This window comes from Ammospiza caudacuta, chromosome 15, assembly GCF_027887145.1.
Source record: "Ammospiza caudacuta isolate bAmmCau1 chromosome 15, bAmmCau1.pri, whole genome shotgun sequence".
Classification (NCBI taxonomy): Eukaryota; Metazoa; Chordata; class Aves; order Passeriformes; family Passerellidae; genus Ammospiza; species Ammospiza caudacuta.
This window is the reverse complement of record NC_080607.1, coordinates 7,657,158-8,810,590: the sequence shown is the minus strand read 5'-3', so window position 1 is coordinate 8,810,590 and position 1,153,433 is coordinate 7,657,158. Positions and strand designations below refer to the sequence as shown.

General features: G+C 44.7%; 7 protein-coding genes and 1 long non-coding RNA gene across 9 annotated transcripts; 3 read left to right on the top strand and 5 right to left on the bottom strand.

Annotated features, from left to right (window-relative positions):
* Positions 1–234,528: 234,528 nt before the first annotated feature.
* On the bottom strand, positions 234,529–723,655 carry PTPRT (protein tyrosine phosphatase receptor type T). Its single transcript, XM_058814983.1, has 33 exons — positions 723,533–723,655; positions 588,034–588,159; positions 534,573–534,844; positions 529,894–529,975; positions 526,330–526,445; positions 523,494–523,668; positions 477,357–477,650; positions 406,993–407,289; positions 405,038–405,147; positions 364,135–364,336; positions 359,212–359,314; positions 338,436–338,709; positions 329,305–329,341; positions 314,155–314,290; positions 308,455–308,484; positions 297,918–298,066; positions 292,045–292,122; positions 291,805–291,840; positions 281,978–282,165; positions 275,800–275,887; positions 267,494–267,570; positions 266,552–266,588; positions 265,214–265,311; positions 263,374–263,490; positions 261,915–262,069; positions 259,073–259,208; positions 257,783–257,932; positions 253,360–253,533; positions 249,573–249,704; positions 245,677–245,802; positions 243,436–243,599; positions 242,373–242,508; positions 234,529–241,239 (listed from the first exon to the last, which is right to left on the bottom strand). The coding sequence occupies exons 1-33, from the start codon at positions 723,600–723,602 to the stop codon at positions 241,186–241,188; spliced, it is 4,419 nt and encodes a 1,472-aa protein (XP_058670966.1). The 5' UTR covers positions 723,603–723,655; the 3' UTR covers positions 234,529–241,185.
* Positions 723,656–803,015: 79,360 nt separating this feature from the next.
* Positions 803,016–805,556, bottom strand: LOC131564494 (uncharacterized). Its single transcript, XR_009275386.1, has 3 exons — positions 805,476–805,556; positions 804,548–804,954; positions 803,016–803,714 (listed from the first exon to the last, which is right to left on the bottom strand). It is a non-coding gene; the product is annotated as an uncharacterized LOC131564494 (long non-coding RNA).
* A 104,435-nt stretch (positions 805,557–909,991) lies between these two features.
* SOGA1 (suppressor of glucose, autophagy associated 1) lies at positions 909,992–934,539 on the top strand. Its single transcript, XM_058814770.1, has 16 exons — positions 909,992–910,210; positions 918,544–918,768; positions 920,266–920,424; positions 922,793–922,855; positions 925,897–927,108; positions 928,102–928,221; positions 928,358–928,483; positions 928,944–929,174; positions 929,321–929,428; positions 929,682–929,849; positions 930,817–931,068; positions 931,193–931,264; positions 931,641–931,711; positions 931,944–933,384; positions 933,480–933,621; positions 934,511–934,539. The coding sequence occupies exons 1-16, from the start codon at positions 910,139–910,141 to the stop codon at positions 934,537–934,539; spliced, it is 4,491 nt and encodes a 1,496-aa protein (XP_058670753.1). The 5' UTR covers positions 909,992–910,138.
* An 11,867-nt stretch (positions 934,540–946,406) lies between these two features.
* On the top strand, positions 946,407–975,985 carry ACSS2 (acyl-CoA synthetase short chain family member 2). Of its 2 annotated transcripts, XM_058814457.1 has the most exons (19): positions 946,407–946,570; positions 946,780–946,975; positions 961,368–961,459; positions 962,563–962,666; positions 962,947–963,019; positions 963,793–963,868; positions 964,749–964,863; positions 966,346–966,384; positions 967,968–968,105; positions 968,346–968,516; positions 969,305–969,438; positions 969,661–969,793; positions 970,221–970,277; positions 970,554–970,634; positions 971,365–971,473; positions 971,614–971,682; positions 972,883–973,059; positions 973,763–973,837; positions 974,343–975,985. In XM_058814457.1, the coding sequence occupies exons 1-19, from the start codon at positions 946,447–946,449 to the stop codon at positions 974,483–974,485; spliced, it is 2,106 nt and encodes a 701-aa protein (XP_058670440.1). In that variant the 5' UTR covers positions 946,407–946,446; the 3' UTR covers positions 974,486–975,985. The 2 variants fall into 2 exon arrangements, with proteins under 2 accessions (XP_058670440.1, XP_058670441.1); XM_058814458.1 differs by lacking the exon at positions 966,346–966,384.
* Positions 975,986–976,508: 523 nt separating this feature from the next.
* Positions 976,509–988,022, bottom strand: GSS (glutathione synthetase). Its single transcript, XM_058814732.1, has 12 exons — positions 987,887–988,022; positions 986,685–986,830; positions 985,399–985,474; positions 984,485–984,624; positions 984,278–984,394; positions 983,979–984,059; positions 983,498–983,575; positions 981,923–981,989; positions 980,776–980,970; positions 979,847–979,928; positions 979,300–979,489; positions 976,509–978,078 (listed from the first exon to the last, which is right to left on the bottom strand). Exons 1-12 carry the CDS (start codon positions 988,013–988,015, stop codon positions 977,955–977,957), a joined length of 1,425 nt encoding a protein of 474 aa, XP_058670715.1. The 5' UTR covers positions 988,016–988,022; the 3' UTR covers positions 976,509–977,954.
* Positions 988,023–1,002,891: 14,869 nt separating this feature from the next.
* MYH7B (myosin heavy chain 7B) lies at positions 1,002,892–1,036,068 on the top strand. The gene is made up of 42 exons (XM_058814533.1): positions 1,002,892–1,003,007; positions 1,004,323–1,004,426; positions 1,006,088–1,006,231; positions 1,006,310–1,006,466; positions 1,006,555–1,006,582; positions 1,007,700–1,007,796; positions 1,008,642–1,008,665; positions 1,010,120–1,010,212; positions 1,010,890–1,010,953; positions 1,011,054–1,011,152; positions 1,012,094–1,012,197; positions 1,013,079–1,013,217; positions 1,014,948–1,015,066; positions 1,016,148–1,016,297; positions 1,016,892–1,017,062; positions 1,017,718–1,017,897; positions 1,017,982–1,018,114; positions 1,018,988–1,019,064; positions 1,020,613–1,020,700; positions 1,021,525–1,021,642; positions 1,022,632–1,022,755; positions 1,023,048–1,023,184; positions 1,023,578–1,023,833; positions 1,024,341–1,024,583; positions 1,025,584–1,025,760; positions 1,026,108–1,026,253; positions 1,026,807–1,026,897; positions 1,027,945–1,028,334; positions 1,029,724–1,029,850; positions 1,030,547–1,030,665; positions 1,030,844–1,031,040; positions 1,032,143–1,032,492; positions 1,032,923–1,033,047; positions 1,033,311–1,033,426; positions 1,033,658–1,033,850; positions 1,033,928–1,034,131; positions 1,034,229–1,034,354; positions 1,034,463–1,034,633; positions 1,034,914–1,035,018; positions 1,035,392–1,035,487; positions 1,035,622–1,035,759; positions 1,035,959–1,036,068. The coding sequence occupies exons 1-42, from the start codon at positions 1,002,902–1,002,904 to the stop codon at positions 1,035,962–1,035,964; spliced, it is 5,832 nt and encodes a 1,943-aa protein (XP_058670516.1). The 5' UTR covers positions 1,002,892–1,002,901; the 3' UTR covers positions 1,035,965–1,036,068.
* Positions 1,036,069–1,036,425: 357 nt separating this feature from the next.
* Positions 1,036,426–1,075,709, bottom strand: TRPC4AP (transient receptor potential cation channel subfamily C member 4 associated protein). Its single transcript, XM_058814982.1, has 22 exons — positions 1,075,676–1,075,709; positions 1,074,913–1,074,965; positions 1,074,035–1,074,140; positions 1,073,436–1,073,719; positions 1,062,443–1,062,571; positions 1,062,078–1,062,194; positions 1,059,481–1,059,538; positions 1,058,467–1,058,522; positions 1,056,193–1,056,321; positions 1,054,898–1,055,099; positions 1,053,230–1,053,418; positions 1,052,050–1,052,192; positions 1,047,863–1,047,994; positions 1,047,129–1,047,187; positions 1,045,047–1,045,148; positions 1,043,665–1,043,748; positions 1,043,266–1,043,356; positions 1,042,621–1,042,761; positions 1,041,370–1,041,478; positions 1,040,228–1,040,340; positions 1,039,813–1,040,019; positions 1,036,426–1,038,870 (listed from the first exon to the last, which is right to left on the bottom strand). Exons 1-22 carry the CDS (start codon positions 1,075,707–1,075,709, stop codon positions 1,038,733–1,038,735), a joined length of 2,676 nt encoding a protein of 891 aa, XP_058670965.1. The 3' UTR covers positions 1,036,426–1,038,732.
* On the bottom strand, positions 1,075,272–1,087,085 carry EDEM2 (ER degradation enhancing alpha-mannosidase like protein 2). The gene is made up of 11 exons (XM_058814672.1): positions 1,086,956–1,087,085; positions 1,086,778–1,086,888; positions 1,086,660–1,086,699; positions 1,085,603–1,085,708; positions 1,084,436–1,084,561; positions 1,082,877–1,083,088; positions 1,081,642–1,081,783; positions 1,081,246–1,081,370; positions 1,079,999–1,080,143; positions 1,078,853–1,078,974; positions 1,075,272–1,077,936 (listed from the first exon to the last, which is right to left on the bottom strand). Exons 1-11 carry the CDS (start codon positions 1,087,072–1,087,074, stop codon positions 1,077,445–1,077,447), a joined length of 1,740 nt encoding a protein of 579 aa, XP_058670655.1. The 5' UTR covers positions 1,087,075–1,087,085; the 3' UTR covers positions 1,075,272–1,077,444.
* Between the last annotated feature and the right edge of the window lie 66,348 nt (positions 1,087,086–1,153,433).

The window sequence follows — 1,153,433 nt, the reverse complement described above, 5'->3', positions numbered from 1 at the left end:
TGACATCACTGGATCCATGGTGATGTTGTTGGGTTTGGGGCATTTTGGGAAGGATGTTTCATTTTGATGGGCCCACTGTCTGAGCAGAGAGTGGTACCCATTCTGTGAGACAGGAGCAGTTGTACCTGCGGAAAGAAACTGAGGGGAGTGGGTTTTTTGCTGAACTGGGGAGGAATAAAAGCAAGAGAATGATATTAGCACGTAATTTTTGGTAGTTCATGCAGCGCATAATAACTTCAATTTCAAAGCTTCTCATTCCCCTCACTTTGTGCCTTATTAAGACTCCAACCTATATTTAATGGTGGGAATATCACTTGTGGCTTCCTTAATTCTCTGTCTGCAATTGATCTACATAACCTGCTAAATCTGCACTCAGCTCTCTGAGGCATGTGAGGCTTCTCACTGCACTGAGAGACACAAAATTATAACCTGAGCATTCTCTTACAGTGTGTGTGTGTGATATTGTGCTTCCCTGCTTCCTTGTGCTACAAGCAGAATTACAGAAGAGTATAAAATCTTATTTTCAAATATTTATGTCATGTTCTCAAGGGTTTTCCCAGCATGCCAGGCAGGTTTCTGCTCAAACTGCTCAATTTCTTTTCCTTCACATGGGATGATCTGTGTCCAGAGAAAGAAAGAAAGAAACATGTATTTTATTATTTAAAAAGGCACTCCAATCCAATTGATTGTTTTATGAAACAAGTTTTCATAAATATTAGATTTGGGAAAAGGCCTCCTTTGGCAAATCTAGCCTGGATATTTCTACCCTTGATACGTTGTTTAGTGCCGACTTTCATTTTCCTGTCTGTAATTGTGCTGTAGACCTTTCCCAGAATATTTCTTCATGATGTGACTCATCCAGCTTCCAAAGTGCAACTTACTCAAACTATTCTATTTATCCAGGCAAATATTTGGACATGTAAAACAGCAGTAAAGTGCTACGATGTCTATCAGGGCAGGAGAGCACACAAAATCTCCGATATTGTCTCTCCCCCGTGTGTTTTATCTGGAGTTATTAATTGGCTGAGAGCAGTGTAGAAGTTTGATTCACACCCATATCCATGCACAGGCAGTGAATGAAAGATTTGCACAGGTTTGAGGTTCATTTTCATGCCACTAATTCTCATTTGCACAGGTTTGAGTCCATTTTCTTTGCACTAATTCTGCTTTGCACAGGTTTGGGGTCCATTTTCTCATCACTAATTCTGGTTTGCATAGGTTTGAGGTCCATTTTCTCTACACTAATTGAGGTTTGCCCAGGTTTGGGGTCCATTTTCTCATCACTAATTCTGGTTTGCACAGGTCTGAGGTCCATTTTCTCTGCACCAGTTCTGGTTTGCACAGGATTGAGGTCCATTTTCTGTGCACTAATTCTGGTTTGCACAGGTTTGGGGTCCATTTTCTCTGCATTGAGTTTGGTTTGCACAGGTTTGGGGTCCATTTTCTCAGCACTAATTCTGGTTTGCACAGGCTCACAGCTTCATCAGAGCTGCTTCCCCACCAAGGGGCCCTGAGGTTCAGCAGCTGCACAAAGTTCTCTCTCCTCTGTGTCACTGGTTCAGCCTTGAAAAGCCAAGAGTTGTCATGAGCTGATGGCTGTGTAATGGATTCCTCAAAAGCAGCTGGTATCCCTGTTGAATTTATCTTACATTTTATCTGGAATAGTTTGGGGTCTGGATCTTACCCTTGGGGGTCTCTCAAGCAGCTGCTGATCATTTTTGCTCCTTAGTGTGACTGAAAAGCCTGAGAACAGGTGCTATCCCTGAGCTGGAGCTCTCCTTGCAGCAGGACAGGCATTTTGCCAGCTGGCAACACACGGTGGAGATTTCTGCACTGGCCAAAAGTCTGGTTAAAATTTTGTGCAAGTTCAATTTGATGGGGCTTGGCAATTTCACACTCATCACAGAAGAGATTTCAAGAGAGGCTCCTCCTGTCTCTGGGTGAAACTGGCCTTTTTTTGCCTGGAGAATTGTTCTCTGAACTGTTGCCACAGGCTACTAGAGCCCACCTGGTGTAAGTTGCCATATGTGTGGTTAGGAATTTGTAAGAATTTCGCAACGTTTCTTTGCTGCCAAGGCTATAGATAGGACAGAGTTGTGTTTATCCCCCCTTTTTTTTTTACTTTTGGCTGCCTGAATTAATGCATTTTGCATTGATTCTCTAATGAAGACAGAGGCCTGAATTCATACATTGCTTTTTATTTGCATTTTTACTACAGTTAGTTTCATTTCATCGTTGCTGAAGGCCATTAGTGGTGCTGGGAAACTTGTCTATGCTTCTGCTTTTTGTAGTTTTCCAAAGCTCTATACATAATAAATCAGGCATCCTTTTTTGCTTCTGCAATTAACTAATCCACAATGTAACAGGAGAAATAGAATTGATTGGATATGTCAAGCTTTGAGCCTTATTAAAAAAATGCAACAAAATAATGAAACACTTTTGTGATGATGCCTTTCAGAATCATGGTCCTCTCTCTTACACAGATCTAGCCATGAAATTAGGATGGATAAAAGATTTTGCCACTGTGTCCCCCTCCAGTCAATCCTGATCTGTGTTTGAAATGAACTTTTGATGTGGCACATCCATGTCTGCAGCAGACAGGGCTTGAGGTCTCTGCTCATCCCAGCTGCAGACAGCAGCTCCCTCTGCTTCCCTCAAGGCAGTTTGTGGTCCAGCAGACATCAGCTGCTGGATGTGGCTACTTCACAGCAAAAACCTGTGATTTTTTACCTTGATGGAGACCTCTCAGTCTTGTTGCTTTGCCCTGTGATTTTTTACCTTGATGGAGACCTCTCAGTCTTGTTGCTTTGCCCTCCTTCTCTGAAGAAGGAAGACTGAAGCAAAAGGATGTTGAAGGACGTTTCTCAGCAACATCTCTGAAGTTGCTGCCTGGCGCTGAGCCACGGTAGTCACTCAAATCCACATTAAGCTGTATTTTTACAAGGAAGTGTTTGAGCTCAGTCTGACCTATTTTCTGAAATAAGGATTTAAAAGTCCTCTCTTGCATAATAGGCTGTGTTGGCACAGCATCATGAAAGCAAAGTTGGATCATGAGTTCCCTCTGTACCAGCAAAGTACTCCTGGCTCAAACTACTTCTGCTTAGCCAAACCCCATTTTCTTTAAAATATGCTTGTCATTTATTTGGTTTAAATAGTTTTCTTCCTTGTGGTATTTTGCTCTGTGAACTTTCCTTTTATTTTTTAGTACAGGAAGCCATGGGCCATTTATTGTGCAGCTCATGCTCTCAGGTACTACTTGCTAACATGAATTCCTTGTGCAGTTCCAACTCAGTGAGCTTTTGCAGTGCTGCTTTGCAAAGTTCCGCTACACAGACACTCTGCTCACACCCTTGAGCATGCAGAGCTCCTTGAATCAACCCTTGCAGAAGGGAAAAGAAGCCTGGAAAACCGAGGTTCGCACAAACTTCCTTAATTTTTGTTTCGCGAGCCCTTCAGTGGGTGCTGCCTGTCACATCAGCTTCTCCAAGGGGGAAATGATCCTCTAGGATTAGGTACTGGAGGCACTTGTCCCTTTACTGCTCCTGTACACTGGATGGGACAAGGGATTTGATATTTCTATAAAAAGGAAAAGCAATTTTTTACGGGCAAAATGCACAATTCTTGTGCAACATCCCTCTTCCTAAAGACAAGGCACTAAAATGCTGGAATTTCCTCCAAATTGAGAAAGAATGTTGGCAGTTCCAGCTCTGCAATTGTTACCCAACTTCCAAGTACACCTACAAAATATTGCCTGCAGCACAACAGTGGAGATGATTAAAAGGATTTTTTTTTTTTTTTTGTGAAGATGAAAGACTTTATTATCTCTCTGGTAAATGTAAAAATATTAATTGAATGAAGTATTAATTGTCAGTAGAAGAAGAAATGTAGCTTAAAATACATGTAAAGATGTCAGAATTTACAAATGACCTGGTAATGTAGGAACTATAAAACACAAAAAATACTTAATTAAAACATACATATTTGAGAAGGAAAATAATTGTAATTTGAAGTATTTTTCATTTTAGTAGATATTTCTTCAACTTCATTGAGCCTTGGCGCTTTTTTGTTGTAAATAACTCACATGTCCTGTATTTTCCATTTATGAAGCAAGGCCATTTTTGCTACTTTCAGAACCTTCTTTGTAGGCTCAAGTAAGGAGCAGCATCTCCTGAAGGTGTTTGTAGGATTTGGCAGCTGTTCCACACCTGAATTTGATGAATGTTGCAGTAAGGACTTTGCAGGTGAACCCCAAAGTAGGCAACAACTACCTGGGGAAAGTGAAGGTGAGTTTTGCCCGGAGTGGCAATGAAAACTGAGCAATTACTTCAGCATTTAACACCCAAAGAGGTGATGAGGGTCACACCAGCTTTTTCCTCCGGGTCAATCCCTGCAGTGCCTTGAGCAGGTCCTTGGTGTGCTCACTGCTGGCCCTGCAGATGTAAATCAGGAGGAGAACTGCCCTCAGAGATCTCAGATGAGGAAAGGGTTTATTTTTACTGGAAGGAGCAAGCTTTCTCTTCAGCTGTCACAGCCTGGGTCAGGAAAGCAGGAGGCTCTGTTCCCTGGGGAGCTGCTTTGTCTCTCTGATGGGATTTAGCCAGGCATTAGTCATGGCTTTGCTGGGACCCCTCTTTGCCCTTTCCAAATAAATGGCTTTGGAAGAGGAGGGCAGGGCTGTGAGTCTTGGAAGGGATGAGGCCAAGCTTTGCTTGGGATGAGTGATTTACAGAGCTGGAAGGAAGCTCTGGGGAACCCATCTCCCATGGCTGAGCACGAGTTCAGCTGATCTCATTTCCCCTGGGATTGCTGGTGGGGATGAGGCTTGGTGCTGGGCACCAGGAGGTTGTGCCAGAGGGGAGTGCAGGCACATGCTCGTGCAGAGGAGAGGGAGGAATTTTGTCCTGGTTTAGGGCAAATCTGGGAGAAAACCTCCAAAGGGGCCCCTCCAGAAAGCAAAGCCACACAGCCCCTGCCGCCAACCAGTTTGGGAAGGATTCCTTGGAGAGAAGTGGAAAGAACCTGTTTATTGAACAGGCACAGCACCCCCAGCACATGAAATGAACAATACAGGGTGACACCACTCTGTCACTGCTCTGAAAAAGATGACAAATTCAGAAAGTCTCTCTTGGGGGGTGATTGCTCTGTTCTCAGTCCCTCTGGTGCTGGGGATAGATGCTGCCCAGAGCAGGCCCCCTAGGCCACAAGGTGCAAACTCTCGGTGTTCCCAGGGCCCAGTCCGGAGCAGGCTCGAGTGGTTCCAAAAAAGGGAAAGGAGAAACAGTCCAGGAAGAAATTTGGACTGTTTAGCTAAACTAACTAATGAGCAGAAGTAAAAAGCAAGAGCAAAGCAGAAGCAAGAGCGAAGTGAAAAGCATTCCATGTGCTCTCCATCCCATCTCATCCACCTGTTGGGAAGCATTCATCAAACTCCATCATGTTTGTGAGGCAGTTGTGATGCTCCACTCCTCACTCTGAGACAAATACCAGAAATCCTGCCCGAGCAGGAGAGGGAAAGGCCCTATTCCCTATCCTAGAGCCAGTGGAGGTCAAGAGGCTGTAGCTACCTCCACATGAGAGCAATGCTGCTGGCAGGATGGGGCACCTTGCCTGATCTCTTACCACCATGATGGACAATGGGAACAAAATCCTTCATGACACATCCTTCCATGCCAGCCTGGATGTTCTACTGATGAAAGAACCCACAGGGATCTATGGCAACCAGTGGGAATGCTTTGCTGCTCCCTTAGGACAGGGTTCTACCCTGTGCTTCTTCAGTCTCTTTTCTGTTTGTCACTGTTGTTCTCACCTGTTTTCACTGACTCCACACACTATTTTCACTTGGGATTGGAGATATTTGCTGCTGTCAGGCCCAGAACAGCCAGGGACTCCTCTGAGGAGCTCTGCTCATTGCAGAGATGGGAACTGCCTACATACTTGAATAATGGGAATTCTCAAAGTATTTTTCCCCCTGCCAATTCTACACCAGATTCCCAACAAATACCCTGGGTTCCTGGGTTAGTTGTGAGGAGTGGGCAATGTTCAGCTTTTAAAAACTGCATTGGAACAGACCCTACAAAAGGGTTTGGACAGGCTCCATTTCATTCCCAGAGTAATAGAGGCTCCAATGCCAAGCTCAGAGCCAGGGCTGGGCTGAACTCTGCTTAAGGAGTGGGGATCAGACTTCCACTGCCAGTCCATCTCCCATTTGCCCCTACACCCCTGGAAAAGGGGAGGAAGCATCTTGAAAAGAAACAACACAATAACATCTTCCCACTGATCTGCCATTAACCTCTGTGTGGGCTTAAAGCAATATTGCACAAGAACAAAAATCAGCAATATTCTTCCAAAGGCAGAGAAAAACTGTTCTTTATCTGCTCAGATCTTTGCTGCCTGGGGCTATCTGAGTCATTCTTCTCACTAAAGTCTGAGGATGATTTCCTTTCTCTTACTGTGAAAAGTTTACACTTAGAAGACTCATGCATGAAGGACCAAAAGACATTTGGTTTGGCTGCGCAGTAAAAGAGTTTAGTGTCTTCATTGCTTCATTACTTTATCCTGGTTGCCACAGATCAGCTTCCTCACAGCTGCTGCTGCTAAAATCTGTGCTGGGGCTCTGTGCACTGACACATGCTGCAAAATGTGCAGTTTGCACCAATTGTTTCCTGTGCTGCATGGAAAAACAAAAAAAAAAAAAAAAATCTTTTTTTCAATTCATGTTACTCAGTTTGTACCAGATGGGTGTTTGTCTGTATTTTCCTATTTTAGAGACTTTGAAAACTTTTCACAGGGCAAGAGGAAGCAGCAGGGATGCAAGAAAGAGAGATGAGGGATGGGGTGCTTGGGGAACACAGTTAGAGGCACAACAAAATAAAGCTTCAGGAGGAGAGGGATGGAGCAATGGGTCCCTTTCCTGAGCCAGCTGAGGTGCATCTCTGCCAGCCTGGTGCACTGGCTCTGCATGGCACAGGCTCCTCTCCTGCTCTGAAACAGGCTTAGCTGTTTCAAATATGTGTGGTTAGTGGGGGTTAAGTGTTACATTAAGACAGGGTTTGTAGAGAGAGATAAAACCTTTAACAGATAAAGAGAGATGGTGAGGGAAATAAAATTGCATTTAAAACTTTCTGTCGATTTACTTCCCATAGTATCTAGCTTGCCTTCCTTGAGAATGTTTGTTTTTCCTTAAATCTTTTTTTTTCTTTTCTATTTTCAAACCTAAAAATGGTTGATTTTAGATTTTATTGATGGGAGAATTTAGATTTTATTGATAGGAGGTTTAGATTTTATTGATGGGAGAATTGTACAGAGGCTTTTGCTTTCACTTATGTTTGCAATGGAAATAAGTGTATTGCAACTTCTTTGCTGACGGTGCTAACACTTTTTTGGATTGGTTTACTTAGTGAAAACTGAAAAATAATAACAATTCCATTAAAACTGGGAGTGTCCCTGAACATGTCCATTTGTAGAATAGACCCCTTGTCTTGGAGGAGTGAAACTTCTCACTGGAAAACTTTCAGTCTGTCTTGATTTGATTTTTGCCTTTTCTACATTTTAATTCCATTTCCCCATCAAATCGTTTGCCTTTGCCTGTGCCCCCTTGTTCCCCATCTGGGAAATAAATGGAAAATAAATCTCCCAGCTCTGTTCTATTCCTTACCATCCCATAGTCTTCTGCTCTCACTGAATCACTGGGATGATCCAGCTCCATTTATAAAACACTAAAAGTATCATTCATATTTTTCCCACAATCCCTTTTGACTGGTGCCAGATACAGAAACAGTAAGAAAATAAACCTCAAGGATCAAAAGGAAAATCCTTGTGGCTCTATGTGCAGTAAGGATGAGATCCTTTTCCAGTAAAGAGGGATGATCTGGCTTCTCTCCCCTCTGCAGCCATTTCTCTCTGGGCAAGCCAGGATGGGACAGAGGTTTCTTCTGTGGGCAAAGGCTGAGAGAGGTTGGATTGTTCAGCCTGAAGAAGAAAAGGCTCTGGGGTGACCTTATTGTGGCCCTTTGGTACCTGAAGGGGCTCCAAGAGAGCGGGGGGAGGGCTTCTGTCCAGGGCATGGGGTGACAGGACAAGGGGGAGTAGCTTCAAACTGGAAGAGAGTAGGTTTAGATGGGATATTGGAAAGGAATTGTTCCCTGTGAGAGTGGGCAGGCCCTGGCACAGGGTGCCCAGAGCAGCTGTGGCTGCCCCTGGATCCCTGGCAGTGCCCAAGGCCAGGTTGGACAGGGCTTGGAGGAACCTGGGACAGTGGAAGGCGTCCCTGTCCATGGCAGGGGTGGAACAAGATGCTCTTGAGGTCCTTCCAATCCAAAGCACTCTGTGATTCTCAGAGCCAGACCTCATTTCAGTGCTCAGCACAGCCTTGGGGAGTCATGGCACCATCAGCACCCAAAGGTTGGTGAGGGATCCTCTCTCTAACTCCAGAAGTTGTGATATTTTTCCTTAGCTCTCAGCAGCACCAACTCCCACAGCCTCACAGAGGGTTTGGTTCATTTTCATCTGCCCTGAGCACATTTGCCTGCTCCCAGAGGCACCAAGCCACACTGGCAGCATGGGGAACAAAATGCAAAGGAAAAGGGGAAAAGCATTCAATTCCTGTCAGGCAGAGGGAAAGCTGGGTTTCCTCCTGCTCTCTCCTGCCTCCAGGTGAGCACACTGTACATGGAAGGTGACCTTCTGTCTCCTTCCTGCCCATCAGAGCTGGGAGTGACTGTGTGACACATGTGATGACAGACAGACAGACAGACAACAGTGTGAGCAAACTGGGCTTGAACTTGCTCCAGAGGAAATGGTTGCAAGGTGTGCACAGGCTGGGCTGCACTAGGGAGAGCACAGAGCAGAGGCAAATGTTTGTGTCATTTACAAACACCACTGCAAGGGGACACAGGGACAGATGAGCATTCTGAACTCTAAAGGTTAATGCAGAGAACATAAAATAATGCTCTGTGTTCAACTTTTGAAGACTGCTCTCATTTGGGGGGAATTTGGATGAAATCAGATTAATCACTACAACCTGTATTTTTCTTTTCTTTCTTTTTCTTTTCTTTCATCTTCTCATTTTATTTTATTTTAAAGTTGATTTCTTGCTTGCTATTTTTTTTTCCTCACAAGAAGTTCCTGAATTTTTGATATTCACCAGAATTTTAGTTAGTGCATATGCTGAGACTTCATGGTATGACTGGAAATTAGTGAGCATGGATATGGAAGCATCTTAATGCTTCCATAAAAAAATTTATAAGAATAAAATTCTAATCAAAAATCCCAGAGGTAAAAAAAAAAAAGAAAAAAATAATTGTAAATGCAAGAAGTTTGAGAGCATATCCTTGCCTGTCCAAATAGCACTTTCAGGTTGATCTGCAGGAAAGGCCATAATAACTCATTAACTCATCACTATTTAATGACAACCTGTGTGTTCTGGCCACATCCATCACTGCTACCCTGCTCTGAACAAACTCCCTGAAGATGCCCAGCCCTGAACCCTGCTGAGCTCTGCCTTCAGGCCACTGGGAACTTCCTTTCCAGCACCTTCTTTTAAGGTATGAAGAATATTTTCTAATTAAAAGAGTACCATACCCATGGCCTCTCTCCCAGCCACAGCACCACCACACCTCTGCATCCTTTGATGCTAGACACACACTCAGAGTCCAGATGCCATCTCTGTCCTTGGGGTTTTGGGGCAGAAAACTGGAAATCCACCACTCATCTGCAGCAAGTTTGGCAAACAAGGTAATGGCCTGCCGGTGCTGAGGGTTTCATTAGTCTGTCTGTGATCCTGCCTGTCTCCCTGGAAGTGGCTGTGTGCCAGCACCATCCATCTCTCTCTGGCCTCTGGGCTGCAGAGTCCAGGTTTTTAATGGACACAGCCTGAGCAGGTTCAGTGGGTGCCTGTGGAAGGGGCAAAGCTGCACCTCTGAACATGCTGAAGGATGGATGAGCATTAGGCAGCCTCACAAATTATTGTCTTTCTAAGGCCAGAGGATGTAAGGGTGTGCTGTCACCGTGACAGATTGAGAGATCATGTGCTCTGTGTTTAATCCCAAAGTATTCCTTACATCTTAAAATAAGCCTGGAAGGCTCCCCACCAGCTCCATTTTGACATATTCCAGTAGAGCTTTGCTGTTTGAGCTGGGGGGTCATGTATGATAATTGTGTCAACATTTTGCTACCAAAACTGCTGCCATATGTTTATAACGTTTTTGTCTGATTGTGCACATGGTTGATGAGTTAAATTTGTAATTAATTGCTTGCCTGTTAGCCTGTGCTGATCTTCCCTTCCTGTTTTGTCTTTTATGGCAAGGGGATTAATTTTCTAGCATGCAGCATCTCTTATTAATTTGGGTTTCTGCTTCTAGACTTTTACCTTGCGTACCTCTAAGCTGATACAGCCCACCTTGGCTGGGTTAAATTGTGCCACATCAGCAGAGCTGTTGGGCTACTGAAGCAAGACTTTGTTTGCCATCATTTGTCCTTTTCTGGAGCCAGGTTCTTGCCGGAGGTTTGTGCATTTGATGCCCTGTGGGGTCTGGGCTAGGACAGAGGAATGGTTTTAAATGGTTTGTGATTTCTGTGGCAGCTGGAAATGGCCTGTGGACAATGGCGGCAGGACAATATCCTGTAGTTTAATTAACTTCTGCCTTCTCAAACTCCAAACTGCATTTAAACCCAAACTAACAGCTCATCCAAGCAGTAGCCAGCCTTTTATGCCTCTTCCTTCCACCCCTTCCTCTCCCAACTTCATCTCACTTCATCCTCTCTCCCACCTGCTTTCCCTGCATTTGGCTTTCAGCTGTTCCAGGCCATGATGAGCCACCTCACATTCCTGTCAGCAGTTTCAAAGGGTTTATTGAATGTCAGTAGGACTTTGGGACATTTTTTCCCCTGAAAATATCTTTGTTTGAGTAGGAGTCCTGTTGTGACATTTTCAAAAGGATCTGTGTGGTGCAGGAGCTCAGATCCCAAGGAACAGCTGTACAGAGGGACACCTTCATCCCTTGTGTGTTATTTTAAAATCCCTGCCTGTTGTTCTGGTGCAATCCACTCAGAGGATGAAACCCCTGTATACAAGGATTTGCATTTCTCTTCTGTAGTCCAAACCAGAAAATGATCTGTTTATGGGGACAGGGAGTTTGCTATGCTTGTGGTTGTTGGATGAGTTTTCTGTAGGATTGGATTTGTAGTTAGATGAGAAATATTCAGAGGACAGAGTTTTGTAGTGTAATAAAACTCTGCTTTTCCATCTGAGCAGGAGATCTACATGGCTGCTTTCAGGTTGTACCTTTCCTCCCCAGAAGAAACAAAACTTTGAAGCAGATTCTAAAAGCCATGGGTTCCTCTCCAGAGCTGCCACAGACCAAGCTGTAGACTGTGGGGTTTGTGAAGCTTCTCTGGAGCTGCTGCATGGGCCCCTCCTGCACTGAGGAGCCAGGGAGAGAGAGGGTTGCTGTGATGTCTGAACAGGTGGAGCAGAGGATGGTTAAAAACCAGCCAGTGATGGGAAATCTGAGTCATGAAAACCATTGGATAAATTTAAATACATTATTCTAGCTTGGAGGAGGAGACCATCTGGGTAAGTTGAAGGATGTGTGTCTTGCTGAGGGAAGAGTTATTTCAAATGACAAAAGAACTGTCCTGAGCTGGAAAAATCTGCCAGGCCCAAGATTAAAAACCAGCTTAGAGTGACACTGATTTAATGTTTGCATGTCAAGAATCTTGCTAAGGGCCATCATATTAAAATATTTTTTAAAATACTTTTGCTGGTATTTCCCAGTTATATAAAGAAGGAAGGCCTGGAAATTTCATCAGAACTTCATATTATAATGTTCCTTTTAGAGATTTGAACTGCAAATTCCATGATGGCTCTGCTTTAAACAAAGCTGGGACCAAAATGGGAGGATCTCCCTGCAGCCAGGTTGCAATGGGCTCATGTCGCAGACATCTTGTTATGGAAAATCCTTTCTTTAGGATTTTTCCTCCTGAGAAGCTGACAGGCCTCAGGAACAAAATGTAAACAATGATTATCTGCTGCTGTGGAATGCAACAGGTGCATCTGTGATTGGTCTCATAGAGTTGTTTGTAATTAATGGCCAATCACAGTCAGCTGGCTCAGGCTCTCTGTCCGAGACACAAACCTTTGTTATCGTTCCTTTCTATTCTTAGCTTAGCCAGCCTTTTCTTCTATTCTTTTAGTATAGTTTTAATGTAATATATATCATAAAATAATAACTCAAGCCTTCTGAAACATGGAGTGCAATCCTTTGTCTCTTCCCTCATCCAAGAACCCCTGTGAACATGGTCACAGGCTCAGGCAGGCTTTTAACTAGTTTTTGAGAGTTCAGGCTCTGGTTTGCCACCTGGCTCATGCCTGAAGGTCAGGGTGAATGGCTGGGCAGCCAGGTGTCTCCTGATGGACGTCCCCCATCTGCCACAGGACACAGAGCTCCCAGCCCGGGGTTCTGGGTCTCCCTCCTGGCACTGGCCTCAATATCATAAACCTGCTGTGCCAGCACTAATCTCAGGTAGACTCCAATCCAGTTCTATTAATTTCCCCAAAGAGCAGGTCCTTATGGCAGGATCCCTCCTGGACAGCAGCTGAGGAGAAGGAGAAGGAGAAGGAGAAGGAGAAAAGGAGAAGGAGGAGATGTGTTGGTTGTCCCAGGTTGGACTGGGAAGTGAGCTGAGTGTGAGAACTGAGCTATCATTGAAATTGAGGAAATGACGATGGTGTGAGGCAAACAAGCTGAAATCAATGACTGAATGCCTGTGGCTGTGTTGATGGACTGATCAGCCGTAAAGCTGCAATAAAAGCACCCTCTGTCATGCTCTCCTGTCATCATCCTGGGGAGTGGCCTGCACAGCTCGCTGGTGCCACCACTCCTGGGGACCCAGGCACAGCTACAGCCCTGCAGAGACTGCCAAGGACAGCAGAGTTTATCTAGGCCTGGTGCCATGGCAGAACAGGATTTGCAAAAAAAACCCATGCAGGTACTGCTGCAAAGGCCTATGGGGCTTCCTCTCCACCCTTGTTTTAGGCAGACATGGTAATTCTGAGTTTTACTGTATTTTTTACAAGCATAGATCTCAAAACCCTATGGTACAGACTCATCATTACCACCTTACAGATGGGGTTGCTGAAGCAGAAAGATGGGAAATGACTTCCCTGGAACCATTAACTGGGTAAATGACAGGGCTAAAAATAGAGACCAGATCCTCAACCTTTCATACAACCTACTGCCATTCCTGTCTCAGAGGAAAGATGCCAAGGCAGTTGGTTAAAGTAGGTAACAGCTCTTTAACTAATACAGGACCTGACTGTCCTGGGTAAGATGCTTTTATGAGATGCTGCACCAAGATCAGTTAGCCAGCACATTTTTGGAGAAAAAATGGTTGACAGAAAGGCCAGTGAGCCACATATGGCTGCAGTGCATGTCAATCACACCGAGCTAATGCATTCAGAAGTTCCAAATGCCTTTTAAAGCTAATGGTCTGTGCACTAATAGCTCCTGGCCCTGGCATCCAGGCTAGCAGCTGGTGCCCCTAATTGGTAGCCCCGAGGTTGAGCACGTGGGCAGAGGACTGGATTGCAGGAGCAGGGAATGGATTAGGAACCCTGCCTTGCTAATTCCATCCTTCAGCATGGTCTTTAATCAAGATGAAAAGTCAAGAGACCGCGAGGGGGTAACAAACAACAGCTCTGCCCCATTAGCAGTGTCCAGCTCACCCAGGGCTGACAGGCTCTGCCTGGAACAGCCCTGCCAGCAGCAGCTTGTGCAACTGCCTGAGCTGCAGCTGTTCTCCTTCCCCGTGCTGTGTGCTGGACAAAGCTGCAAATAGCACCAGGAGGAATACTGGCCTGTCTCTGGCCTTTTTGGGGATGCAGCTTATCTGAGGGGTGAATGTCGAGTTGTGTAGAAGCATCCAAGCACCTCCAGCCAAGCCCAGTAGAAACAAACAGCCTGTCTGATATGGGCTGGTAGCACCAACCAGTGGCAGCACCAGCATCTCTGCTTTTCTCCTGCTGGGCTCGGCCCTGGGGGTGTGGAGGAGCCTTGCTGTGACCGTGGTCACAGGGGTTTTCAGGTGTAGGAAGAGATGAGAATGTTGACTCCATCTTCAGAAGGCTTGATTTATTATTTTATGATATATATATATATTACATTATAACTATACTAAAAAGAAATAGAAAGGAAAGGTTTCCTTAGAAGCTAGCTAAGCTAAGAATAGAATAGAAAAGAATGATAACAAAGGCAGCTCTCTCGGACTCTGTCCGAGACACCTTGGTCCTTGATTGGCCATTAATTATAAACATTCAAGGTGGCCCAATCAAAAATGCACGTGTTGCATTCCACAGCAGCGGATAACCATTGTTTACATTCTTTTTCTGGGGCCTCAGTTTCCCAGAAGGGAAAATCCTAAAGAAAGGATTTTTAGTGAAAAAGATGTCTGCGACACCTTGCCCTGTAGGGCAGGGCCACGGCAGAAGGAGCAAGAGCACTGGAATGGCCAAGGAAGGTTGCCAGGGAGCTGGAGCCCTTCAAGGAGATTCCAGGAATTGCTGAAGGGAGGGTGGAGTGATCCAGACCACAGCAGGAGGATGGTTTGGATGGTGATGTGCTATTTGAGCTGTGCAGAGCAGTGGGTGCCACCTGTTTCCTCCATGGCATGAGGGTACAAGCCACCCTCTGATGGCCATTTTTAACCCAGTAATTAAAGTTTTGATGTTCCCTCTGAAGCTTAACCTGGAATTCACCCATTTGAACACCCTCCATCTCTGTCCCTTTCAGAGCTGGGGTGGCTCAGACACAAAGTCTCTGCAGCAGCTGAGGATCTCCTGCTGATGCTCTGCAGATGATCTAGGACCCACTCCAGTCTCCTGGATGAATTGGGATAATTTGAGATGGATAGTCTTCTGGGGAGACTCTCCCTGCCTTGCTGACTGAGCTCCCAGATTTTGTCAGATCTCAGAACTCTTATTATCTTCCCAGTAAGTTCCACTGAGTGGTTCCAGATGATGCAGTGGAGACCAGAATGTCACAGTGAGACACAGAAAGAGATCACCAGCTCGAAGCACACTCATCGTTAACCTTCCCACTGTTCTCCAGAAATATCCTTTCCCTCCATGCTTGTGACTGAGTCTGAACCTTGCTCCAGATGGCAGTGGGCTGAGGAGATGAAATTTTCCTGCAGTCAGAGCTCAGAGATGCACAAAAGAGGGAAATTGTGAAATTGCAATGACAGGGCTGTTTGGGTAGCTTGTGATGTTCTGGCTTTAGAGAAATCCATGCCTAATGTGCCTGCATGGCAAGGTAAACTAAAGACCATATAATTCTATTTCAGCTTAACATAACAGGAAGAAGCCCATGTCTACTGAACTCCTGGCTTGTCTGCAAGCATTAGGGCTGGTTTCTACACGTGCAGCTCAGGCACTCCATGTTAAAGAGCTTAGGATAAAGTATTCCTGGGATTTGGTGGCTACAGAGCTTAAAGGCTTGGCTCTGCCAGACTCACACTTCTTTAGAGGATGAGGCACAATGGGACCATTCAGGGTTCATGGAGGAGAAGGGGCCTGGCACACCCCACCTTTTCTCCCCACTCCCCTGCTGCTGTAGAGATTTTGCTGCTTGTTTTTTTCTGGTTGTCTGTCGCAGACATCTTTTATGAAAAATCCTTTCCTTAGAATTTTTCCTCCTGAGAAGCTGAGAGGCCTTAGAAACAAAATGTAAACAATGATTATCTGCTGCTGTGGAATGCAATAGATAGAGCTGTGATTGGTCTCATGTTGGTTGTTTCTAGTTAATGGCCAGTCACAGTCATGTGGCTCGGACTCTCTTTCTGAGACAGAAGCTTTTGTTACTCATTCTTTGCTATTCTATTCTTAGCCAGCCTTCTGATGAAACCTTTTCTTCTATTCCTTTAGTATAGTTTTAATGTAATATATATCATAAAATAATAAATCAAGCCTTCTGAAACATGGAGTCAGATCCTCATCTGGGATCTGGGCATATCTTGAACTCTGGGCATATCTTGAACTCTGTCTCCACTTTTCCTCTCTTTGTTTCCCTTTCTACTTCACTTCTGTTGGCATTTATCACTGAATTTTCTCTCCCCACCTTCCTGTGTTCTCCTGATCTTAACAGTTCTACTTCCAAGCCTGGAACATTAAGGAGTGTTTGAACTTGGCAAACACTTTCTCTTCTTTTCATGGGACTTAAAATGTTAGCTGAGTATTAATCCAGCACCATGAATGGCAGTGTGTTGAGGTTAGATCATTGTATATTAAACATGCAAAGAGATACTTTTCACAAAAGCTGCCTCATCTTTCACTGTGTATTAATAATGCAGGGAGTTCTAGATCATCTGTCCCTGTCACTGCTGCTGCATTTTGATACACTCACATGGAATAGCTGTTGGAGAGCAAAATACAAACAAAGGATGTTTCCTGACCTTTTCCCTTCTCCCCCAGCAGTAAATTTTAGAGATTCTGTACAGGCAAATAAGACTGACATATTTTGGTAATGTCCAAGTGTGGGATCTGGGCATGACTTGGCATGGGGTGAGTGGTGCTCTGAAAGGTTATGTGGGTGCAGACCTCGATGCTCTCCTGAATCTCTTACAGGATCCTTTCCCCTGCCAAACAGCGAAACCTAATTCCCACTGACACCTCTGATCTCTCTCACACCTCTGCAGGGTTTGAGCATCCATCACTGAGCTCAGTCCTGCCTGGAGAACTGCAGGGCTCTGGAAAGGAGCCTGCAGGGAGCCGGGCAGTTTATTTAGTTCACCTCTGACCCTGAGGCTGCACTGGGCTTCCACAGGACGGTGCAGATTTTTGAACACTGGCTTTGTGAAGTGGTGTGTGTCTCTCATAACAACAATTTTTGTTGAAAGGTGGGAGGGAGCTGCACTGCTGAGCCCCCAAAGCGGGCAGAGGCTGCTCAGATGGAGTGGGTTGCCAGCCTACATCTCCCAACCACTGCTGGTTCCTCCCCAGGGAGGGTCTCTGCTGTCTGCACAGCAGTGACAGGAGGAACCTGGGCTCTCTCCCCATGCACTGCAAGGTATTTTTCTTCAGGAAATTCAGCTCCCCTCATCTGGATACCTGCAGGAGGAGGGCTGAAGTGAGAAGGACCCCTTTGCACCATCATCTGTGCCAACAGGGCTGGCCTTGGCGTGGAAATGCAGGGTCCCAGGTCTGCCCTGCCGGGATGGGCAAACACTGAAGTGCTGCAGCTCCCTGTGCTCCAAAAGCCACAGTGCAGCACTGCTGTTATCCCAAACCCTGCAGTGATCCACGCTCTCCTTTAGCCTCTGGTGCATTCCCAGAGGTGACAGTGGTGGCAGGATCGCAGCTCAGGGATGGGTTTTCCCTGGCTGGATACCCAGCTGGACCTGTGCCCTGCTTGGGATGAGCATGAAGAGATTTGGGGCAGCTCCTGGGAGAGATGGCATTGCTGGGGAAAGGCTCAGCACACCCAGGCACAGTCACTGTCAGAACCCAGGACATTCCTCTGGCTGCCCTGGGTGATTCGAGACCTTGGCAGGGGGCTCAGAGACCTTGGCATGGAGTCACAAACACCTGTGCCTTGGATTTTAGTCCATGGAAACAATTACCAACTTTGTGTGAGGATTTACAAGCCACAAGAGTTTGAGTAGAATGATAGTGAATTTGTCACAGGGTGAAAATGTAGAATTTTGGGGATTTAGAATGGGGGTTCAAGAGGCAAGATGGAGGAATCTGGGCATTTCTTGTCCTTCTTCTTGTTGTCCTTCTTCCTCTTGTCCTTCTTCTCCTTCTTCTTCTCCTTCTTCTTGTCCTTCTTGTCCTTCGTCTTCTTAGTCATCTTCGTCTTCTTCTTCTTCTTCTTCTTCTTCTTCTCTTCCTCCTCCATCTTCTGCTGTGATGGTGGCACTTCTGGATTGGTTTAAAGTAGAGACAAACTGTCTGACATAGGTGATAGTTACTGGAAAATTATTGTAAATAAAGTACACTTAGCTCTTAGTATAAAAAGCCAACACCACCCCAAAGGCAGGGACTGTGCCACAACCCGACCTGCTGGACAGATCTCAGCAGGTCAGAGAAAGAATAGAATAGATAAGAGAAAATAAACAACCTTGAAAAGCAGAGCTGAGGTATCTCAACTTCTTCTTTTGATGCAGGACTGGGAAAAAAGAGACTTTGCAATACCTCAGGAGCCATTTCAGCAACACAAAATCTGAGAATTCACAGCCAGACCCCAGGTTCAGTGTGGCTGAACCTGAGGGTGACTTTTGCAGGGAAGCACTGTGGGACTCTCTGGAGCAACAAGGACAAGGACTGAGCCTCGCAGAGCTCTCCCAGGCACTGGAACATTGCAGCCCCAGAGTGATGTCATTAATGAGACATCCTGCTCTATGTAATAATGTGTTTTGTGTGACTCACCCTAATGAACAGAAAACAATCTGATGGGCTTCCTAATAGAACTCCTGGTCTTTATGTCCCAGAACTTGCTATGAATTATTTAAGACATCTGGAGGGATTTGTGAGTAATGAAATCTTTGCTGATTCTGTCTCACCTCAGATGGCCTCAAAGGTCTGGTGAGCAGCTTTGGTTCTGTTTCAGTCTCACCCATCACCTGCAGAGCTGCCAGCTTGAAAATGTCTCTGTGTTCTTGTCCTCTGCTTTCACTTAGCTCTTGGCTATGTTTCCTTTGCCCTCCCCCAGCTTAAAAAATAAGATTTGCCTTTCAATGTCACAGGTCTGCCTTGGGTGGGCTGAATCTGGTCTGTCAGAAAGGAAGAGGAGCTTATCCAGGGGAATGTGTGTAAGGTGTGCTTAAACACTGTTCAGTGTTCAAACTCTTGGGTTTCACAGCCCCTCTCCTTTGCAGGTGAGGTCCTGATAAAATCTGCAATGGATGAGCCAGTGTGTGGGTCAGTCCTACCCATCAGCAAGCTCAAGGTGGGAAAGTAAAAACAGATTTTATGACCAATTGCAAACCAGGATTTGGTTTTGGTGTTTATGCAACAAAATAAAAATGTTTTGAAGGAAAGAAAGGGATGAATAGAGGAGGAGGCACAGAACTTTATGGCTTTGATATTCAAATAAATGAGCAGATTAAGCATCTTCATGAGGGAGGAAGCTGGCCACCACAGTAATGATAAGGGGTTTTGTTTAATTTTTTTCTTTTTAAAATTTTTTTATTATTATTAAAAAGAGAACCAACAAAAAAAAAAAAAAAAAGAAAATTACATTCACATTTTCACCCTTTGCCTTGAGGTTACATTGCCCTTCTGGAATCTGAGGCTGTGTGAAGGCATTCTGCAGCCTTGGAACAAAAAGCCTTAAGGGAACGTTGGGAAGATTAAAGATTGCTTCCAGAGCATGGGTGTGAGCAGACAGCCAGGATTTCCAGAGTTGGGAGCTGGTGCAGAGCTTTGGTGCTTTGCGGCAGCTCAGAATGTGCCACTGCCAGTGGCCAAAGGGAGTAAAACCAAACATCTGCCATCTGTGGTTTTGGAGCAGAGAGGGGAAATCCTCCTTATTCCAGAGATGAGAAACTGATTAAAAGCACTTCGTGCCCTGCTTTCACTGACATGAGAAAGGCACAGATGTCAGGGTAGAGTTTCTATTTTTAGGAGCCTGCCCAAGATTACACCAGAGCGAAGGAGAGGGAAGGAGCCTCTGATGCAGGAAATGAGTTTAAAGGGTTTTTTGGGGGCCAGAGTGAAGGGAGGGGTGTTATAGTGCTGCCATGGGTGGGATGCTCCCACAAACCCCTTGGGGTTCTTGGCCTTTTCTCTCTATTGGTGCACATTGCCCAAATCCCTAAATATCTAACCTGTCAAATGCTCAAAAAAAGCAGTTCAGGGGAAAACTTTGAAACACCTGTTCTTACACAGCAGTGGCTCTTGCAAGTGGGCAAGTTAAGCAGGTGTGGTGGGATATTTTTATCCTTTTTCCCTGAGTAGGAGGATTTAAGAACACTTTAAAAACAGAACTAATGTTAGTTTTAAGCTCAAAAATTCAAATAGCTCAGAAATTTTCAAAGCCATCAGAGGCCAGATCTTTAAGGGCCAAGCCTTTGTCTCACATTTAATGCCATAGAGGAGATTTTAAAACAGGAGCCAAGGGGGTGGGAATTGTCAGAGTGGGTGGTGGGGGCATATCCTGGATGATGGTGTGGCCTTTGGCAGTGGTTATGTCTCACTATTAGGTAAAGCCTGAAGTATTTTTAATTCCAGCAGATGTCAAATCAGGAAGGGTGGTAAAAGCTGCTATTGCATCTCAGCTTTCCTGGTGCTCCTGAGTCAGGGCTGGCAAGGCTTGAAGGAATGACTCCTGCAAATACCAGGCCTTAGTGGATTTAATCAGACATCCTGCCATGAACACCTTCTCACTCCTCCTCTTGTTAAAAAAAAAAAAGCCCTTAAGAACATTATTCTATCTTTGCATGCGCCATTAGAAAGAACACAAATAATCATGTTAACAAGATTTATATTTATTCCTGGTATAAATTTCCTCACTAGAGAAGTTTGTCTTAATCTCTTCAACACACTGCAAATGCTTTGTCCAGCAGATTGATGTGCTTTGTGAATTAGCAGGTCTTAGTCAGAGGATGACTTGGCTCTGTTTCCCTGAGAGCAATAGGAACATATGGGATATGATGGGAAGGAAATTTTATAAAGGAACCTGAAGTCTCTAAGAACACTATGATTGCTAATTCTTCCCAAGATGCAAAGTTTAAAAAACAATTAGATGGAGGCACAAACTGTGCTGGCAAATCCAATTCCGTGCGCACAGTTTTGTGTCAGCAACTGCAAATTGGACGGTGAGTTGAATTCTCCCCTGTGGGAAAGGAGCAAGCACAAAGGCTTCTGCCCCTCCACAACCCTGCTTGTCTCATGGTGCTCACAGAGGCCTCCTTAATTTAAGCTTGTTGCAATCATCCTCCAGCCCAGGAGAGCGGGCTCATTTTGCAGCACAAACTGGAGCACAGGAGCTGTGTTAACACTTCCTTGGGCTTGGCTGGCCTGGGAGTGCAGCCTGCAGCATCCCAAACCTCAGCCCTTGTGGGCAGGCTGTGCTGCAAACCCCATCTGCTGCCTGCAAGGCAACCAGGGCCCCTTGGAAGTATCCTCTGAGAGCCTCGGGCAGTTTTATCTCACCTTCCCTGTCGCAGACATCTTTCCATGAAAAATCCTTTCCTTAGGATTTTTTCCTCCTGTGAAGCTGAGAGGCCTCAGGAACAAAATGTAAACAATGGTTATCTGCTGCTGTGGCATGTGACAGGTGCATCTGTGATTGGTCCATGTTGGATGTTTCTAATTAATGGCCAATCACAGCCCAGCTGGCTCAGACAGAGAGCTGAGACAGCTGCCTTTGTTATCATTCTTTTCTATTCTTAGCTAGCCTTCTGATGAGAACCTTTTCTTCTATACTGTTAGTATAGTTTTAATGTAACATATATCAGAAAATAATAAATCAGCCTTCAGAAACATGGAGTCAGATCCACATCTGTTCCTTAATATAAGACTCCTGTGAACACTGTCACACTTCCCCATCACCAGGTGACTCTTGCAGAACTGGCAGGTGGGGAAAGTCTCAGACCCCATGCTTTCACCCAGACAGAGAGAAATGTGTTCTGGCTGCAGGCTCTCACTCTTTCTCCATAACTATTTTTATCCACATTTTATGGCTCTAGGTAGCAGCGAGTAACAGGATGTAAAATAACTTTACCATAACTGAGAATAAGGTTGCAGAGATCCCAAGAAGCCTGTTAGCAAACTCACTGATGTGTGGTAATTAGAGGTGCTTAAGTGTTTGTGTATGTGGATAATGCAGTTTCTGTAAAAATATAATCTTCCATGAAATATAAAATATTTTAAATCAAATCAATGCATAGACTTTTCTCTTTCATCCAGAAGATTTAAATGAAACATATCATTCCAGTCTAGTGAATCCAGATCTTGGCATGTTAAGCCAAATCAAAACATGTCATTTTCAGTGAATTCAATATCTCTTTGTGTTTGCCAGAGCTGGTTCAGTTCCTGCAGGAGCGGTAGGTTGGGTGTTCTGTGATGTCCCACTGCTGCCTGAGAGTGTGGTGGCTCCTGTCCCTCCCTGGGCCTGGTCCTGCCAGGCAGGACAGGGGGACAGGCAGGGGAGCTGGGACACGGTGTGTGAGTGAGGCCTCAGGACGGGGCCCAGCTGCTCAGCAAAGCTAAACTTCTTGATTGATGCAGGTAGAAATGGTTCTAAACAAAATACATTCAGGTAATCAGGTTTTCTGATGGATGGGAGCTCCGCTTTGCAATATTCTCTAACCACTCTTGCCTATGACTCACACTTGATTTGCTTTTTCTTTAGGCAGAATTCCCCCTGTGCTACACCTTGGTGAACCAGACCAGGAGAGACCTCTTAGAAATCTCCCTTTTCTTTTTTCTTTTTCTTTTTTTTTTTGCAAATCCTGAAACATTTTCAGATTCAGCCACATCTGAACTCCTTTCTTCCCTTCATCTCCTAATTTGCAAAGCTTCTCAGGTGCTTCTGTAGCTGGAGGCTTGCACAGGTACTTGAAACCACACCACATAAACCCCCACTGATAATAAGAGTGTAACAGACCCAGAATGGACAGATGGACAGTCTATGTGCATCTATAGGCTGACAGGCACATCTATCTCTAAGCCACCATTTTTAAGTGAGCCAAAGCCTCTGGATCTCCAGGAATTTACATAAATATAAATTTGAAGCTCGCTGCAAATCAATTAAGTTGACTGAGTCCACCTAATTAAGGCTTTTCCTACAGACATTTGTAAACACTGGTTGTGCTCAAGTGAAATGTCAATAGACTCTAACCCAAGCCTTGCCCCCAGTGAGCAGCAAAGCTCCAAGGGCTGCCCACAGCTCCTGGTTTTGTGCCCCAAACTGCAGCATTAAAGCTGTGAAGGATTGGGGTGGTTGACAAACACTCAGAGTTTGCCTGAGTAAATGAGTAATGCTGATTTTCTCTCCCAGGCCCACTGGGGTGCTGAGTGTGATTAAAGGCAAGTCAGGAAGGACTGCATGCTATTAATTCTATCGAGGAAATCTCCTGCTTTATTCATTGGATGTATATGGCTTTTTCTAGGGGGAGAGGAAATAGAAAAGCACCTTTGGTTGAGCTGTAACATCTGTGAGTGCAGCTGGCTGTTTTTCTCTCTGTTCCACTTATTATGTGCAATTTGGATGTTTTCTTCTCCAAACTGAGATTAAAAAAGGAGAAGAAACTTGCAATGCTTGTTATTACCAGGGCAAATCCCTCTCTCCTCTGGCAGAGAGAGGAATGGCCACACTCCTGTTCTGCAGTGTCTGCTGTTATTTGTCAACCTGCACATAATCAGGTAATTTCATGTAATTCCTACACTTTCAATCAAGTCTGGTGAGCAGATGGCAGGATTCAAGCCCATAGATTTTGTGTATTGACACAGCCTGACTCCAGACCCAGAGGCAGCACAGTTGCTGTGCTCAGGGCAGAGCTCAGCTCCCCTTCTGCCTCTGCAGGTTGGGCTTGGGGCATGAGAGGCTCCAGGCTGGGGTAGGGTCACCCACCAGCAGCCTCACCTGGGTGCAAATGAGATTAAACACCTTCCCTGCTTGTAAATGGCTGAAACCATCTCTTGCTTTGAGACCAAATACATGGGGATGGGAGCAGAGATGTCCAGGGTTTGTAAGAGCTTTGCTCTGCCTTGATTCATAAGTTTGACTGTGGCCATGTTCACAGGGGTTCTTGGATGAGGGAAGAGATGAGGATCTGACTCCATGTTTCAGAAGGTTTGATTTATTATTTTATGGTATATATTACATTAAAACTATACTAAAAGAATAGAAGAAAAGGTTTCATCAGAAGGCTGGCTAAGAATAGAATACCAAAGAATGATAACAAAGGCTCTGTCTTGGACTCTCTGTCTGAGCCAGCTGACTGTGATTGGCCATTAGTTATAAACATCCAATAAGGGCGAATGAAAAATCCACCTCTTGCATTCCACAGCAGCAGATAATCATTGTTTCCATTTTGTTCCTGAGGCCTGTCAGCTTCTCAGGAGGAAAAATCCTAAGGAAAGGATTTTTCATAAAAAGATGTCTGTGACATTTGACCATGAAATGTGATGGTCCATGTTTTATTTCTCTTACTTCTCCTGACTTTAGAGAGCAGCAACACTCCCTTTCCACACTGAAGGGGGTGCAAAGCTTAACCCAAAAAATGACCATGAATGGTTTCACGAAGAACAGAGAGGAAATGTGAAATGTGTGGTTTTGACCAAGACTTGAGCATGTCTTTCCAGACAGCTGGAAAGAGATGCTCAAAATAACATTTTGGTCCAAAATAAAATTTTGCTGTTACAACAGAGGAGGCCTTGTGTGTGCTGGAGGAAGGCAGAGCAGCTCCTCCTGGGAAGTGCAGCTCCACCAGCCTCCTTTGGGAAGCACAGCCTGGCATGTTTGCTGCTCCAGAGCTGGGCTTTAGTAGCTCAGAACACAGAATGATTCCTTTCAGCCTCACCTGGCTGCTGCCTGAGCCTTCCCATTTTGCCCCTGGGTTCTCCCAAAGAAACAATCTGAGATTTACCTGGAAGAAAGAAAACCTGAATATATCAGTGTTGCACAAACATTAGTGACACCCCAGGAGAATTTCACCATGCATGAGCTTAATGCACAGTATGTGGAAATTTTCATTCCCTCTTCCCATTTGCTTGAGAATTTCTGGTTTTGATGCTGTGGCAGCTGAGGAAATGCAGCCACTGCTGTTTCTGGGGAGTGGGACAGCAGCACCAGGGGCCTCTGAGCATTGCAGGGCTGCCATGGAGGCAGCAGAATTTTTGAGGGAATCTCTTGGGGTGTGGTGAGACTCAACCTCCTCCCCAAGCTGAGCTGCTCATTGCTCTGGGGGAGCTGATAAATGAGAGGACACAGATGTACTCAGGTGTATCTGAGGTGCTTGGGTGCTGTGGTGCCTTTTGTATGGACACTTTGCTGTTCTCTGCACTCATGTCCTCTAAGCTTGGGAGCTTGGTGGGCAAAACTTAACCCAACTGTTGGAAACACTGCCCACAGAGAGTGTCTTGGTTTGGAAAGACAGGTGCCTGCTAAGGAACACAGGAGCCTCCCCTGAAATGGAGAATGTAGACCCTCCCCACCCCTCTGAATTTCTATAAATTTTAAATTAAGGGGCTCTCAGGCAAAAAATATGGGAGCAGAAAATAACAGTTCTTTAATAGGGAAGAAAAAAAAAGAGGATAAAATAAACAATGCAGTACACTAGAACAACACTGCCAGAGTCAGAACCCAACCTGACACCCTGTGGGTCAGGGTGTTGGCAGCAGTCCCATTGGAATTGTGGCTCAGCCCTCCTGCAGTGTCAGGGGTGGTTCTGCTGCAGCAGGGATCCTGTAGAAAGGTGCAGTCTCTTCCTCTGAAGATCCAGTGGGAGAGGCAGCTGCTGTTCCTCTGGGGAATCCAGTGGAGAAGCTGTGCTGGTGTTCCAGAACCTCTGGATTATATCCAGGTAGGAATGCTTGTCTCTCACATCTCCCAATAGGATGCTGTAGTTCTTATCACCATGCAGTGACATTCAATAGCTGTTATCAGCAATGTCCCCTCGAGGGAGGAGTGATTGTGGTCACTCAGAGAGAGAGATAGGGCAAACTGCCCACTTGACAAAGGTAATCTGCCATACAGATGGTAATGGAAAACATCTTGCATTGCAATCTTCAACAGAGAGGGAGACTTATGTCTGGTGGGGAAAATGGCAGAACCCAGGAGGGAGACAAGCATGTTTCTCAGCATCTTTTGTGCTCACATTGGTGCAGGTGATCCTCCTGCTCCCTGCTGCCTGTGGCTGCTACCCTGAGGTGTGGTGGAGGACTGGCAGTGACCAGAGTGCTCCATTAACCCCTTGCTTCTCCCTCCCTCCTGCAGCTGTGCAGATTAGAGATCCACTCCCAACTGTGATAGGCATTGTCTCCCTGTGCAGGTTCCTCAGGTGTAGCACGGACTCAAGCTTGTCTGAGCCTTGATGATAAGCTCTCCTTGTTAAAAGCCATTATATTTGCTACTAGCTGAGGATAATTCTGACTGACTACAGCAGTTCTCCTCTGCATGTAATTGAATTCATATTCATCATAAAGTAATGAAAAAATAAATTGTGTGTGTGGTTTTTTTCCCCCTCATAAAGCAAGGCATGCCGCTGGCTCTGCCTTTCCCTCTAATCTTCCCCTCTGCAACCTATTGTAATAGAATTCATGGGAACAGAACAGCCAAAATAGATTGTGAGGTTTTGACCCACCTAGCAGAAAGTGAGTTTATTTCAATGCCAAGGAGGAATTGATTAATTCAGTTGGCTTCAAGGGAAGGCTAAAATCTTAGCTTAAGATTCCTCAATACCAAAGAAAGGTGCTGGCTTAGTTGCAGGCTGACTTAGGTGATGTGGCAGAGGATCTGTGCCTCAGGTTGTGGTGGGAGTTACCAAATACACTACAAATCCAATCAGTCTGAGCCTAAACTCTGAAAGAATCAGTGTTTCTGTGAAAGTTTATTTGTTATTCTGTGTCTATCTGCTGTCCCTGGGGCAGCGACATGAGGCTGGTGCAGCAGAGGGGAACTGGTGTGGGGCTACAGGGATTAAAATTGGAGGGCACTGCTGTGCCAGCTGCTCACTCCTGTGCCTCATCCTGCCCTGCAGCTGCTGGCTGCCATCATGTTGGACTACTGCAGAGAACTCCTCAAGGCAGATATCAAAATATCCTCTCTAAATTCTTTCAGAAACCTTCCAGTCTGGGCATCTGACAAATGGCAGGTTTGTGGTGGGAAGCTGGTCAGCTAAGCCCATAATCTCCCCCCATCCATGTTTACCTCTTCCTTTGATTTTCCTGTCTTTGACAGGATCCAGAAGCTGGGAGCTGATGGTGCCTGTGAGCAGAGCTGCTGCTGAGGCCTGTCAGAAATGCTCTGACAGGAAAAAAGCACAAGGTTTTCTGCAGCCCCTGGCTTGCTGCCAGCTGTGGGATCGCTGCCTCCCAGGCACAGCAGACCAGACAGTCCTAATGCACCAGAAAATTAGCGAGTTTTGTTCAACAAAGGGTCTAAATGTCTCTCTGGTTAATTAATAATTTCATTATGGTGAAATCATTTATTACATTTTAATACTGAAAAGTGTTGCATCTGCAGCTCATGGAGTGAACATTAGGAGTAGAAATAAGGGGGAACTTGTTGCTGATGGGTTCTGGGAGTTGTGTGAGTGAGCAGCAGAGCAAGAGAGGTTGGGGCCATGGCGATTCCTCTCTGATCAGCCCAAATGATGGAACCTGACCAAGAAATGGGATGAGGAGGTACACAACTGTGCTCCAAGACTATACAAGCAACACCCTTCTGTGGGGACCTTTGCACTGGGTAGTTTGCTCTGGTAGCTGTGTCATATCTGAGGGAAGAGATGAGGCTGTGAGGAAATAACAACTGTCTGCAACTGTTAAAATAATTCATCTGTCTTCTGCCTTGTGAGGGAAATGAAGAATTAAATCCTGGAAAAGGGAAATTTGGTGCATGATGCAGTAACTCTGCTGGGCATTTGACAATCTTTAGAAACTAGAAGCCTATTTTTGATGGCTGTTCCTTGGAGTATCATATTAGGCATAAATACTCTGTGTTTCCACCCTTACAGTTCTGATATTTTTTGTAGCTCAGTAAACATTTGCTGCTGGAGATAGGAGTTGTCACATGAGATCAGAAAAGTAGTTTCCTTAGGTCAGAACATTTTCCAGGCCAATAGAGACAGTTCAGATGCCACCAGGTATAACCCAGAGAATCAAATTAAATTAAGTGTATTTGTGATATGAGTATGATCCCCTGGATCCCACTGTGAGCATCTTTTAATTTTCTGACAATATCCCTCTTTTCTCCTTAGAAATTGGGCACTTCCAGCACTGCCAGGACCCAAAGTGTGACCAAGTAGAAAATCCAAGTTGAATCGATGACTGAGCTGGAAAAAGAAGCAGGAATTCAGCTGGTCCAGAGCATTGCAGGAGAGGGAATTACCACAAAATCCTGTTTGGACTGTGTCTTTCCGAAGTTTATTGTTGAGGACACAGAGTGTTCACACCTGGATCTTCCTCTGAAGGCACCAGAGACAGGAAGAAAAAGAAAGGTGAAATATTCAAACTCCTGCTCCCATTCCTCCTGCAGGGGGTGTGTGAAATAAACAGGGCAGGAGACTTTTTCTCCTTTTAATGCCTTTATTACAAGTGATCAACTCAAGGTTGGGAAGCTCGACAGGTCCGCAGCTTCTCCATCGACACTCCCAGGGTGACTCGGAGGAGGAATGTTCAGCTTTGTCCTCTGAAGGGCAGAGCTGGGGGTCCTGTCCTCACCAGAGTAGTAGGCAAAGCCCCATGCTTTTCTCAATTTTCAAGTTTTCCAGGTTCGGGTCTTGGTTCCAGCTGAGGTCTTTGCTCAGGGCAAGGAACAGCAAAGGGTCTCAGCATCTCTGCTGGCTTGGTACTTTGTTCCTCACGTCCAGACATCACTCTAATCTCTCAGTTCTGTATTGGCCCGTATTTTTGGGGATCTTTTCGCTAAATCTGGTGGGATTGCTTCCCATGGCATGCTGGTCTCAAGGCTGTTTTGCATTCTCTCTGATTCCCCCCATCCCCATGTCCCCTGCTCTCGCCTTCTGGGGAGAAGGACAACTTAGCCCCAGGCAGGGCCATACCGATACAAAAGCAGCAATTAACGAGAACGACCGGTGATTACAATAACAAACAGGTAGAACTTCACCTTGGCAGCAACTGGTTTAACTGGTTCTGCAACCCTTTTTTTTCCAAAAAAATAATTGGCAGATTTTTACTTATCACAGTGCGTCTCCTCACCTGGTGGGTGACTGCCATCCATCCACCCTCCCTCTGAACCACAGAGCTGCTCCAGAGGAAAACCAGCACTGCTGGAGCTGATTGCATCCCTGCCCTGCCTGGTCAGCCCGTGAACACCCGTCCCTGCCCTCCCCAGAAAATCACCGCTGCCAATCAGCGCTATTGAGGAGAGCAACAATACATTTCGAAGCTCAATCACCTCCATAATCCTCTCACTGTCAGCACACGCATCTCCCCGGAGGGTGGAATTACTGACAGATGAGGTGCAGGGTGGATTTGCAATGGAAATGTTCCCTCCCGGGTGTGTGGGACTCGTGAGCACACACATGACTGACACAGGAGTGTGTTTGGCTCTTAAAGGTGGGCTGAGTGTTGAGCTCGGCAGGTGTGCACACAGCAAGCTCTGCATTTGAATAGAAATATGAGAAATATGCTAAAAACCACAGTGGTGTCCCTGTGCCACTGGTCAGTGTTTAAATGCACTCAATGGATGGAGAGGGCTCATGTGGGGATGAGCTCCTGGTGGTCCCTACTGTCATCAACTTGTGCTAACTATTTCCTTTATTTTTATTTTTGTTTTGTTTTGTTTTTTAATTAGCAGTGACTGGACGAAATCTGAAGAATTCAAAGAATCTGCCTGGATGTGTGGGGATGGTCGGTCATGGGATAATCTATTCAACTTCAGGTAGATGCCCTTGTCAGAAAAACTAAACCACAAATTAATGTCCAAAAAGGAGACAGAGGAGTCCTTTTAATTTATTCCAATAAAGGGAGAGGCCATGGGGCATTCCCCTGGGGTCTCTCGAATTTTTAGAGAACTCAGCCTCCTCTTTATCCCAGTTTCCCAACAGCATTTCCCATCTCTCTTTCCCCATGACTGAGGTACTTCAGAGATATAGACTTCCCAAAATGCCTGATACCCAAGATTCCCCTCTAAAGTATTCTCCCTTCTAATTTTTAATTCTTATGGAATTTATAATTTTCCCCCATTGTTTCTTCAAATGGTTTTTATTTCTTTTATTTTTAATTAATTTATGGTTTTTCCCCATTGTTTCTTCATATTTCAATATCCAATTTCATTTATCAGCAAACCTACAGTTTGTTTGTAAAAGCAATTTTTTTCCCCCCATTCATCAATCAGTGGAATCCTTCCCATTGTTTCTTTTATCTCTCAGTGCTGGTTTTATCTACCAGCAGACCCACAGCTTGTTTGGAAAGACAAATCCCTCATTCCTCTCACTCTGGCAAGGTGAGGACGTCCCACTGCACACCCTCCATCTCCTCACCTTATCCCACCAAAAAAGTTCTCTGAAGGTTCGCATGCATTTCCCCATAGAAATTTCCAGTTTTAAGAGATGGGAATTTTCCTGCAAAAAACCTGAAAAGTTTCCAGCTCTACTATCTATCCACTCATTCTCTCCCAGTTTTCTCTCTCCTTCATCCCTGGTGATGTGCAGCAACCAGAGATAAACCCTCTCAGTGTCTGGAGGGGTCCATCTGGCACCTGTCACAATCCTGCCCTCAGTTTTGGGGACAGCACAAGGAGCAACGTCACCCCACAGCCCTGAGATGGCATCCCTTGGATCATTAACTCCTGACCAGCACCACAGTGCAGGACTGATGGTAAACAGTGCTCTGCTGTGATTCATCACCCCAGAGTTTGGATACTCATTACAATCTGCCTCTTATCTAGGCCACTAGCCTGTAATTTTAATCCCAAACATTTGGGTGTGTAATGAAGCAATGCTTTTCTGTCTTACATCCTGGTGTAACCTGTAATTTATAACGTGCTGGAAATACAGAATCAAATAAGAGGGAATAAAAATGAAACAACGGCAGAGTTTTGCCCTTTGACATGTAAAAAGTGTTGTGATGACTTTAAGGTTTAATTGAATGTCTACATCTGTGTATTTCAGGTTTTCTGTATCTTTATAAAGGTAATTTTCAAGGTTTTCTTGCCTGATGTTTCACAAAGCAATTCCTAATATGCACTGACCCAGAGGGAATGCTGTGAGCAGGACCAAATCCCAGTAATTTCTGCCTTTGACTCACACAGACAGACTGTAACTACAATTCCCTGCATTGCCATGGGCCAGATGCTGCTCCTGGAGGCTCTGGGCAAAGCTTTCACTGTCCCTGTCAGTGACTTCTGGGCAGACACACTGTGCTGGGCTCAGACTGGGGGTTGTGGAGCCCAGTCCTGAACCAGGGGGTGTTTGATTTGCTGCACACATCATTGTCAGGGTAGAGATGCTGCTGCTGCTGCTCTGGTATCACCCCTTGAACAACATGATTGCACACACCTCAGGGCCCCGTGGCTGTGCAAACTGATGGACTGTGGGGTGTGTCACAGGATCCCAGGGTGGTTTGGGTTGGAAAGGACCTTAAAGATCATCTCATTCCACCCCCTGCCATGGGCAGGGACACCTTCCACTATCCCATGGGGCTCCAAACCCCATCTAGCCTGGCCTTGGACATTCAGGGATCCAGGGACAGCCACAGCTGCTCTGGACTACATTCTCAAGCACCTCCCCACCCTCACTGGGAAGAATTTCTTCCTAATATCCAGTCTAAACCCATGTCTGAAGCCATTCCCCCTCGTTCTGTCACTAATGCTCTTGTAAATAATCTCTTCCTCTTGCACCTCCCTTCAAGGCTGAGGAGGAGTGAAGGAGTGTGAACTACTGGAAGATGTGGTTGTAAAATCTGCACCAAATCAGGAAAGTGCCCCACAGGGAGGAAGATCATTAGGAAGAATGTGGAGATTCTGGGCACCTTTCCAACAAGGAACAGGAGAGCATCTGGGCCAGGCAGTGTGGCCAAGATAGGAGAAAGGCAGGCAGGATCAGCACCACCAGTGAGTTCACAGGCAAACATGGCCCTGTAAAATGCATCCTAAAATTCCTTGTGCCATAAGGCACATGCCACACACCTGAAAGAGCTGCAGGGCCCCAAGAGAGCTGCTGAGGTCTGACAGAATCAGCTCTGGGGCCACCAGGGCTCATGGACCAACCCTTGAGGTTTTGCAGTGGGGATCCAGGAGTTTGAAGTGCCACCGATGCTGCTTCTGATGTCTTCAATAAATTTGGGGGAAATATTCATGTTTGCCATGGACACCTCCTGGTTTAGCAGGTGTGTGAATGAGGTAAATGTGTGGGCAGGAAGAGGTGTAATTTTATTGCTTATTTTTCCTAAAGAATATATATTAATTCCTAAAGAATATATATTCCTAAGAATATATATTAATTACAATTAAAGTTGAGATGACATGAGAGAGTGAGCAGACAGCAAAACCACAAAACTTTGGGATTTGAGCACTGGGAGAAGAAGCCAGATTTCCTTTGAGAATGACAATGAGGAGGAAAAGTTAAAGTACCAAGATGGAAACAATCAATGTTACGGATTTCAAACTAGCAGCAAAAGCAATAAACTCCTTCCTTTTGGCTGCTTGTCCAAGCAAGCCACTTTGGATGGAGGGTTTCCCCTGTAATGAAAATTATATGATCTCATCTTGGAGGCTGGAGTGATGTAATAACCATGTAGGGACTGTTTTAATGTCTTTCATGGGTCATTGAAAACTGCCTGGCAAATTGGATCATGGACTACAGGGAACACTTCTGCTACAGCAGGAAAATGGTCTGGATATAACAAGTGACCGAAGGGTTTTGAAAAATCCTACCATATGTAATAGTTCCTAGTTTCAGCCATAAAAACATACCTTTTATTTTCCCTCTCTTATTTTTTTGTTGTCTTTTAATATAGTCTTTCCTTCTCATTCAATAACCCTTCTTATACCTTCATTCTCCCTCTATATTAAGACCTGACAATCCATTAAGGCAAATCCTATATTTTGAATTGCATCTAAATTGATAGTGGAACATGGACTGCCTGCCTCAAAACCACTTCCATTCTCTTCTGCTGGAGATTAGATGGATTTTCTTGCTGAAAACAAATGAAAATTTTGATTATATGTGTCATTCAAACTGCAATTCCATCTTATTAAATGGTTCCAGGCAGTTGGTGCTGGGAACATTGTAATAAGGACTCCAACATCTGAGACTGTTTGGCTGAATCAGTTGGCCAATTTCATTCTCTTTGTCAGGAAATTCTGGCTGTGGCAAAGTGTGCAAACTGAAAACCACATGAAAACACAGTGAAAATAAGTGGTTAATGATGTGACTAATATTTAAAGTGGTTTAGGATGGCAGCTGCTCCTTTCTGCAAATTTCAATGCCTTAAGGAAAAACATTCTTGGGCTTCTTTTTTTTTTAGTGTACACCTTGGTGTTACAGCATCATTCATCTTCCCTCTCTGACATCCCAGATATCCCTGAAGTCATTGACAAAGGAAACCAGACATGAAATAAATGCTGGCTTAGACTAAAAGATTTCATTTCAATTGTGCACTAATCTCTTTCTATTTTCCCCAAACAGGTGCCATTTGTCAGTCATATCCAAGGAAGGATGTGGGCTTTGCAGTCTTCATTTCTAAGCATGGAGGCCTTGAGAGGCACCCAGGATCCTGGGAAAGTCCTGGCTCTGCACAGCACCCAAGGAAGGCTCCCTCTGATCCCAGGTGGACTTTTCTTAGACCTGCTTTTCCCCATGCAAGGTCCACAGCCTGGAACACTTTCCTGAGGAAATACTTCCATCTCCATATTTAAAACAGCACCACTCAGAGCTTGTTTTAATCCATAAATCTCTTATTTTCTTTTCAGTCAATCCCCAAATCATGGGGAGCTGTCTGGGGTGTGCATTATAGAGCCCCTGCTATATGAAAGTGTGGAGAAGAGCAGGATTCATGGAGGGAGAGCAAACAGGCAGCACAGAAATACTGTAGGTTTGTGGAAGTCAGATTAAAATAAAATAACACTGATTATGTTAGTTTGCATGGGCCAGCCCTGCCTTTTAGTTGGTTCACTGAGCTGAAAGGGAGGCAGGACTTTTTCTTGTTGTGTTTCTTTTTTGTCCAAGTCTGATCATTAATGAATGTGAAATTCAACCTCTGCTCCTGAAAGCTGCAAACAGCTGAGTACAAAGGGGGTGTGCAACACCCCAGCCTGGGGCAGTGGTTGAGTTGAGGGGTCTGGAGACACCAACAGCACAAAATCCATTACAGAATCACAGAATTTCTAGGTTGGAAGAGACCTTTAAGATCATTGACTCCAACCCATGTTCTAACACCGCAGCTAGATCATGGCACCAAGTGCCTCATCCAGTCTTTTTTTAAAGACATGGTTTAATTACATGGTCTCGTGGAAGGTGTCCTTGCACACATCAGGGAGTTTGGAACCAGATGATCTTTGGGGTCCCTTCAAACCCAAACGATTTAGTTATTCTATGATTCTACAGTATCACTTTTTTATTTTTTATTTTCCAAAATCCAGTTGAAACATTTAGTCTTTATTTCCAGATCCTAAAACATTCTAAGTTGGAAGGAATCACCAGATCCAGCCCTCAACATTGGTGTTTTTAGCACCACTTTTTAACCAGCTGAGCTGATTTCAGCTAGCTCCTGCCTGGAACCTGCACAACACCTTCCAGGTTAAAACAAAGGGTTGTGCTTTTTTTCCCCCTTCCCCCTGTTTTTTTTGGGTTTTTTTGTTTTTTTTCCCAGCTCTGCCTCCCCCAAATCCCCTCCAGAAAAGCAGCTCTCTGCCAGCAGTGCCAGTACAGCTGGACAGCATCAGCTGATGGTGACACCAAGATGCAGAAAGCAGCTTAGAAACACCTGCCTTGCTGCTCACTCCTCTCTGCTCCAGGCAAAGGAGGATTTTTAGGAGCATTTCCCGTGGTTTCAGTAAAATCCCGTTCAGAAGCCACCAGAGGGGGCAGCCGCCACTGCAGCACAGCCCTGGCGAGCGGCGCCAGCACGGCACACATTGCTGCTGGTATTTATAGCGCTCTACCTATACTTATGTGAGCGGGGCTAATTAGGAGATGGAATTAGCCTACTGCTCTCGGCAGCGTAATTGTAAACAATTTCCCAACGTTTCACTCCCCGAGTAATGAGTTTCTCCTGGAAATACAAAAGATGAGCTAATGATAATCTGGCAGTTTACAGCAGGAGGACAAACATTAATTATATAGGATTACGATGTGATCCTCCAATTTAAGTGAGTTTGGCATTTCTAAGCAGAGTTGGATCTTAAGAGTGCTGTGGACACTTGTCTGAAGCATTTTATCTCCTTCTTTTTATTTTTTCCCCCCTGGTTTCAAGCTTTATCTTTTAGCTTTATCTTTTATCCACAGATCTAACCACCATCAGCTACTTTGAGGCAGAGCTGCTAGGCCAGATTTTTTTTCATAAGACAGAGGTATAATTATGCATGAAAAATATGTACAGTATTAAGCTTATTTTTCATTTAAATATGACCATACCAGGAGATCAGATCGCTGCATGTCCGGGGATGTAGCTCAGCTTTGATTGCATTTATCATGGAATCATTTAGGTTGCAAAAGACCTTTAAGATGATTGATAAGCTGTAGGCTTAAATATGGGATGTGGGATTTATTAAGGTCAGAGCCAGAAGACTGGTGCAAATAATGCTGGGATTATAAAATATTTACTGAATAAGGTCATGTCAGCAAACTGGGCCATATATCTATGTTTGTCATGGGACTCCACTGACTGCTGATGGTCCCCAAGAGATTCCCTTGAGCTCAGGTGCAAATACAGGATTTTTCAAATTTCAGTCCTGCTCCACCCCCTGCCATGGCAGGGACACCTTCCACCATCCCAGGTTGCTCCAAACCTCATCCAGCCTGGCCTTGGGCACTGCCAGGGATCCAGGGGCAGCCACAGCTGCTCTGGGCACCCTGTGCCAGGGCCTGCCCACCCTCACAGGGAAGAATTTCTTTGTAAGGTTTAATGTGATTTTTTAAACATTTACGTTCACAGCTGCTCCCTAAAAATATTCTGACCTTTATCTTTCCCCTTTGTAGCAGGTGAACCCAACAGCTCTGGGTGTGTCACAGCACTCACGGCATCTGCCAGCTGTGAATTGCCGTGGAATGAGAGCTGGAAGGGGCTGTGACTCCCTTTGGAGCCACACCAATCCACATCCAGCACCTGCAATGTCTTGCCTTCTTCCTTCTCCATAGAAGAACAATGGTATTATCTTCCCTTTACTGTGCCTTCTTTTTTCTAAATTCACCCAATTAAGTTTCAGGAGTTGATCTTTGGGCTGAAATTGTTACCTGAATGTGGGAACAAGTTTTACAAAGAGATTTTTGTTATTTATTGGCAAGTCAAATACAAACAGCCAGGGTCTGGCTCAGCTGAAGATTATGTCATCTGTAGTTTCTTTAGTTTTGTTTTGTTTTTTTTTTTTTGGTTTTTTTTTTTTTTTTTTTTTTTTTTTTTTTTTTTTAATGAAATAACTAAATATTGAATTAATTTGTTTACCACTCTGGACTCAACCACATCCCTCCTTTTAGATAAAATGTTTCATACCCCTTAAAATTCCTGATAAAATCAATCTTTAATTTTATTTCATTCTGTATCCATCCACTGTTCAGCGCTTTCTCACACAGGGTTGCTGCTTAGCCCCAAACACATCTCACTGCAAATTCCTTGTGATTCTGCCACATTTCACTGCAAATTCCTTGTGATTCTGCCACATTTAAAGTATTTGGGATGCAATTTTTCACAGCAGGTCCCTGCCCCCACTGACTTGGTTAGGAAAGAGTCCAGGCAAAAGGATTTTGATTTTCCAAGAAGGAGGATAAAGAGAAATGTTGTTTTGCTCACCCAAACAGAAAAAACCCCTCCATCAGTCTCTCCTTTTAGAAGGTGCTCCTTGCCTTTGAGCTGGGATTTGAAATCCCTGTTGGGGATTTTCCTTTCTTGAAACTACACAAATCATGTCCCTCCGTGCATTTGGAAAAAATGCAGTGGGTGGAAAATGAAGATTTGTGAGGTCTTTATTGCTGAAAATGCTGAGTTCTGTCTGTCCCAGCATTCAGGGCCTCTTTGTGATGCTCAGGCAGGGGGACAGGGGGAATTGAGAGTTCTCTTTGGGATCAGGCAGTGCCTGGGCTTGTGGAATGGTCATGGCCAGGATGGATGGATAAGTGCAGTGGGAATATGACCAAGTTTAGAACAAAACACACACAAACCACCTGGAACCTGCATTTTCTGTTATCTCCTACCTTCTTCCCTTTGCACTGCCTTTAATCCTGAGAGCACCACATGGAATCCTTAGCAGCCAAATGGATTCACTCTAACCTGTGTTTAAATGAGGGCAGCCCAATCTCAGAAGCTGAGCTGTCAGTTTGTTATTTTGTTTTATTACTTTAATTGTGTTTATTTGGAATTAGAGAGCCAAATTCTCTCCTGGCAGAAGCTATTGTCACTAGAAGGGATTTCAGCTATCAAAATCATGTTTGCTTTAGTGTTTATTATTTATTAGCTTATAAAGCACCATTAGCAAATGCCGCTGCACAGTGACGGATCCCCATTAATTTTGCATTAATGCACATCCCACTGAATATATTCTAGAGTGTGGCACTGGGGTTTCTGGGCTGTTTTGTCTCACTGGTCCTGTCCTTTGGTGCGTCAGGTGAAATGGGGTTAATGAAACATCCCTGAAATGATGCTGTGAGCACAGGTCCATTCCCACCTCTACAGCAGCACTCAGAGATCCTCCAGAGGAAACAGAGTGTAAGAAAAGTATTTAAATCTGGATGGACTTGAGTGATAGCTCTTGGTATTCTGGATTTGTAATGTTGGAGTGTTGGGGGGGTGGGACAGTCAGGACAGACGGACAGGAGAGATCTCTGCAGCCAGGGCTGGAACTTGGGGTTTATTGCAAAGGGCCTGGGGGCAGGGCCCTGCTGGGAGCTGCCAGACACAGCTCAGAGCAGGCTGAGAGAGGAGAGGGGGAGAGAGAGAAGGCAAGAGCGTGGTACAGAGGATGAGAGAGTGAAAGAGAAGATGACAGTGCAAGGTTCCCGTTACAATACCATAAATCTTCTGTGCTGAATATTCTAATTCCCATTAACCAATCTAGTACAATATACAAATCCTATAGCATTTACATACGTCCTATAAGAATCACTACATTACCATACTGTGTTACATTTTAAACCCTAAAAACTCCTCTTTGGGCCCCTTCTGCCAAGCTGCAGGGTCTGCTCTGAGCCTTGGGCCTGTCTGCAAGCAGAGAGTGTTGTTCCATCAAAAGGGGATTACCTTCAGCTGGCCACGCCATTGTTTTCCAGTTGTTCAGTAACTGAGGTATCTCAAAGCTTGCTTTCATTTCAATCTCACTTATGGTTTCCATATTCTCAAAATCTTTTGCCAGGCAATCATATTGATAAGGCTTTCCTGTTTCATCTTCCCCAACAGCAAGAGGGCAGAACAATCTACAGGTATTTATTTATGCTAAATATCAAAACAGGGCTGACAGAGGTAGAGCACATGCTGGTTGGGAAGGAGGTTTGGATAACCTGGAGAGGGATCCCAGATCAGGGCAAAGCTTGTGTTGCACGATGGATATGCCATCCTGCCTCTCTCAGGTCTGAACCCTTTCTTCAGATGTCTGGGCAGTGCAGGGTTTCTTTCCAGAAGAAAATAACATTAAAACTCCTAAACAGATAGGAATTAAAAGTTTCTTTCATTTGTATCTAGCCAAGAGAGCTGGAGTCAAAGTCCCAGCTGGGTGAGTGCCCTGGAGCACCATGGAAGTGAAGCAGGGCTGGGGGACTGCAGTGGTCAGTGAGAGCAGAGGAAATTCACAGCAAAGGGCAGTGATTGAGTAACAAATGGGCATGGTGTGTTCACTGACATTTGTGAGCCAGTGGAGTCTCAGCTGGCTGAATGTTTATGGCTTGTCTGCATGCCTAAAGGAAAATAAGTATTTATTTCGCTTTTCTTTATGGTCAGTATCCACTAAGAACCATTTTCTGGCTGCTGTTAGCTGTGTGCTGTGGTGTTTGTATCAGGAAAATAATGAGACACTATTTCACACCCTGGAAATGCAGCATGAAATCCTGGCCCTCTGGAGCACTGTGCAAAGATTCCATTAACCCTTGAGGCACCAGGATTTCATCTTTAATCCCTTTACTAATGCCCCATCTTTACTGACCCTGGAAAGCTTTCTAAAAATGATATGTTTCTGAGCCAGTCATCAGGTAGTCAAAATGAACTTTTCACTCCTATTTGGAGGAGAGGAGCCAGGTTTTGTTCCAGTAATTTCCAAGCTGGAGCACGTTGGACATTGGGCAGTAACAGCCTTAGGGGATGGTGCATGGCCCCAGAGTTCAGTCCCAGTTCTCTCTCACTGGGGCTGCAATGGGCTGGTCCCTTTCACTGCTGGGAATGTCAGAGCCTTAAGCTGGGCTCTGCAATCCCCCACTGTTCCCTTTTGGTTTTGTCTCTCCTGGTTCAGTAGATGCCTTTAATGGTGCCCTCCCCACTTGGAGTGAGGTGCTGCCTATGCACAGACCAAGGGGCTGTGGCCACGATGGCCTGTGGAGGGCCAGGGACAGTATTTCTAAATAATCTGGCTGCTGGGAAACCAGGCATGCTTTCTGGAGAGGGCTTGTGTGCCCCCAGCTCAGTCCAGGCAGAGCTCAGGGCTCCTGGCAAGCTTCACTTGAGTTACTCACTGTTCCCTCTTGCTGTGTGCTGCTGGTGCATCCACAACTCCAGACATCCCCCAGGTGTTTTTTCCACCTCTCCCTTTCTCCATTTCCACAGAACATCTCACTTCAAACAGTGAAATGGATCTCCACAGGTGTGCAGGGACCTCCTCCCATGTGTGCCCCATTGCTTGGAACCAGCCCGGGCCTCCAGGGCTGCCCCACTCTCACCTTGTGCCCCTTTGCCACCTGCCCTGTGCCAGTGCCAGGAGCACTGTGTGCCCTGTGGCACCACTGGTGGGTGGCTGCACATCAGAGCAAGTGTTCCATGAAGCCACAGAGCATCCTGGCAGGTCACAGCCCATCTCCTCTCCTCCTGCTGCTGTCTTGCACTCACTTTGCACCTCTCTGGCTGCCGCTGCTCTGCCTCTCTCAGCTCCTGGGGTGTTCCCGTTTCCTCTCGTTTTTGTGGGCTGTCACATCCACCAGCATGGAACACTGGTGTCTCAGCAAAGGGGACATTTTGGGAAGTCACTTTTTATCAAAGCACAGCTGCTGAGCTGAATCTGTTATTTATTTCTGTGGCCTCCTTGAACCCACCTCGTCCTCACACTTTGCTCTACCTCTCACTGTCTTCCTAAAGTATCATTGACTTTTCAGCTCCTCACTTTGTTGTGTTAGGCCCACCAAGGCATATTTGTAGAGGGAGAGGGAATGGAGGAGGAAGAAATATGGGAAGGGGACAAACCTATTGTGCAAAACCTACCCCAGATCTGGTTTGTTCACGACGCCCCAGCTGTGGTTTGTTCATGATGCCCCAGCTCTGGTTTGTTCTGGCTTGTCCAATGGCCGAGGAAGGAGACTTTTCTTGCATCAGCTCCAGGCTGCTCTGAGATGTACAGAGCAGCTCATTTTTGAGCCATGTCTGCAGGTAGAATGAGATGTGATGGGCCCTGATTGTGAAGATATCCACCCAGCCTCTGTGCTGCTGTGCACGAGCAAAGAACCTGCTCGGGATGGATGAGCCGAGCCTGGAGTAGATTTGCAGTCAGATCCACTGCAGGCACAGATTTATACCAACTAAGGATCCAGCCTGTGCAATCTGGTTGAACCTTAATTTCTGCTTAGATTCCACTCTCCATTAGCACCCTGTGAGCATTTGGTTGACAGCAGAGATTTTTCACTCTCTCAGGAAAGGCAGTCACATTCCAGGGAAAGCTCCTGCCTTCTCCTCTTCTCCACACCCGCCTGCACTCCCAGCCAGGCACAGAGCTCTGCTTTGCATAATCACATTGGTTCTTAACCATGGCAATATATTCACATCTTCAGACACCTGGCAGCCAGAGCCAGCTCTCTCCAGCAGGCTCCCTGCTGGAAAAGCAATTATATTTGTGCAGTTGGTGGAGGGTTTGTAGGAAACTGCTGGCCTAAAGGGAGCTGAGAGTTTTTTTGGGGGACCATTGTAAGGGGAGCATTGCACCCAAACTTATTGTCAGGTGATTAATAATAATTGTAAAATGCATCTAGCAAAGAAAAAGAAACTTTAATTCATGAATGAGTGTGTTGATGGGCTTGGCTTCCATTTTGTGGTTGAGATATGTCAACCTCTAGGGATGACATTCTTTGGCAAAAGGAGGCAGAACTCTTTTTTCTGAGTCAAAGCATAAAACAATTAAAACCCACAAAAACAGCCAGTTCCTACCTCTCCTATCTATGACCATGTTCACAGGGGTCTCAGGATGAGGGAAGAGACGAGGATCTGACTCCATGTTTCAGAAGGCTTGATTTATTATTTTATGATATATATGATATTAAAACTATACTAAAAGAATATAAGAAAGGATTTCATCAGAATGCTGGCTAAGAACAGAAAAAGAAGGAATGAATAACAAAGGCTTGTGGCTCAGACAGAGAGTCTGAGCTGAACTGTGATTGGCCATTAATTAGAAACACCCAGATGAGACCAATCACAAATGCACCTGTTGCATTCCACAGCAGCAGATAATCAATGTTTACATTTTGTTCCTGAGGCCTCCAGCTTCTCAGGAGGAAATAATCCTAAGGAAAGGATTTTTCATAAAACATATCTGTGACACCTATCCATTTTTTTCTGTACAAACCAAGCTGCAGTAACAATCCCAGTCTCTCCCCACTTCTGCTCACTTGGGCCGAGCTGCTGCTAATTGCATCTCCTGCCCATGGCATCTCTATTAAAAAAGTCCATCTCTAATGAAACAGTCTCAAGCAACAGTAATTGCATGTTAAAATTCATAGTCCTTGCTGCTGGATCCTGGGGTACCTGATTGAGTTTCAGCACCATTCCCTGTGGCTGGCACCTGGCAGGGAGGGCTGATCGCACCCTGGCTGAGGAGATAAACCAGCCCCAGATCTCCTGGGGCTCCCCAGGCCCTGAGACCCTCCTGTGCAGGAGCCACACGCCTGCTTTGCCTCCCTCTGCATTATTAGTTAGATAAAAGAAAAAGCCCTGCCACATGACAGAGATGGGGCTGCCACAAAGAGGAGGGAACCGAGTTCTTTGAGTGAAATAAAGTAGAAAATTCAACTGTCTCCAGTTCAAAGTCTTTGTGGACAGTGGAAGGCAGTTTCACTTTCATCCAGTGCTCCAAGACCTTAAGTGACTTTCATGAGAAACTTAAGTTAAAAAACAAGAATATTTTTTCCTTTTTTTTTGTGGTCTTTTCTTTTCTTGGTATTTTTTTACTTTTTGATCATAAATGTCATTTGGATACAATGCATATGAAGAGCTGTAATGTTGTATTTCCCTCTCATCTGCACTGAAAAAAAGGAAAACGTAGGGATGGAGCCAAAGTATGATCTTACTTGGTGTATCCAGATGTAAAGCTGAAGTGAATATCATACTATAAATCCAAGTGTTTCAGGTTCCCACTTGTGTAACAGAGATAAAAGTCTAACACAGAGGTTCTAAAAATCCTCCCAAACCTTCCAAGGCTCAGTCAGACCCACATGCATAGTCCAAAATAAATTGAATTTACTGGAATAGATCCAAGATTATGTCTAGAGTGATTCCAAGACTTTTCTCCAATTCAAATGAGCCCTATTACACATTGGGAATGTCTGCGGGGGAAACACAGCCTATTTCATAAAGCCTTATTATATATTTTAATGCACACAAGGTAAACATGAAAATGTCCCTTAGACATTTTTTAGTTCCAGCTTTTTTAATTTCATTGTGCTCTTTGGTTACTTATGAAATGTCTTCAGGAAAACAAAACAAAACAAAATTTTGTGATGCTTATTTTAGCTCCACAAGGGCTCTGTGTCAGACTCTGAGCTGCACAGGGGTGTCTAAGTGACTTGGGTGAGTCTGATTAATTGCTGGAAGTGAAACAAGCCCCCAAGAGTCAAGTAACACTGACTGGGAAAACAGCTCCCTACTGCAGCAGCTGCTCATCCACCCCAAAACTGAAGTTGGTTCTACTCTTTCCTGGCTTTGTATGAGCTCCAGCATCAGATGGAGGCTTCACTTCTATGCCTCAATGGATATCACAAAGCTATGTGTGCCTTAACATCATCAGACATCCCAGATCTCATCACCAGACTCCCCACATTCCATCACCAGACTCCCCCAGATCACCCTAAGAGATCCCACAGCAGAGCTTTATGTCTCAGGGACCCACATTTTCCTTCACACAATGCAGAGAAAATTTCTGATCCTCCAGAGAGATGCAGAAACAAAATGTAAATTCCTCTAGCAGTGGAACTGGAATATTAGAGCCAGGCAAATGTGTTAGGGTTGCTATTGTCAGGGCCCTAACAGGCTCTAATTGTCCTGCTGAACTCCTCCTGGGCCTCCAGCCCTTGCCTGGGGGCTGCATTTAAACTTAGGCTGTTAATATCTCCCCTTCCCTGGGCAGGGCTCTGTATGTTAAGCCTGGCCTTGCTCCTTGCTTTCTTTGCCCAGCCTTGACTCTTCCTCCCCTCGTGTGGGCTCTCCTGGGCTGTCTGCTGGACCTGCTTGTCTCTCCCTGGTGCTGTGCCTCCCTTCAGCCTCTTGTGCAGGGCAGCCTGTCCTTCCTGCACCCCCAGGTATCTCCTGGGCTGATCCCTGCTCCTCCTTTTGAGCCCCAGAATGGTTTGGGGTGCAGGTACCTTAAAGGTGTTCCTGTTCCAAATCCCCTGACGTGTCAGGGACACCTCCCACTGTCCCAGAGTGCTCCAAACCCCATCCAGCCTGGCCTTGGGCACTGCCAGGGATCCAGGGGCAGCCACAGCTGCTCTGGGTGCCCTGTGCCAGTGTTTTCAGGATAGAAAGCTGTGGAGCTGTTACAGGAGCAGATGCGCAGAGCTGTGGAGGTTCAAATGCCAGGTATGAAAACAGCCCCAGACTCTGTTCCCTGACCACACACAGGGCAGGATGGGCCTCTGGGTGAGGATGTCCTCAAAGATCTGCACATGGAGAGCGGGAATGAGCTGTAACTGCTCTCCAAACTCCAGCTGAGATAGTGGCATTTCAGCTGAGATCTGATGGGATGTTAACACATTTCTGGCACTGAGCTGAGCACTGGGTGACACTTCTGTGTCTCAGCACTGCTGAAGGCTGGTGACCTTTTAGCAATTTCCCTATTTAGCATTGCATAGACAGGTCTTAAATGTGAACTGTTACCTTTCCCTTGGAGGTGCAGAGAGTTACAGTTCCAGGGCTCTGACAAACATCTGTTTCACTTTGCATTTTCAATTCTGGCTCAGATTATGGGAACTCCTGCACAAGAAAGAGAAAAACAGCAAGAGTCCCCATTATTTACCAGTGGAGAGGTATAAATCGCAGAGCCAGAGCCCTGCTCCTGTGATTTCACTTTTATGGGTCATTATTGTAACTGGCTTGTGCTGCTCTTCTTTTAGCATACAAATGGCACCACTTTATTTCCTGGGGGTGGGATTGATTCCCCTCCCAAGGGGTCCCCATTGAACCCAGCATTATTTACACTGAGCATGGAAAGAGGTGTTATTTCTTCAGTCATGGAAACCTTTTTTTTTAAAGATCAGCTCTGTTTTCTCTGTTGCTGAGCCCCCTCACAGGCTGATAACCATTGTGGCACTCTAAGTTCCAGCAGGAGCTTAAAGGTTTGTGGAGGTAAGGGAGTTAAAGATCACTGTGCATATGTCTGCTTATTTACATCAAAGTGGTACTGAGAGTTTTGTAAGAGTGTTTCAAAGTATGTTGGCAATATAAAGAACTGTTATAAAAGCAAGATATCTTTTAGTCACTGTAAAAAAATCTGAGCAAGTTCAAGTCCTGCAAATTGAACTCTTTGTCTTTGCCAGAGATTGGGAATCTCTGAGTCTGCTTCTGTGTCTTGGTTTGGAAAGACAGGTGTCTGCTAAGGAACACAGGAGCCTCCCCTGAAATGGAGAATGTACACCCTCCCCACCCCTCCCAATTGCTATAAATTTTAAATTAAGGGGCTCTCAGGCAAAAAATATGGGAGCAGGAAATAACAGTTCTATAACAGGGAAAGGAAAATAAAAGGATAAAATAAACAATGCAGTACACTAGAACAACACTGCCAGAGTCAGAACCCAACCTGACACCCTGTGGGTCAGGCTGTTGGCAGCAGTCCCATTGGAATTGTGGCTCAGCCCTCCTGCAGTGTCAGGGCTGGTTCTGCTGGAGCAGGGGTCCTGTAGAGAAGGATGTATTCTTCCTCTGAAGATCCAGTGGAAGAAGAGGCAGCTGCTGTTCCTCTGGGGAATCCAGTGGAGAAGCTGTGCTGGTGTTCCAGAACCTCCAGATTATATCCAGGTAGGAATGCTTGGCTCCTCCCTCTGGGCTCACATCTCCCAGTGGGATGCTGTAGTTCTTATCAGCCATGCAGGGACATTCAATAGCTGTTATCAGCAGATGTCCTCTCCCGAGGGAGGAGTGATTGTGGTCACTCAGAGAGAGAGATAAGGCAAACTGCCCACTTGACAAAAGATAATCTGCCATACAGATGGTAAACATCTTGCATGGCAATCTTCAACATTCTGCTGCCAGGGAGAGGCTGTACCATGGCATTTTGGGGATGGAGCTTCCCTGATCAGCAGGTCCTGGGGTGTTTTCAGATGCAGCTCAGGGTTTTGTGTGCTCCTGCAGGGACTACACCTGGATGTGCCCACTCAGATATTCAGGGGGAAGGTGCTGTGACAGCTTTGCAGAGACCTCTTGCTTGGTATTTGTAAAGTTTTGCTCCTTCAGCTTGGCACAGATGATGTTCTTAAGTTTATTGGGGAAATGCACTCACCTCCAGCTACCTGAAACCATCTATGCATGGCATCAGATTCCTAAAGTGATTGCTTTTTTAACAGCTCTGTGCAAGTCTTCAGCACATGGAGCTTTCTTCCCTGTCTCCAGAAAGTTGATTGAGTAGTTTCTAAAGTCCTTTACTGCAAATTCCGTGTCTCACTTTCACAAGTCAGATCTAAAGAGCAGAACTTTGTTGGTAGTGCCTTGCACAGTAGAGCCCAGCTGAAGATGGCTTAAAGTCTTCCCAGATTTTTTTTTTTTCCTACATGAAACAGTGGCAGATAAGATTAATAGGAAGATAAGTTGCAGGAGGAATGAGAAGGGCAGGAGGGAGGCTGCAGGAGAGGAAAGAGGGATGGCTTGGTCTGCAGCTGCATCAGTTCTGATGCAACTTTTATTCTTTTTCACCACCTCACAAGTGGCATGCCAAGTGCTGCAAATACAAATATTCATTATTCTTCCTGTAATAAAACTGTCACTGAAGAAAACAAAACAAAACATCAGGCAAAAGCTCTGCTGCTTTCCAGATGGAGCAGCAGCTCCATGGTGTGAGCCTTGTCCTGAGAATGGAGTGCTAACAATGGGGTTTGGGGTTTTGCTCTGTGGGGCTTTTTTGGTTTGTTTTTGCTCTGGAGACAGCAATACCTTGCCCATACACAGAGGGGAAGGACAGCAATGTGATGCTGACTGAAAGTGAGTGAAGCTGTAGAAGCTGGTGCTCCAGCCAGCAGACAGCAAAACAAACTGAGGGCATTGGGGGCATAAAGTTGTCAAATAATTGCCACGTTGGAATGTTGCATAGCAACAATAAAGATTCTCTGTGTTTTTATAGTCAGAGTGGGCATAATATACCAGCCTGGTCTGCTGCCCCATCAGGAAAGAATTGAATCCAAACCCCTGAAGTCAGTGGGCACAATGGAGCCAAACATTTAATGTTGTTTACTTGCTGTGGTCTTCTGTGTTTGCTGTCAATGATTCCAATTGATCCTGCTTAAAAGCCTAACCTTGATAAAGGTGTTTAATTAAAACAGTTCTCTATAACTGATGGATCCTTTTAACCTTCTTTGGCAAGGAGCTGAGTCTTCCTCCACGTGCCTCCCTGGCTCAGAACAGCACTTTATTAGTTAATATATTTTATTTCTGGGCGCAGGTTCACGTGGCCATGGCAGCACCTTCTTCACCCCCACCTTTCATTTGAATTTCCCCCTTCCTTTGCCTCTGATTCTATGAGGAAATCTCTCTTCCGTCTGCATGGTCAGGTCTACAAGAGCAGTGATTAGCAATAATGTTATTTGCTAAACTGCTTAAATCAAAAGCAGCAGTGGAACAGGTCCCACACTGCTCTCCCCCTCCTGCATCAAAAGCTCCCTGCCCCAGGTTTGTCACAGCAAATACTGACTATTTTGATTGCTATTTAACCACAAGGCTGTGCTTTGGCATGAGGTGTCTTGCATCCTGCTGGGTACCTGCAAACTGCATGGGCTCAAAGGCATTTTCTGTGGCCTTTTCTCCACCGCAATTAGAGGGTCAAGGTCAAACAATCACACAACAGAATTGCTCTCTGCTTCTTTGCTGTGATCTTTTTCTGCCTCAGCTGGAGATGGCTTTTATGTGACCTGGAGTTACTCCAGAGCTCAAAAAAGAAAAAAAAAAACATAAACCACAAAAAATCCAACCTACAATCAACACACACACAGAGCTTTAAAGGTATTGCACATTATTTTGTTGGACATGGACTTCTGCCCCCTGTTGTGAAGGTCAAAACCAAAAGCTGGTTTTTTCTCTCCAAGTGTCACTCTCTCAAAAGTGAATGCTGGCAGCCTTGGAGATGACAGCTCAGCTTATCTGGCCCAGGTAATGTCAGTTTGGGCTTTCTCAGGTGTCTTGGTTTGGAAAGACAGGTGCCTGCTAAGGAACACAGGAGCCTCCCCTGAAATGGAGAATGTACACCCTCCCCACCCCTCCCAATTGCTATAAATTTTAAATTAAGGGGCTCTCAGGCAAAAAATATGGGAGCAGGAAATAACAGTTCTATAACAGGGAAAGGAAAATAAAAGGATAAAATAAACAGTGCAGTACACTAGAACAACACTGCCAGAGTCAGAACCCAACCTGACACCCTGTGGGTCAGGGTGTTGGCAGCAGTGCCATTGGAATTGTGGCTCAGCCCTCCTGCAGTGTCAGGGCTGGTTCTGCTGGAGCAGGGATCCTGTAGAGAAGGATGTATTCTTCCTCTGAGGATCCAGTGGAAGGAGAGGCAGCTGCTGTTCCTCTGGGGAATCCAGTGGAGAAGCCGTGCTGGTGTCTCAAAACCTCTGGATTATATCTGGGTAGGAATGCTTGGCTCCTCCCTCTGGGCTCACATCTTCCAATGGGATGCTGTAGTTCTTATCAGCCATGCAGGGACATTCAATAGCTGTTATCAGCAGATGTCCTCTCCCGAGGGAGGAGTGATTGTGGTCACTCAAAGAGAGAGAGAAGGCAAACTGCCCACTTGACAAAGGTAATCTGCCATACAGATGGTAATGGAAAACAACTTGCATTGCAATCTTCAACACCAGGTGTGCACACCTTGGCTGAGAGCCCTGCCTGTGCTTCCCCTGGCCATCAGCAATCCCACTGGGGCACATCCCTTGTTCCTGCTGCAGTAGCCTCAGCCCATGCCAGGCTTCGAGCTCTGCACACACCTGCCCTCCAAGGGCTCTTTGGAGACCTCCCTCAGCTGCTTTTATGACCCCACACATTGATTTGGATTCACAAGCAGCTCAGGAGTCATGGTTTTCGGTCCAAAAGCTCGAATTTCTACAGCCTGCTGCAAATCTTTTTTTGTGTTGGATCAGGTGGAGTTAATGACACACTAGACAAAACCATCTAGGCTTTTTTATTCTTCCTACCCCAAACTGAAGGATGCTCAAATACTTCATTCCTTTTACTGCTGGAATCCTTCTAATTTCCAGCCTAAACTTACTCTCCCACAAGGCATCATTTCTCATTTGTTCTTGTGTCATGGTTATATTTTATATCTGCAGCAAGGACAAACTGCAGATTTAAATAGCAGGGATGCTGCAAAGTTTTGCCTGAGTACAGATGGAACAACTTTCTTGCAATAATTACATTGTAGTTACTGTTCTCATCTGATTAGCTGGAAATATACTGATTTTTCTCCTCCTGTACTTCCCATAAAAGTTCCTTTTCATCAACAGTTTATACAAATGTTACTCTGTAGGGGGTTGTTGCAGTTGCTGTAGATTTAAAACCCATAATATCTTGTTTTAAATAGGTCTGATAATTTGTACTACTATTACTCCCTTCATGACATCCTGGAAAGGAAACAGCAGAGGAGGACGTGGAGATCCATAAAGCTATAGGAAGGAGGGTAGATTGACATTGGTTTTTTACTATTTCCCCCCATTTCATGAATGCCTGGAAATTAATATGAGGGTTTCTAAATATACAGAATCTGTCTCCAATTCAGCTGGAGGCAGTTTGGAGGTGTCACACAAGTTTTCCCAGTTGTCACTGCCCTGGGCACACCCCAGGTGATTTATGTCACCTCTGGGGAGCTTGGGCAGAAGCACAGCAGGGCTGCAGTGGACTTTGTGAGCCTGGTCCACAAGAGCCTCAATAAAACTGACACAGTTCATTCCCCCTCCAAATGTTCAATGAGCATCTGTGCTTTATTGCATGGATATATCTTAGCCCTCACTTATTCCTTGCCTGAAAGGCAGGCAAACCCCTGATTTTAAAGAATGTTGTAAAACCAGAAGACTTACAGAGGCAGATGGGGAAATGTTGAAATGCACCAAAGCATCTCCATTGATTTCAGTAGCAGTCAGCTTTGTAAAAGTACCCAATTTAAAGGTGTAAATAAATAATTTCCACAGTATGAGTCACTGCAGTTATATGTATTGAAATTCCACCTAGAGTAACTTCTTCTCTCTAACCACTTAAAGGCATTTAAAAGAACCAGAAAGCTATTGTTTGTGCCATCATAGGGAAAAACCTGAGGAAAATGGAGTTTGCTGAACCCACTCCAAGGTTAAATCTTCCCAGCAGCGTGCAATTATTCCAACCTTGTTTCCGAATCCTCTTGATTTGAAAATGTCAGCAAATCACTTTTCTTCCCAGTACAAGTCTGTTCCAGGTATCTGCTGTCAAGCAGAGCCCTGTGAAAATGCCATCCCTCCCATCCCACCTCTGATGTCAGCTGGATGTGTCTCCTCACTGCCTGATGTTACCTTGGATTTCAGCAGAAAGCCACAAGAATAAAAGGAGAAAAGTGTTAATGCTCAGCCAAACATATGGAGGCACATGGAAGTGACTCTCCTAGGTGCATCTGTTCATTTTGGTGCTCAAGAAAGGAAAAAGGATGGTGAAGGAAGGGTTTGTGTATTGAAGGGTTTTGTTTTTGGGCTTCTTTAGCCAAGTCTTCCTCTCTGAAGCAGTGAGAGAGGAAGGTGACTCAGCCTTCCACTCTCTCTGGGTAAAAGAAGATAAAATAATGTACTCTCTGTGAAGGCAGCTGTGTTCCAGGAGAGTCTTGCTGGTTTCTAGAAGCTCCTTGCTTGTGCTGGATGAAAATGAGCTCAGTCCCAGGTCTAGGTCTGTAAATGGGAAAGTCCAGCTTTGGTACAGGTGGGGTAGGAAAATCTGTGCTTGTAAGACTCTCTGCTGCTTCAGAAACACCTGGGAATATCTGAGGAGTGGTTCAAGGCACAGTATTGAACAACTGGGAGCTGTGTGAGTAAAGGCCACCAGTAGAAAATATGTTGGGGGGGCTTTTAATAAAGAATTTCCAGACTGGGGCAAAGGATGGAGCAGTGTAATTAACACATAAATGCTGCTGAGTCAGTATAAAAAGGCTGAGGGGGCTCAGGTGAGTGTCAAAATGGACTTGTCCACTCTGCACTGGCCTGTCTCTGACCAGGTAATGTCAATAAATAGAAAATTAAGAGTCTAACTCTGGAAGCTGTTGCACAGGTTCCTTTCTCATTGAAAGAATGGAGAATAATTTCAGAAAAATGCTTTGGGGATCTAGAGCTGGTATTTTGGGGTAATTTTGACTTTTCAGCCAGTATCCATGGCAGATTTGTGATACAGCAAAAAAAAAAAAAAAAGTATAAAGTGATAGTGTGGTGTAGGAGGAGGAGTTTTCTCTGGGAAGTTTATGGATTCAGTTTAGAGGTATTGATCTGCTCAGTAAATGCTGAAATCTCTGAGTTTCTTCCTGCAGTCAGGAGATCTGGTATCTAAAATAGCACTTTCTCCCCTGATATTTGCAGTATATTTTTTGGCTCACAGAACCATTTGCATGTTAAGGAGTTCTTCCCTGAGCCCAGATATCAGCCAGCTCCAGAGCCACAATGCACAATTGTGCTGGCCCAGCACTCCCCATTAAAAGATTCTTTTGTCCTCTTTTAAACAAACAGCTTAAGCTGATTTTTTTTGTGCTGGGTACCTTCTTAGTCTGTCTCTTTTCTAGAGGACTCAGCAAAAGTGTCTGAGTTGTTTCTGTGAATAGGGCTAGGGAAAAAGGATTATTTTAGGAGTGCTAAGGATGTCTTCTGTTGCTGGAAGAAGGGTGAGAGCTGGTAAACTGGAAAAAGGTCCTGAAAAAGGTTTTCCACAGCACACACCTGGCAAGATGTACTGGAAATGGGACACATGGTAAGGGGACACCTCAGCCAGAACTCCACAGTGATGGAAGTTTTAATGTGGGGAAAAGGACAGTGGGAACAAGGTTTATTTTTAGCACTTCTGTTGGGCAGAATCCAGCAAGCCAGATGTTGCTCCTTGTGATAAGCAAATGTGTTTGAACTGGCTTCAGCAAACCCATATGTACAGCTGAGGAGTTACATTCCCCTGAAGTAAATTCTCCTGATGTGAACGTCCAGTCTGAAAAAATGGTTTAGCTGCAGGACCTTCTCACTGAGCACATCTGCTCAGCAATTTTGGGCAGCAGCACATCTGCCACTGAATTTAGCACAACCTGCAGAGCTCTGGGACACAGGAAGAAAGAGGATGGGTCAATTTCTGGCTTGGAGAACAAACTCAGGACAAGTTGTGACTTGAAGCTCCCTAAAAGACCAGCACTTTTGACATCATGCAGCTGGCAGGGTTGGCTGAGCAGTGCTTTGCAGGGGGAGAGCTGAGCCAAGATCTGAGCCTTGGGGACACTGCTGGAGGCAGATCCTGCAGCTTTGGAGCAAAGGAGCAGCCTGCTTTGATCTGGCCCCATTTCTCATGTGCTGCCGTTGGCTTTCTGCAAGAAACTTTTTAAAGAAATAAAACCAACAAATCTCAATTAAGAAAACTCCTTGTGTTGCTGCCACAACTAGTACCAGCTTTCAAATTCTGCCTCTTCTTGTCAACTCCTTGCTCATTTCTTGCTTCTAACCTCAGTCCTGCTCTGGGTTGTTAACATGTTTGCTTTCAATATTCTTCATTATTTTGTTTCTTGTGGTAGCAGTTGCTGCTCTGCCAAGGCCAGAGCATTACTGGGACAGAGTGAGATTGTGCCTGGCATCAGGCCCTCACCTTGAGCAGATCATTGACATCCCAAACTCACAACAATGCTCGTCCATGGCACCTCCTGCTAGTTTTTATTTGTGTTTTTGCTCTTTCTAGTCTGTAGATCCCCTAGTTCCATGGTTAGTCACTTTCTGCTTCATTTCTACACCTCCCATTGTCCCTTCTGGCCAGCTGTTGGTTGGACCACCTTCTCAATCCCCCTTATCCCAGCTTGGCTGCCCCATTGCCCCTCTCCATTTGTCTGTGGTGTCACCCCCCTGTGTGATGGTGTTCACAGGGGTCCAAGGATGAGGGAAGAGATGAGGATCTGACTCCATGTTTCAGAAGGCTGATTTATTATTTTATTATATATATATTATATTAAAACTATACTAAAGGAATAGAAGAAAGGATTTCATCAGAAGGCTAGCTAAGAATAGAATAGCAAAGAATGATAACAAAGGTTTGTGGCTTGGACAGAGAGTCTGAGCCAGCTGACTGTGATTGGCCATTAATTAGAAACAACTACATGAGACCAATCACAGATGCACCTGTTGCATCCCACAGCAGCAGATAATCAATGTTTACATTTAGTTCCTGAGGCCTCTCGGCTTCTCAGGAGGAAAAATCCTAAGGAAAGGATTTTTCATAAAAGATGTCTGTGACGTCCCTGTGCCAGTGTCCTGTGTCTGCTGTCACACTGCAATGAGAGCCCATGCTACAGCTTTATGGCCATGCCCTCAACTTCCTTCTGCCATGGTTTCTGGTCCCACAGCCTGGGGCAGCACACACCTGGAGGCGAAGTGCTCCAAGTTTGTGTACAGTGTTCTGTGTGCTCAGAAAGTGCAGGAATTGCCTGCAGTAGTTACCCCTGTTTGTTTGGCCAGCTTGTGACTGTTCTCCACCATTCTGAGATGCTGCAGTACATGCTCCTTCACTGGACCACAGCAGATCTAAGTGTGAGGCCCTGTTTTGTGTGTCCAGCTCTCTCCAGTGTCCCTGGGCTGTTCCCTACATTCCCCTTACTCTCTAACCTCTTCTAGAGCACTTGTTGGAATTTTGGAATTAGACACAGGAAGAGGGAGCTGGAAGGTGCCATTAGATACAGGAGAAGGAAGATGAGAGCTGCAGGGTGTCACCCTGATTTTTTAAGATTTTCTAAGCCTTCTGATGTTGACATTCTTGTAGCAAACTTTCTCGCACACTTTCTGTAAATAAGTAATTGTTTTGCATTCCTTTATGGAGGAGGAGAAATTTGATGGACTGTTGGTTTGTCCAGTGTCATTGGAGAGGTGGCACCGTCACCCTCCAATCCACTGTCACTCTTGGAAAACTATAAATGTTGGAGTCAGAAAATAAACTTCCCTTTTTCTTCACCTTGAAAACATCGGTGTGAGCACTGGGGCCAGCAGTGGGCTCTGTTTGTGCAGAGATCTCGGCAGGTTTCTTGTCAGCCCTCTGCTGAGCACACACCTCCTTGCAAGTGCTCCCCTGTCATTGTTTACTGCTTAGCCAGTGATCAGGAGTATTTCTCTCCTCCTTGGCCAGAGTCAGCCCTCAGTGACATAATGACCAGCCAGTGTGAAACTGTTAAAATTACCTCATAAATAACTCCTAATGCCCAGAGAACCAGGAGCTGCTGTTGCTCATAGATAAATTATTCACTGCCATTATGGAACATTAAACCATGGCTAATATGGAGGTCTCCATAGGGGTTTCATTAAACACCAGAGGTTTCCTATAGATTTAACCATTAGGGAGCTGCTCATCTCTTGCTGCTTGTCAGCCCTCCCGTGTCAGAGGTAATGCACTTCTGCACAGGAGTATGGGGATGTTAATGGCCAGGAAAATGTCTCCTAATGGGAGGGGGAAAAAATGAAATTCTCACTGTTGTTAACACATAGTGGTGGAATGCTCTTTGTAGCAAGGTTTTTGATCTTTACACTTTGGGAGTTGGTGTTTTTTTCACATGAAGACATTAAGTGTAAGTGGAAATTGTCCTCTCCCAGTCAGGAGCCAGCCAAAGGACAACACTCCAGGCTTGCCTGGAATGAATCTTTCCAAATCTCTGTAGTTAGCTTGGCTGGGACAGAGGTGCTGCAGCATGTTGTGGTGGTTAATGGTTGGACTCAATGATCGTGGAGGTGTTTTCCAACCTCAGTGCTTCCATAATGGAATGGCTGTGTGCTCCTGTGATGGAGGCACCATAGGTTTGCCTGCCTGTGCTACTCCCACAGCCCCACACTTGTCACAGACATCTTTTATGGAAAGTCCTTTCCTTAGGATTTTTCCTCCTGAGAAGCTGAGAAGCCTCAGGAACAAAATGTAAACATTGATTATCTGCTGCTGTGGAATGCAACAGGTGCATCTGTGATTGGTCTCATGTTGAATGTTTGTAATTAATGGCCAATCACAGCCCAGCTGGCTCTGACACAGACCCGAGCCACAAACCTTTGTTATCATTCTTTGCTATTCCATTCTTAGCTAGCCTTCTGATTAAATCCTTTCTTCTATTCTTTTAGTATAGTTTTAATGTAATATATATCATTAAATAATAAATCAAGCTTTCTGAAACATGGAGTCAGATCCTCGTCTCTTCCCTCATCCTTGAACCCCTGTGAACATTGCCACACACACTGCCTGGACAGGTACCCTTTGACAAGAGTCATCCTCATCCTCATCTTCATCCTCATCCCCATTGCTGTGTGGCTCCTCTGACCACAGCCATCACCACAACTCCCCAGGATGACCTGGCTGAGCCCATGCATGGTTTAAATCACCCTCTGCAGACTCTCCATCCATTGTGGGCTCCATGAAACAGTGGGGTTGGGATGGTAGGAAAGGAAACCCAACAGGAAGCATTGCTGGGTGTGATTTCCTATTCACACCTCTAATTTATGCTCCATGGCAAGGATGGTCTTTGCACCCTCAGGTCCCCAGGCTGTGGCAGAGTCTGTCAGCTTCCACCATGAGTGGTTCATATGCTTTTGTTCTCCCAAGACTCTCTTGCAGCCAAGGCCAGAAGAGCAGGTGGTGCCTTCCCAAGGTTTTGGAAGGCCTAATGACCACCATGGAAATATTTATAGCTTCTTCTTCTTCCAGGAAACTGTTGGTAAGTAATTACCACAAGCATTGCACTAATTGTTCCTCTGTTTCCCCATTTTTGGGGGTAATCTTGTCTATTGCTACTGCAATATAATCTATTTTAATATTGAAATATTTAAATCACAATTTATTTCTTAATACATTCAGCTGTGTGTTATGTCCAAGACCTGTCCTTTCTGGCAGTCTGGTGAAATTGTACTTGTTCTCAAAGCTGTTTCAGCTGTCATTCACATGTAATTAATGTAACTACACCACTGATGGCTCCTCTGACATTAATTAGAGGTGTGAATAGGAAATCACACCCAGCAATGCTGCCTGTTGGGTTTCCTGTTCCACCATCCCAGCCCCACCGTTTCAGCTGGGCAGTGGGTGGACAGCTGCAAAGTGAACTCAATGTGGCTCAGGGAACGCTAAAACTCTGGGTTCCCTTCTGTGCAGTGGGATTTGCACTGGCTTTTAGACCAAACCAGTGGTCTGATGGCTCTTCAGGGCTTCTCCAGCCACTGCTCACCACAAATGAGCTGGAAGGACCCACGTGTCAGGGTGGGAGTGCTCAGTGATGGACTCATCCCTGTCTGCTGCCTGGCCTGAGCAGCATCTGCCTCTAATGTGCCCCAGCTCCCTTTTGGACAGCAGAAAAGGAAATGAACCAAAGGAAAAAGAAATAAAAATTTGAACAGGACAAGGATGGGCAGCGCTTATAGGTTTTGTGTATGAAGCACAGCTTGAGTCTCCCTCTGGAATCATCACTTAGTTTCACTGATTATACAGAGAAATGCAGCCTCTGACATTAGCAGACTAAATTAGGTGAGGTGATTACTCCTTTAAACTCAAATCAGGTACTGATCCTTCAGGCACCCTGATCTTTCTGGCTTCTCTTCCATTCCATCCTCAAAGTACAAATTAAAAAGGTGAACTATTACAACTTAAATGTTTTTCAGAACTCTGATTATTTTTCTGACCCCCATTTCTCCCTCAGCAGGATAGAAATGATGCTCACAGAGGCTGCAGCAAACCCAACCCTTTACCATGATAAAAAAGAAAAAAATAGAGATCTGAAGGGAGAAGATAGAGGGGTAAATAATTAACTGTGCTACTGAATGATCAAGAATTTTAATCCTTTACCTGCAGCTGGGCTGTGTTTTGCTGATATGGGGAGGAGAACAAGATTCAGTTTAGGCAGTACCTGAGCCTCCCAAATGTCATGCCAAGTCCTGCCTGAGTTTTGTCCTAGGTCCTAGGACAGGGTTTGGCCTGCTCAGATCCTTCTAGGATGAAAAAATGACCCTTCTACATAATTTTTTTTTCCTGGTGTGACATACTCATGTATGAAACAGAGAATATTTGGAAATATTGAAAGTCTTCAAAAATATTTTATTCTGGTATCTGCAGAACTCCAAGTCTGTGTGGTAAGGTTATTGCTGTGAGTATCTGATGAAACACCATTCAGTGGCCAGGTATTTTAAAGTGGGCCTGATCTTGTTTGGTTGTGATAAAGGGGATAAATAGATATATGCACATATTCACATTCACATAAAAGCCAAAATCACATGTGACAGAGAAAGAAACAATAAAACCTGAGACTGAAGAGTGAAAGGGAAGGATAAAGCCTTGTGGTTTAATAGAAAAGGAAATATATGAGAGAATCTTTCATCTCTGCCCATGTTTGCTGCAAAGTAATAACATACATTGGCTCTGAATGGAGAAGATAAGACACTGGGATAAAAATCCAGTTTTGGTACAACAACCATGGGAGGTAAATTATTGCCTTGTTTTTATTGCTACAGGCACAGATATATAGTGGAAAGATGTAGCTACATGGGAAAATTCAACAAACCCACAGGATGGGCTGCAAATGCTTGGGGTTTGCTTTAAAGGGGTGAATGCCTGAGACACTTTCCTTTTGTGAAAGTATCAGAATAACAGTGCTTGAATGCCTTCAAACTGTGGTTACAGCTCCCAGAACTGAAGCTGTTGGGAGGCAGAGCAGCAGCACCAGGCAATTTGTGACAGATCTGAAGTGGTGTAAAATCACAGACTGAAGTGGGCTCACAAGGTGACCTCCTCCTCTGCCACCACAGAGCCCCAGTGCTCCACCCTCCCCACTCAGACCAATATTGGGAATTTAATGGTTTCTTTATCCCCATTTTACAGCTATCAAAATAGAAATCAACCCAGAGTGGCTTTTTTTTTTTTTTTTTTTTCAGAGTGTATTGCTGACTTTCTAAATTTCCATGAGGTTTCTTAAACAAGCAGGCTGATTTTACAGCATGCTGAGCAGCTGCTGAAGCCAAGAACAAGTTCATCTAGAGACACAGCTGGGTCACTGCTGTGGAAAGGGCTTGGGATGAAAAGCTCTGTGTGAAACACTCTGTTGTGTCTGTTGTGAAGTTGCCTTGACTCCATAGACTCCCAGAGGCTTAAGCAAGTCTAAAGATGCAGGTATTAGGCAGCACAAGTGGGCTTTTTGGAGATCATACACTGCAAATCTGAGCTCTGAAAGAAGACCAGACTTCCTCATCTTTTTGTTTTGGTTTTTTTTTTTTCTAGATGACCTTTTCTCCCTGGGCATGAGTTTCTATTTGTCTGTGTTTCTTATTTGGCTTCTGGAAGAAGAGGTGGGGACATGCAGCTGATGTTCTGTCTCCTGGCCACCCTCTGGGCTGCTTTTTGCTCTCTGTGACTGAGGGGACATCACACAGAAACGCCCAATCCAGCTCTTGAAGCACCAGGAAGGTTCAGACTTGCAGCTGAACATTTTGGCTTTGATCCTTTTTTTGGTAGCAGGTCAGACCAAACTTGGGTCGAGATTTCCATGCTCACAGCAGCCTGGTTTTGGGGATGTCTGGATGCTGGGGCAATGTCCATCTATGCTGTTAATTCAAGTGGGCAGAGAACAGGTTTAGATTGGATGTTAGGAAGGAATTGTTCCCTGCGAGGGTGGGCAGGCCCTGGCACAGGGTGCCCAGAGCAGCTGTGGCTGCCCCTGGATCCCTGGCAGTGCCCAAGGCCAGGCTGGACAGGGCTGGGAGCAGCCTGGGACAGTGGAACGTGTCCCTGCCCATGGCAGGGGTGGGACTGGATGAGTTTAAGGTCCCTTCCAGCCCAAGCCATGATCCTGTGATTAATTCCCACTCCACATTGCCAGATCCCTCACCTGTGCTGCCCACCACACACAGTGCTCAGAGGCACCTGGATGCAGTTTTCTGTTTATCTCCCTGGACAGTGGCTCTTTGCAGCCCAAAGCAGATGTGTTTGGGATGTAGATTGTACTGCATTCCCATAGTGAAATATGATGCTGTATTTCTTTCTTTATATTATACCTAAGACCATAATGCTTTATGTAGCAGTGACAGCAATTTCACAGGTTCTTTATTAGGGGAGGAATCCCAGTGTTATGGGGAAAATACAACGCATTTTGTCATAAATAGTGGGTTTTCCTAAAGAGAAAATCTCTCTAGAGCCTGTTTCACCCAATTTTCACTGGAGATTTTAATGATTTGGCCTCTCCATCTGCCCTGAGTAGGACTGTCCACTTGACTGTAAGTACTCTTAATTTGGACCATATTAAAACCATAAAATCAGAATGACAGAATGGTTTGGGTTGGAAGGGGTCTTAGAGATCACCTCATTCCAACCCCCTGCCATGGCCAGGGACACCTTCCACTAGACCAAGCTGCTCAAAGTTCCATCCAAACTGGCCTTGAAAATCAATAATATGGATTGAAACAGCATTTCTGCTGTAGTTTGAGGAAAAGCTTTCAAAGCTTTTCAAAGCTGCTGACATAAAAACAGACTTCCTGGGCTTGAATGCAGTGATAATTCCTAGAAATTACCCTCACAGGACCTAGGTATTATTCTGTGATAGGAAAGGTAGGTGGGACTCTGGTAGAAGATGTCAGGAGGTTTCAGCAGACAAATGTCCCTACCACCCATCCCCTCACCACTGCTAACCCTGGGTCTGGTGGTCTGGGAAGGGACTTGGAGAAAGATGAGGCTCTGTGACCTGCACAAGGGATGGAAAAGCAAGGGCTGTTAGTTTAGAAGTTGAGTTAAAATTTTGGACATGTTAAAAAGTGGGTCTGCATCACATTGACTTCAGGGTGGTGAGGAATTGCCAATGTCCTGTTGAGGTGCAGGACCGGGAAGTCAACAAACAACAACAGATTTCCTCATTTATTCAGTGTCAAAATTTCCAGCATTTCAATTCCAAAGCACTAAAGCTGGAGGTATTTTCTTTTTCATGTGAAGTGATTGTTTCCATGGCATCAAAATATTTCATTCTAATTTCTGGGGTTTTTTCAAAACCTTTTATTTCAAAAGTTGGTTCTTTTGAAGTTCCAGTTAAAAAAAAAAACAAACTCTGCCTACCACTCCAATCTTATCAGATTGCTGCTTTTGTAAAACAAAGTTTTGTGGGGTTGACAAACATGTTTGAATTTAACAGCTTCTTTTGGTTTGAGATTTCTTCAGTGAAAAATATTCCCATGGATTCTATTTGAGACCTGCTGTTATATGACTCAAAAAATAAAAAAATCCAACAAAAAATGTCATGAAGCAGAATGTGTTTTATTCACCCTGAGATAAATTGCAAGTGTAACAATGCCTGTGAGAAACAGGGAACTGGAGGGAAATTTTCAAGCACTTCAGTGTGCCAAGAAAGCCATACACTCATCAGATATTTCTGCTACAGCTCGAGCTTTTATGAAGTTGAGATATTTCAAGAGTTCTCAATAAAATCTGGAACCAAAAGAAATCACGTTTTCATTCTGGATATGAGGTGAAGACCAGGTTTATAGAGAGTTTAACAGAAATTTCTGATCTGGGGCTGCCTTGGGGAGTATAACTGATCCAGCCAAGCTTTCTTGTGATTTTTGTACTGAAGGCCTCAAAAAGGATTTTAAACCCTTAAAATACTATTTCTTGCTGATGTATTTAGAGAGCTAAGGAAGAAAAAAAATTAATTTTTTAAAATGGTCAAGTGAAAGATCCTAGCTCATGGCTGGGGGTTGGAACAAGATGATTTTAAGGTCCTTTCTGACCCAAAGCATTCCCTGATTCTGTGATTAAGGAGGTAGAACTGGTGCTTTTACACCTGGCACTCAAGAGTCAGAGCAGGAGGACACAAGTTATGGAAATACTGCATGGTACATCATCAGGGGATACTGGAGATCCTGGTTTTCAGTGGGAAATTATTAAATGTGTGAAGATTTGCCTGCCAGCAAACTTGGATTGGGAGCATCAATGTTATACACATGCTCACACAATCATAAATCAGATTCTCCTTCCTTCAAAGATTTGGCACTGGGTATCTTGGCAGTAGACAAAAAATCCAAATTGTGTGGAAATGCACATCTGTATTACATACGCTGAAATGTATGCTTTTGGATAGCATGAAAAACTGATAGTTTTGTAAAATTTTAAATATATGTCCATTTAATGGTTTTGCAAGAGAATTTTGTGAAGTTGGGAAGCATCTTTTTCACATGAGGAAAATTGGATACCATCTTAACCCGGCTGGAGATTCTAGTGTCCTGTCTCACCTGTAAGCAGAAATAAATACCTGGCTTCTCATTCATTCCCACACTCTCTTTGTCTTCAAAAAAGACTTTTTATTTTTACAAATAACTCTGCCAAAAGTTTCATCAGGGAGTGCAGCTGTTTGGGGTTTTGTTTGCATGGAGAATTGCAGAGGGAAGGAGGAATGAAGTTGAGGAGGGGTCACCATGAGATGCATCACTGAAGAAAGTTCTGGCTGGGTCTGCAGTGAATTTAATGCCAGCTCAGGATGCAGGGAGCTGGTATTTGCTGCTGTTGATTCGAGTTGATTGGTTTTCATATCTAAACAGGTTTCTAAGTGAGGCTCACCTGGGCTACAGCTACTCCCAGAGGAATGGGTGAACATCAGTGGTAAATTGAGATTATTTTTAGCCAAATTCTGGAGTCCTGATATACCTCAGTTTTCACTTTCTCAGCACATTTTATTCAATTTTATTAGGTCATTTAGCAAATAATTTTAATTTTCTGCTTAGATCTGAATTTCTGAAAGTAATGTACTGTTGTACAGTTAATGAGTCTGCTAATAAGCTCCAAGAAAATGTGATTTGCGAATCATTCCAGGACATAACTGTCACTCAGACCCTATGCCAATTAGCATAACCATTAGCAACTATCCCTAAGAGGTCCTTGAAATTTAAATTAGCTTTCCTAAGATCCTTTTTACCAGGGAGGTTGCAGCCTCTGCCTCACTTGGAAAATGCAGCCTGGTGAAAAGCAATAATTCATTAAAGGCAAAGCAGATCTTTAGAGGCAAATGGCCACCTGGGTTCTGAGCAGCAGCAGTGTCTCTGCAAGGTCCTCATGGTGATGCTGAGAGGTGCCATGGCTGAGTGACCACTTGAGCAGCCAAGAGAGGACACAGCAGCAAAATGGGCACATTTTTACTGCAAAAACACATCAGCATGGAGGGGTGTTTAGGGAGCAATATTTCACCAACAAGGTCTCAACAAAATCCTTCTGAGTTTACTGACTTGGTGTGTTGGAACTCAGCACATCCCTCTGGGTGTCCAGAGTTGCCAAGGACCCCACCGGGGGCTCAGAGACCCTGGCACACAGCCCAGAGCACCTGGGGATTTGATTGTGACCCCTGAAGCAAGTTACCAGCTTTGTATGAGGACCTGAAAGTCACACAGGGTTGAATGGTGTAATAATAAAATGATCACAGGGTGAAAATGTAGATTTTAGGATTTTTGGTATGGGGGTTGTGGGGACAAGATGGAGGAACCTGGGTGTGTCCAGCCTTTCTTCTTCTTCTTCTTGTTCTCCATTTTCTGCAGTGATGTTGGCACTTTGGGATTGGTTTACAGTAGAAGTGCACTGTCTAACATAGGTGATAGGTATTGGGAATTAAGTGTAAATATGTTATATGTAGTTTGTAGTATAAAAGGACAACACTGCCTCGGGGGCGGTCAGAGTGCCTGTGGCTGCCTTGCAGAGTGGATCTCAGCTGGGCAGAATGAAAATTTTAGAGATAAGAATTAATTAACAACCTCAAGAGTGAAAGGTGAAGAGTCCAGACTCGTTCTTCGGCTGTGTGGGCTGAAGCAGAGACATCCTGCACATCTCAGGGCAGCAAATATCAACTGCAACCCGAGATTGGTGGATTTAGCTTTGTTAGGGAAAATCAAAATGCTGCATGGAGGCTGTGGAGGTTGTGGGCAGTCTTGCAAAGCTCTCAGGTGCTTCAGGGACCAGGGCTCCTCTGATGAGGCAAATTTCATCTGGCTGCATTTCCCACTGGAAGTTGTCCTGAATGCTTCCCTTCACAGGCCCCCCAACTCAAAAGAAAGCACTTTCCTCAACACTTGACTTTTATTTTACTCTTTCCCTCTCTCAGCTCATTCTTCTTTTTGATTCCATCATGTGGTTTAGGAAGACCTAAATCTTCAAGGATTTGTTAGGGAAAAGAACCTCACAGAGATCTTGCTGTGCCATTAAAGAGTTGTCATCCCACAGGTGAAGGTTTATTTAGGATATCCACCAGGCAGACACAGCACTTCAGTTCAAATACAGGAGCTTCAGACTCAGGAGGAGCCTCCTGTGGCTTGGGACTATAAAACAACATAAAAGCAGGTTGTATTGGGCAACTTCAAATACTTAGCAGAGGTTTTGGCTTAATCTCTCTCATTTTAATACTGTTTTATCTCATTTTAAAAAGGAGAAATCCCTACACTTGCAGCTGATTTCTGCCAGTTACAGTGGGGTGGTCCATCAGGGCCCTCCATAGCCAGACACAGCTCATGGGGTGATGACATTGTCCCTTTCCTCCCTGCAGCTTTCCACAGTGCAGGGAACAGCTTTTGGTGCAGGATGTGGTGCCCAAAGCTGCACATTCCTGTGCTTGCATGCAGATCTGTGAATCACTGCTGCATCCACGTGAAAATGCTTTGACAAATTTGGATTTGGAACCTCAGGAGAACAGCACAGGAAGGTGCTAGAGGCTGGAGGACAGAGACTGGCAATGAGGTGGAAGGAGTTCCTCCTCCTGAACTCCAAAGCATTAGACTGACTCTATCCCTCTTTTAACTGAGCTAGTGAACATGAAACACAGGATTAAATAAAGCAATAAAGTTGTTAAAGATCTGAAGCTGATGTGAGTCATCCAGGAGAGATTAAGGCAGTCACACAAATGAACAAAGCAGGTAACACGCTAAGGTAAAAGAGGGGATCAAGTTTGTCAAGATCAAGGAGCTGTCTCAGAGAGCAGTGCAATGAATTAATGGCAGAGTAAAAGTGAGAGCTGGGCTGAGGAGACTCCTTGGGCAGGCTGTGAAGGGCTGTTTTCTCCAGAGAAATTCCCCAGCCTCACTCCAGCTGGAGCAGTGTTTGCCCATCACCACCCTGCAGCAGCCAGGGGCTCATTTCCCCAAACCCCACCAATGACTTGCACTTATTTTCCTATTTTCTCTGTTTTAATGCAACTTTGGGGACTGCAAGGACTGAGAGAAGGAGGAATGCAGAGGCAATGTCATGCAAAACCAGCTGATTAGGATGATTATTAATAGCAGCACCAAGCAGCAGCTGGGACCTGACTGATTGGAGATGACTGTGAGGTCCTGAGGGCCCCAGAGCACTTTCCAGGGTCTGTTTTGCCTTTCTGATGGAGCCTGACCAGGTTTGCACAGCTGGGTCCTGTGAGCCCATGCCATGTCCAGCCAAGGCTCTGCTGGGCAGGATCCTTTCTGAGCCCTCAGGAAGCAGATGTGTCTCAAAGTATGTGACAGCTCAGGCTTGGCTAAACTCATTAAAAACTCCTTATTTAATATGGAGACACACAGAAATTCTTGTTTTCACTGGCAAGCCTAGGATGGGTTGGGTCTCAAGCCACTCCCAGCTCAGGTTAAATACAAAATTGGAGTTTCCTTGGCTGTGTTGGCTGTTGATGGATGATCATTTCCCATATTTTTTCTCCTGATAGGAAAATCCATGGGTGTATAAATCATATTTCCACGCAAGAGACCAGGTACAGATTTTTTGGTATTTGCCCTTAATTGCCTCCTCGGTTTTTGTTAGACAAGAAAGGATATTAAGAGGATTGCACAATGGCCAATTAGTCTTAAAGGTCTTTAGTTTCATTACTTATCTGGAATAATTTGTAATCTTCCTTTGACAAAGGCAGGAGCTCTTTTTGATAATAACACTAAATCAGGCTGCTGGAGCACATAGCGATTAACATATACAAGGGATGTTAGACCAAACAGAAATTCAATTTAACAGATCTCACAGCTAAAACCATATCCCAATTACATTCATATCCTTCTGCTTCTCTGTCTTACCCTCTTATCCCCATCTTCAGATGTGTCAGCATGAATTTATCATGTTTCCTCATGTTCTTGCTCCTATTCAGCCTGCTCAGTACCCACCATTTATTTTCCCTCGATGTTCTTTGATCTCTTATTTCTTTGCTGATCCCTCATGATTCTGCTGGTTACAGGGACAGGGCATTGGGAGGGTTGGTGGCTTTTCTGCCACCTGAGCAGAAGAGAAAACACTTAAGTGGAGACACTTAGGGCACCAAGTCAAGCCCTTCCCTTCCCTGTGCTATGACTGATCAGATATTGGGCATTTACCACCTGCCAGCTTCTTGCTCTGTTTTAAACCATTAGAAAGGCAGATGGAAAGGGTCTTTTGAAAGATAGATAACATCACTGCTTTCCTTATAATGAAAATGGATTTTTTTTGCCTTTGACCACTGGCAAAGATTTGAGAGAGAAAAGCATTAAGTAGGACAAAGAAAGCAAGCAGGGGTTGAATGCTCCCTAAATAAAGCCAGTTGTATTCCCTAACAGAAAGTAAGATCCTCATTAATGAGTTATTAATGTTATTGTTAATTATGTTGTTGTTATTACTTTAAAAAGTAGAGGTTGAAATCAGCTCCTAAGGAGCTGAGCTGCTTAAGTGAACCTGCAGAGAAAGCAGATTTTTATAATAATACCTTCCTCTCTGTGCTATCTCTGTTTCATCCCAGCTTTCTCCAGGTTTATCAAGGTAAATCTTGGCTGTTATCTGAGGACAGTGTTTTAAGTGGAGCTTTTTCCTCTGTACAGTGTGAAGATTATATCAGTTTTTAATATAGTTGGACTTTTTTTTATATGGGACAACCCAAATGTTGTCCTGACCCTACTCAGTGCAGAGACAGCCACAGCAGCATCATGGAGCAAAGGATGAGGCAGCTCAGCAGCCAGAGGAGCAGGAGGCATTTCAGTCCAAGTCCTGATCTCCCTGTCACTCCCATAAATCTGTAATGGACAGAGCAGTGATATCACTTCTGGCTTTCTATTTTCTTTCCTTCTGTGGGATTAAAAAAAAAAAAAATTGTTCACAAACCAGGAAGATTTCTTAACAGCACTTACAATCATAGAAATATAGAACATCCTGAGCTTGAAGGAACTCACAAGGATCACTCAGCCCAACTCCTGACCCTGCACAGACACCCCAACAGCCCCACTCTGGGCATCCCTGGGAATGGTGTTCAAACTCTCCTGGAGCTCTGGCAGCCTCAGGGCCGTGCCCATTCCCTGGGGAGCCTGGGCAGTGCCAGCACCCTCTGGCGAAGAACCTTTCCCTGGTATCCAGCCTGAGCCTCCCTGGCACAGCTCCAGCTCTTCCCTCAGGCCCTGTAGCTGCTCACAGAGACCAGAGATCAGTGCCTGCCCCACCTCTCATGACAGTGTCCCTGCTTAAAATTCAGTGCCACGCTGACTGAAATCACCTTTCAAATGCCTCTGCAGTGCTGGAAGTGTCAAACAAGGTTGTCAAAAAGTGGCCAGCTGCCTGCACACAAAGCATTCACCTGGGTCTGTGTTCTGGTACCTTTTTACATGCTAAGAACTGTCTCTTTCTGTAGGCAATACAGGCAATAAAACCTGCTACTTTCACATAATCAAACAGGCAGAGCAATGTGGAGCCAAAGAATCTCTGTTACATAGCAGGTTGTGCTGTTTGTTGGTTATTGTACAGCTGTAAAAACTAAAACAAATTGAAACATATCTGAGTGCCAGAGAGCTGGCAGAGCTCCTCTGGCTGCAGGGAAATGAGGATTTGCTCTGATTCTGTGTGGATTGGGCTGAGCTTTTTGTCTGTATCAGCTGCTCACCTGTAGCAACACAGCAGCATTTCCTCCCTTTGCCAACCTCCCTTAGGCTTCTCCAGCCCAGCTGTGGATTTTCTGTGGCAGAGACACCACTGCTAATGCAGAGCTTTAGTGATGGGGGCAGATGCCTGCTTTGGGTCCTTCATCTCACAGGCTGCTCAGAACAGCCCAAGATGTGTAGGTGAGCCAGACCAGCCTGTCCAGGTGGGAATATCCTTGGATATATTCTTCCAAGGCTCCTCTCCCTGTGTGTCCCTGCTGTGTGTCCCCATCTGCAGCAAATTCCATCCTTGTGTCTGGTGCAGGTTTCTGGTGAAAATAAAAAAAAGGCTCCATGAAAGTGCTCCCAGAAAGGAGCTGATCAATGAGTTTAACCCTCAAGAAACACTAAAAGGCACCAGGCTGCACATATTGACTGCAGGGAAAGCTCTGGTCAATAGTCACACAGACACTCCACACACAACACACAGAACTGGAGGAATCAGGTTTCATCAGTGCCACACAAAAATCACAAAACTGTTCATTATATACTGTGCCTCATAGGATTTATTGTCACCTGGTCCACGTCCTGTGCTGAGGGTTGACCTGGGAGTCATGAATCCACAACTTCCATTTCTACCTTTTCCACAGTGACAAGGTGGACTGATTTCCATCCAAGTGATTTAAATGAGCCACTGGGGAGCAGTGATTTAAATCATTGATGTTTGCTTTTTACATTGGCAGGAGAGGCAGCTTTAATGATGTATGGTCCTCCTGCTGCAGCTAAAATCTAAATTCCTGGAATATTCCCTCCAGATAATCTCTAAAGTTCCTGCTTTTGCCTCTGGCTGGCGAGCTGCACACAAGGGAGAGAATTCTTGGCTCGGCTGGGCAGTTTGGAGCTGCTGTGCTTGTATTGGCAGCCTGGAATAGGCAGCTCAGAGGGAAGGTGCCAAATGGGGTTGTATTAAGCACCTCTTGGCTGCTGCTGAGCACAGGATTAGGAGAGAGAGTGCTCTGGAGAGTAGGGAAGTGTGGGAAGGAGTTTGGCAGCACTGCTGGAGCAGACAGGTGTGTGTGGCTGAGCTGTGGCTGCCCTGCAGCAGGATTGGAATGGGGCAGGAATTGGTTGGAATGCTCACACAGGCAGGACAGGGCAGTGTGAGCCATCAGCAGCATAGGAATTTAAGTTTACAATGTGGATATGAAGGTATTAAAAACAAAATTCAAGTCTGGATGGATGGATGGATGGATGGATGGATGGATGGATGGATGGATGGTGAATTCCTAGCTGCAGTTTTATTCTGCACCCCCAGGGACTCTGAGCAATCTGGGCTCATGGAAGCTGTCCCTGTCCTTTGCTGGGGGTTGGAGAGGATGGACTTTAAATGTCCCTTCCAACAAAGCCATTCTCTGATTGTATGATTCTGTACTATTAATTAAAAGATTTTTGTATTATTATTTAAAATAATAGCTTTTCTGGAAAATCTGGGAACTTTTGGATATGTAATTAGTGAACAGATGGTTTCTATTCAAGATGGCCTTTCCTTTTTTCTCCTAGATAAAATAATGTTCTATAACTAGACAAAGTGATTTAAGTATTTTGTTTAACCTTACATTAACCAGTCCTTCATTTTCACATTTTGCAACTAAAAAGGGGGGAATGCCATACTTCTTAACCAGTGGGGAATCACATGGATGGGAAGGGGGACTTCAGGATGTGAAAAGGCAGAGTTTTACTTATGAGTCTTATTCATTAAACAAGAGTCCATCAAAGCACTGGGTGTAAAAGATAATGGATGAAGACAATATTTCTAGTCACCTTTTAGTGTATTTTTAAAGAGGGATCTTTTTCTCTCACCCTTAATTTATACTCTTAGATTTAACAGACATAACTTTTTGACTTTCTGCATTGCCCTGTCATTGCTACAATGGCTGAAGAAGCTGAAATCACAAAAACCAGTCCTTTAGTTCCTACAAAACTGACCATGAGCTTATGTATCTCTGTGAACATCAGCTCTGGGTGAGCCAGATTAGTTGGTTTGACCTTCTCTTATCTGCAGTCACCAGCATGTGACATCCAGATAGAGCACTTTTAGTTTTAGGTGCATAATATGTTATAATAGATTTATGCAGTGAACATTGAATCTTGAAATCAAAATAGACTGTTTATAGAGCAAAAGGTATCTATGGTTTGCTTTATATACATTTTATTTATTTATATTAATATAAATATTTATTTATATGATTGGGCTTTCAAAAAGTTCCTTTTTTCCTGTTGTTTTTATCCATGCTGGTGTGTGCTTGCTGGCCTCTCTTCCTCTTTCTTGTTTTCTTTTCTCCACGCACAAAGTGGGGAAAGGGCTTACCATGTGTGTATAACCCAGTGGGATTCCCTAGCTCTAAACCTGCAATTAACCCCAAGCACTGTTATTTCTTTGTTGCAGAAGGCACTTTTCACACCTTTCTTGGTGGAAGCAGCACGACACTCTCACCATCCCCCTTCCATTGTGTGCAGCTTGCCCTGCCCTTCCAGAGCATGCAGAGATGATTAACACCACCTGACACAGCAGCAGTCCCCTGCCATGGCTTCCTGAGGTATTTTGTGAGTGCCGCAAGCTTCAGAAAAGGCAGGAGATCCTCCTCTCTAAGGCAGGAGAGCTCCAAGCCTGCTTCACCTGTGTGGTGGATGGAGCGTGGAGGGTGTGTGGTGCTGTGTGTTTCAAGGCCAAGAATCAAGATGATGGTGCATCAGGTTTTAAATTATATTTTTCAGATTCTATTCTGCTTTACTGTGTCTAGGCTTTATATGAGGGGATGCTGAGCTGTCTTCACAGAGTAGGGAGACAAAACAATTCCTTCTGTAGTTAGGGACCAAGGACAAATGATCCAAATCTCAGGCCCAAGAGTATCAACAACATGGACCAAAGAGAGATAAACAAGAAGGATGGGACTTCATAACCTAAAAGTGTGACTGGACAATTAAGTCCAAGATGCGAATGGAGCAGAACTTAGAAAAGTGAGAGACCCCGTGCCTGGTCGTGCATTTTGGGACCATTTTGGTTCATCTTGGGTGCTGCCCTGGCTGGGCTCTTGTGCTGCTCAAGGCGGATCCATTGAGGCCTTTAAATAAATCCCTACTTTATTCTTAACTATGTTTAGTCTCTGTTCTACGTCAGCCTTCACAAGGCATCCCTGAGGAGAGCTCTGCCCTTCTCCATCTCCTGGCTGCTGTGCCCATGGCCATGGTGTGTCCTGTGACAGATGTGGGTTACAGCACATTCCTCTTGTCACCTGCAGCAGGGGCCTGAGCACCAGGAGCTCTTTTCCCACCACATCTGGGGTGATGCAGACAGTGCTGCAACCACCAGAGCTGATGCTCCTGCACAGGTGACCTCTCCTCCCCAGCTGCCTGCCCTCCTCCTGCTCTCTCCTTCATACACACACTCAACTAAGGGAGGAGAAACCAGGAAAATATTAATAATTGCGTTATGAGTTCCAAAGCCAGGCAGCTTGGCTGGTCTTTTTATCACTGATATGATAAGGTGGTGAGCAGAGAAGATACCATCAGAGGTTGCTTTCATCTGTGCAGATAGTGAATCTGAATCTAGTGAGCTAGATATGTATCTTAGACATGAAAAGGATCCTCCTCTTCTGAAAATCCTAATCTCTCTGGTTCATATGTATATTTTAAAAGTTGCCAACACCCCCTGTCCCTCCCCTGCACAGGGCTGTGAGTGTGGAGGAGCTTCAAAGAGCTCTGCTCCTGCCTCCTTGTGTGTCTGAGGGAGCTTGGGCAGGCACCAGGGCTCATTTACCCACCTACCTGTGAGGAGAAAACAGAGCTATTAAAGGACATCTATTTCAACCACTGTGACCAAAGGCAAAAGGGACACTTTGGCCTCTGTGGATTTTTTCCACTCATGTGGGAGTCTGAAAGTGCTTTGGCATCACTAATTTGAAGCAGAAACCTCAGTAATTAACATTTATGTCTGGGATGGAGGGATGTGTTCTGCAAGTCAGCAATGATATGAGCAGTGCTGATTTACCACCAGATGAGGGATAATCACAGCAGAGTAGGCTGTGATAATTTGCTTCTAAAATCTCTTTTGGATTTGGTGATAATTTGTTTTTAAAATCTCTTTTTGATTCTCTTTGACAGAGAGGGATCTGCAGCAGAGCTTTACACCACAGGGTCCTTTACTCAGAAGGGAATCTCAAGCATAGTCCTGAAATATTTGTGCCCAATTCCTTTCTCTTCCTAAAGTTACAGGGATGTGGAGGAAAGCATTGAAGTCTAAGTGAAGATTGGAATTTTTCCCTTGTGTAATCTGTAGTGTCATCAGTGCTTGGCTGAACTCAGAGAAGTGTGATGCCAGACCTAAGAACCATGGAGAGATTTGTGGGCTCTGCCCACAATAGAACAAACAGGAAAACAGGATTTCACAGAAGCCACTGACTCAAAAACATTTCTGGGGAGGAAAGGCAGGGCTGATGCACTGTTCATGGTGGCCAGTGCTCTCTTGTCTTGGTTTGGAAAGACAGGAGTCTGCTAAGGAAGGCAGGAGCCTCCCCTGAAATGGAGAATGTAAACCCTCCCCACCTCTCTGAATTGCCATAAATTTTAAATTAAGGGGCTCTCAGGAAAAAAATATGGGAGCAGAAAATAACAGTTCTTTAATAGGAAAGAGAAAAATAAAAGGATAAAATAAACAATGCAGTGCACTAGAACAACACTGCCAGAGTCAGAACCCAACCTGACACCCTGTGGGTCAGGGTGTTGGCAGCAGTGCCATTGGAATTGTGGCTCAGCCCTCCTGCAGTGTCAGGGCTGGTTCTGCTGGAGCAAGGATAGAGAAGGATGAATTCTTCTTCTAAAGATCCAGTGGGAGAAGAGGCAGCTGCTGTTCCTCTGGGGAATCCAGTGGAGAAGCTGTGCTGGTGTTCCAGAACCTCCAGATTATATCCAGCTAGGAATGCTTGGCTCCTCCCTCTGGGCTCACATCTCCCAGTGGGATGCTGTAGTTCTTATCAGCCATGCAGGGACATTCAGTAGCTGTTATCAGCAGGTGTCCCCTCCTGAGGGAGGAGTGATTGTGGTCACTCAAAGAGAGAGATAAAGCAAACTGCCCACTTGACAAAGGTAATCTGCCATACAGATGGTAATGGAAAACATCTTGCATTGCGATCTTCAACACCTCTGGGTAGCACTGCCCTCAGCAGGAGCTGGTGATGATGGGTTTCATGGCACTGGCAGCAGGGTCTGCAGTGCCCTGGGTGCTCCTTCCCACTGCAGTCTCAGCAGGAGGAGATTGGGAACCAGATACTTCTTCACCTGCAAAAATATTTTTTAATTTCAACTCATTTGCCATATCCTTTGTTGTCAGCACCCAAAAAATGAGCTGAACAGAGCCAAGGTGGTCTGTGCTGGGAGAGGAGAAACCTCTGGACCAGGAGGGCTGGATGGTGCTCCGAGGTGTCCTCAGAGCTGTCCCTTGGAGAACCAGAGCTGAGTGAGGAGTGCAGTTGTGCAGAGCTCAGCTGGCAGAGCCCTGCCTATGCTGCTCCTCATCCCAATCCTCTGCTTTCATTGCTAGACCCAGCAGAGCCTGACAAGTCCCCAAAATGCAGCAGGACAATAATGAAGAATGCTGTGCAGCAGAAAAGCACCCGTAATGAGGGACTTAATTTGGAACATATCATTTGTCTGATAATTTGGATGCACATCTCAAAACAGTGCATAAGAATGGAGTTTGCTGCACCAGCTGAAGTCACCCCAAATGTGCTTTATTTGTCACAAATCCCTTTTTTAATCTAAGCCTTCAGAACCTGGAACCCATAAATGTCATAAAAAGAATGAATGTTCACAACATGTATTTTGGATATGGTTCAAGCACAATATTAGAAAGCCGAATTAATTGTGTTTGTATCAAACCCAAATATATTTTATAAAACAATGAAGCCTCTTAAATGGCTAACTGCTGCCCAGAATGTATTTTCCCTGAACCAAACTAGATAACAGCATATCCCTCTTAAATTGGTCAGGAGAACTGGCTGCCAAATGACAATTCTCTGCCCCATATTTATTCACCATCTGTGACTTCCACATCAATTTTCTCATTTTAAAAATCAAAACTTGAGGGTTTTTCTCCCCCTTCTCTCTCTTTTCCCCTCTCTGCCAGAGTTGCAGGGTAAATCCAATGGCTGAAAATGAGGTCATGTTTTAGTTCCTGCTGCAGTAATGGTTTCTGCATGATGGAGTGTGGCTCTTCCTCTGCAGCTCTGTTGTCTTTGGTGTGTGCAGAAGTTTATACCAACTGGTTATGGATGGGCAACACCTGGGAGGAATTCCCTTGAGACCTGTTTTTCTTCAAGGAAATGGTGGAGAATGTGAGAGGGAAAGGGGAGAATCAGAATCAAGCTTGCTCATTTGTGGCAAATTTATCAGCCTAAAAATTTACATTTTCTTGAGAAATGCTGGCTTATGGACGAAGCCATCTTCTAAAAAGGAGAATTAGGGGAATTAGTCTGGAATTCTACTGAATCAACATCAATATGTTTTTTCTACTTCTGTTCTTAAAAAAGCATCACATTTTATGAGTAAAGAGCATTCATGGTGCCATGTAAAAATCTTAGTGCATCTCCATGCTTCTCATCCTCCTGCCCCAAGCAGGGGGCTGTCACAGACATCTTTTATGAAAAATCCTTTCCTTAGGATTTTTTCCTCCTGAGAAGCTGACAGGCCTCAGGAACAAAGTGTAAACAATGGTTATCTGCTGCTGTGGAATGCAACAGGTGGATCTGTGATTGGCCCATCTTGGATGTTTCTAATTAATGACCAATCACAGTCAGCTGGCTCAGAGAGAGAGCCCGAGCCACAAACCTTTGTTCTCATTCTATCTTTTTCTATTCTTAGCTAGCCTTCTGATGAAATCCTTTCTTCTATTCTTTTAGTATAGATTTAATGTAATATATATCAGAAAATAATAAATCAAGCCTTCTGATACATGGAGTCAGATCCTCGTCTCTTCCCTCATCCTGGGACCCCTGTGAACACCGTCACAGGGAGCAGGCAGGACCTCTCTGGGGCAAGGATTATGTCTGAGGAGTGTGGCACTGACTGAATAAAGCTCTTTCTGAGTATCTCATAACCCAAGAAACATGGGCTCAGTCCAGAGTGTTAGTAGTAGCTGAGTTTATGGCAAGATTTGCAGCTTCCTGCAGAGTGGGATCAGCCAGTGGCACCCCACACCACTGCTGAGAGATCAAGGAGTCAAACATGGTGCTGAATTTTTGGGGTGATTCTTGCTCTGCATCTCACCTATGTAGCCAACAGAGTACACAAAGCTCAGGGTATGAAGGAGTATAAAAAAAATAAAATTTTCAAAAGGAGTTTGTCCTGTTCTTCCACCTGCAGTTTTTGCATCCCTCCCTTTGTAGCACCACACACCTGTTACTATAGTAACATTGGGGCATTTTAACCCTGAGCTGGTGCTGGCCACTCTCAGAGAGAAATCAATCCACTACAACAAAGCCAGGGCTCCTGCAGCTGACAGAAGACAGCTGCTATCATGCTTGGCTTAGAGGTCTGGAATTTTAAATAACACCCAGGTACATTGAGATTCCAGGGAGAATTTATGATCGAGCTGTGGATAAATACCTTCTCACACAATTACACATTACTGGAGGCTGATGCCTTGCAGTTCCAGAGGGTGGATCAGTTAAACACTCCTTACATTTGTTTGTCTGAGCTGGAAAGCAGGGTTGCTTAGCACAGGTTTTCCCTGAGTAGCATGACATGATCCTGAGCTTCATCCAGTGTTTAGTTGGGCACAGACTGGTTTTGAGGTGAGCAGATAACTGTATCCCTCTGCACAGCTTACATGCAATGCAGCCCTGAAACTTAGGCTCAGGTTTTATGAATCTTTCTGTATTGCTCCATGAGATTGATGTAAATGTAAGCATTTTTGCACAAACTCCAAGAACTGATGTGTTTTGCTTTGGGATTGTGTATACTTCTGATAGCTCTAAATCAGAAACTTACCTGATGTTTTTTGCTACAGACATGACATGGAAATTCCACAAGAAAAAGCTGCATTTTGCCATTTCTGGTACTTTTTGGGAAAAATCAGCAAAACCATTTTCCCTTAGAGGTATTTGGATACTCCCACTCCTTCCCCTGCTATGGCTATTTTAGCTGTGGATACAAAGAGTTTATCTTTTGGATTAAAGGCTCATTGAGTTGTCCTATTCTCTTCACCCCATTTTACACAGCTATTCTGCAGATGGCAAGAGAAAGATGTCATCTGGAGGCAGCAGCTGGAGGGATGGAGATGGGGGAGGGTGGGTGTGGGGTGCTGCTTTCCTGCCTGAGCAGGGATCCAGGCAAATGAAAGGAGATGCAGGAAAAAGGAAACACTCTCCCAGGTAATTTACTTGAAAGAATAAAATTACATGAGGAATGATTGACAAATTAGCAGCACTTTGCACCTTGTTTTAATGGGATCCAGTCTTAGGGAGGAGAAATATGTTAAGTTTCAAATTGCCCACTTCACCAGTTGTTGCTTTCTCTAGAATCCAAATCAAGGTAGGCATTTGGTACTAAATCTTAAGGAAACAAATTGCTTTCTATGCTACACTGCATTCTTAAAACAGCTTTATTTGAAAGTCCAGCTGAGCAAGTTAATTTAAGCAGTGAGCTGGGCCATGACAGTTCAGCACTTGTTATTGAGGCCAGTTACTTCCATGAGTACAAATCACACTGCCAGGTGAACTTAAGCTAAACCTGACCTTGGGCTCTAACTCAAAGCCATCTGATATCCATGAGAGACTTTCAATTGACTTAATGGCTCCTGGAGTAGATCCTGGGTGACATCAGCAATCAGCAATGGCCTCGCTTGATTTACTGGCCCCAGTGACCCACGTTCATGGGCAAGGAGAAGCAATTTCCCAAATCTCTCCTTCCCCCTGCTCACCCTGACAAGAGCTGGCTTGTGCCAGCTCCAGCTCCATCCTACAGCTGGGTTTCTGCCTCTGCCCCAGGGGAACCTCCTGGAGAAAATGTGACGTCCCTGCCAGCTGCATCCTCATTATATATTTACATATATATAGATACAAATGTGTTGGTCGCAGTGCCAGAGCTTGTGAGGCAGAGGGAAGATCTAAAGCCAGGCTTTAAACCACTCCTCAAGCTGGGCTGCTCCTCAGTCTGTCTTTGAAGCCCTCTCCCATGGCCTCAACCCTTGCAGGCCTGCTGGCAATACCATGTGTCCATTTTATTGGATGTAAGTGATCTGAAACTGCCGGTGCAACATCCCAATTTAGTAATTAGACTTATCGAAGCTTTATGAGCTGCCTTGGCTTGCAACACAATTAAATTTTAGGAAATAGAAAATATTCCAGTGAGGCTGGTGGGTTTGTAATGCTATTTGAGGCTTAATGCATAATAAAACTGTGCCATTTAAGGTTTAATATCATACACAGCAGCCCTAAATGACCAGTAAAAGCATTATGCAAATTTTTAAGGAAATTATTGCCTCCTGTAAATGACAATTTATCAATGGCTTGTAAAGCAAAGGCTTTTCTTCTGGTTATGAACCAAAGAAAATACAGAAATGAGCAGGCATAAATGGGTGATAGGAACAGGAGGTCAACAGAAAGATGTGCAGTAGGAATTGTGTCTTCCTGTCAGCCAGGGCAGGAATGTAATGCATTATTAATTCTCTGTACTAACACACCACATTCAGCCTCCACCACCAAAATAAAGCAAAACTTACATTGGATTAAAAAGAATTAGATTTTGTGTGGGCACAATGCCTGCAATTCACTTTTTGTTTTCTTCTTCTCTTTTCCACTTCTCATGTTTGTTAAACATTTCTAGACTTCTATTTGTTAAACATAAGGCTAAACCCCACCACATTTTTAATGTCAGAACACCTCTTGCATTAGCAAGACTGAATCATGAGGAGGAAAAATGCAAGATTCTCTAAATGCCCAGGATTCCTTGGGTTTGCATTGCCCACTGCAGCCTGCCCCAGGAGCCCTGGGATCAGGGATAAAACCATCTCACAGAGCCACACAATGATTCCCAGCCTCCCTTTATCTGGGCAGTGTGGGTAGAGAGACAATCCCATCACATGCAAGTGCTTCACATTATAATGGGTTTTGAAAAATGTTTTGACTGTTATGGAGCCCTTTTCACAGTCATACCATCAATTCAGCGTGAGGAGATATTTTTTTTTAAATGTGCTACCAAGACACAGAGGCATTTGCATTGTTAATTTCTCAGATGTCAAACAAATACCATTATTGCAAAATGAATGCAGCCACCCAGCTGAGAAACAGATCCATTCACAGCAACTAAGTGAAACTTAAAAAATGAATGAGTTCTGCTGATTGCAAGTATCATCAGAAATTAATAATGCTCTAGGAATTTTTCACACAAAAGAGAATGGAAGCACTGTGACTGTTTGTTTCCACTTGTCTAGCTTCCCCCCTCTCTGAGGTGCAAGGGCTCAGCCTTGGCTTCAGCTTTAAAGGTGCTGGACAGCAGCAGTGGTTTTGTTGCCAGTCTGGGGAACTGATCTTTGCAGTGACATATGATGTGACCCTCAAGTCTTGGCAGTTGAGGCACCTTTGTGTCCCCTGCCCAGCTGGACTCCAGAGCAAAGCCTTTGTCTGCTGTCATTTTCTCCTTTATGCCAGACCCTTCCCATTTTCCCAGCTGAGAAAATCCTGATGCCTCTCCTTCAGGATGATTCTTCCTTTTTATTTCCTCTCCCACTGTACACCTCCTTCAGCAGGTGATGCAGAACCTGCTGTTTCCTGCCCTCCTCTTCCCATTCCTGGCTTTTCCTTCCCTGTCAGCTCCATGGCCTTGGCATTCTTTATGTCTTTGTGCTGGTAATAACAACTTCAGCTCTTGGAAAATTAGTGGAGATGAACTTGTTGTGTGACAAATTACACATAAACAGCTCCAAAAAGCCATCTGAAGTATTTGTCTGTGCCTGTACATTCATCTGTTGGATGAATCACTTGAGTTATAAAAACTGGAAGAGAAAAATCTAGTGGAAATGATAATATGATTACTGCCCATAATTCTCACCAATCAAGCATATCAGTTACACACAAGTAGGTTGTCTGGATGTTTGTGGTTTTTTTTATTTTATTATTTAAATCTGATTAAGCAGCTGATTGCGGGCCCTTATGTACCTTTTCACACAATTTATCCTTGAAGTGAGAAGCAACAGCTACATGTTTATTTTATTCTATTTTATGGTTGTGCAGCAGTCAAGCCTCGCAGGGCTGAAGGCTCTGTGCCCTTCTCTGCATCACCTTGTTTCAAATATTGAGAGAACACAAGAGACATATTTATTTACAGATGCACTTACTGAGGAGCTAATAATGGTCTCCATGTCAACCTGTATTTTACTTATTTATTTGGCCTTTGTTTGAAAACCTTTCCTTTGTGTGCTGAACAGACACAGCTGAAGAATTTGCATCTCTTTTGTACATTAGCAGGAATATCAAAGCACAGGGCTGAAACACAGTGATCACCTTGCAGAAAGAGTGACAAGATTCAGGCTCAATATCTTCTATCAGGAAATCATAGAACACCCGGCAAATGGTATTTAAAAAACCTTCAGGTCTGAAGACAAAAGGCAACTATAATGAGAAGCTACTGCAAGGAGATTGGATATTAATTGTTAAGAAGGTTATAAATCCTGAAGTTGATGGGTTGCACACAAAGGAGAAGTGCATAAGGAGGTATTTACTCTGGGTATTAATTTTTAAGCTGAAAGAATTTATTGCAAAACAGCTACTCTTACAAACTCCAGTGCTCTGAATAAGTTGAGTTCCAGCTTTGGCCTCCCTGCTCCCCAGAAGTGCTGTGCTACCTGCAGCAGGCTCTAGCAAACCAGGAAAGAAACAACAGGGTTTGTTTGTCTTTGAATCATTGAATCATTTAGGTTGGAAAAGGGCTTTGAGAACATCAAGTCCAAAATTCCCTGTACTGCCAAGGCCAGCACAAAACCATGTCCCCAAGTGCCACATCTACATGTTTTTATATCCCTCCAGGGATGAACTGAGAGCAGCCATTACCTTTCTCTGGACAGGGTTTTGGCTTGCTGAGAAGCAGACTTGATATTTGAGATTAAGTTAAAAAATACATTCCCTGACAATAGAGCTTTGGGATCCTCAGAGGAAAAGCAAAATATTCTCATTAAATACAGAGTAATTCATATCAGCTCAACTACCAATACACTACTCCAGTTGTGTGATTCAGTAAATATATTTAGCCAAGACAATCAGGTGTAGCTGATAAATACACTATTTATCCACCTGCTTTTCAGAACAGCTTATTGGAGAAGAAATGGAGCCAAGAGAGCAATGGATCCAGCCATGCACATCCCAGCCAGGACATCTGCTCAGTGCTCATCCTCTCTTGATTTCAGTAGGGTCAGCTTGGGAGCTCCTGGGACTCCTCCAGGTTTGTTATTTCAAAACCAACATCTTTTCATTTGGTTATTGTGCCATAAAGTTGCTGGTTTCACCCTGCCAAGAGCTGCTGGTAATGGGGTGGAGGCTGTACCAGCACACGCTCATTAAATGTGGAGAGGTGCCTTCGTGACCTGGCCACCAGAGCCTGGGTACTGCACACCTTGTTCATGTGCCATGGCACTAACAGAGCATTTTGGAACCACTCCATTTGGGAGTGAAATCCAGATTTTAAAGCCAGTCTCCAAAAGGTATCTGCTCATTTAATTCATTTGTGGTAATAGCCTCGAATGAGAGGCATTCATTTCCTCTTAATGTATTATGAATTCTATTGTGAATGAGGCACTTGTAGGAAATCTTAATTATTTTTTAAAGCTTTACTTCCTTTCAGACAGGCAGATTTAGAAGATACATTTGGTCTTGTACAAATGAGCCCTTACTGCAGCTCTGAGCCGACTTTCCCAAGAGGTGTTAGATTCAAAAATTTCCACAGACTTTCTGGGAAAATAACAACAACTAAAGACAAAACTTCCACTCAGTTTTGTGCATCCCACTGATCTTTAGTAGCTGAAAAAATGGATAGAATATATTATATTCACATAATATTATTTTTTTTTAATTAAAAACCCAGCATTTTTTCCCTCCAGCTGTAACAGCTGCAATTCAATGTTTGCTAATGCCCAGCACCCCTCAAGTGACAACAGAGCTTGACAGCAACTGGGAACCACAATGGCATTGCTGTTCCATAGAGGGGACTAGAGAAGTTCCCAAATAATTTTTGGGGAGAGAAGACCACAAATAGTCTGTACCACTGTTGTTGTACAGGCATTATTTTGGTGTATGAAAGCATCAGACATTTGCTCCCAGCCCAGATCCATTCATGCTTTGCTCAGCAGGCCAGGTTTGTATGTGTAAGTTGAATATTTGCATTGCAATTCAAGACAAAGATTCCTGCTGCTCATTTTTAGACAGAAACAGGGAGGAAAAGCAGGATCCTGGCTTTGGACTTGTGACCAAAGTGGTGCTGGGGACCCCTCAGAGAGCAGAGTCTTCCTCACCCATGCTCTGGGACATGCTTTAGCTGCTTTTTACAGACACTGGGGGTGAGTGCTGCACCTCTTTCAGCACTGTTCCCAGTGGAAAGTGGTTTTCCTTCATCTTCTCCAGCTGCCTGTCAGGTGCCATTAGCACTGAAGGCACTGTCAGTCCTGCACAGCACCCAGGGCTGGAGCAAGGACAGTCCAGGAGTGTGTCTGCTCTCATCTTTCTGCCTCTTTTTTGTCTTTCTGTCTCTCTTTGCCTTCCTGCCCCTTTGGAGGTCCTTGCTGCCAGAGGGTTTGTTGTGTTTGTTTGATGGATGCAGGTACACCTAGAAAAGGGAAAGGGGAGGGAGAGGGGCTGGGAAGGAGACAGGGCATTTTCAGCTTGGATTTCAGTGGTACAAAGGCACAGACACGTGTTGATAATCCAGAGGATTTTTCTGTTTATTTATTTTAAAAGTGCTTGCAAGATTAATCGTAGCCCAGAAAAATCAATAGTAACTCATCACAGGCAAAATCTTTTGGAACACAAAATCCCACTGAAGGGGACAAAGCAAAATTATGGCAGTCTGCAGCAGGGCTAATGAGCCTGTGATTAAAACTGAGGACTAGCTGTGACACTGCACCTCTCCTAGAAGCCTCCCAAGAAAAATGGCCCACTGGAGCCCTAGATATTGAAAATAATTTAGTCACCTTTAAAAAAGAAATAATTTTGATGCACCAAAAGAAATAATTAGGCAGTTCAGAATTCTAAACATAATTTGAGAATCAAGGCCCTTAATCTCTCCCTGCCTCAGTTTCTCTGCTCTAAAGTGCTCTAAAGCTGTGACATTTCCTTTCTCTCTTGTTGGATTTCTTTGTTTTCTCAGATTATGACCCGGGGAAGGGCAGCTTTGGCTGTCTGAACACACAGGAGACTCCAACTCCTGCCAAGAACCTCAAGCTCTTAAACAGAAATACCTCATGAAGAAGTTTGGGCTGAAATATGCTTGAGAAGCAAAAAAGAAAGCAAAGCAAGAAACAGATTTCCAGGAGGGAATTTGTCAAGTGAGTCCCTTAAATCTCATCAGGAAAAGCACACTGTGAAGGATGGCCTTGAACTGTTGGGGGATGAAGTCATTTTATAACATATTTTGAGCAGCACTCCTTAGGTGTTCAGAGTGCTGGTAGGTTATAGGAACTGGTGAGATGATCTCTATTCCAGGAAGTCAGCTGAAAAGAAACAGCACAATTTATTCCCACTGGATAGCCTCATAATTTCTGTGAATGCAAAACGAAGGCAGAAACAAGGCTGCAGAGCATTTCTGGCACAATACATTGGCAGGGTCTGATTTGGAAGGAATGAAAACTGCATGTGTTGAAAGTTATTCTAATAATATTTATCAGAAGGAAAGGCCTCACAGAGGCAGCTGCCAGGGCTGAATCCGAATGTGAAAACATTCCCCTGCCTCTGATCTACATCAGATCTCAAAGATTTGGCAAGAAATTTCAACCAGGGCAATTACCTATATGGCTATTTGTTAAGAGTTGTCTCAAGCACAGCACTCAGAGAAATTGAACTGTCAGAAGCTAATACAGGAATAATAAGAGGACATTTCATCTCCATTGGACACTAGAGATGAATAGCATGTAAGTCTGAATGGGGAAAAATAAATTGAATATGTATTTGGCTTTAGTTTTTTTAAAGGACTATAACATGAATAATGAATATTTTAAGGAGAGAAGACTGGGCCTTCAATTTCTTTCAATAATGTTAGTGTTGTATATACTGGTTTGAATAAAATACATTTCATAAAACACCTACACACAGCTCTGCAATACATTATGGATGGCTCCTCTTGAGAAATCTTACACCGCTTTCAATTTTGACACAGTGATACAGTAATAATGGGAAATTCAGGCATAATATTCAGGCTGCATCTTTTCTCCCCTCTCTATTATTTTGTGCCACACTGGGTGAGCACAGATATGCTTTCCCTGTGCTTCCCAAGGCAGCTCATGTGATGCTGTGGTGCTGCTAGGAGAAGGGATCTGCTGCACTGGAAGGTTGTGTCCTGTGTCTTGTGGGCTGAGCATGGAGGCTGGAGCAGGGTTTGCCACCCAAAGGATCCCAGAGAAATTGAGGAGCTGCACAGAAAAGAGCTGCCAAGGTTGGAGGAGCTGCCACTGCTGGGGAAGATGAAACAGGAAAGCCTTATCAATATGATTGCCTGCCAAAGATTTTGAGAATATAGAAACTATAAGTGAGATTGAAATGAAAGCAAGCTTTGAGATACCTCAGTTACTGAACAACTGGAAAACAATGGCATGGCCAGCTGAAGGTGATCCCCTTTTGATGGAACAACACCCTCTGCTTGCAGACAGGCCCAAGGGTCAGAGCAGACCCTGCAGCTTGGCAGAAGGGGCCCAAAGAGGAGTTTTTAGGGTTTAAAATGTAACACAGTATGGGAATGTAGTGATTCCTATAGGCTGTAAATGCTATAGGATTTGTATATTGTACTAGATTGGTTAGTGAGAATCAGAATATTCAGCACAGAAGAAGATTTATTGTATTGGAACGAGAACTTCGCTCATACTTTCTATGCTCTTACCTCTTGTCTCTTAGCTCTTGCCTTTTACACTCTTACCCTTTTTATTCTCTTATATTTTTATGCTCTTTCCCTCTCATCCTCTCTCCCCCTCTCTTCTCTCGGGCCTGCTCTGAGCTGTGACTGGCAGCTCCCAGCAGGGCCCTGCTGCCAGGCCCTTTGCAATAAACTGCAAATTCCATGACCTGGCTTCAAAGATCTCTTGTGTCCATCTGTCCCAACCATACAACCCCTGTCAATCCTACATGCCACCAACACAAAGACACAAGCTGTGCTTGATTAGGATCAAACAATGCAGGCCAAGAGGTGTCCCTGGGAAGTGATGGAGGAACCTGAGGGCCTGGACAAGGCCTGAAGAAGCTCTGCACCTGTGGGGAAAAGCAGCACAAAGACATCAAGGAGCTCCACACAGTGTTTGAAGGAGGTTTCCCGTGGTGTTACTGCTGGTGCAAGATTGTCTGGAGATCATGTGGGCCAAGAAAACTCCTCCTTGTTTTCTATCATGAATAAAAACCAGTAGGAAACTTCCTAGTGTCCCTGCCTGGTCTGCCACTACTGCCAGCCTCACAGAACCTTTACAGAGACCCAGGCTGCAGGAAGGAGTCAGGGACATGGTCAGGAGCTGATTATCTGGCCACACACAGGTTCCCTGCCCAGCTGGGGTGAGTGCTGAGGCTCCCAGTGAGGCTACAGACAGGGCACCTGTGAGAACCCAGGACATTCCTCTGGCTGCCCTGCAGGACTCGAGACCCTGGCAAGGGGTCAGAGACCTTGGCACGGAGTCAAAGACACCTGTGCCTTTGATTTTAACCCATGGAAACAATTACCAACTTTGCATGAGGATTTACAGGCCACAGGAATTTGAGTAGAATGATAGTGAATTTGTCACAGGGTGAAAATGTAGAATTTTGGGGTTTTAGAATGGGGGTTCAAGAGGCAAGATGGAGGAATCTGGGCATGTCCTGCCCATCATCTTCTCCTTCTCCTTCTCCTTCTCCTTCTCCTTCTCCTTCTCCTTCTCCTTCTCCTTCTCCTTCTCCTTCTCCTTCTCCTTCTCCTTCTCCTCCATCTTCTGCTGTGATGGTGGCACTTCTGGATTGGTTTAGAGTAGAGACAGACTGTCTAACATAGGTGATAGATATTGGAAAATTATTGTAAATAAAGTACACGTAGCTTTTAGTATAAAAAGCCAACACCACCCCAAGGGCAGGGACTGTGCCACAACCCAACCTGCTGGACAGATCTCAGCAGGTCAGAGAAAGAATAGAATAGATAAGAGAAAATAAACAACCTTGAAAAGCAGAACTGAGGAATCTCGACTTCTTCTTTGGTTGCAGGGCTGGGAAAAAAGAGACTTTAATACCTTGGGGGCCGTTTCAGCAACACAAAATCTGAGAGTCACCCTTCCCTGCGACCCCTGCACAGCCTGCTGCATCCTGCCAAAAGGCTGGGAAAGCAAAATAAACCCAGGGCGCGAGTGAGGTGTTCACCTGCTTGGCCAAAAGGACTCTCAGAGCCTCTCCTTTCCAGGGACTTTGCCTCGAGCCCTCTCCCTGTGCAGCCCTCTGGATAAATCTTCTGGATTTATTTCCTGTTGGAGCTCTTATGTGCTGTGGGGGTAGGCTCTTGTGTTAACAGCAGGGCAGATGCTTTTGGCTTCCTGCACAGCCTAATTTCTAGGCAAATTATGAGGGGAATTGTGAAATGCTGTGGTAAACAATCAGGCTTTTGAACTAAAAAAGGGATCTTTTATTGATGAACAAATGGTATCAGGTAGTGCTGTCCCCAGCTGGATTCAAGGAGCAGGAGAGCAGTGAGGAGCACAGAGAAGGTGCCACAAAAGTGGTAAGGACAGCACTACACACCATGCAGGTCCAGGGATCACCATGAACCACCAGCACTTGAAGCTTTTAGCTGATCTTCCTGGGGCTGTGATGGCTACAGGTGCTGGGAAAGGCCAGGGGCACACATTCACTCCTCACTGTTCTGAAATTTCAGAGAGAGAACCTCCAGCTTCTCCCACAAAATTTTAGACATTATTTCTTTGTGTTTTCCAAGTTGCAAGAGGCACATGGATAATCTTCAAGCATATAGTGGATCATAAGTACTCCAAAGTAAAAAGGCTACAGAGGCTGTCTGGCAGATAAAACCAGCAAAAAATAGCCAACAAATCCAGCTCTGCTTTGGAAATGCAGCCCAGGGAGTGAAACCCCAAATGGTCACAGACCCTGTGAGCCACAACTCTGAAATCAGGATAAAAACCTACCCACGGATGCACTTCCAAAGGTAAAGCACAACATTCCCCAGAACAATTAGCAATCACAACACTGTATTCCTTCCAATTACTGCCAGCCATGCCTGAGCCTCCCAGCAGGTAAAATTAGAGGGTTCAGCCTCCAAGTGTATAACACTGATTATCTGAGAGCTCCCCAAGGGCTGTTGTGCACAGCAGGATGGGCACAGAGCAGAGAGCACAGCACCCTTTGGGTCACACCTGCACACACACACTCACAGACACACACAGAGCTCTAAAAACACAGCAGAACTGAAAGAATTAGGCAGGAACCCACTCTATTAGGATGGTGGGGGAAGAACTAGTAAAAGTGGGAAAATGAAGCTGCTTTGAAATGGGTAAATGAAAGGAGGATGGGGGTGAGGGGTCTCTGGTTTGCCTTTGCCAGGTGCAGAACATCAGATTTTAAAGCATGGAGGGCTTGTTTGGGACCTACAGGTGTCTCCAAGGGACTCAGCTCCTCTTTGAATTTCATAGAATCCTAGAATTATGGAGTGGTTGGGCTTAGAAGGGACTTTCAGAGTGATCTTGTTCCTGTCCCTGCCGTGGGGTTCCCCCTGGAAGGGCACCTCACCATTCTGGTGCCATGAACAATATGTGAGACATCCTCTCAAGCAGTGCTGGATAATGTTAAAGCACAATAATACTCAACTCTTCAGGAGCAGGAGGATGAGATGGGAGCTGGTGTTGGTGGCTTTGTTCAGCCTGTCACCTCTGGTGTCCCTGCTCCAAGCTCTGGATGCCTAACCAGCCAGGTAAGGAGCAGAAAGCTCCTGGGTGGTGGAAGCCGTGTCAGTGGTCTGGGGCAGAACAGTTTAATAAAATGAAATAGAGCTCCTTTATGTCCTCTCCATATATAGGACAGGATAAGTTTTTCCAAGGAAATGGAACAGTTCAGTATTATTTGTGACAAATTATCTGTGGGGAAAAAATATAATTTCCCAGTCAGCTTTCTTGCTGAGTGCCTCTGCCTGGTAGCCAGCTGTCTGCCAGCTTTTGCTAACATCACCAGATCTAAAATTATAGTTGTGGGACAGTTTTTCTGCCTGCCTGCAGTTCTTAGGACTTGTCCAACTAGATTTGTACAGTGGCTTATCCTGTGTAATGTCCTGTCTCAATGGTCACCCAAGCAAAGTGCTTTGGAGGGTTGGCTCTGGTCTCTATTTCCTTATTTCTTTCTACCCCGTCCTTCCTCTTTTTTCTCACCCATGTCTTTCATTGCCTCAAACCTCTCTCATTTGCCATCTTCTTTTTTCTGTCACAATTTCCACTGCTAAATCATTCTGTCTCTTCCATCTCACAGATTTCCTGCTACCAATAACCACATTCATTTCTGCACTGATATTATGGGATGATCCATAGGATTCAAATGGGAACAGACCCCCTTCTCCAACCCCCTCATGTAGGATGAGATCCTGGGAACAGGAATGGGCAGGACACATTTGAAAATGGGGAATGAGTTTCATTTCAGGTCTGCACAAGGACATTCAGAGCCACTGTGCCTTGGCATAATTGTTGGAGGTCCCTGCAGAAAAAGCCCAGGGACAGACTGGGCCAGGGGGGGTTTCATGGCACCGTGGCTCATTACAATGATAGATGTCTTGCTTGCAATCCTTGAAAAATGCAATCCTTGAGATATCTTAGCTCTAACTTTCTCCAGGGCTATAACAGACCTGTGGCTGCAAGCGGTTTATTTTGTAAAGAGCAGAGACTAAATACACAGAGAGTCTTTCAATTTGTTGTTTTCCAGATACTACTGAAGCTTAATGAATAAATAAGTACAAAATTAAAGGCTCATTACCCACCCCAAAAAGTCCCTGCCATTTGTTAAACCTTTCAGAGGAAGCCAGGAATATGGAGAAGTGCCCATTAGGAGGATAAACATATCACAGATCTGAATGTCAAATCAAATTGAGCAAAAATTAATTAACTGGGTGAGCATTAGAAGGGAGAGTCTGGTGTCTGGAGACACTGCTTACCTGTCTGCCCTTTCTGAGCTGGCTCAGGCAGCTCTGGGGGAATCGATGTGTGCCAGCTGCAAACCTCACAGATCACTTCCACGGAAGGAACCTGTTCCTCATTTCAGAAATCACTTTTCTTCCATCTTGGGAGAAATTGTCTGTAAATGGGCTTCTCCCTGGTGCCAGATGCTCTGAGATCTGAGACTCCTCTCAAGATGGGGACTTATTAACCCAAAGGTGGCTCTGAAATTGCTGTCCAAATCGTTTGAGGGAGTTTTGGACCAGGCCCCCAGTGCCAGCTGGTGTGTGGCTACAGCTCAGCTTACAAATGATGCCCTGAAACTGAGCTATCTGTAGCTGAGAGTTAATCCCCTCAAAATCAATAATTCCTGCTCCCTGAAGCTGTTGTTTTGGTGATGGACGGCTGGCAAGCAAGACCCAACTTTCTGAAATCATCCTTTTTTCTCCCCTCTCTGAAAGAAAATTTTCTATTATTATACCAGCTGATAAAACAACTGTAATCAACTCTTTTCTGCTCCATAAAATAGTTACTGCTAATTGCTAATTATTGGGAATCAGCTTCCTAGCATATCTGGAAGCATTACAGTGCCTGGGTGTTAACAATAATCACTGCTTTCACAAGAGCCACCATTCACTTGCAGGGGTTACAAGTGGCCCAGCCAAGACACAAAAAAGCCAAAAAAACTCTTGGAGAGGGAGTTTGGTGATTGGTCAGATATTAATACGCAAACACATTTTTATTTGTGTTTGCATATGAGACTCTTCACAGCAAATTAAAATTCAAGCCACTGTTTGCTGGCCATTTGCACACAAACCCACTTGATTTGGGCACACAATCATAGTAATTGCATGGGCAAAGGGCTGCTGCCTTGTGCTTGCATCATGCAAAAGGAGTTTCTGGGCATTAGGAAGTGCCAGCAAGAAGAATAAATGCAAACTCTTTGGAAAGTTTTCCCTGTGAGACGTTTCCAAGCTTTCTTTGATAGGATGTCTCTGCTTCTGGGGAGAGGAATTAATAAGGATCAAACAAAAGTGACCCAACTAGAGAACAATGTCATTTCTCTTACTGGGAAAACTCACTTTGTAATCTTTGTATAACAACTGCTGTCAGTGCAGAGGGGACAATCAGCCACAAGGACAATGACCTAACAGAACTGGCAGTGAAGGGTGTGCTTCATAGAAAAACAGAATGGTTTGGGTCAGAAGGGACCTGTAAAGGCCAGGTAGTTCCAGCCTCCCTGCAGTGAGCAGGGACATCCTCAGCTGCCCCAGAGCACCAGTCTCATGACACGAGGCAGCACAAGCTGGTGCCACCTGGGCATGCAGGTAACAGCAGCAGCAGCAGGGGTGACACAGCAGGTGTGCAGGACCCCAAGCACACAGATCCCACCCTTTCTATCCCAGGCTGTTCTCAGGAATAGTGGGAAATGGGAAAGATTGGGTAAGAACTGACCAGAGCATTGACCCAAAATTTATTGGGCTGACAGCAAACTTCACTGGGAGCTCAAACAAGGATTTTTTTTTTTTTTTTGTGCTCCTTCACCTCCCTTTCATTGGTATTTCCTAAGGTAGCCAAATATCTGGAAGTCCTAGAACTCATTTATAATACCAAGCCTACTTCTGTATTCCTCAGAAAGACTGGAATTACCAGACTCAGTTGGAATTATCAGGTGCTCACCCAGACCTAGAGAAAGCCTCATTTAAAGATTTGTTTCAAGGAGCAGCAGGGCAGTCAGTGAGCCTGCTTTACCCATCTCTGGATCAAGACTGGTTTGTGGGGTGTTAGAGTGGCTGGATGCTTTTCCAAACCTAATTCAGAGGTGATACCTTGGTTTGTAATTGAGAACACACTGCTGCCAGTTGGTTTGCCCGTGCTTCACTTCTATAAATAATGCTTAGGTGGCTTTTCAGTTAATTTCCTTCTTAGCCACTCCTATTTCCACGTTCAGCTATTCAACCTTCCCTTTTCTGGCCAAACTTTGCTTCCATTCTTCGTATAAACCCCATTAAAAAATAGCCCTTTCCTTTCCACACCTGTACTATGTAGTATATAATGCTGTTCCTTTTTATTTTTCATTATTTTGCAAATATCTTCAGTAAAACAGCACCTTAAGTCTCAACAATAGCCTAAAGGTTCTCTGAGCATTGGCTTGGATTTTTTTCTCCCTTTATTACACCTATAAAATAATATGTGGTAATAACCAAGGTGCAAGTAACCCACTTCCAAAATGTACTCTGCTTTATGGCCTAAAAGCTCCATTAATTCTGCTCCATAATTCCCCCAAAGGAGAAACAGAAAATGTTCATTACAAGCAGAACAAAGGAAAATCCATCCCTTTTCATTTAAAGGGAATTAATACAAACTACAGAGAAGTCTTAACTCTGGGAAGTGAGTTGTGGAAGATCTCTTCATCAGTAGGAATGGGCATTTAATCCCACTCAATCATGAATTACAGGGGAAAATAAACTTGTAACTCTTTTGTTCTGATCTGCCATGAATAGCAATGGGTGCAAAGAAGCAACAGCACAAAGTTAAGTTGGACTGAATCTCCCTTTATAAGCAAAGGCTTTTTGCAATAATTGGGTTAATTTACCAAAGCAGAAATGGTGGGAAAATAGATCTCCAGGAGGAAGTTATTAATGTGATGCTTTTTTGCCTCTTCTAGTCTGGCAAACATATTTGATGTAGAAATAGAAATATATTTTAAAAAATTATTTCTTTAAAAAGGGTTATTTTTTTCTCTTGGACTCCTAAAAATAAATCTGGCACAGATTCTTCAAAGTTTAAAAAAGGCTTCAATAATGGAGAAAAGAAAAACACCACAGTTTTTAAGTTGAAGGGCTCTCAGCTGATCTGAAACCTTTGCAATTTAGGGTTTATTTTCTGGTTTTTCACAAAAAAAGATGATGGTTATTTCATTAACTCTTTCTCTCCCTATCCCTGCCAAAAAATTTACCTAGAATTTCCAATTGTATTTACTTCAGTTTGGCCTGAAATAAATTTTATTTCAACAATTTTTGGTTGGTTTTTATTTTCTTTTAGTGTGGACACTCTCTTGTCCTGTCTCCAGAGCAGCTCATGCCAAATTCCACAACTTATGAAGACCTTTCAAAACTGAAGATGAACTCCACCTCCCTTGAAAAGTGAGCCCAGGATCACTGAGGGCCAGGGTCCAATTTCCAGAGCCCAATTTCCATCCAGATATGAAATCCTGTTGTGAATCACCCACATCTCAAATTGGACTGAGCCCAAACTTCAGCTGGAAATTTAATGAAATCCGAGAACTGCCTACAGCTGTAAACACAAGTCAGCCATCGATCTGTGTTGTCTTCTTTATTTTCTATTTGTTCTGGCCTGAGAGAGCCTGTGTAACTCGTGGGGCTGAGTCCAATCAGCAGAGATAGTCCCTGAATCTGCTCCTGTGGGCTCCACAGCCTCTGCCAGAGTTTAATTTCCTCCTGACTGACAACTGAGAGAGGTGTCAGCAGACAAAAGCTCCCCTTGGCATGGGATGGCTAAGAGATTTCTGTGCTGTGTGAAACACCTCAGATAAGTGAGGAAATACACCCTGAGCTGATTGCTCTGCCCAGCTGCTCCAGGTGATGGCTCAGGAGGTCTCGGCTGGCAAATCCAACCTGCCCTGATCTCTTTGTGGTGCCCCTCATGCCAGCTGCCTCCAGCAAGTTCAAATGATGAGATAGCTACAATCAAAACAATCTCTCTGAAATCCCTTTCTTTAAAATTTTTGACAAGTTCAGCCTCCCAAACTGCCAAAGGGTGATTAATCAAACTCTTGGTAGTGCTACATCTGAGCTTCTGAGCGTTGTACACATGCACAGGAATCACTGGCTAGACAGTACTTATAACTGATCCTGGGGCTCATAAATCACCGCACAATAAATCCTGAGTTAAGAGCACCACAAAAATGTCCAGGAGCTAAGCAACCAAATAATCATCATAATAATTAATACTAATCTTGTATAAAATGCTCTTTTTCACTAATAGATTTCAAAGCACTTGACAAAGTATGTGATTACAGACCTGGTCAGCATAATTTCATCTAAACTGTGTTCCAGTGGGAAATGATGCCTCAATAAACCTGAGATGTCTCATTATTGTTGCCCCTTCTTTCAGTATGTGAAATGCCCTACAAAACTCAACTGATTTAAAAACACCTTTGTTTTTTATCTGAGCCATAAGCTCTGTTTGAAATAGAATTTCCAGAAACATTGAGGGGGAAAGGAGAGGGGGCAGGGAGGAATTGATAGCTTACAGAAAATCTCAGCAAATAGCTGAGTGTAGTTCCAAACCAAAACAGTCCTTAAACATTCACCACAAAAGTATCAGGCAATCATTTCAGCATCTCTCCATGAAACAGGGGCAGATCAGGAGCAAAGTCCATGTCCTGCCTGTCCTTGACCTCCAAAGCACCTCGAGACATTAGAGCTCACTCTTCCCTCACATGATGCCCTCACTGCACATTGGCATCTGAGGGTGCTTGGTGGAGGGGCTGTCCTTTGGCAAATCCCTCCCAATTATATTCCACAAAAGCTTAAGAGATATTGGTGCCTGTTAATGAAATCAAAGGCTCCCACAAGCCCTTTGTGCCCTGGGGTTATGCATTTATAAATTACAGAGGTTTTGCTGCACATTCCATCTCACCCTGCAGGAACCAGCCCTGTGTGCTAAACATTGCTGTGCAGGGCACAGATAGCTGTTATTTATTGCCTAAAAGACACTTGTTAATCAGTTAGAGAAACCAGTTGCAAAATACTTTGAGCCAACTGGATTAAAGTGATTATGGGATTATTAAATGGATTAAGTTCTATCGATAACTGGTTGTCAGCCAGAAGAGTTAAAGTCCTAATCAGTTAGACAGAAAAACATGCCAGTCACTTTACATTTGTGGTTCACCTTGAACTTATCTGTAACTTCCACTTGTTTCAGTCAGGTTTCTATGGCAACCAGAGTAATTGACATTAATTACCATATTTTGTCTGTGGTTATTTCGTGCTAAATTTAATTTTTTAATTGCTTCAAATAATGTGAGACCAGAGCAACAGCTTTGCATTCTGCTTCTTGTTAGGTTTTGAGGACATCAGGATGCATTTTCCTTCTCCCCAACATAACACTCGTGGGGTGCATGTGCATATAAAGGGGTCCCAGTGCCCAGGGTTGGTTTAACTGGGAAAGGATGAGGTTTCAAGGGTTTAGGTCACAGTAGCAACAGGGAGGGAGGCCAAGAGACACAAGGGGTGTAAATTAAACCAGTAGCTCACTCTGGATATAAGGAAGAGAGATTGCCTCCATGAGGGCAGTCAAACACTGGAGCAAGGGAAGTTGAGTCTCAGGCCCTGGGAATTTTCAAGAACAAACAGGTCAAGTCCTGCACTTCCTGACCTGGCCTTACAGATGACCTTGCTTTGAGTGAGAGGTTGAGCTGGACAATTCTGTGCTCCCTTCCCACCTCATCTTTCCTATGACCCCGTGTTCCTGTGCTGCTGCCATTATTTATTTCTTTCGTTATTTTGGGGTAATAATAAAAATGATGAATACACAGCATCTCATAAAGTGTAGCAAGATTTATACTCTGCCTGAGGAGCTTCTCTTCTGTTTTTCCTCATTCACTGCAGGCATTTCAGTGCTATCCCTATCAAAATTCATGGCTCCATTGTGTATGTCCTCCCATCTGAGATTTTGACTCCAAATCCCTAAAGGTGTTTAACACACTAACCCCCACTGAAAACAATGCTCAGCCATGTTAGGAAATGTCACCCTAGAGGGAGCACACAATGGTAAAATATTTCTTTTTTTTTTTCCCTGAGATAGTTAATATAGACCATAAAACAAGGTTACTGGATGACATAGCTGCTGTCAAGCTGGGGGGAAAAATAATGAATTAATTCTCACTGCAAACATTGAATTTTTGCATAAGCATGAAAATGTCGAAGCTCGTCTAACAGCAATGAATGGGGTTGCATTAAACTCACTGGGAAAAAAAAGATACTAAAAATCCTGCTAGGGCATTGCAGTTCAACAAGTTGAAGGCTCAAAATATAGCTAAAAATCCTTGTTGTGAAATATCAACTAAGAATAGAAATTATTCTAAGGTTGGAGACTTTCTACTGTGTTATAAGTGAATCAGGCCAAAGGAATTGTATTGGCCAGGAATAGGATGTGACAGAAATATGTAGAGAAATGTAGCAGTTCACCAAATGCATCAAAAGGCCATAATGTTTGCAAAACTAAACAACAAACCAAATAATAATGAATTTGGAAAGCATGTGAAGGTATTGCACATTTACTTCTGTTGCCCCATCTAAGATGTGTTGAGGTTCATGCAAATGGTTTTAGGGAAAGGCTGAGAGAGTTGGGATTGTTCAGCCTGGAGAAGAGAAGCTTTGGGATGACCTAATTGTGGCCTTCCAGTGCCTGAAGGGAGCTGAGAAGAAAGATGGAGAGAGACAATTTTAGCTCTGAAAACCAGATTTATGCAACTGGAGCCCCCATGGAGATCACAGCAACCAGAAACATTGGACAAGAACAGACCTTGCATGGAGGACAAATAGTCCAGCCTTTCCTTTGCTTAGTGCTTCTGATAAAATGTCCCTGCAATTCTAAACCAGTGCAGATCATAAATCCTGAGTTTAGGAAGGAAGGCAGCTGGGGAAGGCAGAGTGGAAACTGCTCAGGGTATGATACAAGCTTCATAAGGGATAGCAAGAGGGGCCAATATGTTAAAAAAACCCCAAGATTTAAATGATGCTATTTTGTGCATTCTTGGCAAGTTTTCAGGGTATTCAGATGAGCTGTATTTGGATTTGGTACTCATTTAGACTATTTTTAAGAAGCAACAATTTTCCATGGCTGAGTTTGTGCAGCCATTCACAAGAGAACTGAAACCCCAGGAGGAGAAACACTGAAAGGTGGTTTTGGATCTCAGGCCTTCCACTGCTATGCTTTCACAGAGAGTATTAGATTTGTTTGTTGAGTCTTCACCAGCATTTTCAGAGAGTGAGTTGTGTGGTTGCCTGGACAGCTATAGGGACCTGTGGGTCTTCTTGAAGTGGTGCCCCTGAATTGCAAAAATAACGTGGGGAGAAGGAGAGGAAGGCAGAGGAAAGAATTGTCACAGACATGTTTTATGAAAAAACCTTTTCCTTTGAATTTTTTCTCCTGAGAAGCTGAGAGGCCTCAGAAACAAACTATAAACAATGGTTATCTGCTGCTGTGGAATGCAACAGGTGCATCTGTGATTGGTCTCATGTGGTTGTTTCTAATTAATGGCCAATCACAGTCCAGCTGTCTGGACTGTCTCGGTCAGTCACAAGCCTTTGTTATAATTCCTTTTCTATTCTTAGCTAGCCTTCTGATAAAATCCTTTCTTCTATTCTTTTAGTATAGTTTTAATATAATATATATGATAAAATAATAAATCAAGCAGTCTGAAACATAGAGTCAACAGTCTCGTCTCTTCCCTCATCCTGGGACCCCTGCAAACACCACCACAAAGAGTCTAACTGAGCCTGTTTTCAGACAGTGACCTGGAGTTGTTTCCTTGCTTGCAGCCTCCTCTTTGCTGTTTTATTCCTCTGCTTGGAGAGAGCCTTCCTGATCCTCCTTGTGAAGGGGGCAACAAGCCCCTGAATGCCCCCCCAGCAGGGTGTGTTCCCCATCTGTGTGTGTGAGAGCAGGCAGGGATGAGGGCAGCAGAGCTGGCTGATGGCTACCAGGAGAGATGAACATGACAGGCATAATGTAGTGCCCAGAACCTCTGAACATCTTCCCCTAATGAACAAATATGGCTATTAAAAAAATACATTTCATAATAACAATTCAGCTCTGCAGTCAGGTTCTGCAGTGGCTGAGTGATGCTTTATTAGCTCAGACATTGCTGCGTGGAGAGCACTTGCAGTCTTTGCCCTTACACTTAATAACTCACTAAGCATGAATGGCTTCAGTAATTCATTCCTTGTCTTGTGTGACTGCTCAGAAACCTCATCGGGTTGGAATTTATGGCTTGCTCCTGCAAGGCTGTGAGCACCTCCTGCAGGTGTGTGACAGCCCCCTGCTCCTGCCAGCCTGAGCCCAGAGCTGAGGGGAGCTGTGCACCACCAGGGCCAGCAGCTCCTCCTCAGCTGTGCTGGGACAGGAGGAGCACATTTGCATCAGGCTTTTGTAAGAATTTGGGTTTGGCTGCTCCCTGATCTCACACTTTGGTCCTCTGCGACATCTGGGCAATCATCTTTTTGTGTCACGTATCATACAATTGTTTTGTGATGCTGGAGAATAAGTCCATTATGATCTTACAAAGACAAGAAAGGAAATCTTAGTCATCTAAAGGAAATAGAGTATGCACTTGGAGGTAATTATTAAAATTTGCTTCCTGAAGAATCCTTTGATGGACTCCTGGACTCACAGAGAGTAGAACTGCCTGAGCTGGGGTTTAGCAGTGCTTCCTCTGTATTTTGAGGCCATTTTGTCCAGCAAAGTGGGGCCAGATTGACCATTTCTGATGGCTGTAAGGCAGAATCATGGAGAGAGGGAAACAAAAACTATAAAAGCCCTCTATGGCTTAATGAATGTGTAGTGTAACACAACCCAACAGCACAACTGAGGGCATGACAGGAGCAATAAACAGGTCCATAAACCAGAGTGTGTCTGAAGTTCGCCCCTCCATGGTGGGACAGCAGTGCTGTACAGAGGAGGATCAACTCCTCAGCACTGTCAGCTAAAGCACAGACTTTTAATGGCAAAACCCTCAATTACTGGCAAATATTGCCCTTGAAAAGCTGCCTGAGACAAGCAAGAGACACAACAGTAAGCAGCCAGCAGGTTCTGCCAGAGCTGCTGATGCATCCCGTGCTCAGAGTTGTCACTGAGCACTGGGAGACCCCAGCCCTGGCTAGGAACAGATGTGGGCAAATGAGCAGCCTTGAAGGGAAACTCCAGATCCTCCCATATAAACATAAGGCTATTAGAATTTCCTGTGGGGTTTTTTGTGCTGTCCTCTTTACTGTTTTTAAAGATGGGAACACGGAGTTGAGTGACAGATTCTTCCTTCCTCTCCCGGATCTTGCTGCTGTTTCCTTGCAGAAATCTCCAATATTGGCATTTTCAAAGAGACTGAGGAAGTGAGAGTCCCAAAAGGGACATAAACATGCAGTGCCCTTGGGAAAGCCTAGACTAGACTATCTAAGAACATGAAAGCAGAGCCCCAAACCTGTGAGGCAGAGACATGCTGCGTGGAAGCAAACAGAGATGGAGAGACGTGATTTATTCAAGGTCGTTCACAATGTCAGATGCAGAGCTGGGAAACAGCCCTTGTATTACCAACCTCCCTGTTAGGATTTCAAACACTGAGTGATCCTTCTTTTCCCTCAAAACACAGAGATTCTGTTTTTTCCCTCACACAAGCTCAGTGTAAATCAGGAGCAAACACCTCACAAGTCCCCAGAGTTATTTCATGGGCGAGTGGGGAGTTGGGCTGTGCCTAATGCTCAGATTCTCCAGGGATTTCAGCAGGAGTCAGATGCCTAAGTACCTTTGTGAATTAAGTCTTGAGTGTCTTCATTCATTAATGAAGAAAAAGCAGGGAAAAGCACAGCTGTAATTAGAGCAAAAGGAATGCCAGGGAGTAGCTGCATGAATAGTCTCTGATATTAAAAAGGATTGGCTCCAAGCTCACTGGTGCTCATTGGCATGAAAGAGAGTTCTGCTCACTGGAGTGTGCAGCAGTGCTCTGTAAATATGAGAACCAACATATTCAGTCCGGCAGCCATTTGGAGGGTGAGCATTTCAAACTGGAAAGCGTGAAAGGAAAGCCAAGTGTCCATGCTCTGGGAGAACATGTGCTGTGGCAGTGTCCACTTCAAGGGTCACCCTCCCATGGCAAGGAACAGGCAACTCCATCCACCACGTGTGAATGACCCCAGGGTTTTAAATTCTAAATGTTTAGGACTCATGTGATGCTTAGGGCTCACATTCTGCCCACATGCAAGGGAAGAGTCTGCATAAATCTGAGACAGGAAAGAGGTGAGAAGTTTATGGGTAGGAGGGAAGGATAGTTGCTGAAAATTGCTCATGGTGAGAGTGCAAACAAGGCCTGCAGCTCCCCTCATCCATATCTGGAGCCAAAGAACTTGCAAGCCAAAGAACTCCAAGAGACCAGACCTTGTCTGAAAATTTTTTGCACACCCTCTTCCTTGGCCATGGTTCTTGTAACAGACAAGTCTTGGAGTTCCTGGGCAATGGTCTCCAACATGATGATTGTGTGCAGCACAATCCTCACCACCTGAAAGCTGTTGGGGAATCACATCCTGCCAGCTCACATCTAACCAGTTCTGCCTGTTTGGGCAACCATAATGAAACACATTTTGGGTCAAAACACCTCTGTGGCTGTGGGCACAGTTCTGGCTGATGCCTTCTGTTTGTTCTCAGAGCCAGCTTTGTGCACACACACCAGTGCTGATAAACTGAAGTGCTCTGGCAATTTTGGGGAGATAAGGAGGAAGAAATTAGGCACCCAAGGGGCTTCATCAGGCAAGAGCTTTGCTAAGTGTAAAGGATGTGGGAGCAGTGTGAAAGTGTTCACAGGGGTCCGAGTATGAGGAAAGGGACGAGCATCTGACTCCATGTTTCAGAAGGCTTGATTTATTATTTTATGATATATATTACATTAAAACTGTACTAAAAAAATAGAAGAAAAGGTTTCATCAGAAGCCTAGCTAAACTAAGAATAGAAAGGAATGATAACAAAGGTTTGTGGCTCGGCCCTCTGCCTGAGCCAGCTGGGCTTTGATTGGCCATTAATTATAAACATCCAACATGGGCCAGTCACAGATGCACCTGTTGCATTCCACAGCAGCAGATAATCATTGTTTACATTTTGTTTCTGAGGCCTCTCAGCTTCTCAGGAGGAAAAAATCCTAAGGAAAGGATTTTTCATGAAAATATGTCTGCGACAGAGCAGGATGATTTATCCTGGACTCAGAAGCCACCAGTTTATTTTTATCTGTGTATATTTAGTTGTGAGATGGGCTGAGACTAAATGTTAAGATTATTTTGAGTAATGTCTCCAATGCCTTGACCCTGGCAATGGAGATAAATTATTTGTAAAATTACTGTGATCTTAGTTGGATAATCTGATTGTCATTTCACCAATACAACAAACATCTCAAAACACATGGCACAGCTTTATATATAAATCAGATGGCTTCAGTAAAACTTGTTCAGGAGTGTTTTTTTCAGCTATCCCAGGAGAGCACCAGCCTTGCTGGAGCTGGTGTGGGTGCCAAAGGGTCACCCCTGCCAGCAGGACCAGGACTTTGGGCACAGCTGGGATGAGGAACAGCTTTCCTCTGAACCTCTGACACAGTGGAATAGCCAACTGAACCTTTGAAATCCCAGTCCTTGTTTGAATATGAAATAGCATTAGCAGTGCACAATGGTAAAAGATGTGTAGGAGCAAATTCTCTAAGTTTAGTGTAATTACTTAATTTGATCTTTGAAACTAATAATAAGCAATGCTAATGTAGCTTCCTGTTATCCTCTGAATAGAAACTGTGAATTTCTGAGGGAATTGGAATCTTCCTGGTGAGATCTAAATTTAGCTCAAGTAACAAGTGGCAGCCCCTATCTAATCCAACTTTAATCTGACACGTAATCCTTGCATTTGTGCAAAAATTAACACCTTCTGCTTAATTCCCTCCTGCCAATGTGCGTGGGATTGTTTGGGCACTTAAGGCTCTCAGGTACAAGCCTAATTTGTAGATGAAATAGATAATGTTATAAATATTCTGGGTGAGAGCATCTGTTTTATAAACCTGTCACCAGGAAAACTTTTACAGCTTTTCAACCCATGGTTTGAGAGATCCAAGCAGCCTCTCTATAAACCTCACTCTAGTGTTTGCACAGAAACACAAAGCAGCCAGCCCTGCTTACAGACAAAAAGGATAACTCCCCCAACCCCCAAAAAATGATAAAAAATATAATAGAGTATAAATACATAGAGTGTTTTTTTTTATCCTCTTGCCTATGCAGTAGATTATAGTTAATTAAACCTCTGCTCACATAAACAGAACAAGAAAGGATGTAAAAGTAATGAGCTGACAACACGGTCTGTGTTATGCTGGGCTACTAAGAGAATTTAATTTGGAGAAGAATTATGCACAGGCTGAAAGACAGTCCATTAAACTGAGCCAACTGTCTGGAAAGAGATAGAACAGAAAATAGAAGCGTTCTGCTTCTTGTGAAACAAATACCAGACTGCACATTTCTCATGCATTGAGGGTGGCAGGGCTACACAGGCAGGAACAAGGAGCCAGGTGACCACGAGTCCCTCCATGGGGTCAGAGACAAATTCTGCACAAACATTGGTAATACTGACTCTGGTAAAGCCCATTTTACTTAAGCCTCTGGGGGATGATGTTGATGAGAGCTGAGAAATTAAAGGATTTGTTACCTTCAATTTTGACAAAAATAATTTTGAATAGAATGAAACTTTTAATTGTATAAGCAGTTTTAAGAAAAAAAATCTACAACTACTGTTAATTTAGGATTTAATAAAGCTTTACATATAACCTCTTCTCCAGCCACTCCTAAGGGGAAGAATTATTTATAAATTAAAGATATTTAAATTATTTATAAGAGGGCCCACCTCAGTTTAGCTCCTATGTACAATGCTCATTTGTTGACTGTTTATCTTCATGATTAAAATAAACATTAGGTAATGTCAGAAGCAAAAAATAAAAGCACAATACAAACAGGGTTATTTTCTCTTCAGTAGCCTTGAAGACATTCGCCTTAAAGAGCTTTTCATCATTTATTCCAGCATTGGCTCTGAACAGGTTCATTGATTTCAGGGCAGGCACTCTAGGTGCACTGAAGTAAGTGAAAAAATTGAGTTATTTTCGTTTGTCCCTATTGCTTTGTTCAGCACTTTTGCCTCTCCTGTGTTTGTAGCAAACTTCAGGAGGTGCAGGCTGCAGCTTTGTATCAGCACTTAGAAAGGAAGGGAGACTCTGAAAAGGAAATGTGAGGGAACATTTCAATTTGCCTCGTTTTTGCCAGCTGGCCAGGTGCCGAAGGAAAGCATCAGGGGAGAGCACAGCACTGGGCTGGTGAATGGAGAACTTCTATCTGCTCCCCTGCACATCCCTCAGCCTTTGTTTGCGGTGCCTTTGGGTGGGCAGCAGTGATTACCACTGCAGGAGCATTGTCTCCCTGCTTCCAAAGGGGTGAAATCTGGCACAGTCCATTTGGTTTCTTTTCCATGAACCACAAAGGCCCTTAAAATAAATACCAGAGCGGAGCAAAACAAAACTGTCGACATTTCGACTGAGATGCTCAGAGAAGTTGGGCTCTCACTCAGCAAAACATTTACAGCACAGGCAGAAAGGGCTGCTGGAAGTGCTGCCCCAGCAGCTCACAGAGGTTTTCTGTCAGCAGCACTGGCTCCAGACAGATCTCCCAGTTTCTCAAATAACTAAAAATAAACCACAGTGGTTTCTGGGCATTTGGGACTGGCCCCTGTAGGATAGCAGGTGGCTGGTTGTTGGAGGGGTGTGTAGTAATTACATATCCTCTGAACAGAGAGAGACATGGTTCTCCCAGGAAAATCCTGGGAAGCTGTGCAGAAGCTGGGAGAAACTTAGAGGAAAGAATTCAAACAATTATTATCTCTCTTTCTGTAACCATTGTCCATAGATGTGGTTCTCCAGAGTCTGCTATTCATAGGTAACCAATAGTGTGAAGGAAGATTCCTAAAGGTCTTAGGTCCACCATTGTTTCTATAAGAACTGTAGATTTCTGATAATAAAGTGCCTTTTCATGCCTTCTGATGATGGAGTCTCTGTATAACCTCTGTCTGTCCCCAACACCCCTTTGCTGATAGGAGTGTGCCCTTCACCATGTGGGCTCTGAGGAAGGATATGGAGCTGCAGCAAAGGAGGGGATGTTGCTGAGTGTGGCTGTGTGTGTCCAAGGCACACTTGGCAGATCTCCTTGTCTCCTTTTTCTCTGCTTCTGGGCATACTCTGCCCCTCAGAAAGGTTGGGTGCTGCTCCAGTGAGCTGCACTCCTCTGCCCACCACATCCAGAGCCAAGGGAACAAAGCTGAGAGATGTAAATTATTTTCTTGCGGGATTGAACCCTACTTCAGGCTCCAGAGTTTGCAAATCAGCTATTCTCAGTGAGATGGAGACCAGCTGTATGAAAGGAATTTGTTAAGCCACATCCAGGAGCATGTTCACACACTTGCAGACTTTCTGGGATTGGTCAGCTCTTTGACATGTCCTGGCAAATCTACTCTACTCTATATTAAAGGTGCTATAGGAAAAAGCTGACTTAGCTCCCCAGCTCTGGAAGCATTCCCTCAAAGCCAGATGTCTCCTTTCCATTTCTTTAGACACTCCTTAGCCCCCTTTCCCATCCATCTCAGAAGTGCATTGCCATTAATGCTTTCCTGTGTTTTGTTTCCATTCAGGGTGCATGGCCAGGACTTGGTTACTTCCAACATCCCTTTTTTACAGTCCTACCTTAAAATAAACTCAGGCTTTCTTTACAGCTGGGTGTGCTGAACTACAAAGTGATGATGTTTGAATGGAGCTGCAGCCCTTGAGCTGCTGGGGCCCACAGTGTTGCACATCTCTGCCTAAGGGAGATTGAAAACAAAAAAAAATATTTTCTGTGGTTATTTTAACAAAATCCATGCTCAGAGAGATCTTGCAAAAAATGACATGTCCCAAGCTACTGGTGCTAACTGGAAACCAGCTGGAAATTCGGAAATTCTTGCCAACAAACATTGATTTACAGATGACCTCTGAGCATGATCTGAGTCTTTCTGGGAGTTTTGTTCCCACTCTGTGTCCGGGCTCCCATGATTGCTCCCAGGTGCTGGCACCCTCTCCATCTCTGGGATGTTGGACATCCATTAGATCCTGAGCTTGCCTGGCATTGTCTTGTTGTTATTAGTGAGGGATTAGAAGTTTAAGGCCTTGGAGCTTAATGGCCTCAACGGGTGGAGAGCGTGGCACTGGCTGTGAAAATGACAAAAATCAATAGCTAATCCAGTGCAGTCAGTCAACCTTTTCAAAGCCTCATCCCTATTGATTTCCAGGAGCTGCTCTTCCTGTCCCTTGACGTAATCAGTCTGTTTGCTCAGCAGACAGACTCGCTCTCTTCCCTTCTCCCCCTCACTTTTTGAGGCTTTTTACACTTAGAAATGGATTACTTAGATCCCCCCAGCTTTTCATCTCTGTAGCTGTTGTCAGAGGGATGATTAAAGGGGAGGCAGACTGGGCAACCATCTCTGACAAATCAAGGGAGAGTTGACCCACGGTGTGATGGATGTTTCAGGGAAGGAGCAGGCAGGCTTTGACGTGGGAGAAATGGAGAACATCTGGTCAGGTCAGATAGTTACAATTCAGGTGGTGAACACAGGAAAAAAGATCCCTCCCATCTCCTTCCCCATCCCTTTGAAGATGCATCAGAGTCACCACACTGACAGAAAAGTCCCTGTGGCTCTGTGTGAAATTAGGGATTGAGTTGCAATACCTTGGAGGAACATTTCCTCTTGCTGAGAGGATAACAGGGTTTTTCCTTCACCCACACTGTTTGAAACACAAATTTTAGGGGCATCTAGACATCTTTTAAAAAAACACCAATATAAGGAGAGCTGCTGCTAGAACCCAGTGCAGTGGTGCTGAGCTGGGTCACCCCTGGGCAGAATGCTGGAGTCTCTTCTGGATATGTGACTTTCCCAGTGCTGTGCATCCACTCCTCAACATCCCCACAACACAAAGCCACCAGGAAAGCAGCAAGGCAGACAGGAAACTTTGGCCACAGGCTCAGAGCAGGCTCAGCAAAGGATAGTTCAATCTTTCCAGATTGACTCATGGACATCCACTGCTCTTGAATACGACTCAGTTCATAACAAACTGAGTGTGTTTGAGATAAAAAACAACAGTTAACAGGTGTGCTTAATGATGCTTTAAACCAGCTCTAAGAGCTGAACTGACCTAAAAGTTAATAGGAGAATAAACATATTTTGTATTGGCAAATCAAAAAAAAAACCCACAACTGTTATTGCCATGCAGATGCTGAGATGTGGGTGTCTGCACAGGATGGATTAGCAGTGTGAGAGCATTCCAAAAACACTGAAAAATGCTGCAAAATATATGAGGGAGCCTTTTCCTGCCCTGGCAGAGAGGGACAGTGCAGTCACAGGGGGCTGCAGCAGCCAGCACCAGCCACACCTCAGAACAAGACCCCTATCCCTTGCCCCAAACTTGCAAACCAAGCACAGCAGGGAGACCAGAAAGGGAAAACAGATTGCCTGGGACTTCCCGGCAGCTTCCCCAGGCCTAGAGTCAGAGCAGAGCAGGGCTGCTGTTTGAGCTGAGTGGATGCTGTCCTTTCAAAACCTTGTTCACTGCTCAGAGCTGACCTGGCACTGTTAGCATAGGGAGATAAGGAAGCATAATTTGCTGTAATGTTTTTCTCCCCAGGCTGTTTTGTCGTGCCTCAAACACAGCAGATTAATTTTGCCTGTCAAATCCAGTTACATTTTATTCCATCTCCTGTAGCTGGGATCAGAGGGCAGACATTTATCAGGCGAGCAATTGAATTACCAAATTGCATTCCTAAACCAACTGAACAAAAAAGCCTCTTTGTGACTCTTTTCTTGAGGGGGAAACCCAAACACCCAGTATTTTTCCTTGGGAGTTGTACTGAAACATCTGCTGTCATTAGACCCACCAGAATGACTCCAGAAAACAGCAGCTATGGAAGAGCAAGATCTGCTCAGCACAGGCCCATTTCTGAACAACACTCTGTCTTGGTTTGGAAAGACAGGAGTCTGCTAAGGAAGGCAGGAACCTCCCCTGAAATGGAGAATGTAAACCCTCCCCACCCTTCTCAATTGCTATAAATTTTAAATTAAGGGGCTCTCAGGAAAAAAATATAGGAGCAGGAAATAACAGTTCTTTAATAGAGAAAAGAAAAAAAAAAAAGGATAAAATAAGCACTGCAGTACAGTAAAACAACACTGCCAGTCAGAACCCAACCTGACACCCTGTGGGTCAGGGTGTTGGCAGCAGTCCCATTGGAATTGTGGCTGCAGCCCTCCTGCAGTGTCAAGGGTGGTTCTGCTGGAGCAAGGATAGAGAAGGATGAATTCTTCTTCTAAAGATCCAGTGGAAGGAGAGGCAGCTGCTGTTCCTCTGGGCAATCCAGTGGAGAAGCCGTGCTGGTGTTCCAGAACCTCTGGATTATATCTGGGTAGGAATGCTTGGCTCCTCCCTCTGGGCTCACATCTCCCAGTGGGATGCTGTAGTTCTTATCAGCCATGCAGGGACATTCAATAGCTGTTATCAGCAGGTGTCCCCTCCTGAGGGAGGAGTGATTGTTGTCACTCAAAGAGAGAGAGAAGGCAAACTGCCCACTTGACAAAGGTAATCTGCCATACAGATGGTAATGGAAAACACCTTGCTTTGCAATCTTCAACACACCCTTAATGCTGTTTCCTCTGACAGAAATTCTGCCATCCACACAAACAAATTCCTTCCTGAGCTACAGCTTTCAGCAGCAAAAGCTCCTTTGAGCCTATTGGTTCCTTTTGCCCCAGGCTAGCACCCTTTCCAGCATGACAGGCTGTGGGGTTTATGCAGTTTTATTTCCAAATTATCACCTTGCTGCACTCCAGTCAGGACCAGGCTCCTGCTCCCTGAGGATGTCACTCCTCCTGGATCAGGAATGACATCCTGCTCCCTAGGGATGTCCTGGTGAGTGTTTCAGGCTGGTGGCTGCATGTGGGATCTGCCCCACTGGTGCTCCCAAGGTTGCTCTCTCCCTTCTGTTGATGTGACACAGAGCTGTGTTTTCTGGTGACAAAGAGACAATTCCTTCAATACAAAGGGTGCTGTGTTTGCCAAGAAGAGCAGAAGGATGGCTGCAAGGCACAGGGAGATGTAGCTGGCTCTGTTCTGCTCCTGCAGGCTGGTAGCTCCCTCAGGTGCTGGCCATGGTCTCATTGTCCATGGAGTCCTGCATTGCCTGAGGAACCCAAGGGTTTCCAACTCTCCATCTGCCAGCCTGCCCCATCTGACAGCCTCCCTGCCCACATTCTGTCATCTGCAAGGGTTTGTATCCCACTCTGTCCCTTAGCTTAGCTTTGTAAGGCCCTGCTTTACCAGCAAGGAGGGAGAAACAGAAGAATTTCCCTACTTTGTCCTTGTAGGTATCTACCTGCTGGTTTGACTTTGCTTTTGAACAGCCCTTTTAATCTCCCTGCCACTCTAACAACTCATCTGGGAGGGAAGGGAGATGTGTGAACAGCACCCATGGGAAATAAAACTTTTTCCTTTAGCTGTGAGGCAAAGACAGAGGTGCCTTTTCCTTGGGACACATCTGCTCTGACATGGGCACTGCTCCTCCTCCCTGTCACAGACATCTTTTATGAAAAATCCTTTCCTTAGGACTTTTCCTCCTGAGAAGCTGAAAGGCCTCAGGAACAAAATGTAAACATTGATTATCTGCTGCTGTGGAATGCAAAAGGTGGATCTGTGATTGGTCTCATGCAGTTGTTTCTAATTAATGGCCAATCACAGTCAGCTGGCTCGGACCTTTGTTATGATTCTCAGCTATTCTATTCTTAGCCAGCCTTCTGATGGAATCCTTTCTTCTATTCTTTTAGTATAGTTTTAATGTAATATATATCATAAAATAATAAATCAAGCCTTCTGAAACATGGAGCCAAATCCTCATCTCTTCCCTCATCCTGGGACCCCTGCGAACACCATCACACCTCCCACCTCACCCACCCAGCACAGGTTTCTGTTCCAAAGGCTCTCAGAGCCCCTCTGGCACCACCAGAGCCTGTTTGGGAGCCCTCCTGAGCTCTCCAAGGACCAGGCAAAGAGAACAGGTCATCAGCAAAGGCAGCAGAGATTGATAAGTGAGGCAGGCAATGTGATCTCTGCAGTGTTCCTAAAGGTGCCATTTTTCAGCTCAGATGCCAAAGCAAAGTCTTCACTGCTTGTAATAAATAAAAATCCTGGTTTTAATATTCTGCAAGGGGAAAGTTCTTATCCCAAGGGCAATGACTACATTTTCCTGTGAGTGGAGGTGTTAACCTTGTTGTACTGACTACATTTTAACCTAAGTTATTGTTAAAAAGAATGAATTTTCTGTGTGATGATGACCTTTTCCAGGAAAGCTCAAGGCTTTGTAGATGCTGCACAACACTTAAATTCTTTAGTAAGGAACTACAGTCTTGACTAGACCACGCTAAAAATAACTTCACAGCTTAACAGGACAAAATACTCCTGCTGAAATGCTGAAAATTAGATTCCCAAATCTATATTTAGGCACTACATATAAATGCACCTGATTAATGAATGATTCATTTCAGACCTCATATTAGCCACTCAGTTTTACAAATTCAGTGTTAATTTTCCAGTGGCCATAACTAACAGTGATGGGATTAGCCTGCTGCTACATAAACAGTAAACAGGTAATTACTTTCTCATGCATTCATTAAACATTTAACCAGCATTTATACATGTAAGTGACATATAACAAGGTGGCTTTAACAAGTTCATTTGGGATTCAGATTGCAAAGATGTTAATTGACATTTAATAGGTTTGTAATTGATCTCTGTCATCTTACATTGTGGGAAAATGCTAACACATAATTCAGCACAATGGAAAATAGTACAATGTAATGCAATATTCAACATTTCACCAAGATACACTATTATTGCAGCTACATAAAACTAAACTAAGCTACACAAGAAGTAATTTACTACTTTAAAACTGTATTAATCTTCAATATTTTGCTTCACACCACCCACAGAATTTTTGGAGGCAGCAGTTTCATGTGGTAATTAAGAAAATGTGCTTATATGTAGTAATGGGGGGCTATACAGTTATATCCTGTGCATGCATACCCAGCCCATTGCTGCTTTTAATAATTAGGTATGGATCAGAATATTTGCAGAAGCCCAGACACTGACTTTTGCAAGTGGTGATGTTCCTAAAACGGTTCTGTTTAATTATTATAATTGCCTGGTGCTTGTACATTTATAGCTCTTTCCAGTGACCCAGAATTACACCAGCCTATAAACTAAAACCCTGCATCTTGCTTGTGTGGCTGTTTCTGAACAAATATATATGGATTTTGTCCAGGTGAAACATTTCTGGTACCTTGGAGCAGGACACTGAGATTTATCATGGGTCAGCTTTTATAGCAAGGATCCATCATTTGCTGTTTTATGACAATTGAGCACAGTCCAGGCCACGAGGGGCACAGAGACCTAGGGGAGATGGAGAGCTCGTTCCAGTCTACTATAAAAATAGGGGGAAAGGAGAATTAAGAGAGCTTGGCTGTATTAATTATTCCAAAGAGCTCTGCTTGCATCAGAGGGTGCTGGCACTGCCCAGGCTCCCCAGGGAATGGGCACACCCTGAGGCTCCAGGAGAGTTTGAGCACCATTCCCAGAGATACCTAGGGTGGGGTTTTGGGGGTGTTTGTGCAGGGCTGGGGCTGCCCTGGCTGATCCTTGTGCCCTCCCAGGATTTCTGTGACTCTGTGACATGGTGAGCTAAGCAGGCAGAATGGCCATTCCTAATCCAGGTACAGTGTACAGGTACAGGTACAGGTACATTTGCAACCTTGTCCCAAATGATTCAAAATTTTAGAAATTACTAATAGCAAACTTGTAACCTCTGTTGCTTCTGTTTTCTATAAGTAATACTAATAAATAGCAACTACTGTTAATATTACATAAATATTACAAAAATGTTGTCTTAACCCCTTCAAACACTTAACGTATTAATTGTATCACTGATTTAACAATTAATTGCTGATTTTACAATTAATACATTAATTGTAAAATCAGTGATTAATTGCATTGTATACAATACAATACATATATTGTATTAATTGTAAATAAAACAAATTATATAAATATATCATTATATAATATATAAATATAAAATTAATTGTGTCACTGATTTTTGTGATAAGCATTATTTATGAAGTATTGTTATAGTATTTACCACCAACTTTCATATGTTTTACCATCTGTTTCTGTGATCACCTACACCCTGGAGCCAAGGACTGGATGTGAGAAGGAGTTACCTGTAGGAGGGCAAGGAACTGCAATGGCTCTGCAGGAAGAGTTTGCAATAACTTGGCTGCTTTGGCATCCTCTGGAGCTTTCTCATCCGTGGAGACAGGGCCTGATTTACCCAGAGGGGTGTAGCTGGATCTGGATGGCTGCTCTGTACCTCCTGTCAGCCTCACTGCTTATTCCACCTCAGAGCATCAGGTGCACCCAGCTGTCAGGGGCATCTCTGTCCACATCAAACCATCTGCAGAGGCTTCTTGTAGCTTCACTCCCTGGATGGAGCTGCAGGCTGGTTATATAAACTTTTCTTCCCAGTAGCAGTAATCTGTTTCTGATGACTTTGATGTGGATTTTTCCCTCACTGACTTTGGGTCCTGAAAGATGAGTAGCCAGTGCTGATCACGTAGAGTTTTAATCTGAAAAGCCACAGGACAAGGGTGCCACTCAGAACACAGAATATTCTTTTTCGGGGATTTATAAGGGATACTGTCAAGCTGAATCTGTACCCACTGAACTTGATTCCTTTAGCACGTGTTCTGAAATTCCCATTATCTGCCAAAGGAAATACTAGCAGAAAAGATTGTTAAAGGTCAGTAGAAGGCAGGGAGACTGATTTGTCTGAGTCCTTGGTTTCCATCTGCCCTATGTGGGTGATTTGCTGATTATTTGGCAGAGAAAGCACCTCATGTAATCTGAGCTCGGACTTGGTACAAACACATTTGAGATTTCAGCATTTCCACATGCCTAAGCCTGGTTTTGGAGCCTCTGAAGCAAATGTATTCAGCCTGTCACACACATGCAACCTACCTGAGCACACAATTCTGCAAAACAAACACAGAAGTGCTTACCCACCAGTGGCCATTTGTTTACTTTCAAGAGCTGCTGAACATGTGAAAATATTGACAAGGCTGGAAAGCCCCAGGAGTGGCTTGGGAATGCTGGAAGACTTGAAACTTAATTATCATTTGTGCTTGTTTGTTCTGGAGTTGTTTAATTTTTATGAGTTATGAAACTCGTGTGTTTAGATCTAGGCACAGAGAACAGTTTTTATGCAAACAAATTATTGTTATTAACTGTTCCCATAATACCGCTGTAAATGAACAGTTACCCAGGGCAGTACAAATACATAGGCATCCAGCCAGGATACTTGTTCTCTCAGCAATGTTCTTTGTAGAAACTTCTGAAGATGAGCAAACACAGACTGTTTGCAGCTCCAGAATGGTCCCACACCTTGTCTTGGACTGCAGGCTGGGCAAACTGGAAAAAGGCAGGAGAAGGCACCAATCCCCTCATGGTCCTTCTCCTGTTCTAGTTCATACCATTTCCATGCCAGAACTGGAATACAGCTCATCTTAGGGCTATATTGATAATTGAAGATGAAAAGGAGGAATAAAATCCAAAATTAGTACTGCGGATATAAGGAGCCAGCTAGAGCATCCCTGTGTTCCAGGATAAACAAGAATCAGGCAAAGTCATTGAGGAAGAGATGGTGGCACTGATAGTTCAAGGTGTAAGCTGAGCCTGTGCAGGGCTCTCCTTCCCTTTATTTATGTTTTCCAGGTAGGGACTTGTTAGTTTTCTTGCTGTCTAGGTGGCCTGGAAAGGCCCAGGGATGGCCTTGAAGAGCCGACGCTTCAAAGGACGAGGAGAGACTTCTGATCTTTTCTCGGTCTCGGTGTTTATTAATTGTTTATCTAAAAGATTTTCTTTCAGCCCGACAGAGGTCTGCACAGCAAGTCAGCCATGGGCACACTGCACCAGCCCCCGGGCGGTCACTTATCTTTATACCCAAAGTTACGTGTACAATATTTATCATTTTTCCCCAATACCTTCTACCCTTATTAACCGGTGCACTTCTAGTAATAACCAATCCCCAAGTGCCACCATCACCACAGAAGATGGAGGCCAAGAAGAAGAAGAAGAAGAACAGGACACGCCCCAATTCCTCCATCTTACTTCTTTAGACCCCCCCTGTACCAAAATCCTAAACCCTGTGTTTTACACTCTAATTAACTTATCCCTTCACCATTCACCCAGTGAATTCCTCCCAGTCCTCATACAGGTGTCATTTCCTGTGTAGGATCAAAATCCTGCCACCAGACACTTCTGGCAACATTCCAGGACTCCCGAGCCCCCCAAGGGTGGTCTCGGCCTCTCTGCACCTCCATCCTGAGGTGCTGAGATCCCACAGGGACTGAAGGAACTAACGAGAAGAAGCTAATTAAGCTGTGGGAGCACAGGAATGGGCTCTGATGCTGCCTGCCAGCCCCCTGGAAGGCAGGAGGAGGCCAGGGAGGAAAAGACCAGGAGTAGCTTTCTGTTCTGACACCTTTTGGGTGGGAGCAATCACTGGATGTTTTCAGTTTTGGAGCTGGCTCCTGATACTTGGAAATAGTCTCTTTCCTTGGTAAGGAAAGCACCTAGCCCCAGTGTTGGTGGTGCAGAGGATGGGCTTCCAGGAGAAGTCAAGGCCAGCAACAGCTTTCTGTCCTGGGGGAGCAATTTCTGGACATTTTCAGTTTTGGTGCTGTGGGCACTGAAGTCATTCAGGCTCCTGTGAGCTCCCAAGGCTGGGAGCAGGAACTTTTGTGCTATAAATGTGTGAGCTCATCACCAAAATGTGCACAGCTGTGCACAGCATCCCTGAAGTCATGTATTTAATTCATTTTGGCAAGGTCTTGCTAAAGGGTCATGAGAAGTCCTACACATTAGTGGGTGTTTGTAGGAAACAATGAAGTGATCCTTTAAGCTACAAATTTACAAAAATGGGAGCCCAATCCTCCAGCCAACCTGGCAGTGAAGTTCTTCCTGCAGAGATCTGGACTTAGAGCTATGCATGGCTGTGTTTTATACATATTTATACCTACATATAGAGGGAAGCACCTCTACCAACATGCACACAGTCAGAGTGGAGCAGTGTTCTGGCAGTGATGTGCTTTTGGGGTGTAATAATGCCATCTCTGCCACTGACCAGGCTGTGTTGGGCATGCAGCGCACACTACACTGACCATCCCCTGCCTGCCCTGGGGAGCAGAATGGTTTTGCAGATCAGAGGAAATGCTTATCCTGCTGCAAAACTGTGCAATGATATTTGTGCTAATGCACTGTGTACCTGCAAGAGCTTACTCTGAACCAGACTATTTTGTTGACTTAACTGAGATGAAAGATGCAGAGCCTGGGCAAGCCAGTAACAGGCTCATGGCTGAGACAAAGAATTACACAGCTCTAAAGGCTCCAGGAATATAGTCAGACAGTCATTTACTCCCACAGATGGAGACTGGTTCATTCTCATGGGCAAACCATTTGCTCATGATATTTATTCCTTGTGCTGATCAGTGAGATTTTCGTTACTGCTGTGACATTTCACAGCAGTGTTTACTACTCCATGGGCTGTGTGGGCTTGAGTTTCTGCCAGTCAGGTGGGAGAGGAGAGACTCATTGTAACAGGAGTGATCTGCACTGGAGGTGGGGAACAGAACCATGCGCTGCTGTTCCTGTCACCAGAACAACAGAAAGAATCACTCCTGTGCATGCTCCTGGTAAACAAATAGGAAAGGTCATTGCTGGAAGAGGTAAAAATTTGAGCTTTTGGATTAAAATTTTCCGCTTTCGATTCATTCCTCAAAATTTCTGCACAGAACACACTGCCTATCAAAAGGAAAATAAGCAGAAAAAAAATATTATCTGCTGGTCAGGTTATGGGGATGTCATTTTCTTACACATTGTCCTGGGTTGGCCTCCAGTGCCCCACATCCTTCTTAAGCAGCCATCCCAGGATGTCACTGCACAAGAGCACTTTCCTTGGGAGGAGACCAGATCCCAGTGAGCTGAGCCCATTTTCAGAGTGTTATGCAGCAAATCAAGCAGCAGGACCGCCAGGAATGATCTGCTGCCCACTGCTTTGGTGCTTCTGCTTGTGAATATTTACTTCTTGCTGTTTGAGGCCAACCTCCCAGTAACTCATCTTGCCTCCCTGAAGCCCAAACCCGAGGATTTAGCAAAGCTCTACCTAAAGAAGGATCATTCAGCAGCACACAACTGTAGCAGCAGGGGATCATTAAATACTTGGCTTAAATGAAAACTTATGAAAGTTGCTTTGAATACCAAATTTCTCCTCGCTGCCTCACCAAGTGCCTGTGGTGTTACCTCCTGGTGCAGAACAGGTTCATTCCTCTGATTTTTGCTACCTCTGTATTTCAACTGTGACCAAAATGACTGTAGATGGATGTGACACAGCAAGTAATATTTTTATTCTGACATGATTTGAAATGTAGACAAGTAGTCTGGCAGAATTTAAATATTCACTGTGACTTTGTCCTTAATAAACACCCCTGTGAAATGCTCCAGTGCTGCCTTCTAAAGGACACACCACAAGTTTTACAAGGTGCACAGGCTAAATGTAAATAATTATCAGTTCTCAGAGTCTCATCCAGGCAGGAGAGATGCCAAGAGCTTGTGTGTTTATCCTCAGATCTATTGGGAAATTTCCCAGGAGCACAAGCTCCCAGACATTTAGTCAAAACATCTAGTGGTAACTGTCTCCAGAACATTCAGCAGCTCCTTGATTGACATATTTCTCATCAACAAGTTGGCTTTGTTTACATAGCTCTGAGAAGTACATAGGCAATGATGGGAAAAAAAAAATACAACCAGACTTTTCTGTTCTTAGACTTTCTTCTTCTGGCAAGATGGGTTTTATTTCAGGAGCTGTTACCAGCCCAGATTTGCTCTCATTAACCAGCTGGGCTGTGCTGAAATGGCCATGCAGAGCAGCTTGCACATACTCCTTGAGGAGCTTTCCAGCAGCTCAGACCTGAAGCAGCATCAGCAGAAGGCAAAGAAAGTTGGTTTGTTTTGTTCTTTCCTTCTGCACACCTCTGCTTTCTGGGCTGAGCAGGTTTTTGTCACTTCTGTCAGTCACACTTTTGGGAAGTAGATCCTGTGTCTCTGCAAAATAAAGGTACAAATCCTGGAACCACAGAATGGCTTGGAAGGAACCCTAAAGATCATCTCATTCCAACTCCCTGCCATGGGCAGGGACACCTTCCCCTGGACCAGGTTCCTCCAAGCCTCCTCACGCACCTCCAGAGCTGTCAGATCTCATTTTAATTGGCTTAATTACATAGAATTGTTTCTTATCAAACTGACCAACTCTAACAAATCCTCTTGTTCCTCAGCAGCGTTGACACTTGTAAAATCCCAGCAGGGCTTGCCCAGGTTCTGCTTCTGACATGGTGCTGAGACAATTTATCACCACCTGCATCTCCAGAAATCTTCCAGTTTATCCACCTCAAAAATATCTGTAATACTGACTTACCTCCTGGGGTTGCTGCAGAATTTAATTTCTTTATGGACACACAGAATTATTCTAATGGATCACCTCACAGGCCCTCATCTATCTGTATTTTCTTGTAACACCTCTCATTATGAGACCTAAATATGCACACACCAAGCTGCAAGAGGGGAGAATTTGGTGCTTCTTTTCCTGCCACATTAATTCATGCAGTGGGACCCACACCAGCCTAAGGAGAATAGAAGGAGGAGGTGAGGTAACTTAATCACTTACCTGCTCCTCAGTCTAGGAGCACACTGTGGCATTTTTTTGCCCCACACCATATGGGTTTCCAGCTGCTGCCACTCTCCCAGGTGAGGAGCCTTGGACTGGAGCTGGTGGCTGCTATCCCACAGGAAAGGCAGCACTTCTTGTTCAACCCACACTCCTGAGAGCTGCACTCCATCTAGCAATGAGAGCACCAGAAACTTCTTCATCAATTATTCCAATTGCCCTTGGCCACCTCTGGGAGCACCTCACCTGCAGCCCGAGCAAGTGCTCAAGCCAAGGTGCAAATCAATAACACCTCAGAGTTAATAACTGTGAAACACTGGAGCAAAGTCTGCCATATTATCCAGCAATTAGGAAGATTTCTGTTTTTAAACCCACAGCTACTGAGAGTTCTCAAAAAAAAGCAAAAAATAGCGGTTTTGGAACAGAAAGAAGGACAAGCTGTTTCAGTCATCATTTTATTACTGGCTCACAAGGGAAATCAGTGAATCTACCAGTGGTTCATGCAATTCTGTTGCCAGCTTCCCAGAAAGGAAATGTCATGTATAGCAACTTGTTTTTCTATTGCAGCAATTAAAGTACATAGGAGGCCACAACAAAATCAATACAAAACTGGTAAATCCGTAATGAATGACAGAAAAATACTGATCCTCTTGCCTAAAGAAACATCTGTCTAAATGTCACCAAAGGGTGAGGCAGTAGAAGACTTTGATGGGTTATTTTTGTAGGGTCTGCCATTTTTTATCCCTTTCTTTATGTTAGCATCACAAATGGCCTCCTGCTTCCCGTGTTTGAGTTTCCTCTGAGGAGAGCGCGTGCCAGTGCAAATTTTCAAGGCTTGAGGTATCCCTGAGGAGAGTGCAATTTGTGCTCCACGGGACATGTGCTGCTGATGGGGCCCATGGGATGGAATTCTGAGAGCCATGGGGCTGCCTGTGCAGGGAGAATTCATCCTTTTGGGATCCCACCATCCACAGCCCCTGCCAGGCTGACTCCCATTCCCATCCATTCATCCACATGAGATGATTGGCAAGAGGGGGCTGATCAGTGGTCCAGAGGTGAATATCAACTACTGACCTCACTGCTAGAATATGGCATTTTTTAATACAATAATGCTTTTTCAGCCTGTTTTTTTCACTGTTTCAATACATGACTTTTCTGTGTCTTGCCACCGTATTGATGGTTTAGAAGGGCTGACTGCTGCAGCCTTCTGCATGGGGGCTGTCTCCATGGTGTCCTGTCCTTTCTGAGCCAGACCTGGTCCTGTTTTTGCCCTCTGCTGTGGCAGACATCTTTTATTAAAAATCCTTTCTTGGGATTTTTCCTTCTGAGAAGCTGCAGTTTCAGCAACAAAGTGTAAAAAATGATTATCTGCTGCTGTGGAATGCAACAGGTCCACCTGTGATTGGCCCATCTTGAATGTTTATAATTAATAGCCAATCAAGGACTGAGCTATCTCGGACAGAGTCTGAGAGAGCTGCCTTTGTTATCATTCTTTTCTATTCTATTCTTAGCTTAGCCTTCTGAGGAAACCTTTCCTTCTAACTCTTTTTAGTATAGTTATAAAGTAATATATAAATATAAATATAAATATAAATATAAATATAAATATAAATATAAATATAAATATAAATACAAATATAAATATAAATATAAATATAAATATAAATAATAAAATAATAAATCAAGCCGTCTGAACATAGAGTCAACATTCTCGTCTCTTCCCTCATCCAAGAACCCTTGTGAACATTGTCACACTCTGCAGTTACTTTCAAATCACTTTTTTTGCTTCTTCTTAAAAAAAGAAACCCAGGCTGAGTCTCTTTTCTATTTCTTGTTCCTCAGAGGAATCATCACAATTAATTGTGCACATGTAATTTTTCCCTTCCCCGTGGCATCTTTAGGTAATTTACTGAGGTAGAGGCCAGCCAGTGCCCCTGGCAGCTCCCTCAGTGCCCAGCAAGGCAACACCCAGGGAGAGGTGCAGAGAGCATCATCTCAGTACCCAGGTCACACACAGTGCTCATAAATAACTGCAGATCAGCCCTATAACCTTCACAGATGTAACCTCATCTGTTGCTGGGGTGTTTGTTTTATTTTTCTTTTCTTTTTAATTTCCACCTTCCCCTTCCAGCAAAACTGTGTCCAAATGCTTTTCTAAGCAGAACCAGATAACGCTTTTGATTGTAGCCAGGGTGTTTGGTTATTCATGATATTGCTTTTGTGTCTGCTGGGGGGAGAGGGGTTTGCTTATAATTTTTATCAAGCAAGTTGTTTTCTAGTGCTGGAATGGCTCTCTCTGCTGTGCTAAACACTCATTGTGTCTGTCACATGCTTATCCTATTTCAGCAGGGAGAAATCAATGGGAATTGATTTGAGAATGTCCAATCTTATCAAGTATCGAGCAGGGTGCAGGGACAAAGGCTGAGCTGGTGGTGTAACATCTAACAAGGCACGGAGCCCGAGTATGACAACCTTGTTTAGGAGGATGGTTGGGCTCCAAGGTGTTAAGTGCTTTTGTTCCTCCCCTTGCCCTCGGCTTTCAGATGGAGCCAATTTCCACAGCAGCTCCCTCCCAGCTAAAAGCAGCGTAAGCACACTTTCTAGTCCTAGCAGAAGATTGCGTTCTAGGGAGAGAAAGTGTTGCATTTAGAAACAGAAACGCTGCCAGCAAATGCTATTTCAGCAATTACCTATGTTTAGTAATTATGCTAATGTTGATTCTCAAAAGGCTGTTATTTGCTCAGCATGTTCTTCATACTTTATCTCTCTACCTGCCTAACCCTTTATTTTCACTCTAGCTATTACTGGTTGTTTGTCAAGTTAAGTGATGTTTGCAGTGCCAAGTGTTGTCAAGGTACTGTTGCTTTAGCTCCTATTTTTCCAATACAGGCTGCTATGATTTTCTGCACATCACCACTACAAGGCTTTGGGGATTGGATTTCACTGCTTACAAGGAACCTTGGGTGCTGCAGGTGTTATTGGGCTGTGGGATGAATGAGCAGCTCCTGGGGCCTGTAAAAACATGGTTTGATGAAGTGTGATGGGCATCAATTTGTAAGTGTTGAACTGACACAAGTGGGGGACCTGTGTGTGCTCCTGTCCTGCTGCAGCTCCAGCCAGAGTGCTGGCAAATGAAAACAGCCCAGCACACACCCCTGTGGACAGAAACACCACACCTGGAGCACCCTGCTGGGTGAGGTTTAAGAAGAATTCTATGGAAATGACAACACATAACTGATAGACAGCCTGCAGCCTGCTCAGGGGGATGTGTGTGTAAGGGTATGTGGGGGTGTGATGTCTTGTATGTGCAGAGCAAGAGGAAAGTGCTCAGTTGCTTGGAGCAAAGCAAAATTGCCCCAAAACCTGCACAATTCCAAGAGGATGAGGCCAATGGATCATTTCAGCCAGCACCAAAGCTGTGCCCTCAGGAATGTGCACAGTGGTGTGACAGTGTTCACTGGGGTCTTATGTTGAAGGAAGAGACAGAGATATGACTCCGTGTTTCAGAAGGCTGATTTATTATTTTATGATATATATTACATTAAAACTACACTAAAAGAATAGAAGAAAAGGTTCTCAGAAGGCTAGCTAAGAATAGAATAGAAAGGAATGAATAACAAGGGTTTGTGGCTCGGACTGAGAGCCGAGGTAGCTGGGCTGTGATTGGCCATTTATTAGAAACAATCAACATGGGCCAATCACAGATGCACCTGTTGCATTCCACAGCAGCAGATAACCATTGTTTGCATTTTGTTCCTGAGGCTTTTCAGCTTCTCAGGAGGAAAAAGTCCTAAGGAAAGGATTTTCATGAAAAGATGTCTGCGACACAGTGGCCTCAGCACCGCTCCCCAGGAACATCCCCTGACAGGAGAGAAACAGGGGGTGTTGTAGATGGAACAGGGAAAGAGAAACTGATCTGGGGCAGGAAAAGGGAAAAGCCTACTCCAGAAAGGAATTCTGCATGCACAAGGCTGGCACTTGGCTCTTCAGAAAGAGACAGCTTTGGAGGCAGGTCAGAACAGTGTGACACAGCATGTCTGAGCCTGGAGACACTGGGAATTTATCAGGGCTCAGTGCTCCCAAACATGCTGCTTCCAGGTCCCAGCCCTCCAGCATGGTCCAGGTCCCAGCCAACCCTCCAGGATGATCCAGGATAGTCCAGGATGGTCCAGATCCCAGCCAGCCTCCCAGGATGGTCCAAGTCCCAGCCAGCCTTCCAGCACAGCTCAGCCCAGGGTCACTTCTGTCCCCTCTCCCCCGGAACTCATGGCAGATATACCTGCTGGTTAAAATTTTTTGCAACACTCCCCAAATTTGACCCAGGGTAACAAACCTGTTTCTAGACAATTCCCAAGGAAGACTGCTGTTTTAACATGCTAGAGCTATTTCAGCACCCTGCAAACCGCAGCCTGCACTGCAGGAGGAGGGAGTAGAGATGAGCCTGCCAGCCTCAGTGTCAGACAGTCATACTGGGAATATTTAATTTACCAGCACAGGCACAGCTTGGAGAGCTTGACTCCTCATTGCAGCTCCTCCCTAACATGCAACAGCCCCAAACACACGGTGCAGCATTACACATTGACAAATTAATTTGCTCTGCATTTGCTGTCAAGTGACGTTTGCACCTTTCTTCAACTTTTTGGGCTCCATCGATTTTATTTTACCTTACAATTCTCCACCCTGTTCCTGCGGTTCAGGGAACACATCACAAGCCCTCCCGCGGTTAATTTAGCATCCATTAGCTTTTTATCAACTAATTTGTAAATTAATTGCTAGGATTTATTTAGGAGGAGGAAATTCCATGCGATCCTGTGCAGAGCGAACCCTCCATCCCTGCTCCCACTCAGGGATGCGCGGTCCAGGAACAGCAGCGTTGGCAAAGAGCTGTTTAATGGCCAAGGTGAGCCAGGTACAATCGGGCTGACTCGGCACACGTGTTTATGAGCTGCCATGGGGGACCTGCGAGCTGCAGAAAGCGGCAATTAAGCGCTAATTGCATCTTCTTTAAGGGGGCATTTTGAACAGCTCGCCCTTTTGTTAGGCGGATCTTCTCACACACATCACGTCTCCCCATGGATAAACAGCCCTTTATCTCATTGACTCGTCTGTTTTCCTTTTCCCTGTGAAATGCTGCATCTGATTTGAGACTCAAAAATTCAATAGATCTTCCTTGTTACCTCTTTCATTTCGGAAAGTCTTCATCAAGGAAACCCTTGAAGATGATTTAAATGACCAACAGGTAGTAGCGCTCTTTAACAGCGCAATCAGAGATGATTTACCGAATGCATTTCGGGATGATTGTAGCCCTGTTAAGGGATTGCTCAGGAAAAAGAGGGGAAGAGGCTGAGGTGCTCTGCCTCCCCTCAAAGGGCGATGCACAGCGGCAGGAGCACGGGCTGCATATGTCACTGTTATAATGGAGCATGGAGCATCCATTAGAAGGCAGAAAAGCCAATATGTCACGAATTTGGAAACCTTCCACTCGCTGCAGAACCATCGCAGAGCACAGGCCACTGAGATTGATAATGCTGACCTATTTCCTAGACTGCAAACTGAACCTCGTGTGCTGTTTGCACGCTCATTATTTTCACCAGAGGCAGCTGCAGATGCAGTTATCCCTGATATCCTCCTTGCACCTTCCCTGGAAGCTCAGTTTAAGTGCTGAAACGTGCATCCATCTCACATTAAACACGAGTTCTTCCTCCAACTTTGGTTATTCTTTTGTCTCAGGACCAGCTGTCACACTTTGCACACACAGAATGCATTCAGGATAACAAAAAGGAACAACAAAACATAAAGATCAGTGGCAGATCTCACTGGTGCGCTGCAGATCTACCCCGCCTGCCTTTGCTCAGCACAGTTGTGCCAGTTTAAACAAACTGTGTAAGTTTAAATTTTCCTTTTTCCCAGCCTGTAAGGGCCCCTCAGAGCAGGATCTCACATCTCAGACCAAGAGATTGCTGTGTTCACTTTCTCTTTGCTGTTGACTTCGTGCATCTCAATCAGCCCCAGAACATTATACACTTGAACCTCCCTCCAGCTTAATCAGTTTCAAATATTTTTTTGTCTTTCTAAGCTCAAAGTCTTTCTCTGCCTACTGATCAGCTGAACTGAAGCCAAGATCAGGCTCTCAGCAGTCTGCAGCTCACAAATGACCTTGTGTAAACAAAAATAAAAGAATTTCAGTGGTCTGTGTGAGGGTTTGAGATTACTATAATGACATGGAATTTACAGGAGCTTGAAAACATAGGGAAGGTCTGTTACAGAGAAGAAATATGGTAATTTGTGGCCAGAGGGAATAAGGGAGAGTTTAGCCAAAATGGAAATTACCTTTTGGTGCTCCTTTACTATAACTCCAATTATAGCAATACACTGGGTTGTTTTACTCTTGTCCTGTAACTCCAGCCCTTATGCATGATTTAATCCATACAGCATCTCCTAATGAACTATTACTCTCCTGATGCTGAATTATTAAGGAGACTTTGCTCTTGTTTAAAGGGAAATGTTGGACAAACGTATATTTAGGAAGAAAAGGAAGATATCATGGATATCAAACTATTCAAACCCTTTTGGGGATCCTGTGTGGGAACACCCAAGTCAAGAAGAAGATTTGAAACGGGGGTTGGAAACTGATTTGGGGATTCTGGGTGTGAGGCAAAACTGTTGGGCTGATCTAGAAGTCCTCAGGGTACCCTCCAACACAGAGCTCACACACAGCATATTAAACTCTCTGGGACTTTAAAATATTTTTCTGAGCTTGAGACAATAAGGCAATAAAGCAGTTTGTAAAAGTTTGGGTTTTTTTCCTGTCACACCATTTTTATTTAATTTTTGTTGGGTTTGTGAAGGCAGTTCTGGTCCTGCAGGAGCACTGGCCTGTGTGCATGGGTGTTGAATTAAATTCTGAGGTGAGGTTTATTTTTTCAATAAAACAGAGAGTTTCTACATAAGTCTGATTCTTTTATCAAAGCTCTTACTAAAATAACAAAATTCTCTTCTGGAGAATGACCCACACAACCCACCTTGGTCTCCAAGAATTAGAAGGTGGCTATGGGACTTAGACTCTGGTTTTTCCTTTCCTTTAGTATGACTTGTGGGTTTTCTTCTTTATACACAGAATCCACATTAGACCCTTCCATAAATGCACTTTCTCACTTATTTTCTGTTTCCCCAGCAAAAGGATTTCTGCAGCTCTAAAGTTACATCTCTGAGCCTCCCCATCTCATCTCCTGGGAGGTTTTCTCACACTCTCCTCCCCATCAGCACTGTTAGGTTTCCAAAGCAGTTCAAAACAGTAAAAACCTCTCCTTTGGTCTACATTTTCAATGTTTTCTTTCAGATCCTTCCCAGCCTCAGCAGTCAGCCAGGACAGCTCCACCTCACCCTCACACTCTGCTTTGCTTGCAGCCATCTCAGCCTTTGTTTTATTTTTATTTTTAATTTTTTTTTAAAAGCCTCTTTGTCTGCTGCTGGATGGCAGCAGAACAGATGCTACAGGATTATGTTTCATCTCTATCTTTACTCGCAGGCAAAATTCAATGTTCAGGGGCATAGTCAAAATTATTTCTTGATGGCCTTTGGATATTTGTTAAATACACACAGCTCTGGTGTGTGATGTCTTTTCAGTGATGTTATATTGCTTTCAGTAATAGCTACAATTTAGCAATTGCACATATACCAAGGCAAAAAACACACTACAAAAGCCTAAAGCTAACCTGTAAATCCATGAATTCAAGGGCTAGAGAAGGCACAGAATTTATGGTCATATTAAACTACTTGGTAGCTGGAAGTTCCAGCACACAGGTCCTAATTCTGAAATTATTTAGCCTGTGGAAGTTCACAATCCAATGGGGATTTTTTATTTTTAAACTGAATTTTTTTTTTTCTTGTTGAAGCCTATTAAATTCCATGTGTTAAACTCATACTTAAGCATTTTCAGGATGCTTAGGATATAACTAAAAACCCATTTGAAATGACCAAAGTGCCTAGCTTTGAACACAGGTACAAAACCCAGACAGGTGAAGTCATTAAAACACCCAAAGCATTCCCTCTCTTCTTTGAGTAAAATCAATATCCCTTAAAAGCTGTGAAATCTGATATAAAATCTTGCAGTGAACTTCTGAATTTCCCATTCTGGAGTGGGTGTCCAGACACCCCAGTGATGAATGTCTGCATGACTGCCCAGCCAGATGGAAGCCTGACAGAAGACAGAAACATAATGGCCATGTAAATAAAAATGTCTTTACTAAAGGCTCTGCCAAAGCACTGAAATCTCTGGGCCTGAAAGAAAGCAGCAAAGCTGGGGATGATGCAGTAATTGTCATATGGGTGCTCCCACAGAGGGAGCTCAGTGCCAACACTGAACAGGCAGAAGGAGGTGGGAGGCTTTGTTGTGCAGCTGATATATTGTTGTTTCATATTAACTGAAAATGGGACTTTTTATATGGAGCTGCTGGAAAAGCACCTGTGAAACAAATAAGCTGATCACCTGGGCAGAGCTAATGAGGCTCCAGAGAAGCTACTCCTTAATATTACTTACATAAAGTTGGTCAGTTTACTGTAATTCTCCTTTAACTTGTAAGTTCAGAGTCTGATTCTCCAAATTTCCTGACATTGTAATTTTTATTATTTTTATTAATTAATTAAATTAACTTTTTCATGTAATTTTTATTATTTTGGGGTCTGTTTCAGCCCCTGGCCTGGGCTCAGTTACTCCTATGGCCACATACTAATCTTCCAGGGACAAACGGGGCCTTTCTTTTTTTCACAACTCAACAAAGCTGCATTATTTTCATTGAATTGAGAGTGCTCCCAATAAGGATTCTGCCTGTCATCTTCAAAAGTTCACTCCATTAATTCCAGCAGAGCTGTGAAGCTCAGTGCTGGCTGAGTTATTCATGAGCAGGCAGGACAGGACTGAGTGTGCAACCCAGGGAACAGCAGAGCTGCAATCCTCCCCCAAGGGTTGAACAACCAACTGTTCATATGCATAAGTGTGATTTTGCAAGCCAGGCCGTGGGCTAAAATGTGTGTGAGAGAGCACAGATGGACTTGAGAATTGCCAGGCAGTCATGAGAGATGAGCACTTGAACAGCCCCAAAGAAAACCTGCATGCAGACAGGTAAAATCCACCAAGCCCACATCCTGCTCTGATAACAACACCAGCTTTTATTGCTCATCAATTACATTCCCTAACAGTTTTTTTTTTTTCTCTCTCTCTTTTTTTAAAGATATTACCATGCAGACCATGGGAGGAATAAAAATGTTGTCCACCTCCAAATATCTCATTAAGATTTACCTGTGACAGACGCCTACAAAACATTTGCAGAGCAGGTTGCACTGTGACAGTCACTCACTACACCAAACATGATTATTCCCCTGCCTGTCTGCCCCACACCTGCCTGTTTTATATCCTTAACTAAACATTGTTTTAGTGCTGTTGTGTGCAAAGCTTAACCCTGTGGAGCTGGAAGGACCCATTAGGGGCTACAGCAACATAAACAATAGATAAATAGGTAAGTAGATAAATAATGAATGGATAAATAGATGAATAGATAAATAGATAAATAATCAATAGATAAATAGATAAAATAATCAGTAGATAAATCGTTTATAACAATCCATAGCTGTACTCCTCATATGCTTGGTTTCCAAGGAATAATCCCATCAGTCCAAGTTGTCAGGCATGGCAGCAGGTAAAAAAGCTGCAAGCAGCTCTGAAAAATTCCCAAATTATGGTTTCCTGCTGTTCTTTTGAAGGGCTTTAAAAGGTGGGTGGAGGATGCAGGAAAGCCACAGGCAGAGTGATTTGGGTGTGGTGCTGACAGCCCTGGCTGCAGTCAGGACTGGCATAAATCATGGGGAAAAGGAGTTGGCAAAGATTAAAGGATTTCCCCAAAACTGAAGAGGAGATACAAACAGATAAGGGTGGATTAGAGGGGAGTGACACAGCCAGTATAAACCTAGAATCACTGAATGGTTTGGGGGTGGAAGGGACCTTAAAAATCATCTCATCCCACCCCCTGACATCCTCCACCATCCCAGGCTGCTGCCCCAGCAGTACAAGGACCCAAGGGTGGCACTCAAGCACAAAATGAAACTCAGCCCAAGGTCACAGCATGATGCAAAGACCCTGCTGCATCCAGCAAAAGCACCTGCCTTCCACTTACCTTTTTTAACCACTTATCCACAATTTCTGTGTAATTGCACCTGCCTAATAGCCTTCTGTCAGGTTCCTGCCATTCATCCATCACACATTAACAGTCTATTCTGATTTCTGAGGTGTATTTCATCTCCTCTGACACCCATAATTTTCATGTAACCCCTTTATTGAGGCAATTAAACCTTCTTTCCATCCATTCTTTTCAGTTTCAAATTTACATTTTTAGCACTACTTTTGCAACAGCCCTTGCTCCTTCACAGTTGCAGGGTTTAATTCATGTTTATGTTCAGTTCATGTGGCACCCTCACCACATGGTTTATTTCTGTCAACTATGAAATTTAGATTGCAGCCCAGGCTCACTTTGCATTTTCACATTTCCACCACAAGAGACATGAAAACACAAAATTCAAAATTGGATGTTTCCTTCTAATTTTGACCATTTGCTTATGTCCAATAATATTTTTTGGGGTGAAAATTTACAGAAAAATAAATTCTATCATTATTGTAGCTATTCTCCTTATAATGCATTCAAATGCATAGTCCTGTGTGTGTGGAAAACAGAGATGGGAGAAAAATTCTAATGAAAACTCAACAGAGCATGCAGTGCTTCTCTCTAGCATTTCTAACAACTTGTCCAGCTTTATGGTCTTCAGGACCATTTAATTTTTTTGGAACAGGTCAGTGAATGCTTCTCCTTGCATGATTTTGTGAACACAAGAAGTTAATAGCAAAGTTTATTGCTGTTTGCTGAAGAGGATAAATGCAAGGATGTCTGGATGTCAGCAGGAAAGGCAGCCTCACCTGGCTGCTTCTCTTCCCACAGCAGCCCTGGGAATGCTGGATATGCTGTCAAAAATCCTGAATGGAACAGGGGACTTCCATAAAACTCTTTTATTTCCCACCGGATTCCACAAATAGGTGCTAAACCTGACTTTTGGAAGGGCTTTCCTGCCCACCCTGCCCTGCTGGGAGCAGCAGCTCCCTGGCCTTGGCCATCCCTCAGCCACTGCAAACACCAAATCTGGAATAGGCAGGGGCTTCCACGAGCAGGGAAGGGTTTGTGATGGGTTTGTCTTCATTGGGAAACAAAGGTCAGACTTTCCAGGATTAGATTGGAGCAGTGTCAGAGTCCTGTGTGTGCTCCCACAGTTATTTTATATATATAATATAATATATACTATATATAATATATACTATATATAATATATACTATATATAAAATACATATTATATTGTACATTACAAATTATAAATTATATATGTTATATATAATATATTTATTATGTATTATAATATATTTATATTCTATATATAATTCAGCAGTTATTTTTCCTTCTGTAGGACAGTGACAAAAACCCTCAGGGAATAAATCTGAAGTCACTTTCACACCTGGGTAAAAGGAACATTTATAAAAATGACTTTGACATTTAGGCACTGCTGGATCCCAAAGCTGTGTAAGAATTTGCACAAACCACAGTAAGGAGTGGGACCAGCCAAGCTGAAGCACCTCACTCTCCAATCCATCCCAGATCCCAACACAACTCACAGGGTCCTGGAAACAAAGAAGAAAACTTGGAAACCTTGCTTGTGTCAGAGCACATTTCTCCTGATAAGATGCAGCACTGTCTATTCACAGAACAGATAAAAACCAAACAGAAAATAAATCAAGAAAAAGAGCAGAATTAATTCTTCTTCAACCTAATTGTCTCAGTCTTTCAAAGGCATCACCCTTGTGAGATGGATCTTTGTTACAAAGTGATGTTGGGGCTGCTGCACTGAGCAGGTTTGGATGCCAGGTGTTGATTTCCAGCAAGGAGCTCCCACAGGAGCACAGTGAGGAGGAGCCTGCTGTACAGTATAACAGGACCCCTGATGCCTGGGAATGATTGGCATCTGACTCCAAGGCTTTGGAATGCTGAACACTTGCTTTATTAAAACTATATTATATTACATTACAACTATATTGAGAGATACTACACTATATCATACTTACTACTAACTAATTAGCAAACCCTTGACTCTCTGCCCCAGAGTCCTGATACACACACATGGATCCAATTGGTCAGTGAATCCAAAACACCTTGTGAAAAATGCCAGTCACTTGTTTTTAACATTTTAAAAGTTTAATAGTAATAAAATGGTTATCAAAATAGCAATATAATTAGAGTCATAATAATTTGGACAATTTGGATTAGGACAATATGAGACAATAAAAACAAAGAGTTACAGACAGTCTGGGTACTTCTTTCTGGGCAACATAAGCCTGAAAAAGGACCCACATAAACAGAGGATTAACCCTTAAAGCAACAGCCTGTTGCATATTCATACACCTCATACGTGATGCATGAATTCCATTCATACACAGGAGGTCTGCTCAGCAGGACAGCCAGTGGCACTCTGACTGCCCCTGGGGCAGTGTTGTCTTTTTATACTACAAACTACATATAACATATTTACAATTACTTTCCAGTACCCATCACCTATGTTAGACAGTGAACTTCTACTCTAAACCAATCCCAAAGTGCCACCATCACAGCAGAAGATGGAGGTAGAGAAGAAGAAGAAGAAGAAGGACTGGACACGCCCAAGTCCCTCCATCTTGTCCCCAAAGCCCCCATTCTAAAAACCCCAAAATCTACCTTTTCACTTGGTGATAATTTTATTATTACATCATTTAAACTTCTGTGGCTTTCAGGTCCTCATACAAAGATGGTAATTTGCTCCACAGGTCATAATCAAACCCACAGGTGTTGTGGGCTGTGTGCCAGGGTCTCTGAGCCCCCTGGCAGGGTCCCAGCAACTCTGGACACCCGGAGGGATGCACTGGGTTCTGACAGCCTGGCACAGGGCAGGAGGGATGTGGAAGCCAGAGAGCAGCACAGGCAGCTCTGGCCCCCTCAGCACTCTGTGCCAGGCTCAGAGAGTCCCCAGGGGAACCTGACCAAAGCTGCTCTGGGTGAGGAGAGCGTGGCTGTGCCTCCAGCTGTGCCCCAGGCAGAGCCAGCTGGGCAAGCAGGGCACTGCCAGGGCAGCAGCAATGGGCTGGTGTGCTGCCCACAGCACCTGGGCCAGAGCCCACAACAGCCTGGCTGGCTCCTGCTGCTCACTGGCATGCTCAGGATGGTGTTTACAAGGGAATATCCCCTGTGGGATGGGGAGCAGCAGCTCTGCTCCCTGCCACATCCCTCCCTGCCTGGCAGCAGGAGCTGCAAATCTCACTCTATCGAGTTGTGCCCTCCTGGCTCTGCCCTGTGCACATCTCACACCCAGACAAAAACCCAAGTGCACCTTTTAATCATTTTCCTCAATTAGTGAGAGCAGCCTTCAGGTGCTAGAATATTGACACTGCCTTTCAAAAATTGGATTGGTGCTATTTAGGAGCCTGTTGTTACTTAGGAGCACAGGCTGTTGTGCTGGTGTTGTCGTCTTATCATCAATTAGCTTTTAATAACGTGAATTTTATCTTTACTAAGTGGGGAAGAGGAGAGCAATGGGCAGGATAGGAGTAGGCAAAGCAGCTTCAGCAGCAATTTCACTGAGCAAACCACGAGCCACTAAACACTGACAACATTTCCTAATGGGCACTACAGCCACTGCCAGCACAATGAGTGACAATCATTTCTAGTGCCCCTCTACATTTTTGACAAGAGCCACTACTTGAACCCAGGATTCATTGTGCCACCAGCACGGAGACCCCAGGCAGTGCTATCACTGCAGTGACATTCTCAGCCTGGAAAACCAGGTGGTCACACATTTGGTGGGTTGGGTTTTTCTTGTTTTTGTAGTAGACAATCCAGAAATAGGGAAATGTCTTCCAAACATTGGAAGAGAATAAGGTAAATCTTCTCTCACCTTCCCTCTCATTCCTGATTTATCTATTGCTCCTCCTTGTTGTATTTCCAGTGCCTAAATGGGCTGCAGGAGAGTTGGAGAGGGCATGGAGTGACAGGACAAGAGGGAATTGCTTTAAGCTGACAGAAGAAAGGGTTCAAATTGGATAATAAGAAGAAATTCTTCTCTCTGAGGAGGCCCTGACATAGCTTGCCCAGAGAAGCTGTAGTTGCCCCATGCCTAGGAGTGTCCAAAGCCAGGCTGGACAGGGCTTGGAACACCCTGGGACAGTGGAAGATGTCCCTGTCCATGGCAGGGGTGGGGAAAGAGGTGATTTTTAACATTCCTTCCAATGCCAGCCATTCTGGGATTCTCTGATGTTATGCTCATCATGGCTGAAGATCACTCCATTACTCAGCTGCCCTACGTGACCCAGCTCTCCTATCAAATCTTTGCCACAGATTCCTGTTTGTGCAGTGTCAGAAAAACAACACAGAATTTTTTGTCTGTTTGAGGAGAAAAAGCTCCAGTGAGAAGGAGAGTAAAAGTAAAAAGTCCCATTGAGAAGGAAAGCAAAAGTAAAAAGCCCCATTGAGAAGGAGAGGGGTGTTTGTGCGAGTCCCAGCTCCCTGCCTGACAGATGCTGGTTCCAGTGGGTGAGGGATGGCTGAGAACAGCCCAGAGGGCCTGGATTGCACTTCTGAGAGAGGTTTAAATCCATTAGAGGGAGCACAGTAGATGTAGAGCCATTTGTTTCTTCCAAGTGAAGCAGTGGATTTGCTTCTGTCCTTAAGCACTATTTCAGGGTGAAGGAGAGAGACAAAGCCTGAATTTGTGGGAGGAACAAAACCATTCTTAACCCTATCAGTTTAAAGGTTTACGGCCTTTGCAGCCTTTATTAAAAATGGCTGGAAAAGATCCCCAGTCCCTCTACAGTTATAGACAAAAATCAGTGTACTATTCATCTTTTGTTACATGGTTGGACTTACCAAAGCCTTTATCTTGAAGGTAATACTGATTATACCTCTGCTGAATTGGGGTTTTTTTTGGTCCTTCTAATTTCCTTCCAGGACTGGCCCACAATTCCTTGACCATCCAGGCAAATCCATCATCTCCCCATAGAGCACCTCCATCAGCCTGTTTTTGATGCAAGCCCTGATAAAGGGCAGGATTTAAGCCATCCACAGTCAGAATTAAATAAAAAAATGGGGTTCTACCCACCTCTTTTTTTTTCTTTTTTTTTTTTTTTTTTTTTTGTCTCTTGAAATTACTTTCCAGCTCAGTCCCAGACTGAGTAATTCAAAGCCGATGGGAAATGAAAGTCATGGTCTGTGGAGAGCTAATGGATATCTAAAAGCAGCAAAAAAGGGGAAAATTTATCCTCCCCTTGCCCCTAAATCCACCTGAGTTGAGAAGTGCAATACATCAACAGCTCTGCTGATGGGTTGTCTTCTCGCACAAGCTCATCATCCCATTTTATCTGCCTCATCATCTTGTGGACCTACACAGTGGCAGCAGACAGATAGCTCCAGAAGGAGTCAAGGTAACATTAAAGAGACAAATGCCTCCCATCTCCCTGGGTTTTTATGCACGCTGACTCCGCTCCAGAGTCGCCTGTACAGCAGTCTCCTCTTGCCACCAGTCTAAAATAAAACAAAACCAAGCCCTAAATAAATGGCAGAGGTGAAGTGAGGCTCAGCAGTGAGAGCAGTGACAGTGGCTCAGGGCAGGTGGCCCAAGACCTGTCCAGAGATGTTCCTGCATCCCCTGCAGCCCTCCCTGCTCACACATGGCTGTGCACATGCCCTGCCTTTCCCCCAGGACGTGCTGGTGGAGAAGATGAGACATGAGGACACAGGGATGGCACTGCCACTCTGGCCTCTTGTTTTCTCTCTCTGGCCTTGATTTGTGTCACGTCTGCTCTCAGACTTGTCTTTGTCAGGGATGCAGGGAGAGTCAGGGAGGGTGAGACCAAGTGTGCACCCAGCCCTGTGCGCTGCTCCTGGTGCCACTCCAGTCTCACCCTCCTTTATCTCAGGGTTTTTTTTGAGACTGATGTTGCCTGTGAATTTAGCAGCCACTCATGAATCCCCTGCACTATTCACTCCACAGTTTTTACATAATTTTTCTGCTGACCAATCTCATGGCTGCTGCTTAGCTCTAATCACAGTTCTGCTATCTCTGAGGCCTGCCTTTTGCAGATTTCCCAAAAACATCTGATTTTGTGGATTCTCACAAGGAACAGCTTCTGTTCAATGGATGAGGTGGGTGATGCATGAGCAGGTGTTGGAAACCATGGGAAACCACTACAAATCCTGACTTTCCTTTGCTGAGACAGTCAAAAAGGGAGCAGGACAGAGCAGGGCTAAATAACTGGATGCAAGAAAGCCTCATTCTGTCTAATCTGCTGCTACCCTCCAGGTGCAGAACAAGCATCACTCACAGATGCAGGAGCAGGCACACCTGGGACATCACCCTGCAGAGAAAGGGCAGGGGATGTCACCAAGATGAGCAGGGCATGGGACAATTCTCCTCTGAGGAAAAGCTGGGAGGATTGACATTGGTCAGCCTGGAGAAGTGAAGGTTTCAGAGTGACTTAATTGTGACATGACAGCACCTGAAGGGAGCCTGCAGGAAAGATGGAGAGAGACAACTTGCAAGGGTCTGGAGCTACAGGAGAAGGGGGAATGGCTTTAAACTGAAAGAGAATAGGTTTAAATTGGATATTAGGAAAAAATCTTCCCTGTGAGGGTGGGCAGGCCCTGGCACAAGTGCCCAGAGCAGCTGTGGCTGCCCCTGGATCCCTGGCAGTGCCCAAGGCCAGGCTGGACAGGGCTGGGAGCAGCCTGGGACAGTGGAAGGTGTCCTTGCCCATTGCAGGGATTTTGGAATGAGATGATCTTTAAGGTCCCTTCCAACCAAAATAACTGTGTGAGTTCCATTCTGGAGCTCCTTTGAGTGCCTCTCCCAATCCCAAAAATTATAAGCACATCCCAAAGACTGAAGCCATCAGTGGTTACATGCAGTGCATGGCCTGGGGAAGCTGGAAAAGGGAAGAAACAGCAGCACCTCATATCCAGGGACAAGACCTTTGATCCCAGGCTGTTTCTAAGAGCATTGCCACTGTGAGGACAGCAGAGCTCATTTGATGTCTGGTGTGTGGAATGCTGGAAGCACACTCACTCCAGAAGGGAAGCATGCCTTGGGAAAAGGCACAGTGGGAAACCAAACACCCCAGAGTGCTCGTGGTGGATGCACAAGCCTTTTCCATCAGTGGGTCTGGATTTGAACTTGCATCACTTAGATAGAATGGCGCATTTGTCTCTGAGATCAATGGGGCAGGTGCAGCCCTAGACATGAAAAGCAGGGCAGGAGGCATTTGAGAAGTAAGAAACTAAAAATATGGCAGCCCTTCTGAGGGTCAAGATGAAGGTAATATGAGCAGACATGAGAAGAAGAGGAGGAAAAGGAATAAAACTTAAAACCATTTCCTACTGCTGCCTTCCAAAACATGTGAGAGGTTTTAGTCTCCAGGAGCCTGTTGGAAAGAAGTTCTCAGCTCCGTCTCTGCTTCTACAAATAGCTTTCTAAAAATACCAGAACTCAGAAATTATCACAGGAATTATTTGATATTTATCGTCATTCAAATGGCTAAGTAGACAAAATTAAAATATAGATATCAGCCAAACCCTGGGCCACTTCTTCCCTCCTTCTGTGCTCTGGATGAGTTGAGCAAATGGAAATTCCTATCCCTGGCTGTGTCCCTTCTACCAATTAGTCTTGGGAAGTATCAGACAAAGTCCACAGCACACTTGCTCCAAATTTTACTTTTCCCTGATGAGTGCCTTCTGACAACTTGGAAACTCACAGAACAGTTTTGTTCCCAGACACACAGCACCATTACAAGCTAGGAAAAATACATCCACTTCTTTCCTAACTGGCTTTTACATGATAAGTGCTGTCCACAGAGTCAAAGCTATGGTAGGAGCAAGCCTTGCAGCATTGGGGCTTTGCTCTTAAATCTCAGATCCACTTTCCTAACTGGGTTTTACATGTTAAGTGCCATGAGTCAAAGCTGTGGTAGGAACAAGCCTTGCAGCAGTGGGGCTCTGCTTTTAAATCTCAGCCTGAGGTTGTGCCCCTCTGCACAGCCACGTCATGCCAAATGACCTCTGAGTGCTCACCAACGTGAGACCCAATGGACAGCAGAGAGAACAAGGCCATAAATCCAGGCTGGAGCCTCCAGAGCCCAGGGAAGAGGAAAGAGTGAGTCCGAAAATCCTGCTCCTTCCTTGAGACATTTCCTGAGGTCCAGAGCGAGCTCTGTGCCTTTGCAGAACACAAATGGGAAAGAAAGCAAAGCTCAGACAGGACTGACTCTTCTTCACTGAGATTTATTGCACACAGGGGCTGGTGATGGGCATGAGCCAAGGAGTGCTGAAGAGAGAGAGAAAGAGAGAGATAATCAGGCTGTTCCCAGCCAGGCTGGCCTTTCACAGTCCAAAGGAAAAGCAAATTGCACTCATGTTCACCTTCTACGTTGGACCTTCCACAGATTCACACCCAGCAGTGTTTCCCACCTGCCTTCCCACCGCCACAAGGTGAGTGGAAACGTGGTGGATACACACCAGACTGCTCCCTGAGAAGCAAAAAAACAGCTTGAGAACCATTTTTCTCAGGTTTAACGGAGTGGGGAAATGATTTTCGCCTAGCTGGCAGTGAGTTCACAGGACCATCAGTCACTGCCTGCGCTGCAGCCCCGGGGCAGTGCGAGAGGGATTAACCAGGACATGGCACAAGGCAGAGCACACAAGGCAGAGCAGCAGTGCAGGAGCATGTTGTAACCCCTTTGCATGAGAAACTGAGGCTTCCTGCAGGTTTTTGCAGGGTGCAAATTGCTGCAAAGAGCAAAGAGCTCTCTGCTTCCTTTGCAGCTTGAAGCGTTCTGAATACACACAGGGAGAGCGGGAAGAGAGGCACTGAATTGCAAAGGGAGGTGGATACCTGTGAAACACGTCATTTTCTCTGGCACACTGGGTTACTTGCATGGAGTTACTTTATTAAATCACCTTTTTGCCCCTGTGGCTGCTCTCCAACAGAACAAACACACCCCATGGGAAAGCTGCCCCCAGCCCATGCCGTGCACAGATTGCAGGGACATCCAAATGCTCATGCCATACAAACCCTCCTAAATCAGTATTCTTCAAATCCAGCCACTCTGGTGTCTGAACTCAGCACATCCCTCCGGGTGTCCAGAGCTGCCAAGGTCCCCACCGGGGGCTCAGAGACCCTGGCACACAGCCCAGAGCACCTGGGGATTTGATTTTGACCCTTGGAGCAAGTTACCAGCTTTGTATGAGGACCTGAAAGTCACACAGGTTTGAATGGTGTAATAATAAAATTATCACAGGGTGAAAATGTAGATTTTAGGATTTTTGGTATGGGAGTTGTGGGGACAAGATGGAGGAATCTGGGTGTGTCCAGCCTTTCTTCTTCTTCTTCTTGTTCTCCATTTTCTGCAGTGATGTTGGCACTTTGCGATTGGTTTAGAGTAGAAGTGCACTGTCTAACATAGGTGATAGTTATTGGGAATTAAGTGTAAGTATGTTATACGTAGTTTGTAGTATAAAAGGACAACACAGAGTGCCTGTGGCTGCCCTGCTGAGCAGATCTCGGCTGGGCAGAAAGAAAATTTTATAGATAAGAATTAATAAACAACCTCAAGACTGAAAAGTGAAGAGTCCAGACTTGTTCTTCAGTCACGCGGGCTGAAGCAGAGACATCCTGCACATCTCAGGGCAGTAATTATCAACAGCAACTCCAGACTCTGGAAGCACTCAGTCTTTTCATAATCTTCAGTTCCTAATAAATCCATCTCTCCAAGTTCATGAAAGAAAACCCCAAGTGTCCCAGCATGAAAGCCCAATCCCTCCATTGTGTCCTGGTGGGGTTTACAGCCAGCCATGCCAGGGCACAGCTTGGTGATCCACGGGGAGCTGGAGCACAGCCAAGAGCAGGGACTGAAGAGCAGACAGAGCTGGGAACAGAAATTCCCTGGGGATTCACCTGGGTTAGTTGTTTCTACCATGACCTGCAGTAACAGGGGGAGCCACAACCCTTCAAATATTATTTTACACTAAAAGATGAGGGTCAAATTCCTGAGCTTCACTTGAAGCCTGCCTAGAGATAAGGGTTGGAGTATGGTGGGATCCAAAGGGAGGTTCAGGCTTGAGAGACGTGGCTCACTTCCCTCTCTGCAAGTGCAAGGAACACATAAGAAAAGGTATGGTTTAATCTGTCTTCTGTCTTGTGTTTTGCTGACAGCTCCATGGGGGACCTCAGGAGCAGAGTAGCCGAGATATTGCAGGTGCAGCTGTGAGTGTAATGGGTTTTTCAGTTCATTTAGAAAACAAAACAAGAGCTGTTCAGTGTTGACCTGAAATATTTTTCCACCATAATGAGAGAAAAGCAGCAAATACTCACCTTCAATCAACCGAAACATTCCGTTTGACCCAAAATGAAAGCTGTCATTTTGTTTCCACAGTACTCAACCATTTATTAATTCATGCTAAATTCAAAACAAGAAATACCAATCAAGCAAAATGCTTTGTGTCGAGCTGAATAGTTTTTCTAACCTTCCTGCCCTCACCTGGGGAACTCTGCTCTAATGCAAGGTGGGTTTGCAAATTATTTTGTGTTGTTTTTGAATTACATGGAAGAGTGAAGGGGAACCTTTCTGCAGGTTGAGCCCTCCAGCCCTGGTGTGTGGCCAGGCTGGTGGAGCATTAACAGCACTGCAGGAATTCACTCCTGCCTCCCTGGGCACGGCTGTAATAACAGCACCAACTCCCTCAAATTAGCAGCTTGGAGCTCCTTTCTGCCCCATCCAAATGTATGTAATAAAGGCAATTCCCGGCTCGGGAAAGGCGTGCCCTGCCTCCCCCCTGGTGACTACCTGCTAATCAATGCCAGCCATCCCCCCTCCATCCTAAAAGGTGCCATTAAGGGGTCGGCATCCCCCGGAGAACAGCGGGGGAACCGAAAGTAAACCATCAGGTTATGTCAGGATTTGAGTCACAGAGCAGCTCTAATTGAAACCTCTCTGTCATTTACTCATCAGGAATGCAGAGCTCCTCCTTTGAATGAAACATTAGAGCCGGCCTGACAGCTCCAGGTGGAAGATTATCCGGCAGCTTAATCACTCCCTGACAGCCCTGGTTACTCCCACATCAGCATCTATTAACCTTCCTTTTATTCAGACCCTTTTATGCCTTTTTAATCAGTGGCTCTGGGTGTTTTGGATCAAAAGCCAGTCAGATCTCAGGCGGGATGTGAGAGCTGCATCTCACAATCCAAGTTTTGCTGTTTGAGGGTGCCAGGGCTGCCTGCCAGGTCGCCTCCTCTTGGGTGGAAATCTTCAGAAAAGGGGTAGCCTTCTGAAACCACTAATCCAGTTTATCTCTGGGAAGGGGTGTTTTGTCTGAAGTTGAGCTCTTATCAGAAGCTTCAAAATTTGGGGTATACCGTTTAAAGCCCCAAGTCATGGATGTGAAAGAAAAAAAGCACTGTGAAAAATTCAGCTTTAATTTAATTTATTTTTTGATAAGTCAGTATCGAGCCTTTAGGTTTTCAGAGAGCTCAAAGCCAGATGTGAGTGCACCCTCAAGGCTCAGGCATTGGAAGACAGATAAAAAGAACCCAAAGTTTATCCTCTCTAAATCAAGACTGGGTGTCTCTTGAAAATTGGTGCTATAACTCAAACAGAAGTTATGGTCTTGATGCAGAAATTATTAGCTGAATCCTCCTGAGCTGTATTATGCAGGAAGTCAGACTAGATGATAAGAGTCCCTCCTGGCCCTCAAGTCTATGAATCCTTCTCCTGTGTTGTCCCAAATTGTCCTTTCTTGGGTCCAGATTCTCAATGGCTTTCGGACAGACAGAGCCAGGCAAGCATTTTCAGGGGGAAATAAAGGAATTTTAGCACCTCCATAACATCTTGCACCAGTTCTTTCTGCATGCTCCGAGCCCCCAGAGCAGAGCTGGGGTGACAGAAAGCCTTTGGTGATGAGCAGACAGAGGCGCTTTGGGCATCACACTGTCCCAGGCTGGTGACACAGGGCTGTCCCACAGTGGGGGTGACACCAAGGCTGGGACATTCCCAGCTCAGCACTCTGGCCCAGGCTCCCCTGCTGAGCTCACCTCACCTTTGCTGAGCAGATGGGAGTGGAATGGCCACCTCAAGCTCTGTGCTGGTGAAAAGGCCCTTCCCTTTGTCTGCCACCCTCATGTCAGGACCCAGGACATCCCTCTGGCTGTCCTGAGCAGCCAAGACCCCTGCCAGGGGGCTCAGAGACCCTGGCATGGAGCCCAAAACCTGTGGGTTTGATTATGACTCATGGAGCAAATTACCAACCTTAGATGAAGGTCAGCAAGCCACAACAGTTTAGGTAGAAAAATAGTGAAGTTATCATGGGGTGGAAAAGTAGATTTTGGGGTTTTTGAATGGGGGTTCAGGGGGCAAGATGGAGGGAACTGGGTGTGTCCAGCCTTTCTCCTTCTTCTTCTTGGCCTCCATCTTCTGCTGTGATGGTAGGACTTTTGGATTGGTTTGGAGTAGAAGCTTGTCGCAGAAGGAGACCCGGACACCAGGTGGTTCATCACAGGTCCAGTTTATTGAAGAAAGCATCAAACACTTATACAGCAAATAATAAGCTTATGAATATTCTGTAAGCCAGGCAATCTATTGGTTAAACTACACCATGAACTCTTCCTCATTCCTTAGGGGTTACATCTCTCTTTTCTCATGTCTCTTTCACTATTTGTTATCCTACTACAGCTAGGCCCAAGGACACGCTATCTAGCAGGTGCAGAACTTGGAATTAGCCACAGTTTTGTATTTTTCCAGTCTCTAGCAGCTAAATTCCCAACATCTCCCCTGTTTTTATTTTTTAGAAAAAACAAAGTTCTATGGGCTAACTGTGTTACAGTCTTTGCAACATAAGAATAGGCAATTCTAATAACTAAACAGTATTTTCAGCTAGCAAGGTTTCTCTCTTATAAGGGATCTAAGCTAGGAAAACAAACCAAAAAGGCTATCACTATTTATAGGATATGCTATATAACAGATACAAAAAGAATTTTATGTGCTATAAGGCTCAAACAAAACTCAGGTGTGCTAATACAACCCACAAAAATAAGCTAAAGAAGTAACATGTGCGCAGGTTTCATCTGCCTCGTTTGCTTGGTAAGTTTGCTTTCTATTCTCAAACAGCAAATATACTTCAAACAGGAACGGCTTTACTCACAAATGCTTTTGATTGTCCTTTTTAACTAAATTTTCTCTGATGTTCACAACACTTTGTACAGAAGTCATAAAACAAACGTCTATCATAAAAGCATAAATCTATCTAACGTTACTTAAACTTAATAGTACCTAGACTTAAAATACTTAAAATATTTAAACTTAACAGAATTTACCAGATTTTTAAATCAACAGAACTTACATGTAAAATCTCTTAATTCTAACAAACTTAACTATAACAAAACTTAACTGACTTTAAATTCTACATAACTTAAACCTAATATAATTTAAACTTAACAAACTTCAAACTTAACAGTATTTAACATTTAATGGCACTTAATAGATAATTTAACTTAAACTACTTAGCAACGGATAAAACTTACTATAGAAATAAAATATAGCATTTACTATAACTTACTTACAGGCCTGACTCTAAAATATTAAGCTAAAATAACTTTCTTCATGTATTTGCTGCAGCATTTTTATCCTTAAGTGCACTTAAACATAAAGAGTTTATTTAAGGTATACCTGTGAAAAAATTCTTTTGAATTCAGTGTTTGCTTTTACATCTATCACATCTAAACAAAGCTTAAAAAATACAAAAAACACACTCATTACATCTTACTTCTACAATCACTTTAACACATCTTTAACAATTTTAAATTTTTCAAAATATAATTTTAGAGTCTGATGTTCCACCGACTGAGTTGTTTGGGCTTCTGATATTTAAAGTCTCTGTTAATACAGGTGATTTTAAGACAGCATAACGAATGCTGAGCCAATTCGGCCGAAATTTGACTCCCGCATTCACTACGCTGATTTGTCTTTCACAGTCTCTGCTAGGAAAAACAAAAGGGTTTTTCTAACTTAGGTGAGAAACACTGGCGCAATGGTCCTTGGTGTCACTTGTTTATTATCACTGGTCTCTTAATTGCAGTACGAATCTTTCTTTTGTTGACAAGACTCACATTTATTTACGGCTGTTAGGTCTCACACTGAAGCTTTTGCCGGCTGCGGGGCGGAGGAAGAAGCGCTCCCGCTGGAAAAAGCGCTCCGGTCCCGCGGCGCGTGTGTCGGAGGGGGCGACGCCCCCGTGGCGGCTGCGGTCACAGCCCCGCGGCTGCCTCCGCTCTCCCCGCCGCTGCAGCGTAATATTCCAGGCGGCCGCTCGCCGCAGCTGCTCCCCATGGCACAGCCTCGCAGGCGTCCCGAGCCGCAGCTGCTGCTTTGCACTCAGAGACCATCACCCGCCATGGCTTGCTTGGTTTCTTTGCTGACTTATCATCTTCTAACACTGCTTCCCACGGTATATCCCCAAATTTTGTCCATTCCGAGAGTTCATAGACCATATGAGGGTTAAGGCAAATTTCTTCAGCGTATCCGTAGGCTAATAACAAATCTATCCCCTTTACCCCTCGCCATTCTAGATACGCGGTGGATAACTTATATGCTGCTTGCCTTTTCATACCTCTTTCGTGAGCGCTCTTGCAGCTTTCCAGACTCCGGCAGCACGTAAATGGCTTGAGTCACCGATGTGAACCCCAAGGGTGCTTCAAAATTCCGGCACCGTCCCAGCTACAAACGGGACCCAGCTCCAACTTCCTCGACCATGGCATGTTCTCCCCCTTTTTCTTTTAATCGAGACGAGGGGTCAGCGTTCAGGGTCAACCATTTGTCGTGGAAGGAGACCCGGACACCAGGTGGTTCATCACAGGTCCAGTTTATTGAAGAAAGCATCAAACACTTATACAGCAAATAATAAGCTTATGAATATTCTGTAAGCCAGGCAATCTATTGGTTAAACTATACCATGAACTCTTCCTCATTCCTTAGGGGTTACATCTCTCTTTTCTCATGTCTCTTTCAGTATTTGTTATTATACTACAGCTAGGCCCAAGGACGTGCTATCTAGCAGGTGCAGAACTTGGAATTAGCCATGGTTTTGTATTTTTCCAGTCTCTAGCAGCTAAATTCCCAACAGAAGCTCACTGTCTAACATAGGTGATAGGTATTGGGAAGTAATTGTAAACATTGTATATGTAGTTTTTAGTATAAAGACATAGCACTGCCCTGGGGGCAGGCAGAGTGCCTGGAACTGTCCTGCTGGACAGACCTCGGCAGGGCAGGAGAAAGAATTTTATAGATAAGAAACAATAAACAACCCTGAGGCTGAGAAATGAAGAGCCCTGACTCCTTCTGCAAGTGCTGGGCTGGGAAAAGAGACTTTCCAACTCTTCTCGAGGTCACTCTGACCAGCTAAAGATCCCAACACCCTCACCCCTTCCAGCTCCATTTGCCTCAGCATGTCCCTGGAGCACCCTGGGCTGGCTGGCTCCTCCTGATGATCTGTGTGCTGCTCCACGTGCTGCTCCTCGCTCCGTCCATGGGCCCAGCTGCCCAAAGACTCAATATTCCTTTCCCAAGCCATCCTGGCAGATCTTGCTTCAGCCTTGGGCCAGATTGCCTTTGCTGGCTGCAGTTGGCTTGGCAATACCATGGTGGAGCCATTTCTGGGATAAATAAATAACCCTCACATGAATGGACACTTCTGCTGCTCTAAGGGATGCTCAGGACCAATGAAACACATCCTGAGTTGTCTCACGGGGGAGAAAAAACAACCTTCAAGTGGTGATCCTGTATTTCTGCAACCCCTCCCACCTGGGGTTCCCAACCCCATTAATAATCTGAAATAAGAGTGAGTCTGTGCCCAGAAGAGCTTCCAGCAAAGTGAGACAAGCCAAACTAGTGTGTTAGATAATAACTGAGGGTTGGAGGGAGTGGGGACACCTGGGTGAAGGGAAAGAAAAGGAAAGGACTGGAAGAGTGAAGGGAAAGAAATGGAAAGGACTGGAAAGATGAAGGGAATGTGGGGAAAGATGGACTTAACAGAGGAGAGGAAAGGCTGTCTGGGGAAAAGGAGAGGAATGTGTCCAAAAATGTGGCAGCGTGGCTGAAGGAATAACAGTCAGAGAAGAGACTGAGGGAATTGGAGAATAGAAGGGCTGTGAAATGTAAAATCTGGACAAAACTGAGGAGATTTGGAAAGGTGTTTGCTGGAGACCCTGTGGAGCTAACTAGGTAAAAGAAGGAAAAAGTCCAGTGGTTGCTTTCAGAATGGTCCCAGTAAAAGGCAATAAAATAGAATTGATGATCTGGGAGCAGAGACAGAGGTGTAAAATGTCAAAAGACAGAAAAGGCTAATTCTTATTTAATGAGGAACAGAGTTAACTTTGTGGCTTATGAACTTTTTCATACTGTGAATAGGGTCAAAGGGGGATTAATTGAGTTAATGATTGAGACGTCTCAGTTTAAGTAAGCATGTATACATTGACAGACATTCCACCATCAAAACAAAAGGATGAAAACACCCCAGGGAGAAGTTGGGTTCCCTGTGTGACAAGGAACCATAACCATCCACACAGACACTGGGAGAGCTGAGCTGTTTGATGTGTCAAGGTCAGGAGAACAGGAGAGGGGCTGACCCTCAATCCAACTCATTACCAAAACAAAAAACCACACCAAACCAAAAAAAAGACAAAAAACAAACAAACAACATTAAAGAAAACCCAAACCCTTGGAGAGAAACTCCCAGACAAGAGAAGTGCAACCATATGCCTTCCTCCCCTGAGCTTGGCCATTTCTTTTGTTTTTCTTAAGTACCCCAGTTAGTGTTTCCTAGCACCTTATGGGAAAAAAAAATCCCTAGTAAAAAGGAAAAAAGAGGAAAGAAAACTAACCCCAAACAAGAAAAAAAAGTGTTAAACGATCCCTTCTTTGTCACCATGACATCATATATTTGCATCAGCTGATTCATGGGAATATTCAGATTTTACACTGTTAATGTCTCAGCAAGTTCATGCGAGGTACCCAGAGACATTTAATCGTTGGGTTTGTCTTTATTTAATAGAGGTTGTTTAATGGAGTCTGCAAAGCTGTTCAAACCACAGTGGATCAGCACATAATAAACCACAAGGGCACTTGGTGGTTTCCATGCCAATTAAGCATCGATGGCCCTGGATTTGGAGGGCTTTCACCTCAGAGTTTGATTTTGGCTCTGCTAGTGAGCAATAGCATTAACAAACACACACCCGTCTGCTCCAGCACTAAATCAAATGAGGCCTGAGCCATCACAGGCTGGTAGGGATCCAAACCTTTCAGTGATGCTTCTATGCTCAAATTTAATTCAAACCTACTCCTAACAAGAACAGAGAGGGTATTAGAGCAGTGCTCCTGGATTTGGGCATGACAGCAGCTGGAAAAGGATGGAGACCTTCCTGAGAACAATGAAAGAAGGTCAAGTGTCGCAGACAACTTTTATGGAAAATCCTTTCCTTAGGATTTTTCCTCCTGAGAAGCTGAGCAGCCCCAGTAACAAAATGTAAACAATGGTTATCTGCTGCTGTGGAATGCAACAGGTGCATCTGGGATTGGTCCGTGTTGGTTGTTTCTAATTAATGGCCAATCACAGCCCAGCTGGCTCGGACAGAGAGCTGAGACACAAACCTTTGTTATCATTCTTTCCTTTTCTATTCTTAGCTAGCCTTCTGATGAAATCCTTTCTTCTACTCTTTTAGCATAGTTTTAATATAATATATATCATAAAATAATAAATCAAGCCTTCTGAAACATGGAGTCAGATCCTCATCTCTCCCCTCATCCTGAGACCCCTGTGAACACGGTCACAGTCAAGCCCACATATGAAGCATGTGCTGATAGCAGAGGATAATTTACTTACCTAGAGTGCTGGTGATCCCAGCTCTACCCCTGCATATGGTTTGAGAAAGGAAGAATACGTTTGCTGGCAGTGGATGTGGAGATCTGAATTTTGGGAGTTTGACAGGCTGGGAACCCCTGCTGAACAGCAAACCTGGGAACAGGGTCAGGCCTGTGGCCTCTGAGGTGACTTTAGCACAGCCAACTCCATCTGCATAATAATTGTTCTGATTCTAATCATTATTTATAACCCCCACCTGAGCAACAAAAAAATCAAAAAGCTTTAAAAGATGGTTGCAGCTTATTTACAACAGCTCCACTGGCTTGTAGCACTCTCTAGATGCATGTTAAAGTAGCAATAAGGGAAGCAAAAGCATTTTTAAAATCTGCTTTTAGAGCTGTGCATTGGTGACATGTATTTAAATCATCTGCACGCCATCAAGCACCGGCTCAAATTTAAATGTCACTGTGAATCTCCTTCTCTTATTCCTTCACAGGGTTATTTGTCATCTTCCAATTCATGCAATGAAAGGAAGTGAACAGAAAATTAGACAAACAAATAAAAATCTATGTTTTTAATGCAAAATGCAACCCTGGAAACCTCTTACTGTAAGCTTTTTTTTTTAGTACCTTTCAAGAAGAAGAGAGAAAACAAAGCAAAACTGCTGCTAAAAGAAACAATAGGCAAAGCAAAAGTCTTTCTTTTTGCTTAAATGCTAGAAGTAATAATGAAATGAAATAATCATTATTGTTGATCATCTGGCTGCCAAAGTGGATGTTTACCTTCCTGTTTATTACCCACCTTGTTGTGATAAATTTGAATAAGCACTGGGGGGACAGGAATTAAGTGGTAGGGATTTTATCCCAGTCTTTAATTCTAAACTCATGTGAGGAGCTTTATTTACCAGATCACTGACATGTCTTTTTCTTTTTTTTCTGTCAATCTGACAAAGTGACTTACATATTCTGATATATATATATATATATATAAAATATATAAAATATTCAAATTACTTTTTCAAGAATTCCCAGTTTATGCTTCCTTAAATTATAGCATTGCTCTGAATATGAAAAGCTCTGTCTCTCTAATGCTTCTTTTGACCAGTAATCTCACTTTTTGCTTAGACAAAATATTAAGAGGAGAATCCATAAGTAATATAACATGGATTCCATAGCTATCAACACTATTAAAGCATTATTTCAGTTTTCCATTGCAATGGAATCTATTGAACAGAAAGAGATTATATGATATCAGTGATAAAATAATGATTGTCTGCATTCATAGGGCCAAATGTTTGACTTCTAAGGCACAAAACACTGGTGCTGATGGCAGAATGCAATTTGCCTTTTCATCTTCAGGCAAAAGTATTTCCCTTCAATTTTAATGTTGGTTGATGGTAAGCAAGAGATTTCTGATTACGGTCCCTTATTATCGAATATTTGCTGTGTCTTATCAGAGTGAAAATTTGAATTTTTCCCCAAAAAGTGAAGCTTCTGTGGTCTTGGGGTTGAGATGAGGATAACTGTTTTTCTATACAAAGAATCAAGGCTGCAAGTTAGACTCAAAACTAAACAAAAACTCCAACATTTTAAAAATATACATCTCAGGTTATAATAACAACAGAAGCATGAAAAAGACTCAGACTGTTCTTTCCAGAGGTCCCATCATTAAATTTGCTCAGGCTTTGAGAAAACCTTGAGTAGTAGATGTACACATAAAATCCATAAGCTTCAGTCAAATTAGTTATGAGATTGAATCCCTGTCAAACTGGGATATTTGGGTTTTTTCTGTGGGCTTTCAATCAGCATTTATTTGTACCCAAAATAAAATATCATCACCAGAATAAGTCCCAAAGTCAACACCAGTACTGGAAAAGGGAAAATCCCACCCACTGCCCAAATCCTGCCTCTGGCACAGAGGTAGAGGTAGGACCAGGAGAGCTGTGAGGACAAAGGGAAATTATTTCAGAATGAAAGGAAGTAGGTTTAGATTGGATTTTGGGGATAAATTCTTCCCTGTGGGGTGGTGAGGCTCTGGCACAGCCAGAGCCGTGGCTGCCCCATCCCTGGAAGTGTTCATGACCAACAGAATAGCAAATAAAACTGCATAGCAAAAGTAAGAAAATGTTTTTCCAGGGTTCATGAATGAAAAAGCCTCACAAGGAGCCTGAATGGGTGTGTAAACACATTGGTTAACTAAAGAACACAGGTTTATGTGCCTGTAATCAGCTGAGGTGCTCAGGAGTTAATTCAGCATTCAGGGCAGTAGAAGATTATTTGGTCTAGGAAAAAGAATAGTATGAACAGCTCCATTCAGCATTCCTAACAGAGCTGGAGAAATAATCTGCTCTGTGAATTTGGCCTCTGGTTCTGTTTTCCAATTATCCTCAGGCAGATGGTGATTTTGTTTTATTTATTCACTATTGGAATTATTTGCTGGATAGCCTCAGTAAACAATTCTCACTTGATACATTGCCAGTGAGCAGCTTCCTTGGGATCTTCAGTGCTTGCTCTGCTTCAGTAAGATGCAAAGAGTACCTGGAATCACTGTGGTCTCTTCTGGGATGGGCAGTTGCCTTAGAATCAGGTTTCCAAACTAAAAAAGGGTGTGATTTTTGTTTCAACATTCCCTTTCTAGGAATATTTCTGTAAACTGAGCTGTTTCACATGTCTAATATTCCAATGCCCAGAATTAGCCCAGGTACACAAAACAGCACCTGAGCCCCCAGCCATGCCACACACCCGGTCCCTCAGGTCTCTGCTTCCATTTCCCTGCTCAGAGCTGCAGCTTTTGGCTCTTCCTTCATGTGACAGACACTCACCAGCACGATGGCCAACGTGGGGGAAATTTTAAGCAGCCTTTGACTGCATTCTCAGTCTTTTCAAATATTTTACCGTCCATTAAAATAAAAGCTTGTCAGAGAGAAGTGACATTAAAAGTAATAAGCTGCTGAATACAAGGCTGCTTCTCCCCTCTGCCTGGGTCCTTCAGGCTGCTCCCAGCCTCTGTGGTGACCCATCATTTATCCACATCCCTCCTGCTCCCCCACCTCTTCCTTCTGCTGGGAGAAGCTTTTAGAGGCTGAATTCCTTTGAGGTTCCCTGCTTTGGAATACCCACACTTGCCCCCCACCACTTAGCAGAGCTAAAAGGCATCCTTGAATGGGGAAGGTTGTCCTCTGTCTGTCAGGGAGATGGATAAATAGGTAATATTGGAGAAGCTGTTTAGCTTCATGTTTGGGTTCCACTGCATGTGAGCAGCACTGAGATATTATAAATACACCAAAATAATCCAAATCAATAAAGCATAGGGAAATTCCCATCAAATATCACATCTCGTACAACAACTGCATCTTTCTGAGCAGGCAACTTAAAATATCCACATTCCAGTTCTGGTTTGAGAGATTATTTACCTAACCTAGCTGTCTACAGGTCACATGGATTCTTTAAAGAAGTGTCCACTTATTTATGAAAAATAATTTGCAGTTTGAGTTCATCCTATATAAGCTGCCAATGAATTGTGAGCCTGTTCCACTTTTCCAGATACAGATTTCCACCAGGCAGAAATAAAGTACAAAATTACTTTTCTTATTTTATGGGCCATGAGAAAAATCACTGATCTCAGGACTAAAAAGCTGGCCAGCAAAGCAAATGACCATTCAAAGGAGAATTATAGAAGCATAAAGAATTGCTAATAAATAACACACCAATACTGAAAGCAGGGGCTGAGCTATTAAGCACATCAGAGGAAAAAACAATGTTCTTAATGCTGAGATCCTAAACAACCCTGGCAGCAGCTCCCAAGAGGACAAACCTATATATTCCAGTGACTCTGAAAAGGTCATTGGGTTTTCTTAATGAACAGCCTGGGAATCAGCATCTGTACGTAGATGCAGAAATATATAAAGCCGGGAGCTGAGGCTTGTGACAAGCGTGTTGGGCTTTGAAGTAACTTTGAACTGGCATTTTCCAGTGTGGAACAGGGCAGGAACTGAAGTTGTTATATCACTGAAAAGTCAGGGGGTTGTAACTCAGTGTTCACAGAATCCCAGAATGGCTTGGGTTGAAAGAGACCTTAAAGCTCATCCTGTTCCACCCCCTGCCATGGGCAGGGACACCTTCCACCATCCCAGGGTGCTCAAAGTCCCATCCAACTTGGCCTTATGTTGCCTAAATGTGGATGTTAAAACTGAGAAGGACAAAGTTATTTATCTTGGGAGGCTGGGATGGGAGCTGTGAAGGCCTGGACATCTGTGGAGAGTCGCCAACACATTGTCCTGCCCAGGCTGAGCAATGGCTTTTTGAGAATAACTTCATTGTTAAACAGGGGCTTCTCACAGCATCACACTCTCCCTCTTTCACCTGATGGAGCAAGTAACAGCAATCTGGAGTGTGTTTATGGAAGGACTGCAGAATTGAGATCTCTCATTTGGATGCTGCAGGTAAGTGTGGAAAGGCAGGAATTCACAGCAGCCACTCTGAGATGATGAGCTGGGCTAATTTGACTCTCTCTGAAATTAAAGGAGAAGCAGCCTGAATGCTGTGAAGCAGCATTTCAACTAGGAACCTAATTTAGCTGCTCCAAGTCTCACTCTGGGGGCTCTCCCTGCTCCCCATTGATTACAGAGGGAAGTAAAGGAGATCAGGTAGCAAAGGGAATTGATGAAATTACCTGTCTGAAATTGCTGGTACAAATATCCTGCAAAGTGCCCTAGAACTGAAAGATTAGCACAGTTTCCAGGCAGGTGTAAAAGACCTTGAGCTGCACCCAACAAGAATTGCACAATCTTTCCAGCTGCTGCTGGTTTTTGGTAGCTGCTGCTGCTAAAAGTTCTCTGCACAAAATGTTGTTTAAATGCTGTAGAATGGCATTTAAAATAAAGCAAAATGAAAGGTGACAATTAACAACAAAATCCTGGATAGATCTATTTTTCCTAGAATTCAAATCAGAGCACAGGTATGACAGGGTAGCACAGCAGAGGTGCTGAAAGGCAGAACTTCTCGTGGCAGGTGTAGGTGTTTGCAATAGAAAATTTGGACTTTAGAAAATAATTTTACAACAATGTTGGAGGATGACGTCCCCCTTATGAGATAAAATATAAAAACCTTGTGAAACAAAGATTGAATAAATACCATTCAAAATAAGAAGCATAATGATTAAGTTTTCAACTTCTTCCACAGCCTGACAACAGATCTGACAAGTTCTGAAAACAAAGGCTGAAAACAAACAAAATAATACTTTTTTTTTTTCAATAAAACAAATAGGAAAAAAATTTTAAATTACTGAAATGTTTTCTCTCAACGTCAGTGGTACTGACTCATGAATAACCTTTGGCTAAGAAATTTTAGGCATAACTTCATGACTATAAACTTTATCAGTCCTTCAGATGATATAAAATGGAAATATATTTTCTTCCATAAGCCATAGAGCAGTTTGACTCTTTCTTCTACAGCCCTTTGGTGTAAATTCTGCTTGCAAACAGGATCTGTCTTAAGTCTGGCTTGAGGTATGAGAAAAATCCTGAATTCACAGGTATTTAAGGACGCACCTTGCCTGTATTAGCAGATATTCTTTATACCCAGTAAATATATTCTTTAAACCAAATATTTTCCCTTTTTGGGCTAATTGAGCTCCCGTGACACTGCAGACACTGCCCCAGAAAAACTCTCTCAAGATGGATTTGCTTTCATGGCTCTTCTCCTCTTCTTGTTTCATCCCCGCAGAGCTGTAGCTGGCAGAGGCTTATTTTACAAAATCTCTCTTTGTTGACTTCTGTGCCCACCATGTGGTCCCTGCTCACTGGAGCAAAAGCATTTTCCTGCCATCTCCCAGTCCTCCAAGCCCTGTTACTGGAAATGAAGTTTCGATGTCTCAGGCACTGGCGCCGTTGCTCCTGCCCATGGAAGATGGAAGCACTAAACTGTTAAATTAACAGCTGCAAACAGCTCACAGAATTGGGATGAAAGCAAATGATCGTGGCTCCAAATCATTCCTCCTGAGCAGAGCAGGCCCCTGGTGCTGAGGGCACAAAGCAATCAGCCTGGCCAGGCTGGAATTCCACACCAAGCCAGATTCCACTTCCAAGACCAATCAGTTTAGATGAAACACTTGGAGAGAGAAAAATAATCTTGCAACTGATGGAGAAACCTTAAAAAAACATTCTGAAGCGGAGGGTTATTTTAAGCCCCACATTGCTGCTCAGATGGCAGTGGTTTTTTCTGGACTGTTTCACCCATCCCTACACAATGATATAAAAGTCAGCGCTTCATTGAACTTCCTAATAGCCAGGACATATTTCCTTCACAAGCCCAGCACTGCCTCTCGCTATGAGCTTTCTCCTAAGCAGCATGACACAACATATTGTAAAGGGAAAATGATAATTAGAAGGAACATTCGCGCAGAGGAAGTTGTCTGGAAAAATGCTTTAGTTAAATGAAGCGGTGAAGATTGTTTTTAACTTAATCTGTTAAACACACTCGCCCGCACGCGGATCCAGCCCAGCTCAGGAATGCCTGAGCTCCTGAGACAGAACTGCTGCCCATGGATCGAGCATGAACCTGGGCAAGGAGGAGAGGAGGATTCCTGGTTTGATTTTACCGAGGTTAAATGGGAATGCAGAGGGATTAAAGGCACATCTGTCAGAACTCAGCGCATCCCTCTGCGTGTCCAGAGTTGTTGAGGACCCTGTCAGGAGGCTCAGAGACCCTGGCATGCTGCCCAGAACACCTGGGGATTTGATTTTGACCCTTGGAGCAAGTTACCAGCTTTGTATGAGGACCTGAAAGTCACACAGGTTTGAATGGTGTAATAATAAAATGATCACAGGGTGAAAATGTAGATTTTAGGATTTTTGGTATGGGGGTTATGGGGACAAGATGGAGGAATCAGGGCGTGTCCAGCGTTTCTCCTTCTTCTTCTTGTTCTCCAGTTTCTGCTGTGATGTTGGCACTTTGGGATTGGTTTGGAGTAGAAGTGCACTGTCTAACATGGGTGATAGGAATTGGGAATTAAGTGTAAATATGTTATATGTAGTTTGTAGTATAAAAGGACAACACCGCCTTTGGGGTGGTCAGAGTGTCTGTGGCTGCCCTGCTGAGCAGATCTCGGCTGGGCAGAAAGAAAATTTTATAGATAAAAATTGATAAACAACCTCAAGACCGAAAAGTGAAGAGCTCTGACTCGTTCTTCAGTTGCGTGGGCCGAAACAGAGACATCCTGCACATCTCGGGGCAGCAATTAACAACCCAAAAACCCAAGACACATCAAACACCCAAATGCAGGAGTGAAGTGCACCAGAGCCGTGGCTGTGACCTTCCACCAGCTCAAGGACATTACAAGGCTGTGACCCATAACCCCAAGGAAATTCTGCACCACCACTGGGAACACAATCCAGTTTGGTTGCTTGCATCTTGCTTTCAACACAGAACCATTCTTCACATAGACTGGTGTTTAAGCCATTGCTTATTTCAGATAAATGAGTATTAGGGATAGATGATAAAGACATATCTGATACAAATTAAAAATAGTGGAGAGAGAAATAAATAGAAGAGGTTGTCCTAAGGGAAAGGAAAAAAAAACACACCAGAAAAAACGAAAAGCCTTTTGCCCTGACAGTCAATGTCTGTTTGAGTCTTTGAAATATCTTGTGGGTGGGATGGTGGGAGAAAACGGAAATCTAAAACATCCCATTTATTCAATTACCCAGACATCTGCAACACCAGTATCTCCTCCACTCAAAAATGTTTTGCTTTTGCATAGATGAGGCAACCTCATTTTATTTTAGACCAAATTAATGTGGGCATGGAGGAGATAAGAATAGAATTCCATTTTTTGAACAATCAGGATCAACTTTTCTTTGGAAAAATTCACTCTACCAGCAGTGATGGTCCTACAAAAGCTACAGGGATGCCAGGCTTTCAGAAGCAGCCCCAAGTGAAAGAAGATTGGACAGTGGAGGCAAAGGGGCCAAAATTGTTTAATAGAAGTTGTTTTTCCAGGTAAATCATGCTGTAATTTTGAAATGATTAGGATGGTTCTCTGTGTGGAGATCCAGGGATGAATGAGATAATGAAATGCCACACAGGGAATGACCATGGAATAGGGAAGAAAGCAAGTGGTGCTGGAAGTGAAATGGGACTGTGTGGGAGAGGGATTTTCCTCCTGGTCATAGCTCAGCCTCAGCCTGCAGGTGTGGTGCAGAATGAGATCAATGAAGAACACATTTATTCTCCAGAACAGAATTTTTTCTCTTTTCTCTTAATACAGAAAATACTTCTGCTAATACACTAAGGTTTCTTTTCTGGTAACCTTCTACTTTCCTCTTTCTGCCCTTGGTTTCCTTTTGTCTTCAAGAGAGAGAGAAGAATCTGAAAGCAGGGCTGGGTTTCAGCTCTTTGCTGGTGGCTCAGGGCAGTGCAGCTCAGCTCATTTGTGCCCAGGCTCCTTTCCACACTGCTGCAGAGTCAGGCTGGGACAGGGCAGCTGTGGGTCACTCTTACAATCATTTTCCTTCACACTGTTTTTCAGAAAGCTTTGAGAGTAACATGACAATTGCCAGTATGGATAAGGATCAGTGACAGTATAACCGAGTGACTTACCTCAGGAAATGATCAAAAAAGAAACTTCAGAGGAAAATATAAAACCTGCCACCCAAGAAAATAATGTAACAAATCCCTAGTGCAATAGAGAATAAATCTAGAGAAGAGCTCAGAAACTCTTAATACATTTAGAAGCTTCCTGCTTGATTAACTATTACAGTTTTGGGTATTTTAATAGTTCTCTTTGAATCTAGCTAGAAATGATGTACTTCTACACAGGAGATCAAGTGAATCTTGGCACTCCTGGCCAAGCCTCACCCTCTGCATCCTTCCACCCATTGCTCAGATAAATTGCCTTGTCCAGGAAGGTGTTAGAGACTGTTCACTGAGTGCAATGTCTGCCCACAAATCTGCTCTTCACATCTGTGTAAATCTTGACTCCTCTCACCCTGCAAAAGAAGCCAATTCCTTGTGGCCAAATGAGAAGACAAGAGGATAATCCAACACTCTAATGATCAGCCCTGATTAATTAGCTGGTCCTTCTGGGCGAAAATACCAGGGGTGTTCCTGCATGAGGAGAAAGGGAGTCATGGGAGGTAATATTCTCCAGCAGAACCTCTAGAGCAGACTCTCAACACAAATGATACATTTCTCCTTGTTGGGTTTTATGCTTCCAGTAAATTTTGTGCAGGTGGAAAATGCCACTTTCATTGCCCTGGAGACCCAGACACTGTTGCAGGCTTTATTTCTTTTCCTGACACCGCCTATAAACAAATATGTTTCTTCATTTTTTTTCCTTTACCCTATCCTTTTAAAACTCTCCCATGGCAATGGAGTCCAAATTCATACTTTATGCAGGCAAAAGATGTCCATCCATGACAGGAAGAAATTCTGCAACTACTGAGTGAGGAATCCCAGTGCCTTCAGTCAGGTTGCAGGCTGGTTGACTTTGGCATTGATATGGGCTTCCTTGTTTGTCTTTCCAGTTTAAACATCTGTTCTTAAGGAGAATAGACAATTTTTGGTCTTTAACACTCAGCTCATGGATAATCTATCCCTGAAATGCCTTGCTACAAATCTTGAAGCAAGTGGAAACTTATTTTGCAATGTCTAATGTGAAACAAGATTTTTTTTTTCCCTCTTGTTTGTACCTAAAAATCAGAACAATGATTTACATCCAAATGAATCCTCCGATATCACAAATACTCAAAATTGGTTCTTTCAGTTGTTTTTTTTTTTTTTCACATCTGGACTGTTAAATGAGCTCATGGCCTCATGAGGGTTTGATGTGGCTGGAAAAGCTCCATGAGAATGGCAGCAGTGCCAGCAGCAGAGAGTTCAGGCTCTGGCACCAAACCGTGCTCCTGCCTTTGCAAGTCCCTGCAGCATAGTGAGAACTTTGCAGCAGCCAGGTTTTCTGATTTGTTTTTCTGCTCCTGAACTTTACCCACTGCTCTCAGTATCATTTTGAGAGCTCAGAAGACACAGTATTTTAGCTTTTTTTTCCAGAAGAATCCATTGCAGGAGGTGCTGTAGCAGCACCCACTGCCCACAGCATCCCTCATTTCAGAGGACAGTGCATCAGCTAGACTGAGTAAAACACAGTTCTGAAAGTGCATCTGGCACTGTGGATACCAGGCATTATCTGAAGGCTGAAAACGTCCATTTTCTGCATCAATGGCAAAAAAATAGGGCAGAGAACAGTGGCTGACTTTAATAGGAGCAGGACAGGCTGCAGCTTAAAAGGAATCTGCTCCAGATGAGCAGTCTGAGCTGGTGATTTATTATTTCTGCTGCTGTAGTAGATGCTGTGTTTGGGTGAAAGTCTATATGGGCTGTCAGAATTGTTGCTTGTGTGCTTTCTCTCCTGTAACAAGACTAAACACTCTGACACCTCCTACCCAGGAATATTTACTGCTACAGCCACCAAGAAGCATAAAATTAAATTTTCCAACCAAGGCAGGCTTCCTCCAGCCCTATTAGAGCATTACAGATTTCCTCAATGACAGTAAAGGAACTTGAGACCATCAGCATTTATAGTTAGCTTTGATTTCTGGGTAAAAAGTAATAAATAAAATCCAAATTCAATAACTGCTCTCCTTGCAAAACATGTGTCACCTACAAAGATCCATCACACATAGGCAGGTGCTACAGCACTCTCATTTGTACTTTGTCTGCAGGTGGCAAACTAAACCCAGGAAATAAATGTACTGTAATGGAAAAGTTAAATGTTCAAGAAAAAATGTAAAAGCTAAACAAGCATTTTCACATCAGAGGAACTTTGGCTTTACTACCAACATCTCCACTGTACAGAAAAACTCCAAAAGGACTTCAGCCCATGCCATGAAGATTTTTTCCAGTTGATGTGAGATATTCTCCTCCCCTTCCAGATCTCTTTCCCCTACTTTAACCTCCATGATGGCAGTGTGAGCACCTGCATCATTGTCTTTATTTCCATCAGGGAGTCCTGGATGCTCCTTCTCCTTCCAACTCCTTGAAAGTCAGGAACAGCTGACACAAAACCAATATGTGTTATAGCAAGATGTGCTCTCCTGGAGACATTGCTCATCCTTAAGAGATAGTGACTAATCTCCTCCATTATTTCTCTTTCATTAGAGAAATAATTGTCTGTACCAGACAACTCATAGCAGAATAATAAAGCAAAGAGTAAGCAGGGATGTGAATAAATAGAATGAGTCAATATTGCTTTTGTTAAGTCAGATTGTGGCCAGAAATCTCATAGAGTTCTTTGAGGGTGTTTATGAGCTTGTAAATGAAAAGAATTGGTCAGCATAGCATAGCTGTATATCCACAAGATTTCAATTAAATTTCCTCACTAGGGGTCTTAAAGAACTGAGTCCTCCATGGGATAAAATAACTTCTCAGTTTGTGCATTAACAACTGGTTATAATATAAGAAACAAAAGGTAAGGAGTGTTTTTACTGGTTTCCAACGAGATTGTAAAAGGTTGTCTTCTTGAACTGTTTTTATTCAGTAGTTCTACATAACCTCAAAATGGAGATGAATATGGCAAATTGCCAAGGATAGAAATGTACACGATATAACCAGACTTGGAATTTATTTCAAAGAAGTGTATACAATTCCCAGGACATATAAAGATCATAGAAGAAATACATTGAGGGAGGGAATTTTTGACTGGATAAATTATAGGAGTCTGGACTGTGTTAAATAGGCAGTGATGATTCAACTGTGGTGTATGAAGAAGGGTAAAAGATGAGATAAACCTATGAAATTATTGGCTGTGGGGAGAAGATGTGCATGGAGAGATTATTCAGTTTCTTTCAGTATAAAACCAGGGATGTATATAATGAAAAGAGTGGAAAACAGAATTCAAGTAAATAAAAATACATATTTTTAGCACAAAACAAAGAATTGCTTTGAGGAACTCATCGTCCCAGGATATTTCAGTGGCTGAAACTGTGAACGGATTGGAAAAAGATTCATTGAGATTAACTGCTGTTGTTGCACAAAGCTATAACACCTATTACACATTATGAAGCCCAAAAAGCCCTGAACTCCAGAAGCTGGGAAGATCATCAATGTAAAATTACCTTTCTCCTTGTAGGTTCCATCCGAGAGAACCTGCTATCATTCCCATCATGATCAGAACAAGGAGTTAGTCTTTGATCCAGCAGTTCTTCCATTTTTATGGCAGTAATTCCATGGCATGGCCACCACCTGAACCTGCCTGGCACATGAAGTGCCTGGAGAGGAGCTGGGCCACAGATGGCACTGGATAGGAGTTGGAGGCTACAATAATTCTGATTTTTATGCCCATTTATACCTCAGATTGCTTGCATTATATCTTCAATATACCTTGCTTTATATCAGAGTGGCGTTTTCTCTTTGCAGTGACATGACATAACACCATATAGAAAATGGTCTGTTTAATAAAACATTGCCTATCTGTAGATAAAAACAAGTTTTCCTTGTCTTAATGGTGCCATTGGAGAAAGCTAACTGGTTGTGGAAAGGACAAGATTATGGTGGAATCAAACTCAGTGTGGGAAACCAGGGATGTTTATCAACAGAGACACTTGGGGACTAAAAAGTGATGAAAAAGAGAGTTGATGAACTGTGACCATGAGCCTCAAACCTGCCCTCTCTTCTTTTCCTCATACTTTAAATGGATTAGGGGGGTTTTGGAAGGATCTTGGCTGTGAAAGACATGCAGAAAACATCCTGCTCTTGCTCCTGTTCAAACACCACTGGAGTCAAAGGGGCCCTTTCCTGCAGCATTTTGTGTCCAGGCTTCTGCTCCCAGAGCAGATTATCCATGGCAGATAGCTGGAAGGGAAGCAGGGCTGTGCTGCCTTCCTCTGCCATTAATTGCAGATCCAAATCAGCAGCCCAAATAGCAAAGAAAAGAACAGTGATGGTGTTCACAGGGGTCTCAGGTTGCGGGAAGAGACGAGGATTTGACTCAATGATTTCAGAAGGCTTGATTTATTATTTTATTGTATATATTACATTAAAACTATACTAAAAGAATAGAAGAAAAGGTTCTCATCAGAGGCTAGCCAAGCTAAGAAGAGAATCAGAAAGAAAGATAACAAAGGCTTGTGTCTCAGACTCTGTCCGAGCCAGCTGACTGTGATTGGTCATTAATTAGAAACATCCAACATGAGCCAATCACAGATGCACCTGTTGCATTCCACAGCAGCAGATAATCATTGTTTACACTTTGTTCCTGAGGCCTGTCAGCTTCTCAGGAGGAAAAAATCCTAAGGAAAGGATTTTTCATAAAAAGATGTCTGCGACACAGTTCCACTCCCTGAGCCTGGCTTAGCTCAGTCTGTGTCCTGCCCTCCTGTCCATCATCCCTCAGAGCTGCTCATCTGATCCATCCCTTTCTCCTTTCTCTGTGGCTCTGCTGTTGGCTGGAAACCACTCTCACATTATCAATGAACAGAGATCCCATATTTTTTGCGTTCTGGTTCCCAGCGCCATCCCATAGGGGCTGCTGTTTCAGAAGCTGCTGTTTGGGAGTGTGTGGGTTGCCTTGTCACGTTGGTTGGGTAATGAAAGGGTACAGAAAAACAGCCTAAGATCTGCTACTGGAGACATGGAATTATTGCTGATCTCCAGGGAGCTTGTAAATTGGGGTTTCTTTATTATTATTTGTGCTATGACAATGGAATCTGGATCTTCACCTTTCAGCCTAATCCCAGATTTAAAAAGCTAAAAAGATGGATGTATCAGCAGGGCTTCTAAGGGGAAAAGAGTGTGGCAGAGTGTTTAGTGCCCTGAGCCTGCACCTAGACTTCCCTTTAATGAAAATGCCCCATTGTGGGACTAAAATAGTGCACCTGTAAATTGTTGCTGGTTTCGAGCTGCATTCCACCTGCACACTTGCTTATCTGCAGCTGCATGGAGAAAGAGCAAGTTGCAAGGCAAGGAATGGTGTATATAAACTGGAGATAGATTGTGAGGGCACAGTGGGTGTTTGATTTGCAGGAAAATACACCAGAACCAAGATCTGAGCACTCAGCCTTGGTCCCTGCAAAGCAGAGCCTGCTGTGGCCATTGTCTGGTTGGGAGCAAAGGGGAGAGCAGAGAAAAGCAGATTATGTGATATAACTCCGGTGAAAACGAGCTGTGATCCATCGGGGGGCAGAGTCTGGCACTTGCCTCACCTTCATCCGCGCCGTTTCCTCTCCTGCTGCTTGGAGATAGCCAAGAGCTTCCTTTTTAATCAAGGACCATTGGAAAGCACCAGCGGGCTCCCACTCACAACGCATTGATTGGCTTCCCACCGCAGTGACAATTGCATCCTGTAATCAAAGCAGCAATCATTAACGCACGATTATCCCCCGTCCGCGCACTCACACGCTCACACACACGCTCCTGGAGCAGGAGGGATGGCTCAGAAATGCAGAACACAAACAGAGCCCAGCGTTCTCCTGGCTGGGCCTCGTTCCAGCTGGATCCTTTGCCAGAGGCTCCAGGAGGGCAGGTGGTGCTGGTGGAGTCAAGACTGGGAATCAAAGGGCAAATCCAGAGGAATTGAGAGGGAATCCAGGGTGATGCAATTGTCATTTTCCCTCAGTGCTCCCCCATCCCATCCCCGCTGCTTGAGCATCCCTCCTCAGGCTCTGCCTGAGCTGTTGGCATGGGCTGGAATCGCCTTCCTGCAGGTTCCCTTCCCAGCGCTTGCAGAGCACTGTGGCCATGGGAGAAGGTGAAATTTTGGGGCTATCTGACTTTCTGAATGCTTGGAACACAGCTGGGACAATTTATTCTGGAGGCACCAAATCCTGCTGCCAGATTCCCTTTCCTTTTTGTGTGCTCATCTGCTTTCAGCTCCCTTTCAAATGTTTCATCTCTGCACAGGCTGTTCCCTCTCCACACCCAGGGTATGGACAGGGTCTCCTTCTCTTTTCTCGTCTCTTCTCTTCTCTTCTCTTCTCTTCTCTTCTCTTCTCTTCTCTTCTCTTCTCTTCTCTCTTCTCTTCTCTTCTCTTCTCTTCTCTTCTCTTCTCTTCTCTTCTCTTCTCTTCTCTTCTCTTCTCTTCTCTTCTCTTCTCTTCTCTTCTCCCACTCTTCTGTTCTGTCTCCTTTGGACATCCACCTCCACCAGTGGCTCAGAACATTCTTTAGCACTTCTGCCTTCTCCTTCCTTTTTTTTTTTTTTTTTTTTTTTTTTTTTTTTGAGTTTGAAATAAATCTCCACAGAAAACTTATCCAGATGAAAAAGGAATTCTGTCAACCTTTACACTTCCAAATCAGAAGAATAAAATAGGCGTTAAAGAATCAATGACATCTGAACCTCGCAGTTTGCTTTAAAGACGGGAGAAAAAAAATATCAGAGTTATGTAAAATCTCTATGTATTTTACTTTGAGTTGTGTTTGATGAAATAAAAATGAAAACTTTTTTTGCACCAGCCAATATCTGGTATTCCTTTAGAAATTTGGCTTCACTTTACTCCCTGATGATTCAAAAATATTTTCCATGAAGGTTAATTTTTAAAGGTGGGTATTTTAGAACTTAGATTTGTAAAGTGGTGTTCTGAAATGCCAAAAAAAGAAAACCAATGTCAGTCTCAAAATCCACACTTGTATTCTCACCAAAGGTTGCACTGAGTTGAAGCTTATTTTGTGTATAATTTTCATCCCTCTAATTTTCTGTTTGGGGTTTTTCACATTTGCTCCTTGTAAACAGCCATCCATTCCTCATGGTTGTACTTTTTTACTTTTTCCTTAACTGTCCTTTTAAGAGTTAAAGGAGTCCAGCTTAGAACCACTGACACATTTCTCTGTAATTATAGAGGTGTTTATGGAGCAGCTGCAGCACCTCACCAGCACTAAACTAACTTCACACTTACCTTTGTGGAAAACCAGGTTAAAATGCTGCTTTATTTTCCATTTCTGGGATATTATGAAACATGTCTCAGACCTGGAATGAGATGGAGATAGAGATTTTACAAAATATTATCTGTAAGCAAATTTCTGGACAATGGGAACATGAATTCTCTTTACTGCTCTGGAAATGCTGTGTGGTATCATCTGCTGATTCCTTCTTTCTCTTCTCACCTGGTTTCCAGGTTTTTAGGGGTGAAGATGATTCTTCCTTAAAATAACCAGTATGAGACAGAGAAAACAAGAACACAAGCCTGTCAATTGGGAAAAGTATTTCCCTGTCAGCCTGCATCAGACTGTCTTATTAGCAAATCATTAGCAATACGCAAATCTCCAGAGTTTGGAATTCCTTTCCACTCATTCCAGATAAATATTTAAATGTGTTTGTCTTTAATTACATTTCTCGGGCTTATTCTAATGTGTTTGGCCTGGAAATCACACTGAGGATTTTGGAGTCTGGAACAGCTTGACAGAGCCCACCAAACTGAATGCAGAATAATAATTAGTGGTGCCTTGGTGGTTGGGTGGCTTGACAAGGAGGGTGTTGAAAATGTCCCTTTAGATTTAGGACCTGCTGGGGAAGAAAATAGGAAAGTAGATTCGTAGAATAGAATAGAAATTACATCTCATCTCATTCCTCCCCTGCCATGGCAGGGACACCTTCCACTTGTCCCAGGTGGCTCCAAACCCCATCCAGCCTGCCTTGGGCACTGCCAGGGATCCAGGGGCACCAGGGATCCAGGGGCAGCCACAGCTGCTCTGGGCACCCTGTGCCAGGGCCTGCCCACCCTCACAGGGAAGAATTTCTTCCTAATATCCCTTCCAACCCTGCCCATTGTCAATTTTAAACCATTCCCTCTCATCCTGACACTCCATGAACCTGTCCAAAGTCCTTCTCCACCTTTCTTACAAAAGCAGAGTTTGTTTGCTGTGGCACCTGCAGCCCTCCAGATCCTCCTCTGAGCTGCTCTTTCTACAAGTGATGTTTGCTCCTGCTTCAAATGAGACAAGGGCAGGCAAATCTAACCCCATTTTTCAAGCCCAGTAAATAGTTCAGGCCAGTTTTGAGTGTCTCTTTTGTTACAGCTTGTTCAGCTGCCTCCAGAGCCCTGCAGCAGAAAGGAAGACCTGAAGCTGAAGAGGAAAAAAGTCTTTCCCTGGTTGATTCTGTTAATGAGTGGATTTATTCCCAGGCACACACGTTTCTGTTTTTCACAGCTGGTTCTGACCTCTATCAGGGACTTGAGCCAAGAATGGCTATCAAGCAGGGCACATCCCAGCCCTCAAAGAGCCAGCAGCTCCCTAAGGCACAATTCCCCAGCAGCTGGATTGTTGGAAAGAGGGCCAAGATCTCCACAAAAGCAAATAATGCCCTGCAGAAGCCTTGCCTTGAGGGGAAACTTGCACTGCTACAAGCCACTTCAGCCCCTGGGTTCAAGGCAATTCCCAGGGGAGGAAAAAAAATAAATAAAAATTGGCTGGCTCTTCTACTACACAAACAGACACAAAAGCACAAACACGTGCAGCACTGCCTTTCCTAAAAGTGCATTATTATTAACTGGAAACAGCAGCCAGATCCATCATGTTCAGCATGCCCCACATCACTGCTTCACTAAACACCACAGATTATTTCCCTGTAATTGCCTTCCTGAGCTGTCTAGCAGCCTCGATTCATTTCCATTAAAGCTTGGGAGGATGAGATCATTTCATATTCTTACATCCCCCTATTTCACTTTTCCCCGAGTTGTTTGTTTGTTTGTTTTGTTTGCTTTGTTTGTTGGGGTTTTTTGTTATTTGCCTTTTTTTTTTTTTTTTGGTGGTTTGTTTGGTTTTTCATTTGTTTGTTTTTGGAGTTTTTTTGGTAGATGTAACAATGATGTGCTCATTGTCACCCTCAGTCACTGCAGTTAAAGTTTAGCACTTAGTATTGCAGGGGAGCAGCTGAAACAATGGTGAAATAACAACAGTAATTTTCATCCACATGTGTTCTCTCCTGAACTTAAGAGGGAAATATATTTATGCCCTGCACAATTTGACAGACAACAGCTTTGCCTCTGCCGCATCCCTTCACTTCTTCACTTTGCACAGGACAACTTGGTGGAGCAGGCAAGAGGAGAGGAAAGAAAGCAGAAGAAAGCTCTGTAGCCCGGTATCATCCAAGGGCTGACACCAAACCGGTAAATCATCTGCTGATTGTTTGCCTTTTGTAGCTGCAGAGCGTTAATTAAAACTGTTCTGGATGTAGATTGAGTTTGTGCACTCGGAAGTTATCATCAATGCCTCACCTGCCTTGAATGAGAACTGCACATCCTGTGATAAATGTGTTTTGCCCGGTTTCACCGAGTGCCTGCAGCTTCCCCTGCAGGATTTATTCCTCACCAAGTCTGTGCCATCTCCTGAGCTGCCACCGAGCACAGAGTGGGGTCATCCTCCAGAGTGAGACAGCCTCCACCTGCTCATAGCAACAGAAACACTCGGGTGGCTCCGGATGAGATTGGATTTGATGCCAGGATCATCTCCTGGTAGAAAAATAGATATTAAGTGAACAATCCTTCCATCAGACATGTACAAATCCTTGAGCTCCTGCCAGTCTGGAAGAACTGCTAATGTCTCTATTAGAGTTTCAGCGTTCTTTGTCTCACCCATGCTCTGCTTTTGAGAACAGGATCCAAGAAGCCATGTTACCATTTCTGTGCCTTTTCCTCATTTTCTGCACATGAGTTTTTCAGTTCTGATTGGTTTTTTTTCCCTTTCTGATAACTGGTAATCTCATAAAGGAGCTATCAGATATTTCAAATCTCTCCTGTTCTGGTAATTACTACACTTTGATACAGCAATCTTTTGATGTTGCTGCAACCTCATTTTTTCATTAGTTCCCCATGTCACTGCTGTCAGAGTGTGACCTGATCTGACCCTGTACTCCCCCAAAATGTTATCTACAAGACAGACCGACAGACCAGAAAGCTTTGGACAGGGCTTTTCATGCTCATTTTGTGCTCAGCTGTGTAAGTGCCAGGTAAAACCTGGAGCCACACAGCCTGTGCTCATCTGAGCTGTGTACCTGATCACATCCAGAAGTAAAAGCTCACTTAAAAGGCTTGCTGAGGCAGCTTGGAGATCTCTGCATAATTGAGAGGATCCCAGTTAGTGTGGAAATGTGTATTCCACACTGACAGCTCCATGGGGACACGAAAAGCAAAACTTCATGCATTGTTAGTAGATGAAGTGGCACAGAAGAGCAAATATGATTAGCAAGGAGGGCAATTCATAAAGCAGAGCAGCCCCGTGCTATCTTTCCAGTCTTGATCTCCTAAAGCAGCTCTAGGCCCTTTTCTTTTTTCCCAGCATTGTTGGTTTTTTGCAGCATTTCTGGGTTTTGCAGCATTTTCTGCAGCGTTGCTGGGCTCCTCCTCAGCTCTGCTCACAGAGGTTGTGAGCATCACCCTGGGCCCTGCCTGCACTAACAGAGGCTCAGCCCCAGCGAGGGAAAAGCAGGAGAAAAATGGGAAATAGGGCAGTTCCTGGGCTCTAGAAAGAATTATGCCTGATTTGCCTAAAAAAATAATTAAATCAAAAATAAAGAGCCTAACACAGACTTATGCAACACTTGGCCAGCTTCTGATTTTGATTTCAGGGGCATGCAATGATTCACATCAGCTGGATGTCTATCTCTATATACATATATTAAGATCTGACACAATTACCAGTTGCCAGTGCTAAAATAGTCTGGGCATGAGGAGGAATTCAGATATAACAGAACTAAAACATTGAACTGAGCTGCCTCAGGCTGCCTCTCTGAACCCCCAGGATGGGAAGGCACCCTGACACAGAGCTGCACATTAATTGTGTGTGAGATGTCCTGGAGGTCAGAACACCAACAAAGGGGTGAGGGATTTATCAAATCCTTGTCTTTATCAAGGAAACAGAGGCTATTTTCTGTACTGAGAGAGAGAAATCATTGTCTCAACTCAAGGCAGGGAGGGAAGGGAAGAAGGGGCATCGTTTCCCGTGCACAGGCATGAAGGAGACAGAGCATGCATATTAATATTTATTAACACATCCACTAATGAGAGAAAAGCAAGGCCTGCTGTTGCAGACAGGCAGAAATATTATAAAAGAAACATTTTATAAAGTATGCTTTAGGTCCTGCTTACAAGCTAGAGTAGCTTGTGAGTTCCCACAAAGAAAAATCAAAGAATGAAGGCAGTTAACACAACAACTTATTCTAGTAAGAAAAGTAACTTTACACCTGCATAAACAATAGATCTGTCCCATGAGAATCAGATATGTAAACAATCCAAGAATAGAGAGATTTGATGCAGAGGTAAAATGCCAGTTACTAACCAATTAATTGAGTGGCAAGAAAACTAGTGGCCAATTGAGGTTGAACATGAGGTCTGTAAAAACTGTATAAAAATTAAGGATTGGTTTTTCTGCATGAAATAACGGAGCCCTGTCTGATTATTAATGCATCAGCCTGCTTTTTATGGGGTTAAACACACTCAGAAGATACAGGAGAATAAAAACCTGGAAGTTGTTGCCTATGCCACAGCCCCATGGACACAAGGGAAAATTTAAATGTGACCAACATGGCACTGAGACACTGATGCCACGGGTCAACCAGCAGCCACTAAACAGCTCTGAGGGCTACAAATGAGCTTCTCCCTGGGGAACCTGAGGGTTGGTGAAGTTACTGGAGGTGTTTGGCTGCAGGTAGCACCTGTCAGGGTAGGCTGAGGTGGGAATGTGTAGATTAACTGTGTTCCCTGCCCAGGTGAGACCCCAGAGTCACCCATGCCTGAGGCTGGCAAGGGGAGCAGAAGGTGCACCCTGCTTCTCTGGGGCCTCTCAGCCACACAGTCTCACTCTCCTCCAGGGCACTGGGTGTTGTCACCCTGTTTGACCCCTCAAACCATCCCTTCCAGCCTCTGCCACAGCTCAGGAAATCCTGGGATGTGCTCCTGGAGCCAACTTCTCTGCATCCCTCGGCCTTGGTGCAGCACCAAGGCTCCCAAGGGACCCAGAGCCCCAAGCTCAGTGCCAGTCTGACTCATCTAATGACTGACAAGAAGGATTCCCACTGCACAAACTCTTTTATTTACTTTTTTAAAGCAATCAATAAGCCCCTGATTACAATGTTCCCTTCCTTGTCCTTGCTCAGATGTGTGTAAGCTGGTAACGTCACTGAGTGGAACAGATAAAAGTTTTACTGCTCCTTCAGGGCTATTATGCCAAATGAGGAATTGCTACATATTCACCCACAAACAGCTGCTAATGTTTAATTTTTTTTTTACATAAAATGCTCTGGAAATAAAGATGCATTGGGCTGAGCAGCTGTAATGCTCAGTTTTGCCTTGCAGTGGCTGGAGTGGGGAGGGCAGTGCTTCTCTCCAGCATCACCTCTGGCTTCTGGGAGAGAGGAAGAAAGGAAGGAAGTGGCGGAAGGAAGGAAGAGAGAAAGAAGGAGAAAAGAAAGAAAGAAAGAAAGAAAGAAAGAAAGAAAGAAGGAAGGAAGGAAGGAAGGAAGGAAGGAAGGAAGGAAGGAAGGAAGGAAGGAAGGAAGGAAGGAAGGAAGGAAGGAAGGAAGGAAGGAAGGAAGGAAGGAAGGAAGGAAGGAAGGAAGGAAGGAAGGAAGGAAGGAAGGAAGGAAGGAAGGAAGGAAGGAAGGAAGGAAGGAAGGAAGGAAGGAAGGAAGGAAGGAAGGAAGGAAGGAAGGAAGGAAGGAAGGAAGGAAGGAAGGAAGGAAGGAAGGAAGGAAGGAAGGAAGGAAGGAAGGAAGGAAGGAAGGAAGGAAGGAAGGAAGGAAGAAAGAAAGAAAGAAAGAAAGAAAGAAAGAAAGAAAGAAAGAAAGAAAGAAAGAAAGAAAGAAAGAAAGAAAGAAAGAAAGAAAGAAAGAAAGAAAGAAAGAAAGAAAGAAAGAAAGAAAGAAAGAAAGAAAGAAAGAAAGAAATCAGCAAAGGGTGAGCTCAGCTAAAGCCTTGTTCGTATCAGCTCCAGCTGCTGGGCTTGCACAGGGTCCTGGAACTTGGGCACACATTGCAGAGAACATTCAGACCTAAATCCAGTGTCTGAAAGAAGAAAAAAACCTCACTTCTGAGCAGGGAATGCTTTTCACCTTCTTTTGTTTCTGCACATCAAAAAGAGTTGGAGTTTGTTGCCCATATCACAGGGAGACAAAGTCTTCCCTCTTACCAAACTCTTACACTTTTCTGCTTACCTTCAGGATGTCTGATTTCTCCTGATTTCACTTTTACAGCTTTTTAGATGGGTGCAAGTGGTTGAATGAAGCTGAACCTTGCCCGCAGCCTCCTGGCACAATGGACTTTCACCCATTCCTCCAACAGCACATATTAAATGAAACCTGCAAATAGATGAGAAGCAAACTACTAGAAGGTCTCAAGAGGTGAGAGGAAGTGGAATTAATCACCCTGTGAAATATGGAGGCCATAGCAAATGAGAATAGATGAGGTTTGCTGTCAGGAGGAGAAGCTGGCAGTGGGCATCAAACTCTGATAGCTCCTCCTCAGAACATGAATCAGCCTGGCTTTCATCTCCCAAGCTCTGGAACAGCTCTGTGCTTCAAAAAAAATCCTTTGAGGGGTCTCTCTGTTGAAAAGGGAAGGAAACTGAGCAAGGCAATCACATCAACAAGTCCCGCAGTGCTCAGCCTGTGTAACTGATGCCACCCAAAACTTCCCATGTTCTCTCAGGAAATCTGTGTATTAGACCTGGAATTAGGAAGCTCAGGCTTGAGAAATGGCTGCTGATGCCCTTTCTAAGAAGTGACTCTTACTGTTCTCTTGACATTATTTGAGCACACCTCATCTCAAAGGACATGGCAAACAGATTAATTAAGCCTCCAGTAAATAAACCTATAGGGAAAGTTTATCAAAGCAAGGCACGGAGCCACAAAGTGATTTATGCAAGGCTGTGGCTAAGGCTGATTCCCCAATCCATTCCCAGCACACCACTAGAGAGTGCTTTTTTTTTGTTCACTGCCACCAGTGCTTTTGTACCACAAAGCTCAGCCAGCCCATAAAACTGAATAAAACAGGTCACTTAACACACAAGCACTCTGGACAACTTCCTGCTGGGTTCCTTTAACGAGGAGAGCAGAGTTTGGCTTTGAAGCCTCAGGGCAGAAGTGGTGGAGTGTGTGCACGTGAGTGTGCATGACACTGGAGAAATGTGATCAGATGTGGTGTGACAAAACTATCAGGGAGACATTTGCATTGCCATTTCTGCAGCAGGGCTGCCCCTGCAGGGCAGAGAGGGAGCATGTTCAGGGTGTCAGGCATGGTACATGTTATAAATGAGAAGCTTGACTAGGCCAATGTTCAAGCAGCAATCAATTTATTAATTAATATGGTAAAGTATGAGCAATACAGCGCTGAGTACAGTGGGGGAAGTTTTCCCTCCAACTGCACACCGATAGTTGAGGCTTACAGGTGTTTATTGGGGTACTCATCAGCTTTCTCAGCAGTTTCTATTCCAATTTTCACTCATCAGCAGTTTCTATTCCCAATTTTTATGTCACAATTCTATACCCTATTGTGATTTATTTTTTCTCAGGATGTATCCCAAAAGGAGTATCCCCAGATGGGGGGGGATCTGGTTTCCAAAAGGAGAAAGACAAGTCCCATCTAGTGAAGTCCAGCTCCCCAGATGTGGGTCCACCTTTTAATTGCAAGGACTATAAATCTCATAACAGTGATATCCAGCTTCCCTTGGTCAAACTATTAATCCTTGAGGTGATGTTCATCTTCCTTTCTCAAGCTGCTTTTCTCTGTTTTGTTAAGGCCTGAGATAAGCATGTTTCCTTTATATATATTCCAAAGCTATAGTTTCAAGGATACAAGCAATATTCTAAAATTATACTTCAGAAGGTTATTATTGCAGAACTCTGTAAGGCTTAACTACAAGCAAAGAGCAACATCCTTAACTCTTTAATTCAAATGCTCCTAAATCAACCAAGGTTAATTGCAAACAAAAGACAGGTTCAAAGGCCTTCTTCCATGCTTTACTTTCCTCAGTTATTATTAAAATTTGTAATTGTTACATGGTTTGTCTCCACACACATCACAATCACAAATACACACACTGCCTGCGTGTACCTGACACGAAACACAGCTTTGTATTTCACATACAGAGTAAAGGGAGGTGATGTGAGAGCCAGAGAATGGTCACATTCATTAGCAGAGACATCCCAAACCCCCAGGGACAGTCCCTGCTCACCGAGGGCAGCTCCTCTGAGTGGAGCTGGGGGCATTGGAACATTGTGGATTTGTCCTGACATCCTCCCTTCCCTGTGCAGTGCCCTCATGGCCAGCTCAGCACTCCCAGGCCGAGGCACACCACAGTGCCCCAGGGACAGCCAGAGCCTTTTCCTTCCCTGTGTGTGCTCCAGAGCAGGGCAGCACAGAGGGATCTGCAGTCCATTTATTCCCTGAGCAGCTCCAAATTCACCTGGAAGTCAGAATAACAGATTTAACCCCACTGTGAGCAAGGGTGATTATTTTAGGGTGTGATCTGCACCAACAGTTCTAGGAAATTTTAGGTGCATTGCCTTTTTCCTTTCACTTTTGCACCCCATTATGTGACCGGGGAGAGTGGTTTATGTGACACCCAAGAGACTTTCTGAATGGATGAAAGCTGGAGAATTAATTCATCCTGCACACCTCTACCTCAGCTAGTTTGTGGTGTAAGAGCTCTCATCAAGGAAAAAAACTGTCAGACACTCAAACCTGAGCATTTTACATGTCTTTAACCAGTTCTTCCTTTTTTATTTATTCCTATAAATACAGTAGGATTTGGCAGGGAGAACTGCACAGGTGGAACTGAGTAATGGCTCTCAGGGTTTCTATAAATTCAGAGCACCCGAGCTGACAATGTACATGTCATCTTTACCAATTCACTCCCCGAGCCCGTGCCAGGCTCTCTGCTATAAACTTCCCCTCTGTTTCACAGCTAATCATGTGCAGCATAAATCCCACAGCTCACAGCCTGCTCACAGGGCTGAGCAAGGATCAGTCTGGGGGTTTATCCTCAGATCTGATCCAGCTGACACAACTTTTCTCCCCTGCTCACCCTCCACCACGGCAAAGGAACCTCAGTGAGGGGAATAATCAGAGTTCAGCTGATTTTTCTAATTCAAATGCAAAGCACCTGGACATCCCCATTGCTATGCTGCCCACCACCTCTCCCCTTTCTGTTTCCCTTGTAAACAAGCTGCAGGTGAATCGTGCTGCTCAGCACTTTTCAGGCTTTAGCCCTCTATTTTTAAATACAGCACAAATGTGATTAGCGCATCAGCCTGATTATCTCCACAAGGATTCAAGTAGAAGAAGACTGCCAGCCTGCTTCAAGTCTTTGGAAATCCTATTAAGGTTAAAGAAAGCATTCTTTAAATGAGTGAGGAGTGGTGCTGCTGTGGTTCTGGAGAGGTGAGGAAGGGAAAAGCTGCACCATCACACTCTGCCTCTTTGTGTCACCCCAGTCGTGCAGAGAACTGTTCCATCTGCCCTTTCCTTTATCACAAAGGTAAATATTGTACTAGAAGCTCACCAAAATGCCCTCTCTTGGCCTCATGTGCCACATTTCATCCTTTGCTCTCAAATTACATTTTTTCCCATGTTGCTGGCTTCCTTTCTGCTCTTTTGGACACTTGCCCAGCTTCTCAGACACTGACACTCTCAGTATGGACAAACAGGCACGTGGGTGTCTTGTGAGAGCACACACCAACACTTTCAGAGGTACTTGTGTTTGCAGAGGCCCAAAATTTGCCTTTTTTGGATTCAGTGGGCTGACTCTGGAAACACAGCACAGCATCTGCATTTCCATCTGGGAAATGGGGAGGAAATCTGGACAGACATATGGGAGTCACTGTTTTTATATTGCCAACATTGATGGATAAGCATCTGAATTTTCAACAGCCATCTCCTTAGCTCAGAGTCAACAGAGTTTGCTCCTTGTTGGGTAAAAGAACAAGTATTTCAGACCCAAACTCCACTGATGAGGAGTCAGAGCTCCTGTATGTTGAGAGGAGCTGCACTCCCTCTTGGGAAGCCTGTTCACATCACTGGGTGCCTTGATTCATTCACCACAAAGGCTATGAGTGCTTCAGTCACGCTTGAATCTAAAAAGTCAGCCCCATGTGTTGACAGAGATGTAAAAATATTTATTCTCAAATCAGTTCCTCATTTCAGACCTTAAAAAAAGGTTTTTCCTTTTGCTGTTAGTCGGATGTGGCACTAAACACACATATATGCACATGCAGGTGTGCATATATCCCTATGCAATTTTCCACAACCTTGCAATCTCCTGGAAAATTCCCCAGCAGGCATTAAACCCCAGAAATCTCCAGAAAGGCTAATAAATCATTCTAAGTATGATGTTTGCAGGGGAAGGCATTTTGGAGATGATAAAATGAAGCCCATTTTCCAAATGTCAATGAACCCACAGCAATGGTGAGTGGCTTTTCAGATGTCTGCCCACTTATTAGAGATGTGCGAAGTCAGGTGCCTACAAAATTCAACTAGAAAAAGTGAGAGTATAAATGAGTGTAGCTTTTCCAAGCCTATAAAAAGGGAGGCAGGGATCAGAAATGATTGGGGGGAAAAAAATGAATCTCCCACAAGCCTATTTTTCAGAAACCAGAGTTCAGCTTGCTCCTGAGAGAAGCAGGAAGCACAGCATGGAGAGGAAATTGCCCATGAGAAATTCTCTTTGAATACATAGGACAACATTACTGGGCAGAGAGGCAGGAGGAGGAACAAAGCAGAGCTCTGTGTGTGCTGCTCAGGAAGCTGTTTGTACCAATTCCTACATATCCACATATTGCTGATGTATTAATTAATACCTGGGAGGAAAATCACCCAGGCCAGGGGCTCAGTGTGTCTGTTGTGACCTGCAAAATCCCAGCACCTTCCATGGGAGACACAAGAAATGGTAAACACAAACACAGATGTCATCTGCAACTGCAGAAATGAGATGTGAGGGTTACTGTGGTGGGTAATACATTCATTATGTTACTGCTTTTGAGGGAATAGGATGCCAAATTCCCTCCACACCATCACAATCACAGAGCATTTTACAATAGGATCCTACCTCTTTATTTTTTTGTCATTGGTAAAGGAACCATTTGGAAGTGAAACTCCTGCAACCTTTCATTAAAGAAGATGGGGAGCCAAGAAAGTGGAGGGGATGGATGGCATTTTAATGAAACATTAGACACAAAGTGATGGCCACACTATTGTGTGTTAGAAAGCTCTGAAGGATGCTCAGCCAACTTGATAGCTTGATGGAATGAACATTTAAATGCTTCTTGTTGGGAAGAAGGTGTGGGATAATGGAACAGGGCTGTGCTGTTCCATTATCTGGCACTGAGGGGTTGATTTTTGCAGCACAGCTATGGCTGATAGTTTAAGTGTCCTACAAATGTGTGTTAGTATTGTAAGACAATTGAAATTAAAATGCCCAGGACCTGATTCTTCTCCCATATGCAGCACCAGTTCCAGGGAATTTGTGCCTCAGTCATATCAGTACAAATGAAGAGAAATTCCAGCTGGGTATTTCTGTGCATGAGCCTCCTTGCACAAGGTATTTAAGGACAAGTTTAAATCAATCCCTATTCAGCCAAGACTGATGCAGATCTTTGTCTTTCAGTAAAGAAACGTGCTTAAAACCTTTGTCTAACAGGAATGAACTACAATCCAGGGCTTTAGGTTAGTTCCTGTACCTTTCCTGATGAACCTTGCTATAGAGGAAAGGCATTATCTGAAAAAGAAGGTATCAGTGGTGTGAAGCCAGATTATCTTCAGCCTGCAGGGAAGTTTATTTCTTGGCTGCAGCACCTCAGCAGAAAGATATTTGATATTGATACCCATCTACCAGATGCAAAAGAAAAAGAATAAAAAAGAGAAACTAAACACCAAGAAACTAAACAGCTAAATGGACTAAAAGACTTTTAATATTGCCTTCCAACACAAACTATTTATGATTCTATAATTCTATAAATATTAGATTGAATTTTTAGTGTTTTGCTACTTATATCTGCCAAAACCTGCAAGCCTGCCTGTTCTCTGAGGGGACAGTCCTCACTGCAGCAGGAGTGCACCCATGTGAGCTACAGACCCTCAGGAACCCCCCCAGGAGCATACCCAGCTTTTGCACAGCCAAAATGTGAATTTTATAGATGCAGCTAAAAAAAACCATCTGGATTTTTTTTCCCCCCTCTGTGTTTGCCATTAAGTGCTTGTTGACTGTAATTAAAATAATTTATATTTCACGAGGGCAGCTTCGTCCCGCTCTCCCTTCCACGCGGGGCCACGAACTGCAGCAGCAATTAGTGAGACATGAGTGATGGAAGTCATGGTTTCAAAAGGTCAGGGATGGCTTTCCTTGCTCACAGCAGCTGCACAGAGCACCAGACCTGAAAAGAGCTAAAACCTCCACCAAGGGTTTGGGTTTGTAGCAGGCATGTTGGATCCAGGAAGATGTAGGTGGTACCAACAGACCCAAAATTCTATACAATACCCAGCCCCTGAGTCCATAAAATATGCAGTCCCTGATTCAATAAAATACCCAGCCCCTGATTCTATATAATACCCAGCTCCAGATTCCATAAAATACCCTGTCCCTGATTCTGAAAAATACCCAGCTCCTGATTCTAAAAAATACCCAGGCCGTGAATCTATACAATACCCAGCTCCTGATTCCATACAATACCCAGCTCCTGATTCTATACAGTATTCAGTCCCTGATTCTATAAAATACCCAGCCCCTGATTATATAAAATATCCAGCCCTTGAATCTATAAAATACCAAGCCCCTGATTCTATACTTTACCCAGCCCCTGATTCCACACAATACCCAGCTCCTGATTCCATACAATATTCAGTTCCTGGTTCTATAAAATACCCAGCCCCTGATTGTATAAAATACCCAGCCCCTGATTCCATACAATACCCAGCCCCTGAGTTAATACAATATTCAGTCTCTGATTCTTTAAAATAACCAGCCCCATACAAAACCCAGTCCTGGCTCCCTGGGAACAACAAATAGAGCCAGGGGAGGATGTGGTCTGGGGAAATTCAGTCTCCAACACAGCACAAGGTGGGAGATTTCCCTTGGCCCCACATTAAAATGGAGTTTTCTCCAATGCAATCTGCCAAAAGTGCACCAGAGAAACAGCTGTAAAAATACACACATAAGGAGTTTTCTAAGAGTAAAGAAACTTGAAGAATAATGAAATTTGCTGTGCTGATAGGGGTTAGAAAATCTTACATTATACTCCTCCTTGTTCTGGTGAGAGAAGCAGCAGAGAAAATCAGCACAAGAAGTCCTTGTTTTCTTCTTGTGTTTTCATTTATTTTTATTTGCAGCAAAGTTTTCCCCATCTGGATCTCAATTTCCTCTGCCCTGCTGCAATGGGGTCACCCTGGCAGGGGTGCCTGCCTGCACCCCCAGACACCAGCCCAGCAGAGAGAGCACAGAGCCTCCACCACATCTCTGTGATTGTTAGTGCAGAATGCACCGACCTAAATGGAATTTCACCTTGGGAGCTGGGGCTGAATTGAGTCTGAATGGAGGTGAAATTCCTCAGGCAGATGGCGAGTCCTCTGGCTGGTGCAGTCACAGCCCTGGAGCACTTCATCAGGCCTTGGGAGCCCCCCATTAGCTCCACAGAGAGCTGGGATCAGGGGAGGAGAACAGCTGTAAGTGTCTCTTCATGCCAGTGGGGAGCTGCAGAGTGCTGAACTACTGCCTGTGCAATAAAAAACAAGAATACAGCTCCTCTGAATTAGTTTAGATCACCGAGGTCTCTTTGTTTCAATTATCACTGGTACAGTCAAGTCTCCTGAAAGATCCCATTAGCTCCCAAATAGTTCTTTTACACACAGGCACCTTTTCTAATACCTTTTGCTTTAATGAAGATGCTTTTTTTAATAGCTCACACTGGAGCAGACACCAAAAAGAGAGCGGGAGCACTTAAAAATAAATGGGTCAAATGTGTCCCTGGTGTAACACAGTGGGGTGCATCGATAGTTTGTTTAGATCTAAGCTGTTGGGCAAGTGAAATGGTGGGAAAAAAGGGGAAAAGAACAGAGAACTGAGTCTAAATAAAGACCTCTCTTGTCCCCCTTTTTACTGGTTTCCCTTCTACAGGTCAGTAGGTGGTGCTTCCACTTTGCAGTGAGGATTTGTGGATAAGGAGTCACATCCATCATTTTCCACCTGCTAATGCTATTTACAAAGCCCCTTCCAGGGAAATGGTTAAATCCTGGTGCCTCCATTCATGCCTACACTTCTGTAGCTGGAAGAGAAGATGGTCTCCAAAGAGGAGCATAGTTTTCTGTTTCTTCTCCCTGGCTGCTGCAAAAGGAAAGGTTCAAATTTGTTTAAAATGCCCAGATTGCTGTTCAATAAAAGTTTAAAAAACATCAAATAAAGGCAGGAAGGCAGAGGTCAGATGTCCTGGTCCCTTGGTGCCTGTGACAGTTCTCCAGCAGGCTGCTCCTTGCCCTGGGGAGGACAGACTGTGAGTTTAGCCCAGGAGGCAGCAGGGAAGGGATGGTGCTGTGGGACTGTGCCTCAGAGCTTTGACAGCAGCACGAGCACCCCAGCAATTTGGCTGCTGCCAGCACAGGGAGGAGAGGTTCTCACTGAAATTGGATGGGAATCCTTTTCTTTTAAGATACCAAATCTCATTATACACAATCTGCTTGCAAGCCCACCGCCAGTTCTGCTCGGTGATTTTCTGCTGGGAAATGCTGCTTCATTTCAAGGCTGGCTTTCTCCACACTCATTTTCCAGCCCTCTTGTTAGGCTCTATTTTGCAGGGTCAAAAGGCCCTTTACTCTCAAGACTCCTCTCCATGTAGATACTCTTAAAACTAACGATAAAAATCTACTCTCCATCTTTTAATAAGATAATGAATAGAGTTCGTGGTGCTTCAGGTCATGTAACTCATTTTCTATGCCCTGGATCATTTTCCTGGCCTTCCTCTGAGGTCTGTGTAACACCTTCCAGTCAGTGTCAGGTGTGGGTGACATCTCAGGACAAGGATGAGGTTACTCCCATAGTTCCACTTGATTCTTTCCATGTGCACAGGCTGTCCTTGTGCTGCAGAGCTGAGAACTCCCTTTGGGGCTGCTGTCCTACCATGACCCCAGAGCCATCACCTTCCCAGACAGGATCTCCCATTCTGTGGCTCCATCAGCACTTTTCAGTGTCAGGATCAAAAGGCCTTTTTAGTCTCAAGACTCCTGTCTACATAGATACTCTTAAAACTAACGATAAAAATCTCCTCTCCATCTTTTAATAAGATAATGAATAGAGTTCGTGGTGCTTCAGGTCATGTAACTCATTTCCCATGCCCTGGATCATTTTCCTAGCCTTCCTCTGAGGTCTGTGTAACTCCTTCCAGTCAGTGTCAGGAGTGGGTGAGGTCTCAGGACAGAGATGAGGTTACTCCTGTGATTCCATTTGATTCTTTCCATGTGCACAGGCTGTCCTTGTGCTGCAGAGCTGAGAACTCCCTTTGGGGCTGCTGCACCACCATGGCCCCAGAGCCATCACCTTCCCAGACAGGATCTCCCATTCTGGGGCTCTGAAATAAACACTGGCAGGAGACCTTTCTCCTTTTTAATGCCTTTATTAGAAGTGATCAGATCGGGTGGGGATAACCGACACGTTGCATTCATGCCGCCACTGACTCGGAAGAGGAGAAAGAGTGTTTGGTTCCACATTCAAGGTCCTCTGTCTAGCTGACATCTTTCAGGTTAGGGTGAGGGGTAAAAAGGCCTTGGCAGATACTGGATTCTGTTCCTCACGTCTAGTCATCACTTTGATTCATCAATTTTGTGTTGGCTCATTGTTTTCAGGGTTTTTGGCTGGGTTTGGTGAGGGGTCTCTCCCGCTGCATGCTGGATCCGATGCCATTTGCATGCCGACTCGTGTCCCTTCCCCTTCACCGTCTGGGTGCCATCTTCTAGAGAGCAGCAGGGTGTCACTTGATGGTTAAGAATTAAGGGGAATTCTTAACCATCAACGACAGGTAGCAAACGAAAATGACAGGTGATTACAATAACAAACAGTTAGAACTCCACCCTGGCAGCAACTGGCCCAACCTGTGAACTCTGCAACCTTTAAAAAAATTGGGCAACTTTTCCTACTCATAACAGCTCCGTCAACACTTTTCCTTCCCAGGTGCAGCAGCTGACTGTGTTTAATCCAAGTCCTGTGCCTGTCCTGCACACAGCACTGCTGAAACCACAAATGCTTCCTTTGGTTTTGGGCTCCTCACTGTAAGAAGGTCTAGAGAATGTCTAGAGGAAGGAATGGAGCTTGTCTGGAGCACAAGGTGGATTGGGAGCAGCTGAGGGAGATGGGGGGGCTCAGCCTGGAGAAAAGGAGGCTCAGGGGAGACCTCACAGAGCTTTGGCCCCTTCTGCATGTAACAAGCTACAGAACCAGAAAGAATGGCCTTGAGTTGCACCAGAAATTTAGACTGGATATTAGGGAAAGCTTCTCCATGGAAAGGCTTGTCAAGCACTAGAAAAGTGAGAGAGCTCATGGCTATTATTGATCTGTCCTTTTAAACTGAAAGGTGAGGAACCCTCAGTGCCCCAAGGGCTGGAGGAAGGGGAAAGTGCACCACAAACCAATACAAACACACGTACAGCAAGGCTGAAGGGAATTTTAGCAAACATTTAACATTTCCCTTCTTCTGAGTTTTTTTTTTTTCTTTTAAAGAGAAATAAAAAATAATCTTGTCCTTCAGAGGAGATATATTCCACTGGACGGACTATTTTTTACAATAGCTGATGCCCCTGCCAGCCCAGAGGAAAGCAAACTGAGTGATTAGAAGAGTCTAAAACTATTGCTGGAAGTGAAAAAGGACGTGGAGCAAGGACAGTTATTTTTAAGCTGTGCAGCAGCACTGCATGATGATTTAACAGCACAAAAGTTACAATTTCTTGTTGATCACATTTTTTTTTTCTCTTTCCAAACTTGCAATCTGTGCCTCATGAATTGCTACAGTGGCTACCAAAGAGAAAGAAGGGACCAGTTTATTGCAAAATTAATTTGTTGGCACTTGAGCTCCTGAGAATTGCACCCGAGTGCAATTTGTATTTACAGATGTTAATGATGAATGAAAGGAAGCCCCAGATGAGGAGAGGAAAGTGCAGATCATTTTGGCTGTACAAGGTATCTGGAGGAGGGCTGAGTGTATTTGTGAGCTGCAGTTAATGGCAGTGCATTCCACGGATGGCAGAGCCAAGACTTTCTCTTTATCACCCCAGATCCTCCAGCCAAGTGCAGTGGCCAGAAACAACCTCGAAACAGGTTTCAGGAGATGATAAAAGTTTAAAAGGAGGGGGAGGCAAGGGAAGATATATCCATTGGTGCTGAATGGAATAAAGAATTATACACAAAGAGAGCGAGCCCGCAGCAGCTGCAGTCAAGAAAACAAATCAACCATTTATTACTTCTCCTTCAGTGTTTTTAAATATTTATGGGATGCCATCCATAACCAAGTTAATTGTGAATGGCTGATGGTGTATTTGCAGAGCCTTCTTTCACCTGCAAGCAGCAGAACTGCTGTGAAAGGGACTTTTCATCAATGACAATAATTATATGGCCCCTTAACAGCTCTCTGTGTGCCTTATGGCATAATCCAGTGCAGCTACTCCCACAGGGAGCCAAGGAATGCCAAGGGGATGGGCAGAACACAGTTCCATGTGTCTGTGCATGCAGGGTGAGGGTCCTGCTGGAGAAAGAAACCAGCCCCACTTTGCCAGGATGAGACCTGTGAACATCCACAGCTGAGAAAATCAAAAAGCTCTGTGCTCCCTGCCATTTACAAGGGAGGAATTCATCCAGAGTGCCCTCATTACTGCTGGTAGCACCTTGACTAACTCAGTATTTAAATAAAAACAAACAAAGAACGAACCCCAACCTGCTCCTCGTGCAGTGACCTGGTGTCAGAAATGAAGAATTTGTCTCCACACTGATTTAATCATATCAGAAAGATGGATGCCAGGATTCATTAGTGTGACACAATGTTTATTGTTTAATCACATTATCTGGCAGCTCTCGGGGAGGCTGAGGGAGGTTCATGTGACACAGCCCTGCCACAGGGAGCACAGGAGCTGCCCCTCCACACAGGTGGCTCTGGGATGTTCCTGCTGCCCCCAGGTGAGGCTCAGCACCTGAAAGTGGCCCCACACGCCTCCCTTTAGTGCTAATCTGGCTCTGTGTTTGACCTATTCCCTTCCTTTCACCACGTGGACACTGTCTGTTCAGCCAGGTGCACAGGAAAACGGCAGCAGCAAACAGGTACCACATTGAAAGAGGGTTTCTGATTCCACACTTTTATGAGAAATCTTATTGCTTGCTGGAGCTGAAATCCAAAGAAGTTTTTCTTTTTGCCAATTGATAGCTTTCCCAGGCTAACCCCCGTCAAGGTTTGCCAGACTTCCTTCAGTCAAAATAAGCATAAGAATAAAAAATCTGCTTAAGGTATTTCTGAAGCATTTTCCATTTTGGTGACATCCAACAGATTTTCATGTTCTGCTCAGCTCAGATGAGCAAGACAGTGAACAAAGCCTTGCTGTACGTGTGTTTGTATTGGTTTGTGGTGCACTTTCCCCTTCCTCCAGCCCTTGGGGCACTGAGGGTTCCTCACCTTTCAGTTTAAAAGGACAGATCAATAATAGCCATGAGCTCTCTCACTTTTCTAGTGCTTGACAAGCCTTTCCATGGAGAAGCTTTCCCTAATATCCAGTCTGAAATTCTGGTGCAACTCAAGGCCATTCTTTCTGGTTCTGTAGCTTGTTACATGCAGAAGGGGCCAAAGCTCTGTGAGGTCTCCCCTGAGCCTCCTTTTCTCCAGGCTGAGCCCCCCCATCTCTCTCAGCTTCTCCTCACCCACCTCGTGCTCCAGACAAGCTCCATTCCTTCCTCTAGACACTCTCTGGACCTTCCTGCAGTGAGGAAGAGCCCAAAAGCAAAGGCAGCTGGCTTTACTGTTGGTAACACAGAACCACAGAAGGGTTGGGTTGGAAGGGACCTCAAAACTCACCCAGAGCCACCCCTGCCATGGCAGGGACGCCTTCCACTGTCCCAGGCTGCTCCAAATCCCAATGTCCAGCCTGGCCTTGGGCAATTCCATGAATCCAGGGGCAGCCACAGCTGCTCTGGGCACGCTGTGCCAGGGCCTGCCCATTTGCACAGGGAAGAATCAGCTTAGTTCACTCTGTTCCACTGGTTTGTTTCATTTTTTTAACCATATTATTATTAAGGACAAATGAATAAAACCAAGATATTTTATCCTGCAAAAAAGGCAATAACCAAAGCCTAGAAATTTACACTTGTATTATTATTAGAAAAAAAAGTCAATAACAATTTTTTCCCGTGAATAACTCCATTCACTTTTCATGAACTGAGAATCTTGCAGAGAACAGGAAAAATGTTGGGTCCTGCTTCCAGCTGGCAGCAGAGCTGTGTCCCACCAGGAATTCCTGCAGCTGGGGTGCAGAACAGGGATAACTCTCCTACAAACCCTGCTCAGCAGAGCTGTAAATACACAACCATGTTCTCCCAGCCCCAAGCTTACAGCTCCTGTTGTTAGCACACATCCTTCACAAAGACAATCAGCCTCCAGCCAAGGGCTTCAAATGATGGAGAATCCACCTTGCTGCTGGGTAATTTATTTCAGTGGTTAATTACTCCCTGCTAAAAATGTGCACCATATTTCTAGTCTGCACTTCTGCAGCAACTGCTTTAAAGCAAGTTTTTAAATGAGTTCAAATACATGCTGGAGCAGGACTTAGGGAGTTAATTAATACTGTTTGGATAGCCAGACAGTGGAGGCATGTTCAATAAAGCTGACATTTATGTATCACTATCAATTCACAAAGATGAAACACTGAATTCACTTGCAAAGCAACAGGCTTGTGGATTTTTAGACATCTTAGTAGAATTTCAATAAAGCTATAAAGAATAATCTACTTAATTTCCACCAAACCCTCTCTCTATGATGTAAGGGTAGAGCAGTTTTATTTTCCATAATTTAGGGGAAAATATTCACTCTGTAGTCCCTTGCAAGCCTGAGCTGAGAAATATTTATCTTACTATTTTAATTTTTTCCCCATGATTTATAAATGCTGCTGTCTTTCCCCAGGGATGGGCATGAGGCTCAGATTCCTGACATTGATTGATTCAAGGGGGAAAAGTTTGTCACATTTGATCTGACAAGGCCAGCACATGCAATCCTTGGACAGATGTACCAGGGAGAGAATTCATATTTTTATCCTGAACAGGGTTCTGGTCAGATGTTATCTGAGTTCAATAATCCTGCAAGAAATTATTGTGAATATGTAAAGAGAAATAACCTGCTGGGAGAAAAAGTCTTCCCAAGTTTGGCACAGACTGAATAGCTCTGGACAACTCATTTACACCAATTCTCCTTGAGATTCACACCCTGCCTGAAGTGAAGGGACAGAACTTTTACCATGGTTTCCAAATCAGTCAGACCAACAAATCTGAGGCATTTACTGGAAAATGCCAAGACATGCAGATATTTCTGCTATCATTGCAAAGAAAAATCTCTTCTTCCCTCACCAACATGCAGCCATCAGAAAAAGCAAGATTTAAAGGGATTTCACACTTCCATAAAAAATAACCCACAAATCACTCCTGAGAGCTGCCAAACTGAGCTGACCACTAAAAAAGGCCAACAACTGATTTTTTTTTTTCTGTCCCATGAAGAATGATGGGAGACATTGACATTAAAATCAATATAAAGCTTATAACTCACATCACTTTTGAAAACTCAAGATTTTTGTCTTTTGTGGTTTGGGTCTTTTCAAATATTTCAGTTCAATTTAATTTGAATCAGCTCAGTTCACTCTGTTCCGCTGGTTTAGTTTCGCTTTTTTAACCCTATTATTATTAAGGACAAATGAATAAAACCAAGATATTTTATCCTGGAAAAAAGCAATAACCAAAGCCTAGAAATTTACATTTGGATTATTAAAAAAAAAAAAAAATCAATAACAATTTTTCCTGTGAATAATTTCATTCACTTTTCATGAACTGAGAATTTAATTCCAAATGAAATGGAATTTTGTTTTAAAAAATTCCCAACCAGCCCCAGCAAATATTTCTTTCTGTGTTTGTAAATCTTTCCTGCCTCCCTCTACAAGTACCTGTAGTGCTTCGATGAAGACCTCCTATCTCACCCAATAAATTCAATGTACCTGTCTCCAGATGTGGGAAAACTGCAGCATACCAGCATGTATCCAAGTAAAAATGACTTCAGCAAGCATTTCTCCTTTGTTTTACTGAGAACAACCTGGCAAGCCTTCCAGGGAGCTGACCCTGAAGCAAAACAGATGCACAGAGCCTTGCAACACCTACATCGTCATTTCCTATGTTTTGCTTTTTAGAAGAAGTGTAGGTGTCTAATGCAGCTTGGGAAAGCCACATTTTCCTTCAACTACACAGTCAAAGTAAATCAAGAGTGTCGAGTAAAGAGAAACTAATTCTATTTTTCTTGCTTCCAGTAGGAAGGAGAATTGTCTGTCCTCCCCTTCTTGCCCCAAGCAACAGTCTTGGCAGCGAAGAATATTTTTTCATAAAGCATAATGCAGAAGCAGCTCTCATTCACTCCAGCAAATCCTGTTTAATCCTTGGATTTGTATCGTTTGCTGACTAGACTGAGAAATTTGGCTGCATCTAATCCTTTGGCTTCTGAAGAAAAATGGCTTATTTAAATATTTAGCTGCACTTTGTCAATAGCAGCGGGCTGGGGGTGATGGATGACAGCAATTATGCTGGGTGCATCTCCATTAACGTGCCACTTTCCCCAGGTATGGAGTCTGCCTCTTGTATGCTTTGTTTAATGATCATGACTGAGGAGGAATTTTAATGATCCCTCAGCAGCCTGTGCTCACTTGAGGCTGGATATTATTCAGTGGTGTGGGAGTAGCTGGTGAGCTGGGATGATCAGAGCACTGCATTAGACACATCCTCTGCAAACAAGTTGACTCAGGCTTGGTGACACCCTGGGCTGCAGCAGGTGGGACACACCAGGAGACAGCCTCAGCTCCAGCCAGGAGAGAAGAAGCAGCTCCCAATGCTCTGCTGTGAACAATGCCTGTTTTATGATTGGCTTTTTGCAAATATTAAAGTGAATATTATATGTGTTGTGTTAGAAAGTAATGCTGTATTAATTCTCTTAAGTAGTGTGTTAAATATAGTTTTAGGTTATAATGTTAAAATAGTAACGATGCTATGTAAAATACTTTTTTAAAGAAAGGATTCACACCAAGATAGCAGCCACAGGACACCTAAAACTTTCAGAGAAGGAGAATTTATTGCTTCATTATCAGAAGAAACAAACTTCTTCCTACCTAGCTAAGGATCAGAGGCACCTTAAGATTAAGAGGAAGAAGTTGATGATGACCAGACAGAATCCTTTGTTTGAATGGAATTTATGCATCATGTATGAGATGTAGTATGAAGATGCAACAGGCTGTTGCTTTTAAGGGTTAATCCTATGTTAACTTAGGTCCTCTTTTGGGCTTCTGTTGCCCAGGAAAAGGTACCTGGACTGTCTGTAACTCTTTGTTTCTATTGTCTCATATTGTCCTAATCCAAATTGTCAAAATTATTATTACTGTGATTGTATTACAATTTTTATAACCATTTTATTACAATTAAACTTTTAAAATTTTAAAAACAAGTGATTGGCGTTTTTCACATCTGCCATGCAGTTTTCAGTCCATCATGTGATGAGAGCATTCTACACTGCTCGCCAAATTTCTGTCAGCCATGTACCTCTCTCATAAGCCATTTTTTATGGATCTATTTCTATGGATCTATAGGGAGACAGAGATAGAGGCACCAAGAGTGAAGGCAGACTGTAGGAACGTGCTCCCTGTTGACAGAGTGACAGAACTACCCTTTGTCCCCCTCAAAAAGGAAGGAAGCCCAGAAGTTTCTCTCAATTAGGTGAAAAAGCCACCTCATAGGCCTGGGGGACTTCACCTCAAACTTAGGGATAGCCAATTGGACATGAGCCAAAAGGTCCTGCCTGGGCAATTTATTGGAAAAAGAAGAGAACAAATAAACTAACTGCTTTTCTGGTGTGTTTTACCAGGAGCAACAACCTCTGGCACCTGGCTCAGTTTTTCTTGTTTGTTATTTTGCCTTTTATTAAACCTTTTTGTTTCCAACACTGCAACAGAAGCCATCCTGCTGATTTTTATGCCTCCAAGGGTAGCTGAGTTATCCTGGGTGTGTTATAGACCTCCAAGAGCTTGTGAGACCTGGCTCGAGGAGGCTCCTATAACACCAGACATCCCTCCCTCACCTGTACCAGGAGATGCCTTCAGCACACCAGGGCTGGGCTCAGCAGTGATGTGCTGGTGGCCCTGACATCAGGCAGGGTTTGCTGGGTTTACAGAAGGATGCCCAGGATGTTTCCATGCTCACCCCTCTTCCCTGGCTTTCCAGAGGAGGATGGAAGAGCCCTTCTGCTCCAGAGTGGAGCCTGGCTCTGTGGCACACACTGAGCTGGGCACTGAGGACAATGCAAACACTCCTGGCTCCTCTGGCTGCCAGAAAAAGTGAGTCAGGAATAAATCTGAGGCCATTCCACTGCTGCTCACCCTTGGCATGATCATCTGAAACAGAGTGGGTCCAGTTGTACCTCACAGGCCATTGTAAAGGCAGAGACAAAGAGCCTGTGAATCAATGAAAACAGGGGCCAGACCCACCACAGAAATTTGAGTGTAACCTCCAGTTCTTTTCCTCTCTTTTCTCCTGTCTGGGCCAGGGGTCCTGTTCCTGCTGTTATTCTCTATGTACTATACATGTAAAGTGAATTTATTAGACTGCTGTTTTTAATGCTCTTCCTTTGCTTTCCTTGCACACAGAGGGCTCACATGAACCATTTCCTTCTGGTCAGAGCAGCACATATGAAAGAAATGTTCTGGTTGATTATTGCATGTTAATATTGCAGTAAAAGATGTGAGGTGAAATGTGACAATCTAGTAAATCCCAGATGCTTTGTGTTTCATGTGCATGTGGTACAAATCTTGGAAAGTCAACAGGATGCTCAGAGGACAGATAAAAGCAACAGAGATCTTTGAATGTAATTTCATTCTCGGGTAAGAGATACCATTTAAAAACACTTCATGTTCTATAAAATGTATTATTAAACTGAAGAATTGAGGGCAATCCTGACCACTAACAGGGCATTAACAAAGAATATCTACATTAGTGCTGTTCTGTCCATCCTTGATGCATGTAGGATTTGGAGTCACAAAAGGCAGCTCAGTGTTCCTGATACATTTTGGAAGTAGAAAAAAAAAATCCATTTGAAATCTGCCTCCTGACAAATACAGGCTGGACCAGCATAATTTTCCTATCTATTTCTCCTTCTACAAGGTATTATTTGCATTGGAAAGATTCCTGTACAGAAGGTGTGATGGGCAGGTTTAATCAGTCAGTCCACAGACCTGACTGCCATCCTCCACCCCAGCTTTCACTGCAAAGAAATATGCAGAGGCCACCTTAAAACATAATTAAAGGCAGACCACACAAGGGATCCAAACAGCTCAGCCATCTATTAATGGAAATGATGGATGCTCTGTATTAACCTTGCTGCTGTTGCAGCCCTACATACAGAGAGAGCAGCAGCCCTGTGAGCCATCCAGCGAGGTTACCTCCTGCAAATTGTATTAATAATTCACTTGTCTGTGTGAGCAAATCCCTCCTTCCCAGGCCAAAAGGTTGCACTAATTTAATGGTGCAAGGTTCAGATATCCATATGCTCCTGTAGGCAGAGATGAAGCAGAAAACGTGGAGGCTGGCAGCCACCCTTTCCTGGGCTCTGTGCAGCAGCCAGAGGCTGCCCAACCTTTCCTGTGGGATGTAGCGCCAGGACAAGGGGGAATGCCTTCAAACTGACAGAGGGCAGGGTTGGATGGGATATTGGGAAGAAATTCAGAGTGCCCAGAGCAGCTGTGGCTACCCCGGATCCCTGGCAGTGCCCAAGGCCAGGCTGGATGGGGCTTGGAGCAGCCTGGGACAGTGGAAGGTGTCCCTGCCATGGCAGGGGTGAGACTGGATGGGCTTTAAGGTCCTTCCTCACCCAAACCCTTCGTGGTTCTGTGGTGGCAGGAATCAAAGCTGGGGATTTGCAGTCTGGCCTTTTCCAGTGCAATAGGATCCCATACACAGCCCTGGGAAAGCCCTAGCAGTCCCAGGGCTATGGGCATTTCTGATGGAAGAGGCAGGTCTGCTGCAATTCAGCAGGGATCACATGTGCTGCGATCATATCAAAACTGTGTCCAAAATGATTCACAAAAAAAATCAAAGTATCACCTTAAAAAACTACTTTATGTTGGCTTATACCCCATTTCTTAACTGACAGTGTTGACCTCTTCATGTCACTGGGGTGAGATGGGAGAGAGAGAAAAGGAAAGTAGTGGGAAAAGAAGATGAGGAAGCAGTCCTGGAATATCCTGAGCTGGGAGGGACCCCCAGGATCAGCCATGGCAGCCCCAGCCCTGCACAGACACCCCAACAGCCCCACCCTGGGCATCCCTGGCAGCTCCTGGAGCTCTGGCAGCCTCGGGGCCGTGCCCATTCCCTGGGGAGCCTGGGCAGTGCCAGCACCCTCTGGGGAAGAGCCTTTCCCTGATCTCCAGCCTAAAGAACCAACAATCATTGAGAAATACCCTAAATCTAAAGTGAGGAGGAAGAGTGATGGATTTCAAGACTGCCATACATTTTAAGCATTTGTACTCCCTTGTTGAACGTCACCAATCCTCCATCATGGCCCCCAGTGAAGTGTTACATTGCCTTGCCTTTTGCCTATCTACACAGCCTAATTTGGAGTTACCTACTAACTGTCATTTAATCCACTGCAGGGATTTTGTGCCATTTCCACTCCTGGAGCAGTCATTTGACAACATGTCAAGTGGGAGCAGCACAGAGCTGAGGCTGAGAAATCCAGCTGTCCATGGGAAACGTGGGTGGCAGAAGCAGGGAACCTGGAAAGATCCAAGAGAAGGTGGTAATTGCCCAGGAGCAGAGATAATTGAAGCAGACTAGCCTTACATGAACCCCTGCAATGACATTTCCTTGCCATGCACAGTGCAGCTGCCCCACTCCTCGAGAGAGAATCAGGGCGTGTGGTGACTTTAAAGCCCAGATCTGGGGGTTTAACTCTGAAGATAAAAGCACTGTGGCTTTAACTGGGAAGGGTTTAACATGGCTGGAAACCATAAATGTTATGGCTTCCCAGCAGTACAGCAACCATCACTGTGAACACATGGCTGTGATGCCAGCTGTGAGTGCCTGCGCTGGATGTAATTGCTTTTTTTCCTCCTGGTGTTCTTCATCAACCACCCAACCAACATATGAAGCAGAGGAATTTGCCATATGAGAGAGGAAATCTTGCACAAGATTTGCTCCAGTTTCTCTCAGTGTTGATCTGATATGAAGGGAAGTAGCAACAAGAGATTACAGGATGTAGAAGCAAGAAAAGACTGTTTGCCTAAAACCCTGGTTGAATCCAAAGTCACAGGGAAAAAGATGTGTGAGTTTTTTTCCATTTGCCATTTTCCCTAAGGAGCCCTGACACTGAGCTCTCTGAGGAGTGCTGGAAATACAGAACCAATGTGTGGATGTGGCTCCAAAGCAGTGGGGACAGCCAGGTTTACAGCTGCTGGCTGCCCATGCCAGGTGTAGCCTCTCCCATCTCTGATCCTTCAGATCCTGCTGCAGCTCTTTGAGCTGCTTTGTAGCTTCCCAAAGACCCCCCAGATCTGCTGCCTTCCACTTCCACCCTCCCTCTTTGTACATTCTTGTTCATGGTGCATCTTTGCTCTCTTCCCTCTCCCCAACCTTGACCAGGATTCAGCTCCAGCTCTGCTCACACAGCTGTGACACGAACAGCCCAGAGCTCAGACTTCCTACACGACACAAACAAGAACCAAACCCAGTAAAATCCATCTCCCTTCCACTGCACATAAAGCAGGCAGTGGCAGCCCATGGAATGATGGAATGTCCTGAGCTGGGAGGGACCCCCAGGATCAGCCATGGCAGCCCCAGCCCTGCACAGACACCCCAACAGCCCCACCCTGGGCATCCCTGGCAGCTCCTGGAGCTCTGGCAGCCTCGGGGCCGTGCCCATTCCCTGGGGAGCCTGGGCAGTGCCAGCACCCTCTGGGGAAGAGCCTTTCCCTGGTATCCAGCCTGACCCTCCCCAGCAGATGCTTTTTCCAGCTGTTCCTGAGCCCCCCAGCATGAGGCAGAGGTTTTTCCCTTCCCTCCGTGGGTTTGGATGACACAGGGAGTGAAGACAGAAACCTGAATGTTTCTGTTTATAGAGTAAGGCAAATGTCACAGCTGTGGAGGGATATTTCACAGCCTATGGACCCTGAGGACAGAAATGCAGAAAGAAACTGCCAAGTGATGTGTTTCTTGTTTCCAGACACCAGCTTTTCCAGGCACTCTCTGGACCTGCCTGAGGAGTTGTTCTCCCCAGCTCCTGGATGAATCTGTGACAATTGCAGTGGAATTCTGGAATTCTTTACTTTTTTCCCCTCAATTTTTGTTTACATATCTACTTCACACTGAAATACGAATATTGTGGGCTTGGGAATCTACTTTCTACAGCTGATTCTTTGATGGAAACAATACTTTCTTTCCCCTCAGCTGAAATGAAAGGTTTTTCTCCAAGGGGGGAAAGTGCATTGGCATCCATTCCAGATTTGTTATTCAGCAAACAGTCCAATTCAGGGTGTCAGCTTCCCCGTTGATTTGCAATATAGACTGTGAGATACTGTTATCCTGCTGCCATTTACTCTGCACAGTTTCACTCTAGAGAGCTCCTGACCCTACAGAGTTCCGCTCAAGAGTTACCATAGGAGAAAAAAATATAAGGCGGTGCCTTAAAAGGGAACTTGAAAACGGCCAGTTTGTTATTCATTTGTTTAAATGAAAATACTAATCATTGTTTTCCCCAGAAAACCCGATGGTTACTCACAGATACATTTAAAAGAGGGAGAAAGGTGTTAAAACCAGAAGGTGTTATTACCTCGTTGACACTTGTAGGGAAATAACAACAAGTAAAAATGCCTGAAGCTGCTCAGCCCAAACAGTTTCAGAAACAAACATTAACATTACAAACACTGCTTGAGGACAGAAGAAGGATCTCACAGATGTGGTGTTTGTAATTTCAATTGTGGTATGAGCACTGTTTATGAAGACTTCAACAGATACATGCCAGAGCTCTAATTTGGACCTTTCATTTTCATGTGGAAATAATACTAAAAAAAATTTGTTTGTTCTCTCTCTGGCTGCTCCCAGGTACTTTTCGAGTCAGTCAGTTCTTTTTAACAAGCAAACAGCACTTTTTGTTACAAGAACTTCTGAATGCAGCCCCATTCAGAATGACAAATAAATGTGAACATCATCTTCTGAGATAATGAGCAGGAAACTTCAGCAACAACTCTGACTCCTAGAATTTTAATGGCAAGAGTAACCTTTGCAGCACAGGGTTGAGTTCCTGGATGCAGCACGAGGTTGAATTCCTCTTTAATTTAGAGCTACTCATAAATAGAAATAAACACCAAAGCCAGAAATTATGGGCCTCCATCCCCCTGAGTTTGCAATGAAAACCTCGTCCACCATCACTGCTTTAACCCTCCCAAGTACTGATGAAGGCAAAGCTCTGTCCTCCACTGCCATCTCCATTTCTCTCTGCCCTCTGGGACATGATGGTGCCTTTCCCAACACTGGGAGAACACAAAGACATGGAGCTGTGGGGAGAACAAACCTGGAACTGCCCCAAAGGGAAGTGTTCAAAGCCAGACCGGATGGAGCTCTGAGCAACCTGGTCTATTGTAAGGTGTGGAAGGTGTGGAAGGTGTGGAGGACTGGAACAAGATGATATTTAAGGTCCCATCTGACCAAAACCAGCCTTTGATTCTATGAAAATCAGAAGAAGAATAACCAAGAAAGAAAAATGTCACATACATCTTCTATGAAAAATCTCATTTTTCTTTCTTGGTTACTCTTCTTCTGCTTTTCATAGAATCCTTTCCTTAGGATTTTTCTTTCTGAGAAGCTGAAAGGCCTCAGGAACAAAATGTAAACATTGATTATCTGCTGCTGTGGAATGCAACAGGTGGATCTGTGATTGGCCCATGTTGGTTGTTTCCAATTGATGGCCAATCACAGTCAGCTGGCTCAGACAGAGAGTCAGAGCCACAAACCTTTGTTATCAATTCTTTCTTATTCTATTCTTAGCCTAGCTTTGTGATGAAATCCTTTCTTTTATTCTTTTAGTATAGTTTTAATGTAATATATATCATAAAATAATAAATCAAGCCTTCTGAAACATGGAGTCAGATCCTCATCTCTTCCCTCATCCTTGGACCCCTGTGAACACCGTCACAGAAAAAGGCTAATAGTGATGTTCATCATGGGGAAAGGCCAGTGCAGCCTTGAGGGACTCAGCACAAATTGCCTGGGACACAGCCCTTGGGGAGGACCTGTCTGGGGCCTGATTACAGAAAGACACTGCTGAGGAAAAGAAAATTTGGGTTTATATCACATCTTTCAGACCTGAGCTGTGGTAAAATAACTTGGGAGATGAGCTGCAGCGCCCTTTATGTCTGGAGAAGCGAGGCAGCCTTTCCATGCACAGCAGCACCTTGCAGCCTGCCTTTGCCAGCACAAGTGTTCTGCTGAGCAGGAGCACTCTGGATCTAGAGGCAGGAGTGAGGCAATTTGTTCCACTGCCTCTGCCAAGGATGCTCCTCACAATCTGCCCTGCTCTGCCTCGTCACTAAAGCAGGACCAGCAGTGACAGGGACATGTGCCAGCCCCACCTCAGGGCCAGCACAGCCAAGGGGCTGCAGGAATCCGTGTGCCCATCCATGTGTCCCGCCCAGGGCCTAAGTGTGCCCCTGAGCTCTCGGGTTTCTGTGGTTGAGATGACCTCAAGGTATCAGAAGGTCTCTTTTTTTTCCTGACCAGCAACTGAAGAAGTTGAGATTCTTCAGTTCTGCTTTTCAAGGTTGTTTATTTTCTCTTATCTGTTCCATTCTTTCTCTGACCTGCTGAGATCTGTCCAGCAGGTCGGGTTGAGGCACAGTCACTGCCCTTGGGGTGGTGTTGGCTTTTTATACTAAAAACTGGGTGTACTTTATTTACAATAAATTTCCAATAACTATCACCCATGTTAGACAGTTTGTCTCTACTCTAAACCAACCCAGAAGTGCCACCATCACAGCAGAAGATGGAGGACAAGAAGAAGAAGAAGGAGAAGGAGGACAGGACATGCTCAGATTCCTCCATCTTGCCTCTTGAACACTCATTCTAAATCCCCAAAATTCTACTTTTTCACCCTGTGACAAATTAACAACCATTCTACTCAAACTCTTGTGGCTTGCGGCTCTTCACACAAAGTTGGTAATTGTTTCCATGGGCTAAAATCAAAGGCACAGGTGTGTTTGACTCCGTGCCAAGGTCTCTCAGCCCCTTGCCAAGGTCTTGAATGATCCAGGGCAGCCAGAGGAATATCCTGGGTTCTGACACTGAGCAAAGAGGTTTAACCCTTGAGAGTGCCCAGCAACACCCACGGGATCTCAGTGAGCTGCTGCTCTCTCTGGGTGGCCCTGCTTGCAGTGACAGTGACAGTGACCGTGAATCCCTTCCAGGGCTGCTCCTGCTGCCTGGGATGGCTGCAGGCAGAACCACTTGTCTGCATGTGTAAGGACAAGCTGCACATCCCCACTGGGCATGTTTCCTTGGGTTCCCTCCTCCAGCAGCAGAGCTGCCCGACCTCCAGCTAACCTGCAATCCAAACAACTGTGCTGGAAGGGAATCTGCCTCCAAGCCCAGCCTGAGACACATGAATAAAGCAAAGACAATTTGTTATCCCGGATTAAACCCTCGGTGACTTCAGCAGAGCTTCACTTGATGTGGGGGTTTCATCAGCCCCAAAGTTCAGGGCAAACATGGCAGAAATATGTGCCAGGAAGCCCTGCAAGTCAGGATGATTGGCTCTGTCTTGGATGAGAAGAAATACACAGCCTGTGCTCTGCAGAGGAATGGATGTAAATTATTGTAAGCAAAACCTAGCAGCTTGTTTACAGTGTGTGTTACCTAAATTATGTCAATATTTCTCTCATTTTTTTTGTCAAGCCCTCCTTCACATGCAAACAAATCCCTCTCCCACCCCTCAGCTTTCAAAAAAAAAAATCAAGCAACCACATATCCTCTTCAAGTGCCAGTCAATCATAGGTTTCAAGGCATAAGTAGAAGAAGAAAATATCTCTTTTTTTTTGCTTTTGAAATGAACACAGAATAAAAAAAAAAAAAAAACAACTTGTAACATCAGACCATCATTAGTGAGTGTTTAATCAGAAACAACAGATTGGCCTTCAATCATCACTAATGACAACTTCTCTGCTGTGAAGTCTGACTGTGCAGGCAAGCACAGGAGAGCTCTCAGAGCCTGACACACATGGCTTTAATAATACTCTCTGTGACCTGTAATTCCATTTGTCCTATAGAATCACTGTACCTGGCATGTCCAGGGCCATTTCTTATGTCCCCTCCTGAAAGGGAACAAAATTACAATGGATCCCTTCTCATGCTTCACTGAGGTAAAGGCAGTAATGAAGGGAGTAGGATTTTGCTACACAATCAGGAGGAGCAGCAATAACTCTTCCCAGCAGCCAGAAAGTTCTGGAGGTATATTGTTTTCTCCAGCTATCTGAAATAAATCCCAGGGGGTAATTACAGAACAGAGAAATAACACATAAATCCTCTTTAATTGACAACACTGAGAAAAAAAAGAAACACAGCAGAGTTGCAGAGTTTCATCCCTCCTCCTGCACTCCTTGTGCTGCTCCCAATGTCCCTGGGACATCTGGGAACCAGGGAGGGTCAGACCCAGAAATCTCAACCTGGATGGGGAATCTGCCTTAATGTAAACCTCTTATGGGAAAGCATCCATCTCAATCCCTGGTAATGGGTTACAGGGAAAACCAGCAGAGCAGAAAACTGATATCAGCCTGGATTATCTCCCTGCAGGACTTCTGCCCCTGCAGGAAAGGATTCACACAGACTCAGAGCTGCAGCTCCCACAGCACAGGCACTGAGCAGGGTTTGCTGGTGCCAGTCAGGCACAGGAGGGACACTGGAATTCTCATTCCTGCCCTGCCACAGCACCACAGCCCAGACCCACAGGGTTTCCAGATGTGTCCTCCAGGCAGCAAAGGGCCTGAAAGGAAATGGCAAGGATTTGTGTGGTTTGCTGTCAGGAATCAGCATCTGAAGGCAAACTCCTTGGCAAAAGCTGTGTGTAGTCTCTCTACAACCAGCAGTTTATAGGTAATCCAGTGCTGGAAGGGGCAGCACATCCTGGGAGCAGGATATCCAATTTACTCTAGCTTTTGTCACTGACCTCTACATCATCACCTTTAGGGGAAAAAAGAAATAAAAAAAAAGAGAGAATGAAAGGGGCTGGAAATGCTCCCTGAGCTGCCTGAGAGCTCTGGTGTTGGGCTCAGTGTCTCAGAGCTGCCACAGGAGCTGCCCCTGGCACTGACACCTGCAGGGCAGCACTCACTGCTCCTGGTACAGACCCAGGGCAGAGGGAGGCAGAGCAGCTCTGCAGAGCCCCAGTGCCACACTGCCAGCTCTTACAGCAGCACTGCAGGGATGCTCAGCTGTGGTGGAGTTTGTGGTCCCCAGGATGAGGGAAGAGATGAGAATCTTGACTCCATGTTTAAGAAGGCTGATTTATTATTTTATATATTATATTAAAAGAAATATATATAATATATAATATATAATATATAATATATAATATATAATATATAATATATAATATATAATATATAATATATATTATATATTATATAATATATAATATATAATATATAATACATAATATATAATATATAACATATCACATATAATATATAATATATAATATATAATATATAATATATAATATATAATATATAATATATAATATATAATATATAATATATTATGTATAGAAAATATATTTTATATTATATATATATTATAATTAAAAGAAAATTATATATATTATATTAAAAGAAAATTATATACTAAAACGATACTAAAGAAAAGAGAAAGGAGACATCAGAAAGCTAGAAAGGAATTAATAATAAAAACCTGTGACTGACCAGAGTGCCAACACAGCTGGACCTGTGATTGGTCATCAAGTAAAAACAATTCACATGAGACCAATCAAATGTACCTGTTGGGAAACCATCTCCAGACCACATTCCACAGCCATCAGACAATTATTGTTTGCATTTATTTTCTGAGGCTTCTCAGCTTCTCAGGAAAAACATCCTAGTGAAAGGATTTTCATAAAATATGTCTGTGACACATAGGGACTTCTGACAAGAGCACAAGGGGGAATGGCTTCAAACTGACAGTAGGTTTAGAGGAGACATTACGAAGGAATATAATATTATGTACAGGAGATATTAGGAGGAAAATAATTCAGTACTGTGCCAGTGGTCAGGCCCTGGTAGAGGCTGGCCACAGAAGCTGTGGCTGCCCCTGGATCCCTGGAAATGTCCAAGGCCTGTCCGTGTATCCATCATGATCTAAGGCTGATCCTTTCGTTTTCTGATCCTTTTGTTTCCTGCTCTTTGCTCAGGGATACCTCTGCAAGCTGCTGTTATCACAAACTGTCCTGCCTTGTCCTGCCTGGGTACAGAGCAAGGCCAGGGTGAGGAGCAACCAAGTGCTCCCCACTCCCTCTCTGCCTCCTCCTTCTCCAGGCTGCCCTAAGGAGATGAGTAAGACAGCAGACAGGAACACACATTCCCATTACTCTCATGCAGATGGCTTTCACAGACACACAAAGCCAAAAATATCCTTAAAATAACCATGGAAGCTGAGAGACAACACAAAGATCTGCTGATCCCAATATTGAACTTTAACCACTGGGACCCCGTCGAGTTCTCTGCTCAGTCTGCAGAGCCCCACAGAAATCACCCAGCTCCAAATGACAGTGTCATTGTCACCAATGTGCTTCATCCCAGCCTGGCCCCACAGAGAGTTCATTACAGAAGAAACTCCACAATGTCATTTGCACTTCCCTGAGTGCCAGGGATCCAGCAGCATGTGCTGCAATCCAACCTTTTCTGCTGGGGGAGAATGTCACCCCCACCACGGTGGCACACAGCTTGTGATTGTCTTTGCCTCCCTGTCCCAGCTGGCAGAGACAGCTCTTTCCCTCACAGAGATGTAACTGAGCAGCAGTAAATCAGGATGTCACCACTGATACCCTCCAGACCTGAGCAGACTTCTCGCCCCAGGGCTGTGCACAGAGGTGTTGGCAGCAGCTGTCACTCGGTTTTGTTACTTCACTGGAGAAGATTAACTCCTGGTGCTTGGAAAGAGCAGAAACCAAATGGCAGGGTGCAGAAAACATCTGGAGCAGCAATCAGTGTGCCTCCTTTCTTTCTCTTTCACACACTTCTTCTTCACACTTTTTTTTTTAAATTTGATCAGCGGATTTGAAACCACAAAGTAAAAGAGAAATTTTGCACCATTTTCACCAAACTCAGTGGGATGATACACAAGTTTTAGAGCTTCATGGAAGAGGAAAAGAGCCACAGCAAGGCCTGAGGGCACACAGGGCTCCTCTCTCACTGTCTCCTTTACACAGTGATACTGTGAGACATGAATATTGCTGATAACCAGGGAGGGTACCAGGGCTCTCTGCCATTCCTGTGGAAATCCCAGTGCACTTACTGTCAAGCGGATCCATTCTGGATTTCAGGCAGGTCAAGGATGGAGGGAGTCTTGATTATTTTTCTCCCATTTTACATTTCAGACTTGGACTAAAGATTAAAAAGAGGGTCAGGTTCCCGGTGCAGCTGCAGTTCATTTGCAGCAGGCCAGGGACAGACCTTCCTGCCTGGGAACACTGAGGATGTCTGTCCATCTCACTCAGATTCAGATTTGGAACAGGAGGGGCCTCAGGATTTTCATTGTCAGCTTAAACCCATTCCCTGACATACTCATTTTCCTTTAAATGTATAAATACTGCTGTATCTAAGCTGCACCAGTGTAGTTCTTATTTTGTGACCAAACCCAAGTTCAATCTTCCGCTGATTCTTGTAGCATCCTATTTCTCTCTGACTTTGCTCTCTCCTCCTCTCCCTTTCATCACTTTTTTATTCCCATTTCTATTCCTTTTTCACTGTTCTCTATGCACTGAATGCACCTTCCTTTGGTGAGTGTCTGGCTCTGAAAGTGCTGCAAACCAGCTCCTGGATTCTGGGAAGTTGCACTACCCTGGATTCAATGCTCTTCCCTTTCATTAAAGCAATTTGTACTGTATTATCCACATTTGCATTCAAACACACTTACCTCCATCCTAAAGCACGGGTGTACTTGGGAGCAGATCAACAGTGAGTTTGTAAGTAGTTTAAAATACAGCAATCATAAAAATTCCAGCAGTTTTGGGAGATAGTCCTGCTGAGTTTCTCTGCTCCACACAGTTGTGCACACGGGGAGCCCCAGATTGTTTGGGATAATGGCCCAAGCCTTGTAAAAGAGCTGTCACAGTGGTGGATCATATGATTTCCAGTGAATTAAGCAGAGTCACTTAAATTTGATTATCCCTCTTTCAGTTAGTGCATCTAAAAGGGTTGGGGAAAGAATTATCCAGCATCCAAATCCTTCCATTGAACTATTTTGTGAATGCAGCTTTCAAACACAATTGACAAAATGAAAGCTTTCATTGCTGTCCCTGTGCACCCTTCCTTCATCCCTAGGACATCCAGAATGGAGCTCACAATGCCCATCACCTGTTTTAGGTGTTTGTATTTGTGTGCCACAACTACAGTGCTTGAAAAGAACAACAGCAGCAGCAACAAAGCATAGCAAGGCAAATTTTCTAGATATTATCATTCCCCTGACTTTGTACAAGCAAAAAGTGACAACTACATCTGAATTTAAACCTAACCTCAGCACCCCAGTCAAACTGTAATTCTTTCTGAGCATCCTGTGAAAGTCCTGGACGTGCAAGGGGGTCTCCCATCCTCCCTTTTCACACTGATGTGAGCCGTGTCTGCTGTGAACAGACACAAATCCACACTGGAAAGTGCTACGGGACCGGAAAAGCTGAAAAGAGAAAAAGCAAAAGCAGAAAGTTGGAGCACAACCAATTTCAAACCGAGATGGATGGTGCTCTCTGCTCACTCAAGACACAAGGAAAAAATCTCAGAGATTAATTTGTGAAGGCCCAGCAGGAACTGTGCATGCTGGGGATTGTGGAGGAAATAAAGTATATAAAAATACAGCTTTACTGTGAGGCGAGAAAGCCAATAAATCAAAGTGCATTAGCAAATATCAGCTGTATGAATAAATTGGCAGAGCCATTATGTTGTATCAGTTTCCTGTAGCTGAATGCAGATGGAGCCAACTTCATTTCTGCAAGGGAACTGCTGGTCACAAAGTTTAAGTCACACAGGTTTTCCTGAGGGGAAAAAATCCCAAACAGCTTTCATGCCTTATCCAGCTGATTGACTAAAATGTGATTGTTTATCTGAAACTCTGCAAAACAAAATAATAAATCCTAGTCCAGAGTCACTTTTGCTTTCAAGTTCAGTGCATGAAAATACCCCCAGGATCTTGGTCTGGCCTTTTCCACATTGTGCCTTCAGGAGAGCACAGAGCCAGCCAGGTTTTATTTGTGAGTACCTTGGTTTGAACAGACGGGTGTCTGCTAGGAGAGGCAGGAGCCTCTCTTGAAATGGAAAATGTAAAATCTCTCCCTGCAAATTATTATATTTTGAATTTAAGGAGCTCTCAGGCAAAGATATGGGAGTAGGAATAACAGTTCTTTATTAGGGAAGAAAATAAAAATAAAAGAAACAATACAGTGATACAAAGCACTGCCAGAATGATTGCAGGCCCTGTCCCCTGTGTGTCAGGGGGGTGTCCCAGCCCCATGCCATGGGGGCTCAGCCCTCCTGCAGTGCCAGCTGTGGCTCTGCTGCAGCAGGGATCCTGCACAAGGGGGGAGTTTTCCTCTGCAGCTCCAGGGCTGCTGCAGATGGGCCTGGGCTCCCTCTGGCCATGCAGGGCAGCAGAAAGCTGCTCCTCTGGCAATGCAGGGGGCAAAGGCTGCTGTGCTGTGCCAGGCTCAGATTGGATCCAGGTAGGAATGCTTGGCTCCTCCCCTGGGCGGAGCATCTCCCCATGGGATGCTGGGATTGGATCAGCCCTGCAGGGACACTCAGTGGCCATGGACAGCAGAGATCTCCTGGAGGGAGGGTTGGCTGTGGGAGAGAGAAAGAAAACTGCCCCGTCAGATAGGAACAGAATACACACCCCCATTTCCAACCCAAGACAGTGAACTTTTGGGATTCAGCAGTGAGTGAGCAGCAGAAGCTGATGGCAGGCAGGGAGGAAAGGGCTGAAGGTCACCTCCCCTCTGGATCCAGGGAGCAATGCCCAGGGGCTGGAGCTGGGTGAGGCACAGAACACAACTCTTCTTCCCCAGAGCAAGAGGGGCAGAGGAATCCTTACACAGACTGCCCAGGGAAGGGGAGGAATCCCCATGCCTGGAAGTGTCCAAAAAACATTGATCTGTGGCCCTTAGGGGTATAGCTTATTTGGGGACCTGGCATTGTCAGGTTAAACGTTGGTCTCAAGGATCTTAGAGGTCTTTTCTAGCCCTAAATATTCCACAATTCCTTAGGACAGTGCAGAGGTGATGCTCCTATGCATAGCCAAATGAGACAAAACTATGTTTCGTTCCATTTTCTGTTGAATGCTCAACTGTTAAAGCATAGTTTTGTGGCATACAGGTGGAGAAGGATCACTTTACAGAATCTGTTCTTTGTAAATCCTACAGAAATGCTACAGAGTCAACACAAATGAAAGCATTCAGAAGCCTGTGTCTTGCCCTTTCATATTATTGTTTGCATGAAGTTAATTTTTTTTTTTCCAAGACTGCTGACTCTCTTCTGGGAGTTCTTTTAATTATGCTTATAATATTATTTCAGTAGGAGCATTATCATTCTTATACTACAAAATTACTTGATCAAAAAAATTTGTTTTAAATCTCCCTAGACTGCAGCAATAACAAGGAGATGCTCCAACCACGCCCTCTCCAGCCTGGGCACCAGAGAGAGGGAGTGAAAAATATGTGAACTCCCCAGCTGCTTTCCTGCTAATGACTTTAACCAGGATAATGAACAGGAACTTGTGGAAAATGGAATATTTGGTCCTCTTGGGGGGGAGGAGAAAGATTTGCTACTTCTTGGATTTGTTTTGTGAACTCCAAGGACCAAAAAGTGATAGTCACTTCTGAAAATCTTCACTCTGAATTCCAGCCAAAGCCCTTCCAAGGGGAGCACTCTGCAAGCAGGAGAAGAATTGTGAAATATCAGGAGTTGATTAGAACCCTGCACTGATGTCCCAAAATGCCACAGGAGGGAGGCTCAATGCTTGGGGAACTACACTGGGACTTGAGACTCATTCCCATCTCTCTCCTAATCCTCATACAATTTAAGAGAAGTCCCTCAGGCTCACTGTGCCTCAGTTTCCCTTTGCAGGGGTGTCTCAAAGATAATAAGTTAATGTGCTGTTAAAGGAAATAGGGATAAAGACCAGCTAAGAAGCGAATCAGAAGCATCCCCACAGCTCTGGGTGCTGGTGTAATTGCAGAACACCAAGGTATCTCTAAATTAGAAAAAGGAAAAAAACAAGTTTTCTTCTTCTTGTAGCATCACTTGTGGGTATTTCTGGACTTACTCCTACAACATTAACTAGCACCTAGAGACAGACTGAGCTGGTAAATTCAGCTCTGGAGGCAATGTTCCATAACATCCCATTTGCTAAAGCTACACCAGGATTTCAACAACCCACAGCTGTGGGGATAATGGGGAAATGTTTTTTTAGCAATGGAGATGCAGATTGCTGCTGTCAGCAAAAAGCAACTGTGAACACATCATCCAGGCTGTTGTCTTCATTGTCTGAGGGCTTAGCCAAAGGCCTGGGAGGGCATCAAGAGCTCCCCAGAGTCACCTCACATTGCATTTGCCATTTAAACATTGTGCTTAAGTCTCCCAAGCTCCTTCAGCAATTTATGGACAACAAGATGTCCCTGGACATGCCCATACTCTGTGAGCATCAGACAACTGCCTGAAGCAGGTGCCACACCAGGGGCTCCCTGGGGTTTGAATGCATTGCTCATGCAGGCTCTGGACATTGAGTCTTCTTTCCATTATGGCTCATTCCTGCAACAAATAAAACCAAAACAAAAAAGCCCCAGACAAAACCAACAAAACAAACAAAACCAACCAAAGAACTCCAAACAAACAAAAAAAATCCCAAACCAAAACAAAAAAAACCCCCCCAAAAATAGATAAAAAATCAACAAAAGAACAAAAACAAAAAAAAAAAGTTCTGAGCAAGAATATACCAAATTACCTTTCCCAGCTCTGTGAAATGCATGGGAGGCTGAATTTGCCTGAAGCAAACCAGTTTGGTTTGAAACCCACTGAACACAGGTGCATTTAGGAAAAGCAACAGTTCCACGTATTTATGTCTGACCTTATTTTTTAATGCTAGCCTTCAGGACAGCAAGAGGTCAAACCCTTTATTGTGCCTTGAAAAAAATTTGGCAGAATTTACATGTAATAAATGCCTTCTGAGAGCAAGTATTGTATTTACCACCACCTCTAAGTTGAGTCTGTTTCCAAGGTGCCACTGCAGCCCCTTGTAAGAACCCACCTGGGAACACTGCAAACACTTCGACATAGAACAGTGCAGAGGTGCAGGAGTTACTCAGCCTCTGATTTGTGAAGAAGCATCACATCTCAGGTGTGAACTACTCGTTAAAGCCTCTTTCTTCTGCTCATTTTGTTCATTTTGCTGTTTGCCCTATGCCATTAACGAGCTGGCAGTGAAAAATGACCCTTCCCACCTTCCATGGAGCTTTTCTCTGGGGATCAATAAACAGCAAGCAAGGAGACGCAGACTTAGACACAGACCCTGCCAGATCCAAGGCAGCTCCTCTGCCCAGAGGGCTGAATGCAATCACATCTCAGCCAGGAGCTCCCATCCAGCCATCCCAGGGCCATTTTTATTCCAAAGGCTGGTAGCACCGAGCCATAAGGAGTCTGTCACACATCAGTAGGGCTTGTAAATGCTCCTCTGGGAAGGCAACTTGCACAGCAGCCCTGCTTTATTACTGCTTCCTCATCCTGGTTTTATTTCTCTCCAAAGCACCACTTCATTCTTTAGAACAAACAAGTATATTTTTGAAATAGCCAGAGCACTTTGCCCTCACGTGCTGTGCTGTGAACTTCACAGATCGTTCCTCATTTCCTCAGGGAAGATGCTATCTCTACTCTGAAACCTTTTCTGTTTCATTGCTGGACTTGTGGCTGCCTGGACAGAATTGCTTCAGAACCTGGGGCCTCACAAAAAGTGGGGCTGGGCAGAGCCAGGGAAGCTGTGCAGGCACAAAGGCAAAGCCCAACATCCTCCCCTGCATTTCCTTGGGTGGAGCAAGGACATTTCCACAGGACTGAGCCCATGCTTGGCTCACTGCAGTTTCAGGAGATGCCTTAAGTGGTCACCATTCCTCCTCCTTTGCAAACACAAAGTATTTGAACTTCAGTTTCTGGCACCTGAGTGAATCCCCCCACCTGGGCACCAGGGGCCTGTAGTAGAAACAGGGCAGCCCCAGCACATGGAATGATGTGTTCTGGCTCCATGATTCAGAAGGCTGAACAAATGCTTTATTAAGCTATGCTATATCACACTAATACTATACTAAATTACATACTATAGAGATACTTACTATATTAAAGAATACTATATTAAAGAATACTACATTAAAGAGATGCTGAAGAAAAACCTGTGACTGTCTGGAGCCAGCCACAACACAGCTTTGACCCAGCTGGCCAAGAAATCAAACCAACCTTCACCCGTGCCCAATAACCAAATCACTTTGGGTGAACAATCCCCATAACACATTCCACATGTGCAAAAGAGGAGGAGTGAATAGAGATAAGAATTGTTTTCTCTTCTTCTCTGTGCTTCTTGCTGCTTTCCCCAGGAGGAATCCTTGGAGAAATTGTGCCTGCTGCTCTCTGTGAGGAATGCTGTGGCCACAGGGGTGGCCTGGGTGCTGTTCTGACATTGTCAAAACCCCAAACTGGTGCTCCTGGCTGAAGTCACTGCTCTCTCCATGGGGACACACAAGGGGAGCCCAGTTTAGTTCATCACAGCCCAGCTCAGGGGCTGTTGTTTGTACAGTGACTGAAAAACAGCCCTGGTGGCCCTGAAAGCATTAATGTTCTTAATTACTAACAGCAAAAACATGGATTTCTTGCTCATGAGCTTATGGCTGAATACAGCTCTCAAATGTTGCTCAACACAAAAACTGCACAGCAGAGGGAATGCAGGATCTTCCCATGGGAATGTTATAATCTCAATTTTCCTGAGCAGCTCTGTCCACTATCAATGATTTTTGTCATCCCTCAGCCATCTTCACCACACTGTCTACATTTCCATCTTTAGAAAACCAAACCACCACGTGGCAGAACTGAGATAATAAGGAGACCAGCTGGAATCCTTGGAAATGAAAAGTGTTTCGAATTAAAATAAAAATATTCCATTTTTAGGAAGGCTGAAAATTCAAACAATATGAAAGAGCAATTAGATTTTTCCCCATGTCCTGGTTTTGGTTGAATGCTATTTGCACTACAACACTTCAAATATCAAGTGGGACCAAAAAAGTCACTTTAAGGGAAAGTTCAAAATAGTAAAACATATTTAAACATCATAGTATTCTGATTTCTCTTCTAATGAATAATTCTTTGTGGATTGAATGGTTTGGCAAAGATTTTTAAAGCATCAGCTTTTGCAAAAATGGAAATCTGCTCTTTTAAAATGTTCTGATAATAAAACTTTCCTTTGCCAGCCAAGGACACTGCTCTCAGAACTGCAATTTGTACTGTCCTCTTTATAGCACATTGATCTCTCTGCTCCATGTATTAGAAGACACACACTTCACAGGTTAATTACAAAAATGTAGTATTGGTTTCAAATCCTGTTTCCCAGGGAATTGCCTTTTGATAGAAGGGAATTTGATCAATGCCCAGGCCCCATGGGCACTGCCCAGACAGGGAGGGACAAACTGCAATGAAATCCACGAACAGGAGGTGACAGTGAGCAGCCACAGGCACCAAACTGATGCTCCAGAGCTGTCCCAAAGTCCCCTCCCTCCCTCCATCAAATATGAACTCAAGGATGGCCACTGTTGATAAATGTGCTTTGGACAAAATCATTCTGAGCCTCACATCCCAGCCAAATTCCAGGTGTAGCTTAGAATATTTTGCTTTTTTACAGCACTTTCTTTCCTATTAAGTCAAAATCCCTAATTTTTATTCTCTGTCTTAAATGGCTTTTTATGCTTCTTACATTGCTGTGGCTCCTCTTAGCTCTGGTCCAGAGGGAAGATACCCAATTCTTGGATATTTTTAGTATAAATCAAGAGCAGTCCCCCTAAAGTCAAAAGTGCATAAAAGCAAAGTGAGAAGACAATTAAGTCCTACTGTTTACAAAGTGCTTTGGAATCTCTGGGAATAGAAAGGTGTTATATAAATCTAAGAGTTTATTTATTAGTTTATAATAAATCCACGTGGCATAATAATGCACACACAAACTCTAAATACAGACAGAGGTCAGTAGGTTGTGTGGCTCTTTTCCCTCTCTCTGGAGAGCAGTATCTTCTAAAACAAGAAGTGAGTAGCAAAATTAAAAGAGAAAGTGTAAGGGCCAATAAAAACAAGCTGCTTCTTAGCCCTTATAACTGCACATTTTGTTTCAATGGCATCTTCACTTAATACTTCAATTTTTTTCTCACTTTGCAAGTCCACAGAGTAATGACAGCCTATAACAGAGAGCTTCAGTGCTAATTTCAGAATGCCTGAGTCAGCCACTTATCTTCATTTATCCTCTTCTGCTGGAATCTTGTTAAAAAAAAACCCAAACCAACTCCAATTTCATAACCCTAAAATAAATGGACACACACACTCCCTCTCCTTATGCTTTGCTGAAAATTAACTTTCCTGTGCTATTCTCCTTCAATTTCTTGCTACTGCCTTTATTCCCAGCTACATTTAGTGCCAGCGGTCAGACTGATTTTAATGTTAAAGCTGTAAGGGTTCCTATTCGTTGATTAAATCACACTTTATTTAATGATTACAGAATGTTAAATCCAGCAGACCTTTCCCTTCCCAGTAGTCTGCAGCTTGTTGCCTGTCCCTGTGGTGTCAAGTCTCGTTTTCCAGTGGGGAGATCTTAATATTAATTGTCTTTTTTTCCAGAATAGCACAAATCCAGCCCAGGATTCCCTAAATGCTCTTTAATTAGCAGCAGACACTCTGGGTGGGTGTGTCTGTGCTGTCTGCAACCCTTTCACTGTGGTAATTAGATGGACAGCACAATTTGGAGAGTGATCTTCCAGCTCCAAGCCACAAACCACAGAATCACAGACTCTTTTAGGTTGGAAAAGGATTCCAAGATCCATTGACCTACCCTTGGAAAGCCCACCACTGATCCCTCATGGTTTGAGCACTTCCAGGGATGGAACATGTCTGTAGTGTTTGTAAGGCCCCCAGGACAAGGTGAGAGACGAGAAACCTGACTCCATGCTCTCAAAAGGCTGATTATATTATATTATATTATATTATATTATATTATATTATATTATATTATATTATATTATTACATTACGTTATGTTACATTACATTACATTACATTACACTAAAACTATACTAAAGAAAGAGAAGGACACAGAAGGTTTAACAAGAATGAATAATAAAAACTTGGGACTGCTTCCAGAGTCTTGACACAGCTGGCTGTGATTGGTTCTTAATTAAAAACAATTCACATGGAACCAATCAAACATTCACCTGACATTCATCAAACAATGTCCAAGCCACATTCCAAAGCAGCAAAACACAGGAGAAGTAAATCAAATAATTATTGTTTTCATTTCTCTCTGAGGCTTCTCAGCTTCTCAGAAGACGAATCCAGGGCAAAGAGGATTTTTCAGAAAATATCGCAGTGACACATGTCCATGTTGGGGAGCAGCCACCAAGCCTGAAAGAGCTTTTAAATCAGGAAGCAGACCTCAGTCACTGCCTGGGGATGGGGGTTCCAGCTGCAAACATGGTTTGATGAATTTACAGCTGTGGACAGTGACCAAGGGGTGGATGCTGAGGGTTCTGTGTGCAGTGATGGCTGTCACCTCCCCCTGGGGGTACAGATGGCACCAGCAGGGCACTGATGGCTCCTCTGCTGCTTGAGGACTGAGGGTTCACCTGGCACAGAGGCTCCAACCTCCCATCTATGGATGCTTTACGCATCTGCCAGGTGGTGTGGGAAAAGCAGCACTGGTAACTGATGGTGTAGGGCAGTTCTGTGCTTGGCTGACAGGAGTGTGTAGGGTTAGGATGAGAAAGTAATCCTTCTTTGTCTGGAACAGGCTGCCAGCAGAAACCAGCAGCTTTTCTTGTGTGGGAGCATTTTGTTCAGGACAGTGAGGTGGCAAAAGTTCAGCCACTGCCATGCACTGCTGTTTCCACCACCAGCTGGGCTGGAAGGAACCCAGCTCAGAGCAGGTCCCATCAGAACATGCTGCTCATTGACTTGTTGGGATGTCATGGTCTCCAGAGATGAAGATTTCAAAACTTCCTGGGGTCTCTGGAGTCCTCTGCAGGACCCACATAAGTACATCAGTGTCAGGTTCTCTAGCTGGTCAGAGTGACCCCAAGAAAAGTTGGGAAGTCTCTTTTCCCAGCCCGGCGCTTGAAGGAGTCAGGGCTCTTCATTTCTCAGTCTCAAGGTTGTTTATTGTTTCTCATCTATAAAATTCTTTCTCCTGCCCTGCCGAGGTCCTTCCAGCAGGACAGTTCCAGGCACTCTGCCTGCCCTCGGGGCTGTGTTATGTCTTTATAGTAAAAACTGTGTGTGCAATGTTTACAATTACTTTCCAATACCTATCACCTATGTTAGACAGTGAGCTTCTACTTTAAACCAATCTAAAAGTGCCACCATCACAGCAGAAGATGGAGGCCAAGAAGGAGAAGGAGAAAGGCTGGACACGCCCATATCCCTCCATCTTGCCTCCTGAATCCCCATACCAAAAACCCCAAAATCTACTTTTCCACCCCATGATAACTTCACTATTATTCTGCCTAAACTGTTGAGGCTTGCAGATCTTCATTTAAGGTTGGTAACTTGCTCCATGGGTCATAATCAAACCCACAGGTGTTTTGGGCTCCATGTCAGGGCTTCTGAGCCCCCTGGCAGTGGTCCTGGCCATCCTGGACTGCCAGAGGGATGTCCTGGGTTCCCACATATCAGTGATGTTCCCACACTCTAGAAAACAAAAAGATGATTTACACAAATGATCTCTGACATTCATAGCCACAAATGCCCACAATGGCAGTGCCACAGACTGATGCAGGGACACAGCAGTGCAGCTTGCCCAGCTTTACCCAGGTGTGGGCATGAAACCAGGCAAATGCAGAAGGAACACTGACATATGAAGGCTGCAAGACAGACAAACAACTCACTTGGTACAACTGAAGGTTCAGAATTTGCCTCCTTGTCGGAGCAGTATGAACTTTATGAATATTTCAGCTGCCCCACTATATTCAGGAGAGTCAAATAACTGCTGGGATTTTTTTTTCTCCGTGCCCTGCACTTGTGCATGTGTTAATATTTGCTGTACTTTCTGGAAATTGCTTCCATCCTGCATTCTGTTCAGATAACAGCAGAGCAGAGGAGACATATGCTGTGCTGACAGCAAAGAGATTGTTGGAGCTTTCTTAAAGCTGGCAAAGAACATAGCAGCAGCAGGAGACAAATGTCTTCCCCTACGAGGAGCTGGTCCCCTCAGAGCACAAACAGCTATGTACCAGCCTGGGCTGTGATTTGATCCTCATTTTAAACCAGGCACAGGCTCACAGTCCTGCCCATCACAGTGTCAGCGCATTCCCTGTCCCTCTGGGCAGGAGCAGCTTTCCCAGCAGGATCTCCAGTGGGGCTCTTTCCCACTGGAATCTGTGCAGGCTGAGCCAGATCTGGATGCTTTGTGGGTGAATTAAAATGCTCTCCATGTCTGCCCCATTTCTGACCTCTCCTGTGAGATGAGGACCATTTTCTGAACGAGAATGATTTTATTCCTTCCTATTCCAAAACCATGTTATCTATTACTGCTTTGATTTCTGCTCAGAAACTGCAGCTGAAATCTCTGTAACTTTGGCCTAAATGATGATCAAGCTTTATTGTAAACTGAGGCTTAAGTACAACACTGGCAAATGGTTGTTGTAGTCTTTCTAGCAGGAGCTTGGTGCTCCAGATGCCTTGGCTGTTGTGTTAGAGGAACCTGGAAACAAGACAAAGTATTCATCACTCAGGTCTCATAGTTGGATATGGATGAGTATTGAATGGAAGACAATGACACTGTCATTAACAGAAAATACTTTAAAGGGTTTGAATCAGGCCAAGGTGAACTCTACAATATTTTCAACTTTGAAAGTGACCTCTCAAAGTTTGTTCTTGTTTTGTGTTTGTTTTTATCAGAGCACAAATGCTCCTGGATTTCAACAAGCCTCTGCACCAAATTTGGCTGGCAAGGAGGAAAAGGGGAATTGGAAATTTGAACTGTTTTAAATATAACCTTTTATGATATATGGTCTCCAACAACACATTGTGTTTCTGTAGAGTCTTCTCTGTGTGGTCCTTAAATCCCTTTTCATAAATAAAACCATCTGTCTCCTTTGAACTATAGCAGCTCTAATTTAAAAAGTCAGTATTTGCCAATGTCTACAACTCATTAGCTCTGAAGCTGTGAAAAACTTCCCTATCTGGCTCTTCATTCAGCAGGCTTTGGCAATCACTGTGTTTTAAAAATTATGCCTGTTAGTTGTAAACATCCATTTTTATGAAAGATGTGTTTTGCTTTGGATATCAGGTGAACTGAAAGGTAAATGTGAGATTAGGAGCAAAAGCTGAGCAGTCAGCCTCTAATCTGAAAGGAAAATCTCACCTGGGCATCAGTGCTGGGACAGATAAATTCTTCTTTTCCTGATGTGGTTTTACAGCTGAGCACAGCCCTACCCACATGTCTTGGTTTGGAAAGCCAGGAGTCTGCTAAGGAAGGCAAGAGCCTCCCCTGAAATGGAGAATGTAAACCCTCCCCACCCCTCTGAATTGCTATACATTTTAAATTAAGGGGCTCTCAGGCAAAAATATGGGAGCAGGAAATAACAGTTCTTTAATAGGGAAAGGAAAAAGAAAAAAAAAAAAGGATAAAATAACAATGCAGTACACTAGAACAACACTGCCAGAGTCAGAACCCAACCTGACACCCTGTGGGTCAGGGTGTTGGCAGCAGTCCCATTGGAATTGTGGCTCAGCCCTCCTGCAGTGTCAGGGCTGGTTCTGCTGGAGCAGGGATCCTGTAGAGAAGGATGTATTCTTCTTCTGAAGATCCAGTGGAAGGAGAGGCAGCTGCTGTTCCTCTGGGGAATCCAGTGGAGAAAGCCGTGCTGGTGTCTCAAAACCTCTGGATTATATCTGGGTAGGAATGCTTGGCTCCTCCCTCTGGGCTCACATCTCCCAATGGGATGCTGTAGTTCTTATCAGCCATGCAGGGACATTCAATAGCTGTTATCAGCAATGTCCCCTCCCGAGGGAGGAGTGACTGTGGTCACTCAAAGAGAGAGATAAGGCAAACTGCCCACTTGACAAGGGTAATCTGCCATACAGATGGTAATGGAAAACATCTTGCATTGCAATCTTCAACACCACACCAGAGCCCTGCAGGCTCCTGCTGGAGCTGGGGAATGTGACCTGCAGAATTTCCCTGGTGCTGCAGCAGGGTTAGAGATGTTGCCTGCTGGAATTGCAGCTTGCTGGAATGCTCAAAAACAAAGTGCAGGAAAGAAAAGCAAGGAAACGTCCAAGAGAGCCACAGAGGCGCTGCCAGAGTGAGAGCTCAAAGGAACCAAGAGCCTGCTGCAGTGTTAACTCTGGTACCTGTCAGGTGCAGTTGTGATCAGTGTGATCATTACAAATAAAAGAACAAGGCTCAGCTTGTTACACACTAACTGTCTGCAAGTTAAAAAAGAGGGAACCTGGTTTGTACAAAAAGAATTTTTGTCTCCCTAGATTTGGTAAAATCTTTCACCTGACACTGCTTTTAGCCAGGGTAAGGATGAAGTGTGGGTGAGCTCAACCCACAGACCAGGACAGACCAGTGAAGTGCAGCTCATTTATCAGGGGAGCTCAGCAAGGGCAGGCTGGGTTTGTCTTTTCTCTCTGAACAGGGATTTCTATCTCTAGGGCTGTTAATATAGCACCTTTTAGAGACAGTGAATTCTCTTCAGAAATAGGGAGATAATGAGGCCATTTCCACTCAACACTGCATTTAGATAGAAAAACAAAACAAATAATGCTGTCAAGATTTATAGCAAATACATTATAAAGGGCAACAGAACATTTGTATAAAGAACTGAAATGGACCTGCAGTAGAAAACACACTTTACTTTTATGACTTTAACTTTAGGGCATGGAAGGCACCTCATTAATGATTAGAGAGATACAGATGAGCCATAATAGTCCATATATCCTTATAAATGATGTACAGGGAGAGCTAAAAGACAGCAAATTGCAGTCTTCACTCTTGTGCTTTTTCCTCTTCACCTCTTTCTTTCTCAGTCTTCCAGCTGAAAGAATGAATTCAAATTTTTATTGACCAACTGGGTATTAACTTAGTCAAATAACTGATCACTTCTGGTAGGTGGCACAGATAGCTGGTTTGCACTAAAGCATCTGGAAATGCAGTAACCTCTTGTAAACAGCATAAACTCTGTTTTTAAACCTCTGAGCTGTGTTTCCTGCCAGGAGCCATCTCAGAGCTCCATCAGGTCTTGCTGACAGGCAGGTGACATAATTAACTCATTAAGTCACAGCAGCTCAGTCTCTTTGGATCACTTGACCTTATGCTAAAAGGCAACCCATTCATCAAGGGCTTGTCCTCCGTGTGCACAGGTGAGGAAAGAGAGGAAGGAAGGAAGAGGGGAGAAACAAAGAGCAGAAGGAAAATAAAGTGACTTACTGAAGGGCACAAGGAGTCTGCAGGACCCGCACGCCTGAGCTCAGCACTGAACGCCAGCACTGGGACTTTGTGCCAAGAAAATGCCTTCTCCAATAATCAGGAAAATGTGTGTCTGACATCAGGAGGCAAACACACTGTTTTCCCTTCAAGACAGAGAAAAGGGCAGTGGTGGCTACTGGGCTTGGCTGCACTGAGAGCTCAGAGTTTGACCAACCTCCCCAGGACAGGGCTAGCAGAAAAGTCTTATTTCTTTGTGGTGGAAATCACTGGAAGAGAAAGCTTTGGCAGTACAGGGGCTTTCTCTGTGGTGGATTGCCCTAAGGTGACGTTATGATGCTTGTATCCCCATTGATGTGTTCTGTTCATGCTGGATATGATGTTCCGTGGCTTCAAGTCTGGCTCTAAGGAATGAAAGTTTTGTTTTGTTATCAGCTGCTCCCCCATGGCTGGTGGGACACAGAGACAGGGGCAGTACATGGTGCTGCTTTTGCTTTTTGCTTTTCTCTTGCTTCTGCTTTGCTCTTGCTTCTGCTTGCTTCTGCTCATTAGTTAGTTTAGCTAAACAGTCCAAATTTTTTCCTGGACTGTTTTTCCTTTCCCTTTTTTGGAACCTCTCGAGCCTGCTCCAGACTGGGCCCTGGGAACACCGAGAGTTTGCACCTTGTGGCTGCAGCAGCTGCCCCAGCACAGGAGGGACTGAGAACAGAGCGACCACCCCCAGAGAGACTTTCTGAATTTGTCGTCTTTTTCAGAGCAGTGACAGAGTGGTGTCACCCTGTATTGTTCATTGTGTGTGCTGGGGGTGCTGTGCCTGTTAAATAAACAGGTTCTTTCCACTTCTCTCTGGGGAATCCTTCCCAAACCGGCTGGGGGAAGAGGCTGTGTGGGTTTGCTTCCTGGAGGGGCCCCTTTGGAGGGTTTCTCCCAAATTTGCCCTAAATGGAGACATGGATACACAAGCAATTCCTGCTACAGAGTTGGCAAATCACAGCAAGAAAGTCAGGGTGGATAAATCTTGGAGTATTATTCAGAAAGAAAGAAGAGAGTGACTCTTTCCAGCCATGGCACAGCTCAAAGGGAGGAAGCAGAGCTGTTCCATCCCTGCACTGAGCATCAATCTTCAGCTGTGGCCTTGGGGTGGTCTGGATGTGACTGTTAAGGAGGTTAATGGAGTCCTGAGGCTGCTCTGAGGTAGACAGAGACAGTCTGGGCAGCCTGAGCCTTGCATTTCCCTCTGCTGTTCCCTTGGCCTCCAGCAGACAGACAGACAGACAGACAGACAGACACGCACACTGAGGTCAGTGCATCCCCAGGGATTCTCAAAATCTGCTCTTGTGGAGGCACCTTGTGATTCCAGAGCTGACTTCTCCTCTCCCTTGCCAGGTAATTCTCTCTTTATGGAGTTCTTACCTTGGGGGAAATGGGTTTTATTGCAAAGTCAAAAGGTAATTTTTACATAGACTCTATTACCTGTTTATAATTAAAACCATAAAATCCCTTTGTAACAGGCTTAATAACTTCCCCCACACCAGAAGAGGTTTTCATAAAGAGTCATTAAAAGTACTCACAGCTAATGCTGGAAAATCAAGAGAAACATAGAAAATTATTGAGACTTATTTCAGCATTTAACAATGGGCACTTTCCCCCATTTATTTGAATAGTTCAAAATAACAAGAAATGGCAAAGAAATGGCAGATCAACTTCAGCCTTTCTGGTCCTTTTCCTCTACTTTTTCCTTCTTCCAGGAGACCTCCAGTCCTGGGATTTTCCAAGTCTGAGAGCATGAGTTGTGATTAGCTGCTGAGATTTCTGACCTTGAGAATTCACTGGGATTTGTGGCCTTGAGGATGCACTGACAAGTTCAACTCCAGATGTTTCTACAAGCTCCTTCACGTCCTCTTTGTTTGTCTTAACCTCCCACCATTCCTGATCATGCTGGCAATGTGAGCAGTGAGCTAAAATTCCTCCACACTTTTCTGTCCTTTAGGACCATAGAGGCTGAAAGATGTTTTTGGCTTCTGAAAGCTACTAATATATATATAGTAGAAACACTATAAGCAGGGAAATGTGACCTTTAAAACCAATGGATGTAAAATTACATGTTTTACTTTGCAGTAACAACTGGCTCAGGCTGAACTGGACCTGGGGCACTCAGGGCCTTGGGGGACCTGCACTGGTCCTATCCCAGTTTTTGAGAATCAAAACAAGCAAGGAAAAATATAACAACAAAACAACAAAACCAAACAAAAACCTCCACCCTCACCAACCTAAAACCTACAGGCAAAAATAAATCCATAACAAATCACTAGCAATATTTTTAAAGCAGGCCATAGGTATCATCCAGGCTGTTTGACCTCCATGGATTTATGACCTGCAGGCATCTTAACCAGAGACCAAAGCAGCTCTGCCCTACAACCATCCCTGTGCTGTGTTTCATTGTCAAACAACCTTATCTTCAGCTCAGATTTCCAGCCTGGGTTTTTGCTTTTTTTCCCCTTGGCCTAAATAATGTCCTCATCATCAGGAGTGCTTGATAATGTCACCTTGGCAGAGAATTATGTGTGCAAATGAGCTAAAATTGGCCAGCTGAAGTGGTAGCAGAGTGGAGGTGAGTCCCTGCTCATGCCAGGTTCATGGGTTAATACGCAAGTGTCAGCATTCCACCTTCTGCAAAGGAGGGGATCTGGGAGAGTCTGGAAAAGTTCAGCCCCTTTAGAGCCTGGTTAAAGACAGATCTCAGCTTTATTAGGGGCAGAATGAGCAGAGTCTCCTTGAAGTCAGGCAGTTTGGAGCCCTAATTTGGGGAGCAATGCCTTCAGAATGTTGCCACACTCACAGCCTAACAACCTGTTAAACTACAAAACTGTTAACAGCATCTTATTTCATCCCCCCTCATTAAGCACTGTTTTCCTTAAATTTCCATTCTCCATTCACAATCACATCTCAAACATCTCTTGGGTTTTTCTGTAAATCACTTCCAGCCCAAAATGCTGACTCATGGGGGAACTGAGGTTAAAGAAACTTTATTTATGTCAGAGGAATTGATCGCTTGTAATTTAAAGCCTTCCTGCACCACTATTTATCTTCTGCCTCTTGCTCCATGCCTTTGTCCCACATCTGGGCCATGGCTGGTGCAGAGCCATGTATCTGTCAGAACAGTGGAGCTGCCTCATTGCTCATTTTTGGCCTCCTTGACCTTGCCTGCTCACCTTACTTTATTAGTGCAGTTCTTCAAAATTTCTGAAAAAGCAAAATATTCCCCCTTGATGCCCTTCCCCATCTAATATAGTAGCACTTCTAATGGTTCTTTCAAGCTGTAGCAGCCTCTCAACTCCCTCACCCCTGCCACCTTCTCCCTTCTTTTTTCTTTATCCCTTTTTTTTTCCTCCCAGTTGACACAGAGCCCACTCCACTCCTGAGCTCCTGCCCTTTTAGCTTCATCCTTATGTCACTTTGGCATACAAACAGCCATCACCACGATAATCCCATCTGACTGTTTCCTTCACTTGGAGGCTGGGTGACTTCAAACCTCCTTCTAATGCATCTTCATCCCTGCAGGAGTGTGGCCAACAGGACTTGTTTAATCACTCAGCCCCCTTTGTGCAGTGTCTCCTACCATGACTGAGGGTTTCTTCATTTTGTGCTTGGTTTGGAAAGCCAGGAGTCTGCCAAGGAAGGCAGGAGCCTCCTCTGAAATGGAGAATGTAAACCCTCCCAACCCCTCTGAATTGCTATACATTTTAAATTAAGGGGCTCTCAGGCAAAAATATGGGAGCAGGAAATAACAGTTCTTTAATAGGGAAAGGAAAAAAAAGGATAAAATAAACAATGCAGTACACTGGAACAACACTGCCAGAGTCAGAACCCAACCTGACACCCTGTGGGTCAGGCTGTTGGCAGCAGTCCCATTGGAATTGTGGCTCAGCCCTCCTGCAGTGTCAGGGCTGGTTCTGCTGGAGCAGGGATCCTGTAGAGAAGGATGTATTCTTCCTCTGAAGATCCAGTGGAAGGAGAGGCAGCTGCTGTTCCTCTGGGGAATCCAATGGAGAAGCTGTGCTGGTGTTCCAGAACCTCCAGATTATATCCAGGTAGGAATGCTTGGCTCCTCCCTCTGGGCTCACATCTCCCAATGGGATGCTGTAGTTCTTATCAGCCATGCAGGGACATTAAATAGCTGTTATCAGCAGGTGTCCCCTCCCGAGGGAGGAGTGAATGTGGTCACTCAGAGAGAGAGAGATAAGGCAAACTGCCCACTTGACAAGGGTAATCAGCCATACAGATGGTAATAGAAAACATCTTGCTTTGCAATCTGGAACAGAGCTGATCTCTGCAGCCTCAAGAACCTTCTGCTTGTGGGATAGAAACCTTTGTGACACCTTTGACAGCAATCCTACCCCCTCAGATTCCAAGGGCAAGTCAGCTAACAGCTGCTGGCTGTTTAGCACCATCCATTCTCCCCCTTTGCTCAGGAATGGCATAAACCTGATGGGGAGCAGGCAGCCCAATAAAGGGAGAAGCCTTGGGGCTGTACCTGTCTCCAAAAGCAACAAACCTGTCCAGTGTGCTGAGATGCACTGAGGCAGCTACTCCAACAGCAGCCTGGAGCCATTGCAGGGATAGCTGGGGGAAAAAGAAATAAAAAGCAATTCTCTCTCGTTTATCTGTCCCTGGTGTTAGGAAAATTAATCCACAAACACCAGATGTTTATGTCCAAAAAGGAGACCGAGGAGTCCTTTCTGGTTTTATTCCAATAAAGGAAGAGGCCATGGGGCATTCCCCTGGGATCTCTCCAATTTTTGGATGACTCGGCCTCCTTTTTATCCCAATTTCCTGGCCTCATTTCCCTTCTCTCTTTCCCCATTGGCTGAGGTACTTGAGAGGTACAGACTGAAACACCGGATACCCAAGATTTCCCTCTAATGCATAACCCTCACTTATTATTTTTAATTCTTACCGCATTTAGGGGTTTTTCTTCCCCATTGTTTCTTCATCTTTCAACAACTAATTTTGTTTATCAGCAAACCTAAAATTTATTTGTAAAAGCAAATATCTTCTTCCATTCATCAATCAGTGGAATCCCTCCCATTTTGTCCCCTTTTATCTCCCAGTGCTGGTTTTACTTACCAGCAGACCCACAGCTGGTTTGGAAAGACAAATCCACTATTCCTCTCAATGGTACATGAAGGTGGTTGTGCTGCTTTTTCTCACATTATTTGTAACTCACTCTTCTAGAAACATCAAAGTCATTTGCCTCAGTCGATTTCCCATCAATTTATCTTTTCCTGCACCTGAACTCTTGGGGTTGCAGCCTAAGGGACATTGGCAGAGTTGGCAGTGCCCTCTTGTCCCATGCACAGGGTACCCTCAGCAAGGGTCATGAAAAACCTTCTCACAGAAGGATTCTGAAGAATTCACTGAGAAATCTCTGATATATTACATTGAAAGAATGGAATTTATCAGCTCTATACAACAAAAAACCAATCACTGCGGGAAAGAGACAAAAATTACTTTGGATTAACGAGGCTGCTGGTGGGGGAAGAATCATTCACAGGCAGATTAAGCAAACCAATCATGTTACAACATTGTTTTGCTGTGTATTACTTGGAGTTAGTAGATTTACACTTGCTCTGAAAGAAAAAGGCCATTTAACTTAATAGAAGACAGTAAAAACTACAGAAAAATCTGAAGCCACTTGAAGCGCTTCACACTGTTATTATGAAGGGGAGAAATTCAGCTCGGTTGGGGGAATTCTGAACCTTTTTGTTCATCTCCTGGCTTCAACAATCTGCCTCCCACATGGAGGGAGCAGGCAAAGCTCAGCCCAACACGTGCCAGGCTCAGCCACGTGCAGGGAGCCCAGCCTGGGCTCAGCTCAAGGGATGCAGGAGGGAGCTCCGCGTTCAGTAAAGGCTGATGGATCATTTACAGGCTGCTGGGAGATGGAATGTGCAGTAATCACACCAGAGCACAGCAAAACAGAGACAAGACAGGTGTGAAAAATTGCAGACTGATTAGTAATTTGTCACAGGCTTGCAAGGGGTCTGCCAAAGTTGGAGGCAGTGGAACAATGTGCACTTCCTGTGTCTTCAAACCAAGTCAGGCACTGAGTTTTCCATTCCAATTTCGGGAAATAAATAGCAGTGATAATTGATGAACAGCTCTGAGATGTCTTCCCATGCCTTTTCAGAACCTTGATTTTATCATCCTGCTAGGAGAAAATTTCCCCAACAAACAGTTTATTGATTGTCCATTACACATTTTCCCTCTAAAGTTCTCAGAATGCCATCCAGATGTCAGACACATGATAGCACAGCAGAAATTCAGCCAGGGAACAAAGATATCCTTAGCTGCAGCACTGAATCTGACATTCAGGAATTCAGACCCCATGTTTACCCCTAGATCTTAATTAATCCTTGCTGTACCTCCCCATTCATAATGGAAAAGCAAACCCATTTCTAGTCCCAAACTTTCCTGGCCTTTGATATTTGTTATGAGCACACTGAAGAGATGACTGTGCTGATGGGGTGGTTTGGAGAGTGCCTAACAGGAAAGAAAACTTCCAATTTTGGGGGTGCAGAACTTAGAGAAGTAGAATAACCAGAGCTGGAAGAGAGCCACAAAGACCATCAAGTCCAAACCCTGCACAAATCCATGTGGTTTGGTTTTTTTTTTTTTTTTTCCCAAGATCAAGCACTAACATCCTTTAAGTCTTAAATGCAGTAGATTATAATACTCTTAAATTTAGAAATAAATCATGCTGGCTAATAAATTTTCTTAAAAATGCAAGTGCCTTCTTAATAAGTTTTCCTGATCTGTCAAGGCACCTCATGCCTGTCCCTCCTTAGAACTCAGGGAGGGCAATTTCTGCCAAATTAACCATGACCCCCTGTGATCAGGAGTAGGCTGAGATAATTGAGGTTGTTCAGCCCGGAGAAGAGAAGGCTTTGAGGTGACCTAATTGCAGCCTCTCCATCCCTGAAGAGAGCTTGCAGGAAAGATGGAGAGGCTTTTTGCAAGGACATGTAGTGTTAGGATGGGGGGCATGGATTTAAATTGACAGAGGTTGGTTGTTAGGAGGAAATTCTTTCCTGTGAGGGTGCTGAGGCCCTGGCATGGGTTGTCCAGAGAAGCTGTGGCCATCCCTGGAAGTTTTGGATGGGCTTGGAGGAACCTGGTCTAGTAGAAGGTGTCTGTGCCCATGGCAGGGCTTGGAACAAGGTGATCTTTAAGGTCCAACCCAAACCATTCCATGATTCTAAGAATCATGAACAGAAGCAAAAATTGACCCCCGGCTCATCTCAACCTGCACCCAGTGCCCTTAAAAGCAGGCCACTCTCTCACCCAAGGCAGCACCTCAGCACACCTGTTCTTTGGAAAGAACATACACCAAGAAATGAGTGGGAAACATCTCATTTTTCCACACAAAGGAGAAAGGCAGCCCAGAACAAACAGCTTCCTACAGGAATCCCAGCTGCTTTGGCGTGCAAAGGCCGACATGCATGCAAATGGTGCCTAATTAACTGCTTAAGGAGAGATTAGCTGCCATATGGCGCAGGAGTGATGGGTGTGCTTCCAGTGTGGAATTAATCGATTACAAACACTCTCATGAAATGCACTGTGGGCTGCATGAGCCCTGGGCAGCACAGGGAGGGAGCTGGGTGTGTGTTGGTGTCCCTGGGACAAGGTGAGCAGGGCAGGGCTGCAGGAACACTCATGCCACAGCCACAGCTTCTCTGGACAACCTGTGCCACCCTCACCACCCTCCCAGGGCAGAATTTCATCCTCATATCCAATCTAAACCTGTTATGGGTGCTCGTGCCTCATGTTGAAGGAGCCATGTGGGTTTGGGTGGCCACAACACAGGGAAAAGGCTTTGCTAAATTGTAAATCTCATTTACCCTGTGCACAAAACAGTAACTGAAGGAACAAGTCAAGACACCACCAAATGAAGCCTTTGCATGACACCACACATCCCAACAGGCCAAGATGGGTCTCAGAATTTGGGATGAACGACCTGCTTTTTCAGTCAAGCCAAGTGCCTTTCATAAAGAAATTCTGTCTGAACTTTGGGAATGACAGGGAATAGGGGAAGACATCCAGGTCTTGATCCTCACAGTTGTGGATGCCCCTGGAAAAACTGTTCATGACCTCCTGGTCATCCCCTGGCCAGGCCTCTGCCCGCTCCCATTCAACCCTCAGCTCACCCTGCAGCCCTTTGCTACCTACAGGAAAAATAATTGTGTTCTTCAGCTCAGAAAGCTCAATGGACGTGTCAAGGGTTTAGCAGGGCTGTGGGATCACCAGAAGGGGAAATGGGGTGGGGAAGGATCACACCTTTGAGCAGAGCAGCAGCAGCAGCAGCCCAGCTGCCTTTCTCAGCAGTGCTTTACCCCACATGCATTAATCAGGAGAAATCATTTAATCCTTCTCACCTCTTTTCCTGCAAAGTGGGTTATTGGTACATCCCAGCTTTGCATGGATAAATCCAAAACCAGCCTTTTTTTACCACAACTGTGAGACTCTGTGAATGGACGTGTGCAAGGAAGAAACTCAAACTGTAATTCCTACCTATCCCCCACGTTCTGAAATCACAGACTTCAAAGGCCTGAAGCAAAGTCCCTGGAAAGCACTGAAAGGCTCCACTGATAGCCTGTTAAAGGCTGAGCTCCAGAATTTCCCCAGAGATTTCCCCTCCTGCCAAGACTGACAGGCCTGAAAGCAAGCAGGGCACTGCCCCAAATGTTGGAGCAGCAGATTATACCAAAGGCTTCACCGCCCTGAAAATGGTATTGAAATGAAGAGTAGGTGACACAGCAGCCACTGTCAGCCTCAGAAAGGTCAAGTGATCCTGTGCCTTCTTAGGAGCAATTTATGCAGTGCTTCAGAGCAGTCTGAAATGGAATAATCTCCAGAAGGCATTTAGAGCTCTCCCTCTGCTGTTTGCTGGACCTCAGGAGGAGATGGAAAACCAGGGAGATTTGTTGGGTGTTGCACAGAGGCAAAAGGAATAATTCTGCTCTCTCAGAGTGTTTTCAAATTCTGTCATCAGGGTTTAAATACTTGCCTTACATTCAGCCTCAACCTCTGTTACACACACAAAAGTGATATAGCAAGTATTCCATATAAGCACTCATTTGCCTCCAAGTGCCATTTAGCACTTGTAAAATAAGAAGGAAATACCACCAACAACTCTGAATGATGCAGAAAGACAAGATGCTGTCAGATGAAACACCTGATGCTGAAAATGAGATGTGAGCCACTGAGATCTGGGGCTTTGGTTTGACTGTGGAAGTCTGAACTCCAGGAGCCTAAGGGGCTAAGAACTGAGAATTGCTGGGCTATAAGAAAAATCCACTTTAGTGCAGAAAATGTTAAAGCAACTTTTAAACCACAGCCAGGAGGCACCTAAATATTGCATTAGAATGGGCCATTGAGCTTTGCAACAGCACCAAAGGAAGGGGAAGTTATCCTGAGCACAGAGAGGAAAATTGAAAGGTGAAGGGAAAATAGGGAAGAGAAAGATATGAAAAAAAAGAAATGAGAGATAGGAGCCTCCCTGCAGCAACAGGCTCAGCACATCCTACACACACAGAATGCCTCTTGTCTTGGTTTGGACAGACAGGTGTCTGCTAAGGAAGGCAGGAGCCTCCTTGAAATGGAGAATGTAAACCTCCTTCCTCCAAATTATTATAATTTTTGAAATTAAAGAGGTTCTCAGGCAAAGATATGGGAGCAGGAATAACAGCTCTTTATTAGGGAAGAAAATAAAAATAAAAATAAACAATGCAGTAATACAAACCAACCGTGCCAGAGTGATCACAGGCCCTGTCCCCTGTGTGTCAGGGGGGTGTCCCAGCCCCATGCCATGGGGGCTCAGCCCTCCTGCAGTGCCAGCTGTGGCTCTGCTGCAGCAGGGATCCTGCACAAGGGGGGAGTTTTCCTCTGCAGCTCCAGGGCTGCTGCAGATGGGCCTGGGCTCCCTCTGGCCATGCAGGGCAGCAGAAAGCTGCTCCTCTGGCAATGCAGGGGGCAAAGGCTGCTGTGCTGTGCCAGGCTCAGATTGGATCCAGGTAGGAATGCTTGGCTCCTCCCCTGGGCGGAGCATCTCCCCATGGGATGCTGGGATTGGATCAGCCCTGCAGGGACACTCAGTGGCCATGGACAGCAGAGATCTCCTGGAGGGAGGGTTGGCTGTGGGAGAGAGAAAGAAAACTGCCCCATGGACAGCAGAGAACTGCCCACCTCTGACAGATGGCAAATAGTGCACGCAGCCCCAGCCACATCTTGCATTTCCAACCCAAGACACCTCTTTAACAGAAAGTGATGGAGTTTGACTTTAAATTCAGGCCTTCAAAGCCCCTTGCTGTGTGCAGAGGCTGAGCTGTGTGGAGCAGGCTGGGAGCCAGCCCTAGAATGCAGTGTCACCTCCCAGTGCTGCCAGCTTGGCACCCAGGCATCACCCTGTGGACTTAAATAGAAGCATTGATAAACCGAACCCCTCATTAACAAAGGGCTCTCAAATGCCTTCAAAATGATTGAAGCCAGGCATAAGATTAGCTCCAGAAGGCAGGGGGAAATAAAAGGTATTCAAAAACCAGCAAAATCCCACAAAACTCACCACTTTCTGCTCAAGTGCAACTCCCTGGAGAAGTGCACCCACACCAGGCTGGGCCATGTACAGCACTTGAAAGAGAAGGAACAAACACACGTTTTAGAAGAGAGACCTTTTCTGTCTTCTTTATTATCATTACACCAGTTATTCTGGGAGATTCATTCCTTTTGTGTTCAAGATTCATGGAAAATTCAGAAAGAAAATGCAGTACAGTCTCCTCCCTTTCCATTTGTCTCCCTCGCCCCATTCTTTTTGAGGAAATTGGTAAAGGCTCTCTCTTAGGAGTCTAAAAGGAAGATTAAATACAGACACACAAGAAATCATCACTTACATGCAGTGTTTTTACAAAATCCAGTAATTTATAGAAAAGCAAAGTTCTTCAAAATGACCTTTTAGGTACTAGACAATTTTTTTGAAGTGGGAGAAAGAGGAAAAAAAGCCCCAAGAGGACTTTCTCTTGATAGTATGACGTGCACTTAGTAAGAGAAAGCTGTTGAAAACACTTAAACTCTGTTTCAGGTCTTTCTGCTGTTGCTCATCACCATGGTATCAGAACATCAGAAATGTAAAACAGATTAGCAAAATCTGAGTCTCTGTGGGGCTTCTGGTTCTTTGTCATTTTTTAGTGTATGCAGAATCCCATGGGAAGTGAGTCCATGTGTGTTGATTTCCAGGGAGGCTGAAAGCAAATTCCATTTTCTTACAGTGCTGCCTAAGGGGATGGAGCTGCAGCAATTTCCTGAGTCACTCAGAATTTGGCCTTGAACATTTTCTTCTGAAAGTTTATTCCATAATCAACCCCCTTTCTGGACAAGAAACCTGTACTTCAGGATGTGCAACTGGTATTTTGGATTCTCTGAGGCCTAGATAGGTGTCAAATGTGTGTCATGCTTCAAACACCTCCTTTCCAGCTTTGAACGGGTTAATTTTGTCACTGGTAATTTTGTGAAATTACTCAAATGGATGTGAATTCTTGCATGCAGGTTTTTTCCAGCTTTTTCTTCCACCAGAATAAAACTCCCGTCCTTGTCACAGTGCTGCCTCTCTCCTGACACAACAGCCAGGGCCATCACTGTCACCAGTTCGTGATGGAGCTGTTATTACAGAGAACATTACATCTCAAATGATGGGATTTGGTGGTCAGCTGCTTGCTCTGTGCAAAATTATGTTTGAGCAGAGCTAACAATGAAACATTTAGAACCATCACATAAAACATAAAAGGATGGAAGAACAAAATAATGAAGGGGGGGAAAAAATAAAAAGCACTCGGGGACATTCTCCAGTACAGTTTGTACCATCACACAAGAGTTATTATTGCTCCTACAGCTCATGGTTAGGAACACTCTCAAAGTCCAGGAGCTCCATTTGAACATTCCCAGCCTCCAGGTTGCCTAATTTGGGGTCCCAGAGGTGGAGCCTGCCCTTCTGATGACTCTGAATATCCCAGGCAATAACCACAGGGTGCTGTGTAGGCAGAGCTCGAGTCCTCAGTTATATAATCTGATCTGGCTACCCAGCCCTGGAAACCAAAGTTATGTAAATAAATTATCCCAGTGGCTGCAGAGACTGGCAGAATTGGGTGTGCTGCTCTGAGGATGTCAAAGCAGCTCAACACCTGTCCAGCAGATGTGCCCTGATGGGAACACCTCTGCCTGCCCCTCTCCCCAACCCTTCTTCAGTTCCAAGGGACTCACTCAGCTCAACTGCTGCCTCAATCTTCCACTCTGAAATCTTGTGGATTATTAATTGTTATTAATTCTGTGAAAATTATTCAGAAAGTCTGATCTCCAGTAATTCCCATGCACTCCTTTGATACCCTGTCCCACCCAGACCATGAATGCTGCCATGAAGAAAGGTTAGGAATGGTCCAAGGGACAAGGGGACAATCAACTATTTGAGTTAATGCATCTAGTGACACTATTACCAAAGCAGAATTTCATAAAACCTTCTGAGGATTTCATAAAACCTTTCATAAAACAATCAACTATTTGAGTTAATGCATATAGTGACGCTGTTACCAAAGCAGGAAGGTTTCATAAAACCTTCTGAGGATTTCATAAAACAATAATTTATTTGAGTTGATGCATCTAGTGACACTATTACCAAAGCAGGATTTCATAAAACCTTCTGAGGGTGCAAGGAAAGTTATCATTAGAAGAGTTTAGCCTAAGGTTTTTACCTTTTTTTGGGGGCACTACATATTAAGTGTAGTGTCTATTCAAAATAATTACAGAGCCAGGATAATCCATTCGGAATCACTAAAAAAAAAAAGGCGAGGAAAAAGAAGTTTAAAAAATTTTAAAAGGAATGAAATCAATGCCTTGGAGATAAATGTAACTGAAAAAAGTGAAAGGCAAAATCATTACTCAAAGAAGAAAAGTGAAATTATTCCTGCTTTGATGCATATAGAAAAGCATCTTGATAACTACAAGGCAAATCTAAAGAATGTGTTATCAAAAAAGAATGGGGTCCTTGTTTTTTCTGTTGCACTCTCAAATCTTGAATAGTGGTGATTTGATTGGGTTGACCTCAGAGGAGACCGACCAGACCAGAAAAACACAGATGTGATGGATGTACCAGAGGAGGGCTCAGCTCTGGAAGAGCTCCCTGAAGGCAGAGCCAGGCAGGTCCACACAACCTCTCTCAGGGAACTCACAGGGATCCAATGGCACTGTCCCATTTTCTGGAAAATCCCTTTGCCCAGGATTTTCTCCTGGGAAGCTGAGAAGCCCCAGAGTAAAAGGAAAACAATTCTTATCTCATTTGCTTCTCCTGTGTTGTGCTCACATGTGGAATGTGTTTGGAGATTGTTTACCCACAGGTGATTGTTCCATTGCATTCTGCTGGGAGTTGATTTCACTCTTTGGCCAATCAGGGCCAAGCTGTGTCAGGACTCTGGAGAGAGTCACCAGTTTTCATTATTATCTTTTGAGCATTCTGTAAGTATCCTTTCTGTATTCTTTAGTATTATATAGTATTCTTTAATATAACATAGTATCATAAAATAATAAATTAGCCTTCTAAGAATATGGAGTTAGATTCATCATTCCTTCCTGCCGCAGGGCATCCTGCAAATACAATAATCCAAGGTCTCAGGGACATAGATATTTTTGCACACCTTTCCCTTTCCCTTTCCCTTTCCCTTTCCCTTTCCCTTTCCCTTTCCCTTTCCCTTTCCCTTTCCCTTTCCCTTCTGTGTTCCTGCCCCTTCCCATGCAGAAAAAGCCATTTTAAGGCCCCATCCCAGCGCGGGAGGCTGGGCTGGGAGGTCTGTGTGTGCACCATCGATCCCTCACTCACCTGGGACACTCTGGATGCTTTATCAGACCATGATTTGGCCACCTTGGGAGGCTGGTCCAGCTGGAAGCCCTGAGTGTCCTTGCAGCTGACTCCAGGTGAGGCATGTGGTGACAACACCCAGTAGATGTCCTCAGGCTCATTAAAGAGCTGAGAGGTGCTGTCACACATTGTCACCTGCCTGCCTGCCTGGCACAAAGCTTGCTGCAGGGGCTGGGCAGAGCTGGCAGCAGCAGGAGGCACAGCCATGTGCAGCTCCTCTGGCACTTCTCACCTCCCCTAGTGCTGGTTCCAGCTCCCCAGGCTCCCTCCAGGAAATCTGGGCAGGAACAAGGGAACCTTCATTCATTTGCACAGCCTGTCTTTGGGCTTGGCTGGGACAGGCACAGAGCTGCCTTTAACTCCCCAAGTTTGTTCAGTTTTTGGTTTGGAGCAGACTCCAGTCTGTGCATAGACAGTGCCTTCCTTGCCTCATCTTTCCAGGTTTATGCCATCATGCAACAGCCTCCAGCTGGTCCAGCAGCATGTGCTGCTCCTCGGATTGCACAAAGGGATTTGGGGTAAAAAGAAAAATGGCAGAAAGCCCCTCAGCTAAAGAAAGAACTGTCACCCAGATTTTTTAAGATTTTCTAAGCCTTCTGATGTTGACATTCTTGTAACGAGCTTTCTCACACACTTTCTGTAAATAATTTCTTGTTTTGCATTCTTTTCTGGAGGAGGAGAAATGTGATGGACTGTTGGTTTGTCTAGTGTCGTTGGAGAGGTGACACTTTCACCCTCCAATCCACTGTCACTTTTGGACATCTATAAATGATGGAGTCAGAAAATAAACTTCCCTTTTTTACCTTGAGAGCAGCAGCGTGTGCATGTTGTGTTGTTCTGTGTCCTGCAGTGACAAAGAACAAATTCCTGTGATGGCAGAAAGTGGCACAGGGCCACCTGCACAGGGCCAGGATCCAGCTCTGCACTCACCATCTGGGATTTCTGCTCCTGTGGCCGTTCCATGTGGCAGGAGGGCTCATCCCCTCCCTGTGGCCACTGTGGCAGTCCTGTGCCAAGCCTCTGTACCTCACTGCCTGCATGGAGGTTGATTTTTTTTCCCTTTGAAACGTTTTGCTCAAAAGCTGAAAGGGGAGGAGGCACTGAAACAGCGCCCAGAGAGACCACACTGTTTGGATCATGGTGGGGTTTATAACGTATTTGGGATTGCTCTTCTTCCCAATAAATTTGAGATTGGAGGAAATCCAAATGGAGGGGTCTAGGGTTGTCCTCCTACCTCTTTCTTTGTGAAAGCAATTTCCTTTATTGGCATCCTCCAAGCAGAAGTAATCTTTCAGAGGGAGGTTTGGCAAAAACATGGAAGGGTTTTATAGTGACAGGGCCAAAGGTTGATAAAACTCCATTGAAGCCATTGCAGTGCAAGGTAATAGACAGCTCTACACTTTCAGGAGAGTTAATAGAAGGAAAACAGTGTGGGTTTTCAGTAAAGGGAAAAACAGAAAACTGATTTTTACCAGTATTTTTCCTTCCCAATGCACACACATCAACACCACCAAACAATAGTGCTTTGAATGGGAGACTTGATTTCAGAAACAGGCATTTCAGATTGTCTGCAGTGCTATAAAGCAATGAATTGTGCTGAAAAAATCATTCTTGCTTGCCCACCAATCCCATAAAATTGAGTTCCCATCATTATTATGTGGATACAGAGTCTGTTTAACGTGACAGCCCAATGGGATGCTCTTCCAAGAGCCCTCTTGTATCCAGGACAGTCAGAGCAATGGGGGACAAAAGAAAACCAAGTTTGTGCAGAGTCTTAACAGTGCTAAGCAAGCAGAGTAAATTAATATCAGGAGAAAATGAACAACAGCCTTAGACAAGGCTCAGCAGAATTCTTCTTGTGAGGATGTGGGACCTCACATTCCCTGGCAGAATCAGTTCTTCCCCTGATCATTTATGCTGGAAGTCAGGCTGAGCTGTCATCCAGCAAGTTTTAAAGCCAACAGATGTCCCCATCTCCAACTGTTTTGGAAATGAATTCAGGAAGAGACACAGGCAGACAATAGCAGAAGGATTAAATTTTTGGGGGCATAAGTGCTGTGGGGATCACAAAGCTGGGACAGTAGCTGAACACCATTTGGCAACTGCATCTTGTGCAGGGAGCCAAAATTCTCATTCCTTCTGGGCAAAGGGAAATGGCTGCATTTGTAAAATGCTATTGTTTTTGTTCTTTAAAAATAAAAATATATAATTTTCTGCTTTGGTCAGGATTTAATCAATATATTGAGCTGAAAGAGATGAAAACTGAAACTAGCAAAGGTTGGATTGGAAGCAGCATTTTTGTTTTTGTTAACAATGCTCATTAGTTAATTTTTAACACCTCTTCTGCTGATATCTGAGTGCTGTGACAATGGCAGTCATTGGTATTTTCTTCCCCTTTGCTGAACTCAAGGATTCCCCCTCAAGACCAGAAGTAGAAAGTCACTCCTTGTGACACTGATGGGTTTGGTGGCACCCACAGAGCATCACTGGTGACCAAGGGTGGACTGAGAGACTGGAACCCCAGAGTGGCCTCCTTGGCACCTCCTGCCTAATTATCCATTGCATATTTATGCTTTAAATCATCCACAGATGGATAAACCTCTGTGCTGCTCTCCCCCAAAGAGCTGCCCCAGCTGTGCAGCCCCACTGTGAGCTCCCACACACTGAACCTCTGGCCAGGGGAGCCCAGGGGTCTCCCTTGGTCCTTTCCCCATGGGCTGTGGCCCTTTTTGTAAAAGCAGTTCTAGGTGTGAAAAATGCCAATCACTTGTTTTTAAAATTTTAAAAGTTTCATAGTAATAAAATGGTTATAAAAACAATAATATAATTAGAGTAATAAAAATTTGGACAATTTGGATTTAGGACAATGTGAGACAATAGAAACAAAGAGTTACAGACATCCGGGTACCTTTTTCTGGGCAGCACAAACCCGAAAAAGGGCCCACGTTAACTGAGGATTAACCCTTAAAAGCAACAGCCTGTTGCATATTCATACACCTCATACATGATGCATTAAATTCCATTCAAACACAGGATTCTGTCTGGGCAGTGTCAGCTTCTTCCTCTGAATCCTGATGGTGTCTTCAGGGCTGAGCAAGGCAGGAAGAAGTTCATTTCTTCCAATAATGGGGCAATAAATTCTCTTTCTCTGAAAGATTTAGGTGGCTGCTATCTCAGTGTGAGTCCTTTCTTTAAAAAAAGTATCTTACATAGCATAGTTTCTATTTTAACGTTTTTAATAACCTAAAACCACATTTAACACACTACTTAAGAAAGTTAATCCAGCATAACTTTCTAACACAACACATATAATATTAATTTTAATATTTGCAAAAAGCCAATCATAAAATACGCATTTTTCACATAGGGGAACAACTTTGTTTGCTGCCCTGACTGACAGTCAGGAAGTTGTTTTTACAACCCAGCTGATACAACATGTGTGGCCCACGTTTTTAAAGAAATTGCTCAGTCCCTTCACATTTTATTCTGATTCTGCCCATGTTACAGCATTTCCAGGTTCTGCCCTGCTCTCTCCACCTTCATACATCCCAGCATTTTGCTTTGAAAACACAACCAGAGAATAATGCACTTGACCTTATACACACAGTATTTTTCCTATTCCTTTCAAGTCGTTTTTGTAACATCAAAACAGAAAATTCCAGGGCAGAAATTTCTAAAGTAGCACTGCCATACCTGAGTTTCAGACTAAATTAGCACCTTTGCAATCAAAAACTACATTAATACATTTCTTTTTCTTACCTGCAGCATTCCTATAACAAGAGCCAGAGCGTGGCAGAGATTTTAGAGGCAGAACATCAAACACAAGGCAGAGCTTTGCAATTAGCCTGGCTCAGGGAAGGAGGAAAGGAGGCAGATGGAGAGTGGCGTTTGCTGGGAGGTGTTTTTGCTGAGTGGCACCCAGCGCGTCCTTACAAGACAGCAATGCTTGCTTTGTGTGTGTTTTAGACCTGAATTTTAAAATATGTTGATGTTCTCCGGGTGGAAATCAGAGTCTCCAAAGTTTTTAAGTGTGTTAGATTACAACATGCTTGTGGAAGAAAAGGAAACAAACTCTGTCCTGAAGGGTGGCAGAACCAGTGCCTGTTGTCACCTGCATGTACCAACCCAAACAAGCCACTTATTAAAAAAAAAAAAATCCACTTTCTTCCCTCTTATTGTAAATTTTTATCACCAAGATAAAGGTAAAAGTCATTTAAGGCACAGATTTTAGGCTAATCCTTCCCAGAAGGAAGGAATCCATCCGAGAAGAGTTTATATGGGGTTTTTTTTCCCCCTCATTTGAACAACACTAACATCTGTAATATCCTGAGACTAAAATGTATTTGAGGTAAAATAGTGATGACATTTGAGGCAACCAGATTAATTAGATCAGACTTCTTGTGTTTGCTCAGATACCTCACCTCCTTTCCAACCCTTGTTTTTTTTCTTGTTTGTAGCTGAAAACACAGAACACAAATCATCCTTTCAAACTTGCTCCTACCTTGATTAAAAAAAAAAAAAAGAAAAAAAGCAGAGGGGAAATAGGTGTTTTACAATTCTAATTCTGTAACTGCTGTGCATATGCCAGAAGTTTGTTCTGACTGTGTCAGCTCATACAAGAGCTTGGCCTTATCTGCACAGTGCAGAGATTTGAACCGGTTTAGGAGAGCTTTCAGAAATTCAAATTCTCTGTTTACCACCTGGTAGCCTCCTCTGCTGCTCAGCACACAGCTCCTACCATGCTGATGTACAAACACAGCCCCCTCCTAAAACACAGATATTCCTCCAAAAGGAGGGGTGGAAATTAAAGTCCCAGCTTCCAGCTTGAAGGGAATGCTTGGGAACTGGGAATGGCAGGAAGGGAAAAGAGGTCTTGGCCTCTGTGAGGTTCCACCCTCAACTCAGGTGTGAGATTGTGAGAAAAACTCACCTCAGCAGCCCTGGCACACCTGGGTTAACCCATCCACCTGATCCTGAACTATTTAAATATATCTGGGAATTTGAGCCTTGTTTTAATGGTTATTTTTAACACTATAAAGGTGTGCAGGACACTTCAGACTTGAATTTGTGTATTACATTGTGATTATAAGATATTGGCACATAATGATTCAGCCTTGTGGGCCAGGAGTGTGGATATTTTTAAAGGAAACAGAATAAACAGCAAAGTTTGGGAAAATATGGGAGAAAATTCCCAGCATATCACAGTGTAGCTTCTGTCATGATGGAGAAACCTCACAAACCCCTTTTCCACCAGGTATCACTCCAGTGAGCATTTCCAAGATAACACCCAGCTTGCTGGATAACCCCACAGGAAGCAACATAACAGTATTTACATTTATATATACACACACATATATGTGTGTAAATAGAGCTTCCAAGTTGTCTATAGATATATATGGTGTGCTGTATAACAAGTTGCAGGTTTAGGCTAAGCCACAAGTAGCATAAAATCTATTTACACACATACATCTATATATATACCTATGTACAATATCTATAAGTATATATGTAGTATATAAGTATATATATACTTGTATACTGTAGTATATAAAGTATATAAGTATATAAATATATACTTACATAAGTATATACTTATATACTTATATTCTCTGTTTACCACCTGGTAGCCTCCTCTGCTGCTCAGAGATATATAGTATATAGTATATAGTATAATATAATATAATATAATATAATATAATATAATATAATATAATATATACTTATATAAGTAATATATACTTATATAAGTATATATTTATATACTTATATACTACATATATATACTTATATACCTACATATATAAGTAGTGTTTTTAAGTTATATATATGTATATACACACACATACACACACACACACACACACACACACCACACACACACACACACACATATATATATATATATATATATGTAGGACATACAGCTATAGAGGACATAAAGATGCACATCCTGACACAAGCCAGTATTTACACAACTTGTAAATAAAATTTTAAAAAAAGTCGGAATTGCCCCAAAGTGGAGGTTCAAAAGGCCAGCAAGATCAAAGGGATATTTAATCCAAATGCCCAGGAATGTCCCAGGCTGCTGGAGCGTCCAGTGCTATTGCCTGCCCCACCATCTAGGCAAGCACAGGGACATAATGACCAAAGAAAATTGCTTTCCAGCGAGGACCACCAAACCAGGGGAGGGCAAAGCACCAGAAAGTGATTTCAGTGCTTAGGCGGTTTCAAATTGGATGGAATGTATTAGGAAAACATTTCATTTCCATCTTTCCATTGCATTTGCCAAAGAGGTTAAATCCATCTGCAATACCCTTTTTTTCAGGTTGTCCCTCAGGTTCAAAGGGTGCAGCGTGTTCTTATCAACCCCTCAGAGCTGGCTTTGGGACTGATAACTTCTAAGCCTCTCCTTTTCTCATAAGTCTGTGAAAGAGCGAGAAAATTGCAAATAATTACATCCTGATGTGATGGAGTTATCTCCCTAAAAATCCAGTACAATTCCCAGGAAGAAATGTCCCTCTCTGATCTCCTCATGGACCCTGCTTTCCAATGCTTGCCACTGCTCCCACACTTTCACACATGGGCCACAGCAGGAAAATCACTTTAAAAGCTGCAGACAAAAAAAAAGAAAACATAGCAGAATCCAAGAAAGGGAATTTTCTTCCCATATCCTGAGGCAGGTACATAATTGTGACATTATTCAACATCCTTTCAGCCCCCAAATTGTTAAAAGAAAAGGTACTGACAGAGACCTGTTCTCTTCCAGCCAGCTACTCTCTGCTTTGTATTTCTGCAGTGTTAGTCTTGTCTTTTTAGCCTGGTCCTATGGTTTTCCAGCTGCAATTTGCACAAATTAAATCTCCAGACTTGCAAAGTTGATTCATGTAATCAGCAGCAGCAGCAGGAGTTTGTCAAAGAGAATTATTTGCATGTTTACAGCCCAAATTGAGTTTTGACTTAGTACTTGTCCATGGTACAATGGAAGTTTTTGCAGCTGTTCTGTCCAAAAAAAGGGGTGGGAGGAGGAGGAAGGGGACAATTTGCTTTGGATCCTGCCCACAGTTGAGGGTGCGAGGATGGTGAGAGGCTACACCTTATCTGAGAGGGGTGGAGGCAGCCTTGAGCTCCTTGATTCTCATTTTCCATCCCTGAGCTTGGGTCAAGCCCCAGATTCACATTTCAGTCCTGCAGGGTGATAGGAATTCTAGAATTAGGGGGGATTTTTTTGCAACACCTGGTAGGAAAATGGCATTTTTTGACAGTGAAGCCTGAATTGAGCCATATTCAAACAAAAGGATCATGTACCAGTAACACAGCAAGCAGTGAGCACACATAGCAAGTCTCATTCATTATAAAATACTTTGAGGCTCTAGACTTTGGTGTAGAAATGTTACTAAACCAGAATAGTGGCACTTGGCTCTTTTTTCAGCAGCACAAGAGGAAGCAGCAGCTCTCAGTGTTGTGCTGATGGGTTACAGGGTGTGTGGATGACTGGCGTGACTAGAAGGAATAAATCCCTCCCCAAACATCAAACCAACCTTTCCCCTGTACCACACAAAATTCTTCAGCAGAGTTTCTGTCTGCAGCAATGGAGACAGTGCTACCACTGGTATGGAAGAAGCAAAAAACAAATGCATAAAAAGCAACGTAATTTCTACACACAGCTTCTGAAAAAAAAAAAAAATAAAAGCAATTTCCTTAGGATCCAGAGCAGACACAAAGCAAACCAAGTGCTTATTTGGGATTTTGATATTAATTTTGACTCAGGCCACAGCTAATCCTTCACATCCCAAGTGACTGAGGAGCCAGTATCACGTGTTGTGATGTTCTCCTGTTAGAGGCTGAGCTGGGAACTGGCTGGGTACAGGGGGTGAATGTGCACGTTCAGCCACGTGGTGCAATTATAATTCAACTGCATGTACACACAGGCATAGAGAACTGGGGTTGCTCATTACCTCCTTTGTCAGAGCCTATTTTTCTTTGCAAGATTGTTCTATAGCACTAGAATAAACAATAATTTTGGATCTTTGCACTTCCACCAGCATTTTCCTAGACAAGCCATTCTTTCATTGTCAGCACTCTGGGCTGTGCAATCTCTGCTGATAGAGATTTGCAGTCATGCTGGGTTTAGATGCTCAGATTTTGGGAGGAGGTAACAGAATTATTCAATAGTTTGGGCTGGAAGTGACCTTTAAAAGCCACCTAATCCAATGTCCCTGCATAAAGTGGGGTCCACTAGGCCAGGTTGGTGAGAGGACGCAGGTGAGTGCACACGCACAGAGACACACACACAATAATTTCCCTGATCCAACAGGCTCATCTCCAAGACTGATGCACAGAGCTGGGCTGTGTCAATCCTGCATGGAGATTCTTTCTGTCTGTGCTCTTGGCATGCTCAGCTGGGGGGTTAGAAGTCTGTTGGGGAAGATGAAACAGGAAAGCTTTCTAAATATGATTGTCTGGCAAAAGATTTTGAGAATATGGAAACTATAAGTGAGGTTGAAATGAAAGCAAGCTTTGAGATCTTTTAGTTATGGAACAACAAGAAAACAGTGCTGTGGCCAGCTGAAGGTGATCCCCTTCAGATGGAACAACACCCTCTGCTTGCAGACAGGCCCAAGGCTCAGAGCAGACCCTGCCAGCTTGGCAGAAGGGCCCAAAGAGGAGTTTTTAGGGTTTAAAATGTAACACAGTATGGTAATGTAATGATTCTTATAGGCTGTATGTAAACGCTGTAGGATTTGTATCTTGTACTAGATTGGTTAGTGAGAGTCAGAATATTCAGCGCAGAAGATTTATGGTATTGTAACGGGAACTTTGCTCTCTTACCCTTTTACTCTCTTATGCTTTTGCACTCTCGCCCCTTTTACTCTCTCACCCTCTCACCCTCTCTCCCCTCTCCTCTCTCAGCCTGCTCTGAGCTGTGTCTGGCAGCTCCCAGCAGGGCCCTGCCCCCAGGCCCTTTGCAATAAACCCCAAGTTCCAGCCCTGGCTGCAGAGATCTCTCCTGTCTGTCTGTCCTGACCGTCCCACCCCCCCAATGCTCCTACAGAAATCCTACAAGGACTGGATGGATGGAAAAAGTCTGAGCCAAGTTCAAATTCAGATCGTTACTTGGAAGAAAAATCCATCCAGGTCTCACCTCACAATTGTGATATCCCATGCTCAGGCCCTGGACCAGGAAAGGACATTGTAAACTCATCATTTTGTGTACCACCAACACGACTTCCTCAACAAGCAGTGGTGAATCCATAGTGAATCTGAGAGCTGAACTCAGTGTTTCCAGTATTACAGACTCAGGAAATAACTGCTGCCTTCTGCCACCTTCTCAGCACACTCAGCCATGACACACAAGGGAAAGGATGCTCCCAGGAACACCTCTGGAAATTTCAAATAAAAGGGTATTTAGTACAAGCTCCTCAGTCTCCTGATCCTACACAGACCAAGGCTCACATTCATCCTGCTAAGAAGATTATTGCTGGAAACTTCTGGGTTTATCCATCTCCAGAATCAGGTTCAGTATGTTTCACTGATTTTTCTATGCAAGCCAGGTTATTTCTCACAGTTGTTTTAGAGACAACCATTTATATATGCAATAAAAAAGCTATTTCACCACGTTGCTGAAAATTCCACCAGGTTATAGTTTATCTCAACAGTCTATCATTTACAATGCACTAATAAAGGGCTATAAATATTATATTGGTTTTGGCATAAAGAGTACATTATCAGTGTTTATAAACACATCAGTAAATGTTACAGACTTTTAAGTAACCCCATTGACCTGTAATATAAAAGCCCTGTAGCTACTGATTCACTATATATATATATATATATATATATATATAAACACTTTATGGATAAACCTTTACAAGCCATTTATAAAACTACTCTTAGTGAGAAATATGACACACTCCCAAATAGACAGAGAAATAACTCACAAGGAAACAAGGTCATTACGAGGAAGACTAAAAGTCTTTTTATTTGGTTCAGCTTCTGCAAATTAAAGTTCTACCTCAGTAAAATTAACACAGAGTAGAATTTAAAGTTGATATAATAAAATAAATAGAAAGTAATATAAATGAGATTTTTAATTGTTTTTCAAATATGTGACTCAACAAAAGAAGAAGAGAACATGAAATTGCCAAGATAGATAGATCAGAAGAATTTCCAAGTACAAACAAGAAGCATTAAATCTGTTCCTTCTGTCTTTATGCCTTTTAATTTATGGCATAGGTAATTTTCCTGCAGGTATCTATTGATAAGAGAACACCTCACATCTCACATAAAGCAGCCATCTCAAAATTAATTGCCCAAATTGGTGTTTGTCCCTGAGCTAACTCAAACAAAATGGAGCAAAATGGCTCATTCAATGGACAACCCAACCCCTGTGCCTCAGGCTGCTTTATTCAACACAGACTCACCCTTTGGAGAGACCTTTTCTCACCATCAGGGTAATTTTTTTGTGTTCCTTCTCTAGGGCTGGACAACTTGGTGTCTTCTCCTGTGTAACAAGTGATAGGACAAGAGGAAATGGCCTCAAGGTTGTGCCAGGGGAGGTTTAGATTGGAAATTAGGAAAAATTGCTTCAGGAAAAGTGTTATTAAATCCTGTAACAGGCTGCCCAGAGCAGTGGTGGAGTCACCATCCCTGGAGGGATTTAAAAGCCATGTGGATGTGGCACCTGGGGACATGGGTTAGTGGTGGCCTTGGCAGTGCTGATTGAGGGTTGGACTCAATGATCATGGAAGGCTTTTCCAATCTAAATGAATTTATGATCCTGTGATCCCAGTAGAACAGATTCAAGCCAGACCATTCCTTGCAGCAGAGAACAAATATAACCCCAACACTCATGAAAAACTTTTAATTACAGCAAAATAAGTTGGAATGGTTGGACTTGAGGGTCTTAAAGGTCTTTTCCAATCTAAACAATTTTGTGTTTCTAACTATCATATAAGCAACCAAGCCTGAGTAAGTCCCAGCTTTGGAGTCAGCTGGAAAACAGCAGCTGCATGCTCAGCTCAGTGTGGGAGCTGGCATTTAAAGGTTCAGCCTGTGAGACAAAGATCTGCAGCTCAGGCAGAGAGTGTTTGTCAAACCTGGCAGACCCTGCAGCAGATCCTGGCTGCCAAGGGGATGGATGGATGGATGGATGGATGGATGGATGGATGGATGGATGGATGGATGGATGGATGGATGGAAAAGCAGCTGCTGGCTGCAGGCAGGGGCTGACCTGCATGAAATACCTGTGCATTCCCACCTTGGCACACATCAGCACAGCAGCAGGAACAGGGTGTGGAACACTTTGAGGGTTTTGGGCTTTTCCATCTGTCCTGTCCTCCCCAGCAGCTTTATCCCATTGTTGTCCTTGTGCTGGGCAGATGAGGGGACAGAAAGGTGAATCTGGGGCTGTTTCTCAGTGCTGGTTTTTATGAGACCATCTGGAATATGGCAGAGCTGTCTCTGCTGTTTACCTTCCCTAAATGCAACCTGTTGTTAATATCAAGTGTCAGCAAAATATTTTGGACGAAGTGCCAAGCTGAACTGTAATTAATCACTGTGTTTCTGTTACACACAGTTGGGACTCTCAGTAAAAATTCCCCTTTAGTCTGACAGTTCAGTGAGGATATTTTTTTTTGGTATCATTTTCTTTTAACACTCTCCCTGGTATAACAATAACTCTGAAGGGTGTTTCTTATAGTCTGACCTCATTATGATGAACTCTTTAAACAAACAGTTGTATCTGAGTGTTCACCACAATTAAGATGGGGAATTTCAGACCAATAAAAAAAAGCTTCATCAGACCAATAAAAAAAAGCAAAACACTCATATCTGAGCCAAACACCCCGAGCTTTTTTCATACCAATGAAGAATTAAAATTAAATATTTTCAAAATAAAATAATGATACAGAAAGGAATAATAAATTACACTTCCAAGGTACATGTACAGTGCTTTAATCATATATAAGCTTGAGTTGGAAGGGGCCACAAGGATCATTGACTCCAATTCCTCTAACAAAAACAAGAACTATGTATTCTTGTCAATAAGACTTATTTTAATTTATATTTTATTTTTCAGTAATAGACGATTCCTAAAAGAGCAATTTTTACCACAGGTGGGCTATACAGGTGTGGCATGGCTAGACTACCCTGTTTTGATTCACACCCTAAGCTGTGAATCTCAATGCACTCCTGCTTGTGTTCTTAGAATAAAGAGGTTTTCAGAGCAGGGCAGCCTCATCTACTCCCTTTCCTACAATCTACTGCTTGGCACTGACTGAAGGGGCCAAGCACTTCCTTGGTTGTCTGTTGATGAACACGTGGGAAATGTGTGCTAGGAAACATGAAAACACTCACTGCTGACACCCATATCCACTGTTTGGGTCTGGCAGCACAAAATCCCTTCCATGTCTGTGTGCCTTGGTTTGTTCAGCCTGCAGAGGAGGAGATGAGGGGAGACCTCACTGAGATCTTCACCATCCTCACAAGGAGCAGAGGAGGGGCAGCTCTGAGCTCTTCAGTGCTGTCACCAGTGGCAGGACTCAATAAAATGGCACAGAACTGTCTGGGGCAGGGTCAGGCTGGATACCAGGGAAAGGCTCTTCCCCAGAGGGTGCTGGCACTGCCCAGGCTCCCCAGGAATGGGCACGGCCCCGAGGCTGCCAGAGCTCCAGGAGCTGCCAGGGATGCCCAGGGTGGGGCTGTTGGGGTGTCTGTGCAGGGCTGGGGCTGCCCTGGCTGATCCTGGGGGTCCCTTCCAGCCCAGGATATTCCATTATTCTGTGATTTCCGTGGTTCTGTGTCACGGTTTAGTCCCAGCAAGGGGGACTAGCCAAGCCCCCCTTGGTTGCTCACTCACCCCACTCCAGCTGGATCAGAGAGGGAATGGGAAGGGTAAAAGCCACAAAGCTTGTGGGTTGGGATAAAAACAGGATAAATCAAAAGCTGTGCAAGCAAGGAGAAAGCAAAACAAGGGGTTCATTCCTCATTCCCATGGCTGGGCAGGTTCAACCATCCTCAGGAGAGCAGGACCCCATCACACTAATCGGTTGCTTGGGAGGAAAAACACCATTTCTCCAAATATTCCCCTTTTCTTTTTTCCTCCCCCACTTTATGCATGATGTCACATGGTCTGGGACTTGTTTTTGGTCAGTTTGGGTCACCTGTCCTGGCTGTGTCTCCTCCCAGACTCCAGCTGACTGTATGAGGAAAGCCCTGGGCTCTGTGCAATCCCCGCTCAGCAATAACAATAATATCTGTATTATCAGCCCCGTGTTCAGCACAAACCCAAACCCCAGCCCCAAACCAGCCACTGGAAAGGAAATTAACTCTCCCTAGCTGAACCAGCAGAGTCCATCTATAGAAACTATCAGAAAAATCTCAGGAACCTATCAGCAATTGTCATTCAGCACTGAGTGCCAAGGAAACAATAGAGTAATACTTGTTAGAGAGAAAAAGTTGCAAAAACAAGCTTTGCTCTAACCCATGCTGCTAAGAGTGTAATTTTCAAAACTACTTAGCTCACATCCACAGGCTTTCTGAGAGGACTGACACAAAATCTGCAGCTAGGCTCAAGTGCCTGCTGAATTCTCTTTTTTGCTCTTCGTCTCCTGAATGACAACCATGATGCAAAGCCCATCACTGTGACAAGATGCTGGTCTTATTTTTTGTCATGCAATCACCCCATCATTTCCAGCAGTGCTGCTCACAATGCCTTGCCTCTTCTAAGTCCAAAGAAAAGGCACAAGTACAAGAGTCTCTTAGTAAAACATTAATCTCAGATCACAGATTTATTTTATGGATTTGCAACACAGCCCATATTACAAACATTGTCTGGGAACATTTACAAGAATAAATAAGATGGACTCGCAGTTGTAAAAAAAAGATTACACTTCACTGTAATGTACAGTCAAAAAATATATCTGATATTCATTGACTTGACATTATTTACCTTCCTTCTTTTAAGCTAGAAAGAAAAGACACTGAATGCACAGTGTTGAGAGTTTTGTATTTATATTTTTTTCCTTTTTTTGTTTTTTCATACGTGCTTTATCTATCAAACATCCAAACTGTACAAGTGAGTTTCACCAGTAATCCATAAAGGCCGAGGGGGAGCAGAGGGGGCAGCGGCACCGCATCAGCAGAGACTCCTCTCATGCAGCAGCACTCCTCCCTGCCCAAAAACACATCCAGGGAGCTGGGATGGCACACTGCTCAGCCAGAGGCAGCCACTGCCCTCTGAGGAGGTGGCAAGGCTGGCAAGAAGCGATGCTGGCACATCTGGGTGCCCACAGGAGATTGAATCGGGGTGGGAGTGAATTCTGTCACTGCGGTTAGTCGGGGTGGGTTAAAGGTGTGTTAAGGATGCAGCTCAAACTTTTGGCATAGAAGTACAGTGTTTAAATGCTGGCAATGCAGGAAAGGGCTAGAAGGGCAATGAGGGGGTAATTCCAGTTCTGCTCCAGGTACATGGAAGTCCAGCACATGAAGTTTGGTTTGACTGTCAGCAATGTGAAACACCGAGCAGTGTTTGTCCTGGAGAGTCTCAGAGTACCTAAATTCATGAAAGCTTGTAAAGTGCTGGCCCCACTTCCTCTTCCATCCCCCAAAAGACACTCCTTTCCATTATTTCACACAAAGAAGAGTTCCTGGGGATTCCCTCACTGAAAGATGATGTACTCACACAAGGAAATCCATCCAGTGCAACACACTTGAGGTGTCTCACAGGGTGTCCCAAAGGGTGGCATTGCAGGGTAACAGATCCCCAATGAAACATTCCTGCTGTGACAATTGCTTCCACAAAGGAACCACTAATATCAGAACCAATCCTGATATTTCATGTATAGATACCTCTTGGGTGCCTATATATGAAATACCAGAATTGGTCCCTAAGGGACATCAACAGCATCTTCACCCTGTACCTCCAGAGTGCCATGGACTGGCTCATGTTTATACTGCTCAGAAACAGCTCTTTGAATTGAATTCCAAGAAAAACCATTTTAGCTTTTTCTTTTCCCTTTTCATCCTTTTAAATCTTTTCCCCCCTACCAGGAAACACTATGGGAACACCAGCATCTGGCATTCAGTCTGCTGCATTAGTTTGTCTTTTAAGGCTCAGGTTGAAAACAGAATAGTGGTGGAAAATCTGCTGCATGAACTGGGATGAGGATGGAAAGACTGATTTAGATCCCTCATGTTTTTACAAACTGGAAAAGCTGCCACGTTTTCACATTCTACTAGTCCAACATTAAACTGTAGGATATTCTGAACATAGTTTATTTTTTTTTTTCACAAGGGAAACTTTTAAAATATTTTAACACAGCAGTTAATGGTTATAGACTAGAGGTCACTGGAAGTCAGCAAGTTTTTGCCTCTTTTTTTTTTCTTTCCATCACACTCTGTACCTCCAGGATTTGGTGGTATATGAAAATGTATGATTCCGCTTGACAGTTTGAGCAAATTGTACATTCTTCAAGTATGCATATGAGGCAGATGATTGATACCTTTTCCAAGTCAATGAACAGATAATACATGATGGATTTTCCTTGTGGTCCTTGCCAAAACTGCAGAAATTGGGCTTTGCTCACTGTGCTGTTGGCTCACCCTCGAGGAAAAAGAGCTGGAGGTATTTTTGGGAACAGGGAAAGAAAGAGCACTTGCATTGAAATTGTATATTATGTATGTATGGCTATCAAAGACTTCAATCTAAATAAGCAGGAGCACAGGAGGGTTAACAGGATCCTCACTGCTCACATCTGTCTCTCTGACTTAGCTGGCTCCTCCTGTTCCTCTGTCTGGGCAGGGCAGCTGCAGTGCTTTGTTCTGCCCTCACACAGCAGGAATATGGAATTTTTGACCCAGTGGCAGTGGTTATACTGAATAAATGTTGCCACTTAATAAATGTTGCCACTTTTGCCACATGGCCCCCTTTATTTTCCTAAAAAATAAAAAAAAAATGGGATTGACTGTCTTTTGTACACTTAAGACAAATTAAAGATTCTCAAATGAAAATGCAGCAGTTTCACACCATCTTGAGATGCCCCTTTCACTGGCTGGAGTGATCACAAAAATTAACTGTGCTGCCAACGTCATGGAGTGGATTGCTCACATTTATTACAGGACAATGAAGTTTTCCAAGGGGAACTTTTCCACCACATTGCCCATCCAGGACCATGCCAGGACTGTGCACTGCTCTGTGACTTTACTAAAAATTCTGCAAGTGTGACAGATAGAAGCACCTCATATTTGAAGATTCCTCTCTTGAGCAAATCTTCTTTTATCTTTGTCCCTCAGGATTTATTCCCTCTGTCACACTCCGAGTGCTCCATCTCCACAGCAGGGAATGTGACATTATGTGTTTTTTATGATCTTGGCAGGAACTCAGGAGAGTGAGATGAGAGCAGCTGTGCAAGAATCAGAGAGAGAGAGCAAGGTGCAAATTTCCTACCTGTTCCAGGATCCATTTCATTTGCTTTTTCCTCCAATATTTGGTTCCTCCCAAAGGAGATTTCTTCTCCTTTCCTTTTCTTCCAGATGAAAACTGGTTTAACTGCCTCCTGAACCACCCTCTGCAGGAGCCTCTCTCCTTCCTCTGACTCTGCAGCACACCAAGAGCAGTGACCAGAAATCCCTGGCTTGAGATTCCCAAGGGAAATCCCACAAACTGCTGCTGCAGGGCCTGTGGAAAGTAAATGGAAAAGCCACTCTAGCACCCACAGGCTTAAATTTACTACTGTGGGGTCCATGTGGGTACTGGACCTTTTTTTTTTGTTTTCCCTGGGAGTTTACAGCTCCAGAATAGAAGGCTAGAAACTCCTGATAACCAGTGGAGTTCGTTGCTGCAGTTACACCAATAATAATTTAAGATGTTTTTTACCCCCTATATGAGATAATGACCCCAAACCACCTGTTTCTACTTCCTTGTATTCCATTCCAAACTTTACACCAACTCTGCTATCACAAACAGTTCCCCTCGCCTCTGAAGGATGTCTCCATGGGAATAAGTTCATCTTCATTATGTCCATTCAAATATTGTCAATGTGATTATTTTTTCCAGCCTAAGATTCAGTCACTGAGGAATTCACCTTTTTTTTTTACTGCACATTATCACTTTTCATCCACAGCAGGGGATGCTTAGGCTGAAAAGCTCACACTGACTATTAATCCTTCCAGGAGTGAGAAAACCTCCTTTATCTCATCTCATAATTCCTTTCTTTCCCCATGAAAACAAACCCATCACCCATAATCTTGCTTCAAACACATTACCTACTTCACTATGGGCTGTTCTCTAGGGTTTAAACAACCTCAAGGTAATAAAGTGATTTAAAGTGAGCTTTTCCACACAATTCCCTTCATCATTAATTCACACTTGGCATATATGCACTGTGCAGGGAGGAACAGCATGAAGATCCCTGAGCCAACACAGACTGGAGCTGGGTCAGTCCCCCAAAAGCACTGTAACTGCAGGAATTTATAACAATTTGGCAACACAATCTGCAGTGTCTGCTGAGCATCTTTCCATATGGGTTTTAGGCTGGACATTAGCAAGTTCACACACATGGTTGAGTGGCCACATAATAAGCTGTGACTAAGAGTTGGGCTGTGGGAACCAACATTTGCATCGAGCTCCTACCAAATGTAAAATTTAGCTTAAATATCATTCCCTGCAGTTTGTGCCAACATCACTTGGCTTTTGCAGAGGGCTGAGCACACAGGGAGTTGCTGTGGGCCAGCTGATACAGGTACCTGACCCTTTAGTAGTTTTCATACCATAAAACACATCCAAACCCACCTCCAGACCCTAAAGCACTGCACTGCCGGTGCTGCTCTGCTCATCCCACACATCCTTCCCCTCACTCACACACCCCTCCTGTGGGCCTAACTCTGGCATTTCAATCCACTTTCTTATAAGTTAAGCCTAAATTACCTCCTACACTTCACACCTCAGTGATAGTGGCATTTCTGTACCTCCCTGTTCCCTTAGCCCAGCTGTCACCCTCACTGCTGGCTGCACTCCCCTAAGTCACCAGGGACAACTGTCACTGTGCTACCTTCTATGTAAAACTAACAGAATGCTAATTACTAATTAATATTTCTATATTATCCACAGGGAGTGGTTCCCCTTGGCTTTCTGGAGTCAGCAGAGTCAAAAACACTTTGCTGACTTGTAGTTTCTTCGTACCTAGGCAGTTGTTGAAAAATCCCATCCTGGGATTAGAATTCCCTCTTCCCTTTTCTCTCCCAGCACCTGACCTACACTGTTCCACCCAGCCACTTGTAACCAAACCACCAATATTATCCTTTTCCTCTCACTTTTATCTCCTAGTTTCACTTTGCCTTCTACTTATTTTTCCTGCTGAATTGCATTGTTTCATAAATAAAGACAAGTCACTTGACAGCCCCAACTGGAACTAAAGTTGATTTTTTGCAGGCAGCAGAAAGGACCAACCAGAAACAGCACAGAGGCTCCTGTGAGAAGGTGGTTCATGATCAGTTAAGACCTTCATGGTATTAAAGCCAAGAATCCAAAGCTCTTTAGAGAAACCCCAGGTGGTTCAGCATCCTTTGCTTATCAAGAGGGGTATTAATGACACTCCAAGCATCCTTCCCTGGGCTGGTGCAGGTCCTGGTGGATGGCAATGGTTTGGTTGGGTACTGGTTTGTGGCTGAGTTGAGAGCTGCTTTTGCCAGTTTTCATTTCCATCCCTCCTGGTCAAGGTGAGGGTGTGACTATTGAAGAAAGAATGGCCATGAAGCAGAGGCACCTTTTGAATTCACAGACAGAATTAGGAAAACATTCTGAACTTGTGGCACGCTCTGTGCCAGGACAGAGCTCTCAGCAGCCTCTGAGGATTTACCTGAGGGTGGAAAACTACAGGGTGATAAGAAAATTGAAGTTTCCTTCAACTCTTACCTCCAGTCTATCTTTTAGCAAGTCTGAATTTAGAGAACCTACACCCCATAATCCATTTTACACACAGAGCAACCTCATATCCCGCACCCTCAAGATAAATAAATGGCTAAATTGAAATACTAATTATTGTAAAGCCTTGCTCACTCAATTATTTTTTCCCCAAGATTACCCTGCAGACCTTAGTGATTAACTACTTAAACATACTTTTTCAGAAAAGCAATTTCTTGGCTGCTAAGAAGTCAGAATGAGGTCCACAACCATGGCAAAACACATCTGGTGCTTGTTTCAGAGAAGGAGACTTGCACAGGCATTTTTGCAGAATAAAACAAAAGCTGTTTTGCTTAAGAAGAGAAGTTCTGTTTGCTGTGCTGGGCTAACACTTCTCTTTACAGGTTTCTGTGTATGTACATCACCTTTCCTACAGCTCCAATGGGTTACAGTTTTGAAGCTTGTAGATTCCTGGAAATAGTGAGGAAATCTTGCCCAAACTCAATTTTAAGAACTTCAGACTTTGAAACTCTTGAGCAGGAACTTTCTTTGCTGTCTGCCTGCACAGTGCCTGGTTCAGCAGGCTCCTGGCGTGACTGGGGCTCCTAAGTTCTACAGTAATACAAATAATAAATAAAAAATAGTCATACATAGTATATGAGCAATAATACCTACTTCATACCCTGTTTGTCAGACACACTGCACCCCAGCAATACTTGGGAAATGTGGTGACCAAATCACCAAAGTTGCCAGATGAATGCCATTTGTTGATGCACATATTTAACTTTCAGGTCCAAGTGGCTGGGAAACTCCTCAGCAGCTTCACCAGCAGTGAAAGGACACAGACCAGAGGGATGGAACTGGGTCATGCACAGCCCTGAAGTTGAGCAGAAACTGGGAGGAAATATTTCTGTGGAGGCAGTGGATCCACGTACAGCTTCTCATCTCCACCATCTATTTTCATGCTTAAAGGGACTACTACATTTGGGAAGAGAATTCCAGCATAGTCTTTTTGTTTTTTATATGTGTGTGTTGGCCCTTTCATTAGGAAAAACAAATAAAAGGAAACAGATAAGGTAGACAAATTGTAATGAAACATTTCATGTATCCCCTATGGCTATCTCATTTTTCCCAAATGACTGCTGCATGAAATTAAAAAATTAAAAGGCTGGGATTTGAGAACAAAATTATAAATTAAAAAGGAGACATTTAAAAGAGAATTTCCTAAGGGTTTCATTCCTTCCCCTCTCTGCAGCAAGCAGAACAAAAACACAATCCAAAAGAGAAGTCAGAGGGGATTAGAAAGTCCGGTCTTTCAGCCTGTCTCCCACGTTGCTAATTTTTACAGTAAGTTATTTAAGAAGCAGTAGATGTTCCCATAGAAAGCAGGCAGCAGCACACACAGGCATCGCCTCCTCCTTCCAGCGAGGTCTCTGCAACCTCAGTCTCTTGCTGAGAAGGCAGGAGAAGTTTTCCTCCCCACACTTGTCACTGCCTTCCAGTGTGGGACAGGGGAGAAGCATCCACCAGAGTTTGGGGTCTGGCACATCGTGGGGTCCCCTCCCTTGGCTGGGCTAAAAGGAACTCAAGTATTCCAGTGCAACCTCGTATACAAATTTATACTGTTCCTGAAAGAGAGGACACAAAGGAATGGCATTAGTGTTGCAGACATCTTTTATGAAAAACCCTTTCCTTAGGATCTTTCCTCCTGAGAAGTTGTTCCTCAGGAACAAATTGTAAACAATGATTATCTGCTGCTGTGAGATGCAACAGGTGCATCTGTGATTGGTCTCATGTGGTTGTTTCTAATTAATGTCCAATCATAGCCCAGCTGGCTTGGACAGAGAGTCCGAGCCACAAACCTTTGTTATCATTCTTTGCTATTCTATTCTTAGCTAGCCTTCTGAGGAAATAATTTCTTCTATTCTTTTAGTATAGTTTTAATGTAATATATATCATAAAACAATAAATTAATCTTTCTGAAACATGGAGTCAGATCCTCGTCTCTTCCCTAAACCTGAGACCCCTGTGAACACTGTCACACATTAGGATATGGGAAAATTCCTCAGAGCCTCATCCTGCAAGCAAAAATACTTCCTCCCTCTCTCTTATACCCTTTGGCAGGAGCAGGCAAACACTGGTTGTGTTTCTGAGTGATCCTGAGCAAGCATGGCTGGGAGATGGTGTCATCAAAGGCAGAGAAAAGCACTCAAAGAGACAGCCGCAGTCTGGACCATTCATTATTGCCTCCAGCCCTCACTGCACGTGTTGCTTCTGAGGCATGAGCTCAGAGTGATGGATGGAGATGACTGAATTCAGGACAGTTTAATCTCCTGGGCTGCAGGGAGCCAGGCCTGAGGCTGGACTGTTCTCCTTTCCTGGTTTCAAGATGTGTCACAGCACCCAGCACTGGGCTGGGCAGGAGGACAAATCCCTGCATGGACAGGAGGACAAACCCCTGCATGGACAGGAGGACAAATCCCACTCTTCCCACAGCCATGGTGACAGATCTGTGGGGTTTGACCTCCTGAGGTGGCTGGGCATGGGACACAGTGTCCACCTCTCTGCCTGGGCATCCCCTCTTCTCAGAAGGAGAAGCAGGAAGATTCACTGAACATGCTAAAACAGGACCAGTTTTAACTCTGGTGTCTCCATGTTCCCATTCATTTTGATTCATCCTGAACTAATTTTGACATCTTTTACCTATCCTGAAGTCTGTTGCCCACACACTGGGTGGGGAATGAGCAGGAAGAAGCCTTACCAGTGACTCCACCATGTTGGATTTGTTATTCCGTAGCGTTTTCACTATGTGGAACACATCGATGATGTTCTGCTGCTGGATCATCTCACACACGCTGCAGATGGCACAGAAGGTGCCGCTGCGACCACCACCGTTCCTGGCAGAGGGACAGACAGGGCAAGGAGGGGCTGGTGAGGCTGGGGGAAGGACAGCACACACAGCTCACAGCCCATGGACAGGTCTCTAATGGAGAGATTGCTGACACATGGAAGGTCTCTGATGTTCAAGGGTTTGTGTGCCTCAAGGGGCTCCAAGAGAGCTGGAGGGGGGCTTTGAACAAGGGCATGGAGTGACAGGACAAAGGGGAATGCCTTCCCACTGCCAGAGGGCAGGGATAGATGGGGTATTGGGAAGGAATTCTTCCCTGTGAGGGTGGTGAGGTCTGGCACAGGGTGCCCAGAGAAGCTGTGGCTGCCCCTGGATCCCTGGAGGTGTCCAAGGCCAGGCTGGACAGGGCTTGGAGCAGGCTGGGACAGTGGAAGGAGTCCACTAGAACTGAGTGGTGTTTGGGGTCCCTTCCAACCCAATCCATTCTGTGAGTCTGTGAAAGTGGAGACCTGTAGAACTGGGGCAGGGATGGAAGGACTAAGGGATAAGGGGAGCTTTCCTTTCCCCCTGGAGTAAGGGACAGGGGAGCTCAGGGACTGCAGTGCTGCAGACCCCTGCTCTGGGCTCACAGCAGCTCTATGATCAGAGCTGGGCACATGGCAGGGCTGCTTCAGCTCTGTTTGTGCTGCAGACACGAGACCCACAATGTACCAGGGCTCTTGGAGCTATCTCTCACTGCAATCAGCAAAATCCCTGGGCCAGGATACTATAATACAATACAATATTCAACTTGAGGTTATTATTATAAATGTAGTTAGTACATGAAGTTGTACATTAAGTACAAGCGTGCAGAAGCGTGTGAAGTTAGCAGTACAAATGTACTTTAACTCCCTTTCCCCCAGCTGAAGCCTGGGGGATTTCTAGAGCCATAACCCACAACACGTGATGCTGCGGCCATTCCCCAGCCCTTACTCACAGGCAGTGGACCACGGTGCGCCCGTCTCTGCCATCGTACTGCTCCTGCCACTTCTCCAGCCTCCGGACCACCTTGAGCAGGGAGCGCTTGGAGGGAGGGGTGTCCCTGTAGGCCGGCCAGCCGATGTACTGCAGGTGCTGCACGATGCGGTACCCGTCCTGCGGCTGCAACACACAGCTGCTCAGGGGCCAGCCAGGGAGGGCAGGGCAGCCAGGGCCAGCAATCACCAACACATCGTCACTGAATTATTATGATTCTATGTTTTTATTAAGAGATCTGGGTGGCAGGGGTACTGTCGGAACCCAGGAAATTCCTCTCATCTCACAGACATCTTTTATGAAAAATCCTTTCTTTAGGATTTTTTCCTCTTGAGAAGCTGAGAGGCCTCAAGAACAAAATGTAAACAATGGTTATCTGCTGCTGTGGAATGCAACAGGTGGATCTGTGACTGGCCTATGTTAGCTATTTCTAACAAAACTTTCTTCGGACAGAAAGTCCCAGCCACAAGCCTTTGTTATCATTCTTTCCTATTCTATTCTTAGCTGGCCTTCTGATGAAATCCTTTCTTCTATTCTTTTAGTACATGATCAGCAAATACAAGGCTGAACATTTCCCAGGGCCTACCTTTAACATTTTCCCAGGGCCTACTAAGTTTAACTTTCTTTTTAGCTCCCTGAATTTTCTGTGATTTTAAAATCTTTTTCTATCAGGAGCACTGCTTGCAGAGCAGCTTCCCCTCTGCACCTGCACCAGCAGTGCTGGTGCTCTACATGCTGGGTACAGTGTTGCTTTAGGACACAAAATAAAATGATGTGGACACTGGACTTCCCAAGGTAAAAAAGAGGGGTGTTTAATTTCTGACTCTAACATTTATAGTTTTCTAAAAATGACAGTGGATTGGAGGATGACAGTGCCACCTCTCCAATGACAAACTAACAGTCTATTAAATTTCTCCTTTTCCATAAAATAATGTAAAACAATAAGTTATTTACATAAAGTGCATGAGAAAGTTCATTACAAGAATGTAAACATCAGAAGGCTTAGAAGAACTTTAAAAAACAGGTTGACAGGTAGAGTGCAAAAACAAGGCCTTTTCTCTAACCTGGATAACAATTGTTACAGAGCCAAGCAGACACCAAGTGCATGGGAGCTTTGTTTGGCTTCCAGAATCAAATTGCATCAAACTGCACAAACAAGTCAAATGTCTCTTTGCTGTGCTGTGCCATAAGAAGTAGAGGCAGCCCTCAGAAATTCTCTGGGGGTTGAGGAGGGAAAGGATCCTCACAAATTTGCTGGCAGTGGCCGTGGTGTTGGACATGGATGAGTGCAGAGAGCTGTGAGTGCACAGCTCCCGCCCTGCAGCCCTGCATCCATGGTCCAGCTCCATCTGAGAGCCACAGAGCCTTGCTCTGACCAGCTTTATCACCCCCTGGGACACAGGAAGGTGTCTGATATCCAACCAGTTTATCAATTTCTGTGCTGGAGCACAAGGTTCCCTCTGCAGTGCCACACCTGAACGGCCGCACAGGCTCTGACCATGCAGACACTGATGGGTTACACTGCATGGAAATACAATTTACAAAGCCTGCTTCCATTTCTGACAAGAAAAAAAATGAAAGAGGAACAACAAAGGAAACATTAGCAATCTGGGAAACGACTAATGAGAGAAAAATCCTCTGCTGAAGCCCTTTCCTGCAGCCCTGAAGCTGGATTGCCAAGGCTCAGTGTGCAGATAAACTTCGTTTCTATCATTTCAGCTGTCCTGGGGCTGAGGGACACAGACAAAGAGCTGCTCACAGAAATGGCAGTTGCTTATTTATAGGGAAAGCAGTGGCAGTTGGGAATCCCAGTCTAGCCAGTAAACATTGCATCTGTCTTCAGAGATGCTGCCTGGGAGCTGACAGATGGAGAGCTGCTGACACCATCCCAGTTTATTTCCTGCAATACTGATGGCTTTATATTGGCTACTAAGTGATGAATTGTTCTCAAATACACACAGAAAAATGCTCACCATTTAAATACAGATTTTCAGCTCGTATCATCCACTCGCTGCCTTCAGCCAAGAGTCCTTTAGCAATGCAGGCTGATTAAATGTTAATTAAAGGAAGTAGCTGCAGTGGAATTTCATTCCTAGGTGAGATATTCTGCATCTCTAAACCCCAAGTCTTGGCTGTGCCTCTTCTTTGAGCCAAAATGTGTTTTTGAGAATAACTAGGGAATGTAGTATTTCTCCTGTCTTACCCTGGCCATGTTGCAAATCCGGAATATCCTGTTGATGATATCTTCATCAATATCTGCTGAAACAAACTCCACCTGGATTGGGCCATAACAACAGGATGTCTTCTCTGGCCAGTACTGCATGCAGAGCTAGGGAAAAAAAACCCACAAAACCAAATAGAAATCTTAATTATTAACATATCCAGTAATTTCTTTTGGATCTATTACCAGCTCAAAATCCATCACCAATTTGTCTGTCGTGGATTTGTTCAGACAAGACCTCATTCTAGCTTAGTAAAACATTTTATATCCTGAATATGAAGGAAAAAAGAAATATATTTTAGGGTCTGGAATTTTCTTCCTCTTTATTTTTGTATGAACACAGTTTGGAAGTGATTGGATTCTGAGTGTAGAGGTGCAGAAAGGTGGCTTACAAATAAAGCTTCTGTAAAGGCAGAGATTTAACAGGAACATTGAAAGATTAGTGTCTGTAGATAAATTTAATAGGAACCATAGAGATCTGGTAAAAAAGAGGAAACAGTACAGGCACCAAGAAAATTAATCTTAATTCAAACAAAATGAAATTTCTTTTTTTTCTGTAATATGAACTTTTTCATTTTCTGGCTTGACCAGTGAGCAGAAGAAGGAAAGTGAGTTTGTTCTGAGAGCACAAGAGCTGCTCTGGTTTCAGGGTGAACCACAACTGCACCTCTGAAGTTTGTGAAGCAGGCTGGGAGTCTTTTTCTTGTGCTGATATTACTGAGTTGAAAGGACAAAACCCACCCTGTGCACACAAATGACAATCTAAGAATTTAAAATCCAGCTGGAAATAGATCATGGCGCAAAAATATTTTGCATGAGATCTCATTAGCAGTTTCTGCTAAGACTGTATTTCTTTGTGGCTTTTTTTTTCCTTCCTATTTTCAAGTGTAATTTTGTACAAGTTTTGAAACCCCCAGATGCTCATTTGAACTTGATCTCTAGCTTTTCAAGTTCAATCACTGCCAGCAACAATGTGGAGTGTGTGCATGTGGCTGCATTAATTCTGCACTCCTGTTCTTCCTTTGATCATATTGGATTGAAATTGGGTGGGATATTCACACAATCTTATGCATCTTTGCCCTTGTTAGCTTTTCAAGATTAAGCAAGCCAGCCAAGACCACACAAGCAAGTCCTTTGAAGGGTTTCTTTACTCTTCCTTCAGACTTTCAAGCTGCCTAGTGATCTCCTCTCAAAGCATCTGTCCCTCAGGCAGGGAGATGTGAGCCGAGCTGAGCTTTGGCAAACAACCTCAAGGTGCAGTGGAAAGCAGAAAAAAAATGAAATCTTTCCTTAGGATGGAAAATTTGCTTCTTCCAGAGCAGGTCTGTGAATGGCCACCCCTCCAAACACACAGGTGTATAACTGCTGAACACTGCAGTGTAGTGTGTGTGCTCTGACCTCCACAAAGGTTTATTTATACTCAGGGCACAGCCTGGGATCAGGCACTGATGAACAGACAGGGAATGACAATATTGTGATGCAAGGACAGCGCCAAGTTCTCTTCTCCTCTCCACAATGGATCTGATGATCTGCTGGAGGGTAGGGAGGACCTGCACAGAGATCTGGATTGATGGGCTTGAAGCCATTCCATCTCACAATGGTTGTGCATGGTCTGAAGGGCAGCAGAGCTGGGGAAGGGTCTGGAGCCCCCAGGAGCAGATGATGGAGGTGGGAAAGGGGCTCAGCCTGGAGAAAAGGAGGACTGGGGGGAAAACCCTCTCACTCTGCACAAATCCCTGAGTGTGGGCTCTGTTCCCAAGGAACAAGGGACAGAGTGAGAGGAAACAGCTTCAAACTGTGCCAGGGGAAGCTTAGAGTGGATATTAGGGAAAACTTCTTCACTGAAAGGATGGTCAAGCAATGGAACAGCTGCCCAGAGCAGTGGTGGAGTGACCATCCCTGGAGGGATTTAAAAGATGTGTAGATGTGGCACTTGGGGGCATGAGTTAGTGGTGGCCTTGGCAGGGCTGAGGTAACAGTTGGATTTAATAATCTAAGAGGTCTTTTCCACCCCAAATGATTCTGTGATGTCAAACTGTCTCACGGTGTCCTGGTAGCTCATAAAATACAAACTTTAAAATCCTCCTTAACTTCCAGTGCCACCTGGGTGTTCTAGCATTGGCTGCACTCCTGAGGGAGGTGACATCGTGCTACAGAAACTGTCAAAGTGAATTCATGCACTGCCAAATCCCCTTTTCTGTGCCTACAGACTACATCAGAGCAGCAAAACTTTGCTAGGAAAAAAAGAAAATCTAAGCTTTGTGAAAGATAGTCACAAGAATAACGCTGGCTGGGGCTGAAAGGTTTGTGTTTTCCCAGAAGTGAGTGTGAGAAAGTGTGTCATTTCCAGAAAAAGCTGGGTTGTGCTTTGAAGAAAAAAAGGTGAAATTTGTCTCTGTATTTAGTACCAAGATGCAGAATCAAAGAGATGGAAGAGGAAAAGAGAAGATGCTGAGAACCTCTGTTTATTCAGTGGTGGGACCCTGCAGGGCACAGGAGAGCCCACTGCTGATCAGAGCTGTCACTGGGGCTGGAATGGGATCCCACTGAGCTCCCCCAATGGGACACCCCCTTAAGGGCTGGGGTGATTGGATTCTCCATCACCATCCAAAAAAGAGACCAACAATTCACTGCCTGCAAGTGTGGTAAGACAAATGGAAGAGACAAATGAAAAATGAATCCATGAAGTACCAACTCAACACTCCTCTCCTCTCATTGAGCAAGGGCTGTAATGGGTGAATTAGCCATGCCAAATGTACTCTCCACACAAATTGCATGATTACACCTTTTTGAAAGCTGTTCTCCTCTGCCACCCATCAGCAAGGTGGTTGGAAACACCAGGGCAGGAGGAATGGCAAAAGCTCCTTCCTGGCAAGCTCAAATGCTGAAAATAATGCTGTGTCCAGTAGCCAAAACCCAGCTTAGACATTAAAAAGGAAAAGGAAAAGGAAAAGAGATAAAAGGACTAGATTATCCTCAAACTGTGCAAAGCACATTTCTCAGTATTACAGAATCATACTGGAAATCTCAGGGGAAAGATCCTTCAAATTATTTCAGCTCTCTTGGTTTTATTCTTCTGGAAATGCCATGTGAAAAAGGCAAACATGAAGCACCCTGGGGCTGTGGTAGGGAGCATTTTCCTGAATCAAACACAGACAAAAATATGAAAGGGGAGAAAGTGGGTTTGGGAGGGAAATGTTGGCCTGCAAACACAAAGTAATTCTGTAATATATAAAGTATGCATATAAAACTTGTTGATACTTTTAACTATATTTTCCATATTTTTATATCAAAGTATTTATATAATAAATGGGGAGACTTTATAGCAATTTTCCAGTACATAAAAGGGGCTTACAGGAAAGCTGGAGGGGAACTTTTCAGAAGGGTGTGGAGTGATAGGAAAAAGGGGAACAGCATTAAGATGAAGAAGGGCAGATTAGATGGGATATCAGGAAGAAATTCCTCCCTGTGAGGATGGTGAGGCCCTGGGACAGGTTCAGAGAGAAGCTGTGGCTGTCCCTGGATCCCTGGAAGTGTCCAAGGCCAGGTTGGATGGGGTTTGGAGCAACCTGGGATAGTGGAAGGTGTCCCTGCCATGGCAGGGGGTTGAAGTGTCATGGTCTTTCGGGTCCCTTCCCATCCAAATTCTTCTATGATCCCTATTAATTGCAATAAGAATTAGCTTACAAAGAGCCAGGCATATGGACTTATTCTCCACTGAAACCCCAAAATATCACCTATTACTTTCCAGCTCCCCCTCATTTATTTACTCGGGTGGGAAGGCATCCACCCCAATAAAATGGCAGCAGGGACTCTCTGCAAACCCCCTGGACTTGAGAAGGGAGTGAATGAAGAGCCAGGAATGAGGAGCCACTGACCTGTGCTGCATCCATCTCGTTGAGCATCACCACGGAGGAGCAGTTGTAATCAAACACCAGCCTCCAGAAGTCTGTGATGGTGTTGGGCAAAGGGTGCTGGGTGACAATGAAGGCAGCAGGCTGCTTGTGGCTCTAACAAAAGAGTAAGATTAGTTAAAAAAAAAAAAATAAAAAAATCAATCAACTTTTATTCAAAGGAATATTATACCCGGGAGGCTGTGGGGAGGCAGTGTGAGCCATTTAACCAGATTATACAAATCACATCTCCTGCTCCTTGTTATCGGCCCGCAATGAATGAACGCCTCGTAATGGGATTCTTTTGCTCCCAATAAAGACATTTCATTAAAGAAGTGTCACAAGAGCAGAGATTACCCAAATCAATTATTTATATTTTGAGACTCAGCAAATAATGCTAATTCTACTATTACTCCTACGACTACGACTATCAGTAATATTAATAATTGGAAGGAAAACAGCTGGAAGCAAATGTTCTCCTTTGTGCTGCAGTGGCCTCGAGGAGCTCCAGAAGGGATTAGCCCCGTCTGCTGGGGCTGCCTGGGGGTGCAGTGTGACAGAGGTGGCATGTTTGGATCCCAGCCATCCTTTATGGGGCACATTCAGAGCTTGTGACATTGGCATTTAATTTCTGCTGTTATTCTTTCACCTCAAAAAGGCCCCCTGACCTCAGCCTCCCTAAGCACGAGGGGGTGGAGCTGTGCTCCCAACCTCTGCAGGGCTGAGTTAATGAATGTTTGGGATGAAAGGCAACAAGCTGAAAACTTTATCGCTTCCCAACCATGGCAGGCAGGGCTTAAATGAGCCTGGAAACTGCACAGTCCTTTGTGCTGTACATCTGTGAAGCAGACTTGAATCAAAAGGCATGCTAATTCTGGGGTAAAAAAAACAAAAACCAAAACAAAAAAGCACAAAAAACCCTCCAGCGGAATAAAATTTTGAATTTAAAGTGAAGAAATAATAAAATTATGAAGTATTAAGCTGCTCTTTGTGGTGTTTGCCTTTTCTCTTCCATGTGAGGAAGATGTGGGTGGAAGTGCTGGGCCATGCTGGGAAAAAGCGGTTTCTGAGTGTGCACGTGTGAGGAGGGTAATGGGAAGTGAGGTACAGAGAAGGAAAACAAAATTATTTATTGGGAAATTTTCATTTAGAACAGATTTTTGTCTTTTTCCCCACTCTGCATTCTGCATCTAGAAACACCAGAATGGGGGTCAAAAGTTGTGAAATACCAGACCAGTGGCGGCAGCAGAGTGGCAAATAAAATACTGAGGTTTATCGCTTAATTAAACACCAGAATGTTCCTGCTGTGGTTTTTTAATGGTGTGTCAGTAGCAAATCTAGCTTAACTCGTGGCTGAAGGTCTCGTGCTTGTGGGGTTTGCCTTCAGGAGAAAAAGAAACGCTGCCCAGCTCCTCAGCTCCTTGCTACAGGTGAGGAACCAGGTTCACTGTCCTATTTCAGAGAGAATGTGACACAGAGATGTGAATTACTCATGCAAGAGAACATGTGTGGGATGGGGCAATTATGATGTTAGGGACACATAAATTCATGTTTTTTCTCCAAAGCCCATGGATTAAACACAAATCTATCATCCCTTCTTCATGACTTGACTCATGATGTGACTTAAGTCTCATTTTTAAGGATTATGTTCCATTGTTTTAGGGGAGGGTGAGCGACAGTTTTGCTCCTTTCAGGGCAATACGGGATGGATGGAGGTTGTCCTCTGAAAGTCCCTGCTCAGTACAAGACTTCACACCTCAGCAAGAACAGCCATGAAAATGTAGGATTCTGGCTGTTCCCCTGTGATTATTTTTGTCCCCAAAGGTTCCTGAATCCTTTATGGAAAGATAAAGGAGAGCCAGAGAACATCACAGTGGCTGAATTTCAATGACAGATGAAAAATTGCTTTGTACTAAAAAAATTAATCCACTGGAATTTTGTGGGGAAGGATCCAAATATTTGCAAAGTGATTTGAGGTAACAAGGGCTGAAATGTATAAACATTCCCACCCCTAAGAAACCAAAGACTGGATTGTGCTTCTGCAAATGTGCAAAACCACTAAACACACTTTAAAATAACAAGTTTCCTTAGGCATGTTTGCAATGAAAACATCACAATCTTGCTGAAAAAAATCTAAAATAAATTTTGTGACCGTTTGACTGAATATCTTAAATGCAACAGTATTGCTGTTTCCCAAAGATTGAAGAATAGACAAAATTAAAAAACAGAGACCCTGCTGCTGCCAGGGAAAAAATGATGGCATTTTACCCTGGATCATATTTACACATACTCCAACTGCAATAATTAGTGGCTTTAAAGACATCTGTGTCCAAAGGCAGCACAGCAAAAAGAAGCCATCAACATAATTCATCCTCCACAAATGACCCGTGCTGTGAGATTCCAGGCTATAAACAAAGCGAGGGAAAACGCCTTCGGACAGAGTCACATCAGCTCAACTCACATCCTTTAGCCTGAAAATATTTCGCACATTTGATCCCTGCACTCCCACATTCTTAACTGCATAAGATCATATCAATCACTCGCTCCACACTGCAAATTATCCTCGTCAAACAGCTGACCTGGCAAACATTTCTCTTCCCAATGGATACAAAACCAATGTATGGGAAGAGCTGTCCCCCCAGTGGATACAAAACCAATGTATGGGAAGAGCTGTTCCCCCATGTTTTTGTGCATCTGCCTTTCTGTGATCCAGCCTCAGACTGCACAATGAGGAATGCCTTTGCCAAAAAATTTCTATCAATGTGGTGCAGCACTAGGTTGTGTGATCACAGAATAACAGCATGTAACAGAAAATGCTGGGTTGGAATGGACCCTCAAGGATCATGGAGCCCAACTCCTGGCCCTGCACAGCACCATCCCCAAAAGTGCCCAAAAGTTTTGTCTGAAAGCCTCTTGAACTCTGCCAGGCTGGTGCTGTGATCACTTCCCTGGGATAACCATACTCTGGAGGACATATTTTGGTGACAAAGAGAAAATTCATGTGCTTTGCCCGATTTGGAGATACCAGACTCAGAAATTACAGCTAAATAAGTTTTTTTTCTTTAGATCCATTCTCCAAGAATGTCGGAATTCAGGACATCCCTCTGGCTGTCCTGGATTGCCCAAACCCTGCCAGGGGGCTCAGAGACCTTGACACAGAGCCCAAGACACCTGTGACTTTGATTTTGACCCATGGAGCAAATTACCAACCTTATGTGAGGATCTGCAAGCCACTAAATTCTAAGTAGAATCATAATTAGTTTGTCACAGGGTGAAAAATAGATTTTTTGGGGTTTTTAAAATAAAGGTTTAAGAGGCAAGATAGAGGAATTGGGGCATGTCCAGCCTTTCTCCTTCTTCTTCTTGGCCTCCATCATCTGCTATGATGGTGGCACTTTTGGATTGGTTTAGAGTAGAAGCTCACTGTCTAACATAGGTGATAGGTATTGGATAGTTATGGTAAATATTGTACACATAGTTTTTAGTATAAAAAGATAACACCACCCCAAGGATGGGCAGAGTGCCTCTGTCTGACCCGCTGGACGGACCTCAGCAGGCCACAGAAAGAATTTTATAGATAAGAAACAATAAACAACCTTGAGAACGAGAACTGAAGAGTTCTGACTCCCTCTTTGACCACCAGGCTGGGAAAAGAGACTTTCTAATGCATCTCAGGGTTACTCTGACCAGCAGAAGCCCTGAGACCAGACAAGCATCATGAGAGGGAATAACCCCATGTTAGGCCACGCTGGGTGTGCAGAGCAGTGCTTACATCCATGAGTGCAGCATTGATGTAGTTGCTGGACTCGCCATCCACGGAGATGAGGAAGGGCAGGCAGCGGTCCAGCGGCAGCACGTCCATGCAGCGGTTCTTGTCGTGGTTGCGCGGCAGCAGCCCGATGCTGCAGTCCTCCGGCCGCACCCGCGGCGTCACGATGTTCAGCGTCTGGGAAACAAGGACACAAACAGCCTGAGCGCCTTGCAGGTCACCTCCGAGAGTCACAGAATGACCAGGCTGGAAGAGAGCTCCAAGATCATTGAGTCCCACCCAGCCCCAACCCCTCAATAATACCCTGGTACCCAGTGCCACGTCCTGTTGGAACCCAGGACATTCCTCTGGCTGCCCTGGAACCCCTGCCCAGGGGGCTCAGACACCTTGGCACAGAGCCCAAAGACCCCTGTGCCCTTGATCTTGACCCATGGAAAAACAATTACCAACCTTTATATGAAGAATTACAAGTCAAAAGAGTTTAAGTAGAATGATAGTGAATTTATCACAGGGTGAAAAATAGATTTTTTTGGTTTTTTAGAATGGGGGCTTGGGGCAAGATGGAGGAATCTGGGTGTGTCCAGCCTCTCTCCTTCTTCTTCTTGGCCTCCATCTTCTGCTGTGATGTTGGCACTTTTGGATTGGTTTAAGGTAGAAGCTCACTGTCTAACATAGGTGACAGCTATAGGGAAGTTATAGCAAATATTGTACATGTAGTTTTTAGTATAAAAAGATAACACCGCCCCAGGAGTGGGCTGAGTGCCTCTGTCTGACCCGCTGAACGGACCTTGGCAGGCCAGAGAAAGAATTGAGAACAAGAACTGAAGAGTTCTGACTCCTTTGACCACCAGCCTGGGAAAAGAGACTTTCTAACACATCTCAGGGTCACTGTGACCAGCTAAAGCCCTGAGAACATCCAGGCTTTGTTAAACACACCCAGGGCACCACCTCCCTGGGCAGCCATTCCAGAACTTTTTCACTCATCCCATGAAAAACTTTTTTTCCAATCTCCAACCTGTATTTCCCTTGGTGCAGCCTGAGGCTGTGTGCTCTGGTTGTGTCAGTGCTGCCATATGCACAATATGTTTGTTTTAAAGGGACTCAGAGTAGCAGGGCTTTGGCTGTTGCATATAGGTAAAAACTTATAAAATAAGGGCCTTGTTAGCCTTATAAATTCATGGCTCAGGCCTTCAGCTAAGCAGCAAAGGGCTATGGGAAAGTGACTCAGCTGAATTAGAGGTAGAAAAACAAGTTATAGAACCATCAAGTGCTCACATTGTGGTTTATGAGGGTTGGTTGAATTACATTTGTTGTGCTTAAATAGGATGTAACTGATTATGGGGTAACTGCTTAGAAAGGCTGGGTTTTTGCAATAAAGGCCTGGTTTTTGCAATAAGGCCTGGTTTTTGCTCTCCTTTGCACTTGCCTGGGGACTCTGTGTTACTCAGCTTCAGAACATTTGGCATCCCAGAGATAAAAAGGAAGAAGAACTAAGGAGCTTGTGGCTGTTGTAACACGTTGTGTTTTGCAAATTGTCCTGAGGTACTCTCCCAAACACTGTTAGCTCCAGGATAAACTGAAAGCATTATACACCTCCCAAACATTTCCAGCTCTAAACCCACAGAGCAGCTAGATAACATTCCTGCTCTTTCCTAGAGGTTGGAAATGGGTGCCACAGGTATAAGATGCAGCTTTGAGCTGGTGATGGAGTGGAACATCCTCCTGTTTTTACCATCCTTAGGGTGGAAGCACAAATCCTTCCCCTCTTCAAGTGGATCCTGTGCCGTTGTACCCTGTACACCCAGCAGAGTGTTCAGAGCCTCTGGTGATTCCTCAAACTACTGACTTATCTTATAAAAACCTCAGATAAAATGTCATTTTGAGGGTTTTTTGAACAGAAAAGTCTATTTGTTTTATATATTACTTAGATTGCTACTTTCCTTTTGAAGTGACACATAGGATGCTTCACTTACATAGTCATCCCTAATCTCTGGGGCCTTGCTGTCAGTCTTTGACTGTTATCTGCCTTTTCCACAACTTGACAAACTGTGTTTCTTTAAATCTATTTTACTTTTGTGTTCCCCATTGTGGAGGCCTCCTGACAAACCAGTCCAGGTTGGTCAGCAAGGATCAAAACTCAGAAATCAAAGTAAATGCATCTTAGCACCAGTGCTTAAGTGGTGGTAGATCAATGGCTATCTGATGTCATTGTATTTCCACTTTTGCATCTGCCCTTCCTGAGCAAAGCCCATGGAGTCCTACAGTGAACTCTCTGCAGCCAGAAGAATACAAAATATTTAGGGGCCAATAAAACAAATAAAAAAACCCAAACTTAAGGAGAGCTGGACTTCTGCCACAGAGAGGTTATGAATGAAGAAAAGAGGAAGGTCAAACAATCCAAGATAAAAGAATGTGTCAAAGTATAAAACTTGAAATAATATAGTTGCTCTAAATTATTCAGGTTCTGCATTGCCTGGAGATGGAAAGCAGGGAGTCTGGCTGGGGAAACAACATGAAATCTCAGATCTCTGACAGTGCAGATAATCAGGCAGGTGACTTGCTAGTGATTTACTCCTGCCTGTTTTATGCTGCTCCCCTCTCTCCCTTGTTCCTGTACTGATTCAAATTACAAAAACTCTCCAGAGTGAGCTTTGTGTGTCCAGACAACATGTAGAACATGAGAAATACATCCAGCCTTTCCTCAGGGCCAGTGGGACCTAAATACCACAAACTGCAAGCACAGATCTATAGTTATATCAACTGGTTGCTAAAGATTGCAGCAGAGATAGCAGCTTTTGCATTAAATCCAGACAATCAGGGCTGAGGAACGCTCTGAGCCAAAATCCTGTAAAAATAGATCCTACAGCAAGACAGACACTGAACCTCTTATGCAAAGCACAGTGGAGCAGTTCCTTCCCACAGGAGCTGCCAGCCCCTGGCAGCTCAAAAGAACAAGCACAGAGGTGACAAATCCTGTCTCATATCATGACAAAATACACCCAGCAAGCGGTGGCTGAGTTTTTAATAGTGTTTTTTTTAAACAGCATTTGATGAAGTTCGGCTCTGACTCCATGTCAAACCAAAAACACTTTTACAGGCCTGCTATCACTTGATAGAACCAGATCTTTTTTTTAATTGAGCTGCCATCAGTTGGGATCCACATTCTTTATCTCACTGTACCAAACCTGATGATTCCCTGTAAGGCTTCAGATAAAAGACACACATTCTCCCTGTACATAGAGAGGGAGGAAAAGAGGCCTCTGACTCAGGCTGGGGATCCCAAAAGACATTCTCTTGCTGCAAAAGACACTTTCCTGGGAGAGGAAAAGCAATTAAAGCAATCTCCACCTTTTCACTCTGACTATGAGTAGCCTCAACAAATAGTAGATGTCTGTTTCTTTCCTGTCAAACTCACCTTGCTGCAATTCCCCACATGTTTTTTCCCTACACTGATGTTGGCTCAAAATCACAGATCCACAGAATGTTTTTGTTTGGGAGAGATTTTAAAGCCCCTCTATTCTATCCCTGCCATGGGCAGGGACATCTTCCCCTGTCCCAGGCTGCTCCCAGCCCTGTCCAGCCTGGCCTTGGGCACTGCCAGGGATCCAGGGGCAGCCACAGCTGCTCTGGGCACCCTGTGCCAGGGCCTGAGCAACCTCACAGTAAAGAATTATAGATTCATAGGGAATAAGACTGGAAAAGTCAGTTCAGTGTTCAGAATTCTGGGTGAATTCTCCACTTTGTGAGAGGAACAACTGCACAGGGCCCATGGCTGGAGTGTCCCCAGCCCATTTACCAGGGTGGGATAAGCAACAGGGACAGGAAACAAAGGAGGGGCCCCTATTTTGTTGCTTGTCCCGGGCAAAGAGCATTAATGGAGCACTTGTGAGTTCTGCTGTCCATTATTTTGGGTGTCATCACCAGGTACCTGGCAAAACAACTGCAGTGAACTGATTCATTCACATTTAATTGAAAATTAGCAATAGCCAAAATAGTGCTCACTGAGCTCCCTCTCTCTCCTGTATGGAAGGTTGTCAACAAGTTGATTGTCAAAGCTTGGAAGCACCATATGAGCCGCAAGAATGGATAATAAGGCACCTTGAGGCATAAATGTTTCTGTATAAATTATGGAAGGAAACGAACAACACAATACTCATTAAAATAAGTACAACATTATGTGTGAAAATTAGTACCCTTGCTCTACTGGAGTGATGAGGACAATTTTTTCCTTGCTGAAGGCTGAATAGTCCATGCTCAAAAACAAATTTCTGCCTGACCCAGTAGTACAACAACAAAAACCAACTGAAATCAGACCTTGGCTCAGTGTCCCCCTTGTTTGCTCTGCTGGAAATCACAAAGAAACACACAGAAATTGATTAAACACCTTCAATGCACCAACTGCAGTGACTGAGACATATGAAATTACCTGAAACTCATCTTTTATCTGGCTGGAATTGGTCTGTGGATCCAGTCTGCTGATGTTGTAATATATGGATCTGAACTCACAGACTGGAATGGCTGTGTTGCCACAGAGACATGCCTCCAAAATGGCATCATGGACAAACACATACTGCTCCTGAAATATTGAAAGCACATTTTTAACACAGATCATGAAATATCACTCTTTGTTTTTTCTTAAGTCATGCCCAATATGCATATTTGGCTCTGTTTCACGTGGAGACAAATTACACAGTGTGCTGTGTGACAGCTTTGTGAGCATATTTCAGCCATCGTTGAATGTGAGGTCTCACGTGTTCATTTCGGATTTACAAGGAAAATGGGGAATTGGCACTCTCAGGAATGTTGGGACAAAATGGGGGTGGGCTGAGGAGGAGATCAGGGTGTAAAGCCTCTCTGTCCACAGGCAGTGGTCACCTCCAACAACACCAGAGAATCACAGAATTGTGTAGGCTGGAAAAGACCTCTAAGATCACTGGGTACAGCCCAGAACTGCCAAATTCACCACTGAACATATCCCCAAGTGCCACATCTGCATGTCTGTTAGATCCTTGCAGGGATGGTGATTCCACCACTGCTCTGGGCAGCTGTGCCAGGGCTGGACAACCCTTTAAATGAAGAAATTTTTGATAATATTCAATTTAGCTTTCTCTGGCACAATGGTACAGAACTAACAGGTTTATTCTGGGTATTCTGGGTAAAACTCTTTCCATAAATGAAATATGGGAAGTCCAACAAAGTTAACAGCCCCTGTCTGTTCCAGGGGGGCTGTTCTGTCCCTCAGGAAGGGAAGGGGTTAAGGGACACGCATAAAACCTGTGCAACAGGATAACGGTTCCACAGGAGTCTGTGCAGCTGCCAGACACTGTGTGATGGAGCACCTTGCTTAATCAGCACCCAAAGCTTGAACCAAAGACATCTTGTTTGCTTAGCTTGTAATTGATACACACTAGGTACTACTGGGGCCTGCAGTGTTCCTATGAATGAGTCATGAGAGGCTTCAGGAGCTCTTTTTTTCCTACTATGAGAATAAAATTAATCAGCAATGCACAGACCTCAACTCCAAGGTTTGCCCTCCTGTCTTGGAGGCCCCGAGTAGCCGCCAGTGAATTGATTCAGTGAAAATCTGGGCATGTCTGGCCACCAAAAGCTCTGCATAATCAAGGCACAGAGCGAGCCAGTGTTGGCTTCATGAATTGCTGGGCAGAGAAGCTGACAGGAAAGCATCACTGGAGCAGGGAGAGCTGCTGGCACCCACCTCTGTCTGCACCAAATTGACCCTCTGGGAGCGCAGCTCTCGCACGCAGTTGAATATATCCACCACGCCCTCGTTCTCTGCCATGTCCAGCATGATGTCAATGGCAATAAAGCACCCTGTCCTCCCGGCCCCAGCACTGCAAAAGATAAAAAACAGGAGGATCTGTGTGACCAAGGGGCTGTGGAGAGGCAGGGCTCTGTGGAGGAGAGAATAACAGCAGCACACACTGCTGTCTCCTCCTGGGAGCTGCTCCTGATCCCTGCAGGATTCATTTTTCTGTTGTAGGATTTAAGAGAATGAGGGGAAATAGTACTTCTTGAAAGGGAAGCAGAAACAAAAGCTTTGTGTTATTGAACATCAACAAAATATTGCAAAAATACTCACTTTTATTTCACAGGTCAGGTCACCTGCACACCTCTCATCACACAGGCGAGAGCAGCCTCCAGGTTGCAAACAGACACAATTCCAGAAATTTCCTTCCCTGGGACTCTCTAGAAGGCATGCATACGTTTACCCCTGTGGGCATGATGCAAGGAGCTCAGTCCTCTACCTCAAACACTTTTTTTCCCTTTGGAATCCTGAGGAGTTTGGATCCTGAGGAGGGTAATTTGAAGTCATGAAGTTATGGATTGTAAATCTCAGAGAAAGGAGCTGGAGGCTGCTGGAACCCTTCAGCTCAGAGCTCCCCACTGCTTGTGAGAACGGGGCCATCTCCTGCAAAACTCTGTTGTCATCGTGTCCTCCTTCCCCTCTGGGAAATCAGCCAAGCTGCTTAGGTGTGAAGGATGGAGAGAGAAGAAGTCTCTTCACATTACTCTGAAGGAAGCAGAACTCTGCTCAAACCAAGGAAACTTCAGCTGCACTGAAAACTCCACCAGAGCCGAAAGCAAGGAGATATGAATGACCATAAATTAATGGACCAGATTAATCAACTGCTGAATAGTGAGAAGATATTTTTCATTTGCAGAATTTTAATGAATAAGTGGCATTTCCTCTCCCTTTATCTCTCAGCTTTTCAGAATTTTAACAAATAGTTTTAACAGTTCTATATTTAGAGGATCCTGGCACTTCATAAATATCGAACAGTGATATTATCCAGCCAGGCATCAGTGGGGAGAATTTGGTAATTACCACTTAAAGCAACTCATTAAAATTCAAAAGCAGATAAATAACGTAGAGGAAATGGCATTTATTCATTAAAATGGGAAGGATGAAAAATCTCTCCTTGCTTTCTTGGTGACAATGAGTCAGGTTCAGACACCTTCCAGGGCCAGCCCCATACCATGGCACCAAAGCAGCAAACTCAGGCCCTCAGCTGTAAATGAAATCTCTTCTGCCAACTCCTCAGGCTTAGCTTTACTTGATTATAAAACTGACTCACTGCTTGCTTAAAAAAAAAAAAAAAATCCAACAAAACAAAACACCCACCCAATCCAAAACTGCTTAGAAAAAATGAGATTTAATTGATTTTCCTTTTTAAAGTAGTTGTGGGATGTATTTTTTCTGTCTTTCTCAAGACACAGAGTGGGAACTAGAGGCAGTTCCTTGTGGATGGAATGGATTAGGGGTGAGATTTTTGGGACAGCCAGCTCTGCTCTCTAGCCTTGTGCTCAAGCCACATCTTTAGCTCACACATACCCAGAGCCCTGCAGACACAGCTGCTAGTACAAACCCAAACTCTGGTTTTGTAGAATTTGAAGTAATTTAACTCCTTTTATTTGCCAGCTGGAAGCCACTGGAATTTTGCTAGCTGGAAGTTTTTAATCTGAGATTCTCACCCAACTCCTGGGCTTTCAGGAAGCCAAGGTGCCCAAGGGCTGTCAGCCAGGCTCAGCCAGACAAATATTTCAGACCATAAAACCATAAAATCATGGAATGGTCTGTGTTGGAATGGACCTTAAAGATGGCGTAGTTCCAACTCCCCTGCTGCGGGCAGGGACGCCTTCCACCAGACCAGGTGAGGCCTTCAATGCTGACCTACTCCCATCATCTCCAACTCATGCCAGCTTGGCTCCAGATCTGCCACTTTAGGGAAGAAAAATGTTTGTTTCCAGGTGATGAGTCAAGGGGCTGAGCTAGGAATGCAAGTGAAATAGTGAAAACGATATGTTTTAATTAAGAGCTTAAATGAATCAAGGGGTTAAGTTAGAAATGTAGTTAGCAAAGATCATACATTGTGATTAGAGCTTAACAAGGAAATTAATTGATACCAGGTGGGGATTGCAAGGGTCAGGAACTCACGTTTTACAAAAGAACCCACTTGCCGTGGCAGTTACGTCCAGATATGGACAACACTGGACAAACCAGACCAGTGAAGAGCTTTTTTTTTTATTTTCAGCACATCAGTCTCAGGACATTGTTAGACAATGGAGACGGGATGTTAACAGCTCGCTGATCCACAGGGAATGTCAGGGAAAGCAGAGTATTACAAGATGACATAAAACCATCTCAGTCTAGATTTCAGCCAATCATAGGTAGAACAACACATATTGACAAGCATTCTATCCAATCTTATAAAACACACGTAATGGTAGTTAAAACAAAGACTGGTTCATAAGAGACAGAGAACAGAGCTCTATTCATGCTAACCTTCTAAAGATATACATTAAATAACCTTGTTGCCATCCATAAGCCAATTCTACAGAGGCCTATTGTTATTTGTCATGTATGCTCTACTGCTTGAGAAACTTTTCTGCTGTATTTGCAATGCTAACAAAACTTCAGTCTGAAGCCTATACTTTTTTAACCATTTCCTAAAAACCCTCTAATTTCATAGAATCCAACAGGGATCACTGAAACAAAGTTAGGAATGACAGGTGATGCATGTTTATTCCAGGCCTACCTGCAGTGCACCACGATGGGTCCTGCCTCGGGGGGGTTGAGGAACTTGACCTGGCGCACGAAGCCCAGCAGCCCCGTGGCGTAGCAGGGCACGCCGTGGTCCGGCCAGCTGGTGAAGTGGAACTGCCGAATCTCCCGGATCTCATGGTAGCCTTTCTGAGGAGACAACACAGCCTCTATTTCTGTCCCATCAGACTCCAGTCAGCATATCCTGCTCCCTGCTGCCTTCCCTCGTGCAGAGCGATAACGAGCACTGAGCTCTCACTATGCATGGAAATGTGTCCCAAGCTGCTTTTCACTCTAAAGAACATTTCCAGCCAAATTCCAGCTCCCAGTGGGTAACACTCACCTCAGGGCTGGGAAGGTGGGTACAGGTTTTCAGTTCCAACCTGTGGTCTCAGAGCTCACACCCACCTCATCAGGGTGACCTCAGCCCTAGCACTCCATGGCTGGGTTTACCTACAGCCATAAACCAGCACAAATTCACTCTTAAATCCTCTTTGAGGCATTGAAGCAAGAGCCTGGGGAATGAACATGCCAAGAGTGGGTATGCCCCAGGTAACAGCAGATTTTTTGCCACCTGCTGCCAAAAATTCTCAGTTTGAGATGCTGCTGGCAGTGAAAAGAGCAGGAGTTGGTACCCAGAACCATCTTTTCTAGAGAAAGCAAGTTGTTGGTATCAACACATCTTTAAAATCATGTTGCTGGAAAATAACACCTTCATCTGCCCTGCAAAGAGTAACCCACAACACTGGGTCAGCTGTGTTTCATAGTACAGGAAATGTGGGTGGAATCCAGCAGCAGCTCCTCTAGCCTGTCAGATTTTGGCATTAGCATTTCCCACCAAGTTTTTCAATGATTTAATGAAATATGGAGTTGGTGTATCAGAAAACTGAAACAATATTCCCAGTGTGACTGAAGTTCATTGAGCAAGAATTCTGGAAAGGCTTTAAAACCACTTACTGAGTGTTTGGAAAGTAATTTGGACAGACCTGGAATACTATGACACTTAGACTTCCAATTTCTAATTACAAGTAACAAAATCTTCCAAATCCTGCTGGTTTGGGGGTAGTTTTTATACTCTTGCTCTTATTATATTCTCATTTCTGATGAAAGGGGATCCTATCTGGCATCAGCTTAAGTGGTACCTTTTTTCCTCTGCCATTTGCCACTGTGAAACAAGGCAGTTATTATTCCTGGCATACCATCAGCTATCTGCTGCCTTTTGGATGCAGTTAAACTTTATGCACTGTGGATTCTACTTTCGTGGCTGCATCAAGATGTTCCTGTAAAATCATTTGTCCAAAAATGGAATGCCTGTCAAAAATCTGAGTTTGCTGAAGTGAAGCCTGTCCAAATAACACAGCTCCCACCTCCAAGAGCGTTCTGGATGTGCTTCCCAGAGTTTCTGAACACAAATGAAGTGTGTCACAAGCCCAGCTGCCTGAAGACCTCCTTACCTTTTGGACAGTGAAGGTGCGTATGACGTACTCTGCCAGTGGCTCTGTCTCAATTAATGTGACTTTAATATCTCCATAGACCTCTGTGTCATCTGGCCAGTACCGAACACACTTCACCTGGGGGCAGAAGGAAAATATTGAGAGGAACTAGTTCAACTTGAGTCACAGCTGACCTACATTTTCCTCCTCTTTCAAGCCGGAGCCAATGAAAATTGGTTTTTTTTCTGATGTGCTGAGTTGCCAAAATTAACTGTATAAATTAGATCAAAATTCCTTTACCATACATAGAAACCACAGGCAGGACTCTTTTAATGTTCCCTTTGTTGTCCATACAAATGCAAAGGATGCATTTAGATTTATTTTTTTAAATCTTCTTTGAATTTCCATACATGTCTGGCCCATATCAGATGTACAGAACACCTGACAGTCACCACCACCATCCCTTTTGAGAAAAATCTTTGCTACTGCTCCTGTAATTCTCACCTCTCTCTGTTTAACCAAAGAATTTCAGTTCATGGGGATTGTGGGATACATGTTGAGACACTAAATTTGTTTGACTCTGAGCTTTCTTTATCAGATGTGGACACAAACTTGGCATTTTACCAGCTGTGACAGGCTTCAGCGAAAGCTCAAGAGAGAAATCTCCTGAGCAGGTAAACGTATCCCAGCTTAGCCAGTTCTAGGTGCCACGTGCAAAACCACCAAAAAGAAATAAAAGCAAGGCTGTGAAGCTCCAGAAGGGATATTTAGGCTAACAAAGACTATCAGGTTATTAAATGCTCTAGCATGAAGAGTGGAACAATACCTAAACCTGAAGCAATTAGCTGCAGCAAAGCAGGCTTCATGTTCCAGTTCCAGTCATAATTGAAAGGGGTTTTATAAATATTAAATATGATTAATGTAGGTTTGTTGTGGGTTTTTTGTTGTTTGAGTTTTTTTTTTTCTTTTACACAGAGGCATTTATTCAGAACTGAAGTGTCAGTAGAAGGTAAAATAGAATAAACAGTAATAAATGAACAGAAGCAGCTGGCATTCAACCATGAGATCTAAGGGAAATCAAACACAAAGCAGCTGAATTACTAATGGCTCTGAGTAAATGAGAATTTAAATTTTTCTTAGTACCAAAGCAATGGAAAGTGACAAACATCAGGACAAATTTTTTTAAGAACTCCGGTTTCTGGCTGAGAACATCTCTAAAACAAAAACCATGCTGGGAAAAGCCACCCCAGACATCCTGCCTTCTTATTTCCTGAGGTCCAGCCCACACCTTTTGATTTATCCCTGTTTGGCCCCATGATGGGCTTTGGGAATTGCCTTGTGCTGACACAGGGATGTCTGCTCCAGGTCAGTGCAGGAGAGGGAATTGGTGGCTGTTTAGGAGGCCAACACTGCTGGGTGGTCCCAGGATCCACAAAAACCTCAACGCCCAGGAACAGTGACCTCAGGAACTCCAGGTTTGGACTCTCATGCAAAGAGGTCTTTTGGTAGCTGGAGCACCAGTCACATATCCTCCCTCCTCTGGATTTTTAGAGGTGTATTCAAATCATCAGACAAGGAATAACTATTACAGAAGTACATTTTTCCTTCTGTACTGAGGAAGGAGACAGCCTCTGAGCTAGCACAAATGTGTATAACAGTGCCAAAGCCCAGACTTACAGCAGGAACACCATCCTTATTAGGCTAGAAGGGAAGCAGCTAGGTACTACAAAACCCAGAGTGGCTGAATTAATTCCCTTCCTGCAGGAAGCAAAAGGCATTGTGCTGCTGAGCTCTCCTGAGCAGCAGCTCTGTGTTAAAGCCAGCCCTGGTCTGGTTTCACACATTGGCAGTGGCACCTTACCCTGCCCACCTCCACCAGGTTGGTGACCATGACAACACTCGCAGAGTTTTCTTGCCAAATCATTCTCCAGAAATCCTTCACTGTCTCCTGCATCGGCCCTGGGGCAGGAGAGAAGACAAAAAAGGACATCTCAAGAGAGTGCATGGAATGCCAATAACCCCTTCCAGCTGCTCTCCAGCCATTGTGCTGCTCCCTCAGGATCCTGCTGTCTCTCAGAGCATCCCTGTGCCATTCAGGGTTACAGACACGCACAGCCTGAGCTCTCTGGGAGGTCAGACCCTTCCTCACAGCAGCTATTTGAGGTTCCATGGTGGCAACAGAAGGATGGCCCCAGTAGGTAACTGTATGTGTGACGGGACAAGGATGTACCCCACACTGAAGCTGTATAAAGGCTGTGCTGTAACTCACACCTGATGCAGCACACCATTTCACAGTTCAATGCTGATTAATTATGAAGGAGGAAGGAAACATGCAGAAATTAGCTCTTTTCTGAAGCTTCCCCCATAAAAATTTCAGGTTCCAATAGCCAACCAACCAATGCCCACAAGAGGTTTGTCAGCCTAGAGCCTCTCCCTGACTTTATTTCTTATCATAAACTCTTCAGGTGACTTACAGAAGGTGATATTCAAATGCATTTCTTACTAGCTCCCCTCAAAGGCTCATCAGTCGCTGCTTATTCACACTGCCCTCCTCAAGCAGGGTAAACCCAAGACCCACAGAGTCCCCTGTAGTTGTCCTTTCATATTTCATGCACAAATGACACATTCTAGGCTGTGCTGCCACCTCTAAGTCTGTGGCATTTTCTATTCCTGCAGCTGAGGTCTTAACTCTGAGTGCCATAAAGATCTTGGAAAATTCTATATCCTTCCCTCTTTTGCCCATATGTAGTAATCACATATCCTCTGAGCAGAGAGAGACACAGCTCTCCCAGGATTTTCCTGGGAAGCTGTGAGAAAGCTCAGAGACAGAATTAAAACAATTATTATCTCAATCTCTACACCTGGCAGGCAATCTCTGTTTGTCAAAGATGTTTACAAGAAGGAGCTGTCCCTTCTTGACCAATAGGTGAGAGAAGATTCCTAAAGGCCAATCAGGTCTTAGGTCCACAATTGTTTCTATAAGAACTGTGAATTTCTAATAATAAAGTGTCTTTTCATGCCTTCTGATGATGGAGTCTCTGTATCACCTTTATCTGTCCTGACACCCCTTCAGTGATACCTATATAACAAATTTTCAGATGTTCCCCAAAACAGATGATGTCACCCCACAAAAAGCTCCTACAACAGTGTAAACCAGAAGTGGGTTTACAAATATTTAGACATACAAGAGTGAACTTGCCTTGAGTTGCAATGTAATGGCGAGGCCGATGGTACCCCTGGAAAAAAAAAAATGAAATAGATGAGTGTCTGTGAAATCACAGCTCAGACAAAGCCCACCAGGGATTTGATACTTTCCACTGCCCCCTGGACAGCGTATAATTATGTAATATATTATAAGTAATTGGTTATGGAATGAATGAATGAATGAATGAATGAATGAATGAATGAATGAAGGGGCTGGCCCTAAGAGATTTTAAGTAAGGGCATCTCTTTCAGATGAATAACACAATCTCTTCTTGCCAAAGATAAGACAGGAATGGGGTACTTTCAAACAATTTCCACAAAGAAACACAAATCTTGAGTTACCTGAGGGTAACACTGAAAACAGATAGGCAAAATATGGCATCTTCTTGTTTGAAAAGAAGAAAGGTATGAATTTGTCTCTGTGAAAATTCTAGGGCATATTTTATCTTTTCAAGAAACTATTCTAAACATTTCCTTTTGCTGTGACTTAAGAGCTGTGTTGAAGAAATACTCATAGATTGGATCACTGTGTGTGAGACAAAGGCTGCTTTTCCAATGTCATTTTAGAACACTAAAAAAGTCAATCTGTTTACATACATGCCTTCTGCACCACAACTTTGTGAGTAGTTGGCAAGTCTCTGATATCAACTAATGCTATTGTGAGGGGCTGATATTGATTTCTGCATCCATCATCTAAGCCCACGTCCCACTTCTGCTGGTGGATCTGTCAAACACAGGAAATCTCCATCTGCCCAGATTGGTCAGACAAAATAAACTGGAGACTGAGAACCTTCTCCCTGTCACAACACAGCGTTTGTACAACGTTCAGCTGTCACTCATCTCACATCCACAGCCTGTCCCTGTGTCAGAGGCACCAAATTCATAATCAGGCTTGTCACAGGAGGGTTTGGCACAGGGGGATGTCCAGGAGCCTTACGTCGATGTAATTTGCGTTGATGTAGTCGGAGTGAGGGTCCCCATCCAGCAGCTGCAGTCTCACTCTTGAGTGATCATCTGAGGGAAGGAAAGGAAAAGAAGTGACAGTAACGATAAAGAGGAGTTTCTAAGTGCTCTGGTGCGTCTGCTGGCTCCTGCAAGGGTGGTGTGGTGGAATTATGGAATACCCTGAGCTGAAAGGGACACACAAAGGGCAACTCCTGGCCTCAAGAATCCCACCATGGTAATTGAATAATTGAATACTTACAATAATTAACAATGGAATAGCATCACATGTATCCCTGTTGCTAAAAGCCCTTTGTTTTGTGTTTAAGATGTGATGTTTAGATCCTTAAGTTAGTCATGCTCTGTATTCTGTCACCATAATCCTTACGGAGATTTGAGACAGGTCACAAATGTCACTTGGTTTGGGACAGATCTTTGCAAGGTGTATCTCCATGAAAAAAACCATTTTCCTGCTTGGAAGCTCCAAATTCCCTTGGCTTCATCTGATCTATGGAAACTGAGGCAAGAGCTAAAACTGACAAGACCAGGACATAATTAAATAGATCACATATATAAATAGACAGAGATATAAAATTAAATAGACAGAGATATAAAAGATATATCTGCAAATAGGAAATGGAAAAAACCCCAGAAACTGGAAGGAAATACAAATTAAATCAGAGCAACATTCCTTTATGCAACCCACAGCAGCAAAATGGCATCGAGGCAGCGTTGAAAAAAACCAACAAAATCAGAACGGTTCATCTTTTTGAGGAGATTCAAAGTTACTTTAGATAAGGCAATAAATAGCAGAGATCAATCTTTCCATCTCCCAGCATGCTCCACAGCTCAGACGCAGAATGGAACGACCCCAGCGGGCAGATTATGTCATGATTTTCCACCAGGGGAATATTTTGATCTTTCTGTGGAACAGCTGGTGCTGGGCTCTGTCACAGGAGATACTCCAGAGCCAGGCTGCTGATGTGATTTGCTCTGGCAATCCCAGCCCTGGCATGCAGTTAATTGCAGAACTGCTTCTAAGGGCCAGTTGCTTGGCAGAGGCCACTGGGTTATGGGGGTCACTGCTGGCCATGCTGTGCTCGTTTTTAAATGATTTTTTTGCTGGCCATGCTGTGCTCGTTTTTAAATGATTTTTTAAAAGAAGTATAATATTGAGTCCATTAAGTTTATTTCCTCCCTACCAGCTCTATGGAGCATAGCTCTCAGTCAGAGCAGCATTAATGTTCAGCAGCACTTTGCAGAACACAGGCCTGAGCATGATTTACATTCAATTAAAAAGAATCATAGCAATGAAACATAAAAATATGAGGTGTGATTCTGCAGTAACTCAGTCAAAAGGGGTTTAGTCATGTCTTAATTAAATGTAGAATCAGATAATAATTGTGAAGACAGATGTGGGAGCAGTTCTGAAAACCAAGACTTGGACATATATTAAATATTCATTTGGCTATGTAAAGGAATGATTCCACCCTGTTCAGCCATTGGGTGAGATTTACACACCTAAAAAAAACCCCACAACCACATTGCTGCATTTATCAAATCCTATATCTGCATTCAAAGAAGGTTCTGCACATGAATCCATCAAAAGCTCTGTTATATTTGTATTAATAAATATAACCTTTGTGGACACAGGGAAGGGGGAATATTTCTCTAAGTGCTGATGTTCCCAATTACCTGCACTCAAGGCAGCTGCACGAGGAGTGGAAGTAAATCATGTGGTTAGACAGACAACAAAAGAATTTATACTTAGAGCAATTCACAGAGACAGACAGAGAGCTGATTAAACCGGACATGTGGGTGAAATACAGGGAAACTCCCGCAGACAATTTCACACTTGCAATTCCAGGCAGCAAACTAAACTTGTTAGGAGCCACATGGAACAACAGCAAAGAAAAAGCAAACCCCGGAGCAAATGCCTGGGAGGGGAACATTTACTGACTCCTCCCAAGAGAACACCACTGTGGAAGTCTCAACTCATTGCAACAACATGAAATGCTGTTTGCAACAACCAAAAAATGATGAGACCAAAAATGATGGGACCAAAAACATCCCCAATGAGAGAGGAAAAGGATTTCAGGTTCATTTTTTAATGAGGGATACAGACAATGTCTGCAGCTGGAGAGCTCTGAATAACCCTGGAGGAAGCACCTGCCTCTCTTCATTTAATGGAGCCAAACATCAAAATTAAGTTTCAGCACTTTGTGCCACTCTTTGGACAGAAAGTTAAAGTTGGCAGGATGAAACACATCCAGAGGGAGCTGGATGGGGAAGACCTGGGAAGCAGGCTGAGAGCAGCTCCATGATTTCAGACAATTATGGATAATTATGGCTAAGGAAAAGATGCAAAAAACTGTTGTTGGTTTGTTTTCCTTTTCCCCCCTTTTTTAAAAGTCAAATATGGGAAAAAACCATAAAGGATGAAGAAATTTAACTGAAGATTAATGCTATTTTTTTGTTGTTGTTGTTTTTAAAATGAGACACTCAGTTCTAATCATATTTTGGGACCAAATGAAAAATGCTTTAAGCTGAACTTTTCTTTCAGAGGACAGAATTCAAAATATTTCATTGCGTATTTTACTAAAATGAGATTAATTCCTGAGGGAGATTTATTACTCTTCCAAGTGAGAACAGTGCAGCAGAAAAAAAAAATCTGTGTATATGTGAAGCACAGAAAATATTAATGATGTCTTAATGGTTTCTTTAACCTTGTTCCAAAGTTTAGGAGAACAGTCTGGATAAAAGTTCATAAAATAAGTTCACTTGTAAATCGCTTTTTTCCACAAAAAAAACTTTGGGATTTGACTAAAAAAAAAAAAAATAAGGCAAATTATTATGCTCTTAGTAGTAAGGATCTTGTACTTAGGGTTTTTTGCCTACAGACTTTAAAGAGCTATTTAAAGAACAGCAAATGCATTTATTATCTCTTCTCCCAGTGGTTAAAACTTATTTCTGATTCTTCTCTTTATCCACTGGACTCCTCTAGCCAAGGACACAGAATTCTTGGCAGACTGAAATGAAAGTGTTGCTCAACTCTTCACTAAATTTATCAGACATTATATCCCTGTGTGTTGAAAATGGACTCTAAAAATATTAAAAATTAAGGGTAAACAGAAAAAAAAAAAAAGGAAAAGTTACATTCAGGACCACAAAAAATAGAAAAAAACTTAAGAAATGTGTAAATGGTTTTATTTCTCCCTGCTTACTCCACTCCTTCTGCTAGTTAGCAGAACTCTAAATTTATATGAAGAGTAGTTTGACTGAAAATTGGTCTTCAAAAACAGACTTCAAAAATGACAAGAATTTCACTGAAAAGCTCTGTGCTCCCACTTTAGCACAAAATTGTTACTGTTTTAAACTCCTGTCAAAATTCCCATTAGTGATCATTTGAAGTATCATTGCAATTTCTCCACGTCTCATTTTGACACCAGCGCTGGATTAATCTCACACAACTTTCGCCACCGAAACATTACACAGCTCATCTCGACTGCCTGCCAGGGTTCCCCACTCAGGGGTGGAGAAACACACACAAATCTGCAGATTCACCCCAGTTCTGGGACAAAACCATGATTCATCCTCACTCTGTGCTCCCCTTTCTGCCCCCACTGACCCTGGAGTGTGCCATGAGAGCTGGGCAACATCCAGGTGGGATGAATCACACCCTGCCAGGGCCAAATTCCTTGGATATCACACAAATTCCATGGATATAACACAAATTCCATGGATATCACACACATTTCATAGATATCACAGAAATTCCATAGATATCACACAAATTCAATGGGATGTCACACAAGTTCCATGGATATCACACAAACTCCATGGATATCACACAAAATTCCACGGATATCACACAAAATTCCATGGATGTCACACGAATTCCATGGATATCACACAAATTCAATGGGATATCACACAAATTCCATGGATGTCGCACAAATTCCATGGATATCACACAAATCCCATGAATATCATACAAATTCAATGGGATATCACACAAATTCCATGGATATCACACAGATTCCATGGATATAACACAAATTCAATGGGATGTCACACGAATTCCATGGATATCACACAAATTCTATGGATATCACACAAATTCAATGGGATATCACACAAATTCCATGGATGTCACACAAATTCAATGGGATATCACACAAATCCCATGGATATCACACAAATTCAATGGAATATCACACAAATTCAATGGATATCACACAAATTCAGTGGGATGTCACACGAATTCCATGGATATCACACAAATGCCATAGATATCACACAAATTCCATGGATATCACAGAGACATGCAAGAGTTTAGGAACTACAGAAGAAATAATGGAATAAAAATGCCTGGAAATTTAAGATTTGTATTCTAAATGTCAAGCACAGGCACCAGCTGTCTCTGGAAGTGCCCAAGGCCAGTTGGACAGGGCTTGGAGCAACCTGGGATAGTGGAAGGTGTCCTTGCCATGGCAGAGGTGGAACTGGATGAGCTTTAAGGTCCCTTCCCACCCAAAGTCTGGAATTCTTTGCAGTTTTTTTTTTTTATTTCATTTCTTATCCCTGTCTGTGAGCAAGAGGTTCTCTCCACCTGTGTGCCAGCTGAAAGCTTCATCTCTTCCACCCCAAAATTCTCTGATTAATTGTCAGTTTTCCAACCCAACGCATATGGCAGTCAGAGAATGAAGGAAACAAAGTAAATTTCTCCACTGTCTTTTTGTCACCAGCTCTGCAGGTTTTAGTGGACCATCATGAGAATTCAAATAGAGGGAAAAAAGAAAGGCACAGAAAGTTCTCTCCATCAGCAGAAGCAAAACATCATCCTATCTCTTCCCATCCTCAGCTCTCATCTGAGAGCTTTTATTCTCCCACAATGTTAATGGCTCTAAATCTTGGCAAGATGGAGAGAAATCAAATAGAACCAAAGGTCCCATATAGCTTCTGGACATTTTCTCTTCTCTTGTAATAGATTCAGCTCAACATCCCTCGCCCAACAATCACTTTCTGATGCTCTTTGAAGCTCTCAATATCTGGGCCCTAAAGCAGAATTAAATCATTTTGCTGCAGCACATAAATGGGTACACTGCCTACGCTTGTCCCCTAAAGAAAATCCTGGCATCTCCACAACTCTCTTTGTTTTTACAGCTTTTATAAAAGCGCAGGAGCAAAGCTCATGGGCTTTGTTCATACAATAAAAGGTTCAAGCAGGGCAGTTTCTTCTAGCATGGTAAGTCTGTCTGCAACTTCCCACAATCCATAGTGGATTTCTGTGGTCGTGCAGACCCCAAATCCACTGCTCAGCTTTTCCTTCCTTGCTCCAAAAACTGTTACAGATGGGAGGGAATGATGGAAACCTGGGAGAGCTCTTTGAGTTCTCCTGCCCCTCCTCTGCATGAACAGCTCTCAGGCTGGTCTGCAGCTCTGCTTTGCAAATGTTAAGAAGAAGAGCAGGTGTTGGGGCTGGCAGTGTGATCCAGGTTTTCAGAGAGAGGCACGGTGTTAATGCAGCTCTGGGAGAGCAGTGAGCCAGTAAAACAGTCCTGTAAGCGTGCTGTTACCCACGAGGCTGTAAAGACAAGATCTAATCTGCTGTGATTCACTGAGCAATGCTACTCACTGCAAGGGCTTACAAACCCACATTCTAACACCAGTCTCTGAAGCTGCTGCTTCAGAAGTCAGATCAAAACATGACTTTCTAATTCACTCCCCAGAAGGCAGGGGATTTGTTGTACAGGAGGGATAAATGGTTAAATAAATAATGTTAATTGCTACATGCAGCCTTTTACCAAACAAACTGGTAGGGGCAACCAGTGCCTGCTCTGGGTTTCATCAGCCACTGCAACTGAAGTACAACAAAACAGCTCAGTGTATAACTGTGTTCCACCTCCTCTGCCAGGCTTTTGCCCAGTTTGTACCCACAGAGCACAATTTGTTATCATGACCTGCCTGGAGGGAAGCACTGCCCTGCTATTCTCAGCTCTGCTCTCCGTCCTCTGCTCTGGCTCCTGCCCTGACTCTACTCAGGGAGTTTGTCCAACTCACCCACCAGTGAGGTCTGGCTCCAGGCTCAGCTGATAACTCTGAAATAATTTTACAAAATACCAGATGAATTACATGCTCCTTCCCTAGGCATCCTTCTTTTCTTCTCCCTTCCAAGCCTTCTCAATATCACTATTGTATATTTCTAAATTCTCCTGGCCGTCTTTTAAAAGAGCTCTTGTCTCCTTCTCTTCAACAAATATTTGAAGAGAAGAAAGCCCACTCCACCCTCTCAGCCCCATTCCCAAATCTTTCCCAACAGTCCTCAAACTTGAGCTCCTTTTCTGACACTTCACACCGTGCAGATTCTTGTTCCTTAGCTCTGATTACATTTTGCATTCCCTTATTCAAGTTCATCACCTCCTATCTGCACGGCTGCTGTATTTATATTTAGAGCTAAAAGCCTCACGTCACTCTTCGTTAGGCAACAATTTGTCTTTGTGAACACCTTCTCTTTAGATAACATCCCATTTATCTTCCTTGATTTTGCTTCTTGAACTCCTCACATTTCACTTGGAGTTCAAGGTTTTCTTCATGACCATCTTCAACAGAAATGAGATGGAAGCTTTTGCACAGTTTTGCCTCTTTTCACCTCCTCTTTTGAATTATGCCAAGTGCTTCCTCAAAATAATACAGAGAAACAAATCCTTTCACATTTCCTTCCTTATATCATACCACAGCACTTCCACTTTCAATCTAGAAGTGGATGATTCATCTGTCTTAGACTCATCTAATGGAGTTAATTTTATGGAGAGGTGAACAGAGGCTCTGTCTGGACATCTCTCTTTGCCACTGGGACACAGAAAGCTCACGGTGAGGTGGAGCTGAAATTGAGGGAGACAACTTCCATGCTAATTGCAACATTCCTGTACTGTCACTTCCATTTCCCCATGGATAAAAAACACTGGTGAACTTGGTGACCTTTTCACAAACCACACAAAGCCAGCAGCAGAACTGGGATCACATCAGGGCTCACAAACTTCAATCTTCATTTCCAGATTCCTTCATCTTTACCATGGGGCCCCTGAACTGAGATGTTCTAGGTCATTCCCCAAAACTGGCACATGAATCACTTATCTCAAGGCTTCAGAGAGAGGAGTAATGATGTGTGAGTTGAGGTTTCTTTATGAAGAAGTTGGGTTTTTGGGTCAGTTGAGGTGTTGTTTTGGTGCTTTTTTGGTGGTGATTTTTTTTTTTTTTTTGTGGTTTTAAAAATTTTTTTAGTACATTCTATCTGTTCTACAAGAAATACATTTTTAACCCCAGAACAAAAATATAGTATGAAATATATCACTCAGCACAACTTAATTTGGCTCTTAGAGCATTCTATAGATTTTCCCAGTCATGAAAATCTATGGCACATTCATTTATATTCCGATTTCTTATTCTGATGGTTTCAAGCTTGGCTTCTCCAACTTGATTCAGCTCAGCAGCCCTTGAAAAGAATTAATTCTCATACCTCCTCTCCCCAGTCATTATCAGGAATAATGAAACACTGGTTAACTGTCTGGAGAGCTTCTGGAAAGCTCAGTTTTGGAGAGAAACTTTGGAGGAGGCTTCACAAATATCTGACAAAAATGAGGAAGGTGAGTTTAGTCTTGCTTTTAAGAATAAAGGTGTCCTAAATAGTTTTATGGACTCTTTCCTGCCCTGCAGTTCTGCTCTGTATTGATATTCCTGTAACATCAACAGGAACTGATGACTGAAAGAAGAAAGCCAAGACATTTTAGTGCATTTTCAGTTGCCTTATTATGATCCTGAGGCAGAAGTTAAGCTTGTCCCACCCTTCAAACCAGCTCTAGGGACCAGCAGTGACTGCTCCACTGGCTGCTGACCACAGGGAAGGAGAAAACCTGGCCTCTGAGCCACGGCTAAAAGTCTGATCCATCTGCAGCTCCTCTCCTTTGTGGCACTGGAAGCTCTGGGGTTTGCAGTGAAAATAGACAGAAAATGGACATCATCACATAAAAAGTGACAAAAGGATTTAGCCCTTGAACTACAAACCTAAAGCAGAAAGCAAGGCAGGCAGAAAATGTGTAACATCATGCAAGGATGTTATGCAAACTAAGGATTAAAAAAACATGAAGTAAAATAAACCCCAGGAATAAAGCCTGTAACAAATGGACCGAACACACTCAGTATTGCTAGCCAGCTCCTGGTGAGCTTCTCAAACACACCCTTCTCCACAGCACACAGGTAAGATCCCCCAGGATGCCCAGTCCAATGTGAATTTACACCTACAGGAGATTATGTTTCCATATCTGTTCTTGTTGCGGTTCTCATCTTCCTTGGCCGTATCCCAGGACGCCGTCTGCCCCTCGGGGAGTGCCTGCAAAGTAAACAGTAAGGGAGGGCTTAAAACACCTGGTCAATGCCTTCAGGTGGGGGAAGAGACCTAAAGAAGAGCAGGGCAAAAATAAAGGAGCTGCATAATACAGTAGCTGACCAAGGAAACACTGTGGGTGAGGAAAGGGCATCTCCACTATTGGGAAAAGCAGAGCTCGTGCAGACCATTTGCATCTCTTGTCTTCTCCTAGCCAAGAATCATTTTCCTCCTGCTACTTTACATCTAAAAAAATCAGGGGAATTTGTTTTTGGCTGCACAGTCACAGGTTAACCTCATTGCCCCTGTAGAACAAGACTTGGGGAGATTTCACTTGACTACACCTCTAAGAAAACTCAGATGGTTGAAACCCAGTGCTCAGCCTTCAATATTTAAGCTGAAAATAGAGTGGTTTCATCTATTTCTGTATTAATAATGGGTGATGCAACACAAGCCATTTGCTGGATTTCTCTGGGGAAAGATAAAACAGCTCAGGGTTTTAGATCATGTATAAAAAAGGGAGGAAAAACAAGGTAAAGAATGCTTATGAAGCACAAGAATAAACAGCCATTTTCCTAAAATCTGCTCTTTCAGATGATGAAGGAAGAGGGAAAGGAACTGGCAGCACACATTGCCACCCTCCCTGCAGCTCAGCCCTACAACTATTCTGCACACCCTCACAGGAGTCACTTTATCCTAGAGACATGTCCAGGAGGGATTTTCAAGGTAGAGCCTGGAAAGCACCAGCTGGGGATGGTCCTGCCTTTCTTGGAAAAAACATGGGTGAGCAGCCCCTCCTGAACTGCCTCTCCTCCCAGATGTACCCCCTAACACGATTCTACATCACTAAAATCATCATTGGAAGTTTTATTATTTCTTGTCCTTGGGGAATTACAGAGGGTTTATACCACAGTCGTTGTAGAGTCACATCTGCCTCAGCCAGCAGCGGGTAGTTTGACACAGCTGTGTTACAAAATGAATTTATATTCATCTTCACAAGCCACCCAGGTCTATTATGTGCCTGAATGCAATAGCGGAGAGACACAATTAGGATCTACAACGCTGGAGTTACAATTAAACTTAATATGAGCAAAGCCCTGGCAGAGCAGATCGCTGTGAATTTCCCGCAAAGGGTTCCAGGACAGAAAATGTCAGGCACTGCAGCACTGCCACGAGTTCTGCTGACAGAGACAGGGACACTGAGTTCCTATTCAAAAGCCCAGGAGAAAGAGTAATAACTCCGTAATTGGTGAGGGCTTTGATCACACATATATTTCCTTTGCAGACTGTTGTTTCCAAAGAGCAGCTCATCTTCTGAGGAAAAACACCCAACCAAGAAACTCACACACAACACAAAAAAAAAAACCTCTGAGTGAAAGAAAAGAGGTGAAGAAGGCTCATTTTCATCTTCAAAGAGCAAGGAAAAAGGTGCCTTATTTTTCCACTAATATCAAATTACAGCAGATTGACCAGAGAATGGCAACTGTCATTAGGTGCCTAATCAGAGCTATCTGAAAAGAAAAAGAAATAAAAGAAGATCCTTTCTCATGACTTCCACATGGGAGAAGCTATCTTGGCTAGAGAAAATATATTCAGGCCCAATAAATCCCTTCTCAACAAACCGTATCCTTTCATTTGATTTGAACATGCAATTCTCCACTGAAATTGATGTTTTTATATTTGCTGATGGAGCCTCCGAAGATTTAAGAGGCCAGGATTTTTCATTGCATTCAATCCCACAGAAATCCCTGCTTTCCAGAGAACTGACCAGCTCTGAAGGGAGGGAGCACAGCTCTGCTTGGTGGTGAACACAAACCACCTTTGACCCTTACATCCCCACTTTTATAAACATCAGATGAACAAATTGGAGAAACTCCATGTACAACCCAAAGAATTTGCCCATGAGATCCCAAAAAATGCAGCACCAAGAATTGGAGCTACATTAAAAAAAAGACAAGAATATGGATTATAAATTGGCTTGCATCCAGAAAATGAGGAGAATGGCTAATGCTTTGTTCCTTCAGGTTTTTATGGTGCAATAAGTATCTCTATAATTGTGAAAAGAGTCCTGCTTCTATCTGCATTATCATCAATGTTAAATCAGGACAGATCACTCAGGCACTGGTATTTAATCCATTTTTCCTAGGAAATTCTCCCCCTTCTTCTTCTGACTTGGTAACAGAAGACTTTTAGTGTTCAAAAAAAATGATACTTGATTTTAAAGCTTTTTCTACTTCTAAAACTGCCTAAACTTCTCTTAGAGAAGTTTTGTGAAATCTATATTGAAATATCTTCCCACTAGTGGAATTTAGGTTACAGTGAAGCTTTTTAAGCTAAATTGATCTAAATTTTAGCTGAAATTACAAGCATAGATCTCTCAAAGTCAGCTTCATCTCAATCAAGCTTCCTAAGCACCACAGCCCAGCCATAACTGAAGTGTTCCCATTAAACTGAGGCTCCCTGCAAGCCAATTTGAATTTTGGATGGATGCATTTAGTTAGTTTGCTGTTTGCTTTTAATTTAAATACAAAAAATCTAATCCTTCATTTTCACTGATCCACCTTAATGCTGCACTTTTGCTGCCAAACCCAACAACATCAATTCAAAGCCTTCCTGCTCATCCCAAAGTGTGCCATGGAGCCCTGGCCCTCCTTCTGAAGCCATTCTCTTCTCAACAGTGGTGGACAAACTCTTCCTACAAATCTGATGGGAGCCAGAATTAAAAATTACCTGGACTACAAAACATAATCTGAAAAAATAGGTATTTCAGCCATTCATTTTGCAGTGTCCCATCATAGCCCGGACCATCAGATCTATTCTTCAGGCCAAATGAAAATGTGTAAGCAGAAATCAAAGGGTTAAAGTCTGGGGGTGAATTCCACTATCTGAAGGTTCTCAGCACTAAGATGTTTGAGGAAAGGAGCCACAAAATCTAAAATAACTAAACAGTCTCAGTAATGCAGCAGGAGAATGTGCATTAGTGACATCCTAAATCATAATGGAAAATGAGTCTGGATAATTAAGCCTATTATCTCCTTAGCCAGTAATTGGTGCTTGCAATAAGTCTGTGGGACTGGTCCCACAGCTCCCAACAAATCAGAGCTGATATGTTCTGGAAAAGGAACTGGTGACATTTAAATGTGTCCTGTTTAAATGTTTATGGCTATTCCCAACCCCAAACAGTGCCATCTACACCCAGCACCGCTGACAGATTTTTCTCCTCTGTTCCTCTTGTTTTATCACTGAACAGAAGCAGCAGCCAAAAAGGCCCAAAGTCCCACTTTGCCCTCAGGTGCAGTGTGCAGCCCTAAAATAACACAGACAGGGAGTGCTGACAGATTCTCCCGCTACTCACACCCGGTTAACACTCGTTTCACACCAACACTCACACCCCTCACACCATCCCCTCCTGCTTCTCAGCTCCTCCTGGAGCTACCAGGAATATTTTTCTAGATGCCTTCAGCAAAACAAGCTGCCTGTGCTCACACGTGTAGGTGCAGGCATCCTTTAAAACAAATATAGAATGCAATTTCCAGGTTACTCGGCGGAGATGGGAAGGCACGGAGATAAGAGATTGTCATGTGTGACTGATATGCTCCGTTCAAAGTGATTTTTCATGAGAGTAAAATTATTTGGTAACATGTCACTAAACAGGCTGCAATTTATGCTATCAATTTGCAAAGTAAGTAGAAAATCAGCTCCTTAGAAGAAGAAGAGAAAAAAAAAAAGAGCATATTTGGAGGTGACACTGATATTAGTGTCTGAAAACACACTTTAAAAGAGACATCAAATTCTTTCTCGAGATTTTATCAGCTGCTCTGCAAAGCGTGTGCAAAGCCAATTTTGCAGCTCTGTGCTCCTGCAGATGCCAGGCTGAGCCCCCACTCAGAGCCAGCTCCAACCTCCCACCTTCCAGGAGCTCTCCTGCTCCCTGACACCCTCCCAATGCTATTTGGAGCTGAGGTGCTGCCTCCACCCCATCTCCAAACCCAAATCCCACCGTGGAAAATGCCTGGTGGGACAACACAGGGGATTTGTGAGCTTGTAGCATTCTCCAGGCCAGTCCTTGTGAAGAAAGGAATTCTGCAAAGCTGTGTAATGCCATCATCCTTACATAGGCCTGCAGACAGCACTTTGTGGGGAAGGCAGAGCTCGTGGAGCTGAGAGTTGCATTGACATTTTTCATGCTAATGTGCTATTTTGATAATTACCCATGCCAGCACCAGAAAATTACATATATGCCAGCACCTGTTTTTCTTCTTGAACATCAAGAACTGGGTCTTAGGGCATCCGTAATGGAGCTCAATGCAGTTTTGGGTACTCCTCATGGAAATGAAGGCCAAGGGGGGGCTAAGAAAATCTCCTCAGAGAATTATTAACCTTTTTCAATATTAAACAAAGCTCTTTATATAGGTAGTTTAATTAGCATACTTGATTATGGGGCAAGAGTGCCTAGACCTGGTTAACATACAGTTCCAGAAACATGTGCTATGACAGTTTTTGATGCCATATGATTAAAAAAACACTCCCTGGTGAGGACCAGGAAAAGACAGGCTCCCAATTACAGCAAACCTCAGCACTGAGGACACAAACCCCATGGACTCATACTTGCAGGGTAGAAAAGTGAGCTGTTTTCATTAAGAAACTTATTTTCACAGCTGTTACATTATTTTTAAATAGTTTTAATGCCACTATGCATATTAATTTCTTATTACCTTCCCACGAGCTTACTACATTCATTATAATTATCACTTGCTAGAGCTGAGTCTCACATATGTTTGATGCTATTTCCCTCTTCTGTTTGCTCTGCTCTAAATGTGTTTTCCTCTTCCAAATCATCCCCAACATCATGTCTTCTGGTCATGTGGAATATATTCCTGGTAATTCCAGGTTGCAGGGGAAAGAGGTGAGGGGAAATAGGGCAGCTTTCATTTTTCCAGCATAGGTTTTACTCATTGTTGATAGAGGATGTCAGTCAAGCCTATTCTGAGCCAGAGGTTTGATCATATTGGAAAATTTCACCTCCATTTAAGCTACACAAATACCTGACAATTGTGCATTGAGGTCATTGCTCTGTGATTTCATGTGATCAGTTATGGGAGAGAACTTGGAGCTCCCAAAAAATTCAGGCAAAACCCTTTCCTTTTCTCACAGCCTGGCTCACACTACTCAAGGAAAACATCCATAAGGAAGGGACTGTGGGAGTGCATGTTCAGCACCTGCTGAATATTCACTGTCTGCTCTTTATGGGACAGAGGCATGGGCACAGTGTCAGCCACTTTCTGCTGTACTGAACACCCTCTCTTTGGAATTGAGGGCCTCCAAAGACTGACACTGCAAAACCCTGCCCTCAAAACCAACATCAGAAAGAAAAGGATTAGGAGGGTGAATTAAGGAAAAGAAACTCTCAAACCCAGCCCCTCTCCTCTCCCAAGCTTCCACCCCTCATGAGTGCAACTTCCCTACTCAGTTGTGAAAAATGCCAATCACTTGTTTTTAAATTTTTCATAGTAATGAAATGGTTATAAAAATTGTAATATAATTAGAGTAATAATAATTTGGACAATTAGGATTAGGACAATATGAGACAATAAAAACAAAGAGTTATGGACAGTCCGGGAACCTTTTTCTGGGCAACAAAAGCCTGAAAAAGGCCCCATGTTAACAGAGGATTAACCCTTAAAACAACAGCCTGTTGCATATTCATACACCTCATACATGATGCATAAATTCCATTCAAACACAGGATTCTGTCTGGTCAGTGTCAGCTTCTTCCTCTGAATCCTAACAGCGCCTTCAAACCTGAGCAAGTCAGGAAGAAGTTCATTTCTTCTGATAAGGGAGCAATAGATTCTCTTTCTCTGAAAGATTCAGGTGTCCTGTGGCTGCTATCTCACTGTGAGTCCTTTCTTTAAAAAAGTATCTTACATAGCATAGTTTCTATTTTAACATTATGTTATAACCTAAAACTATATTTAGCACACTACTTAACACACCATAACTTTCTAGCACAGCATATATAATATTCATTTGAATATCTACGAAAAGCCAATCATAAAACATGCATTTTCTCACATGAAGAAAAGTTCCTCTCACCTCATACTCCTCCTTGAAGCCATAGCCCTGTCCCCTCTTCATCTGGGTGATGTGCTGCAGCAGGTCTGCCACGCGGATGGCGGGCTGGAACTGCCCCCGGGGGTAGGACATCTCCACGGGCTCGCAGCTGCGGTACGGGTGGGTCTGGATGGTCAGCGTGGGCTGGGCCAGCTCCCCGTGGCTGCTGTCTGTGGGGACACAGCGGGCACAACAAGCTCTCAGCTACCTGATTTTCCCAGTTTCGTCCTCTCTCTCTTTATTTAACGCCACCCCGCAGGGCGGCGCGGGCAAAAGGAAGTAAAGAAATGAATAGAAAACACAGGTTTATCTAAAATGCCAAGAAGGACTAAATCATGCTTGAATATTTTTTTTTGTGTCAAGCAGACAAACCCAAAAAAGACAAGGAGAGAGTGAACAGCCAGTCAGGCTAACAAGGAAATGGCACATCTCCACAGCAACTCCAACAGAGCTACTGTCTTCCCAAACCTGCAAAGAACATGGCTCAGAGATACACAGAGATGAGCATGAGATCCAGGCAGGATTTGGGGTGTACAGCATGAGATAACTGAGAGGGACCCCCGTGACGAGCAAGCAAATGATTAGCATTTCAAACAAGTCAGGATGCTCAGGCAAAGTCAACTGTTTTGCTAGTTCGGGCCTAAAATTTTCTATGTCAATGAGAAAGATGTAATATCATCAGGAAAAAAAAATAAACCAGCATAAAAATATAGTTATCTTGTGTGCAGAAATTTAAATTTCATATATGTAAACTTAATAGAAAAGCGGGTAATTTTGAAAGAAGTGGATTTAAAGAATTCTATCACTATGAAGATGGAATTGCAACTTCATATTCCCAGCAAAACTGTATGTACAACAAAATATTCCCAGTGAACTAAGAGAAAAGAAATAATAACTTCAATAACCAAACAATTGACTCTAACAATCTTTAACAACAGGAACTCAGACTAAATGAAAAATTCAATGACTTATCTAGCAGAGCTGTCCAAATTTAAGTATTTGGCCAAATATAGCAGTGTTTTGTCTAGGACTGCAGGGATCTGAGATGCTCATCTCCTTCCACACATAAAACCTGCATCAATTCTTTCTGGCCTTACCCAGACCAAGGTATTAGCAAACAGAAAATGCATCTCCCAAAGATTGTTCACAAAAGCCCCTTGAGCTTCCACACACAGGGTTTGTTTCTTACAGCAAGTTCACTGACAAAGAGCTGAAACACCACCCCTTGAGAGCAACACTGCGGCCACGTTTTTAAAGGGATAAAGAATAAATCAAATTGCAATTTCAGGGCGATTTCTGTGAGGCAGAAATAATCTTGGAATGCTCTTGTAAACACTGCTCTGCTTGAGAAACCACTGTGGTGTTTGGGCAGGGGCTGCCCATGTCCCTGCTGCAAAGGTGGGCAGGAGCAGAGAGCTGAGGGCATCCCACCGTGTCCTCAGCACAGACATGGCAAACAGCAATTCAGCTGGCTTATTATTAGATTAGGGCAAGATGTGAAAGCAGGGATATGCTCTGTTTGGTAGCTGCAGGACTGTGAGGAGATAGGAATGCCAGCAGTGGACACTGCTGCAGGGCAAGCTCATCAGCAGTGGGACATCAACACGGCTGGGGGATGAATTATCAGAGATGCTGAACACAGCCTGCTCCTCTGAAATAAATTAGCACAGTGATCATCTGCTTTGAAGATTAGACTCCTGAATTTAAGGATTTCTGAGTCCCAGGTTCTCATAAACACAGTCACATTCCCAGGACGCTCAGGTTTACAGAACCACGGCTCAAGCAAAGCAACCCTCAAACACAAAATGTGAATAAATTTGGGATTTAAGGAAGAGTAACATCCAAAGCATTTGTATAATCATCCCTAATGCTCTGACTAATGACAGTGTGAGAACTCTGAACAGAGGGAATTTCAAGGCTTATTAATTCCCCTAGTTGGATTCGCTTTCCCAGTGCATCTTTGCTCCCCTATTCCCTATTAACCTCCTGTAATGAAAAGGAGAAGATTTTTATCGCGGACCATTTCCGACAGACGTACTATGCTTAATTTTCCATCATTAGGTTTAATACAAACCCAATTTCACAATTGGCTTCTCCGAGGAACCTGCAAGTAATGCCACATTTTTATCAGCCCCAATTAAAAAACATTATGAGATCCCAATTCAAGAGGGAGCCTTAAAACTAATGTGTGGTTCTGGTGCTAATTCGGGCAGGGCACACGCAGAGCACAGGCGACTTTTAAAATGGAGCTCAGATCAGCCAGCTGCTTTGCAGGCAATTACTAATTTCTCTCTTCATCAGTTCCTTTAATTCTGGTGTACTTGGCTCTCTTCTCAGAGTAATGTGTCACGGGGAGAGGTGAGAGCCAGGAAAGTGGTGGCTTGTTCTTTTCAGACAGCTTCCCTTAAGGTAGGCACTCATGGTGTGGAGGTGGGACTAAAAGAAGGTGCTCAGCAGCAAAGAGGGGTCTGTCTCTGGCCTTTGAGTCCATAGTGACAGCTGGTCTTTTTGGTCAATGAGATAAAAATTGGTGCAAGTCCCTCTGATTGTAGGAACAGCTCTTGTGGCACAGAAGCTCAGAATGGTTTGGGCTTGGAAGGGACCATCTCATTTCAATATTCCAGGGTGCTCCAAGCCCCATCCTACCTGGTCTTAGACACTTCCAGGGATCCAGGGGCAGCCACAGCTTCTCTGGACACCCTGTGCCAGGGCCTCAGCACCCTCAGAGGGAAGAATGCAAAGTGTGGTCTGTGGCAGCACCAAGCACTGTTTGTGTGCCTCAGTCAGGTGATTCTGCTTGAAGAAAAGCACCACACAATGTGGGTCACCCCCTCTCCACCCTGGGACACACAGCTGAAACTGCTCAGGCCATCACCTCCTCCAGTCCTCTGTGACAAACACATCATACATGGCACCTGAGCTACCTGCAAAAAAAATCCCAACGCCAACAACAACAACAGCGCTGGACTCTCAGTTACTCCCACCAGCATTTTATCTAGGCCAAGCAAAATATAGAGGGGCTTTTCTGGGCACAAATTGCTGTGTGTGAGCTGAGCTTAACGCTTCCATGTTCTGCTAATAAAGGCTGATGCAGGTTACACGTTGTTCCCTCTCCATCTAATCACCCCAGAGTGTGGAGCTAAGCGCGGTAATGAGGCGCTCGGGGAGACCAGCACCTATCAGGATGTGTTTGCAGCAATTCTGTGAACAATTCAAAATGCAGGTGGGAGGGGAGGTAGCAGCACACTAATCTCTCACTAGGACAGTCAACCAAAAGAGTCTTTGGAGGGCTGGCAAACAGGCTTTGCTTTTCCTTCTGGGCGCAGCTATAAAGCACATCTCATTCCTTTTGGCACCATTATCACTGGGAAAGACAACAAAGGTTCCAGCAAAGTCAGGCTGCTGCTTTAATTGTTGTAATAAAGGCAAGTTAAAGAAGTTAAAGTAATTTTCCACAGTCCCTTTTCTCTGTCTGCTTCTCACAAACATTTCCCCGGTCCCCTGCAAATGAAAATGACTTTGCAGGACAAATTGGCCAAGACTTTGTACTAAATTTTTGGCAGTGCCTATAAAGCATGTGTGCCTTTGGTGAGTTTTCAGTAAGAAAAGCAAAACAGAAAAATAGTTTTTGTTATTTTTTTTTTTTTTAAGTGGGAAAGTTGCAGGAAATAATTCACTCTACTACTCAGAAACTACTAAATGTAGAGGATCATGCATCAGGTGTTTTTTTTAAATTATATTTCATGGGCACATTTATCCTAGTTATATATCCTTTTGCTTTTGATAGGAACTCACCCCATCACATTTCACTGCACTCCAAAGATGGAATACCATTCCAAGAAATGATTCAAATTAAAACATTTCAGGAGGTGGTGATTCCATTCTGACCCCAACAATTGTGGCGATGGTTAATTACCCTTGCTGACTAAACATTTCTTAATTGCAATTTGATTTTGCCTAGCTTCGATTGCGGGCACTGAATCTTATTATACCTTCTGTTAGATTAAAGAGCCCTCTGAGCATTTGTAATCCTGACCCGTGCAGGCACTGATCAAATCACTTCTTCAGCCTCTCTTTGATCAAGTAAATCAATTGAGAGCTTCTGAAGTCTCATTAGGGCAGGCTGCTCAGGGCCCCGGTTCCTTCCTAGAACAATCTCCAACTTTCCACAGTTCCATTTGTGCAGCTGTAAATAAGGCAGGTATTCTGCATGTGGCTGGGAACACACTGTTGGTGACAGGATTGCTTCTAAAATCAGCAGCTTGTGACAGCAAAGGGTGTTGCCAGCTTGTTTGTTAACCCTTTTCAGTGCCACTCTTACTCCCCATATTAAGATGTCCTTTGCCAACTCAGATGTTTTGATTCTGGAAGCTGGCATTTTCATGAAGTGTCCCCACCCACTAAGCCTAATTTTCTTTCTAACTCCCAGAATTTTCTACGATTTTAAAGTCTTTTACTATCAGAAGGATATGAGCTTTAAAGTTCCTTCCAACCCAAACCATTCTGTGATCAGCTTGAGAGTTCACCTAACACCCTGAAATTTTGTAGAAGACAGTAAATTAGTGATTCCCTGTCTCTTACACAGTTTGGCCAATTGGGAAACTCTTCAGGTATCTTGGCTCATATGTTTAGTGTGAAACTGCAGATAAGCAAATGTAACAATGCTGACCTCACATATTCTCAAATTCTCCCTGCCTATGAAATGGTGATTTTTGTGAATGCCTTTGCAGAGGAAATAATCATGAAGTTGCTGGGATCAACCCTGAGGTCTTGTTGTGCCCAGAAGTAACAGAGTCCAGCACACAGAGAGGAGCTGAAGCAGAGGTCACTTCAGTGGAATCTTCCCCCACCTGATGAGCAGCCCTGACAGTGAGTTATTATTGCTTGCCTGCTGCTGCACCACCTTGTGTTCTGTACTTTTGTGCTTCTCAGACAAGTAAAACAAATATGTTTGCCTCCACAGAAAAACTGATGAACTTCTCCATAAATGTCACAGATAAGATGAAGAGCAGATGAGAAATTAGATTGCCAGTGTGGAAGTGGCTCTGTATGATCAGAGCCCTGTGCAACATCCCAGTGAGGCTGCTGGGAGGGGTCCTGCTCACCCAGAGCACCTTCAGGGATTAAAGCTTTAGATGCTTTTATAGAGATCATTTGTTTTGTAAACACAGTTAGGCTGAGAAATTGATATCTGGGCACAGGGTATGATGTTGTCTCCTGACCAGAAAACTCAGCCATGCCTCTCACAACTAAAAGCAAAGCTGCACTCTTGTGTCATCTTCTACACTTCTCTCAAAACTTTTGCTTTAAGGCCCACAAATTCCTCCTGTGACTAAAATGACAGGGCTATCATATCTGCTTATATTCTTTATTCTCTTAGCCTTGGCAAGTGATAAGATGCGATACGACATCCTTTGCACAAAATAAATTATGTTTTGAGTGGTGTTTGTGATGGATTTAATTACACACAGAGCCAGTCTCTCCACACTAGAGCAAAGGCTGTCAATTCTTTGACATCTTCCGAGGGTGACTAGAGCATGGCTAATACCTCTTCCCTCTACACCAGGGATATGGTGCAAGATGAAAAATAATTTGCTTTTTTGTGTGTGTCAAGGTTTTATTATATGATAAATACCCAGCTCTAATATTCTATCTACAATACCAGCAGTGGTATGGCAAACTGAAGGCAAAACACCATTTATCTAATGATATCAACTGAGCTCTGAAAAGGCACAGTCCTTAACAAAGCCTTCTGACAGCAGGCTTGACAGAGCACAGAGGGTGCACCTTTCATTTCAAAGGCTTGAAGAAGCCACATTTTAAAAAGTAGGTAATTTTTTTATAGATTCTAGAACTTTGTAAGAATTGCTTGGTTAACACCAAGCATAAGAGTATTCTAATCTTATAACAGCATTCTAATAAGAATATTGAAGTATTCTAAGTGTATTCTAGCATAAGAGTATTGTGATCTTATAAAAACTACTACATACATTTTCTTCATCAGGTAACATAGAAGAAAATCCTGTTAAAGGTGCAAAGAAGATGCTTTGGTGAGGTGGCCAATTATTTGGGATTATTTGGTGGAAATGTAAATGGGAAGCTCTTTGGATGTGTGGAGCTCACCAAGCCAATTCTGTCTTTGCCTCCTCAGTGAAAAGAGGCTGCCAGACCAACCCACCTTCCAGAGACATTCACTTACAACTGGAAAACATCTGCAAACTTCAAAACAGCACATGAAACTACAAGCCACTAAAGACTGGAAGAGAGGGGTTTCCAGTTCTGCAGGCAGGAAGAAATGTAAGAGAAATTCAGCTCAAGGCCCAGCCTGCCAAGATCTGAACCTTTGGTGCTCACTCTGCTCCTGACAAACCCCAGCACAGAAAAATACTGGGAAAACCTCTCCCACAGCTCCTTATTAGAGGCTAGCTTGGCCTGGAAGGCTTCTGATGCAACTGAGCAGGTCAAACCATGGAATTTTTGAGCATCCATTGCATAAAAATCACTCATCCCACAGTAAAAATTCAGTGGCAGAGGCTCCTGATAAAGCAGCAATACTGGCTTCTTATCATCTTTGAGTTATTCAAACTAGACTAGGGGTGTACACACAGCAGAGTGGTTAGGGGTGGGCAAAAAAGCTACAGAATCTAAAATCCATGGAAAATTTCTATGTCTTTCTAAGCACAGCCAGTTTTTTGTCTCAGTCTTTGCATCAGAGAGCTCTCTCTGCTTGTTCTGCCCATCTGCAGGCACTAAAATCCCTGTTCTGTCTGGAGGGTGGTGACTCTTGTGAGGATCCTCATGAGCAGCTGGAACGAGAACAAGGCTCAATGTCCTTTCCTGCTGCCAGGAGATGCCAAGGGATGCAAGGGAAGGACATCCTGACTAAAATCCCTGTTCTGTCTGGAGGGTGGTGACTCTTGTGAGGATCCTCATGAGCAGCTGGAATGAGAACAAGGCTCAATGTCCTTTCCTGCTGCCAGGAGATGCCAAGGGAAGACATGCTGGTTCCCCTGATGAGATCTCCTGAACATCTTCAAGAGATGCTGGACATGAATCTTTTCTCCAAAAATAATCCCTAAGGTTGTGGTACCTCATCTTCAAGTGAAAATCTACCTCATTTATTTTTTAGTGTTAAATAACACTAAAAAATAGTGTTATCTAACACTATTCCCTATCTCTAAGTAAGGATGTTTGAGCAAAACATTTAAAATGCAGAGTTGTCCACAACTGGAAGAGAAAATGGTTTCACTAAAAACATTAATAAAAAAGCATTAATAAGAAATTGAGATAGAGGCAAATCCCAAATCTCCTGTATCTTCCATGTCACAGCCAAGCCTAGGGAGACATGCAATACTGCAAATATAGAACATTTATTAGCAGAAAGCATAATAGATGGGAACAAACGGTACTGAATTGCAGGTACAGATATTGGTAGTGGTATGACTAATCCCTTTTCAAGATATGTTTTTCTTCCCAGGGAATTAATATTAATAAACATCAAAAATTAAACTTCTTTTGCTCATACAGCCACATCTAACATCTGATGGATTTGTCTGAGAAACCAGAATGCCAAGGTTATAATTTGTCTGCAAGTCACAAGATAGAAATTTCTCCAATGTAAGGGGCTGTTTCACAGGCTGTTAAATTCAGGTGGAACTGGGACAGTGACCAGTCTGTGTAATTTATGTCTTTAAAGTGCTCTGTACTTAACTTCCCATGTGTAAAACAGGGATATCAATCCTTACACAGATATAGTGCTTAGTAGAAAATTGAAATATTTTTGAATACATAAGCACAAGGCTGGTTAGATTCCTATTTCCTCTTTTTCATCTATAAAATTTTGAGTTTTAAAAGTTTTGGGGGCTTTTGCTGTGGCAGGAGAAGCACAGAGGGAACCCGTTCCTTGCTCCAAGAGTACCAAGAGTGCAGTTCACATCTTAATTCCATCAGGGCAGAGGGGGGAAAACAGCTCCCCAAAGAATGACCAGGCTTTTCCAGATGCCAGACAGACAGAGTTTGGTATCTTCCATCAAACTGCAGGTCAGAGCGTTGTTTCTAAAGTGCAGCCAAAAGAGAATCCTGCCTTTAGGCTTTTCTGCTGATGACACCGAGCCTCTGGGAAATGAGAGCAAACCTTCTGGGAAATGGAGACTTTTCCTTCCCCACCCCATTCAGAGCATTTTGGCAGGCAGCAGGATGGATGTGTGTGTTGTGGCAGCCCCTCCAAGCCTCTGTGCCAAGTGACAACCCAGGAACCACTGGTTGTCATTTCTTCCAGGTCTAACTGTGGCCCCTCCGCATGTTCTGAGTGACGTTTGAAGCAGTCACGGCAGTTTACTGTGTCTGGAAGGAACATTTATTGTGGATAATCCAAAATGATAAATCCCACTGGCTAGATTATGATCAGCCACACATCATCTTTCTGCTCCATAGAGTAAGAATTAATAAATCAGAGAATCAGAGAGGTTTGGGTGAGAAAGATCACTCAGTTCCACCCTTTACCAGGGGCAGGGATACCCTCCACTGCCCCAGGGTGCTCCAAGCCCTGTCCAACCTGGCCTGGAACACTTCCAGGGATCCTGGGGCAGCCACAGCTGCTCTGGGCGCCCCACAGGGCAGAATTCCTTTCTGATATCTAATAGAGCCACAGAACAGCCTCTGCCTCTCAGGACGTTTGTTATCCTCTCAAATCCATACCTGACTGCCTGAAAGATTTAGCATTTAACTCGCAGCATACAGAACCAGGTGGATCCACTTCCCAAAACCCAGCCAGGAATTTCTCCAAATAACCTTTATCCATGCAACTTCACCCAAAACTGCAGCTCTCACCTGCTGCACATGTGCAAGTCCTCACTTAAATGTGCAACCCTTGAGGCAGGTCTAGCTGAGCCTCACACACAGCACAGGAGGGTGGTTTTAAATGGAAACAGGGTAATTCAGAGTAGATACAAAGAAGAAACTGTCTATAAAAAGGTACAGGTTGCCCAGAGGGGTGGAAGATGCCTCATGCCTGGAATGTTACAGGTGAGGTTGGATGGGGCTCTGAGCAATCTGGTCCATAGGAAAGTGCTCCTGCCCATGGCCTAAAGAGCTTTTAAAGATCCCTTCCAACCCAAACCATTCTGTGGTTCTGTGTCAGCCGCACAGGCACAACCAGCTGGGGGAGTGGGAAAGGGGCCCAGAACTCCAAATCTCACGGACAAAAAAACCCAATATATGTCACCATGGTATTTTCTGAAAAATCCCTTCACCAGGATTTCTTCTCTTGGCAAGATGAGAAGCCTCAGCTTCTCCATGTTTTGCTGCTCAAGAATGTGGTCTGGAGATTGTTTATCCAAATATGTGAATTGGTTTTAATTAGTGACCAATCATGGTACAGCTGTGTCAAGGCTCTGAGGAGTCACGTGTTTTTATTATTCATTCTTGTTAAGCCTTCTGATGTATCCTTTCTCTTTCTTTAGTATAGTTTTAGTATAGCATAATATAATATAATATAATATAATATAATATAATATAATATAATAATCAGCCTTCTGAGAACCTGGAATAAAATTCTCATCTCTCACCTCATCCTGGGGACCCTCACAAACACCACAAACATATCCTTGAAAAAATGACTAAACCTTAATTTTTGAATTTTTCTTTCCTTCGAAAGCAATTAACAGCAATAACAAAACACAAATGAAACAAAAGTTTTCTGATGAACCCACGAGCACAGGATTAATTCTGATTTTGGAGTGTTATTTTCATTTCACAGAGAGTGTTTTTGCTCTCCAGCTCAGCCCAGCACACCATACCTGTCCTCTTACCTAACAGCGTGGTCGATGGGACGGTGTCTGATGAAACTTTGAGATGGAATTCCGTTCACCCACACGACAGGGATTCAATGGAAATCAACAGAGGATCAACAGGAAAAGAAAAGTTACAGAAAATGAAAACAAGGTTAGCTGTGCCTCGCACTCGGAAGCCTCGGTCTGTTATAGGTTATATTGGGTAACGTACAAAAGCAAAGAAAATTTAGGAATGAAAGAAAAGTCTGGCACTAGTACCTGAGTAGTAGGAATTCAACATAGATTTGCTCTGAAGGGTTTTGCTTTGGACAGAAAATGAACAAGGAGAGGGTGATGCTAGGTAGGAAAGACATAAGGAAAAGACTTTAGACATATATTAAGAGAGAGAAAGAGAACAGGGAGAATGTTCCTCAAAGAACACAGTAATATGGGATATATAAGGCTTATCAAAATGAATTATATTTTTCATTTCAACATGCATATTACATTTATTACATTGTCATCATGATGGATTTTCTTTAATATAAGCACTCCAGACCCCAAATATAGGATTATAGTTACTGTAAATCAATGTGTTCCTAAATAGGATACACACAGAGCTACATTCATAGGTCTATATTCTAAATGTTCTTTTTTTTTTTTTTAACCAAAAGAACAAACTTAGGGTTTTGTCTCTAAGAGGAAATTCCTCAAAAATGACCCCCAGAATACAAACTACAGAGAATCAGTATTGACAGTAAAATAAACCTACTCAAACACAATGTACCACAAAAATACACAGGTAGGGTAGCAATTTTTTGGTTAAAACATTGCAACATTACAAGGGACTTGTTCTTCAACCCAGAACTGTTCATAGCAAATCCTATAATCCCTTCCCCTGTGAGCTGGGTTCTGTCAAGCATCCTTGCCTTCCCCCATTACAGCATTAACTTTCTCTGGACAAGAATCTACAAATTTCCATATTAATCAAATATTTTTTAAAAGGAGGAAGGGCTCAACATCTTCATGGTAGATTCTTGTCTTGATAGTAAATTTATGAGGCTGGTTTACACCTACAGCAGCAAACATGCACATTCTTATGGTAATCCATCACATTCGAAGGCATATTCTTTTGTTATCACTCTGCATTCACTCTCAGAGTTACAGGCATTTATATATCTCTTCCTCAGAATGTTGGGAAACAAGCTAATACAAATCTCAGTACATCAGAAAGATGACAACAGATAACACAGGAAAAACTATTCCATAGCCCAACAGAAGTAGATAAAACTCAGTGTACATCAAAGTAATTTCAGAAGCAATTTTTTGTAGCTACGGAGCAAACATTGCTTTAAAATTTCAAGTTATTCTATGGGGACAACCAAAGAAGTCACTGGTCTAGGGAAGTCCATAAAATCAGAATTACTCCTGAGCAGTTTATAATCATCTGGTTCATGAACTCACTCTCATTCTGCATTCTCACACCTTATTTTCAGACCTACATGACTTGGAAACACATTAAAACAATCCAATTCCTCTCTGCTGGAGCTCTGCCCCAGCTGCCTTAACTCACAAAGTTCCTCTGCTCTGGGGCCTCTTGCACTTTGCCAGCCTAAATCAGAGGAAACCCTGCTCTCACCACACTGAGGGCATGGCCGCGTTTCAGATAACATCAAATAAGATCTAAACACATCAATTGGTTTGCCCAGTGTCCCAGGGCAAGGCCACACTCAGGGCTTGGGGCAGGACTCAAGTTTTTCTGGAATTTGGGAGTGTAAAAGAACTCCTAGAGGCATGCTGCCCTTTCAGAGCTGCTGAGGATGGATTTCCAAATAAACACCTCATGTCAGTGAGTTTGATTAAAGATGTTATCAAATGAGGTTTATGACATGAATTTGTGTTTGTGACATGGGGCAGTGACTTTTAAATTCAGATTAAAAAGAGGGAAAAAACACCAAATAAACCCAAACAAAACCAAGAAAAAACCCAACCCAAAACCAAAACAAATTAAAAACTAAACAAAAAAACCTAAACCAAAACAAATATCCCCCAAAACCCACCAACACAAAAGAGAAGTTTCTTAAAACTTTGGGGAACTTGTTTCTGAAATCAGTCAGGGTGTATAATGAGATGTATACACAGGGCTGCTTTCTAACTAGCATTTCTCACAGGCACTTGGGTCTCTAATCAAAGGAAACATGTCCAGAGAGGATTTCACATCAGGGTAGAGATTAAGACTTCATTAAAAATTCTCTTTGTGCTCCCTGGAGTGGCACGTGAGGCCACACAGATCCCTCCAGTCATGAAGAGTGGTGAAGGCTCCTTCCTATTCTGAAAATTATTCTTTAATTTTTATAATACTTCCTAAACTAGCAAACCCCTCAAGAGTCCCATGGAAGCCAGTAAAAGGGAATTTAGTACATTTTCCTTTTATGCCTTTGATAAAATGTGGGCTCGTCTTTTATTTTTAAATTATTTTAAGATTTTTTTTACTAAAGGAAGTGTCTCATGTCCACAACCCTACAAGTCCTTAGACAGCATTTAGCAGGTCACCTAATTATGAGTGAAAATTATCCATGGGGCAGGAGTAAGAACTTCACCTTGCTGTGCTTGTCTTCTGTGAAGATCTTTGCATCTCACTGATCATAAAATCATGGAAGATTTTGGAAAGGTGTGAATTTTGATGGTTCTTGGTACAAATAGATCCCTTAATAAACCCTGAGTGCTACTTGCCTACACCTCCCTCTCATCTTCTTGTTCTCATAAGTGAAATCACACTGGCTTGGTAACTTATGGTAGTGGTTCTGACGCAGAACTCAGATCCCCACTTCCAGAATGCTCCGCCTGAAGCATTAAAGCCCCTCCTTCATCTGTGTCCCTCCTGCAGGGTGCCTGCAGAGATGTCTCCCCCCAAAATGGGATGTCAAACAGGTAAAGCATTAATTAAAGCACCTTATTAATCAGTCCCCAGCAAAACTGGCTGCATTTTAATGGTTGAAATGCTCAGAATCCAACAGCTCCTGCCAGAACCCCTGCAAGGATGCCAGGGTGGGACAGGGAATTCTCCTGGACAAGGCTGGTCCATGGCAGTTCCTTTGCGCTGATCCACTGCTGCCCATCCCATCTCTGCCACACTGCCCATGATTTCTGTGTGCTCACAACGCCCTGCACACCCTTCTGGTCAGTGCAGACACTGGGGGGCAAATTTAGGCCCACTTTGTTTCCCATTTCCCACCTTGCTCCATAATAACCCTGCCCTGAGCCAATGTCCACAGGTGACTGTGCTGCTTCCCAACATCCCTGCACTCCAGGGAGCTGCTCTGCCACTGCCAGGGCCATCACCTGCCTTTCATGGAGCTGGGATATATTGATAGCTTAAAAAAACCCAAGATACTTGAGAGAATGACCAACTGTGACTGCTCATAATCCCCAGGTAAAAGCAGACAAGCTGAAACAGCCACAGACCAATCTATGTTTCACCAAACACCTTCTGTGGTTCTGTGGAGTGTCAGAGAGAGAGGCTGAGTCAAAAAAAATCTCTAATTTCAACACCTGTATGTATCAGTGAGAATCCTGCAGGATAACAACTAACACTGCAGAATGGGAAGAGGGATGAGGGGCTTTGCTTCAGGTCAGGGAAGATAAATGCCCAATTCTCTTCCTCTTTTCAGCAAGACCTGGGGTCTTGATGCCTCAACAGAAAACACGGGGCTGATAAGGAGGAGGGCAGCTGTTCATTTTTTATCTCCCTCATGGTGCAGAGCATCAGGCAGCACCTTGAAAGTGGGATTTTTTAAATTAATTGATTTAGAAATAGTCCTGTGTGGTGGCAGGCAGGGAAACAGGGTAAGCAGCAGCAGGAGGACGGGCAGGACTCGCCCAGGAGCAGAGCAGGGGCCAACTGGAGGGAGATGGGAAAAGAAAAGCTTCTGTAGGCACTCCCTGAGTTTGTTCTGTCTGAAAAGTTATCAGAATTGTTGTGACAGAAAGTAAAAGCCGGAGGCAAGGACACAAGCCCTGCAAGGACATTTCATTCTGCAGGTAAAGTTGCCTGCAAGTCACTCAAATAACTGAGGGATCCCACTTAGCAAATTGTCTTGTTCTGTTTGATTGCTTTTGTGAGCTGGCAAGGTGATCCTGGCATTGAAAACACTTTGCTTCTCTTGGTGGGCTCTTCCTGCAAAAGGAGAGGGGCATTTCCTCATCCCTGCTGCAGCCAGCTGAGGGCAGGACAGAGAGGGTGGCTGCCCATCATGGGCTGCTGTGAATGCTGTTTACTGTTGGCAGGCAAACAAAAAACAATTTTTAAGAATGAATCCGACTGCTGCTTAATTCTGTTGATTTCAACAGCTCTGGTGGATAAACCCTCTAAAACTCTATTAGTTAGCAGGAAGGTTAAGAAATAATCCTATTATGTTATTCAAAAGTAGGCCTGTATAGAACCCACAAGTATTAAACTCCATTAAGGCAATTTATTTTATTTTTCTTTTCAAGGAATTCTTTTACTCATAAAATTCCTGTATCAGCATGTGCACACTACTGCACAGAACTTACCTCCAACACCTCAGCATCCTGGACTTGGCAGTAAAAAATTTGGAGAAATCACGAAGGTTTATTGATAAGTCTTTCTCATAGATATGAGAGGGAAAAAAAATAAATATGAGGAAAAGAAAATAAAAATAATCCACCCATGACTGATTCAGGTTAGGGGAAAGCAGTAATAAAATCTGCAGAGATGTCAGACAAGTAAAGATCTAACTGATTAAAAAAATTGAAAACCTGGAGTGCTGTTTCTTTACAAAATTTGATACATCGTATTTTCTACAGTTGCCATTTCAAGCAAATGAGTCAGCTGACTTAATTAGCCTGTCAAAATAACAAGGGTGGGGGGAAAAAGATAAGGTCACATTTCAAGCTCGTCTCTTTTCTAATTTTCTGGTTGGAAAAAGAATCCCCAAACTTTCAGAAGCCCAGATTCTGAGGGAAGTGTTGAACATTTGATTTTCCCCACACTCCAGCCAAGCTGCCTCTGCTCTTTGGGGATACAACACTGTCTGCTGCTCTCCTGGCCTTCAGAGATATGAACCCCACAGAACTTTTGCTGCCTCCTTACTAAGATAGAGCTACTCAGCACCAGAGAAAATTAGATCTAGACTGAAGTCAATTTAATATCAGAGAGAAGTGTTCCCTGCCAGCTTTGGCTGCCCCAGACACCTATTTATCCATCTCACAGGTGTGCTACACAGAGTGGCAGTAGCAGCACATGCAGATGGGATTTGACATGACCTGCAGAGAGGGAAAGGAAGAATTCACTCAACCTGTCCCACTCAGGGGAGGTTTCAATGATAAACCACATTTTCTATCTTGAGAACTTCCATTTTAGTAATCAGGGGAAAAAAAACCTTCACTAAAGATGCTTAGTAAAGAGTTCTAGTACACACTTGAGTTTCAGAGCTGTCCCTTGTCCAGACTAACAAGCTGTGTGTCAAAAGAAGGAGTGACATGCCCATAGTGTCTAAGTTTAAATTTATTTAATACGAAAAAAGTTTACAAATCCACCATGCAATCCACCATGCACTCAACCTGGATCTAGTGAGGCTAAAGTAGGACTTGGTGCTGCTTTACCCACAAAACTCTTTTAGCTACAGAGGTCTGGGTGGTTTACAAATGTTAACTAAGATCAGTTTTACTGAACCCGTGTGAAGAATAAACCGAGGACACAGACAAAGGAAGAAATGCTGTCTTTCCATTCCAGTTCTCTAGCCAGGAGACCAGGCCTGCTTTCATAACAATCTCATACAGAAAATGTTATTTCATCCCACAAGTCAACTAAGGGACTTGACTCTTCTACTCACAAAGGAAAAGTATTTCTAAACAACAAATAAACACGTGCCTCTTATTCTGATGCAGTTATTAGAACAAACTTTATAAATTATTCTCAGTAGATTTGGACCTAGAGGAATGTTCTCCACCTGTCTGACAGTGAAACCAGGGGCAATATCAGAGACATTCCAGATTTCTATGGAGCTTTTGCAACCATCTCTATCACTGCCATTCCTAACTCCTCAACATTGTGCCCAAGGGAATGGGTCCTTTTAAGAACCCAGAGCTCTCCAAGGGGGTCATATCCATTGCAAGCAAGTTAAACTTACTGAATCCATTAACATCTTGGCAGCTGGAAGAAAAAGCTTCTTCATTGTGAACAGCACTGAGTTTGGTGGAGGTCTTGTCAGAAGAAGCCACAGGACCCATCTCCCTCTGCGTGCTGGTCTGAGTCTCCTTCTGCTTCTTGGCTAGCTTCCTTTGGGTGGTTTGGAGAGGGGAGAAAGCAAGGTCAGTTTGCCCTTGTTAAAAACAAAACAATGGCAAAATATTTTGACAAAATTACCCCACCTGGTCAGACAAAATTACCCCACCCTGTCAGATGCAAGGCATGTGACAAACAGACCGCCAGGAAACCCCGCGGGTTTTTAACGCAATTTCTGGAGCGCGAGGAATATCGAGACACCAGCCTGCAGCTCTCCCTCCCCGTCACTCAATGCACAAACCCGCATCACCCCAGCAGTGGGAGTGCTACCTCAGCCTGGGAGAGGGTGCAATGGGTCCAAACCCTGGAGCAGGTGCCTTGGAGAGGGTGGAACAGGGCCAGCCCCAGAGCAGGTGCCGCGCGCTCCAGGAGGAGCAGAGGGCTGGGGATGAGAGCACTGCTCGCTCCAGAGGACCAGGACATCTGCATCCATCCCATGGGATGCTCCTCAAGGGAGCGTGAGACCCGGCTCTGTGCCACCTGAGAGCTGGAGCAGAGTTCTGTCCTGTCCCCAAGCACAGCAGTGAGGGCAGCAGCCCTGACACAGCCTGGAACTGCTCTGGGATGCCCAGCCAGCATGCCCAGCCATGGGGCATGCTGAAGGTTGAAGTTGTTTTAGCAATGTCCAAATATGGCCCTGTTCTGGGAAAATGGGTCTTTGCTTGTTTTGAGGAGACAGCAAAAACTTTGTCAAAAGCAACGAGCATGCCTGCTCTGAAAACACTAACAAAGCTGAGAACATAAGAGGCTCCTCTTTTGCAAACACAGAGCATAATAAAATGGAGAGAAGCAGGAAAAGTGAGCTGCTAAGCTTCTACTGACATTTGACTGCCCTGTGCTTCATTTGTATCAGAGAGCAAAACCCTTTAAAAATGAATGTGTGACATTCTACAATCCACACCTTGAAAAAATATCACACAAATCCCTAGCACCAGCAAAGAACTTTGCTTACACCACTTCCCTAGATAAGAAAATAAAATAAAAGGGAGAAAAACAGATTACTGTAAGAAGGAGCTTTAGTTTTCTTTCTCTTCTCCAACTCAAAGAAGAAAAAAAAATTCCTAACAACTAAATCATTTTGCAAAGAGGTTTTTATTCTCTAAAAACCACATGCTTATGGTAAGTACTACCCATCTTTCAAACTTAATTAGATTCCAAAAAAAAAGGTACTCCTTCCAACATAGTCTAACAGGCTCTATTTATGCCCAGAACATGTCAGAGTGGCATTTACAGGCAAGTTCAAGCACACAGCTGAGCCCCAGCCTTCAGGAGATGGGCAGCTTGGCCACTAAGACTTGTTTGGAAAGAAGGGTCAAGGAGAGCTAAATCCTTTGCCTATGTCTGTGGGGAAAGCCTGTTTTAAAGAAAGATAATCCAGATCAGGAGAGCACAGATTTATGGAAAAAAAAACTTGGATGTTTGCTGCAAACTTTTGAAGAAACACATGTATCTCATCTGCTCAGCCAGTTGGGGTTCAGCCATGTACAATTGATGGTTCCAATCCAAGCCCAGAGCTGTTCAAATTGGGTCCATCATCCCAGGGGGCTCACTCAGATCTCCCCACCCTGTGGTGCATCCACTTGTGCAGATGAAGATGCAAAGAGGGAAGCAGTCCTTGAGTGATGAAGCAAAAAGCTGGTGTTTAATGATGTTAAAAGCTTTGCTTCCAGCCTTCAACAGCCAGATTTAGGAGCTGGGAGCTGCAGACATGGGAGCCCCTGCTTTTTTTGTGCTGTGGTACCTGGGGTAACTAAAATAGCCTTGAAGTGTTTTAACTCTGCCGTGTGGATCTTTTAATACTGATGGTTTGCTAATCGTACATGCCTGTGTGAATTCCTTGGCAACAAGAATTAAAATCACTCAGTGGGAAACACTAATCCAAAATGCAGAAGTCCTTAATAACAAGCACTCTGGACTGCTGGGGTGAGCCACTACAGACCATGACTCCAATGGTTGAAAATGGTGAATCAAAAGGGGCGACTTCCTCATTCAATATAAGTTAAATTATTTGTGGCAATACTTATCTTTAAGTCCCCATTGCCTGGTATCTTTTCAGAAATGCCAACAGGCTACAAAGAGCAGGAATTGGCAAACTTGTTTTGTCTTTGAGTGAATGAGCAACAACATTTCTGCATGTCCTAGGCAGGAAAAAAATAACCCCAAACCCAAGCCCGTCAGTCCCCAAAGGCCTGCTTACAAAAGCCCTATGCAAAGGAGTTCTACCTGGTCCTGTAGAAGACAGAGAGGCCCCTAAAACATTGGCTTGAATGCCTAAAAAGAAAAGGTGACATGAGTTTAAAGTTCTCAATCTACCTCGTACACACAACCCAGGTCTGCATCTGAAAACGCCACAATTTTCTTTCCACAGCGCCTTATCAGTTTCCACCTTCCTCCCTCTCTGTTCCAAGAATGTAAAAATTCTTCATCTAAATTTAGAGGGAAAAGGAAGACAGATATCTTTTGAGGATTTCAGAGCTAAGCTTGCCAGACACATCAAGGGGCTCTCAGTTTCTAAACGTGCCTTTTCTGCTGCCGTTCTGTGTCTGGAGAGAGTGGCAGCACAGGACTAAGCCTATTTGGTCCTTACCATCATTATAATTCATAGAAAAGATTAGAAAATCAAATGACTAGCACTTTCCAGAATGTTAGGGATGTGACTTAAAACCCACAGCTAGGTAGAGGTTTATTTCCCAGCACGTCAAAAAAAAAAAAAAAAGCCTTTTGGAAATGGAAAAACATTTATCTAGAAATGCCGTTCCCAAAAATAGGGCACTCCAAGAGATCTCTGTGAATCACTGACAAGCCACGCTGGTGACATGGCTCCTGCTGTCCCCAGTACCCTGCACAGAGCCTCTGCAACACCCCAACAAAGCTGCTCTGGGAGCATCAGTGTGAGTCATGGGCTGGCTGCGTGCCCACAGTGCCCCCAGCACAGCTGACACCCCTCATGGAGCAGACACCTCCCCACTCATGCAATATGCAGCTGAAAAGGGGAGGGAATAAGGGACCAGGCAGATATTGGGGGGAAAGAGTGTGATACAATCGACACAGAATGTCAGGATGTGCATAAAATGATCTTAATGCTGGTTTACATCCAAGGGTAAAGGGAAATGTGGCAAGAAGGAGGCAGGAGTCCATGGATGGAGTTTACGGGGTTGCTCTTCTCAGTTTGGAAATGAAAAGATGATGTTTGCAAGCAGCACACACACAGAGGAGGGGTGAGAGAGATGCTCAAAGCTGAGTGAAAAAATGAAACCAGCTGTATAATCAGGCAGTTGATGCTGACCCCACTAAAGCAAGGAGAAAAGCCATAGGCAGTGAACACAAGTGTGAATTTGAGGGGAAAAAAAAGATGGAGATTTGATTTGGTTATTTTTTGAAACTTCTACTCCTATCAGAGACTAGACATAAAATCTGAAGCACTATATTAAAATTGTGGGAGTTCTACTTAAACAGTCAAGGAATGCAAACCTGCTATCAAGCACAAACCATTTACTGCCATGGGCATTAATCAGGAAGCTCCAGCAATATTTTCTGTTAGAACTATCTGCAGGATCAGATTCCTGTTTCATGGAGGTTTGGATGACTGTCAGGGATTATTTTTTAAAAGGAGCTTCAAACTCTTCTCTAACTTTTTCTATCAATTCTACATGCATGAACATTAAATCTGTAACTGCCACTCCTGGAGAACTCTCATGCACGTACGTTGACAGATTTAATTTTAGATGTTTCCAAGGATGGATTTTGTACACTGTGGTGTAGATTTGCATGCACAGGTAATTTAGACATTAGGTATAGATCATGTAAGTTAAACATGAAATTTCCTCCTACAGACACAAATTGCGTATTGCTCATTTTCAATAAGCAATTTGAGAAAGTAAAAAAAAAAAAATAATAAAATTCCTTTTAGAGAATTGTGCCTAGCAAACTCCTAGGAGTACACCTGTAATTTGTGATGGAATCTGCTCCAATTCAAGGCAGGCAGTGATGAACCATGCAAATCCCAGGGAACACTGATCAAACAGCAGATCTATTGGAAAGGATCTCCATGCCCTAAACCTGTGGTAGATGACAAATCCAATTTGGAAGAATGGTTTCATGCTGGTTTAAAACTAAGGACATGGCACTGTAACTGGTGATCACTGACTGGGTGATGCTGTTGCTCTGACTGAGGATTGGAGAGGGCTCTGCTGCCAACACTGCTCTTCAAATCAGAAATGTGCCACAGGGGCTCACACAAAGGACAGGAAAGGTAAAGCTGGAAATGATCTACAAGCAAAGACCAAAGGAAATGTGGACCTTTAATCTAGAGAAGAGGAAATCAGGTAGGGCTGATAGGCTTTCGGACATGAAAACACACCAGAGGGGAGTTGTTCTCCTGTCACAGACATGTTTTATAAAAAATCCTTTCCTTAGGATTTTTCCTCCTGAGAAGCTGACAGGCCTCAGGAACAAAATGTAAACATTGATTATCTGCATGCAACAGGTGCATCTGTGATTGGGCCATGTCGGTTGTTTTTAATTAATGGCCAATCATAGCCCAGCTGTCCTGACTGTCTTGGTCAGTCACAAGCCTTTGTTATCATTCTTTTTCTATTCTTAGCCAGCCTTCTGATGAAGTCCATTCTTCTATTATTTTAGTATAGTTTTAAAATAATATATATCATAAAATAACAAATCAGCCTTCCGAAACATGGAGTCAGATCCTCGTCTCTTCCCTCATCCTGGGACCCCTGTGAACACAGTCACATTCTCGCTGCTTGCAGGGGCTGGGGAGTGGGAAGCTCTGGGAAGCTGCTCATCCTAAACTGGGGAAGAGCTCCATGCAGGAGGAGCTGCCCACCTCTGAAGCCAGGGGGGCAGCAGGCAGGGAAATGTTGGTCACTAGAGGGGTGTGAGCAGAGCCAGAGGAGTGGGAGCTCAGGGCTCAGTGCTCAGTGCTCTGTCACACACCTGCTCCATGCTCTGGATTAAATGTGTGCTTCCTCACCTGCCCCTGCTGAACCTGCTTTCAACACCTGCTCTCCTGAAGTCAGGCTGTGGCACGAGCAGAGGGAAGTTGCTGTAGTAAAGCTGTAGTAAAGGTGTAGTGAAGAGCAAAGGCCAATGTCACAGAGCAAACTTCACAGGGCAGGAGAAAGTGGAGATAAGCCAAAAGAATGCCCTGAGTGTTTTGTGCTGTGGGTGTACAAGCACAGGCTCTTGAGAGTATGATCTAAGCTTGACTTGATCAAATTAATCACTACTTGTGGGGGATTATTTTTATATTTATTTTTTAGTTTTACTTACAACCAGACTTTTGACAAGCCAGGTGCACGTGGGAGCCATGCAGTATTAGTCTCTGCTGGTACAGACACCCACAAACCCTGCCCTCTGCAAGGCTGAGGCTTGCAATCACCATACAGACACATTCTAAATACCATCTCATCTACTTTCTGCATTTTGATATATTATTTTTTAATTTGCTTTCATTAGACAAGCATAGCCACTGATTAATGATCCTGTTTTCCCATCATCTGATGAGAAAAGCACCTAATGAGAATGTTTCTTCTTAAAATCCTGATTTAGCAAGCTGACCTGTGCAGGCAGATCCCACCATCCATGGAAATACTTGGAGATATTTATGTGTGAATGTGGCTCTACAGAGGTACACTTCTAAATAAAATAAAGGGACGTTTTTCTTTTCAAATGTCCCACAGATGGTGGCAATAAATTCAGCATAAACTTTGTTATCTCAAAAAAATCCAAGTATAAATTTAGCTTAATAACCTTTGCAATGTCTCCCATGAAAAGAAACTCCCAGCTAAAACCACCCAACAATTAAAACTGGTGTGAAATTCCAAGTGGGAGTTAAAGGGGCTTCCTACATTGCAATCATGTCCTTGGAGCTCTGGGCAGTTCAGGGAAAAGGAAAACATCTAGGCCATTGAGTCCTCTTTTCTAATAAATAACATTAAACTGAGTGCTTGTAACACATACATGAATCTCTGTATTTCCAGAAATTCTCCCCTGGTCTCATATTGCTCTTGATTAAATTTCATTCTGCAGCCATTACCCAGCCCAGGAGAAAGAAACAAACCAAAACAAACAACCCACACACAGAAAACATTTCCATTTATTTTCCTGGTGAGCAAATAATAAAATCATGATTTGGATTGCTGCAGTTGAAAATACTGTTGCAAAAGAGGTGTCTGTCACTAGATGCAAACCCTTCTGTAAACTGGATGATTTGATGTCTGTGCTTTACAGCTTCAGCTGGGAATAAAACCAACATCTTCCAGACCTGGCTGGGCTGATATCTTACACTGCACATTAAACTGAAGTGCAGAGAGAAAGCAGCAATTCTGTCCCAGCCTCAGACACCATTTGTGTTGGTGTAAATACAGAGTAACTCCTCTGGAAAGGTTCAGGCACAGGGATGCAAGGAGTGCTCCAGGACAAGAACTCCTAATTCCATCTCTGTCTCCTCACAGGATCTCAACCCACAAGCAATCACCTTTGCTGATGGGTAAACTGAGGTACACAAGATGATGCTGACCCTGCACAATGAGTTACAGCTCAGGAATCGAAGTCTCCTGGGTTGTATTTCCATTTAAAGCATGTTAAAGATCTTTATGACCTTCTCTTTCATCCTTTCCTATATGTTGTGGGAAGTTTTTAATCAAGTGTGTCTATACAAGAATCTCACAACAATTTACCTAATAACTATGCATGCCCAAAGCAGCTGCTCCTATAAGTGAATATTTTGGACTGGTCTCACCAGTCAGAGTGCAGGTACTCAACCATCTCACAAAACCAGATTTTCCAGTCCTGAATTGCAGCAGAACACAAGACTGGCTGAGGGCAGAGCTCCAGTCTAGAGATGACCAAAATGTTGTGGCCTGTCTCTGTAAAGACCAGGTACTCCTCAAAAAAGTCTCTGTGACTTTAACAGAATTATAATTTTGAGCTGCTTGGAATTTAATAGAATTATCATTATAGAATTATCATTATAGAACTGTTTGGAAGAGTTAGGATAGGAGATTTTGGTCCCTAACAAGAAGACAGAAGATGACAAATACTTAGGAGGAGTTATCTGAAAGCAGACAAGAATTGCTCTAAGAAACACAGCTTTGAAGTCCAGAAACTGAAACCAAACATGAAGGGATACAGTCCATATGGTCACATTTAAAGATGTGCCAGCAGATCTATTTGGGAACCAGCTTTTCAATAATGGTAACTCATTCAACTGAATTTTGCTTCAGGACTAAATAATTCATGCAAGGTCATAGCATAGAAACCAATTTTTTTTTAAAAAAAATCTGTATATATCCACATTGCTGCTGTTATTTCCACAACATTTCAAATAAACTGAAATCCAACCTCTCTGCTCATAGGAGTCCAGGGCAATTTGAATCAAGTTTGGGTAAGAATTGCACAGTCCTTAGCAATTCCAATTTTACACCCTATTTCATGTGAAATTTGAAACATGAAACTCAGTAGAACTTCACTGTGTGCTCCTTCATGGGCTCTCCTGCTTCCTTCCCTCACTACTAGAACATCCCTTTTACCTTGATTGTTGCTCAAGGGGGAAAAATTCCAAAGCAGAGCTTGGTTTTCCCAGTGCAGGGAACAGACCAGATGTGAGCCAAGAACGCAGAGCCTGGTGCATGTCACAGACACATTTTATGAAAAATCCTTTCCTTAGGATTTTTTCCTCCTGAGAAGCTGAGAGGCCCCAGGAACAAAATGTAAACAATGGTTATCTGCTGCTGTGGAATGCAACAGGTGCATCTGTGATTGGCCTATGTTGGTTGTTTCTAATTAATGGCCAATCACAGTCAGCTGGCTCAGACTCTCTGTCTGAGACACAAGCTTTTGTTATCATTGTCTTTCTTTTTCTATTCTTAGCCAGCCTTCTGACGAAATCCTTTTTTCTATTCTTTTAGTGTAGTTTTAATCTAATATTTATCATAAAATAATAAATCAGACTTCTGAAACATGGAGTCAGATCCTCATCTCTTCCCTCATCCTGGGACCCCTGTGAACACGGTCACAGGTGCTGGCAGTGTCTATGGTGAGGCCACTGCTGATGTGGTGCCTCCAGCTTGCAGAGCTGTCCCTGGGACAGCACCAGAGCTAAGGGTGAGCTCCTTGCAGACAGAGCATTTTGGGTGGGGTACTGGGGAGGAAAACTCTGTGAATTCTGCAAGCTGAGCCCCAGCCTCCAGTGGCTCCTGTGAACGCTCAGCTTGCCTGATGGCACCTCTGGCTTTTCCCTCGTGTGATGTGCTGCATGGGGGACATCTGCCTCATTAAGCCTTATTTAAGCCCTTCCTTCTGCCTCTGCTGAAGCTCATTGCAACCCCAGGCTGGGGTGACCCTCCTGAGGGTTTTCTCTTCACTTTTCCTGAGTCACTGCACTGATCCCTGAGGAAAAGGGGTCCAGCAAAGTGACCCACAGCAAACAGACCCTTGTGCTTGTTCTGGCAGAACAATCCTCAGCTGACTGCTTAAAGCAATGTTGTCCAGCTGTAAAATGGGTCACAGAGGGCTCGGAAGTTGATTCATCTCTTTAAACACACAGATCTCAAAATAAAATAAAGCAGGGAACATGCTGACCACACACTGCCTGCTGGAAAAAGACAGAATTATAATGGCACTGAATTTCTCAGGCAGTGGTGCTACTGGTTGTAAGGAAACCAAACAGTAAAGCATGAGAAATGTGCAGAAGAGGAAAGGTTCTAGCAATAAATTCAACTAGCTCCTAGCACCTTTGGGTTAGAACCAGCCCCTACTTTACACTGAGTTAACCTCCTCTTTAACCTGACTACTTGAGGTCAAATTCCATTCTGGGTGAACCAGTGGGAGGTCTAGAGGAAATGGAGTTGCTCTGCATTTACAATTACATCACTGGGCAAAGTCAAGACTCCTGATGGTGTCCTAAGGCTCCTCACATGCTTGGGAAGTGGGAAAGGTTCCTCCTTCAACAGCTTCCTGACAGGTCATGGAGAAACAAAACCCCTCCAAGCAGTGATGACTAGGGATCCTCCTTTGCCCTGTTCTTTGGACATAAAGCAATTTGTATGGAAAAGAAATCAGCTCCAGTTAAAATGGCAGCACATCAACCTCTCATTCTCCTGACTTGCTGAAACCAGAAAAAAAGCACCAAGATGAGCCAAGGAGGAACTGCAGGGAGGGCAAAGGAGGCAGATCCTGGAGCAGCAGACCAGGAGGGGCTGTCAGGGCTGGTGTGGCCCTCTGGACAGCTCGGTGGGTTTCAAGCCCTGACAAGCCTGGCAGGCTCTGGGGAAGGGTTGGTGCCAGGGACAGAGCTCCTGCTGCTGCTGAGAGCTGGAGAGGGCAGAGCTGTTGCTGTCCCCAGCAGCTGCTGCCTTCCCCATCCCTCCCAGCCCTCTGATGGCAGCACAGGCCTCAGTTCGCTTCTCCAGGACTTTTTCCTCACATCATTGATCCAGCTCTCTCCTCCCCCAGATCCTCAGACAACCATTAGCATGGCAGAAACAGCTTGGCCCTGATTGCTTCCCATCCCCTCAATCTTTAGGCAACAGATGGCTCTGGAAGTATTGATGTGTGAAGCATTTTCATGTGCCTTAACAACTGCCTTAATTATGCAGCATTGTCATTAGGACTGGACAGGTGATTTAGATCTGAATATCTGAACCACTTCATCATCCAACACTCAGAACCTGGCAGCCCCAGGAACAGGGATGTTTGCTGGGATAATGTCAACTCCCAGTTGTAAGAAACCTTAAGGTTTTTAAAAAGCTTACACCCATGGCTGAGAAATTCCCAACAATCACTTTCGGGTGTCAATTTTCCTGAAGTGTGGCTACAAGCAAAAAGGTGCACTTGGGATGCTCTGTATTTGTTCATTAGCATTTACAGAATCATAGAATCATTTATGTTGGAAAAGATTTCCAAAATCGTCAAGTCCAACTGTTCCTCCAGCACTGCTGTGTCCATCCCTAAACCCTGTCCCCAAGTGCCACAACTTTTAAATAAATGCCTCAGTGGTGACTCCATCACTTCCCTGGGCCACATGTTCTGGTGCTGGACAGCCCTTTTGGTGAAGAAATTTTTCCTGATATCCAATCTAAAGATGAATATCCAGTTTGAAGAGTTATAAACCATAACTGGCATATCTGTGGACATTCATATGTTTGCAGGCACAGCTACAGGTGCAGTGGGAAAATGGGGAAAACATAACAGCGTGCAACTGGGAAAATAAACCACATTCTGCTGGAAGGACAAGGATAAATAGAGAGGTAAAAAAAAATTTAAAAAAAAAAAGAGAAACAAAAATAAAAAAATAAAACAAAGCACAAAATTACCATAGGGAGAGCATGCTCAAAAAACCTCATCCCCAGTCAAGTACTTACAAGTAATAGGAGTAGGAATATGCATTTCTTCTAAATATTGATGGCCAGTCAGATGAACAAAATATCCAAAAGGAGAAAAAGAGAAAAACACATAATTAGATTTAGGTGAACTCCAGGTTTCTTTTTCAATATATAAAGTGTTTGTACTGTTTTCTGTACTGAGATCCTGTTTGCCTACACTTGTTTCAGGAGCTGTACATTGGTGAGGAATAAATAGAAACTGAACTGGAGACAGGTTGTGTTTTCACTTCTGCCACCATGAATAAATCCCCTCACCTTTAATTCCCTCACTTTATCATGTCAGTACCATGGGCAAATAGATTTAATTTTGCCTCTCAAGTGCTTTGATATTTTTGAAATGGAAAAAGATGTCAGAGCTATTAATACAAATAACAATAAATAGGGAAGTGACAATGTAAGAACGCCACAATTTTGGAATATTTAGACAATGAGCAAATTGTCTAATGATAAATCAAGCTTCATCAAACTCTAAAATGCAAATAGTTCATTAACAATTCAAGCATCACTCCATATTTATAGCTGAGCACTGGGGGCATGCATTAGCTTTCTGCATCACTGTGATTAAAGCATTTTCTACCACAGTTTCTCAACAATTCATTTCACAACATTTTGAGCAGCACCACAAACTGAGCCTTGGCACTCAATTCTAGCTTAAGAAATTGTGTATTTACCCTTTCATAGCTGGAAAGGGGCTTCTCTGTAAAGACTGCTTCACAACAGACCTAGCCCAGGGAATTAGAGATTTACCACCAGCCACAAGAAACCACAGAAGCAGCAGCAGTGGTCAAGACAGAGAAAATGAAACACAAATTTCAACTTATTGCACAGCTTTAAAAGCTCTTCCTTGAAGATACTAGGATGACCAGGAATCACTTAGAAATACAAATACAGCTTTCAGGTGTTCACTTTTATGGTTGCTCTGAACACAACTTCCATAAGCACAGGTGGAAACCAGGCTGAGCTCAGTCACTCTGCACAATCACCCTCTGTGTGTGCACACCTGGGGTAAAGAGTTCATGAGGGTTTCACTGAAGTGCCATGGTTTTCCTGCTGATGGCCTTTGCTAGAAACCTGCTCTTTTGGCCAGATTCCTGATGCACGCCACATTCTTGGGTTTCTGCGATTGAGATGGCCCTGAGGTATCAGAAAGTCTCTTTTTTTCCCAGTCCCACGACTGAAGAAGTTGAGATTCCTCAGCTCTGCTTTTCAAGGTTGTTTATTTTCTCTTATCTGTTCCACTCTTTCTCTGACCTGCTGAGATTTGTCCAGCAGGTTGGGTTGTGGCACCGTCCCTGCCCTTGGGGTGGTGTTGGCTTTTTATACTAAAAACTGGGTGTACTTTATTGACAATAATTTTCCAATACCTATCACCTATGTTAGACAGTCTGTCTCTAAACCAATCCAGAAGTGCCACCATCACAGCAAAAGATGGAGGACAAGAAGGAGGAGAAGGACAGGACAAACCCAGATTCCTCCATCTTGCCTCTTGAACCCCCATTCTAATCCCCCAAAATTCTACTCTTTCACCCTGTGACAAATTCACTATCATTCTACTCAAACTCTTGTGGCTTGTAACTCTTCACACAAAGTTGGTAATTGTTTCCATGGGCTAAAATCGAAGGCACAGGTGTGTTTGACTCTGTGCCAAGGTCTCTGAGCCCCTGCCAGGGTCTCAAATCACTCAGGGCAGCCAGAGGAATATTCTGGATCCTGACACCACATTATAAGAAGGGCACTGATTCCACGGTACACCTGGACGTATTTTAACTAAATAATTTAAATCTCCCAAAGGCAGCAATTCTGCCCTAGCAATGCACCAGTTAAGGTGCAGTGATTGCCACTGATCTTTTCTGTGAAAATCCGAATTCCAGCCTCTAAACAAAGGGAAACATGACCAAGATGTAGAAAATGAGAGCACAGGCAGCTGAACCCCTGAAGTCCCCCAAATAATTCCATTAAACCAAGCCCTGGGAGAGGTCAGACCTGGGCTCACACAGCTCTATTGACTGGAAGTGTCCCCTTGAACACCCTGCTGTTCTTTCTGCTGCTCTCCTGGCTGGGCCACAGACATCTGGGATCCCACCAGACTCTCAGCCCTCATTAAAAACCTTCACATCCCTCCAGGCTGCAGGGGAAAGCTCACAAAGGTTTGATCCATAAGGACAGAAAATAAAGGAAGACAAACAAAAGGAGGATTGTGTTTTGAAATTGGACATTTTGGCTTAAATTCTTCCAAAATAAGCAACCTGAAATAAGGACTTACTAAAGAATATTTCAAAGATTAACTGTGAGGACTGGTCAGAGTTATGGTTCAGTAAAAACATGACCTGGTCCAAGAAAATAGAACACAGCCCAAGCCCTGCCTGTCTCCCACCTGAAACAGGGACACAGGGGGGACACAGGTCACTCAATGTGCAAATGTCCCTTTCCCTAGTTCTGTCCTACAGCCTGGGTATGTTCTGCCCAAGAGGCTTTGGGGTTTTATTTAATTAGTTTAAGGTAACCACCTAAATCCTAATCCAGAATAAGGAGCTGAATTTTCATAGGAGGAAATAATCCTAGACACTACATAGCCCCAAATCTCCTTTTTTTGCTACCGACAGCAGTTTAAAGCACTTGTTTACAGTGCATCCATGACAGGCTGTCTGATCCTATTTATTCAGTCTCATATTTAAAGGGGTCAGTGGAGGCTTTGTCTGCTCAAACACACCAGCCTGAGAGGTGTCACATTCTTCACTCCAGGGAAACACAAGGCACGATTACACCAGAATTAAAACTGCCCAGATGAAATCAGAACAGACCCAAATCAAATAATCTGGAGAGGGGCAAAGTCAAAGGGTATTTCCTCTCAAAAAATATCTTTTTTTTTTTTTTCTTGTTTCCTTTTGTTTTTACAAAATTATTTTGTATACTCTCTTACACAAATGTATTTAAATAATATTAAGGAAAAAACAACAAGCTGCTTGGAGGATTAGAAATATTTTCATACAATAAAAATGAGATCTCTCAGGATATGTATCTGTTAATGAAAGAATGTGGTTCTGCCTTTTGTGAGCCCATACACTCATGTAGGCACGGATGACCACCTCTAAATTAACAGGTTAAATTACCACAGAATCAAAGTGGTTTGGATTATTCCAAACCCCCTGCCATGGCAGGGACACCTTCCACTGTCCCAGGCTGCTCCAAGCCCCATCCAACCTGACCTTCCAGGGATCCAGGGGCAGCCACAGCTGCTCTGGGCACCCTGTGCCAGGGCCTCACCACATTCAGAGTGAAGAATCTCTTCCTGGTATCCAATCTAAATTTAATCTCCTTCAGTTTGAAGCCATCCCCCCTTGTCCTGTCCCTACATGTCCTTGTGTGAGGTTTCTCTCCATTATGTTGCAGCAATTTTTATATTTCACATACATGTAATGATGATACTATGGCTTAACTCCTGGAGTTAGTGGGTTCCCAAAACCAAGAAAAAAAACTGTTAATGGTTTTGATTTTAAATACTGTAAGACAGTCATGTTAAAACCAGAAATTTATATGCACACACAATTTTGATATAGATCTATAGATCTATAGATATAGAAACTTCAGCAGATTTTAGACAACCCTAAGTTTCAACTAAAACTTTCAGACAACAAACATAACATCAAAACCAAATTTTCCATTGTATAAATACACTGCTTGTCTTAATTTAGCTTCACATATCTGACTGAACCCTCTAAAACTTTATCAGCCCTCAGAAAGTTTTGAGTTCCTGGAATTTTTTGCAATTTGTTCTGCTGAAACTGTGAGAAACTGGGCACTACTTGCTCATGCTCTGTGTCTGAAAGGTTCCAAGCACTGTGCTGCCAACCTGGTGAGTGCCACAGAACAAAAAGAGGCTCTTGATGATACCAGTGCTTATCTCAAACCAATGTCTTCCTCCTCTTCTAATGCCTCTCATTGCTCTCTGTTAACAAAATGCTTCATGCAGGAAATCCTGTGCCTGTTCCCAAAGAGCTGTGATGCCCTGGACAATGGACAAATGCCACTGGGATATTTTCCAGCTCCATTTGAAGACAGCATCTCAAGTTCAGCTCATTAAATTATTTTTCTGAATTGTTGCCTTGCAAGGCTACACAATTTGTACACCAAGGCCTTGGTGCACTGGGGAAGGGAGCTGTTTTTAAAATGAAGCTAACTCAAACATGGAATGCAAGAGCTTAAGCTCCAAATGCCTCTGTTTGCAAAATCAAAGGAGAGCTCTGCTGTTAAACTGCTCTCTCAGAAGAGCTCAAGCTTTCAGCTCTGCTCCTCCAGAAGCTCCAATCCATTTGTGGCCCAAATCAGCTTCTCCTTTTATAAAAGCTGGTCCCAACCCACACTGGTTTACAAATGCAATGAGCCTGACAGGCTGAGGCTCATCCTCAGGGAACACTTGTCCATATGGAGCTGGACATGGCTAGTGGTGCCCATCCAAGGGAGTCCAGCAGGGATGTGATCAGCAGCTCTGGAGGTGCTGGAGGTGTGCTACAGCCTCCCACACCTCATTCTGCACTCAGAAATTCTAAATGGGAAAAGATTTTAAAGTCAATGAGCCAGTTTATTCCTTATTTCAGTGTGTCTTCCAGCAGGTATCCCTGCAAATTGCAGCAAACAGACACAGACTGCAGGGATTCTGCCTGTCTGCCCTGGGAGGGGCTGTGGAAACAACACAGGGGAAACTGCAATTTTCCAGCTCTAGGGAAAAAAAAGTGAGAATTTAGATTTCTAATACTCCCACTCACCTCCTTTCCAATGTTAACTTTGAAGAAAATTGCCCAGGTTTACAGAGCCTATGGCAAAACCAGCCAGAGCAAGGTTCTGTGAGTGGGACATCACCCCCAAATTCAGCAAACATTGCTGCTCCAGGGACCTGCCAAGCTCAGCTGAAGGTCCTGGGCACTGTCTCAGGGGCCAGCTCAGCTCACCAGCATCTTGGGAACTTTCACACAGAGCAATGGATCCTCAGTGCCCAACCTCTGGGACTCATTCTGCATTAGGAGTAATTTTGCCTGGGGGTTTGTCTGTGTAATCTGGGAGATAATAACTTAGGTTGTAGCAGTCATGACAGCCAAAGCATCAGAAAAATGTTGGAAAAATGGTTGGGATGAAGCAGCCACAGCTTCTCTGGGCACCCTGTGCCAGGGCCTCACCTCTCTCACATGGAAGAATTCCTTCCTAATATCCAATCTAACCCTCCTCTCTGTCAGCTTGAAGCCATTCCCCTGTCCTGTCACTGCAGCCCCTTCTGAGCTGTCTCTCTCCATCTTTCTTGTGCTGTCTCTCTCCATCTTTCTGTAGGCTCCCTACAAGTACTGGAAGGCCACAACTGGGTCACTCCAAACCTTCTCTTCCCCAGAGTCTCTCAGCCTTTCCTGGTAGGAGAGGTTCTCATTATATCCCCTTTATCCCATGCTACTTTGTGACTTATCCCTTGACATTAATTATCAATTAATTATCATTATCTCTTTGCAGTAACAGCCATTCTTTTGTTGCTGGATGTCCCAAAACTGGAATTTCCTCTGGACCCTTAGTGTCAGTGTTATAACACAGGCATTAATTGCTGCTCTGTGTCACACATAAAGAATGTTTTATCTGTACTTATTCTTCCTTTGGAAACTACAACAAGAGGTCCAAGATGGAAGCCAAGCAGAAACTTACCTTCTTTTGATGGTAAGCATTGCTCCCAAGAGGATAATAACAAACATCAGGAGACCAGCTATAACTCCAGCCATTTTCACTGTGCTGTCAACTTGCTTTTCAGGTTCCACTGCGTTGGAATTCTGGGTGGAAGCTCCTTAAAACATGGAGGGAGAGGAAGGACAAGATAAAAAAAAAATCATTTCCAGGCAAACTGTGCAATGATCCACTTTAAATATTCATTTGAAAGCCTAACAACATATTTGCAATCAGATTGCAATAGACAATTGTCCATCTAACCAAATCTGCCTTTAATGAGGGCTAATGACAGATAATTCAGAGCAGTAATAGGGTGTAAAATCCCAGTGTAGTGCAAATGACACTAATATTTTTCTAAGTTATACTGTAATGGGGCATTTACTCTTCTGAAGCACTCAGCATGTACCCAGAAACAGGATAACAACAGTTCTAATTTTAATCTCAAATAGTTTAAATGGACTTGAAATCCTTACTCCTGGAAACAGTGAGCACAGTAACATGTAATTATAATAATTCTTCTGGCAGAAACTTTTTTCCCTCCAAAATTAGCTCACATTTGTCTTTCTCAGTGTATTGGAGGCCTGGCTTTTCGAAACATCCCATTACAGATATACATGTAACAAGCATTAATCCAACATATAGAGCAGCACCCTCCACACAGAATCATGGAATGATTTGAGTTAGGACCTTAAAGCCCATCTCATTCTAACTGCTGCCATGGGCAGGGACACCTTCCACTAGACCAGGATGAACCTTGGAGCTCCATCCAGCCTGGCCTTGGACACTTCCAGGGATCCAGGGGCAGCCACAGCTTCTCTGGACAACCAATTCCAGTGCCTCAGCACCCTTTATCATCACACACCAGGCATGAGTTCTTCAGCCCAAACCAGAGAGCATAATTTCTGTTTGAAATTTTAGGGGGTTTTGGTTTGTTGGTTTGGTTTTTTAACAAGCAAAATCTACACACCTGAAAATAAACCATATTTAGGAGCATTATTTGCACGGCATTTCTGCTCTAACTGAGCACCTTGGAGACAGCTGCCCTCTACCCTGTTGCTGAGACCTCATTAGTCCTCATTACAGACCTTGGCTGTGCTGACTTCAGTGCTTGCTGCACAGAATATTTCCAGATATAGCTTAAGCCAGTGAGCTTGATTTAGAAAGCCCCACAAGATTTGACTCATGGCTACACTAAAGACTAAATAAGCCTATCTTCATTATATTCCTGTTACACTTAACTACTCCTAAAAATATCACCAGTGCAGCTCACAGAGTTAAATGAATTCATGTTACATGAGATCCACTCTTATCTTGGGCTTCACCTTTGCTGCTGCAGCCAGCCAGGTCTTCCCATGCAGCTTAAACATGGGCAAAGGGAATCAAAGGTGAACACAGAGGGCTGACATCAGAAGACCACATTGTTTTGCTCTTTTAACAGCTCTGTGCTGCTGATCTTCAGGACATCTGAATCACTTCTGTTCAAAGTCACTTGCTGGGGGAGATAATATCCAGTCAAGCCCATGTGTTGGTGTGACAGCAGTGTTACTGTCACTGGGGTGGTGTTTTGCCTCTTTGCCACACGTTAAACTGCACATGCTTTAAGAGATGATGCACTGATAAAGCATGATTTCACTTCTCCTACAGCTAAGCTGTTAATTTAGTTTACTCAGAGCAAAACACAAAAATTACCAAGCAAAAAGGACTGGCTCTTGGAATCACACATATCATTTTCAGCTTTTGCCCCTGACAACTCTGCTATTCTGCTGCATTCACCAATTTGCCCATTCAGTTAAGAGTTCACTGATAACTTCTGTGCTCACAGGTCTGAAATGCATTAATGGGACTCCTGAGCATGAAAATAAAATAAGGGATCAGTTGCATATTCCCATCTTCATTTGACAAGCTCTCCCACAATCCTGCAGTAAATGTGTGCAAGAGGTGAGCTCTACACCATCAGACAGGCAATCCCCACTCTGTCACACAACAAAGGCAATGAGAAAGGTACAATTTCTCCCTGAAAATGGCTAAAACTCTATTCATTAAAGTGAAAGTCAGACGTACTCCAAATTATCCTTCAGCTGAGCTGCAGTTACTCTTATGACCCTAAATAATAGGTGCTGGAGAATGGTTTTCTACTATAAACAGCACAGTCAGACACCCCTCATTTTTGTACCATCTGAATACCCTCACAAAGTGTGAGCTGTGTTAGAAGAAATAAGAATGTGCTGTCAACTCCATCTTCTGATCCCCCAGATTGGTTTGATTTTGCCAGGCTGCTGCTCGTTACCCCAGGCAATGTGTGGTCAGAGTGGTTTTATCTGATATTTCCCACCCCACTGCAGGCTCCTGCAGCTCCAGGAGGAGAAGAAAGGTTCATTATCCATCCTGACACCTCCACACAGTGGTGACTGATTCACTCCAATCTTCTGGGCACCTCTATCTCTCTTGGCAAAGGCCAGCAATTCCTTTAGGCTACCAGCCCAACCATTTGTAATTTGTCTCAGCTAATAGTGCCTAGAATGGAGAATGTGACAGAGTCAGCAAATTCCTGGCTCTGGGATTCTCCAAGCCTTGCAGTGAAACAGGACTGCAAAAGTCCATTGTTTTCCTGCTGTTCTGGCAGATTTTCCATGCAGATTGCTAAATCTCCTCTGGCTGCTCTGGTTTCTCACCTGCCCCAGCACCAGCTGTAGGTGAGAACATTCCTGTCCTGGCAGGAGGAGCTCTGAGAGCTGCTTCTCTCAGGACATGACTTCTGCTGCTTCTGACAGAAACACTGTTTTAGAATTCACTTTTGCTTCTCTCCTATGACAGTGTCCACAGGGGTTCTTGGATGAGGGAAGAGACTCCATGTTTCAGAAGGCTTGATTTATTATTTTATGATATATATTACATTAAAACTATACTAAAAGAAGAAAAGGTTTCATCAGAAGGCTAGCTAAGAATAGAAAGCAAAGAATGATAACAAAAGCTTCTGTCTTGGACAGAGAGTCTGAGCCAGCTGACTGTGACTGGCCATTAATTACAAACATCCAGCATGGGCCAATCACAGATGCACCTGTTGCATTCCACAGCAGCAGATAATCATTGTTTACATTTTGTTCCTGAGGCCTGTCAGCTTCTCAGGAGGAAAAATCCTAAGGAAAGGATTTTTCATAAAAGATGTCTGCGACACTCTCCCTTATAGAGATGCAGGATCTGAGATCCTCTGAACACAGCAGCCCATTAAAACTGCTCAGATGGCCATTTCCTACAAATATCTTTAAATACACTTGCAAATCTCTGCACTACTGTACTTGAGGGGCCACCCTTTTCTTTCTGAAAAATCATGTTTATATATTGCTGGCATTAAAAAGGAATGAAAACAACTATAACTGTATTTTCTAGTGGTTACTTCCACCACATTTCCTGGAATGAATTGTTCCTTGTAACAGGAGCTGGATGCTGGAACAGTAAGGCACAGAGCAGGTCACCACTGTTATTAGTGTGTGATTTCAGTGGCACCCAAAGCCCCCATGGAGGTCAGGACCCCATTACTCTGCACTAACACAAACTAGGGCAATTTTCTGCCCTAAGCTTGAGTTCTTAATAAGAAAGGCAAATGATAGCAGGCAGTGCCAGGTGAGTGAAGACTGCAAGTCCCCTAACTCCCTGTCTGTGCCTGCTCTGCTCCACCAGGTGACTGCTCTCAGAGATGCTCTGTCACAGACATCTTTTATGAAAAATCCTTTCCTTAGGATTTTTCCTCCTGAGAAGCTGAGAAGCCTCAGGAACAAAATGTAAACATTGATTATCTGCTGCTGTGGAATGCAACAGGTGCATCTGGGATTGGTCTCATGTGGTTGTTTGTAATTAATGGCCAATCACAGTCAGCTGGCTCAGACTTTCTGTCCGAGACAGAGCCTTTGTTATCATTCCTTCTTTTCTATTCTTAGCTAGCCTTCTGATGAAACATTTTCTTCTATTATTTTAGTATAGTTTTAATATAATATATATCATAAAATAATAAATCAGCCTTCTGAAACATGGAGTCAGATCCTCATCTCTTTCCTCATCCTTGGACCCCTGTGAACACGGTCACAATGCTCCTTTCTGTGCTGCACAAAATTCTCATCCCAGGAGCCAGAGCAGTGCCCTGACTGACTTCCACAGGCACTGACACTCACCCAGCATCCACTGGTCAGTCAGAGCTATTTTAATTCTTTCCCTAGCAACCCAACTGATGTTGTTTCTCTTCAATCCCTTCCAAAATTCCCAGACCCAGCACCTTGCAGTGGGCCAGAAGACACTACAGGCAGCACATTGATGGGAGATGCAGTTCTGGTGATGCTGCAGAGATGCAAAGGGAGCAGGGGCACATGGCCAATTTCCCAGAGCTGTCCAGCTCATCAGCCCATGAGAAGTCAGGTTTCTGGATCATCACACACTGATGGTTTAATTAAGGTTTTAATTAAGGTCTAATCTGGCCATGCTGCTGCTGATTTATAGAATCACAGAATATGCTGAGCTGGAAGAGACACATCAGGATCACCCAACCCAGCTCCTGTCCCTGCACAGACACCCCAAGAACCCCACCCTGGGCATCCCTGGGGTGATGCTCAAACCCTCCTGGAGCTCTGGCAGCCTCAGGGCTGTGCCCATTCCCTGGGCAGCCTGGGCAGTGCCCTCCGGGGGAAAACCAGCAGTGGCATCTAAGGGAAAGGTACCATGGCAATCTTTTCTCCCGGCAATTTCTGCACAAGGTATGTTATTTGAAAATAAGCCACAAAATACAAAGCAACCTCCTCTGTGGAGGTGGCACTCTGAAAAACATCCAGGAAAGAGTGATTACTGAGTGCATGTAACTAAGCAGGGCTGATAATACAAGTTTCTTCCATAAAACCTATTTCACAAACTGCAATTTGAAACATTCTTTACTTCAGGCAGCAATTACAATATTGCATTTAAAAAAAAAATGACACTGTCAGGAAAAGGAATTCAAGAGAGCCATAAACAGGAGGAAAAGTCAGGTATTTATGGGAGGTTTCCAGCTGGTGAGGCACAAATTCCTGCAGTGGAAGGGGCACCACAATCACCAGTAGCTAAGACTCTGGAGGAGAGAGAAGCATCCCAAGGCTTAACAGGAGAAGAAAAAAAAAATCAAATAAAATGATTCTAAGGACAGCTGGGTCAAATATTCAGAGTCCAGGAAAGGGCAATGCAAGTGTAAAGGAGGGAGGAACAAAATGAGAGAAGCAACACAAGAAATGGGAGGTTCAGCCACCTCCAGGAGACAGGAAAGACCCAGCAAGGGGACAAGTCTGGCAATGATGAGGTTTGGTTTCAAAATTGCAGCACCTAAGAACACAGCTTCTTCAGAAAGAAATCTGCTCTTGGAACAAAAAACAATCAGAAAAATCACTTCAGAGCATTATTTAACCCAGAAAAATTAATGAAAAATATTGGGCTCCCAGTCATTATGTGTTGAAATGATCTGCACAATCAGAGTAATTTCTTTGCAGCACATAATGGCCAGGCAGTGGGCTGAATGTAAAATCTCCTAATAGACCTAGAGGCTTGTATTCAAAAGACAGCTATTCTCAAATCACTTGTAAACACGATTTCCTTTATTTATTTTTTTATGGTGCTTTCTATGTGAGTGGCCTACAAATTATTAAAGCAGCTCTGCATGCAGGAATGTTTTCCCTCATGTTTTCAGCTCCTGATAATATCTATGCCTGTAAAACACAGTCTGGAGTGCAAACACAAGGGCAGACAGGTACCTCCAGGAATGATAACACTGAGATAAAGGTGGAAAGGCACCTTTTTACATCCTCATGTGGAAACCAGCCCAGTGTCATCTGACCACACCCTCCAGAAATTTATCAGCACTAAAAACCAATCTGTGCATGATGCTGGTGCCTCCATGTACCATGAGCCAACACTGTGGAACAGCTCATCACATCTAAAAGCCAGATTCCTCTTTGTTTCTTTGTTGTAATTCATTAAAAAATAAATATCACGAAGAGGATCACCACACACAACATCCCCACACCAATTTTCCACCTCCAGTTGTTGAAGACTGCAAACAGCACAGGCTTAAGCCTGTAATGAGACACACTCATTTCTTTAACAAAGCTCAAAAGGAATTGACAGAATGATGAGAACCAAAAGCTTTCAACCACATTCTGAGCAGAGAGAGCAGCAAAACAAAGCAGTCCTGGGGAGAAAGACAGAGCAGAATTTGTATGAGGGATTTTCAGGCTTACAGGTGGAATCTGTGGGAGGATGAGGGTAAACACACAGTGAGACACCAAGATCAGCATTGCTAAGCTGAATGAGAATTAAAAAATAGCTCTAAGTGAATAATTGATTCTGGAGATTCCAGGCAAATACAGCACAAAGGCTATTCTTTCTTCCTACTCTCTTTTTAAAAGAGGAGCCCTTAATTTGTGCTAGAAGCAGATTTATAGTCCCCAAGAATAACAAAGTTTTGAACATTTCCCTGAAAGAGGAGCTCAGCTAAAGAGAGCTGCTGTGGTGCCAACAAGTGATGTGATGGTTCAGGGGGTGAGAGCACATTTCTGTTTTAACTCTTCACTTTTGCAGAACTGTGTTTAAAAACTAGCTCCAAAATTATAGAAATGGAAAACAATGACAATTACCAAATGACAAATTCAGATTTAGGGATGTGACAATTTTTGTGAAGTCAGACACAGGGAGATCAACCTTTTGACTGATAAGAGACAAAAACTTCTCAGTGCCTCTGAGTGTTATGGGTATATCAAGAGATTCACCACAATTACTGACTTTTCCCCCAGTCAGCCCCCTCTGAATAGTTACCCTGCTGTCATCATGATTATCACGAAAAATCCACACCCACAGCAGCTGCAGAAGCTGCAAAACCAGTGTGAACATTGAAATAAAGTCACCTTTGAGCCCAAGGGGATGAAGGTGCCTCAGGTACCAGGGTGACCCACAAAAAGCTGCCCTGAGAGGCTCACCCCGAGCTGAGGGAGCAGCAGGAGAGGAGGAATCTCTGTTCCAGCTAAAGGGATCAGCAGGGCAGGTCAGCACTCTACGTGTGCTGCATGAACACCAGGACGCTTCCTGTGCTCTGCCAGGCTGAAGCAGCACTTTCAGGCAAGACTGGAATGAAGATTTCCCTTTTCCTCTACAATAACACTACCTACCTTGTAGTTTTATCACATATCCTAACGCAACCACGTAGTTTTTAGTGTCCAGCTCCTGGAAGAAGCTCAGATGCTTGTTAATATCAACGCTGTTTCTGAATACTGGCTTGTCAAAAAAACCTATTTAAGGAAACAGGCATCATGTATTTGTAACAGTCCTGGGTGTGTCATGCCTTTGGAAGTGCTGTTAAAGGACAATCATGTCAGGAAAACTAATCCACAAACATCAGAGGTCTATGTCCAAAAAGGAGACAGAGGAGTTCTTTAATTTTATTCCAATAAATGGAGAGCCCATGGGACATTCCCCTGGGGTCTCTCTAATTTTTGGAGGACTCAGCCTCCTTTTTATCCCAATTTCCTGGGCACATTTCTCTTCTCTCTTTCCCCTTTGGCTGAGGTACTTGAGAGGTACAGACTTCCCAGAATGCCTGATACCAGAGATTTCCCTCTTATGTATAACCCTCCCTTTTAATTTTTAATTAAATTCTTACAGAATTTAGGGGTTTTCCCCATTGTTTCTTTCATCTTTCAATATCCCATTTCATTTATCAGCAAACCTACACTTTGTTTGTAAAGGCAAATCTTTGTTTTTTCCATTCATCAATCAGTGGAATCTTTCCCATTGTTTTGTTTATCTCTCAGTGTTGGTTTTATCTACCAGCAGACCCACAGCTTGTTTGTAAAGGCAAATCTGTCATTCCTCTCACTGACAATAATAACCTATTTAGGAGAATAATTTTAAGTACCTGCCCAGTGGCTGACACACCTTAGAAAGGATCTCTATCAGGAAATGGAGACAAAATCCTGGTCACCCAAATGAGTTGGTGTGAGGGTGTGAAGGTCAGGAACATGAAACCCCACTGTCCTCTAAAACATGAGAGTCTCCTCCTGCCTGCCCCCTCCTCAGTCCCTGTGCAGAGGAGGCTCCAAGGGAATCCAAAGAGCTCTTACTGCAAATTTCCAAGCAGAAGAGATGAAAAACAAGCCCCTAAATTTCATAAGTGAAGAGTCATCCAATGCTCCCTGCATTCAAACTAAGTAAAAGAAAGCCAAAGGAAACTTTTTTTAATTTGACCTTCACATGTGGCTTTCATGTCCAACTACTGACTTTTCTTTAATTTCCACTCCTTTACCTGGCTACCAATTTATCTGCAAACAAAGGTGAACGTCCACTGGTTCAGCCAAGAGCATCCTATCCCACCAGGTGGGACTTGAAAAGGGACAAGAACCTCTACCCTGCTCCAGGTAAATCCTTGCCTGCTTTGGTTCCTGGAGGGCTAGGCTCACACTGCTATAATATATTTTATTTTCCTTTCTCCAAAGACCTTTCCATCCTGAAGCTACTTGTGTCCTGGCAGTGGATGCTCTGAATTACCAAGGTGATGTTTTCAGTCTCCTGTTGCTGAACTATCCCAGATTTCATCTTAAACACAGTGCTTCTTCTCCTCTTACCTCCAGCTGCCTGTTTTAATTGGGGAGCCCAGGATTAGGGTTTGGCAATGCAGCAGAGCTCTGGGGTAGATAATGACCCCTGGACACGAGGCTGGAAATACCAAATTCAGTTCACTCCTGGCCTCATCCCATTCTGCACTAACTCAAAGCTGTGCCCTGGGATAAGAAAGCCCCTAGAGGGATTGCAATGCACAAAACTTGTGCTAAAAAATAACTTTCAGAAAGCAGAAATTTGTTCAGAGGGAAAAAAACTCAACCAACCGTTTTCATGCATTCAACTTAAAAATTTCAACTTTATCTGAAATAAATAGCACCAAACAGAATAAACCTGTCAAAGGAATAATATTCCAGTGTATTAGAAGACAAAATGCGGCAACAAACAGATTTGAAGTGGGATTAGATCTGTTTAAAAAACACATTATCTGTCTACAAAACCAGAATGTATTCCAGGAAACAAAAGAAGCCTCTTCAATGGATTTGAGGGAGCAGGAGTTATTAAATCAACAGTTTTCATGTGCAGCAGGACTGTGTGGGAACAGCAGGAACTTTTTCCTTCCTCATTTTCCACTGATTTTTTTTCAGAATTCTCCACCAGCCCAAGACTTCCCTGGTCACATTTCAGACCCAGGTTTTTTATTGAGATTTCAACATTCTCCCAGGAAGTTTCCTTCTTCCAATGCTGATGCACTACCAAAAATCAGGATCATTTGAACTTCCAAGTAATCCCAGCATCTTTTTGCTTCAGCATCATCACAGCTGATGTGCAGTTTAAATAATTGTTGGGCAAGGAAGTCATAGAGAGGCAGGAACAGCCATGCAGCACTGGGAGGGGAGTATTCCTAGAGAAATGTAATCCATATAAAAACTGGAAAAGCAACCCTTCTTTCCCATTAATGTCATGTAACACTGCCACATCCCAGCCATTCATTCTGTGCGCATCAGGCTGAAGTAAAAGAACCTAATTCCACAAGCTGATGGGCTCTCCCCTCCATACTTAAATTTTCTGGAGTTAATGATGATCCTGGTCCCGTTGTTACATATCTTGGGGCAACTTTATGGCACACACACCTCCAAGTTCCTTCTGATGGAAACTGCAAAACCCTTGAGAGGTTCTGAACCTCCCCACTGTGAGTGGCTTGGTGCTGCTGAGGCTCAATTCTGCAGCATCTCTGGCTGCAGCAGAAGTTTCTATAGAAACTACAGTTTCTATAGTTCCTCTACAGAGAGCTTGCAGAATCAAGTTTTCCTTTTCTCTCCACCATTTCTCCCACAGCAGGACTCAGCTGTCTATGAATATGCACAACAATCAGCCCCAGAAAATGGCACAGCTCCTTTAAATGGAAATGCAAGCTCCATGCACGCTCAGGGGACCCGTGGGGCTCTTCCATCACACTCAGGAGCTGCTGTGAAGATTTGAGAGCTGTTGAGCCCTCAGCTGACCCTCAGCACAGACAGATCTCCACTGAAGGAGCGCCATGAAAGCACTGCCCTCCTTTATGCTGCAGTTGGAGCAACTGTAAAAGTAATTTCTCATGCAAAACAAGCATTAAACAAGAAGTCACGAAGCTGCTCAGACCTCTGGAAGCTTGACCAATTTTCCTTTATCTGAACTGATAATCACCTGTGCTCAAGAGGCTGGGCGGGTTTGGCGTGGTCACCTGGTGTCTACCTATCACTGCTAAGAACAAGCAAAATGGTTCCCAGGCAGCATGCACGAGACAAAAAAAAAGGAAAAAAAAAATTTACCTCATAATGGTTATTATAGTTCCATTCTTTCATTTGCAAGAACTCACATTTTAAGGAAAGGAGAAATGAGTATGGGGAGATAAGGAACCATTAATGAGCCCTCTGCCTTGGTTTCAATTACACTGTGAAATTAATTTAATGTACTTTAGGAATACAAGAGGTAATCGCTCTCTCTCGGTAAGAGGTTGCAATTTTCTCTAATAAAGTGTCGATATAAATATGTTGCTTTAAGACAGGGAGAACAAGTCAGTTAATTCAGAAAGAATGGGACATATTAAAACAAATGCTGTCAAGGAAACCAAATGGCAAAACCTATAAATAACCCATCTGAATGAAAATTGTATGGCAGAGAGCTGGTAAATTGAGGTTTAATTATAAACATTTTTAAAGACTGTTTTATGTTAATGAGATGCATCCAAGTGCCTAATGCTGTGAAAGATAACATTAGTCCAGTAATTAAAAAAAAAAAAAAAAGAGAATAGCCCATGTGAGGAGGGATGTGGCAAGAGATCTGAGACCAACAAATCTGAAAATAAAGAACAAATGTAGATACAAAAGGTTCATAATGTTTAACATGCTGGCAAAGTGGGGGATGGCTACACAGAGTGGACAAACGCAGGGAGCTTTCTGATGGATCATCCCAGGTCACCCAGCAAGGGCTGGTGGTGATTCCCTGCCTCTGGCCCTTCCCAAGGCAGCACCAGCCTCTCATGGAGGCACTGGATGGAGGGAAATGAGCTCAGGAGATGTGCTGGCCCAGCTGGGAACACACTGGCTCCGCTTTGGAGGAGCTGCTGCTCTGAAATGCTGATGCCACCCCCTCCTCCCAACATTTAATAACCAATACAAAAGGATTTGAGAGCTTTTTCTTGCCACCACAAGGATCAAGTTCAAAGGAGGGGCAGCTCACAGAGAACCATGAAGAGAAAACACCACCAGAGAGCTGGGAAGCAGCTCCTGCACAGAGCTGGGCTGAACTGAAAAGGGCGCATCTGAGCAGTCTATTTCTGGCTAAAGAGGAGGGGAAAAAACTGGGAAAGCTCCAGTTTGTTTTTTTTTTTTTTTTTTAATGGATTAAACCACTTTTAAAGCCACTCTGCTTTGGTTTTCTTGGTGGTGGGGCAGTGGGACACAGAGAGCCAAGTCCCTGCAGCCAGCTGGAGCAGAGGCGGTGCAGCAGCCCCGAGCGTCTCTCGAGTGATTAAAGAGCCTCAGCTCTGAGCAGGTGCCTTGCAGCAACACCCAGGATGTGTTACAATCCCCCAGCAACACATGCCTAACACATTTTACTGCCTAATTACTCCCACACTCACGTTCAGTGCCCTTGTTAATCCAGTGCTTCAAGAGAATTCTTGCCTGGCTTAAACACGCCTGGATCCTAATCTTGCTGTCGCTGGTGTAAATCAGAACTCCTTTCACTGCTGCTAATGGAGTGACAAATGTCTAGGAATGGGAAAATTAGGCTTCTATTCCAAAATGAACATTTAGTCTGGCACCAGTAGTATGTATTTATTTACTTGCATCAAATCAATTTTTTTCTCCTCTGGTATCAACTCAAGTAGAGCTTTTAATGCTGAGATAGAGCCTGACTCCAAAGTAGGGTTTTTTTCCCCGATTTCTATTAAAGACACCACAGTGGCATCCTCACTGGCAGCTCTGATGATTCTGTTCAAGGCAGACTGCAGGTTTGCTCATTCCATCCTCAGAAGAACACCAATGCAAATGAAGGGGAATACAGAGCAATGCCGTTAAGGATAATCAATATAACGAGCAGACAGAAGACAGCACAGAAACAGGAGGTTATCTAGAACATTCCAGCTATCAGGACATGGTGTAATCACAGTTTTGTGAGCATCTCTGTGCATTGCCCTCTCCAGGGGCTAGTCCCTTTATCCATATGGAATTAATGTACCGTGGGAATGCAGCCTCAGGATGTATGGAAACCTGAAACTGTGGGAAAGCTCACAGAACCACCTTGCTCAGCTGTAGCTGTGGCAGCTCCTGTGGCATTACCATCACCCCATCTCCTGGTGCTCCCTTGCCTGTGAGCTGCACCCAGCTCTGCTCCTTTGGAGATCTAAACCTGCCTCAAACCAGGCACAGCTGGGGCATCCCAGCTCCGTGCTGGGGGCCAGGCACTGGGAATTATGGAATTGCAATTCAGAGCCAGGGAAAAGAGGAAGAGAATTTCCACAGAGATTTCTGCACTGCACACAGAGGAATAAGATACCTACCTATAAATCAAAAGTGATATGAAGCAAAAGTGATATAAATCAAAAGTGATATGAATTGAGACAGCGAGAATAAACACTAGAACTACCATAATTTCTTGTCCTTTCCCATTCAAGTCAATAAAGGAAAAAACCTAAAGAATAAGATCACCAAAAAGCAGTGGCTCTAGACATCCTCAGGCTCTACCCATCTCTTTAGTGTCTCTTATTAAATTAATCCTAGCAAGAGATTTTTTTCTAAAAAGAGATGACATTCAGAACCAACAGAAGGAGGGGGGTCATTGACTGAGTGGCTCAGTGACTTTTCCTGGTGACCTAACAGGGTTAATGAAATTATCTCAGTTTGCAAAAATCAACTGAAGGTCAAACACTTACAGGACACTTTGCTGAGGTACCCAAATCAGAGTGTGCAAACAAAAGGTCATGTCAGAATGGGATTTTTCAAGCTGTGTAAGTTATTTTGTTTTGAGTAATCACGGAGCAAATATCCTTCTTGCTAGCATGACAACATTCTTCCACCAGCTCCAGAAAAATTAACAACTGAAATGGAAGGAACAACTGGTTTCCAAAAATTAATTAATCCAGTATCTCTGATCTCATGAAGAGCCTATGCTATTGGAAAAGCTTGTGGGGATTCATTTCACCCAGTGCTGCTCTTGCTCTTTCTACCACCAGAAAGCCAAAATCAGGTATTTGAAATGGTCACGTTACTACCAGCTGAGAGAACTGAGAGGAAGGAGACACATAGACTGAGACACACAGAATGTCTGTAACCCAGAGAATGAATTAAATAAAGATTTTACAAGGAGCTTTTAAACAGGAAAGGAACAAGAGGGAACGGGGAGCACCAGAGCCACAGATGAGAAGGAGAAATGGGAGAAATGGCTCCTCCTCCTCCTCAGCTTTCAGTGGTGACACAACTGCTTACAGCCCCACCAGTGTGCATGACAGAGCCTGGGCAGGGAAACACCTGCACAGGTGGGAGCTCCAGTGGCTCCACAGGGAGATGGAAAATGCTCTCCAGTGCCTAATGGGGTTTCTCTGAGCCCTCCCAACTCCTCTGCAAGTGCAGATGCAGAAGGGATCAGGAGAAAGGACCTTGAGGTCGTTAACTTCTGCCACCAGTCAAAACAGATGGAAAAGAATGGAAAAAACGGGATGGTGCCTCAAAGGATTTCTGGGCTCCTGCCAATTTTGGTGAACTCTCAAAGCCTCCACAGGCAGCCATGCAGGTATTTGTCATTTCAGCACAGCAGCAAGAGCACAAGCTGGCAAAGTTTGGGAATGGAGAGGCATCAGCAGCACCCCAGCATTTCCCCAAAAGCTCCTTGGCACACTACAACTTGTGGTGGGGAAATCTTTTACAGCTACTCTGTGCTGCAAATAAACTGGTGTCTGACACCTTTTCCAGTCACTGCCATCCCAGTGCCTGGCTGGGACAGCCTGGGGATGTCCCCACAGGGAGATGGAAAATGCTGTCCTGTAGCTAATGGGGTTTCTTTGAGCCCTCCCAACTCCTCTGCAAGTGCAGATGAAGAAGGAATCAGGACAAAGGACCTTGAAGTTGTTAACTTCTGCCACCAGTCAAAACAGATGGAAAAGAATGGAAAAAACGGGATGGTGCCTCAAAGGATCTCTGGGTTCCTGCCAATTTTGGTGAACTCTCCACAGGCAGCCATGCAGGTATTTGTCATTTCAGCACAGCAGCAAGAGCACAAGATGGCAGAGCTAAGTTTGGGAATGGAGAGGCACCTGCAGCACAGCCCATGGCAGCACCTCAGCATTTCCCCACAGCTCCTTGGCACACTAAAACTTGTGGTGGGGAAATCTTTTACCACCACTCTGTGCTGCAAATAAACTGGTGTCTGACATATTTTCTGGAAAAGTAGCCCCTGGGGTGATTTTGAAATCTTTAGAAGAGTTGTTAAAAGCAGCTGTAAACTCAGAGAAGGAGCTCGGGCATTGTCACTGTTGGTCCCTCAGGAGATGCACCTTGTGAACCAACCTGGGGCTGTTTTGGGTTTGCTCTGCGTGACCTGTCAGCTCACTCTGTTCTGAGCTCACCACAATGAAAATCAGGAATGTTTGTTCAATTATACCATGAAAATGGCATGATGTAAGAATTGTGCCCCACCGTGTACAAGGTTAGGCTTACACGAGATCTCCTCTTATCTACTTTGTACAGTTGTGGAGAGAACAAATTGAATGGGAATTTAATGTCACTTTTTCAGTGATGTTCTGCCAACAGCAAGAACAGTCCTCAGGACAGAAAAGCTGTCAACAGAATGAGGGGAAGGAGGAACCATAGAGAATTATACCCTGCATTAAAAAAATAACAGAGGCCACAAATATAGTGGAGTGGTCCTAGAAATTGTTGTTCTGCCTTGGCAATCTTCCTTTTTAAAAAAAATAAAATAAAAGAGGAAATAAAGAGGCTGGTTCTTTGGCTAGGAACTGTAATCAAGTTGTGCCACCACTGTAGTTTTTACATTTCTGGTACTGTGTTTTGCAGGAAAGAGAGACCCACATACCTTTTGTTGCCAGCCGGACACAGTTGATTTTTGTTTCCTGAAAAATAAAAAAACACAAGAAAAATATATAGGAAAACATCACAGTGTGTAATTTGCCCATCTACAGTAAACACACATTACTTTAAAAAGCTACTAAAAATACATATATATCTTTTCTTGCACTTCATCTTTGAAAATACCACCAAGAGTTTTTGTCACATAAAACACTCCACACTACTGGATTTGCTTGCAGTTGGTTCTCTTAAGTGTTGAAAAGTTGGGAGTGACAGCACGTTTCTCCACGCTCCACGTGTGAGTGATGGGTCCCACACAAGTGCCTGATTAGCTAATAGAATTTCCCAGTTAAATGACCTGCTCTGTAATAGACTGACAAGCCTTGGGTCAAAAGTACACGCCACTGTACATCTCATTTTCATGCACCATTACTGCAAATTTTGCAAATTGGGTATTTATTTAAACACATGGCAAACAGACACCGAAGAAGTCATTTGAATGTTTCAGCTCTCTGATGGATGTGGAGCAGACCAACATTCTGTGCTGCTGCCTCTGCCAAACGAGCTGTTCTAACAACCCTCACCACTGCAGCTCCTCATTGCAGAGCTGGGACAAAGCCCAAAGCTCTGTGTTCAATCCACCCTGGAGCCTGCAGAGCTGCAGAAAAAGGATTTGGATCCAAATGTTGGCTTTGGCTTCACAAACAGCTCAGACTCTGCAGCTTTCTCAGGCCACCTCTGCTGCAAACACAACCTCTGTGGAGCCCCCGGCTCCTCATTGCTCAGCCCTTCCCGGCAGGGGTTGCTGCTGTCCAGCCTGTGATTGCCATCCAAATGGGAATGTGCTGCCTGCTCAAGAGCTGCCTCTGTCAGGCACTAATCTGCTGCAAGGCTTGCAGAGCACTTTATGCCTCTACACGTCTCAGGTGTAATGAATGCAGCATAAATTACTGTGCTGACAATGCTCCATTAATATGGATGCTGTCTGTGCCCTGGAAACAACAGCCCAGCAAAGCAAGCACTGCTGAGCACCTCCTTCCATCCTCAAACAACTGGACAAACCTTGTGCAAATCTGAATTTGCTCTTGGAGAAAATTGCTCCATCTGTGACAAATCCTCCTTGGCTGGAGCAGACACACACTGTGCCTTTCTCCTCGTGCTTTTGTTGCACATAGGAAGGGGATGATTGCAGGATCCATGCTGGGAAATGCTGGGGATCACAGGAGCAATTCCCTCTGATCCCTTCCTGTGATGCCACACAATCTGGATATAAGGCACACTGTGTGCAGTCTAAGAACAATGAGATGCCCAGAAGGACAAACCCTCCCTTTGACCTTGCCTTCAAACTCTCTTAAGGAATTCCTGGCTCCTTGAGGACAATCCATGTCTATTTCCCAGTCCAGAGTGGGACTGAAGCCCTATTCATCCCAGCAACCCTGGGATTACACAAAGGGGTGTAACCAGAGATGTCTCTGTAATCAGAGACATCTCTGCCTACACCCCTTTGTCCCCCCAAAATCAGCTCCCCTGCACAACCTGCACCAACACTGGCACTGCAGAGTCACCACAGCTGCACACAGAGCTCCCCAGTCCCCTCATTCCAATGAGTTGGAATTCCCAGTTATTCTGCAAATCCAAAGTCTTTGTTGCTGCTTGGGATGTATGGAGCAGGAAAAACACAGCTTTGTTTGCAGAGCTGACTCTGCACATAGTGCTGGGGACCAAAGACAGACAGGTCCTGATGTAGTTTCTGATCTACAACAAGGTGAGCTGGAAAATCAGCAGTGAAGAGTAAAATAAAATATTAAGAGACGGGATTTTTGCAGTCTGCAAGTAGGTGGACACTTGCTCCCATTTTCTTGTGTATTTGTTGCTTTCTGCTGGCTTCAGAATGTAACAGAAAGCTGGAGAAATTAGTCAGTGCTGGAAAAAGAAGAGTCTAGAATGATCTCATTTGGACATGTGTGTATTCCTGCATGAGACTCTTCCACAGGGTGATTGGGAATACAGAATTTGCTCTGTTTGCATCTGCACCCACTGATGGCTGCATTGAGCACAACCACAGCTCTTAGAACTGGCACTGCCAAAAGCAACAGCTACAGGGACAAGATGTGGACTTCAGAACTTCATTTCAAACTGCATCTTCTGGGGAGGAAAGCATAAAAGGACCTGCACAGACACCAGCTCCCAGAGGTGCTAAAGTGTAAAGACTTGAATTTAGTCCATATTCTGGATTAAGGCTGATTATTCCACTGCTCTCCATTGCTCATCTCTTTGGTGTCTCATAAAAATGAGATCCCTTTCAATCTACTCTATTTTTCTTTGGTTGATGCTGAGAATTGTAAGTTTGCATGAATCTTTTTAAGAAGGAACAAAATAAATAAATACATTTCCCCCCCCCCCAAAAAAAAAACCCCAAACCCAAAACAACTAAAAAAACCCCAACTAACCCAATCATCCTCCCAAAAACCACAAAACCCAGTTTCGCACAATCATGTTTGTTTTCTGAAAAATATTACTTTTGCTTCAAGGCTCTTTCCTGTACACAGTAAAGATCATAAAATGTTAATGGGCTGGAATGCACCTTAAAGTGCCACAGGCAGGGGCAGTGCTTTTATTTTTATGTTTTCCCCCTAAGCTACATTCCCCATCTTTGAATTTGTACACACTAGTTCTTGTCCTATCACTGCAAGGGTCTTCTCTTTAGCCACCAGCAAAGCAGGAATAAACAATGTTGGAAATTATCAATGGTCCATCCAGCTTACCTAAAGCAATGGCAAAAAAAATAATTAAATAAAGACATAATAGTAGAAATTTTAGAAAAAAAACCCCAAATATTTCCCCAAAATTCAGTCTCTGTGGTATTTCTGAATATTCTTTCAAATGCTGCAATACTTATTTCCCATTTTATGATATCACAGAAGTTTTACAAGGCCTTATATATCTACAACAATCTTAATGATACCCAGAGAGCCAACATATTCTGCATATCTGTTTCATGCTATGGCTGAACTCACAAGAATAAATTAAATTGAGATGCCAGCACTGCTTCAGCTCTGTATCACTGCCAGGTTAAGGCAGACATTTTACAGCCAAACAGTAATGGAACAACGTAGGCACATTTTAACTGAGATAATGGAATAGGAAAACACTCCATGGCTACATCCTGCAGCTCCTGACCCAACCCTCACTTTCCAACATGCTCCACACCCTGAAAGCTCCCTGCAAAATGAGCCCATCCACCTCCTACCTCAACATATTGATGGAAATTTGCTTTCTGGAGCCCATTTACCAATGAATAAAAGAAGAGTATGGAGTACCCTCACTCAAGGCTGAAGCCTGGCTGTATTTTTCAGTCCACACAGCATGGGCACATATGAGCAGTGTGTGTCAGGGTGCTGCAGCCTGTTCCTGCAGGGAGGACCTGCAGCTTCCATCAGCACAGCCCAGGGACCCTCTGTGAGCCCTCTGTGCCCACAGCCTGGGCACTGCACACCATGAGCCTGCTTTAGCATCCCCTGCATTTCCAGGGCTGCTTAAAACATTCTTGTAGTATAAGTTTATTCTTTCATTTTAGAAGTAAAGGAGCTGCTGCTGTCTACTAATTACCGAGATTCCTAAATGCGCATCTCACTCAAGTGAAATACACGATAACAAAATGAGTTCTGCCTCTGTCTCTTCAGTGTTTGGATGGGAACAATTTTCTGCAGAAAAGGGCTATGAGGGCAGCAGGACATATGTTTATGTGACAGCTGCATCTTCACAACCTAAAAAGCCACATGATCTTTTTTTTCCCCCCCCTTTCTTTGAAACTGACAGCTTGCTGTTTACAGACTACCAACAGCAATGAAAGCAGCAAAGCTTTTTCATCCATCTGTTTTCACACCCACCATTTTTCCCTTTCCTTTACTACGATTATGACTTTGCAGCAGTCAAACAGAGCTTGCCTTGCCTCAAGAACCCCCTGCCAGCCCCAGCAGGACCTGCTGTCCCCAGGTGTGCCATGGGGGCTGCCCTACAACAGGCAGAGCTTTTGAGGCACCTCAGACTGGGAAATTTTGTCTGCTGATGGTGCATGGACCAGACAAGGAATCACCACTCTCCCCCTGGCCTCAGTTCCGCCTTTAGTTCCCCACGTCCCAGAGCTGAACATGGAATTTGTTAACAACCTGCTTCACACAGCATAGAAACCATGGGTTTGCCCAGCCTTAAGGACTTATTTATTTGGTACTCAACAAATTTTGCCCAATCTAAATTATGTGTTTATTTTCCATGCCATTGCAGCCAGTGGTTTGCAGTCTTAAAATATGTCTGTGCAGGGTCAATGGACTCCCCTATAATTTTTATTGCCAGCTCCAGGAAATTGCTATTTCCTTCCAAAGACTATTATTGCTATTCCAATTATCAGCTCTTTTTTTTTAGTATCTGTGTCATTTGGAGAAGGGAGGTTTAACAAAGTGGTTAGGGCTTTTATTATTTACAATAGGAAGTCATGTCAATGATCTGTAGTTGATGACTGGATACCCACTCCTCTAAACCTCTCAAAAATGATGTAGGCTGGGGGAGGATTTTATTCATTATGCAGAAAACACTCAGGTCCAGTCCACATCCTCTGGTCAACCAGATGTGGAAACAGAGGTGTACAAAGAGTGAAAAGTTCCCATAGCTGCCTTGTGGATGAGATTAAGAAGGAGTGAATGTAAGTGGATAAACTGCACACCCAAAATCCTCCCCAACACAGAGCTGGTGAGTAGCTCACAGAAGTGATGCAGGCAGCCCTGGTGCCATTTCATCTTTCAGAGCACAGCTCGTGCTGAACTCAGCCTCCCTGTTTTTTTCATGGCCATCTCCAGAGGGATGAATGGCATCTCTCTGCTGGCAGTTCTATCCATACCTCCCAAATGTTCCAGAGGAATAATGCTGTGTGCTGTGAGCAGACCTGTCAGCATCAAGAAATCCAGCCTCAACTCCCCTGATAATAATGAGCTGCCCGATTGTGCATGTAGTACAAGTCATTAGAGAGGCAAAAAATCAATAGGAATCTTGGTAGAGTCTATCATTCCCTCAAAAAAAATAATATTCTCATTGATTCCTGCAGTGCTACTTTTCACAATTCTGGGTTAAAGACATCAGTCACTTGTTGGACCACCAGGCTGGCAGAGCAGCTGGCAGCATCCCCCCATCACTCCTGGCTGTGTTACACAGGCTCCTGCTCATCTCCCATTTCAAGGAACAATGGCCAAGAGTTATTGATTGCAACTGTGCTGTTAAAAATTTCATTTTAACTCAATGAGGTAAAATGCAGCTCCAGAAAGGATTTGTTTTAAGGAGCTCTGGTTTCTGAGCTGCTCAAAAATTCAGGCAGGTTTCACATAGGAGCCAAAAATTCTCCCCATTGGAGTGTGGTGCTGGATCAGCAACCAGAAAAAGACCTGGGGACAACCAAACCTGCAGCATCAGTTTGATTATTGAGCCAGTGTAAGGATAAGGAGTAACACAGGGTTGTCAACTTGGCCTCATGTTGCAGACATCTTTTCATGAAAAATCCTTTCCTTAGGATTTTTCCTCCTGAGAAGCTGAGAAGCCTCAGGAACAAAATGTAAACAATGATTATCTGCTGCTGTGGAATGCAACAGGTGCGTCTGTGATTGGTCTCGTGTGGTTGTTTGTAATTCATGGCCAATCACAGTCAGCTGGCTCAGACTCTCTGTCCAAGACAGAAGCTTTATCATTCTTTGCTTTCTATTCTTACCCAGCCTTCTGATGAAACCTTTTCTTCTATTCTTTTAGTGTAGTTTTAATGTAATATATATCATAAAATAATAAATCAAGCCTTCTGAAACATGAAGTCAACATTCTCATCTCTTCCCTCATCCAAGAACCCCTGTGAACACCGTCACAGCCCACCTTCCAGAGGGAAAAACACTGGCAGGGCTGGAGTTTGAAAGGGGCTGAGCTCAGGGAGGGTTTCCAGACAAGCAAACCTTCATGCTCTGTCAGGCAGCCATCTGTAGCAGGTGGCACCAGGACAAGCAGCAAACACCAGATCCCTACCTGGATGGCTGTGACACTGTCTGGAGATCCTGCCAGAGCACAGCCAAGCCAAATGTGCCCTCTGCTTCTGTGCCACCTCTTGTGCTGACTCCTTCTATCACCTGAGTAGTAACTAATGGTGCTCCTCACTCCCACAGCCACCAAGCCTGCAGTTTCTGTGTGCCCTTCCTCCTTCTCCCCTCTCTCACTCCAAACTCTGCCACATTTCAGCTCAGCATCTGGGTCTCAGCAGTGTCTGGGAGAGAAATTCACATGATTTGGAAGTGTTTTGTGTTACAAATCTGAAAAGAACCCAGTCTCACCACGTCCTGCTCAGACTCCAGTCTGGAGGCAGCACCACAGTGACCAAAGTGCCCAGGAGATGGATCCAGCCAGCCCCAGCTTTTCCATTCACACTCTGAGACAACCACAGCAGTGCACAAGAGAAGGCAGAAGAGCTGGTGATCTGCCTCTGCAGCAATTTGCCACACTTGTTTTGCATCCAGCTGTTAATTATGTTCCTTTCAGTGTAACAATCAGAGCTAATGGCTGCAGAGCAGACGGGAACACCGAATGAGCACAGCCCTCCATGTACAGAAGAGCTCAAACAATGCACAACTCCTACAACACTCCTAACCTCCTCCTCATCAAGCTTTTTGACCAAATCCAGGCTGTTTCTTGAAATCAGGCTCTCCCCAGAGCCCTCTGTTTCCAAAGGAAGATGTTCTGGTTCACTGCATGAAGGCTTCTCATTGCAGCTTCCAGGTGTGGAAAGAAATTTCATCATTCCACAACTGTCAGTGATTAATGAAACTATGGAATATCCTAATTAGAAAATGAGTGGCAATATGCTGTTAAGTTTTTTCATGTGTAAGGGAACATAAGGCTCTACTTTAACCCTGCTAAATTGTTATTGTTGCAGGCTTTTTGCAGATGTGCTTTAACAAAAATCATGGAATGGCTTGGGTTGGAAGTGACCTTAAAGACCATCCAGTTCCAATGCCCTGCCATGGTAGGGACACCTCCCACTATCCCAGATTGCTCCAAATCCCATCCAACCCAGCCTTGGACACTTGCAGGGATGGAAATGCCATTTTGCAGCCATAATTATTTTAGGATTTTCCAAGACCTGGATTTGGAAATCCTTTCCAAGAATTTTCAAAGCTGCTAAGGTTACAGACAAGTGAAAACTCAGAATTTTACAATACAAATAATACCTGCAAATAATTCTGGGAATGGAACAAGAACCTGCTATTCACAGATGCAAATTGACCCTAATGTTTGAAATGTGGGGCATAATGATTTTACCAAGAAACAGGGATCAGAGCAGAAGCTACACCTCTGAAGATCCACATTCCACTCTTGAGCATTTCCTCTATACTTTTACCCACACCTTACACTTTCAGGATATATAAAGCATATCCTGTAGAAATATAAATAATTAACACAGGAGGAAATTGCTTTCTCAAATAGGAATTTACTGTGTCTGGCTGGATACTTCTCATCCTGTCATGAACTGTACTATTTTATTAACTTATGCTTAAAAAGCTCTCCTGTTAGGACAGCCCAAGCAAGTCATCCTTTTTTGAGTCCTTAACACCTGGAATGAAGGGTGAGATGCAGGAAAAGCAGGAACGCCAGTGCTGCCTGAATCCAGAACACCAGGGGAAGCCTACACTTCCATCCTCACTACCCATTTATGGAATATTATATTGTACTTAAGCAAATAAAGTTTCTTCTTCCCTGGGGATCCATTCACTAGCAATTAACTATCACACATGGGGGAACTAACTAGAAACAGAGAGACACATACATATATTCACAATTTCTTTATAAAGGCAAATCCAAAACTGAATTAACTGAGCAGTGCTGGAAGGAAACTGTATTGGCTAGAAAGGAAACCAAGGTGAAAACCAGCATAGTGTTGAAGAGAATTTGTACTTGTCAGCCACACAGCTGAAGCTGTGCAGGAAAATGGTGATAAATGAAGGGTGTAAAGCACTCAGATGTGTTGTGAACACTCCTTGGCACTGCCAGCCTGTGAAACCATCCCAGTCCTCTGCAATGTGCAGCTGCATTTCAGGTGTAAAAGCCACTAAAGCCTGCACTGTTCACCTTTGACTGATTTTTGTAATTTTTCTCTCTCAGGGGTGATATCATAGAGAATTTATCTATGTTAAAATTTAATTTCTGAAAGCACTGGCAAACAGGCTAATAATAGCAGACTCTGCTACCCAAATTTGTGATGCCTTGTTAATGGTCTAAGACTCTTCAGGAGGCCAGAGGGGCAAATTCTCTTGTGTTATGTATGAATGAAACACAGCTGGGGAACCAGAGGGGAGGAAGGTGATCCACTGAGGCTGGGTCTGGCCTGAAACAGGAGAGGTAAAAGGTCACAAATTATCCTCTGCTGGAAGAGGAGAGAGAGGAGAGGCCTCCTGTTTTCCTGTGGTGGGATGGGGTGTGTTGTGGCATTGTTTGTGTCATTGGAGTCTGAGAATAGGGGGGGCTACATTCCCTGTGCAGTCTGCATTTTAAACCCAATAACACAGAGTAAAAATATATAAAACTACAGAATTACAGAGGGGTAGGACAGAGATGCAGAAAGTCCCCACTGCAGAACCTGATTTCCTCAGGCTGGAACTCCCAACCACAAGTGCTGCATTAGGATATGGCCAAGTGCAAGCTCCAAGGTAATCCAAATTCCTAACAGCTCCTCCAAAATCACAAGCACTGTGAACTATCAAGACACTGCAATTATGGCTCTTAAAAGCACAATAGCCCCTACTCTGACATTCATGCTTATTGAAGGATAGAAAAAAATATCTAAATTCTAAGCAGCTCATTTAGTAAGTCACATGGCAACATGTGCCTTTACAGAATCAGGGTCCTCAACAGATTTCTCATTGGATCTGAGCATCAGAGAGAGGAGATTAGAGTGAAGGACAAGTAATGGCATGCTTGATTTTCATCAGATTTCTGTAAGAGGGTAATAAGAAGGAGAAGTTAAACCAGCATCCAATCGAGAAGGAAGGAGAATGATGAGGAGGACAGAGAGAGAGGCAGTCACACCTACAGAGGCAGCTCAATTTTCCCTGCACTTACTCCATTGGCCTTGCTAAGAGCCTGGAAGTATATGCTGTAGCTTTTCAGGGGAGACAGAGGAGCATTCCAGTAGCCATTGTAGGTCTTGTTGTCGCCCACGGTGAAGGGCTGTGTGACAGGAAGGTTGATGGGCTTCAGCTCAGCTGCAAAGTAGTGTGGGGAGTCCAGGCTGGAGGCGTTCTTGTAGCTCACTGGCACAGAGAAGCACTCGATGATGTCTGCAGCTCTCCGGGCTTTCTGCAGCTTCTCCTCCTTGACAACGAGCTGGTACACACTGGGAGAGACACAGAAAGGTGAGATTAGAGACCCCAGAGCCTTCAATGTTGGCAAGGAATAAAAGGACAAGAGCATAGAAAAGTCAGAAACACACAGCTGAGGCAACTCAGTGTGAAAAGTTTTTATTATATATATATCATATATCATATATCACATATCATATATCCTATATCATATATTATATGGCTCTACGCAGATATTTACCATATGTACTTAGATGTATTGATTAGTAGTGCTGTATTAACATTTTTATAATCTGATAAATGTAGTCTTGTAATTAAAAGGTAACTTTTGTAGTTAAAATAAGAACTATGTTAGTGGGATTTCTTTAAGAAAGGAATGAGGCAGCCCTAGGACACTGAAATCTTTCAGAGAAAGAGAATTTATTGCCCTCTTATCAGAAGAAACAAACTTCTTCCCACCTCGAAGGTGCTGTTAGGATTCAGAGGAAGAAGTTGACAATGACCAGACAGATTCCTGTATTTGAATGGAATTTATGCATCATGTATGAGGTGTATGAATATGCAACAGGCTGTTGTTTTTAAGGGTCCTTTTTTGGGGCTCGTGCTGCCCAGAAAAAGGTACCTGGACATCTGTAACTCTTTGTTCCTATTGTCTCATAGTATCCTAATTCAATTTGTCCAAATTATTATTACTCTAATTGTATTACTATTTTTATAACCATTTTATTACTATTAAACTTTTAAAATTTTAAAAACAAGTGATTGGCGTTTTCCACACCAGCAAGTACAGCACATTTTTCGCTCCTGGCACAGCAGTAGCAGGGGCAGTGGCCACTGAAAGTCACTGTGGGGGCAAGATGCTGGCTATGTGCTCTGTTGGTTTAATTGAGTAAATCAGGATCAACCTGGGTGAAAGAACAGATTTCAATCATGCCACTCTTTAGGAAAAGGAGTAACTAATAAAATATCCAGTCTAGAATGAATTTGTAATGTGCTGAATGTTGGCAAGCAGATGGTTTCTCCTTCAGCCACCAAGCCGAAACATGAATTCTTTGCTTGGCCCAAATGGTGGCTGCAGTGGAGGAGAGCATGAGAAGGTGGCAATGGTGTCAGGTGCCTGTGGGAACAGTTTCAGGGTGCAAAAAGCTATTTAGGCCAAAAAGAATCTTGAACATTGCTCTTTTTGGCCCTCCCTCATATCTTGATGTCCTCATAAGGACCCAGTGAGGCCCTGGCACAGGTGCCCAGAGCAGCTGGGGCTGCCCCTGTATCCCTGGCAGTGCCCAAGGCCAGGCTGGACAGGGCTGGGAGCAGCCTGGGATGGTGGAAGGTGTCCCTGCCCATGGAAGGGGGTTGAAACTAGATTGACTTCAAGTTTCCTTCCAACCCAAACCATTCTGGTATTCTATGACCTCTTTTTGGGATATCCTGCAATGTAGAATTCTCTAATTCCCAATGGCAAGTTTCCCTCTACCTTCATTCCCTCAAGGACTGTTTATGTACTGAGTAGGTGGCTTTATAGCTCCCTCAATCCACTTTTGTTTCAAGAAACAGCAACAACTCCTCATATTCCCTCAGACTCCATGAAATAGTAATCCTTTTTGATTCCTTCTAAGCTTTTGGCCATTATGATATATAATAGCAATCTTGTTATTTCTAGCTTACTATTGCAGGCTCAGAGCTTGCAAGGCATTCAAATACACTCTGCTTTATTTTCCTTTCCTCCTCAGGCAGCTACCAAAGCCCTGGAGTTCCATGCTGCTGTAACCCAGGCAGGTTTCACTGTCTGTTTAACACCACTCACACGCTTGACAAAGAGAGATAGGGCTGCAGTCATTTTGCTTGGTGTCAGGCTATTCAGATGTGCTGCCCTCACCTGTCTGTGTCAGGCTGGGCCTTTGTTCAGGCAGACAGGGGAGATCGATGGAGAGATTGGGACCAGCCCCTCGTGTGTCATTGTCCCAGCGTTCACAGGCTCGTTGCTGCACAAAGACTGGGCTTGGGGATTTCCAGCATGGCAATAGCTCATCAATGCTCCCTGAGAAACTGAGTTCTGGCTCCTCCAGCATGCAGGAGGAGTGAAGAAGCCCCAGCTCCTGTGTTGTATTTGTGGGGTACCCCATGGCAGGGAGGAATGATGAATCTGACTCTATGCTCTCACAAGGCTAATTTACTATTTTATGATACTATACTACATTAAAGAATAGTACACTAAACTATACTAAAGAATAGAGAAAGGATACTCACTGAATGCTAAAAAGATAACAATGAAAACTGGTGACTCTCCTCAGAGCCCTGACACAGCTTGGCCCTGATTGGCCAAAGAGTGAAAACAACTCCCAGCAGAATGCAATGGAACAATCACCTGTGGGTAAACAATCTCCAAACACATTCCACATGTGAGCACAACACAGGAGAAGCAAATGAGATCAGAATTGTTTTCCTTTTCTCTGAGGCCTTTCAGCTTCCTAGGAGAAAAGTCCTGGGCAAAGGGATTTTTCCAGAAAATGTGACAGTGACATTCCTGCTTTTGAATTCCCAGGGCCTGGGGCCTGTGGGATCTGGCTCGTGCTCTGCTGACAGCAGGGCAGGCAGGGAAGAACTTGAAAACCATTTGGCTCCCACTGCCAGACACAATCCCAGCTAATCTGTACAAGCATGAGCAATTTGTGAGTTACTCAATAGTAAAGCTGTCCTTACCCTGGTGTTTGCTAATGTGGCTGGGGGTGCTCAGCCTGGAGAAAAGGAGACTCAGGGCTGCCCCCATCACTCTCACAGCTCCTGAAAGGTGCCTGTGCTCAGCTGGGGCTGGGCTCTGTCTGCAGCAGCACTGACACAGCCAGAGCACACAGCCTCAGGCTGCACCAAGGGAAATACAGGCTGGAGATTGGGAAAAAGCTTTTACAGAAAGAGTGATAAAGTTCTGGAATGGCTGCCCAGGGAGGTGGTGGAGTCCCCATCCCTGGGTGTGTTTAACAAAGCCTGGATGTGGCACTGGGGGCCAGGGTTTGGGTGAGGGGCTGGGGCTGGGTTGGACTCAATGATCTTGGAGGTCTCTTCCAACCTGGTCATTCTGTGATTCTGTAGCAGGAGCACCAGCTGCACGGACTGCAGCCTTTAATGATGCCCCATCAACATTTTTGAAAGCTGTCCTCCTCCTCCAGTTCCTCAGAACCTTTAATAAATTATTTTAGACCTTCTCTGCTATTTATTTTACAATTTTAAAAGACAAAACCAGGTTTCCAAGCAACACTTTAAGTAATATCATTGAGGATGCAGTGGGAACTGCAAGCCTGTTCAACACAAACCCTCTCCTCAGCTCAGCAGTAGCAAATCACATTGGGGTGGTTTGGCCACTGTTTACTGAGAGTGTACGTTCTTATTCTGACCCCTCTCTCTGGCCATAATAATCTACACTACTGGGGAAGTTTGTAATTTTGTTCGTCAGCCCTGTGCAAAATTGTAGCTGACACTTTTATGGAAATTCGCCAGATGCCTTCTAACCTAAAAACATTTGCTTTCTGTTTCACCCAACCCTAAACACTTGCATTTTCTGGTCATAGAAAATGTTTCCTTTAGGTATATAAACAAATATATATGTATAGACATATATTAATCTGCTTTCAGCCTACACAGAGGCTAAGAACTCCCTCGTCCTCTCTCCCAGACCTGAGGGTGACACTCGCTCTCTCAGTTATCCCACTTGCAAGCCATGAACTCATGCACTGTCTGTTTTTGGAGAAGGGGAAGCTCCCAGGGACATGAACTGCCAGGTAACTGAACTCTTTCCCAATCATTAGAGCACTACAGACACTTTTCATCATGAGCAAGAGTTTTGATACCTACAGAACCCAGTCACAGGTACTCTTTTTGCCTCTACTCTTTCACATTTTCTCTCTCCCACTTAGCTGTTAACATACTTCTTCCCTTCACAGAGATAACTCACTCTTGTAGTGGCCTGAAATTTTACTTTTAATGTTTATTCTTTTGAAATGAGTCAAGGTTCCTCTGGAAGCACAATGGTGTGCTCACGAATATTCAGCTGGGGTGTAGCAATTCTCCCCTTTGTGTTCAAGTTAAAATCCTGTTCATCTCTTGCTCAAACTCCTTGTCCATGGAAGAGCCATCTGAGCTAGCACTGCTGTCACTGCTCCCCCTGGCTGATAACCCTCCTCTGGTGACACTCAGGGTGGGTTTCATGGCATTTTTCTCACATTGACTGACACAGCACCCTCATCTTTGCCTTGACTGCTTGGCTGGGGTCCAGCACCCTCCAGCCTTGCTCTTCTCTGAGCCTGGCCACTCTGAAAGGAAGTGGTTGAGCAGCCAAGAGCATGTTTGAGTTCAAAGCTTGTTTTGGGCTGAAGAGCATCACTCTGAGCTCTGGCTCCCTTTTAGCTGGTTACTCTGGGTCTCACTTTCTGTTTTGATCCCAGTATTTTGATCTGTCTAGACCCTCCAGAAGGGCAGGATTCCAAAATTACCCCAGCAGGGACACAGACTGGCACAGACTCTATTTTTTTGTTTCTATCATTGTGGAGTTTTTCTGTGGGTTTTTTGTGTTTTTTTTTTTTTTTGAGTTATTCTCTTCTCCTCCTATTTTGTTTACCCCTAGGAGCAGAATTTTCCTGCCTGCCTTTAGGGCATTTTCAGAGATCAACTTCTCTGCATTAACCCATGAAGTGCTGCATAGCAAGTGCTTCCACACCTGCACTGAGGTGCTCTTGTAACTTGGAGCAAAAACCCCACCAATCCTACACCCAAATGGGATTGCTGTGGGAATTCTGAGTAGCAAATGTCCTATTTCCCACCCTAAGGTTTAGCAAACCATCTGCATTAATTACTACAGTAAACTAATCCAACTTTGCTCAGAAGATGGGAACTTGGTGGGATGCACCACAATCCCCAAGATCGTGGTTGGGCACTAACTCAGGATAAACTTGGTGGGTAGGATCTGTCCTTGTGGCCTAAAAGAGCCCTTCAGCTGCACTCACATCTCTGGGTGAGGGTCAGGGCTGAGCAGGGTCTCCCCTCTGCCATTTGCTATCCCTGCTGTCACCAGTGTGATTACAGACAAGAGAAAGGAGGAGTGGTTTTCAAAAAAGTGGCACTGGAGGGAAGGATAAAAAAAAATTCGAATAGGATAAAAACTATTCTAATAGCTCTTACTCCATCTACCAGGTAGGCAGTACCAGGGAGCTCCTGGGGCTCTCCCCATCTCAGGTTTCAGAGCTGCTGCTCCCAGGCAGGATCAGCTGTCCTGGCTTTCCTGGCAGGAATCAAAGCCTTGGCTGCAAACACCCAGCTGGATACGAGAGTCAGTGTCATCCACAGGGATGACATTAAAAGAGACAACAAAAACAGAGCATTCAAACTCCTACACAAGATAACAACTTCAGTGCCACTGGCATGAAAGATGATACAGCCACACCAACTCCTGCATTCCAGTTTTTAATGTCAGGACACATTTGGAAACACTGCAATCAAACACACACATGGATGTGCTGCAGGGTGGTGCTGGTTAGCAGGGGCTTTGTGCTCCCAGTGCCACCCCAGCCCACTCTGGTGCAGCCAAATAATGCTGCTGTCCCTGTAAAAAACACCAGGCACTGCTTTCCAAACATCCACAGGCTCTGCTCTGCACACAGCTCTCGAGGGATTCTCAGATCTGGGCCACAAAACAAATGCCTGACCTCCTAGAAGGCTGGGGAGCTGAGTGCCCTGTGTGAGCTGCACACTCTGATTAGAAAAGGAGGCCAAAACTGGGCTCCTTTATTTCAAAGGCCTTAGATAGATAAATCCACATCAATTTAATAGAATCTTTTAAAAGTTTTTGACAGCTTGGCTGTAAATCACTGATAAAAGCACCCACCATAATGGGCCACAGCACAAGTGTTGTCTGCAGAGGAATGAAAGGTGCTCTTATCACCAGCTACAAGGTAATTTTTTAAATGATGAGTTCCCTATTCAGTGTGAAAAAAATCAACATTCCCAGTCACAGCACATTGCTGTGATGGAGATCTCTGTGTTTGCCTCAGGCTTCTCCTTTCCCTGATCTTGAGGTTTTTTTGGGGGTTTTTTTGGTTTTTTTTTTTTTTTTTTTTTTTTTTTTTTTTTTTTTTTTTTTTGAGGATGGACTGAGACAATACTTGTCCAAAAATTAAGTATTAATACGAGTCTCAAAGTAGGATGCACAGGAATATGGGGAGGAAAAGTTGAGTCAGAGCTCTCCATAAAGCATCCAACATCTGGCCCATGCACTTTGGTATCCTGACACATCAACAGGGTGAAACATTCTCTACACTCTTGATAATGAGAGGGTAGGAAAAGGAATATCATTTCTTTGTAACCTTGCAGTGATCCACTTACCTGAATTATTAAAGCTTAAAAGGAACAATGTTTCAGCAGCTGAGTACTCCCTCTGGACCAATCTTGTTATTAAACTTTCCTTCGCATCATATAAAGATTTAATATATTTTCATTTAACACATAAATTTATTATCAGCCATATATTATTTCCAATATTATTTTCTCCCAGGGAGCAAAAATAAGTGGCAATTAGTACAGCTTGATCTTGTAGTGCTTTTTTTCTTTTTTAGCAGACTACTGCGAGCTGGTTTTGTTGCTCATCCTAACAGGAACTTCCAACTCCTAGCTCAGAGGAACACATTACTTCCAGGGAAACTATTTGATAGGCTACAGGAAATAAGAGAGTAGTGATTTCCTTGTTACTGTTTATTTTAATTCAAAGAATGAAGGACAAAAGGGACCAAATGAAGGAAGAATTTGTGCCTCCCCATGTGTGACAGTGTTCATAGGGGTTTGAGGATGAGGGAAGAGATGAGGATCTGACTCCATGTTTCAGAAGGGTGATTTATTACTTTATGATATATTATATTAAAACTATACTAAAAGAACAGAAGAAAGCACTTCATCAGAAGGCTAGCTAAGAATAGCAAAAGAAAGAATGATAACAAAAGATTCTGTCTGGGACAGAGAGTCCAAGCCAGTTGATTGGCCATTAATTAGAAACAACCACATGAGACCAACCACAGATGCACCTGTTGCATTCCACAGAAGCAGATAACCATTGTTTACGTTTTCTTCTCAGCTTCTCAGGAGGAAAAATCCTATGGAAAGGATTTTTCAGAAAATATCATAGCTGATGTGGAGCTGGACATTGAATTTCCACTCCTGCACATATTCTACGGAAAGAACAGATCCAACTATTCCAAAAAGGCCATCAAAACCCATGTAAATAAACCTCAAATACTGTCTGACCTGCACAGAGGTAAAGAAAAGGCATCAGCAGCACATGAACAGGGACAAAGGTACAATAAACAGAGGGACCAACAACCACTTCAGCTGCTTTCCCCTGGTGTGCCACACAGGACTCCAGCTACAGATACTGAGCACCAGCTTTTTTATCATTTGATTATTCCATTTAACTTGTGATCCTGTTAAATTTGGTTGAGCCAAAGTAAGTATATCTGTATATATCCATGAAGGTTCATCACATTTATTCGGACAGTATGGAGCCATCTCCCAGGATACTGGGATGGGAGAGGGTTTGATGTGCTGCCTGACACCCACATTTAGAATTCAGATTAGCCATTGGAAGTGCAGATGCTTGTTTTATGGCCAAGCTGCCTCCAGTGATGCACACTGAGACACAAGAGTAGCATCAACATCTTTATTTCCCCCTCTTAAAGATATTGAGATCAAAGCCTGAATTCTGCCACAGAGGCAGTAAGAAGTAAAATAATGGGAATTTGGAAGAAAGGTACTCCGTATATCAGTACTCTGTATTATTTACCCTAAAAAATGGTGACAATAAACTGCAAATAAATCCTTCTCACAATGAGTCTCCAGTCCCACTATGAATCTGCATATGGGAGATTTTGTAAAAAATTCAACACAACCCAAGTCTAAAAAAGCTTTATATAACATACATTCCCTAAAGTTTACAAATCCCAAGGGATAACTGCCAGAAAGGCTGATGCTGATTGCTCTGAGCACCCACTGCAGCACTGCTTCCCTTGGGCTCCAAGGGTGAATTTCCTGACCAGACACCTCCTGCAATCAAACATTCAGGCACCCAAGAGTCAATTCCCCAGAGAGCTCCCAAGTTCATAAACTTTTCTGAGTGCCAACAGGTGCCAGTATATTCCTGAGAACTGAGTTATTGCCTTCACATATTCTGAAATGTTACCCTCAGTACCTCCAGCAGCATTTTTAATCAGAAGCTCTGAAAGTAATCTACAAACCATAATGAACTGTGTTTCACAGCCACCTAGGACACACTGACAGGACCCAGTGCTGTGTTCTGCAATTTTCTGTCTATTTAAGAACAGATTCGAAACACATTAAAATCAATTAAAGATTGCTGCTGTTTCCATTGCACTCTGGAACAGCTCCATGCAGAATACAATATGCTGAAGTCAAGGTTTGCTTTCAATAAACATGCAGAAAATAGGGGGGAAAAAGGAGATTGTTCTACAGTGTCATATTCTGGAATGTGCTTGGCTGTTTCAAAGACTCAAAAAGTGGCCCATGAATATTGGGCTGCACTGCCATCAATCAGCTTGCTCACATCTGCAAGGCATTCACAAAAATAAAGCTGATAATAGTGATGCTGCTTGAGGAAATAGTCTCTCATATTGCAAAGTTATTCACACCAGAGCCTTCATTTTGGAGTTATTTTTGCATGTTCTTTTAACAGCCATTTAAATTAAACAACTCTTCTACTACGTTCACTAAAGTTGAAGAATACCCCAAAAAAAAAAAATTCAAATTCAGCCAAATTTGTAAAAAATGGCATAGGAAGAAGAGATGGTAATTACTGCCATTGCAATGAAAAAAACCTGCTGAGATAGAGCCAACAATAATGAAATCCATTTAATAATCAAGAAGGCTGGGAAGAGAGTCTCTTCACATTTTCTTCCACTCTCATATTCAGCTCAGTGCTCCAGATTTACTACTAGGGCATGTCAGACCCTGAAATCCATGAAACAAAAGGTAACGATTTCACACTTGGATAAAACCATTTGGAGTCACCCTTTTCACACAGGCATTCTTTTACTGCTAAAATTTCAGGCTTTGTTAAGTTTCTCCAGTGATTGGAATGGGCTCTAGAAAAAGTGAGGATGTTTAATGCCTGCATGGTTCCTCAAAGGGGACAGGGATGGGGCTGTGCTGTCCCCAGCCAAAAGCTGGAGCTCTGTTTCAGGAGTGTTTATTTCACTGTGTCAAGCCTGAGGAAACAGCACACCCAAACAAAATGTTTGTATTTGCAGAAAAGCAACCTGCCACTGTCACTCTAACAAATGCTGTCTTTTTGGCCAGGATGCTTTGTCTGAAATTCCTTTGCAGTCTCACATACAACCCCCAGAGCTGACTGAAAAAATGAAAACTCTGTTGGAAGGTGTGTGTGTAAGGGGGATTGTTTGGTTTGGGTTGGTTGGGGTTTTGGGGATTTTTGGTGGTGGTTAGGTGGGGTTTTTAGTAAAAAAAGTGACAGTGTAATGTCAAATATTCCATGGCCTTCATAGGTTGCATTTGTTTTATCCTGACAGACCCCTGAGGTACAGCAATCATCCCACTGTTGCAAATATACAAACAGTGACACGGTGAATGTGACTCTGATATCACAGCATCAGTTGTGTGTAAACAAATCCACACTTTTCCTGTCCAATATTCCTCCATCCACCCACCAGCCAATATGTCCTGTCTAATGGAGTCTGGAGTATCCAGGCTGAACACATGCTATTCCTACCAAATCTTTCAAATCGGGGGGAAAAAGGAAAAAAAAAAATGTGACTTCTGAGCATTGCTGGAGATGTGACCTGCAGTGATAAGGGAGGAGCTGGGAAAGGAGTTTGGAGACTGGCTCTGTCTTAAAATTGCACCACACAAAAGATGCAACAGAACCATAAACACCAGTAACAACATTGTGCCAATAATGATTGATTAAATAATGCATCTCTGAGCAACCTGGGATAGGGGAAGTTGGAACCAGGTGAACTTTAATATCCCTTCAACACAAATCATTCTGTGCTTCTATGACTCTATATGTGCACACCTAAACATCCCTGTGTGTACCTACACATAAATGGGTCTATTAAAATCAATGCTTCCAACCTCATGAAGTTCCACCCACCGTGACTCTTCTCTCACTGAAGGGGCTATGGAAAGGTATCCAAAAATCCAAATATTCCCATATAGCTCTAAGCAAGTCTGGCAATCACCAGAGCCCCTGTCCACAGCAAACATCAGTGTGGTGACATGCACAAAACCTAAGGAACTGTTCAGAACACAGCTGTATTCACTGACCATAAAGAAGGATTTGTGCACTTAAAGGGCCATTTTTCCCAGCTGGATCATTTGCCTTAATAAAAGATGCAATTCAGACTTGCAGAAAGACCATCCCCAATCCACCAGAACGCGGCTCCTGCCTCTGTTTACTTGTACATGTGTCATATTACTTGCACTCTCTAAAATGCTTTAAATTCTCTATTTAATCTTCCAGGAAGTAAAAGAGAAAAAAAAATTAAAAATATAAAAAATTTTAAAAAAGAATCAGAGGGCATCTCAAAGCTCTGTGTTCCATTATCTCAACCATCTCCGTAAGCCTGACCTGGCTTGCAACCCAGATTGGCCATAATAGCTGCTGCTCCCTGGTGGAACTGGCCCAGTCTTTGTCTTAATAAAAGATGGAATTCAGACTTGCAGAAAGACCATCCCCACCCCACAAGAACACTGTTCTTACATGTGTTTACTTGTACATTCGTACATTACTTGTAATCTCTTAAATGCTTTAAAATTGTCTATTTAATCTTCTAGGAAGCAGAAAATCAACCAAAACAAAAAGAAAAACAAAACCAAAACACCCCAAAACACCAAAAAAAAACCAAAAACCAACCCCCAAAACAACAAAAAAACCACCCAAAAAAAAAGAGGGTATTTCAAAGATCTGTGTTCCATTATCTCAACCATCTCCACCATAAACCTGACCTGGCTTGCAACCCAGATTAGCCATAATAGCTGCTGCTCCCTGGTGCAACTGGCCCAATCCCCCTCTCCAGCTCAATGCTGTTTTCTGCTGGCAGATTAGAGATAATGAGTGCAGACAGATACAGCTTTCACTGCAACAGGAGCTGATGTGACTGGCTTTGGAGGTGTCCCTTCCCTCCTGAGCCACCTGCCATCTGTTTAATCTACAAAAAAAAATAAAAAGCCAAACCCCACCTCTGTTTTGTTAATGTTGCTTTGTATTAGACAGGCATCACTGAGTGAGGTCCTGTCATCCTCAGCAAGTGCTGGTTTAACACCAGGAGGATTTTTTAAGGAGAAGAAGAGCTAAAGTGGTTCTTGAACAATCTGCAGGGCAATGAGAGACCATGGCAAACCCTTACAAGCCCCTTCTGCCATTACTCCATAAAAGCAGCAGCTTGAACAAGAGGATGGGGGTATTTGCATATATTCTCAGTCAGAATTAATTTGGGTTTTTCCAATGGCTTCCATCAAATTAGGTTCGTTTGGATGCAGAAATAATCTAGCTGGGAATTCAAGCTTCCTCTGCCTTTTCCACAGCCACAGCTACCACGCAGGGAAAACCCACACTGAAGAATCTGATGTTTTTCTTAAGACAGAACACTAGAAACATAATTGTATTGAGGTCATGTCTGTTTGGATATTTTTTAAATTAAGAGACTAAGAAAAACACTGGGAAAAAAGAGAGAACCTGCTCTGTTTACAACCTTCTGATAAACTTCATTACTCAACTACTCCCACTCCTGTGGTCAATGTGCAGTGATGATGAGCTCTCCTGGGGAAGGCTAGCACAGATTTTCAGCACCTGAAGCTGCAGGAGTATCCACCAGCTCATTTCCGCTTTTTCTGGACATGTTTTGATTTTTAGAAAGTGCAAAATTGCCATGCTTCTGATAACCAGGGAGAAATCTAAAATGGTGCCTTCACTACAAGATCTCCTGCCCCAGAATGAAGGGAAATTGAGGATAGAGGGAGTTGGAAAGTCCCAACTTCTCTGCAGAAATTAATCCATAAACACCTCCCACCCTCACCACAGTGGGAATGGGATGGATTTAAATGTTAGGAGATTGTGTCTGACAATCCTGTAGTCCACCAACTCCCTTCTAAACCGAGAGTATTTTTTACAAACGAGCAAACATTACATAAAGGCTGTGTCCTTTGGCAGAAAAAAGCCCTCAACCTGCATCAACATCAGCTCCTCAGGGACCTGTCAAGGTGGGCCACAAGGCAAATTGGTATTTCCTCCTCTTTTAATGCTTGACTTTCTTACTAGAAATACTGCACATTCTGCCTCTCTCCTTGCACCATGGCTGCTCTGAATGACACCAGCCCTATTTCCCCTTCCTTTTGCACTGCAAGCAAATCCTTCACCCTTCCTGCCTCTGCCTTCTGCTTTCCACAGTGCAAGAAGAGCTGAAATTATGGGGAGGCAGAAGAGCATCATGGCTGCAGAGGTTTATTCCTGAGAATTGTCTGGCTGCATTTATGATAATCCCTTCATTCCATCTGCATCCCACGCACTGGTGCAGCAACCCCATTTTCTAGTTCCAAGAAATTATGCATTCATTATGGAGGAAATTAACACCTCAAAGCAAACTATAATTAGGAATTCTTCAATTCAGTTTATGCTTTTTCAATTAGGCCCTCTATAATTTTAATCACGGGAGCATTACCATGTTTCCTGAATTTATATACCTGGAGTATAATTAAATCCTGCAATGCCTTAGTCTGCAGCAGCAAAGCAGAGCTTGCTCATCTTCCCTTTTATTGTGTTTTTCTGTTGTTATAGACACACCAAGGGACACCTGCCTGTGTGAACATCTCCTGCCATGTGCAGCAGAGAAGGAAGGGCCACTTGTCCTCTGAGCTCAGCATCCTCACCCTGGGACAGGCACTGGTCCTGAGGGGGGGAAAACTGCCAGGGACTTGTGCTCAGACTCATCCCATTTCATTTTAAGTGCCTTAAGGAGCTGCTTCAATTAAGTAAATCATCCCTGATGATGATTCTCCAAAAGAGCCAAGGTCCTTCCTGTGGGTTTCCCACCCCTGAGCAGCTGTGGCCAGCTCAGCTCATTCCACCAAAGGGTCTGAGCCAAAAGCTCTCACAGGTTTGGCACTGGGATACCTCCTGAAGTCAGAGTTTATGATTTTTGAAGTATTTTGTGTTGTTTGTTATTACCCTTTTGCTCTGTGATAACAAGGAAGGGGCGCAGTGGCTCTGAGAGCTGTGGAGCAAAGAAATGTCTTGGGAAAAGGAACCCTCAAACTGGAACCATGGGTATTTTCTCCTGTTCTCTTATCTAACAGGGTCACAGGAAATGGTCATCAATTTCTGAATATCAGCCTAAAGCTCAGAATTCATTAACCTGTTGGTTGCTACAATTAAATCTGACAGCTTATGTATTCAGCATAAAAGATTTATGCAAAAAAAAACCTCTTCCCCTACTCAGTATCCTCAGGTATTCACAACACTAAAAGATGTTAACAAAAGCCTCCCTGTATCACTAATAAAATGCTGCTTGGCAACAAAGAATTTGCTCCATGTGTAATTTGATTGTTAAAATATTATCATTCAAATAGACACCAATTTTATGGCTTTCCTCTCCCAACTCTGCTCACTGCCAAAGCTCCCTGTGGAATGGTCAAAGACAAAACAGGTCACCCAGGCTGAGAAAATGGCCATGGTCTGGATGGCTGAAAAATGGTAAAAGGCAGATTTGTCCCCTTTAAGGGGCTGAATTTCAATTGCACATTGTGCTGATCCAGTAGGAAAATGCATTTCCTGTACCAGATGAGAAAATTGACCCAAAATGCCCTTTTGCCTCACTTTTTGGGACTCACACCTGAATCTTTAAGCCTCTATTCAATGAATTCTGCCATGTTACACAAAAAACTAAATATTCCTTCCTGATACTTATGGTTGTACCTTACACACCTGTACCTCCATTTTGCTTTTCTCCTGATACAATAAGCAAAGCATCTCTAATATTCATAATAATTTCAAGTACTTAATGCCTTTCACCCAAATTCTCAATTTCCTTCTCTCACATTTACACACAGTTGAAGAAAATGTACATCTGGTTTGTCTCTAAGAAGAAACTTCTCCATGTACCTCCAAACTCAGCTAAATTGAAGGCAAAGTGTCAGGCAGGAGAAACTCAGCTTGAATCATTTCAGAACAATATCCCTGAGGTATATTACAGGAGATGTTAATTAACACAGATAATTTGGCTTATAAAATCAGAAGCCTAGATTGATAATCTCATTTCTCATTAAATACTACAAAATTAAAAGATGACATTAAACACTACAAAATTAAAAGTGACGACTGCTTGCCCTGTATTGAATCAACTCATGTGATGCAGACATTTCAACAGGAGCCCAGGAAAGGCAGACCAGGAATTTTCCTTTCCAAGTACCGAAAACATGCCTTTCAAGGGAATCTAACTTTCTGAATTACCCAAGGGCATGATAATTTCACCCTTACCACCCTTTTTATTGTTTTGCTGGTCCTTCACTCTAGTCTTTATTTTCATATACAAGGTTCTCTACGTGGGAGTTTCAAGAACTAGAAACTGCCACCCTTTTGTGGCGTTAATGAATCAATTTTCAGCATAACTGCCTGAGGCAGGCTCATGTGATGCCACTAAGAAGCTGCAGAGCAGAGATCTGAGCAGCACTGCTCCCTCTGTACCAATGGAGATCTACAAACCAAAGTCACCAGTGGCAAAGCAAAACAAAAGGACCAGCAGATATTGTGAATTTAGAGTTTCTCCACCACAGAATCAAGGTCACTGGGCTTGCAAACAACTCCTTTGTAAGGCGGGGCAGAACTACTGTGCAGTAAAGGCAAAATCAGACTAAGGATGCAGGGAGTGGGGTGCAGGAAAGGCAGGCTCAGGATGAACAGATAATGCCCAAAATTACAGAAAAGAAATTACCTGGAGTTAAATATCAAGCCTATGGCTCCAAATGTTCTCCATTTTTACTTTGTTGCAGATAGAAGGACAAGTTTTAGCTACTTTCAGTTCTCTAACATAAGATGGAAGCAACAGCATGGCCCTTCCTTCTAGGAAAGTATTCCTATATGCAATAATGAGTAAAACTAAGTACACAGATACATCCAACATGATTTTTCCTGCGAGAATAGCTTCAGTAAAAAACCCAGTGTTCCTAGGTGTGTTGTAAATAACAATACAGCTGTCTTCTCTTAAATTTTTTAGCATTATGTATAACAAAGTTTCCCTTTTTTTCATGCTTGGAAGATCAATAATCAAATAACAGTCAAGTGTAACACAAGGCTTGGTCTATAGAAATTAATTTTTCCTCCTGGCTGGCTGTTGATATGAAAATATTTATTTCACCTTTGCTCATTCCTTCTTAATATATTTTAATTATTTAAACTCTCTTCTCTTATTCAGATTTATGTATTTCCTTTAAGATGTAAATTAATAAACTGACCCATCAGTATCTGTGTGCTGGCAGCATGCTAAAGAATATCACATATTATTTACTGATACACCTCTGAGAACTGCAGGAAGAGAGACCAAATTCATATTGCTCCAACAAAAAAGTTTTCTATTTTCTGAACCCCACCCCAAAATAATTGCAGGCTCTTCTTGAACGTCCTTCTGCAGTGTCCTACAGCTCCACCACACAGAGCAGGGTATTGACAAGGCAATCACACCTAAGGGGAGCATTTATCTAAGCTCTGAAACCCTCAGAACTAACACATGCTCTGGAAATTTGATTTTCTCCATAACAGCAGTACAGGTGGATTGACAGAACCAACTGTGTGTTAATAAAGCAGATGGACCTTCAAATATCCAGCACACAAAAACCAGCCTGTGGCCATGTCCTGCAGATAAAACCCCTCAGAGTGTTATTTCCAAGCTGGGAGTGGGATATAAATTCTCAAATTGAGGTCTAAAGATGTCATATGTGAATAATCTATGAAGGACTAACTCAGCCCTCCTGACAATAACAGATTCAAAGGCAGAAATATCCTCAAAATCACATTGGAGGCTTTCAGGAAAGAGTTGAGGAGTAAAGATTGAGAACACTTGCATTCTTCCTTCCTCTTGTGAATGTATTATAGATGAATGTCAGCCTCCAGCAAATCAATCATAGCACCATTCACATGGTTTAGATTGATATAGGAACACCTAAAAGTTATTTTTAAAGGGCAATGTGGAGTCAAGCTCTGCAGGTTATACCATGAAAAATAAAGGCAAAAATGAAACGCCTGTGCCACAAGGGAGAATATTTCTGCTTGCTGAGGCATCACCTTTCTTTTGGCAATAGGACAAAAGAGATCAAAGAATATCTAAGTTTATATTAATCCTATTAGGTTGCATGGAAGAGTTCTCATTGTTATCTATAGATCATTAACAATGCCGAGTTCACGATCGTTACTTTCATAAACAGCCACATTTAAATTATTTATCATGAGCACTGGGGAACATCAGAAGTGTCTTAATGCTGAAAGTGACTTTGGATTTGGTGTAGCTCCATTTCAGATGAATGAAAATACAATTAATCTTATTTTAAAGATCCTTCTGTATTATTCTGAAGATGCTCTTGCAGACCATGCTCCATCTCTGTGCTACAGCAGAATGAAATAACTCAAGACAAAGTACAAACATTGCCTTACAGTCACACCCCTACATGGTCTCCAACTCACCATCCCCTGAACAGAAGAGGAAATATTAGAATAATTACTGTATATTAATCGTTTTTCATCTTCCTGTCACCCTGATTTTTTAGGATTTTCTAAGCCTTCTGATGTTGACATTCTTGTAGTGAACTTTCTCACACACTTTCTGTAAATAACTCATTGGTTTGCATTCTTTTATGGAGGAGGAGAAATGTGATGGACTGTTGGTTTGTCCAGTGTCATTGGAGAGGTGGCACTGTCACCCTCCAATCCACTGTCACTGTTGGAAAACTATAAATGTTGGAGTCACACAGAATCACAGAAGTTCAAGACTGGAAGAGACCTATAAGATCATCAAGTCCAGTCGATGTTCTAACTGTTCACTAGATCATGGCAGCAAGTGCCACATCCAGTCTTTTTTTGAATTCTTCAAGGGATGATGACTCCACCACCTCACTGGGTAAATGATTCCAGTATCTGACCCCTCTTACTGTGAAATATTTGCTTCTTAATTCTAACTTACATCTCGTTTGACGCAGCTTGAGACTGTGTCCTCTTGTTCTATCTGTTATCGCCCGGAGAAAGAGGCCAACCCCCAGCTCACCACAGCCACCCTTCAGGAAGTTGACACCCTTCAGGAGTCAGAAAATAAACTTCCCTTTTTTCTTCACCTTGAGAACAGCAGTGTGAGCTTGTGTTCTTTCGTGTCCTGTAGTGACATCTTCCCAATTTGGAAGGACCATAATTAAAACTGGAGAACTGCAGAGCAAAATCAAAATTCCTTTTTTCTGTCAGGTTGATGGGATAAGGGGTTGACCTATTCCTTTCCAGAGAAAGCTCTGCATGGCAGAGCTTCATAAAGAGGTGTGAGGGAAATCCACCTCAGACTCCTCCCAGGAGCTGCTCAGCCCCATCTGAGGCAAGGTGGGAGATGAAGGATCTAGGATCCATGGTCACATCCACCAGGAGAAGGCTTCCCACCAGGATTTCCACTGGGCAGGACCCTCTGCACCATCTCATTGCTGGGCAGGGAGGTTGCTCAGCCCTTTGTGTCAAACCTGGGCTTGCCTTAAGCATCTGGGCAGAGCATGGCATCCCACCAAGACGGGACTCATGAGGGACATAAACCCCACACAACCAAAAGGTAGAACACCTAACCAGACAACAGCAAAGAGTATTTGATCTCAGCTGAATGAATAAAACACACTGAGGAGGAAAAAACACCTTCTTCTTTTGTATTGTGGGTGCCAAAAGCAGTTACACAATAGGTTACTCATGTTATTTCCCTCTGAGGGAATGGGACCCATTTCTGGAAATGGTATTTTGAGAGAATTTCACAAATGGGGCAATGTGCAGAACAGACTGAAAGAAAAGGGAAGAGGATAGGCAAATTGAAGCTTGAAATAACTGGATTTATTAAGGTTAGTCTAAGAACAGTCTGGATGGTCTATAGGGGAAGAATTGTGAGCTTGTCAGAGTTAATAAAAAGCTAAAATTCTCCCCAAGACTCCCTCCCCCTTACTCCTCCTGCCCTTCTGCTTTTCATACACACATCTGTAAGTCAATGAAATGGACTCATTATAGGAAATAATTTTATCACTTAGATGTGGCATGTAAATATTGCACTTTCTGCAAACATGTGTAATAGGCTACAATGCAATTAAAGAAATCAGAGTGAAAATTTATAAAAAATCTCTACCAATTTTATGTACAGATGCATTTTCTGGAAAAGGCATTATTCACTGAATGCAGTCAAAGTGCAGTAAATCGACTTTGAGAAAAATCACAAGACTTTTCAATAAAAAGACAAAATAGCAACACTGCTAAGACAGCAGGTGGTAAAACGAGATACAGGAATGTTCCCCCATATAAAGAAACAAAACAAAACAAAGCTGTGTGATTTTACTGCTCTTTTCCAGCAGAAAAAAAACATCCCTAAAGGACTCAGAAAATAGGCTCCTAAATTTGCTCATATGGAGTACCAGAGATTGAAAGGCAAACTTTGAAATACATTACTCAGAAAAACCAGAGAAGGGATGGTGCTTAGTCTTAAAGAATGGGATTTTTTTTTTGTTTGAGCTTGTCAATGCAATTTGGGGCCAAGCCACAACACAGCTGGGGGACCACCAGTGATATAGGATATTTAATTAAATCCAGTAGTTTGCATCTGGAGCAATTTGCTTCTGAATACTTAATGGGCATCCTTCAAAAGCATTAAGAACTTGTCAGTGAGATACAGAAATCCAAAATGAAAGAAACCCATTATAAAAGGGGGGACTGTGGTGTTTTTAAAATAACACCCATGGGAAAAAACTTCTCTTGTGAAAACTGGAAGTAAAGGCTTCAAGATCCCACAGGGAGGTAATGAATACCTGCTGGACCCCTCTGCAAGGCAGGGGGTTTTTCTAAGTGATTCCAATTGCTGCTGTCAGCAGAGGAGCCTGGCAGGATGAGTGGCAGCAACAGGTAAGGCATGTGGGCTCAGAAGGGAAATTTGTGCATCTGTGCTGGTGCCTTGCAACAAACACAACTTCACTGAGATGGAAGAGAGCGATGAGTACAGAACTCAAATCAGGGAGTGACCTGCAGGTGAGTGTCCCACATCAGCATGTCACCATGGAGAGCATATCACCGTCAGCATGTCACCACTGAGAGCAGGACCCAGCTCAGACAGGCAGCAAGGTTCCCACTCTATGCCATGGGTGCCTGGGCAGCTCCCTGCCCCTAAATGACCAGGGAAGGGATGGCACTCCTGTACCTGGCACTGGTGAGGTCAGACCTTGAGTCCTCTATCCAGTTCTGGGCTCTTCAATGCAAGAAAGACCTTGAGGGGTTGGAGCATGTCCAGAGAAGGGAATGGAGCTGAGCAAGGGGCTGGAGACTCAGTCATGTGAGGAGCAGCTAGAATTGTTTAACATGGAGAAGAGGAGGCTCAGGGGGAACCTTCTCATTCTCCACAACTCCTGACAGGAGGGTGCAGCCAGGTGGGATCAGGCTCTGTTCCCACAAGGGACAGGACCAGAGAAAACAGCCTCAAGCTGTGCCAGGGGAGGTTCAGGTTGGACATCAGGAGGAATTTCTTCACAGAAAGGGTGGTCAGGCAATGGAAGGGGCTGCCACAGAGGTGGTGGAGTCACCATCCCTGGAGGCGTTCAGGAAATGACTGCAGATGTGCTAGTTGATAAGGTGGTGAGTGGTGAAAGGTTGGACTCGATGGTCTTGGAGGTCTTTTCCAACCTTAATGATTCTGTGATCTGTAAATCCTCTACTCTGCAGCAGGATCTGCTTGCCTGTGCTAGCAAAGCCTCACTAATCAAAATTCCTTCTTTCTGGACTTCACTGCACAGCCAGCCCAGCAGCACAGCTGGATTAGGAATGTGAGAAGTGTGTTAAACCCAGCAACTGAGCAAATACCTCCACAAGCATTAAAGACAAGGCAGGCACTCCTAGAATCATTACCAGCAGGCCTTGTTCACCATGGAAGAGGGGGCAGGATGGAGAGCTGGAGCCTCCTCCACCCTCGTGTGGAGATGTGTTCAGTCTCCAGCTCCACATCCCGCTGTGCTGCAGCACTGCAAAGGCATCTGAAGTGATGCTGAGAGGGTAATAACCCCGACAGTGCCTGCAGCAATCCTGCCTGGAGGTTAACAGCGGGAGGCAAGGAGGCTGAAGCATTCATGAAAGCAGAGTGTGAAAAGCAGAATCAACAGCTGAGTTGGCCTTTTAGTCAGCGCCTGCTTTCGGCAGCTCCTTTATCAGAGGAGAATGAGAGAGGAGTGAGGGAGGAAGGAGAGGAGGGAAGTGTGAAGAAAAAAGACAAAACACCCACCTGACAGGTGCTCCCCGGGACTGAGCAGGTTTCAGCATGACAGTGATGGTGGTGTCAGTCTCATTGAGGGGAGAGTCTGTGTCATACTCCGGCATGGACGGAGCTGCAGCAGAACAAAGAACAACCTCATCAGGCACCTGCCCTTGGTAGGGATTGCAATTGAATGGTTATATATAAACATTATATTAACATTTGCCAAATGAAATATCAAAGTACTTCACAGTGTTATGACCAGAAAAATCAAAACTGCTTCAATATTTGTAAGAGCCAAAATGAGGGATGTGGGACTCTAGGGACTGTCCAAAATGCAGTTTATTGTATACAAAATGCAGTTTATTATATCCAAGGTGTTACAGCAGCCCAGGGTTGTAGGTGACAGAGCTGTGCCCACAGCTGTCAGCTCCAGCTGCAGGCAGCCCTGGAGACCCTTTGGTTTTGGTTACAATGCATTATAGACTTTTCTTTGCTGAGCATCTTCATACAGCAGAACCAATCTATACCTTAACTATTATCTACAGCCTATCATAACTACTGTAATTACCATATTCATGTTACTGTTCTCCAGTCACTAAAAGTCAGTACATTACAGTTTAAGCTAGAAGTTGTTTTTCAGTTTTCTTGCAGTGGAAAATTCTGAGACCTTTTTTCTACTTGCCACATTTGCTGCCTTGTTTGCCTGTGCTCTCTTCCTGCTTGGTAAAAACATCATCTTGTTTGAGGTGGGTTTATCCTTTGCTCTAAGTCATAAAAATGCCTTCTAACTAACATACCCTTTGCCTCCTTGGTTAGCCAGTAAACCTGGCTCAGCAATTCTTTCCTTCTATATCAAATCTTGCTTCTATCTCTATTCCTTTATCAGACAACATTCAAAAATCTTTCAGCTAAGCATACATGTCCGTGAGACTTTTGTCAAACTTTCATCCTTCCCAACAAATATTTGTACACTCTTTTTCCATTCCAATGAAACAGGAATTGGATAATCTTCAACCTGGCTTTGAAAATCCCATCTTGAATTTTTAAGACTCAGTATGGCCTTGAGGTGCAGAAAGGAAAGTGTACAGACACTATAAAGAAACCCAAACTATTAGGATGAGTGAATGAGTGGCAGAGCTAAAAGTACCCCTGAATCCTGAATCTTTCCCTGCTCTGGTCAGTGGATTTGCCATCTCACATTTTAAGATTTTAATGCACAGACTTCAGTTGCATCCCCTTGATTAGCTGGAGGCTGTGCTAGGTAACACAAAAGACGAAAAGAGAGGAGCACAAATTAGCCAGGTTATTTCTGCACCCAAACCCAGGACATTTTACCCCAGTTCTTAAGTGCTGCTGACTCACCAGGCAGCTGCAGAAATCCCAGTGCCACCCTGGGGCAGTGCCCAGCCATCCCCATCCCTGATGAGTTCCCCCCAGCAATACAGAAACCCACTGAATAAAAATCCATTCAGCCAAACTCTAGTTTCTCCTTCTGCTTAGTCATCTTGTCTTAGAACCATTCCATGAAAGTAGGACAGCTTTCCTTAGGAAATATGTTTCACTTATTGCTTCTTCCTTCCCCAGGAGCAGGCATCTGTTTGGGACAAGTTTTACTGCTGAAGACCTGAAGAGACCATGAGGTCAGAGCAACACCAAATTTGTTCCAAAGATGCATGTTTTGCTAAAATAACTGTAAAGTATAAAGCAAAGAGAAGAATTCACAAAAATTCATGCAAGTTCATCTTGCTCACAAGGGCAAGCTGCATTGTGGGGGATCTCATATTTAATCCTCTCATAGTGATTTCCACTGTAATCCTGTTTACAATCAGGATTTTTATCTAAATGCCTGAAAACTGTCAAGAATGGGGGCTGCTATTATCAGCTCAGCTGCTGGCTTCCCTGTCAATAAGCTGGGGATGTGTTCAGAGTGAATGTCAACTGCTTAAGAAGGATTTCTCTGGAATAAGGTGTTCTCCATCAAGGGGAAGCAGTGACTCCTTGAAAGGAGACACATCCCCAGTGGTCTTGCACACCAAAGGTCATTGGAGATGCTGGAGATCACAGAATGGTTTGGGTTGGAAGGGATGTTAAAGATCATCCATTCCAACCTCTGCCATGGCAGGGACACCTTCCACTGTCCCAGGCTGCTCCAAGCCCTGTCCAGCCTGGCCTTGGGCACTGCCAGTGATCCAGGGGCAGCCACAGCTGCTCTGGGCACCCTGTGCCAGGGCCTGCCCACCCTCACAGGGAAGGATTTCTTCCTAACATCCAACTTGCCCTCTAACAGGTTAAAACCATTCCCTTGTCCTGTCACTCCAGGCCCTTGTCCAAAGTCTCTCTCCAGCTCTCCTGGAGCCCCTTTGGGTACTACTGTAGAAAGCTGCAATGAGGTGACCCCAGAGGCTCCTCCCCTCCAGGGGTGCACCCCCAGCTCTCCCAGGCTGGCTCAGAGCAGAGGGGCTCCCAGCTCTCAGAGCATCTCTGTGGCCTCCTCTGTACTCAATCCAACATCTCCATGTCCTTCTGTTCCAGATTGCAATGCAAGATGTTTTCTATTCCCATCTGTATGGCAGATTACCTTTGTCAAGTGGGCAGTTTGCCTTATTTCTCTGAGTGACCACATTCACTCCTCCCTCGGGAGGGGACATTGCTGATAACAGCTACTGAATGTCCTTGCATGGCTGATAAGAACTACAGCATCCCACTGGGAGATGTGAGCCCAGAGGGAGGAGCCAAGCATTCCTACCTGGATATAATCTGGAGGTTCTGGAACACCAGCACAGCTTCTCCACTGGATTCCCCAGAGGAACAGCAGCTGCCTCTCCCACTGGATCTTCAGAGGAAGAGACTGCACCTTTCTACAGGATCCCTGCTCCAGCAGAACCAGCCCTGACACTGCAGGAGGGCTGAGCCACAATTCCAATGGGACTGCTGCCAACACCCTGACCCACAGGGTGTCAGGCTGGGTTCTGACTCTGGCAGGGTTGTTCTACTGTACTGCATTGTTTATTTTATCCTTTTTTTTTTCCTTTCCCTAATAAAGAACTGTTATTTCCTGCTCCCATATTTTTGCCTCAGAGCCCCTTAATTTAAAATTTATAGCAATTCAGAGAGGTGGGGAGGGTTTACATTCTCCATTTCAAGGGAGGCTCCTGCCTTCCTTAGCAGACTTCTGTCTTTCCATACTGAGACACCTTCCTGTGCTGAGCACCCCAGAGTTGGCTGCAGAACTCCAGGTGAAGTCTCATGAGGGCAGAGGAGAGGAGGAAAATCCCCTCCCTTGATCAGCAGGAATTGCTGAGCCCCTGCTCTGGCCAGAGGAGACAATGCTACAGCACAACTTAGTGCACCCATAGAAACAAATTCACACACTCTGCTACAGCACAAGTGGCTTTTCATGAGAAAAAAAAAATAAAATAAATACAGCCTCACAAGGATATTCCTGTCAGAGCAAAAATCCTTCTTCTCCCTAATAACCACAAAGCTGCCTCTTAGAGCAAATTTAATGGTAATTTTCAAATTATTTGGAAAATGTACCAGAAATTTGACGATGTAATGAGAGAATCTAATGTCAGAGACTACCCCCATGCTTGCATAGAGTTTGTACCCACTTATTGAGAGCCAGATATCTGGGAGATGGGGGGTAAAAAAGTCAATAAACCAAGTTCAGTATGCATATAGTTGGCACTCATGCAGGCTGCTAACACAATTGAAGCACTTATGGGATGATAAAATATGAAGAAACTGAAAAAGAGGAGAAAAGGCCCCCAAACCATTGCTGTGTTTTTATTTCTCTGGTCACAAGGGAATAGAGTGCAAGCTGTGCTGTCCCTTCACAGCAGGGCTGCAGAAACCCCAACAGCCCATGGAGCTGTTTGGACACTTAATGGCTTTTACTTCAAGTGGTTCAGGGCTTGAGTGCTAAATGTGAAGGTTCAAACCCTGAGCAGAGGGAGGAGATGTGCTTTACTTCCTTAAAATTTACCCTGTCACTTACTGCTCACAACTTGCTATTATTAACTGATTTTGAAATAGGGCAGTGGAAAATCTATACTGTAGTGCAATCTTTTCTACAATAACCAGCCGTAATTTCAAGCATTACCAGTGTCCTGAATGTTCCAGATGTGTATTTTGACTTTACTGAAAAAAAAACCCTGTTAAAATAGTCCAAAAAATGACAGCTTTTCTCTCTGTTAGAAAACCTATTTTAAAAATCTATTTTAGTGCTATAAACTAAATGTTAAATTCCACATATGTCTGCGCAATATCACCACTACATTCCATTTTTTTTATAACTGCCCTGCTTCCCTTTTTTTTCCACACCTTTTTGCCATTGCCTCTTTATTTTAGTGCCTTTCATATTCTTATGTGCCTCAAGCCCTCTCTCTGCTCTTACCCATTAAAAAACCCAAGGAAAAACAGCTTTCCTCCCTTATTTTTAGGGAGGAAATTATTAATTCCATTACTTCATTACATCCATTTTGGTACATCCTGAAAATAAAAACCACATTACAGAAGGAGTTCTCCCAGCCAGCCAGATAATGCTAACAATAATTACTATAAGGGTAGTTCATTTGTGCAACTAATGATGGTTCTCATTTCAAATGCTCCACAGATATCCAGGGATACTTAGGACACCCACAAATTAACCCCTGTAATTGTAGCCCAAATAAACAAAGATCTGAGATCTGTGGCTGTTTCAAAACTCTGCCCTATGAAACTTGGAGAGACATTAAGCTGAATATTTTTAAAAAGACATTAAGCTGAGTATTTTTAATATATATCTATATTTTTAATATATATCTATATTTTAATATATATATTTTAATATGTGTTTAATATTTAATATATATTTAATATGTTTATAATTTTATGCATCATCTTTGAGTCTAAAGCACAAAGTTCCAGTTTTTTGGGGTTTTTTTTTTTCCTTCTTCTCCAAAGCAGTACCTGAAATCTTGGTTGCAATCCTGGTGGTGATGGGTGGCCCAAAGCCCTTGACTGTGCTGGCTTTGATGGTGAACGAGTAGGTGGTGCCTGGGTACAATCCCACAAAGAGGTGATGGGTTTCATTGCGCAGCTTGAAGACTTTCCCTCTCTGGCTGGACAGGTCAGCACTAGGATCCAGAGACCCAACGGCCTTGTACGTGATCTGCAAACAAAGAACAAGGACAGGAGGTGATCAGGGGCCTTCTGCACCGGCCTCTCTCTGCTCCCCTGCTCTGGCACCTCTTGAGGCAGAATGCAAACATAAGGAATTATTTCAGGGTAATTTCCATAACTCCCATGAGCCATTTTGCATTTGGGTGCCGTCAAACCAGCATGAGAATTTTTCCAAGGTTTTACTTAGGGAAAACCTAATTTCCTCTCTCAGCTATAGCCTCAGCATGTGCTGACTTATAACAAAAGATGTAGAGTTACTTTATGTTCTCAAGTGTCACTATAGGACATGAAATAACAAAATGTGAACACGCAGCTCTCTCAAGGCAAAAGAGAATTTTTAATTTCTGACTCCAACATTTATAGATTTCCAAAAGTGACAGTGGATTGGTGTCACAGACACATTTTATGGAAAATCCTTTCCTTAGGATTTTTCCTCCTGAGAAGTTGAGAGGCCTCAGAAACAAAATGTAAACAATGATTATCTGCTGCTGTGGAATGCAACAGGTGCATCTGGGATTGGTCTCATGTGGTTGTTTGTAATTAATGGCCAATCACAGTCAGCTGGCTCAGACTGTCTGGTCAGTCACCAGATTTTATTTTCATTACATTCTCTCCTTTCCTCGCAAGGCTTCTGATGAAATCCTTTCTCCTATTCTTTTAGTATAGTTTTAACATGATATATATATCATAAAATAATAAATCAGCCTTCTGAAACATGGAGTCAGATCCTCATCTCTTCCCTCATCCTGGGACCCCATGAACACCACCACAGATTGGAGGGTGACAGTGCCACCTCTCCAATGACACTGGACAAGCCAACAGTCCATCAAATTTCTCCTCCTCCAGAAAAGAATACAAAACAATAAGTTATTTACATAAAGTGTGTGAAAAAGTTCATTACAAGAATGTAAACACCAGAAGGCTTAGAAAAACTTAAAAAAATCAGGGCGACATCCAAGCTCAGAACTTCTGTCCTCAAACCAGAGCACAGAGCATGGCCAGCAGGGTTTTGACATGATAATCACCCATGCAACCCCCACAGCCCATGAAAACCCTCAGTGCAAACATGGATGTTTCCTTTTGGCAAATCATCTCCTCAAAAGGCTGCTGAAAACAATGGAAGCCTTTTTCTGGCAACAAAATCTTTGGAGGCCTTTTCCTGTGCTACAGAGACTATGCTGAACTGAAATAAAATGTTTAAATGAAATAAAGATCACCACACCTTTAGATAAAAGTCTTTCTCTCTGTGGAAACCAGCTTCTGCTGTCCTTTCCCTGCCCTCATTCTGAGCCTTAGAGTGTAGATTAACATGTGGTGCAGTCTGGTTTACACCTGGTTGAAGCCAGGAGGGCTCCAGACCTGGAGGTGAAGGAATGTCCCCCCCGTTAACAGAGTGACAAAACTGTCCTTTGTCTCCTTAAATAGAAAAAAAAGATCAGAAATTTCTCTCCTCAATTAAGTAAAAACACATCTCATAGGATTGGGGGAATTCACCTCAAACTGAAGGATAGCCAATTGGACAGGAGCCAAAAAGTCCCACCTGGGCAATTTACTAGAAAAAGTAGAGAACAAAGAAACTAATGGCTTTTGTGGGGTGTTTTACCAGGAGCAAGAACCTCTTGCACCTGGCTCAGTTTTTCTCTGTCAAGAGTTGTGTTATTTTGCCTTTTAATAAAACTTTTTGTTTCCAACACTGCCACAGAACCATCACACTGATTTTATGCCTCCTAAGGTAGCTGAGCTATCTTGGGTGTGAAATAGACCTCCAAGAGCTGATGAGACCTGGCTGGAGGAGACCATATACCATGGAGGGACGTCCTGAGTACACCTGGAGCTGGTGCCAGCACACCTTGAAACCTGCCTGAGCTCAGCACGCTCACCCATGGCAACCCTCCTGATGTACAGACACTTCAAGGGAAACTCATGACTTATTTACCAGCCAATTCCTTGCCTGAGCTCCAAATTCAATCCCAAGGCAGCTCAATTTCAGCAGAGCTGTCAATGTAATGTACCGTGCTCTGCTGCTCTCCTAACCTTTTTTGATATTATGGGATCCTCACTTATTTGTAATGAAACACTATGAATAAATCAATGTATGTTAATACATGAGGTCTTCAATTTTTTATTAAGGTCTCCACCAGAATCTAATTCCCAGCCTTTCTGAAAGAGCCTTTGAAAATCTTTATGTCACTTGGTTTATGACAGGAGGGAAATGTTGCATTTTGAGGAAAAATAAATATCCACTGCTTAAAAAGTGAGGCTTTAATAATAACAGGATAAATAAGAGACCAAGACTGATGTTACTGACACCAGAGAAGGGTGAGAGGATGTGAATCCTGTTATTTGGACAGAGAAGAAAATTCAGACAGAGCTGACATCCAAGATAAGGCAGTGTAACAGAGAAAGGGCATAAATTACACCATCAACAAGAAAGTACAGAAGCAGAACTCTTAAAGTAATTCTAATTAGACAGCTTGCAGGTGATTTCATCAAAAACCAGCTAATTTTTCCAGGAATTACAATCTGGGTTTAAATTTTTATTACATGCCAGACACCTGAGAACGAGAGACCTTGGAGCATAATGGTTCTTAAAACAAACAAAAAATTAAAAACAGGAGGAAAATCTCTACACCCACTGCTTTTCCCTCAGGGAGTCATGAGCCAGCATGTCATGGGACAGTATTCTGAGAGCTCTTATTGCATCAAGGCACTTCAAGGCAAGGGAATTTGTAAGACCATTGGAATTAAATTGGGAAACAAATACTTAAATCAAGAGCCATGACCCTGTCCATGCCATAGCTAAACTCCAGAAAGAAAAATGCATTTAATTTAATGTTATGTATGAATGAGCCAATGAAATCCTGTATGCTCTGATGGCACATCTAGAGCTAGAATAATATAAATTGTATAAAACTACATGTGGGAATCAGCAAAAGAGGAATTGGGGGAGAAGAAAAGGAACTTCCTACACCTGGGGCACTGAACAGCATATTCACAGGCTGCCCAGGTCAGGCAGTGGCCTATGCAAAATCAGTGGTATTTATTTTCAAGCACATTATACTGAAGGTTATAAATACAGTGAAAGATGCACTTGTCCTTGATCTCCATCCATATAAATAAATGTATTTTGCTACCTTCAGCAGTTCTAAAATCATTACAGAAACAGTTATTTTTCCTTATTAAAAACCCCTTATCCCCTTAAGGCAAAAAGAGCTACAAAAGCTTTCTAAAAGAAAAAAAATAAAGAAAAAAACCCAAACAATGCGGTGATTTAAAAAACAAACCCAGTCTTTATTTTTCTGTTGACTGTAGCAGAGAATGAATACAAGGGACCTTAAAACAACCTGGGTCAAGTGACAAGTAGCAGAGAAGGAGGCAAGAGCACTTGAGACAATGTCCCAAATTTGATATTGTAGTGTGGGTCAATTTTCAGAGCAACTGCTCACTCAAATCAGACTTCAGGATTTCCCAGGGCTCTTCTCAGGATATATCAACTCCAGCAGAGAGATTTGTGGCACAGCCAAATGCAAGTTTACCTTTTATGCAGCAGAGTCTCTCCCAGTAAACACAGATCTTGTTAAACCAGGTGGTGTGGGGACATTCAGAGCCACCCTTGTCCCCAAAATTGAACATTTGACTTGAACACATTAACAGTACCTGGATGCAGCACAGAGAATAGAAGCAGAGAGCAAAGCTGTGCATGTGCCCTGGGTCACCTGTAGCAATGATATTTTCTGAAAAATCCCTTTGCCAGGATTTTTCTCCTGAGAAGCTGAGAGGCCTCAGGAACAAAACGTAAATAATAATTATCTGCTGCTGTGGAATGCTACAGGTGCATCTGTGAGTGGTCCATGTTGGTTGTTTCTAATTAATGGCCAATCACAGTCAGCTGGCTCAGACTCTCTGAGAGTCAGGAACTTTTGTTATCATTCTATTCTTTTTCCTTTACTTGCAAGCCTTCTGATGAAATCCTTTCTTCTATTCTATTAGTATAGTTCTAATATATCATTTTAATATAGTATATATCATAAAATAATAAACCAACCTTCTGAAACATCAAGTCAGGTCCTCATCTCTTCCCTCCTCCTGGGGCCCCTGTAAACACCACCACAGTCACCCAGTCCAGCAGCAGAAATATTTAGGGGCTGATAAATGCAAATGGTGCAGAAACAGCAACCAATTCTTGCTCTTATCAGGGTTGAGCTCTTCTCTGCTTCCCTCCAGGAGGGCTTTGAGTGACTGGAGTGGGCAGGAAAGGGCACAGAGCCCCTGCCAAGACAGCCCCTGGGCTAAAGGGCACATAGACCCCACAAGGAGGGCCCTTGGGCTAAAGGTAACTGTTCCAGATTGCAGGGCAAGATGTTTTCCATTACCATCTCTATGGCAGATTATCTTTTGTCAAGTGGGCAGTTTGCCTTATCTCTCTCTCTGAGTGAACACATTCACTCCTCCCTCAGGAGGGGACACCTGCTGATAACAGCTATTGAATGTCCCTGCATGGCTGATAAGAACTACAGCATCCCATTGGGAGATGTGAGCCCAGAGGGAGGAGCCAAGCATTCCTACCCAGATATAATCCAGAGGTTTTGAGACACCAGCACGGCTTCTCCACTGGATTCCCCAGAGGAACAGCAGCTGCCTCTCCTTCCACTGGATCTTCAGAGGAAGAATACATCTCTACAGGATCCCTGCTGCAGCAGAACCAGCCCTGACACTGCAGGAGGGCTGAGCCACAATTCCAATGGGACTGCTGCCAACAGCCTGACCCACAGGGTGTCAGGTCGGGTTCTGACTCTCTCAGGGTTGTTATGGTTTACTGCATTGTTTATTTTATCCTTTTATTTTCTTCCCTAATAAAGAACTGTTATTTCCTCCTCCCATATTTTTTGTTGCCCGAGAGCCCCTTAATTTAAAATTTATAGCAATCTGGAGGGGGAGGGGGTTAATTTTCTCCATTTCAGAGGAGGCTCCCACCTTCCTTAGCAGACACTTGTCTTTCCAAACCAAGACAGTCACACACAGCCCCTGCCAGCAGAGCCCCTAGCTGTGTGCCCACCTCTGGGAGGACTCTCCTCCCCACCACAAGCACCTGATGTTCTCCAGGCTGCCATTTATAAAACCAGGGCTTCTACACTCTACACAAACATTTGTATGGCTGAGAAGTGTGTGGATTTCTGAAATTGCTGAGTGCTGCTGCTGCTTAAGCAGCCAAACCCCAGGTGAAGCAGAGGAAGCTGGCCTGGAAACAGAGCTGTCCACTTGGAAAGGAATGCAAACTCTTCCAGCTCAGCAAAAAACAAACAAGCAACCAATCATTTTTCTCTTCCAAGTGCGCTACCTGCTGATTTTTAGCTCTGAGTGCTGCCCTGAGTGTGGATCAACAGCTGAGAGCTCTGTCTCAGACTCATTCCTCTCTGGAGCTGCAGGCACAGCAACAGCAGCTGCCACTCCAGCTGCAGCCACAGCTGGAACTGCCAGCAGCATGTCCTGGGGCTGGCCTGGCACACAGTCCTGCTCTGCCACCTTCCTCCAGCCAGCAGCAGCTCCAAGACACTGGGATTTCCCCTCTGGAATAATCCAGAAGTGCCACACTCCTGGGTTTGTGTGTACCCACAGCCGTGGGTGGGAGGATTTCGCCCACAAAAATCAATTTTTGTATTACTTCTCTGTTCATTTCCATGTGTCTTCTACCAAATTATAGCTGGGTAAAAGGAAGGAACCAAGAAGTTTCCAGTCTTCTCCACCGATTTAAACTCAATTTTCTTAAGTAAGAGAAATTGCAGGGAATCTGAGTGAAAAACTTTTGAAAAACCATGGAAATTTCCAACTCTGGAGTAATTTATAAAAGCACAAAAACATGTCTGGAGAAGAAATATGGCACTTCTCTGGAACAAGAAGGATGCTGGAAAAAACACCTGTCTTGTGGTTTGTATGCTGAATATTTATCTTAATTTCTTGTTCCAAGTGTCAAAGCATTTCATTACAAAACAAACAAGAGATTCTAATCTAAAAAAATAAGATGACTCAATCACTTGAAAACAGCTGTTCTAAATTATTTTAAATAATCTATTTTAAAGACAAGCCGAGCCATCTAATACTTCTGTATTCTCAAAAAAAGGAAGAAACATTATTAATTTAAAAGTTTAAAAGCACAGACAGAAAACAAAGAGAAAAATATCCAAAAATATATTTTAAAATATAATTCGGATTGGAAATATTGAAAATATTTGTTTTTATTTGTATGCAGAATGAATGAAAGTACAAATAAGAGGAAATTTCTCACAAGACTGAAACTCTATGGTTTTTAACCACCTTCCTGATCTCCCTGCAGGCCAGGCACTGTCCTAAGTGGAAAGTTAAATTTGGCTTGTTCTTTGCTCTGCAAACTGGAATGTCTGTCCAGGGTTTCCATAAAGAATGAAGAGTTTACACATCAGCTCCAGGGGAACTTGATGGTCCCAAGGAAAATTTTAGTTGCCAGCACTGCTATGGATCTAAACACAGCAAAATCAGGTAAAAAAATACACATTAATAAATGCTAAATCTCCTTGGAACCTCCTTCATTGAGTTAATTAAATGCTTCTCATCCTGAAGCAATAAAAACAATAAATTTGAAAAAAATCAAAAAGGCAAGTGGTGAAGGAACTCAGAAGAATAAAGAACAGCAATTTTCCCAACAGCACAAGAGGGGTAGAGCATTGAACCTGGGGTTCTCCCAGCTGGGCAGGAGGGATGGATTCAGGAGGATGCTCAGATGTTGAAATCTCCAACAAAGTTTGGTTACATGAGTTCAAATTCTTTGTGAAAGGTAAAACAGGCCAACAGTACAAGTTTGAGTCTACTGGAAACGATCAAAAAAGGCTTTATAGTTTAATGGCCAGGTGTTCAGTGGTTCATAATTGCTGTGATAGATTGGAGAATAAAATAAGAAAAGATCAGCATAAAGGAGTAGGCTGGTGAACAAATTCACTCCTGGTTGTTTTTTAAGCAACCAGTGCACTCTAGTCCCCATTGACCAGGGGCACCCCCTCTTAATTCCATCTTTCTCTCTGTTTTTATCCACTTTAAAGCTCTGAATATTAACTTTTTTAAATCACTGAGCTATGGTAACAACCCTGGAGATGTAGATGTAATATTGAGAGCACAAGAACAGCTCTTCTCTCCTTCCCAGAGCCCAATTTAACACAATTTTCTGGGGAGATGTGAACACTTTGCTAACTGTCATCATCTGTGACTGCAGAACTTCTCTTACAAGGACATAAAACTTTCATGAGGAAGGGAGAAATGATAGCAGAGGTATTAACTAAACTAGGAAGCACAAGTTTATTTCCCACTGCAAGAGAGAAAACACATATTTTAAAAAAATAACAAAAATAACCTGCTTGGATTTTTCAAAACTCCAGTTGTGAACAAGCAAGTGCACAAGTCTGGAGAATTTTACTCCTTCTTTGAATGGTGGAGGAACTAATTGCTTTGTCCTCTGCTTTCTAAATTAGAAATGACAGCAAGAGTTGAAAATTAGAAGCTAAAAAAATCCCTATAGAAAAAAAAAAGGGTACCTATTGTTCAAAATGTGGTAATTAAACAGGGAAATAGACCATCAAGAGATGTGATGAATTAACTTTGGGTTTAGAAGTTCCTTTGGAAGAACCTATAATGGCACAAGCACGAGGCCCTAAGCTTGATACAAGAACAAATTGTGACAAAGATCTCATCACTCCACTGTAATGGCCCTTTTTGCCCCATACTACTGAAATACTCAGGGAACTCAGGATGGCTATTCAGACTCTCTTTAATCCTGTTAAATAAATAAATTAACAAGGCAGAATATTCTGCTCAAATCACAGCTGATAGATCCATTTAGCCTGCCCATACATTTGGTACATATGAGTAAGATTTCACCCTGATGAATAACAGAGTTGTCAGGATTTTGTGTGTTCATAACCTTAAAACTGAGGGCAGAACACTCCAATGTCTCAGGATTGAGAGCTTGCCTGTCAAGGGGAAAAAAAATATGTTCATATATTTCTTCCACAGCAATTGATCCTGGTATGCAGACCACTTTATTTTATATCTTTTGCCATACAGAATTAATCAGCCCCAGTGAGCAGAATTTTGCTCTCTACAGCCATATCCACCATTAAACATTAGGACTTTAAGCTTCCCCTCTGATTTTAGCAATTGCAGCCTGTTTCAATGCAAATGGTAAGTGCTGCTGTTAAATCACACACTACTTTGTGGGTACATTATACAACCTTATATCTATTTTCCATTTTAGTGACAGCCTGCATAGCAGTTTGGGGAAGGCATTTGAAGCCTATAAATCCATTGCATTATTCCCCTACATTCCCAGTGATGTTTGATGTGCCTGTCCTTATAAAACAGCCCTTTCTGCAACCTCTCCCATCTGGGGATGATTTGGAGCTGACAGGTAGCTGCACTAGCTCTCTCTATAGATAAAATAGGTTTTTTCCTCCCCTTTTTCACTCAGCAACGCCTCAAGACTAAAACAATCTCTTGCTATGGACAAGAGGGGAGGCAGGACAAGGAAGATGACACAGCCACTCCGTGCATGAGTGTGCCAAGGTAAGGAGCAGGGTCTGCAGGGACACCCTCACTGCTCTCTGTCCCTTTACTGAGCTAGAAAAAAAGGCAGATTTTCCTGACTTCTTGCTGCTTTTTGAACTCACTCCTGCCTTCTGAAGCAAGACCTGGCATCAAGACCATTTTTATCCCTCAGTTCTTATCATACTGAGCAGCACACAGGGCACAAGGAGGTGGACTGCCCTGGGAATAAAGATCCCAGAGACTGCCACAGATGTCAGCTCCTCCAGCACTGCTCAGCAAGCAGGAGGCAGCCCGTCCATCCAGCCAGAAAATCCCATTGTCTGCAGCTCCTTCCCACACCAGGGCTGGGCTCAGCTTCCCCTGCCCCGTGGGACTGTGTCCTGTCCCAGCGCTGACTGCCCTGATCAGCTGATGGAAAAGCCTGGGACCAAACCCACTGAAACAGCAAAGCTGCTGCCACCCCAGAACATTAAAGCTGCAAAACCAGCCCCAGCTTTAATTCCTTTCTGATATTAAAGTGGAGAGGGACTTTTCATAGGGGCATGCAGTGATAGGATAGGGGGAATGATTTGGGTTTGATATTGTGAAGAAATCCTTCACTATTAGAATGGAGAGGCACTGCACAAGTTGCCCAGAGAGTTTGTGGATACACCATCCCTGGATGTGCATAAATCCAAAGTTGGACAGGGCTTGGAGCAACCTGGGCTAGTGGAAGGTGTCCTGCCTACGGCAGAGGGTAGAATGAGATGAGCTTTAAGGTCTCTTCCAACCCAAACCTTTCTGGGGTTCTTTAATTCTCATTTTGAGAATTTCTTAGGTCCCAATTGCATAATCCTCTCTGGAGCTGGAGTCGCTTCTGTTTACCCAGATGACACCCAGGCAGGCAGGCTCAGCTGTGAACGAGCCTGACTTAGTGGTGTTCAAATCCTCCTTAGAGCAGCTTTAGGAATGCTCAGTGTTCAGCGGCCAGAGCCAGCACCAGTGCACTCCCAGCCCACACAGAGCAGCTCTGCCAGTGCCAGGCTGTGCCCCTGCCCAGCACCTGCAGCCACCAGGAGCTTTCCACTGTGCCACTTGCTTCAAATTCATAACAGGGCTGGCACAACACTTCACAAATATGATGGAGAATTTTGTCACGGGCAAAGTGTGATTTTTCCAGGGCTGGAAAACATTCTGCAATTCATAAGCGTGCAGAGATAAGGGAGTCAGGTATCAGCAGAGAGCTGGATGTGTTTCACAGGGTTCAGCACTGCAGATGGAGGGGAGGGGAAACCAACTGCAAGGCTTCATGATTGAAAACAGCTCAGGAAACAATAGGCTATTTAGTTTTAAATCTTGCCTTACATATTCCACTCCATGCTCTAATAAAGCCTACAGGAAAACTTCATTTTTCCCCATATCCCAAAAATAAACACAAATCAACTGATGCATTCAAGTCTGACAGAAATATCCTTGAACTCAAAGTTACACAAACATAACCATTCATTTCCCTAGTTGCTGCCTCAGGGAAGCAGTGTTCCTCCAGCCAGGTGTTAAGATGCCACGTGCAATGTGAGTTAACCACAAAAAGGATTTTATTCACAGTGTGGTTTGGCTTGGAAGGGACTTGAAACATCATCTTATTCCAAATCCACTGCAATGGGAAGGGGCATCTTCCACTAGACCAGGTTTTTGGGATGGAAGAAAACCAGCTGCAGTTCAGGGTGTCTGCTGGAAATGTTTTATTTTTGAATTCAGCATGTGCAGAGGATGAAGTGAAAGACCTGAAGTCATCCTACAGAACATCTCACTCACCATAATTTTGAGCACAACAGAGACCTTCCAGAAATTTCATAAGGCTTCTCCACAGTTCTTAATAATCCACATGGGGATTTATTCTCATGTGGTCAGCACTGAGTTTCCAAACCACATCTTTCTGAACATGAGTTTGTATCATTCATAAGATACCCAACATCAAAAGCAGCTCCAGATTTCAATGGAAAGAACAGCAAGAAACAGCCATTCCCAACCACAGCCTTCTCTTCCTGCTCATTTGACACCTGACAAGACCCATAAGATGCTTTTAAAATTATATATTTGTTACACAGATCATCCCAGCCCCACCAGTGGCTCCTCCCCAGTCCCTGCTCACCAGGCTGAGCCACAAAGATTTAATTGTCCCCTCCCCTGCAGTGACAGCTCTGAGCAGCAGGGCTCAAGCTGGGTAAGGACAATTAGCCCTTCTGAATTCAAACCTGGCAAGCCAACACCTTCCCCAGCCTGAAACTCATGGAGAATGAAAATCAGCTCTTTTCTCCCCCTTGCTTGGGGTCACTCTCAGAGCCACACTGCCCCAGTAAAACACCACTGCATGGGCATCTGATGCAATAGAGCAGTGAATTACAGAATCACAGAATAATGAAGTTGGAAGAGACCTCTAAGCTCATCAAGTCCAACCTGCGCCCTAACACCTCAACTAGACCATAGCACCAAGTGCCATGTCCAGTCTTTTTTTAAACACATCCAGAGATGGTGATACCACCTCCCTGGGAAGAGCATTCCAGTACTTTGTTATTCTTACAGACTCATTGCCTGCTGAACCCAAGAGCAAAAAGCAGGTACAGGTCTATGGGACAATCCCAGGCTTTGGTTGTCCTCCTTTTTCTGCAGAAATCCTCACTTTCAGGCATTAATCCTACTTTTAATCTTGGCAAACTGCAATTTCAGCAGACGATTAAAGATCATTTGCTTTCCAAAGGTGAAATATAATTGCGGCTTTTTATCATTTTAAGTAGCTACAGAGATTCTCCTCCTGCAACAGAGATTCCACTCCAGGTTCCCAGCACATGGAGACTGGCACAGTCCCCATCCCTGTTTACAGCATGGCTGGTAGCACTTGCCACTTCCAGCTCTGAGGCTGGTATCAAGCAGAGTGTAAATCACAAACAGCCAGGGCCCAGAATGGGGGCCCTACATTTGTTTTCAACTTCAAAGCTGAGAGTGTCAGAGTTGGAGGACTCAGATCTGTGTTTTGCATCAAAGCATGCTAATATTTTGTCTAGCTCACCTCCATCTTCACATTCCAGCACAAGCCTCACTTGGGTGTGAAAGATAAGGCATGAAGAACATAAGGAATCCCTTCTTTTCCACATACATTGTCAGAGCTGCTTGTTTACATGAAGGGAGCAGGAGAGAAGCATGATTCTTCAACAACACCCCATGGGCTGTTAAATGTAAGGAATGTAATAGCAGAGACTCAATTCAAAGAATCACAAATGGTTTGGGTTGGGAGGGACTTTGAAATTAATCCAGTGCCACCCCTGCCATGGCAGGGACACCTGCCACCATCCCAGGTGCTCCCAGCCCTGTCCAGCCTGGCCTTGGGCACTGCCAGGGATCCAGGGGCAGCCACAGATTCTCTCCGTGACCAACTCCAGTGCTGCATCACCCTCTTAGTAAAGAAGTTTTTCCTAATATCTAATCTGAATCTCTGCCCTCATTCAGTTTAAAACAATTTTCCCTCATCCTGTCTTCACAAAGCCTCTCTCTAACTCTCCTATAGGCCTTTAGGTAAAGGAAAGTGCTCTAAGGTCTCCTCAGAGCCTTTTCTCCTCCAGGCTGAGTCCTGGAGGGGGCTTTAGGGTCCTTTCCAGCCCAAACCATTCCAGGATTCTCTGAACATTCCTGCCCCTGTCACAGACTGATTAACACAGGAGCAAAAGCAGCACAGAGGAGAAGTCACAGCTTTAACCCCAAACCTTGTGGGAAACCTTACAAAAGTCTCAATATTCCTAAGACACAAGAACCATAAGAAGCCTGGCTGCACACCTGAACACATCTGCAAGGGATGAAGGGCAGGAGGAGCACTCAGCACAGGAACACCACACCAAGCCAATATTCTGAGCCCTCAAACACACATTTAACCTCCTCTCCTGCCAATGGGATCTGAAGTACATCCCTACCTTCTCATCTCAAAAGCAGAGGATCAGTGAATCAAGCCCAGAGCTCTGTTCTTATCCCAACATCAACCTGGGATCACTCACACAAAAAAATTAAAAATTCTCCTGCAATAAAGGAATCACAGAGCACTAAAGATGAGGACTCACTTGTAAATCAGTTCTGAAACCTATTAAAAGAGAATTTACTTTTCTGTGTTGATTTTTTTTCCCTTTCTTTCTGGCTTCTATCTTAAAATTTTCAGACTTAGAGCAGAAATGAAAGCAACTCAAACCCCAAAAATCCATGAATAATAAAAAAGAATGGTCATACTTTGCTAACCACAAAATGCCTGTACCTCACCATGCTTTTTACACACTGAGTTTGCCATACTAGAAGCAAAAAGCATCGCAAGAGCAGGTACAACCATTTTTTGACATCATGTGTTAAAACAATGACTCCGACAGCATTCTTTACAGTTGTCTCTCAAGCTACACCATAAAGTTTTCTCAACTTTTGATTGTTTTTTTTTCACCAGAAAGAAAAAAACCCCACCAACCTGTATGGAGAAAGTGTGGGATGAAAATAGGCTATGCAATTTTCCAACCCCTTTCCAAATTTTTAATATCTTTACCCTTCCTGTCTAGCATAATTGCCAAAAAATAGTTTGGCCACTTACAAGATTTTGGAAACTGCTTCAAGACTAAATGAGCCCTGCAAAACAGAATGGAAGCCAAACCAGCTCCCCCATTAATACACACCTGCCATAAGTAAGAGGGCAAGAAATTCCTCCTGAAGCCAATGTAAAAACCTTGTTTTAATGCCCTAAGTAATAGCAAATAATCCACCTGAACTGCTTCATCCAGCAGGAAAAAAAAAAAAACAAAAAGCCAAGCTGCTTCTGCAACACTCAAGCAGAAAAATGGTCAGCTTTGAGCTAGATAACAGTGAAGAAAATAAATGTTTATATGCAAAATATTCACTAGGAATTTAGTGCTTAAGAAGTTATCTTGTATTAGTATTTATAGCAAGATGGAACACATTTTCCTGAGCAGCTCTGCAAAGGTGGCCAAGGTTGAGGTTCTCATGAATATTGCTCAGGCTGTGATGGAGCTGGGCTTTGCAGAGCTCTCTGCTGGGCCCATCTTGCTGTGCCAGTGGGATAAAAGGGGCAGGATCCAGGCACAGCCATAGGGTGGATCTGGGGAAATGGAGAAGGGGGATGAGCTCCCCAAACCCCATCTCAGAGCAGCACAGAAGCCGAGCCTGAGGGGTAAAAAACCAACTGCCCCAGTCCCAAAAATCTGAACCTTCTATTGAAGAAAAAGGTGAACCTTGGATGGGGAACAATGTGCTCTGACTCCATGATTCAGCAGGCTGAACAATTGCTTTATTAAAACTATACTATATTACAGTAAGGCTGTATCATAACCATACTAAAGAAAAACCTGTGACTGTCTGAGACAGCCAGGACACAGCTTGGACCCAACTGGCCAAGGAAACCAAACAACCCTCTGCAGAATCCAATTGAAAAATCACCTCAGGTAAACAATCTCCATAACACATTCCACATGTGCCAAACAACAGGAGCAGCAAGTAGAGATAAGAATTGTTTTCTCTTCTTCTCTATGTGCTGCTCCAGGAAAAATCCTGGGAGAGAGAATTATGCCTCTCTCTGTTGAGAGAATGTGAATGCCATACCTTCTACATCTCAACATCCTGTACCAGCTAAAACTTAAAAGAATTCATTCTACATTTTTGCTGTCATCCTATCAAAGGGGTTCCATACTGCTGTCTTGTTACCACAAAAGTTTCTTACCTGCTTGGTGTTCCTCATGGGCATCTCCTCTAAGCACTGACTCTTTCTTCTTCACAAAGCAGCCAACTGACTCCAGTTCCCCTCTCACCCAGCCACCCCACTCTGTTGTAGCATCTTCTTCTCATTGCTTACAGCTGTGGCCTGTTAAAGTCAGGCCTGCTCCTAATCTTTGATAATTGGCCCAGCTGCAACTCCTTAGGGGTGAGATTACTTTCTACACTTTCTTTGTTTTCTTATATTCTATCCCCCTAAACATTTTAATTCAAAAAAGCCATTTAACCCCCATAAACTCCTGAATTCCTCCCATAACATCCTCCCTTCTTCCCATCCTTGCTGGAAAGTTCCTGGTCCCTCCCTCTCCCAAGGGCACATGGCTTGACACTGACATTTTGCTTCCCCCTCTAATAAAAAAAAACACATCATCAGAAAGAACAAATCCTGTGCCCAACATTACAGAGCCTTTAAAAGACTTCCCAGTGCTCACATCCAGAGGCTTTTCATTTGTGCACTGACTGTTTGCAACTTCTGTGGAATAAACTCACTGCTGCTCGTTCCCTCTTGAATAAATCCTGGACCTGATTTTCTAATATCCTGGGGATAATCCAAAGCCAGAAGACATCTGGAAATCCTCCATCACCTTGTAAAAACAACATCCTTTGTTCCTCAGGACAGAACTGCTTTGGAGCAAATACATGGGATATAGCTTTTGCAGACACATTAGGTACTACATGAATAAAATCCCATTACTATTGTGGAAGAGGTCATCTCCAATCAGGTTTGCTGCAGTAAGTTTCCTGCTTTATTTACCTGAACTATATTTTTCCAGAAGCCAGAGGCTGTAAAATCTACAGTTTTTAAAGCAAGTTAAAAAATTCCAACCAAAACAAATGTTTCTTTTTTTTTTTTAAGTGACTTCCCACACAAAGGTTTCTCTGAACCATCCATTAGCTCCAAGTGAGCTGTGTCTCACTGAACAGCTAAATACTCTTTCTAGAAGGAGAAAACACACAGCAAGTGCAGAAAATGTGTTCCAAAATCAGAAGCTGAGACAATGCTCCTCCCCAAGTCATCACAGTGCTCCAGGATCACTGGGGGCATCTGACCTGGGCACAGGACTGGCCACACAGGGTTGTTCAAAGGGTAAGACTTAAAAATCCAGTGCCTACCAACCTCTTGCCCACTAAAAAAAAGCTGGAGAAGGAAGAAAAATACTAAATATACCAAAATATACCAATATACCAAAACATACCAGCTCTTTGTGTGCCTCTCTGCATAAATATCTCCTCATTTCCTAAAATCCAGCTGTCTTCAAATAAAACTGCTGGTCCACAGGGTGTCTAAATGAGCAATCCCAGGACCCACATCAGAGAAGCCTCACACAGAACTCAGGGCAGAGGCTGATTCATTTTGTTCACACAAGGACAAACTAAAGCCAGTTCCAGACCTTTCTTCCCATGCTACATTGATTGTTGTGTTTAGCTCAATTTTAAAAACATGGGCATTCACTCAAACACTGACTAGCACAAAAATAACTGTATTATGTGCATTATGGCCCATTTTACATTGTAAGGTTTATTTCAGCTGTGTTATTTTGTTTTCTGAAGGCACAGTGTTGAGACCTTATGAATGAAAAGTGAACTGTTAAGATCTTTAGATACCTCTCAGCTCCAGGTCTGGTTTTGTGGTGCTGTAATCAACTTCCAATCCACACAAAAACATTTCAATCACACCTTAAAAATGTTTTGCAAAACTCTTGGCATAATGCACTTGCTGTACTTCATTACATTTGCCTGCTCTCAGGTTCCAAACAGAAGTGAAAAAAGATACTTTTCTGTTCCCTTTTTTAATAGTCTATTGGATTTTCTTACTACTTCATCTGTAGGAATATTGTCAGCCATTAATTTTGGTAATTGGCTAATCCATTAGATTGGTTCAACTCCCTTTGTTTTGTACCCCACATTAACAGCAATATTTTGAGCACTCTTCACTCCACCCTAGGGACACTCCAAAGATATTTTCAATTGTTTTAGGCGGCATTAAAAGTCTTCCCAGCTCTGAGTCTCAAAGAACAACTTTTAATCCAATTTATTTTTCCAACTCCCCTTTTAGGGTGATCTCCCTCTGCTGCTTCTTCCCTTTTGCTAATAGGATGAAAAATCAGAGGAGCCTGGCTAGTTCCACCTCTCTTTTATAAATAAGGAGAACAACTTCCATAAAAATGCACTTCAACTCTTTAGAGACTCTTTTGGGGTCCTACCCTGGTGTCTCCTTATCACAAAAGTTTCATACCTCCTTGGTGTTTCTCATGGACAGCTCCTCAGAGCACTGACTCTTTCTTCTTCACAAAGCAGCCACTGACTCCAGTGCCCTTCTCACCCAGCCACCCCACTCTTTTATAGCATCTGCTTCTCATTGCTCACAGCTGTGGCCTGTTAAAGTCAGGCCTGCTCCTGATCTTTGATAATTGGCCCAGCTGCAACTCCTTAGGGGTAAGATTGCTTTCTACACTATCTTTATTTTCTTATATTCTATCCCCCTACACTTCTCCTTGGCAAGGGAGTCCCCAGGAGCCCACATGGAATTTGCTCTGGGTCTGTCCTGCTTGGTGCAGTGTTGTCAAGTTTTATCTTCATTTTTTTTTCTTTCTTCCCCAGGGTTTTTTCCAGCTTCTAGCTGCTTCCATTATCTCTCTTTCTTCAGGGAGGTCCCCACCCTGATAGGTGTCCTCCTCACACGGGATCACCACTTAACAGAGTCTTGGCTTCCTTTTTGCCAAGGTCAGGATTAAATCATGAGTCAGTATTTCTTGTTCAGACTCAGATTTAAGTGCTGTAGAGCTCACAGTTTGTGAGGCTGTAGCATAGACAAGAACTAATAAATATCTAACAAGCTAAAAATGGAGCCCTATCTCTCTTCCTACAAGGCCTTTTAACAATAAACTGTCCAATAAAGAAATGGCACCTAAATTATTTTTACTTTTAAGCCAATAACCAACCACCCCGTGACCCACAAAGGGGGCTGTTTTATCCAATTACACAAAACCACCCAAACCCATGGAGAAGAAGGTGGAGAAGAAGGTGAAGAAGATAAAGAAGAAGGACCAGCCTCTGTCCTAAAACCTCCATCTTGCTTTATACGTATTACCATATTCTAAACCCTTAAACCTTAATTTTTTCACCATGTGATATCACACACTTCTATTCAAACTCCACACCCATAATATCACAATATCAAAGCTAAATCTATAATTCAATTTTGGAAGCTTCTCCATGGCCTCAGGTCAAATGCAGTGTTCTCTTGGGGGTCAGAGCCTGTCAGCACAGAGCCAGAAATTCTCAGTAACCAGGGTTCCAACACATTGTTCTGCATTCCTTGATTTCCCCAGAACTCCAGAAGGGTTTGGGGAGGGCAGAAGGGGAAGGAAGCAGCTTGGCTCCTCAGTGCCACTGTCACCCTGTGCCAGGGATGCCACAGTGCCAACACCTCTGCTGGGCACAGAGCTGGGGCAGGGGCAGAGCTGCAGTGCCTTGATGAGCAGCCAGAGGAAATCCTGAGTTTTTAATGTGTCCTGGTGAGGAGGTGACCAAGGTTAATTGCTGCAGATGCAGACTTGGGCTTCCCATACTGGGATAAAACTCAGCCTGAATGGCTCGGGCACTTTTCAAAGTGTACTTCATCAGGTTTCCATTATAAAGCACAATTAGAGGAGCACAGAACAAGAAATGGTGGATGGTTCTTCCTCTTTAAGGCATTTCTTCCTCTGCCACACTGTCCCACATAGCCAGTCACCGTGACCCTGGGCTGTGCTTCCCACACTGCAGGATGAGTGCAGCAGGGCTAGGGGAGGAAAAGCAGGAACCCCCTCAGGTTCTGACTCCAGACTTTTACAACCCCAGGCAAGTATGTAAAGGACACTTAGTCACAGTGATTCATGAAGCAAATCATCCTGATGCCACATTCTCCTCCATCCACCCAGATCACACTTTTCAAATCCTAACAGAGTTTCTGTAATTTTTTTTTTCTGGATGTCTGACACACTGCAGACTGTTTAAAGATGACTGAAAAACAAGCTAGCCAGGATAATTAAATTTGCTGTACAGTAGTCTGCACCTTCACAAAAATGTTCCAGGGGAAGGAAAGTAATCCAGGGGCTTCCACAAATCAAAATGGGTAGAGGATTTACTAATTCCTGCAGGACTCACATTACAGACTTCAAAACTCTAAATGCCACCACTAGAAAAGGGATGTCTATTTGTGGTCAAGCTTGAATTGTAATTTCAGCAATAAAAGCCCTTGATCAGCGCAAGCCTTTATTTTCTGATTGTCTCAAGTGATTCATGATCTCAACCTCAAAGCCTTATAGTGGTTCAGCCTCAAAGAACATAAAAATAATTGCATGTTATTGGACATATCAAAGCTGTGAATAAAGTATTTTTCACCAGCTTCTTTTAGCCCGATTTCAGGGTTTTACAGACCCTTGAAATGAATTTTCCAAATCTGGTAAGTCAGTTGAAGATGGCAATAGGCTTCAAATAAAAAGCGTAGAAATATTATGCTTACCCATACCTGAAAGGCAAAATAACTTCAGATAGTTGCTGCCTAAACTTACCCTGAAAAAAAAATCAGGGCATTTTATAGAAGGAAAAAGGTCCTTTATTGACAACTTGAGCTTGGTACAAAGTATAATTTAAATAGACTGAAGCAGACTTAGCAGCTGCTCCTGGACTTACTGGAGTATTAGAGCCTTTCACCAGCCAGTATTCAGAATCTGAATAGGAATAACAAGAACACGAATTTGAATGAGACTCAGCTTCAGCTCCCACATCTAAAACGCAAGGAGGGTGGCATCAAAATGTGGCAAATTAGAGTGCAGGCACCTGGTCCTGAAAAGTCACGCAGAAAACTTAGTTTATACTGCTTCGCCTTATTTCTCATCAAAATAATTTGGAGGCTTGAACATGAAACAGATTTGTGAATTCACTAGGGAGCCAGAGAGAGTCATCACACAGTAATGGAAAGGCAGATTTTTTTATTGATTCAAATTAAGGGTAATTTATTGAAAAAAAAGCCACAATTTGCATGAAAGCCGTTGCTGAAAGACGCAGCAGTGTAAGTGTGTTTTGATCCATTTGACTCAAACACACACACAGAGCCTGCTGGGTGCAGAGAGCAGCAGCTCTGCAGTCACTGCAAGAGAAAACCAATTGGTGCTGAACCTTTGCTCTGACACAGCTCAGTCCTTTGGCACTTCAAGTTTCTCCCCTCTTTTACTCTATCATGAGCACTCTGGTCATTCTTATCCTCTTTGACCCTTCCAAGCAATGAAATCTAATTGTCCTCAGCTTCAGAAAGTCCCAGGATCCCCAGTCAGTGGATTTTGTCCTTAAAGTGTGAGGAGCCTTTGTTGCACAGCTCTGGGAAACAGAACAAACCTGAACTATTCCAGGGAGATCAAGCAACCACAGGGGACATCTGAGTGTAGGTCTCAGACCTAAAAACATTGGTGTTGTCTACATCACAACCATTTGCCAAGGGAAGCCATTGCTCCACGGGGAAGCTGCTCAATTCTTCCAGATTTGACATTTTTCAAACATAGATGAAATCTTGATGATAAAACTGGACAAACTGACATATTATAGAAATTACAGCAGTCATGGAGCAACTCTGGCTCCAAATGTAAACACTTCCAAAATGAAATGCTTCATCTTATTTTAATTGCTGGATCCCCTACAGCCAGAGTTCCAGGGATAGGCTACTAATCCCAGAGTTTAACTGGAGTGTGAATGGGACCAAATAGGCACTGCCCAGGCTCCCCAGGGAATGGGCACGGCCCCGAGGCTGCCAGAGCTCCAGGAGCTGCCAGGGATGCCCAGGGTGGGGCTGTTGGGGTGTCTGTGCAGGGCTGGGGCTGCCCTGGCTGATCCTGGGGGTCTCTCCTGATGCCTCAGGTTTCAGCTTTTATATTTTTCAGATTCTATTCTGCTTTAGTGTGTAAGTCTAGGATTCATATTAAGGAATAGTAAGCTCTCTTCACAGAGTAGGGGGACAAAACAATTCCTGCTCTAGCTGGGGATCAAGGACAAATGATCCAAATCTCAGGCCCAAGAGCAGAAACAATGGTGGACTGAAGAGAGAAAAACATGGATGAGACTTCATGGGATAAAGCTGTAACTGGATAATCAACTCCAATATGCAAATGAACCAAAACTTATAAAAGTGTGAGACTCTGCGACCACTCATCCATTTTTGTGGTCATTTTGAGTCGTGCTGCCCAAGGTGGATCCATTGAGGCATCTTAATAAATCCCTATTTTATTCTTTAGCCCCATCTAGTCTGTTCCAGGTCAGCCTTCACAAGGCATCACTCCCAGCTCAGGATATTCTCATCTGATTGTTTCCTCCTCCTCCTGAGCTGTGGCAAGGAATGAGGCTCCTGTGTGATCCTAACCCCATCAACCCCACCTGGAGCACTGGATTCCCTTCCCCAGCTCTTGAGACAACCAGGCTGTTTCTCCTGGAGCTCCTCACTACAAAGCTCCCATGTTTATGAGGAAATAATGTAAAACACCAACATTCCCTGCCTTCAGCACATCCCTGGCTGCTGTCCCTGTGTCACACCACAGCCAGGTTATCAGTGATGGCATTCCTCCCTGTGAACAGGTTCTTTGTGCCACCTTCACACATTATTGATCTCTGCAGCTAAATTTTCCCAAGGGATTTAAGCCAGGTTTCATCTGCTTGGAAGGCTTGGAGATTTGAGAGAAGTGATTTCTCTCCCCCAGCCACAGAGTGGCTCCTTTAACACATTCCCACATTTGCATTTTGCCATTTGCATATGCACAGTTTAATGCCAGAGCAGCACTGTAAACAGGACTGTTAGTTTTATGAAAATCTGACTTTTGGGGGGAATTGCTTTGTGCCAAACAATAGCAAAAAGCAGGATCCAAAGTAAATCTTACAGTGAAGGGAGAAAAACCCACTTATTACAAGACTAGGAAAACTGCATGAAATGCTGAGGAGCCTCTTACAAAGGCAAATTATCCCACAGGGTAGATGGCAAAGGGATCATTTACATTCCCAGTCCGTAAAAAGCAGTGATTAATACAGCTAGAGAAAATGTAAAATTTAATGAGTAACTGAAGTGTTCAAACAAACTGCTAGTTTAATAAAGCAGAATGACAGGGCCAAAGTGTTGGGAATAAAATCCCAAGGTTCTGTTAGCAGAGAGAAAATTCATGGATGGAGTGAGCAAAATAAAAGGTGATTTAACATCAAAGGAAATAATTACTCTTCATCTAAATAAGAATTAGAATGAACATTTATATTGTCTTTTCTTCCCCTCCGAATGTCTCCAAAACTCTTATTTATTTTAGTTTACATACTTAGCTAATTAAAGCTCTAAAATAATATAAATTTTTATGGGCCATTTTTGGAGAAAACCAGCATAACTAAAAAAAATCTCAGGCACTTTGAATACTGCATCAAGGTTCTATTAGCTTTCATGGTGCAATATTTATTTTTTTTTTTAAACTGCCTCCTGCTGAATAATTACGATCTTATTTTTAAGCAATTTTTAAAAATTACACATGGATCGCAGACTTTCATTCTTAATGGCTTGAATTTAGCAATAACCTGCACTGGAGTTGGCAAAGAAAATATTGAACCAGGGTCTCAGCTGATGCAGAGGGAAAACCTTGCTGATGTTGGGCTGTTTTTCTGAGCTGTGTCTGAAGGGTGCTTGACTCTGCAGCTCCAGCCCTGTGTCATCCTGGTTTTTTAAGATTTTCTAAGCCTTCTGATGTTGACATTCTTGTAGGGAGCTTTCTCACACACTTTCTGTAAATAACTCATTGTTTTGCATTCCTTTATGGAGGAGGAGAAAGTTGATGGACTGTTGGTTTGTCCAGTGTCACTGGAGAGGTGGCACTGTCACCCTCCAATCCACTGTCACTCTTGGAAAACTATAAATGTTGGAGTCAGAAAATAAACTTCCCTTTTTCTTCACCTTGAGAACAGCAGTGTGAGCTTGTGTTCTTTCACGTCCTATAGTGACAGCCCTGCAAATCCATTTCCTCCTCCAAGTGCTGAGTGGGGTCCAGCTCATCTCCTGTCTCTCCAGTGTTATCTCTACAGGCCAAATGTGCCTGTTATTTTTATTGATATTTTTTTTACCCCATTTCTCTGAACTGAGCCACACAAACCCAACATGATAAAGGGTCAGGGAAGCCCAGGATGCTGCTAGGCAAGGCTGACAACTCTTCACTGAGAGCTTTTCACTCCTCACAATGTGCAGCTAAAATGTCTGTGGAAAAGACAGTCCAACTCCCTCCAGAAGTAATACAGATATTTTTCACAACTGCATCTTCCTCTCCCATCAACAACCACCTACCACTGTGCAATGTAGTCACAAATAGATCCATGGAGAGCTGCTACTAATAACTTGCATTTTGCGGCTCCAAATATTCAGCTATTAGAGTGAGAGTGGTGAGATAGATCTACCCAGAGCATTGTAAAAGTCAAGATGCCCTCTGAAAACATGGGAACATCTTGACCCCAAAGTGCCAAGGTGGACATTGAAAAGACAAGGCAGAAATAAGGGTTCTCCAGGAGCCCTTTTGGAAAGAACCACTTTGCATTCATGCAGCATTGTCATCATAACCTCAGGATCTCTCCTATAATTAGGAGCTCCTGTATGAGGATTTTAGCCAGGCATTTTCATCCCAGATATGTTTGTCATGTTGGAAGTATGGTACAATGAGTACCCTGAGTGGGAAGAGAGTAATGGCAGTACAAGAGCACAAGCCACACTCCAACACAAAGTCATTATTTCATAGTCACTGATGTCTGCATGACTTGCTGCTCACAGAACTCATCTACAGAGAGAGGACTCTTCCCACTCTCACAGCAAGTTCTGGCTTAATTTCAGACACTGGGAGGTTTGTGGGCTTTTTGTTCACCCTCTTTCACTCCCTCGTACAGTTACTTTTATTTTTACTGTCACATTGGCAAAAATCAATGCACTGAGAACACAGCTGCTACAAACACTTGTTAGGGACAGTAGGATACAGCTCAAGGTCCCTCACACACACCCTCTCTTTGCAGTGTCTGTAACACCCATAAGAGGCTGGAAATGGCAGCATTTCCAGGGAAAAGCCAGGAAAAAATAAAGGAAGAAAAGCCAGTTTTAGTGAAGAGACCCCGAGATTAGCTCAGCTGATCAGAGCCAGGTGCTAAAAACACAGCAGCTGGTGGTTCAGCCCCTGTAAGGGCCATTCATTTAAGAGCTGGACTTGCTAATCCTTGTGAGTCCCTTGCAACTCAGATAATTCTGTAAAACTGATGATCAAACCCCAAGTCTGCTGTTATTAGATTAGTCTAGAATAGTAATATTTAGAACTTGGGTGTAAGTACACCCAAAAATTCATCAGCCCAGGCAGTTCTTGCAGTGTGTGTGTCCTGAATGAAAGGAATGACCTCAGACATCTCTCTAGAAGTCAAACTCAAGTCAGATTTACACAGATATCTGCTAAGAGATTTGGCTTCTTGAGCTACAAAACTTACCTAGCCATCCCTTCAGCTTCCAAAGTTTGCAAAGAAGGCAGGAACCCATCATCTCTTCCATGGCCATCTCTTGTCCCTGCCTCAAACGTGTGACATTGGCTCCTGAACACTGCAGGCTCTTAGCAGTGACATTAAATTTAATTTAATATCATAAAACTGCATTGATGCTTAGCAAGAGCCCCAATCCACTAAAGCATATTTCCCTCTAGGGACTTGGGCATGAAAAGGAAAAGCTGCTGAACAGAAGGCAACATATCTTCCTCTACATTTATATCCAGAGACATATCTGCCTGCAATGGCAAGTAGGAAAAACAAGTGTCACCTCAGAGAAGAGCTGTGTCACCTCATCTGTTACCTTCCTCAGCAAAACAATGGCTCTCTGAGGGGCAGAAAAGGCTGAATGGGTTGTACCAGATTGTTTTCAGCTGCAGGCAATATTTATAATCACTAATTTATATGCAGAAATATTTATAAACAGTAAATTTAGAGACTGTCATCTTGGCAAAGTCTGCACAAGCCATGCTACAGAGCGTTCTGCCCAAATCCTGCAGCCCTTTAAATGAGAACAGGCTGCAGAGGAAAGAGGTCCTCCCATAAATAATTAGTTATCCTTTATCAGGATTAACACTTGAAATATCATCAGTAGGAGCCACCACATCTTCTGAATGCAACTAAATGAAAAATAAAATTCACCTCTATCTCCTGAAACACCACCTCTTCCAACAGTTACTATGGAGCATGGAAACTAACTCAAAGCTTGTTGAAGATTGCAATGCCAGATGTTTTCAATTACCATCTGTATGGCAGATTACCTTTGTCAAGTGGGCAGTTTGCCTTATCTCTTTCTTTGAGTGACCACATTCACTCCTCCCTCAGGAGGGGACACCTGCTGATAACAGCTATTGAATGCCCCTGCATGGCTGATAAGAACTACAGCATCCCATTGGGAGATGTGAGCCCAGAGGGAGGAGCCAAGCATTCCTACCCAGATATAATCCAGAGGTTCTGGAACACCAGCACGGCTTCTCCACTGGATTCCCCAGAGGAACAGCAGCTGCCTCTCCTTCCACTGGATCCTCAGAGGAAGAGACTGCACCTTTCTACAGGATCCCTGCTCCAGCAGAGCCACCCTTGACACTGCAGGAGGGCTGAGCCACAATTCCAATGGGATTGCTGCCAACAGCCTGACCCACAGGGTGTCAGGCTGTGTTCTGACTCTGGCAGTGTTGTTCTAGTGTACTGCATTGTTTATTTTATGCTTTTATTTTTTCTTTTCCCTATTAAGGAACTGTTATTTCCTGCTCCCATATTTTTGCCTGAGAGCTCCTTAATTTAAAATGTATAGCAATTGGGAGGGGTGGGGAGGGTTTACATTCTCCATTTCAGGGGAGGCTCCTGCCTTCCTTAGCAGACTCCTGTCTTTCCAAACCAAGTCAAAGCTGTCCACTGCTTTTGCTGTTATTGATTTCCCTCTGTTCACTTGGGAAGAGGGTAAGAAACACGCGCTGCACAAAGAGATGCACTGCACATAGTGCCAACACTTGGGTGCTCAGGGCAGCACGGCTGCATTTTGCTGGGAAGGCTCACAGCCAGCAGGGATCCTAAAGGGATCAGTGCCATCCAGCAGGAACACTTCACTCCCTAAGAGCTGCTGTCAGTTTTCTCATCTACACCTGACACAGTTCAGTAATAGACTGGTGAGGTCTCTGAGATCTCCTGAGCAGATGGCAGTTCTGCCGATCTCATCCAGGACCCAGCCTGTTCAGCACAGCAACACAGAGAGCAGAAACTCAAACCACAATCTCTTACCCACCTGCAACAGACTGGCAGGAATGGCAAATCACTGCTGTCCAGGTCTGTACAATAAATGCTACTATTGGTACAAAAAGGTGGCTTTCTCGAAAAAGTAGATGCTACCACTCCTGACATACCCACCACTGTGCACAGCAACAACTGGAGAGTTGTTTTCTTTCTGTGCTTATCTAATTTCAGACAACACTGAAACACCAATGTGGAACTGCACACAGATGCACACTCAGCCTCAGCAGGTTTAGAACCACCTACCAAAACTCTGCTGGATTTATCTTATGCTGAACTGATTAATCACAGGCAAGACTTCCAGGAGCAGTGTGTGCCCCCAGCACATCATTAAGGATTATGTTCACACATCCTCTGTTTAGACAGCACTATGTTAAATCCCAGCAAATAACTTGGTCACTGAGATGTGTGTGGAGCCCGTCAGGAGGGAAGCTGCTAAAACAATTATGTAATCACATGAAAAAGCAGTGGGTAAACTGCACATCTTGGTTCTTCCTGGGCATGAATGCTTCACTAGGGCTTCCTCTTCATCAGATTTGCTGGGGAAGAAAAGAGCCACTGCTACCATGTTTCCCTGTTAGAAATGTCAGGTACACTGACATAGTTTTTGTCTCACACCACTGAGGAGCTCAGGGTAAAGGAAAACACCAAGATTTCTGTTGCAGACATCTTTTATGAAAAATCCTTTCCTTAGGATTTTTCCTCCTGAGAAGTTGAGAAGCCTCAGGAACAAAATGTAAACAATGGTTATCTGCTGCTGTGGAATGCAACAGGTGCATCTGTGATTGGCCCATGTTGGATGTTTCTAATTAATGGCCAATCACAGCCCAGCTGGCTTGGACAGAGAGCTGAGCCACAAACCTTTGTTACCATTCTTTGCTATTCTATTCTTAGCTTGCCTTCTGATTAAATTAATTCTTCTATTCTTTTAGTATAGTTTTAATGAAATATATATAATAAAATAATAAATCAGCCTTCTGAACCATGGAGTCAGATCCACATCTCTTCTCTCATCCAAGAACCCCTGTGAAAACGGTCACAGATTTCCATGCAGCAGGCAGAACTGCAGCTCATCGATTGTCACCCTTCCCTTGACAAATCCTAGCAAACCACTGTAGCTGCAGGGAATTTCTCATGGTCCAGAAAGGCTGTTCCAAAGTCCTGCAAAGTCCACAGTCTTTATTTAAACCTGTCAGCAAAGCAGCCAGAAATAGGTGTCCCTCTGCTGCAGGATTACACAACTTAAACTAGTAGCAGGTAACAAGGGATTTCCTAAAAGTCTTTCCCAAGCAGCTTTCTTGGCACTTATTACCATGACAGAGGAAAAGGAGAGCCTAAGGAACTCAGCTGGCAGCATGGCAGACCTTATCCTCAGGCAAAGCAGAATGAATTCCCCTGTTCCCAAGTCACTGCAATTCATAGCCCAGGGCTGTGTCTCATTACTCCTGCCCAAGCCAAGGCTGCCACAACCTCAGTGTCACTCCAGCACAGACTGGTCTCCTGCTGGCAACTCCTCCGAAAGATGAAGCCATGGGTTTATCTAGCTGGAAACCCGTTGTGTGCTAGAAAAAGAGGTTTGGAAAGAAGAAAGAATGCTTCTGGAGTGAGGGGTGTTGCAAGATAGATTTTATAAAATATGAGAGAGAAAGATTAGAGTGTGAGGGAAAGGATTGAGTTGCAGTGATTGCTCAGCAGCAACATGGATGAGTTCACAAAGTTCACTTGTAATAAGGATGTTGGATTGGTGAGGATGTAGCTTTTGTCTGGATAACCTGAATAATTTCTAATTTGTCTGTGGCCTAAATAAGAAAAAGGCAAGTTAGTAATGCTGTATATGCATTTTTTCTCTTTAAATTTAGTGCAAGTTCAACACTCTCACAGAGACAAAGTCAAACAGCTCAGAAAAATCTTTTGGCTCAATAGAAAAAAAACTTATCAAGCACTAAAAGGAAAAATATTCTAGACAGTAACATGCAAGAGTCCTGTATGCATGACTTGTGTTTGGATTTCTCATCTCCAGCAGACAAACTAATAATGATTGGGCAGCCACAAGGCCCTTGTGCTCTGTGTAAAAGAAAATAAACAAATAAATCCCATCACTTCCCATTGCTCTGCTGCCATGGGAAGAGCTGGACCATCACCCTCACTTGGGACCTGCTCTGGGCAGGGGCTCATGGAGCAGGAAAACCTTGAGCTTGCCCTGCACTTTGGGGAACAACATTCCTGACCCTTGAAAGCACCAAGGTGTGAGCCTTAGGGAAAATCACTCATTCTGAAAGACAACTCTGGATAGAAGCATGTTTTGCTATTTCAGCAGGGGGAATTTGTTTTGTTATATTAGATTAATAGATATTTTTAGCTTGTGTCCTCTCTCCCAGATATGGGCCTTATGGAAACATTTTAAGGATGACAGCAATAGCCTTGTTTTCTTGATTCCTTCCTGTGAACTGTAGAGTTGGCCTATGAAAGCTCAGGGCTTAATGAATCATTTCCATCAGCAGAAGGGTTTGAGAGCTGAAATTCAGAGTGATCCCAAATTGGGAACATTTCAACACAAAGTATAAAACTGCCAGATATGTTAAATCTTACAGGGACAAGACTGAAGTGTAAGAGAGGGTTCCTGGAATTTTCACTGGTGAGCTGATTTTGCATTTGTTTTGAAGGAAGTTTCACTAATGTTGAAAGGTGAAAATATTCCTGAAATTCCTGAAATGTGGGAGTTTGAAATGGGAATTAAATTCTGTCAAGACATGATCAGACCTTCTTGCAAGGATCTGAAAAAGAACATCCTTCACTGCCTCAGGACTGTGTCCTCACCGCATCATCTTTTTTCCAGCTCCAGGAGAGAGGGGAGAGGATCTCCATCCAAGAGGATACCACAATTACAAGACACTGGCTGGGTTCTCTGTCCTGTCAGCCTGCAGCTCCTGCAGCTCTTTGATCACCATGGGGTCGTCACCACTGCTGGCTCTGTCATTCATCCAAGCCCCCTGCACACAGCCTGGGCACCTTCCTCCCAAAGCACCACTCACTGGATGGCTGGGAAAACAAAACAGGGTTGGCTGATGCTGCTATGCTCTCAAATTCTCATTTCAAGGTGATTTGTGCTCCTCTCCTCCTTGGTTAGCAGGGTTGGGAGGAGAAGCCAGAAGCTCTTTTTGTGCTTGGAGCCAAACAAGGAATTGAGTGGCCCAGCAGAGTGTGGGCTCTGGAGTGCAGGAACTTCAGGGGGACAATCCATTTCATGGTTCCATGGAGCTGATTGAAACATGATTACACAGCAAGCCAGGGGCTCTTCTCCTCTGAGATTCCCCAGTGCCTGGGCTTCCCAGGAACAATTATTACTGCAGGTGACTTCAGATTGCAGCTGGGATGGACTTAGGTTCAATCTTATCAGGGAGTTTCAGACATTTTGGGCTGGGGGACTAAAGTTAATTGCACCAAGTATGGCACAAAGGGAGTAATTTGAAGGAAGTTATCTTCCAATGACAGGGAAGAGCTGGTGAACAGGTTAGTGAACAATCCTCATCCTTCTTCAGTGCTGGAAAAGCAAAGAGCTGAAGAATGTATTTCATGACCAGATGAATGGGGACGTTTTCCACCTTAAAACTCACTTTAAGCCAGGCAATTATTGCACTTACATCCTTCCCCAGCCCACTGATTTTTCACCCAGGAAATGGGAAGAACCAAAGGCCTTTCTTTTTCCATTCTTGTGCTACTTCTTTTGGGATAAGGTTAAGGCAGAGTTAATCAGCATTTGCAAGTAATATTTAAGGCTGGCAACACGTGAAAGACTAAAAGCCCTGCAGAATAAAATCTTTTAATTGAGTCACAGCACAGGCACAGCATGGCTGGTAGGAGTATAAAAAGCCAGAGCACAGCTATTCATTAGGAATGAATATGGAAGTTAACCCAGGGAGACCCTGGGAATAAAAGAGGCCCATTGGCTCCCTGGCCTATTTACTGAGAGCCACGTAAACAGGGGGCAATTAAACCTGAATACAAACACAGGCAGCTCAGCCAAGGCAGGACAGAACATGGTCCTGCAACACAACCAGGGACAGGGACAGCAGGGCTGAGAATTATTCTCTACTCTCCTTTTGCACAGACTCTTTCTTACTCTTCATATTTCCTTGGGAAATATTTCCTTATGGCATTTTTTTTTAATAAACAAAGCCAAGTTTAATGTCTGTGAGAAAAGGAGGAAGAATGGACTAGGTAGCAAAGCAATTGGGAGTGCCTCAGTAATGTATTCAGGCCATTAAGGATTTCATTAGGTTTACTAAAAGGTCATTAACGATAAAATATCTTCTTTTATTTTACCTACTTTCTAAACATTATAGTCTATTCTGCCATTCAAGCTTGCACCCCACTGACATTAATTAGCATGCTATATATTAAGGAGAGCTTTTAATGAGCTGTTATTTCATATGATTTTATTGGAGAGCCTCATTGTTCAGCTTAATAGCAGAAAATGACAACTATAGAAATTGCTTTGATAGGACTGCAGCATTGAGGCAGTTATTCAATCTCCATGCTTGTTCCTCAGTTATTCCTTGATGCTGAAAGCTCTGCCTAAAACCCCTCATTGTGGTTGGCCATGATGCACTGAGTGTAGGGAAAGCTGTGGCAAAGGAACAGCCCCCAAAATGCAGAGTGGGGTGTGAGCAGCATCACACACAGCTGCTGGCTCTGCTGAACTGCAGAAAGCAGCAGCAGCAAGGCCCAGGTGTGTACAGAATGGTTTGGCCACATTTATAGGTCAAATATCACTCTTAGCTCTTATTGTAACTGACAGTTGTGAGTTGGTGTTGTTTCAGTCACTTGACTCTTAAAATATGTATTTGTATTATTCTCCAAGTCAAGCATCTCATGAATGGTTTGGGTTGGAAGGGACCTTAAAGATCATCCCAGTTCAACCCCCTGCCACCTTCCAGTAGACCAGCCTGCTCCAAGACCCATCCAAGTTCACCCTAAGTCACTTTTTCCAAATTCAGAGCAAAGCAGGTGCATTGAGAACAAAAGGAAAAGCCCTCCCTGTGCTAAAGCCTTCATTCTTCTGAAAGCCACCTCAGCCTCACTGCCAGCAACACCACCAGGACAGCAGGGAGAGCAGGATCAGGGAAAAGTGGAACCAACAGGGAAGGGAAAAAGGGGAAGGAGAAAGGAGGCAGGGGACTCCAAGAGATAGAAATTGGCAAATGAGCAAGGCACAGAAAGCTAAACCCAAACCCAGCCTGTCCACTGGATGGCAGATCATTAAGACTGGCTCCAAGACACAAACACAAAGGACAGCAACAAGGTGAATTTCCCAACAGGAGCCATGCATCCACACATCCATACTGCTGAAGGTGATGCAAAGATCACCTTGGCTGGCTTCTCCCCCTTCACAAAGTTCCTCAGTGGCATCCATTAACAGGATGAAACCACCACCACACCTGAATTATCCACCCGTATGTACTTTCTAAATTAAACACTAAAGATGAAACAGAGGGGAAAAAAGCAATCTAGGAAGGAAGTGCAAACATGCATATGCAGTTTGCTTTCAACTTAGCTAACTGCTACATTTTGGTAAACAAAATACTGCAAGATGTGAAAATGGAGTTGTTAAAGAGCTTTGGAGTACCCTAACTGCACAGGTACACTTCCACCTGAAAAGATGAAATGGGGGAAATGGGATTAAGGACCAGCTGTTCTCCTGAATGAGCAATATAGAGAAGAAAAAATAATAGACTGAATTTTTTTTTTTTCTGGGGAAAAAAAAAGGCATTGGAAGGCAGAAAGACAAGATGCTGATGTATCTACAAAAGGACGTTTTAAAATTGAACATTACAAGAAAGAATAAGTTGGAGTTTTTTTCAGTTCTTATCATTTAGTTTGGCTTAGAAAAAGCACAATGTGCACACTAAAATAATTCAGCTCCTAAAAAAAAAAGTATTGTAACCAAATATCTTCTCATTTGCATGGGATTTATATCACTGCATGTCTATTGGCTTCAAAAGAACAATAAAAAGGTAATCAAAGAAATTGTTGTGCTCAAGGGACCACATTATGCTTTTATTTCTGAAAAGCTTGATCAAGCAATTTTTTTTAAACAGTTGATTCATTCTATTTATAACACAAGTATGCTACTTACCTGGAGGTTGTCATACATTTGAAAAACCCTGACATCTGAGTTTCTCAGAAAAACCCTATCATTTTCTTCCTAAGATGTTACTGGAAACCAGAGGATTTTAAAAAGCATCATTAACAAATGCTCCCAAGTTAAGCACATCTTGCAAGTAACAGCAAATGAGTAACACACAATTAAGAATCCTATATAATTTGAAGAAGTTTGTTCAAAAGCTCTTTGAGGTGCTTATTCAGAAAAGCATCCCTAATTAGGGAAACATTTAAACATTCCCAAAGTCTAAGGCTGTGCTAAAGTAACTGGGACAGGGTGGAGAGGAATAGGAGAAATAAAAAACTGGGGTTTTATTGGGACTACCTAAAATCAGAGGCCAGACAAAATTAGGGAATAAAAAGCAGTTACATTTATTGAAGGGCCTTCAGGCACATTTTGGGCAGATGAAGCTCACCCAGGGGCTACACCCAAAAAATGGACTACAGGGTTTTCACACTTTTATAAGTTTGGTCCATGTGCATATTGGGGGTTAATCTTCCAATTTCAGCTCCAGATAATGAAGTCATTGACCCCCAGTTTGCTCCCCCAGCTCACTTTTGTTTCCCTCTCTGGGCCCTGAGGCAGTGAGGTGTCCTTGATTGCCAGGCCTGGAGAGGAATTGTTGTGTCTGCCCAAGCTGGGAAAGCAGCAGCTCACACTGAGTGTGGGGTTTGGAGTTATACACTAAAGAACTGCAGGGTTACAAATATATGGAAAATATACAAGCTAAAGTCCTAAAGCATCAATACAGCAAGCTCTTTCCAACAAGGAGTAATCCCTGAGTAACTGCAGCCTGCACCTGGATCATCATCCCTGCTGCTGTCCTTAGCTGGAGAGGCAGGAGCAGCCAAGCAGAGCCAGCACCCCAGGCTGTGCCAGGCAGACAGAGCCCAGCCTAACTCCTGATAGCTCCCCACAGCACCTTAAATCAACACAGCTCAGACTAACCCCAGTCCTGCCACCATATCTGATGTTTCCAAATGTGATGGAGAAGGAAAACCACCATATTCCACCAGAACAACAGCTGCATTTTATACTCTCTGTATTATTGCACACAGGCAAATTGTGCTTTCCTTGCAGGGTCAGAGAAGCCACCTTGACTGAACACCCTGGGTGTGGCAGGAGGGTCACCCAAGCACATACTCATATTCTACACTGACAGGAGAGCTTATAATTTACCCTCTTTACCTTAAATTAATCCTATTAATTTATTAAAATAGAATAAACAGCATGGGAGGGGGAGAGGAGGAGCTCTCTGTGGGGTACCACTGGTTGTGGGGTGGGGGGAAAGACATTTCCTGTGACTTTGTGACGCTCAAGTTTCACTGGAATGCTGTCTGACTGAGCTCTGCCTGGTTCTAGGAACAGAGCCACAGGATCTGTGACTAACACAGCATCCCAAGCTCCTGAGAGAGCAAGCAGCGCTCAGATTTATCACCCTTCTCAGTTGCCAAGAAATGATAATAAATCAGTGCAATCAGCACCGTTCATTTCCCATATTCTGGCCTGAATCTTTATTAAGTGGAGCCCAGAACACTGTCAGCATTTAACCAACCTGCTCACCAAGTGCTCAGTAAATACTACAGTCAGCAGGCATAAAAGAAACAATTTCTCTTCAGCCAGCCCAGCCCTGTTGCAGGGCCCTTCTGTGCTCAGAGCCATAAACTCCAGACCTAATTGAGCTGGGTAGATGTGAACAGCTTTCCTTACATGTCACTGAGAAGGTGACACAGCCTCTGTAGGGCTGACAGAGCTTCAAACTTGAACAGATGACACATGGCCACACACTTCCATCGTTAGCTTATATTATTAAAGAAGTCTAATTCAATATGGCACAGATGCAGCAAACCCCTTATTCTTGATGTAATCAACTTTCATGGACCCTGGACAAACAAGAGACTACATCTTATAAATGCAGTGTCAGAGGCAAACAGCATTAGTGCTGCAGATGAACAGGGAATAATTCACAACAATGTCCCTGCAGGTGAGTGATAAAGCCAGGAACCAATACCCCATCTTTAATTGCTCACTGCCTGTGTTTTGAACCCTTGACAGGGTCTTGTCCCATGTTACAGTATAAAATGTATTCTATTCCCATCCTCAAGAGCTGCTGAAACCAGGAGGGGCATTGTTTTATTCCTTATCTCCTGCTAACGGGCCCAGCAAGGCCTTGCCAATGACTCAGAGATAACAATGATTCAGAGATAACTCCCTCTGGGAGCCATTTCTGTTTAATGGACCAACTGCATGGCTCACAGAATGATATAAGCCCACTGTGAGATGCTTCACTCAGGGGGGAGGAGGGAAGCATCCCCACCTGGATATAATCTGGGGTTTGGGACAGAGCAGACAGTCATTCCACTGGATTCCCAGCTGTCTTTTCCACTGGATTTTCAGAGGAAGACTACACCTTTTTCTATAGGATTACTGCTCCAACAGAACCACATCTGCCACTCGAGGAGGACTGCAGCCACCAATCCAACTGGACTGCTACCAACACCCAGACCAACAGGGTGGCAGGCTCTATTCTGACTCTGTCAGTGCTTTTTATTTTGTGTTATTACATGTATTTTGGTTTTCTTTTCCCTTTTCCTTATAAATTGTACTTCTGACTTGGAGTCTCTCACTGGTTTTGCTTTCAAACCAGAACAGGTCTCTAGGATGTTCTGCTGGTGCTCAGCTAAATGCAGCCCCACTGAGTTCAAGTGAGAAAGCTCCATCCCAGGAGTTCTGCCTCCATGGAATGCAATTGAGAGGCTGTAACATGATTGATTTTCATGGGAACATTCAAAGCCACTTCTCACTGAAGGCAATTTCCCACAATTGTCATCTTTCCACTATTTCAACGGTAGAGCGTTATATAAATCGGTTGCAAGATTTTGTGGTTGTTGCTTTCCTTCTTGTGGGAGCCATTTTCCACCCTTCACAACCAAAAAAAAAAAGCCCCCAAACCCTTTAAATAAACAAACAAATGACTAAGCCAAGCTGAGTTTTCAACCCTTGCAGCTTTTTCTGGGGAAACCTTTTTTCTTGCAACATCTTTTAGCAGGAAAGAATTTATCTAAAAAAAAATCAGGTTTCCTGAACAGCTTAGAGAAGGGCTATGAATAGAAATGGATGCATATCCCTTCATAGCTATCACACCAGATAATCCTGCTTTTTGGTATAATAAGCATGCACTTTCAGGGGTCAAGGGTGGAAGAAATTTGTTTCCACCCTTTTATAAATACAGGCAATGCATCCCACAAATATTGACCTCATGCAAGACTCTCTAAAGAGGCAGTTTGCATGTAACAACCTCTCCTGCACTGCAAAAGAGAGTGAGGTGATGGAGAAGAAATGGCATATTGGCAACTGGAGAGATGAAGAAGGGCAGACTGCAATTTTACATGGTAACTAAGAGGATCTGTAGCCTCTGAAGTGCAATTTAAACTCAAATCCACTGGGATTAGATGTACTAGGCTCCAAGCATCCCATTAAAGAGCTGAAATTGTGTATGAAAGTCCCTTGTATTATTATTCCTGGCATCAAAACAGAGATTTACAGCGTTTCAGAAACAGTGACTGACAAAACTAGCTAGTTAGAAGCTGCAAATACATCCTTATTTTTCCCCAAAACCACCAGGGATTTAACAATCCTAAAGATGAGGACATAAGTGATTACAGGACTGCATTTTACAATGTTTAAAAAGACAATTTGCTGTTTCAACACTGCCCTTAGGCATGGCTCACTGAAAGGACTTCAGCAGTCTGAGAGCCATTTTTCCAGCCAAGAAGGTGAATATTTGGGATCCACCCTTTAAATGCTGTTAGGATTGCAATATCCCTAAAATTGCCTTCCCCCAAGCAAGGGGACAAGTATTTCAGTCAGCAATGATAGGTGGGTTTCCCATTTTTTCTTCCTGATTAAGGGTGAAATATTCTAAAAACTGACAATTCTGAGCAATAGAATACATACAAAAAATGTATTTACAAAGGCAAAAGCCAGCATCACTCACAGAGTGTACCTGAAAGCTCTCAGCTGCCCAAACAGCAAAATGAAGAGATAAATAAGTTTTGTTTACTAAAATTTTCTAGATGCAAGTTTGCACTAAACATACATGTTAGACAACCTCATTTCATCTAAAAGCAGAAGAATTTTAGTGCCAAAGCTGGTTCATGACCTTAAATTAGATTGCTTGCCCTTGCAGCCCAATGACAGTGTCTGTTTGATTGTAGTTTGACTTTACACACACTTAGGAAAAAATAAATTAAAAGGAATAAATCTTTGTTGCATGCCTTTGTACACAAAGGCTTTGAAGTTTAACTCCCACATGGTGTGAGGACAATGTGCAGAATTTGATTATTAGGGATTTAAAGCAGATCAGCTTTTCAGGACTGGTTAAAAAAATGTAAAATAGAAATTTCAACAAGTCGTGGTGCTTTCAGTGTGCCAGGAGACTGATGGTGGGGCAGGATTACTGAGATGTTACTGAATTGTGCCACTCCCAGGCTGCTCCCAGGGATAATAAGGACAATATCAGTGGAAGAGTGCCTCTTCCATGAGTGTCACATGCAGAACCATCTGCATGGAGCCTTTTACCCAAACCAAGGAATTACCAAAGCCCAGCTCTGCTCTCAGCTGGGTTTCTGAGCACAGATAGGTCTGCCTGCTTCCTGTAGGTACCTACACACCTTGAGGCCACCTGGGGACCTGTTAGAGGCTTTAAGCTTTCCCTCTGTTGCTTCCAATAGCAGCTGTGCATCTCCCTAGCTTCCCTGATGGACAGACAGACTGACACCTCCTGTCTCACCACACACCTGTGAGCTTTGCTGGGCTCCCCTGGTGCCTCAGGTTTTAGCTTTTATATTTTTCAGATTCTGTGCTGCCTTAGTGTACAATTTTGAGCTTCATATGAGGGGATGGTGAGCTCTGTGCACAGAGCAGGGAGACAAAACAATTCCTGCTCCAGCTGGGCACCAAGGACAAATGATCCCAATCTCAGCCCAAGAGCACAAACACTGTGGGCTGGAGAGAGAAAAACAAGCAGGGTGGGACTGCAGGGGCTAAAGCTGGAATGGGACAATGAACTGCAAGGTGCAAATGGAGCAGAACTGATCACAGTGACAGACCCCGTGACTGGTTGTGCATTTTGGGACCATTTTGGTTCATCTTGGGTGCAGCCCTGGCTGGGCTCTTGTGCTGCCCAAGGTGGATCCATTGAGGCCTTTTAATAAATCTCTGCTTTATTCTTTAGCTCTGTCCAGTCTCTGTTCTAGGTCAGCCTTCACAAGGCATCACCCCAGCACCCAGAATGATCCCAGCTCATATCCTCATCTTCCCAGCACACTGATTAACTGGTTTGTAATTCCCAGAGCTTTCCAAGTTGTCTTGAACAAGAGGTTTCTGCTCCCCAGAAAGAGACTGCAATTAGAGAAGGATCTAGAACTGCAATTACAAGGGATCTGAAAGGTCCTTCTTTTTAAAAATCCAGCTGTTTCTGTACCCAGTGAAACAATTAATTCTGCAACTGAACACAGAGGGGGTTAAACCACTTTTAAATGCAACACTTACTTTGTTAAAAGGCAGCAATAGCATTTGGAAGGAAAATACCCATCAGAAGAGACTTGTAGAAGTCAAAAAGCTTCATTAAGGTCCTTCCATTCTGTTTAGGCTCTTTAGAAGCATGCAGTCATTATGAAATTAGTGCTTCTGGCTGGCAAAAGACTTGCTGAAGGTTGTGCTGCTGAATCCCAGCCCAGTTGGCACCCAAGCAGTGGATATGAAAAGTGCAACAGCAATTTGGGTTATGGGGACATCTGGCAGGGAGCTGCAGGAATGATTAGGGACCTGAGAAGAAAATCAGTCCCAAAGGGAAACAAGTGGGATGTAAGTAGAATAGACAGCATGATTATTTTGAAGCATTTTAGAAGCTGATAACATTTTTTTAAAGAGAATTAGAGGGAAAATACAATATCCAGATACAATGAATCAGATTGTGATGGTGATGGTGAGGAGGGAACTATTACTTAGGAGGAGAAGGTGAGGTTTTATTTGTTTTTATTAGGAGGGTTTATACCCAGTGGGGTATGAGAGACTCTCAGTGGCACAATTCTAATGTGTGAATTTAGCCATCTACCTCCAGGTGTAATGCAGGACCTGACACCACTAACTCAAGTTCATAAAGTGATAATACTTAATAAATACTTTGCAGGTTTTTTTTTTTTTTTCTTTAATAAATGCTCACAGACCTTTGTGGCTTTTTCCCTTAATAACAGCAAAACAACTGCAGAGCTTCCAGAGAGCTTCAAATTCACTGGAAGATCATTGAATCTACCAGGATGGAGCAGAATTCCCAGTGACACCAGTGTACAGAAATTGTGTGGGTTCCATCTGCATGGATCCCCATGTTCCAAACAGAGCAAACCATCCTGAGAGTGCCCTGGCTTGTGCAACTGCTCCCCTGTATTTTTATCTCCAGCTAATGTGTCACAGACATCTTTTATGAAAAATCCTTTCCTTAGGACTTTTCCTCCTGAGAAGCCTCAGGAACAAAATGTAAACAATGATTATCTGCTGCTGTGGAATCTGTGATTGGTCTCATGTGGTTGTTTGTAATTAATGGCCAATCACAGTCAGCTGGCTCGGACTCTCTGTCCGTGACACAAGCTTTTGTTATCATTCTTTGCTATTCTATTCTTAGCTAGCCTTCTGATGAAATCCTTTCTTCTATTCTTTTACTATAGTTTTAATATAATATATATAATAAAGTAATAAATCAAGCCTTCTGAAACATGGAGTCAGATCCTCATCTCTTCCCTCAACCTGAGACCCCTGTGAACACGGTCACACTGATGGACTTCTCTCAGGCTTCCATGGACAGTGGAAAGCTTCTGTAGGAGTTTTCGTATGGAAGAAGGGACAGGAATGGACAACATTTTCATTGTGACAGCCTCCAGGCACTCTGGTTCTCATGGTGTTTCTTGCAGTCAGATGTTCATCATTTTGGAGGTGAGAGGGAGTAGGGAAAGGAGGAAGAGGGAAGAGTTTGAATTCACCTTGACTTCTCTTTGTCTCCAGCTGCCAAATATGCAGAGAGTCATTATCAGAAAAAAGAAATTTGTTTGTGCCTCCGCTGAGACTGGAGCAATGCTGTGACTTCAGGGGCAAAGGCACTGTCATGATGCATCACAACCCTGCAGGCATTAAAGTGTCTCAGGCAGCTGCTCTGCCAGAAAAGCTACTCAGATTGCTGAAGTCCTTTCAACAAGCTGAGCCCAAGGCAATATTTTAGTAAGAAACTGCTTCTTTAAAAATTAAAAGGAGTTATTTTTGCATCATTTGCATCATTTGACTTGGGTCATTTAAAATGTGTTCTGTTATAGGTCACCTGTGTTGCCAGAAAAAAATGAGCTTATAACATTCTACTCAGATTAATTCCTTTAAAATATAGGTTTACTGCCTAATTCTTTACACAGAAACCCTCAAAGACCATGAAATGATAAGGGCCTGTTCTATTTCAGCATTGACAGATGATTTGCACCCCACAGACATTTCCACAAGTGTTTCAACAGTGATCAACAATGACTCCAGACTTAGTCAAGGATTTCAGCCTGGCTGAAATGACACTACATTAGCAAGAAGAAATTCTGTTCATCTGTTTAGTGTTGCTGTGTCAAACTGGCTGGCCTTTGTGAGCCAAATGATGACCTAAAAGTGAAGTTACCGAGAAAGTTTCATCCTTTGCTCATGATGGAGTGTAAGATCTCAGTGATGTTAAACCTGCTTCTTTTTCCCCATGTGACTGTGACAGAGAGCCAGTGCTAGTAAGGACATCTGGGAGTGACATATCACAGGACACCCTGTCCCAAATGAGAGGCTGGATGGGAAGAGGAAAGAGGCAGTGTCAGAGCTGCTTCTTGCACCTGTGGCTTTTCTAAAGTGAGTTTGTACAAAAAGCACAAAAGAGAGAGTAAAATATTGGTTCTTGGCCCTCTGTGTCAGAAAATGCTGCACAAGCTACAGTGAGGGGTTTTATGTCACCATAAAAACAAAATTATTTTTACTTTCTCTAATCTTACAGAGGTAAATACTGAACCCATAAACTGGGCTCAGCCAGTACTGGTGTACCACTTTCTGCTATTTAATCCAAGTGCCTTCACCTTCTCTTGTAGGACTGTATTTCATTGCACGTGATCCCCTAAAGCGTCCCTCCTCTTACATTCCTGTTCTGCATATTTGGGTGTACATGGCATCATGGAGAGTTTCTCCAGGAGCACATGGCAGCAGTAACATTTCACAAGAAACACCATCTCTGATAAACTCTATAATCACATTTAATTGTTTATTTCTCATCCAGGATGGCCAGTGATCATCCCATAACCTGCTCTACTTTGTCATCAGATAAATTGTTGGGATGGATAAATATTATCACTGAAACATTCAAAAAGAGATAAGAGTTGATGGTTGCATCCTGCTGATATTGCCAGGAAGTGCTGTGACAGGTGGAAGGCAAAGAGGAATCAGTTACAGTGTGTAGGTACAAAACCTAGCAGTGTTTTACCTCAAGATGAAAAAACAAAGGAAAGCAAACAGACCTTGGAGCTACTGCAGAAGGAAACAGGGCACCTGAGACATGGGGAAATGTGTGGCTCTCAATTTGCCACAAACATTGGAAAGAAATCTTTCTCTTTTTTGAACTGGGAAACGTTTTCAGTGGTAGCAACAGACTATCTTGAAGATTCTTATCTATTTTAATCAGGCTTCTTTTAGCACCTGCTGCGATCTCTGAGAGCTCAGGATTGGCTTAAACCCACATGAAAAGGGCCCTGTGGCACGTATTCCTTGACAACAATCTGTTCTTCTCACCTCATAGAGTGTAATGATGCCATTTGTCTCATTTGGAGGTTTCCACTGCACGTAGATCTTCTCTTCAAAAGGTCCTCCTTGGATAGATTCCAAGGGAACGGGTCCAGGAACTGCAGGGGGAAAAGAACCCAGACAAACTGTGTTAAAAACTCCACCAGCTCCAGCTGCACACACGAGACACCAAAAGGCCATAAGACAGGAAGCAAAGTGTTTAAAATAAATAAATAAAATTAAAAATTAAAATCCCTCAAGGCACTACCATTACCAAGCTACTATCAATGTGAAAGGCTTATTATTCAACTTTTGGTTCAAATAACAATACCCTAATGTAACCACTATGTGACAAATAAAATCAGAATCCATGAAAATATGATGCTAATTTCAGTATGATTTTATTCCAGTACAGCAGAGCAGCAGCAGGGAATTTAATTTGTCCTTCTCCACTCACACAACAGCAGAACTCTCCACCTAAACAGCCAGACTGCACCTTGGCATGGAGATGCTAAGGGGCTGCACACCTTTACCCACAGGAAAGATTGATTTGCTTAGTGAAGTAACAATGCAAGATTTATATTTCATTACAGCTACAAGGCCAGCTCAAAAAAATCCACCTACTCCAGCAAAATGTTAATGCCATGGGAGATAACCAACTAAATGCACTCCCAAGCCTGTCTGATAAAAACCCTGCTCATTTTTCTGAAGTATCTGCCATCCTTTTGTGTCTTCCCATGTGATATATGGGGCTGAAGGAGCCACTTTCAGCTGAGAGAAACTCAGGACAGCACCTTGTACAGCCCAGGCAGAGGAATTTAGTCCTTGGTCTGAAATAGCTCTGGTGGGATAATAACACTTTGAAACTTTCCATCAATTCCTCTAGAAAACTGTTCTTTTATATCCACAACCCTTCTTTTATACCCACAATTAATTTTGCTTCTGAGATCTCTATAAAATGTGATGTCCAGAAGATCACCTTTAAGAAAAGCTATACTCTGAAAAAGAAGGAACTATACATTTTTTGGGATGCCTTATTTTTAGTGAAGGCACAGGAAAAATCAATAAATACCAGGACTGCATTTGCCCATATGACAAAGGAAGCTGCTGGGTGGTTCAGAACACCAAGAATTAAACCTACAGCTCTTTAACAGCCTCTCAGACTGGTGTCTGTCATGCCCAAGCATTTTAGGGACCTTCACCCTTTCAAGAACACAGCTGTGAAATGGAAATCATTTAAGCCCACAAGTTTTACACACAAAACAGACACACTGTCCAGAGAAGATGCACCAGTCTTGTGGGACAAAGAGTTATGCTGTTATTTACAACTTAAAGATGAGTCTCCCCTCCAAACCCAACCAACCAACCCAACTGTCACTGACATATTTTATGAAAATTCCTTTTGCCAGGATTTTTTTCTCCTGAGAAGCCGGGAAGCTTCAGCTTCTCCATGTTTTGCTGCTTTGGAATGTGATTTGGAGAATTGTTTACCCAGGATGTGAAATTCTTTTTACTTGATAACCAATGACAGCCAGATGTGTCGTGGCTGTGAGCAGCCACAATATTTTGTTATCATTCCTTTCCTTTCCTTGCTAGATTTCTGATGAAATCCTTTCTTCTATTCTTTTAGTGTAGTTTTAATACATCATTGTAATGCTTCTGGCAGGAGGTGGCCTAGTGAGGCTCTATGTGTATATTGTAAATGATATAATTTACATTATACATATATATATATGTATATTGTAAATGATATAATATAATTTATAATATATATATATACATATATATATGTATATTGTAAATGATATATCATTTTAATATAATATATATAATAAAATAATAAACCAGCCTTCTGAAACATGGAGTCAAGATTCTCATCTCTTCCCTCATCCTGGGACCCCTGTGAACACCACCACACCTGGTGACCTCAAGCGAGTCACATTGTCTGCCCCACCACAACTCACCATCCTCCTCAGTCTGCACCACCAGCTCCTCGCTTTCCATTCTGCCCTCGGGGTTGGAGAGGGCCAACCTCAGCCTGATGGTCATGAAGGGCCGGAGCCCCCGGAGGGTGTAGTGGGAGGAGGTCTGGATGAGCTCCTCTGCCTCGAATTTCTGCTGGTTGAAGACGTACTGGTAGTGCACGGTGAGGTTGTAGCTGTGGCAGCGCGTCACGGCGTAGCCGAAGGGCTCCCACTGCAGCGTCAGCTGCCGCGAGCGGATGTCCACCACCTCCACGTTCTGCGGCCCGTGCACGGGGTCTGGGGAGCAGCACGAGAAACACAAATGTTAGAAAGAAGAAGCTTCACTAGGCCAATGTTCAAGCAGCAATCAATTTATTAATTGATATGGTAAAGTATGAGCAATACAGCGCTGGGTACAGTGGGGAAGTTTCCCCTCCAACTGCACACTGATAGTGGATGTTCTGGCAATGAGATCCTGCCACTCCTGAGTATGTCTTCTGAGTCATATCAAGCTGGTGCCAATAAAACTTTAATTTCTGATCATCTCCATGACTTGGTCCCATCAAAGTTTCTTTGCTCTTTATTATTCTTTCTACAGTATTTGGCTGAGGTAAACTTTGAATATTCATGTGGAGGAATCATTTTCACCTGCTGTTCCTTAATTTATTTTTAACAGCCTAACTCAAATGCTCTGACTAGACTCTGCCCTTTATATAAAATATAAATGCATGTGCCACTAGACATGTAGATATAAAGAATGAAGGATGACTGAGTAAAATCAGTGTTTGAGATAAGTCAGACCATAAAAATTCTACAGATGTCAGGGTTTGTTTATCTGACATTTCTCCAACTAGTATTTGCTCTTTTGCTCAATATATATCTGAACAAGGTAATCAGAAAATACATAATTTCACATAAAGTTTCTTAATTTATAGCACAATTCAGGGTTCTTCCCTCTCCTCATAGTCTCTCACGACTTCAGCCTACAAAAAAATGTTTTCATGGGAGCAAAAAAGTTGGAAGGATTCCTGAATACCAGTCACACCTCTTTGAGAGATAATTAAAGTGTAAAAAAACCCTTCTAGTAATTCTTGAAAGTAAAGCACGCACCAGCCACCCTGACTTCAATCTACTCATGCATAAGCAGAAAATACATTTTAACAACCTGCACATTCTGTATTACTGCTAAAAATCCCCTAAGGACTGGCAGTGGGAAAGTATTTGCATCCTTTTATAGATATTCACATGTGCAGACACTTTGGAAATGGGATGGATATTAAAAGACCAGGGGTCTAAAGCTAGCAAATGTTTTAGGTTTCCTTATAAATCATGTCAATCCCTCAGCATCCAGAAAACACCTCTTAAAAGTGAGTCCTTAACTCTGTGTGTCAAACAAAAAAAGATTAATTTAGAAATTAGGACATTTCTATGCATGAACATACACATATATACTTAGCATGAGGTGCTGAACATTCATTTTCTATAAATCCCTGAAATTTATGTTTCTGCAGATGAATTGTACAGATAAATTAGGTCAACAAAAGAATGGTTCTCTGAACATATTCAGCTTCTGAAACAGTAAAGGTAATCATTCCAAGATGGATCTAAAGGAAAGAAAAGCAAAAGCAAATGCAGATATTTGCCCTCCTGAGGTCTGCATTACACCAAGCACTCAAACTGCAGAGCCCAGCTCAGAACGTGGCTGAGATGAGGCAAAAACATTTCACAAAAATGCAGTAAGGCAGCTGAAAATGACAATTCAACAGCATGGTAATGTTATACTGACTGTATTTTTTTTTTAATTACAAATATTGCCCTTAAATCAGTCATGTTATGGAGTGAATCAGCAATTAGGGGGTGTTTGGTTACGGGATGTCAGATGTGCTGACTCTATGTGTGAGTAAGGAACAACCTGATCAACATCTCACCAAGTCATCTGCCCAAAGCTGGGAAGGGAAGATTTCCTGCAGTTTTTAGCTTCCTTTCTCATCCTGTCCACATTTGCCCTTTCCTTTCCTACCCCAAACCCTAAGTGTTAGAAGATTCTTGCAACCAGCTTCTAATTCTGCTCAAAACTTTGCTGTAAATGCTGCAAGCTCCATCACACACACAGAGTTTGAAACAGCCTCAGATTGAGTAACCAGCCTGTGAACCACAGATGAGTTTGGTTACAAAGCAAGAAGGCAAAATCCATAGTGCAGACCCCACTACAGCACATTTTTCCCAAGAACCGTCTGTTCTCAGGCTGACAGTCCTAAACCAGGGCTCAAATACCCATGCCCTGAGGCGTCCCTGCAAGTGTAGAGATACACGTCTGGTGGCTGTCTAGATGTTTAAGTAGAGGGAGAATAAGTAAGTAAAAACTACTTAAATTTTAGTTTCAGAAAGAGAGAAACCAAATTGGGATTAAATCAACAAACAGAAGCTGGCCCTGGAAAGCTTTCTATTCTCTCCAGTTTCAATCTCCTTTTTTTCTGAATACTGAGACTATTTAATTTTGAAAATGTTTTCTTGTTGCCTCACTGATTTCCTCCACAGCAGAAGCCACTGAAACCTCCTTTTCCAGGATGAGATTTTGTATTGTTGTTTTTAAAGGGCAGTGGTCCTACTGTCCTCTCTGTATAATTCTTTCTGCCTACTAGCTCTGTGAGTATTCAGTCTCAAAAGGTCTGTAGCTATTCCTGGGACCTGCCTAACATCACCTTTATCATAATGTTTCCTTCCAAAAGATAAGGGAAATTTATAATTCATGTACAATTCTCTGAGAGTGCTGATATATGAAACTGGACAAATGTCTCCATTTTTGTATTCCTGAGATGATAGATTCCAAATAATGCAAGAAAATATCTGAAAAGTAGTAACTTTGCACTTGGCTAGTGTAATAAAAGCTGCTAATACATATATCAGCTTCAACTATACAAAGATACCTACCAAAGCAAGATAGAAACAGACCAGCAATTTGAATACTTAGGAGATCAGATACTGGTGTAAACTATGTACCCTGAAGTAAAATTTTCTATATGTCCCAAGAGCTTGGGGAAAAAAAAAAAAAAGACATTTTTAAGAAGCTTAAACAATGAAACAGCTGCCACAGATCTGAAACGAGTTTTGAACCCACGCAAGGAAAATTGCAGTCTCTGGGATTTCACTGTGCAAATGCTGTATTTCTATTTCAGCCTGGTTGAACCATTAATTACATTTGCAACGTTCACATCAAAGTCAGGGACTGAACAGTGTTTTTTAATACCTCATCACCCACTGAGGCTTTGCTACCTTTCATTACTCTGGTGGGCTGCAGCAAACACTCAGCAGCCAGGAGCCTTTCTGGAATCCTTGGGGTGTGCAAGTCTGGAGGGGTCTGGAGCTCAAGTCCTATGAGGGGTCACTGAGAGAGCTGGGAAAGGGGCTCAGCCTGGAGAAAAGGAGGCTCAGAGGGGATCTTGTAGCTCTGCACAACTCCTGACAGGAGGGGACAGCCAGGGGAGTCGGGCTGTGCTCCAGGGAATGGGACAGGAGCAGAGAGAACGGCCAGGGGATGTTAAGATTGGATATGAGTGAAAGTTCTTCACAGAAAGGATGGTCAGGTGTTGGAACAGGCTGCCCAGGGAGCTTTCAGAGTCACAGCCACTGGAGGGATTTAAACCACATGTAGGTGTAGAGCACTTGGGGACATAGTTTAATAGGGGGCTTGGCAGTGCTGGGCCAACACTTGGACTCGACCTTAAAGGGCTTTCCTGGTACAGACATCTTTCATGAAAAATCCTTTCCTTAGGATTTTTCCTCCTGTGAAGCTGAGAAGCCTCAGGATCAAAATGTAAACAATGATTATCCGCTGCTGTGGAATGCAACAGGTGGATCTGTGATTGGTCTCATGTGGTTGTTTGTAATTAATGGCCAATCACAGTCAGCTGGCTCGGACTCTCTGTCCGTGACACAAGCTTTTGTTATCATTCTTTGCTATTCTATTCTTAGCTAGCCTTCTGATGAAATCCTTTCTTCTATTCTTTTACTATAGTTTTAATATAATATATATAATAAAGTAATAAATCAGCCTTCTGAAACATGGAGTCAGATCTCGTCTCTTCCCTCATCCTCAGAAACCTGTGAACACCGTCACAGGTTTTCCAGCCTAAATGATTTGATGATTCTGCTGGCCTGAGTGAAACAAACTCCAGTGATCCTTCAGTGTGTTCTCAGTCCATTGTTGAGCAAACAATGTCCAGAGACTGCCTTTCCTGCATCAGAATTTCACAGAAAAGCTGACTTCTAAGGCCAGTTTTGCTCATTCCTTATTGAGTGTCATGGAGCTCATTTTGTTCTCAGCCCTCCTCCCTCTCAAGGTGAGGCACAGAAGAGAAAAGGATGATTTAGATTATCAATAACAATTGCCAGAGCTCTGTAACCCTCCACCAGGGGAAGAACAGAGAGGAAAGGAAGCCGTGGGGGGACACTGGAGTTTGAACACAGAGTTCAAATCGAGCAGGGAAGTTAAACACAGACAATCAGCTGCTGCCCCAGGGTTAAGTACCTGCTGCAGGAGCCTAATTGCAAGAAATTGCTGCTGTCAGTAAAGACAGAACAGCGAGTGGAGACGTCCCTCCTCATCTGGGGCCCTGTGCCCATGTCCCCTGACCCTGTGGAGAGCAGCAGGCAGAGTTTATTAGCAGAACACTGATTAAATTCTGTTTCCCAGCAGCAGGTTACAGAGACTGAGAATGCACAAAGGGAAGAAAAAGGAGTGTGCCATGAGCAGCAGTTTTGTGTGAGTCCTGAACTGATACTTTCACATACAGAAATAGAGAAAACAGGTTTAACTATGAATTCTGTCTTCCTCTCATCACCCCAACCAGCACAGACAATCCAGAATCTGGGCACCCCAGTAAAGTCCCCAGCCCTTCCTCTAGGTAGAGTGGGAGGAGATAAGGAGAAAATTGAGTGCACTGGGAGCTGGTAATGCCACCAAAACCTATGTTCTCCCAACTACCAGAATGGTACAGCCTCCGTCTGTAGCCCAGGAAAAATTTAAATTCATTTTTATTTACAAAATATAAATTTGGCATCATCACAGAGTGAAGTGCAGAGAATATTTCACTCCCACAATAAATTGAAAGAGTGGCCATTTTTCAAGCAACAGCAACAAAACTCATAATCACAGAATGTCTAAAAGGCTTGGGTTGGCAGGGACCTTGAGGATAATCTCATTCCAACACCTCTGCCATGAGCAGGGACACCTTCCTCTGAAGCAGAGTGCTGCAAGCCCCACCCAGCCAGGTGTGCAATCAGTAATCAGCAGTCAGAAGGTTTCCTTTGTGTTTTTCAAATACAGCGTTCTTGGTCTATGGATGGAAAACCACACTGAAATGTGTCCAACAATGATTTATTCAGGATGTTAGATAAAAGCTGAAGCCTTCTCTCTCTCCCCTTTATTCTTCATCCCTCATCTTCCTCCCTTAATTTCCACAGGATGAAACAAGTCTAGGGAAACGCGTTTACTATCAAAAAATGCAGCAAAGCAAACAGAGCAAAAATAATCCAGAGGTTTACCTTAAATGCAAAATTCACAGGTGTGTGGTGGCTCAGGGTAAGCCCAGCCCCTCCACAGTGTGTGCTGATCATCTCATCAAAGAGATCCTGCCAGAGGAGTTGTCCCACAAACACCTTCCCCAGCCTTGTCCCAGCACAGCCATCTCTGAGTGATGGACAACCCTGTCCATGCCTCGAGTGCAACGTGTCCCTCTGTGACAGCTCCTCTGCTGAGCCCTCAGCTGCTGCTGCCCAGCACATTTCAATGCCTCTGAGCCAAAATGTGGGATAAATACCTCTGCAGACATGACAGATGAAAGCACTGATTAAACAGAGATCACCAGTCTTGCAGTGCTGTGAAAGTGTTTGGCTTTGCCTGTCTCTGAGGAAAGAACATCTCCCTAATATGTGGATCTAAATTTGCTTTCTTTTAGACTATTTCACATATCATCACTGGTCCAATGGCAGTGAAGACAGAGCTGAAAGTAGGCAATTATACAGAAAGGGGTGTTCTAAAAGACTTGCAACAGACAAAAGAGAAGAAAGGAGTGAGACTGACACAATAAAATCACCAGAGAACAAACAATCTGTTTCTGAGGCCTTCACTCACTGCAGCCCAAATCATGTACAAAGAAATAGGTGTCATTACAGCTGATAAACTAAACCAGGCTATTTTAGGGCATTCTCTGAGCAATAAAGAAAAAGGAATGCTGCCACACTATTATAAAAGAAATAGGAAATAAGTTAGATAATGGAGTATGTGGTTAGGCAAGCCAGGGACTGAGCTCTCTCCACAACCAACATTATCATTTTAATTCAGTTCACTGCAAATACTCTTCATTTTTTTATTGATCTGGTTTTGTTTCAGTTGCAAATTTTAGTTGAAAGACACCCAAGATTCGAGAATATCTATAAAAAAAGGAAAATATTTGATACATTAGAAATCCCATAAAACATCCTTTAATCTCTGACTTCTACTTTGCTAAACAGAACCAAACAAAACAAATTTAAAACAACCCCAGTGCCCTGAAATAGATCCCAGATCTATCTGGACCCCTCTATTTGTTACAAAATGTGCCTGTCACACTCCCAGACCAAGTCCAGGGACTGGCCAAGGGCACAGGGAAAGCAGAGGCTGTGCAGAGCAGGACCTGAGCTGGCAGCACAGCCTTCCCAGCACTGCTACAAACAGAGCTGAGCTGCCAAAGCTCCACTTGTAAACAACTTCAAGATAATTAAGCACTGCTTTTTAAAAAAAGGTTTATTAACATCTATTTAAAGGAATTTTTTTTTCATTATATTATGAAATGGCAAAATGAGAGCTTGCTTTCTTTTATACCCCAAACCTGTTGTGCCCTAACACACTTAAAAAATAACAATTTAAAAGAACAATAAAGGGTAATTACTGATTTTATTAAAAATATCTATCATGGATACACATAGCAGTGGCATTCCATGGCTGGGAACAAAATGTACATTACTGAGCATTTTGATGATTAAATACAACAGCTTAATTAAATATGCTAATGAAAGTGAGATTAGAAAGCAGGTAAGCCACTGGTTTTTTGCCAACCAAAAGTAAAAAAGCATATTTTACAAATTTATTTCATTATGCATCAATAAAATATTTATTTTAACTGTTTGTTACACCAACACATACATGCATTTATTTTTATTATCTCTTCCTCTGTGTGCTTTGCTGTTATCCTCAAATGGACTAAGTGGAGGAGACTCAGAGTAACACAGAAGCTAGATCCTAACAAAACATAAATTATCTCTAGAAAATAAATAAGGTAATCAAAATAGTGAGTAAAAGAGAGGCTTCCTCTACACAGGCTGTTCAATTATTCTGAGCAGCAGAAAAAGTAATTATTTTTTAAGACATGTTTTCTCTTATTTGTAACTGTGGGTTCTTTTAATGTCTGTGCAACTTGCAAGAGAAGTTCTCCGTATTCCCTTGGAATCATGTTCTTCAACAAAAGAAATATATAAAACAATAAAATATTCCTGGTTCTGCTTGTTGATCTGGCAGAAAGAGCTTCTAAATTTGATGAAACAGTGGCTTTGAGAGCACTACTGGAACAGCCAAATTGTCCTAAACCTCTTGAGCTCTTGACAGCAAATCCAGGGAGGTGATCCAGCCCTGGGGGCACCTCTGGGTGCTGTGTCCAGCCCTGGGGGCACCTCTGGGTGCTGTGTCCAGCCCTGGGGGCACCTCTGGGTGCTGTGTCCAGCTCTGGGGACACCTCTGGGTGCTGTGCCCAGCTCTGGCCCCTCAGCACAGCAGGGCCAGCAGCTCCTGGAGCTGGGGCAGGGCCTGGAGCAGCTCCGTGCCCAGGAAAGGCTGAGGGAGCTGGGGCTGCTTGGCTGGAGAGGAGCCCAAGGAGAGAGAGGGGCCTCAGCCCTGGCTGGCCCTTGGTGGCCCTGGGTGTCCCTGTCCATCCCTGTCTGTCTGTCCCTGTCTGTCCTGTCTGTCTGTCCCAGTCTGTCCCTGTGTGCAGAGCTCAGAGCAGGCCCAGGCCCTGCCCCAGGCCCAGCCATGGCCCCAGAGCCCCAGGCAGGGCTGAGCCCAGCCCAGTCTGTCCCTGTCTGTCCCAGTCTGTCTGTCCCTGTCTGTCTGTCCCAGTCTGTCTCTGTCCATCCCTGTCTGTCCATCCTTGTCTGTCCGTCCCTGTCCATCCCTGTGTGTCCGTTTGTCTGTCCCTGTCCATCCCTGTGTGCCCCAGGCCCAGCCATGGTCCCAGAGCCCCGGGCAGGGCCTGAGCCCAGCCCAGTCTGTCCCTGTCTGTCTGTCTCTGTGCATCCCTGTCTGTCTGTCCCTGTCCATCCCTGTGTGCCCCAGGCCCAGCCATGTCCCCAGAGCCCCGGGCAGGGCTGAGCCAAGCCCAGTCTGTCCCTGTCTGTCTGTCCCTGTCCATCCCTGTGTGCCCCAGGCCCAGCCATGTCCCCAGAGCCCCGGGCAGGGCTGAGCCCAGCCCAGTCTGTCTGTCCCTGTCTGTCCCTGTCTGTCTGTCCCTGTCTATCCCTGTGTCCCCAACCCCAGTCATGTCCCCAGAGCCCCGGGCAGGGCTGATCTCAGCCATTCCCCTGCCCCAAGGCAGAGCTGCTGCCCTGGGCAGAGCCAGCCCTGAGCAGAGCCCAGAGAGGCTCTGGGGGCTCCTCCCTGGGATATACCAGAGCCACACGGACACTGCTGTGCCCTGGGCTCTGGGATGGCCCTGCCTGAGCAGGGAGTGCCGCCAGATGAGCCCACCATAGTCCTTTCTAACCTTACCCATCCTGGGATTTATTAAAGAATGCATATAAAAAGTTCAGAAGAATAAATCATAATAGATTTTTAAAAATCCAAAATTACTGGAAAGCACTGCAGAGTAAAGGAATACAAAGGATGAAAAATTCCTCTGTACATCACAGACAAGGTAGGAAAACACTCTTGCCTAACAGCAGCCTGCATTCTCACTATGTCTAATGGAAGCACTAGCCCTTGGCTTTCATTGTGCTTCCCAAAAGAGCTCAAAAATAAAAATACAGTGCCAAGCTTTCAACACTCAATTAAGATTTAGGATGTCACTCAAAGGAGGCAGAAAGCTGTTTTTAGTCTGGTGATACTCAGTGAGTAGATCTGCCTCATTCATTGTTTATGTTCCCAATCAGGGCACACACTATCTGTATTAAAGAGAACAAGGCACTGAATGGAAACCTCACAGCCTGGGGAAGTGTGAGGTACCAGTGTGCTCATCAAAATAAATTCTCCTGTGAGAGCAGTTTATTGATTTGTGTATTTGACTCTCTTTGGGATTATTGTTCAATTACTTTTATCCTCTGAGATGAAAGCAGCTGAATGTAACATCAAAAGCAGATAAAAAGTCGCATGTTTCAAATTTTCTTTCAAATCTCCATAACATCCATTACAGATACGATTTTCAAGAGGGTCCTCTGAGAGGGTAACTCCATCAGACATACAGCTCTCATCTGTATTTCCCCTAATTATTCTGGCTGAAACGTATTCCCTGTAAAACACATTATTTATCCTTGAGGAGTGACAGTCTGCAGAAACTGTCTCCTCTTTATCAGGTGAGCTGCTTGCTAATTTTTGATATGATTAGTGATTTATCAGCACTTCAAATTGCAAACACACAATTTCCACCTCTAGCCCTGTTGAGGTTAAAACATGGTGGTGGTAGGGGTGGTGAAGAGATGGTGAAAGTCTCATTTTGCCGGTTTGAATTCAGTCCTCACTACTCTTTTCATGCTCTGCTTGCAAGAAAAAAACCCCAAAAAATGAACAAACAGAAAAACAAAACAAAACAAAACAAAATAAATTTAAAACCAACAAAAAACAACAACAAAAAAACCCAAAATAAACAAAAAACCCCACAAAAATTAAAGAAAGAAGATATTTTTGATAGTCAACCATTTGTTTTCACTTTGGGAAACAGATTCACATCATTTTAGTCTACTGCACATCACAAGTAATGCAGCACCTGGAATGAGGCTCTTGCTCCCCTTTTGAGAGGTAGGTGTAGCCAGCAGTTGCCTGGTGCTCCTCTCATTTACAAGGTGAGCTTTGCTGCACAGTCACCAGGCAGAACTGGCCTCAGTTCCTCAAACATGAAAAGGCACACTACTGCAATGTGTAGTAGAATGCCAGCAGGGTAGTTTTATAATGTATAAATGACAAAATTTATAAATTATATAAATGTGTAAATGATAAACTGGGATCATTTCCTGTGCTTTGTGTGGCAGGGACATTCAGACCAGACTTCAGCACAGTCCTCAGTCTAAAAACACATCAGAATAGACCTCAGTCAGCCCCAGCCCCACTACCAGCATGAACATGAGCTTTGTTGAAGCTCAACATGAAGTAAAACAACGAATTTAAATACATAATTGCACTCCCAGTTTGCATTTCTGACCAGCTGCTGTTTACTGAGCTCTAAGAGGAGCTATCCTGACATGAACAGGTCAGGGGGGAAATCCAGCTTCACTCTGAGGGCAGCCCTGCCCTCTTCCTGCACAGATATGAGCAAGGCTGGGCTTTGAACTTCCAGGGACATCAGGGTTAGCCAGAGAGGGGACCAGAAAGCCACTCTGATATAGGATCAGAAAGTCACTCTGAGAAGGACCAAGAAACCACTCTGAGATAGGACCAGAAACTCTGAGGTGGGACCAGAAAGGCACTCTGAGATGGACCAGAAAGCCACTCTGTGATGGACCAGAAAGCCACTCTGACATGGGACCAGAAAGCCACTCTGACATGGGACCAGAAAGCCACTCTGACATGGGACCAGAAAGCCACTCTGAGATGGATCAGAAAGCCACTCTGAGATGGGACCAGAAAGCCACTCTGATATAGGACCAGAAACTCTGAGATGGGACCAGAAAGCCAGATTCATCTGCTCTGGAACTACTTTTGTCTTTTTGTCACAGAGTGTTGTAAAAATCTTTGCAAAGCTGTTTCCAACCAGCCTGTAAAGCACATTGGTTTTCTTTCAGTGATGCAATTACAAGGGGAAGGCAGTCATGAATATTAGTGAACTTTGAAATATTGTTCCTAGGGGCAATAGATTTTACCCAAAGGGATATTAGTGCTCCACTTCAACATTACAAAAAATCACTTTAAAACTTACAGCAACACATTTCAAGTCCATTACCATGCGTTTTCAAATGTCAGGCCTCGACTGTGACAGTCAAATTCCTGAATCAATCAGCCAAATGGAATTATTTCACTCAGAAATTATGTGAAGAGAAAGTAGCAAAAGGAAGTAAAAATGTAGAATAACTTTATGCTGTAACTTAAGGAACTGAACAGGATTCTTGATGAAATAAGGAGCAGCACACTCTTTGTGTCTGCTTTACAGGATGATTAACTGCAGAACACACTGGGGATTTTTTTTCTGTAGTAGAACAAGGTTTGGAGTTTTAATTTGTGATCTGTCCCATGAGTAGTGCCTGGGATATTTGCAGGGAACAGCACAGCTCACTAACTGGGTACCACCACCCACCATGGGCAAATCCAGATGTGTCAGCTGCTGTGTGTCTGCAGGCTTAGCCTGCATCTCCATTTGTGCTGCTGTATTCTTCCTCAGCTAAATTTTCCAATTTATGCATGAATCCATATGGAAAACAGGCCAAGCCCTGCTACTCCAGTCATAAATCCTGCTCTGGAGCATCCTTGTACTCCAGTTTCATTCACATCAATGGCATGGCATATTCTGCCCTCTACACTGAAGAAAATTAAAATTTTGGAAGGCTTTTTGTCCTGCTGACATCCCATTATCCCAACAAGGCATATTCAACATAGTCACAAGATGTATGGCACTGGTGGCTTTCAGGCACAAGAGTGACTGATTTCAGCAAATCTCACTGCCTTTCATCTCTGCTCAGGTGTTCATGTTCATGCCTTCTGTTTGTTTTACCTCCAGCACTTCCAGAAGACAGGAAAGATTTTTTTCCTGGAGCCACAGAGTAGCGGTGGTACTTTCCATGTGGAAGACAGGCAATAAGATCAATCAAAAATCATAAATTTCATTTCTTCCCCCAATGGTCTCACAATTTCAGCTGGGTGAGAGGTAATTAATCCACATCAGCCAGTGCTGGTGAAGCACCTTGTCCAAAAGCAAACATGATATAATCCAGTGATCAGATCCTGGGAGAAAAGGGCTGATGGATGGAGAAAGAGCTATCTACCTTTATTTTCTTATTTCCATTGGAAAATGAAGGCCAAATAACATCCAGTAAGGTATAAAAATACACTCTTGTATTTCCAAATGCCTGCAAAAAATAATCTTCTAAGTGTAGCTAAAAAAAAGTCTTTTTAGTTTTCAAAGTCAACCTAAGTAGTTGTATGAAAGGAAGATTTTATGTAATAATGGGTAGCAATATGAGGCAATGAGACTTGATAGTGTCAGAGAGAGTTTCCAATTGCATGAATTGACATGCAAATGTTAACTAAACCCCTGAGAAAACAGCTTGAAGTAAGTTCCAATTCATAGCAGGTGCATCAGGCACAGCTCAGACATTCTAAGTTCTGATGAACTTTTTTCTGGTTTCTTGCTCCATATTAGAACCCTCCATTTTTCCTGTTTGCAGTGATTTGTGATGCTGCAGGAGGAAAGCCAGAGGCTCCCATCCCCAAACATACCAGACAGGAAACCATGGGGCCAAAGACACTTTTAAAATAAGAACCAAAATTTATATATTTGGCTCAAAATATGACCTTTGCCATTTCACTGACACAGAGGAGACTCATGTTAAATACCCATGCTGAGCATCAACTGTTTGGAAATTAAAACAAAACAGAGTGGTTCTTTCCCACACTGGGACTATGATGGGATGTCAGAGTTTGATTTTCAGGCTATGTACTCATGACTGTGCTGCCTGAGCATGATAAAGTTGATCCCAGGAATGTGTATTTAATAGGAAGCCAACTGGACACATTAATTAAGGAGTTAAAAATCCTGAGAACAGTCCTAAGTTATAGATTACCCTCAGAGCACAAATCTCTTTATACACTCCCATAGCAACTCCTGCCCAAGTTAATGTTATTATACAGGGAGCAGCATAAGGAGATTTCTGTACCAACTCAGAGCACTTTAACTTCAATTTTTCTCAAAGGTATTACTGCAACAAGACTTGCAGTTGGCTGAGATAAATTCATCAGAGTCAGTTTGAATAAGCCATGCCCTCACAGGCTGCCTTATCAGAGGAATGTGACCAAGCTCCAGAGAGCAAAGCAACAACCCTGGCACCATGCAGGGTCTCCCATCTGACTGAATTCCTTCAAACCATCGATGTTAGAGGCTACAGATCAATAAATAACTCAATAATACTGGAGCACCCTAGTGCTGACCCCACAAACAAAGGGGACCCTGTGTCAGGTGTGGTACACGAAATGTTGTTGTAGAATCTTAGAATCACAGAATCACTAAGGTTGGAAAAGCCCTCTAAGATCATTGAGCCCAAGTGTTGACCCAGCACAGCCAAGCCCACCACTAAAACATGCCCCAGGTGCCACATCTAAACTCAGGTTCATGCAGAATTCCAAGCTTTACATGGCCTGACATTCCAGCAGTTTAGTCTCAGAATGGGTGAAATCCTGTTTTACAAGCCCATCCATAAATATATCAATTAACATTACTGTTTAATCCATTTATATCTTAAGAAAAGTGGCATGAAAATGTAGCACTGGAACCACAACAGACTTTGGGGCTAATTTGGTGAAACTACAAAGCCATGAAGAGTTTCCCCACTGTCAAAACAAACACACACCTGAACACTTACTAAAAGGGGTTCCTTCCTTTCTGTTCCTTCTTAAAGGAAGATTTTAATCTCCAGGAATGAGGGTGCAAAGCAATGTGCTTGTCACCTGTCCAGTCTGCTTTATTCTAATCCCAGCCTAGCTCTCAAATGCAGGGACTGTTCATCCTTAGCAGTGCAGCCACTGAAACTCCATAAATGCTGCAAATGGCACTGAATAAATTCATTAAATACAAGGATGTTTTTCTTCCTGTTGGATCCTATTCTCCTCTGGGATATGCTTCCAACAGGGAGTTTAAAGCTAGCTTGAGCATGTCTTCACAAACAGGAGGCAAGAACATCAAACAGCTAAAAACCAGAGCGCACTCTGTGTGTGCAGTCCATCAGCCAGAAAATAAGGAAGGTAAGAAGAAAGAAGAAACAGAAATTAAGAACTAGAAATTTTCAGCTACAGGGGTAATACTCTTGTGAGGATAATCCTCCTGTCCAGGATGTGACAAATCCAACTTGCTAGGAGATGGCTTTGAGACATAAAATAAAGCTGCATTCAGCTGCACTGGGCAGCACATGTCTGGTGCTTCTATTATAAGCACAAATTAATACCCAGGTAGAAATAACCCTAAATCAGACTTATTTAGTTCATCAGCTGAAATGCCACCCTTCACATAAGAATGCAGTTTTGGCATTTCCAATCTTACACTTCTTTGTGATAAAAAGCCAGACTTGTCACTAATCCTGGACTGCTGATGGGGCAGGGAGGGAAGCTGAGAGTGGAGCTTGCATCCGACTGCTCAGTGTCTCCTCTGCCAGCACAAAGGGGGATGTTCTGCCCAGCACAGGGATATTCCTGGCCAGCTCAGGTGCTGAGAAGGAGAAGGAGCACTCTGTGAGTGCTGCATCCAGCTCAGAGCATCCCAGCACAAGGAGTTGGGCCTCTTGTAACAAGTCCAGAGGAGGCCACAGAGGTGCCCCAAAGACTGGAGCCAGGCTGGGAGACCTGGAAGTGTTCACCTGGAGAAGAGAAGGCTCCAGGGACCTCAGGGCCCCTGCCAGTGCCTAAAGAAATGAGGATAAGGGTGCTCAGGCCCTGGCACAGGGTGGCCAGAGAAGCTGGGGCTGCGCCTGGATTCCTGAAAGTGTCCAAGGCCAGGCTGGATGGGGCTTGGAGCACCCTGGGATAGTGAAACGTGACCTTGCCCATGGCACTGGATGAGTTTGAAGGTCCCTTCCAACCCAAATGATTCCACGAGTCTATGTCTGATGATAGAAACCTGTGGATGTGCAGTGAGATTCAGCAGGGAGATTATTATTAAGAACAATTTAGTATTAAGAACAATTTTGTTGTAGGCATCTTTTTGTGGAAATCCTTTCTTAGGATTTTTTCCCTTTTGAGAAGCTGAGATGCCTCAGGAACAAAATGTAAACAATGATTATCTGCTGCTGTGGAATGCAACAGGTGCATCTGTGATTGGTCTCATGTGGATGTTTGGAATTAGTGACCACTCACGGCAGAGCTGGCTCTCTCTCTGTCTGAGCCACAGACCTTTGTTTTCATCCCTTTCTATTCTTAGCTTAGCTAGTCTTCTGAGATGAAACTTTTCCTTCTATTCTTTTTAGTATAGTTATAATGTAATATATATATATCATAAAATAATAAATCAAGCCTTCTGAACATAGAGTCAACATTTTCGTCTCTTCCCTCACCTGAAAACCCCTGTGAACACTGTCACACAATTTGGTATTGGTTTGTGTCGAGTCATTTTCTGAGCAGACAATCCAGCTACATTTAAACAATAATAATTAAAAAAAAAAAAAAAAGAAGAAAAAAAGACTGCTGCATTTAAAGATTTATTCATGGGCTGAGAAAACAGCTTGGATTTCAGTAAGACTTTAAAAAAAGTCTGCTGGGGGGTATTAACCAGACTGCTGTAATCCTGACACTGCTGTATGTTCAGATTACACTGAGAGCCCTGGCTGGGTTAGCAGCTACACTTTTTATAGACTTGACAATGTGTCTAAAGAGCTGTTTTATTTGTATTTTCTCCCACATAATGCCTCTATTAAAATCCTTTAAGGGTCTTTTCTTAGTGTCAGGCTGATCAGATAAAAATGATCTTAAAGAAGTGCTGACCCTGCCCCTCCCACTGTGCTCTGCTGGTACTTCCCTCAGGCATAAAATTGTTTTGCTTTATTTAGTTTGAGCTAAAATGCAAGCACATCCTGGAAAAGGGCAATTACTGGGCTAAATGCAAGGCATTGATTTTGTTCAGAGCAAACTCTTATCTGTCCTCCACTACCCCAACAAGTGTCTCTAGCATTTGGAAATGCACATTTGCTCAAATATGTACATTCCCATAAGAGCTAACCATCCATGGTTAGCTCTTAATGGCACTGCACTGCTGACTTCAACACCCTGGTGGAGGGAGGACATGAGCATGAAATTAGAATTAAACAGCTGGTCATAAATTCTATCCAGACCCTTCATAAACACGTGTTGCTGAAGTGCATTGCAGCCATAGTTCAGCTGCAGGAATTTCAATATCTCTTCATCTGGTTAAGGGAATAATTGGGGAAAGGAACCAGTTGGCATCTCGGTCCTCTTTTCCCCCAGCTCAATTTCCAACCACATTCCTGAGGACTCCCCATTTGCTTATCCTTATCATTATTATGGTTGTGGCATATTCTACATTGCTCTAAGTAATTTTCCAGCCTTAGAAATCAGAGATTTTGGGATTGTTGTTACTGGGTTTTCATTATTATTGTTGTTTCTCCTGTGATTATTGTTATTGTTTTCTGCCACTTTGAAATGTTGTAGAGAGCAAATCCCTCCAGATGGCCAGGGAATCAGATCATCCCCATCATACTGAGATTCCTTGTGAGCATCCACAGCTGGTGACAAAAGGAGTGGCTGCTACTCCTGAATCCTGAGAAAAATGGACAATCCTCACAGAATGGTTCTGAAGACATTCACTCTAACCAAACCCATTGCACTTTGCAGCTGTGATGCTCTTGAATTTTAAATTTCACAGGAAATTTTCTGAAGTTGAGGAGGGAAGAGAAAGTGCTTATATCTGTAAATCTTGAGTGGAACTGAATGGATACCACTTGGAGATCCAGGATATTTCTAATCTTCTTCTCAGGATAAGGTATAACCACCTAGGGAGCAAATGCTAACACATCTCCGGTAGGAATATTATTATTTTAATAGCCAAGCAGTAATTATTTTTTCTCTGCCCTTCTTTCTTGCCCTTTACTCTGAACAGGAGGAAATCATTAACAGCTGGAAAACAACCAACCATCCAACTGACTTTTTCAGCACTTGTTGTAGGTAGGAATATTAGAGGAAAATGAGGTTAGGAATAAGGTATGCTCTTTATATAAATTCAGTAACATAGTAAATGAAAAAAAAAAAAAGTGCGTCCCACCACAAATGCTGTTACAACTTGCAGACCTGTGGTGCCAAGCTATTTCAGTAGTTATTGGAATGTTTCAGCAACCTATTAACAGACCTTTTCTTAAAACCCTTAGCTTTCTTTAACACACTTCCAGCAAATGGATTTCCAATAAGCATCTAGCTCCTTTCCCTTCTTTCCATTTCCAAATAAACTCTTTCAGGGCACAGTGGTGTGTTTGCGTGGAAATGGCTTTGCTGAGAAATTGAAAGGTAGGATCTGGATCAGTTCCCTGCATGAGCTTTGCAATATCCCTGAAAAGTGTCATGATCTGTATTTGGTGCCCAGAGCATTGCTTAAGCTACTGAGGAGAAAACTAATCTCTTGCACTTTCATTGGCAGCACTGTCTCATAGAGTGATCCTAATGGGGTGGAAATGAGCTCAGCTGCCTAATTCTGTTAAAAACATAGGCTTTTTCTCACACATGAATGCCCATCTACTTCCTTCTAGCCTTGCTGAAGCCATGGCAGCAAAGAATCAAGTCATAGCTGCCGAAAACAGAACACGCTGCTTTTTTTTCCACTTCAGCTCTTTTCAGTTATTTATTTATTTATACACAGTAAGAAACAGCCAGTGGAAGAAACTCTATTCATGCAGAAAAAAATCCCCATTCTAAAGTAAAAAAGATCTTGATGTGGACAAATGAGCTTTTCCCTAACTTTTAGGGCATGACTAACTTCCTCATTAGCAGTGTAATTTTAAGTAGTGCTGTAAACCTTGTTTTTATCATCCCTGTTTCACAAGCCACAGGTGAGGGCAGTGCAGAGGTGCCTCTTGTCAATTCAGGTTCATCCAGCTGTGATCCATGTGCATGTAGACAATCCAAGCCCTTCCATGGGCTACTGTGGTCCGTGTGTTGGAGTTGTTGGCTGCAGTAACACAGAGCTCTGTGCCTGTGGTGACCCAAATTTCCAGATCCAAATCCAAATTTCCAGATCCAAATCCAAATTTCCAGATTGCAGATTCAAATTTCCCAGCTGGTGGACAACCACTTCCCTGCTCTTGCCTATGGGATATGATGGAAGCAGGCAGGGCTGTAAATAAAACTCAGCATTCCTGTAAATGAGGACATCAGCAGTCATGGGGCTCCCTGATGGGATTTAGTGGACATGGTGGCGTTCAATCAAAGGTTGGACTTCAGGATCTTAGAGGGCTTTTCTAACCACAAAGATTCGATGACTGTTTTCTGCTATATAAACAATCCTCTGGGTGTACTTTTAGGTCAATTAGGCTTGACCTTCCTGTCTGTGCTTATTAAAACCAAGACCCAATTTGTTAAGGGCTCTGGATAAGAGGAGACTGAGGTCAGACCTCACTGCAGCTCTTCTGAGGGGCAGGTTGGAACCCAGAAGTTTCTCAAAGTTTAAGAAGCAAGTGGTTTCAAGTTGTCCTGGAGAATTTTTGTAGATAAAATCCATTCTGCTCTCTGCACTGGGAATGTTCAGCAGCTCCTCTGCCTTCCTAGTGAGACAGTGTCTTGACCTTTGCAGAGTCTTTCCTTCTGCAGTGTGGGGCATGAACCAACAAACAAACCCCATCTTTGAAACAAAAAGATCAGGGATTTAAGTTGGATATTGGGAAGAAATCCTTCCTGTGAGGGTGGGCAGGCCCTGGCACAGGGTGCCCAGAGCATCTGTGGCTGCCCCTGGATCCCTGGCAGTGCCCAAGGCCAGGCTGGACAGGGCTGGGAGCAGCCTGGGACAGTGGAAGGTGTCCCTGCCATGGCAGGAGGTGGGATGGGATGAGCTTTAAGGTTCCTTCCAACCCAAAACATTCTGTTATTCCATATCCTGAATTAAACTGCAAAGTGCCCAGCTCCTGAGATGCCAGCTCCAAAATCAAATATATCAATAGTGAGGAACTTGATGGTGAAGCAGATCAAATGCAGCACTCAGCAGCTGAAGCCTGATTCAGGAATGCTATGGATTTTCTTATGCAAGTAATCATTACATGTGCATAAAGATCCACAGGATTCAGATAGAAAACAGATCAGAACTACTTCAATAGGTTAATATGATAAGAGCCTCCCGTGGAAGGTAACTGCTGCAATTATAACTGTACTTTTCTTACAAAACACTGTTAAAAAAGGAACTAAGAAAATTGAAGTCGGTGCTTTGAATAGAGGCACAAATCTAAACATATTAGATAAAATGTCTGTAACTTTAACTGAAAGTCTTTCTTCCACATTTTGTGTCTAATGCTTCAAAAGAATAAAGAAACACACCAAATAAGTTGTACAGAGTAAAGAGACAGAGATGAAGGCTGCACACTCAGAAGCTGATGCTCTGGAGAACAAATTTTTTTCCTCAGAACAGACGGCAAAGAAAATCCTCATCCTGTTGGTTTTTTTGTTTTGTTTTTTTGTTTTGTGGGGGTTTTGTTTGTTTTTGTTTGTTTGTGTGGTTTTGGGTTTTTTGGGGGGAGGGGAATGTTCTGATTTTTCTCTTAGAACTTTAAAACAGAGTACTGCTAAATACTAAAATCTTACATCTGCTGTCCATCAACAGCACCAAATAAATAAGCCTGACATGTGAAATGGGAACACCTAAATGGCCTCAGATTTCAATTCCTACCTGTATCCAGTAGGAAAAATGCTCCTCAGGTTGAACAGGACAAAAGGGTTGCCTTTGATACAATAAATACTGTAATCATTGCATTAGAGACAGCCACCCTGCTTCATGCTTGGAAGCTTCCAACTTACACCACAAGTGCTGTAACTTCATGTATTTCATCTACAATTATGTAAACTTCATGTATTTCATCTTACACCACAAGAGCTGTAACTTTCATCTACAATTCCTGTGAAAGGTCAGGGAATGGGCAAATTCCTGCTGCTGTGTAAAAAGCAGTAGGAGTACACACTGGTTTTCTGGGGGGATCTGCTCCCCTTCCAGGCCCTGAACCATGCCAGAGATGATTCAGGGGCTGGAATTATCCAATTTTACCAAAAGCTCTGGGATCAGCTCATGGATGTTACTACAATTGTTACACAGCAACAGCAGGAATGAAGTGGTCCCCAAGAACTCATGCCTCAAAAAGCTGCATTAGGAGCATGAAGTGACACAACAAGTCTGGCCCAAAGATTGAATCTGTCATCAGTGCTCACAGAGATCTGTCTCCAGCTAGCCAGAAATAGAGGGAAACAACTCTCAGTCACTGCTGACAGTCTGCTTTTATCTCTGTACTTGCTTTTCCTAGTCCAAAACTGTAACAGTAATCAAATGGGAATAAAAGAAGTTGTCTTTGATGAGCATGTCATGCTGATGAAAGGCAGCAGAAGTTCTCTGTGTATACAAGAGCCACAAACATTAACAGACACCGGCATTTGGAGCTTTTCTCTCTGTCAGTCCTCAAAGGGGTGTTCTTATGAATGGAATCCTGCATAGGGAGGGAAGTTGCTTCTTAATTTCTGCCAGAGCTCCCAGCTCATCCACTCTCATGGAGCAGCCCCCGTTGCAAATCCCTGAATATTTCTGTATTTGCCATTGAATTCTGAGATTAAGGCAAGCCTTTATATTAATAAAACAGTAGTCTTATCATTCAGCACTTCCATATTGCTTTTTGTTGCCTTTGAATTTTCAGCAAATGTTTGTTTAGTTGGCTCCTTTAATAGGAAGGTCTGAACTTCAGATGTTATTTTGTCCAGAACAGGCAAAACTTTTGTCAGCTGATAATCACAGATGTTGATGTATTTATATTGACCTATTTAAAATCTCAAATGGTTTTTAATAGGATAGGAGGATGTTTAAAAGACTGTTTTCAGAAGCCTTATTCAAAAAGGATAATGGTCCCATTTGTCAAAAACGCAAGAGTGCCCTTTAGCAGAGACCTAGGCAGACTTCAGATAAACTCCTTCTAAAATAGCTGCTCTCCAATTTTTCAATAGCCGACTGTAAAAACAAATTTTAGCCCCAGCTCAGAGGACAACCATTCTGTTCCAGCCTGCTCAAGAAGAAATTTTAGTTATCTTCAGCCCTTCAGATTTGAATATGCCCATTGTAAGGTGTCTTCAATCTTTATGGATTTTCACATGGTTTTGGTTTTGTGCTCCACTCTGTGTTCCAAAGGGAGAGCCACTGCCATCTTTCTGAGGTTTTCACACCATTTACAAAATATTTTAGCCTTTAGTGTTTGATTCCACCTGTGGCACAGGGTGGCTAACCTTGGAGATAAATTCTTCATGAGTCAGGAAATACCTGCATGTGCTGTTAAGATTTTCTGAAGTGTGATATTTACATCCTTCTACAATTCTGAGAGGAAACAGGTGGCAGTTCAGAGTATCTGTGGCTGCTCAATTACATGCTCAGGCTCCTGGCACAGGGCTCAGGGCTGGGTGGCTGCTGTGCAATTGCCATGCTACAAAAGCACTGGAATCTCCCTTTCCAACTGGATTGCTTGTGTGCAATCTGTAGCATGGAATTTGTCTTGAATGCTTTCCCCTCTGCATGTGAATGCAAACTGAAGACATTTTTTCTCTCTGCTTTCACAGGTTGCTTTACATTCAAGTTATAGGAACTTGTAGGTACATTATGCTACAGACTGAACAATATAAACAGGTGCATGTTGGAATAGACGGAGCAAACTAAAGCAAGGATTGCCTCTAAAGGTCTCACTTTTCTCCCAAGGCAATGGAAAACTGTTTAGCCCAGATGTGCACTCTGAGGAGAGTACCACAGTGAAGAACAAAAAACCTCAGAGAGAGGAAACAAGACATTCAAAATTGCTTTTTTAAAGGGCCCTGCAGAGTCCATGCAAGGAATTACACACTGAAGTTTGCTGGCACTGATGTGGTTGTTTTCCAATGGTCCCAGGGCAATGCCTTGGATATTTGTCAGTGCAGTCACTAAAGACACTCCAGTTTCTCATTAGTGTGGCAGCAGTTCTGGAGGCTGAAAGCACATCTGTAAATTAGCAGCTACTGATCTGGGATCGACCTTTACTGTGTGATCAATAGCACAGATAGCACCACAAAGGATAAGACTAAAGACGGAAATTCCTGGAAAAGGTACCAGTGGGATCAACCACATCAAGCTCTGAAGTCCTCAAACCACAGGTCACAACACATCTACCTTTAAATACAGCTTTTGCTGAGAATTTTTGTTGGCCACCAGTTAACCAAAGAGTTTTAACTCAAAAATTGCTCTGACCTAAAGCAGCTCAAGTGGACGGTGCAGCTACTCAATGAACAAAGGCAGGTGTCACCACACACAGCTCGAATTATGTGTCCCATCCATTACACCTCCATGCAAGAGGTTCAGAAGCACAATTCCTAAAGGAATTTGGTGTCACAATCTTATGGGATCCTATCCAACACAGATACTCATATTGCTGTGAGGCCTTGAACAGCAGCAAAGGAGATGGAAAAATGCTATCATTCAATTTCTCCCAAGCATTATGTTTACATGAACCAAGAAGCTGAGCTCAGAAATGCCTCAGGCCCACAGATCATTAGGATAATCCTGCAGGAAATGATCTGGCACTGCAATTTCCATGCTAGGCTAGAACGCCCCAGGCAAAGAGGAGACTCATTCTAATACATTGCCCAGGACTGAGCTTTAATAGAATTAGTTCACTTTTTTCCTTTTATAATTCCCATTCAGCTATTCATAGTTATATTTGCTATATCAGCCTGCATTCTTCCCCCTAAGTGTTTACAAGTGCCTGTATTACAATCCTTATTTTGTGCTCTCTGCCCAGATGCTGCCCAGTAGAGGCACAATATGTATGTCTCATTATCTCTTTATGCCCACAACATCTCCTTTTATTTCCCTGAGCATTTTGAGTGCTATTATTTCAAAGCCTTCCAGTTTTTCACCATCTCAAAGATAATTACTGATGATGATGATGATTATCATTATATGCTCAGGACGTTTCTCCTTCTCCCCTTCTCCATGCTTTGAACCAGAGCATTAAATAATCCTCCTAAGTTATAAGATTGGTAGGTCCTGAAGTTGTATTTGTAATATTATGTAAGTAAACATGAAAAAAAATTCTAAAAGTAGCACAAGAAAAATATCATCTGGCAAAAAATGCATTGTTCCTGATTACCAGCATTGTATTTAGGTCTGCAGCATTCCCTAAATCCTACAGTACAACAATCCTACATAAAATTATCTTACTAAGTTATAAAACAACTTAAGTCAGATTATGTAAATTATAGAAAAAACTCAATTCCTATCAAGCAGAGTTTTTGCTGTCTTTTGGGAAATTTTTACACATAGTAGATGAGTGTGTGAGAAATATTGTGGATATTCCAAAGGAAGGTAGCAGGTACTCCATTATATTGAGAAACAAACATTTGCCCTCGTTTTCAACTCAGTATCACAAAATTCTCTGAAAAAAAGTACTTGAAGATGAATTTTAGTGCACAAGTTTAGGCATCACATCATAGGAATATGAGTAAGCATAGAAAAATGTCACAAATAAATCATTAGGAAATAAATTTAGAAATCCAACACAGAGGGAGATGAGATGAGTGCCAGGCAGAACATTTGCAGAGCCACAAGAGAAAGGGGAATGTTTCAGACACTGCAGAAGTACAGAGAGCCTGGAATATATTCCTTTTTTTCAAATGGGAAGGAAAGTCTAATCTCTCCCTTTCAATCACTTCCCCCCAAGCCCTTCCAAAGTTTGTTTATTCAAATGAAACAGAACTTTTGCCAAAATGTAACCAAAGACATTTAGTGCATCCCAAATCTCAGTTCTAATTCTGGAACTGCAAACACATCTCTGCTGAGATATGTCAGTTTTGCATTTAAAAAAAAAAGTATAACAGAGATTTCTGAATACATTTTACTCAATTCAAAAGTTCCTGTGGTGTTGTACATAATATCTTAGTTTCAGTTTTTAAAATAATATTTAGAATTTAAAAATAAGCACATGTCCTATCCTGAGAGCATGAATTGTGAGAGAATTAATAGTTTCCTGTTGATGTTACTTCACTAAATGCCAAGGAGCATGAGATCCTTATTTACTCCATTTTATATGGTCTAATTCTCACATCATTGCAAGAAGTTAATACTCACCTTTCTCCTGATATTTGTTTCATAGTCAAAAATCAGCACATGATACATGTCACTCATTGAAGGAAGCAGAAGAATACACTCCAGTCAACACCATTTATTAATGTCAACCAGAAGAGCAATTATATCTCATCCAACCAAAAATAAACAGACAGGCATCACATCTTTGATGACAGCTAAAACTATCATCTCTACACTTCTCATCAAGTCCCCGCTGACATAAAATTGTACAGGGGTATGTGTGCTAGTTCTAGGAATCCATTGCCTTGCAGTAATCAGAAAACAAAATTTTAGAGAGGTATTCTGGGCATGTGCATGGAAACAGAGGGAAATGAACAATATAAATCTTGAATGAATCAAAGGGGAAAGAAAAAAACAAAGCACCAAAATGTATAATGGTTTCATTTGTCAAAATATACTCCAATGGCTCGATTTTTTTTTAGATTCCCTACATGCCTGTAAATCCAGTGTAAATCCATTACCATCGGAGCTCTGGTGAAAGCTGGATGCCAGAGAAAAGACTCTGAGCTGTTTTTTTGATGACGTGAACCCAGAGAATCACAAAAGCATTAATTAAACGCTCAGCACTCTCCTCTGCTCAGTGCCAGCCCAGGATGCTGCACTGCCCAAAGCTTCTCTCCTGGTGAGCACCAATGTGTGCACAGAGCTGGGGGATGCCCCAGGGATAAATCACTCCCTTGGGGTATATTGAGAGAAGTTTTAGAGAGTTAGAGATAAAAACTGGAATAAGATACATGTGCATTCACCTAGATTTTGCTGCTATATATGAGAAGCATATTATTGGGTGAAATATACACATAATTCTTTGGGTTTTGGAAAAAAAAAGTGAAGGGGAATACAAGAATGGAACAAGGTGAAGTGGAGAAGTATTACTGTGGTCAGTATTGTTCCCATGCCCTTAAAAACAGCACTGTCCCTTTAGATTATCATCCTAAATTAGTACACCAAAGCCTGAAATTATTCTCTGATAGCACTTGATAATAGCCACTGTTGAAGAATCCTAAAGCTTTCAGCCCCATTGTGTGAAATTCCCAGTGACACCATCCATTTTCCTTCCTTTTATGTACAAGTCTGGATCCCAGTGGCAACAAAACACTGCAGGCAGCAAATTTCTAGGAATTAATGAATTTCTCAGGTGGTTTAAGCCACTTAATCCTTGGCCTCATGCCTTATAGCATCACCCAAGTCAGGTTATAAGCACCCAGAAATGCATTCTGATGTGCCTTTATTGCTTAATGATCAAAGTGAGATGCTCATATTCAATTGGGCATTTAATTACAGGCACACACATCTCCGAGCATTACCACCAAAAGATCTCCCTAGGTAAAGAATATAATTTATCTTTTTTCCCCCACTGATGTTATTTAATTCTTGCATGACAGTAAATTATATTTCAGATCATAGTTTTAAATTTGCCAAATGGGTGTTACAGCAGAAATTACAGACCAAGCTTTGCTTTTCCTGTGTTAATACCAAGCCTAATTGCAGAGCTCTCCTCCATGAGTTTTTTTATGAAGTTAACTCATATCAAAGCAAGGTGATCACAGCCCTGCCCAGTAGGGCTAAATCCAAATCTCTTTGGGTGTGAGAAGGAAATAAACCCCTTCTGTGTGTTGGGCCCCTCAGTTTGGGAAGGACATTGAGATGCTTAAACACATCCAGAGGGGGCAAAGAGGCTGGAGAGGGGCTGGGAACACAAACCCTGTGAGGAAGCCCTGAGGGAGCTGGGGGTGCTCAGCCTGGAGAAAAGGAGACTCAGGGCTGCCCCCATCACTCTCACAGCTCCTGAAAGGTGCCTGTGCTCAGCTGGGGCTGGGCCCTGTCTGCAGCAGCACTGACACAACCAGAGCACACAGCCTCAGGCTGCACCAAGGGAAATACAGGCTGGAGATTGGGAAAAAGCTTTTACAGAAAGGGTGATAAAGTTCTGGAATGGCTGCCCAGGGAGGTGGTGGAGTCCCCATCCCTGGGTGTGTTTAACAAAGCCTGGATGTGGCACTGGGGGCCAGGGTTCAGTTGAGGGGTTGGGGCTGGGTTGGACTCAATGATCTTGGAGGTCTCTTCCAACCTGGTCATTCTGGGAATTCTGTCCTGCACCAGCTGGGCTCTCACTGCTCAAGCTGTGACCTGCACAGGGAAATGTGGGTCTATCCTGCAGCTCCAAGCAGGTGAGAAGTGCCCCCTCAAGCCCTCCCCTCCCAGGATTTATCAGCACCTATAAAATAACCCACTTGGCACAAGTACTGCCACTCCATTAATCAACAGACTCCACCTGCCTGTGAGCACAGTGTGAGAAGACACAGAGACAACAGATGGGAACCAGCCCATGTTTGTTCCATGCACTGTAATTATCTGTAGCTGTGTCATTCCTGACAGGTGACAGCCTCAGTTCTCCTTCAGGGATGTGGCACAACCTCCTCACACAATCCAGCTGGGTGCTTCACTACCCTAATGTTAAAAAGCTTCTCCTTAAAGTCTAAACTGAATCTTTCTTGCTGCTATTTAACCCCATTAATTTCTATTCCTGCCCACTACAGACAGAAGGGAGAGATTACTCTCTCCTTTATGTTCTTGAAGAATTCTATGTTCTTTAAGTGGTGTCATCCCAACAAAACTGTTGTAACAACTAAATCTTGCCTTCCATGTTGCTCTTACTGTTTTCCTTCAGGCTTTTTCTGTTGCTTTCCACATGTAGCTCTGCAGTGTCCAAAACTGGATTAGCTTCTTCATTTGAAGCATTATTAAAATCTTATTACAGTCAAGAATAACTGTGTTAAGAAAAATTCTCCTCAACAGCTTCATGTCCCAAAGAAAATGAGAAACAATGCAAAAATCCCTGTCAGAGCACAGGATAACCAAGCATAACCTGGTAGGTCTTCAGCCAGACCTCCTCCAGAACACCAGGAAACACAAATTATTGTGTAAAAAGGGTGATGGCAGAGGCAGTTTCTCTTTCAGCACATTCCAGACAGATTCAACCCAAGGCTCATTGTACTGCAACACTTCCAGAGCCTCTTAAACAGCAATTGGAACATCTCCAGCTTGCCTTGGAGCAGGAGCTGACAGCAGCAGTGACAAGGAGAACACCTTGGGAGGACACTTAGTCAATTTTATAGTTTTGTGTTGCTCCCAAAATACCTGCTGGCCAGGTTTGCACAGAGCATTCCAAAGATGGTCTGCAGTGGGCAATGCCACCTCTCCAGGATCTAACTCAGCCATGGATCCAGGCAGGGCAGGGGAAATCTGCTGGAGGAGCTCAAAGAGTTTGCTGTAAGAAATCTGTATAAAGCACACACAGCCAGAAATGTACCCAGTGGGTGTGGAGTTCTTTGCTTTTGGGGCTTTTCGCTTTGCTCAGTTCCTTCCTGCACTTGCTGAGAGAACCAAAGTAATTTTCTCTTCAAAGTTTACGGCAAGTTGAACTAGAGAGCTGCTGTTACCTTGGAGGCAACAATTTTCACCTCAAACCAGGGGCTGTGACATCCACATATTCCCCTTTTCTGTTTGTGTGTGGGTTTTTTTTTGCCAATTGCACCAAGAGCATTTATATTTGTGGAGGAGAGAAAAAACAATATTATTGTATGAATTGTCTGAGCACCTGGATTTTGCATGGAATAACCTCTGAACTTGCACCAGTGATCAAAAATGGTCCTTAAATCCAAATGTATTGCCTGAAATAGTGGCATCACATGTATTTCTGCACTGATATGGCAGAGTAATTGCAAAAGCAGATTACAGAGACTGTGAGGACACAGCAGAAATTCACTGAACTTCAGTGAACTCCACAAGCCCTGGACTTGCTCATGCAGAGGAGTTTCCAAATATTTTCCAGTGCAACAGGCATAAGGTCTTCAAGATCTTTGAGACATGAAATTTAATTATGGCACCTTTTGAATTGCATATAAAATGTGTTTTGCCTTTACAATAACAGTGCCCTTCTTAATTCCACACTTCTCTCTTCCCAAACACACGGTACACACATTTTTAACACGCAACAGTGAAAAAAATGTAATCTTGGGAGAGACTTTTCCAAAGAGGTTTCTGTTCAAAGCCCTGCAGTCAGCATGGGTGATAAAAAGGAACCCTTTGAACAGCTTAGATGTCTCATTTTGCCATAGAGGACAGTGAGTTTGATCTGCCAGCAATCACACATGTAATCCTTGTACTGCTTTGGGATGTGTGATCCCTTGTTTGTGACCCAGTGGACATTCTTTGAAACAGGCCTTGAACAAACTCTGTGTTCGCCCCAAGAATTTCACTGAGGCTTGTTGGGAGCATTGACAGGGACACTCCCATCTCTGCAGATCCATTTGTGAATGCACATTCCACCTCATGGAAGAAAGAGGAGAACAAAAAGAAGAACCTGGAAATAAACAACCTCTTCCAAGTCAGAGACAAAACACAGGAATGTTCAAAAAAGAGAAAAAACAAAAAGAAGTTCTTACTGGGTCCTGCTGTATTTTGCTCACTTCAAAAGCAGACCAGCTGCTATCAATATAAAGACCTCTCCTATACAGAGACACCACAAGCAATACAAATAAATAATTTTTTTTTGCTTTTTTTTCCTTAAATTAAAATATATTCCCCAATCCTGTCAAGCCATGAGGCATAAAATCAGAGTCTGGAAGATTTTTAATTGTCATTTAACAAATATAGAATCTTACATGAACTTTTCCCATTCCCAGGCACAAAAATGTAGAGACGCCCTTGAACATGAAACTATGGAAAATCTCAGGATGCCTGAAAAGCCAGGTTAACACAGCATTTATGAAAAGTTTATGGGTGTGTGTCATTAAAAAAATGCTTCCTTAGCTATTTAAGATTTTAGTCATGTTCTGGCAGCAGCTTAAGTTAAGCACTGCTGCCTCTGTGAGTGACCCCACTGTGACTGAGCCACCAAACCTGACCCCAATTCAGCCCCCAGTGACCCCCCAGCACAGCAAACACAGGTGAAGGGAAAAAAGAGTGAGAAAGCAAAGCACCACTGTTGTAGGACAAAATCAGAGAAATCTTCACTAAATGTGACAAAGCAGAAGGACACAGAGTCCCCAGGCAGGTGCAGAGGAGAGCCCTTTATTGCAAAAACCAGGCCTTTCTAAGCAGTTACTCTGTAATCAGTTACATCTCACTTAAGCACAACGAATGTAACTCAACCAACCACCATAAACCACAAAGTGAGCACAATGAGATGCTTCTATAATTTGTTTTTCTTATTCAGCTGAGTCACTTTCCCATAGCCCATTTTGTGATGGTGTTCACAGGGGTTCTTGGATGAGGGAAGAGATGAGAATGTTGACTCCATGTTTCAGAAGGCTGATTTATTATTTTATGATATATGTTACATTAAAACTGTACTAAAAGAATAGAAGAAAAGGTTTCATCAGAAGGCTAGCTAAGAACAGAATAGAAAGGAATGCTAACAAAGGTTTGTGGCTCAGACAGAGAGCCCGAGCCAGCTGACTGTGATTGGGCATTAACTACAAACAACTCTATGAGACCAATCACAGATGCACCTGTTGCATTCCACAGCAGCAGATAATCAATGTTTACATTTTGTTCCTGAGGCCTTTCAGCTTCTCAGCAGGAAAAATCCTAAGGAAAGGATTTTTCATAAAAAGATGTCTGTGACACTTTTCTGCTTAGCCAAAGTAGCAGGCCTGAGCCATTAAGGGTAAAAGGCCCTTATTTTATAAGGTTTTACCTATACACAACAACTGAACAACCTCTGAATACAATATTAACCTGCTAAACAGCCTGAACCCTCCACTGCAGACTCTTGAGAGGCCTGGAGGCAGATTTTGGTTCATTTGGCTCTCTGCACCCATGTGCAAATCCACCCCCATGGTTCAAGGCTCTCTGGCTCTAAGACCTCTCACTTCTCTGTCTTATTTCTTGCACCAGAACAAAAAAGTGGACACTTTTTTTTTTTCCTAGCAAAGCAACGGTTTTTCCCAAGTTCTGTTCATAAATCTATCATGTGCATGTCCCACTGGCACCAATCAATCAATCAATCAATCAATCAATCCCTGAGTGCCCTGATTCAGAAGTAAGTCTGTGGGAGACAAAGACTGGGATACAGGAGCTGGTGGTGGATCTTTATTTCATTGACAACCACATCCAGCTCAAGGTTGGATATTCCTCTTTCCTTCTCCCCTCTCATCAAAGCCATGCTCACATCTCCTGCACATTAACTGAAATCAGGAGCCCAGAGGACTCAGCACCACTGCTGTGCATTTAATCCTGAACTATTTAATATACACCACACACCCTCTGTGCAAAAATAATGGCATTTAATATTTGATAACAAAATGTTGTAGTACCAAGACCAATAAATATAATTCAACCAACCAAATCAATTTGGTTTTCAACTCATCATCACCCAGTACCAGTTTTGGGATGACACCAACTGGTTTATTCATTTTTCAGCAGGAAGGTTGCTGCCTGTGCCCCCAAACTTTTAAAATGGGCTGTTTGAAAAAGTTTGACAGTTCAGCAAAACTGCTGTTTTAGAATGGGGATGTAGAATTCTATGGAAAAAGCAGATTTTTAGTACTGCAAATCCTTTTATCTTTGGGTGGCATCAAAATCAACAGTAAGGTGCCCGCTATGGAGGATACATCCAGGAGCTGAAAATTTTCAATTTATGGGCAAGCTGATATACTGAAAGAAATGCTTTGATTTTCCTTGGGCTGATCTTTGAAGTTTATGCCACTGCAGGCTCCATTTGCTGTTCTTACATCTTCAAAGGCATCTAAAAAACATATTCTCCAGCCACACTTTCCTCTAGCAAGTTATTTGTAGAAGAAAAAGAAAACAAAAAACAGACAATGAAGGTTACATGAACAACCAAGTTACATTCAAAAATATTTTTCCCAGTCTTTGAGGAAGGAGAAAGGAAAACAAAGCAAAAATCTTGGTTTCCAAGCTCTGGCCACCTTCCCACATCTGAGCACCACTAGGCTGATGTGTAATTCCTGCCTGGATTCTCTGCAGCAATACTTTCATTTCAACCTTGCTGTCACATAAGAGATCCAACAATATCAAACAGAATTTATAGACACAAACACTGCTCTTGCCAGCAGCTGCAGCCATAAAATACAGATTTTCTGCTTGCTCCTTATTGTTTAATTTTAAATACACAGGGAGCGAAACCAAAGTTTGAGTCCATTCATTCTAGCATTATTAGGACAAGAGCAGGAAGCTCAATTAGATTTTGGGCTGAGCAGACAGATATCTAATGTTGTCTGCAGCAGCACAGCATAAAGGTAAAACATAAACAGTCCAAGTCAATAAGGAATATGTCTTTGCTGTGCTCCTGGCCTTTGGTGTTTGAAGGCTCTGTGGCAGCAGAAAGCTCAGATATCTCCTAATTAGTCACAATGGGTAAACTGAATATTTACCTGTTGGCTAGCCTTGGCTTTATAAAATATTTACAGCGACACACACAGCCCAAAGAATAAAATAGTTTCTTTTCTTTTGCCATTTTCTACTTTACAGTACTGACCTTAATGTTAAAAACTTGTGGATTTTGCTCAGAAGTCACTTTAAATCTAAAATAACTGCTTGAAACCATGCTACTGGCTCCTTCTGAAACACTGGCTACTGAATCATTCTGCTTTCACTTTCCAAGGAAAAAAAATGTCTTGCAGGTACACAACAATCTCATTTCTGATATGGGAGAGGGACAGGGTGCAGGGAGAAATGATTTATGGGACTTTAATGTGATGTGAGGCAAGCCTGAGATATTATTAAGATATGGTCAATAGCACAAGGACATTTGAGAGCCCTTATGTTTGAACACTTTTGTGGTGTTTCAATGCATCAGCTTCAAAAATTAGTTTTTAAAATAGGATCAAGTGATTTGAAATATCTTGGAGTAAAATACATCTCATCTAACACGTTCCTGATGAAGTACAAGCAAAACAGAACACCAAAATATATCAGTATGGATGTGCCACAATGACATGTGCAGATAAGAGGCACCTCTCCAAGTGCCCACTTTCCCATTAAATCATCTGTTTCCTCCCCTTTCTTTCTTCCTTTCTTATATATATATCTCTTTTAAAGCATCAAATCAGCTGTAAGATGCCATTGACATTTCTTTTTATTGTAACTCTAAAGAAACTCGAACATTAGCTGCACTTATGGTAAAGAGAACTGGGAAAGGTCAGATAGCTGAAAATAAAAGTGCTTTTTGTACTAAATGCCCAAAAGAGAGGAGGGGTTTTTTTGGTCATTTCACAAAGCAGCTGAAGAAACCAACCATCTGATGGTGAATATTTCACAGAAAATATCACTGAAAATGCAATTCTTTCCACACAACACGGATCATGAACTTGGATGTTGTTTCTAACACATTTTCTGGGGTTTATCCAATAACAGGTAAAATAATACCCCATGGACTGAGATAACTGAGAACCCAGACAGGCAGAGTTGGTGACCTCCAAAAATAACCAGTGTTCTCCACAAAAAAATAACTAAAATATGTGCTTAAATGGGACCTCCCACCTCTGCAACCAGACTCTGTCTGAGATCTGAATTGTTCCCTGTCCCCAGCCCTGCCTGGCTGCAGTCACCTGGAATTCCTGTCACTGCTCTGCAGCTCAATAAAGAACACAGGTAAAATTACTGAGGCTATTCGCAAAAAAAGAAATGAAGTCACCTCAGCGTGACTCTACAGAGCCTGGAGCCTGCCCTCCCCTCATTTCACATTCTCTGTCCTCGATGGCTTCAGGCCCTCCGTGGAACACAGCAGCACTGTGACAGCAGCTCTTCCCGGTGTGCAAAGACCATTCAGGGCACATTCCCCTGTCATTTTCTGCTGCTGAAACATTTCTGCTCTGCTTCAGAACTGCTCATGCTCCCAGGACTGTGATATATTGTGATTTTCTTTTTGCAAGGATGTTGTCACCATTTTTATTCCCTTTTCAAATTGAATTTGGTATTGATTAAAGGTCCAGGCAGACTGTTTAGTTATCCCTTATGAGAAAGTATCCTACAAAATACTTAATTTTCTATTGCATTCTATATGTAGTGTTTTCATACCATTGTATAGAACCTAATATTTAATTTTATTCCTGCTATAGAATTTTATAGGGAGGCCTTAAAAATCTTTAGGAGTAGACATAATTCTTTATTAATTTCTGCTGGTTTTTAAAGTAATTCCTGCAGGACCTCTTTGCTTTCATTCTTCATAAATTCTTCAGCTATAGTTCACAGAGGTTGTCTGAGCACGTGCAGAGGATACAGAGCACAGTAACTTTGGCTTTTGTTTCCACTCTGAGGTGGAACAATTTGAGTTCAGCTGCCAGGGGTCACTCAATTATTTCTCTATTTACAAACAGGAGCCAATGCTGCTGTTCAGCTCCAGCTCCTTCACCCACCACAGAAATATGTGAAATGAGCTTTTCTTTTCAGAACAAATATTATCCCTCCAGCAAGGGACTAGAGATGCTGCTCCCCATCAACAAGGGCTGAATAAATATTAATGACTCCACAAAAACAGTGACCAGATACTGGCATAGGCTGCCCAGAGCATCTTTGGAATTGTCCAAGGCCAGGCTGGACAGGACTTGGAGCACCCTGGGACAGTGGAAGGTGTCCCTGCCATGGCAGGGGTGGCTCTGGGTGATCTTTAAGGTCCCTTCCAACCCAAACCACTCTGTGGCTCTGTAACCTTTTCATGCCACCTATTTTACCCCATGCTCAGAAAGAGTTCAGTTCTTGTGCATGATACATTGAATTGTGTCCTCTTTGAGTCCTCTAAGAAATTGTGTTTGCCACCCTACACCTCGTTTTCAGCAACATCCAAGTTCATGATCTGCACCTTGTGGAAGGAATTGCATTTTCAGTGATCTTGTTTTCATGAATACTGTCATCACAAGCTATCAACTTTCGTGCCAAATAACAGTTTTAAACTAGGATTACTGGGGGCAAAGGAAAACATGGGGTTAGTGGATGGAGCTCATCTTAGCATTTAAAATTTCCAAATCCAATCACCAGATTTCCAAACATTGAAAAAATATACAAAGTGCTCAGTTTATGTCTAGGAAGCAGAAGACCCTTCAGCCAAAACAAATACTTTTCTATTTATGGCATTTTTTGATTGGCCACAGGGACAGCAAGGAAGTGCCAAAACTGTCCAATAATGAATTTACACCAAATTCTTTTCTCACCCAATGCCAGTTCCTTCCAAAGCAGCTGATGTGCCCCTTTCTGTTAAATATGGTTGGAAATGCAACTGCCAGAAGAAGCCCAGTACTTGATATGGAAATAGACCACAATGGGTTACATAATTCAATATACAGCACTAGAGATGAAGGGAAACCTGGCTGAAAATCCAGCAATCACTTTAAGGGATGGATGGGGAAGATTAGCAGCAACTATGACCCACAGGGACAATTAAATACCTATTAAATTATATCTCTTATTAAATTAAATACCTATTATTAAATTAAATAAATGCTTAATGAAGGATTTTAAAGAGCAGTCCAGTTGGAGTCCTGCATCCAAACACAGCCAACTTCAGCCACCCATAGAATGAAGGCAAATGCATTGCTAAATTTAATTTCACTAATGATCTTCAGTTCCAGAGACAGGATGGAGCTGGGAGGGAGCTGAGCACCCACCTCCCACCAGCCACTGCCATCAGCAGCTCCCTGCCAGCACAGACACTCCTCAAGCATCTTTGTCGTGGGGGACAAGTTGATTTTCTGTACAGGGCTGGCCTGGAACCCAGTGCACAGAAAGAGGAGAGACTGAAAACACAGGAGAGAAGAAGGCAGCCCAGCATTACAGCAGACCCAGAGTGATTTCAAGCACTTCTCCAAAATATTCCTCAAGTACGTCACGCTTCCAGAAGCCTCTATAAAATGCAGGCAACGCTTTCACTATATTGTTGTGGTCACTGACATAAAATGTGGTCTGGAAACCCCTGAGAGTGTTTTATAGTATGCCCTTAATAGAGAGTAGCCTGAAGGTTCATGGGCTTAATAGTGAAAAAGACCCCCGCTGTTTCCCAGACTTGTTTTTCTGTGGATTCCCATTACCATCAGCCCCATCCCTGCACTACATTAATGCTGCAGAGTTGTACTTTTGCCTGTACTGACACATACATATTATCCTCCTGCCATTTTTTCACCCTCTTTTACCTACCCACATATCATCTACCTCTGTATTTGTTTCCCATTTAAATCCCCAGCCTGGATCTCAAAGGGCAGCCATGGATTCAGGGTCACTGATCCAGGATCATTCAGGATTTTCTTTTTAAGAAAGATAATTAGCTGCTATTCTGTGTCTGGTTATGACAAAACAGATGCTGTTTTGTTGTTAAATATTGCTGTTAAAAGGATTTCTATATTCTGCTCTGCATCCTCTGTGGCCTGAGATGCAAATATGGCCTAATTCTTTAAGCTGTGTGCATATGGGGACTTGAAAAAAGGCAAAGTGCTGTTCCTGGAATTATGGGCACCAGTGCTAAAAAGGTTTCTGCAGGTCCATGCAGACAGGCAGGGCATGATGTGGGAGGGAGGAGAGCCAAGAGCACAACTCCTCACCACCAGAGCTGCCTGGCTGAGCTCTCATCCTGCTTGCCCGGTGACCAAGGTTCCCTAAAAGCTTTGAAAATTCATCCTTTATACACAGAACATACACACATCCACTTCCATCAACAGAGCACACACAGAAATTAATCAAAATCCAAAATACATGAATGTCAAATTATCTGCACCTTTGTATTACCCAAGTCTCTTCCAGGAACTGAACATTGTCTTCATGCAATTCCTTTTATCACTTTGCTGGCAAAATTCCCTGAGCCAATCCAAGAGTCAGGTTTGCTCTGCCAGGATCATCCACATTTAAAATCTTCCACATTTTAGAACATGGAACACCAGCAGATCACAAAGTTATTTAAAGAGGTTATTTAAAGTATCAGGTCCCATTTACGCCATGCCACTGACTTTCATGTCTATAAACCCAAATTCTTAAAGCCACATGGGTGCCCTGTCTGTGCCTGTGCCTGCCTGGTTTCTCTCCCCTGTGATCCATGCTCCACAAGAATCCTGATTCCTTAGGCTGGATGTCTTGTTGTACATGAAATAAATCTTCAGACAACACCCAAGCACCTACATTTTTGTTTGGTTTAAAAGAAAAAAAAAGACAGCAAGTTTGTTCCTGTCATGTTTGCTCTAGGCTGAGCTACAAAAATCAAACCAAGGGTTGTGGTTGCTTCAGATTTTACTTTCTTCTGATCTATGGAAGTGACAGGCCAGGATTCAGTTCTGACTCTTGTGAAAACTGATGTCAGCAAAGCAACAATCTTGGCAAAAATCCTCCTCTGCCCCATGGGCCTCACTGGGATGCTCCAGCTTTCCCTGGATGCAGCTCTGGAGAGCACCTGGGATTTCAGCCTCAGGAACCTGCTCCTCAGGGACCTTCTGCCAGTAAGTTCACACACAATCAGGGGTCTTTGAACAAAAATGCTATCAAGATCATGGAACTTTTCATGTGGGAGGTAATTTTTCTCAGTATCTGCAAATTTGGGCTGTTTCTTGTTTTGTTCTGTGAGGTTGTTCTTGAAATTATTTTTCCTGATTGTTTGGGGTTTATCTTTTAACACTTTGGGGCACTTAGCTTGTTTGGGCTTAGTTTAAATACATGTTCTTGCAGACTGTTTAGTATTTCAAGCAGTAGATATTTGTTACATTTTAAATAAACTCAATTTTATGATCAGGAACTTATTGGTCTGAAACTTTTGGAAAGAATATCCTGCATCCGCTATTGCAGGGGCTGAGATGCTACAGCCATGTCACTTAGCTGGACAGATTACTCTAAGTTATGTACCTAGGTATTGAAAATAGGAGAAAAAAATCTTTTTCATAGTTTTGTGTAACTGCAGAACTGGGCACGGGATAAAACATGCTCTTTCTGAACTGCAGCTTTTCCCAAACTACATAAATATTACTTGCTACAGCCCACAATCCCTCAAAAATCAGCCTTAAATGCAAACCTGGTATTTGTCCTGTAGCCAATTCAGTAAGCTTTAACTTCAGACTGAAAATTAACCTCCCCAAATCTAAGTTTTTGATCTAAGTTTCAGTTAAAAGTACCAGAATCAATCTAAAAAGCACGCTCACATAAATTATAAATTCTAAAAATTAATTAAATATCTCATAAATTAGAAATATAACTCTTCTTTTTCTTTTTCTAATTCTTTTCTCAATCTCAGACCATAAAAATTGAAGGAGTTCAATAAAGAAAAATTCACCTTTTCACCATGGCCTGATCCACAGTGTCTTCACTGAACATGGCTCAGGGAAATAATTTATTCTTAGAAACAGGAAATTATTTATTCTTCCCCCAGTCCAGGGAGAGCAGGGTGTGCTGCAGACTCATCCCTACACATGGGACCTGCTGGTCACAGCTCCTTGTGTTCAGCTGCCTTTGACCATGGAACTTCTAAGTCAAAGATGTGCAATTTCACTCTTTAAGTTGTTGCTGCTACAACCAGAAGGGGGCTGAGAAGTGTCATAGGATGGTCTGGGTTCAAAGGGACTTTAAACATCATTTTGTCCCATGGCAGGGACACCTTCCACCATCCCAGATTACTCCAAGCAATCCAACCTGGCTTTGGGCACTGCCATGGATGGGGCAGCCACAGCTGGAAGGCTTGGTGATGGTATTTACAGAAGAAGAGAGGCTTAAGTGGAGCATCTTGCAAAATAAATTACCATAAATAGAATTTTAGACTGCTAAGAAACCTCCTGGGTTCTTTAAATTTGTACTTTCTTAATTCTGACTCCTCAACAGAAAATCACAGACTTGCTTTATCATTTAAATCTCCAGCACAGCAAAGATCAAAGTTGGGTGCTGAGGAGCTCATCTGTTTGATGAGCTAATCAGCAGAATTGACTCGAGTTTTGGGGGTTTGCATAATGTAAGAAACAAAGGCAAAAGGCAACTAAAACCACAACTCTACAAGCACCTTGTGAGCACCTCCTTGTTCTGTTAATCTAAACCTGAACAGGGCACAGCTGAGGAGTTCCCTCCACAAGCAGAAAGCACTGTCAGCAGCAGAGGAATCCTTCCAGGAGTTTGCATCTCTGCTTTTTTCAACACCACTCTACCTATAATAACTAATTATTCCAGCCTGCAGGATCTCTATTTTCTCACATGAGACACAGCAGAGTGAACTGAAGTCTGGTACAATGAATGAGGTCTCCTATCGCAGACATCTTTTTATGAAAATCCTTTCCTTAGGATTTTTTCCTCCTGAGAATCTGAGAGGCCTCAGGAACAAAATGTAAACAATGATTATCTGCTGCTGTGGAATGCAACAGGTGCATCTGAGATTGGTCTCATAGAGTTGTTTGTAATTAATGGCCAATCACAGTCAGCTGGCTCGGGCAGAGAGTCTGGGACAGCTGCCTTTGTTATTCATTCTTTTCTATTCTTAGCTAGCCTTCTGCTGAGGACTTTTTCTTCTATTCTTTTAGTACAGTTTTAATGTAACATATATCATAAAATAATAAATCAGCCTTCTGAAATACGGAGTCAACATTCTCATCTCTCCCTTCATTCAAAAACCCCTGTGAACACTGTCACAGCCTCCCACATCCCTTGGTCATGTCCAACAGGCTGAGATCTTTCTTCCAGCCAGATTCCTTAATAAAACCTCCCTAATATGCTAATATTAGAAGTGTGGCTACAAGATATTGTAATTTTGAGAAGGAAGTCCCACTGCCATCCCCCCAGAGCTTTTGGGATGCATCTGCTTAAACACATCTTCACCTGAATCTGGCCAGGTGACTCACCCAGAGGTGTGTGACCACAGCTCACACTGTCCTATCCAAGCCATCCAGGCAGCAAATTATATTTCAATATTAATAATTTCCTCTATTTCCTGTCCTGTCCACTCTGCAGTGACTGTCAAACTTTGCCATTCATAAATAGGACAAAACTAGGTTTATGATTTCTCTCAAACCAAGAAGCTCCCAGGAAGAAATGTGATTGCAATGGAGATATGAATGCTGTTTGTATCAGGTGATACAAATCCACCTTCTCATCACTTTTCAGTCATTACTTGAGACAGCAGGAGCCTAAAGCAGAATATCAGGAAAAATTTCTCCACTGAAAGGGTTTTGAGGCATTGCAACAGGCTGAGCAGGGAAGTAGTGAAATCACCAAATCACCACCCCTGAAAGCATTCAGAAAAAATCAGATGTGGTGCTTAAAGACATGGATTAGTGATGGGCTTTGCAGTGTGGGTCAAGGGCTGGACTTGTTCTCTGAGCCCTTTTCCAACCTTACTAATTTTATGATTCTATCCTTATAAGAATTTTAAAGAATAGAAGGTACTGACCAGTAAAAATTACCAACTGACATTGATACGAACTCTGAATAATCAAAGATTCTCCCCGCTGGGGCTTGAATTTTGTTGGGTTTTTATTATTATTATTTTAAGCTCCTAAAATCATTATAGGAGATGCCAAAAGCACTGCCTGCACGTGAGCTGAGAAAGGTGCATTAAGGCTTTTTTCCTTTCCAAGCTGCAGTGTGAACAGCAACAAAGAGCATGAAGGAGGAAAGAGCTCAGTCTGTAATTTTAATTCACAAATATCTTGTGAGTGCCATTGCAGAATCCCCAAGCAGTTCAGAAGAGTGAGATTACAAAGCAATGCTAATATGTATCAGAACATCATCCATATGGATAAGGACATAAAGACACTGCAGGACAAGGCTGAGGATGGAAAAGCCAATATGCCTTTTTCACACCAAGTAAAACGGACTATCAATACAAACTGGTGTTCACTGCTTTGCAAATGTAGCTGTAATATTGGGCCATGGCAGCAAAATGCATTTTTGCCCAGCAGTTTCCATCACAAACAATCTTTATTAAAGATTTCTATTGAACAAGAAGACAATAACCTGTGATATTCCCTACTTTTTATCAGGCTCCTACGGAACCAATGGGCAGAAAATGTGTCCAGCACAAGTTGGGTTAGCAAACAAGGAACCTCATTGATTGCAAGCACACAAGGACTCTGGCTACTGCAACAATGCACTGAAAATCACTGAGGTTATAACAAAGTGTCCCAGATTGCAAGGCAAGATGTATTCTGTTACCATCTGTATGGCAGTTGTTTTTTTGTCAAGTGGGCAGTTTTCCTTTTCTCTTCCACAATCACACCTCCCTCGGTAGGGGACACCTGCTGATAACAGCTATTGAATGTCCCTGCATGGCTGATAAGAACTACAGCATCCCATTGGGAGATGTGAGCCCAGAGGGAGGAGCTAAGCATTCCTGCCTGGATATAATCTGGAGGTTCTGGAACACCAGCACAGCTTCTCCACTGGATTCCCCAGAGGAACAGCAGCTGCCTCTCCTGCCACTGGATCTTCAGAGGAAGAAACTGCACCTTTCTACAGGACCCCTGCTGCAGCAGAACCAGCCCTGACACTGCAGGAGGGCTGAGCCACAATTCCAATGGGACTGCTGCCAACACCCTGACCTACAGGGTGTCAGGTTGGGTTCTGACTCTGGCAGTGTTGTTCTAGTGTACTGCATTGTTATTTTATCCTTTTATTTTCTTCCCTATTAAAGAACTGTTATTCCTGCTCCCATATTTTTTGCCTGAGAGCCCCTTAATTTAAAATTTATAACAATTCAGAGGGAGGGGGTTTACATTTTCCATTTTAGGGGATGCTCCTGCCTTCTTTAGCAGACTCCTGTCTTTCCAAACCGAGACACAAAGCCAGAGGAAAAATGGCAAAATTGCACTTTAAATTTCCAAAAAGAGCCTGCTGCTGCCTGCTTTGGACAGCCAGCCCTGCATGTCCAGTGTGCTGGGCAGCAGACAGAGCCTGTCCCTCTGAGAGGCCCCGAGCAGCAGATGGAGCAATTAGCTCCTTGCCCCACAATATTGCCTGGTTTGAGCCCAGGGTGCCAGGGAGGATAATTGCTTTCCCAGCTCTCCCAGAATGTGCTGCATTGTTTCCTGACAAACTCTCTTCTTGCTCAAAACATGAAAGCCCAGGGCAGGGAAGCATTTGTGTGCCTCTGTAAAAGTAGCTAAGCACAAAAATTCATTCCCAGTGTGACATCCAGCATTTTTGAGGTGAGTCCTGAGCCATTCTGGCCAATACAAAACACAGCTATGTGAGATATTCCTAGATGTTGTCTTTCTGTGTGCTAAAATGGAGCCTTAAGAGATGTTTCCACCTCATTTTCACCAAAATTATGGGTCATTACATAATATTCCTGGAGTAAAACACTTGCTAGGTCTTAGTCTCTCACTGGCCATATTTCAACAGAAGGCAATTTAATTTGTATTTGGCTTTGTGGAATGTAGATCAAATCTTGGCTATAAAATGATAATTAAGTGTTTGGAATTAATTGCTATTATGGCCTTGACATTTAAACTTGTCAGTTTTCCATTAAAGACTGTTATAGCTGCTTCAGCCTCTCTTTCCCTATTTATCTCTTCTCCACCACATGTTTTTTCTAAAATTAAAGTAAAACATTTACAAACACATCACAACCCACACGTTCCCTGGGATATCACTGCACACAGCTTGCTGCAGCACTGAATTTCTCTGGTTTAAGATCCTTCCACGCTAAGAACAACAGCTTTTAAACCACCAGATCACTCCCAGTGAATCCAGTCTTCTCAAAACAAACCTTTAGGCACCACAAATCCGGGTTAAGAAGTTAGGGACTGCTTGAGGCAGTTTCAGGGTTGTTATCCCTATCCCATGTGAGTCCCAGTGCACAGACTGTGATTCATTGCTCTCAGAGGAGAGCTCAGGAGCTGCAAATCTCTGCTGGTGGGAGCACCTTTAGCTGGTGCTGCTGCTGTCTCCATTGCTCAGCCAGGCTGCTCTCTCAGCACAGAGCAGTGTTTTCCCCTGCCTGCTCTAACAAGCCAGGGATGATTAGTGAGGCACAACAGGGACAGAGTTTATTTCCCCAGTTTTATCCTGGGTAGGCTCAATTTTAGTGCTTTGCAGCATCGTAGTGAGCAGAGAATGCCAGAATGTTTTGGGTTGAAAGGAACTTAATGGATCATCTCATTCCACCCCTGCCATGGACAGGGGCACCTTCCACTGTCCCAGGCTGCTCCCAGCCCTGTCCAGCCTGGCCTTGGGCACTGCCAGGGATCCAGGGGCAGCCACAGATGCTCTGGGCACCCTGTGCCAGGGCCTGCCCACCCTCACAGGGAAGAATTTCCAGTATCTAATCTAAATTTCCCCTCTGTCAGCTCAAGTCCATTCCTCCTTGTCCTGTCACTACCTGCCCATGTAAAACTTGCTCTCCATCTTTTTATAAGCTCCCTTTAGGTCTGGAAGTGGTTCTAAGATGTCTCCAGAGCCTTCTCCAGGCAGAAGAACTCCAAGTCTCTCTGCTTGTTTTTCTAGGAAAGGTGCATTACCTATAATATATTCTGGGATTTGAAATTATTTATGTGATGCTCAGAATTTACTAAAAGCCATCCTTGTAGATTTTCACCTCCAATTTCAATGGGATCTAATCATATGAACCTGTCCATGGGCTTGGACAGAACCCTGTTCATGCCAAGTTTCTGCTCAGGGAAATCCCCTGATACACAGAGAGAAACAGGAATACTTGACATCAAATAGCATATTTTCCATATACCATGTTGCATCTGTTGCTATTTCTCCCTAATGAAGCTGCTCCCTTGTACCCCCCCTCATCTGTCCTTTCACCACTAACTGAATCCCAGCCTCTGTTCAATGTTCATTCCCTGCTCCAGTTCCAAGCTTTTCACTTTTCCAGACCTGCCAAGCACAGTTTGATCACTTGACTCTTGTTTTGGGGTTTTTTAATGGAGCAGGACATAACACAGGAAAAATGGAAGTGAAAACCAGCTGCTCCCACATCTGCAATGCCTAAAACCATGCGCACATCACTGCTACCAGTCTAAACTGTCTGCAGAGAAACAGCTCTGTCAGGCCTATGGGCTGTCAAAAACATCATTTTCTGCAGGATCTGCACAGCTACAGGTAGGAAATAGGGCATTATTTATAGTAAGTGGTGAACCATTACTAATTCATTTACATTGACTGTGAAAACAAAACAAGCGATGACGTTCAGAGCACTGAGCAGCTCGGTTCTGGTGCAGTTTGGCATGAAGTACCCTGGAAATCTTTGACAATTTTACACACTGGGAGAATGGATACAACAGCAGGATGTTAGTGGCAGAGGGATGTGCTGGTACTATTGCTTTACTGCTTTTTCAGATTCTTTTTCATTGCAGGGCCCATGCCTTAAGTAGTGAAACTTGTTGCAATTTTTCCCTATAAAAGATAGAAATATCAGCACTATTTTGAGAGTCAGCCAAAATCCTACTCATCACAGTACTATGTGCCTTCTGCTTCAGAACTGCAGCACTCAGTTTTCCCTGTCAAAGCACAAAGGTGTTTATTTGGAAGAATAACATGGTTATTTACACTTTTTCCCCATACTACCACCTTCTCCTACAGCATTCCTGGGAAGGAAAGGGGGATAATCAACTATTACAAGGTGCTGGTCAAAATTCTGATTTTCTCTGGAAAAACAAAAACTTCCACAGACACTGAAGAGTTTGATTTGGAGCTGTGGAAGGAGCTTGGATTAATGTAAAAGTACAATACACAGACATTAAGCAGAAAAATCATAAACTTACGTTTCTATAGTTGTAAGTAAGAATATGTCTTAAGTGAGAAATTCTACTGATAAAATGGTGAAGGGTTTATAATGTAGAAATGAAATTGTATAAAGTAAGCTAAGAGTTTAGAAGTTATAATAAAACCGTATGTGCACATGTGAGACACCAGCCTATTGGGCAAAAGTATCCAAAGTGCAGCAAAATTAAGTAAAGGTGATAGGTCAGAAAGGCAAAATAAACTTGTGGCATCAATTCATTGGTTTAGAAAGTTCTATATTGCCTTGTAACAAAGAAACTTGTGACTGCCCTGAGCTATGGCCAAGTTCTTGCTCCTTTAAAATCTCACAGCCCCTGAGACTGATGTTTATCTGAGCAATAAATCATTCTTAGCCCAAAAATAGTCCCATTCCTTCATTGCTAGCAGTGACCATGACATGTCTCCAGTGCCTCAGTCCCTGTGGTCCCGAGGATTTCCATGGCTCAACTCTGCCCAAAATGTGCTCCAGCCGGGACAAGCCCTGACTCAGGCTGCTGCAGCCCACCAGGAGTTTGAGAAGGTCCTGATGACAAGTTTAATGGTTTCTTTATCAGTGTTATAGAATTTCACTGCAGAGGTATTGGAGGGAGAATTTCATCACTTCCCCTTCCAGTTCGTCACTAAGACTTTTCATTTCTCTTGCCCTTTTTTTTTTGTGTCTTTTTTGTTTTCTTTTGGGTTTTGGTCTTCTGGTTCCTCCCTTCCCTCAATAATTTTAATTGCCATCAGCAACAGAGACACTAAATCTTTCTGCATGGCCCAACGTCCTCTGTGCAGCAATATTACTGAAATCAGGAAGGGAACAAACTCCAAAATTGTGTCCACTGGAAAAACACTGAAAGTGTTGAATACACCCAGGTCTCTGGAAACAGGAACTGCAATTTACCTTGTCAAAGACAACAGGATGGCAAAGTTTCCCAGCAAACCCAACTGGTGTACCCTGTTCTCAGCAGTCACCACTCATTTGAAACACTCCCTCCAGTCCAGGAGCTCAAATTTCCTTAAAAGTGATGAATGCTCTCAATTATAGCAACAGGCAGGTGCCTCCTGCACGGCTGCTCTGTAATGATGACTGGGCTCTGCAGGGCTGCTCAGGGTCAGTGGGCTACTGCTGCCCTGAATATTAGTCATGATGATTCCAGGTGTGAAATGCAAGGCTAATGAATCCTGCTCTAGGTGCTGTGTACCTGCCCGCTCAGCAAAACTGATATTAGCCCATTAGAGATTTTTCTTTTCTAATGGCAACATTAGGAAAGTCTGCAAGGTAACTGAAAAACCGAGTGGCTGGGGATACTTTCCCCCTATTATTATTTTTCACATCACTCTGCAGAGCTTTAAGTACCTGATAAAACTTCACAAATAGTCTCTGAGGCCAGGATATACTTTAACTATTCATTCCTATGAATGTTTCCTGCAATGGATACAAACCCATTTTTTTTTTTTTTTCCCTGTGGTAGGGATTCCTTTTTTTTTTATTGTAATCTTTTATTAGCTTTCATTCTCAGTTGTCCACTTTGATTTAAGACACATATTTCCTCTCCACTGACAAGGCAGCATGAAGCAAGTATATCAAAGCTAAGGAGTTATTTACTTGAAAAATGCCAGCTTTGAAGCTCTCTTATTTTCCCTTAAACAGATTCTTTCAAAATCCAGTGTATGCAGCTCCCCATTGAGTAAAAAGGACCTCACTCCTCATACAGCTGCTCCTCAGTTGTGTGTGATCCACCTGGGAGCTCAGGCAGTTCACCAAGGCTGCACAATGGAATTAATAAAAAATGTGTTTCCCCACGAGTTAAAATGGCACAGGGAAGGTTCATCAAGAACAGCCTAGAGAAAAATATTTGCATGAATATCTCTGGAGCAGTTCTTCCTGCAGGATGTCCCTAGGAACAACAATCCCCTGACAGGACGACCATAAAGTCTTGCTTTTTATCCCATTTCTCCTCATCCCCTAAGAGTCCTTGATTTATTCTGCATCTCTTTCCCTCATCACTCCCTCTCCAATGCACACCAACAACATGCTGATACTGCAACATGAAAAGCAAAGATGAAGAAGGAACTCAGACTCCTGGACAGAAGAATGAGGCTTTTGAGGAAGAAGAACAGCAAATTAAAGATTCCTGTTGAACAAGAAGACAATAACCTGTGATATTCCCCACTAAAGGCCATGAAAAATGAGTAAAATCAATCACTGAATAATTCAGGTTGGAGGAGACATTTCCAAGTCATCTGATTCAACTCCCTACCAAAAGCACAGCCAACTTCCAAGTTACATTCAATGCTGAAACTCAAACAGATGCATTTTTTCTCGAATCCTCTCATTACACATCTCCAAAATGATGTGGCTCTTTCCTCTTTTTCCCAACCATCACCCTCCTCACTTCCCTCAGGACCTCCCATCTCATGGTCCCAGCAGCCAAAGCTGCCTCCAGAGTCCAAAGAGCTCAGGAGCAGCAGCTCCAGCTGAGCATCCCCTTTTTGGCTCATTCAGCACCTGCAATGATTCTTGCTGCACTCCAAAACCTCTTGGAGTGCTTGGATCCTGCCATGCTGCCCTACCAGCACTGGTGATTCACTTTCTGCATGGAAATAGATTTTCTAAGAAGCTCCAGTCACCCCCAGGCCTCCAGGAGACCCCAAATCAGCCTTCACACCTGCCAGGCCCAGCCCAGTGTCATCCCCAGCCAGGCACAAACCTTCCTCCTCATGTGTGCTGTGCTAGCACCAAAATGCAACATACACTGTTTTCTTTCACAGGCATGAGGGGGGAGGAGGGGGGAAGATGGCCTTTTTGTTGTACTCCCCAAGAAACCAAGAGAATCCAAGTTGAACATATGGTGCTCATGATTTTGGAGAGGGGGAATCTCTCAGCACTCTCCTCATTCCTTGATGTCAGTGAGATTGCCAGATTCTCCCTGTTCCCATTCACACCAGTCGTATTTTTTATTTAACTTTTTTTTTTTTAAACCTGAAATTGCCTATATGAAGTTTTGACAGGCTTGACAGCATCATGTGTCTTCCAAAGATTTCCAGCACAAGCAAGAGAAAATAACAAAAAAAATGGAAGAAGAGTATTATTTTGTGACTCACTGAAGAGCAATTTGTATGCAACTCTGCACACTGGTTTGGCCAACTCATCAAACTTTTATGCCAAAGCAAAACTCTCAGGACTCTGACCTTCTGCTCTGTAAAAATGTAGGGAGGGTTCCTGACTCACTTTTTGACAGCCCTCCCTTAGAAATTGAAAGAACTGCCTTGCAAATAGAATTCAATTCCAAAGGATGATAAAACACCATGGGAATTAAGAGAGGTTTTATTTTTTTGTTTAAAATCTAATGTAGGCCTGGTTTGGAGCAGAGGGGTTTGCTGTCTCCGTTCACCACACAGAGGGCAGCTGAACACTTTGTCCTCTATGGAAAACAAAGCAAACTCATGGAATTAATCCTGGAACCCTGTAAGTGGTTTTACACAGACAGGTTTTCCATGTTCAATGACCAGCAGGGTGAGGATTGAGAATGTTCCCAACCAGCACAGACCTCAGAAATGTCAAAGTGCCAGGTCCAGCCTGTGACCAACATTGAGTTCATGACACCACACTGAGGTGGAATCAGGGAACAGTTTGGGTTGGAAGGGACCTTAAATCTCATCCCATCCCACCCCTGCCATGGCAGGGACACCTTCCACCATCCCAGGGTGCTCCCAGCCCTGTCCAGCCTGGCCTTGGGCACTGCCAGGGATCCAGGGGCAGCCACAGCTGCTCTGGGCACCCTGTGCCAGGGCCTCCCTTCATAGGAAAGAATTTCTTTCCTATATCTACCATAAATTTCTGCTCTTTCAGTTTGAAATCAAGGTACATCCATTCAATATCAAGTCCTGGAAATGCAAATTATTCTTGTCAGGTGAGTGAAAGCATTAGGAAGACAGAGATAAGAAGCCTCCCCAGGAAATGTGTAGATTAACTGATACTAAACAGAGAATCAGGCAACTCATGGAGAACTCAAAGCACCCTTCCACTTCATTCCTTTGACTTGAACTTCTCTCTTTAGCAATGCACTCAGTAATTAATAATGTATCACCAAACAACTCACATAAGCACACACTGTGTATTCCAGATGCCCAATTCTGCTTTTACATAGGGGCCAATAAGACTTTAGTACCCTGGGCCAGAATGTATCTAGGATTTATTCAAAAGAAGTTTAATCTAAATTTTCAGCAAAGGTTACTTTCCAGGTAAGGTCACCTTTTCAGCATCAACACAAAAGTTGATTTCCTAAAAATAAAAGGCAGAGGGTGAGATGGGAATTGACTGTCAGATTCTCAGGTCCATGCTCACTGGGATGACAGCAGTGGTGTTGTCTCATGGCTGCTTCTGACCCACACAAAACACAGCAGATCCCTCCCACTCCACAGGCAGCAAAGGCACCATCCCAGCTGCTGCACAATTTTACCCCCCTGGCCATCTGAACTGAGGGGAAACATCCCATACATAGAAATCCAAGCACTCAGCCCTCCCTGATGTGAGCACTCTGGAATATAATAACTGAAAACCTTTTCTCTCTGAAGAAAAGAAAAAGTAATTAATAGCTAGTGAGTCCTTGCAGATATCTATCCTAAATTAATTATTACCTTAACACACTGTAAAAGTGTTTCCACTCCTCAGTGCTAAAGAAAGTAACCATCAAGCAAAGGAGTCTGTAAGTCCCACAAATCTTCCATGACTTGATGTGTTTAATAATGGTACTTCACTTCAATAAATAACACACAATAATGACTACTCTAATATCATAATTAATTTTTTGGTACCCATCTATCTGCCTCTACATAAATGTAGAAGTGAGATCTATGCTTTTTTTTTACAATTGCCATTTCTCCCCTTCTATTTAGAAACAAATGTAATTACTTCAACTAGAGAAGACAGAATTACTTCTACAGCAGAGTCAAAACATGCATCAACACTCATTTTCTGTAATTATTTCACAAGCAGCTCTGCCTGGCATCTTTCTCAAATGAAAGGACTTTTCAAAAGGCCTTTGGCTACTTAATGACTAGCACACAATTATGGGCACAATCAAAGAAAAAAAAATAAGGAAAAAAGAAGAGATTCTCGCTATTCATTTAACCTTTTTCTTTAGTGTCTGCCTTTAAACACCAAAGAATGTCAGAGAACAACACGAATGTCCTCACACCCTTTTGTGCCTTCCAGAAGAGTCAAAATATAAAAAATAAATCCTCTCTGTATCCATGTTGCCCTCCCCAGCAATTCTATCAGAGCACCTTGGCAAGAGGGTTGTAATTAGCCTCAAGCTAATTATACATCATAAATATAAATATAAATATAAATATAAATATAAATATAAATATAAATATAAATATAAAATTAATATATATTATATATAAATATATATATATAAATTATATGAAAAAATTTACGTCTTTGAAATGCCATTTATGAGGGTTATTGCCCAGAACAAGAAGCCCCACACAGCTCCCACATCATCCCAGGTGATGTAACACAGCACTGAGTGCTCACAGTTAACCTGGCTGGGGAGTTAACCACAATTACAGAATCAGGTGTGGTGTGGAGGCAGCAGTGAGGAGAGAGGGGAGTAAAACAGAAGGCAAAAGGCAGGGATGGAGCAGGACCAGGGGCAGCAGAGGAAAAGCCCCACGGATGCTCCTGCTGGGATTAGCTGGAGCTCTGCCTCCCCTGCACGCCAAGGAGCAGCAGAAGCTGAGGATCAGAGCAACAAAAAAGACACACGGAGGAGACAGGCTGTTTTTGACAGCCAGATTTCTCTCTTCTCTCATCAGACTTAAGCCAAAATAAAATGTGACATGAGCATGACAAAAGGTTATTCCCCCTTCCACAAGCTTCCTAAAGAAAGGAAGCGCAGGAAGTCCACACTCCCACACAAATTCATCACCCTCTGTCACCCAAAGCCTGACAACTCTCTTTTTATGAATTAAAAAGAAGAGCTATTTTAAATTCAAATAAGGTGGCACAGTTATTAAGTTATTTTTATCCTCTTGTGCACTTCTAGGACAAACTTTGAGTCCCCCTCACTTCCCAATTAGATGTTTTTAATGCTTGGAGGAGGAAATAGCGCACTCAGCTCCTCACACCACTCACCTGAGTGATGCCACAGCGATCAGTGCCACAGGAGAACATATTAAAGAATCAGAGAATGACAACAACCTGTAGATAAGTGGGAAGAAAGGAGCTGAGCAGTGCTGAACTCACACAAGTAAAGAGCAAAGAAGTAACTTCGGGTTTAAACAGTTTTAAACTCTGTTCATAGCAAGATTAGCATCAATTTTGTGGGGAGGGAAAAAATTATTCTTCTAAAGATAAATCTGGAGAATCATGGACGGCTTGTAAAATGGTGTTGAGCGGTTTGCCATAAATTTTAGGGATATTCAGTGCAGTAAGATCTCCAACCCAGATACCTAAGCAGAACAGAAATTTGGATACTTCAAGAGCTGAAGATGAATTTTAATGACTGAAGAGAAAATTGAGATGGGAAATTGCCTTTCAAATCTTCTTCCACAGCAGTTAATGCTTCAAATTGCCACCTACTACACAACGAAACCTCATTTTGTCTCATCTTATGATGGCAGAACCAGTAACTGAGAATCCATGTGAGAACCTGCACTGCATCAGAAATGTGATAGTTACTGCTTGGCCCAGGAGTCACACTGAAATCCACATTTGCCTCAGCTTTTATTTATGTCTCTATTTTTAGAAGCTAGGCCAGGTTACTTAATTTCCCTGAAATGACTTTCCCAATCCTGTGCAGGGATAGGGAGGAAGCTGCTCTGTTTTCTAACTAGGTTTTAGTGTCTGTTCAGTATTTAGGGTGAATAAATGCCACAACCTGCTGACCCTGCCATGAGTTACAGCCAAAGAGGCAGAAAAAGAACTCTGAATTCAATGAAACACAATGCAAAGGGCTAAAAGTCCTCTGGGCAGCCTCTGGGCCAGAAGAGCCTGATCAATAAATAGAAGCAAAATGGCAATAAAAGCATCACTGCCTGATCCTGGGACTAGAGGATTGGGACAGTCATTTGAGTGCATCTTTGCTTTTGCAGAGACACTGCTGTCCCCTGTCCAGTTGCTCCTCGTGTCCTTCTGGGAGGAACCTCCTCAGACAGAGAATGTTGAGACTGAGTCCTGACCCCATCCAGGTGCCCTGGTTCTGGATCAGCATCCAGCTGGGTCTGCTCTGCTCTATGACCAACACGGCCATCACACATCTGCCATGGCCATCAGCTATAGCCATTGTTCACCTGCCATGGCCACCCATCGGCTGTCATGGCCACCTCTCACCTATCACAGCCATGCCTCGTCAGCCATGGTCATCCTTTACCTGCCATGGCCACCAGCCATTTGCCATGGCCACCTCTCACCTGCCATGGCCATCCATACCCTACTATGCCCATCGTTCACCTGCCATAGCCACCAGCCACTTGCCATGGCCACACCTCACATGCCATGGTCCTCCCTCCCGAGCCACGGCCATTGTTCACCTGCCATGGCCATCCTTCACCTGCCATGGCCATTGTTCACCTGCCATGGCCATCCTTCACCTGCCATGGCCATTGTTCACCTGCCATGGCCATCCTTCACCTGCCATGGCCACCCCTCACCTGTCATGGCCTTCCCTTACTTTCCATGGCCATCCATCCCTTGCCATGTCCACCCCTCACATGCCATGCCTATCCCTCACCTACCATGGCCCTCCCTCCCCTGCCAGGGCCCTCCCTCACCTGTCATGGCCTTCCCTCACTTTCCATGGCCATCCCTCACCTGCCAGGGCCGCCACTGACCTGTCATGGCCACCTCTCACCTGCCATGGCCATCGTTCGCCTGTCATGGCCATCCATCCCTTGCCATGGCCACCTCTCACCTGTCATGGCCATCCCTCCCCTGCCAGGGCGACCCAGCAATTGCTGATTCACACAGCCACAGCTGCTGCATCTCCCCACGGGCTGTTGCAGTGACAAGCCAGCCCCCTGAGGAAGGTCTGCCAGACTGAAATGCAATATATCACTGAGCACCTGCAGTGCCCAGCAGTGACAAGTGTGTCCCCAAGTGCAGAGCGTCACTTATGTCAACACTGGAGCCCACACGTTCTTCTTCCCCTCTCCATTTCCAAATGTGCCATAATATTTACTGCTACAACATCTTCCCCCCTCAGCCCTTTAACTATCTCCTATGGAGCCTAATTAAAATGAAGTATTGTAACACACAATCAACACTTGCACAGTATTGATGGAGACTTGCAGATGGTATTAGGAAGAAAATAGCTCCTCAGCACTGATTAACTTGAAGGCTTAAAGAAGTTCTGTTTTCCACATTGTATGTCAAGCTGAACATTTTGAAAATAGGAAAGTTTCACTGCTTCTTCTACACTTTAATTACAGTAGCACTTCCCACTTGAACACCAGTGCTTAGAATTAGGCAATAATTAGGTGATTCCTCCTCTTTCATCTGCTACTTCAGCCTCAGCCACACTGAACACAGTAACCATCTTCACACTTCAGTTTTAGGTGGCAATTTCAGTTCAGTGTATAAATAAATAAATATTTACAGAGTGTCTATATGAATTTGACAGTGATTCTCTGAGGAAGCAGGTGTTAGAAATGCAACTGAAGTGAACTGTGATACGTGGGGCTTGGATCGTCTCTTCCAGATTTTACTGCAATGACAAAACAATGATATTGAAATGTTTAATGCCTCTTTAGAATCATAGAATGGTTTGAGAGCATCTCATTCCAAACCCCTGCCAGGGGCAGGGACACATTCCACTATCCCAGGTTGTGTCCAGCCTGGCCTTGGACACTTCCAGGGAATAATTTCTTCCTAGCATCTAATCTAAACCTGCCCTCTTTCAGTTTTCTGCAAGGTACTGCAGAGGCAAAATGTCACAAACTTACATTATTATAAAAGATACATTAGATGGGATAAAATAATGAAGCCCTCCCCAAAGCTGCTTCCAAGCAAGTGACCTGACTTAGGGATTTAATTGCCATGCATTTTACTCAGAGGTTACTTCCCTCTCCCTACAAACACCTTTTCAAATGTACATCTTCAGGTCATTTTCCCCCCAGTGAAGAAATTGTGTCTAAGCAATGATATAATGGCTGAGTTACTGCTTGAAAATGGCTTGTTTGACTCACCATGCAAGTTTCTAAAAACATTAATTAAAAACCAAAAGTCTTACCCAGACAACACAATTTATAGGATGAAAAATATCCTATTCCACCGTGCCTCATCCTCCTAGGACAACTCCTAGAATCTGAAGGCAGCAGGACTCAGCACCCAGCTCACACACCAGTCCAAAGCAAACAGGCACTCCACAGCTGAAAGCTGGGACAGCACTTAAAGGAAACAGAGATCTGAGACTGTGCTTTGAGGGAGGAGAAGCTGAGCTCTTATTCCCACAGGACAGAGCACCAGCTCAGCTCTGAAATTCAAATACTGCTTTTTCACCAGATGAGAGATAATAAAATTTAAAGAAAATACAGGAAACAGAAGTGAGAGATGATAAGGTAGAAGTTGAACAGCACTCAACCCAGCACTGCTATATCCACAGTGATCTTGACAGCATTCCCAACATCCACTGCTGCTCCCTTCTAAATTGAGCTGTTCACATTAAAAACCCCCAAAAAACCACCATACACCAAAAATACTGGCTGCCAAGAGCAGTGCTTGCTGGAAGCCCTGTCAAAGCTCCCTGGTGGATGTCTCCAGCGTGGTGCATCCTCAGCAGTGTAGGACATGTAAAGCTCTGCACATCACACAGACTGGCACAGATCCTGGGGCTCCCACGCTTCCCTTCCAGCAGACAACACAGAGCAGGGCTCCCTAGATAGTCTGCAGTGGTATTTTAGTGTAAGCAAAGCTAAAATTACAGCAAGCTGTATAATTTGGTGGGTACCTCTGCAAGCTCAGAGGAATTGTTTGAGCTAAGTGTGATCAGAAGGAGCTGTGTGTTTCCTGCAGCAGCAAAGGCATTCCTGGTGCTCCATGGGCACCTCTGGAAGAGGCACCAGAGCTTCTTCCAAGGTGGAAGCAGCACAGCAAAGAGAGTAAATGCAGGCAGTGAGAGCAGCTTCTTTCTCAGCAGCTTTTTGAGGCTGGAGAGAGCACTTCCAGCCAGGTTCTCAGCGAACCTCACAGCTCTGGCTCCACATTCCACACTCTGCTGACTCTCTTGGAGCTGGGCATGAGGGAGAACAAGGAACAGATCCCACAGAGTTGTTTGAGCAACCTGCCCCCACCTTCATGTCCTGGATGCCTGAAGTAGACATGTGTTGGAATTCAGTGCATCCCTCCGGGTGTCCAGAGTTGCTGAGAACCCCATCAGGGGGCTCAGAGACCCTGGCACACAGCCCAGAGCACCTGGGGATTTGATTTTGACCCCTGAAGCAAGTTACCAGCTTTGTATGAGGACCTGAAAGTCACAGAGGTTTGAATGGTGTAATAACAAAATGATCACAGGGTGAAAATGTAGATTTTAGGATTTTTGGTATGGGGGTTATGGGGACAAGATGGAGGAACTTGGGCATGTCCAGCCTTTCTTCTTCTTGTTCTCCATTTTCTGCAGTGATGTTGGCACTTTGGGATTGGTTTAGAGTAGAAGTGCACTGTCTAACATAGGTGATAGGTATTGGGAATTATGTTAATGTGTTATACGCAGTTTGTAGTATAAAAGGACAACACAGAGTGCCTGTGGCTGCCCTGCTGAGCAGATCTCGGCTGGGTGGAAAGAAAATTTTATAGATAAAAATTGATAAACAACCTCAAGACCAAAAAGTGAAGAGTCCAGACTCATTCTTCAGTTGTGTGGGCTGAAACAGAGACATCCTGCACATCTCGGGGCAGCAATTAACAACAGCAACCCGAGAGACATGGAGCCACCACACAGCTAAAATAAATTCCCATTTGCCTGTGCCAGGGTGTAACAGGGATAGCTGCCAGCTTTGCCACTCCAGAAAGGTTTTCCATGCTGAGGAGGAGGGATGCAGCTGACAGGAGAACACAGACAGCAGCCTTGAACTGCAGGGGGTCACTGCCTGCAGTTTTGCATAGAGAATGAATGAGTGATGTGTGCCTGACACTTCCTCATGAAAGGAAAAGCAAGATGAAGTTTAAAAACACAAAAAACACCAGACTACATTTCATGAGAGTCCATGAATACAGAGTGGGGAGAGGAATAGCTTCTGACTCAGGGTTTTTGAGTTCTTTGGACCAACACTGTTTATCTCATAAATATCACAAAAGCCAAGCAGGAAGGATTTTTAAGGACAGACCTGTCAGCACAGTCTGGGAATCACTCAGCTTTGCTGCTCACAATGTGACCACATCTCAGCTGTTTCTGTGCTCTGAATACTCAGGAAGGAAACCTGCAGTGGCTGAGGGGGCCCAGAGCATCCCCAGCGTCCTCCTGCCCTCAGGGGGGAGCAGATAGAGAGCTGCAGGCTGCACTTTGCCACTCCTTTAAGGAAGACGAATTTGAAGGAAATGCTGAAGGTGACACACCATTAGTACCCTGGTCCTTAACCCTGGGGACAACCCGAGGTAGGATTTGTTTCATAAAGTCTTAAAGGCATTTGAGTTTAAAAGCATTTCTGTCAGTCAACACCTTCAAGTACACGATCAGAGGCAGTGCCACTCCGTGACCCCTGTGCAAATCTCTGCACAGGCTCAAGGGTTTGTCCTCCTGTGCTGAATACAAGGCATTTCTCCAAGTCTGTGACTCAGGCAGTCATTTAATCCCATCCTGCTTTTCTCACCTAACCTCTTCTTAGAGTTATTTACCTCTGGCGGGGTCACACAAACACCTCTGTCTGGGTAGGAATGGCTGGGTTAAGGGAGGCACTGTTAGGACTTGCTGACAGCTGAAAAGACTGGAGCAATCTAGTTGAAGAGGGTTGAAGGGATAAAAATGATTGTGACAAGGAGGATGGTTAACAGGGAATGGGTGCTGCAGTGAGGGAAATACACCCCTGAGGGAGGAAAAGCTGTTTTACAGGCACCAGAGGTTACAGAGCTGTCACAGGACCCCAGCTTAGGGCTGGAAGGGACCTCAACACTCATCTCACTCCAACCCCCTGCCTTGGGCAGAGACACCTTCTACAAAGAAACTGAATTGTCTGTGAGGTCCTTTTCCATAACATGAATGAGGGAAGTGTGCTGGAAATAAAAACTCCAAACTTCTCTACATGTTTGTCACAGACATCTTTTTATGAAAGATCCTTTCCTTAGGATTTTTCCTCCTGAGAAGCTGAGAAGCCTCAGGAACAAAATGAAAACAATGGTTATCTGCTGCTGTGGAATGCAACAGGTGCATCTGTGATTGGTCTCATGTGGTTGTTTCTAATTAATGGCCAATCACAGTCAGCTGGCTCAGACAGAGTCCGAGCCACAAACCTTTGTTATCATTCCATCTTTTTCTATTTATAGCTAGCCTTCTGATGAAATCCTTTCTTCTATTATTTTATTAAAGTTTTAATGCAATATATATCATAAAATAATAAATCAGCCTTCTGAAACATGAAGTTAGATCCTCGTCTCTTCCCTCATCCTTGGACCCCTGTGAACAATGTCACACATGTTCTTCCAGATATTGCTGTTTATGGAGCCTGAGTACTCTGCCAAAATTTAAATAAAGATTCATCCCTTTTCCACCAACCTCATCAAGTGATGACTTCACAGGAAAGAACTTTTGAGCAGAAAGTTCCATTTTTGCACAGAAGCAATGTTCAGCATGGCTGTGTCACAGGCAGGTCAGAGAGCCTTCAGTTATTTTTGGTGGACAAAGAGTACATTGCACAGAACATACATGGATTCTAATAATTATCTTGTCATTGAAAAATTGAGACCCAGGCACATTCTGAGTTTCTACAACTCCTCCTGCTTCCCCTTAACATCATCAGCTTCTAAGTGGAACAAATTCTAGGGGACAGTTGTGGAGGATGAGCCTCTAGACAGCTGCCATGAAAAACAGAATATTGTAAAGATAAAAAAAAAGGATTCTGTGCCAGGCACACTCTAGATTCTTCATGGCAGACACAACCCTGACAAGCTGAATAAATATGAATAAAAGCCCACCAGATTTCCAGAACTGTGTAGACAAAGCTCTCAGACACAAATTTACATTGGAATTTTTGGGTCTTTTTGGTGGCTGCCCCATCCCTGGCAGTGCCCAAGGCCAGGCTGGACAGGGTTTGGAGCACCCTGGGATGGTGGAAGGTGTCCCTGCCCATGGCAGGGGGTGGAACAAGATGAGCTTTAAGGCCCCTTCCAACCCAACTCATCCTGTGGTAAATAAGGCAAAAGTGGTTATTTCAGAGCCCTGTGTTGCACATAAGAGAAGGTGGCCACAGGACCTGATTGCTGCTGGAATATTGTGGTTTAAGGACCAACACGTTTCTTCATTGCTCAAAATTAAGGTAATGCTGTGCAAAAATTTTAGCCCAAATTGTTCTAACCAGAAAAAAAAAAAAAAACAAAACACAAAAACCAGACCTTTTTCCCCAAACAAAGAAACTCAACAGCATTAAAGCAATTTAGAACAGAAAACACACACCCCAACAAACAGCACTGCTTGAAAACAATTTGAGATATTTTGCTATAGAATAAAAATATTCCTCCTCTTTTTTTTTTTCAAAGTTCTGACATTGTACCTTTAATGCTGTTACCTTTGCTTAACACACCTGGAGCACAGAAAATGCTCTGCCCTCCCCTCTCTCAGTAACCAGCCCTTGTTTTTAAAATTCCTCAGCATTTCAGTGCCAAGGGACAGACAAAAGGCCAGAATTGTGCATTCAGCTCCTACAGCCTAAAGAGGACTTCAACAAGGCAATGTTCCTTCTAGCACAGGCCACCACAAACAAGTTTGGGAGATTATTTCTTATTATAAGCATCTTTTACACTGGGACAGGCAGAGACAAATAGGGACACACAAACTATCACTCATACAAATTAATTAACCAAGCCTGAAACCCCAGGAGTGCTAACACCAACCTGTGAGCCCCAATCCCACGAGTGCCAGGGGAAAATTCTCTCTAAAAGCCTGATGGGTTGCAGCAGAACACACCAATAGAATATGAAGCACCTGCTTGCACAGAGCCTGCTTCCAACTCTTTCACACTGAGCTATTTGCTTTCTGTTTGAAAATAAGTAAATATTTGCTCTGCTGTGCCAGCTGGATCAGGGGAAAGCTCTGAATTGCCTCTCCTAGACAGGAGAAGGCTGGCAGAAGGTGCCTGTCTGGAGTTCACATACACAACATTAATTGGAAGCAACAACTATTGAAAACAGCTTCAGAACAGAAATGGGAACAACAAAATAGACACAAAATTCAGTTTCACTCTGCAGATTTTGTGTCAGGTACTGCAAAGTTCATCTTTTAACTCTGTGGTTCCTGGGTTTTTCAGAAGAGTAAGATAAAAAGCACAATCAGAAAAGCTGAGCTTTCAAAAAGGCAAGGGAAGTTTTGTACCTGGAACTTGTGCCCTGTCTGATTTTGAAGGAAAAGATGATGCACTCTCTGAGAGGTGATGGGAATCAGTGTTTACAAGAAACTTAACTCTTATCACTTGAAACCCCTTCCATCACCACAGAGCAAATTATATAACGAAAATTCAGCACTTCAGATGTGGATTTTAATCTATGGCACCTCTCAGACAACAACTCAAAGGACTTTTATGCAATCTTAGAGCAGCAACTGCTTTGTCTGAGCTGCCAAAAGACAGTTTTAATTCCATATGAAATGAAAAACCATCACAGCTCTAGAGTTGCTTTCAGGCACAGTTTCTCTAATGAAATAGGATTCTTTCTGTCCAGGAAAAAGAATGGTGTGGATCTTTATACAGAGAAATGTGTTATGAATGTAAACATAAACACTATACCAAAGGGACCTATAGAACAGCAAGTGGAAAGATTTATTCCTATAACATGTTAAAAACTAATCCATCTGAAGGGGATAAAACCAACTGTGGAGAACTGTTTTTACACAAATACAGAAATTCATACATAGGATTGTCTTGATGCAGCATTCCTTGTCTTAAATTCAGCTTCCCACTCCTCTGCCTCAGTCCCTCCTCTGTTCAAACAGCCAACTTCATGCCAACAGCTTATCTTCCTATTAAAAATGTTCTTAAATACAGTTATCACTTGAAGGCTTTATCTTCCAAGTGGTGGAAGATCATATATCAAGTTCCTTGATATATGATCTAATCTCCCAGGCTCACCAAAGATTTCTGTTAAAATTCATTAATGAACAAATCAATTTCTGGTGCTTTGGATCTATTTATAAGACCTACTTCCCTCCTCGTTGTTTTTTTATTCTCTAGGGAATGCTAGGAAACATCTCCAAGTGCCACAGGGAGGAAATGATGATGTTCAGGCTTTCAGATTTTGTTATCTTGTGAGTTGTGGTCTCGCTTTCAACCCCCTTCTGATGGTCCCTGCACCAAGATTTCAGTTTAATAATTTGAAGGATTATTGGCAGCTGAAATGAGGATTTGTGGATCTTGAGCAAAATACATCATAATCACAACTGTCAGGCTAATTTGGATGCTCAGGCCTCTAAGTCTCCCCAGCAACATTGGAGTACTTTGATGCAGTCACAGCTATGGTTTGTACTTCAGTATTATTTCTGAAGTCATAAAATATTCCACTGCTTCACATTTAAAAAAAAATAAACAGCTAAAGAAAAACAAATTAAATAAATAAAAGTCCAAAGCTTTTAAGCTTTTCGCTTATGAAACTAAAAAACAAAAATAAGTTAAAAGGAGTTGAAAGCATTTCCTTTTCCTCACTACACTCAGTTGAATAACAAATAATTAAAAGGGTGGTTAAGTGTAAAAACTGCAATCCAGTCCCAAGGCCATGGCAATCAGCTGGATCACAAATCCACAGCCTGGGCAGGTTTGGGGTCTTTGTTTTTCACCTGGGCAATGGGAGCTGTGAAGGGACCCCAGAATTCCCCAAAGGGAATGAGAGATCTGCTCTGGGTTTGTCATGTTCAGGAACTGCCTTTAACAGGGAGCAGAAATGCTCATGGACCGAATAAATGGCTAAAAATGACTTTTAAAAGTCCATTTTCCAGCTCAAACAATATGAACATGCAACGTTGTGGTGCAGACAGACAGACACAGCATTGCCAGCCGGGTTTTGCACTCTCATGCTCCATCTGCTGGTTCTGCAGCACGATTTAAGACACCAAGCTGCCTTTTCCTTTTGTCCCCCAGCTGTGCAAAAGCCCTGCTCATCTGGATGAACTACCAAGTGTTAAACGAGAAGTCATGTTCATCTCAACATTTCAGAGTCCACTGGGGAAAAATAAAAGGGTAAAATATTTATGACAAAATGTAAAACAGCTAAACATGCGAGGAAGAGCTCTGTTCCTAAATGTCTTGCAAATGCCTCAGGGTTAAAAGCCTTAGCATGGTAAAAATGTAGTGCTCTCTTCCATTTTGCCTCTGCCTGGCTTTTGTACTCTATGTTAAAGCATCCATGAAAGCCAATTAATGTGCATTTTATTCTTTGAAACATTTAAAATTGGCCACTTCTAGCATATAGAGTCTCAGCATCTCTTATTATTTGAGTGCTTTTCAATACTTGTGTGTATTAAAACCACGTTTGAAAATGAAAATCATTTATGTTTCAGCTGCCTTTGGAAAAGCAACAACAGAGAAACACAAGCAGGAAGCAACGCTTGTCCCAAAGGACAAAGATGGGATCATGACTATGCAAATCCTGAATGGATGCTTTGCAAGGACAGGGCTGCCATTGATTCCCAGGATGAGTTATGGCACAGAGGAAGCAAAGGCACCTCCCTCTGGTCCTCCTGAGCCCCAGCTCAATGGGAGCACATCCACAGCATCCTCCCTGCCCAGCTCCCTCCCCCTGGCTGGGCTTTTCACGCTGGGATAAAGCCACAGCTGGAAGCGATCATCTCACGCACCCTCAGCGAGCCAACAGAGGCAGTAATAACATGGTAATAAGGGATGAGATTTGATGAAAGATGCCTCTTAACTGAAGACTAAAAGACACCATGCAATTTAAATAAAATTGCTTCTAGCAGGGGACTGAGTGACAATTGAGGAAAAATGCTTGGCCTGTTTTTGCAAGTGGTGGGGCAGATTTTCAGTGGGTATAAAATGCTGACTTGGGCACAGCAGTGCCAGGTTTGCACGAGCCAAGGAGTCACATTTTTAGGCCCACACTGGAGAAACCCTTGAACTGAGAATGCTGAAATGAATCTGCACAAGCAAGCAGGGAAAAAGTTATTAACACATCAAATATCTGCTTATGTTGCTTCCCTCCCTGCAGAATTTTGTTAAGCGAGCTGAAAAGAGGAATCACACAATTACCCAAAAGCACACAAGTAAACTCAACCACCATTGTGTTGTGCACAAAGAACCCGGCTCCCTGCTTATGCCAGGGTAACACAGCAGCTCAGGAAATTTTGGTTCGGTGTCTCTGGGCACCACTTGTGTCTGGACTCCAGTTCTGAGTATCTGCAATCATCCATGGGCCTGTGGCAGTCACATTCTCTGAAAAATCCCTTCACCCCGGATTTTCCTCCTGCGAAGCTGAAAGGCCTCAGAGAAAAGGAAAACAATTCTGATCTCATTTGTTTCTCCTGTGTTGTGCTCACATGTGCAATGTGTTTGGACATTGTTTACCCACAGGTGATTGTTCCATTGCATTCTGCTGGGAGTTGTTTTCACTCTTTGGCCAGTCAGGGCCAAGCTGTGTCAGGGCTCTGGAGAGAGTCACCAGTTTTCATTATTACCTTTTTAGCATTCTGTAAGTATCCTTTCTGTATTCTTTAGTATAGTATAGTATTCTTTAATATAATATGGTATCATAAAGTAATAAATGAGCCTTCTGAGAACATGGAGTCAGATTCATCATTCCTGCCTTCATCAGGATGTTCCCTGGACACTCTCAAGCACCTCAAACTGCAGAAATACACCTTTGAAAAACTGCAGCAAAAATCCAGGTGGTTTGTACTCCCTCCAAATTTGATTCATCCCACTTTTCCCTTGGAAGAGCAGATATTCACTGCCTCACCACAAAGTCAAGCTGTGCTTGAGGATTTTTCTGAGTCCAACAAAACAGAATGGAGTTTTGTTTTAGGGCTTTTTGTTTTGTTTTCTTCCCTCTCCTTTTCTATTTTTGCCTCTTCGGATTAAGAATAGCTGTTTGGGAGGAAGCCTGGACAGAACTCAGGAGACAAGAAACATCAAAAAGAACAGTGTCCTAAATTCAGCTGGTGTGAAAGCAAGAGCTGGGAAGGTTCCCTGCTTTTGGGAGAAGTTGTGAAATCCCACCATTAGTGAGAACAGTTCTTGGCATAAGAGCCTTATGTCTTTCTGGAAGTTGTCATCCTCCTGACCAGCCTGCCCACTCTAAAAATAATATTAAATACAAACCACATTCTGGAAAAATATTAAATTAAACAGCAACAGCACCAGACAGAAACAGTGTGATGTGGAAATGAATAACTAGACTTCCTCCTAAAAAAAAATAAAAATAAAATATTTCTGGATAACAAACTGCCATTGCAGATAAAAAAAGTAAATCCCTAGAATTTAAATCCATCGTGAGCAAAATCCCTCCGGAAAAAAAAAAAAAATATCCAGACCAAAGCACTATTGTGGCTGGATTTATATTCAGAACTGTATTTATGCAGACTAAGATAAGGGCAATCAATCCCCAGGCCCCAGGACAAAAAGCTGATCTTCTGCAAGGATCAGGATAAAGAAAATTCCTCACCATATGTCCCATGGTTAAAGGCAATGGGGGGCAGGCTTTGGGAGACTCAGGAGTGTTTGGGGATTGGTCAGTGCTGGAAACAAATATCAGATTTATGGCACACTGATGTGCTCCAGCAGTAAATCCCAGCCTTGCCTCTGCATGCTGCTGCTTTCCCACATGAGGAATTTAGAGCCTGAGCTCTGGATGGATCACAGCCTCACTCCAGACCAAGTGTGCAAACCCAGGGCATAGGGAATATTTCTCTGTCTGCTCTGGGGTGCTCTGACTTTCATGGAGAAAGTTTCCTAAACTCCAGAAGAGACTGGAATCCACTAAAGTGTGAAATAGATTATAGAGAGCAGTGTAGGTGCATCACTTGGTGAGAAATTGAGGTTTTGGGATTTTTAGTGTGTTGTGGATGGAAGCAAGGTGGAGGGCACAGGGTGTCATCCTGGGCTGCTTCTTCATGCTGCTTCTTCCTCCTTCTTCATGGGTTTGGTGGCATTTTGTAATCGGGCAGGAAAGCCCCCATTGCAGCTCTTTGGGATCAGTTATTGGGTTAAAAGAGAAATAATCCAGGTGTCAGTTCTTAATTGGATAGTTTAGCTTTAACAGACCTTGGAACAAGAGATTGTTGCCATTTTTGTGGTGCTTTTCCAGCGTGCTGAGCCTGGTGTGGACAGCATGCAAAACCTGAGATAAGATAACAATAAACAAGAACCTGAAGACCAGAAAGATCCAGCGCATCTCTCTTTCCTGACGCAGAACCACCCCAGGAGGGTCTCCCCTGACAGGGGAGGGCCCAGCCTGAGGCTCAGAGATTGGGGAATCAGCACCTGGTACCCCAACAACCAAGGATCCTGTCAGCTCCATCAGCCTGCCTGTCAGGAGTCCTGCATTCCCTCAGCCACTCCAAATGCTCCAAAGCACTCTGCTCCCCTTTCCCCACTCCTTCTCCTCCCAGGTCCTTCCTCTCCCATACAGGTTGTCACTCTTGTTATATCTCAGCCAACAGAGCTGCTCCTTCTTTCAATTCTTTTCCAGGAAATAATTCACAGATCCAATCTATCCCCTATTCTCTAAAAGGTGGCTTTCCAGGGCAACCACATGGCTAAAAACAGCAAGAAAAAAGTCATAACTTTTTTGCTCACTTGCTAAAAAAGCCTCTATTCCCCCCCACCCTCTCCATTTAAAGTTACAGGAAACTGAAGCCAAGAATTAAAATTTAATATTAATAGGGGAAATGAATGTGTCTTTCAGTACAAGGCTTAGAGCTGCTCGAAGTTAAATAAGTCTGTGAATCAGTGATTTTGATAATACCAAAAAATCAGTCGTACAGAACACTCTTTCAAATCACTTGATATGCTTTTTGTGCAGTGCTTTGATTTAAAGATCTGAGTTTTAATTTTATTATAAGCTTAAGAAAAAAAAATGAAGGCAGCAGTGTAGCAACCTTGAATCATATTTTTCCACATTAACATGTGGAAGTTTCCCATTTAATAGGAGATATCACCTTAAAATTAAAACAGAAATAAATGGTTTTGAACTCATACTCAGCGCACATTCTTGTGGTTGTTCAGTTAATGCATTTCATAACAGTGTGCAAATACTTTCTTTTTTCTAACACCTGTAATAGATCAAAAAACAAATATTTCTATAAATTTTGAATGATTCTCTTAAACCAACAAAAAAACGGCAAAATTTGCTTACTACTGGTAAACTTTACTAGATTTCAAGGCAACAAATCACCTGTTAACAACCACCAGAGAAAAAAGTTTTCCAGCTTCTTGGCAGCACCACTTCAAACTCAGAATATTCAGATCATTTACATTTGTATCAGCCACTGTATCTGGGCCATTTTTAAGGGGAGTATCGAATTCAGCCCCATCATTTAAGACTAACTTTCATTTCCCTAGGCCTACACCAAAAATTGAGTATTGATCTTGACAACTGCTCTTTGTGCAGGAGCTAAATCACCCTGTGGTGATTAAGGGAGCCTCCAGCAGCTTATCTGGAGGGAGGGGCTGCCTGTGAGCCATGGGAATTTTACATGAGGACAAAGTTCCTATGAACACAAGCCTCAAGGAGCCATTGCCATGTGTTTTCTGGTGGGAGATGTTGGGGTTTCTCAGGACTTTTTCTCCCCTCCCATTCCTTCCCAAACAATTCTCCTATCAGACTGAACAGTTTCCTTCTTCCCAGCCACAAGGTTGTAAAACTTGTGCCCCCATTTTACAAACCATTTTATAACCTGTCATCATCCAAAATTCCAACAACATTTGAGTCTCTGCCAAAATGCAAAGAATTATAAACTCACCAAGGCTGGAAAAGCACTCTAAGATCAGAATCCAGCCATTAACCCAAAGTCACCTGTTGTCACCATCCAAGAAGGCAGAGAATCATAATCACTGAGGTTGGGAAAGCTCCCTTAGGTCAGAGCCCAGCCATAACCCAGCACCACCATGTTCAAATCCACACACCTTCTGGGGATGAAGAACTGCCCTGCCCTGTTCCAATGCCTGACAACCCTTCCAGTAAGGAAATTTTTCCTAACATCCAATTAAAACCTTCCCTAACACACCCTTGAGGCTGTTTCCTCTCCTCCTGCCACTTGTTCCCTGGGAGCAGAGCCTGATCCCCACCTGGCCACAATCTCTTTCCAGACAGTTTTAGAGAGAGACAAAGTCCCCCTGGGGCTCCTTTCCTTTAATCTCAACAGCTAATGAAGATCAGATAAAGTTATAATGAAATCAATGTTCAAGGCAGCTTTTCCAGACAGTATTTTAGCCAGGAGTAAGTATTGATCATAAAGAAAGTATTTACTCTGTCCCCTTTTTAATATTCATTTAAATATTACTCTTTGGCCTTGTTTTTCATGTGAGTTTGCCCCACTAGAAGCAAACAGTTTTCAGATGAGATTCCCTGCAGGATAATGACCTCAAAGGCAAACTTTCCCCTTTTTTCCATCCACCAGAGCGAAAAAACTTTTGCCCTATTCTCCCTTTCTGTGGAAACTGAATAAAGGAAGGAAAAAAAAAAAAAAAAAAGCAAGGAATAGTCAATAAGCACAGGGAAGAAAATAAGCCTCAAGCTTCCCAAAGCACACACTTGTGAACAAAGGCCAAGGAACAAGGATTTTAAAAGCTATGTTTATCTACAGAGCATGGCTAAAAAGACCCCACACTTAGAGAACCAGTGCTGAATACAAGGCACTATTGGGAACTGTGTTCAAACACTTTATTCTAATCCTGTTATCTCCTCAACTGATTATTTTGGGGATAAACACTCATGTTTTATATCTGTCTTTGCTTTAACCAACCTTCAACTCCATGTCTGGTGTTAACCTTAGCCAATCTCTTTCTTTTCCCCATTCCCTGCTGACAACTCTTCCCTCTGACTGACACTTTACTGGGTTATGCCTCAAGGTCATTTCAACTTTTCTTGTCCTAAGTCACAACCCAGAACAGTCCATGGAAAAACAAACTCAAATCCAAAACACAAAACCCGCAAAAAAACAAAAGAACAAATCATTTGTGCAGGGTTTGCCATATTTTCTGGCAGTTGGCTTTCCTTTGAAGGAGCTAAGCTGGGATTTCCGTATCATTTTCTATAGATCGAATATTAATTAAGTCTGCTGACAAATATTAATTAATGCTGTCCTGTAGAATACCAAAAGCAATACCAGTGGGGTAACATGCCTGGGCACACACTGCTAAGAGAAATTTAGATATTATCCAGTTTTATTAAACATCTTTATGCTCATTTAGAGTAGGACCTTCCATAATTACCTTATTGGTTTTATCTAATCTACAAAAAAAAAAACTTTCAAAACTGTCCATATAGACACCCTCCATTCAGTGCGATCAAAATCAGAAACTTATTAATGATTTTGTAAGAGTTGTCCTGATGTTTGAGCTCATGCTGGACCATCCTGGCCATGCTTTTGCTCTGATGCAAAGCTGACAGTCAAGAAACAACACAAGGGCAACTTTGTAAATGAACTTCTGTTGCCTGAAGTGGAAGAGAAGCCTGGTCCTTCCAAAATCTTTCTCATATTCATCTCTAAATAAGAATCTCATGGCAGCTTGTGCTTGAATTGAAGGCCAGCAGTTACTCAGCCTCCCCAGAACAAAAAAAAAATTATAAAAATACAGTCTCTATGTGAAAAGAGCCTGGGCAGAGTATTCAGTCCAAGGGATATTGACTTCCCTCTCTTAGAAGGTTGCAGCCACCTTCTGTTTATTGTTACACTGATTTCTAGAGATTTAAATAAGTAAATGCTACTCCAGTACAGGTGATATTCTCTACTCTTACTTGTGCAATCAGTTTTGTTACCTTTATTTGTGGCCTTAATAAAGACAGCACAACACCAGACAGTGCATTAAAACTGGGCTGCTCCAATCACCTGCTGGTTGCATACAAATGTGTAGGAGTTTGGTATTTCCCTCTTGCTCAGGAAAAAGTGAAGACAAACAACAACGCAACCAAAAAACTTCACATTAGAAAAAGCAGCATCACTCATCCCCCAACTATTTTAAAACCCCTCAATTTTCCCTGATGTCATTCATGAGGTACTCTCAGGAAAATCAAGGCAGCAGAGCTGTTTTCTCAGTTCAGCACATTTTTGAAAATCTTCACCGTGAAAGTTTTGTGTAATTACCCTCAAAATGGTGTTTTGAAGGAGTTCCACGACGCATGGAAATTGGAATAATGAGTTGCATTTTCTTGTCTATCATTTCAGTTGGCATTTGGTGAAATTGTACATCTTAAGCTATTAAGTTTCTCCCTTCCTCCTGGCCCACGCTTAGACCAAGATCATTACAATTTCTCCTACCCAGTGCCCTAAACAAAACATAAATGCCATCACCATCAATCTCAACAAGGCCTGTATGACAGCTAACATTAACAGAATGACCTTCTCCAGTTAGATTTTCATTAGTAAAATAGGATGGAAAACAGAAAGTGCCTCAGCTTTGCCAATTTGAACAAATTATCCACGCCATCCTTCTCAGAGTCAGTCAATACCTGAACTGGGAAGGAAACTCAGCAATCTGGGACACAGGACAAGACAATATTGAGCACAAAGCCAACTCTTTTTTTTTTTAATCTTAACTCCTCAATTAAGCCAAACTCAGACTTTTTTACAGGTAAGGAAGAGAGGTTTGCAAGTTTGGCTGCTGCAGAGAGTGTGACTGCAAAGTGACAAGACATCAGCTCCAGAGGAAATCTGAGCACAACACATTTCCATCTGCAAATGCAGTCCCAGGCCAGGCCTACAGTGACTTCTGGTGAGGTCAGAGAATTTGACCAGACTAGGAAAGGAGAAGAAAGCCAGAAGGTGAGCAGCAGAACATGTGCCAGCTTCCCAAACAGGCCAGGACATCATCCACGTACCTGAAGCTTTCCACACAACTGCTGCAAAGTCTTTAACATCTGTGTTCCATCAAAGGACAGGTGCTGAACCAAGCCAACACCTCCATGACATGGCCTCGTGCTCAGATTTATTTATTTTTATCCAAACATTCTCAAAGGGGCACTAAACATTCACTAATTTACAATCCTCACAATAAATGTGGCCCCCAAAACACAGCCAGCCTGCCAGGCTTCCTCTCTTGTAGAAAAAGGGGATTTTGCTGGAAATGTTCCTGCCACAAACATTGCACTGCTCAATCCCATCCTAGGATGGTTTTGGGTGTTCTGGATGCCTTCTTCCCACTTCAGATTTGCTGTTTGATCAGAAAGAGTAACAGGAAACAGAATGTTCTTAAAAGGTTTTCATTTCTTAAATCCACATGTTGTAAATGACTAATTTGTGGGGAGGGAAGGAGGGTTTGCAGGAAAAGGAGAGAAGCCTTTTAATCCCTGTTCTTCGTTCACACCACAGTAAGGACCTTGCAAAAACTACAAAAATGCAAGAAATTGAAGTTGTGTGGTGGAAAAAAAACCTTTGAGGCAGGAAAGTGCTTTGCTCATCCCCTTGCCAGGCACAGGTCTTGATTTCCCTTAATGGCTAATGATTAATGTATGACAACAGGATGAATAGCCAATATATCTGAAACATGAGCAACATCATCCGTCAGTTTTTCACAGGAAGTCCAATATGGCTTAGAAAGAAAGATGGACTACTTCTGCCCCTGGATCAGCACTGATCCAATGTGAACGAGAAAAGAAGGGAGCTGCAAGTGTTTGAACACAGTCCTTTGCCAGAAATAAGGGTGGAAATGGAACACAAAAATGTTTTTATAAAAATTACTATTGCAATTAAATTAATTTATTTATAAATTATTAAATTAAATAAATGATAATAACTAAAATTATTATTTAAAAAATTTCCTCCTTCACCACAAGGCACTAAAACTGATATCAGCATCAATTTGTTAATATTCACTACAGATCCACCATCCAAGAACAACATAAATTTTGTTCTCTACTTAGAGATGAAAATGTTATCACAGCCTGGTCTTAAGAACAATTTCCTTACTGCAGAACTGGTGGGAAAACAAAGTTCTTTGCCTATTTCAACAGAAAGCAGCCTCACTCTGTGGCAAGAATTTGTCAGATAAACCACAAGCATAAAACCAAAAGTTCTTAAACACCTGCCTGTGGAACAAAACAAAACATTGCAGGATGCTGTGGAACAAAACAAAACATTGCAGGATGTATCCAAATTCCCAGTATCAGCTCAGAACCCTGCTGAAGCACCTGCACCAGGGCTGTGTGGCAGAGCTCTCTGGCCACAGAGACCACACACAGGCATTTTCCATGGGGAAGGCTGTGAGAAAGCTCAGAGAAAGAATTTCAACTATTCTTATCTCCACTTGCTGCACCTGTTGCCAGGCACAACATGTTGTGGAACATGTTATGGAGATTTGTTTACCAAAGTGTGGTGGTGTTTTGGTTGGTTGAGCAATGAGGTCAAAGCTCTATCAGACAGGCTGGAAGGGGTTATGGGTTTCTTAAGAATATAGTAATAATATAGTATAGAAGAAAAAAGCATTGGTTCATGCTTCTGCATCTTGTAGTCCACAATTCACTCATATGTTTTCCTATTTTCAAAAGGCTTTTTACAACAGCTCTTCCTTCTAATCAGAGAACATGCTCAGGAATTCCTTACCACAACATAGAGCACATTTTCCTCAAACCTCCTTTCCACAGTAAGATGGCAACACCCTTTCTGCATCCTCTGAAAATACTCCTTTAAAGCAATGGTTCAGCCTTCTGCATCTTGGAACCCACAGTTCACTCATATGTTTTCCTATTTTCAAAAGACTTTTTACAACAGCTCTTCCTCCAATTCAGAGACCGCACTTGGGAATTCCTACCATGACATAGTGCACATTTTCCTCAAACCTCTTTTCCACAGCAAGATGGCAACACCCTTTCTGCATCCTCTGTAAATACTCTTTATATGCCTACATTGATGAACTTGCAGTGTCAACAATTTGCCATTTGCAGTGTCACCAATGGCAGGTTCAGCCATTGCACCGTCATTTCCCCTATGTGCACAACCACGGGCGTTCCTCCCCATGTCTCCAACAAGAAGAGGCTAATTACACCCTGCATTGACAGACATTGTTAGGGAGTGTCAGCAGCAGAGCCCTCACCTGCACACTTGGTCCTGGTGGTCAGGGGGGGCCCGGGTGGTCCCGTGCCCCCTTCCCCGGGGCGCGTCAGCAGCACGCGGATCTCGTACTCCACGTCGGGGTCCAGGTGCCACAGCTTGTAGTTGGGGGAGTCCACAATGTGTGTCTCTGCCCAGTTGCCCGTGGTGGTCCTGTACTCCACCTCCTTGAGGATGATGGGCCCGTCCCCGATGATGGAGTTGGCGTTGGGTTTGATCCACAGGTACGTGGCCCCCACGGCCAGCAGCTCCGGGGGCGCAATCGGGGTGGGAGGCTCTGGGGACAGATACAAACCACAAGGAGTCAGAAAATGTCCAAATTCCCATCCCAACAACCTCTTGTAACCTCTCATTTACCAAATATTTCATAAGAATTTAATCTGTTACTGGAAAGAATTGGGCTTGTGTCATCGTCGTATTTTCTGAAAAATCCCTTTGCCCAGGATTTTTCTCCTGGGAAGCTGAGAAGTCCCAGAGAAAAAAGAAAACAGTAATTATCTGATTTGCTTCTCCTGTGTTTTGCTGCTTTGGAAAGTGTTTGGACATTGTTTACCAACAGATTATTGTTTCACTGGTTTCTGCTGTGAAATGGTTTGACTTAATGACCAGTCATGGTCAAGCTTTGTCAGATTGTCGAGGAGAGAGCCACGAGTTTTCTTTATTATCTTTTAGCCTTCTGTAAGTATCCTTTCTCTATTATTTAGTATACTTTAGTATAGTATTCTTTAATTTAATATAAATCATAAAATAATAAATTAGCCTTCTAAGAACATGGAGTCAGATTCATCATTTACTCCCTACGACAGAGGTCTCACAAAATACCACAAGCTTGGAGTTTTTTGCGCTTAAATTTCAGCCCCCTTGCACTGGTGGCTGTGTTACCAATTAAGAAACACCTGTGAAAATACAGGAACCGCAAAACAGCTTTCTGGTTTAAAAGTGCCTTCATAAACCTCATAAACATTATAAACATGAGGTTTATACTTGCTCCCTCTTTTAAGCATGTGAATAACATCACTCAACATCTTGGAGAGTGAGGGAAAGAAACCCTAAATAAAGACAACTGAGTGCCCTTAGCGCAAACCATGAATCAAAATGTTCCAGCACAGCCCTTCCTCTGCCCTGTGCCCTGACACAGCAGAATATTCCAGTCACTGATCATGGTGCTGTGGTTCAGCCAAATTCTAATGCTTAACTTAACACAATTAGCAACAAGAGGAAAACTGAAATCACATGTTCATTTTCTGATCTTCATCCCCCAAAAATAGAGAAGAACAAGAGGACGTTGATTTTCTAATCAAAGCGCTGGCTGAGACAACATTAGCAAATTTAAACACCAGTGATCTTCCCATGCCCAGCAGCCAGGACGCTGTTGGATCTGGCTCTGAGTGAGGCTCTTGGTAGCTCAGAATAAAGAAAACTCCAAGGCAACAGTGAATCAACACCTCCTGTGGTGTTTGATTGCAAAGTTTGCTCAACTGCCTGGGCAAAGGTACTCAAGAAAGCCTGCATGACACCTGAAGAGTGCCTGGGTGTTTGAGAAGCAGTATAAGGAGGCAGGGACCAGCTACTGAGTACCACCTCTGTGAGAAAAAGCAAAGCAAGCTGATAAAAGACATCTCAGCAGCTCCCTTTGATGGAAGCTACCAAGAAAAAGAAAGAAAAAAAGCTACAGAGCTCTGGCTGCCTGCCTGATTTTTATTATTCTTTTTCCCCTCTCTGTAAGTGTAAATAACACTTTCATTCTGGAAACCACATGAATAGCATACACCTTGTGGCTTTGAAAACCTGAGCTGAACTCTGCAAGATTCTGAGCAATTGCCTGAATCTCACCCAGCCTTCCCTCTGCCACACTCTAATGTGGTCTGCCCTCAGCCCAGAGGACACAAACTCTATTCTCTTGTGAAAATCAGGTGATAAAGAATATTTTTATCAAGAGGGACTTAAAACACTGGCACAGGGTGCCCAGAGCGGCTGTGGCTGCCCCTGGATCCCTGGCAGTGCCCAAGGCCAGGTTGGGGCTGGGAGCAGCCTGGGATGGTGGAAGGTGTCCCTGCCCTGGCAGGGGTGGAATGAGATGAGCTTTAAGGTTTCTTCCAACCCAAACCACCCTGTGATCTCTGTCTCTGAAAAAGAAACACATAAATGTTACAACACAAGAAATTTGGAGTTCAGTGGGAGTCATTCTGAACCCTTCTCCCCTAAAGGTAATTCCTCAAAGAGCTGGAAGAATTCAGGACCCAAGGAGAAATGGAAGAAAGGACTTTGAGCACCACATGATGGGAGGAAGATTGGATTTTCCCCTCAGGATAATTCTTGCAGGTTAAGATCCGCTCAGTAAAGAGAAAGAAACTGTTGTACAAAAGGATCAACTGAAATTATGCTTGATTTCCTTTCCTTTAACTGTTTACAAGAAATCATTCCATCTCCTTGAGACTGGCTGCAGGAGCTGTGTGTTGTACCTCTGGAGAAAAAACAATGTGAATTGTAATTACAGCAGGTATCCAACATGAGCAAAAATCAGTGATGCCAGATATGTTTTCTGTGGAATGGCTGTTTCTGCTTTAATTCTGCACTATTCCATAACTCCTGCCAGAATCTTTTTCTGATATGAAATGCCAGGCTGATTATGTTTTGACTTACAAAGTTATTTCTCCAGGAAAATTGTTTTCAAGAAACATGTGTGGATACATTTTCATTAAAAATCAAATGAATATAGATCACAAGCAGTTTATTACTTGTTTCTTGGTGCAAGGCAATTAGAGAGATTTGGTTCTTTTTTATTCCCAATGCAAAAGCTACATCTTACAAGTCACATCATAGCTGAACACAAGACAAATGAAATATTAAACTCCATTCTCCTGGGCTGCAGATTTCAATAGCAACATGATACAGGTTACTTTGGGATTTCATGGCAACTTAGAAGAGATTTATGGGATTGAGCTTAATTAATAGAGCAGTTTATCCTACTAGGCAGACATGAAGATCTCATCTAGCGAGTTTAGTAACCACTGTTGCCAAACTGATTTAAATTATGATGTCACCCAGCACGCCCATCTTCCCTACTTTTGTCCCAATCCAAATCATCCCCACCAAGAAAAAAGAAAAAAAATTATGGTGGTGTCCCTTCTTTCCCCCATTTCTTTTCCCCTTTCTCTACCACTGAAAAAACAGGTGCTGTAAAACATAATAAAAGTAGAAATTTAAACTGTTGCTCCTGCTTTCTGAATTTAAGGAACTAAAATAAGCAGCTGTTCCAGTAGGTTTTAAAGAATCAGTCCCACACGCTGAAAATAATTATTTCCCACTAGCACCAACTGGAGCAAAAGCTTTTACTTTTTTAATATCACACTGTGCCAAATTACTGCAAGTGATCTAAACGAGTTCCCCATTATTTAGCAAAACTGGCACATAAACGAGAACATTTTTTTCTTCCTGTTTCAAAACCCACTTGCCAGTTACAGATGACCAGCCTGATGTTATGAGCTCACTATTTTAATTAAAATCTCTGTTTGACCTTGATTAAACAAACATGCTGACAGATTGGCCTTGTACACATGTAATTGTGAACAACCATATTTTAAGCCCCATTTCATCCCAACACTGTTTTATATCACAAGCTTTGCCTGGCCCGGTGCTGCCTTCCAGCCACTCTCCAGACAGAGAGGAGGAAACCAACAACCAGCACATCTGGAACTGGATTGCTGCTCCTGGGATACCCAACTGAACCCCAGACTTGGGAGTGACATGGAAAAATTTGTTTATGGGTGCTCATTTAAAAAAAAAAAAAAAAAAAAAAAAAAAAAAAACCCCGAACAAACAAAACACACAAAAAAAGGACACCAAAAAACAAGCCCACCCCAAAAGCCACTGCAGCTCAGGCTCAAAAAAAAAAAAGGGGGGGAAGTTTTTTGACCATGGGCACATTTTATTGAAACTAAACCCAGGTCCAGTTGTACAGACACAAAGGGAATTGGGGTGTGCCTTTCTCCTCCTGTTAGAACAGAAAATACAGCTCCTGTCTGCAGCTCAGAAGGCTGAACAGTTAGAACTTAAAAATGACATGAATTCAACTAATGCAAAGAGTGTGAGAAAATTAACATGAAGGACCAGAATAAACCAAATAGAATCACAGAGGATGTCAAGCCCCACAAGGATCAAGTCCAAATCTGTTCCTTGCAGGGCCACCTAAAATTGCATCATCCCTAGTGACGGGACAAGGGGTGATGGCCTTAAACTGACAGAGGACAGGGATATATCGGATATTAGAAATTTTTGGCCGTGAGGGTGAGCAGGTTCTGGCACAGGGTGCCCAGAGCAGCTGTGGCTGCCCCTGGATCCCTGGCAGTGCCCAAGGCCAGGCTGGACAGGACCCTGGGACAGTGGAAGGTGTCCCTGCCATGGCAGTGTGTGGAATGAGATGAATTTTAAGGTCTCTTCCAACCCAAACCATTCTGGGCTTCTACAGTGACAAAGAGCATCACCCAGACACCTCCTCAACTCTTACACTCGTAGTTCCATTAACACACTACTTTCCAACTCTTGTGGAAAAAAACCCTATTTTACTCTTTGGCAAATATCCCTGAGTGTTTCTACTCTACTGCTGGAATATTTCTCTACTTGGCTTTCAAAGCAAGGCAAATTCTAAGCAATTTTTACATGATGGAAGAATAGCTGGCTTCATGAATGCTTAAGATGCCACTGGGAAGGCTGAAAAACTAGAGAAAAATTCTCAACAACTGTTAGCACTTTCTCCTGTGAAATAATCCATAAAGAAAGACATTACAGAAAATGCAATCTTAAAACAGCTGGATACAGATCCTAAACTATGAATTTTATATGATTTTTTTTTTTATTTCTCCCTTTTTCATAACAACACCATCTGATAAACTGTACAGATAAGGTGACCATAAACTCTCATTGGCATGGGATGGGCTGTGGCTGTTTTAGACAAAAAGAGCTCTTAATGTCACAAAACTCTGGTGTATCAGCAAGTGCAGCAATTCCATGTTTTGCTTTCTCACATGCACAGGACAGAGAACAGGCTCTAAAAACAAGATCAGAAGAGACACAGTGGTTCTTATTCTTTGAGGGTTGAAAAGGTGAGGATGGGAGCTGCTGCTGAAAGACCTTTCCCTGACAAGCAGGATTTGTGTTTTCCAACATGATCCTGATCATGCTCCTGCTCATGGGAATTATAAAAACTTTTCTCACCACATCCTAAACAAGCAGCTGTGGAGTGTGCTTGTCAAAATCATCAGGATGGGACTGAAAGGCAAGGAAACCAATTTTTAAGCTTCTCAAAACTATTTTAAGCAGAAAACAGAATAAAAGGCATCTATATAGTTTTCTACACAACAGCCAGAGTGTCTGAGCAGCATCCACGGGCACCTTTTCTAGTTTCATACAATAACAATGAGTCTTAAGAGCTCTGAGTGTCAATATTTATACTGGCATTGCTTTTTTCCACTCTTCATAAATGCAGCAGGTAAATTTAGTTTTCTAGTGATGGTCCAAACTTCCAGTTCCATTTAATACACAAAAGAAAGAAGGCACATGGATTTTACAATACTTAGCCTGAGAAGATTTCACTGTGCTGACACTGCACTAATAGATTGTGTCTAAGAGAGAAATTCAGATGTGTCTCTCAGCACTGTGACAGGCTGACAGCAGTGGCACATGTCAAGTGCTATAGGAGTGTGCCAGCAGCAGCAATAAATGATTCATTAATTCACCTGGACAGGTGAATTAATTGCACCAGGGAATGATGTGGTCAGTCTGAGCCCCAGGAAAAGTGCCCAGAAGTAATTCTGAAATCAACAATTCTGAATATTTAAGTAAAGCCAAAATCCAGAAAAGTGAGAGAAGAGACAGATTTAGGATTTCTACAGCCTATAGACCAAGGGGCAATGGTTTCAGAGGTTTATAAATTTCAGAGGTGCAAAGCATTTACTGTTTGGGTTTGTACTCAAACCACCCAGAGCATTCCCAGCAGGCAAACATCACCTTTGCACCTTCTCCCCTGTGAGCATTCCAGTAGCGTGGGATGGAGCTCTGTTCTTTGGATCCTGTGGCAAACTCCAGGTCACTGCTCTCCATCTGGTGTTTCTTCCCAACACAGGACTTACTAACACAGCCATAAGTGACTTTAGTGCTCTGTGATATAAAATACTCATTTGCCACAATAATGTGGGTTTTTTTCCCTTTTGCTTTTCCCTCAAGAGCTGCTGCTTCTGTCTGCAGGGGACTCAACGCACATTTAACGTACAAAAAGCAAAGGAGAAAGTAAAAATGAGCCAGAAAATGTGAAATAACTGAGTAAAGTGGTCAGAGAATCAGCACAACAGCAATGAAAAGATGAGCAGAACCCAGGGGACAGCAATCAATGACACTAAAGAAAGCCAGTGGAGCAAGAAACTCAATATTTGGCAGGATGCTTGTCTTCTATCATCTCCTCAAAACCCCAAACTCAAAAACTACAGGCTATTCCCTCAACATCTCCCAACAGCACAGGTGCAGTACACAGATATGAAGGGAGAACTTGATCCATCAGCCTGATGACAACAGAGAAAACATTCCCTCTGTATTGTCCCCTCAAGAAGAAGAGGAAATGCCCCTTGGTGACTTGAACATTTGCTCCAAACTGAGCAACTGGGCTGTCAGGGATTAAAGAGAACACAAAAACCTTTACAGGAGCTGCTGCAAAGCAGGAGAAAACCTCTTAACCCTTTCCTGAATGTCACTATAGCACGTAAAACAACACAACATGGACTCACTGCTCTTTCCAAGGTAAAAAAGGGAAGTTTATTTCTGACTCCAACATTTATAGTTTTCCAAAGGTGACAGTGCCACCTCTCCAGTGACACTGGACAAACCAACAGACCATCAAATTTCTCCTCCTCCATAAAAATGCAAAACAATGAGTTATTTACAGAAAATGTGTAAGAAAGTTCATCACAAGAATGTAAACATCAGAAGGCTTAGAAAATCTTAAAAAAATCAAGAAAGCACCCGAAAGTACTGCAGTCTGGAACAAACCCTGCTTGAAGAAGGTTCATCAGTATCAGGGTCATCTTATCAAACACTTACAGAGCCACCCTGAGTGCACAAAGAGCTGGTGGAGACCCAGGGCCTCCTGCCAGCCCTTCCAATGGTGTGAGAGGCTAAAGGAGAGGGGCACCAGATCCTGAGTGGGAATTACAGCAGCGTGCTAATTCATTAGCATTTCACACTATTTGTGCCTCAGAAGCTTAGCCTGAATCCCACCAGAGCCTCAGAGGATGCTTTCATTCTCTAATAAAGAAAATAGCATCGGATTAGTTGAACAGTATCTCATTTCCCAGTGTAAATTAAGTGAATTAGGTGGAAGAGTCTGTGCTCTAATTGTAAAGCTCATTACAAGGACTCACATAGATTAGACCTGAATGCTTCTCTTTGAGTCAACATTTGCTCTGTAACAGAGTTTAAATGTGCCTATAGACTCACACTGTTGATGTGTAGGAACCTCCAGTTCTGCAGCAAAACATTGCCAAGCCTTGTGCAGGGTGAGGCCAGCAGGCAGCCTTTGGATGGGAGTGCTGCCCTGGAAACAACCTCCAGGAATGACAGGATCCCCAGGGCTGGAATCATGCACATTTCACTCTCAGTTTTAAAGCACATGTAATTTTCTGAGTTTGTCAACTGTAAAACAGCTACAAAAGCACATCATGGAGAAGAGCAGTGCTGTGCTTGCTGGTTGTGGCATGTCACTCTTTACAGGGATCTTCCATGGATCACAAGAGGCCCAACACAAGGACTTCTGGCCATCCAGGAGCTGATTACAATCAGCTTGACTTTCACTATTGTAGCTCCTCCATGTTCCAGCCTGCACTAATTATCTCAGGTTCTCTTAATTATCAATGGAAAGAATAGGCTCACCTTAAGGCATATTACAAGACATATAAAATTAATTGCTCCCTGCTCCCTCCATCTTTTGAGTGGTATTAAAATAGATGTAAGATGCATTTTACTTCCTTACTCTTTATTTTCTCAGCTCATGGCCCTCAGTGTGAAACACAGAGAGGTGCTGGATCAGTCTGTTCAGGGGAAAGCCAAGAGATAATAGTGAGCACCTCTAAGCCCCTTGAATCCTCTCTGAGAGCCCTCACTCAGGGCAGAATTCAGGTGCTGCAGTCTAAACCCATCCCATGAAGATAAATGATGATGCCTTTCTCTGGGAAAGGTGAGCACAACTCACTTTCCTTTTCTCCATGAAGCCAAAGCATGTGACAGTGATGACAGCATCACTCTTTGATTTAATCATTCAGTGCTCAAAGTGCCTGCTGGGGAAAGGATTTCATTCTCTTACTAAGACTGTTCTGAGAATGGAGCATCTTAGTCCCATCTGCTGAGATTGTGTCACACACAGAAAATGGTTCAGGTTTCATTTGACCAAAATACCAGTAAAAATAAAGAGACCATTACTTTCTCTGTGCAGCATCTGACTGCTCCATTTTGCTCCACAAGGAGCATGTCCAGCATGCTTGAACCAAATCCTGTTCTCCAGACTTATCTTTGATGTATTTTCCTTACACAACAATTAATAATTTTTAATTTTTGCTGCTTCCCTCATTTCTTGGAGTTGATGACAGCAACATCATCTAAGTGTGGACTAAGGTTTTATATTAATCTGGAAATGACCCATGAAGAAATACAAGCTAGGCTTTAACATATCTGAACATATCTTTACCATATATGAACATATCTGAATACATTAATTACAAAGGTATGAGAATGAAGCATCATCTCTTTTAAAAATAGAGATGAAGTATAGTAACTTTGCAGAAACTCTGGTCAAAACACTGATTCCTCCACTAGAAATTGCTGCAACTGCACCTGGACCAACAATCTTTCAAGCCGCAGGTTACTCATGAACCTGTGTCTGAGTTCTCTCCCTCCCAGGTGAGAAATCCCAGGGCACTACAATCTCTGCTGATTTCCAGCTCACTCTGCTGCCTTTAACAGCCACTTCTCCATCACTACAGTATAAACAACCAGCCTATGAGATGCTGCTCCTCCAATTCTGTACAATTAAATGGAAATCTGCATGCACATCCTACCAGAACCAAGGGTCTCTCCACCAGTCACTGCTCAGGGCCACCTTCAGCTCTCGCTCATGTTTCTAATCCCAGGGTCCATCTGAGCTCATCCATCACATGGCATTAAGTCTATTTCTGCTTTCTGCATGAACAAGCTTCTAATATCCCACAGGGACTAAAAAATGTAATCTTAACAAGCACCAAAAAAAGTAGAAAGGCGTTAATAAACACGTAAACTGAGAAACATGTAATTTCAGGTCAACTCAAGTTCAAGCAGCTTCAGCAGTTGCTATGCTACCAGCTGATGGTGGTGGGAAAGGACAGAGGCAAAAGGATTTTATAGTTCTGCCTAGAGTGGATATTTAGCAACTTCTGCTTTCTGGCACATCCCTGTGTGCAGAGCGAAGGATCATTAGTCTCTAAGCTGCTGAAATGGCAAGTGATTGGAGGTATTGACCACCAGGAAGCAGCATGGAATGGCTTGCCTGGATTGATTAAGGAGCTTAATCCATAGCAACCTGCTAGGTTTGCAGGAAAAGCCTGAGGCAGGATGCTTCACTTCATCTGAGGCAAAGCAGAGCAGTAAAAATCCCATTGTCCTTTACATCCCTGGGCTGTGCAGGACTGATGGGGAGCAGTCAGAAAACAGAGGAACCAGCCAGACTGGAGTTAAACAGGAGAGAGTGCATGGCAGTGAGTCACAGTGCCAACCATGTCCCAGGCACTGACACTGATCCTTCCTCTCAGACACAACCTGTACCCAGAGCTGGCTCCACTCAGGGCACTTCCAGGCTCTGCCCACAGTTAATCTACAAAAAACCCTGATGAAACAATAGGAATAAAACATTTTGTATCTGGAAATAATGACTAAAGGATGGCTGCAGGGCCAGAGACTGAATGCAGACTTGTGTTCCAGCCTACAGACTCTATGACCTCCTACAAAGAAGAGTGTGCCAGCCTTGACACACAAATTTAGGGTTTTTCAGTCCATAAAGAAAAATGTTCTCACTTAAGCATTTGTTTTCCTGTGACAGATCTGTGAAAAACATGGATCACATTTGACCATGAGGAGGTAAGTCAAATTTAACACAAAGAAAGCTGAGACTGGAATAGTAGATAGCAAATGTGCCACCAGGGATCTCAGGGGGAACCCCCCAAGGAACTTTGCAGGTTTTTCAGCTCTATACCCTGAAGCAGCAGCTGGAAAACTATCCAGGTGTGGGGGTCTGAGTTGCTGGTTTCTCTGGGTCTGGATTGAAGGCACTTTAGAGTAGTTCATGTTTGGACTCAGTGTTTATTATTTCTTATCAGTAAAACAGTCTCATTACTGTGAGTTCTGCAGCTTTTCATTAGAAGGTACAAAATGGCCAACAATCTCTTGTTCCAAGGTCTTTTAAGGCTAAACTATCCAATTAAGAACTGACACCTGGATTATTTCCCCTTTTAACCCAATAACTGATCCCAAAGAGGCCTCAATGGGACTTTTCTGCCCAATTACAAAATGCCACCAAACCCATGGAGAAGAAGGAAGAAGCAGCATGAAGAAGAAACCCAGGATGACACCCTGTGCCCTCCACCTTGCTCCCATCCACAACACACTAAAAATCCCAAAACCTCAATTTCTCACCAAGGGATGACACTTACACTGCTCTCTATATCCTATTTCACACTTTTGTGAATTCCAGTCTATTCTGGAGTTTAGGAAACTTTATCCATGAATGAGGGTCAGAGTCAGTGCTCCCCTGGGGGTCAGGGCACCCCAGAGCAGACAGGGAAATATTTCCTGTGCTGGGAATTACACATTTGGGTTTCCATATCTCCCCCTTCTCTTTGAACCCAAACCACTCCTTTGACAGCCTCATCCATCAGATACACTAAAGCAGACATGGCACAAACATGAAAAGGACTGTGCCGCCAATCAGTACCTGCACACCTTTATCAATTTCCACATCCAGGCAAGCAAGTGTCAGAGTGGGTGCTCCCCTGAGTGCAGGTTTGCTAGGTATGAGTCTGAACAAGAGCACAGCTGTGATCTTAGTGTGGAACTTAGCTGAAGCAGACATGACTCATTTCCAAGGTACTTGGCCAAGTGCTCATTTTGGGCACTCATTGCTCCTGCCTTAACTGACTGAAATTACAGACCTGGGAACATTAACAGCCCAAGGGAAGAGCAGGATTTGCTGTTATCACAGCTATGCTTCATTCAAATTTAAAAGTTTTCTCACTTTACTCCTTTCTCTGGGGTAGAACAGATGGGCACCCCAGGAAACCTGAAGAAACTACTTGAATAACTGGATATCAGGGATATTTAAATGTTCCTCATGCAGGTTCCAATACATTCCCAGAAATACCACCTACAGAAACTGTCCTATGGTTTACACCTAAAGTAGCACATTTCATCCCAGAAATTCAAGATGAAGGTCAATCATCCTCCCACTTTTATTGACAACAAAGTGTGAAAAAAAGCCAGGTCCATTACCAATAACTGTTCTGCTGCCACAAAAGCCATGCTGCTTACACAGCTGCAGAAGCAACCTATGGATTTATTACAAAGCCTGCATGGCAACAATCTTTGCTTGGGGGGACAAAAACAATCCTTGTCCAGGTAGTTAAACACCAAGAAGAACAACTCCAAGTGCCATGGCAATTTCCAGAACATAGAGGGATCTCTTCCACCTCTAAGGCACGAAGCAGCATCTCCAGAGTACAGCACACTCAAGAGAAATCCTGCCTGCAGATTTCTGCACACAGAGATGTGCTCCCAAAAGGAATATCTGCAGTTAGGCTGATGTATTTCAACTGTTTTATTTCCCCAATGGAAGGGACAAACACTCTGCTTCAGAATGAAAGTGCAAAGACACCTCAGAGATGATCCTAGTAACCCAAAAGACTTAGAGGCCACCAGAGATCCAGGATTCTGGAGGTTCCAGTTTTACTTTTTATAAGACTGCCAATATTTCCAAGAATATCTGCAGTTACTTAATGAATTCTTTATTCTTTCTTCTTTGCTGCTGTCTCTGTCCTGGGACAGTTAATAAAAAACAAGATCTACCACCAGATAAAGGGCTTGAAAGAGATGCATTATGGCTGATGGAGTTAAAATTACAGAACTGAAGTGATTTTTAATGGGTCTTTATTTCAAAACCAGTGTTAATTCAGCTTTGGGTCCTGCACAGCCTGGATCCTTCTGCATTTAGGGTTATGTAAGAAAAATCTGTCCATCTAGAAGAGAAGTTGTGTTTCATTCCCATAATAACAAATTTTATGCAGGTCCACCAAAGCCTCGTGTCAGGTTCCTCCAAAGAAAACTCCTATTACAAAATATATGTTCTAAAAGTAGAAATAATATGTTCAAAGGCTTTTTCAAGGAGCTGTAAGACAAATATTTACTGTGCCACAAATCTTCCTAAAGCAGAGTCTGCAGATGTCCAGGCAATATCTGAATACATGACTAAGGAGTGCTGGTGGTTCTTCACTGGAGCACTTCCCTGTGCAGAGCTTTCTGCTCACAGTACATTATCACTCCCTCAATCAATGCAAATTGAACCTGGGCTTTCCTGAGAAGGTCCAGATTCAATTTGGATTTACTGATTTAATCAGCTGAGAGTTCCTTACATAGTCTGCTCCCCTACAGGCATACATTGACTAAATTCCTGAGATTCTGCATATGCTGCAAAAGCTTTAAACGCAGGAGAAAAGAAGATGGAAAATCTACTAGGACACAAGGGAAAGTTTTTAAAAAAAATATTAATCATAGCAGTAGAAAGATCATACTGGCTGGTCACCCTTTCAGAATGATGCACCCTGGTATAACAAGACTTGATATACAACCTGCCAATTCCCAGTATCTGTTTTCCCTAAGGATGGCCCCCAAACGAGTCAAGGTTCATCAAGGAACAGCAGCTCAGGTTTTCTGGGTGAAATGAGGACAGCAGATTACCTAAGCATAAGGTCAAACCTTCTGCTGCACTTCACTGAGTGCAGAGTGGGATTTAAGGTCACTTCTGACTGAGAAAAATGGATGAAATGTGTTTTTGTACGGACAGACCTGCAGAACTTGCATTTCTGTGATGTTCTGGAGCTAAGCACTCTGCACAGTCCCTGCAGCAGGTGGTAACAGCCCATGTGGGCAGGCAGGGCAGAGAGGAGTGTGAGCCTGCAGGACAGGCTGCAGCCTCCCTGCATCACCAGCCTGTTACCAGGGACTCTGTAGCCATAACAACAAAACTGAGAGATGCCAATTACCACGACACTGAGCACATAATTAGCAGCAGCCTGAACAACTTGTCATCCTGCAAAACTGAAGAATCAGCAGGAAAAATGCAAAGTGACCAACACTTGTACTACTCCAACAGGAGTAGGTACAAGAAGTTTTCTTCCTGCATTAGAGTTTCAAATCATGATTTAGAAAATTATTTTTCCTCCCTTGTAAGAGATGCCTATCACTTGGTACAAGGACAAGTGTTCACTCAGTATGTTTGGTTATATTACTCTCTAATTTTAAGCACTGATGGAAAAGGAAGATCAGCAAGGAAATGCCACAATTTTGAAATCTTTGTTTACAGTTCTAGAGATGCAGCTTTCACATTGAATCAAAATATCACAAGTTGATTATGTGATTTTTACACACATAAAATGAGCTAGAACACATGAGGGTTTATTTTCCCATCACTTTGTACATGTGGAATTCCTGCTGATGCAGATCAAAGCAAATTTTAGGCAGAGGAGTCACTGTATCAGCTGTCACTTCCACCACCAGGAATGCCTGTTAGTGGTTTTATCACCATGTAATTACCAAGCGTGGGGTCAAAATTCACCCTTCACATTGTCAGTAATTCCTGTCAGGTACCTGGGGAAACATTCAATCCCTACACATCTCCCTATCAAACAGGATTGCAGATTTTCATTGAATCAAAGCACCTGAGGGAAGAACAGCAGCACAAAAACCTCAGAGGGTCTTGTGCAACTGTATGAAAGGACCTGATCCAAATAAGCACAGTAAAGTGTTCAGTTCTTCCATTTTTCTCCTATTTCCCATCTTTACAAGCAGAAACCTCCATTGCCCAAATAAGCTCCAGTTAATACCTGATGAGATCTTGGTTCAATGCCACAGAAAACCATTTGTTGCTCCAACTTGTAAATTTACATTCCCTGCATGGGTCTCAAGTACACAACTCCAGAAGTGAATTGCTAGACATAATCATCACCTTCAGAGGAACAATAAATACTGTAGGTCAAATCTTGCCCAAAAAATTTGCACCAAAGAGTTTTCCTGCTTGCGAGGCTACTAAAAACAAACTCTTTTTGCTTCAAGCCAAATTCTTCATGCTAGACTCAGAGTTCCTCTTTCCAAGGTGTCCTTAAGAAGAGTAGAACATCTCTGGAGTTAAGAGCAGGCAGGCACAGGTGATGGTGTAGTGCTTGGCTTTAATGAATAGCTTGTTAGCCATTCACCAGCTTAGCTCCTTGTAGATTCACTTAATTATTTAAGAAATACAATAATTCTTTGGCTCTGCGCCCAATTTTTCTCTAGTTTATGCTGGTACATGTCCAAAATAAATGGAGTTACCACTGCGATGCAAATCAGCCAAGTTTCTGCTCTTTTGTTCCTCCGTAATCTGAAATGTTGATGATTCTTTATCCTTCACAGGCAAGCTGATAAGAACCAGCACCACAGGAAACCATTTTCTAACAGAATCTGCTCTGAACCCATTTGTTGCTTATTAGGACCCTGGCACAGCTCCCTAGTCCAATGAACATGATTAAAAATGACTTGATGAATGTAGTTCATTGAACAGGTGGCTGCAGCCAGGCTGGAAGGAAGAGCACTCTATGCAAGGTGGAAACACTTAATGTTTTCTAAAATTGTTTAAACAACAATAGCTCTGTGGATCTGAGCACAGACAAATTCCAAGAGTGCTAATTCCGTTAACTGATAGCTGCCAAAAACTCTGCAAGGATCAGGGACAAAGTGTGGGGATGAGGGAAAAGAAACTCCTACATGGCTGCCTGTGCCTTCCACCACAACAGGAATGTTTGATCAGATCCCAGGGTACCAGGAAATAGGAAAAAATGGAAAAGTCAAGAAAGGAACTGCCAGGTGAGAGAGTGAAGTTTTGCCTCCAAGTGTGGCTTAAATCCCCCCCAAACCCAGGGAAGAGCGGAGCCAGGAGCTCACAGACAAAGCAGGCAGTGCCAGCTGGGTACAAAGTGACTGGAGACAAATGGAATTGCTGAGGAGCTCCTCAGTGTGCCAGGCACACCCTGGTGACACCCAGAGCTGGGGCACAGAGGGATTAATGGGGGTTTAAATGGAGCTGTGTGATGATGGTTTGTGATAAGATTACAAAAACCCCTTGTTTTAAGAAGTGTGCAAGAATTTCATAAAAGGCAAGAACTGAGTTAAACCCATCTGCACCTTCTGAGCTGCTGTGGTTGGTTCATGCACAGGTACTCTACTCCCTAAACCCAGCATTACAGGATCTCATTCCAGCAGAGTTTAAGTGATGGAATAACCAGAAATGGGTGCACTGGGAATTTAAGTGATGGAATAACCAGAAATGGGTGCACTGGGAATTTAAGTGATGGAATAACCAGAAAAGGGTGCACTGGGAGTAATGGAACAGATACAGAACCAGCCCAAAACTGTAACAAACCCCTCTGAGAGCTGAAACTTGATTACAAGTGCTCTTGATTATTAAAAGCGAGACGAGAAAAACAAACAGGGGAAACAAACCTGCTGCTTTCATCTAAGAAAACACATTTCAACATTTTTTCCAGGAAAAAGCATCAGCTCTTGAATACTTCATATTATACATACGCCTTCAACTCTGCTGCTGATCTTGACAGCTGCACTTTAATTTATTTGCACGACTCTTATTTGAAGTTGAGTAAAATATGGAATACAGTGAGTCCACACAGTGATTTAGAGCTATTAGAGCCACATCTGTCACCAGCTGCCAGGTTGAACACGATCTGCCACGCCACTGGCAGGCATTCCCTTCATTGGCAATAAAATCTGGGGCTATATTTCTTTGAGATCTACCAATATTCACTGCATAAAAGCAAGCTGCCCTGAAACATGGGCAGTAAAGCTGAGATGAATTCACACAGAAACTCCAAGCTTCAGCTGCAAAGAAAACAGTGCTTCACTTATCCTGATATTATTGGAAATGCCTGGACTTTATCTAGGAATGTAAATCACCTCTTTGTATAAATTAAAAATCTTCCCAATGATACAAAGGCAGGTTATAACCTAGAACACAGAGGATATATGTCACAGGGAGAAACAAGTGCTTCACATACACCCTTTTTTTCTTTTTATAGGGTTCTTAGGAGCTCATTTGGAATTTACTGTGCATGTAAATGCCAAATGAATTCCAAGTGCTGCATTACTGCCAATCCATTACACCCAGCCCTGCAATTTTAACTTACAGCTCCTAACTGCCTGAGGCACCAGGTCTGGATCCCAGTTCTTACACTCAGATAATCATGTAGATCTGTGGAAATCACTTTGTTAACATTCCATCCCATCTCCCAAATCAGGGGTGCTTGTGCTCGAACACTGCCCAAGGTTTTGTAAAGGAAACACAAACACCAGAGAGGCTGTGAGTGAGCTTTGTCCCACAACAAAGAGTTTCAGCACTAAAATGACTTTTACAGATAGTTATTAAATTTAACCATGAGTTTAAGGCCCTTATTTATGAGGCATTACCACAGCAGGTAGGAACAGACAAAAAAAAAAAAAAAAAAGGGATATTGCTGCCTATTCCATCTTATTCATTGAAATGACAATTCCAGAGGGTGACCAGGGACAACAGGAAGGTCAGCAGGAAATGTCCCCTGCCACCTCTGCTGCAGACAGAAGTGTTCCTTTAGCTGGGAAATCCAGCACAATGCCTCTGTAAGAGCTATAGGTGAAGCTGGATACCCCCCAGTAGTTCATGGCCCTGAGACACAACCAGGGAACTGAGCAGGATCACAAACCCAGGCAGCAGGAAAGAGGATTTTGGTTTGTTCAAGGTCCTGGACAGAAGAGGGGTCCAGGAGAGCTGTCACAGACATCTTTTTATGAAAAGTCCTTTCTTTAGGATTTTTCCTCCTGAGAAGCCTCAGGAACAAAATGTAAACAATGATTATCTGCTGCTGTGGAATGCAACAGGTGCATCTGTGATTGGCTCATCTTAGATGTTTATAATAAATGGCCAATCAGCCCAGCTGCCTTGGAGAGTCCAAGACAGAGCCTTTGTTATCATTCCTTTCTATTCTTAGCTTAGCTACCCTTCTGATGAAACCTTTTCTTCTATTATTTTAGTATAGTTTTAATGTAATATCTATCAGAAAATAATAAATCAAGCCTTGTGAAAATGGAGCCAGATCCTCATCTCTTCCCTCATCCTAAAACCCCTGTGAACATGGTCACAGAAAATTGCTGGATTTCCAAGGAGCACCTTGTCAAAGCTCAGTGTTCCCTGCTGAGCTGCTCCTTGAGCTCTTCCCACTGAGAACAGAATTGCTGGAACTGGTTCTGGGGCTCTGCAGAGCACACCCAGCTCACAATGGCACACACAGCTCCAAAGTTCAAGGACATGTACACACCAGCAGCCTGGAACAGGCTCAGGACTAGGGAAATACTGTCCTTGTAAAGCCAGAGAGGGGTGTAGGGAGTTGTGGCAACTCCACAGTTTGTCAATTTTGTGCTTGCAGCATACTGAAGATCCTCTTAATCAGAAAACCAATATTTTCATAAAGGTTTTGTGTACGTGTTCATCAGAGCTGCTGCTGTAATTTACATTTATACGTTTAAGCCTGTTTTCACTGCAGGCATAAACAAGGGCTTGATTTTTAAAGATCTGGACTTGTAAAGATCTACCTGCCAAAAAGAACCCTCAACAACTAAGAGCAGGTCCCCAGTTACCTGAAAAATAATTAAGATAAAAAAACAAAACAGAAACACGCCAAACAAAAAAAATCTTTGCGTTATTCAACACAAGGAAGCAAAACACATTAAAGAATTAAAACTGGGCTGTGGTGCAGTTTGTCTTACCAGCATAAGGTACACACAGGCTTTTGCTGAGCTTTGATTGTGTGGAGACAGCAGGCAGCACAAAAGAAAGCAGCTCACACTCTGCTCTCATGGCACCATCCCACAGGTATCCCCAGCTGTGCCTGCATTCAGTGGCCAGAATAGAATCCACAAATTGCCCTGCACAATTAGCTAACTTGACCCACATGGCCCTTTCCAAGTATCTTTTAAGCGGTTTTTTACTTGAATTGGGCATTACAAACTCCTTGATTTCTTTGACTCATTAAGCTCAATCTCCTTGCCATGCTCAGCACCAGCAGTATCTGCCTCTCCAATCAGCAGGATCCCTCAGAGACCCAGGGTAACCACCTGAAAGGAGCACAGCCACACCAAAGTGGAGATTTTAGAAGTTTCATCTGACAGGATTAGTTACTCAGCTGCATTTATTTGCCTCAGAATTGCACCCAATTCCTATCCCCCAAAATCACAGCACAGATTTAGGTTGTAAGCCTGTGAATCAACATTTTCTAAAGGAGTTGTAGTGCTCAGACACCAAAAGAGCCAGTGATGACAAACAAGACACACCTCACCCTTTCTTAGGATAACAAACTCCTGCAGGTGAGCTGAGCTAGGACAGCAACACCAATTTGTCTCTGAGCAGCCTGTCTTGTGTTCAATTCCACTGGAATTAAGAGAGAATGAATTCTTTTGCTTAAGCTGATGTCACATTGGGACATATTTCTTTATGGCTCAGTTGAAGTGCCTGGATGTTAAACTCAATCGTGTTTGCAGACGAGGTTTTTCAATGAGAAGTGATTTGTGTGGATCACAGCAGCACATGCATCTCACAATTAGGTGTGAAATACATCTAAAGGCATTGTATTCTTACACAAAAACAAACAAAAAATGCTCAGTACCTACTGGGATACACAGGGCAGATGATGGGCTTTTGACCTGGTTAGCGTAAGAGGTTCGATAGACAAAAGGCTTGGCAAGAGCAAACAGAACTTTGAGGATTAAATCAAGATTGCAAGAAGCTTCAATCAGACTGACTTACCAGAAAATTACATCAGACTTCTGCAAGCAAAAGATGTTTAAAATGCAGAAGTTTGTTTGTGTGACCATTAACTCAATCATTGTAGCAAAACATTACTAGCCTTTCTAACATACTATATAAGCATTTGTACTTCACAATAAGTTGATAGTCTTTGACCATCTCATGAGTCCCTGCCTCTCTTCATGGCTGATAAGTACCTGCCCATGAGAAGTCAGTTTGCAGTTACAGGATTCTTGTGTTCCTGGTTAAAAAACATCCCTCAGGATGTCACTGTAACATATTCATGTAAGAGCCTGAATGAGGGATGTGGGACTCCAGGGGCTCTCCAAAATGCAGTTTATTGTATACAAAATACAGTTTATTGTGTCCAAAGTGTTCCAGCAGCCCAGGATTGCGGGTGACAGAGCTGTGCCCACAGCTGTCAGCTCCAGCTGCAGGCTGGCCTGGAGACCCTTTGGTTTTGGTTACAATTCATTATAGACTTTTCTTTGCCGAGCATCTTAATGCAGTAGAACCAATCTATACCTTAACTTTTACCTATAGCCTATCATAACTACTGTAATTACCATATTCATGTTACTATTCTCCAATCACTCAAAGTCAGTACATTACAGTTTCAGCTAGAAGTTGGTTTTCAGTTTTCTTGCAGTGGAAAATTCTGAGACCTTTCTTCTACTTGTAACTTTGCTGACTTGTTTGCCTGTGCTATCTTTCTGCTTGGTAAAAACATCTTTTTGTTTGGGGTGGGTTTATCCTTTGCTCTAAGCCATAAAAACTCCTTCTAACTAACACACCCTTTGCCTCCTTGGTTATCCAGTAAGACTGGCTCAGCCATTCTTTTCTTCTATATCAAAACTCGCTTCCATCTCTATTCCTTCATCAGACTCTACCTTTAAAATCTTTTTGCCAAGCACACATATCTATGAGACTTTCTTATCAAACTTCCATCCTTCCCAATATGTTCAGCAGAATTAACTGCAGCCTCATATAACACAGGGGGCTCAAACACTCAAACCAGCACTTTAATATCTCAGCTCTCCCATACAGGGCCAATTTGATGGCAAACCTCACAGTTCCTGCCTGCAGGAGAATCTTGATGAGCAACATGGAAGCACAACTGCTGAATGCAGTCCTACTCCTGTTGTCATTTTATCACATGGGTTCCATATGGGTGTCTCCTTATCTATAAAGTTCCATACCTTCTTAGTGTTTCTTGTGGGCATCTCCTCACAGCACTGACTCTTTCTTCTTCACAAAGCAACCAACTGACTCCAGCTCCCTTCTCACACAGCCACTCCTCTTTTATAGCATCTTCGTCTCATTGCTCACAGCTGTGGCCTGTTAAAGTCAGGCCTGTTCCTAATCTTGTTAATTGGCCCAGCTGCAATTCCTTAGGGGTAAGATTACTTTTTTCTACACTATCTTTGTTTTCTTATATTCTATCCCCCTACATACTCCTTCCAACATGGCTCAGGTGTAATCTGACACACAAAAAGCCCTAAAGAGATGCAGCAGGGCTCAGAGTGGGAAAAATATCTTCCCATTACCTCTGTCCCAAGATTATCTGTATTATGGGATTTACTGCTGTTGTTTCATTTGTTGGGAATAGCAGTGGAAAATGGGATCATGGATCATTTATGGTGGTTCAAATGACAAGCCACCCATGGAACAGGTAAGATCTGCAAACTGAATATGGCAGACACTTAGAAACCCTTCTTTTTCCACCACCAGGACTGAATGATAACACAAACTTGCCTCCAGTGGTGAATTCCGTGATTTGCTTTAGCCTGAAAAGGCACAGTTGGTAGGATCTACATTCTGCTGTTCCTCCTTGCCTGGACTTTAGAGTTTCTCATTAATCCATGTCAGTGTGTCCAATGGATCAAGCCTTGCTAAATGATTCATTCCACCTCTATTAAACACATAATTCCATTCTCTTTTTCCCTACAAGGTTCTCAGAATGGACAGGGACTCATTCCTGGGGCCATAGGAATTGTGCTGCCCCTCTTCCCAAAGGGTTCTGTGCTGTTTTCTGTCCACACTTCACAGCTAGGCACAAATAGCCAGAGCTTAAGATTTACTGCCCACAAACCCAGTCATTCATCCATCTTAAATTATGCTAAATGTGCTCACCACACAAGTGAGTGAGATTCCAAATACAACCAAGGAAGGGCTGGTAGAAACCAGAAGTGCATCAAGAATTAAACAGGCCACCACAAGAACACAAACTCTTCCTTTTTTATTTTTTTCCCACTGTAAGGGATTGAAACAAGATGACCTTTGAGGTCTCTTACAACCCAAAGCATCCTGTGATTCCACCTGTGGCATTAAGGAGTGGCAGGAGCACCCCAGGATTTATGCCTGCAATATGCACTTTGCAGGGCAGTTTGCTTATCAGGTTATCTGTTCTGGTTGTTTGACAGAGTTCTGTGTCCCTTATGTACAATGTGGTGCCTTAAAGGACTGCTTGTTTTATTCTCTTTAATCAGATAGATACCAGCAGAGGAACTGTGGGGAGCAAGGGCAGAATATCAGAATTTGATGCAACCGTAACAGTTCCCTTCCAGTATCCATAATTCTGCTGGAGCAAAATTTGTCTTTACATAAATACACAATTTTCATCAATATTTTTACAGGTGCTGGCCTGAAGGATCAAGGTCCTCAGCCTTTAAGGGGGGTTCCAGAATGTGGCAGAATTTGCAGCTGTTGAAAATTGCTCATTTAACAACAAGAAGGAAAAAGTGTTGGAAAAGCTTGTTTTAGACAGACTGCTACATTTAGAGGAGCTCCCAAATGCATTTCCTAAGTGTGCATTCTAAACTATCAGCCCTATTAACTTTTTTGTTAAAAAAAAAAACCAAACAAAACAAAACAAAAAAAATAACCTAAAAAAACCCCAGAAAGTAGTAAGGCAACTTCTACTCTCTAGAGGTATAAATGGGAAAACAAAGCTTTGAAGGCGAATTTATGAAATTTATGAAAGTAAAGAAAATAGGACTTGTAATGAGGCAATCTAAATCTGCTCTGAAGAGTGGAAATGAGGAAGAATATAATTTCCCATGATCTGTTATTTCCTTTAAAAGCCCCTTAGAATGAATGCAGAGTTGCCTATATTTGAATTTTACTCCATCTGGTCAAGGAAGAAGATAGAGAAAGAAAGTAAAAAACAATTAAAGGAGAAAACCACTTTTCATAGAGCTGTAATTCAAGTGAAAACTTTGAATGAATCAAGAGCCATGCATCTTACAATGAACTGTTTGTTCACCATATCCCTGCATGAACCCTCCAGTACTGAAAACTTGCTCAAGAAAAGAGAAGCAGATAATTTTTGCATTAAGATCTTGTCTTTCCATGAAACATGAATGCTGAAAGCATCTTAATTCCCAGCAGCAGCAGAGTTGGAAATTTTTCAGAATAGATTCAGCAAAGTCCTGAGAGACAGATAATTAAAGAAGCAATACTACCTGTGGGAAGCAGCACACGCCAGGGTATGAATCAAAATCAGGGTTAGAATCCACTCTGTGTCAGCTGGAATAGATCTGCTTTCAATGGCACATCAATTTTAAATGCTTCTGATTCCCAAACTCTGACAGCAGAACAGTGAGGGAGGAGATGAGATCAATACAGAATACTTGAGGTAAAGAACAAACTGATGCAACTTTGGGAGAGGCAGCTGAGTGCTGAACAAGCTTTGCAGAGGAGAAAATGCTGTCCAAATGCTGCAGAGGATTCCCTCTCATCCCTGCCTGGCAGACACACCCAGGAGTGTGTGGAAAAAGGGAATTGCACAGGGAATCCCTCCCTCATCCCTCCTGCCCAGGCTCCATGACTCTGTTTCTCTATTGTTTCATCCTCTCTCTGTCATCTGAGTGGACAAAAAAGAAAAATCAGAGTGCCAGAGTGTTTGCTGAAGGGAATAAGTAAACTGGTCACTGACGTGTGAGTGTGCCATCCTTTCCACCAGCACTCCATAAACCCCAGCTCTCAGGGGTTTGTGGGGTCTCTCTGTGCTGTCCTGCCCCACAACAGAGCAGGTGGTGGCACCCTCAAACACAGATACAACCACCCCTCCTATTTAGGTGATGCTTCTATAGAGGAAGAGAGAGAAACTTTGCTGGAGTTTCTTCTCCAAGGTCTTCTTTGAAGACATTACACCTGTGCACAGGGGGAGCTGCAGTCCCTTGTTGGTGCAGTAAAGTAGAAAAATCATAAAGAAAGGCTTCCCAAGATCAAGCCTTTTCTCCTACAATCAGTCCTTGGCCTTGTCAAGGTAGCCCTTTGCAAGTTCCCATGTGAAAGCAATCCTGGTATGAGCAGTTCATTAACAGAACAATCTATTCCTGGGTGAAAAACAACCAGTATAAACTGTTTTTACACCTTAGATAGAAAAATGAAAACTATCTCTCAAAAACAACTTTCCCTGCATGCACACACGGAGAGTTTGAGTGACCAATCAATACAGGAAAACAACTTGTTACTAACCAATAAAATAATGGGCAAGAAAGCTCCTAACCAATTGGAGTCACACATGATGTCTGTAAAACTGGATAAAAATGAGTTATGTGAATAAAGAAGGAGCATTTTCTTCCATGAAGAAAATGCAGTCTGTGTAATTTATTCCCATACCTTGTAAATACAAACCCACCAGAGTGCTTGGTTTTGGTAGTGTCCCAGTTCCCTCTGCCAGCTTGCCCATGTTACAAATATCTCTTTTTGCACCCATTGCAGTGATATTGTGCAGCAGCAATTCCCACCATGAATTACATTACAGGAGAGAAACTCGTGCCCTGGGTATATTTTATACCTTATCTACCCTTTACTCCCTCTTGCTCCTAAATCCTTCTCAAATCAACCTGAGAGGGGACAAATGGGGGAAAAAAAGAAAAAATATTCTTTTCACAAAAAAACAGTGTCTATGGAAAGGGATTCCAACTGAAAAAAAACCCCACCCACCGAAACACTCTGCTTTCCTTTGCATCTCTTAAAAGAGTCTTGCAAATGCCAGTGAAAATGATGGGGCGTCTGATGTTTTGACAGAAACAAGAACATCATTAAGGTAGGAGCTGTCAGCAGGTATTTTATTTTCTCCCTGAAGAATATGGCTACTCTTCAGGCATTACTTTTTTTACTAATCTTTTTTTTTTCCTTTCATTTCCATTCTGTAATTCAATCCTGAAAGATGGCATATTTTATTTGCCTGTGAACTGGATAGATTAGAGAGCAGCAGTGATGGCTTGTGACTATAACCATGTCAGCAAGAGATGCACTAATTGTTCTGCCACTGGGATAAGACAGGAAACTATTCCAAATCCAGGTGCAGTCCTTATTTATGCAGAAAACAATGCTGAGGTAAAATTAATGTAACAGCAAGAGAGTACCCAGTATTTCATTATTTCTTACATATTAAATAATGGCACATAGAGCTCTTAAAAATAAAAGAAAAGGTGGTTTTCTGAGTGTATTTACAACCTCATCAGACTCCAAGTATGAATTAATATTAAGTTCCCAGTAAAACCACTGGGAATTCAGACCCACAAACCAGCTCTCCATATTACCAAGGGGGATGAGGGTCAAGAGAAGCAGGAACAAAATTCAGGAGGCAACTGGTGACAAGAAACAAATAAAAGAATGGGATCAGGGAGTGAATTCAGATGAAATGCAGAGGGAACAATGCAGAACACACCTGGCCCAAGGGTTTGGGACAGCTCAGGGGTCAGAGGAACAATGCCTGGAGGTGCACCATTAATATAAATGAGTGCTGAACCCTGCTATAGTTCTCCAGTTCTCCAACTGGGAGAACTGGGGTCCAAATCTGGCAGCTACAGGAACTGCAGATCTTGACAAATAAAATACTTAAGGTTCACTCAGAGGAAATTCCTGGAAGGTACTCAGAAACCCAGTGACACTTATTTAATCCACCACAGAGAATGAGAACTCAAATCCTCCCCCAGAGGAGTGTGACATGTCAGTCTGGGAGAGAAGATTAGAGAGGTCAGGCAGATCTGCAAGTGCAGCCTCCTCAGAAGTTATCAATAAAAGGTTGAATCAGAGAGGGAAATCACAGCATCTTTTATCAGGATTAATAAAATGGATGTTTATGATCTCTGCTAATTTGCTTGATGGTTGTTATTCAGAAATCCTTGTTTAGTCATTAAAAAGACAAGCCACATGTAAGTGTTGTTAGCAAAGGCATTTTCTATAGAAGAACAGCAGATGTATGGGAGAGTGACTCAGATATTTATGTTCCCTTTAAAAAATACAATTAGCAAGCTTTTAGAGGAACACACTGTTTCCAGATACATAAAAGCATTCCTGATTATATCTGCAGTTCCCAGCCCATGGAGAAGTTTCACTTGCTCTGGCCTATACACAGCTTTTTTTCCATTCACGTGGCAAATCTTAGTGAGGAATACTTCCTCAGAGAGAAAAGTTATGGAATTATGGAATATCCTGAGTTGGAAGGGACCCACAGGATCACCCAGGGCAGCTCCTGGCCCTGCACAGACACCCCAAAATCCCACTCTGGGCATCCCTGGGAGTGGTGTTCAAACTCTCCTGGAGCTCTGGCAGCCTCGGGGCCGTGCCCATTCCCTGGGTTAAAAAAAAGATTTTTTGGAATCAAAGTTCCTTTACTTTCCTGTGAATACACAAGGAAGGGAGCGGACAGATGCACAAATGAGCATTGCACATAGAAAATCTGGCCAAACAAACTCATCCATCATAGATGATAGAGCAGGTTCACATTCTTCCTCAAGTGCTACAAAAACGGAGAAACTGCAGCTTCAAATCTCCTCTGTGGATATTCTCAGTTCAGTCCAAGAAAGAACAGAGACAATTTCTCCTAGGCTGAGCCTGGGAATCTCAGACAAAATAATTCAAACAATTATTATATCTCTTCCTGTAACCATTGTTTATAGTTGTGGCTCTCCACATTGTGCTATTCATAGTCACCAATAACGTGGGATATTTCTATTTTGAGACGAATCAGGTCCCACTTAGCAAGTGAGACTATAAAGCTCACAACTTCTTGCTAATAAAGATTCTTTTTGAGCCTTCTGATCCACCTGAAGACTGGAGTCTTTCATTCCACCCCTGACTCAACAGCATCACTCCTCATCATCATCAGCTCCACATTTGCCAGCCATGTATTTTCTCAAAGCATTGTACACATGGATGTGGTGAAGGCTCTTCATGAAAAAAAAAAAAACAAACAAAACATCCATCTGGTTCAATGCAATCAAATCAATGAAAAATCAAACAAAAATCCTAAAATTATGCATTTTTAGCTCCTAAAAAGCTTTTCAGCTTTTGCAGGGATGTTCATAGCCCAACATTTCTTCTTTGAAACAGATGGCAGTGGTGTTTACTGTGGGTTCTTTTGCACCACAAATCCACAAAGAAAAAGCTGTTTTCAAGAAGTTTCTTTTTAACCACTGAATAGTAAAGTATCTTGCACTAAAATAATCTTTGTTGCCATGCTCCAAATGATCATCTGAAAAATGAACTGGCTTTGACATGTCTAAAACCAGCACTCCCTGGGGTTTAAAGAACATGAAATGCTTTTGTTTACTAATTACATTTGAAATCAGTGGTTTTTTTTTTTCAACTGATAAATAAAACACTAATTGGTTCTAACTGATGTGACCTCCAGATATCCCAGGCACTGTGCTAATCATCTGCCTGTCCTTTACTTGGAAAAACAGAATTCAAACCTCCTTTTCAGCCCAGCAGTGGCTTGATGATACAGGGACTTCAACAGCAGCAATATTCATCTAAAAAAATGCCTCCTTTTGAGTTACCCACTCCACAGAAACTTTAGGATTCAGGTGGAGATATAATGGCTTATTTTTGCACAAGTTGTGGCAAGGGAGAGGAACTTACTCTTCCCTCACACAGTTAATCATATGACTGCACAAAGCTCCAGACAGAATAATTCCTCCCTAAGGACATCAAGGACTCTCAGCTCCAAGTCTCAGCCTTTTATCCCTGAATTAGAAACCTATTTCCAGGTCAGAATAGGGGAACAGCATCAAAATAGTGAAGCAAAACTGGGAAACAAAGGAGAGATTGGGACGGGATGGGATGGGATGGGATGGGATGGGATGGGATGGGATGGGATGGGATGGGATGGGATGGGATGGGACAGGATATGTAGAGTGGAAAGCTTTGTTTTGGCGAATGGGCAAAAAAATATAAGAAAGAGTGGATTTCAGTGCACAGACAGAAATAGGAATGGCCACCACTCCTGCAGATGGTAGAAGTTGACCACTGACAGCTAAATTTGAGAAATTTAAGTCCTCTGGCATTCCTTAAAGTCTCATCCCAAAACAACCCTCAGTGCAAATGAACCAAAGAAAACTAAACAAAAAAGTGAATTTTCCTCTTATCACAGGGGTAGGGGTGTCTGAGCCACATATTAAAACAAATCATCCAGGTGTGTAGTTGCTGCACTGGGTTACCTGCTGGGATCACAGAGCAATGTATTTGATATTTGTATTTGATATAGCAAATATTTGACTAGTACATTTGTGCACATCCCACAAAATTTTGTTTTCTTCCTGAATATTGATTTCAGGTAATATTTACCACTCTATATCCTTCATGATTTCATTCCTCTAATTACATTTATATTTTTGAATTTTCCTGAAAATGGAATCCAGAAGAATTTTGGATTCCATTTTCAGGAAAATTAAAAAATACAAATGTAATTACATACTAAGAATGTTTTTCTTTTATTCTCTCTCCAAGAGATGCTTCCAAACAGGAACATACCAATCCCTGCAACAGAAAACAGGCTGCACACCCTCCCAAGGTATCAGACAACTCCTTTAACATAAATTGTTTGAGGTACAATTTCAGGTAAGTGATGCTAACACACTGACACATTTTATGCCAGTGGCCTCAATCACAGTCATTTAGTTAAATATCACATTAAGTCCCCTGGGCTCAGTTCCTCACAAAAGATAACAAATACAGGTTTAGAGTGCATGTTTGCTCTCCCACATGACATGGCAGGATCTCCCTGTGCTTTACACTGCCCTAAATACACCAAGATTTAAAGTTTACCCTGCCATAGAGCTACAGCCACTCTAGAAATCATCAGAAATAATCACGTGAAGTGATCTCAAGTACTGCTATTTGAACATTCATTCAGTAGCCTCAGAGAGCAAGTCCTCAGTCACTTTTACACACAAAGAAAAGCAGAAGTCTGGAGTCTTCCAAGGAAGGTCTGCTCTGCTCAGCGCTGGGTACCCAGCTCTGGCAGGTGGATGCCTCATTTTGCCAACTAACAAGCAAATTTCTGTTTGTTTGGAGAATTGCAATCACTGCCACAATTGCTGCCTTTTACTTTGTCTCCCATCTCCATCTGTTTACAGAACCTCAGCAAATACCCAGTTTGATTCTCTGCTGTGAACACAAAAAGATCTTTTTCCTTTCAGGAGCCCTGAAGACCCTTTCTGGAGATGTTCAGAGATCCTGGATGTGGCACTCAGTGCTCTGGGGTGGGTGACACGGTGGGGACTGGGCACAGGATGGGCTTGATGGCCCTGGGGGGCTTTTCCAGCCAGAATGATTCTAACTATGATAAGCCTTGTTTGAACAACCACAGGTTATTCAATATAAATAAATAAATAAATAAATAAATAAATGTATATGTGTATATGTGTATATGTGTATATGTGTATATGTGTATGCATATGTGCATATATATATGTATGTATGTATATATATGTATATGTATATATGTATATATATGTATATATATATACATGTTTGTATATATATAAATATATATATATAAAAATTACAAAAAATATATATATATATAAGACCTGGCAGAAAACAGAAGGGAGAGCTCAGTGCTCTGTTCCTTTACCATCACAAAAAGCTCCAGCAGCCAATCCCTCCACACGCAAGCTGTGGCAAGCACAGCTGGCTTTTTCTCCTAAATCGAGCTTCTAGGACAAGCAAAGCCTGGTGGTGTCTGCAGGGGTCAATGGGACAAGAAGAACACAGGGATGTAATCAAAGTTGTGCCACACTGGTGCTTTTTGTGCTTTGTTCTGGTACAGAGCTGGGCTTTGTTTTGGTTTGTGTTACTTAAAGACATTTTGTCACAAAGCACTTCACAGTTTGATAATGAAAGCTGACCCATTTCTCCCCAAGGATATAAACACAGTATCTCACATATCCAACAACAAGCTGAACTTTTTGCTCTTGGTTTGTGGCGCAACTGCCTGGAACATTGGTTTGGTTAACAGACACAAAAGGTAAGAGAAAGCACTCTATCCTAATTGAGAAACAAATTTGAAAATATACATGTTTTACATATAATATTAACATTAAATTCCAATATGCTGCACAGTGTGCTGTTCACCCTGAGAGCTGCAATGATGGGTGATAGGGGCTAGGATTTCACAAAAGGCATTCCAGAGCCTGCCAGAAATTGGGGTGGACTGAAACTACCATTCATTATTCCTAAATAAAAAGGAAAGGAAAAGGGTGGGAGAGACAGCACCAATAATTTGAAATAAACTGCCTTTCCTCTTCTGCTTTCCACAACAAGACATCTAAAGCCACAGGTATCAATAGTGCAGCCTCCACACAAGGACTCACACTGCTGGAATTGCAAATAAACCTCCACTATTGTGGAATAACCCTATCAATGCAAGTGTCTTACTGGCCAATTATTGGTCATTTCCTCCATTCCCTTCCACCAGAATTACCTGCTGTATTTTCTCCTGTTCAGATTGAAAACAGGATAAATACATGCTGCAGGAGCCAGAGGGCCATTTGTCTGATCTTACTGACAGAAGTTTGATTGATGCAAGGAAAATTATCACCTCACCTGCAGCAAAACATTTTGATGTGGGCAGAGGTGTCTGTGAGTGGATAACGTTATAGCTGTCACTGCAATTGCTGCCCTGGAGAGCAGCTAATGAGAAAGGCAGGCAACAGGTGCCTATAAAAACCTCAGAGCTGACACAAATACCTACAATGGTTTTACCCAAGGCAGAATCTTTGCTTTTTTTACAGCTTTTCAAGCAGGCAGTAGAGCGCATACCACTGAGTGCAGTAAATACAGGAGGCTGCTAATTTACTGTACACAGCCACTCAAAATAGCTTTCATTAGAACACCTCCCCAGATGCACAGTGTGAATTTCAGGAGGCTGTTTATCCATGATCTCACGTGGTATTCAGGGCATGCTTTGTGTTAGAAAGTTTACTTTCCTGTAGTTCCTGGCAGCATCATTGTGGAAGCCACACTCTAGCTGATAATCAGCAGTGGACTTGCTGCTTAGCTAGCAGCAAGTCCACTGCTGATTATCGTTTATATCATTTATTTTTTCCTGCTCACACCTCAGATAAGTCTGATCCATTCCTGCTTTTGAAGCAGAAATATAACTCTCTGCTAAACCTCTACAACATCCTGCTTTTGAAGCAGAAATATAACTCTCACTCCTGCTTTTGAAGCAGAAATAAAACTCTCTGCTAAACCTCTACAACACCCCCCAGCCCAAAAATGCCAGGAGTAAAATGCAGGTTCCTAAAGCAAGTTCAGCTGCCACAAAGATGGCTCTGAGGCTCCTTAGGCTTCAGAGAGTGAAGCAAATCCTATGAGCACACAGTGTAAAAATATTCTGGGGTGTTTTTCATGTGCTTAGAGGTCACAGACACTCTGTGGTTTACATATGTCTGTTCATATGCCAGCTGGGATGGTGAGCACTAAGTTGTGTTTTCCAAGTAAATACATCTGTTCAGCTCTTCCCCCTCCCAGTTTCACTCCATCTGATTCTCCTCTAGCTGGAACAAGCAGGGAGGCTCTGTCTCAAGCACTGTGAGCCACAGAAAAAGCCCTCACATTTAAGGTCAGGTTGTGGGTTCACTTACCCCAAATGATCAAGGCAAACTTGACGGGAAAGAAAAAAAAAATCAACTCACAGCTAAGGCTGGCAACCTATTGAGATGTATGCAACGAAAATAAAAATTAAATTATAAAAACAGAGCCTTTGCTAAGCATAAGTAAATTCTGGATGTAAAAACCCAACCAAGCCAAACAAAACCCCAAGATATTAACCAGAAGGGATCACTCTGGCTAGGAGACTCTGGTAATCACACATCCTCTGAACAGAGACACAGCTCTCCCAGGATTTTCCTGGGAAGCTGTGAGAAAGCTCAGAGAAAGAATTAAAACAATTATTATCTCAATCTCTGCACCTGGCAGGCAATCTCTGTTTGTCAAAGATGTTTACAAGAAGGAGCTGTCCCTTCTTGACCACTAGGTCCCTTCTTGACCCCTAAATGTTGGAGAAGATGAAACAGGAAAGCCTTATCAATATGATTGCCTGGCAAAAGATTTTGAGAATATGGAAACTATAAATGAGACTGAAATGAAAGCAAGCTTTGAGATACCTCAGTTACTGAACAACTGGAAAACAGTGGCATGGCCAGCTGAAGGTGATCCCCTTTTGATGGAACAACACCCTCTGCTTGCAGACAGGCCCAAGGCTCAGAGCAGACCCTGCAGCTTGGCAGAAGGGCCCCAAAGAGGAGTTTTTAGGGTTTAAAATGTAACACAGTATGGGAATGTAATGATTCTTATAGGCTGTATGGAAATGCTGTAGGATTTGTATATTGTACTAGATTAGTTGGTGAGAATCAGAATATTCAACACAGAAGAAGATTTATTGTTTTGGAACGGGAACCTCGCTGTCTTACCCTCTTTACTCTTTTGCTCTCTTTCATCCTCTTTACCACACTCTTGCCTTTTACTCTCTTTCCCACTCTCTTTACTTCTCTTTTCTGCTCTGAGCTGTGTCTGGCAGCTCCCAGCAGGGCCCTGCCCCCAGGCCCTTTGCAACAAACCCCAAGTTCCAGCCCTGGCTGCAGAGGTCTCTCCTGTCCGTCTGTCCTGACCATGCTACCCCCAGTGCTTCTACACCTAAAGGTCAATCAGGTCTTAGGTCCACCACTGTTTCTATAAGAACTGTGAATTTCTAATAATAAAGTGCCTTTTCATGCCTTTGATGATGGAGTCTCTGTATCACCTTTGTCTGTCCCCTTCAGTGATAACTGGTGACACCTTTGGTGACAGGAGCCCTCCCTCTCCCTGCCCACATTAAAAAAAAACAAGGATGAAGCAAACTTCAGGATTTGGTCCAAAAATCCCCCACACCTCCCATAAAAAGTCAGCAATAGCAGTAGAACCAGCTCTGGTAATCTAATGCCTCAGATACAGCAGGCAGACACACCAGAAGTGCCTGATAATAGTTGAGGTGAATCTTTCTTTACCACTCAATAGTTCTCTTTTTATTTCAGGTTTTTATGATACAGAGAGTTTCACAATACCCTGCAGACCACAACACTCCTTCCAGCTCTCCCTCTCCTGGGCTGTATGTCTGTTTATTTCCAGTTTAAAACTCAGCCTTGGAACATACTTCTTGATTTAGGCTGTTCCCTCAGAGAGACTCCACAGTATTACAGCAAAAAATCAGCTCTTTCTTTTTTCACATAATGCACTTTGAGGCAGTAATAAATGCTAGAAATTCCAATATGCTGCACAGTGTGCTGTTCACCCTGAGAGCTGCAGTGATGGGTGATAGGTGCTGGGATTTCACAAAAAGCATTCCAGAAATTGGGCAGGATTGAAACTACCATTCATTATTCCTGAAAGAAAGAAAAGGAAAAGGGTGGGAGAGACAGCACCAAACAAAATTTGAGACTCATTTACTCCAAAAGAATGTGTATAATGGCCAGAGTAGCAGCTCAGCTCACTGCTGGTGACAGACTGGTTGCCAGATCTCAAAATACTTTCTGTGCTTTATTCCTGTCAGAGTTAAAAGGCATAAGCACAGAGAGCAACAGAAGGAATTCTGCAAAATTTTTTACTGCAAATCTGAGAGTTTCACCTCCTGGATGAATTCCTGGACTCTCAAGGTGACAGGGCTGGAGCTCAGAGCTCTCAGAACAGCAAGGTCACACACAATGTCCCTTCCTTCATCCTTCATTTTTGCTGGACAGTTTGTTGATAAAACAGCACAGGATTCCCAAGGCACTCATGTACAGATCCAAATGCCTGGCACAGCAGGAGTCCCCATATTCCCTTAAAATACCCAAATTTTAACATGCCAGGGATCACATTTTGGTGCTGGGGTACAAGTTCAGCCCTTGTGTGTGCAGGGTTAGAAACGTGGTGCAGGAGCACACACAAAAATCCTGCATGTCCCAGCTGTGAAAGCTTTTCTGTGGCACAGAAATCCCTTCTGGGGTGGCTCAGGGGGTTTCTTTCTGGGACTGACACCAAAAGGGAGTTAGATTAAAAATAATGTTACATTTAACCACACCTGAACTGAAAACCAGTGACTTCCATCAAGCCTCCATTAGTTATTTGTGAGGTTCCCAGGATACTTTCTCCATAATTTATGTATTATTTGTTTCTGTTGGATGCAGAAGTTCACCATGTGGGAAATGATCTCCTGCCACATGAAACACTGCTCATGGAACAATTTCTTTTCCTTGACCATGCAAGACATGTTTATAGTGCCTTTCCTTGTGTTAGAATTGGGGAAAGATATATTAATAAAATCCATGTGCTTAAAGCTTTCCCCATTCCACAACAATAAAGAGAACAAAGCTGGTAAGGAAATATATTCATTGCGGAAACAAAAGAAAATATTTCACAAAAATACCTGAGAGTCCAGATTGATATATTTTCCCCAGAACTGACAGCAGTTCTTCAACAGAACAAGGGACCTTGTGGAGACACTTAAGACACATAAATTAACCAAACAAAGCCAAGATTGTGATCAATACAGGTTCACATTCAATACTTCAAGATTGATTATATTTAGAAGAAAGGCTTAAGATCTGTTAGCTGCAAAAGCTGGAAACATCCCACTCAAATAAGGTATAGATGCTACACAGGGAAGATAATTAAGTATTTAAAGAGCTTATCTAAGGCTGGTGAGATTTTCTATAATTTAAAACCTTTCAATCACAATCTTTTTTGAAGACTCTTCTGCTTTATTTATACAGCAGTGCTCATGATGCAAGAATGACTTGTGAATTCTGTGGCCTGCATTTTACAAAATGTCGAATGAGATTAAACATTTTTTTCTTCCTGTCATGACAGCTGTAATTGAAGTGAGATATATGAAAAATAATAAAACTTCCTTATGAGTGCAGAGCTGCTACACCTGAGGCTGAGCTACACAGACAATTTTCATCCTCTCTGCTGAAAGTAAATCCTGGAAGAGAGAATAGTCTGGTCCCTATTGAAACTATCACAGCTCTAATGAAGGCTATTAAAATTCCTTTTTTGCTCAGGAAACACCAATAATCCCACTCTAAAGACTATAACAGTACTGTGATTCCATAAAGATGAGCTATAAAGACATTATGGTGAATTTGAGGATGATTCAATACCAGAATGATTTTCCTTAGTCTCCTTGACTAAATGCAGTGTCAACTAATGCTGAATCAAATCCCACTGGACAGGCTTTGAGAGGACCATGCATGTGGGGAAAAAGTTCTATCTTGGAGACAAAAAATGGATTTTTCCTAATTATTCCACTTTAAATCCTGCAAGAAAAATCAATCAAACAGTCTTAAGGAATCCTGGTGGCTATAGATAGATATAGATTATAGATATAGATTATAGATATAGATATAGATATAGATATAGATATAGATATAGATATAGATATAGAATGCTTGTTTAATGCAAGACTTCAATTCTCAAGAGCAGTTGGGTTTGTGACTACGACAAGGAGCATAAAACCTTCCATGAGCAGACTGATTGCTGCATGCTCTGAATGGCCTCACCAAAAGGCAAAAAAATCAATGTACCAAAATTCTGGGTCATCCTTCCAGCACCATATTCTTGACAGAAGTGAAACCAAATTATTTACAAGGCTTCCCAAGTAGAGCATAGGTAAGATTAAGTAAAAGGGAGGTGGAGAAAACAATGTAAGAACAAGAACAGAAGTGTTTATATTTAGAATTTCAACCTCAGAATCATGGGAAACACTGATAAATCACTATTTGATGAGCAATCTGGGTCAGAAGACTCAATAATACCCCACTGCTGATCAAAAGGCAGCAGGATATGGTCAGCAGTGTTCACAAGGGTCAGTCAAAATTCATAAACAGCAGCAGCAAAAGAAGATTTTGCTGTAATGTGAAGGAAAGAAAAGAGACAATTGTAGAAGCAAGTAATCCAAACCTCTTCCATTTTAATTTGTGTCTGTACCCTGCTGAGGGAACAAACAGTTTGGAAGTTGTAGTCTGTCATGTAAGTCAGTAGTAGCTGCAGGGTAATAAATAGGACAGTAAAGCATATGCAAAGTCTGATTTATGGGATCCAAACAGAGAGAGCCCAGGTCTTGCAGCTATTTGCATCTTCCTCACATGCAAACAAGCACTGATGGAAAGTTTCCTGCTGAGAAAGAGAGAGAAAAAGGCAAGAGATGCACTGGAGAGAAACCTGTTAAGAAAAAATAAGGAGAAAGAGGGCTGGAATAATTTCTTTAGACAGGGGTTTTGTGTATTTTGGCACCAGAGCAGAGCACAAGCACAGAATCACAGAAGGGTTTGGGTTGGAAGGGACCTTAAAATTCACCTCATTCCAACCCCCTGCCATGGGCAGGGACACTTTCCACTGTCCCAGGCTGCTCCCAGCCCTGTCCAGCCTGGCCTTGGGCACTGCCAGGGATCCAGGGGCAGCCCCAGCTGCTCTGGGCACCCTGTGGCAGGGCCTCAGCACATTCTGAGTAAAGAATTTCATCCCAGCATCTAATCTAAATCTCTTCCCTTATAGTTTTAAACCATTCCTGCTCACCTTGTAATAGTGCAGCTGTTCAACAGGCAGTGTGGACTTTTGGGAGCTAGAAAACATCATATCCTGGGTTTTTCTTCTCAAATTCCTAGGCCAATTCATAAAATGGTTGCAGGGCTTCCTGTAACCATCACTCTGTTGCTCAGCAGGTTTCTGGTCTTAGATCTAAAGCACCTTTAAAAGTCACAAAAAAAGCAGGACAGGGGTGATGGGGAGGGTGTGACCTGTAGCAATCTCCCAGTACCAGAGGAAGAATTTGCCATGGCAGAAAATCAGCACATCAGAGCAAAGCTGGAAAGCAGTGCAACAGGTTTGGGGGGTGGTTCTATGAGAGGAGTATTTCATCAGCTTGCAGCTAAGAATGGATGCTGGGAAATGATTTGCTTTGAAAAAATGAATCATTCTTCAGTTGGGTAGAGATGGAAAAGGAGGGCTGCAACATCTCCACTCCAAACTGCAGTTCTGGCTGTTCCCTGGTCTCACAATTTCAATTAACAAACTTCCAAGTGACCATGCTTTCCTTAACACTGCAACAGGCTCTTCAATCTCTTCATTCAGACAGGACAAATGCAAACATCACCATCAGCTGCTCCCTGGAGCTCAGTTCCACTGGCTCAGAAAGCAAACCAGCTCAGCATTCAGAGCTAAATGCTATGCAAACATTAAAAATCCCATTCACCTGAATTCCTGACACAAACTCCTGCAATGGTCTCAGCACCACTCACAGACTCCAAAAGCTTCTACCAGCTCCCAGACTGGAAGCTAAGAAGATTCTGGAGCTTACCCCATCATTAGTCAAGTCGTTACAGAGCTCCATCATTTATTTCCTCATGAACTTTCAACCTTTTTTACCTCAGGATTAGAGGCTCAGCTTGTAAATGCCAACTCTAAAACCAGCAGAGGAGTTTAACCTTGCAGAGTCTGTAGTGGTGTGTTGGAAGGAGGGAGAAGAGTGTGGGTGGCACCAGACCTGCAATCTCTAAAGAGATTGTTTAAGGAAGAGTTAAACCTCACCACAATCCAAAGTCCTGCAAGATGCACAAAACAAAAGAAATCTGAGTTCAGTAAGTCAGGGCAATATAAAGAAGCAACAAATGATTTTAACTGTTTTATATCTTGCCTTGCAGTATGCTTAAAAACAATAAAAATAAACTCTGGGCGCATGTTTCACACATCCTAAGGAACCCAACCGTGCACTTTGCAGACTCACAGGATGCTGCCAGCAAAAAATGAAAGCAAATCAAAGCAAAGACAGCTGGGAATTCATCAGCACCTGGCTCAGGGCAGAAGTTGTCCCTTCCTCCTTAGTTCAGTGTCCTACAGCAAATGCAGGATTTTGCACAAAGCCTGTTAGCTGCAGGAATTACTGCATGGCTGAAAGAGATCAGTATTTGAGCTTCTTTAGCACCTGGTGCTGCAAAATTTTTAAAAGTTCTAATAACCACATTGGCTTTAGGTATTTGCATCTACAGAGATAGTTTTCTCTTTTCTTTGGAAATTTTTGGTTTCTCCCACACACATGGGATCAACAGGTCTCACTGTATTGCAAATATACCCTTTTTTTTGCAGGTTTATCATTAAAGATTCTCATACTAACAATCATCCATTCTTACTAAGAAAGACATTATTTTTTTTAATGTTTTGTTTTTTGGGATTTTTTCCTGCTGCAAAAGAAATAGATTTTGGTGCAAAAGGAGTATCCTTGCCCTGCTGAGCTAACAGCTCATGCTCAACAATTACACCCCATGAGTGCCCAAATCTGCCTGAACCATCCCAGAATCTTCACCAACATCCACAAATGGTGACAATTCAAGGGAGTTTTCTTGAATGGAAAGCAGTTAACAGCAGTGTAACCACAGGGTGGATAAATTAGGAACAGCTTTAGATCCTTTTTTTCAGGAGAAGCCCATTAATAACTCCCCTATAATACAGCAGGCAGAAGAAGGATGAGCAGAGGAGAGTTAACAATGAATGTGACTAATCTCTCGTGGTAAGTCTTAAATTCAGTCATAAGCAAATAAAAAAAAAGTGTAATTTTGAATTGTAATGTCAGGTGAGGATCATTAACAATCAATTTGCATGAAAATCTGCACTTTAAAAAGGAACAAAGAATGAAAAGCTGCCAGGTTTGTTTGATAATGGACATATCTGGTGGCCATTCCCTGCAAGGACAATTCCAGGTAGCAAAGGCACAGGGCTGTGTTCTTGGTATTTTGTGTTCTTGGTATTTTATATTATTTTCTGAGCATCAACAGTCCTAAATTAATCTCTGTGCAGTTGCCTTAAACCTCCTTAATAATTCTAACTAGAAACTAAAAGGTTTGCATGTATATAATGTATTTAGCAGTGTGGTAGGAGAGCAATTATCATTTCCCAGGTTTAGAAACAAGGTCGAGTTTAAACCCTGAGCACTCCCTGCTCATCTTACAGAGGAACACAAAAAAAGGCTGCTGAGGAGAGAAACAAAAATTTGGGGAAAATATAGATTTAATTGATAATACATTATTAGTTTATGAACTTGTCTTGTACCCCTTGTGGCTTAGTATTCCTCCTGAATATGTTTGTTTACACCCTATTGATTAATATAAACAAGAGAAACCAGGAAACATATTCTGGACCATTACTGCAGGTCTGTGTGACACTGGATGCAAAGCTGACAACTGGATCCTTTCTATAAACTGCACATTTATCACTCCTTAAGGAAATGGCTTCATTTCCCAGTTCTGTTTTAGGAGTCAAACATAAAGAAAGGGAAATATTTCCTTTTGAGAGGACTCATGTTTCATACTACTGAACATCTACAATACAACAGCTTTGTCTTCCATCTCCCTCATTGGCTTCACAGATACTAAGTTGGATGGAAAGAAGAGAAACTGGAGTGCTTGTAATCTCTTTGCCTCCTCCTTTCCTAGCACACACCCATCCCATGATTAAAACTGAGTTAAAGCAACAGCTACTGAGCTGCACTGAATTAAACAGAGCAGTGACAAGTTCAGGTAATTACCAGCCAACACCAACAAAGGGATTGTTACATTCCCTACAGCACTATGACTGCAAAGAAATAAAGGAAGAAGTGGCTTTTTCAGACATTCTGTTAATGACAGAGCCACTCTCCTTCATTCAGATATTTCACAGGCAGCACAACCTTCACAAAGAGCCTGGGTGCACCTCCCAGTCTGGGTGTAGTGCTCAGAGTTACATCATGTCCTGATTAAGGGCAAATTTGGGAGAAAGCCTCCAAAGGGGCCCCTCCAGAAAGCAAACCCACACAGCCTCTGCCTCCAATCAGTTTGGGAAGGATTCCTCAGAGAGAAGTGGAAAGAACCTGTTTATTTAACAGGCACAGCACCCCCAGCACACAGAATGAACAATACCGGGTGACACCACTCTGTCACTGCTCTGAAAAAGATGACAAATTCAGAAAGTCTCTCTGGGGGTGGTCGCTCTGTTCTCAGTCCCTCCTGTGCTGGGGCAGCTGCTGCAGCCACAAGGTGCAAACTCTCGGTGTTCCCAGGGCCCAGTCTGGAGCAGCTTTGAGTGGTCCCAAAAAAGGTAAAGAAAAACAGTCCAGGGAAAATTTGAACTGCTTAGCTAAACTAACTAATGAGCAGGAGCAAAAAGCAGGAGCAAAGCAGAAGCAAGAGCAAAGCAGAAGCAAAGCCAAAAGCAAAAGCAGCACCATGTACTGCCCCATCTCTGTGTCCCACCAGCCATGGGGGAGCGGCTGATAAAACAAAACAAAACTTTCACTCTTCAGAGCCAGTCTTGAAGGCACAGAACATGATATCCAGCATGAACAGAACACACAACTGGGGATACAAGCATCATAATGTCACCCTAGTGTTGGGGAAGATGAAACAGGAAAGCCTTATAGATATGATTATCTGGCAAAAGATTTTGAGAATATGGAACCTATAAGCGAGATTGAAATGAAAGCAAGCTTAGAGATCCCTCAGTTACTGAACAACTGGAAAACAATGGCATGGCCAGCTGAAGGTGATCCCCTTTTGATGGAACAACACCCTCTGCTTGCAGACAGGCCCAAGGCTCAGAGCAGACCCTGCAGCTTGGCAGAAGGGGCCCAAAGAGGAGTTTTTAGGGTTTAAAATGTAACACAGTATGGGAATGTAATGATTCTTATAGGCTGTATGGAAATGCTGTAGGATTTGTATCTTGTACTAGATTGGTTAGTGAGAATCAGAATATTCAACACAGAAGATTTATTGTTTTGGAACGGGAACTTTGCTCTCTTACCCCTTTACACTCTTACCCCCTTTTGCTCTCCTATCCTTTTACTCTCTCCCCTCTCATCCTCTCTCCCCCTCTCCTCTCTCAGCCTGCTCTGAGCTGTGTCTGGCAGCTCCCAGCAGGGCCCTGCCCCCAGGCCCTTTGCAATAAACCCCAAGTTCCAGCCCTGGCTGCAGAGATCTCTCCTGTCCGTCTGTCCCCACTGTCTTACCCCCGATGCTCCTACACCCTAGGACAAGCATCAGGTGTTTTAGCAGATCTGTACTCAGCTTCTGACAGCACAGCACTGTGAACACTGGCTGTACTTGTATAAACTGGGAGAAAAGAGGCAAAGAGAGAGCAGCAGCCCAAGGGAACCTCATTATCAGTGTCCTGACACTGCTGGGAGCTCCAGCCAGGGACTGACTCCTGCTCACAAGCTGAGAGCTTTGAGGGCCTTGATTAATGGGCAGAACTCAGGCAGATAAATTTAAAGGTGCCCAGAAACTTCTGTGATCTGGATGAACCTGATAAATTCAGATAGGAATCTTCACACCTGACAGCTGCTTATTAATGCACATGGAAAAAATGCTTTTTTTAACAGTAAAATCTAAACCAGACATGACAGAGCTGAGCTTGTCACCCAAAGAGTTCTAAAGGACAGAGAGACGTGGTCTTCCAGCCAGCCTGATGGCAAAAGAGGACAGTTCCAATACAGAACCTGCTTTTCATGTCCACACCTCATCTCCAGAAGTATGGGGACTTGAGCATCACCAGCAGAGGTTATGTTACCCCATGATAGCAAGGGGGCAATATTTTACCCCATTTGTCCATTTTAATGAGCACATTTGGCATTAATATCTCAGGGTATAGAGCTATCTGTGTATCAGGCATGGAAATATAAAAAAAAAAAAAAAAAAACAACACCAAAAAAACTAACCAATACAGAAAATATTTAAAGGGTCTTTTCATATTCATCCATAACAGCTGTATAGGAAGTGAAAAACTTTGAAGTTAGTCTCCTCAATGATTACATGGAACTCTCTTTTCATCCCAGGAACACATTCCAGAGTGTGTTACACACAAATGAATCACACACTTCCATGCCCACACTGAACTTTGTGTTTGCAAGGAAATCAGTGGAGAGCCTGATGTGACATTTGTAGAACCAGCTCCAGCCCAGGATCAGCCTCAGCTCAAGAACAAAGATGCTTTAATTTCTTATGATTTTAAAGCTCCAGAAAATTCTTTTTCCTCATAGGACTTCCTGCTGTTGAATATTTAACTGAAACTATTTTGGAGTCAACTCCAGTAATAAATACTGAGACAGCAAAATACCTGTAGAGCTTTTCCTTGATGAGTCTGTCTTAAAACTGTAAATCTGAAAATTTCAAAGTGTATTTCATACTGGAGAAGCTTCCATATACGGATTTATTTAAATAGATAATTATTTATCATGTTTTTCACACTTGAGTATCTCATCTCCAACAATTTGACAGGTTTTGTTGATTTAGTTCATTTTTTAGTGCTTCTGTCTATGTTGTTTTCCTTAGTTTTGTGGTTTGGGGTTAGTTTTATTTTGTAAATTCTGGTGCCTGCTTTTAGGAAGAGACTCAATCACTGGAGCAGATTTCAGCGTGTACCTGGTGAGTCAATAAACAGATGGTGGAATTGCAGTGATGAGCATCACACCAGAAGAGACCTAGAGAGAGAATGATAAACAACTGTGACAAGGAGCCCACCTCTCCCTCTGGTGTCACTCAAGGCACCAGCTCCTCCTGTGACTGATAAAAGCCTGATAAAAGCACAAGTGAGCTGTCCCAAATACCACAGTGATGACAGAAAGCCTCTCAGGTGAGAGGCAGGTTATTTTTCCAGCCAAACACTTTGAAAATCCACTAAGACAAAACTGAAGAGAGCTAGAACATCCCCTTGGAGGTCTGTGGAGAGGCTGAGGCTCAAGAGGCTCCTCCTGACCCTGCAGCAGCAGAACAGACCCTACAAAAATGCCAGGAGCCTTAAAAGGATGTTAAGGTAGCAACAGGTACCAAGAAACTAATTTTGAGAGGCTTCTGGAGAGTGAAAACCTCAGAAAAACTGGCTGATAAAAATAGGATATAGATGCTGTAATATTCCCTCTTTATCAGCTCTGCTCAGATTCCTATCATATAGTGAGTGATTAATTTGGGCATCCAGAGTACCTGAAGGGGATCAAGGAATAACAAACCAACAGCAAACACTCCTCCATACACCCCCACAGAGTTTAAAATGTTATCCACAGCCTTACCTAATGTGACAAGTGTCCTGGAAGGACACCAGCATTAATACAGACCTTAAATGATAACATTCTAGCCAATTTCCACAGCATTTTAAACAATCTTTGTACAAGCAAGGCCCACATTTTGCTCAGAATACGAGGAACTGCCACGCAGCTTTGACTTTAAAGAAAATTACAGGCAGGAAATGTTCCATTCAGGTGTGAGCAGTGTAGTGAGACGCAGAATCTCTGGGTTTTTTTTAAACTGCCCTGTACAAAATTGTATTAAATTACTATATGTGCACCAGTGAGAGAGAAGAAATAGAGATGAGCTATTTCCACTGGATCACCAAAGGATGGCAAGGGGGGCAGATGGAAATGATAGGTTTTTCTGGCCTGCCTATTATGATTGGAGAGTGCAAAGAGAAGAATAAATGTATTGTCATTTATTCAAGCCAGAAGACAGAGAAGCATTAGCACATACTGCAAATAGCTGCCTAGAGAACAGCATTTTCACAGGATTACAAATGTATCTCCTGCCACTAAACATACTGGAATAATTTGGAACTAATACTGTTATATTCTTTTGTATAAAATTGCCAGTAATTTCTTTTCAATAATACATTGCTCTTAGTGAAGCTGCCCACAGACAATCAAGGTGGTGTGTTTATTTCATTGATCATTCCATGTGCTGAAACAGGTATTTACTGCCCAATTTGGGGTTTAGGAGTATCCACATTTCAAAGTAAAACTTCTCTTTTGATATCTACCAAACTTTTTCATTCAAATTGAGAAATGTAAAGTACTTTCTGTTCTATATACTCCAATAAAGCTTCTTATGAATGGGGAAGCAAACAGATCTTTCAATTAAAATCTTCAATTAAAACACAATTTTAAATCTTAATTTTTTTTGAAGGAACACCCTGTGATTTTATGTTCCTCTGATCCAGAGAAAGCACGTGAGAAGCAGAGATTTAGCTTGGATTTAGCAGGTTTAGGATCAGGACTATCAATTGAGCAAAACCTCAATTACAGGCTAATTGAATGTATGCTCAAGTACATTATTACAATTCAATAATCATCTCTTCAGAATTAAACAATTCCAATTTGCTTTCATTTCCGCCTGTGCACATGCATTACAAATTTGCTATTATTCACACTAAAATTAGTCAGGCTGGTTGGAAGCCCAGTGTGTCACAGGGTGGCATCAAACTGACCTCAGATGAGCCACTTAACCTCACCTGCTTCCTAATCAGGGATGAGGAGCAGGATGGGACCTTCCCACAACAATTTGATCCTGTTCAAGTTCCTTCCAGGTGGGTGCATTGCTGAGCAACCCAGCAATGAAGCCATCACCATCTTTCCTGCTGGACATCAGGTTTTAATTTATTCTTCTATTTTTTTTCCCTGTTTGTATCAACAAACATGAAGTTCTCAAGCTGCACCAAGGGAAATACAGGTTGGAGATTGGGAAAAAGTTTTTCATGGAAAGAGTGATAAAGTTTTGGAATGTTCTGCCCAGGGAGGTGGTGGAGTCCCCATCCCTGGGTGTGTTTAACAAAGCCTGGATGTGGCACTGGGTGCCAGGGTTGAGTTGAGCTGTTGGGGCTGGGTTGGGCTCAGTGACATTAGAGGTCTCTTCCAACCTGGTCATTCTGGGAATTCTGTGAATTCCAGGCACCTAATTGAGCCTGGACTGCTCTGACAGCTGCTTGCCCTGGAATCTGCCTTCCCTCTGTTTAGCTGTGGTGCAATCCTAGGTTTGCCACTCCTGGCATCTCAATCCCCTTTTAATCTTGAATTAATTCCTCCAGATTAATTCCCCCAAGATCACTGGGTGGGAATGAAAAGCACTTGGCATCCAGCACAAGCATTCTCCTCCTGATCTGTGTGGTCCAAACATCTGCACCACACAACACTCCAAGGCATAGCAAAGGCAACTGATCGCCAAAGGACAGAGCAGCTGGCAGAAAGCAGCACAGTGGACAACCTGATCTCATTTCTACAGCTGCCCTCTGTCCTCATACCCTCCATTTAGATTAGTAAATTACATCCTGTGAACAGACCCAGACTTCAAATTCCTCTTACCCCAAACACAGAGTACCTCAGTAACAACTCAGCCACTTTCTGAACTCACCACCTAAGAGTCAGTGAGCACTCCAGTGGTGTAAATCAAAGTAGATTTAAAAAATAAATATATAAGAACCCAGCATAGGGGATAACACTTCACCACCTGCCTCAGGAAGGTGAGATTAAGACACCCCTTGCATGTGTCAGGCTCTTGAATCACAGTAATTAACATGGCTAAAATCCAAACACCCTTCAAGAACTACTGATGCTTTTATTCTGGACTTCAGGGTGTCAGCAGAATCAATCCCAGCATTTACTGCCAGCAGCCCTGAACAGTCTCTGCTGACATGCAATGCTCCACCACAAGATTATTTCTGCCTGATAAAATACTGGAAAGGAAAGCAGCTTGTGAAGCTGACTGACAGCCAAACTATTCAGCTGACTACAGCAAAAGCCTCCATAGCCACCATATTCTACTACAAAACTTCCCAAAGAGGGCTGTGTCCAAAGCTTAAATTCAAATACCAGAGATACCAACTTAAACTCATGTCACTTTCACCCTTTTTCCTTATTTTAACACAAATGAAAAGAGGTCCAACAGAATGCCAGTTTTTATAGACCGTTATCTGTAGTACTTTCTGGGGTCCCCAGGACGAAGGAGAAATTGATGAATCTGATTCCATGTTCTTAGAAGGCTGATATGATATATGATATGATATCATGCTATATTATACAGTTATATATATATATATATATATATATATATATATATTATTGTGATATATTATATAATTATATATACTATATATATTGTATATATATTATATATATAAATATATCTATTATTGTGCTATATTACAAAATTAAATATATATATTATATATTGTGCTGTAATAAAACTATCCTAAAGAATAAAGATACTTACAAAAGGCTTAACAAGATACTAATGAAAAACTTGTGACTCTCTCCAGAGTCTCAACACAGCTGGCTGTGATTGGTCATTAAGTTAAAACAATCCACATGAAAATTATAAAATCACATGCTTTTTATATATATTACTGTGCTATATTGTATAATTATATATATGTGTGTTATTATATATATTATATATTGTATATGTATTATTGTATACATTGTATTATATAAAATAGATATTATGTTATGTTATGTTGTTATGTTATGTTATGTTATGTTATGTTATGTTATTTTTTATTATATATTGTGCTATACTAAAAATATACTAAAGAATAGACAAAGAATACTGACAAAAGGCTTAACAAGATACTAATGAAAACTTGTGACTCTCTCCAGAGGCTCGACACACCTGGCTGTGATTGAAAACAATTCACATGAAACCAATAAAATAATAACCAGCTGGTAAACAATGTCCAAACCACATTGCAAAGAGCAAAACACAGGAGAAGCGAATCAGTAATTACTGTCTTCATTTTTCTTTGATGTTTTTCAGCTTTCCAGGAGAAGAAATCCTGGGCAGAGAGATTTTTTCAGAAAATATGCCAGTGACAGGGAGGAACCACTCCTTGTGCATGAAGATGGTTTGCTGCTCCTACCTTTGACGATGAGCTCGGCGTAGTTGGAGACGCCGGAGCCGCCGTCGGAGCGGATGACGCAGCGGTACTTGCTGATGCTGCGCTGCGACGTGTCGGCCACGCTCACCGTGGCTGAGAAACGCCTGTGGTTGACCACTCGAGTGACCATCAGGGCTGTGTCCCTCCCGTTCCACTGCTGCAGGGGCAGAGAGAAATAATGCCATCATGGAGACAGGTAGGCTAGGTGTTGGTGCATCTGTGTGTGAGTCACTCCTTGGGGTGATTAACGTGGTCAGAGTTCTGCGTTCACGTTGCTGGGAGAGGTTTTGGACAAGCATGGCTTTTCAAGGGCAAAATTCAGCCATTCCCTCAGAAAACCCACAGGGCTGTCTGAGCTGGGCCCTAAATATAAGGGTGATGAGGCCCTGGCACAGGGTGCCCAGAGAAGATGTGGCTGCCCCTGGATCCCTGGAAGTGTCCAAGGCCAGGCTGGACAGGGCTTGGAGCAGCCTGGGATAGTTGAAGGTCCCTGCCCATGACTGGATGAGCTTTAAGGTCCCTTTCAAACCCAAAACTGTGATTCTATTATATATTTAAGTTTGCATTTCTATTTAATAGTTGAGATATATCTGGGCTTTTGGTGTGTCCTAAGGATACAAAGAGAATAAAGTTTCCGGAGAGAACCCATATGAGGGGCAGGACACTGAGGACACTTGGCTTGGTCAGAGTAGGAACTCTGTGACAGGGACAGGACCCAGGGAATGGCTGGAGCTATGTCAGAGGGGTTTAGGTTGGGTATCAGGGAAAGGCTCTTCCCCAGAGGGTGCTGGCACTGCCCAGGCTCCCCAGGGAATGGGCACGGCCCCGAGGCTGCCAGAGCTCCAGGAGCTGCCAGGGATGCCCAGGGTGGGGCTGTTGGGGTGTCTGTGCAGGGCTGGGGCTGCCCTGGCTGATCCTGGGGGTCCCTCCCAGCTCAGGACATTCTCTGACTCAAAGATTAGTTCCTGCAAAGGCTGCAGAGGAGCAGCTCTCACTGCCACTGTGCACTTCCACCCCGTGTAATTAGAGGCCCGGCTTGGATGAGAAAACACAACAGCTGAAGGCTTTGTGTTCACCTCCAAACACTACAAATGAACAGATTCTGTAAATTTGGCCTTTTCAGATGCAAAACACTGATTCTGGACCAATTTAAATAAATTGGTTGGATGAGCAGACATCCTTGTATATCTAACATTCCCCAATAAACCTCTCTACCAATGCCAGACCACATTTTTCCAACTGGAAAAGGGACATACGAAGAATTAGCCAGAAATTGTTCTGCACAGTATAAACACCTCGACTTGCCCATTTGTCCAGTTTATTAGGAATTTCAAAGAAAAGCACATTGCTGTTTTGGCAGTTTTCACTAAACATTTTTAGGGGTGTTTCCAAGGCTATTTTCATTAAATGTTGCAGTTTCAGAGAATGGAAAGCAGGTTTTCATTAACAATAGCAATTCTTTCCAACTCTGCTTCTCACAGGGAAATGTTCATATTGCTGTAGGTCAGAATTGTTTTTACACATATGTAATTGTAACTGGGGAAATATTTTAATGAAAGAACCAAACAAAGATAAGTCAAAAATATATCTCAGTGGGTGCTAGACGTATGCCACAGGTAAATAAATTAAGGTTAAAAATGTAATTTTTAGAAGAACAGCTGTGATGAGAGTATAGTTACTGAGCATAAAATAATTTTAATTTAATGCCAACTACATGTATCACCAACTTAAGCCTTTTTCCCAGTACTATTTTTAATTTTTATGATTAGATAAGCCAATTCCTTGATTTAAGCTAGATTTGAAAATGTTATTTTTAAATTTTATTAAAATGCCTGAAGTCAATTATAAAATTAGATAAAATCTGGTAATTATTTGACTACAAAGGCCCTTCCTGTCTGCCCCAGATGCTACAACTATGGGGTGATCAAACCTCAGTCACATCATTCCAAGCTGAGAATAAAACTTTTGGACTGGCTTTAGTGTTCTCCAAATTATCTTGGCCTTGCGTACATACAACAAGAATCTTCTTGACTTGTTTAGGAGTTGAACATTTAGGAATTCAATGATTTTAAAAGCTTCTGGAATGGTAATGCTGGGAGTGTATACATTAGAAAAATTCAAGGGGAAGGAGAAGTTGTTGTGTCCTTCACTGGGACACACACACTCCATGTGCTGATGTTGGGGTTGGTGTCAATTCTAACACTGACAATGAATTCCCAAGGTTTTTGATGCACCCACCAGAAGAGCAGGACCCAGACATGTTTCATCAGTAGACTGCAAATAAAACATCCAGGGAGGGAATGTTTTAGTCTTTTAGTGAGTGACTAAAAGGAACAAGACCAAATCAGTTGTCAATGCAGCCAAGGGAAACTGGGAGCAAGAAGAACTGGCTGCAAACTGGGTTTGCCTGTTTTAACCACCCAGATAAGTAATTTCAGACCTTGGAGATTTCCTTCTTAAAAAACATCAATTGACTCCAGGCTGAACAGTTTTAGGGTGAAAGGAAAGCAGATGGCACAATAAAGCAGAAGAGAACTGTTCCACTTCCTCTCCCTTCTGCTTAATGGCTCAGTGTTAACAGGTACATGGGCATTTGTTTGAAACCAGAATTTTGCTGTCACTGGCCATTTTTTCCTTTTTCTGTCTCCTAATTCCATACTTTATAACCTCAAACTCTCACCTATAAGCATTTTATGGCAGCTCTTCAAAGGATCGTGATGAAAACCTTTTGCTTCACCACCAATCTTTCTCCAGCTATTCATTTCACTTGCAAAAGCAAAGAAAGCCCCAAATGAACCACAAAAAGCCATTGCTTTACCTGGAGCCAGAGCTTGTCATGCTGTGACCACTTTCCCCCGGCGATGCACTGGAAGGTGGCGTTCTGCCCCACGTTCACCTCCACGTTCTGCAGCCGCAGGAAATGCGGGGCTTTTCCTGACAAAAGAGGCACAGGATTGTAGCCATGGTATTTTCTGAAAAAGCCTTTCCTTAAGATTTTTTCCTCCTGAGAAGCTGAAAGGCCTCAGGAACAAAATGTAAACAATGATTATCTGCTGCTGTGGAATGGAACAGGTGCATCTGGGATTGGTCTCATGTGGTTGTTTCTAATTAATGGCCAATCACAGTCAGCTGGCTCGGACAGAGAGTCCGAGCCACAAACCTTTGTTATCACTCTTTCTTATTCTATTCTTAGCTAGCCTTCTGATGAAATCCTTTCTTCTATTCTTTTAGTATAGTTTTATTATAATATATATAATAAAATAATAAATCAGCCTTCTGAAACATGGAGTCAGATCCTCATCTCTTTCCTCATCCTGGGACCCCTGAGAACACCACCACAGAGGATGGCAAGGGTAGAGCCAGGCAGGAGCCACCCCTGCTGCACCCACCCAAGCACCCAGCAAAGCCTTGGCAAAAGTGGCTTTGCAAAACAAAGCTGCCCTTGGGTGTTGAACTGCTCCCTGTAGGGAGAAGTGGTGATGGAGCTGGGAAAAGGTGGCCTGGCACCTCTGAAAATACAGATTTGGATCAAATCACAAGTTCATGGTCACTGGCACAATTTTTTATTGCCTGCTATAAAGAGTAATTGAGTCATCTCTTTTCTTCACAAAACTATGTTTCTAAAAAGGTCAAAAAAAGTCAAATGCTTTTGTGCTTGTCAAGCATGACTGACCTAAACCCCATTTTCACAGGAGTTTTTTATTCTTTTTCTTTTCTTGACTATCAAATATGTCCTAGACCTTTAGAATAATGCTTCATCAATATCAAATCAGATATTAAATGAAATATTCATTTAACTGACAGTATTGTATCACTGGCTTAGTTTAAGATCACTGATATCAATGTTTTGCTGACACTAAATTCAGCATTAGTTCAAAATTAAACCAGTGATATTAAAAATGCAGACATTGAGGTTTTATCACAAAGAAACTAGATGAGAGGATTATCTTTTTGATTAAATATCAAACTGAGTTAGGTCTCTATTAAACTAAAAGAATAAACAAGATTACAGCAGCAAATGCAACACCTTTAAGTGAACTATTTTCTTGCAGAAAAAGGTTTGTGCATCATTTGAAAAATTTTAGTATAATACTCTGAAAAAACACCTAAAAAGGTCAGTGTTTTTCAACAATATCTGCACATTTTCTAGTATGATTAGACACTGAAATACACCATTTCAGAGGACAATATAACCTCTCTTCGCTTGGAGCAAACAGCTTTAAAGGGAAGTGGGCATCTGTGGCCGTGCATGGCTGAAACTTGATGTACAAGTGTTTGACACATGAGCAGAGAACACATGTTCATACACCATGTCAAATGTTTTTATCTGCTCCTGTGCCCCATCCAGCACAGCTCACTGACAGCTCCTGAAGGACAGGGACTCTGCACCGTCCTGCTTTCTGGGCAGCAGGGGTTTGCATCAAGCATTACTGGGAAACTCCCTCTGGGTGACATTCAGAACATTCTACAGAATATTTCAGGATAATTCTAATATTTGTGCCTGCAGCCTAAAGTGTGCAGCTGTAAGTCAGCTACAAATACAAAGCTGTGGAGTCCCACCAATGCCAACATTCTGGTCCTTGGGTGTGCCCAGCTTCTGGAGCAAGATGTGCTGTGATGGTAAGGGGTCATTCCCACAGAGCCAAGGAGCTTTTAGCATAAGAAAAATGGATATTCCAGTGTATTGCTTCACAGGACAAAGGAAAACAAGAGGCAGCACCAGCAATACATTTATTTTTCTGTATTACTGTGTCATTAGGGGCATTTCACTGCTTTTTGCTGACTGGTTTGCCTGCCTTTGTCGTGTGTGAAGGTAAAGCCAAAATGAAGAAATAAGACCAATGATTTCAGTAACCTCCAGGGCCACCAGGATCTTCACTGCCCCCGTGTTTTGATTTCCAACAATTGTAAAAGGAATCTGAGGGGCAAAGGCTGTGCAAGGGAAGGGAACACATGGGTGATGTTCACCCTGGTGACTGACACTGCAGAGCAGCAAAAGCAGCACTGGGAACCAGACAGGAGCAGCATTTACAGACACTGCAGAGAACTTCAGCTTGCAATGGGCTCTGTATGCTGGGGGTTGTAAACAGATTGAAAAAAAACCCAACCAACCAACTCTGTCTCAAACATTTTGTTGCTGAGTCACCAAGAGTGCATTTAATTTTAACAAGGACCTGTATATACTTGAAGAAATGGATTCAAAATCAGTTTACCTAATTAAGCAGGGATACAACACAGCATCCTGCCTGCCTGCTTTAAATCCCATCATTTTCTTGTTGAGGCTCTGCCCCAGGGTTTGTTGGGATAGTGGCCTCTATCCCAGTGAAGGGACCAGCAATCACCCATCACACTGTGGAAGGCACTGAGCATTTGGGGATTTGTCTGGATGCTGCCAGATATCAGCAACATCTGGTTAATACAGACTGTAAGTATTCCTTAATGAAGTAAATGCACCCAAAGGCCTGAGCAACGAGCACATGGTAAATACAAATATAATTTACTTAAGCAGCAATTAAGCATACTGCAGTTATCAGAAATGTCCTGTTAAACTTGAGCAGAACCATGTCTGTCACATTGAAAGGCAGATGTTCTTTGACATTCTGATCACAGCAAAAACAGTTTATTTCACTCCATCTATAAGATCCATCATTTTTTGTGAGCAGCTGTCACTGACTCACTGAAACCATGAGCCAGAAAGAGGGGGCTGTTAAAAAAGATCTTTACATGGACCTGTACATTACATCCATAAAATATACAAAGTCCCCAAGCCCCACTAGAGGTGGGTAAAGGAACCAAATGAGTTCAGGCTCAAAGACTGAGGCACAATGTTTTTTAAACATAAAAATGTAAATAAATCTCAGCTTATTGTTGTGTCTGCAAAAGAAGAAATGCAGCACTAACATTTTTGAATAGTGTAATGAACCTGCATTTGTTTCTATTCCTGTATAAATGCAGTGTCTGAATAAGATTAATTTTTAATCTCTGCACAGCTTTCTGAGCAGATCTAATACATTGAAACCAACCAACCTTTGGGACAGGCCTCTTACCAAGGAAACACTGAAACAATTTGTTTGGTTGTTCTTTTCTAAAGGTATTATGAGAAGCGTTTTAATTGTTTTCTACAGCAGTAAGATTAAGAAACAATAAAACCATCAGTTTATTAGCAAGTAAAGAAGAGAGAATTCCACTAGCCATAAACTGAGAGCAGCTTTGCCTTTTGTGCAATTTGCAAAAATAGAAAATTAGGAAGGCTGAGTGTCCTTAGGGGTCTTGGAGGGAGACAAGACATTTTAGTGGTGATCCAACTGGGTAAATCTCTCCTTTAGACACAAACTGTGGCCTACACCATGCTGGTACAGTCAGAAAAATAAAGAGTGCTCACTGCAGGGATGGGCGAGGACTCTGACTTCATCCACAGCTATGTACCCAGGGTGTCCTTTCAAAGAGACAGACTCAAATATCACCTGAAATACAAAAGAAAAGAAAATTCTGAGAAAGAACATTTGCATCAGTAATTTCAGCAGTCACCACATTCTTCTGTTATTCCAAGTCTGAATCATTCAAGGCATTTTATTAACAATGGAGGAATACCAGGGCAATTCAGTGTGTGAATGCAACACCAAATCTGTTGGGGAAGCAAAACAAAGCATTAGAGCAACATTCAATAGGATTAAAGACAGCTCTGTGCATCTCTGATTTGGAAAAGCAATAAGTGTCCTGGGTATATGCACACACCTATATTCTCTTAAGCACCAGTCCAAGAACATTAAGTGGAAAAAAAAAAATTGATATCTTGCTCTCAGTATGCCTTGGAAAATTGGACAAAGCACTACACGAGTCAGAATTATCCTCCTGAATCAGTGTCAATGCATTCTAGTCATTTGTAACTTCTAAAATTCACTACTAGAACACTTAAACAGAGTTAACTGTTTAAAACTGGTGTTCAACAGCTCTTTTTGTTCTAAATAAGAGCTGGCATTCTCAGCCTGTCACTGTTCAGCCTCTTCTTTATCTCCTTCATCAAAAGATTCAATACAGTAAAAGGTTCAACTGTCCAAATATTGCTGTGGATGAAAATTGACCAGAATTGCTGATGTTCATTTTGCTTTGCATTTGGGCTTCCAGAACACGGTTTCTTATGTTTTCATGACTTCCTAAGATCTCTTCCCCCAATTTAAAACACAGTCAGATGTGAGATCTCCTGAAATACATCCATAAGGAAAAAAAGGCATAAAAACAGGCAAAGACAAGCTAAGAAAAGCTCAGGTGCTAATAATATGCAGAACCAAAGTTCTCCTCCAGAGGGGACTGGACAACAATTAGGCTGCCCAGGAAATACTAGGAAGAAGCAAGCCACTGGAAGATAAAGTAATCCAAAAACCATTAGCAAGTGTTTTGTGTTATCAAGGTCCTTGATAGACTTTTTAGAGTATAAGAGTATAAAATAGGAGTCTTTAGTATGGAAATTATAATTACTTTAGCAATTAAATATCATTCATTATAAAAATTACATTTACTGGGAAGGTCATACAAGGCTCTACTGCAACTCCCTTCAGACCTGAATTCAAGTGCAACGTTTCAGCTACAAAATCTTATTTTGGTTTTACAGTTGTGAAAAGTCATAAGCCACAACAAACTAATTCTCAATTATCTGCAAGTCAAGAACTTGATAAATTCTCCAAGGCACTGGCATCAGGTATAAGTGGATGGCAAAAGTAAGCACCAACACATAGAGAATTGGCTTTGGTTAATTACCAACATGTGCAGGGTCTCTAATACAGCACAGTCTGACTTAATAATAACCAACTCAGCCTCTGAGTCCACTGGTGCAGAATCCACTGAGTAGAGCACTCCTCTCAATTCAAGCAATATTGTTTGACTATTTTATTCTGTTCTGCTTTACACTCAGATATTCCCAGACCTTTCCCAGTTCAAACTTACACATTATTGTCTTTTTGTGTATTTTGAAGTACCTCATCTCTATCAAAGTGAGAAGCATGGAAGCACCTGGGCTTTCCTGAAAACTGGGAATTGAGCCCCAGCATGGGGAAAGCAGGAATAAATGTTTATGGGGCCCATTTCTGCAAATCTCATGCTCAGTGTCCCTCATGTCCTTTTCAATTCAGTTGGAAATGCAGCATGATGGTTGAGACAGGCAATGCTTTGCAATTAATAATGTTTTGCATTTAAAGGACTCCACAGAAATTAATACAGCTGACAATACAAAGCATCACTCTTAAAAAAAGCATTCTTAAATGCTCCTGAGGTCTGCAAACACAAAGTCATTTCATGTTTCCCTCCCCCTGAACAAGCCCCCGTTGCAGCTGTGATTTACCAACAATGTCTGTGTTAGCAGCCTAGCCCAGCTCATCTGTTGTGCTACAACACTTTTCTCCAGGCATGGATCAATAACATTCCTTGCTATACATCACAAAAACACCTTCCTGGCAGGCTCTAGTGCTGCCCTTGGTGCATTCTGGGACTGAGTTCATCCTCATGGCAAGCAGTAATTCAAGATTACACGTATTACCTTTCTCCAAGAACCATTAGAGTTTTTCTCGCTACGCTGGAAAACATTTGCAGGCTAAGAATCCAAGTACAAGTAACTCCAGGGTAGACATGATAAATCTCCCCACGTTTTTCTGTCTCAGCTAAGTGCTTCTGCAGCCAGATGACTCCTATGACCCTTGCACAGACCTCAAACACAACCTCTGGCAGCTGCTTTGGATCCCAGTTTTCCACTACCCACATCTCCAAAGTTCAAAGTACTTGACAAAGCCTCAGACCAGGGCAGAGAGCTTCAGATTGTTCTGCCTGGCTAAATTTTTGGTGCACATCCCAGTCCAGGATGGTGTGGTTTCTGTGCATTAGGAGGATAATTGACATTTTGCCTGATGCAGAGTTCAATATTTAGGGAAAATGTTGGTTTTGCATGGTCTTCTCAAAATACAGAACAGGCTGTCAGGCTTCTTGTGTGCAGAGAGGTCTCCAAGAATGCAATTTTGATTTAAAGCTGACAAATAAATAGCAAGTGTGAGGGTGGGCAGGCCCTGGCACAGGGTGCCCAGAGCAGCTGTGGCTGCCCCTGGATCCCTGGCAGTGCCCAAGGCCAGGCTGGACAGGGCTGGGAGCAGCCTGGGACAGTTCAAGCAGTCTCTGCCATGACAGGGTGTGGAATGTGATGATCTTTAGGGTCCCTTTTAACCCAAGCCCTGCAATGGCACATTCTAGATCATGAGTGTGAAAAACAAGACACTTCTCAGGCAGCAACACACCCAGGTTTTGTCATCCTCCCACCTCTGGACTTATTTAGGCAGAAGTGTTACTTTAGGCTGGCAAATACCAATAATTTTCCTCTTCAATTTTTCAAGCTTCAAGTTCTCTTTTTTTCCTTTTTACTTTTTCTTAAACCTTGCTTAAATGTAGAAACTCGCTGGACTACCAACAAAGGGATTTATAAAACCAGAGGCTGAAACCAGTCTACTAGACCCCCCATAATATCCAGGAAACATCTCAAATTTTAAAAGCTATGCTTAAGGAACAAAAATACAAGGATGACCAGAGGGAAACATCACTCTCACTCATCACAAATTTAAAAAGAATCCCCTTGCATTTCTAGGAAGGAACTACTCCTGGGCAGGTACTGCTGCCTTCCAATCCATTCAGTTTTGTGCTTCAGTAGAAAATTCTTGTTTGATTTAAAGGATTCTTTTGCTCAAGAAAAGCAAACTTGACCTGCCAAAGTACTTGTAAAAGATCTAAGTGAGGCTCAGGAAGCCTCCTATTGATATATCTGAGAGCAGGATCCCTCTTAGTATGAGATCAGACTGCCTTTTGCAGGTTTCTCAAGCACCGATTTTCTGGGTGAAAGATCATTTCTGTTATCTCTGTGGAGCACCAAGGATGAAGCAAATTCTGCTACATGCCCAGGATCATGTTAATATGAATGGAGTAGGAGCACTCCAGTGTGCCTTCAGAGCAGTCACAAGTTGTGCACTGCCCTTAAAACACCATTTTCCAGACATTTGCATCTCTTTATCCTTCCCTCTTGCCCGCCTGGTGCACTCTGTGGATTCTGCTGGTATCCACAACTCTTTCAGAGGCAGAACATTAAAGCATCTTCCTCCAGCTCAGATTTTACAGACCTCCTACCCAGTTATTAGAAGCAAGAAAAAGAGAGGCTTTTCTACCTGCTGGTTTTTATACACAGACTATTTGCTGCCTTTTCATAGTTCATTCTATCCCGGTGCCTGTTTCACTCATGGCTTTTATTAGTATCACATGGACATCAAATCTCCTGCAAGGTTTAGGATGCAATTACCTCCCAGGCTTTTTTTTTTTTTTTTTTTTTTTTGGTGTGTGTCTTGAATATAAAACAAGATGAAAGTACCCCTTCAACCACTAAAAAGCAGTATGTGAGTCCATAATGTGTGAACAATCTAACTGAAATTAAAACAATGGCTGCAAAGTTGCCACATGAATTTTGAAGCAGACAACTAATAAGTTGGTGTAAAACTAATATAACTAAGAAATAGTGTAGCCATTACATTCCTTGGCTTTGTCCTTGTATAAAAAAAAGTTATCTTCTGACAGAATAAACAAAGATGTGCTAGAAAGAGAAGGAGCTGAGGATCTAGTGAAGAATATCTACATATTATATGGTACAAGAATTTATTAGTACCTCATGTCCTTACACCCCTTGTATGGGCACAAGATGCAAAGTCAAGTTCAAAAATGTTCCTTCTTATGGAACCAAGGTCCAAAATTAATCCAGGGAGATTCATACAAAGTATAGATATATATCTAGAAACTGTTTTGTTTGCAGTCACACAGTGCCACAGAAAGTGCCAATACAAGTGGCAATTTCACCACAAGTGGGTCTTGTCAATAATTGCCTCCCTGCCAAAAACTAAAGAAAAAAGTGAGGAGGAAAGAAATAGTCAAGCTGCCTATATATCCACTATAGGTGAATTTATTCTGAGAGGAAAATTCATGGAGGGAGGTGTCGATTTTCAAAACTAACGAAGGGGAGAGAGAGGGAAAAATATCACAAACCCCTACCTGGTAGAAATGTGGCCAGAAAGTGCTGATGGCCAGCTCAGCCTTCACCCAGCCCTCAGTCACCACTCCTGACACGTTCCAGATGGGGTTGCCCTGGGGGCCCCCGTTGACCTTGACGTAGACATTGAGGGAGCCGGGGCTGGAGCGGTCGCGGCTGGACAGGTAATAGTGGAAATCAATGCAGTGGGTGTCATTCTCCTTCAGAGTGGGCAGCAGCAGGTGAGCTTTCTGCCCTGATGCTCTCCCAGAGCTGTTCACCATCATGAAGGAGCCTGCAGAGCAAAGGAAAAAGAGAACAGAGAGGGTTTGGTTGGATTTTTGGTGTAAACAGCTCGAATTTAAAATTCAGCCTTTTACCACCCACACAACAAACCTTCCTCTGAAGGAAGCAGCTGTTTAGGGCTAGTTGTTAGGGAGAGAAAGGATATTAAAATTGCAGGTTATATAGACCAGTAGATTCAGGGCTAGCTAGAACCACTTTAATTAAATAACTTGCAAATCAAAATAGAAATGCTGGCTTGCTTGTATTATTTTATCACCTTGTGATCACACAGTCGCTCTAAACAAAAGCACGTTCCCACTTCAAGCAACAGCCAGGTTCTCCTGCTGCACACTGTGCCCCAAAGGCACATTCAATAACAGGTAAAAAGTGACAGGATGAGAGGAAACAGCCTCAAGTTGCACCAGGGAAAGTTTAGATTGGATATTAGGGGAAAAATTTTCATAGGAAGTGTTGGAAAGCACTGGAATGGACTGAGGAGCAACCATCCCTGGAAGTTTTCAAGAAATGTGTGTATGTGGTGCTTGAGGATGTGGTTTAGTGGTGAGCATGGTGTTTGGTTGATGGTTGATTTGATTATCTATAAAAGTAATCTCCGACCTTAACAATTCTATGATTCAACACAAAAACTACAACAGAGCAAGCTCTCAGCTGATATTTGCCTGCATCAACCAATACCCTTAATTCCAGTCCATATTTGTGAACCCTGGCACCTGAATATTTGAAGGTCATGTTAAGAAAACCCCAATTTTCAGAGCCCAACCAAGTGAGGGATGTCGTCAGAACAGCAACATCTTTACTTGTAATAATGCAACAGGACGATAATTCATGTGGGAGGGAAGGGTAGGCTGAATTTAGGGAGGGAAATGTATATTGAGGCAATTTATGAGTTTGTTAACCTGGAAGTCAGCATCATATTAACTGTGGCACTCAATGTTGAACTCACATTTGGATTCATCAAGCAGTTATTTTATAGCACATTGTGTCTCCACTCATCTCCTCACAGATGCATCAAGGTGACAAATGTCAGCAATAAGGGAGAACATGATGAGAGTTATTTGATTCAATTCTGGTTACAGGATCTCCTTTATGTGGGTGCAGACACTCACACTCAGAACTAAAGAAAACACTGGGATGGGGAGGGGGGAATCTGTGTGTCAGCAGCCAGGCATGATAATTTTTAATCAAACACAGCCCTCTTGACAGTCCTGGCTCTGACGCTGCTGCCAAGCCACACTGCAGATGTGTTTGTGTGCTGGCCTCTTGCAGTTCACAGAAGATTGAGTTTGAAAAGCCCTGCCTCACTTCTGACCTATTGACTTTCCCTTTTCCTCACCATAGCACGTGACTCAGATGAGCCAGGCAAACATTTGGATCAATTCTGTGCTGTGAACAGTCATATATTATGAATTTGTAACAGCTACAAGCAACTTTCTCTTAGAAAATTTTTCCCCCTGTGTTTATATGATATATGTTCATTTCGTAAAGGAACAGCAGGAGGAAGCCAATTTTTAAAAAAAATTATTAAAGTTACACACTGTAAAGACCCTGGAAAATTCCAGTGCAATGCAAGCACAGATGGGGAAGAGGAAGAGACTCTAACAAAATTTATAGGCAAGATGGTCTCTGGCAATGCTGCCTTTCAGTGGAAATGAAGGAAAAACAAAAAACAACAAACAAAATGGTCCCAAGTCAAGAAATTCCAGATTCTCAGAAAGAACTTGGAGAAATGTTAGAGCTGAATCCAAACTTTCTGGTTTTGGTCTAAAAATTAAGATCCTGACAAATGTCCATTGCTGATGTAACTCTGCCCCCAGTCAACCATAAAATACTCTTCTTCAGCATGCAATGTATACACACTACTCTTAAAAACCTACTCAAATAAACTTTTGAGGGACAAACTTTTGAAACTTGGGTTCAGTTCCTAAGAGCTGAGAACATTTATAATCAGCAAGCAGAGATGCCAGCAGGCCTGGAGAGGCAGCACAGGCTGTCAGCTGAGGGAGCAGCCTGGGAACCTGACCCAGCCAGGCTTGGGCAGGCTGAGTGGGACACCCAGATCCACCAGGGCTGGAGCTGTGACATCCAGACCCTCCCTCTGCTCTGCAGCCAGGATGGCAGAGCTGGAGGGTTCACCTGGAGAAGAAAAGGTTCCACAGAGACCTTAGAGCACTGTCCAGTGCCTAAAGGGGCTCCAGGAGAGCTGGAGAGGGACTGGGGACAAGGGATGGAGGGACAGGATAAGAGGGAATGGATTTAAGGTGAAAGAGGGGAGATTTAGATTGGAAATTGGGCGGGAATTGTTCCCTGTGAGGGTGGGCAGGCCCTGGCACAGGGTGCCCAGAGCAGCTGTGGCTGCCCCTGGATCCCTGGCAGTGCCCAAGGCCAGACTGGACATTGGGGCTGGGAGCAGCCCGGGACAGTGGAAGGTGTCCCAGGGACTGAATTGGCTTTAAGGTCCCTCCCAACCCACTGGGGGATTCCAGGATCTCTGCCAGTACAGAGTTGTAGGAACTGCTCTTCTACAGAGAATTTGGGAGGGAAGACCATGGAAAACCACAGAGTAAGGGTGGCAAGGTCTGCAGGAGTCCAACAGCTGCTGTGAAAGGCTCTGCCTGAGGCATTTCACTGAAGTACAGTGCAGACAAGTTCTCCATGTGCCAGATCCCACCCCGGGGGAGGCAGGTGCAGCCCAGAATCACTCCAAGGACAGCAGAGCCCCTGAACATTCACAAGGGTTTGACCAAGTGCCCCCACACTGAGGAGACACCCAGGAAAAGGGATTTTTACACAATAATTGATTGCACAGCATTCCACTTCTGGTCATGCCTCTCAACTTTTCTCTTTTTAATTTGGATAGTATGTAGATTATCCTGCCCTACAGAACTGCTCTCATCTGTGCTGTGTCTAACACAATGCAGCCCTGAACTGCACTGGGAGAGGGAAGTGCTTCAGTGACAGCAAAAGTTAGGGAGTATTTCACTTTTACAGATCCGTATATAAAAATAACAAGCTTTCCTCTGGGAGAAAAAACATCAGCTTTTTTATAAAAAAGTTCCATGCAATAATTACAATTTTATTTTTGCCACCCACAAAATAATGAATCACAAGCTATTCATGGCCTTTTGTGCAAGTGCTGACAGTTCTGGGGAGAGTGGGGAACCTGAATCCAGCAACTGACAACACCAACAACAAAAATACCTATCCACCAAAAAGCACTTATCAAAATAATTTGTCTTAATTACTGAAAAAAATAACCTTGCAGACAATTGTAATGGATAAATTATTCCCAGCTTCCTATTTATAACATATGATTTTGCTTAATACAATATGTGTAGAGATACAGGAGGAAATCCTATAAGTAACACAACTTTATCAAGTCCTGATAAGAGGTATTATTTTATGACAATGGAAAAGATGAAAAATATCCACTTACAGAGCCATCTCTGCCAGAGAAAATAACTCACACCTTGTTTAAAGGGATTTGGGATTTGTTCCCTAGGAACTCTACCACAGTTCCTTTCATTCTGCAGAACTTGGAGTGGCAGCTTCCCCACAAACCCTTCCCTGGTATACCCCAGGCACAGCTCACCCCACAGGATCCAGAGAAAAACCACAAGCCTGGCCATCCTAGGGGCTGAAAACTTGTGATTCTATCAGGGTAATCACTGAGATAAATAATATATTAATATTAAATATATATATATATATATTTTAATATATATAAAAATATATATGTATATATTAAAATATACATATATATTATATATATTTTTATATATAAAATATATATAAATTATATATATAAATTATATATATATAAATATACGTATATATAATTTTATATATAAATATATAAATATAATAATATTTAATATAAAAGTCAACTGTGAATAAATTATACCCAATATACTATAAATTGACTCCAAATAGACTTTTTTTCCTTTTTTTTTCCCTTTTTCTTTTTATAGTGTGAATTTGAACATGTATCCTGTCCTCCGGGACTTTCACAAAGTTGCTCTTCATGCTCCAAGATCAGCAGATGAGATCCACTCTCCTATTTACAAATTTCCAAATTTGTCTATGGAACTTGTGTGGGCAAGATCCATCACTTAGGAGCAGGTGAGAGATCATGAAAACAGCTCCCACCAGGAGAAAATAAATAAAAGACAAGCCAGCCTTTTAAAGACAAATGTGGTTTTCCTCATTATCCTTAATGAAAATTGACATATTGTGATTTAGGGTCTGACAGCCTTCTTTAGGCTGAGCACAGAGCTGAAGCTGATGGGACTTATTCTCAATTTATAGGCCTATGTGTGCAAATAAAAGAGATACCATCTGCTCTGGCACCAACAAATCACTTGTCACAGTTTCCACTCATACAAAGGACTAAGGAATGAATTAACATGTCACAAATGGAAATTATTGACTAATAGATGACTGAAAGCCTCCTGAATGTCTCCAGGCAAGAGTATGAATAAAACAAAAGGTATCTTGGAGAAACTCTTGTTTAGACTGTTGCATATCCAACTGGGGGAAAAAGAAACTAAAATATTATTGAGTTTCATTGTTTTGTTTACTTCCTTATAAAGTTCAAGTTTCCAATACTACACTAAACTGAAAAAAAATGAAATTTGGAGGAAAAATTATCTATGCTGGATAAAAGTTCTTTTTTATGTTCATTTGACAGAAAAGTATAAGCTCATTCAAGCAAATTGAGCATAAGGTCAATTAAACATGGTGTTCTTGGATCAACAGGTTAAATTAATTAATATCTTGCTGGTTTTATCCTGACTATGTAAAAATGAATGTTTTATGCTCACATCAGTCAGAAGCAAGAAGGACAGGGAGACTGTAAATAAATTCATTTTCAAAAATCCTTTCCAACGGCAGCAACATAAAACGCCACTCTCTCCTAGTTATTAAACATACCACTGAAAATTGGGGAATTAAACCATGAAGTGCTCTCTAGCTGGCCATAAATTTCAATTTTTCCCCTGCTTGGTGGATAATGATTCCTTGATAAGCGTCCTATTATTGATGCATCTGCAGCCCAGCTCCCGTTTGCGGAGCTCTGCAGCAGATGGTGGCTATTGTGTTTACACATCAGCACTTTATGTTTGCCTTCTCTCACGTCTGCGGTAAAGAGAAGGCTGTAATTGAGTTTTTAATGGCTTTGCACATTGTTCATTAAGTTTACACGAGTGTGCTCTGACAAATGGCAGCTGAAGGAACGCGGAGCCGCCGGCAGCGCCCGGCAGACCTTGGTTGGTGCTGTCTCACTGCTGGCTTTGAAGAGCTGGGCTGCTTCAGAAGTCAAATTACAGCAACCAGGAAAGACTTGAAAAAGAAGCTGTCAAAATGCTCCGCTGCAAAATGAGGCTTCTAAAAGCCTGAGCGCCAAACCCAGGTGTGCGGTGTTGTTCTAAAGAGCAGACTCTTCCTGACATGAAGATGCAGGTTTGCAGCAGGTGCGCCAGCCTGTTTTGAGACACAGTTGTGTTTATTGCCAGAGAACAACTCTATCTCCCAGAAAGTGAGTCTGACACCTGCCCTTGTTATGGGAGAACAAAGCAACGTGGGATAATCTGGGCTGAAGGGGCCTCAGGCCAAAGCCCTGCTCAAAGCAGGATCAGCCCTGAGCTTACCACTGAGCCTTCCACACCTCCCCAGAGCATTGCCCATCCCCAACCTCCTCCACTGCTTCACTACCCTCATATTTTTCTCCCTTTTATTCAGCCCAAAACCTCTCATTTCCAGTTAGATCCTCTGTCTCTCATCCTCCAGGCACCTGCTGTGGTACAAACTAACTCAGTGCTCCTGATCCCCTCCTGGTAGGAAAGGATTTGTGAGGTGAGGCTTTGCTTTGCAGGAGTGCTCTGACCCTTTCCCAGTATCCCATTCCCAGGGAACAGGACTGGGGTCACTTACCTACCTCATACACTGAGCCTTTCCCTTCATCCATCTCTTTATCACAGGCATGTGCAGAAGCTCAGATCAGATTAAGAAGTCTCTCTGAACTACCTTCAAGTCACTCTGAAGGTCACAGAATAGACACTGAACATTCCATATGTTAAGTATGACAAAATATGTTTGTGGTCAGCACAACAAAATTCCATCTACCTCCACAGTAGGTTTCCAGCAGTGGCAAAGCAGCCGCTTTAAGCAGAATATAAGAATTCTTCACAGGGTGCTGTGAAGCAGAATTTACCATTCCAATCTTCTGAAAATCAGTAATATAAAGATTTTTTTGAAGTCAAGAGCTGCATTAACCCCATTTATTAATTAGCCACAGAATGATCTTTCTCTCATCATTTTTGTTGAGTCAGGAATAAGACTCTGTCAATGAGCTCTGGAGTTTGATTATACATTGTGCTGGGGAAAATAAATGAATATTTCCAAGCACTTTAAGATTCTGTAACTTAATTTGTAGCTATTTTACAAAATTTATGATTACCTACCTGCTGCACACTTCCCACATTTTTACATCCAGTTTTCTGTATAACACTGAGAAAAGGCTCAGAAATCTCTTCCCCTCACTGATGTACTACAGACAGCAGTGTTTGTACAAACCCAGGAATTCTAAATCTCATAAGCATATCCCTTCTCCCTGTATTAGGGCAAAATCAAACCCATGGGGTTTAATTCTTAAATGTGAGTCATACTGAATTAATTTAGCTGTGAAATTGTTTGATTCGCTGATAAATATGAATATAAATGGCAATGAGTTCAGTATCATTCATGAGGACAATTCATTCACTTGGGAAATAGTTGGATAATAGGGAAGAATTTTTTTAAAGAGACAGCCTGCTGCTTGTAAAAAGCTTTTCTTCTGAAAATGAATGTTATTAAAAGTATTATGATTTTGGGGGATTTTTGTAAGAAAAATCTTCTCAGAATGAGACTGACCTCATATTACCTCAAATATTTGCTGTAGATATTTAAAGTAAAGAGTGTCACATAAACACTTTTCCAGTCCTCCCTGAGAAATGAAGTGTGTGCAAAAGTGGGTCTGCTTTGCCCATTTCCAAAAGGCCTGGGGAGGGGAGAAGCTTGCAACGCCTTTGCTTTATATATATAACCAAATAATTCTGGGCCTATGCTCGGAATTACAAAAGCAGGTTTCCCACAGGTCCATAACTGCCAGCTGCAGACTTTTCCACTGATTGCATGGCCTGAGCCATGGAATGACTGAGCCATGCAGGACTGCTGCATTTCAGTGTGTGCCCAGATACTGCTACCCATAAAACACCAGTGCTTTGTTATCAAGCTCCACTCCTCTTACAAATGCTGCCCAAAGCCTGAATCATGGTGACCCACAGGCACTGAAAGATGTTCACAACCCAGAATTGATGTCTTATGAAGGCTGCACCCAAGATGAACCAAAAAGTTCTCAAAATGCACGGCCGGGCACGGGGTCTGTCACTGTGATCAGTTCTGCTCCATTTGCACCTTGCAGCTCATTGTTCCATTCCAGCTTTAGCCCCTGCAGTCCCACCCTGCTTGTTTTTCTCTCTCCAGCCCACGGTGTTTGTGCTCCTGGGCTGAGATTGGGATCATTTGTCCTTGGTGCCCAGCTGGAGCAGGAATTGTTTTGTCTCCCTGCTCTGTGCACAGAGCTCACCATCCCCTCATGTGAAGCTCAGAATTACACACTAAAGCAATACAGAAACTGAAAAATACAATAGCTAAAACCTGAGGCATCAGAATTGTCTCCAGACAAGTGGCAGCTTCCCTTTATCCCCTCCTCAAATTAATGCTGAAGAAAGGAACATTTACAACATTTACTGCAGAGGCTTCACCAACCTGGATGGGGAAGACTAAACTACCCCTGACAGAAGGAGCAAGGCAAAACTACATAATGGATTACAAAAAAAAAAAAAAAAAAAAAAAAAAAAACACATTTTAATGACTTTCTGTGATTCAGAGTCACCAAACCTTCTTCAACTACAAAATCCATATGGGAGGTGGTCAAGTGACAAAAAAGCCAACAAATGCCTAATTAGCAGAGGGCTTTAAGGGGGATAATGGGATTCCTGCAAGAGGCTGTGAAGCAGGGACTTGGGAAGGACTGCATTTGTTAATGGGATGCTCTTTTAACCTTGCAAGATTATTTAAATCAATAATAAAAATAGCTGCTTCTGTTGTTAAAAGCATTCTTCCAGCAGTTTTGTGCAACTTTTGGTCACAAAAGGCTGGCCTTGACAAGGACAGCCAATGACACAGACTGAGAGATTTGCAATAGAAATATAAAGTTCAGGACTCAGGTTCTGACTTCATCATTTCCTCAGTGACACAGGTTTTTATTCTTTATTGTCCAGAAGAAAATTCTACTGAAACATGAAGACAGGACTCCTAAGAATAGCAATGAAAAGCAGCACTTGGGAGAGTGAGAGTGGACAGAAGAGACAAGAGGACATTTTTAAGCACAGGAGGGACTTATTGCCTCAGTTTTTCACCAAGGCATGATCTTGAAGTGCAAGAAAACTGACTGTAACACCTCAGAAGTGACAAGGCAGAAAAAAGAAATAATAGCTCTATCTCTATTGCCTGTTTCTGGCCTCAGCTACAGGCCAGAGTGGTCTCCAGTAGTCTGTACTCAGTATAGAAACCTGTTGGATCCAGTGTGGAAAATCAGCTAAAAAAAATGAATTGTCATTGCTGTGGACACAAGCACAGCAATGATACCTCACTGCACCTCCAGCCATTTGTTCTAAGACATTTGTTGAGTCAGTGAGCTCCTGAAGGCATTGACATCGAACATTTCCAGTCTATAACAAGCACTGCACAGTTTATCACAAAGATTCACGGCAACATTTCTCACTTCAGTGGTGCAAGGTGATCCAGCACGGCTTTCCACCTGCATGGAGCACAGTCCTTTCCTCCTTAAAAATCACCAGCTAGAATAGCATCAGAACTCCAATCACATTTTTCTCTCCACCAACAAACTCACATTTTTATTTACAACATAAATCATTGTCCATGAGGATTCAGGAGAACACCTTTGCTCTATAGCCATGTGGCAGCTCTTCTGTATATCAGAGAATCCCAGAATGATTTGGGTTGGAAGGAACGTTAAAAAATATTTAATTCCACATTCTTTCCAAGGGAAGGGACGCATTCCACTGTCCCAGGTTGCTCCAAGCCCTGTCCAACCTGGCCTTGGACACTTCCAGGGATGGGGTGTCCACATGCACAACATATCTCATGCTTCTCTCTAGAGTCCACTACTATTTCTAGAATTTTCCTCCCATATTCTGTAAACTTTTCTTTAATAAAAGCCCAATTGTCACAGCTGAGAGCCTGGGTTCACTGAGAAGCAAAAACTTATGTGTGCTGTAGAATCAGAAACAATTCTATAAATCTCAGCAGTGAAAAACCTTTTTAATAGACTCATTGCCAGCATTCACTATTGCTAAGGTCACTGCAGTAGTTTCCTTCAACAGTGTCCTTATTCTATTATTTACAAGCACGGTATAAATTGTTTGGCAGGGATATTTTTAAAAAGAGTCCATTAACAGTGGAGTTACACCAGTCTATCAGGTAATGGCATTTGTAATAAAAACCGATACAATTTGCTGTAAACAATAGTCAGGAATTCTCTGCAAATTTAATTTTGTTATGTGATTATCTTTCAAAACTGATGAAAATGTACACTAAACCTTGCAAACTGAAGAGGTTTATTTGCTTTTCATTTCCAGTAGCCTGACAACTACTTATCCTACCAATCACTATCTTACTACTCTGGTAAAATATAGGCAGTTTATTTAAACAGCTAATAATGTTTATGTAATTAAATGGGCAAGTAAAAATAGGGGTAATAGCCATTATCCAGTATAATATCTTCATTTAATGACATCAAAATTCCTGTTCTTAACACCCAAGAGCTTTATTGCAGCTGAACCTTGAAAGAAGTCCCAGAGACATTGTGGGGACAGGAGTCCCAGCCTCTGCTCGAAGGCTCTCCAACAGATGTTGCTCAAGAAGGCTCAGGATTCAGCAGAATTCACCATCCCTTCCTCATCTGATTTAACCTGGGGCATAACCTGCTGCCAAATGCACCTCTCTCTCTCAATACTAACAGGAGAGGAGTTCAGAGGAAATGGTCAGTGCTTTTTGAGCAAGTAATTGCTGCTTATTCTGTGTGCCTCGGCTTTGTATTCAAACACGGTGCTTATTTGAAAAATTAAATTCTGTATCCTGTCAAAACCCTATGGTTAAAAATAAAAATCTCTCCAACCAGGTGGATATAGATGCAAAGAACACATGTTTTAGGTTGGTGACTACAAGCAACTGAATAATTAAATCACTGCATCACAGCCACTGCAACATCAACTCTCCTTGGAGGGGGCAGCAAGCCAAAAAAGTCTGTTGTTTCCCAGTGTAAAACCTCTCTCCAGGAAGACTATCTGATATGCTTAAATGTACATAGATCTGATATGCTTAAATGTACATGACATGCACAAAATTTGGATTAAAAAGTCATGTTTCCAGTGCTCTCTATCCCATGAAGATCTGACTTATGTAATGGTGAAAAGACACAGAAAACAACTTCTAATAGCACATGATTATCCTCACAGACTGCTCTGCATCACCCAGATCCAGTGGCTGATCAATTAAGCCATTACAAATTTAACAAGAGTCCTTTGCCAGGGCAGCCTTTGTTCTCGACTTTTATTTTGTGTTCATCTTATTTTCCAACTCAGTTTTTTCTCTGAACACATACTTTTATTTTTGCCTAATCCTCTCCCCTAACAACACCTTAAAAGATAAAGGACAGACTGTACAAACTCCATTCTGCCTCCTTCTCCCTTCCCAAAGATGCAGCAGCTGTTGGCTGCAGCCTCATGTGTGAGAGGTGCATGGATGAATGTTTCCAGGTTCACAACAAGGAATTACAATTATAACGATAATTCATAATTGAATTTATTTAATTTGGCTACTCCGGAGCCGCTGAGGTTGGATGCTCTCAGGTGGTTACCCTGGTGTTGTTCAAGGTTCTCAGTCTGCTGTGTCTAAAAAAAGCCTCTGTGTCTCCAAAGCCTCACAAGACCATCAGCTGAGACAGCTCTACCCAGAGCCTCCTGCTCATGGCAAGTTAATAAACTGTGCTTATCTTCGTGCTGCTGTGGTTAATTAAAACTGACATCAAATCTAAATTGCTGGGCCAGTTGGACCCTAAAGGTTGAACCAACAAGGGCTTTGTGGAAACCACTCTTGAATTGCCTTTGGCATCGGCCAGGCAGCTGCCAGAAGTATTTTGGTGCAAACATCACTTTCCTGGGCAGCACTGAGCTCCACAGCTCAGGCACATATTTATTTTCAATACATTGGGCTCAGTGTTTGCTTAATCATTAAAGACAAATAGCTAAATATATTTTATTACATAATTCTAGAGTATTAGGAGCGGTTTCCATGTCAGCCAGAATTAAATGTCTCATTAGCAGGCATGCAGCTCCATTGCCAGCCAACATTTATGTTCTCTGCAGCTCAGCTAACATTTCCATATGTTTTGTATATGCAACATTTTCTAGGAAACTGCAGAGGGATTATTACCTTTTCTATTTGTGACAGAAAGCACATATTAAATGTAATGCCAAAAGGCAACCAGAGCAAATGATGTCTGAAAAGGAATTGTGTCTTCAGTTTTACATAACTCTGCTCTAACCATATGGTCACTTCTGTGTACATCTAAGAAATCAACACTACAGCTCCAAACTCAGAATATGTTAAAGGTCAAAGGCTGAGCTATATTTTGCACCAAATTTTCAACTTTGATGAGCTCAGTTTCTGAGCACTGGGTGCTGCTGAAGTCACTGCTGCTATTCTGGGAGCGCTGCAGCACAGCCAAGGATGGAATTTGGCAGAGTGGGCTCAAAAATAATTAAGGCCATCTCACAAGCCACCACAGAGGATGGCAGCACAACAATTTCTGCAAAGGAGCAGCTCCAGAGTGCCAGAGCAGAGGCTGGTGCAGCCCCAGAGGGGTGTGCTGGCACGGGGGGAAGGAGCCACGGCCAGCCCACGCCTTTCCCAGCTGTGATCACCAGCATTTGCTCATTCCCATGGGAACTAAATTACACCACATTTTGCTTCTAAATTCACTGTTTGTTTGCCTATCTTAACTCCTGTTAGAACTGCAGCACCTAAACAGAGGGGCTGCTACCAGCACCCTCTTTTCCAGGGGATTGTAGCATTCAGGGGGACATTGTCCAGCTGAATGGTTCTGAGTTATATTTCCAAATAAAAGAGAAAAGGAAATGCCCGCTTGAAGCAGCTCAGTGCCCACAGTGGCTGGTCCTGGTGTTCACAGAAGGTGCCTAAGTCTCTGTGTTAACAGAAAAATTTAATCCAAATAGCAGCTATTTCTGCATCAAATCAATAATTTGGTGACTGGTTCACACCACAACACAGTATTTGTGCTTAAAGAAATCTGAAAACACACAGTTATAATTAAAGATTATTAAACTATATCCATCATTACACCAAAGTCCAATCATTATTTATGGAAACATCTGATAGCACTGAAACTTGACAAGTATTTCTGCTCAAATACCTTGACACTTGTGTTGAGTAACAAAGCATTTTTTGAGTAGCTTGAAACATGCTGCCTTTGAGCCACTGCATACTTGCCCCTGTTTTAATCAAATAGCCTCAGAACACTTAAAGGACACACAATTTGCAATATTTTATCATGTTTCACTTCTTGGTCTTTTTGATATTAGGCAGAAACAGGATTACCAGTATCTACAAAGGCTGTTAGTCCCATGTGCTTTCTGAGCTGGATGCCTGTGTAAACATTTTTTACTAAATTGCCCAAAAGTACAGAGAGATTTATTTCCTGTGGACTGCAGTTCATTTAGAAATAAACAGCGTTATGTGCATGTTGTTAAATTTTTATTAGAAATTAATGGTATCTACTGAATCACATTTTCTGGTCCTGATTTTCCTGCTGAAAACCAACAGGGCAGGACACTACCAGAGCCATTTTGAGCTCTGCAGGCCATGGCAGATGGACTTGATAGCACTGCTTGGATGGGAGCTTCAAATACTGTAACTGCTGAGTTCCTTGGTCCATCTAAATCTACCTTTTTCCCGTGGTTCCTGCCACAACAAAATAATTGGTTCAGATGGTCAGGAATACACTGAGTTTGTAGAGTAAGCAGAGTTCACAGTATTCACAAAAAAATCAGAAGTTTTTTATGAGAAACTGCCCCCAGCCTGCCCCAATCTGATGAGCTGCTAGCTTATCTCGATTTCCTCACAGCTCCCCACACCTTTTTCTCTCAGTGCTACTCTAGTTATCCAATTGTCCATATTTTCTCACAGAATGGAATTTAATGCATCATTAGGAAGGACATTTTGGACATCTGTTGTGAACCCTCTGACACTTTTGACTATTTGCTGTCTGCACTCACCTTGAAAACCCACAGGAAGTTTTGTTTCCCCCTGAGGATTACTTTAGATAATAAACTCTGAAAGGTATTTCAAAAGCTCTGAAATAAATCCAGTTTAAATCCATTACTGGCACAGTAATTTCTGCACAATAGAAAGTCAGAGTTTTCCTCTGTAAAGGTTCTGATGGTGAGTCTGCTGTGCTGGACCCACCTTAAATGAATTCATCTTTTTGTTATTGTTTTGATCATGTTCTCTCCAAGCTTCCTGAAATTATCCCCATTTTCTCTTCTTCAAAGAAAAAATTCCCACTGCTTTTCTATTTACTGCTCAATTAAACAGCTATGAAAGAAATACATCAGCAAAGCAGCCACTTCACTCCAAAATCCCCTCAGATGATCCAAGACTTTGTTGTTCCTCACCAAAATGATAACCAGCCGTTTGCCCAACACTTCCTCGCTCTGACATCCACCAGAAAGGTCCATAAAAAGACACAGTAATTTCTAGAATTAACACTAGTGCAAAGTAATCATTTGGAGCCTCTGAAGCATGCATTTTTCTCTAAGTGAAGCAGCTAATTACTGCTGTTCTCACTGACTCACCAGCTCCCATTTCCTGCAACTAGGAGATTTAAATAAACCTAGAATCTCCTATTCTTATTCTGAGCTTCTCTCTTCACCCCAGTTTCAAGTCCCTACACTACAGTTTGGAATTATTCTTAGCAGACTCCTTTTCATTTTGGAGAGCTGAATGCCATTTTTATCCTCAAACTTTACATTTATTTGAAAGGCTGAGAGATTTGGGCCTACTCAGCCTGGAGAAGAGAAGGCCCTGGGTAGAGGTTAGAGACCCTTCCAGAGCCTAAAGGGGCTCCAGGAGAGCTGGAAAGGAACCTGTGAACAGGGGGAATAGTTTTAACTGTCAGAGGGCAGGGCTAGATGGGATTTTAGGAGAAATTCCTCCCTGTGAGGGGGCAGAGGCCCTGGCACAGGGTGCCCAGAGACCCAGAGAAGCTGTGGCCATGCCTGGATCCCTGGAAGAGGGAAAACTCAGCAAAGAGAAACCTGTAATGATGAATTTAAGCTGAAAACTCAGCTTAAACTGACAAGTTCAGGGCATGGAGCTTAAACACTCATTCCATGCATGTCAGGATCCACGAGGTTTGCTCTGCTCCATTGGGATTAGAAGCAGAACTGATAAACTCTGCACATTTGGGACCATCACTTCTGCAGAGAAGTGCTGGGAGAAAAACTTGTTATTACTGGGAGGGCACTTGAGGTGTTCACATGACAAAGCTTCACCTGTCTGTTACTGGTGATGTTCCTCATGGACACCAGGTGTGATCCCTTAAGCAATATTTTGGTTGTAGCAAGGTTCCTGTGCAAGGAACCTCCAACTATTGATTTTATCCCAGCATGGGGGATGTGTGTGCATGGAAACTGCTCAGAGCTGCTTCAAAACATGTGGGAATAGATAGGTAACACTGACCTGCAAAGACAGCAAGGTCACAGGGTGTATAATTGGAAATAGACTTAGAAAATATATAAATATATGCTGATAATATGAGTGTCTTCCTTAATGGCTTGATAGAACTTGGCATCACAATTCCAGTTTTGAACCAAGGAGAGCTTTTCCAAATTGCATTCAGGATTTTTAAGGATTACATTGATTTAGGGGAAAACCCCAAACCCTATACATATATATTTTAATTCTAAAGATAAATAATTTTCATTGCTGTTTTTAAAAATAAAGACAATGGTTAGGGGTGGAATGAGATCTCTGTGTTCTCTTCCAACCCAAGCACCATGATTCTGTGTTTGAAACACATCCAGATCCACACTACAGCTGGCAGTAACTTCCTGTGTACAGGGTCATCTTAATTCTTCCACTGGAAGCAATGGCAAGATCTGCATGCACTTCAGTAAAAAAGCAGCTCTCTGACACACTTTCAATTCACTAATTCTATTTATCAAAATTGCTGTAATTTAAGCAGGTGTAAAACATTTGGGGGGATTACACATTTTGCTCATTAACAGACAAAGAATACCAAGAGATGTTCCTGGCATAAATAGGAATAAAAACTAAAATGCTAAATTAAACATCTTGGAACAATATAAAACACTGTGGCTTGATTGGATGTTAGGCAATTACAGATGGCCAAGAGGTAAAGTAGAAACTTCTGTCATGTTTTAGAACCTGAATGCAGCTTCAGTCCTGGCAGGACTTCAAAAGGGAACAGAGATTTTTCCACAGGCAAGGCTTATCCTACAATTCCAACACTTAGCAGTTGAAACAGGTTGTAAACACCTTGAGTAGAAGGAACTCAAATTAAAACACACTTGAGCAGTTCTCTGGGGTTCTGATCCTGCTCTAAATGACCCAGACAAATGAACCTCCCCCTGAACTCAGCATGATCAGCATCAGTGCCAAATTATTAACAAGCATTTTCTCAGTAGGATTATCTATCCCTGAAAAATAATTACCCCTCACAGCCTTGCAAACAAACAAGCCATTTATGTAGGATTTACACTGAGTTAGCTCACAAATTCCTACACACAGCCTGACCTTCTGAGCATGCAGACACAGTTAAGATTGCAGTTTTTTCATTAATCTCTGCTACACAAATCTAATCCAGGATCATATTCCTACTCCTCCCAGTTTAATATATCAAATTCCACCCTTACTGAAGAGTTGTGTTCTAGACAGTTCCAAGCATTACATTTTTCTGATATGGATTTGGGGATGGAGATTTTCCCAACATCCACATCCTGCTAATTTTTAGAACGTGGTTTAAACAGTTCTAGCAAACAGGATGATTTTCATTCAGCTTTCCACTTGTAAACTCCAACTGAGTTGAAGGAACAGAATTTGGATGCCATCCTCCACATCCAGATACAAAAACACACACCCCAGATTCCTGTCAGCCTCTGGACATGAGAGTTTTTATTCCACTGACAGTAACAGTGTAATTTGGGATGTACATTAGATTTACCCAAACCATACACAGTGTGACAGATATTCGCTGTGCTTCTGCCACTAGAAATGCCACCTGGTGTCACTTATTCCTGTGGTTGTCTTGACAATACCACACCAAGCATTAAAGAGATGCCTGGTTTGTAAGGAAATTAAGCAATATCTCTTGATAAACATGTGTGTCTCTGCATGTCACAGTTACAGGTTGCTGATATTTCCCTGAAGAGATTAAAGCTCTCAGATCTCTTCATGCAAGAAAACTACCCTGGTAACTTTATCTTTTACAGATACATCCCCAAATCTTCAAAGTATTTGTCAAGTAAGTATTCAGAATTCTTTTCTGATCTGTGCAGAACACAGGTACCATGAGAATCAGCAGGATACTTCAACATAAACCATCTTGGCTTAAGAAGGCAACTCCAAAAGAAAACTGAGTGTCCCTGTTGTCTTTCAGATTGCACTCAACCAGACAGATGTAGTGAAAAAAATCACAGGAGAAATAAGAAAACATCTTCAAATGCATAAATGATTAAGATTCCTTCCTCCAATAGTTCAGCATAAAACAGATCATTACAAAATCTTCTTTATTACCATTACTTAAACTTGCAACACAGTCCAAAAAATAGGCAGTTAAAAATGCAGCAGTGTTAACAGCAGAAACGTGGGAGAGATCTTTTACAGCTCCCATTCCAGAGGACCCTTCCACAGACTGGCTGCTACTGGTGTTACACATCCTCCATGCACAGGGCTAGAATGACACTCCCCTCACAGATTAAACTCTAATATAGACTAAATTGGGAAGTTTATACTCCTGAAAAACAACTGCTGAAATTATCTCCATGTTTATCACAGAATCACAGAACAGGTTGGGTTGGACAGGACATTAAGGATCATTTAATCCCAACCTCCTTGGCCAGGGCAGGGCAGGTTTGAAACAGCAGTTTTTGCCTTGGAGGTTCTGCTGAAACACCATCAGAGTGCAGAAGTTGCTCATGACTTTGCCATTCACAGCGATCACTGCCATCATAAATTCTCTGTGAGGAGTAACCTCATGAAATTCTAGAATATTTCCCTTTAAATGGGAGTGCATATACAGGTAGCCAACTGTATTGCCAGGATAATTGATTTGTCAGGAGCAATGATTTCAGATCCTGGACAACTTGAGTAGTTCTCAAACTACCAACATTTCTCAACAAAAAAAGCAAGGGCATTTAGCCTGCCTCCTCTTGTTTTTTGATAAATTACTGAGATGCATTGATGCTTCAAGTTTGGCATCTTAATTGTGTCAGTGATCTGTGATAACTCAGAGGATGGTGATGCTGTAACCACACATGAAGGACTCAGTGCTGCTCCACACACAAAACTGTTCCCTTCCCAACTCTAGGAAGCTGCAACATTAAAACAAACTTTGTGAAAAAAAGAAAACCAGTAAAAATCTTAAGATAGTCTTCTTAATGCTCTGCTCAAAGCAGTTCTGCACACACCATTTTCAGTGGCTGAGTAAGAAATGTACCTGAGATGAAACACTTCAGATTGGGATGCAAATGTAGAAACTAGCTGTGGAAAAACAAAGCTCCTTTCCATTTGTTCAGTGCTCTCTAGCACAGAGCCCCATGATGTGAGCCACCAGAGGAACCCAGATTGAACAGTCCTGCCACCTGGCAATTGCTTTGCAGATTTGCCTGGTTATGCTAGAAGGAAGAATCCAATTTCCAAATCTCCAGGCAGTCCATTTAAAACACACCTTTCCATTTGGAACACGTACCACTTGCAGCTTTCCTGAGACACAAATACATTTCCCTCTTGAAAGGCAAAGGCTCAGCATATTCCACCACAAACTGGTAACATGCCCTAGATTTACTTTTAAAACACAGATATCTTTATGAAATTTTGATTTCATAGTGCTGTAGGTAGCACATGCTAAATGCAACCCTTCCTCAAAAAAATAAATAATCTTTAGGTATCTTATTCTTCTTTTCTTTTAAAATATTGGCTCTATTATTGCACCGTTTTAAACAGTTCAAGATTGTTTTAGTCAGTGTATTGTGACAGCACATAAACGAATTAACAAAAATTAAGATCATTTGCCCCATTTGGCTCAGTTTCTATTTTGTACTCATGCAGCCTCTATCAAGGGGACTAATTTGGAAGAACAGTGGAGAGTAATTTCTTCCTGTTTCTAGAATCAGCCAGACTCAGCATGCAACCATTTCCCTATCAGTTTGTTTAGAGCTGTATTTCTAAAGAGTATATCCTTAACCCCCCTGGAATTCTCTGGCTCTTTAACATACTTATTTTTCTCTGACATATTTTTCTTACACTTCAGAGTAAAAAATTGTTTAACCATTTGTTATTTAGGAAACTACTGAACAAGTAGTTTCATACACAGAAATCAAGCATCAAAAGGCATCTAAAACACCACATACCAACAAATTCTGAAGTATTTTGTTGGTTTTTGGGCTTTTTTTGGAACTAGATGATCCTTAAGGTCCCTTCCAAATCAAGCCTTTATATGATTTTAAAATTCCATGTACTCAATCGCACAATTTTACAGCCAAAGTCTTACAGGATGTGTTACAATGTGAAGCACTGCTTACCTGTAACTTTGAAATTAGTTTAATTACTCATCAAGCTCTCAGAGATGTTATTACAACACAGCTTTTATGTCTAAGATGGTCTACAGGTAAGTCAAGCCACAATGTCTGGGTTTCCCTCCTCAGCCTGGTGCTCCCATGCATCATGACCAATGTGCCAGGGAACTTCCTGACAAGGATGCTCAGGGCTGCACAGCTGTCTTAGGCTGCCAGATGTGGCTGGGGCTGTGTGTTCTGTCCCCATGTGTCAGAGCTGGGGCAGTTCTCTGCTGTTCATGGGGCAGTTTTCTTTATCTCTGCCACAGCCAATCCTCCCTCCAGGAGATCTCTGCTGTCCATGGCCACTGAGTGTCCCTGCAGAGCTGATCCAATCCCAGCACCCCATGGGGAGATGCTCCGCCCAGGGGAGGAGCCAAGCATTCCTACCTGGATCCAATCTGAGCCTGGCACAGCACAGCAGCCTTTGCCCCCTGCACTGCCAGAGGAGCAGCTTTCTGCTGCCCTGCATGGCCAGAGGGAGCCCAGGCCCATCTGCAGCAGCCCTGGAGCTGCAGAGGAAAACTCCCCCCTTGTGCAGGATCCCTGCTGCAGCAGAGCCACAGCTGGCACTGCAGGAGGGCTGAGCCCCCATGGCATGGGGCTGGGACACCCCCCTGACACACAGGGGCAGGGCCTGTGATCACTCTGGCAGTGCTATGGGTTTTTTGGTTTTTTTTGTACTATTGCATTTGTATTTTTAATTAACCTAGTAAAGAACTGTTATTCCTACTCCCATATCTTTGCCAGAGAGCCCCTTAATTTCAAAATTATAACAACTCAGAGGGAGGAGGATTGCATTTTCCATTTCAAGGGAGGCTCCTGCCTTCCTTAGCAGACATTTGTCTGTTCAAACCAAGACAAGAGCCAATTCCAGGGAGCTGTCGGCCAGTTGGAGACCACCTACTCACTCATCTTTCCCATGCCAAACACCTCCCAAAAACCCAAAGCCTTCACAAGCATTCAAACCACACATAGGGAATTCCAAGTATTCTGACCAACACTGAGGCAGCACTGAAAGCTGACAACAAAGCACATCTGAAGAAGGTTTAGGTTTACTATACAGGGAAAAATTACAAGAAAAATTAATTTTATTCCACTTTTTTATTGAACTTCTCAGCTGTCCCAGCTTGGACCATGCCCTTGCTAAAGCTCCCAGTGAAACCAGAGCCAAGGCTCCCTCAGCCAAGGCTCCCTGAGCCAGGGCAGGGTTCTTAGCACTCATTCCTCACATTTATCACATTTATCACAGCTAGACAGAAGGTGTGAAATGCCATTTACACAGCCAAGAGGGCCACAGAATAAACCACAACCTGGCTTTGGCCTCGAGCCTCTCAGTGCACACCCAGGAGTGACTCCAATGGCTGAAACAGGATTTAATCCATAAAATCAGTTCTGCTGCCACTTTCTCCTCCTGCAGATCTCCCAGAGACCCTTTAAAAATCAACACTTTCCTAATAAATGTAAATATTGGGAGAACAGTTCTTCCTTCAAAGCAAAGACAGAGTGAACATTAAGGTCAACCTGAAATTAGTCCAATTGTTTTATATTTCAACAGCGTGAAACTGTGGGTTTTACTTCAGATAAAGAATATAAAAATTGACAGATCCCACTTGATAAGCAACTAATTAGTCTGGTATTTTCTCTTTAGATTCAGCTATGCTTTCAAAGAAAATAGTACAAGAAATCTTATACTGAGCATTTGCAGTACAACACTTTCCAGAGAAAGCCTTCTGAGTCTGGGTAATTAGTGAGCAACCTTGAAACCTTTACAGTGAAGATGTTTTAGGTTTATTATACAGGGGAAAATCACAAGGAAAGGAAATTCTATTCAGCCACTGAGAATCACAGCAGAGTTGCTGCTGCTGCTCAAAGATGTGCTACCGGAGAATTTGTTGCTAAGACAAATTTTAAATAAGCCAAGGGTCTGAAGGGCATCTCCAACACCATAAAATTCAGAGCTGCCTTTCCTTCCTGAATCAATAGACACATTCCTGATGTTTTATTGCCCTGATATCTCTGCTTCATTGGGGAGTTGCCTCTTTCTGCCCTGAAAATGTCTCAAATTTGAGCACAGATACAAAAAGTGAGAAAGGGAAAGAATCCGTCCTTCTCCCCCAAAGAGTCCAAGCAGCACAGCTTCCCTGGATAAAGGCAAACACAAAATGTGCTCCCTAATTAATGGAAACACATGTCCTTGGTGTTCTAAAGTCAGCATTGCTCAGATCTAATACCTTACCACAGAGAGTGGCAGCATAATTCAGTCCCTTGTGATGGGCACAGGGAGGAGTACACACTTTTACAGCACTTGTGGAGTCTGTGCTGATGCATATGTTTGTGAAGAAACATGGATTTCTCTTGCTCTTTCCATATAGATTTTCTTCTCTTTAATGAATAAGTCATTAGGATAACAATTGCCAAGCCCTACTCAACTCATAACAAGGCCTTTCAAGGCTGATGTTGTCTAATTTCAATATATTAACTCATAAATTTTATTTTTTATTTTCTCTGGGGCTTTTTCTTCTCAAGGCATCCAGGTGCCACAAATAACACCTTGTTAATGCATGCAGCAGACATACATACATTGATTTTCTATGCTGAATAATGAAATAGGAAAGAAAATAAACAGAATAACTTTGTCTCTCACTTTAATCTTCATTTGAACTGGCCACCAGTATTATTTACAGCAGCTGTTTGATCTTTTTTATTTGCACTTGGTGGATGAGCATCCCAGAGATTCCTTCAGAAATTCAGGGATACAGAGTGATCACTGTGCTCCAAATCCTGTGTTTACTTGCCTTTTCCCTATTTACTGGCATATTCCATCAGTTCTACTCACAGAGTTCAAGGAGGGCTTAAAACACACCCGTATCTGTTAAAAATCCAATTACAAGCCTATTCCCCAGTCCTGACATGCCACCAGAGGATTTCAAAACCAAGGGTCAGACTTTGAGCTTCACTTATTAAAATGCAAGCCAGTGGTGGGAGCTGGGCAAATATTTCTGTGAGCAGCCAGTTCAAAAAGCATATTTTTTAAAATGAACTCTAATGCAGTAATGAAAAAGGAGGTGATAATACACTGGAAATTATTCAGACATCTCAGGGGTTCAGCTGCTTCTGCCATTCATGTGCCAGCTGCCTTCCTCACCCTTAAGGCCAGAGTTTTCCTGCTTATTGCTACAACATCAAAACCCAAACAAACATGAAACTGCAACTCCCTGGAAGGTTTCTTCTCAGCAAGGGTGATGTTATGCTCGGCAAAATGAATAAATCACTGATATTCTCACATTTTCCTGCTATGAGTTGTCTCTTAGAGAAGGAAAAAAAAAAAAAACCCACAGGAAAAATGGAAAAGCATTGCAAACACTCAGCTCTTCACTCCATGTAGGATCGGCTTTCCATGCCATGCTGTTCTACATGGAAGGAATGTGACAGCACATGGTTTGCATTTCTGTTCTGCTCTCTTGTCAGCGGGATCCTGGGGAAGCCATGGAAGTGGCCACCCTGGTGTAAACTGGGAGGTTTTTTAGCCCACCTGGGCTAAACTGGGAGGTTTTTTAGGCCATCTGAAAGAAAAGATCAAGAAAAGAAAAGACGAAGAAAAGGTGATGGAGGTCTGAGGTCCCTGTGAAATTCTGGCAGAAGGGTTGGGATACCAGTTGAATTCCTGACCCAGCCATGAAATAAATGAAATAAAAAATGATTCTTGTGGGGGTGTAGAGAATATTACACAAGCTCATAAGTCACCACCATGAGAAGGGGCTCAGCAAAACCCTGCACAAATGCTTTACCTGGCAACATGGGCAATTCTCTCATTTATGAATTATTCACCAACCCAGCTTGACACCTTGGAAATTGTTTGGGCTCTGTAATAGCCTAAATCCTGGCTGTGGCATTTTTCAGCTGATGGGTTGCTCACTATTCAGTTCTGCTCATCACAACATGTGCCTCCAAGCAACAAAAGCACTGCTTCTATTCCTGGATTGGATCACTGAGCCTTTTACAAGTGAGGAACAACTGCTCCCACAACAAATAGCAAATATCAGATGCATTTTTCCCAGGCAGACTCTGAAATTGTCAGTAATAGCCATTTGCCCAAATTTCTAAGCTTCCCATCTCCTAAAACCGCAAACCTACTCACGTTGTGATTGATTTCCCAATATCTCTCTTGCTCTGTCCAATTTCATTTTTATTTGTCCTTGATCAAGAAAATAAGATGAACGTCCTCAGAGAGGCATGCGAACCATCAGCCTCAGCAGGGTCAGAAAGGTGCCAGAGGGAGCATGTACACTGATTTTGAACAGACTGAGCAGCTTTGGGGGCTGGGGAAGTATTTACAGAAAAAAACTGTTTTTCCAACTGCTGAGCCAACCTTTTCCTTCAGTGGCAGAAAGAAGCACCAATCTGGTCTTAGTGATAGAACTAATCTGTAAAACCCTATAACTAGTGATGGATGCACAGGGGAGAAAGACACTACAACCAACACATCATACAGGAAAATGAAAAGCCTTGCAAGAGATTTGATTTTAAAACAAATATGATAAAAGTAACATTTTATTTTGCTTTTTAATATTTTTGCATTTGGAAGATGCAGTCTCAATCGCCTTAAAAGTATTTTGTCTTCTAATGGATTGGTACAAAGAAAAAGTAAAAAAGTACAAAGTACTTTGTACAAAGAAAAATTTAAAAATCTGGCACAGGGTGCCCAGAGCAGCTGTGGCTGCCCCTGGATCCCTGGCAGTGCCCAAGGCCAGGCTGGACAGAGCTGGGAGCACCTGGGAGAGTGGAAGGTGTCCCTGCCATGGCAGGGGTGGGACTGTGGCTCTCAATGCCATTGATAACAAACCTTTAATTAAAGTGCCCAATTCCAAGCTTATTTTAAGGAGTGTTTCAGCTGGAGCCTCAATTGCACTGTTGGGCCCTGTGCTCCTCTCAGGAATCCTTTAGCTTTTCATTCTATTCTCACATTTTTGCACCAGCACAGACCATGGCATCACCCAAAGTTGCACAAGTGTCCTGATTGCTGAACTCTCCAAGTCTATTTTACCCTGTTAAAAGAGACGATCTTGAACTTACTGGAGTACAAACAGGAGGTGCCCAATATCATTGCACTAACACAGAACAGCTCATGGCTTCAGCTGGCATCCTGCACAAATGGTTCATATCTCACAAACCACCACCCTGCGGGCAGGGATGGGACACTCAGCTGTGCCTCACCATCCCCAGGGATTGGGGACAGCAGCAGGTCTGCACTTGATGACCAATGACAGCCACCTGTGTTGAGGCTGTGAGCAGTCACAAGATTTTATCATTCCATTCTATGCCTTTCCTTTCTTTTCAAGCTTTCTGATGAAATCCTTTCTTCTATTCTTTTAGTATTCTTTTAGTTTTAACATATAATTTTCTTATAATATATTTCATAGAATAATAAATCAGCCTTCTGAAATATGGAGTCAAGATTCTCATCTCTTCCCTCATCCTGGGACCCCTGTGAACACAACCACACCCAGGCATGGAAACACATACCAAAGTTTTCTGTAATAACCATTGGGAAACAAGTGCCAGCCTATATTGCAGTTTCTGCTTCAAAACATGGGGATCTCAAGTTTGTTTGGATTTTTTAAAATTCTGACACACTTCTAAATAGCTGTTCAAATCTCCAGGATTGTGATGCAGCCTGTCCCTTGACAGAGAGCACAGCTGAGGACAGGAAAAAGACAAGGCTGTTAGAGTTATGTATGTCACTGGTGAGGGGATTTTTGGAGTTACATATGTCACTCACACCAGGGGATTTATTCCTACAATTACCACAGATCCTCTCTGTGCTTCCACGCAGAAGCTCTGTGTTTATCTACATCTTTAAGTCTTTGCACTGTGTCATTTTTTTAGTTTTTGACATGGTTTAGAAAATTCAATTTCAGCTGTAAAGTCACAAACAAATACCTCTGACAGTTCTATTTCTGTAAAACATATAGTGATATCTGCCTCCTATTACACTTCATTTCCCAGCACTTTTTCACTCAGCTTTAATTTGCTTTGTAGATTATGTGTTTTGGATAACCAATAAAGTGAGACCCACCAGTAGCAAACACTTCCAACAGCATCTTAGATCAGTTAAATGTAGGAAAGTCCAGATTAAGGGAATTTAAATGTATTGTATGTGCATGGGATGAAGTGTGACCCTCTGAAGAGTCCCAGCTCTGCTGCTGGCAGAGTGTGAAAAACGCCAATCACTTGTTTTTAAAATTTTAAAAGTTTCATAGTAATAAAATGGTTATATAAAAACAGTAATACAATTAGAGTAATAATAATTTGGACAATTTGGATTAGGACAATATGAGACAATAGAGACGAAGAGTTATGGATGTCTGGGTACCTTTTCTGGGCAGTACGAGCCTGAAAAAGGACCCACATTAACAAAGGATTAACCCTTAAAAACAACAGCCTGTTGTATATTCATACACCTCATACATGATGAATAAATTCCATTCAAATGCAGGATTCTGTCTGGGCAGTGTCAGCTTCTTCCTCTGAACCCTGACAGCACCTTCAAGGTGGGAAGAAGTTCCTTTTTTCTGATAATGGGGCAATAAATTCTTTTTCTCTGAAAGATTCAGGTATCCTGTGGCTGCTGTCTCGCTGCAAGTCCTTTCTTTAAAAAAAGTATCCTACATAGCGTAGTTTCTATTTTAACACTTTTATAACCTAAAACTATATTTAACACAGTACTTAAGAGAATTAACACAGCATTACTTTCTAACACAACACATATAATATTCATTTTTGATATTTGCAAAAAGCCAATCATAAAATACGTGCATTTTTCACACAGAGGATTTCAGCCCCTGAGGGGCTGGGGCTGCTCCAAGGGGCTGGAGTCAAAGCCTGGGGGGATTCAGACAAACTGTCCACAGTATTTCTGCCTTTTGTGCAAAACCAAACACTGAACATTGCTCAGTCCAGAAGGAAGAGCCACAAGTTAAATGAAACCCTTTCCACAGGGATGTAAGGATCCCAGAGAGCAATTCCCTGGCATTCCCTTTGCTCCGTGCCTCTCTGCACCAGAAACACACAATGAGATAAAAAACCCCTTAGTGGGACAGTGGCTTTCCTTTAAACACAAGGTGACAGAGGCCAGGTGACACAATAAAATGAGATTTATCTCTCACATATGAATGCAGAATGTGCTGCAAGAAGGAATTTTAAAAGGAAGAAAGCTTGTCCTGGGCTGATCCCCAGTGTGGGCAGCAGGGCAGGGGGTTCTGTCCCTGTGCTCAGGTGATTTACCACCTGCAGAGCTGCCCCAGCCCTGGCCCAGCACAAGGGAGGAGCTGGAGATGCTGGAGAGAGCCCAGAGGAGGCACCAGGGGGATCAGAGGATGGAGCAGCTCTGCTGGGAGGAAAGGCTGGCACAGCTGGGATTGCTCACCTGGACAAGAAAAACCTTCAGAGTGACCTCAATGTGGCTGTCCAGTACCTGAAGGAACTGACAAGGAAAGTGGAGACTGTTTACAAGAGCCTGAAGTGACAGGACAAGAGGGAATGGCTTCAAATTGACAGAAGGCAAGGTTAGGTTGATATCAGGATAAACAAATTTTCTGTGAGGGTGGTGAGGCCCTGGCACAGGTGCCCAGAGCAGCTGTGGCTGCCCCTGGATCCCTGGCAGTGCCCAAGGCCAGGCTGGACAGGGCTGGGAGCAGCCTGGGACAGTGGGAGGTGTCCCTGCCATGGCAGGGGGTGGCACTGGATGGGCTTTAAGGTCCCTTCCCACCCAAACCATTCTGCGATGGTAAAAGTTAAGTTAGAAGTGTAGGAGAATGAACCTCCTACAAGTTACCTCCACAAGTTGTCTCAGTGCTATTCCAGGGCACTTCAGCTGCTTCTTCCATATTTTTGGATATAGAAATTTGTGTTTAAAACAGCAGCTCTGGAAAGGCATCCAGCCATGTGCCCAGACTGGGGCAGCCTGGGAATGCACAGCTGCACCCTGCAGAGTGTCACTGCACATTCTGGAGATTCAGTCAATCACACCAGGTCACTTGAGGGAGGCTGGAATCACACATTGCCACAGAGCCAACAGGAAAAGTGGAATTCAGAACAGCCTACATGGAAATTCATTAATATAGTCCTGCCTGTTCCATCCTTCTCAGCAGAAAATGCCTGTATATATCTGTACAAATGGATATTTTATTCATGAGTGTGCAAAGACTATATATACACACAGCATTTATATATATACTCACTGTACACTAATGCATAATGGAGCACCTCAACAACTGGAAATAACTGCAAGAAAAAGAAAAAAAATTCCACAAAACACCATTAAGTAGCAGGTCACCCTCTGACCTTGGTGATCTTGATAAATAATTTGTGTTTCATGGGGTTTTCTGGGGCCATGAAAGGAAATGCTCCTTCCTTCACTAGTCATCTACAGACCTTGTCTGACCACAAACGAGTTCAAGCTGGCTCATCTCTGGATCTTAATTAATACAGACATTTACTTTTAAATTGCAAGTACCCATTTCTGTCAATACTTAAAATTATGTCAAATGTGGGCAGATAATTGTTTTCTATAAGTACAATACAAGCAGGCAGAAAACATTAAATAAATATGGGCATAGACAAGATGAGCCAGTAATTTCTCCTTGAATTTGAAGCATATTATTTTATCCAAATATTTTAAATTAGTGTGTTGATTCATCTCATTGTTCCACTAATTCAACATTTTTTTTATTTTTTCCCTCCGAATTTGCTTTCTGCCTTGCCTCCCTCATGCAGTTTGCTTTTGCTCCTGGTGTTTGTAGTGGAATTCACAGCTGATCCACACCATATGTTGAAGTTATTCAAATCCTTTGTGACATTTAGAATGTGCTAAGATACTATGACTTTTGAAAAGCACCATGAATGAGAAAGAGAGGTTGCAGAATGGGAAAAGATCCCTCCCCACCCTGAGAAAACAACTGCAATTGATAGAGAGACCTTCAAGAAAAAAAATTAAATCCTCAACTGCTGCAAACTGGCCGAGCTCCAAGAAAGATGAGAGAGGTAAGAGATGTAGTGAAACCACCAAGTGGGAATGGGAAAGAGAAATGCCACACCAAAAACCCTAAAAAACAGACAGAAAAGCCCTCAAAGGTCTGTTTAGCTTTAGCTGGGCGTGAGGAGACAATGGTGATTTTGTTATTTGCAGAGATTATAAAATGAGCACAGATCTTTGATGTTTCTCAAGTGTAATTCCTCAGCTGCTAATGGGATTCAAGATCTTGCCCTAAGGGTTAAACCTCAAAGGCCAGAGAGATGTGACAAAGTTTGTGCTAGGGTTGTCCTGAGACAGTGAAGAACCCATCTCTCCCTTTAAAAATATCTCAAAGGCACAAATATTATCCTGGATTTCACCAAAAGCCACCCAAGCCAGCTCTTTACTGATGACCAAGAGTTTCTGGTGACTTGGATGACCAAGAGTTTCTGGATCTTCACCTTTCTTAGGGGGATTCCTTGCTGGAAGAGGAATCAGCCCATGGTGACAAGGTCTGCAAGGGACCAGGTGCAGGTTACTCCTCACTTTTGGAGTCCAGGTGGAAACACACTGAAAGACATAAGACTTCTCCAAACTGAGGCTCTTCTACTCCCTTTTAACACCACAGCTCCAGCCATTTGTAAATATCATTAAGAAAAAAATCACCTGACACAGGAAATTTATTTAATTTCCTTCAGTACAACAGTCTTCCAAAGAGATACAACTAATCCAATAAACAAAAGTGTTGGATAATGGACAATGTTTTCTCAAACTTCCTATGACAAATGTTGCCACTGGAGATATTTCATGGGAATTGCAAAACTATCCAGTCAGACATGGATGAGGCAGGGCAAAGAGATGGAAAAGGATTCCCATTACCACCATCCAAAGAACAGGGTCATAGACAGGGCTGGTTTATCTCTGCTTTCAAATATTACCAGAAAATTTTATTTTGCAGTAATTGCATTCTTGTGTACAGATGTCAAAATCAACCCAGGAACCTGAAGCCCACATTCTGGGAAAGTTTACAGATTTATGAACAAAAATAATGCTTAAATGTTTCCTTTTTGCCTGCAACAACTAGTTTAAAAACAGAGTAAAAAAATGTTTCTTTAATAAAAGAATCAATATTTATGGCTTTGTTGTATTTATTGTTTATGAAGACACTTAAGTTAACTCTTATCCACCAAGACAAACAACAATCATTCCTTCAGGACAAAGCAACCTCTTCACAGCCAGAAAAACATCATCAGTACAACTGAAGTGCTGAAAAATTTGACAAATAAACAATAAGCAGCTAGACAAAATAATAAACAGAATGTCTCTTAAAACTAGCAGAGAAAATCCATGAAATAGTCGTCCACAGTAAAATACAGAGCCTGGCCAAATGTCACGTTTAGAAACACAGGATGTACAAACACACTGTTTTGACTATGACTGCAGTCTAAATGGATGATTAATGTATAATTAAACCAGTCAATCTAAGAGATAAAAGAGAGTAGAAAACCACAGCAGTACAATAGGTGATGCCACATCTACTGAAATAAATTCATGTCAGAATGTTACACCTCTAGCACTGGCACACACTTTGGGGAAGGTCCATTTTAACAACTAAATCACAGCAATGCCCAATTTTCAGAGCATCTCTCCCCTCTTCTTTCACCCTTCAGCCTGGATTTTCAGCACTGACCCCAGCAGCCACATGAGCCCAATCATCTCCACTCTCCAGCACTATTCCAACAGCATGCTAAGAGTTTGGATGCATAAAACACTCTTGCAAAGAAAATCTGGTGGAAAGCTGCTTCCCTTTTCCTCCTCACACTGAGTCACAGCTTAACCAGTGTTTTAGAAGTCCTCAGAGCATTTATCCCACTCTTCTTCCTGAAAGCCTCTGGTGTATTTCTCTTTATTCCAAGGAATCATTATCAAGTGCATATAACCCTTTCTCAACTTGGCCTCACAGTCCCAGCATCTCAGACATCCCTGGAGCATCTCCCATTTCATTCCCAGCACAACAAACACCTTTACCAACCAATGAGCCCCCATTAATCCTTTTCCCACCTCTGTTTTACCAAAGGCCATTAAACTCCAATTTTTCAGATGTCCCACAGTACTTTTACATCCTCAGACCCCAGATCAGCCCAGTCTGGCCCTGGCTGTGCCCTGATCCCTTTTGGAACAGCCCTTCCATAAGAGGGGAGCTCCACCCAGCCCAGCAGCCGCAATTTCCCCTCACTCTGCCCCTTCACTCCAGAATTTGTTTGCTTTTTATTGGGCATTTAATGCTGCTGAGCTATGCATTAAAGGCATCACCCCTAGCCTTTATAACCCTTTTTCCTATTGCTGCTGCCTTGTTTTTCTCTTTTAACTGTATGATTATTTATATTCCCCTTCTTTTCAGCTTTTACAGCTTCATTGCTTTATGTTTTCCTACAACTCCCAAACCAAAGGTTGTCTTAACCCCTGGGCTAGAGCAGATTCTATTATATTTTTTTTATTCCTTTTATTATAAATAACCTTTACACAAAACCTAAAGTTTGAATTTTCAACATCTTGCTACAGACTTCCCACTCATTCCTGTAAGTCCACAAGCCAGTTCTAGGAGGTTTTATTTTGACAATTTACTACCTCATAAAGGGGTAAAATATGTACTTAAGGCCAGCTCAAACAGATATTTTGGATCTTTGATAGATTCCTTTGATAAATATTTCTCCTGAGTTTATTTAATGTATACAAACATCAACCTTAATTCTGGAGGATGATGCAATTCCCTCACCTACTTCAGATTACACTCATTATTCTTTTATCACTTCTTCACAAGAAATAATCCACTTTTTATTTCCACTGACTACTCAATCCAACTGGATTCTTAAGAGTTGTGCCAGGACATGAACCATAAACTGAGTTTACAAATCACAAGGTATGCAGAGGTACCCAAGTGTTTTACAGATTGGAAAAACTCTACCTGAAGATACTGAAATGAAATAATTCTGACCACTTCTTTTCCACTTTGCAGCCCACACTCCACACTGATCCAAGAGCAACTACAAAAGGCAGAATGATTCTGTGGATGCAGCAAAGTTGTTCTACATTTCCCCTTTCCTGATGAGCTGATTTCCTTTCTTGCAGAGAAATTATACAATATCACTTGATTTTTAAATTTCAGAAATCACTATTCACATTTTAAAAAGCCACACTTCTCTTCTAATTAATCAAAAGTTATTTTGTTTTAAAATCCTCTAAAATGAAAATGAAGTCATTCTGCATCTTCACATCTACTTGGAGAACCGTGTCTCCTGTCTGGAGCAGAGAGAGGGACCAAAACTTTCTGATGGGCATTTCTAGAGCAAAGAGGCTCCACAAACCATCTTCAGGCTAAGTAACTTGAAGTTAAACCAGTTTTTTGAGAGTTTCATGCCTTGGTTTTGATAGTAAAAGGTTTTAAAATCATAAAATTTGGGGAATTAGCAAGAAGCTAGACTTAGTGGGGCCCTGGAAAAATGTTAAAAATAGACTCTGAAAATGTTAGGCTTTGTGTTTGCCAGATCATGTGAAACTGCCCCTGCATAAGCAGTATATGATAAATTATATAATTGTTAGATGTGATGATTGTTTAGTAATTAAATATAATTATTGTTTAATCGTAAGAAGAATAATGAGAAACTGTGTTAGAAGTTTGAGGGGGACCACGAGGAGCCCATAGATGGATGAAATGTATGTATACAATAGAACAATATAAGTTTAATAATTAACATGAAAGTTATATAATGATAGAATATAAAAACATGCTCATACCAAACCCATGTTGGGGTCAGAGTTGGGTTTGTACCCCTGACACCCAGAGCTCTTCAATAAAAGCACCTGCATAGAATCATTCTCATGATTATGTGTTTCTAACAGTTTGTATTTAAGTTATAGCTTTAAAGGCAATTTTTTTGAAAATTTCCAAAACAAAAAAAAGTAATATATGGCTAAGGTAGCATTTAAATGGAATTAATGCTGATTTTTTGAGTGGGAACAGGTGAGAGTCTCCAGCTTGGTTCCTCCTGTCCCTCTGTGCCACAGGGCTGGCCTGGGAGCATCCCACTGCCTTTCCCTTATCTGAGAATAGTCCATGACTTTAGCAACCAGTTAAAAGCAAACAAGGCTTTAAACATCAAACAGCAACCACAACTGCTTTAAAAAAATAATAAATCCCAACTCCAAAACTTGTGGGTATTGCAAATGAGTGACTAACTCAGGGTAATTGCTGTCTGGTTTAACATTTGAAAGCTGTGCCACCTGCATGCCAGGCTTGTGTTATTTTCAGGGGAGACATCTCATTTAGGCAGGAGAGAAGAACAACTGGGTGATGGCCACCACAGTTAACTCAACTGGGCCCAGAGGCTTTGAATGCCAGCAACAACTGCTGGGCTGGAAAGGACCAACTGCTGAATTCTGAGTTTAATGAGTACCTTAAGTATTTAAGGTTTCTGGCATCATTTAAGGCTACATGGGCAATGCACAACCTGTACCTGCAGGGACAGGGATCCTCCACAGACAGCAGAAAACTCCATTTCACTCCTTCCTGCCCCACTTTACCCTCAGGAACATGAACCAGGAGTAAACAAAGAAAATTTACACCAGAACCAGCTTGCAAAGTACTCCAGGATAACTGCAAAACCATAAGGAAATGCCATAGAATGATATTGTATTTACAGGAAGATGAACCAGGAATAAACAAAGCAAATTTATACCAGAACCAGCTGGCAAAGTACTCCAGGATAACTGCAAAACCACAACGAAGTGTCATAGAATGAGATTGTATTTACAGCCATAGGAAAGACAGACCTTTAACACCTTGTTACTTTTGTTCCTTCTAGGTTTGTCGGCTCTGTTGCATTGATTTTGCCCAGAACGAAAGTACTTCAGGAATAAAACCCAAGAACAACTGTCAGCTTCTTTTTCCTAGAGAAGCAATCGTTCTTTCAGCACAAAGTATTTATTTATGCATTTGCAAACAGAACTAGCTACGGGGGAATTACTTAAGCCTCAGTGAAGCAGCAAACATTGTTTGTGATCTTTTTCACAATGCTGTCCAACCCCTCAGTGTTTATTCAGCTTCTGATAGTTTCTGTTTATCTGCTGGTGGTTTTTTGGAGGCTCCAGTTGTGGTTTGTTAAAGCCCTGCAATGGGAACCTGCTGGCATCAGCAGGGGCTCTGCCTCGCTGCATCCACAGGCTGATGGGTTTGGGTCTGCCAGCTCACTGGGGTCAACGCTGGCACCTTCTGAACCTTGGAAATGCCCCAAGGCACCCAGGCACAGCCCAGAGATCTGTCAGAGGAGCCACTTCCCTGATTCCATCTGCATTCAATACGAAATTAAGCGGAGTCAAACAGATCTCATTACACAGATTGATTTAATGAGTTATCTGCGTGCTGCCAGCAGGGCTGGACCAGAGTGCAGCCAAGGGAGGCTGCAGGAACCACTGCCCTCATTCATGGCACAGCTGGGCCACCTGACACACAAAATCTCATTTTTCTGCATCTCCCAAACCTAGCCCTGTCCAACCTCTGGGCTGGAACGAGCTCCAATCCTGCTTCTAGCAAAACAAATAAGTAATAGCAAAAGAGATTGGGAAAATCTTCCTAAATTCTAATTGATACTTTTTAATCTGTCTAAAGTGCTACTGCACATTAAAAGAGAGGAGAGGAGTTAAAACTGATTTTAAATAGTTCCTCACAGACAGTTTGTCACAGAAGCTCTAATTCTGTTAGGAGACAAATGGATTTGGGCACACCTGACAGCTCTGGACCTTTACTCAAGGTTTTTCCAGTTCTTCTTCAGCAACAGAGGATTTGCTGGAGCATCCCATGGCTTCCCTTTGGTCTGAAATAAAGAAATTGCTGGGAATGTCCCCTCTCATCCTGCTGTCTAGAATGGGAATCACTGAGCCCCTGAGGGCACTGGCAAAGCCTGTGTTGATGGTTCCTGCCTTTCCTCACACAGGTGGGATTCAAATGAAACTCTGGGGCTCTTTTCTTGTGCAGGTGGTTCCCTGATACTACTGAGCCATATCACTGTGAGTTTCCTGCAGATATGAAATATCTGACATTTAAATGGAAGAGTAAGAAGTGAAACTGTCAGGAGTATCAATGCATTTTGCATCAAAGCTTAAATAGCTTTTAAAAGTCTCCTGAATGTGCTATCATGTCAGTTCATGTCTGACTCTGACGCTTTTCCTTTTTAATTTTTTCTCTGGTAAAACCTAAGCCAGCTTCCCAGCCTTGAAGTGGGGCAGGAGAGATCCAGCTGTATTTATATTCATATAAGAGCAATCTTTCCTTAAGTGAACATCAATCTGTAATCACGGATTGCAGGGAGAACATCTATTTCTTCACACCTGTGAGCAGCTCATGCACTGCCCCAGCACAGGTCACTGCACACTGGAACTGCACAGCAGCAAGGAAATCAAGGGACAGGAGAGATCCCAGCAGGTGAGCTGCTGCCCTGCTTGATATCCAACACCCCACCAGGCTGTGAAATCTGATTTTGGGCATTTCATTCTGTCAGAACCCAGGAGATTCCTCTGGCAGCCCTGGGTGATTTGAGACCCTGGCAGGGGACTCAGAGACCTTGGCACGGAGTCAAACACACCTGTGCCTTTGATTTTAACCCATGGAAACAATTACCAACTGTGTGTGAAGAGTTACAAGCCACAAGAGTTTGAATGGAATGATAGTGAATTTATCACAGTGTGAAAACGTAGAATTTTGGGTGTTTAGAATGGGTGTTCAAGAGGCAAGATGGAGGGATCTGGGCGTGTCCTGTCCTCCTCCTTGTTCTTTTCCTCCATCTTCTGCTGTGATGGTGGCACTTCTGGATTGGTTTAGAGTACAGACAAACTGTCTAATATAACTTATAAGTATTGGAAAATTATTGTAAATAAAGTACACGTGGTTCTTAGTTTAAAAAGCCAACACCACCCCAAGGGCAGGGACTGTGCCACAACCCAACCTGCTGGACAGATCTCAGCAGGTCAGAGAAAGAATAGAATAGATAAAATAAAATAAACAACCTTGAAAAGCAGAGCTGAGGAATTTCAACTTCTTCAGTCATGGGGCTGGGAAAAAAAAGAGACTTTCTGATACCTTGGGAGCCATTTCAGCAACACCAAACCTGAGACATTTGTGGGAGACTGAGTTTTTACAAGGCAGCAATATGAAGCAGTGGGCAGCATCTGCAGCATCCTGTGGCACCTTAGTGAACTGATGTAAATCACTCTTTATTTTATGTTTCTGGCACTGGAAACATGAGATACAGCACCCTGCAAAGGAGGATTGTTCCCAAGTACAATTCTCTCTGCTGGAACACATTTTAGCCTAAAGCACAGGGGTCACAGGGTAAATGGCTGCACTTGCTACAAAGCACAGGAGACAAATGTAGCTCCCCATGAAGGAAAAACAAATCCACCACTAAAGAATTCCTCACAGTGTATTTATCCTAATCTCTCACCACAGAACAGCTTCCAGTGGCTGGAGGCAGATTGGTAAGAGATACCAACTGTCAGGAAGAGGTGAAAGGCAATTAGTAAATCACTATCTCTTTTGTAATCACTGATGAAATTTCCATTTTTTTTATCCCCTACTGCTCACTGGCCCAAACAAGCAAGACATCACCTTGAAAATGAATGCAATTAATTATATTAGCTGAACCTTTTAAAGAAGAATGGCTTCTCATTTACATTCCTGGCAGAAATTCAATAAGATTGCACTACTGCAAGGTTGATTGAACTGCTGCTGCAGTTAGACCAGTATCCTGAAATAAAAAAAAAAAAAATTCTAATGTTCATTATGAGATTTTTAGAGCTAAGTACTTTGAACTGTTAATATTCTCAAGTAAGTGTGCAGTGGAAAGGCTGGAAAAGGTACTTTTAACTGTGTGTTAACTGAAGCTGAAATGATTTCATTCCCTTCTGCACCATCCTCCACTTACTTTTAACTAATCAAAAATTAGCAGAATTATCTTACATGCCTGAACTAATTAGTAAAGTTGCTATCCAAACCTTCAGCTTTCACCTATGGACCTGAGCACTTGCCCTCTCTTAGCTCTGCTGACATGAAAGGATGCAGAAATTACTGTTTGTGTGCAGGGATTTCCTGATTTCACTGGAATGAAATCAGTGCAGAGGGCAGCACAGCACTGTTGGATTGCCTCAGCAATCCCAGCTAAGCAGGACAAACCCAACAGAAATTGTTACACTGGCCTGGATAATGGAGTCTTTGCAGAAAACTCTCTATTAGAGACAATCAGTGATTATGCATGTATTTGTAAAAGCATAATCAGCTTGTGAAAGCATAATTGGTTTGTGAAAGCATTATTAGTTACAGGGATGTAAATAAGCAAGGGGGAAATGCAGGTTGGTGTTTGGATCACAGACTGGAGGATGAGATAATGAAAAAAACCCCCATTTAATAGCAAATTGGGCACAGATTTGGCAGGCTCATCCCACTGCAGGAACACACCTGGGCAGAGGTGGACAAGGGTCTCTGCCTTGCCCCAAGCACCTGGCAGAGAGGGGGACAGAGAGGAAGAGCTCCATCCCTCCAGTCTAGCAAGGAGACACCTGCACAACCAGCCACTCTCCATGAATAAATATCTACAAACAGAATGAAAATGCTTCAGTTACTACCCAAACCCCCCTATTAAATTAAATATGGAATGGACTTTATTCTTTATGGAATCACAGAATGGTTTGGGTTGGAAGAGACCTTAAAATTAATCTTGTTCCATTCCCTGCCATGGGCAGGGACACCTGTCACAGACATCTTTTATGAAAAACCCCTCCCTTAGGATTTTTCCTCCTGAGAAGCTGAGAAGCCTCAGGAACAAAATGTAAACAATGGTTATCTGCTGCTGTGGAATGCAACAGGTGGATCAGTGATTGGTCTCATGCAGTTGTTTGTAATTAATGGCCAATCACAGCCCAGCTGGCTCGGACAGCCGAGCCACAAACCTTTCTCATCATTCCTTCCTTTTCTATTCTTAGCCAGCCTTCTGAGGAAATCCTTTCTTCTATTCTTTTAGTACAGTTTTAATATAATATATATCATAAAATAATAAATCAGCCTTCTGAAACATGGAGTCAGATCCTCTTCTCTTCCCTCAACCTGAGACCCCTGTGAACACGGTCACAGACACCTTCCACTACCCCAGGTTCTCCAAGCCCTGTCCAACCTGAAATCTGATAGGTTTTATCGCTTTCTTTAAGCTCAAGTAGAGTTATGTGAATACATACATCAAATACATAGAATAATATTTGTGCTTGTGGAAGATTTGCCAGAACCCACTGAATCCTGTCCAGGCTGCTGCAATGTACATTCCCAACCCCAGTTTATGCTGCTCATGTTTTTTGTCTGACCTCAGTTTAAGAAAGCTTTAAATATAACTGTCATTGAGTGAGATAATGCTTATTGCCTTTGCTTTTGGAATAATGAAAAAGTATTTAGAAAAAGCAGGTGGGAGTATTAAGTCTGCTATCTCATGAGCTAAAAAGAAAAAAATATATATAAAGGCAGGCAGAGTTTTTAGGCTGCCTAAAAAAACCCTGGTGTTGGTCACATTCCTGTAACTAAAAGTAGTAAGGGAAAAATCACTGGGTTTTCTGCAATTTGAGCAAAGAGTTAATTTCAGATAGAAATGTCAGTATCTTCTCTTTTTCCACAAGAATATGGAGACTGAGTGAAGTCTTTATGAAGGACTTGAGATGAAGTTTTATCTTTAATATGGAAGGTATGAACTCTCTATTTCACAAGAAGGATGTTGGTGATTCATCTACTTCCTGAGTCTTTCTCAGTTAAATGGAAAAAGAAATCTGAAGAGATAGCTGATAGAACAAGGAAGCCAAAATAATTCTCAGTGTATTACCTGTGCTGGAAAGGATCTCACAGAGCAGTACCTGGATCCAAATGGATTTCTGAACAGTTCACATTTATCTTTGAGCCAAAAGTGAGATTTTTAGCCAAATGTTTAGATCTCTTTGCTTAGAGGGATGACTGAGGGGTGTAAGCACAATGTACAACCTGCAGGTAATTTGGTGTATCAGGTTTAGCAACAGTCCAGCTGTAGGCTGGACCTGTGCTTGCTCACAAAAAGTGATGAAAAAGTCAGTTATTTCACTTAAACCTCATGCACGAAGCAAATATATCACCTTTAAGATGATATAATAAAGTTGAACTTTTTGTCCCAACAGACTGCAAATGTGTAAAATGAGCATGCTGACAGGAGAACCTCTGGAATGCAGGGAGCGAGGCAGGCTGGGCTCACCAGGCTGGGTGGGCACTTCTGGGGCTCTGTGTCACTCTGTGCCACCCCACAGCGTGTTGGTTCTCAGCCCAGGTTATCAGGCTGCAGTGACACCTCCCAAGCACTGGAACCTGTCGCTATAGGACATGAAACAACACAAGCTCACACCACTGCTCTTAAGGTGAAGGAAAAAAAGGAAGTTTATTTTCTGACTTTAACATTTATAGATTTCTAAAAGTGATGGTGGATTGGAGGGTGACAGTGCCACCTCTCCAATGACACTGGACAAACCAACAGTCCATCAAACTTCTCTTCTGCTATAAAGGAATGCAAAACAGTGAGTTATTTACAGAAAGTGTGTGAGAAAGTTTGCTACAAGAGCATAAACATCAGAAGGCTTACAAAAATCTTGAAAAAACAGGGCAACAGGAACTCTGGCTTGTCTTGGAACAGTCGAGGACTTCTGTAGCACCAAGAAATACAGCACAGAAGCCCTGAAACTGAACCCCTGGTTAGTTTTATTTTCCTGAAGACAGAGGTGGCTCTGTCAAACAGCCTGGGTCAATCCTGGGACATACAGGATCAGAGTCAGGGCACTGCTAATTACCTTGATGAGCTCATCAGCAAGAAGATGATAATCACAACAAAACTCCAATTTCTCTCAAAGCATTTATGACTTTTCCATTACTGTACATGTCTAAAGCACACACCTGCCATCACTATGCACCTTGTGATAGAGCCCTGTGGATTTCACAGGAGGCTAGAGCTCATTCTGGGAGTGCAGGGCAGGGATGGAAGCAGAGGTGGCAATCCCCAGTCAGTGGAAGGTTTGGAGGGTCTGGGGCACTGCCAGGCTGTTGTAAAAGTGATGGACATGAAAACACATCTAAAAACGTTGGTAAATTTACCTCATCTAGAAACTGCACGTTTAAGAATGCAACAAATCCACTTCAGACACAGCATTGACTTTAAGAATCTTGTGGCCCTAAATCACAGTGGATTTGTTTCTTGAAGGAGTTTGTCACTGTCTAGACAATATGACCACAGAAGCTCTGAGATGCTTCCTTACCATGGGTTTGAAAAGTTAAAATGTTTTTGGGGAGGAAAAGTCTTCCTCTTCAAACACAGGATTGAAGACCATGCTTTTCCCTCTTTTAATAAATCAACAGCTTGATTGGATTATGCCTAAAGTTTCCAAAAGAAATGAAAACAGCAACAGTACTGTGAAGACATGGGCTTGGCCTGATTTTGAAATCATGGTCCACTCTGCCCAAACACTAAAGCATCAGGGACAGGGAAAGCCTGATGTGTAACAGCTCCTTATTTTACAGGGAGATACGGCTCATTTAGAGCAGCAAACTAATTAATACAATCAGAGGCGAAAGTTTCAGAACTCTCCCAACAGCACACATTAGCATAAACTGCCAAGAGACTTGATAAAGTTCAAAGCTTATCTTGTAGCCTGCACACTCCTGTTTGCTCAGAGCAGCAGCTGGCCAAGTGATCTCCCTTCTCCTCAAAGAGCAAAATTAAATTAGATTAGATCATCTTCTCTCCCTTGTAGAATTAAGATCGTGCTAGGAAAACAAGCAAATTAGCTTTTGAAATCCTGTTTCTCACTTTAAGGCTACAAGGCTGGGAAATGCTGTCTGCACCAGCTCAGCTGCAGGAGTGGGTTTGTGCTGTTTTCCTGGTGAGCTGAAGGAGAGAGTTGTGCAGATTTGCCTCTCCCTGGGCTTGAGGCTGCGAGTGGCAGATCCTGAGGGAGGAAGGCAAAGAAGGGAACAAAGGAGGAAAGGTAATGGACACAAAGTCTTGGGAATCAATGCAGAAGTTACAGAATCACAAAAGAGGTTGGGCTGGAAGGGACCTTAAAGCTCATCTTATTCCACCCCCTGCCATGGACAAGGGCATCTTCCACCAGACCATGTAGCCATGATATTTTATGGAAAATCCTTTCCTTAGGATTTTTCCTCCTGAGAAGCCTCAGGAACAAAATGTTAACAATGGTTATCTGCTGCTGTGGAATGCAGAAGGTGCATCTGTGATTGGTCTCCTGTGGTTGTTTCTAATTAATGGCCAATCACAGCCAGCTGGCTCAGACTCTCTCTCCAAGACACAAGCCTTTGTTATTCATTCCTTCTTTTTCTATTCTTAGCTAGCCATCTGATGAAATCCTTTCTTCTATTCTTTTAGTATAATTTTAATATAATATATATCATAAAATAATAAATCAGCCTTCTGAAACATGGAGTCAGATCCTCATCTCTTCCCTCATTCTCAGACCCCTGTGAACATGGTCACAAGACCAGGTTCCCCCAAGCCCTGTCTAACCTGGCCTTGATGGTTTAATAAGAGCTGCAGTAGTGAGGATTGAAAGCTTCTTGGTTTGTGGCTATATAAAAACACTTCTGAGAAAAGGAGTAAAACCTAGTTTCTAGAAAAAGTAGGATTAGGAATATAAATGTTACATCAGAAGAAAGGCTTAGAGCACAAGGAAACAGAAGGAAAAATGTAGGGAGCAGGATTTTGTGGACTAGGAAGCTGGACTGAAGAACAACAAATGTTTATGGCTGCATGGTGGAGGTGGATGGTTGAGATCAGCAATGCCAGATGCCAAATTCAAACCAAACAAATACACAACAGCAAGTTAAGTTCAAAGGAGGGCATACAAATGAGATCCTTGACTGAAACCATAGTTTCTAGAGCTCATTCACTGCACACCATGCTGTGAGGTCAGTTGGCACATGCACACTTTAGCTGATAAAAACCTCTCCCCATTAAGTCACCATGCTGCAGCAATCAGACACACTCCAGAAGTCCATCCTAGGCAATCTGTTCTAGATGAACAGCTAATGAGAACTAAGCTAAACCACTTCTCTCTGGTTATGATTCCTCCTTTCAATATTCCCATAACTGTACTGCTAAACAACTCAGACCCATAAAACTGAAACAGGGAAAGAGATTCTTCTGCTGTGGACAGATGGAGTAGTAAAACTGGCCATGAGAAAGCACAGCAATATCCATGGCACATCTTCACTCAGTCACCCTAGACTGCAACAAATTTAGCAAGAAGTTAATTTAGCTTATAGTTTGTTTGTTTTTTAATGCTTTGAGTATTTCCTATTAGGCTGGAGTTGATGGACAAGGTGATTTGGGGTTTATTGCCAAATTTCTTCACAGCTTGATCTTCGCTACCGTAACTGGAGGAGATTGTAAGATGAAGATGGTATTGCAGGAAAAACAGAAATGCAACAAAAGTCTCATATACATGGAAAACAAGAGGAATAGAGGGAAAGGAAGATTTTGAAGGGTTTATGTTTCTGTGAATGGTGGGTTTATGGGGCAGACTGACTTGTGAGGAGGCATCAGGAACTGTTATCCCATGACAGTGTTCATCACACTGCTTAAACCTTTACTAACTTGCCTGTTAAACAAGAGCGGCACAGAAGTAAATTAAAAATGGAAGCACTGCATAAATTTTGAGGACATAAAACATTTGTTCTAAAGCATTAAAGATTAATCAGAAACAGCTCTGCTGTTTCATGGCTCCGAAGACAGTGAGCCACTTGCTGCCTCCAAGTTGATGCTTTCCTCATGCTGCCACAGCTGCTCTGTGTGTGCCAGGGTGGGAAGCTGGGATAAAACATCCTGACTCTGCCAGCATCCCTACAAGGCATTTCCAAATATCTAAGGGATGGGTTCAGATAGTCAGCATGAAGGATGATCTTGTTTTAGGAGAATGAGATGAATCAAGGAGGTTCTTAGACACCTGAGCTGTGATAAGGGTTTCTTACTCTGCTTCCCTTACTGCATCCTTCTGATAAACACTGGTATTTCTTTCATATTACTCCCTTATGTATGCACTGTAAGTAAATCCAAAGTAGAAGACCTGAGGAAAAGCTTTTTCCACCCTTAGAAAGACAAACTCACCCAGCAAAGTGTCTTTGTTCTACCTATAAGAGGCTTACCCAAAAAGCTGTGACACCTTCCTATGTTTATAGACATTTTACTAAGGAAAAGCCAAGCATTTCTCAAGTTAAATGAGGGCCCAAGTGGCTTGTGTTGAAGCCTGGAACATCTCAATTTCCTGTGAATTCCCTGTGACTTGGCTGGTGCCATTTTTACTGCAGCTGTTCATTCAATTGAGAGCTCACATCATGAAACATGTCAGGGAGAGAAAGAGCCGATGAGAATTCAGTGAATACAGCTTTTCATTTGAAAAGATCCTCAAACACACACAATTGCTTTCTGTTGCTTAATTTTCAACATTGATAAACATAATTGCATTTATTTATCTTGTCAATACTGAAAACAAGCAATAATTTGTAATATAACAACTTTACATCTCAAAGGAATACAAGCACAACAGTTTGCAGTCCCTTTTAAAGGAGGTGAATGACATGGAGGAGGTTGCATTGCCTGTGTAGGAGAAGCTTACATTATTTTTTTTTTCCATGAGGATATATTAATATTGTTGCTATCAACTTGCTTTTGTACATATATAAATGACTTTTGGAAAATACTTTTAAAAGGCAGCATTTTTCATGTGCCAAATTACACATGCTAAATATCTGATACTGGCAATAGCAAATGCTAATATTTCCTAAGCATGAAAAATGAACTCTCTTTCCCCCACAAGTTCTCAATAGCAACAGTTCTCATTGGAACCAGTGATCAGAGGTTATTATCATTCCATCAAACAATCTGTATCCTTCTAATTAAATAGTAAAGCATCTGAAAATCTGCTCATTATGAGTCTCCATCCTGTTTATTTTGAAGCTGGCAAAAAGACTTACAGTTAGTTCACTCTACCCTGAATAGGGCTTGTGGTAAAGAAATTGCATTAGTTAAATAATTCTCAACACTGCAATCTTGGATATCCTTCCATAGCTTTGTACTGAGATGCTGGGAGTCTGTTAAGTGGTGTCATGGTTGGTGACTGAAGTAAAAAAAAACCTTTAAAAAAGTAAGAAAGGTGAAAGAAGAGAGTTCACTGGGGAAAAGGAGACAAATGGGGGGGGGGGGGGGGGGGAACTGCATTATCCAGACAGTGCACTGAGGCACAGAGTCCCTCTAAGAGATTACACCCAGCTCCCAATGAACTTAAGGAATTCCAGAAGAATTCCACTGACTCTATGTTAAACAGCTCCAAAAAGCTAAAAATTCACTCAAAAATACCAGGGGTCATAAGGGTTGAGCAGCAGCCTTAGTGATCCTCCCTACCCTTCCTGTATTTTGCTCACTCTCTGCTTTGGATCCCCACTTAATGCCTCAGTTGCTTTCTTGGATCATGCTGAGGAGTAATTTTGCCTCTGATTTCCCCAAAATTTCCTTTGGTAAATCCTCATCTGTCAGTATTTGTCTGTCTATTCGTGGCTTTCTCCTTCCCTTTTGCAAATCTGGTCTGTCTGAACCTGCCCCTTGCAGGTTCCCAGGTCACTCTTCTTTGGGAACTTCTTTCCTGTTAGACCTGCCCATCTCTAGGCTGTTCACAAACCTTGCAGGAAAAAAGGAAAAATACCCAATGCAGAGCAGGTTCCCAGTTTGAAGGGAGGAAAAAACCAAACCAGAATTCTGTCTACTCAAAAATTCACTCTTCAAATGTTGTTACAAATCTCAGCCCTCACTAGACCTGCAATATCCCTAATCAGTTCCTTCAAAAGCACTAAAATTTATTTCTTCCTCCTCAAACTTCTGCTCCTATTTACTCACTGCTTTGCCACTGCCTTAATATCCACTAACTTCACATTTATCAATTTTAGTATTTAATTTTTGTCAGAAAGATCTTCCCCATCCTTCATGCTACCTATTTACCTTGTTTACTCCTGCAACCACATTTATTTCAATAGAACTTATATTAAATTTCATCTGTGTGGAAGAAACCTCTCTATTTCCCAACTCCTTTTTTGAAGGTGTTCGTGAGAAATATTTTTCTACCTGGTGTGGTTATAAAATTCCCTCGAACAAAAACCAGTTGTAACACGTTGGCATCTGGACAGCAAGTCCTAACAGAGCTCAAAATAAAACATTGTTCCAGATTGCATGCAGGATGTTTTCTATCACCATCTGTATGGCAGGTTATCTTCAGTCAAGTCAGAAGTTTTCCTTATCTCTCTCTTTGAGTGACCACAATCACACCTTCCTTGGGAGGGGACACCTGCTGATAACAGCTATTGAATGTCCCTGCATGGCTGATAAGAACTACAGCATCCCATTGGGAGATGTGAGCCCAGAGGGAGGAGCCAAGCATTCCTACCCAGATATAATCCAGAGGTTTTGAGACACCAGCACAGCTTCTCCACTGGATTCCCCAGAGGAACAGCAGCTGCCTCTCCTTCCACTCGATCTTCAGAGGAAGAGACTGCACCTTTCTACAGCAGAACCAGCCCTGACACTGCAGGAGGGCTGAGCCACAATTCCAATGGGACTGCTGCCAACACCCTGACCCACAGGGTGTCAGGTTGGGTTCTGACTCTGGCAGTGTTGTTCTAGTGTACTGCATTGTTTATTTTATCCTTTTTTGTTTCCTTTCCCTATTAAAGAATTGTTATTTCCTGCTCCCATATTTTTTGCCTGAGAGCCCCTTAATTTAAAATTTATGGCAATTCGGAGGGGTTTACATTCTCCATTTCAGGGGAGGCTCCTGCCTTCCTTAGCAGACTCCTGCCTTTCCAAACCATGACACACATTATAAAAAATACAGGCTGTGTGCTGAGAGGCATCAGTTCCTGCTAGAGCCAACATGTGCTGAGAGAAATTAATGTTTCTGTGCTGAAGCCATGCAGGAGGAACGAGCTCACCAGCAGCTTGCTTGTCCTTCCTCCCAGGGTGATGCTGAGTGATGCTGTGGCAGTGCTTTAGCAGTGCCATGATCTCACTAATGGTGATAATGGAAAGGTCCTGACACTCACAAACAGCTCTGTTTAGGGAAGCTCTGGCAGGAAAGGGTCAGAAAGAGACTGACAACAGTTCAAATGTACCATTTAACACATCAAGGTGCAGAACTGTGCGTGCTCCCAGCAGACAGCAATCCCTTCAGGGTTATTAGAACACTTCCTAGAAACCATTCTGGTCTTTGATATAATTTCTTTATACCCTGTGAGCTCACTGAAGGCTGCACATCCTTGCTGAGCTTGATTTCAGTACCAAAACTCCACCTCCCTCTAAGTGGAAGGATGGTTCTGCTGACCTCTGACAACAGCACATGAGGACAAATTCTCTCTCACCTTTACAACGGCAATGACACAGAATTAAAAACTGGGATGCAACTTCCTCTCAGCAGAAGTCTCCTCGAGAGGTAAATGTTCTTAATTAAATCTACTTTTTATATCATTGAATAAAAGCAAGTGCTTTTATTCTACTTAATTGATAGGTCTGCAATTTCCCCACAGACTTAGGTCAAACAGTCCCCCATTGTTTCTATTTCATCCAAAACCAGTACATCCCATCCCAAAGGAAAGGTTTTACTGGGTGTTACAACACAGGAACACGAGACAGAGCAAATATTTGGTAAGAATCACTCTTAAAACTCACGGATTTAAATTGCTACATGTAGGAAATCAGTTCATGGTCTTCATTGCTGAATAAGCAAGATTTTCTACATATACACAGGTGGGATTTAGTTACTGACAGCCCAGACCTAACACAAGGCAGTAAAAATATATGGGTAACAACATATTCCTCCAAGAGACACCCAAATCCTGGTGCTGGGCTGTGAGCAGCATCACAGAATGAGTTACAGGGGTGGCTTAGGGCCTGGAGAGAGTAAAACAGAAATTGAAGGCTGGAAGGACAGAAAAGACTCCCTCTTGTTCCTTGAAAGGTTACATCCCTCCCAAAGTTGCATTCATTAATAGGTTAAAAGTGTGCACTTTCTTGGAAACCTCAACATTGGCATGCACATCCATGTTAATAAACCCAACATCCATGAAATAAACCCAACACCTGCAGTCAATCCCAAAAAAACCTCAGGTTAGCATCAAGCAGGGATGGAATTCTGGAAATGGGGAGGAATTATTTACAACTACAAGACAGAATTTGAAAGCACAGACAGGAGGCTGCAGAGTAAATAGCAAAAAGAAAAACACATGGGGAAACTTTCCAGAGATCCCTTTCTCTTTAGACCTTAACAGCTGAGAAATTACTTGGAGCTCATTAACGAGCCACAGACTAATCTATTTACTTGTATGCAAGTGAAAGAGTGGGGAAAAACATATTTGACTCATTCTTAGTAATTTCCCCTGCATAAAATATTTTTGGAGGAAAAAAAATATACAGGCAGCTGAGCCAATTTTTTTCTCCCTCTCAGACAAAACTGAATCATGATTCATCATATACACAGATGAATTTTAATTTATTCCTTTAACAAGTTTCTTTTTTGTATTTTCTTGTAAGCAAGAATTAATACACTCAGACACGGGGAAATGTTAATTTTACTGCCTCGCCTTTCAAATTTACAAATGTTGAGTCTAACTCCTGCTGGCACCATTCTGGCCTGCAGGGAGAAGAGACAAATGCCTGACCTATGCACAGAGGGTCTCTGGCCTTTCTGGAGGTCAGCCGTAGCTTCACATCTCCCATCTCCTGAACAGAATTAAAGCATCCTGCCCATCCAGTGTGGGTTATCACCTTCCAGAAGGAAAGCTGCTGGATAATTATCCATTCCTGCTGTAACTCCATGGTGCCACTCACAAAAAGACAAAGGTGACACAGGAAAGCATTTGGCCTGTTAGAATCCCATAAAACTTCACTCAGTTCAGAGCAGCGCAAGTGGAATTTGGCCATCTGGAATTCCTGGATATATCTCCATGCTTGCCTGCTAAATGAGTATTTCACAGAGCAACACTAATGATGATGACCCTTCTGTTCTTCCAGTGAGAAGCTCAGATGCTCCTCCAGTTCCTGGAACAAAGGAACAGACTCATTTAGGTGTGGGAAGAGTCACCCATCCCTTATCTGTGCTGCAAGAGGAAAAGCAGAGATTCTGCTGTGATTTCTCAGTGAGTGGAGGGTGGTGGGGGATCCATCACATGCAGGGGAGTGATGCCCTGCACACCCTGAATGTAAGAATGAGGGATGAGGGACTCCAGGGACTCTCCAAAATGCAGTTTACTGTATCCAAGACATTACAGCAGCCCAGGGTTGTGGGTGACAGAGCTGAGCCCACAGCTGTCAGCTCCAGCTACAGGCAGGCCTGGAGACCCTTTGGTTTTGGTTACAATGCATTATAGACTTTTCTTTGCTGAGCATCTTCATACAGCAGAACCAATCTATACCTTAACTTTTATCTATAGCCTATCATAACTACTGTAATTACCATATTCATGTTACTGTTCTCCAGTCACTAAAAGTCAGTACATTGCAGTTTAAGCTAGAAGTTGGTTTTCAGTTTTCTTGCAGTGGAAAATTCTGAGACCTTTTTTCTACTTGCCACATTGGCAGGCTTGTTTGCCTGTGCTCTCTTCCTGCTTGGTAAAAACATCTTCTTGTTTGAGGTGGGTTTATCCTTTGCTCTAAGCCATAAAAACTCCTTCTAACTAACACACCCTTTGCCTCCTTGGTTATCCAGTGAGACTGGCTCAGCAATTCTTTTCTTCTATATCAAAACTTGCTTCCATCTCTATTCCTTCATCAGACTCTACATTCAAAAATCTTTCTGCTAAGCATCCATATCTGTGAGACTTTCTTGTCAAACTTCCATTCTTCCCAACACCTGAACAGCTCTGAGCTGGGCTCACTCACTGGGACACAGGATGCTCTCTAAGGCCACACTCAGAACTCACTTGGGCCTGAAAATCTAATCTCAAAACACCCACCACTTAGATGGAGGTTTAGATTGGTTCTCAGGAAACATTTCTTCACCAAAAGGGTGGGCAGATTTTGGAACAGGCTGCCCAGGGCAGCAGTAGAATCATCATCCCTGGGAACATTCAAAACTATGTCATGGAATGCTTGGGACCATGCTTTATTGGTGGCCTTGGCAGTGCTGGGGTAAAGGTTGGACTTGATGATCTTAGAGAGATTTTCCAACCTAAATGAGTCCATGGGAGATAAAAATGCACCAATTTCTATCAAAAAACACCCTTCAACCATAACAGGCCCTTTTGCTCTTTGCAGAAGAAGTTTTGTGGAACCAGGATGCAAAGTGAGGCCATTTGCACTTGCTAGGTAGCCTACAAGTGATGTCATTCTGGATATTATCATTTATTCCAAACCATTTTGCTAATCCATGCATTCTTCATACCCACACTTCTGTTTCCTAGACAATGCCCAGCTGGAAAACAGTGGAGCAAGAAACAGCAGAGATATGGAGCACTGAGAGATGCAGATCTATGTTTATACACACATCTACTCCATTTCTTTTGGAAAAATTATTGTTTATTTCTGTGAAAGCAAAGGAGCCCTTGCTCTCAGTGCTACAGAGATGAAACAAGTGAGCAGTCAGGCAGATGGGACCAGAAATTCAGCCTCTATGTGTTGATTATTTATCTGCTAAGCTGCAACAGGAAAACTTCACAAAGTAAACGTGGGATTGAAATCCAACAGGAAAGAATGCAGCTGCACAAATGCACAAGACACGATGCCTTTGCATTCAAATAGAATCATATTTAATACAATTAAAGTAATTACTTCAGTCTAGTCAGCCTTGGTTAAGTCTCCATTGGAGTTAATTAGCAAATGAGAGTAAAATACTTTGAACTTTAAATGTTAAATACTTTCATTATTAATATTATTCTCGCAACTGCTGCCAGAGCAGCCTGGTCCTAGCTCTTTGGAATGCTGCAAAGTGGTAAATAAGAACAGTACTTTTGCCTGGTTGATTTAAACACATTTCTTTGTTGTGCTAACCAAGCATCTCAAAAAAGACCCAGAAAAGAGCTCAAGTCCTGCTCTCACAGGATCCCATTCTGGCTCGGGTTGGTCTTGTGTCATCCAGCACTGCCATGCAGAGTCTTGAAACCTTGCTTGGTAGCACAACTTCACACAAATACCTCCCAAAAGGTGAGAAAATAATGACTAAAGCACAGGGAAGACAAAAGACAATTAAGAAAGGTTAAAAGGACTGGGTCACATTCCTGCAGAATAAGGATTTAACTGCATACTACTAGATAGGCGAGGTTATAAGAGAGCAACAACTGATTATTTTCCCTATTCAAAAATGGAAAAAAAAAAACAAAAAAAGAGTTGAAGCCACAGAAAGGAAAATGAAGGTTTGAGAACCTCTACAATTCAAGCAGTGGAACAAACAGCCCAAAAGCTGCAGAATACTCATCACTGAGGGTATTCAGGCTTAAGTAAACACCCATCTGTTAGAGAATATTTTGTTATAATCACTCCTGCTATTGTGCAAGGAGGTGGAACCAAAGTCCCACTGAAATCTGGGGGTTGGATACCTACGATTCATGTGTTCTGCGTTTTTGAAACATTTATTCAGAACAAACATCTGGTTCTTAATCCCCCAATTAACACTGTTTCCAGCCCTAAGGAATTAATCACAGAATTCATGGGAAACACTTTATTTGCTGGCAACAGTAAAACAAATTGCCTACAAACTTCTACATTGCTAATGGAGCAGTTTAATTTGCTTCTTTTTTTCTTTTTGACATTTTAATTAAAAAAAATAAAGACCAGAAAGACATCCCTGGGCAGAGACCTTTGCAGCAGAGAATTACACAGCTCTGGGGACTTGAGGCTCTCATTCATGGTACTGACCTCCTTTGAAGAGCACTCTGAGCTCTAGCAGTGAAAAGGACTTTAAAAAGTGCTAGACAGCATCATTAGTATTCAGGAGGACTCAGTTCTGTGGCTTGGTAGAATTCAAAGGGGGCTGCTGGTACTTAGGAAAGCCAAAACGTTTTCCAGAGGAAAGGGCTGAGCAGCTGGGGGCTGGCCATGCTTCCAGCACTGCAGGCTGACTCAGTGTCACTGAACCAACCTAATTCCTGCTCCCTTTTTGTTTTCACCACTTCCACAATGCAGAATTTAAACCTATTTCCAGCTATAAAAGCAAGGCAGTGTTTAAAATAGGGTTCCAACATAAAGACTTGCATTACTACCTCCCAGAGCCCTGCTGGCACTCCTGCCACCGCTCCCTGTGCTCTGGGTGCTTATTCCATGAACACCTCTTTGTTAGCACCTCTTACACCCTGCAGCTCAGTGGATTTACACCCTGCTTCTCTCAGTTGCTGTGGAGGAATTCAATGGAATGAAAAGTCAACCATCACATGTTCTGGGGCTCCAGCTTTAAAGATGTCCCTGCCTGTAGGAGTGGAACATGCTGTTCCTTCAGTTCATCCACCTGGCTTTGCCTCTACATGAATATTAAGTAAACAGCTTTTATTCCCACCAAACAGCTTTTCAAAGAGTAACCAACACAAACATCACAATTCTAGCCAGCAACAGACTCAATAATAGCTCCAAAAATCTCACCAGCTTCAGGGGGTCTGATTAAGCACTGCAAATTACTCCAACTTGGACAGCTCCTGAAAACCTGGGGTTTGTTCCACCAGGCCCTTCTGTACCCATTTTCTGTAGTCCATGATCTTCCACCTACTGATTTTGCCCTTGGTTCTGTGTGAAAAGCCCTGTGATATCAACCAGTCACATCATGACTCAATTTCACTCATGCTCAAACCTTCCTACATAGTATTTCTTTATCAGCACATTCCCACTTGATGGCTGCTTTACCTTTGCCTTTTAACTTCAATAAAATTTTCTGCATTTTTTTTTTGTTTCAGGTCTAACCTTTATTCAATTGGCAGCTGCTGGAGTAGATATTTTTATAGATTTTTTTTAATTATTATTATTATACCAGATATCAAGGAAAGGGGGAAACCACAAGTGTTTGGGGACACTAAACTATGATGTTCTGGGGTTGGCATGGGGGTTTTTGGTGTACATGGAGTGGTTTGCTTGGGGTTGGGGTTTTTTGGGTAGGTTTGTTGTTTTGGTTTGTTTTCATCATGTCATTCCAGGCTGCTGCTTTTTTTGTTTAGATTGGATATCAGGAAAAATTTCTTTGTTGGAAAGGTTGTCAAGCACTGGAACAGCTGCCCAGGGAAGTGGTGAGGTGATCATCCCTGCAAACATTCATAAAATGAGGAGATGTGGCACATTCATAAAACACAGAGAAGTGGGAGCAGGGTTTGGGGATGGGATAACGGTTGGAGTCAATAACCTCAGAGGGCTTCTCCAGCTCTGTGATTTCTGCTGACCCCTCCATGGTTCCAGGGTATTTCAGATGACAATACACCTCCATAAGGAAGCCAGGAAGGGTTTACTTTGACATTTGGAGTTAACAAAGCATTGAACTCATGCAGTGCAAGCAATATAAACCTTCCCATTTGTTCCAGATTCTCAACTGCATCAAAACTGTGTAAATTCCAACTCCTTCCCTCTGGAATCAGATAACTAAAAGATTTGCCATGTCTCTCCAGCTTGGTCTTTACCAAGGACACAAAATAAGGACACAACAATGAACCAAAAGCTGAAGAGCCCCACAGATAAAATTACCATCATTTAAAACACAACAACATCCAGAATCATGAAAAACACTCTTACAGGCAGGACCAAAAACCTGCAACCTCCACAATTAACCCTTTGGAGGATGCCACAGCCAAACCAGTAGTACCAGGTGTGACACACTTTGAAGGCTCCTATTCTGAGCAATTTCCAATGATAAAATGGTTTAAAACCCACAAGACTTAACCAGCTTTCAGTGCTGAGGAAGCCCAGCCAGGCTGGTGTCTCCTGAGCTGGTTTTTACTGACAAGCACCCAGGAATGGGCTCTGGGCTGTCTGTCAGGGGCTGTGGCAGGGAGCTATTGCTGTCTCAGCTCCTCACCATGTCCTTCCAGGCAGCCAGCAATTACAAGTCTCTTATCCCAATAATTACAGGCATAAGAACATGTCTTGAACAACATTATATTCTCTTCTTCCATGTAGTTCGTGCTCTCACAGTGTAATGCACTAACCAGAACAATTATTTCTTTTTTTAGGAGTGAAATCAAAGTCTTAACTGGCTGATAAAGTCTTTTGGCCACTGTGTGGCTGAAAGAGACTTGCATTGCTATTTCAGGTGGCAACCAGCATGGACAAAATAGGATTTTTAGTGAACTTTAAAGTGTTTTCTTAAATCAAGTTTTTGTGTCCATGTAAACAAAGCATTTCATGTGAGAGAATTCATTCCCATAATGGTAACTTCCAATGGAAAACAAAACTTGGAAATTATCACCACCGTGAGCTCTGCTAAGAATATTCCGATTATCACATGGAAGTCTACACTATACTCAGTACATATTAGTAAATTAGAAACTCTGGTAACTCTCACTGCTGGAAATGTTTTTCGTGCATATGAAAATTCTCCTGTCTCAAGTCCCAGCCTAATCAAGCATTAGCTACCACAACTAATTCTCTAGACAAGGAACTTTCTTGTCTTTCTCAAAATTGGAATTTGAAACAATCAGTTGAGAGCTAAATGGTAACTGCAATGTCCAACATTTCCACGTATTTTAAAGCTTTACTTCTGGCCTGTCCAACATGAACCTCCCCAGATAACTCTGTCATCCAGAAACATGCCAAAAGCTGGCTGAACTTTAGAGTTTTATATCCAAAACATTTCCTCTCTTTTAAATGAGAAACAAAAAAAGAATAAGAAATGTAAAACAGTTCTTCAAGGATATCCAATGGCAAAGAGTCACCTCACATCTATGAATTCTGTTGCCAGAATACTTTGAACACAAAATTAACATTTTATCACAGAGTAAAATCCTCCTTTGCTATTGTGTGTACCCAGAGCCAGCACACACATCCACAGCAATAACACCTGAATATCTCCAAGAATTGCATCTCATCAGTGCTGATGAGGCTCCTCACCCACCAGTTGGGACAGCAGGATCCATTGTTGGCTTTTCCCAGGTGTTGATCTGCTCCCAGGTAAATCCATTGGTTCCCAAGGCGACGCTATAACCACAGTTACTGTAGTGCTCATCGAATGAACAACCACCTACAACCAAGAAAAATGAAAACATTTCTCAGTTAATTTTCTCTCTCTCTTTGTGGTAGGCCATTTACTTAGATATTTTGTATCCAAGCTTACACAGGAAATAAAAATAAAACTAATTTCCTAACCATTATTTTTCATGCAGCTCCAAGGATGATGTCCAAAAAATATCTTTGTAATTTCCATGTTTTATATCCACTGGAAGCCCTTGTTTTCTTCCATCCACACTACTGCTTCTGAGATCAGTCCCCCTTTATTTCAACCTGTTATTTTCAAGGACAATTCTACAGGATACCTCTGTGCAAGAATATTTGCATGAACCTTCAAGAAAGATATTTAAAAAAAAAAAAAATCAGGAAAAGGAAGGAGGAATAGAAATTACAAAAAAGCACAGCAGCACTGTTCCTACAGCAATGTCTTGTTTTGTCATGCTTTTAAGCCTTGGTTATATTTAACCTGGCTTTAACCATCTCCTAAACTTAACAACACAAATTTCTGTGCAGTCCATGAACACACAGAACTTCCTCAAGATCTTTCAAATCAATACTTTTGAGCATGGCCCTGTACTTTCTGAACAGGGGAATGAGAAGCAGCAGATATCAACTGGCATTCACACCTTCCACACTGCTGACTGAAAGATCTTTACTGCAATTCCTGAAATACTTGGAAGAAGTTAACTCTCATAAATGCATTGGCAGCTGCCTGAACACCTGTGAATCAAAGAAAATTCAGGATCTGTGGAATGAAATGTTGTATTCCAGTGCAGATCTTTGAAACTTGGGTCACACAGAGGAACAGAGAATGTTTATTCAATAGGATGTTCCTACTCTGATGTCCCTTATGATCTCATGCACCTTAACCTCCACCCAACCCAGCCTGCCAAAGTATTTCACTGCTGGATCAGGGATCTGGGTAACTCAGTTTAGACTTGAATCATGCCCAAGGTGTGTCTATAAAGATTTGGTTTCCTCTTAGGGAAGAAAGGATCACTGTTCTCTGTAGATCCCAGTCCACCTGGAAGAACTGGAACTGAGCATTTCCAAAGGAACTAGGCACAGGTAACACATCAGGGCTGCACAGTGCTCAGGGCAACGTCCCTTGCTCTGCCAGCCAAGCACCAAGGGCTCCTGATGATGCTCAGGTTTAGCTTTTGTATTTTTCACATCCTGTGCTGCTTTAGTGTGTGGGTCTGGGCTTCATATGAGGGGATGGTGAGCTCTGTGCACAGAGCAGGGAGACAAAACAATTCCTGCTCCAGCTGGGGACCAAGGACAAATGACCCAAATCTCAGCCCAGGATCACAAACACCGTGGGCTGGAGAGAGAAAAACAAGCAGGGTGGGACTGCCTGGGCTAAAGCTGGAATGGGACAATGAACTGCAAGGTGCAAATGGAGCAGAACTGATCACAGTGACAGACCCCGTGCCCGGTCGTGCATTTTGGGGCCATTTTGGTTCATCTTGGGTGCAGCCCTGGCTGGGCTCTTGTGCTGCCCAAGGTGGATCCATGGAGGCCTTTTAATAAATCCCTGCTTTATTCTTTAGCTCTGTCCAGCCTCTGTTCCAGGCCAGCCCTCACAGGGCATCACTGACACCAACCAGAGCTGTATGGACAGAGAAATTCCTGACTCCTCCCTCCTTCTCACAGCTGCACTCACACAATAAACACCTGGCACATCACTGACCTGCGTTCCTCTGCAATGAAGGGTTACACAGCACTGAAGACATTAAAGCCTTCTTTAATTTTCAACCATATTACCCAAGCCCAAACTTCCTCTCAGTCCTATGGAACTCCTCACAAATTACAAAATATATTTCATGTCATTAATAGTTCTCAATCCCTTACACTGTTAAATGATTCTCTGTGCACTCCAACTGTGATTGATTGTTTAAATGGTTCTACAAACTTCACCAAATATTTCTAGTCAAGTATATTCTAGGAAGGTTTGCTGGATAGAGTACCTGACACCACAAAATACTCTGTTGCTGAGAAAAGTTCAAAGAGATAAAGCTTGCCCTAAAAAATTAAAACTTGTATATATTACATATTTTCATCACTTAATAGATTTTATGACCCTTGAAAACATGCCTGTTTGAGTAGCTTCTGCAAATATTTCTGAGTTGTCATGATTTTATAATATTTAAATAACCGTTGTCTTTAATTTATCTCATTTGTGAAGCCTTCCCAGCTGTCAAAACAAGCAGGATTACACCTGCATAACTGTCTTTTTTTTTTTTTTAATTAATTTAGGTGAAAAAGTTCAAAATTACAATATTGAACAGGCTAAATAAAAAAAAAAAAATCTAAGGGAAGATCCAGGCAGCCTGGACTGTGTGGGAGTGAGCAGTGAAAGTCATTTTTATCCCAGTGAGCAGAACGAGAGGCAAAATCCAATCCTGTGCTCTCAGCCTGCATGGGGCAGTCTCATTTTAATGGATTCCCTTTAATTCAGACACAAACCATCCCCATGCCCCTGCTCTGCACACAGGGATGGGGATATATGGGAGCTGTTCCTTTGGAGGAATTGTAAACACATCCTCTGCTCCAGTCCAGCTCCTGTACACAGAGAAAATGGCACAGGAGCTGCTACAAAGCCCCAAAAGCAAAACAAGCAATAAGTAGCAAAATATGGGGCAGCAGTGCTCATTGAAGTGGGAATGTAATTGTCAATAGCCTGGCATAATCAGCTAAACAGGTGGTTTTATCCTCACTGAGGAAGATGGAGTGTGAGGAGCTGAAAAAGGGACACAGTGAGAACTTGTGGAAATTAATTGGGAGCATCTGCTGATACAAGACAACACCTGAGGAAGCTTTTCAAGTGCCTTGCCTGAAAGTCAAAGCTAACCTTGTAGTACAGCTGAATAGGAAAGGAAAGGATAAGCCATGGAGAGCTTTAAAAGCAGCAGCAGTAAGACACCTACATTTCAGAGAAAGAAAAGGTTAGTGGAGAAACCTCCAAACACAGAGTGACAGGGCAATAAGCCAGGAGGATTAATTTACTAGAGGCAGCAGAATTGGAACGTGGAGGTGAATTTGCAGGAAATGAGGACAAGGAGAAAAAGCTGGAGTTGATTTTAAGGGCTCACACGAGCAGATTGCCTGTGTGAATCCTGGGTGCCAAGAGGGGGGCAGTGCCCACCAGCTTCTTGCTCTGCTGTGTCCACTGAGAGCAGAATTAAAAACAAAATAAAGGCTCAGCTGGGAGCCAGAGCCACAGTGACTTGGGAGCCAAAAAGTCAACAACTCCCCTCTTCACACTGTTGTGTATTATGGAACAGGAAAGAAACCTCAGAAAGTGACAGTAAAGTAGTACAATATATCAGAACATCACAGACTTTGGGGTTACTTTAACAATCACAGAGTCACAGAATGGTTTGGGTTGGAAGGGATCTGAAAGCCCATCCAGTGCCACCCCTGCCACGACAGGGACACCTCCCACTGTCCCAGATGCTCCCAGCCCTGTCCAGCCTGGCCTTGGGCACTGCCAGGGATCCAGGGGCAGCCACAGCTGCTCTGGGCACCCTGTGCCAGGGCCTCATCATCCTCACAATCAAAAATTCTTCCTTATACTAAATCTTTGGTAAAGCCACGTAGCCACAGTGATTTGTGTTCTATTTGCCAAACAAGGACATCAGTGGTGGCCCTGCTTTGTGCAGGAGTTGGCAGATGTGACATTGCAGCTTTCCTTCCTGGCAGCCAAGTTCAGAAAACTGAAAAGATTTTAAGGACTTCACTGAAGTAGGAATAGTAACAAGTAGAAGTGTTGTTTTCACTGATGGCAGCATAAGCTTAATATTCAATATTTCCAAAGACACCCTACCTATGCAGATACTTTTATATGAGCTACACCCAAATAGGATGGAACAAAGTCAGGAAGAGGCTAGATCCATCCCCAAACAAAGTCATCCATGGCTGATATTTGACTGCTTAGAGGCAGAACAGGGCTATTCATTAACCTTGAAAAAATCATCCTCAAGTTGAAGGGAAAGGAAGACCAACCACTGGATGAATTTAGTTACCAGGTCTGCAAGTTATCATTTCAATCACAAATCACAGAGCAGCTTGAGGAAAATGACAACATTTACACAATCACTACAGTGGGGTGCTGGGTCTTCATAAATTGTCAGCAAGAATGAGGATTTTTGGGAAAGATTTTTGGGATCTTTGGAACCTTTTTCCTGCTTGGCTAAAAATTACACAAATGCAGTTGCTCAGTGGGGCTGATGAAGAAATGGAGATGGCTTTGATGGCTTTGGAGAACACAGGTGGTGTTAAACCCTTTTCACAAAATGAAATCTAAGCAAGAAAGCTTTTCCCTTCCTGAAAAGGGTCATATTGAAGCAAATAATGGCTCACATAAGAAGGATAAAATATCCCTTGTTTTACACTGCGGGCTTGTAACAATGCCACTGCTCATCTGAGTGATGCTAATTAATCTTGAGCAGACCTATCATCAGTTACTGAGACTTGCCCCTGGATTATATGTAAACCAGCCTTGCATAAATTGAATGGCTCCTTTGAATATATAATTGAATTTGCAGAAGTGTGCGCCAGGGGGGTGTTTAAATAAGTGCACAAATATGATAAAAAGAACTTCACGCTATAATATCTAATTCAGTAAGCAAAAATAATGGCAGGGCACATTCCAATTAGTGTTTGATTTATTTATTTTAACAAATCCAATTAGTTGAATGTTTTATAAAGTCATCCAATGTCAAACTCTCACAGACTCACCAGATAAAAAACACAATACTTCTAAAAGGGGATAAAGAACACAGTGATGTGAGAAGCCTCAGTGGTTATCCTGTGGTTCTAAACACACACAGCAAACAGAGCAGCAGATAGAATTTGATCAGGCATTTACAGCAATCCCAAAGTGGGAAAGGGATAGAGACAATGAGAACATCAGTCTCATTGATCCACTCATTCCTCCAAAAAGAAGTAGTTAGTTCTCTCATTTACTAAAAACAAAAGAAATAAAAACAATAACCCCCAAACAGCAACAAAATGGGCAAAAGATAAGAAAGCATGAACACTTTTTAGTAAACATCCCTTTTGAAACTTCCATGAGAGCTGATATTTAGTCTATCAATTTTTATCTTAAACCCACAAAATGCAAAGCAAGTAAAGGAAGAAACAAATGCTGTTCGGATGAGGCAGTGCTTATGAACTATAAAACTCTACAAATTAAACCACCACTGTTTCTGATCATTCATTCTCATCCCTTCCAGAGACATTCTTGTTTACCAGGGCTGGAAAAGATTCATTTGGCTCATTAAAGTAACTCCTAGTGTGGGATTTATTGTATAAAAACCCATTTGTAACTTATTTTTCAGACTGTAGAATTCATACAGCAAATTCCTGAGAACTCTTATTGTATATTCTTCTGGAAGTGGGAGAGAATGAAGAATGAAAATGTACATGTAAAGCTTGTGCTGAGTTGCTTTAAGATGGGATAAATCAAGGAATATTGGAATTTCCTCACTCAGAAAGAGCAGTAAGTCCTCTATGTGCTTTCTAGTCCTTCCACAAAGATGAAGACAGAAGACATCAGACAAGTGAATTTCAACCTGCTCTTGCAACTGGCCAATTTCAATGAGTGCTTTATTATCCTAGCCAAATGTTTGTTCTACAGCCACACAGATTTTCAAAGAACAGGTTTCTGCAGAGAAAAAAAAGAGTCATCTTGACTGAGTCAAAGGGCACCATGTATTCAGGTGTATTTAAACTCAGACTCTACAAGGGAGACAAAGATGCTCTGACTCCCCAAACTGCAGGGAAAGCTTTGATCATTTTTTATGCCTCATTAGCTAACAGAGGATCCACACCAGGAGAAACTGGGAATAGATTCTCCAGTGTGTAAGAAGGAATAAACCCTGAGGTAAAGCATTCATAACTTCTTTTTCTGACGTCAGCTCTTTAAGAGCTGGGCTTAGACCTTGCACAGATTCAGGTGAGTCAGTCAAGCATTAAACACAACTCCCAGGCTTCTCAGCTGCTGGTGCTCACAGAAATGCTTCTCTTGAGGCACCCAGATGTTTGGGGTTCAGAAACAACCATCAGTATTCTCTCAAATAAACCCCACCTGCTTTGGTTTCTGCTGCAAGTATCAGTCCCCATGGTCAAAGAGAGATTCACCCACCTCAAGACAATTCTGTTCCTTGCCTTGACATCTCACTCTTTACATAGTCTTGATAAATTTACATGTAAGCAGAGACAGTTTTATCTATGCTCTGGAAGGTGACAGTTCTCTGAGATAACAGTAACAACTGCCTGGCCAAAGTTTGAAGCATTTTGTAAGAGCTGACTAAATTTCATTCATTCTTTTTACATGTTCTGTGCCCTGGCAATCCAGATTACAGGGGAAGCATACAGAGAGCTTGTCTTGATTTTTAAAAACAGCAATGAAAATTATTTCTCTTTAGAATTAATATATATATACACATATATACATATATATATATACACACACATATATATATATATGGTTTTGGGGTTTCTTTTGCCTAAATCAATGTATCCTGAATGTAGTTTAGAAATCTCTCCTCGGTTCAAAACTGGAATTGTGATGCCAAGTTCTATCAAGCCACTAAGGAAGACACTCACTATCAGCATATATTTATACATTTTCTAAGGCTTTTTCCAATTATACACCCTGTGACCTTGCTGTCTTTGCAGGTTCAGTGTTACCTATCTATTCCCACATGTTTTGAAGCAGCTCTGAGCAGTTTCCATGCACACACATCCCCCATGCTGGGATAAAATCAATAGTTGGAGGTTCCTTGCACAGGAACCTTGCTACAACCAAAATATTGCTTAAGGGATCACACCTGGTGTCCATGAGGAACATCACCAGTAACAGACAGGTGAAGCTTTGTCATGTGAACACCTTAAGTGCCCTCCCAGTAATAACAAGTTTTCTCCCAGCACTTTTCTGCAGAAGTGATGGTCCCAAATGTGCAGAGTTTATCAGTTCTGCTTCTAATCCCAATGGAGCAGAGCAAACCTCGTGGATCCTGACATGCATGGAATGAGTGTTTAAGCTCCATGCCCTGAACTTGTCAGTTTAAGCTGAGTTTTCAGCTTAAATTCATACTTACAGGTTTCTCTTTGCTGAATTTTCCCTCTGTGTCTCATCACTGAGCCCCAGACCTGCTCAAGCACTCATCACTAATTCTGCACTTCATAATCCACCACGGATCAGTGGAACCACTTTGAAGTATCCCAGGACTAAAACTAACAGTAAATGTCATTTGTTTCAATTTATATGTCCAAATCAAGGATGACTCATCTAACTTGCCTTGCAAAAATGTATGTCCTTTATTTAATACCAGGAATACATTTTTGCTACTGACAGCTGAGCTGTCACTATTCCAATAGCTCAATATTAACATTTTATTGCTTAAAGCATAAGTTAATATTAGAGATCTGTACATATCCCTAATCTGATTGAATTATTTTTTTCAAGCTGCTAAAATAGTCAGTTAATACCCTGCACCTTTCCAGAGAACCCTGACTTTCCAAGTTCACTTAGTTCCAGTCTGCTGCATCACACCAAGATTTATGCTAAGAATGTTCAGACTCGCCTGTCCCAAGGAAATGAAACTTGTAAAATTAACACAGGTTATCAAACCCATAAAAGATCCTTAAGCAGACATTCCCCACCAACTTTTCTCAATATTCTAACTAATAATCTTTCAATCTATAAATTTAATGGCTTTCCACCATTGAAGCAGACTCCTGCTTTAGTCATAGTAAGACAGAATGAAGATTTCTTTTTAAAACCACAGATTTGTAGTACACACTTGCTGCTATACTTGTAGACGAATATTTTTAAAAATCCTTACTTTGCTTCAATTCATTTTTTAAGTCACAGGACTTTTTTTTCCCTAAAATAATTCTGTTTTGTATTCCAAAAATACATCTTAAATTGTTAGCCACGACTGTTGAAGATGTGCTTAGTTATATTTGTCAGTAAAAGCTATCTGTGGGTGTTCATTGTTTTCTTTTTAAAAAGAAAAAAAGGAACATTACTTTTCTGTTTTTCCAGCATCTGAAAATTTTTAGGGCTAATTATTCAGTGGATCCTAACAGGCTTGTCCAACATTGTATTTATAGTGCATTTTTCCTAAATTTTCTCTATTGGCTTGCTTCATTCCAGCATTTCATCTGTCACATGGATACCTGTTCAAGCTGCACACTTAAATTACACCCTTTTTTACACTACAAGGCAGAAAAACCTGTCTGGGAGCAGCTGTTTCTCACTTATTTTATATTCCATTAACAAGCCTCTCATTCTCAATAAGCTTTTATACAAACTTCAAATTAATGTGTTTGAACTTCAAGCAAGAAGCAGCCATTGACTGACTCACATTATCTTTGGTGATGGATAAAATATTGTCTCAACAGTCACCATTCCAGGAATTCCAACAGCAACTACAAAACCTCCAATCCTTCCCCTTTCCCTGTTCTGCTGTTTTGGAGGAAGATCTCCTTCCAAAAGAGATGTTTCATTGGAAGTTGATGGTCATAAAACACAAGGATTAGTTTAAATAAGGGTAGGAAGTCTGGTTTCTTGCCACACCACCAAGCACAGAATAGAATTAAACACAATCTGGCTGCCATCAAATGTAACTAGCACAGACATACCCTTTTCAGAGAAGAATTTAAGTTTTTATTGGACTGTCTTTTTTATAATCATCCCATTAACTTCCCAAATGAGGCCAAGGGAAGTAAATTAACTCAGTGCTGAACTTTCAAAATGAATCTTACTTTGCACTCACAGAAAACTACCCACAGTCTTCATGAGGCCAGAAATGTCCATGTGCACACACACACATATCCCATCTTTCTAAACAGTTCCAAAAAGAACTATCAGAAGTTGAAATATTTTCCTGGGTTGATTCTTGATGAACAGTACTGATATTTTGTTTAAATTGCTTCCAAACACGTGCAATTAAAGATGCAGCACTGTGCAGGATGCCAAAAGCTCCTTGATATTTGAGCTACCATGCTTGACAAGTATTAGCTCAACTCACCCTGGTTAAATATCAGATTTAGATAAAAGGACAGCTATCATCTGTTATTGAGTATCAGCAAATAAAATCTAATTGGTTAATAACACAGTAGTAATAACTTGCAATGAGTCTTGCCACTGATATATCATGCTAAATTAAATAACTTTGTTATTGGAAGCTACTCTCAGAAATGGCTGTATAAATAACTTTTATTGAGTTCTAACAATTCCTGTAGCTCCAACTTTATACTTATCTCACATCAAGGTTATCTCTTCCAAATGCCCTTTCACTTGTTGCTGGCACTTACTGGTTCAAATTACAGTTAAAGTGCAATGTCAAGGATATTTAAAGACATGTACTTTAAATTGTTTTCAGTCAAACCATGATCTTCATTCAATGTGTCAGGAGCGAGTCAGCCCCAGAAGTGACAGTGGCTCCCCAGCTGCTCTGCTTCCAGCTGCCCTGCAGTCAGGCTGGGAACAGGAGGGCAAACCCTGGACTCTGTAAGAGCTCCTGTAAACTTCCATCAGCTGACTGATGGCTGAGGCACTGACAGTCAGCTGCAGATTGGAATTTCAGCCATTTGTTACCTGACTTTTAATTGTTTTTTTTTTTTTCAGTTTATTTATTCTGCTTCTGCATTTTTTATTCACATTTTTCTCCCTTGATGTCCCAGTGCACTGCAACACCCAGGATGCTGTTCAGAGTCCCAGTACACTGGGGCAAACACCAAGCCCTTGAATCCCCTCAATCCTCTACAGCACACTGGAAACAGTGTGAAAAAAACTAAAAAAAAAGCTTGCTTTTATCCTCCAGCCTCCTCTGTGTAAATTCATTGCCCAAAGAGAAAAACACAGAGTAAATACGTGCCAGGAATAAATGGGTCCTCTGCCTAACAGCACTTGTGAGTTCTTGAAAAATATACAGAGCTCCTCTTCTGTTTAACCAAATTTCCTACTACTACATAAGCATATGTGCAAAGTGCTTCTCTAATTGCAGCCATGAATCTTCCTCTCACAGTGCCTGACCCAGAATGTGCATTTAGCAGAGCTGCTGCATTCCAGACTCTGTATTAATGAGGGGCAGCATGGCAATGAGGAGAAAATCCAGAGGAACTTCAGCACCAGTGCAGTTATCTCTACAGAGAGCTCAGATTTTGTTAAGGGGCCACCACAGCCTCTCTCATCCCCCTGGGTGTTATCCTGGCACATTCTTGGTCACCTGCAGACCATGACAAGTCACAGGTGGGCTCAAAAATGGCCCATGAGCCACTCCAGTCTCCGTCCACTGATGGGGGAAAATGATTTCTTAATAACAGCTCAGTATCTGCTGAGGTTCTTGATTTTAGAGAAATTCCAAACTGTAAATTGCACATCTTATTTTCACTCTGCACTTCTCTTTGGAACAGGTTCAGGCAGTGCTATCCCATTTATACAAAACCAGGCTGGTAATGAACATATAGAAAAATATTCCTATTCCATCATCTAAGGCCTCATTCTTGCCTTTGCTATAGATAACCTTCTGAAACTTAGAATAATGCATTTCCAAGGGAAAATATTTTTCAAGACACTTTCTGAACTCCACAGCTCTTATTCCTTTTAAGCAGCATCAAGCCTGAACTCTGCTGGGAAGCATTAAATCCTTAAAACATTTCTTTCTGAGACTTGAAAGGCACAAGGTGAAAGAATCTAAAAGCAATCACTCCTCAGTATAATGAATGACCAGCTTGGAATAAGAAGCCCTTTTCTGTCACATGAACCATGGTTTCAATCAGCTTTTAATCCCTGGTCCATTGAGACATGTGAACCAAGTGCTCTGAGCTTTTCATCCCAACCTCAGCAGCTCTTGGTGGTGCAGTTGGGATGGACATGCAGCAGAGATGGCCCAGTGAAGGGCAGATTCTAAAAATCTTAATTTGAAACAAGCTTCAAAGCTGCTTCACTGACAGTACATCAATATTTCCTTTCAGGAATCTTGGAGGATTTTGTACAACCTGTGTAAAACCCCACACTTTTGGTAGTACTACAGACAGACTTTATTGCTGTGCTCACACTGAAATAGTCCAAGTTCATAAGTGCTATTCAGATGCACAGAAATCTCCTTTACTGGATATTTACATCTGGAAATAAGGTTTTACCAGCAATTTAAGAAGATAATTGTCTTTGCTTTAAAGTCTTCTTTTTACCCCTGTAATTGAATGATGCCATCTCCAGAAATAAGACAAATACCTTGTGCATGATATTGCTTTATCCACCTCCTTGCCATGCCCTACAAAGCACCTTTCCATTTGATTTTGGTAGATGAAAGGGTATTTGTGAGTAGAGCTGCATACAGTATTTAACAGCCCAGGAAACTCCATTAAAATGTAATGCATTCCCAGAGCCCCAGGTGAAAGTGCAGCTACTCAGAAGCAAAGATTTTTAATAAGGGTCCTCCTCAAGATTTCAGCTCTGCAGCTTAACTAAGTATAAAATTTCTAATAAATTCATTGTCCATTTTTATACAAGTAATTTAAATTTTAAGATGCCTGTGTGAGAATCTGATTTATTAAATATATGATTCTTCAAAAGATTATGATCATGACATTAAGTCATTCAGAAATTAGATTCAGTTTCTGATCAACTGAATTGGTATTAAATATATTTATCCAATTATAACCAGAGTGCAATTACACTGATACTTGAGCTAACTGCACAGTAGGCATTGCAGCCAAAAATGTAAGAGAGATGGAGTGAAAAAATGTTTGAAAGCACATTTTTAAAATAAAGGAGAAGAGATTCAGATTAGGATTTAAGAGGAAGTCTTTACTCAGATGGCCAGAGGCCCTGGCACAGGGTGCCCAGGGAAGCTGTGGCTGTCCCTGGATCCCTGGAAATGTTCATGGCCAGGTTGGATGGGGCTTGGAGCAACCTGGTACAGTGGAAGGTGTCCCTGCCCTCCCTCTTTAAGACCCCTTCCAACCCAAACCATTCCATGATCCAATGACCTGCTTTGGTTTTGTCCTATGGCCTCTCTGTTGATTCTTATTCAGTGTGCTAAGGCTTGTACCTGAAAGGCTAAAGTAAGATAAAACCAATAATAAAATACGCTAATCAGGCATCTCTTTTTGTTACCTATGCACTTTGTAGCCTATGGTAACAATCATGGCATCATTTTTTATCCCAGAGTCCTCTCCCAGTCCCCTCACCAGCACAAACTCATGACTGGCAAAGGGAAGGAGCGCAGGGAACTCCACAGAGCTTAAAACCAGAACAGCTGGGTCGGGTCAGACACCTGCCAGTGGTTACTTGGAACACTCATGAACAGAATAAGCACACACTGACTCTTCCTCAAAACAAATCCCAGCCTCCAACGCATTCCCACCTTCCACATGGGGCTGGCACTGCGCAGGGAATGGGCCAAGCCCCGAGGCTGCCAGAGCTCCAGGAGGGTTTGAACACCACCCTGTCATGGACATATTTTATGAAAAATCCTTTCCTTAGGATTTTTCCTCCTGAGAAGCTGACAGGCCTCAGGAACAAAATGTAAACAATGGTTATCTGCTGCTGTGGAATGCAACAGGTGCATCTGGGATTGGTCTCATGTGGTTGTTGTTAATTAATGGCCAATCACAGTCTGCTGGTTTGGACTGTCTGGTCAGTCACAAGATTTTGTCATTCCATTCCACTTCTTTCCTGGCTAGCCTTCTGATGAAATCCTTTATTCTATTCTTTTAGTGTAGTTTTAATATAATACATATCATAAAATAACAAATCAGCCTTCTAAAACATGGAGTCAAGAGTCTCATCCCTTCCCTCAACCTGGGACCCCTGCAAACACCACCACACACCTCCAGGGATGCCCAGGGTGGGGCTGTTGGGGTGTCTGTGCAGGGCTGGGGCTGCCCTGGCTGATCCTGGGGGTCCCTCCCAGCTCAGGACATTCTGTGATTCCATGGACAAGCTTCACTGATACTCAAACATTCAGGATCTCTGTGCACTTCTGCAATTCGTAAACTCCCAGGATAATCACTTGTACACCTTTGGCACAGGCTGACACCTGGCTGTCACCTTCAGGGAAACAGAGGGGACAGGGCTGCTCCTGCCAGGACTGGCATGGGACAGTGACAGTGCAGAGAGAGCATCTGCCACGTGCTGAACCAACACCCCAGGGAGGAGACAGGGATGCAGAATATTGTTTTTCCATGGAAATGACTGTGCCTGGCAGTAGCCAGGAGGCACAACTGTTTTCCATCACATTTTCACTTCATACAAGACAGACTTCTCACCAGACTATCAATATCAGCTTTGGTTTGTTTGTTTTCTTTTTTTCAAAATTCTAAAGCACTGTCTCACAGGGAGGAAATAATTGTGATACTTGACTATACTGCAGCCTTTCTAGCAGTTTAAGACTATTTTAAGATTAGATAATTAAGATAAACTTGATGATGAAGTCCCAGCTGGAATAAAGATGTTGTTTATCTGAAAACACTCATCTGTGGCAAAAACTAATAGAATTTCCCAGAGCAGAACCTATAATTAACATGGATTTTTTAAAGCATTATTTAACCAGCAGATATAATTTTATTAACACAGAGACTAAAACCAATCCAAGCGAGTGGACTTGCTTTCAGATACAAAGATTATACCAGAGTTGTGTAAGTCAGGTTTTGGTTTAATATTCTCTTTCCTCAGAGATGGAGATGATACAACCACTGATCATCTATCCAGCTGCAGGATAAGCGTGAACAGAGACTTTATGAACACACTTGACCTGAATTCCAGTCAAGCACCAACTTTTCAAACAGTTGCACTGAACCCACTCCTCACTCAAGCTCCAGAGCTCCCAGCCATTTGTGCTGGGAGATTCCTCATGTATCCACAGCTGATTTCAACAACAATTCTATAGTGGAGGAACCACCACAAACATGGGATTTGATGGCACTCCAAGCTGAAAAGAAGGAAATGAGCTGCTAAAAAGTGAACTATTCCCCCAGCACTGACAGCAGCCCCTGGGAGCACTGAACTGGTGGGGACAGCACAGGCTGGGTGCCTCAAGTCAAAATCACAACAGTTATTAGCAGATCCTCAGCTAAATGATTTTACTTTTTAACCTACATTGAATGATGGAAGCAATAATGAGGTGTCCTCAAGAGAAAAATGACCAATGACACAGAATATTATTTTCTTGCCAACGTCACCAAAGCTTTCTTGGGATGGCAAGAAAGCTGTGGTGAGGACAGAAGTGAAACACTGTTTATTGCTATTTAGGAAAAGAAAATTTCAATCTGGAAGAGTTTTGATGCTATTGGTATTTAGGAAAAGAAAATTATTTCATTCTGGAAGAGTTTTGGTGCCAATTTTTCATCAGCAGTTTGGTTTCACTGTAGTAAAAGTTTGATTGTTCTGGAGTGAGGTCCCCACAGTACAGAAATCTCACCCAACCCACACAGACTGAGGGCGTGCCAAGGCAGGTTCCAAGCACTGCCTCCTGTTCCTGCACACTGTTATTTATTCTCTGCAACTAGAAGTCCTGGGATGACATTGCTGGTTCCTCACAGCCACTGAAGGCCTGCTCAATTCATTATTTTTCCAACCTGGAGTGGCTGCAGCATTCCCTGCTTTCCTTCACTGCATCTCCCAGAATCTGTTTTGCTGGATTTGCACACTCCAGCCTCCCCATGGCAAAAATTCTCAATTGTGCCACATCTCCTTATAGCCCTTCTTTACACCTGTGATGTGCTGGATTCATCTCTCCTCTGGAGAAGCACCTGTGCTGTCCAGATGGATATTCCAGAATACTCCAGATAAAATAATTGCTGATCTATATAGAACATTCCTGTTTTGCCATCTTGCCTCACACAAAGACATTCTCTTTGCAGAAACCCATCTCCGTCTCATCTCAATCTCCTGGCTTTAATGCTGCAACAGCTTCTTGTCATTTCCAACTGATTTCAAATCTTAAACCAAAAAACCTAATTAGTCCTGAGATGCATGACCTTGCATTCTGTAATGCTAAATTACATCCCATTTTTTTTTAATGTCATCACAATTCAAAAACCTAATTCCTCCTGTCTGATAATTTTATTCTCCTCCAGCTGTGAGGGACTACCTGTAACAGCACATTCCTTGTTTTTATGTTCAGAGCAGCAGTGAAATAAACTTAGATTTCAAAAATTATCATTTAACCTCAGTTAGAATTCCTCCAGACTAGTCTAGAAGAAAGAAATTTTAAAAAGCTTACAATACAAAAAGCCCGGGGTAGTCCTAGATTCACACATTTAGCTCATTTGTCTATAGCAACGCTATTAAACTTGAATTTAAATTTACTACACTGTGTGTTCCAAACCAGTCACAGAGCCCTGGAATGGCTTGGGTTGGAAAGGACCTTAAAGCTCATCCAGTTCCAGCATCCCTGGGGAGAGACACCTTCCACTAAACAAGAATCTTTATCATGCAGGTAAATAGTGCCTCCATATACCAATTCCCTTGTAAAGTCTGTCTTTTAGGATCTATGTTAGTATTTCCAAAAACCTACATTGTAAATTAAACCTACTAAACCTCCCTACACTTTAATTTAAACCTCTCCAGCTTTAGCAATCAACATTAAAAGATTCAGTAGTGAATAGAAGAATTTATACCCTGTTGGACCAATTCCTCCATGATTCAATTCCACACTTTACAGTATTTAAAGTGTCAATTATGTGATTTAATATCTTAGATAAAGTCAGTGCACTAACATGCTGGTACTAATTAACCAGGGCAATTATAAAATAGAACCTGACTTCCAGTCCTGGCAAACTGACAGTGTTCCACAGGTGAAAGTGAGAAACACAAAACCAAGAGAAGTTGCTCTAAAACCCTTCATTTAACAAGATCCACGTGACTTCCCCAAACTTGCCATTACTGTTTTGATATGATTTGGAATAATCTAGAACCAGTAACTCACAAGCATCTTTACTAGTTACTACAAAGTTAGATTTTTGCTTTATTGAATTCTGGGAGAATTTCAAAATACTGCTGAAGCACACACTGAGCAGAAATTTTTGTTCTTAACTTTGCAAGTTTAATTTTTATATACATATAACAAGTATATTCATATACAGAGCTAGTGAAAGATCCTGTCCTCTTTCTGCTGCCACATTCAGGGAGTTGATCTCCATGGAACCTGGTACCAACAATTATTTTCCTTCACAGTGCAAAAAAAATCGGTGTACAATCATGTGAACAACAAGTAACTCACTGAGTACAGTGAAACAAGCCCTGGAAACTTGGTGAAAGCATTTAGTCTGTCCCTTCCTTTATAGAACATTGAGGTGGTGCTGTACAATCTTTGGGATATGAATAAAAAAGCTGTCAAAGCACAGAAACATAACTCAAGTCCTTTTTAAAGTGATTTTGATCAATCTCATTGGACTAGGCTATCATAAAACTTATTAATAATTGAACTGGATGTGGCAATGGTTTACTGAATGACCCATTTTTTTACATTTTTAAATTATTATTAAGTTTTTAAACTATGCTCCTTTTCTATGTGACTTTTTAAAACCCATGACCTGCCTGAAACCCTACACACCACAGGCACATAAAGAGGCTTCATTAAACTATAATATTTTTATTTTAATCTTTAAATTCTTAAATTTGCTGCCACTCAATACCAGCATTTTGAGGCAATTATAAAAGTGTTTTCTAAGAGTTTTAAATCTTTTTGCCTAAGATATCAATCACAGACCTTGCCTAAAAATGTCCCCTGGAATGGATATCCATCCTTTTTCCTTATGCCAGAGGTGAAAACTATATACCCCGCTGAATATGCAATTTCCCATTACTTGTATTATCATAGCACCCCAGAGACCTGAGAGAGGGCCAGAACGTGATCAAATGCAGGTTATTGAGCTAAATCCTTCCCTTCTTGGGGATCTCTATTGCACTCCCTGCTCTGGAGCCCTCAGGAATGGATCCCCTGGATGGAAGAGATGCTGGCAGTGCATTAACATGCTGGTACTAATTAAACAGGGCAATTATAAAGTGTTGGGGGAGCAGCAGTTTGGGGTTAATGCAAGGAGTCCAAGATTTGCTGCAAACACTGATTTACCTGCTGAAACTCTGCTTTGCTGGGTCTGAGCAAGGGGCCACTGCAATCCTTGGGAGAAGGGGACTCTTTGGAGGGGAAAGCTGAAGGATTAAAAACCATCTACCTTTTGCCATAATTTGTTTCCTAAAACACAGTTTAGAAGCTGCACTGGCCAGTAATGATGCCCAAAGCATTTGAACATAACTTTGCTTTCCTTTTTAGGTTACATCCCTGTGCTGGAGACACAGGAAAAGATGTCTGGGAGCTCATTGCTCATGCCAGGCTGGAATTCCCAGGCACATACTACTGCCATGTTCACACTCATAGATGTGCAAACCCAGGGCCCAGGGAATATTTCCCTGTCTGCTCTGGGGTGCCCTGACCCCCAGGGGAGCACTGACTTTGACCCTCACTCATGGATAAAGTTTCCTAAACTCCAGAATAGACTGGAATCCACAAAAGTGTGCAATAGATTATAGAGAGCAGTGTAGGTGTATCACTTGGTGGGAAATTGAGGTTTTGGGATTTTTAGTGTGTTGTGGATGGAAGCAAGATGGAGGGCACAGGGTGTCATCCTGGGTTTCTTCTTCATGCTGCTTCTTCCTCCTTCTTCATGGGTTTGGGTGGCATTTTGTAATTGGGCAGAAAAGTCCCCATTGCAGCTCTTTGGGATCAGTTATTGGGTTAAAAGGGGAAATAATCCAGGTGTCAGTTCTTAATTGGATAGTTTAGCCTTAAAAGACCTTGGAACAAGAGATTGTTGGCCATTTTGTGCCCTCTAATAAAAGCTGCTGAACTCACAGTAGTGAGTTCAATAACTGGTACCCCCACAATACTCACTATAAAGCCTTCACCTACAATTGAGGTTTAAAATTCCCTGAAAGGCAAATAGCACTGAAACACTTTCTTAATGTTGGATTGCAGGATACACATCAACAAACAATTCAAATGCATCTTGATGTGAATGCATTAAAATAATGGATAAGATCTATCAATTAGCAGATCAAGCATCTCCCTTTCAAATCCTACCACGGAAAAGAAAGCTATATAGAAGAATAATCATATTACTCTTCCAGAAAAAAAAGCAGTATTTCTGGAAAAGACTATGTTTTATAGGTCAGTACTTACCATCACTTTAGATTATGTGAGAAAGTCTTTAAGTGTTACTTTATAGACCTTTTAATACAATTTTCTACCATTAAGTAAATGCATGCTGCATTACTTTTACTAAAGAAACTTAAATACTGACAGACTTTCAATCTGGGCTTGTTTGCAGACCTCCCTAACATTGCACACAGGAGGAGTTAGGCAGGCAAGTAAATTAAAGTAGGAGCAGGACACACAGGGGTTTGAAGACCTCACTTGGCAGCTGCTCAGAGTATTAGGAAAATGTGGTTTAGCTCCAGCAGTGGCCTCTGATAATGGATTTTCTGAATAACAACTTCAGTACTACTTTTAAAACTCTGTATTAATGCTGCTTGAAAAGACTGCACACAACTGCATTGTCTGTCCCTTCTATCCCTGATGTACTAAACTGACCACGAGCTGTGTGACCTCCCCTCCTTTGTCACCAGCACCTCTGGGTTTCATCTCTCTGACTCTTTCGTGTTTTCTTCTGATAGTAGCAGCACAGAATTCAAATCAAGATGCAGGAACAAAAAGCAATGTTTGTGCTTTCTCTGCTCATTTTCCCTTTTAACTGATAATCTTAGGTGGGGAAAAAAAAAAGGCTGCTTAAATTTAATTAATGAAGCTGAAAATTTCAGTTAAGAAGTCAACTACAGAATCACAAAAATTAGATAGAAATAAGTGTGCAGCTCATGACCTTGCCACTGCTGTAAATGAGCAAATGTTCTCACTGTACCAATGCCTGAGTGAAAGCAAAGGTTTAATTGCATTTTTTCTCTGGTACAAGTGGGCATATTAAAACTAAGCATGGGGAGAGAGAGGAGTTAATTTGATAAATCTTCTAGGGCTGCAGAAAAGACAGCTAGTACTTAAAAAGCTAAATACTATACAGTGTGAGCTTCCCCTCTCCCTCCCAACTTTCACTTATCAAAGCATCCCAGAGGTCTTCCAAGCTTTATCACCCTTCCCACTGACACTGCTGATCCATACAAATGCTCATGAGAGCTGTTCACAGATCCAAAACCTAACATGCTGCTTTTTTTATTGTAGAGGCCCTTTCCCTCCTTCTTCCAAGAGCACAACCCTTGACCTTCCTGAGAAGTTACAGAAATCTGGGGGGAGGGGGGTTGAACCAAAACAAAATAAAACCAAACAACAGCAATTTTTTCATGACTGTGTAAGAAAATGTCTCCTGGTTCCAATTACTGTCATGCAGCAGAGCTGATGAGATGTTGGGACTTGAACCTGTCGTGGCATTGCACAAGAGCCCCTGCAAGTCCTCAGCTTTAATCCAGTTTCACAAGCAGAAATGTCACTTAACTGTTATCATTTTCTGAAAAATCCCTTCACTGAGATTTCTTCTCCTGGGAAGCTGCGAAGCCTCAGGAAAAAATGAAAACAATATTATCTCATTTGCTTCTCCTGTGTTTTGCTGCTTTGGAATGTTTATTGGAGATTGCTTATCCAACAGGTGGTTGTTTCATTGGTTTCATGTGAATTGTTTTAACTTAATGACCAATCACAGCCAGCTGTGTCAGGACTCTGGAGGGTCATGAGTTTTTCATTAGTATCTTGTTAAGCCTTCTGTAAGTAACCTTTATTCTTTAGTATAGTTTAAGTATAACATTCTTTAATATAGTATTATAAAATAATAAATTAGCCTTCTAAAAACATGGGGTCAGATTCATCGTTCCTCCCCATGACAGGAGACCCTGAAAATACCACTCTTAATCCCTTGGTAAATTGCTTTAAAACAAAAGATTGCTAAGTATGAAGAGCTCTCCAGTAGACAGTTGCCAGTCTCATGAAAGAGAACCCAGAAGTGCCAAACTCAATTTCATCCCATTGTGCCAGCATTCCACAATCTCTTGGTGGTTTTATCCCTTTCATGATGCTGGCACACTGTGGAACAGCAATAACCTTTCCCACAAACACAATTTAAATGGCAGAATTGTGTAGGTGCAAAACCTTGAGCTCAGTGGAAGCTTTTGCTTGTGTACCTGCCCACAAAAACTTCACGTGACCCCTCTGAGGGGTGGCTTTAAAACAATCTGCCACTCTGAACAGTTACCCCACAAAGCCCTCCCTGCTGAGCAGTCAAGGATTGATTATGGAGAATTTTGGGGCTATAGAGGAATATAACAGAAATATTAATTCCTAAAGACGCCTCATCCTGTTGTTTCCAAACATATATTGGATATTAAGAATGAATGTTTCCCTGTGAGTGTGGTAGGACCAGGCACAGGGTGCCCAAAGCAGCTGTGGCTGCCCCTGCATCCCTGGCAGTGCCCAAGGCCAGGCTGGACAGGGCTTGGAGCACCCTGGGACAGGGGAAGGTGTCCCTGCCCTGTGAATAGGTAAATTTTAAGGTCCCTTCCAACCCAAACCATTTTATGGCTCTGATATTTGTTAATCACACAGCATTTGTTTACTGAAAATTCCTATGGTCTTTTATCCACATCCCATCCTGCATTAAGCATCTGCTATATTCCTGGGTTTTGGAGTGTTTGGGTTGTTTCTTTGGTTTGTTGTTTTTGTGGGGTTATTTTCCCCTATAAACAGCTCACAAATAACTGAAGATTCCTGAATTTAAAATACCAGAAGCCTGCTAAAAATTCCAACCAGCAGCTGCTGCTCACAAGCAGCACTCTGGAGACAGAACATCACAGGATACTGGGAAGGAAGGAACCAGCAGGGCAGCAAAACTCATTTGCTTTGCTGCAGTTTACAACGGGAGTTTCCCACATGCCACCACCACCTGCAGCTCGGAGCATCATCTAGAAAAGAACATGAGGTGGGAAAATAACCACAGCCACTCCTGCAGCCACCACAGGCACAGAAAAGCCCAGCAGGAGCACAGATCACCTTCTCTGTTACCTGAGCTGCACTTTAGAGAGCCAGGATTCTTCTGCATTCACACAATATTTACACAGTTCACAAATATTCACACAATCCAAGCAGCTTTTGCTCCTCAAAGAATCCTCCTGCTCAGCCCATTCAAGCAATGACATGATCTTGTAATTTAGGAATTCCTCAGAGAGTGTTTGGTTGTTCTAGAGGAACACAAGTGACTTTAAACTGTCATTCAAATTAAACAGCATCAGTTCCCCTCAGAGGATGAGTTAGATATGAGTCTGCTTTACAACACAGAACAAGATTGCTGTGACTGCTGTTCCCTGGGAGGAAATTCCACACACAGGAAATGGAAAATTCTCCATTTTCACAATGGTTCCCACAAATCCAAGCGTTACAATATGACATAAAATGAACAACACTCACACCTCTAGATGTTAAAGATGAAAAAAGTGCATTTATTTCCAGACTTAGATATTTATGGAACTCTAAAAGTGACCATACATTGGAGGATGAAATTGCCATCTCTCCAACTACCCTGGTCAAACCAACAGTCTATTAAGTCTCTCCTCCTCCAGAAAAGAATGCAAAGCAATCATTATTTACTTGAAAAATGCATGAGAAACTCCATTACAAAAGTGCAAACATCAAAAGGCTTAGAAGAACTTTAGGAGAACAGGGTGACATCCAAGTGTCACCACATTGAAATGCAAAGTCATGTTCCATCTCTAAAATTCAGACTCATTTAGGCTGGAAGAGCCATCTAAGATGATTGAATCCAAGCATTCCCCAGCACTGCTACAGCCACCACTAACCCATGTCCCCAAGTGCCACATTTACACGCCTCTTAAATCCCCCAGGCATGGCAATCCCACACTGCCCTGGACAGCTGTGCCAAAGCTTGACAGCCTTTTCCAAAAAAACCTTTTCCTAAACCTCCCCAGCACCACTTGAGATCACACTTCTACACATGAAGAAGCAACAGTGCAAGAGAGAAACAAGCAGCAAATAATAAATTACTGCTGAATGCTCTAAGCTTTGCACTCATTGAACTTTCTTTGATAATTTTATACTCATAGCTGTGACCCTGCAAATGAAAGTGCAGATCAAGTCCTAATTCTTAATGATTTTTCCAAAGCCTCTAAGCCAGTAAAGACTTGCTAAACTCAGGAGTCATTAAATCTATTGTTTTGCTGTCCTGAAACACTTAGAGAATTTGTCAATACTCAGAAAAATCACCATTCAAACCTCTTGCAGCTTCAAGTGGAAAGCAAAGGGAGGGAATTGGGATCAGCTGGTTCATGTACTGAATCCAAGTGGCAATCAAAGTATAGTACTCAGCTTCCCAAAATCTAAGGTGTGAGAAATCTGAAGTTTGTCTGAAATCACAAGGCAAACTAGATTTATTTGCAGGATTAGCTCCTGGAAGCAAAGAGCACTTGGATGCTTGTGACACTTGGGATTTCTGTCCCTGCCTTTCCCACTTACAAATAGGTGCTGCAAGCCTTAATATTAGAGAAATGTTTTATTGGAAGCACAAAGTACTTCTATATTAGCTGAAAAAAAAAATTTAAATTGTTACTTCCATTCTTTTATTTTCTCCTCACATTTATCTACGTGAAGAATGATACACAGAAGAAGAAACAACTGCAGTTAAGCAAAGAAAATTTCTTCTCTTCCATGGGAATTTTAGTGCTCAAACATCCTCCACAGAAGAGGAGGTCTCATCGTGAATATTCCTCTTCCTATTCACCAGTGCAACAAGCACAGATCAGTATCATCACTTGGGGTTTTTATTTTCCTATTTTGCACACAGCAAATCAAGCCAAGCCCTCAAGCTCTGAAGACCTGAGCAGACCCCGAGGCACAGCCAGTAGGAAGGAGAAGCTTTCTCCCAGGTGACCTTGATTTTCAGGCTCAGCTGACAGCAGAAGAGAGCAAAAAGCTCTGCTATCATTAGCACATCACAACCAGGCAGGAATTAGCACTTTCCATGAGGAGGTTTCACACAGAGCTGAGCTCTGCCTCACCCCCTGTCACAAACCCAACCCTCTCAAGGTGTTATCAGGGGGCTGAGCAGCCACGTGCAGGTTTGCTTCACGCTCACTCCACAGCCTTCAACTCAGCCAAAACTTCTCAGCTGCCCCAACACCTCCCCCATGGGAGCTATAAGGAGAATCTGATTTACCTCCAGGAGATACATGGCCCATTTCAGTCAAATGATGCAGCTCCTGGAAGGGGGAGGACAGGAAGGATGGAGAGAAGAATTTTCTTGCTTTCTTTATTAGCTAACACACAGAACAGGAGGAAAGAACACTGCACACAGCTCTCTGCTCTTCTGATGACAATAGGACCTCCACTCCTTACCCTCACTTGTTTGAATCAAAGAAAAATAAACCCTGAATAGAAAATAATACAATTCTGAAACACTGATTTCAAATCAGGTACAGCAATTTCCTGTCAAATCATTCAAACATTTATTTATGTACAACTATCCTGTACAATTCTACATGTGTAAGAGCCTGAATGAGGGATGTGGGACTCCAGGGGCTCTCCAAAATGCAGTTTATTATACCCAAGGTGTTCCAGCAGCCCAGGGTTGTGGGTGACAGAGCTGTGCCCACAGCTGTCAGCTCCAGCTGCAGGCAGGCCTGGAGACCCTTTGGTTTTGGTTACAATGCATTATAGACTTTGCTGAGCATCTTAAAACAGAAGAACCAATCTATACCTTAACTTTTATCTATAGCCTATCATAACTACTGTAATTACCATATTCATGTTACTGTTCTCCAATCACTCAAAGTCAGTACATTACAGTTTCAGCTAGAAGTTGTTTTTCAGTTTTCTTGCAGTGGAAAATTCTGAGACCTTTTTCTACTTGCATCATTTGCTGCCTTGTTTGCTTGTGCTGTTTTCCTGCTTGGTAAAAACATCTTCTTGTTTGAGGTGGGTTTATCCTTTGCTCTAAGCCATAAAAATCCCTTCTAACTAACACACCCTTTGCCTCCTTGGTTATCCAGTGAGACTGGCTCAGGAATTCTTTTCTTCTCTATCAAAACTTGCTTCCATCTCTGTTCTTTCATCAGACTCTACATTTAAAAATCTTTCTGCCAAGCACACATATCTGTGAGACTTTCTTGTCAAACTTTCATCCTTCCCAACACACATGCAAGATGTTTGGACCTGCCTCTTCAACCAACCTGTACCCTAAGCAGTCAATGTAACACTGACAGGGCCTTCACAAAGAAGGCACACATTCTCAATTTCCAGAAACAAAACTACTGCCACCTTGGCAACAAGGCAGCAAACAGCAAAAACTCCTTCAAAAACTGGGATGCAATCTAATCACACCAATGCCAGGTGCATAATTTTTAAATGCAGTAATTCCTGGCACACGCTCTGTAAAAAAACATTAAACTCTGTGTACAAATATTCACTGAAAATATGTTCACAGATGCATACTGTCTTGCAATAAAAAAAAAAAAATTACATCTGTAGGACTGCCTAGGATGATTTTCGACCAGATAGGAAATAATCAGTTGCTTACAAATCTAGGATTGCAAATAAGGACGAGATTGGAAACATATATATATATTCTGAAGCAAAAACCTTGTAGACAACTACAGCTAAAAATGCAGAAGTAAAAACTAGATTTGTTCCAAAGCATGTGGCTTTCAAAGCAGAGTTGTTCTCTACACATTTAGGTGTGTATAGCCACACACACCCAAAAGTATAAAATCCTAATGAGACCTAGATAGCACTCAAGCTGGAATTCCTTCTTTGGGTTGTTTTTTGGCTGCTTGTTGTTCGTTTTGTTTATTTGTTTTGTTTCTGTTTTGTGTGTGGAAAAGAGACAGGAGAAGAGAATTAGGGGTTTGTGTTGTGTTCTATCTTTTTAAAACATGTTATTAGAGGCAAGCCATATCTCAGAAGCCAAAGCAGCATCACCGGTCCTGAATTCTAACAAAGTACAAACACTAAACTGTTTAAAGAGCTGACAAAACCAGTTCCACTCAGATGAGAGAGAGAAAGCAAAGATCCTTTTGCAATAGTTCTGTAAAGCCATTGAAAAAATCCCGACTTCAGGCAGATTTCACCAGGCTGAAGCTGGGAGATGAAACACACAGCATAATCCAGAGCAGGTCTCTGGTGATTTCTTTATCTTCTCCCCAATTTGGCTGATGCCAAATACTAAGGTGGTTCCAGAGGACTTCAGAGAAGCAGCAGGTATGAAAAATTCAACCACAGCATTAATTTTGATGGCCTTAAATAAGGAATCGTAGGTCAAGACAAGCATTGCTTGGTCAGGAAGCCAGAGCCAAGCTGGAAGTCTCTGTGCTGGGAAGATTCATATAATATATAATTATATATATATAACAATATATATATAGTATATATAAAATATATATAGTATATAATTATGTAATTATATATATAATATATTCTCTAGAACAATAACCAACAATTCATATTATATAATATTTATATTGTATAATACATTATAAAATATAATATATATTTCTCTTCAATGTATATGATATATTATATTTTATAATATATATATATATTATATAATATTATATAAATAAAATATAAATTGCTGGTTCCACACATTTACAACCAGCAATTTCAACTGAAGTGTGGAGCCAAAATGAATTTTTGGAGCAGTTGGGTAGAAGCCATAGTGAGGATGAGTGTGCCCTGCTCTGCACAGGTGAAGTCAAACATCTGAAGGAGATGCTAATTAGTGCTTGAATTTGAAAGGACATTGACATAAAAATAGTTTTAGAGCTAGACTTAAACTTTTGGAGTTTGGTAAAAAAGTGTTTTCCACCTAAGATTTCAAGCCAGGACAGGGCAAATACCTTCCTGTTCTTTAGAATTGAACAAATACAGAACTAGAACAGCACAAATACACACCCATGGCTGCTGAACCAGGAGATGGCTGCCAAAAATGGCCTTAGTGAAAAGGTTTATTTAAAATAATAGATAATAATGTTTTGTGAAGCAAAGTTAATTAATGCAAACAAAATGGCATTATTAAAACATACAGCACCAATCAACCACTAGAACTCTGATACGATATTGAGCAGAAATAAACTTTCTGAATTGTTGTTCCTTTTATCTCCTCACACCCCCACAACTTCAGCACTTCCCTCTCCCCTCCTCCTGACCTGAGCCAGGCAGAGCAGAGCTGAGCCCAGCTGGGTGGGTGCCCACTAATTTGGTACCTGCTACAAAATTTGGTACTACTCCCTACCCACGTCCCCTTCCACCCCTGCAAAATGTTACCCAAGACTAAATCATGCTTGGAATTCAGCTGAATCTGTTTTTTTCTTTCAAAAAACTATCAGGGAAAAGTATCAGAGAGCAGCTGGTGAAGATAACATGCCATGGAAGTGAGGTTTGGGGCTGAAAATGCTTTCCATCATTGCTGTCAGGCACCCTTCAGCTGCACTGCAAACAGGAGTGCAGATCAGGGGCCCTGTGTGGATCACAACCTGTTCTCACACCAGGACAAGTAGGTCACAGAGGCTGATCTGGCCAGCTAAAAGGATCTGCAGAGCTGCCTCAAATTCCCCAAAACCTCAAAAGGCACCCCAGAGAAGTGCATAGCTCCCTGATAGTCCTGCCTGCCCCAGGCTGGGAGTGGGGACAGCAAAGAACAAAACACAGCCATTGTCTTGTGGTCTGAAATAGATGGGGTTTGGAAGTGTGAAATTACAAATAATTTCTACATCTCATGTCCAAAATATCAGTATGCAGAGGTCTCAGATTTCCCTTTTCCTTTTGGGTTCTAGATTTCAAAGCACTACATTTGGAGTCCCAGAGTTGCCCTGCCCTCTGTACAGCAGAGCACACTCTGAATTACAGCTGAAGAATTTTGCCCTATTATTTGCTTCACATGAGCAGGGAGGAGAGAAAACCAGAAAAATTGGACTTTACTCTCTCACATTCCCTGCAAGCCACTTATCTTTCAAGAGCTGAGAGAATTTCCCCACTGTATTTCTATGTTCCTGCTAGTAATGAGTAGTTTCCTCTTGTAGAGTCAGCGCTGCTCAGGATTTCTACTATAATGACATTAAAAAGCTCAAATAAACTCTAAGCTTGTGCATCAAAATAATGTGTTTATTGCAAACTTTTTCCTTTTTGCATTGAAAAAACAGCAGCTAAATGTGGCTGTTTTTATCAGCTGCAATTTTTTCCTCATTTGGTTGGTTGGTTTTGGGGTTTTATGCATTGAGACCTCAGTATAGAAGATAGAGACCCAAAGGATTGCACAGAGTGAATGTTCCTGCACCAAAGATCTTGCAAGTTACAACAGATATTGCTTAATGGTGATGATTTTCATGGTTTCTGATGTGTAAAAGCTGTGATACCACTGTAATAATTTACAGGTGGCACTGCTGATATGCTGCTGGTGTAACTGTCCAGAGCAGGACCCCAAACAACATTCCTACAACAAACTAATAACAAAGCCATTCTTATTGGTGCAAGATTTCTCCCTCTTTGTCTGGTACAAGTTCAGAAAGCACAGTTTGAAGGCTGTCCTGCAGTTTGAACATTGCCTTTCTTCCACAAGTGACAAACACTCGCACTTCTCAGAAAATGAAGCGATCAGATAAAGAAATTCCTTCTTTGTTCTTTCACAAAACACAGCTCAAGCCTTCTCCACTTAGAAAGAGCCTGTAACCTGCACTCCACCAATTTTCTCTTTCTACTTTCCAGCCTTCCTGGCCAGGCTAGCAGGGATTATTCCCTACAAACTCAGCCAGCTCCCCCAAGCCCAGAGCCTGGGAGCACAGGATGAAGGCCCCACACTGAAATTCTTGTGGCACATGGCACTTTTCATTGTGCATTAACATCAGCTCCTCCACATTGCAGGAAATAGTAAAGGTAAGAAGATTTTCAGAAAGTTAGGAAAGCACAGATGGTGCCATCCTATACCAAAAGTTCCATACCTGCTCAGTGATTTCCCATAGGCACCTCCGCACAGACCTGACTCCTTCACAGCACAGCCAACAAAGTCCAACCCTTTCCTGACCAGCTAACCCACTCTTTTATAGCACCCATCCTTATCGGACACAGCTGCAGCCTGTTAAGGCCAGGCCTGCTCCCAATCTTTGGTGATTAGCACAGCTGCAACTCCTCAGGTATGAGATTGCCTTCTGCACTGTTCTCTTACATTCTATCCCTCCACACTTAGAATCAGAAAGAATAGAGAACTTAGAACCAGCTACAGCTGCAAAGTCAGAAAGTAGAAAAAGTAAGAATGGTACAGCAAGCAAGGACATGAAACAATAGCCTGAGTTTTAGGCTTGGCTAAGATAGACTTTAAGACTGCAGGAAAATGTGCTTAGCAAGACAGGAGAAGGTTTTAAGATCAATAATGAAGTATTGGGTATAATAATAATAATAATATAATAATGGTAATGGTATTGCTAATAATAATATAATAATGGTAATGGTAGAATAATAGTATATTGTATTGTAATAGAAAGAAGCAAGCATTGTGTGGAGCAGGTGTACATGTGCTTTTAGTGGTTGGCTAGAACAATTCTCTGTAACCTTTAGCAATATTCTATTGGCTAGAAAGTTTTTAAGATGCTCTGTAACAAAGAAATCTTTGGCTGCTGCTGGCTGTATGTGAGCTTTTGGCATGTTTCTGTTGTCTCAGCCATGTCATGAGGTTGATGCTGCAACAAAAGCTCAAGGAATGAATCCCAGCAGTTCCATCCTGTTGGTGAAAAGAAAAACCTTCCCAACACACCACATTTCCTGCCTTCCCCAGCAGCTGCTTTATGCACAGTGACATTCTGCTTGAAGTCTGCTCCAGGGGAATGAGTACTATGGGATGGATTTCCAGCACAAGTTTCACAAGTAGGTCAAAGGCAGCAGCAGCTCTCACCTTCCACAGGCACCGCTGCTCCTGCAGACACCGAGAGCTGCAGAGGGGCTCCAGCGCTGGGGGCAAGGGTGTTATGGACAGCTTGCAGTGAAGAATGAGCACAAATCCCAGGGGATGTGTCCAGCTCTGGCCCCTCAGTTTGGGAAGGATGTTGAGATGCTCGAGAGCATCCAGAGGGGACAACGAGGCTGGAGAGGGGCTGGGAGCACAAACCCTGTGAGGAAGCCCTGAGGGAGCTGGGGGTGCTCAGCCTGGAGAAAAGGAGACTCAGGGCTGCCCCCATCACTCTCACAGCTCCTGAAAGGTGCCTGTGCTCAGCTGGGGCTGGGCTCTGTCTGCAGCAGCACTGACACAGCCAGAGCACACAGCCTCAGGCTGCACCAAGGGAAATACAGGCTGGAGATTGGGAAAAAGCTTTTACAGAAAGGGTGATAAAGTTCTGGAATGGCTGCCCAGGGAGGTGGTGGAGTCCCCATCCCTGGGTGTGTTTAACAAAGCCTGGATGTGGCACTGGGGGCCAGGGTTTGGGTGAGGGGTCGGGGCTGGGTTGGACTCAATGATCTCACAGGTCTCTTCCAACCCAGTGATTCTGTGAATCAGTAAAATAAACCACCAAACAGGAACTGAAACAGGCAATACTTCCCTTTCCTGCCATCACTGCTCCAGCAGAGCTCACTGCTCCACCTTGGGGGATGCTGACAGCCACATCTCAGCCTCCTGCTTACCTGAGCCTCACTGAGCTCCTCAGATGGCACAGTGACACGGGTGAGGCACAGGAGCAGGAGCACCATTGATGTTGCACATGCCTGAAGTACAATTTTCATGAGAAAACACACAGTTTTCTCCCTGACAGTGTGAAAGGCCCACAGGGAACATTTAGCTGTCGTAGATGCTGCTCCTTTCATCCAAAACAGGCTTCATTGTGCATTTTCCTTCTCTCCACCCCAGCATGGGAGAGCATGAGCAGGAGCACAGCCTGCTCCTGGGAAAGTCACACAACCAAAAGGGAAGAATTTGGACAGAGTTCCTGGCACTCACATCCATCCAGCCTGCAAAAACTGAGAGGAGGGAAACCAATTTCCCAACAGCCTAATACTAACCTACAATCTGAATATTCTGTTCTGGCACCATCTCATGAGCAGAATTAATTACAGGGCCAAGGAAGCAAAAACCAGCAAAAATATTCCTCTAGCATAAGACTCTGAGGGTCCCAAAGATGTCACAAATTCAGCTGCAGGTTGGGAAGGACAAACACCTTGGTTCTAGGAGAGGGAGGATGTGCTCTGTCCCAGCTGAGGACCTGGGATAAGAACTGCAAACCTTTCTCTGGACTGTGCTGACAAGCCTGTTTTAAGATATCAGGCTGACACAAAGCACCTCAGGCCAGCCTGTCAGGCTACTGTCCTGTAAACCTTACAGAATCAGTGAACAAGCCATTTCCTTAATCGTTGACCACTCATATCACAAGGAGACCCAACTTTTTATTCTTCATAATGCCTTTATTAAGTCTGTCTACATATCCTACATGTCCATCACACTGTGAAAAATGTGTATTTTATGATTGGCTTTTCACAAATATTAAAATGAATATTATATGTGTTGTGTTAGAAAGTGATGCTGTATTAATTTTTTTAAGTAGTGTGTTAAATATAGTTTTAGGTTATAATGAAATGTTAAAATAGAAACTATGCTATGTGGGATATTTTTTTAAAGAAAGGAATGAGGTACTCCTACCAAGATAGCAGCCACAGGACACCTAAATCTTTCAGAGAAAGAGAATTTTTTGCTCCATTATCAGGAGAAATGAACTTATTCCTGCCTTGCTCAGCTCTGGAGATGCTGTCAGGATTCAGAGGAAGAAGCTGACACTGCCCAGACAGAATCCTGTGTTTGAATGGAATTTATGCATCATGTATGAGGTGTATGAATATGCAACAGGTTATTGCTTTTAAGGGGTAATCCTCTGTTAATGTGGGTCCTTTTTCGTGCTTATTTTGCCCAGAAAGAGCTACCTGGACTGTCCATAACTCTTTGCTCTTATTGTCTTGTATTGTCCTAATTGTCCACATTTTTATTATCATTATATTACTAATTATATTACTGTTTTTTCAGATTATATTTTTCTAATTATATTACTATTTTTATAACCATTTTATTACTATTAAACTTTTAAAATTCTAAAAACAAGTGGTTGGCGTTTTTCACAACACCCAGAGAGATGACAAAGCTTCACAGGCAGCAGACCTCAACTGCTCAGCCAGAAGACTCATGCTTGCTGCCCAGATCCAAATGAAAAAGCAGCAAAATTCTGAGATGTCACCACGAGAGATCTACAGAGCTGCACTGTCAGTTGTGAGCAAACATCTCAGCCCCCTGCCAGAACAATGTCACTCACTGCAGACCTGTGAAAATTGTGCATATGGGGCGGCAGCAGGAGCCACATTTGGGGTTTGGTGCCTGCTGCTAGCAGAGGGAGCGTGTACCTCAGCAGGTATTGTGAGAGCAGCTAGAAATGAGGAATGGTGGCACTTCCCTCACTGCAGTGTGTTTGTGTTTTCAACCATGTGGGTGGGGAAGGCAGGTTCCACTGTAACCATAGCTGTTCCTAAACAAAGAGCATTCCTGTAAACTCGAGGAATCTATTACAAAGCGCAGAAAAATATTTTTACACGCAGAGTCTAATAACATGTTTTGTCAATTAGCTCAGTCACTGTTCAAAGGAGTCGCCATCCTACCCTCTTCCCCTTCTTTCCTCCCATGAAATAGAAAAAGCAGCAGTTTTAGAAGTAGTTCTTAAACACAATTAGCATTTATTATAACTTCCCAGGTACAACCTACGCTTATCTCCCAACCGCACGAAGAGAGATCTCTTTGAGGGGTTATGATAAAAGTGGTTATTTCACAGCTGATCTCCACACACTGTTTTAACAAGCCTGCCCATTTCCAGAAAATCCTGTCACCCTATAATCTTCAGAAAGATTAAAGGTACATAACACAGCTTTAAAAACCCACATTGCTTAAGGTCTCTTATTACTCTGGTTCTCCTTCAACTCGCTGTTCATTATTTCTCAGCCAAGAATTGAAATGAATTTCCTGTAATGCCACCAAGATGTCACTTTTAGCAGGCAGCAATGGCTTCACTCCCCAGCTGCCAGAGGATCAAAGAGCACACTGGGACCATTATGTGAAGGAAAAGGTGAAAATAGAGCTGAATACCTTCCATCTCCTCAAGCAGCCTCAAGTGTTCCACCTTTAGCTCTAAATTTCCTGCATCTATCCCATCTCTGCCTTGAGAAGGCACAGAGAGCTCTACACTCCTGAGAATAAGGATGTTCATCTTTAACCTGAAATCAAAGCCCCAAGTACCCCAGAGCTTGCTGCATACCCCCCAGAAAAGTGAGGCATTAAGCACTGCAGCAATAATTAGAGGAAAATAAGGTGTTCCCATTTCTTCCCTGCTTTTTTGTGAAGTTGTAACATCTTCCTGAATTGCTATTTTCTCTCATCTCCCCCTCACCCTCTCGCTGTGGTTTTGTGAAGTGGCAGCCAAAAGCAGAGGTTGTTCCTAGGTGGGAACATGAAATTTAATTAGCTGCTCCCTCTCCTGAGAGGATGAGGTGGAGAGAGCTAGAATCAGAAGGCACAAGCTCCTTCTGGAAGGAGCCCAAGAAAATTAAACTTCAATCAGAAGGAGAGAAATGTTTATTCATTAAACCATTGCTAGTGCTGAAATAGGAAAGGTATTTCCAACCCCCCACTATTTGCAGGGCATTTCCTCTCATTTGTACTGGGTTGTATCCCACAGTTCCATTTTGGAAATCTGGATAATGGTGAGCCAAGTCCATCAGTCATTCCAGCCTCACCTACACCTCTCTAAAGCTAAATTCCCTTATTTTAGCTCACACCACACCATCAGGAACCAGCTCTGTACACTGGTGCTGTTTGAGATTTATTCTTTGGAGGGCAGGTGGCTACAGAACTTCACCTGCAGGAGGAAAGTTTCCCCAAAATTCATTGCCTAATGTTGTTAACACCAATCACCTAGAGCATTCACAGCTTAGCAAAAAGTATTCCATCTTCTGGGCAACTTTAACAGCCACGGAAAGATGAGGAAAGCTTGCAGTTCTTTAAAGCAAACTTTCATGGCACAGCACTGAGAAACTAAAGGGACTGAATCACAATTTCTTCAATAACTTCATGTGCAAGCAGGAAGACTAAGCACAATGAAAATGGACAACATTCCTTCAGTGAGCTCCCATCAGGAGCAGATGGAGATCAGGCCAGTGGCACAGAAATAGCTAAAACAATATTATAAAACCTGTCAAGAAACCCCTGAACTACATTAAAGAAGCAACACCACAGAAGCCACTAAGAAAACACTATTGTGATAACAGATAACACAGGGGGAAGATACCTGAACAATCTACAGATTTTTATAAATGTCAGATATCTGTAACTCGGCTGGATAAAACTCTCACAGCTGGCGGTTTCATTGTTTCTTTTCAATAAAACTTAGAGGATTGATGAGAATTTAGAATATGTACAAAGGTGAACATAGCACCTGTCTAAAAAAAGTGCTAATTCCAGTCCAGTTTGGTTAACTTAAAATTCCTCAACAGAGCAGTAGCACATCCTTACAGACAAATCACCCATAGCTGTTGGGATGACATGGAAATGAGTAACAGCCAACAATTGTCATGGATCAATCAAATTTTTTTCCACAGCCATGAACAGACTGGATAAAGTAATAACAGAAGTTAAATATTGAGGCTCCAGTGAGGATTTCACTGTCTCATCAGACAGACTTCTAAACTGTCTCATTTTAGAGATTCCCCTTTATTTAACACTTTGTAAAAACATCCATTCCCCAAGAATGAGCCAAATTGCTAATGAAAGATCAGAGCTACACAGCAAACTGCAGCCCAGCATGATGCTGAGAGCTCTGGAAGTGCTTTCCTAAGGTGGAGAACCCACAGCAGAAGGAAGATATTGACAAATCTCTCATTTAAAGGAGACTCGGGTCATCGGACCAATAGGTAAAGGATCTCCAGCACCAGACTTTTTTTGTCAGAGGATCTGAGAAATTGCCTTGCTGAACCTCCAGCTTTCATTTTCCAGTCACTCAGGAATGTTTCAGCAGTGCTAGTCAGTAACACCCCCAGTACACCCCACACAGGGGCTAAATGCCACAAGTGATGGCCTTGCCAGTGCCTGGTCAAGAGCTGGACTTGAGGATCTCAAAGGTCTTTTCCTCTCAGGTTTCTGTGGTTGAGATGACCCCAAGGTGTCAGAAAGTCTCTTTGTCCCAGCCCCACGACTGAAGAAGTTGTTGAGATTCATTGGTTCTGCTTTTCAAGGTTGTTTATTTTCTCTGATCTATTCCATTCTTTCTCTGACCTGCTGAGATCTGTCCAGCAGGTTGGGTTGTGGCACAGTCCCTGCCCTTGGGCTGGTGTTGGCTTTTTATACTAAAAACTACTTGTACTTTATTTACAATAATTTTCCAATACCTATCACCTATGTTAGACAGTCTGTCTCTGCTCTAAACCAATCCAAAAGTCCCACCATCACAGCAGAAGATGGAGGACAAGAAGAAGGAGAAGGAGGACAGGACATGCCCAGATTCCTCCATCTTGCCTCTTGAACCCCCATTCTAAATCCCCAAAATTTTACTTTTTCACCCATCGAAAAATTAATTTTCATTCTACTCAAACCCTTGTGGCTTGTAAATCCTCACACAAAGTTGGTAATTGTTTCCATGGGTTAAAATCGAAGGCACAGGTGTGTTTGACTCCATGCCGAGGTCTCTGAGGCCCCTGCCAGGGTCTTGAGTCCTCCAGGGCACCCAGAGGAATGTCCTGGGTTCTGACATTTTCCTACACAATTCAATTATTATATTAACTCAAGGTTTTGCTACAAAACCAATCACTGGATCCTCCTGCAACTCTGAGTGCTCAGATTGGGTAAATGTTTGGACTTTAATCTCTGCAGGGCACAGGGAGAAAAGAACATTTCTTTACATTTTTGACAGCATGAAGCATGCAAGTGCCCAGCACAGAACATGGATCAATCTCTTTTCTACTCAGCAGAGAGAAACCACAGCCCCTAGTGCTCTGTCCAAGCAGCACATGGGCTCAGCTCAGACCTTGTTCCATCCTTGTCCCAGGGGCACGGGCAGAGTGACAGCAGCCACAAGGGTCACAATCAAACCATCCCTGCTCCAAAGAGCTCAGCTCCCAGTGCTGGGGATTCCACCCTGCCCCTCCACCCAGCGCAGCAGAAATAAACCCTGTTCCCACACCACGGTGACCAGACTGATGCACTTTATTGGAATCACAGGAAGTACAAACTATTCACAATTCCAGCCTTGCTGAGAGAGAAAAACTTTCCACAAGGGGTTCAATAAAAAACCCATTACATTTACTTGTAAAGCACATTTATATTTGGGTAGTTTGAGATTTGGCTCCTTCTTTCCATGAGATATGAGCAAGAACACTCACATCTAAGATGCTACCAAACACCTTAAAGCTCCAATTTCTGCCTTTTGTCCCCTCCAAGACTTGGTCTCTGCCTCCAGAGCCTGGCTAGGAGCTGGCACAGGTATGTACAGATTCACCACTTAGGGCTGTTCAGAGCATTTTCAGTCCTGCTCAGCAGCCTGATATGCAGTGGCACTTCCAGACTGAGCCTACAGAGATTTGGGCACACATCAGAAATTCATATGCCTCAGTAACAACCAGTCTCTCCCAAGCCACTTAACAGGGGATAGCACATGGGGGGAGGCAAGTCTGCTTTTACTGAATGTAACACACACCAGTTCATGCTTTACAGCTCACACCTTCATGTTACTGACTGTTCTGCTGGGATGAAAATAAACAATTTCCAGTCCCTGGTTGTTTTATCCTCCCTTCTTTCATCAACAAGAAAAGTGCATCATGTTGTACCAAACCAACCTTTTCTTTAGTGACTATTTTACACCTCACTTCTTGCTGTTAATGCAACAGAGACACACTAAGAAACACACAAACTTTCACCCAGTTCCCCTCCTCCAGCAGTAGGGAAATCATGTGGAGAGCAGGAAACTGGAATGATAGCATAAATGCAATACAGCTCCTTAGCAATGTGTGACAGAGACAAAGAAAGCTCAAATACAAGATACAAGATACAAGTTCACAGGCCTGATTTTACAATTCTCCTTCCCATGGTACAAGATCTCACTGCCTGCAGAAACAGGGCTAAGGAAAGCTTACATCTCTTTGTCTTTCTTAGCAGAGAATGTGCAGAAAGGGACTGACACAGTTCTGACTTTACTTGCCCAGACTGTTGATTCCAGAGGCAATTTCAGGATGTAATTTATTAAGCCAGCTTTTTACACTCTTAAGCAACCAAAGATGATGTGTTAGTTCATGTGGCTTGTTAGGAGTAACGTGGATCAATGCTCCACCTGGGCATAGGGTGACAAGGTGACTGAACTTGTAACTACAGTGACCACATTTAATCTGAAGGAGAAACAGCAGCTTCTTAAAATACCACAACACTGTGGGAATCCACAAAATCAGAGGGTTTTGGGAAAGCTGCAAAAGGCAGGCCTCAGAGACAGCAGAACTGTGATTAAAGCTAAGCAGCAGCCATGAGATTGGTCAGCAGAAAAATTAGTTAAACTGTAGAAAAGCAAGGACAAATAGAACAATGGTCTGTGTATTAACACTTGTCTAGAATAACGGCCTAAGCTGCAGAAAAGTTTATCCAGTGAGATATTAGGAAGGTTAAAGCTTAATAATGGAGCTCTGTACATTGTGTTTTAAGGCTCACAAGCAGGTATTGTATTTGAAATGAGCAAGCATTTTTTAACCAAAGGTACCTGTGCTTATAACAGCTGGATAGAACTCTGTCAATGTGCTTTTGCTTTGTGTGATTGGTCAAAAAACTTATAAAGTGAGTTGTAACATTCAGTTCTTTGTCTGCTGCCTGGGATGTGAGCTGGTGGCATCTTCCCATTGTCATAACCATGGAATGAGGCTGATGCTGGAAAATCAAACAGCTCAAGGCACATTCCAGCAGTCCTGTCCTGTTTGTGATTTGTACAGAGCCCCCAGCCAGCCACGTCAAGATTGTGTGAATGAAACAAGTCAGGGCTTTCTGACCCTTTCTATATGGCTGCCTTATACCCTAAAAGTGGAGTCCTGATAATGTAATTTCCACCTTTAGCCGAAAACTACACAATACACTGAGCTGCAGTGGCCTGTGGGGTGCAGTGGCGCAGCATCCCTGGCAAGCAGCAACCTGCAGACCTGGGGCCAAATCCTCCTCTGGGTACTTGAACTGGTACATCTGAAAGCTTTGCCCAACGCCTGTTTCCTTGGATTTGCTGTGGGAGAGTTTGCCAGCCTAGAGAAACCCCTGGTTTCCATAGAAACAGAAATACCATAGTAAAGCAAAAGGAAGAAATATTCAATTGTCAGCACAGAGAGATTGCTTGTTTAGGTTTCCCCCCACACGTGTTAAACCAACAGAGGGCTTTGTGTCATTTACTCCCAACCTAAATCCCTTCCCAGTGGTTTGAGCTGGTATTTGTGAGGGCTCTGAGCTGATAACCTCCCTCCCTGTCACAGCCCCAGCCTCCCTTTCATGGAGCAGCCAGGCCAAGCACAAGGGGCAGGGAGACTGCGCCTTGTGCCACCCCTCAAAACCAGCACAGGGGAAAAGTCTGGGGGAAGAAAATTATTTAAAATAATTTTAAAATAATTTTAAAAATATTTTTAAATATTTTTAAATAATTTTTAAAATATTTTAAATAAATTGAAAAACATTTTTAAAATTTTTTGAAATAATTTTTAAGTATTTTGAAATATTTTTTAAAATCATTTTTGAAATAATTTTAAATAATTTCAAATATTTTAAAATAACTTTTAAAAAATTAAATAATTTTTAAATAATTTAAGAAATAATTTTAAATATAATATAAAAATTAATTTTAAATAATTATTTTGTTTAAGTTCTGTTTGGGCAATGCTGCTTGAATACCAATAGCTGCACTCAGCTCTTTGCTATGCACGAGCTGTAAGCACAGAGTAGAGCAGAGCCCAGCCCTGCCATACATTCCTGCAGCTCCTCAATCACTCACAGCACCCAGCCAGGAAAAGCCTAACCAACTTCATGGGCAATTAATTGGTGCACTGAGGTAAACTAAGGGAAGAGGAACATCTTGGGTTGGAACAGCAAAGCAGCTTGTCCAGGGCTCGAGCTCTGACAGAAGGTGCAGAAAAGCAGCAGAAAAGATCATTACAGGCAGTAACAAGGCTCCTGGGGAGGAAGGCAGTGCCTAACCCCAGGCCACGAGTGCTTGGCTCATGTCTTAAAGCAGGCAGCTTTATCTCTCTTCTAAAACTTCATCCTACATAATTTAGCTGTGGATTTTCAAGTAAACGTCTCATCTTTTGCCAAGCCAGCTCAGTTATTTTCCTGAAGTGCCTCGAGACAGAGTGGCACAAGTAAAATATGTGCTCCTTTTTATTCAGTTTTAAATACATTACCTTCCAAATTTCTTGGATGTCCTTTTGTTCCCACATTACCAGAGTGGCAAATAGCTGTTAAAAAGAACTGCACAGATGTTGCAGTCTCTCTGATGGATTTTTTTGCGCATTACAAGACACAAAAATTAAAGATCACTGAATTGTATTTTCATTCCAGATGAGTTAATTGATCAAATGCACACTAAAAAAAAAAGCAGAGAAGAAATTAGCCTGGAAAGGAGAACCAGAGAAAAGAGGAGGCTTGGTGAACACAAGGAGCACAGGGAGGTAAACAGGGATGTGGAAGGACACTTGTAGATCAAAAAATTACTTTTTCTCAAAGTTCTTGTACTGAGACTGGGAGCAGGATCTGAAGATGATGAACAGGCGATAAAAGTGAATACAAATATCTGCAGCACACAAGTGAAAATCTTCTGTTTGGTTAGGACACCACTGTTATAAGAAGGGATCAGAGTGCTAAGATCTTTTTATTGTTAGGAGCTTGAAAAATCCCACTGTCATCTATGGAAGAAAAATCCTGGGCTTTTTTTCCTCCCTCATTTAGGTAACAGCACGAAGTTCCAATAAATGTCCAAGGCCTGATCTGTACAAAATTCCTCTCAGAACCAACACTGCAAACCCAAGCTGTTTCCTAATACAAATGTTACCTGAGATAACTTCCAAGAAGATATTGCATATAAAAATTCCTTTCCAGACAGGCAAAAAACATTTGTGCAGCTCCAGAATACATTTTAAAAAGTAAAACTAATGAAAATTCAACTCTTTCAACCTGCTGCAAAATTCACTGACATCAACAACAGCATTTGCAACAAAGTCCAAGGCAGGATGCCTGACACCCCTTCAGACTGGGCTTGTTTTCAGGAAATCTAAGCCAAGGTCAATGAATTTTTAAATGTTCACATTTTAAATTAGCTGTAAATCAGTCCCTTACAATTTTAAACAAGTAATTTTGCAACACCATTTCCCTGTCTGTAACTTTGGAAGAAATCTTCCACAATTTTCTTGGCAGGGAACATGTGCAAGGCTAAATTATTCCATTCAAAAAAGACCAGAACCCAAAAATGCTGCAGACAGCCAGGTCTTGTCAATTCAAACTCTTTCAGCTTGGGGTTGTTGATTTATTTGTGCACTATGACTTCTCCAAGTTCTGCAAAATTCATGGATTTCAATTAATTTTAGTTTAAGAAAGTAATTTCTGTAAAGAAATTACTGCAGACTTTAAATTACTTTCTGTTATTTAAAGTGTGCAGTGCTCTAGAGTTTTAGGGGAAAAAAAAAGAAAAAAAAAGAAAAAAACCAAAACATTTTGGCTTTTTAAAGGAAAACTAGAGTTATCTCCTGGGAACAGCTAAAACTGCTGAGTTTCTCTGCTGACACCCTGGGACAGCAGCAGAGAGAAGATGGACAGTGAGGGCACAACAAAATCCACTCCATGGGAATCATCCAGCTCCAGAATTCTCTGGAATTCTCTGTAACTTAGATAAAGAATCCAACTTTTTGGAAATTTCTACATGCATACTAGGCTTAGATGAAAATGGAAAAGTTATCTTTCACTTCTGGAGTTGTACAGAAGTTGCTCATTTCCTTTTTTCTGTGATTCCTCCCGAGTGAAGGGGGAGGAAAACCCCTGCCACTTGGCATTAATGGAGTGCTGCACAGCCTCTTGCCTCAAGGAAGAGCTTTTAAGCAAGTAAAACCAGAATTCAGCAGAAAAAGTATCCCCCTTTACCTCAATTAGGAGATGAAAGGGGCCCCCTCAGGCTCCTAAGAAACCTGAAAGGACAGGACAGCAAGAGCAGCAGGGGCAAGAAAAATTTATGATTTTGCTTTAAGTGTTACAACAACACTCTGCAAGAAAACTTCTCAATTTGCCAGGCTTCAAATATGATTAAGGGCACGGTGTTTAGCTCAGTGACATCAGTGTAAATCAGAGCAGAGCCACTCTGCTGACATTAATTACCTGCACACTCATTGAGCCCTCTGGGATAATGAGCAGAGTGTCAGCACTTGTGGGGTTTCATCCAGCTCTGTCACTGCTGTGTTTCCAGCAGAGATTTCAGCCAAAATCTGAAATCTGTTACTTGAATTTTAGTTTTTCATCTTCACCTTGGAGCACATTCTGCCCAAAACAGTGTTTTGGTTTTTATATAACTATCAGGAAAGAGCCAGAGAGCTTAAGAAAGCGAACAGCGCATGTTTTAAGGTAACACCACTAAGATGAAAGTTTAGGAGCCCCATTGCTCGAGTTAATTAAAATTCAGCACTGAGGAGCAGACCAAGAACAGCTCCCACAGGCTCAGGATGGAGAACAGCTCTTGCTGCAGTTTAGATTTGCAGCTGGTGCCCAACACTGAAGCAAGGGAAAAACAGTGAGTGATGGTAACTGTAAATAGGATGGATAACTCACAGAAATGCACAGTGTCTTCTGAGTTTTAAACTCACACAATATCAGATTCAAGTAGTTTGTAATAAAGTGCTCCTACAAGAACAGGTCCAGGAAAGAGAGACATGATTGTAATTCAAATATGAGAGATATGAAAATTGACATACAAGTTGCTGGTGTGTACACTCTCACCTGAGAAAGAACAAGGAACTTTAAAAAAACCCAAGTTCTTTAGTTAGTGGTGAGAATGCAACATTTTTGTGTCCTGTGCATAATTAAAAGGCTGGAACAAACCCCCTGTTCCCTTGTCCACTTAACAGGGGAGCTGCCATCCACCCAACACTGCTGAGAGTCCTCTGCCACAGAGTGCAGGAAGACAATGCTGACTTCCACAGGTGACATTTTATTCATTAATGCTCCTCCACATCCTCCTCTCCTTTGCCAGACTCCTCTCCCCAGACCACAAAGGCACAGCAGAACTCCCTGCAGCTCTTTGCTCTCCTCACTGACTCAATGCCACACAAACTCTCTCTTGAGCACCCCATGAACAGTGGGACTTTGTCATGGGTGCTCTTTCTGCCACTTTAAAAAATCACCTAAAGGAAATCACAAGTGCTACCTGAGTGCAAAATCGTTTTCCCTGTCTAAGCCTGGCCTGACCCAGGGAAATCCTTTATGGCTTTGGTTACACAGATCTGCCTCAGGATGCTGCCAAAAGGTTCAGGCTTGTAACCTGGAGAGCTGCAAAGCAAACAGCAAAGCAAACACACTCAAACCAGACTTATCAATGTGTGAGAAATACAGGAAAAAACCCAATTCAAGTTCTGAAACTCCCAAACTACACCAGAACCAGAAGGTAAAACTTTACTCATATACAAATTTCTCTCAGCAGATGCTCCACACATCAAATAATATTGAAAGCATTTAGTTAATGCCTGAAGTCTCTTCCACTCTTGGCAGCTCCAAGCAGCATGAGTGGGAGAGCCTTAGTGCCTGCCCAAAGGAAATACTTGGTCTTGCACTCTTTGAATTATATTGAGGTTTTCAAAGGGGGTAATAGAAATTGTGTTTAAAAAAAAAAAGAAAAAAGGTCAGTCCTCCCACTCAACATAGACATTAATAATTCCTTTTGAACCAGCTTTAGATATACCAAGCTTTAAAGAATAGCCATAAATCCATATTCAACTTTAATCTCCTTATCTGTGCACAGGAATCAGGGAACCAAACAATTCCTTGCCCAACACATCTTCAGCAGCAAAGCTACTCTGAAAGAAGGTGTCCCACAGTATCTGTTGCTAATTGTTAAATATTGCATCTTGAACTTTGGAGCTGGTTTCAAACTCAGTTGAAAAGTTTGTAAATTAACTTTTTTTCCATTGCTCTGTCTTTGGAGTGCACAGAAAATAACTGAATCACAGAATCCCAGAATAATGAGGTTGGAAGAGACCTCTAAGATCGAGACCACCTATCCCCTAACACCTCAACCAGACTACAGCACCAAGTGCCATGTCCAGTCTTTTCTTAAACACATCCAGAGATGGTGATTCCACCACCTCCCTGGGAAGAGCATCCCAGTACTTTATTATTCTTTTGGTGAAAAATTTCTTCCTAATATCCAACCTACACCTTTCCTGACACAGCTTGAGATTGTGTGCTCTGAAGAAAGGCAGAAGAAGCCAAAGACCATCTCTGACCCCCTCAGTTAAAAGAAAGGAGCAGACATTGTGACCAAGGCTATTATAGAACAAATCCCCAGGACGACACCTGGAGTTGGGCAGAGCAGCAGAGAAATCTGTCACACACCCAAGACACCTAAAACACACAGAGGTTCACAGGGAGGGAGCTCTCAGATGCTCAGGTAGGTTGCACCATAAAAGATGTGCCTGATCCCATCACTGCTGAGACCAAGTGACAATGAAGGTTTGCTCTCAGCATTCTGGTGACAAAGCTACCTCAAATGGCAGAACCCATTGATCTCTAAGATCTCCTCTGATCTTAGAGCTGAGATTTCAATAGCATTGTCATTTGAAGGAAATAAAATATTTAATTTCTTCCTATTTATTCCATGTTGGGAAGCAGAGGTGAGGCTGCAGAACAAGGACATGGGGAGAAGTAATTTCACTGCATTTTCACTGCCCAGCTGTCTGCACTGTTTTCCTGCTGTTTTCTGCTTCCTGTAAATACAACACCTGGCCTGGGCTGAGCCCCACAGTGTCCATCCTCAGGGCAGGAATCCACCCTGGAAATGCCCCACAACACACATGTTCTCAAAAACTGAGCCAAATGCTGTCACACACCTAAACCACTCAGCCCCCACCAAAAAATGCACATCAGTGAGCAGACACAGAAAGAACACCCTGCCAAAGAGGACACCTCTGCACCAGCACAGGGATGAACTACACAGTTACAGAAAAACTGATGTTGTGCAGGGTGATGTGGCCAATTACACTGCTTTAAAACACACATCCAAACAGTCAGCTTAATTAGGCACAAGGTAAAACCACTTTGTATCCCTTCCGCAGACCCTTCTTTGTATTTGTCTCTCTCTCCATTTCCAAAGAGGCAAATATTTGTCCTGCCCCAGGAGGGAGGCCACAGTGAGATGTAATAAAGGACAGGGAGTTAATAACATGAGGTATTTACAGAACAGCAGACAGAAAATATTGACTTGGCAGAACAGAGGGAACATCATTTGGAATGGTCTTCAGGTCAGGGCTGCTGTGGCAGTGGTTGAAAAGAAACAATTGATGCTGAGGTCCTGGGGAAAGGCAGGAAATTAAAAAGGGAAGATGCTGTATCAACATTTACCATTATTTTTAATGCGCAATTTAGATTATGAATTCCAATAAACCCCAGAACAGACAAAGAACAAAACGCAAACTCTGCTTTATTCCTTGATAATGCACTGTATGAGAAAATGGAACTAAGTGCATCCGATCAAATCAAAATGTGAGGCAAGATTTCAACAATATCTCCAAAATGGACTTCAGGAGGATGAGTTACAATAGTGCTGGCAGTCCAGATGAAGCCTTTTGGAGAGGGACACATTCCACTGAGCTCCCAAGTCCCCAGCTGAGCTGCTCAGTGCTCTCCTTGCACATAAAGATGGATTCTTCCCTCTGGAGATGCATGGAAATGCAGGAGCCCCTTCCCATATTTTCCTCGTTAGTTTTTGGCAAATGAACATCTTGAAAAAAGCAATACAATTTCAATATTTAAAGTGTTTGAGCCTCTATCTGGTCAGTGCACAGAATGGAGTGAGGAATGTTCTACTTTGTTACAGCAGCACAAATCCAAGTGCCTTCATTCTCAATTTTGTTTTTGAGCAGTGATTTTACATCTGTACAGAGAGCAGGAAAAACTTGATCTGCTGACACCAACAGAATGTCTCAATCCCCACATTCCTCCCTCAAAGACAGCACAAAAGCAGCCCTGCTCCACAATGTCCTTCTGCACACCATCAGAATTCACAGTTTTCACAGAATTCACAGAATTCAGTTCCACTTTGGGGCACAGATTCTCTTGACTGTGTTTGTATCGCACACCACAAATTTTACCTTTCTGAATTGTCACCACAAGGAACAGGTTGAAACCAACCACTGTCAAGAGGATTCTTATCCAGAGTTACAGCCCTGGCCTGAGAGCAGAGCTACCTTGCTCATTAAAGAGCAGGAAGTCACCAAAAAGTAAAAACCTCATGATTGATTCCTGGAGCAGAAGTGAGCTGAGTTATTAAATACATATATCTATCAATGGAAGTTCTTCATCAGGCACAGCTACACCTGTCTGGATGCTCATCCCAACACTTGAAGGTACTTATTTTGGGAATAAATGCTGGTTTATGTGTCTCAAAAGCACATCAGGCCTTTTCATGTTCATCTTTATCCCAATGTGTGCATGCCAGCTCTGTAAAGCTGCTGCCTGATGTGTCTGCTGGGTCCAATCTTGTTAAGTGTTTGCATTCTATGCTGTTTCACAAAGTATAAAATAATCCACTTCAGCAGCCTTACTTAAAATTTATGGCATGGCAGCTGCAATCTTAAGCCTTGTGTTAATAAAAAAAGCACATAAATTTTGTTCCTGATCAGTAGCCAAGTTCACCAATAGATAATTTCTGCTTTATCTGAAGGCCTGATGAAACTCTGCATTTACCCAGAATGAAGAAAAAGTGGAATTTGCACAGAGTCAGACAGAAACACAGGTTTGGAAAGCAAAGTGTTAGCAAGCCCCACTCCCTGGCTCTCAAAAAGCCCAAAGAGGTGAATCCAAACAATGGGAAGAGTCCAGATACTGCAGTAAAGGGAGCCAACTCTGCTCCTGCTGGAAAAGAGAGTTTTCAGTTTTCATGCCACCCTTGTAGGAATTCTGCTGACCAAAATCACAGGAAGCAGCAAGGAAGAGGGGGAGCTGGCAGGAGCATCCCTCTCAAGTGGTGATAACAGCCCATAGATTTGCTGCTCAGCTGTGATGCTGCTCTTTTCTAAATGCTTGACTTCTCAGACTTAATGTGGTGTGAAAGCTGGGCTTGCACGACATAGATAAACATAATTATCTCCTGCTCATAGGGAGCATTATTTAAAAGAAGTTTTCCATATTCACAATTTGCCAGCATAAAGAGGATTTGCGGTGATCAGGAGGCCAGCAGAGTGAAATGTGGGAATTAAGTAAAAATCTGGAGTGTGCATTCACCCAAAAGAACATTTTAGCGAGGACTAGCAAAGTATTATGGTTTGCTGTTGAAGTGAGGGGGAGAACGACCATCCTATAATGCATCGAACTCCAAATTTATTGATCGATCAGTCACTTTAAATAACAGTGTTAATTAACTTCATGCATATTCCAAAATCCAGGTTTACGATAGGCTAACAGAGAAAACTCTAACCACTCCTTTTGTTTTACAATACCGTTGATTGTTTACACAAAATAAAACCAGTGTTCCCACTGTGATATGAACGGTTCCCAAAACTTCCACATCTGTTCCCAGGGTGCCATCTTTTCCCAGTGAGGATGTTACATTTGTTATGGGAAGACTGCCTGAGAACCTTATTGTTTATACAATGATGCCTGAGAGAGACTAATTGTTTATAGAAGTCAGGCTGGAAACTGCTTTGAAACTGCTTCACAGCTACCTGTTACTTTTCTCTCAGTTGCATGGCTTCGTGGCCTTTTTCTTTAAGCCATGCTTGAACTAAACTCCCGACAGTTTGCTAGGAAAAAGCTTTCTGACTTGAGAGAGAATTGGAAAGGAAAACAGCCCTTGATCCCAGAGCAGGATGAAGCTCCTCAATCCAGGGAAATGACCTCCACCAGGCAGGGCAGGACTGTGCCCAGCACAGGAACCCTCAGCTCCCTGCTCATTCTTGACCTTCTCCCACCCACAGAGCCAGAAACATCCCCACTACTTCTAAGTCACACTCAAGGCAAGTAAATGAAAGTTTTTGCATGGCTCGTATTACCTCCATTTCAACTTTATATCTACCAAGTTCCTTTAGTAAATCAATTTTAATGTAAAAAAAAAGTCTTATAAGCTTATTTTCTCCTTCTGCAGACAGTAAGTTTAACTGCTTTATGTATTTAATCATCCTGAAACACCATTTTTTCCCAATTTCAATTCAAATGCACACAGACAAATCAAAAGCAACAGCCAAATCTAATGAAAATAACACTCGATTCACCAGTGACAGAAACATACAGAAAACCAAGAACCCATATCCACATCCATCTGTAAACCTGCTTAAATAAGTGTTTATAGCTTAAACATTGCAGGCTTAGCACTAAAAACTCAGCTCTAAGAATATACCCTGCATTAAGCTTTAAAAGGATTTATCATCCATTGAGAATCTTACCTGGGAAAATAACCAGGAAAAAAGCAAAGTATGGTTACATCCTGCTTGCCAGTTTTACATCCACCATTAGAAACTGAAATGTTAAATTAAAACTTAAGATACTGTCACCATCATCTTTTCTGGAAAAATGCCCTTGCCCAGGATTCTTCTCCTAGGAACCTGAAAAACCTCAGAGAAAAAGGAAAACAATAATTATCTGATTTGCTTCTTCTGTGTTTTGTTGCTTTGGAATGTGGTTTGGACATTGTTTACCAGCAGGTGATTGTTTATTGGTTTCTGCTGTGAATTATTTTGACTTATTGGCCAGTTGGGGCCAGGATGTGTTGGACTCTGAAGAGAGAGTCACGAGTTTTCATTATTATCTTTTAGCCTTCTGTCTGTATCCTTTCTGTGTTCTTTAGTATTGTTTAGTATAGCATTCTTTAATATAATATAGACAATAAAATAATAAATTAGCCTTCTAAGAACATGGACTCAGATTTAGCATTCCTTCCAATGACGGGGGTCCCCTAAAACGCAACAAAAGACCAAGGACCTCCAGAGCTGCTTGAGCACAAGAGACGTCAGATGTCATCTGACTCTGGAGACGTCAGGACCCAAGAGCAACCGGCAGTTTTTGCATGGCTGGAGTTGTCAGAGTGCTCTCATCAGCCCACACTGGCTCTCAGTGGTGTCAGGAGCCTTTCCCCACTGAGCCTGGCAGCAGCAGAATGAGGGCACCACGGGCATGTTCCTGAAATCCTTAACCTGCACTAGTCCTTGCACTGGGTGCCATACCTGTGGCCACCACTCGTGGCACAGCTTTCTCTCAGTTCTGCTCTCTGGTCATAGCCTCTTGAAGTGGCATTTCAGCTTTAGCTCACTCAAAAAGAGCAATGACAAAATGCTACGACTCTGCCATTTTAAGAATAAAAGAGGCTTTCCCAGCCTTTCTTCTAGGCAGGAATGGGTTCAAGCAGTTGTTCATATTCATGTTTTTCATGCTTTTCATTCATGCTTGAGCACATCCAGAGGAGACAGCAAGGCTGGAGAAGGGCTGGGAACACAAACCCTGTGAGGAAGCCCTGAGGAAGCTGGGGGTGCTCAGCCTGGAGAAAAGGAGACTCAGGGCTGCCCCCATCACTCTCACAGCTCCTGAAAGGTGCCTGTGCTCAGCTGGGGCTGGGCTCTGTCTGCAGCAGCACTGACACAGCCAGAGCACACAGCCTCAGGCTGCACCAAGGGAAATACAGGCTGGAGATTGGGAAAAAGCTTTTACAGAAAGGGTGATAAAGTTCTGGAATGGCTGCCCAGGGAGGTGGTGGAGTCCCCATCCCTGGGTGTGTTTAACAAAGCCTGGATGTGGCACTGGGGGCCAGGGTTGAGTTGACGGATTGGGGCTGGGTTGGACTCAATGATCTTGAAGGTCTCTTCCAAACCAGTGATTCTGTGAATTCTTTCCAAGTAAACTCAACCTTTTAGTGAGGATCCAGGTGTCATTGGGGAAATCAACTGAGGAGCACCTGCAGCAGCACATGGTCCTCAAGGATTTCACTTAGGGAAGAGCTGGCAACAAACTCTGCACTGACAGAGCGTGTGTCCCTCACAGGTTGAAATTCCATCATTTTGAGAGCTGCTTAAACCCTACTGAAAAAAGCCCCTGGAACTTGGGAAACAAAGAAACTCAAAAAATGTAAAACAATTTATCTGCTTCTGTTTGTTCCTCTCGTGTGCCAATCAAGGCACTGCCACCCACATAAACTATTCTCTTTTTTCTGCCTCTCACTGGCAAATAGATGAAGGATATTGATTTGACTGGCAGAGAAATAAAAACAGATTCAGCTTCACTGAACCTCAATATAACATAATTTGAAGCTAAATGCATTACAGACTGGTATCCAACAAAACAACATTTCAAATCTGAAAAAAACTAATTCCACAGGAGGCCAAGAGCAGGAATGGACTAAAATATTGGATTTGAAGGCCAGAGGCAGATCTTTCATGTAAAGACAAAGTAAAAGAAGATTTTATATCACACCAATGCCTAGAGAAAGATCCTCTGAGCTCAGAACCAATATTGAGTTTGTTCAACACTCACAGTATGTTTGCATAAAAGCCACACTCCTACTCCATCATCTGAGGACAGGAAGTCAGTCTCAGGGTATGGGGATAATCACAGTGACTACTCCAACACAGACACAACACATGCATTAAAAGGAAAAGATAATCTTAATCACTGCTCCCCTAATCCCATCCCTTGCAGAGCCCCTGGGAGCACAGTGGGACTGCAGCCATGCCCAACAGAGGCTGGTGAGTGTTCTGCAACAAGAGGAAATTCTCTCAGGCATCCCCTCCCCTCTCAACATCCTCTGTGTCAATGCAGTTCCCTGCAATCCCTCTGCCCCAGTGTTTTGTGCTCATAGCCCCTTGCTCCAGAGGCAAGCTAAGGACTAAACTTGGATTTTTTCATACAAAACTCAGCTTTCAAATGAAAAACAAAATCTTTCAGGTGTTGCTGAGAAATGAAGCAACTGAGGTTATGAGCAGGGAACTGCTTATGATCAGGATTAGCAGCATTCAAACATTTAAATGTTTAGCCGATGATTCCACTCAATTCGGGAATCTAACAAATTTTTTCACATGCTCTTCATTACTGAGAAATGAAGGAACATTGTCCCTATTGTGTGAGTGAAAAACTGTCATATAAGCACCACAGGATACACTTTTATGTGTAGCAATGTACCTAAAGCTGTAAGATGGCAATTAGCAAGGCTGAAAGCAGCAGCCAGGCACATAACTCCTACAGAAAACCAGTGGGAACTAATCACTTAACACCTTTGTCAAACTGGCATTAGCTCCTGTATAGCTCCCATGTCCTTAACAACATGGAAATCTGTAGCAAACTTGCACAAAAACTCTGGAGGACACCAAAGAGCTGAATCCGGACACTTTACACCCAGTCCCTCTAACAGAAGGTAATTTGTTCTTGTCCCAAAATGCCTGGAAAAGGCAAGGGATGAGTGCTGGATTGTAGCCTTGACACCTGGCTGGACAAGGATGGCTCAACACAGTCCAAATGCCCAGCATTTCATGGAACCACAGAATGGTTTGGGTTGGAAGGGATTTCTGTAACCTTGTGAAAAACGCCAATCACTTGTTTTTAAAAATTTAAAAGGTTAATAGTAATAAAAGGGTTATAAAAATAGTAATATAATTAGAGTAATAAAAATTTGGACCATTTGGATTAGGACAATATGAGACAATAAGAACAAAGAGTTATGGACAGTCCCGGCACCTTTTTCTGAGCAAAATAAGCCCGAAAAAGGACCCACGTTAAGAGAGGATTAACCCTTAAAAACAACAGCCTGTTGCATATTCATACACCTCATACGTGATGCAGAAATTCCATTCAGACACAGGATTCTGTCTGGTCAGTGTCAGCTTCTTCCTCCTAATCCTAACAGCACCTTTGAGGCAGGAAGAAGTTAGTTTCTCCTGATAATGGAGCAATAAATTCTCTTTCTCGGAAAGATTCAGGTGTCCTGTGGCTGCTATCTCAGCCTGTGGCTGCAAGTCCTTTCTTTAAAATAAGTATCCTACATAGCATCGTTTCTATTTTAACATTTTTTATAACCTAAAACTATATTTTACACGCTACTTAAGAGAATTAATACAGCATTAGTTTCTAACAGAAAACACATAACATTCATTTTAATATTTGTGAAAAGCCAATCCTGAAATACTCATTTTTCACAACCTCTTGTTCCAGCCCCACTGTGCCACTCACATGAAAGCCATTGAGAAGTCAAGCCTCTAGAGAAGAAGTTAAGGTTCAAGTGGAAATGCTAGGACTAGCAAAGAAGCTGAATTTCTCAAGTAGTGAAATTCCAGGACCGGAAACCTTGTCTCATTTCCAGTTGTCAGTGCATTCCTACACTTATGACAACAGACCCAAGTGAGCGCAGCAGTACGTAAAAAGAGTTAAAAGAGGCAAATAGAGAGCACAGTGCTCAGTTTCAGCAGCTTCCAGTGCAAGAAATATTTTTCTTTTACTTCTTAGAGATGCTGAAGCAGCCTGTGCTGTCCTCTGTGACAGTGTTCACAGGGGTCCGAGGAAGAGGGAAGAGATGAGGATCTGACTCCATGTTTCAGAAGGCTGATTTATTATTTTATTATATATATTATATTAAACTATACTAAAACAATGGAAGAAAGGATTTCATCAGAAGGCTAGCTAAGAATAGAAAAAGAAAGAATGATAAAAAAGGTTTGTGCCTCAGACACAGAGTCTGAGACAGCTGGGCTGTGATTGGCCATTAATTAGAAACACCCAGATGAGACCAATCACAGATGCACCTGTTGCATTCCACAGCAGCAGATAATCATTGTTTACATTTTGTTCCTGAGGCTTTTCAGCTTCTCAGGAGGAAAAATCCTAAGGAAAGGATTTTTCATAAAACATGTCTGTGACAGTCATCCACAAAAACAAACGCCCCAATATCTGATGTTCACAGAATTCACAGAATGACCATATTGGAAGAGACCTCCAAGCTCATCAAGTCCAACCCAGCCCCAGCCCCTCACCCAAACCCTGGCACCCAGTGCCACATCCAGGCTTTGTTAAACACACCCAGGGATGGGGACTCCACCACCTCCCTGGGCAGCCATTCCAGAACTTTATCACTCTTTCTGTAAAAGCTTTTTCCCAATCTCCAGCCTGTGTTTCCCTTGGTGCAGCCTGAGGCTGTGTGCTCTGGCTGTGTCAGTGCTGCTGCAGACAGAGCCCAGCCCCAGCTGAGCACAGGCACCTTCCAGGAGCTGTGAGAGTGATGGGGGCAGCCCTGAGTCTCCTTTTCTCCAGGCTGAGCACCCCCAGCTCCCTCAGGGCTTCCTCACAGGGTTTGTGCTCCCAGCCCCTCTCCAGCCTCGTTGCCTCCTCAGGATGTGCTCAAACATCTCAACATCAGTGTTTTGCCACAGCAGAACAAAGCTCCACAAAAAGGAAATTAATTTGGTTAGCACAGGAGCCCGCAGCCCTGTTTACCCTTGCAGCAGCACAGGTACCCAGCCCTCATCCCCTGCTCTCTCCTGCTGCATCCCAGCCCTGGCAGAGCTGTGGGGCTCCCAGGGTTTGTGCTGATGAGCTCAGACACTGCTCACATCCCTCAGCACCGCCCCAGAGCCACTCTGCTCTCCCAGGAGCCCTCCTGCCTCCCAGGCTCTTTGGGGCATCTCACAAACCCAGGAAGAGACAAGGTGGAACCTCCAGGCACAAATCCTCCATCCTGCCTCCAAATACATGTCTCAGTAAACAACAAGCCCTGACTTCCTGTACCACCAAATCTCTTATTTATGAAAAGCAAAATGAAGCAGCACAAACAAACCTGCTGTAAATCTCTGTTCAGAGTACAAGCCTCTGTTTTATTTGTTCATTTGTTTGGGGTTTTTTAAATCAGTCCTGAATTCAAGCACAAACTCACCCTCCAGGTTTTAATTTTGAGTTTTCTGGGACTGAAAAACACGTGCAACATTTGCCCAAACCTAGTTACTATTTCTGCCCAAACTAGTTTGTTTTTTTTTTCTAGGGCAGCACAGAGAATGCAGAATGCATCCAGGGATGGAAGATGAAGATACACAGCAAATCCATGTTTACACTGATACTGCAGAGCTCAATAAATGTGCAGCAAACCTGCAAGCCCACAAAATTGCTACTAAAAAAAGCCATCAAATGTACATGTATGAGAGCAATAGAAAAGTGGGGTGTCCTTCATAATGCAAACCCTCTCACTGCAGGCTTTTAAAATCCTGGCAGCCCGAGTGGTCCACAGATGTTAAATATTATTAGATCACTTCAGGGAAAGAACATGAAACACTGTTCTGTCAGATTCACACCTGCTGTTCCACAGACACTCAGACTATTTCAAATTAGGAGGAAGGGACACATTTTTTACAGTATATGGGTGATTAACCACTGGTGCAAACAGCAAAGGGAAGGATTGGAGTTGCCATATCTTGATGTTTGAGATGAAAAGTTTCCTAAAGACACATTTAGACAAAACATAAGCTAGGTTTTCTAAGAGCTACAATGCTTTTTGTGGCTCTGAGTGAAGGAAAATAAGTGAAAATCAGGAGTTTGGCTACCAAAAGATGCAGTACCCCTGGATGGTCCCTCCTGTGCCTAATTCCTGTGAGTGAGTTTTAAGGATGATGATGATGATGATGATAATGATAATGATATTATTATTATTATTATTATTATTATTATTATTATTATTATCAGACATAATTTTGAAAAAACTTCTTCTGCTTAGAAAAGTGAGGTCCCAAAGGTGGGAATGGCCCATCCCATAATTCACTCCCAAAGTTTTTCCTTAGGATGGTGACAGTGGATTGGAGCAGAAGGGGACACCCCTTCTGAGAGAACTGAAACAAGAACCCTTTTTTCAGCGAGATTATGGATTTTATGTGAGAGGATTTTAAGGCAATAACTTAAGATTTCAAGCCTGCAGAGCCATGGAATATTAAAATGGCTTTACTTTAGATAACATAATTCTTTCATTCTTAACAAGCATTTTCTTATGATAGCATAATAATCCATAGTTTGAGCTATTGCTTTGTTTCAAGTAAAAGTGATTACTATGGCAAAAAGCAAAGAGGATTCAATTCTGACTGCTCTACAACATTTCAAATGTCCTGAACTGTAAGAACTTAACCCAAAGACAAGGGAAAAAAGAAAAACATTTCAATCTCACAGCTCCAGATTTCACCACACTCCACAAAAAAAATCTCATTTCCAGTTCAGTTTAGGCTTGAAGGTTTGTATTTCTAACCTGGCCAGTTTCCCCAGCTGTCTTAATAAAACCAGTTCAAGGCAGAAATATAAAATGGTTTGGGTTGGAGAAGATTAAAATTAATCAAGTTCCACCCCCTGCCATGGGCAGGGACACCTTCCATTATCCCAGGTTGTTCCAGCCTGGCCTTGGGCAATTCCAGGGATCCAGGGCAGCCACAGCTGCTCTGGGCACCCTGTGCCAAGGGCTCATGGGGAAGAATTTCTTCTAAATATCTAAATCTCCCCTCCTTCAGAGTAACCACAGGTTCATAAGAACATGTCTGGCAACACTGGTCCCTGCACGGGATACCGTAAATGTGAAGATCGAAACCATATGAATGAAAAGATTTAGCTAGAGCAAAATATTTCAGAACTTTAATAAATCTAGAAAGTGGTGATTTTGCTTTGGAAGGATATTTTATTGTTGTTCCTTTAAAAAAAAACCCCTGATTTTGCAATTACCTTTCTAAGCAATCAGAGAAATCCTGTTAGTGCACAGTGAACTCTTCTGTTGCTTAGCAGTTTTCATCTCAAAATGAGAAAGGCTATGAAAGGACTTATGGTCTCCAAAGCAGAGTGCATAATTGCAACATGTTTCCAGAAACAATAATCCCATCTTTACCAGTGCTAAGCTTTACAGTTTACACATCTGTGCAACTGGATGTCTTCATTGTTCTTATGGGGTCTTTATTCTCTTTTCCTTAGATTCCTTCCTTTCTCTCACAATAATAAATTAATGTGTCACATACACAACAATTCTTAAACCTCAATGCTGCATTAAGCCTCACACAGAAGCACAAACATCCCTTAAGCCTCAGGCTCAAAATCATTTCTATGTTCAGATGTTCTGCATGCAAATAATACCTTGTAGCTTTCATAAAACTTAAATGTTTCAATCAAAACAAAGAGAGTCTCTGCAGCAGCGAAGTTTCAGGTAATTAATCCCTTACTATTGGTAACATGTAGATGTTTTTGTCACTTCCATAATGCCACAACAAAAACTATCCAAAGATTCATTGACCCTAAATAAAAGATAATTAACATTTCTGTCAGTTATTCAATGGCTAATTTATATTTAGGTAGGATATATGAACAGGTTTTATGGGTGCCCAGGGAAAGAGAAGGAAGCACATGTGGAAAAGGTTTTTTCATAGCCACTTCTCAGACCACCCTTTATTTCAGTTTGATCCAGCAAGGCAGGGCTTGACTCATCAAAAATAATTGTGGAAGATTTAATGATTCTGCCTCTCATTACTTCTATATTGATGATGCTCTATGGTTTTGCACTTTCAACAACATTACTTTGTTAATACTTAAAACTAAATCTCAAAATACCATTATTTTACTTTATCTTGGAGTGACAAATCCTCTGTTTTAATTCAAGTCTTTTAAACTCTATTGATATCCCTTTATGTAATCTCAAGCACTCTGATCTGAGTCAGCAGGACTCAAAACCACACATGCATGTATTTGTATTTGACAGGAGAAAGTGTTCTGCCTCTTGCAGCACTGATCTCCAACCACTGCTCTGCTGGAGCTACTCAAATGACAAAACTAAACCAAAAAACACCCAAATGAATCAGGATCTGGAAGCCAGAAACTCCAACACTAAAGCCAGCCATGATTTTGATGTTTGAAAAGAAGTTTTGATGGTTTGAAATAGAAGAAGAGAGCTGAGTTTTATCCACTTGAGCACACAAATCCCAGCCCAAATCCACTCTGTGTGACACTGTGTGCAGAGAAGGGAGGGCTCCAGGGACATCTCCCTGAGGCCTCAGTGCTCAAAGGGAGCTCATGAGAAAGCTGGAGAGTGACTTTTGACAGGGGCTGATGGTGACAGCACAAGGGAGAATGGGTTTAAACTAAAAGAGGAGAGATTTAGATGGGATATGAGGAGGAAACTCTGCCCTGTGAGGGTGGGCAGGCCCTGGCACAGCTGTGGCTGCCCCTGGATCCCTGGCAGTGCCCAAGGCCAGGCTGGACAGGGCTGGGAGCAGCCCAGGATGGTGGAAGGTGTCCCTGCCATGGCAGAGGTGGGACTGGATGAGTTTTGAGATCCTTTTTAACCCAAACCATTCCATGCTGGTCTGTAGGAGCACATTCACTAAGGCTCCCCAGAGACCTCATGAAATACATCTGTGACCAGTGGTGGAGGTCAGGGTCAGCAGGAACTGCACTAAAAAAGCAACAAATAGAGAGTAAAAGCAGAAAAGTGAATCCTCAGCAAGAATTTTAACAGAGAACAACTGATAACAACCAATAATTTTCGAGCTGTGCCTACCAAGTTTACAATCCTCACTTAGAGGGACAGATATCACACAAATTTACAAGATTCTCCAGAGTAATATTCACCATGACTTGACTTTATAAAGCAAATAAATAAGCAAGAGCAAGAAACACATATGTCCATCTCCTTCATAAATTCAGAACAGTGCCCAAAACTACAAAAAGAGCTGTCATTACACCTGAGTTTTAATTGCTACTTCTGCTAAATAAAGGCATTATTATTTTTAAAGTTACCTTCAGGTTCTCTGAGCAGGACAGATTAGTTTAATGATACTTTGGATGAAGCACTCCGAGTCAAAAAAGTACAGAAACTGTTATCCCCCCTGCCAACCTTTGCCATGGTTTATTAAATTGGAGCAAACAAAGAACTGCATCCCTCTACTACTGATTCAACAAAGGATTAGACACTGACATGGATAATGGAAACCCCTAAATCCATCAGATTGAATGTTAATAAATAAATAAACAAATCCTAAGACACATTAACCCTTCTAGCTGAAGTGGGGAAGAGAAAATCCCTAAAAGTTACACCAGCACTTTGCTCTGGTGTTTCTTCCACGCTCCTGTGATGCATCCCACAACAATGGGGCTGGGCACACAGCTGGTATTCAATTAATGAATTATTTCCTGCGAAATCCAAATGGTGCTCTCAGAGAATTCCATTGCATTTTTCCCCTTAACACCCTGCATGGTTCAAAAAACAGCACCCAAGAGCCACTGAAGACATTATATAAAATGAAAGTTTCACTTACTGTGTGATCAAAGTAATGTTTTATTTGATTTATAGATTCTGCTACAGCTCCTGCTGCACAAGCCAAAACTATTTGAGTGATAAATTACAGGGGTGCATGAAATTACAGACTGGGGGGGAACAACTTGTCAAAGATCCCAAGGGAAGGTGCAGCATGCAAGATGCAGACAAAACAATCCAAAAATAAGTTCCCTTTGCATGACAAGTACCTGGATGTACAAATTTCACTTGGCTGCTGATTTGTGAGATTTTAGGGTTTAGCAATCAGTATCCTGCTGTTCTTCCTCTGCAAGGGAAGTCACCTATAGCACATGGCCAATTTTTCGCTTCTTCTCCATCTCTGACACTTTCCAAGAGCCACTTGCACCAATTCCAGCTGAAAAGCCCAGAGGAAGGCAGAGCAGCTTTTCTCAGCTTAGCTTTGTCTTAGTGCTCTGACACAAGCTCTGATTTCCCTGCATGGCTTAAACCAGAAGCAGCCTGTCTCATGCAGTTTTTTCTAATTAATGGCCAATCACAGCCCAGCTGGCTCCGACAGAGAGTCCGAGCCACAAACCTTTGTTATCATTCTTTGCTACTCTATTCTTAGCCAGCCTTCTGATGAAATCCTTTTTTGTATTCTTTTAGTATAGTTTTAATGTAATATATATCATAAAATAATAAATCAGCCTTCTGAAACATGGAGTCAGATCCTCGTCTCTTCCCTCATCCTCAGACCCCTGTGAACACTGTCACAGGTGGCATCACTCTGGATCTCAGCTCTGCAGTGCCCCACAGGCTGGGCACTCCCTGCCCCTCTATCCAGGGCTGCAGGAGCTCTGCCCCCATCCCTGCAGCAGCCCTGGGCTCCTCTGGAGCAGCCAGCCCTGCTCAGGCTGAGCAGCTCCAGCCCTGCAGCTGCCTGAGCCCCTCATGAGCTGCTTCTCAACCCCTCTGGGCTGAAACAGAGCAGGGCTGGAGCTGAGCAGGGAGAAAAGCAGCAGGGATTCTCCATCCTCTGTGAGCACTGCAGATCCAGGGGTTTAGCTGGCTCTGGCTCCAGAACATCATTAGGAAGAGGCTGCTGTGCTTTCCAGCTCGTTTGGCCAAGGCTGGTGACAAACCCTGACACGGTGCCACTGGCTGAGGAAAGGCTGTGCAAATCTGGGGCTGCTCCAAGGCTGATGGGCTTTCCAAATCTGAAGGGGTGAATTCCCTTGTCCTACCTGGACACCAAAAGTCTCTTTCTCCTCTGGGGTTCTGAAACTCTCAAACACCTTTCAAAGAGAAATGCAAAATCCACCTAATACATATGGAAAAAACACTCTCACTAAGCTGTCAAGAAGTTAGAGAAAGTACAGGAGAGACTGAGGCAGATTTTCAACATTTTTTTCCATAATAATGACCAAAATTTGCACAATATTAAAAGTCTCCCATGAGAATGCAAACATCACTATAATCCCTTTTAACAAAGCACACAGAGAAATTAAAGCAAGCTTAACTAAGCAATGTTTGTGAATATTAACGAGCCTAAAAGCTAAATCCAAGCTTTTAAAATTTAAAGTAAAGAGAGGATTGTTTTCAGACTAATTTGTATTTAAACCCGACGCTTTGCATGTGAAATGCAAGGAAGAGAATGAACTGTGGTGCCCTGGAAAAGCATTAAAATGAGTGTAACCAAGTAAGATCTTTGAGAATTCTAAATATCTGCATCTATCCAGCTTTTAAGCTGATACAGTGAGATGTGCTCAAACATCACTGGACAGTGGCTTATTCCAAATCTCCACATCCTGTTTTATTGTAAAGATCAAAAGAATATGGGGGATTTTTCCTTATTGTCATAATTCAAACAGCAATGATGTTTCACATGACATGTGAAAGCAACACATTTGCCATCCAGAGAAGTTTAGGACAAAAGTGGAACAATTTCCACATCTGACACAGGCAGCTCAAGCTTGATTTGGCGAGGCTGAACATCCCTCACATCAAACTGAATGGTGTAAAATCCCACCAGCTTCAGCAAGGAGCAGAAATCACATCAGGTGGGATTTACCCAGATCCCAGATGTTTATCACAGACACCCACATCAGCTCTGCTCTCTTTGCAGTTAGTGAAGAGAAACTAATCCTTTTATTCTGAATTCATCACAGCCTCCTGGAGATGCCTTGATAAGATGGATCAGCCTTGAGTGTGGTCACCAATTGTTGTGGTGTTGTGAGGGTCCCCAGGAGGAGGTGAGAGATGAGAATTTGACTTCAAGTTCTCAGAAGGCTGATATATTACATTATATTATATTATATTACATTATATTATATTATATTATATTATATTATATTATATTATATTATATTATATTATATTATATTATATTATATTATATTATATTATATTATATTATATTATATTATATTACATTACATTACATTACATCTGCACTAAAGAAAGAGAAAGGAGACATCAGAAGGCTAAACAAAAATGATCATAAAAACCTGTGACAGACCAGAGTCCCAACACAGCTGGACTGGGATTGGTCATTAAGTTAAAGCAATTCACATGCTGGGTAAACAATTCTCCAAATCACATTCCAGAGGGGCAAAACATGGAGAAGCTGAAGCTTCCCAGGAGAAGAAATCCTGGCAAAGGGATTTTTCAGAAAATATGACAGTGACACTTGAGAACACTCGCTCCTCTCCAGAGGCTCTGAGGGAGCTGAGGGGTCACTGCAGGGCAGCTGTCAGTGACACAGACACCTCTCACAGATGGATCTCACTCCTCAGGGGCCAGAAGCCAAACAAACCCCATCCATCCACTGAAATCTGACCAAAATTTGAGAGTACCAGCTCAATCCTTGGAACAGCCATGACCTGACTCCCTTTACTTGGCCATACTGACCTGACAGAGCTGCACTAGGAACATGGAAGGGCTTGGGCTGGAAGGAAACTTAAAGGTTCATCTCATTCCACCCCTGCCATGGCAGGGACACCTTCCCCTGTCCCAGGCTGCTCCAAGCCCTGTCCAGCCTGGCATTGGGCACTGCCAGGGATCCAGGGGCAGCCACAGCTGCTCTGGGAATTCCATTCCAGAGCCTCTCACCCTCACAGGGAACAATTCTTCCCCAATATCCCATCTAACCCTGCCCTCTGGCAGTGGGAAGACATTCTCTTCTAAATAATCTTTTCAGTACCTTTTAGTTTTGATGTTTTCTTGTTCCCTTTTTCCTTTTCTTTTGCTGTGTTTTGTTTGGGTTTTTTAAGTTCAAAACCACACCAGAGTTGAAGCTTTCATTGCCCCAAGTTCCTTCACTGAGGAGCACAGGCTGAGCCCTCTTGGTATTCTCACAGAAATACCTGTCTGCTCTTTTTTGTGTTTGGAAACCTCCAGTCCATGGGGAAAAATCCATTTTCTGTTTAATACTGCTAATGTAACACAGACAGCAGAGAATGGCATGACAACTGCAGCAGTGTGTGAGGAAAGCCAGGGCACTGGCAGGCTGAGGCTGTGCTGGGATCCCAACACCAGGCACCCACCCCCAGGAGCACCAAGCTCAGGGAGCATCCAGGCTTGTGATGGTGTTCACAGGGGTCTGAGGATGAGGATCTGACTCCATGTTTCAGAAGGCTTGAGTTGTTATTTTATGATATATATTATATTAAAACTATACTAAAAGGATAGAAGAAAGGATTTCATCACAAGGCTAGCTAAGAATAGAAAAAGAAAGAATGATAACAAAGGCCCTGTCTCTGTCTGTTCAAGCCAGCTGACTGTGATTGGTCATTAATTACAAACAACCACATGAGACCAATCACAGATGCACCTGTTGCATTCCACAGCAGCAGATAATCATTGTTTACATTTTGTTCCTGAGGCCTGTCAGCTTCTCGGGAGGAAAAATCCTAAGGAAAGGATTTTTCATAAAAGATGTCTGCGACACAGGCTGAGGCATGGAAACACCAGTCCCTGATCTATCCACAGAGCACATCCTGAGATTTACAAAATAATTCAAGCAGTCACAGGCAGCCTCAGCCATATTCTGGCATCTCCTGATCAATACCCTCCAAGCTCAAAATAAACAAATTCCCCTTGTAGGGACAAATTACCTACACTGGGTCCTTCTGCTTTCCCTGCTTTCTGCTGCCATGGAAGGTACCAAAACTGAAGTTTGTACAACTGGAAAAATAAGTTTAATAAAAAAGAAAATTCAGGCCTGTTTGCTTCTCTGAAGTCCCCTATTCCTCTCTCCCTGCCAGCCCCTCAGTCCCTCAGCACTCAGGGGAGCTCAGGCAGCTGCAGCCTGGGTTATTCAGCTTACAGAGATCAGTGGGTACTGCACTTCACACTTCATTAACTGACCCTGGAGATAAGAATCCACTGTCTGGAACAGATTTGCACGAAGGCAACAAAAGATAAATAAAAATTACAATATAAGACATGACAATGTGAGCAAAGCAGGGCTTTACCCCCTTCTGTAAAACCCCAAACAGAGAGAAATCCCCACCTTCCCTTAGAGAGAAAGAAAGCTCACACATAGAAATAGAAAGCTCTCAAATAGAAAAGAATAGAAAGCTCAAATAGAAAGCTCTATTTGAAGAATGTTCTAGGGCACAAAAACAGCAGAACTCCCTGAGATTGGTGAGCCCTTCCTTTCTATATTCTTTTAGATACTAATTCTCCCACAGGCAGAGAACTACTTGTAAAACACAGTCTTCAAAAAGTCTTTTCTAGACACCCCTCACATAGATGAGGTGCAGGAGTATCATATTGCTAAGGTGAAAATAGAATTAGTAGACAGAGAACAGGAGCTGGTGGAGTAATCTTATTTATTGCCTTCTTTGAACCCAAGCTGTTTTGTTTTTTTTTTTTTAATCTGGGAATGACTGCTTAACCTCTCTGGTACCTACTTTGTTAAACATATATACACACACATAAATATATATAGATATAGATATGTGTATATATAGATATAGATATAGATGATATAGATATATAGATTATATAGATATATAGATAGATATAGATAGGGATATAGATATAGATATAGATATAGATATAGATATAGATATAGATATAGATAGATATAGAGATATCAGCAATGTTTACCTCCCAGGGAAAGAAAAACTGTTGTATACTTCTGAGTTTAGTAAGAATGTCTTTCAATCCATGAGTGCTACCCAACATTTCCTGATGAAACTAAGGGAGAGCTGGGACCTTAAAGCTGGAATTTACCTCTTGCATTCCTGCACAAATAGGCTAAATAGCTTGGATCCCAGTCAGGATCACAGATGTGCATCCCCTAAAACACAACTGCTAACAAGTCTGGCAGCCTGTGCAGCCTTGCTAGGAACAAGGCTTTCCTGCCAAATACTCCCCAGTGCAGCCCAACTGTGCACAATGAAACACTCTCCAGCCTTGCTCAGGTTCTGAATTCCTGCTCCAAGGGAAAGGAACAGGGTTTGCAAGCATCAGCTCTGTCACAGCTGCCCTGCCTCCCCCCCTGGCAGCCCCTGACACAATACCCAGGTGCTGAGAGTTCTGTGTGCTCGTTTATCTCAGCCCTGACAAAAGCAGTGACATTTGCCAAAGTTTGATTCATCCCAGGCTGAAATGCTCATTCCCTGGAGGTAAATATTGCTGTCTAATGAGGAACAGTCACGCACAATTACACTGTGAGCAGCACATGGCCGAGGGTCTTGAGAAAGCTGATTTGTTAAACTAATTGCTGGAGGTGAGGACTGGGGTGAGCCACGGCTCCAAATGCAATCCCAGCCCTTCTCAGGGCACTCTCTAGAAGGGTCCTTGGATCAGACTTGAAAAATGTACAAAATAAGCAGAAAATAGATGGGAAAGTAGCCCAAACTCTCTTCTCTCTTTGCCTGTGAGTTTCTTCACAGAGAAAGGAGCTTTGTCAAAAATGTGCATTTTGTGAGCTGCAGCAGGAGCTTTCCTCCAGCCCTGATCCCTGATGGAGCAGCACATCTCTCTCCCAAACTGGGACCTCTCCTCTGCCTCCCAGGCTGTGCTCAGCCCAGCAGGAAAATACCTGTTGAGGTGAGGCTTTAGCACAGAACTCACAGAATCACAGAATGACCACGTTGGAAGAGACCTTCAAGATCATCGAGTCCAACCCAGCCCCAGCCCCTCACCCAAACCCTGGCACCCAGTGCCACATCCAGGCTTTGTTAAACACACCCAGGGATGGGGACTCCACCACCTCCCTGGGCAGCCATTCCAGAACTTTATCACCCTTTCTGTAAAAGCTTTTTCCCAATCTCCAGCCTGTATTTCCCTTGGTGCAGCCTGAGGCTGTGTGCTCTGGCTGTGTCAGTGCTGCTGCAGACAGAGCCCAGCCCCAGCTGAGCACAGGCACCTTTCAGGAGCTATGAGAGTGATGGGGGCAGCCCTGAGTCTCCTTTTCTCCAGGCTGAGCACCCCCAGCTCCCTCAGGGCTTCCTCACAGGGTTTGTGTTTCCAGCCCCTCTCCAGCCTCGTTGCCCCCTCTGGACCTGGGTTTACCTTCCTGAGCAGTGCCACACCTGCCTCTCCTGCAGCTCCTAATGCACATCATTACTCCTTGCAGGGGTCATTTAGCACAAAGTTAGGACAAAGCAGAAAAGCAGCCACAGAGATTTGTATTCTGTTATCAAGGCAGCCTGAAAAATACCCGTGTATCACCCAGCAGGAGGTGCAGAATCCCAGCCCTGAGGGGCAGCTCTGCTTCCCCCAGTTGCATCTTGCCCCATTCCTTCATTCCTTCGAGAATATCATCACATTCTAGCCAGGAACTTGCAGGCCCTTGAACTAAAACTATCTGGGTCTCAGCTTTGTGTTACAGAGTTTCTGAACTTGTTGAAATCCCCCTTAAGAGGGATTTCAGTTCGGGAACACCTTTCAGGGGAGAAAAGAAAAAGGAGAGAAAGAGAGAAAGGGAACAAGAAACCCCCCTAGCAAACCCAGTAGCATAGACTTCTATAATTGATCCAGGAGGGAGATGAAACCATAATTAATCCATTTGGGAGATGGGGATGTCTCAAATCCTTTTTTTTGGGAAGATGGGGAGTACCTGGTAATGTTCACTTTACAAACAAGCAAAAGTTAATTGCTTCAGAGTGCCAGCAAAATCCACCCAGGGAATTCATCCTCTTATCTAATGCCACCTGCAGCAGGACTGGGCTGCTCTGAATTAGAGCTGAGATCAAAGAGCACCTGTGCACAGCAAGATTTTGATTTCCTCCTCCCTTCTCTTTGCTCCGCCAGACAGGTTTGTATTTCTGATCACACTGTCAGCTAAGTTGTTACTTTTAATTACAAGGCATTCCCACTTCTCCCCTTCCTCCTCACACCTCACAGAGATGAAAACCCAGCATATCCATCGTGGTTTGCAGCACTGGGAAGTGGGACAGGAGGGAAGAGCAGCTCCTCGCAGCATCCCTGCCCCTGCAAAGGGTTTTTCTGTCAGTTTTTCAGCCCAGCATCTGCAATTCATACACTCACTGATTCCTACTTGCTGCCACTAATAGGGGGCAGGTTAGCCATAGCACAGCATTAATTAGTTATAAATTGAAATTAATTATCATAATAATGAAAGGATGCATGAATGCAAAGTTTGTCTCTTTTGCAGTGGTATTTAGAAAAGAAAGATTAGCAAGGCAATTTGTGTTAAGATTTTTACTACAAAACCCATGAGGGATGCAGAGCACAGCAATGGGAATCAGCTGCTTGGAGGCACCAATGTCTAAACCACATCAAACCCAACACTTGGAGCAGGATGGAAACACCTCTGAGAATCAAAAGTCATAAAGCAAAATATATCCTGCTGTGTATAATGTCTGCTAGGCGCTCAGATCCCCAGCTCTAACTGTGCTTCTGTGGGTATCCATTTACTGGAAGCTATTGTCACTATCAGACATGAAACACACTGCTGCTCTCAAGGTGAAGAAAAGGGAAGTTTAATTTCTGACTCCAACTTTTATAATTTTCCAAAAATGACAGTGGATTGGAGGGTGACAGTGCCACCTCTCCAATGGCACTGGACAAACCAACAGTCCATCAAATTTCTCCTCTTCCATAAAAGAATGCAAAACAGTAAGTTATTTACAGAAAGTTTGTGAGAAAGTTTGCACATGCTGATATATAACAAAAGACATAAAGAGTAGCTTCATGTTCCCAAGTGTCACTATAGGACACGAAGTAACACAACTTGGACACTCAGCTCTCTCAAGGTAAAAAAGAGAATTTTTAATTTCTGACTCCAACATTTATAGTTTTCCAACAGTGACAGTGGATTGGAGGGTGACAGTGCCACCTCTCCAATGACACTGGACAAACCAACAGTCCATTAAATTTCTCCTCCTCCATAAAAGAATGCAAAACAATAAGTTATTTACAGAAAGTGTGTGAGAAAGTTCATTACAAGAATGTAAACATCAGAAGGCTTAGAAAATCTTAAAAAATCAGGGTGACAAACTATAGCAGAGAAATGGCCCAAATTGATCTCCAAAACACAGCAGAGAGGACCACACAAAATATCCTGGGCCTGGGAAGACAGACTCCCCTTCTCCATGTCCCTGCTTGGATTAAGATAAAATAATCTCTCTGCAAGTTCAGTGTGAGTTGGTTTAACACTTCCAGTCTCCATAACTGGCTGGGAATCAGCAGTGTTAATTGCAACAAATTAAGCTCACTCATCACCCCCCTTTGTTAAGCTTTGTGATTTATTTGGTGGCAGTAATGATACCAACAGCTGGAATAAACTCTGGTTTGGGTAGAGCAGACTCAGTGTTGAGAAAAGGCTTAGAACACTGAACAGGCAAAGGGGAGGCAAACAGGGACAGGAGAAAACCTGTTATTCCAGATGCCCAGACTTGCTCTGAGGTCTGACTGTGAAAAAGTATTTGCTCTACACTGGAGATCCCCTGGGACTAAGCCACAGGCTCCTCAGGACCTTCCACTCAGCACAGGAACAAAACACCATAAACCAGATTCCTTGGCATTGGAAAAACCAGGGAAAAGTCACCAGGACAATGAAATAGAGTACAAGATCAGCAGGGAAATATTTAAAGATGAAAATCTGGGTTTTCATTGAATCCTAAAATCATTTAGATTGGAAGGAGCCTTTAAGAGCATCAAGTCCAACTGCTCTGCTTGGTCCAGCTGGAATTTTGTGGGGCAGCAAAATCCCTTCCTGGAATATCCTGGAATAACTTTATTGATCAGGGGATCAATGTGTGGTGTTTCACATGGATAAAAGGAATGGCTGAAAATAAGGTGAAGGAGGGTGGAGGAGGTTTTAATCTCCTCATCTGAGCAGAGATGCCCCTTACAGGCAATATGCAGGAACAAACCAGCACTGGCACAAATCACACACTGTGCAGAGCAAGAGTAACTTTCCATCAACTCCCTGAAAGGCCTTTTAGACCTCTAAGTGGAAGTTTGTACATTCTTCATTCATTTACCATCCCTAGTGGCTTCTGTACTAAATTAAGTGTTTATACAGTGCTTTGAAGATGTAAAGCACCGAAAGTGGCAAATACTCTCACTAGATATCAAAGAGCTACAGCTCCTAGAGACTAAGCAGATCCATCAGCTGAAATAATTGGTTGCACCTAACACTGACAAAGTAGAGAGGCATAAATGACATTTTTTCCTCATAGTATATAGACAGAAAAACACAGATTCACACTCACGCTTGGAGGAAGCAGATCATACCAGGATTATTTTCTCCAAAGGATTACTTCGGTGGGAGGAACACTGCCTTTCTCTTAAGGGCACAACTGGGAATAAGGCACTAAGGATGACAGGTTAACTGCTGTAAATCATGATGAAAAATGCAGTATCTTTGATTTAGGTTTCTTTTACCAAAGATGTAGTCTGTTAACTTTGTTGTTCCTGACTCCAGAAGTGCATAGGCCATGCAGAACTAAGAAAATGCCTGGAAAATAGGAAAAGCCTGCCCTGAGGAGCAAAGGGAATGATTTACAGTTACTTTCCATGGTTATTCAATATCAAATCAGCACTGCCAACTGTGCTGAAGTTGGGAAGGCACACATTACCCTTCCCAATGCCTCCCCTCAAAATGCCTCAAAATGCTAAGGGAGGAAAAAAAAAAAGGCAGTTTAGGACTGCTGCTAATTAAGCTAAAAATATGCCATAATGGGAATATTAAAGGGGGAAAAACCCAATCAATGGGAAAGGCATTGATATAGCAGCAGTGAGGCAGCTCCAGCTGTTTGGGCACATCTGGCCAATAAAAATTACTCTATCACCAATTTATTTATCCTAGTGAAGGACCAGAAGCAGACTGCACAGGGAATAGGTGTATCATGCACAGGGAGGGATCTACAGAAGTGCAGCATTTCTGCCCTTTGTGGGCTTTCCCCAGGTGAAATTTGGCAGGTCAGAGGTGTGAACTGTACAAAACACTCCTGAGCCTCCTGTCTGCCAGGGACAGCAAGGGTTAATCACTCTCAGATGCTTTGGATGTGCTGTGATGCTGCCCTGTTCTTCTAAGCCTTCTGATGTTACATTTTTGTAATGGAGTTTCTCACACACTTTTCATGTAAATAATGATTGTTTTGCATTCCTTTCTGGAGGAGGAGAAATTTGATGGACTGTTGGTTTGTCCAGTGTGGCTGGAGAGGTAGAAATTTCATCCTCCAATCCATGGTCACTTTTGAAAGTCTATAAATATTGGAGTTCAAAAATAAACCACTCTCTTTTTACCTTAGATATCTCAGCTTCTGTGTGTCCTTCATTTCGTGTCCTGTTGGAACACTGTGACATGCAGGAAAACAGTGATTTTACACTTTATAATAAAAATGAGGATGGGAGAGCTTTCCCCCTCCTTATTTGTTCTGAGCAGTTATTTTATTTACCAATTTCTCTTTAAATATCTCCACCTGTTTTGACTGAGGGGTTGGAGCTCTGTGATTTGTGTCCTCATCTTTACCCTCCCCTGAACTGCAAATGCTCTTTGGGGATCTGTGCAGCTCTGTTAATAACAGCTTACAAAGGTTACCAAGATAATGCACCCAGTAATGTCACAGCTCTAAAATAGCCAGGTTTGTTTAGACACTGCTTCTAAAGGAGATATAGATTTGAATTTGGATTATTATTTAAAATGCCACTTTAATCTTTTCACATAAATGCTAATAAAGGAATTTTTGTTAGGGGAAGGGTGGAGAAGATAAAGCAGAAATTATTCTGTGGGAATTCTCTCCTATAAGGAGAGGTGAACTTCAGGATCCCAGCCACTCTGATTATTGTTGTAGCACTGAAATGGCGTTTAATTCCCATTATAAACTGGCTCCTGACTTTGATCTAGCTGTGACTGATCCCCACCAACACTTTCATTCATTAACATGCCAACTGCCATAGATTTACTTGAATCTGGTTTGTGGTTTGACCACAGGTTGACAAAAAGGAGGGGATATATTGAGGGAGATACAGGAGCCTGTGCCAACAGCAGGCAGCAAGAAATCAAAGGTGAGCTACTGTGAGAGAAAGTCTGAGAGCCCATGAATGTCACAACAGGTAAGGGGAGAAAAGACAGATTTAGGTAAAATATCAAGAAAGGATGAAGAGACCAAGTTATGCTAAAGGAGCTGTTGTGAGCAGCAGTGTCACAGGTACAGCTGGCACACCTAAAAGAGAGAACAGAGCTGATGGAGGAACTCACTCCTCACTGGTGTCCATGAAAGGACAAGAGGAGGAAAAGGTGAACTGCTGTTATTCTCATTTAAACATAAAAATTAATTTTTATCACAACCTTGATTGAACACCAAAGCAGATTTGCCCATAAAAGCTGTGGAGTTTCCACCCTTGGAGATATTTAAAATTAGACAAGGCCCAGAACACCTTGCTCCAGCTGACCCTGCTTTGAGGACAGAGAAAACATTTAAGGATCTCTAGAGACACCATCTAACCTCAGCAATTCTGTTATTCAATACCATCTGGAAGGAAAGAACCTTGGAACCCTCAAAACCAGCTCCTCCCAATTCAATGTCCCAAAATCAGAGGAAAGGACTCAAGATGCCTTTCAGGTACAGGATGCTCCAAACATGAACTTCTTCCTCTCTCTCTTTATAACCCCACCAGCTCCTCTCCATCTTTTAGAGCCCTTTAATGCCCAATTCCTCCCCAGCCCACACAGCAATGTTTTATCTGCCCTATTTCCTTTACCTCTATTTTCAATATCACCTCTCCAAACCCACAGCAGATGTCACATGTTAATGAAATAACCCTCCAGGGAACGAAAGCTGCAATGCAAACAGGAACATCTTGATCAAATCCAATTTTTGTTTCAGGAAAATTTCTCTCAGGAGAAGAGCTGTGGTTTAATGGCTCCAAATTTAGCTCATGAACTTCCTCCTCACAAGTCTAAAAGCTCCTAGACAGTCTACATAAACATATGGATCTCATAATGCCCAAGCTGGCCATTAAATGGGGGAAGTTCTTGGAAGTGCAAGTAGAATATAGAGGAGGCATTCCCTGTGTCTGAAACCTGATTTTCATAGTGGCAGCTGGTGTGATGCTAAAGAGGGAGTGAATTTCCATACAGGGCAGCGTTTTCAAGGAAACACAAGGTTGTTTTGGGCTCTTGAGTGAAATTCAGAGCTCAGAAGTAGCTGGAATGAGCAGTGTCTGGCCTCTATTCTCTTCCAAATAATCCAAGGGATTACTATTATTCTTCAGGGAATAATGTGCTCTGACTCCATGATTGCAGAAGGCTGAAAAGTTGCTTTATTAAGCTAGGTTATATTACACTAATACTATATTAAAACTATACTAAAATACTACACAAAAACCCATGACTGTCTACAGATAGTCAAGACACAGCTTTGACCCAATTGGCCAAACAATACAAACATCAGCAGAGTCCAATTAACAAATTACTTTGGCTAAACAATTGTGGGAATCTATAAAATCAGAGGGTTTTGGGAAAGCTGCAAAAGGCCTCAGAGACAGCAGAACTGTGATTAGAGCTAAGCAGCAGCCATGAGATTGGTCAGCAGAAAAATTATGTAAGAAGTAGAAAAGAACAAACAGAACAATGGTCTGTGCATTAACTCTTGGCTAAAATAATTCCCTAAGCTACAGAAAAGTTTATCTAGGGAGATATTAGCAAGTTCTAAGCTTAATAATGGAGCTCTGTGCATTGTGTTTTAAGGCTCACAAGCAGGTATTGTATTTGAAATAAGCAGCATTGTTTAACCAAAGGTACCTGTGCTTATAGTGGTTGGATGGAACTACTGTCAATCTGCTTTTTCTTTGTGTGATTGGTCAAGAAACTTACAAAGTGAGTTGTAACATTAAGTTCTTAGTCTGCTACCTGGGATTTGAGCTGGTGGCATCTTCCCATTGTCATAACCATGGAATGAGACTGACGCTGGAAAATAAAACAGCTCAAGGCACGTTCCACAGCAGTCCTGTCCTGTTTGTGAGCTGGTGGTAAACAATCTCCATAACACATTCCACATGTGCCAAACAACAGGAGCAGCAAATGGAGATAAGAATTGTTTTCTCTTCTTCTCTGAGGTTTCTCACTGCCTTTCCCCAGAAGAAATCCTTGGGAGCGTTGTGCCTGCTGGTCTCTGTGAAAAGACCTGTGGCCACAATGTGCCTGTGCAGAGCACAGCCCTCATCTGTGGTGGCAGGAACAGCAGGGAATTAAGGTGGAACACACACTTTGAAAAGCAAAAATGCATCTCTAGAGGTAAAATCCCAGGTCTGGATGCAGGGCTGCACTGAACAGGTGTGTTTATTTTGAAATGAGGATAAAGGAGACAGTAAATCATTCCCACATAGCCACAGGAGAGCTGGCAGAGGGCAGGGCCTTTCAGAGGTTATTCAGGATCAAAACAGCAACTTGGAATTTAAAAACCAAAAGCCCTCTCCTCCATCCAGAGTAATTCTACACATGGAGCAGCTGTGGTGGCAGGAACAGAGGCAGGATGCTCTTAATTTCCATTCTTTATGATGCATAGCAGTCACTTTGGAGAGACACAGCAAACTGGCATTTTTCTAACCTTCCTAATGATAATCTCATCCCAAACTTCATTGTGCCCAGTAAGAACAGCAGCACAAGTTGTGGGCAGAGCAGAGAGGAAGTAATGATCTCTCTGTTCACCACATCTATAATTTTTTTCCATCTCTCTGCTGATCTCAGACAAATTCCTGTCAGCTCAGGGTCTCTGAGGAGGCTCTGCCTGGGCCAGCACTCCCATGCTCCCTGCTTTAACTGCAGGAAATGCAATGGATGCTTCTCCCAATGCCATGAATCAGCTACTAAAATGCCCACTCAGCAATCTCCTGATGCACACACCTTCCTCTGCCACCCACTGCCCAAAACTTCCCAAAAAAACTGGAGAAATAATTCTTTTTAACATCTATTATTACATAATACTACTGGAAACATCAAAAGGAAACTGCTTTCTGCTATTTACTTGTTAAATACCTTTTTTTTTTCCTTATGTAACTAAAGGGAATGAAGAGTGGAGATTTCTAACAAGCAAAGTTCAGCTGCAGTTGGGATGAAGCTGGCACAGGCTTCCATGGGGAAATAAAACCTAAACCACATCAAATAGTTTTTAAATCCCACCCTAAAACAAACAAGCTTGAGGAAAACAAGCTGAAATCTGCCTTTGCACATTTTTCTGTGGTAGCAGCAAATGTCTGCAGAAAGATCAGTGCATTAAACACTTCAGAGCCGAGGTCTATCCTTGCACTCTGCAAATGAGGAAAGTAGAAGGGATTTATTTGCCCCAAAGGCATCAGACAGACAAGGACCCCAGTGAATCCACAGCCCAGAGCCTCTCCATCTGCTGCTCCTGTGCCTGCTGAGCAGCCACGTTCTCCCAGCCCACTGCACGGCAAGGATAACACAATCTGGAGGATGTTTTCTGCTCTAACTGCATCTCCAAAGAGGAAACAGATCTATATTGGGAAGCCCTCACATTGATGGTTTGCTCTGAGACTAAACTTTGATGAAGAATTTCTCATTTGGATAAACCAAAGCCATTCGCATTTTAATTTAACATTTCGCTGCAACAAACAGAAGAATCAAAGGCACTGGAGATTTCTGCCAGGCTATAATAGAAGTTGAATTAAGTTGAAAATTTCTGGGTCAGAACAAAATTCAAACATGAAAATATTTGCATTCCAAATCAGAGTAAAGAGCTGAATTTCTTTTAACCTCTGAAATAGGACTTGTCAGGCTCTGTTTTGATCATCTTTTTCATCAATATGACACATTTGGATATTTCAGCATCACTTCTCTGAGTCCTCAAAGCTGCAAGTCAGCCTGATATGGAGAAATGTTTTCCTCCTGAGCTCCCCTCTCCTGGCAGGAGCAGCCCTTTGTGGATGCCCCGTTCCAGCTCTGGGGATCCATCAGAATTTGGGAATGCAGGATGTGCAGCTCCAGCCTTTTATCCATAAGCTCAGCAGCTTCCCAAGGCCCAGGCAGGGAGGAGCTCAGAGCAAAATAAAGCCACAATTTCTCCAATTCAAAAGGAAAACACTGGAAGACAGTTCAGACACTGTAATCCAAGTACCAATACTTTGTTATGTGCCATGAGAAAACCATCCTCTGTTTCATTTAAATTGCAAGAGGGAAGTTGCTTGCTTGTCTTCAAACTTGTCCTCAAATTTCCACTGAGAAACTCACTCAGAAGTTAACACACTTTCTACCATAAAATAATTGATTAATAATTTCCAAGCAGTTTTTATTTAAAACTGTGATTTAATTCATATTTGAACTGTTCATTGAAAATTCTTTTCCCCTCAGTGTTCCTTTAAGGCTGAGTAGTGGTTGATGGGCCACTAGAATTAATTCCAATTTTCATTAATCTTTCAATTGCCTTTTTTTAGGATTGGTTGGGTTGTTGGGCTATTTTTGTTTTGTTTTGGGGTTTTTTTTCTGTCTGTTCTGAAGCAGTCAGCAAAAAGAAAACCCCAACAAAATTATCTGAAGAAGCTACAAATACCAAGAAGCAACAGAACAGAGAAACATGGCTTGGAAATTCAGCAAGCATAGATACTCCTGTACTGTCAGGGAGACCTGCTTTTATTCACTGTTCCTATTGTATCAGGAGGAAAGATCAAACTCATTTAAATACAGAGAAGAACTTCCGAAAGGAATGTAAAAAGCTGCAGTGTTGAGGTTTTGGTATTTAACACAGTCCTGCAAAGGGGCCATGCAGCTTCTCAAGCCATTAACCACCATTCAATTCTCCTTTTCTCTCAAATACAGAGAGCTTAACACAATATTTTACCTTTTCTATTAACATTTAATTACAGGAATGCCACAGTTTGAAGCCAGGGAGAGAAAAGCACAGTGCAGGTACCAGCTTTTCTTCCTTCCAGCACTCAGAGCAGCCGAGGGGAGGATGAGCAGGTGCAGGGATGTTTGGAAGGGGCAGAAATGCCCACAGGGCTGGGAGGGAATGCTTTGGGCATGGCACAGAGGTGTCTTTTCACCTCCACTCTGCCAAATCCCACCTTTGGCTACGCAATAAATTACATATGATATAATCAATTACATAAAAAAACAGACTGGCAAGATGTGCAACCTTTCCATGGTCGATAAAATCTCTTTGATTTTAGTGATTAGCTGTAAATGAGCACCCAATTGGATGCACAGAAGGAAGGATGGACACAAAATGCAGCAGTGACAGTCAGCTCCAAGTTAAAGTTCATACAGGTGTGACTTGAGGTTCCAGAGGTTGTTGATAACACAAAATGTCCAAATCTGGAGCTGCTTTGAGAACACAACTCCTTGAGATGCTTCCTTCAAAGCAGCAGCAGGAATCAATCTTCAGGTCTTTACACTGCTTCTCTACAGCAGCAGATGCACTGCAAATGATCCTTGACTAATTCTTCTGAGTTAATGAAGAAAATTAAATCCATCCTTTCTTACTTTACACTTAGGGGTCAATCCACCCCTGAGCTGCCTCTGTGCAAACATGAGTGCCCAGCACAGGCAGTGAGGAGCATGGGATGCTCTCCCTGATGCCTGAAGCTTTTAGCTTTTATATTTTCTAGATCCTGCATTAGTGTATAACTCTGAACTCTTGTAGAGTGTCTGTAAGCTCTCTTCACATTTTGGTCAGACAGAACAATCCTTTTCCAGGTGGGAAACAAGGGCATCATTGCAGCCTCAGGCCCAAAAAGTACCAACAAAAGTGAATTGAGGGGAGCAAACTGGGGGAATGTGACTTCATTACCTGAAGCTATAATTGGACAATTACAGTTGATATGCAAATAGACCAAATACAAAAACTCATGACTTTTATCTATCTTGGGTGTAGCCCCTGCCAGGCTCTTGCACTGCCCAAGGTGCATCCTTTGAAGGACTTCAATAAATACCTACTTTATTCTTTTAACCCTGTCTAGCCTCTGTTCTAGGTAGCCTCTCCAAGGCAGCATCCCCAGCCCAGGTGCTGAGGAGCACAGGATGCTCTCCCAGCCCAGTCAGGAGCACAGGATGCTCTCCCAGCCCAAGGAGGAGCACAGGATGCTCTCCCAGCACAGTCAGGAGCACAGGATGCTCTCCCAGCCCAAGGAAGAGCACAGGATGCTCTCCCAGCACTCTGAGGTGCACAGGATGCTCTCCCAGCCCAAGGAGGAGCACAGGATGCTCTCCCAGCCCAAGGAGGAGCACAGGATGCTCTCCCAGCACTCTGAGGTGCACAGGATGCTCTCCCAGCCCAAGGAGGAGCACAGGATGCTCTCCCAGCCCAAGGAGGAGCACAGGATGCTCTCCCAGCACAGTCAGGAGCACAAGATGCTCTCCCAGCCCAGGTGCTGAGGAGCACAGGATGCTCTCCCAGCCCAGTCAGGAGCACAGGATGCTCTCCCAGCCCAAGGAGGAGCACAGGATGCTCTCCCAGCCCAAGGAGGAGCACAGGATGCTCTCCCAGCACACTGAGGAGTTTCTCCCCCAGCTCCCAAAGCCCAATGTCCCCCCTGACCAGCCACACACAGTGGGGAGGATGGGCCCAGAAGCCCCTTGAGCTGCATTCTCATTCCTTCCTAACCTAACACTCCAAACTTCCCTCACACTCCTCCATTTCTCCCTTAATTACTCCAAGTAATTTTATTAATATACTTTGCAGCACCATTAACTATTACCTGAGGCTTAGCTTTACATATGATGAGACTACATAATCTTAATGGCACTAATTAATAGTGCCATGGCTTTAAAATTTCACAGATCTGACCAACAAAGCATTTCAAGTGTGGTTAGGGGGGAATTTTTTGGTTGGTAATTTTTGTTGGTAAAGTAATGCCCCTGACAAACAGGAGCAGAAAAGTGGGAGTTATAAAAGCAGAGAATTAAATGAAAATCAAAGTAACTGCCCCAGGAATTAAGAAAACATGAAAGTTTGTCCAACACACTCAAGCTTCGGTCACCAATTCAGAGATAAGGGAGGGACTGGAAAGGCAGGGGTAATTCCATTTTTTTTTGGAATTTTTTTTTTTTTATTTTTGTGGTTTAATTTTTGTGTTCTAAGCATTTGTTTTAATTTTTGTGTTCTAAGCACTGAATCAATCACACGCTCAGACATGATATTGCTTAGGTGGCCAAAGGCTGATGACCAATGGGACAGGGTGGTAAAAGCTTCAGGAGCTGCAGAACTGGACACTGCACCAGCCAGAAAACAGAGGGTGGACAACCAAAACAGAGAGAGAGACCTTGTTCCTTCAGTGGCACATTAAATATTTAATCCTCATGGCACACCCTGTCAGAGCAGAAAGGCTAAAGCTGTGTGTCCTCAGCTGAGGTTCTGCCAAAATGTTCAAATTGATGACTCTTGTGACTAACCTGTCAAAAAACCTGGCACCAGAAATTTGCACTGGGGGTTTTTATTTCTGGATTTTATGTTGTCTGTCCTCCTCTCTCTCAGTTGAGCAGAGAGTTTAACAAAAAAAAACCCTAAATTTGCTTTATTCCTATCTCTCAAAATTCAGCAACTCATCAATCAAAGAGAAACACAAACTGCAGGTACGGCTGGTGTGGTTTCCAGAGGCTCTGAGCAAACAGAACCACCCAGAAAATCATCCTGGGAACAGAAGTACAGCAGTCAAACTGCTCCAGAGATGCTATAAATTACATTGTCAGATGAAGAGCAATGTATTTCCTCTGCAGTAATACTGTAATTATCAAGAAAGTGCCCTGCCTTTGCCTGTGAGTGCTTTGTGCAGTAATTAATTTTCCTCTGCATGCTGATGTTTGATAGTAATATGTAAATCACTGGGTATTTGTTACAGATATCTAATGAAATATATCTAATGTCACACTCTTGAAAGCATCTTAAAACAACATTAAGGAGTTGCATGAACACAGAAATGCAGTCTTATGTGTCTTTAAAGCAGACTGCAGGTAAAAATCTGATTGTGCCAACACCTGAAATGCAGCCCTGCTTTTCCCATTATTTTATTCTTAACAAACCCTCATTGCAGTCAAGAGGCTCAAAAGTTCCAGCCTGAGAGTCTAAAAATCCAAGTGCTCAATAATGGCAGGGAAATTCTGGTTCCCCTGGAGTGCTGGTGGACCCAGAGAGGATGATGCAGCTTCTGCCAGGGCTACACAGAGCTGGGGAAAGAGCAGACACGAGTCTCACAGTGAGAAAATATCCCTTGTGAGAAAATATCCCATGCCTTTGAAGGAATCTCACCGCAGGCAGCACAGGCCAAATTCAAAATGTGCATTAAAAAAGAGCAGTTTTCCTCCTTTCTTTCTACCATTCCCAAGTATAGATCAACTCCAGGTTTATGGGAAATATCCATGTCACCCTGTTTTTTTAAGATTTTTCTAAGCTTTCTGATGCTGACATTCTTGTAGTGAACTTTCTCACACACTTTCTGTAAATAACTCATTGTTTTGCATTCCTTTATGGAAGGAGAGTTGATGGACTGTTGGTTTGCCCAGTGTCATTGGAAAGGTGGCACTGTCATCCTCCAATGTGCTGTCACTTTTAGAAAACTATAAATGTTGGAGTCAGAAAATAAACTTCCCTTTTTCCTTCACCTTGAGAACAGCAGTGTGAGCTTGTGTTCTTTTGTGTCCTATAGTGACACATCCACACCTGGGAACTAAAGAAGTGCTGTAGCTGGAGGGGAACATGGAGCCATTACCTGGTAAAACACCTCAGTTCAAGCACAGCTTGAGCCTTGCCCCTCTGCCATGTCCCTCAGCCTTGTCCATCACCACTTTTTCCTCAACAATAACACTGATGAACAATTAACCCTTCCATCCACCACTTCAGCCCTAGAGACCAGCAATAAAGCTGTTTCAGAGGTGATTTCCCAGCTCCTGCAGTTGTGGTGCCAATGGCAGTTTGAGGGGAAAAAACCCAACAAATTGACTGAGATTTTGAAACACTTCAATGCAGCATCACACCTGAGGGATAACAGCATCCCTGGGCCAAAACAACTCTTCAGTATCTCCTTATGGTACCTGGGCCCCAAAACAACCCTTCAGTATCTGCTTAGGGTGCCTGGGCCCTAAAACAACCCCTCAGTGTGTCCGTAGGGTGCCTGGGCCCCAAAACAACCCTTCTCTGTCTCCTTTAGGGTGCCTGGGCCCCAAAACAACCCCTCAGTGTCTCCTTAGGGTGCCTGGGCCCCAAAACAACCCTTCTCTGTCTCCTTTAGGGTGCCTGGGCCCCAAAACAACCCCTCAGTGTCTTCTTAGGGTGCCTGGGCCCCAAAACAACCCCTCACTGTCTGCTTAGGGTGCCTGGGCCCCAAAACAACCCCTCAGTGTCTCCTTTAGGGTGCCTGGGCCCTAAAACAACCCTTCACTGTCTCCTTAGGGTGCCTGGGCCCCAAAACAACCCCTCAGTTTCTCCTTAGGGTGCCTGGGCCCCAAAACAACCCCTCAGTGTCTCCTTAGGGTGCCTGGGCCCTAAAACAACCCCTCAGTGTCTGCTTAGGGTGCCTGGGCCCCAAAACAACCCCTCAGTGTCTGCTTAGGGTGCCTGGGCCCCAAAACAACCCCTCAGTGTCTGCTTAGGGTGCCTGGGCCCCAAAACAACCCCTCAGTGTCTGCTTAGGGTGCCTGGGCCCCAAAACAACCCCTCAGTGTCTGCTTAGGGTGCCTGGGCCCCAAAACAACCCCTCAGTGTCTCCTTTAGGGTGCCTGGGCCCTAAAACAACCCTTCACTGTCTCCTTAGGGTGCCTGGGCCCCAAAACAACCCCTCAGTGTCTGCTTAGGGTGCCTGGGCCCCAAAACAACCCCTCAGTGTCTGCTTAGGGTGCCTGGGCCCCAAAACAACCCCTCAGTGTCTCCTTAGGGTGCCTGGGCACTGCTCTCCAGCCATTCCTAGCAAGAGGAAAACCATCCACACCCTGACCCCAGCACCCTTTGCTGCACCTCTGCTTAACTGCAGTGGAATTACCCCCCAAATCTAAAATAAAACATAAATACATTGTTTCTTACACTACAAACTCTTGTAAGTGTTCCACATTTGAATTTTTAGGTAGAAGAATGCTGTAATAATCACATCAAGTGTGTATCCTTGACTTCTGCAGAGGCCACATTAACTCCAGAGTGAAAAATACTTTCAGAAAAATGATTGTAATTTTGTCTCAATAAAGACTGCAGGAAGATTCCACTGGGGATTTATTCCACCAGAAGAGAAAATTATTTTTCAGGGAGGAGAAAAAAAAAAAGGAAAAATATGTAACTTTTTTTTTCTTTTTAACAACATACAGCTTAATTGGAAATACAGAAAAAAAAATTAGGACAAAAAAGCCCAGGGAAGTTTAAGGCAAAAACTCTTTAGCAGCTTTGCATACTTGAGCATGAAGCAGAGGCAAATCAACTGATAATCTTCTCTGCTAAATTTATACAAGAGACAGAATATTCTCTAGACAATTTGTTTCTTAAAAAGAAAAAAAAAACTTAGCATTTTACTTGACCAAAATTATTCCCTATTTGAATAATCATGCTTATCCACCTCCAGACTTAGTATTCTTTTTATGGTGATTTACAGAGTGGCTCTGCCATAAGTGCTGCACAACACTCACAAGGTCTAAAGAAGTTAATGGTGTGCTGGAAATGCTTGATAAAGAATTTTTACTGCCTTTGCCACTTGACAAAATCAAGTAATAAGCATAATAAATAGATGTATCAGACATTAATGCTATGAAAGCTTTTCTAAATCTTTCTGTCCATCTTCCTTGCACTTATTCTGCGTGGGACATGAGATTTCTCTGTCTTTAAAAGTAAAGCTCAAATTATCTCCTGTTAACCTTTCTCCTAGAAATGCCATCTGTTAATAATAATTTTAAAAAACAACTTAAAAACCCCATTCCAGCACATGAGGACTACAGCTCCACTTTTTCCATCCTAAAGACCATTGATGTATTTTTGAGACTACCTAAAAACAGAGGCCAGATAGAATTAAGGGAATAAAAAGCAGTTATATTTATTGAAGGACCTTCAGGTGCATTTCAGGCAGATTAAACCCCCCTAGGTCCAGCCAAAAAATGGACCACAATTCATGGGTTTCACACTTTTATAAGTTTGGTCCATTTGCGTATTGGGGGTTTATTGGTGATATTTTTGTTTAGCATTTGGGAGAAATGATGAGGAGGATTTTATTTTATTAAAAGGTAAATTAATTATTATATTATATTATATTATATTATATTATATTATATTATATTATATTATATTATATTATATTATACTATATTACATTATATTACACTATATTATATTACATTTAAACTGAATTTGTTAAGTACTTAACTGCCTTTCATTGCACAGAATTTCATGACTGTCAGCTGACAGTCCTGGCACACACACACGTGGATTCAATTGGTCAGTAAATTAAAAAACTTACACTAGAATCTAATCACTAATTTTTTTTAGGTAAACAATTTTCTACAATGTATTCCACTTGTGAACAACACAGGCACAGCAAATGTGATAAGAATTGTTTTTACTTTCTCTGAAGTTCAGAGAATATGGATCCCAGAAATTTCTTGGGAAGTTGTGCCTTGCATTTCTCTGTGAAATGTGATGACAGGGATTAATCTCCCAGTTACAGCATCAGGTAATGAAGTCATTTACCCCAGGTTTGCTCCCCCAACTCCCTTTTGTTTCCATCTCTGGGCCCTGAGGCAGTGAGGTGTCCTTGATTGCCAGGCCTGGAGAGGAATTGTTGTGTCTGCCCAAGCTGGGAAAGCAGCAGCTCACACTGAGTGTGGGGTTTGGAGTTATACACTAAAGAACTGCAGGGTTACAAATACATGGAAAATAGAAAAGCTCAAATCCTGAGGCATCACCATGAAGCCCGTCAAAGTGAGATATTCCCGCCAGTTCACCCCAGGGCAGGACCCTGGTGCCCAGCATCCTGAGCTCTCCAGGGAACTGGCCGAGGAGCCACTTCCACAGGAGGATCACTTGTCCTCCCACCTTTGTCTCATTAAACCTTTCCAGAGGTTTCTGCTTCCTCCTGAGACCACAGAGGGACTTTTGGAAGCAGCTGCAACAGGGGGGCTCCAGAGCCACAGAGCATCTGGGCAGCGCAGTGTTGCCCTGTTCTTCCAAAGTTCTAAACCTAATGATGTTTACATTTTTGTAATGGAGTTTCTTATGCACTTTTCATGTAAATAATGATTGTTTTACATTCCTTTCTAGAAGAGGAGAAAACTAATAAACTGTTGTTTTGACCAGTGTGGTTGGAGAAGTAACAATTTCATCCTCCAATCCATAGTCACTTACAAAATTCTATACATATCAAAGCCCAAAAATAAAAAGCCCCTTTTTAACCTTAGACATCTCAGTGTGTGTTGTTCATTTTGTGTCATATTGGGACAGTGCAGCCTCCCCCAGCTCCTGGCACATTCCCACAGGGCCACCCCAAGAGAACCAACACAGCCACTCCAATAAAGGGTAGGGAATAACCAGGATATTTTCAAGGAGAAATCATTAATATCACTGGTGTTACAGACTTATCCCAGTATGACATCATTGATAGGCATGAAAAATGTGTATTTTATGATTGGCTTTTTTGCAAATATTAAAATGAATATTATATGTATTATGTTAGAAAGCTATTCTGTGTTAATTTTCTTAAGTAGTGTGTTAAATATAGTTTTAGGTTATAACATAATGTTAAAATAGAAACTATGCTATGTAGGATACTTTTTTTAAAGAAAGGACTTGCAGCGAGACAGCAGCCACAGGACACCTGAATCTTTCAGAGAATTTATTGCCCCATTATCAGAAGAAACGAACTTCTTCCTGCCTCACACAGCCCTGAAGGCACTCTTAAGATTAAGAGGAAGAAGTTGACACTGACCAGCCAGAATCCTGTGTTTGAATGGAATTTATGCATCATGTATGAGGTGTATGAATATACAACAGGCTGTTGTTTTTAAGAGTTAATCCTTTGTTAACATGGGTCCTTTTTTGGGCTTATGCTGCCCAGAAAGAGGTACCCAGACTGTCTGTAACTCTTTTGTTTATTGTCTTGTATTGTCCGAAATTACTCTAATTATATTGCTATTTTTATAACCATTTTATTGCTATTAAACTTTTAAAATTCTAAAAACAAGTGATTGGTGTTTTTCACAATGAGGGCTGAACCAGAGCAGAAATGCAAGTCTTAAAACCTGAGTCCAAGACTCTTCTGGAAAAGCTGTAACAGCCTTGGCTGCTTTGTGACAGGCTGACCTGGGCTGAATTTCCCCCTTTTGAAGAATTTCCCTGTTGACTTTTCCCTGCAAAGGCTTTGCTTTGCACTAAGATGCATTCAGACGCACAAGTGCCTTTGATGTGTCAGGACCCACTGAACATTAATAACCCGATTACAGTGCAGAGAGCTCTTGATAAATTCCCCTCAGACAGCAAGATTTGCTTGTTCTGAAGTGTTTACTTCCACCCGAACCAGTATTTCAACCAGGAACTCTCTCTGTGTAACAGGAGGAAATCCCTGTGCCCCTCTCTGCTGTGTGGCTGCACAATTCCCATCTCCTCTTCTCTCTGACTTGGTGATCCCACCAATTTTGGAAAGCATCACTTCCAAAAGCACCAGGAGCCATCCCAAGGAGCACAGAGGCCATCCCATGTTTGTCAATACTCAACTCCAACATCTGCCATTTACTCCCTCCCTCCTCGCCAGAGTCAGTCACCTTTTCTCTTTATTGCACATTTTCAATTTGCTGGCTGTTGCTAAATTGAATAGCTGATGCTAGATTTGCTTTTGTCACAAGGTTGCTACAGACCTTGACTTTTCTCACTACAGAAAATTACTTTGTGTCAGCCCTTAGTGGTTGTTTATTATGGAGACTTCATAGTGCCGCCCAGTATGGATGTCTTTGATTTTGAAAGAAAATCAAAACAGGCACATGAAGTGTTCTGGGAATGAGGGCAGTGATGAGGAGGCAGAAAAGGACTACATCATTAACTCACTTTGGCTATAAACTCAGCAGAGCCCAATCTCAGCATTATTACAGTCTGTTTCAATTTTAAAGTTCAAGTTTAAAAGGAGATGAGATTAACCATTCACTGACTACAGTCACTGCTACAAATTCCTCTCTCACGGTTCCAAAAACTGGGTGTAAAACCAGACATTTCACAAGTCAGCTAAAAAATATCACCTACAGCTCCCTTGCTTGCAAATTCTTCAGCTTGACTGAGAGGCACAGCAGATCACAACTGCACATCCCTCTAAATGCCAGCTTATCAGGGAAAAGTGTCTGACTGCTCCCTGCAAGCTCTCCTTGCCTCCAAAGTTTCCCTCCTCTCCCCAGCCTATCCTCAGCATCTTTTCCCACCCCCATTTTACAGTTTCCACTAGAAATATACTCAGTGGCACAGCAATCCTAGAGCAGGAGGAAGAAGAGCACCCCAAAGCCCAAGCTGCTGAAATCCTCCCCTTACACAGGGGCACAGCACACAGGGCCCAGATTCTTTGCAGAAACAGAAGCACCGATTAAATCACTGATTTTAACAGTGTCACTGGTTTAACACAGTTGAACACACCTTGCTCATGGTCAGTGATGGATTCATACAGTGAAGTGTGCTGGTCTCAGCTGGGGTGGAGTTAATTCCCTTCCCAGAGGCTGCTTTGGGGCTGAACAAATAGATAATACAGATATTACAAATATCTGTTCTGTAAAATATCTGTAAAAATAGATATTACAGATATCTAATTGATAGGTTGATAATTACAGATGGTTTTGTTATTGCTGAGCAGGGCTTGCACAGAGCCAAGGCCTTTCCTGCCCCTCCTATGGCCATGCTGGGGAGGGGCTGGAGGTGACACAGCCAGGACAGGTGACCACAACTGACCCTGAATGTTCCAGACTGTGTACACCATACTCTGTAAACAAACTGGGGGAAAAAGAAAGAAAGAAAGAAGAGGAGGATCTTTAGAGTCACTCCTGAGTGTGCTGGAGCCCTGCTGCCCTGGATGGGGAGGGCTGAACACGTGGCTAGCCACAGGAAGCAGGGAATGAGCTCCTTGCTGGCTCTGTGTGCACACCTTTGCTTTCAAAAACGAGAAATGTTAACACAGTTGAACACACCTTGCTCATGGCCAGTGATGGATTCATACAGTGAAGTGTGCTGGTCTCAGCTGGGGTGGAGTTAATTCCCTTCCCAGAGGCTGCTTTGGGGCTGGGGTTTGGGGTTGTGCTGAACAAATAGATAATACAGATATTACAAATATCTGTTCTGTAAAATATCTGTAAAAATAGATATTACAGATATCTGTTGACAGGTTGATAAGTACAGATATTTTTGTTATTGCTGAGCAGGGCTTGCACAGAGCCAAGGCCTTTCCTGCTTTTCCTATGGCCATGCTGGGGAGGGACACAGCCAGGACAGGTGACCACAAATGACCCCAGGGATGATCCACATTGTGTACATCATACTCTGTAAATAAAGCGGGGGAAGAAGAAAGGAGAGGGAGACATTTGGAGTCACTCCTGAGTGTGCTGGAGCCCTGCTGCCCTGGATGGGGATGGCTGAACAGCTGCCCAGCCATGGGGAGCAGGGAATCAGCTCCTTGCTGGCTTTGTGTGCACACCTTTGCTTTCCCCATTAAACAACCTTTAGTTACATCAGAAGCTGTCACTGTTCCATTCTGAGTCTCTCTCCCACCCCAGTGGTGGTGGCTGAGTGAGCATCTGTGTGGGCCTGGATTGTTCTGTGGGGTTAAATCACGACAAGAAGCCCTGGAACACTGGAAGGGCTGGCAGACACTCTCTTTAAGCAGCACACAAGGTAAACCCACGTTTCTGAGGCAGGAAACCTCCCTTAAGTCATTTAGCTGCTTTGCAGTGATGATCACACAGATCTGCAGCTACACACACTGCATGCAAAAAGAAATTCAATAGTGCTTGCTACAGAGAGAGGGTTGTTGGAACAGCTCAGGGTTTTTCAGTCTGTACATATATAAATAAAAGATTAACTCCAACTTTAAACAAGAGATTAAAAGGACATTCTGCACCATTAGCATAGCGCTCACAAATCTATAATGGGATAAAACAGATTATAATTACTTTATGTTCATAGTTTTAAATGAAAGAGAGGGTTTGATAGTAGATAACAAAAAACAAGGTTATGAAGTTTCGAGGCAAGAGGAAAAGAAACAAATCCCTACTGTGAAAAATGCGTATTTTATGATTGGCTTTTTGCAAATATTAAAATGAATATTATATGTGTTGTGTTAGAAAGTAATGCTATGTTAATTTTCTTAAGTAGGGTGCTAAATATAGTTTTAGGTTATAACATAATGTTAAAATAGAAACTATGTATATGGGATATTTTTTTAAAGAAAGGACTCGCAGCAAGATAGCAGTCACAGGACGCCTGAATCTTTCAGAGAAAGAGAATTTATTGGCCCATTATGAGAAGAAACAAACTTCTTCCTGTCTTGTTTAGGCTTGAAGGTGCTGTCAGGATTAAGAGGAAGAAGTTGATGATGTCCAGACAGAATCCTGTGTCTGAATGGAATTTATACATCATGCATAAGGTGTATGAATATGTAACAGGCTATTGCTTTTAAGGGTTCATCCTCTAACATGTGTCCTTTTTTGGGCTTATTTTGCCCAGAAAAAGGTACCCAAACTGTCCCTAACTCTGTTTCTCTTGTCTCATATTGTCCTAAATCCAAATTGCTCAAATTATTATTACTTTAATTATATTACTATTTTTATAACTATTTTATGACTATTGAACTTTTAAAATTTTAAAAACAAGTCATTGGCGTTTTTCACACTACCAAATAACCATAAGCAGACACAATATACCATTTCACTCAGATAACAGAAATCCTGCATCTGTTGATGATGAGAGCATTCACCCCAAAGCTCTGAGAGCACACACAGCTCGTGGGGCACAGCCTGCAGCCCCCGGTGCCCCCCAGCTGCATGCAGGAGCCATCCCAGCAGCCCTGGCAGCCCCAGGAAGGTTTCCCCTGGATCCCTGCCACTGCTGCTCCTCAACAATGCTGGCATTGAGCAGCTGGGGCTGGGAACACAGCCCTGCCTGTCTGGGCAGCCTGCAGGGGAACACTGGGGCTCTCACAGCCCACCCCGGCCAGATGCAGCCCCCAGCCCCAGCCAGCAACTGCACCCACAACATCTGCACACTGCAGCCCTCCAGGGCACCTCTGCCTTTCACTTCCTGGGTTCACTGCATTTTAAGGCCATTAGACATGTTTAATTTGGTTTTAAGTGTTTAGCATTCAGCCATTTGTTACCGTGAAATTCATTCTGCCTTTACAGAGGAGATGTTACCATAAATGAGTAAAGACAGGGATATGCACACACACAAATTGTACAGGTTATGGATTTTTGTAGCCTCATAGAATCACAGAATGTCCTGAGCTGGGAGGGACCCCCAGGATGAGCCAGGGCAGCCCCAGCCCTGCACAGACACCCCAACAGCCCCACCCTGGGCATCCCTGGCAGCTCCTGGAGCTCTGGCAGCCTCGGGGCCGTGCCCATTCCCTGGGGAGCCTGGGCAGTGCCAGCACCCTCTGGGGAAGAGCCTTTCCCTGGTATCCAACCTAAAACCCTCTGACTCAGGGCTCCAGCCATGCCCTGAGTCCTGTCCCTGTCACAGAGCAGAGATCAGAGCTGCAGACCCTGGTGGGATCTGAGCTCAGGCTCCTCTCCTCCAGCTGAACCAGGCAAGTGACTTCAGTCACTCCTCGTAGCCCCTCCAGACCCTTCACTCTTTTTCATTTTCATGCTCCAGCAGGAAGGGAATGTCTCCTGCATGAGCCAAGAGAACAAACAGTGTGCCAGAGCCCCAGGGCTGCTGTGGCTGAGCCCTCACCCACCCTGTATGGCAGAATAAACAGAGTGAGACCATATCTCAAAGCTCAGGAAAAAGGTGACACCAGAAATTAAACTGCTCCTGCAGAGGTCAAGCACATGAGAAGCCATAAGATTAGACTGATTTTCTTTCAGGTTTTTTTTTCCCCTTCAGAATAATGTGCTGCTGGTATGTATTTGTATTATTTTGGTGGCAGAGAAAAGGCTGCAGCACTGTCTGTACCAGGGAGTGAGCAAACACTGCTGAACCTGCCCTGAAGATCCTACAACATCAAAAAACTCTGCTTTATTGAAGAGAAAACAAATGCACACTTCACATTTCTCTTTTAGCAACCCCAGGGTTCAGGATGCCAAGTGTAATAACATCAGTTGACACTTCCACAAGAACACATGGTGAAGAGAGAAGAGATTTCAAGGGGAAGAAAAAAAAAGCACCTCAAAACCCTGAACCAAATATTGTGACTTCTCCCACACTCTAGCAATGCTTGTGACATTTCCCAATGTGAAACCAAGCTGACATCTCCAGCCCACCCAGAACAGCCTCGATTCTTCCTTCCCTGCAGAGGAAGGAAAATGGGTTTTTTTCCTCTTCTTTTCTTCCTTTTTCAGCACATATGTTCAAGATAAACATCTGAGGCTGTGAACAAGCACCAACTTTTCAGTGTTAGTGGCTGCACAGCACATCATCTGGAGTTATGGGATGGGGCTGGTTAAAGATGACATTGCAGGGAGCCAACAAGGCACTACCTGATCTCTTCTCAGCAGTCCCAGGAAGAGATTTACTCTCTCTGGGCAGCCCATGGCAAACTTCATTTTTATTCCAGAAAGTAGATGTGGGGTTTATATTCCAGGAGACCTGTACACATCTATGCTAATTGTGCAACAGCACAATATTTTCTTGAGCAGTTTAGGAAACTCTCTGATAAAGGGTAAGGAAAATTGGGGATTTTCTGGTACATTGGCTGCAACAAAAATACAGCAAAAGGTCATTTACTATTGATATTGTGGCTGCATCTGAGGTAGATGAAGGCTGCTTGTTGCCGACATCTTTTATGAAAAATCCTTTCCTTAGGATTTTTCTGCCTGAGAAGCTGAGAGGCCTCAGGAACAAAATGTAAACATTGATTATCTGCTGCTGTGGAATGCAACAGGTGCATCTGTGATTGGTGTCATGTTGGTTGTTTCTAATTAATGGCCAATCACAGCCCAGCTGGCTTAGACTCTCTGTTAGAGACAGAAGCCTTTGTTATCATTCTTTTTCTATTCTATTCTTAGCTAGCCTTCTGATTAAACCTTTTTTTCTATTCTTTTAGTATAGTTTTAATGTAATATATATCATAAAATAATAAATCAAGCCACCTGAAACATGGAGTCAGATCCTCATCTCTTCCCCAATCCGAAAACCCCTGTGAACACGGTCACAGCTGCTGAACATGAATTTAGAGGAAGAGCTGGTTTAGAGGCACACAGGAAATTCTGTAAGGGCATCTGTGGAAGCCAACGCAGCCAAGCCAGGGTGGAGATCAAACCTAGCTGCTTGTTGCCATCAGAAACACAGCTCACTGCTGCTGGGGTGCTGGAGATGGCCCTGCAAATTGGCTGTGACAGCTGGAAAATCCTAAGGAGACATTTAGTGGGTTTATTAAGGTGCAATATGGTTTTATTTTCATTCCTTTGCAAACACGGAAGGCAGGAATTTGCTATTGTTACAACCAAACTTTCAGGTTTTACACTTATTCTGGAGAGCAACTGTTCATGCTGAGGACTGTGACATATTGACAAAGCCTAAATTCAGAGAGAGCCTTGGGCCCACCCTGCTGCAGTCAGTGTCATGCAAGAGCCCCAGTGAAATGAAAAAAAGCTGAATTTTTTCAACAGAATCTGCCTCTGAGTTGTACTGTGTGGATGGATGTCACAGCTTTGTGCAGGAGCTGCTCATCAGAAAACATTCCTTCCATCAACACAAAAGGCTGAAATCAGGAGTGCTAAAAGTTCTCCTCTCAGGGCCAGAAAAAACCCTTACACTGGAGATGCTTAACAGGCAGCAATGAGACACTCAGGAATTGGATATCATCTGTTATTTCTCACAAACATGGCATTTAAAGTCAATTAAAACAAGCTCCTACCAACTCCCTGCACCCCCTGCTGTCATTCCAAACATCCCTAAGGTGCCTCAGCAGAACCTGTTAAAAAAAATAAACCCCCCAACCTGAGCAGTTGACACACAGACCACAGGCATAAAAAGTAACACTCTGAAAGAACAATCAATATAATTTCCCATTAGTTGTCTTCACAGATTTGTCATTTGGGCTTTTCCTTAGCAGCCTTGAGGGGAAAATGAGAGATGTGTGTGACTGCACAGGAACTACAAAAAGTCTCTTAAAGGCATTTAGAGCTGCTATTGCAATCGTTTCCTTTCAACAGATGAATGAGCTGAGGACATTAGGCATGAAGAAAACTAATTTTCAATAGAATGCCACCTATACATTATGTTCCAGCTGGGTGGGTAACCTCTGGAGCTGTGGGGGCTGCCCAGGAGGCTCCAAGAGAATTTTCCATAGCAGAGCTGGTGGCACCTCACCCTGACAAGGGATGTGATAAGGGATGTGCTCCATCTCCAGCCGGGGCCAGGTCTGACCCTCTGAGGGCTCTGAGCTGTGCTTCAGCCCCAGAGATCCCACAGGATCCCTTCCTCAACAAGAAACCCTGCCCTGCTGCTGATGCCTTAGCATTTAGCTTTTATATTTTTCAGATCCTGCAATTCTTTAGGGTATAACTCTGAACTCCATGTACAGTGATAGATCACTGTCTTCACATTTTGGGCAGACACAACAATTCCTCTCCTGAGAATCAAGGACAACTCATTGCCTCAGACTCCAAGAGATGGCAACAAAAGTGAATTGGGGGGGCAAAGAGAGTAAATTACTTCATTACCTGCAGCTGTAATTGGAGGATACCCCTAATATGTAAATAAACCAAACCTGTATGAAAAACTCGTGACCATCGTTCACCTTGGGTGTAGCCCTTCAGAGGGTTTTGACTGCCCAGGGTGTACCTATTGAATAATTTATTTCAAATAATTAATGTCTAATAATTATTTATAATAATGTATTTATAAATTTAATTTAATAAATACCCTCTTTTTGTCCTCTTAATTCTGCCCAGCCTCTGCTTTATGCAGCCACTCCAAGGCATCACTGCATACAGGGATTGCCCTGCAAACCCAGCCACACAAGGGCTCCCATCACCAATTCCCCTCTGCTCTTGGCCAAATGATGCTCTTACAGAACATCTCAGGCATGGCACTAAATAAAAACCCTAATTCCAAGCCCTTAGAGTTTTTATTTAAACCCTAATTTAGCGTTTAAATAAAAAAAAAAAAAAAAACAGAGCAGAGGCAGAGCCTGGTTTAGTAACTCAAACCACAGAGCCCAGGGTGCCATCTGGGGCCTGTCCAGCAGCTCAGTTTGACAGGAAAATGCTCCCAACACCGTTTATTCCTCACACACCTCCCAGACCACCTCATATCTGGGATTGTTTTGGCCCAGGGGATAAATATCCCAGCTCACTTTGACCCTGCATGGCAGGGAATACTGAATGCATCCTCTTCACTACATAGCCAGAGACATTTCTGACAGTACCCATTCATCCTGAGTTTTTTTCTCCTTCCTAACTCTTCCTTGACAAATGATAAAAGCCTCTCAAACTACCTCTGCTAAGCACTATATACACATAAAATCTGTGCTGTTGGGCTTCTCCCGTGGCTCTGAGCTCCCGGGTCCTCATTACAGAGTCAGGCAAGGGCTTTCAAGAGCTGTAATTGCTGCCTAACTGAACAAAACCCACCCTGAGCACGGAGGCAGAGCCTGCTCTAGGAAATGGTCAAAAAGAACTGGGTGGGAAAAAATAAAAAAGAGCAGACTAACTTAAGTGATGGCAGTTTCCTGAATTACTCGATGCTTGGAATGCTTAAAATATAATCTAGAACAGGGAATTTCTTTAGCATCTGCAGAATTTCTTTCAGTGGCACACAGGTTTTCATCCCATTCCACCAGCTCCCACCAGCAACACTTTGGGGTCAAAGACTGATCATCACATCCAGGTTCAGGGTTAAAAACAGGGTTATAATCCCTGTTTATTCAGGGTTATAAACGTGAATTAGCAGGGGAATTAATAAAAGGAAATCAGAAGTGAAATGTTTTGAAAGATAGATCAAATATGTATGATATGGTATCAAATGTGCTTTAAATTGGAATTAAGCTAACAGTGTAGATCTGCATTAGCTTCATCCCAAGCAGGTATTATTTTTCCACAATAAAAAGGAGATGCACCCCTATGAAGCTGAATAAAACCCCCCCAGAAGCCAATCCCTATTATCTTTCTCCTTTAGGCTTTGTTTTGAACAGCGAGTTTCCTTTAACATCCTTCAAGACAAAGCATCATCACTCTGAGCAGGGGAAGAACAAAGCAGCTCCTTTTATCTACACCTCCATTTCTGAGTAAATATTGCATCACTGCTCTCCCCAGGAAACACCTTTCATCTTTTTAGGGGTGGCGAAGGGCTGATGTGGTCATGAGAGGAGCAGAGCTGCAAGGGCACCCTCCTTGCCCATGATAAAAGCCTGTGCAGGGACCCCCCTGTCACCCTGTCCCTGCTCACAGAGCTGCTGAGGGCAGCAAGAAGGGATTGATGCTTCAGGATTTGAGCTTTACTATTTTCCATGTATTTGTAACCCTGCAGTTCTTTAGTGTAGAACTCCAAACCCCACACTCAGTGTGAGCTGCTGCTTTCCCAGCTTGGGCAGACACAACAATTCCTCTCCAGGCCTGGCAATCAAGGACACCTCACTGCCTCAGGGCCCAGAGATGGAAACAAAAGGGAGTTGGGGGAGCAAACCTGGGGTCAATGACTTCATTATCTGGAGCTGGAATTGGAAGATGAACTCCCAATATGCACATGGACCAAACTTATAAAAGTGTGAAACCTGTGACCTGGGGTCCAATTTTTGGGTATAGCCCCTTGGGAAGCTCCATCAATGTACCTGAAGGCCCTTCAATAAATATTACTGCTTTTTATTCCCTTAATGTGAAAAGTGGATATTATATGGCTCTACACAGATATTTACTATATGTATTATGTTGTATTGATTAGTAGTGCTGTATTACCATTTTAATAGTATGGTAAATATAGTTTTGTAGCTAAAATGTAACTTATGTAGTTAAAATAGAAACGTTGTATGTGGTATATTTTTTTAAAGAGAGGAATGAGGTATTTGCACTGAGATAGCAGCCACAGGACACCTAAATATTTCAGAGAAAGAGAATTTATTGCTCCATTATGAGAAGAAATGAACTTCTTCCTGCCTCACGCAGCCCTGAAGATGCTGTCAGGATTCAGAGGAAGAAGCTGACACTGCCCAGACAGAATCCTGTGTTTGAATGGAATTTATGCATCATGTATGAGGTGTATGAATATACAACAGGCTGTTGTTTTTAAGGGTTAATCCTCTGTTAACGTGGGTCCTCTTTCGGGTTTATTTTGCCCAGAAAGAGGTACCCACATGTCCATAACTCTTTGTTTCTATTGTCTCATATTGTCCTAATCCAAATTGTCCAAATTAATATTACTCTAATTATATTACTATTTTTAGAACCATTTTATTACTATTAAACTTTTAACATTTTAAAAACAAGTGATTGGCCTTTTTCACACTTAACTTTGTCTGACCTCTGTTTTTAGGTAACCCCAAAAGGCATCAAGCCCAATAGTAAAGTTTCTTTTTTCTCTTTCCCCCGAGACAGCACCAAAGCAGAGTGCAGAAGATCCCAGTGTGTGTGTGGCTGGGTGCCATCTGTTCCCCTTTCCAGAGGAAGAGCCATGATATTTATATCCCCCAGAGTACCCATATTAGCTGTGCATAAAGACTCTGCTCCTCCTGCACTGCTCTGCACAGCAATATAATGGCTGCAGAACAGATGGGGAAAACAATACAAGGATATTATTAGGACAAACCCACATTATAAGGAATGGTTCTGCTCCTTATATAATTACACCAGAGCAGGGAGGGGTTTCTAGAGTGCTACAGCCCCTGGAAATTTAAAAATTCCATAGAAACAATCTTAAGGTTCATTTGTTGTAGAACGACAATGTTTACCCTTAAAATGTTCCACACCTGTATTCTGAATTTTTAAAAAAGGGAAATACAGGAAAACAGCAGTATTTTTTTTTTTTTTGTCGGCTTTTTCAAGAGTTAATCCATCACGAAGCAAAAAGGTCATGGAAAATAAAGTGAGCCTGCTCTGATGGTGGTCTGCTCTTGCATCAGTCCATGACTAATTCCACAGCACCCACCTGCCTCTGTTTTCATGTCAAATGCTTAGTCTGGTACTTCTGCCCCCTCCCTCCCACTCTGAGCCTCTTCTGATACTCCATCCCAGAAGGAAATCATCTTGGTTCTGCAATTCCCTCCTTAATTCTGCTACTCCATGATGACAGAAAGGTACATCCTAGATTCTGTGAATCTTGGCAGCTGCCTAAAGAGAATAACTCTGCACCGGTGACAGCTCAGATGACAAGATATTTGCTAAGCCTAGGGAATGTCTTTGCTCTCTCCCAATCACTTCCCATTCTATAAGAGAAAAAAAATTAAATCTATTGCCCAATCTCAGACTGGGAAAAGTTACAGTCCATCCTTACTGGTCATCAGCAGCTTTCAAATAATCCATGCAGAAAATTACTTAAAACAAATCCCCCCACAGAAATGCATCTGTTGCTGATTTAAAATAAAGTTCAATTGCCATTTTTGAAAAAGCTTTTATCTTCAGGAAATATGGAGGCTTCCACGCTCAGTCATTTGCAGCTCATTTGAACATTAATGGAAAGAAGTGTTCTTCCACTTCAAACTATTTCCTCAGTCAATTAGACAAATCCTCTAAGTGGAGGTGGTGAAGCAGTTCATGTCCAGGAGCTTAATTAGTGCTGAATTCCCAGACTTGCATCCAGCTCACCCACTCCAACAGCTCCTGGGACTGTGCAGGAGGGACCCTGGGGACAGCTGGGGACACCGGGGGTCAGGACAGCCAGCACAGCAGCTGGGACAGAGCAGCAGTGCTAAAAGAGGATGCAGGATCCATCAGAAAGGAAAAGCAAATCCAAAACTGATGATTAAGCAAAGATCCTGCCTTCTGATGGTCATTGAGAAAACTCCCCCAGCAAATTTTCAGCCTAACAGCTCTGCCCTGTGCCCTTGCTGAATTCCCATTGGCATCTGCAAACTATTCCTGCTCAGCTCCCCTGCAATTTCAACGGCACTGTCACCTGCACACTTGTTTGTCCAGGTTAGCTGCTCTGTCCCTCTGAGAGTCTGTCTGAATTTTCCCTCATCTGCCTCACAATCATCATTTGGGGGCCACTGAAGAGAAGGACCTGCCTGTCTTAAATCTCTGGCTCTGAAGGAGAAAGTTACACACGCCAAAGGCCCTGAGATCTGAGAGCATTGCTAAATTATTGTTTTCACAGGTGTTGTTTGCTGTATGCTAAGAAGGGGGCACCGTGCCCATTTTGCAACAACAGCAGCCTTGGAAGCTGTCCCACCTCTCGGCCTGGCTGGACTTGTCCTGAATTTCAGGTGGTCCCCCCACAGAAGACCCTCACCTGTTTTACAACCACCATGACAGACAGACTGGGATGTAAGGAGCCTATCCATCAAGGCCTGAGACATGGAACCCCCATGTGAAAAGGCCCCTCTGCTCCTTCCAAGGACTGGGACTGAAACCCCCAGCCCAGGGGAGGTGTGTGGGGGAGGCAAGCTGACCAAAGTGAGATGTTTGCCTGCAGGTTGTGACCACTGGACCAAGAAGGCAATGGCTCCTGTTTACTGCAGAGAACACGGACTACCTGTTACATCTATTCCTTATTGGATCTGTTTCCCCCTCCTCACAATTTCCAATAGAGTTACCATAATAAAAGCCTCTGAGTTAGCTGGAGATTTTGAGATCTCCCCAGCGTAACAGGCGGATCCTCGACTGGACTGGACCAAAGGACTTCGTCTCTACATTTGGTAGCTCTATCTCCCTCTTTCTCTATCTCTCTCTCTCTCTCTTTTTCTCTCTCTTTCTCTATCTTTTTCTCTCCCTTTATCCCTCTATTGCATTTTGCTGTGGTCATTCAATAAAGGTGCATTTGTTTTGATTATCACTGCAAACTCCCTTGTACCGTGTCGGTTTTTTGCACCCTGAGATCAATCCACGAACCATCACAAACCCTGTTCATAAGGGCAGATCATGACAGTCCCTGACTGTGACACTCCTAATTGGGATTGCTGGCACCTTCCAGCACCACCAGAGCAGCCCAGAGCTGGCTGGGGAGCCCAGGAGCAGTGGGAACAAGGGTGGAAGTAGAGCAGCTCTACACTGACACAGCAAGAACTGAATTTCACACTCTGTGAAGCTGCACTTCCAGTGTGGAAAGCACTGAGAAATTCCTGAAAATAATTAGGGTCTCCTGGGAAGAAAGAAGTTTGAGCAATATTTATAGAGAAACTCAGCTGGGAGGGAAAAAAAAAAAAAAAAAGAGCAGCCCTTACTGCACAGTATTACAGCAGAAACTAAGTGAGCTCCTTAATAAAAGGTTCATCTAAAGCAAATTGGTCTCATCCCTTGTTTCCACTTTCTCCTCACCTCCAAGAGAGTGCAAGTCTTGAGAGCAATTGATAATTACCATCTTAAGACAAAATAGTTCTCTGAGTTTCTCTGAAAAGGCAGACTGCAGGTCAAACACAGCTAAAACAAGAATATTATTTCTGAAGCCTCCTTTTACATGCTCATATTTATAAATTATGGAGAAAGTGACTCCATTGCTTTTTGTGGTCACACACCTGACAAGGCCTGTGGAAGATGGAGAGGAACCACTTGACCAGGTTTCTTCTACACTGCCCTTACTCCTCACACAGGATTTAACTCTCACATGGATAAAATTCAAAGATATAAACATCCAGACCCTGGTCCTCAGAGTCACTTGGAATTCCAACAGGATGCTACATCTATATTAATGATGTAGGCCCATTTCTGCAACTTCTGGGCACATCAAGTCCTTTTATTAATTTGCTTGGATCCTTGGACAAGAGAGAAGTTGTGTTCCCTCAGGGAATCTGCAAATAAATCACAAGACCTACAGCTCAGATTTGGCAGGATAAGCAGGTGCCTGAACACATCTCCAACAGATCCAAGAGGCCTTCAGCAGGTCAGAGAAAGAATTTTATAGATAAGATACAATAAATAAGAACAAAAATGAGAACTGAAGAGTTCTGACTCCTTCTTCAACAGCCAGACTGGGGAAAAGAGACTTTCTAACACATCTCAGGGTCACTGTGAGCAGCAGACACCCTGAGAGAGAGGAGCCACATGAACCCAAGAACCATCTTCAGGGGTGTCAGAACCCAGGGAAAAGCATCCTAAAGAGATATAACAACTGAAACCAGCCCAAAAGCACCCACTATAATTTTTTTTTTCTGTGTAAGAGCTCATATTTCTGTTTTGTTTATTATCAGAAAGGAGTACAATATATTTCCTATCCCATAAAATACACATATAATTTTTGTGGTAATAAGACCCAGGAGAGGCATAAATATTCCCAAGGGTTTCTGCAGTTCAAGAGAACACTGTAAAACAGTTTGATAACTTGGAGATTACATTTCCCTCTATTCACCACACACACACACACTTATAAAAGCCTGCCAAGGGGAACATTATTGATGCTTTATAACTATGAGCCAATAAACCTCATGAATTTCATTTATTTGAAGACTGCAATAGAAGCAGAAAGATAAGTAGCATCCTTAAATTTAGGATCATTAATTTAATCCCCACCACCTAAGAGACACAGCAAACTCTCTATGCTAAATCTTTTCATGGTTCTTTTCCCAGTGCAAGCAAAACCAGTAAATGCCATTTGGGAAGGAACATTACAAGCCTGTTGAGCAGAGCACCCCTCCTGAATTACCCACAGCAAGTGGCAGTGAGATGTTTCTTGTGGCAGAGCTTGTGTTTTGCTCCCAGGAATAATTCCAGGCTAGGATAGAGAGGAGAGGGGTGGTGGTGGGAGAGGAGCAGCAGGAAAGATGGGCTGGGCTGTTGTTTTCAGGTGTTGGAGGGAGGAACCAGAGTCCTGGAGTCCTGCTCAGGTCTCATGTCCTTCATTCCAGCCACTGGAGAGGATCCAGCAGCTCTTTTCCTTGGGAAGCTCTGGCACACAGCACTTTCACCCTGATTTTTTAAGATTTTCTAAGCCTTCTGATGTTCACATTCTTGTAACGAACTTTCTCACACACTTTCTGTAAATAACTTAGTCCTTTGCATTCTTTTATAAAAGAAAAAAAAAATTGATAGACTGTTAGTTTGTCCAGTGTCATTGGAGAGGTGTTACCGTCACCTTCCAGTCCACTGTCACTTTTAGAAAACTATAAATATTAAAGTCAGAAAATAAACTTCTCTTTTTCCACCTTGAGAACAGCAGTGTGTGCTTGTGTTTCATGTCCTATAGTGACACAGCACCAAATGAGGATTTGAGTGGCTTGCAGAGCAAGTTCAGGACTAAGAGCTTCTCCTCCCCTCTCCAAAAAACCTACAAAGCTGAGGGAGGATTCACACAGCAGCAACACAGCCAGGGCATTCTGTTTAAGAATCATGAGATCAAATAATCAGTATTTCTGAGATGCTGTAATCAAACACAACCCCAGCCACCCTGCCTTGGTCACCTGGCTGATCTGTGGCACCACAGTTGCCATGTGCAAAACACAGCAGTGCTGATAAAACTGCTCTGCATGCAAAGGAAAGGCAGATAAAATCCTTTAAACAGTTAAAGGCTTCAACAGAGAAGAAATAAGATGCCACGGAAGTGCCAAAAATCTATCAAAGGCAGGTTAGCTCTCATCAGTGGTGCTAAATAGGTACAAATGGACATGTTCAGCCAGGCAGAGACAGCCCTGTGGGGAGCTCAGGCAGGGAGGAGGAGGAGGAGGGAGGATCCCCCCTTCCAGATGGGATAAGCTCAGCATCTGTTTTGTTCTCAGCCTTGAATGCCTAAATGCATCTTTTTAATAAGTCACCAGTCTGCCTGAGACAGACAGAAGGACACATCACATCAAACAGCACATCTGGGCTAGTTACAGCCCATCCTTACTGGTCATCAGCAGCTTTCAAATAATTCATGCAGAAAATTACTTAAAACACATCCCCCCATAGAAGTGCATCTGTTTCTGATTTAAAATAAAGTTCAATTGCCATTTTTGAAAAAGCTTTTATCTTCAGGAAATATGGAGTCACACAGAACTGACATTCCTTCACAGTTTGGACACTGCCCCATTTGTCCTTGCACATTTTCAATCCAAACCTCTGGTTTATAAAACCAACTGCTTAGTTATGCAAGTTCCTCGTGAAGCATCTCTACTCAATCCTGGTGCAAAATTTAATGAGCCCCTTGACTCCTGATCTTGCTGTTTTAAAATTTGAAGGCAACGTTTCTGACCTGTGAATTACCAATTATCTGCCCTGCCCAGCAAAATTTAAAAACAAAAAGAAAAAAGAAATGACAGCTGCTGGGTCTGAAGCATCCCTGTATCCCAGCTGCTGCTGCATGGTGCAGAATTCCAGAAAGTGGAATGCTACCTGTGGCAGCTCTGCCAGGACACAGGTAAAGTTCATTTATATCTGGAATTATCCCCCAAAATCTCTCTCTGTGTTCTTGCTGCATACAAATGCACCTGCAGCAGTTACAGGATCACAGAAGACACTTATTTGTTCAAAATTAATCCACAAAATGTTAAACAATTCCTTTTCCCTACAATGATTATCCAAAAGCAAAAACCATGCCTCACCCAAAATCCCAGGGCATCTCAGGAAATCTGATCCTGAGAAACAGATTTTGAATCAGATTTGTTGGGGGAATGTGGGATCTCAGCACCTCAGGATGGAGGTGCAGAGTGGCCGAGAATACCCTTGGGGGGCTCGGGAGTCCTGGAATGTTGCCAGAAGTGTCTGGTGGCAGGATTTTGATCCTACACAGGAAATGACACCTGTATGAGGACTGGGAGGAATTCACTGGGTGAATGGTGAAGGGATAAGTTAATTAGAGTGTAAAACACAGGGTTTAGGATTTTGGTACAGGGGGGTCTAAAGAAGTAAGATGGAGGAATTGGGGCGTGTCCTGTCCTTCTTCTTCTTCTTCTTGGCCTCCATCTTCTGTGGTGATGGTGGCACTTTGGGATTGGTTATTACTAAAAGTGCACCGGTTAATAAGGGTAGAAGGTATTGGGGAGAAATGATAAATATTGTACACGTAACTTCGGGTATAAAGATAAGTGACCGCCCCGGGGGCTCGGAGTATGCCCATGGCTGACTTGCTGTGCAGACCTCTGTCAGGCTGAAAGAAAATCTTTTAGATAAACAATTAATAAACACCGAGACCGAGACAAGATCAGAAGTGTCTCCTCGTCCTTTGAAGCGCCGGGCTCTTCAAGGCCATCCCTGGGCCTTTCCAGGCCACCTAAACAGCACCGAAAACTTACAAGCCTAAACAGCCGAGAAACCGAGCAAGTGGCATCCCTGAGCTATCTCCGGACATAAATCAGAAAAGAGAAAAACATGAAAGCGACAGGGGAATTCTGCTGCTCTTTGGGTGCAGCTTTCAAAGGACTTGTGCATCTCCAAAGCAAACTAAACAATACAAGAAAAGCATTATTTTATTTAAATACACACCCTTAAAAACAGAACTGAAGCTCACACTCCAAGATTTCACACAAATACAAGTGTTTGACACAGAAGTATCTCAAAACTGAGAGATAAATTGTCTGGGCCAGTTGCTTAAATCAGGAACTGCAGTCTGATACTGTATGTGGGTACCTGTCTCATGCTTCCCTCTTTAAATGCCCCTGTGTGAAAACAATCTTAGCTAATAATTAGACAGCAGAAATCAATTAAACCTTTGGACAACTAACACTGCATTACCCAACCCTAATGTTGCCTTTAATTCCTTTTAAAAAAATTTATGACTATTCAAGCAAATAAGAAAAAGGCAAAAAATATACACATGAAACACACAAAATTATGCCTTATTCTCAAAATAAATTATTCACTTGCTTAAGCCAGCACCTATTCAAATGTATTTCCTTGAGGCAAAACATCTCTTCTCCAGTACCATCACTCTCTTTGAGAGCAACATTCATCTTATTTCCCTCTTTTGAAAGGAGGTTTGATGGGAAGGCAAGAACAGACCTTAAACCTTCATTTCGCTTCCTGCCTCTCCCCCACTCTGTCCTTGTCACCTTGTTCCACCCATCACTGTGCAAACCCAGTGCCCAGGGAATATTTCTGTGTCTGCTCTGGGGTGCCCTGACCCCCAGGGCAGCACAGACTCTGACCCTCATTCATGGAGAAAGTTTCCTAAACTCCAGAATAGACTGGAATTCACAAAAGTGTGCAATAGATTATAGAGAGCAGTGTAGGTGTATCACTTGGTGAGAAATTGAGGTTTTGGGATTTTTAGTGTGTTGTGGATGGAAGCAAGATGGAGGGCACAGGGTGTCATCCTGGGTTTCTTCTTCATGCTTCTTCTTCCTCCTTCTCCATGGGTTTGGGTGCCATTTTGTAATTGGGCAGGAAAGTCCCCATTGCAGCTCTTTGGGATCAGTTATTGGGTTAAAAGGGAAATAATCCAGGTGTCAGTCCTTAATTGGATAGTTTAGTCTTAACAGACCTTGTACCAAGAGATTGTTGCCATTTTTGTGGTGCTTTTCCAGCGTGCTGAGCCTGGTGTGGACAGCGTGCACAACTTTTGGTAAGATAACAATAAACAAGAACCTGAAGACCAAAAAATCCAGTGTGTGTCTCTTTCCTGACACAGAACCACCCCAGGAGGGTCTCTCCCAACAGAGGAGCTCCCAGGGAAGGCCCAGCCTGAGGCTCAGAGATGGAGAAATCCACACATCACCGTGGGGCTCAGCCCTCGAAGCAGCCTGGGATTCTGGAGTGCTGGTCAGCTGGATGCCAACCATGTGGTATTTGGGGTCCCTGGCCCAGCTCCAATGGGAACACAACAATTTATGGTCAGATTTGAGTTCTCCTTGACCATCCTCTGACACAGATGAGCCTCTTTTACCTTCCAACATGAGATATTTTAAGATTCAATGGCTTTAAACTTACATTATCTAACTGACCTCAAGGGCCAACTTCATACCATGAATATTACTCATCACAAGTGATTGTGCTTTACCCTCAAGCTGTAAAATAAGTGGAAGTTAAGTCTGTGGTGAGGCACCTTGACACAAACCCCACCAAAATTATGGACAAGCAAAACTGACATCCAGCATCACCTACATCTCCCTGGGGATAAATGGGTCTTGCACCTGGATTATCTCTTTAGGACTGACCACATAAAATAAAAGTAGTTTGTGACCTGTGGATCCATGAAAGCAGAATTTCTTTAATTTAAGGGAATGAAAACTGGTATTTTATGGAAAATATCAGAAATGCACAGCAGACAAGGCTGACCCATGAAGGGAGCAGTGCCCAAGCCCATCTCCTGGCTGCATTCACCAGGATAAAACACAAATGTTCTCCAGCATTCCTGGAACCTGATGAAAACGCCAAAAAAACCCCTGAGACATCTCACAGCAAGGCTGGAGGGGAAAATACTGGAAGATTTCTGCATATCTGGAGGTAAGTGGTAGACAACAGTCTGCAGAAGGTGCAAATTTCATCTTCCCAGCTATTCATCACCTCAGGAGACACTTGCTTTGGGCAGAGAGACATATTGCAAATTTGTTACTGATTCCTCTTGAAAAACATTTCAGGATGGTGTCATTTTCCAAAAATGAGATTAAATAAAGGCCATGTTATCTGCACTCAATGCAAAACACATTTTACATGCACAACTCGTGGTTGCTGCATGTATTCAAAATGTTACAAAAATTACAGAAACTTCAAAAAAATAAAATCAAAACAAGTCTTATCTTCTTCCTTGTCAGAACCATCAGCTATTTCAATTCCTATTCATTTTTCTGTTGGACAATCAATGGTGTGGTTTACAGTACTATTTAAGATTTGAGTTCTTCAGAGAGTTTACATGGATTAAGTTCCTACTACCTGTAGTAAGAATTGCAATTACGAGGTTGCAAAACACAAAGATGAACCCGATTTATCATTACTTTAACATTTATCACAAATCACAACACCACAAAAGCAAATAAACTTTTTCAAAAAAGCCAGGGAAAACCCAATCCTACAGCAAATATTAGATACTCTACACATAAGGAGAGAAAGCAACTTATTTTCATTAATTGGGACTTTACCAGGTTTTTCAAACACATCACCAAGGAAAAAAAATCTTGTTGACCTCTAAATTGAAAGTTATTTGGATGGCAACTGAAATTTTAAATCCCAGGCTGTTCTGCCAAAGAATGCTCAGTCTGTTTCACACCTGAATGTCTTTTTTTTGCCATTCTTGATGCTCACACAGAAAGAAGGCTTTTTCTCTGAAAAGTCAGAAATAATTGCTAACAAATAGCTTCAAACATAGTTTTCATGGAGTTTTATTTATCAGTTTTCTTACATTAAACAAACTTCTGGGTCTTTAAGGCCTTCACATACCTCAAGACACACATTTTTCTCATCTTATCACAAAAATAAACATATCCTTATTTCAGGCCCTTTTAAAATCATTCCTTCACTAAAGCTTGGGGCACAACATCTGAATTAAAAGCATCAGTTCATCTTATTTCAAAAATATCTTGAAATTAAAAAAAAAAAATCTTAGAGAAAGGAGAAAGGCCAGGATTGATGCCTCTGGGAGCCCACAATGATAGTGATGCCCAGACAATGGCTTTTTCGTGATTAAGTGGTAAAAGCTGCACTAAAGCACGTCCTCAGTGCCTGCAGCACTCAGCAGGACCATGTTGGGTTCTTTCATCCCAGAGTGCAGCTCCTCAACTCCTTCCTGCTCTAATTAGACACCTGAAGGTGCATCCTCAGTCTCTGAATTATCATCTCTCCCCACCACTGGAGCAACACAAGGAGGTTAAAATAGAAGGGGCTGCCTTGGGTGGCAATCACAGAGCTGTGGGTTTTCACCTCAGGGTTCAGTGCAGCTCTCCTAAAGTGGGCAGTGAAAAATGCTGGGAGTGCTCATGGAAAGGATTTACCCTGCACAGATCAGTGAAATTCCAATATTAAAAGCAAAACCCCCAACCCTGCTGCCATCCAGGTTAGGTTGATTTGCTGCCTCCAAGGATGCACGTTCAACAGGAGAACTTCCCCACTCAAAGCATTTGATAACACAAAGTTTTGGCTGGATCAGAGAATCACAGAAAGGTCTGGGTTCAAAGAGACCTTAAAGATCATCTTGTTCCAACACTCTGCCATGGTCAGGGACACCTTCCACCATCCCAGGGCGCTTCAAGCCCTGTCCAACCTGGCCTTGGACACTTGGTCACCATCACAGTGACCATCACCTCACCTGTACACTCCTCATCACTTTAGAGAACTCCCAGGAACAGTGTGCTCTGTCCTGGAAATAAGTCTGGATACAGCTGAAAATAGAGCCTAGAAACAGCTGAAATATCATCTGTCTGTTTCAGGCATTTGTTCTGACCTAATTATTTCTAAATAAGCCTAGAGGGGGTTGGGGTATTTCCCCCCTCCCTTCTCTCCAGGTAATACTGGAAATGCTCAGTTCCATTTCTCAGCCAGTGATTTCAATAACTCTCCTCAAAACATTACTAACAGATAACTGAGAAATGGGATGACCAAGTGCCTGAGTATTTATTCTCTGTTGTTTCTTCCAGCAGAGATTTCAAATGACAAATCACTGATTGCTGGAGACCGCTGGGGGAGGTTTTCATTTTTCCAGCAACAGGACAGAATTGCAGGGATTTGTTCCTTGAGCTTTTATTGCAGCATCAGCCTCATGACATGGCTGAGACAACAGAAAGATCTCACTTACAGCCAGCAGCAGCCAAAGATTTCTTTGTTACAGAGCATCTTAAAAACTTTCTAGCCAATAGCACATTGTCAAACTTACAGACAATTGTTTTAGTCAATTACTAAAAGCACATGTACACCTGCTTCACACAATGCTTGCTTGTATGCCTTCTATTAACAATACAATACACCATTATTGTACCATTACCATTATTATATTATTATTACCAATACCATTACCATTATTTTATTTTTATTATTATTATACACAATACTCCATTATTAAGCTTAAAACCTTCTCCTGTCTTGCTAAGCACATTTTTCTGCAGTCTTAAGGTCTATCTTAGCCAAGCCTAAAACTCAAGCTATTGTTTCATGTCCTTGCTTGCTGTACCATTGTAACTTTTCTACCTTCAGACTCTCTAACTACAGCTAGTTCTCTGTTTCTCTGCTTTTTCTAAGACCTACTTTTCTAACTTTCTAAAAATCTTCTTGCCTTTACCATTTCCCACAGGGGTCATCTGCAAGGGACATTCCTGGGCACAGTAGGTGCTGAGGATTTGAGAGATGGATGCAGCCAGAAATGCCCAGGCAGGTATTTCCCAGTGGCTGGAACTCCTTACCTGGCACACCAGGTCACAGGGGGATGCTGGTGAAGCTTTTTATCATTCAGGAATAAAACTGCTTCTTAATATTGAAATTACTTTCCTTGTTCTTACTCTAAATAAAACTTCTGTTAATGCTCAGCTTTTATCAGGAGCTGTTACACACCCCAAAGATTCCATGTGAGGCCAGCCCAGACTTGGTAAAATCTTTGGGGTTTTTTCATCTAGATCAAGTCTCCCACCTCATCCCAAAAGTCATAGTTCAAGAAGCCACAAAATTAATCAGCTTCTGTTCTTGATTCATTTCCAGTAATTGCTTGTAAAAGCACCTTGTTAGCCCAGGGGCTGCTCTGGCTCAGCAGCCTGCAGGACTGGCCATGGCACAGGGACACAAAGGGCAGCTCCTGCCCTCAAAAGTATCAGGAAACAAAGATTTCTTCACAGCCACTCTAACAGACTCTCACCTGGCCAAGTATTTTATAGGAGAGGGAAAAAAGATGGAAGGAAGGAGAGCAGATGGTGATCGTATCCTGACTTCAGAGGAAAAAAGGGGAAAAAATGATTTTCAAAACCAAGCTGGTTTAATGAATGGTACAAAATATCATCCTATTTCCACATGACTGGGAGACACTTTGCAAACTGCAGCCATACAAGAAAATAAAGAGAGAGGTAAAAAAACAGTTATGGATTTATGCATAGAGAAAACTGAGACTGAAATTCAGCCACTGAATGGGATGAACACTGCAAATGGGGAATGGGGGAGAAACAGCTCTAGAGCACAAGAGCTTCCAAAATCTGTGGTGTGTTTGCAGAGGAAGAGAAATAAAGAAGTTATGTAATTTACTTCTATGTACTGAATAAAAGCCAAACACTATGACTTAGCCTAAAGCAGAAATGCAAGGGAGGTGTTTTTATTTGCAGTAGAGTCTTTTTTATTTTTCAGTTTTAAAGGACAACTGAAATGACCTGAGCAACTACAGAGTTATCAGCTTGGCATCAACTCCTGGTAAAAGAATTGAAAAGAAAGAAAGATTCGATACAGAAATCAATTAATAAAGAATTAAACTAAATAATACATTAAATGTATTAGTCCATAAATCCATGTTGACTAAAATAACACCCCTTAATATAGTAAGAGGATCCCTTCCATAAAAATTTCTGAAATGCCAGTAAAGGGAAGTGTTGATAAAGTTACTCCAAAGTTCCCCAGGGCATTTCCCTTGGCATGAGGTGGCACCTGCCCCATTCACCTGCTGCTGCAGCAGCACAGGGAAGGACCTTTCCCACATTTCCTTCGTGGGGAAGACATCCTCTCCCTCTCCAATATTCAGCAATTTGGGCTTTCCAGTCCTCCTTTGGGATCACTGGCACCAAACATTCCCCTGGTACAGCTGACAAGGCACCCACATGAGGAGCCAGAGACAGAAATGAGGTGCAGCTCCTTAATCCCTCAATTTGCTGGTGTGGAAATAAACCAGCACATCTGAGCCATGAGAGGTCTGGGGGGTGTTCCATGGACAGGAAAAGGGGTCAGAGCAGCAAGCAGAGGATGTGGGACATGAGAAAGGAAGGAGAACAGGGAGAGCCAGGGGCTGGTTCTACTCAAGAGGGATGGAGACTCAACCACCTCCCTGCTCACCCTATTCTAGTGCTTGATAACCCTTGCAGTAAAGAAATTTTTCCTAATAAATAATTGCTTCCCTGTTACAACTTGAGGCCATTTCCTTTCAATCTACCAGATGATTCCAGCCCAAACCATTTTATGATTTTATGAAGTTGTAATGGTTTCTTTATTGTTTCAAATCATCTGAAAATTTAAAAATATTTTTTTCTGCTGTTTGTTTTTTTTCTTTTTTGTTTTATCCCAAATTCCTCTTTGCTGTCTTTATCTTTTTTAAGATATACAGACAGATAGACATATTTATATCTATTAGATGATATATAGATATCTATATATATATCTATAGATATATAGACATATATCTATAGATATAGATATAGATATATAGACATGTCTATAGATATCTACAGATCTATAGATCTATAGATATGGATATAGATATCTATATATCTATCTATATAGATATATTTATACCTCCAGAATCAAACTCCCTTTGATCTAATTTTTTGTCAAAATGTTGCAGAGGTAAGTGACAGAAAAAGTTCCAGACAGGAAACTGCAACAGTAAATAGCTGTGAAGGAAAGAAAAAAAGCCACAAACATTTTATGTAGGAGGCACTTGTGAATAGAATTTTTTATTTTTCAGACTTTAACTTAATTCCACAATGCTCTGGGGCACCTTAGGTCCCCATTCTTGCTCCACAGTGCCTCCTTTCTCCAGAGCTGGAGGGTCAGAGGCTGTGGCTGCTGCTCCACCCCAACACAGGGCATCCCAAGGGACCTCAAGGGCTCCAGCTCCCAGAGGAGCCAAACACAAGTTCTGCTCACTTCCATCTCCCTCACCACCAGCCAACCTTGGCAGCATCATTAGAAATCTTTTGTCTCCCAAAGAATAGCTGATATTCCCAATCTCATCTCAAATCTGCGGTAAACTCCATGGCATCTCTTTTATTTCCAAATGAATTTGCCTTATTAAAAAGTAATGAGCTATTAATTAACTTTGCACTCATACAAAGCTGTTTAATTCTCAATCCAATTAACAGCAATCTGCTGAAGGATTCTAATGATTATTTTAAATTTGCTAAGAGAAACATCTCTGAGCCTTTCATAATAAGATATTTATAGAATGGCTTGGGCAGGATCGTGTTCGCATTTTAATTCGATAACATTTTTATAATACACCAACATCTCTCTGCAACATTATCTCTGACAACACATCATTCACAGGCACAGGAAGGCTGAATTACTAAAGCTGCTTACTCAGAAGTTGTTCTGCAAGGATTATTTTGTTTTAGGCTTTCCCAACCCAACACAGGCACTCCTCAAGTAGGGTTTCTGCTCAGAGGAGTCACCCAGGGGTTTCACACAGGTGTTTGCTCTACAAAGAATGCACTTAAAGATTGTTTACCATCCCTTCAAAGGCTCATGAAATCATCCCTGCCTGCACAGAGGAGCCCAACTCAGCAGCTTGTTCTGTCCTGTGAAGTTACACAACCATACCAACAGCTGTTGTGTGACCTTTGAGCCTAAACATGGACAGGTCTGAGTGGCTGGACAAGAAAAGCTCTATATCCATGTGATTTCAGCACCAGAAGAGTTTCCCCTCCCAGCACACAGACAGAGCACAAACACCTGCAGTCACTCACCTTGCAGCATTTCTGACAGAAAATAAAAATTGTGCAAAATCTGCCCTTTCAAGGAAAGTTATTCCCTCCACACCTCTGCAGCAAAGGCATTGAAGAGCTGGAAGGCTGCAGCTTTTCATTCTCGCTAATATTATAAATTTCCCCTAAGGCAAGTGAAGAGCATACTCAGCTCAACACACATGGGGAGATAACCCCCCACTTCCAAAAACCACAAATGAAAGCAACTTTAATAATCTTAAAGACCAAAACTTCACGTATGGCTCTTAATTATTAATTGCCACAGCCTACCTGAAATGAGAACTGCCAGAAAAGCTGCAATATTAAATTCAGAGCAATTTTGTCTCACACAGGCCTCAGATACCCAATTTCAATCAGGTGCTCAGAGGAGGAAATTTATAAAGGCAGTTCATAACTCACCTTTGCACGTACCCATTGCACACACAAACCCTGGCTAGTTTAGCTTTACACACATCCAAACCTGAAGTAATGTAACTTATCACATGTGAGAGCTGCCAGGCTCATCTACAAAAACAGCCACAGGAAAAGTCAGTGATAAAAGCAGGAAAAAGTGTGAAAAAAGTGGTCTAAACCACAAGGGGCTGTATTTTTTTAACAGTACAATTCTTTTAATGGTAACTTTTGTTTAATGGTAACTTTTTCTCATCCAGGTGAGGAATTTTTGCTGTTCCCCTCAGGGCTGTTATTTGGACTGAACCTGTTTCTGCAACCTTGTTGGATTTCCCCACTTCAGACACTCCTAATAGGGGATCTATGTGCAACATCTGTCCCTAAAAACAGGTACTCACTTAGGAAACTGAGGCTAGGAAAGGTCACACAGCCCTTCAGCCATAAACAGAAGTGTAGGAACAAAATAAACTTAAAAATTTTGGTGCATCCATGAGTCCCAGTTAAACTCAGCACTTCTCTTTGCATATCTACATTGGCAAGATGCAGGATCCTTCAGGAGAGAAAAATTAATTTTCCTTAATTTTAGATATTGAGTAATTCCCAAAACAGCCCAAAAGTGAGAGATTTAGAGACGTCCACAGTAGGAAATGCTGATTTTTATATTGTGGGATCCTCCAGACACTTCTAATTCACCCATGGCATCATGCAGGACAACTGCACAACGTGCAGCAAGGACTGTTCATCTTCCTGATTGATGAAGACCCTCTGTGGGTGCAGTTTTCCCTCTCTGAGGCAGTTTGTTCATTTCCATGCTCCACAGCCTCCTGCTTCAGAGGGGACACACGATTCTGATTTACTCTCTGCCTTTGATTGAGGCTGAGGGCATTGCACATTATTTTATTAGCTAGTGCATGCACACACAGGGTGCTTTAACTGCTGCATCCATACTCTTATTTTACAAATCAATACTGTGCCTCTGTCTGAATTAGAAGAGCTATCTGAAGGTATTGATCTGCTCATATTTCTTTTTCTAGTGGTCATGTCATCCACAGCCCCATCAAGTTTCCTTTGGCACAGAGTCCATTCACATGGTGCCATTTTCCCTGCTCAGGGCAGTGACATCTGCCACTGACCTGCCCCAAAGTCATAAAAGTAAAAATTCCTGACTGTTCTGTACATCACCCTCTGGACACACACATTCTCTCTCACACAAATAATTTCTCCTTTGACATCTACTTGTTCAGACTGGGGACATCTTGTCACCTGTAGCAATTTGCCCAGTCTCACAGGATGGCCAGTGAACCCCCCCCCAAACACAGCAGCCCAAAAAGAGGGGCTTGTTTGCAAAATTCAGGAGCCAAATGAATCACATGAAAATGTTTTATGCTTTTGTGAAGCACAGAGAGGGCTTTAATAATGTTCTGTACATGACCCTCTGGACACACACATTCTCTCACACAAAAATTATTTCTCCTGTGACATCTGCCTGTTTAGGTTGGGGACATCTTGTCACCTCCAGCAATTTGTCCAGTCTCACAGGATGGCCAGTGAAGCCCCCCCAAACACAGCAGCCCAAAAAGAGGAGCTTGTTGGCAAAATTCAGGAGCCAAATGACAAACATGAAAATGTTTTCTGCTTTTACGAAGCACAGAGAGGGCTTTGAGAACCATTCACACATCTTGCTTAATGTTAATTTGAAAAGAACTCCTGTTGAACTCCTAAACTACTTTCAGGGAGTTAAAGAACAAAACCACAAATCTAGCTCCCCTGCTAGCTTCTTCCAATAAAAGAAAGTTGTTTCTACAAATTATTATTCTCAAGTTCTGTTATGTGGAAGGTTTTTCCTATAGAAACAGAGCAGTAAGTAAGAAGCTTTCTGGTGTATTAAGGAACACTTGTCACCTGACATTTGTGCTCTTACACACCCCTTGTACCAAGAGAGGAAACAACTGTGCCCTGTGATGAAGTCTGACTTGAACACCAGCTCTCAAGAGTCCAGGCACTGAAAATTAATTATTCTTTACAAGAAAACAGAGTTTAAATGCATCCTTTCTGCCTGGGTGGGACTGAGCTGTGCCTTGGCTGCACAGAGGTGCTGGGAGCAGGGCTCCTTCACAGGGATCCCTTGCACAGCTCTGGCAGCACAGCAGGGCAAGGTTAAAGTTGATGTTTTGCAGTTTCACAGAGTGAAAAGTGTGTCCTGTGCCATACAGATCAAAAGGTTCTGCAGCACAGGCAAAATCCAGTCTGCAGAGAGCACCTGCAAACAGCCAGGCTACTCCTAAATAACTTCAGTTCTGCATAGGCAGGAGCCCCAGATGAATTGAAAGTGGGAGAAATAGGGAGGTCCCCAAAAGAGAGCACCAGGGGAAGCACCATACACAGAGAAACATGAGCCTTGAGTAACCCATTTTATAAGTATTACTCACTTTGCACAGAACTTACATATTCAAATTCACTCCTACTGAAGTCAAGCAAGCTGAACTTCCTTAACATCGAGATCAGGGTCTAAACACAGCTGTAAATTGTAGGAAATGATCTCTGAGTAGCAGCACAATGTAAATCCAAGGAGTTTGGGCTAGAAAATCTGCCACAGGAGCCTCAATTCCCTTATTTTTAAACCACAGAAATTTCTACATTACACAATCTCAAATGATTGATTTATATGAACTTACCTCTATTACATAAGCATTAGAAAAGACAGTAAAATAAGTATCAACTGCTAACTTGTGGTGCAGCATGGAAGAGAATTTCACTAAATTCAAGACAGCATCAAATTAGGACATTGTAACTTTCATATTTAACATTTTTATTCATCCCAGTAAAAGGTTTACTAATTGATGGTGTCATACTGTACTAAACTGCACATGCCAGGAGGAACAGCTGCTAATGCTGCCCAACAACAGGACTGAAAAAAAGCAGCACATCCAACAGAAACACCTAAATGCAAATAGGCAGAATACTACTATTTATGTACCTTTTTTTTTCTCTGAGAGAATCAATAGAAAGCAGAAGTTTCTTTTTAAAAAGAGACAGGTTTTGTTTGGTTGAGCATAGAAAGTTCATGGAAGTGCAGGATCATTACAAATTAAAGAATTACTGATGCATGACATACAACATGGCTGCAATCAAGTAAACAAAGCAATAAGACAGGAAAAATCTGTCACAGCCCAGGCACCTTGCACCTGGAACTTTGTGAGAACTTGAGGTTTTTTCAGTGCAAAATGCTGTCAGTCATAAAATGAGCAATCTGTTCTCCTCTGAACAAAGACGAACCCAAGGTCCATCTCGTGCAGCTTCAGCTTTTCTATGGTGGCGGAGAAATCAAATCCAGCTCAGCAGCAGCTTGAATTCACATGCCTGAAACCCAAGGATGCCATCTGCAGCCCTGCATTTACATTTAACATTCAGTTGTGCTCCTGGCAAACTTCAGTCTCAGCCTCGTACGCTCCCACCAACCACGTGTTGACTCTTAAACTAAAGGGACACTCAAAGGGAAACTTGTCACCAACATTAAAGCTGTGTGGCACAGTGTTTGGTGTCCCAGCATGTTGGACTCGATGGTCTTGAAGGTCTCTCCCTGCCTGGTGGCTCTGTGTGTGTGCAGCAGGGGTGAATTATTGCATTTGAATTGCCTCCAGACGAAGGCAGGAATGATGAATCAGACTCCATGTTCTTAGAAGGCTAATTTATTGTTTTGTGGTACTATATTATATTAAAGAATATGATACTATACTGTACTAAAGAATACAGAAATGATACTTGCTGAATGCTAAAAAGATAATAATGAAAACTGGTGACTCTCTCCAGAGCTTGGCCCTGATTGGCCAAAGAGTGAAAACAACTCCCAGCAGAATGCAATGGAACAATCACCTGTGGGTAAACAATCTCCAAACACATTGCACATGTGAGCACAACACAGGAGAAGCAAATGAGATAAGAATTGTTTTCCTTTTCTCTGAGGCTTCCCAGCTTTCCAGGAGAAAACCCTGGGCAAAGGGATTTTTCCAGAGAATGCGAATGCCACAGTGAACCAGGACAAGGGCTCCCTGCAAACACCCACACTGCTGTCACCACAGCTGTCCCTGAATGTTCCTGCAATACAGGCCATGCACATGGAAATATAGAAATGCTGCTTCTGTTTCAAGTCATGCAGCCACAGAGTTTCTCTCTTCTCCAGAGCCCTGGAGCTCATCTGATGCTGCTGCTGCAGGTGATACAGACCAAAGTCAAAGTCAGCATCACTGCAGGCTGGGGAATGCACAAGCAACACTGGGAACATGCTGCCCACACAACTACCACTAAAACCACTCCAGCCTCAAAAATATTTCTATCAGCATCCATTACTATAGCTGTTGACTGTTTGTAAAATTATTCTTCTAATATTGGATTTATCTGAAAGTCTCGAGCCTGCAGAATTGACATGCAGAACAGCTTATTATAAATCTCACAAACAAGGACAACTGCAAAGTCACTTTGTACAACTTTCAAAGTTGAGCAGCTCTAAAATGGACAGAAATCCCATTACTGCAGCACAGCATCCCATTATTCAGCACTGAGACACTCTCCCAGTGCTATTACACAGCTCACACAGGGCATGAGTATTTGTGTCAATATGGATCAGTCCATGCAATGTGCAACTGATTTTCCATAGTCAACCTTAAGTGTAATCAAACAATTTAAAGCCTCAATGGGTATTTTAACAGATGGAAAGAAATCCAAATGAGTAAAGGCATTTTGATATTTGCTACCACTTAGAGTTTCAAAGCTTTCAGCACACATATGTTTATTCAGGGAGTTGATTGGGATCACGGGTGAGTGATTATTTATTGACATGTGCACAGAGGGATGGAAACAGAATGGGATAATTGGTTCCTTGCCAGAGTAACTGGCAATCCTTATTGATCATTTTTTTATTTTTGGACATCAGCCCAAATATGATACTGCATGTGCCAGAGAAGCTTTACATTTGGCAAAAGTGAAACTAGAGGAATAACTTCCTACGTGTGATTAACCCTCCTAATTCAGGGCCAAGATACTCCCCAAACCTCACAGTTAGTCAGGGCCTCCATCTGCACATGGTACAGAACAGCTACACACACACACACATTATTTTCAGCAATCCAAGCAGAAAAACAAGTTGGCATTTAAGAAAAACAAACCAGCAGCACTCAGATGCCTTTCAGACCTCTGGTATGAAGCAGTAATCACCACCTTTCCCTGACAGCCCACTATTAAAATGAGGGAAGAGCAAATGTTTGCTTTCTTGAGAAGGGCAATATTCCAACAGATGAGGAGCAGAACCACCAAATATTGACAGAGTACAGGGATCCTCAATCAGAGCAGAGCAAGGTCAAGGTCCCTGTCCCTGCTGGGACTTGAGCTGAGCCCCTTCCCCTCCTGGAGGGGAACCCTCTGCCAGCTGAAGTGTGGGTAATGATCCTGTCAGAGGTCTGCAAACAGAGATGCCACACTCACAAAGTGTTGAGGAAGATGAAACAGGAAAGCCTTATAAATAGGATTGTCTGGCAAAAGAATTTGAGAATATGGAAACTGTAAGTGAGATTGAAATGAAAGCAAGCTTTGAGATACCTCAGTTACTGAACAACTGGAAAACAATGGCATGGCCAGCTGAAGGTAATCCCCTTTTGATGGAACAACACCCTCTGCTTGCAGACAGGCCCAAGGCTCAGAGCAGACCCTGCAGCTTGGCAGAAGGGGCCCAAAGAGGAGTTTTTAGGGTTTAAAATGTAACACGGTGTGGTAATGTAATGATTCTTACAGGCTGTATGGAAATGCTATAAGATTTGTATATTGTACTAGATTGGTTAGTGAGAATCAGAATATACAGCACAGAAGAAGATTTATTGTACTGTAATGGGTACTTCACTCACTTTACGCTCTTACCCCTTCTACTCTCTCACCCCCTCTCCTCTCTCAGCCTGCTCTGAGCTGTGTCTGGCAGCTCCCAGCAGGGCCCTGCCCCCAGGCCCTTTGCAATAAACCCCAAGTTCCAGCCCTGGCTGCAGAGATCTCTCCTGTCCGTCTGTCCCGACCATCCTACCCCCTGTTGCTCCTACAACAAAGATCACCTAAAAACCTCAGACTCATCTGGTCCAACAAAGCTGGAAGGAGGCGATGGGTCAGCTCCAAGGAGTGCCCAGGAGCTTTCCCACATGTGGGTTTTGGAGCAGATCCTTGAACACAGCTGCTCAGCTGTTCATGCACAAACCTTCACATCAGTTCAAAGAATGCTTTCATGTCTCCTCCATACAGCTGAAGGCACAGGCAAAATTGTGCTGCTTGTATTTTATCTGTGAGCAGCATCAATGAAAGTCAGATGCATCAGAAACCCAGGTTTCTTCTTCTCAAATCTAGAAATTCATCTCCTCCCCCAGCCTTTCCTTAAGTATCCTTGCTACACTGGAAATTACCATACCTGAGAAGACTTTGGCCCATATATGCAAATTACAATCTTTCCACAAACTTTTTTTTTTAAACACTATAATTTACCTTTAATTATTAACAGCAGAGAAATCCAAACAAAACAAACCCACAACATTTGCTTATGGGGTTGCTAATCAACTTTCCAGCTTTGTTGGAATTAATAGAACTGCCTTCAAGGCCCCCCTGAAGCCTCTGTCCCCTCTTCTGCATAAGAATAATGGATTAAAAAGTATATAAAGCAGATATAAATACATACTCCTGAACTTTTAGGGCTGAAAAACAAAGACTTTAAAATCTGCAACATTTAGAGTCAAATAAAAAAGTGCAGAGCAGACTGTTTTACAGTCTGCAGCAGAATTAGAGGCAGCTACATTATTTTGAGTTTGAAACACTACAAATGAGATGGGAGAGGAGGAAAAAAATCAACCCCAAGACCCAAAATTTGTTCATGTGCTTTCTTTTTTTGAGGTAAAATATTTGCCACATGGATTTGTGGGAAAAAAGGGGGTTATTCCAAGCTTTGCTAAGAATCACCAGCTTGTGTGGAGAGATTTTGTGCAGATTGGATCCTTTAACTCATAGAAAAAGCCCAAGAGAATAATTTGACTCAATGTCTGCTTTGGGAAAGAATTCACAATTTAGTATTTTTCTCCCAGTACAAAATCCACAGGGGAGGGATGGGACACACATGGAGCAGGGAAACCTGAAAAACATTCTACCAAAGCTCACCTGGCTCCCAAAGCCAGCAGAGGTTTCACAAAAACACTTGTTTTACAACCCAATTCAGAAATATTTCTACTCCCATTGGTAATTCTGACAATTTTCAGCCTGTGCTTATCCACAGCTCAGCACAGATGTGGAAAGAGATTTGGAGGAAGGTGCCAGGGGGAAAGGAAAAAAGCAGTCAGCTCTACATGCAAGGCTTTATCTGGATGAGGAAACAGTGCTAAAAGAAAGCAATTTAGAGGCTGACACTAAACTTCCTTACTTTAATACCTCCAAGTTAAAAATCAATAGATTTTAATTGTTCATTCCAAAGTAATGTTTTGTTCTGAACTGAAGCAGAATTTCCATGCTTTCTGCCAAGGATTGCTCCTCAACAAGTGTTGGAGTATTGATTTTGATTTCACTCATCAATAAAATACTCCATTGCAATTCCTACATCATGTAATATAAAACTTTAAGATTTCCCCCAAAAAAGTAAGTAATGCTGCAAGGATACAGTGAAAACTGACACAATTTCCTCCTGTCTTGCTAACACTGCTGGGATAGAGGTAAATGAGTTATTTCTGCCCCCACTTGCACAGCTGCAGACAGGACTGAGGCTCACCCTGTCTCCTTGTGTGAAATACAAAGCTGTGTTTCGTGTCAGGTACACACAGGCAGTGTGTGTATTTGTGATTGTGATGTGTGTGGAGACAAACCATGGAACAGTTACAAATTTTAATAATAACTGAGGAAACTAAAGCATGGAAGAAGGCCTTTGAACCTGTCTTTTGTTTGCAATTAACCTTGGTTGATTTAGGAGCATTTGAATTAAAGAGTTAAGGATGTTGCTCTTTGCTTGTAGTTAAGCCTTAAAGAGTTCTGCAATAATAACCTTCTGAAGTATAATTTTAGAATATTGCTTGTATCCTTGAAACTATAGCTTTGGAATGTTTATAAAGGAAATATGCTTATCTCAGGCCTTAACAAACCAGAGAAAAGCAGCTTGAGAAAGGAAGATAAACATCACCTTAAGGGTTTATGGTTTTGACCAAGGGAAGCTGGACATCACTGTTATGAGATTTATAGTCCTTGTAATTGAAAGGTGGACCCACATCTGGGGAGCTGGACTTCACTAGATGGGACTTGTCTTTCACCTTTTGGAAACCAGATCCCCCCCCATCTGGGATACTCCTTTTGGGATACATCCTGAGAAAAACTAAATCACAATTGTGTATAGAATTGTGACTGTGTAAAAATTAGGAAATAAAAACTGTTGGTGAGTAAAAATTGGAATAGAAACTGCTGAGAAAGCTGATGAGGACCCCTATAAATACCTGTAAGCCTTAACTATCAGTGTGCAGGTGGAGGGAAAACTTCCCCCACTGTACCCAGCACTGTATTGCTCATACTTTACCACATTAATTAATAAATTGATTGCTGCTTGAATATTGGCCTAGTCAAGCTTCTTATTCATAACACTTGGGACCCCTCCAACATGAACCAAAGGCTCTCTGCAGCCACAGGAGCCTGCACAGCCTCAGCTCAGACAGCAAAGTCTCATCCTAAACCATCCTTTCCATCTGCTAAAAAACAATGTAGGAGTTCCTTCAGACTCAGGCAAGATGAGAACTACACCAACCATGGATGTGTACAAGTCCAGATAAATGCCCACATTTTCCTCACCAAAACAGGGGGATTCAAAGCACAGGAGCTCTCCCTTACCATGTTTAATGCACACATTTAAAATAGTCTCATTTATAAAACCTGCTTCCAGGAATACTTGCAGTGCTTGCAGTTCACACACTACCACAGGCAGGCAGGGGAATATTTCAGAAATCATTTAATTTAACAAGACAGCTCCAAGCAGACAGACAGCAGCACTGACAAACCTGTAATGGGTTTGAGGTGCCAGTGGAGCCACAGGAGCAAAGCCAGGCTAATCAGGGTGGTTTGGGCACACAGCCTTACCCACACACAGCAGAGTCTGCCTCCACTGAGAGCTCTCTCCACTGCAGCCCCATCAATGAAAAAAGAAACAACCCTCTTTCTCCTACAAAGGCTGCTCTGCTATATTAAGATGTGATCAAATGCAAAAATAAGTCTCAAAGAGAGTGCTGGCAGAAAAGGGATTTTGGAGGTGTCAAATATGCAGCACTACACTTGGTGGCACCACTCCCTATGAATGTGAGTTAAACCACAAACAGCCCCAGCCCACCCAACACACCACAGGACACAAAACTGACTTGATTTTTTTATAATTTACGAAATTAAAACACACTTTAAACTTGCTTCTAAGCTAGGTTTAGTCCTAGAGTCCAAACCACAAGACAGCAGGGATATCCACACTTTAATGAGGCCAAGTACTAGAAGCATTTTCAGCTCTCCAAAAGAACCAAATAAATTGTTCAAGAAGCTCTTAAAAAAAAAAACAACTCGGCTTCTAGCAAAAATAATTATAGACAAGTCAGTGTGACACAAAAAATAAATCTCTCCTCTTGTACATTGTCTCAAAAAAGAATTAGTATGTTTTCCCTTAAATGAAAATATAACAGCTGCTGACACTCTGATTATTAGCTTTCTGTACCAAGTGGACAGCACTGAGACAGTAAATCAAGATGAACATAATACACCAATTTATTCAGCAAAGACAAATATTTGAGCAAGCACACACTGAAATTTAATCAAGCAAGAATCACCTGGGAAATCCTATCCTGTGCATCAGCTACCTCCAAATAAATCCTAAAATATACATGTATGTGTAAAATACACACAGAGGAAAATGTGACAGTACAAACAGGTTTAGCATTAGGGTTGATGTGTGCAGAGAGGATTAAAACAGACACACAGACACAATTATTACATGATGTCCTGGTGCAAATCCAGCAGAAGGCAACAATAATGAAGGGATTGGAGAACCTGACACACGGGGAGAGCGGGGAAAGCTCAGCCTCAGGAAGGTTCATGTGGATTATCCATGTCCATGGGAAGGAATGAAGGAGGTGCCCAGAGAAGTTGTGGCTGCCCCTGGATCCTTGGAGTGTCCCAGGCCAGGCCTGGACAGGGCTTGGAGCAGCCTGGGACAGTGGAAGGTGTCCCTGCCATGGCAGGGGTGGAATGAGGTCTTTAAGGTCCCTTCCAACCCAAACCATTCCATGATCTCTTCCTCCAAGGAAGAGCTGGCACCACTCAGTGTTCCTGAGGTTTTTGGAAGGTGAACAAGAAGTAACTCCACTGATTTTATTGAATACATGTTCATGGATGACAGCCAAGATCTAAACAAACCTTTTTGAGAAGTTATCCTTTGATGCTAGTGAGAAATAGGAGCCAACCTGAAAACACACATCCCCATGCCACCTTACACCAGGAGATCCTCAAATAATTCCCCAGTGTTCACTGAGCACCCCCAAACTTCTGAGAGATAGAAAAGAAATAAGGATGGTCCTTACAACAGACTTATGTAAGTTGTAAGGACCATCCTTACAATCCAAAAATTCATTTGCTCAAGGTTATCAAACAAGATGGGAACAGAGTTTGGACCAGGGAAGCTGAGCCTCCAAATCCCTGATCTAAAGATTTGGTATTTTCAGGGTCCCCTATGGCAGGAAGAAATTATCAGGGAGGAAACGATGAATCTGACTCCCTGTTCTTAGGAGGCTGTTATGTTATGTTATGCTGTACTAAAACTATACAAAATAATAGAGACAGGATAGACAGAAGGCTTAACAAGATATTAATGAAAACTCGTGACTGACTCCTCAGAGTCTGACACAGCTGGCTGTGATTAGCCATTAAGTAAACACAATTCACATGTTGGATAAACAATCTCCAACTACATTCTAAAGCAACAAAACACAAGAGAAGCAGTAAAATAATTATTGGTTTGATTTTCTCTGAGGCCTCTCAGCTTCCCAAGCGTAAAAATCCTAACAAAGAGAGTTTTCAAAAAATATGACAGTAACACTAACACAATACCAAATTCCTCCTCCTCTCTAATGGAGCATCCCCAGTGCAGCAATTCCTGGGATTATGAAGAGTGCTGTGAAGGGAGCCCAGCTCTCACACACTGCACGATTTCAGTGCAACATTCACTGGGCTGCCTTGCCCCCAAGGAAAGCTGAAGTTAGCATAAAAAGGCAAGATTTCATTCTCACCTGTGAGATTACCAAATAAAATTGTCGTGAGTCAGAGTACTTTGATTTTCCTGGTAAACCAGGAGCAGACAGAGAGCTGTGATATCCTTTAGTCTGAAAGAATTAATTAACAGTGCAGTATCATCAGGGGCTGGGGGAGGGGAACCTTGATTCATGTTCATCTTTAAATACATTTTCTTTAAATAATTTCCTTGTGCAATTACTGATATATTACAGATAATGTTCTTGTACTCGATTTGCCTTGCTGTAAAACAGCAACATAAACATTTTCCTCCTCCCTAATATCTTTGGAATCAAAGTTATCATCTGATGAGAGGTATCCAGGGGAACAGTATTCAATACAACAAATAATTTTTCATTGGTATTTACTTCCTCTTTAAAATATTAAAGTGCAAGGAAAGGAGTAGAAAGAGCCAAGGTCAATTCATACATAAATATTTAGCTTGGACATGCAATTCCTGCTTCCATTACTTTGTACTCTTTTATTACTGTGTCCTAAGGACATGTGCTGCCAGTAAACTGCAGTTTAAGTTCCCAGGCTTTTATTTTGTACTGAGTTCCCATAAAAGAGAAATTCCAAGTTCCATCTATTCCTGAACAATTAGCTTAATTCCTGTTCTGACAGACAGGCTAAGAAGTGGCAGCCCTGTACCCCTGCATGAATTCCATGCCACTGGAATCTCTCTCCATGACAAAGAGAAAACTGCAATTTTGCAAATAGCAAACTTCTTAATCCCACCATGCTTCTCACAGATTTTTACAACTTGCCACAAGCTTCTCCCACAACGCTGAATCATGGAATTGTTTAGGCTGGAAAATACTTCTAAAATCATTGAGTCATACTGTTAACCCAGCACTGACCAAGCCACCTCTAAACCACGTCCCCAAATGCCACATCCACACACCTTTTCATTTCCCCCATGGATGGTGACTCCACCACTGCCCTGGGCAGCTGCACCAGTGTTTGACAACCCTTTCCATGAAGAAATTTTCCTTAATCTCCAGACTAAACCTCCCCTGGCCCAGTCTGAGGCCTTCCCCTCTACTCCTGTCCCTGTTCCCTGGAGCAGAGCCCAACCTGTGGCTGTCCCCTCCTGTCAGGAGTTGTGCAGAGCCACAAGGTGCCCCCTGAGCCTCCTTTTCTCCAGGCTGAGCCCCTTCCCAGCTCCCTCAGCCCTTCTTGGTGCTCCATTCCCTTTCCTGGACACTCTCCAGGTCTTTGTCACAAGGCCCCAGAACCAACCCCAGGATTCGAGGTGGGCCTCACCAAAGCCCAGCACATGGGGACAATCACTGCCCTGGTCCTGCTGAGTTTTTCAGAGGTTTCAAGACCCTTGGTGAGCATTGTCTGAATCCCTTGCCAGCTCCCTCAGCCCCTCCTGGTGCTCCATTCCCTTCCCTGGACACTTTCCAGCCCCTCCAGCTCTTTGTTACAAGGCCCCAGAACCAACCCCAGAATCAGAGGTGGGGTCTCACTAGTGCCCAGCACAGGGGGGCAATCCCTGCCCTGGTCCTGCTGAACTTTTCAGAGGTTTCAAGATCCTTGGTGAGCATTGCATTCTCAACAGAACTCTCCAGGAGGCTGTCCCCTCCTGTCAGGAGTTGTGCACGGCCGCAAGGTCCCCCCTGAGCCTACTTTTCTCCAGCCTGAGCCCCTTCCCAGCTCCCTCAGCCCCTCCTGGTGCTCCACTCCCTTCCCTGGACATTCTCCAGCCCCTCCAGGCCTTTGTCACAAGGCCCCAGAATCAGAGGTGGGGTCTCACCAGTGCCCAGCACAGAGGGACAATCCCTGCCCTGGTCCAGCTGGGTTTTTCAGAGGTTTCAAGATCCTTGGTGAACATTGCAGAAATCTCCAGCAGGCAGCAGCCCTGAAGTGAAGCACTCACAGCTGGGTGGGATGAGCCCAAGGAGGAGAAAAGCAAAGCCCAGCAGCACAGGAAGATCCCCTCCAGCAGGGCTTCCCTCCCTGCACCCCCAGCTTGGCATGAACCACCATTCTCCTGTCTGAGCTCCTTTCCCAACTCCCTCAGCCCTTCTTGGTGCTCCGTTCCCTTTCCTGGACACTCTCCAGGTCTTTGTCACAAGGCCCCAGAACCAACCCCAGGATTCGAGGTGGGGCCTCACCAGTGCCCAGCACATGGGGACAATCACTGCCCTCGTCCTGCTGGGTTTTTCAGAGGTTTCAAGACCCTTGGTGAGCATCGTCTGAATCCCTTGCCAGCTCCCTCAGCCCCTCCTGGTGCTCCATTCCCTTCCCTGGACACTTTCCAGCCCCTCCAGCTCTTTGTTACAAGGCCCCAGAACCAACCCCAGAATCAGAGGTGGGGTCTCACTAGTGCCCAGCACAGGGGGGCAATCCTTGCCCTGGTCTTGCTGGATTTTTCAGGGGTTTCAAGACCCTTGGTGAGTATTGCAGAACTCTCAGCAGGCTGCAGCCTCTGGCAGGCATGAGGTGAAGCACTGGTGGCTGGGTGGGATGAGCCCAAGGAGGAGAAAAGCAAAACCCAGCAGCACAGGAAGATCCCCTCCAGCAGGGCTTCCCTCCCTGCACCTGCAGCTTGGCATGAACCACCATTCTCCTGTCTTCCCTTCATGAAAAAAACATGGGTCAAGACCAAAGACTAAGAAAAATCTGCTAAAACATTTTTGTGAAAAATGCATGTATTTTATGATTGGCTTTTCACAAATATTAAAATGAATACTATATGTGTTGTGTTGGAAAGTAATGCTGTATTAATTCTCTTAGGTAGTGTGTTAAATATAGTTTTAGATTATAAAAATGGTTAAAATAGAAATGATGCTATGTAGAATACTTTTTTTAAAGAAAGGACTCACAGTGAGATAGCAGCCACAGGACACCTGAGTCTTTCCGAGAAAGAGAATTTATTGCTCCATTATCAGAAGAAATGAACTTCTTCCCACCTTGAAGGTGCTGTTAGGATTCAGAGGAAGAAGCTGACACTGACCAGACAGAATCCGGTGTTTGAATGGAATTTATGCATCATGTATGAGGTGTATGAATATGCAACAGGCTGTTGTTTTTAAGGGTTAATCCTCTGTTAACGTGGGGCCTTTTTCGGGCTCCTGCTGCCCAGAAAAGTTACCTGGACTGTCCATAACTCTTTGTGTCTATTGTCTCATATTGTCTTAATTCAATTTGTCCAAATTATTATTACTCTAATTGTATTACTATTTTTGTAACCATTTTATTACTATTAAACATTTAAAATTTTAAAAACAAGTGATTGGCGTTTTTCACATTTTTAACCACTGCTATCTTTTTAACCTTTTTACTTCTCTTAACAGAATTGTCACAGAGGAAAATCTAGAGGTTTCCTAAATAACTCCAGTCACCCTGACAGCATCAGAACAGAAAGAGATGTGCAGATTTACTGGGCACATCCGATGAGCACACAGATAAACACCTGCTGCTGTGCCACTATAAATTCCTAGAATATCATTTAACATGCATGGGCATTGCAGGAACACAGCAGGAATGAACAGCCACTAAATGCCTTGCAAAAGGAGAGAGCAGAGTAAGGAAAATGGGTTGGAAGCCTCAGGGCATAAAGAAAAAGGAAAGTTTGGAAAAAACTCATTATAATTTGTTCTCTAACTCTGTGGTAATATCAATGCTGAGAACAATAGCAAAAAAACAGGGTTGAAGCTAATTTTCAGAAGACATTAATTCCCTCAAGTTGACTGATAAATAACAGTGTTTGCTCTCCTCCTTTTTGTCTTTAATGGGATTCAAATGATTCCATTTAATTGCAACAGTATTGATTTCCCCACCCAGCATTCTATACTCCAGTGAAGCACAGGGTGACCTTAATTCTGTACATGATGCTGATTTTGGTTCAAACAAGAAGTATTTGCACCACATAGAAAATACAAATTTAAACAAACCCATAAAGGCTCAAATCCCAATTCATTGCAGTCCAACTGCCTCCTTGCAAGTCTAAACCACAATAAAATTCCTGGCAGCCCTTCATGATCACACAGGAGCTGCCTGCACAGCTCTGAGGACATGCACTACCAATAAAATACAGGTTAAGTTTTCAGGCTCCTATTTTGTCCTGAATTGTCATAAAAGAAAAATTTCCAGTGCTATCTAGTTCTGAGCAATTATCTAAGTCACCATCCTGACACAGACAGAGCCTGAGAAGTGACAGCTCTGCCTTCCTGCATGAATTAGGTGCCAGTGGAATTTAAATCTGTGACAGCAAAAAGCAAATCTATTAATTCCAACACACTTCCCTTAAATTCCTGTGGCTTGTCAAGAGCTTCTTTCACTACATAGAACCACAAATTGTTTAGACTGGAACAGCATTTTACTCTGCCCAAATCCCCAAACTTCTGTTTATATCCCTGCTTTATCAATTCTGGCATGATACAAAAAAGTTGAGGGTATTGCAGAATTACAGAGAGCAGCAAACTCCCCTTGTACATTCATGCAGCCAAAAAGAGAAGCCCACAAATTCCTGACCACTCAGCTGATGGGCTTCCCTGCCACAGAGGCACACTAAGAAAAGAGAAATATTAACATCAATAAATAATCAAGCTTTCCCAAGGGTCTTAGCTGCACTAGTGGAAGGTTATCCACAAAACCCTGTGCCAATCCTCTTGCAGGTTTGACTGAAAAAATCACCTGAGCACACACTTCTGCCGAGGGACCTTTAGTTGTTTATGCAAAAGATGGATGGCCTGACTGGAGGGGCAGCTACTCAATATTTTGTTTTATTTTTACTGTTGGCTCCGTGGGTCCATGCATTATTTACTGCACACTATGCAAACTGAGCTCCACAGAGAGAATTATTAATTTCCTCTCAGGTTTCCCCACAGCTATAGAATTTCTGGACTTTCACCAACATTCAGACACACTCACCACCCCATCTCAGAGCTCTGTGTTCAACCCTGTCCTTTCAAGCACTCAAAGATTGAGGATTAACCCACGTTAACATAATGTGATGTTCCCTGCAAAAAACGCCAATCACTTGTTTTTAAAATGTTAAATGTTTAATAGTAATTAAATGGTTATGAAATAATAATATAATTAGAGTAATAAAAAATTGGATAATTTGGATTAGGACAATATGAGACAATAAAAACAAAGAGTTATGGACAGTCTGGATACCTCTTTCTGGGCAAAATAAGCCCGAAAAAGGACCCACGTTAACAGAGGATTGACCCTTTAAAACAACAGCCTGTTGCATATTCATACACCTCATACATGATGCTGAAATTCCATTCAGACACAGGATTCTGTCTGGGCAGTGTCAGCTTCTTCCTCTGAATCCTCACAGCATCTTCAGGACTGTGTGAGGCAGGAAGAAGTTCATTTCTTCTGATAATGGGGCAATAAATCCTCTTTCTCTGAAAAATTCAGGTGTCCTGTGGCTGCTATCTTGGAAGTCCTCTCTTTAAAAAAGGTATCTCTTTAAAAATCCTCTCTTGAAAAAATAGCATAGTTTCTATTTTAACATTATGTTATAACCTAAAACTATATTTAACACACTACTTAAGAAAATTAATACAGCATAACTTTCCAACATAACACATATAATATTCATTTTAATATTTACAAAAATCCAATCATAAAATATGCATTTTTCACATTCCCCATTGGCAGCTCAGGGATTTTTAGGGTGCTCAGGGTCCTGCATGGACCCCTCACACAGGTGTGATGTGACACCTAAAGCCCTTTTTGGGGTCCCACCTCAGCCCCCCCAGGGTAAGAGCTGATGCTCCCCTGCCTCAGCTCTCCAACAATTCACCCACGAGCACTCAGGAATTCTGCTACAGAAATAAAGCATCACATGCCTAACACTCCTCCTCTCTCTGACTGGTACATTATGTGCTTCTTCAGCACCTACAAATCATAGATTGCACTTCTAATTGGGTTTTGTTTGGGCTGCTGTTCTGTTTGCTTGGGGGGTTTGGCTGAGGTTTTTTGTGGGGTTGGTTGTTTGTTTGGGGGGTGCTGTGCTGGTCGGGCTTTTAAATCCCACACTCACTAATTGCCCCCAGGCTAGATAAGGTGTAAATGCAGATTTGGGGGTGAGGGGGATTTGGAGGGGCACATGATTCAATCTTGCCTTCACCATGATGCTGTTGATATTTCACAGATAATCAGATTAATTAAGAAACAGCAGAGGAGCATTAGTATGTGTTATCACTTATGCTAAATACAGCACCATCACACTTTTTTTTTTCCTCACTCTACCTCCTCTTCTGTTCCCTCGTCAACAGCATTATAATAAAGTCAGAAGTTTTAGAGGAAAAAAAGCCTGCAGTGGATTGTTCAATTTTTTGTCCTGTCTAAATTAAAGTGACTCAGACAGAGTTCCCACCATTTCCTCTGGGACACAATTCCACAGCTTCATGGATCTGCAGTAAGATTTTCATAATGCCCAAAGTAATTATTTGCTTGTTTTTATCTCATTCTATTCCTTTCACTGTACATTAAATATTTCTCCCTTATTCCCCTTCCTTCCCTCTGAGGTACTCTCCCCTTCCCAGCTCCATTCTCAGTTAGAGATGCAGAAATTAAATGGATTTAGATACTGTAAATCTCTCTTCAAAGAGGAGAAATTGCTGTCACTTGTGTGTACTCTCAATATGTTAATTTGTCACCCCTGGAAATAAGAGGATGCTCAGGGAGAATATTCCAGGCAGAAAAAAATCCTGATATATACTTTTTAAAATACAAACACAGCAGGTGGCACATTCTGCCCTTAGTGCATTTGCTGCTTTTCAAACCCACGTTCAGTTTGATGCAAATATGCCACCAATTACCAGTCAGTCCTCTCAAAAATCTCAGCATTAATCACCCCCAGATTCCTCTCCTCCACTCAAAAATCACTTTGTATATACCTTCACTCTGCATTTACATTGTAATACTACTCAGGATTTCTGCTAAATTTCTGTTTGAGACGCTCAATGCCGACTTTTTTTTTAAGAACTGAAAATTTGAAAGTTTACCATCACCAAGCAAAACTTACACAGGAACTACTTCTAAATGTTCTCAGTTTTAATAGAAATTGCATCAGAAGTCTGAATGTGATGAGTGATCCTTTTGTCATCCCCTATGAGGAAGAACTTTGTGGATAATCCAAATACTCTCCTGTATTTTCTGCAGCAATTCTAGCATGAATTACACTTGGCAAGCAGCATGATACAAGTTTGGGGTTTATTTGTTGTTAATGCTGCTGCTGTTTCATGTTTTAAACATCTGCAAGTCACCCTGAAGTCAGTGACCACTGGGAATTACATTAAAGGACAGAAGGAAATTTAATATTTCTTTCACTGAAACATTCATTTATTGGGCATTCTGTTAGCAGTAGCAGCTCGTCAGCATGGAAGCAAAACCTCTTTAAAAATACAAACAAAACAAAAACAAAACAAAAAAACCCCACACCATCAAAAAACCTACACCAAATAATCATACCAAAACCCAGGAGTGATTCAATATAGACAACTGCCAAGTGACCTTCAGAAATCACCAATAAACATTCCAAAACTTTACTTCCCAGCCATTATCAGAAATGCTTTTGTATTATTACTAGAAAATCAAAGTGCAAGGGTAAAGCAGATGTCCAGTGCAGCTGTACTCTGTATGTTAATTTTTTTCACAATAAATATGCACAGAAATCTTAATAAACACATTATAGAACATGGAAATCTTTGGCAGATAGAAAAGCTTTATTATGAAAAATGCAAAGTTGAGTGTTTACTTTAAAAGGGTTATTTTTGCTTGGTAAGTTCATTTAAGGACAATTAATTATACTTTCTTATTTTTGCAGGCTCTGGCCTTGGCAGTCTCCAGGGTTATCCCTGTGCCAACAGAGACACTGTGTTTATTTCCAAGCTTTCCACTTCTCTGATCATTCCTACCACGTGCTGATAGCTGTTAGTACATACACAATCTCCCATGTTTTAATCATAAAAATATTTACTGTTTGCGTAGGAAACCCTATCACCAACAAAAAATTTATTCAGGAAGCTGGGGAAATGTTTTGAACAACATTTGCATAGCAAAAAATCTCTTTTAAAATGAGATTTTTTTTTTCTGTTTTTGGAAACCTATTATTTTTTACTAGATCACACGGATTCATCCTCCCTGATGGAATATATTTGAAACTCAAGAACTGCGGGGAAGTGGCTGGTTTGGAGCAGCTTTTTTCAACAAAATAATTATTCAGGTTGGATTTACATGAAATCACAAGTGGGTCTAGATTTAATTTATACAAACAAGTAAATTCTCAATTCCCACAAGGAAATAGGGGGTGCAATGCAGCATCCCTGGTAAGGACCAAATGCACTGTTTGTGCCATGGAGTCAGGGGATGCTGGCAGCCCTCCAGCCCTGCTCTCTGTACCTGCCTTGCCAGGCAGGAGAGCAGCAGAGGCCCCAGGGCACCTTCCAGAGAGGGAATGAGTCAGTGCTGGCACAGCAGCCACACCACAGGAGCTTCCAGCCACCCATCTGAAAGTCAAATCCATCAGCTGATTGTGCCCTGTGCAGCCAATGCAACACAAAAAAAATCTGTCTCAAGTGAAAGGCTCAAAACCAGATCTTGAAGGGAAGGGGCAAAGATGAGTGACTGGTTTTATTCAGGTGGGTGATAGCTCCTGGATGTTTAATTAGGGTTGGCTGCTGCACAGTTTGAGGCACATCTGGGCTGTCTGGCACAGGCTCTGACCCAGGCCCAGTGAGGCACTGAGGTACCCAAAATATCCTGATCTATTGTAAGTGTAGGGCCAGTGATGAAGGAAGGAATGATGAGGAGGACTCCATGTTCTCAGAAAGTTAATTTATTACTTTATACTATTTATTTATTAATTTATTGCTATTATACTATATTATATTAAAGAACACTATACTATACTAAAGAATACAGAAAGGATACTGACTGAATGCTAAAAAGATAATAATGAAAACTGGTGACTCTCTCCAGAGCCCTGACACAGCTTGGCCCTGACTGGCCAAAGAGTGAAAACAACTCCCAGCAGAATGCAATGGAACAATCACCTGTGGGTAAACAATCTCCAAACACATTCCAATGTGAGCACAACACAGGAGAAGCAAATGAGATCAGAATTGTTTTCCTTTTCTCTGAGGCCTCTCTGTGCCCTTCACCTTCTCAGGAGACAAAACCTGGGCAAAGAAATGATGTCCAGCGAACGTGAATTCCACACTGATCAGCCACTGTGGGACAGCCAGAGTGTAAATATGATAGGCTTTTCCTCTCACATGCTTATTCCTTCCCACTTCTGAAATCAAGTGTGCAACTGTAGTGTGAGCACACGAGCAGAACTATGAGATACCAGCTGAGCTGGAGGAGCAACAGGGAGAACTGCTGCTGGCATGGTTAAGGCTCTCAAAATACTAGCAACTGGCAAATATAACATATAAATAGATGCTTTTCTAAGCAAACCTAGAATGGGCTGCTGGTAAATTCTAAATATTCACATCAGTTTGGTTTGTGAAGGGAGATATCAGTGGAATGAAAGACAAGAGCTAGGTGCTGTATCCCATGTTTCAGGCTAAGGAGCAAAGTTTACAGCCATGAGCTATCTCACAATGACTCTGGTGGACGTTTAGCTTAAAGAAAGAGAGATTCTATCAGTGCTAGCCACCCTCCCAGCCTGAGAGCATCCAGCAGCCCGCTTCAGAGCTTTATTTTATGTCTGCTTCTTCACTGTTTCTGTTCTGGCAAAGTCCCCTTTCCTCTTTCTCTTCCTACTGCTATAAATTTACCATATTCTCCTTCCCATCACTCTCTCCATCACTAACCCCCACCAAACACCAGGATCCTGTGAGCTGCCACCCTTCTTGCTTGACTGTGGCACTGCTCACGTTGCTGCTGCGGTTTCTGTTTCTCCCTTATACAACTGCAAAGAAAACATTCTTCAGGATATCAAAAACCCCAGTAATTTGTGCCTCTAAAGCATTTAGCAGTTGGCTCTTCAAGGGTTCCAAAGGTACCACACAACAAAGCCATCCCTTCAGGTTTAATAAACAATTAGGAGGGGAAAAGGAGTTTCTATTAAAGAGGCTCATTAGGAGAGGACTTGGTACCATTGCAAAAGTGGCAATTGCCTCTCTGGGATGAGAAGGTAACAATGAGAAGGTCACAAGCACTTCTGCCCAGCCACTTGACAATCACACCCAAGCTAAAGACCAGAGAAAGCCCAGAACAGACTTTTTAGAGATATTCACCTCTTTTAAACAGGTGGACGTGAATGGAAAACACCAGAAATAGCTCATTATTGTTTATTTTGGTGCTTAAGAACAAATTAGTAAAAAATTCTTGGTACCAGCCAAGAATAACCAGAGTTACACAGATAGCCTCTTGCCTCAGCTGGTTGGGTTTTTTTTTTAATCTACCTCTCAGCCACACATCTCTGTAGAAACATCAAAACCACAAAATATTTCCCTGAGAAATGACTGACTGTGGTAGAAACACACCGCACTTTACACTTTCAGCAGCAACTGTTCCCATTAGAGCACTGAATTCCCACCTAGGAATGCAGAATGAGATTTGGGCTGCCCCTACCTAAGTGGGTACATGTTGACAGCAAATCCCTTTTCTGGAGGAACAAACCATCAAGCTCAGCAGCTTCCCATCCTGCTGACAGAAGTGCTCTTCTGCTTATCCAGCAAATGCTGCTGCACTTCCAGTAAATATTTCTAAAGGAAGAAAGGCCCATTATAGAGCAGTCAGATTGCTTTAATTCCCTTCTTCCTCCCCTGCTTTGTGCCCTACTTCTACTAGTTGGTCACAATCACACACTGCTTTTCACTCCTACAAATCATCATTATCTTCTCAAATAAACAAAACCACGTGGCACCACTACCATCCCCGACTCCACACTTTGCCATTAAATAAAAGACCCCGAAAGCTCACGTCAAAGTTGGTATATTTGCTTATTTAGGATTTCTTTTCTCCCCTCTGCTATTGAGGGTTGATCTTTGAGTCAGTAATAAGGGGAAGAAGATTCACACATGTTCAGATTAAGGTAGCAGCAACAAATTCAGCAATGCTGGAGTCAAAAGCAAAATATTCCAATAAAACATCCCCAGCACATCCTGAAGCCCTACTTTTGCTCACACAGGTAATGATACTTTCCTGAAATTCAAAAGAGGGAAGGATTGATTTTCAACAACAAAAAAAATGGATAAACTCTGGCTGAAGCGGTGAAGTGGTAATACTCCTGGTTTTGTTGTTCTTTACAGCATTGCAGAGGAGAAGAGTGGAGCAGCCCTCCTTCACTCCACAGCTGAATTCACAGCCAGGAGCTGCTTCCCAGTGATTCAACACAGTCACTACCAGGAAGGAAGCTGAGATTGACAAGGATATATGTGGAAAAAAAAAGTGATAAACTCTGTTTCCTCTGCAAAGCCAGATCTGAAGCCATTTCAGCTAAGCAAACATGAGATATGGGACACTTTGAGCACTTCCAGCACAAAGGGAGCAGCATGGCTGAACAAAGAGCTTTGCGTAAGCGGAGGTCGCTCAGGCTGCAGCACTGATCTGTGCCCACACAACATCATCAGCTGTCAAACCCCACAGCCTTCCTCAGAGATGAGCTCAAAAATATCAAGGAACAAGAGCCAGGTCCCATCCTCCCAAAATTCATAAGCAGCTCAATCATTCTTCAGCTACATGAGCAGCACAGCTTCAAACAGCAGCAGAATTCACCAAGTCGGTTTGAATTCCCAAGGCTGCAGTCCCAGGGGGATCCAGCTGGAGAAAAGGAATCAAGCAACTGGCCTTGGATTGATTTACAAGCACTACTTAAAAGAAAACAAGATAACCAAAGGAGACCAAGCACTAAGTAGGTTCTTTCTTCCTGGGGTTTCTTGTCCTGTTTTACCAGGACTTCCTAGAATTACATCATCTTTAACTGGGGCATTGAACAACACCTTAGCAGCTTTCCTTCTCCAGAGATCCTTCTTCTCTTTAGCTGAAATTTCTTTCTTATCAGCATTTTCCTCTGGAATGTGCAATGTCCTGCCATCCAGTTTACAAAGCATTTGACATCTCTGAACTGCAGTGATAGATGGGATGTATTTATTGGATATTAAAAAACAAGCAGGACTGATTAAATGATGCATAGTCTGATTAAGACAGTAATTGTCTCCTTTACCATGAAGATGCATGATCTTTACAGCTCACAATAATGAACCCTTTTTGTTATGTAATGACAAGTGCACAGAAAAATAGGACCAGGCTGTGAGAAGTCCTCACTGATGCCATCAACAACATCCACCACTTTTGCGTGCCTGCTCTTTTTCTCTGGTTCTGCCTGGAATGGCATTCAGAGTAAGGGACAGCACTAGGCCAGGAAGGTGGCAGGGTAAGAGGTAGGTAAAGATGTCTCAAAAATAAGCAGGGACCACCTAAATGAAGGTACATCCAGCACAAACAGGGGAGAGCACCAGCTAAAGAAAAATATGAAAACTAGGAACAGTGAGTGGTATAAAAAAAGTGACTCCAGGCCAAATACATTGGCTTCAATGAGCCAAGTAATGCTGCTCCATAAAACGTTCCAGAAATACCACAAGAGCCATATACCACCTTCTTATCAAGAATATGAGCACAGAGCCAAGGAATGGCAACCCACAAGCCCTTCCCCAGGGGAGTGGAGCCCTCTGCTACTGAGGCAAGGGGAGACACAGAAGGTTTCCTGCTTCACAGATGGAGACCTGGACTACAACTTGTTCACAGCAGCAGGTGACCCCTGCATGCTGCTGCTATTTCAAATTCATGTAAGGGAAGTCTCATCTATGGATGTTCCTACAAGCATTTTTTTGGAAGCTCAGTTACATTTTTAATCTGTGCCTTACAAGACAGCGAGGAAACAGACTGCAGCAGTTTCCATAAAAAATTAAGGGATGTCTCTCTAGAAAGACAGAGGGCTTTATATAGCAATGCACACACGCACACACATCCTGCTGCTCATCACCCAAACACCGTAAGGGTTTCTGGGGATGTCAACCAGGCTGCAGGATTTCTGTGGGAAAGCAGAAGTATTATCACTCTCATCACTGAGCAAAGCCATGTATTCAATCAGATTTTGGTAGGTTGATTTCAGACAACATCTGCTATTTTTATTCTTTTTCTCAATTAGGGCCACATTTAATCAGTCTCAAATTTGCCTGTTGCCAAAATATTTAAGTTCCAATGCACGCCTCTCCATTGTACAGTCAGTATTTTCCATTCAGGCAAAGAACAATACCTGCCAATACACATTTGTGCACCTCACTTATAAAATCACAATGAAAATTACCCGAGGCATAAAACAACTATTATGATAAATAATGAGCTTTAAAAAACCCACACCATACACATAGAGAGAATCAGAGACACTGATCCTTCTGTGCTGAACGTTATTCAAGACGATTGTCAGAGCAATGCTGAACAGATCAATTTATTTCTCTTTCTTCTCTCCACTTAACTGGATTTCATGTACAAAAGTAATTGTTCCTATAAGAAACAACCCTTGTCCGTGGCTTTCGAGGTTCAAAGCCTCAGACCTACATCTTTACTACTATTCGGGTTTCCATGGCAACAGATGATGGTGCCTTCTGAAAAAAAAATATACTTTAATATTCTACAGTAAGTGCCCCAAATCATTCCCGTAATATTAATGAAAACTGGAGCACGTGGGCCTGCACGCAGAGCATAACAGACTTTAAAAGTACAATTAAACAAGAGAAGCAGAGCTTAGGGACTTGGATGGTTAAAAAGGGCTCTGCATTTGTAAAAGAGAAGGATTATCCCTCAGAGATTCACAGACGCCTTTATACACACAGTGACCTTTCGTTGCCGCTGTCGAAAGAGGCAGTTTCACAACACCACCTTCTTAGGATTAATTGTTTATGTATTAGAAAACAAATCGAGCCAGCCGGGGATAAAAATAAAGTGGAATTGTGGCGCTAACAGCTCCCCAGAGGGAGAGAAAAGTGATTATTGAGTTAAATGGCTGCATTGTTAACAACTGCCACACAGAGCAGCTCGCTCAGAAAGGCCCGTTTTTCACCGCCAATTTACTGACAGCAAAACCTCAGCAAATGAACTCCTACTAAATCAAGGCTTCCCCAAAAAAATTTCCTCGCAGTTTGCTCCCTTTTCATCTTCTCTCCCGGCCGGACGAGCCCTGTGTAATGAACTCCCAGCTGCCGCAAGTTCGCGATGTGGCAGCGGCCCTTGGGAGGGTTCAAGCTCTGTCATCAAAGCAAGGAGCAGGACAGGGGGGAAATTAAATTAAGCGCTGCCATCAGAAGAAAAACAAGTGTTAAATAATCTGGTGTGCGGGTCAACAGCCCCCATGTAAACCCTCTGTCCTACTTTCCCCACCGGATGCTTTTTCACAGCTGCAAATGACTTTAATCTCTCTATTTATCCCCCCTGTTGTGTTAAAAATCCTCACAAAACAGAAAATAGCAAAGTGTGCGGCAACTGCAGGAATACCCCACATGTTCTGGTGGGAGAAAAAACGCACACGGACTTTCAGGAAAACTTCCCTGTAAGCAATGCTGCCTCAAAATCCTGAAAGAACTGGGTACTGCTATCATTACCTGGTGCTGCCTCTGTGTCTGGCACGGAAAAGTAAAGCATTTAAATTAGCAGCTGACCCTAAAGCTGACAAAAAGTTTAGAACGTCGAAAAGCATATGTTGAGTTACAAACAAATACAGAGACTGCAGGGAAGGGGAAGTAATTGCTGGGGGAAAGAGTTATAAATAGAGTGATGGAGAAATTACATAAAGAAATGAGTGGTAGCCAGCTCCCTCAGGATGAAATGAGGTATTCCAGGGAGAAACCAAGAGCATTCTGCTGTCTCTTTGTAGTATTCCTAATTTTACGTGTGGAATAACACAAAGCAGCAGCAGCTGTGCAAATCGGGTAAGAACTGACTACATTTCCTCTGGACTTGTGCCTTTCCTATTTCCTAGTCCAGCGATCATTTAAGAAAAATAAGTTTAAAAAAAATAATAACAGCCAACAACTTGCACAGCGATTTTTCGGGATGTTTAACAAAAGGCTGCTGTATAAACGCAGTAGTCTTTGAAAAATAATCGGAGACGGGAGGTATTTGCATCCTAAAAGTTATGGAGAGAGCACCACCTGATGGAAGACGTGGAAAGACACCGATGACATTAACTGGAGCCACTCCAAACTTCACGGAATTTTCAGGGACAAAGTGAACCTGCAAAATTTTGCTTTTTACCATTCCAAAAAATTTTTTAAAATCACCTACAGGGACACAGTCCAGACCGGTACACTTCACAGCAGATATTTATTTTAAGAGTAGAAAGCTTTCTCCTCATTTCAGTCCCACAAGCAGCTCAGAAACAGTTATTAAAATCAGTGCCTCTTACTTTGCATGGCAGGATGCACACTCAAATAGGAGGGAGAAGGGGATTCTAATAATTTTTTTAAAACCCTCACAGTTACTATTTCCACTGAACTGATAATTAAAATATTTCATGGCTTTCCTAAAAATAATTGAAATATGTTAAATCTTCATGCGTTTAGCTCATATTACATTATCTCCCTCAAATACAAAGTGCCTTCTGCCCCCTTAAAACTTTGCTATTTTCCCAGAACACTCTTCTTCATTTAGCCAAGCATCTGGCTAAATGATTCATCAAAAGCCCGGGATCTAATCACAATTGATATGACAAGTGTCAAGAACACGAAAAACAGTTGGAAGGGAGAGAAAAGAAGGGAGGGGGGAAATAAATAGCTCCACATATTGCTTACTCAAGGAAGCAGTTATTTAACTAGGTTAGATCTCCCAGCCTCTCTAATAAATCTGTGCTTTGTGCAGTTGCCTAGCAATGTACACACGATCCCGGTGGTGTCAGAGGCAGCCGGGTTGGTGACAGCACCTCCAGCCAGCCCCGTCCCTGAGCCCAGGGGTTCGGGGGAAGGTGGGCACGGAGCTCAGCATCCCCGACACGCCACTGCTGCTGCTCTAAAACGGCGAGACACAGTCACCCGAGCCGCTGCTTCGAGTCACAAAAACCTTCTTGTGTTTGAGACGAACTCAACTTAGTTTCGTGCCTCCAGCACGCCCAAGTCAAGGACATGTATCCCTATTTAGTTAAGCAACATAACACAGGGAAATTTTAGTCGTCTTAAACATACAGATAGTTTTAAAATACTTTTTTTTCCCTAAGTCAAGAGAGAAGAAAGCTATTACTGCTTATCTTTTGGTATAAGCACAAACTGCAGTGAGAAAATGAATGTATTGCAAGATCCAGGATAAAAACAAGAGAGAAGAAAGCTTTGGATTACCTATAAAATAGCACAGGAGGAGAAAGCTAGCTCTATAAGCACCTGTCATCTTCAAGTCATTCAAACTATGCCTAAAGGAACTCGTAGGAGTGGGAAAATAGCCGGCTACTATTACTGTACACATGCCAGGGAGCAAAGTACTCCTAAACATCAGCGACAGACAAAGTGACAATTGGGAAGGAGCCCCCCGAGAAAGTTCCTGGAGCTGTAACATGCAAGTGCTCAAACAGCTGCCACTAAACTTCCCAGGGCAAGCCCAGACCCCTTCCCCTGGCCGGAGGGAAAGGCAGCGGCTCCACATCCCGCAGGAGCCAACTCCTGCCTGGGGCTCGCAAACCACCAAAAACCGCCTCGCGTGTGGCGAATCCCACAATAAAGGCGACGCTGCCATAAAGGCGACGCTGTCACCTCTTGCCACACGCAACTTCGGCAGGAGCGAGCCCTCCCCGGCCCCAGCCCCGGCGGGGCAGAGCCCCTCGCATCCCGGGTACCGGCGGGTACCGAGGCTGCTCGCTGCCGCTGGCCAGCGCCTTCCGAGGCGCCTCCATCCCCGGGATGGCACCGGGAGCTCCCTGCGAGGCCGCGGGGCTGGAGGCGCGGAGTTCGGGCTGCCGGGAGAGCCACCCGAGGGATGCAGGAGCGGGGGCATCACTCACCTGGGAAAACCTGGCCGTCCGCCCTGGGTAAGAGCTGCAGGAAAAAGACGATCGCGGCCACGCCGGTCATCCTTCCCCGGAGTTCACCTGCCCTCCGCGCTGCCGCGGAGCCGCTGCGTGCCCGCCGCTATCCCCCGCATTGGTGGCCGTGCGCGGCGGCGGCCCCGGCAGCCGGAGCCGCGGGGCGCTCGGAGCGGCGGGGGGCGGGCTGGAGGTGCCCCCCGAGCCGAGCCCAGCGCCAGCCGCGCCCCGCTGCCCCCCGGGGAGCCGCTCGCTGCCGAGAGGAGCGCGGCTTTGGGGGTGCTCGGTGCTTTATTCAAGGCCGGGCGATCGCTCGCACAGCGCCCCGCGGTAGCGGCTGGAGCGCAGCATCGCGCGGCGCAGGCAGGTTTGCTGCCACTGCCCTGGCAGCGAGGGGCTGGCGTTAAACGGAGGGCTGGGATTGGGGGTGGGATTGGGGCCGGCAGCGGCGCGGGGATGGGATGGGATGGAGGGAGCGACCCTCTGCTGGAGCCAAGGAGGAGATAGGCACCCCTCCACCACCCCCCGAGCCTTGCTGTTTGATGGAGCGGCTGCTACGAGCAGCTCACGGGCACCTACAGCTGAAAATAGTCATTTGCATCCTTATTCACTTTACTTTCGGGAGTTCACTGCTGAACAGCGAGGCACACCGCGCCCTGCGCACTCCCTCCTAGGGCTCACGCACAGGCAGGGAGACGATTCCGGGTGCAATTCTAAGAATCGCTGTCCACAGGTAACTTCTTGACCCAAAATGATAAGGGAGAAAGTGGGAAGGGGGATGGGGGGGGGGGGGGGTGGAACACCTAAGGCCTTGAATAGGACTGATCAGTCTGGATCAGTCACCTGGGCTGGATTCGCACAGGAAAAGGAGAGGAGTGAGCACCCGGACAGAGCACCTGTGCGGCCGGGGATTGCAGCGGGGCAGGCGGGCTGGCACTGCCGGTGGCAGCCGAGCCCCGCTCCCGCCCGGCCCCGCTCCCTTCCCGCTGCTCCCCGCCCGGCCCCGCTCCCTTCCCGCTGCTCCCCGCCCGGCCCCGCTGTGGTTCCGGCGCTGCCGGGCCCGAAGGGGGCGGTGTTGGACCGGCGGCGGCTGCGGCGCTCCCGGGGCTGCCCCGGGCACGGGCAGCGCTCCCCCTCCCAAGCACCGCTCTGTGTTTGAAACAAGCGCCTGGCGATTCGTTTTAAGTACTACGAGAGCTCCGGACACTTGGAATTAAGGGAGTAGTACCGGTGATATTTTTGCCCGACGTCCGGGAGAAGTGATGCATCTGACTTCACTGATACCAGAAGGCTAATTAATTACTTTATTATACTATATTAGTCTATATTATATTACACTATAATACATTACATCTAAACTGAATCTGCACAAGCACCCAACTCACCTGCCCAGAATCTCGTGACTGCCTGCTGACCCACAGTCTGCACACACCTGGCCCTGGCAGGCCAAGGAAACAAAACACCATCACTGTGGGTAAACAATCTCCACATTGCATTCTGCTGTGGCACAACACAGGAGCAGCAAATGAGATAAGGATTGTTTTGATCATTCTTTTCTCTGCCTCTCTCTCAGGTCCAGAGAATGTGAATCCCACAGAGGATGGAAGTTTGTTAGGGGCTGTGATGTCCTCAGGACTCAGCCTGGTGGGATAATCAGAAATTTCTTCACTGAAAGAGTGGTCAAGCACTGGAAGAGGTTGGCTTGGGGAGATTTAGAAGGCAGGTGGATGTGGCATTTGGGTTATGGGTTGGTGGTGTGCTTGGCACTGCTGGCTCAATGATCTTAAAGGTCTTTTTCAACCTGAACTATGCTATGGTTCTGTAGTAACCACTGAAAAATTGCACATTGCAGTCCTTCACTGCAAGAGCACCACCCTGGGAACCAACAGAGACAGCATCAGCATGTTAGACAGCAAATACTCCCCCTCAGCTGTTCACAGCCTGAGCCAGAAATGAGCTTGAGAGGTCCCTGTACCTCAACAGAGAAAGGTTTGTGTTGGAAGGGCCTTACAGACCATCCAGTGCCACCCCTGCCATGGGCAGGGACACCTTCCACTGTCCCAGGGTGCTTCAAGCCTGGCCTCAGACACTTCCAGGGATCAGGGGCAGCCACAGCTTCGCTGGGAACCAAATCCTATGCCCAGCCCTAAAACCCCTCCAGTCAGTGATGTGTGACCCTCTCTTTAGGTGTCAGCATCACCTCAGGAATTAAGGCACACCTCTACCTTTCATTCAGTACAAGGACAATCACAAACCAGTACAATTGTAGATGAAGGGAGAAAAGAGAACAGAACAACAACAAGAAAACCTCCTCACTAAATAATCTGCTAGGCAGCAGAAAGGATCCAGCCAGCACAGCAGACATAGAAACCACTGGAATAATAATATATAATAATTCTTAGATCAGTGCAAATTGCCTGGGCAATAAGAACAAAGTCTTGAAACACAGGGATGGTGCTGGTAAGAAATTAATAAAACAGCAGCAAAGAACAGCTGTAAAAACAAACTCTAAATAAAGTTGTTTTCATATTAACTGAAGAAAAGGGAAGAAACAGAAGCAAGTCTGGCATTCATGTTCAGAATGACAAAAAAAAATTGGTAAACTAAGTGACTTCCTGAGGTCCAAGGAGCTCAGGGAGAGAAAAGGAGAGAAACAATACTTCTTACAGCGCAGCTTTTCAAACTAAGAATTCTGCATCATAAGCAAGGTGAAGAAGGGTGGAAGGGAAAATCTGGATAGAGAAGAAAGGTTAGAAATAAATTGCCTACAAGAATCTAGGAAAAAACTGACAAGAGACAACTGTCTTGGACATCAAATAGTGCAAAGGCAAACATTAGACTGGACTAAAATCAGGCTAAAACTTTATGGAGGATTGTCTGAACTCAGAAAGTCTTGTAAGAAAGGAAAACAAAAAATATAAGATGCAGGATGACTGCAGCAAGAACATGATAAATTAAAATTAGGCAGATGTAAGCACAAAATCCCAAAGTCTGAAATTATTTCAGTTAATGGCAAAGTCAATAGATATTTGTAACCCAGGAGGATTGAAATAGTCTTCCAGACAACAACAACATCTTTGAGGACTAGATATATAGTGGTGGGATGAAATCCAGCTATTAAAAGAAGTTGTAAGGCTGGAGAAGGGAAATGAGAAAACATGCTGCAGATAAGGAATGTGTAATTTAAAAATAAAGAGCCAAGCCATCAGTATAACTCATTTACAGCTAAGGGAGCTCCTGAAATTCAAACAGAGCCATAATGTTGGTTCATAAACCATCAAGCAAGACAGGGACAAGTTGTGCTCTACAACTCAGGCGTTCACAAAGCAGTGATGCACACAAAAGCTTTTATAATAGGTGGCTTTGGAGCTGGCATGAAGAATTAAAACCCCTACAAAAGAATTTGTTAGACTTCTACATTTCAAGGCTAGTATGTATTACATGGTATTATTTACTGAAAATGGTAAAGAAAAGTTCTAAGTCTGATCTCATCCTGGTGTACAACACCACAGCTGATTTTGCTGTTACTAATAACTCTCAAGTGGCTTTAAAAAAGACAACATTGACATACTCTGAAGACTTCTTGAGCTTGTTGCTTGAGGCTTCTTGACTCTGTAAAACTGTTCCTTTACTGGGTCAGATGAGACCAAAAAAAAGTAATTCTTTGGTTTCCAGGGACAATCTGTACCATTTGTGGTGGGGCCAATGAAGTGCTAAACAACTGAAGGCACTGTCACATTAGGACAGCTGATGCATTTAATCAAGGAAACACATTAAACACAGTCAGCTCACAAAACTGAAGCAATAGGTATGTTTGTGAAGTGTTTAACAAAAAAGTTAGTATGTAAATACCCAATCCTACTACCAGGCTAGAAAGGGAAGTTGGAGGAACTCCTCCAGTCCCCTGCAGTGTGCACAGCATCTCAGCTCCAGCAGAGAGCTGACTCACAGACCACAGCCAGGCTGCCTCTGCTGAGACACCACAGCTCCTCTGCCTGGAAGTGAGTACTCCACAGCCCATGGGCTGTTTTTGAAGGGGAGGAAAACGTCTTTTTGCAGTTCTACAGGATTCTTTGAGGGTGCACAGGTCCCCAAAACACAGCTCTCACTCAAGCCTGGCTCTAGGCAGAGTCCTGGAGGTACAGGAGAAGCTTAATCCCACACACCACTGGATGCTTAGAGAGAACCTCAGCTTTGACAAGCTCAATACACACCAAGATCAGTCAGCTCAACACAGCAAACTCTCTTTTCTCCCCTGAGGCAAGCAGTAAATATGTACTTAGAAATAAATACTCACACAACTTACAGTTCTCATTACAGGGCTGCCTATTAGGCAGCATCCTGGTTAAAAAACAGGATTGATGGGTGAAAGTTTTAGGTAAACTTCGATGGATGGATTAAAAGTTTCCACTTCCTTATATTATGCACTGAAAGTTTGGGCCTGGAATATGATCTGTTGAGCTTTTGTTGTCATGGTGTTAAAGAAAGGAAACTTAACTCCTCAGGTCATTCTCCTGATACCATTTGCAACTTCACCATCTGCCTTCCTGATTACAATTTTTTATTATTAGAAACAAACTGTCTCTCTAGTACTAGTTTCACTTCTTTGTGCAGATTAATCCATTTTTACAGATATATATGTGCACATCCAGACATGCCATCACCACAGGAAAAATAAACCCACACACCACATCTGTGCATAAACTTCACCACTGAGGAGTTAATGATAACCCAGCTCAGTGTGTACCAGGGAGAAAACCTCTGCCCAGTGCTCTGTACCCTGTAAGTGGTGCCTTATCTGTTTTCCCACTCCCCCCAAGTAATCAGCACAATTACAGATAATTATGTGCTCAAATACAGAGCCCAGCTGCTTTTTCCAACCTGGTTACAAGTTGAAATCATTAATCGATGTCACACACATTGGCACTGATCTCTCATGCATTATCCTCATTAATAAGTTTCTTCCTTTCTGAAGATAAAGAAATTAACTACCAGCCATCAATTATTCAGAAATACAAGTTCACCTTTAGACATGAGCACAATGACACCTTCTGGGAAATGCTAAAAGGCCCTGGATCCAGCAGTTTATTTTAACAATGCTGGATTGTGGAAAAGCAATCTATTAATACCATAGGCAGACACATGTAAATAGAAAGGTACAGCAAGGAGGCAACATCAAAACAGTCTAAAAATGTCAAACAGCCCAGCAGTTGCTCTTCATTAGCAGCAAATCTTGAATTTAAACTTTATCTTCCCATATAATAGAATAAGAGTCAGAGGACCCTGATAAGCATCTTTCTAAAAGAAAGCACAACTTTCCATGGGTGTAGCTGAATTTATGGATCACAATTAATGAAGTTCCAGAGACAGCTGTCACACCCAAGGTATAGATTGCCTGGCTTTGCTTCACTACAGCTGGCAGAAGAGCAGAAGGGGCAGCACCTGGCTCCTGGTGCTGGCTGCAGGCTCAGGGTGGGTGGAACCTGCCCTGGGAGAGGGGATATTCCCTCTGGAAAACACCTGATTGTGCTCAGTGGGGAAAGCTCTCATGTGCAGCCTGAGATGGCAGGGACAGAGAAATCAGAGCCAGCCTAAAGGGAGCTTGGGCCAGCAGCACTGCAGATCCACAGCAGGCCTTGGAGAGGATTTTCTGAGCAGCAGGAATAGCTGGTGCAGAGTTTGTACTGTGCTGTTCCATGAGGGGACAGGCTGGGCACAGACAGATTGCTTAGCCAACCTTTTATTTTTATTCAATATTTTAAAGATCCCTCTGAGCTCTTCAGCATTATCCAAAGTTTGCAGTTCTTGCAGTGCCAGCTGTAAGTTATTGTCAAGGCAAAGCACAACAGAGGGATGTCAGTGTCATTGCTGCCACCTTCTGACTCACTGAGACCTCGAGTGCATTTCCCTGCACGGAATATTTCACCACTAATCCTATCCTTTTTAACTGTTTCCAAAGCACCGAGCAAGTAAAACTCCTGTTTTACCCAAGTTCCATCATGTACCTATTTCTGGATGGGGTCTCTGTACAAATCACAAACAGGACAGGACTGCTGTGGAACGTGCATTGAGCTGTTTGATTTTCCAGCATCAGCCTCATTCCATGGTTATGACAATGGGAAGATGCCACCAGCTCACATCCCAGGCAGCAGACAAAGAACTGAATGTTACAACTCACTTTATAAGTTTTTTGACCAATCACACAAAGCAAAAGCACATTGACAGTAGTTCTATCCAACCACTATAAGCACAGGTACCTTTGGTTAAACAATGCTGCTTATTTCAAATAAAATACCTGCTTGTGTGCCTTAAAGCACAATGCACAGAGCTCCATTATTAAGCTTCAAACTTCCTAATATCTCACTAGATAAACTTTTCTGCAGCTTAGAGAGCTATTCTAGACAAGTGTGAATACACAGACTATTGTTCTATTTGTCCTTACTTTTGACTTTTTAAATAAGTTTTCTGCTGACCTATCTCATGGCTGCTGTTTAGCTCTAATCACAGTTCTGCTGTCTCTTTTGCAGCTTTCCCAAAATCCTCTGATTTTATGGATTCCCAAAATTCCCCCTCTGGGTTCACTGAGCAGGTAAAACTCCTCTTTTACCCACCTTCCACCATGTACCATGACACATCTCAAGTTCTAGTGCTTGATGCTGCTCACTTTTCTCATTGAAAGCTTCCATGCAAGTTTTGTTTGATATAAAAGTAACCCAAATTAACACTGAAGTGGGGATCTGGAAGACATTTGCATCATCAAGGAGGTGTTATGCACAGCTTTTCAGAGGATGCTGCCAGTGAAAGGGGAACTAAGGACCATCAGCCACAAGGAACAGGGCAGCTCCTCCAGGCAGGGGACATGAATTTGTCCCCAACTCACACTACTCAGAAATTCCTCTTGCAATAGGAAACCTCAGCAAAACATCTGAAAGTGATATTCTATCTTTGTGTCTGTTGGGATTCAGAAACAGCTACTGTGTTTGACAGCTACAAAGAAGGGAGCATTCCAGTTAAAGATTACTCTAAGCCCAGTTTGTGTAGCAGGCAATAGCATGAATTCTGAAAACTTTTAAAAATCTCTTGATTTCTTTTTTTTTTTAGGGTAGAAGGAAGAATAAACAACCATGACAAGTTAAACTCCAGCTAGCATAACTGAAAGTAAACTTTTCCCCACATACATCAAGGGCAATATGACAAATCACAGACACTTCTGCTGCCTCGCTCTGTCTTCCTTCCCAGAAACTGCAGGATCCTGACTTGGAAGGTAAAGTTCTACAAGGTACATTTCACAAAAAAAAGAAACCCAAAAAATAAAATTAAAAAAAAAAAAAAAAAACAAAAAACAAACAAACACACACAAAACAAAAACCCTCGACAAAAAAACCAAACAAAAAACCCAACAAAAAACCCTAAAAATGCCAAAACCCCAATGGCCCCCCAAAAAAACACAAAAAGGAAAAAAAACAAAATAAAACAAAAAAAACCCCAAGAAACAACCTAAAAACCTATTAAAAACCTAAACAAATAAAACCCATCCAAAAAAAAAAAAAACAAAAAAAGACCAAAAAAACCCAATCCCCCCACCAAAAAAAAAAAAATAAAACACAAAAAAACCCAATAAAAAACCTAAACAAAACTGAACAAGAGTATAATCCATTTAGGTTAATCCATGAAAAATGGCAGACAGAGTTGTCTCAACCACTCCAGCTTGTAAAACTTTGGAAATCACAGTTTGTCAGAAAGGAGAAGGCAGAAGAATTCAGCACTTCATACACGTGTGAACCCACAGCAAGTTTTTCACTTTTAGTTTGCAGATAGAAAATCAGAACCTGTCACTACATGGATGTACCCCAAAAGTACAAAGTAGAGATAAGTAGGAAGAATTTCTGCATAGATTGGGTGGGCAGGCATTGGAATGGGCTACCCAGGAAGTGGGGAATCACCATCCCTGCAAATGCTCCAAAACCCCTGTGGATGTGGCACTGAGGATGGGGATTAGCTGAACGTGGTGCTGCTGCTGTATTGACACAGTTGGACTTAATGACCTTTAAAGGTCACTTCCAGCCTCAGAAATTCTGTGATTGCAGCTTCTCTAGGAAGTCTAAGAGGCCTAGAACATTGGGAATTATTTTAAAAGTAAACCAGTTGTGTTAAAATTTATGGCAACGTGCATTAGCTCAGAGTAAACCATAAATTGTCCCCTTATTTTCTCTGAGCTGTACCAGCGGATTTAAGTCCAAATAAAGGAAGCAGCTGAGCACTGGCAGGAGGTGGAAGCCTTCCTTCTTCCTGCACAGCACACAGAGCACCAGCCCCTGCAATGTGCCAAGGACTTGTGACTAAAGAGTCACATCCATTTTGCTCTCCTCATTCAGGAAAAGGTGGATGTTTTCAAGTAAACTCCATGGAAAACTTGCAAATTCCACAACTCCCATTTTTAATGGATTGCTCATGAAGCTTATCTAATAAAATCTACAGGGAGATTTATAAGCTAACATAACGATAGCAAATATTTTTTGGTTAGGAATTTGCTGCAGTGTTACAGCCAAGCATAAACTTTATCAGTTATTTGGAAAATATAGAGTGCCATAAAATAAAAGTAATTAGAATTAATGTATCTTCACTCTCCCCCCCCCCAAAAAAATATCACTTAATTCCTCTTTAAGACATAGCCATTCATCAGGGTTCATTAAGGCCATATTTTGCTCTCAGTGCTGTGTCATTAACAGTCATTAGCAGAGGATGCAGGAACACAGAGTCACAGAGCAGAGCTTCAGCAGCTTGGGAAGCAAAGGAGCAATCTCCTCCTCAGGCCAAGGTGGTGTTTGGGACAAAAGGCCTGTAGCAAACACAACCCCAGCCACCCTTCCTATTAATATTCTTGGAACAGCCATTCCTTCACTATTTAATTCAACTTTCCCTCCTCCTTTGACATCCCATCCCACGGCACAGTCCATCTAAAGGCATTTAGGTGAACAATTAACATTTGTAGACCTCTTTAAGACTTGGACAAGGGTGCAAGGCCTCCCCTCTATGTCACCCTGTTCTTCTAAAGTTCTTCTAAGCCTTCTGATGTTTACATTTCTGTAATGGAGTTTCTCACACACTTTTCATGTAAATAATGTTTGTTTTGCATTCCTTTCTGGAGGAGGAGAGAATTGATGGACTGTTGGTTTGACCAGTGTGGCTGGAGAGGCGGCAAATTCATCCTCCAATCCATGGCCCCTTTTGGAATTCTAGAAATATCAAGATCCAGAAATAAGCATGCTTTACCTTAGACATCTCAGTGTGTGAGTGTCGTTCATTTTGTGTCATATTGTGACATCTCTACATTTCCCACATGGTGGTTCTTCATCTTCCCTATTCAGGAGCCCAAAACCTCCCACAAAGCCAAGTTCACCAACCCCCTGGCCCTGCCATTCCAGTGGCAAACTCCTTGGGCCTCTTGGACCAAAACACACCCAAAGCCTGGGGGGTGGAGGCAAGGACTGCTCATATTTCTCTTTTCTCATTAATGTTCTCCTGCAGGCTCTAATCTGGGTTTGCCATAGTCAGCACCATCAGCAGATGCAAGATATCCTACAGCAAGGAATGGCCTTCCTGTGCAAGCCTGTATTGCCCATTGAATTCCTATAGCTATCCTAAATTCAGCTTTTAGGAATAAAACTCAATAGCTGACAGCTGGCCAAAGTCACAGAATGGTTTGGATTGGAAGGAAACTTAAATCTCATCTCATTCAATCCCCTTGCCATGGGCAGGGACACTTTCCACTCTGCTAGGGTGCTCCAAGCCCTGTTCTTCTAAGTCTTCTGATGTTTACATTCTTGTAACAAACTTTCTCACGCAGTTTTATGTAAATAATTGTTTTACATTCTTATCTGGAAGAGGAGAAATTTGATGGGCTGTTAGTTTGCCCAGTGTCATTGGAGAGGTAGCACTGTCATCCTCCAATCCACTGTCACTTCTGAAAATATGTAAATGTTGGAGTCCGAAATTAAACTGTCCTTTTTGCCTTGGAGGTTCCAGTGTCTGCATCATTTTATTTCATGTCTATGGCAACACCAGGGTGCTCCAAGCCCTGTCCAGCCTGGCCTTGGACATTTCCACGGTTGGAGCAGCCACAGCTTCTCTGGGCACCCTGTGCCAGGGCCTGCCCACCCTCACAGGGATGAATTCCTTCCCAATATTCAATCTAAATCTAACTTCTTTCAGTTTAAAGCCATTTCCCCTTGTCCTGTCACTCCAGAGCCCCTCTCCAGCTCTCTTGGAGCCCCCTTAGACACTAGAGGGGCTCTGGTGCCTTCTGGAACCTTCTCTTCTTCAGACTGAGTACCCCAGGCCTCATAGAAAAGGTGTTCCAGTGCTTGGAGCATCTTTGTGGGTCCAGGAGCCTCCCTTCCCATGGCAGAGCAGTGAACATAGGTGGCCATCAGATACAAAAACCTTTCACTGCACCACTTGCAGCATTTTAAGCCTGGACTTGATAAGGCTGCTGAGAGCTCCCTGGTTCAGACAAGTGTCATGTGAATAAATTTGTCTTTGCAGCTTCCTAAACAATCACATAAAGTGCCTTTGCCTCTGTAAGTGCTTGTAAAGCAATCAGGCACTGATATGATAACCAAATGTTTCTCTAATAGTAATTATGATTCTTTGAAAAAACGCTCCTCTAACACTAATTTATTTTCTACTTGAAAGCCAATCTTGCTGGTTATTAGATATTCTCCTTCCTATCACAATCAGTAAATTATTAAAGAGCTGACCAGGCTTTGTTTTAAAATTATTCTCTTATGAAGCTCCCTGATACATTTACCCTGAATACTGAATGATTTTGAGGCCTCTAAGGACCCATGAATGATTTCTATTTACTACCTTTAGCAAAAAGCCTGTGTAATTAGTAGCAGGAATTTCACTTGAATCACAGCTACTGATGATATTTCCAGCTCACACAGAGTCTCTTGAAAAAAAAAAATAATTAAAAAAAAACTCAACAACACAAAGCTCTAAGCTTTTGATGGGAGAAAGCATTTTAGCCTGGGAAGTTAGTAAGTGGCTGTGCACTCAAAGCCGTGTGAAGAATCAGTCCCCTACTGGGAACCTGGCAAGGCTCTCAGTGCCCAAACCATCAGCTTTACCACCTAATAGAAAACAGCATTTGAGAGTTTTCTCTGAAAGCAGAGAACTCACCTCATTTCCAGCCCTCCTGCTATGGCAAGGTGTGGCTCTCACACTCCCACTCAAACCAAGTGCACAAACTCTCCTGATTATCTACATGACATGTAGGCACACCTAAACTTTTTAAAGCTTCTTTTTCAGCTGCCATCTTTTTGTACACATTCAAGTATTTTATCACTGTGCTGAGCAGAGCAGCATCATTATCTTCATTTGACAGACAGGAAAACAGGGGTCAAGTTCTGCCAACACACTGAAGAGGTGCAGAGCAGAACCAGTTTTAGAGCTAAAACATGTAATTAATGCCCTGTTATCAGTATCCTTATGGCTCACAGCAGTCCAACAAAACCCAAGGATGGGAAACTTAGTGAATAATCAGAGCTTCTTTTCAAAAGCTGAGCTTTTAGTAAAAATAGATGGAAAGGTTTCAAGAATTTGTTTAAACTAGCTTCAGACAGACTTCCAGGTGCTTGATTCACTTGCTACAGCAATGGGTTTGTGCAGCACTCCTGCCACATCCCAAGAGAGCTGATTCCAGAGTTGGAAGCTCAGCCTGGCTTCAAACCCCCTAGACTACAGTGCCAAAATTGGTTTTCCATTAACCCTGAGCAAGAATTGCATCAAACCAGCTGATCCAGGTTTGTCAGCTGAAATAGCCATGCCCAGCTGAAATACCTCACTAAACAAAATCCATGAAAACCCCTCAGAACCAGAGGCACATAAAGGAGCTGAGTGGCAGCAAGAACTCCACAAACACATGTAGAAATCAGTGTTTGCACAAATCTTTTTGAATTCATTCAGTGTTTGTTGCACTTTTTCTATTCCTGTAATCAACCAAAGGTTATGCTGCTGTTTGAAACCATCCAGTTCTGAGCCCAGGAAGCTGACACAGGATTGCCACTGGTTTGGGTGGATGCAGGACTGAATTCAGACCGGGCACCTAGACAGGAAACAACATCCTCAGCTAAAATTTCACTTCACCTTTAAATTAAAAATCCTACCACCAAATCTCCAGCCAGCCCTCATACATAAAATATCAATGTAAGACACCACTGTACTAAAATCAAGAGCATAAAAACTCACCCCAAAAAAACCCCACAAACCCAGTTACTCTACACCATACCAACAAAACCCACCTTGACATGCATGAAGTCTCAAACCATAGTTTAGATTTTTATAGGGTTGGGGAATTTAAGGGTGCTTTTTGTTGTTTTAAAATCAAAACAGTGAATATCCAATTCCTGTTGGTATAGCACCACCAAATTCTGCTTCACCAGAAGCAAAAAAAGATGGGTCCAAAAATTCTCAGGCTGAGAATTCTAGTTTAATACTCAATGTTTTTGTAGCTGCAGTAATTGCTTTCTGCTAGGGCCAGAAATAAACCTGTTCAGTCTGCAGTAAAAGCAATATCTTAACAAGTGAAATTGTAAAAGCACAACTTCCAAAATCTGTGTAATCAGAGAAATCTCACATGGGAAGGGGTTACTAATTGCCAGACAAGTGGTTTCCAGTTAGGAAGTGTTTCACCTCACCCTCATTGCTTGGGCCAGGAGTGAATTTCCCCTCCTTCAGCCCTCTAAGCAGAGGAAATAGGGTTAAAAATAAAATGCAGGTTATGTAGTCCAGCACTGCCATGTACGTGACACCCCCATTACACTCTCACAGCCTTCCCCAAGTCCTGGTTAATACAATTCAAGTGTCCCTTACACGACAGGTGAACTATTTTTAGCTTTAAAGCTTAGGCAAAGCAAAGATTAAATTTCCCTGTCCATGTCATACAGCAACAACGCAGCTCATACAAGGCACAAGCCCTCAGCTCTGCTTCCCTCTGCAGATAGACAAGATTTCCTCTGAACTTGAGGGCACAACCATAGCAAAGTTTATAAAAATCCAGTTCACTCAGCAAGAACATCAAATTAAGCACTGCCAGTGATCACAGGTTGGTGCAACCTGAACTCTCTGCAATATTTACCATCTTTCCCCCTCCAAATCCTAAAAAATGTCCCTGAAAATAAGAAGGATACAGCATCAGGCCTAGAACAAATCCAGTTCTGTCTGGCACATATTGTGTGCTCCATGGTGTTGGGTGTTACACAATTCCACTTCAGCACCAAATCCCAACAATTTCCAGAAGTGGATTGTTACAATTTTGTCAGAAATACCAAAGTCAAGAGCACTTACACATATATTCATGACACTTAGAAAAAAAGAAATCAGGCTGGGAGTTTAAAGAGACTCAAAGGTAGCATTAAGCTTCCAATAAATCCCAGTGAATTTAAAATTAATTCCCTTAGGTGGCACTAGAAAAAAAAAAACTTAAAAGTTGATTTGCTCTAAAATAAGCATCAGATTTCATTGGCTGAGTCACAGGTGGCTCACATGCAATAGGTCAGTCCCAGAGCTGCTCCAGTGCTCAGTTATCTGAGGAGATTTATCCTTATCACCTCTGATGGGGTTAACAAGGAGCCAACATTCCCCACAACATGAGATGAGAAACTCAGATTATTACAAACTAATAGAGGACAATGGACACAAGACTGTAAAATGGAGAATAACTGATAAAACAATCAAAAGGCACCAGGGAAAACACACAGCACAAGGGATAAGTATGACAAAGAGGTGTCATTTTAAAGCTTAATGAGATTTTTATCATTGGCATGGGCCCATTGCTGCAGAAGAAGGGCAAAATTATTAATAATGACAGAAAAGTTCAATAAATATTTTTGCATTTGCATTTTGAGTGAAGAAGGAGGATATACTTGTATCACTTGAGAAAGACAAAGTACTTCATGCTGCAGCTGCAATCAAGAGCAACTCAAAGGATAACAACAGGAACTCGCTGAAAGCACCCTGGGACATGGTTGACATGCTGGTGCTAATTTTAATACATCTCTGAAGACTGATAATATCACACCAATATCCATGTAAGGCAAGGGAAGTGACTCAGCTGCACAAAAACTGGTTTGCTCTGGGATAAATCTTAGGCAAAAAAGGAAAAAATGTGTCCAGATTTGTGACTGAGGATAAATTAAGGGGCAGGAATTTATGGAAGGTTGGGTTGATATCCCTTCATCAGGCTGACCTTGGCAGATGTGAGGTTTTGAGGGCTTTAAGGTGCTTGATTTAATAATGCACACAATTCCCTAATAGATACTGTAAGCTATAAGGAAATTAAAGCAGAGTAAGAAATAGGGAGTTGATTGATTCACAGTGGTTGTCAGGAGCTGTGATCTGAGTTTTGTCATGAGCTCTCCAGCAAGGAGCAGCTCAGTGTATCAGACACCAGTGTTTATCAGCAGCTGGGGTGAACTCAACACCTCCAGCACAAGAGTTTGTGAACTGGGAGATGCTGATCAGGAAGGTCTGTCCCACCCAGCAGCCTGGAGGGATTCACAGGGACACATCCACTCCCACAACTGGGATTTCAGTGCAGTTCCAGGCAGGGCTGCTCTAGGAAAGGGCAGGACTATTGGTGGATTGGGAAATTTTGGAAAGTGGACAAGTCGAGGGAGATTAATGGTTCATACTCTCAGTAACAATACCAATAATGAAGCACAAAACCAGTAATAAAGCACTAATGACCTGTGCAATTTTAAGGCTTTCTTGGATTTATGAGACAGGAACAGCAGCTCTTCCCACCACTGCACACGACAAATACTGGTACCTTTAAAACCAATATTCACTGACAATATTGGAAAAACACAGTAAAAAAGTCAAGATGCTATGGAAAGCAGAAGATTTGTTTTAGGGCCAGAAAGTGTCTCATAACAGAGAGTAGGCAAAAGATCACTCTGGTTATTTTATCAAAAAGATTGGAAGGGACTTGATTACAAGTGTGTCCTTGGGGAAGAGATACCAGCTCCTAAAGAGCTTCTTAATGTAATAGAGAGCAGCATAACAAGGAGCAGTGTCTGCAAGGCTAAACCAGACAAGTTGAAAAACTTGGCAAGTTTTCTCCTCTGCCCAACCACAATGAGGGGGGAAAAAAAAGAAGCAAACCACAAAACCTCAGCAACATCATTTCCACCACCACCATCTTTAATAAAAAGGTTACAGCACTTGAAACAGCGAAATAATCACTGGGGATGCTGAAGACCAAACTCACATGACTGAGCTCTTGAACGTGGCATATTGCTGAATTTGTAAAGATATCTGTCTGTGGTGTTTTCTGAGACCCCTGTCGAGGGGAGGAAATGATGAATCTGACTCCATGTTCTTAGAAGGCTAATTTATTATTTTATAATCTATATCATATTAAAAAATACTATACTAAACTATTCTAAAGAATAGAGAAAAGACACAGACAGAAGGCTAAAAGATACTAAAGCAAACTCATTACTCCTTCCAGCACCCCAACACAGCCTGACCATGATTGGTCACTAAGTCAAAACAATTCACATGTTGGATAAACAATCTCCAACCACATTCCAAAGCAGCAAACACAGGAGAAGCAAATCAGGTAATTATTGTTTTCATTTTTCTGAGGCTTCCAGCTTCCCAGGAAAATAATCCCGGGCAAGGGGATTTTTCCAGAAAATATGACAGTGACACCTGTCTACTGAAACAGTGCCACAAAAATGACAGCACAGGGCATGTCACCTTAATTAACACAAATAATATCAAAATAAGCTTCTCTTAAGAAGCTAAACAGGACCTTTTAATTCTGTATATGAGTTTATTCTCTTCTCTGTCAATTTGTAAACACACACTTCTTTGTTTTCCCTTGCCCAGCATGCAGCTTTTTCAGAGGCAAAACTAAAGGAGCTCATGATGTTCCTACACCTTCCTGAAGGCATATATTGTATTTGTGTTGCCCCAAGACAAAGGCAGGAATGATGAATCTGACTCCATGTTCTCAGAAAGCTCATTTATTACTTTATGATACCATATTATATTAAAGAATGCTATACTATACTAAAGAATACAGAAAGGATACTTACAGAATGCTCAAAAGATAATAATGAAAACTGGACTCTCTCCAGAGCCCTGACACAGCTTGGCCCTGATTGGCCAAAGAGTGAAAACAACTCCCAGCAGAATGCAATGGAACAATCACCTGTGGGTAAACAATCCCCAAACACATTCCAATGTGAGCACAACACAGGAGAAGCAAATGAGAGAAGAATTGTTTTCCTTTTCTCTGAGGCTTCCCAGGAGAAAAATCCTGGGTGTGAAGGGATTTTTCAGAGAATGTGAATGCCACACACACATTTTATACAGCTAATAGCAACCCAGTGGGAAGGCTCCCCAGAAATGGCAGATGATAAAGAGCCATCAGAACATAAAAGCTCACTCCTCAGTGCTCACAGCTCTGCTTCCCCTCACCCAGCTCAGCTTTCTGGGAGCTGAGATCTGCCCTGGAGGCTTCAGCTGAGCCCATGGAGCACGTGTTAACTCACTTAGGTCTGTTACACCTTCCAGGCAGGTCTTGTTTTATTTTACAGGGTATTTTGAGTCTTTCACAGCATCTTTCATCTGAAAGACTCAAGACAAATTGCAATGAATAAGCACAGAGATTGCTATTCACGTACCTTTGTTCTCCAAATTCCCTCTATTCAAACCGGGACTGAGGAAAGAAATTGCAATTCTAGGAACATATTTTGGTAGGATACAAGCTTCTCTCACCAGAACTGAGCCTTGATCAATCATTCCTTCCTCCCTCTCTCTGCCTTAGCTGGGATGTTGCACAAACCAAGTTCCAGGTAAGGGCAAGTCATTAATGTCAGTGAGACCCTACAGTTTGTATGGCTGAGGAGAGTTCCCCGAATGCCAGCACTGACCTGCAGAGACTTTATTTATTCCAAAAGACTCTAAAAACAGCGTGAAAACACCTGAGCCTGCACCTGTAAGGCTCCTGCTTTGAACAGAGCTGGAATCACCAGTGAGGAACAATTTGGTTTCCAGCTGCTTTGTAGAGCTCTCCAGATCCACAGAGTATTGCAGATATATCTCTAAAACACATTTTAACATGTCTTCTATCACAGGCACTGCTACTACAAGAGGTTACAGGATATACAAGTTAAAATAACTGGCAAATTAGTGACAAATATGAGAACAGTTCCTGTGGCAGCTCAGACATATAGACTTGAATATGGTACACTTCAGTGCATAGGCAAGAACAAAAAGAGTATTTCTACATTCTTTTTAGAACCCCATAAAAAATTTACTACTCTTTCAACAGCTACTCACCTCACCAGGGGTACAAAAAGTTCTGCTTGCCATTAGCCATTTAAGCCACCCAAATTAACACTAATTGACTTAGAAAAGCCAATTTACATTTCCAATTGCTCTGGGAAGCAAATGTACACCTTGGTCAGTACTTGAGTGATCCCATTTCCTCTGAAAATTTGTATTTCAGACACACTCACCACTCCCTGCACCCAGAGTAAGGTGCTGTGAATGAAACCACTCATTCCAAACATCCTTGGCACCAGAGCTATGCCTGAGCTCAGCAAGTTGAAACCCTTTAAAACCCCTTCTCTTGCCCTGAAACTTGAAAGATATTCAGTAAACTATTGAATTAGAGGAGGATGAGACAGGGATAAATCCCAGCCACCCTAACTGGTGCTGACTCCCTGAGCTCCCACCTGAGCCGAGTTTAATCTGATTGAACCCAGTGATGGATTCACACAGTCCCACCAGCCAGGGCAAGCAGGATCCTTCCAGAAAGCCCAGCAAAAGGCACAGCACACAGTCTGCTTCTCCCAGGTCACCCCTATGCCAGCAAAGAGCCAGCAAGTACAGGATTCAGAGGGTACAACAGTAAAATGGGAACACTGGGTGAATCCAGGGAGAAAAAACTCTGTGCAATGTGGGCAAGAGTCTGGGCTCCACCAGAGCTGCTGTATCTTTAATTATTCTCCCCACATAAAAACCAGCAAGATAAGTCATCAGTTAAACTGGCAGAGCTTATAAAAAGCAAAAGTACATTAAAATATAAATTACAAGGACAATGAAAATATACCGTGCATGGTGCATGGAATCATTCAGCATCCTTAAAAAAAAATCATCTAAATAAGCACCAGGAACACTGAAGAGTTACAATTCAATGTAATCCATAAAGAGACATTAAGTTGGTTGTGCTTACAGTCTGTGAAGAAAGCAGTTAAGATTCCCAGGCTCTCATCCAGCATAAACACTGCTGCCCCATAGACTTATTTTTGCCTGGAAAAAAAAAATCTATAGTTTCTTTCCTCACCAATAAAGGAAGCATAAAAGAAAATGGTCAAACAGTTAATCTATTAAAGAGGCATCTAAATACTTGAAAGAGATAAATCTGACAAGTATGAGGATTTTTTAAAATGGTTAGAGGGAAATAAGGCTCAGTTTGAGGGAAAAAAAAAGTCATTAGGAAGTGTTGATATTTTAAGACATTCGATTTATGCAAGAAAATTAAAAGGAAAAACTGAAGGCTGCCTTAAAGCAACAAAGGAGGAAGCGTGCAGCAGGCTGTCACTGAGACTTTCAAGTCCCTTTTATCCCAGATGCAACACTCACTAACACGGCCAAGCAGCTGCTGCTGTGGCATGGGGTGGAGGCAGCATCCCCCACAAACGTGAAGGGCACAAACACACAGCCACCAGCTGCAGGACAGCCACCCCATATCCTGCCATTAATTATGTCATTAATAAAGCTGAAATATCAGTGATGCCAGGATATCGTGACCCAGTTCACACATACAGATACACATCTATAAAATTCAGTGTGCAACTCCACACATGTTAGAGGCAGAACAAAAACTTGTAGCAGCTCCTTGATGAAGGATTTTGTGTCCGGCACACTTGGTTCAGATGTGCTAATAGGGAACAGAGCTCTCTGCCCATGGTGCCCAGGCTTCAGGCTAAATTCCACTTGCAATGGCATTTGCAGTATTAAAGCACTAAAAGGGTACTTACATCTCCTGCTTTCATTTTTGCCTTGCTTTATTTCAGAAGGCACAGAGGAGAATAATCCAGCAGCACAGTGCAGCCTGCATTAGTCAGGGTCTGGGCAATTAGCATCTTTAATAAAAACTGCTCCAGGATAAGGTAAATTTATAAAAAAATAAATTTAAATTATCTAATTTTGATATGCTGGGGATTCAAAGCAAAGCTTCCTGCTGTCTTCAAAGCATCACTGAATGTCAGTAAGAAGAGAAAAGTATCACTCTGGCTCTTGCTACAACATCCATTTATTACCATCCATTCACTCATAAATGTCAATGTTGTTTCACCCTCCCATTCCTCCTCATCCCTTTTGCATCCCTACTCCAAAAAAACATATTTATGGCCTTTCCTAATGAACCTGGTGTGATTTTTCTACTGCTGGAGACTTAAATAAGGCAGAGTCCTGCAACATCCTGCAGTGCAAAGGAAAAACACACACCGGTGTGCATGCATATATTATAGAAAACAGGCTATGTGCAATACAGAAGTCTTCATGATGGTTAGATTTATTCCTATTACAGCATAAAAACAAAAAATTGCATTGTGTGTCTAACAGATAGCACCACTTACACCTGGGAATGTAAATCCCCCCACTGTGGTATTTACTGGGGTCCTCAGGATGAAGGAGGAATTGAGAATCTACTCCATGTTCTTAGAAGGCTGATTTATTATTTTATCATCTATATTATATAAAAGAATGCTATACTAAAACTATACTAAAGAATAGAGAAAGGATGCATCAGAAAGCTTAACAAGAATGATAATGAAAGCTCATGACTGACTCCTCAGAGTCCAACACAGCTGATGGTGATTGGTCATTAAATAAAAACAATTCACAGGGAACCAATGAAACATTCACCTGTTGGTAAACAATCTCCAGCCACATTCCAAAGCAGCAAAACAGGGAGCAGCAAATGAGATAATATTGTTTTTTCTCTGAGGTTTCTCATCTTCCCAGGAGAAGAAATCCTGGCAAAGGGTTTTTTCAGAAAATATGACAGTGACACACCACCATGGAATGAGAATTTCAGAAGCTCAGGGTTCCCCCAGCTGGCAGTGCCACCATGCCCAAGTCCAGCATCAGAGCAGTGTGGAATGCATTCTGAACTACAGGGCTTGGAAAATTTACTGAACCCATTCCACTATTGGATTGTCCTGGAGAGCTCTGTCAGCCTGATGACACTCAAAAGATCAGCCTGATCTGGCAAATTTACACTTTATCCTTTCCCTTTTCTTCTGCTGGCAGAGGAGCACAAGGAGGGATGGAGACCAGACACACACACACATTCACTCCTGAGCTCCTCTAATCCTACCCACAGCATCAAGAACAAGAAAAACCATGGTAAAAGGATTGTCATAGAAATTCAAGCATGTTCCAGCAAAACATCCCCAAATTCTGGTTCTGAAAAACAATCCTGCTTTCTAGGAATTGGAAGAAGAAATGAGAATTGTGATATATAGTGATAGGGCCAAGATCACACCTTGCTCATCCCTCCTGCTGTTTAGCTAAGTTAATTTTGAAGGAATGGCCTGTTGATTAGCAGTGCTCTTTTGAAACTGTGACAAATGACACTAAGATAATTTTTAATGGCCTAAGAAGTCAAATAATTTATCCATTGGCAAAGGAGAGCAACTGATGGCTTTTAAAGAGTACAGATGTACAGGTTTGGCTCCTGAGCACCAGGAGTATCACAGTGCCACAGCAACACCATCCCTCGTGATGGGAACCAATGAAATCCTAAATCCTCATCCCTGCTGAAGTCACAAGGGCCCCACTGAAGGATTCAGGTCCTCTCTGTGCCACTTCCTTCCCCAAAATGCTCAGCTCACTACAAGACAGAATGATTCTGTGAAAAGCAAGCATGGGGGGAGGATCACAGGAGGCAAATGATGTTTTCCCAGCTCATCTTAAGTTTTCCTCATACATCAGAAAACTCTGCCAATGAAGTAGTAGCTGTATTTCAGCACCCAAGCTGTTCTTTAGCAGGACAGAATGCCTTCAAAAACAATTTGCATATGCAAAACTCTGCATCAGGCATTTGCAAACAAGCAATATCTTGGTTTTTAGACCAACTGTGTGGCTTCTGTGGGTGCACACTGACCACCCTGGACTCTGGGTGCCTGTAAACCCCAAACCCTGCTACATTTACAACCACTGTTTGAGATATGGAGACATCAGTGCTCAAACCTCTGAGAGAAAACCCCTATGTGCACACTCAGTTTGGCTGTAAGGATTTCACACAGAACAGAAAACCCAACCAAGGGGGGAAGTTTTTCCAACAAACATTTCTGATAATTGCATACATGGCAGGAGAAGATAAGAAGGGAGCATGAAAGCTGCCTGTAGTTATCAGGGAGGATGGAACAGCTTGAAACGCTTCCAGTTATGGAAGTTCTACTGGAAGAACTTTGTCATTTCAATTTTTCTCATACACTTTATGGTGCTCTACATTTCTGTGAATTCTTATCTCTTCAGCCCAATGCCACAGGCTACAGGTCTGGCACACAGCCCAGCTCCCACTTCAGTCATCACAGGAGGGAGGGAATGCATCTCCTGTCATGGCAGAGCTGAGCACTGCCACTTCCATCCCCAGAACACCCTGCAGGATCTTCTGGCTCACCAAGCACATGCGAATCTGAGGGGCATTTCCTGCCAGTGCTGCTGTGTGACCGTGTTCACAGGGGTCCCAGGATGAGGAAAGAGACGAGGATCTGACTCCATGTTTCAGGAGGCTTGATTTATTATTTTATGATATATATTACATTAAAACTATACTAAAAGAATAGAAGAAAGGATTTCATCAGAAGGCTGGCTAAGAATAGAATAGGAAAGAATGATAAAGGTTTGTGGCTCAGCTGTCTGTCCAAACCAGCTGACTGTGATTGGCCATTAATTAGAAACAACCAACATGGGCCAATCACAGATGCACCTGTTGCATTCCACAGCAGCAGATAATCCTTGTTTACATTTTGTTCCTGAGGCCTCTCAGCTTTTCAGGAGGAAAAAATCTTAAGGAAAGGATTGTCATAAAAAGATGTCTGTGACATTGCTGCCACTTCTTTCTCCATCCTCACTGCTGCTTCATTTGTCTGAGGAGCAGGATAGTAGCATAGCAAGTTGCTGGCTGCCAACCAGAGAAAAACAGCCCTGAAGCCAACAAAGCCCAGGGTCTTGCTCCTCCAGAATAATCTGGAGGAGCAAGAATAATCTGGCTGGCTGACAGAAGCCAGCAAGAATCCTCCACCGCAAACCCACATCTCTCCATGGGATGCAGGTGGTAACTCACACCAAGTTGGCTGCCCTCCTGTTTGCTGCTTGGTCAGACAGACTCATTTTTGAATGGCACCCTTGATGGGGCTGGGAGTTCATTTTTCAATAGCACCCTTGGTGGGGCTGTGAGTTCACAACTCGACAGGTTCTGCTTGGCACCATTTCCTTTAAAGGCAGAATAACCCAGTGTCCCACTGATTTATAGGCTAAAAGCTGTAACAGCTTCCTCTGGGGGGGTTCAAATCAGTCCCCACACATTCAGTTTGCTGACTACAGGACTGGCTTGGATTGGTCACACACACTCCTCATCTGCTGTTGTCTCTGTCACCAGTTCCTGTGCATGGAATAAGGATAATTCCTCCAATATTTGATAAAACTCTTGAGATCCAAGGGCTATTTTTTTTTTTTTAATGTAGACTTTTCATAAACTTGGTGTGCACAGGCAAAGTTTTCCATCTCTTTGCAGAGTTTGCTGCTTGCCATATTTAACTCATACTACACACAACTCACCCAGGTCACCCTTTCAGGGGTGCAATCTGCAAGGAGCTAAAGCACCAACTTGAAATAAAAGTAGTGTGAAACAATATCGAGAAGAAAAAAGCAAGGAATTGAACAAAGTAAGTGTCCTTGTAATGCCACAAAATTATAGTCTCACTCTTCAGTCTTTGTTTCCTTTTGTATCCCTGCTCCAGGGGAGAGTGGAGGGAAAGAAAATAATTGAATAAGCGTCCTTCCTAAGATGCTTGCAGCACAACAAAAAGCTGTGCTTTGATGGCTCTGCTCACCCACGTGCAGCCCATCTCTTTCAGACCCTTCAGTCTGTGCTGGCACTACACAAATGACTCAGGCTCACTGCTGGTGTAAAAGCCCCAGCTCAGGTTACAGATTAATGTGTGCCTTGCTGCTCTGGAGCTCCTGGAAGGCACCACACAAACGCAAGGAGAGGATCCAGGCTCAGGCAGGTGAAGAACTCCACTTTCAGTCAATGCAAAGTTAATAATTTCCCTAAGAAGCAATGGCACTTGAAATGTTTCTTGACATTTTCATTTTCTAGTTATACACAGACAAAGCCACCTCTTAAGAGCTGCACAGAAAATGCATTCAGTGCATCAGAGCCCATTTTATGTGTGGCATTTTGGCATTGCAGCAATCATTACACTTAAGGACAGACTGTAAAACAGCTTAATACCCCTTGTGTTCTTCATCCCCCATCCCCACAGCCCTCCCAGTGCAGGACACATCCACTGTTTGCTGCCCTAATGGGTCCCTCTGGGATGCTCATGGATTTCTCCACAGCACAAAGTTGTTATTTCATCAGCACAGCCCTCCCTCTGCCATGGCTGGGGCTGTGCTGTGCCTGCCAGCTCCCTTTGCTGGGAGCCACCAAACCTCTGCCCTAATTGGAGGCCACTCTAATTCAATCCCTGTCCAGCTTTTCCTGCCACCCTTCAACCCCTGCCCAGTTTTTCTGCCACTCTCCAATCCCTGCCCAGCTTCTCTGCCCCTCTCTTCAACCCCTGCCCAGCTTTCCTGCCCCTCTCTTCAACCCCTGCCCAGCTTTCCTGCCCCCCTTCCATCCCTGCCCAGCTCTTCTGCCACACTCTCCAGTTCCTGCCCAACTTTCTTCCACTCTCTTCAATCCCTGCCCAGCTTTTCTGCCACTTTATCCCCATTTGTTTCCCTGGGAGGGATCCTTTCTGCCCTGTCCTCCATGAGCAGCATTCCCTCAGTGGCCTGACACAAAGTCTATCACATGATGCATTGGCCTCCAGATCTGCTCCTCTCTTTATATGCTTTAATAATTCTATATTAGGGAGAAGTGACAATATAATCCTTGCTCTGATTTTACCGTGGCCATATTTGAAATTCAGTAAAGGTTTTTAAAGTGCTTGTCCAGCATTTTAAAGACCAAAACACAACATTTGCTCTTAATAGCAGCTGTACAATCTAATTTGTGGCTGATTGACACTGACTAAATGAATGAAAATCAGAATATGAAGTGAGTTAGTCAGGTGTTGGCATGTCGGGAAGTTTTGTGGAACTTTTGCTTTATGATTTAAAATTTTGTGTATCAGCTTGCACAATTCTTGCAAAAGGGAGACATTTCAGAAAACTGGTAGTACCTCCATGCAAAACATTGAGATTCTTGAATTGTAACACATTCCTGACCTTTTCTTAACCAATTAAGCACCACATTATGGGCACCTCTGCAGCACAAGCAGCCAGACCTGCAGAGAACCTGGCTTGCAGCCCCCACAGTTTATAGTTCTTTAAATAGAGCCACAGCACCTGCAGATGCAATCCCACCTGCAGCCACAGGCCCAGCAACACCACATCCTTCAAAGTACCAAACAAGCATCAAGAGGAGCTAAAGCTTTTCTCCCAATTCCTAGGATGTTCCACCCCATTCCCAGGACAAATACCTTTATGCAATGTATATTCAGTCAACTTTCGAGATAATTCAAAAGCAGCAGAGTTTTGAACGGCAAAACTCAAAGTAGACTGTTCCTTAGGTGGATTATTCACCATCACTCCTTACACAGAGGCACAGAATTTGTCATTCCTGATGTGTTAACCCAGGTAAATCATCAAGGTCTCTTCTATGACTTATGCCATTTCTGTACTGGTCCCATTTGGCACTTCTGGGTCAGTTTTCCATGAGGACATTGGAGAAGGATCTATTCTTTGGTGGACATTCTCCCCTCAAAGCAAGTGTGCACCACAGTCAGCAGTCCTTGGTGCTGCTTAGATCCCCTAAACAAGGGTCATAAGCCTTTAAACCCAACAACCTCCTCCAATTTAAACCCTGTTGTACACTAAAATATGGATCAGCAAGACAGAATTACCCATTTTAGATGGAAACACAAAACTAAAGAGCTACAAGAAAAAAATAGAAGGCAGTACAGACAGAGCTGAGGATAACTGGTCACAGAAGTACAAGGCTTAAATTGTCTCATTAATGCTTTATAAAAAATAAATAAGGACAATCAGGACCCCCTTGGTGGCCTGGATGTGCACTTCAGAGTGCAGGGAGCACAAGCATCTTAGCAGCAGCAGCTGCTGTAATCTGTGTTACACATCAAAACATTAACGCTGCTCCTGGGCTGCACTGCTCATCAACCTGCAATTTGGAGAGGTGGCCCAGATTTAACACAGGCCTGGGAGATTACTGAGCACATCCTGGCTCATCTGTAATAAAGGAAGCTGCCATGTCTTGCTTCTCCCTGTAGTGATTATAAAACAGCACATAATCTCAGTGTTGGGGGGCAGGGATCCACTCACTTCTCAGTTAGGGGATTTTTTTCAGATTTCTCTAGGGGGAATGTGGCAACAACAGCAGGTCTGTACCATTCTTCCCTATTTAGGAGTGCTCAAGGGGTGACTTGAAGTAAAAAAAAAACAAACCACCAAAGTGTTTAAATAAAAAAAAAGCTTTCCCCAAGGCAAAACATCCCATTTTGAGGTTCAGAATTCCTCCTACAGCTGAAGTGATCAGCATGAAACGTTCATCCTGCAATACAAAAAGAAGGAAGTTGTGCCAAGTGCACATTTTCCTGAAAAACAGATTCAGACAACACTGTGTCTCCTCCTGCTCCTCCACACACCCAACCAGTGCTCCTTCATACAGAGAGCCAGGGATGGGATGTGCAGGACAACAGCTCTGGATACAAACATCACGTATTCATACAAGTGTTTTATATAAGATCAGGGACTCTCCATCCAACTGTAATGCAATAAGGAATGGCACAAAGAGGCCACTTTTGGAGCAGGCTGGGCAGCATTTAAAACTGACCCTGGTATCAATGAGCACCATGGCATTCACTGCTAGAGCACAGGGGAGACACTGCATCCATGGGGAAATGCCACCTTAGAAACCACCTCTCTAACAGCTGGCAAAACCCTCCACTCAAACACAGAGCTTGGCCAAAAACTCAAGACAAGCCAGCTGCCCTCAGCAGCCAGAGCAGAACAGAATCACCAGTTTGGGAGAGACCTTCAAAATCATGGAGTCCAACCCAGCCCCAGCTGAACCCTGGCCCCCAGTGCCACATCCAAGCTTTGTTAAACACACCCAGGGATGGGGACTCCACCACCTCCCTGGGCAGCCATTCCAGAACTTTATCACCCTTTCTGTAAAAGCTTTTTCCCAATCTCCAGCCTGTATTTCCCTTGGTGCAGCCTGAGGCTCTGTGCTCTGGTTGTGTCAGTGCTGCTGCAGACAGAGCCCAGCCCCAGCTGAGCACAGGCACCTTTCAGGAGCTGTGAGAGTGATGGGGGCAGCCCTGAGTCTCCTTTTCTCCAGGCTGAGCACCCCCAGCTCCCTCAGGGCTTCCTCACAGGGTTTGTGTTCCCAGCCCCTCAGAGGTGCTGGTGCCAGGCAGGTCACACCAGCTCATTTATTTCCTGTTTGCCATCCCCACTTGGGTTTCCTTCCTCCCTCTTCCACCTCATTTCACAACACAACATTGCAGCACCCTGCTCCCAGCCCCAGCCCCCTGCTCTGAGGCCAGCTCCACGTTCTCCTACTGTCAGCACCAGGGCATATGTGCTCCTCAGCTTCCTCAAGTGTGCTATTCTGAGCCCTGCTAAGAAAAATCTATGGCTTTACACCCTGTCTGAGCCTCAGCAGCAATCACTAACACTCCACATTTTCAAATTTAATCTCATTTCTGATTAAACTCTCCTCTCTGCCATTTGTAATCTCGCTTGGCGGTGTGCTTTGTGCAGCTCAGTATAAATATGTGCTTTAGAATTAAACTGGTTCAGCAATTTTGACAATGATTTCTTGGAAATAAGGCTGGGACAATTTGTTTGGTTGAAGTGGAATCATTTGAAACATATGACAGAAAGGCTATAAAGTACTTTGTAGTGTAGCACACTCATAAATATCAGCACTTCGCATCTCATTTATGCCTGGTTGTAGGGGGTGGTAGGCAGAGCATTGTGACAATGTGGTATCCTCTGACCAAATGCAGAAACAACACTTCTGCTTAAACTATAAACTGCAAAGCAGAAGACCACACAGAGGTGACAAATATCCCAAGGAATAACCTGATTAATAATAACAATTTAAAACAGGGAAGGGCTCTAAAGGCAAGGTGAGTGTCAAGAACAATGACCCCAAGCTCAAGTTATCCCATTGGACAACTACACTGGACCAATGTCACAGACATCTTTTTATGAAAATCCTTTCCTTAGGATTTTTTCCTCCTGAGAAGCTGAGAGAACTCAGGAACAAAATGTAAACAATGGTTATCTGCTGCTGTGGAATGCAACAGGTGCATCTGTGATTGGTCTCATGTGGTTGTTGCTAATTAGTGGCCAATCACAGCTGGCTCAGACAGAGAGTCTGAGGCAACTGCCTTTGTTATCATTCTTTTCCTTTCCATTCTTAGCTTAGCTAGCCTTCTGAGATGAAACCTTTTCTTCTATTCTTTTAGTATAGTTTGAATGCAATATATATAATAAAATAATAAATCAAGACTTCTGTAACATGGAGTCAGATCTATCTCTTCCCTCATCCTAAGACCCCTGTGAACACTGTCACAGACCAGCTGAAAAATAACACCTTCTTTTATAGCAGGCTAAAAACTTCAGGAACTTTCCCCCAGGTACCCCAAATCCACGGCAGCAGCAGGAGGAGACACAAACAGCCCCAGAGCTCCTCCTGCCCCCAGAGCCCAGCTCTGATGGGGAGCTCTGACACACATCAGGGCTCCGGGGAGCTCTGAGGCAGAGCTCTGCCTCATCCCCCAACAGGGACTTCCATGCCAGAGTCCTCAAGAGACTCCTCAGCCTGGGAACATAAAGATTTCATCACTCCTGTGGGAAATATTACACACATGATTAAATTTAAGGAAAATTCTTCCCAAATAACATCTTCCCAAGTCCTTAAGTCCTCCATGCCTCTCTTTGTGTGATATTTGTGGTAACTACTTCCTCAATTTCATGACTGCTTAGTTTTATAGCAGCTTCTTCAGTCACTCCACCTAATTTTAATTCTTAAGCAGTTTAGCAAATGTTATTTTTGCTCCAAAACACTTTCCTCCACTCTTCTTCCTCACACACTTTTAAACTCCCATTCTGTCTTCTGCCTTGAATTCTTCTGTTCCTCAGCCCTTCAGAATCTCCTTGTTCTGTTTCTTCTTCACAGCCCACTTTATTCCTAGATATTCTCAGACACCCCCAGACATTTCTCTGGGGGCCTGACCCTGCCACATCCTGACTCATCTCAGAATAAACAAACAATTCAACATTCACTCAGATACACCCTGCAAAGTTCACAACACCCTGACAGACATCACTCCTCTGCAGTACTCCAGAGCTCACCACCAAATATTTAATATCCACTTCCAATAACCATCACTCAGCTGGGATTAATTCTCAATTAATACAGGAAGGGCAGAGTAATTATCTCAGGGCCTAAGGAATGGATGGGTGGATAGACACAGGGTGTGTGCCATTGTTGAAGATTGCAATGCAAGTGGTTTTCAATTACCATCTGTATGGCAGATTACCTTTGTCAAGTGGGCAGTTTGCCTTATCTCTCTCTTTGAGTGACCATAATCACTCCTCCCTCAGGGGAGACACCTGCTGATAACAGCTATTGAATGTCCCTGCATGGCTGATAAGAACTACAGCATCCCACTGGGAGATGTGAGCCCAGAGGGAGGAGCCAAGCATTCCTACCCAGATATAATCCAGAGTTTCTGAGACACCAGCACAGCTTCTCCACTGGATTCCCCAGAGGAACAGCAGCTGCCTCTCCTTCCACTCGATCTTCAGAGGAAGAATACATCCTTCTCTACAGGATCCCTGCTGCAGCAGAACCAGCCCTGACACTGCAGGAGGGCTGAGCCACAATTCCAATGGGACTGCTGCCAACACCCTGACCCACAGGGTGTCAGGCTGGGTTCTGACTCTGGCAGTGTTGTTCTAGTGTACTGCATTGTTTATTTTATCCTTTCTTTTCCCTATTAAAGAACTGTTATTTCCTGCTCCCATATTTTTGCCTGAGAGCTCCTTAATTTTAAATTTATGGCAATTCGGAGGGGTGGGGAGGGTTTACATTCTCCATTTCAGGGGAGGCTCCTGCCTTCCTTAGCAGACTCCTGGCTTTCCAAACCAAGACAGCCATGGAAGGTGGAAAAGGAGGAGAAGGATGATGGGCCAGAGGAGGTGCCCTCACTCTTCAGCAAGCTGCCAACAGCTTCACCTGGAAGGTTAAATGTCCAAAGAAATCTCAGCAAACACTCCCACTGCCTTTTCTGAGTGCTGACATATGTGTGGCTCCCTGCTCTCCAAATGAATCAGCAGCACTCGTGGGGAAAGGAGGGAAAAAAAAATATAGGGCAAGAGCTGAGCATTCAGTGCAGCAGATGGAGGCAACAATGATCCATCCCCCGGAGCAGCGAGCAGAAAACCAACATATTCCCTGGGTGCTGATCCCAAAGGCCCTCCTCCTCCCTCCCCAGCCTCCTGGCAGCTTCCCCAGCTGAGCACAGGGCAATATATGCAATATTCTCCCCTGGTATCCCCTCCCACTCATCTGCAGCTCTGATGCCAAGGTGATCTGCTCAGCAAAAGCCAGGCAGGCACAGGAACCTTCAGCATTGTTTTCCAGGACTTCAAACTGGAGGAAATGCTCAGATTTACTGTAAATAGTTCCTTTAAAATGTTTCCAAGTGCCACTGGACTGTAGCACAGACTTTTAAACCATGAAACCATTAATGCCATTAGAGCAGGGGTGTTTTCCCTGTGTCATTTGAGGCTGAGCTTTCATCCCTAAAGAGCCTCAGAAAACTGAAGAAAAGGTGCATCCCTAATGATTATTGAAACACTCAGATTTTTACTCTCCACTTATCTCTGCTCTGGTGGTCTACTGATCTAGATATCTAATAATCTCTTCTAGCACAGCCAAATTGCAATTTTTCTCCCTATAATTAATCCAAGGTGCTGCTGGACTAAGTAAAACAAAGGGACTAATTTAATCCTAACTGAAATTCCTCCAAAAGTAGTAATAGCATACTTCCAACATTATTGAACCATTATTATAATCATCATCTTTTTCCCATTTTTTTTCTTTCAGAGCTACTGAAGAGCTTCTTCATTAGCTTTTAATGAGAGATATATACAATAAACAAATCTTGGCTTTTTGCTGTGGTAACCATTTCCTTGGATAGAGGGACAAAGTAAATGTAATTGAAATTATCTGCATAAAACACCCATTCTGAGCTACCTGAGCTGGTATAAAGCCCAGTTATAATCCCCACCCAGTTAAACCAGCCATCTTTCATAAACACACCTCCAAAGCCCCCCTGTTCAACCTCATACTCTGACTGCAGGCACAAGGAGATATTTTCCCAATTCTGTGAAGCAGCAGGAGAGACCATGGCAGGGCCAATGTGCTAAGGAACGTGTAGGAGGCAGCAATAACAAACTGACATGAAGAAATAAGGCTGGAGCTGGAACAAATGGAGCTCTGAGAAGTTTGGGGGGTTTCTCTCTGATCTAACGTGCCACCCCACCCACCACCAGACCTAGATATGCCTCCCATCCCTGTGGCATGACCAAGCCACCCTGTGCAAAAGGGGATTGAATCTGGGTTAGCAGAGCTCTGTGCTTTTATTCTTCAGCAAGCCCTCATTTCCAGCTGGCAGAAATTATCCAGGATGAAGCAAGTTTCTGTATTGTTATTATCCAACAGTCTTTTCTCACCAGACATCCTGAATTTTCAAGTGGGGCAAAACATTTACTGGGGCCTGAGTGAATACACTAAATTATGGGTTACCTAACAGCACCACCTCCTTCTAGCTTTCCAGCATCAGGCTAGATTTCTGTAATTTAGCAACAACACCTCATCTGAGGCTGCAAAAGCCTTCAGCTGGCTGAGCAGAGACAGCAAATAAAGAGCAGCAAGGCTGCAAACATAACCAAGCTGGGACTCAATCAGAAAGAAGGCTGGGGATACTTTTGTTCTCCAAAACTCAGAGGTGCACACAGCAGACTTAAACAGGCTACATTTTAATTTGCTTTTCTACATCCAACCTAGCAGCAGTGGGAATTGCCTTAACTCAGGCACTCATTAGGCCGTGTCTGCTTTAGTCACACAAAGCACGTCACTCCTTTAGGAAATGGTCTGGCTGGCTTGTTCACTTGTTGTTATTGTAAAACAGATCAAATAAGAGACTCAGCATCTCTCTCTGAGTCCCAGATCTAAAGAGCACAATGAACAGAGAAGTGTCAACTAGTTTAGTGTCATCCAAACTTTGTCTTGCTTCCCTTTCCCTGTGCAATGGGGTCTGAGGTTCAGTTTCTTTTTGGGTTTCACTTGGTTTTTCACTGTTTCCTCCTACACTGAAACACCAGCATCAGCTCAGAACTGGGAACATGCTTAAGAACACATCCCAAATCCTCATTTTGGTGCTCAGATCCTGAACTTAGATGCAGTGTGGCACTGCCATGAGGACCAGCAGTGCTGCAGATCACACAGCAGCCAAAGCTCCATTTACAGCCTGACACCAAACCCTGGGTGCAGCTGCATCCTGTGGTGTTGTAAGGTCCCCAGGACGAGGTGAGAGATGAGAATCTGACCCCATGTTCTCAGAAGGCTGATTTATTATTTTATGATATTATATTAAAAGAAATTATATACTAAAACTATATTAAAGAAAAGAGAAAGGAGACATCAGAAGGTTTGAAAAGAATGGTCATGAAAGCTCATGACTGACTCCTCAGAGTCTGACACAGCTGGCTGTGATTGGCAACTAATTAAAAACAATTCACATGTTTGGATAAACAATCTCCAGACCACATTCCAGAGCAGCAAAACATGGAGAAGCTGAGGCTTCTCATCTTCCCAAGAGAAGAAATCCTGGCAAAGGGATTTTTCAGAAAATATCACAGTGGCAACATCCCACCTCAGGCACTGAGCCCCAAAACTTCCAGCTCCTCCATGCGACTCAAACCCCTCTCCCATTGTGTTCAATCAGAGGAGAATCAAGGATGTTCTGACAGCAAAGTGAGTTAAGTACCTCAGTTCCCCATCTGACAAAATTCCCTCTCTGAGTGTAGAACTCCTGTTTACCCATTGATTTTTAAATAACGTTTCCCACCCTGGATGCACAGAATGGCTCCCAGTAAATCTCCCTGCTGATGCCTTCCTGAGGCAGCCAACAGCCTGAACCAGCAGCACTGCCAGGGGCTGTGACCTTCCCCATCCATCTTAATTAGGTATTAACTTCAAAAGGCTTTTTGCTACACAGCTCCTGCCAGCATCAAACAAAAAAAGACAAACACCAGCCTTGAGTCGTCAAAAATGTAATTACAGGGTCTCTTGGAGAGGTGGCTCTGCCTGCTTCTCTGGTTTTCACTCCAGAAATTTATAGCAGGGAAACAGCACTTTAGCAATACTTAGAAGAGCTCTACAATGAGAAAATACACCAAGAGATACTTGCACAAAGTACAGCTTTATCTATCTCAACAGCCCTACCAGAAGCACTCACATGGCATATTTAGTGCTCTCCCACATGGATTTTCTGATGTTTTCTACCTGCCCCCATTTTTTCAGCACAGGTATGGACAGACCTGCAGCCCAGTCTGTTGGCACCCATCAATCCATTTAATTCCACAGCCTGGGGTGGAGCAAAGGATCCAGGAGAAAATGGGTTATCAGATAAAGTCACAAGGCACCCCAGAGCACATGGCTGCATTTGCCACAGGAGTTTCTCATGCAGGCCCTGCACCTCACACACCAGAAGTGCAAAGTGGCAGCAGATGCCAAAATGTAGTGAGGAGCTCCTGCCAAACCTGCAGCTCCCAAGGTATCTTAATCCACACATGAAGTAATTAATTTACCTTGCATTCTGCCTTAGGGAAGCTGTGCTAATAAATAATTTTAAAAAATAATTAAACTGAAAAAAAATCCTAAGCATGCTCTGCAAATATGGTTTAGCTCACCCACAAACTGCTGTGACAATATTAAAGTCCTGCTCCTGCAGACTTAAAAAACCCAATAAAACAAACCACAGAATGGTAACCCTGAAAAATCAGGGCTGGGAAGTTGCCTCCTGACACACCACACCTGATCCAGGAGCAGATAGTGTAGCCATAGGGAGCCAGAGCAGAACCAACCACCCAGGAAAAATCTCAGCATTTATGGCTATTCAGAGGCAGCATTTTGATAAGGGGGTGTTTGGAGATGGGAATAACCAGTTGAACATTGTTATTCCTGTGCTCCCTATTGCCTTGATGGGGCATAAGAGGTGAACACACAACTCTTTTTCCAGCCCATCCAGCCCAACAGCTCACCAGGAGTTTGTCCCCAGCACTGATATTTTTCTGATGTATATTTCTGTTTGATGTAATAACTCCTGCTTCTCTTTCCACGAGCTCCTTGGATCTGAACAGTGATTGAAGCACCAAGGACAGTGCTAGCGATTTTCCTGTTGTGAGGACAAAGCTAAACAACCACATTTAGCAAGAATTCCCTATTTGGATTGCATCTGCATCCCTCCACCTTTTACCCAGAGAAACCCAAGCATTCCTACAGCAGTGCTGAATAAAACAATTGTTTTCTGACAGAGTTGAGGCAGCACCATGTGCTGAACACTGACATTCATATTCACAACTGAGAAATTGCTCTGCTCCACAGAGAAGCATTCAGGACTAAAACTCCCAAATTAAACATAGCCTTGCTTTAAATCTATTCATTTTTTTCTATGCTAATACATTGACCAAAATTGTTTGTATTACATGAAGCAGAGATTACAATGTGAATCACAAGAAACCCTCATTTTTCTTTCACCTGAGGACTTCAGGAAGCAACCTGATGTCACATGAACAGCAATAAAAACATCAGAACCGGGCAATTCATCATTGCAGCAAAGTGTTAAATAATAAGCTTCCCCCATGCCTGTTTTCTCCTCTTTTAATTTTAAAAAAATTCTTGCTACTTTGAGTTATTTTGAAATTGTGTCTGTTTATTCTTCTGCCAAGTTGTTGAAATACTTTTAGCGGACAACAAAAGGAAACAAATTATTTTACAGAACACAGAATAAGAGCATTTAATGTTACAGTGAGAGCCAAATCAACTGCTCCTATAGTAAATCTTTAATCCCCTGAAGATGTTCTCTTACATTGAAGCAAGTCAGGAACAGAGCTGTCACTGAGCTGACAGAGCAGCAGCGGAACCATTCATGTCTGACACAATGAGCGCAACTCCTTGCTCCAAAGGGGCAGGCACGAAATAAATGGGATTGGAGTGGCAGGAACATCACCTGCAGCCATCAGGGGCCACCAGGGTAAGAGCACTCACTGCCAAAGGCTCCTGTGGAGCAGCTTTAGGGGATCACAGGCACTCCAGAGCCTTGAGGAGGGAAGGGCAGGGCTCAAGGGCTGTGTGGATACGCTGAATGTGTATTCACTCTGTGTGTTGTGCCCTGAGGAAGTGGCCCACAGCACAGAGGGCACAGCTGCCATCAACAAAGTTATTCAAACCTTCTCTCCATCCCTCAGAGGCAAAAGAGCCCTCCAGTGTGAGCTTTTGCTCCTCTCAGTGCTTTGACCACCAGATAAAAACATTTTCCATTATTCTCCATTTCTCCCTTGTCCTGCAGTGCCCTTCAGGAGCCAAGTGCTGCTTCACCCTTTGTAGGAGCATCAGGGGCAGGATGGTCAGGACAGACGGACAGGAGAGATCTCTGCAGCCAGGGCTGGAACTTGGGGTTTATTGCAAAGGGCCTGGGGGCAGGGCCCTGCTGGGAGCTGCCAGACACAGCTCAGAGCAGGCTGAGAGAGGGAGAGAAAGGTAGAAAGTGGTAAAGAAGATGAGAGAGAGTAAAAGAGAGGATAAGAGCATAAGAGAGCGAGGTTCCTGTTCCAATACAATAAATCTTCTTCTGTGTTGAATATTCTGATTCTCACTAACTAATCTAGTACAATATACAAATCCTACAGCATTTCCATACAGCCTATAAGAATCATTATATTACCATCCTGTGTTACTTTTTAAACCCTAAAAACTCCTCTTTGGGCCCCTTCTGCCAAGCTGCAGGGTCTGCTCTGAGCCTCTGTCTGCAAGCAGAGGGTGTTGTTCCATCAAAAGGGGATCACCTTCAGCTGGCCATGCCATTGTTTTCCAGTTGTTCAGTAACTGAGGTATCTCAAAGCTTGCTTTCACTTCAGTCTCATTTTGTGGTTTCCATATCCTCAAAGTCTTTTGTCAGGCAATCATATTGATAAGGCTTTCCTGTTTCATCTTTCCTAGAAAACCCTCACCTGGTGCTCTCTGCAGACAAACCCCAAGTGCCTGGCCAAATATCACCTGGAGCTTCCAGCCTTCCCTCTGTCACTGCCCAGTTTCTCTCAGCACTTACAGACCCCAGAAGTTGGCTCCAAAAAGGCTCTTGGTGTGTCAGGAAAGGTTTCATGTCCATGTTCCTGGGCAAGAAAATTTTACCACACTGACTTTAAAATGTTTGTAGCCCTCAGAGGTGCCCAGAAGCAGAATCACAGAACCATGGGATGGTTTAGGTTGGAAGGGACCTCAAAGCTCATCCTATCCCACCCTTGCCATGGCAGGGACACCTTCCACTGTCCCAGGCTGCTCCCAGCCCTGTCCAGCCTGGCCTTGGGCACTGCCAGGGATCCAGGGGCAGCCACAGCTGCTCTGGGCACCCTGTTCCAGGGCCTGCCCACCCTCACAGGGAACAATTCCCCTTCTGTATATCCAAACTAAGTTTCCCCTCTGTCAGGCTGAACAGGATTTCAGTTTCAGTTTGACTTCTTCAGGTTTTGTGGAATTCTTTCAAGTTGCCAAAATCAATTTAATAAACTGAACTGCATTAATATCATTCATCTGGCTGGTCAGAAATTCTTATCAAAATTCTGATCTCCAGCAATGACAGTAACCAGCTTCACAGCTAAAATAAAAGTACAAGGGGGCTGTTGGGGGGAGTTATGTCCTTTTTTAGGAGATTTTTTTTTCAGGGTGCAAGGGATTTTTGTTGTTGGTTTGAGGAATTTTTTTGGTAGAAGGAGAGAAAAATTCACAGCCATTAATATCTGGGACACTGAGTTAAATGTGCCTGAAAAATGTCAGTCTCACCTGTTAGAGGTGGGATGAACAAAGGGTCAGGTCACCTTCTTTGTTGAACAGGAAGATTTTTGTTTGTTTTAAAGCCTTTCAGAAACACAACTGCTATTTACTGAGGTCTTACAGCCAAACTGCCACAAGAGCTTTTAGTGCCATCCTGAGCAGGATGTGCACAGAAAAAAGCCCAGTGTGATCTAATCACTAAGAGCCTGGACAAGATGGTTTTCAGTCTGCACCAAACACTACTTGATTTTATTTGACCATTTTCCACAAACCAAATCAATATCTCAGAGCAGAGAAATCAATCCATGCACAAAACTTTTTCAGCCATTGTGCTGAAGGAAGGGAATGCACAGGAAAAAGCTTTCTCCCTATCAGAACAAGGGCTGGAGCATACAGCAAGGGCAAACCACATGTGAAGGGTCAGTGCCCTTCCCAAATATAACAAAACTTCTCAGCACAACCCTCTTTCAAAGGACGGGGTGACAGAAAAACCTCCATGCCACCTCCTCCAAGTTATTTGTGGGAACTCTGTACCACATTAAAAATATTGAGACATGCTAGGGTGGTTGTGTTCTTTGGTCAGGCACCTCCTCCTCTTCTCCAACTTCCTCTCATTTATTTAATTTCACAGGCCATTTGAGTCTTCCATTTTCATTTTCGTGTTTGTTTTCTTTTAATTAAAAAAAAAAGCTTTGTTTTTTCATGCATTTTAGGCTTTTTAAGAAATGAAGTTGTTGAAGCTGTTCTTTGTTATCTGCACAATTTCTGATACAAAAATAAAAAGCTTTCCAGATGAGTATTACTGGCATATAAATAAAAACAAAAGAAAAAAGTGTTTATTTTGAGAGCTAGGAGACAGCCTGTTCCCTCTGTGGGACTGACCTTGATGGATTTGCAGCAAGTTGACTGTTTGCCAATAAATTTTGCTTTCTGGAAGAAAAAGGAAGCTGCTTCACTGGAAATCTTGGTTGGAATCATTATGATGCTGACAAAGAATTGCCCAAACAGTTCCAGGGAGCTTAAAAACTTCAGATTTTGGGCAAATCCTCTTTGCTCAACATGAGGCACCACCCAGCAGGCAGTGGGTGCTGAACATGTTGAAAATGGAGCAGAAATCTGCAATAACAGCACAGCTGTGCCTGACAAACCTGTAGGACACTCAAGATCCACTACCCATCATTTTCTTACCAAACACATCCTTCCCCATCTCAAACATCTCACAGCTGGCTCCAGGAGGAAAAGAGGCAGCAAAAACACACTTTGAAACACCTTTTCCAACACTGACAAGCGTTCAGCTTTATTTCCTTCAGTATGGAAAGCCTGTCAATCCTCACCACAAAAATGTGTCTTTCAACAAATTTTGCTCATTTCAGAAAAGTCCAGGCTTCCCCTAGGGAAAGCCACCTTATTTATAGCATTTAACCTTCATTATCCCTGTCCTGCTGTTCACTTGGGAGATGTTCACCTGACCATCAGATCCTTCCTGCAGCCACACAGACTCTAATGCACAGCACAAACAGCAAGTCATGCCTGCACAGAGCACAGGAACCACCTCAAATGAAGAATTCATTCATGGTTTTACCATCCCTGATAGGTTTCTCCTCAAGCCAGGTCTTATGAGCTCTCAGAGAACCTATCACACCTGAAATAGTCCAGCTACCCCAAATGGCATAAAATCAGCAGGATGGCTTCTGTGGTAGTGTTGGAAACAGAAAATGGTATAATAAAACACAAAATAACAAAGCTCTTACAGAGAAAAACTGAGCCGGGGCAAGAGGTTCTTGTACCTGGTAAAACACCCCACAAAGGCAATTAGTTTCTTTGTTCTCTTCTTTTTCTAGTGAACTACCAAGGAGGTAATTCACTAGAATTACCTGCCTCTGTCCAATGGGCAGCCCCAGGTCTGAGGTGAAGTCCACAAGGTCCTATGAGGTGTCTTTGTACCAAATTGGGGGAGAAACTTCTGGGTTTTTTACCTTTTTCAGCAGACAAAATAATTGAGTCCCTCCATCAATAGGGGGCACATTCCTACACATCCCTACATGCCAAGTCATATCAATCATCCATCAGCAAATCATCTATCATTCATTCAGCAAACTTCTAAGACAATTTGTCCTCAATTTCAGACATCCTTAACTCCCAGCATTCTCTGCAGATATGGAATAGTTCTCCTTTCTAGGATTTTACCTTGAAACCCCCCCTGTAGATCTGTATCAGCCATGAAGTGGTTGCTAAATGCAGCAAATTTCCTTTAGAAACGCCTGGCTGGAAGTCAAGGGTTCCTAAAGCCCTGGCATCTGGCCACAACCTGTTTGTAAAGCTTTCCCCAACAGTAGCTTTAGTTTCTTGTAACCAGACTTTGTCTTTGGCCCAGGACCATCAGACTCAGCAATTTGTTTCTTTTGTCATTGCGAAATCCTCTCCACAGGGGCCAGCTGTGGTTTATCCTCTGCTGGCACACACAGCCCTGCCCTCACCAGGGTGTTCAGCTCTGCAAAGTGCATTACCTCATTCCAACAAGGGAAGTCCCCATATCAGCGCTTTTATAACTCCCCCTGCTTCCAAGGCAAACTGCTTTGTTTTCTTTTCACTTCCAGCTTATTTGCATTAATTTGAAAGTGCAAAGTTTTTGCTTTTACAGGTGTCCAATTTGGAGGTATTTATAGCACTGGGCCCCTTACAGCTTCACAGGTTGGTGGGAAATGATCACTAAAATCTTATGGCACTGCAAACTCCCCTTAGGAACTCGAGCCCCTTTTTAGGGGCACTTTTAGCTTATTAAATTCTGTCTATTCATAAGCCTTGCTCAAGACTTTTTTGCTTCTGCTGCTTTGAATTTCCTCAGTTCTTGTGGCACAAAGTTGCTTTCTGCCAGCAATCACCTCTGAATTTTCATTATTAATGCCACAGATGGGTCTATCCTGCAGCTCTCCCCATAATGAGATTTGTGCTACTACTCTTTAAATAAACTCCCCTGCACACAGAGCCTCAGTCTCCCCTTGCCTGCTCACCTGAAACCAAACTTGAAACATCCCCCAGTGCAGCCTGTCAGGCAGGCATTGCTCTCAGGATCTTTCACAGGTCTGCACTTTCATCTCCTGATGTCTGGGGTTGCTGCACTTCTGAAGAGGGAACAGCTTTTATTGCCAGGCATACTGAGGAAAAGCTCACTTCTGTTTGTCATTATTTCCTTCTCCAGCAGCCTGAGACTAAAGCAGAAGGTGATTACCCACTCCTGGTGACCAACCCACACTGAGATCAGGATTTTCCCATGGCTGGGTTTTCCTCATTACCAGCAGCTTCATTGGCTATTGATCATACCACAAATGTAAAAAAAAAAAATCATAATCCTCTTTCTTCTCCTCTGTCACCATCACATTTTCTGAAAAGTCTCTTTGCCCAGGATTTCTCTCCTGGAAAGCTGAGAAGCCCCAGAGAAAAAGGAAAACAGTATTATCTCATTTGCTTCTCCTGTGTTTTGCTGCTTTGGAAGGTGGTTGGACATTGTTTATACAACATGTGAATATTTTTTGCTTATTGACCAGTCAGGGCCAAGCTGTGTTGGACTCTGGAAGGAGCAATGAGTTTTTCCATTACTATCTTTTAGCCTTCTGTCTGTATTCTTTAGTATAGTAAACATAACATTAACCATAACATTATACTTGTGATATTACATTGGTATTACACTTGTGATATTACATTGGTATTACACTTGTGATATTACAATATAATATAAAATAAAATATCACAACATAAAATAAAATAATAAATTAGTCTTCTAAGAACATGGAGTCAGATTCATCATTCCTCCCCTCAATGGAGGGCTCAGAAAATACCACACTCCTCCCTACCCTTCCCAGACCACATGGCATCCTTGCCATCCTGCCTATTCATCGGATCCCATCCATGCAGCCCTTCAATTCCCACCCAGACCATGGATTTGGGCTCAGGCTGCTCTGTTCCATACCCCAGGCTGGCAGCACTGCAGTGAGCACACAGAGGCAGGGGCAGCCTGGCTCGTTAGCAGAGCACACACAGTTGCTGGGAGCATCTCAAAGATGAAAAGAACCATTTCAAGCATCCCATCCCCTCAAAAATAAACAACAACAACAAAAAAAAGGCAGCACTACAGCTTGTCAGATGAAGTTGATTACAAATCAAGCACATTCACAGACCCAGGTCACAACATTTGGGTTCATTAGTAAGAAAACATTAAACAAGCAGTGGCATTTGCTTTTTATGGCAGCAGAGTTGAAAAACAGCTCCTGAGTTTTTTTGCTTTGGTACAGATCCCTGATAAAAGGGGTCTATTCATGTTCTGTCTGCTTTTAAATGATACCAAAACATATTTTGCCTTTTCTAAATCAGATTTCAAAACCTGATTATCTTAGTTTTAGCCACAGTATCAAAGCCAAGTAAATGTTTAAATAATGAACAAGAATTTACTTGGATAGCCAGCAGATTATTCTGTATTACACTCCAGCCCAGAATAGACTTCAACCTCAAAACTACTTTTTTTTTTTTTAAATCATCCTTGAATCACAGTACCAGCAAGCAGTTCATTTAAATGTAGTAATTCTGAGAATCATTTCAGCTTTGATTACCAGGAAGACAGAAATATGGAGAGAGGTGTCAGGATAGCAGCTTGAGGGCATGCAGTCTACAGAAACAAGAGAGAGTTCTCTGGGAAGACTTGCCATTATCCCTAAGAAAATACATTTCAACCTCCCTGGAGTCTTGTTCATCCTCCTCACATCTGTCTTAGAAGTGCAAGTTTAGAAGCAGTGCCGCTGATAAATGAGATTTCCCCTATGCAGGTTCTGTTCCTCCCTGAGCAGTTATTTAAATCCAACAAAGGAGATGCTGCTCCCTGTGCCATCCCAAAATTTTAGAGCTGGGGAGGGGGAGAACAAGAGATAGACAAAAGAGATGGGATTATAGAAGCTTACTCTGCTCACCCTAAACCATTGGGCTGTATTACTTCTGGCAAAAATCTTCCCATTTAAGGGGCACTTTCTATTTTGTAACCATTTACAAAGCAATTCATTGGCTCTCAAAAAACTCCCAAAGGAAAGAAGGGATAATATAAAAAGCACAGAACATTATTTAATGACAAAAAAAAATCTATTTTTCTATTCCGCTCTTTTTTCAAGTCTATTTCTAAGAAATCAAAACTTTGTTGCATTTAAATTTCAGTTTGCTACTCACAATGCAGCATTTACCTTTCTACTGGAATATCTTTTTCTTCAGTGCTTCCAAACCCAGGTGTAACCCATTGCTGCAATGCCTCCAGCCATTTCCTTACTTTGTCTGAAGGATATTCTGGGGAGCTGCTGTCATTTCTTGTGGAAATGGGAAACCAACTCCCTCTACACCAAGTAAAAGGGGGGAAAGAGGGAGAAGGGGGAAAACCAGGAGTGGGACAGCACAGCTTGCAATAGATCAGCACAGGAGCTCCTGCCTGAGTTCAGAAACTTTTTTCAAGTCATAAATGATTAATTCTAGATTTATTTCCTTTTTTGTGTGTTGGAAATTCCTTCTCCAGCACCATTCAGGAGTTGGTTCCCTCCAAGAAGCATGTTCTCCATCATTTAGCGGTGTCCCCCACTTGAGAGGGAGAAGAAAAAAGGGCTCCCAGAGCTGGCACAAAGATAAATACACATGCCCAGGACAAAAAAACCTCTGTGTGCTGCAAACTGGACTGAGACACCAAACCTTTCACCCAAATTCAAACCTTCCACTACTCTGCCAGTCTTGGAGAAGCTCACCTTAATAACCCAGAGAGAGAAATTTTGACCAACAAATGAGACAAAACTGTTTCAAAAAACAAGAGTTGCCAGCCCAACAAGTTGCTAATGAGCAGCTGTCCTGTTAAATTTTGAAAAGCTACTTCATTCATAAAGAGATTCCTTCTAATACAACATTTGAGGATTTCTTTTAAAATTAAACACCAGAAAATTTAAAATCACTTGTTGGCAAACACACCCAGGGATACATTTGAGGGTCCATGCCTTGGCAGGAAAGGAGATTTCCTGCCCTCCATCCCCAGCCTTGAGCTGCAATTGCCTACCTGGGAACTTTACACCTTTCCTGGAAGATGCCCTTTCAATTATCCTCAGTATAACAGAAGGGGCCCACAGGTAATTAACTCAGACTTTTCACAGCCTGGAAGCTAGACAGGTTTGTCAAAATGATTTTTATTCTTATGGTTTATTATCTTGTTGTGAAGATTTTTATGAGAAAAAGATTAAATCACCACCCTGATGTGTGCATTTCATTAAGCCTCTAATCCTTAAAGAGTCACTAATGCAGCTCTCCATTGAAAAGCACTAAATCATCATTCAGTCATATTGACCAAAATAATCTCCTAATTATTTCAGAGAGGAGCTGAGCACCAGAGATGTGCTGTAAATGACACCTCACAATGCACAAAACCAAAGGGATGGAAAGGTAGCTTTGATTACTTTTGCTCTGTATGAATAATGGAACATAAGAAATGTATCTCTACTGAGCAACTGACTCAGGGTAAGGTGGGATTTTAGGAGGTTCAGGATTTGGATGGGGTGTGGACAAATTTCAGCTGCAGCAAATCAGCCCCTGCCATCACAGCATCAAGAAAATCACAATGAGCAATGAATTCCAGGTGAGGAACATTTAGCAAATTCAACCAGCTCCTGAAGAAAACACCCCAAAAGCACAGCAGTTTGTGGTAAAAATAAATTGCCACCCACACAGCTGATAATGGAGCCTGCATTTGTTGGAGGTGGGTTTAGTTTTTTCTCTTGCTTTGCTGCCATAAGTGTAACTGGGAGCACATGTGAAGGGCACCATTAAGAGGTTGGACTTTATAATCTTGGATGTCATTTCCAACCTTCCTGATTTCTCAGGGTTGGAACTCACTGCTGACTTCATCCCTTTCTCCTCCCCCTTTGGGTAGGCACAGAGGAGCCTGTGCCACCAGCAGAGCCCCAGACACACAAACACCATTTTTCCCTCTTCCTATATCAGGTGATGATTTCCACAGCATCCCAAAGGCTTTTCCTGCCAGGGTCATGCACTCACACATTTCCTGAGCACTCAAGAACAGGGAGCAGCTATCATAATCCAGTAAAGAAAGCCATGACTGATACAGCTTTGTATGCCATGTTAAATTTATCACACCCTCTGTGACTGTAGCCATAAATCTTTCAGGAAGAGCTTGCTTCTAAAGCTTAATTTTGAGTATAATATTTGCAATTTAAACACCCAAGGGACCAATAATAATTCACTGTCAACCTTTATAAACCCTTTGGAATAACTTGCATTCTCATTACTAGAAAGATCATCAGAAATGAAGGAAAAAAAAGCAAGCAGGCTTAGAAGGAAGAAGAAATCCCTCAAGTCAAAACATGAGTTCAAAGGATAACTTCAATGTTTTTGTATTTTTTTTAACCAACTCTCTGTTTTATCATGACTAACAAGGCTCAGAATCACCTTCCCAACAAAACAGACATGGTAGGATTTGTGGTGAGGCACAGCTTTCAGGAAAATGCACCTAGCTCCCCTGAGAGGATTGAAGCATAAAAGAAAAACAACACTTTGTCTTTGAGCAAACACTACACAGACACAAATGTAAAAGAGAGGAAACAAAGACAGCAGAACTAAGAGGAGATTTTGAAAGAGGCCTCTTTCCTACCACTTTTCCCCACACCCAAGTTCTCTGCAGGTTTGCTTTTATCAGAACACCTCAGAATGGTTTGGGTGGGACCTTAAAGACCAGCCAGTTCCAACCCCTTTTCATGAAAAATCCAGGTTAAAAAGTTTCTGTGTTGCTGCCAACCCTACACAGTCCCCACATCCCCTGGAAAAGCCCTTTTTGAGCCTCATCTCAGCACATTCCTCAGCCCACCCAGTGCAGAGCATCCCCTCCATTGTTCAAGGGGTTCCTTCTGCCCTAAGAGCAGAAAAACCCAAACCCACCCAGCACCACCCGACCAGGCAGGCAGGGAAGCACCCCCTGCCCCAGCAGCTCCAAACCCCCCAAACCCCCCAGAAAATGGCAGGATTTGTTTGGGAAGGCAGACAAAAAACATTTAACTTAAGAACAGGAACTCTGTGATGATCAAAAGATGCTATTTTTAAATATATTCCTTACCTTGTTCTCTATGCTTCAGACCCCACTGGACTCTGCTGCAGGCTGGATTTTCTCTTTAATTAACCAAGCTGACCTGGAATAAAGTTAAATTAGACTTAATTCCCTCCCAGCACTCTTCCCTTTTGATAAAATTCAAAGCATAGAAGGGTAAATACCACCAGGTACATGCCCACAAGCCTTCACCAAAGGTAGGGAGGGCTGCACAGGATCAGGAATCCTCATGGCTTTGAGGCAAACTTGCCTACACCTCTCCCTTGGAGCAGAGCACAATAAAACTAAAGCAGCCTTTGAGCTGAAAGAGTTGGGTTCTAGCAGGATAGAAGTCAGACTAATTAACTTAAAATATCAAATTAAACCCCAAATTCTAAAAAATTTCCAATATTTCCTCACCAGCTTCCCCTGCCCAGCCAGGTGAGTCCTCCTCCCAAAACTCCTACAATAAAATAGGGAGAGTCCTCACCCCTGCCTGGGAATTTATTGTTTCCATAATTACAAACACCTGGCTCCTGCTCTCACCTGAATCCAATTCCCTCTCTGCAAACTACCTGTCCCAGCCCTGCCCAGCTGGTCCCTATAATCCCACCTGGCATCTTCAAAAACACAAGACAGCAATAGGATTGGTTTCTTTCTTATTTGTTTTTGGCTTTTTTCACAGCAATCAGAGAAACTTAGAAAAAAAGCTTATCAATTAAGAAAAAATATGAGCCTAATTTGTCTTTTATATAATGCAATATTTTTTCTAACCACAACTGAAAGCTTCTGAGTTTCTCTACTCAGACTGGGAGCAATTAGGAGATTAACTGTAAACCACAGGAGAGGTGTGCCGTGACATTGCTGCAACCAGCAGCCCTCAAACTGCTTTGGTTAACTGAGATTTCTGACAGAAAACATCCCAAATGCTGTGGGATAATGGACACCCTGTGAAAGGGCTGCATCCTCAAACATCATCTCACTCTAAAGGCCTTCGTGCTTAATTAACATCTCACCAGGCTTTTTTACACAGCCACATTAATTGGGACATAAATAGATAATAGAGGCCATTGCTTCTGTCTACAAAGCTTTGCTCTCACTCACCGAATTTCCCTTTTTTATTCACACAGACCTTTCAGAAGGCACAAACCTGTGAGGTTTCCTCCTCCTTTGTCTGTTCTGGAGTCTGACAAACCAGGTGTTTGCCAGTCCTCAGATGCCTCTTGGTTATGGTTATTGGCACTGTGGGGATTTCCTGACTGTGCTTTTAATTGTATTTTGAACACAGGGGACAAACATATGATCATTTAGAAATATTATCATATAATATTTTATTTAATTATAATATTTTATTAATATAATATAATGTCATATAATGTAATGTAATATAATATAATGTCATATAATATAATATGACATTATGTAACCTTATACTATATTAATAAAATATTACTATTATATTATGTTATATTATATTATTTCATAAATATAATATTTTCTGGTAATATTTTATTCATACTTTCTGTATAGTAATATTAATTTTATTCATATTTTATTTCATATTCAAATTTTATCATATTTTTTGACCCTGCTGCCAGAATGCCCACACTTTGCCACCTAAATTTACTCCCTGAAGCTTTTCCTCCTGGGACCAGGATACTGCAAATTCAGGGTCACTCCCCACTCCCAGGACCTGGGAATCCCCACAGGACAGGGTGAGGTGGAAGTTCTGCAGGCAGCTGGTCCAGATTTGCTCATTCTGCACTAAAACTCTCACTCCAGCACCTACCTGCAGGCTGAGCAGGCTAAAATCCTGGTCACCATACTTCATTTAGCTTGCTAGGAGCTCCTCTGGAAAATGTGAGTGATTAGAGGCTCGTGTGGGGTGTGATTTATTCTCCTCATGCCAGCCACAAAGGGAGCGCAAAATGCCAGCTGACACAAGTGTGGCACTGAAATAATTGAGTTTTCAGTGGGGTACTTTCATGAAGCAGCTTTTCATATAGCACAGATATATTAAAAAAGGTCAGTCAAAATATCCATTATTATTTCTCACCTGGTTTTGGGTGGGTTCTCAGAAATTCAGGTTTGCCTAAAAGATAGCAAGAATGTCACTTTTTCTTTGCCTCAATATCAAGCCTGGAGAAGAGAAGGTTAAGTGGAGGCTTCAGAGCAGCCTCCCAAGGAGGCTGGAGAGAGACCCTGCATCAGGAGCTGCTGGGACAGGGCAGGGGAATGGGTTCAGACTGAAAGAGGTGAAATTTAGGTTTGATTTGCAGCAAGGGAATCCTTCCCTGTGAGGGTGGGCAGGCCCTGGCACAGGGTGCCCAGAGCAGCTGTGGCTGCCCCTGGATCCCTGGCAGTGCCCAAGGCCAGGCTGGACAGGGCTGGGAGCACCCTGGGATGGTGAAAGGTGTCTCTGCCCATGGCAAGGGTGGAACAAGATCTTTTTTGTTGGGATCATTAGCTTGTCAGAGTGACTCCAAGAAAAGTTGGAAAGTCTCTTTTCCCAGCCTGGCGCTTGAAGAAGGAGTCAGGGCTCTTCATTTCTCAGTCTCGAGGTTGTTTATTGTAACTTAGCTATAAAATTCTTTCTCCTGCCCTGCTGAGGTCCATCCATCAGGACAGTTCCAGGCACTCTGCCTGCCCCCAGGGCAGTGTTATGTCTTTATACTAAAAACTACCTGTACAATGTTTACAATAACTTCCCAACACCTATCACCTATGTTAGACAGTGAGCTTCTACTCTAAACAAATCTAAAAGTGCCAACATCACAGCAGAAGATGGAGGCCAAGAAGAAGAAGGAGAAAGGCTGGACACACCCAGTTCCCTCCATCTTGCCCCCTGAACCCCCATTCAAAAACCCCAAAATCTACTTTTCCACCCTGTGATAACTTCACAATTATTCTACCTAAACTGTTGTGGCTTGCTGATCTTCATCTAAGGTTAGTAATTTATTCCATGGGTCATAATCAAACCCACAGGTGTTTTGGGCTCTGTGCCAGGGTCTCTGAGCCCCCTGGCAGGGGTCCTGGCCATCCTGGACTGCCAGAGGGATGTTCTGGGTCCTGACACTTTTTAAGTTTTTTCCAATGCAAATAATTCTGGGATTCTCTGTTTGCATCTACCAGTTAAGAAGCCAATACAGACATCCCCCCTCTCCTCATTTTACACAGCCACATCAGCACCAGCTCTGCAATCTGGACTGGCCAAACTCTGCTTGTTGCTAGCCCAGGGCAAGTGTGGGAGAAGGAAATCACCTTTTCCCCATGCAAAGAGGAAAAAATGTTTTCTCATTTAGCCCAGATTTAATGTGCTTTTTGCCTCTTTGTAGCAGAAAATCCGGTTTCATAAAAGTTCAAGTTTAATATCAGCTGCAGGCCTTCAGGAGCTATTACCTGATAATTCTCTGAGCTTTTGCCTCAGACTCCCTGACCAGCAGCACTGAAATTATCAAATCACAGCAACATGATGGAAAACCTTTGCTGCAGCAATGAATTTCTCTCGGAATGGAGCTGGACACAGTTACTTACCTTCAGTATTCACACATGTATTAGAGATCCTATCAAACAAATAAAGGGCCTGAGTCTCTGCTTTTATGCTGTTAACATCAGCAGACGAACAGTCCTTAAGACTCTTAAAATTTTTAACATTTCTTAAAAATAAAACCCTAATAGAAAACAGCTAAAGTGCAAATATTTATGTTGTGCAGCCTGTACATTGATTTTCCAGCTGGGTGTTTGATGTAGGGAACCACTTCTGGTTCATGCAAGGGGGTCTCCTGAACTAAAACACAAGGTAACATAATTCTCTTTTACCTTTCAGAACTGACATTACATAATGTTCTTTATTGAGATGTTTACATCAAAATAAATCCTAAGAAAACAAAACCCAAATGCCTCTAATGGGAAAATGAGGAAATTACTTAATTGAAGTAATTCTTTATTGGCCCCAAATTTTACATAAAGACAGGTTAAATTTGAGGAGTTTTAGCAAAACAAAGGAAGAGCATCAGTGAAAAGTGGGTTAATTGTGGAGGATGAAATCAATGCAAATACCTTTCAGTTTGAAAGCTTAAACTAAATGTTACCCCAGATTTTTCCAGCTAGTCCACCTTCAGGAATTTTCCAGGCTGAAATAATGAAGTACCAAGCCTATGTTTAGACAGAGAGGAGCAAAGGTGTAAGTTAAGCAGCAAAAGCAAGCACTCACTGCCTTCTATTCATCCTCCAAGATGTTAAAAATAAGTTTTCCCTTCTTAATTTTGAGACGTAATCCTTAGGAGGCTCTGCAAACTGTAAATCAAATTTCCAATATTATTTCTGCAGGCACTCCAGCAGCCTCTCCTGGCTCTTGCAGGGTGTTTATTAGCACTGGACCAGCTCCCTGTTTGAGGAGCACGTGGAGAGCTGATGGATCGTGTGCCAGCACGGTTGGGAAGGGGGCACTCTCAGGAGGTTTGAAACCAGGCAAATATTGGAGTTGGGCTGCGGGAAGGAGCCCTGAAAATGGAAGGTGTGACTGAGAGCTGTGTGATTAGAAAATACATCCAGGGGCTAATTGCAGAGTGGGTCTGTGAGACACACTCAAAGCCATTTCCCAGCCTGGTCCCACCTGAAATTGGGACTGCTGGGATGGGCAGGGCAAAATATCCAGGGCCAGGAGACTTTCTGTGGCCATTTTATTCTCCCTGTGGCCACTCACAGAAAGTTCTCAGTGACGTAAATGCTGCTTTACCCTGAATGTTCAGCATATTTGGGGGGAGGATGTTACTTATGTTATTTCTAAACATTTTCTTGTGCTTCCCAAATAGATTTTGCTCACTGAACAAAATTCAGATTCCTGAGTAGATTTTTGTTGCAATGCCAAGGCTTTGCTGAAATCAAGCCCCTCATAAAGTGTTGTACTGAGCAAGAGATTCACTCACACAGGAAATCCTGTATTTTCAGCATGGAAGAGACTCTGTGTTAAACATTCTGCTCAGAACGCTACTTTCTGAAATATATTTTATTATAGAATGTCCTGCTTTGCAGTAACATCAGTAAATAAATATGATACATATGGGTTTGTTTGGGATTTTTTATGGGAGGAGGGAAGAACAAAGGGCTGAATGAAAGAGAAGCTGAGAAAAGGAAAGCCAAGACTGAATCTTATTTTTCTTCTACCAACTCTCTTACCTGGGTACCTTTTTAGCCAGGATGGCACCAGGAGTGGAGCCTGAGCAGGGAGGGTTTCCCAAACCAGAGACCCCTGCAGCACCAATGGCTGGCTCTGGATTGGAGCACTTAAGGCTGTTGTAACCCTATAATCTTAGCATCCAAGACTGGTTTGGGTGGGAAAGGATCTTAAAAGTTCATCTCATTCCAACCCCCTGCCATGAGCAGGGAACCTTCCACCAGACCAGGCTGCTCCAAGCCCCAACCTGGCCTGGAACAGAGGATGTCAAGATTTAAGTTTTATGATGGAGGCACCTCTTTCAGCACAAAACCTGACTTTACGAGGGTATTTAATTTTTAAAAAGTGTAAAAGCACCCAGTCCTGGAGATAGATGTTGGGACTTGTCGCAGACATCTTTTATGAAAAATCCTTTCCTTAGGATTTTTCCTCCTGAGAAGCTGACAGGCCTCAGGAACAAAATGTAAACAATGGTTATCTGCTGCTGTGGAATGCAACAGGTGCATCTGTGATTGGTCTCATGTGGTTGTTTGTAATTAATGGCCAATCACAGTCAGCTGGCTTGGACAGAGAATCTGGGACAGCTGCCTTTGTTATCATTCTTTCTTTTTCTATTCTTAGTTAGCCTTCTGTGATGAAACCTTTTCTTCTATTCTTTTAGTATAGTTTTAATGTAATATATATTGTAAAATAATAAATCAGCCTTCTGAAACATGGAGTCAGATCCTCATCTCTTCCCTTAACATAAGACCCCTGTGAACACTGTCACAGGGACTGATGTCGCCCTGATTTTTTAAGATTTTCTAAACTTTCTGATGTTTACATTCTTGTAATGAACTTTCTCACACACTTTCTGTAAATTGTTCTGCATTCTTTTATGGAGGAGGAGAAATTTGATGGACTGTTGGTTTGTCCAGTGTCATTGGATAGGTGGCACTGTCACCCTCCAATCCAGTGTCACTTTTGGAAATCTATAAATGTTGGAGTCAGAAATTTAAAATTCTCTTTTTACCTTGAGAGAGCTGTGTGTCCACATTGTGTTATTTCATGTCCTATAGTGACAGACTGAGGAGCTCTGCCTGCCCTTTCCAGAGCTGCTCATCAGCCCTTGGTGTCGTGCCAGAGGTGGCAACCCTTCTGCACGAGCACATCCCCAACTCCACATGAAATAAATCTTTAAATTAGTATGAGGAGGGCCAAAAAACCCCCTTGGCAAGTGTGAAATAGATCAGCTTGATGTGGGGAGGAGAAAGATATTTTCTGGGTCTCTCATCTTTTTCACACAATTACAGAGACACCACTCAAATCAAAACTGCACCTCTGTTGTGCTGGTTTTTAACTCTTTCTGAAATTCACATTGTATCTGGATTGGATATTGGGATATATCTGGATATTTTATGGAGCATAAGAGCTATGAGGAGCAGTTGAGGGAATTGGGGTTGTTTCCCCTGGAGAAAAGGAGGTTCAGGGGATCCTTATCACCCTCTACAATTTTGACCATGTTCACAGGGGTTTTAAATGAGGAAAGAGACGAGGATCTGACTCCATGTTTCAGAAGGCTGATTTATTATTTTATGATATATATTATATTAAAGCTATACTAAAAGAATAGAAGAAAGGATTTCCTCAGAAGGCTAGCTAAGAATAGAAAAAGAAAGAATGATAACAAAGCCTTGTGGCTTGGACAGAGAGTCCAAGCCAGCTGACTGTGATTGGCCATTAATTAGAAACAACCAATATAGGCCAATCACAGATGCACCTGTTGCATTCCACAGCAGCAGATAACCATTGTTTACATTTTTTTGAAGCCTCTCAGCTTCTCAGGAGGAAAAATCCTAAAGAAAGGACTTTTCATAAAACATGTGTGTGACATACAACCACCTGAAGGGAGGTTGGAGCCAGATGGGAGATTTCTCTTTTCTCCCAAGTGATAAGAGAAGAGGAAACAACCTCAATTTGCATGAGGGGAGACTCAAGTTGGATGTTAGGAACAAATTTCTTCAGTGAAAAAGTGGTGAAAATTTGGAACAAGCTGCCCAGGGAAGTGGTGGAGTCACAATCCCTGAAATTGTTCACAAAACAAGCAGATGTGGCACTTCACAATATCCTTCAGCGAACACAGGAGAACTTGGCCAAAGTTTGGATGTGATGGTCTTAGATGGCCAAAGTTTGGATGTGATTGATCTTTTCCAATGTTAATTATTCCATGAACTATATAAAACAGAAACCCCTTCCTGAAGCACAAACATGGGAGCTACATGCATTTATTTTGGAATGTATATAGTATGTAGACACAGATATGACTGATTGCAACAACAAAACCAAAAAAAAGCAGACTTAGTCATAAATTATAACAACAGTGCTGCCAACCACCAGTATTTAAAAGTCAGCCCTCACAAAAACATGAGGTATTATCTTTCAGAAAAATAATATGTGTTCAGTTATTTATCTTCTGCTTTTCTGAGTCGTTGAAATGAATTTAAATCATCTTTTCAAGGCTTTGTTCTTCACCATGAAGTAGAAACTTACTTTTAGGGGGGAAAAAAAGCTGAATTTCTTGTGCTAGCAGAACTCCAGGAACCAGGACTTTAAGGGAAAAAGCCCAAACAAATATAACGTGTGAACCGTATTAAAACTGCAAGAGTTGGCAACACTTTGACATAATAGAGTATTTTTATGCCAAAACAACTGTGTGTGACAGGGATAAACTTGGCCACCATCACATTCCGCTTCTCACTTCTCACATTTAACTCTTTGCTGCAGCCCGCAGCCCCAGCTTTGAGCAGCTCTTTGTAGATGGATTTTCTAAAGCAGGAGCTGCTGGAGTGCTCAGGGTCAAAGTGTGCCCCTGAGCAATGTCTGCAGAGTCGTATTTACAGATTGTACTAACGAGATATCAAAGCTCCAACACCAGAGATAGCTGAAAGTAATATGAAAAAAAAGTCTCTTGCTAAAAGAAAACTGATGTAGAAGGGCAGAGGGAAAATTCATTAGCTGGTAGTGAAAAGAATAATGGGCTTTAGAGCCAATTCTTTAGGTTCTTTCCAGCACCAGCTGCTGTAGTAAATGGAATTTGCAATATTTAGGAAAGAGTAATTCCAGTGGGAACTGTTTCCCAGTTTTCAGATCTGCACATCAGTAGCTGCACGTGGCTGCCCCCAGGTGCATTTCCTGCCTCCTTCCAGGAGATGGGATTTGATCTCATCAGAGTCCCTGGAGTTTAATTAAAATGCTGAATTCCTGCTCCTGCCTCAGCTGGCTCAATGCAGGTTGTGTGTGTGGGGTGAGGATCACCCTCTTTGAGAAGGGCTTGGAAATGGTGGACAGGAATGTGCCCATTCCACATTGTTTTATTTACTCACATCCCCTTGTCACTTGCTGAGGCATCCCTGACCCTCAGAAAGCAAAATAGGATCCCTCTTCTTCCCCATAACTGCTTTTCCTTTCTCTACTCCTGTTCTGGCATCTCTCCCAAAGCTGGGACCATCACTGGTACCTGCCCAGGGGTTCATTTGGAGTCTCTGTTCTTGGAGGTGACAGCAAAGCTCTGTTTTCCCTCAGAAAATTTCCATCCCCATGGCATCCCAATGATAGAGCATCTTCAATGAGCTGAGGCTCAAAGCAGAGAGCAAATAAAAGCATGAAAATATGGTGTAAAAATTAACTTTTTTTAAAAATCAGTCCTGGGTTGTCTGGGTTTTATAACTTCTAAAGGGTGTGAGGTTGATAATTCTGTATCATGGGTTTGTTGGTTTTTTTGGGTTTTTTTTGCAGAGACAGAAGAGCTGGCAAGTAAAAAACTTTTAGCAGCCTCCACAAAGCACCAGCTAAGCCTTTCTTTCCTCCTTTGAAATAAACTAATGCAGTGAAACAAAGGCACAAAACCCTATTTGGTCAAATAATTCCCTTGGCTGCAGCATAATCTCTTTTTTTAGGAAAATCCAATGCTGTAAATAACTGGAATTTTATCAGGAGATTAAAGAAAACAAGCTCCCTTTCTTCCCTGAAAGAAAATGAGCTAAAATATCATTGACAGATGGCAATCTGAGACTGGAATACTTTATTACAAGCTGATGACACCATTTTCTCTCTCATATTTACAAGTGTAAAAGGCAGGCACCTTTTACACAGCTGAGTGGAAAGAACCTGTTTAGCCAAGTGCTGCTCCTTGGTTCATTCCTCCATCTCAGGCAAGAGAAAAATACTCACTGTAATGTCACAATAAACCTGCTATTTATGAAAATGAGCCTGAGAGCCCCAGCCAGGCCAGGCACAGCTTCTCCCAAGGAAATTTAATCTTCCTGCACATCTCTGTCCATCAGAGCTCTGTCCCTGCAGCCAGCAGAGCCCTGCAGCCCCTTCCCAGCACAGCCTGCATGGTTCTTCTGCCTCATCTGGAGCTAAAAGCATCTTCTGAGAGACAAATAAACTGCTTTTTAATAGAGACCTGGACAGCCTTTGAAGGTGGGAACCACACTGACCCGTGGCACTTCAGTGGCTACAGAAATTTTCATTCAAATACACATTTAATTTGTTGCCTCATTTCAGCTCCTGGGTGGCTGCACAACAGATAGAAGAACAAGGAGAATGAAAGGGAGAAGAGGAGTTTTCAGGAGTTTTCAGTTCTCCTGTGCTGGAACCCAGGAAATTCCTCTGGATGCCCTGGAGGACTCGAGACCCTGCCAGGGGGCTCAGAGGCCCTGGCACAGAGCCCAAGACCCCTGTGCCTTTGATTTTGACCCATGGAGCAAATTACCACCTTTATATGAAGAATTTCAAGTCAAGAGATTTTAATTTAAGTAGAATAATAGTTAATTTTTCATGGAGTGAAAAATAGATTTTTGATGTTTTTAGAATGGGGGCTCAGGGTCCCAAGATGGAGGAATTTGGCCATGCCCTGTTCTTCTTCCTTCTTCTTCTTCTTGGCCTCCATCTTCTGGGTGCTGCTGGCACTTTTGGACTGGTTTAAGGTAGAAGCTCACTGTCTAACATAGATGATAGCTATTGGGAAGTTATGGTAAATAATGTACATGTAGATTTTAGTATAAAAAGATAACACCAGTGTGCCTCTGTCTGACCTGCTGAAAGAACCTCGGCAGGCCTGAGAAAGAATTTTATAGATAAGAAACAATAAACAACCTTGAGAATGAGAACTGAAGAGTTCTGACTCCTTTGACCACTGGGCTGGGAAAAGAGACTTTCTAACACATCTCAAGGTCACTGTGACCAGCAGAGATTCTGAGACTCCTGTTTTCAGGAGAGGTGTTTAAGCAAACAAGTTCCTGTGATCCTCCTGTCCAGCACTGATCCCTCCCTACACCCAACCTTTCGAGACCTTTGGCTATCTCACCCAGTGGGACAAGCTCCCATTAGTTCCTAAATCGTACATGAAAACAAGGAGACAGGGTGAGGAAATGCATCCTCCCAGCAGCTCAACTGAGGCTGAAGCACCTGGAGTTCAGATCCTGTCAGGCACCAGGTGTGACCGTGTTCACAGGGGTCTTATGTTGAAGGAAGAGATGAGGATCTGACTCCACATTTCAGAAGGATTGATTTATTATTTTATGATATATATTACATTAAAACTATATTAAAAGAATAGAAGAAAAGGATTCCTCTCAGAAGGCTAGCTAAGAATGGAATGGAAAGAATCATAACAAAGGTTTGTGTCTCGGACAGAGAGTCTGAGCCAGCTGACTGTGATTGGGCATTAATTACAAACAACCACATGAGATCAATCACAGATGCACCTGTTGCATTCCACAGCAGCAGATAATCATTGTTTGCATTTTGTTCCTGAGGCCTCTCAGCTTCTCAGGAGGAAAAAATCCTAAGGAAAGGATTTTCCATAAAAGATGTCTGTGACAACCAGGGGATTCTCACCAGGAGAGCCTGAGCTACCCCTCCTGGGCCACCCTCACTTCGCTGTCACCAAACCACAGAGGGACTGAAGAAGAGGCTGCAGGGTCATTGAAACATCTGTGGTAGTGCTTAGGCACCAAGAAAACTCCATTTTGCTTTTCCACTTCAAAAAGAAGGAAATATTTTCAAGCATGATAAAAGTATGATAATGATTTCAAGCATGGCAAATTGATCTGGCTGTGAACAAAGGCATGGGTACATTAGATTATGTCTTGTTGTGCAAATATCACAGAGTCACAGAAGTACAGAATGGTTTGGGTTGGAAGAGACTTTAAAAATCACCCAGTTCCAAGCCCTGTCCACTAGACCGGGTCCAACCTGGCCTTGGACCCTTTCAGGGATCCAGGAGCAGCCCCAGCTTCTCTGGGCACCCTGTGCCAAGGCCTCAGCACCCTCACAGAGAAGAATTTCTTTCTAATTTCTCATCTGAATCAGCATTCATGGAATTATTCAACTCTAATTCCACAGGAATTGCTGCAGAAAAATTAAACTACTTTGCTGGAAAGGGTATGGTTGAGCTAGCAAGCACAGCTTTACAGGCAACCAGTGAAGTCTCAAAGTCTCAATTAAATCAGTGAAAAAACTCCTGGCTCTGTGGGATATTTTCCTCCTTGGGTTTTTTAGCATCCTCACGTACAGCCGTCCTTGGGGTGCCTCACACTGCCAGCTGTACCAAGCAACTTTATGCAGAAAATGTTCCCAGCAGGAGATAATGGCAAGCAATTGAGGGCAAAAATAGGGTGGGATATATGAGAAATAAGAGTTGCAGCTCTTAACTGACCAGACAGAGAAGGCTGGGAGGAAAGAGGGCAAGTCATTAAATCCAAATCTGGACTGATAGAAGAAGATAGCTGTATCTTTTCTTGCAGGAAGGAAATAAGTCAGTAAAACATATTTTCAGCACTGCTGCTGTGCACCATTATTGCAATTATTTAGCAAAGAGATGGCTGAGTGTATAAATACTGCACTGACTTTGATAATGGTTGTTTTAATTTGTATAGGTTCAACAGTGCATTAAGGGCTGTGGGCACAATTATTCTCAAATGATAGATTCTCTTTCATGAAACCATATAGGGGATTTCTTCTGCTTTCTTTCTAAGGATAATAGGAAATAGCAGAAGCTTGACATCATAATAGAGTTCAAGTGCCTTAGCAGTATATCTGCTCTCAAAGAATTCTAAAAAAGCTGCACTAATGCACTTTCCCTGTGTGCATGGCTCAGGCAGGCCCGTTTGGAGCCTTTGCAAATAAACAGACTGTTGCCTCTCTTGTCCATCAATTGAGGCAGCTCAGGATGATATAATGCCATGCATTCCAAGCCAATCAGCTGCTGTTGCCTAATTATACAAGCAAAACAAACCCAGACTGTTTAAGGTAGAAGGGGGAGGAAAGAGGGGGAGCTGCCATAAAACACTGAGGGAGAGCTGTCTCCTCTTTTCAAACATGTAAAACCAAAGAGTTGTTTTCCCCTTAAACAGGAATACTGCAGCCATGATTGCACAGACCTATTTACTTTTCTTTTCATAATGTGCCAGCCTGCATGCAATAAAGCTGTCAGGCACAGCTCAAGAGCAATAAATATGGGGAAAACTGTTATTTAACAGGCCAAGAATCATCTGTACAGTGTCACTGCGCATTCAGAGCAGTGCTCGTGGAAAAAGTCATTTTGCAAAATGACAATTTGTGTCGCATCTATTTCCATCTCCCCTCCCATTCCCTTTGCCTTGATTTTCTCAGCAGGAGAAGGGAGATTTCTGCATCCCTGCCCTGCTGCTGCTAAAGGAGATGGTGCCAGGGCTGCCCAGTGCCCCAAGACAGGGGAGGAAAGGACAGGGCAGAAACCTGCAGGGCTCTGAAGATAACAGGATGGGAAAATTACTCTATTTTACCAGTCTCAGAACAGACAGGTGAACCTAAAGATCCCATATATTCAGAGATAAAGCAATAAAATATTGATGCACAAGAACCTGGATATTTATCTACTTCAGCTAAAACTCACAGAAAGTGTTGGTTAGAGGGTTCCAGACTGAAAGAGAGAGAAAAAGTTAAAAATCTTGGACTTTTATATCCCAGAACAGCCTGCATGCTCAAGCACTTATCACTTCTTCGGGCCAATAAATGCACAGATTTCTTTCTTTAAGAAATATGAGCTTTTTGCAGGTATAAAAATCTCATCAAGCCCATCTAAAGCATCACTTCAATATATGATTCCTATTTGAAACACCTTCTCTGAAGACACAGCTCCCCTTTCCAAGGTATTCCTGTCACAGCTCAGAGACAAAATTGTCCCCAACAATTCTGATGTAATGATTTGCCTTCAGTGACCAGAGCCCCAGCAGATTTGGGGTGAAGACTCCCAGAGGTGCCAGTTGCTGGTTTCTCGGCTGTTTAGGTGACCTGGAAAGGCCCGGGGTGGCCTTGGACAGCCCGTGCTCCAAAGGACGAGAAGAGGCTTCAGATCTTTTCTCGGTCTCGGTGTTTATTAATTGTTTATCTAAAAGATTTTCTCTCGGCCCAACAGAGGTCTGCACAGCAGTCAGCCATGAGCACACTGCGAGTCCCCGGGGCAGTCACCTATCTTTATACTCAAAATTACGTATACAATATTTATCATTTTTCCCCAATACCTTTTACCCTTATTAACCAGTGCACTTTTTAGTAATAACCAATCCCAAAGTGCCAACATCACCACAGAAGATGGAGGCCAAGAAGAAGAAGAAAAAGAACAGGACATGCCCCAATTCCTCCATCTTACTTCTTTAGACCCCCCTGTACAGAAATCCTAAACCCTGTGTCTTACACTCCAATTAACTTATCCCTTCACCATTTACCCCAGTGAGATCCTCCCATCCTCATACAGGTGTCGTCTCCTGTGTAGGATCAAAGCCCTGCCACCAGACACTTCTGGCAACGTTCCAGGACTCCCAAGCCCCCCAAGGGTGGTCTCGGTCACTCTGCACATCAGTCCTGAGGTGCTGAGATCCCACAGCCAGTGACCCAACAGAGATCACTCTGAGCCAAAACACCCCAAGGATGAGGAATGGTCACCAGAAATATGTGCAAAATAGTGAATTAGGGAACTTAAGTCAGTGTCAAGTCACATGAATGTGGTTTGCTGAAAGGAATGGGAATAAAATAATTATAGAGCTTCGATCTTCTGTCATGCTCCCTTTATCATGGTGTGATTTGCTCTTTTGAGCATCCACAGAAATTTAAAACCCAATGTAGCATCTGGCCAACCACCTTTCATGAAAAGAAATGGATTCCTGAAAAATCCCACTGAATAATATTAAATTTATCAATGATATATGGGAGAAATAACCAGGTAGTGTATAGATCTGAAAGAAACCACCAGCACTGCTTGGTTCAGGAATGATATTTATTTATGTACTGCGATTATCAAGTGATGGAATGGCTGGGTGGGCTGTGTTATATCTGCAGTCACAGACAGCCAAGTGTGTAGATGGGCTGGAGATACATGACATTTGATTCAGGACTTTCACAGCCTCTTGGCAGGCCTGTTTTGTTCTGGGAGCATCAGCAGCCCTATAAATAAGTTATTGATTTTAATTTGTGAGCAGAATATTGTTTAATCTCTGCAAATTGCCTCCTGTTCCACTGTATAAAGTCAGCAGAAGGAAATAAAAGTATTGAATATCTGCTAAATTGCACTGAGTTAAAAAATCTGCCATCAGTGACATTTTACCCTTCAAAACCAGCATTCTCCTAAATTGAGTTTCTTTTAATGGTGGCAGACAGCCCCTTCACAGAATGGCCCTGGAAATACTGTGAGATTTCAATGGTATCTAATAAATTAAATAGTTTGGGCTCAGCTGTGGCTCATTGTGGGACATTATGTGGGGTGTGGGGCAGCAGATGGGCTCACCATCACTGTGGGGGTCCCTGCAGTGGGAGAGGGGTTTGTGGAGGGGCAGAATGGCTCTGCCCAAAGAAAACTGTCAGGACAAGGGTTTTCTCTCCCTGATGGGTCTTCTCCTCCCCTGATGCTGCACATTAAATCAGTGAGACACTACATCTCAAGTGACCAATTATTTGCCAGCCCCAGAGCATCACAGTCCAGAAAATGTCTCCATCTCACCTCAGTTCCAACACAGAGCTTGAACTCAGCCCTGTTCATGCCTGAATTTGCCTCTCATCTGCAGTTTTGCCAACAGCAGCTGGTGTTTGGAAGTGATTGCCCTCAGGAAGCTGAGGTGGTTTGTGATGGAGCTGTGGGACTGAGGTGCCCACAGGATGGCTGTCTCCATGGGGGTACACACACTTCTGCCCTCCTCCATGGCCTCCTCCATGGCCTCCAAAAGCCCCTCATCATCGTCATCGTCATAGTCATCGTCATTGTCATCATCACCATCATCTCTACTCAGCCACCAGCCCTTCTGCCTGTAGGGCCCAAGGGTCACCATGGCTTGTCACCTCATAACCACAGAGCCACACTCTGGGTTGGGTTGGAAGTGACCTTAGAGATCATCCACATCCACCCCCCTGCCATGGGCACCTCCTGGATGCTCAGAGCCCTACCCAGCTACTTCATGGGTTTAAAAAAATCACATAAACCAGGCACTGACCCTCCCTGTGTGGGGTTAACACATTCAGCCAGTTCATTCCAGCCATTACAAGTTTTCTTAGTAGAAACCTGAAGTTTGGTGCTGGGTTTGTGGTCTGTACCTCAATATTTTATACAGGAAATAGAATCTATCACTTTTACTCTATTGCATTTACTTATTATTGCCTTTCACTTTGAGTCAAGTTGGGATTGAAAACTGATACCTGGAAATTCCCACTGGAAATTCCCCAGCCTGTTTTTTGCAGCCATAGCGCCAGCTATTATGACACCACATTTTCAAGTAACCTTGCAATTCAGAAAAGTCCTGTTGAGAAAAGCATTTTCAAATTAACCTTTGAAATTATGGCTGCTCGTGGCCTTTCCCCAACCTGACTCATGAAGCAAAGCCTGTCTCCCTTGAAATTCTATTAAAAATGCCAGTCAAATAAACCCATTATAACTATAACAGCCCAAATTAATGTCAACATGTCAGGACATATGTCTAATTTCAGTTTGGAGACTTGAAGATTGGAATCCTCATTATGGGCACCATCAGCTGTTCCCAAACAGCCTTCAGGTCTGGAGCGATTCATTTGAAATGAGGAACATCAAGGCAGACCTCACAGGGCTGTTCAGATGGTGCATTAATTCCAGTCACTTGGCTAAATCTACGATTACCATCCCTGTGAATTCAATCATCCCCTCCACCTTGCTGCTGCTGCAGTTTGAGAGGATTTTCCACACATCCTTCTTCTCCATGGGAGACAGCAAGGGACAGCACTGCTGTGACCTTGGGGCAGGATGGATGGGGACAGCAATGAGGAGTTTGGCTAAATGAAGCAGGGCACCAGCCAGGACCTGCACCAGCTGCTGCAAATCACTGCCCAGCTCCTGATCTGCCCTGTGTAGCATCCACATTCTCAGAAAAATCCCTTCACCCAGGGTTTTTCTCCTGGGAAGCTGAAAGGCCTCAGAGAAAAGGAAAACAATTCTTATCTCATTTGCTTCTCCTGTGTTGTGCTCACATGTGCAATGTGTTTGGAGATTGTTTACCCACAGGTGATTGTTCCATTGCATTCTGCTGGGAGTTGTTTTCACTCTTTGGCCAATCAGGGCCAAGCTGTGTCAGGGCTCTGGAGAGAGTCACCAGTTTTCATTATTATCTTTTGAGCATTCAGTAAGTATCCTTTCTGTATTCTTTAGTATAGTTTAGTTTAGTATTCTTTAATATAATATAATATTATAAAGTAATAAATTAACCTTCTAAGAACATGGAGTCAGATGCATCATTCCTACCTTCATCAGGACATTTCCCAACAAATACAGTAGCCCTGCTCAGCACAAAGGAACCTCTAACAAGCACTGAAATGAAACTGAAAACTGGAGTATCAGACCTCTCAGAGTGTGTGTGCTTTGGTGAAGAGCTGGAGCACTCATCTCTATGTATATTGACTCTGGGACAGGGAGAAGGAGGGCTGAGCTTCTATTACAGCACTATTCAGAAACTTGTCACTATTGAAATCCTTTGCATTGGTTGCTATATAAATGCAAGGCAGACAGACATTTTCACAGATTTCCTGCCATTTAGCTCTGGATGACACAAAGGAAGGGAGCAAACAGGAAGGGAGATGGATGGGAGTGATGTGGGATCACAGAGCTGTGCATACCCTAAGCATATGCACAACCTGATTCTTCAGACAGCATGCTTAAAATCACTGCTTAATCTTTCTTCTGCTGTCTGTTCTGAATTGAATAGGTATTTTTGCCAATTTCCCCCTCCTGATATGCAACCTGCAAAATAAAAAAGAAAAAAAATCACACTTGTCCCCTTATCCCATTGTATCTCACTACTTTCAGGTGAATCCTTGGTTTTTTTCTAGGGTTATACACATTTGTTGCTTCTCAATATAGATTTCCAAATTTCTTACTGCTGAGCCTCTGTGTGCTCAGTTTATTTTGTCAACTTCAAAAAAACATTTTAAAAAATAATTTTAAATGACCTTTTGACACAACTGAGACACAAGCTTGGATTCCACTGTGTGCAAAACTTCTGGGACTGTCAAAACCAATATTTGTTGTTCTCAGCAACATTTCAGTTATTCAAGACAAACCTGAGAAATGCTGATGAGTGCAAAAATCTCAGCTGAAACTTCTCACAGTGAAGAAAAGGTTCTGTACAAATTCCAGAATAAAAAACATCAAGACTCCTTCTGAACTGATACTAGAGGAAAGAATAATACACTGTATGTTAGGAAAAAAAGGAATATCTGAGGCCTTCATGTGGCCCATTAATCATCCTGGAAAGCTTCTTAGATATGGACTTGGAGTTTGCTTGGGAGTAGAATGAGAAATCATAGAATTGTGGAATTGTGGAATGGTTTGGGTTGGAAGGAACCTTAAAGCTCATCTGATACCACTCATCCTGTGCCACCCCCAACCATGGGCAGGGACATCTTCCACTTTCCCAGGGTGGTCCAAGCCCTGTCCAGCCTGACCTTGGGCACTGCCAGGGATAGAGCATCCATAAAAAAGCAGGAAACCACCAGGAGCAGCTCTGAGCTCTGCAGTGTGCACACATCTGTACACATCTGTAAGCAAGAATAACAATGCAAATAAAGACAAATCTCCAATCCACTTGAGTCTTAATTTTCTCTGTTGCATTTTTTGGATTATTTGGCTCAAGCTCTGCATTCCTGACTGGTTGTATTTGCCCACTGGCCAGTCCATGCCCAGCAGAACATTCCCAGCACAAACAAGCAGATTGAGCTGCATTCCATACAGTTACATTGGCAATGCTTGCAGCAGGCTGAGGAGATTTAATTGGGTTTTAAGGAGAAATTGTCCAGAATATGTCTTGAAAAACATTTTCTGAAGCAGCTCCAAAGATTTCTTAAGAGCAAGTCAAGCCATCAGAGACAAATTAATGGGTAAGTCTCATGTGAGATGGTCAAAGTACATGATAAATGCAATTAATAAGGCACTAGATTAGATTTTGACATTCAATCTTGCACAGTAGATAGAGTGGGAAACTCTACTGTGCCAGGAGCAGCCCAGCAAACAAGAGGCAGCCGTGGTGCTTTCCTTTCCTCTGCTCTTGAGTTATCTGCAGGATGAGGACAGCCTTTCCCTGGTGTTGCAGAGTTGTGAAGGTTTCCAGGACAAAGTGAGAGATAAGAATTAACTGTAAGTTCTTAAAAATATGATTGATATGCTATGATATGATATGATATGATATGATATGATATGATATGATATGATATGATATGGTGTTGCATTATATTATATACTAAAACTATACTAAAGAAAGAGAAAAGAGATATCAGAAGGCTTAGCAAGAATGATAATAAAAACCTGTGACTGACCAGAGTCTGACACAGCTGGACTGGGATTGGTCGTTAATTAAAAACAATTCACATGGAACTAATCAAAGATGTGCCTGTTGGTAAGCAACTTTTAAACTACATTCCAAGCAATCAGATAATTATTGTTGACATTTTTTTTCTGAGGCTTCTCAGCTTCTCAGGAGAAAAATCTTGGCAAAGGGATTTTTCAGAAAATATCATGGTGACACCCTGGACACACTGTCTTCTGTTCCCTCAGCCCAGCTCCTTTGGTGGTGGCCTGGGTGGAAACTGCAGCCCAGCCTCCTCCTGCTCCTATCCAAGCCTTTTCCACTTTCCCAGCAAGTTCTCCACAGCCAGAGGAAGAAAACAATATGGGGAAATATGGGACTTCTTCCTATCTACAGTCTGGACCAAGTAGTCCCAAAAAAGAACCTCTCAAACATTTTCCCCTTCTCTTGAACTTTTTGTTCACGTCCTTTATTCCTTCACAGATACCAATAAACCTAGTAGGAATAATTTCAACTGAACATGAACTATTATATTTATTATCATGAGCCAATATTCCTCAGGTGAAAAGTAGGCTGAAGAGGAGAAGTAGCTGGGGCAGTAAAACTTGGCTGGAAGTGGAAAAATGGAGCAAGTGCCTGATTTAATGTTTTGTGCAAGGCAGCCAGGAGTTTTGCATGTTGATCAGGGTAAAAAGGCTTGTGCTGGATATAAACCTGCCCTGAACACTTCAGCTGTGCACAGGTGCATCATTTCCCTTCAAAATATTGCCCAGCCTTGGCAAGGGGCTGGAGGAAAGGCATCAGCAGGTTCCTCATGAGGGAAATTCACAGACTGAGCTCCTTGAGCTGACTCTGATAGAATCAGTGCCTGCTGGAGGAGGGTGGGCAGTTCCCAGCACCGACTAGAGGCCCTGTGTCTGCCTTCCTTTCATATCTGAAACATAAATACACTTTTCATGGTTCAGCATGAAACCCAGCTCTGCAAACAGCCCTTCAAATCTGCATTCAAAAATATACCAGCATTGCAAAGCTGCTGAGAGTCACTGTAGTGTTTTGACACATCCCTGTAAACACTGTGGCCATTTCACAGTTACCTCAGGCTATCTTTTCATCTCCAACATGCTTCAGCCCTTTAATGCAATATTTAGACCAATGTTGTTATTAGATTTTCCCTGGATGAAAGGATCTATAAACACAAATGCCAGTTGCTAATTCTTGGTAGTACAAAATAATAGTATAAGTACATCACACAATAAGACAAAAATTAAGCTGGTAATTTATACTGCTGAATTAGATACAGCAACAAAAAAGGGAGGCAATTATATACCACAGTAAAATCTTCAGTGCACAGACTTAAGCATTCCTCAGTCTTTAGTGTTCAATTAGGGTGAAATTTACTTTCAATACAAGACATAATGCCAAGGGCTTTCACACCCTCCATAAAAATATAGGATTTCATCTCATCTGCTCCGTGCAAAGTCTTTTTTATTCTGGCAAAGATGAAGGTTTAGCTCTAAAGAACAATTTGATTTGCATTACACATTGCACTAACAGGCTGCAGCAAGCAGATTTATCTGCCAAATGAATATATTCTAATAGGTCTGATGATCTGTCTTTATGGGATCATTTGATTAACAACAAATTTATTCACTTGGCAGCTGTATTCCTTAATCAGGTATTCATTAAGCAATAGCATATAAATGTGTATAAATGTCAGATTTATGGATCAGAGACTACAATAACTCCATTTAAGAAAGGTGGATTGTCTATATTTCTAATTAGTTTCCCTTTAAATAGGCTCATCAAATCTACACATTTGTACACATCCAGGCCTGATTTTCAGAGCCAAGGGTGCCTGTCCAATTGGACAGAATTCCCTTCCTCTGGAGCCTCATCCAAGTCCTCTGACAAGCCTTTCCAGCCCTACTGCTCAATTATATTGGACATCACACCACCATCTCCCTGTCTCAGATGATTTTATGGAGGGTTCCTTTCCAAATCTGAGTAATTCACCTTTTTGCACACACACCTATTTTGCACCTGGCCAATCTCTGCTTGTCATTCCATAACCTGGACATGGAAAAATAGGTGCTGGCAATGCACATGCACTGGCAAATAGCATAAAAAGGAATTACTAAAGAGAATATCTTCTATTAAATGGATCCTGATTGTGATAATAATGAAAAATGACCATAATTACCAGGGAGAAACATTCTGTCTGTGGAATTCAACCCAGCCTTTTAAGGTAGGTTATAGAGTAAGTCAATGAAAGTGCTTTTACCTCTCTTTTTTTGAGCTGACTACCTAGCAGCCACTTTTAGACTTCACAGGAGGCTGGAAGGGAAAAAAAAAAAAGTGGATGTGAAATAATCCTCAGTTTATCAGGGATAAGTACTGTTATTTTGATATCTGTACAGGAGTTAGCAGGACTGGAGCTGTCAGACCCCAGTTAAAGCAAAATGTGAACTGGCTGTGAAGACACAGACAATTGAATGGTGTTAACAGCCACATCTTCAGCACACTGTGGGTACCCCAGCTGAAATTTAGAGCACCAAACTGCCTACCAAGAAATACGGACACCTTGTCCTGGATTGCAAAGCAAATTGTATTCTCTTTGCCATCTGTATGGCAGTTGTCTTCTGGACAGTGGGCAGTTTTCCTTATCTCTTCCACACCCAGTCCTCCCTCAGGGGAGACACCTGCTGATAACAGCTATTGAGTGTCCCTGCATGGCTGATAAGAACTACAGCATCCCATTGGGAGATGTGAGCCCAGAGGGAGGAGCCAAGCATTCCTACCCAGATATATTCCAGAGGTTCTGGAACACCAGCACAGCTTCTCCACTGGATTCCCCAGAGGAACAGCAGCTGCCTCTTCTCCCACTGCATCTTCAGAGGGAGAGACTGCACCTTTCTACAGGATCCCTGCTCCAGCAGAACCAGCCCTGACACTGCAGGAGGGCTGAGCCACAATTCCAATGGGATTGCTGCCAACACCCTGACCCACAGGGTGTCAGGCTGGGTTCTGACTCTGGCAGTGCTGTTTTAGTTTACTGCATTGTTTATTTTACCTCTTTATTTTCTTCTCTAATAAAAAATTGTTATTCTGGTTCCCATAATTTTTGTTGCCTGAGAGCCCCTTAATTTAAAATTTATAGCAATTCGTAGCTGGGGGGGTTCATTTTATCTATTTCAGGGGAGGCTCCTGCCTTCCTTAGCAGACCCCTGGCTTTTGAAACCAAGACACACCTGCAGAGAACTGCACTGAGTAACTATTCTCCAAACCTCATGCATGTCCTCAAAATTACCCTTTGCTTGCTCTAAAAGACTTTTGCATTTGATTAGAAAACTTCTGGAAGAAGCTTGGTGGCTGGGAAGGAACATCTACCTTGTGGAAATGCCTCTGTGGAAGAGGAACCCATCACACGTGGCAGGTGCTGACCCCCAGCTCTGTCTCTGTGCTGGCTCATGCCATCCCCAGCAGCTGAATGACACTCCTGGGCTCTCCAGAGCTCCCCTGGAATGAGGGCATGTGGGAGCTGAGGGCAGGAGGAGTGCAGAGACATGGATGTGTTGTTAAAAATAGAGATGAGAGCTTGGGCAGGACTTGACTCAGATTTCTGGCAGTAGCTCTGTTTGAGGCAGCCTGTGTCCCAGATTGTTCTCATTCACAAGTTCTTAATAATGGCTGATTAGGTCTGTTGCAAAATGAATTATTTATTGATTAGACAAATTTAACAGACATAAGACTTTGAACAGACTTCTCACTGCACAGGATAAAACAAAAATAATTACCAGTAGATAAAATACAGTTGAGAAATAACAGAAAATAAAGATAAGTATATTACAGCTAGTGAAGAAATAGTATAGACTAGGATTTAATGTAATTTATCCCCAAACTGATGGAGTACGCATAGAATTCTTTCATTCAGTTCCCATGAAAGTATCCACAGAATTTGTACCCAAGCTCCACAGGAGAAATCCTACATGTTCCCTGGATGTGTGTAGGAGGCTTCTGTCTTCATGAAAGTTTGTGTAGTTTTTATAGTTTATAAAAGTAGTGTCTCTCAGTCAGGAATTCCAGCTTATTTCCCCATGTCTTGTTCTCAGGGCTAGTTGTTTATGGGAATTCCACCCCTGGCACCAGAGAGAGAAATAACTCCCTAGCCAGTGAGGATTTACTAGTGAGGCCAGTGAGGTGGCCTGGGTTATCTCATCAGTTCATGTGAGGGGAGAATGTCCTGAACACCACCAGCTGATGGGCAGAGCAGGTGAGCTCTGCTGTGCTGGGGGGGCATGTCCTGCCACAGGTGGATCCCTTGGAGGCACCCTTTGGTCCCCTGATCTGCCTCTAGCCCTGGAGGTGACAGGCTCGCAGATTTATGCCACTTATTTTATTTCCATGAAGCACTAGACACTAAACCAGGTGAGAACAAAGAGGCCTTCTCTACTGCTCCAAAGTCTTACCCAGAGCATGTTAAACTGGAGCTGTTGGGGCATTCACATTCTCGGAAAAAATCCCTTTGCCCAGGATTTTCCTCCTGGGAAGCTGAGAAGCCTCAGAGAAAAGGAAAACAATTCTTCTCTCATTTGCTTCTCCTGTGTTGTGCTCACATTGGAATGTGTTTGGAGATTGTTTACCCACAGGTGATTGTTCCATTGCATTCTGCTGGGAGTTGTTTTCACTCTTTGGCCAATCAGGGCCAAGCTGTGTCAGGGCTCTGGAGAGAGTCACCAGTTTTCATTATTATCTTTTGAGCATTCAGTAAGTATCCTTTCTGTATTCTTTAGTATAGTATAGTATTGTTTAATATAATATAATAAAATAATAAATTAGCCTTCTGAGAACATGGAGTCAGATTCATCATTCCTTCCTTCATCAGGGCACCCCACAAATACAATAGGCTGTGTGTTGTAAACTCTGAGTGTGCTGGAGCAGCACCTTGGTACCTTAACTGACTCATTTTCCCAGGGTTTGTCAATTTAGTACAGCATGTCACACACCCAGGGGCTCCTTACACATCACCTGTGTCACTCTTGAACTCACCTGGACCTGAAGTGACTCTCCACCAGCAAAAGGAGCTGCATTCCCAGCAACATGTTCACCACGACTCTGGACAGAGCTGGAATATCCAGTTGTCCAGTTAATCCCTTCTGGAGCAGAAGGGATTAAAGGTCTAGTGTAAATTCCCTGACTGTGCTGTCCAAACCTGTGAGAGGTTGAGACCACTCTCTAACCCTGCTTTCATTGCTAGCTGGAATAAGTTTAATAAAAACCTGAAAATCACATTCAAGTCTGAGAGATCTGAGCTATGTCTCTGGTATACCCAGCTGTGGCTGTACTGCCCCCATGGAGGGGAAGCATATTGTGCTGCTCAGAAGTAATGCGCAAATAAATTAATAGCCAGAAATCGTCCTTCATGCAGCTCCACTTGGACTGCTTTTTTATATTATTTAATTAAGTTACTGATCTATTGTCTTTGGAATATTTAAGAAGCAGAGGGAGGCTGATCCATTGCCATTTAATATACAGCACTGTTGTGTGTTGAGATGGATATGACAGTAATAGTTCCTTGCAATATTTAAGTCTACTGAGCCCTGAAGATCTCTTCTAATATCACTTGATTTATCAAATCTGATTTGGGACTTATAGTCTATATAGAGGGAGTTCTCAAATTCCTAATCCATTTGGCAATAAGTATCTTCTCTGCTTTACTACTTCATCTTCCTTACTCGCTGATCTGAAGGGTTGGAGTTTTAAACTCATTTATCAAGGACCAAAAAAAAGAGGTTTTATGATGAGTTTTGACAATTATATATGTCCCATTCCAGAGAGTAAATAAAATATGAGTGCTATTTGCTGTGCCACTTAATGCAGGCCACCAAACTGATGCCCTGTGATGGAAGATGTACAAGACTTGCTGCTGAGAATACAGAATGGGAACCACTTTGGCACTCCTCATAAAAATCTGAGCTTCCATCCTAATTTTTCCTACCCTATGCTTTTCTGCAACAGAGAGTTTTCTGCTACAAGTGGTTTCCAGGCAAGGTAAGAGCCCCATTAGGTTCCAGTCCATGCCCCTGAGTGCACTCAATGCAACATCCTCCTGCTGCCCTGTCCTGCCTGGTTTAACCCTGCCGAGTCCTGATGCTCATTTTGCCTTCCTAGAGACACTCTCCATCATCCAAGAGCTTTTTTAAAAGCAATATTCCAAGGCTGACTTCACTTATTCACTTGAAATGGACTGGATTTGAGTGAGTCGACGTCTGGCCCTCTGTCTTTCACTTAATGACTTTAAAAATCCAATAAACAGAGCAAGCCAAATTACAAAAATGGAATAAAGAGCACCAGGCCTTTATTTCTTGCTCAGAGGCAAGTTGTGCAACTTTAATTTAACAGAAAATGATCAGCTTTATGACTAGATGTGTTGCAAATAAACTGACAACCTTTATACAATACAATTACTTTATTTTATGTGATATTATTATTATCTGAGCCATCTGACACTCTTATGGCTCATATAAAAATTCCTATTTTAGTGCAGCTCTGTGCTTAAATAGATCTCTTTGTGCTACATGAAATAACCCCTTCCTCTCACCTCAGCATTTACAGCCTCCAAAATATACAGAGCTCTATCACATCCCTTCCTCCTCAAACAGCTGGATTTAAAATCTTGATCCAAGAAAGGGTTTCCATAGATTTGAATGGCTATTGGATCACCCCAAAAATATGCTTATGGGAACAATTCAGCCCCATGTGACTGGAAAGAAGGTTTTCCTTAAGCTAACTGACATTTTTGAGGGGAAAAAAGGATGTTTCTGGATGGAGAACCACAGCAATTCAGCTATTTTGCTTCTGTTCCCTAAATAAATTCATTCAAGTGGCTGGCACTGAGCAGCACAGGCAGATATACCCATTCATTATCATCTTTCCTCGCTACATGTCACATATTTAATTCTTCTGATCCTTCCTCTCAAATCTCTCCTCAACCCTGGGATCCTGTTAGCAGCTCTTCCCCTTGTTCAGTACAAATCCCTCAAGAAAACAGGCAGGTAACTGCCATTATGTTTGACAATTACTTAAAAGCAACGAAACGTCACCCGCTGCGTTAATTCACTCTTTGCCACTTTGGCAAAGGACAACCTCACCCTCCCTCTCTGCCCTGCAGCCCAGGGGCTGAGCACAGCCCAAGGGGCAAGGACATCTTGGGTTTGACCCGACACAAGGTGCAGAAGTGCCCCTAATTTCCAGCAGCCCCCCAGAGCAGCATCCTCAAGGCTGGGACGCGGAGCTGGGTCCCCGTGCGGCCACGCTCTGCGGAGAGCAGGGATGCAGACAAAGGTGCCTTTGTGCTCTGCTTTCTTTCATCCTCACTCTGACAGTGAATCATTCAGAGCACGAGGGAAGGAGACAGGCAGAGGCAAACAAGTTGCATTCAATCAGCCATCCAGAGGCGGTGGCACAATTCCTGGCACGAGCATCACGTGCAGCTGCTTTGAAGGACCCGCGGTGGCGGTGTCACCGCTGCTGGGGACATTGCCTGTCCTACCAAGAGCACACCTCCTGAGCTGATGGCCTTCCAAGCACATGGGGAAAATGTAGGGCATCTGCCACTGAATTCTTCCAGCCCAGGACTGCAGAATTCTAGTAGAATGGTTCAGCTTGGAAGGGACCTCAGTGGGTCACTTGGGCCAAACTCCCTGCTCAGAGCACAGGGCTGGGTCCAGATGGGTCTGGAATGTCTCCAGTGAGGGTGATGCCTTGAGATTCTGATCTGGAACAGATACTAGACAGATCTAAATGGACAAAACAGGTATTTATTGCAAGGCCTTAAAATGACACACCTCGGGCAGCACAAGAGCCTGGCCAGGGCTACACCCAGGTTGAATCCAAGATGAATTTCAGTTACGAGTTTTTACACTTTTATGAGTTTTGGTTTATCTACATATTGGATTCAATTGTCCAATTGCAGTTCCAGGTCATGAAGTCTCAGCCCCCTGCCTTGCCCCCTTCACTGTTGTTTGTGCTTTTTTAATAAATGTTATTCTTCATTCTCCAGCTGGGAAGGGATTGCTTTGTCAAACCACCCTGTGAAGAGAACCTGTTAACACCTAAAAGGAAATTTCAGAGTTACATACCAGGCAGCAAAGAATCTAAAAAATATCAAAGCTAAAACCCAAGGCATCAAGGGAGACTCCACATCCTCTCTGGAAAATCTCTTCCAGTACTCACAGCAAAGAAGTTTTTCCTCATACTTAGGTAGAACTTGCTGTGCACTAGTTCCTGCCCTTTCCTCTTGTCCTATTAATTGGCACCAGCTCCACATGCCCCATGGTCTGAGCTGATGCTGGGGTTGGATGTAGAGGAGTCAGGAATTACAGATCAGATGGAAACTGCCAGCTCCAAGAGATGTGATGGGGTCTGGGGAGCCCCCAACAGAGGCTCCTGCCAGGCTGGGTGGAAGAAACCTCATCTAGTAGAAGGGAAAAAATGGCCTGAAAAACAATGTGAGCCATCAGAATTTGGATATTTTGTCAAATAAAATGAATAAACAAATAAATAATCTAAAAGGGAATGTGACCAACTATTGTGACATTGGATAGAAGGACATGAAGAAGAACAGTGTTTACCATAACAACAAATCTTATCTTTCCTGGATCCCCGATGCTCTTGCAACTCCGTGTGATCCTCTAAAGCATCTGGCTGATGGAGAGAAATTATATCTCTGGCTTCAACACATGACTAAACCCTGAAGCCACCCTCAGAAGAGAGCTCTGGTTCCTGCCATCACCACTTGCCATATGGCTCCTCTTTCTTCCTCCACCTTCTCAGACTCATTTACTATGGAAACAAGGCTCATGTGATACCGCTGTCTTTCTCATCCCTTCACCTCACACACAGCTCCTCAGCCTGCAGCTCTGTCTTGAGCAGAACTGACAGTGCAAAGCTCAAAGACAACTGGATCCTCACAAGTGTGCTGAGGATGGGCAGCTGGGACAGGGGCAAGGAGGAATACCCCTAGAAATGGCAGGCTCTCAGTCTCTGTAGTTGAAATGACCCCAACGTGTTAGAAAGTCTCTTTTTCCCCAGCTCTGAGATTGAAGGAGTCAGGATTCGTTGGTTCTGCTTTTCAAGGTTGTTTATTTTCTCTTATCTATTCCATTCTTTCTCTGACCTGCTGAGATCTGTCCAGCAGGTCGGATTGTAGCACAGTCACTGCCCTTGGGGTGGTGTTGGCTTTTTATACTATGAACTATGTGTACTTTATTGACAATAATTTTCCAATACCTATCACCTATGTTAGACAGTTTGTCTCTACTCTAAACCAATCCAGAAATGTCACCATCACCCAGACGATGGAGGCTAAGAAGAAGAAAAAGGACAAGGTACACCCAAATCCCTTCATCTTGGCTTCTAAATCCCCATTCTAAAACCGCAAAATTTTACTTTTTCACCCTGTGACAAATTCACTATCATTCTATTTAAACTCTCATGGCTTGTAAATCTTCACATAAAGTTGGTAGTTATTTCCTTGGGTTAAAATTGAAGGCACAGGTGTTTTTGACTCCATGACAAGGCCTCCGAGCCCCCTGCCAGAGGCTTGAGCCATCCAGGGCACCCAGAGGAATGTCCTGGGTTCCGACAATAGGTCACAGAGTGGTTTGGGTTGGAAGGGACTTTAAATCTTATTCCATCCCCCTGCCATGGGCAGGGAAGCTTCCCACTACACCAGGCTGCTCAAAGCCCCAAGATAAGGGGACAAGAATTTCCACAGTAAGCTTCCCAGGCAGGAAATCCAGTCAGGCACTGGACACATATCTGTAGAAAACAAGGCTTCAGTAATTTGTACTCCTCACAGATCTACTTATGTTTTCTATTCTCCTCCTCTATTTTCTTCTTCTATTAGAACAAAGAAGGCAGGGTCAGCCAGGCAAGACTTCACTATCTCTTTGCAGCACAGCTGTGTTTGCTGCTGGAAATGAAGCTAAAAGCAAAGTTCCAGTAGCCCCAATCAGTGCTGGAGAAGCTGATCAGATCACAGGCTCTCTCTGCTTCTCTCCAAGCATAACTGCCAGGGACAATCTGTCCCACAAAAGACAGAGGATGCATCTTTTCTTTGCTAATCTCTTCTTGCTCCTGGTGTGAGTGTCTCGGGGTTTTTTTTTTCCTTTTTATTTTTTCCCCTCAGGCATTAGAATTAGATTTCAACAGGAACAATAGCAGCAGCAGTAACATCAGCTCCCTTATCTCCACTAACGGCTCTTTTCTCCTAAATATTTCTTTTATTTTTTTTTTTACACCACCTGAAAGTATCCAAACCTGACTTGTCCTTAGAAATAGCTAAAGGAAAAAGGATTAAGGAATATTGTTAAAATGAAAACCTTACTTCCTACCTAATATCTTCCATTCTTCAACTACTTTTTCTTTTTCCTATATCTGTAATGATAGGTTATAAGATCCTTAAGGCTGATTGTTGCCATGGGATTAAGGAGCCTGGGGTCTATTAATTCAAATCCCAAATGTTTGTGTAACTAGTTTTATATATATATATATATATATATATACACACACATATATATACACATATATATACATATATACACATTATACATATATATATGTATGTATAGATAGATATATATGGATAGATAGATAGATAGATAGATAGATAGATAGATATGTGTATATATATATATATATATGTTCATATACTATGAGGGTCATGCTGACATCCTTATTTCAGCCCTCTTTTCAAGGAAAATAATTGGGCCACTCCCAACGACTCCCAATTCAACTGAAGTTCACAGATGGAATTTCTGTCTGTTACCCTGTGTTAAGAAGGTTTGTATTCTGGATCCTAAAAAGTTAAAACCAAAAGAAATGAGAACACGGGATGTCTCATGATGAGGTCAGACTTCTCCTTATTTGGGACTGATTCAAAGTAATTTTTAATCACTGAGGATTTGCATTATTTCTTTTGGTGGGTAGTGGGGTAAGTGGAGCAAGGCCTGTCTTTGTGCCAGCTCTGGAATTCCATCAGTCTTTTCTTCTTCCTGTCAATGCTTTTAAACCTTCTTAAACTATGACCAACTCTGAACCTATTTATCTTCCTTTCCTTTTCTCAATTTCTCCTTCTGCTTTTCAAGGTCTGTCTTGATATGTTGGCTCACCAATGATCTGCTGAGGAGACTTACAGTATAAATAAATTTGCTAAAAACCACCTACCTCTGTAGATTTACTTTATGCAACAACAAGTGATGCAAAATGAAATTGCTTTTACGTAAAGGATGAAAATTTGAATATCTTATACAGGGGAAATGGGCATACCAGGAATATAAAGACACCTGGAAGTACAAAATACTGTCACAACAAATCTTTATTTGATTTGTAAGTGCTGGGCTGGAAGCTTATTCTAAATTAGAGCTCCTGGGGAAAGGGGTTACTTGTTTGGTTTTGATGTTCTGCAATAGTTCAGCCTTTGCCATTTCAGAAAAAAAAATCACAGATATCTGAAATATTTCACATTAATTGTATGTACCCTATATACAAACCGGGTAAAAAACAATTGTAATTAACTCTGCCCTTGTAAATAACTCATAAAAATGAAGTTAAACATGTAGCTGTCAACAAGTGCATAACCATGAACCAGGCAGTGCAATCGTTCATTTACAAAAGTATAGAAATGTCAGCCAGGAAAAGTAAGTCACTGCAGTTGGCACAATAAAGGACATTAGAAGGAAGCAATGCTGGACTTTCTAACACTGAAAAACTTCACTGGAAAGCCCCAGTGTGAAGGGGTGAGCAGAGCCAACAACCATGGGCTGAGCTCCCAGTGCTCCCAGAGCACTCCCTGCCCCACAGGGGCTCGTTCTACAAAGGTATCAAACCATTAACCCCCAGTTTAAACCAGAACACGGGTGGAATTCCAGCCAGGATCCTCCACAACAGACCTCCCCTGTGTGATTATTGAAGCATGGGGGAAGATGAATGCACACAGACTCTGAATAAGTGAGCACCACCTTGGAGAGAGCTTTTGATAAAAGGAAATGCTCTGTTTTAAGAGCTCTCAAGTCAAGGCAGAGACAAAAGTTACATTAATTTCTGCTCCCTGCCTTCACTGCTTTAAATGGGAGGAAAGAGCTGAACAGTAAGGCTTCATTCTCTTGAGACTCCATAATTTGCTTGATGAATGCTTTAAAAAGAGATGGGCTGGGAGAGAAGATCATTGAATTTAAGCAAAATGTAGTATTCATTTTACTTCTGGTATCAAGAGGCAAGGCAGATGATTCACAGGTGAGAAAGGAGCTCAGTGTAAAGGTGGGAAGCTGGAATAAAAACGAAGAAATGTTTTGTGAAGAAGATGGTCCTCAGTGGGGGAAGAATGCTGCCTGTCTTGGGAGAAAAGGGAAAATTCCAGAATTGGTCATTTTCTATCAATTGCATCAGATAATTAAGACAAATAATCTTATTCATGAAAAGATCATTAAATCCAGCTCATTTGGTGCCCTTGGATTGAAAGACTGACACACAATTTGTGGTTCCTCCCTTTTCTTCTTGTATTAAGGTTTAGTTCCTCAGTCAGTCCCTCTCTTTTATCTGGAAATTTCTACATTTTGTACACTGGCTCCTAGCCTAATGAAATTTTTGCCACCCAGTGTTCAGCACTGTGTTGCTGTGAAGGTAATAGACTACAGCAGTCACCCATGGCAGAAATCTTTGCAACTCCTGTTTTGAAATTACTGCTGAACCTTTCTTTCCCCCTTTAGTTCTGTTTTTAATCAAGCCTGAAATTTTCTTCCTTTAAAGAAACCTTTAAAATCTTCTCATTTTCTCTGGATAATACCTCTCTGAACTACATTGTTATACTCTAAGAAAAGGACTATTTTCTGTCACTTGGAAACCCACGCCTCATTTTGAACTGAAATAAACCCACTAATAAAATTAATCAGAAGCACTATTCCTCTGGAGAGAACCAGGGACAATATGATGGGTTATAAACTGAACCACAGGTTTCCAATAATGCAGCACAGTCAATACCAAGGAACAAGACCTCCACTAGCTGGGACACATCATACCTCAACAGAAGGTCGTGAAATTACTGCAGGAAAACAGCACAGATGAAGGACAGGGGGGAAAAAAATGAAGACCAGATAATAAAGAAGTTGTAAGCACATTGAAATTCCTGCAGAAGATCTGCAAGGCTCCTTAAGTCCTTGTCTATTGTTCAAGACAGAAACTTCAGGTTTTAAAGGGGCTAAAATTTCTATTGTGTGCACATCCTTTTAGGGCATCCTGCTCACAATGCCTTGTTTCCAGGAGAATAAACCAAACACATATCCTGTTAGAGCTGATTATTTAACAGCAGTGAAATTCAGGCTGAAGTGCTGAGAGCACAACTAACAAGACACCTAAATTACCGTCCCTGAACGAAAATTGTGGTATCACTTCTGTCTGAGGCTCCTTTCAAGTTTTTCTATAAAATAGAGATAGTTATGGCAATTTCCTAAGCGTGCTCAGAGGGTCAGGTAGTGTCAGCAAGGTATTTTAGATTTGTGAAACACTATCTGTGCCAAAAGTTAATGTCAGATGCCTGCAATGAAAGTGCAGGGCATGGCTAATGGAAGGAATATTAGACAACAGACAGTAGACTTTGTTTTAAAAATTTTATGACTGAGAGATGAACTGACAGAAGCTGACAGTGATGAAAATAAGGTGCTGCTCTGGAAACTGGCCAGGTTTTCTCAAGCTGCTATCAACAGAAAGGTAGCAGATGCAGTATTTCAGTAACAGGCCATGAGAAAACACAGCCCCAGCTCACACTGACACACCAACACTTGGTTAACCTCCTCCAGAACACTGCAAATTACTCAATATTACTTACCTACAGAAAGAGGCCTAATTTAGGATCACAATAAACCAAAGTTCACGAGGCAACTAATGTCAGTTTCTGCTGTGGGTTCCACACAGCTGTGGTAGATTTTTATGTGTGTGTGAAGTTAACCAAGCCATAAACAAACCGTGATGCTGTAACAAGCCTGACAGTGTTCGTGCTGTTGGGAACCCTTTGAAAATTTATGACACATGCCATAATAAAGAAAAAAAAAAAGCAGCAGAACTCTTGATTTCCTATTCCACAGGGTTGTTTCCTTCTGCTTTTTGTGACTGAGGAGTTGAATAAACCCCAGTCCTCTGGCACTTCAGCAGCTCGGAGTCCATCCAAGAGGGGCACGTTCATGATGTCCAGGGTGATGTGATTTACCTCACACCACAAAAGTCTCACAAGTTCTCTCTACTCAATGTTTCCCCAGGTGAGAGGTGCTGTAGGAGTGCCAAGCACTGAGTGGTTCAGGGCTGAGCACTGGAAGGCACTCTAAGAAATTTTCTTTTTATAATCCAACACCTCCTTTGCTTGCCAGACATAAGAAAGAAAAGGACTCTGCTCTGTATTGGGTGCCTCTTGACACTGATGCTTTAGTGATGGCTGATTCTACAGCTTATTTTAACTTTCCATTGATGTCTCTTTTATCTGGACACCCAGACTCTCTCTAGCACAGACTAAACCATGTGAGTAGTTGCATTTTCCTTCCTTCATCTTTTCTGCTGGTTGGTGGCCATTTGCTGCACATTTCTTTGATCTTTTGCTCCATGCCCCAAGCCCTGTTTTTCCTTCAATCCTCAGAGGCAGTGCAAGCAGTAGTTCCCCAGATGCCACCTTTACATGGTTATGCTCTCACAACCTAAACATTGGGCAAAATCTTGAGGGGTATAGGTGTTTTACTATTATTTTCTGTGTTGTTTTCAAAAGCCTTGTCAAAAGCTTGAAAATTTGGACCAGACAATAAAAATAATCTATCTTTTTTAATAGAGGCAAGGCTGGAAAGGAGAACAGACTCAAAAGTTCAGCTTTCTTGTGGAATGGAGAAGACAGAAAAGAAGCTGTACATTAAAAAGGAACTGATTTACCTCTAGGACAATCCTAAGAGGATGACTATTCAAATAGTTGCATATTCAGAATGGAAATATTTGAATAGATATTTTAACCTTGTTTGCAATCCATGACACAAACTTTAGTGATCAACAGAACAAAACCACTTATTTCAAGGCCAGGTTGGGCAGGGCTTGGAGAAACCTGCTCTGGTGAAAGTCTCTCTGGCCATGACAGAGGTTTGGAAGGAGATGGTCTTTAAGGTCCCTTACAATCCAAACTATTCTGGGATTTAACTTTTCAGTCAATTCCTTTATCTGGGCACTCAGACTGTTTTCATAACAGCCTCAACCATAATAATTTTCCTTTCTTCCTCTTTCCTTCAACTGGTTGGTGGCATCTGCTATGTGTTTCTTTAGAATTTTGTTCTCCATCCCAACTTCTTCCCCCCAGCTGGACAAAGACACATCTACTTGATTCCAGACAAATAATTTCAACAACCTCAGCATGTTTATCTGACTTCCCTGGTGCCCTTATGGTATATCTGGGAGCACAAACATTCTGCTGGGATATTGGAATGTCCTGGACTCCTTTAGAATATTCCCTGCACATCTCCTATGATAGGCAGCACAAATTCTGTTGTGTTCTTCCAGAGCCACAGCCCAATCTTAGATACCAGGAGGTATTTGCCTCCCCACAGAGCCACTCATGTTGAACCCTCTGCCATAGCAACTCAGCCAACAAACAGACAATAAACTGCTTTTATTTTCCTAAGCAAGATCCTGGTATTCAAACACAATGACTAAAAAACTGCAGTTTTTTCAGTACTGCCACTTCTCTGAGTGCATTAAAACACTTCAGTCTGGTGTATTTCTTTATAGCTGAGCTCTTGCAGGGAAAAGATTAAGTTGAAGAATCCTTAAATCTTTCTCTTTTTTTTTTAATCTTGGTATTTATGTGGAAAAATGCAAACGAATATAAGCTGCAGTTATACATAGCAGTATCTTTTTTAATCTACAAATAGTTAAGAAGGAGAAAGATAAGGAAAGAAAACGAAGGCCTTAGTGAAATACTGGATTGTATTTAATGTTAGCAGGAATTTGTACACTTTGTAACTATTCCGGTTTTTATTAATTAATAACATAAAAACATTCTGGTTTTTATTATTTTGTAAGGTTCCATCACATTTGGGCGATTACTTCTAATTTATTAGCACATTAAAAAGTGTCCCTGAGAATAATGGCCAAGGCAGAGGAGGACAATGTGACGGGTTGGGGCTTTGGGAGATTTTTTGAGCTTTGTACAGCGGAAACGAGCAAGTCCAGGAGAGAATGGCAGATAAGGTGAAGCACATCCCTTCAACCAGAGCAAGCCTCTCAATTCCAGCATGGGAAGGTTTGGCCAACACTGAACACTGCAACCATGTCTTGCCTGGCATATATTGGTTTCTTGATTTGCTTATGAAGAGCTCTTTGTTGATGTGCCTAAATAAGATAAAGATCAAGAAAATGGAAAACTGCTTTTCACGTGGTGTTACCAGAGGGATGGTGTCACCCTGTTCTTCTAAATTCTTCTAAGCCTTCTGATGTTTGCATTTTGTAATGGAGTTTCTCATGCATTTCCCATGTAAATAATTATTGTTTTGCGTTCCTTCCTGAAGGAAGAGAAAATTAATAGACTGTTAGTTTGACCAGGGTAGCTGGAGAAGTGGCAGTTTCACCCTCCAATCCACGGTCACTTTTGAAAATTATTCCAGACTGCAAGGCAAGATGTATTCTATTGCCATCTGTATGGCAGATTGCCTTTGTCAAGTGGGCAGTTTGCCTTATCTCTCTCTTTGAGTGACCACAATCACTCCTCCCTTGGGAGGGGACATCTGCTGATAACAGCTATTGAATGTCCCTGCATGGCTGATAAGAACTACAGCATCCCATTGGGAGATGTGAGCCCAGAGGGAGGAGCCAAGCATTCCTACCTGGATATAATCCAGAGGTTCTGGAACACCAGCACAGCTTCTCCACTGGATTCCCCAGAGGAACAGCAGCTGCCTCTCATTCCACTCGATCTTCAGAGGAAGAGACTGCACCTTTCTCCAGGATCCCTGCTCCATCAGAACCAGCCCTGACACTGCAGGAGGGCTGAGCCACAATTCCAATGGGACTGCTGCCAACAGCCTGACCCACAGGGTGTCAGGCTGGGTTCTGGCTCTGGCAGTGTTGTTCTAGTGTACTGCATTGTTTATTTTATTTTTTTATTTTGTTCCCTATTAAAGAACTGTTAATCCCTGCTCCTGTAATTTTTGTTGCCTGAGAGCCCCTTAATTTAAAATTTATTGCAATTCAGAGCCGGGGGGGGGGGGGAAGAGAGAAGGTTCATTTTCTCTATTTCAGGGGAAGCTCCTGCCTTCCTTAGCAGACACCTGTCTTTCCAAACCAAGACAAAAGTCTATAAATATTAGAGTTCAAAAATAAACTATGTTCTTTTTACCTTAGAAATTCCAGCTTGTGTGTATCGTTCATTTTGTATCCTATTGCAACAGGCTGGTGCCAGACTGTAACTTTCTGTCCTGTGAATCATGCACTGGCCCAGGTTGGAGGTGACATTGCTGATGCTGATGGGCTCCCAAAAGCTCTCCCCAAGGGCAGCCAGGCTTTGACTCTGATTTCAGGCCATTGTCTCCCCCTTCTTCATTTCCTGCTTGGTTTTAGTGCTGTGGAAGCTTTGCTACACTGGCCAGAGCCACAGGATCAATAAAGCAGAGGAGGAAAGAGCCTCATTCCCACCTGCCTCGTCCATCACTGGCAAACCTGGCAGCTCAGTTCTGCTGCCCGAATCCCATTTTTTCACTTGACAGAAAGCTTCTCTTGGAGAGCGCTGGGGGAGAGACCTAAAACCTTCCATACATTAAGGCAAGTGAATTGATACCCTGTCAGATGATGAGAATCTCTCTTCATCTGCTGAGAGTTAATGATGATTTATTAGGCAGAACAGACAGGTCCCAGGACATATTTGCAAGGACTTGTCAATCAGAAAAAAATTCCCCCAGAGATTTGGACTAAGCTTATTTCATACTTTTTACTTAGAAGACATGAGAGGACAGTGAGATTCAGTTTGAAGTACTTCTCAGATAACATGGAGCTTTAGAAAGATAAAAGGCTAGATGAAAAAAGACCTCTTAAGACCTCAGTACAATCCCATGTCATCCCAGAAATGCCACTAAGGAAACATGTATAAGTGAATAGGATTTGGGGGGTGGTAAAATAAACATGACAGCTTGTAGAGAAGATTCCCAATGAAAAAGAATGTCTGAAATTAAATCAATGCCAGGCACACTGCCTTAGATCTCAATATAAAACACCAAAACATCTTCAAATAACTGAACCTGGGATCTCAGTATGTAAATTTTGATACTCACAGATCAGATTCAGGGACCTGTTGATCATCCGGGTAGAACTATTTGCCCAAAAGTAAATGTCTCCATTTCTGTGAGCCAGCTTGAAGTCAAGGGAAAGAAATAATTATTTTGGAGGTGCTAATACAGTCGAGAGATGAATCAGCCTGGAAAAGCACCTGTTGCCTTATATATATCAATTCTATTATCATTATAGTGCAAGGATTCCGTATCGCCAGAGCCTCACACCTCCTCAATGTCTCCTGCAGGCTGCTCCTCTAAGCACTACCTCCTCTTAGTCCTTGCAGTAGCCATCTGACTCCAGTTTTCACCAATCCACTCTTTTATACCACGGTTCTTATTGGCTACAGGTGTTGCCTGTTATCATCCAGCCTGCTCCAAATCTTTAGTAATTGGTTCCAGCTGCAACTCATTGGGGGATAAGATTACATTCTACATTACCTACATTCACCCATACTGTGTCCCCATACAAGCACCCACTGCTCCTTGGGGAATCTGGGCTCACTCAGTCCAGGAAGATGCTAAAGGACTCTGAAGCACAGAGAGGGGAATCCACCCCAAATGACCACCCCACTCCTTGTCAAAGACTGGGCCATGGGGGTCTGAACAGAAGATGGGACAAGCTCACAAGCCTCCCTGAGTTCTAAAACTGTCTTGTCTATCCTTTCCTCTATATAGAACCATATTCAAGGGAGGTTGGAAGGCAGAGGAGCAGCACCAGCGTCACCCTCCTGTAAGGCAGGGTGTGCAGGAAGCAGGGGCTGTCTGTGCCTCAGGATGAGCATAAGACACAGCAAAACCATCACAGCAAAACAAAACCATCCCCACCCTGTGACTGTGACCACAGAGCACATGCAGCAAGGACATTCTCCTCTGCCTGTCCAGACTGAGAGCTAAGAGGCCCAACAGACAAAAGTGAATGGGAAATGCTTCCCACATCTCTGTAAGACCAGTTCTCACATTTATTGTGACCCATGGCTATTCACCCAGAGGGAGGTGGCAGAAGGGTGGACAGAGCCCTGCAGCAGCAGTGTTTAAAGGTCCCAGCTAAGATATGGAAGCAGCAGATATTTAACCTGGACACAGGTTCTGCACACCTCCAGCTCTCTGACCATGTGAAGGCGCTTGTGCCCTGCTGCCTTGAGACCCTCCTCCAGCTCTCACCTACCCCCTCCTTTGGAACAAGCCTTGCAGACAGCAAGCTGGGGGCTCCTCAGGGTATGGGAGAGCAGCATTAATCACCTTTGAAAAATCCTCATATTTTTTAGTGACAACAACCTGTGTAAAAGCAGAGCGCTGGCTGCAGCATCCCTGTTTGCTGAGATTTATAGCAGAGCAGCAGGAACCTTCTCCAGGCTGCTGCAAGGCCTCTCTCACACCTTGCTTTCAGCTTAGAGACACAGATCAGTCTTTGATTTATAAATGTAAGGTTTCTCTTTCTACTCCTCTAAAATGAAAATAAAGAATTTCCCAGAAGTGGGCCAACGTATGCAAGCCTTTTTCACTCTGGAAGATACAAGAGGTGAGCCCTACAATGGCAAGAGACACAAACTATGGGATTTGAAGAGAAAAAAGCAGGGTGTCCTACCAAAGGGGCTGTGTGTGTTCTGCACTCTGCAGCCACCCAAGGTCTCTCTCAGCAGTGAGACAAGATCCAGCTCCCACAACAGCCCAAGCCATGAGAGAAAACTGCCTGACATCAATTTTGTTTTCCTTGCAGGACTGTGTGTTCCCCTCAAAGCCATCTCCCCAGAGAGCCCTGCAGTAACAGAAACTGTGATCTTCCCTGCACCCATGGGGAGCTCAAACCTCCCTCTGCAAGCCAGAGTTTAGCACTGCCCATCAAGGATGTCATGGATGTCTCTGCAAGCCAGAGCTCAGCACTGCCCGTCATGGATATCATGGATGCCATGGATGTCATGGATGTCATGCATGTCATGGGTGTCTCTGCCAGCCAGAGCTCAGCACTGCCCATCAGGGATGTCATGGATGCCATGGATGCCATGGATGTCTCTGTCAGCCAGAACTCAGAACTCCCCATCATGGGAAGTTATGTCAGACCCAGCACTGGGTTTTGGGGTCAAGTGCCAACCACATCAAAAATTGAAAAGAGATCGTTCCTACTCAAACCCCAGTCTTGGTGTGTCCACACTATACTACAAGGTAATTAAAAAACTTGGAAAATTAATAAAGTAAGAAAAAAGATCAGCCCTTTCCTCCATGGTCTGATGAACAGATGGGTTCTGCTGTATATCTCTCTCCTCTAACTGGATTTACTCGTGCAACCTGAACATTTTTGTGTCTGCAATAGAGATTTTCTTCTGTCCTTGCTCCCTGCAGTTCCCCAGCCCATTTCTCATTGTCATTTGAGCGGAACTAAACTTCCATGGAAAGTTTATCATCACAGAAAGTAAAAGGCAGGGAGGAGAAACACCCACTGTAAAGACTAATGGCTCAGCTGATTGATGCCAGAATGCAGCATCAGCTTGGTTTGGTTGCTTCAGCGTTTGCTGTCACTGGGCAGAAAGTTCCCCCACTCCAAAAAGTTATTTTATAAATACACACTCCTTCCAGCCTCCCATCAGTGGGCATTAAGGGGGATCTTGTGGGAGCACTTGTCGTATAATGTTAAGATATGAAAGCAATCTCTTCACATCTGCCTAATCTGTAACCAAAGGTGGGACTGAGCTCCAGGAAAACAATTCTCCTCACCCTTGGGCTGCAGCTCTTTGCCCTCGTTGCCTGCAGTTAATATTGATTATCACCTTGCTCTTCACCACACTGTGGGTAACAGCACATTGTGAGGAGATCCCCCCTGAGCTCCAGCATTTCTACAGACCCAAGGAGCTGTTTAAAGGGAAATCTATAGGGGGGAATCCCACTCCAGCCAGCCTCTGATGTGGGGACGAACCCGGGATGTGCAGGACAGGGAATTGCAAGGAAGTAGCCTTGAGGGAGCAGCACAAGAGCTGAACCACAAGGAAGGACACGACCATCTATAGGTAACATCTTATGAGCCACAGAATCTGCTCCCATATGTTTAATCACTGCTGGGGAAGATAAATCAGCCCCTCTGATTTACAGAATTACACAGGATAATCCTTCCAAAGGAGGAGAACACCACTGTGATTTAAAACTTTGCAGGATTTTCCATTAAGAAGATCCTGCTTTTGACCCAGGTGTAATAAACAGCTTCCTTCTGGCCTGGATGGATCTTTGTAATCTACACTACTTTTTGCTTTATGCTTTCCTTGTTTTTATTTCAGATTTGGTGCACATTACAAACACCTTGCCAAGAAGGGAAGTGTGAGCACTGGGATTTAACACCTTGGTGCTCCTGCAGCTCTGCTGTAGGGACAGAGTCAGGTATTGTGCAGCACATTTGCTTTTCTCTCCTTTTTTTTTTTTTTTTTTGTTTAAATTAAACTCTTTGTATAAATAGTCATTCTGTCTGATTATATAATCTCCCACATTTAGATCGTCTGTGTTGCAACCATGGCAACTCCCAGAGCTGAGCACATTCGGTTCAAATTTCTTTCTAAATTTGCTGATGAGGGTGAAGAAACAGCTTTGGAAAGCCTTCTCAGACAACCTACATTTGTTCTTTGCTTGTGAAGCTCAGTCCAGCTTGGACTGACAGGAACCAGAGCCATAAAAAATGTTAAAAACAAGTGTCCATCCCCTTCCAGCTCAAATGATTGACTCTCTGGTACTAGCTATGGATAAGAGCAACATCATCAAGGAAAATAAATATTAAACTTTTTTAAATTAAAATTAAGCAGGAGGATTGAACAGGAGAATGAAATCTCCCATGCACAGAGCAGGCAGCACCCACAGTAGCTGGGCAGATTTCCTTGCCTTGCCTCTCCAGTGAACTTTAGCTGTCATTTGAAAACCAATACTGAAGATAAAAGATTCCAGAATTATCTTCTAGTGTGGCTAATAAGCCATCTGAGAGTGATGTTACCTGTCTGGAATCCTGATATTTGCTCCTAATTTTCTCACTGCAGAATGTGGCTCGGTGGTTGGGTGAAGTGGAGCAGCTCAACCATGGAATTCTGGAGCCTTTGGTAACACTGAAATAATTTCAGATTATAGTCTGATACTGAAAACCCACTCAAGACTGCCAGCCCCCAACTCTTCCCATCCTCTCATGGAGTTTGCAAAGAGAAAGTGAAGCAAGGTCCCACACTGTGTGCAAAGCAAGAAAAGCAGAAGCAGATTTTAAATAACAAATTAGGGGGGAAAAAGTGTAATTAGGTAACTTTTCTAATCAACTATTGTGATCACCTACTGTATTTTGCTATTTATATCAGAATTCTTGGTATTGCCTTCAAAGGGGTGAATCAGTACAATCAGGTCTTTGTTTTCCTTATGGCATAAACACCCCAGATGAGACAGAGAGTCAGATTTTCAAGTAACGTGACTGAAAAGGCTCAATACTGATCACAGCTGCCAAAACGTGCCATAAGCAACAATGAAATGCAGTGATTTTGCACTTGAAGCACTTCCAAATTTACTGGGACTGCAATCCTACTGTATTAGGTATTGGATAAATCCTGTGGTCAAATTGGAGAATTTATGCAAGAAGTTAAATTTTGCATATGCCATTGCCCATCTGTTTTGCAGAATTGGCTTCTTCTGTAGCAGCCCAGGCTGGTGGACAGTGCCAGATATGGCCTGAGGGACTGCAGAGTGGTTTGGGTCTGGTTATAAAGCTACCTCACATCCTAGAGATTGTTATCCTCACACAAATGTGACAAGACCTGTAATCCAATTGAGGGAACCGAAAAATAGTCCTTCATACTCTATTGAAATCTTCACGGCAACGAATGAAAGCAAAGGTGTCGCAGACATTTCTCCACAGAAATCCTTCCTTTCATATTTCTGTGTCTTTGGGAGCCAGAGGCCCCCGAAGAGAAGGTAAACAATTATTATCAGCTGCTGTGGAATGCAATAGGATTCACCTTGATTGGCTCATTTTCTATGTTTATAATTAAGAGCCAATCACCAGTTCAAGCCAGGGGACTGAGTCCTTGGCCACAACTTTGTTGTGGGTTCTTTTCTATCTCTTCTTAGCTTAGCTAGCTGCTCTGCAAACCTCTCTCTATATTCTTTTTTAGTATAACTATAATGTATATATCATATATTAATAAATTCAGCCTTCTGATCAAGAAACAAGATTCACCGTCTCTCTCTCACCAGCAGCGACCCACTCAGGCCGCTGTAATACAAAGGTTTCACACTTAGTGCAGGTGCTTTAGAGCTTGTACAGAATTTAATCTCTTGCTTTGCCTGGGTATTTACAACAATGAAAGGCCCAGCCATGCACAGACAATTCATGCTACAATTACACTTACAAAAGCAAGTAGCAATCAATAGCTTGTGTAGACACCGATTTTGATTATACTTAATCGATGGTGATTATAATAACTTACTTATATCAATTAACTCCTTTCCATTTACATCTTAATTGCTATACCAAAGAGTCCTAGAAGCTGTACAGCAAGGTCTCCTATATTTTTTTCCTCAGGCTGTCATGAGCTTTGACACCATCAAGTGCTGGTTTGATGCTGCAGACTGGAGGGAGAACAGAGATTAAATGCAATTATTAATTGCATACATTTGAAACCGAATAGGGGAAACAAGACAAACAGGTTGCCAAATTTATGCATTAACAGTAACTTGTTGCATTAATTTGGTTTTTCAATGATGATTTCTAATTCCTGTTTCACTATGTGAGGAGAAGGAATACATTTCGACAAATACTTTTGTGGAGATGCTGGACTCATTTCAAATGTTTCTATTCTCCTACCTGTAGACGATGGATCTCTTTGTTATCTCCTTCCTTGCCTGGTAATCCCATGGAAAACTGAATAAACTCAGACACTCCAGGGAACAGCAGTAGCAGAATCAGGCTGGAAGATTCACAACCCACTGGGACTTGGCACAAGGTGGGGAAGGTGTTTAAATAAGCAAATAAAAAGCCACCTGAGCCTCCTCTGCAGGATAATGTGGCAGGAACCTCTCTGGGAGCTGAGCAAACAAATGAATTAATAGGAGTCGTAGCCTCTCGTTGGTATTATTCATTTTTCTTTATTAGGTTGCTCCCTGGAAACCTGGGTAAACTTTGGCTGTGACTTTCTTTTTGATCTTCTGTGCCCAAATCACCCACTTTAATGTAATCCTGGAACCTGTTCAAGAAGTTTGCATTCACAGGCCACTCTGTGCTTATTTCCATTTGAAAGGGCAGCTGGTGCAAGTCCTGGCTGGAGCAGCTCTGTGGGGTGGCCATGGCTGGTTGGAGTTTCACTCATGAAAAGGAAAAAAGGGAAGAGGTGGGAAGGCTGGTTCAAACTGAAAATGCATTCCAGGTATCCAGGCTCGTGGGTCAGGGGGAAGAGGGAAGAGAAAACCTCCTCCATCCCCAGCTGAGCCCTCTGGCACTGCCCAGCCCTGCCCAGTTTGCCACAGCTCACAGGGAGACACCTTTACCCCTGCCCTGCAGCTCTGCTCTGCTGCTTCAAAATTAGGAGACAAATTCTGCAGTTTGGGGACATTTGCTGCTAATGTGTCTAGCAGAAATTAAACAACATAAAGTCACTTTTTCCTGTTGCTGGTGGTGTTTTCTGGCCATTTTTTCAAGTCTGTGTCCTTCTCCCTGTACCCTGCATGTAAAGTACTTGCCAATCACAAACTGATGGAGGGGGTTTAAAAGAAATAATAGCAATGTCTGCTTGCAAGTGCTCTGTATGTAGGTCCAAAGGATTTGTTTAGCCAAGACACAGCCCTATTTTAAACTTTTTACATAAATGCAATCTCTCTAGGTTAATTTCTATCATTTACATTGCCTCACTACTCTGACACATTCCCTTTCTTGGAGAAATTCAATTATAAGACAGCATTAAAATGGTGGTTTTGATATTTGTGTGACTTCTTCACTTTTTGTTACTACACACACCCCTTGCTATTGCACCAGGAGTGCCTTTATAGGGCAGGGCTCTGTGAATGAGATGCCTTGTCCTGTACATCATCACCTGGTGTATGAGGTAAATAGAGAGGCAAGTATGTGTGTCCAAACCTAATGCAGTCTTTTGGCAAAATCTATATTTTTCTGTACACATATGTCTTAGGTTTCAATGTAAGATGTAACCAAAAGTATGTATTCTGTCACCATCTTCATAAGCTGTTGAAAACAGCTGGGGCAATGTTATCTCCTCCATGACTCATCCATGATTATTTCCCCTGTGGATATCTTCTGTTCATGGCCAGTGAGTGTCCCTGCATGGCTGATAAATTCCATCATCCCACTGGGAGATGCTCTGCACAGGGGGAGGAGCCAAGCATTCCTACCTGGATACAATCTGAGGTTTGGAGCATCCCAGCAGCCTTTTCCCACTGCATTCCCAGAGGGCAAGAGCCACATAGCCACCACTGGACATTCAGAGGAAGACCCAACTCTTCTACAGGATCATTGTTTCAACAGAGCCACATCTATCACTCCAACAGGGCTGCAGCCACCATTTAATGGGACTGCAGCCACCACCCTGACCAACGGGGTGCCAGGTTGTATCCTGACTCTGTCAGTTTAAGCCAGTATTCTCTGCCTTTACTTTAATTTTCCTATTAAATTGTAGTTGTGACTTGGAATCTCTCCCTGGTTTGCTTTCAAGCCAGTCCAACATGTCAGAGCAATCTCATGCAAAAGAACACACTCATGAGAGTCCCTCTGGAAGCTGCCCTGCACTTCACTAGGAGCCAGCTCGCTTCTCTCAAAGCCTTCACCAGGAAGGAGTATTTCACTGTCAAGTATTTCAGTGGCACTGCTTTAGATTGCCTCAGCCGTGCTGGCCAAGGTCCTGGAGTGAACACAGCTCAGCTAGGGTCCAAGAGCAAACTGCTCCTGAGGAGGCAGAGGAGAGGATGCTGCAGGCTTGGGTGCTGAATTAGCTCAGCACCCTTACAAAGTCACCACAGCACCAAATTCCAGCTGTAAACAAATTATAAAATACAATATTAAAAAAAAAATAGCGGTGTCTGTTGCCATCAGGAACTGAACATTTTCAGTGTGGTAGAGAAAATACTGGACTGTTCCCAGAGTTTCTCTCTCTGAAAGCAGGAACAGAAAGAACAAGTACAATTACTATGGTAATTTCCTATTTTCTAACTACACAGAGGCCATTTGGCTATCCTGGTATCATAATAGTTGGTAATTTTTGAGTTTTTAATAGCTACTATAAGGTTGGGCCAATAGTGCTGCCAAAATCAGCAGGCAAAGACTGGAGCTGTTTGGACATTCACTGCCATTATGAAAGGACCTTGCAAAAGGAATTGGTTTATGTAACTCATATTTCATGAAAGCAAATGAAATTTCAAACGTCCTATAATTACAATAATTATTTCTGCTTGATGTTTAATTACTCTCTCTAATGATCCAGCAGCACTGTAACAGACAGGTAAAGCTCGAATGAAATTCCTTCTCGTGTAATTTGGTTCCAAAAAGAGGAACAGAGGTTTTGGTGTTTGTGGCAGCAGCTAATTAAGTAATGTCACAATTTTCATGAATTGCAAAATGTGATTTGTTGTGGCTATCCTGCTTCTGCAAATCACTGCTCATGTCACAGAAATGTGACTTGGGCTGTGCACCAAACTCTTGCTTCTTGAAGTTTTCCTGTCAATGTTGAGTAAAGCACAAGGAAATGATCACTGCTGTAGTAGGTGATTATAATGAGAGATCTGGGGGAAAAGGAACAGTCCATTAAGATCACCTGGAAACTGCATTTAAAGCAATTTGAATGAACATGTGAAACTGATTTAAATGAAGCAAAACACAATGTTTTGATTTGGGGCACTTTAAAAGGTGAAGGAGAAATAGAAGGAGAGTGGTGGAGCTAGAAAAGGACCTTGCCACGCCTTACAAAGCAGGAGGGAAAGTAGAATGCCACTCTCCTGGTCATACATACCAAATGTTAAAAGCCTCATCCAAAATTACAGAATTTCAGGCTCAAATCCTCCTTTGCACCAATTTAAGGCAGCAGTTTTACATAAATAATCCTGCTTTTTATGAGACTATCCCAGTCATGAGACTGACAAAGCCTCTGCCACATTTCTGTGCCTCTCACCATCCATGGCTCCAGCCTGGGGGCTGGGCACTCATGTACAGAAAGTGCATTTTGGTTAAATCAATGTTCAAATAAAGAACATCTCACTCACCTTTTATCCTCCAGGCCAAACAGCCCAGTCATGGTCACAACCTCACCCTATGATCCAGGCCGAGATAGATAATGAATTCCTGATGCTTCCATCAAAGCAAAGCTTAGATGGTGTCACCACACCCACCTGTTTTGGTGTGGGAGCCAGGACTGTTTTTAACTGCATAAAATCCTCATCCCAGGCGGCTCAGAATGTGCACAAGCAAGATTCCTAAAGCAAAAACTGACACTGGAGAAGCACAGACACTGATTTGTTGGATCCTGATTTAAAATGAACCACAAAAACACAGAATCCCCAAATAATTTGGATTGAAAAGGACTTTAAAGACCACCTTGTTTCCCCTGCCAGGGGCAGGGACATCTTTCACTATCCCAGGTTGTTCCAAGCCCTGTCCAACCTGGCCTGGAACACTTCCAGGGATGAGAGAGAAACAAAGCACAGGCATTCTTGAGTCAGATATCAGGAAGATCCAGTGTCAGAGGAAGCAACAGCAGAAGTAGAACATTCCTCAAATTCTCTGTTCTATACTGGGGGCAGCACTGAGGTTCAGGCTCATTAGCACATTGTGATGAGTCTGGTGATGATGGCAGAATGTCACATCCTTCAGCCTGAGGAAAAGATGAAATATGCTCTGTGTGTCTGTCTTTCAAAAAACTCCTGAAGCACATGGAGATGGGGAAGGACCACACAGCCAACATGAGCAGGAAAGACACCTTCTTTCTGCTCCAGCACCTGAGAAACTGTTGCTTAAGAAAAATAAATAGACTCTGTTGAAGACCTGCTGCTCTGCTCCCCAGGCCTGGGAGGAAACAACCTGTTTGTTCAGAATTCATCCCTGCAGCTGGCTGGTGTTTCAGCAATACAAGACTCTAATTTGAATACCATCAGAATTCTCCCAGGCTGCAGGTGAATCTGAGTTGCAGAAAGGGAGCCAGGTTTCATTTTACTTTGAAGTATCAAAACTGCTGACAATTAAACTTAATTGTATGAATAAGCTCCTTAACAGAATGCACTGCTGGGCTTTCATCCAGCAGAGTGCTGGCAGGAAAAGGGAAATCTATATGAAAGGAGCCTGCCAACGTCCCACAACCTGGGAGAGCAGGGCTTTATCACTCTTTAATAGAAACATATAAGGACCCTGATCTCCCTGCCTTTCCAAGAAAACCTCATTTTTCTCTTCCATGAAGTGCTGTATTAATAGTGTTCATCCTCAACAACCTGCTTCTCCCTTGCCACATTTACTTGCTGTTAAATTTCAGCAAAAGCATTAAATCTTTACATAAGGTGTAATTATTGGCTTTGGCTCTACCTGCACTAACAACAAGCATGAAAACTCTGAACAAAAAAAAAGGCCAAGTATAATTTTTTTTTTCTGGAGATATCCTTTCTGAAATATTAATGTTTGTTCCCTCTAGGGTGGCACCTTTATTTGCTGTTTCTAATGCAACCAGTTTGTTACTGTACCTGCCTCTGCAATGAGGCCTGCAGTGAGCAAATATGTTCCTGGGGCCCAGGGGTCAGCTCTTTCCTATTTCATTTCTCTTTGCTTTAATTTTAATTTATTTTCCCTTACTCTAACACTTATGGAGATCTGAAGGCAAGTATTCTGGTTGAATAAATCTAAATACCATTACCAGTAGTTGGATATAGCCTCAGCAGGGACTTCTATAACACTGTAAACTCACCTATTTTCATTTTCACACAAAGCAGGTTTAAGGAAGAGGCAGCTGACCAACACTGCACTGTGAAACTCAGAATTTTTGATCCATGAACCAACAGATTTTGTCTCCATGTCTTCTGATATGCTGTGATTTTATCACATTCTTATAATTACTAACGGGACAAGTCCAAACCCCAGACCAAATGTCACAAGGCTGTGCAAGATTCTTGTGTTAATCAGTGATTTGTTTCTGGCTCTCATGGTGAGCAATGTCCAAAATATCTATTTCACATCTGTGAACAGTGGCAGAACTGAATCCATTTCCACCCAACAAAGAATCCCAGAGCCCTCACCAATCAAGACAAAGGTTTTGATTGAAATAGGGAATAAAATATAGGAAAAAAATAGGGAAAATATGGGATAAAATAAGGAAGTTTGAAGAGTCAGGAGAGCGTTTGGACACTGTGAGTGCTACAGAAAGCATTAAATATTCCAGAAAGAAAAGGTCAATTCCCAAGCAAAACAAAGCTGAGAACCAAAGCCTTTAACCCAGGGTTAGTCAGGACAGAGCATCAAAAAATTCCAAGTCCAATCCCACCCCTGTGCAGCCTTCCTGTAGTGGTGGATTTATCTTTCCTTTGCTTTGCCCCTGTGTATGTGCTACCCAGATTTTTAGTGAGCTTTCAGCTTGGTTTTAATGTGTTTTAGAACAAATCAAACCCGCTAAATTGATTAATGAGGATTTACGGCGTTTTAATTATGGAGTGTGGTTTTGAATGATTTAAAGTCTGATATGAGCTCAGAACAGCCCAAGATTCGGTGAGGAAATGAGAAACATGACATTTTGAAAAGGAAACCAATTTCCCTTAACTTAAACTGTTGCTCATATAAACCAAATTATAAATATACTCTGTGACTGTAATGCTACAGAGGACGGCTTTACGAAAATATGATTAGTGGTGCAATTTCCTTAGGTTTCAGATCCTTTCTGCTTTTCTTTGCCAGCTTTAATGCAGGAGAAATCAACATCCTCCCTCTTCACCCACCCATTTTTCTTGATGAAAATAAAGCAACAAATCAAATCTGCAGGAGAGCTTGGGGATATCCTGATAAAACTCTGCTGTACAAAGAGAACTCGAGACAAGGGGGGATAAATGAAAATACAGGTGTAGAAAGGGTCAAGAAATAGCTGTGATACCAAGGTTCTGCCTCACCTAGTGCCACAGTTCAGCTTGGATTGGCATCTACACTTTCTAAGAAACAAAAAGAGATGTGACAAAATTTTTTCTGCTCCAAAGATGACCCCTCAATAATTTGGCAGTCAAAAGAGCATCGAATAGGGCAAACTCATTAAAGACACCAAGAGCTTCCTTTGAAATACCTTCTGGTGGGTCAGGCACAGCATCAACAAAAGCAGAACCTAAAGAACCACCAGTAAAACCTATTTTGGGCCGCAGGATGCTTTGGCACATTAATATGTGGGGGATCTGCAGGGCACCTGAGGAATGGCAGCACTTCCTTAGGTCACTGATCTATCCCAAAAGCTTTGTTGCTTGGTGTTAGAAAACTCAGCTCTGCTAAATTTCAAGTAAAAAATTAAAAAACAACAACAAAAAAATCTGGTTTGCCTCATCTAGCAACTGGAAACGTGATGCTGCCTCTATTGAGAAACTGAGCTTTATTCTCATGAAAGTAAAGGAAAAAAAGAATGAGTTCATTGGCATTCTCCTTGCACAAATAACATGTGCAGCACTTCACAAAGGCAGCAGATAAAAGTAACATTATTTTATTTATCAGCAATGATGGAAAGGAAAATGCAAGGGAAGTACTTGCTTGAAAGTGTGTACTAAAATGACTTTTTGTGTCAGTATTGGTTTCTTGGAGTTTGGCAGTGATTTATTTGTTACAGAACTCCCTTCTGAATGCTGTTTCCAACACCAACATGACCATCAGTGATATGGATAAGGATTTTGGAAAGCTGAGGCTTTGAAAATTCATTTGGGAGCATCTCCATTAAGGATCATTAGAAACAGTCCCTGAATGTGCAAGGAAGACCTTGGACCCAACTCCTACTGGCATCAGTATTTTGGTTTTAACATGAAAATCCCTAGTGCTGAGAGCAGCAGGGAGACACAAAATATAGGGCAGCAATATTCTTTTAGAGCATTTTGGGGTTTTTTTTTTACATTTTTCCTTGCTGCTTCTTCTCTCTCATGGTGCAGTCCTGGAGAAAACATTATAAATTCCCCAGTGCTCAGTTTCTAGTGTGTATTTAATCTGTCTGCATTCAAATGGTAATAGATTGTTACAGGGATACCTTCACACAGGTGCCTGGTGTGTATAATACCTCTTCATTACAGCACTGAATGAACTGGATCCATTTTTTTTTTTTTTAATATTAATCTCTTTAGGTTTTCACAAGCGGTGCCACACATCATAATTTGAAGCTCCCGGCTGATGACTCATTCCATTACTCCCAAGCCCATGCAGAGCAAGGCAAGAGACTGTCTGGCTCTCCAGCTCTGCAGGATAAAACCCTGTGTGCAACCAGAGCTTCGTGAGGATCTAGGGGAGGAAGCCATTTCCAAGGATGAGGCTTTGTTAAAGGCACAAAGAAGGCAGCTGAAATGCAATGAATGGTTTGTCTCCATCCCTGGCAGTGTCCAAGGCCAGGTTGGACAGGGCTTGGAGAAACCTGGGGTAGTGGAAGTTGTCCCTGCCATGGCAGGAGGGGGAGCTGGATCAGCTTTGAGGTTCCTTTCAACCCAAACCATTCTGTGTTTCTGTGATTCTCCCAGCTCCCTTATAGCCTGTTGTAGGGGGACACAGTATGGGTAAATAAAAGTAGTATAGAATGTAATCTCATCTTTAAAGAGTTGCAGCTGAACCAATTACAAAAGATTAGGAACAGGCCTGATGTTAACAGGCCACACCTGTAGCCAATAAGAAGAGGGTTATAAAAGAGTGGATTGGTGGGACCTAGAGCCTGTTGGCTGCTGTGAGGACAAGGAAGAGTCAGTGCTTAGAGGAGATGCTGACAAGAAACATCAAGGCAGTACAAAACTCGAGCGATATGGAAGCCTGCAATGTAATGCACTAGAACTCTTGCACTGTAATGACAACAGCCTGTGGCCTCCAGAAGTTGTGGAGTGAATAATTTGGGTTCCATCAGGGGATCCCAGATCCCTGGGCACAGCTCACACAGAGCACTGCCCTGTGCTGGTTCTTGTTCCTTGGAGTGTGATGATGTTCACAGGGGTCCCAGGATGAGGGAAGAGATGAGGATCTGACTCCATGTTTCAGAAGGCTGATTTATTATTTAATGATATATATTATATTAAAACTATACTAAAAGAATAGAAGAAAGGATTTCATTAGAAGGCTAGCTAAGACCAGAAAAAGAATGATAACAAAGGCTTGTGATTGACCAAGACAGTCTGGACAGCTGACTGTGATTGGCCATTAATTAGAAACAACCACATGAGACCAATCACAGATGCACCTGTTGCATTCCACAGCAGCAGATAATCAATGTTTACATTTTGTTCCTGAGGCTTTTCAGCTTCTCAGGAGAAAAAATCCAAAGGAAAGGATTTTTCATAGAACACGTCTGTGACACTTGGAGAGCTCCCAGGGAGCAAAGCCAAGCTGGCCCTCCCTGGGAGCTGCACTGGGTAGGGGGCACAAGGGATCTGAGCCAGGTGGTGACCAGCACTTCCCACCTCTTGTCACATATCCCAGCCTCTGGAATGACCACGGCAATCCCAGGGAAGCTGCTGGGGCTGTACCTGCAGCAAGGTACAGAGGGGATGGATGCAGGGCAGCTTTGCCACCCCATGGCCAGCTCCCAGCCCCTCCTGGCAGTGTCACACAGAGCTCTGTAGGACATTCAGCTGATCTCATAAGGACAGGCGGAGCTATTCCCATTACCTCAGTGAATTTCTGCAGATGGAGCAATAAGGCACCAGTCTGGTGCCTACAAAATTTGTACCTGATCTGAAATGACCCTGAGACTAAAGAATTTTATGGCCTTTTTGTTCCCCCCAGGAGAGCCTTAAAAAGAACTCCCCAACATAAAAATAGAGAAAGACAATTATTAAAGGCAGTAACTACAGCACTGGGGACTGTAACTAAGAAAGGTTCTCAGAAACAGGGATTTGGACATGCTGAGGAAATTCATGCTCCTTTAAGCAGAAGCAGTTGCACATGTGGCAGTGCATACAGACAATGTTTCAAGTGCTTGGGACCCTGAGAGATCATTGAATACTGCACATTACCGGGTGTGAAGAGAAATTTAAGGAATATATCCCAAATGGAAGATGGGAGCAGCAGAAAAGTTCCAGCAGAGCTGAAATTACCTGAAAATAAGAAAGGGAATGAGGAGGGATTTATGCAGCTCTTCATCAGCATGAGGAATGCTGTCAGTGGAAGGAAAGGAAGAGTAGAGAGATTTCTGACAGGAACAGGTCCTTACAAACTCCAAGTGTTTCCTCTTCTCTCCTGCCACCTGTCTTCAGCTCTAAGTGAAAACTAAAAACAGAACAAGAGAATTTGTACAGGAACTCAAGATTTGTCCAATACTCCATATCAACCTCTGTTGGAATCGCAGGATTAATTGCTTCCATTCATTTTCCTTAAGAAACTCATCCCTTTTTTCCCCATAATTAAAATTATATCTATTTCTATTCTTGGCAACATTTGCTTGGAAAGCACGATCCAGAATTATTGGTGGCTAAATGCAGAGCATTAAAAGAAAACAGGAAACTTGATTCCTTAAATCTTTAAAGTCTGGAGAGAGAGCAGAGGGAATTTGTGTGAAAGCAAAAAGACACACAAAACTCAGTATTGGAAGAGCTTCCACATCTTGACTGATTGTAATTACTTAGAACTTGGATTTTAATAATTTTTGTCTGTTAAGCTAAGTTCTGGCTGGGAAAAGGAAAATATATTATTAGGCTTCTTCCTTGAAAAGGTTCTGTTTCCAAGATACTGAGAGTATGGAGCGACTTCCAAAGGCAAATTTCAGTTAGGCACAGTCAATTAAAGCTGAACAACAGGATAAAAAGTCTCCTTGGATAACTCTTGGCCCTGGTGATAGATGAACACCATGTAATTAGCACCAAGTTGGCTCTGCCTGCGGAACATTTGACAGAGGAAAGAGCTCCCTCCCCTGTGATCTCCCAGCAAAGCACTGCCCATTCCTGGCTGTTGGGGAAACAAATTAAAAATAAAAATAATATTTTTTTTTGCTTTCTACATCCTCATGTCCTTCCTGGAAGGGCTTTAGGAGCATTTTCTCCTCTGTCATATTCAGCTTTCCTCTGAGAGGTGTCACTGCTCGCCCAGGCAGCAATGCGTGGCAGAGCTCTCCAAAATGCTCCAGCAATCACTTGAGGCCCTGGGATAGCAATCAGCTATGCAAAATGACAATCATCTCTCACTTTGTGATGTCTTCAGAAGAGAAGTGAGAAAAAAACACGATCTTGGGTGTTTGGGTAAGGAAACCACACGATAAACAAAAATCTCTGCGGCTCCTCACGGCATAACCTGGCAGCAGAAACTCCCTGCAGCACGCTCCAAACTTCATCTGGAGCAGCCTGCATTCTGAAAACAAAGATGGGGAGAGTTACTACACACTGGAACATCCCCAAAAAACCCAGAAAAAAAGAGTGAAGTTACCAGGAAAATATACGTGTTGCTTTCCTCGAGTCTGTGCATAATGTAAGGCATCTCCAGTATCACAGCACTTCCAGCCAGCAGGGAAAGGAGAGGATGAATGAAAAATCATCTCCCTAAGCTCTGGGTGGTGAAAAAATACAGATTTTTAAATAGATGTTTCCCAGGCAGTGTTCAGGTCCTGGGTGGATGGGACACTGGGCAAACTGGTTTATGTGAGGTGGGGGGCTGGAACAAGAGGAGCTTTAAGGTTCCTTCAAACCAAAACCATTCTATAATTTTAAAACACTGCAGTCAATGTATACTTTTGTAGTGCTCTTGTCACAAATTATTTCTGAAGGGAAAATTGTAATGTGACAAACTGGATTTCTGGTATTGGAATGAATCTGGCTGGAAGAAATGGGTAAATCAATAAACCAGCAAAACTCCTGTGTGCAAATAGCCAGAAATTGCCTGCAGAAAATCACTCCTGAGCCTGCTGGCTCTCAGTGGTGTAGCCACCACAGCAGCTCCAGGGGCTGTGAATTTACAGCTGCTCTCTTCTCCATAGTAACTTAAGAGTCTGCCTGCACACAGAACCACAGGATCCCAGAATGGTTTGGGTTGGAAGGGACCTTAAAGCTCAACCAGTTCCATGGGCAGGAACACCTTCCACTATCCCATGGTGCTCCAAACCCCACCCAGCCTGGCCTTGGACACTTCCAGGGGCATCCACAGCTTATCTGGGCACCCTGTGCCAGGACCTCCCCACCTCCTCAATAAAGAATCTCCAAACCTGTGGTTTTCTCTGAAGGAATTTCAGACATTTTACTCAACAGATTAAAAAAAAAAAAATTAAAAAGTGAGCTACACTGCATTTAGGAGAGGTTAAAAGCAGGTACAAGGGCACTTACAACAGAGGAGAACAAATTGCAGTTCTGCAGCCTCGCTCATCCACACTGACACCTCCAGGTGCTCAGCCTCCCTGGGAAAGGTTAAAACGTTTCTCTTAAGTACAGTGCTAATGGCAGTAATTGGGAGATACCATCCTGAGTGCTGAACCAGCAGAAGCCCCGAGCTGGCCACAGGAACATCTCCTAATGTTCAATTAAGATAAGGCTCAATTATTGTTCAGTCTGCAGTCTCTTTTTATTTTTTTTTTTTTCTGTGTGGAAGCTTTGAGATCGATATAAAATGAAAAAAAAAATATTCATATAGCCCATGATTTCTGTTCCACTGGAGCCCTATTGAACATCTCTCTCCACTCAGCCCTCGTGCCTGATTGCCAAGCACGTCACTTCTGGAAACCTCTTCTCCTGTTTCAGCTCAGAGCTGCTGCCTGGAAGGGTCTGTCTGACACTTATCCCTGGAGACTGGCTGCCAGACAGCAGGGCTGGGGAATCAGGTCTCCATGAGGGGTCCCTGCCCTGGGAGGGGACAGGGGACAATTGTGCCATGTGCAGGTACCGACCCAGGCAAGGCTTGGAGAGAGAAACCAGCAGGGGCTGGGTTTGGGATGGTGTCGCAGACATCTTTTTATGAAACTCCTTTCCTTGGGATATTTTCTTCCTGAGAAGCTGAGAGGCCTGAGGGAGAAAATGTAAACAATGGTTATCTGCCGCTGTGGAATGCAACAGGTGCATCTGTGATTGGTCTCATGTGGTTGTTTCTAATTAAAGGCCAATCATGACACAGCTGGCTCGGACTCTGTCCGAGCCACAAACTTTTGTTATTCATTCTTTTCTATTCTTAGCCAGCCTTCTAATGAGAACTTTTTCTTCTATTCTTTTAGTATAGTTTTAATGTAATATATATCATAAAATAATAAATCAAGCCTTCTGAAATATGGAGTCAGATCCTCATCTCTTCCTTCAACACAGGACCCCTATGACCACCGTCACAGGATGGTGCTCCAGGTGCTCTCATGCTCCTGATTCATGGGAAATTTACAGAAACCCTGAAATATTCCAAAAATATTCCAGGAATTCAGTTTTTACTTGAGAAAAATGGCCATAATAATAAAAAACCAAAAGCAGGGCAAACCAATCTGAAAGCACTGGCTCAGTTACACACTAGCAGTGGCAAGCTTGGCTCATTTTTTAACAAGTACTCAAAGTGACATTTAATCTCCAGATTAATTCCAATTTTATTTCAAAAGATGAAGGGAAACTTGGCATTTAAATTAACCTTCCAGCCGAAAGTGATGTTTTTTTCCTCTGCTCTCATTCCCTGAGAACGCCGGCACACCTTTAATTACAGCTTCACCCCAGATGATTACTCTGCTCCACTTTGCAAACTCGGCCAAGAATTCACCTATTCCACAGCTTTTGTGTCTTTGCACATCTCACAGCTCCTGCAGAGCAGCAGCAGCTCCTCTGAATCCCTCCCTGCTTCCCACTCAGGGACAGGCCCAGCATTGACTTTGGTGGCCCCTGGAGAGCAGAGGGATCCCGGTGGAAAATCCACACAGGAGATGAGAACGTTTCCTTGCTGCCCTCCCGTGGACATGCCATGACCACAGTCACTGGTGCTCGACTAAAACTCCCTGGTTTTGCACAGAGATGTTTGGCTGGGCTCTCAACCTGGATTGTTTTCTCTCTTCAAATATTGTTGCATTTTCCAAGAAAATCGGTGTTTTTATGTGGAGATGTTTCTAGATCATGAATTTTAATCTGATATCTCTCTGATACCCAAAGATTAATATTTAATGTCTGTTCTATAATGTAATTTCTACAGGCCAGTCTTTTATCTTCAAAACTTGATCAGCATAGACCTAAAAAAGTTAGCCTTCAGTATGATAGCAATACTTTATGGACACAGGGATTCCTGAATTCCCTCTCTGTTTCCCACTGGCAGTGATGGTGTTCCTGTGAGCCTTACAAAATGAGCTAACACTTTTAATTCTCTATTTTCTCTTCAGCTTGTATTCAGTACCACTGAGCATCAAGTGTGAAATGCTAGGAGGAGCCAGATCAGTGCCAGGACAGGATGAGAAGCAGTACCTTTGCAATTGAGGTCATCATTGAAAGATTAAAAAGAGACTGTGATCTAATTCCATCTGTTAAGTGTCTAGGGACTCCATGTCTAGTACATGAGAATGCTGTCCTTATAATAAGAAGTTTTGAAAGATCTTCAAGAAATACATCAACTTCCCAGTTAGTTAATGAATCTTTTTTTTTTTCCAAATGTCAGTCAAATACCTCACATGCTCAGAGTATGATATTACATACAACAGGCCCATGAACCAAATCCTTCCCCTATTTTACAGCTGCTGTAAAATTTTATATTTCCCAACAAATCACGACTTTGCCTTTTCTCCACCCGCCTTAAACAGCGAAGGAAGGGAGAATGTTACAACTCCAGGCTGCCCAGAGGAGAGAAGAACAAAATGCTAAATTGACTCAGTGTGAAAATGTCACCTTAGTCTGGTGCAAGCCCTGGTGTTCCCGAAAAGCAGAGTGGAAGGAGCCAGCTCCAGCTGTTGGGTGGTTTTCCTTCCCCAGGAGAGGTGACACCAAGTGCTGCTCTCAGGCATGGGGCTCATTTTGGGAATTGAGAGTGATAATCCACAGCCTCCTTTCTGGTGTCTTCATGTAATGCAAGGTAAAATCTTGCACCACAAACTTTGAAGAGCTGCCGAAAGAATTGTAAAATCCCAGGATGGTGTGGTTTGGAAGGGAATTTAAATCCCATCCAGTGCCACCCCTGCTATGGCAGGGACAGCTTCCACCATCCCAGGCTGCTCCCAGCCCTGTCCAGCCTGGCCTTGGGCACTGCCAGGGATCCAGGGGCAGCCACAGCTGCTCTGGGTGCCCTGTGCCAGGGCCTCAGCACCCTCACAGCAAAGGACACACTTCCAGTTTGGAAGCATTCTGGCCACAATTCCATTTTGGCAGCAGCTCCTCTTTCCTATCTACAGAATTGACTTCCCTTGACAATAGTTACTTTTCTCTTGCTAGCAAGTAAACCCTGGAATGAAACACCTCAGACACCCAAAAATTCTGCAAAGCCCCATCCTTCTCAGATTTGCAGCAGGAAGTTTCCATTGGTTTTGAATAAACCAGACAGTGAGTGTGAGTAGTGAGGGCTCATTTCTAATCTGGAGTGAGTTTATGGACAAATCCAGCCAGTAGAGGATAAAGCTGCTTATACACTGACCTGTAGTCACATAGCTGCTGCAATCATCTGAAAAAATAAATCCCAGCAGAGCCAGGAGTCAGGTCATGGCTCTGCTATCAGCTCACCCTCCTTGAACAGACTGCAGCCACGTGAGTGTTTTGGTGCCCATGATCTATTGGGTTCAAAAAAGTGTGTGTGCCTTAACTTGTGCCCTCTGGGAAGGCTTTTTATGGGCTATTCTTTGAGCAGCTGTGTACAGGTAATCCTCAGGTTTCTCTGGAGGTGTGGAACACACTGGGACAGTGATACCCACACAGGCACTGAGCTTTGCAGCTTGCTCTGATTTCCAGTACAGGCCTGACTGGATTTAGTGAGTGATGTTTGTCTCTCCCCAGCCTGCTCCACTGGCTCCCCTGAAATCCTACAGCCCTTAGGCTTCCCCAGCCCAAGTTAGACCAGGAAGATGTGTATCCTTGGGTTGTCACAGTGATATTGTCTGAAAAATCCCTTCACCAGGATTTCTTCTCCTGGCAAGATGAGAAGCCTCAGCTTCTCCATGTTTTGCTCCTCTGGAATGTGATTTGGAGAATTGTTTACCCAGCATGCGAATTGTTTTAATTTAATGACCAATCCCAGTCCAGCTGTGTCAGGACTCTGGTCTGTCACAGGTTTTTATTGTTCATTCTTATTTAGCCTTCTGATGTATCCTTTCTCTTTCTTTAGTATAGTTTTAGTATATAATTTTCTTTAAACATAATATCATATCATATCATATCATAATCAGCCTTCTGAGAACTTGGAGTCAAATTCTCACATCTCACTTCATCCTGGGGACTCTCACAACACCACAACAATTGGCTTCTGCACAAGGTCAGAGGTTTTTGCCAGTTTTACCCATCCCAGACCCCTGAGACGTGGGAAGAGTCCTGGCATTTCATTCCTGGGTGTATCTGCAAGGTACAATCTTTTCACACACTCATATAAAACCTCTGTTCCCCTCATGTGTTATCAAGGTTGCTCGAACAAAGGAAATTGTGTCTAAGCTGAACACACATGGTGATGTCAAATCAGGAGTGTCCAGAAAGCCAACAGCAACCTCACTCTTGAAAATATTATGATAAAGAACAAGTTACATTGCTTTAAATTACAGTTCTATTACTTTTGAGATTAATTGCCAGGTGGGAGCAATATTTTGGTTGATTGTTCTTTACTCAAAAGGTGGCACATCTTAACCGAAACCCTACAAGTTGCATGTAAAATTATCCTTTCTTTACCCGCCATGTTCCCTGGCTCCCTATTTCCCAGATTTCCTGTGAGCTTGGGTCTACCCTCGAAGCAGGAAGGCATTTCCAAAAGTCAGGAGCTTTGCTCCGTGCCAGAGCACGATCCCTGCCAGCTGCTTCCCTTGCTGAGAGGAGCGCAGGAGCAGCAAGGACGCGCGCTGCACTCCCCAGGCTGCCTGGGAACCATGACATGGCACTTCTCAAGTCACCTCCTTTCCAATATTTGAGGTTTGACTGTCCCAATGCAGGAGGCAAGAGCTTATTTTAGCTCTTGGAGCATCTCAAGAGCTTCTGGAGATGGAAGGCAGAGAGAAATAAGGGACAGGAACTGCAAGTTCCTCCCTCAGGGCTGGTGCTCAGGCTTTCAGCAGGACAAGGGGGGATGACAGAATAAGGACACACATTTCAACAATCACTTAAGGAAATTCCTTATCCTTATTAATTTGTTTTTGTGATAATCCATTGTGTCCCAAAGTCAGTGACAATTCCAACAACCCCACCCTGGATGAGCCCAGTTCAGGCTCCTCTCTTGATTCCCTTCTGGTTCCTGCAGATTTCTCTGGGTTGTGTTTTTCTATAATGTCTGTCTGCTGTTATTTTTTTTTCTGTGTGCATAATATTCTTTTCATCCCCCAAATTTAATTTTCTAACTTGTTGGCTTTATTGCTTAAAATTTTAGTAGAGGTTTTGGGTGTGATGCCGACAAAATAATAATTTATATTGTATCAGTCAGTATCACTCCATTGTCTTAATCTTTCATAATGGTTTTTCTGCAGCTTCCAATTTTCCTCAGAATAAAACAAATTACTTAGCAAGTGGAATATCTTCTTGTCATAATAATTTAATATTAAAATGTCAATAAGATTTGGTACACACAGCAGAGGGCACAGAGGTACAGAGGCAGAGCAGAAATGAAGTAAACTTAATAAAGTGAGTGAGAAGGTACAATAGGGATTGAGGTTGGCTCCTGCACTGGATATGAAAGAACCTTTTTATCCTGCAGTGCAGTACAATCATTGTGTAAGCAATGAAATGATTGCAGGAGCATTTCTTGCTGCTGGTGCTGGCTGACACTCGGTCCAGCACCAGCCCTGGGGATGCAGCAGCCCTGGATGGGGACAGTGGTGGCACAAGGAGGGCAGGAGGGGCTGGGGGCGCACCCTGCCCTGTGCAAGGCAGTGCCATGGCTTGTGGTGGGTGGAAGCACCAATCTGTGGCTCAGCACCCTGATCCCGCCTTTGGGGCAGGATTGGTGCTGGGAAATCTGAGCCTTCCATCAGCAGGCAGAACTGAACACTCATTTGTGAATGTTCTCATGAAACTCCCAAGTTTCATTTTGGTCAAATTCTCTTTCTGATCCAAACTCAACAGATTGCACTGGCAGACGAATGCTAAATGCTGTGAATTTATCTAGAACATAATGAGCTCCCTAAAAATGTCTGGAAGCCTCAGGAGCAGACATGTCCTTTCCCCAGCAGGGGGTGGTCAGCAGGACATGCTTTGGGAGCAGTCCTGATCCTCCTTGGGCAGCCTACACTGCACATCTTTGTGAGATGAAAGTGCAGAATTACAATGGCAAATCCAGAATAATTCAGGTTGGAAGAGACTTTAGAGGTCACCCTGTCCAACCCACTTCTCAGAGCTGGGCTAGCTTCAAAGTAGCATAAATTCAAAAAGAAGCACATTTGCATGAGCTCCAGGACCTTATTATCTGTCTCTGTTCTGTCTCAGGCTAGAGGAAAAGCTGTTCGTGTATCTAACCAGCCTTTTCTCTCCTGCAGCTCTGAAAATGGGTGTTGCATTCACAGCTGACTCTTTCCACACAAATATATCACCATTTGAAGTCCCCATTTTCAGCACCTAGCATCTCCTCCTGCTGAAACAAGACACAGGGCTTGATTTAAGTGCTCAGTTTCTTGTAATCCCTGGGAGGGAATAAAATGGAGAGCTGGAGAAACCCTTCTCCCTCTTCACAAAGGAATACCTTTCACTGTGGTTTCACTCTGCATAGCAAGTAGGCACCACTTTTATGTCATTTTAACCAATTCTGGCAAGAGTCAGCTGAAATATGTCTTGTTATGTCCTGCAGCTTTTTACAAATAATCCCAGGGGTGCCTGGGCTGCACAGGCTGGAGCAGGACACCAAGGAGCTGCAGAAATATTCCCACCAACTCAAAGCATCACAAAGTTTGATGAAAGTTGGTTTAGTCTTCTGCTCACATTGTTTTACCAAGAATGAATAGGAAAGGTCCTTCATCCACTCTGGGAGGTTTTTCCTTATTAACTGCTGCCTTCCTTTGTGTTAAAATAAAAGTGGTAAAGAGCAAAGTCCTTGGAAGTCACAATGTTGGATGTCAGGATGGTTTATCTGTCAGGAGTTGTAAACAAAACTTCTGGAAAAGGAGGATTTTTTGAATCCCTGTGCCAGTGGAAGGCTGTTTGCTGCTGGATGGTGTTTCCCAGTTCTGACTGTACCAGTTTAAAATCAGTCAGCACATTTCTCCAGAGCTCATTCCACAGGACTAATTGCTCGGATAACAGGGAACTGATGCTGATGTTCAGCCAATATTTCCCTCTCCTCCCCAGTGGGCACTATCTGGCTGCCACCAGAAATCCCTCCCTTTCTTTATCTACATGTTAATGCTTCTATCTACACCTTAAATACTTGTTGCTTACTATAATTCTCCCTCCTCCATCCAAATTTTAGCTCAGCAACACTGCCATAATACAGCTTTTATTTATCACATAACTCTCTGTCACTCCTTAATTGCTTCTCATTTGTTGGCTTCTTCCTGGTGTTGAAGTGGTCATAACAGAATACAATTTTCTACACATGCCCAGCTGCTCTTTTATGGACAATATTCACATCTTTTCTCCCTTTCAAGCCTCAGTTCTTTCAGACCTGTTTGGTTGACTTATTTGCAGCTGTGCAAAATATATTCAGAAAATATATTCTGAAATATCAGATATTTGGGGTTTTCCATATTGCCTCCCCCTGCTGAGTGTGTCCCACCTACCAGCACCAATCAATCCCACCTAGAACCCATCTCACCATTGGTTTCATTGCACCTTGCCTCATTTCTTTTCTCTCTTGGTCCATCAGTGTTTTCCCCAGAATGGTTTTCCCATTGTTGCTTGCTATGCCTTCCAATTTGAGCATCACCTGGGAATTTAATTACTGTGTTTTCCACCTGCTTTTCCAGGTCAGTAACTGTGAATTTGAGCAAGACTGGACATAATAGGAGTCCCTGAGGTAGCCTTAGCACAGCTTCCCCTAACTAGGCCTTGCAGGCTGATGTGGCACAGCTAACAGAATCCAGGGAATGCTCAGTCCAGGTGGAATCACTCCAAGGAACTATACTGAGCTGGTTTTTGAGTAAGGGTTTGTAAGTCACCGTATAAAATTATTTACTGGAGTCCAAAAATGACAAAGGCTTGACATGCAAATTTAATAAAACAACTAACCCAGCATGCTTCTTTCAGTTAGAAACATCAGCTGCTCTCCCTTGTGTATCCTCCTCTCCTCTGGGATTTATGCAGGTCCCCTTATGGATTGTGAATCATTTACCTGAATGAATCCCAAAATGCTTTGGGTAGGAAGGGCCCTAAACACCAGATAATTCCAAATCCCTTCCAGAGGAAATTCCAGCTTCCTTCCAGGCCTTTTCAACATTTCCCATTCCTGTCAGCACCCTGCCCTGTCTGGTCTGGCTGGGAGCAGCAGCACTTTTGGCTGAAGGGCAATGCTGGGTTTCTCCTGCAGACACACCCCAATGGTGCATCCACACCACCAGAACTTGGTCCAGTCCTGAGGTGGACTGAGTGCAATAAAACTGAACAGAATGAGCATTACATCCCACTCCCCAAAAATTTGCTCACTTTTCTCAAAATGTTGATGTTCATTTTCAGAGATGTCCTGTATGTGAGTAAATTCTCTTCACCTCCTCAATCCCTTTGCAAAGAACTGAGAAAAACAGAAAAAAACTAAACAACCCAAAACTTATTTGTAGAATCGTTCAGAAAAATCTTTTCAAAATGTGAAGGGAGCTGAAAATTATTTCAAGACTCCATAGAGCAAGATTGATAAATAAAGCATAAATTATGCTCTATTATCTACCTATCCCACAGAGTGGTGCTGCATCCCACAGGGCACTGTGTGCTCATCCACAGGCCAGGACTGCATATGGATAAAGCTATCACCAATTCATAGCAAAGCCTAATAGAGCAGTATTTGGAAAGCACTTGGGACTTTCAATTAAATGCATTACTTTTTATTATTTCCCATATTTCCCTAACACCTAGGGGCAAAAAAAAAAAAAAACAAACCAAAAAGTCAGGCTGGTAACCAATTGCAGACTAATTAAATGTGAGTGTGTGTCCACACAGGAGCAGCAGAGGTGGGTAATTCTGCATTGCTGACAGGAGGAGGGTGAGCTGGAGAGACCACAGGGCTGCCTGGGCTCTGAGGCATTCCCAGATGGCATTCAGGAAACATTTCAAGGGGATCAAAGCCGCCTCACGGGCGCTATACAAATTCACCATCATAACACTGAATAATACATTACACTAATCTGATTGCTATTGACTGCTCCAGTTGCATGTGTGACCTTGGGCATACATTAATCAAAGGCAGCCGTTCCTGTTTCCATCCTGCAGCCACGAGCCAAACTCATCTCAAATCTCCTCCAGTCCCTGCATCTCTTTCTGTTCTGTCTGATATCCCTCAGAGATGGAGACTGGTGGGAAATGGCTTTTTTCTGTCTCCCCCTCTTTGTTTGAACACTGTGGTGGTGTCTGAGGGTCCCCAGGATGAGGGAAGACGTGAGAATCTTGACTCCATGTTTCAGAAGGCTGATATATATATTATATTATATTATATTATATTATATTATATTATATTATATTATATTATATTGTATTATATTATATCGTATCGTGTTGTATTATATCATATTATATCATAGTATATCATAGTATATCATAGTATATTATCAATGTTATATTATATTATAAATGCTATACTAAAACTATACTAAAGAAAGAGAAAGGAGCCATCAGAAAGCTAGAAAGGAATGAAAAATAAAATCTTGTGACTGACCAGAGAGTCTGACACAGCTGGACCATGATTGGTCATCAAGCAAAAACAACCCACATGGAACCAATCAAAGATGCGCCTGTTGGTAAACCATCTCCAGACCACATTCCACAGCCATCAGACAGTTATTGTTTACATTTCTTTTCTGAGGCTTCTCAGCTTCTCAGGAGAAAAATCCCAGCAAAAGGATTTTCATAAAATATGTCTGTGACAGAACACACACACAGGAGCTCTCTGATATGGAATAACAAAAACACACACCTTTGTGTCCCCCCAGCGCTCCCTGAACCCAATTTAGCAAGTGTGGCAATCTGAAAGAGCTCTGGAGCTTGAGAGTAATTGGTTTCCCAGCAGAGACTACAACTAATCCCCAAAACTCTTTGGAATTTCACCAGACGTGTTTATTGTTTACCCTAAGAAATGAGGCCTCGTGGGAATGAAAGAGCCCATTGCTGACACCCCTCTCACAGTGCTGTGCGTGTGTGTTTGCTCACAGGAGCTGCAGCAAGGCTAAAACCCAAAAACCCCCATCCCTCATCACTTCCCTTTCCCTTTGTCATTAACAGGCGACAGGGAATACAAGAAAGAGCTGACAGTGTGTTGACAACAAACAGAAAAGGCATTGCTTTGCCTGCATTGATTCCCTTCTCTCTCCCCAAGGCTATGAGATGATACTTGCAGCATTTTATTGCAAAAATCTCGTGCAGGTGCTCCCTGGTTTGCTGCCTCCTGCCCCGAGGTGGTGTTTGAGTGTGGAGAGCCTTCCCCCAGGGCGTGTTGGAGCCCAACAGCAGGGCTCTCTCAAAGCGTGGTGTAACAAACATAAAATCAGACAAAACCTCAAAATAATCTGTGGAGCTGGGTTTGATGCAGTCTCAGACCATTGGCATGCAAATGCATTCCTTTAACAGCTTTATTCCTTCACTTGAGGCCAAAGCATGACAGTCAATAATTTAAAGGCAAAGGACTGAAAGAGGCTGGGATTATTCCCCAAGCAAGTGTTGTAAATGTAGACCATTTATATTTAAATTAAATTTAAGCAAGCTATGGCAATATTGATACTATATGAATAATTGGCGCTACACCCACAGGTACTTGCTTCTTAACTGTTTGGTTTAAAAATAAATAATTTTTTTTAAAAAATCCTTTCAATGCTTCTACTAAAATTTCACTCTGTGCCTTATCAGAGAGTGCTGAGAGGAAGCTGCTGAAGAATACCTGAGCATGGAGGAGAAATAAAGAGGAGGAGGTTGTGTGGCTCCTCCTGACAGTCCAGCACTTCTGCCTCCAGCAATGCAAAAACACACAGAGAACTTAATTAAGAGGGTCCATTTTCTCTACAAAGCCTTTTATGGTCCCTGGCCTTTGCTCAGATACATTTACCTTTCCATCAGTCACATCAGAACCTCCGGGCTGCTGCCAGGGGACCCCCTGGAAGCTTTCTACTTTATAAATTTTTCACACCAGTTCTATTACCTGGAGTGGACTTTCACTCTGTGAGGGTGCAGCCTGATCCCCCCAGACCTCTCTCAACCCTCTCTGCATCTGCCACAACGAAGAATTATAGTGCATGCAGACCACTCTTCCTCCTTTTTCCATCACTCAGCCGCTCTTCAGCACGTAAGGGAGAGCTTCAGGATAAATTAATGGATATTTTAGGACATCTGAAGAGTGGTCTTAGAAAAATGCACCAAATTTTGTAAAGAAAATCTCCAGTCCCTTGAATACAACCATGAATGGCCATCAAAGACTGCCTTGGAAATAAAAATGATGACAGAGTGTGACAGTGTTCACAGGGGTTTTAGGATGAGGGAAGAGACGAGGATCTGACTCCATGTTTCAGAAGGCTGATTTATTATTTTATGATATATATTATATTAAAACTATACTAAAAGAATAGAAGAAAGGATTTCATCAGAAGGCTGGCTAAGAATAGAAAAAGAAGGAATGATAACAAAAGCTTGTGTCTTGGACATAGAGTCCAAGCCAGCTGACTGTGATTGGTCATTAATTACAAACAACCACATGAGACCAATCACAGATGCACCTGTTGCATTCCACAGCAGCAGATAATCATTGTTTACATTTTGTTCCTGAGGCCTGTCAGCTTCTCAGGAGGAAAAATCCTAAGGAAAGGATTTTTCATAAAAGATGCCTGTGACAACAGAGTTTTGGTGTCTTTGTAAGTTTTTACCCAAGTGACACAACATGAAATGGTCACACATTAGAAATCACACTGCAAAGGGACATTTCTTGTCCCTCCTAGGATCCCTCCTCACATCCCACAAAGGAAATTTTAACTCAGCTCCCATATGGAGGTCCAAAAGGGAGGATTGCTGGCTATTGCAGACAAGGATGTTTCCAAAATATCGTAGGACAGAAACTCCAGGAATTCTTTCACCAGGTTCAGAAAGTGAAATAAAGGAATGGCTGAAGACTCCATCCTACACTGAGTGGCTATTTTGTTTTCCCATGAGTCAGGCAGCTGATCTTTTATTCTGCCCTCCCTTTTCACCAGAACAGCCTGGAGCTGAGGAACCTCAATTTCACTTGCACAAGTCTAAAGCCAGCGTAACTCCTGACTCCTGTGGGCATTACTTTTGATTTATACTCATGACGCCAAGCAGAAAATCAGATCAGGGGAGTATAAATCAAACAGAGATCAATACCAAGCATGAAGGTACTAATTCTATCTCCTGAAACAGCCCTTACAAGCTGCAGGAGGCCAGGAGACAATTCCCCTGGCACAGGCACGGCAGATTTATGTGGAGCTGAGGTCCTGGTGCAGGGGAGATGTTGGAGGTGGAAGGGGATGGGTCTGCACTTCATGCTATTAAGAATCTCTGTCTGTCTGGGCTGTCAAACAGTCTGGGGGCAGCTTTGGGAGCTTGTCATAAATCAGCACACCCTGCACTGGGGACTGGGGATGACAACCAAGTTGGTTTAAAATTATTTTTCACTGTGGTTTTTTGCCTCCAGGAACTACTGCAGAACCTCAGCCTTGCTTCTCCTGATGGGAGAACCATGGAATAAGGAGTGTCTTAGAGCTCTTCCCCAAATCCAAACCCTCCTGAATGGCATGGCAATGTTCTCTTCATCTTCCAGTGACACAAGAGCAGCAAACCTGGTGTATAAAGTGTGCTGGAATGGTTCATGGCTGCAGCAAACGTGCACTGGGTGGAAAGGGCTGAGCCACCAATCCATAGAGGACACGGTTCAGGGGTTGGGAGTGTTCTGCAAGCAGCCCACAAAGTGCCAGGCAGATGTTCACACATGCCAACAGCTTGTCTGGTGGAGTCTTAATTTGTTTTTAGGAGCTGTAGTAAAAAGGATGAGGTGCTCTTTCTGCTTTCTGCCAGCATTGGTAAATGTGACTACATATATTATCGCAGCCTGAAATCAAAGGGCTCAGGAGTGGAGGAGTGGGAGAAGCACTGAAAATCAGGAAGGATTTTGTGCATTGGAAAATTTTACACCTTATTCATCAAAACACAATTTCAGCAGTTCGTTGCTTTGTGGAAAATTTTTGAGAAACGGGATTGAAAAGGGAAACTTGTTTGGGGCCTTATGGGGAGGCTGGTGGGGAGGGATTGATGTCATGTTAAACAGCAATAGCTGATTGCATAATTAAGTAATAAAACTCTCCAAGTAGTAATTATAGCACATGTCAAACAGAGTTATAAGGCAAGAGACCAAAGGCCAAGTGATTAACCATTCGAGAAGTGTAACAATTCCCTGGAAATGCCCAGCCCAGAGCACGGATGGCGCAGTGAAATACACTTTGTAATAAATGCCAAAGAGTAGGGCCAGCTTTACATTCTGAGATGATGGCAGTGCCTCCCATCAGTCTCCCATCTCTCTTTCACCATGCCAAAGGGTCAGGGCAGCAGCCAGGGCCGTGGGATGGGGCTGGGCACAGGATTTCTTATGGTGTTCCTGGGAAGCCCAGCCTTCTCCTGGCTCAGAGCTAGGCCGTGGTACCCGGTGTGATGTGAGCTCACCTCTCCCAGCACTGATCCACACACAAAATCCATTTGATTTTGTTCTGGATGGCTCTGGAAGTGTTTTAGAATCTGCTCTTTGTTATCCTGTAGTACTTAGAACAGTCTGCTGGGAAAGGTGTGGTGTCTGTCTGGGACGTATCTCAGATATCTACTGGCACACGCACTGAGCATAATTCCTGTTGCTGTAGATTTCACACAGAGAGGTTTCTACTTCATTAATTCCAAAGAATAAAAAAAAAAACACCACCCCTGATCTCTATCTCAGTGCAGAGATACATAATATTGTATTTTTCTCTGAAATTCATTCTGCCTGCTGATCCAGGGGCAGAGGCAATAAATCCATTCATGAGCTAAGACACCTTCTGATCATTCAGACCTCAAGAACCCGCAGCTGGGCTGAGCCCAGGACTGTGAGGGTTCTTACCTGTTGCAGGTTACTGTTCAAATGCACACTTGGACACCATTTATTACAGATGTCAGTCTGTCACTGTCATATGTTATGAAAAATCTCTTCAGGATTTCTTCTCCTGGGAAGCTGAGAAGCCTCGGAGAAAAATAAAAACAATATTATCTCATTTGCTTCTCCTGTGTTTTGCTGCTTTTGAATGTGGTTTGGACATTGTTTATCCGACATGTGAATTGTTTTGACTTAATGACCAATCACAGTCAGGCTGTGTCAGACTCTGAGGAGTCAGTCATGAGTTTTTAATTATCATTCTTTGTAGCCTTCTGTCTGTATCCTCTGTCTAATCTTTAGTATAGTTTAGCATAGCATAGCATAATATCATATCATATCATATCATATCATATCATATCATATCATATCATATCATAATAAATTAGCCTTCTATGAACTAATGGAGTCAGATTCATCTTTCCTCCCCACAATGGGGGACCCCAAAAATACCACATCAGTCTTTTCTTGAGCATCACTCAGTGTGTAAAGGTCTAAACTATTGATTTTTAGTTTCATCTTATACACCTCCTGCTCAAGGAAGAGGAGTGCTTGACTTACCTTCTTTAAACCTTCTGCTATTTTTTATATCTCTATCATCACTTTGCTATTTTTTTATTTCTCTCTGTCATCGCCCCTTATTCCTCTAATGTCTAAGATATATAGTTCTAATATTTTAATCTTTCCACACACTTCAACTTTCTGTTCACTTAATCATTTTCATTGCCTTCCCCAGACCTGTTTTATATCTGCTCTCTCCTTCCACAAGACTGGCGAGCGAAGCTGAGCAGAGGATCCATAGTGTGGTGTCACTTCATATTACAGATAAGGAATAATTCTGTGCTTTCCTCGAGCTTTTTCTTAATGCAAACCAACATTTTGTTTGCTTTTCTGGCCACCACTGCTCACTGAAGGGATGCCTGGTTGGCAGTGACACCTTGTTGCTCTCCTGCCTCCCTACAGTTAATTTACCACACGTGAGCAGTTTAAATTGTTTTCTTTTTCCTTTCACTGCGCTTCACTTCTGCTTACTTGAGCTGAGCTGATCCCTGGAACACACTCCACCCAGCTCTTTTAGAGACTGCTGGAATGATTTATCATTTCACTGATGCCTTTGGCTGTTGAAATCCTTATTTTGGCTCGCTGGTCCTGGAGCATCCCAGCTCCAGCCCTGCCCTGTCTGTGTTATTCCCCTTCCCCTCACAAGGCAGCTCTGCCAGGAAAGGTTTGTCTGAGACTATTTAAAACCTCCTTGCAGATGGAAATTTTTGAAATCTCCTGCTCTCTCCGCTCTGCTGCAGGAACACAAAGAAGTGTAATAGGCTGGAGAGAAATGATTATTATTTTTTACAACATGGAGCAGTTTTTGTCCATGAGATCAGATTAAGCAGCATTTTATCGCCACCATACTTTTAGCTCATTTATTTGATTAAAGTGAGTACCATTTCTCTTTGCTTTCCAGGTATTTCCTAATGAGAAATTCTCACCTATGATGTACCTGCCACTCCATCAGCAGCCTGTGACACTGCATTGTACACAACCCCAGAGAAGCAGCACACTTTGGCTCTGTTTTCACATTTAAACAATGCAGATTACGATATCGACCTTGTTTTTTAAGCATATTGAACCCATCCACAGCAAAAAATAATGTAAAGATCTTTTTTCTCTAACCATGTGATGAAAAAGCCACCAGATCTTTCTGTTTTTCTGTAAAATCCATTCTTAAATCATCACGATAACAATTTTCCATTAACCCTGCTGACTGTAAATAAGCATCAGTGCAAGAAAGAGAGGTATTGTTATTTTCCATTTGGAAGCCTTCATAAACACAGCCTTAGGAGCATCCAGAGGTGTTGAAATACAATAGCCTGCCTGTGGACTTCCAAGGAAGTGTTCAGCAGATGTGTGGAGGTGGCACTTGGGGACATGGCTCAGAGGTGAACGTGGCAGTGCAGGGTTAGTGGATGGACCTGGTGATCTCAGAGGGCTTTTCCCACCAAAATATTCCATTATTCCAAGGAGCCCACAACTCATCACCTGCACAATCCCATACATGCTAAAAGTTCTATGTCCCTGGTGCCACTATAAGATGTTTATCCCATTTCTGGATAGTTACCAAACTTTAATGTTAACATTTAAATACAACAGATTATAAAAGTAAGTGAAATGTGCTACTCCTTTCAATTAACTCCTCACTTTACCAGGTAATAAAAATGCCTGCCTTCCTCTCCCTTCAGCCACACTCTTCCTCAGCCTCAGAACCCTTTGTTGTTCCAGGAAAGAGCCAGAGGAATGTTATTTCCTTACTGTATTTGTGAGTATGTGCATAAAAACCCCTTTTTCCTCATCTCTGCTCTCTCTTGGGCCCTATTAAACGCAAGCTGAGTTGTGGGCAAGACTGGGGAGGATGGAGAAGTGCTGCACCTGTGTCTTACAGAGAGCTTTGATGGCTGCAAAGAGGCAATAGTTATTCGAGCATTGTGGTATTTACCTCTGTGAAGGTAATTCTGGAATTTGTTATGTGAGAATGAGGCAAGGATTCTTTAATAATGCACAAATTAAAGGAACTCGAAGCGTTAGCATCATTGCCTGCTAATAACATTACAACACACCTGCTATGAGGTGTGTGCATATATCACATTTCCAGCTTCCAAACAGAAGCATAAACACCATTAAATAGAAATTTAATTATGTAATACTGTTTAGTGGCTGGGTTTATGCTTTGGCTGTGTATTAAGCAATGTTCCTGAAGTACCTATCTTCACAAGCACTGGAAAAATTAAACCATTAAATCGATTTCACAAATGTTTGCTGTGCAAACATGACAAAAACTCTGCAAATGCAGGGAATTTATTGTGGGGGCCAAGTGCTTCACTCATATGGTGGACACACTAAATACCCTCTTTTAAGTCTCAAATCTGCATTTTAGGAGATACCTTTCCAAACAGAGGAGTTTGCTGAGCTGGACATGGAAGATTAGGCAAACTGGCAACCCAATATAAATTCAAAGCTTGTTGAAAAAAATTTCCAGCTATAGAGCTGAGAGTAAATTTTTTTTAAAAGGCATTTAGTGGAAACAGGCTTCAAAATTCAGCATTTCTTTGTTGCTGAGAATAGTGAGAGTTTCTAAAAGTGCTCCTCTTTTCTTGCACAGAGAGACAGAGTGGGTCACCCTGTGGTCCTGGCATTTAGAAAATCCCACGTGGTACTTTTGGTTTCTGGGAAACGGTGAACTCTTCAGAACAAATGGGGGTGTTTGAAAAGGCAGGTTTTCCACTGAAATGGGCATTTCAGGTACACGAGCTGGGTGTATGGAGTACTCCAGATGTTACAGTCTAAGTGCTCCCCCGTGTGTTTGCTCTCGTCCTTTTACTAGAGTTTTGGGTGGAAATTCCCTACAAGCTTAAAAAATATTAGAAAAAGCTGTAGGGGAGGAAATCAGCAGGTTTCAACAATATTTCTAACTCATGTCTATGAAATATCACAGAAAAAAAAATCAACTTAGATATTTAGGGTTCTTAGTCATTGTCACACTTCTGTCTCTCAGGAATCAGTCTGAATTGCTCCACGGGAATGATTAAAGTGGTTTAATTACAAGATCAGGTCTGTGTGGGATGGGAGAGGTGCTAATGGGAATTCATCTCCAGCTGGATGCCCCCAGGACTCCCTGGTGACTGGAAAGAGGTCAGAGCAGTGAGGGGGAAAAGGGGAATTTTCCCCTTTCCTTGGGGCTCAGTGGGGCTCTGCAGGAAGATCCTGTGAAGAATAATCCTGGCCAACATCCTGAGCAGGATGGAAGGACCATCCATTGCACAGGCTGGTCATTTGTGCCACAAGCAGGCATCTGTGATTCATCAAAAATTAGGCTGTAGCTGATAAAATTATTTTTTATTTTTGTTGGTTTGGTCTCGGGTTGCTGTTGACAATTGCTGCCCCAAGATGTGCAGGATGTCTCTGTTTCAGCCCACACAACTGAAGAACAAGTCTGGACTCTTCACCTTTCGGTCTTGAGGTTGTTTATCAATTCTTGTCTATAAAATTTTCTTTCTGCCCAGCCGAGATCTGCTCAGCAGGGCAGCCACAGGCACTCTGACCGCCCCCAAGGCGGTGTTGTCCTTTTATACTACAAACTACGTATAACATATTTACACTTAATTCCCAATACCTATCACCTATGTTAGACAGTGCACTTCTACTCCAAACCAATCCCAAAGTGCCAACATCACTGCAGAAAATGGAGAACAAGAAGAAGAAGAAGAAACGCTGGACACACCCAGATTCCTCTATGTTGTCCCCATAACCCCCATACCAAAAATCCTTAAAATCTACATTTTCACCCTGTGAATATTTTGTTACCTCACTATTCAAACCTGTGTGACTTTCACATCCTCATACAAAGCTGGTAACTTGCTCCAGGGGTCAAAATCAAATCCCCAGGTGCTCTGGGCTGTGTGCCAGGGTCTCTGAGCCCCCTGACCGGGTCCTGGGCAACTCTGGACACCCGGAGGGATGCACTGAGTTCTGACAGTTTGGGGGGGTTTTTTTGCTTTGTTTTTGTTTTTAGTTTGCTGCTCATGATTGGTTCTGGCTGCAGAGGAGCCCAGGTGTGTTGGGCTGAGGGGAATGGGGAGTTTCCAGGCTGTTCTGCAGGAGCAGGAGCAGAGGATTTGCACACCCAGGCTGCAGCACTCACTGGGGGTTACCTGGCACAGCCCTGGGTGAGAGGTAGATGTGTCTGAATTTTCTGGCTGATGTTCCCCATCGATTTTCCTGAGACAGCCTAGGCAAATAATTTAAACTCAGTGCCTGAGTTTGCTTATGCCTTCGATGAGCAATGGATGATATAAAGTGGCTGCCTCCCACAGACCCCATGAGTCTTTAATTTATGTTGGAGAGGTGACTGGAGCTGTTTCACTCCAGAGCCTGTAACTGCAAGACGTTGCTAATAATTCACCAGCAACAAGTGAGCCCTGTACCTGGGGATAAACATTTAGATTTGTAGCAAACATTTTTCACCTATGAAAATAAAAGTAAAATTTGCAGCTCCAAGCCTATATACCTTAGAAAACTCTTCCAAGGTCTCCTGTTGTGCTTCTGTCCAGCAGGCTCCAGCTCTCCATCCCTGAGCTCAGCTTTGCAGAGACTAATCCTTCCCTCTGCATGGAATTACATGGATAATTGTGCAGATACTCTGTGTCTTCTAGCAGATTTTCTGGGATATCTCACACCACCATACAGCAGATCCCTTTTATTCAAATCTTCAATCAATTCACTCGGGCAAGTTCCTAAGCAAATGCAGGAATACATTTTAGCTGAATTTCAGGGGATACTTATTGCATGTTAAATACCACTAGGCAATTATTTAATGAGGTTTAACAAGTATGTAATAGATACATTACTTATGACCTAGATGTGAAACCTCAATGAATATGTTTAATCAATTGGCATTCAATTTACATACATTAGGTTTTTCCTGCAGCACGGTGCTTTATTTTAGCTCTCTGTCCAACAGACCAGCCTTGCAGACTTGTTAACCACTTGCTGTCCATAATTTAGGTCCAACATGGTACCTAGAATATAGCAAAACCAAAAAATTAACATCCATCTTGCTCTTGGTGAATTTATTGACCATAATTACTCATTTAGAAATGTAAATCCCATTTGGTGCATCAGTAAACTCAATTATCTTCTCTATGTTCCCAGCTCTAGGGACCTTTCTGTGCCCCAGGCTGTTGGGGCCATCCTTGTTTTCTGATTCAACAAAAGAAACTGCCTTGTCCCTTCTTTGGGATGTCAGGATTTTCCCTGGCTCTGCAAAGGTAATGTAGGATTAAAGTAGAATTTAAATGAGCATTGCTGATGGATGTCCTAGGGTGGAATTACTCACTTGAAACATCACAAACAACCCAGAATCTCCTCTGCCTCTCTGTAGTGCTACAGTTTAATTAAAGCTTAATAAGGAGCAACTGGGTCTTTGTCCAGCTGTATTCATTAATTTCAGCGTAACTTGTGGTTTTGTTCTCATCAGCAGTAGAAAAAATATCCCTCTCCAAAAGCTGTGAGAAATACAGAAAGCTCTATTAAATAACTCTGAAAGCAAGCACAGCCAGAGGACTGATGAGAAAGGAATGAGTTTTCACCACTCTAAAGGTGCCTCAGAGCTGTGCTAGGTGGAGATTTGGGAACCCCCTCATCCTTCCCCCATGAGCACAGGCAGCCAAACCCTCAAGGGAAGGTAAAAACCATGGGAAGTGTGAATAATATTTCTGTAACCTGCTTCATTTTGTCATAGACCTGTCCCTACAGCTCCCTCAGCCAGGTGCAATATCGCTCCTAAACTGTGTCCTTGGACCCCAGTGTCCCTCCCCATCTGACTGGGCATCACCATGTGCTGCACAAGGAATGAGACAGAATTTTTTAAAAAAATGGAAATGGCTCTGTGAAGACAGTGGGAGAAGTGAGAAAACAACCCAAATCTTGGTGTTCTTGCTTCAGAACACTGAAATACTTGGGTTAAATCTCCACATGCACTGTGGAGATTTGGGAATCCCCTCATCCTTCGCCCATGAGCACAGGCAGCCAAACCTTGTGCTTCATGTGGAAAACCATGGGTAATGTGAATAATAGTTCTGTAACCTGCTTCATTTTGTCACAGACCTGTCCCTGCAGCTCCCTCAGCCAAGTGACACCCAGAGCTCTGCAATATTGCTCCTAAACTGTGTCCTTTGATCCCAGTGTACCTCCTCATCCAACTGGGTATCACCATGTGCTGCACAAGGAATCAGGCAGAATTTTTTAAAAAGTGGAAAATGGCTCTGTGAAGACAGTGGGAGAAGTGAGAAAACAGCCCAAATCTTGGTGTGCTGGCTTCAGAATACTGAAATACTTGGGTTAAGTGTACATAAAATTGCAGTTTGGGTACAATTCCTCATCTTTCAGCAGACAAAGCCTTAGTGCATTCTCAGGGAAGAGGAGCAGAGGTAAAAATATTGCAGATCCTCACACATCCCCTTGGAACACCACTGAACACAGCCCTTGTGCAGCAGGACAGCTATGTGCCATTGTCCAGTTTTAATTAATATCTTTATCTTGCAGTGGGTTTCTTTGTGGAAATTGTGTGACTCTGGCTGATTTGCCATGTTCTGTGCTTTCAAGCTCTGCTTCCAACACCAAATCTCAGAGTTGCAGGCAAAGTTTGGTGTCAAGATCTGAAGGGCTACACACAAAGCAAGAAGATACATTTTGTTCTTTTCTTCTGCAGAAAGGACGCCCCAGAAGATTAAAGTAACTGGATTTTGATCAGCATTTCCCATTTGCACTGGGCTCTTTACGAATTGAAATGTAAAAGGTCAAAGCTCCAAAAGCATTTTTCATTTCTAAAGAGGTTTGTTCACCACTGTAATTTAATAGCCATGCCAAAGCTGATAAGATTTTGGAATCTGTCCATGGCGTGTATTGATGTCACAGGTCAAAAATAAAGGCTTCAATGTAATTTATTTCTCCAAGCACAGTGAAGATAATAACTCAAGCACAGAGCAATATGTTAAAACTAAATTATATTCAATAAAGATGACTTATGCCAGTCTTCTAAAAACTAAATACACTTGGCTCAATTTGAATGTGCTCATTAGTGTGGCGTGATGGCCTCCAGGAGGAACCTGGCCATGGAAGATCCTGGATGGACACTCTGGGCTGTGAGGGCACTGCAAAGGGCAGGAGGCTGTTGCTCCTTTCTCTGTTGAAAATCTGACTTGAGGGAACATTTTCCTGCATCAGCTTCTCCTCCTGTTTTGCTTTCTGCTGGCTGGAATGATGCACAAGAACAAAACTTCATTCCTGCTATAAATAGAGGCCGTGCATGTGATGCAAGGGGGAGGAGAGCAGATGCTGCACACACAGCTTCAGCTGCAGTGTCAGGATTTAACACTCAGGGAGGGCTGGGGGAAGGGGGCACTTCCAAAACAGTGGGAAAGAAAATTACCAACAGAAATACAGCAGAGGCAGTCAGGCAAAGCCTTCCTGCTGCTCTTACAGCATCTGACACTGAGGTTCAGCAGCTGCTCCACTCTTGGACTTGGTCTGTCACAGACATGTTTTATGAAAAATCCTTTTGACAGGATTTTTTACTCCTGAGAAGCCTCAGAAACTAAATGTAAACAATGATTATCTGCAGCTGTGGAGTGCAACTGGTGCATCTGTGATTGGTCTCATGTGGTTGTTTGTAATTAATGGCCAATCACAGTCCAGCTGTCTCAGACTCTCTGGTCAGTCACAAGATTTTATTTTCATTCCATTCTTTTCTATTCCTTTCAAGCCTTCTGATGTCTCCTTTCTTCTATTCTTTAGTATAGTTTAATATATCATTTTCTTTAATATAATATATATCATAAAATAATAAATCAGCCTTCTGAAACACGGAGTCAGATCCTCATCTCTTCCCTCATCCTGGGACCCCTGCAAAGACCACCACACTTGGTCCACTCTTAGATTTGGTCCATTTTAACCTTTCAGTCAGTGCTCTGAACAAGGAGGCTGACAAGGATGCTGCTCTCCCCTGTGGATGTTTACTGGAAATTTGCAGGAAATCCCACATTGTCACCAGCTCAGTGTGGAACTTTGACCCCAGAGCAAAATGGAAGTTAGCATGTTTCAGAACCAATCTCAACACAACTTTCAGCTTTCCCCCTTTTTTTATAACTCTTTTAGCACATTGCCTCTGCTTTACAGTTTCTGTGTATGACTGAGAGTTTTCCTGAATGTCGTAAAGAGGGAAAGTGACTTTTTCTATAGTCAGATAGTTAAAGGACAAGGGGAATGGCTTCAAACTGAAAATAGTAGTTTCATATTCGATATTAGAAGGAAATTCTTCCCTGTGAGGGTGGGCAGGCCCTGGCACAGGGTGCCCAGAGCAGCTGTGGCTGCCCCTGGATCCCTGGCAGTGCCCAAGGCCAGGGCTGGACAGGGCTGGGAGCAGCCTGGGATAGTGGAAGGTGTCCCTGCCCATGGCAAGAGGTGGAATGAGTTGGCCTTTAAGGTCCCTTCCAACCCAAACCATTCTGGAATTCATTCTATGTCTCTAACTTGAGATAACGAGACTTGATTTGTACTATGTGCTCCTGGCTGGGTGCCACTGGGTTATTTTAGGCAGCAATTCCTCCAGAGAATTTGTGAAGCCACAGAAAGAATATCTTTGATTTTGGAGAATTTTAAAGGTTTATGTCACAGGTTCAGTTCTTGAGACTCTTGTAAGAGCTGAAGAGACAAACCAGACCTCCCAGCTGGAGGAGTGGAGCTGCCTGAGCACTAGAGACACCACTAAGGAGAACATAAAGGGAGAGGCAGAATTCCTGTAATCCCAGCAGGCAGGTGTCTTGGTTTGGAAAGACAGGAGTCTGCTAAGGAAGGCAGGAGCCTCCCCTGAAATGGAGAATGTAAACCCTCCCCACCCCTCCGAATTGCTAAAAATTTTAAATTAAGGGGCTCTCAGGCAAAAATATGGGAGCAGGAAATAACAGTTCTTTAATAGGGAACAAAATAAAAAAATAAAATAAACAATGCAGTACACTAGAACAACGCTGCCAGAGTCAGAACCCAACCTGACACCCTGTGGGTCAGGGTGTTGGCAGCAGTCCCATTGGAATTGTGGCTCAGCCCTCCTGCAGTGTCAGGGCTGGTTCTGCTGCAGCAGGGATCCTGTAGAGAAGGATGTATTCTTCCTCTGAGGATCCAGTGGAAGGAGAGGCAGCTGCTGTTCTTCTGGGGAATCCAGTGGAGAAGCCGTGCTGGTGTCTCAAAACCTCTGGATTATATCTGGGTAGGAATACTTGGCTCCTCCCTCTGGGCTCACATCTCCCAGTGGGATGCTGTAGTTCTTATCAGCCATGCAGGGACATTCAATAGCTGTTATCAGCAGGTGTCCCCTCCCGAGGGAGGAGTGATTGTGGTCACTCAAAGAGAGAAGGCAAACTGCCCACTTGACAAAGGTAATCTGCCATACAGATGGTAATTGAAAACATCTTGCTTTGCAATCTGGAACAACAGGAAAATACCAAGGAAGTTACACTGGTTCAACCTATAGGATCTATGCTGAGCCCTAAGACCCATAAAACAGTAAATATATCTGTTGCTGCACTCCCTTCCAGTCCTGCTGGGAGCAGCAATGCCCCTGCAGCTGTTTGCACTGAGCTTTAAATGCTTAGGTTATGTGCATGCTTTGGTGTTAGGAGAGCACAACCAATAATTTTCAGCAATTTGCAAGTCAGAAGAATTGCTTCTAGCCAGGTTACCAGGCAGCTGATTGTAATTTATCCACCATCACACACCTCCAAGGAGCCATGAGGAGGGGAGGCAGGGTCAGGGCTGGAGCTGTCTCCAGACTCTGATGAAAGCCCAGGCATGAGTTCCTCTAAACAATAGGAGATTTCTGCTGAGAAGGATCAACAACTGTGAGGAAAAGCAATCAAATGGCTGAGTAGATTACAAAAATGCACACGGTGAGAGATTGGTAACATTTACCCCACTATCAGCTGCAGCTGCACAGCCACCACTGGTATGGACTGAGAGAGGGGAGAGGGAACCAGAATGTGCATGGAAAGGTATGGGACTAAACTACAGACCCAAATAAAATCCTAATTCATTAACCAAACTGACAGTGAAAGCTGTAAGACAAGCACAGGATCAATTTCAATTTGAACTAAAGAATAAATCAGCTGCTACAAGGCTTTGATTTACAGGTCACACATCTTCCTGCAGGATGTTATCAAGCAGCACCAGCCTCTGCCAGCTCACAGGTAAATGAACCTAAAGTCAGGGCAGGTGAGGTCATCTGAGACTGTGTGAGAGGCTTGAAACAGCACTATCAGCTTCTCCAATATATCCTCACAAAAGCAGCTGAAGAAATCCTTCATAAAACAAAGAGCATTGCTGGAAAATGCCACACAAATCAAGACAAGGGGAAGGAGATGGATCATGAAGGCAAAGGGGATTTTCAAATAAGTGAAAGGAAAACATTCACTCACCAAGGTTTATATGGTCAGGTTACAGCAGCTGGAGCCCCTCTCAGGGATCAACAATGGAAGATTTTTGACAGCAAAAAGCAAAAGTTAAGTGGACAAGCCACTTCTAGAAAGCAGCAAACAGAAACTGCATGAAACTGTTGGTTTTGGTAAATAAAATTTAGAAAAACAGGAGTTAAACACTACACAGAAAAGTCAACAGCAGCTTTCTCAAAGTTGCAGTCCATCAGTGTTACTGGAATGAGGACATGCGCTGGAATGGAAGAACACAGGAAATCCTGTAACTGCTCTGCAAAACCTGGAGCCAGCAAAGCCCTACAAGGAACAAACAAAATCTCTCCGTGGGATGCTTGAGCATGTCCAGAGGGGGCAGCGAGGCTGGAGAGGGGCTGGGAGCACAAACCCTGTGAGGAAGCCCTGAGGGAGCTGGGGGTGCTCAGCCTGGAGAAAAGGAGACTCAGGGCTGCCCCCATCACTCTCACAGCTCCTGAAAGGTGCCTGTGCTCAGCTGGGGCTGGGCTCTGTCTGCAGCAGCACTGACACAGCCAGAGCACACAGCCTCAGGCTGCACCAAGGGAAACACAGGCTGGATGTTGGGAAAAAGCTTTTACAGAAAGGGTGATAAAGTTCTGGAATGGCTGTCCAGGGAGGTGGTGGAGTCCCCATCCCTGGGTGTGTTTAACAAAGCCTGGATGTGGCACTGGGTGCCAGGGTTTGGGTGAGGGGTTGTGGCTGGGCTGGACTCGATGATCTTGAAGGTCTCTTCCAACCTGGTCATTGTGGGAATTCTGTGAGTTCTATGAATTCTGTGAAAGAGAAATGTTCTGGTAAACTGGGAAGGTCTGCAGTGTCTTTCTCACCAAACTAGGGGACTTGGCTATGGGACAAGTGGGGTGAGCACTGTGGTTTGACTCACAAGAACACACATTTCTGTGGTTCTGTAAAAGATGTGGAGATGTGGCACGAGGCTTGGCAGTGCTGGGTTAGTGGTTGGACTCTGTGGTCTTAGAGGGCTTTCCCAACTTAAATGGGTCAATGATTCTATAAACCATGAGAACAAATCAAAACAGCATAAATCATAATTTAAAAAATAAAACCAGTAATCAAGATCCCAGTCTCGAGGCTCAGGGAATTACCCTCAAATAGTGTCTAGATTGTAAAAAACACCTGGCAGTGCCCATGACAGCACATCTGGGATGTCTGGAGGTGAAGTACAACACAAACACAGATGTGCCTCTGCCAGGTGCTGTCCCAGGCCAGGCTGACCCAGTGGCAGCTTGTCTGCCTGATGCTCAGCCATGCTGAACTCACAGGTGACTTTATCCACACCTGCTACCTGGCAGTGCCACCAACTTCATGGCAAGAGACAAATAGCAAGTTTCCTTAGGAAGTACATAATGTGCTTACAACGACAGCTAAGCTCAGAAAAATATCAAATATTGTAATGACAGCATCACTCCTGTAAATGACAGCTTAGCCAACACTGAAGTGAGGACCAGAAGGCAATGCAGAGATGTGGGGAAAATACTTGTAATATTCATGCTGCAAACAAGCTCAGCTATCACTGCAGTGGTTTCAGGCTCAATAACAGCTTTGGAAGGTAGGGATGACAATTAACAAACTTCTTGGCATGTGTTGGCAGCAACAATCTCCTGTGCTGTGAAAATTTCAGAGAAGAAATAATGCTGTGAATTAGAAGATGGTCACTGCCTCTACCATCTTAAAAAGAAATATTTGGTTATTGAAACTCTGTAGATTACTATCCAAAAGGGCATTTTTTCCTTTTTTCATTTCTCTCTTAACATATGAATGTGGAAACTGAAAATCCATAGTGGATATAGGCAGATATGAAATAGCTTTAAGAGCAAATGCCAACAGAAACTCTTGATAGCAAATATAATTTATTTCTAAAATTTCAGGGAATTATCAGATCTCTGAAGTTATCCACAGCAAACAGCCTGATGTGTTTGCTAAGAAGAAAGTCAACACATCTGCCCACATCTGGAGAGCCAAAAGAAGATGTGAGGGAAGTGTCAAAAAGGTCCCTTTCTAACTCTATTTAGCCTCTCTTCAGAGGAGAAAACTTACTGTGTTTAACTGTATGAACTGCATGCAAAGGTAGGCTGGAGACAGAATGTCTTTTAAAAATTGCTGGGGAGGGCTGAAATCAGTGCAGTGGTGTGAGAAAAGCTAAAAATAAATGGGTGGGCAGGAGGGAGAGATGGAGCAGGGAGCTGCAAGCACCAGAGGAGGAAGGAACCAGCCCATGGAGGGAACCCTGGTGCTAGTGAGAGCCCTGAGGAAGGGCAGGTGCAGAGGGATTCAGTTTAGAAAGCAACAGTAGGAAAACCAGGTGAGTAGGAAACCAGTGTGGTGAGACATTTTGGAGATGTCCATATTCACAGGTAAGAGGCCAGGACAAAGGGAATGGAAAAGTAAAAATGCTCTGCAGAAAATGAGGAGGCTGTGGCAGAGGAGCAGCCCCAGGTGGAGCAGGGCACAAAGCACAAACTGAATTGATTGTGGTCTGGAACATATGGAGGGGCAAACACTCAAAGGAGAAAATTGCTGCTGAAAAGAAATAACAGTGATGGGCACGAGGACAAATGACTTAAATAAGCCAGGAGTTAATTTAGGCTTGAAATTAGAGGGAGATCGATGTAGGAACAAGTGGGGGCCAAACCCCTTTAACATGAATGTGAAAGACTTGTGGTCTGGATTGTGCTAATTCCAGCAGGACAGCCTGGACATGGCACTGAGGACAGGAGCTCTGCCTTCCCAGTGGGGACAGCTTGCACAGTGGGGTCAGGACAGTGGGGTCACCTCTCTGCTGTTCTCCAAGCCAGGAGGAAGCAGAGCATTAGATCACATTCCCATTATTCATGCCCAGAAAGCCTCCTGGCTCATTTCCTAAATCCAACACTGATAATCTACAGGTAGATATGGACAACTGATTTGTCTGGCTCACCCAGTGATATTACAGGACTTTTTGCCTCTTCTGCAAAATCCTCCTGGGAAGTCAGACTCCCAACAGGAATGTGTGTTCCCCCCTGGTCGCATCACTCTGCAGCTGCACAGCCTTGGAGCTGCTCCAGCTGGAAGCTGGTATAAATTTGCTATTAACTCAGCCTATTTCTAATAAAAAAATAACAGCAGCACTACTGGGTCAGACCAGCGGTCCATCTCATCTAACTCCCCATAAAGAAAGAGGTTTTAAAAAGCTAATTGGTAGGGCTGCTTGGTACAAGGTGAGTGGGGTGGGTGAACACATGCAGTTAAATTTCATAGGTTCCAAGCCCTTTACTTGCAGGTGAAATGTATTTCTACTGTCTATTATGTCCTGCAGCAGGTTCAGGATTCTTCTGCAACTAAACTGGCAGATCAACACTAGAGAAGGTTACTGTTTTCACTGGTGAAGCTTATTTTTTGTTTGCTAGTTGACCAGGCCATGGGAAAAGTCCATTATTCCCTTCCCACCCAGCACATCCCAGTCATGGTGGGAACAAGGATTTTGGCATTTGGATTTCAGTGAGCTCTGCCATCACTGCTCAACTCAAAGCTCCTGTGTTGCAGACATCTTTTCATTAAAAATCCTTTCCTTAGGATTTTTCCTCCTGAGAAGATTAGAGGACTCAGGAACAAATGTAAACATCGATTATCTGCTGCTGTGGAATGCAACAGGTCCATCTGTGATTGGTCTCATGTGGTTGTTTCTAATTAATGGCCAGTTACAGTCAGCTGGCTCAGACAGAGATTCTGGGACAGCTGCCTTTGTTATCATTCTTTCCTATTCTATTCTTAGCTAGCCTTCTGATAAAATCCTTTCTTCTATTCTCTTAGTATAGTTTTAATGTAATATATATAATAAAATAATAAATCAGCCTTCTGAAATATGGAGTCAGATCCTCATCTCTTCCCTCAACATGAGACCCCTGCGAGCACGGTCACACTCCTGCAGTGAGCTCAGCACCCACAGAGACTGCCATGGGTGAGCAGAGCCCAGCCAAGGCTGTGCAGCAGCTGCTGGCAGCCAGGAAGGGCCACAGAGCTCAGCAGCACCAGCATCCCCTGCCCTGCCATGAGGGGCTGTGCCAGGCTAATGGGGACACAGCCCCGGGCAGTGCCAGCAGAGCATCCTTCCCTCCGCCAGAGGACCATTACAGCTCTGACCCATGGGCATCTGGGCCTGTTGGAACTGGTGGTTTACATATAAATTATCTGATTAATGTAGCCTTGTTTTCCAGTCATGAATCATTCATGGCCAGAGTCAAGTTTTGGCAAAAATGTGTATTTTCTGTATTTCCTCTCCTCTGACGCTGAGCACGGGCTGCCCATCAGGGCTGTTGGCTACGCAGAGCCCTCAGTCAGGGCAGGTATGCCACAGACATCTTTTCATTAAAAATCCTTTCCTTAGGATTTTTCCTCTTGAGAAGCTGAGAAGCCTCAAGAACAAAACGTAAGCAATGATTATCTGCTGCTGTGGAATGCAACAGGTGCATCTGTGATTGGTCTCATAGAGTTGTTTCTAATTAATGGCCAATCACAGCCCAGCTAACTTGGACAGAGAGTCCGAGCCACAAGCCTTTGTTATAATTCCTTCCTATTCTATTCTTAGCCAGCCTTCTGATGAAATCCTTTCTTCTATTCTTTTAGTATAGTTTTAATGTAATATATTTCATAAAATAATAAATCAGCCTTCTGAAACATGGAGTCAGATCCTCATCTCTTCCCTCATCCTTGGACCCCTGTGAACACTGTCACACAGGTAGCTCTCACAATCCAATCTCTGCCTCTTTCAGTGGATGGTTTAGAGGCTTAAAACCAAGTGTACATTGGTAATCCCAAATAGTTTTCCTCAGGCTTACTTTCAAAGTGTCTGTTTTATGAGCTGCTATTCCTCCAGCTTCCCTCTAGACAGAAATCTTTACATGGCCCTGGGCTGCCATTGCACAGCACATTGCAGCCACAATGCTCAGTCCTGCCCAAAAAACACCACACAGGGACATGTCCCTGGTCCTGGCACCCAAATCCTCCATTAAAAATTTTGTAATACAGCATTCATGTTTTATTTCACATTACTGTTAAAGGGGTTTGCCCCCACTTGTTCCTACATCGATCTTCCTCTAATTTCAAGCCTAAATTAACTCCTGGCTTATTTAAGTCATTTGTCCTCGTGCCCATCACGGTTATTTCTTTCCAGCAGCAATTTTCTCCTTTGAGTGTTTGCCCCTCCATATGTTATACTCCCAGTATTTACCCAACTAAACTAAGTGGTTTTTTCCTCTCTGGAAATGCTGAACAGTCCCTGCATTCCTCTGATTGTCCTAAATCCCTTTATGGCACCATTTACTGTTTGAATTCTTCCCTCTCACTCTTGGGGGAAGAGAACTGTACACACTATTCTGATGAGGTCAGGCCTACCTTTGTGAAATTGAATTAGTGCTTCTCTAGACCTGTAGCCTTAACTGAAAAAAAGTGAATTGGGCATATCTGATCATTTTTTCCTTTCAAACCGTATAATTGCCACTTAATGATTAACCTGTGATGCCCAAGTACATTCAGGTCTTTCTCTTCCTCAGTCATTTCTAACAAATAGCTAGAATTTTCACTACTGCTCCATAAGTACTCCTCCATACATGATATATTATTGTATTTTATGCCTTTTCTATTGCTTCAGTTTCCAAGGTCAGTCCCCAAGTTCAGTTTTCAAGTTAACAGCCCCATCCTGGTTTGCATTGAGGATGCACCTTCCATCGCATGAGCTTCGAGTGTCATTGTCACTCTCCTCATTCCCTTCCAAGGTCAATGCAGAAATGAAATATGCTCAGATCCAGTCCTGATCCTCAGGGATGTTTGCTGGTAACCTCACTTCAGAGTGATAATTCCCCTTTTGCTGCTCCCTGTCACAGGCTCCCCTTTAGCCAGCGCTGTTCCCACTTCACAGCTCCTGTATAAATTCTCAGCGCTTTCCGCTGAGCTGATAATTTCCCATGTGGCACTATATCAAATGGCATCTTTGGTCCAGATAGATGAGATATCTTGCATTTCCTTTGTCTAGAAAAATCATTTATCTTATCAAATTTATCACAAACAGACAGGGTTTGCCCAGAAGAATTTAATCACCAACCAGGACAATCGTGACTGCAACAGAAAATGGGAGGGCAGGCTGTGCTCCCTGCAGCTCTGCTGGACACACACCCTTGTCAAGGGGACCCTAATTCCAGGGACAGTATTTCCTCACTGCTAACCCTTGAAATGACCCACCCTGTCACTGGAGGCTGTGAACAGACAGCAACCTTCATTCCCAGTATGGAGGCTAAAGTCACGCAGTGATGGATTTTCATCCAGCAGTTACAGCCCAGCACTCTGAGAAGAGGAGCTGAAGCTTTTACCTGGTTTATTTTGGCTGCTGTTATATATCTATTTGTTTATTACAAGGGAAAAAGCGCAGGGTTTTTTACACAAAACTGATATGTTTAGTGCTTTCATTTTATGTTTTGAGCAGTTAAACTATTCGGTGTTTAAAGGTAGTATTGGTTCTTTATAACTCCATGCCAACAACAGGAGTCTAAGATAATGGAGCCTAAAGAGAGAGATTTTTCCATTCCCACATTGTTTCTGAAATATGGAGCAATCAAATGCACTCAGTAGAAGGTTTCTATCAGTAAATCTTCAGTAAAAGTGTCTTTAAAACTTAGGTAGAAAGATTGCAGAAGGGAAAATGGCTCACAAAAATTCTCTAGATATTCCTTGAAGAGCCTGGAACAGGTTTTCTCTAATCAGGATATCAAAATGCCTCTCCCATTCAGGCCATTCTGGTGCTTTGGACCCATTTCAGCAAAGCTCTTAAGTAATCAGCATTTGTATTAATTGGAACAGAAAACAAACATGCTTAAAGTTAAGCACGGGCTTAACTCTCAGCAGGCTCTGCTCTCTGCTGTGCATGGAGAATCAGGTTTCCACAGGGGATGGAATGCTTGTCCAAATGCCATCCTCCCTGCAAAGTGATTAAGAGGTGCTAATTAATAAAGGAGAGTTTGCCTTTCCCTTGTCTCCCGCACAGAAGAAGGAAGGGTTAAGGTGAGCCAGGCTCCCAGCGCATTCATCCCTGTGCTGTCCCATCCGGTGCCACGGGATGTTCTCAGCATCCATCACAAATATTTATTCTGTTTCTCAGGTTCATAATCTTCACCAAATCCTGCCTGCTGATTACAGCCCGAGCATTCATTGTTTCCAGACCACTAAGAAGTCCCCAGCCCTCTTGGGTGTCTGGTTTTAAATTCCTGCTTGTGCACATTTCCTGAAGTGAATAAAAATGTGTGACTTATCTGCACATGCAGTTGATATGATCTTCTGCAAAACCTGCCCACGGGCAATTATGCATTGAAAGGGCAATTACACACACAGAATGACCCAATTTGCATACAAAATCTCAATTATTGCCAGGAATTGCATGTATATTTTTGTGCAGTATTCAGAAAATTGGGCCCCAAAGACATAAACCCTTTCTTCTGCCATCAAATCACTTTGTACTTGAAACAAGAAATTGAATATAAATAAGTTATATCAGAAAAAATATTATTTTCAGAGAACTAGGATGGTCACATTAGGTCAGAGTGAAGGTCTGTCTATACTTTTACCACATCTGCACCAGCTGAAGGATGAAGAAGAGGAGCAGCATGTCCCAGGCCTGGCTGAGCACACTCCCTCAGCCTCCAGCACTCCGGGGCTCAGTGACTTTCAGCATCAAAGACGTGGTTTTAGTATTTAATACCCTGAATTATTCACTAATAAACAGATTATTGTTGCAGATAAAAATTCAAATATGGCATAAACCAATTTGGTTTGTTCACATTTGTCCATATCAATCTAGTATCTGATGAGTACATGTGCTGCAGTGAGCAGATTCCCTGCTCTGCCTCAGCACCTTGGCAGTGAGGGAGAAAGAGAAGTGCCAACAGAGGTGTCACTGCTTTGTCCTGTAGGGTGTGTCCACCAAAACCTCTGCCCACACAGGCTGTGGGGGCCAGGTGAGAGCCAGCCCTTCTGCAAACCTCATGGGGCACCTTTGGCCTTGGCTGCAGTAAGGACCAGAGGCAGAAATAATTGGTTTCAAGATATTTCTGTGCAGGACTGATGGGAAAAGGTGGTCTCTGCTGGGGTGGTCACAGGACAAGGGACAACAGCTTAAAACTGGCAGAGGGCAGGTTTAGATCAGATATTAGGAAGAATTCTTCCTGTGAGGGTGGGCAGGCCCTGGCACAGGGTGCCCAGAGCAGCTGTGGCTGCCCCTGGATCCCTGGCAGTGCCCAAGGCCAGGCTGGATGGGGCTTGGAGCAGCCTGGGATGGTGGGAGGTGTCTCTGCCCATGGAAAGAGATGAAATGAGTTGATCTTTAAGGTCTCTTCCAACTCAAACTTTTTCTATGCTCCTGTGAAATCCCCATCTCAACTACCTCAGAGTTCCAAATGTGGAATTTGAGACAAGGTTACTCCTGAATGCACAAAGGCATCCTCTGGATAAAACAGTGAAATTTTTAATGCCCTGAAACATTTAGCATAACTTCCTAGGAGACAAAGAGACTGTGGGGGGGGAGAAGCAAGGAAGCCAGACAGCAAGAAAATGTTTATTTGCTTCATAAACTCCCTGTTAGCGAGGCCTTCCTGCGTGACAGCCCACAAAACACCTGGCATGCTCTGCACTGTCACCACGACGTGCCCAATAAACCTTCCACCAATAAATGTTCTCATTTAGCCAGTAGATCTTGATAACCCCCACTTCCCGCTGTCACAGGTATTCAGAGTCAAAAAATAGAGCCACCCCTTGTAAAAGTGCATTTAACGAGAGTTTAATGTTGGCGCAGTAAATCTGCGAGCAGCTGGATGTGTTTTTAAGTTTCCTTGACGTCTTTTATTTGTTTAATACATGGGTCTATAAAAGCCGTTTCTCTGAGCCTGCTAATGAGCAATGAGGGACTCACAGCTATTTAAAACCTGGAACGAGGTATCAAAATGAAGGATGCAGTAAAGGCTGCTGGAGCAGGGAGCTCCAGATGTGACAGCGGTGCTTTATGGGGCAGGAAGATGGAGCACCAGGCTGAGGTGGCACAGCAGGTACAGGCTTGCTCCAGGAGCCCACATTTCCTCTCATCCAGGTGAGCAGAGTGAGTCAATGTGCTCCCTGTGGGAGCATGGGATCCCAGAATGATTTGGGTGTTGGAAGGAACATCTCATTCCTCTGCCTTGCCATGGGCAGGGTCAAAATTCCGCTAGAAGAGGTTGCTCCAAACCCCATCTAGCCTGGCCTTGGACACTTCCAGGGATGTAGCATCATTAACAACAAGCCCAGCTCTAGTCCAAGGCTCAGTGGGATCCTTGGCATGGAAGGCTGGGACAGAGGAAGGCTGGAATGCCAAGAGTTAAGACCTCTGTGGAAATCCCCATGAGTGTGAAGTAGACTTGCATGGCTACAGTGAGGTTCTGGAACACCTCCACTGCAGAGATCTTCTCTGTGATTGAATTTCCAAACTCTGTCTCCACTCTGTAGCTCATTCAAAGCTAGGAATGGTCCCAAAAACCCACAGGAAGGAGGGTCAGTGATAGCTCCAGCCAGCACAGTGCAGGGTTAGCCCCATCACACAGTGGGAGCTTGTTCCTTGTTGTGGTGTTATGAGGGTCCCAGGATGAGGTGAGAGATGAGAATTGACTCCAAGTTCTCAGAAGGCTGATATATTATATTATATTATATTATATTATATTATATTATATTATGTTATGTTATGTTATGTTATGTTATGTTATGTTATGTTATATTATGTTATATTATGTTATATTATGTTATATTATGTTATATTATATTATATATTAATATACTAAAATTATACTAAAGAAAGAGAAAGGATACATCAGAAGGCTTAACAAGAATGAATAATAAAAAACCCATGACTGACCAGAGAGTCCCACACAGCTGGACTGGGATTAGTCATTATTTAAAAACAATTCACATGGCACAATCAAAGATGCACCTGTTGGTAAGCAACCTCCAGACCACATTCCAAGCAATCAGATCATTATTGTTGACATTTCTTTTCTGAGGGTTCTCAGCCTCTCAGGAGAAAAATCCTGGTGAAGGGATTTTTCAGAAAATATCATGGTGACATTCCTGGAGAAGATGCTGCTGTGGGGAGCACTGAGGGGTCACCAGCACCTGCCTCTGCCCTCCTGGGTGCTGAGGATGATGATGCTGGCCCTCAGGAAGAGCCATGAGGAGGCAGTGCCCATTCATGCACAGCATCACTGCACAGAGGAAAACAAGCACCCAGGAATATCCAGAATCAGCCAGACTTGGGGAAGGCTTTGCTCTGAACATTTCCCATTAGAAAAATGAAGCTATTAATTGAAGTAGCATTTTGAATAATTTTGGGTTGAGAAATTATTTTGGAAAAAAATCCTTTGGAGTAAAATCTAAACTAGGGTATTTTTTTCTCAATGCCTTTGAATGAAATATTTCTACATTATATAACAACAAGACATCTATTTTATTTTAAATTAATTAAAAATGGATAATGAAAGTCTTTGGTTTCATGAGAAAGATTTTTTTTAACTTTAATTTCCCTGAATGAATTTCATAAATTGCTTCAGCTTGATGTGAATGATTTCCTTTTACATTTCCTCATTTGGGTTGTGCAAATGACAGAAAAATCAGTTCTTTGTACATCTTTACTCTTAAATATATTGAATTTCTCTGTGAAGACAGAATGGATGGAAACCCTTGCAAACTGAGTAATTCAGATGAATAGTGTCTTCAAAGTCAATTACCTCTGTGCAGAGATGATATCTCCTTCTGCCTCATCTGGACTTTCCAGCTCAATTTTTGCTCTCCCAGAACTTTCAAAGATTTTTTTAATTCTTTTTTTTTCCCAGGCAAACTAGCTCAGTTGTGCATATGGATTAATTAGAGCAAGGAGGTCTAAACCAACTCCCAAATTGCAGGTGCTGCAGTGGAGGATCAGTCACCAATGGCTTTTCACTCCCACCTTCTGTATGGACAAGTTACTGACAGCTCCAGCCCATCCAGTTTGGACCCCCCAAATGGGAGAACAGCTCAGTTTCCCCCAGACAGAGGTGACAGAGGGACAGGCCAGCCCCAAGGCCCAGCAGGGCCCCAGAGCCTCCTAATGAGGCTCAGCAGGCTCCTTCTTGCAGGCTGTATCCAATTAAGGGGAAACACTGATAACCCTGTGAATATCATGAATACCGTGCACATTAAAGCCTGTGAAAGACAAGCATTTCACTTTGCTGCCTGTGGGCTCAGAGCAGGAGAGCTGCCTCCCTGCTGCTCCTCAGCTGCCCAAGGTACCTCTGAGCAAGCAAAGCCAGGAATTTAAAGCACCTTTCCTGGTCCAACTGCCCACCACGGACAGAAAACCACTGCATTACTTCTTTTCCAAAGTTCATGAGCATTAAATGCCTTCCTGTTTAGTCTGGCAATGTGCTGTTAATGCTTCCCCTTCTCTATTGCTGGGCAGATAATAAACAAGGGCAATTATTCTTATCAGAGTTGCAGTAAGAAAGATTATTTCCTCCAGTGCCATGTAAATGCCACTTTTCATTCTTACTTTTATGATTCTTTAGCCAGTTATGGATCCACGTCGCTGTGCTTATATCAAAGCTAGTTTTAATTTATTTTGAGATTAAAATTTTATGAGAGATTGCATCAGATGCTTTTCTAAATTTCAAATAGACTACACCCACCACATCCCCTTCAGCTAGTAACTGTAATTCTATTTTAATATGATATTGAATTTGTCTGCAAGTTTATTTTTTTTTCTGTACAAACCCACCCTCAAAGAAATATTTATCTCCTAATATTTGCTTCGAAGTGAGAAATTCAATGGATGGTAACTGTGTCATTCTCTCTCTGATCTGCTGATGAGTAGTACAATATTTGCATTTCTCCCTTTTTCTGATGCACCTCAAATATCAACCTGCCCAAGGGGAGCCTGCAGGGAAGATGGAGAGGGATTCTTCACATGGAGCTGTAGGGACAGGACAAAGGGGAATGGCTTCAAATTGAAGGAGAGTGAGTTTAGATTTGATGTTAGGAAGAAATTCTTTACTGAGAAGGGTTGGAGGCCCTTGCACAGGGCGCCCAGAGCAGCTGTGGCTGCCCCTGGATCCCTGGAAATGTCCCAGACGAGGGCTTGGAGCAGCCTGGGACAGCGGAATCTGTTCCTGCCCGTGTCCCTGCTCCTGGCACTGGATGATTCTAAACTTCCTTCCAACTCAGACTCTTCTAGGATTCAACAATTCTACCTGTAGTTTCTCAGAAATAAATTGAAACAGGTCAGTGACATTCCCAATTTTAGGAGGCAGAATCCCACCTTGGGTCATGGATGCGTGGCTGAGAAGGAAGAGAAAGATGAGAAGGATGAGAAAGCTGAGAAGGATGGCTCTGCCACAGGAAGGTCAACCAGGCCCCTCAGTGTCCCAGAACTGATGACCTGAGGTGGCCCCTGGGAGGCCAAGGCCAGCCAGACCCATCTGGCAGCATTTTTCTGGCAGCAATGCTTGGATGTTGGCAGTTTTAGGTGAAATCCCACTTGTGGCACCAGGCTCCCTGCCTTGGAGGGCAGCCCTTCTCCACAGGAAGGAAAGTCTAGTGCTCGAGTGTCTTTGCAGCAGCAGAGAGACATCCCCAGGGACACTAGGGCAAGAGAGACCCTTTGTCCCTGGCAGTTTTTGTCTGGGAGAAATCCTCCAACATTCACAGTTTTAGGAGGCAGAATCCCACTGATCCCACTTGCAGCCCCTGCAGTGGAGGACAGCTCTTTCCCACATGACAGGATTCAGCACTGACTTCATTTAAATGACCCCTGCACTAGGACAGGGATTTATTTACTCCCTAGATTTTCACCAACAGTTGTGAAATGCTAGAAATATTCTTTTTTCCCTTATATTTCTGCAAGATTTTTTTGCCTCACCATTATACACTCCGCAACAAAGTAATAGAAAGAAGCAGATCAAGATATTTGGCCAGAGGTTTCTTTCCCAATGTTCTTTCTCTGCTCTACCCCACTGTTCTCACTGCAATAAATCTTGCTGTCGTGGACCCAATCTGTGCCCATTTCCAGGGGGAGTGGAGCTGCACATGTGGATTTAGAGCCTGTCTCAGTCTGTGCTGGATGAACTCCCCAGCTGTGCTCAGGGAGCAGCTCCAGGCTCTGCAGCACCCTTGGGAAGGCTGAAAGCACCATCAGGGGATAGGGCTGGAGCTGCTGAGCTCCACCTGAGCCTGGATCACCTAAAAATGCCTTGGTCCTGTGCCAAAAGGCTATTTCTGCATGTGGGTGATAATTTTCTGTGCAGAAAGGATGAAGTGCTAACCTCCCTTGAAAATGAAGGGAAAATCATTTCCATCAGGAAATGATGAATTCAGATCACTGTAAGAAGGAAAAGGGAGACTTCCGAGGAGCATTCCCTGTCCTCTTCCAGCTCCTCACCCATCATGTCCCTTCCCATGTTCCCAGTAAACATTTGTGAAGCTCCAAGAAGACACGTTGACCCTGGGGGATGCTACAGAGCAGAGATCCAGCCCTGTCCAACCCATCTCAGCTCCAACAAGGATGCAAGTGGGGAACCTGTGACACTGCTGCCACCTCCTGTGTCCCTGGCACCACCTCCTCTGCTGGTGTGAGCCACCATTAAATGTTCCCTCTGCTGGGGCTTGGCTCTCTGCTGCCCTTCAGCTAGAACAAAACCAGCTCTGCTCTGCCCAGTCATTCTTAGAAAAGAAGATGTGATTTGATCTTGTTTTAGATGCAGACATTCAGTTTATTACTAATTATGTAAGCTGCAGCAGCCAGGACTAGACCTAATTCCCATGAATGGTAAGGTCATTGAAAAAAATGGCCCAGTTTGGGGATGAATCACCTTTTCTGTATCAGTGGGGAGCTTCAGATAAAACGTGTGACTGATACTGATTCTGCTCTCACTGAGCTTCAGCTCCTAATGGAGATCAAAGATCCCATTAGACAGATGTGATGAAGAGAGAGTCCCTCATTATAGAGTTTGAACAAGATGAACAAAAGCCATAAACAAAACCCAGGGCCTGCTCTTTCTCTTGGCACAGAACCTGGCTCTCCCTCTGACACAGCCTGTGCTCCCCTGAAACATCCCAAGTAAAGGTTTTATAAACTCATTTCCAGAGTTCACTGGAGTTCTAACAAGTCCGTCCTGCTCTCTGACATGAGGGAAGGAATGCAGGAATAGTTCATTGGTTTAAATTAAAAATAAACAAACGGGAAGAAAATGCTCTGAGAAGAAGTCATCAAGGCACCGAGGCTGTGAATGTAATTTAAATAATGAACTTCTATGGGACACAAGTGAGAATTCAAGTATTGGAATAACTTGGCCTTTGGGGGTTTGGGGTTAGGATTTTTTTGGCTTGCCCAGGGACATCAGCTGTGCTGTGCCAGGAGAAAGATGCTCAAAAGGAGCAGGGGCAAAGCATTGGACAGGAGTAGATGTTCATCAGATCTCCAGTTCAAGGCAGTTCTGTTGTTGCTGACTTCCAGAAGAGATTTACACCACGTGCCATCCAAGCAGCCAAGTCATCTTCCCAGCAGCATTAGAGCAGCCCATGACAGCTGGGGAGGCTCTCTGCCAACCCAAGACACCATCTCCAGTACTTTTCCTGCCCTTTCTTGGCCTCTGTGTGATCATATAAATCTTCTGCCATGCCTTGAGGTCCCACACTACAGGGATCTCCTCAGATTAGATTAACAGACCCCATACACCAGACCAGCTAAAAATCAAAGTTTGAATTTCCATGGCAGACATATTTCAAAGCTTGGTGTCATTCTGTTCTGCAGCTCCACATTTAATCAATATTCCTGGAAAAAAAAAAAAAAAACCTATTTAAAAGTCATCTTATTGGCTGAATTCTTATCAACAGGAGTTTTGTTTTAGCTGTCTGCTGCCTTTGTCTCCTCTTGATGACTGGAGATGTCTTTCCCTGAAGAGGAAAGTCCTCACCATTTCCCAGCTCCTGCTGTTCTGTTCCTACCTGGAGAGAATGAAACAGAGAGAAATTCAGGGCAAGATGCCTCCAATTTGTTCCCTGAGTGCAGCCCTGTGGCTGCAGCCTCAATCAGCTTCCCACTAAACACTCTAGTTAATTGGCAACAAATTGGGAGGTATGAGCTGATTGCAATAAATATTTTATTAATTTTAAAAAACAAAAGGTTGCATCCCTTCTGGCCCAGTTTGATTGTGCACAGTCACAGGTATTAATGTGTAATTGCCACATCAGCTGGCACTCAGAAGGAGCTCGTTATGGGAAATAGTTCTGCATGTATCCTCAGCAGGTGTCAATCAGCATTGTGCCATTGAGATCAATGGAGCCAGGCTTATTTATAGAGTTAAAGCTCCAGCAGCTCACCTGCAAAATAAACCCTGGAGTTTTTTATCCTCAAATACAAGAATGGATTTTTTTGCTGCAATTTTTGTTTACATAAAAATGCCATTTTCTCCATACCTATGTGCAGAAACAAGTTGATTTGATTTTGGTTTTTATTGGTTTTGGGGTTTTTGGGTTTCTTTTTTTTCAGTAAACTTGGCTAAAATACCAATATTCAAACCCAGTGATGCTGTAGTTATCCACAGCCCTTGTTTGGTTGGGTTTGGTGGATGTACTGTAGGTATTGGTAGGGTTTGGGGGATGTATTGCAGGTATTGGTTGGTTTTGGGGGATGTATTGCAGGTATTGGTTGGGTTTGGGGGACATATTGCAGATATTGGTTAGGTTTGGGGGATGTGTTGCAGTTTTGGTTGGGTTTGGAGGATGTATTGGCTGGGTGTGGGGGATGTATTGCAGATGTTGGTTGGGTTTGGGAGATGTACTGCAGATGTTGGTTGGGTTTGGGGGATGTGTTGCGGGTATTGGTTGGGTTTGGGGGATCACAGAATCACAGAAGCTCAAGGCTGGAAGAGACCTATAAGATCATCAAGTCCAGTCGATGTTCTAACTGTTCACTAGATCATGGCAGCAAGTGCCACATCCAGTCTTTTTTTGAATTCTTCAAGGGATGATGACTCCACCACCTCACTGGGTAAATGATTCCAGTATCTGACCACTCTTTCTGTGAAATATTTCCTTCTTAATTCTAACTTACATCTCGCTTGACGCAGCTTGAGACTGTGTCCTCTTGTTCTATCTGTTGTCGCCCGGATGTATTGGTTGGTTTTGGGGGATGTGTTGGAGATATTGGTTGGGTTTGGGGGATGTACTGCAGGTATTGGTTGTGTTAGGGGAATGTATTGCAGGTGTTGGTTGGGTTTGGGGGATGTATTGCAGGTATTGTTTGGGTTTGGGGAATTTATTGCAGATGTTGGTTGGGTTTGGGGGATGTACTGCAGGAATTGGTTGGGTTTGGGGATGCATTGGTTGGATTTGGGGGATGTACTGCAGGTATTTGTTGGGTTTGGGGGATGTACTGCAGGTATTTGTTGGGTTTGGGGGATGTACTGCAGGAATTTGTTGGGTTTGGGGATGCATTGGTTGGATTTGGGGGATGTACTGCAGGTATTTGTTGGGTTTGGGGGATGTACTGCAGGTATTCGTTGGGTTTGGGGGACGTATTTGTTGGGTTTGGGGGATGCATTGCAGAAATTGGTTGGGTTTGGGGGATGCATTGCAAGCCCTGAGCTGCTGCAGTTCTGCAGTTCTCATCTCCACCCAACACCACCACCACAAGGAATGTTCCAGACCAGGCCCTGGGAATCTTGTTCTGCCCTTCCCAGCTCCTCTTGGAGGTGTCAGTGATAAAACCCAGCGTGGTGTGTGGCACAGCAATGACAAGAAGTGGTTGAATTATTCATGGGGAATAAATGAGCCATGAGCAGAGCTCAGGAGGATTTTGTGAGGTGTCTCTGAGCTGCTGGAGCCAAGAGCAGCCCAAGAGAACTCCACAGGCCTGTGCTGAGGGGAAGCTGGTACTAGAAACAGCCCCACAGCTGGGAGGCACCCACTGCAGGCTGGCATTTCATTAGCAAATAGGATTTTCATCTTCATTGAAATCTTGCAAAGGAAATCACTGATTTCCATAACACTTTTGATGGGGAAAAGTCAAAATAAAGTGCTTCTGTCTCATTTTGATTAGGAAAAAAATCACCTCCTTAGCTGAATCAGCCCAATTCTTTACTTTTCAGGATTCAGATGTCCTCACAATTTAGAGACAAAGAACCACAATAATATTGAATATTTATTCTACTTTGTTTGGAACATGCTCATTCTGTGGTGGAAGAGGTAAACCATTTTTCTTCTCTTTGCTTTTTATTTTGAGGGTTTTCTGTAGAATAAAAATTCCTCTTCAATGACCGATTTGTTGGGTGGATGGGATGAATAATTTTTCAGGCTCTATTTTCCTCACAAGTTGTTTACTTTGATTACTTACTAGTCATTCTGTGGGATATTTGAGCTGTCACTGAAGTCATTTTGGCTTTCTTTCTGCTCCCAGAACAGAGGACAAACTGTTTAAACAGCAACATGATGAGCAGCAACTAAAGAAATGTAAATAATTCATAAATACTTGTTTCTGCTCATCCTGGGGGCCATGCACAGCACAGCTCCACAAACAGAAACCTGTTGGTGCAATGATGCTCCCAGTCCCTTCTCCATCTCTATTTGCAAACAGCAGCATAAAAGCAGAGCAAACAGTTGCAGCCAGCTGTACTGAAAGGGGCAAGATAAGGCACAGCAATAAATGTCTTTCCATCCCAAAGAAATGGGATTAGCCTGCTCTCATTAGTGTTTGATTTGATAAAGGGTTCAGTGGCAGGGCTCAGGACTCGCAGTGGGGTGATCTGCCAAGTCACATAAGGTAATGTCATGAGGCTTGATGAATTTAAATTCATCATCCTGCTTTAAAACGTGGTGGTTTCTCCTCATTTGTTCAGGTCTGCAGGTGGGATGTTTTATCAGTACAATCTGGGGTGCCAGGATACCTGAGGCAAAGGTGTAGACAGGTGACATTGTATATAAGGGGCTTGACTGAAGGTAAAAAATAGCTGGGGATGATGAAAGAAAATAATGAAAAATCTTCAGAAAAAAATATCCATTCTTGTATTTAAGGAATAAAGTGAATAAATATTGAAGGCATTTAAATGACTAAAACAGCTCGCCAGGGCAGGAGGAGGGGAGCCAGCTGGGGCTGTGGGGCAGGGGAGGAGCAAGCTGGCTCATGGCAAGGATCCCTGTGGGATCAGAAGTGATCAGCTCGTGCCAAGGAAAGGTGAAGCAACCCAACCACCCCACTGTGCAACACATCCCTGGGAGATTAATGCCTGCACTGGTGGTAAACCCTTCCCAGGGATGCATGTTTCCATCTGAACTTGCACAAGCATCACATTTGTCCAAGAAATGGAGTGAGACCTTTCCCTTGGCAGCTCCTCCACCCTTCCCATGGTGCTCTGGCACCTCTGAAGAGAAACAAGGCACTGCAGAGCCAACAGCCAGCAGCAGCTCCAGGCTCCCAGACCCCATCCCACCCTGCACAGATCCAGCTCCAGGCACTGAGCAAGGTCCAGGGTCTGTGCTCCACCAGAAAGGTGCTCCAAGAATGGCTCCAGGAGGCGTGTGTGGAGTCCTCAGCCTTCCATTTAAACACATACTTGAGTAAAAAAATAACATTAGATATTTCACACTTTTCCATTTGGCAGGGGGCTGTTGCTCCCATCATTGCAAGCTCCATGTTGTCATCTGAAAAAAATGGGCAATAATAGGTGGATGGGAGTGGATAGGTTTGAGTATCCCCCTGGACAGAGCTCCCCAAGTGACCATATATTTATTATTTACCTCCCAGAAGGTACAAGTTTACTCTTGGCTCCCTCCTGACTCTTTTCTCCCTTCATTTTTCCTTTTTCCACCAGCACAGACAGTTGCTGTACATGCCTTCTCCTAAGCAAAAGGGCCTTTATTTATGTAAACAAGGAGGGGAAGAGAAATGGGTGGCAGGAATGCCAGGGTTTTCTCATACCATCAGTCTTGCTCCCTGCAATGTTTTATGGTAGGAGAGAATAAAAAACAACACAAACCAAGCCAAACAAATCACGGGCAAACATCCTTCTCCAGCACTTTTCCAGCAGAGGGAATTTCCAGGGTCAAAGCCGTGTGGATGAGCTTTTCCAGCAGCCTCTGATGTCACCTTGCAGAGAGCAGCCAAGTCCCCTCACTCCTCAATCCCTCTTTGTGCTTCCCCCAGCCTAATTAATTTACTTAATTCCACTTGGTGACTAGTCTGTGAGGGCAAAGCTGTGCTCCAGCAATGTTAACGAGCCTGGGTGAGGAGCTGAAGCCCCTCAGCAATGTGGGGTTTGCTGGCAGGGTCAGGTTCCTCTTCTCACAGCTCAGGTCTGGCTCTGAGCCCCTCTCACAAACCACAGCATCTGTAGGAGCTGAATTGTGCCTCGAGCTTTGCCCTCTGAAATATTTTTAACAGCAATAATTTTGATTTTCCCTAAATTGACTCTTTTTGGGACACATCTCCAGCACTGGGGAAGAAGGGAGTTTATTGCCTCACTCCTCAATCCCTCTTTGTGCTCCCCCCAGCCTAATTAAGTTACTTAATTCCACTTGGTGTCAAAGCTGTGGGAGCAAAGCTGAAGCCCCCCAGTAATGTGGGGTTTGCTGGCAGGGCCACCCCCAGCTTCAGGTCCCTCTTCTCACAGCTCAGGTCTGGCTCTGAGCCCCTCTCACAAACCACAGCACCTGTAGGAGCTGAGCTGTGCCTCGAGCTTGGCCTCCTGAAATATTTTTATCAGCAATGATTTTGGTTTTCCCTAAATTGAGTCTTCTTGGGACACATCTCCAGCACTGGGAAGAAGGGAGTTTATTGCAGCTGACCTCTCTCCTGCTGCCAAGAAATCCTCCCAGTGCCCAGCAGCTCCTTCATCCCCCAGGATCAATTCTGCAGATTTAATTGATGGCTCCTTCATCAAGCCTTTCTTCCCTCAGTAAATTCACTTCCCAGCATCCGGCATTAGCATGGTCAAGTGAACTCTTTTTGCAATCAATGACCAAGGGTGAGGAAGTTTTCCTGAGAAAATGATTGTGTTAGCAAACTTGGAGAGTTTGCTACTGGGAGGGCTGAAAGGAACAGCACTCGGCTTCTCCTGGGCTGTTTTATTCCTATACTTTTTTGTGTACTTTGCATAATAATGCAATAGAGTTGACAAAAGATTTATTCCTGGCGCCTATAAAATGACAAAACACAATGAGTTTTAAATGGAGAGGAAAAAAAAATCCAAGAGAAAAGGTAAATAAGTGGGTTCTTCTTAAACTCTGTAAATGTTATGGACAGAAATTCAATTAGTGCCAGGGAAGCTGCAGAAGCATTCATTTTTCCTTACTTTTTTTCAAGCCTTTTAATGTCCTGGCAACGGGGTTTAAAAGATGAGTTTGTGCCTGTGCACAGGCATGAAGGCACATCCAGGCAATATACATCTGTGTGTGTAAAATCATCTCTGTTCTTCTCCTTACTACCCAGGCACAGCTGTGCTGTTTGATGATGGAACACCACTTGTTGAAGTAGAAATATTTTTATAGATTATGTGTAATCTTAAACTGGTGCTGCTCAGCCATGGCCTATAGTGGCTGAATGGAGTTTATATAAATCAATAAGGCTCAGAGAGCACATTTTGCTCTGGAGACATGTTTGGACTGAGAAGGAGCTCTTTATACCAGTGCCGGGCAGCCAAGCCTGTTACAGCTCACCTTGCATTTTAAGGCCTTATCACATTCTCACCCTGAGCTCTGAATCCCCAGAGAAGACTTCACACATGTGTTTATCCTTTTGGAAAGTATTTTTAAGGCTTTCCCTTGCCTGCCTGGCGATAGATCCTCTCAGTGCGGAGCACCACCAGCCCCAAGCAGCCTCTCTGTGCTGGGGATGCTGCTGGGGGTGTGCTCACCACACCAAGCTTTGCCCACACCCATCTTTACTGCCTTTCCACTTCCTACAGACATTAAAAACCATAAAACAGCAATCTTGCATTATTCCTGTCAATAGGGGCTGGCTGGAGGGTTTTGCAGAGCTGTAACCACTCATCAGCTGAGCAGGGAGAGCTCCTTCACCCATAGGCCTCTCCAGGACATGGTGCTTGGAAAAGAAGCCATGGAAAAGCTGCTTTGTTGCCTATATCAGGGAGTCAATAGTAAAAGAATTTAAAATCATAGAAAATTCAGGGAGTTAGAAAGAAAGTTAGGCTTAGTAGGCCCTGGGGAAATGTTAAAGGTAGGCCCTGGGAAATGTTAGGCCTTGTATTTGCTAGATCATGTGAAACTGCACTTGTGTAGTCAGTATATGATAAATGATATAACTGTTAGATGTGATTAGATATAATTATTGTTTAAAGAATCATGAGCAACTACGTTAGAGGATTGAGGGGGACAATGAGAAATCCATACTTGGATGAAATCAATGTATACAATAGAACAATGTAAGTTTAATAATTAATATGCAAGGGATATAATGATAGGATATAAAACATGGGCCTGAAACCATGTCAGAGTCAGATTTGGGTTTGTGTACCCCTGACACCCAGAACTCTGAATAAAAGAACCTGCATAGAATCTTTGCACGATGATGTGTTCCTGAACACTAACAGAGTCACAGAATGTTTGGGTTGGGAGACCAAAAGCTCATCTCATTCCACTGTCCCAGGTTGCTCCAAACCCCATCCAACCTGGCCTTGGACTTTTCCAAGGATCCAGGGACAGCCCCAGCTGCTCTGGGAAATACACATTTAGCCTCAGCAGTTCTTGAAACACATATTGGACTGCACACAGGGTGATTTGGGGGCTGTGGCCACTGGGACACTCACCAAGATGCTGGTGCATCCCAGCTGCTGTTTTCTGCAGGACATTTCCGTGGGAACAGGCCTGAGAGCAGAGAATCTCCTGGTGCTGTGTCTGCTAAAGCAGCTAAAGCAAACCAAGAGCACCATCTACTGTCGTGCCTGGCAGGGTTTGCTGTTCTGGCAGGGCTGGGGCTCAGAGAAAGGGCTCCTATTGCAGGCGGGTTCCTCCAAGGGGCTCCTATTGCAGGCGGGTTCCTCCAAGGGGCTCCTATTGCACGCAGGTTCCTGTCACCCTGATTTTTTAAGATTTTCTAAGCCTCCTGATGTTTACATTCTTGTAATGAGCTTTCTCACACACTTTCTGTACATAACTTATTGTTTTACATTCTTTTATAGAAGAGAAAAAATTTAATAGATTGTTGGTTTGTCCAGCATCATTGGAGAGGCGGCACTGTCACCCTCCAATCCACTTTTAGAAATCTGTAAATGTTGAAGTCAGAAAATAAACTTCCCTTTTTTCACCTTGAGAACAGCAGTGTGTGCACGTCGTGTTTCATGTCCTATAGTGACAGGTTCCTCCAAGGGGCTCCCATTGCAGGCAGGTTTTTCAACTGGTGCACTGAATGCTGTTCAGCAGCTTTTTAGAGTTTACTAAGAAGGAAAATGTGGTGTTGATGGGTCCCCAGGACGAGATGAGAGATGAAAAATTGACTCCAAGTTCTCAGAAGGCTGATAGATTATATATATTATATTATATTATATTATATTATATTATATTATATTATATCATATCATATCATATCATATCATATCATATCATACTAAAACTACTCTAAAGAATAGAGAAAGGATACATCAGAAAGCTAGAAGGGAATGAATAATAAAAACCTGTGACAGACCAGAGTCCCGACACAGCAAGCCTGGGACTGGTCATTAAGTTAAAATAATTCACATGGAACCAATGAAAGAATCACCTACCACGTTCCAAAGCAGCAAAACACAAGGAGAAGCAATCAGATAATTATTATTTATATTTTTCAGAAAATATCACTGTGACAGGAAAGCTCACAGAGAAACAAATTTTTCTATTCAGCACCTACATAATAAGCTAAATTCAGCATTTACAGGGGCACAGGGAGCCCCTTGGAATGGCACCTGGTGCAACATACAATAAACGTAATTTCCAGAGTGCAATAATGCACATTATGGACTGTGCAGCCAATTAAAAGGGTCATGAAACAAAAGACTGGCTTGCACTTTTTTGGTAGACATAACCTCATTGAACACCAGCAGAAGGAACAGGTTACCCTGTGTGCTGTCAGCTCCAGACAGAAGGGTTTTCATAAAAATGGAGCTTGAATCACACATGGAGGGATGGATCCATCATTTCCAGGCTGTGCTGAGTGACCTGTCCTCAGCCTGCCAGGAGAAGCACTTGCTTGAATAGTGATTTTTAAATTTGTTTATCATGTTATTTAATGTTCTGTTATTGGTTTGATGTTTTGCTCTGATTTGCTTGAGGGGGCAGTATGCTATTTATTTACTTATGGGGTGGGTGTTTGTGTATTTGTTTACAGTCTGGGGTTTTTTTGTTGTTAAACCCACAGTGATACTTTTAATTCTTTCTGGTGTCTCCCAGGGTTTTGCAGTCAGTGGGCAGGGGAATGTCAGGGCAGCCCCATCACATAGGGGAGAATGGATGGGGCAAAATCCTTTACTATTAATATTTATATATATATATATTATCTTGTTTATATTTATATTTATTTATAATGTATTTAATATAATATATAAATAAATTATAAATATAATTTATATAATTACATAATATAATAATTCTAATATGATAGAAATAATAATATAATATATAATTGTATTATATAATAATTATATAATATGTTTTATCTATAAATATATTAAGATATATTTTTATATATTTTATATAATTTGTATTTATATTTTATATATTTTATATAAATTTATATAATTTATTATTCACCTGAGAAAATCCTGTAACAGCCCTGGCTGGCTATCCCTGCTGTGGACACAGAAGCAACTCAAAAGAAGAATTTTCCCTCTCTTGGTCATCATTAGACCACATCTGCAGCCCGTTTTGGGTCACCCAGCAGAAGATAAACTTCAGGGCAGACATGAGCAGCGGGGCACTGATCAGAGGCTCTCTCCAGCTGGTAGCAAGTTTTGCTGTTTTGATTCAGGAGCATTTTATGCACACTTTGATTTTGTGGAATAAACAGCCAAGGCACAGATCAACTGGCCTCATTTTTACAGCAAGACTTTTAAACCCTTCCCTGACAGATCACAAAATGCATCATTTGCAGTCAGAGCTCTCTAAAATAAATTTGGGTTGATGCACGCTCTCACAATGAAGGCAAAGGCTGAATCACAAATCTGAATAAAGTAACCTGGTTTATTTTCCTTTCCTTTTCCTTTCCTTTCCTTTCCTTTCCTTTCCTTTCCTTTCCTTTCCTTTCCTTTCCTTTCCTTTCCTTTCCTTTCCTTTCCTTTCCTTTCCTTTCCTTTCCTTTCCTTTCCTTTCCTTTCCTTTCCTTTCCTTTCCTTTCCTTTCCGTTCCTTTCCTTTTCCTCCTGTGCCAGGCCCTCAGCACCCTCACAAGGAAGAATTTCTTCCCAATATCCAAAGTGAATCTGCCTGTTGGAACCCTGGTCACTGAGAATTTCAGACTTTCTGTGGTTTTAGGCACTGACTCCCAAGAGAACACTGCATTGACCTGAGGCCATGGAGAAGCTTCCAAAATGGAATGACAGAACTGGGATTGTGGGTGTGGAGTTTGAATAGAAGTGTGTGATATCGCAGGGTGGAAAACTTAGAGTTTAAGGGTTTAGAATACAGTAATAGACATAAAGCAAGATGGAGGTTTTAGGGTGGTGGTTAGCCCTTCTTCTTCACCTCCTTCTTCTCCTTCTTTACCTTCTTGTTCACATTCTTCTTCATAGGTTTGGGTGGTTTTATGTAATTGGACAGAAAAGTCCACACTGCGAGACATGGGTGATTAGTTATTGGGTTAAAAGTAAAAATAATTTAGGTGTCATTTCTTAATGTGATAGTTTATCCTTAAAAGGACTTGCAGAGCTAGATATGGGGCCATTTTGTACCTTGTTAGTGAAATGCTGCAGAAATCACCACTTGTAGGACTGTGCTATGGATAAGAATTAATAAACATCTGAGTCTAAACAAGAAATACCATCTCTGGCACTTTCAATCCCGACCCTGACCCAGGTAGAAAAGAAGATAAAGAATCAATATCTACCCTCTTTTACTTTAAACCATTCTCCCTTGCCCTATCCCTGGCGAAAAGCCCCTGTCCATCCCTCCTGAGGGCCCTTTGTAGGAGCTGGAATGGTGCCACCAAACCCTCCCAGGGGTGTTCCTTGTTCCTGACACAGCTCCCAGGTGTCCTGGGGACACAGAGCAGTGGGGTCCATCTGGAGATGAGCCCCAGCAGGGACAGGGTTGGGCTCACAGCTCCATGTGCTGCTTGAGTGGTACCTGCAGCGGGATGAGGCACTTCAGAAAGCAATCCATGCTCTCCTCATGCATTCTTAGAAAACAATTAGCAGCAGGAGTGATGAATGCACATCTAATTACATCCTCGAGTTCTCACCTCCTCCGAGTCATGAGCTACTTCAATAAGTAAAGGGCATTCAGGACAAAAAAAGAGTTTCATTCAGTGAGGATTGACTCAAGGGAGAGTTTCACACCTCGTTTATCCTGAGCCCCCCCAAAGCACCTCCATGGATTTTGCACACTGGGGTATCACTTCTCTGCCCAGTGCTGCCATTTCCCCGTGGTATTTAGGGTAGTGCAACATTTGGATGCACTTTGTATTGTTTCCATTATAATCCAAAGATATATTTTTTATAAGGGCATCGGGTGATAGGGCAAGGGATGATGGCTTTAAATTGACAGAGAGCAGGGTTAGAATTGATGTTAGGAAGGAATTGTTCCCTGTGAGGGTGGGCAGGCCCTGGCACAGGGTGCCCAGAGCAGCTGTGGCTGCCCCTGGATCCCTGGCAGTGCCCAAGGCCAGGCTGGACAGGGCTGGGAACACCTGGGACAGTGGAAGGTGTCCCTGCCATGGCAGGGGTGGCACTGGATGGGCTTTAAGGTCCCTCCCAACCCAATCCTATGAAAAGCAGCTCCCAGCCCAGGGAGAGGCTGTACTGTGATACAGACAAGACAAACTAGTGTGACCTTTAAAATATAATTTTTTTGTTGTTACCTCCTTGGCTAAAAACAGTTAACTGAGGCTCTGTGGTGTTTGTACAGAAAGCCTGACCCGGTACCTGATTTGGAGAACAAGTCTCTGCTTCTTCCAGCCTTGTAAACCTGTTAAAACATCCAAGAAACACACAAAAACATGCATTTTTTGAAGAAATCAACACTCCAACTACCTGTCCCAGCTGCCAATCTGACAGCAAGCAGCTCTGCAAGCATCCACACTGACAGAACAGCTCAGCCCTGGTTCCCTTCCAAACCCCGCAAAGATTTGCATCCATCTCATTTTAATTGGCCTTTGCTGGTCTCTCCTTTGTTTCTGCAAGTTGTTCTCCTTTCATCCACATAATTTGCATTTCATGCAGGCTGTGTATGCTTGCCTGGCCTTGGGAGGGCTGCACCTCCAGCCTGGCTCAGGTGGAGCTCCTGAACCAACTCGCTGTTGTCTCAGAGCACTCCTTCCTTTCTCCCTGTGAGCCTTTGAGAGGCACACAAAAACAATATCTGCTTTAACGGGGCTAATCGTGGCTGGATCACCTGAGCATCTGTTCCCACCCATGGAATTGGGATGAATGAGCATTCACAGAAGTCACAGAACTCACAGAACTCACAGAATTCACAGAACTCACAGAATTCCCGGAATGACCAGGTTGGAAGAGTCCTTCAAGATCATCGAGTTCAACCCAGCCCCAACCCCTCACCCAAACCCTGGCACCCAGTGCCACATTCAGGCTTTGTTAAACACACCCAGGGATGGGGACTCCACCACCTCCCTGGGCAGCCATTCCACAACTTTATCACCCTTTCTGTGAAAAAATTTTTCCCAGCATCCAGCCTGTATTTCCCTTGGTGCAGCCTGAGGCTGTGTGCTCTGGCTGTGTCAGTGCTGCTGCAGACAGAGCCCAGCCCCAGCTGAGCACAGGCACCTTTCAGTATTATCCTCCACAGAATTTTCCAGGCAAAGGGTTGGAGCAAGCACTGATCAATGCACATTAAAATAACACTAACTACATAAATACAGAGCTCTGTTTAACAATTATTTGCAGTACTTGACTATAAGCTTGAAAATAACATTTCTCTCACTGAGGGTGACCTTCTCCTTCTCCAGGCTTTTCTATGGAGTTTTTAGACTTCCCTGCAAGATAGCCCAGGCAGTCTGGGAGAGGGACAGAGAAAAGTCAGAGTTCCTAGCATGGGAGGGCAGAGGAAAGGGCAGCTGCAGCAATTTGGCATGATACCCCAACCTTCAAGGAAAGTGGGTGCACAAAATATATTTGAACTGGTTTACTATCTACATTGCCAAACACCAACAAATAAATTTGGCTTATTCTCAGCTTTGGAAAAGGGCACAGTGAAAGGCAAGGTGGGATGTGACCAGAGACTACTGTAAAACAGTATAATTTTAAATCTATTATCTAAAATACACAGCTCACTGTCTTCGAGACTGTAATTGAGACTTCTCTTTTCCTCTGTGGATTTATCTTGTTCTTTACTTGGTTCATGGCAGATGTCTTTATCTTCCCAGGAAAACTTCCAGTTCTTTAGAACCCTCCTTTAATTTTTTTTCTCTCCTTTTTTCAACCCCCCCCCTCCCCTTTTGTTCTTTTTCTGTTTGTAATTAATGCGAGTCACAGAATATTTTATATTTGGAATCCTGTTATTTGCAGACAGTAGTCAAACGTGTTTGGGTAGCTGCCAGATGCTCAGCATATGCAGCAGAGGAGGGAGATGCAAGGCTGGAGGTAAACAGGGAAGGCACCCACACCCATGGAGAGACTGACCCCCACCCCTCTGTGCTGCTGCACGTGCCAAAATAGGAGCCAGTCAAAAAAAGGTAAATAAAAACTGAAATCAGATGGAAACCAGAAGTAATTTGGAGGATAAATTTTTAATTTAAAAGCCAGTATAGGATAGCAAGTTTAGAAAGATTGCTTCTAAAAGCTTAAGGCTCTGTTTCTCTGCCCTCTATCTTTAGCTTTTTTATTGACATGGAATGAGGAGAGAGCTTTTCCTAGATGCCTGATAGGAAAGCACAATCCATGCTATAAGCATCTTTCTCATTTCCATCCAATATTACTGTCATGCCCTTTGAAAGTTTGCAAAAAATTACAAATACAGAAGAAAGGGGCTGTCTGCTTCCAAATTATCTATCTCAAGCATGGGGCACACAGATCCAGAGCTGGAACAGCTTCTAATTGTCTTGCAAGGATAATTCAAATTAGTTCAACTCTTTATTTATGAGTGTGACATTTATTCCAGTGTATTACAGCCATTCCTAAATGCCTTAATGTGGGATCAATAGCACTTTGCACCAGGCAGACCTGGACAACGTGCTGCTGCTCAGGGAGGATTTGTTTTGCTGGCCAGGGCTGTTTGCCTGACCCACCTTCAGCCAAGACATGGAGGACAGGGCACAGCAAGATGGATTTTGCCTCCCTGGGTGTCACTCCTGGTGCCCAGCCAGGCTTTTGTGGCAGTGATGCCCCCAACTCACCAAGCACGTGGATGGAGATAAATAGGAGAGGAGAGAGGACGAGTGTGGTCACAAATATCAGCATGGGAAACCTGGAGCTGGGAATCTTGCTGCATATAAACTAAAATAATCCCACTCATTGCAAATTCACAATGTATCTGACAGGAAATATTCCTCTCCCTTTGTCTTGCTGTTCCAATAATCCATCCCAGTAGATAAAACCAGCCAGGAAATGTCTGTGTGGCGCTCTCCAGGTTTTATCCCTGATGGCAGGAGAGCGTGCTGCTCCCCAAATCACACCTGCCTATGGTATGAGAAGTTTAAGCTTTTGATTTGCTTTCTGTAGCCACAAATTGATAAGTTTAATAAAATAAATTATTTCTAAGCAGTGTCTGTATCATGTGCTGGAATCTCAGCAGAGGCCAGAAGAAAGTGTAAGGAATGGTTATGGTAGGAAAATAATCTGCAATCCAGTCTGCCCTAAGGTGTGTGGTGTTGGAGGCTGGGAACTGCTGTGTCTGAGAGAAATCAACGCCAGAAAAACTTTTTAGAGGAATTTCTGAGATGACAGATCCCTGTGCAAGATGTCACATTCTCTGCAATTACACACCCAGGCCTGTCTGCAAGAACAGAGCTCGTTCTTCTGAAACTTTAGGGTAGATCAATCAAATTAAGGAGGCAAAAGCAGTGCTGGAGTTTGATCTGGCTTTAACAGATACAGATCAGAGCAGCTCCAGCCAAGTGAGGAGCAATTCACTGAAATCAGAGAAGCAAGAGAGGCTGCAAGGCCAGAAAGGGACATTCCACAAGGCCACTGATGCTGGCACAGGCAGAAATATTTGAGATCTAAGTAGATGTGGCTGGCCAACACCAACCGTCTGGTCTCAATATCCCCCCTCCCCAGAGGCCAGCTGATACAGCACACGATTAGATATGACAAGCTGAGCCTCAGAGATGAACAAGCCTGTTGATAAAGGACAAGCAAGCATTATATTTTAATGAGAGGAGAGATTTGCATATCAAAATCTCATTCTTTGTTTCCACGGAGCATGAGGAAGCGGACGTGAGGCTCAGGGCTCCTTTGCATTGCAGCATATGTTTGTGTCTGTCTTTGGGGGGTTTGAAGTGACATTCCAACTTAAATGCAGCAGCAGAATGGTTAACAGGGGTGGTATTTTGAGTCTGAGCATGCCAGCTTCACACAAGGTGTCTCTTTGCCTATTAATTGCAAGGCACACGCAACAGAAGCTGCTCGCTCTCGAGATGAAAAAGCACATTAGCAATTCCTCCTCAGTATTGCTGCTAAAACACCCCAGGCACGTCTGGCTGGGGCTGTTTCAGGAAAGGAACAATCTCTGCTGCTCAGTCCTGGGGCATAAAGCAAAGGTTGCTGGAAATGAAACACAGCCTGCAAATATTTTTGCAACTATCACTTTTGTTTTCGAATCCCACGTGGCGTTAATTATTTGCCCATAAAAGTGACATGTACAGAAGCAAAGGAGCTCCAGTGAGGATTTGCTCTTTGTTTTATGCTCCAGATGGTTCCACAGCTCAAGGTAAGTTGTAAAGGACAGGCAGGAAGAGAAAAAAAAATCTGCTTTGTGACTTCTACCTATGAGAACCTGTAGGAAGAGGATGACTGGGTGGAGAAAGTTACCAGTCCCATTAACAAATCTGCCCAAACTACCTCTATTTATGTTGTTTTACCCTCTCACCGACTCAACACACAAAACTACAAACATGGCTGATACAAGCTCATGTCTCACCAGCCTGCCTTGACAATAAACAAGCATGGCATTCCACAAGTAATTTTCAAAATAGTTGAGAACTAAGATTAGGGGTTTTCACATGTATTTTTATGCTATCTATTTAAAAGAAAACAACTGTGAGTTATTGCGTTCTCCAGGAAAGAAAGCTATCCTTTTCCAAGGCTAGGTTTCTGAGAAATTCACTCTAGCTGAATCCTAATGCTATTTTTTAATAAGAAATGTAAACTTCAAACTTGAGACAGTCATTGATGGAGTTAAAGCCCAGCAGCTATTGCTTCCCAAAAGTAATTAATCCCATCCACTTTCAGAGGGAATAGGGGTGCTCATCCCAGTAGTATTTTACAAAATTTGTATTATATGCCCAGTTGCTCCCTACATAAAAACTGCCTGAGATATTTTAGACCTGTTTATTTAGAGGGATGTCTAAAGACAGATGCAGGAAAAGTGAAACCACACACAAAGCCTGGAATTCCTACTTGGGCTGCAGTGATACCATGGCAGTGCCTAAAGAGTGAGGGAATTTTTGGCAAGGTACAACACACCTTCTGTTGGACAAACCAACATTGATATGAGCAAACCAGAAAGCTGGTGACACACAAATTACACACCAAAAGTGCTATGTGGAAATCATGTCCTTTTCTAGCAAATTTACAAAGTCAAATGGACTCACAAACGTTTTGTTGTTTTTTCCCAACATGTCCCTTCTCTTACTTTCCATCAGGAGTCTGCTGAGCTTATTTACCACTGGATGCCTCAGCCTGCTGCTTGCTCCTGGCAGAGCTGGGGTGTCAGGGACTTGCACTTTCAAGCATTAATATTGTTCTCAGATATGCTGGTGGAGTTGCAAAAAAACCCCTGTTCTGGTGAAGATTAAATGCTATCTGCTCAGAATTTCAACGTGGGAATCAAATGCCCAGTGGGATACACCAGCAGTAAGAACTGTAGACAAATCTTTGAGGTCTTCCCTTAGACATGCTGGGAACATTTTTCCACTCAGCCTTGAAAGAGCCAGGATTGTTCCAAGTCACCCAAGTAAAGCTAAATTGTTGATCAGCATCCCGAGCAGGCCTGCCTGGTGGAGCCTGGGAAAGAAAAATGGCTTTATTAGGGGCTGTCAAGGCACAAACCTGGTGCCATGCTGAAGATAGAGTGTGTGTGACAGAATCTGTGCAGGGACAGGCTCAGCCCAGCAGCAGGAGAAAAGGGCAGCACAGCCTGACTGCTCCCCTCTGTCTTCTGGGGGCTTGGCTGGTGTCCAGCCAGGGGACATCAGAGCTGTGCTCCTCTTCTCAGAGGAGAAATAGAGCTCAGCCCATGCTCAGTCCCACTCTGCAAGGCTGAGAGGCAGGGATGCTGTGCTCAGTGCCAGGTGTGTCCAACAGACATGCTGCAGGGTGTGTGTCCATCCAACCAAAACCAGTCAAATTCTGACCACTGGAAGGCAGCTTGGGCTATTTCCTGGTGCTTCAGCAGGGAGTGTTTCTTAATTTTGGCAGGGAGGAATGATTCAGCATGGACAGACACAGACAGCTGCCTGTTCTCACCATGCCCAAAGCAGACAGATATGAGACAGCTCGGGACCAGGTAAACCCAATAGTCACATTGGCAGGGCACAGAGCCCAAAGCAACATGCCAAGCCTCTCAGTTTATTCCTACACTGTTTATACATGTTTATAATCTTTAAATCATAGCTCTCTCCCATATTGAAAGATCCCAAACAGATGCAACAATAAACTGAAATTCAAGACAAACAGATTGTGAGGCAGAGAGATAGAGCACATTCATTTGTGGTGAATCACAAATGCTGAAACAAAATAAATGAATCAGTCCTAAAGAGTCTAATTAATAAAGGTTAATTTATTTATCATCCTGGCTAACCTGATATCTCTGAACTCATCTAAATTAATGCAAAATGAACAAAGCACAAAAAGGGCAGCAGTAATTGAAAATCCACAGTGGATACACTTTCCAGAAGCTTCTTTTTCTGCTGCATAAAAAGCATCCCAGGTTCACTTGGTCAGGTGCACAACCAGGCTGATTGGCAGCAGCACAATTAAAGGATGTTAATGGATTAACTCTTTCTGCCTTAGATATCTGTCTTCTCTTTATCATAAAAAGCATCAGGACCCAGCCTGTCCCACACATAAAATGATGTTTCTATCTAGACCAATGCACACAAGGAAATGGAAATGGAAAAAGGCTCCCAGCAAATCCAGCCTGGGACACTGACTAGCTGAGAAATTGTTCTTTAATAAGCTTAACCACAAAATCATTCCACTGTAACATGCTACTACTTTTATGTATCTGTATTATCCCCTAATTTACAGATAAAATTCAGCCTCTGGATTAGCAGAAACCTCCTTGCACTTGCTGGCTCGTGGTAATTGCAATGCAGTGCCACACACACTCCCTCAACCATGATGTCCTCTCAAACAGAGTTTTGTGGCTCCTTCAGGAGGCAAAACTTCAAGAAAAAGGTTTTTTATGGTTCACAGGGATGAAATGATGGAAACACCACACTCCAGGCTCAAGGTGCCCCATTCCTCCTGAGCCTTCCTACATGCAGTTCATACAACAGAACTGTCCAAGAGTTCAATAGCACAAAGAAAATCTAAGTTTTGTGCTTTCTGTTGCATCAGTATCTCACTTCATCTCGTGCTGGGTAAATCCAAGGTACACACAAAGCCATTAGTAGATTTTTTTTTTTGGGTTCTTCCCTTCCAACTTGGCTCCTCAGTGTGTACAAGACTGACTTTTAATATAATTAAACATGAAAAAAAATTGCCTGATGTCTACAAAGACTGTTTCATGTTGCTGATAAACAAATTTGTTGGAGATATCCTGATATCAACCTTTTCAAGCCCTTCTACATCCAGATACTCAGCTGCATCCCCAGGAGGCATTTCTGTCTTCCATCATGAAGGAAAGATGTGGCCACAACTGAAAAGCTTCCATAACAACCCACAAAACATGGTTTGAAGCACAGAGTAAATAAATATAACAGGGGCAAAAAGCAGAATCTGAGATTATACAGCAGGGCTGTGGTCATAAGGTACTAATTTTTTTTTTAATTTCCTTTTTTTTTAAAGCCCTTTTGTGCTGCTGTGCCCTGTCAGTGACCGGGTTTCATTTCTAAAGGCAAAAGTGGCTGTCACTTATAGAAATACCCATGAGGAATGGCAGGGGAGCATGTCAAAGTTTTCCATTTCAGATGGGCACATGGTTTTTTCATCACTTCTTCCCTTGACAATTCTTCAGCTGTTAAGGAACTCTTCCCTCTTTCAGAAGATAGAAGGAAAAGAGGCTCAGGACTGTCTTTTTCTGGTTTTTGGAATTAAAGAAGGGTTCCTGCTGTCTGAGCAGCCCTGGGAGCTGTGATACATCACTGGAGGAAACAGCAGAGCAGTTCTGGGATGCTTTAAAGGGCACAGCTTAACTGAATGTAATTGACTTTCACTCATTGATCCAGTATTATTAGTGTTTGTTTAAAAATCAAAGGTTATTCAATTTGAAGTTATTTTCCTGCTTTCAGGGGCTATAAATGCCATTTAACTGCACTAAATTTGATCAATCCACCAAAACAAAAAAAAAAAAATTTGAGTTTTTCTTGTAGTAATCCTCTCTTCTTCCCCTCAGTGCAGACAATTTCTCCATTGCCAAACTGCTGTGGAGATTTCACTTAAGCTCCAGAGCAGCATCCACTGGGCTTTGGCTTCTCTGTTATCATGAATTCTATCCATTATCACCCTCCATCTGCCAAATGGGGAAGACCACCCTGGCTACAAGTTTTACATTGGTCAGGAAGATCCTTCAGAATGTTCTGGATGTGAAAACATCCATTTTTTCACGATTCCTGCAGGTAAAACAGCTCCAGTGGTGCTTTCTGTGTTCATGGGCTGGGGCTGCTGCCACCAGGAGGTCCCAGGCTTCCATCACAGGGTAGAACTCTTTGCCATTTAATTTCCACTGGTCCAGATCCCTTTATTATTGACATCTTGAAAGAACAGACATACCACAGCCTGAACATCCAAGTGGCTTAGTGAGAATCCATTTCCAATTGCTTATTCATTCACTTTTGCAGGGCAAAGAGTTCCAGATATTTCATTTGATGAACATCATTTAAACATTTTATTTTTGTCTCAAATTATTAGGTAAATAAGAGAACACACAGTTTAAATACTGTGTACAATTCCATGATAAACAGGCTTTATTGGGACAGAATTGCCATTATTAATCTCAATTCTCACCTCAGGCTGAGACTGACGAAGTCAATGTCTCCTTAAACTTAATCTTATAAGAAATTCATTCAATTTGCTGGAACCCCTGAGGTTTGAGTCTTTAGGATATGAAGTTTTCATAACAAAAATTATAGTGATATAAACTTCAATTTCCTGTTTTAAAAGCAGTGATTTTCATATAAGTGCATGGCTCCACCTGGGACTTGAAGAAAATGGTCAAATGCTGCTGAAGAGAAGCTGTGAGCCACAGGCATTGTCTAGAGGAAGAGTATGAAGCTCCTGGAAAGTTCCTGTGTAAAAATACAGCCAGGTACTGAGCATAATTGGTACTAACAGGTATTAGATCCCAGAGCAGGGACTGTTTTTTTTTATTCTTCACAGTAGCCAGCACAAAAATGCCCTGGACCTGAGGCACAACAGCAGTATAAATAATATCAATAATTTAGGCACTGACCATATGGGAGCAGACCCAAAGCTAGAGCAAGATGAGTGGATCTGCTGCAGAGGAGGGAACTGTGCCAGCTTGTGCTGAGGAAATGGCCTGAGAGCTGGTCCTGTTCGTGGGGACCAGATGGTGGTTCATCATTTTTTTTCTTTTTTTTTTTTCCCCCATTTAAAGTTTCTCAGACTGGCAAGGGGAAAAGGGAGAGAGGAGTGGTGTGGTGCAGCAGGTTGGTGGGTGGTGATGTGGCAGGGGGAGGAACCAGGAGCATTCTCCTCCATTTGTGGAGTATGACATGGAATGAAACAGCACTGCAGGCTCACCAAAGTTAGCCCTGGATGGGAATATACTCCTGCAATTGGGTGGGAGCTTTTTCATGTTCTGTTCCACTGAATCCAACAAAAGATCTGGCTGATTTACTCCAGTTATGGGTCAAGTCCAAATCTCCTACACATCCCTGCTGTGCCCCTCCTCATTGGAGCTCTGAGGGGAGTGCTAATGAGCTGTGAGCCCATCAGCTCTCCTGCACCGTTGCTCCACTCTACCCACACTTCCCACATGGAAGCAGTGAGTAAACTACCACACTACTTTACTCCTTTCCTTTGCTTTAAAAGCAGTTTCACTCAAGTTGAAATGCTGAAGAGCAGCAGCTCCACAAAACGCAATGGGTAGATCAAGAAGCTGTTTAAGAGCTCCCCGGTATTTTCAATTTTTGGAGAAAGTTAATGAGCTCCTGAGCAGGCAGCAGCACAGAGGAGGGAGTTTTCAGAAAGAAAAGCTCAGTGGAAGCTCTGGCAGGCAGCAGCTCTCCTGGAGAGCTCTCCCAGGTATGGGTGCAGGAGCTGTGGCTGGCAGGTCACCAACAGTGCCACATGGGGTTTGTGCCTTTCTCTGTGATCATGTGTGTGCAGCTGTGTGTGTGTGCTCAAACAGACCCACACTTCCAAAATCTCAGCCAATGTCATGGATTGTGGGTCTTCAAATGTTGTATTCTACCATTTATTTTTGCAATGAAGTGAAGATGTCAATCCAGCCAAGGTTTGCCAAGGAATTGTCACTTAAGTGGGTTCTGTGAAGGCGCAGATGGGAGAAGAGAAGGTTCTGGGGAGACCTGAGAGCATCTTCCAGTGCCTAAAGGGTTCTGAGGGAGCTGGGGAGGGACTTTTGACAATGCCATGGAGTGACAGCACAAAGGGGAATTTCTTTAAGCTGACAAGGAGTAGGTTTAGATCAGAGAGTGGGAAAAAATTCTTCCCTGTGCATGAAGGATTGCCCAGAGCAGCTGTGACTGCCCCTGGATCCCTGGCAGTGCCCAAGGCCAGGCTGGACAGGGCTGGGAGCAGCCTGGGACAGTGGAAGGTGTCCCTGCCCATGGCAGGGGGTTGGAATGAGATGATTTTTCAGGTCCTTTCCAACCCAATCCATTCTGGGATTCTGTCACTCTTGCAGAATGCTGTGGGCACATATTTCCATTCCTGACCAACCCTAAACTTGGAAGAGCATCCAAGGCAGGCAGAGCAGGCAGAAGTTACACCAAGACACCCCGCACAGTCAGACAACCACAGCAAGCTGCTCATGATCATCCCCTTCCCTGCAAGAACCAGATGATTCCCCAAATCATTTGATTTTCAGTGCTGGCCTGGGGGGAGCTCCCAGCACCTCCCCCAGCTGGGGGCTGCAGGGAGCAGACCTGATTTCCCCATCAGCACCCCCAGAGCCCATTTCCAGCTCTGGAGAGATTTGCTGGGTGGTGAAAGCACGGCAGGAGCTGCTCATTCAAAGGCAGGAATGGCATCAATAAATTCCAGCAGAACCTCTCTGCTTGCAGGGGAGCACTGCAGAGGCAGGGATGAAACCTCTGATGCTGCTGCTAATTGCAGCCTTTGCCCCATGGGAGCTGCTGTCTTTATTAATGCAATTATGATGTAGCCAAAGGCAGCAAATGCTTCTGCTGGCCTTGCTGGGGGAACAGAGGCCTTCAGTCTCCACAGGAAATTGCTTCCTCCCCTGGCAAATGGCACACAACCCAGTGTGTTCCCATTCCTGCAGATTCACCATCTTGTCATTGGACCAGACAGGATGGAAATTGCTGTTTGATGCCACCTCCCTCATTCCTGCAAATCAGAGATAAAGTCCAACAGTGCTTCCTGTCTTTCAGTATAGGAAAATTAACAGTAAAACTTTACATGATACTAGAAGTCACTTTTGTATTGTGAATTACAAAAATAGTAATAATAGCAACCCTTAAAGAGTCCTAATTACAGACATTTCTGACCTGTGATTTAATTGGAATTTGATGACTGAATTCAGTTAGCCTAAAGGCATTCAACGTGGAGACCTGCTCTCAAAAACACATATACATAAATTGAAATTCTATATTGTGGCAAGAAGCTGCCACTAAGAATAACAGGACTGGGGGGAAAATGTCTTAATCATTAAAGATTGAGATTTCTGACCACATACTGCAGACTTATAATCAAAGCAGGTTCCAGTCTCAGAGCAACTTCCATTCCTAGTCAAAGGAGAATTTCCTAAGGTTATGATATATCCTTTGTAAATACAAGTTTGAAAGAGGATGAACAGCTGTGCTTGGATTTTAGAGGACCAAAAAAATGGTTCTCCAGACATTAGTCCCAACACTTTAACCCCAGGAGCTCTAAAATTGCCCTGACTGCCCCCAAGATGTGAGCTTTCCCAATAGATCAGTCACTGAAAGAAGAACATCCCACTATGGGATGCCTCAATTTGACAGCTCAAGGCAGACAGAGAGTGGAAAATGACAACTGTTGCTCTCCACAAAAATCTGCTGAGATCTGGAGGGGCTGGATGGCTGGTCCAGTGTCAGTCAAGAAATCATCAACACAATTATGGGATCTCCTGGTAACACTGTGCGGTAATCACACATCCTCTGAGCAGAGAGAGACACAGCTCTCCCAGGATTTTCCTGGGAAGCTGTGAGAAAGCTCAGAGAAAGAATTAAAACAATTATTATCTCAATCTCTGCACCTGGCAGGCAATCTCTGTTTGTCAAAGATGTTTACAAGAAGGAGCTGTCCCTTCTTGACCAATAGGTGAGAGAAGATTCCTAAAGGCCAATCAGGTCTTAGGACCACCATTGCTTCTATAAGAACTGTGAATTTCTAATAATGAAGTTCCTTTTCATGCCTTCTGCTGATGGAGTCTCTGTATCACGTTTGTCTGTCCCCAATACCCCTTTGGGGATAATTGATCACCCCTTTGGTGATAATTGGTGACCCCTTTGGTGATAACTGGAGGCCCCTTTGGTGATAACTGGACCTGCCTCTACTGGTGGTGGCCCCAGGGCAGGCAGTATGACAACCATAAGGTCTTTGACTGGTTGTCACTCTAGAATAAAGCACAGCCTCCACCCCCAGTACTTGTCATCCTTGAACACTTCCTTTGGATTTTTGGAGTCATCTAAAGCAAGATCTTTTCTCAAAGTACCTGGGAAAAGGGCAAAAACCCCTACAAGGTCATTGTGCAAAGCAGAGGGTTGAGAATTAAGACAAATAAATGGCTGCATGCAGAGGCAGGAAAGGCAGATTGGACAGGGTGCTTGTGCCTACCCTGAGGCTGGGGCAGTCTGGGACAAGGCCCTGGGGAGCCCTGTGTCACCAGCTGAGGGCCCAGAGAGCTGCAGACCATCCCACAGTGAGGGAACAGCACATGGCCAGATGCTTTTAGTCAGATGACTCACCACCAAGAAGCCCGGGGGCCAGAGTTTTGAAGACATTATAATGCATTAGTCAACCTTAAAGTAAAGGCTTCTGTGGACCTCAATATCTCAAAATAATTATGCCTTGGAGACATGCCTGGGGTGGCAGAGCCACTGTGACAGCACAGGGGAACAGCTCTGCCCCTCACAGCCTCCTCCAGCCCAATCACAGACACCATTAACGAGCACAGGGGGATTTGCATTAATTTCCCCGTGCTGCTCCCAACTCCTGATAGCTCTCCATTCTGCATGATGCTAGAGTTTAGTCTCCTACTGTTCAGCGTGAAAAACTGGCATAAAAGCAGCAGCTGGTGCTCGCAGTATCTGCTCAGTCCCTAACACCACCCAGCATGTGCTAGTACTGAATATTGATGAAACTCAGATCTTATTACAACAGAGCACAATATGTTCCTTGCCTATACATTGCCTTTAAGCACAAAAAAATAGTGCTAAATTAGCATCCAGGTCAGGTCTAGTTTCAAAAAACCTATTTAAGCCAAGGTTTGGGGGAAAGCTCATGGGTTTTGCCTGGCCCTAGTGAGGATTGCTTTCTACTGCAGGATTAGAATCCAGCTGTAAATGAAACCCAAGTTAGGGGGTGTCAGGACTTCATCTCTGCTTAGGAACACACTTGGATCCAATCTGATGTCATGTGTCTGGAAGATAAAGGCAAATTAACCACTTCAAAGCAGCAAGTGCTTCCACGCACAGCCAATTTTGTTCTCTCTATAGAATCCAAAATAAAAATCCCTGTTTACCAAAAATGAGTTTTTCATCTTGCTGCATTTCAAGTTCAAAACGGGAAATGAAATGTTATATGAGCTGTATCAGTACAGAAATAGAAACACAAGTGTAAAGGATAAGACAACACTATTCCAGATACAGATATATTTTGAATAAGTTTTACTTCTGGGGATTTAGTGAACTTAGAACTGTGCATCATGGATTCATCCTTTGGTAGTGTTCCAAATTACACAAGCTCCACATTATTAACTTGTGTAGTTGATAAAGCACATTATGAATTCCCACATTCACCCCCACAACCAAAGAAATTTGAAGGAACAGCAAAAGCAGTTTTAAATGCCCTGATGGTCCTCAAGGCAGCAGAAGATTCTCTGTAAAAAGAAAAGATCTGGAAGTCATGGCAGGGGAACCTGCATGTTCTTGCCTTCCAGCAGCCACACACAGGGCTGGTTCCTGATGCTGGGGTTGATCCCAGGAGCCCTCTCCTACCTTACACACCAGGAATGAGGTGGGAAGAGACCTCAAAGAGCAGCTCTCTGCACTGGAGGAGGATCATCTTTACACAATTAAGCCATAGCTTAATTCCCTTTTCTGACACCAAGCTTGTGCTGGAGGCCACTGGTGCCAGTCCTGGATCATCCTTCCTGTTAGGAAGTCTCACTCAATGCTCTAAATAGCTGAACCTACACCCATAACTTCTCCTCCCATGAACAGTGGGAAAAGAGAGCAGGTTAGTTTTATATCCTAATTCTTCTCTGACATATTTACAGCTTAGACTTTCTGCTTGACCTCATTTGCAAATTTAATAAGAGCAATCTTTATCTCATCCTTGAGATGATTAATGAAGACACTGATTGACAGCAAACCCTTTGCAGAACCCCACTTTGTGAAGTTTTCTCTTTTGATAAGAAACAACTTTCCAGCATGGCTTTCCAACCAGTTTTGCAACCACCAAATGAAATTTTTCTTCTAATGAGGTTTCTCTATCTTGATTATCAAAAACATAATTGGAGAAAATCAAAAGCTTTATTAATGTCAATTTATATAAAATCTACTGCTTTTCTTTTGCTCTTAAAACTGAATTATACTGTCACAGGAGAAAAATCTAAATTGTTTGGAAGCCACTCGTTCTAGACAAGCCCACAGGATGCTGCTGACCTCCTCACTATGTGCTAACATTTTCACTGTTTGCTCCAATATTTTCCTGGCAGATAAAGTTAAACTGCTGATCTGTATATGGAGCTTCCTTCACCCCATTTGAATGGGAATTTATTTTTATTATCTTTGCCAGGACATATTTTTCACACTTTGCGAAACCAGTGATGAGCAGCTCCATGGTGGAGCAAATCACCCTGTGGTGATTTTCCCCAGCACCTACGTGATTCCAGAACAACAATCCACACTTTTTAATTTCTTTTTTCTTGTGTTGGCTGCCTGGTGGCAGCTGCACATTTGAGTTGAATCTGAAGCAATTCAACATCAACAGGAATCAACTGGGCTTTGCTCCTCCACAACCTTCCCTGTGCTCCAAGGACCAGCCCAACATTTCCCCAATGGCCTCTTGCATCTAACACACTGGTGCAGAGCATCTTCCTCTCTGTCCTTCCCAGTTCCCTCTCCATTTTGTGCCCTGGCCTGTTTGTTCTGCCCTCCCAAGCTCACACACTAGGCTTTTGTGCTCCTCCTTAGGAGTTTGACCCAGTTTCCCTAAGTCTGGACTGTTCCGCTTCGCATCGTGACTTAGCACTGACAAACAAAGCCTGGGAGCTGCAGAGACAAAGAACATCAGAGAGGTCTGGGCCAGCACCAGCCCTGTCCAGCACACCAATTTCCCTCTGCATGCTTGTGAAAAACGCCAATCACTTGTTTTTAAAATTTTAAAAAGTTCAATAGTAATAAAATGGTTATAAAAATAGTAATACAATTAGAGTAATAATAATTTGGACAAACTGAATTAGGACAATATGAGACAATAGAGACAAAGAGTTATGGATGGTCTGGGTACCTTTTTCTGGGCAAAATAAGCCCGAAAAAGGACCCACATTAACAGAGGATTAACCCTTAAAAGCAACAGCCTGTTGCATATTCATACACCACATACATGATGCATAAATTCCATTCAAACACCGGATTCTGTCTGGTCATCGTCAACTTCTTCCTCTTAATTCTGACATCATCTCAGGGCTGAGTGAGGCAGTAAGAACTTGATAAGAGAGCAATAAATTCTCTTTCTGTGAAAGATTCAGGTTCCTGTGGCTATCTTGGTGCAAGTCCTCTCTTTAAAAAAAAGTATCCTACATAGCAGAGTTTATATTTTAACATTATGTTATAACCTAAAACTACATTTAACACATTACTTTAAAAAACTAACACAGCATAATTTTCTAACACAGCACACATAATATTCATTTTAATATTTGTGAAAAGCCAATCAGAAAATATGCACTTTTCACAATGCTGGCCCCAGGGCCGTGTGCCTGCAGGAAAGCAGGCCAGAGCCTCGGGATGCAATTAGCGATGGTTTGCACAAATGCCGGGAAGGACGGCGGTGGCTCGGGTGTTCTCAGCACAAAGAGGCCCTGCCTCACATGATGAAGGCATCACATGCCAAACTGGTGGGATTGGCAGAGGGAACTGGGAGCAGGTCACCAGGCCATCGAACTGGCAGCAGGTCTCCAAGCCATGGTCTGGGCCATGGAAATGGGAACAGGTGCCCAGGCCAAAGTCTGGGCCATGGAAATGGAAGCAGATCTCCAGGCTGTGGTCTGGGCTATGGAACTGGGAGCAGGTCTCCAGGCCAAGGAACTGAGAGCAGATCTGCAGGCCGTGGCCTGGGCCATGGAAACGGGAGCAGATCCCCAGGCCACGGAACTGGGAGCAAGTCCCCAGGCCATGGAACTGGGCTGTGGAACTGGGAGCAGGTTTCCAGGCCATGGTCTAGGCTATGCAACTGGGAACAGGTTTCTAGGCCATGGAACTGGGAGCAGGTCCCCAGGCCATGGAACTGGGAGCAGGCCTTCAGGCAATGGAATGGGCTGTGGAACTGGGAGCAGGTCTCTAGGCCATGGAACTGTGAACAGGTCTCCAGACTGTGGAACTGGGAGCAGGCCTCCAGGCCATGGAATGGGCTGTGGAACTGGGAGCAAGTCTCCAGGCCATGGAACTGGGAGCAGCAAGAAGCACAGGGCAGGGAGCTGGTGTGACCTCCTTCCATCACAGGGCACAAGGAGGATGTGGAGCTGCTGGAGAGAGCCCAGAGGAGGCAGCAGGATCACCAGAGGGATGGAGCAGCTCTGCTGGGAGGAAGGGCTGGGAGAGTTGGTATTGGTGAAATTTCACCCGATTGGCAGGAGGAATGATGAGAGGGACTCCATGATATCAGAAGGCTAATTAATTACTTTATTATTGTATATTATTCTGTACTATATTACACTACATCTCAACTGGGACTGCCCAAGCACTCAACTGCCCAGAATCCTGTGACTGCCTGCTGACCCACAGTCTGCACACACCTGGCCCTGACAGGCCAAGGTAACAAAACACCATCACTGTGGGTAAACAATCTCCACATTGCATTCTGCTTTGGCTCAACACAGGAGCAGCAAATGAGATAAGGATTGTTTTAATCATTCTCTTCTCTGCTTCTCTCACTGCTTCTTTCAGGTTCAGGGAATGTGAGTCCCACAGGTTGGGGCTGTTCAGCCTGGAAAAGAGAAGGATCTGGGGTGATCTAATTCCAGCCTTGCAGTAACTGAAGGGAGTCTAGAAAACGATGGAGAGAGAGTTTTTAAAGGGCCTGGAGTGACAGGACAAAGGGGAATGGGTTCAACCTACAGAGAGGAGATTTAGGTGGGATATTAGGAAGAAATTGCTAACAGGGATGCACTGGCACAGGTTTCCAGAGAAGCTGTGGCTGCCCCATTTCTAGAAGAGTTGAAGGCCAGGCTGGACAGGGCTTGATCTAGTGAAAAGTGTCCCTGCCCATGGCAGGGGGTTGGAACAAGACAATCTTAAAACCCTTCCAACCCAAACCAATCCATGATTCTGTGATGAGTCATTCCCCCATGACCTCCTGCTGCCCTCACTGAGAGCAAAGGAGCAATAAGGAGCCAGACTACACTGAGCAGCCCCACAGACAAAAATCCCATTTGGGAACTCTACTTGGTGTCAAGATTTGAAAAGGCCCATGGTGAGGAATCTAGGAATTCTTTACAGGCAGATTTTATCCAGCTGTGGGAGAATGCTGAGGAGGGGCTGCAGAGATGCTTGTCTAGAGGGCAGAGCAGCATCAGGGAAGGAATGCACTTGGAGACACCTGAAGAGTGAAAACAACAGCTTTGGTGCTGTAGACAACAGCTTTTGCTGTGGCAGGGAAGGGGAGCTACAGGGGTGCAGGTAGAGGGTAGATGATCCTAGAAAATTTGCTGAAACAAGATTCTCAGGGAAGCTTTAACCAAGCTGAGTGGGGCAGGACTGCATTTGCTGAGGGAAGAACATGACAACACCAGAGGTGAAGTCACATTCCCAATTTTCTGATATATCTGGGTTTACTGGACACCTAGTCATGGTGTTCTTTTCCATCTCAATGAAAAAAAGTCTTGGTGAGGAGAAGAAAACAGGATTCACAACATTGCCCAGGTTGGCATTTCTCTGGAAGTTCATTAAGAGAAATAATTAGAGTTGTCTTGAGGTACCTCCAAACCTGCAGTAAGTTGGAGAAACCCCAGACCCACTGTGGCTGTGGAAGTTTTTAATTCTTCCCCCTGCAGTGGGGCAGAAACACTGGATTCCTAGCTAAGCTGACAGGCACACACAGCACCCCTGGACCAGAAGGGTTGAATTATAGAAAGGTTAGACAGAAATTCTGTAAAATTCAGAAGTAACTTCAACATCAGGACCCTGAGGGAAATGTGAGTCTGAGGAAGCAACAGGGAGCTGACCTGAATGATAATCACAGTATGGGCAGCAGATCAAGGAGGGAAGGGCACAGGGAAGAGGCTGAGGACTCTGCCACGTGGGGATTGGGCTGATGGCTCTGACTCCAGAGGACACTGAAGAGACAGGCTGAGATTTTTGTGTGGACAGAGGAAACACAAGTGGAGTGACCACAGATAGAATTCATCTGTACAAAATCAGGAGCTGAGCATTTCTTAGAGCCACAGAAGGGTTTGGGTTGGAAGGGATGAAAAGTTCACCTCATTCCACCCCCTGCCATGGACAGGAACACCTTCCCTACCCAAAGCCCACCCACCATGACCCCCTTTGCAGCAGGTAACAATTCCTGTAGCCTTAGAGCAGAGGTGCATTATATCACAAAACAGTTCATTAAGGAAAGACTGGGGGAAGGTCACCCCTGAGTGACTGGGTGAGATAAATTAATCACATTTGTTGGTGAAAAATACAACTGATCATCATTTTTACTGCTGTAGAAGCACAGCTTAAAATAACTGTGTGAACAGTAATGAAGGGCCCTGCCAATCAACAGGAGCAAGAGAAAAACCCCAAACTAAGATTATTTTTCTTTTGGCACATTACAGGAGTAGGTTCCAACTTGTGTTTTACTTGTTAGCTGGCCAGCTTCCTCCTCAGAATAAAACAAACAGAAAAAGGCAAATTCAGCTGACTGAATTAATTGCACAGTGCCACCCCATTGCCTCTGGCAGTCACCCACAGCTCCCCTGGGCTACGGAGACACCAACATCACTTGGTGAGAGCACAGAGCTCTGGCCATCATCAATCTACACCCAGGAGGGACAATTCCCACCCCATCCCCACGGTGGGAACATGGACAAAACCCTGGAGCTGCCACAAAGGGAGGTTTAAGGAGCCAGGAGGGCTGGCAGGGGCTCAGCTGCTGCTGGAAGCAGCCAGGGCACTGAGAGGGGGAATCTCTGTATTCATGGACATCTCAGGGCACCCTTGGCTCACAGTGTGTTTGGGCAGCAAGCACACAGCACTGGGAATTGCTGCCTAAATTATTCAGCCTCTCTCCATCCAGCATTTACTGTTACTGAAGCACTCGGAGGGGAAATCTTCCCTGGACTTCCGAGGACTCCAGATCAAACCCCAGTAATACTTTTATTTCCAGATGGAGAGGCTCTGAAATTAAAGAATAAAAACACAGGCTGACATGAAATTCCTGGATCTTTTCATACTTGCCACAGTACCTTTTTTTTTTTTCTTAATTGGAATAACCCAGATGTTTGCTTGAAAAGAAAACAGAATCCCTGTGGCAAATATTTGTCCATTCCTTCACTTTCTTGCAGTTTCTCTGCAAAATACCAAATCTAGGCACTGTCCACATTTTCCATGGCACTGATCAAAGGTATCATTATTAACAAGGAGCATCACTGGACAGGGCATGTTCAAAAAAAATAATTTTCCCCTAACAAGACTTTCAGATCAGCAGCTCAGAGTTGAAAAAGACCCAAAAATCTGCTGGATGTATAAAGTGGGTGGAGGAAAAAGGAACTGAAAGGGCTGTGGGACAGAAATCCCACAGTGTAAGTACAGACCCTGGAACCCAGCAGCGCCATCACCAAAAAAAGCTTTGTACCAAGTTAAGAAAAGCCCAGAACTGTGGTATTTTCTGAGACTCCCATTGTAGGGAGGAATTATGGATCTGACTCCATGTTCTTAGAAGGCTAATTTATTATTATATTATATTATATTATATTATATCTATACTAAAGAATACAGAAAGGATACAGACAGAAGGCTAAAAGATAATAAAAGATAAAAGATAACAATGAAAAAGATAAATTTAAAAAAAGATAATAATGAAAACTTGTGATTCTCGCCAGAGACCTGACACAGCCTGACCATGATTGGTCATTAAGTAAACACAATTCACATGTTGGGTAAACAATCTCCAACTACATTCCAAAGCTGCAAAACACAGGAGAAGCAAATGAGATAAATATTGTTTTCCTTTTTCTCTGAGGCTTCTCAGCTTCCCAGGAGAAAAACCCTGGGCAAAGGGATTTTTCCAGACAATGTGACAGTGACACAGGACTGCAACAGAGCCATGGGCTGCAGCACAGAGGGGTGACAGGAGCTGTGACACAGGCTGGCACTGGGGACTGCAAACACCTCAGTAATGGTCAGATAAGGAAATGCAGCACCAGAGCTGGGCAGGGTTGGGGTTGGGAGCAGCAGAATCAGCAACTAATGCATGAAAAGTGCATGGGATAAATTTAGACCATGAAGGAAGCAGCAGTGCTCTAAAATAATCAGAGAGGGAGCAGAGGTGTAAAGGTGTGTCAGCAAACAAAGAACTGGCCCGGGGCAAGGAATCCAAAATCACCACTGAGAACTTCACATCCTTAGCAAAGGATTCAGGCACTGGCAAATTGCTGTAACATCCCTCACATCTCCCAGAATGAAACCACCAAGGAGTTCATTCCCCAGCCAGGAGAACAAGGCAGAGATGAGCATAAACCCCTCCCCACAAAAGAGGGGTAAAATCCAAGTGCATGCATAAATACTTTAATTGTTTTTCTGTAAAAACTTATCTAATTAAACCACTAAGATATTGAACATACCAGTAATATGTGAGGCTTTCCTCACATGTTAAATGTGCTTCTTTTCACCTGCAGTGACAGGAGGAATGGCTTTAACCTGACAGAGATATTGGGATGAAATTCTTCCCTGTGAGGGTGGGCAGGCCCTGGCACAGGGTGCCCAGAGCAGCTGTGGCTGCCCCTGGATCCCTGGCAGTGCCCAAGGCCAGGCTGGACAGGGCTGGGAGCAGCCTGGGACAGTGGAAGGTGTCCCTGCCATGGCAGGGGGTGGGATGGGATGATCCGAAAGGTCCCTTCCCAACCCAAAACCCTCTGTGATGCTGTGAAAAGCAGAATATTAGCAGCATTAATTTCTGAGTGAAAAATTACTCAGTACAAGGTGCCATCTGTGAATTGTTTAGTGAGATTTGGGGACTCCTTTCCCTGTGATTGGGCTCTTGGGGAAGGAAAGCAGCTGATGTTACTCACTCCCCATTTTTCTCCCTGAAGAGACTTTGCAAACAAAACCCTCCATTTCTTACAAAGCCACAAATTAATTTTCTGTTATAGCCAGAAGCTGCAGTCTGAGTGTCTGAGTGACAGTGTCTGAGTGACAGTGTCCCCTATCCCACAGCACCATCTCGTGGGAGACTGCAGCTTGGAAAAACCCACCAGCAAAACCACCAGCCTGGAGTAAATCCACTTCCAAGGATGCCACTGCTCTTCCCTCAGCTCCAAATCTCTGCACAGCAGGACAAACACTGCATCTTTGCAGGGCTTGCAGTGTTTCCCCTAAAAAGGCACAGGGAAGCACCTCCATGTCACAGCCTCACCCTGAGTTTATCTTTCCAGGACCAGAAGTGCACAAATGCACCTGGATCTTATCAAAGAAATCCAGGTATTTTCAAAGGAATCCATGTCTCTTCAAAGAAATCCAGGTCTTTTCTCCCAGGTAACAAACATCAGGACAGGAGGGAACAACCTCAAGTACAACCAGTGGGATTTCGATTGGACATTACAAAATTGGATATTGGATATTCCAATATGAAATTGGAAATTGGATATTACAAAAAATGTCTTCACTGAAAGGGCTGCCAGGCATTGGAAGAGCTGCCCAGGGCAGTGATGGATCATCAGCCCTGGAAATGGTTTTTAAAAGGTGTAGATGTGGTGCTTAGGGATGGGGTTTAGTGGTGGCTTTGGCAGTGCTGTGTTAATGGTTGGAACTTAACCTTAAAAGGCTTTTCCAAACTGAATTATTGAACTATTGAATTACATGAATTATTATTGAGTTATTGAATTATTTGAACTATTTAGCCCATCTGTGAAGTGCCCTATTGCAACTCCACCCTTCACAGAAGACCCTGCAGTGCTGCTTGCTCAGGTCTCACAACAGGATCAGTGAGAGAAGAATCCAAAAGAATCCCCAAAGCCATAAAATAATTTCATAAAATCTCTCCTTGGCTGGTCTGGGTGACCTTTCAGTGGATGCAAACCATGTGCCTGTAGGATATGCAAGAGAAGCTTAGAACAGAGAAAGTTTTCATCATCTCAAAAACAGGTTTGTATTTGTGGCTCCATCTTTTGGAGGCCATGACTGAACTGGAGCAGCTATTGCTGGGATGATTTTTCCAATATTTACAAGATTTGCCATGGCTGCACTGCTGGGTGTCAGGGAAGAGGGGTCCATACCCTGGATATGGGGGAGGCTCCTGCCCAGAGAATGTGCCAGGCTTAGACTCAGAGCCTGTTCTTCCTCCTGAGGTTTCCACATTGGTACCATGTTAAAAACCATTGTTTAATGAAATTTTTCTTATTTTCTACATGGAAAAAGCATGATTTCCATCTCAGCTGTGGATTTACAGGATACTGGGGAAAAATAGACAAGAAAGAGTAGTCCAGGACATCAGCTGAGTCCCACCATGGGCCATGGAGACACCCAACACCTTCCACCTGCTAGAAAGGCATCGCCCAAGCCTGTTTCAGCAGCACTGCTTTCCCTGATGGGCCTCCACACAGATATCCCATAAAACATCTTCTGCTGCATCTTTAATCAAATTATCACCCTTTTCAGAAACTCTCACCCTTCTTAGCTGCAGTGAGAACAGTGGGAGTAGCAAACAGCTGTTCTCTGCTGCAAACATTTGACATAAAGCACATCAAATTAGTAGCTAATGCCTCTTCCCCCCACACCCCCAGCGCTGGGATCCCTTTGGGAGCAGCAGCCTGCACACAAAGGCAGGAGCCCCAGATGTCTGGCTACACCTCCCACCTCCATACCCAAAAGTAGAATTCAACCTCCAGCTTGGAGCTGTAGGAGCTCCCAGTTCCTCCAGACCCCAGCCCTGGAGGGTTATTGATGTTCTCCATTTATTTTGGTTTTTTGTTCTCCATTTATTTTTCTCCATATTTTGTTTTTGTTTTTTGTTCTCCATTTATTATGTTTTTTTCCACCAGCACGTGGAAATGTGGTGTGTCAGACAGCCAGGAAGCTCCATCCTCCCCTTCTGCACTAGGTGCTCTTTGCTCTGCAAAGATGTTGAGATGTTTAGGGAGGCAACGAGGCTGGAGAGGGGCTGGGAGCACAAACCCTGAGAGGAAGCCCTGAGGGAGCTGGGGGTGCTCAGCCTGGAGAAAAGGAGACTCAGGGCTGCCCCCATCACTCTCACAGCTCCTGAAAGGTGCCTGTGCTCAGCTGGGGCTGGGCTCTGTCTGCAGCAGCACTGACACAGCCAGAGCACACAGCCTCAGGCTGCACCAAGGGAAATACAGGCTGGAGATTGGGAAAAAGCTTTTACAGAAAGGGTGATAAAGTTCTGGAATGGCTGCCCAGGGAGGTGGTGGAGTCCCCATCCCTGGGTGTGTTTAACAAAGCCTGGATGTGGCACTGGGTGCCAAGGTTTGGGTGAGGGGCTGGGGCTGGGTTGGACTCGATGATCTTGGAGGTCTCTTCCAACCTGGTCATTCTGAGAAATCTGTGAGTCCACTTAGCAGGGCAGAGCCCAGGGTTCACCCCACAGCTTCCTCCATCCCCTGAAGGAGCCAGCCCGTGCAGGGAAGTTTGTTTAGTTCATGTTTTGCACAGATTTTTGTCTCACCACGAGCATTTTGTGCTCTCTCCACCCAGGAAAGGCTGAGCTGCCTGCACAGGGAGTCAGCTGCAAGCAGAAACCTCCCAAAACATTCCAAGGGTCCACTCCCATGGGCTTTCTCCAACACTTATTAACCCATTTATTTATCACACCATCAGCCCATCAGCTCCCCAGTGCTTCCACCCCTCAAACTCACTGAAATCAAGCCTGGCTCATGCTTTGTTTTCCAGAGAAGTGGATAAGAGGCAAAGATGGAAAGGATTTTGTTGCAGACATATTTTATGAAAAATCCTCTTGCCAGGATCTTTTCTCCTGAGACGTTGAGAAGCTTCAGCTTCTCCACGTTTTTGGAATGTGATCTGGAGAATTGTTTACCCAGCATGGGAAATTGTTTTTATTTGGTGACCAATGACAGCCACCTGTGTCGAGGCTGTGAGCAGTCACAAGATTTTATTCTCATTCTTTTTCTTTCCTTGCTCTCTTCTGATGAAATCCTTTCTTCTATTCTTTGAGTATAGTTTTAATATATCATTTTCTTTTAATATATATATATATATATCATAAAATAATAAATCAGCCTTCTGAAACACGGAGTCAAGATTCTCATCTCTTCCCTCATCCTGGGATCCCTGCAAACACCACCACAGGATTTCTGTTGGCATCCAGATCTTTGGGAATTAAAGCCCAGCATGGAAAACTTCAGTCACATTTCAAATTCTGCTGTGACCAGATGGAGGCTGAAATTCCTCCCTAAAGTGCAGGACCTGCTTGGAGCAGGAGATCAGAAACCAAACCCTCTAAATCAGAGCACAAACTCTCAGCAATTAAACTGAAAGGGGTTTTCCATTAATGAGCAGTAATTAGGGCTGCTGCCCAAAGCCAAGCAATTCCAAGCCCATCTGGGGGTGGTGGCTGTGCCCTTGTGCCCTGGCCAGCTCATTACAGGGGCTTCATTTGCCACCTTCAGGGCAGACAGCACTGCAGGCACCTTCCCTTGGACTGTCCCTGTCACCAGCACCAAGGTGGCCTTCCCCACACTGCACAGAGCAGGGGACAGGGTGGAGTAACAGAGCTGAGACAGGCAACACAGGGGCTAAGGTGTAAAAAAATTAGAATCTAACCTTATTCTTATACCTTTATTGTTATACCTTATACTGAGAATTCTCTACCTTATTCTTATACCTTATCTGAGAATTTTTATCCCTTATACTGAGAATCTACCTTACATTAACTACCTGTTTCTTATTCAACATGGATCTGCTCCACTGCTTAAAAGTTGCCTTGGCTTTGCTGGTTTCACATGGTCTGAAGGCCCTACAGTGAATAAAACTTGTAAAAATCCCATTTTGCTCAAGCTCTCAAGAAAAAGCGAAGCCAGTGTGAGTTTTATTTCTGGAGAGGCACTCATCCCAAGAAATCCCAGCTCTCCTGGTTACCAGGGACCTGGCACAAAGCTGCTGAGCTTGGCTGAGAGGAGCTGAGAGCACAGGCCAAAGAGCTGCAGCCACATTTCCAGTACTGCTCCTACAGAGGTCACAACTCAAAAATTGCCAGAGACAGAGCCTTCCTCATGCTCCAAATGCAAGCACTTTGGGACACAGACTGATCAAAACTTGAATTCAGGAGACTTTTCTAAGTGTGCCATTCTTTTTTTGGCTGGACTAAATCCCCTTGAACTCTAGGGGTTTGGTCTCTGCACTGGCTCTCCTCTGGATTTTGCTGTCTGAGCTCTGCTAATTAGAAACAATCTTCAAACAACACATGAAACAGATGTGAAAGATAAGGAGGACATGGTACATCCAGGGCACAGGGAATGGAGCAGTGCAAGGTGCCATCACTTGATTGAAGAGACCTCCTTGCCACATTTAAATTTACAACTTATTTAAACTGTTCTGGCTTGTTTTTCACATCCAGCCAGTCTCTTCCCTCACATATGGACACCCTCACTCCTCTTCCTTGCAGGAAGTTTGTCACTGTCATATTTTCTGGAAAAATCCCCTTGCCCAGGATTTGTCTCCTGGGAAGCTCAGAAGCCTCAGAGAAAAGGAAAACAATATTATCTGATTTGCTTCTCCTGTGTTTGCTGCTTTGGAATGTGGTTGGAGATTGTTTATCCAAAATGTGAATTGTTTTTACTTAATGGCCAATCACAGCCAGCTGTGTCAGGGCTCTGGAAGGAGTCACAAGTTTTCATTATTATCTTTTAGCCTTCTGTCTGTATCCTGTCTCTATTCTTTAGTTTTGGTATAGCATTCTTTAATATTATATAGATCATAAAATAATAAATTAGCCTTCTAAGAACATGGAGTCAGATTCATCATTCCTCCCAACAATGGGGGACCCCAAAAATACCACAGAAGTTGCTGGCCCAGCCCTCAGTCCCAGCCCTTTTCCCTTCCCACAAGGTGACAGAAAGTTTCTTTTCTGAGCCTGAAAAAAAGTTTCTTTTCTCAGCACAAAGAGCTTCACCCATGGCGGTGTGAGAACCATTCACTGCTTCTTCCAAGCCTTTCCAGTTTGTACCCAGATTTTCCCTAGAGGAAGGTCTGGCTGATCAAGATCTCTGATCATCCAAATGAGCTCCAGGATGAGCTGCCCAAGGATGTTCATCCCTGGACTCACCAAACAGGGGAGAAGCAGCACAGCAAGCACAGGAATTTCCCCCTATCTCCTAGTAGGGGAAATGCTCCTTGCAACACAGCTCTTCCCTAGGGCTTCCCACTGGAATAGCACTGGCCCACAGCTGCGTCAGGGCTGGAAACTGCCCCTGGCAGCTGCAAACGATTCCTTTGTGTGTAAATGTGCTTGTTCACAAACAACAAAGCCATTGCAACGCTCCCTGCCTGTTGGAGAGCAGCCCAGGTGGATAAAGGCTGCAGAGGAATTCCCTCACAGCATCACTCCGAGCAGTCAGGAGAGAGAAACCAGCCCAGAAAGTGCCACGGGCAAGGCCTGAGAGGGGGAGCCGGGATTTGCACTTAAATAGAACTCCAGAACTTCATGTGGAGGTGGCAGTGGGGTCCCAGGTGGGATCTGGGGGAGCTCAGGCTCATCAGGGGTAGCTGGTCAGGCAATGACCCTGTTTGGATGAGTTGAGCCCCCATAATGGTCAGTGCAGCTGGCAGAGAAAGCCAAATTACCTCGGGAATCCCAGCAAAGATCAAATATGAGTGGGTTATTTCCTCTCCTTTGTGATCACTTGCTGTCTCTATCCAATTGGTAAATGTTGACAGTTTGTTTTGAAAGCTACAAAGTGCAGCTCTTGCTTTTCTTTAGGAGATCTCTCCTCGGAACAGCTCTGATGGTTTCAGGAACTCTCTTCCTTATCACTGCTCGAGTCCTGCCCTGGGTTTCTGATTACAAAGTCTTTTCTGAAGGGTGAGTGCAAGGGTAGCTGGGGTCAGAGCTCTGGGCACTGCCGGAGCTGCAGAATACTGCAATGGCTTCATAATATTGCTAAAACTTCAGGCTTTGATTGTTTCCTTCTTTCATTTCTGACAGATACATTTTTTAAATGCTTGTTATGCATTCTGAAGACTTCTCAAAAGCCAATTTGGGGTCAGTACATTAATGGAAGAGTCCAGCCTTGAAAATTCTCACATAGCAGGAGGTTGTAATTTCTCAGTGGCCAGGTTAACAACAGGAAAGAGTTTATTTAGGTTTCTCTTTATGTATTCTCCAGCTTTTGGTTGAGTTGCTGTCCTTCCTCCCTAGCTTGGAGCCCTGACTGAATATCCTCAGGTGTCTCTGGTGGCTGTAGGGAAGATGGACGCCTGTGCTCTCAGCTCTGACTGGGTTTTACATTTCTAGTCTTGTTAAAATGTTCTATTGGGTATCCAGGAAAAAAAAAGTAAATTAATATTTTGTATCCCTTCACTATGAGCCCACTCTTTGCCATGTTAATGTTCCTTGCACAAACCCACCAGTGTGGTGGGAGCCAAGGGAAGGCTTTTTGCCCTGCTAAAATGTTGCTGGTAGTGCCCAAAACAGGTTGGAGTGCTCTGGGCAGGGCTGGAGCACAGCTGCATTCTCCAAGGGAAAGGCACAAAAGCCCTGGAGATATCCAGCACAGGGATACAAAATTCAAATTAAACACTGGATATAAACTGAAGGAACTTTGTATCACTTTTATATATAAAGGCAAACATAGTAACATACATATGGATAACGATTTATAACCGTACTTCTACAACGCTGCGGTGTCTGCAGAGTGTTCAAAACTCTTTTCACCCTTTTTTTTCCTTTTTTTTTTTTCATTTTTTTCCCCATTCCCGACAACAGCGCTAAGGCGGCTGCGCTACTCCCTGTGACCACCAGGTGGCGACGCAGCCCCGCAGCTCCCGCCAGCAGAAATGGGGCAGAAAACGCAAATTTGGAGTTTTTTGCACAACTCTTTTGATAAAGGCCTCGGTTTGCTTTGGACTTTTGGGTAGGAGAAGATCACGAGTGACAGGACCCACCTGGCGCATGGCCATTGTCCCTGTCCCAAACAGGAGTCACTGACAGCTGGGCTGGGGGAGCTCTCAGCGTTTCTGGGGCCACCCTGCTGTCCTAAATTACCACAGGCATTCCTAGACCACGGCAGGCACCTCCAGCCCGGGAAAGCCATCTCCAGCCCGGGAAAGCCATCTCCAGCCCGGGAAAGCCATCTCCAGCCTGGGAAGAGCCATCTCCAGCCTGGGAAGAGCCATGTCCAATCTGGGAGAGCCATCACTTCCAGCCTGGGAGAGCCATGTCCAACATGGAAAGAGCCATGTCCAGCCTGGGAAGAGCCATCTCCAAGCTGGGAAGAGCCATGTCCAACCTGGGGGAGCCATCTCCAACCAGGGAAGAGCCACCTCCAGCCTAGGAGAAGCACGTCCAGCCCAGGAAAGCCATCACCTCCAACCTGGGAGAGCCACATCCAGCCCAGGAGAGCCATCATCTCCAGGCTGGGAGAGCCATCTCCAGCCTGGGAAGAGCCATGTCCAGCCCAGGAGAGTCATCTCCTCCATCCTGGGAGAGCCATCATCTCCAGCCCAGGAGAGCCAGGCAGCCCTGGCAAGGTCCTGCCAGTGTGGCACCTCCCTGTCCCACACCAGTGGGATGTGCTGAGGGCTGTGCTGCGTTCCTGGAGCAGGATTCTGCTCAGGAACATCCCCACCCTGCCACACTGGTGTTGGGGACAGCCAGCCTGGGTGTCCTGCACTGCTGTCCCTGCAGAGCCACATTGCCCAGGGTGGGGGAAGGCAAGGGGAGGGCAGCATGGAGCTCAGTGTGGTGATCTTGTACCCCAAAAGCAAGAGATGCCCCACTTCCTCCCCAAAGCAGGTCCCAGGAGCACTGAGCAGCAGCAACACGGCCCAGAGGGGAGGGCAGAGCAGGCTAGGGGGCTCAGTGGGGCTCTGGGGCTTGCTCTGAGGGCTGGGTGGGGAAGCTGTGATGACAGGAGAGTGTGAGCTGCAAAGCGCTGGGAGCTGGGACTGGCTCAGACACAGGCTGTGGCAGAGCAGTGGGTGCTGATCCTGGCTGGCCCAGGACTGGGTGAGCTCAGGGCCAGGGAAGGAGAGCCCAGAGTATCTCATGTTTGGTTTTTCCCTACACCTGCAGGTTTTTAATCCTTCACTGCCAGTCAAGAAGAAGCCTGTGCTGTGCCATGGAAACTGGGTGCTGCCCTTATCCCAGGGAGCCCTCAGCATTTGGGAGGGCTGTTCTGACTCCCCAAATCCCTGTGACCATTCCTGGGCCCAGGGCCTCCATCTCCAAAGGCCAGCAGCCATTTCAGAGGGCAATGCCCTCATGCTCTGCTGTTGGGTTGGCACAGCTGTCCCTCCACAGGCTGCTGCTGAGCCCAGAGGTGTCACAGACATCTTTTATGGAAAATCTTTTCCTTAGGATTTTTCCTCCTGAGAAGCTGACAGGCCTCAGGAACAAAATGTAAACATTGATTATCTGCTGCTGTGGAATGCAACAGGTGCATCTGGGATTGGTCTCATGTGGTTGTTTCTAATTAATGGCCAATCACAGCCCAGCTGGCTCGGACAGAGAGCCGAGCCACAAACCTTTGTTATCATTCTTTCCTATTCTATTCTTAGCCAGCCTTCTGATGAAATCCTTTCTTCTATTCTTTTAGTATAGTTTTAATGTAATATATATCATAAAATAATAAATCAGCCTTCTGAAACATGGAGTCAGATCCTCGTCTCCTCCCTCAACCTGGAACCCCTGTGAACACCGGCGCACGGAGGTGTTGGGTGTCTGGTGCTTCCTCCTGCCCCCTGTGGAATCCAAGCTGTAGGGCAGAGGAGCAGTGCTCCCCACCCTGCTGATGCTGGAGGATTGAACCAGGGTTTGGGATGCAGCTCAGGATCTGTGGAGGGTCCAGCTGGTGCAGGTGGGACTGGCCGGAGCCTCTGGAGCTGCTCACTGCACCAGAGCCCTCACCTGACAGGGGACAGCAGAGCCTCAGCCTGAGCACCTTCCCAGAACTCCTCTCCCCTGCCTGGCCAGAGGTTTTTGCGGGTGTCTCTCAGGCAGCAGCAGCGAATTTGGGAGAAATCAGCCTCATTTCTGCTGGGGAAGGTGGGAATCCAAGGCAGCCCCGTTGCTATGGCTGCTGCAGACCATCCTGATGCAGCATCATGTTCAGCAGCTCTGCAAGCAGATGTGCCACAGCTGGAGAGCAAAGTGATTTCCCCAGGTGTGAGCAAGGCATGGGAGGCCACACAGAGTGCCCTGGGGTGCCACAGCCTCCCCTGGGGTGTTTGGCTTCGTGTCCCTGCTCAGGGCCCTCCCTGGCAGCAAATCCCCTCAGTGGGAGCAGCACTGGGGAGGGGGAGCACAGTAAACAGCAAACAATGCATGTAGGTGTTTAAAAATGATCCACCTGGGATATTTGTCATTCCAAGAGTGTGTCAGTGTCTATATAAAGTGCTGGAGAGCAGGTGCAAATGCTGTTTGAACAAGGGGGATGCTGAATGGTGCCTGAGCATAACAACCATTTCTACAGCTTTTTTCCCTAAGAAACTGGAGAATCATCAGCTCAAGGGAGGGGGGTTTGGCTTTGCTCAACACAGCTTGAGCCAGGTCCATCTGCACCTTGGGGACTGAGGGCTCAGGCCCTGCCTCCTGCCACTCCTCAGGCCCTGCTGCACTTTGCTACAGGGTTGAGCACCCTCAGCTGTGATGCACCTGACAGCCTCACCCATCACAGGGCTGGAGAGAAGCCAGCACTGCCTCTGGGAGCCAGGGAAGGAGAAGGGAGTGTGCAGAGCCTGGTCCAGAAGGGTGCTCAGGTGTCAACACCTTCACTGGTTCCTGCTTCTCCCCTGGGCCCTGCCCTTTGCACTGGGGACAGAGGTTTGGGGTGATCCCCTGAGCCCCTGGGGTGCTCCTGCCCTTGTGCACAGCAATGGTGGCTCTGGAGGTGACAGCTGGGGTCTATCTGCAGGGTTGTCCCTGTGCCAGGAGCCAGCACAGGCTGATTTTGCCTCTGGTGCCCTCTCCTGTGTCCCTTTCCAGGCCCTGGTGAGGCTCAGGAGGGGCTGGGTGGGCAGCAGAGCCCTGCTCAGCCCAGCACGGTGCTGGTGAGAGCTCTCCCCTGCTCTGCTCAGGGCTGTGCTGGATCCTGCCTCAGCTGGCTGCCAGCCAGACCTCCCGAGGGCCCAGGGGGCTGCTTAAGCTCATTGCTTTCCTTTCAGAGGCTTCAGAAAGCCGCCTGCCCACATTTAATTCAAATTTATTGAATAATTCCCCTGGGAACAACTAGTTCAGGAGCAGCCACTACAGCAGACCATCAGTGAGATCAGTTGGCACAGCTCTGGCCATTGAGGGCTCTGTGCCCTCCAGCACAGCTCCATGGCAGTGCCAGGGTGATGGAGGTGAGCACAGGGCAAGGCACCTGGCTTGGCTCAGCTCTAAACCTGTCTGCCTGCACTGCCTCCAGCCCCAGGGGATGTTCTGAGCTCTGTTCACATCCCTCCCACTTCCACCCCAAAACTGCTCCTGCCTTGGACAGCAGTCCCAGAAGGGGCTCAGCCCTCAGCTGCCTCCAAAGCCTCCAAAGAGGGGTGAGACACAACCTGCCTGTGGGGATGCACAGGTACCACGGGAGGCACATCCTGCTCTGATGGCATTCACATCCTCTTTGGGCTGGCCAGATTTACAGCCAGGTTCACATCCATCTTGGGGCCACCAGAGATTTGCTCTGCTGGACGTGGGGAAAGCAGAAGCCACCCCTGTAGCCCTCTCCTCATTGCCAAAACGTGGCCACACAAACCCAGTCAATAATCCAACCCAACAATCTGAGAGCACCTGGACAGGAGTGGGGACAAGCCAGGGCCAGGCTGGGAGGCCAGGGATGAGAGCCCAGCTCCAGCAGAGGGGCTGTGAGTGATGAGATCTGACAGAGTTGGGCTTCCCTAAGGGAGGCTGAGCTCTGGGAAAGCCTTTCTACCCTGTGCTCAGCCCCAGGCAGAGTTTGGGGCCTGTCCTGTCCCTCCTTATGGCATCCTGGGGGCTGTTCCCAAGGACCAGGGGCTGTTCCCAATATCCTGGGGGCTGTTCCCAAGGACCATGGGCTGTTCCCAAGGACCAGGGGCTGTTCCCAATATCCTGGGGGCTGTTCCCAAGGACCATGGGCTGTTCTCAACATCCTGAGGGCTCTTCTCAACATCCTGGGCGCAGTTCCCAAGGACCACGAGCTGTTCCCAAGGACCAGGGGCTGTTCAAACATCCTGGGGGCTGTTCCCAAGGCTGTTCCCAACATCCTGAGGGCTCTTCTCGACATCCTGGGGACTGTTCCCAAGGTCCTGGGGGCTGTTCCCAAGGACCAGGGGCTATTCCAAACATCTTGGAGGTTGTTCCAAACATCCTTGGGGGCTGTTCCCAAGGACCAGAGGCTGTTCTCAACATCCTGGGGGTTGTTCCCAAAATCCTGGGGGCTGTTCCCAAGGTCCAGGGGTTGTTCCCAAGGACCAGGGGCTGTTCCCAACATCCTGGGGGCTGTTCCCAACATCCTGGGGGCTGTTCCCAAGGACCAGGTTCTCTTCCCAACATCCTGGGGGTTGTTCCCAACATCCTGGGGGCTCTTCCCAACATCCTGGGGGCTGTTCCCAAGGTCCAGGGGCTGTTCCCAAGGTCCGGGGGCTGTTCCCAAGGACCAGGCTGCCGACATGCTGCCCTCATCCCTCTCCGCCCTGCAGCTCTGTGGCTCCCCGAGGGCAGCCCACCGTGTGCCGGCGTTACGCAATTAGCACTGCCGGGAGCAGGACTAATGATGATCGCTAATGAGCACGGGCAGCACGGCTCGGTCAGCGCCTGTCCCGCTCGGGGCGTGTGCAGTCATGCAGCAGCTCTGAGTCACGGCACGGCTGCTAATGGTGCTGGGGAGGGCAGCCCTGCCGCCAGCCCTGGCCACGGGCACGTACAGAAGGGCACGGCTGTGCCACCCGCCCTCCATCCCTCGTGGGACAGCGCCTGGCACTGCTCAGCCTGCTTTGCTGCAAGGTGTGGTGCCAGGCAACGTGCCAGAGCCTGGAAAGCGGCACCTGTGGCTGCGAATCTTCCTGGAAAGGGCAGGATGCCCAGGAACCTTCCTGTCCCAGTGCAGTGGCTGTGCTGCAGGGTGGGGCTGGGACACAGAGCCCTTCCCATCTTCCTGGGGTCCCTTATTCCACCCACAGCCCCCTTGTCATGCTCACAAGCTGCTGACAGGCTGGAGACACCGCCTTGGCATTCCTGGAGCCACGGGGGGGCTCAGCAAGCCGTGGCCAGAGGCACACAGCGATTTACAGCTCCACGAGCTGCAGAGAGTGATACCTGCAACAAAAGGTACCACTGCAGTCCTGGTGTGTTGCACAGCCCTGGTTTGTTGTACAGCCCTGGTGTGCTGTACAATCCTGGTTTGTTGTACAATCCTGGTTTGTTGTACAGCCCTGGTTTGTTGTACAGCCCTGGTTTGTTGTACAGTCCTGGTGTGCTGTACAATCCTGGTTTGTTGTACAATCCTGGTTTGTTGTACAGCCCTGGTTTGTTGCACAGCCCTGGTTTGTTGTACAATCCTGGTGTGCTGTACAATCCTGGTGCGTTGCACAGCCCTGGTTTGCTGTACAGCCCTGGTTTGTTGTGCAGCCCTGGTTTGCTGTACAATCCTGGTTTGCTGTACAGCCCTGGTGTGTTGTACAGCCCTGGTGTGTTGTACAATCCCGGTTTTCCTGTGCTGGAGGCACATCTGGCTCAGGGCAGAGCAGCAGTGCAATCCCAGCCTGTGTCCAGAGGAAATTTGGGGAGGGGGGCAGGGGGCTGTGGGCTGAACAGAGAGGGGTACTGAGCAACGTGCTAATCAACCCCACGTGTGTTTATTTTGGGCGGATTAAGACCGAGATGTGCAGCGGGTTCTGCCCCTGTGCCAGGCTCGGGTTTGCCCCGGGCAGAAGCAGGCGCTGCCTCGGGGCTGTGCTGCCCAGCATCGGGAATGGAATGTGAGCAGCGAGCGGGTCCCGGGCTCTGTGTGATGCAGCAGAGCATCGCTTCCCGTGCTGAGGCCACGCGGGGAAGCGCAGAGGAGCATTTTACAAACACAGCCGAGGAGCATTGTTCAAACTGAGCCTCTGGACGCTCCGCAGCGGGTTCGGGGCCGGCTGGTAACGTACGGCAGGCGCGGCGGGTGGGTGGGAGCAGACTGGAACAGGCACTCGCTGCTGCAGGCTTCCCCCTGGAGGGGCACCGTGCTCCCGCTGCTCCGGAGGAGGCTGCAGCGGCCCTGGGCAGCGTGAGGGGCGCGGAGCTGGCTCAGGGGGGACAGGGAGCTCCCACCCACGGGGCAAATCCAGCCCCGAGGATGCCCTGCAGTGACAGTGGTGCCCTGGGGGACAATCACGCTCAGTGTCCCTCGGGGATCTTCACCTCCGAGACTGCCCCGGGGGAGCTGCGCTATCAGGGACACCCTGGGGACCTCCTTCCCCAGACCTGTGCTCAGGGACATTTACCCTCGGGGGTGTCCCAGGAGCTGAAATACCCCGGAGTAATCCTCCTCCGCAGGGGTACCGCAGCGACCCGCTCTGCAGGGGACACACGAGGGGACCCTGTCCCCAGGGATGCTCCGCCTGCCATGTCACGGCTCCCCAAAGACACTCCTTGCTGAAGACACCCGCGGGGCACCCCTCACCCCGGGGATGCTCTACCCACCGGGGATGCCCCATCCACCGGGGCAGGGTGGGCTGGTGCGGCTCCGGGCGGGCGGAGGGGTCGCTGTTGCCGCCAGCACGGCCGCCCCCCGCCTCCCCCCACACTCCCTCCGCCGCCTTTTGTTCGCCGCCCGCGCTCGTCCCCGCCCGGCGGCGGCGGGCGGAGCCGGGGCCGGGGCCGGGGCCGGGCCGGGGCCGCAGCCGCAGCCGGGGCCGAGCCCAGCGCAGCCCAGCGGGACATGGAGGCCGCGCCGGCAGCACAGCCGGGTCCCCCCGCGCCGCCGCCGCCGCCGCCGCACCCCGAGAGGAAGAAGAAGCCGCAGCGGGCGCCGTCGCCCGCCCGCCCCAAGGAGGTGCCGGGCTGGTCGCTGGCCAAGAGCCGGCGCGGCGGCGGCGGGGGACACCCGGGCGCGGCCCCGCGGCTGGCGGCGAGCGGCGCGCACCCGCACCCGCACCCGCGGCGCCCGGGCGGCAGCAAGGACGGGCGAGCCGACAAGCGGGGCCCGCCGGGGGCCCGGGCCGGCGGCAAGGGGCCGGCGGGGCGCGGCGCGGTGCGGCCCAAGGGCCGGCGGCACGGAGCCGACACGGCGGCCCCCGCGGCCAGGAGGAGCGGCTCGGGACCCCGCTCGGTGCCCGCCGCGCCCGGGCCGGGCTCGGGGCTGACCGACAGCAGCTCGGAGGTGTCGGACTGCAGCGCCTCGGAGGAGGCGAAGCTGCTGTCGCTGGAGCTGGGGCTGAGCGGCAGCGATGGCGAGTCCCCGGGCAGCGCCCCGCCGCCGCCGCCCTCGGCCGGAGAGGCGTCGCCGCTGCCCGAGGAGCCCTCGGCCGCCTCCGTGGCCAGCAGCCGCCTGCAGCTCAGCACCTCGCTCGCCTTCTCCGACCTCACCGAGGAGATGCTGGACGCCGGCACCGACGGGCTGCTCCGCGAGCTGGAGGACTTGCGCTCCGAGAACGACTATCTCAAGGTGGGCACGGCTCGGGGTGGCATCCCTGTCACAGCTCGGGGTGGCATCCCTGCCACGTCTCTGTGTGCAGTCATATCCCTGTCACGGCTCGGCGTGGCATCCGTGGCACAGCTCGGTGTGCAGCGGCATCCCTGGCACGGCTCGGTGTGGCACGGTATCCCTGGGCATTAGTGGTACAGCATGGCATCCCAGGGCACGGGTCAGTCAGGGTGAGCATCCCCTGGCTATAGCGTTGTTTAAAGTCGCCAGAGCTTTGCCGGGCATCTGAGGGCATGGCTCAGCATGGTGCAGCAGCCCTGGCCTTAGCATGGCATGGGGTGGAATCCCAGGGCAGGGGTCAGCATGGTGCAGCATCCCTTAGCACAGTAGAGCATCCGTGGTTATCACAGCGTGGCATCCCTGTGCACGGTGCAGCGTGGCACAGCTTCCCTGGCAGTGGTAATGGCATGGCACAGCACGGCATGGCATGGCACAGCATGGCTCAGCATGGCTCAGCATGACACAGCATCCCTGGCAATGGCATGACGTGGCATGGCACTGCATCCCAAGGTGTAGCTCCATGTGGCACAGCATCCTCGGGTCCAGCCTGGTGCAGTTCAGCATGCCAGGGCATGGCTGGGCACAGGGCACAGCTCAGCTCAGCCTGGCATGGCTCAGCCCAGCATGGCATCCCTGAGCATGGCACAGCCAGGGAATGCTGGCCTGCCACGCTGTGCCTCGGCTTGACTTGGCACAGTGTAGCATGACTGGATGTAGGGCCTGGCTTGTCTAAGCCTGGCATGGCCATGCTGCACTTAGAGCAGAGCTCAGCTTGGCACAGCATGGTCCAGCGTGGTGTGGCACTGCTCAGCTCAGTGTTCCATGGCATGGCTTGGCACAGGGCAGCCTTGGCACAACGTGGGCCAGGTTAGCCAGGCGTGACCCAGCTGGGCATGGCTTGCCCTGGCACAGCACACTGGGTGCAGCACAGCCAAGCCTAGCATGGACCCAGCTTGGCATGGCAAGGCTTGGCACAGCCTGGGCTGGCACAGCTCAGCAGGGCATGGATGTGCTCAGCCTGGGACACAGTGTGGCATAACCTGACCCCGTGCAGCTGGGCATGGCCTGGCAGTGGGCATGGCTCCCTGCTGCTACCCCTGCTGCTGCCAGACCCTGGGGACATTTTCCAGCTCTCTTCTTCCCGCTGCTTCCTGTGCTCCCTGGGGCCATTTTCCAGGTCTGCCTGGTTCATAGGGGCAGACGTGCTGTGAGGGGACAGGGACACTGAGCCATCATCACACACCAGCCTGGTGGGCACCAGCACCCACGAGGTGCCACGTCCTGGGGTGGCTGCAGGGATTTGGTGCCCTCTGCTCTCCTTCCTGGTGGAGCTGTGGCTGAGCTGTTGGGGCAGTCAGCTGCTGGCAAGCTCAGGGCTGGGTACCAGGGCTCCCCAGCTGCTCTTTGGGTGCTGCAGGCTGCAAGTCAGGCCAGCTCTCCTCTGCTGCTGCCCAAGTTTGTGGAAGTGTCAGGATGCCAGCCCCGAGGTGGGCACTGGGTGATACACTGGGTGATGCTCAATCAGGCCCTTTGTCCATCAGCAAAGCCCCAGTGCATGGCTGCTGTCCCAACTCCTGCCAGAATTAGCAGCAACAGCTTAAAGGCTTTGATTTACTGGGGGCTGGAAAAATACAGATGAGGCCCCTGGGCTTCCAAGAACGAGTGCTGCCATTCCTGCTTCCTCCATTGCCACGTGATCTCCTTCCTGGCAAGCTGCAGGCCAGCAGGGAGTGAGTGATTTACCTGTCCTGAGGGCTGGCAGCTGAAACCCCCTGGCCAGGGGCAGTGGGAGAGGGCAGCACTGCTGGAGGCATGCACCAGGAATGGCCATGGGGATGCTGGCATCATCCCTTCTTTGCCAGGACATGTGCATCCTGCTTATATCCGTGTTTCCATGCTGTAGCTCACTTCTGCTAACTCTGGAGCAGGAGGTGGCTGGGGTGCTGCCCTGGCTCCAGCTGGGCAGAAGCCCAGAGCACACACCTCTCATGCTCCAAAAAATGTTGGAAGATTTGCCTAGTTTCTCCAGCAAGGAGCAGGAAACTGGGCTGGGCTGCAGCAGAGTGCTGGCTTGTGCCATCTGTGCTAAAAATTCAGGCATTTCAGGATTAAAAACAAAAATTAAGCCCTAACCCGAGGGATTGGCACTGCCCATCTCGGGTGTGGATGAATCAGACTTATCCCAGGTGACTTATATCCTAGGACTCACCCAAAAAGCTGCAGATGAATATTTTTCTCACGTATTCATCAGCACCAGTGCGTATTTGGAGCGAGATGAGGATTTTTGGGGGTGGGAAGGGAGGGCTCTGGTGACGTTGTGGCACGAGCCAGACGTGTGTGGTGCTACTACACCCGTGTGATGCACGCTGGGCTTGGGAGCTTCCCAGCAGAGCTCCAGCAGTGCCAGCTCACGTCCCATCCTCCCTCAGCTGCCATATAAAACCCACTTGTTTAAGCACATTTCACCCATTTCTCTGTGCACCCCACATTTGTGCAAGGCTCTGCTTTCATCCTCCTGCTCTGGCTGTGCTGGGATCTCCTCTTGCCGCTGCTCTCAGCTCTCTGCACCTGCTGTGACCCCCCTGGAGGGGTTATTCTGAGTGTTTCCCCAAAAAGGGCTGTTTTCAGAGGCAGCCTGGGGAGGGAGGGAGGAGGTGGCTCGGTGTCCTTGCCCCAGCTCGCTGTTGCTGAGCTGTGTGATGGAGAGCAGCTCCCAGCCCTGCTCAGCAGGCTGGAAAATGTGAGATGTGATACGGCAGCAGCTGCAGAGGGACAGGCAGACAAAGAGTGGGCACGGGAGGGTTTGGAGCAAGGGAGGGGATGCCTGCAAAGCCTCTCCCTCTCCTCTCCTCTCCTCTCCTCTCCTCTCCTCTCCTCTCCTCTCCTCTCCTCTCCTCTCCTCTCCTCTCCTCTCCTCTCCTCTCCTCTCCTCTCGAGGAAGGGGTTTAGGCAAGAGCCATGTAACCCTGGGAGCTGAGTGCCCTTTCCTGCTGCTGTCCCCCTCCTGCTCCCTCCCTGAGTCATCCCACATCCCCTGGGGCTCACATGCATTTCCCAGCTCTGTGGAGAGACATTTAATGTGGCTGGGTGCCTTGTTTACCCCAAGGTGGTCACGCCACCAGCAAGGGCTCTATGAGAGCCCCCACAGGGTTACTGGAGGCTGTGTCTGGGCAGCCTGGTTGGCACTGAGTCCCTGCCCTGCCTGGGAGCCCCAGTAGCCACCTGCAGAGCTGGGGAGCAGAGTTTTGTCGAGCAGCCACCCTGGAAGGGCTTTTGCAGCCCCTTGCCTTTTTGGATGCTGCACAACATGGGATGGGCTGCAGAGAGCCCCCGGCTGTTTGCCTGGTAATTTATGGGGGCAGGTGTAAAGCTGAGAAATGTTGATTTTTGACCTCACTCCCTATACCAAGGGGGAGCTGCCATGCCAGCCAGGGGCAGGGATGAATACACAGGCTGCTGCACTGAGCTCCAGCACGACATGGATGGCCAGTGTTTGCTGTCAGAGCTGCTGTTAATGCACCCAGAGAAACCCCTGTGTGTGACATGGGTGTGCCTTGCCCATCCTTTCACCCACTGCACCCTGCCATGGGCTTGTGGTGTGCTGCATTTCCTGCATTCCCTTTGCATCTCCCATACCTGAGCACCCTGGGCAGTTTCCTTTAAAAATCTCTGGATTTTCTTTTTTTCCCCCCCCTAGCAAATTCAGGCATAATTCCCTGTACTGCCTGCCGGGCTGCCTGCTCAGAGTTAATTGAAAGCTGCTGCTTTTGTGCTGTAATCTGGGAGGGAGCCGTGCTTGTTGCTCTCCTGCACTGTAATCCCCATCTTTGCACGGGGCCAGCCGCAGGCACAGCCCTGCCAGCACAGCCAGCTCTGCACAAAGGCTCCTCTGCCTCACAGCCAGCCTGCTCCCACCCTTCCTCCTCCTCTGCTGAGGTTTGGGGGGAAACTGCAGGGTGTGCCCCCCAAAATGCTGCCCATCCTCCATGGGCAGGCTGCTGCTGCTTGGTTGTGCTTGCCAAGGTTGCCACAGCCAGCACTGGGTGAGCTGTATGAGGCTGTTGTGTGTCCCTTGCTGTTTTCTGCTCCTTGGAGATAGCAGGTCCTGCTGGGTTACTCAGTGTGTGCCCCCTCTGCTCAGAGCTTGCTGCATCCTTGCAGGAGCCAAAGCCAGCGTGTAACTCCCCTTGGGTAGGAGATCTGAGGGTTTAATTCTGCTTCTGGTGTGGTCTGCACTCTGAGGTGTGCTCTGCCATCTCCACTGGTCCTTCTGCTCAGGGTTATCACCCTAAAGCTCAGCCCTGCCTGCCAAGGTTGCCATAATCAGCCAGGCACAGCCAGCCATGGCTGCAATGCATGAGGCTGTTGTGTGTCCCTTGCTGTTTTCTGCTCCTTGGAGATAACAGGTCCTGCTGGGTTACTCAGTGTGTGCCCTCTCTCTGCTCAGAGCTTGCTGCATCCTTCCAGGAGCCAAAGTCAGGCTTGGGTAGGAGATCTGAAGGTTTAATTCTGCTTCTGGTGTGGTCTGCACTCTGAGGTGTGCTCTGCCGTCTCCACTGGTCCCTCTCCTGCCCTGTCACTGCTCAGGGTCATCACCCCAAAGCTCAGCCCTTCCTGAAAGAGCTGATGTCCTTCAAGTGCATGTGTGGACACAGCTGTTGCCTCCTCCTGCCCTAAAAATGCATGGTTTCTTTCTCCTGAGCTGCAAACAGGCACTTTGCATCCCACCTTTCCGCTCCTTAGCTTCCTTAATAATCTCCCCAGGGACAGACAGTGTCTCTGAGGTTTGTGCAGAGGAGGATGAAGGTAGGTTGTCTCTTGAGCTCCTCCACTGAGCATAACCTGGCTCCTGCAGCCACGAAATGGGCTGTTTGCTTCTGCACACAATCCCTGGGGCGTTCAAACGAGTCTCTCTGGACTGCAGCTTCCCAGCGTTTTTTCCGAGACAGGAAATTTCTGGTGTAAAAAAAAATCTTTGAATTTGAAAACCCTGTGAAATCTTTGCTGCTGCAGAGATGGGGTGAGCAGGGTGCAGTGCTGGGTGATCCTGGAGGACAAGCAGGGGAGCAGCCCATGGGTGCTGGGAGGCTGTGACTCCCATAGGGATGGGCATTCTGTTGTTTACAGGGTGATGGAGCAGCAGGGCAGTCCCAGGGGTATTTGTGGTGGAGAGAAGTAATTTGTCTCCTCCTCAGTGTTGCCCACCTGTCACCATGTCACACTTCATTTAACATCACTTACAGTGCTCAATGCCACCCCTGAATTTGGGATGTTTCTGTGGGGTTCCTCCCCTCTCCTCGTTCTGCTCTCACCTTAATCCAATTTTTTTTGAGTTTTTGCTGGGTTAGGTATCAATTCCAGAAAATGTGCAAAGGGTGAGGCTCTGTGGCCATCACAGACCCCTGAAGCTGTGAGGGAACCCCAGTGCACCCCATGTGCTGCCTTAGCAGATCAGCTCTGTCCTCCAAGCTCTCTCCCTGGCATTTTTCCACTCTCCAATCCTAATCCCTTTACTGTGGCTTAGCAGCATGCTCTATCTCCGTGGGGCAAACTGGGGCAGGCTGTGGATGCCTGCTGCATGCACTCAGAGGATTTATCAGGTTATGGATGTGGGTGAATTCCTGCAGCTGGAGCAAAGACAGGCACTGCTGTGCTGCAGATCCCCCCAGCCCCACTCCCTGGCTGCATTTCCAGGCTTTGCCCAGGCTGGACTCAGCCTCCCCCCTAAAATAACGGTTGCTACAACCCAGAGCATAAATAAGCAGGAGCTCTTAGCAGGGCAAGGCCAGGCTTTCTTCCAGCAAATGCAAGATGTGGTTGGGTTTTTTCCAAGGTCCCTGCTCCCTGCCCTGCTCAGCTGCTGCCTGGGAAAGCCACATGGCAAGTGAGAGCTGGAATGGTGAGCACTGAAGGGGGACTGCAGTTGTATGCAAGCCACGATTCCTTGGTGGTGAAAGGAAGGGTTTTCCTCACCCACTGCAGTGTGCCTGCTCACCTGCAATCCATAATGCCTTTTTATTTACAAAAGCTCTACAAGGAATACATGCCACAAATCAGCTCTCCTGGTTTGCTTTATGGGGGTTTTGCTGTGGCCCTGCCAGGGTGAGGAGGTGGCAGTGCTGGTGGGGGATTCCCATCGAGTTTGTCACCCCATGGTGCATGCCAGCCCTTGCAGGAACGTGTGGTTTGTCCCTGGGCGGTTTCACACCTGTCCAGGAGGTTTTCTCAGACATGTCTGCAGTGATGCCCCTTCACATCCCTTCACAGTCCCTGGCTGTCCCTGAGCAGCCTGTCTGTCCCCAGGACCCCCTGTGCTCATCTCAGAGCCTCGGGGCTGTTTGTGTTCTGACAGAACAGAGGCAGATCTGTTCTCAGGACCCCCTGAGTGGAAGCAGAGCAGCAGAGGGTGGCAGAACCCTGGTGGCCGTGGTGCCACCGGGCTCCCAGGCCAGGAGATAATCCGGGATTGTCTAATTGAGGTTCTTTCTTTGTTACAAAGTGTTTAAAGCCAACAGTGAGCGACTGTGACTCGTCCCTGCAGCTGCAGGCCCTTTCCCCAGGCTTGGCTGCTCCTTTAGGGCAGTTCTTGCAGCTGGGGCTTTGTCAGGCTGGGCAAGTGTGGCAGCCACTGTGCCAGCGCCTGGCAGAGCCAGCACAGAGCTGCCATCTCAGGCTTAGGGCACTGTCACAGCAATGAGGGGACAGTCCTCTGTCCCCTCTGCCCAGGGGGAATCAGGGCTGAGCATCCCCAATCCTGTGCCACATCCTTTTGTTCCCTCCCTGACCGTGCCACAGTGCAGAGTGGCAGTGTGAGCCACTCTCAAGTGGCAGTGGCATTGGCAGTGTCAGGAGTCTTTAGTGGCAGGGGTTTTGGCAGGACAGCAGATGCTTGATCCCTCTCTGGAGGGATCCCTGGTCCCACTGGGTCTGGTCAAGGAGGACAGCTGGTGTGGTGGGTGGAGTGTTTGCCTGGGGGATTTGGGCTGGCACCATGTTCATGGTGACATGGACAGAGCTTGGTCAGTCCCCAGGGACCACGGGACAGTCCTTGAGCATCCCCATGACCACAGTCCAGTTCTGGATGAGGAGGTGGCACTGGGGACCCCACAGCAGTCGTGTGCCACATCCCCAGAGGAGGCTCTGGGTCAGTGTTGGTGCCAGCAGGATGTCACCCTTGGCCCTGCTGTGGCACTGATGCAACTGCTCTGTGCCAGAGGCTCTGCTGTGCTGGAGGAGCTCACTGGGAGAGCCGATGAGGCTGGGAAGAAGTGGAACAGGGACCCAGCCCAAGGACTGCTGCTTGGTGGCAAAACAAGAGGCAGCCTCTGGTCCCCAGCACTGGTGGCATCTGGTTCATGTCCCCACATTGCCTCCCCTAAGAGCTGTCCTCGCCTGCCGTCTCCTCCTTCCCTCGCCTGCCTCCCTGACACGTCTTTTCCAAACATAACCTAATTTTTTCTCCCTGTGGCTGCTGCCTGAGCTGCTCCTGCAGCTCCTCTCCCTCCCCCACCTTCCTCTTTCTTTTACCACAAAGACTCTCAGGCGCTTTTGTTGGCTGTTCCCCCCCGCGTGACTGGCTCACCCCTGGGTGACAGCATCCAGCTGGCTCTGAGCCTGCTCTGCAAGGACTGGGCTTGGCCAGGGGCTTGGAGACCTGTGAAAATGGCTCATGGATGGATGGATGGATGGATGGATGGATGGATGGATGGATGGATGATGGAGGGATGGATGGATGGATGGATGGATGGATGGATGGATGGATGGATGGATGGATGGATGGGGGATGGATGGATGATGAATGGAGTATGAATGGATAGATAGAGGGATGGAGGAGAGGATGGATGGATGGATGGATGGATGGATGGATGGATGGATGGATGGATGGATGAATGGATGGATGGATGCAGGGATGGGGGATGGATGGATGGAGGGATGAATGGATGATGGAGGGATGGATGGATGGATGATGGATCCATGGGTGGAGTATGAATGGATAGATAGAGGGATGGATGGATGGATGGATGGATGGATGGATGGATGGATGATGGATGGATGGATGGATGGATGGATGGATGGATGGATGGATGGATGATGGAGGGATGGATGGATGGATGGATGATGGATCCATGGATGGATGATGGATGGAGTATGAATGGATAGATAGAGGGATGGATGGATGGATGGATGGATGGATGGATGGATGGATGGATGGAGGATGGAGAGCCATAGTGAGGTGTCACAGGCAAAAAGCAAGCAGAGCAAGCTGCATGGTCTAACCCGCCATCTCCCTGCAGGATGAGATTGAGGAGCTGCGCGCCGAGATGCTGGAGATGCGGGATGTCTACATGGAGGAGGACGTGTACCAGCTGCAGGAGCTGAGGCAGCAGCTGGACCAGGCCAGCAAGACGTGCCGCATCCTGCAGTACCGGCTGCGCAAGGCCGAGCGCCGCAGCCTGCGCGTGGCACAGACCGGCCAGGTGGACGGAGAGCTCATCCACAGCCTCGAGCAGGACGTCAAGGTCAGCCTGGGAGGGCTCCTCCCCACCCAGACACCCTCCACAAGGGGGTTTTGATGAGTTGTGGGCAGGGGATGTCAGGGCGCAGGGAGCTCTGTGAGGATGTGCAGTTTGTGAGGATGTGCAGTTTGGTTGGAGGCGTTATAATTCCCTGCTAGAGGTGTTGATGTGGGAAGTGGGGAGCAGTGCTTTCAGCTCAAAGGTCTGAGGGGGTCCTGGTGATGGAGAGGGCCAGCACTGCCTGAGAATGTGCCTGAAACTGCCTGAAATATGTGAGGCTCATCCTGTGCAGGCTGGAGCCCAGCCCAGCCCTGTGCCCTGGGGCTGAGCTCCCTTGTCCTGCTCCTGTGGGGATGTGATGGGGCCACCACTGCAGGATGGAGGGTGGGGACCAGGACCCTGCAGGCTTGGGAGCTGCTTCTCTCGGCCTTCAGGAAAACCTTGCAGAGCCCCAGGCATGGTGGCACGCGGGGCTGGGGCAGGGACAGGAGGATTTCTGCAGGGTGACGTTACTTCGCCCTCCAGGAGCCTGGTGAGTGTTTGCTGAGGGCTCTCACCAGCGAGCCTGCTGCCAAGAGGGGGTGCGGTGGCACTCAGAGACAGCTCGGGATGGATGTGCAACAGCTCGAGGACTGGCTTTGTTTTTTGAGCAGAAAACAGCCAGTCCTGGAGCCAAGACGTGCCACAAGTGCTGGGCTGTTAACCCTCCTCGCTGCCCATCCCTGCTGGGGCCCCAATCCCCTCCCCAAACCACCCATCAGCTCCCCCCCAGCTTGGGTGGCTGCTGCCAGAAACACCCCCTCCAGCTTCTCCCTTTCTGGGAAAGAAAGCACAGCCCATCCTCAGGGGAGCAGAGCCCAGCCCCATGGCCTGAGATCCTGCAGCAGGGCTTGCTGCTGCCTCCACAGTGCTCATATCCCAGGCTGTGCAGGAGAGCAGTGGCATTTGGGACAAGTTTTGCTGTCCTGCAAATGCAGGAGTGAATGTTTTGTGTTATTAAGCTCCCTTTGTGCTGGGGAGTGCTGCTGTGCAGGGATCTGGAAAGGAGGAGCTCTGGGGGGGATGTAGGCACTCTTTACCCTGGGGCAGCTGCTGCTTTTTCTGTAATGTGATGCAGCAGCTCCTCTTTCTCCTGGCCAGCACAGCTGCTGCCTGCAGTGACAGGCTGCCTGCTCTGCTGCTGCCTACCAGCTCTTCCAGCCTGCTGGGGGCTTCTCCAGCTTTGTGGTATGGGAAAAAGGTGATTAATGTCTCCCAGCATCATGCTAGGGCTGGGGAAGGCAGGATTTGGCCAGGGGATGGGGATGCAGGGCAGCCTTGCAGCTGATGAAGGAACAAGAGCAGTCACAGCAGGGACAGACACAAGCACCAGTATCTCCCCCTGAGGGTCTCAGTAACTGCCTGGTGATCTCCTCATGAGGACTGTGGGTGCCCAGGAGCTGGAGTCTCAGCCCCCTGCACACTGTGCCCAGTCTGAGGAGAGCCCTGCTGTGTCCCCAGGTGGCCAAGGACGTCTCAGTGAGGCTCCACAATGAGCTGGAGGTGGTGGAGAAGAAGAGGATCCGGCTGGAGGAGGAGAACGAGGAGCTGCGCCAGCGGCTCATCGAGACAGAGCTGGCCAAGCAGGTGGTGCAGAACGAGATGGACAAGCTCAGAGAGGTGAGTGGGACCAGGAGGTGTCCCCAGGGCTCTGCTCATAGCAGGTGTCCTGGCCCTGCATCATGGGATCCCCCAGCCCTGCCTGAGTCACTGAAACCCAAACCGTGCTACAGATGCTTGTGAAACCCAAGCAGCACCTGCCCTCGGCGTGCTCCATCCCACCCTGCTGGCTCTGCCCCAGCCAGGGGGGCCTCTGGGACTTCCCCACTGCTCTGGGGACACTTTATATGTCCCTGGCCACTTGCTCAGCCCAGCTCCCTGGGCCGTGCCCAATTCCATCTGGGCAAAGCTCCAAATGATGTGTGGGGTCCCTGTCCCTGGCAGAGAGCCTGGTGCTGGCTGCATCCTGCAGGTGCCAGCAGTGTCCCAGTGCTGCTGTGGAGCTGGGTGGGTGCACAATCCCCTCTGTGCCCTGGGCAGCCACAAATGTACCCACATGCCCAGGTCCAGGGCACTCCATGCCATGCTCTGTTTGGAACCAGCTTGTGGCTGGGATCTGTGTCAATCTCAGTGACAGGAAAGGCATCCTGGTGACAGCATGGACTTGAGATCCACTGCAGCCCTTGTAACCCACTTCCCTACTGCCCAGGATGCCTTTGGTCCCCGGGGAGCCTCGGGATGGCTCTGGCTGAGCCTCAGGGCAGTGTGGAGGAGGAGGCACAGCCAAGGGAAGGCTCTCACTTCCCCCACTGTGCTTCCTGCACAGGCAGCTCGGCATCTCTGGGGCCATCCCTGCTAAAAGCCCAGCTCCTGGGAGGCTGCAGGATCCAGTTGCAGCCATCCCTGTCAGCCATGGCCGTGCTGGTGACACTCAGCAGCATCCCCCACTCTGGTGTCTTGCACAGCCCTGCTAACAGCCGTGAAATGGGTTTCCCTGCAGCTGGGAGCTGGACTGAATAACAAATGGCAGCAGTGGGAGCTGGGCTGGAGCTCAGGAAAACAGGCAGGGAAAATGGTTCTGTGGGGAGCTCTGAGAGGCAGGCACTGCTGAAGGGGCTGGGGTGGGACACAGCCCCTCCTGCAGCTGCCTGAGCCCTGGGGACACTGCTGGCTCAGAGATGGTCCCCAAGCTCAGCATGGCACACCCCCAGGCTAGCAAGGGCGTTGGGGTTACTGGCTGATTGCAGAGTGCTAATTAGGCAAACATGAGACAAAGTGAGCTAAAAGCCCTCCTCCTCCCTGCTGCTGCAGGGCACAGAGCCTGGCAGAGCTTGTTAGCAGCCAGAGCCAGGGGCTGTGCAGGGCTGCACTCACCCCTCGGGGCTGATTATCCCTCCCTTCCCCGAGGTTTCTCCCATAATTGGATAATTTTAGGGGATCATTCCCAGAGGCACAGGCATTTTCCCCTCTCCTGTCTCCTGAAGAGGTCAGAAAAAGTGGGATCAATCTGGGTACCCCATGCCAAGCCTGCCACACCAAGCTTGGCTTTGAGGGCACCCTGAGGCTGCTCCCAGGGTGGAGCAGTGACAGCCACATCTGCCCCAGGGTGCTGTGCCTGGGGCTCCTTGGAGCTGCCCTTTGCCAGCTGCAGTCCCCAGCAGGGTGGGGGTGAGGGATGTGATGTGGCACCAGCAGCCCCTGGGAGAGGCTCTGCAGCTCCAGCAGCTCCAGGCATGGTCGTGGCCTTAATAGGAAAGCCTGGAGCCCTGCACCTTGGCACAGGCAGCAGCTTACATGTCACAGCTGCTTTCTCTGGCTGGGGGCCTCAGCACCAGCTTGGAAAGAGGTCCAGGGCAGCTGCATGGATCAGCCAGCACTCATGGGAGGCTCTGTGGTTGTTCTTGAGGGTCTTTTCCCAGATAACTGGCTCTGCTCTGGGCATCTCCATTTTGACCATGTTTTTGGTCAGCCTTATTGCTCTGCTGCTCTCCCCACCTCCCAGCTGTCCTCACTAGCCTGGACATTGTCCTTTGTGTCCCCTTGTGACCTTGAGAGCAGAGTCAGCATCATGCTGCTGAGGGAGAAGCACATTTCCCTTGCTTGGGGAGGTGATGGGGAATGTCATCATCTGCTGCTCCCACACTGGAATGTCCTGAGAGCTGTCCCTTGGCCTGGGGGCTGGATTCCCTACTGCATCCAGCCCTGACAGGGACAGTGACTCAGCCTCTCCACTCTCCATGGCTCATTTCCTGCTCACTCCTGCTTTTGCACTGCTCCTTTGCCTGCAGGGGGAATTTCTGACCAAACCTCATATGATGCATGCTTGCCAGTCCAGCTGCCTCAAAGGAAAGGGAACACCAGGGCCAGGGTGTTCTCCTGGGGTCCAGGAGCACCTGGGAATGTCAGCACCAATGTCCATGCACACTGAATCTGTCTGTCTGTCACTGCTGGGGTGCAGGGCCATCATAACTCTCTGTTCTTCCTGCAGAACTCCCTGAAGAAGCGGAGCTCTCGCTCCTTGGGCAAGACTGAGAAGAAGCCATCAGTGCAGGTATCAGTACCTGAGCATCCAAGGGTATCACCTGAGCCCCCAGGGTATCACCTGAGCACCCAGGGTATCACCTGAGCACCCAGGGCATGCCACAGTGACCCCCAATCCCCAGCTCATGGTGCCAGCTGGACACTGAGCCCAGACCTGGAGCAAATCCGGGCATGGCAGTGCCATCCCCCCCTTGCAGGGCTTTGCAGAGCTTTCCTGCCTCTCAGAGCCCCTGCATAAGGGAGGGATTGATGTGCTGGGCCATCCTCTTTGTCCTCACTCGCTCCCTTGTTTCATTTATCAATGGAGCAGCAGTGCCTTTAACCCTTTCCCTGTGTAAGGAGCTGAAGGAGTTTGGCTTTGACATTGCAAAGCTGCTCCTGCTCCTGTGGCTCTTGCAGCCTGTGTCCCTCCAGCTGTGCTTGAGGGTGCCCTGGGAGCTTCACAGGGTCTGGGGGAGCAGAGGGTCCCTGTGGGGATGGCTGGAGGCCACAGCACTCCTGCCCTCTCAGGGGATTTGCCAGTGGCAGCAGGATTTGAGCTGTCACTTGCTGTTGAGCTGAGCTGCTGTGACTCACTAATGCTGTTACCAGGGCTTGGAGAGGCAGAGCTGCTGTTGCAGGGATAGAAAGGCAAGAGGAGAAATCCTCTTTCAAAGGCAACAGACCTGAAGGGTTTATTTTGGGGAACAGATCTGCTCCCCCAAAGCTGGGACATGGAGGCAGATCATGGAAATACACTCCTGGCATGGTGCTGAGTGTCTGCCAGCAGGAGCCCTGAGCAGCCCAAGGGGTTTGGGTGATCTGTGTCCTTCTTGGCACAGGCCCTTCTGTGCAGCCACAGGACAGAGACCCCCAGGCCCTCAAAGACTTTCCCTTCCAGTCTTTATTTATCACCTCCCTTTAACTCCATTCTTCAGAGCCCTTTCTGGCCAGCTGATGGTCCCAGCATCCTTCCCCTCAATTCCCCAGAGAGCACTTACAGCCAGCTCTGCCCTGAGCTGAGGGAGCTCCTCCATCTCTCCCTTCCTGAGGCCGAGCCCCTCATCTGCCTCATCCTGGGGCAGGAAACAACCCCAGCCCCTCTGCTTCCCTATGGAGCTAAGACCCTTCAGCTTGGGGTCAGGGTGGCCCCAGTTCTGCTTGGACCAGTGTTCCAGGAACTCTGGGCTTCCCCAGGTGGCTGCAGATGCCCCTGGATGTGGCCGCCATGGGCTCCTTGTCCCTGCTCAGCTGTGGCTGGTGGCCCTGTGGCACAGATACTGTGACTCATCTGTGGCTTCCTGGGCCCCTTTCCTGACTGGCTGTGCTGGCTGAGCTTCAGCACTCCCCAAAAATGGAGCTGGGTGGGGACAGACTCAACACTGAGGTATCCCCAGACCCCAGGAGCACTCCAGGTGGTTTTGGGGACCTGTGTGTGTCTCTTTGCTGATGCCATAGAGGGACACACTGGGTTGCTGTTTTTTTTTTTTTTCCCCTGGAAAAACAGGAACTGAGGTCATGTCTGCCCTGCCCACAGCAGCCCTCCCCTAATCTCCTCACCTAATTAGGGGGGCACGGCTTTAATGCTCCTTAGTGAGGTCGTGTCCCAGTGCACAAGCATGGAAGTGCAGCAGGGTGGTTCCTGTGGTTACTGCAGGACATTTAGGGTATAAATGGCACCCCAAACTCATGGGACCCCCCTTTGCATCACCCCTGGCCTTGTTATGAGCAGTGCAGGAAATCAGCAGAGTAAATACTGCTGTGGAGTTTGGGGTGAGCATGGGTGTGGCTGGGGGTGCAGAGCACCCAAAGAAGGGGACAGCTTGTTTTTTCCAGCCAAGGAAGGGGGAAATGGGGTGAGTTCAGCCAGGCAGAGGGGTACCAGGGCCAGCAGCCACCCCCAGCACTGCCCAGCTGCAGTGGGTGCAGTGAGGTGAGGGGCACTGCCCAGCCAGTCCCCTCCTGGCAGTGACCACAACACAGCTCAGAGCACTCAGGTGACCCCAGGGCACGGGAAGCTGTGAGCTGGACGTCAGGAAATCCTGGCCCTCCATCCAAAAAGCTCCCAGAGCAGAGAAATGGTCTGGCTGGGCAGGCAGCCAAGAGCCTAACTGCTGAATAAAAACAGAACACATGGAGAAACAGTCCTGGGAAGCAGAGGGACTTGGGAAGGGAACGGTGAGGCTTTGCCTGGGTTTTCAGTGCCCTGGCAAGGTGGTGGCAGCAAGGCTGGGGGTTGGGACTTTGAGAGGTTTTCAGCAGCTTCTCTGCCCTGTGATGAGAGTGGGGGCTGAGTGAGAGAAGCAGAGCCCTGATGAGGGCATTTCAGTAGCAGTTTTGGGGAGAAAGCCTTAAAAACCCTGTGGAGTCCTGAGATCTTTCCCTTCCCCTCTGCCCTGTTGTGGATCAGGCTGGACTTGGTCTTTACATCCCTGCTGATGGCTCAATGTCCTTCTTGGGGCAAGACCCACAGGTCTCCTCATCCAGGGCATCCTGTCCCATCTCCAGGCTCGCCCTGAAAGTCTCCAGGATGGATCTCAAAGCTTTTTCTCCTCCAGGAGCAGAGCCAGCAGCTTCCCTGGGATGACTGGCATGGGAGGGTGGCTGTGACCGTGTTCACAGGGGTTCTTGGGTGAGGGAAGAGACAAGAATCTGACTCCATGTTTCAGAAGGCTTGATTTATTATTTTATCATATATATTACATTAAAACTATACTAAAAGAATAGAAGAAAAGGTTTCATCTGAAGGCTAGATAAGAATAGAATAGCAAAGAATGATAACAAAGGTTTGTGGCTCAGCTCTCTGTCTGAGCCAACTGACTGTGATTGGCCATTAATTACAAACATCCAGCATGGGTCAATCAAAGATTTACCTGTTGCATTCCACAGCAGCACATAATCATTGTTTACATTTAGTTCCTGAGGCCTCTCAGCTTCTCAGGAGGAAAAATCCTAAGGAAAGGATTTTTCATAAAGGATGTCTGTGACAGGTGGCATGTCCCCAGGGCTCTCTGGGAATCACCATGGCTCCTGAGAGCATCTTTCTAACACCCACCCCCTCTGGGTCCCCAGGAGGACAGCGCAGACCTGAAGTGCCAGCTGCATTTTGCCAAGGAGGAATCAGCCCTGATGTGCAAGAAGCTGACCAAGCTGGCCAAGGAGAACGACGGCATGAAGGAGGAGCTGCTGAAGTACAGGTCCCTCTATGGTGACCTGGACAGCTCCCTGTCCGTGGAGGAGCTGGCTGACTCCCCCCATTCCCGCGAGGCCGAACTGAAGGTCCACCTCAAGCTGGTGGAGGAGGAAGCCAACATCCTGAGCAGGAGGATAGTGGAGCTGGAGGTGGAGAACCGCGGGCTGCGGGCGGAGATGGACGACATGAAGTGCCAGGGGGACAGGGAGCTGCCGGGGCAGGACGCGCGGTTCCTGGCGGGCGTCTCCGGGGACGCGGGGGACACGGTGGCCGAGCTGCGGCGGCACCTGCAGTTCGTGGAGGAGGAGGCCGAGCTGCTGAGGCGCTCGCTGCTGGAGCTGGAGGACCAGAACAAGCTGCTCCTGAACGAGCTGAGCAAGTACAAGTCGGAGCACGAGCTGGACGTGACGCTGTCGGAGGACAGCTGCTCGGTGGTCAGCGAGCCCTCGCAGGAGGAGCTGGCCACGGCCAAGGTGCAGATCAGCGAGCTCAGCGGCAAGGTGAAGAAGCTGCAGTACGAGAACAGGGTGCTGCTCTCCAACCTGCAGCGCTGCGACCTGGCCTCCTGCCAGAGCACCCGGCCCATGCTGGAGACCGATGCCGAGGCCGGCGACTCGGCGCAGTGCGTGCCCACCGCCGGCTGGAGGGACGGTGTGGGCAGCAGCGAGGCCGACGGGCAGGACAGGGGGCTGGGCACCGGGAAGGTGCCCGATGGCCCTGCCAAACTGCTCAAGCCCAAGGACCTGGAGACCTTGCTGGGCATCCGGGACCAGGCGACGCTGGTCAGTAAAGCGATCGACGTGTTGATTTCGGATGCCAATGGGTTCACCGCGGGGCTGAAGGCGTGCTTGGACAATGAGTGTGCGGGGGTGCTGCTGGGCGAGGCGGTGGGCAGCGGTGGTGACAGCCCCAGCGATGCCAAGCTGATGAACGTGCTGCTGATGAGGCTGGGCGTGCTCCAGCAGGACCTGGGCTGCTTCGTGAGGAAGGTGGACCACCTCACCGGTGGCTTCAAGGAGCACACAGACTCGTTCCCCTTCTCCAGCCCCAGCAGCCACGATGTCACCAAAGAGCATGTCTCTGACTTCCAGGTATGGCTTCTTCCCACATCCCTCACAGCAGCTGCCGCTTTATTTGCCACCACGTTTCCTCCTGCTTTAACGGAGCAAACCCTGATCCCCACTGTAACCTCCCTCCTGCCTCTCCAGAGCAAAATCCAAACTAACACCTCACTGCATGCCAGTGGCACCGGGGACAAGGTAGGACTCTGCTCCAACAGAGTGTGCCCAGGGCAGGAGGCAGTGGGCATCCTGGCACAGGCTGGTTGTGCCAAGGCTGCCCTGTCTGTGACCAGGGGCTCTCTGGTGCAATCCCACCTTAGCAGGGACTGATGTTTTGGCTGCTCTCCCTGGCTTAGCCCAACATTGTGTTTCAGAAGTTCTTTACTTGTTGGGGATGAGCTAGGGGTGGGAGGAGAGCAGCCTGCAGCCTCCGAAAGCAGCCCAAATTGCAGGGACCCCACTTGGAGGAGTCCTCCATCCCCAGAAACACCCAGGCAGGGTAATTTGGAGAGCAAAGGCTTCAGAGCAAATCTGCATCCAGGGGAGAACACCTTAGGAGCAGTGCAGAGCAGCTCATGCCTTGCTGTCCCACTGTCCTCAGGGGTCCCAGCTCGTGCCAGGGGTGTCAGTGGTGGTGGGGGCTGCAGGCACAAGCCCCTTTCTGGAGCACACTCCCTTGTTCAGAGTCCTATTGTTCTGCATGTGGTCCCCCCAGCCCGAGGTCCCAGTCTCCCCCAGTCACTGCATGGCACCGTAACTGGTGTTTGCACATTTTTTCCCTCTTTCTCTCTTTTTTCCCCTTTCCCCAAACAATCCAGGCCACGTGTCTCCTCATCCTGTGTTTCCTTTTGGTTTCCGCATTGTCTCCCGCCATGGTGATGAAGCTCCTTCTCCTCCTCATCCTTTTTGTTGTCTTGTAGTTCTTTACTGTTTCGGAGACCCATTGTTTTGTTTTCTGTTTTGTTTTTTTTTCTCCCTTCCCGCTCTTTTGGTTTGTTCTCATTAACTTGCCCACGCATGCAGCAGCCTGATTTTAGGGACGCCGACCCTTTCCGCATCCCCCACGCCAAGGACACGGACCCCACCCACGCCCGGAGCTACAAACCCTGCCGGGCTGAGGAGAACGACTCCTACGCCACCGAGGTATGGCACAGCCTGGGAGCCGTGTCCCCTCGGCCACAGGGCTGTGGGACAGGCTTTGGGGAGCTGGGCACAAGGTCAGGGAGGGACATGGGGAAGTGCAGGGCAGCTTTGCCATCCCCTTCTGGGGCTGTTACAGATGAAGGAGCTGCAGCTGGTGCTGTCCGAGGCCAACGAGAGCCTGCGGGGGCTGCAGGAGCAGCTCTCACAGGAGAGGCAGCTGAGGAAGGACGAGGTGGACAACTTCTCACAGAAGATCTGCCAGGTGAGTAGGGAACAGCCTCAGCCCCTGGGAGACAGCTGTCCCCAACCCATGGCAGTGCCACCTCCAGCCTCAGCCCTATGACCCACTTGGGGACCTGGGTGTCACTGGGAGCACACACAGCATGTCCCATTTTCAAGGCTGAGCACACTCCTTGCACATGGAGCCATGCAGGGCTTCCCCCATGGCCCTGCTGTCCCCAGCAAGCTCCAGAGTGGTGCAGCTTCACCAGATGGGGATATGGGGCTGGCACCAGGCTCATATCCCATTTTCAAGGCTGAGCACATTCCTCCTTGCACATGGAGCCATGCAGAGCTTCCCCCGTCCCCAGCATGCTCCCAGAGTGGTGAAGCTCCCCCAGATGGGGATATGGGGCTGGCACCAGGCTCAGCCCAGACCCTGGGTGGGAAGCATCACATGGTTGCCACCAGTGCTTGACCTGGAGCCACTTGTCTCTCCCCAGCTGAAGGAGGACCACCAAAAAGCACTGCTGCGGCGGGAGTTTGAGCTGCAGAGCCTCAACCTGCAGAGGCGGCTGGAGCAGAAGTTCTGGAGCCAGGAGAAGAACCTGCTGGTGCAGGAGTCCCAGCAGTTCAGGCAGAGCTTCCTCCTGCTCTTCATGAAGCTCAAGTGGTTCCTCAAGCGCTGGCGCCAGGGCAAGGTGGTGCACAATGAGGGCGAGGACTTTCTGGAGGTACAGTGGGCTGTCATGGAGGGGAGACCACACTGTTGGGTGTGTCCCTCATGCCTGTTTGCCCTGCCCAGGGCTGTTTGGGTGTCCCCCATCCTGCCCAGGGGCAGTGGGTCCCCATATCACCCCAGCCACGGTGTCACCCACAGGTGAACAGCATGAAGGAGCTGTACCTGCTGCTGGAAGAGGAGGAGCTAGCCCCACAGCAACAGGCAGACAACAAGATGCGTGCTGGGGACACCTGGACTCCCAACACGGTGAGCAGGGTCCCCATGAGCCCAGGGGGTGGATCAGGGTAGGATCAGGCCCTGCTGTGGCTGTATGGCATGGGCTGGTGGCTCCTCTCGGGATGCATGGCTGGGTGGGGATGGTCCCCTGCCCTGGTGGCTTCCCCTGTCCCTCACCTTGGCAGCAGCCTGCAGGGCTGGGATGCAGAGAGGACAGCTCCCACAGAGTCCCACCCTGCTGCGTCCCCTCGTGCTGCCTGTGCTCACCCCTGTTCTCCTGCAGCCCAACGAGTGCATCAAGACTCTGGCAGACATGAAGGTGACCCTGAAGGAGCTGTGCACGGAGCTGCGGGAGGAGCGGCGCGGTGCCAGCGAGCTGCAGCAGCAGTTCACCAAGGCCAAGGCTGCCTGGGAGATGGAGCGTGCTGAGCTCAAGTGCCACATCGCCCAGGTGGGAGCCCTGGGCACCCCGTGGGCTGGCAGAGCCCCCCCGTGCCTGCTGGGGGGCTGGGGGCCTGCCTGTGCCCTGTGCCAAGCGCTGGGCTGGGAGCAGGGTGGCACTGTGGGAATCTTAATTAGCAGCCACTCAGGCAGGACAGTTTCCATGGCAACGGGGCTGGCATGGAAATCTGCCTGTGGAGCAGCAGAGGATGCTCTTTATTCCTCTGTCTGGGGAGGGTGGGACGGGACAGGGGCTCAGCATCCCCCCTGAGGACAGGCAGCTGAGAGCAGCATCAGAGCCCACCTCTCCCCCACCCTGAGTCACAGCACAGGATCCCTGTGGATGCTGCAGAAGGGATGCACGGCTGCAGGGAAGGCAGGAGGTGGAGGGAGGGCAGCCTGGGCAGTGGGGGAAGCTCCTGCCTGTAGGATGAGTCCCACCAGTCCCTCAGCCCTGCCCTCCCAGTGCTGAGAGGTTTCCACTCACGCTGTGCTGACAGCAGCCCATGGCTGCACATCAGCTCTGCTCCCCAGCACTTTCCAGGCAGGATTTCTCCTGGCAGAGCATGAATCCCCAGTTCCCATATCTCCTCCTCAAAAGCGAGCAGAGCAGCTATGGTGGCACCACCCCACTGGTGCTGCATCCTTGGGGGCTGCTCAGGTGATGGTGCCCCTCTCCAGGAGCCATGTCCTGCAGGCAGGAGCACAGCCAGGCAGGCAGGACATTCAGCCTGTGTCCTGCTGGGTGACCATCTGCTGGCCAGCTGGCATGATGTGGCTGCAAGCCATGGCTTGGCTGTGCCATGGGCAAGCCATGTTGTGTGTGTCACGTCCTTGTGGATATGCTTATTGCCCAGCCTGGCAGCATGGGACTGGCACTGGCAAGAGGGATGCCTGCAGCCCTGCCTGTGTGCTGGAGATGTCCAGCACCACACTGGAGCCTTGGGTCCCTCACAGCCACTACTGTGTCCCCACAGCTGGAGTCAAAGGCAGGCAAAGGGATCGCAGAGCGTGCACTGCCAGACTGGAAGGTGGCACTGAAGCGGGAGCGTGAGGAGCACCAGCATCTCCTGGCTGAGTCCTACAGCGCTGTCATGGACCTCACCAAGCAGCTGCAGATCAGCGAGAAGAACTGGAACCAGGAGAAGGTGGAGCTGCTGGCTCGCTTCAAGGAGGAGCAGCAGCAGGCAGAGCAGCAAGCGAAGGACCTGCAGAACAAACTCAACCAGGTATGGTGTACCCCATCCTGCACGTGTCCTCCAGCCTCTGCTGCTTGCCCCGAGAATGTTTCATGCTTTTGCTTGCCCAGAGAGGCTCGTGTTGCACCTGTTGAGTGACCAATACGTTCTCCAGTTGCAGAAAGGATCCAATCCATGGGCATTGAAGCACTCTGAAATGGAGAAGCACGGCAGCAACTGGAAAGAGGTGGGTAAGAGAGGGTGGAGTGCTCTCAGGATGCTCTTAGGGCCCAGATCTGTGCTAAGGGTTAGATTGAAGGATGTGTGAACCCAAATTAACACCCCTTTAAACAGCAAATGAGGCTGCAAGGGAGAACACCAGGAGAATGAGAGCATGAAGGGCATGGCTGAATCTCCAAGAGCTTTTGTGGGGTTATAAAAAGCTGATTTTAAATAGATGTGGTTGTAGCAAGCCCTATGCAGTCCTGGGACTGCTGTGCCTCAGTGTGTGGGGAAGCTGGTGGTGCTGGAGGGGAGCAGGATGCAGCCCCTGAGCTCCAGCCCATCTCTGTGCCCTGGTCCTGTGCCTTCTGACCCTGGAGCTTTCTCCTGTGCCCTCCTAGGTTCTCAATGAGAAAATCACAGACAAGGAGACAATCTCTGAAGCAGAAGCCAAGGGAACCAACCTCAAAAGGTGAGTGTGCTGGTGCCTCCATAGCCCCTGCAACATAGAGGGCTTAACATCCCTGAGAGTCACAGAGGAGATGCAACCCTGTTCCATGATAGTCCTGGAAGCAAAGGGATCCCTGTGAGGAGCAGGACTGGGTGCCCAGGAAGGTCCCATTGGGGTGGAAGCAGAGTGTCTCAGCTGTCCCCCAATCCCCTTCCCTGCCCTGTTTTGATCCCTATCCTGTCTCCTCCCACAGGACCAAGTCTGTTTCCTCCATGTCAGAGTTTGAAAGCTTGCTCGACTGTTCACCCTACCTCTCTGGAAAGACCGTGCCAGGGCTGGGTGACCATGCCCGGTGCAAAAAGTCATCCTCAACCACCCAGATGCTGCCCAACGCGATCCGGGACAGCGCCAGCCTCCCTCCCTCCAACTGTACATATGTGAATATCGAACAACCTGTCCCCGACAGCCTGGCCAAGGAGAAGCTGGGCATCTCTTCCTGGGACTACTCACGGGCAAGCAGCCTCTCTGGGCACGACCCAGCTCAGAAACAAATCCAGAGGAGCTACACGGCCCCCGACAAGACAGGGATCCGCATCTACTACAGCCCGCCGGTGGTGCGGCGGCTGGAGGCGCCGCTGGTGCACAACAAGGAGGGCAAGATCATGATCGAGCCCGGATTCCTGTTCACCATGGCCAAGCCCAAGGAGCCGGAGGAGTCGGCCAGCGCCGAGGGCACCTACAGCCAGTGGCTGTGCAACTTCTCCAAGCAGCAGCAGGAGCTGCTGGATGGTGGCACGGGGGAGAGCGCGGTGCCGCCGGTGCCGCGCTTCCCCCCCTCGCTGCACGACCTGGAGATCTCCGGCAACATGAGCGACGACATGAAGGAGATCACCAACTGCGTGCGCCAGGCCATCCGCTCCAGCTCGCTCGAGAGGAAGGTGAAAAGCACCTCCAGCCAGACTGTGGGGCTGGCCCACGTGGGCACACAGACCATCCAGACGGTGAGCGTGGGCCTGCAGACCGACCTGCCCCGCGGTGCCGGCATGCACGGCAAGAGCTGGTCCCCGCGCAGCTCCTCGCTCGTGTCCGTGCGCAGCAAGCAGATCTCCTCCTCCCTGGATAAGGTCCACTCCAGGATCGAGCGGCCGTGCTGTTCCCCAAAATACGGCTCTCCAAAGCTCCAGAGGAGGTCTTCCTCCAAGCTGGACGCCTCCAAGGACAGGAGCCTGTGGAACTTGCACCAGAGCAAGCAGAACGGCTCTGCCTGGGCCCGCTCCACCACCACCCGTGACAGCCCCGTCCTCAGCAACATCAACGATGGCCTGTCCAGCCTGTTCAGCGTGGTGGAGCACACGGGCAGCACCGAGTCCATCTGGAAGTCGGGCTGCCCTGAGAGCAGCCGGGCCAAGCCCGAAGCACCCAAGTACGGCCTCGTGCAGGAGTTCTTCAGGAACGTCTGCGGGCGGGCACAGAGCCCCACTGCTCCCCAGGAGAAGAAGGAGGCGACTGGGGAAGAGAGCAAGAGAGCCGAGCACCCCAGCCCCACCACCCACCACGAAAACATCTCCCGTGTCTTGAACAAGAAGGTCCTCAAGCAGGGCAGCTGCGAGGACCCCAAGCCCTCGTCCCCTGGCCAGGGCAGTAAGGACGCAGCCCTGCGGGACCCTGACCTCATCTCGGCTCTAGCCAGCGAGGTAACGAGGCACAGAGCCCCCCGGGGTGTCCCGCCGTGGCGGGGGACAGGGTGCCTGACCCCTCTAACTCCGCTGTGCCCTGTCTATCTTTGCAGGACACGGCGTGTGACTGCAGCTCCCAGTCCCTCACCTCGTGCTTTGCCCGGCCATCCCGCTCCGCGGTCCGCCACTCCCCCTCCAAGTGCAAACTGCACCCCGCGGAGCCCCCCAGGGCGGAGGAGAAGCCGGGGGCCTCGAGTGAGTGAGGACGGGGGGCCGGGGGACGCAGCGTGCCTGCCATCCACTGTCCTGCCGGAAGAGCGCCCGCGCTGAGCCCGCGGGGCCCCTCGCGGAGGCGGCGCGGGCTCATCTGTCTCCTAAACGTCCCCTCGGCCCCGGGGACGCTTACGAAGCAGATGTGGAGCCAGAGGTAGCCCCGGGGTGCAGGGACACCCTGGCAGGGTGGCTGCATCACCTCCTGCCTGTGCAGAGATGGCACAGGGGCATCCTGGCTGGTGCCACTGCGCCGGGAGTGTCAGCGAGACCCTGCTGTGCCGAGGGCTGAGAAAGGGAGAGCAGCCGGGGAGGCTGCTGCTGTCGATAGGGAGGGCTGGGCCGCTGTAGGCGTGATGCTGCAGCCACCCCGTGGATGGAGGGTGCTGGTGCTGGCTGTGGCTGCAGCATCCTGCCCATCCCGGGCCCATTGCCCGATTGCTGTGCGGTTGCATCAGCCGCGGGCTGAGTGTGCTTCCCCGGCAGGAAGGAGGAGGGAGGCTCCCTGTGCTCACCCGGGCTGGGCTGGCTGGGGGCCCTCCTCGGCCACCCTCCTGCTCTTGGGGTGCTGCTGAGGCCCTTGGCTGCTGGCAGGGGTCCGGGTGGTCCGCGGGCTCCTCCAGCTGCAGGTTGGGATCGCTGGGTGCACAGCGTGGGGAGAGGTGGCCTGTGCTTCTGTGTGTGTGTGTGTGCACATCCCCTGCTCCCAAGGGGTTGTGGTGCCCCTGCCTTGCACCCACCTCCCTGCTTGGGGCCACTTGTAGTTATTTCTTCTCCAAGTGCTGAATATACATATTTCTCTTTTTTTTTTTTCTTTTCTCTTTTTTTTTTTTTTTTCATTTCTCCACTTCTGGCCCTGCCCAACTCCGGACAGCCTGCAATGTAAAACCAAGTGCATTTTAAAAATACCGAAATGAGCTACTTTGGAGAGGCACCAATTGGATTAAGAGATTGTGGTTTGGGAGGCTGCAGCGTGGCCCGTGGTCTGCGCCGCACGTCCCTCTGTCACCACCAGAAAAAGCCTTACCCAGGGAGGGAGGGGGCGGCAGCCACAGCCCCCACAGCACTGCAGAGCTCCTGGGGCTGGGGACTGCGACCCAGTCCCACTCAGAGCAGCCTTGGTGCCCCTGTGCAGCTCCAGGAGAGAACAGAGATTTCTGAGGCAGCTGCCTGACCTATTTTCCAGCCGCCTGCCAGGGACCAGGCAGGGATTCACCCAGATGGAGCTGCCTGCAGGTGCCTGGGGCTCAACGCATTGCTCTGGGGCTGTGTGCCTTGTTCTGGGGGCTCTGTGCACAGCTCCAAGGGCTCTGCATTGCCCCAGGGGCTCCATCCACTGCTCCCAGGGCTCTGCATTGCTCTGGGGCTCTGCACAGTGCTCCAGGGGCTCTGTACGCTGTTCCACGGGCTCTGTGCATCGCTCTGGAGCTCTGTACACCACCCCAAGGGCTCTGTGTGTTGCTCCAGGAGCTCTGTACACCCCCCCAAGGGCTCTGTGGATCACTCTGGAGCTCTGTACACCACACCAAGGGCTCTGTGGATTGCTCTGGAGCTCTGTACACTGCTCCCAGGGCTCTGTGCATTGCTCTGGAGCTCTGTACACTGCTCCCAGGGCCTCTGCACATTGTCATCTCGCAGTTTCTCTAAAGAACTGCCAGTGCTGCCGAGGCTGCTGCCCTCTCCTGCCCGCAGCAGCTGCTGCATCACTGCCACGTCGCAGCCTCCGTCAGCGTCTCCGCGACAGCCGCTCACTGCCAGTGTCCCCGGACACACCAGCATCAGCCAGGGCCCAGCAGGCCCACTACCCATGGCCTTTTGCTCCTGCAGCACCCAGCCAGCCCCCTGGGGACCCTCATCACCCAGCTGGGTGCTGCCCACCCTCACCAGCAGCCAGGGCCGGGCTGTGTCCCTGCCTGCCACGGAGTTGTTGGGTCCAGCACTGCCACGGGCAATCTCCTGCTGTACATAGATATTTTCGGGGTGGTTTTTAGCATTTTCATGGATAATCGGGGTTTTGGTTTGGTTTGGTTTGGTTTTTTTTAAAAGACTACTTTTTTGGAATGTGGTTTCTCATTTTTAAAACTGCCTTTTAATTATTTGTAATATTGGTCAGTTCTGTCTTACTCTGTAAATAGCGGTGCTGGGCATTTCCCAGGAGGGCTGAGATGAGACCGGCAAGGAATTTGTGGGGAAACTTTGCTTAAGATGTGGAGGTGGCTGATTCTACTCCAGCCCCTCCATGATTCTGCCCCTGTCCACATGCCAGTGCCCAGCCTGGGGTGAAACCTGAGGTGTTTTGGGTAAAGCTATTTGTCCCTGCCCTGTCCTCCTGCTTCCTCTCACCAGCCCATGCCAAGGTCGCATGAAGGGCACCTCCTGCCCCGATGACAGGCTCTCTGCCCACCCCATCCTGCACCCCTGTGTCATGCCTGCTTGTTGTGTGATGAATAAAGGCCCTGCAACCCCTCACCCCCACCCTTGGTGCTGCCTTCCTGTGCTGTGGTGGGGGACTGTGCTGCCTGTCCTGTCTGGGGCAGTGCTGCTGCAGAGGGAGGTGTGGGGTGACCTGATCCTGTGCCTCTGTTCCTGCCATCCTGCCTGCTGCCCAGCCCACACGTGGTGTCCCATGCTCTCCTCACCCACCTGTCTGTCCCTGACACCATCCCCATGTGCTGATCCCAGCTGTGCCACACCAGCTTGTCAGCTCCTGTGGGTCCTCACTGCCAGCACTGTCACCAGGCTGCCCTCAGCTCTGCATTGTCCCTGTGATGCTGGTGTTTGTCACAGCTGCCATGTGCCATGGCAGCCTGCCCAGCAGCTCACCCCAGCCTGCACACACACCCACATCCCCCTTACTCTGCTGCCCGTGGCTCCCTGCCCTTGTGCCCTTCAGTTGGACTTGATGATCTCAGAGATCATATCCAACCTTAATGATTCTGCGATTGCCTGATCACCTGCTGGTCCCAGCCTCCCCTCAGGTTCATTCCATTAAACTGTCCCACCCTGAGGTCCTCCATCACCCACTAAAACCCACCCTCCTTTTGCTTTTCCATCATGCTTCCTGTCCCATCCCTTTCATCCCTCGTCTTTGATCTGCCATTTTCCATCCCTCTTTATTGTGCTCTTTCATCAACTCTAACCCAACCCAGCCATCCTTCCTCCCTCCTGTGCTACTCCATCCCATTCCTCCTTCCCTTGTTCCCACCATACCCCATCCCTCCTGTGTATCTTCTTTTATGTCCCAAGCCTTCTTCCACGGCTCCTCTGTTGTTCACCTCCTTCCTTGTAGTCATCTACTGTCCCATCCTTCCCTGCCACCCTCCTCCATCACCCACCAGGTCCCATGCTTCTATTCTGTGCTCATCCATCAGCCACCATGTCTCGTCCCTCCTTCCTGTCCTGCATCCTCCTTCGTGTCCTGTCCTTTCTTGTGCTCCACTGTCACTCACCACCTCCAATCCCCCCTGTTCCCCCCACTCCCTTCACATCCCATCCCTCCTTCCACACTCCTTCCAGTGTGCTGTCATCAGCTGTGTCCCATCCCTCCCTGCCATGCTGTGCTCCTCCATTACCCACCATGTCCCCTCCCACCTCTTGTGCTCCTGCATCCTACACTGCATCCTCTCCCTCCTTGTTCTGCTCCACCACCCATCACCTCCCATCCCTCCTGCTGTGCTCCCCCACTGCCCTCCATATCCCACCTTCCAGTCTTCCTGCCACACTTCAATCCCATCCCTCTAACCTGCTCCTCCATTCACCCCATCCTGTTCCTTAGCTTCATTCACCCCCACCTTCTTCTAATGTTTTTCCCTTCTTCCCCTTCACCCTGCCCCATCCATCCTTGCCTTGCTTTGCCTCCAGCTTTTCCTTTCATATTCATGTCAACATTTCACTGTCTTCTTCAGCTCCCCCCACCACTGCCCTCTACATCTTACCATCAGTTTATTCCTGCTTATTCTCCATTAGTTCCCACCTTCACCCCAACCTCCTCCCCTCCTCATCTTCTCCACATCTTTCTTCATCCTCTTCTCTCTTCCTGTCTGCTCTCTTAATGTCCTTAACTTCTCCACCCTCACCTCCCACTATTTCACTATCCTTTCAACTGCTAATGTCACCTAATTTTACCTTCTTAACCTCCACATTTCCAGTCCCTCTTTGTGCTTATCCATTTCCCATTTCCTCATTCATCTTCCTCCACTGCCCTCCAGTCTTCGTCTTCTTCTGTCCCCTCAGTGTCTCTCTGTTCCTCCTATCATCCGTGTCCATCTCCCAGTGTTTCCTCATCCCTCCTCTTCTTTTCTATCTCCCCCCATCTTTTCCTCCACTCTTCTTGTTTTCCTCTTTGATTTTGTCCACTTTCTTCATCCTCCACTTCCCACTGTCCTCCATCCTTCCCCATGCCCCACACCACCCACTATTTGCCTGTCCTTCCTCACCCTCCACTTCCTACCATCTGCCCGGCCTCCTCATCCTCCCCAACCTCACTTTTCATATTCATTGTCCTTCCCATCTTCCATCTCCTTCATCCTCCATCTCACACTTCTTCCTCCACCTCAGTTCTTCCTATGACCCTTCACTTCCCATTGTTCCCCATACCTTTTCCTGCAGTTTCACCTCTTCCTGTCCCTCTCACACTCAATCTCTGGCTGTCTCACCACCCTGTGTCATTTGCCTCCCATAGTGTCCCTGTTTCTCCTTATGCTCCTCCACTTCTCCCCACCTTCCTATCCCTCTTTACCCTCTAAGTGTCCACCAACCTCACAAATTTCCCTCTCCACCCCTCCCTGACCTCCAGCCGTCCTTCCTTACCTCACAGCTCCCTCTCTAACTGGCCTTACATTCTCCTGCATCTCCTACCTGTGTCCTGACTTCCAATCTTGTCCCAGCCTGACCTCTCCCATTCCTCCCTGCCCTCTTTTACTCCCAGCCCATCTGACTCCAGCTACAATTTTCTGCTTCTCTTCCCACTTCTCCTGCCTTATATCCCATCCCTTACCGACCCAGGAAAGCTACTGCCAGCTCAGCCACCCCTGATGCACACAGGAAGGGCCCTTCCTGACATCAGAAAACACTTCTCCCTAGGGCTAGTGCAGCTGGAACTGGTCATGGGCAAAAGGGGATGCCCTCTGCCCTTGGAAGGTTTCAGTAACCAGATAAAGGTTTCAGCCAGATAAAATCACCAATATCCCAATCTAACATTAGCAATAACTGATGTGGAACATGCAGCTTGACTAGATTCCCCTAGGATCACTTCCAGCAGTGAAGGATTTCCAAGAGGGGTGAGAAAGGCCAGGAATGGCTTTGAATGCAATGCTTGGGATGCTGGAGGACATGAAGAACTATCTCTGCCACTTGCAGCTGCTCTGTGGTGCTCAAGCAGACCACCACACACTGCTCCAGCAGGACCATCCCATGCTCCACAAGGACCATCCCATGCTGCCTGAGCAGGACCATTCCATGCTGTTCCAGCAGGACCATCCCATGCTGATTGAGTAGGACCACCCCACCCTGCTTGACCAGCAGCACCCCAAACTGCTCAAGCAGGACCTCTCCAGGCTGCTTGGGCAGGATCATCCAATGTAGCTGGAGCAGAACCTTCCCATGTTGCCCAAGCAGGACCACTCCAGGCTGTTTAAGCAGGACTATTCCCAGGCTGCTTGAGTACCATGGACCAACCCAAAGAGGCTTTCTAAAAAAGCTGCCAGCTCCCAGGCCAGTGAGTGATCCCTGAGATGTCTCCTCAGACTCAAGAGCCAGGGATCTTTCATCATCCTTGTTTTCTGCCCCTTGGGCTGGGCCCTGCAGGGCCATCCCCTTCCAACAGCCTTACAGCTGCAGTAGGGCACCAGGCTGCTGGCAGTGCTGCCAAGGGGAGGACAGGTCTCCTCTCCATGCCAAGGGAGCTCCAAACCCTGCAGGACCTGCATGCAGGAACTTCTCAGAGCATCCCATGTCACTCACACACAAGGGCCAGCCAGCCTTGCTTCCCTGAAAACTGCCTTGCCATGCTGGAGGCTCCCAGCCATCCCATGGAGGGGAGGATGCCCTTTCCTAGGGGATGTCCCACTGCAGGGACACAGCACCCAGTGTCTTTATAGGGTGGGTGTGACATTTGTAAAGCATTCCTGCCCATATGCCTTCCTGGCTGGGAAATCTGGGGGAGGGTGGAGGGAATTTGCTACCTGTGTTAGGAACTAGCTGAACTTACGTGTCTCCCCAAGCTGGATTTCTTATTCCAAATGTTCAAACTGTTGTATATTGTACTGGGATTTTTACATTGAATTATTGTAGAAAGCAAAAATTTAAACCGAGTCTGTTAAAAAATAAACATTAAAAATCTCAATGAAAAAATAAATGTGAGCTTGTCTCTTTACACACGTGCCAGAGCAGGGATGTGTCTCCAGCGGTGAATTTCCAGCGTGAGACCACACCACCCTCTGGTGTCAGCACCGATCTCAGCTCTGTGCTGGCCCTGCTCCAGCTGTGTCCCTTTGCTCCTTGTCCCTTTGCTCCCAGCCCTGCCTGCCTGCTGGCACACCTTAAATCCTGCTCACTCAAAGCAGGTCCCATCCTGCTCCCAGCACATGGCGTGGGGCAGGATGTGGCCAGGCCAGAAGGAAGCAAAGCAAGAGCAGAGCTGCTTTGTTGGGTGCTGGCATCACCCTCCCAGCCCCACTGGTGCTGATTCCCAATCTGCCAGAGTGTGGGATGTGCTCCTGTGCCCACACAGCCCCACCCTGGGCATGACCAGAGCTCCAGCTATCCCTCCCTGCTCAATAAAACAGGGACAAAAGGAGGCAGGCACGTTTATGGGAGTGAAAGGACATGCTCTGGAGCCTGGGGACAGCTCACACAGGGAAGCTGTTGATTAAACCCCAGTCTCCTTGCTGTGCTGCTGATGAAGGCATTGCCTCTCCTGAGGCAGTTTCCCTTCCTCTGCAGCCCAAGCTTCCAACAAATCTCTTACCAACCAGGCCCCCTCTCCCGGAATGAAAATAGCACCAGCTGGCAGAGCCCAAGTAAACAAATGAGCCACTGTGAGAGGAGAGAGCATCTTTATAAGTTAATTGGCCCCATCTAAGAGTCAGACAGACATTTTCCTGTGGATAGATCGTTCAAGAAGCTCAGGCAAACAGCACCAACATGTCTCCTGGGTTTGATTTATAAGCCTGATTGCATTACTAGCTCATCTCCATATAGAATGATTATGAATATATTGTCTGTACTCTGCAGAGGGCTAAATTACCAGACTCTGATATTCATCAGCTACTCCTTGAAGCTTAAAACAGCCTCAGATTGAGAACTCTGTCTCCCAGTGACAGCAGGGGTAGAAAGGAAACAGCTCAGGGTTGATCCGTGTTTTCAGCACAACCTGGGCTGGTATTTAACACCCTGATTAAGGGGTGGCTGGAGGGAGGGAGCAGCCTGAGCCAAAGGGCTGTGGAGCAGGGAAGTGCAGGAACCCAGAGCCAAGTGTATTGGTATTGAGCAGTTACATTTACAAACAAAGGAGCTGATAACTCCCAGCAGGACTGAAGGGCTCTTATCACGGTGCTGATTAAAATTTCCTCTGCAGCCAGCGATGAGGGGGAGTGTCCTCAAGTGGGGAGACAGAACAACCCGGTGTTTAACCCTGCTGCTGCTGAGTGCTGATTCATCCAGCACAAGTGAAGGGCTGCACAGCCTGGCTGTGTGCTGAAAATTAGCCCAGAAAGCCCCAGCAGGAAGATCCACAGCCTGGTCACATCCTCTCACTCCATCTCCTGTGCCTCCCACTCCATCTCACCCCTGGTCTGCAGGTCCCAGGAGTTTTTGCTGATGTCACTTGTGATTCCTTCCAGATCCTTTGCTCTTTTGTTCTGCCCTTCAGTTCTCTGCCCTTGCCTGTGGTTAAAGAAATCTTTCCCTTCCCACTTTGGGATATTCTGATAAAGGCTCCAAGTGCCTCTGGCACAGCCATGCAAGGCACAAACTTGTGATAAGTTCACCAAGAGTAAGATCCATGATAAAAAGATGCTTTCTCTGATTAGCATCATTGACAGGTGTTACACCTCCCTCACCAGGCCCTGGTTCAGGCTGCCCTGCCCAGGAGATGCTCTGGGAGGAGTGGACAGGCAGTGGGAGAGGAGCTGGCTTGCAGCCCTCCTCCAGACATGCCCATGAGGCTCAGCCATCACACTGGTGCCTTAGTGTAGCTCAGACACCTCCGTGCCTTCCTGGATTCCTTCCTCCACTGCTGTGTGTTGCATCCTTCCTGCCTGATTCTCTCAGTGATTTGCATGAATGGGGATGGGATTCCAACATTTATTGGCAATAAGGCCAGAAGGCAATGCCCTGTGACCCCTTTTGGACCCCCAGGTAAGTCACCTGCCCACCTGGAGCAGTACTTACCCCAAATTAGCACAAGGTTCCCATGTGAGGCTGCCTCCTGCTCACCTAACCAGGATCAGAAGGTCTGAGGTCTACAAACCAGTCCACACTTTCCAGTTTCTTTCCCCCACCCCCAGCATCTCCAGGACTGAGATCTTTCATGTCAGGGGAGATGCAGTGAAGGATCCCAGCACAGCTGCTGAGCTGCTGTGGGTGCTGCACTAGAGGCTGTTTCCCCAAGTTTCCAGAGTATCCAAAGCAGAGTGTGAGCAAGATACCACATATCCTGGCCAGTATCTTTTTTGTTTGACCCTCTGAATCTCTTCAAGAGACCTTAATATATATTAACATATCCACTTTAAGTAATTTCATTAACATACACATTTTAAGTACTTTTATTCCTTTACAGGAAGAGGCAATAATCTAATATGTATGTGATTTTCCAGGACTGCCTGGTGAGTTAGGAGAGCTGGGAGTCAAGCTCAGAGCAAACCCTGCAGCATCCAGCTCCAGCACACACCAGCCCCCAGGGCAGGAGCCCAGCTGGATGCAAACTGCTCTGGGGTGGAGGAACTGGAGCAGCAAAGCATGGCCACACAGCAGGATTCCCTTTCCTAGATCCTGTAAAATCACCAAGGGAAGGCTGGGCATACCCACAAAGTGTTCAAGGCCAGGTTGGATGGGGCCTGGAACAACCTGGCCTAGTGGAAGGTGTCCCTGCCCATGGCAGGGGGTTGGAATGAGATGAGCTTTAAGTTCCCTTCCAACCCAAAGCACTCCATGATTCTGTGGTTTTCCAGCTGTGAGACACTGAAATGAAAAGGTGAGGAGGGCTGTGTTTGTGCCATGGGTCTCTGTGGTTCACAACCCTGTATGCAGCTGCTGGGAGATTTACTGGAACATGAGAGAGCTGGAGAAAACAACAGGAGGCTATTTGGAATTTTCTGCTTTGCAGGTGCTTTCTGAGAGGAGATACACCCTCTCCGCATCAGGCAGCTTCCTGGGCTGGCCAGCTGCAGCACAAGAACAAAATTCCCTGGCTGCAGCAGCCCGGGCTGGACAATATTGGATAAGGACAGCTGTGGGGCTGTCCCAGCCTCATGGCTCACAATGTCCTACACACCCAGGCAGCAGCTGCTGGACAGAAATCATGCTGTCATTGAGGCTGGTGAGGGATTTCAGCTGCTGGCCAAATCACTGAAAGCAAAAGGCCAGTGAGAAGGGAAGCAGAGGACACCTCCCAGATCTGCAAACCACCTCTTCACTGGCTCTGGGACACTGTCCTGTGACAAAGAGAGTGAGTGACAGCCCCCTTCCTGGCACTGAGGGGGACAGAGGGTTTGTTAGAGAGCTGCTGGTAAATGCAAAATCCCTGGGACACATGCTGCTGGAACTGAAGGTTAGCAACTCAGAAAATGATCAGCTTGAGGTGTCTTGTGAAGGCCATTAGAGGTGCAGGGTTTGTCCCACTTCTTAGAGAGGAACAGAGTGGTTTCCAGCTGGGGTTAAATGATGTGCCAAGTGTATCCAGAAACTCATGGAGCTGTTCCCAGACCATCGATTCAAGGACAGTGCTGGAGTGCAACTCCCAAAACTCCTGAGTAGCTTCAAAAATACCCCTGTCCAAGGGCTCAGGCTGCAGAGCCAAAATGACTTTTTCTTAAAAAAACCCCCACCTTTTGTAATTGGGAACTTGGAGGTAATGATACTGCTGGCTGATCAAGGGAAACTTCTTGCAAGATTTGGCTGCATCCTTACTGGTTTACCCACAGAGAAGGCCTGGGCTCAGAAACTGCTGATCCCAGGCTGAAAGCCTAAAAAGGAATGGGATAAATCTGGGCATTGGAATTGTGTTGGAGACTTCACTTTAATCTATGTGATAGAGATTGAGACCCTTCACACTAATATTCCTGTGATTTTTTTTTTATTTTTTATTTTTTAAAAATAAAAATAATAAAATTATATAAATACACAATATAAAAATATACATTATCTATTATTTATTATTTATTTTTATTCATATTATATTACATGTAAATAATATAATATATAATAATCTATAAATAATATATATAAATAAAAATATATAAATGTATATTTTATATATTATATATTGTGTAAATATATATGATATATATAATGTCTATATAGTTTATATATATATAAACTATATAGATATATATCATATATATTTATATTTATATTTATATTTATATTTATATTTATATTTATATTTATATTTATATTTATATTTATATTTATATAAAATGAAAATAAAATAAAATAAAATAAAATAAAATAAATAAGGCCACCCTGTAGCTTTTCAGAACAGGGATTTTATATTACACGGCTGAGGAAGCTTTTTTACATGGACTACAGCAGGGTGTGAAGGTGACTGACAGATTTGGGATGTAAATCCTGCTGAGCTCATGTTGGAGGTGTGTAGAGAATATCTCTGGAGTGAGACTGCCCATAGGACACAGTCCACGGAGGGAGGTATCACCTGAGCTACTCCTGGGTTTCACCTCGGAGTAAACCAGCTGTGTCCTCCCACAAGGGGTCACAGGAGAACCTTTGCCCTGAAGCAGTGTGGGCAGGCAGCAAACTGACACCAGAGCAGGGAGCTGCAGCACAGCTGTGCCCTTCAAAACTAGGGAACATCCTTAATGAAAAATACACACCAGTGCTGCTGCTTTTGTGTACAGAACTGTTTCTGGCCTCTTTGCTGATGAGAACATTGCTTGGAGTGGCAGACAGTGCTCACCAATCCACAGGTTTGTGTCTTCTCCAGCCTAGAGCAGGGCAACACTCCCAGGGAGTGCACAAAGCACTTGGGAAAACCCAAGGATACCAGAGTAGGCTGTACCTGCCCACTGACACTGTACCAACTTTAAGTTTATGCACTTTAATCTTTTGAGTGGTCTTTGGCCCTGGCCCAAACCAGCAAGAAATTCCCAGGGCAGGTGGCTGCCTGGGCCTGTGCTTTGCTCTAAGGGGTGAGTTCCCCAGTGAAGAAAAGGAATTTGAGGTTTTGGCAGCCTTCCTAAGAAATATCTTCTTGGCAGGTAGTGTCATAGGGGCAGGCAATGCTGTTGGGGCAGCTGGGCTCAATGCAGGGAATATTAAGGACTGGGATGAGAAGGGGTTTGCTGCAGGAGGAACAACCACAGGCAACTCCTGCTCTGGGACCAGACTCATGGAATCACATTGGTCCTTGGGAGACCCCAGCTCCAGCCTCCTGCTCCAATGGGCATGGCCACTCAGGGGCTTATCTTGAATTTTCTCTGTATCTAAGGACTGTGATCCTGTTCCTACTTTGGCCTCCTGTTCCAGCATTTGACTGCCTTCTTGGTGAACAAAAGTGAAAAAATGTTTAATTTCTCACTACTTCAGGAGATCTGTACAAAGTTTTTGCAGGAGGAAGGTGCTCAGTGGACTGCCACAGCTTGCTGTGCACACACAGCTCAGTGGAGAAGTGGAGGGCCATGGATCCACAGGCAAGTTGTTTTCTGCATGGGGACAAGGCACGGAGTGTGGCCATACCTGGTGGCCTGCGCTGGGGCTGGTGAAGGAGGAGCTCATGGATCTCAATCCCTCTGCCTGGCAAAGTGGCAGGGATTGGCACAGAGGGGACACAACTCCTGCTGGTGAGGGAAAGGTGGCTGACAGGGCAGGGCTGTTATATAGGACACTGCTGGCATGGAGGGACAGGGCTGATGGTGCAGGACAGGGGGACACGGCTGTCAGGAGGACACCAGTGACTGGGAACACCACTGACAGAGGTCTCTGCTGGTCTTAGGGACATGGGTGTTAGGGGGACACCACTGACAGTGGGACATGGCTGATCATGGGGAGGACACCAGTGTAGGGGTCACTGCTGATCATGGGGATGTGGCTGGCACAGGGACACCACTGACAGGAGACACTGCTGACAGGGGCCACTGCTGGTCATGGGGACGTGGCCAGCAGGGGGACACCACTGACAGAAGGGCCATGTCTGACAGTGGAACACCACTGGAGAGGGACACACTGGTGCCAGGAGGGACGCGGTGTGTAGGGTACATAGCTTACATAGCTGCAGGGTGACATGGTTGATAGGGGGTCACCACTGACACAGGGGACACCACTAACATAGGGGACACGGCTGACAGGGCGCCACCACTGACACGGGACAGCACTGAAACAAGGACACGGCTGACAGGGGACACCGCTGACAGAAAGGACAAAGCAAACAAGGGGACACCACTGACACAGGGACACTGCAGGGAGGGTGACACCGCTGACAGCGGGACACCAGAGAAACGGTGCCACCAGCAGAGGCCGTTGAACATGGCCGCCGCCTCGAGGGCGGGCCGTGCCCGCCGTACCCGCCCCCGGCTCCGCGCGGCGGCGGAGCGGGACTGGGCGGCCCCCGCCCGCGCGCAGCGACGGTGCCTCGCCATGGGGCTGCCGGGGGAGAAGGCCCTTGTCTACCCGCCGCGGCCCGAACTGCTGCCCGCGGCCCACATCCCTTCCCTGTCCCACTACCAGCGCCTGTACCAGCGCTCCGTGGAAGAGCCTCACGGTGAGCGGGGCCGGCGCGGCGGGGCGGCGGCTGCCCGGGCCCTCCGGGGGCTGTGGGGAGCGCGGGGAGCCCCCCGAGAGCCTCCGCCTGTGGGGTGCTCGGGGGTGCCGCGCGTGTCCCCACAGACGTTACCTGCCTTTACCTGCCTCATCCCCCTTCCTTCATCCCTATTTCCCGCTCACGGGCTCCGGTGCCCGTTGCCTTTGCAGAATTCTGGGGGGACATCGCTAAAGAGTTCTACTGGAAGCGTCAGCCCACGGGACCGTTCCTGAAGTACAACTTCGATGTGACCAAGGGGAAGATCTTCATCGAATGGATGAAAGGAGCGACCACCAACATCTGCTACAACGTCCTGGACAGAAATGTCAATGAAAAGAAGCTTGGGGACAAAATTGCTTTTTACTGGTAAGTTTCTGTTTTTATAGTGGTGGAGAGGATGTGTGAATAGCACTCTGAAATGTACAAACAGTGTCAGTTTCTACTGAGGTGAATGAAAACGTAAAACCTGAGCGGGGCTAATCCTTAGGTGGGTTCAGCACCTGTTTGCTTGCGGTGTCCTTGGCAAGAGCTGTGCCGGGAAGCTTCTCTGCCCTTCTGGGATGCAGGAGGTGCCCGGCATGGCAGTGAGGAGAGCGCTGACTCCCAGCTCTGCCTCTGCAGCTGCACCTGCTGAGAGCTCCGAGCGCTCAGACTGGAGTGAGGTAGGTGCCACAACCGCCTGGGGAAGGAGGGAGATGTGGATAGAGCAGCAGCCAACATCCGACGGCTAAAAGCTAATGAGCTCCATTATCTCTCGTGTTTATGTTTTGTGGGCTGGCGAGTTTCCACTCCTGTGGCAGAAAGGTTCTGCTAATACCTGAGTGTATATGTAGATTCCTTGAACTTGAATGTGAGGTGCTTTCAGACAGCCTGGCTTCTCTACCTTTGGGATGAAAAGTTACTTTCAGCCTTATCTGAAGTATGTTTCTGTTTGTTTTTTTTTTTTTCACAAGAGTAGTTACTAGTGTTAAAATCCATGTAAAACTTACTTTTCATATTGATGCAAAGTAGGTTTCACTCGTGATATCCAAGCTCCAGAAGTAATGCACTCCTGCTGAACTAACTCAGCTGGCAGCTGTGTCCTCAGACAGAGCTGTGCCTGGCTCTCCTGTGCATTTTGCTGTTTCCCTTGAGCTTGTATTCATGTAACGTGGCTGTTGACTGTATGTGACAGGGCAGAAGCACAATTAGATGTACCCCATGGTAGGCATGCAGTAATTCGTTGGGATATGGTGAGTCCCTTGAGCACAGCAGAGCAGATGGAGAAATCTTACTGTCATTGCAATAAAAATATCAGATAGTCTAAGTGATTTATTGTGCAGCTGAAGGTCCCCCTGAGTCACCTGGTGTAAAGTTGACTGGGGAACCACCCCACTGCTGAAGGGAACATGGTTATAGCAGTGTGGCTCTGACAGTGGCTGTCAAATTGCCTTCACAGAGTTTCTGCAGTTTCTATCCACAGCCCTTTTCCTTCAGTGAAAGAATTACACACGCTGCCTAGTAGTTAATCATATTGATAAGGCACAGGTGAAATGCTGGAAAGTGTTTACTCCCATGCTAGTTAAATAGATTCTATAGCTGGCTCTGGTGTAAAATGACTGCAGCTTCTGAATGAAAACTCCTTTGTAAACTCCTGCAGGTAAAGCTGTAAAGCAAACAAAGCCATTTGGCAGCCAGTGCTGGCCCTGTGCTGCGGTTTGTTGAAGGACTGGGTTCTTCATGCACGTAAATCGTTGTGTGACAGTGAGGTAGCTACTCACAGTTTTAATTTGGGCTTGGTGAACACTTTTCTTGTTAGTTATTCTAGCAGCCTTTGTGGGGTATTTGTGATGCTGAGAAAAGCTTGGGGTGGATATGAAAATGGTGGGTGGCTGTCAGTCATGGTGCTCACAGTGCTAAAAAAATAAAATCTCTTCCTCCTAAGCAGAGAGTCTCCCCTGACTGTTTTGGGACAAACTCTCCTAGTGTGGCTCTGTCACAGGTGACCAGGCACTGCAGTGTGGAGCTGTCAGCCAGGAGTGCTGGTAGGAGCAATGGAAGAGGCACTCTGTGACAAACCTGTGGCACTCAGGGCTGAGGGTTGTAACTCATAAAATTACTCCTTTCTAGGCACGTGGTTTTCTTCAAAACAATAATTAATTTCTCTGATCTTGTCCTCTCACATTTTGTGTTGTAACACTCTGGAATGAGCCTGTAGCCTACTAGATGGGAGAGGTGCTGAACTTATACCAAGGTTTGCTTGACTGCCCAGCTCTGAGAGCTCTGAAAAGATACAGAACCATGGTCTTTGCTTTCAGAGAGGAGGAGATTAGGGTAAAGCTTGGAGCATTGCTGAGTGTCTCTGAGAAGCAACATGTCCTTACAAAATTCAGAACTGCTGCCTGTGGCTGTCTCCAGTCCTGCTTGGATGGGAAGGAGCAAGCAGCTCATCTGGGTTGGTTAGGGCCAAGCTGCACTAAAGGTTCCTGCACCATCAGCAGTCCAGGACTGCCCAAATTGGCTCCACTCAGAGGGTGGAATCCCAAGCCACATGGAATTGCGTTTGCAGCACAAAGAGCAGCACATGGCATTGCCTAATGCTGCAGAACTTGTACATAGGTAGTGTTTGCTGTTGTGGTGTCCTCCTCATAGGACCATGCAGTTCCAAATGGCCATCCTGAGGTGGTAGGAAACATGGATTTTTCCCTGTTTTCTCTAGGATATCTCTGGCTGCTTGTGAACGTTACAAATATTTCTGGTTTCTTGGCTTCTGATTCCTCTTTCTCTGCTTAGTATTGCTGATGTGGCCTAAAAAAAGGAACAGAAGCTCCAGGAAATGCTTCTGATAAAGTGCTGCTCTCAAAAGTGAAATCTCATAATGGTGTGTAAAGGCTGAGGTCAGTAGCAGTGGTTGCTGTGCAGGTGGGTACCTGCGGTGGGCTTTGCAGGGGAGACAGGCTGGAGCAGTCACTGGGACATTAAGGGGACTTGCAGCAGTGCTGAGGACTTTGTGAGGGGTGGTTAATTAGGGCAGGGGCACAGTATTCCTTCACCCTGCTGTAGACATGCCTAAGTCACTTGGACAGCCCTTAGTTCTGTGCTGAAGTGTCTGTTAATAATCTCATACAAACTTCAGCCTGGGCAGCCTGTAGAGGTAAAAATACAACCATGAGGGAATTAAAAAAAAAAAATGCCACCTATTGCAAAACTTTCTAATTAGACCCTGGGATGTGAAGGTATTTGGATGAGACCTGTTTTATGTGTAACCTGTGCCTCTGTTTCTCAAACCAGTTATCCCAGCTGTTGGTAGTGCCTGGTGGGACCAGGGGCAGAGGCAGGAGGTAAAACTTTGTTTTTAGAGTCCCTCTAACCAAGGAGATGGGGCTTGGCCAGTGCTCCTGGCTTCTGCCATCTCTGGGAGAATGTATTCACCTTCTGCTTTTATTTTTATTGGCATATGACATTGCACATCTAGAAAGGAGCAATAAAGATAGTAAAGGCTGCCAGAGCTTATTGGAACTTTGTTTAACAAAATAATAAGTGCCTATGGTTCCTCTTCTGGGCCTAGAACAAACAGGACATGCAAATATAGAATTAGGAGGTGTGGTTTGTTTGGTTTGGGTTTCTTTATATGATTTGACTTTAAAATGTAATCATAGATTTAGGGCCTTGTAGCCTTGAGGTTTCTTCCTATAAATATTTCTATAAGAAAAAACCAAACAACTATGAGAGCATGTTTAAAAAAAATAATAAAATATACAAACCAGCCTCACACATCTGTTATATGCACAGATGCTGGCTCTTAACATCCAGCCTTTCCTAGGGCTTCTACATGATGCTTCTACATTGGCTCTGCTGCTCCCACTGGCTCCAGGATTTTGGATCATCCTGTGTCAAACTGACCATTCAATTCTTTGGTAACTTCCTGGATGACTTGTTACCCTTCCAGTGATGCAGCCTCTTTAAATGCTCTTCTGGTGATCAGAGCACCAGAGATGAGAGATTGTTGGTTTTGGCAGATATTAATTATTTTAGAAGCATTGCTGAACACTACAGTTCTGTGCTTCTGGAAATCAGGCACATTATGTGCACCTAAAACAGGTAATAAATTACATTGAATATATTAGTATTTTATGAAGCTGTAAATCTCGTACCTTCTTCAAGGGCAATGACAGTTGTAGATTCCATCACAGAAAGTGTAGCTCTTTTCTGGTGGGCTTTGAAATCTGCCAGTGTGGGAGAGGGTGACAAAACTGGGAGTTTCAGACAGCATTTCTCATCCCTCCAAAAGGGAATATCCCTGCATCGTGGGGATGACTGAGCTGTGTGGGTAGTGCAGGAGTGGGGGGAGCATCAATAGAAACATGGGATATTAAAACAGGGAGTAGTGTAGTACCTCAGGCATGTCAAGGCATGTGCTTTCCTGGCTTCTTTGAAATTTTTCATCTCCCAGATCTGGGCAGTCACCAAGCAGCATGGTGTGGTAGTGCAAGCAGCCCCTGTGTTTGGACACTCATTTATGAAGTACAGGCTGGGACAGGAGGGACTCACAGCTTCTCCCCAGGTGTAGCTCCCTGACCTCTCTCCATAGGTGGATGGAGTCTCTAGGTTTGGCTGTGGCTGTTTGGAGCAAGGTCATGATGGGTTTAAAATTAACTGATTTCATGTAACTGCTCTGAATTCCCTGCTCTAGGGTGCAGATGAGATACAAAGATGATGCTGCTCCAGGGCAGCATGGTTATGCTGCTTAAGGGTTTGAGGTTGTCCCTTTGGCCTGAGGGGCAGGAAAACACAGGGATTGTGATCTAAAACTTGTAACCAAGGGCTCTCTGTGTGTGTGCTGAGACCCATTTTCCCCTGTCATATCTTGAGGTTCTTCTGTCCTAAGTGTTTCTGTTGTACTTTATGTGCTGCATCCTCCATTCTGTTCATTACTAGTGGAATCTCCAGGGTAGTTCCCAGGTGAGTGGTTGTGTCAAAGGGATAAGATAAATATCTGAGAACAGCAAACTGCCTCCTTCAGGCACATGTGGGGTGTACTTTCCTGGATGCTGTGAGTCAGCAGATTGAGCACCTTGGTGCTCAGGCACTTGGCATGCTCAGAGTCCCTGGAAGTTGTTTTTCCATTGCAAGGAGCGACTTGAAAGCAGAACTTGACTCATCCCTGTCAGGTACAGTAGCTGGTTTGCAGGGAGATGCAGGGAAGGGTGATAAGTTTGATGTTTTGGAGATCTCAAGCCCCATTCCTGCTTTGCAGAGCCTCTTGCATCCCAGGATGCCAGGCAGGGCAGGAGCAGGGAGCTGCCAATGCTCTCAGTCTCTGTTCTGCTGTTTTCTGCAGTGCAGGGAAGGAAAGGGACAGATATTAAAGCTTGGTGACACTTGATTACCCAGTGCCTGTGTGGTCTCCTGTGGTTTGCCCATTCAGAAGCACCCCTGGACGTGTGCCTCCATGGGAGGGCATTCCACATTATTGAAGATATCCTCTGGAAGTAGTTTTTACTGAGCTCAAATACCACGTAATCCTGCTCCTGGAGACAGAGTGGGATTTTTCTTCTCTGTAGAGTCAAATCTGTTAAGAGAGAAGGCACTCAGGTAGCACTTGGGTGGTTGCTCCATGGCAAAGCAGTGAGGACAGGGATTGTTTAATCTCTCGTGCCTGGGAGAGCAGCTCAGCTGCCTTGAATCAGGGGAGCAGCTTTCATTTGAGTTCTGTTGGATCTGTTTCTTTCCAGCCTTTTGCTCAGAAACCTTTGCTAGCTGCTTCTGGCAGGGATACAGCATCCATCCATATAAATCCAAGGGATTATCCAGGAAGTATTGGACCAGATAAACAAGTGGGATGTCCATAAGTGCCCAGGATTAAATGGCATGTGCCCCAGATAGGGGCAGGAACTTGAATGTGGAATTGCAGAGCTGCTGGCCAGGGTATACTGGTGGTATTTACAAAAGGCTGCAGTGCCAAGGGCTGGGAGGTTGCCAGTCCCCCTTAACCCAGAGAGGGCAATGGAGAGGGTCCTGGGAACCAGTAAATCTGACTTGTATCCCTGGGGGTGCAGTGGAACAGGGTCACTGGGAGAGGTGGTGGAGCTGCTGGCAGACTGCCGGAGCACAAGGCCGGTGGCACTGAGCATGCAGAGATGGCTCTTTTCACACCTTCTTCAGGAGGTTTCCCACAAAAAATTGTTCAGGAAAGTAGTTCAAGTGTGCCTGGAAGAACAATGTTTTTATGGAGCTGCTTTAGCCTTGCCCTTTGCTTCCTCACTTTCAGTGGACACTCTTCAGGGTCAGCAGCAGGACTGCCAGGGGCAGTGCTGAAACAGAATTGCTGGTGGTGGCCAGGCTGACGTGCTCCAGAAACAGCACCTCCTGCTGCTGTTGCACCTGGAGGCCAAACACCAGCCATGGTTCTGACCTAACATGGTCCTTTAGTTTAGTCTGAGAGGCTCTTGGCTGAGCTGCTGTGAGCACAAGTGCAATGCTGCTGTGTAAATGACACCAGTGACAATTTTTATGTTCTTATTTAGTACTTTTTCCTCATCCTCCTCACTGCTCTGACAGCTCTCTAGATACAGCATGAGGGATTTAATAATTTGTGCTGAACCTAGAGCCCTACCTGAAAAAGTTGGTTTTGTGCAATGCTGTCTTTCTGCATGGTTCTGGGGGTATGGTTGTTAAAATAACTACCTGGGCAGTATGAGGGGTGGGTGTGCACAGAAAATGGCACCTGGATTTTCTCATGTCTGTGAAACTTTTGTCTCATTCTGCTGGCAGCTGTTACAAACAACTGGATATGTTTTAAAACTACTGGGTTGCTTTAGGGAAGAGCAGTGTGGTTGTGCAGTGATGGCATATTACAAATATTGGCTGGAGATTTGAAACTTGCAGTGGATAAATGGAGTTCATGGACAGAGAGGATGGTGAACTTCTGTATGGATTCAGGACACGGAAGATCAGAGCCTTCAGTTTGCTCATTGGACTAGAAAACCTGATTATTTTAGCTGTGTGAATGGCTTGTGTGTTCTCCCTTGGCACCCTGAATGGAGCAGCAGTGACAAGGATTCCAGCTACACGTGGGTGAGACTTGCTCCAAGTAGGGGACAAAATGCTTAGGCTTTGCCAACAGAGGTGTGAGTGGGTGCTCGTTCAAAGCATGGCATTTTCTGGTGGGTTGCTGCACTTGCTGTGCCTGGGGGACTCTGTGCCCAGAGCTCCTGGGCTGAAGTGTTGATGGGCAGTGGTTTCACAAGAGCTCTCACCTCCCCCCTTTTGGGGCAGGGTTTCAGTTCTCTGTTTGCATTTCTGCACATCACTTGGAAATGTCGTAATGAGGTGCGGTAAGAAATTGTGAGCGCTGGCAGTTTGCCATTAATACATTTTCATAGATATCACCTCCCTTGTTCAGGGGAATCCCTCAAGGAAGTTGAGGGCCTTCCTGTTTGTTTTGTCACACCTAGCTACCTGATAGTGCCCAGAGAAACTGTGGCTGTCTCATTCCTGAGGTCAAGGCCAGGTTGGACAGAGCTTGTAGCAACCTGGTCTAGTGGCAGGTGTCCATGCCCATAGAACCAGATTGTCTTTAAGGTCTCTTCCAACCCAGACCATTCATTTTATGATTCATTCTGTGATAATGAAGCATGATTTCCATTCCTGTTGCCACTGACCATCTTCTAGATGACATTCCAACAGGTGACACCTGGCCTCCACCTCTGGAGATTTATGATGCGTGGAATTGAAATGTCCACCAAAAATCTGATTACAAGCTTAATTTCCTCCTGTGCCCTTCATGGATATTGTTTGAACCTCCATTGAAATTGCCTTGCCTGGCTTTCTTTGTTTCTAGAAGCTCTACAAAATCTGGCAGAATGTTCCCACCAGGGATGCATCTATTTCCCAAAATGGGGCATTTCCCAGCGGCAGACGGCTTGTTGATTATTTTACCTACAGAAGCTTCATCCAGGGTGTGTTCAACAGCCCAAGTGTAAATTGTTTAAACAAGCAGTCAGCTGTTTTGTACTGAATATAAGCCCTACTCCCACTGGACTGGTAAAAATAGTCCATGCTCATTTGAAAACTCAACTGATGGTAAACATCTAAAATGTTTCCCCTACTGTCAAACTCGCATATTCTTCTGCAGCATTCAGTGGTTTTGGCTGATAGGGTTACAAGTGCTGGCTGAGGGCAGCCAAACTCTGATGTGCTGGGTCAGTCTTGCACATGATCTCTGTTGCAACGCTATATGATTGTTTTGTTTTTAAAAAAGTAATTAAAATTTGCTTGAAAAAACCTCTCCCCTAAATAAAATAGGCAAAAAGCTGTTGTTTTTCTCCACTGGTTGTTTTCTTGTGTTTTAAAGTACTTCAGAAAGTAAGAGTTAATGCTTTTCTTCTTGACTTGGTGGTTACTTGGTATCAAGCAAGTAGGAAAATTATGAAGCCACAGAGAGCAAATTCTCCTTGCTGAGCCCATCAGCACAGAGGGGCTGCTGACACCATCGCCAGGGTATTTACATGTGGTCTGTATGACTTGTAAAATGACTTATCTTGTCAAATGAGTCAGGGTGAAAGTACATTTCCCTTGAAGAGGGATTTCCTGGCTGCTGTTGATCCTGTGTTCCCCAAAACTCTTCCCTGGGGTGTTCTGGCTCTCAGGTGTGAGCACAGAGTGTACAAATCCCATGGCATTGAGTTCACCTGCCCATGTTGGCTGATGAACCAGCAGCACCGGGAGGTGTTGGTTCCTTTAGAGATGTCTGAGCATCCCACTGCCTAAAGGAAGGGGCTTGAAGTAGATTTTAGGGCATAGCCTGGCGTGAGTGGGATAACTGGAGGGAATTTTGGCAGGTTGATAAATAAGGAGTGGTTTTGGAGCAGTGTCCACCTCTGTCTGGGTTCTGTGGTGTAGGATCACTCAGGGTATGGCAGAGAGAACAGTGGTTGGGCTGCACAAGATAAATATTATTTCTTTAGATGCATCTGGTATTTGTTCAGCTTCTGAAAGGCTGCAGATACAAAGAGCAGCTGGGTATGTATTTAATGAGAAGGAAGGACAGAAAGATGGATGTGGTTTTCCTATGGGACAGTAACAGCTATGCAGGGTGTTGGGTGTTTGCTTTGTAGGGTATGTGTCCATATAGCTGTTTTTAAAGGTGAGTAAAGGATTGATTCCTTGATTGAAGAGCAAATGGTGACCCAGTATCCCTGTGGAAATAAGCTCCATTTTGGCTGTTCTGTAAAATACATAGTGCCTGTTTTGGAGTCAGTTGGGCTGAAGGGATTGAACGCAGAACATTGTTCCCTGTAGAGCACAGGGCTCCTGCTTTGACACAGCTGATTTGAGTTTCATAACAGCAACAGGAGCCTGTTCATGCTAGATACATGATCAGCTTTAAGTTGGGATGGTTTGGCTCAGAGATGGATTTGAGAGCAGAGCTTGGTTAGGCCCTACCTAAGCATGTGGGGGACACTGGAGGGGAAAACTGATGGATGGTTCTAATGCAGTGGTCAGAGTCAGCTGTGTGGATTTAGGAAGTGATGGCATTAAACTGGTAAGATTCTTCTTTTCCCTGGGCTTTCTGTACCCAGGTTTTCTCAACAATGTTCTCTCAGTGCTGCCAGATATTTCTGAACACACTGAGAAAACCTTTTCACCAGCCCCTCCCAAGCTGAGCTCTGTCATTACGCAACTTCTTCTTTCTTGCTCCGTGGTGTGATGCAAGAGGATTTAAGCCTGGTGATGGTGGGGTTGAGCTTTCTGGTAAACTTGCTGCTCAGGGAACCTCAGGCTTCCCAGAACTCCTTTGGGAATTCTGCATTACTGCAATGGGAGATGGTGACGTTAAGCATGGGCAGGGCTGGGCAGTCTGCCGCGTTACTATGAAATGTTCTCATGGAGGTTTTTTTGCAGACCTGCTGCAGACCCATCTGTTTGTGCAGTTAAGAGCATTTCCATATTGAACAATCCATGCAAATACCGTAATTTTTTTCCTGATGAAAGGGTGTCTTTTTCTGATTATCTTGCACAGCTGCTCTCCCCAAACTTCATGTTTCAATGTTCACCTTCATGTTTCTATTTTCTCAAAAACAGATTTTAAAGGCTGTCTTTACTCGAGTGCCATTCCTCTCTCAAATGACATAAGCAAGGCTGCGGCGTAGGGAGAAAAATCCTATTTATTTTTCAGTTTTGCCTGCTGTTGCTCCTGAGAAACCAAGATGTGTCCAGGCAGAGCCTTTTCAGGCAGCAGTTTTTGGGGCTGTCCTAGGAACAGCTGTGGCAGGAGGTGTGTGAGCAGCTGACACCACGGTGGCCGAGCACGCTGGGGGCTCTCGCTGCCCATGCAGCTCACACGTGAGCACATTCCCCACATGGCAGCAGCCTGGCTGGCCCAGCTCTGCCTGGCATTTTGGCTGCTCTAATTCTGGATGTGGAACGGATCAGGAAGCCCAAGAGCCCTCCTGGCTGCCCCTGGTGACCTTGCACGTGAAGAGCTGTCACCACAGCAGGAAAATTCCTTCCTTTGCCCTGTACCCTGCTCTGGGGACAGGCTGTTGGTGAAGCAGGAGCTGGAGATCTCTCATGATGCATTTGGTTCCATGTTTAGAAGGGATTTTGGGCTCTGAGCATGTTTTAGCTTAGATGGCAACAGAGATGTTCTAGGGCAGACATTCCCACAGTCCCCATCTCTGCTCTGCTGGAGTCACAGAATCACACAAATAACCACATTGGAAAAGACCTTTGAGATCATTGAGCCTCTCTGTGGTTCCCCACTGTGTGAATTGTTCCTGTGACATGGCATCATCTGATAAAGGTTTCTTTCCCTCTTACAACACCTTTTCCAAACTGGGAATCAGTGTTTTCTTAAGGGTGCTTTCCAGTTGGTAAAATGCAGAACCTTTGTCCTGTATTAAGAAAAATTGCTCTGTGGCCTGCCATCAATCTCTGCCAGTCAGAAAATGAGACCTGGTAGCTTTGAGATGATTTGCTGTGCTCTGAAAATTTATCTTTCAGGTGCCTTCCACCTGTGCTTGCTGACTTTGGGTTGCTGCTTTTACTCAGTCACAGAATGGTTTGGGTTGGAAGGGACGTTAAAGCTCATCTAGTTCTACCCCCTGCTATGGGCTGGGACATCTTCCACCATCCCAGGTTGCTCCAAGCCCTGTCCAGCCTGGCCTTGGGCACTGCCAGGGTTCCAGGGGCAGCCGCATCTTCTCTGGGCACCCTGTGCCAGGGCCTCAGCACCCTCACAGGGAAGAATTTCTTCCTTATGTATTCCATATGGCCAAACTTGTCTTTTTCCAGCTGAGAATTCACACAACATGCAATATGTAAAACACAGGCTTCTCAAGTGCTAAAAATCTCAAATGCATTCCTGCCATGAGCCAGATGATACTGTAAAATTTTGGATTACAGTTGCTAAATGTAGGACTTGGTTTGAAGATGAAAAAAATGTCAGACTCACTATGCTTCACCATGTATTTAATCTAATGATGTATCTGGGATGTTTGGGGAGCTGAGAATTGGATTTTCCTTTCAGAAGAAGCCTTGCTGTTAGAGCACAGATTGCACATGAACAGTCACAGCAGCGCTGCTGCCACCTATTTTCACCAATAGATCTTAAAAAAAATATGTATTTGGGGAGTGTTGGATTTGGTGGGGTTAGAACTGTGGAGGTGAGTTCTGCAGCACTGTTTTTAGAAGAGTGAGATTTACTTTTGCAGTTTTATTTCTTTTTCAGTTGAATTTGGACAAGGGAGCCCATGTGAGACACTCAGGGCTGACAGCTCTTACTGATGTCAGAAGGGCATTGTTGGGAAGGTGCTGCTGGCAGAAGATGGATGCCATGAGTTTATAGGCTCGTTTTGATGCAGGGAGCATTCAATAGCTTGCAAGTGGGTATTCCTTTAAATGCCTTGTCTAAAATCCATCTTTCACTGGGCTTTTGTGCCAGAGCAGAGTCCTGAGCAGCCTGAGTGCTGCTGTAGCCCACTGAGTACAGCTGTGGGCACTCCAGACTATTTTCAGAGGCTTGGATACGTAAAACAATTGCCTGCTCTTGGGAGACTGCTCGAGGCCTTGACTGGAGATGCATTGAAAGGAGGCATCTTGTCCTGTAGAAACAAGGACATGGTTTGTTTCCCATTGAACAAAAGCTCTTCTTAAAATCTGAAGCCTGAGGTTTGCCCTGCTAGTGGTTGGGGAGCTGTTTTACAGTCACACAAATGGATGGAAAGGATTTTGAAAAACCCCAGAAAATCCTTGTAAAAGTTTAACTTCTCTTTGAGTCTGCTCTGTGCTTTTCCTGCAGTGCCTTATGCAAGAGGCCTTAGGACTAGCCTGGGTGCATTCTTTGGCCTGAATGCCCCTCCAAAATGCTGCCAAGGAGGAGGACCTGGCGTGTTTGGGATGTGCCTCTCTTGTGCAGGGAGAGCAGGAACGTCCCAGCAGTGCCTCGTGCTGGGTGGCTCAGGGCAGCTCTGTGTCCCTCATGGGCACCTTGTGCAGGGCAGTTCCCCTGAGAACCACAGCTTGGGTGACCTGGCTGCCTCTTCCCTTGGCTGCTCAGCCCCCAAATAGCACACTGGGCAGCCTGTGATAGTCTTTCCTCCCAACGTGTTCCTCTCTTAGTAAAGGCTGTAATTAGATCCTTTCCTGGGCCGGAGCATGGACAAAGGGACATCCTTCCTCCTGCCCTGTTTGTTGAGCTGGGGGCTGCTTGCACAGGGCCTGCCTGTGGTGCCCAGCAGACCCCAGTGACTTTCAGGTGAGGGATTAGTGGGCTGGGATGCTCCAGCTTGCATTTGGAAGCATTATAATTGCCTTTTAAGAGCTATTCCATAGCAAGGCTCGTGGCTGAGGGGAGAGCTGCACACACAGTGATGCTGTATATCTGGACACAAACAGGTTTGCACAGCACCAGCCTTGATGTAGGTGCACAAAGGAAAAGCTGGATGGTGAGGGAAGGCAGTCAGTGTGCAGCCAGACACAGCAGAGGCAGATGCTGTTCCTGTGAGCCAGATCAATTACAGCTGCTCAGCCCAGCACTGGAATCAGCTCTTGCATCTTTGACCTCAAGTTACAGAATGAAAAAGGGAAACTGATTTCCTGGTTTCCTTTTCCTAGCTGAGAGTCTTGCTGTAAGGACCTTGACTAACAGTTCCACATGTCATTTAGCTCAAAGTGGTGCTTCTGGCTGTGATGGGAAAAGGTGAGGAAAGTGCTGGGATGTCAAGGTTGAGCTGCCTGCCTTGGACACTGGTTCACATTCCCACACTTTACTTTAGCTTTGTATTGTTCTGTTTCTCCCCTTTGCTCTTAGAAGGGGCCAAACTTGCATAAAATATCAAGCAGGGAATCACCCTTCCAGCAACCAGTGGTGGGAAGATTCCTGTCAGTTCTGTGTCAGTGCAGGTATCCATGGTTCCAGTTGCTACAGAGCACTGTGGAAGCCAGGAGTGTAACTGGGTATCAAGAGGGATAAGGCAAGTTTGTAAGCAGCAGCTGCACAAATGATGATCCAGGTGTAGACCCCAGTTTTGTAACTCCTGTTCTACATGGGGCAGGAGCAGAGCTTGTATCAGTGAGGCTCTCCCAGTTCCTGTGGTTTCTCCACCAGGACCATGTCTGCCATTGGAGCATGTGGTCACAGGTGTGAATGACATGATTTACAGTACTATTTGGGAAATTCGGGTGTTGCTTTATGCATTTCTGCATCCCAGAAGCCTTCCTGCAGTTTGTATTGCTGGGAGAAGTGGTTTTGCTAGAATTCCATACTTAGTTTTGGAGTGCTCTGTTTGACATGTTGAAGTGGTGTAATTTCTGTTTCAGAGCTAGGCAGAGCCTGGCTGCAATCCTGAGGGAGCACATGGCATGGAAGTGCTTCCTGGCCTCTCCCCAGCACCAGTGGTGCTTTTCATTTGGCTGCACACACTGAGGGGACACTTTTGCAGAAGCACTGGCAGCTGAGAGTGATGTGATACCCCTGTTCATCTATGGATCACTGGGGTTTCTGTGCTGGCTGCCTTGGAGAGACCTGCAAAGTGTCTGTGTCCTTCCAGAGTGTAGGAGACTGCTGTTGCTCAACTGTGAAGTCATGCCAAGTTCTTTTTGAATCTCCTGATACTTTGGGAGTGCCACCTGATTTACATGGCTGAAGTGTTGAGTCACATTAAAATTTCACTTCAGTAGCAAATCATTTCCCCGGGGATGTGACATTCCTGTCCCTTGGCTTGCCTTCCCATCAGAGCCTGGGCTGCAGGAGCTTAGAGTTGGTTCACAGAGGAGCACAGGGAGAATAGGGCAGAGCAGGTGTTGCACTGAACACACATACATGGGTGTATTTATATATGACCTTGGAAAACAAGACAGGCCTTGGCATCCCATCACAGCCCATCAGATGTCAGGTATTTGGGGGCTGTGTTTCATACCAAGATATCTGCAGGCATGAGCACCCGGGAGAGAGAGCCATGCCATAAATCCCAGAGTGCTCCTGAGCCTGTGCACTCTTAGCTTTGGTTCTTTGTTGAGCTTTGGACTCTTCTTGCCTCTCTGAAAGTGCCAGTATTTCCATTTCACACATTCAGTTGCTTTCAGTAGTGATCTACTCAGGGCTGGGCACTTTGGACTTGATTTTCCTACTATTAGTCCAGAACTGAATTTCTGGAGTTTGGTTACTCTGTGCTCAGAAGGGCAGGGGAGGACATATTTGTTGGCCAGAGCAGTTTTCAGTGTCACCCTTACCTTGTACTGCTGCACAGTAACAAAGATTATCTTGCTTTTCCAGGGAAGGGAATGAACCTGGGGATTCCGCGAAGATCACCTACCGTGAGCTGCTGCACAAAGTGTGCCAGTTTGCCAATGTCCTCCGCAGCCAAGGTACACAGCTGGGGCAGCAGAGCACTGCATACAGGGGAGGCATTTGGCCAAGGGTTTGGAGATTGGGGTCACTGCTTGTGTGGTTGCCAGTCTGTTGAGTAATTTGTTCTGCAATGCACAGATTCATTCCTGGCTCTGTCAGTGAAAACTGATCAGTGCTGGTCATATCAGCTGTACAAGGAAGAAATCAGTGTTTAATGATGCTCTGGGGTTTTCCAACAAGCAGTGGGCTCTGGTTACTTTCCTGCTCCCTTCAGGGAGGCAGATGAGAACATGAATTGTTAGTTATCATCTTTCAAGAGCCATAGTGCTTTGTCAGAACCCAAGAAATTCCCCTGGCTGCCCTGGAGGACTCGAGACCCTGTCAGGGGGCTCAGAAACCTTGGCACAGAGCCCAAGACCCCTGTGCCTTTGACTTAGCCCTTGGAAAAAACAATTACCAACCTTGTATGAAGAATTACAAGTCATGAAAGTTTAAGTAGAATAATAGTGAATTTATCACAGGATGAAAAATAGATTTTTGAGGTTTTTAGAATGAAGGTTCAGGAGGCAAGATGGAAGAATCTGGGGGTGTCCAGCCTTTCTCCTTCTTCTTCTTGACCTCCATCTTCTGCTGTGATGTTGGCACTTTTAGATTAGTTTAGAGTAGAAGCTCACTGTCTAACATAAGTGATAAGTATTAGAAAGAAATTGTAACTATTGTACATGTAGTTTTTAGTATAAAAAGATAACACTGCCTCTGAGGCAGGCAGAGTGCCTTGGACTGTCTTGCTGAACAGACATCGGCTGGACAGGAAAAGAATTTTATAGATAAGATACAATAAACAACCTTGAGACCCAGAAATGAAGAGCTCTGACTCCTTCTTTGACCACCAGGCTGGGAAAAGAGACTTTCTAACCCATCTCGGGGTCACTCTGACCAGCTAGAGATCCTGAGAGTGCTTGAAAGGCAAAACCCATGGCTGCTTCAGCTCTCATTGCAGCTGAAGCTTTATTGTGTGCATATAAATGTAGAATTAAAAGAATTGATTTGTTTCTATATCCTGTTCTTTTGCCATGTACTGTTCATTTTGACAAATGCCATGGTCACTTTCCCTCCATAGGGTTGAAGAAAGGAGACAGGGTTTCCATCTACCTGCCAATGATCGTGGAGCTGGTCGTAGCCATGCTTGCCTGTGCCAGGATTGGAGCTCTGCACTCTATTGTGGTAGGAACAAGCTCTTTGTGCTGCTCTTGGTGCTGAGCTCTGAGGGGAGCAGCTCTTGGTTTTGGGGGAGGAGCTGGAGAGATGAGTGCTGACCATGAGATGGATGGAAGCTCAGTGAAGATGCTGCTGTTGGCCTGCATTAACTGTGCAATGAGCTCCTTCAGCTGTCTCCATCAGTGCCTGGTGGTGAATCATTTACCTTGGGTGAACAGCACAGGAGCTGAGGGGTGTGGGCTGGGTTTCTGTGTCCTTGCTGACTCTGCTGTGTGCTCTCTGGCAGTTTGCAGGTTTCTCTGCTGACTCCCTTTGCGAGCGGATCCTTGACTGCAGTTGCTCCCTCCTCATCACAGCAGGTAAAACACACATCTGAGCAGCTCTCTTCCTGTTGCCTGGCTGAAAGGTCTTTATTTTAAAAGCCTGGAAGTGGGAGAGAGAAAGCCAGTGCCTCAGCTGAGCCTCCCAAAGTGGGTGCAGGGCTGTAGCTGTGCCCAAGTGCTGCTTCCCACTCCACACACTGAGCAGCCCCTCAGTTTGTCCTGTAAAGCTTGATGTCACCAGCTGCTAATAGAATGTTTCCAACACTTCTCGTCCATGTTTCTCCTGCAAATCAGCCAGATGTTTGCAAGATATATCATGAGAGAGGCATAATGTAAGAATTCCCACCTTTCCCACTTTGAAGGACATTTCTGCTGCAGCTCCTGGCTTTTTAAAGCAAAGGATCAAGAGTGTGGCAGTAGCTGCATGTAAGCCCACTGCACTTCCCCAGCTGTTTTCTCCAAAAGTGCAAGGAATAGTGTTTTTATTAATTCCCATGGCATGAAAAGGACCCATTAAACTGCAGTCTATATTCTGGATGCAATGGATTATTTTCCACAGAATATTCCCAAGAGATTTGTCAGGTCAAACTGGGACCTCTCCCAGAGAAGGAATTCCACTGTGTCTTTTGGCATGTGTTTCTCTGTGCTAATAAAAGGGTGCATTAGGAGAGCTTTCCCATCAGCTGTTTGTCTGCTTCCCCTCACTCCAGTGCATGAGTCTGCTCTGCCCTCCTGAAACTGCTTGTTGCTCCAGCTGCCTCAGGCTGCCTTGGCTGGGAAATCCTGACATTTCCCTCAATGTTTTGCAGATGCTTTTTATCGAGGGGACAAGCTGGTCAACTTGAAGCAGATTGCAGACGAAGCCATCCAGAAATGTGCAGACAAGTAAGTTTGGATTCCCTTCTAGAAAAGGGCATTGCTGCCAGAATCTGCTCCTGCACAAGTGGTAGTTGTCATAGGTGGGCAGACTCTGCAGCAGGTCTGACACAAACAGTCATCAGATGTTACAGAAAGGGAAATAATCCTGCTGAGATGCCTTTGCCAAGCTTACAGACACAGCATCTGTGTAGCTTGTGTGAGACTGAACGTGGGTTTGTGTGTTAGATCAAACATGGAAATTCAGGGCAGATAGTCTGCACATTACAAATTCAAACTCTTTAAGAAAATCTAAGTCTTTATGTCTGTAAAAATAGGTACCTGGGAGGACAGAAGTGGTCCTGAAGCTGGGAATTAACTGGTGGAGAATGTGTTGATACCCTGAACAGTGTTGAAGGGAAATAAGATCATTCTGTCAGTGTTCTGTAGGCTGTCTTTTCCCTCAGAAGGGGGCAAACACTTACACCTCTCCTTGATGTATAATCAAGCTTTGGAAGCTTTTCCTCCCTCTGAGGCAGTCAGTCATGCCTAGGGGTTGGAGCAGCCACTAACATCTGGTAGGAGGGGTTGTTCCTGGTCACAGGCAGGCAAATTTGGGATTTGTAAGGAATCTCCACAGCAGTGTCTTGGGAGAGAGACTTGTGGGACCCACAGGAATCACACCTGATAAATCCCCAGTAAACTCAGACTGTTTTTGCTGTCTGAGCTGTTCCTGTGGCTGGTGCCATTGGAAATTCATGGTGTACCTGGAGTTTGCATGGCAGCAAATGCTCCAGCTCAACCAAAGGAGCTCCATGCCCCTGCCCTGCCTCCAGTGCTGCCTGTGAACCCCAGGAAGGGCTGGCTCAGCCCCTGAGCAGCCCAGTGTGACAGCTCCTTCCTTTTACAGGGGATTCTCTTTGAAAAAGTGCATCGTGGTGAAGCACCTGGGCAGGGAGGAGGTAGGAGCGGCTGGGACCTGCAGCAAGTCTCCTCCTCAGAAAAAGCTGTGCCAGGAAGTGCAGGTGTGTTCCTGGTGGCATGAGAGGGGGGTTTATTATCACAGGCCAGAACCAGCAAACTGATCAGTGCAAAACCACCTCAGTGATTCTCTGAACACTCCTGTTCCTGTTTCACCCCTCCTTGCTGATGTTGCCGTGTGAGTGGTTGAAAAATGGTTCCTATTCCTTACTGAGATCCTCTCCCTGCTGCTTCCTTTACCACCCTCACAAGCTGCAAGCTTCCAAAGCCACTAGGGACAAGATGGCCATTTTCCTCTGCCCAGTACAAGGTTTTTCCTTCCTAACCCTTTGTCTCTCTCCCCTGTGTGCAGAGAGTGATGCTGTGCTGCACTGTAGCTGTGACAGTGGCAGCAGGAGAGGACACCCAGGAGATTTGTGCTCATGGCATGAGCTCAGGGCAGCAATCCTCTGCTGAGAGCAGTGCAGGGGCTGTGCAGCTGCCACAGGGACTCTGTCAGCTCTCAGGCTGGAGCTTTCATTTGCAGCTAGAGATGAAAGGATGTGGGCCAGAGGCATGTGGTGAGATGGGAGTGGAGGAAGAGGTGTCCTGCCTGCTGAGCTCCTGAGCAGCCCTGCTGTGCCCAGCCCTTACCTGCTCCAGAGGTTACTTTCAGCTACCCCACTGCTCCAAATCTTGCCATGTTGTCTTCTGTCCCTCTGTGCTGGGTGATTATTTGCACTGAGTTATCCCCAGGCTGCTGCTGGCTCAGAAATGGGTTGTGTTTGGGGAGTATTTGAGCTTTAGACTCTGCTTTCAGGAGGAGTGGTCTGTGCACATCCCTGGAACAAGAAGTCCAGCAGATTCTCTACCTTTGACTTATTTTCCCTTGTTCAGCTGTGTTAATTTTATTGGAGTGTTGCTCTTTGTTTGACAGCCTGGCCGTGTTCCTTGGCCTGCTCTGCCATTTCTCTTGTGAGAGCAGGGTAGATGCAATGAATGGGAAAAGTGGAGCAGACCAGCCTTTCTGTGTGAGGTTTCCCTGGCAAGGTGATTGCAGGGCAGCCTGTCCCTGTGCTGGTTCCAGTAGGTGAGGTGAGCTTTTTGTGCAGAATGTCCTGGGGGAGGCTGGAGGGTGTCTCTTACCCTTTGGCTTTCTTTACTTGTTTCCATATTTTATTAAGGATTTTTTCCTTTGTGGATGCATTTTACTGTTCCATTGGCTTGTGTGAGGCTATTGGATGGTCTGTGGGCTGTGTGCTGGCTCTGTGCCTCTGTTCCCAGGCAGCCATGTGCAGGGGGTCGCCTTGGGGACCTGCCCTGGGGGCAGCTGGTACCCTAGGAAGGTGATGGAAATGGGCAGGCTTGTGCTCAGAGGGCATCTCTTGGCCTGGCCCTGGATCTCTGAGCATTTTCCAGCCTGCCAGCTTGTGATTTTCCAGCCTTTCCAGCATCCAGGCCTGTGGGCTTCCAGCTCCCTTCCTGCAAAGCCCGGTGTGGATACCCCCCTTCCCAGATTTCACACCCTCTTTGTGGATTTTTAACAGGAAAAAAAGACTGAAAGCTCAAAGAGACTCCATCCCAAGGTATTTACACACAGCACTGCCTTCCTCTTTTTGGCACCTCCCTTGTGCTTCCTATGCAGCTCCCCACCTCCCTTAACTGCTGCCCAGCCACACGTGCCCTCCTAACCGTGGTGCAGCAGCTGCATGGCAGTGACAGAGCCCACCCAGCTTGGCAGGGCTGCCCAGGGCCTGGGGGTGAGTGCAGTGCCACCAGTGCTTCAGAAACAGCCACAGAGGTGACCCCTGGGAGTGCAGAGCCACTGGGATGTCACCATCCAGGCCAGGCTTTGGCTCTCTGCCTTTCAGAAGCAGCTCTCACAATGCCCTTCCCTTTGTGGGGAGGCTGGCAGGGGGCACCTACAGCAAACCTGCATCTCCAGAGCCAGCATCTGATGTCCTGCCTCGTCCAAGGAGCTGTGGCTGTGACCCCAGGGCAGGCAGGCACAGACACACAGTGCCATGGTGTGACCTCCTCCCTGGGCACTGGAGGCTGGCTGCTAAATCAGAGAAAACTGCTGGGTAGCCTTGGGCTTGTTTACCTGGTGCCTTGCTGGGAGCTTGCTGGTGGGACAGAATTGTGGAAACTGCTTTGCCAGGTAAACCCAGGAGCCTGAGGTCCGTGAAAGCTTTCCAGGTGTGCTAAACTGTCAAGCAGCTGGTGTCCCCTCCCCACGTGCAGGAGCTGTGGGGTCCCAGTGCCTCCAGATGTCTCATGAACATCTTTGGGGCTGCAGAGAGTCACCATGGGGCTGCTCTCTGTGCACCCCAGCTGAGGGAGCTGTGGTGAGCCTGGCTTTGTGAGGAGGAAATGTGCAGGGCTCTGGGTCAGGTCCTGCCCTCACAGAGATGTGAGAAGTGGAGGTCTGAGCTGAGGCTGGGCTTGTTCCTTGCCCAGCTTTCCCCAGGCTTCTCTGAGGAAAGGTGAGAAGGTCAGGGGAAGTTAAATCTTGCCCTGAGCTGTGCCACTACCCTGGAGAGGTGGGCAGCCAGAACAACCCTCAGGGTGCCCTCTGCCCATCAGCCACAGGCTTGGTGGCTCTGTCACAGCTCTGGCATCTTCAGTCAGCAGTGCTGGATGGCTCTGTGTTGGCGCAGTCACTTCTTAGCTGGGTAGTTATTATCTAAAATCCCAGAGAACAGATATTTTGGAGGGCCTGCAGGGCCAAGCAGTGTGAGCCCACAGTGCTGCTGTTCAACTCAGGCTGTGCTGCCATCAGGGTCCCCACAAGGTGTGCGGGACAGGTGGCTGTGCTTGCTGCTTGGCTGTAGCACTGCAGCACAGGGCAGGAGGAGCCTGGCAGTGGGAACAGCCCAGAGCAGCTGCTGCTGCCACCCACGGGGATTCACCACCATCACCTGTGGTCTGGACACTGCTTCAGACACGGCCTTGCAGCCAGATTGTGTTTAAAGGTTTCCTTGTGGCTGTGAGCTGTCAAAAGGAGCTTTGGGAGTGGGAGCTGCAGCTCTGGTGCATGGTTTGCAGCAGGCTGTGCTGTGAACATCCCCCTCAATGGCCCGTGACGGGGGCAAGGTTTGGGCTGTGCTCCTCATTCCCCCTTTCTTGTTTTTGGACAAGCCTGTTCCCAACCTTGTGCCTTCCTCAGACCCCCTGGAACCCAGCCATAGACACGTGGTGGCATGAGCTGATGTCTGGTGCCAGCACAGAGTGTGAGCCCGAGTGGTGCGACGCCGAGGACGAGCTCTTCATCCTCTACACGAGCGGCTCCACTGGAAAACCCAAGGTGTGCTCCCAGCTCCCTGCACGGGGCAGCCTGAGCCCTGGGGACCCCTCAGCTGGGGGAACTGGTGTGGGGGGTGCTGGGAGGCCCCAGCAGGAAGAGGAGCCACAGAGGTCTCTGAAAAGGGCTGTGCTGTTCATTCCTGCTCAGCTGCTGTTGGAGGCAGCGATGCTCAGCTGGGCCTGGCAGGGTGAGGGTGCTGGTGGGAGCTCACCCTGACATTGCTGTGCCTTCTCCTTGCAGGGTGTGCTGCACACCATGGGTGGATACATGATTTTTGCTGCCACCTCCTTTAAATACGTGTTTGATTACCAACCCGAGGACGTGTACTGGTGCACAGCTGACATTGGATGGATAACAGGCCATTCCTACATCACCTACGGCCCCCTGGCCAACGGGGCCACCGGCGTGTTGGTGAGTGCCCTGTGCCCCTGGCTGCTGTCACTCCAGCAAAAGGGAGGTGGTGGTGCTGAGCTGCACCCCTGCATTGCTCTGTGATGGTGTGTAGGGCTCTGTGAGCAAGGGTGGTGCTCTATGATGACTTCTTGAGGGAGTAATTTTTGTGTGGCCTTTTCAAACTACAGAAATTTTTGTAGTTTTTCAAACTGTTTCAAACTGCTCCCCTGTTTCTTTCCCATAAAAGTACAAGCCTTGTGTACCAATGGAGTCAGTGCTGCTCTGACTTAATGCAAAAACTCAATCAGGGAGTGATGTTTTCCCTGCTGATGCTGATTTGACAACTTGTTGTCTAACTCCTGTGCCTGTATCTCTCTTGGCAGTGTAACAGATCAGGGAGCCAGAGACCTATGCCTAAGAATCCCCAGGGAAATGCAAGCAGGAAAATTACTGTTGTGTTGGGGGAGGCCTTTTGGGAGTTGTTGGTGCTTTGGGTTGTGATTCTGTCTCAGTGTTTGGACCTCTTGCCCTTTGCCACATGGGCAGGGTCAGTTGGGCTGGTGGGACTGTGTCACTGTGGTGGCCACCCAAGTGCCTGTGCTGCAAGGGGGTGTCAGGGGACGTGCCAGGATGAGGGGGGATGCCATCTGCCCAGTGAGGGGGTTCTTGACCCGGGCTGGTTTCACTGTGTACCCCTATAGGGACATGCTGGGGTCCAGCTGCTGTTTGGCTCCTCCTGCTTGGGCAGGTGCTGCAGGTGGGGAGCAGTGAGGAGCAGCTGTGTCACTGCTCTGTCTCCTGCTCAGTTTGAAGGCGTCCCCACCTACCCAGATGTTGGCAGGATGTGGAGCGTCGTTGACAAGTACAAGGTGACCAAGTTCTACACAGCACCCACGGCCATCCGGATGCTGATGAAGTACGGCGAGGAGCCTGTCAAAAAGTGAGTGCCAGTCCCAGGAGAAGGAGGATGTTGGCTTTGCACAGCAGATGCCAAAATGACCCAGGTCTTCTCTCCTCCCCTGTGGAAGAGTGCTGAGAAATCTCTGACCTGTACCTGGAAGGTGCATTTTGAGTAGCCCAGGGGTTCCTACAGGCTCTGCTGTGCAGCTGGCTCACAGCTCCATGGCCTGCTGAGCCCCTGCCCGCCCCCTCCTCTCTGCAGGCACAGCAGGAAGTCCCTGAAGGTGCTGGGGACCGTGGGTGAGCCCATCAACCCCGAGGCCTGGCTGTGGTACTACCGTGTGGTGGGAGAGGAGAGGTGCCCCATTGTGGACACCTTCTGGCAGACAGAGACGGTGAGTCCTGCCTGGGTGTCCCTGGCACCTCTCTGTCCCTTGTGCTCCCTGCAGGGCCTCCTTGCAGCTTTCCCTTAGTGGGGTTTGGGTTCTGTGGGGCGTGTTTGTTTGGCCTGCCCAGGAAACTCCTAATGTGCTCCTTCTCTTCCTATCCTGCAACTCAAGCAGGCTCCAAAAGGAGAAACCTTCCTCTCCCAAGGTTCTCTTCCTCACTCTGCTCTGGACAGTACTCTCCTGCCCCTCTTTCTCTCCACCAGCTCCAAGTGTGTGCCCAGATTCCCCATCCACTGCCATATCCTTCCCAGGGCCCATCTCCACACCTGCCCTGAGTAGCCCTGACTGGGATGTGCTGTTCCCAGAGCTGATGGCACAGCTGTGGGATGGGCTGGCACGGCCCAAACTCACTGGTTTTTGTCTCTCTTTTCAGGGAGGCCACATGCTGACACCCCTTCCTGCTGCCACCCCCACGAAGCCAGGCTCTGCCGTGAGTACTCGTGTTCTCCTCCCCAGCAGCCTCAGCAGGGCCCTGGCTGTGCCATGGCTGGGGGATTGGAGCCTGCCAGGGGCTGGGGGGACAGTGGTGCACATGGGGAGGTGACCACCACCCAAAATCTCAATCCCCATGCAGCCACACTTGTGGGCCCCGTGTACCACAGCTCTCCAAAGCTGCCCTTGCCCTGCCTCCCACTCCCTCTGGTTAATGGGGGTCTAATGCAGGGATTCACCTCCATCTCTCCTTTCTCCCTGGTCCTCATGGCAGACATTCCCCTTTTTTGGTGTGGTCCCTGCCATCCTGAACGACTCGGGGGAAGAGCTGGAAGGAGAAGCAGAAGGTTTCCTGGTAAGGAAGGGCTGATCTTCCCCAGCCTCCCTTTGTCCATTCCCTGTGGCCTCTGGGACATTCCTGCTAGAATACCCACACCTTTTAGCCCAGAGAAGGGGTAGAGTCACCATCCTTGGGAGTGTTCAAAAAACGTGTGGAGGTGGCACTTGAGGACATGGTTTAGTGGTGAATGTGGGTGATGGTTGGACATTTCCAGCTTTAAAAAATAATGTGGTAAGGAAGGGCTGATCTTCCCCAGCCTCCCTTTGTCCATTCCCTGTGGCCTCTGGGACATTCCTGCTAGAATAACCACATCTTTTGGCCCAGGAAAGGGGTAGAGTCACCATCCCTGGAAGTGTTCAAAAAATGTGTGGAGGTGGCACTTGAGGACATGGTGAATGTGGGTGATGGTTGGACATTTCCAACCTTAAAAAATTTGTGATTCTGCCTCCACTAATCCTGGTCCACATACCCTTGGGTGGTGGGAACTCCCTCCAAGGCCAGAACTATGGGAGCTTTTCCAGCTGATCACTAAATGCACTTGCACATGTGGGCAAGACAGCAGCATGGGAACAACAGCTCAGCCAAGCTTCTTCCCCCTGCCAAAGCTGGTGGGACTTTCCCAGTGGATCAGCACTGGCAGCAAGTGTCCGAGTGCTGTTTATGGCTGTCTGACATCTCTCTCCCTGTGGTGCCAGCCTGGGTTGTTGCTTTGGCTCTCACTGCCCAGCTGTGTGTCTCACCCCAGGTGTTCAAGCAGCCCTGGCCAGGGATCATGCGCACGGTCTACGGGAAGCACCAGCAGTTTGAAACCATTTACTTCCAGAAGTTCCCTGGCTACTACTTGACAGGAGATGGTAAGGGGCTCCAGGCTGCTGTGGTCACAGGGGCCTGGGGACAGCAGGGAGAATCTTGCCCTGTCCTGCCCTCAGAATCCCTTATCAATTGCTCTGAGGGCTGGCACTGCTGCCTCACACTCATTTCTGGCTATTTTTAGGTTGCAGAAGAGATAAAGATGGTTATTACTGGATCACAGGGCGAATTGATGACATGTTGAATGTTTCTGGTAAGAAGGAGTTTTGTCTTCAGTAGGGACCAATGTGCTTTGTGACACCTTGCTTTGTGACACTTCTACATCCATTTCAAAAGCCCCCTGCTCTAAGGGGATGGTTCTGCACCTGTAATTCTGCTTGTCCAACTTGTCCTCAAGGTGGATCCAGTTTCTGGCTCAGGGTTATTTCAGGGACACACAAACCTGTGACTTGGTGACTTTCTGCACCGTTTTCCCTGGAGACAAAGCCTTGGAAGGAAGGAACCTTCTGTAACCAGCCAGGGCACCTCTGCTGCAGGATTTAGGGCCACAGGGAATTCACAGAGTTTGGGCAGGACCATAAGGGTTGCTAATCCAACCTGCTGCTCCATGAAGGGCTCACCTCAAGGCTGGATCAGGCTGCTCAGAGCTCTGAAGATTCTCCCACCTCTCTTAACTGAGTCTTTGAGATTCACTTGCTTCTCAGCCCATAATTTTCCATGTACTCTATTTAATACCTCCCTCCCTCCTTTCCTGGAGCCTGTATCCTTCAGGGGTGTCCTGCTGGCTCTGAGGTGCTGCTTTACTTGCCCCTGGATCAAATTAGATCCTTTCACCTGACCAGCAGTGCTTGATTCTCCACCAGCTGATCATTCTGGGAGTTGACCACTTTGCTGTGGCTTTCTGTGACAGCAGTGCTGGAGTGGAAGGTCAGAGCACAGGTACAGGAGCAGAGGTGTGCAGGACTGAATAGTGCCCCTGTCCCAAGATCTGGAGAGTCACTGCCCCTCCCCACAGCACTGGGCTGGAGCCTGGACTCTGCAGATCCAACCTCTTCCTCTGCACTTCCTGGCTGACCATGTGGGCAGCTCTCCTTGCCAAATCCAGCTCCTCCTCAGCCTGTGCCTTGGAAAGGCATCACTGTGAACTGTTCATGATCTGTTCCAGAAAGCCTAAAGGTGGGAGGGGGAGCAGCCAAGGGAGGTGGCTTCTGCAGCTAGGTGACACTTGGCAGCTTCCAGAGCACTGCGGAAATGAGTTTCACTCTCCAGCTGTTGTCCTTTCCCAAGCACATCAAACTGATGCCCTCAGATCTGTAGTTTAGGGCCTTTTACAGCCTCAGGCGTCTTCCTGCAGGCCTGTAAAGCTCTGTGTCCCCCTTGTTTGCAGGCCTGTAAAGCTCTGTGTCCCCCTTGTTTGCAGGCCTGTGAAGCTCTGTGTCCCCCTTGTTTGCAGGCCATTTGCTGAGCACGGCAGAGGTGGAGTCAGCCCTGGTGGAGCACCCTGCAGTGGCTGAGGCTGCCGTGGTCAGCCATCCCCACCCCCTGAAGGGAGAGTGCCTCTACTGCTTTGTGACCCTGAGAGAGGGCTACGAGTTCAGCCAGGACCTCACAGATGAGCTCAAAAAACAAGGTAGCAACAGGCAAATGTTGGGGAGCAGGCAGGGGGAGCACAGGTGGTGGAGGGGTTGAAGGCTTGGTGCTGCCTGTGGTCTGGGGAGTGCAGTGTGGACAAGTGCCACAAGGTGCCTCTTGATTACACAGCAGGGTGGCAAAGACTAACATTAGTTCTGCCAGCCTTTGGCTGCTCATGTGATGCCATCTCTGCCTTCTGGGAGCTGGCAGCCCTGTGAGGGGCTGGGGTGCTCAGCAGGCTTTTGTTTGCAGCAGGGCTTTCCCTGCCAGACTGGGACATCCTGAGAGGATCATGGGGTTTCTTTAGGGAGGTGCTCTGGGTGTTAGTGCTCTGCTCTCAAGGAGCTGTTTCACTGCAAACTGCAGCATTGAATACACCAAACAGACCCAATGGCAGCTGCTTCTCTGGAGGAACCCAAGAGTGAATTTAAATCAATCCTTGCTCTATCAAGGTCATGGTGTTGGTTGTAGCTGTTAGGGAGGAGTCTGGAAGACGGAGGGAGTGAAAAAATGAGTGCTCTCAGTGTTGGGGAGATGTGCTTCTGGCCCTGTTTGCATTGTAGGTCTTGTCCCCAGGCACTGCCCTGCCAGGTGTCCCAGGAGCTGGGCTCTGTGTCTTACCCTTCTGTCCTTTTATCATCGAAAGGATGTGTGGCTTCTCCTCAGCCCTACAATGAAAATCTCTCTTTTTTTTTTTGCAGTCAGAGACAAAATTGGGCCCATAGCAACACCTGATTACATCCAGTACGCCCCCAGCCTGCCCAAAACCCGCTCAGGTGAGTTCCAGGGCAGGACTGGACAGCTCCTGCCAGTGGAAGTTGAGCAGCCCTGCTCTGCTGGTCCAGGGCTGCTCAGATTAGGGGAGGTACAAGCTCAGGGTGAGCAGGATGTGCAGGTCTGGTACTTCCCTCTTCTGCTAAGGATGCTGAAGAGATCCTGACTCCTGGGGAGAGGGACTTTTTATATAGACAGATAATGAAGGACAAGGGGTGATGGTTTTAAACTGGTGGAAGGCAGGTGTAGATTAAATAGACATAAGGAAGGAATTGTTCCTGTGAGGGTGGGCAGGCCCTGGCACAGGGTGCCCAGAGAAGCTGGGGCTGCCCCTGGATCTCTGTAAGTGTCCAAGGCCAGGTTGGATGGGGCTTGGAGCAACCTGGGACTGTGAAAGCTGTTCCTGCCCATGGCAGGGGGTTGGGAAGAGATATCTTTAAGGTCTCTTCCAACCCAGACCATCCTGGGATTCTGACTCCTGCTTCCCTTTCTTGGCTGTCATTACAGGAAAGATCACCAGACGCATATTGAGGAAGATTGCCAAAGATGACCACGAGCTGGGAGACATCTCCACCTTGGCAGACCCGGGTGTCATCACACAGCTTTTCAACAGCAGATGTGACACTGCTCCTGCAGGAGCAGCTCAGTAGGACAGTGGCAGTGGCATCTGATGGGCAGGTCCCTCCAACAGCCACTGCCTGCCCGGGAAGGAAACCTTCACCTGTTGAATTAAATGTACCAATGGTAGAAACGAGGAGAGTCTGGCTCTGGATAGGCTGTGTCCATGCCCTGGGTGAGGTGTCTGTCATGTTCCAGATGGATGTCACACATCTGAGGGTCAGCCTGGTGCACAGAGGGACTCATCCTCCTCCTTTTTCAGCACCTCGTTCTTGGTTTTAATTTAATTTTGGGGGGTTGGGGAGAGGGTGTTAACTTACTTTCTGTCTGGAGGGGCCCTGGCACCTTGTGCACAGTGGGAAGGAGCTTTGGGGCTTGCAGGGGAAGTGATGCTGGAGTTACTCAATGCAGGCAGGCCTGGGAGGGGCATCCACCACTGCCCACAGAGCAGCTGAGCTTCCTTTTGTGCTTGGAGAGCTGCAGGAGCGCTGCAGCAGCCACATCATCACTGCAGGGCTGTGCTCATCCTGCATCCACTGGCCTGCTGCTAGCACAGCTCCCTGCAGCCGCCAGGGCACTGGGGCAAGGCTCCAGGGAGCTCTGGGCTTTAAACAGGTTTTGAGGGGCAATCTGATACCAAGATCTGCTGCTCCTCACTGTGTTGTGCCAGCTGGTGCATTGTCCCCAGCCCAGGGTCCTTCACTGGCCATGGACACCACTGGAAGGGAAAAGCCTTGGTGTGACGTTTCCATGGAGTCCCAGTTCCTCCAGTTCTGCTGCACCAGCTCAGAGCTGAAGCAGAGCTGGAGCAGCTGGATGCTCCTCTTGTGTCCTGGGGGAGGATGGAGAGGAAATGGAGCCAGGCAGAGGCACCTTTCCCATGGCACCATGAGCACTGCCACAGCAGAGAAACCAAGGCAGGCAGGGCTGTGGGAGTCCTACTCATCTCCTCATCAGGAAAAATGGTGGGAGGTGTTTCAAGTCAGTGTTTGCTTAAATCTGACCTGACTTAAGGATGATGAGAGCTACAGGCCCACAACCCTTTTCCCCAAGAGCCTTGACCACCACCAGGGTCCTGCCAAAGCCATACTTCCTCCAGTGAAGGAACTTTAACTCCAGCCAAGGCTGAGCTGGGGCTCATACCTCCTTTGCAATGTCTCTGTGAAACCTGCATGTGAACTCTTTGATTTTGCACTTAAACCAAAGGAGAACTGAGCTTTAAAATTTGCTGCAACAGCTGTTTTGGGGAGTGCCAGTGGCCTGGGGTTACCTGCAACCTGAGCTGACTTGGGGCTGGAAAGGAGGAGCAGCTGCCTCAGGGTGCTCAGGGCAGGTGTTGGGGTGCTCCTCTGGGCTGTTGGCCAAGTCCCAAATCTCACTTGTTACCTGCTGCTCTCACTGGCACAGCAGCTGTGTCACCTGTAGCCTCGGTGCCTGCCTGTCCCCATGTGCCCCCACAGCTCTGTACCACTGGATTGTGCCATCTTGGTGACAAGGATTCCTACATCATCGTTCCTCCTGTTACTCTTTGTTAGCTATGTAATTTTGGCTGGAAAACAGCGAGAATTTAATGCAAAATTGAATAAAATTCAAGAAAACAAAATGGAAACAGGCTTGGAGTGGGTGTGGGTGGGAGATGCTCAGTGCTCAGAAACCAGGAGTGGCTTTTGGGATGGGAGGGGCAGGTTCCTGCCAGTGATGTTTATCCATGGATTTTTTTTTTTTTTTTCACATGTGATTTACTGTGGCTGGCAGTGCTGGCTCCATCCTGTGCCTCAGTTTCTCCCTGCTCTTCAGCCAGTGCTGCTCCCAGGCTCATGGAAAGCAAAACACAGTGTGACACCCACATGTCACCAACCCCCTCATGCATCACTGATTCCAGGGAGCTGGGTGAGGAGGTTCAGGGCTGCCAGCACAGCTCAGGGCTGCCCCACCTTCACCCCAAGCCTGCTCCCCTTCCAGGCACAGCCATGGATCTCTGCACACCTGGCCAGGTGTGCCCCTGGGCTTGGACAAACATGGCACAAACAGCAGTGAGATTGCACATTCCTTTTAATCTCTGGCTTGGGGTAATCAATCCCCCAACAAAACACCCAGGAAGCCCAGTTTCAGTCACACTTGGAGAATGGAGCAGTTTCCCAGGTGACCAATTGGTGATTGATGCTGCAGCAGCAAAGAGCCAGCAGGGCTGGCACTCAGCACACCCAGGCTGCAGGAATTCTACCTTTGTGCTGCTTCTGTCACTCAGCACATCCTCTCTGCAGGAATTCTGCTTTTGTGCTGGTTCTGCCACTCAGCACATCCCATTCTGCAGGGATTCTGCCTCTGTGCTGGTTCTCTGTTACTGACAGGGCTGGGCTGAGGCTGCCTGAGCTCTTTGCTGCCAGAAAGGTGCAGCTTTTAGGGCTGAGGAGGAGAAGGGGCTGGAGGAAGAGGCAGAAGACCTTGAGCAGGAGAGCCCACACTGCTCCACTGCTGTGCTGTTCCCACTGATCCATAAAACCTGGAGGGAGCCACATCTTCCCCTCTGCTGGTGCTGGTCCCACAGTAAGGTGCTGGGAGCTGGGGCTGGGCTGCCCAGCCTCCCCTGCAATTCCTTCCTCACCACAGAGCTCCCAGGCTCAGCAGGAGCATTCCCAAGCCTGGGGCTCCCTGGCAGGAAGATGCTCAGGGTTTGTTTTGCAGTGGGATGCACTGGCCCAAACCCAGGGTGCTTTGGAATTTATCAACACACACAAGGCTCCAATTCTCTGCTGCCTTGGGAGCTGCCTCCATCTCTGAGGGATTCTGTGGAGATCTGTTGGACATGGCTGCAGGAGGCAGAGGGAGCCTGCCCTGGACCCTGCACTGCTGCCTGCCCTGTGTGGCACAGAGGCACCCAGTCCAATAAAACAGGAGTTGGGCAAAGCAAAAGCAAAAGGCCCTTGGGCAAATTACCCAGGGCAGCTGTGCCTGGTGCAGGAACCCTGAGGATCCTCAGGCACAGAGGAAAACAGAAATCAGGATAGCAGCAGCATGGGAAGGAGGGCTGGAGGGGCCATGGGGAGTGGAGCTGGGCTCTCCTCTTTAATCTGGAGAGCACTGAGGCACATAAAGGCTGATCCTTGCCCATCCACCTTTCTCCTCTCATTCCTTAGGCTGTGTATGTCTCCAGTAACCGTGCAGCATAAGGAGCTCAGAAGTGGGAGCAGCACAAAGGCCTGTATGGCACCTTGACCCTTTGCTCTGCATCCCCCTGCCCCCAGAACCCTGCAGTGCTGGGAGTCACAGCTGGGCTGTGCCCAGGGCAGGGCCTCTGAGCAGGCAGAGCAAGGGAATCCTTCCTGGAGGGGGAACCACCTCTGAGCAGCTGGGGCTGGCACCCAGGAGCTCTGAGCAGCTGCATCACACAGTCCCTCTCACAGCCTCCAGCAGTCAGACCGTGGCAAGCACCCTAAGGAGGAATCCCTGGGGCAGATCAGCTCTTGAGGCAGCAGAGAAGGAGGGTGGGGCTGTGGCTCCTCACACCAGGAACGGCGTGTCCAGCACGGCCACCCCGGCTGCCACGCCGCCGTCCGCGTGCTCGATGGCCTTGGTGCGCAGCAGGTGCCCAGCGGCCTCGTTCAGCAGCAGCTCCCTGCCCTGCCTGCAGAGAGAGACAGGGACACTGAGCACAGAGACAGGGACACCGAGCACAGAGAGGGACACTGAGCACAGAGACAGGGACACTGAGCACAGAGACAGGGACACCAAGCACAGAGACAGGGACACTGAGCACAGAGAGGGACGCCGAGCAGAGACAGGGACACCGAGCACAGAGACAGGGACACTGAGCACAGAGAGGGACACTGACACTGCAGAGGGACACTAAGCACAGAGACAGGGACACTGAGCACAGAGAGAGGGACACCGAGCACAGAGAGGGACACTGAGCACAGAGAGGGACACTGAGCACAGAGAGGGACACTGAGCCCAGAGCCAGGGACACCGAGCACAGAGAGGGACACTGAGCACAGAGACAGGGACACTGAGCACAGAGACAGGGACACCGAGCACAGAGACAGGGACACTGACACTGCACAGAGAGGGACATTGAGCACAGAGACAGGGACACTGACACTGCAGAGAGAGGGACATTGAGCACAGAGACAGGGACACTGACACTGCAGAGAGAGGGACATTGAGCACAGAGACAGGGACACTGAGCCCCTGCCCAGCACTGAGCCCTGCAGAGCACAGAGCCCCTGGCAGCTCTCTGGAGCAGCAGGTTGCACCGTCCCTGTCAGGCACACAGGGCAGGGCAGAGCCCCCAAGGCTAATGTGGGGGCCCTGCAGTGGTGGCTGCACTGGCCATTCTGCAAATGGGCACTGCCAGGGGCTGAATGCTGCCAGAGCACCTTTGTTCCCAAAACTGTGTGTAATGGACTTCCATTTATACTCTATGGAAATGTGGCCTAAGAGGGTTACAAAACCAGCTCTTATTAGAGTTGAACAGGCATTAGGCCTTCAGGTATTCAGAGATCATTAGGGCTTCAGAAAAGCCACATATGGGGCTGCATGCAGAACCCAAGAAGTGCCCCCAGAAATCAGGGATGAGACACATGGAGCCCAGGATCCCACTGCACCAATAATTGCCAGCACCAGGCCTGTGGTTTTCCAACAGCTCATTTGGCAGCAGGTTTAGAGCAGCAGCTCACGTGCTCAGAGCTGCTCCAGGGGCACAGACTGAATGGTCACATCTGTCCCCTGCACCTGCATGTCCCCAGACATCTGTCATGCAGCTGTGCCTGGGCTGCACAGAGGGCAAAATGCTCCTGCTCCACATCAGGAGCAGAGAACTGCCCTGGAACACAAGCACACTGCTCACCTGACATAGACCCCAAAGATCCCGAGCTCAGAGATGCACTCTGACACTTGGAGGGGACTGTGAGCCCTCAGCAGGTAATTCAGTGATGGCTGGGGTTTGATCTTATCCATCAAGATGTAGGAAGTTCTCTCAGGGCTGTCTTTGATCTTCTCCAGAACCTCCCTGAGCTCTTCACCATAGAGGTTGTTCCCTGGCAAACAAAAGCAGCACATCAAACCCTTCCAGGACAGCAGAATCCCCTGGCCCCAGCTCTGTGGCCCAGGCAGCCCAAATAACCCAGCCTTTGTCTCCCCAGGTGCTGCCTGGGTTCCCCACACCCAGCACCAGGGCCCTGGCAGCTCCTCCAGGAGCGGAACTGCCTTAGTGGCAGGACTAGCCCCCATGGCTATGAGTAGCCACAAGCCACCCTTTATCCCTCAGCACAAGGCCAGGAGCTGGCACAGAGCTCCTGCCTGTCCCAAAAACAGCACAAACCACAATGGAAACTCCCAGGGGCCCAGCTCACACCTCCAGAGCCCAGCTCATACCTCCAGAGCCCAGCTCATACCTCCACCTTCACGCTGAGGCTTCAGCACGAAGCGGTCGGGGTCAGCGATGGCTGCGGCAGCCATTCTGTCACCTTCTTCACCCTGGCAGGAAAGGAGGGAAACAGGTAAACACCAGGAATTATTTCTTCATGGACAGGGTGGTTTCATATGGGAATGAGCTGGATGGAGTGACCACCCCTGGAGGTGTGTGGTGGTGTTCACAGAGGTCCGAGGATGAGGTAAGAGATGAGAATCTTGACTCCATGTTTCAGAAGGCTGATTTATTATTTTCATAATATATCTTTTTCTTTTAATATAATATATATATTATATATATTATATTAAAAGAGATATATATGATATATATTATATTCAAAGAAAAATGCTATATTAAAGCTATGATAAAAGAACAGAAGAAAGGATTTTATCAGAAGGCTTGAAAGGAATAGAAAGGAATGACAACAAAAGCTCATGACTCTCAGAGAGTCTGAGCCAGCTGGGCTGTGATTGGCCATTAATTAGAAACAACCAACATGGACCAATCACAGATGCACCTGTTGCATTCCACAGCAGCAGATAATCATTGTTTACATTTAATTTCTGAGGCCTCTCAGCTTGTGAGGAGAAAAAATCCTAGCAAAAGGATTTTTCACAAAATACGTCTGTGATAGAGGTGTTCAAGGAATGATGGAATGTGGCACTCAGTGCCATGTCTAGTTGATAATGTGGTGTTTGGGCAAAGGTTGGACTCTGTTCTTGGAGGGCTTTTCCAACCTAAATGATTCTGTGAACAGCAAAGCATCAGGGAGCAGCAGGGGCTCCTCAGCAGATCCCTCTGAGCAAAAGCACCAATAAATTCCCCAAGGCCCACTGCTTGAGAAGAAGAGAGGGCTCTGCTAAGAGCACAGCAGTGCATGTCCCTCCCTGCTCCAGCCCCGCTGCCACTCACCTCATCCAGGGAGTAGAGTCCTGCAAAGGTGGCTCTGATCCGACCAATGGCCTCAGGGTGGCCTGGCAGCAGCTTCTCCAGTGTCCCCTGCCTGCTGAGCTCCTGCTGCACCTTCTTGGTGCCCGCCAGCTGCGTGGCAATGTCGGGGCACTTCACTGCCCGCGAGCACTCCAGCAGCAGCCGCGCCTCCCAGTTCTGAGGCAGAGCAGGAGCAGCCGTGCCAGGAGGGAAAACAGCACACAAAAGGTTTGCTCTGCTCTTTTCTGTGCAGTTCTCAACATATGGTTTGTCTCCTCCCTGCCTGCTGGCAGGGACAGGGGGTGGGAGTAGCACTCCAGAGAAAAGCAGGCATGAATTTCCCGCCACCTCTGGGTGGCACAGTTAAATTAATCCACAGTGTGCACCTTCCCCAGCTTGTCCAGTGCTGCCACCTCGAGACACCAGCCAGATCTGCTCTGTGCTATTACTACCTGCAGCCTGATCATGCTAAGAGAGCACAGAGTGATCTGTAGACCAAGTCTGAAACCTTTAAGTTATACCTGTTACCCCTTGTTGTACAGAACATATCTGTACAACATACCTGTTACCCCTATTGTACAGAACATACCTGTACAACATACCTGTTAACCCCTATTGTACAGAACATACCTGTACAACATACCTTTTACTCCTATTGTACAGAACATACCTGTACAACACACCTGTTACTCCTATTGTACAGAACATACCTGTACAACATACCTGTTAACCCCTATTGTACAGAACATATCTGTACAACATACCTTTTACTCCTATTGTACAGAACATACCTGTACAACATACCTGTTAACCCCTACTGTACAGAACATACCTGTACAACATACCTGGTAACCCCTGTTGTACAGAACATACCTGTACAACATAGCTGTTAACCCCTACTGTACAGAAACAATTCAGTGCTGCACTAAGGGATGACCCCCTGGAGAAGAAAGCCACCCATTTTTCTTACTGCAGGGTCACCCACCTGCTCTCTGTAGCCTCCCAATGCTCTCAGCCCCACCAGGCAGGACTGACCCCACCCCACAGAGGGTAGTTGCCCCTGAGGTTATTTGGAGCTGCCTGGGCAGTGCCCAGCTGTGGTTTCTGGGGCAGGGGGGTGGGTACTGACCTGCTCATCGTAGACCTGGGGCACGTAGCCCTCTCTGTAATACACCACTGCGACCTCCTGGCCATCCCTGGAAAGGAAACCAGAAGTGCTCACAGAGCCAGGCCCCAGCACCAAGGGGGAATCACAGCCCCCTGCCCCTTCTCCTCTGGCCCTCCTGCTCCTGCCTGGCTCTGCCACAGCAAGTCCTGGCTCCTCTCCACTGAACCACAGCTCAGGCTGTCCCAAGGCACGGGGAGCTGACACCAGCCTCTGCTCTAACCAAAGGCTCAGTAATTCTGACACCCAGCTCTGCAGAGAGGTAAGCACCTCATTTTTAACAGCTTTTACCCCATGCTGCCCTGGGGGACTCAGCCTGGAGAAAAGGAGGCTCAGGGGGGACCTTGTGGCTCTGCACAACTCCTGACAGGAGGGGACAGCCAGGGGGGTTGGGCAGTGCTCCCAGGGAACAGGGACAGGATAAGAGGAAACGCCCTCAGGTTGTACCACAGGAGGTTCAGACTGGAGATTAAGGAAAATCTCTTCACTGAAAAGGTGATCAAGCACTAGGACAGGTGGCTCAGGGCAGTGGAGGGACCTGAAATGTGAGGTTGTGGCACTTGGGGACATGTTCAGTGGTGCTGGGTTACAGGCTGGACTCGATCTCAGGGGTCTTTTCCAGCCTTAACAGCTCTGTGATTCTTGAAGCTGGAAGGAACAAAGTTCTTCTGTGGCAATTCAAGGTAAGACATCAACTCAACAACCTGAGAGGCACCAAACCAGCCTGCCAGGGCTGGGCTGGCAGCACAGCTGTAGCACCACATGCCCAAGCTTTGGCATCAAAACTGTGCACTTGGTCTGGGAGCTCCTTCAGGCAGACAGGAGACATCCAGCAGCGACAGTGGGGATGCTCAGGAGGAAGAACAAGGGATACACTTTCCCCTCAACTACCAGCCATGACAATACATTCATTAATTAAACACAGCACAGACCCCAAAGGTCAAAAAAATCTCACTACAGAAAAATCATTGTCATGAAACTACATGTTCCCTTAGGTTCATAGTCCAGCTCACAGAGTCCCTTCCCTTGGGTTCATATAGCTCCCAGCACATTACCTGGAAATAGGACAAATGTCACACTTGGGACCAGGTGGGAGTCTGTGATCCTCCCATCCTGGTCTCCACAGGGATAGGCAAGACACAGAGAGTTCAAACCCAAGAGATCCCCAAAGGACATGGAATGCTTCCTCTCCTGCAGAGCAGCATGTGAACAGTGAACAGGAAATGGCTCTGTGGGAGCCTCTCAAACAGCCAGGGCTGCTCAGAGCAGACCTTTGTGCAGGAGGTAAAGATCCCCCAGAGCAATGAAGGCTGAAGGAGGGAGGTTATGACTGCAACTGTAAGGCACTGATGTGTATCTGCAAAATCTCACCACTGTGAACACACAGCCATCTCAGCTCCAGGAGGAAACAGCAGCCTGGAGCATGGAAGAGAACTGTTTCCTCAGCCATTTCTTCCAGCCAGCCTTGGCTGCAGGCTCCCCCTGGCAGCCCCACGTGCCCAGGAGCAGGCAGGAGTGCGCACCTTGGCTCATACTCACATATACAGCCTCCTGCTGGCATCCAGGGAGCCCTGCTCAAACACATCCCGGAACCGCTTCCTCAGCACGCGGATGTTCCTGCAAGAACAGTGCCACAGTCACCAGGCTGCCCACAGCCACCTGAGCTGCAGGTCAGGGGTGGAATTCATGCATCTATAGGTTCCTTCACAAACAGCCTAAGCTTTGTGCTATGGAGCCAGAGAAATCCTACAAATCCCCAAAAACTCCCTGTTTAGGAACCCATTCTATGTTTCCTACGATCTGCCAGCTGCTTGCTCAGCTTTCCATATCAGAAACTGAACCATCACCTCCCACCTTTCCCACCCCAGGAAAATTCAAACTTTACCTGTTCCAAAAAACTCCCTGTTTAGGAACCCATTCTATGTTTCCTAAGATCTGCCAGCTGTATGCTCAGCTTTCCATATCAGATTCTGAACCATAACCTCCTTCCTTTCCCATCCCAGGAAAATTCAAACTTTACCTGTTCCAAAGTTCATTTTCTACACAACGCTGATCAAAAATATTCCTCTGGACGTCCTCCACCAGAAACATCACCACAGCCCTGGAAGAGATACCAAGGACATCATTAAACCCATAAACACTCCACATGCTCCTAGCTGGATCACCAGCTCTCCTGGATTGTTACATGAAACAAGGGACACTGGCAGTGTGTTTGGCATCTCCTCCAGGCTCCCTCTTCCTCTCACCCTTTGAGATCACCCCACCTGAGCAGCACAGCTTTCCATCTCTGTGATTCAGGCTCCCTGCACTGCTCCTTACCTTTGGGACCCATAGAGCTCCCAAGCTTTGGCAATTCCCAAGGCCAGCCCCTTGGCTGGGTTGTTGGGCAGCAGCTGTGATGCCTCCTCACTCTTTCCCAGCACTTTCAACACCAACCTGTGGAACACAAAGCTGTAAATGCCATGTCCATGGAGCAAGGAGCAGCCTGCAGAGCACAGGGGCCATGCAGGGGGAGGTGTTCCTTACCTGTGGACATCAGCAGTGCGGGAGGTGAGCCCTCCAAAGCTGGCAGCAATGGTGTTTATTTCTATCTGCCTCAGAGCTGCTGTGCCTTCCAGCCCACAGTCAAACATGTAATCCGAGCGGTTGATGCCCAAAAACACGGTCTGCAACACAGGGAGGGCAGCTGGGGTCTCCTGTGGCCTCTAACTGCAAATCCTTTGCTGACCTTGCTTCAAAATCCTCCCAGAGCAGATCCAGAGAATCCCAGAATAGGTTGGGTTGGAAGGGACTTTGAAGACAACCTCACCCCAGTCCCTGCAGCTGGCAGGGACCCCTTCCACTACAGCAAGCTGCTCCAAGCCCTGTCCAACCTGGAATTGAGTATTTTCAGGGGTGGGACAACCACAGCTTCTCTGGGCAATGTGTGCCAGCACCTCACCACCTGCACAGTAAATTTCCTAATATCTCATCTAAACCTGTTCAGTCAGTTTGAAGCCATCCCCTCTTGTCCTGTCACCCTCAGTTTGATACAAACCATGCAGGTCACACCCCTGGGTGCTCTGCTCCCTGCCCACAGCCCTCTCAGAGTTCCAGAGGAGCTCCCAACACTGAAAGTAAAGGAGATTCTGCAGGGATGGCCTGGCTGATGCAGGTCCCAACAAGACACATGTCCCTGCACACCCTGAGGCTCCCAGAGGACAAACCCCATGAACTCCTCCCTCTCCAGGCCAGGCTGTTTCCAGCAGCACCAACCAAAGAGCTCAGCTGTTCAACAGGGCAAGGTCCTGAGCTCAGCACTGTGACAAGACATTGCAGGACAGGGAGTGACCAGCCTGGCACAGCTCAGAGTCCACAGTGCCAAAGCCTGCAGCCAGAGCCCAGGCACCCCCAGCACAATGCCAAGTGGCACAGACCACTGGGATCCCCTGCCCAGGTACCTGAGCCAGGCCTTCCTCCAAAACCTGCTTGTAGATTCTGAAGAGCCGAGCTGTGAAGTCATCGACCTTGATGGTGCTAGAGAGAAACACAGACCATGTCAGTCCCCTGCTGCTGTCACAGAGGGACAAGAAAATTAATTATTCTGCAGAAAAAGCCCTTAGCAGGGGCATTCTCCAGCACAAAGAGCAGAACCATGTCCTCTGGGGATCTCTTGGGTTTGAACTGGGGCTCAGCCAAGTGCTGTAGCACTGTGAAACACCTCCCCAAGAATGCTCAGCGCAAAACCACAACACAAACCCAGCTTGCCAAGCACAGCCTCTCCACAAAAGGCCCTCCTGTGCAGAGGTGACTCACTGCCAGGGCAGAGATGGGACAGAATTCTGCAGGTTCAGGCAGAAAGCACAGGTCTCTCTGGGCCTGCACACACAGTTCAGAGAAGCTTCATCCAATCCCCCTGTCCTGTCAGGCTCCAAACCCCACACACTGTGGCCCTGCTAGAGCAGACCTGGCTTTTCCTCAGGGCCCCAAATCCTGAACAGCACCTCCAGGGAGCTGCCCTGGCACAGAGCAGGCACCAGAGCACACACAAGCCCCAGGTGCTGCATTCTTTAAGCACAGGTACAAACATGTCCCCACAGGCTCTGGCTGCAGCCAGCTCTGGAACAGCTCCAAAGGGTGAGGATTTAACAGAACAAAAGGATGCTGGAAAACAGCCTCCTCTGCTCTGTCCCAGTGCCAGAGGCAGCAGAACATGCACAGGCAGCACAGAACAGGCAGTGGGAAGGGAAGAGGGATTTGTGCAAGCATCAGCCCCACAATCACGAGTGACAAAATGCAACAGCCACAGATAAACTCAGCAGCACCCAGGAGCCAGAGCTGGACAATTCTCCTGCAGCCAGAGCTTGTGGCTGGGAAAGAGGGCAGGGGGTGACTGAGGGAGGGTGTGGAAACAGAACAGACACCTTTTCATCACAGCTGCAGCACAGCTGGTGGGTACTGAACAGACACAGGCAGATGCAGAATAAAACTAAAAGAGACTCCTAAAACCAGGACTCAAAGACTTCAGTGATTTGCATTTAAGGCTCAGGGGCTCAAAAGCCCACAAGTATGAATTTATAAGCCTGAAAAAGTGGCAAAGTTGAAGATGATAGCAGGGAATCAGGTCTTGGTCAGATGTCCCATTTTCTGGGGCCCAAGAAAACCTCAGAAAGACAGAGATGTCACAAGGGTAATAAAGCTTTACATTTAAAATATTTCATTAAAATGCAACATGCAAAAACATTACCTGGCCAGAGTTTGCTCCAGGAATTCTCTGTTTTGACTGACAGCATCCACCAGCAGGTTAAAATCCTGCTGGACAGCATAGGCTTGTTCAAACAAGGCCCGTGGCACTGCGGACGGGAGCAGCGTGAAGGGGGCATAATTCACCACCTGCAGGCAGGGACGCAACACAGCACTCAGGTCTGGGCAGCTCAACAGGGGCTAAGGAGGTGCTTCCTCTGCTTGTCTGAAGGCTGAGCAGCCCCCAGCCCTGCAGAGCAGACATATGGATGGCCTCAACCCTGCTGATTGCTCACTTCTGAGGGTTCTGCTTTATGAACCACCTGCAGAGGGGCTGGGCTGACTGCCTCCCCCTGCCTCCCCCTGAACTGGACAGCACTGCCTCCAGAACTTCTCAGGGGCAGAGAAAAAGGTAATTTGCCAGTCCTGGGTTCTGGCCGTTTGGTTCTTACTTCCTTTGATCCCTGCTCCAGAGCCCTGGCACATCCTACATGCACAGAGTCACACTCACAGCCCACACCAGAGAGAAGTTTCCAATTCACCTGGATTTTCACATCAAACAAGGGACACTGGCAGTGTGTTTGGCCTCTCCTCCCAGGCTCCCTCACCCTTTGAGATCACTCAGAGCCCTGATCTGACATCAAGTAGCAGTGCTGTGGTGAACACCTCCCTCCTTGCATCCCTGCCAGCTGCCTGCTTGCCCTCAGGCTCCTCAGGGACCCTTCCCCAATGGTGCCCCACCCCTCCTGCACAGGGGCACTTCTTCCTCTGAGACCCCTCATGGCATTCTGCTCCAACAGGCTGAGCCCTCCCACCCCAGCCATCCACCAGGGATTGCTCAGAGGCAAATCCCACACATCAGCCATCTCCACCCCTGTCACCTCACCCCAGTTATGGGACAAAGGCTGACTGTAGCTGGGAACATGCCAAAAGAGGCCCCTCTGTGAGACTCTCCTCTGGTTCAAAGGTTCATATGGGTGGTGAGAGGCTGGGAAAGGGAATAACTCCCAGCACTACAACAGGTAGCTTCCTAAGCCTTCTCAGACCTATCCCTCTGCTTGGAAAAGGGAATCTGTATGGCAGGGCTGACATTGGGATGGGCTATGAGCTGCACCCCAGTGAAGGCTGTCCCTTGGGGAGCCGCTCCTTGCCAAGGGCTCAGGGACCCCCGGCACGGAGCGGCTCCTCCCCGCGCTGTGCACTCACATTCGAGGCGTTGGGCTGCTCCCCGGTCCGCATCAGCACCCCCGCCAGCAGCGCCGCGTCCACCGCCACCGCCGCCGCCTCCCGCACGGCCGCCGCGTCCCGCACCACGTCCTGCCAGGCCGCGGCCATGGCAGCGCTGCGGGCACAGCACGGCGTCACCGCCCGGCCCGCAGCCTGAGCCGGGCCCGGCTGTCCCCGGCCCCTGTGCCCCGGCTGTCCCCAGCCCCTGTGCCCTGAGCCCGGCCCCTGTCTGTCCCCGGCCCCTGTGCCCCGGCTGACCCCAGCCCCTGTGCCCTGAGCCCCTGACTGTCCCCAGCCCCTGACCCACAACCCCCGGCTGTCCCCCAGATCCTGTGCCCTGAGCCCCGGCTGTCCCCCAGGCCCGATGTCCTGACCCCCGGTCCCCGGCTGTACCCAGCTCCTGAGCGCCAGCCCCTGGTTGTCCCCAGCCCCTGTGCTGTCCCCGGCCCCTGTGCCCCGACCCCCAGTGCTGTCCCCAGCCCCTGCGCCCCGATCCCAGCCCCCGGCTGTCCCCGCTCCCTGTGCTCTCACCCTGCTCCCTGTCCCCTAGCCGGCCCCCTGCCTCTAGACTGTCAGCGCGCCCCGACCCTGGCGGGCAACCTCCGGCCCCTTCCTGGTTCCCGCTCCCCGCTTCCTGAGCCCCAGTCCCCAGTACATCGCTGTCCCTGACCCCCAAGCCCGCAGTCCGTCCCAGCCCCTCACTGACCCCCGGTCCGTCCCGGCGCCCCCGGTTCCGCCGTCCGGACCCGGACCCGCTCCGGCCGCTCGGGGCGGGCGCTGCGGAGCGCTCCGTGATTGGACGGGCCGAGCCCCTCGCTCCGCCCCTCATGCAGATTGGCAGCTCAATGAACCAATCAGTGTGGTGAAAGCGCCCCTCGTGTGCGATGCCGCGCAGCGGGGGCGGGAGGAGGAGGAGCCGCGTCGGGAGCGCGCAGCGCGCACGCGCCGGGCTGTGTTACGGCGGTGTGACGCCATGTCGCGACATCATGAGGGCGACGAGGCTGCTGAAGATGCAGCTCGTGAAATCCGCCCACTGCGTGCGGCGGCTGCTCGGGGCCAGAGCTGCTGGGAGCCCAGAGCCATGGAAATGGTGGGCGGAGTGTTGTTAGAGGCCCTTTCCAACATCACCGATCCTGTAATTCCGTGCGAACCTTCACCGCCCTTGCTGCCCTCACGGGAGCTGAATGCACCCTGGGCAGGCGCGGCAGAACAGAGCAACTGCGGACCTGCCTGAGGAAGGGAATTTGGAATATTGTTCTGTTTTCCGTTTCTTGCCCTGTTCCTCACGCAGGTGCCTTTGAGAAGGGCTGGCCGAGGGTTCCCTTGTGCAGCCCCAGGGCTGATGTCCCCTGTAGTGCCCATGGAGCTGTGCCGTGCTCCCTGGTGTCCCCGGGGGATGTCCCGGCCATGTGCCCTGCAGGAAGGTGCTCCCAGGTTCTCAGCAGTGTTCTGGGTGCCCTGGGGCACAGTGCTGAGGTTTTTCTGGCCCTGTGACCGTGGCTTTGTGCTCTCTGCCCTCATGTCACACAGAGCCAAGACTGGGAATCTTTGGGCCTCTTCACCTGGGGATGCCTGGCAAAGAGCAGGTCTCAGAACCATTTCATGTACTTACAGGACATTCAATTCCCAACAAAAGGGCTTGAAATGACAGTGTGGGAAATCGAGAGGGTTCATTTTCTATTAGGAACAAGCAGAAGTTAGATGTAAATAAATCAAACCCAAACAGGTCCTTTCTACTTTTTTATTTCAATGTGCAGATGAACTGTCAGTCCTAAGTTTGTCTGTCCTCTGAATAAGTGTAATGAAATGGGACAACCTTGTGTTGGTACCTCCAACAGTGTAAAAAGAAACAAGATTTGTTGTCATCTCAAGGCAAACATTTGTGCATCCACTGAAATAATAGAATGACTTGAGCATTTTCACAGCTCATTTAGGACAGAACTGTGAGGCTCCAACCAAAACTGCAGGGCTGGAGTTGGTTTGTCAGCTGTGCTAGGAACGTCTGAAGCCATGGATGGCTGGTGAGGAAATGGGGTGTGATGCTCATGTGCAGCCGAGGCAGCAAGAGCTGGACACCAGCCTCACATCTGCATCGCAACAGGGGCCAGCCCTGTGCCCTGGCAGCCAGACCCCCCGTGTGCCAGGCTCACCCCACACTGGGCAGCAGGGCAGTGAGGGGACCCTGCCTCTCTGCTCCTCTCTCTGTGCCTGTGGGGCTGCCTGCAGCTCTGGGGCTCCACCAGGACAGAAGAAGCTGTTGAAGCTCCAGAGGAGGCCACAAAGTTCCTGAGGGGAACTCCCCCATGGGGAAAGGCTGAGAGAGCTGGGGCTGTTGAGGCTGGAGAAGAGGAGGTTGTGTGGAGAGCTCCCAGCACCTTCCCAGGGTGTGAAGGAGCCCCAGGGAAGTGTGGGGGGACTCTGTCAGGAACTGTGATGACAGGACAAGGGGAATGGGATCAAACTGAAAGAGAGTAGGTTTAGATTTGATGATGGGAGGAAATTGTTTACTCTGAGGGTGCTGGGCCCTGGCACAGCCTGTGCAGAGAGGCTGTGGATGCCCCATCCCTGGGAACATTCAAGGCCAGGTTCCATGGGCCCTGAGCAACCTCAGGGCTGCTGGGAAGTTGCTCAGGTTGGAATGGAATGATCTTTAGGGTCCTTCTAAGTGTAATCATTCAAGGATTTGATCATTTTACAATCCTTATCCACCAGTGCAGAGCAGCCCTGTAATTCTGGTGATACCACAGCTCCCAGATGGCACTGGAAGCCAGGAGCTGGAAACGAGCACAGCACACCCTTCGCCTGCTGCCAGTGGTCACTTGTCACCTGCTCCCCGGTATGTCCATAAATTCTGAGCTGTTCCTGCTGTCTGGATTTTCCCTGCAGGATGTGCACTGCTGTCCCAGTGAAGGTGCAGTGCCATTCCAGGGAGGGGGACACCCCTGACTGCCCAGACAGGCTGGAGCAAAGTGGGGATGGTGTGGAACAGAGACCCCACTGTGAGGTTTGGCTTCCTGCTGCAGCCTGACAGGTGGAGAGGAGGAGATGGAAGTGGATATATGAAGAAATGATGGAGGTGGAGCTTGATGGAGGAAGAAATGGAGGACATGGAGGTCGATGAGGAAAATGAGGAGCAGCCCATGATCCTGGGATGAAGATGGAGCCCCAGGACAGGACAGGCAGGTGCTGGCCATGCCCTGCCCCTGATGGAGGTGGATGTGGAAGAGTTTGTTGAGGAGCTGGAGGTTGCTACAGAGGAAGAAATGGAGGACATGGAGGTCGATGAGGAAGATGAGGAAGAGCCCATGATCCTGGGATGAAGATGGAGCCCCAGGACAGGACAGGCAGGTGTTGGCCATGCCCTGCCCACAGGCAGGGTGGGTCCCCTGCTGCCAGGCTGGGGCTGGGCTGGGTGCCCTGCTCAGGGACACGGTGCCCAGGGGGCTCTGGATTGCGGTGGCACAAACACCACCCCAGCCTGTCCTGTGCTTGCTCTGGGCCACACCAGCCCCATCCCAGCACCTGGGGCCCGGCTCCAGCCCAGCTGGGCTCAGTGCTGGCAGCAGAGTGCCACTGTGCCAGCGTGTGCCAGCCTGGGGGCACAGGGAACAGCCCTCAGGGCTGGGCTGGAATGGTCCTGTGCTGCTTCCCTCTCTTCCAGAACTGACAGAGATGCTGGCTGTGGAATCTTCATTTTGTACAAATGTTTTGTAGGCTGTTCTTTGATAGTTTCCTGTAAACATGTTATGAATATTGTTATTTCATAGAGCCTTCTGTAAATATGTTTCACAGGTTGTTATTTCATTGGGTCTTGTGCAAATACATTTTGAAGATTGTTGGACCCTTCTGTAAATATGTTCTATAGATTGTTGTTGTTACAATGATTCTTATAATGTAAATAAGTTTGTTGGTTTTACTCCTCTTCTGTAAATACATTGTCCTTGTTTGTCACAGTTCTCTTTGCATTTTCTTTGGGCACAAGCAGTGTTTGCAGAGTTGTGATTTCCACTTTCTCTGGGTTCCTGGGGCTGGAGGTCCCTGGGGGTGCTGGCATGGCCACCCCGGAGCTGGGGGTCCCTGTGCACAGGGGGTCCCACTGATGCCACTCCTGGAACTGGGCACTACTCGTGTTCCTGGGCTGCTGCAGAGCAGTGTCCCCAAGAGCAAAGCTGTCACCAGCAGAGAGGGGGCTCTGACAGCAGCGGCCCCTGCAGCGATGTCACCAAAGCAGGCAGGAAACATTTGGCCACAGGGACTTCTGGGCCGAGCCAGCATCAGGCCACAGGGACACAAAATCCACATTCACACTCTGAAAGCCATCACAGCATTGGGAGCAGCTGGAGCCAGGATCTGGGGAGCAGATTTTGCAGCTGCAGCGGCCGATGTTAAAGGCCTGGAGCCCCCAAAGGCTCCAGCCTTTGCTTCCCCACCAGCTTTGTGCCCGGATTGTTCAAGAGAAAAAAGCCAAGCGAGGGGATCCTTGCCCTGCCCGCAGCGGCCTCAGCCCCTGTGCCCCACTCGGGTAGGGCCTGGAGGGCCCAGCGCTGGCCGTGCTGGGCCGGGGCCTGCGGGTGCCGGTGCCCGCGGTGGCTGCAGGGTCGCTGTGGGAGCGCTGGGTGCTGGCACCGAGCCCCGGCGGGGGCGATGGGCAGGGCAGGGCTGCGGGCTCACACAGCAACGAGTGCAACGAGCCCGGGGCCCAGCCGTGCCCGAACTCGGCCCCTTCCCGGGCAGCTTCCCCCAGGCGCTGCCCCCCTGGGCAGGCAGGAGCAGGGGGCCGGCAGCACCGGGGGCAGCCCGAGGGCTCGGCCGGCCCCGCTGGAGGCTCCGGGGGCAGCCCTGGCGGCTCTGCTCGGCTCTGCAGCGCTGGAGGCCCCGGGGGATCTCCGAGGGCTCGGCTCGGCCCCGTTGCAGGCTCCGAGGGCAGCCCCTGGGCTCGGCCGGCCCCGCTGGAGGCTCTGGGGCTGCCGCAGCCCTGCCGGCCCGTCTCACCCGCCGCGCTGGCGCTGTCCTCGCTTCAGCCCCGCTCAGCCCTCCCTGCAGCCCCGCTCAGCGCTCGCTCAGGGAGCAGAGCCCGGGCCCGCACCCGGCGCTCTCCTGCCTTGGCTGCTCCGCTCCACGGCCCCTGGCCCGGCCCGTCCTGCCCGCTCCGCCTGCGGACCCACAGCCGGGCCGGCCCCGCACCAAACCCTGCTGTTCCCGCACCAAACCCTGCTGCTGCCGCACCAAACCCTGCTGTTCCCGCACCAAACCCTGCTGTTCCCGCACCAAACCCTGCTGCTGCCGCTGCTCAGCTCCCACCCCGGCCCGCAGCTTCCGCAGGGTTTGCAGTTTACTTAGTAGTACTTTACAAACACCCTGTGCCCCATCGTGAGAGAGAGAGTAAGCAGGACCCTCATTGACTCTGCTCAGCCCCTGACGGCCTTTGGAATGGTGTTATAAAAGTTTGAAACCATTGATGGCTGGTGAGGAGATGCGTGTGTGATGCTTGTGTAGCCAACAGAACCAGCCTGACATCTGCATCTTTGGACTTCAGTTTTTACTAGTGCAGCTTTGGGAGTAGGATGAGTGAATTCATGTATGATGCTCAGATCCTGCAGTCACTAAACTGAGAGATTTTAGATTATTTAATTGACTCTAGAGTGCTGACATTGGATACTTATTTTTTTCTGTTTTCTCTACCAGCATGGGGCAGCAAGGGAAAATCCCAGGAGGGCACTTTGAAGTGGGACTCACTAAGAGGAGGATGAGAAGGCAGCCCTGACTCTGGGATGTGCCTCCAGCAAGCTGGACAGTGCCTGTTGTCACATTTGCCTTTAGTCACCCTCCACAGAGAGTTCATCACTGTTGGACAGGCTGGGACATGACTGGCTCTTTATCCTGCTACTTGTGCCAGGAGCTGTCCAGGTCATTTTGAGCCTTTTAGCTCTGTTCTTTGTGATCTGTCACCAGAATGAAGCTCTGTAGTTACAGCTCTCCCGGAAGGTTGAAGCAGAGCCATGAAGATGCAGAAACCCCTCTGCTCTGGAGCCAGGCTGGGAGAGATGGGGGTGTGAGAGGAGAGGAGAAGGCTCTGAGGAGACCTCAGAGCCCCTTCCAGTGCCTAAAGGGGCTCCAAGAACTGGAGAGGAACTTTGGACAAGGGATGGAGTGACAAAATCAGAGGAATGAGTTTCCCACTGCCAGGGGGCAGGGTTGGATGGGATATTGGGAATAAATTCTACTCTGTGAGGGTGGTGAGGCCCTGGCACAGGTTCCCCATCCCTGGAAGTGTTCCAGGCCAGATGGGACAGGGCTTGGAGCAACCTGGTCTAGTGGAAGACATGGACATGGATATGGAAGTGACAGGGACATGGAATGAGGTGAACTTTAAGGTCCCTCCCAAGCCAAACAATTCTGTGATTCTACAAACACCCACCCTGTTTGTTTTCTGGGCACAGAATTCTACTCTTCCTTTTTCCTCTCTGCTGCCCCGTCCATCAGTAACTGTGGATTCACACCTTAATAAATACAGATCCATGCTGTGAATTTGGCAGCTGGTAATTCAGTCTTATCTCACTGGAAAACTGCCCTGGGCCAAGATCCAGCTCAGACCCCACCAGAAGTGAGGAACAAATTTTAATAAGGGTGCAGAAATACAAAGTTTTCTCAAACAGAAGCATTTCCCTTCTCAATCCTCACTCCTGTTCAGGGTTCTGCATCTCCCATGCCTGATGTTTGCTCTGAGAAAGGGCATAAAAAGCTTCAGTTTCTAAGCAAATCATTGCAAAAATAATCTCAAATTCATTGCAAAAAGCTGAGGAAAAAAGCTCTGCCCTTTCCTTGGGAGTTCCTGGAATTAATGTACCCTGCTCAGAATAGGAGAAGTATTTTATAGAGAGCTGTGACTTGCCTTTTCTCTCTTGTTTTCCCAATTGACTCTGGAGAATGAGATTTTTTTCAGAGTAATCCAGTAGCCCAGGGAGGATTTGTACATGCAGAGTGCTCATAATCTCTGCTGCAGGGTCAGAGAACTGCAATGCAGCTCAGAGGAGGCTGAATCATAAAAAAATATGGCAGACATGGTAAGTATTTGGCATGTTCCATGCAACAAAAGATGAACAACAGCAACTGGGGCATTATCTTTATTTGCTAAATATAGAGCCATGCAAAGTTTAAAGAAAAGCATTTTATATTTGTAAACCTCTCCTCTCCCTGTTAAAGAGCCTTCAAAGATGGGCTTTGTGGCTTTGGGGCTGTCGCATCCCCTTTCAAAGGCTGCCTTGCGCTCAGACAATTGAAATTCGAGACAACCTCGGCCACAGCGGGGTGGGGGAATGAATAGCTGTGCCATGACCCTGCTGTCCTCCCTGAGCCGAGCCTGACAACGAGAATGGCAGCTCTGCAGCAGGTACATCACATCCCAGGGGCAGCAGGTAAATCCCCTGGGCAGCAGGTACATCTCCCGGGCAAGCAGTCACGTTCAAACCTGGTTTCTGTATCGTTCAATCAGTGTAAAGACCTTTACTACCCTTCAAAAACACCGATTTCTTTTAGCTTGTTTATAGATATAGATGCACATTTATGTGATATCTTTTAGAACAGTCAACCAACTAAACAGAACCCATGGTAATACCAAGTAAACTTATAATTTTTAAAACAGAGTTAAAGGAATTCTAATGTTTTGAGGGACTGGAAGAAGTCATGTAATGCTTCTCTATAGGTGGAATCAAGATAAGAGAAATAAATGTTTAGGGATGGATGGTCCATAATCTCCGTAACCTTTGTGTCAACATAAGTACTGAGATTTTAAAAGCAAAATCTATCAACAAATACTCTGTTAAGCTCATATTGCTGGAAGTCACTAGTATGCTTTTAGATGTTGCATCAGCCAATTTGTTTTCGGTGTAGACCTACATAACGTGACAACTTGCAACAAAAAAAGGTCCCTCTCTTCACCTGACAAATTTGATTCCTCAGAATTATCAGACAACGTCCTGGTGTCAGAAATTAAAGTCAGTTCTCATCTCGCTTACACATCCCAGCTCCCCCGGCCGTGCCCGAGGGCACCAGCAGGGGCAGAGCCACCAGAGGCAGCAGCAGTTCGCTTGCCCACGGCAGTGCCAAGCTTTGCACCGAGGGCATTCGATACCCTGCAGCTGCCAGTGGGTGCAGAGCTGGGCACTGCCTGCCCCTCCTCGCCTCCAAGGAGCTGCTCATCCCTCACACACTTGCTTCCCTGGTACCCTGGAATGGGGAAAAAAAACCCAAAGTCCCTCTGGGTTCTCCTTTGCATTTCCAGCTGCAGAGAAACCGATGTAGCTCAGTCTGAGATTTTGGGCAGCTCTGTTTTACATCAGGATATGTGGGCATCAGTGCAGAAGACAGTGCTTGGAATAGAGCAGCCCCAAAGGCACGGCAGGAGGAGATGATGTGATGCCCAGCACCAGACTCTAAAGACAGAACAATAGGGCTGTTTTCATGGAAGAGAGTTCAAAGATCTCCTCGGGGAGCCAAACTTCTTGCTGGCCCATCGTCCACAAGAAAAACAAGACACTCTGGAACCCTGGCTTCCCTGTGGTTTAAGCACCAGCTTCTGCCAGGTGACAGAAGTGACAGTGACAGAAATCTGCTGTCTCTGAGGCTGTATTTCGATGCAAAACGCCGTGGTGAAGCCAGCAATCCTCCTCTCCCCCACGTGGGGCTATTGTTTGAAGTGCAGAACAATTGAAGGGTGCTCTCATGGGCTAAAGATAGAACGGCAGCTGGTGCTGTCCCTTTCCCTGTAACTGAGAATAAAACAATGCCCCAGTATTGTCTGCATTGCTGGAGCGGTGACATTGGACTCTCTGCCAAGGGAGCATCTAAAAGATCAATGAAACCCGGGTTTATTTATAAGTGGGTAGTGTCATTTCTTCCCCAAAGTAATTTCACTTCCTTGGCTTTTCCACCAGACCCTTCTGTGCCATGAAGTGGCTGTGGGTGAGGTATAAATAACCCGAGCCTGGCTGCCAGAGGGGCAGGAGCACCAGGGGTGGCAAACGGACCTGCTGTGCCAGGCTGCTCCCCTGAGCTGTGCCCAAGCCTCAGAGTGGGGACCAGCCAGGGGTGAGGATCCCCTTCTGCCAGCAAGGACCCTGCAGGGACAGCCCCAGTGCAGGGACCCAGCAGCTGCTCCTGGGCCCAAATCCCCCCAACACCAGTCCTTACTGCCTCAGGGAGCTTCTGTAATATCCTGAGTTGGGAGGGACACACTGGGTTCATCAAACTCAGCCCCAGCCCTGCACAGACACCCCAACAGCCCCACCCTGGGCATCCCTGGCAGCTCCTGGAGCTCTGGCAGCCTCGGGGCCGTGCCCATTCCCTGGGGAGCCTGGGCAGTGCCAGCACCCTCTGGGGAAGAGCCTTTCCCTGGTATCCAGTCTGACCCTCCCTGGCACAGCTCCAGCCATGCCCTGGGTGTTCTCCCTGTCACAGAGCAGAGATCAGAGCCTGTCCCTCCACTGCCACTCAGGAGGGATTTACAGAGTTCTAGGGAGGGTTATTTCACTTACTAGCTGCTGGATTATTATTTTTTCTGATTATGTTTTTTTTTTTTTTTTTTTTTTTTTTCCTGGATGTTGGATTATGGGTTTTTTTTTGCCATAATCCAACAACCAGCCAGCAAGTGGGTGGGAGCCTGGACTCTGTGTATGTATATGTGTGTGTGTCTGTGTGTGTCTGTGTGTCCAACTCAGCTGCTGTGCTGGGGTGCTCAGGAAAACCCAGAGCCCAAAAGCCATAGGACAGAGCCTTGTTAAGGGACAGGGGATGGTTTATAGGGGAAAGCTGCTGTCTGCAGTTCAGACTAGAGACTGGATACCTGGAACTAGACATTCACTGTGGTTTTAAACAGAAAAGCACATCTTGGCTGATGTGCCATAGTGAGGTGAGAAGTTCTCCTCTTGTGATGTGAGGACATGCAGGAATATTCCTCCCTCCTGGGTCTTGAGAAAGGTCCAAGCTGAGCAGATCCCATAAGGAACTCCCACGCCTGTTGCCACTCCATTTTAAACAATTGTCCCCTGTCATGAGATGGACTGAGCTCAATCTCATTGAGGATTGATGACCCAGAGCAGTGAGGATGCTTCCCATGGAGTGAGGGAGAAGGTCCAAGAGGGATGGAGATAGCAGGAGGCTGGGATGGGATTGCCCCAGGAACTGGTTGGGTGGCCTTAGTGTGTATGTGCAGGACAACACTCACCAACCTCCTCCAAAAATCTCCCAAATCTGCTCCAGATCTCACAGGAGATGAAAACTGGTGCAAAACCAGAGCAGCTGAGGCACTGCAGGGCCAGACTGTGCCCACAGTTCAGAACTGCAGCCCAGCTCTGGTTCTGATCAGCCCCTGCCCCTCCCTTGCAGCCTCCAAGGCAGCTGCTGGTCATGATTTCCAAAGGCTGCCGTGTTTCAGGGTCTGTCCTGGCAGGCCAGCTGCAATTAAGGTGCTATTAAGTATTCAGATGAACGGGGCAAGATTCTCTTTACCCTCATTTTTTTGAAGTGCATTGCCAAAACCTCACTGGAGGCTCACATATTCCTGTAATTTTGCAGTGTTCAGTACAACCTTCATTCCTACAAGCTGCTTTATCATGGCAATCCTCTAAAGAAAACCCCCAGAACCTCAAAGCTGGAAAATTCAAGGCAAACAAACAAAACCTCTCCAATTTTCCCAGTGGAAGATGTCTGGACACCTCATTCTCTCCATGCCTGTGTGTGACTTTTCTTGCTAACTCTATACAATAATTCCTCATGCCATGTCTCTTCCAGGTACTTTCTCATTCCTGATACTCATTTTGGAGGCTCCTGTGTGGAGGGTCAGCCACCAACATGCCTGTGCTGCTCAGGCAAGGTGGGAATCACTGCAGGAGGGTGCTCATGGCAGCAGCAGCTTTTTGTGTGTGTTCATGGAGGGTCAGAGAGGCAGGACAGCCAGCTCAGGATGGGTCCAGCACTGTCCCCAGGGAGGGACATCCAGGCAGCTCCATGGTGGGAAGAGCTGTGAGATGAGGGGATCCCCATCCTAAACCCCACAGGAGCACCTTAGCTTTGGGCTGTTAGCAGCAGCATGTCCTGCTCACTTTGAGGGGGCTGTGCTGGGCTGGTGGCTGCTGTCTCTGTCACCCTGCTGGGACAGGGCTTTGCCTTGGAGGGGGCCTTGCATGGCCAGGCTGAGCTGGAGGGATGTGAGCAGTCTGGCAGCACTGGCCTGTCACCTCCTGCAAGCAGACATTCCCACTCCATGGAAATATGCCTGAAATAGCCCCTCTGCAGCAGATTGTCTTTATCTAATCAGCTGCCTTTGCACCCCCCTCCAGTGCATTTCAGGGAGCTGATAGTGGGGATATGTTAAGTGTGGAAACCTCTAGTGAGCTGGCTGACATGGACAGTAATTCTCCTTCCTGCCCCTTATCAGAGCCTGCTAATGGGAAACATTCCTGCTGGGGGTCAGGGAGCAGCCAGGGGATTTCTCTGGAGAGGGTGGCTGAGCCCCTGGCACCCTCCTGGCTCTCCAGGGCTGGGTAGGAGCTGGTCTGACCACAAAACGTTCACTGAAGGGGCAGCTCTGCTGTCTGGTGCTGGTGGTGCCCTGTCCCATAGGGAGAGGCTTGTCCAGCCCTCAGGAGGACCCCTCTCCTTTTCCATCACATTGTGGGGCACCAACACCAAGCACAGAGCCCAGGGGAAGAGCAGAGGTGTCTCAGTGGTCAGGGGAGATGGTCTCACTGCTGAGGGTGGGTGTGCAGGGCTGGGGAGTCGTTTGGGCATGTTGTTCACTCTGGGCTAGAGCCACCTAAAGAAAACTCCCCTCTGCTCAGGCTGAAGCCATGAGCTCCTCATTCTACCATGGGATTTTTTGAGAGGTCCATAGGATCCTACTGCCCTGTCCCACCTGCCTGAGCAGGACACAGCTCAGGCCCTGCCAGCCATACAAGGATGAGCTCCCCACCATCCAGAAAAACCACATCACAAACACCAAACCTGCCAAAACCACCCAAACCTGGAGGAAGAACCCTTCAGCAGCTGCTGGAGTGACCAATTCACATTTCCTCTTCTACAAATCTGCCTGGCCTTTGATGGACCCTGCTGGAAGCTCTTCAAAGAGGGAGAGGAACTGGGGCGAACAGAAGGAACTGCAGGAGGAATCTCCGAAAATAAAATCTCTTTAAAGATAAGGCAGGGAGGGGGTGAGCAGAGTGTGGGGCGAGTACATGCCCTGAGAAGAATGTGTGAGGCTGGGCCAGCTGGTGGGGCTGGGCCAAGGGCTCATCCCACTGCTGGGCACTTGTGGCAAAGGTACTTGGCACAGGACCCACCAAAGCCTTGAGTCCCTCCAGGGAGTGGGTGGAAACCTGACCCCGAGCCCAGGACAGAGAGGCAGAAGACCACCAGGGTAACCTCAGGGGGCTCTGTGGTCCCCCAGAGCCTGTGGCTCTTCAGGTTGCTGGAACTCTGCCATCTTGGCAAGATTGAGCATGCCATGGTCAAGAGGGACCTCAGGACTGGTGTCCCCGTGGTCTCCCCTGGGGGGCTGCAGCAGATGTGTTGGTGGAGTCCAGCTCTGCACCAGCTGCTCACAAATCCAGATGAGGAGCTGCACTCCTGAACACTAACCTGCTGAGGAGTGCCCACATGGGACATGGGGATGGGACATGGCCCTGCACCCCATTTTATCCTTCTGCACCCAAGTCCTTGTTCATGCTACAGATTCCCCTCCATGGCAGCATTTCAGTTCCTGGGGGAGTCTGGCACCCTGCAAAGCACTGACATCAACCCACCCCTGAGCCCAGCCTTCCTCCCTCTGGGGCTCAGCCCACAGGGGGTGGCTCTGCAGTCCTCCTCTGTGTCTGGAGGTTTTCTCAAACTCTTCTTTATGTCCTTACTTGCTAAACTATTGTAACTTTTTCTACCTTCAGACTTCACAGCTGTAACTGATTCTCTGTTCTTTCTGTTTCCAAAGCCTGCTTTTCCACCTTTCTGAAAATCTTACCTTTACTATTTCCCACATTCTTTCACCCCATGAATCTCCCAGACATCTCTCCAAAGCAGGGTGGGAGGGCAGGGACCCTTCTGTTGGGGGTGCAGAGAAGATGGCACTGGGAACCCAGACTGGGGGGGGGTGTAGCAGCAACCCTGAGTGCTGGATGGAAAGACTGACTATGGCTGGGGCTTGCATTCAGGGCAGGTGCTGGGGCTGCAAAAATCCCTCTGCAGCCTCGGCTGTGTGCCCAGGCTGAAGCCACACGCCCAAAGCAGCCTCTGGTGCTGCTATTCTGGCTGTGACAGAGCCTGTGCCACATCCAGCCTGGGCACAGCACTGCACAGCTGATCCCTAACCACTCCCTGCCTCAGTTTCCCCCACTACAGCAGCCCCAAGTTACTCTGGGGTGAGAGAGGTGCTGAATGGGGAATAAATATCAAACCCTGCGGTCACAGGCCCTGGTGCTCCAGGGTAGAAACCTCATTGCACTTTGGATGCCAGCAGCTAAATGGCTTTCCCTTGAGCTGGCACAGCCCCAGGGTGTCCTGTTCTCATCTTGGGCAGCCCATGGTGGTGCTGCCAGGATGGAGGTGTGCTCCAGGCTGTACACAGCACCTCTGGGTAAAATGGTGTGCAGGAAACCCAGCAACCTCTCTGTTGAGAGATTAAGAACTTGGCCTGGCCACAAAACCAGCTCCCGTGCCAAGGTGAGGAGTTCAGGGAGCAGAACCTGGAGGATCAAGCCCCAGGATCCTTCCCCTTCCAGAAAGTCTGTCTGGGAGAAGCTAAACCAGAGCTGAGTGAGAAGCTGGGATGTTCCAGCTGGAAAAGGCAGCAGCCACACACATCCCACCAAGCAGCAGCTCCCCTGGCATGGTGGGAGGCAGGAGCAGCAGGATTGAGTGCTCAGGTGCAGGAGGAACTGGCAGAGCTCTCATTCCTCACTGGAGCAGGCAGAGCAGGCTGGGAGGGCTGTGCTGCCTTCCCAAGCTGCAGTCTCTCACTCTGCCTTTGTAGTCGCCTGACAATACAGGAATAAAAATAACCAGGCTGCATTTGCAGAGAGATAAAAGTGAAGTTTGCCTTTTGTGTCTGTCCGGGCAGTGGGACAGCAGCACCAATGGAGCTGTGTGGACATGACACATGGGAATTTCTGACATATCTTTTCCCACTCTGACCTTGACAGACACAATAAAAAGGGGCTTTGCAGCATGCACAGAGCCACTCAGTCCTAGCACCAAGGTCAGTAATACAGAGCATGTCTGTGTGCACGTGTGTCCCCTGTACTAACCCGCTTCACCCCTGCAGGGTGGCTGATCCCAGAGGATCTGCTGGCACAGGGGAGGGTGGGACAGACCTGGATCATCAGCATTTTTGCTTAGGACTGTGTGTTTTGCCAAGTTGTGGCTCCATCCGTGATGGTAGCGGCATTCCAGGGCTTTGCAGGGTGGCACTGCATTAGATGGATATTAAGAAGCACAGTCATAAAAGTGCTTTTCCAAGCAGCTGCCACAGCAGCCTTCTAGAAGTTCTTCCCAGAGATAATACACCCAGCCTTGCTTTTATCTTGCTTCAGTAGAACAGCCCTGGGTCTGTGCAGGGCACCAGGGCTCCAGCGGGTCTGTGGAGCTGGGATGGGTTTTAGCTGAGCTATCAAGGAAAGAGCTGTTACTGACAATCTCACCTAAAGTGGGAATGTGGAGTTTGACAGCAAAGTGATTCCAGCTCACCCAGCTGGGACTTCCAGTGGGGGGATGGCAGCATCAGAAGGGAAAGTATCATTGATTGTCTTATTAATATAATTTTTATCAGCTAGCATTGTTGTCCCTGTCTTCTCTCACTCCCTAAAATCAAAAGCTTCTTTGGTGACCCTGTCACTTGTGGTTCTCAACCCTGCAGTGAGCACCTTCCCCATGCACTGACCCCTTATCTTTCCCTCCTTTCAGCATTTAGGTGTCTTTCACTCTTCCTTTGCTGCTGCCAAGTCTCCCAAGATGGACAAGCTGTCTCTGCTGGACATGAGCGAGTTTGGGGAGGCTGCTCCGTACCTGCGGAAAAGCTACACGGAGCAGCTGAAGCTCCAGACCGTCCCGTTCGATGGTAAGAGAGAGCCCCGAGCTGCCGAGCCCACCCTGGGTGTGTCCCTGAGCCCAGCCCGGGTGTGTCCCCAGCACAGCCCGGGTGTGTCCCCCAGCCCAGCACAGCCCAGGTGTGTCCCTGAGCCCAGCCCGGATGTGTCCCCAGCACAGCCTGGGTGTGTCCCCAGCACAGCCTGGGTGTGTCCCCAGCACAGCCTGGGTGTGTCCCCCAGCCCAGCACAGCCCAGGTGTGTCCCCGAGCCCAGCCCGGGTGTGTCCCCAGCACAGCCCGGGTGTGTCCCCCAGCCCAGCACAGCCCAGGTGTGTCCCCGAGCCCAGCCCAGGTGTGTCCCCCAGCCCAGCACAGCCCGGGTGTGTCCCCCAGCCCAGCACAGCCCGGGTGTGTCCCCGAGCCCAGCCCAGGTGTGTCCCCCAGCCCAGCACAGCCCGGGTGTGTCCCCGAGCCCAGCCCAGGTGTGTCCCCCAGCCCAGCACAGCTCAGGTCTGTCCCTGAGCCCAGCCCAGGTGTGTCCCCAGCACAGCCCAGGTGTGTCCCCGAGCCCAGCATAGCTCAGGTCTGTCCCCGAGCCTGCCTCTCTGCCGTGGCTCTCCCAGGAGTCCTCCCTGCCCCTCTCCCTGTGCTGCTCCTCAAGGCATCACCCCCAGCATCCTGGAGGGCAGAAAGATCTCACAAGTGAGAAAAGCAGGTTTTTGACTTTCCCCTGGTTTGCTGAGGTGTGGGTGGAGGTGATCCTTCATCTCCGCTGGCCCTGAGGGACAGGAGGGCTGGCGGACTCATGTCAAAGCCTTCTGCAGCTCTTTCATTTTGGTGTCCCCTCTGTCCCAGCCACTCTGCTCTTCCATGGCTTGGGATCCAGGGCCCAACTTGCTCCTTGCAGTTTGGCAGAAGAGAAGGCTCTCTTCTCTCTTCTCTTCTCTCTTCTCTTCTCTTCCTGAGTGCAGCCACACGAGGCGAGGCAGCAGATTTCTGTCAGGCTAGAAGTTGACTCCACCTAAGTAGAAAGCTGCCAAACATGAAGAAAGCAAAGAAATCCCAGCTGCTATGACCAAGAACATAGGAAAGAATAATCACTGTCCTTCCACTTTATCAAAATGCATTTTATGTGGCTTTCAGTGACAATCTCACATGGTCTCCTACATTACAACCTCTATTGTCTTTCCTTTCCTTTCCTTTCCTTTCCTTTCCTTTCCTTTCCTTTCCTTTCCTTTCCTTTCCTTTCCTTTCCTTTCCTTTCCTTTCCTTTCCTTTCCTTTCCTTTCCTTTCCTTTCCTTTCCTTTCCTTTCCTTTCCTTTCCTTTCCTTTCCTTTCCTCCAGGGAAGAAGCGAGCTTGGATCCCAGATGAGAAAGAAGCCTATATCGAAGTGGAAATAAAAGAAAGCTCTGGTGGCAAAGTCACTGTGGAAACCAAAGATAAGGAAGTAAGCAAATTCCTTTCCTTTTCCAAGGGAGAGCAAGTGTGTGTGGAGGGGGATACGTGTGACAGGATCACGTCTGAAGCCATGAGCTCTTGCTGATAACCCTGATCAGTGGTGCCCTGGGGGGACACACACGGCAGTGTCAGCACACGTAGGCCAGTTCCTTGCCAAGAGTGGCACCAGTTCAGCATCTCCCACCGAGGGGTTGCTGTCACAGCCCTGTGGGTGTCCTGCGGGACACACGGTGGGGCTGGCCCAGCACAGCTCCTGGATGGGGAGCACCCCCAGCACAGCCCTTTGTGATGCTGAACCAGTGCCTGGCTCATCGCAGAGCCTGGAACAACAGGTAAGGGGCCAGCTGGCCAATTCCTGCTCCTTTTAGCCCAGATTTGCAGTGGGGTGAGCTGTTGGGAGGACAGGCTGTGACGGGCCGGAGAGGCTCCAGCTTTCCGTGGCAAAACAAGCAAGGACCAGCTGGTATTTGTCAAGATAATATCCAGTGCAATTAGCTGCAAATGAGCTTAATTAATATTCCTCTCTTCACTATGGAAGTCTCATGACCCTGCAATTTAACTGCAGAGCACACTGGTGTGAAACTGGGGAAAGGAACAAGAACCTCACCAGGCAGTAGATCATAGATTTCTTTATTTCTATTTCTTCTCTAGTTAGAATAGTACTAAGAACGGTTTGTGCATGCTAAATGTGAAAATAGATATATGTAATTGTTTTTGAAAAGTGCTAAGGCTTTGAAAATATTTTTGTCAGAATTTTGGAAAGTGAGTAAAGAGATTTGCCCTCTCCAAAGTGAAATTCGTCATAGAGGAGTTATAACTTTTAGAAGTTTCTTCTGATATTTAGAACACCTTCCAATTCTGACAACAGAGCAGTTTCCAACACCTTTTTTGCTGTTTCCTCTTGAAACTGTCTTTTTAATGATTTGTCATGGATTTACAAAATCAGAAACTATATCAGCTTTCCCTGGATAAGAATTTCCAGCAGAAAGTTTTGAGACATAAAGCCCTCCCTTATCATTCTGTGTACCCTCCTGCTTTTAACACCTGGTGCCTTTTTACACCACGTGCTTCATCTTCAGCCATGAAAAAGATAAACCTCTGAAAGATTTAATTTAGTCTTTATTAAGAAGACCATTTGCTACATCCAGCTTCTCCATCCAGGCCAGATACGTAACGTGATATTTTCCCCGTGCTTGGTCTCGTGGGATTAAATAAATCCAGTTTTAAGTGATGGAGCACAGGCTTCAGCTGTTTGCCCAAATAACCAGGGATGTCTTTGGAGCAAAAGGCAGCGCTGGCATGGGCTTTTAGGCTGGGAAGGAGAACACAGGATGGGGGTGTCAAGCACATTTTGGGGCAATAACTTGGACCCCCCTGTCAGGCTCAGCAACAACTTGAGCTCAAGCTCAACCCTCTCCCTGAGGAGGGAACAAGCTGGGTGTGCTTGTCCCAGCTGGGCTTTGTGGCTGGGTGCTGCTGGGGCTGCCACCCAGAAGGTTGGGCAGCCCTGCCAGGATGACAGCAGGCACTGGCACCAAGGCTGTCCCCAGCACGGGACTGTCAGGGTTTTGTCCCCACCTGGCAGGTTTTGGGGCAGAGGGTGCTCGGTGAGGGCTGGGGTCCCTCTGACGTGTCCCCCTCCTCTGACAGACACGGGTGGTGAAGGAGGACGAGGTGCAACCCATGAACCCCCCCAAGTTTGACATGATTGAGGACATGGCCATGCTGACACACCTCAACGAGGCCTCAGTGCTCTACAACCTGAAGCGCCGCTACTCCCACTGGATGATCTACGTAAGCCCACAGCACCCTTGGGATGGGGAGGTCAGGGGACATTGGGACATCCCTCATCTACCCATCTTCCCCCTGCAGACCTACTCGGGGCTCTTCTGTGTCACCATCAACCCCTACAAGTGGCTGCCGGTGTACACGGCGCCCGTGGTGGCAGCCTACAAGGGCAAGCGGCGCTCGGAGGCCCCGCCGCACATCTACTCCATCGCCGACAACGCCTACAATGACATGCTCCGCAGTAAGCCCTGCCCTGGGGGACCCCATCCCGGCCACCCGGGCTCCTGGGACCCGGCAGCACTGCTTAACACCGGCTCCTTCTCTTGCAGACCGTGAAAACCAGTCCATGCTCATCACGTAAGTGTCCCTGCATCCCCGTGCTGTGCTCCCTTGCACGGGCACCCTGTGCCCAGAGCAGCCCCCCCCGGCAGTGTCCCCTCCCCATGGCGGCAGCTGTCACCCTTGCCCCGCCACCGTGCCAGGTGACAAAGCCCCGCGCGGGCCGGGCTCCCCCGCACCCCGACAGCTGCGGGAGCGCCCCGAGCCCCGGCACCCTCCGGGGGAAAGTAGAGATGGAGGCCAAGGCCGCAGCGACATGGTGGCCGGAGGGAGAAGGGTGATGTGGGAGGGTGGAGGCCAGGTTGATTTCAAGTGACATCTAGATAAGGGCTATATAAAGGACTCTAAAGGACCCTCCGCCGCTGCCAGGAGCCAGGGACATTTTTAGCCTCGGCCATGGCCTAATTAGGAAAGGCAGGGGCTGCGGAGAGATGCTTGGCGAGTGTCCGGTGGCGGCCCCGCTCCCCCCGGCTCTTTGTGCTCCGGGATTACAATGGCACAGCAGCACTAACTATAGGGATGAGCTCAGCCCCCCTCAGTGGGCACCCTGCACCCCAGCACCGTGCCCCTGCTGCCATCCCCGCCATGCCCCAGCAAGGCCAGCCGTGCTCAGAGCTCCGGGGCTGGTCCTGGACAGCTGCAGCCCCCAGGCCCACAGCTGAGCCCTGCCAGGACACACGGACAGCCCGGAGCTGGTGTGGCACTGAGGGCCAGCTGAGCCCTGCCAGGACACACGGACAGCCCGGAGCTGGTGTGGCTCCCAAGGCAAGCTGAGCCCTGCCAGGACACACGGACAGCCCGGAGCTGGTGTGGCTCCCAAGGCAAGCTGAGCCCTGCCAGGACACACGGACAGCCCGGAGCTGGTGTGGCTCCCAAGGCAAGCTGAGCCCTGCCAGGACACATGGACAGCCCAGAGCTGGTGTGGCACTGAGGGCAAACCCCAAACACAAGCACGTACCCCCCTCATACCCCCGAGAGCTGCAGCCTCGCCATCCTCCGAGGCTTGGCTTGTCAGGGATGGTTGTGCCTGTTCTTTCCCCCATACCCTTATCTGTGTATTTCTGTCACTCTAAGCAGAGGATTTGTGCCTGTTCTTTGCCTCATGCCCTTCTCTGTGTATTTCTGTTACTCTAAGCGGAGAATCTGGTGCTGGTAAGACTGTAAACACCAAGCGGGTCATTCAGTACTTTGCCATTGTCGCAGCCTTGGGCGACACACCGGGCAAGAAATTAGTAAGATCTTCTTTTCAAACAAGTTCTTGTTTTCTTCTTTTCTTTCTTTTTTTGTTTTTTAATTTTTTCCCCCACCTTCCCCTTTCTTCTTACTTTTTCTTCCCCAACTTTTTGCATTTTGGTCTGACCCACCCAGGGCTTGGCTTTTCCCTGACTTTTGAACAAGCAAGGCTTGAAATTATTCTGCTCAAGGGGAAATGGATTTTTTTTTTATGTGGCTGCTCAATCTGTGCAGCCTGGAAGAGGTGCTTCAGTTGCTCTCTTTCTCTTCTCTTCCTCTTTCAACACCCCAGTGATCCTCTTAAGGAACACTAAAGTGATGAAGTAAACCTTCCATTTCCCACCTTGCCTCTTTTAAGCCTTGCTTTTCAGCATTTTCTCCTTTTTTCCCTCCCCCCTTTTGTTGATTTTGACCCTTTTCTACCTTGTGCTTTTCTTGCTCTTGTTTTGAATCTTGCATTTCTTTGGTGCTGGTTATTTTTGAGCTGCCCTTGCAATTGCTTATTTCTTCTGGATACTTTGAGGCTCCAGCCTGCTTTCCCCTCGAGGAAGCAAACTGGCTGCTTTAGGTATCAGACAAACAATACTTCAGCATTATTTTCTTTCCTCTTCTTCAAGTTTGAATTTAACTGTTTTTGCTTTTTGATGCATTTCTTTATTTTCTTGAGCTAATCTATTTAACAACTTTTTGGCCTCTCCTATAAAGTTTAATCCTCCGAATTTTTTTTCTCTTGGGCTTTTTTTTTGGCACTAAATGGTCATGCCCTGCTTTTCTGACCATGCTTCTTGTGGTTCTTGCCTGGCTTTTCTGGATTTCTAAAGATCATTTTCTCTCCTTTCTCTAGGCAGCTCTTGCCACTAAAACTGGGGTAAGTGTTGTGGGCTCTGTAATGCTGAGGACAGAGTTCTGCTGCACCACAGATCTGTGATGGGGTGATGTGTGGGGCCTCCTCCTTAGGTCTGGGAGCAGCACCTGGGCACTGTTGAGTTCTCCTCTTGGCTTTGTATCTGCCTCCTTCCCACAGCTGGAAGCTTTGTTGTTTCATCTCTTTCCGCCTTTCTGACTCCAGCCTCTCCTTCAAGAGATAATTACTCTGGATAGAAACATTTCTATCTAGAGCTGATGTCCTTGCCTGGGGGACATTTCTGAGGTGTTTCCTCCAAGGAAGCCCAGCAAAGGTTCAGCCCCTGTGACTCCCAATGCCCCAAGGGCTCAGTCACACATCCTTGGTTTCTCTGAGCCTTTAGCTGGTGCACACCCTTGCCTGGGGATGTTCATCATCACACGAGTGTCCACTGGGACAAACAGGGTGAGACAGCTCAGGGGCTGGACCTGTGGGTCTTGGGGCAGCTCAGGCCAGGCTGAATTTAGAGATAAGAGCTCAAGGGATACTCAGGTGATAGTGTGTTGGTGACTGTGTGATGCACAGCTGCTCCCTGTTTTGTCCTTCACACATCTGAGCTGCAGAGGTGGGGAGCAGTTGTGGTTCCGGCATTGGAAAGAGAGGGTGGCTCTGGGTGGGCAGAGCCCAGAGCTGATATTCCCCACCTGAGGAAAGCCCTGTGATTGGAATGTGTCAGAGAATGGGCAAAGCTCCCGTGAAAAGTCCTGCAGATGTTTGTTGCACCAAACTCTGTAGCAGGTGTCAAACCCCACCATCCTCCATATGGTGTACCAGTCTCTTGCAGACTGGAGCAGTCTCTTGCTCCTCTCCTCAAATCCTTGTCCTGCTTTACCTGCATTAGGCAGAGGCTGTCTCTATCCTTGAACAGAGAAACACACATGGAAAACAAGGTTAGGAGAGGATTCATCTTAGGGCTTGCTCAGGAGAGCCCCAGTATTGCAGCAGATCATGCAGCTGGCACTTGTGGTGTATTCCCATCACACTGGGACCCTGCAATGCATGTTGTTGGTGTAGGGACCTTGTTTCACAATGTGCTGTTGATGTGAACTGCCCTAGACTTTGGTTTGGTAGAAGAGGAAATGCCTGATGCCAGAGAGCCTGAAATGATTCAGCCTGTTGTGACAACATGAGCTTGGTCTTGGTTTGCATAGTGTAGCTCCTGAGAAAGGGGGCAAGGACTGCTGTGTGCAGAGGGGACAGCAGCCTGGGGCTGGTGCCAGCTCTGTGGCCCTCTCCTCACCAGTTTGGGTTTGGGCACTGCTGCAAGCCCCAGCTGTGCTGATAAACGGAGATGCCTCGGGGGCAGCAGGTCCCAGGGACAGCTGAGGAGTGCAGCCTCTGAAACTGCTCCTGCTCTTGGTGACAGATCCCCTCTGGCTGTGTGTGTGACACACCCACCCTTTGGTTTTGTCCCCCAGGGCACCCTCGAGGATCAAATCATCGAGGCTAACCCCGCCATGGAGGCTTTTGGCAATGCCAAAACCATAAGGAACGACAACTCCTCGCGTTTTGTGAGTGCCTCACAGGCAGGGAGCTGGGGCTGCTGGGGTGGGCTGCATGCACAGGGGATGGCACTGTGCCCTGGGTGCCACAGGCACGTAGCAGGGAGATAGAGCTGCTTCCCAGTGGCACTGGACTGCCAGAGCCACGTTTTTCTGGTTTTTCAGTGCAGCAAATGGTGGCCAGCACGAACTGCCCTGGTGTCACAGCCTGTGACATCCCTGACAGGACCAGGCTGAGAGGGACACTGAGCACAGCCTGGAGTGCTCTGGGACAGACAAATGTGTCCCTTCCAGGAAGCAGCACCGTTTTTGCTGAGCCCAGCCTGGCTCTGCTGTGCCTGCAGGGGAGGGAGGCACTGCTGGGGGAGACCCTGAGCCCAGCACGGAGCAGGGGCTGCAGGCAGCCTCTGTGTCACAGAATGCTCAGTGGTAAGAATAGACCTGAGGACAGGGGTTTAGCTGCTGTCAGTGAACTTTCTGCCTGCCTGGTATTTAAACCCTTGGGCAATGCTCTTTGAGCTTCTTCACATTACAAAGCAGAGAACTTCACCCCTTTACAGAGTTCACTAAGTAGCCTGGCATCAGCAGAAGCTCAAGAAGTGGGAAATTAATTCAGTTTCTAGAGGCTGTTCAGAGCTGTAGCTCTGTGGGCAAGCCCAGCATTTAACTCCTGTGGGTGTTTTCAGGGCAAGTTCATCCGGATCCACTTTGGTCCCTCAGGGAAATTGGCCTCTGCAGACATTGACATCTGTGAGTAGCTGCCCTGGGGAGGGAATTCATCCCACCACTTTTGCTCAGCTCTGGGAAGGGACAAGCCTTGCTCTGATCCCTCTACTCTACTTCATTCTAGATCTTCTGGAAAAATCCAGAGTGATTTTCCAGCAACCCAAAGAGCGGAGCTACCACATCTTCTACCAGATCCTGTCTGGGAAGAAACCAGAACTGCAAGGTAGGGCAGCCAAAGATGCAGCACAGCCCTTAGAGCAGGATGGCCTGAAAACAGCCTCAGAGAGCTCTGTTGTCACTTTGGGGTCCACAGGAATGAGCAGACCCAACTCACCATGCACGTCCTGCCCTTGAATGCTTTGCTGGCTGTGCAACATCATGGGATTGGTGGAATTCAGGGCGGGAGGGATTTCAAGAGGCCATCTAGCCCAGCCTCTATTACCCTCACAGGCTAAGAAGCCAGACTAAAGCCCTTTCTGCCACTGTGTAGGAGCAGAGGTCACCCAGGGTCTGTCTGCAAGGTGGGAATGTGCTTTGCAAAGCTGCCTTGCACAGAGTCCTCGTGGGCTGGTGGGTGCAGCACTGACCTCAGCATGTGCAGGCTGCACATTTACTCATTTTGGGATGGAGGGAAATGTTTTGCAGCCTCCTCAGCAGGTGAGACCTGTTCCAGGTGAGCTGGGACACAGCTGCCCAGCTCTCTCTGGGCACTGCTGTAGATGTGATCCCCAGGACAGCTCCACTGATCTGAGGTTGTGCTGGGGCAGCTCTGAGCAGCCTCCTGGTGCCACATCCCACTCAGGAAGCCTTTCCCCACGCAGAAGGATGGCTGGCACAGCCCCTGGGGTGCTCAGCTCTTGGCTGAGGGCTCCTGAGCTTGGTGCTGAACAGCACCTTATTAGGCAGGTCTGAGGGAGCAGTAATCTTATCTGGAGTCACAAGGGCATGGTGGCCACTTCTAAATCAGTCTGCAGCCAGGCCATATCCCAAGATAGCAAGCAGGAGGCAAGCACAGAAGAGGTGGACCCACGTGTGGACCTGCCTGTGCTGGAAGAGGCCGTTCCTCCCCCAGCTGGTGAGGCTGGAAAAGCCTTCCTGCTCCATCTGTGTGCAGGGCTGTCCCTGCCAGGCTGGCCTCACCCTCTGCATGTCCTCCCCCTGCAGATATGCTGCTGCTGTCCCTCAACCCCTATGATTACCACTTCTGCTCCCAGGGGGTGACAACAGTGGACAACCTGGATGACGGCGAGGAGCTCATGGCCACAGATGTATGTGCACAGCCCTGGGGCTGGGGAGGGCACAGCCTTCCTCTGGGCAGCTCTGGGGGTGTGCCCTGCCTTCCCTCTTTCAATCAGTTGAGATTTCCCTCTGTGTGCCCCTCCTTAAATCAGTTGGGATTTCCCTATGGTTCATTGGTGGTTGTTGGGAGCCTCCAGGAAGGGGAAGAGTAACTCTGATCTGCACCAACAGCCTCATCCAGGCAGGGAAGGGAGAGTCAATCCCTGCATCAGGAAGGGCCTGAGGCACATTAGCATTTCCCATAGTGCCCATGAGAAGGAAGATCACAGAATCATTAAATTTGGAAAAGACCCCCAAGATGGTTGAGTCCAAGCTGTGATTTATCCCCACCCTGACACCCAGCCCAGAGCACTGAGTGCCATGTCCAGCCCTTCCTTGGACACCTCCAGGGATGGGGACTCCAGCACTGCCCTGGGCAGCCCCTGCCAAAGCCTCACAACTCCTTCTGTGAGGAAATTCCTCCTGATGTCCAACCTGAACCAGCCTGGGGCCGTTCCCTCCCATCCTGTCCCTGTTCCCTGGAGCAGAGCCTGATCCCCCCTGGCTGTCCCGTCCTGCCAGGGAGCTCCTGAGCCCTCAGCTTGGGGAACCTTCACCTTGTGGATGCTAGGCCAGTCCTTTTGCTTTCAAATGGGAGCTGGAGCCACATTCAGACCCCATGGGCAGGATTCCTTGGTTAGAGCCACATTCAAACCCCATGGGCAGGATTCCTTGGTTAGATGCCCACCAGAGAGGGCACCCTGCCCAGCCCCAGGACAGGGAGAGTACCTTAGGAGACAGTGGGAGAAGAACCAACCCTCACCTCAGCGTGGTGAATTTGTTCTATCTTGAATGCTTTTTGTCTCCTCAGCACGCCATGGACATCCTGGGCTTCAGCAGTGATGAGAAATACGGCTCCTATAAAATAGTGGGGGCCATCATGCACTTTGGGAACATGAAATTCAAGCAAAAGCAGCGGGAGGAGCAGGCAGAGGCTGATGGCACTGAAAGTGAGTGGGGCTCTGGGCTCCAGTGCAGGAGCATCAGGGGTAGGATGGTCAGGACAGACGGACAGGAGAGACCTCTGCAGCCAGGGCTGGAACTTGGGGTTTATTGCAAAGGGCCTGGAGGCAGGGCCCTGCTGGGAGCTGCCAGACACAGCTCAGAGCAGAAAAGAGAAGTAAAGAGAGTGGGAAAGAGAGTAAAAGGCAAGAGCGTGGTGAAGAGCATGAGAGAGAGCAAAAGAGTGAGAGAGAGAGGATGAAAGAGTAAAAGAGAGTGAGAGCACGAGGTTCCCATTCCAATACAATAAATCTTCTGTGTTGAATATTCTGATTCTCACTAACCAATCTAGTACAAGATACAAATCCTACAGCATTTACATACAGCCTATAGGAATCATTACATCACCATACTGTGTTACATTTTAAACCCTAAAAACTCCTCTTTGGGCCCCTTCTGCCAAGCTGCAGGGTCTGCTCTGACCCTTGGGCCTGTCTGCAAGCAGAGGGTGTTGTTCCATCAAAAGGGGATCACCTTCAGCTGGCCATGCCATTGTTTTCCAGTTGTTTAGTAACTCTAGGATCTCAAAGCTGCTTTCATTTCAATCTCACTTATAGTTTCCATATTCTCAAAATCTTTTGCCAGGCAATCATATGGATAAGGCTTTCCTGTTTCATCTGCCCCAGCACTCCAGAGCTGCCTAGGCTGGGATAACTCCCCCCTGCCTGGGCTGTGGAGGTCAGGGACCCTGATCACTCACTGACTTAGGCCCTGCTGGGTGCACCAAGGGCTCGGCCTTGAGCAGGAATATTTGGGACAGTCTCTCTCAAGGTGGTCTCATCTACATCAGACTTGTCTCAGCAGCATCACAGGGTGTCACAGCCCTGCTGGGCTTCATCTTGTGCAGTGTCCTCCTGCTCTTCACCTCCTGCCCTTCACTGCACAGCACTCCAGCCAGGCTGGGAGCAGGACCTGCCCAGCTCACAGCCTCCTGCAGAGCTGTTAGAGTAGGACACAATCCCTGTCCAACACTTTTCCTGGTTCATTGCTCAGCAAAGTCTGATGCAATGCACAGATCTAAGAACAGTCAGGCTGCAGAGCAAACCTGAAAGGACAGAATGAATTTCCAGCATGTAGGAGGGTGAGAAGGAGGAGCTCTAGCACATACTTGGAAGGTTTCAACAGGGATCCAGCAGAAATGATCACCTGGATCAGTCTTTGTCATGTTAACATTCATGAAGGAAAAGTTCTCTGTGCCTCAGGAGTGGCAACACAGCCTTTAGCTGCTACCTGGTAATTAATGAAGGTTTTGATATGGCACTGATTCCCTACAGAGGTGATTTGCTAGCTACAGTCTGCTATCAGGAGTTTATGAAAGACAATCTCTTCTGGCCAATTCAAATCTGCTGTGTGGAAATTCAAACCTCCACTGGAAAATGCATAGAGAATCGCAGACCAATAAGGCTGATAGAGAATCCCAGATCAATAAGGCTAAAACCTGATAAGCACCTGATAAGGTGCAGCAGGCCTCCAAACAGTAACTTCTCAGTCAGGAGGTTAAAACTTTAAAGCATCATAGAATATCTAAGATGGAAAATCACAATAGGCACTGGAGGAGGTGGAAAAACAGTGTGGTTAGCACTGATCATCACAAGGGCAGGTCATTTTTTATTTTGGTCCCTTTTCCCCTTCCCAGACCCTCCCTGTGGGCTCCTCATGCCTTTGTGCTGCCTTGCAGGTGCTGACAAAGCTGCCTATCTCATGGGAATCAGCTCAGCTGACCTCATCAAGGGGCTGCTCCATCCTCGTGTCAAAGTGGGCAATGAGTACGTGACCAAAGGGCAGAACGTGGAGCAGGTGAGTGACAGGACAGCAGGACACTGGGCTGCCACTGCTGCTTCAGTTCACTGTCTTGGGTGTAGGAGGAGACTCCAGAGCAGCAGAGAAGGTGTATCCACAGTTCTTGGCCTTTAGGAGCAGGGGAAATGGGTGGCAGAGCTGGCTGATAGCTCTGCACATTAACCAAGGCTGCAGATTCAATGTGGTGTCTTTGAAATGTGGGTTGGATCCCAGCCAGAGCAGGTCCAGGTCCTGTGGGTCTGCTTCAGAGACAGTCACACTCCTGTGGAGAGTTCAGCCCTGAAAATTAGAAAACTGTGGATATCTAAACACTCATCTGGGTTGATCTTTTAGAAAGACTGAAATGAACCCCCCAAACATTGTGTCTTGTCAGATTCCAGCCACACCCTAGCTGGGAACCCAGACCTGGCACTGAATAATGCAAGCCAGTCCTTGAGCACAATTCAGCAGCTGGTGTCCTACCCAAAGTGGGCTGTAGGCTCTGGCCAAGCACAAGGCTTCTGAAAATGTCACTTTAAACTGAATTTATATCCTAAAACCCTGGAGGCAAGATAGGCCAGGTAGGCAGGAGCACACCTATGGAGGGATGCAAAGCTAATTTTGGAGCTTGTGCTGTGACCACAAACTCCTTGGATGTGTCTGTCCATCCTTGTGTGCCAGGAGGAGCTTTTCTGTCAGCCTGTGGCTCCTGCAGGAGCAGGGAGAAGGTCACTTGTGGTAGTTTGCCCAGGAGGTCCAGAAAGAGGGAGAGATGAGAATGTTGACTCCATGTTTCAGAAGGCTGGTTTAATATTTTATGATATATATTATATTAAAACTATACTAAAAGAATAGAAGAAGGGATTTCATCAGAAGTCTAGTAAGGAAAGGAATGATAATAAAATTTTGTGACTGACCAGAGAGTCAGACACAGCTGAAGTGTGATTGGCCATTAATTAGAAACAACCCCATGAGACCAATCACAGATCTATCCATTGCATTCCACAGCAGCTGATAATCACTGTTTACACTTAAGGAAAGGATTTTTCATCAACCATGTGTGTGACACTCCCTGTGTGCTCTGGGCTTTGCCTTGCAGGTGCTGTATGCTGTGGGGGCCCTGGCCAAAGCCACCTATGACCGCATGTTCAAGTGGCTGGTGACCCGCATCAACAAGACCCTGGACACCAAGCTGGCCAGGCAGTTCTTCATTGGGGTGCTGGACATTGCAGGCTTTGAGATCTTTGATGTGAGTTCTGCAGGCCCCTGCATTGGGTTCAGGGAGTTCAGTCCCCTGGGGTTGAGAGCTCCTCTAAGAAGGTGCTTGATGAGAAAAGGGCTCTTGTCTGGGTTGGTGTATCTGGAACAAGCAGGAATGATTTAACACTGCCGTGTGACACATCTCTAGTGATTACTGGCTATCTGCTGTGGCAGCCACACAGCTGAGCCTGGCAGGGATCACCCTTCACACCCAGGCAAAGCACAAGAGTGATCCTTCGTGTCACTATAGGACACGAAATAACACAATGTGCAGCACACAGCTCTCCCAAGGTAAAAAGAGCACTTTTAATTTCTGACTGCAACATTTATAGATTTCCAAAAGTGACAGTGGATTGGAGGGTGACCAGTGCCACCTCTCCAGTGACACTGGGCAAACCAACAGTCCATCAAATTTCTCCTCCTCCATAAAGGAATGCAAACAATAAGTTATTTACATAAAGTGTGTGAGAAAGTTTGTTACAAGAATGTGAACATCAGAAAGCTTTGAAAACTTAAAAATTCTGGGAGACACCTTCCCTTCTGGAGCTCCTCCTTCTGACTCACATCTGCTTTGTTCTTGCAGTTCAACAGCTTTGAGCAGCTGTGCATCAACTTCACCAATGAGAAACTGCAACAGTTCTTCAACCACCACATGTTTGTCCTGGAGCAGGAGGAATACAAGAAGGAAGGCATTGAATGGGTCTTCATTGACTTTGGCCTGGACCTGCAGGCCTGCATTGACCTGATTGAGAAGGTAGAGTGTGAGGCAGGGCACAGAAATGGGTACTGCTGAGGGATGGTTTTGTTTGCAAAGGCTGCAACAGAGAGGTGCTCTGCTACCAAAATTTTAATTATTCCCTCCCTGGTCAGTTGCAAAATACCCAACATTTTTTTTCCCAATACTTACAGCTTAGTTCCTCCAGCCCCTTGAGACCTTTTCTACACAAATTTTGACTTTATGAAAACATGGAAATTCTATTTCCACCCACCTGGGGAGCCAACAAAAACTGGTGCAGCCTTTTCCTCCAGAGAGCAATCATCTCTTCACCCTTTTTTTTCCTACCCACTTGCAGCCCATCAGTGCCTCTTTAGCATTCACTGATTCAGAGCAGCTTGTAGAAATATTTCCACCATTGCATGAAGGAAACACTTTTAAATTTTTTTTTAGGATAAAGGAGCAATCCTGGAGAAGATCCCTCCTTCTCAACAATTTGTTGAACTAGGGCAAACTGCCATGTCTTGCAGGCCTGGCCAGTCCCACATGGAGGTCAGGAATATGCCAATGACAACTTGGCCCCATGGCCAGTGTCTTGCACCTGGACTAGGATGGGATCTCCCGAGCATCCCTGTTTTGGGATGGGATGTGGCAACACCAAGCTCAGTCCTCTTTATCCCCCCTCTCCCTGCAGCCCATGGGAATCCTGTCCATCCTGGAAGAGGAGTGCATGTTCCCCAAGGCCTCTGACATGACCTTCAAGTCCAAGCTCTACGACAACCACATCGGGAAGTCGCCCAACTTCCAGAAGCCGCGGCCGGATAAGAAGCGCAAGTACGAGGCGCACTTTGAGGTGGTGCACTACGCTGGTGTGGTAAGTCCCTGGCAGCTCCTCCCTGCCCCCACAGCTTCCCCAGGCAGGGACAGGGCTGGCCTGACCTTCCCTGTCCTGGGACAGGTGCCATACAACATCGTGGGGTGGCTGGACAAGAACAAGGACCCCCTGAACGAGACAGTGGTGTCCGTCTTCCAGAAATCCCAGAACAAGCTCCTGGCCTCCCTCTATGAGAACTATGTGGGCTCTGCTTCAGGTGAGGAATCCCCTCACCCCTTTTTTACCTCAGTCTTCTCCTCTCTTCTCTTCTCTTCTCTTCTCTTCTCTTCTCTTCTCTTCTCTTCTCTTCTCTTCTCTTCTCTTCTCTTCTCTTCTCTTCTCTTCTCTTCTCTTCTCTTCTCTTCTCTTCTCTTCTCTTCTCTTCTCTTCTCTTCTCTTCTCTTCTCTTCTCTTCTCCTCTCCTCTCCCCTCCCCTCCCCTCCCCTCCCCTCCCCTCCCCTCCCCTCCCCTCCCCTCCCCTCCCCTCCCCTCCCCTCCCCTCCCCTCCCCTCCCCTCCCCTCCCCTCCCCTCCCCTCCCCTCCCCTCCCCTCCCCTCCCCTCCCCTCCCCTCCCCTTCCCTTCCCTTCCCTTCCCTTCCCTTCCCTTCCCTTCCCTTCCCTTCCCTTCCCTTCCCTTCCCTTCCCTTCCCTTCCCTTCCCTTCCCTTCCCTTCCCTTCCCTTCCCTTCCCTTCCCTTCCCTTCCCTTCCCTTCCCTTCCCTTCCCTTCCCTTCCCTTCCCTTCCCTTCCCTTCCCTTCCCTTCCCTTCCCTTCCCTTCCCTCTTTTTCCTTTCCTGCTGGTTTAAGGGCTTGTGTGAAGTTGTAGGGTTGTGGTGGTGGCCCTGTGACTTTGGGAATGTGAAGGAATGTCTTGCTACCAGGAGCTGAGGAGCAACACCCAGAGCTGGGTGCTGTGGGAGATGGCTGCTGGGTGTTTGTGGTGGCCTTTGTTTTGCAGCAGGGCACAACCACCTCTGCTTTAGAGACACCAAGGGCTGTGGGTATTTTAGGGATGTTTGGGGGTGCCCTTGAGTCCTTCAAGGCAGGCAGATGTTTTGCTGATGTAAATAATCAATATTTTAACCCAACAGAGGAGCCTCACAAGCCAGGGACCAAGGAGAAACGTAAGAAGGCAGCTTCTTTCCAAACGGTGTCCCAGCTGCACAAGGTGAGAGCCAGCCCTTCATCCAGGGAAACCTGCTGAGGGTCCCACCAGCAGTCACACTTCCTTGCCAAGACTTGGTTTCTTGCATTTCCTGGGGCCTGATGGACCATGAGAGCTCCTGAGGAACCACCAGAGGTCTTGAGGGACCACCAGAGCTCCTGAGGGATCACCACCAGACCAAAGCCCCCAAATCCCTCCATCCCTGGCCAAGGGGGCTGTGCCTGGCAGAGTCCCAGCCCTGTCCCCATGCTGCAGGGCAGGACAGGAAGCTCCAGGCTGGCAGAGCTCCCTTCCCCTGGAGCTGGGCTCGTGCTGCTCCCGCCCTCATGATGCTTGCAGCAGCTCCTCCACCTCTGAGAGAGAGGCAGTTAAGACTTGTAGTGATGTTTAGATAATTAATTCCATGAACATCACTTTAAGTCTGTGCTACTTCTCTCCTCGTTCCTGTCAGCTGGAAGGACAGAAGACAATGGAGGAGGATCTTGCAGGTGTCTGAGCAGGCAGTTCCCTGTGCTGGGGGGTGACCTGGCCCATTTGACAGCTCAGGATGTCACACAGCTCCAGCCCATGCTCACCACTGGGGTTACTGGTCCAGCCCAGAGCTCAACCAGCACAGAGGGATGTGTCCTGCCATGGCAGCGTTGTGACAGGGCAAAGATCACAGCCCTGAGGCTGCCAGAGCTCCAGGAGCTTGGACAGCACTCCCAGGCATAGGGTGGGGTTGTTGGGGTGTCTGTGCAGGGCCAGGACCTGCCCTGGATGATCCCTGTGGGTTCTTTCCAACTCAGCATATTCTGTCATCCTTTGCCAAGGTGCTTGCAGAAGGCAGCTCTGTGGCAGAGCTCCTGTTGAGGGAAAAGTGTGACTTTGTTCCTTCTGGACAAGTCACAGGCCTTGGGGAAGGGTGTCTGTGGTGAGGAGGTGCCCCATGGTGATGTGGAGCTGTGGGAAGGTGTTCTCTTCCTTGAGCTGGTCCTGGACAGGCTGAGCCTGTACAAGCAGGGAAAGGCAGCTGGAAAGATCAAGGGTGGAGTTGCCTTGGAGAGGAAAGGAGGAGCAGTCTGGCACAGCCAAAGGGAGTGAAGCACTGTAGAGGTGCAGGGAAATCCTGCATATCCTGACATTCTGTGTCTGCAGCCAGTGTGGACACCAGCACTGGAACTGCAGGGTGCAGAGCACAGAGCTCTGTAGCAGGAATATGCTCAGTCCATGTCCCTGGCGCTCCCCTACAGCAAAACTTTACCTACAAACACTTGGGAAGCATCTGGCACTGCAAACTCCTGTAGCACAGCAAAACCTGCCAGTGCCATCTGTCCTGTGTGCCAGCCCAGCCCCCTGTGCCATGGGACAGTGTCCCACCCTGCAGGAGGCTCTGACCCTACCCCAGGTGGGGATGTCCCCTGCCAGGATAGCAGAGGAAATTCCCTTTCTGCTGCCATGAGGGGCTCTCAGGGCCTGCTCCCTCCCTGCCTGTGGGGGAAAGGAGCTGGAGAGAGAGAGGAGCATTGCAGGGAAGCAGAGCTGTCCCCTCACCCCGTGTCTGCCCTGCAGGAGAACCTCAACAAGCTGATGACCAACCTGCGCTCCACCCAGCCCCACTTCGTGCGCTGCATCATCCCCAACGAGACCAAGACCCCAGGTATGGGACAGCTCAGGGGGCTGGGGACAGCCACACCTGGGAACTGCCACCCACCCTCTCCCCAGCCCTCTTCATGCTGCCACTGAGCCCTGGCCCCATCTCAGTGCTGAAACTCCTGTGACCCAGGTCAATCTTCTCTGCTGGGGAGAATGAGCTTTGCCAGGCTCTTATGTTGGGTGTGCAGCCTGGCACTTGGCATGGATGCACACCCAAAATGGGATGCACAGCAGGCAGGGATGAGTCCTCCAGGCTGAGTCCTGTGACTGTGTTCACAGGGGTCTCAGGATGAGGGAAGAGATGAGGATCTGACTCCATGTTTCAGAAGGCTGATTTATTATTTTATGATATATATTGTATTAAAACTATACTAAAAGAATAGAAGAAAAGATTTCATCAGAAGGCTAGCTAAGAATAGAAAAAGAAGGTATGATAACAAAGGCTTGTGGCTCAGACAGAGAGTCTGAGCCAGCTGACTGTGATTGGCCATTAATTAGAAACAGCCAACCTGGGCCAATCATAGATCCCCCTGTTGCATTCCACAGCAGCAGATAACCATTGTTTACTCAGGAACATTTTGTTCTGGAGTCCTCTCAGCTTCTCATGAGGAAAAATCCTAAGGAAAGGATTTTTCATAGAAGATGTCTGTGACAGAGTTCCACATGCAAGGCCCCGGCTGCAGCACTGTGCTCAGCACACACCTGCAGGACAGGCTGACACTCCTGTTCAAATCATGGGAAGTTCCCAGGGTTCACACCCAGGCTGCAACTGCATTTTCTCTGTCTTCTTGGGCTGAGCCTGTGCTCTGTGTGTGTCCTGCCCCACAGGAGCCATGGATTCCTTCCTGGTGCTGCACCAGCTGCGCTGCAATGGGGTGCTGGAAGGGATCCGCATCTGCCGCAAGGGCTTCCCCAACAGGATCCTCTATGCAGAGTTCAAGCAGCGGTAACGCCCTCCTCTTCCTCACCCAGCACGTGGTTCCAGGGCAGACAGACTTGTCCTGGCTCTGAGCTGCTCCCCAGCTTGTACAGGGCTGCTCTGAACCCCCAGTGCCTGCCCAGTTTGGGTTTGCTCTGCTGCTGGCTCTGGGGTGCCAGCCATGGAGGGTTTGGGGTAGGATCTGGGTGTTTGAGGTGCTGCTGCAGGGGGAAGGTGGCAAGGCTCGTGTCACTCTTGTGCTGAGAATCACACAGAAACGAGGAGGCAGGATTGTAGAAAGAGCACAGAAGGCTTTATTCAAGAGAACCACACAGTTTTTATAATGACACAGGAACAGGTGAGAAGCAGTATTGTAGAAAGAGCAAAGAAGGTTTTATTCAAGAGAACTGTGCAGCTTTTATAATGACACAAGAACAGGTGAGAGGCAATATTGTAGAAAGAGCAAAGAAGGCTTAATTCAAGAGAATTGCACGGTTTTTATAGAGTGATACAATAGATTTTATTTGATTGGCTAACTAATAAAAACATCTTCCTCACACACTGTTTTTGAGAACAGACAGACGAAGTAGAGAAACACCACCTGCAGATTGTTTATGCTTAACAAGTTATCACATCTTTACAACTTCCTAAAAATTCTCACAGGCTGCTGTGAGGAACACTTGCTGTTTCCCTGTCTCTGTCCCATGGCATCCACAGGCTCAGGCTTCTCTGATCCTGGCTCAGATTTCTCTCTGCCCTTGGGATGGATCCTCAGGGTTCTCACCTTAGGGTCCCATCCATGCTGCCTAATGAGGGCAGTGGCATCTTGGCACAGTCTCCCTGATGTTCAGGGACTAAATTCTGCCAGGGTTCCCTGGTGCCTGCAATGCTGTGCCCTGGAGCAGCTGGTTCATACACAGCCCCATGGCCCCAGTGGGTACTGGCATGCCTGGGGCTCTGGGGTGATGCTGGGACTGCATTCCCTCTTGCATGGCCTCCCTCTGCTTTCCCCACAGCTACCGTATCCTCAACCCAGCAGCCATTCCAGAAGACAAGTTTGTGGACAGCAGGAAGGCCACAGAGAAGCTGCTGAGCTCCCTGGAGCTGGACCATGCACAGTACAAGTTTGGCCACACCAAGGTGAGAGAGGGCAGCTGATCCTTGGCAGGGAGAAGTTTCCCCTGCTGTTGTTCTCTGTGCCTGGCCACGGCCCTGCTGCAGCCATGCCCTCTGCAGGGTCAGTGTGGCCCTTGAAGGGACTCAGCAGGGCAGAGGAAGAGAAAGAGCAGCTCTGAGCAGGTCACTGCTGCCTGACGGGAACCAGGTCTGGTTCCTGTGCCATGTGTGGGAGCACCTCCATGTTTCCCTGGCAGTCTGTGTTACCCCTGAGCCCTCTGTCCTTCTGCTGGTGACTCCACTCTCTTGCCCCCAGGTTTTTTTCAAGGCTGGTTTGCTGGGCTTGCTGGAGGAGATGCGAGATGAACGTCTGGCCAAGGTGCTGACAATGCTCCAGGCCAGGATCCGGGGGTTCCTCATGCGTGTGGAGTATCAGAAGATCATCAGCAGGAGGTAGATGGGGGGCAAAAGGCAGAACTTTGTGTCTCCTTGTCCTTTCTGCATGTATCCATGGGTTTGACCCATGGGGTTTACCTGTGTCTGGCAGTGATTGGTCCTGAGGGATGGAGACAAACCTGGAAGAGGTCTGGCATGGCCCTGGTCGGGAGGATCTAAGTGTGAGGAGCCTCTGGTTTGATTCAGAGGGAGGCAGAGTGAGGAGAGCTGAGATCCAGGCCACCCCACCCAGCCCAGCAGGGCCAGTACAGTGTGCAGACAGTGTCCCATTCAGTCACCATTCTGCCATTTGTCCAGCTGGGGGAGAATGCAGCCGTATCCAGGCCTGCAGAAGCCAGGTGGGACATGGAGAATGTCCACCCCTGATGATGCTGTGCTTGTATCCCCCAGGGAAGCCCTCTACACCATCCAGTGGAACATCCGTGCCTTCAATGCTGTCAAGAACTGGTCCTGGATGAAGCTGTTCTTCAAGATCAAGCCTTTACTCAAGTCTGCTCAGACTGAGAAGGAGATGTCCAACCTGAAGGAGGAATTCCAGAAGCTGAAGGAGGCTCTGGAGAAGTCTGAGGCTAAGAGGAAGGAGCTGGAAGAGAAGCAAGTCTCCATGATCCAGGAGAAGCACGACCTGGCTCTGCAGCTGCAGGCAGTGAGTGCCCCACCCTCTCTGTGGGGTTTAACACAGTGCAGGGTCCATGGGTAGAAGAAGGAGCAGAACATCCTGGAACCCTCCTTCCTCCTCTTGCAGTTCTGAAGCTCCCTCATTGTCACAATCTGTCTGAAACACAGCCTAAGACTGCAGTCCTGAAGTACCATCACATGCTGGGGCTGTCACAGGGATTTGTGATCCCCTGGCTCTAGGAAGGGTGCTCTCCTCACAGGGGGGTGGGAGGGGATGGCAATGTTTGCTTGCCAAATTCTGTGCTGTTTTTTTTTTTTTTTTGTCCTTCCTCTGGAAAGATTGAGCTGCTCTTTGGCCCTGGTTAGTGTGAATGGTTGAACCTTGATGACAGGCAGTGACTGGAGCTGTATTTTTTGTACACATGAGCACCTCGGGCTTGCTCTGCCCCTTCTACAAGGAGAAGGGCAGGACAGCAGGGCTGGGAGCAGAGTGCTGGGGCAGAGGGTGAGCACTGCTCTCCTGTGCCTCTCCCAGGAGCAGGACAACCTGGCAGATGCAGAGGAGCGCTGTGACCTGCTCATCAAGTCCAAGATCCAGCTGGAGGCCAAGGTGAAGGAGCTGCAAGAGCGTGTGGAGGATGAGGAGGAGATGAGCTCAGAGCTCACTGCCAAGAAACGCAAGCTGGAGGATGAGTGTGCAGAGCTGAAGAAGGACATTGATGACCTGGAGATCACGCTGGCCAAGGTGGAGAAGGAGAAACATGCCACAGAGAACAAGGTAACTGTCTTGGTTTGGAAAGACAGGTGTCTGCTAAAGAAGGCAGGAACCTCCCCTGAAATGGAGAATGTATAACCCCTCCCTCCAAATTGCTATAAATTTTAAATTAAGAGCTTCTCAGGCAAAAAATATGGGGGCAGGAATAACAGTTCTTTAATAGGGAAGAAAATAAAAGGATAAAATAAACAATGCAGTACACTAGAACAACACTGCCAGAGTCAGAACCCAACCTGACACTCTGTGGGTCAGGGTGTTGGCAGCAGTGCCATTGGAATTGTGGCTCAGCCCTCCTGCACTGTCAGGGCTGGTTCTGCTGGAGCAGGGATCCTGTAGAAAGGTGCAGTCTCTTCCTCTGAAGATCCAGTGGCAGAGGCAGCTGCTGTTCCTCTGGGGAATCCAGTGCAGAAGCTGTGCTGGTGTTCCAGAACCTCCAGATTATATCCAGGTAGGAATGCTTGGCTCCTCCCTCTGGGCTCACATCTACCAATGGGATGCTGTAGTTCTTATCAGCCATGCAGGGACATTCAATAGCTGTTATCAGCAATGTCCCCTCCCAAGGGAGGAGTGATTGTGATCACTGAGAGAGAGATAAGGCAAACTGCCCACTTGACACAAGAGAAGTGCCATACATCTTGAGAGAATACATCTTGCCTTGCAATCTGGAACAGGGGACACCAGAGGAATATCTGGGATAAGGCTGCTGGTGTGGGGAAACTAGGGCAGGGCAGAGGGAAAGGGGAGTGTGAGAGGGAAAAACCCTCTGTGTCCTGCCTCATTGCCCAGAGGGCTGTGGGCAAATGGTTCTGTGCTGTGGCAAGTGATCTGAGGCATGGAAAACCCACCTGGTGGGACCAGCCTGGCTAAGGGAGAGGGGCTGGCTGCTGACAGGGTGCAGAGCTGCTGTCCCATGGATGGACTCCTGCCTTGCAAGGGTCAGGCTGCTGGAGTAGCTTTGCACCTCCCTCTGAGATGCTCTCTACTTTTATCTTCACTGATGCAGGTTAAAAACTTGATTGAGGAGATGGCTGGTCTAGATGAGATCATTGCCAAGCTGACAAAGGAGAAGAAAGCCCTGCAAGAGGCCCATCAGCAGGCCCTGGATGACCTGCAGGCTGAGGAGGACAAGGTCAACACACTGACCAAAGCCAAGGTCAAACTGGAGCAGCAAGTGGATGATGTGAGTGACAGGCCAGTGAGAATAAAGCAAGAGAGGTTTGAGTCACATCTCCAGGAGAGCCCAAAGGCTGTCCCTGAGTGGGATCTGGAGTGTGGGATCATTACCACATCCCCCTTTAATATGGCCAGTTGATGAATAATCCCATTGACAAACTACCTCTGAAACAAGAGGTGGTGTAGAGCACCTCATGGAGAGCAGTCCTGAGCTGAGGGAGTGGGACTGGAGACAGCTGGGGAACACCTCTGGCCCCCAGGGGACTGGTGGAGTTCCCACAGCAGTGGGCATGGGTGAGGGTGGGGCTGCAGAAGGTCCTTTCCCTCCCTACCCCACCTCCCTTTGTTCTCCAGCTGGAAAGTTCTCTTGAGCAAGAAAAGAAGGTCCGCATGGACCTGGAGAGAGCCAAGAGGAAGCTTGAAGGAGACCTGAAGCTGTCACAAGAGTCTGTGATGGATCTGGAGAATGACAAGCAGCAACTGGATGAGAAGCTCAAGAAGTGAGTGTGTGACACATGCCTGGGCTCTGGGCACCTCTATATCCATCAGATTTAGTGTGGTGTCTGCAGGGGCAGCTGGGCTGAGCTGTGTGATCCTCCTCTGGGCACTGCTGTGTGACCAGTCCTGGCACAGGCAGGGCTTGGATTTCCTGGGCATTTTGCAGAGAGGCTGAGGAGCTTGTGGCAGGCTCATAGACCAGGGCTCACAGACCTTCCTTTGTCCATGGGGCTGGAGAGGAGGGACCTGCCTGGCAGGATCCAGCACACTGCTGGGCCTCAGCTGCAAGTACAGACTTCAGTCATGTCCCATTCTCACTGGGGAACTGCAGAACACCTTGGGACCTCAGAGAAAAACCCTCAGAGCCAGCTGTCTGCCAATTTGGCTACTTGAGCCCTTCCTGTGAGCCTTCCATGAGCTGCTGCTTATCACTGCAATCCCTTTCCATTGTGGGTTTGTTCATCCTCTGGCCTGGGTGTAAGAGTGCAGGGAAATTTAGGAACCAGAAGGACCTGTCAGGACAGTGATCATAGACTGTGTCTTCTGTCTGTACAGGAAAGACTTTGAGATGAGTCAGCTGAACTCAAGGATTGAAGATGGGCAAGTGATGGAGGCCCAGCTGCAGAAGAAGATCAAGGAGGTCCAGGTATGGTGGGAAGAACTGTTCTTACATCCTGGGAGTTCAAAATTTCCATTAGATGTGATGTGCAGGGGAATCTGCATGAGCCAGTCCCCCTCTGAGCACAGGGGCATCTCCCTGGAAAAAGCTGGCATGGGTAGCAGGAGCCAAACCCTCTGCCAGCACATGATGGGTTGAAAATTAAAGAAAGAGCTATTGAGGTGAACACTATCACCAGCCTGAGGAACAGCTTCCAGATCTAGTTCTCTGTCCAAAATAAAACCTGTAATCCAGTAACCAAACTCTGAAAATCCAAATCTAGGTCACTGGGCTTCTTCCTATCTGAGACAGGTCTCCACAATCATGAAAGTTCCCATGAAAAGAAGCTAATGCCAGCTGCATCCTGATGGCAGGGACAGAGGAGAGCAGGAGCTCCAAACATGCTACCAAGGAGCACCTACCTCCCAAAACAGCCCCAGACTGGTGGCTTTTTGCCTCCCATCATCATCAGAGATGCTGCTCCACTGTGGAGAGCAGAGATGCTATATAGGCATGTGGAGTGACAAAACTATCCTTTGTCTCCTTAAAAAGGAAAAAGCCCGTATTAGGTAGATTTTTTATCTAATCTCCTTGATTAGGTAAAAAGACATCTCATAGGACCTGGGGAACTTCACCTCAAAGTTAAGGATAGCCAATTGGACAGGAGCCAAAAAGTTCCACCTGGGCAATTACTAGAAATAGAAGAGAACAAAGAAACTAATGGCTTTTGTGGGGTGTTTTACCAGGAGCAAGAACCTCTTGCACCTGGATTGGTTTTTCTCTGTAAAACTCTGTAAAGAGTTTTGTTATTTTGCCTTTTATTAAAACTTTTCTGTTTCCAACACTACCACAGAACCATCCAGCTGATTTTATGCCTTCTAAGGTAGCTGAGCTATCTCGGGTGTGATACAAATCTCCAAGATATAAATCTCCACTGTTGATATATGGTCTCTTCGAGCTGGCTCAAGGAGACCATATATCAATGCTGGAGCTTCACCCATATCTTGGATCACCTGCCCATTCCTGTGTGTGCAGGCACGCGTGGAGGAGCTGGAGGAGGAGCTGGAGGCCGAGCGAGCCGCGCGGGCCAAGGTGGAGAAGCAGCGTGCGGAGGCGTCGCGGGAGCTGGAGGAGCTGAGCGAGCGGCTGGAGGAGGCGGGCGGCAGCACGGCCACGCAGCTGGAGCTCAGCAAGAAGAGGGAGGCCGAGTTCCTGAAGCTGAGGAGGGACCTGGAGGAGGCCACGCTGCAGCACGAGGCCACGGCGGCCGCGCTCAGGAAGAAGCACGCGGACAGCGTGGCCGAGCTGGGCGAGCGCATCGACGGCCTGCAGCGCGTCAAGCAGAAACTGGAGAAGGAGAAGAGCGAGATGAAGATGGAGATTGATGATCTCTCCTCCAACGTTGAGTACATCACCAAGAGCAAGGTGGGTCCTTGTGAAAAATGCCAGTCGCTTGTTTTAAAAATTTTAAAAGTTTAATAGTAATAAAATGGTTATAAAATTAGCAATATAATTAGGGTAATAAAATTTTTGGACAATTTGGATTAGGATAATATGAGACAATAAAAACAAAGAATTATGGACATCCAGGTACCCTTTTCTGGGCAACATAAGCCCAAAAAAGGACTCATGTTAAGAGAGGATTGAGCCTTAAAAACAATAATCTGTTGTATATTCATACATCTCATCCATGATGCATAAATTCCATTCAAACACAGGATTCTGTCTGGTCATCGTCATCTTCTTCCTCTTAATCCTAACTTGGCTGAGCAAGGTGGGAAGAAGTTAATTTCTTCTGATAAGGGAGAATTAATTCTCTTTCTCTGAAAGATTTAGTTGTCCTGTGGCTGCTATCTCAGTGCGAGTCCTTTCTTCAGAAAAAAAGTATCGTACATAGCATTGTTTCTATTTTAACCTTATGTTCTAAACTAAAACTATATTTAACACACCACTTAAGAAAATTAATACAGCATAACTTTCTAACATAATACATATAATATTCATTTTCATATTTGTGAAAAGCCAATAATAAAATACACATTTTTCACAGTCCTGGTTCTCCACAGGGCTGGTTGGTCTTTCCTGTGGACATCAGTGCAACTGAGTGCTGTGGTGGTGTTCGCAGGGATCCCAGGATGAGGGAAGAGATGAGAATCTTGACTCCGTGTTTCAGAAGGCTGATCTGTTATTTTATGATATATATTATATCAAAAGAAAATTATATATTAACACTATACTAAAATAATAGAAGAAAGGATTTCATCAGAAGGCTTGAAAGACATAGAAAGGAATGATAACAAAAGCTCGTGACTCTCAGACTCTGAGCCTGTGACTGGCCATTAATTGCAAACAAGCACATGAGACCAATCAAAGATGCACCTGTTGCATTCCACACCAGCAGAAAACCATTGTTTACATTTTGTTTCTGAGGCCTTTCAGCTTCTCAGGAGAAATGATCCTAGCAAAAGGATTTTTCATAAAATATGTCTGTGACAGGGTGCAGCGTGACCAGCACAGCCACGTCCATGGGGTGGTGTTGCTTTGCCATGACCAAGTCCTGTTTGACCTGCAGCTTGTCCCTATGTCACTACGGGATGCTTTACTTGTCCTAGTCAAGTCTGGAGGCTCTGGGAAGGCATTTCCTGGGCAGCTTGACTTCAGAGAGCTGCTGTTAGCTTGGCAGCGAGCTCTGCCAGGCTCCTGCTCTCTGCCTTGTGTTCCTGTAGGATCCACTGAGCAGGGCAGGGTATCCCAGGGTGGGAGATGGTGCTCTGTGCAGAGCTGAGCTCAGCCAGGCTGTGCTTGGTGCTGCAGGCCAACGCAGAGAAGCTGTGCCGCACCTACGAGGACCAGCTGAACGAGGCCAAGGCCAGAGTGGACGAGCTGCAGCGGCAGCTGACGGACGTGAACGCGCAGCGGGGCCGGCTGCAGACTGAGAACGGTGAGTGAGCAAAAACCAGGGGCACCCATCTGCCTCAGAGTGCTCTGACCTGGCTGGGAGTGGGGTTCAGCCAGGCAAGCTGTCCTCTGTGACGGTGTTCACAGAAGTCCAAGAATGGGGGAAGAGACAAGGATCTGACTCCATGTTTCAGAAGGCTTGATTTACTATTTTATGATATATATTACATTAAATCTATACTAAAAGAATAGAAGAAAGGATTTCATCACAAGGCTAGCTAAGAATAGAAAAGAAAGAATGATAACAAAGGCTCTGTCTCAGACATAGAGTCCGAGCCAGCTGACTGTGATTGGCCATTAATTAGAAACAACTCTATGAGACCAATCACAGATGCACCTGTTGCATTCCACAGCAGTAGATAATCATTGTTTACATTTTGTTCCTGAGGCCTGTCAGCTTCTCAGGAGGAAAAGTCCTAAGGAAAGGATTTTTCCTAAGGAAAGGATTTTTCATAAAAGATGTTTGTGACCGTCCTCCTCCTCCCATGGAGGGAAAAACTAGGTGTACCTCAGGAGGGATTCCTCACTGGCATCCTTTGCCTTTAACTGGGTGCACCTCTGCCTAGCTTGCTCTGTGTGTGGGGACAGCTGGAGGCCACAGGCTCTGGGAGAGTGTGGGCTAGTGCAGAGTGCAGCCCTACAGCCCTGAAATAGCTGTTTTGGCTGTGTTTGAATCCAGGGGAGCTCACCCGACTGCTGGAGGAGAAGGAGTCCTTCATCAACCAGCTGAGCCGTGGCAAGGTCTCCTTCACACAGAGCATTGAGGAACTCAAGAGGCAGCTGGAGGAAGAGACCAAGGTGAGGTTTCAGGGCATGGTTGGTCTCTGAGTGACACTGTGAGGGAGGTGGGGCATACCCAGCACGCAGGGCAGCTCTTCACCTGGGAAGAAAAGAAGTTCCCTGCTGCTGCTGCCAGTCTAGGTGCCATGGGCAGTGTCCTGGAGCCCAGAATCAGCTGCTGCTCTCTCTCCCTCAGGGCAAGAACGCCCTGGCCCATGCCCTGCAGGCCTCCCGGCACGACTGTGACCTGCTGCGGGAGCAGTACGAGGAGGAGGGCGAGGCCAAGAGCGAGCTCCAGAGGAACTTGTCCAAAGCCAACGCTGAGGTGGCCCAGTGGAGAACCAAGTACGAGACTGATGCCATCCAGAGGACTGAGGAGCTGGAGGAAGCCAAGTAAGTCCCATGGCACAAGTCAACTCCTTGTAGGTGGTGGCTTTCTGTTCAGCAGTGGGGCTCTCCCAGACCTGGGGTGACATAGCATGCTCCTGCCTATTGTAAAATTAGGGCACCCCTGATGAAGGAGGAGAAAATTATACATTTGACTCTATGTTCTTAGAAGGTTAATTTATTACTTTATTATATTATTCTATATTACATTACATTACATCTAAACTGAATCTGCTAAGTACTCAACTCCATTTTACTGCACAGCATCTCGTGACTGTCAGCTGACAGTCCTGACACATGCACGCATATGTGGTGTTTGTGAGGTCCCTAGGATGAAGTGAGAGATGAGAATCTGACTCCAGGTTCTCAGATGGCTGATTTATTATTTTATGATATTATATATACATCATTATATATATTATGATAATATAACATAATGTAACATTACATTATGTATATATATACATATATACATATATTAAATATATTATACATATATATAATATATATTTTATATATAATATAATAACATATTACATTACATTACATTACATTATATTATGCTATACTAAAACTATACTAAAGAAAGAGAAAGAATACATCAGAAGGCTAGAAAATAATGAATAATAAAAACTCGTCACTCCTCAGAGCCTCGACACAGCTGGACCATGATTGGTCATTAAATTAGAACAATTCACATGTTTGGATAAACAATCTCCAGACCACATTCCAGAGCAGCCAAACATGGAGAAGCTGAGGGTTCTCATCTTGCCTGGAGAAGGGATTTTTCAGAAACTATGACAGTGACACACATGAATTTAATTGGTCAGTGAATTAAAACTCTTACACTAGAATCTAATTACTAATTCCCTTCAGGTAAACAATCTTTCACAATGTTGTTCACAATTCTACTTGTGAACAACACAGGTGCAGCGAATGAGATAAGAACTGTTTTTCTTTTCTCTGAGCTTCAGAGAACATGAGTCTCAGAATATCTTCGGGGAGCTGTGCCTTGCATTTCTCTGTGAGGAGAAACGTGGTGAGGACCAGAGTCTGTGGGGCAGGGTGTCACTGGGGCAGGGCACACTCACCCCGGTGCCGTGGGCAGGAAGAAGCTGGCCACGCGGCTGCAGGAGGCAGAGGAGGCCGTGGAGGCCGCCCATGCCAAGTGCTCCTCGCTGGAGAAGACCAAGCACCGGCTGCAGACCGAGATCGAGGACCTGTCGGTGGAGCTGGAGCGCGCCAACTCGGCCTGCGCCGCCCTGGACAAGAAGCAGAGGAACTTCGACAGGATCCTGGCAGAGTGGAGGCAGAAGCACGAGGAGAGCCAGGTGGAGCTGGAGGCGTCGCAGAAGGAGGCGCGCAGCCTGAGCACGGAGCTCTTCAAGCTCAAGAACGCCTACGAGGAGTCCCTGGACAACCTGGAGACCCTTAAGAGGGAGAACAAGAACCTGCAGGGTAGGGCTGGGCTCAGGCACTCCCCTGGCTTCTGCCCTTTCCTCAGACACGTGGGATTGGGTCCCTTGTTGGCCAGGAGAGGCTTTGCTGCTCAGCACATCCACTGGGGGGGTGCAGCAGCCCTGCTGGGATGCCAGCATGTGTCCTGCCCTCATGCTGGGCACACTCTGGGAGGACTGGCACAGCCCCTTGGCTCCTGTCCCCAGATGGGTCCTGTCCCCAAATGGTGCTGCCAAGTGCCATGATGCTGCCTTGGGGGGGTTGCTGTTGGACAAACAGGTCTCCCAGAAATGTTCCCAAGCACTGCCTTGGTTGCTCTTTGAGGGTCTGAGGGACATCAGCTGAGCCTGGGCAGGGGGATGGGGACGTCACTTGCACAGGGCTGGTCCCACAAACTCCTTCCTGACCAAACTCCTCGTGTCCCTGGCAGAGGAAATTGCTGATTTGACTGACCAGATCAGTCTGGGAGGCAAAACCATCCATGAGCTGGAGAAGGTGAAGAAAGTGCTGGAAAGTGAGAAGAGCGATATCCAGGCAGCTCTGGAGGAGGCTGAGGTGAGTCCTTGTTTCCCATGTGTTCCTGCTGTCCCCAGGAGCCACTGGCCCACCCTGCAGCTCTGGTTGTGTGGGGTGACAGTCCTGAGCCAGGCTGTGACCCCTGGCAATCCCATTCATGAGGGTCCTGCAACCACTGCAGGCCCTGGGGTAGCTCCACCTGCTCTGCCCCTCATAGCAATGGGCTGGGGGACAAAGCCAGGGTGGGATGGGCGGCTGGGGAGACCCCCCTTCCCACCTTCCCATGGCTGAGCTGTCTCTAGGGAGCCCTGGAGCACGAGGAGAGCAAGACCCTGCGCATCCAGCTGGAGCTGAACCAGATCAAGGCTGACATGGACAGGAAGCTGGCAGAGAAAGACGAGGAGTTTGAGAACCTGAGGTGTGTGGGGTGAGGGGACAGGCTGGGTGAGGGGACAGGCTGGGACGTGGCTGCAGGGCCAGAGCTGGCCCTGGCAGGGTTGGGTGTCCCCAGGGGACGTGGCTGCAGGGGCAGAGCTGGCAGGGCTGGGTGTCCCCAGGGGATGTTTCTGCAGGGGCAGAGCTGGCACTGTGGCCCTGGCAGGGCTGGGTGTCCCCAGGGGACGTGGCTGATGCATGCCCTGTCCTGCAGGCGCAACCACCAGCGCGCCATGGACTCCATGCAGGCCTCGCTGGACGCAGAGGCCCGGGCCAAGAACGAGGCTGTGAGGCTGAGGAAGAAGATGGAGGGGGACCTGAACGAGATGGAGATCCAGCTGAACCACGCCAACCGCCAGGCTGCCGAGTTCCAGCAGCTGGGCCGCCAGCTCCAGGCCCAGATCAAGGTTGGGACAGACTGAGTGCCATCCCTGCTGCCAGCCCGGCTCCTGGCTGTCCCCAGTGACCCCACGCTGCCCCACAGGACCTGCAGATGGAGCTGGATGACACCCAGCGCCACAATGATGACCTGAAGGAGCAGGTGGGGGCCCTGGAGCGCCGCAGCAACCTGCTGCTGGCAGAGGTGGAGGAGCTGCGGGCGGCGCTGGAGCAGGCCGAGAGGAGCAGGAAGCTGGCAGAGCAGGAGCTGCTGGAAACCACCGAGAGGGTCACCCTGCTCCACTCCCAGGTGAGGAGGCACTGCCAAGCCCCTGCCTGCACTGGTGAGTCTGTCCAGCCGTGGTGAGTGACCAGCCCTGGTCACACTGAGCCTGCTCTCTGTGCAGAACATGGGGCTGATCAACCAGAAGAAGAAGCTGGAGGCAGATGTCTCCCAGCTGAGTGGTGAGGTGGAGGATGCGGTGCAGGAGTGTCGCAACGCCGAGGAGAAGGCAAAGAAAGCCATCACAGATGTAAGAGAGTGGTGGGGACTGCTGTGTGGGTCTCACACCTCCACTGAGCCCTGGTCTGGCAGGGCTGCCTGGCCCTGAGGTGATGTCCCCCTGCTCTTGGCCTTGCAGGCTGCCATGATGGCAGAAGAGCTGAAGAAGGAGCAGGACACAAGCGCACACCTGGAGCGCATGAAGAAGAACATGGAGCAGACCATCAAGGACCTGCAGATGCGCCTGGACGAGGCAGAGCAGATTGCCCTCAAGGGGGGCAAGAAGCAGATCCAGAAGCTGGAGGCCAGGGTGAGACAGTAGGGGCAGATCCCTGGCTGTGTTCTTCAGGAGCCAACCCCTGGGGCTGCCCCAGTCCCTGTGGCACCAGACTCTGCCCCATCTCTCTGAGGACAGGTGGTGCCTCTGGGGGATCAAGGGACAGTCCCCAAGGCCCTGCCAGGCTGGGCCCAGCTCAGGATGTTTTTAGCCTCTACTGTGGCTTCTCTGAGCTGGGAAAGTGCCTTGGCTTTACCTGGGCTAGTGCTGGTGCTTGGGAGCCAAGTGCTGAGCCAGTCTGTGCCCCCTACAGGTGCGGGAGCTGGAGGGAGAGCTGGATGGGGAGCAGAAGAAGATGGCAGAGGCCCAGAAGGGCATTCGCAAGTACGAGCGCAGGATCAAGGAGCTGAGCTACCAGGTACAGCAGCTCTGGGCACAGGTGCAGCCCTGGTCCCACAGCAACTGGCACAAATCCTCTTTGCTTGGCCTCTGTTACTCCAGAACCCATCCACAAAGCCCAGCCTAGCCTGGGCTGCTTCTGGGTTCTGTGTGGGCAATGACAACTGCACAAACTTCTCCATGTCACAACTGGGTCCTTCTGCCCATTTCCCAGCACCTCCTGAGCTGGGTGATGGGACACAAGGGGGGAGCAAGGGACGGGTGCTGTGGCACCAGGCTGGGTTGATGGGGCAGGTTGGTGCTGTGTTTGTGACCTGGCACCACTGGGACTCAGATAAAGGTGGAGGTGAGGGGCTGCTGGGGTCTGCCTAAGGGAGCTGGGGCACTTGCAGGCTGAGGAGGACCGGAAGAACCTGGCTCGGATGCAGGACCTGATAGACAAGCTGCAGAGCAAGGTCAAGAGCTACAAGCGCCAGTTTGAGGAGGCAGTAAGTGCCCAGCACTGCTCTGGGATGGGGGACAGGGCTGTCCCTCCCTGGGACTGCCTCCATGGCAGCAATGTGGGGAGCTCATTGCTGTGCCCTGTGCCCCATGCCCCCTCCCCTTCTCTGTCCCTGCCCAGGAGCAGCAGGCCAACTCCAACCTGGTGAAGTACCGCAAGGTGCAGCACGAGCTGGACGACGCCGAGGAACGCGCCGACATCGCCGAGAGCCAGGTCAACAAACTGCGCGCCCGCAGCAGGGACGTGGTCATCTCCAAGGTGGGCACCCCTGGAATGGGAGTGTGGGGAGCTGGGCACGGCTCCTGCCAGCCTGGAGCCAGGGCAGGGACCACAGGCACAGCCACACCAGCTGTGGCACTGCTGCCTCACTGCCCACTGACTCCGGGGCTGAAGGGTGGCAGTGCTCTGTGCCTCCAGATCCCTCCTCTCACCAAAGCCCTTTGGGGATTTTTTCCAGCATTAGGAGCCCGGCTGTCCTGTGTGTTCCAGCTGCTGCTGTAGGTTGGAGGCAAGTGGCTGCAACAGTCACTGTCAGCTTTGCTTTGCATAAATAAACGTAGATTACCAGGACTGGCTGTGTTGTGTGTCACAGGGTAACCAGGGCCTGGCCTCTACCCCTGGAGCATCTTCAGAGGGAAGCACAGGCAGCAGAGAAGCCCAGTCCTCTCTCTCCCAGCTCTATGGCCCTGGCTTGGGATGGGTTTTGGGAAAAGAGCCCTTTCCTCACACCTCCCCACCAGAACACATCTAACTGCAGGAGACCAGAACTGAGACAGACCTCAGCCACTACTCCTGAATACATAAAGCCCCCTATTACAGCCCTGGAGGGGGTTATGGCTTTGGCAAAGGCACTGGAAAGAAAAGACACCTCCACTCATTTCTTTAAAATAGATTTCTTTAATAGTTTCCATTTAATATGATTATTTGCAGTTAGCAAATCGGCATTAATCAGGGCAGCACGAACCTCAGCAATCCACAGGGACAGTGCACACTTCAGAGGTATTTGTTAGTGCCAGGGGTCCCACCTCCCTCCCAGCCCACCTCCATGGGTCTGGTCCCTCTCACCATGAGGGTGTTGTGGCATCTGGCATGGACAGACATCCCAAAGGAACATGGCCCCAGCTGGGATTTGCCTGTGACCCTCTGTGCCCTGGGGCAGAGCCTTTTCCTGGAGCCCAGCGTGCTCCACTCCTGCAGGAGCTGCCAGGGGTTTCTGCCCTGTGCCCTTCTCAATCATCCCAAAAGCAAAGCCCAGCCTGTGCTGCCAGGCCTGGGAGGACCCCCAGAGATGGTGTGGGCTCAGCTCAGCTTCCCCCAGGCCCAGGGGAAGGCCAGAGGCAGCTGGGCCCCAAACTGTCCTTAACACACAGAGGGGAGTGAGACTGCACGGTTACAGCAGCGATCAGTGGATGCACCCATTAACTACACTGTGGAAAAGGCATCCCTTAACTTAAAAGCCTTTTAATTTGAAGCATTTATTTGAAGTGTACATCTATTACAGTTAAGAAGAAGCAAAGATACACCAAAAACACAAATACCCAAGAACAAAAAAAGTACAGATGAGAAAGAAATGAGCTGAGGGGAGGGAAGGGGCAGGGTGGGGGTGACCTGGTGAGGAACAGAGGTGAAGCTGCCATGGCAAGAAGCTCCCCAGGGTACCCTCACCAGAGCAGAGTGCAGCTCCCAGGAAGGGACACCAGGAGCTCCTGCAAGGCTCCAGCTTCATGCACAAGCTCAGCAGCTCTGACCACCCTGTGAGCCCACAGCAGGACACCGAGGAGTGGGAGAAGAGAAAGGAGGAAGGGAGATGCTCAGAGACAAGTCCTACTCCTGGGGCTGGAGCCTCCTTCAATCCTCCAGCCCCAGCACAGGGAGCCTCAGGGTGGGTTTCATGCTGCTGGCAACAATGAGACAAAAGGCTGCAGCTCTGGGACATCCTCACCCCTCTGAAGCCTGGACATAGCTGAAGTCATCTCGTCAAATAAATTGGAAAATGTTAAAAAAATTCAGATGTGGTTTCAAAACTGATTTCTTTTAGCTGTAGCTGCAAGACATGTTTCTGACTTAAATGTAGTGGCTTAAGTGTAGTGTATCTCATTCCTGGGTATTGGAATGTGTTGGAGCAACATGGTGTTGGTGAGCAGGCAGGGCAATCAAGACTGCCAAAACCCCATTCCCCCTTCCCAACATATCCTACAAAGTTACTTTCAACCAGGAGTGTTTATTCCCAGCATTTAACACATTCTGATTAAAACAGATCCAGGAAAAAACGGACATCTCCAGTACATATTGCACTTTCAAGATTAATGTGTGTGTTGATATTAAGGGCCGAAAGCAGAGACTGACATAAGACTTCCAGGCATAGCAGGTTAACATCAAGAGCAATGGTCCTGAAAAGGATTTTAAAACCAGATTAGTTACCCAAGAAGGGACAAGCTGCAAGTTTAAAAAATTAGTACATTTTAATGCTAGTGCTCTGTGAAAAAACCAACCCCTGTTGCAATTCCACCACTGCTGAAATGTCTCTGTTCTCCAGCACTGCAAACGCCTCCGGATGGGAAGGATGTGCAGGAAGGACAGCAGGAGCAGAGGTTCTCTCCTAATGCAGATAGATTTAGTACCAAATGATCCAAAAGGCGATGGTAAAGAGGTGACTGGAGCTGGGGCTCTCAGGAATTAAAAGCACACACACGCACACACACTCATGCTCTAACCAAGCCCAAAGGCCTGATTCCAAAGCCCGGCGGAAGAGTTAACACCTGCAGGGAGTCCTCGTGGTGGCTCTGCACGTGGCTGGTGCTGGGGTCCTGCTCAGATGGGCTCCTTGGACCTCACACTTGGAGGGCAATTGCTGTGCTTTTCAACTTGCTCATCCTGGCAGCCCTGAGAGAGCCACCCCTCAACTGGCACATACAGAGAAGAGAACCCTCACATCAGCAAAACCCCTTCTGCCAGCCTCGCCGGACTGGGAGAGAGGAGAAAAAAAAATAATACAGGCTGGTTTGTGCAGGTGATTATTTTTATCCCAGAACAACTGGAAGATACATCCCTGAATGTGTTGCCCAGAGAGCTGTCCGAGTCTCAGAGGTCAGAGCTGGGGGCCGGCAGGGGCGGGGGTGGGACGACGCTCCGCAGCTCCGAGCTGCACACACACACTACACAGCGTATCCCTGAAAATCCCTGGGCTGGGAGGGACCCTCCGAGCTGCCCATCACAAGCTGGAGGTGGCAATTACTCCTCGGAGAAGTCTCTGTCAATGTCCATGTACGCCTCGTCGATGTAGCTGACTATGGCACAGGGGGACGTCCGGTCCGGACTGAGCAGTATCGAAACAGTCTCTTTCCAGTAGGTAAAACTAATACAGGAGCTCTGTGGGCACAGATAACAGGGGGTCAGTGGAGGCCACAGCAGGGAACACCTCCCAAAGCTGAGAATCACTCCCTGTTCAGCCTGAGCTGCCCAGCCCCACAGTGTGACCAGCACTTTGGGTTCCCCTCTCTGCCCTCCCTCCCTGGGGCCCACAGAAGGGTTGGGTGTTGAACAACTACACCCTCTACAACCAGCTGCCCACTCTCCAGATGCAGACAAGGACTCCCAGTGCCTCTGGCAGCTGCTAAGAGCAGCACAGGGTGACTCCAGCCTGCCCGAGCCACTACATCCATAATCCAAACTTGTCCTCTGCTGTTCAGTCCAAACACAAACTGGTACCCTCTAGTGCCACAGATAAGCCAATGCTGGAAGTAGCTCCTGCTCCTGAGAGCACAAAAATCAACACACTCCCTGCTCACACCCCTCCTGCATTATTCCCTCAAAGCCAAAAGGCCACCCCAGCAGCCCAACACCAGACCACGTGTTCCCAACATAACTGGATGTGGTTATTCCTACCCACCAGTGACCCAGGGCAAGTCAGCTCTGGCACAGAAACCTGCAGGATGCTCCCTTGGCTTCCAGCAGCTACATCAGATATTCTTCCTGCACTGTTTGCAACACCAGGAAGAGGGAACAGTCTGGCTAAGGTGCTAACTACTCTGGGAACTGCATTCTGTCCTGCCTCCCCCTCCCTGGCCATCCTGCCAGCCCTACCTCTCCACCCCACTCAGCACTGGCAAGTCTCACCAAGTGCCACAGCCAGACCTCAGGCTCTGTTTCTGGGGAAGCCCAGCACCTGCATTGTGGCAGCCTGACTGAGGTGTGAAAAGCACCACAGAGCTACAGTGGGGGCAGAACTCCCTCCCTTCTTTCCCTTCCCAAGCTCCCATTTTTGCCAGGGGGCTGGCAGACACGTGTTGCCATGCTAAGAGGGTCACATACATTTTCTAAGCAGGTGCTGTCTTTGTCCTTGTTGAGGTAATGCTGCTGCCAGAACCGCAGGAGGCTGTGGAAGTTGTTCAGGATGAAGCCAGGGTATTTCTCTGTGTATTCCATCTGTTGCAAGGTGCGCAGATAAAAAGGGAGCTTTTCTTTCCTTCGGGCCAGCATTAGGATAACTAAACTTGTGTTCAAACAACTGACATTTTCCTGGAGGTAAAAATGACACAGCAAAAAAATTTAAATGCCAAGACAGCTGTTGTATACATGTTCCTATAAAACAAGCCTGTGGGGAGCACACAGTGGAAGTGTTCTTGCAAGGAAAAAGGGATATGTGTGTCCTCCAGGGACAGGAGGCTCAGCCCTGCTCACCACTGCAGTCCCAGTAAGGCAAGTGCAAGGTCTGGCAGCTCTTTACCTGTGTAAGTGTCTGTACATGGATGATGTTGATGAGACGGAAGAGGAAGGACATTCTCATGGACATCTGGGACATGTAGGACAGGAGGCGGCACTCAGACAGGACCTCTGCCACTGCAGCAAGAGGACAAACACAATCACCACGTGTTAGAGTGTCACAGATGCATTTTATGAAAAATCCTTTTGTTAGGACTTTTTTCTCCTGAGAAGCTGAGAGGCCTCAGAGGAAAAGAAAAACAATGATTATCTGCTGCTGTGGGATGCAACAGGTGCATCTGTGGTTGGTCTCATGTGGTTGTTTTTAATTAATGACCAATCACAGTCAGCTGGCTCGGACCCGGGTCAGTGACAAGATTTTATTATCATTCCATTCCTTTCTATTCCTTGCTAGCCTTCTGATGAAATCCTTTTATTCTATTCTTTAAGTATAGTTTTAATATATCATTTTAATATAATATATATCATAAAATAATAAATCAGCCTTCTGAAACATGGAGTCAAGATTCTCATCTCTTCCCTCGTCCTGGGACTCCTGCGGACATCATTACATTACAGCAGCTTCTTTGAGCCAGGTCTGATAAGCTCTCAGAGGTCTATAACACACCCAAGATAGCTCAGCTACCTTTGGAAGCATAAAAATCAGCAGGATGGCTTCTGTTGCAGTGTTGGAAACAATAAGGTTTAATAAAAGGCAAAATAACAAACAGAAAAATTGAGCTAGGTACAGGAGATCTTTTCTTCTGGTAAAAAACCTTACAAAAGCAATTAGTTTCTTTGTTCGCTTCTAGTAAATTGCTCAGGTGGGACTTTTTGGCTTCTGTCCAATTAGCTATCCCTAAGTTTGAGGTGAAGTCTCCCAGGCCTATGAGGTGGCTTTTTCACCTAACTGAGGAGAGAAACTTCTGGGCTTCCTTCCTTTTTGAGGGGACAAAGGATAGTTCTGTCACTCCATCAACAGGAGGCACACTCCTATATCTGGGTGCTGGAGGTTCAGACACACTGATCCAAGCACCTGGACAGTAAGAACTGGTGCTCAAATTTTCCATGTGGCATTTCCTTGTCTAACCCCCAAAGTGTCAAAGCCCAGATTTAAATTAACCATTACCAGCAGTGAACACCCCCCAGTCCCACCCCACTGCTCACCTTTAGCATCAGACTGATTCTCAAAGCGGTCCAGGGACAGCGTGATGCAGCGAACCAGCATGTTGGAGTCCACCAGAGAGCTGTTGATCTGATTTAAAAAGATCTGGAACTGAACAGAAACACTTTTTAGTGTTGAATTTCAAAGATTTAAATAATTAATACTCAGGGTCATTACCTTTTTGGTATCTCTAACAAGGCAAGAGGAGACATCACTCCCAGCTCTGCCTCACCCTGCCCAAGCCAACACTGGCACTGAGGGCTGACAAAAGGATCACTTAAAAACACTATGGAATAGATAAATGCCATCCTGGCACCCCCTAAAATCGCTTCTGAAGCTATGTCACTCCATTGAAAGTGAGATTTCATACACTAATTGTTTTGAAAGGGAGAATTCCTGCAGCTCCATGTTTTCCTACAGTGATTTTGTACAAGCAGACAGCACTAGGGAGGAATACAGTGAGGGAGTCACACAGAATGAGAGCTAAACCCAGTCAGAGATCAGTAAACAGGAAGCACAGAGAAAATATAAAGACATTCTCTAAAATGTCTGAGTTCATTTACTAGAGAAGAACCTCCAAAATAAATACAGCTCTTTAAAATACATTTATACATCCCTTCTCCAAAGCCTACCAGACCTAACAGCAATGAGAGAAAAATTACAGCAACAAAAAAACAGTGTAAGGCCATTGAGAACCTACCCACCAGCTGATGTTAAATGTCTAAAGTGCACAAGAGCATGAAACCACTTTGTATAGAGCTGCCCACTGATGTGCAGCTCAATTTTACAGCTAATTACATAAGCCTTGGCTTCTTAAAGTGTCTCTAAATTCAAATAACATCAAATATCTACGTCTGTTTGCAGTACCAAGTATTTTAAGCCTTATTCATGAAGGAATTCCCACTGCAAGCTCCAGTGAAAGATTTTTTGGAGCTGTCTCAATGTCCACAACTATTACTTAACCACAAATCTGGCAACTGCACAGGAAATGTTCTGCTACCCTTGAGCCTGACCTTAGGCCTCCCTGATCATGAACAGGGCAATGTTTGCTGACCAGCTCAGCACTCAGTGTCTCAGGACAGCTGGAGCACTGCTGAAAACACTGAGGGGCTTTGGCAACTCAGCCCTTAATGTTTATTGTGCCCCAAGCTCTGAAACCACACCAAACCCAAATGAATCCAAGTTTTAGTGCTATGTTTGCTTATAAAAGGGTGTAATCTGAGCCAAAGGGGACAGATCTTACAAATATTTACCTTCTCATCTGTGTTGATGTATTTGTTGAACCTCTTGAATGCATCAATATTGAATTTCATCAGCTCTCCCAGAAGGTCAAAGTAACTCTGAAGCACATCCCGTGACTTGCACTCACTATCAACAATGCAGTAGAGAATATGCTGGCAGGGGAGGAAAACATGTTATTGCCACAGCTTGGTCCAAGCCAGCAGCACAACACAGACTCTGATTCAATCAGTATTAAAAGCATTTATCTGCAAGTTTTTGGGTGACTGAATGCCACAAAACCAACTAAAGATTATAATTTAGATGAGTCTCCTGTTAAAAGGAGTTCCTAGTGATGCAGGTTATACAAATGGCCACATCTGGCTGCCACAAGCAGAATTCACAGGTATTTTTAAGTGTTCCCAGCATTTGTCACAGTTACACAGGAATAATGGACAGTTTATAAGTTATTATTGTTGCATCTATTGTGATTTCTCCAGTAAACTGTGATCCTGACTTCTCTCCCTGACTGTTTATTCCTCCACTACTCCAAGGGGGCATTTCCTGCTGAGTTTTAAACCCAGCATAATTATTTAACACTACATTTTATCCACTTTTGGTTCACTGCAGATAAATCCTTCTTGATTGCTATGGAGGATACCTGGCATAAATTTCCTTACCTCCAGGAGCCCTCTCTTGAGGAGGAACATCTGGTCTGCATAGGAGGTGGTACCTCGCAGAAAACTTTCAACCGCCCTTGCTTGCCAGAACCTGAGAAAGAGAAAGGAGGTGTCGGTTTTGGGGCAAGGGATGTACTTGATTACAACTGCAATTTAAATCCAGTTTGCTGATCTGGAATCACTGGAATTTCAATCCACTCTGAAGCTGGAGTTAGATCTGTTGATCCTGCAGAAAATCACTGGCTGTGATTTCTTCCCACCAGCACTGCCACCACAGCACAACAAAGCCAGACCTTTCCACAGCTTGTTCTCCAACATTCTCAGCTGCTCAAAGCTGGACAAAACCAAAGCTACATCCCAGGGGTCTCAAACACCTCCTCAGAGGCACAGTGAACCCACCTGAAGGAGGATTCTGCTGGCTCCTTCTTCATGACCTGGAGCAGTCTGGTCAGCAAACCTCTCTTCCCATCACAGACAAGGCTCCTGCAGCAGGTGAGAAATGACAGCTGAGTGGAAGGGCTGGGCAAGCACTGAGCACTGAATCCAATCACTGCTCCAGAGCTTTTGATGATCAAAATCTCTGTATTGAAGCACACAGTACAAATATTGTGCTAGTTCTACCAGCAGAGGAGTTCTCCTCACTGCCCTTGGTAAATACCTGCAAAACCTGCAACATGACTTCCAAATAAATTTAAAACAAAAACTTTCTCTCGGAATTTTAATAATTTCAGAAATACCAATTCACACCTTGTGTGAATCAAGGAAAAAAAAATACTGCATTTGAGCTTAGGAATGAAAGAAACCCCTCTTTTTCCCCTCAAAAAAATGTAAAGGAAAGTCTAAATTCCATTTAGGAGGCAGAGCGGAGTATGGAAAGCTGTGTGCTACATTAGGCTGTACAACTGCAATTTTACTTGTCTTGAACAGCACCTTCAGTGGAGCATCTACTTGCATTAAATTCATTCAGAAGTAATGCCCTGATCTCGTTTATCAAGAAAAGCAACATGAAAACTAAATGCTAAGGGTGAAAAAAAAAAGTTCTTCCCAATTAGACACAGTATTATGATAATAACTGTAATCTAGAAATCCTCTTAGAGATTCCCTTTTGGAGTGAGGTAAATCTGCTCTGTGCACACCAAGTCCCTGCTGATACCCTGGGAGTGAGTACTCTGACAAAATAAATTCTGCAAACAACCTTCCATCTGCTGAGCTTTATACACCAGAATCATGTATTAAAGAAATTATTAGATGAAAACAGTCCATCTAACAGATACTCAAATGCAACAGAAGAGATTCTCTAAGTGGTTTAACATGTTAATCTAATTTAGTTTATTCTGGTTATTAGCTGCTGGTAAAATATTCTCAGCAGACACTTGGATGTGTTCATGCAGCCTGGAAATGGACATTTATGTGTGCACACACTGCTCCTGAATGCCAGGACTATGATTTAATAGCAATTAAATTATTTGAGGGATCAGTTTACTTTCCAGGTCTGTCTGCAATGCTCAACATGAGGACAGCCAGACAAGCAGATCCAGCACATCACAGTGAAGTTTGAGCCATGAACTCAAACCCCTCTTTTTAGGGGTTTTAAAGTTGCTTTTGTTTTTACAGCACAAGCACACCTGAGATTTGCTAATGACCATCAACATTCCACAAGCCTGAACACCTCCCACTGAAAGGAGTCACTGAAATGGAAGGGTGGTGGACAGACAGAGGTCAAACAGAACAGCTGACGTCAAACTTACACTGGAAGTTTGTGACCCTGAGTCCCCTCTCACCTGTCAGTGTTGACCACTGCATCCACTTCAGGGATGTTGGCTTTGTGGGAGATTGCACTCAGCTCATTCAGCTCCTGGCTGTTCAGAAGGAGATATTTGTTCCTAAAGCAAGACAGGGGGGGAGGAGGGGAGAAAAGCAGGATTAATTCAAGAGGCAAAAATGCAATTTCATGAAAAGCAGAGGCACAGGATTACAAGGGCAAGCTGCCTTCTCCTGGCTGCTCTTCACAGCATTCCCACTCTGCTCCCTGCACCAGGCCAGCCAGGAAAACCTCCTCCAAAATTTACCAAATGCCACTTCCAACACTGACCAGCTTTGAGATGATGGTTCTTTGCTGACTTGTTTGGGATCTTATGTTTTGTAAATATTTTCTTCTGGATAATGCTCATTTTTAAAAAAAAATCTAAGCAACATTTTGCAGAATTTCAGACCAAAATAAGTATGAAATAGCAAACTTTTTCACAATTTCCTGAAGTTTTTCTCTACCCTATAGTGACTACTCTTTTAAAGTAATACATCTCTTTCTAAGTAAGAAAGCAGAACCTGCAAAAAAGGACTCAATCATCCTGGTATTTTGTTATCTGAACAAAGTTTACCCTGGAAATATTTAAAAACATTATGAAAAGTAAAGATCCAAATTAAAAAATGAATATAAATCAGGAATGTACATAAATTCTTTACCAAATACTGAACTTTTCATAATGAAAATAAATTATTTTGTCTGTAAAGAATAAATCTGACAGAGTAGAAATGTAGTCCAGGGGCCCCCTTTGCCCACAATGTGCTCCCTGAGAGTCTTTCTGCTTTCCAAGTGTTCAAAATCAGACAGCAAAGATTCTTTTTTAGGAAAGCTCAGGGGGCAGAAGATGCAGTGATGAGTGTGAGGTTCCTTCTTGTTTCCAACACTCTCCTCAGGTTAGTGCTCACTGAGGTTCTTGTGTAAAGATTCCTTTGATGTGGACTGAACAGTTTCTGCAATGAGAACAGAGCCCTTCTCTCCCTGCAATAAACAGCTCTGCAAGTCTGGTTTGGACACAATTTCACTGAATGAACATCAGCACACAAGTACTTTGCTCTCATCTTGTCCTCAGTTAACTCAGCTTATCTGTGATTTCACAGAAAGTTCATGTAATTATTTAAACTCCCAACAGATTCCACACATTCCACTTCTTCCAAAGCTACAGCTGGGAGCTGTTTGCTGCTCAAACAAACCTGAGATCTTTGCAGCAGCCACTTTAGTAGTAACATCACCTGTAGAGATTTTATTGGAAGACCTGGAGTGATTCCCAGGCAAACAATGTCTTGCATGAAGGATTTACAACAGGTCAGCATTCCTTCCCTATGTCCAGCAGCTCTGCATTCTCAAAGCTAATATCCCACAATCAAAAAGGCTGATGTTTGAAATCTATCCAACAGGACTAAAATCCTGCACAAAAATACCAGCCTGGCTCTAGGAATGAGCAGCACCTCAAGTACAACATGGCTCTAACACAGGAGTTTGTAAGGAAAGGACACCATCTCCCAGAACTGAATGAGAGCAACACTGATGGAATGCAGGATTCTACAAGTCTCAAACACCTCTGTACCAGCAGCACAGCATTAAATATTAAATATTAAATAACCCCAAGCAAACTGCACCACCCCTCCAATTATTCCAGCACACCCAAGTTTTCCAAAGGATTTATTCTGAAGGCAAACAGGAGATTTCTTTGTATTTCCCTGGCTCATTGTCAGCTCTCAGGAGAAGGCAAAAAAGAAGAAAGCTGCCTCCTTATTCCTTCAGCCAGAAAGTGTTAACTCATCCTGTACATGTTGCAGCTCATCTCAACACAAGACAAAATGAGCTGGGTTTAACCCACATATTATGGGTTTAATATGGTTAAACCCATATTCAGACATATTCAGACATGCCTACCACAGAGCAAATTCTTAGGCTGTAACAGCAAGAGCTGAAAGGAATATGAAGTTTAGGGACAGCACAACATTCCCTTCATATGGAGCCTGCCCTGTGCTCAGGACACCTGGAACCACACCAGGCAAACAGCACCAAGCCACAACCCACCACAGCTTCTCATACTCACTCATGGTGGTCACTGAAGCTCTGAAGAAGCCTCAAGAATTGTATCTTTAAAGTAATGTCCTAAAAGGAGACAAGAAAGGTGAAAAAACATCACTGCTTTAGTATTTTTGGCTATCATCAGTTACCAAGCAGGCATGAAACAGTTGAATGGAAAACCTTTCCAAATCAAACCCCTTTGGACAGCAGAGCAAGTGACTTGCAAAAATGGAGAGGCTGCACTTCCCAAAATAGAAATGGAGATTGCCTCTAAGTCTATGCACATAACAGGTAATAAATTCCTTCTCACTGCAAAGGCAAAAAAGCTTAGAATTGTACTGATCAATTCAGAATGTCTAGGTTTGGAAAGAAAAGAAACATAAAGAGTCCAACACAAACCCAACCTCCTAAACCTGACTGTGGCACAATCTGTGCCCTGTGCCTCTCCTAGGAATCTTTTCTTTGAATTTTGGTTGTCTTCTACCTCTGGCCTCCAGGGTCCAGAAATGTACTCCTTTCTCAGTTCCCAAAATGGACATGTTCCTTCAAATGAACAAACTAAGAAAGAGGGGAGAGGCTAAACTGGCCCTGCTACATTGCTAGCATGACCCAAGGATAGACTTCAATGAAATCAATAATCCCCCAAAATCTGAGTGCTACCACATCTCAAGTCACTGATGATGCAAACACCCAGATCCTCAGCACAGCTCCTCAGAATTGTGTGCCAGGATGAAAACCCAGAACTGCAGAGGTGCTCACCGGGCTGCAATCACAGTTCTGGTTGTGTCCATGCAGAACCAGGGCTGAGGCCGAGTGCTTCCTCCAGATGAGTTTGTCAAACAGGTTATTGAGGCCAGGAATGAGTCTGAACTCTGCTATCATCTTATGAACCTGGGGAACAAGACAGGTACAAACATGTCTGCTCCAGCCTAAACACAGATTTAATGCAGTCTGCAAACAGATGGGCACAGTGATGTCATCCCCTGACAAAAGGATGTGAATTCTTGTCTCAAACAGCAAATGTTTGTGTTAACCATAGTGCAGCAGTTTCTATTTGTGGGTGTGGATAGAAAACATCCACACTGGATAGAAAACAGGTTTAAACCAAGCATTTATTCTGGGATAAAGCTCTTCACCAGCTCTTCAATTAACCACTGTGTCTCTGGAAGCTGCTTTGGGCATCAGGACATCACTTCCAGCACACTGAAAATGCATTTTACACCAAACAGCTGAGCTGGGGATATTCTGCAGCCACTCAATCCCCTGAGTGTCCTTTCCTTTGAAGACACACAGCTGCAGCTCAGGCAGGCTTCTGATGGCAAAAAACTCCATCAATATTGGTTTTGTTCATCAAAACACCTGAGCAGAGTCCAGCAGTAACACAGCCACACCACACTGCTCCTTCAGGTTAAAGAGAAGCTGAACTTCAGAGAAAAAAAAAGTCAAATTGCTTATTTATCAGTCTGCCTGGTACATCTTTTTTATTCATATAAAAAAAGCTAATAATTTTGGTGTGAACAGCTGTTTAATACCTTTAGTCCAAGCTGAGATACTTTTGATGTAAGGAGTTTAGAAGATGAGGAGTAAGGGAAAGAGAAAGTGGGGACTCTCATTAGCTGTAGGCCTAGTACAAGCAAATGAAAACCACATGACTGGAATGTACAACATTCTGCAAAAATTAAGTAGCCAAGTAATGGACATGTTCCTTAAAACTAACAAACAAAATCACTTAAAAATACCCCAGGTTGTCTCAAGATCCAGAACTGTAAGCAGCATCATTTAACGCAGATCAATCTTTGTTTTATTTACTCAAACACCTAAATGAATAAAAATATCTGAAGCTGATGCTGTTTTACAGGTTTTGGTTCTAGTTTGCAGCACAGCTGATGGCTTTTTGCACTCCTCTGGCTGTAGCCACCAGCTGTCCCACCTTGATGGAAATCATAAATTAATGCTGGACACCTCAAATACACACCTGAGGAGCATCCAGCTCCTTCCCACCCACCCACACTGCCCTGACAGACTGCTGAGCTTGGAGTCCTCTTGTGCTCCTTTATTTTGAAACACTCTTGGACAGGATTCCCTCTGAACAAAGTGCTCCCTGTAGTGCCCCTGTCCCTCCATGGCACAGGCACAGCAGGAGGGAGCCAAGAAAGAGCCTGAGCTGCCTGCAAGAGCCTCAACCCTCAGCAAAGGAACAGCTCTCTACACTCAGTGTTAACTCCTCAATCTGCTCCTCTCCAAATGACTCAGATTTCAAATCTGTGCAGTTCAGTTTGCTCTGAATGCTCACCTGACCAAGCTCCTCAGTCACATCTCTGCCTCTGCATCACTCTCTCCCAGAGCCCAAACTCATTACAATTACTCTGCCTGAGGATGCCAAGGCAATCCCTGCTCTATATTCAACTTTCAAGCTACTTTGGCTTTTTCCTGCTGCCATCCAGCTTCACAGGAATTGCTCTGTTCTTTCTCAACACTAAAACTGTCTCTGCTAAGCTGTTTCTGTGTGTGCAGTGTGGCTCCCTACAGCAGGAGCAAGGAAATCATCTGATGGCTCTTCACCACAACACAGACATGCAGGACAGCCTAGAAAAATACATAAGGAGAGTAATTTAGGGTGTGACCATAATGAGAAGGCAGCAAAGGCCCAGATCTGCAGAGAAACACCTCTTATTCCCAAGGTGAGATCATCCCCAACATGGCAACAGGAGGAGTTAAGTCACTGCTACCAGAGTTATCAATTTATGCAAATTAGCCAGCAATCAAGTTTAAATCAAGCATTCAGAGATTCATTTGGGGACAGGCTGAGTTTGGGAGGCTGCACCTTGCTTCAAGCAAATTCCAGACCATTATGTCAATTATTACAGCAGACTGAAGCAGGTTTGTGATGCCCTTAATAAATTCTATCAAAAATGAATCCAATCTAAAACCAGCAAGTCCTTTGGCTGCTCAGACTGGTACCACAAATCCTGTGCTTTTATTCCTTCCCAGAAAAGACACCAAAAAGCAGCTGAGATGCTCGTCTGAGGGTGCTGCTGCACACTGCTGTGCCTGCATTCCACAGCTTCCCTTGGAGAACAGCTCAGCTCCAGTGCCTGGCTCTCAGGAAGGGCAGGGGATTCACACAAAAAGATCTGCCACACAAATCTTATGCAGATTGAGGAATGAAGGATGTAGCATGTGCTTTAAAGGCAGAGGACTTCACAAATCAAAACAAAGAAAAACCCCAAACAAAATAAAGGACAACCCCCCCCAACCAACTCTCCCAAAAGCAAACAAACAAAAAACAAAACCCTAAAAAAAAAAAAAAAAAAAAAAAAAAAAAAAAAAAAAAAACCTGACTCTGGATAAGAAGTGTTTGGGAATGCAGTAACTCAAATCTTTCAAGATTTGAATTCAACTGCAGTCCTGAATCAGTCCTGGGAAGAATTGAACTGCAGGCCACCTTTATCCTTGCTTTCCCCATCTGCATGGGGACAGAAATAGCAGATGAAGGATAAGAATTGTGTTCTCAAGAAATTAAAACATAAATTCATCTTCAAAGCTAGCTGCTTCAGCAGCAGATTTTTTTGCCTTGTCACATTTGACAGGAACACACCAGAAGTGACCCAGGGAGGGAAGGAATCCAGGACCTCCAGCTGCAGCAGGATGAGTGCAGGCTGCAAACAGTTTCTGCAGAATCTATAAACCTGAATTCTTTTGGGAGCTCAGGCAGGGATGAATTATCTGCCTTAATACAATGGAAAAGAAAAAGTCCTTCTAATAGATCCATGTTCTGCTAATTTCAGTTATGTTTTGGGCTTTGTTTACACTTTATTTCATGCCTAACAGGAACAGCACTTCTAAAAGGAATGACAACATGATTAGGAATTGTTTATGGTTTCTGCAAGAATTACTGGTTCCCTCTGCTTCCTCTTATGCAGAATCTGCTTCTTTTAATGCCAAGTGTCTGCTTAGAGTCACAAAATCCCAGGATGGCTTGGGATGGAAGGGAAGCTCTGCCTTCCACCAGACCAGGCTGCTCCAAGCCCCAGCCTTGAACACTTCCAGGAACAGGAGGTCCACAAGCTCTGCTGCAGGTTTGGAGGGAACAGGTGGGTTATGTTTGGGACTGAGCTACAGCTGCACCTGTATTCAGATCAAGAGATTCAGGAGATTGCCCTGGGGGGTGTTTGATACCCTGGGAAGTTACTACTGCAGAACAAAATACTCCAGATAAATGTGCCCCAACCCCTGCTCACAACACAGCCTCTCCTGCCTAACACAACAGCCTTTCTTTTGGCCCTCCCAGTGTCCAGGACATCTGAATGCCCCTCCTATGCCAAGCTCTGCTGAGCTGAGCAGACTGCCAATGCTGGAAACCTGTCAAAACCTCACCAAGGTTTGCTTTGCTTTTCCCTTCATAACCTGCTTTTGACCTATTTAAATCAAACCACAGCCAAGGCTGCAGTGACTGGTTCTTCATAAGCCCGTGTGAGGCAGGGAACATTTTTTTTTTTTTTCATTTTAAAAGGAAGAAAGGCAAAGGAACAGATGAGTGGGATTTGCAGGCAGTGACCAGTGCAGACAGCACTGAAGTGCCGGGACTTTAACACTTTGCCAAGTCATGGCAATATGCTGCAAAAATCATCCAGAGCATTTCCAAAAGTGAAAGCAGCCAAAGAAGGGTAAGGCCTGAAGGGGCTCCATCCAAAGTGGGCACCAGGAGGGGGGAAAACTCCTGACATCATCCAGGTACCCACACACTTGCTGCTTCCTCCTGCATCCCTCCTGCACCAGAGCAGGGTGTGAGCAGCCCCAGCTGCTCCCACTGAAATGCTGCCTGGTTTCTGGGCAGGACTGCCCAGCTTGGTACCTTGAGCTTTGCCCTGACATTTCTGTGCCCATGACCTCACTCATGAGCACTCAGGTTTAAAATGTGAGTGTGGGCATCCACTGGGGCTCACCTGGTTCCTCTGCCTGCCCATGAGCAGCACACAGAGAACATACAGCACCTCCAACTTGTACATGATCTCATGCATGATCTTCATGGACTGGGGCAGCTGTGTCCTTGTGGAGGTGTTGGCCAGTCCACTCTCATCTGAAGACTCTGAAAAAGATGGCAAAGATGTGAGACTGAGGCAGCTTCAACAGGAAAGGATTTGTTACAGTTGTTGCTTTTACACTGAACACTGCAGATGCAGGAGCAGCACACAGCTGCTGGAATTTTCTCCTTAACTAAAATTAGTAATGTACAGGAAATAACCAATTTGAATTAGATGCTAGAGAAAAAATATAGCTGAAAATTTAGAGGAGATAAAATCAGATTTTTAAATTCTTTTTTCATAACAGACTAAATGGCAGCATCTCCTTAAAATAAGTCAGCTCACCTAAATGAATTAACAGATTACTGCACCAAGTCATGGCATAAAGGTAATAAAAGTAGATGGCATATGATCAGAAGCACTTACTATTAAATCTATTTTTATTTCATACCTCAGTACCAGTATTCTTAGGCCACAGTTAAATAATTTCATAACCTTAGAGAATTACCCTGCTAAGAGCAGAAACAGGAATATGAAGTACTTTGAGTTCTACCAGACATACACTGCATTTTTGTCATAAGAAACAAACCACACACATGCTCCAAAGCATTTTCCTAAGGTTGTATTAACACCTCCACTGTAACATTTTTTTTTGTTTTTCCAATTAATTTCTTTAATTTAGCTGGAACTACCTTTCCTTTTTGAAGAAGGGGACACTTGTTTTGTATGAAGCATCTGAACGCAAAGTCAGGAGCCAAAGTTTTAGGGTAAAATGCTGGTGAAGCCACTTACCTCAGGAGGGTTATTTTAATCACTCCAGAGGAGGTTAGGGCTGAGGATGCACAGCCCTTCAGTATTAGCTAGGCATGCAAAGGGCACACATTGCTGGAGGGTTTTTCCTTTAGCTAATTTTAATTCAGTGAAAAAATCAGTGCTACATGAGAACAAAGCAGCAGTCAGACCTAAATGCTGGTATGTGAGTCCTCCATGGAAGGAAAGGGGAATCAGGACCAGACGACAGGAAAAGCAACACGTGGCAAACCCTGAGCAAGGTTAAGACATTCATCAGCTGCTGGTGGGTGGAGGGATGCAAGCCAGGTACCTGTGCTGCTCTGCTCTGCCTCTTCATTTGCCACTCTCATCAGTGCATCCAGCACCAGGGCATTGTCCAGCCAGGTGTACCACTCCTCCAGCTCCTGCAGGAAGCTGGAAGTCCCTGTTGTTTCAGACACCTTCCTTGTGGCCAGTTTGCACAACCGCTCGATGAAGCCTGGAATATTCAGAAGTGTAGCTGAAAAAAAATAAAGAGAAAGAATTTCATTACAGTATAAGATCACCAGTACATCTACTTCAGGAATACAGAAGTGTATGGTTAAAAAGAGCTGGTTAAAAATATCTGAAGATGGAAGAACTCAGCACACTCTTCTGTTAAGGACTGGAAAAGAGCAATAATTCAGGGCTGCTCTACAGTCTCACCAAGGAACTGATCTGGCTGAAAACTAAGCTGGCAGAAATAAAGCAGCAGCCTTTGGAAGGGGCAGCCCCACCTCCCCTTTCCTCCTTCATTTTCCTTCCCATGGTTTTAGTCTGTAGTGACTGAACTGGCTCCCTGCAGCAGTGGGGAGGAAATCTGACAGCTTTTCAAGTAAAAAGTTCCTGAATTAGCTCCTCATGGAGCAAAACAGGTGGAGAACACACCACAGCAGCCTCAGGTGTGAGGGTTTTAACTGTGGAGCTGCACCCTCAAAAAGAGCAGTGGAAAGACAGGAGTCACTGCTCTGCAAAATGTTTGGGGAGGTGCAGTTTGCCTTCAAGAATAATTTAATTACAGGACCTGTCTATTAAAGATACACGGCTAAAGCTTCACTTCCCACCTGCAGGGGCAAGGAGAAAAGGACAAAGAATTTGGCCATGAACATTACATGAAAGGGCTGCATCTCTGAATGAATAAGCTCCCTGATAAAGTTTTAAAAATAGAATATACTGTACAGCCTTTGAATCAGTCTCTGATTGTGCCCATAAAAAAAATATTAGCTAAACATTTTCTTGGCATGGGCCTATGTAAATATCTGCTTCAGAAGCCCAAAAGCTTTTCAGCACAGCAAGAACTGAAAACAGCAGATTCTACATCTGATGATACTTTAACTTTTCCAATTCCTATTCATCCTTCTAGGCAAGACTTCTGCACCTGAGAAGTACTCAGCACAATAAGGAAAGCTGCACTGTGCTCAAAGTTAAGGCTGAGATCAGTCCCACAGATTGCCAAGGCTGGTTTGCTAACACTGAGGAACATAACTAATATTAAACACACTTCTCTTTTTGATAAAGACAAGACATCCTGTTCAGGACAATATCAGATAAAATCAGAGAAGGAACTGCTCCAACAGCAACCACACTGCAGGCAGCTTTACTTCAGGAATTCATATTTTATGGAGGACACAGAATTATTGAGAGCTGCTAACGGGAAGTCCATGGATGTGGCTAAGGCACAGAAAACAAATCCAATTCTTTTAAGCCACTCAGAGAATGCTGAAATGACAGAAACTACCCACCTAATTAGCAACACCACATGAAACCAAATGCTACACAGTTTCACTAACAGGAAACATTATTTTCAGGAAACAGTCTGAGGGGAGTGAATCAAGAGAAGTGCTTTGTAAGACACAACACTTTCAGTATCTTTCAGAAACATAACATTGGGTGACACTGAGAAGTGGAAAACTTTATACATTGCTGAGATTATTCTGATTTGTTACAGCACAACAATTACCTTGATTAATTTCAGCTCGGGAAGGGCCCAAGTTTTTTTTCTGCTGGGCATTTTTGGCCAGAAGAGTGTGCTTGTCATCACTGCCTGTGTCCAGCTCCGAGATGGTGACAGCCAGGATCCTGCAGAAGTTGGCCAGCTGCTGCTGGTCAAAGCTGGACACCAGGCTGGCCAGGTTGGGAATATCATCCAGCTGGATCATTTCCTGGGGAGGCAACAGCAGCTCAGTCACATGGGATGGTCAGTAAGAGAACACAGGCAGATCCTCCCTGGGAGCTCTCTGGGCTATTCCAGTGTAGCAAAGGAGAAGCAGCTGGGATTTACAACAGCTGTCAGGCTCAGCAATTCCCAAAGTACAGATATCCATATTTTAAATACTACTTTTATATTTACAAAAAAAAGTGGGGGTCTATTTTTAACTAAAAAACTCACAAAACCACAAGCTGATTTAATACATAAATTACGTTTAGGTACTAGACTTCAATTTTGTTTTTCAATCCTGTCTTTTCTTCAAAACTCACAGATAAGAACTTCTAAATTATTTCTCAGTCTTTTCATCAGAAGTTCTTTTTAATAAAAAGATGTTGAAAACAGCTTTCAAAAGAAAAAAATGTTCAGATAAACTGAGCTTGTTTCCTATTTCAGGAGGTACATCAACCTCAATCTTATTTTAAATAATAAAGTATTAGGTTACAGACTCCTGGCCTTCTCCATAAAATGCACACAGACTCCCTCCAATCAAGGTTTTCCCAAGGTTACACCTTGAGTATTTTACTTGCATCACATCAGGGCACTGAGCTGCAATGATGCTGGTAAATAAGTTCAATAACCAGGTATGTGCAGAAAAGATTTAAATGCCCTGTGTCCCCAGCCTGCAACTTCTCAGAGAGGTGACAACCACCCAGGAATATGCAGGAAACCTCCCAGATGTGAGGAAGACAAGTGAAGTATGTCAAATACAATCAGCAGGCCAGGATGAAAACTGAATTTATATGAGGTTCATTTTCTTTGTCCGTAATATTGGCAAGTCTTTAATGACTCAGACCATGGGGACACAGCTGTCATTCTCTGAACTGGGTAAAAGCACTACAAGGATGACACCACAGGAATAGTTTGGCTTCTTTGTAAGAAGTGATTGAAGTTAATTACCACTGTGAACAGGCAGGTTTCAAACAAGTTCCAAGAAGTGAGAATGGCAGCTTTGAGGACTATCCTCAGACACTCTTCAAAGAAACAGCTCTCTTTCCTCCACTGGGCTGAAAAGCCACACAAATGATATTAAGAAAGCAGTAACTAACCTTTTTAACTCCCAGGATATCTTCAATGAGCGTTGCAGTTTGTAGGAATGTCTTTTTGTTTGTCATGAGTGTAAACAGGAACAACACAAAGTCGTTTCTCTCTGCCAGCCGCCTTGTGACTCCTTCAGTCTGGAAATGAGCACAGACAGACCCAGTGAGAGCCCACCCCGAGCAGCCACATGGCACAGGCAAGACAGCCTTAGAGATGATGTGTGCTGAGCTAGCTGCTCCTGAAACCAGGGAATGTGTTTGTGGGAACAAAAAAACATCTCCAGTCCTGGTGTGGAGTCATTGTGGCGCTGGCAACAACGCTGGGATGAGAGAGAGGCTTCACCTCAAGGCAGCTTTTCCTTGTCTGAATCCAAAGGCAGCCCTGCCTGCCTGGGCACACAGCACAGGGGCTGGGCTCTGCTTTGCATACAAACTGTGAGCAGCTCCATGCCATGGTCTGCACACCCAGCAGCTCCTAAACCCTCAGTGTGGGAACCCAGGACATCCCTCTGGCAGTCCAGGATGGCCAGGACCCCTGCCAGGGGGCTCAGAGACCCTGGCACGGAGCCCAAAACACCTGTGGGTTTGATTATGACCATGGAGTAAATGACCAACTTTATATGAAGATCAGCAAGCCACAACAGTTTAGGTAGAATAATAGTGAAGTTATCATGGGGTGGAAAAGTAGATTTTGGGGTTTTTGAATGGGGGTTCAGGAGGCAAGATGGAGGGAACTGGGTGTGTCCAGCCTTTCTCCTTCTCCTTCTTGGCCTCCATCTTCTGCTGTGATGGTGGCACTTACAGATTGGTTTAGAGTAGAAGCTCACTGTCTAACATAGGTGATAGGTGTTGGGAAGTTATTGTAAACATTGTACAGGTAGTTTTTAGTATAAAGACATAACACTGCCCTGGGGGCAGGCAGAGTGCCTGGAACTGTCCTGCTGGATGGACCTCAGCAGGGCAGGAGAAAGAATTTTATAGATAAGAAACAATAAACAACCTCGAGACCAAGCAATGAAGAGCCCTGACTCCTTCTTCAAGCCCTGGGGTGGCAAAAGAGACTTTCCAACTGTTCTTGGGGTCACTCTGACAAGCTAGAGATCCCAACACCTCAGCACTGCTGTCTGAGCAACCCAGATCAAGCACTGGCCTAGAAGAACAGGGTGATGAACCCCAAAGTCAGACTGAGGCATGGAAACTCAAGTTTAAGGCTGCCTTTCATGCTCTGAGCTCTGCTGAGAGCACAGCCAGGCTTTCCTGGAAGTCACAGCTACATCCTCACTGCTTGCAAAGCTGTGTTTTATCCATGAGACACATCCCCAGTGCTCACAGAACCAGAGTGGCAAAGAGAATTCCCAAATATTTACAGATAAGCATAAAAACAGCTAATATTGCCCACAGACCATTTCTGTGATCCTAGACACTTCTCCTCCAATCTCTGCAGTAATACCAAAGTGAATTAAAACAGAGCAGCTAGTCTAGAAATTAAAAACTTGGTTTTTAGCTTATCATGCTATTCTCAGTTTGCAAAAGTTGCATTACCTGCAGTTTAAAAAAATAAATCATCCAAGCCAAGGAAAAAAGTGTTCCCTCTCTTCCCTGTCCCATGTGCACACAGATCCTTATCAGTGAGACATGATCCAGTAAGACTCAAACTCTGGAGATTAGACTGATAGTTTTGGAAGAGCTCCAAGCCACTAACCAGCTCTTTTTTAAATTTTTGTTAAATAATGTTCCCTAGGCTCTGGCATAATGAGGGGTGTGATGAAGTAAACAATCCTGAGGATGTTCCCTGCATGCATAATCTGAGGCCTTTGCTTTTAGCTTCAGGATTTTAATGACAAGGCATTTCCAGAGGCCTTTAACCCAGCACCTTCCTTTGCACTGATCTGCCATTACTGGACTGGACTGAACTAAAATCCAGCACATGGAGTTGTAGGATCAAAATCAAAACCCTTTGCCAGCCCCAATTCTGAACAAGACCAGCTGTGGCTGGGCTTAACAGGAATCCGTTCTCAGCTTCAGATTTTAAACTGCAACATTGACAAAGGCTGGCACAGCATTCCTATGGAAACACAGAGACAGAAAGATCCAAACAAGGGAATTTCAGCTTGACAATGCAGGTCAGAAAACAAATTATTTGAGCAACACATCAGATGTTGTATTTAACTGAAGGAATTTTTATGCAAAGCTTCAGAGTAAGTTTAAATTATACTTAAAAGAGTCTGTTTATTGTCTTATCAAGCAGCACATGTAAAAAGTCACCAGAAGAGTTGTACTTACACATATGCAGGTGTTGTACAGTATGCTTAAACAGTCCTTGATGAGGTCATCACTTACTGCAAGGAGAGAGCAGACAGTCAGCAGCCATTCCCTGCCAAGGAACACCCCTGGCATGGGAGGGACATGGAGAGCTGTGGGATGGGTGACAACTCCAGGCTGCCAGCTCACAGCACACATGCAAATGCTTTATGGGATAGAAGCCACAACAAACACTCTACACCCGACCTGTTCACATGTTGAATTATTTTTGTATGGGGAAAAAAATGTCAGTTCGTGCAGTTTTCTCCACTAGAAACTCATGCTTGTTTTCTCAGCACCTGGGCTTCATAGAAAAACTTCCAATCTGCTTTGCCACAGCATTTTAATATTTAAAACATGTTTTCAGTACAGACCTTCAACTGCCTGAAGCTCCAGTTGAAGTCACTCCACCTTTGAAGTTCCCTGGCTGGCAGGCACAGGGTGCACCATGACATTCCCTTCCCTCAGCAGAGCACCAGCAGAATCCCAAGCAGGGAAATGAAAACACTGCAGCCAAGCTGCTCCAGCAGGAAGGTTGAGCTGAACTCACTGCACCCCCTGTCCTTACAGCAATGTGGAAATGAGCAGTCATGTAACAAAAAGCATGCTGTTCTCCTGAGCTACTCATCTTACAATCTCTGCAGTTCCCATGACATAAACAATGTTTTTTGGTTTATTATTAATAATTTTTCACTGTAGCTGTAGCCACAGGAACAAGAAGAGTTTCCAGTGATTGCAGATTTAGTGCTTTGAGTCAAGTTTGTTGTGCTGAGTGTATGAAGCTCCAGAACTGTGCCACAAGCAGGTGACTCTCCCAAATCCCAGCACAAATCAGTACCAGGGAGAACAAAGAAACAGTGATTCACTCCTAAATGAATCAACAGGAAATTGCTGGGATGGAAAGGGAATAACAGAAAAATAGAACAATTTCTGTCTGAAGCAGAACCATCAGGCATAACTGGGGAAAAGAAAGAGATAAACCACCTATTTACTTACTTTTCTGCTTCTTTTTCTGTGTAATAAGAGTTGGTCTCATGAGAATTTCTACTAAAAGCTGTAAAAATAAGACAAAGAATTAAGGGAATGATCACTGAGATACAAATAACCAATTAATTTGCCAATGTCAAACCCAAACCTGTTTCTGCTGAAGTCACAGAGATGAATAATGAAGGCTCTACAATCAAACCCCAACTGATGTCAAAATCATATTGACAAATTATAGTTGCATTTACCCTGAAGAAACAGTAAGAGCTGTACAAAATAATCTCCCACTGGCAAGTTTTAAAGAATTTGAGCTTGCAAGGAATGTAATTTCACATGCCTCCAGATAACATCAAGGATGGTGATCACACATCTCTTAAAATAAGGAATCTTTAGCAATAATCTGCAAAGAGATGCAAATTTTGCAAAGTCACTAAATCTTGCTGGGCTTCAAAAACATTTCAGGTCCAGACAGAATTTAGCAGCTCCAGATTTTATCTCAGCACCAAAAAGCCACTGCTTGTGTACAGGATCCTGGATGTATATTTACATTTATATTTTCATTTAAGGAATATTATCAGCTTAGCAAAATCAGGACTGTGGTTCTGACTGATGTAGAACTGATCTTTAGTTGCTCTAGTCTAGTTTGGCTTTAAATATTTGAAAAAACAGCACTTTATTTAAAAATGAAAGTTGGCAAACAGAAGGGACTGATGACTTCTGCAAGAACTACTGCAAATGCTGTTGGTTTTAAAATTCAGCTTAAAATTGTTCACAGCATTGCAGGTATCACTCAGTAATAAATATCAGTGCCAACTCACAAGATATTTGAGAGTTTACAACATCTATTTGTCCCATCTTCTTTTAATGAACTATTGATCCATACAGAGGAAACCACGCTGACATCACTGGAGGCTACATTAAAAGCACCAACAAATAAATAAATAGGCAGCTTTTAAGAGGAATATACATTTTTAGCAGTATTTGTAGTAGCAGCTGTAGCATTAATAGGGTAGAGAAAAATGACTGCAGTAATACAGATCTCATATTAATTGTTTGTGTTTTAGGAGGAGAATGCACCTCTTAAAATTTGGGGTTTATGCTTTAATTCTTGGGGTTTCTGCCTCTCACCAGAGGCAGAAGGAGCAGAAAGGGAATTATGAGATAATATTTCTTGGGATGGGGTTACATTCAGGTATAAAATCCATGAGGTTTGTGTATTTGCACTCTCAGGTGTTTATTTTACATGGATCCATATAAAGGGAGGAGCCACCAAGCTGGTTTTGTTCTTCCTCAATGTAAAGACTGAAATTTTGTCAGAATCCAAAAATATTTTAACTCTCACACATTCTAGCCTAGAGAGTACACAGCAAACTGAGTGCCCTTCAAAGTTACTCATGTTCCACAGCTCAAAATACTGCAACATAAATCAGCACATGGCACACACAGCACCAGCACATCAAACTTCTTCCCTTTCAGATCCTAGAGCAGGATTTTTGAAAACACACAGCACTGGCTTCCATCACTGCCTTTAATCACATTAGACCCACCTCAATCCAAATCTCTGACCTTACCACCAGGTATGGTGGATTTGATATTTACCATCTCCAGCCCAAGGGAGATGCCAACCAAGCCCCAACCAACCAAACCAAAAACTTGTCCCCAAAACACACAGATTCTGTGCACTATGTTAAAATCATTTATACAAAATTACCACTATTTCCCTTTAAAAACATGGGAAATTTAAAGTATTTTCATAGTGTTCTCATTTGCTTGGGTAGCTGAAGGCTTTTGCCCTCAACTGACAGCAGCAACTAAACCAGTGCTCATTTCAAAACATCAACAGCAGCTTTAAGTAAAAGCAAGCTTTTACTTGTGTAAAAAAATAAAATAACAAAAATGTTATTTCTGTTAAAAAGACAAAATAACAAAAATAAATGTGACAAAAATAAATAGCAAAATCTGTTTAGTTAAACTAAAGAGAGTGTTAATTAGTTCACTGGAAAATACAAATAATACATTTCTAATGAAAGCAAAGTCAGAGTTGGGCACCATAAAACTGAGCAAATGGGTATTTGTGCAATGTAGAATTAAAGCAAATAAACAAAATGATAAATTGCCAGAATGTCCACAGAAACCTTCCAGTTCTGCTTAAAAACTTTGCCAGAGATGAAGCAATAAACATAAACAACCTGGTTAAAACAGAGCCCTGGTGTGCTTCAACAGCCACAGATCCCCCAGTGCTAAGTGAAATTCTCACTGCTCCAATGCCAATTGGGTTATTTTATCTCACAACCAGGAATCATTTGAAACTGTCTTCATTCAGAACTAAAGGTCTAATCTTTTTTAAGGTAAAAAAAGACTGACTAAAGAAACAGCCAGGTATTCTGTATCATACAAGAACAAAACACCTCACTTTGCATGTAGTACCTTGAAAAATACACCCTTTTCCAATTTTGATTAACAGAAAGTGGCACAATTCTAATGCTTTACATTAAATTGCTAAAGTCATTCTGCAGCTTGCATTTAGAAGCTTCAAAGACCTCACTGAAGAGATTTTTCAGTGGGATGATTATCATGCAGATCTTTGGATACTGAAAAAACACACTCACATCGACTCCTCCAAACAAATCAAACGTGTATGTGTTGGGGAAACTGGACTCTTGAGCAGCTTTTCTGTCTTCTGTGACATAAACCATGGCTTCCATCGAGAGAAGTGGAGAAATTTCCTGCAGGTAAGAGAAAAATAAAGAGATGGTTCAAAAAGAAAACTGTTCATCACTGTAAACACAATTATCTTCCACTATCTGTATGACTAATCATCACCTGCACCCCCAGCTCTTACCAACCAGCCAATTTCTGACAGATATCATCATGCAGACAGCTAAAAAAATTAATACAGTATGAGCACAGTAGACTTTAAAGAAAACCACAACAAAATCATCTGAAGCTTTAGGAAGAAGGGTGCAGGCAGTACCTTTAGGATGCTTTGGCACTGGGAGAAGTCACTGTTTGGGTGGCTGTGCTCATACAGCTTCTGCAACAGCAAGGGGATCCCATTCCATTTTGCCTGTTTATCTCTCTCCTTCAACAAGGCCTCTGTGATCTGCAAAGAAGGAAGAATGTGATTCATGTGTCCAGAGCTTCAAAACCAGGAAAACAATCTTATCACCTTTCTGGAAAAAGAGCTCACAACATCCAGTGTCACCCTGATTTTTTAAGATTTTCTAAGCCTTCTGATATTTACATTCTTGTAGCAAACTTTCTCACACACTTTCTGTAAATAACTCATTGTTTTGCATTCTATGGAGGAGGAGAAATTTGATGGATTGTTGGTTTGTCCAGTGTCATTGGAGAGGTGGCACTGTCACCTTCCAATCCACTGTCACTCTTGGAAAACTATAAATGTTGGAGTCAGAAATAAATAAAATAAATTTCCTTTTTTCTACCTTGAGAGCAGTGGTTTGCGTCGTGTTGTTTTGTGTCCTATAGTGACAATCCAGCACCTCTTTCCTCCATGCAGCAATTTATCCAGCACAGGTAGCTGCAGAATTTTACAGATGTAAAGTATCTCAAGCAGCACAGAGCTTAAAGCAGATGTCATTTAGAGTACATAATCTCATTCTGTATTTTTATATTGATTGTGTATTTTAAAATGGCAGCACATTAGTCTCTAAACAATTCCATTAGCAGAGCTCCAGCTGACAGGTCAGTGAAGGAGGAAATGGGTGCCCTGAGACCATCTCAAATTACACTGCTCTGAGGTGGAGAGTGCTGAGGATGGGAAGGCTTCATTACTTGATGCATTCAGCTAGAAAGGAGAATTTCCTCAGCCAAATCCCTGCAGTCATTGGTCACAGCAATGACCTAAACCACAAAGGTTTACAAGCAGGAACATATCAAAGAGAGAAAATTCCCTCTGTAGTCTTGGGCTGGTTGTAAAAGGAGATCACCAACTAAATCAGCAGAACAACAATGCTGGCATTATCCTGAAAACAGGCTGTAACCACAGAAAAGAACACTTGGCATTTACTACTACAGCTGTCCAAACTTTCTTCAATGTTCCCCCTTCTCCCCTAAAGTAAAAAAAAATTAATATTCATCACCGTGTTTAACACCTAAAAAAAAAAAGTAGCAGCACAAGACTAAAATATTCTGCTTAAAATCCACAAAAGATGCTTTGAAGTCTGAATACTTCCAGGTTAATGCCAGATCTGTCAAGGAGGAGCTGAGGACATTCAATTAAAATCCACCATGCAGTCAATGCTGATCAAACTTTAACTCCTTTCCTCTCTGGTACTTCAGAGGTGCCTACACCAATCCCAATACAGGGACTTATACAGGGAGAAGGTAGAGCAGAAAACAATTCCAGCAGGATTTTTGCTTGGATTTACTAATGATTTATGTGCTCTCCAAATAAAAACAACTAAAAAAAAAAATAAAGAAAACTCCAATCCTCTGGTCAGCACCTCAAGGCAAACCTTGGAAAACAGAATGTCCTGAGCTGGGAGGGACCCCCAGGATCAGCCAGGGCAGCCCCAGCCCTGCACAGACACCCCAACAGCCCCACCCTGGGCATCCCTGGCAGCTCCTGGAGCTCTGGCAGCCTCGGGGCCGTGCCCATTCCCTGGGGAGCCTGGGCAGTGCCAGCACCCTCTGGGGAAGAGCCTTTCCCTGGTATCCAGCCTGAGCCTCCCTGGCACATTTGTGGGCTGGCCCTCACTCCCAGGCTAAAGCCCTGAGCCGCTCTGTTCTGCACCTTTCTGGGGTTCAGTGACATTTCCCTCCCAGCTGCTTAAATCTCACTTATTCTTTCAGCCAAGACATGGTTCTCAGACACAGCTCAGTGCACAATTCCAAAGGGCCATTCAATTCCTGATTAGGCAATTATATGCAAATATACTCCAACTCCTGGCAGAATTTAACCCTTTTCTCCCTGGATTTACAAGAAGATCAGAGAACTGATTGAAGCTGAGAACTCAGCCTGGCAATGAGGCTGATGTGGGTCCTCACCCTCTTTGTAAGATTCCCAAGTATTCAGGATTCTTTTCCTGATGAAATGCCTCAATTTTTAGAATAAAATAAGAATTTCAAATAAATAAGAACTCCAAGGGTCTTGAAGTACCAGGTTTTCTTGCTACAAGGAGTGATTGAAGCACCATGAGCACACTTGGGACATAAAATTCTCTCCAGTTTTTAACTTTTCCCTGCTTTCTGAATCAGAGGAATCAACCAGCACTGCTGGAGAATGACACAGTTTTCTTCTGAGCAGGAGAAAGAGCAGAGGATCAAACCAGAAAGCCAAAATCACTTCTCATCCTCTGGGTCAGCTCCTTGGAAGTCACAGATTCCATTCCAAACCAAGCACAGAGTGAGCCAAAGGAGCTCTGCCACAGCCCCATCCCAGGTGTGGGAGGAGGACAAACCCACAGGCAGTGGGAGGAATGGGATTAATTGCTGGGCAGAGTGCACAGAACACACAGAAAATGCCAGGGAAAGAGTCCAACTCTCCAGCTCCAGCTGATGTGGAAGATACCAGAGGCAGGGATGATGTGCACAGGCTGCCATCACAGGTTCCAGCAGCACAGAGAAGAATTCAGCACTTAAATGCTCTCAGGGAAGGCCAAAAGCCTTTAATTAACATTAAAACCTTGTGCTGGGTTTAACACCACACTGTTAATCACATGTATGCTTCTTGGTTTGGGGCAGGATCCATCTGAGCCATCTCCACTCCCATTTCTGTACTAGCAGGGCTTCCTCTCCCTGCCCCAGGCTCTGAGAGGCAGCCACAGGAAACTTTCAGAACTGAAATTCTCAAAGAGTGAAGCAAATGTTTCCTTGCTCTCATCATCTTTTATCTGCTTTCAAAAGAAAAAAAATTAAAAAAAGGTTTTCTTGCTCTTGATTTAACACGTCTTCGGTTTCACTGCAAGCTCTGCTCTGTATTTGAGGCTACCCTGGCTCTGGATATTTCCATTGTGGCCGGGTGGTATTTGCCAATGCAAAGATTTTTGAATTCTGGGAAGGGATTAAAATTCAATCAGACTTTGTGGAGCTGTCTTTCTTCACAGCCATTTTGGTCAAAAACTGCATCTCCTGTTTTCCATAACAGCAGCTAGTCAATGCTTTTCATTTATAAGCAAAAATGGTTTTCTTTTTGGGGATATTTTACTGAATAGTCATCAAAATCAGCACTGGATCTTTTAGGGCTCCTTTCCTCTGTGGAATTTTCTGGTCTCATTCAAGCACAAAAAGTGCAATCCAACACTGATTTTCTTCATTCACTGAAAAGCTCTGGATAAAATACCTGAAATCTTGCAACAAAAAGTGAGAAGTCAGGTAAAATCTAGCAAGAAGTAGAGGCTGCAGCAGCCCAGCTGGAAGAGGTATCCATGAAAACCAGAATCTCCCCAAGTGCTGGCAGCTGGGTTTGGAATTGTCATGCATTACATTATGTTAGGGAATAAGGATCCCTTCTGGAAAACAGAGCAGCAGCACAAACCTCTGTAAGAGCCAGGCACAGCAAACCAAACTGGTACAAACACCAGGGCTGCACAGATCACTGCCCAGATTGCTGCAACACATCCCAGCTCTGGCTCACAGACAGAGAAACCCAAGGACAGCCACTGGGGCTCTCCAGAGTGGTTCTGTTCTGATCCCTGAGCACACAGCAGCTCACCCAGAGCTCCCAAGCTGTGTCCCAGTCCAAAGGTGTCTGTACAATCCTGCTTTTACACCTGTGGTGTCCTGAATGCTGCTCCCCAGGCAGGTGATCCCCACCTCACCAGGACCTCCATGTCCCCCTGCTCCAGCCATGCCACAAAGCCATTTAATGGAAGGGCAATCACAGACCTTGGACAGGATTTAAATTCAGAGATACAAAATGTGTCACCAGCCCAGCCATGCCTGCAAGGTAGAACAGACTGAGTGGTTTTCTCTTTAAAGACTCCTAAGGAACTGCAGCTCAGGATTTCCCAGGAGATTACTCCAAAGACTGATAACTACCATGGGAACACTTTCCAACTACACAGTTTAAGTAACTTCTGTGCATAATTTTCCTTGACAGTATACAAAGGACTGAAAAAAGACACTGCACACACCTCTCAGTATTTAGTTTAAATTTCTTTCTAACCCCACTGTCTTTTAAATCTTTCAAAAAATTATAAGAAGCACAGAATGTCCCATCTTGGAAGGGACACAACAAGGACTGTCAAGAACAGATTCTCACCCTGCACAGACACCCTAACAGCCCCACCCTGGGCATCCCTGGCAGTGATGTCCAAATACTCCTGGAGCTCTGGCAGCCTTGAGGCTGTGCCCATTCCCTGGGGAGCCTGGGCACACTCTGGGGGAAAACCGTTTTCCTAATATCGAGCCTAAACCTCCCCTGATGGCATAAAAAATATTATGAATAATACCTGCATCTTCATGAAATTATAAATTAATATTTGCCTAAATCCACCCCTTGATCAGTCTGTCTCCTTTTTACTTGTCCCCTCCACTTTGCCCATCCTCCAGGCACAGGAACAGCTCTTCCCCCCTGCTCTGTGTCCATGCCCTGGCAAGAGCTCAGCATTGCCAAAACATTTCTTACTGCCCTGAGATCTCTTGGAGATAAAGTTGCTCCCAAATCCTTCTGTTCCCACACTGTGACAATTCTCCTTGCCCTACAAAGCAAACCTCTGATTTTCCTAAGCTGAGCTGTGCTCAGTGACACCTCTCAGTGTCTTCCCCAAACTGCTGACCACCAGCAGTGGTGAGAGCAGCAGAAATCCCAGGAGCTAATCCTCCCTTTGCTCTCCAGGGCAGGGCAAACAGTCTCCTGATAAAATTGTGTCTCTATTTTACATTTTACCCTTCAAACATTCCACTGTCTTGCTGAGTGTTTGCTGTCATCTTTCAGAAAGCAAACCAGGTGTCCAGGCATCCTTCACAGCACTGAAGGGATCCTGCTGTGACAGAATTCACAGCTATGACACATCACTTACAAGGTTTTTTAATTCCATTTCTCATTGCAACCACAAATTAACACTGGAAGTGCTTTTTAAAAAAGCAGAATTTCCATTCTCAGGATTTTCCATGATCACTTCTGAAGTATCTATTCAAATGTCTTGAAAGTTTAAAAGCAAACAGGCACAAGATTATGGATCTCAACAAAGAGATGCAAGCACATGGTCTCTCTGTATTCCCAATAAAATTGAAGCCTTTGCAAATCCTTTCCTTCAAGTCTTTAAAGCTGTACCTTTAAAAAAAAACAGGAAACTAAAATTTGTGCAATTAAATGTTTAATTTTCCTCTGAACAGTAATAACTTAGGAAGTCATCTCTGACAGTCTGCCAGGAGAATGACTATTCAGGATTTTGGGGAGTGCCTCACCACTCCAGCCCTGCACTCCATTTTCCTTTCCAGGTGCTAACACCCCTCCATCAGCCTGGCTGAGCTGTCTCCTCCCTCACACAACTTTTCCCACAAAAGCCTGTAACCAAGACAAATGACCCTGCAAGTGTTGGTTTGAACACAACAGCTCTGCAGGAACACAGCTGCTGGCCCATGGAGCAATTCTGGAAAGTGTTCCAAGGGAGAAGCTGAGCCCTGCAGCTCCAGGGCAGAGCACACCGTGGTCACTCACAGCTGAGCTCTGATCAAACACAAACATTAATCCTGAAAGGAAACTCTGCTGGGAGAAGTCCATGTAACAGCACTTATGTCCAGCCTCTCTCCAGCTCCTTGATTTTACAAGTGCAGATCAGGATTCCCTCAGCTGGATTCCCTGTTTCTCCATCCTCCCCAGCCCTGCATGGGCCCCCATCCTTTCTCCTGCCAAGCCAAAAGCCAGGCACGAATCCAGGGACTCATTGTCCTGGGATAAACCATGCCAGAGCTTCCAGCCAGGCCTAACCATTCCCACAGCTCCCAGACCACAGCTCTGCTCACCAGAACTGGGAGAAGAGCTGATCTACCAAGAACAGGTCTCCTGAATCTCCAATTCCAACACAGACCTTTAATACCAGCAGCTCTCCAAACCCACTACAGGATGTACCAGATCAGAACAGAACTACCAATATTTGCTTTGCTGACCTTACTCTCAGAGAAAAAAAATCAATTAATATGCATAATTATACCAAAATTATATTAACTTCTTAGTTACTACTTTTCCTTAGAAAAACTTAGTCTTAACCTTTCCTTAGATTAACTTCTTAGTTACTACTTTTCCTTTTTCCTTAGAACTTCCTAAGTTTCTTCTTTATTTCATTTTGAAAGAAAACAAAATCTGTAGGGCTATCTAAGAAAAAGCATAGGGATAAAGAGTATCACAGCTACATTTTTCTTCTCACTCATCTTCAGCCACACAAAAAAATCAGACACCAACACAGCTTAAATCCAACACAGGCACTTTTTTGAGCATTTCTAGTGCATGACAGAGCTCTGGTGTTGTTACATAACAAAAGCACGTCCAGGCTTTCCAACACTCCCTCACTGTCCTCCCCTGAAGAGCCTAAGCCTGCTAACACCCACACAATCAGAGCTCCTCAAGTGGATTATATTCACGTGAATGTTGTTTTGTTGGTGCTCTTGTAAGTAGGAGACAAAAAACTGACTCAAAACCAAAATCTTTTCTCAGGGTTAGGAAGCTACTCCTGCTGATAACCTGAAATCTGGATGTCTGAGGGAGAAAATGTTTTCCTTCCACAGAGCTTTTTTACAGTGGATAGGGACTATGCTGCTAAAGGAAGTGTCTGCTCCTAGGGATAGCAAAGCATGAAATACAGCTGGAAAAATGGATCCTTTTTTCCATTCTGCTTGTTTCAGCTAAGTCCTGGTAATCCTATGAGGGTGAGAGCAGTGCAGACACCCAGCTCTTGGGACTGCAGCAGGAGCACATTGGTTTGCCAGCAAATCCCTGGTCAGTCCATTACCACACTGCTCTGTCCACAGGGATTCCCAGAGCTGTACCCAAATACCCTCTGGTTTCATGCCACATCCATGCTGTTCACAGCTTGCAGCAGATGAAGTCTGCACCTTCTTGCTAAGCAGATTTGAACTGGATCAGCTGAGCCAGAGTGTTCTTGCTTTCAAGGAACAGCACAAACTTGTCCCAGAGCCTGTGGTCCATGGCACAGCTGTGCCCCAAGGAGGACAACACACCAGGCCCCTCACAACCAATATTCCTCCTTGTTAGAAATGTGTCACTTCTGGAAAATTCTTCTGCCACTGGTTCCCAGCACCTGCAAAGCCCTTGCACTGTGCTCAGGGCAGGGCAAATCCTGATCCAAGGTTATGCAAAGTGATACCAACACTGAGGCTTGTGTGCAGGGCAGCAGCTGATGCCAGCACTATGGATAAAATGGATACAGAACAAATAATGGCAGTACCTACTGAAATCTGCCTTAGCTAATCAACTTCTTATCACAGAATCATTTAGATTGGAAAAGACCTCCAGGACCAAGAGTCCAACCTGTGATTTATCCCCACCCTATCAACCAGCCCCATTGTTCCTTGGGATCTCCAGAGATGGGGATTCCACCATCTCCCTGGCAGCCCCCGACAATGCCTGATCCATCCTTTCCATGGGGAAACTCCTCCTGCTGTCCAACCTGCCTGATCCATCCTTTCCATGGGGACACTCCTCCTGCTGTCCAACCTGCCTGATCCATCCTTTCCATGGGGACACTCCTCCTGCTGTCCAACCTGCCTGATCCATCCTTTCCATGGGGAAACTCCTCCTGCTGTCCAACCTGCCTGATCCACCCTTTCCATGGGGACACTCCTCCTGCTGTCCAACCTGCCTGATCCATCCTTTCCATGGGGAAACTCCTCCTCTTGTCCAAGCTGAACCTCCCCTGGCTCATCCTGAGGCCGTTCCCTCTCCTCCTGTCTGTCCCCAAGCCTCACCTGGCTGTCCCCTCCTGCCAGGAGTTGTGCAGAGCCAGAATTTCCCTCTGAGCCTCCTTTCCTCCAGGCTGAGCTCCTTTCCCAGCTCCCTCAGCCACTCCTCATTTGACTCCCCAGCTCTGCTGCCCTTCTCTGAATAATTTATTATTAATAATAAAGCAAGACAGCAACTGGCAAGGAAGCCAAGGGTTCTGGGTGGGTGAGCACAGCAGGAACACTCAGGGATCCAGATTTCAGAGCCTCAGCTGACCTCAAAACTGCCAGATATTCAGGGGGCTGCTGCTGTCAAAAATGCTTTTATGTCCCTGTAAGATCAGAGTGTGAACTTTTAGATGCAGTGATCCTTCCCAGCTCACAGCTAAGCCCCTGCTTTCCCCATACAAAAATGGATCTTGAGATCACCTAAGAATAGCACACAAAGCTTTGTTCAGGGCTAAATGCCACTGCTGCCCATGGCAGGCACCCCAGCACAGAATTGTGCTCAAAATCTCCCTGAATTCACATCTTGACATGGGTTTCCCCTCCCTACAGGACACCAGCAGTGCAGTGCAGGCAGCACATGACACAAAACTTCCTTCCAAAACACAGCTAGGAAGTGCTTCAAGGACACTCATGACTTGCTCTACACCCCAACACAGCAACCTGACCTGCTCTGAGGCTCTGCAGGAATAAATCAGCTCAGAAATGTAAGCAAGGGCTCCCACACTGCCACTGAGGAGCCAACTGCAGGAAAACTGGGAATGTTGTGATAAAAAACAGAACTTAAAAAAAAATGAAAGCAGCCAAAACTGCTTCTCTAAAAGTTACATCAAAGTGTTTTATATTTAGATTGTCTACGAACAAAGAACTGATTTGAGGTAAAAGTAAAGAGACACAGAATTCATAAAGTTCAAAATCATTCAGGGACTTATTCCCCCTGCTTGAGTTTAAGTGAATCTCAGAATGGTTTGGATTGGGAAGGACCTTAAAGCCCATCCAGTGCCACCCCTGCCATGGCAGGGACACCTCCCACTGTCCCAGGCTGCTCCCAGCCCTGTCCAGCCTGGCCTTGGGCACTGCCAGGGATCCAGGGGCAGCCACAGCTGCTCTGGGCACCCTGTGCCAGGGCCTGCCCACCCTCACAAGGCAGAATTTCTTCCCAATGTGCCATCCAACCCTGCCCTCTGTCAATTTGAAACCATTCCCCCTTGTCCTGTCACTCCATGCTCTCACACAAAATGGGTTAAAATACCCTCCTATGGCATTTATGGAGTTGTGGGAGGTCTATGTGTCCAAGGTTTAACTCTCTGGGCAGCACAAGGATGCCAAAATTTTTCCAGCAAAATCAAACCAAACCCCAGGAACAAAAACCCACGTAAATTTTGGGCATTATAAGGAGGATGAAACCAGGAGAGATTTCCTTGATTGTTATAAAAGCTTAAAAATGAAAAGAGTATCACTGCGTTTTTCAAGCAAACCAAAGCCCAGAGGTGGAAGCACCATCCTACAGACAACAGAGGTGCATAAGGTTGGTCCAGGTTTACCTGACTGAAAGGGCAGTGGCTGAGGAGGTGCATGAAAGAAAGAGTGCAGAGGTGGACAGGGAATGCAGTGAGACAAAGTCTGTCCAATCCTAAATCAATCCCAAGGAGAAGAGTCAATACAGGTTTGTACTGATGCTAATTAGTGGCTCTTCTTAAGGATTAACCAAACTAGTAGCAGAGGAAGCAGCAAAATAAGGACAAAATAGCTGTAAAAAATACCTGCTCTTTTACCTCTCTGCTAGAGAATGAGGCATGGACATTCATGATGAATATGGTGCCTTTAAGATTTGAGCTTTTCTATTTTCCATGTATTTGTAACCCTGCAGTTCTTTAGTGTAGAACTCCAAACCCCACACTCAGTGTGAGCTGCTGCTTTCCCAGCTTGGGCAGACACAACAATTCCTCTCCAGGCCTGGCAATCAAGGACACCTCACTGCCTCAGGGCCCAGAGAGGGAAACAAAAGGGAGCTGGGGGAGCAAACCTGGGGGTCAATGACTTCATTATCTGGAGCTGAAATTGGAAGATTAACCCCCAATATGTACATGGACCAAACTTATAAAAGTGTTAAACCCATGACCTGTGGTCCATTTTTGGGTGGATCTGGGGGGCTTTGTCTGCCCTGTATGTACCTGAAGGCCCTTCAATAAATATAACTGCTTTTTATTCCCTAATTTTGTCTGGCCTCTGTTTTTAGGTAGTCCTGAAAAGGCATAAAAAAATCTTCTCTTAATAATCGCTCAGAATCCTTGTTTATCAAGAAAAATGCTGTTGTCTGCACTAGTAAATTAAAGAAAAGCCATTTTTTATTCCATCTGACCTCTCTTAAGATACTTCAGCTCAATAAATCAGAACCTGAACGCGAGTTCTGTACCTCATGCTTCATTTTCCAAGTCTTTGCACCATTTTGCATTTAACGTGCAAGAAAAATGCCAATTATTCTCCATAAAAAGAAATTAATAGTCCACTATCCTTGAGCAGTTTTTCCTAAAAAAGTATCAGCACACGACAGGCACAGGCCCGGGGTAAGGAACTGATTTCACTCCTTGGTATTTCCCAGCATCATCAACTGGGAAAGATGACAAATAAGAAACAGACTTCAAGCAGTTTCTCATAAAACCACCTGCGTTAGAGAGCTAAAATGTCTCCTAAGCCCTAAAACCACGAGGCTGCCTTTGTGCAGGAAATACGTTTAAATTTCGATGCTGCATTGTTACAGTCCCAGGCACAGTTTCCTTTCTTTGCAGGGAAGGCCGCACCGAGCGAAGCGGCGGAGAACGGCCGGGCAAAATCCTGCGCTGCTCCTCGGGGCTGCCCGAGCTGGCTGAGCCCGGTGAGGCGGCGCTCGGAGCCCGAAGGCACCGGGGTAAAACCCGGGGAGCTCCGCAGCGCCGAGCCCGGCCTGGGAGCGGCCGTTTTACCCGAGCAGGCCCCGCCGGGCCAGCCGGGCTCTCCCCGGCCGTGCAGGAGGCGCTGAACCCCGGCCCCAAACCCCACGGCCCCCGCAGGCCCCGCGGCCTCCCCGCTCCGCCCGCCCGGCCCAGCTCCCACGTTACCTGCGCCCCGCGGGTCAGCCCGCGGCCGCTCAGCTGCCCGTGCCGCAGCTGTGCTAAGATGTTGGTGGTGGGGGCGCGGGTGCCGCCGGTGCCGGTACCGGAGCCGGGCCCCGTGCCGGCCCCCGCCACGGCCGCCATGGCCTCCGCGCTGGGGACACAAACAGCGAGCCCTCCTCTCGGGCCGCTCCGCCGAGCGCGCAGCCGCGGGACGCGCCAACATGGCGGCCGGAAGGGGCGCCCGCCGTGTGGGAGGGAGCGATGGGAGCCGCGGCCTGGCCGCGCTGCTGCTCCCCCGTGTTATGTGCGGTGTGAGATAATTCATGCTTCTAGGAAAGATATGTGAAATAAAGTTGTTAATAAAATTATATGTGTAACAAAAATCGAAAGCACTGACACTCAGCAGATTGCCACATCGAAATTGTGAAATTCCAGATGGCAGCAAGGAAATAAAGCCTCATTAGCAAGCGAAAGGAGGCGGCCGGTGCGGAGATGGGCCTTTCCCGGGGCTATCCAGGGAACACCCAACAGCGATGAACACCTGATAAGTGTGAAAAATGCGTATTTTACCCAACACAGACCCCCAGAATACCCCACCTCACCTCGAATGTTTGTTTCAAAGACAGATGCGTTGACAGCAATATCGAAGTCCACCCCCTCCTGCAGCACGTTGACAACTCGCTGGAACTCGGAAACATTTCCCAAGATCTGCAGGGAAACAGAATCAGGCTTAAGAGTTCATGGAAAAACAAAGAGCAGCTCAATATTTGGGGCTGATTTTAGTTGGTTTTACTATTTGGTGACATCATTAACTACAGATATTACTGTGAAAAATGCCTATTTTATGATTGGCTTTTCGCAAATATCAAAATGAATATTATATGTGTTGTGTTAGAAAGTAATGCTGTATTAATTCTCTTAAGTAGTGTGTTAAATATAGTTTTGGATTATAAAAAATGTTAAAATAGAAACTATGCTATGTAGGATACTTTTTTTAAAGAAAGGATTTGCAGTGAGATAGCAGCCACAGGACACCTGAATCTTTCACAGAAAAAGAATTTATCGCCCTCTTATCAGAAGAAATGAACTTCTCCCTGCCTCATAGGCGCTGTCAGGATTCAGAGGAAGAAGCTGACACTGACCAGACAGAATCCTGCGTTTGAATGAAATTTATGCATCATGTGTGAGGTGTATGAATATACAACAGGCTGTTGTTTTTAAGGGTTAATCCTCTGTTAACGTGGGTCGTTTTTCGGGCTCGTGCTGCCCAGAAAAAGGTACCAGGACGTCCTTAACTCTTTGTCTCTATTGTCTCATATTGTCCTAAATCAAAGTCTCCAAATTATTATTACTCTAACTGTATTACTATTTTTATAAGCATTTTATTACTATTAAACTTTTAAAAATTTAAAAACAAGTGATTGGTGTTTTTCACAATAAGTATCTTCGACCAAGATAACCAGAGTGGTCAGGAACACACATCTGATTCCCCTAACTCGACATCAACACTCCCAGAAACAGCATTGTCCAGCCCTGCACAGAGAAAAGAGACTTCATGCATATGCAGAGTGAGAAAAGAATAGGGGCACCTCTGCCTCAGGCAGAAAAATCTGTGTAAAATAGCCCTGGAGATGGCATTTGTGAACAGAGGGAGGTCTGAGGTTCACCCAAGCTTGATGCTGTCTCTGACTGTGGCTATCGTGGATCATATTTTCGATCACAAAATAAAATATCTTTTTTATTAATTTTTACAATAATTTTTTATTATTTTTATACATTATTAAATTGGCTTTATCGATTTTTACCTCTGACACCCCCAGCTCTGCCTCCTACCCCATTTCCATCCCAATGCCTGTATTTCCCTCAGTGAGGCCCAGCCACTCTGTTTTCTGTTTGAGGAAAAGATCACCAAGGACTCTGATCACAGTTGGTTTTTGTTAAAATAAAGGCTTTGTGAGATGGAATAACACTGGAACAAGGAACAGGTGAGGCTGTTCTTTTGTTCTGAGTCACCCAGGCCACAGCACTAATCTGAGATTAGCTCAGTTGGTCATAATACCAAAGTTTCAGTTCCTGTCTGGGCCATTGACTTGGAGTTGCACTCCATCATCTGTCTGGGTGCCTTCCTACTCAGACAATCTGGGAATCTAATCAAGATCCACCTAATTACCCATAGTAGCTATGCACAGATGAGTTCTCCCAGCTCCAACCATGCTGAGGAACAACCTCATATCCCAGCCTACAGCTCTTTGGTTCTGCTGCTGGAAGTTCCTGCATGAGGGTACCAAAATGCCCTGGTCAGGAGGGATCTAATGAGTTGGAAATCTACCCCCTGTCCCATTATTTTCCTCCACCTCACAGCCAGGACAATGCTGGGTTTCAGGACCTGACCCAGCACTGAGAAAAACTGTGGGAGAAGGCCTGGGGTTTGTTTTCTGCAGATTAAACAATGAAGAGCATTTGAGATGTGAACAGCTGGAAAATGAAAAGATAACCTATGGTGACAACAAGCAGCCACAACAAGAGCTTCATCATTGTCTAACAATGCCTGGTTTTGGGTGCTCCTGTCTCAGAAGGGCTGCAAGGGCTGTGTCAATGCAGAATTCCTGCACTGTCCCAGCAGCCATGAGAAAGAAGGACACAACCAAAAGCTCTGTAGCTTACCAATCCTTTCAATATACCTGTCCAGCACTGCAAGTGTCTCTTACCATAGCTCATTCACAACTGCAACAGGATTTCTACCCCAAAGGGTAAAATGCAAATTTTATTTAACTTTACAGCATTAGTATGGGTCAAAACAACAAAAAAAATTACTTTCTCAAGGCAACCACACAGCAGCACAGAGTGGGCACTGGTCCAGCTGTATTTAAGTATTTCCCTGCTCACAGGGATTTACTTCTCCTGTACCTCTAGCCCACTCAAATAATTGTAGCTTGCTCCAGCCTCCTCACTTTGCAGCAGGGTTGAAGAAACTCCAACACTTTTTTGCCCTGCTTTTGGTTGTTCCTTGGCCACACTAATTCCTCCTTTCCTGGTCACTGCACACAGCTGTTGCAAAGACACCAATAATGTATTTAAAGGTTTGGATGTGTGAATCAGCTGAACCCTGAGAGGTTCATGAACATCTGCTCAGCTGCAATTTCAGCCTGGGCTCAGCTCCCTTGCACCCAAGCCTTGTGCATGGCTCGTGTTCAGCTCAGCTGGGGCAACCCTGGGTGGCTGCACTGAGGTACAGTGAAATACCAAAGGGGGGGACCAAAGGGAAGTTAGAAAGAGGAAGGAAATGGGGAAATAAGAGATAAGCTAGCTACACTGTGGAACCAACCAAACATTTCCTAGTCCACCCTCCAGCTCAGTTTTTTGTCCAGACATTACCTGGATATTCACTAAAGCGGTTTTCAGGCAGGAGGTGCTGACCCACACTGATCTGAAACAGAGGGACTGAGCACTTTCCCATGTTCCAAGTGCTCCTCTCCCCCCACACCATCCTTAATGCCCAACAAAACTGAGCCTTCAACTCTAAATAAATAGTTTTTCTCCACTGGGCAGCAATTTTTCAACATGAACTACGTGTTTATAAAGTGGCCAGAAATAAAAGATGGAGCACACAGAGAATTGTGGTGAAGCTACAGCAATTCTTCCTCTTCCCCTTATGACAAGAAACTCAGGCTCATTTTTATAGAACAAAATAAGCTACTATCTTTCTGTAAGCCTCTAAAACTCACAAAATGCAAGAAAATGGTACATTTAACATGGAGACATTTCTTTTCCTGGACACCTGTTTGATATTCAGGCAACCAACTGCTTTGAGATCAGCAGCTCAACAGCATTAACAGCTGGTATCTGAGTCAATGGCTTAGAAAGGAGCAGTAGCAGAATTTAAAGGGAAGTTGTTTCACTTCATAATAGAATTCACATTGTGAGGTACCACACTTTCCATTATGAAACAATAAAAATATATTCCCAGAATCTGAAACGAGTTCAGTAATTTAAACTGGTTATGCAAAGAGGATCAGGTGTTATCTAGGAAGACCTGTCCCAGTACTGCAAGCTTGGAGTTAAAGGATTGACTGGGGCAGCTCAGGAGGGAGTATGAGCTTTTCTTAGAGTTTCTCTTCTCTCCAGCTTTCTCTGAAGAGGCATCTTGGGAGTCTTTAGCATTTTCCCCTTCACCATGGTCAGGAGCTCTTTTTAAAGTGAATTTCTTGGTTTTCTTCCGTGAGTAGAATTCCCTCATCAAGTCCTCCACCTCCCACTGCTCCTCTCTGCGCTTCCTGCAGCAGTGCAGGGCAGCAGGGTCGATGGGATGAGCCTCAGTGTTGAAGATGTACCCTCCAGCATTCAGGACACACTCCCCATAGGGTGTGACCACCACATCAAAGTCTGAGCCATCATTGTGGATGAAGTTGTCAGGGTCAAAGAGCAGGTACAGGTATTTGATTGTTTCAGCCAAGAAGAAGGATTCCATGCGGTTATCCAGCCTGTGGTCCCTCAAGTCTTTGATCTACAAGAGAACAGAGTGGGTTACAGTTACATTGAATTCAGTAAGTTATGAATTTAGGGAGAAAAATAAAACCAACTTGGAATTCATTTCAGTTAAACAGCACAGTATGACACCAACTCACCCTGTATCTTATTACAGAATGGATTGGGTTGGAAGAGACCTTAAAAATCATCTCATTCCATCCCCTGCCATGGCAGGGACACCTTGCACTATCCCAGGCTGCTCCAAGCCCCATCCAACCTGGCCTTGGACACTTCCAGGGATCCAGGGGCAGCCCCAGCTGCTCTGGGCAACTTGTGCCAGGGCCTAAGCACCCCTAGAGTGAAGAATCTCTTCCTAACATTTAAACTCATCCTCAGTTCAGTCTGGGCAAAGAGAAGAGATTCCCATCATTTCCCCACTAAAGAAAAAATCCTAAGGCTTTTACCTACTTACTCCAAATATTTTTAAGGAATTTTTTGTAAAATAGATCCTGATAGCATGTTTGAAATCCTCTATTAAATAACTTCATAAAAATCATTCACTGTACTTCTCATGTGTTTGACCAGATTTTCAGGCATACTGGGAAAGCAGGATCACACACCTGGCAGGAGGAGCCTGCACAAGAGTCCTCCTGCTCAGCCTCAACACCTACTAGAAATGCAGGAGAAGCTTCTGGTGCTTTCCCATGTTTTGGGCTCTGGGACAACAGCCCATGATAGAATTTGGCCCCCTGTGAGGAAGCTACAACCAGAAACATGACCAGCAATTACCAGAGCAGCTTCAGAGAGAAATACAAGGGGCTTGTTGGAAAAGAGTCATGTTTTGCCCGAAATGATAGCTTCAATCCATGACAAAACATCACTCATGAGAACACCTTCTGAAAGCTGATTTTTAGCAGCCCTTCAGCTGCCATGGCAGATGATTTAGCACTCACAGTTGCAAAGCCACAGTCCACCTTGCTGATCTTCTCTATGGACTCCACAGCATCTCTCCCCAGCTCCAGCAGTGTGGGGTCTCTCGTGGCACGGTACAGATACATCGCACTCTCAATCAGCTCTGCAAAGCACCCAAACATTGCCAGCACAAAGATTATCAAACCACACACACACACACAGAAGATGAGCTATTCCTTGAACTAATTTAAAAATACTTCAGCATAATCAGGTGAACAGCCTGGCTTGCCTGGCTCCAAGCACAGATTTTCCTTTTCCTAAGGATGTACTACAAAGAAATTCCCCCTAACTAGCTCAGGTAAATGTCACTAATGCTCCCTCCCACATTCAGCAAGTGGGAGAGAAGCAGGAGACAAAAAGATTAATACTCGGTTGTCAAAGTTAACAAAAAATGCTTCTGGAAAGGATTCCAAACAAGAAATTCAATCCTCAAAATAGAGTTTTTAAACAATAGAGTGGAAATACTCTATGCAGACAACATAGGTACCATCTGTGTTTACTTACTAAAGGAACAGGTGTTTATACATTAACACCTTTGATAATTAGGGCTGATGAGTATTTTTGGTAATTTGTCCAGTGTGGGTGTCACCTGAACACTCAGACCAAAAGGAAGTTCTTTATTCTCATTTACATTTATGGACCCACTAATCAGTTTAATTTTTTATTTTTGGTCAGAGTTGTAAAAAATGAGAAAAAAGAGAGATAATTTCCTTACAGTATCACAGACAACACAGAATCCCTCCTAGATGCAGAATTGGAACAGTCTATTCACACTCACTTTCACTTCCCAAATTTAAAGGACATAAGCAGTGCCTTTAACATTTCATGTGACTGAAGCACCCCATGCCAGACAATGTAACACTTAAACATGTCAAATCCCACACTGTGAACAAAATTCATTACCAGGCCACCTTTCAACAGTAACACTATGGTTTGCTTCCTGTTTCCTTCCTGTCTTTGTGAATGTGGGAAAACATAATCTGCAGCTTTAACTCTGGAAATCCCAGCTCAAATCCTGGCAGGAACTGAGTCAGAACAAAACTGGGGAGGAAACTGTGGTGCTGCAAACATTTGATCTCCCAACCAGAGCTAAAGCAAGAGTTCATGTCCCTTTTGAGTTTTTTTACCAGGCCTGAGTGGATATCCTTCCCTCTTGTCCACTGTGTATCCCTGGGGAATGTTGTAGAACTCAGGCAGGCCCCCAAACTGCTTCCAGACCGTGTAATAGTTGAGGAAGGTGCGCATGGCATTGTCCACATCCCCAATGAGACTCTGGAGACAGGAAACAGCAAAGAAACACGGCAGTGAAAAACCAGCACAGGAATTTGTGGAATTTTTCTTCACTCAGGGTCACCAAATGTGGTGGTGTTCACAGGGGTTCCAGGATGAGGGAAGAGATGAGGATCTGACTCCATGTTTCAGAAGGCTGATTGATTATTTTATGATATATATTATATTAAAAGAAAATGATATATTAAAACTATACTAAAAGAAGAAGGGATTTCATCAGAAGGCTAGCATGGGAAGGAATGGAATGATAACAAAAGCTCACGACTCTCAGAGAGTCTGAGCCAGCTGACTGTGATTTGCCATGAATTAGAAACAACCACATGAGACCAATCAAAGAGACACCTTTTGCATTCCACAGCAGCAGATAATTGTTTTTCTTTTCCTCTGAGGCTTCTTAGGAGAAAAATCCTGGCAAAGGGATTTTTCAGAAAATATGGCTACAGGAACTGATGCAATAGCACTGCTCTAGGCAAGGAAATACCCAGTGACTGAAATGGGTATTTCAGCAGGTCTGAGTGGGGTAACTGATACTGGGCATGATGCCTTAAGAACAACTAAGAATTAAAAGCTGCTTTTCTGGTGGATCACATTCCCACACCTGAAATCATATGAAGACTCTGATGTTTTTTTAAAGAAGGCTGTGTTTCTTCAGTCAAATATTTAGTCAATCACAGCATCCAATCTTTTAGTTAGGGAAACAAAGTCTCAGCCCAAACAAGAATGATGAGAAGGCAAAGCTCTTTATGGGAAAATATTCACACAAATGAAACATTTGTGAGGTGATAGAAAACGAGGTGTGAGTTTCTTTTTCCTCACATTCCCATTTGGACTATGGGACCGCTGTCAGTGGAGTTTGCTGCCACAGAGGTGCCCTCCCATCGTGCTGAATGGGAGACTATAGAAAAAAATCAACATTTTCTTCAACATCACCTTCTATAGGTTCAGGTTATTGCAAATTTCACCAGAGAACAAACCAAACTTTTAAACCTGCACAGATGAGATGATATTTGTAACTCTTTTCTTGAAGACCAGCCCCTGACACATGAAGAGAATCACCAGATGCTGCTGGTATGACAGCTCTTACCTGCAGGCCTGGCCAATAGGCTTCCAGAGACTGGAACACAGGCATGGACACTGTTCCTTTGTACATCTGAACCCACAGGTACCAATCATCAAACTTGGTGTAATTCTTGATAGCTTTGTTATATTCTGTAAAGAAACAGATGGGTAGGTAAGCCATCTGTAACAAAAAGAAAAAAAAAAAAAAAAAAAAAACAAAAAAAGAGAAAAGCTTATTTTTAAGAATGAGAGAAGCCCCTTTTTCACTTGAGCCACGTTCAATGACTTCCCAGGATGCTCACTTTGGTAACTTTGTTATCACAGACTGTTCAAAAGAATTACAGCAAAGCCTTCAGAACAGTCTAGAATGTGCCCCAATAGATCCTTCATCTCCTCCTTCCCACAGACAACAACCACTCACCTAAAAACATGGACATCAGCTCCTTGTCCTGCAGGAGGATGGCTCCTTTAACCAGGTACTCAAAGTAGGAGTCCACCCCTGCCCCAATGCCAGCATCCTGGGCCACCCACTTGGCAGTGATCACATCAATGTGGTTTCCCACCTGGAAGGAGAAAAGGAGAGGGGACTTAAAGTGACACAAGAAATCCTGGTCCTTCTTTCAGACATACAATGTCCATTCCAACCAGCATTTTTTCCATTACAGGACAATATAACTGTTATGCTTATATGCAAACTGTAGAAAATACAATTTCCATGGTGATAATGTATTTTATATATCTAATAAACATTTTATGCTTCCAATATCAACGCTTCACTGGCTAAAACAACACATTATAATGCTACTGTAAAAATGCACAATTTTAACATGAAATGTCTGGTCCTAATTCTGATCTTACAAATGAGTAGAGAAGGATGTAGAGGTGCAGATACAGAGACAGAGGCCAAGAATGTCAAAGGCACAAGAGCTGCCATGTTAATATTTAAATACATGCTGGCACTCTTCAGCCTGTGAACAAACCCAGCTGATGGAGGATTAAATACACAATCATGTCTTTCTTAGCAAATGTGAAAAAAGCCAGCAATGATCAAGGATTTGGGGTATAAATCAAAAATAAATAAATCCCAAAGCAAACAAAGGGAAACATTTCTCCGTGGCAATAAACACAGGGTATAAATAAATCTCTTTCAGTTCACATATGCAACAGCAACACTTCACAGAGGTTAAAAAAGCAGCAACAGAAAAGAGCAGGAGACAGTGAAAACAGAGATAACACTCCCAGCTCTGGGTATTCCTGAACACCAGAGCTGTACAGGCTGCTAATATCTCAGTGCACTTTACTCCTGTTCTCTTCCCTAGGCCTTTGTCCCTCCAGGCATCAGACAGACCTTTCATTAATCTGCTCCAGCTGCTGTCACACGAGCTGCAGCTCCCAGCAGTTGGCATTTGTGTCCCAGCCACATCTGGTGTGGGCCAGAACAATGGATAATGTTGGGCTGCTGCAGTGAAGCAGGGACGTGGATGCTGCAGGTGTTCAGCAACAATGGCAAACACGAGCCTTCAGCCCAGTTAGGAGCACTGTGGGTATTTATCCAACTCCATCTCCTCTCTGTTGGTGCTTTTTCACGCCTAGAATTGCATCCACAAAGCTACAGAAAAAGCAGCCCAGCACATCCCCAGTCCTTTGCTCACTCACCAGCCCAATATCCGAGCGATTTTTCCACAGTGCCTTCAAAGCCTTCCTGGCAACGTCCTCGAACACTGGGTCACCAGTGAGGTGGCTCAAGGTGGCAAACTCCACTATAAAGGTGCCAATTCCAGCAGTACAGGTGACTGGGGTCTCCCCAGGGTTTACTCCATGCAGCAGGTTCACTGTGCCATAGGGCATCCCAGTTGGGGTCTGGAAAGCTGGAACACAGGATTTTGGGGCCACAGAAATGCTCAGTGTTGTGTTTTACAGACTCTGAAGCAAACATGTGCCTCACATCCCACTGCACATGGGCAGGGAGGGGGGCTGGAGTAACTGCAGAGAACAAAATGAGAACTTGAGTGTGGTCCTGGGTGGGTCAGAGAGGGTATGCCAAGGTACACACTGCCAGCATGATATTTTCAGAAAAATCCCTTCACCAGGATTTCTTCTCCTGGGAAGCTGAGAAGCCTCAGAAAAGAATGAAAACAATAATTATCTGATTTTGTTTGGGAATGTGGTCTGGAGATAATTTACCAACAGGTGCATCTTTGATTGGTTCCATGTGAATTGTTTTTAATTAATGACCAATCACCATCAGCTGTGTTGGACTCTGAGGAGTCAGTCAGGAGCTTTCATTCTCATTCTTGTAAAGCCTTCTGATGTATCCTTTCTCTAATATAGTTTTAGTATATAATATAATATATAAAATATAAAAAAATATAAAATATAATAAACAAACTATAGAGCATAGAAAAAATATACGTAAGAAAATATAGAAAATAAAAAAATACATAAGAAAAGATAGAAAATATAAAAAAATATATAAGAAAATATAGAAAATATAAAAATATATATAAGAAAATATAGAAAACATAAAAAAATATATAAGAAAATATAAGAAAACAAAATATAAGAAAATAAATTATAAGAAAATATAAAAATATATATAAGAAAATATAAAAATATATATAAGAAAATATAAGAAAATTGATATGATATGATATGATATGATATATCAGCCTTCTGATAACATAGTCAAATTCTCGTCTCTCACCTCATCCTGGGGACCTCACAACACCACAGTACACACAGTCCTGGGAAGGTCCTGGGCATCTCTTCCACCTTGCCAGAGCAGCAGATTGCACCCCCACGTTTTTTTACAGCACAAGGTGGTCACTGATCACACTGGCCAGCAAAGTGCAGACAGTGAGGCTGTGATCAGCCCATGGGTGCACACAAGGGAACAGTGCCATGCCATGAGGGCACACAGCCCACAAAGAGCACATGAGGCAGCATCCTCTTGTCTTTACAAGCTGCTGTCTCACACCTTTATTTATTATTTATATTAAATATATTTCCCCTCAACAAGCACACTGATGCGTTAAGCACACACAGCACTTGGCATGCACACGTACAACAACATCATCCTCACAAATTAACCTGGAGCACTGAGCTTGGAGCCCAGGGACCACAGGACTGGTTTTTGAGCTGGCTCATCCACAGTGCATCTCCCACCACAGGCAGCTCCTGCTCCCCAGCACAGTCACACACACACAGGGGCTCACCTGGCAGCAGTTTGCGAGCTGCTTCCTCAGCCATCCTCAGGAGGGGTCCTGAGCACGGCCAGCCTGCTTCCACTTCAACTCCAGCCTTCCTGGAGAGCAGGTGAGCAGAGAGGAGCCCTCCCACCACTGCAAGGACACAGCAGAATCCATTACACCATGTGGGGAGGAAGGAGTTTAGGGAAGAGAAGAGTGATTTGTTTCTTGCTGGGCAGTAGAAATATGTGGAGTGACAGGATAAGGGGTGATGGCTTTAAACTGCCAGAGGGAACGGTTAGGTGGGATATTGGGAATAAATTCTGTCTGTGAAGGTGCTGAAGCCTGGCACAGGGTGCCCAGAGCAGCTGTGGCTGCCCCTGGATCCCTGGCAGTGCCCAAGGCCAGGCTGGACAGGGCTTGGAGCACCCTGGGACAGTGGAAGGTGTCCCTACCCCAGGGGGGTGGAATACATGATCTTTTAAGGTCCTTTCCACCCAAACCACTCTCAGATTCTATGACATATTTCTTTTTTCTAGGAAGAGTCAAGAATTTCCATGTGACAGCAGCTGTGAGTTATTAGCTATATACAGCAATTACTTATATGGCTAATACAGCTATATTAGCTAATATTAGGTATTTCACTATGGTCACATAACAACCACAGAGAAATTACACTGCTGCAAAAATTGGCACAGCAATATTTGACAGGACAAACAACAGAAGCATAACTAACAGTTATAATAAACACTGTTTTTTAAAATACATATAAAAAACCCACTGTTTTTTAAAAAACACTGTGTTATTTAGCTAGATGGCACTGAAGCAGTCAGGCATTCAAGGTGCAAGACTCCAAAAGCCTTTGTGATTTTGAAGGAAAAAAAAAATTCCCAGAAATTGATAATCTATACTTTAAAACAGTATACAAAAACAACAGGATAAAATCTGTATTCCTGCAGTGAAAAATATATTTATTCCAAAGCTCACAGCAGAATACTGAAAGTGCCACATCTGCTTGTCTTGAGACAGGAAGCAAAAAGGGATGCGCAAAAACTGAAAGGAAGTGACGTTTGTTTGGGGTTTTTCTCTCTGTTTATGGGTCCTCTCACTCTGCATCCCAAATTCCCTCTGACCAACTCTGAGACTCATACAGGAAGGAAATCCAACACAGACCCCCAGAATACCCCACCTCACCTCGAATGTTTGTTTCAAAGACAGATGCGTTGACATCGATATCAAAGTCCACCCCCTCCTGCAGCACGTTGACAACTCGCTGGAACTCGGAAACATTTCCCAAGATCTGCAGGGAAGCAGAATCAGGCTTAGAGTTCATGGAAAAACAAAGAGCAGCTCAATATTTGGGGCTGATTTTAGTTGGTTTTACTATTTGGTGACATCATTAACTACAGATATTACTGTGAAAAATGCCTATTTTATGATTGGCTTTTCGCAAATATTAAAATGAATATTATATGTGTTGTGTTAGAAAGCAATGTTGTGTTAATTCTCTTAAGTACTGTGTTAAATATAGTTTTAGGTTATAAAAAATGTTAAAATAGAAACTACGCTATGTAGGATACTTTTTTTAAAGAAAGGATTTGCAGCAAAATAGCAGCCACAGGACACCTGAAGCTTTCAGAGAAAGAGAATTTATTGCTCCATTATCAGAAGAAATGAACTTCTTCCCGCATCGAAGACACTGTTAGGATTCAGAGGAAGAAGCTGAGACTGCCCAGCCAGAATCCTGTGTTTGAATGGGATTTATGCATCATGTATGAGGTGTATGAATATGCAACAGGCTGTGGCTTTTAAGGGTTAATCCTCTGTTAAGGGGGCTTGTACTGCCCAGAAAAAAATACCCAGACATCCGTAACTCTTTGTCTCAATTGTCTCATATTGACCTAATTAAAATTGTCCAAATTATTATTACTCTAATTGTATTATTATTTTTATAACCATTTTACTACCATTAAACTGTTAAAAACAAGTGATTGGCATTTTCCACATTATTAAAAATTGACAGTTCCATCTTTCAAAAATCTTTTTTCACACATTTCAGAACTTTACATCAGAGGCTGTCAGCAAAGGGGCGCCCTGCCACTCTCCCCAAGGGGTGATGCAAAGGGAAATGGAAAGTTCTCAGGTCAATGAATAACTGACTTTTGGCACCAACCACATAAAATCCAGGTGTACAGGTGGCACACAGAGACCTTGAGCAGGCTGCGGGCACTCAGGGCTGGCACCTACTCACCAGCAGCGTGTCCAGAGCATCGATCAGAGTCAGGGAGAAGCTGCGGAGGACAGAAGCGAGGTGAGACCCGGCAGAGGGGGGCGGCCCATCCCTATCCCACCCCGGGAGCAGCCCTTACCTGCCCCAGGTGTCCTGGCCGTCGCACGTCAGCGGCCGCAGCTCGTCGTAAGGGAAGGCGCTCTCCAGGTAGTGCTCGTAGGCGTGGTAGAACATGGCCCGCACCCGCTCTCTGCGGCACAAGCAGGCGCGCTCAGCCCGGGCCCGCCTGGGCCCCGCACCGCCCGCTCCGTACTCACCGGTAGGAAGCCACGTCCAGCCCGCGGGCGGCCGCGCCGCTGCTCGCCGGGAGCCGCAGCGCCAGGAGGCACAGCAGCGGGCCGAGGAAACGCCGCATGGCCGTGCCGGGAGCCCGCATGGCCGCGTCCCGCACCGGGACTCGCCTCCCGCTCCCTCCCCAGCGCCCTCACTGCAGCCTCAGTGCAGACCCCACCCCTCCTCCCACTCCAGCCAATGGAAGGGCTCTCCGCTTCTCTGTGCCCCGCCCCGCCGCCCCCTCCAGCCAATGGGAGCGGCGAGCGCTCGACGCACGCGCTGGCGGAAGCGCTCTGCGCTGCGGAGCCGCGTCCGGGGCGGTGCGGGACGGGACGGGGCTGGCGGACGGAGCGGGGATGCGCCGGTGGATTTTGGGGTGTCGCTGCCACCTCGGCCGGGCTGAGGGGTCCTCATTGCGGGAATTATCACCGGGACTGCTCGCAGAGAAGCGGGAGGTTCCTGTGGTACCTCTCCGGAGGCTGGAACTCGCTGATGGCAGGAGGGCGCTGAGCGGGCAGGGCAGCGCTTTAGGTGGTGCTGTCAAACCCCAAAGTAAAGATGACGAGCGCTGTGATGCTCCCACAGAAATGAGGTGGTGGCACCGGGAAGAGGCCGTGGTGCCTGACACCGCTGCTGTGCGGTTCCTGCCGGGAGCTGGGCTGGAAATGGCCGGGATGTGTGTGAGGATGTGGGTGAGGCAGCTGGTGTCTCGGGGCCTCTCGCTGCTCAGAGTGACTCCGAGAAATGTTAGAAAGTCTCTTTTCCCAGCCCAGGGCTTGAAGAAGGAGTCAGGGCTCTTCATTGCTTGGTCTCAAGGTTGTTGTTTATCTATAAAATATTTTCTCCTGTCTAGCTGAGATCCATTCAGCAAAACAGTCCAGGCACTCTGCCTGCCCCCAGGGCAGTGTTATGTCTTTATACTAAAAACTACATGTACAATGTTTACAATTACTTCCCAATACCTATCACCTATGCTAGACAGTGAGCTTCTACTCTAAACCAATCTAAAAGTGCCAACATCACAGCAGAAGATGGAGGCCAAGAAGGAGAAGGAGAAAGGCTGGACACACCCAGTTCCCTCCATCTTGCCCCCTGAACCACCATTCTAAAAAACTTCAAAATCTACTTTTTCACCCCATGATAAATTCACTGTCATTCTACTTAACTGTCATGGTTTGCAGATCTTCATCTAAGGTTGGTAATTTGCTCCATGGGTCATAATCAAAACCACAGGGGCATCTTGGGCTCTGTGCCAGGGTCTCTGAGCCCCCTCCAAGGATCTTGGCTGCTCAGGACAGCCAGAGGGATGTCCTGGGTTCTGACAAGCTGGGGCACTGCTGGCCTGTAGGCATTTCCTGACAAACCTTCCTCATGCTGTTTCTGCCTGAAATTCAAACCCAGCTCTGGGTGAAGTTTGAGTGATGCAGCAGGACCTGCTTTGGAAACATAATACTTAGGGTTTGAAGTTTTTCTGTTCTGTTTTGGTGTGCAGCTTTTAGCCTTGTATTAATGTTACTGGGATCTTTTCACAAAACAATCCTATCCTAACTGGAGACTCAAGGACAATCTCTTCAAACTTCAGGCCCAAAGCATCAACAACGTGAGAAGAGGAGGGCAGGCAAGCAAGCAAGGAGGATGAAACTGCATCATTTGAAGCTGTTAATCGGGCAGTTCACTCCTGTATGCAAATGGACTAAAACTTATCAAAATGTGAGATCTCATGGCCAAGCTCTCTTTTGCTGCCATGTTAGAGCCATCCAGGTACTGCCAAGGTGTGGCCTTTGAAGGCACTTCAATAAATATCCAGTTTATTGCTCTGAACTCCATCCAGCCTCTGTTCCAGCTGCTCAAGGCATCACTCTTGATACTGAACCTCTGTGTCCATGGTGGAGTGGTTGGAACTGAGTGATCTCTGGGGTCTTTCCCCATGCAAATCATTCTTTGAGTCTGTAGCTGCTGTGAGATGAGTGTTGGGTTGTTTGTGCCCCTTCCTCTCCTGCAAGCAAAGTGATTTAGTTTTGATTTCTAAATGTTGCACTTCTGCCATCTAAAGGGTTAATTCATCACTTTTCTTGTTTCTGCTCTCCCTGCCTGGGTCACCCCCTCATTTATGGGCACAGGTGGGAAGAACAGCAGGGATTTGGTGTGGATCAATGCAAGACTAGAGATGCAGGTGGAGGGAGAGCTCAGCCAATGGCTCTGATGTTGAAATTCTCTGTGCTGGTTAAACTGCAGGGTGCCAAAATCAGGGACCATTCCTGGTGTGAGCTGCAGCTCAGCACAGCATCCCAGAAGAGGGTGGGGTAGAAGGGACCCTAAAGCCCACCCCATGCCACCCCCTGCCATGGCAGGGACACCTTCCACTGTCCCAGGCTGCTCCAAGCCCTGTCCAGCCTGGCCTTGGGCACTGCCAGGGATGAGACATCTGGTACCCATGGCTCCTCTGGGAGGTTAGGGACAGCCCCAGGGGACTCAGTGCCCTCCCAGGGAGCCAGGCTGCTTCAGCTCCTGTGTCTTGGATCCACCTCAGATCTGCCTGAGACTGGGAACAGCACACTGGAAGCTCAGTTCCAGTGCAGGAGGCTGGCAGCACTGCAGGACTCTGTGCACGGATTCAGGCACTGGTTTGATGCCTTGAGAAACTGGAACAGAGGCTGGACGGAGTTCAGAGGAATAAAGTGGAGATTTATTGAAGTGCCTTCAAAGGCCACAACCTGGCAGTACCTGGATGGCTCCAAGATGGCAGCAAAAGAGAGCTTGGCCATGAGATCTCACATTTTTATTAGTTTTAGTCTATTAGCATATAGAAGTGAACTGCCCAATTAACAGCTTCAAATGATGCAGTTTCATCCTCCTTGCTTGCTTGCCTGCCCTCCTCACGTTGTTGATGCTTTGGGCCTGAAGTTTGAAGAGATTGTCCTTGAGTCTCCAGCTGGAATAGGATTGTTTTGTGAAAAGATCCCAGTAACATTAATATAAAGCTAAAAGCTGCACACCAAAACAGAACAGAAAAACTTCAAACCAAAGGTATCAGTTTATTCCCATCCCATTCCTATAGGATTGTTTTGTCTTCACCACCCTGTGAAAAGATTCCTGTAACACTTAATACAAAGCTAAAGGCTGCACACCAAAACAGAAAAACTTAAAAGCCAAGGTATCAGGAGGGGCTGGCTGTTGATATTCTTTAGGAAAATAACCCACTTTACCCCTCTGCTCCCAACCTGGGGCCATCCCACTAGGTGTCAGTGCACACCCAGATACCAGCACGATAGCGCGGGCAAAAAACCACCGAGTAATTTTCAACATACTGTTCATCTGCTGCAGCTGTAATTTGTGTTTCTGGGGCCGTTTATCATAAAAGTATCTTCTTGCTGATGCCATGGCTCAAGGCTGTGGGAGTATCTTGCTGTATTCCTGGGAGAATCAAACTACTGGAGCTGATTTCACTAAAAGCTGTCACAACACATTACTGGAATGCTTTTTATTAAAGTTCATTTTCCAGACTCGGATTTAACAGTGTTCTAGAGCACTGCTGTTTGCTGTATACTGGATCAGTAATTTCCCTGTCAAAGTCACAACTTAACACAAACTTACTTAATTCTCAAAGTTGACTGCAATGTTTTTGAAGCAGATGTGAGAAAAGCAGGACTGGGCAGAGCCACAGCTATGCAGTGTCCCCATCCTGGCTTCAGGGACACCCAGGAAGGTGGGAATGCTCTCCAAGGAGGAATTGGGCTCAGGAGGCAACATCCCAGGTGCTAATTGCACTAATTAAACACCAAAAGAGGGGGTGAACAGAGGGTGGTGTAAGTGGGACTGAATCCAGAGATTGATGGGCAAGAAAGCCGCGGCTGGCAGAGCCAGCTAGATCAAAACTGGTTGGGGAAAACTTTAAAAAACTGGGTTTGGTGCAGTGGTCATCACCCTCCTTACCCTTTGTCGGTTTCTCGGCTGTTTCAATGACCTGGAAAGGCCCAGGGTGGCCTTGGACAGCCCGCACTTCAAAGGACGAGAAGAGGCTTCAGGTTTTTTCTCGGTCTCGGTGTTTATTAATTGTTTATCTAAAAGATTTTCTCTCAGCCCAACAGAGGTCTGCACAGCAAGCCAGCCATGGGCACACCGAGAGCCCCCGGGGCGGTCACCTATCTTTATACTCAAAATTACATATACAATATTTATCAATTTTCCCCAATACCTTTTACCCTTATTAACCAGTGCACTTTTTAGTAATAACCAATCCCAAAGTGCCAACATCACCACAGAAGATGGAGGCCAAGAAGAAGAAGAAGAAGGACAGGACACGCCCCAATTCCTCCATCTTACTTCTTTAGACCCCCCTGTACAGAAATCCTAAACCCTGTGTCTTACACTCCAATTAACTTATCCCTTCACCATTTACCCCAGTGAGATCCTCCCATCCTCATACAGGTGTCATCTCCCGTGTAGGATCAAAGTCCAGCCACCAGACACTTCTGGCAACGTTCCAGGACTCCTGAGCCCCCCAAGGGTGGTCTCGGTCTCTCAGCACATCAGTCCTGAGGTGCTGAGATCCCACAACCCTTTCTTTATACAGCCAAGCACCCTGTGGGTGGATTGGGGGACAGATGGGGCTGTCTCCTCCCAGGCACCTCCTGAGAGCCACAGGCTGATTATAAACCCCTCCTGAGTGAGGTGGCCACCACAAACCCCACAACAGAGGGGCTGAGGAAAATCTGTGGGAAGCCAGGGAGGCTGGAGGGGACAGCATGTGCTCATCATGTCACACAGCCCCGGGGTGTTGGAGAAACAGCAGCTCCCATGGCAGGGAAATCTCCTGTGTGCTCATTCATAAATAGACCTGGTGGGCTGGAGATTATTTGGAGGCCGGGATGGCTTTGTGGTATATTTTGGGAGATATTAATGTGGTTTGCACATAATATCATACAAGTTACATAGGCTGGGTTGCAATAAATCAAAATGATGCAGGGAGTGCTGCTTCCAAATGGGCAGAGCACGTTGCTAAAATCTTTAGGTTGCATCAGAGTTAAATGCTGCTTCAGGTGCCCCATTCCAGGCTTTCTGTCTTTATGGAAAGGCTACTGGCAAAATCATCTGAACTGTGGTTTGGATATGGGAGAGGCTGCAATTACAGGGGTGTTTAACACTGGTTTATGGCCTCTTTAGGCTGAGGACATGTTTACTGCTTGCTATTTACCATAAGTGGTGCTGTTGCCCTGTTTGCAATTTTGATGCCTATTAAGATGGAAACTGTATGTAAATCAGGATCCCTCATTATTATTTATATTTCATGGTGGGATGTAGGAGTTTGTCTGCCATGAGAAGAACTGTAAACAGGAGGTTTATGAACACTGAACACTGTTGCTAAGGTGGTTCTCTTGAAATAATTTTCCTTTGCAGTCGAACATCAATTCTTAATTTTAGTAGCACACGTAGCAGGATGGAAATGATGATTGATTTTTCTCCAAGTGCTGTGGGCTGCTTAAGTTGAGATTTCACTATAAAAGACTAGACATTTCCAATTGCTTTTTATAAGTTCAGAATTGATTTTATTTGTTTAGCACCTGACTAACATAATAAAGGAGAAAAATATAGTTGGACAGAAAACACAGGAAAGTGATGGGCTGCCTGTTTCTGGCCTTCCTTTAGGTGATGTGATTTTAAGCCATACTCCTGCTCTGGGTCTCTTCCAAACTGGGTCATACAGAAGATTTTGCTCAGTGTTCACAAAGAACTGCGGCTCTGTGTAGACTTGGAATGTTTTGTTAAAATCTGACTTGCTGTTGGGGTCTTGATAAGTGAGAAAACAAAAATAAAACTGAGTTAGCATCAGTGTGTCTTGGTTTTTAATATGGGGACTTGTGGCACCCACATTACCTGACATCAATAAAGTCCAAGACTGTCCCATTTGCATGAATGAGGCTTCATTTTCTTTATCCAAGATAGGATTTTCCCACGGAGAATGTCACTTTGATATTTTTTAACCCAGCAGATCTGGAGGTGTTCAGGTGAGTGGTGGCTGTAGGCAGAGAGGGGACAGGCAGAATTTCTGTGAAATAAATCCATCCTGTCCCCATAGCCAAGGGACAAGTCCTCAGGGGAGAGGTGAGGTCTGTCTGCCCTCAGCTCCTTGCACCAAGATGGTCAGGAGGGTCTGCACAGGCTCCTACTGCATCATTTGCTTTCCTTGGTGGGTTTTCAAAGAAAAACAAATGACAAGAACAGTTATTTAGCCTTATACATAGTGGGAAAGGGGTGGGAAGATTGGTTAGTGGCTCCAGCTCAGCCAGAATTTGGACTTTGAAGTTCAAAATCATTGTTGTGTTGGGGAGAATCCCTCACCTTTCACATGAGCACAAGAAGGGCTGAGTTTGGATAGAAAGGCTGAGTTCGATAAGGGCTGAGTTTGCTGCTGGAGAGAAGCATTGAGAAGAAATTCCCATGGCTCTCTGGAAACACAGGTGGCAGGGACATTTTACTCCCTGGTTTATGGTCATGTAAAACAAACTTAGTGCAGCTTGTCAGTCAGCAGGGATCTCCTGCTGCTATGTAAAGGGCAGGGGTGAATTTTGTTTCTCTGCTGCAGCCAAGGGCTGTGTACAGGAGTGTCTGACTCCACACTCTATTGTATTTGCTGGGAATGTCCCAATGAAGGCAGGAATGATGAATCTGACTCCATGTTCTCAGCAGGCTAATTTATTACTTTATGATACTATATTATACTAAAGAATACAGAAAGGATACTTACAGAATGCTAAAAAGATAATAATGAAAACTGGTGACTCTCTCCAGAGCCCTGACACAGCTTGGCCCTGATTGGCCAAAGAGTGAAAACAACTCCCAGCAGAATGCAATGGAACAATCACCTGTGGGTAAACAATCTCCAAACACATTCCACATGTGAGCACAGCACAGGAGAAGCAAAGATAAGAGATAAGAATTGTTTTCCTTTTCTCTGAGGCTTCCCAGCTTCCCAGGAGAAAAATCCCGGGTGAAGGGATTTTTCCAGAGAAAAAATCTCCCAGGGAAAAGCCCATTCTGCTGCTGGCTGCAAGCACAGGAGTGCCCACAGTGCTGCAGCTGACACAGCTGCCAACATGAAAATAATTTTAAAGGAAATTTGTATGTCTGTACTTGTAAGTGGTCCAGTAGAGTCTGTGTCATGAGAGGACAGTCTTCATGGAGTTCTGCTGCTGCTGCTGTCTGAACACTCAAATGTCAGTGGGCTTGTTCTCTTATTTGAAGATGATATTTATTTTAATGATATTTATTTTTTTTCCCTGCTAACATTATTTAGAGCCTTGAAGGCGAGTGCTGGCTCATTTCCATGCCAGACAAAGTGTGTTTTGAAGCATCTGTCACCTCTCCAGCTGTGGTGCCTCACTCTGAGGCAGTGAGGTGATGTGACAGTGTTCACAGGGGTCTGAGGATGAGGGAAGAGACGAGGATCTGACTCCATGTTTCAGAAGGCTTGATTTATTATTTTATGATATATATTATATTAAAACTATACTAAAGGAATAGAAAGAAAGGATTTCATCAGAAGGCTGGCTAAGAATAGAAAAAGAAAGAATGATAACAAAGGCTTGTGTCTCAGACAGAGAGTCCGAGCCAGCTGACTGTGATTGGCCATTAATTACAAACAACCATATGAGACCAATCACAGATGCACCTTTTGCATTCCACAGCAGCAGATAACCATTGTTTACATTTTGAGGCCTCTCAGCTTCTCAGGAGAAAAAATCCTAAGGAAAGAATTTTCCATAAAACTTGTCTGTGACAAGGTGACATGGTGGCAGTGCAGGCTCCCAGATGGGGAAGTGACAGGCTGGCAGTGCAAAACTCCCTGCAGTGACCTCCCTAAAACAGGTTCCTGTTGAGCAGTGTGCCAGGAGAGCTCCTGAAGGTTGCTGTCCACCCACCAAGCCAACTCCTGAACCCATCTCTTTTTGATTTTTACTGGTGTGGAAAGGGGAAAGCAGCAGTGATAAAAGGGACTTAGCCACTAACCATGGCACTGTGACAGTGGTCACAAGGGTTCTTGGATGAGGGAAGAGATGAAAATGTTGACTCCATGTTCAGAAGGCTTGATTTATGATTTTATTATATACATATATATAACTTTATAACTATACTAAAAAGAAATAGAAGGAAAGGGTTCATCTCAGAAGGCTAAGCTAAGAATAGAATAGAAAAGAATGATAACAAAAGGCAGCTCTCTCGGACTCTGTCTGAGATAGCTCGGTCTTGATTGGCCATTAATTATCAACATCCAAGATGGGCCAATCAAAAATCCACTTGATGAATTCCACAGCAGCACATAACCATTGTTTACATTTTGTTTCTGAGGCCTCAGCTTCTTAGAAGGGAAAAAAATCCTAAGTAAGGATTTTCACAAAAAGATGTCTACGACATGGCACCATTATCTGCAGCTCAGACTGGGTAGAGGATACCATGGACAGTCCCACAAGATCTTCTCTTTGATCTCTCCTACAGTGTTTTGAGGATAAACTGCATTTATAATTTGTATATAATTTATCACTTATCAGCTGGAGCCTCACAAGTCCCCATTCGAGCCTTTCCACACCTGCCTTTCCAAGCTAAACACCTCAGGGCTGTAGCTTCTGCATCTCAACTTTTCAGTTGTGATTTCTCGTAAATTGGATGAGCACCAACAGGCAAACGACAATAACAAGGTACCACCCTGCCACAACCATGCTCTGCAACTTTGGGACCAAGTTTCATAGGATGCTTGCCAAGTCTGAGTTGAATTTTGCTCATTTTGAGACCTGGTTGTTTGGGCTCATTTCCTGTCTTTTCTACTTTCTTGTTTTCTGCTTGGTTTTATTTGGTGGGTTTTTTTTGTTGGGGGTTTTTTTGTGGTGTAACACAACTCAGTGAAGGTTAACAATAGAAATGGGTTAGAAGTTTACAGGACTGTTCTTGGATGTTTTAAAGCATCTTGAAGTACCTCTTCATGCATCATTCACTCAAAAATATAGTGAATCAAGTGAAATGCAGTTAAAATTCAGATGATGCTTATCTATGTTTTAATCTATTTTGTGGGTAATACCTTGTACCAACACACACTTTCTGAATTTTTGCACATGTATACAGCTGAAAAAGCTGCTTTCATAGCTGAAAGGGGAAAATATGACCTTTCAGAAATTGTGGAACTTCCCTCTGCTCTCTGAAAATAGAAAAAAAATCCAATGAAAAACACTCTGAGAGATTTATTTTGCAGATTATGGAGAAATTTTTTAACCTGCCGTCAAGGGAAGCTCAAAGTATCCTCTGCAAGGGTCCTCACTACTCTGTGCAGCAGTGTGAATGATCCCTGTGTTAGGTTTGAGGGCCCAGCAGGGCACAGTGATCACGATATGGGCTGCAGAACTACAAAGTTCTAAAACTTTTGAGCTCTGCCTGTTTTCCTCCTTGTTTCAGAGGAGGATCCAAGACTTGAAAAGATCTTGGACTTTAAGGGTCCAAGATCTTTTCAAACTTCATTTTTCTTAGTGACAGCTGAGATCTTTAACTGGATGGCATTGCCTGGGCTGAGATAGAATCACAGAATAATGGGATATGTTAAGCTTGGAGGGACCCCCAGGATCATCCAGTCCAGCTGGACCTCAACAGCCCCACCCTGGGCATCCCTGGCAGCTCCTGGAGCTCTGGCAGCCTTGGGGCCGTGCCCATTCCCTGGGGAGCCTGGGCAGTGCCAGCACCCTCTGGGGAAGAGCCTTTCCCTGATCTCCACCCTAATCACACAGCTTCATGCCAGTCCCTTGGATCCTGTCACTGGGTTCAGGAAAAACAAAAAAAAAACAAAACCCAAAAAACCCAAAACCCCAAACCTCCTGGGAGCCACCGGTGCTTGGCCAAAGCAGTGGAAGTTCATGGTACATCAGTGACTCCTCCAAGAATCAAATTGTCTTGACATTTTAAACAACGTTGAGATGGCACCAGAACATCATGGACAGGCCTGCACTGCCTGGTGTGGGGCCTGTGGGGTGGATACCAGCCCAGTTTGGGGTTTGCCATGTCTCATGGGATTGATCACCTCAATGCTACAGCATTGTGCTACAGCAGTGGCTTTTTGGGCTCTGCTGGTGTCACCTGAAGGGCACAGTTTGCCCCAGCAGCAGCCGTGCTGCCAGCAAAGGAGCAGCGGGGCGAGCGGCCAGCTCATCTCACAACTGCTGTCACTGCTGTGGGGATGGGAAACGCCAGCACTGCCACCAAGATCAGAGGTGCCTGTGCTCTTGGGGAGGCTGAGGAGCAGCCACCCCGCTCTGCAGGCTGCCTGTGGTACAAACACGCTCCCACTGCGCTGCGGCGGAAACCTGCCTCGCTCGAGTTTCTCATGAGACAAGACTCATCCTTCCCAGCCAGGCTGGCTCTTACCTTCTCACCTGTGCTGCCTCCTGTTCCAGACCCACTTGGGAGCTGATGTTCCCTTGTCAGAACTCAGCGCATCCCTCTGGGTGTCCAGAGTTGTTGGAGCCCCTGCCAGGGGGCTCAGAGACCCTGGCACACAGCCCAGAGCACCTGTGGGTTTGATTATGACCCGTGGAGCAAATTACCAGCTTTGTATGAAGACCTGAAAGCCACAGAAGTTTAAGTAGTGTAATAATAAAATTATCACAGGGTGAAAAGGTAGATTTTGGGGTTTTTAGAACAGGGGTCTTGGGGACAAGATGGAGGGACTTGGGCGTGTCCAGCTTTTCTTCTTCTTCTTCTCTACCTCCATCTTCTGCTGTGATGGTGGCACTTTGGGATTGGCTTAGAATAGAAGTTCACTGTCTAACATAGGTGATGGGTACTGGAAAGTAATTGTAAACATGTTATACGTAGTTTGTAGTATAAAGACATGACACCACTGCCTGGGGGCAGGCAGAGTGCCACTGTCTGTCCTGCTGAGTGGACCTCAGCAGGGCAGGAAAAAAATTTTTATAGATAAGATACAATAAACAACTCTGAGACTGAGAACTGAAGAACTCCGACTCATTCTTCAAACATGCAGGCCGAAACAGAGACTTTTCACGTGTCTCAAGGCTGCAATAAAGTGCAAACTCACAAGATTCCCTGTGTGGTGTTTCTCTGAGAGACTCACGCCCATCCACCCCTCATTGAAATGAGTCTCCTAGTCCCCACTCACCACTGTCCAGCTGTATAACTGGTAAGGAGGGTAAATGCTCATTTGTTGGCTCCTGCCTGCATTTTCCCCACCTCAGGGGCAGGGATGGATGTGCAGCTGTTGCAGTGTAATGTCATAGCCTGTCTCAGTTATCCCGGTTCCTTCCCCAGGTGTGCCAATAACCTCTCTCTTCCCCTCCCTGACCCCTCCCAGCACTGTCTGTCAGTCCTGGCATTCCAGAAGGCATCGAGTGATTGGCAGATTCACAGGATGCCCTCTACCCCTGGGGGCATTCGGCCATCCAGGTGTCCTTTGTCCCTTTGTCCCTCCCCTCCTGTCCCTGGCTGGTGGCTCCCTGCCCCTTCCCTGCCCCTCTCCCCGGGGTTAAAGGAGCAGCAACCACGGGCTCAGGGAGTTCTGTTGGAGCTGGTGCTGCATTCAGAGGCCTGTGGGCCAGAATAAAGCTCTGCATCCAAACCCTCCATCAGAACTGACTCCTTTCCTTCACCATCGCCTCAAAGCTTCTCTGGCAGAGGGAAACCTGAGGAGCAGCCCCTGTTATGGGGGGAAGCTCCATCCCAGCACCACCAGAGCTCCTGCAGGCCTGGACTTGTCCCCACGGGACCAGCTGCAGCACCCAGCTTAGCCAAAGGTGTCTCTGGGGTGAAACCACCACCTTGGTCAAGCAGCAAGGGCCAGACAAGCCCAGGCACGTTCCATCCGGCTATATAGGTATTTAATTCCAATATGCAGCCAGAGTAGGACGTGGAACACCATGTGTCTCTTGGCTGGGATGCTGGTGCAGGCTCTTCTCCATAAGAACAGCCATGCAGTGCCCCTGCCTAAGTGATTTGGAGGCTGCTGACCTACCCAGTGAGTGTCCAGGTGGGGAACCCCCACAGCTCAGCCAGGAGAAGGGCTTCTCCATAGCTCCATGAAGACTTTTCCCCTTCCAGTCTTTGTCTTGAGCCTTAGAATCACAGAATGGTTTGGGTTGGAATGGACATTAAAGCCCATCTCATTCCACCCCTGCCATGGCAGGGACACCTTCCAGCATCCCAGGCTGCTCCCAGCCCTGTCCAGCCCTGGCCTTGGGCACTGCCAGGGATCCAGGGGCAGCCACAGCTTCTCTGGACACCCTGTGCCAGGGCCTCAGTTCCCTCACAGGGAAGAATTTCTTCCTGAAATCCCATCCAACCCTGCCCTCTGGCAGTGGGAAGCCATCACCCCTTGTACTCTCTAGCACCACAAGAGCTTTTCCTGCACTGCTGCAGCCTGACACTGGGAAATGCAGTCATACATCAAAGCCAGCAAATAGGGAATTAAAAATGAGACTTAAAAAAGGCTCCTGAGGAAACAAAGCTTCAAAATCTTGTATAACCCCTCTTGTCCATGTTGGCAGCAGCATGTGAGCTTTGGATCCCTTGACCACAATTTTCAAGGTGTAAAACATAAGATATATGACAAAATCATCACAATGTAGTGGCCCTCTCCTTGGGAAGACTTTGTGTAAGGGTTTGGTGCCTGGGAGCAAATGGCGATTTTTGCTGTGGGGATAATGTGCCCCAAATCTGGCTGTACCACAAACCTTTGGAGAAACCGCATCTAGCAAACACCCCAAATGGAACTCAGGGGTTGTTTTGCATCTCCCATCTACACTAAGGCTGGGAAATGGATTCCCCTGCATGCACATTGGCTTGTTCCCAAGTACTGGGGGAGCTGGGCTGCAGTGAGGAAGAGGAAATAGGAAGATATAAGACAAAGATCCCAAACTATTGGAAGTAGATATTCCTATCACTGGAAGTGTCCAAGGCCAGGTTGGACGGGTCTGAGAGCAACCTGGGATATGAAAGGTGTCCCTGCCATGGCAGGGGGGTGGAACAAGATGGTCTGGAAGGTTCCTTCCAACCCCAAGCATTCTGTGATTGTTGTGAGGAGCTGGGGCCGGGCAGCTGGGAAATCACCTGGTGCAGGGAGCTGAGGCTGGGCTGGGAGCAGGGCTTGGTGAGACCCACAGCTTCCTTGGCAGAGCTCTGTAAAGTTTCCATCCCTGCTAATAAATCACATGAGCGTGATGATAATGACAAAGGAAATAATTACTTCTTAAGAAACTCATCTCCTCTCACCCCAGGGCCCGTGTGAGGAGCAGAGAGGAGTTTGCAAGTCCGGAGCGTGGGAGGGAGTCGAGGCTGCCAGAACTCAGGTTGTGTGTGCCAGGAGCTGCAGCAGCCAGGCCTGTGAGCTGCAGGTTCAGCAAGGTCATTCAGAAGTCACCTGAGATTGGCAAAACCCTGTGAGCACTGCAAGGTGCTAAGGCAGCTTGTGGTTATGTGGATAATTCCAAATCACCCTCAGGTCAGACTGTGACAACCAGCACCCAAAATCAGCAGAGTTTGACCGTGAACACCATTGCTAAGCCCCAGCAGCTTCAGAGAGCTGATCTGTGCCTGGCTGCTGTATAAGCAATGACTTTGCTTCCTATGTGTCTATCTCAGCCCACCATTAGCATTTAAAATCATTCCTTACCGACAGGAAACAAAATACAGCTATGAAAAAAAAAATCCATCCTGGTGATGGGCTTTGTTTTGCATTTCTTTGTGACAAAAGTGATTAAACTGCTAAATCACAGCTGCTTTTCTCATAAAAAAGACAAAGCATCTTTCAATCCCTCCATCATTTCAAGAGCTGCAGAAAGCTCTAGGTAAATGGGAGTGATTTGATCTATCTTGGTTTTATCACTGCATCTCCTACACCCACAGGCTCCCAGGCAGGGTGTATTTGCTGTCTCATGGCCTAAAAGCTTCCCGTGTTACTCATAACTTAAACACCGAGAGAGAGATAAGGGATTGGGTTTGGTTTGTTTCCTTTCAGAAGAAATGAACATTAATAAATATCTCATTACCAGAAAGTGTCATAGTGAAAGTACAGCGCTTTCTCCCGTTCCATAGTCGGCTCTTTAATTTTCACCATGGTTAAAGAGCAGCATGAAAACCCTGAAAAATTATCCCAGTCACACTCAGCTGAGTTTTCAATAACTGCTGGATCAGATAGGGCCGAGCTGCTATCACAGGAGATGATCAGATATGGGGCAGCAACTGCTGCAGACTTTGCTCGGCACAAATTATTCCCTCCTAATGTCCACTGAGAGGCGAAAATCTGCTGTAGCAGCATCCATGATCTCCAGTATTTCACAAAACTCCTCAGGCCCTGAGGTTGGTTGCAAGGAACCCTGGTCTTGCTGTGAGCCATTTCCCATTACATTTCCTGTCACAACCATTGCTCCAGAGACGATCTCCTCCACCAGCTTGTTTCAAGGAGAGGTGGATGTTGATGCCGCAAAAGTGTGGGCTGGCTGTGGAGGTGGCCAAAGGATCTGCTGCACTGGAGGGCAGTGGTGGAGGCCCAGGCTGATCTCTGGCCAGCAGGTTCATGGCTGCCTCCAAGGTGGGAGTGAAGATGCCTCTGCTGTGAAGGATGGCTGAAAAGGATGCCAAGAAAGGGGAATCATGGAATCAGAATATTCTGAGTTGGAAGGGTGTGACCGTGTTCACAGGGGTCTGAGGATGAGGGAAGAGATGCAGATCTGACTCCATGTTTCAGAAGGCTGATTTATTATTTTATTATATATATTATATTAAAACTATACTAAAAGAATAGAAGAAAGGATTTCATCAGAAGGCTGGCTAAGAATAGAAAAAGAAAGAATGAATAACAAAAGCTTCTGTCTTGGACAGAGAGTCTGAACCAGCTGACTGTGACTGGCCATTAATTAGAAACAACCACATGAGACCAATCACAGATGCACCTGTTGCATTCCACAGCAGCAGATAATCATTGTTTACATTTTGTTCCTGAGGCCTGTCAGCTTCTCAGGAGGAAAAATCCTAAGGAAAGGATTTTTCAGAAAAGATGTCTGTGACAGAAGAGACCCACACAGATCATCAAATCCAACTCAATGAACGTCCAGCTCCAAATGAAGCTCTAAGAGGCAGAGAGAGAGGAGAGCATCAAGCTGGGGTGAGATGGAGCAGTGGGAAAGAAGCTGTGGGTGAGGATTGTCCCCAGGCAGAGGATGGTGAAGACCCTGAGCAAGGAAACTGTCTGTTATCCTTCAGCCATGCTTGAGACACTCTGCATCCATTCCCTGGAGTGGAGAATGGAATCATTGCCAAAATCACCTCACAGAGCCTCCAAAATGGCTTGAGCCAAAGAGACAGCACAGCCTGTCCTGGGTAACCCCAGCAAACCCACAGCTGATTGAAAAAAGCAGAGAGCTGCCATGGAGTGCGTGCTTCTGTGCACTGCTCCCCATCAGGGACAATCCCTGCCTCCCAAATCCCACAGCAGCTCTGGGCTGGTGTCGCAGACATCTTTTATGAAAAATATTTTCCTTAGGATTTTTCCTCCTGAGAAGCTGACAGGCCTCAGGAACAAAATGTAAACATTGATTATCTGCTGCTGTGGAATGCAACAGGTGCATCTGTGATTGGCCCATGTTGGATGTTTCTAATTAATGGCCAATCACAGTCAGCTGGCTTGGACAGAGAGCCAAGACAGAGCCTTTGTTATCATTCCTTCTTATTCTATTCTTAGCTAGCCTTCTGATGAAACCTTTTCTTCTATTTTTTTAGTATAATTTTAATATAATATATATCATAAAATAATAAATCAAGCCTTCTGAAACACAGAGTCAGATCCTCATCTCTTCCCTGAACACAGTCACAGGCTGGTTCTGGTTCTGGTGGTGGGAGTGATTCAATGCCTGGGTTTGCAATGCTTTTGGGCAAATAGTGTCCTCCGGCAGCACAAGGACAGGGAAATGAATAATACACAGCCAGGAGAGGGGAGAGGAGAGGGAAGCTTGGAAAATGGGTGAGAGAGCAGAAAAAGGCCAGAAAGCAGAGAGGTCCATCTCCTGAAACTGGTAGAAGGGAAAGATCTCATGGCTTTTGGGCCAGTCTTCAGACAAGAGTCCAGATTTTAGAACATGTAGGGTTGGAAATACTGAGGTTTATTTGCTACAAATGATTTACAAGGCCCTTCAGTGGGAAATAAATTTCACAGGACAATGCCTCCAGGGAAAATAATATGTGTTTGGATGGGTGATTCATCATTCTGCATTAAGTCCATAAGCTCAGCTGACATCGAGGTATACCTGATAATCTCTTATCTAAATAATTTCCCCTTGAAATCCTCCATCTGTGCAGCTTTGGGAGCTGATGGGAGGATAAACTGCTGGGCCAAAATTTCTGCTGGGAAAACTGGCCTTGTAGTGGCATGGTCAAGAGGGGGAGATGCTGAATCCTGCCCAGAAGACCCCACACCATGTTGGGTTATGTGGAAGGCACCAGTGGTCCCAAGCAGCTCCAGAGAGGTGGTGGAGGGTAGGGGTGGAGAGCTGCTCTGCTTTATTTAAATGTAGGTCCCTTTAAACCTTCTGAGAATGTCCCACCTGGTCTTATCTTGGCTCCTGACCAGTACCAGAAGAAGGCTGAGAGCAGAGCTTTCAGCCAGCTTGGCCAACCTGGAATTGCCTTCATGCTATTTCACCAGAATTCTCCAAATCTCTTCTTTGATGCTCCCAGTTTGGATCATCTTCATTATTCACCCTGGGATGAGCTCAGGCCCCAGTGCTTAGCTCCCAGAACATCTTTCATTGGTGTGATGCTCAAAACATTAAACAAACCCCAATCCTTCCACAGCCTCCTCAAACTCCATTTTTTTTTGCCTTCCTCTCAGCGTCCCCTTTTTTTCCTGCTGTTGCAAGCACAGGGGTTTATCCACCATGGGGCTCCAGGGGCTCTTTTTTGGTGTGGGCATGGATGATGTGGAGACCATCATCACTGCATGCTGTGTCTTGGGGCAGGACAGCTCTATGGAATGAGGGTAGAGCTTGGGATGTCTGTTGTGGGTCTGCACATGGGTCCTACAGCACCTTCCCATCCTTGTTTCCATAGCTGTGCTGAGAACCAGGGTCACCCATGGGGAACTGTGACCAAGCTGCCACTGAGGCCTGCTGGTGGCACCTGCTGTGCCAGGCTGCTGTGAGGCCTGTGCTGCTGAATTCACCAAATTAGTCACTAATTATAGCAGCCACCCACAGTGTCCCCAGCAGCCGAGGATCTGTGAAGGTCATGAACCCCGTGATTCAGCCGGGAATCCCGTGTAACTCTGTGAAATAACAGGAAATAAAAATAACAGGGCCCAACGAGCAGCAGCCATGGCTGATTGTGCCCTGCCTCTCCCTTTGCCATGGAAACGGGCTGGGATGGCACCCAGAAGGGTAAATGCTCTGCAGCTGTCTCTCTCCTGGATCCAGGTGCTGGATTTGCCTCCTTTTCTGGCTGGCAGGGATGGCCGAGCCCCACAGCAGCTGCCCCACAGCTCCCAGTGCAACTCTGGAGCAGTGCAGCTCCCAGTTCAACTCCCTGAGAGGTGGAGAGGACTTGTGCAGGAAACATCCAGCCCAAATGACACCCCCAGCCCTGGAGAGGAGGAGGAGGAGGAGACTGAATGCACGGTGCCCATCCCTCTGCCTCACACACACATGGTGTCCCACGGCCCCATCCAGCCTGGAGCAGCTCCAGGATGGAGAGCTGGGAACAGCTTCCCATGATGCTGGTGGCTGGGCTCTTTGCACTGGCACAGTAAATGCTCTGAGCTGCCTCTCTCCTGGATCCAGGCGCTGGATTTTCCTCCTTTTCTGGCTGGCAGGGAGAGCAGGGCCCCACAGCATGTGCCCCATGTAGTGGTGTTCGCAGAGGTCTTAGGATGAGGGAAGAGATGAGGATCTGACTCCATGTTTCAGAAGGCTGATTTATTATTTTATGATATATATTATATTAAAACTATACTAAAAGAATAGAAGAAAGGATTTCATCAGAAGGCTAGCTAAGAATAGAAAAAGAAAGAATGAGAACTCAGGCTTGTGGCTTGGACAGAGAGTCTGAGCCAGCTGACTGTGATTGGCCATTAATTAGAAACAACCACATGAGAACAATCCCAGATGCACCTTTTGCATTCCACAGCAGCAGATAATCATTGTTTACATTTTGTTCCCGAGGCCTGTCAGCTTCTCAGGAGAAAAAAATCCTAAGGGAAGGATTTTTCATAAAATGTGTCTGTGACAGCCCCACAGCTCCCAGTGCCCCTCTGCCAGCCCTGGGAGGTGCAGAGGACTTGTGCAGGAGACATCCAGCTCAAATGACACCCTCAGACCTGGAGACTGAATGCATGGTGCCCATCCCTCTGCCTCACACACATGGGATATCCCATGGCCCCATCCACCCTGGAGCAGCTCCAAGATGGAGGGCTGGGAGCAGCTTCCCATGGTCTGCTGGCTGGGTTCTTTCCACTGGCACAGTCTGCAGTGAACAGAGTCACTGGAGCCTTTCAGATGTGGGTATTTTGTTTTCCTCCTGTTTCTCCATGGATAAAGCTGTGAGCAGGGCTCTCCTCCAGGAGTTTTGGTGTGTCAGGAGGAAGGGGCTCACAGCCCAGGAGCACATCCCAGTGTCTGCATGGCCTGGTAGGGAGCAGGGATGGGTCTTCCTCCTCCCTGCAGCAGCTGTAGCACAGGTAGTGGGAACAAAAGCTGTGTCTGCCCATGTTTTGGGCAGGTTTTTGTGCCCCTAAGCCACCTCATGAACCTCATCACCCACACCCATGGAGCTGCTCAGCCCTGACTCTTTCCACCTCACCCTCTCCCAGCTTCTCCCACCTCCTCCTGGCACCCCCAAGCTGTTCCTCCCTCGTTTTCCCCTCTCTGACTCCTCAAATCCCATCTCAGTTCCCTCACCAGCCCCCCGTGGCTGCAGGATTATCTCTCCATCAATGTGCAGTTCAGCAAACCCAGAGCATTTTGGAAGGGCTGGAGGGATCTGTGAATTTGCTTTGAATATAGCAACGTGTTTTGGCTAAAGGGAACAAGAGAACATTTTGAAAATGTCAAAATATTTTGTTTAGGCATTTTTTGAACAAAATGTTTTGCTTGGTAGTTGACAAAAAAAGAAAAGAGAAGGAAAAAAAAATAGTTCAAAATCTTCCAAACAAAATCTTCCCACTTTTATTTTGAGATGGCACCTGCCTGGGAGAACACAAACTACAAAGGCACAAAAATCATTTCCAATGGTAAATAATGTCCTGGCACCCAAGGGAGTTTCTTCAGTGGAAGTCAAAATGTTTCAAAGGGAGTCAAAACATTCTCTGATTTTATTTTTCCCTATTTCACTCAGGTGGGGGGAAAAAACCCTGTCCTTGCTGGGCCTGGATCAAGAACTCGTGTTCATTTTTATGTTGGCTACTAAGCAGAAATATTTACAGCAACAACTTGATAGGTTAGGTCTGCTTCTTGTGCTAGAGAGGGAATTAATGCTGGGATCAGGTTGTCCTGGTGATCCTTCCTCTCTGTCCCTCTACTTTGGCTTCTCATCCTGTAGGGTGAAGGGTCCAGAGAAAAAAAATCTTTTTTCTCCATGTTTGTCTAAGTTTGTTCCAACCTCTGCTCTGCCCTGGAGATTCTGGAGCTGTTTCTGAAGGGACCCTGCAATTCCTTTGTGTATTTCAGAACAGAAATTCACAGAATCCCAGGCTGGTTTGGGTTGGAAGGCACATAAAAACTCATCCTGAAGTGGGCAGGAACATTTTTAACTGGACCAGGTTGCTCAGAGCCACATCCAACCTGACCTTGAATGTTCCCAGGGATGGATCATCCACAGCTTGTCTGAGCAACCAGGTACCTTTCCTGATGCATCTCTCTGTCTGGCCTTGTCCTCCTGTCCTCTCCTCCCCAGTGGTGGGATAAAAGCCTGGGGTCATGATCCAGCTCCCCCTGCCCAGCACTGGGGCATTGAGCTGCTGCTGAAAACAGCACACATCCCATTTTCTGCCTCTTTTCCATGTGCTCCAGCCATGCCAGCTGCCTGTCTTCCTGTGAGTCCCCCACAGCTTTTACAGAAGCTCTCCTCTCCTCTCCTCTCCTCTCCTCTCCTCTCCTCTCCTCTCCTCTCCTCTCCTCTCCTCTCCTCTCCTCTCCTCTCCTCTCCTCTCCTCTCCTCTCCTCTCCTCTCCTCTCCTCTCCTCTCCTCTCCTCTCCTCTCCTCTCCTCTCCTCTCCTCTCCTCTCCTCTCCTCTCCTCTCCTCTCCTCTCCTCTCCTCTCCTCTCCTCTCCTCTCCTCTCCTCTCCTCTCCTCTCCTCTCCTCTCCTCTCCTCTCCTCTCCTCTCCTCTCCTCTCCTCTCCTCTCCTCTCCTCTCCTCTCCTCTCCTCTCCTCTCCTCTCCTCTCCTCTCCTCTCTCTTCCTTTCCTTTTTTCCTGTCATGGTGCAGTCAGTAGATATCCCTTTTCCCCTGTCTGGCAGATAAGGTGGCTTTTTGACAGCTGCTGAAGCTGCTGTGATTCCTCATTCCATGAGTGGCTCATTTCCCCCCTGTGGGAGCTGCCCCATATTAAGCTGCCTGTGGATCACATGGCAAAATTGCATTTATGGCCAGAGCAGCCTGGAGATGTGAGGACCAGCAGAGTTTTGGGGCTGTCTGTGGCCATTTCCTCACTCACTCAAGGGTGGTGGATGTGATGTTTTTGCCCTGGTGCTCTGCAGAGCTGCCCCAGCAGCTCCACCCAGGCTCTGCCAGGAGACCCATCCCAGCTGGGCACTTCCCAGTGCAGGAAACTGGGGCAGGTCAGTGGGTGCTGAAGGTGGCAGCTGCCCAGGGGGAGGGCTGGGGGTGGCAAAAATCGTATTTGAACATATTGCACATTTATGATGCACCAGAATGTGGAAAGGAAGAGGAATGAAGGATGAGATCCCCTTGGGAAGGAGGCAACCCTTGGAGGTTGAACAGGAGCTAAGGAAGGAGCTCAGCAAAGCACAGGGCAGTGCTGGGAGGCTCTTGCCCTTGTCCTGGCTCTCCAGGAGGTGTCCTGGCTCAGGGATTGAATACCTTAAAGAATCATCTCCATTAACCACATCCATCTCCATGAACATCCATCGGCAGAGAGATCTCTGGAGGCTGCACTAGAAGACTTTTGGAGGTCTCTTTTAAACCAAATTATCCTTCCAGCCCCGAGATGGGGCTGTGCCAGCTGCTGGGCAATCAGATTGCCCAAGACTGCATCTCAGGAGTTTCTTCCTCCCCAGTGAGCCTCAGGGGCAGCTTCTCCTGCTCCCCCAGCTGAGAGCAGCAGGAAGTTCCTCAGGCAGGGATCTGGCTGTGCTCCCTTAAATCTGCCAGTGAACCAGGCAAATTTACTCATGTACTACTGATTTCAGCAGAAACAGGTTCAGGCCTCTGATTGTCCCTTGGAGCCCAGCCCAAGAAGTCCTTGCTCCTCAGGCTCCCACTTTTGGGATCTGCTTGGTCAGACACCTCTGATGGAACAAATGGTCCCACCTGCCCTGTGTGCCCAAACCAACTTTTCTCCCTCCTGAATTTTCATAGAGGAGCTGGTTTTTATCTCAAAGTCTCAAGATGATTTTTTCCCCCCCAGTTTTGTCACTCTCCTCTCTGGATTCCAACTCATGTGGACCCAGAAGGAGCCATCAGTCAATGTGTGGTGTCCACAGATTCCCCAAAGCACCACCCAGTCCCAGAGCTCTGCTGGATTTTAATTCCATGGCTCAGCTTTGCTTCACAGGGAGCTGGTTTGGTTCTGCCAGAAAGGGACAATACAGAAACTCATGGAGTCTGAGATGAGAGAGAAATCGAGTGCAAGGCAGCACTGGGGTTAGGTATGACACCCACAGAATAACAGCTCATGTAGATGTGTGTATATATAAATACATGGGCAAATAGATATTTATTTGTGAGTATAGAAATACATGAAAAAAACAGACATATATAAAGCATGAACAGACATATACAAGAGTGGGTATATTTATTTTATTTTATTTTATTTTATTTTATTTTATTTTATTTTATTTTATTTTACTTTATTTTATTTTTATTTTACTATATTTTATATTTTATATTTTATATTTTATAGTTTATATTTTATAGTTTATATTTTATATTTTATATTTTATTTTATTTTAACATAAGTGATATAATCTGTGCTGTCCCCATTGCTGTGACAGCCCCGGAGCTGCCATCACGCAGGATTTGCCTGTGCCCACTAGAGGCCAGTGTGGGCCTTGAATTAAGATGCCAGTGCCCTAATTAATCCCCAGCCATCGAGAGGATCGTGTTTCCTCTGGAATAAAGCCCTGTTGCACAGGAGATGGTGGCCAGGGCAGGCAGGTCAGGTGGCTGTCCCCGCAGGGATGGGTAAACTCTTCCAGCTGTGTAATCATGGAAAAGCCTGGGAAATCCTGCTCTGCTGTCATGACTCGAGCATGGGACCTGCTCAGATCCTTCCTGCAGCCCTGCAGAGCCAGGCAAGAGCATCCTCTGGGTGTCCTTGGGGACAACTGGGACGCTGTGGTGGCAGAGCAGGTCCCACAGCTTGCTGTGCCACTGCCACCAGCACACCAGGCTGGCCCAGAGCCCTGGGCTGGAGCTGGGCAATGAACCCACCCTGGCTGCAAACAGGGAGGTGTGCATGGCCCTGTGTGCAAACCCAGGGCACAGGGAATATTTCCCTGTCTGCTCTGGGGTGCCCTGACCCCCAGGGGAGCCCTGGCTTTGACCCTCATTCATGAAGAAAGTTTCCTAAACTCCAGAATAGGCTGGAATCCACAAAAGTATGCAATAGATCATAGAGAGTAGTGTAGGTGTATCACTTGGTGGGAAATTGAGGTTTTGGGATTTTTAGTGTGTTGTGGATGGAAGCAAGATGGAGGGCACAGGGTGTCATCCTGGGTTTCTTCTTTGCAGCAGTGCGTATGTGGCCACTAGGACGAAGTCCGGCTAGCTGATGGTCTGTGGCCGACACCCCAGCTGCATAAACTGCCAGCTCTCCCTTGGCGTCTATAGGCCTCGGGCTGGGCTGGCTTGCGGACTGGTCACGCTGCTGAAAGGACGAGAGGAAGGAGCCGCACACTTGCTGGGGGTGAAGGTCGGTTTATTGATGTCACAGGAGCACCAACCAGGGGATGGCACCAACCAGCCAATGGCCTCGAGCAGTGGGAGAAGCAGGGTTTTAAAGATAGGGGGTGGATAAGGGAGGGACCCACAGCGAACCAATAGGGAAGGGTACAGGGAGGAACTTAACATAATTGACATACAGAGGTATCCAATAAATACAAAGTGAAGGAGGGGCCCCGGGACCACAGCCAACCACAACCCCCAGAGAGACGAAGATTCTCGAAGGCTAGGAGGAGTGCGGGGTGATTGACTGGGCCCAGGGAGGAGGAAAAGTTTACTTATAAGGAGGAATGAGGGAGGAGAAATTACATAACTTAATTGACTGACAAAACCAGGGGCAGGGGTAACCATAGCAACATAACTGTCAGGAGGGCTATGGCGGGAAAACTGGGGAGGGCAGAACCATTTTACATTGGACAGGGGGGAACAATACATAAAATGGGGGAGCAATACAAAAGACTTAACAACACACTACAACATCTCCCCGTTTTTTACCAAACAAAATTAAAATGAACGGAAAGGTCCATATGAACTGAAAGCACAGGGACCCGCGGCTGGTCCGGCCAGGCCTCGCCTTCTTTAAGCTCGAGTCTGCCCGCCCATAGATGGTCGAGGGGCGGTGCGGTCGCCCCCTCCTCATCCACAGCTTCTCCGGCCTCCGAGGAGAGGTCCTCCAGCTTGATGGGCTCATTAAGTGGAACGGTGGCGTGGTTCACATTTGGCAAGGCCGTCTTGGCCATCAGTCTTTTCACCAAACCGCGGATCAAGGCAACAAAAAATAAGAGTATAATTAAGCTTAAAACAACTTTACAGACAGATTCCACAACAGAACTGGCCCACCCGCTAAGGCCCCAACCCTTAAAGATGTCCCCCAGCCAGTCAGATGTTTCAAGCTTTACTTGATGGAGAAGGTCTTGTAGACGTTTGATGGAGTGCCTGGCGTCCTCGGCTCTTGAGGACAGGTTCAAGCAGCAGAGGCCCTCAAACTCCTCACAATGATGGTGGTGAAGCAGCAATAGAAAGTCTATTGCTGCCCTGTTTTGGAGCGTTGCCTTCCTTGTTATTTCCTCGTCTGTGAGGAGGTCGTATAGTGCAGCTGAAGTAAGATTGGCTTGTTTAGCCACCCAACACTCCAGGCGGCCCAATTCACCTAGAGATTTCGCCACTGATACCCATGGCAATAAAATGGTAAGAGCAACGGATTTTGAGTGAGACCAATGGGTAATTTCGTCATCACAGTCCTCAGTGAGATCTTTAAGATCTCTTTTAGATCTGGCCAATTTGGATGTGATGTTAGTCCTCTTCCAATTAACAATTTGGGTAATGTTGGGGGTAAACAGCGTGAGCCTGCCGAAAGTGCACGGCCCTCCGACCAGACCAGAGGGGATGCCTGCCCACGCTCGGTCGCTGCAAATCAAAAACACTCCCCTGGGAAGGGCGTAAGGGGTCCGTCCAGTAGTGGTGGGGCCACTGATCTTCAGCACTACCCGACACCACTGGTTTGCTTGATATTCTTTTCTGGTCTGCAGGACCACCTCACTGCCCTTCTCTATGGGGGTAATGGTGTAATCAAACTGAAAACAAATGGAAGAGTTGGCAGAACCGAGAAGGTGTAACTCTGTGGGCTCGGAGGGTACAGGATCCAGCCTGACCCCTCCGTCTCTCCAGGCATTAGTGGAATCAAAACTGGGGAGGATGGTAAGGCCCTGGGTTAAAATAGGGGAAAGGGCAGACTGGAAAACGGAGGGTAACTCGCCTGGAGAGAAAGGGATCTCCACAAGGCAAGATGACATCGGGTCCTCTGCTGCGCCGGTGTCAAGGCAGATATGGTCTTGTCCCAGTGACTGAGCCAAGGCACGCCAGACATTAATCTTTGGCTGGGGGATGACCCACGGCTCCAAAGATGGCAGAAGGAGTCCGCAGGTCGTCAATATCATAGGTAGCAGGCCAGGGTTGGGAGCCAGTGATGACAACACGGGGGCCATCGGGGAGATGTAACTGAAACAAAAGAAAGCGGTAAAATTATAAAGAATTTACACAAATGGTTCTGCCCCAAATAACCAACTCAAATTTGAAATCAGAGGTGAGGGAGCTGGAGTGGAGGATTGGGACTCGAAGTGTAATAAAAAGTCGAGGGGTGGAGGGGAAGAAGGAGGTTAGGGCTCTTCAGAAACGGTAGGGAGTTCTGGAGAGAAGGCTGGTTTTCTGTGGAAGGGCTTCCTCTGCCGCCGCCAACATGCTTCCCGGACCTGTGGTACCGCCTCCTTCTGCGTCCTCTGTTTCGGGACGAAGGGCCTGACCCATTTAGAAGGTATCCATCGGGGGCCTGAGGGAGTAGACACACAAGCATATTCCCTCCCCCAGGTCACCAGGTCAAAGGGCCCCTCCGTCTGCCAGGTCTCTGGATCCTTAACAAGAACCGGAGGTCTGGCTTTTGGCTGCAGCTGCTGGTGGCTGCCGAAATGCCGGATCACTGGAGGATTCTGGTTGTCAAAAGAGCAGTTTAAGAAGTTGAGAGTGTAGAGTGCTCTCGACAACTGGACATGGGGGGTCTCCACCTTCACTGTCGCTTGCTGATGGGATAGGATCTTCTTCAGGCTCTGGTGGGCCCTCTCCACCATGGCTTGGCCTGTCGGGGAATAGGGGATGCCAGTCTTATGCACTATTCCCCATTGCTGCAGGAAGCTCCACAGCTCCTTGGATGTGTACGCTGGGCCATTATCGGTTTTTATGGCCCTAGGGATGCCCAAGACAGTGAATGCCTGAAGCAAATGCTCCTGGACATCCGCGGCCTTTTCCCCTGTGTGGGCAGAAGCATAGATAGCCCCGGAGATGGTGTCCACTGAGACACGGACGTAACACAATCGACCAAAAGAAGGGATGTGTGTTACGTCCATTTGCCACACCTCACAGCTCGCCAGACCTCGGGGATTAGCCCCTGAGGCAACGGTGGGCATCTGATCTTTCTGGCATTGGGGACATGTGGCCACGATCGCCTTGGCCTGATCTTGGGTCAGATTGAATTGCCGGACCAGGCCAGGCGTGTTCTGATGGAAGAGTTGGTGGCTGATTTTAGCTTGGCCGAACACATCTGGGAGTGGGCCCTGCGTGACAGCAGCCGCAGCCAGAGAATCAGCACGACGGCTGCCCTCAGCTATGAACCCAGGCAGGTCGGTGTGTGATCTTACATGCATTACGTAAAATGGATGCTCGCGGTGGGAGACCAAGTTGACGAGCCTATTAAGTAGTTCAAATAATTTTTTGTTAGAGTCCTCCTGCAGAACTGCAGATTGAGCTCTGGACACTACACTGGCAACATATGCAGAATCTGTTACCAAATTGAAAGGTCCTGGGAATCTCTGGAATGCCCTGACGACTGCGTCCAACTCAGCAATTTGTGGAGAACCCTCCACAACAGTAACATCTGTCTCCCACTGCTGAGTCTGAGGATCCTTCCAAGTCATCACTGACTTGTGGGATGCTCCAGACGCGTCTGTAAAAACTGTCACTGCATCCAGAGGCTCCTTGCTTTGGACCTTTTTTAGAGATAATTTAAACTCCGAATTAAATAATTTGTGGGCCGGCTGATCTACTGCGATGCGCCCAGTGTAACTGTCCAATGCAAACTGTAGGTTTTCATTTTTTTGCAGCAGTTCATTGAAGGTCTTCAACTTTAGTTGGCCCGATTCCAATTCAATTGGTGTATGAATGCATGTAAAATCGCATCCTGCCAACTCCCTGATCCTTGATCTTTCTTTGAGGATCAGTTCGGCTACCAACTCCTGTGGCCTTGTCATTCTTTTGGACCGGTGGTGACTCAGGAAGACCCACTCTATGATTAAGAGTTTGTCTCCTGAGCCTTGGTCCTTTAAGCTCTCGTCCCACTGGTGGATAATGCCATGGAGGTGTGGCAACTTTCCCAGTATGATGAATTTGAAAGGCAGGCCTGGATGGTAGCGATGGGCCTGCCTGGCCGAAATAGCCTTTTGGATCTTCTCCAGAGCTACCTGAGCCTCTGGGGTGAGAGCCCTAGGGGAACTAAGCCCCTCTCTCCCTTTCAACAAATTGAACAGGGGGGCCAGGTCCTCGGTAGAAATGCCCAGCCAGGGTCTCACCCAATTTAAAGACCCACACAGTTGGTGAACATCCGCTAGGGTCTGGACTTTAGTCCGAATAGCCAATCTTTGCGGAACAATGGTCCGCTTTGTAATTTCAAGGCCCAGGTATTTCCAAGGTGGCATCCATTGAATCTTGTCTTGCTGGAGCTCGAACCCTGCAGCAACCAACGCATTGGTTGTCAGGTCAAGCGCATGGGCAAGTAGACTGTCGTCAGGCGCACACACAAGGATGTCGTCCATATAATGATGGATCACGACGGCATCCCCGAGGGCTGTACGAATGGGGGACAGCAGAGAAGCAACATACCACTGGCAGATCACAGGGCTGTTCTTCATTCCTTGCGGAAGGACCCGCCAGTGATAGCACTTGTCTGGGGACTCATGGTTGATGGAAGGAACCGTGAACGCAAAACGCGGGGCATCGTCAGGGTGCAGAGGAATTTGAAAAAAACAATCTTTTATATCTACTACTGCCAAATTCCAATTTCGGGGGAGCATTGCTGGGGAGGGCATCCCTGGCTGGAGAGACCCCATATCAACAATTTGGTCATTAATTTGTCGGAGGTCAGTCAGGAGCCGCCACTTATCCTTGTTGGGCTTTTTGATTACAAAGACAGGAGAATTCCATTGAGACATTGTCTCCACGATATTGCCCTTGAGCAGCTGCTCCTGAACGAGCTCATTGAGTGCCTTTAATTTTTGTTTGTTAAGTGGCCACTGCAAGACCCGTACTGGTTTATCAGTTGGTCAATCCAGCTTCCAGGTCCGGCGCTCCTCAGTGGCCACTGCCCGAAAAACCTGGGGAGCCTTAGGTAGGTCAATTTTGGCTCCCCACTGGGCAAGTAGGTCTCTCCCCCAGAGAGGCTCGGTGTAATCTAATACGAACAGGCGTACTGAAGCCAATTGCCCATCTGGCCCTGTAATTTGAACAACGCTCCTTGATTGTTTGGCCAATTGAAGCCCTCCAACACCCTGCATCGTGCCGGCGGCATTTTGCAAGCCCCAATGTGACGGCCACTCCCGAGAGGGAATGATCGTCACATCTGCCCCCGTGTCCAATAGACTCCTCACGATTTTTCGGTCCCCGCCCAACGAGAGCTGACAAGTCAGGCGGGGCTTCTCCCTCCCTATTACCTGCACCCAGGCCACCGTTGGAGGTGATGACTCTTTTGACGACTCCTTCCAGTGATCTTGATCTGGAAATGGGATGGCCTGGGCAATAATCTGTCCCTTAGGGAGGAAGAGCAGGGGTTGGACACAGTACAGCGCTACCGTGAAATGGTCCCGGTCGGAGGTGACCAAACCCGGGACAATGTAAATGTCTCGTGGCGTGTGCTTTGTGTCCCCGACGACGGTCCACCTGCAACGTCCTAATTTCCTCCAGCGACCCGGATGTTGTAGGTCGACAGACACCAGCTGTAAATCACTACTGGGGAGGTGTAAGTCCCTAGTGAGCTGCAGCCTATATGGAGAAACAGAGGACATGGTGTTAATAGCAGGTTGAGGCTGAATACCACAGGTAATAAATGTCACGTCCAATAAAAATGACAAATCCGGTAAAGCGTGCGGCGGCTCTCCCTTCTCTCCTCCCTCCCCGCTAGGTGTTGCACAGCCCGCCACACTTTTGTCTTCGTGCAGGGAGGGGCTGCACTCAGGGCCTAGTTTTTTTGGCCCTCCTTTTCCTTTTCCTCCCTTCTCCTCCTATAATCTAAATAATCCAGTCTCATGGGGCACTGGGGCATCCAGTGCCCAACTTTCCCACACAAGTGGCATGGGTGGGTAGCCGCAGATCTTCTGCCGGACCCAGGTGTTGATGGTCCGGCGGCGGGGGCAGCTTCAGCGTCAATGAATTCTGGCTCGGGAAACTCGGCGAAGGCCACAGAGGATCTTCTTGGGCGCGCTGCCAGCGGAACCCTACTGACCACAGCCTCTATCATAGCCTCCACAGTGGGCCGGGGACTCCGAGGGAGAGTTCTGATGGCACAATGACACTCCGAATTTGCATTGTAATATGCCATTTTTCGGAGCAGCTCCTCCCTCTCCCTCTCCCCCGACACTTGCGCGGCCATGAACTGGTAGAGGCGCTCGATAAATGCCATGTAGGGCTCCTGCGCGCCCTGCCGAATTTCTTCTTCCTCCCATTGGGAGGTGACGATAGCGAGCTTATAAAAAGCTCGCTCTGCAGCCTTCCCGGTCTCCACCAGCTGCTCAGTGAATAGAGCCTTCGCCTGTGCTGCCCCGCTTGCCCACTGCTCTACGCCCACCAGATGTTCTTCTGATAGTACCAGGCCATCCGCTTCAAGAGATGTTGAAGGACTCCCCCAAAGTGTTGGGAGAACCTCCAAGATCTCCCTCCTCCACTCAGCCACCCAGACCCTAAATTCCATGGGCCCTATAAGGCTAGAGAAGAGGGCCCTCAGGTCCGCAGGCACGAGATCTCCCTGCGCAAGAGCCGTACGAAGGAGCCCCTGGAAGTACTTGGACTCCCAGGTATACTCCTTCTGGGCCTTGCACAGTTCCTTGATCCGTGCCTGTGCTAATGGTGTCCATAGGCCCTGGGAACCCCCTTCCCCGCTGAGGTGGTATGTGACCGGGGCGGCTTTCAATAAAGGTGCCTGCCCCGGCTTCCGGTCATCCACCCCCCGCCCCCGGAACACAAAGAGTGGGAACTGGAAAGAGGAGCGTGGGAACCGGAATGGGAGGAGGTTGAGGCGGTGCCTGGCACTGAGGCGGGGCGAGGGCATGGGCGCGGCACACCACCCCTCTCCGCCTCCTGGATGGTGCTCGGAGGTGGAGTAAAATATGAAGGAGGAGTTTGGGAGGAGTCAACTGGGAGCGGAACTGTGGGCAGAGAAGGGGGAGGAGCCAAGGGAGGAAACGGGGGTGGAGAAAGGGGTGGGATAGAGGGAGGAGCCAAAGGTGGAGTAATAGAAAAAGGCGTTGGGTCAGGGGGAAGGAAGGGGTTGGCTTTGGGAAGGAAGGGGTTAGGAGGAAAAGAAGGAGCCCTGGCGGGAACGACCACGTGGTCCCCGCCATTTTGGGCTCCATGGGAGCCATTTTGTGTGTCATCGACAAACCGGACAACCTTTGGAGAAACAACCGGGGACTTGGGGACAGGGAAAGAGGGAGAGGGAAGAGAACTCCAAGGAGCCTGGCCAGGGCTCCTTGGAGGGGGAGGCCGAGCAGGTCAAGGGGGAGCAGGGGCAGGATGGACCCCCTGCCTCTTGTCGGCCTTCAGGATCCCCCTCGAGGGCTCCTGCCTATGGGTAGAGGGTAAGGACTGAGGGGTAGGGACAACCAAACTGGGAAAACCAGGGACTAAACTAGAACTTGAGGGACTTTTCTTCAATTCCCCTGACAGACGAAGTGTAGTGTACACTCTGCCCGCCCAGTATGCCACGGTTGCCAGGTTAGTTTCCCCAGAGTTAACGGCATTATCTAATTTGGCCACAACAGCTGCCCAAAACCGTGGCTCCTTAACAATTTCTGGGGAAACCTCAGGGAATTGAGAAAAGACCCATTTAGTCAACAACTTCAACTCTTTCTTGGGGGCCTGGTAACCACCCCCAAACAACAAACCTTTAACAATATTATAGACTCCTTTTTGGGTTTTTCCCAAGCCAGCACCCATGGCTCTCTTCTAAGTCAGGAAACGCTGCCTTAGAAGGGGAAAAGACCACTGATGTTCTGTCACCTGCTTGGAAAGTAAGAAAAACTAAAACACTGAAACGCCCGCCGCCGGCCCCTGCTCCCCCCACTGTCCCCAAGTCTGGGGGTTCAATGAGAGGAAAGAAAGGAATTTGGGTGATGGGTCCAGGCCCCAAGTCTGGGGAAGCCGGCCCCACAGGAGAGGGAAAATAAAAAAGCGCAGGGGTGAGGACTGTCCCCAAGTCTGGGGTTTCAGCCCTCAAGGGTAAAAGGTAGGGAGTCGGTCCCCAGAGCAGGGCATGAACTCCTAGGGGGAGTTAAAAAGACAGGGAGGAAACCCTGAGAGTCCCCAGGTCAGGGCCAGGGCTTACCTGTCCAGCGGCAGTGGAAATAAAATCCAGGCGGGGGTCCTCGTCCCCGAGGTCCTCCTCGATGGGTGCGGGGAGTCGCGACCTTGATCCCCAGGGAGCGCTGCCCCTAAAACGGAGCCTGCTACAACCTGGGGTAGTTGGACGGCCAAAGGAAAGTTGTATTTCCAATCTGCAGGGTCCCGTGGTCAACTGTCCAGAAGTCCACTTTTGGGCCCCACGTTGGGCGCCAACTGCAGCGGTGCGTATGTGGCCACTAGGACGAAGTCCGGCTAGCTGATGGTCTGTGGCCGACACCCCAGCTGCATAAACTGCCAGCCCTCCCTTGGCGTCTATAGGCCTCGGGCTGGGCTGGCTTGCGGACTGGTCACGCTGCTGAAAGGACGAGAGGAAGGAGCCGCACACTTGCTGGGGGTGAAGGTCGGTTTACTGATGTCACAGGAGCACCAACCAGGGGATGGCACCAACCAGCCAATGGCCTCGAGCAGTGGGAGAAGCAGGGTTTTAAAGATAGGGGGTGGATAAGGGAGGGACCCACAGCGAACCAATAGGGAAGGGTACAGGGAGGAACTTAACATAATTGACATACAGAGGTATCCAATAAATACAAAGTGAAGGAGGGGCCCCGGGACCACAGCCAACCACAACCCCCAGAGAGACGAAGATTCTCGAAGGCTAGGAGGAGTGCGGGGTGATTGACTGGGCCCAGGGAGGAGGAAAAGTTTACTTATAAGGAGGAATGAGGGAGGAGAAATTGCATAACTTAATTGACTGACAAAACCAGGGGCAGGGGTAACCATAGCAACATAACTGTCAGGAGGGCTATGGCGGGAAAACTGGGGAGGGCAGAACCATTTTACATTGGACAGGGGGGAACAATACATAAAATGGGGGAGCAATACAAAAGACTTAACAACACACTACAACACTTCTTCATGCTTCTTCTTCCTCCTTCATGGGTTTGGGTGGCATTTTGTAATTGGGCAGAAAAATCTGCATTGTGGGCTCTGCGGGATCAGTTATTGGGTTAAAAGGGAAAATAATCCAGGTGTCAGCTCTTAATTGGATAGTTTAGTCTTAAAAGCCCTTGTACCAAGAGATTGTTGCCATTTTTACAGTGCTTTTCCAGTGCACTGAGCCTGGTGTGGACAGCATGCAAAACTTTAGATATGACAATAATAAACAAGAACCTGAAGATGGAAAAAACCCAATGTGTCTCTCTTTCTTGACACAGAACCACCCCAGGAAGGTCTCCCACAACAGGGGAGCCCCCAGGGAGGGCCCAGTCTGAGGCTCATTGATCAGGAAACCAACAACTGGAATCCCAACAGCCCTGAAGAGTGAAATCAGCTCCTGAGGAAAAAGGGAAGCCCATTGAAGCCCATTGCATGCTTGGTTGAGCTGAAGATGGAGTGTTCCATGTTGTTTCACACAAGTTTTCACCTCAGTGTGGGCAGCAGCAAATTGAGACTCCATTCTTCAAACGAGGTTGTTCTGACATGGTTACAGCAGAGCCTTTGGTTAGTGCATGTCCAAGTGAAACATGCAGCTTTTAAACTCTGGCCCCAATTCAGTGCATTTAGCCCCAATTTGCCCATCCCAGACCCATCTGGGGTGCCTCTGAGCAGGGGGATGAGGGCACAGAGGGGATGAGCAGGGAGGGTGGCACTGGTGTGAGTGGGGCTGAAGGGCAGTGAGCAGGCAGTGATTTGCTGTGTGAGCTCCTGAACAGTGCAGCTGTATTTTGGGAACTCTTCACCTATACTTGGTGGTTTTTTAAACCTTGTTTATTGCTTGGCTGCTTTTATCTTTAGGAGACAGAAAATGAGACCAGCATTGCTCCTGTGGTAATAACTTTTGTCTTTGGCCAGCCTGGGGGAAACTGGGATGTCCAGGAGTACAACTTCATGCTCTGTTAGAACCCCAAACCCAAATGCTCAGTCCTAAGTCCATTTTACTCATTTTTCCCCCTATGGAGCACAAATAAAGACAAGAAACAAAAGCAAGGTGATATTTTCCCCAGAATCCTTCCAAAATGTATTCTTTCTGCCTCTTGCACTCCCGTTCCCAACTTGGATGAGCTGAGATTTGCTTCAACATGACCTAGCTGATGTTAAAGTCCCAGGAATGACCCCAAGAATTGGGATGGAGGGTCCATCTCAGTGGTCAGAGGCAGACACCAAAAAAGTAAGAATGTAATATGTGTACATCATATCTCATGTTGATCCCCCTTCTGTCCTCAGGTCAGGGGAGTTCTGCTTGCTTAAAAATGGGCATTTTCCCCTTGCCCCATGCCCCAGAGCAGAGAAGACCAAAGATTTGGTGCTGCTCAGTGTCAGCACCCTCAGGCAAGATGCCCCTGAGGGACTGGGATCAGAGGAACTGCCAAAAAATAAAACAAAACCAATTATTGCTTTTTACAGGTAATCCATGTGAGCAAAACCTCCAAGAGAGGATTTGGGGTCACTGTGTCAGGGCCAGAACATGTGGGGAGCAGCCCTGAGGAGAAAAAACATCATTAGACCCTGTTTGCTGTCACCCCCACACCCCAAAGCCCAGCCTGAGGTTTAGAGGGGTCTGATGGAGGGTGAGGATTCTGGGGCTGCACCCATTGCCCAGCCAGGAGTATCTCAAAGGAGTGCAGCCACCCAGGGGTTAAGCAGGATCCTCTCTCCATGCACAGCTTTCCTGCCAGCCTGCTGAAATCCACTAACAGAATTAGCACTGGAAATTTGTGCACTGTGCTATGGAGGGGGAAAGAAAAAAAAGGAAAAAAAAAAAAGGGAAGAAAAGCACAAAATGTATTTAATCTCTCGTTTCAGAATTGCATTTGACATCTAAGTTAAATAAAATGTTCCTGAGGTCATTAAAAATCAGAAATAGTACAAGATTTGGGTTTACCATAGTTTCAGAATGAATCAGGTTTCTGAACTTGTTTTAATCTCTGTATAATTGCTTTTCTGTATACGGTAACCTTTAGAAAATGAGTTTAATAATTAGTCATCTCAAACTAGTTAAGGACAACATCCTGCCCTCAGTTCAGTTTTATTTTCAACAAAAAAACCAATGCCAAAGTAAATTCTTCACTATGGTTGGAAACATAGATTCAGGCTACATGTTCAGCAGGTGAAACAGCTTGCATTAAGTTTGAAAGTTCAGCAATTCCCATCTTGATGGCTTTTCACTCTCCCTCTCCAAGAAAAATGGGAAGAGAAGAGGAAAATATGAAGCAGCAGCATCAACCATGGCTGGTCCTTAGCTCTGCCCCTCCTGGGCACAGAGCCCCAGCACAGGGCAAGGAGAGGGATTTACAGGATGGTAAGAGAACTCCATAGCTGGAACCTGCTTTTCCCAGGATGGCAGCCTGGGCAGAATCCAGGGAGTTTCCATCTCCTTTGGGCCCATTGCTGGTGCCTGTGTGGAGATCAGCACAGCTGGGTCATGCTCAGGGCCCTCCTCCTGTTCTCACCGTATCTCCCCCTTTCCCTCAGCACTTCCCTCACTTATATCAGAGTCTCATCCCTCCCTCTCTCCCCATCCCCTTTCAGACCACCATGCAGGTGTGGATCTGTCTGTGTTTTTCATTTCCCAGTGCCCACAGCCCGTCCTCCCTGGTGGGTCCATCTCCTCCAAGTGTTTCAGCACTGTCACTGTGTCCCACAGAGCTGTATCCCAGCACTGCCATCCATCAGCTATCCCCCTCCTCCTCCCTCTCAATTCCTGGCAGTCTGCTGCAAATCTGGACCACAGGTTTCCCTCACTATCCTCCTGCAGGCTCTCTTTCTCCATCTTTGTACTGCAAATACATTCCCCTCCATTGTCTTGTGTTTAATTTAGTTTAAATTCCTAAAGGTGTGGACCTGCCACCATTTCCCTGGAGGGATTACTCCAGAACCTGTTAAATATCACTCTGGGAACTTACTCAAGCTTCCTGCTGCCGACCTTATATTCCCATTTCATCTCATTATGCCAAAACCTCTGGCTGGGTTTGTAGAAGCTCCTGGTTTGCTGACCTGGTCCTTCCTGCTCCAGCCAGTGGTTTCCATGGCGCACAGGCTGATGGCAAGTGCTCCTGGCTTGGAGTGGCCCTGCTGGGGCCTGTTCCCCCTGGAGGGACAATGCTGCTGTCCTGCTCACCTGTGAAATGAACAGGGCAAGAGACTTTTTCTCCTGTTAATGCCTTTATTAAAAGTGATCAGCTCAAGGTTGGGAAGCTTGGGTCCTGTCCTCAGGAAAGCAGTGGGCGTAACCCCAGGTTTGCCAATTTATGGGGGTCCCGGCTCATGGTCTTGGTTTCAGATGAGGTCTTTGCTCAGGGTGAGGGGCAACAAAGGTTCTCAGCATCTCTGCAGGCTCAGCATTCTGTTCCTCACGTCTAGACATCACTCTAATTCCTTAATTCTGTATTGGGCTCGTTGTTTTTGGGGTCTTTTCGGTAAGTTTGGCAGAGTTCCTTCCCATGGCATGCTGGTCTCGAGGCTGTTTTGCATCTTCTGATGCCCCATGTCCCCTCTCCTCACTGGGGAGAAGGGCCATCAACCTAGCCCCAGGCAGGGCCTTACCGATACAAAAGGAGCAATTAGCTAAAACAACCGGTGATTACAATAACAAATAGGTAGAACTTCACCTTGCCAACAACTAGCTTGACTGGTTTTGCAACTCTTTTTCTTCCCAAAAAAAATTGGCAGATTTTTTGTTTATAACAACCTGTGTCTCAGAAAGGGTTAACCCACCCTGGGAGCTCCAGGTTCCTGATGCAGCTCCTGGCCCTGGAGTGCTCACTGAAGCCAGTGCAAAGCTCCCACCAGGGGTGGGCTGCAGCTGTAATCCCACAAATGTGCTAATATTTGGATCAGGAGCACTCAGTGCTGAAACGTCTCTCGCAGACGGCTGAGAGTGTGTTTTGCTAAAGCAAACTGCAATTACATTTAGTATCTTCAGTTTAGCTTGACATGTTGCCTCTAGAATGAAGAGATGCGTTGTGTTCTGGGTTCTGCAGCACAGGCAGTGTCTCTGACCCTCTCTTGTCTCCTCTGGAGCATCCCCGGCCCCTCTCCTGGGCTGCCTGGCCAGAACAGAACAGGGCAGCAGGGAGGAGCTGCTGGTGCACAGCTGTTCCTGTCACAGCAGGGACCAAGGAAATGAAACCAGGGCATGTTTGGGGACCAGAGCAAACCCAGGAATAGTCACCTCAGTACAGGAACCAGGGCAAGCAGCCCACCAGAACACAGAGACAGCTCCAGGCTGGAGCAGAGGGATGAGGGAGATTTCCCCAAGCTGAGACCCCACCTAGGATTGGATTTGCTTTTCACTGTCTGTTGGGAAGGATGAAATTTTGGCAAGAAAGTCTCACAGATATGTGTGCTTAGCAGAAAGATTTTTAAATGTAGAGTCTGATGAAGGAATAGAGGTGGAAGCAAGTTTTGATAGAGAAGAAAAGAATTGCTGAGCCAGGATAACCACAAAGGCAAAGGGTGTGTTGGTTAGAAGGGGTTTTTATGGCTTAGAGCAAAGGATAAACCCACCCCAAACAAGATGTTTTTACCAAACAGAAAGATAGCACAGGCAAACAAGTCAGCAAATGTGGCAAGTAGAAAAAAAGTCCCAGAATTTTCCACTGCAAGAAAACTGAAAAACAACTTCTAGCTTAAACTGCAATGTACTAACTTTTAGTGACTGGATAACAGTAACATGAATATGGTAATTACAGTAGTTATGATAGGCTATAGGTAAAAGTTAAGGTATAGATTGGTTCTGCTGTATGAAGATGCTCAGCAAAGAAAAGTCTATAATGCATTGTAACCAAAACCAAAGGGTCTCCAGGCCTGCCTGCAGCTGGAGCTGACAGCTGTGGGCACAGCTCTGTCACCCACCACCCTGGACTGCTGGAACACCTTGGATACAATAAACTGCATTTTGTATACAATAAACTGCATTTTGGAGAGCCCCTGGAGTCCCACATCCCTCATTCAGGCTCTTAAAACTGTTTTCATGGAATAAAGGTATAATTAGCACATCCTCTCTAGTGTCCATGCAGGGGTGAGGGTCTCCTCCCTCTTTTTAGGGAAGAGCAACAGACTGCAGACAAGATGATGAACTAGCTCCACTTTGGCTGCCTTCAGAAAGTTGTTTTTGGCTCAGAAATGTTAGATGACCTGATAACTCCTGGTAAAAGTACCAGGCAAGTTCCCTGCCCAGTCCCACATACCAATACCCACAGTTGCCTTTTTGCCCCACCTTCCCCTCTCCCTTTCCTATTGCAGTTCTCAGCTTTCACAGTGCAGGAGGCCATGAAGTTTCTCATCAGCCCACTGTTATCCTGGACTTTGGAGACAGCCATGCCAGAAGTAAAGGTCCCCTTGGGCTCATGGCAAGGAGCAGAGTCCTTCATGGGCCAATCAATATATCCTCATCCTGTCAGTCCAGGTTACTTGCAGGAATATTTCTGTGGCCAAAGTTTTCTATGATATTTTTTCAAACCACTCATAGCTTAGGCCTGTTTTTGACCACACTCCTTCCCCATGGACCTCATACACAGCACCCACCACATGTGGGGTGCAGGTGTTCTGCAGATCCTGGACCACCCATTCATATATTCTCTCTGGAAGATAAAAAGAAAGCAAGAATTTGTGACTAAAGTGTCTTAAGACAGAAATCTAACGTGCCTCAGAGTGTCAAGAGGCAGTGGTTCTCCCATAGGCTCCATTGCATCCATGACGAATTCTCAGCTATCCCACCTCTGTGGTAGAACAAATCTGTGCTTAGATATCCAGTCTGTCCCTGGGTTTCTGGAGCTCCAGGGCTTCTGCAGAGCTGCAGTGGAGTGTGTTTGTCCAGACCTCAAAGACAAAGCAGCTCTGTGTTTTTACAGGGAATTCAAGCAATGGGAATGCTGATACTTGTAAGAGCTGATGGCTGGCAGCAGGAGTTGTCTGGGCTGCTTGGTGTGAAACGTGTTTTCAGGTCCAGGGTGAGTGTTGAACACGAGGAAGAGCAAAAGCACTCCAGGAAAAGAGGCAAACACCTCCCCAGCAGGGCAGCACTGGAGCCTGGCTGGATCTGGATCACAGGAGCCCTGCTGCTCCAGAGAGCATTGGGAAGGGGAGATACCTCAGTGATCTCTGTCCAACAGGGGCTTCCCACAAACCAGGGGTGAAAGCACTCACTGCTTGGTGCCCATGGTGCTCTGGCACTTGCTCATGTCTGACTGGCTTCTAAGGCTGCACCTGCTCCTCTTCTAAAGTTCTGGTGGCACTGCCTGAGAGCACCACATCTCCCTGGGGCTGTCAGACACCCTGCTGCCACAGCCCCTTCCATCCCATTCCAGTGTTTTACATCATTCTGCTCAGTAAGTAAAACACATTCCAGTGTTTTACCTCATTCTGCTCAGCAAGCCCCAAAGGCACCTGGATGTGGAGGGTCCAGCTGTCCCACCTGATGCCAAAATCACCGTAAGCTTGGATGGCCTGTGTGACTGGTGGGGAAGGAGGTGTGGGAGGATGAGGCATGTGAGAAACAACTGCTCACTTTGAAAATTTAAAGAGGTTTATTAAACCTTGACAAAAATACAACAAAAGGACTACATAAGGAAAAATTTACAGCAGTGGGACTGCCTGCATGCATACCTCATGGCAGGTTCATCTTCAAGATGGATGCTCAGTCTTTTATACCCCTGGGGGTTGCATCAGCCAGCCCTGGCCCCTCCCAAGGTCTGTCAGTCAGCTCTTCTTTGCCATTTATCAGTGGAGATTGCTTTCTTGTAACTGGATTGGAGATCAGGTGTTGCCATGCCTCACCCCCTAAGCACCAAGCTTTTCCATTCCCAACTGCCCCATGCAAGGGGCACACGTGCAGCCTTCTTTGTACCTGTCCTAGACAACCCCGGCTGTCTGATGGTAACACTACAGGAGGGGGAAAAGGGAACTATGGGGAGAACAGAGGACATCTAAACTACAATAACATAACTGTCACAGACACATTTTATGAAAAATCCCTTCCTTAGGATTTTTCTTCCTGAGAAGCTGAGAGACCTCAGGAGCAAAATGTAATCAATGGTTATCTGCTGCTGTGGAATGCAAAAGGTGCATCTGTGATTGGTCTCATGTGGTTGTTTGTAATTAATGGCCAACCACAGTCAGCTGGCTCAGACAGAGAGTCCAAGCCACAAACCTTTGTTATCATTCTTTCTTTTTCTATTCTTAGCTAGCCTTCTGATGAAATCCTTTCTTCTATTCTTTTAGTATAGTTTTAATATAATATATATCATAAAATAATAAACTAAGTCTTCTGAAACATGGAGTCAGATCCTCATCTCTTCCCTCATCCTGGGACCCCTGTGAACACGGTCACATATAACTATACACCATTAAAGCTTTTCTTAATATTCACACAATAGCTATCATTTAATTGCCATAGCCAATCATCTCATTACCCATCTATAACAGCCAGGAATGGCACTGTCCTTGGCCTGTTGTCACTCTGTCATGTCTAAATAAATGCCAACAAGCTCCAAGCAGTGGCCCAGAGGAATTCACCAAAGTCAGCATCTAAATAAGGAAACACTGGACTTGGGAAGCTTGTCCTGGTGTGTGTGTGGAAGCAATGTCAGCACAAGAGGGTCCCTTCCCCTCCCTTCCTTGTTTGCTTTCACTTCACTCCTGAGCAAATGAAGACAACAGCTGTGTTATTTAACAGTGTGTGTTTTACTACCAACGAAGAATGAGCCTTTAAAACAGGCAAGATGCTCTGTGCCCTTCCAGGGAAATGGGGAATTGCAGGTTTGGCCAGCATGACCCAAACAGTAAAAGTGCAGCTGGAGCATTTAAAACAGAGTTGGTGGCAAGGATGGTTGGGTTTGGCTGGACTAACTGGACTGGTGATCAAAAGAACAATTATGCTGCTTTAGGAGCTGAGCCATTTGCCACATATTATTTTAATGGCAAGCCTTAAGGATTGCTGGATATTCAAAGACAGGGTCCAACATAAAAAAACCTCTAAAATATTAAAAATTTTTAAATGAAAAAAATTTAAAATTGCTACTATTTTTCCAAGGGTCACTCAGATACCATAACCATTGCTTCCCAAGGAAAACCTTGGATGGCATCCAGGAGCAGAGGTTATCTGGTGCTGATCAAAGGAAATGAGAGCAGCTCTGGGGGCCAAATCTGAGCTGACCTGGAAACAGCCACCTTGGGTACCAGAAGGATGAAACCACATCAGTGCACAACTCCACACCTGCTCAGCCAAAATATTTCCCCTGTTCTCATCTGACTGCTGGCATTTACCTCTTGGAGCTGCCTTGACCCCAAAGCCAGCACAGGCAAACGTTGAGTCTGGGGAAAAGAAGAGAGAGTTGAATATTCATGCTGCAGTTGTGAGGAAAGTTGTGTGGAGAATTACTCTGACGTGAATGACACAACACATCCAACATCTTGTCTGAAGCACTCAGCAAGGAAGCTTGAGCGTGCAAGGCATTTTGAAACCTAAATGGGAACGTTTGAGTCAGCTCAGGTGGCAGTCAAAGGAGAGCTGCTGCATCTTTGGGGTTAGTTTGATTGCAAATGGGCACTTGAGAAGAAATGTGATGGTTGGTTAGCCAAAGGCAGCGGTAATGTGTGTTAAAAAGGCCATTGTATTGATTGAAACCCATCTAGAAAACATCAGGCTGATGTAAAACATGAGTAATCAGCACAAGCTAAAGGCTATTTCATGGAGCACACCAGCGTGTGTTTGTGAGCACCCTTCATTAATAAATCAATGGGATGTTCCTGCTGGCAGAGGGTTCAGAGCAGCTCTTGGGGAGCTGCTGCAGGAGGTGGCTCTGTCCCAGAGGAGGTGGCTGTGCCTCCAGAGGGCTGGTGGCTGCCAGGGTGCTCAAGGACACCGAGGGAAAGCGACCACTGGTCATGGAGGAGGTGGTGCTGGGACAAGAAGCCTCAGGGAGGGATCTGCCTGCAGCTCCAGGGCTCGCTCAGGACCAGCAGCCAGCTCCTGGGCTGGGCTGGAGAGCCCTGCACCCACCAGTGAGAAGGAAGTTGGGTTTCACAGAGCACACCCCTCACTCTTGTCCTGGATCCATTGCAGAGATCTGGAGTGGCTCTTACAGACACCTCCAATCCACAGACAGTCAGAGATACTGAGGGTGATGGGAGCCAGAAATGTAGAAGATTCTGGCAGAAACTGCAGGTCAGAGTGAGTTGTGATGTGGCCCTTAAAAAGCCATGTTTTCTGATAAATGACTAAATTTTCTCTGCCTCCATCCCCATCCCCTCAACACTTCTGCTGCTGGTTACCTGATGGACTCTGACATTTCTGTCTATCTTCTGCCCATCCTGGGGACCAAGCCCCTGACTCCTGACGGACAGGTGCCCTTCCTCTCTCTCATTCTGGGACCCCACAAACCCCTTGGGATGCTTCAGAACAGAACTGACAAGATGGATCTGTCCTGAGTCATGTGTGGGGTGCACACCCCATGTGAAATATTTTGCATAAGGGAGCACCTCTGCTGCAGCTACTCTGCATTTTTGTGATCCCGGAGCTTAAATTTTTCTCTCCCCCAGCCTTCAGAACTGATCTGGAGTTCTGACTTCCCCTGTGCTCTCTTTCTCATGACCTGATTTGTGTAAAATCCAGCATTGCTGTCCACAGCTGGTTTTGGAAAGAGATGAATGAGTATTTGGTCCAGCTTCTTCCCCAGTGCATGGAGCACCAATTCATGGATATTTTCCTCTCAGAGCTGGAAGCAGGGCCAGACAATGTCAGAAATAAAGGTGTTTTCTGGCTGCCCTCCCCAGCACCCACCACATGCAGAACAAGGCACCTTTCAAGCACTTTTCCGAGCTGCTGAGGAGCTCCTGTCCCAGCAGTGTTTTTAGCTACCACATCCTTCCACTCCTGCCCTTCTCAGCCTGTAAATGTGAGCTAAAATATGCACTGGTGTGAACTGCAGATGCAGATTCCTGCTCCCAGCCTGCATCTCCTGGCTGTTTCAAGGCTGAGAGCAGCCTGTGCTGTGGCTCAGGAGAGAGATTTTGGTGCAAGAGCAACATAAATGGCTTTGGGATCTCGGGAATATTGCTGGCTCCGTGCTGTAGGCCTCTCAAGCTTCCTTGATGGTCCTGTCACCACCAGGGGCTGTGACGACAGCTGGCTCTGACGTGGCCCTGGGGTGTCACCGTGCCTGGGTGCGTGCTGGGGCAGGGGTGTCACTGCCTGCTGTGACAGTGATGCTGCGGGACGGCCATGGGCTGGCATGGCTCCTGGGCAGGGACAGGAGGGATGAGGTGGCTCCTGGGTGTCATGAGTAGAAAAGGTGCCCATTTTTTAAAAGGTTGAAGAGTTCACAGGTTGGGCCAGTTGCTGCCAGGGTGGAGTTCTAACTCTTTGTTGTTGTAATCACCTGTTGTTAATAGTTTTTCATTGACTACCCGTTATTGATAGTTGGGAATTTTTGTTGAGTGGCACCCTGCTCCTTCCTGGAGGATGGCACCCAGATGGTGAAGGGGAAGGGACATTGGGGTTGGCATGTAAAGGGAGAAACCCCTCACCAAACCTAGCAAAAACCCCTAAAAACAGTGAGCCAACATGGAATTGAGGGAGCGAAGTGATGTCTAGATGTGAGGAACAGAATCCAGTGTCCGCTAAGACCCTTTTTACCCCTCACCCTCACCTAAAAAGATGTTGGCTGGAAAGAGAACCCTGAATGTCAAGCCAAAAAAGTGGGAATCTCCTGGTGCTCTCGTGAGGACAGAAGCCCCAGCTCTGCTCACAGACCAGCAGACAGAGCTGCACTCTTCCTCCTCCTCTGTGACACTCCTGGGAGCAGCGGCGGTGTGAGCGTGGATCCATCAGTTCTTCCCACCGGAGCTGATTTTTTAATAAAGGCATTAAAAAGGAGAAAGATCTCCTGCCCGTGTTTATTTCACTGGGCAGGGTCATGCAGCAGGGACAAGAGGGGTGTGGTGGCTCTGGCGCTGATGCAGGAGTTGCGTGCTGGCACCGCGGTGCCAAGTGTGGCCGTTACCTGTGGAGGGGAAGCAATGCAGGTAACAGGGTATGGGGTTGGAAGGAACAGCCTCCTCCATCCCAGAATCACAAAATGGTTTGGAAGGGACCTTAAAGCCCACCTCCTTAAAACCCAACTCATTCCAGCCCGCTGCCATGGGCAGTGACACCTTGCACCAGAGCAGGATGCTCGGAGCTCCATCCTCCCTGGCCTTGAGCTCTTATGGCTGTGGTCTCTCTGGGTTTGCAAGGCAAAGCTTGACTTTCCTAAGGATCCTAGAAATCAATGTATAAATCCAAATTCACGCTGGAGCTCATGGCTTCACACCTCTGTGGTAAGCAAACCACAGGACTTGTGTTTGAGCAGCAGTGGAAGCACAGAATGGCCTGGATCGGAAGGGACATTAAAGATCATCTCATTCCAAACTCTGCTTTTTTGACATTTCAGAAACAGAATATTTTTGTGGGGGCCTTTTTTGGGAAAAACTTTCTGTTTGGTTGCACATATAATGCTTCTTGCAGAGACCACCAAAAACAAGATACTGAAAAATGAAGCAAACTATTCTTGGCCCTTTCCCTCCTTCCACAATCAATTCATGCAGGAAAATTGAGGTTTTACTTCAAGAACTATGCATTTTTAATGGATTTTATTTACATAATTTTTCTGTCTAATAAGATGGGTTTTAAATGCATTAACTGCAGCACAGTTCTCTCAGACCTTTGGAGAAAAGAAACTACAATAAAGGTTCTTGTCTTGTAATATTCTGGGTTTCAGGCAAAAAATTATACTATGAGATAGGAATGCTTTAAAAAACCATAGTTTCACTGAACAAGAAAATTCAGTTAGAAAAGAAAAAAAAAACTGTATTGGAAAACATCTATTTGCCCACAAAATAATGTAAAAATAATGAGTCCATATTCCTCTTTGATGTGTGTGGCACATGCTCCTTTAAGGAGAAATTCTGTATTTCAGAGATAGTGTGCATATCGTGGAATGAAACGGTTGTTATGGCAACAACTCTCAAAAGCAAGTACTTAACTGAGAAATGTGTTCCACACAGCCATAGAAAAATGAAAACATGAAAACAGAGACAGGAAGAATGGACAAACAGAAGCAGTATGAGATGGCAAAGCCATTTCTGATTTTCAGGCACGCAGAGAAGCAGCACTGAACCAGCTTTGGGGGATTTTTTATTTTAATTTAAAGCCTAAATTTAAAGCTGCAACCGTTCCTGGAAGGTTTAATATGTCTTTTATTTGATGTTGGTGATCCAATAATTAAGAAGTGCCATATCATATTAGCCCACTCATGTTGCTGTGGACCAAAGGAAATGGTGTTTATTTGCTGCTGTGCTCCAACACACCCCCAGCCTGGGGCACAGGGAGCCAGCTCTCCAGGGAATCTGCACCTCCAGGATCCCTGGCATGGCTGGATGCACTCTCCTGTGGCTCAGAGCTGTGACTTTGGGACCTGCAGGTCTGAGGAGGGTCCTGACCATCTTCTCTCAACCACCTCTGGTTCCTGAAGGAGCCTACAAGAAAGATGGAGAAAGTATTCACAAGAGCATGGACTGCCAGGATGAGGGGGAATGGCTTAAACTGGCAGGGAGAACATTTACATTAGAGATGAGAAGGAAATTCCTCCCCGTGAGGGTGCTGAGGCCCTGCACAGGTGCCCAGAGAAGCTGCGGCTGTCCCTGGATCCCTGGCAGTGCCCAAGGCCAGGCTGGAAAGGGCTGGGAGCAGCCTGGGACAGTGGAAGGTGTCCCTGCCATGGCAGGGGTGGGATGGGATGGGCTTTAAGGTCCTTTCCAACCCAACCCATTCCATGATTCCCACATTCTCTGACCTCCAGCCTGGTCCGTGCAGCCCCAGCCACCTCCCGAAGCCCCGTGGGACAGAGGGACAGAGCAGCACTGGCTGCTCTGGCATTGCTGGTGTCTTCTCCCACCACAGCCACATCATCTGGACACCAGACCTCTTCCCATCCTACAGAGAAAACCCCTCTGCTATTCCTCTTCCTGGGGAAATGGCATTCCTGAGCCCAATCCTCTCACGAGGTTAGCCAGGACCAGCCAGGCAGAGGTCGCTGTGGCCAGACCATGTTTGTGTTGGGATCCATTTCTACATTTCTAGTCTGGCAACCCAGGCTCCTTCAGCACTGGCAATAACTCCTAACTTCATCACCTGCCCCATTTCATAAGATTTTTGCATGGAGACCCCCAGGCAGGCCACTGAGCAGCTCCTTTTGGCTCTGCTCTCCTTCATTCTGCACAGCTGCACCCACATCCCCTTTGCAACTCCTGTAACTCTTTCCACAGAGATTCTGGGAAGAATCTCTATTGAAAGACTGATTTCCCATCAGGCTCTGTATCTAGTATTTTGTTTAAACCTAGACAGATTAGTTCCTCTGCTCCTTTCTATTTTCCTATAAAAATGATATTAAATTAGTTTTATGTGCTCTACTTTTGATAAAACCTCCCTGATTTTTTTTTCCCATCTCATTCTGTATTTGCCTCCATGTCCTCAGAGGTCTATGTCTCAGGAAAATTTTCTAAGGTGAATGGAAGGGCCTGAAACCAGAAAGTGAAGCAGCAAAGTAGAAAATAAATTATTTTAAAAAGTCAAATATTTGATGTAACCCAAACTGATCTTCCCAATTTTTTTGAAATACTCTATTCCATGGTAGGGGAGTGCCTACAGAGGTGACAGAACCATGGAAACTGGCTCAGGGGCAGAGTGAGAGCTGCTGGAGGTTTTACTCTGCAGTCAAGGTGGGCTTGAGGCATCCCCAGGTGGGTGCTGCAGCTCAGCTGCCTTCCATCCACATCCACATCCACATCCACATCCACATCCACATCCACATCCACATCCACATCCACATCCATCCTTATTTTTCCAGCATGACAGCCTCTTCCTGGCAGGAAACAAATGTGCTGGAATCCTGAGTACACCTGAGTGAGTGGTGGGGTGGCTCCGCCCAGCCTTGCTCTGGCTTTGCCAGGCCCAGCTGGGTGTGGGACTGTTGTATTTGCAGGCAGGAATGATGAATCTGACTCCATGTTCTCAGAAGGCTAATTTATTACTTTATAATTCTGTATTATATTAAAGAATACCAAACTATACTAAAGAATACAGCTAGGATACTTACTGAATGCTAAAAAGATAATAATGAAAACTGGTGACTCTCTCCAGAGCCCTGACACAGCTTGGCCCTGATTGGCCAAAGAGTGAAAACAACTCCCAGCAGAATGCAATGGAACAATCACCTGTGGGTAAACAATCTCCAAACACATTCCAATGTGAGCACAACACAGGAGAAGCAAATGAGATAAGAATTGTTTTCCTTTATTCTGAGCCCAGCTTCCCAGGAGGAAAACCCTGGGTGAAGGGATTTTTCAGGGAATGTGAATGCCACATGGGACAGTCTGGGATGGGATCGTGCTCAGGCTGTGCCTGGATCCTGTGCTGGGACTGCCCACACTGAGGCACTCAGGGCTGTCAGTGCTGGGTGTCACCCCCTGTTTAGCAGTGCCAGCTGTTCCTGCAGCTGCTCACACCTCACGAGATCCTCCTCCAGGAGGACAAACAGCAAAAAACCTTGGCCAAAGTGGGGTTGGTACCTGGCTGCAGCACTCCTACCTCTCACTGACCTCCTCCAGCCAAACTCCTGAGGATGCTGGTGACCCTCATGTCCACATCTAGGACAGGTGCATCACACCCAAGCTCTCTCACTGTGAGCCCTTTCCTGTGAGCTGTGGTGCCCTCTCTCAGGGAGGAGCAGTGGGGACAGGAGGTGTCTCCAGAGCCCAGCAATCCCAAGACTGTGCCTGAGCCAAGAGGCTGACACCCCTCCAGAGCATCCATCCCTCTCCAGGGACTTTTCTGGAGCTCCCTCCAAACCCCAAACTTCATTTGGGAGACAGCTACAGAGTGGCTAGATGAGGATTTAGCCAGCCTTGTGTGTGATGAGAGAAGGGAAGGATTTCTCAATCTAACCCAGGGCTGCTGAATCCTCCTTGGCACATAAGTCACTTACACGTCCCAGAGGCAAAGCAAGAATTTGTAAATGAAAACTTTTTCAAATAAATCTTTTGTAGGATTTACAAACCTTCTGATCGGATTTGTAACTCCAGACACAGATTTGTATACTTGCTGAGAGATGTGAAGGATTTAAAAATCCATCTCTTGACTTGTGAAACAATCCAACGTTTTAGAAACCAGGTAGCTAAAGCTAAGACTAAAAGCACACAGCACTTGGGCCTGAAGGTTTAGTGACAGGATTTATACATTAGAACAGGGAGATAATGTAACTCAGGTGTATTAAATCCTGATTTATTAACAAACTCAGAAGTAATAGCTTTGCAAATAACTCCCAAGACATTTAAAAGCGCTTAACCCTTGGAGTACTTGCATTTGTCAGGCTGCCATCTCTGGGAATGTCAAGAAATATGTCTAAATATATCAGGGGAAATTCAGCTGCACTGCAGACAAGCCCTGCAGCCTCTCTCACGGGTGTTGAATCTTCCACAGCAGCCAGGAGTGATTCCTGAGGGTCTGGGAAGGGCTTTCTGCAGGGGCTGCAGGCACTCCTGTCATGTTTCTGGAGGGATCTTTGGTCTCCGTGTGCTCACACAGTTGTCATGCCTGCATGGAGCCCTGTCACAGCCTTCTGCTGGTATGTCCCAGTGCCACCACAGCCTCTCTGCCTTGGGGAATGAGAGTTAGACTCAGGAACCTTTGCTGGGGAGAGGGTTTTGGGGAAAGAGCTGGGAGCACTCAGGGATCAGGACAAGCTGTTTCTATCATTGAGAGCTCTGTGAAAAAAGATTTCTGGGGAGATTCTGATGCATTGTCTCTTTATCATCTCCAGCAGCCTCAGGCTTTTCTGAGCTACCTCCTATCCAAGCTACCTGGCTTTGAGCTCTTTGGTGGGTGGAGATGGGGAACCTGTGCTTTGGGATAATGAGGAAGCATTTCATCCAGGTATTCCAGTTGTGTGCTCTTGTATCTCTAAATCCCTTGAGTTCAGCAATGACCAGGAGCTGATTTCTTCCTGGTCACAAGCAATTCAGCAGCAATTTCACCTTTGACAAACCTGTTGGAAAACAAAGCTTTCCCCTGCAGGACCACCTTTTCTTCATTCACACTTATCCCAAACCCAGCAGAACAAAGTGGCATTCTCAGAGCCGTTGTAATTTTTTGATAGAAAAACCATAATTACCTGAAGGAGTCTGTCAGAGCTGCTAATTCCCCTTTCCCCTTCCCTCTGTTCCCTGTGAACTTTTGTTTAGCATAAATGAGCTCTCAGAGCAGTGGCAGTGCCCAGGGAGCAGTGTGGCTCAGGATTACCCTGGGCACTTGGCAGGCTCCAAACCAGGGAGAGAAGCCCAGGGTGTTTTCAGCTGGTGAAAGAGCTCAGTGCTGTTTGCGTCCAAACTTGCCTGGAAGCAAAATGACCATTCACAACAGCTTGCTCTGTTAGTGGTGTAAAGTGCACTAGAAAATGATTGTGAAAATAATAGCTACTTCTTGATGAGAGAGCCAAGAGCAGCAGCAAGGGCCGGAGCTGCGTGCGGGAGGAGCTGGAAGGGAAAAGGCACTTGACACCCTCATGGGTTCAGCTTGCATGAACAATTAGACAGCTTTAAAACTTCTCTCTTATTCCTCTGCTGAGCTGTTCTCTCTTCTTTCTGTTTGGCTTTTTGACAAATGGCTGCTCATTATTTGTGGCATGTTTTCCTACCCTGCTTTGATCAGGACTGGTTCCACACATTGTGGGAGCACCCAGGATCCAGCCTCTGAGGATGTGTGGGTGAAGCTCTCCTCCTGCTGAGGGACATGGGCCACTGCCCCAACCCAGTCACTGCAGCAGCTCCAAGGGTCTCTCCCTGACCTCTCCACTTGTTTTGTTCAGCTGGAGAAGAGGACACTGAGATCAGATTTCACCATGGGCTGCAGCTCCTCCTGAGGGGCAGCTCTGATCTCTGCTCTGTGACAGGGACAGGATCCAAGGCATGGCTGGAGCTGTGCCAGGGAGGGTCAGGCTGGATACCAGGGAAAGGCTCTTCCCCAGAGGGTGCTGGCACTGCCCAGGCTCCCCAGGGAATGGGCACGGCCCCGAGGCTGCCAGAGCTCCAGGAGCTGCCAGGGATGCCCAGGGTGGGGCTGTTGGGGTGTCTGTGCAGGACCAGGAGCTGGACTCAATGATCCATTCCAACTCATGACAATCTATTATTCCATGTTTTTACAAATATATTTAAGATTTGATGTGCTTTAGGGATGAAGTATCTGCTGTTCTTCCCTTTATGTGTTCAGCTTCTGAATTTTTCACTTTAGACACTGAGAGGTTTTCAGTTTCTCTCCTGAGTTGGCCCAGGTTTGTGGTGGACCAAAGCCACAATTCAATAAAACAGTCAGTCCCCCACTGAACTTTAATCACACATTCAAGCCCAACTTTATTCAGGAAAGCTCATAAGCATGAGATAAAATTCCAAGTGTTTTCAACAATTTGGTAAATTTTGAGTGTGGGGCTGGGCTCTGTTGTCCTGCCAAAATGCCCAGCAGAGCTCTCACTGAATGCAGGGATGGGACTGGGGGTCTTTCTGTGGGAGTAATTTTTGTGGTGCTGGGCCAGAATGAAGTTCCCAAGGGCTTCTGATGCCTTGCCGTGAGAGAAGAAAAAGTTTGTCCATCCATCCATGGATTCATGGATCCATCCCTCATCCATGGATCCATGGATCCATCCATCCATCATCCATCCATCCATCTGCCATCCATCCATCCATCCATCCATCCATCCATCCATCTGCCATCCATCCATCATCCATCCACCATCCATCCATCATCCATCCATCCATCCATCCATCCATCCATCCATCCATCCATCCATCATCCATCCATCCATCCATCCATCCATCCATCCATCCATCCATCATCCATGCATCCATACATTCATGCATCCATCCATGCATCCATCCATGCATCCATCCATCCATCCATCCATCCATCCATCCATCCATCCATCCACCATCCATGCATCTATCTATCCATGCATCCATGCATCCATGCATGCATGCATGCATCCATCCATCCATCCATCTTGGGACACTCTCTGTCACAGTTTTGAGCACCATGGGGCAGGCAGGGAAGAAGAAAAGCAGGTGACAATGGCACTTAACTGATTTAACCCAGAGCAGCCAAGGAGATTTTGGGTCATCCAGGTGCCCCCTGCTCCATCAGGAACTCTGCAAACTCTTGGATGAACACAGCAGCTTCAGCACTGCTTCTGCCTCCCTCATCCTTCTAATGATTTCAGTGACCAGAAGGGAAAGGGTTAAACTCCAAATAATTAGTACAAGAAGATTGTTCATTACTATGTCTGTGTATCGTGAAATTTCAGTTCAGCTTTAATTAGGCAATTTTTTTTTCATATAAATGTCTTTGTTGTGTCAATTAGTTGATTGACTATCATCTGGTTTCTGGGTTAGTGAAACCTGATCCGTTGTGAATGAATTTGTTTATCAGGGAAAAAGGACCAGGGGATGGGAAAAAATTCAATTAAATGTTGATGTGTGGAGTGACAAGCAGTATTCGATAGGGCTTTTAGTTTAATTGCTTGTATTTCATTAAGAGATGTATTTATCAAGAGAATTCTTCATTTTCAAAAGATTTTGGATGTCTTCTTGTTCACTTCTGCCTTTTCAGGTACTGTTGTAGTATTCGAAAAACACAGAGGACTATTTTTTTTAATTAGAAAAAGTACTTTATTGTGACAAATCCTGAGCCTGTTACATCACTGCTGTGTGGTGAGAGCCTTTGATGACACCCACATGCAAATTGCAGGGGACAGAGTGTTCCCCTCCATCATCTGACAGATGTCACCAAAGATCCACCTCTCCCTTTGCTGCTCCATGGCCTGTGGCCACTGTGAAAACAGCGTGTAAATCCCCAAAGTTGGTGTGAGGAGCAAACCATCCAGCTCCAAGCCCTGGGAACGTTTTGGAAGGGCTGCTTGAAATCTTTTAGAGGCTGTAAATCCCTTTGGGAGGAGTGGTTTTCACTCATGTTGTATTTGGATTGCAGCTCATCGCTTGTGGTTGACAAATAAAAATGAAATGAGCTTTGGGAGGGTCTGGCATGAGCTGTCCAGGGCTTGTTGAGGGTCCTTCTTTTGGATAATTATTGATGGTTATTGCCTGGCTGGTTTTATTTGTGTGTTTTTTTTTTACACAGGGCTGTGACGGTATTCACAGGAGTCCGAGGATGAGGGAAGAGACAAGGATCTCACTCCATGTTTCAGAAGGCTGATTTATTATTTTATTATATATATTACATTAAAACTATACTAAAAGAATAGAAGAAAGGATTTTATCAGAAGGCTAGCTAAGAATAGAATAGCAAAGAATGATAACAAAGGCTTGTGGCTCGGACTCTCTGTCCGAGCCAGCTGGGCTATGATTGGCCATTAATTAGAAACAACCACATGAGACCAATCACAGATGCACCTGTTGCATTCCACAGCAGCAGATAATCATTGTTTACATTTTGTTCCTGAGGTCTCTCAGCTTCTCAGGAGGAAAAATCCTAAGGAAAGGATTTTCCATAAAAGATGTCTGCGACACAGGGCATCCCTGGGTAGGTACAGCCACCCTGGAGTAACATGATGAGAAACTGGTTTATTTCTGTAACTTTCTGTTTGTTTCTAATCCCGCTTTTCTAAAGCCTGTGAATAGATGAGCCTGCATCTGGCTCAGGTTTTTTGGGAGATGGCAACAGGGATTCTGACAAAGCTTCCAAATGGTTAAATAGTTATTTTTCTGGACGTCCAGATGCCCAGGGTGAGGGACCCCCTGGATGCAGAGGGTGGTAATGGGGGCTCACCTGGAGGGTCGTGGTGCCCAATTAGTGTGGGGTCTCCAGCATCACTCCAAGGGGGGTTGGGATGTCAAAGCTCAGTTTTGGATGTGCATTGGATGTATATTTCTTGGGAAAAGGAGTCTCTTTTAGCCTGGCCGTAGGAAAATACCCAGCCAGGTGATCAGTTTGTTGGGTATTCAAGAAACCCTCAGTGCTCTGGTGTGGATCAATCACAGCCTGGACTTGATGATCTTGGAGGTCTTTTCCAACCTGAAAGAGTCCATGACTCTTTATGGAGGAGAACAGGAGCAGAGGAGCCCCTGTGACACCAAGCCCTGCCCTCTACCTGTGCAGGAAGCTCCCCTGTGCATCACTGGGGTGAGGTGATCAATCTGCCCCTCAGAACTCATTGAATTCCTTGCCCTTGGGAGATTTGCTTTACAGATATTGAGCCTTGGGAGCAGGGAGTTTCTCTCCATGGATTTGCTCAGTGCCCAGCAGAAATCCTGGCAGGGCCTCTGGGAGTGTCTGTATAATAAGGAGCTCTAATGAGTGCTAATTACACTCAGCACATGGGTGAGGAAGCTCTTTCCTCAAACCCATCCGTGTAGTTCAGCATTTTCTGCCTTTCCTGTGCTCTGCGCTCCTGTTTGCTTGGGAATTACAGCCAGGAGACAGGAATAAAGTCATTATTTCTCCTATCCTGTGGTGAGAATTCACATTCAAAGAGTCCAGGTAAGATGTTGGGAGGCAGCTCATGAAGCAACTGGAAATTATATCCTCCCTAAACATTTTGTCTGTGATATTACACCAACATCATGGCAATGACTGTGAAGCTGGGACTTCTACAAGAGCAAACTCTCAGGTTTCTGTGGTTGAGATGACCCCCAAGGTATTAGAAAGTCTCTTTTTTCCCAGCCCCACGACTGAAGAAGTCAAGATTCATTGGTTCTGCTTTTCAAGGTTGTTTATTTTCTCTTATCTATTCCATTCTTTCTCTGACCTGCTGAGATCTGTCCAGCAGGTTGGGTTGGGGCACAGTCCCTGCCCTTGGGCTGGTGTTGGCTTTTTATACTAAAAACTGGGTGTACTTTATTAACAATAATTTTCCAATACCTATCACCTATGTTAGACAGTCTGTCTCTACTCTAAACCAATCAAACAGTGTCACCATCACAGCAGAAGATGGAGGACAAGAAGAAGAAGGAGAAGGACAGGACATGCCCAGATTCCTCCATCTTGCCTCTTGAAGCCCCATTCTAAAACCCCAAAATTCTACATTTTCATCCTGTGATAAATTCACTATCATTCTATTCAAACTCTTATGGCTTGTAACTCCTCGCACAAAGTTGGTAATTGTTTCCATGGGTAAAATCAAAGGCACAGGTGTGTTTGACTTTGTGCCAAGGTCTCTGAGCCCCCTGCCAGGGTCTCAAAATCACCCAGGGCAGCCAGAGGAATGTCCTGGGTCCCAACACAAACCATGCAGAGATCCTCCAGGCTGTTCCCTCTGGGGGTGAACTATCACTGCACAAATGGAAAGACTCAAGATTTGGGCAGAGCAGTGCTGATACGGTTGAAGAGTCTCTATTTTACCCAAACCTACTGAAGGAGGATTAAAAAAGTGAAGAGAAAATGAAAAAAAAAAAAAAAGAGAAATACCAAAGCAGCCTTTCCAAGACGGCTTCTGTCGCAGACACCTTTTCATGAAAAATCCTTTCCTTAGGATTTTTCCTCCTGAGAAGCTGAGAGACCTCAGGAACAAAATGTAAACATTGATTATGTGCTGCTGTGGAATGCAACAGGTGCATCTGTGATTGGTCTCATGTGGTTGTTTCTAATTAATGACCAATCAGAGTCAGCTGGCTTGGACAGAGAGTCCGAGACAGAAGCTTTTGTTATCATTCTTTGCTATTCTATTCTTACCCTAGCCTTGTGATGAAACCTTTTCTTCTATTCTTTTAGTATAGTTTTAATGTAATATATATAATAAAATAATAAATCAGCCTTCTGAAACATGGAGTGAGATCCTTGTCTCTTCCCTCATCCTAAGACCCCTGTGAACATGGTCACAGGCTTCATAGCAGAAGCAGCAGCAGAAGGTGAAGGGTGGGCAGGCCCTGGCACAGGGTGCCCAGAGCAGCTGTGGCTGCCCCTGCATCCCTGGCAGTGCCCAAGGCCAGGCTGGACAGGGCTGGGAGCAGCCTGGGACAGTGGAAATGTCCCTGCCATGAAAGGGGGTGGGATGAGATGGGCTTTAAGGTTCCTCCAACCCAAACCAATCTGTGACTCAGATTCCTGTTCTGCAGAGCCCATGAGCTGCTCCTGGCAGTGAGCCCATGGAGAGGACTGCCAGGAGATGCTGCAGGAAGCCAGCTCAGCGTGCCCAGCAGCTCCAGCCCTCAGCCACCAGCGTTTTGTTCCCATCCCTGAGCAGCTGTGCAAGTTGTGCCTATCAGTAAATCTCCCTCCTCCCAACAGCAGCGTGTTCCCTCTGATAAGGGCACTGTGTAATGGCAATTATGTTTTCATTTGTTGTGAGAAAACTTAATGCTCAGAGTGGCAGAAATGTTATTCATCCCCTGTTAATTATGAGCTACTTACTGCAGGGAATCATGCAAAAACAAAAAAGTGTAATCAAATGCAATAAAGGGAAGCAGCTTGTGCTCTCGCCTTCATGCTGGCTGGAATTAGTGCCTGCCACCAATTATCACCAATAATGCAGCATGGCCCCATGGGTGACCTTGCCTGGGGCTCTGCAGCAGTGCTGGGACACAGGTCAGGGCAGAGGGGTGGGCAGGTCCTTGGGACCACGATCCTTAGGGCAGCAAACCCATGGGAGTGGCTTGGGTGGTCTCTGCCTGGTTTTAATTTCCCTTGACAGAGGATAGCTGGTGGTTCCTCATCCTGCTGAGCTTCATGAGCTCTCCTTGTCTCTCTGGTGACCCAGGGTGTGACGGTGTTCACAGGGGTCTGAGAATGAGGGAAGACACAAGGATCTCACTCCATGCTTCAGAAGGCTGATTTATTATTTTATTATATATATTATATTAAAACCATACTAAAAGAATAGAAGAAAAGGTTTCATCACAAGGCTAGGCTAAGAATAGAATAGCAAAGAATGAATAACAAAGGCTCTGTCTCAGACTCTCTGCCCGAGCCAGCTGGGCTGTGATTGGCCATTAATTACAAACATCCAACATGGGCCAATCATAGATCCACCTGTTGCAGTCCACAGCAGCAGATAATCAATGTTTACATTTTGTTCCTGAGGCCTCACAGCTTCTCAGGAGGAAAAATCCTAAGGAAAGGATTATCCATAAAAGATGTCTGTGACCCAGGGAATGTCTCCACTGCAATGCTGAGTTGCATCAGAAGTCAATGAGACACAAAAGCTGCCTTGGGAGGAGTGAGAACGAAACATTTATTTGTACAAAACCATTTATATGAGATGGCAGGAAGCAGAATAGTGAAGAGGCAGGGCTGGGATGCTCCTTGCCTGAGGGAGCTGTGGCTGGACAGTGCACACCCTGCCCCTGCAGTCACAACATCACCTGGGGACACCTCCCATGGGCATAAACCTGCCCTAGGGGTGAGGAAAGAAGGAAATAACCAGGGTGGGATCTGCACAGCAGCTCAGAGAGAGCCAGGGGAGGTTTCAGTGCTGATAGGTCAGAAGGTGCATGGAGATGGGTCAGGCTGTCCCCAAAGGCACACCCTGGGGGAAGGAGAGGCACCAGGGAGGTTCTGCTTGGTTATAAAAGTAAAGATGTCATCATGGTGGTGAAACATTGAATCTGAAGCTCAGAGAAACTCTGGGGTCTCTGTTTGCAGAGATGTTTGGGGCTCCAGTGAGGAAGGTCCTGAAGAACTTGCTGCAGCTGGACCTACTTGAGTGTATGGGCTGGACTAGAGGCTTTCAGAGCCTTTTGACCCATGAAGTTTGTTCTTGGAAGGCATTAGGATGGTTTCAATTTCCCTGGACAGAGGATAGCTGGTGGTTCCTCATCCTGCTGAGCTGCCTGAGCTCTCCTTGTCTCTCTGGTAACCCAGGGAATGTCTCCACTGCACTGCTGAGTTACACCACAAGTCAATGAGACACAAAAGCCGCCTTGGGAGGAGTGAGAATGAAACATTTATTTGCACAAAACCATTTATTTGAGATGGCAGGAAGCAGAGTAGTGAAGAGGCAGGGCTGGGATGCTCCTTGCCTGAGGGAGCTGTGGCTGGACAGTGCACACCCTGCCCCTGCAGTCACAACATCACCTGGGGACACCTCCCATGGGCATAAACCTGCCCTAGGGGTGAGGAAAGAAGGAAATAACCAGGGTGGGATCTGCACAGCAGCTCAGCCACTGATGAGGGTTGTCACTAATGCATTTCTGAGCACTGTGAGCTCAGCAGCCTGACATAGTGTAGGAAGAACTTTAATTCCCAAAGAAAGACGTTTTTTCCCCTTTCCCTAGAAAGTAATAAATAGCAACTGTAACTTCTTTGAGGCAAATTTCACTGCAGATCTGTGCTATATCTACTGAGAAACTTCCTTCTGAGTGCATCCATTAAGGATGTAACAGGAGGAATGTTACCTGTGTTTGCATCCCCTGTAAGCACCTCTGCACTGAGACTTTACTTTTCACCTGAAATCTCTGCCTGGTTTCACAAAACCTGGATTTTGTGGGGTTCAGTGCTACCCCTTTGCCTTTATCACACAAATATTCTGGTTGAATTCCTCAGACCACAGGAGGGGCTCACCCAAAGCCCCACCAATACATTCAAGCCTTAAAATGGATACAGATGCAAATATTATTCAGTATTTGAATAACAAATCAATTCTTGATTACTTAGATCTTTCTAGGAATGACCAGGAACAAAAAAAAACATAGGAAAAAAAAAGTGAGATTAATCTCAGCCCTCAGCTGTGAATTTTCTGCTCAGCTCTGCTGCTGATACTGAGAGAGCAGATGCTTCCTTACTCTGCAGAAACACAGTGTGTGAAACAGTATTTTAACAGCTTTATCTGATATTTTATATCTCACTGTCAAACATAGCAATGATTCCACTTCTATTTGGGTAAGTAATCTGAAAGGAAGGCAGCAATAATCTCTCAGGAGAGCCAGGCACGGGACTAATTACTCCAGCTAGAGATTTGTAAAGACACATTTTCAGTGCTGGGATTTTATCATTCCACAGGGTAATTAAAAGACAGCCCTGTCAAAAGAAGTTTTTCAGTCTTAAATATTCTTTTTTCCTCCATGAAGAATAACCCTTTCCAGGCTCAGCACTGGCATGGCTTCATTTCCCAGGGTGAGTGAGGGTCCCTGCCAGCTCAGTGTCACTCTTGGTGGCTCTTTCTGTGTCACAGCATCACAGAATGGCTTGGGGCAGAAGAAACCTTACAGATTTTCTCATTCCACCCCCTTCCACTGCTCCAGGGAGCTCCAAGCCCCATCCAGCCTGGCCTTGGACATGGAGTGTTGGGAAGGAAGGACACTTACTCAGATCGTCAAAACTTGGAGCTGTGCAGAGGAAGAATCCCTGCTTGAAATTTGTTTTTTCAGTCAAGCACTTGCTGAAATCAGAACAAGTCCAGCTGAAAGAGGGGAAATTTAATTAGATATGCAGAAGGAATTGTTCCCTGTGAGGGTGGGGAGTGCCTGGCACAGGGTGCCCAGAGAACCTGTGGATCCCTGGCAGTGTCCAAGGCCAGGTGGGATGGGGCTGGCTCAGTGGAAGCAGCAATGATCAAAGCAGGGATACAAAATGGGTACAAAACAGGGTTACAAAGCAGGGATACAAAACAGAGGTACAAAAAAGCTGACTGGCTTTTGTAGAGAGGATTTAGACCCATCTTGGCAGATACTTGGAGGCACAAGTGACATTCAGGGCAAACTCTTTGGTTTCTTGGGGTACCTCAGACCTCTGGTCAAAGAGTTGGAGTTCTTAACACCCACAGCCTCCTCCAAGGCTGCTGCTGGGTTTTCCAAAAGCTGTCCCTGTGCCACTGACTCTTCTGGACAGCTTGGATGATTTGAAAATCCAAGTGTGGCATTGGCTGCAGGTTCTCCTGGCTGACACAGCACAGTGTGACAATGACATGGAATGGTCCATGAAGCTGAAAGCACAAGGGGCACATCTGCACTGCCTCATCCATGGGGTTCAGGCCAGCTGGAGACCTCTGTCTCCTGCCTGTTGTTCCATGCAACCCTTTTCTCCCTGTTTTTTTTTTTTTTTTTTTGGCTTTTTTTTTGTTTGTTTTGTTGTTTTGGGGTTTTTTTTGGGTGGGTGGGGTTTGTTTGTTTGTTTGGGTTTTGTGTTTTTTTGTTTTGGTTTTGTTTGTTTGTTTGTTTGGGTTTTTTAAATTTTGGGTTTTTTTGGATTTGTTTGTTTGTTTGGGTTTTTTTTAAATTTTGGTTTTTTTGGGATTTGTTTGTTTGCTTGTTTTTGTTTTTAGTCCGATAAAGAATTTGAAAGTTAAGGAGTTAATTCCTAGAGAAACAAAAAAATCTTCAGAGCTGATTTTAGTGTCCTTGAGTAGAAAAGGAAACCAGTGGCCAAACTCAGAGCACAGCACTGCACCTGCACCTTGCCAGCTTTTTTGTCACCTCTCTGCTTGTGCCTTTTGATGCACATGGGGACCAAGGATATGGCAGCCCAGTGACACTGATGGGACACGTGTAATGAGAAGGAATTGGTGTAAAATGCAATGTATCACCAAATCAGCATCACCCAACTGCCTGTTCCTTGGCACCCTGCCCATTTCCCTCTTGATCCAGGCATTGTTTAATTGCCTAATGGTTATACTGAATTTATTTATTTTTAACTTGCCCTGAGCATGGAAAAATGGAAATTCAGCTTTAGGAGATCACTTAACAAACCAGTTCTTTTCAGAGAGACTGACTCCTCATGGTTTTCTTCCCTGAGGAAGGAATCTGTGAAGATTTCAGGCTCCAGCTGTGCCAAATCCTGGCAGATGGCAGCTAAAGCCCTGTGGCTGGATCTGGTGTGCATCACCCAGCTTGATTTTCCCTCCCAGCAGCAGCAGCCTTTGCTCAGGATCCTCCTGCATGGATCATTCCTCTGCTGGAGGCTTCTTGGAGATCCAGCAGTGGGAATCCTGAGTGTCAAAGAGCTGCTGGGGCTCTGCTGGGCCAGGAACTGGTTGAATTGGTAAAAATTGTAAAAAGGGTCTAAAGGAATATGCAATCTCTCCAGCTGAGTCCAGCTCTCATGGAATAACAGTCTCTGACCATGGAAATGCAGCTGGGGAGGGCAGGTCAGCCCTCTTCATGCCCCAGCATCTCCAGGTTTCCAGGCCAATTTTAGGAGCAGAGAAAGTGGAGACTCCACATTCCCATGGGCAGGTCAGACCCCCTGCAGGAACAGTAAAACAGCTAATTTAGATGAGCTTCCCATTTTCTCCATCCCAGTCAGGCAATGAGGCCTGGCTGCAAACATGAATCAATTCAGCCATTTACTGGTTTTATTTTTTTCCCAAATCCCTATTTAGAAACTTTCTCATATTTCTATGAGGACAATTCCCTATCACCTTCTTCATCTGGTAGGGAGTGCTCTGATCAACAGGAACTCTATGATAGAAACAGCCTAATTAAGCAAAATTAACATTTTCTCATCCAATACTAACATTTAATCCTATATTCATGCAGCCTGCTTTAAATATCCTCCCCGTGCATCCCTTCCTGGAAGTCTCTCATGCTCTGCCAGCTCCACTCTGTTTTTATCCACAAGGAATTGAGCTCGTACCTGTGACAGGTGCAGAGTGTGTTGAATCTTTTGATCATCACACAAACCACTCATCCTGATGTCCTTTAATCTAAGCAATGCAAAGAAAATCCTGTGCACTCTCTTTATGCTCCTTCCATCTCCCCGAGTTTAAACAGGAGTCTCCGCAGCTCCAGATCAATGCTCCTAAATTGTTTGTCTTTAACTCAGGTGGGTTTAAAGGAAAGCTGCTCAGCCCAGCTGTCTCCAAGTTCACAGGATGGGAAGGGCTCTGTGCTGTTTAGTGATGAGGGAATTTGAGTTACCTTTGAAACTTGGTTTGGTTTTTTACAAGTAATTAAACAGGAGAGAGAAATCGCATCTCTTACTGCTACATCCTCCCCGTCTTCCTTGCTGAAACTCAGAGTGAAATCCTTTAATTTATCAATTATTAAGAATTTCTATAATTCACAAATGTGGTTTAGATTATTTTTTTTTCTCCTCTGGGAATCATCCTTGGATAATTGACGTGAAATAGCCAATATTCCCATCTTCCTCTTGGTTCACATTGGTGGGGTGAGCCATCTGTATGTTCCTGCCTCTGGTTCTGCTTCCCAGCCAACCAGGCAGGAATTTTGGGGTGGAAGATCGCACTTTGTGGTGAAACACAACTCTGCTTTTGGTGAAGTGTTCACTCACACTTTCCCCTTCCATTAAATAACTACCATGGTGGGAAAAGAAGAGGAAAGGGGCAGTGGAGGATCTGGGGCTGTGTGATGCTCACACAGCTTGGATGCAATCCTTGTGAATCAGACAGATTCTGCAGCTTAAATCCCAACCAGCATTTTTTGCTCTTGGGTGCTTTCCTACAGCCTGAAGCCCATTGGCTCCAAAAAAGCATGAATGGACCCCAAAACAGAGTTGTACCATGAGGGAGCTCCATGCAATCTTCTTATTTCAGCTGCCCAAAGAGGTGTGAGGAGAGTCTAGGAGACCACCCCTGCTGAAAATGCAGCCTGCTGTTTTACCTCATAGATAAAAGTTCAGTGCAAATATAAATATTCTGCCATGAGTGGGGAGAAATTTCAAATACAAAAAATGTTCAAATATTAAAAAAATTAAATATAAAAAAAGGTTCAGTTAAAATATAAATTTTCTGCCAGGAGTGGGGAGAAACTTCAAATATAAAAAAATTCAAATATAAAAATAGTTCAGTTAAAATATAAATATTCTGCCAGGAGTGGGGAGAAACACTGTGGGGATCTGAATTCTTTATTTAGAAAAAGCAGGTGCTTCTCCCTTTAATGCTGCCACCAGGAGGTTACAAACAAAAAAAAAATAAACCCAACCCCAAACACAAAGTTCCTTCCATGCTATGCAAAATACCCCCGAAAGCTTTTTTCCATTACAGTGGTCACAGGCCATTTTGCTCTTCACTGGTGACAGGGGACCATTAGAACACAATCCCTGATGCCTGCATATCGTAATGAAAATCATATTTCTTCCTGAACTGCTACATCAATTGTCTTTTTAGTAACCTGGCAAGTGCAGCTCTATGCAAACCAGGGAATGGTCCTTCACTCTTAATCTGTTCCCCTGCAAGATAAGTGATAACTTCTTAATGTAACTTTCCAGTCTGGTAAATAAGAAGCAGCTGCAACATGATCCTGTGGTTTAAATAGAATTGTCTTCCTGAGGCTGAGTAGCTGCTTTCCATCCTCCCCTGGGCAGTAAAACTGATTTTGATAAAATCAGAGCATCCCTCTCTGTCTCTCTCCCTCTCCTTCCCTGGTACCTGCCTGAAAATCCGCATTTTGCATTTCTGAAATTGTGTGCTGTGGGAGCTGGGCCTAAAAATAATAAATGTATTGGTGGCAAGGTGCTGCCCCAGCTCCTGAGTGCAGCACTGCATGGAGCAGGGAGGGAGTGAGGAACTGGGCCTAAAAATAATGAATGTATTGGTGGCACAGTGCTGGCCCAGCTCCTCAATGGAGCAGAGATGGAGTGAGGGGCTTGGGACTGGTATGGGGGAGAAGGGGCAGGGGATGAGCATGGTGGGGCAGGGAGGAGACAGGATGGGACCATCCCTGGCACCTGCACTGCTGCCACTGTGGAATTCAGGGCAATTCCAGTGTCTGGGGATGATTGTCATCTGATTCCATGGTTCAGAATGCTGAGCAATTGCTTTATTAAGTTATTCTACATTACACTAATACTATATTAAAAGTACACTACAGAGACACTAAAAGGATACTAAAGAAAAACCCATGATGGCTCCAGACAGTCATGACACAGCTGGGACCTCATAGGCCAATTAATACAAACAACCATCACAAGAATCCAATTACAAACGCACTCTCAGTGAAACAATCTCCATAACACATTCCACATGTGCAAAAACAACAGGAGAGAGAACAGAGATAAGAATTGTTTTCTTCTCTCTGTGCTTCTCCAGGAAAAATCCTGGGGAACTTGTGCCTGCTGCTCTCTGTGAAGAGAGCTGAGGCCACCACTCATGAGGTCATTTCTGTACCTGTGACCTGTCAGCCACGCTCTGTGTGACACCCTGAGGCCACCAAGGCACTGCCTGTCACTGCTCCTGGGGCACCTGGTGCACCCCAAATGGGAGCTGGGCACTGGGATAGAGCTGGGAGGTGCCTGGGAGGGCAGTCAGGGTCTGGGATGGGCAGCAGGCACATCCTGACCCCCTTTGGAGCCATCCCACCACCACTGCAGAGGTGCCCAACTCTTGGCACTAATTGCAGGCTCCAGTGCTGCCTTTCACTTGTGTGGTACAAACAATTCCACCAGTAGCAGGGAATTGGGATCCCCAGGGTCATTCAGCTTGGAAAAGACCTCCAACACCATCAAATCCAACCACTGACCAAGCACTGCCAAGCTCACCACTCACCCATGTCAATAAGCCCCATATCCACCTGATTTCTGAGCATTTGTAGGGACAGGGGCTCCACCACTTTCCTGGGCAGCCTGTCCCAGGCAATTCCTGATGCTGGCAGATACTTGGGTGTGCTGGATGGATGTGGCCCCCAAAGCAAACTCTGCAGCATCTCCTGGAGGTTGGGGACACCCACCCAGTGGAATGACAAAACCTGATTTTCCTCCTGGAGGTGTGAATTTTTTGTATTTCTGTTCATTCTACTGCCCCAAGTCTGCAATTTTAAAAATACGAAGATTTGGCTCCAGGCAACAAACCCTCAGGAGCTGCCAGCCCCAAACACCCACCTAGCTGCCCCTCACCACTGCAGGGCCCCCATTCCTTTAAATCCCTTTTCCAGGCATCCCAACCAGGAAAAGAGAGCATGAATCCAGCTCCAGCTTGGTAAGACAGGAGCACACTGCTCTTTTCCCTTTTCTGTCTTTTCCCTCTCATTCCTGTGCACCTTGAGGGACAAATAATTCAATCTGCTGGTGGATTGGCAAAGACTTTAATGAAAACACTATTTATTTGTTGTTGTCTGATCCATCAGCAGAGACAAGGCAAGAGTCTGAGTAATAACGGGTCTGGAAGGGGCAGAGCAGAGCAGAGCATGCCACCAGCACAGGAGTATTAAAAAAAATGTATGATTTCAGTTTTTGGTTTAATTAGAATTTATATTAAGTGGGATCACATCAACTAATGATGAACTGGGCAGGTTCAGGTAGATTTTCATCTCTAGCCAGCAGCTCAGGCAGCTCGTGGAGACAGAGGAAAGTCTGTTAGAGACAGATATCAATTTGAAATTGCTCATCTGAGGGAGGATTGATGAAGAGGGGAAACCATTAGAGAATTGCCATGGGGTAACTGATCCAAACCCAGGGCTCCCCTAAAAAGCAAAATGCTGTTCTAGGCTCCCCTCAAAAACAAAATGCTGTTGGTAGGCAGTTTGCTGTGCTACCTGCTAGGAGAGGAGTGGTTCTTATCAGAAAATCCTGACCCAAAATTTGTTTATGTGTGTGGGGAAGAGTTCTGGCAAACAGATGTGAACCCCCAGGCTCCCCACAGCTGCTTTTGCAGGGAAATTCGCCTCAGGGAGAATTGAAAATGCCTTTCTGCTCATGGGTAAACTGAGGCACAGAGAAGCCATGCAAAATTCCTTAGCTTTCTGGGTCTGTGGGACATCACAGGAATAAATTTGGTTTTCTTGAGGATTGCTCCTGCAGTCCAACACCTGTGTTAGCCTTCACCCTTCCAGAGCCCCAGATGATCAATCCAGGTTAATCAGAAGCAGCTGGATACTGCTGTGCTTTGGGAAGGCCCTGGCTGTGGTTTATTTGCAGACCTGTGTGAGCAGTGCCCTGCTGGGTGCTGGCAGGGACATTCCCCAGGGCAGGAGTGACCCAGGGTGAGAAATCATAGGGACAAGTGTCCCAACATTGCTGTTTCCCATCACATTTCACTGAGGCTTGGGATGGAACTGTCCATCAGACTCTGGAGCTGGTTCTCCCAGGGGATGAAGGCTCCCCTGAGGTGCTCCTTGGTCTCATGAGAGGAGTTGATGCCAGGCCTGGCTCCTGCAGGCCAGTGCTGGGTGCCAAAACCAGGCCTGGCCTGCAGCATGGATACTGGCAGAGCAGTGCCCAGCTTCCCTGGGGCTTGCATGGAGCAGCTGTGCTGGAGGGAGAGCACAGGAGAGACCCAGACAACTCTGAAGCACTTCCCAAAGAGGAACTGTTGGTGCAACGGGGGGTGGGACGGTCAGGACAGACGGACAGGAGAGATCTCTGCAGCCAGGGCTGGAACTTGGGGTTTATTGCAAAGGGCCTGGGGGCAGGGCCCTGCTGGGAGCTGCCAGACACAGCTCAGAGCAGGCCCGAGAGAGGAGAGGGGGAGAGAGGGTGAGAGGGTGAGAGCATAAAAGGGGTAAGAGAATAAATGGGGTAAGAGGCAAGAGCTAAGAGAGCGAGGTTCTCCTTACAATACCATAAATCTTCTGTGTTGAATATTCTGACTCTCACTAACCAATCTAGTACAAGATACAAATCCTACAGCATTTCCATACAGCCTATAAGAATCATTACATTCCCATACTGTGTTACATTTTAAACCCTAAAAACTCCTCTTTGGGCCCTTCTGCCAAGCTGCAGGGTCTGCTCTGAGCCTTGGGCCTGTCTGCAAGCAGAGGGTGTTGTTCCATCAAAAGGGGATCACCTTCAGCTGGCCATGCCATTGTTTTCCCAGTTCAGTAACTAAATTATCTCAAAGCTTGCTTTCATTTCAATCTCACTTATAGTTTCCATATTCTCAAAATCTTTAGCCAGACAATCATATTTATAAGGCTTTCCTGTTCCATCTTCCCCAACAAAGAACCAGTGAGACAGCAGGAGTCACTGGGATAGACAGGGAGAGAAAATGGAGAAAATCACTGTAAGAAAAGATAATTATCTATTTATGGCCATTATAACAAAACTTTATTTATTACATGGACAATTAATTTTTTTTTCCTTTTTTCTTTTTTTTTTTTTCTGATCACTCTGGCCCTGTTTCCCATCTCCTTTCCTTGCAGGTGCCAGGTGATGGAGATGTGGGCTTTGTCCCAGGGAAACCTGGGGCTGTCACACAGCAGCTCCTGCTGCACATCCCGACAGAATCAGGGCAGGAAGGGAAATCATCCAAAGGATGTTTGACACAGTAGAATTTGTTTTTACCTCTTTCCTTTAGAAAGCAAAGCAAAGCAAAACAAGTTAGGAAATTACATGCATGCTTTTGGAATGAGAGAGTAGCTCAGGGTCATCTTTGTTTATTTCCAACATTTTATTTTATTTCCGTGGACACTTTCTCAAAACAAAGCTTTTGGGTTTTTCCTATTCCAGCCTGAGTTCTGAAAGGTAAGTTTAGGTCTGACCTGTCACAAACAACCAAAAATCACACTGCAAACACATTCCTGCCACTGTCACTCCCCTCCCCTGTCCATTTGTACCAAGGCTTTTTTTTCACTTGTGCTCTCCTGGAAAAAAAAAAAGGGATGCAAACACAGCCTGCATTACTCAGGACCACACTGATGACCCCCAAATTTAGATGACACTGTCTCTTCTTGTGATCAAATCAAGCATTGGCACGGCAACAGCAGCTCAGCTGGGGTCCCAAAGCAATGCTGGGGACCAGGGCTGGCATCCCCTCCCTGCATCCCAAAACTGTGATGGGAGTCAGGGCTGCCATCCCCTTCCCTGCATCCCAAAACTGCTGGGGATCAGGACTGTCATCTTCTTCCCTATATCCCAAAACTCTGCTGGGAACCAGGGCATCCTCATTCCTTCATCCCAAAACTACTGGGAACCAGGGCTGGGATCCTCCTTCCTGCATCCCAAAACTGCTGGGGACAGAGCTGGCATCCCCTTCCTGCATCACCCTCAGGATGTGATGGGGGTGCTCTCCCAAGCCACCCCACCGGGAGCCACCATCCCAGCCCACTCCTCCTCCAAACAAGCAGCACATCCTGGGTGGGTTCTGCAGGATCAGAGCTCTGCAAAGGTTCATTCTCCAGCTGAGGCAGTGCCTGGCCTGGCAGCAGCAGGAGGTCTCTCCTGCCTCCCTCCTGGAGAGGGCAGTTTGGAGCGGAAAATAATGGAGAGCTATTTAATTTTAATTTTTTT

What these genes read in the sequence shown, in the direction of transcription:
- PTPRT (XM_058814983.1), bottom strand. Translation starts at nt 723,602, where the DNA reads ATGACCGGCGTGGCCGCGATCGTCTTTTTCCTGCAGCTCTTACCCAGG. An exon ending in GATTGCAACCAAGATTTCAG is followed by an intron (nt 359,315 to 364,134) that starts GTACTGCTTTGG and finishes GTTCTGCTGCAG; the next exon opens with CTCCGTCCATGCCGGAGTAT. An exon ending in CCCATCGTGGTGCACTGCAG is followed by an intron (nt 259,209 to 261,914) that starts GTAGGCCTGGAA and finishes TATCTTTTGCAG; the next exon opens with TGCTGGGGCCGGGAGGACAG.
- SOGA1 (XM_058814770.1), top strand. Translation starts at nt 910,139, where the DNA reads ATGCTGGACGCCGGCACCGACGGGCTGCTCCGCGAGCTGGAGGACTTG. An exon ending in AGCATGTCTCTGACTTCCAG is followed by an intron (nt 927,109 to 928,101) that starts GTATGGCTTCTT and finishes CCACGCATGCAG; the next exon opens with CAGCCTGATTTTAGGGACGC. An exon ending in GGAGAAGCCGGGGGCCTCGA is followed by an intron (nt 933,622 to 934,510) that starts GTGAGTGAGGAC and finishes AACTCCGGACAG; the next exon opens with CCTGCAATGTAAAACCAAGT.
- ACSS2 (XM_058814457.1), top strand. Translation starts at nt 946,447, where the DNA reads ATGGGGCTGCCGGGGGAGAAGGCCCTTGTCTACCCGCCGCGGCCCGAA. An exon ending in ATCCAGAAATGTGCAGACAA is followed by an intron (nt 963,869 to 964,748) that starts GTAAGTTTGGAT and finishes TTCCTTTTACAG; the next exon opens with GGGATTCTCTTTGAAAAAGT. An exon ending in CCACGAAGCCAGGCTCTGCC is followed by an intron (nt 970,278 to 970,553) that starts GTGAGTACTCGT and finishes TCCTCATGGCAG; the next exon opens with ACATTCCCCTTTTTTGGTGT.
- GSS (XM_058814732.1), bottom strand. Translation starts at nt 988,015, where the DNA reads ATGGCCGCGGCCTGGCAGGACGTGGTGCGGGACGCGGCGGCCGTGCGG. An exon ending in TGGAGGAAGGCCTGGCTCAG is followed by an intron (nt 984,625 to 985,398) that starts GTACCTGGGCAG and finishes CCTGTGTTGCAG; the next exon opens with ACCGTGTTTTTGGGCATCAA. An exon ending in GCCTCAGCGTGAAGGTGGAG is followed by an intron (nt 979,490 to 979,846) that starts GTATGAGCTGGG and finishes TTTGTTTGCCAG; the next exon opens with GGAACAACCTCTATGGTGAA.
- MYH7B (XM_058814533.1), top strand. Translation starts at nt 1,002,902, where the DNA reads ATGGACAAGCTGTCTCTGCTGGACATGAGCGAGTTTGGGGAGGCTGCT. An exon ending in CTACAATGACATGCTCCGCA is followed by an intron (nt 1,006,467 to 1,006,554) that starts GTAAGCCCTGCC and finishes CTTCTCTTGCAG; the next exon opens with ACCGTGAAAACCAGTCCATG. An exon ending in TCAAGGAGCTGAGCTACCAG is followed by an intron (nt 1,035,019 to 1,035,391) that starts GTACAGCAGCTC and finishes GGGCACTTGCAG; the next exon opens with GCTGAGGAGGACCGGAAGAA.
- TRPC4AP (XM_058814982.1), bottom strand. Translation starts at nt 1,075,709, where the DNA reads ATGCAGGAACTTCCAGCAGCAGAACCAAAGAGCT. An exon ending in GGCAGAGCAGAGCAGCACAG is followed by an intron (nt 1,052,193 to 1,053,229) that starts GTACCTGGCTTG and finishes CATCTTTTTCAG; the next exon opens with AGTCTTCAGATGAGAGTGGA. An exon ending in ACAGCACCTGCTTAGAAAAT is followed by an intron (nt 1,038,871 to 1,039,812) that starts GTATGTGACCCT and finishes CTGTGCCCACAG; the next exon opens with AGCTCCTGTATTAGTTTTAC.
- EDEM2 (XM_058814672.1), bottom strand. Translation starts at nt 1,087,074, where the DNA reads ATGCGGGCTCCCGGCACGGCCATGCGGCGTTTCCTCGGCCCGCTGCTG. An exon ending in AGCTCGCAAACTGCTGCCAG is followed by an intron (nt 1,083,089 to 1,084,435) that starts GTGAGCCCCTGT and finishes CCTGTGTTCCAG; the next exon opens with CTTTCCAGACCCCAACTGGG. An exon ending in ATCGCTCGGATATTGGGCTG is followed by an intron (nt 1,081,784 to 1,082,876) that starts GTGAGTGAGCAA and finishes TTCTCCTTCCAG; the next exon opens with GTGGGAAACCACATTGATGT.